We start from the raw sequence: 1,153,433 nt of genomic DNA on the forward strand, positions 1-1,153,433 counted from the left end.
TGTCTTTTTTCTCCCTGGCTAGACCCTACGCTCTGGTGTGTTTACTACATGCCCTTTGAACAAGGGAATGAGTTTGTAGGACAGAGGCTATGGATTGACTCTTGCAGGATGTGACACTGTGGGCAGTTCTGGTTCCCTCTGATGCCCCAGATGTCTCCTGGTCCAGGCTCACCTTGACCTGCACCTGGGAGTAGGGTCCTGCCGCCTCTAATCATCCAGCACATCTGTGTCCTTGGGGTCCACACCTGGCCTTTGGGAAGACTGCTTTGCTTACTTTTACCCAGTTGGTCTTCCACAAACTGTCAATTGGTAGAACCCCACCCATGGAGTGTTATTCAGAAAAGACCTATAAGAGTTTTGCAGGCATTGACTGAAGGCCACTTCTTTTTAAAAATTTATTTATTTACTTTATGTATTTCTCTCCCCTTCCCCCCCCCCCCCCATTATCTGCTCTCTGTGTCCATTCACTGTGTATTGTTCTGCATCCACTTGCATTATCTGGCGGCACTGGGAAACTGCATGTCTTTTTGTTGTTGTTGCGTCATCTTGCTGTGTCAGCTCTCCATGTGTGCAGTGCCACTCCTGGGCAGGCTCTTCTTTTTTTTCAGGCATGGCAGCTCTCCTTGCGGGGTGCACTGCTTGCACGTGGGGCTCCCCTATGCAGGGATGCCCCTGTGTGGCTTGGCACTCCTTGTGTGCCATAGCCCTGCATGTGGGTCAGCTTACCACACCAGTCAGGAGGCCCTAGGGATCGAACCCTGGCCCCTCCATATGGTAGATGAACCTTCTTTTGAGCCATGTCCACTTCCCTGAAGGCCACCTCTTCTTTTTATTTCTCTCCCCTTCCCCCCTGTTGTCTGCTTTCTGTGTCTATTCCCTGTGCATTCTTCTGCATCTGCTTGCATTGTCCAGTGGCACTGGGAAACTGCATCTCTTTTTGTTGTTGTTGCATCATCTTGCTGCATCAGCTCTCCATGTGTGTGGTGCCACTCCTGGGCGGGCTGTGTTTTTTTTTTTTTTTTCACGCAGGGTGGCTCTCCTTGCAGGGCTCACTCCTTGCATATGGGGCTCCCCTGCACGTGGACCAGCTCACCACACAGGTCAGGAAGCACTGGAGATCAAACCTTGGACCCATATATGGTAGATGGACTCTCTATCAGTTGAGTCATGTCTGCTTTCCTGAAGGCCACCTCTTTTTTTATTTTTTAAAGATTTATTTATTTATTTCTCTCCCCTCCCCACCCCCCACCCCGGTTGTCTGTTCTCTGTGTCTATTTGTTGCGTCTTCTTTGTCCGCTTCTGTTGTTGTCAGTGGCACCGAAATCTGTTTCTTTTTGTTGTGTCATCTTGTTGTGTCAGCTCTCTGTGTGTGTGGCACCGTTCCTGGGCAGGCTGCACTTTCTTTCACGCTGGGCAGCTCTCCTTACGGGGCTCACTCCTTGCGCGTGGGGCTCCCCTACGTGGGGGACACCCCTGCATGGCAGGGCACTCCTTGCGTGCTTCAGCACTGCGCATGGGCCAGCTCCACACGGGTCAAGGAGGCCCAGGGTTTGAACTGCAGGCCTCCCATGTGGTGGACGGACACCCTAACCACTGGGCCAAGTCCGCTGCCCTGAAGGCCACCTCTTGCTCATCAGTACTGGGACTGGTGCCAAAAGTCTCCACTCTCCCCCTGCCCTCACCCCCAATACCTGCTTTGCCAGATCCCATAGAAAGCCGTGACTTTCTCTCTTGGCATGCTGGACCAGTTTATGGATATAACTCAAAATTCCAGGTCCCGTGGGGCCCTCCACTGGGGCTCACAATTCTGCAGGTCCTTTCTAGGAAAAATAATATAAAAATCACTTACGTTTGCAAATTTCACAGAAACAAGCATCATGTGATTCCCCTTGCTAGGCTACCTCCCAGAATCCTAGAAGAGGCCCATGCAAGGGAAGGGGGCTAAAAAGCTAAAACCTTATTAGCTTCATGATAAATCCACCCGTACCATCCCCTTCTACCAATATAACTCAGGTCACCAGCTTCACATAAGACACATCTTATACTTTTCTAAATAATTGCTCAAATCCCAAGTTGCCATTACCAGCAGGGAGTATAGCAACCCTCCCAGGGCCTTCTTCCACTGCCCTCCCACGTTCTCTAAGAGCACTAGAGATTTATTCCATCCATTGGGGTCAGAACTAGATAGCCCCATCAACTCTGAAGGACTATAATTTAGGCACTCAACCCTACTGGCTCTGCACAGGAGGTAGATGGCAATGGCCCACTCTGCTGTGACACTTTCTACCAGTACCAATCCCACAATAATAGTGTCCCAGCCTGGGCTGGGCAGCTCAGTGACACCATGCCTGGGAGTCATTCCCACAGCATGACACTGTACCAGGGTGGTTATCTGCTGGAGGTTCAAGCCTCAACCTAGTCTGCTCTGGCCCCAGCCTCCGTGGAGCCCGGTTTGACTTGCCTTTCGATGAAGTCTCCTTTGGGGGCCTCAGGATCCTTCCCTGCCAGAGCCATCCTAATCCATCCCAGAGATTCTTGTACAAAAGAAGAGGTGTGCTGGATGCCTTTCCTCCCTGGAAGCATTTGGCCCTTGCATATTTGCCACCTCTTCCTAGGAGCAGCTTGCTTCCAGGGGGTATTGCAAGTGGGTGCCTTGCCGGGCCAATAGAGCAGAGTTAAAATGTTCTGATGCACAGGCCCCTCCTTTCCAGTTTTATGGTCCTTCCCCCATGAGGAGCTAACTGCATCTGCTTCATCAGATCTGACCGTTTCAGAGGAGCTTCTGCTTCCATATAAGCCACTTCCTTCTTGCCAAGACCCTGCCCCTCTGGTTTTCAGATGAAGACAGCAGTATTTGTGGAGGTTCCTTCCAGAGCTTTGCTGAGCCACAGATTTGGGCTGCCAGGGCCGTGTGGGTCCTCAAGTATCCTGGGAAGCCTGGACTGCTTTAAAGACAAAAGAGCTCCAAGGAAAAGGTGCTTCCATTCGTGGCTCTCCCCAAACTGAACTAATTCCCTTTCATCCTGCTAACGTTATCCTGCTGTGGCCAGTTTAGTTTGGGGAACTATTTTTGCTTCTGAATGCAAATGTTCTTCCTTCTTGCATCTGCTCACCATAAGCTTTCCAGTCAGGCAATGACGGACCATGCTTCTCCCGTGAATAAACACTTCTGTGTTTTTGAAAATGTGTTTCCTCAAGAACGCCACCCCCATGTGCAACATCCTCCTTCTCGGAGCAAGTGATTTCTCTCTGGGGTTAACTGAGCCAAAAATGAATCACCAACTTGGCCGCTGGGAGAGGCCAACCTGCAGTTCTGCAAGGTTACAATCCCGTAATTGGCCTACCGATCCCTTAGGTTGATTGAAGCCATAAGACTGGACTGTATTAAAGGGTGGCTGAGGAAATGAAACATAATAGCACATTTTCATCCCCTTTCCTGATCCAAGGAGAGTTGCTCCCAGATGCTACTTCTGCTGTCCAGCTTCTGCTTCTCAAGCCTTTCAGAAGGGGGTTGTGGTCTGGTTGGCCAAAAGCCTGCATGATACAACCATCCCATGGTTACACGTGCACATGCAGACAGAGGAGACAAGGAGCAGCAGGGACAAGTCGTAGGAGGAGGGGGCTCAGGGCCAGCCTCTGGTTGAACCCCTACATCTCATAGGTCAAGCCTTGGACGCCCAGTGCAGTGAAGTGACGTGGCCAGGATCGCACCACGGGCTTTCCCAGAGCCGGGTTCAGGCAGCCTCCAGCACCTCCTTCAACGTTCCTGCCTTAATCCCCACACCCGCCCTGGAGCTACCAAAGACCGATGCACCAGGTGTTGCTTGTGCAGCCCAGGCAACTCCATGCATTTAGGAAATTTGTCCTTTCTAACGAATGCCCTTTCTCCCTTCCTGTCACTGCACATTTCTCACCCTCAGAACCGAGCTCCACTCTCTGAAGCCTCCCATTACTGACTAACAAGTTCAGGATTTCAAAGGGCATACACAAAAATAGAGTGCACAGAGCTGAGGATGCTTATAAAATCTGTAAAAGCAGAATATCAGAAATGGGCAAAGCCTGGGGCAATCTGAGGTTTTTAGAAAGTGCTCAGGACAATTTTAATAAAGGAGGTGGGGAGAGCTTTTGAAAACCACATAAAGGACAAGAAGTGTAAACAAAAGAATGGGTGCCCTGTTTAGAAAAAGTACTGGCCAATCTTTCCCTGCTGCAGGTCCTTCTGTGACTTTCCTTTGCTCGTGACCATCCCTCAAAATCCAGCTCCGGCTCTCCAGGCTCCCTGTGGCTCTCTGCCCCTCGCTCTGCACTCCAGCCATTCTGGCTGAATTTCATTATGGGAACGGTCAATGTCTGTCTCCCCTGCTAGGTTATTAACTCCAAGTCTGTTTTTGGCTTTTTCATTCTCAGATGCCCAATTCATAGCACAGGACTTGGTATACAGTGGCACTCAGTAGATATTTGCTGGATGAATGAATTATTTAATGAATAGATAGAGCAGGACAAAATACTTGCATGACAAATGAATACACAAAGGGAGAGATGTGGTTAGTCAGGAAAGACTTGAATGAAATGAGAGATCAGCCAGCCAAGTCTAGAGGGAAATGAATATGAATGAGCAAAGAGAAGCCAGGAAGTCAGTGGGAAACAGTCAGAGTAGCAGGAAAATCGGAGGCAGAATCAGAAGTCTGTCTTTACCATGACGCTGAGGCACTAAGATATTGCTGTTATGTTCTCCATTAAGAAGAATTGGGAAGCAGGTTTGGCGCAATGGATAAGGCGTCCACCTACCACATGGGATGTCCAGGGTTTGATCCCCAGGGCCTCCTGACCCGTATGGAACTGGCCCACATGCAGTGCTGATACGTGCAAGGAGTGCTGTGCCACACAGGGGTGTCCCCCGTGTAGGGGAGACCCATGCACAAGGAGTGTGCCCCATACAGAGAGCCACCCAGCGCGAAAGAAAGTGCAGCCTGCCCAAGAATGGCGCCACCCATGTGGAGAGCTGACACAGCAAGATGATGCAACAAAAAGAGACACAGATTCCCAGTGCCACTGACAAGAATACAAGCAACACAGAAGAACACACAGCAAATGGACAGAGAGCAGACAACTGGGGTGGGGAAGGGGAAAGATACAAATAAAAAAAAAATTTTTAAAGAAAAAAAGAAGAATCATCATCAAACTGGAAAAGGCAGAACATATATTGGTAGAAGAGAACTGAAGTCCAGGATGGACCTTAACTGTCTTAAAAGTATCAGGTGTCCAGGCTCTCAGGCAGTAAATATCACAGTGCTAAATTTCAGTGTCCTTGTGGACTAAACCTTGAGAAACAGGGAAATGTCCAATCAGGGCAGAGAAGGGAAGAGGTGGATTGTGAAAACTGAGATCAGTACTCTTGACCTTCTAGAGCAGATGACTGAAGGGTAGCCTGTGACGTTCCTTACAGAAGAAAGTCTTGCTCACCAGGCATTAGCAGAGGTTCACATTAAAAAAGCCGCACAAGGCTAGTGTCCTTTTTCCATGGGGTTATTCAGATTTGGATATCAAGGAATACTACCAACCAGCAAAGTATAGAGCACAAATCTCACCTAAACTCAAAAACAAAAAAAGAAAAACTGAAGGGGGAATTTGAGAAACCCACTATGCTATAGCTCACTCTTCATCAGAGCGCACATTAGCACATTAAAGACTGAGAAGTCCTGCACCAAAGAAACCTGCTTAACCTAATCTCACTGAATTAGTGTTCAGCAGAACACATTGGAGAAAGGATGTTTTGGATACATTTCATCAAGGTATATTGCAAAGACTATTATTTTATAAACTGCGAAGGGGTAGAGAAATGTGGGGTTAAAAATAGTTCATTGGAATGACAGCTGGGTAGACGACTGTACCTAATTAATTAATTAATAAGCACCCTTGGTGAAGTCTCTAACAGAGCATCTCAAGGTTCTGCCCTTGGTCCTGGCATGTGTAACATTCTTACAGTGACTTGAATCACAACATAGAAGGCCTCCTTTAAGTGTTTTCAGATAACCTTGAGCCAGAGGGCAGCTAATATGCTGTATAACATACTGAAATACTGTCATAAAAGCAACCACTGAATCTGACGGAATCCCACTGACACTTAGGATCAATAGTATAAGTAAAGGATAGATTGAACCTGACTTGAAGCTAGCCCATATGAGAAAGACCTGGGCTGTAGCTATAGCAAGATCAGCCCAGGTCAATGGGTGACAGGGCTATATGCTTCCAAGGTCAGTGAAGCCATCTGGACAGCAGGGCTCTGTCTGGCCACACTGTGCAGGATATTCTGGTCTTAGATGCTGCATCTTCAGAAAGACATTGACAAATTGGAGCATATTCAGAGAAAGACCAACATTAGGAGAACACTGGAGGACGTGTTCTCTAAGAAAGAAAGTTGAAAGAACCCAGGGAAGGTCTTTGGAATGTAAAAAAGGGTACCTCAAGCAGCTGAGTGCCTGCTTCCACATCTGAGGACCTGGATTCAATCCCCAGAACCTACTAAAAACAAAAACAAACAAACAAAAAAATTCAACTTGGGGAAACTGGTATGGCTCAGTGGTTGAATGCCAGCTTCCCATATAGGAGGTCTCGGGTTCAAAAAGAAGGGGTCCTGCTAATGATATCAGGCATTGGAGGCCCTATAGTATAGTAGAAAAGAGGTGAGTTCATGCTCAGATCTCTGCCCCAGTACTTCTAGTCTGCATGACCTTGGACACATTTCTTAGCTTCTCTTAGCTACAGTGTCCTTAGATGAGAAATCATGATCCTATTTCGTGGAGTTGTTGGAATGGGCCTGGAGCAGAGTATTGGATCAATGCATGCTCCTCTTCCCTTTCTTCATGTGAAGAGCACTTATAGGGATGAGAGTGGTTTGGTATAGACCCGGGGGAAAAATTGGGACTACTGGGAGAATTCTCCAAAGGGACGTTTGGCTGACTAAAAGTAGGAACTTGGTAAAACTCAGGAGTTGGAGCACACAGGAACCAGCTTGCTGCTTTGCTGACAATGCCATAGGGACTACAGAAGAGATCTTTGCTTTGGGTGGGAGATGGCATTAGAAACCTCCGGATCCGTTCCAACTCTGAGATTCCATGATTCAAAGGCTTAACTAGACTGTTTATTATTCTCCTCCATATGTAGTCAATTCATATGCATACAGCCCCCAGTCATATGTTCTGAAGTGATACTTACGTGTACTTAATTAAAATTACTCTTGGACTTTTCCCTATGTGTGGGTTCTTTCTCTTCTATTTTGTTGAGGAGACCTGCTGTATTAGTCAGCCAAAAGGGTGCTGATGCAAATAACCAGATATCGGTTGGTTTTTATAAAGGGAATTTATTTGGGGTAGGAGCTTACAGATACTGGGCCATAAAGCATATGTTACTTCCCTCACAAAAGTCTATTTCCTGCCAATGTCTGCCAGGGTTCAGGCTTTCTGGGTTCCTCCTTTCCTCATGCTTCTTTTTCCTGGGATCAGGGTCTCTCTCTTCCTGGGGCTTGCTTCTGTTTCCCCTGTGAGCTTACTTCCCGTGGCTCCAGCTTAAGGCTTCATCAAACTCCAACATCAAAACTCCAACATCAAAAACCCTCAGCTCTGTCCTTTGCCATGCCTTTTATCTGCGAGTCCCTACCCACAAAAGGGGACTGGCACAAGAGGTTTACATAATTATTTAATCAAGTAAACCTATGAACCCAATATAATCTAATATGCCCAGAGGAAAAGATCAGTTTATAAACATAATCCAGTATTTCTTTTTGGAATTCATCAAACTGCTATACCTGCCCACATTGCATCTAAAATAAATGTTGATGGACTAATAAGAGAGGTCTATGTGATCTAATAACCATGCGTACACACTTTGGAATTATACAGTCATGTGTTCAAATCCTGACTTTGCTTCTTGGCTGTGTGACCTTAGGTGCATTAGTTAACCTCTCTGGGTCTCCGTTTCCTCATTGGAAATGATATCTCTTGGTATCATAGAGATAGTAACGATAACATTATGAAATAAAATTTAATGGGGTATTTTAAGTCCTTGGAAAAATAGAAAGTGTATAATAAATGGCAGATGTTATTATTTTTGTAGTTGCTGTCAGGGTAAATTTAAATCTACTTAATACTTAAATAATAAAGGTTTTTTGGTAACATACTAAGAGGCTTATGGACAATTTGGCTCTTTCTGCACCTACTTACCAAAATAATTTTTCCTGAACAGTGTTCTTGGTTGTCATACCCAAAAGGCTATGTAGATCTACTCCCTCGGTTCTAACAGAATTTATGATGGGGACAAACAAAAATTAACTGGAAAGGAGAAAAATGGAGACATTGAAGTGGGGATCATATTAGCCTGGCCAGAAAATCTTTGACAAAGCAGGGACTGATGTGTAACACCCTCATGGGGAACATATATGTGATGTGCAGTCTGCCCACGAAGGAACCAATTGTTTCCCAAAGATCCTTTTGTTGGTTGGATGGAGAGTGGATTGGAGAGAAAGAAGGGTGGAAGGAGACCAGGGAGCGTAAGGAACTTGGAAGTTTTCTTCATTTTTTTAGGCGTTGTTAAGTTAATCTTAGACTTGCAGCAATAGCTAACCAACCAAATACAGAGTACAGTTAGAAGCTGCGGTCAGAAGCTAACTGCAAAATCTAGATCCTCACAAGCCAGGACTTTCCAGTTTTTGGCAGCTTCAGTAGGGCAGTAGAATGAATCTAGAGGAGTTTAGCTCATGCAATGTATGAGCAAGCATGTTAAAGCATGTAGTGCCACAGGGCACGCACAAGATGCAACCCCTCCCCACCTGTCAATCTTGTAACCCAGCCCTTTGAACTCCTCCCCTACACAAGTCAGTATAACGCCCGCTATTTCTGCTCTTTGGGGAGGCAGGTTTGAGATTTCCTCTCCTGACCTCTACCATCTTAATAAAATTCTTTCCCTTGTGTGATCAAAACTTGGGTGGACCCTAATTCTCTGCGCTGGGGAAAATAAGCCAGGGAACTTGCATGAGTCCCTTCCAGGGGGATTCTTGTAGTTCGTGCCTTAGACAATGGTGGAGTCGGTGGGGATGGAGAGAGGTGGCCAGAACTCGGAAGGGAGAATTGACAGGTCATGCTGCTGGTTTGGAGGAGGGTGTGGCCTCCCAGCCTCACTTCTTCTGTGTACCCTCTTCGTTCCCTGTCTTTCTGTAGCCAGGCTCTATTTTCTGTCTTTGTCTGGGCCCAGGGGGAAAGTGGCAGTCCAAGGGTTCACTCCACATACCCTCCAGCTCCAGGGTCCACACAATGGGAATCTGTCACCCAATTTCAGATCCCCAGGAGAGAGACTTGTCTGCCCAGCCTGGGTCAATTCCAGGGAAGCAGGACTGCCCGGTCCACACAACCAGGCCCGCCGCCTAGCAGGGCTGTGCCGGATGAGCAGTTCTGTTCCGCAGATGTGACAGGAGTCTATTTGCAGGTTTTTTTTAGACCGAATGAACATTTAACGAGCGCCTTCCATGTGCCGCACACTGCATCAACTGCTTTCACATCCATAATTCCATTTAATCTCTCATCTACATTGTAGGAAAGCCTGTGCTGACTAAAAGAAAACATTTTCAATTGGTCTCAATTTGTGGTGTATGCATAATGTCACATCAAGGGCACAACTGGTAAAAACATTTACCCGAGGCTAGGAAGAGGTCTTCTCTTGAAATGGGATCACCGGATGCAGAATCTGGTTACCAGAGTGTGTGGGGTGGGTGGGTGGGGGCTAATTTACCAAACACAGGGCTCACAATGACTCACTGGTTAGTGAGCCCATAGCCAACAGAGAGATGTTTATGAAAAATGCTTTAAACCAGTCTAAGGGGAAGAGAATCTGTTACAAAAAGCGATTTGGTTCTTAAACATAGGTAATCTGTGAGTTCTCTATTTAAACATTCTCCTTGGTCTTTGATTATCCACCATTACTCTTTAGAAAAAGCAACTGTTAGTGCCTGAGGCTGAATGGAGGTGGAGAGATGAGACAGAAGGAAAATCCACATTCTTTAACTTAATCAGTATTTGTTGGAGTAGGTGGAATCCAAATCCAAACCATATTTTCCAAAAAGATTTTCCTCTCTTATTTCTTAAATCCATGTGTATTAGAGGAGAAATCCAATCCGTGTGTTTCTTACTCATTTACACTTAACTCATCAAAGCGTTTCCTCTGAAGAACTATTTGATGTCCAAGGAGACTTTAGAGACTTTTCTTTTAACAAGCGTTTGTTCTTAGAACTAAAGAAACTGCTGAAGTTGTATTTGCAAAGAATGAATGAACTTGAACTCCATAAAGGTTAAACTTTGTTTCAAGTAGGTTCTATATTTGGAAGAAACAACTTCGAGAATGAAGTTTTTCCTTTGTAATTTTTTTGGGGGGCCTCCACATTGATGCTTAGATTTCCCATGCCCCCAAGAGTTCCTCTTCAGCTGTTGCTAGGTGCCATTGGGAGATGCAGTCCATGTCCTCTAGCCATTCGGAGGTGTTCTTCAACTTTTAGTTAGAGACCGCACCTAATTTGGATCTCTATATGATTATTTGTTGCAAAATCCGGCAAGGGGAAGATGCCATCCTTCTTTGTCCGAAGGAACAAGCTACTTGATGAAAGGAGAGCCCTGGGACCACCGGGCTGGCAGCCTTACCTACCCATTCATTCAGGACCACCCCCAAGACATCTCTGAAAAAGTAAGCCTAGAAACTCACTCAGCCTCCCCACTCTGAAATTTCTTTTCTAATTTGCTAAGATTTATCTCTATCTTTCTTTTTTTTTTTTTTTTTTAATTTTTTTATTTTTTATTGACTTTGTAATAATATTACATTAAAAATATATATGTGAGGTCCCATTCAACCCCACCCACCCACCCCCCCTCTCCGCCCCCCCAACAACACTCGTTCCCATCATCATGACACATCCATTGGATTTGGTAAGTACATCTTTGGGCACCTCTGCACCTCATATACATTGGTTCACATCATGGCCCATACTCTCCTCTATTCCATCATGTAGGCCCTGTGAGGATTTACAATGTCCGGTGATTACCTCTGAAGCACCATCCAGGGCAGCTCCATGTCCCGAAGACGCCTCCACCTCTCATCTCTTCCTGCCTTTCCCCATACACTTTGTCCATTATGTCCACTTTTCCCAATCCAATGCCACCTCTTCTATGTGGACACTGGATTGGTTGTGTCCATTGCACCTTTATGTCAAGAGGAGGCTCAGATTCCACCTGGATGCTGGATGCAATCCTCCCATTTTCAGTTGTAATCACTCTAGGCTCCATGGTGTGGTGGTTGTCCTTCTTCACCTCCATCTTAGCTGAGTGTGGTAAGTCCAATAAATCAGATTGTAGGTGCTGGAGTCTGTTGAGGCTCAGGATCTGGCTATCACATTGTCAGTCCAGAGATTCAAATCCCCTAAATATATCTTAAACCCCAACATTAACTGCACCTCCAGCACATTAGCATGAAAGTCTTATGAAGGGAGATCCCATCTGAGTCCAGATTCATCACACATAAACACCATTTCCAAAGAGGGGCCATCTGCCCTGGTAGTTAACCCCATCGGCCATGACCATAATTCCCATGGGTCTCTTTATCTCTATCTTTCATTCTCATAATGCATTTTATTGTGCATCTTCTAACATCGCTGTGTCCTGGGCTGTGGGGGGATGGAAAGGGGTAGAAGATGTTGTTCCTGCCCCTGAAAGCCTCATAATTTCATTGCGGGGGAACGGGAGGAACAAAGCATCCCAAGTGAGAAGTTCATCAGCCATGTGCTTGGTGGGTGTTCCAGGACTTCCAGGAAGGGAGGGATTGTCAAGGACCGACCCTAGAGCCGGGGAACTTGACCTGGGTCCTGAAGGATTTGGAGATCTGGGAATAACTTCCAGAATCATGATGTGGTCAGACCCAGATGAAGACACAAGGCACTCTGGGCTGGCCTGAATCGACATTCCTTCAAACAAATGCATGAAAAAGACTTACTTGATATTTATTAAGAAGAGACAGAGTGTGAGAGTTGGAGGGCTGGGGGTGTCAGGGCTCATGCCTTCTCTGACTGCTGCGGTTCAACTCCAGCTGAACTCATCCACCCCACTCAGCAAAAACAGAGCCACACCGTCAGTCAACTGGCTTGTAAGGTGGGCATCAGTTGTTATTTTCCATGCCCTCTGGGAACTTGATAGCTCCCTGAAAGAGCTCTTCCTGGCAAATATACATTTCTTCATCGTGTTTCACTCCTTTTTTTTTTTTAAGATTTATTTATTTATTTCTCTCCCCCCCCCCCCATTGTCTGTTCTCTGTGTCTATTTGCTGCGTGTTCTTCTTTGTCTGCGTCTGTTGTTGTCAGCAGCACGGGAATCTGTTTTTCTTTTTGTTGCATCATCTTGCTGTGTCAGCGCTCTGTGTGTGCGGCACTATTCCTGGGCAGGCTGCACTTTCTTTGGCACTGGGCGGCTCTCCTTACAGGGCACACTCCTTGCACGTAGGGCTCCCCTATGCGGGGGACACCCCTGCATGGCAGGGCACTCCTTGCACGCATCAGCACTGTGCATGGGCCAGCTCCACACAGGTCAAGGAGGCCTGGGGTTTGAACCATGGACCTCCCATGTGGTAGACGGATGCCCTAACCACTGGGCCAAGTCCGCCGCCTTGTTTCACTTCTTAAGGACATTTTAGCTCCCCTTATAGACAGCACCCCGGCTGGGATGACTCTGAGAGATGAACAAGTGCTGGGCTTGGTGTCTAGAGTGAAGGGACAAGATAGAAGAAAAGATAGGGTCTAGGGAATCAGCATTGCGTAGCTTCTACATGCTGGGCTAGTGCTTGGTATCTTACAAACATATCCCCATTTAGTTTCCATACAGCGCTACATGCAGGGGTGATGTCCATTGTGTAGATGAGGAAGGAGATCCACAGCGGCCAGCTCGCTTGAGGCAGCTAGCAAGAAATGAAGCTGGGGTGGAAACGCAGGTCCAGCTGAGCCCAGTTGAGAGGACAGAGCTCTTGGTGGAGGCTCAAGGAGGCTTTAAAAGGAAGATTGTATCTGACTGCAAAGAACACTGAATGCTGGCCTGTAGAGTGGGCTTTTCTTCCATGGGCAAATGAAAACTATAGGAAGGCAAGTGACATCATGGACAGTGATTTCCAGTTTTCACAAGCTTGATGAGAAGGATGGATTGAGGGGTGGCAAAGGATAGTGTTAGGGAGAGCAACGAGGAACCACCGAGAAACTTGGAGATAAAAGAGAGGGACAGCAAACCTAGAAGTGGGGGATATGAGAAAGACTATGCATGAGAAAACAGGTTTCCCTTAAAAATGGCAAAATTTATGCTTTAAAAATATATACACAAAAGATAGAGAACAGGCTTTAGGGATACTGTGGTATGTGAGGGTTGGGTTAGGGTCTGAGGGAGAGGAAAAGAGGTTTCTGTTCCTGAGAAAACATTGGTGACATTGAAACCTGGATGTCAAGGAAGGGCATGGGTTTGAAGGAAAAGATGCTGAGTGTGTTGTGTTTGAGGTTCGGGAAGAAACTGCCAGGCTGAGGCCCCTGGTCCGTCCTGGAGAGCAGTCATACTGGGCGGGAGGACTAGCCCTCGTGCTGCATCCCTAAGGGCCCTGGTAGGACCTGTGTGCATGGGCGGGTGCAGAGCAGCCTGCTAAATACTGAGCTTTGGGGACCATAATGCCCTGTTTCTCACAATACAGGATCGCTGCTTCCCAATGGGGGGCTCTGCTCCTGCAAGGGGAAGGGTTGGAGAATTGAGGGGATGCTTTCAATTGTCCCCTTGGTTGGGGGGACTACTAGCCTTCAATGGGTAGGGAACCAGGGATACAAGATGACCTGCAGTGAATGAACAGGACAGTTCCACACAATGAAAAATTGTTCTGGGGTCCTCACGATTTTTAAATATCCCACTGGACATTCATTTCAGTGAAAAACATGTTTATAGCCCTCGAAGTCTAGAATCTCACTATAGTTCTACACACACACATACACACATATGTGCAAATAAAACTTCGTTTCTTTTGCTTGGTTAAATTGGTTTAGATCTTGTAATCTAAATTGTAAGTTTCACAGGAATATAACCACATAAATAGAAAATTGCACTTTGTTTTGTTTGGGACTTGACTGAATTGCATTTCAGAAAATCACATCTCTGAATGGCAACACCATTCCTAGAATTTGAGCTATTACTCTGTATTGATAGCTAGCCATTAAAGGATGATTCTACAAATACTTCAAGCATCTGATTATTTTTGCTTGAAGTCCACATATCTAAACATTTATATTTTGAAACATATTTTTTCCTATAGACTCCTTTTCATTTATTTTCCCTTTACATTATACGTAGGCCATTATATTGATTTTTTAAGAAAACAAATCGATATTATTATTAATAAAGCATACAATTCATCCAAAGTGTACAATCAATGGTATTTGATATAATCACATAGGTGTGTTCAACACTTCAATCATTATTAGAGCATTTTAATTATTTCAATAATAATAATAATAAACAGACAAACAAACAAGAAAATTCCTCACCTCTCAATCTCTCTCTGTTTCCCCTGCTGTACATAGCTGCAGTTTCTGCCTGTTCTTGCAAATTTATTTGTATATTAAACACTTTTATTGAGATATATTCATATACCATATGATTTATCCAAAGTATATAATCAATGGCTTTTAGTATAATCACAGTGTTGTATATTCATCATCTCAAATATTTTAGAACCATTTCATTACTCCAAAAAGAAAGACTCCACACAACTTAGCATTCCTTCCTCAGACCTACATAACCACTAATCTACTTTCATATTTATAAATTAATTTATATTTACATTTTATATGAATGGAATCACGCAATATGTAATAATCTGTGTCTGATCTCCTTCACTCAGTATAATGTTTTCTTGTGTGTGTGTCTGATATTAACATTGTGTAGTATTAACTTACACTCACTCAGTGTCAAAGAAAACCAGTCTTATATATGCAACTCTACCCATATTCATATTTCATATAATATATTTAGTTCATAATTGGGCAATCATACAGTATTTGTCCTTTTGTGTCTGGCTTGCTTACTCAACGTAATGTGCTCCAGGTTCATCCATGTTTTCATATATTTCACAACTTCATTTCTTCTTACTGCTGCGTACTATTCCATCGTGTGAATACTTCATAATTGGTTTATCCACTCATCAGTTGATGGACATCTGGGTTGTCTCCAGCTTTTGGCTATTGTGAACAACACTGCTATGAACATTGGTGTGTAGATATATATTCATACCACTGCCCTCAGTTCTTCTGGGTATGTACCTAGCAAAGGTACTGTTGGGTCCCATGGCAAGTCTATATTCAACTTCCTTAGGAATTGCCAAACAAACCTCCACAGTGGCTGTACCATTCTACATTCCCACCAACAGTGATTAAGCATTCCTATATCTCACATCCTCTCCAACATTTACAGTTTTCCAACTTTTTAATAGCAGCCAGTCTAACAGGTGTGAAATAATATCTCATTGTAGTTTTGATTTGCATTTCTCTAATCACCAGTAATGCTGAACATTTTTTCATGTTTCTTTGCCATTTGTATTTCTTCTTTGGACAGTTGTATTTTCAAGTCTTTTGCCCATTTTTTTTTTTTCTCTTGCAGTATTTTATTTTATTTTATTTTTTTAAAATTTTTTTATTTTTTATTGACTTTGTAATAATATTACATTAAAAATATATATGTGAGGTCCCATTCAACCCCATCCCCCCACCCCCCCTCTCCCCTCCCCCCAACAACACTCGTTCCCATCATCATGACACATCCATTGGATTTGGTAAGTACATCTTTGGGCACCTCTGCACCTCATATACATTGGTTCACATCATAGCCCATACTCTCCTCCATTCCATCCAGTGGGCCCTGTGAGGATTTACAATGTCCGGTGATTGCCTCTGAAGTACCATCCAGGGCAGCTCCATGTCCCAAAGACGCCTCCACCTCTCATCTCTTCCTGCCTTTCCTCATACCCTTCGTCCACTATGTCCACTTTTCCCATTCCAATGCCACCTCTTCTATGTGGACATTGGATTGGTTGTGTCCATTGCACCTCTATGTCAAGAGGAGGGTCAGATTCCACCTGGATGCTGGATGCAATCCTCCCATTTTCAGTTGCAATCACTCTAGGCTCCATGGTGTGGTGGTTGTCCTTCTTCAACTCCATCTTAGCTGAGTGTGGTAAGTCCAATAAATCAGATTGTAGGTGCTGGAGTCTGTTGAGGCTCAGGATCTGGCTATCACATTGTCAGTCCAGAGATTCAAATCCCCTAAATATATCTTAAACCCCAACATTAACTGCACCTCCAGCACATTGGCATGAAAGTCTTATGAAGGGAGATCCCATCTGAGTCCAGATTCATCACACATAAACACCATTTCCAAAGAGGGGCCATCTGCCCTGGTAGTTAACCCCATCGGCCATGACCATAACTCCCGTGGGTCTCTTTAGCCCTCAAAGGAACCAATATCTGGGGATTGTATCTGCTTTATCTGTCTCTCTGACTCTGCTCAGTTGTGCATGAGGGCAAACCTTCTGCCAGCCTCCAGACTCTTTTTTAGAAACTCGTAGCCATATAAACTCATTTCTCCTTTCCATTTCCCCCTTACTTTAGGTCAAACAGCATTTTAAAGTCATGGTATTTTATGTAGACATGGATATTCTGCTGATCCGCATTGAACCTTCCGTATAAGGTCATTTTCCAGTTGCATCATCAGTTGGTAGTTGATAGTGGTCCCTCGTTGCCAGGGAGGCTCATCCCCGGGTGTCATGTCCCACGCTGGGGGGAAGGCATTGCATTTACATGTTGAGTTTGGCTTTGAGACTGCTTTTGCCCATTTTTAAAGCAGATAGTTTGTCTTTATATTATTGTGTTGTATGATCTCCTTATATATCATGGATATTAAACCCTTACCAGATATATGATCACCAAATATTTTCTCTCATTGAGTTACCTGCCTTTTCACTCTTTTAACAAAGTCCTTTAAGGTGCACAAGTGTTGAATTTTGAGGAGGTCCCATTTATCTATTTTTTCTTTTGTTGTTTGTGCTTTGGGTGTATGGTTTAAGAAATACCACAGACCACAAAATCTTGAAGATGTTTTCCTACATTTTCTTCTAGGAGTTTTATGGTTGTTGTTTTTATATTTAGGTCCTTGATCCATCCAGGAATTTGTCCATCTCGTCTACATTTTCTTGGTTTTTGGTGTACGGTAGTTCATAGTATCTTCTTATGATCTCTCTTATTTCTATGGGGTCAGTGGTAATGTCCCCCCTCTCATTTCTGCCTTCTCTCCTTTTTTCTTTGTCAGTGTAGCTAAAGATTTATCAATTTTGTTGATCTTCTCAAAGAATCAACTTTTGGTTTTGTTGATTCTCTCCACTGTTTTTTGTTCTTGATTTCATTTATTTCTGCTCTGATCTCTACTTTTTCTTTCCTTTGACTTGGTTTGGGATTAGTTTGCTGTTCTTTTCCTAGTTCTTCCTGGTGTGCATTTAGACCATCAATTTTAGCTCTTTCTTCTTTTTTAATATAAGCATTGAGGGCTATAAATTTCCCTCTTGGCACCACCTTCACAGTGTCCCATAGGTTTTGATATGTTGTGTTCTCATTTTCATTCATCTCAAGAAATTTGTTGAATTCTCTTGCAATTTCTTCTTTCATCCACTGATTATTTTTAGTTTGTGTTGTTTAATATCCATATATTTACGAATTTTTCCTTTTACCATCCATTATTTATTTCTAGCTTCATTCTGTTATGAACAAAGTGTTTTATATAATCTCAGTCTTTTTAAATTTATTGAGACTTGTCTTGTGACCCAACATATGGTTTATCTTGGAGAAGGATCCATGAGCACTAGGAAAGAATGTATATCCTGCTGTTTTGGGGTGCAATGCTCTATAGATGTGTGTTAGTCTAGTTCATTTACCATATTACTCAAGCTCTCTTTTTCTTTGTTTATCCTCTATCCAGATGTTCTATCCAATACTGAGAGTAGTATACTGAAGTCTCCAACTATTAAGGTAGAGATATCTATTTCTCCTTTCAGGTTTGCCAATGTGTGCCTCATGTATCTTGGGGCACTGAGATTAGGTGCATAAATATTTAGAATAGTTATTTCTTCTTGTTGAATTGTCCCTTTTATTAATATATAATGACCTTCTTTATCACTTACAACCATTTTACATTTAAAATCTATTTTGTCTGAAATTAATATCACTATTCCAGCTCTTTTTTGGTTAGTATTTACATGAAATACCTTTCACTTTTGACTTGGTTGTGTCCTTACACCTGAGGTGAGTTTGTTGTAGGCAACATACAGATGGTTCATATTTTTTTATCCATTCTGTCAGTCTATGTGTTTTGATTGGGGCATTTAAGTCATTAACATTCAATGTTATTACTGTAAAGGCATTACTTACTTCATCTATTTTGACCTTTGGCTTTCTGTTGTCATATTGCACTATTGTCCACCTTTTTACTGTTTAATTTACCCTTTCTAATAATCTTTGTTTCTATCCTCTTCTCCAAGAAGAGTTTTTTTTTTTTTTTCCTTTCAGGCTGCAGCACTCCCTTTAGTATCTCTTGTAATTCTGGTCTTTTGGTAACATATTCTATCTGTTTTGTTTTTCTGTGAAGACTTTGAACTCCCCTTCATTTGTGAAGGACAGCTTTGCCAGATACAGAATTCTTGCCTGGGAGTTTTTCTCTTTCAATACCTTAAATACATCATACCATGTTTTTCTCTCCTCCATGGTTTCTGATGAGAGGTTGGCACTTAATGTTATCGAGTTTCTCTTGTATGTGATACTTTGTTTTTCTCTTGCTGCTTTCAGATTCTTTTCCTTTATCTCTCATATTTGTTATTCTCAATAGTAGGTGTCTCAGGATAGGTCTACTGGATTTATTCCATTTGGGGTACCTTGTCCTTCTTCGATATTAATATTGATCTCTTTCTTAAGGGTAGGGAAGTTTTCAGTCATTATTTCCTCAAATATTCTTTCTGCCCCTTTTCCATTTTCTTCTTCTGGGACACTGATAATGCATATGTTTTGCATTTCACTTTGTTTTTTAACTCCTTGAGACCCTGTTCCATTTTTTCCATTCTCTTCTCTCTTTCTGTTCTCTTGTCTTTTCCAGTTCAGATGTTCTGTCTTCAGAATCACTAATTCTGTCTTCAGGCAATTCAAATCTGCTCTTATGTGCCTCTAATATATTTTTATTTATTTATTTTTAAGATACTTAGAATACATAAATGTTACTTAAAAATGTAGGGGATTCTTATATGCCCTACTCCCTACCCCTCTCACACTTTCCCACATTAGCAACATCATTAGTATGGTACATTTGTTACAATTGATGAACACATATTGGAGCATTGCCACTCAGTATGGATCATAGTTTACATTATAGTTTAAATTTTCTCTCACACAATTTAGTAAGTTATGACAAGACATACAATGACCTGCATCTGTCATTGCAACCTCATTTAGAACAATTCAAATGTCTTGAAAGTGCCCCTTTATTACACTTATTTTTCCCCTCTCCCTTTGCTCAGAACCTCTGGTGGTCACTGCCTCCACATCAATGATAAAAGTTCTTCCATTGCTAGAATAACAATAAGTCTATAGTAAAATAACAGTAAAATAACAGTAAAATAACAAGTCTATAGTAAAATAACTTACTGTTATTTTATATAATAGTGGACTAGTCTACTCTAGTCCATTATTCATTCCCCAATCCTGAGGATTCAGGAATGGTGATGCCAACTCTGTCTCTAATTGAGAGGGGGCTTAGATCCCATGGGGCAGATGGATGGGACTATCTTGCTTGCAGTTCTGTTCCTTGGGATGGTCATTGTCCATCATCATTTCCTTGTTAGTTGTCCTGGGTGAGTCCAATGACCTGGAGAATAGGTGTTGCAACTCTGTTGAGATTCAGGGCCTGACTGGCACATGGAAAGCCTAAAGATTTAAGTCTCTTAGAGATAAACTTATCAATTCTAATACTAACTGTAGGTTCAAATATAAGGGACAGAAGAGCCATGTGTAGGGAAACCACAACTGAGTCCAACTCCATCACACTGGAAAGCATAAATTCCAAACTAGCAGGGCACCAAACTCCTGAGCTGTCAGCCCTGCCTATAGTGTCTGGATGTTTCTAAGCCATCAGAAGCCCTGCTATTTGAGGCAGTATTTGTTGTGGCAGTCAATGAGATCCTGCTGAGATGTGCATAAGCATAACCTCTGGAATGACCTCCTGACTCACTTTGAAGTCTCTTAGCCATATAAGCTCATTTGTATTTTCCTTTTTCCCCTTTCCCCTTTTGGTCAAGGTTTTTCCAGTTGCATTTCTTGGTGCCAGGTAGGCTCATCCCCAGGAGTCATGTCCTATGCCAGAGGGAAGGTAAAGCATTTATATGCTGAGTTTGGCTTAGAGAGAAGCCACATTTGAGCAGCAAGGAGGCTCTCAGGAGGTCACTCCTAGGCAATCTACAGTACTAGGCTAAGTTTCAATTTCAAAAGAAAAAGTTCATAAGTACCATCATCATTATCAAGGACCCATCAGTGGTCCATCCTCCTTCATTAGTAACTGCCCTTGTACTTGGGGGATTCTTGGTGCACCAATAGAGAATGTGGCAGAACTCCCCAGGATGGGAATTAGATATTTTTTCAGTTATTGTGTAGATCTCCACCCACCATGACAATGCCCCATGAACACTTGAACTCTTTCATATGCCTTTTAGGTATGCGATGCCCCAGGTGAACCTCCTCCAATACATCCCCCGTCACTGACACCCCATACCAATGATCTTCCCCTGCTACAGTTGTAAACTTTCTGTATTCCAAAACTTCTTCAAAAATGAAGCCAAATAAAATAACTAAATAAAATTAACAAGAAATAACGATAGTTCTAAAAATGACAAAATACAAAAAATTAAAAAGAATTTGAAATAATAAAAGAATAAAAAATTAAATTAAAAAAATTAATTTGGCATTATGTCTTTCATCACTGTAAGATCTGTTATCTTGTATGTACCATGACATTTTCTTCCATTTATTCTCCCATTGTCTTATATATTTTTTTCATTTTATCTTCAAAGAAGCTTTAGGTTACAGAGGAGTCACATACAGATTATAGGGGATTCCCATATTCCCAATATCCTCCCCCTTTCCCCCTTTCCCCTATGAATAACATTTTACGTGTGGGTGGTACATTTGTTACAACAGTTGATGTACAACTATTGAAGCCTTGCTACTAACCATGGTCAATGATTTACATTATAGTTTACATTTTGGACCATACACTAATGTATTTTTAATCTCATCCATCATTTCTTTCATTCCCATAAGGTCTGTAACTTTTCTTTGCAGACTTTAAAATTGTTCTTTATGCTCACCTAGTTTCTTCTTACTATTATCTCTTTAGATATATTTTATTTCAATTCTTTAAATTGATTTAGGAAAGCTGTGTGATTATCATTATTAATTGTCTTAAATCCTTAAAGAGATTTGGTTTGTCCCTTTGGCTGGAATTTCTGTTCCTGTTTGCTAGTATGGCTTGCAATTTTTTGCTACTGTCTAAGCATCTGAATATGTTGGTGAACTCTGATGACCAATTTCTCTTGCCTATTGCTATTATTTTTTTCACAGCTCTTCTTTATATTTGGTTCAACTTATTCTGAATCCTTAAAATTGCCCAGCTTAAGTTATCAAAATTGTTCCAAGGACTCACTAATAGGGTACAGATTTTCTCCAGGGGTGGAGTAAAGAGAGCCCTAAAAGCAGTTTTTGTCCATGCAGTTTCCAGACTGGCCAGCAGATGGTGATAATTGGTGCACCTTTCCACAGAGGTGTATCTCTCTCCATTTTTCTTTATTTTGTCTAGCTGGAGAAGAGATTCGAAGCGGGCTCCACTGGCCAAATTTACTGAAGAAAAGACCCCTGACCTCCCTTTCCTTTTCCCTAGTAACAACTGATAGGGAGGAAGATGTCTGCTCTCCTCTCAGTTAGCTGCAACGAGCCAGGGGCTTTACCCCCTACTTAATACCTTGGGGTGGGGGAGGGGAGCCCTTCCCCCAGTGAGGAAGTTTAGCAACTCATAGTCTGCTGTTTCGGTTTCTTCCTCTCTCTGTCCCTCACCCTTCTGGGAGTTGTGAAGCACTCTTCTGGTCTGTTGACCCCCAAAACAGGTCCCTTGGGCAGCTTTTGGCTCTTTCTCTGCTGTTTTTGTGAGAGACCCTTGTCTGCCTAATCCAGTGCCATCTTTCCACAATCCTCTAATTTTTAAATTATGAGTTCAGGTTAGTTAGGTTATTGATGAATAGTTTCAGGAGAGTGAAGGGGGTGTTACAAATTGATTGTTATAAGTAGGAGGGGTTGGGACTGATGGGGCTGAGAACCACTGGTCTAGACTAGCACCAGGCAACAGAAATAAAACATGAGCCACAAATGTAAGCCACACCTAAAATTAATATTTTTTCTGGTACTCACCCTAAGAGATTAAAAAGCAGTAAGTAAATTTAATTTTAATCATATATATGCACATTCCAACCCACCCCCCGAGATGGCTCACTTGTCTGTTTGCTCATTGTTTTTGCTCATTGTCTGCTTGTTTGTCTTCTTTAGGAGGCACAGGGAACAGAACCCAGGACCTCCCAGGTCAAGGGAGGCGCCCAATTGCTTGGGTCACATCCGCTCCCAATCATACATAGTTTTAACTCAGTGTCTCCAAAATGCTATCATTTGCACCTGTAATCAATAGAAGCATTATTAAGGAGATATTTTTGCTTTTTTTTCCTTGTGCTATGTCTTTGACATCAGGTATGCATTTTATACCTACAGCACATATCTATCCAGACTGGCCACCTTTTGAGTGTTCAATAGCCTCATGAGTCTAGTGGCTACCAGATTGGACAGTGAAGGGCTAGATAATAGCTTACACTTGTCAAGCAGACCTTCAGTGCCAGGTACTGCTCTAGGTGCTTTACGTAAAATGACTGAATTCTCACAGTGGCCCTATGACATAGCCACGATTATTGTACCTGGTCACACAGGAGGAAATGGAATCACAGAGCGCTCGGGTAGTGTACCTGAGGTCACGCACTGCTGCTTGGCTGAGAGGGGAGCTGAACCCAGTCTCTCTGGCACTGGAGACCCCGCCCTAAGCCCTGTACTGGGGGCACCTTCGGCAGGGCTTCTCCTAGACTCCTCTGGTCATCTGGGAGTGTGTACAGTTCCTCTTGGCAGGGGAAATGGCTGGGCCCGGGCCTTGCAGGCTTTGGGGCAGTGGGACCCTGGCTGGCACCAACAGGAGTTATCTTTCTGAGCAGCAGAAAGATGCGCGTGTTTGATGCACAACATCCTGCAATGTTCTTCATTCCTCTTTGTATTTCCTTCAGGAGCATTAGTGGGTCTGGATGAATCAAATCCAAAATACAGGGCAGAAAGGCTCTGTCCCAACGCACACATCTAATGAGGACTTGCTACCAGGACCTTGCTAGTGAATTGTCTGCATTCCAATAACTTTTCTCCTGGGCTTTCCTTAATAAAGACAGATTTCTTCATTTCCTGGGGCTCCCTCAAGATTATACTGACAACTCCCCCATTAATTATCAAATTACGCCCCGTCACAAAATGATTCCATTTACTTCCTACCCAAACACCTCCCCTCATTTTTGAAAAGTCTCATTTAAACTAATATGCTTTTAACTTGCTTAATTTCAACACCTCCACAGAGGCTACTAATGAGCTGATTCCTTGCCCAGCTAGTCCCCTGGCCCTATCCTTGTGTTCTCTGTTCCAAGACCAATTTAGATCTTGTAATACAGGAAAGGGGAGGATTTGCCCTTTGAATCAGATGCTTGGCAGGAGCCATCCTGAGTGGTGTGTATATTTACACATGCAACCTTGAGTCTGAGCCCCCTGTGGAAGTGAGACTCCACTTGCAGCTTCCAGAGACATGAAAATTGCCCAAGAGTGGGCCATGGGAATAAAGCGGCCCCCGGTTTCGACTGGCCAGCTTAATGAGTCAGGTAATTATACCTAGATTCCCTTTATAGGGTTCTCTTAATTATTATCTTAAAAAAAAAGATGATTCCAGGCTGTGACCCACAAGGCTGGGAAGGATTATAACCATGAAGCTGAAGAAGCACTTCCTCCCAGATGTTGTCCTTCTCAGGCGGAGAAACAAAGGTGATTTGAAAGGACCTCTCAGCTCTGCTCTGTGGAGAATATCAAGTGCCAAACAACTCCTCCTCCTGGCACCGTCTTCTCCCGGGTGTCAGATGGGTCACTTCACTGGAGTGCTGTGAGCCACGTCAGTCTGTTCCTCCAATTAACCCTGATCTCATCTGTTGGCAGCAGGCAGTAGCCTCAGGCCCTGCTGCCTTCCAAATGTTGCCCACTCATGCCAGGGATTCTGGGAGCAGGAAGAGCTGACGGGACACACCGCAAGCCAGGCTCTGTGCAAAGAGCTCTCACTACATTGTCTCCTTAAATTTTCACACAGAAAATTTCCCATTTTACAGATCAGGAAACTGAGGCTCACCAGGGGTTATGTACTTTGTCCAAGGCCACACATCTAACAATTGGGAGAGCTGGAATTTGACCCCATGACTCCCTAATTCCAGAACCTCAGGGCTTAACTCCTGTACCATACTGCCAGGGGTTAGCTGACCAGTGAGGGCCCTATCTGGGCTTTGTTCTCATAGTCAGAACTTGGGTGGGTTGTCAAAGGACCTCCAAGTTCATTAATATTGACGGTACATCACACTGCGGCCTTTGTCCAGAGGTAATACAGTCAGCCGTGGCGCTGCCTTCCCTGCCCCAGCCATACTCATTAGACTTGTTATGGGCCCATTATCTGAGCCAGACCAATAGGGGATCTTCCCTGAGAATTCTTGAATTGGAACTGAAAAACAGAGGGGCTTTTCCCACTCCACTGGTGCAACTGTGTAGATGGGTGCTCTGGGAGCCAGAGGTCATGGTGCAGGCTGACAGGGAAGGGCAGAGAGTCACAGCTGACAGCACACAGAGATAGCCCGAGACAGGACAGAGAAAGAATTCCAATGGCATTGGTGCCCCAGATTCAAATTCCTGATGTGCAATCCTTTATGTCTTACAATTTCCCTTTCTACCCGAGCTAGTCCTTGTGAAGTTTCTTTCACTTGTGATCAAAACAATTCCGATATACCCTGCTGAGGTATGTGGTCTCCTAACAACAACAGGAGGACTCTGAAGGGTATTATTGGGCATTGACCAGCTCTAATTTGTACTTTAGAAATGCAGCTGCAGCACTAGTTTGGAGGTAGGAATCGAGAAGATGTTGCTGGAAGCAGAGAGATCAGCTAGGAGCCTCTTGTAGGGTGGGCTGTGGCAGTAGACCAAAGGAGCAACGATAGGGCTGGAACCAAGGCTGTGACGGTGGGGATGGACTCTGGACACATTTAGTTGGTAGTGATTTTTAGCCGTGGTGAGCAATTAAAATGGGGGAGATGATTTTGGAGGTATCCAGGATGATTTCCAAGTGGATGGGGACGCCATTAGCTGAATAGGAACTACAAGCGGCAGAGCGGGCTTGGGGGAGGTGAGTGGAGAAGCCGCAGGCAGTCAGCTTGGCCGTGGACAGTTGACTGCTGTCCAGCTGGGCATGGTTCCTATAATCTGACACAATATGTTCTGGCCCCATGATAGAGGTGTGCTCATTATCACCCCCTGTTCACAGCCTTAGTCCTGAGACAGTCAGCCTAACCTGTTCCTCCCACCCCTTTCCATTCTGCTCTCAGCTCTCCTGGCTGCCAAGTTGTCCCCTTATTTTTGTCCTTGCATCACCTGCCAGATTTGTCTTCCTTACAGAACTTGGGCTTCTTTCCATGGGATTCTGCTCCTTCCTGCTGCTCTGTTGAATTGAGCCACCTTGAATAACTTCCTCCCTGGAGTGGGGGAAAGGATGGCTAGCACTGTTAAAAACAAACAAAGGCACCATGCTGCGGAAAATTGATTCTGGCCAATTTGGCTCCTTAAAATTATTAGGTTTTTTTTTTTTTTAAGAACAGGTTATCTATAGCCTAGCATAGCTAAAAGGAGATGGAGATTTTAGATCTCCTCTACCATGACTTCCCAGCTAAAGAATAGGGTCACGTTGTAATGACAGCAAGACCCAGGCAGAGTTCTGCTGCAAATACGAACATTTACTGATAAGCAGGCAATAGAGTATTGTACAATCCTTTCTTCTAAGTTTGATGAAGTCTTTTCTCTCTGCCTGAAAAACACTTTGCTTGAAGGTACACTTGAGGCAGATGAGAAAATATTCTAGCAGCAGAATTCAGCTGAGCTGCTAGTCAGAATCAGGCAACAACATCCTCTGTGAAATGGCCCCTTCTGGTTCTAGGTGTTACACTCCGAAGGGTGTAACCTGTTTGTGCCTCTGTTTGTGCAAGCATGGCAGACCTATATCGTATTTCTAGTCTTCCACATATTTTGTGCACCACTCATTCCACCAATGAAAAATCAGTTCTAAACCCACTATATAAATTAACAAACCCTGTACTATTGATGGAAGATCATCACTGAGGCTCTTGTTAGAAGCCACCTCTGGGTTGTGGACTTCCAATTCGACTTTTTCAAAGCTAAGTAAACACTCAAGTGTATATTCTTGATTAGGGTACTTCAGATGTTAAAGAATTGCTTCTAGGGTGTAGATGAAAACTAATACATACATCCCTCAAACTGTGCAAGTATTTGAAAAACAAATCACATGCAATACAATTCATGCCATACTCGTGCTTCAGAACCTTTGTGTAAGTTGTTCTCTACATGGAATATCTTCATTTTCTTCTCACTCATATTTCTGGGTAACTTGTATTCAATCTTCAGATTTAGCATTGTTGTCTCCTCCTCCAAGGAGCCTTCCCTGACCCTCCCTCATGCACAAAAACTGAATTGAGTGCCTCTTCCATGTGCTCTCGTGACATCTTGTGCTGACTTCTCATCATTGCAAGTCAGCTAGTCTCTTCCCTTCACTTGACTGTAATTCCCACTCCCTGTATCACTAGCACAAGCAGAATGCCTGCCCATTCTTTAATGAAAAAGAAACCAATCTTGTTTTCCTTCCTCCCTTCTTTGCACCCATGTATTGGGAGAAGAAGCAGTAATCTAAGTGGTGGGCCGGAGATAGAAAACCAGTGAGAAGGCGATGGGCCACAGCCCTGAAGAAAGCGTGAGTTGGAGAATAATTGGCAAGTGTAGAAGCATCTTTAGCTTGTTTTCACTTTAATTGTGTCAAGTCTTCAGTGAGTTTTGATCTTAGGGTAAGCTCAGGAGCTGGAGCTGTGGTAAGTACCTGTGTGTTGGCTGTATCTCTGATATTTATCCTGAAGAGAAGAAAGCAACCAGCTGCTTTATTTATCTGAAGCCTCCCTAGGAGTTGTGCAATTCCTTGTTGAGTGGAGGTCAGCGAGGTGTGTCCACCAGACAGAAAGGCCGTCAGGAGGCTGTTGACCTCATTTGGTCCACCGCAGTCCAAACACACAGACTTGGACGTGACATTTGCCAAAGTGAAGCTAAACAAATGGTGGTAAAATGATGTTCCACCTAGTCAGTCCCACATCAAAGCGGCTAAATGGAGTTTCCCATGTGAGAAAATAGACTCTGCAGAAAGATTGAGATACAGATCATTTATTTGGAAGTACTCTTCCTTTGCTGCCATGAATCCATCATTTTAAATAAGTCCAGGCCTCTGTTTCATTGCGCATTTGTCTCATTTAAGTAAACAGTGATGAAGGAAGAGAGGATGCTGTGGAATTTATGCATTTGAAATACGGAAAGTTTATGCTTTTGGATTATGTGGGAAATATTGTGAGTAAATGATTGCTGTCTCCAGATACTCCAGGAAAGGAAGTGGAGGCTGAGGAGGGGCATAATTCCTCTTTCTCTTCTACACCTTTATCCTCAGGCCCAGCGTCCCCTCCCATCCCCAGCCCTCTTAGCCCTGGTCACCACCACACCACAAAGTCACACCTGGATCAGATCAGTGTCCTGGGCATGGACCAAAATGTAGGACAACTCAACAACACAGAGCTGAGAACCATAGTTCTAGGAAACGGGTTGGACACTGCCTTCAGTTAGGGCGGGAGGGGTATGGAATGGCCTGGGCCTTGTTATTCCTTCTTGTGGGTGAACAGGGCTCTTCTAAAAAGCTCTTGGATAAAGGTTCCACCAAACAGATAATGGAAAAAAAAAAAAACTTTTAGTTTTCAGAGGTGTGTGAATTTCAGATTTTTTGGGTAAGGGCTCATGGACCTGTAATAACAATTTCCTGAGGCGCCCTAGACCAGCTTAGCCTTTTCAAGAAGAAAGGCTAAGACCTCCACTCCCCCACAGCCAGCTGGCTGCCGGCTCAGAAGCCTGACGCCCTGCAGGTGAGACGGGAGCAGTCTCCCCACCCACCCCCACCCAGCATTTCCTTCCCAGAGATTTGACGACTCTGTATGTATGTTAGTGTGAGTGTGTGGATGTATTCATTTTTATTTCCTTTCTGTATTCTGCAGAAAGCAGTGTTGGCTTCGTCCTGCCCACTGATACCCATGATGGTGAAACAAGACACAGTAATGGTGAAGGGTGAAGCCTTTGTGGTTAGAAGGGCTTGGTTTAAATCCTACGTCTGGCATTCTTCAGCTGTTTGTTGGATTCTGGAAAGGGGCTTAACCTCTCTGAATGTCAACTTATTCAGCTAGAAAAAAAACATCTTGCAGGGTTGTCATAAGAATTAAATGAGACTATAAAATTGCTGACATTTATGGAATGCTTGCACTGTTTTAAGAGTTTTACACGAAGGATTATTTTATCAAATACCTATCATCTCTATTTAATAGATGAGGAAACTGAGGCTTAGAAAGGTTATTTACCTGGTGTTACATTGGGATTAAATGGCGAAGCTGGTATTTAGATAGTCTAATTCCCAGTGCTTTTTTTTTTTTTAAGATTTATTTTATTTCTTCCCTCCCCCCTCGCCCCCGCATTGTCTGCTCTCTGTGTCCATTCACTGTCTGTTCTTCTGCATCGGCTTGCATTATCAGGCAGCACTGGGAATCTGTGTTTCTTTTTGTTGCATCATCTTGCTGCGTCAGCTCTCCATGTGTGCAGCACCACTCCTAGGTGGGCTGCACTTTTCTCACGCGGGGTGGCTCTCCTTGTGGGGTGTACATCTTGCGCATGGGGCACCCCTACGTGGGGGTGCCCCTGCGTGGCACAGCACTCCTTGCGCACGGCAGCACTGTGCATGGGCCCGTTTACCACGGGTCAGGAGGCCCTGGGGATTGAACCCTGGACCCTCTGTATGATAGACGGACGCTCTATCAATTGAGCCATGTCTGCTTTCCCCCAGTGCTTTTAATTACCTTGTTATCATGGTATATTTGGTAAGGTGTTTTGTACAGTTTCTGGAACAGAGAGACTTTTCAATGTATGGTGTGGTGGTTTGGAACTGTATGTACCCCAGAGACACCCATTCCTGTGGGTGTGAACCCCTGGTAAGTGGGACGTTTTGACAAGGCTACTTCAGTTAAGGAGTGACCCAGCTCATTCAGGATGGGTTTTAATCTTCTTTCTAGATTCCTGTATAAATGGAAAGAATACGCAGAGAAAAAGTAAGCATGGAAAGCAAGAAGCTTTATACCCCAACAATAAGCCCCCACAGTTCTGTCAACATCTCTTTAAGTAGGGCCCTAAGTATAACTGGCTCAAGGATTGAAAAAAACGTATCAGCCACCCTCCATGTACTCTAGTTCAGTGATTAAGTAACATGATTGTCTTATATCAGGTGTTTGGGAAACAGTATCTGAGGTAGAGATTTGTGTGCAGAAAGTTAATTGGAGAGTCCTCTAGAGCTGAACATCTGTGGGAATGAATGGAAGAGGACTGGGCAGAGAGAAGAGTTGCACTGTGATGCAGTCCCACAAAGGCCTCAGCCTATCCCACAAAGAGTTCTGGGGCTAAGATTGTCAGTGGTAGGCAGAATTTTAAGATGGTCTACAAGATTCCCATGCCCTGGTGTGCACACCTTGTATAATTTCCTTCCACTGAGTGCAGACAGAACTAGTGAATGTGATGGAATAGCAAAGTGAGATTAGGGCCTTATCCAATCAAGCAAGCCCTTTAAAAGGAGAGCTCAGTGCTATAGCCATAAGAACTGAATTTTGCCAATTACCTGAATGAGCTTGGACAAGGATCCTCAGTTGTGACAGCAGCCCTGCCAGCTACGGTTTCAGCCTGTGAGACCTGAGCAGAGGATTCAGTGACATCATGCTTAGAGTTGGAACTCTGACCCACAGAACTGTGAAATAATAAATGGGTGTAATTTTTGTTTTATATTTTTTAGTTACACTTTTTAATTTGAGATAATTATAGTTGCACAGCAGTTTTAAGAAGGAATACAAGGAAGTGGACTTGGCCCAATGGATAGGCCATCCTTCTACCACATGGGAGGTCCACGGTTCAAACCCCGGGCCTCTTTGACCCGTGTGGAGCTGGCCCACGCACAGTGCTGATGTGCACAAGGAGTGCCGTGCCACACAGGGGTACCCCCACATAGGGGAGCCCCATGCACAAGGAGTGTGCCCCATAAGGAGAGCTGCCCAGCGCAAAAGTAAGTCCAGCCTGCCCAGGAATGGTGCCACACACACGGAGAGCTGACACAGCAGGATGATGCAATAAAAAGAAACAGATTTCTGTGCCGCTGACAACAACAGAAGCGGACAAAGAAGAGCACACAGCAAATGGACACAGAGAACAGACAGCTGGGGGGAGGGGAGAGAAATAAATAAAATAAATCTTAAAAAAAAAAACAAAAAAGAAGGAATACAGAGATCCCATGTACCATTTACCTAGTTTCCAAACCACAACTGGGACATTGACATTGATACAGTCAAGATACAGGATATTTCCATCACCACGAGGATCCTTCCACTGTCCCTTTATAGCCACACTCCTTCTCTCCTAAATCCCCCACCTCCATCTTTAACCTCTAGTAATCACTAATCTGTTCTTCATTTCTATAATTTTGTCATTTCAAGAGTGTTGTAAAAAATGGAATCATATGGTATATAACCTTTTGGGTTTGGCTTTTTTTGCTCATCATGATTCTCTTGAGTTTCATCCAAGATGTTGGGCTCGTTCCTTTTTATTACTGAGTCATGTTCCATAGCATGGAGGTACCACAATTTGTTTAGTCATTCACCCATTGAATGACATCTATGTTGTTTAAAGTTTCTGGCTACTACAAATAAAGCCACTTTGAACATTCATATACAGGTTTTTGTGTGAACATACATTTTTAGTTCTCTGAGATAAATATACAAGAGTACAACTGCTGGGTCACGTGGTAGTTGCATTTATAGTTATTATATTTAAGAAGCTGCCAAACCGTTTTCCGGAGCAGCTGTACCATTTTACATTCCCACCAGCAGTGTATGAGTGATCCAGTTTCTCTGCATTCTCACCAACATTTAGTGTTGACACTATAAAATTTTGCATTCTGCTAGGTCTGTAGTGATAACTCATTGTGGTTTTAATTTACATTTCCCTAATTGCTAATGGCATTGAACATCTTTTCACGTGTTATTTGCTATGTATGTTATTTTCAGTAAAATGTCTCTTTCTCATTTTGTTTTGTTTTTTACTGTTGAATTTTGACAGATCTTTATGTTCTAGATACTATTCCTTTTTTGAATATGTGGTTTTGCAAATATTTTCTCCCAGTCAGAAGCTTGTCTTTTCATTCTTTTCATGGGTTATTTCATAGAGCAGAAGTTTTATATTTTGATAAAGTCCAATTGATTGATTTTCTCTTTTATGGGTTATGTTTTTGGTGACAAACTTAGATAAGAACTCTTTGCTTAGCCCTAGATCTCAAAGATTTTCTTTTATTTTTTTCTAAAGGCTTTATAGTTTGATACTTTATGTTTAAGTTTATGATCCATTTTGAGTTAATTTTTTGTATAATGTGTAAGATTTAAATCAAGGTTTTTGTTGTTGTAATTTATCTATGAATGTTTAATTGTTCCAGCATCATTTGTTGAAAAAACTACCTTTCCTCTATTAAGTCACTTTTGTACCTTTGTCAAAAATAAGTTGGGCAACAACAACAAACTAAAAACTCAGTTAAGCATATTTGTGTCCATTTATGGGTTCTTTATCTTGTTCCAAATCCCTTCCTCTGCAGAAGGTCACAGGAATGGGAAAGGAAAGGGCTACTTACGGTGTTATGTTGGAAGTGCTAACGGAGATGTATGCAGAGCCCCACCAAAGTCTAAAGAAATGAATGACTAACTGCACTGTGGTGAATGGCTTAGATGGGGAGGAGACTGGGAAGGCAGGGTGAACTATTAGCAGGGACGGCTTCACTGCATTTTAAGCCACCTCTTAAGGAATAGTGAGGAACTCACAAAATGGTCAAGGAGGGAAATTATTTCTAGGGTAAAGTATGGCAGGTACAAAGGTTCTGAGACATGGAACTGCTTCCCTGAAAAAAATGCAAAGATTTCAGAATGTCTAGAGTTTTGAGTCCAAGAGGGAAAGTGGTAGGAAATGAGGCTGAGATGTAGGTAGGACATAACTCCAGGGGTTTGTATGCTGGTGCTCAGGACATTGGCTTTTCTCCTAAAGGTGACAGAAACCACTGTGAGGCTGGATGTAGGATATGATCCAGTGAGGACTGACTTTTAGATATTCAATAAGGAGGGTGGACTAGGGACTGAGGCTGGAGAAGTCAATAGGACCCTGTAGGAGAAATCCAGGAAAGGAAGGATGGAGTCCTACCTCATGACTAAATTGAACTCATTATCATACTTCTTCAAATGCTTCTCCTCCTGAGCTCCTTTCTCTGATCTGAGATCTCCATTCTACCATTTACCCATGGTCATCTCAAACTCTTCTTTCTCTTGTCTTCCATATCCAACCTGTTGGTCCACTCTGTTGGTAGATCCTCTGAGACCTCACTCCCTTTTGTTCCTTTGCTCTACTCAGTGCCATCACATTTAGTGAGTCTGGGGAATTGATATTCTCCTCCCTGACCTCCAACCTCTGCATATTCTCCACCTCCAATTCATTCTCCATCCTTGTCCCTGCTTTCGTCCTTGAAATGCCCTGCTCTAATCAAATCATTTCTACTTCTCTCCAAAAGTTTTGGAAAGGGTCAGTTTAAGTCTGGGTCAAATGGAGCAGATTCCTCACTGCCTGGGGGCAGGGACCAGGGTCGTAGAGGAAATGCACAGGGAGGTCTTTGGGACAGATCTTGTGTGAATTGTCAATGGTGACCCCGATGCAAGGGCAGCTGTCTGTAGGGCACAACCCTAGTGCCTGAAGAGATGCCTTCCCCTTAGCCTGCCCACTTCCATCCAAGCCCTGCTTCTTTCTCCTTGTGGCTACTTTCTCAAGCAGACTGTCTCAGGACATGCACACAGTGGCACTCAATGGCTACTTGCTAAATTGAATTGAACTGAACCTGGTTCAACCAGGTTAGTATTTTGTCATAGTAACTATTATTATTTGTAATCTATTCTGCACTACTGGGCTTTTCTTCTCCCTGCTACTACCTTACCTCAAAATTAGAAAATCCCTTTTCTTTCCTTGCTTTATTGTGCTTCTGGGAGGAAGAGTTGGCTGTTCTTTGGCCATTCAGGACAGTATGTGCACCTGGGTGGTCCTGCTAGGCTCCTGGGGTATTTCTTGGCCTGGATGTGACAGTCTTGTGAACAGAGATTGAGCTGACTTTGCAATGAGGGGTTGGGGTGCTCCAGGGCCTGCCTGTCCAGGGTCAAAGAAGTATTTATTTAGTAAATGAGTACTAATATTTGCTTAGATGTGAAGCCCTCAAGCAGTCATTCCAAGATCACAAACCGACATCACAGCCTTCAAGTTCCCCAATCAACACCCCCAGCCCCTACCACACACCTGAATGCCAAACATGGAATTTTTACTTTGCTTCATTATCTTCCTTCCAGATCTGTTCCCTAAGCCCTCCCTAAGCCCTTTTTGTCAACACACAGCCCAGCACCCACTCTTGGTAGAAGCTCTACCTGACTCCTCCCTCTGCCCTTCCTCCAGTCCCAGGTTGTTTGTTCAAGCCTGTCTTGATTTATAACAGATATTCGGGAATTACTCCCCTAGCCCCACCCTGTCTGAGTATTCACCTCTTGACCATGATGACCTTCTGACCTCCAGTCCTCCTGCTTCACGTAACAGGAAAAATAGTGGTGGTGTCAAGGGTGAGAGGAGTGATTTTTCAACAAGTGACTTCAGGGTGGTTAGGAGATAAGGACAGGAAACCTTCAGCTGGGATGTTTCTATCAGAATTGCCTGTGGGAGGGAATAGAATGGCCCATCACACATTGCTACTTTGCCAGTGTTTTAGCACCTAGGCCATCCTGCAAAAAGTCTAACCCCTTCTAATATCTTGCCCCGTCCTCCATGGTTGGCAGTGGAAGAAGAGCCTGGATGTCAGGTTGCTGATTACTGGGAAATAGCTCCTCTTCGATCTTCTTGTCCATAATTCTTTTCTCTGTGTCCAGTGTGCCATGAGAATGAGGCGTGCCTGGGGAATACAGCATTTAGACTCCCCTGCTGTGTACTCCCATAGTATGGGCACTTCTCCGCTCAAAGCCCTCACCACCAAGAGCATAAATGGCTGTTATTATTCTGTCTTTCTCAGGCTCTGTCTGCATCATTCATCCCTGTATCTCAGATCATAGTTCAGTGACTACCACAGAATTTTTATCAAATGAATGAATATGGTTTGCTTGAGTCTCAGGGAGAGCAAAAGGGAAAACAGACCCAGAGAGCTAATTGTAAGTAAGGAAGCTGGTTTATAAATTGTGACTTATTCATCTTAGTTTGTGTTCCTCCCAAGACCTCCCTGCCTAGCTCCACATCTGTTCCTTCCTGCCTGGTGCTACTCCAACATGGCTAGATGTTATCAAAACAGACCCAAGGAGGGAGAGAGCCATGAAATACTTCCTACAATGATCTAGAGCTGTTCTCTAGGTTCCAAATTCCTGTATGATGCACTACACCTATCTTGGTTGATGGGTTTTGGGAATGTCCACCTTTTTGGGTATGTGACCTTACTCTAGGTCAGAAGGGCAAATAAATTTCATCTTCCTTGCCAAGGGTGATCACTTTCTCCCTGAAGTACGCTATTGAGAATTATCAGGAAAGAGTTGGTGATCAATGAACAGTATCTGCCATGGGTGTGGGAAAGAGGAAAGATAGAATTTACCTGGTTTATTTGCCTATGGCCCCAACAGAACAACCTGTCATGCAAAAAAAGAAGTCTAACATTCTAACATCTGCACTTTGAGGGATTATGTCATACTTACCCTTTTAAGGGTTTCAGGTGCCCCTTCATGTGGCAATCCTCAGGCCTCCTATTCCACTCCAGAGACTTGGGGAGCAGGGGATTTTAATAATGTGTATCTATTGGTGATGTGATTTCTTTTGTTCTGAGTTCTAACAGGAGATAAAGGAAGCAAATGCAACAAGGTAGTATTTCCCAAACTCCATCCAGTCATTATTTTTTTTCATTTTAGAATTTTATTGTGATCCCATAACTGGATGCTGTGCAGTTTGTCAAGCATCATTTCCAAACTTCTGACAATAGAACAGGGATAGTCCAGAAGATTCCTCCCACTCTGCCTCACCCAGGTCCGAGATGCATCTTCCAGCAGCATTTACAGCAGGACTCTCTATATGGACACTCTCAGTGGGAAACCAAGAGGTGAGGTCAACTTCTGGACTCCTTTCCCTTCAAGAAATACCTGCAGAGCACCCACTAGGGCAGTGGGTGGTGGTAGCATGGGGAAGGGCCTGAGCAGGTTTAGACTGGTTCTCTGTTTAAACCAACATAGGAATGTGTAGCAATAGGGAACTAAGGATAATCTGATCCAGTTTGCCTCACCAGCCCTTGCTGGGCTGTGATTAAGGGGGAGAGCAACAAAATGCTACAGAGAACTAAAACAAAAGAGAGCAGGGTGCAGAGCAGAGTGAGGGAAAGGAATCATTGGAAGAAATGAAATGAAAGAACTGGCGGAGACTGAGCATATATGACCAGTCAAGCAGAATACTGTCTTTGGCTATTCAAACTACCTTGTTGTTTTTTTCTAGTGCTTTTCCCTAACTCTGCGACCAGATGCATGCATGTGACATGTCTAAAATATTTGAAAATTGTCAGAAACAGCAGCAGATAGGGAAGGGCTTCCAACTTTTAAACATGAAAAGGGAGGATTCCCCCTGATTCAATAACATGACCAGTTCATTGATATGAAGTGATCAATACATCACCTCACTCAGAATGTCTTAGCTCATCTTCCTACAATGTCTTCAGCTGTTTTTAGATTTAGGCATGTTTAATCTTTCACTTTCTCAGTGGAAGCATATCTGATTAGAAGGTAAAGAATGGCATTCAGTTTGATGGGAAAAGATTGAATATCTAGGAAATGTTTATTTTCCTACTGTTAAAGAATGTGTTCTACTAAAAGGTAACATATAAATATCTCCATGGGTGATTTAAGAAGTGCATAAATAATGAGTTGGGAAGAGGAAGCCCATTTTACATCCTCATCCATCCACTGATATCTGAGACAGAAGAATGTTATTTTTTCACTCTCTCTTCCTGACCTTCCCATTCAATAGTGATGACAATAGCAGCATGTAATATTTAGGGTGAGGATGTAATTTATTATTCAAACTGGGACCCTTTTGAGAGTGAAAGTGAGTGCTAATAGTCAGTACTACAGGGCAATAGGCTAAATGTAGACATACGGTCGCCCTCATAATAGTGGGAATGGCATGGATTCTGGAGTCAGGCCCAGATCTCAATCCCTCCTCCCTGCATACTTATTCACCATGTGAGCACAGACATGTTACTTCACCTCCAAGTCCCACTTTGCAAGGCTGCTCTGAGGATTCAGTGAGATAATACATGTGAAATCACCTAGCACAGTGCTGGCACTCCAAAAGTAGCGGTATTCTTCACTTTATAGCAATATGCCAGGATTAGTGACTTTGTTTACATATTCATTTATTCAAAGATTCATGAGTGAATTGGGCAAGTGCTGACTGAGTAGGACTAGTGGCTCTCAGCGGGAGCAGTAGTACTCCTCGGGGGTTATTCTGGAAATTTGTGGAGGTGTCATTATCACTATACTGGAGGAAGGGGGTACAGCTGGCATTGAGCAGAGGTTGCCAGGGATGTGAGACCTCCTGCATCTACAAAAGAGCCCTGCCCAAGGAAGAATTGCCCCTCATCCCACATGGCCTCCTAGTGTCCATCTGGCCATTCATGTGGGTAAAGCACAAACTCATCAAAATTATCTGACTTTAGAGTCCTATTTTATTCTACATACAAACACAGGGCACTTTATGTGGAGTTCTGAAATGCACTGGGATTCCTAGGAATGAATAAACTGTGTAAATTCAGGGAAGATTGTGCTTTGTGTTGTTCAGAATTTTACCAAATGTTGTTCACTATTTCAGAAAATCTTATTACTATTAGCAAGAGCACTGTTGGGGGTAGTGGTAGGATGGGGAAGGAGATTTTAGTGACTAGTACAGCACAACTGTTTTATACTGCATTTAGAACCATTGCAATCTCAGGATTTTCCACACGGGAGTGAGCATCTGACTCTCTTGTCTTCTAGTGTGGTCATACCTGAGGAATTATTTACATAATGAAAATCGTTTCATTATAAATATTTAGAAGAACCATATAGTTATTCATTTATAATGCTGAATAATAATTGTATTATATATTTTTTTAATAATGTGTTATCATACATTATTTTTCCTTTATTTCTCTTTTATGAAAGGGCATTATATTTGTGGCAGAAACTGCTAGATTGCTCACTGAAACCCATGCCCTCCACACTCTCTAGGGCCCCAGTTAGACTTTGTTTCTCAGCCTACCATCCCAGTTAGCTGTGACTCTGTCTCTGTATTCTGTCAAAGGGGACCCAAGCGGAAATGCCATGCCATCTCCAGGCCTCGTCTATGAAAACCTCCCGTGTGGGATTATTTTGTCCCAGTTCTGTTAGAGGAGCTAGAAATAAACTTCTATTGTGTTTGAGCCATTAAAAATATTGGGGTCTATTTGTTATGGCAATTAACTTATGCCAACTAATATCATTTGGTCTTCTTTGTTTAAACTTATATGTGAGTTTCATTTGAAGATAGAAAAAAAAGAAAAAAGAAAAAACATTGCAAAAGATTTAATTATAAAATGGGCCTTTGGTACAATACATTGAAAGCTAGGGTGCTGTAAGGACTTACTTCATCAGGCTTATAATACAGTGTGCTACGCAGACCCATGCACCCATACATAGAACCATTAATTCAAGGCAGTGTGATAAGAAACCACTGAGTACAGTAGACTGGATGGTCTCCGACTTCTTTTTTCCATTTTGCAACCCATTCATTAAAAACTTCGAGCAAGCACCCCCCAAAAATGTGTATTTCATAGAATTCAAGACTCTAGCAGTTGTAAAATATACCATTATTTTATGTGCCACTAAGAGAGAGGAAAAAAACACTGCCAATTGAATTTGTGACACAAGGCTTTCTTCAGGCATCAGTTGCAAAATGCATTCGGATCTGAAAGATGTTCATATGTGTGTCTTGGAAATGAGGATAATTAGTCATATATTTCTAAATGAATATTTATGGCTGAGTGATGTCCATTTAAAAGCACACACAAAAGTGGGAGTTCTAAAAGCTGAGATTTTATAAACAAAATTTCCAATATTCTCTTGTTGTACCTCAAGAGATCGACAGAGGTGCCCCACTTTGGAGGCCACCAGCATAGAGAGGAGGCCTCTGTGGGATCAGAAGAGCTACTGTTAGCTGTGACTTCCAGGCTCTGAGTGCGTAGAATGACATTCCAGATGCAAGAAGTTGGAAGAATACAGGCACATAGAGGGGTGTGGGAATGGGATTGAGAGGGAGTGAATAAACCAAGGGGGCAGGAAGGGACTGAAATTCTGAGCCTCAGTACTAGGGTTGACAGTGAAAGCAGGGTAGCCAGGAGAGGAAGCTACTCTCTGGGAAAAAGATAAATAATTTAACGTGAATGGAGGCCATCCGAGTGGAACTAACCTTTACAAGGTAAGCGAATGATATCTGGTCTCTGTATTTACGATCAGCATGGACAAAGAACAATATGAGTTTTTAGTAGGTGCCACTTATAGCTGACCTTGTAAGCTAGATGTTGTGTGTTTCAAAGAGAATAGGTTGTGAGTTCCTGACTGGAAATACCTTCCCTAGTAACTGTCACGGTGCCCGAAATTTCTCCTTTGAAAAGTAATCCCTTTCAGTTAAGGGATTGGAAACTCCTATTAAAATGCAATTATCCCCAAGAGAAGTAACATCTTCATTTCTTGTGAGTTAATACTTCAATAGGAAGCATTCTAGAAATATAGTGTATTAGAGAGCGTGGAAATCCCAAGAGGAGAAAAGGTTGTTTTAACAAGGTCTGCACTGGACTCTACTGAAGTGACTTTTATGCTCATCATCTATTTATGGGGTCTTGGATTCTTCAGTGAATTCTCTGCATATGTGTGCTTCTCTTACTAGGCAGTTTCCAGCAACAGAAGAGTTGTAAGAAAACTCAGAAATAGCCATTTTTTAAAAACATTTTTTAAGCTAAGTAGCAAGAGAAGAAATCCTAAGGGAAAGATCAAAAGATTTGAATAGACAATTGAAAAAATTCTACATGAAAGGGAGCACACCATCAAGATCAAGATCAAAAGGTGTAGTTGATTGAATGGTAGCCCTCCAAAAGATATGCCTACATCCTTGAACCTGTGAATGTGACTGCACTTGGAAAAAGCATCTTTGCAAATATAATTGAGGGACTTGAGATGAGATCACCAGGATTATCTGGGTGAACCCTAGATACATTGACAAGTATCTGCAGACAAGAGAAGAGGGGAAGGCCATGCAAAGATGATGGAGCCATTGGAATGATACAGCCACAAGTCAAAGAATACCTGGAGCCTCCAGCATCTGGAAGAGGCATGGAAGGGTTCTCCCCTAGAGTTTTCAGAGGGACTGCAACCCTGTCCACACCTTGACATTGGACTTCTGGACTCCAAAATTGTGAGGGTATACATTTCTATTGCCATAGGCCACTGCTTCTTGGTAATTTGTTATGGCATCCCTAGGAAACTAATACAAAAAAGCAAATTGAAGAAAACATACACAGCAAATACAACAAAGAGCAGCTCTCTTTGCAGTATTAAAAACTCAAGTAATGCAAGAAAAATACAAAGACCCCTAAACTTGAAGAGGCAAAGAAAACATACAGCTAGTTCACAAAAGAGGAACTCTAACTGGTCTGTGATTATGAGGTCCATGAGGAATGGGACCTTGTCTCTGTGTTCACATTGTAGCCTTAGTGTCTGAATCAATGCCAGCACCTATTAAACAAATATTTGTCAAATCATTGATTAAATGAATTAATTAATACAAGAAAAAGTTAATCTCGAGATAAAGGAATGGAAATTAAATATTTTTGTCTATCGCTCTAGCAAAGACTTTTTCTGAAAAATGAATAATACACAAGGAGTGTAGTAAAAAGGACTTTCTCATGGAAAATGATCATCATGTAAATTGGTTTAACTCTTTGGGGAAGCAATTTGTCAATAATATTATTAACCTTGATATGATAGAGACTTTTAGTGCTCACCTTTTTCTAGTTCATGGGAAGATTACACTTCCCCACCCTACACCAGCCCCCTGCAGTCAGGCGGGACTGTGTAACTAGTTCTGGCTAGTGGGTTCTGAGCAGAAATGCTGTGTGTCTCTTCTGGGCTGAAGCACTTAAGAGCCAAGGTTCAATTCTACAGTCTCTCTCTTCCTCGAAGATATGACTATAGAGGAGGTCCCAGCTTAGATGATGGAGCTGGAATCACTGAGCCACCAAATGCAGAAGAGCTGTTCCAGAGAGTACCTTGAAGCTGAAACTGATTTTGCACAAGTGAGAAATAAACTTTTGTTAGGTCATTGAGATATTGGAGCTGCTTGTTACCACAGCACACCTAATCTACTCTGATTAATATAATTATTTAATCATTTCAATGGGTATCTATTGACCTAAGCACCTACTATAAAAGATACCCAGAAATAACATTTATAAGGAATGGGAAATTGTCCTAAATGTGATTTAAAAATACATGAAAATGTTCATTGCAAGTATACTTTAAAACTAGCATTCTCACAATATAACAGTTAATTGCTAAAGAAAATGGCAGTAAATCCACTTAGTGGATATTTATAAAGAAGATGCAATAACATGGGAAAATATTTATGATTATCACCTTCATTAACATCCTTCACATATGAAGACAGACTGAAAAGAGAAGCACCAAGAATGTTAAAAAGTGGTTGGTTCTGCTTGGGTAGTACAACTACAGATAATTCTTCCTCCTTATTTCTTTTTACAGTTTTGAATTCTCCAAATATTTCAAAGTAAATTGGTGCCAATATTTATAATGAAAAATAATGCTTCTCTCTCAATAAGATGACTTGTTTGTTGAAAATATAATAAAAAATGGAGTGATTATCTCTTTGGTAAGATTTTTCTTAATCCTGGAAACAGACCTTTCCCAAATTGCTCCAAAATCCAGGTGATAGATGACCTTTATACTTATTATTTACGTTTTTGCTACTTTTTATTCGTATACATGCAGAAAATGCAAATTTTAAATAAGGAATTTCTAATCATCCATCTCTTTTGAAGGCAAGGCAGATTACCTATTGATGTTTTAAAATAGAGGGAATCTGACCTTGAGCAGGACCCTATCCCTCTCTGGAGCCCACTGTCTGAATCTGAACAATGAGTGGTTGAGTCTTAGTGCCCTTCTAGCTCTAATACTCTATATTCTTTGTTCAAATGGAATGAAAAGTTAAGAATTTCTTATGCCAGAGGTGTCATTCAATCAGGTTTTGAAAAACACTGATCTCATTAGTCATTGTTAATGGGTATCTATGGAAACAACTTATATTCGTATGCAAGAGAAATAGTCATTTATGAATTAATCTCCACACAATCTTCACAAAGGTAAGTTGCACTCAAGCTAGCTTCTTGCAGTATGTGCAAGAAGATACAGGCATACCTTGTTTTATTGCACTTTACTTTATTACACTTCACAGGTACTGTGTTTTTCAGGAATTGAAGGTTTGTGACAACCCTGTGTTGATCAAGTCTACTGGTACCATTTTTCCAACAGCATGTGCTCACCTTGAGTCTCTGTGTCACATGTTCATAATTTCTTCAATAATTCAAACTTTTTATTATTATTATATCTATTATGCTGATCTGTGATCAGTGATCTTGGATGTTACAATTATAATTATTTTTGGGGAACCATGAACTGTTCCTGTAAAAATCTGCCAACTTTATAGGTACAGACAGTGTGTGTTCAGACTACTCTACTGATGGGCCATTCCCCTGTCTCTCTCTCTCTCTTTGGGCTTCATATTCCCTGAGACACAACACTACTGAAATTAGGCCAATTAATAACCTACAATGGCCTCTAAGTGTTCAAATGAAAGGAGGAGTGGCTCGTCTCTCGCTTTAAATCAAAAGTTAGAAATGATTAAGCTGAGGAAGGAAGGCATGTTGAAAGCTGAGATAGGCTGAAAGCTAGGCTTCTGCCAACAGCCAAACTGTGAATGCAAAGGAAAAGTTCTTGAAGGAAATTAAAAGTGCTATTCCAGTGAATGCAAGAATGATAAGAAGTAGAACAGTTTTATTGCTGATATGGAGAAAGTTTTAGTGGTCTGGATAGAAGATCAAACCAGCCACAAACACTCATTTAATACAAAGCCTAATCCAGAGCAAGGCCCTAACTCTCTCCAATTCTTTGAAGGCTGAGAGAGGTGAGGAAGCTGCAGAGGAAAAGTCTGAAGCTAGCACAGGTTGGTTTATGAGGTTTAAGGAATGAAGCCATCTCCATAACATATAAGTGCAAGGTGAAGCTGCAGCAACTTATCCAGAAGATTTAGCTAAGATAATTGATGATGAAGGTGACTACACTAAATAACCTTTTTCAGAGTATACAATACAGCGTTATATTGGAAAAAGATACCATCTAAGACTTTCAAAGCTAGCAAGGAGAAGTCAATACCTGGCTTCAAAGCTTCAAAGGACAGGCTGATTCTCTTGTTAGGGGCTGTATTAGTCAGCAAAAGGGGTGCTGATGCGAAGTACCAGAAGTCTGTTGTGTTTTATAAAGGACATTTATTTGGGGTAGAAGCTTACAGTTACCAAGCTATAAAGTTTAAGCTGGAACAAGATGGCTGCCGACATCTGCAAGGGTTCAGGCTTCCTCTTTCTCTTAAGACTCTGTGGTCCCAGCTTCTTCCAATGGCAGCTGTAGGCTGGGAGAAGTCTCATCTCTCTCCCAGGCCTTGTTGCTCTCCGGGCTCAGCTGCTCTGTTCTCTCCACAAGGTCAACTGCTGCCTATCAGACTCTCTCTCTTCCGGGGCCTCTGCCGTGTATACAGAGCCATCTCTATTCCTCTGTGTTCTTGAGTATTTTCTTCCCAGGGCTCCAGCTAAAAATTCCCACTAACTCCTCTGCCATGTCAGTTTCTCTATGATTTCCCACCCACCAAGGGGACAGGGACTCAATGTCCTACTGATGTGGCCCAATCAAAGCCTTATTCATTATTTAATCAAGTAAAAGTGAAACCTCTGAATTTAATACAATCTAATACACCCAGAGGAACAGACCAGTTTATAAACATAATCCAATATCTATTTTTGGAATTCATAAACAATATCAAACTGCTGAAGGGGTTAAGGTAGCTGGTGACTGTAAATTGAAATCAATGTTCATTTACCATTCCAAAATCCTAGAGCCTATAAGAATTATGCTAAATCAACATTGCCTATGCTTTATAAATGGAACAACAAAGCCTAAATGACAGCACACCTGTTTACAACATGATTTACTGAATATTTTAAGCCCACTGTTGAGACCTACTGCTCAGAAAAAAATATTCCTTTCAAAATACTGACAATGCACCTAGTCACCCAAGAACTCTGATGGAGATTAATGTTTTTCAAGCCTACTAACAAAACATCCATTCTGCAGCCCATGGATCAAAGAGTAATTTCAACTTTCAAGTCTTATTATTTAAGAAATACATTTGGTAAGGCTACAGCTGCCATTCCTTGATGGATCTGGGCAAAGTGAATTGAAAACCTCCTGTAAAGGATACACCGTTCTAGATACCATTAAGAACATTTGTGATTCATAGGTAGAGGTCAAAAATAACATTTACAGGAGTTTGGAAGAAGCTGATTCCAAGTCTCATGGGTGACTTTGAGGGGTTCAAAACTTCAGTGGAGGAAGTACCTGCAGATATGGTAGAAATAGCAAGAGAACTAGAATTAGAAGTGGAGTTTGAAAATGTGACTAAATTGCCACCATCTCATGATAAAACTTTAACAGATAAGGAGTTGCTTCTTATAGATGAGCAAAGAAAGTGGTTTCTTGAGATGGGATTTACTCCTGGTGAAGATGCTGTTAATATTGTTGAAATAATGAAGGGTTTAGGATTTTACATAAACTTAGTTGATAAAGCAGTGGCAGAGTTTGAGAGGATTGACTGCAATTTTGAAAGAAATTCTACTGTGGGCAAAATGCCATCAGACAGCATCCACATGATGCAGAGAAATCAATGTTGGGTAAACTTCATTGTTGGCTTCTTTTTAAAAATTGCCAGGGCCACCCCAACCTTTAGCAACCACCACCCTGGACAACCAATCAGCTGCCATCAACATTAAGGCAAGACCCTCCATCAGCAAAAAGATTACAACTTACTTAAGGCTCAGATGATGGTTAGCATTTTTAGCAATAAAATATTTTTAAATTAAGGTATGTACACAGTTTTCTTATACATAATGCTACTATGTGCTTAATAGACTATGGTATAATGTAAATATAACTTTTATATGCACTGGGTAACCCAAAAATTCATGTGACTTGCTGTATTTTGATATTCATTTTATTACAGTGGTCTAGAACTGAACCTGTGCTATCTCCATAGTATGCCTGCACAGTTTTACACTCTTTGTAGTATAATCAAGTAAAAATCACCCTGAAAAATTGAGATACCACTAGAGTTTCAGAAACTGGAGGGTTTATGTTGAAAATATATCGCAGAAATCAAGAGAGTCACAACACTCAGTAGACACAATTTTAGAAAGTTTGAGAAAAATGCACTGTAAGTGTGGGTTAACCAAGTAAACATGAAATGCAGAAGAGGAAAATTAATTAGATGCAAGCAGCAGCATTTTTCACTCAATTTTATCCAAAGACTCCAAGAATGACAAGCTTGTTACTAATTAGCTGCTCCTCCTCTCTGTGCCTGAGCTTCTGCATATAGAAAATCAGGGGTCCTGGCCAGATGTCATCTAAGATCCCTTGCAGCTCTAATAATATGATGATTGACCTAACATTTATTTTTGCTATTGTTTGAAGTACCAAGTAAAAAATAAAAATGCTTGTGAGCGTAGGCACTTCTATGTCTTCATATTGTCCTCATCCCTCAAGTCTGATAAGCAGAACTGGATTCCTGCAGCTGACAGTGCTTTACTCATCCTCTGTAGCTATATTGCTTAGGACTCTGGTTTGCCAGTGACAGAAGCTGGGCCTGACCTAGCTTAAGTCAAAAGGGGACACATGGGTTCACATAATGAATCACTGGAAAGGCACAGATTCAGATGGCCTAAGGACAATGGATTCAGGGACTCTAACACTGCCAAGACTCTTCGGGCTCTTGTCAGGGTGTTGGGGCATTAGATAGTTTCACCATGTGGTGAGCGACATAGCTCTGGGCTTCTCTGGTCTCACAGTCCCTACACCCTATGACCAGAGTTCAAGTTTGAAAATCCCCAAGTTGCATGTACAGTACCTAACAGAATTACCATACCCAAAGGCATGAGATAAGATGATTTGCCAGCCTGGTCACATGCCCAGTCTTTGTTTTCAAGATGATTCAAGTCTATTATGAGGAGGGGGAAGAAAGGTGTTGAGCAGGAAAACAGAATAATGGCTGTATTTGTTTTCTATGGATGTATATAAATTACCACAAACACAGTGGCTTAAAACAACACCCCTCTACTAGTCCAGTCTGTAAACCAGAAGTCCAGAAATGGCAAGCCTGGGTCCTCAGGATCTCACAAGGCCACAGTCAAGGTTTCAGCTTGGTTGTGTTCTTACCTGGAGCTTGGGGTCATCGTCCAGGCTCCTGTCATTGTGTCAGCATTCACGTCATTGTGGATGAGCGTGCAAGAAAGTGCAGCCTGCCCAGGAATGGTGCCTCACACACGGAGAGCTGACACAAGATGATGCAACACAAAAAAAGAAACACAGATTCCCATGCCACTGACAACAACAGAAGTGGACAAAGAAGATGCAGCAAATAGACACAGAGAACAGACAACCGGGGTGGGGGGGAAGGGGAGAGAAATAAATAAGTTAATTAATTAATTAATTTAAAAAAGAGAATGCAACCAAAATAATTTTTTAAAAAAAGTCATTGTGGATGTAGGACTGAGGTCCCTGTTTCCTGCTGGCTCTCAGGTCTAGAGGCTACTTGCATCCCTTGCCAGATGGTCCCCTCCATCTCCAAAGCCAGCTATGGAGAATTCCTGTGTCAGATCTGTCCCACGTTTTAAATTTTGTTGAATCTTGTTCACCAGGAAGATTGCCTTTTAAAGGCCCACCTGATTAGTATTTGATTGAATAACTGGGAGTAGGTATATACCAGAGGGAGGCTGGGCAGGGGCTGGGTGAGAGAAACCTGAGAGGCCATCTGAGAATTTCGCCTGCCGCAGCTACTACCCGTAATTAGATGGTTTAAATCAGTCTCAAGCAGACATATACGAAAAGGTCAGTCATCCCAAGATTAAATCTACCTTAGTTGCTTGAGCAACTAATTCAATTATTAAACTTGTTTGACTCAGATAATCAAAATAAATTAATTGAATACATTTTTCATTATTAATCTGGTTGTCTTAATTTTTGGAAGATAAAATATAAACTAAAACAATGGAACTCAGTTAAAGGCATGTTTTGAATACTTTTTTGCATGCTCCTCCCCTAAATTATAACTGATCCCACAGACTAAATTTGGTGTCCCTGTTAAATATCCTCTTGGAACTGGATTCTTTTCATTCATGTTCTTTGCAACACTTTACTTATTCAACATCTTTTGACTAGACTCTAAACTCCACAATGACACAAAATTGGTGTTTCTTATTTGACACAGTATTACATAACACAGTGCATAGCACATAAACATTCATAGAATGAAAATGGACAGTAGCCATTCCATTTATGTGCTCTGCATGCTTAGGACAGTGTCAGCACATAATAGATGTTCAGTTAAAGTAGAAGGAAGAGAGGGAAGAAGAAGAGATGAAGGGAGAGCACAGAGCTAGGCCTTTAAAAGACTCCTAGCTAATTTGTGTCATTGTGACTTGATTAAAGTGCACAAATACTTTTTAGCATTTTACTTCCAAGAAAAATTAAGGTGATTTAATTATTTCAAAATGGTTGCTGAAAATGCTCAAAGTCACTGGAGCGCAATGGATAAAGGGGTCCCACACCCAAAGCCTGCCCTCAGGTGCACCCAGAGGGCATTTATCCAGCTGGGTTCAGGCTGAGGGACTGGCCTCGTGCAGTCCTCTGGGCTTGTTTGCTGTCTGTCCACAGGCTCCTGAGCACTTCTGGGCTCTGCACCTGGAGCCAGTTACTCCAGGTCTGTGCAAGACTTTAAAAGCAGACACGGGGAGGCAGATGCGGCTCAACTGATAGAGTGTCTGCCTACCATATAGGAGGTCCAGGGTTCAACCCCGGGCCTCCTGACTCATGTGGAGCTGGCCCATGCGCAGTGCTGATGCGCGCAAGGAGTGCTGCGCCACGCAGGGGTGTCCCCCGCGTAGGGGAGCCCCACGCGTAGGGGAGCCCCACGCGCAAGGAGTGCACCCCGTAAAGAGAGTCGCCCGTGCAAAGAATGCACAGCCCACCCAGGAATGTTGCCACACACATGGAGAGCTGATGCAGCAAGATGACGCAACAAAAAAGTGGCAGTTTCCTGATGCCGCACGACAAGAATGCAAGCAACACAGAACACACAGTGAATGGACACAAAGAGCAGACAACAGGGGGAAGGAGAGAGAAATATGATAAAAAATAAATCTTTAAAAAAAAAAAAAAAGTCAGGCCAGAAGGCAACAATGGCTCACAGAACCTGGGACAGACTACAGAAAAGGAGAGTCTCCTAATGCCTGCCCAGGGCCTGGGCATCTGGCTTTAGAAGAGGACTCTAGCAGTCAGGCACCTCAGAACAAAGACATATGCTGGGCTCAGAATGTCGGTAAAAATGCACCAACAGGCAAAACGTGGGCCGTTCCTTTCAGGACCACGGAGAATGTCCTGGCGTCTGTGTTCCCCTCAGCCCCAGCAGGCTGCCCCCCGCATCCCCGCCCTGCTGAAACCTGCCTCCCCCGTTACCTCTGAGTGAGAGCCCAAGGGGGCATATCTTCCTAACCAAGCGGTGGAGCGGACCGCCCACCTTGTCTTTCTCTGATGCATCAGTCGTTGCAGGAGAAAGAACTGAGTACTTCGGGGCGGGGATGCCATTGTCCAGGCTAGGTCCGCCTCAGCGCTGCCAAGCCCAGACCCTTCTCCCTCGTCACTCGCTTGGATCACGACAATTGTCTGTGTGGTGACAGATTCCCTCACTTACGTGACAGTGCTCCCAGAGCATGTCTTTTTTCTTTTTGTCTTTATTTATTTTTTTAATGTTACATTAAAAAAAAATGAGGTCCCCATATATCCTCCACCCCCCTCACCTGACTCCTCCCCCCATAACAACAACCTCCTCCATCATCATGAGACATTCATTGCACTTGGTGAATACATCTCTGAGCACCGCTGCACCTCATGGTCAATGGTCCATACCATAGCCCACACTCTCCCACAGTCCACCCAGTGGGCCATGGGAGGACATACAGTGTCCAGTAACTGTCCCCGCAGCACCACCCAGAGCATGTCTTATTCGTAGTTTCCCCTCATAGGGCCTAGCCACAGGTACCTGATGTATAAATGCTTGTTAATCTTCAGATTCTGGGCTTGATCTTTATAGGCAACAGGAGTCACAGTGAGAGGTTTTTTTTTCTTAATTTAATTTTATTGTAGTAATGTGCACACACATATCAAAAACTTTGCCATCTTAAGCATTTTCAGTGGCAATAGTTACATTTACAATATTGTGCTACCATCACCATCACCTATTATCAAAGCTTTTTCATCACCCCAAACAGATGCTCTGTGTTAAGCAATAGCTCCCCTTCTCTCCTATCCCCACCCCCTACCCCAACTGCCCCAACCCCTGGTAACCTCTCATCTACTTTTCCTTTTCCTCTCTGAATTTGCTTAGTTTGCATATTTCATTTAAGTGGGGTCACAGTGTTTGTTCTCTGTCTCTGGCTTGTTTTACTAAGAATAATGTTTTCTAGGTTTACCCATGTTGTAGCATGTATCAGAACTTCAGTCCTTTTTACAGCTGAGTAATATTCCATCATATGTTTATACTACATTTTGTTTATCCATTCACCTGTAGATGGGCTCTTGGGCTATGTTCACCGTTTGGCTTTGGCTTGTTAAAAATGGTGTTCTGAATATTGATGTGAAGATATCTGTTTGCATACTGGCTTTCAATTCTTTTGTGTATAGATTTAGGAGTGGAATTGCCAGGTCATATGGAAACATTTTTTTTAAGATTTATTTTTATTTATTTATCCCCTCCTGCCCCACATCATTGTTTGTGCTTACAGTCTGGTCTCTGTGTCTGTTCGCTGTGTGCTCTCTGTGTCTGCTCGTCTTCTCTTTTTTTTTTTTTTTTTAAAGATTTATTTTTATTTATTTAATTCCCCTCCCCTCCCCCGGTTGTCTGTTTTCTGTGTCTTTTTGCTGCGTCTTGTTTCTTTGTCCGCTTCTGTTGTCGTCAGCGGCACGGGAAGTGTGGGCAGTGCCGTTCCTCGGCAGGCTGCTCCCTCCTTCGTGCTGGGCGGCTCTCCTTACAGGGTGCACTCCTTGTGTGTGGGGCTCTCCTACACGGGGGACACCCCTGTGTGGCACGGCACTCCTTGCGCGCATCAGCACCGTGCATGGGCCAGTTCCACACTGGTCAAGGAGGCCCAGGGTTTGAACCGCGGACCTCCCATGTGGTAGACGGATGCCCTAACCACTGGGCCAAAGTCCGTTTCCCTCGTCTTCTCTTTAGGAGGCACTGGGAACCAAACCTGGGACCTCCCATGTGAGAGAGAGGTTCTCAATTGCTTGAGCCACCTCTGCACCCTGCTTTGTTTTTTCTCTCATTGTGTTTCCTCTTTGTGTTTCCTTGTTACATCAGCTTGCGGTGCCAGCTAGCTATCTCGCTTGTCTTCTCTAGGAGACACTGGGAACCAAACCTGGGACCTCCCATGTGGTAGGCAGGAGCTCAATCATTTGAGCCACATCTGCTTCTCTGGAATTTTTTGTTAAATTTTTTTGAGGAATCTCTAAACCGTTTTCCCCAGCAGCTGTACCATTTTCCATTCCCACTGGCAAGGTATGAGGGTTCCAATTTTTCCACATCTTCACCAACACTTCTTTTTCATTTTCAAAAAATATAGCCATTCTACCTCTGTGAGAGGCAGTATCTCACTGTAGTTTTGGTTTGCTTTAGCTTTCAAGTGGGGAGTGCTGGTAGCTATGTAGTCTTAAGCCAGTGGAATTAGGTTGTAGAAGGATGAAAAGATGCGCAAGTTCTTCAAGCAGCCTAATTCATTGCATAAATATAAGATAGCCATAAGATTTCACATTTGCCTTGCATTCCTTTCAAGGGGAAATTATCTGCTAAAGAGCTGGTCTGCTAAAGACCACTCTGTGAAGGGCTGACTTCATTTCCATTTATTTAAACTGGACTAAACTTGTGACCAAGTAATTCTTCCTAACTGTGCTCTTGCTGCCTCAGAAGGAAAACTGTCCAAATGCAGAGGTGATTTGAAACCCTTTATTATGGGAAAAGTCTCCCATCATGCCTCTCAACTTTCCTTCCAGGCAATTAGTGAAGATTCTTTTCTTTTCTAAATAGCTAAAGTTCATGTTGCTATCCAAGAGCTACTGAAGGGAGAAAAGAAACCCTTGAGTTTAAACTTGTCAAATACATTCTAGCAACTCTAAAGACTATTTAAACACGCAGATACTCACACTTAGGCCTGTGACTGTGGCTGCCATTTCATCCCTAGGATTATTTTAGTTTATAAAGACCATAATACGGTAAACTCTTCCCATAAAATGTCCTAGCCAGGGAATTAGCTATGTGATAAGGATTTCCATATATGGAAGTATGACTAAGAAATGAGAGAAAATGTGGCTGAGACCGTTGGCTACAAATCTTGAATAATTCCCTGAGTAGGGTGAAAAAAAAAAAGAAATAACAAAACCTGCAGTGCACCGGAAATGCCTGGCTAACATAACGGCTGAGCACATTTGTGTGGGAAAATGCACAGGCTCTCAAGCACCAGCTCCTGGTGGAAAGATGCCTTTAAAATGCTTGTTGCCCATTTTTATACCTTTCAGATGACTGAGAGCTTCTGTAGGGACTTTTGAAAAAGACCTTGGCACTTCAGGCCAGGACATTTTGAACAGCTTTTCACACAGATTTAGCGGTATGTTCTTCATAAACTGCTAAATCCTTCAACCTCTAAATTTTGTTTTGAAATAATAAATTTCTCTCCAGGTTTCTTGGTTTTCAGAAACCAGCCCAGCTTGTTTCATCTGTGAACACCTGAAACAAAGCGCCTTTACTGCCAAACTGAAAAAAAAAAAAAAGAGGAATTTCGTTGGTTTTAATTTCACATAAAGGCACGTGGTGTCTGCCTGGTGTAGGTAAATGCAATAGAAGTTTAAACCTCAGAACTGCTTTGCTGTTGTAGGGCCAAAAATATCTCATTAGGCTGCAATATTGGGCCAAGCTAATAAAACATAAATCAGAAGAGATGAATGAACTATCCCTCACTTAGCTTCAAAAATTCAGCTGCACACATATTTTTGGGGGGGTCCTTTGGTCTTTGCTCCAGTTTCCATTCTGTCTTGTCCAGCCCCCTGTCCGGGTCGTGGGGTGGGGGGATCAGATGGACCTGATGACAGCCCCCACCCGGCCCCTCCCTTACATTGTGTGTGTTTGGGGCAAGTCACTTGACTTTGCCAAGCCTCAGGGTTCTCACCCAAAAAGTAAGGCTACCAGGGCACCTCTCCCCAGGGGTAAGGATTAAATGAGATGACGAAGTGAAGCATATATCACAGTGCCTGGCACGCTTTTACTAAATAAAACCTGTTGTGATTAGGGTCCTCTGTCTCTGACTGGGCACCATTTTAGAGGACAAATCATTTAGCAGGGCCTACCCAACATTTGTTTTTCCTGATATAAACCAAACCCTGAAAGGGTCATTAAGTTGAAAACGTTAAAGCCAAAATGGGAGGAAAAAAAAGAATACGGGATTTTGTTTTATGAGATATTAATATGATTAAGCATTTTTTTCCTTCATTTTCTTCATTATCAAGGAGACCTTGGCCATGTCATTTAACCAATCTATGCTCATTTATGTATCTTTCTGAACACTGGAGAAACAATTACGTTTGTTTTTAGGATTAAATGGGATAAATGTGCCTGGACAGAATTTTTTAGAGTAATGCGTCCATAATTTGTTAAGCTGCCTTTTGTCTGTTATTTTATTTTTTGAAGTTGAAATAAAGTTTACTTAAAAAAAATAAAATAGGGCAGTGGACTTGGCCCAGTGGTTAGGGCGTCCGTCTACCACATGGGAGGTCCGCGGTTCAAACCCCGGGCCTCCTTGACCCGTGTGCAGCTGGCCCATGCACAGTGCTGATGCGCGCAAGGAGTGCCCTGCCACGCAGGGGTGTCCCCCGCGTAGGGGAGCCCCATGCGCAAGGAGTACGCCCTGTAAGGAGAGCCACCCAGCGCGAAAGAAAGTGCAGCCTGCCTAAGAATGGCACCGCACACACGGAGAAAATGACACAACAAGATGATGCTACAAAAAGAAACACAGATTCCTGTGCTGCTGACAACAGAAGCAGACAAAGAAGATGCAGCAAATAGACACAGAGAACGGGGGGGGGGGGGGAGGGGAAAGAAATAAATAAACAAATCGTTAAAAATAAAATAAAATAAAATAAAATAAAATAAAATAAAGGCAAAATGGGTTTCTTTGGAATAACTTAATATGCCCAATCTGAAACCTTTGAAAGCATCTACCCAGTTCTGAAAATTGACTACCTGTATTTTAATATGTCAGTGAATCTCCTCCAGCCTCCTCACTGTAGGAACCTTTGTTCTCTATTTTTGAGTCCCAGGTTGAGTGACAGGATTTCTCCCCAACTGGTAGATATGTGACTGGAGGCAGGTGCTTGCAGGTAGAGAGTTGCTCTACCACGTGGGCTTTGCATTCCCTGGCTACAAGTCCCCCCAAATGCCCCTTCATGTCTGTTTTCTCCTTCTGTTCTGCAACTCACATTTCTTTTCTTTTCTTCTGCATCTTTCTTTCTCTCTTTTTCTCTCCCTTTTTGTGTGTGTGTGTGGGAATTTTCAGAGACGTTACTTTTTCAGACTAATATTGCTGCTGGGTACTTTCTCTTTATAGTGTCCGTTACTTATGTCATTTAACCTCTCTCTGCCTCCACTTCCCCATCTGTAAAATAGATGTAACAATTGGATTAAGTTAGTTTTGTAAAGTGCTGAAAAAACTTTTGGCCCTTACTGGGTGCTACACAAGCTCCTGCTCTTGTTCTATTTCATTGTGCAATACTCCTCTCCTCCCACGTTCTGTGGACATCTGCTGGTGGCCTTTCCTCAAGGTTTGTTGAATGACAGAAACAAGGAATAAAATCTCCCTGTTATGAGGTAAGTTGGGTGGGTCCCCAAGACCCAACTTACTGGTGAGAAAATGACTTTATGTAAAATAGGGTCACCTACTTTTGGGGTCATCTGAAATCCAGCTTTGTATCTCTCTCCCTGATGAGCTCCTTCCTGGAAATGTCCGGGGAAGATGGCCTTAAAGGGACAAAGCCTACACCCTGAACCAGCCCAATTCCAAAAGCAATACAAATAGAATTGCTAAGGCCAAAGGACTAGTTTGTGAAAAATCCATTTTTATGAGTATCTTGTTTTATTTCAACTGAATTAGCATCATGCATATTTGGCATCTTCTCCAAGAGATCTATCAATCAGCCAGAAGCACGTGAAATGGAGCCTGAGCCCTTGGCAATGGCATGTTGACTGTATTTGAGGTTATTAAAAGTTGAAAGCATGGAAAGAAATATCTTAATGCTACCAGTGGAGAAGAGAAAATACACACAAAATCTACTAATGTTAAGACAGTATGTTGGGAAATGAAGCAAAATGGAATTTTTCATTTCTTGTCTCTGGGTTTTATGTTATAGTAAAACGTATCTGGCTACTACAGCTGGGTTTTATGTACACCTAGTCTATAACCACCTAAGCACTCCATTGGGCTAGAATTTAATCATGTATCTTGGTTTCTAGTTAGTAGATCAGTGGCAAGCATCTGTGATAAAAAATAAAAAGCCCACCTGAAGTTTTCCATCTTAGGTTTAATAAATGTTACCTTCTCAAACTCAGGTTGAAAAGAAGGAATTCTCTGATGGAGACCAAGGAATGCATTCCTCACTTTTTATTTTTCAACTTACTTAGACAACACATTCATTTTATTGAGGACTCGACATTAAAATGGAAGTTTCAAAGCACCAAAACTCATTTTTGAGGTAATATTGGAAAACAGCATCACATCTTTTTAATGAGTATTTTTCCACTATCAATAAAAGCCAGCTGAAACTTTTCCCATCTTCCTTCACTCCTACACCCTGCTCCAACTTTACCATTCTCTTCAAATCTGTCAAATTTCAACTAAAATCCTCCTTCTCAATTATGAGAAATATCTAAAAATCAAATTAAGCCATAGTTTTGGCAATGAGAAAAAGGTTGAGGTCCACTTGAATACTTTCATTATGACTTATTTAGATCATCTAAAAAGCCCTGTGTTTGTATATACACTATATAAATATATATAAAATAATATATTTTTTTATTTTATTTAAATCCTGTAAGAATATGCAAAGCGTTTGAGAGTCTTACAGGAAGGTGGGAAGAAGTTGTATAAAAATGCATTGATTCCTCAAATACAGAGCCCTCTGTTACCAAAACTTCTTCATGCTGCTGAAATAATAGCAGAAAATTCTCATCAGGGGAAGAGCTCTTTCCATCAAACTCAGCTTGTCAATCGATAACTGAAGTTTTGTTTTTGGCTCTGCATGCCACGTTTTAACCCAGCCATTGCTAATCTGGAGAACCTCCAGTGAGGCTGAGAAGGCTGGAATCCGGGCCAGCTGAAGGATGCTTACAGGAGCTGCTGGCATCCCGCGCAGGGAGGTTCTAACAGGGGCAGGGCGCTGTCTCTGAGGCCTGAAGCTCTGTCATGGGAAAGAAGGAGCAGCACAATCAGCACGAAGAAACCTCCTCTGGTTTGGAGAACTGCCCAGAATGGAAAGGACTGCCTCGAGAGTCGGCAGACCTGGTAATAGCCGATGTCTGGAAATCTCGTCAAAGCTTGCAAAGCACTTTCAAATGGATCATCCCAGTGGAGAGGTTTCAGCCTTATTTTACTGATGCAAAAACAGAATCCAAGAGTTCAAGTGGCTTTTCCAAAGTCAAACAATCAACCTAGAGTCATAGAGTCAGAAGTGACAAAGGATGGCATCCGAAGTACATGATGGAGGTGAGATGGAAATCAGGTCTCCCAGCCTCCTGTTCCAGTGTTTGTACCCCGCATCCCTAGTTCCCTTCAGCCTATTACTACTTTTGCTAAGAGTTTTCCAGTGCCATGTGGGGAAACCTTCATCCCTCCTCCCCCAGTCTCAGCCACACTAGTTAACTAGCTTAGCTGGGTTTGAATCCCAGACCTACTGAGTAAGCAGCTGTGTAAACTTGAGTGAGTTTCTTCACCTCTTCAGGGGATGACAGTCCAACTTACAGGCTTGCGGGCGGGAGTTACCTATGAGAATGCATGTAAGTCTCCTGGCATGGAAAAAGTGCCCTGAGAGTTTTTGGCTTGAGTTTACTTCTGCCATCAACTCACACAGTCGTTATTGCTCCTTGGGACAACTGTAATAGTCTCCTAACTGATCCCTGTCCAGTTGATTCTCCATACTGTGTAGATGGGTAACTTTCCTAAAATGCACATCTGCTTGTGTCATTCCCTAGCTTAAAACCCTTCAGTGTTGGGAAACGGACTTTGGCCCAGTGGTTAGGGCGTCCGTCTACCATATGGGAGGTCCGCGGTTCAAACCCCAGGCCTCCTTGACCCGTGTGGAGCTGGCCATGCGCAGTGCTGATGCGCGCAAGGAGTGCCCTGCCACGCAAGGGTGTCCCCCGCGTGGGGGAGCCCCATGCGCAAGGAGTGCGCCCGTGAGGAAAGCTGCCCAGCGTGAAAAGAAAGAGCAGCCTGCCCAGGAATGGCGCCGCCCACACTTCCCGTGCCACTGACGACAACAGAAGCGGACAAAGAAACAAGACGCAGCAAATAGACACCAAGAACAGACAACCAGGGGATGGGGGGGAAATTAAATAAATAAATAAATCTTTAAAAAAAAAAACCCTTCAGTGGGCAGCAGACTTGGCCCAACAGATAGAGCATCTGCCTACCACGTGGGAGGTCCAGATTCAAACCCAGGACCTCCTGACCCATGTGATGAGCTGGCCTATGCGCAGCGCTGATACACGCAAGGAGTGCCCTGCCACACAGGGGTGTGCCCTGTGTAGGGGAGCCCCACGCATAAGGAGCGTGCCCCATAAGGAGAGCCACCCAGCACGAAAAAAGTGCAGCCTGCCCAGGAGTGGTGCCACACACACGGAGAGCTGATGCAGCAAGATGACACAACAAAACGAGACACAGATTCCCGGTGCTGCTGACAAGAATAGAAGCCAAAACTCTGAACAGGACCCACAGCTCCCAGCCCAGTCTGGCTTCTGGACGGCTCTCCGACCTCAGCGCACAGCAGCCTGCACACACCATCCGGGCTCGTCTCCACCTTAAGGCCTGGAATGCTCTTCTGCCCCCTCAGGAAGTTAGGTCCTCCCCCACCGTGCCCCCCCCACACCCATCAAATATGCTCAGAGCTGCATTTACATTCCTTCGCAGCACTTATTCCCATTCACAGTGACATAGTTGTGTGATTATTTCACTAAAATCTGCCGCTAAACTGTAAGTGTACTACTTGCAATTGTTTTGCTTATAGTGTTTTGCTCACTTCTCTCTCCCAACATCCAGCACAGGACCTTATTTAGTAGAATGCATGTTGAGCAAGTAAGTGGCTTTGTAGGGACATTTGCAGAATAGATTTCTATGTGGCCTAGGGTGGAAAGTGGGGCCAGACTTATTCCAAGGTCCCTTCCTTTGCTGGGATTAGACAGTTCCATGCTTCTTCGTATATTCCTCCCCCACACCTTACCTCTGGACATCCTGGTATCTAGATGAGCTCACAGGAGACCTTTAGTCACTCCTTGTGGACTTAAAAGCAAATCTCTGGACTGTCCATGTGACAGTCGGGTCCTGAGCCTCAGCAGACTTGCAATTCCTATTCTCTGGTTTATTGGACTTACCCTGGCCAGCTAACAGGGAGGTGACGAGGTCAACTACCACCACACCAGGAAGCCGAGAATGCCTACAGCTGCAAGCAGGAGAATCGCATCCATCATCCCTGTGGAATCTAAGCCCCTCTTGATATAGAGGTGGAGAGGACATCACTATCCCAGGGTCCACAGGCTGGAGGAATAGAGTATGGGTTAGAGTGGCCTTACCAATATTCTACTATGAAACTATTGTGATTATTAATGGAAGAAATTGTATCATTGATGTGGGGAAAGTGGCCATGGTAGCTGCTGAGGGTAGGGAGAGGGAAGAAGAGATAGGATGTGGGGGCATTTTGGGACTTGGAGTTGTCCTGGGTGGTACTGTGGGGACAGACAGTGGACACTGTATGTCCTGCCATGGCCCATTGGGTGGACTGGGGAAGAGTGTAAACTACAATGCAAACCATTATCCATGTGGTGCAGCAGTCCTCCAAAATGTATTCACAAATGCAATGAATGTGCCACAATGATGAAAGAGGTTGTTGATGTGGGAAGAGTGGGGTGAGGGGGGTAGGGGGCATATGGGGATCACTTGCATTTTTTTAATGTAACATTAAAAAATAAAAATAAAAAAATAAAAAAAGCAAATTGAGACATAGAAGTAGAAAATGAACTTTGAACTGGGTACTAGGCAAGTTCCCATCCTGATATTATACTCCCCTTCAGAAAGAGAGACAAATGAATTAAAACCTGAGCCTGTTTTTTATTAAAATTTTATTAGGGCTAGTAGAGGATTCATCAAGATTGCTGGATATAATTTCAACATACAAAAAATAAAAATTGCATTCTTCACACCAGCAGCAAATAGTCTGAAATATAACTTTATAAAGATATTGCATATTCTAGAAGAAAATGTAGGGAAGCATCATCAGAATCTTGTGTTAGGCAATGGTTTCTTTTTTTAAATTTTTAAAATTGTCTTGTTTTTTTAAGAAACAAAGATCACACACACAAAAATGTAACATTAAAAAGTATAAGAGGTTCCCATACATATACCCTACACCCCACCCCATCCCTCTCCTCCCACATCAACAACCTCTTTCATCATTGTGGCACATTCATTGCATTTGGTGAATACATTTTGGAGCACTGCTACACCCCATGGATTAAAGTTTACATTGTAGTTTACAGTCTCCTTCAGTACATTCAGGATATATAATGTCCTGTTTCTGTCCCTGTAGTAGCACCCAGGACAACTCAAAGTCCCAAGAATGTCCCCACATCACATCTCTTCTTCTCTCCCCCTGCCCTCAGCAACTACTGTGGCCACTTTCTCCCCATCAATGATACATTTTCTTCCATGCTAGTCACAATAGTTCTATAGTAGAATACCAGTAAGTCCACTCTAATCCATATTTTATTCCTCCATCCTGTGGACCCTGGGATGGTGATGTCCACTCCACCTCTCTATCCAGAGGGGGCTTAGATCCCACTTGGCTGATGGTTGCAATTCTCCTGCTTGTACTTGTAGGCCCTCTTGGTTCCCTGGTGTGGTGGTTGACCATCTTCACTTCCCTGTTAACTGACCTGGGTAAGTCCAATGAACCGGAGAATAGGAGTTGCAACTCTGCTGTGGCTCAGGGTCCAGGTGGCACTTTACATCCAAAGCACAAGCAACAAAAAGAGAGAAACAAGACTTCATTAAAATTAAAAACTTTTGTTCATCCACAGAATTTATCACAAAAGTGAAAAGACTACCTACTCAATGGGAGAAAATATTTGGAAACCACATAACTGATAAGGGTTTAATATTCAGAATATATAAAGAAATCTTACAACTTAACAATAAAAAGACAAACAACCCAATTTAAAAATAGGCAAAAGATTTGAATAGACATGTCTCCAAAGAAGATACACAAATGGCCAAAAAGCACTTGAAAAGCTGCTCAGCATCACTAGCTATTAGGGAAATGCAAATCAAAACCACAATGATATATAATGTCCAGCACATCCTACCATAACCCACTGAATGGACTGAGGGTGAGTGTAAACTACAATGTGAACTATAATCCATGCAGTGCAGCAGTGCTCCAAATGTATTCAGCAAACACAACGAATGTGCCACAATGATGAAAGAGGTTGTTGAAGTGGGAGGAGTGTGTGTGTGGGGTATATGGGAACCTCATATTTTTTAATGTAACATTTTTTGTGATCTATGTATTTTTTTAAAAAAAAGACAGTTAAAGAAATAAAAAATAAAAATTCACAATGAGATATCATTACACACCCACTAGAATGGCTACTATAAAAAAAGAAAAAAGGAAAAAGAAAATCACAAGTGTTGCAGAGGATGTAGAGAATTAGGAACTCTCATTCATTGCTGGTGGGAATGTAAAATTGTGCATCTGCTGTGGAGTAGAGTTTGGCAGTTCCTCCAAAAGCTGAGTATAGAATTATTATAATACCATGTGACCCAGCCATCTTCTAATAGGTAAATACCCAATAGAATTGAAAGCAGGGACTCAAACAGATATTTGCACACATCATAGCAGCATTATTCACAATTGCCAAAAGATGGAAGCAACCCAAGTGTTCATGTACTTAATGAATGGATAAACAAAATATGCTATATACACACACAGTGGAATATTATTCAGCCATAAAAAGGAACAAAGTCTTGATATATATGACAACATGGATGAACCTTGAAGACATTATGCTGAATAATAAGCCAGACACAAAAGAGCAAATATTGTATGATCTCACTGATATGACATCATTGAAATAAGCAAACTCATAGAGATAGAATCTAAAATATATGTTACCAGGCACTGGGTTGAGGGAAGGGAATGGGGACTTAATGCTTAATTAGTACAGAATTCCTATTTAGATTGATTTCAAAGTTTTGGAAATGGATAGTGGTGATGGTAGCACAATATTGTGAGTTATATAATTAACAGCACTGAATTTTATATGTGAATGTGGTTATAAGGGGGAAGTTTTAGGTCATATATATGTTGCTAGAATAAAAATTAAAATATAAAACATAAGACTGTACAACACAGTGATTCCTAGTATAAATGATGGACTATCATTTCAAAAATGTTCTTTCATGAATGATAAATGTACTACACCAATGTAAGGGGTTAATAATAGGGTAGTATATGGGGAAAAACATACCATAAACTATGGATTATAGTCAACAGTACTACTTAAATATTCTTTCATCAATTGTAACAAAGGTACCACTAATAAATGTTAATAGGGAGGGAGGGTTTATGGGAATGCTGTATTTTTTTACATGATTTTTCTGTAAACCTATTTCTCTTATTTTAAAAATTTAAAAAGAGAAGATATTACATACATTTGCAATTTGATGTATAAAAAATCTATGAATAAACATAACAAAAACTATTTAAGATCTTTCTGGATACAATTATAAAGCTTTATCAAGACATTTAAGACCTAAATAACCAGAGAAATGGACTATATTTTAGAAAGGAACACTCAATTTTCTTCAACTCAATGTAATTTCAACCAAATTCCTGAAAGAGTTTTCATGAAATTTGAAAAGCTGGTTCTGGAATTCAGGTGAGAGAGAAGTGGGCCAAGAATAACCAAGACAATTTTGAAAAAGGATCAGGTGGTGGTAACGTAGAGGAGTTCCCCTTAATTGCCTGTAGCAATTAAGACCATGTGGAGAGAAAAACAGACCAATACAAGGAAGAGAGAGCTCAGAAATAGACTCTTGCATGCATGAAAAGAATATTTTACAGAATTTGAATGATGACCTGAGAGGAAAGGATGATCTAATCTATAAATCTGTGTTGGAACCATTGGTTATCTGCGTGGGAAAAAACAAAAATAGACCCTACTTCACTCAATTCCCTAAAATTAATTCCAGATGGATGAAGACATAAAAGTGAAAACTAGAACTTTAGAAGTTTTAGAAGGAAATACATGACAATATCTTTATGAAGAATTCCTAAAACATGACACGAAGTTAAACTTATAAAATAGTGATAAATTTGACTGCATTAAAATCCCAAAACACTATTAAAAATTTAAAAGACAAGTTACAAACTGGAAGAAAATATTTTCACAATGAGTATTCGCACTATATAAAAATCCATACAAATAAATAGAAAAAGACAAACAAGGAAGTTAAAGAACGATAAGAGCTATGAACAGGCAATCCACAGAAGAGAAAACCAAGGTTACTAGCCATCAGGGAACTGTAAACTGGTGCTTCCATAAGGACCATTTCACATTCACCACATTGGCAAAACTAAAATGTCTGACAATACTGAATGTTGGCCAGAATATGAGAAATGTAAACTCATCATTGTTGGTGGGAACATAAATTGGTATTGACTGACCACTTTGGAAGGCTTGCTGGCATTATCTCATAAAGCTGAAGATGGCCAAACCCTATGACTCAAAAATTCTATTCCTAGGTAAACATCCAAGAGAAGCTCTTGCAACTCTGCCCAGCACCAAGCAATGATTGACATAGTAAATAAACAAAAGCATAATAACCCAATTGTCCATCAATAAAAACCTGAGCAAATAAATGGTAATACAGTCATACAGTGGATTTCACTACAGCAATAAAATAAATTAACAAACCAGAACTTCATGTGTTAGCATGCTAAGTCTAAAATAATAAGAAAATCAAGCTACAGAAGGATATGTATTGTATGTAATCCCATTTAAATACACTTTTTAAAATAAGTAAAACAATAAAATGTATTGTATAGAGATTCTTATAGATTTAATAACAGTATAAAGACATCTGTGTTAGTCAGAGTTCTCTAGGGAAACAGAAATGAACCTAATCATCACAACAACAACATCTAAGGGGATGGTGAAAGTAGTTCCATGGCTACCTGCACAGTGGAGGAAGGTAAATGTGATCTGAGAATGGTACACAGGGAACTTCAGCCATCCTGGAAACACATTTTTTTCTTAAGATGGATAGTTGGTGAACAGTTATTTCTTATAATAGTCCTTCTACCTTTTTGTAGATCTGAAATATTCTTTTTATATATATATTTTATAATATTGTTTTTAAAGGATACTTAAATTATGTAAGTATAACTTACGTATTTATGTAATTTATTTTTTTACATTACATAAAAAAATAGGGGGTTCCCATATGTCCTGCTCCCCACACCTCCCACATTATCCCGTATTAATAACATCCTTCATTAGGTGGTACACTCATTAAAATTGATGAACACATTTTGGAGCATTGCCACTAAGTGTGAATTATAGTTTACATTGTATTTTATACTCTCTCCCACACAAGTCTATAGGTTATGGCAAGATATATAATGGCCTGTATTGGTCGTTGCAATGTCATTTAGGACAATTCCCAAGTCCTGAAAGTGCTCCTGTATTACACCTCTTTATCCCTCTTCCAGCTCTCAGAACCTCTAGTGGCCACAGCGTCACATCAATGATATAATTTCTCCATTGGTAGAGTCACAATGATTCTATAGCAGAATACCAGTAAGTCTACTCTACTCCATAGTTCATTCCTGAGGATTCTGGGATGGTGAAGTCCGTTCCACCTCTAATGAAAGGGGCTTCGATCCCATATGGCTGATGGATGGGGTTCTCTTACTTGAAGCTGTCCTTAGTATGGTGGTTGTCCATCACCTCCTCCTTGTAAATTGTCCGAAGTGAGTCCAATGAACTGGAGAGTAGGTGTTGCAACTCAGTTGAGATTCAGAGCCTAGCTGGCACATGGATGGCCAAAGATTTAAGGCTCTTGGACATATACTTACTGTGAAATTTTCTTAAAAAAAAATTTAAGTGGTGTATTTGGAATGGATGATCCAAACACAACCTCAACAACAGCAGCCTCACAGGGTTCTGTGGGCTCCTATGCATGTGCCTGGCATGAAATTGGGTTTCCTCTCCCTTTTCTGAACTCAAAAGAGCCATGCAAATTCCAAAGCATCCCTTCTGTGCCTCTAGTTCTCCAACATCCCTTGACATAGTCTCACGTAGGTCAAATAGTTTACAAGATGTTCTGCCTTTAGCCCTGGGCACTGGGTACAGGAACCTTTAAACTCCTGAAGGAGCTAGCAGAAGAGTCTGAAAGGAGCAGAACAGGTCAAAGGGATCCAAACTTTAGCTTGCAGATTAACCTTTACTGATCTGGGGCTTTTGATCTTTACATGGGGTATGCAAAGAAAACCAATTTACCTACTCCACAGGAGGCCAGCAGGCAAAGCTGCATTGCTTTATATGTCCTCTCTACAGCAAGACAATGTCCTACCTTTCAGCAGCTTCCAAAGAGGAGGAATGTCATCATAGTTCAACGGAATCTTCTATTTTTCTCTTGACGAGCTGTGTGATAAGATGTCAACACAGGGTCCACTCCTGCAATCTACCATCCCATTGGCTCTCCATCCTTCTGAGGAGAGATTATGGAGTTGTTGTAAATGAGAAAAGCTGCCACCAGGTCATGGCTGATAAAGAAAAGGAACACGAGCCAGTGGTGTGAGTGGAGTGACCCTAGAACTGTCCAGCCAGCCTGGGAAGGCACTACCAACAGGATATTTGCTGAGCGTATTTCAGTTTGAATCCCAGGCCAAACTGACACCACTTATAAATAAACTTCAGACATTTTCCTGGTTTCTTTACCATTCTGACTTCATGAATTTTGGCCAAACAGTCTTGATAATTAACTTGAGCCCAAGGCTTGGGAAAGACGCCCTTGGCTCGGCTGGTTAATCTTTTGGTGCCAAGTTGCATGAGCTCTTTGTCAGGAAGGAGAGGGCTGCCAGCCTGCCTTAGATGCACCTCAGTAGTTGTGGGAGTCATTTTCTAGGCCTGGTTCCTGACCTGAGGTCACTGAGGCCTTGAAAAAATATTATCTCAGGAAGCAGATGTGGCTCAGGTGATTGGGCTCCTGCCTACCACATGGGAGACCCATGTTTGGTTCCTAGTGCCTCCTAAAGAAGACAGAGAGCAGGTGCAGCAAGCTGACACAACAAGATGATGCTACAGAACACACAAGAAAAACATAATGAGAGAACAGCAAAGCTGGGAACAGAGGTTCCCATTGCCTTCTAAAGAAAACAAGCAAGACAGTGAGGTGATGTGACAGGCAGGCATGGCTAGCTGATGCAACAAGAGACACAGGGAGGTAGGGAACAGAGGTGGCTCAAACAATTAGGTGTCACCTTCCCACACTGGAAGTCCCAGGTTCAGTTCCCAGTGCCTCCTAAAGACACAGCACACAGCAAGTACAAACAACGAGGGGTGGAGAGAAATAAATAAATAAAATAAATCTTTCAAAAAAAGAAAAGAAAAAATAGTATCTCACAGTGGAAATCACCCAAAGTCTATGTTAGGACATTAATACACAATTTTTTCTTACTTTCTCTGAGGGCAGCCCCAACACAGGGCAAAGGAGTGAAAGGGAGTGTGTAAGTCAGAGTGAAAGAGAAGGAGGTGCAGAGGTGTGGCTAGGAACAGAAGCAGCTGCTCGCTGTGCCCAGGGGCCAGGAGGACTGTTCTTCTCAGGACCCAGTGGCCGGGCTCCCGGCTGGGGAAGCTCCCTGCCCCTGCCCTTCTCTCTCTCTCTCTCTCTCTCTCACACCCCTTCTTATCGCCTGGCAGTTAGGAGCACAGGTTCTGGAGCCACATTGCCTAGATTTGGATTCCTGGCTAATGCCCCTTACCAGCCTGATGACCTTGGACAGTTATTAAGCCACCATGTACCTCAATTTCCTCTTTTCTCCAAAATAAGGAGCACTGGCATGACGGCACCTGCTCTGTGCGTGTGAAACAAGCTCCTGCCTGAAGAGTACCTCCGAGGAAATGCACACTTGTCAGCTGAGCTGCGGGGTAGCGCATTCCTCATCCTCTCCCCACTTGGCCTGCCTCTACCGTTTCCCAGGAAAATGCCCACACAGCCAGGCTCCTACCAGGCAGAGAGACAGACAGGGGGTCAGGGCATGGACTCCCCTCCCCACACACCCAGGTGCTGCCGGGGCCGGCGCTGGAAGGTCCGAGGTCCCTCGGGCTCCAGGTTCTTGTGGGTCCTGCTCAGGGGCCCTGGTGGGAGGACACACGTAGCAGCCTCTGACCACAGCTGGTCAGGCCATCTCCCTGCCACTCGCACTGGCCCGCGGGAAGTGGGCTCAGATCAGTCCCTGTTCTCTCTTCCTGGTATTACGTGGGGATTCTCGAAATGGCTGTGTCGGACTTTCTCTCTCTCTGCCCTGTGGCCCTGGAGCATTGCCCCAGAAATATGGCTAAGGTAGGCTGAACAATTAACATGTGCCTGGCCCTAGGCTAAAAACTTTGCACCTATATTCTCTCTTTTAATCGACTCATTGTGACGGAGGCCCTAACTCTATGCCCATTTACACTGCAGTAAATACAGGTTAGGGGGAAAGGACATACCGAGTTCTTCCTTTTCCTTACACCCATCACATTTAGACTGGACCTTGCCAGAACCTGTTGTCCCTTCTTTGTTCTGCTGGCCTCTCTGGCAAGGGCAGGGGGATGGTGAGCGAGGGTGTACTCTCCCCTTTTATCTGGTCACTTTGGCTTCCTGACAGCACATAAAATGCTTTGCACAGGGCCCACTGCACGGTAGCTCTTCATGAATGTTAGCTATTGTTAGGAGGTAATATTTATCAAATTCACAGCATTAGACACCAGGACTGGGCAAAGAATATGACACAATTCCTGCCCTCTGAGGGCTTACATTCTAATATTGGGGTGAATGAGACATGAAAAAGAAATTCACACCAGAAGCAAATGGTAAATTCATCCAATAACTGCTAAAACAGAACAGTGGAAAGAGAGAGACTCATGGCCGAGGGGTCTGGGAGCCTTCCCGGAGGAAGTGGAAAGGATGGGGAGGATTTCAGAGAGAACTGAAGAGTGTGGGAGAGACGAAGGCGTTTCCTACCGTGAGGGCCTCAGAGCCTCAGCAGGACGAGGACAGCGGGAGTGGGGAGGCCATCACAGGCAGAATTACCACTGCGGTCAGAGGTCACCCTGTGCCCAGGCCCAGTCATGACCAGGAGGCACCTTACTGCCGTGCGGGGAGGCAGGGCCTTGGAGTCAGGCCGCCCGCTTTACACGTGTGACGCCTCCTGGCTGCCCTTCAGCATGGTGATGTACGGTCGTTTATCTAACCACTCATTTTTATTGGACTTTTAAATAATTTTTATAGTTTATTTCTCAATTTTTTATGATTATAAATAATGCAGCAAAGCAGAGTAGTAATAGGCATGGACTTGAACAGTCAAAGAGGCCACAGACCTCTGTGGTGTGACCACAGGTATGTTACTTAAGCTCCCTAAGCCCCAGGTTCATTACCCATAAAAGATGAATGCTAACACCTTCCTCACTGGATTGCTGTAAGAGTTAAGGGAAACCACATGTAAGTGAACAAACTAGATGTGTAAAAAAATATATAGGAGAAGCGGATGTGGCTCAAGCAATTGGGCTCCCATCTACCATATGGGAGTCCAGGGTTCAATTCCCAGGGCCTCCTGGTGAAGGCAAGCTGGCCTGCGCAATGAGCTGGCCTGAGCGGGGAGCTGACCCATGCAACAAGCTGGCCCGGCAAGCTGACACGACAAAAACAGACACGCAGGAGAGACAATAAGAGACGAGAAGACCAGGATGCTGAGGTGGTGCAAGAGATCAAGCACCTCTCTCCCACTCCAGAAGGTTCCAGGATCAGTTCCCCATGCTGCCTAAAGAGAAGACAAGCAGACACAGAACATACAGCAAATGGACAGAGAGAGCAGACAATGAGAAGGGGGGTAGGGTGGGGTGGAGGAGAAGTAAATAATGAAATAAATCTTTAAATAATATATGCAACATATAGGTGTACATATATATTATTTAATACTTCTACTGCTTATGATGTGCCAGACCCTCTTGCATATGATGCTCACGACTGCCTTATTAAGAAGATTTTGTGCTGTCATCCTCACGTTCAGCGTAAGTGAGGATTTTAGGAACTGGGTCGAAGATATTGGCCAGCAAGAGACCAGTATTGAACTCGGTTCATCGTATCCCAGAGCCCAGACGCTTCACCACCTGCCTGCTTGGCCCAGGCAGTGTCTGGCCCAGGGGCAAGTACTCCGTAAGAGCTGGTTGTTGCTGCTGTCGTTGTTATTAATACCATGCTATGGTTGGCATTGTGACAGGCTCTCAGGGACTGAGGGAGGCTCTAAGCTACTTCCTTTTTTTTTTTAAGGTCCTGGCATGAGGAAACACCAAAAGAGAGCTACAAAAACTGTAATGGATTTCAAATGCTTATATTTAACAAATTGAACCTAGTGAATGTTTATTTAAAAATACAAAATAGCAACACCTTCAGGAACAACAGACCCTAAGTACAAGTTCAGGTTAAGTGTCCCTTCCAAAGCTGCTCTAAAAGTCCAACCTCGCCCACACCTGCCAGGATTTTATCCATAGGCCCAGCAGCCTTGCAGTCAGGGGCTGGATGAGAGGTGGGAAGAGCCTTAGAGCAATGGGTGACCAGGGGCCCCAGGCTTGTCAGTCTTCTGCAAGGTTGATGTGGGGAAAAGGGCATGAAAATGACAGGTGGGACTTGGCACCCAAAGTAAACACTAAATGCTTATAGTGTAAATATTATCAGCCTGGAAACAATGCCACCCATTTAATTACCAATGCACACTCATATTGTTTTTTTAAAATTCCAAGCAGATCTTTTATATTTTTTGAACAGGTACCATCGTATTTATTCTCAGGGATCAAGGCTAAAACCAATACCACCTCCCCTCTCCCTTTCCAAATGAGGTCATAGAATAGAATTCATACTTCTTGGTTGGGTACATCCCCCAGGTCGATTCCTGTGGTCTGGGCTAGCAACAGCAGTGACATTGACAAAGCCACGAATAAGCACATACAGGGCAGGCTGAGGGCCTCCCATTCATTATTTTCAGTTTGTCTTCACATCACCCCTAAGAGGTCAGTGTTTTATTCTCATCACCATTTTACAGATGAGGAAATTAAGGCTCAAAGAGAAGGTTTATCAAATGTTACATCTGTTGACTCTTTGTTTGGGAATCTGCTTCTATTGAAATGGTCCAAGCTGAAGTGACAGATCAAACCATCCCTCTATAATTATTTTGGTCATCTGTAAATAGGGGGAATTGGACTAGGTCTCCTCAAAGTTCTAACTTCCCTGCTATTCTATATAAAATGGAAATTTGTCTTTCAAATTACACTTTCCCAGGGCTTTGAGTGTTCTAACTTCTTATTGAAGTACACAGTTTACCTATCTTGATGAATGAAGAAAATGAACACACTCATGTGTTCCTATTTTAATTTCAGCTATATGGTTAACAAATATTTCTTGAGGATTTACACTGTGCTGAACCATGGCGCAACATAGAGGCTGACATGAGGAGACCTTAGCTCCAGCCTTCCTACTCTATGACCTAGGACAAATTACTTAATCCTTTGTGGAAAATGAAGAAATAAGACTCGATAAAATCACATGCCCTATTTTAGTTCTAGATCCTGTATAATAATAAAAAAAAAAATTCAGAAATTTAAATCATTCCACAAAGCATTTGTTTTTGTCATCCTGAATCCTCTCCATATTTCATTTACCTCTGTAACTATATCAAGAGAAATTTACTCAGATTATAATAATATCACAGGACCTTTCTATAACCATTATTGGTACATGGAACACAGACTCCAAATAAAATCATGAAGGAAGCCAACACCCCTCTGTGGCCCTGCAGCTCCCGCCGCCTCCCCCGTCTCTTCTCTTCTATTGTTTTGTCTCTCCAGAGCCTAGGGCCCTCATATTCTTCCTTCTCCTTTATAAAGACCTGCTGTCAGGAATGGGTCTCTGCAGTTCCCTGATGCACTTCTCCCTGCCCATGGGGAATCAAATGGCCCTTCAGGTATGGGCATCTGTCCCCGTGCTCAGCTCCTTAATCCGATTCTAAGATTCTTGACAACAAGAATGCTACCTTGAGCAGAGGCTCAGTGTAGAGTAATTTTTTAACGACGTAGTCAAGGTCTTCTTATTAATGAAAAAAGTGAAGAAGAGAAAAAAAAAGCTTAATCATATTCATATCTCACAAAACCAAATCCTGTACTCTTTTTTTGACCTTTAGCATTAATATAGTGTCTTTTTTGTTTTTGCGACAAAAAACATTACAATATTGTTACCTATAATCTATACATTAGTTATATTTTCTCTGTACCACCACATTCTTAACACCTTGTAGAAGAATATTCCCATATTTATATTATTAACCACACTCCTCATCTACTGCCAAAATCCTTCTTATATTAGATTGGTGCAAAAGTAATTGTGGTTTTGCATTGGCATACATTTTTTTTTTTTATAGTTAGGCCAGTAAAAAGAATTTATTTGGGAAATTGGGAAATGGGGCAAAGAACAGAGCTTGCTGAGAAATGGGAAAGATGGAAATACACACCAAGATTTGGCGCAGCCCCTCTAGGTAGAGAGAGTGCTCTCTGCCTCATGTGATTACCTTTTAAACTGTTAGTTATTCCACCCCCTGCTAATGATAAGGGGATGGGCCCCAGCGGTTATTGGTTACCCCGCCTAAGGTAGAGGCCAACAGTGAGGACTTTTTAGGAATATCCGGGGCCAAGGAGGGGTCCCAGAAAGAGAAACTGGGACCTCAAGATTAAACTCAAGGTCCCAGGGGGTCTAGCAGCCATGTTGTCTGCCGGCCGTGCCGTCTGCCGGCCGTGCTCTCTGTCAGCCATGTTGAGGGTCCCCTTCTCCATTATCCTGTACTGACCTGCTTCAGAGAGTTCATGCCCTTATTCCCAAGGGTGTGCTGAGGGACGACGATCATTCTTCTGCAGTTGCTTCTTGCTGGTTAGGGCAGTAGTCCCTGCTTGACAAGGCGTAAACCTCTCTGGTTACTCTAATGAGGTTGAGGGAATACGGGTCACTGTGGTTGGAACTGGCTGAAATCCCCGTATGACTAATATTTTGTTTTGGAAGGCATTGATTCTGGAAGAAATAAACTTAAAATTTTAAAGATATATGGCCCCACTGAAAGTATAAAGAAAATGGTGGTAAGTGGGTCCAAAAAGGGGGGTCAACTATAACATACTGGACCACGAGAGTGAGAAAGACCAGGTGCCTTCAGAGTCTGCATCCCCCTGAAGTTGGGGGGCTTCGTTTTGCAGGTTTTGAATGCTGTTTAGGACTATTCCAGGGTGGTTTATATAGAAACAGCTTTTTTCTTGAGAAATAGGCGTGCCCCCCCCCCCACCCCCTCCTCCCCTGCCCCAGGTGCTGCTGTTAGCATGTTAAGGGCTCTGCGATTTTGCAGTACCACAGCAGCAAGAGAGTTTGTTTGCCGTTTTAGGACTTCTAAGGCGCAGCTGGTTTCTTCTGGGCTGTTAGCTGGCTTTGGGGAGAGATTGTAATAGACAATGGGGTTTGGTATGAATTACCAATCCCAGTTTTCCATGGTGTTGGTTATGCCTAAAACAGCTAAGAGGGGGTTGAGAGGATGCATTGCCCTTTTAGTTATTGTATAGGGAGAAACTATAGGAAATGAAAACAGACAAGATTTCTTAAGGGGTGTTTGGCTTGCCCTCCCCCTAGCAATAGGCGTTTGGGCTGGAGTTAGAGGGAAGAGCTGGCTTTGACACAGACACTACCTAGCTTTGTCTCTTGAAGAGATGTTTCAGGCTGTCCAATGACTGGCACATGTATGTCCCATCAGGTCCTTCAGGTGAGCTGGCACTTCCTTGGGCAGCTGACTTCACTTGGGCTAAGTGCACCCAGCTGGCAAGTCCTTTAACTTTAAAGGCAGTTCCTGATGAGGGTCTGGGAGCACCACTCACTTATATTTCTCCAGGCAATGGTTCATCAAATGAAGATGGAGGAAGTGCTGGATTCCTCTAGGTTCTTGGCTATGATGCATGAAAGAATTTATGAACATGCCAGTTTAGTTAGGCCAGTAAAAAGAATTTATATGGGAAATGGGGAAAAGAACAGTGCTTGCTGAGAAATGAGAAAGATGGAAATACACACTAAGATTTGGTGCGGCCCCTGTAGGCAGAGAGAGCCTGGCATATATTCTTAAATAAATGTGGTTATATTATACATCATTTTAATGTGCATTTCTTGCTTTATGTTTTTTTGCTAATGACTTTTTACTTGCTATTCATTTTATATTTATTTTAGACTATGGAAGTGATGTTAGACAAAAAGCAAATTCAAGAGATTTTCTTATTTGAGTTCAAAATGGGTCTTAAAGCAGCAGAGACCGCTTGCAACACCAACAGTGCATTTGGCCAGGAACTGCTAATGAACATACTGTGCAGTGGTGGTTCGTGAAGTTTTGTAAAGGACACGAGAGCCCTGAAGATGAGGAGCGTAGTGGCCAGCCATTGGAAGTTAACAATGACCAATTGAGAGCACTCATAGAAGCTGATCCTCTTACAACTATACGAGAAGTTGCTGTAGAAATCAACGTCAACTATTCTATGGTCATTCGGCATTTGAAACAAATTGGAAAGGTGAAAACGCTCAATAAGTAGGTGCTTCATGAGCTGACTGAAAATTTTTTAAATCGTCGTTTTGAAGTATTGTCTTCTCTCATTCTACACAACAGCGAACCGTCTCTCGATCAGACTGTGACGTGCAATGAAAAGTGGATTTTATACGACAACCAGTGATGACCAGCTCAGTGGCTAGACTGAGAAGAAACTCCAAAGCTCTTCCCAAAGCCAAATTTGTGCCAAAAAAGATCATGGTCACTCTTTGGTGGTCTGCTGCCAGTCTGATCCACTACTGCTTTCTGAATCCCAGCGAAACTGTTACATATGAGAAGTATGCTCAGCACATTGAGGAGATGCACCGAAAACTGCAATACCTGCAGCCGGCATTGGTCAACAGAAAGGGCCCAATTCTTGTCCATGACAACACCTGACTGCACGTCACACAACCAACATTTCAAAAGTTGAATGAATTGGGCTACGAAGTTCTGCCTCATCTGCCATATTCACCTGACTTCTTGCCAACCAACTACCACTTCTTCAAGCATCTCAACAACTTGTTGCAGGGAAAAATGCTTCCACAACCAGCAGGATGCAGAAAATGCTGTCTAATAGTTTATCAAATCCCGAAGCATGGATTTTTATGCTACAAGAATTAACAAGTTTATTTCTCATTGGCAAAAATGTGTTGATTGTAATGGTTCCTATTTTGATTAATAAAGATGTTTTGAGCCTAGTTATAATGATTTAAAATTCACAGTCCAAAACCTCAGTTCCTTTTGCAACAATATCCTCCAGCTAACATTAACCAGCCATAATCATATTATAAATCACCAGTGTTTTTTACATTCATTAGAATGTGCTACCATCAATACCATCTATTACCACATATTTACATTTGACCTTATTAAGCATTCTATATACATCTAGCATCATCTCTCCCTTCTCATCCCATATTACATCTCCCACAGACCTACACTTCATTGCCCAACTCTCTAAGTCTATTCATTGTATTTAGTTCACATCATTGAGACCATACAATATTTGTTCTTTTGTGTCTGACTAATTTCACTCAACATAATGTCCTCAAGCTTCCTCCATGTTGTCATTTGTTTCCCCAATCGATTTCTTGTTACAGATGAATAGTATTCCATTGTATGTGTATACCCATCTTGTTTATGCATTCATCAGCTGATGGACACCTAGGTTGTGTCCATCTTTTGGCAATGATGATGAATGCCACTGTGAACATCAGTGTGCAATATTTGTTCATGTCCTTGCTTTCAGTGTATGGTATTGAATAAAACCATTTGACATCTAAGTTCCTCTTGGAGATGAGTTGTTAGCCTTCTGCGAAGTATTTGTGTTTTATGAGAAGAAAAGACCCGAATCTCTTTACAGAGATTCTTTACCCGAATCTCTTTACAATCCCAGACCATCCTAAACACTGTGTTTATTCAGGCAACAAACAAGGTAAAATGAGTGGCCATTCCCAGTGTGCCTGAAATCATGCTCCTCCCATGAGTCCATGCAGTTTAAAACATTCCTCACAATTGTCCTTGAAACCTTTTCCAGAAAAGTTAAAACAGCACCCAGGTGTCTAATCACTTTCCTGCCTATCATTTTACTGTGGGAGATCTATTCTCCAGAGTAAAGTGTTAGGGGTGGAATCCTGTCCCCCAAAAGACATGCCCAAGTCCTAACCTCCAGTCCTGTGTCTGTGAACCTGTTTGTAAATAGGACATCTGAGGATGTTATTAAAGTGAGGCCAAACTGAAGGAGGATGAGCCTAAGGAAATCAGACACAGAAGTAGAATAAACCAAAGAGAGAGAATACCAAGTGATGGAGACTTGCCATCATCAGAATGCTACAGACTTTGGAGAAAGCATTGGGTTGCCCATACCTTGATTTTGGATTTCTAGCCTTCCAAACTGTGAGCCAATAAATTTCCATAGCTTAAGTCATCCAGTATGTGATATTTGTTATAGCAGCTGTGGCAATCTAAGACACAAAGTAAAAGCCAATTGTTTTCAACATTTAAATCCTATTAAAAACACCATTAATGAGTAATTGGTTCTTTAAACAATTTATTATGAGAAAAACAAAAAAATTGCTTATCTAACCCTCCAAGCTACAATAATCTAAATTCAGATTCTTTACTAAAGATTAAAATACAAAATAAGTATTAAAATGTAAATTGGACTATAGCTCCATAGAACTCATTAGAAGATTAATATTGAGCAAAACAAGTCTTTACTGCTCAGTAAATGCAAATAAAGAGGCATCAAAACTTGCTACTTATCACTTGAATCTGGGGCCCATTAATTCTGTATGTTTCCCCCAAAAGGACAAAAATTGCGAGCAAAATAAATTTAAAAGCAAAAAAGTTATAAACACTGCTATTGCAATACTTTAAACAAATAGATACGTGGTATATTCATTTTCTGTGGCTGCCACAATTTGGTGGCTTAAAGCAACAGAAATTTGTTTTCTCACAGTTCTGGAGGCCAAAAGTCCAAAATCAGTTTCCCTGGGCCAAATCGAGGTGTGAGCAGGGCTGAGCGCCCTCCTGGGGCTCTCGGGAACAATGCGTTCCTTGTCTTTCCCAGCTTCTGACGGCTGCAGCATTCCTGGGCTTGTGGCCGTGTCACTCCAATCTCTGCCGCCCTGGTCACAACGCCTTCTGTTCTATGGTGTCAAATCTACCTTGGCCTCCCCTTATAAGGATACGTGTGAAGGATAACCCAGGATAATCCCCCCATCTGGAGATCTTTAACTGATTCACATCTACAATATCTATTTAGTGATATAAGATGACATTCATGGGTTTCAGGGATTAAGTTGTGGATATCTTTGGGGGAGGGTATTATTCAATCAACTGCAAGTGATAAACCTAATGTTAATTACATTTATGTGCCAGTGACTTAACAATGAAAAACACGGGGAGGTGCCTGTAAGTAAGACCCCCCTCCCCGCTTCCTGAGTACCCTACACTTCAAGGTCAACTATGATTCTTTTAGAATAATGCTGATGAGCGCTAACATTTGTCAAGCACCTGCTCTGAGCTTGCTCTTATTTAAGTTCCCTTGGATTAGTCACACTGATTCCTCGCCACTGCCCTATGAGGTAGGACCGCCATATTTCCTCATTGTACAGATGTGGAAACTGAGTAGGCTAAGTTCACCTTCTGAAAGAGGCAGAAGCAGGGTACAAAGCTGGGGGTTTCTGGCCCCATGGACGTGGCCTCCAGTTGAATGGAAGTGTGTCTGGTTCCATGGAATAGAATGTCTAGTAGGCAGGAGCGTGAGCTATTATTGCAGGTGTGTAGACACTGCCAGCTACAAAACTGCTCTGTGAACTCCAGCTTCACAAGTTCTAAACCACCCTTTCTGTGGTCTTTTACCAAATAGTCTGCTGAGAGAGTAAGTCTCCCCTTTAAACTTGCTAAGTAATGCACAGCTATTCAGGGCCACTTAGGTTTACATAAGAATTGAGGCAAAGTCTAAAGATGAATGGAATAGATGTGACACACTAACTCATTTTGATTTTTTATTCTAGGTGAGAAGCCATCAATGAGCACAGGCTTTAACTGAGCTCATGGGGATTAATAATGCTCACAGAGTATAGAGTTGCAGAAGCTGCAGATTCTTTCACCTTTTTTTTAGCTGTGTAGGAGTAGGATGGACCCAATACATGCCTGCTATTGAGATGCCCAGTGCTTTGAGCCCGACTTACTGCTCCAATGGCTTATATGGCTTGCAAAATGATTTTTCTGTATCAGACTTTCCTATTTACTGTCCTGGACCACACTATCTCCATGTCTGTGTTCATGCTGCTCTTCTTGCCTAGATTCCCACCTCTTTCTAGACTCCCATATTGAGCACTTAGCAAGTGCAAGGCACTGGGCCAGGTGCCGCTCACACAGAGGCAACGATCCAGGGTCCTCCTAACGAAGCCTAGAGTTTGCTGATGGGAAAATCAAGTAGATCGCTTATTCCAATGACTTTAACCTGGTAAAAGTCATTCATTCATTTATTCATGCTTTCAACAAATATTTACTGGGCCACCAGACACCAAGGAAGTAGAACAACAACAATAATAACATAAGGCATTTAACCCTGACTGAGATAGAGCATAGTTCATGGGTTCCAGGGAGTGTTAGAGAGTTCCCTTAATCTGAAAGATGGTTAGGAATTATCTAGACCAGTTCGGGGGAGCATTTCCCAAGCAGCAGCTCTGTAAGGCTGGGTTGGAGGGAATTAGGCAACTGTGGTAAGAGATGGGGCTGGGAGTTGCTAGAATTTGGAAGGGATTGGAGGCCAGGTTAAAAACTCCAGAATTTATCCCAAGAGGGGAAGGAGATTTGAAGAGGTCTTATTTACTTACTTACTTATTTATTTTTAAGAAAGAAAAAATATATTTTCATCATAAGAAGTGCACATACTAAACAAACACCAAAATTTTTTTAAAAAGTGCATTATAGGCAGCGGACTTGGCCCAGTGGTTAGGGCATCTGCCCACCACATAGGAGGTCTGCGGTTCAAACCCCGGGCCTCCTTGACCCGTGTGGAGCTGGCCCATGCACAGTGCTGATGCCCGCAAGGAGTGCCGTGCCACACAGGGGTGTCCCCCGCGTAGGGAAGCCCCACGCGCAAGGAGTGCACCCCGTAAGGAGAGCCACCCAGCGTGAAAGAAAGTGCAGCCTGCCCAGGAATGGTGCCGCACACATGGAGAGCTGACACAACAAGATGATGCAACAAAAAGAAACACAGATTCCCGTGCTGCTGACAACAACAGAAGTGGACAAAGAAGAACATGCAGCAAATAGACACAGAGAACAGACAACCGGGGTGGGGGGGGAGGGGAGAGAAATTAATTAATTAATTAATTTAAAAATATAAAATAAAAGTGCATTATACCTCTTCTACTGCAAGTTTGGAGTACAAGAGATACTGCCTTTTAAATATATAATGTACATAAAAAGGTATGACAGTTTGAAGTTTTGTGAATCCCAGAAAAGATCATGTTCTTGAAGCTAATCCATCCCTGTGGGTATGGGTGTGGGACTCCTTTGATTGCATCAGATTCAGTCAAGCAAGCTTTTGTTGAGAGCACTGCTTTTTTTTTTTTTTTTAACTTTCCTCTCTGGGAATACTGCCTCTGCTCCCTTCTGACCAGCTCAGAAGTCACCTCCTCCTGGCAGCCTTCTCTGACTGCTCTCACTGAGTTCCTTCTCCCTGGAATTTCCACAGCATTCTCAAGCCCAGCCACACAGGGTGGCTCTGAATGCACTTGCCCTTGTTTGCTCGATCACGTAAGTCCTGGGGGCAGGCACCACATCTCCCCACCCCACCATACACAAAGAAAGTACAATGAAAATACAAAGAAAACAGAGCAAACGTGTTGCTCTCTGGGACTACCAATCATGGGAAAGGTTACCTCCTCAACATAATAAACATGTTCAGAAACAGCTATTTACAAGCTTGAGTTTCTAAACTGAACCATTCTTTCCTGACTTCTGTCACCTCACCAGAGGTCTGGACTTCCATCCTGTCCATCTGGTGTCCAGTGACCCTGTTTCTGCTCCCCTCTGCCCCTGGACACCCTAACTGCCCACCCCGTCCCTGCTGCTCTGTCATTGCCTAGATGAACGCCAGGAGTTACTATTTTAAACGTTCCTATGAGTCAAAGCCCAAGTCCCCTACAAGGCCATCATGGACCGCAAGATCTGCCCCCGTGACCTCACTACCATGCCGCTCTCCCCACTTCCCCCATTCCCCTCCTGCCCACTCCCCTCCAACCGCGCTGGCCTCCAGCTGTGCCTCAAGACCCCCCTCACATCCTCCCTGCCCTTATCATCCAGTCACCACGCCCATCCCATGCCCTCTTGCCCTGGCCCTGCCTTATCCTTCCTCCCGGCAGGCATTTGTGTGCTCCTGTGGGTAAGCTCTGGGAGGGCAGGAGCTCTCCTCTGCTCACTGCTGCATCCCCAGGGCTTGGCGTATCCTAGAAGTAGTGGTAAATGAATGAATGAACCAATTCTCCATCCTTTACACAATACACATATTCCTCTACTGGAAGTCTTATTCCTTTACTTGCGTTGACTTGTTGACATTCACTCTGAAAGTAGTAAATGGTGCAAGGCTGGAAGATAGAATGCCTGTGTGACAGCAGCCTCATCTGTAAAACAGGCTGGCAGCACTTATTGTCAGTTAAAAAGCCCACAAAGCACAAAAGGATCCCCAATTGAAGGGTGCTATGTTCCCTCAAACTAGATTTAATTCTGCTGTATCAGCAGCCACACCCCAACCCAGGCCTCCTGATCAATCGCCCCACAGAAGGAAAGGACACAATTGCAGAAGGCTGAACCTCGAGACACATAGTGTGGGAGAGCCACCAAGTCACAAGTGCCCTTTCCACCTTGCAGGACAGGTTATCTGGACACGCATTTTGTTAATATTTGCATCATTAGCTGGTACACCTGAGCCACATGGCCCCTCTGTCCTTAACGGTGTCTGGCACATAATTGAGGGGGTATCACTACTCCCCTCACAAGAACCCACGTTCATTCTGCGCCAGACACTGCTGCAAGTAAGTAGCATGTGCCAACCCACTCACCCCCAGGGACCCTGTGGAATAGGTGTTACCCTCACTGTACACATGAGACCCTTCCTGGCTTTCTGTGGCTGGTTCTGTGATGTGATAGAAAGAATGCAAGAGGTAGAGGCAGACGCTCGGGCTCTGATCCTGGTGTCAGCTGCAAAGACCTGGAGGAGACCTAATCTTGCAGAATCTTAGTAAGGTGGCAATAATAATGAGGCATGTTCGTATAGGGAAAGAGGGAAGACTGAGTCACAGCTGGGACTTGGCAGAGAACACGGCTGTGAGAGCCCACCTGGAAACCCTCTGAGGGAAGGCTGCAACGCAAAACAAAGCCAGAAGGACCCTGCCGAGACCCGGCCATGAGGTGCCATTTGGAGCTCTCCTGGGGCCAAGGGGAAGCCCTGAGTAACTCCAAACAGGCCTCCCCGCTGGTCCCGGAAAACTCCAAACAAAAGGCCTCCCCAGTGGTCCCCTGAGCGCTAACAGGTGGGGACCGGAAGGCACCCAATCAGAAGAGCAAACAGCTGGGTCCCTCCACAACCTGAGGAAAGGGGAGGAGTGAAGAACGGCTTTTAAAAAGCAGCCCCGACCCCAGGGCGTCCTCTCTGCCTGGAGGCAGCCTGCAGCCGCTTCTGGGTGTATACTTCTTTTCTTTTCTCTCATTTCTCAACAAACTCTTTTCACTGGCCGAACTAAACTGGCATGTTCTTAAATTCTTTTATGCAACATAGCCAAGAACCTAGAGAATCCAGCGCCTTCCAACCTCAATAACACCTACAACTTCCCCCTCATACGAGGCATGCGAACACTGGGCAAATTCATAAAAGATGGCAGGTGGTGTTATCAAAGGTGCAGCAATTCTGGCCATTTCTCGGCTGTTCCCTTTAAGATAAGGGAAGGGCAAGCGCTGGTCAGCCAGGGAGCACAAACCAAACCAGAGTCTGTGCCGCGAGCAGGTCGCTGATGACAGAAGGCAATGAAACAACAGTGTGACAGGCCTTGGGAGCTATGGAAAATGGGTTCTAAATTCTGCACATCACAAGAGGAACCTAGGAGGGGACGCTGCTAACAAATTAAGACTCAGGCCCCAGAACAGACAGACCATGTGTGTGGGTGCTGCAGTCCAGAGCTGGTTCGCCGGGGAGACACGGCCAGCCCGGGCACCTGGAACCTTCCACACAATTCGTTCTCGGGGTTCCTCTGGCCACTGCTTCTAGCCCGAGTTGGGGCATGGGAGAAGGGGACAGTTAAGGGGAAGGGACGGAAGAGGCTCCTGGGAGCCAGCTCTTGCCTCAAGTTCTGTGCACCCCCACTGTGGAGGGGATCTGATGCCCCAGAGCTCAGACCCAGCTGGGGGAGGGAGTGGTGAGGGGGAGAGTGCAGAGGAAGAAAAAAAATCTAGGTCACTTTTGATTAGATCCTTTTAGGGCCTTTGATTGGACTACATCAGTGAGGCATGGCCCAGGTTGGGTCTCTGCTCTCCTGCTGGAGGTTTGTAGAGCAGAGAGCTGAAAGCAAAAAACCCACAGAGAAAGGAAGCCACCATTTTGACCCTGCCATTTGAGAGAAAGGGCCCCAGAATCTCCTGCAGTTGCAGAAAGACAGAGAAATCCTGAGAAGATGAAAGAGAAAGAGCCTGGAGGCTGGAATCAGTGGAGGAGCTGAAGAGAAGAGGCACCCAAGAGGCTAGGCCCACAGAGGAGCTCGAAGCTGAAAGAGAATGTGAGCCTGGAGGAGAAGGCAGAGACTGGCAGACCCACCATTTTGCCTTGCCACGTGGCAGGAGTCCAGCATCTGCTAGCAGCCGGCCTTTGGGGAGAAAGCATCTCCGATGATGCCTTGGCTTGAACATTTTCATGGCCTTGGAACTATAAGCTTTTACGCTAATAAATTCTCTTTATAAAAGCCAACCCATTTCTGGTATATTACATTGGCAGCCTTAAACAAACTAAAACAGAAGGTAAACAACAAAATTTTAAAAATTGATATGGATTGTATCAAAGTCAATTTCCTGACTATGATACTCTATAGCTCTTCAAGAAGCTACCATTGGGGAAAACTGGGTAAAGAGTATTATTATTATTATTATTATTATAAAACTGCATGTGAATCTATAGTTGTCTCAAAACCAAGATGTTTTAAAAATGTATATGCACACACAAAATAAAGTCAGTGCAATATCCCGGGGATAAAACCAACACACTGATATCCTAACATAGCACTCTGGAATCCACCAGCAGCTTCTGAAAACATCTTCTGGTGCATTGGGTGTGGCTGGGGGCTCAGTGGCTATTGTGCCTGTGCTCAGTATTTCACTGCAAAAGAGCATGGCTGGGCTAAGCATGCCAATGCAGGAAAGGAAAATAGAGCGACTCACATAGTCATGAAATTCTATTAAAGAAAAGTAAACATGTGTGACTAGGGAAAGGGGAGTGCTGGGCTGTGGTTCAGAGGTGGATCTGGACTTGCCCAACCCCCAGCTGACTAAAAAATTATGCGCTTTCATTGGCTATTATGGGATACTGTGCCAGCCAATGCCTTTCTTGTTTGCAGGAACTACCAGTGCTGTTTCTAGCAATGCTTTTAGGATACTTATGAACACGCAATGCAATACTGCATAGCAGAATAAACACAAACGTGGAACAGGACATGCTCGGGTCCTAAGAGTCTATTATTTTATTACAGAAGTTGTAGGTTTACAGAAAAATCATGCAGAAAATACAGATTTCCCATAAAATTCCCCAATTATTAACATCTTGCATTAGTTTGGCATATTTGTTACAATGGACAAAAGAATATTAGTATAATTGTACTATTAACTATAGTCCATAGTTTACATTAGGGTTTACTGTTTGTGTTATAACCGTCATAGGGTTTATTAAAAAAGAATTCTTATTCTAGTAACATTTCTAGTAAAATTTCCCCTTTTAACCACATTCAAATATATAATACAGTGCTGTTAGTTACATTCACAACCTGATATCTTACTCATAAGACAAAGTGTCCAATCAAAAACAAATAGAGTTTTTATCATTTCTTGAAAGGTTTTTTTTACCAATGGGAATGACATGATCATGTTTGTTATTTAGAAGCTCCCTCTGGCAGGAGTATGGGCAGTATATTAGATGGGGTGAAGAGTGGAGAGAGTAACAATATGAACTTTTTTAAGAGAGCAGTGGCAGTGGAGAAAAGATGGATTTCAGAATTATTGAGGAAGCAAAATCATTATCTTAACCATTAAAAGAATAACCCAGTAAATCTTGGCCCCTGAGTCTGTCAGAATCAAGTTTTGCTGCATAACAGAAAGCCCAAAATAAAAGTGGTTAAACGGGATAGAAGTTTATTTCTCTTTTATAAAATGAAGTCCAGAGATAGCAGTTCAGAACTGGCATGGTAGCTCCAGAGTCACCTAGGCACCTCGTGTCATTCTGAACTACTATTTGACCACAGTTCCATTAAACCAGGGTCCAAGATGGCTGCCAGAGTTCATACACCCTGTCCACAGTCCAGGTAGCAGAAAGGAGGAGGGGAGGAAGTATAAAAGGACTCATTTTCCAATTGAGTCAGCAACTTTTTAAAAGCTTTCCCAGAACTCCCATACAACATTGCTGCTTATGTCCCATTGGCCAAAACACATGTTCCTACCAAGGAAAAAGGAAGGTTGGGAAGTAGATTTTTCCTTGATTGGTGCCTTGCTGGAATGGGTATTTAGAGGTTAATTAGCAGTCTGTGTCTTAGCTATCAATCCCCTGAGTGTGCAAAGAAGGTGAGACTATCCTATGAGTCAAAGAGCATAGTGAAACTAGTGATATGCCAGTTTGAGTGACAGGGCATAGAGAAACCGGTGATGTGCCACCCAGGTCTGCTTTCAGAACAGGCCTTATTGCCTCTGCTGTAGCGAGGGCTGGTGGCAGAGCCTTCGTCTTCTGCCCCTCAGGGACTGTGAGCTGTAGAGAGCCTCCTTGCACCAGGCCACACCTCTTTCCACACAGCCCATGTTCAATGGCCATTGATTCAGTATACAGAGTCTTGGCCATCTTGGTCCATTGGAGAACAACTCTGAAGGACCATTCTAGTTTCAGAGCTTCCTATGAAGTTGGCCAAGGCTATTGTTAGGCCACCTTGCAGTTTGACTTTTCCTTCTACCTGTTCCTGCTTCCTTCCCTTCTGTCCACAGTGATTCCAAGGTCACTCTTTAATAAACACCCTGCATGCTAAACTCCATCTCAGAATCTGCTTCCCAGACAACCCAACCAGTGACACGGAGGAAAAGTACATCTACCTGGGGCCAGGTATCAGAATCTCCAGGGTAGGTGAAATGTTCATATTTATCAAAAGTGGAATGGACTGAAAAGATGGAGAAATGCTGCCATATGCACATTTCAGTTGTTCTGTCTCCTGTTGGCATCTCCTCACTGTCATTATAGGCCTGTCGCATCCTTGATATCAATTCCAATGTGCTGCTATCCATCTGTTGTAGGTTTGGAAGCCAGATACTCAAAACTTGTTTAAAAGCATGTGTAAAAAAAAAGAAACATAGGCGTTGGTTGAGATCTAAGTCTTCCTAGGCATAAAATGGTTGAGTATGCAGGTGGTAGAAATTTTACCTCTTCCAGCCATGCTTAGCGGCTTCTTCTGGTATCTTCTTTCATTCTTGGCTACCTTCCAGATAGGTGAGATATGACTCTAAATGTAATGCATTAAGGGGGGTGGGGGGGTGGCATTTTCTTTTTTGTTTTGTTTTAACACAGAAGCCAACTTTCCTTGTTCTTTTTGCTGCTTTATAGAATTTTGCCTCAAGACAACCTCTCTTCTGGACATCCTTCCTTTGCCAGCCCATTTGCAGATATTGAAAAGCTTGTCCACATATGGGTACTAGGAATGGAAATTGCCTGGTCTTCCAGTTGTACATGGGAGGTAGGTGTGACACCTGGAAGTAGATGCCAAAGATGTGGCAGTGGTGCTGTGTTGCTCTGCCCCGCTCATGACAGGCAGGCTTTCCCGCCCCAGCTTCGCTGCCTACCCAGGGCACACAGATGATCTGCAAACAGACTGCACTGAAGTCTGCATAATTAGAAGTGGTTAGTCAACATTTCCGAAACTCAGAGAAAATACTATTTACATGCTACCTATGAATACACGGAGTTCTGAATAAGAAGAGAAAGATATGGCAAGAAAAGAGAACTTTGTCATCCATTTCTTTCAGGTTTTGGACACTCGGTTAGAGAGCAGTAGACGTTAGCAACATGTCTGCATACTATATTACTTTTTTTTTTTTAAGATTTATTTATTTATTTATTTCTCTCTCCTTCCCTGCCCTCCCCACCCCAGTTGTCTGCTCTCTGTGTCCATTCGCTGTGTGTTCTTCTGTGTTCGCTTATATTTTTGTCAGTGGCACTCAGAATCTGTGTCGCATTTTGTTGCGTCTTCTTGCTGCATCAGCTCTCCGTGTGTGCGGCACCACTCCTGGGCAGGCTGCACTTTTATCGCGCTGGGCGGCTCTCCTTCCAGGGTGCACTCCTTGCGCGTGGGGCTCCCCTACGCGGGGGACACCCCTGCGTAGCACGGCACTCCTTGCACGTTACAGCACTGCACGTGGGCCAGCTCCACAGGGTCAGGAGACCCGGGGTTTGAACTTTGGACCCCCCATGTGGTAGGTGGATGCCCTATCCATTGGGCCAAATCCACTTCCCGCTATGTGACTTTTGAGACTTTCCTCTTCACAAGACTGTCTTTTGCTGTTGGTCTCATTAACAACTGACACTTGCAGTCTTTAGTCATCTGGACTTTTAAAAGTTGAATCATGCACCTTTCCTAACAAAAGCACTTTTCAGGGCAGATATGGCTAGGGGCAGGGTGAGATGAAGGGTCCCTAGTAGCTTTCTCCTGGACTATTTTAGGGGGAAAAGATGAAGATGGAAAAACATTCTCCATTCAAAAACTATTACCCAAATCCATACAAGGCTGAGAATACATCAACACAGAGACTTCTATTCATCTTTGACTCCCCCAGAGCCTGCCACCTGGAGTATGGTAGATACTACATATTTGCTAAATGAATAAATGAATGAAGTGAATGACTGAATTACTGAGTGAATAAAGGAATATGAGCTCAAGAAATTTACTGGTAGAAGTACAAAATAAGCACACAAGGGACATAACACCAGAGAGACTGAATGCTGGGTGGAGATGAGAGGGAATGACACACCAGGTTAGACCAGTGGTTCTCAATCCTGGCTGCGTTAGTGTCACCTGGGAGTCCTTAAAAATGCCAGATGTGGGGGAGGGGTGGGGTATATGGGAATCCCCTATATTTTCCATGTGACTCTTCTGTAAAGCTTCTTTGAAAATAAAGTGAAAAATACAAGACTCTTGGGGAACATGCAGAAGAAATCATCATTATACATAAAAACCTCAATGTTCAAGCTGCCTCCAGAACAATTAAATTAGAGTCTTTGGAAGTGGACGCAGGCATTGGTGCTTTTAAAAGCTTCAAGGGGATTCCAATGTGCAGCCAGGGTTGGGATCCACTGGGGCGGGAGGATCAGGAAGAGATTCATAAAGGAAGTGGTCGTTTTAAGTCCCCTTTAAGGATGGGAAGAACTTTGACTTGTAGAAATGGGCAGAGATATTGAAAGATAGTAACTTAACATTCCCAGACTCCTTCCCTTCCCAGCCACAATTCTAGCCTATCTATCTTTCCTAATCCAGACAGGTTATAGACTGGTAAGGTGGGACCTGGGCGGTAAAAGGCTTTTTCCCCTTTGGACCAGATAAGAGCCAGGGCATTAGTGTCTGAAGGACTTGAGGTGAGGTTCTGAGTACAGAGTATCCCAGGGAAACTAGCCCCAAGGGATTCCCCATCCTTGGGGAGTATCTGCATGAGCCAGGAAGGTATATCTCACCTCCAGGGACCCAATGGAGCCGAGCATGATGTGAAAAGGTCGACTGAGACCATTTCATCCCTGAGATCAGGAGCCCATGAAAAGATGGGAAAACATAAAGACTTCCTATCTATGGTATCTTCACAGGGGTCTGACATCCTACCATTTGCTCCAACTGCCAGACCCTGGCACAGAGACCACAGGGTCCATAGGGCTGCCTTTGGACCTGATACCACATAAATGCCTAAGCAGCTATGCCTGTGCCCCAACAACTAGAAAGAGAGAGCTAACAAACAAAATGATCAAAACAAAAAGTTAAGGCAAAAAAACAGAGCTGAAGGAAGAGATAGTTTACAACTTACACAAAATAACAACAGAAGTTGAGGAAGATGGCTCTTTCACTAATGACATGATTGCTTTCTTAGAAAATCCAAGAAACTCTGGTTATAAACAAAGCATCAAATAAATAAATAATTTGCTAAAGTTTCCAGATTTATAAAAATGCATTTTTGAAAAAACTACAATCACTTTTTTCTGCTATAGCATGATCATCTAGAAATAGAAATTAGGAAAATATTCAATTGATTTAGTGACAAATTCCATAAAATAGGGAAGCAGCTGTGGCTCCACTGATAGCACATCTGCCTACCATATGGAGGGTCCAGGGTTCAACCCAGGGCCTCCTGACCCATGTGGTGAACTGGCCCACATGCAGTGTTGCCACACACAAGAAGTGCCATGCCACACAGGGGTGACCCTGCATAGGGGTGCCCCACACACAAGGAGCGTGCTCCACAAGGAGAGCCATCCCATGCAAAAAAAGTACAGCCCACCCAGGAGTGGCACCACACACATGGAGAGCTGATGCAGCAAGATGATGCAGCAAAAAAAAAAGTGACACATTTTCCCAGTGCCACATGACAAGAATGCAAGCAGACACAGAGAGCAGACAATGGGGGGGGGGGGGGGGGGGGGAAGGAAGAGAAATAAAATTTAAAAATCTTTAAACAACAAAAAAATTCCATAAACTATTGAAGGATAAATTAAAAAGAAAGACACCCATCCAGCATGGTGTGGGGTCAGCCTGTACTCCTATTTCAAAGGGAGAAGAGTAACCCCAGTGCACATACTGGGATGCCTGCATGTCAGTGCCAATCTATCAGGTGATAGCCTGAAAGACTCAGCCAGGAAACTCAACTCTGGCTCACTATTTTAGTTTCCAAAGCTGCTTGAAGCAATACCATGAGATGGTTTGGCTTAAGTGATGGATTTATTCACTTGTGGTTAGTGTCCTGGATAATGTCCAAATCAAGTGGATCCTTGGCTGCTCTGTCACGTGTCAAGATACATGGTAGCATCTTCCTGGTTTCGCTGATTTCAGCTTCTTGCTTCCATGGCTTTCCCTCCCCCCACCCTCCCCTCTGTGTTCATTTTATCAAGGATTCCTGTAATAGGATAAGTGCCATCTTGAATGAGGTAGATCACAGTTTAACTGAAGTAGCCTCATCAAAAGATCCTATTTACAATGAGTCCACAGGAATGGACTAAATTTAAGAAATGTTCTGGGGCACAAAGAGCTGCAAATCACCACACTCACCTTCCCAGAACTAGTCCTGCAAGTAGAAATAGCTTGTGGACCACTAAAACGGTATAAGAAACAATCCAGTCAGAGCAGCCTGGGCAAAGGATGACCTGCTTTAAGTCATAAATTAGAGCACCTGGGAGGGGTGTGATGGTTAAGCTAATGTGTCAACTCAGCCAGGTAATGGTGCTCAGGTGTTTGGTCAATCAAAAACATGGACTTTAATCACCAGTGAGTTGATTGCATAGATGGCTGATTGCATCTACACTCAGCTAAGGAGTTTACCATCAGTAATGAGTGACATCTCATCCAACCAGTTGAAGGTTTTAAAAGGGGAAGTAATTTCAGCATTCAGAGAGAGAATTCCCAGCTCTACAACAGAGAGTCTGTGCCTCCTGGGAACTCATCGAGGCCTTCACTGGAGCCCCTGGTTTGCAGACTGCCCTGTGGACTTTGGACTTGTGTATCCCCACGGTAGCAAGAGAGAATTTAATAAAATCTCATACTATTTACAGATACCTCCTATCGGCTCTGTTTCCCTAGAGAATCCTGACTAATTGGGAGAGAGAGATGCAACAGGGAAAAGAGGGGACATTCAAATTGCTACATACAGGGAAATTCCTAAGGCCACGAATAAGCACACGCCCAGGACAAAAACAGGCGCACAAACCACAGAAAGGACCCTGTACTTCACATTTACCTCAGACTGATATTCTTTTTTTTAAAACACACATCAATTTTATTGATACATATTTAGAAGCATACAATTCATCCAAAGTGTACAATCAATGGTATTTGGTATAATCACATAGTTATGCATTCATCACTTCAATCGTATTAGAGCATTTCCAGTATTTCCATAATAACAATAATAAACAAAAAACAAACAAGAAAATTCTTTACCTCTCAACCTCTCTCTGTTTCCCCTGCTGTACATAGCTGCTATTTCTGGATATTCTTGCACAATTATTTATTTATTAAACAGTTTTATTGAATATAGTCACATATCCTACAATCTATCTTGTTGCCGCCTTTCTCTACCCCTCCTCCCCTTCCAGCCCCCGCCGTCCTTCCCGCCAGTCCCGCCCATATTGCCAACCGACAATCTGCCCTCTTCCCCAGTAACTGCTTACCTCAGGTCTATCCATCAGCTTCAGCCTGTCCACAGCCGCCCCTTAGCCAACCCTCCCTTCATCACGCCCCTCCCTCTACCCAACCCTATATAGCTAAGTGTACTTCCGTAATAAAGCAGACCTGTTCCTGCGCTCAGGCGGTCTCCGTGGTTCTTTCCTAACCGCGCGTCCCCCACACCTGGAGAGGCCCGGTGCTCTATCCCTGGAGCACCCCCCGCCGGCGGTTCGGTAGGAGCTGACCCCCCCCCGACTCTTGGGCCTGAGCGAGGACGAGACCCTCACGCTCAGCTACAACTGGCGCCCAACGTGGCAGCTCCTCCCCTGGCCCCTCTCTGCTGCTGCTGCTGCTGTGATCGTCCTCCTCTCCAGGTAGGGACCCCTCGCCCAGACGAGCCCCAAGGGACCCCTCGCCATTGTCCCATCCCTATCCCGTCATGGGCGCCTCTTTGTCATTGCGTCAGGCGCCGCAAGTCAGGGCCCTCGCTGCCCTGCTCGATGCCAATGGAGTCCGCGTCTCCTTGCGGCAGCTTCAAAAGTACTGGGATCTCTTGCTCCCCTTTAATCCGTGGCTCGCCACCTGCCAACTCTGGAGCCCAGACACATACTCGCGACTCATAGATCGAGTCACCTCCGCCATGGAGCACGAGAAACGCACCTTCCCAGCAGGCCTCTTACCCGTTCTCGTTGCCATTCGTGCCTGTCTCCTTGGCGCTCCGACCGAAGCCGTTTATGAAGCTTCTCCCAAACGGCCTCTAGACTGTGATCCCGATGAGTCTGCCGACACTGACTCTCTGTCTAACCAACTTGCTGCTGCTCTCGAGCGCGAACCTCCCTGCCCGAGCTCCCCGCAGCACACAGAAACCACTCCTGCCGCTCCCCAAGATGGCGAACTTCCGCCTTCTTCCCCCACTTCTGCCCAAGATGGCGCACATCCGGCTTCTTCTCCGCTGGTGTCCTCCTCCTCCCGCCTCTACCCGCCTCTTCCTGCCCAGTCAGCATCCGGTTCGGGCCCGGAAACTGCATGGTCGCCATCTTCCGCTAAACCGGAAACGCCCCTCGCGCCATTTTGTCCGCTGCCGGATGTGGCTGCTCGGCCATCTTGGCTGGCGCCTGGAAGGGTCCCGCCACCATCTTGTTGTCACCCGGAAGCCGCTAAGCCGCCATTTTCTCACCCGTGTTCCGCTTATCCCTTGCCGCCGCCGTACGGCAATAGTCCTTCACCTGCCTTGGCTGCTCCATCAGTCCCCGGTGCCACACCTTCTCAAACCCCTCAGCTGTATCTGCTGAATCCGCAGCCTACGCCACAGCGACCCCAAACTTGGCTACTCTTTACAGCGGAAGAGGTCAGAACCCTCCGCAAAGCTGTAAAGGAAGACGGAATTGGCAGCCCTTATGCGCAGCAACTACTTGAAGAGTTGGGGACCCAACTCGTTCTCCCATATGACTGGATTGCACTAGCCCGTGCCATCCTGACACCGGGTCAATTTATTGAATGGCGCGCCCATTACCAAGTGGCTGTTGACCGGCAAATCGTGGAGAATGCCCAAGCCGGCGTCCTCGATCCCTCCGACGCATACACGGGTACCAACAATTATGCAAACCCTCATTCTTATCTCGAAATTGACCCGGGGTTTTGGCATCGGGTAAAAGTCCTCGTCCAGCGGTCATTCTCTCTAGTTTCCACCAAGCAGCCCACCAAGCTCGCGCAGCTGCTTCAGGACCCCAATGAAACTTTCCCAGCGTTTGTCGCCCGCGTCCTGGAAGCTTGTCAGTGGAAGATTTCCAGCGAGGATGCCCAGTTTGCGCTGGCCAAAGAACTTATTATAGACGGGTGCCTTGCGCCGTTCCAGGCCGTAGTCCTTCCCATACACAACAAAGCTCTGCACGAATGGGTCCTTGCTTGCCGTGACGTCGACCCACAAGTCAAAACACTCACTGCTGCCTTTGCCTCTGCCATGGCTGTTTCATCCAGCCCCACTTCCGTCTGCTTTCGGTGCGGCCAGCCCGGCCACTTCGTCCGCGAGTGCTCCCAGCCAGGCCCAGCGCCTCGCTCAGACCCGCCGTTGTGACGGCCAAGGGGCCCTCCTACGCCATGTCCGCGTTGTGGGAAAGGATATCACTGGGCCCGCAACTGCTGTGCCGCCCAAGGTTCCCAGCAGCCTTTAAACTCCCAGCGGGGCAGGCCTCAGCCCCACCCTCAAGAGGCCCCCAGGAGAATTCCCAAGCCATAATGTGGACAATGCCCATCACGCGCCGCCAGAGACCCTCATTAGAACTTAAAATCGATGGGCAATGGCTCAATGGGCTTCTGGATTCTGGCGCTGAAGTCTCCTGTGTTCCCTTCGAGATCGCCGCATTCAATCACTGGCCCCTCAAAACTGGCCCTCAAGTCATCGGCGCCACAGGAGCCGCTGCCTCCTGGAAAACATCCCAGCCTCTGCATTGGAGTGACCGAGAAGGCCACGAAGGCCAAATTCGTCCACTCGTCCTCTCGTCAGTCCAGACCATCTTATGGGGGAGAGATGTCCTCAGCCAGCTAAAGGCCCGAATTACCACAGAAGCCTTCTCAGCTGCGCTGCCCCCCCCCCTTCTAGGGGCCACTGCTCCCATCTCAAAACCTGACCCTATCCCTCTGGAATGGGACACAGAGGAGCCCATCTGGGTCGAGCAGTGGCCCTTGCCAGCTCACAAGCTGCAAGCTCTCTCTGCCCTCGTCGAAGAACAGCTACAAGCAGGGCATATAGAGCCGTCCACTAGTCCCTACAATTCACCAGTCTTTGTCATTAGCAAGAAGAACACCGGCAAATACCGCCTTCTCCACGACCTCCGTGAGATCAACAAACATATTAAGCCTATGGGGTCACCTCAACCAGGATGCCCGCATCCCACCGCAGTCCCCCAGCATTTTCATGCGGCAACCATCGACATCAAGGACTGCTTTTTCTCTATTCCTCTTCAACCCCGGGACTGTCCGAGATTCGCATTCACGGTCCCACGCATCAACAACCAAGGCGCAGCTCAGCGATTTCAGTGGCGCGTATTGCCCCAAGGCATGCGCAACAGCCCGACTATGTGCCAACTGTATGTCAACCATGCTGTTGAGCCGCTGCGCTCCAAGTTCAATCCGGAGCACACATACATTCTCCACTACATGGACGACCTCCTTTTAGCAGCGAGCTCCAGTGCGCTCCTCAATGATCTGCTCTCGGCAATAATAACAAACCTCTCCAGCCTCGGGTTTACTGTGCAGTCTGACAAAATAAACCTCCAGCCTCCTTTTCAATTCCTAGGCTTTCATTTTCATCGGTTCATCCAACCCGCAAGCCCAAAAATCCACCTTTCTGATAAGATGACGCTAACCGAGCTCCAGCAACTTTGCGGGCAAATCAATTGGCTTTGCTCGGCGCTTCCCATCACAACAGCGCAAATGCAGCCCCTCTTCGAGCTCTTGCAGACCAAGGATAGCCCACCAACTGCAGTCACTCGCAGCATCACCATCACCCCCACTGCCCGAGAAGCCGTCCAACAGGTCAGCGCCGCTCTGCAGCAATGCCACCTAGAGCAGTTCTCCCCTGACCTTCCAATTTTGGCTTTAGTTCTGCCAATGCCAATCACTCCCACAGGTCTCTTGTGGCAAGATGGCCCTCTCCTTTTCCTGCATACGTCAAAGAGCAAACTCCCGAAAATCTGCCCTTTTATAAGGGCCTGGATCGCGTTGGCCACTGACTTAGTACTTCTCTCCATACAAACGTATGGCATCCCACCACACACCATTGTTTGGCCTTTAGATGCCAAGGAAGTTACCTCCCTCATCATGAACAATGCCCAAATGCAAAGCCTAGTAGAACTCTTTCGTGGCTCCTTTGACAACCACTATCCTCATCACCGATTGCTGCAGGGAATGTCTCAATTGGCGTTTTCCAACCCGTTCCGTCCATTGCCCGCACGGAACCCGATCCCTTCTGCTATCACTGCCTTCACAGATGCCTCAAAAATGGCATTTGCTGCCATCATATACACTCCTGGGAATCCTGAGCCACGGCAACTGCTGTTCGCAAATGACTTTTCTGTTCAAGTGGGCGCGCTTCTAGCTGTCGCTGCAGTCCTCAGTCTCCACCCAGACCAGCCTCTCAACATCTTCACTGACAGCCTATACACTCTTCAAGTGTGCCGCAGCCTCCCGCTTGCCACTTTCTTACCGGGTGACTCAAACATTGATCGAGCGCTCGCTTTCGTACAGCGACTTCTTGAAGCGAGGCAACAGCCCTGGTTCATTGCTCATATCAGAAGCCATTCTGGCCTACCAGGACCGCTGGCTCAAGGGAGTGACCTCGCTGATGCTTCTGTGTCAAGCTGCCAGATACCGCACCGTCAGATGATGCCTCCATACAGCCTCGCAGCCCTATTCTTCGTCCTGGCTTCCCTCGTTCTCCCAGCCGCCGCCAACCTGAGTCACCAGCCCTTCAATTGGATGCTCTCCCTCTGGCAACAAAAAAGACTCCTCGCCTCGAACGTAACCGCCTCCGCCCCCTCTTTCACAACTGATGTCGCCAACCTCACTGGACGCACGAACCTTCCGTCTTATGAGTGGGGGGGACACAACCCCGCTGCCACAGGTTTCTACATGTACCCATCCTCCGCCAGAGGATGCCATGACCCAGCGCACTATTACTGTCCTCTCCTTTGAACAAGTTCACTACCAACGCATCGCCACCGTTGAGTCCCCCCCCCCGCCGTCCACCACGCCCCTTCCGCCCGCGCCACCTACTCCAGACCGCACGCCTATAGCTTCTTGTCTTCCTCCCCTCACTTCTCCCCAACTATTCCTCCCCCTCGGGCAAGGGATTCAGGGGCATCACGGGCCCATTTCGCTGGCAAGGCTCGGCGCGCGCCAGGCGCCGGCGTGTGCCGACCCTAATGGCGGGCACATGCATCCTGGCCAGATGCTATGTCGTCCGCTCACGGCCAGCCGGTCCTCGTGGTCTCCCCCCACCCCTCTTCCTATTCCAGTACCCGTCCTTATAACCTCCTTTTCCTCCTCCTCATAATCCTTGTCTTTTGTTGCTGCGCACACCGAGTTATTCACACCCACAGTGCGCACCAAAACTTGTTGCCTCTATTTCCTTTTCAAAACAAAAGGAGCAATTGTTGCCGCCTTTCTCTACCCCTCCTCCCCTTCCAGCCCCCGCCGTCCTTCCCGCCAGTCCCGCCCATATTGCCAACCCACAATCTGCCCTCTTCCCCAGTAACTGCTTACCTCAGGTCTATCCATCAGCTTCAGCCTGTCCACAGCCACCCCTTAGCCAACCCTCCCTTCATCACGCCCCTCCCTCTACCCAACCCTATATAGCTAAGTGTACTTCCGCGATAAAGCAGACCTGTTCTTGCGCTCAAGCGGTCTCCGTGGTTCTTTCCTAACCGCGCGTCCCCCACGCCTGGAGAGGCCCGGTGCTCTATCCCTGGAGCACCCTCCGCCGGCGGTTCGGTAGGAGCTGACCCCCCCGACTCTTGGGCCTGAGTGAGGACGAGACCCTCACGCTCAGCTACACTATCTAAAGTGAATAGTCAAAGGTTCTTAGTATAATCACAATGATGTGCATTCATCCTCACATAAAATTTTAGAATTATTTCATTACTCCAAAAAGAAAACCTTCACATCCATTAGCATGCATTCCCTAGCCCTACATAACCACTAATCAAATTTCATCTTTATAACTTGATTTATATTTACATTTATATAAATGGAATCATACAATATGTTACACAATACATTTAGTTCAGAGTAATGCAAACATACAGTATTTGTCCTTTTGTGTCTGGCTTGCTTCAGTCAAATTAATGTCCTCCAGATTCATCCATGTTGTCATAGACTTCATTTCTTACCACTGTACAATATACTATCATGTGAATACACCACAGTTTGTTTATCCATTTATTGGTTGATGGACACCTGGGTTGTTTCCAACTTTTGGCAATTGTGAATAATGCCACTACCAACAAAGCCATGCTTTTGTCTATTCGTGTCACTGCTCTCAGTTTTTCTGGGTATACACCTGGTAGTGGTAATACAGGGTCACAGTAGTGGTAGTGCAGGGTGAAGTGGCAAATCTATAGTCAACTTTTTTAGGAACTGCCAAACAATCGTCCACAGTGACTGTACCATTCTACATTCCCACCGTCAGTGAATACATGTTTCTATCTCTCCACGTCCTCTCCAACACTTGTAGTTCTCTGTCTTTTTAATAGTGGCCATTCTGAAAGATGTAAAATGATATCTCCTTGTAGTTTTGATTTGCATTTCCCTAATTATGAGTGATGTTGAACATTTTTTCATGTGTTGTATTTTTTTGCCATCTATATTTCTTCTTTGGACATTTGTCCAAATAGACATTTGTCTATTCAAGTCTTTTGCCCATTTTTAAATTGGATTGTCTTTTTATTGTTGCATTATAACAAAGCTTTATGTATCATGGACATTAAACCCTTATCGGGCATGTAATTTCCAAATATTTTCTCCAAAGAAGTCAGCTGCCTTTATACACTTTTAACAAAGTCCTGTGAGGTGCAAAAGTGTTTAATTTTGAGGAGGTCTCATTTATCTACATTTTCTTTTTTTCAATGATTTAGTTACCTCTCCCCATCCTCTCACTGTTTTGCACTTGCTGTGTCTGTCTGTCTCCTTTGTTTCTTTAGGAGGACCCAGGAACTGAACCCAGAACCTCCGATGTGGGAGGGAGGCACCTAATCGCTTAAGCCACCTCCATTTCCTGCTTTGTTGTGTCTCTTGTGATGTTTTTCCTCTTGTGTCTCTAGTTGCATTATCTTGTCACGTCAGCTCACTGCATCTACCCATCGTGCCAGCTTGCTATCTTGCTCATCTTCTTTAGGAGGCACTGGAACCTCTGCTCCCTGCTTTGTTGTGTCCCCCTTTATGTTCTTTTCTTCTTGTGTCTCTTGTTGCATCATCTTGTTGCGTCAGCGTGCTGCACCTGCCCACTGCATCATTGTGTTACCTTCTTTCAGCGGTATTGGGAACTGGTCCTTCCATGTGGTAGGCAGGAGCCCAATCGCTTGAGCAACGTCTGCTTCATTATCTATGTTTTCTTTTTGTTGCATGTGCTTTTGGTGTAAGGCCCAAGAAACCACCACCTACCACAGGATCTTTAAAATGGTTCCCTGCATTTTCTTCTAGAAGTTTTATGGTCCTGGCTTTTATATTTAGGTCTTTAACACATTTTGAGTTGATTCTTTTATAGGGAGTGAGATAGGGGTCCTCTTTCAATCTTTTGTTTATAGATACCCAGTTCTCCCAGCACCATTTGTTGCAGAGACTGTTTTGTCCCATTAACACAGACTTGGTAGGTTTGTCATAAACTAGTTGACTGAGGGGTGAGGATTTATTTCTAGACTCTCATTTCTATTCCACTGATCAATGTATCTATCTTTATGCCAGTACCATGCTGTTTTGACCACTGTAGCTTTGTAACATGCTTCAAGGCCAGGTAGTGAAAGTCCTCCCATGTCACTCTTATTTTTCAGAATGCTTTTGGTTATTCAGGTGCAAGTTGGTAATTGCCTTTTCTATTTCTGTAAAATAGGCTGTTGGGATGTTGACTGGTATTGAATTGAATCTATAAATTGGTTTGGGTAAGATTGACATCTTCATGATATTTATTTAGTCTTCCAGTCTATGAACATGGAATGTCTTTCCATTTGTTTAGGTATTCTGTAATTTCTTTTAGCACTGTTTCACAGTTTTCTGCATATTGGTCCTATACTTCTTTGGCTAAATTGATTCCTAGGTATCTGAGTCTTTTTGTTGCTATTGTAAATGGAACTTTTTCTTCCTGATTTCCTTCTCAGATTGTTCAATACTAGTGTATAAAAACATTAATGATTTTTGGTTGTGGGTTTTGTATTCTGCCACTTTGCTGAACTTGTTTATTAGCTCAAGTAGCTTTGTCATAGAAATTTTGGGATTTTCTAAATATAGGATTGTGTCACTGACAAATAGTGAGAATTTCACTTCCTTTTTTCCTATTCTGATACCTTTAGTAGTTTTTCTTGTCTAATTTCTCTAGCTAGAACTTCTAGCATGATGTTGAATAACAATGGTGTCAGTGGGCATTTTGTTTTGTTCCCAGTCTTAGAGGGAAAGCTTTTATCCTTTCCTCATTGAGTATGATGTTGGCTGTGGTTTTTTCATACATGCCTTTTATCATATTGAGGGATTTTTCTTCTATTCCTATCTTTTGAAGAGTTTTTATCAAAAAGGATGCTGGGTTTTGTTGAATGCCTTTTCTGCGTTGATTGAGATTATTATGCATTTTTTTCCCTTCAATTTGTTAATGTGGTGTATTATGTTGATTGATTTTCTTATGTTGAACAAGGCTTGCATACCAGGAAAAAAATCCCCCTTGGTCGTGATATATAATTCTTTTGATATGCTGTTGGATTTGATTTGCAAGTATTTTGTTGAGAATTTTTGCATCTCTGTTCATTAGAGAGATGGGTCTGTAATTTTCTTGTCTTTATCTGGCTTTGGTATTAGGGTGATATTGGCCTTGTAAAATGAATTGGGTAATTTCCCTCCTTTTCAATTTTATGGTAGTGTTTAAACAGGACTGGTGTTAATTCTTTTTTAAATGCTTGGTAGAATTCACCTGTGAAGCCATCTGGTCCTGTACTTTTCTTTGTTGGGAGATTTTTTGATCATGGATTCAATCTCTTTATATATGATTGGTTTGTTAAGTTCTTATATTTCTTGTAGCATCAGTGTAGATTGTGGATTTCTAGGAATTTGTCCATTTCATTTAGGTTGTTTAGTTTGTTTGCATGCAATTTCTCATAATATCCTCTTATGATCCTTTTTATTTCTGTGGAGTCAGGCATAACTTCCCTCCTTTCATTTCTGATTGTATTTATTTGCATCTTCTCTCTTTTTTTCTTTGTTAGTCTAGGTAGGAGTTTGTCAATTTTATTGATCTTCTCAAAGTACCAGCTTTTGCTTTGGTTGATTTTCTCCATTATTTTTTGTTTTCAATGTTATTTATTTCTGCTCTAAACTTTATTCTTTCCTTCCATCTGCTTGTTTTGGGATTGGTTTGCTCTTTTTTTTTTTCCCTAGTTTTTCGAGTTCAGTTAAATCTTTGAGTTTAGTTTTCTTTTTTAATATAGGCATTTTGGGCTATACATTTCCCTCTCAAAACTGCCTTCACTGTATCCTATAAGTTTTGATAAGTAGTGTTCTCATTTTCATTTGTCTCACTATATCTATGGATTTCACTTGCAATTTCGTCTTTGACAAACTGATTTTTTTAGGAGTATGTTGTTTAGCCTCCACATATTTTTAAATTTACCTTTTTCCTGTCTATTATTGATTTCCACTTTCATTCCATTATAATCTGAGAAGGTGCTTTGTTTAATTTCAATCTTTTTATATTTATTGAGAGCTGCATTATGCCCTATCATGTGGTCTATCCTGGAGAAAGATCCATGGGCACTTAAGAAGAATGTATAACCCACTGAGTTTGGATGCAGCATTCTGTATATGTCTGTTAGGTCTAACTCATTTATCATATTGTTCAAGTTCTCTGTTGATCTTATGTCTAGCTCTTCTGTCTAATGATGTGAGTGGAGTACTGAATTCTCCAATGATTATTGTAGAAATGTCTATTTCTCCCTTCAGTTTTGCCAGAGTTTGTCTCATGTATTTTGGGGGACCCTGGTTAGGTGCATAGATACTTATGACTGCTATTTCTTCCTGGTGGATTGTCTCTTTTATTAATATATAATGGCCTTCTGTATCTCTTATAACTTTTTTTCATTTATAGTGTGTTTTGTTCAATATTAGTATAGCTATCCCTGCTCTTTTTTTTGGCTACTATTTGCATGGAGTATCTTTTTTCCAATCTTTCACTTTCAGCTGGTTTGTATCTCTGGGTCTAAGGTGAGTCTCTTGTAAGCAGCATATGGATGGCTCATGTTTTTTTAATCCACTCTGTCAGCCTATATCTTTTAATTGGGGAGTTTATTTCATTCACATTCAGTGATATTACTGAAAATGCATTATTTACTTCCACTGTTTTAATCTTTGGTTTTCATATGTCATATCATATTTTCATCTGTCTTTTTACCCTTTTGGTTATCCTTTCTTCCATATTCTCCTCCAAGCCTCACTCTCCTGTCTTTTTCTTTCAGGCTCTAAGGCTTCCTTTAATATTTCCTGCAATGGTGTATTCTTTTTTATGAACTCTCTTAGTTTCTGTTTGTGAGTATTTTATACTCAGCTTCATATTTGAAGTACAATTTTGCTGGATAAAGAATTCGCGGCTGGCAGTTTTTCTCTTTCAGTATCCTAATTGTATCATACCACTGTCTTATTGTCTCCATGGTTTCTGATGAGAAATCTGAACTTTAAGTCTTACTGGGCATCTCTTGTATTTGATGGTTTGCTTCTCCCTTGCTGCTATCAGAATTTTCTCTTTATCTTTCACATTTGACATTCTGAGAGCATGTGTCTCGCCCTTATTTTTGAAAGATAATCTTGCCGAATATAAAATTCTTGGCAGGCAGTTTTTCTCTTTCAGTATACTAATTGTATTATACCACTCTCTTCTTGCCTCCATGGTTTCTGATGAGAAATCTGTGCTAAGTCTTACCGGGTGTCCCTATATGATGGTTTGCTTCTCCTTTGCTGCTCTTGGAATTTTATCTTTATCTTTGACATTTGACATTCTGAGTAGTATGTGTCTTGGAGTGGGTTATTCAGTTTTATTCTGATTGCTGTGCTGTGCATCTCGGTATGCTATGCATCTTGGACATGTAAGTTCATTTCTTTTATGAAAGTTGGAAAATTTTCAGCTATTATTTCCTCAAATACTTTTTCTGCCCCTTTCCCCTTCTCTTCTCTTTCTGGAACTCTCATGATATGTATGTTGTGTTTCATGTTGTTATTCAACTCCCAAGCCACAGCTCAATTTTTTCCATTCTTTTCTCCCTCTGTTCTTTTCTCTCCTCTATTTCAGCTGTTCTGTCTTCAGATCACTTATTCCTTCTTCTATCATTTCAAGTCTGCTGTTGTATGCCTCTAACATGTTTTTTATCTAACCCATTGTGTCTTTCAATCCCATGAGCTCTGTTACTTTTCTATTCAAGATTTCCAATTATCTTTTGCACTCACTCAATGTCTTCTTGATGTCATTTATCTCTTTAGCCATATTCTCTTTCAACTCATTAATTTAATTTTGGAAGTTTATGTGCATCTCATTAATTAGTTTTCTCAAATCCTGTGTTTTTTCTGGGGCTCTTACATATTCCCTTTCTTGGACCTTGTCTTCCATTTTCTGAGTATGGCTCATAATTTTTTGCTGAAGTCTAGGCATCTGATTAGTATGGTAGTTTACTCAGATGCTTAATTTCTTTCTGTTTCATAGGAATTTTGGTGAGAAGCCATGTGTTACTGCTTCTCTTTGATTCTTGGTTTGACCTGGATCATTAGGATTGTCCCTGCTAGCTGCTCCAAACTGGGCTCTGGACCCAGTAATGGGTGGGCAGAGTTGCTTCTTAGGGCCTTTGGGAGGTAGGCTATAAAGGTCAGGAAAAATCTTTTATTTATTTTTAATTTTCTCACATGGACTTCCTTGATCTGCCAGCAGATGGCGCCCATTGACAGCACTCTCATTTCAATGCCTGGTTGGAGTGGGTTTGGTACAACACTGACCAGGTCACCCTGATAGAGGTCCCTGCCTGGAAGCTAAGAGCCTTGTAATTTAAACTTTCTCTGAGACAGTTCTCCAACTTTCTCTGCTAGCCCTTCCCTCTTCCCCCTGGATAGGAGATAATTTCACTCCCTCTGGGTCCTCAACAATCAGTCCCAGTTAGTAGAGAAAAAGATTGGGAGGGTCTTCTCTCTTTAGCCCCTTGCATTCTCCCAAGGGAAACAATGGTGGGCCCCCTGGCCTGGAAGGGCTGGAGGGACACAGCAGACCAAATCTGTGGGTCAGAAGCTGAATCGCCTCAGTGAGTCCCTCTCTCCCCTTGCCTGGGGTGGTGGATCCCTGAAGCCCCCTTTGTCTGTGGCCGGCTCAGAGGCTTGAGAATTCTGAAGTGGCTTTAGTGTGGGAGCAAGTGCCAGCAGTAGCAGGCACTGGTTTCAACTCACAGTTTTGCCGTCATTGCAATCCTCTCCTTTGTCCCTCTATCTTCTGTGCAGTGTCCAACTTTCGCCTGATGTCCTAAACCCTAGAAGATCTTTTTCCAGACTGTTTCAGCCTGTCCTCTAGCTATTTTTCTAGCAGGGAGTCCCATGTCTTTCTAGTCTGCCATCTTCCTGGAAGTCCTATATTCTTGATAGGGGAGCTAAATTCTGAAGGAGAACATCAGCCAGTGTATAGCCAATTTTCAGAGATGGTGAAAGGTAATTTTATCTTAATTTGTTTTTGTTAGCTCCTAGCACTCAAGGAAATCTCTGTCATATCACTAACAGAATACAAACTTAAGGAATAAACAACTCAGGAAGTAAATCCCAGAGGTAGCATTTAAAAATATCGAAACATACAGTGTGCAAAAAAGTTACACAAGAAACAAAGAAACAGGAAATAATGACCCATCCAATGGAACAAGATAAAAATCCAGAAATCTTCAATGAAGAAAACAAGTCTTGGGACATACAATAAAGACTTAAAAAATTATCCTCAATATTCTGAAGGAGACAAAGAGAAATAGAGAAAGAACTAAAGAATATCAGGAAAGCAATAAATGAATAATATTAGAATGAAAGACATAACTATGCACATTCAAGAAGCTTAATGAACCCCAAACAAGATAAATTCAGAGTACCATGCCCAGACACATAGTTGCTAAATTGTCAAAAACTAAGGAGAAGGAGAAAGTTCTAAAAGCTGCAAGAGGAAGGCAACATGATATATACAAGGGAAATCCAGTAAGATTAAATGCTTGCTTCTGATCAGAATCCATGAATGAAAGAAGGCAGTGGAACAAAATACTAAAACTGTTGAATTTCTTGTCAGGTGGATCCATGAACACCTTTGCTCCACAGTGATTGGCCCACAGCAGGGGCCTTGGGCTTGTCCAATATGGCAGTACCCAGGGGCAGTGTGAACTGTGAGGAGTTCGCCAAGTTCCAGGTGGCACCAGGAACTATCTTGGAATCTTCCAGAGTGGCAGAGAGGTGCTCAATCTCTGGCATCATCTCACCTTCCTTGTCTGCTGCATCTCTTATTGTCTCTCCTCTGTGCCTCTTTTTGTTGTGTCATCTCCATGCGCCAACTCTCCCCTTGGGCCAGCACTCCTGCACGGACCAGCACTCCACCCAGCCAGCTCTCCCCTCAGGCCAGATCACTGTGTGAGCCAGCTTGCTTTCACCAGGAGGCCCCAGCCATCGAACCCTGGACCCCCCATATGATAGAAGGGAGCCTGGTTGCTTGAGCCACATCCTTTTCCAATCTAATGTATTTTTTAAAATATATTTTTATTGAAGTATATCATTCATACATGGACATGTATAAACAATAAATGTATAGTAAAGATTGTAAACATACACAATATTATAAAAAGAAAAAAAACTGTTGAAAGAAAAAATTGCCAAACAAGAATTCTATATCCAGTGAAACTGACTTTCAGAAATGTGGGAGAGATTGAGACAAACCCAGATGAAAAAAAGCTGAAGGAGTTCATAACCATCAGATCTGCCTGACAAGCAATGCTAAGGTAATTCTTTACATTGAAAAGAAAGGACACTAGCTAGTGGACCAAAATAACAAAGAAACAATGACCTGCTAAAGGTAACCATATGGATAATTATAGAATGCCAGTTCTATTGTATTTTTTTGGTATGGAACTCCACCTTTTACCTATACAATTTCTAAAAGGCAAATGCATAAAAGGTAAAGATCAATCTATGGTTTTGGACATACAATGTATAAAGATGTATTTGTAACAAGCAAAACAAAAAGGTGGGAGGATGGAGGGATAAAGGAACAGTGTATGTGAATGCTAATGAAGTTAAGTTGGTATTAAATCAAATGTGATGGTTATACAAATTATATGTTAAATTTAAGCCCCAGGGTCACAAAGAAAATACATGAAAAATATATACCTAAAGAAGTGAGAAAGATCTCAAAATGGTACACTGTAAATAATCAAATAAATACGAATGTAGGCATAAATAAAAGATGTGAGGGACAAAATAGTTATAAGACTTGGAAGGACTGAATAGTAAAATGGCAGAGAAAAGTCCCACATTATCAATAGTTTCTTTAAATGTAAATGGATTAAACCCTCCAGGCAAAAGGCAAAGATTGGATGGATGGATAAAAGAGTGTGACCTGCTATATTCTGCTACAAGAGATTTCTCTTAAATTGAAAAACACAAGTTAGTTGAAAGTGAAAGGATAGAAAAAAATATACCATGCAAATAGTAACCTAAAGAAAGCTGGGATAGCTGTGCTAATTCCAAGTGAAAAAGACTTTAAATCAAAAATTGTTACAAGGAACAAAGAAGATCACTATATACTGATAAGTGGGATAATTCAACAAGAAGACATAACAATTATAAATATACATGCACCTACTGGCAGAGCCCCAAATATATAAAGCAAATATTGACAGATTTTTAAAAAGATTTATTTATTTATCGCCCCCCCCCAGTCCATTATCTGCTTTCTATGTTATTTGCTGTATGTTCTTCTGTGTCTGCTTGTATTCTCATTAGGTGACTCTGGGAACAGATCCTGGGACCTTCTGGAGTGGGAGAGAGGTGATCATTTTTTTGTGCCACCTCAGCTCCTGTTCTGCTACTTCTCTTATTGTCTCTCCTCTGTGTCACTTTTTGTTGTGTCATCTTGCTGCACCAGCTCTTTGTGTTGGCCAGCACTCCTGTGTGGGATGGCACTCCTGCATCGGGCGGCACTCCACGTGGGCCACCTTGCCTTCACCAGGAGGCCCTGGGCATCAAACCCTGGACCTCCTGTATGATAGAGGGAGCCCAACTGCTTGAGCCATATCTACTTCCCTATGTTGACAGATTTGAAGAGAGAAATAGACAATTACTTATTAATAGTAGATTTCAATCCATCACTTTCAGTAATGGATAGAACATCTAGACAGAAGATAAATAAGGAAACAGAAGACATGAACAATAATATAAACCAACTAGACCTAACAGACATATATAGAACATTTCACTCAACAGCAGCAGAATAACATTTTTCTCTAATATATACGGATCATCCTCCAGGATAGATGATATGTTGTCATAAAACACATTTCCATAAATTCGAAAATATTGAACCCATACAATGTATCTTCTCCAACCAATATGGGATGAAGCTAGAAATCAATAACAGAGGGAGAACTTGAAAATTCACACATATGTGGAAATTAAACAATGCATTCTTAAACAACCAATGGGTCAAAGAAGAAATCATGAAGGAAATTAGGAAATATCTTGAGGTGAATGAAAATGAAAACACAACATACCAAAACTTATGGTATGCAGCAAAGGCAATGTTAAGAGGGAAATTTATAGCTAAGTGCTTACATTGAAAAAGAAGAAAGATCTCAAATCAGAGACATAACCACACAACAGGATGATCAAGAAAAAGAGCAAACCAAACCCAAATGAAACAAAAGGAAGGAAAAAATATTAGAGAGATCAATGAAATAGAGAACAAAACAATAAAGAGAATCAATGAAACCAAAAGTTGGTTCTCTGAAAAGATCAATGGACTTGGCAACCGTTAGCAAGACTAATGAACAGAGAGAGAGGAGGAAATTGCTAAAGTCATATTTGAAAGGGGGACATTACTATTGATCCCACTGAAATTCAAAGGATTATAACAGGATATTTTTAATAACTCTACATCAATAAATTAGATAAACTAGATGAAATGGACAAATTCCTAGAAACAAACAAACTACCTACACTGACTCAGAAATAAACCTCAACATATGAATAACAAGTAAAGAAATTGAATCAGTAGTCAAAAACCTCCCAATAAAGAAAAGCCCAGGACCAGATGGCTTCCCTGGTGAATTTAACAAACATTCCGAGAATTAACACCAAACTTCCAAAAAATTGAAGAGGAAGAAAGTACTTACTAACTCATTCTATGAGGCCAACATCACCCTAATACAAAGCCAGATCAAGAAATTACATGAAAAGAAAATTACAGACCAATATCCCTATGGATATAGAGTAAAAATCCTCAACAAAATACTAACAAACTGAATCCAAAAGCACCTTAAAAGAATTATACACTATAGTCAAGTGGAATTTTTCCCCAGTAAGCAAGTGAGGTAACTATAAGAAAACCAATTAATGTAATGCAACACATTAAGAGAATGAAGGAAAAAAAAAACCAAAAACACTCGACCATCTCATTTGACACAGAAAATGTACTTGACAGAATCCAGCACTATTCCTTGATAAAAACACTTAGAAAACTTGTACTAGAAGGAAACTTCCTTAACATGATAAAAAGATATTGAAAAACCCACAGCTAACATCCTACTTAATGGGGAAAGAATGAAAGCTTTCCCTCTGAGATAGGAATAACACAAGGATGCCCACTGTCACCACTGTTCCTCAACATTTTATTGGAAGTTCTAATTAGAGCAATTAGGAAAGGAAGAAGTAAAACTCCCCATATTTGTAGATGACATGGTCCTATATACAGAGAATCCTGAAAATTCCACAACAGAGCTCCTAGACCTAATAAATTAATTCAGCAAAGTGGCAGGGTACAAGATCAACACCCAAAATTTAGTTTTAGTGTAGTGTTTCTATTCATTAATAATGAACAATTGGGGGAAGAAATCAAGAAAAAAAGACACACAAAATTCCATTTACAATAGCTACTGAAAGAATCAAATATCTAGGTCTAGGAACAAATTCAACCAAGGAAATAAAATAATTTATATACAGAAAACTACAAAACATTGTTAAAAGAAATCGAAGAAGACCTAAATAAATGGAAGGAGATTCCGTACTTGATACTGAGCAAAAGAGGGCTCTTTTCTGCCTGAAGCACTTCAAAAACAAATCCTGAGACACCTGGGTTTCAAAGAGAGCAAGAATTTATTTGCTAGTATGTAGCAAGGAGCTCAGATGACCCACTGGCCTAAAAGTCTGTCTCCTTGAACTGCAATCATTCTGGGAGTTTTACAGCAGCAAAATACAGGCAGGTTTAAACTAATGTGTAGTTGGAGTGGGGCTAACTCAGGTTAGGGAAGTTTGAAGACATCATGTTGAGTGAAATAGAACAGTCACAAAATATTGTATGATCCTACTTACAAGAAATAATTAGAATAAGCAAATTCATAGAGTCAGAAACTAGAATACAGGTTACGAGGGGCTGGGGTGGGAGTAGCAAATGGGAAGTTAATGCTTAATTGGTAGTTTCTGTTTGGGATGATAGAAAATTTTTGGTAATGGATGGTAGAGGTAGTAACACAACATTGCAAATGTAATTAACACCACTGAATTAAGTATTTGAATGTGGTTAAAATGGAGAAATTTTAGTTTGTATATATGTTACTAGAATCAAGTGATTAAAACTCATAATATTGTATAACACAGTGAACCTTAATGTAAACTATGGACTATAGTTAATGGCATAATTATAATACTGTTTCAACAAATTGTTTCAAATGTACCACACTAATGCAAGCTGTTAATAATAAGGGAAGCAGTGGGTACTAAGAGAGATATATGGAAATTCTGTATTTTCTGTATGATTTCTCTGTAAGCCTACAACATCTCTAAGAAAATTAATTAAAATTTTCATTCTCCTACAGAATATAAAAATAACACAATTCCAATTATAATCCCAACAGGCTTTTCTATTTTAAGTACCTTTTGTATTTAACTATAACATACATACAGAAAAGTACACAAATTATAAATGTGTCTATGTAACTAGTGTCCCAAAAAGAAATAGAACATACTAGCACTCCAGAATTTCCACGTATGTTACCCTCAATCTCTACCCCACCAGGGGAGAACTACTCTCTTCACTTTTATACCATATATCTATTTTGCCCCCAACAATTTTTATTTTTTAAATGGATAAAATGTGCTTAAGATTTACATGGAAGGAAGCAGATTTAGCTCAACTGATAGAGCATCTGCCTACCACATGGGAGGACCAGGGTTCAAACCCAGGGCCTCCTGACACATGTGATGAGCTGGCCCATGTGCAGTGCTGATGTGTGCAAGAGTGCCATGCCATGCAGGGGTGTCCCCCACATAGGGGAGCCCCATGTGCAAAGGGTGCACCACATAAGGAGAGCTGCCCTGTGTGAAAAAGTGCAGGTTGCTCAGGAATGGCGTCGCACACACGAAAAGCTGATGCAGCAAGATGACACAACAAAAAGAGACACAGATTCCTGGTGCCGCTGAAAAGAATACAAGCAGACTCAAAGAACACACAGTGAATGGACACAGAGAACAGACAACTGGGAGGGGGGTAAGGGGTGAGAAATAAATAAAAAATAATCTTAAAACAAAAAAAGAAAAGATTTATGTAGAACAACAGATATCCAGAAGAGAAGGAAATATATGGAAAAGAGTGACAGTATGAGGGGATGCAGATGTGGCTTAAGCTTTTGGATGCCTGCCTACCACATGGGAGGTCTTGGGTTTTGTTCCCAGTGCCTCCTAAAGAAGACAAGCAAGACAGTGAGCTGATGCAATGGGCTGGCATGGTGAGTGACACAACAAGATGAAGCAATGAAATAGGCACAACAAGGAACCACAAGAGACACAACAAGCGGGGAACAGAGGTGGCTCAAGTCATTGGGCACCTCCCCCCCACATGAGAGGTCCTGGGTTTGATTCCTGGTGCCTCCAAAAAAAAATAAGCACACAAGGAACAGACATAGAGAGCAGACAGTGAGTGCAAACAACGGGGTGGGATGGGGGAATAAATAACTAAATAAAATCTTCAAAAAAAATTAATAGTGTGAAAGTCCTGATCTTATTAGACATCAGTTGTTGTAATCAAATCATTGTGTATTAGTTCAGGAACAGATGAACAAATGAGTGGAACAGAACAGGAATTTTAAAAAAAATAGTGGGAAGCTGATATGGCTCAAGTGATTGGACTTCCACCTACCATATGGGAGGACCCAGGTTCGATTCCTGGGGCCTCCTGATAAAAAAAAAGGGCATCCCCATGCAGCAAGGCAATGCCTACATGGCAAGCCAAGAGTCTGCACAGTGAGCCAAGTGCCCACATGGTGAGCCAGTACCCGAGCAAGTGAGTCACACAGCAAGATGATGATGCAACAAAAGAGAGACGAAGGGGAGAGTCAAGGTGAGGAGCAACAGAAACCAGGAACCAAGGTGGCACCAGTGACAGGGAACCTCTCTCCACATCAGAGGTCCCCAGGATCGAATCCTGGTGAATCTTAGAGGAGAAAAAGGAGAAGACAAAAAGAGAAATAGACACAGAAGATTACAAAGCAAATGGACACAGACAGCAAAAACAGCAAGGCAGGGGGAGGGGGAGGGAAAAAAAGATCCCAGTACATGTGAGTTTTTAATACATGACAAAGTTGACAGTTCAAATCCATGAGGGGAAGAAGAGATTATTTAATAAATGATACTAGCTCAACTTACAATCATCTAGAAGAAAAAGTTGAAAACCCTCTTATATTACACACAAAACCAAATTCTAGATCTATTAAAGACTTTTGACATTTATAAAAAATAAAACAATAAATATCTTAGAAGAAAATTTAAGTGGATATATAGGTTGGAGACCTCCTTATCATAACAGAAAACCCACACCCTCTGAACAAAAAGATACATTTGACTTATTTAAATTGAAAATGCTTAGCGAAAATAATAGACAATTTATTTGGGAGGAAAATAGTTATATAGATGAGAGATAATTGATAAATATCAATAATTTTTAAAGGGCTCCTACAAATTGACAAGGAAAACTAAATAACCCAGTAGAAAAATGGGCAAAGACTATGACTAGATGATTCACAAAAAAGCAAGTCCAAATATAATCCTATAAACTGTTGAAAACATGCTCAAGTTCACTCATACTCAGTGAACTTCAAGTTAAATTTACAATAAAATATCACTTTATGGCTATCAGAATGGAAAAAAATGGAAACAAGAATGATAGTAATTATTGCTTGTAGGACTGTGGGGGAAAAGTACTCTTCATTTTTGCTGCTGAAAATATGTTTCAGCCTTTGTTTCAGTCTTTTAAAAGTAATTTGTAATTATTTAATGAATTAAAAAACATACTTGCCTATCAATCTTAACAATCAATATGGTAGAAGCAAAAACAGCAGTACATTAAGCTATATGTACAAGAATGTTTATTCCTTCATTGTTTTTAGGGGCAGGAACTTAAAACAAAGGAAAAGCCCATCAACAGAGAAATGGGAAAAATTATGAAAGAGCCTCATCATGGATTATTATACAGCCAATACAAATAGTGAATTAGAGCCACATCAGGTGCCTGAGAGGGATTTTCACATTTTTGAGTGAGAAATAGAAAATGCAGAGAATGCAAGATGCATTTTTTCCCCCAAAACAAACAATGGGCTCTCCAAACCCTAAATATGTGGGTACACAAGTATCAACATAAGTTTATGCATGGGTGTATAATTGCATATCAGTGTATGAGCATAGAGGAAGTTGAAAGGCTATTAGCGGTCTGTTCTTCAGACCCCCTCCATTGGGAGAGCTTCTCAATAAATTCTTTGCGGACTTCCGGCAAGATGGTGGCTGAGTGAGCTTGCCTTGCCGTCTCTCCTGGGAAGAGGCAGCTGGGCACCGCTGGAGGTTCTCCAGGACCAGGCTTTTTCAGGATTTTTTCAGGGCAGGAAGTGTCTGGACATCGATTTGGTGGGAAGGTAACGGAAAGGACTGGTCTATAAGATATAATTTGGGACTTTTCAGGAGGGGGAGGCAAGATGGCGGCTGAGTGAACTTCCCGGTTACTAGCTCCTGGGGGGAATCGGCTGGGAGGCGTCGGAGACTCTTTGGGACCGGCTGTTTCGGGATTTTTCCTGGTCCGGAGGTGTCTGGACATCGATTTGGAGGGAAGGTAACAGAGAGGATCCATCTGTGAAATATACACGGAGATCCCAGCTACGTGTGGAGGACTCCCTCCTTGGGTAGGCGGAGCCGAGGCAGCTAGCACCGCGGCGGGTGGCGGGCGGGAGAGCTGAGCCGCGCTGTGCCACGGCGGGCGGCGGGCGAAGGAGACAAGCCCAGCCGAGTCTAGCCGTGCCGCGGCGGGCGGCGGGCGGCGGGCGGGAGAGCCGAGCCGCGCTGCGCCGCGGTGGCGGGCGGTGGGCGGGGAAGCTGAGTCCGGCCGAGCCTGGCTGAGCCGCAGCGGGCGGGGGGGGGGCCGAGCCCAGCTGAGCCCAGCCGAGCCTGGCGGTGGGGTTTCTGTTCTTTGTTTTTTTTTTTTTATTTTTTTTATTTTTTGTTGTAGTTGTTGTTCTTGTTGTTCTTTTTTTTTTTTTTTTCAATCCTCTCTTTCTTGTCCCCAATATTCTTCTTATACTATTTTACCTTAATAATACAATAGGTCCTACAGGAAATACCTCACATTTGCTGGGTTTCCTCACCCTCCACTGCCTCATTTCTCTGTGAATAGATTTAGCCTATCTACACTATCCCCTTTCCCCTACAACTTGATATCCTCCACCATCTGCTATCTCTCCTATATTCCATCTCCCTTTCTTTGATCCACAAAGTGTCTAACTCTTAATTTCTAATACCTTTGTTTAGTTTTCCATCTGGTATTCGTCCCTGAAACTATTACCTTTCTTTTCTCTTTCCCTCTCTCACGAAAACAATAGCCTCTTAGTACGTACCACATTCCTCCCATATTCAGTCGTCTACCTCATTATAGGTACTTTCCTACTACTATAACTCTACACAATTTACATGATCTAACCTCCATCCTCCCAGAACTCATATTGTTGCTTTGTAAACATATATCACCAATACTACTTCACACTTTTTCCTTCCTTACACAATTGACTTTCCCCAGCACTAATAATTTCCTTTAAAGTGAGCTTAACTAGCAATAAGAAATTGGAATAAGAAGAACAAAGTGACAAAGAGAAGATATAACACTTACGCAAAAACAACAGCTAATTAATCTCCAAGACTAGACAAAGAAGCTAAGGAACTGATTAAACCCGTCAAGAAAAAATGTTGACAAGACAGCAACAAAAATCTACAAACCAAACCAGTAATCAGGAAAACATGGTTGAATCCAATCAACAAACTGAAAATCAGGAAGGGGGGCAGGACTTCGCACAAGCAATGAAAGATCTCAGAACATTTATCACCGACAAATTTGATGAAGTAATGAAAGAGGTTAACAGCGTGAAGACAACACTCGGAGGGGAAATTGCAGACATGCGCAAAAAAATAACAGATATGATGGAAATGAACACCACAATTCAAGAAATAAAAAATACACTTGCAGCAAATATCAGCAGACTAGAAGAGGCAGAGCAGAGAATTAGTGATGTGGAAGACAGTGCATTGGAAATCAAACAGATAGTAGAAGTGGTCAATAAAAAGGTAGAAAAAATCCAGATAGGACTTAGGGACCTGAATGATAACGCAAAACGCTCAAACATATGTATTATAGGCATTCCAGAAGGAGAAGAGAAGGGAAAGGGGTCAGAAGGAGTGTTTCAGGAAATAATGAATGAAAACTTCCCAAATCTACTGAAAGAGACAGATGTACATATCCAAGAAGCACAGCGCACTCCACTGGTCATAAACCCCAACAGGCCCACCCCAAGACATATACTTGTCAAATTATCCAATGCTCAAGACAAAGAAAAAATTCTAAAAGCAGCAAGAGAAAAGAAAACCATCACATACAAGGGAAACTCCATAAGATTAAGTGCTGATTTCTCATCTGAAACGATGGAGGCAAGAAGGCAGTGGTATGATATAGTCAAGGTACTAAAGGAAAAAAATTTCCAACCAAGAATACTCTATCCAGCTAAACTAGCATTCAAAAATGATGGAGAGTTCAAAATATTCACAGATAAACAGAAACTGAAAGAGTATATCAACAAGAAACCTCCCCTTCAAGAAATTCTTAAGGGAATTCTGCAGGAAGAAAGGAAAAAACAGGACAGTCAGAGATGGAGGAGAGTGTAAAAGCAACAAGAAAGACAAAAATAGAAGGGGAAAATAAAATAATACAAACAAAATATAACAAACACAAATCCAACCAAAATATGGCTACCATAAATAACTCTCTAAACGTAATAACACTGAATGTCAATGGATTAAACCCACCTATCAAAAGATTCAGACTGGGACACTGGATAAGGAAATACGACCCATCTATATGCTGCCTACAAGAGACACATCTTAGACCCAGAGACTCATGGAGGTTGAAAGTGAATGGCTAGAAAACAATCATACAAGCAAACAACAACCAAAAAAAGGCAGGAGTAGCTATATTAATATCAGACAAAATAGACTTTAAATGCGAAACAATTGTGAGAGACAAAGAAGGATACTATATTTTAGTGAAAGGGACAATTTGTCAAGAAGATCGAACAATCATAAATATTTATGCTCCTAACAAGGGCGCCTCTAAATATGTGAGGCAAACGCTGGAAAAACTAAGTGAAAGAATAGATGCATCTACAATTATAGTGGGGGATTTTAATACACCACTATCAACTCTGGACAGAACATCTCAAAAGAGAATCACTAAAGAAACAAAACATTTGAACAGTATATTAGAAGAGCTGGATCTAATAGACATATATAGATCATTACACCCAAACACAGCAGGATATACATTTTTCTCAAGCGCACATGGAACATTCTCCAAGATTGACCATATGCTAGGCCACAAAGAAAGGCTTAATGAATTCAGAAAGATCGAAATCATACAAAACAATATCTCTGACCACAGTGGAGTCAAGCTGGAAATTTGCAAGGGACAGAGACCCAGACTTCACACGACAATTTGGAAATTAAACAGCACACTCTTAGAAAAACAGTGGGTCAAAGAGGAAATCTCAAAAGAAATCAATGACTACCTTGAAACAAATGATAATGATAACACAACATACCAAAATTTATGGGATGCAGCAAAAGCGGTACTGAGAGGGAAATTTATAGCCATAAATTCATATATCAAAAAAGAAGAAAGAGCAGAAATTGAAGAATTAACTGCACATTTGAAGGAATTAGAAAAACAACAACAAAGTAACCCAACAGGAAGAAGAAGGAAGGAAATAACAAAGATAAGAGCACAACTAAATGAAATAGAAAATAAGAAAGCACTTGAAAAAATAAACAAGACCAAGAGCTGGTTTTTTGAGAAGATCAACAAAATTGACAAACCTTTAGCGAGACTAACAAAGAAAAAAAGAGAAAAGATGCAAATACACAAAATAAGAAATGAGAAAGGTGAAATCACCACTGACCCCACAGAAATAAAGACTATCATAAGAGGATACTTTGAAAAACTATATTCCAACAAAAATGACAATTTAGAGGAAATGGACAAATTCCTAGAAATACATAAGCAGCCCATACTGACAAAAGAAGAAATTGATGATCTTAACAAACCAATCACAAGCAAAGAGATAGAATCAGTCATTAAAAATCTCCCAACTAAGAAGAGCCCAGGGCCAGACGGCTTCACAGGTGAATTCTACAAAACATTCCGGAAAGAACTAACACCAATCCTGTTGAAACTATTCCAAAAAATCGAAACAGAAGGAACACTGCCTAATTCCTTCTATGATGCCAACATTACCCTAGTACCAAAGCCAAACAAAGACACCACAAGAAAGGAAAATTACAGACCAATTTCTCTAATGAACCTAGACGCAAAAATACTTAACAAAATACTTGCTAATCGTATTCAACAACACATTAAACGAATTATACACCATGACCAAGTGGGATTTATTCCAGGTATGCAAGGATGGTTCAACATAAGAAAATCAATCAATGTAATACACCATATAAACAGATTGAGAGAAAAAAACCACATGATTATATCTATAGATGCAGAAAAGGCATTTGACAAAATACAGCACCCCTTCCTGATAAAAACACTCCAAAAGATCGGAATACAAGGAAACTTTTTGAACATGATAAAGAGTATATATGAAAAACCTAAAGCCAACATTGTTTACAATGGCGAAATCCTGAAATCCTTCCCTCTAAAATCAGGAACAAGACAAGGATGCCCATTGTCTCCGCTCCTATTTAACATTGTCTTGGAAGTACTGGCTCGAGCACTGAGACAAGAACCAGATATAAAAGGCATTCAAATTGGAAGGGAAGAAGTCAAAATTTCATTATTAGCAGATGACATGATCCTATATATAGAAAACCCTGAGAGATCTACAACAAAGCTCCTAGAACTCATAAATGAGTATAGCAAAGTCGCAGGTTATAAGATCAATGCGCAAAAATCAGTATCATTTCTATACACCAATAATGAGCAAGATCAGGAGGAAATCAAGAAACAAATACCATTCACAATAGTAAATAAAAAAATCAAATACTTAGGAATAAATTTAACTAAAGAGGTAAAAAACTTATACATCGAGAACTATACAAGATTGTTCAAGGAAATCAAAGAAGACCTAAATAAATGGAAGAATATTCCCTGTTCATGGATAGGAAGACTGAATATTATTAAGATGTCTATCCTACCAAAACTGATCTACACATTCAATGCAATCCCAATAAAAATCAACACAGCCTTCTTTAAGGAACTAGAAAAACTAACTATGAAATTTATTTGGAATAAAAAGAGGCCCCGAATAGCCAAAGACATATTGAAAAAGAAAAACGAAATAGGAGGAATCATACTTCCTGACTTCAAAACATACTACAAAGCTACAGTAGTGAAAACAGCATGGTACTGGCATAAGGAGAGACACACAGACCAATGGAATCGAATTGAAAGTTCAGATATAGAACCTCATGTATATAGCCATATAATATTCGATAAAGCCACCAAACCCTCTCAACTGGGAGAGAATGGCCTATTCAACAAATGGTGCCTGGAGAACTGGATAGCTATATGTAGAAGAATGAAAGAGGATTACCATCTCACACCTTATACAAAGATCAACTCAAGATGGATCAAAGACCTAAATATAAGAGCCAAGACCATAAAGACCTTGGAAAGCAGTGTAGGGAAACATCTACAGGACCTTGTAATAGGAAATGGCTTCATGAATATCACACCAAAAGCACGAGCAGCAAAAGAACAAATAGATAAATGGGACTACCTCAAAATTAAAGCCTTCTGCACCTCAAAGGAGTTTGTCAAGAAAGTAAAAAGGGAACCCACACAATGGGAGAAAATATTTGGCAACCATATATCTGATAAGAGACTTATAACTTGCATATATAAAGAACTCATAGATCTCGAAAACAAAAAGATAAACAACCCATTTAAAAAATGGGAAAAAGATTTAAACAGACACTTCTCCAAAGAAGAAATACAAATGGCTAAAAAGCACATGAAAAAATGCTCCAAATCCCTAGCTATCAGGGAAATGCAAATCAAAACTACAATGAGATACCATCTTACTCCCATAAGATTGGCAGCCATGAAAAAAACAGTAGAATACAAATGCTGGAGAGGATGTGAAGAAAGGGGAACACTCATCCATTGCTGGTGGGAATGCAGAAGGATCCAACCATTCTGGAGGACAGTTTGGCAGTTTCTCAAAAAATTATCCATAGATTTGCCATATGACCCAGCAATACCACTGCTGGGTATATACCCATCAGATCTGAAAACAAGGACACAAACCGATATATGTACACCAATGTTCATAGCAGCATTGTTCACCATCGCTAAAAGGTGGAATCAATCCAAAAGTCCATCAACAGATGAGTGGATCAATAAAATGTGGTATATACACACAATGGAATACTACTCAGCTGTAAGAACCAATACACTACAATCGCACGTGATAACATGGATGAACCTTGAGAATCTTATGTTGAGTGAAGCAACCCAGGCATTGAAGGACAAATACTATATGACCTCAATGATATGAAATAAGTTAACTGCCTCAGAGAGCTAGAGTCTGGAAAAGTGGCTTACTGGAAATCGGGGGGTGGAGGAAGGATGTGAGTTAATGTCTGTAGGGGTGGAATCTGTGATGAGCTGGGGGTAAGTATGAGCACAAAGAAGGGACAAAATGGGGGCAAGGGGTTACCTTCGGGTGGGGTTTTCTGGGTTTGAGGGGCCTGGGGATGGGAAGAGGGGAAATATGGTCCAAGAAATAGGTGGGAGGGAGGGGCAACATACAAACATGGGAGAGTGCCAGAAGTTCATTGAGAACTAAATGTTGAGTAAAACGTATCAAAGTATAAGTAGGAGGGTTACCTGGTTAGGACGCTCAGGGGGTATGGTCTGATGCGGGAGGACTCCGGAGGGAATAGCTGAAGGCTCATTTTGCCAAGGTGGGTTCTACCATTGGGTGGGGTGGACCCATATCCTGGGGAAGACTAATGCCGTCGAATAGAGAGAACTGTATCTCTCGTGAGAAAGGACGGCTCCCAGGGCATTAGATTGGCAGGCGTTGTGGGCCCTAAGGGGAGGGGAAAATGGACGTGCAATGGATGGAACAAAGGTAAATAAGGGGGCAAAAGAGGAGTTATGTGAGAGTACACGAGGATGAATATAAAACAGCTAATATTACACCAAAAACATATAGGGGATGACAGACTAATAATGAAAACCATAAGACAAAACATAGGATAACTAAAAAATTTAGAAAACTGTACAACCTAAAGTATGGACCACATAGTAAGCACAAATGTTACCTTGTTTGAAAACTATAGTTTCGGAATCTGTACATCAGTTTCAGGAAATATGATATGAATAAGTTAAAAGATTATTGCTGTGGAAGGGAAAAGGTTTTATGGTGGATCTGGGGAAATACTGTATATTGTATATATGAATTTTGGTGATCTAAGACTCTTCTGAAGCTGACATTATGTTGGGATTCACTTTTCGGGAAGTTTTGGATCACAGAGTGGTTCAACAATGGCAGCGGAGGAATACTGATATGGGATGTTATTGACAGGATATATATGGTTGACAGGGAGTTATACAGGGCATATGCCCAGGGTATATGGTAATATCTATATATACTCATAGTGGAAACAATTAAAAACAACAGCTGGGGGGGTACTGGGCTCCTGGCCGGGGGGTCACTGTTGTGGGCCCTGGGAGAGCAGTGGCAATCCTCCAGGTGCAACGGCAAGAACCAGGAAGGAAGGAGGGCCCAACAGTGGGCTCTTGATACTAATGGCTACACTTTTGAGCCTATGCACCTGCAATAAGAACAAGGCCTAGAGTAGCATTGTGCCTGGGGGTTTCCTCCTGACAGCCTTCATGTTACTCAAATGTGGCCACTCTCACAGCCAAACTCAGCGTGTAGATGTGATGCATTCCCCCCAGCGTGGGACACGACACCCGGGGATGAGCCTCCCTGGCACCGAGGGATCACTACCACATACCAGCTGAAGAAGCAACTAGAAAATGACCTTGAATTAAAGATTCAATGCGGAACAGCAGAATATACCTGTCTACATATAATAACATGACTTCGGGAAGCGATTTGACCTAATGTAAGGGGGAAATGGAAAAGAGAAATGAGATTATAAGGCTGTGAGTCTCTAAAAAAGAGTCTGGAGGTTGTCAGAAGGAATACCCCTATGTACAACTGAACAGAGTCTAAGAGACAGATAAGGTAGATACAACCCCAGGTATTGGTTCTTTTGAGGGATAAAGAGACCCACGGGTTCTATGGTCATGGCAGAAGGGGTTCACTGCCATGACAGATGGCCCTTCTTTGGAGCTGGTGTTTCTGCGTGATGGAAATGGACTCAGAGGGGATCTCTTTTCACAAGACTTGCATGCTACTTTATTGGAATTGTAGTTGGTGCTGGGTTTAAGATATATGTAGGGGATTTGAATCTCTGGACTGATAATATGACACCCAGGCCCAGAGCCTCAACAGACTTCAGCTCCTACACTTTGACTTATTGGACTTACTCCACTCAGCTAACATGGAGTTGAAGAAGGTCAACCACCACAACATGGAGCCTAGAGTGTCTACAACTAGAAGAGGGAAGAGTGCATCCAGTACCCATGTGCAATCTAAGCCCTCACTTGACATAGGTGTGCAATGGACACAACCAATCCAATGTCCACAGAGAAAATGTGGAATGGGTGTGGGAACGGTAGCCATGGGGGCTGCTGGGTGTGGGGAACGGGAGGAAGAGATGAGATGTGGAGGCGTTTTCGGGACGTGGAGTTGTCCTGGATAGTGCTTCACGGACAATTACGGGACACTGTAGATCCCCCCAGGGCCCACTGGATGGAACGTGAGAGAGTCTGGGCTATGATGTGGACCATTGACTATGGGGTGCAGTGATGTTCAGAGATGAACTTACCAGGTGCAATGGATGTATCACGATGATGGGAGAGAGTGTTGCTGTGGAGGGAGTGGGGGGCGGGGGCGGTGGGGTTGAATGGGACCTCATATATTTTTTTTAATGTAATTAAAAAATAATAATAATAAATAAATATTAAAAAAAAAAAAAAAAAAGAAAGGCTATTAGCGTCTGATACCTGGGGGAGAGTGCTGGGGTGGACACTTCAGGGGCCTAAGACGTTTGAAGTTTCAGAGGGTGTTTGGAGGGGTGAGTAGTTCAGCTTGCCTCCAACTTGAAGAAAGGATTCCTTTTTTGGGGGCCAGCCTCTCCTTAGAGGATGTGGGAGGAGAACCTGGCGTCCATCTCCACCCTCCCAACATCTCACCTGAAACCAGATCATTGTGGATATCAAGGGCATTTCAGGGAACCCACAGTCAGGGGAAGTGTGGGGCCTAATGGCGAGGTAGATGAGGCTCCCACATGTCTCAGGGACAGTGTGGGTGCTCATAGCCTGACTGCACATGTGCAGAATATACCCCAGGGGCCCATGATCCAGTCCTAGTAGCTATGACACCTACCAAACTGCCCAAGTCAAGTTATTAAAAATAAACTCCAGGGAGGCTCATCCCCGGGAGTCATTGGTGCCGAGGGATTACTACCAAGTACCAGCTGATGATGTAACTAGAAAATGACCTTGAATAAAAGGGTCAACTTGGACCAGCAGAATATCTCAGTCTACATATAATACCAGGAGTTAAAAATGTTTTTTGACCTGAATCAAGGGGGAAATGGAAAGGACAAATGAGTTTATATGGTTATGAGTCTCCAAACAGAGCTGGGAGGTTATCAGAGGGATTGCCCTAATGCACACCTCAGTAGAGTTCCAGAGACAGATAAAGTAGATACAACCCCAGGTACTGGTTCTTCTGAGGGCTACAGAGACCCACAGGTTCTATGTTCATGGCAGATGGAGTTCAGTGCCATTTCATGTATTTCTGTGTGATGGAGCTGGACTCAGATGTGATCTTTTTTTCATAAGTGTCTCCTGTTACTTTTACTAGAACTGTAGTTGATGCTGGCATTTAATATATACCCAGGGGATCTGAATCTCTGGACTGACCATATGATAGCCAGGCCCTGAGCCTCAACAATCTTCAGCTCCTACACTTTGATTTATTGAACTTACCCCACTCAGCTAACACAGAGTTGAAGGTCAACCATCACACCATGGAGCCAAGAGTGCCTACAACTATAAGCAGGAGGATTGCACCCAGCATCCATGTGGAATCTAAGCCCCCTCTTGATATAGATGTGGAGTGGACACAACCATTCCAAGGTCCACAGGATGGAGGAATAAAATATGGATTAGAGTGGACTTACTGATATTCTATTCATGAACTATAATGATTAGTAACCGAAGAAAATGTGGCATTGGTGTGGAGAAAGTGGCCACGGGGGCTGCTGGGTGTGGGGAATGGGAGGAAGAGATGAGATGTGGAGGCGTTTTCGGGACTTGGAGTTGTCCTGGGTGATGCTGCAGGGACAGCTACTGGACATTGTATGTCCTCCCATGGCCCACTGGGTGGAACGTGGGAAAGTGTGGGCTATGATGTGGACCAGTGACCATGAGGTGCAGTGGTGCTCAGAGATGTATTCACCAAATGCAATGAATGTCCCATGATGATGGATATGATTGTTGCTATGGGGGGAGGAGTGGGGTGAGGGGGGAGAAGGGTATATGGGGACCTCATATTTTTTGAATGTAATATTAAAAAATAATAATAAAGACCAAAAAAATGCAAATATAAGCAAAAAAATAAAAATAAACTCCAGAAAAGCAGATTTGGCTCAACTGATAGAGCATCTGCCTACCAGATGGGAGGTCCAGAGTTCACACCCAGGGGGGCCTCCTGGTTCGTGTGGTGAGCTGGCCCATGTGCAGTGCTGCCGTGCGCAAGGAGTGCTGTGCCACGCTGGGGTGTCCCCTGCATAGGGGAGCCCCACATGCAAGGAATGAGTCCCGCATTGAGCCACCCAGTACGAGAAAAGCACAACCCGCCCAGGAGTGGCGCCGCACACACAGCTGACATGGCAAGATGATGCAACAAAAAGAGACACAGATATCCCATGCGACCGAGAATTCAACTGAACACAGAAGAACACACAGCAATGGGAGTGGGGAGGAGGGTGGCGGGAAGGGGAGAGAAATTAAAAAAATAAATCTTTAAAAAAAATAAAATAAACTCCAATCTTCACCTAGAGCTCTTGAAAAACATTAAGGGATCCAATTCATAATCCACCTCAACCCTCTTAAACACCTTTCTTTCACACTCTGAAACGGTTTCTGTATCTCACTCTCAACTGTCTCCAAACTGCTCCTCCGAGCCCCAGCCCACAAACCTTTGCCGTTTTAGTTGTCCTCTCTCTTCCCGTCTGCCTTCCAGGCCTGTCTCTATGTACCATTCTCCTAATCCTGCCTCTCGAAATCCCCGGAGACAGGTTGGCAAATATGGAAATCTCTGTATGGGCGAGGAATGGTAGGAAGTTGAGTGGTAAAAAGACATGTCTTTCTTTAACAGGTGGTGGGAATGGAGAGGCCAAGGCAAGGATTACTCATTAGTAAGTTTTGCTTCTTTCGCACATGTGCACCTACTGTGTTTTGGCAAACTGCTGCTTTCTGCAGGCTGTGTCTTCCGCCACACCCCAAGAGGCTGCCCGGTCCAGTTACGATAACTGTTCTCAGCACCCCAAAGCCAGGGCCGCGTTACCTTGGGAGGTGGACGTGACCCGCCGTGCTGGACAGCCCCCAGACCATCCTTTGTAGCCTCGGGGGAGGCAGGGGTCGGGGGGAGCTTGGAGCTGGCCAGCATGGTCTTGCTGAACAGGTGGTTTTGTTTTCTTTTTCTTCATTAGATTTACAAAATTGTGCCCTTTACTAAAACAGCCTCGGGGCTCAAGCACAACAAGTACAGGCACAAAGCAATGACATTTAATTAAAATACAGAAATACAAACCACAGACATCACAGTGGAGCCGCAGAAATTGCAGCAAAATAAACATTCTACGAGCCACCGTCATTGGGCTGCTCAGCAACTGAGAGAAAAGGAGACGCGAAGTGTCCCCCGTCCAGGTGTCCACCCTGCTCACCGGCCAGGCCAGGAAGGAGCCGCCTGTGGGGCCTGGGCCCTGAGGGTCCACCCGGCCTCCTTTCCACGAACCACTGCCCTCCACACCCCAGCCCTGCCTCTCTTCATCTGCCCTTTAAGGCGGGTGGAATTCTCTGGGCTATTCTGATAGGATAGCTTTATTTTAGGGATTCAGTCTACCAGCATCAAAGACAACTTCTGAAAGCATTATGGTTCAGTAGAACCATAACATGGTAACATATATACAACACAACATTTCCCATTTCTACCACTTTCAGTTATACAATTCAGTGGTGTGTTTACCACACTCAAAGTGTTATGCTACCCTTACCACCATCCATTACGGAAACTTTTCCATCACCCCAAACAGAAACTCCGTAACCATTAAGCATTATCTCCCTATTCAAGAGCAATAGACTTTTTAAAGTTTTATTTTTATGATACCTTACATTGTTGTGGAATATTTGTTTCAGATTATGAAAGAACACGATCAGACTATGACCACTATTGCCCATAGCGTACACTTGGTGGATATATTTTCCACACACCCCCTATTATTAACACCATGTATTAGTATTGTACATTTGTTATAATTCATGAGGGAACACTCTCATCTTTGTACTGTTAACCACAGTCCGTCTTCTACCACATGGCTCACTGTGTTACACAGTCCATGCCTCATACGTTCTATCCAAAATGTATACTCAGTGGCTCTCACTTTCATCACAGAGTTGTGCAGTCATCACCCCAGTAAACCTTTGAATGCTTTCCTTAGTACAAAGGAAAAACTCCAATTCCCCTGGTTATTGACTTTTAGTGTTGATATGGTACCTTCTTTGACATTGATGAAGAATACTACACTGTTACTGTTAACTATAGTCCACAAGTTACATTAATGGTATTTTCCCATGCATCACTATATTCTTACCACCTTGTGATAGTGGCATACATTTGTTCTAGCTCATAGAAGAACACTCTTGTATTTGTATTATTAAACACGATCCTCATCCAACTCCAGGTTCACTATGTTATTTAAGCAATGGCTTCTTGAGTCAAATAGATTTGGGTTCAGATTCTGGTTCTGTCAGGTACCAGTTGTGTCGAACTTGCACAAATCACATAAATTCTCTGGGCTTCCGTTTGCTCATCTCTTGAGCAAGTCAGTTGGTCCTAACTATAAAACTGTCTTATTGGGAGTCTCAGCTTACTGGAGGCATAAACATGAAATGGTTTCATTTTTCCTATAACTGCCCTCAAGCTGTGCTTATGTCAACCCCCCATTTTTCACTGGGTATCAGCTCCCTTAATGACGTATCAGCGCAGTTCCATAACTCTTCAGCCACCTTCTGTTATTAACCAGTTACTTTTGCTCCTTAAGACTCAGCCCTGTTCATTTTCAAATTTCAACCTTATATCTATTTTAAATATTTTTCCTTACTTTCTAGGACTGTCAGATCAAGGACATAATGCCCAGTGAAACTGCAGTTTTAAATGCGTAGCTTCGTTCCTGTGCTGCAAGGCCTGGAGGGCGTCCTGGCTTCCTCCTGTCCTACCCGGGCCGCCCCCTTCCCAGCATGCACTGCCTTGGGGAGGCAAGTCTCATCTTACTTGACCGCCAGTTTGTAAGCTTGTGATCCTCTCTGCTCACCACAGCTCCTCTGTCTGACAGCGACAGGCCATTTGTTCCCAGTGTGTGGCAGACATCCCACTTGGGGCTCTCCCGTGAAGCGCATTTGTTGGCTCCTTGGAGGGTCGTGAGAGCGCATTCCTCCTGCTTATTCCTTGCATGGGAGACCAGGAGTGGCGGCCCTCTGCCACGAGCAACCCACCCGCGCCGCCTGCTGCGGCGGCTCCTCCACCAGGCAGCCTTTGGGGGGAATGCTGGCAAGAGAACTTAAACCGGGGGTTCCTAACAAGGGGCCAGTAGCTTGTATTTAAATTTTAAAAAACAACAACATTCTGTGGGGACGTGTTGGTGCGGGTGTGGTTTATTTAGCAAATAATACACAGTATAGCGTGGACATAGTTAGGGGCCTGTGGTTTTCACCTGACTGCCAAAGGGGTCCGTGGAACAAAAAAGGTTAAGAACCGCTGATTTGGGGAACAGATGTGGCTCAAGAGGTTGAGTACCTGCTTCCCACCCAAAAGGCCCAGGGTTCAGACCTCAAAAAAAAAGAACCCCTGACAAACTCCGTCCTCAATTAAACCTTCTCCCACCCCTCATCTCTCCCCCACCCCTTTCCCACTCCCTAGCAGCGGAACATCTGCCAGTCCGGCAGCATGGCAATTTTCCTATGACACAGTCCCCAACTCAGTATGGACAGGGGCTCAGTTCAGGTGCCCCCACGCCCCCCACTTCAGGATCAATCTTGTAGGCCCCCTCCACACCTGCTCCTCTACCCCACAGGGACATGGTGGAAAGGAAAACAAAGGCTCTTCTTTGCAAACACACAAAGGAGACCTTCTCCTACTCCCAGTCTACTTGGAGGAGACAGTTGGGAGTGTGGGTAGGGAGGGAGATGGAATTGAATTTGGAACTTCCCAGCAAGCCCTACAGGGACTCACCTGGCCAAACTCCGCAGTTCTCTGAACTTCTGAAGTTGGCTTCTTAGCGCTTTTTGTTCACAGGGAAGGCCTTAGCTTCCAGTTCCGGCACTCTCCATCCGCTTTGTTATGCACATAATAACTATTGTTTGTTGAAATTTTCTCGGCTGAGCTAGTTCATACATCATCTCCTTTAACCCTCAGAACAGAGCAAGGAGATAAGACTTGTTTCCCCACTTTTCAGATACGTCACTTGCTGAAGATCGTACAGCGAATAAGAATCAGGGCTCAAATTTGACTCCAAAGACCTTGCTTTTGCCATTGTAATCTATGACACTTCCTTCCACTGTGGTATAGTTTATGAATGAAACTTATCTTGGTGTCCAGTACACAGTAGAGACTCAACAAGTAGTTCTCTTTCTAGATAACCTTCATACTCAAAAATTATCAAGTACAATTTCATAATGTTCAGTTCAAGTTACATGGAAACAATTTAAAATTTTATTTCATCATCCCCATGTATTAATCTATTAACTAATTCAGTCTTTTAAAAAGCCTAATATGTCTCAAGCACTGTGCTAGTACTAAAGATAAAAGATAACAAGTTTCTTATTGGTGTCCTAGGGCTGCTGTACCACAAACGGGTGGCATAACACAACAGTAACGTCCTCCTGCAGCTCTGGAGGCCAGAACAAGGTGTGAGTGGGGCCGAGCTCCCTGAAGGCCCCAGAGAGAACTGCTCCTTGCCTTGTCCAGCTTCCAGAGGCTCCAGGCATTCCATGGCCTGTGGCTGTGTAACTCTAACCTCTGCCTCCTCCTTCACAGGGCCTTCTCCTCTTGGTCTCTTATAAGGACACTTATCCTTGCATTTAGGGCCCATGCAGGGAGTCCAGGATCATCTCTTTTCAAGATCCTGAGCATAAGGCTGATGCTTAGGTTCTATAAGACAGGGAATACTAAAATCCGGTCAAAGGAAAACAGGCATATTAGCTTGGTGCTCTTTGATGAGCGTGTTCGGGCATTTTCGAACATCCTAACTTCCAAATATACATCCAAATATAGTCATGGAATCAAGGTGTAGTTATTGAGCACCAGACTGTCTGGACGCAAATCTCAGCTCCACCCTTACTAGACCTGTAATTTAAGCTAGTTGTTTACCATCTCTGTGACTCAGTTTCCTTATCCATAAAATGAAGGTAATAAATAGTACCTGTCTCATAGGGTTGGTAGGAGAATTAAGTTACTTAATATTTATAAAATTCTTAGGGAGGGAAGTGGACTTAGCTCAATGAATAGAGCATCCGCCTACCATATGGGAGGTCCAGGGTTCAAACCGAGGGCCTCCTGACCCATGTGATGAGCTGACCCACGTGCATTGCTGATGTGTGCAAGGAGTGCCGTGCCACACAGGGGTGTCCCCCGCATAGGAGAGCCCCACACGCAAGGAGTGTGCCCCATAAGGAGAGCTGCCCAGCAAGAAGAAAGTGCAGCCTGCCCAGGAGTGGCACGGTACACGTGGAGAGCTGATGCAGCAAGATGATGCAACAAAAAGACACAGATTTCCGGTGCCACTGAACAAGAATACAAGTGGTCACAGAAGAACACATGGTGAATGGACATGGAGATCAGACAACTGGGGCGGGGAGGTGGGGAAGGGGAGAGAAATAAATAAAAAATAAATCTTTAAAAATAAAATAAATTCTTAGGGGAAGCAGATGTGGCTCAACTGATAGAGTGTCTGCCTACCATACAGAAGGTCCAGAATTCGAACCCAGAGCCTCCTGGCCATGTGGTGAGCTGGCCCATGCACAGTGCTGCTGCATGCAAGGAGTGTCGTGCCACGCAGGGATGTCCCCTGTGTAAGGGAGCCCCACGGGCAAAGAGTGCACCCAGTAAAGAAAGCTGCCCCATATGAAGAAACTGCAGCCTGCCCAGGAGTGGTGCCACACACATGGAGAGCTGATGCAGCAAGATGACGCAACAAAAAGAGACAAAGATTCCCAGTGCCGCAGAGAATGCAAGTGGACACAGAAGAACACACAGTGAATGAACACATGAGAGCAGGGGGAGGAAAGGGGAGAGAAATAAATAAATCTTTAAAAAAAACACAAAAAACTCTTAGAACAGTGCCTGACATGTGGTGTTTATTAAATTAAAAACAATTAAAAACCAGAAGCTTATAGGATCCCTCCTGGTCTCCTAGATCTCATCTTCTTCCCAGACAGGATTTTCTCTCCTAATCCATGGCAAATTCTATTAAAATAAGAATGCAATAAGTTGACTACTTAACCTCCACAAAGTAAATTCGTTGCTGGGGAGCAAGAAAAAATAATTGGTCGGATATTAATTTAGGCTTTCTTTCAGCATCTAAGTTGTTCTCTTTAGAACACTAAGCAGTCAATGGTTTATAAAATGGTGCCCTGATCATGGAGTGAAAGAGATTAAATGCCCTATATAAAATATCAAAGTTAATAGGAACAGCATTTTGGCTAGGCAGAATCATCCAGGTGAAGATGAATCTGTCTTAGATGCTTGGTTGAAGCCTTCCTTTTAGTCAGAAATTCAGACAATAATTCAGACCATGTACAATGATGTTTATTACAGGGTAGTTAATGAAAAAATTGAGATGACTTAAATGTCCATCAATAGGGGACTGGCAAATAATATATGGGGAAGTTACAGGATAAAATACTATTCAGTCACTAAAAACCATGTTTTCAAAGACTTTTCAATGGTAGTTCAATGTTCACAGTACAATGGTAAGTGACAAGAGAAGGATACAATACTGTATAAAAACTGTAAGATCTCAGCTTTGTGGGGAATATACATACTCATGATATATGCAGGAAACAAGGCTGAAACAATATACATCAAAAGCACAACAGTGGCTGCCTCTGGGAGGTGAGCTATTGGGTAGTTTTCATGTTGTTCTTAAGTTTTCTATACTCCAGGTGGGGAGAGTATCCCCACCCCTAATAAATGCTTTTCTAAATAGAGCTAATCGCTCCCTGCCCCCTTCATTCCACTCACTGTAGGCAAAGGAGCACTGTAATCCCACCACCCTGCTGGGGCCAGTCCAAGCCCCTGCCTGACAGCTCTGCAGAGAAGGGCCACATGTCCTGAGCTGGATCCTTTATACCTCGCATTCTGGCTGTCAAACTCCCCTTCTCTTTTGTATGATACCTGTCATTTTCTCTTTTTGATTAAGAAAAAAGACCTGCTTTCTGTTGCTTGTAAGTAACAGAACTTTAATTAATTTCCCTAATTACTTTGGGTGTACAAATTTTATAGCCTCAATTAAATTGTAAGCTCTTTGAAGCCATGGACTACCTATATTGCTTTTTACTTTACTCTATATACCTCAGAGCACAAGGAAGCTCAGTTCTAGGTCCCAGAGTGTCAGACACTGTGAATTTCCCTCAAAGAGTGGGGAGGTCAAAGCCGCATAAAGCAAACTTCTGAACAACCTAAGTCACAGCAGAGGCTTACGGTGTGGGTAAGGCAAGCAAAATAAAGAGCATCTCCTCTCTCACCAGGTGGGGAAGATGTGGCCAGAGCTTTCCCAGAGCAGAGCTAGCTTTTAGAAAAGAAAAAGATCCTTTTCTGAAAGCATTCTCTTCACGGCTCAGCTCGTTGTTAGCCAGCAGGCCCAGCTCTACCAAGAGGGAGTGTACAAGCAATGGGGAGCCCACAGCCCAATCCCGCCCCAACCTAATTAGAAACCGATTAGCCAAGGCTGGGCTCAGCATCCTGGGGGCATCTCAAAGGGCCTCTCCGAAAGCCAGAAAATAACAGGCTCACACCTGCTCACAGACTGAAACCTTTCCATCAGGCTTTTTGGAGTACTCAATTTCATAGATGCTGTCAATTTCATGCCATAAGTTTTTTCCAAGCTTTATGCAGTATCTATTGCCCAAGAAAGTCAGGGGAAGGGTAAACCTCTCTGCCTCTACACTGCACCTGGCCGGCGGCCCCTTGGGTCTGTGTGGCCCTTGCTCCTGGTCTCTGCCTCTTGTCCCTCCTCCCTTTGGCGGCTGGCCCTGCTGCTTGTCAGGAATGACAGTGTCCGGATTTCTTTCTGCGGTCACTGGCTAACACCCTCACGTGGCTAACGCTGATCTGCTCTGCTTAGAATCACCTACTCTAGAGAGCCTTCTCTGATCTCCCCGCCAATCCTGCCCTACCTTCTCCTCCTGCCCCGCCCCTAAGACTGGGCGAGATGCCCCTCCTGTGTGTTTCTTTGGCACGCTGTTCACACCTGGATGTGGGGGTGAAGATGGATGTGGTCATGGTGAGCCCAGCATCCTCACCAGGAGGCTCTCAAGCTGCAGACGTTGCCGCGGCCCTGGGACCACGCAGGGGAGGTGTACGAGAACGCCCCGGTGCTGCTGCCTGCTCCCCGAGAACCTCTCAGCACCCACGTGTCCGTCCGAGTCCAGTCCCGTGCTGATGGTTTTGAGTCACTGCAGCCGGGCCATGCTCACCAAGCGCGTCAGGGCTCGCCTCTCCCTGGCCACCGCTCCACTCCTTTGGGCCTAACCCGTGAACCCTTCAGGACTCTACATCGCCCACTTGCTTTGACAACGTGAAGCCCCACCCTGGCTCCTCAACCCCTGAACCTGCAGCATCCTTCCCGAGACCACGGGCACCTGCAGCTCCTACTGATGGTGGGGGCGCCAGGTGAGCCAGCCTGTACCCCTGGCAAACAGAACCTTCTCTCCTCCTCCCCGTCCCAGTGGCACTGGGAGCCCCCATGCCAGGGAGCAGGAGGGCCTGTTGTTAAGGCAGTCGCTCCCTCAGTGGTTCAGCTTTGTGGGGAGAGGAGGCAAGGAGGGGAGCCCCAGCAGTCAGCCCTGGGCTAGGCTCCCGGGGCGCTGGCCGAGCCCTCTGCCTCTACCCAGCCGTAGCACTCTGCCGGGCGCACCTCGGGATCAGGGGCCCCTGGGGGTTGCACGTCAGCAAAGCACATGCCGCTAACTTCTAGCATCCAAGAGAGCCCGCACTAGCAGCCTTGTCGTGGCTAAAGGGAGACTCTACCGAGCCTGGAAAAGAGGGAGGCAGGACACTCGAGCAGTAGAGATTTAATTCAGACTTTCAGGTTCCTTAGTTTTATGCTGAGGCCTCAGTCGTGTGTGACTATCCAGGATCTCGGAGCTTTTGGCCCAGCCCAAACTCCCAACCTTCCTGGGAAGAAAGCTTAGAGACGTCCAAGGACTTGTCAGTCAAGGTCACCCCAAGACCTGAGTTCAGTAAGTGATGCTATGGATGTAACGCAAGGCCCGGGCATTAGGATGTTCCACTAAGACTCCGCAGGCTTAGGAGAGCCACACCCTTTCAGATGCATCCTCAACACAGAGTCTTGATGCCTACAGGTATAACCTGGCCTTTGATCTTTAGATGAGAAGGAAATAAGCCAGACTAGCCATTTATGAAAAAAAACAGTACTTTTCATGCTGAAGAGTAACAGTCCACTTGTCTGTATTCCCTGAGCTGAAAACCTCATGAGGCCAGGGACTGGGTCTTGTCCACCACCATAGCCACTGTGTTGGCACTTGGTATATAGGTCACGAATCCACTGGACAAACACAGTGTACCAGGAAACTGTGTATTCTTATGGAGCTTAGCTTCTAGCTCAGAAGACAGATGTGAATACAAGAAATATATCAGTAAATATTAGGACGCATCTACTATGGGCCAAGCACTGGGGACACAGCAATGAATCCCTACCCTCATGGGGTTTACATTTCTAACTACACTATGATAAGGGTACAAGGGAAAGAAACATGGCAACACAGGGCTTATAGCAGGGGTTTGACCCAGTCTGTGGTTCTCAAGGAAGGTTTTCCTAAAGAAGTGACCACTTTAAGCTTTCAGGCCTGTGCTGAGACACAGTAAATGGTATGTGTATGCGCATATCTCAGAAGGATGTACAGGAGAGACCTAAGGGCAAAGAGGAAGGGAAAAAGGGTTCCTGGCAGTGGGAATGGCATGTGCAAAGGCTCTGAGGCTGACAGCATTGCGGTGTATTGGGGATATAAAGAGCAGTATGGATGTGAAGGGAGATGGGCTGGAGGAACTGGGAGTTGATGACTGTTGGATGAATCAGTGAGTAAGCGACACACATTCACTGCAGAGATGTGGCCTCTGTGTGCCTTGGCCGCACTGGTTGGGGATAATTTTCCTTCAAGCAAGTGTCTCTTCCTGCTTTTAGCTTTTGACTCTCCTACCATCTGCCGATTATTTGCTGATTTATTTCGGTTGAAGCTTTCATGGATGTGGTCTCCCAGGACCTGGCCCCACCTCCACTGCCTTTTGGGCACTTCCTATGAACACAGGTTCCTTCCTCATGCCCACGATGTACTCCTGCCTCTGAATTTCCTTGCCACGCCCCTTGTAATGTAGAGTGACATCAGGGAGCCAGAATCGGTTCTAAAAGTACTGTGAAAACACATGCAGTAGACTAATCCACACTTCCAATGTGGCCAAAAGAAATTGAACTGAGTCACTTTCTAATTTTATTATTAAATTCTCTTTCTTTATGCAAAGCTGAAAAATTTTTAGGATGATAATATGAATTTTCCTTGAAAGACCAAATATGATTCTGAAACCTATCTTGTGCTTGTGGGAACAAACTAGGGAGCTACTTTTTCAGCTTGATTCCCCGTTTTTAATTGTTTGTTTTTCAGATCAAGTAGAGTTTGGATGCAAGAATAGCATTACTACTGAAATTACATTTTTTGCTTTTCTTTTGAAAATCATAGGCTCCAGGTGTGTGGGATGAGTCTCACGGGGCCAAATGCATGATTCCCCATTCGTCATCATCCATGAGGCTCAGGAAAGACAGCAGAGGAGAGGACAGGTGACAACAGCATCCCAAACACAACAGAACAAGAGATCGGTGTAACAACAGGGGTGAAGAAATTATCTATCAAAATGCAGAAACTGGGCAGTGAGGATAGTACCTGGGCCACCAGCCTTCAGGCACCAGAAGCCTTACATCTGCTATAGAAGATGGCCCACCCGGGTGGCACATTGACAAGTGATGCTTGGGAAAAGGTGAGATGGCCCCAACAGAGGCTCAGTTTGAACAGTCAGGAAAATCATGGCTACTGGAAATCAAGGAATGAGGACATTGAACAATACAGGTGAGACTGTGATTTCTACAAGCTGGAGACATTTCTAAGAAGTTGGCCACCTATGGATTTCCTATGAGAAATCCTGGCTCTTCAAAAAGATATTGGAAAAAAAAAAAAAGATATTGGGGGTAAATAATAAATGAAAAAATATATATATATTTGGTAATTAGAGACCAGGCTAAAATGGAACCACTGAACAGATTGGTTTCTTCATTTTTTAAAAATAATGTATTTCTCTGGTTATAAAATGTAGCACATACAGAAAAGCATAAAGATGAAAATAAATCTAACCTTATCACTCAGAGAGCACATTAAGAGACACTACGGATATTTCTTTAAGGTCTTCATCTCATCTTTGCATAAATAAACAAACACAGATGTTTTTGCCCAAGTTAGGGAGTCGCATGGCATAGTCCATGTTGTAACCTGCTTTTCTCACTTAAAAATATATAATGCTGTTGTTCTGGATCATTACATACAATTTCATATCATTTTCATGACTATATAGTATAAATACTATCATGTGGTATAGAATAGTTTATTTAATTCCCTATGGGTTAGAAATTTATTCTTTTGCATTTAAAAATAATTATTTACAATTTTGCAATGAACATCTTTGTCGATAAAGTCAGTACATAGCCATGATGATTATCTTAGGATAAGTTCCTAGAATTGCTGGAACAAAGGGCATGGATGTCTTTAAAAAATTTGAGCAATACTGCCAAATTCCCCTTCACAAAGGTTGTGCCAATTTAGACTTCTGGGTCCTGCTGGTAGTACATAAGGGTTCCCATTTTCTCACATTCTCAATAAAGGGTATCTTTCAAGACATTAATTCAGGAGAACACTGGCCATGCTAATTAGGTGATTTGAAGGGAAGCATACATCAAAATGGTATCATTCCAGTTTTTTTGTATATCAGGCATTCTCACACTCCCCTACTTCTGCTTGATATTATTCGGGTGCCCATCTGTCTGTCTCTCACATTAAAGTCTTAGCAAGATTGAAGGTCATGTCTGCTTCAATTATGTGTTCTTCTGTACCCCACCTAGGGCTTAGAATAGAGCTTTGTTTTGTGGTAGATGTAATAAATAGTTTTAAAATAAAGTAAATTAACTGAGTTCAAACGTACATTTTAGATCCAAAGCAATTAAAGAGGTAGAAAATGACACTGTAGAAAAATAGCATTTTGCAAATTATGAAGAGAATGGAAATTGTGTTTTGTTTTGAAGTGCGAAACCAGCTTAGCAAGAATTATTACCTTTGGGTTCCAAACAAAATCCTTGACGATGTTGCCCATAGTCAAAGCACTCATTTAGTTATTCATTCATTTTTCAGACTCTTATTGGGGCCCATTGAGCACCAAGTGCATCAATGAAATACAGCATGGACTCAGTACTAAAGGATTTTATAATGGATACTTATACAGTGATTCAACATTTGTCAAGCACTGATGATGTGCCAGGCCTCAGCAATACGGAGATACATAATACATAGTCTGTGACTTCTAGGCGCTTGTGATCCCGGAGAGAAGAGAGACTGTAGAGAAATATCTCACATCGAGTGGTTAGTGTTATATATATCTCAGTATTGTACAATGCAGAAGACACCATAGTGTGGTGGAAAAAGAATGGGCTGCAGAATCAGGCAGACCTGGGTTTGAATTTACAACTTTCTCCTAGCTCTCCTGACTGTGGGCGAGCCCCTTGAAGCTCGAGTTTCCTTTTATCAGTCTTCATGTACAGATTAAACGAAATAAGGTGAGCAAATGGTCCTTGATACATGTAGACACTGAGGATGTGGTTGCTGTAAGAAGGGTGTGATCAGGGAAAGATTCACAGAGGAGAAGATGCTGGAACTGGGTCACAAAAGAAGATGAGACATTATTGGGCACAAAAGGTGAAGAAGGGCACGCCAAGCAAGGGGACAGCACATGCAAAGCCTTGGGGCCATGAAAACTACTTGGCCTACTGGAAAATTATGGTAGATCAGTGATGTCGTAGCACAGAATAGGAGACAGGTGTGATAGGAGATGAGGAGCACCAGGTGTGCAGAAGAAAGCGCATCAGAGGGCCTTATACGTCATGGTGGGGAGCGTGGGCCTTATCCTCAATCGCTGAGCTGTCCCATATGGGAGCCCCTAGCCACATGTGACTATGTAAATTTTTTTAAAGGTTTATTTATTTATTTATTTATTTATTTATCCCCACCCCCTTGAGGCTTTTTTGCTGTCTGTTCTCTGTGTCCATTTGCTGCGCATTTTTTCTGTGTCTGCTTGTCTCCCTCTGTTGCATCATCTTGCTGCGTCAGCTCTCCGTGGTGCAGGGGCCATCAGCTCTCCGTGGCACGTGGGCCAACTTGCCTTCACAAGGAGGCCCCAGGACATGACCCCAGGGCCCCCCATATGGTAGACGGGAGCCCAACTGATTGAGCCACAGCTGCTTCCCTGACTATTTAAATTTTCATTAATTGAATACAATCTAAAATTCAGTTCCTAAGTTACACTAGTCACACTTCAAAAGCTCAGTAGTCACATGGGGTTAGGGGCTCCCATATTGGACTATGCAGATACAGAACATTTCTATCACTGCAGAAAGTTCTATAGGACGGTGCTGCTCTACAGACTTGCTACTCAAAGTGGTCAGCAGAAGGGCAGCATTGGCCTACTGGGAAGCTTGAAAGAATGCAGGGCCTCAGGCTCCACCCCAGACCTGCTGAATCAGCACCTGCTCTAACAGGATCTCCACATGATTCGTGTCCACATGGAAGTTTGAGAAGCAGCACTCTCCAGAATGAGGTGCCAACGAACAGTTTACTAAGGCAGTAGCGAGGTCAATCCTGCATTTTAGAAGTATATTCGTGTAGGAGAATGAATAAGAGGGGGCAAGGCCACATGAAGAGAGGCCAGCCAGGAGATGGTGGCAACGGGGCTGCTATCGTACCATTTGAGCAGATTAGAACAGGGCATGTCTTCTGGGAAGAATCAGCCCCATCAGGCTTGGGGAGCAGAGGACAGGCAGGACTTAAGCTGTCCCTCCCTCTTAGGCACCTTGCACAACGAATACCCTGCACAAGCCACTGAGCAGCCTGGTGGCAATTGCCCAGGCAAGTGATTAGGAATTGCTGAGCCATACACCTTGAGGACATTAATTAGCAGCAACAAGTCACCATTATATGGGGCATTGTTCTATAAAATGTCATGTGCTTCAGGAGGAAAAAGGCAGCAGGTCACCGGGTGAGAGAGTGAGGATCTGTTCAGCAAGAACAAGCAAGGAGGGCTGGCCTCTTCACAACAGGCTCTGTATTGTCCTGGAGTCCCTGTTTCATTTCACCCCAGGCAAGTGATTAAACTAATTGGCTTAAATGAGTTCTGCATTTCATGTGCATAATACCCATAATTTGGTATTTGAATGCAACTGTAGTAAATTATACTAATCACAGAAAAACTTCATTAAACTAATATAGGTTTACTCAAAAGTGTGTCATTTTAAGCAATTCGTATTCCCTAATTGAAACGGTATCTTTTTTTTTTTGATAATAAAGGATACTGAAACTTCAAAACTCTGTTAATCAGAAGACCTTATTTATTTATTTATTTATTTATTTATTTATTTTGAGTCTCTGAGGTTTTAAATTAATGGGAGTTTTTAGAAAATGTTATCCCATTTGGAGTTACGGTCACTAGCCATAATGCAAAAAAGAGAAGGAAAAAATAACCTAGAAGCAACCTGAAGTAATAAAAAGAGTCTTTAGAACTCAGCTGTCCCTATTCTGAATACTTGATTTCTGAGATAGGGCAAAACTTAATTCATGCACTTGAGGTAACAAGAGCTGGGGCAGAGAAAATGTCTACCGTTTGCTACACATCTTATACACATACACACACACACACTCACAAATATATATATTCACAAATATACACACACATTCTCTATGGGTTAGAATTCTCCCAGAAATCAGGTGTTCAAGGAGGGTAATTGAGGATTGTTTAATAAAAGGATGATTTACCATAGTGTAGGAGGGGCTAAGGGTGATTAACAAGGACTGCTTGTAAGAAGCACTCTGGGTCTGATAACAGCTGTTACCACCTCTGGGCACTTACTAAAACTCTGAAAGGGTTGCTGCAAGAGAAGGCTGGCATTAGGACCTTGGCCTTTGGTAGAGGGAAGCAGCAGACTTACACTGTCCTGGGCCTGGAGAGAGTTAAAGGAATACGTATCCCAACCTCACACCTCACACTCCCTCCTCCCTCTCTTCTTCTGGCCCAACTCACTCAGAAGCCCGGGGGTAAAGGAACCTGCTGCTTCAGTCCCATCAGGAAAGCCTCCCGAGACACAAAGCAAGGGGAAGGAGAGTGGAGAGTGAATTTGGAGAAGTGAATAGAAAATGTCCAGCACTCAATACACAAACACACAATTCTACACAATCACATTTTTACAACACCTTAGAAATAGCAAGTACTTTCAAATATATTTCAAATATGCACCTGACTCATAGCAGACATTCAATATATATTAATTGAAAAAATCAATGAAATATGTAAGTGAACTAGTTTTTTTATATATCTCCCAAGAATTAGGTTTCTTTTGAATTTTACTTTTTTACTGTAGTAAAATACATGTTACACGAAATTTACCATTTTATCCATTTTAAAGTGAACAATTCTTAATGGAATCATCACTACTATCTAGTTTCCATCACCCCATCAACCCTGTATTGTAAATTTATTCTTAAAGTGACAGACTTTTTAGTGTGTATGAAAAATTGTGGGGAGACGGACTTGGCCCAGTGGTTAGGGCATCCGTCTACCACATGGGAGGTCCGTGGTTCAAACCCCGGGCCTCCTTGACCCGTGTGGAGCAGGCCCACGCACAGTGCTGATGCGCGCAAGGAGTGCCCTGCCACGCAGGGGTGTCCCCCGCGTAGGGGAGCCCCACGTGCAAGGAGTGTGCCCCGAAAGGAGAGCTGCCCAGGAATGGTGCCGCCCACACTTCCCATGCCGCTGACGACAACAGAAGCGGACAAAGAAACAAGACGCAGCAAATAGACACAGAGAACAGACAACCAGGGGAGGGGTGGGAATTAAATAAATAAATAAATCTTTAAAAAAAAAAAAAAGGAAAAATTGTGGAAGGGGAATGGTATGTAAGATCTATGAAATAGTGTGACAATTTTCCTAATAGTCAAGTTTAAAGAAAAATAAAATTTCACTGTGCTTCAATCTATGGAGACATTGCAAAACAAATAGTTAATCCAAGCACAGGACCTGGGTATTTGAAGAAATCACTTCATGTACACTTGATTGATGAACTTATCCAGAGTGTCAATCAATTTTTTTTCCACTTCAGTTTGTCTGTGGAGCTGCTTATGCCCTGATAGTACATCTTTCTTCCTTCTCAAATGATGAAATAGCCATTTATAATTTCCAAGCTATGCAATTAAGCCAAAATAAATTTCCAAAACATTGTGAGCAAGCACAAGCTCAGTTGGCCTGTTAGTGGCAGATGTGAGGTTTTGTCCCCATTCAGGGATGTGGATGGGCCATCCTGCCTTCCTTATCTGTAAAATGAGGGGGCTGGATCTTGATCCCTAAGGCCCTGGCTGTTCTAACCTTCCTGGGGCTCTAGGCAGTCTGCCCACAAATCAGAGAAACTTTTCCTAGGAAACACTCTCAGTTTAAGTACATCAAATATCTAAGCACACAACATTTACTCTTCTGATCAGTTGGCCAGCGTGTAATTTGACTCTTTCAGCCAATGTCGATGCAAAAGTCAGCATAGAGTGCATTTGGGGACAGGTTCCCCATTTGGGGAAACAAGTAAAACAGATTCATTTACTAAAACAGTTTTTGACGGGCATTTTTAAACACATGGAGGGGCAAGTTCTGACCTATTGCCAATAGCACAGTTTTCCCCATGCAGGTGGCAGACTGGCACTGATCCAGCCCACTCTCCCACCTGGTCTCCTTGGTAACCAAACGCCTGGATCTGTGAGACTTTTGTAGGGCATGGGGCCAAGATTAAGGTACAGAATGCCGCTATCACAGATCAAACCCATCACCTTGGCTTTTTGTTGGCCCTAACCTAATTAAACAGTCAGCAGCCACCCGCAGGCCATGTAGATTAACCAAACCCTGCTGGTGAGTCAGGTTAGCTCAGTGGCGGAGACTGTCAACTCGGGAAGCAGCCTGCTTGAGATTAAATACCTGCTCTGTCCCTTGCTAATCAGGAACCGTGGGCAAGTTAATTTGCCTTTCTTGATCTCAATTCCCTCTTGAGTTTAATAAAAGTAACTTCCTTGTGCAGTTGTTGACCGGATTAAATACATTGAAGTACTTAAAGTGCATAGAGTTGTACACAGCAAGCACTCAACTGAATTAGCCAGTAGTAGCAACAATGTGATTATGTAACACCAATAAGGAAAAGAGATTTTTTAAGGTCATATGCGGTAAAGATGGTGGGACTTTAAAGATGTAGCTTGGACCCCTGCTATGTTCCCATGACAGGTATGCAAGTTTAGATTGTCAGGGCAGGGATTCCAACAGCAGCAAGAGATTGTTAAGGACTCTGATGTCAGACAGATCTGAGTTCGAATCCTAGCTCTGCAGATGATAGGCAGTGTGAATGTGAGTCAGCCAACCAATCTAAGCCTTACTTTCCCTACATGTACAATGGGGGATAATCACAGAACCAGCTTCAGAGGCTTGTGGTGATGGTTACATGGATAATGCCTGAGAAATGCTCAGCACCTTGCCTAGAGTACAGCAAGTCATCCATAAACATTAATGACTATTACTACTAGGTCTAATCATGCCCTGTACGGCTTCAGTTTTCACTAGTTTACTCGCTCATTTTTTCATCTAACATTTTCTAGTACTAGCTTTGTGTCTATAACCAAACTGGATATAAGAAAAGTCAAAAGAACTAAAAGATGAGGAGCATGTCCCTAATTTCCTCATAGTTTAGCCTGGAAATGAGTCACAGGGACATCTAGTAACAGGAGAACCACTGCAGAGAGCCCAGGCACAGGTGTATTCCAGAGAGGGGAGTGGTGGGGAGGCAGTGAGGCACATCAAGACGGAGGGAGGTGTTTGAAGGTGGTCTTGATGGCTAAGGAAGGCAGTGTGGTGTAGTGGTGAGGCACTCAACATTTATGTTCACACCCAGATCTGCTACCATCTAGCTCATGTGACCTGGGTTAAACCACTTCACCCCTTATGCTTGTTTCCTCAGCTGTACAATGAAGAAAATGATAGTACTGTCTCATAAACTAGAACTTGTGAAACACAGACCAGAGTAAAAAGTTATTGTTATGGAGTGGGTAAGAGAAAGGGAGAATTTTCCAGACAGGTAAGAGAGCAGAAGCTTTTTCTTTTTTTAAAACTGGATACACCCATACAATCCTGCCACAGTGCCCCTCAAAGCCTAGAAAGGTAGATCCTCTTGGTCTGTCCCAGGAATGGTCTTACTCAGGGTTTATCAGAAACACATGTGGCCTCCAAAGGCTGGTATAAATATTTCTTTAATCTTCCATTTGGAATACTTTCTAGCCAGTGCTGACTCAGTCTTATGGGTGCACACAGAAAATCCTCCTTCTTGGCCTTGTATTGTCCCACATTCTCCATTCCCATCTCTCCAAGGTCCCAGCTTCATCCTATCATTCCTGGAGTGGAGCTGGTAAGTCACCTATCTCTGGGCTCCCCACGATTCTTCAACTTAGATGTCTATGTTTCATATTCTTCAGGTAGGATGCCCAACACATAAGCCAACTTCCTTCTTGCTAAAACCAACTACCTCTCATAGCATAATATATATATATCATGCTAAAAGACCCCCTCCCTGCCAAAGTAGGATAGGGAGGGACAATGGATGAGCACAGCATTGAACCTACAGAAAGTATAATAAGGAATTTCCTGCCCTATTACCCATCCTGAGATCTGGCATACAAAACATTTCCTGGCTTTCTTTATGAGGTCATCCAATGCCAGGCTTAAGTCCCTGGGGCTAATTTGGGAGGGTTAAGCATTTAACAGAGGATTCACATGGCCAAAGAGCAGTTAGATAAAAGCATCACTCCCTCCCCACAATGGAATCCTACTTCCAACAGCGTGGTAAGTCATCCCCTGGACTCAGGCCCTGGAAACACTTAGCAGTGACTCAGTGACTGGCCTGGGCTCAGTGTGTCACCACGGGTCTCATCACCGGGTGCACTGGGCTTAGCTGGCCATATGGCAGTTCGGAAGAGCTCTTTTGTAGTCTGATGGTCTGGAAGTGACTAAGGCTCTCTTCACATTCTGTGTTGCTGGCTCATTTCTGCCTGGGAAGAGAGGATGCTTGCCTTGACACTGCTGAAGGAAGCCTTATGAACAGATTTTTTTTTCCATAACTCAAGCCAGAATAAGCTCAACTTGGTAAGGCAGATGGATAAAGACTGATAGTTTATCAACACTTAACAATCAGCACTCAACATTTCTTGGACAACTCGTATACACTAGACACAGTGTTAGCTACTGGGGATACAGAGATAAACAAGGCAAATGGTTCAGTATGGTGGAGGGGAGAGAGATGAGGAAAACAGCAATCACAACAGAGTGGGAGGAGACCACAAGAGAGCGGAATGTGGGAAGCTATGGGAGCTAAGAGACCTAGAAATAGTTTCCAAAAGCAAGTCCAAGTTGAGTTGTAAATGAAGAGTATAATTTATTGAGCACTTACTAAGCCCAGGTCCTCTACCGGATGTTTAACTTACGCTATTTCAATTAATTCTCTCACCAGTATCATACAGCTAATAAGTAACTGAGCTACCATTGGAATCTGGATCAGTTTGAATCAAAATCCATTCCAGTCCATTCCACTGCCAAGGAACTAGGCAGACATGGGCAGATGGCGGATGGGAAGGTGGAAGAGGGGGGTGGCTTGTGGGGGGTGTGTGGAGACAGGATTTCAGGCCAGGGGCATAGCCTGCACAGAGGTAGAAACAACTGTGTACCGAAGTCAGAGAGACATGGCAAGTATACAGCATGATTTGGTGCTGGCTCCAGAAGTGGCTTAGAATCTTTCTCAGCCCAGGACTCCAGGAACGTCATGCATCAGATTTGAAATCTATTTGCTAAATGGAATATCTAAAATAGATATAAAAGAATAGAACCCGACAGAGCCAAAGTTTGGGAAGGAGGATTTGTGTTTTACCAACTTTTCAGTTGCCTTAGGGAAAAAGGTTACTAACAAATGCAAATCCTACCACGGAAAAATTGGGACTAATGCTTATCCAAGGAATAGGATCTGAGTTCAAGGTCAGATAGGTTTTCTTTGTGTGGTGCTAAAGTTTCACCATTAGCTATTGGTAAACACGTGTTGACTACCTCAAATCCAGGCCCTAGAATGGCACTGAAAGCTCAGCCAGAAGTGCTCAAATTGGGTCTCTGCAATGAAGACTTAGCAGCCAGAGTCACTCCAGCTACTTGTCTTGTTCTGGTCTTTAATTAATGCATTCTGAATGTATGAAGGTAACTTCTCCAAGGAAAAATGTTAAAGTCTGCTCAATTTTGGGAGAAAAACATTCACGTTAAGCCGGACTAACATAGAACTCACTCTGACCCAATAGAACTTTGAGTTAAACACACACACACACACACACACACACACACACAATGCTTTCTGCCTCAGCAATTTTGGAGCATGTGGCTGATGTTTGATGACCAATTGGGATTAGTCTCCATACCCCATTAAAAGGAACAAATATTTCTCAGGTAGGTTGTTTGCTGTACAATATTTTTATAATACCCTTCTAGTTCCATTGGTCTTAAATATATGACATTCAAAAAATAACATGCAAATGAATGTCTATCCATTTCATCAGGGGAGTTATTTTCTCCATTTATAATCTTTTGGTATCATTTTATTCTTTCTGCTGGGAACATAAGTAAGAGGTACATTCAGTCCATATCCGTGACTGGGATCTGCTCTCTGTGATGAAACTAGAAACAGTTGAAATCCCCAATTGTCCTAGAAGACACTGCAAAGTCTGGCATTCCTGACCAAGTTGTAACACAGAGAGAGAAGAACCTTCAAGGAGAGGAGCCTGATATCAGTTGCCTGGGTAACCATCAGTCTACTAAGCCAGTTCTGAGTTATTGATGGCTAGGGAGAAGATCTGCCTGGGAGAAAGAGCAATACAAACACTTGTCCTTCCCTGCCTCCAGATGTGCCCTAATGCTGTCATGCAAGGTTAACAGACCCCTGTGGATCTAAAAGGGCCCCTTTTCCCAACCCTCTTCTAAGGAATCTTGGACCTCATCAGTCTTTCACAAAAACTACTCAGATTCTTACCATGGTTTAGAAGAAAGTAGCACTACTCAAAATGCTGGTCCACTGACTGGTATCAAACTGTTCCCATACCAGCATCTCATTTCTGGAGTACATTTTGAGGATTGCTGGATCCAGTCCCTGCTCCTTGGGGCCACTGTGTAGCCCATTAGAGCTCACACACTTTCTGTGACTTTCACTTGCAAGTCCCTGATGGGAAAACCTATTAGATGCTTCCAGGTACCTCAACTCATCTAAGATGTTGCACACAAATTTAGAAGAAAAAAATAAACATGTCTTCATTGAGTAACTCTCTTCTAGTACTCTAAAAACACTTTTTATTATGAGTATTATAAGAAATTTGTAAAACAGAAAGGCAGAAAGAAAATACATTCTCCATAGTCCCACCACCCAAAACCAAGTACTGTTGACATTTTGTTGCAGTTTATTTTCTATGGTAATAATTTATGCTGTTTATATAATTTATATTTTGCTTTTAAACTTAATGTTTTCCCCAAGATATTACCTATGTTAATATGCTCCACGAGCTTAAATTACTGGGTAAAAACTTAATTTTTAAATTGTGTCTTAATTTTGTTTGCTAATTTACACTGGCACCTGAAATGTATGAAAATATCTATTTATATCCTTGATAGCATTGACTAGTCTCTGAAAAAAAAGTGGTATTACATGGTCATTTCAATTTTATTTTATTTATTTGTGAGGTCGTTACTATAACTTTTTTTTTCTGTTTTGAAATAGCAAATACATTTTTTTTTTTTGAGATTCCTCTATGCTTTATCTTTATTAGAGTAGATAGTAGTCATTATTCTTTGGAGGAGACTCCAAACAGTAGAGTCTTTAAAAGTCTAGATCAAACTAGACACAGTTGTACATGAAGGAGGAACTAGAGAATCTGAATATCAATATGATCAAATTACCTAGAATATAACAGTGAACATGTAAAGAAAACATGAAAGATATGTTAAGGACATGGAGTATAAAATTAAAAGTTCCGACAAAAGTCAAGCAGTGTATATCAGTGAAGGGTTTGACCTTGCAAAGTTGTGGGAGGTGGTTAAACAGGCTTGCAAGGTATTGTCTTTGCGTTTGATGCTGAAATAGCCACTGTTGAGTCCCTCAGGCTGCCATCAGAGAGTCATAGAAATAAGAGAGACTAGTATCAATATGTTTCCTACAGGTCACCTCACAATGAAAAGAACTATGATCCACTGAGTTGCTTGCTGAGGCTAAATGGAACATGAAATCAGTAGTGGAGAGAGTTACTTATAAATATGAGCTTTGACTTTGTGGTCAATTGCAGTAACAAGGATTGTAAATTTTTTTAAAAAAAGATTTATTTATTTATTTAATCCCCCCCCCTTGTCTGTTCTCTGTGTCTATTTGCTGCGTCTTGTTTCTTTGTCCGCTTCTTTTGTCGTCAGCGGCACAGGAAGTGTGGGCGGCGCCATTCCTGGGCAGGCTGCACTTTCTTTCACGCTGGGCGGCTCTCCTTATGGGGCGCACTCCTTGCGCGTGGGGCTCCCCTACGCGGGGGATACCCCAGCGTGGCACAGCACTCCTTGTGTGCATCAGCACTGCGCATGGGCCAGCAGGATTGTAAATTTTATGGTAATTTTTCCTTGTTTCATTATAAATATGTTACTATAATAAATATATTTGTTTTTACCCTTAAAAAATATATATGTTTCCTACAGCATAAGCTGTTCAATCTTACATATGATTACCCTGTTACACCCCAAGGCAGTTGGGGAGAGGGAAGGAATATAATGACAATAGGAGCTGGAACTGTGAGGGCCACTTGGTCTGTATTCTCAGGAATTAATAGTGATTAAATCCCAAACCTGAAATTTAAATGTAATAGCAATATAAACGTAAAATAAGTTTAACATTATTGTGTTGAGATGCTACTCATGGCAACATTACAGAAAGCCACCGATGTCACAGTCACACTGACTTCTCTACAACCCATGTTAATATGATTGCATACAACCTTTGTACTTCTCAGCATTGCCTCCATGCTAAAGCATCCTTTTTCAAGGAATGCAAATAACTACTACTAAAGGGAGAAACTTGAGGATTTCATTGAACATTGCCCAAGATTTTCCTTGTCTCTGTTCTTTAGTAAAGATGGGCAAGAATCTCACGAATTTAGGAAGGCTACTGAAGGTGATAATCTGTTATGATGCAGGATGTCCAGTTTCACTTATCTCAGAATGAAATAACAGGAAAAATGGGCTCAACTTCAGCACGCAGAAGAAAAAAGCATGATTGAGCTGTGACAATATTTATTAAAATGATGAATGCATGATAAATGGGCTTCACACCTGCTGGTGAGAAAAAAATTCACATTGAAGCTATGAGAATCTATTTGCTCAGAGATCATTTCTCAGTCCTTAAATGCTCTAATTGTGATGCAAGGCAGTGATTTTCACACTGCATTAGAGCCATAAAATTCCTAGAAGTCAATTCTGCCCTGCAACCAGAAACACACTTGGCAACTGGCAAAATCCCCACATTGGTTCCCTGACTTGTGGAATATGGTGGGAAAGGCCAAATGGAGGCCAATAGAACTGCCTCTATTTATGAAAATAGTAAACCAAAAGTAAAACTGCATTCCTAGATGGACTGCAGAGATTAGCACCACAATCAAAGGCTTGATTGACATAGGTGTGGTGATTTCTGCCACCTCTCCATTTAATTCACTGAATTGGCCTGTGCAGAAAACAGATGGACCTTGGAGAATGACAGTGGATTACTGTAAACTTAACCAGGCTTTGACTCCAATTACAGCTGCTGTTTCAGATATAATTTCATTGTTTGAGCAAATTAATACATTCTCCCCCAACCCTCACCTGGTAAGCAGGTACTGATCTGGAAAATGCTTTCTTTCTCAATACCTGTTAGGACCACCAGAGGCAGTTTACTTTCAGCTGGCAAGGCTAGCAATACACCTTCACTGTCCTGTCTCAGAGGTTTATCAATTCTCCATCCCTATGTCATAATTTAGTTTGTAGGGACCTTGATTCCTTTTCCCTTCCTAAAGGTATCACACCATACCTTATATTGATGACATTGTGCTAAATGGAATAAGTGAGCAAATAGTAGCAACTACTTTACATTTATTGGTAAGGCATTTGTGGGTGAGAGTGTGGGAAAGAAATCTGACAAAAATTCAGGGGCCTTCCACCTCGGTGAAATTTTTAGGGTCCAGTGGTATGGGGCATGTTGGGCTATCCATTCTAAGGTGAAGGATAAATTGTTGTATCTGGCTCCTCTAACCACCAAAAGAGTAGTGAGCCATTGTGGAATCTGGAGACAACATATGGTTAGGGTGTGCTGCTCTGGAGAGTGCTTGGGTTGGCCTTAAACATCCTTCAAATGCGTGTTTGTAATTCAGGATTCAGGATGCTTAATGTGGTGGTGTTTTGGTTTTGTTGTTGTTTGCATTGCCATTGGGTGCAAGGGAAAGTTTTATAATTTTATTGTTTCTTACCTCAGGAACACAGGTCTGAATGAGATACAGAAGGTTTATGTCACTTCTGAGACTGGAGCTGCTGAAATCCTTAGTAGTCATTATTTTGCAGGAAGCAGATATGAAAGATTGTAGAAAATGGATGTTTATTTTCTTGGGTATTCTAGGAATCATTGAGGAGGGCTTTAGAAAACAAAACGCTGAGCTGTGGCAGGTGGTGTTATTCCAGAGAAGAAATTAGGCATTAATAAGGATGGTAATACCAGAACCAGATGTGTATCCTCTGTGCATGCTGGGAAGCTGCTGGAAGAATGTCGGGATGTTGCACGGCCCCATCTTAGGCTCACCAAGAGACACTGACTTGGATCTCAAGAGGCCCTTTAAGGTGGGCAAGGTTTGCTAGCCATAAAATTCTTAACCAGAAGTGAAAAGCCAGGTAAATGTTGATTCCCTTTCCCTGGAGCTACTCATGGCAGAGGAAGACAAGAAAGTAAAAGTTTTAATAGAGCAAGGAATTTAACCTGGCATGTGGGCAGCCAAAAGTGGTGTGAATTTTTTACAAGGCATTAAACTATAAATATCTTTTGAGTTAAGAATGTTTACACAAGTGAATGTACATGGGCCAATAGGAAACTGTGTTTGATAAGATTTTAAGTGAAAATTAAAATAAGCTATGGAATGCTATATTTAATGCCATCCTATTTTCTTTTAAAGATAGGAAGAAAAGCTGCTTTCAAAAATGTTGAGGGAGTGAGTGTGGTTCAAGCGATTGAGCTCCCCCCTTCACATGGGAGGTCTCATGTTCGGGTCCCAGTACCTTCTGAAAAAACAAACAACAAGCAAAACAAAATGAAAAAAACAATTTGAGGAAGCCAATGTGGCTCAGTGTTTGAGCACTGGCTTCCCACATACGAAGTCCCAGGTTCAATCCCCCCCAAAAAAATGTTGAGAGGCAGGTCAGGAACATTTTAATAATAGTGGTTGTCTATGATTATTGGGACTGTAGTGAATAGTTGTTGCTTCCTTACATTTTTAGGTGTTTTATATATTTTTTATACTGAGCACACATTGCTTTTATAATAGGAAAAGCAGGGAATTGTATTAAATAATATTAATAGTAAATTAACAATAGTAAATTAAAACATGAGGCTGTGTGCTCAGGAAGAGGGCACTGGCTGGATCTATTAGTTTACTCAAGACACTAACTTGCAGAGTGAGGGCATGAACAGGGTCAATTCTCAATCTTTGCCAATTTGACAAATAAAAGATGGTAATTCAGGGTTGTTTAATTTTTATTACTTTGAACACCAATGTTGTTGAACACTTTCTTTCAGAGAAAACACTGAGAAAGCGCTTCAGGCATCTGCCCTACTAAGAATGTCTGACCATCTCTGCAAAGCACAGAATGGTACTAAGCAGATCACCTCCAGTGTTCCCTGTGCACATGAGTCCACTTTCTACCCTTGGTGAACTTTACTGACAAACTGTGGGTGAACTTCCAACGAACATGTAAATAAGATGTACAACTGGTATCCTAGTTCCCTCCATGCCAGCTTTTAGTTTCTGCCACTCCACCAAGGTAAAACAGCTGCGGGTGCCTGGTAGACAAGCGTGCCCAGTTTTCAGAAACAGAGCTTGACTAGAGAGTAACAAGTGAAAGGGAGAAGAATAGAGCCTCATAGAGTTATTTCTGTGGTTTCCACTCTCCTGGGCAGACACACTGAGAATCCTCCCAAGTATCCTTCAGTATGTTAAATTCACAATCATGTGTCATTATGGGCATCCCCCAGGAAGTTCTCACCACATTGTGAACCATGATTTGTTGACTTTCACGCCAAGGAGAGGAGTTACTGTTAACAATATCTGTTAGGCTCTTCCTACACATAGGAACCATAGATAAAATGCTCCAGTATTTCAGAACTCTGCTATCACACTTGGCATCATCATCAACATCATTGTCATCATTCTGCCTTCAAATAAATCGACTGTACGATCTTCATAGCATTTTATAGCTATCCTTTGCTGAACCAATTTTCTGAACCAAATCTTCTTGACTATACAGGATTGAATGAGGTTGTAGCACACAGCAAAGAAGAGTTGGGATGAGCTCATTGGGGGATTTAGCAGGGTGGGGGAAGTGAAAACTAGAAGTACATAAAAATCAGAGAACAAGCAAGGCAACTCATTATTTCCATAAGAGACACTCAGTAATATTAATATTTAGAACATCAATGACTAGTTTTAGTTTTAGTATTACATAGTAATTAGACTTTTTTTGGTGTACAGTTCTGTGAATTTAAACATATATATGGATTCCTGTAACCACAACTAAAATGAGGGCATAGACCAATTCCATCACCCCAGAGCACTCTCTCATGCTATCCTTTTTGTCACACCCTCCCTCACTCCTAACACCTGGCCACTGGTCAGTCTTATCACTGTAGTTTTATCATTAAAGATTGTCATATAAATGGAATATAAATTGTCATATAAATACAGTATGTAAAACTTTGATTTATTTATTTCACTTGGCATAATAATGCTTTTGAAAGTCATCCAAGTTGCTGCACGTGTTAATAGTCAGCTCCTTTTCATTGGTAAGTGGTATTCTGTTATATGCATGTACCACAGTGTGTGCATTCAACTGCTGAAGGCCATTTGGGCCAGTTTTGGGTGATTGAGAATACAGCTGCTATGAATATTTCTACCAGGTTTTTGTGTGAATGAAAGTTTTCATTCTTCTAGGGCAAATCCTCAGGAGTGGGATTGCTGGGTCATGTGTTTCAATCTAGGGAAGCGAATGTGGCTCAGGCAACTGGGCTCCACCTACCACTTGGGAGGTCCCTGGCTCAGATCCCAGTACCTCCTAAAGAAGACAGTGGGCTGGCGCAACAGGTAGGCATGGCAAGCTGACACAGGAGACACAAGAAGAAAAGAACATAATGGGAGACATAACAAAGCAGGGAGCAGAGGTTCCCAGTGCCTCCTAAAGAAGACAGTGAGCTGATGGGACAGGCATGCATGGTGAGCTGACACAACAAGAGACGTGGGGAGGAAAAACAAAACGGGAGACACAACAAAGCAGGAAGCAGAGGTGGCTGGAGCCATTACACACCTCCCTCCCACATTGGAGGTCCCAGTTCAGCAACTAGTGCCTCCTAAAGAAACAAGAAAGATGAACAGACTCAGCAAGTGAAAAACAAGGGGGTGGGGAGAAATAAATAAATAAATCTTAAAAAAAAAATGTTTAAGTCTATCTTTAACTTTACAGGAAATTTCCAAAGTGGCTCTACTATTTTGCATTTCTATGAGCTGCGTATAAGGGTTCCAATTGCTCTGTGTCCTTCCCAGCATTTGGAATTGTCAATACTTTTTAGGTTAGCCACACTAGTAGGTGTAGTGGTATTTCATTGTGATTTCCATTTGCATTTTCCTGGTGGTTAATGATGTTGATTGTCTTTTCATATGCTTATTTTGCATCCTTATATCTTCTTTGGTGAAATATCTGTTCAAGTTTTTTGCCCATTTTTAATTGAGTTGTTTGTTTTCTTACTGTTCAGTTTTGAGAACTCATATTCTAGATATCTGTTCTTTGTTGGATACCTGATTTGCAAATATTTTCTCCTCATCTGTATCTTGTCTTTTCTTTTTCTTTCATTCATTGTCTTTTGCAGACAAAAAGTTTTTTATTTTGTTGAAGTTCAATTTAATGATTTTTTTCTTTTATTGATCATACTCATGGTATAATATCTAAGAACCCCAGGTCACAAATATTTTCTCTTGTGTTTCCTTCTAAAAGTTTCATGGTTTCATGGTTTACATTTAGGTCGATGGCCTATTTTGCATTTTATAAGGTGTCAAGTTAGGCTGAGATTCATTTTTTTTTGCTTATTGATGTCCAGTTGTGCCTACATCATTTGTTGAAAACACTATCCTTTCTCCATTGAATTGCTTTTACATCTTTGTCAAAAATAAATTGGTCATATATGTGCAGGTCTATTTCTGTACCCTCTATTCTGTTCCATTGATCTGTGTGTCAACATCCCTTCACCTATACTCCATTGTCATGATTACTGTAGCTTTACAGTAAGTCTTAGCATCGAGTTGTGTGATTCCTCCAACTTCATTCTTTTCTCTCAAAATTTCAAAAACTAGTTTTTAGTAAACCTTTTATGAATCCAGCACCATGCCCAGTACTTTACGTGAATTATCTCATTTCACCTTTACAATGTGTCAGTTCAGCTCTGCCAAGAAGCAGATGCCAAGATGGAAGCAGAAGTGCAATCTATTTATTGGGGGGAATGCCTATGAAGGATAAAGGTGAAGGAAGCAGGAGGAAGCACCTTCAGATGGTGAAGTCAGTCTGACAAGGGGGTAAGGAAGGAGGTTTTGAGCAGGAGACTCAGGTTGACTACGGCTCTGAGAAACTCTCAGGATGATGGGGAGCCCCACAGCAAAGCTTGCCCATTAGAGGAGTCATATGTTGGGCAGGAACCATCAGGCTCTCCTATCCCCAGCGTGCTCAGTCATTGGCTGGGAGCAGCCTGGGGAAAGCATGGCCTCAGCATGAATGCTGAATTAAAGCAAATTAAAAGTCCAGAGCAATTTGACTCCAACTATTGCTATTGTTATTATTTTCTGAAAATTATGTTTCATATTATGGTTAAATTTAATTATAATATTACCAATGTGTAAAATAATTTGAACCTTCCCCTGCTCAAAAAATGAATCATCTTGAGGTTGAGAAGAGTTAGAAGTTTTATAGCAGTTTTCTACTCTGGCGAGTCACAGACTTTAATACAGCTCTATAAAGTGCTTTATGTCATGACATTTAAATCTGTTTGTCTGGACAGAGACAGGGAATTGGACTTGGATCTATTTCTTTCCCTAACTCCTTGTTAATTGATGTTTCTTTCCTTAATACTGGTTCTCCTTTCCGCCCTTCCTCTAGTATCCCTCTCTACAAATTTCTTCAAGGATCAATGTCATCATGCAATCATTTCCTCCTTCCTGCTTAACAGAAGTGAGCCATCTTCTGCTTTATTAAAACACCGCAGTCAGAGTCCCTTTAATCAATGTTCCCATTTAGCCTTTGTAATTAAGTGCTAAAAATGATGCAGACTCTATGTAATGCCTATTACTGACTGGAAAACCGGGCATTGGACTTTGACACTCTAAGTGCATCCCTACTGGACATGTGAGAGCTTCTCAGCTTGTACAAGATATTTCTAGTGTGTATTTAAACATGTATATTGAAAAGCAGCTGGCATATCAAGAACCTTTTCTCCATTAACTTTTTCAATGATCTTTCTAAACTTTAAGAAACAGTGACAGGTTTTAAAAGTATTCCTTTTAGTAATAGCAATGATAACATAGACTTAAACGTATATAGTTCTCTTTATTTTGATTCTGGAAGGTAGACAGGGCCGGTGATATCACCCCATTTTACAGACGACAGAAGTATGACTGAAGAGGAGTTGCATTCAAGGCAAAGCTGGGACAAAAGTCGAAGTTTTCTGACTCAAAACCTGTGCTCTCTTCTCTACACATGAAGGCTTGTGTACAGCATAATATATAAACACAGAAGATATACAAACATTTAAAAAGAATAAATAGTTGACAGAAGGTTTTGAGTGTTTGTGAACCTGGAACATGCCAGGCATAAACATGTTTAATTAGGAGTCTGATCACGCACGCTAAAAAGAGAGTGACACAGAAGAGGTCCAGAGACAGTTGAATAAATGGATGAATGGATTAATGAATGAACAAGGACCTGCCCCAGACCTGGGTAAAGCAGCATAGAGGCTCTGAGGGTAGCCATTGGGTTCTCCCTGTTCCAAACATCTTTTTTTGGGTCCTGATGTCACAGTTCTTGCTCACTGGCCCTGAAAGCCCTGTTAGGCAGTCTCTGCTAAGAACTGGAATACAAAGGTAGACCATTTTCCCTGGCCCTGGATAAGATGCACTTTCATAATCTAGGAGGAAATGGAAACGGTGGGTCAACCCTTCCAGCAGCACTTTATACCCATTTGATTCATGCAGAAAATGTCATGTTTCCCTCTATTCTCCTCCCCCGTTATCACTTAACTTACCACATCATTTTTGGGTCATTTCCCCCATTACTGCAGGAGCAGCTGATGCCAGAAACACACTCATTCATCTTTATGGTCTGAAGTGCCTATCATAGTTCCTGGTACGGTTGGCACTCATTCAGTGATTGTCCAAATGAAGGAATGAGAACCACAGTCTCAGCACATGGGCTTGGTTTTCTAGCATTCAAATGATTATGATGAAGAAGAAGATGATGATGATATCAGTTAACATTTATAAGCACTTATTTTATGCCATTCTGCTGCATCTTTTACACACACAATTTTATTTAATTCTCACACCAAACCTTACGAGGTAGGAATTTTGGGGGCAACTTATTGGTAGATAGAATTAACAGCTTTGTAAGAAAAGTGATTCGACATTTAAATAAATACTTTAGCTTATCTACAATCCAATGCAGCCCTGACTCCTCCCAGAAAGCAGATCCACCAAATCAGACATTCCTAATCTAGGAAGGTTAAACACTTCTTTGTGTCCCAGAACATTTTACTTCATATATGCAAAGAAATGAATCCAAAAACATTTTTTGAGGCAGTAAAAGTAATACTTTATTTTAGTTATTTGGAAAACACAAAGAAGAAAATAAAAACCACTCTTTACCATAGGAGTCATATATAAAAATCTCTGTCAACATTTTGATGTATATCCAAGTTTATATATGTGTATATGAATAAATAAATCAGTAAGGCTCCATCTGTCTAAGTTAATTTGCACTTCCTTTTTCTACTTTTATGTCCTAAACATGACTATTATTCTTCAAGAATATGGCACTTAATAACTTTTAAATATGTGTCCATATATTTGAATATTCCACAATGTATTAGCCAATTCTATATTTTATAAACTTACATTGTTTTAGAGCATTAAAAACCATTGGAGTAAATATTCTTGTACATATTCTTTGTGAATGCCTCTATTTCCTTAGAATAAATCCTATAAAGTACAAATCATTAATAGACCATATGGCCCTACTTTCAGGTAATCACTGCATGAAAAAAAATCTCAGAAATCTGATTTGTTATATAGTTTAGCACAGAACCTACTTGACTGAATTCTATGAAAAATAAGGTGTAACTAAATGGCCAATGTATTTATTACATCTGGAAACCAAATATCAGATCTTCTGTTTCAGTGTGCCATGGATAAGACCTTTGCTCATCTGGGCTACAACCTGGACAGGAAACTCTCATCATTGTCACCATCATTATTATAACAGCTAACACTTGTGAAATCCTGTGCCAGGAGGTAGGAACTCTTATCAGTAACATTCAGAGATTTGGAAACTAAGCCTTAGTCGGGTTAAATAATCAGCCTAAGACCTTCCAGTGAGTATGCGGTCAAAATATGTCTGTCAGTCTCCAGAGTGCATAGTTTTAATGTTTATGCTATTCTGCTGGCCATACTGTCCAAACCAGAGCTGATGTATAGTCCAGACCATGGCCTTTCAAAGAAGACAAGATATATTCCTTGGAACATCCCAGAACCAAGACACCAAAGCTATAGGGCAGAGTCTCATCTTCAAGGAACTTACGGATGCAATAGGGAGATGAGACCAACACACACATTAATGAGAGAGTGACCCAGGCATGTGAAACTGTCTGGATATCCACTAATTTATCCACACAGCCATTCTTCTACCAGTTGGTGATTATTCCCTATGTCCCACACTAAGCTAAGTACTTCATATCTATTATCTTTATAATCCTTCCAATAATTTTTAAAAAGTATGAGAGTATAATTACAAATGAGAAATTGAAATGGGGAAAAGTAAGTAATTTACTCTATATCCCAGAGCCAAGAACTAAGAGGAAAAGTAAGTAATTCGCTTACATCCCAGATCTAAGAACTAGTCATGGATTTGGACTTCCAACCCAGGTGACATGATGGCAGAACCCACATCACAACCCCATCCTCCAGTAGATCTCTGAAGCAGAAGGAGTAATTCAGAGGAAGGAATTATGCCATAAGAGAAGAACACCAGTGCCTCCAAAACATACTGTAAATAGAGAAATCTTTATGAAAAAAAAATGAGGATCCTTAGCAAAGATTTGCAGAGCTGGTATAAACTAGCTTTCTCGGATTAGCTAGTCCTTCAGGGATGGGACAGAGTCTAGGCCAATATTTTGTCTTCTGCCCAATGATGGTAGGTCTGTATGGGGGCTGCTTGAGGCTTCCTGAGTAGATAGGGTTGTGGGGTGTTAGAATGTGAGGGAATGAGAGAGCAATAGTACAAGAACCCTGGAAGTCTGAAGAGAAACAGGTTTGTAAAGCAGGTGAAAGAATGATGAAGATGAATAGCAGGGGTGGCTCTGCTTAAAGGATATGAAGAATTGGATCTTGGAGATCGTATTAGTCAGTCAAAGGGGTGCTGATGCAAAGCACCAGAAATCTGTTGGTTTATACAAAGGGTATTAATTTGTGGTAGAAGCTTACAGTCACAAGGCCCTAATGAGTCCAACTAAGGTTACTTTCTTACCAAACTCTGTTGCCACATGTTGAAGCAATATGGCGGGCAACATCTGCCAGGGTTCAACCTTCCTCTTCCCTCTTAAGGCTCTGTGGGCCCAGCTTCTTCCATTCTCAGCTATAGGCTGATATAAGGCTCATCTTTTCTTTCCAGGGCTTATTTCTTTCTGGGCTCAGCTGCTCTGTTTTCTTCACAAGGTCAGCTATAAACAATTGGGTGAATGGCTCATCTCTCTTCTTGGGGTTCTGCTGTGTCTAAGGAGCTCTCTCTCAACCTCTTTGTATCTCCTCTCTTATCTACTTCTGTGTAAGAGTCTGTTTTATCAGGCAACCAAGGGGGCAGGTAGTCAACCCTATATATCTAATGACATAGTCAAATCAAAATCCTAATCTTGATTTAATCAAGTAAATGTAAAACCTTTGAATTTAAATCAATCAAAGGGTATCATACCCAGAGAAACAGTTTATAAACATAATCAATATCTCATTTTTGAAATTCATAAATATCAAACTGCCAGAGACTCTTCTGCTTATTTTATTATAAGCAGTTAAAATATTTATAATAATCAAAATACTTTCTAGTAAAATAGTTAACATTTTTTGGAGCGCTTTATATATGTGGTAGGCTGTGTTCTAAATAAACTTTACATGAAATATACCTCATGAAATCCTTACAATTATCTACTAAGTAGCTGGCTCTTAACAAATATGGACTGAGTAATTTAATAGTATATGGATTAATACATGGCTTGCTTTTGACATAACAATATGTTTGCAGATATTTTCAGGTAAAGACATAGTGATTTACTGCATTCCTTTAAATGGACATGTATTATTCTGTAAGATGGATGTACCATGATATAAATATAACCATTCTCCTACTGTTGGATGTTTAGGACACTTCTGTTTCCTTTACACCAACAATAACCTAATAAAAATCTTAGTTTATTCGACCTTGTTTCCATTTGCCAATGTTGCTGTAGATTGGATACATAAAGGTGGACCGTGACAGTTCTTTTAAAAAAAAAAATCCAAGCTTCATTAATGGATGAAACAGGGAAGCAGATTTGGCTCAACTAATAGAGCATCTGCCTACCACATGAGAGGCCCAGGATTCAAACCCAGGGCCTCCTGACCTGTGTGATGAGCTGGCCCATGTGCTGTACTGATGTGTGCAAGGAGTGTTGTGCCACGCAGGGGTGTCCCCCACGTAGGGAAGCCCCACGCACAAGGAGTGCATCCCATAAGGAGAGCGCCCTGCATGAAAAAGTGCAGCCTGCCCAGGAGTGGTGCTGCACACACAGAGAGCTGATGTAGCAAGATGATGCAACAAAAAAGAGACACAGATTCACAGTGCCACCAACAAGAATACAAGCAGACACAGAAGAACACACAGCAAATGCACACAGAGGTAGACATTGGGGGGAGGGTGGGGAAGGGGAGAGAAATAAATAAAAAATAAATAAATAAAATTAATGGATGAAACAACTCTAAGTTCTGACCTAAAATGGCTTTTGAAACATGCTTTTCCCCTTCAAATGTAAAACTGAAGAACATCTTTTTTAAAGATAGGAGGTATAAATTATAGGCCATCAATATTTGACATGATAGAGCAAAAAGCTATGTGTAATCATAATGCAGCTATAAAATTCTATTCCATTCTTCAGCATGAATCAAATAATTGACAGTAATGAGTATAATTTAGTGTTTATTGATGTCAACTTTAGCTTCATATCTTATGTAAATGCCTTTTGTCACTCATATTTTCAACTGACTTTTTCATAAATTTGTTTTTTGTACGTGGCACACCAAGATACAGGGGGAAAATTAGTGAATGCTCAAGTGCTTTCTTACCTTATTTTACATCTGAACACACTTTGAATGAGGGACAGCTGGAGGTGGATAAATAAAGGGCTAAACTGAAAAGTTACCTGTAGAAGAGAGTCAAGGAATCTGCTGGATAGTAGGTACCTTGACCCTGACTGATCTATTCTCTCTGTGCTCACATTTAAAGTTGCATTCTCAACCTAGTTGTATTAGTTATGGGGGAAACAAATTGTCTCAGAGTATAAAAAGTCTCAAGCACAACAAAAGATCATTTCTCTCTCATGTGACAGTCCATGGTAGGTGGTGAAGAAATGTTTGTGAAGTGAATGAACGAGGGTTATAAGACATGGATACAAGCCATAGTGCCAGATAGGAATCTCAGATTACAAACTCATTAGTGCTGCTCCATTGTCTCAATGACATAGCAGACTCCACAGCACAATTTATGTTCCAGAGCTCGAGAGCATCTGGCAGAAGTCACATCCTTCCCCTGCTCTGTCCTGTTGCCCTTACTACCCTACAGATTTCTCCTGAGAGAACACCCTCAATATATCACCTGCACACAAAGTCCAGTCTCAGGCTCTGTTTCTAGGGACTCCGACCTAAACATGGCCTAAGGTCTCAAGATACTCAGTGGGGGGCTGGTTAGGGTACAAGATGGGTGGCCCAGGAGATGCCTATAAAGAGCTGTGGGACTGCAGGCGAAGAAGAGATTTGGCCTGGAGGGAATTGCAAAGGCCTCTCAGAATGAGCTGAACCAAAATTCAGCCTTTCCACACCTAATCCGAAAGCATGCCTTTAGACTCGGCTGAGTTCTATCAGCCAACTTCAGATGTCGTTGAGACTTATGCACATAGAATGTGTAATGCTATTTTCAACCTAACCTTAGTTGTCACAGTGTCAGTTTTTTCTTTTTGCAAGAGCAGTAACACTTCTACTCCTTAAGGCCTCCTCATGCCCTAAATCTTAAAAGTAAAACATAAAAGCTCAAATTTTTGGTGCAGCTAACAACTTAAAAATTTCTTAGATAAGTAAAATTATGTTTGTAGTTTTTCCTGACTAGATCAAATTTTTAAAAAGGCCAAATAAACCATTATATTTTTAAACATCTCAGCAATTCATACTGTTATCTTTCTTTTATTTTCCCTTTAGGTGATAGACTGCTTAGTATGTAAGCATTTATTGCCATAGTATCTCAGTACTTTATGATTTTACTTCAGTACAGTTTCTGTAGTTTACCTGTTTATGTTTCTTCCTGGCTTCCCCCATTATTCAAGATAACCCCTGCCCCAGTTTAAACTCTTATCTCTCAGATCATCCATACAAATGCACCCCTTTCCTATTTTTGTTTTTAAAGAACTATGACCCTTGAAAAGCTTCCCTGGGAGCTTTAAGAACATCAGTTGTATTCACTGGAAAGGACACTAACTCTACATTCCATGGGGGATGCAAATAATAAAGCAAAAGGACTGTGTCCTCTCCAGAACAGAAAGGTACACTATTAAAGGAGCACTCAACAATGACCAAATCATTTGTCGCTGGATAAGACAAGAAAAATGCTAACTAATGACTTTCCACCACCTATTTACTTCTTTATCCCCTTTCTTCTTCCGCCCATTTTTGTAAGTTTCTATATACATATTGGGAGGGGGGGGGGGGTCAAGGCAATAGATACACATTGTTTATTGTTGTTGTTTGAATAGCAAAAAGCTGAAAGGGTAATAACAAACAATCACTCCCCTGCTTAACCCCTCTTCAGCCCCCAATCTCCTCCTTTTCCATAGTCAACCATTTTCAACACTTGATTCTCTGGTATTGACCTCAATTGTGACATCATCTCTTTACTGTTTTGTTAAATCAGGATTCATTATGTTAATAATTTTGCACAAACTTCCTCCTGGCTTCCTTAGGTCTTCCCAATTTTTGGTTACATCATTATGGTTTCCATAATGGAAATATTGTTCATCACAGTCAAGTAATATACTATAATTATGCTGACTTTTGTGCACAAGTTTTCCTTTTTCCTGGAGTTGAAAATGGCTTTGTTCTCTGGCAATTTCTTAAGTGGTTGGCCTTAATCTCTTTTTCCGTTACATTTGCCACAGACCTATTTTTTCCCCATGTGCTCAAACATACTGGACAAGGATTTTGCAAGTAGGATTTACAACTATGCCCCATGTACCAAATCTGACCTGCTCCCAGATATTTTTTTTCATGCTTCTATTTTTTATTTTGAAATAACTTCAAATTTAAGGGATACTAGTAAAAACAACACAAAATCCATACAGAGCATATCAAAACTGCAATGAGGTATCATTTCACATCTTATAGAATGACCATTATTTAAAAAAAAATACAGAAAACCACAAGTGTTGAAGAGGATATGGAGAAATAGGAACACTCCTACACTTTTGGTGGGAATGTAAAATGGTGCCACCTTTGTGGAAGACAGTTTGGTGGTTCCTCGGGAAGTTAAATGTAGTACTGCCTCATTGCTTGGCAAGCCAGTTACTAGGAATATATTCAGAAGAACTGAAAGCAGGGACGCAAACTGCCTTTGGCATAGCAGTGTTCATAGTGGCTTATTGACAAATGCCAAAAGATGGAACAGCCCAAGTGTCCATCAATCAGTGAACGGATAAACAAAATGTGGTATATACATAGATGGAATACTACCTACCTGTAAGAAGAAATGAAGTCGAGATGCATATGACAACATGGATGAACTTGGAAGAAAGCAAGTTGAGTGAAATAAGCCAGACACAAAAGGACAAACATTATATTATCTCACTGATATGAAATAATTAGAATAAGCAAATTCATAGTCTGAAACTAGAATACAGGTTACCATGGGCCAAGGTGGGGATAGGGAACAGAGATTTAACGCCTAAATTGTATAGAGTTTCTATTTAGGTGGTGAAAAAGTTTTGGTAATGGATAAAGATGATAGTAGCATAATATTGTGAATGTAATAACATCACTGAATTATATATTTAAATGTGATTAAACAGGGAAATTTTAGGTTGTATAGATATTACTAGAAGAAAAATTTAAAAAGAAAACATGAGACTGTATAACACAAAAAGTGATCCCTAATGTAAATCATGAATTATAGTCAATAGTACAATTATAAAAATGTTCTTTCATCAATTGTAACAAATATAAGTGTTAATAATATGATGGTATATGGGAACTCTGTATTTTATGCGTGATTTTTCTGTAAACCTATAACTTCCCTAATTTAAAAAATAGAGGCGATAAGCCCTAAAGAGTATTATTAAAACATATAAAAATTTTAAATATAGACTGTAAGCTCTATATTAATATTAAATTTCTCAAATTTATAACTTACTTAAGGTGGTTACTTAAGTGAATATCCTTGTTCTTCAGAACAAGTTTTGCTTTTTCATGGAAGTATTAAGTGTGCAAGGAGCATGATGTATACGACCTACTCTCTGATGTTTAGCAAATAGATTGATTGATATACCGATAGAATGATACAGCAAATGTGGCAGAATGTTTAAAATTAGTGGATGTATGCATCTGTATGGGGATGTATGTTGGGCTTCTCTGTATGGTGTTTTTCTTAGAGATGTTGTGAGTTTACAAAATAATCATGGGTAACATACAGGATTCCCATACATCGCCCCACCAGCAACACCTTGCACTGCTGTGTAACATTTGCTACAGTTGATGAAAGAAAAGAAAATATTACTACTAACTATCCTCTATAGCTTACATTCAGTGTAATTTCCCCATAAACCACCCTATTATTACCATGTAATAGTATTGTACATTTGTTAGAGTTCATGAAAGAGCATTCTCATCTTTGTACTGTTAATCACAGTCCATCTCCACCACAGGGGTCCCTGTATTATACAGTCCCATGCCTTGTACATGTTTCTAAAGTGTCTACTCAGTGGCTGTCAGTATCATCATAAAGTTGTGCTGTCATTACCACAGTCAATTTTAGAATGTTTTCATTATTCCAAAAAGAAAAATCCCATCCCCTCATATTCCCATCTCTTGGCAATTATGAATAGTGCCACTTTGAACATTGGTGTGCAGTATCTGTCTGAGTCCCTGATTTCAATTCTTGGGGGTATATACCTATAACTGGGATTGCCAGGTCAGACAGTAAATCTATACTGAACTTTCTGATGGACCAAGAAATTGTCTCACAGTGGTGGCACCATTTTACATTTTTACCAACAATGAATGAGTGCTTCTATTTATTCACATCCTTTCCAAGTCTTCTTATTTTCCATTTTTTAAGTAGTAGTCTTTCTAGTGAGTGTGAATGGAATCTCATTGTGGTTTTGTTTTGATTCATTGATGGACAAATTTTTATATAGGAACTTTATTATGAACCTGACTTCACATACAAAGCTAGACAGAATGGCAATTTCATCTAAAATGAACTCTATGTGACTTCTCTACACATGCCTCTTCTGTCCCTTTTATTGAACCTATAGTTGGCACTGGAGTTGCTAGGTGTATGTTCAAGAGACTTGAATCTCTGGGTTGTCCATGTGCCAGCTGGGCCCTGAATCTCAGCAGAGTTGCAACACCTACATTCCAGGTTATTGAACTCACTAGTGATAACTTAGAAGAAGGTAAAGGTGGACAACCACCACACCAGGGAACTGAGAGAATCTACAACTTCAAGCAAAAGGTTCCCATCCATCAGCCATATGGGATTGAAGCCCCCTCTCAGTTAGAGGTGGAGGGGACATCACCATCTCAGAATCCTCAGGATTGGGGAATAAAATATGGACTAGAGTGGTTTTACTGGTACTCTACTATATACTTATGATTCTAGCAATGGAAGAAATTATATCATTGATGCGGAGACAGTGGCCAATGGACTTGCTGAAGGCAGGGAGAGGGAAAAAGAGGTAATATGGGCCAATTTTGGGAGACTTGAAATTGTCCTGAATTACTTTGCAAAGACAGATATAGGCCATTATAAATCCTACCATAACCTACAGAATTGAGTGGGAGAGAGTGTAAACTACAATGTAAACTATAATCCATGCTGTGTGGCAATGCTCCAAAATGTGTTAATCAATTGCAATGAATATACTGCACTGATGAAAGAAGTTATTAAGGTGGGGAAAAGTGGGAGGTGTGGGGAGTGGAACATATGGTAATCCCTTATATTTTTTTATTTTATGTCCTCTAACTATCTTTTAAAAATAATACAAACTATATTAAAAATTAAATTAAATTAACTCTTAAAGTTTGTTGTATTATAGACATGCACTATCCAAACTTCTAGAAAGTAACATAAAAGATATTGCAACCTATCTTTGGGTACTATTACTAAAACTGGTTTCCAGAACAGCATGTTCCACCTGCTCTCTGTCTAAGGGAAGAGAGGAAGTAATGAAGCAGACATTGCTGATACAGTAATTACTGGAATGTTGTTCCATAACATTGTTAAAATGGAACTCACATTTTTAATTTTGTGATGAAGCTGATGACGGCTGCCCTTCTCCTTTGTTTGGACAGCTGCCACTTAAAGTACTGGCATCATACCCATTCAATCCAAAAGGTACCATAGGTGGAAATATAAGCCTCAACAATAAATAAAGCACAGCACCTCAGATTCACAGGTGGCATCCAATGTTGGTCTATAGTTCATCTCAGATAACATAATCATATCATTCCCTGGGAATATAATTTTCTAGATATCACAATTAATGACAGGATAAGAAAACTTGTAGTTAAACAACAGCACCCTTAGTGCAGAACAGTTATTTGCCAGCTGTTTGTCACCAATTCTAACTTCTATGTTATTAACAAATGGCCTTCTTTCCATTCTGGCTGCCAACCAACCCTCTGTAAACACTGAAGTCACTGTAGGTTCAAGCCCAGATCCAGATTTCCAAGTCAACAAAGGAAGGAGGAGGAGCACACCTCCTGAGTCCACCTAGACCTTCATTATACCCAATTCGAAGCCCAGCACTTACAGGAAACAGGAAGTGGCCTCACTGTGGTTTTGATTTGCATTTCCTTAATGGCTAATGATGTTGAGCATCTTTTCATGAGCTTTTTGTCTATTTGTTTACCTTCTTGGGAGAAATGTCTATTCAAGTCTTTTACCCATTTTTTAAATAGGGTTGTTCATCTTCTTGTTGTTGAGTTGTAGGATTTCTTTATATATTCTGGATATTAAACCCTTAATGGATATGTGGTTTCCAAACATTTCCACTCTTTGGCTAGGTTGTCATTTTACTTTCATGATAAAAGTCTAATGCACAAAATTTTTAATTTTGATGAAGTCTCATTTATCTATTTTTTTTCCTTGTTTGCTTGTACTTTGGGTGTGAAATGTAGAAAACCGTTGCCTAACACAAAGTCCTAAAGATGCTTCCCTATGTTTCCTTCTAAGAGTTTTAAAGTTCTGGTTTTTATATTTCGGTCTTTGACCCATTTGGGGTTGATTTTTTGTAAACAGTGTGAAGTAGGGGTCAGCTTTCTTTTGTAGAGGGTAGCAGTTGCACAGAGAATGAAATTCACTGGTATTTACTCAGTTTTTGTTTGTTTTTAAGATTTATTTATTTTATTTCTCTTCCCTTCCCCTTCCCGCCCGCCCCAATTGTCTGCTCTCTGTGTCCATTCGCTGTGTGTTCTTCTGTGTCTGCTTGCATTCTTGTCAGTGGCACCAGCAATCTGTGTCTCTTTTTGTTGCGTCATCTTGCTGTGTCAACTCTCCGTGTGTGCAACGCCACTCCTGGGCAGGCTTTTTCGCATGGGGCAGCTTTCCTTATGGGGCACACTCCTTCCACATGGGGACCCCCTATGTGGGGGACACTCCTGCGTGGCATGGCACTCTTTGCACACATCAGCACTGCACATGGGCCAGCTTACCACATGGGTCAGGAGGCCCTGGGTTTGAACCCTGGACCTCCCATGTGGTAGGCAGACACTCTATCAGCTGAGCTAAATCTGCTTCCCTTACTCAGTTTTTATCAGGCTCTTCCTCACTCTTCCTTGGATGTCGCACAGTGTTCTACTAAACTCCTGAGTTTCAAAATAGTGGATTAAGACAGTTCTTGCCAGTTCAATAGTTGTTTTGGTGGAGGGACTAATAATTCCTGGAGCCTGAGGCTTCCTATGCTACCGTCTGCCCACAGTTCCCTTCTCCATTATTAGGTCCAGTCCAGGATCATGTATTGCATTTAACTGTCATTGTCTCTTTAGCCACTCTTTTTTGTGTGGGTGGAAACATATATACAATATAAACTTCCCCATCTCAACCACTCCCAAGCTTACCGTTCAGTGTTCTTAATCACATTCACAAAATTGTGCCACCCTCACCACCAACCATTACCAATATTTTCTTATCACCCCAAACAGAAACTCTACATCCATCATACGCTATTATCTCCTCAACCCTGGTAGCTTGCACTCTACTTTCTTTCTTAAGGAATTTGCATATTCTAGCTATTTCATGTAAGTAGAATCATCTAATATCTGTCTCTTTGTGTCTGACTTATCTCATTTGACATGTCTTTAAAGTTTATCCATTTAGTGGCATGTATCAGTGATTCATTCTTTTTTAAGGCTGAGTTATTACCATGGTATTATATATTATATTTTATCTGTTCATCTCCTAATGGACATTTGGGTTGCTTCCACCTTTTGACTATTGTGAACAATGCTGCTATGAACATTAGGGTATAAACACCTCTCTGAATCCCTGGGTTCAATTATTTTAGGTACTTACCTAGAAAAGGGATTACTGGGTAATATGATAGTTCCTTTTTTTTTTTTTTTTTTTTTGAGATTTCAGGGACTGGGCATTGAACCCAGGACCTCATATGTGGGAAGCTGGCACTCTACTGCTTGAGCCACATCTCTCCCTGGGTTCCTACCTTCTTAACCACTGCCTTCTCATCTTCCCAGGACAGTTGCCAGGAACCAAACATGAACTGAAGTGAACCAAGGGACTGGCCCGGAGCAGACCCCAAACGGGAGCAAAGCTCCCCCAGCCCTGCTGTCTGATCAGGGAATCAAGCCCTCCCTGGAGAACCTGGCCCAGTAAAAGCCTTGGACCGGAAGTGTTTAGTATCAAACTTGAACCTGGAAGGGAGGGAAGAGGAGGTATACACAGACATATATGTTTTGACACTTTCACATAAAGAGTCTCCAATGTAATTCTTTGATTTTTATCTTTTTAGGGTATAAAGTTTAAACTTAGAAGGAAAGGACATAAAAAATACTTTATTTCTTCCTCTCATTTCTCATTTTTAAAATGTACTACCATGTATACTTTCAGATTTCTATATACAGAAATTTTTCTGTAATTATCTGATTTACCCTTTTTATATCTAAACTAAAAATGGTGATAGACCAAATCCAGATGCCTTACAAATAACTTGAAGGGGACATAAGGAATTGTGCTAGTAAGCATAGCATATAGTAGTTAATCAGACCAAAGTATTTTTATTTTTGACAAAAGCCTTGTAAAGTGTGTTAGTAATCTCCATTTAGTATGTTAACAAAAACAGATGAAAAAATAGAATGTTCTCTTCGGAACTCATAACATCATGGCAGAGGCAAAGCAAGAAATCAATCGCTCTTTGATCTGAACCCAAAAGAGTTTGTAAAGCTTCCAATTTAATGGGAGGAGGGGGGAGGGAGGGGAAGTTGTATGTACATGACTTTGAACATAAAAAGGAAAAAGAAATATAACTTCTAGTTAGTTTACTTATTCCCAGAGAATGCAGCTTTCAGTTATCGAATTTAAAAGTCTATTTCAACATAGAAATATTTTTAGCGCCAGTCTCAAGTAAGCTTTCAAATCGATTACTATAAACAATTTTTCTCTAATCAAAGATAATTGAATACTTATATGTATAGCTTCTCCTTGGACCCACCCCTAAATGTGTATTGCTGTTTCCTATTGTATGTAAAAGTAATTAAGCCATTATCAGCAACCTCCACCTAAAACTGATAATGTGCTTTTATGACTCACCTCTTGGATATCTAGCTGGAGACCCCTAAAGCTGGACAGAAGAAATAACTCAAGCCCTACCCTTAAAAAAAGTATCCTTTAGCTTGTGACTAAAGCTCTGCAGTGAAAACACTAAAGGCAAGCCTATTAAGAGATACCAAGGATAAAATTTAACCAGAGAAGAGAATCACAGTACAAAGAGAAAAAATAATTTATGATCTTCCTCAGAATTATCAGGTTGGGGTATGTATCTGGCTTACTTTTATCTTAATACTTCACAAATAAAAAGACAGTTACCATTTTTATAACCAGATAAAATAGCTATCCAAGAACGTGATCTAGTATTTGAATTATAATAAGGCCTTGTTATTTCATTTTCAGCAAGTGATTAGTTAAAATGGAACCACAGCCTATTTTTGCCCCTTATTTCTCTGTTATCTAAAGAAGTTAAAAAACCTGAGTAGATATAAATTCTTAGCTTGTAATTCTTTTTATGTTATTGTTATGTTTTGCTGTTTAAAACAATTACCCATCCTTCATCAGTATATTTATTCCCTCCCTTGCTTCACCATTACTCAAAAATAAATTGGGCTAATAAGATATAAATGAATACAATACTTTTCAATTTAAAATAAGAACCGCCAATATCAGCACATCAATGCTTTGACATGGTCAAGAAGAGAGGCAAATGTTTTCCTTTTTTTTTTTTTAAAGATTTATTTTATTTATTCCCCCCCTCCCCCCCCGCCCCAGCAATTGTCTACTCTCTGTGTCCATTTGCTGTGTGTTTTTCTGCATCCGCTTGCATTATCTGGTGGCCCTGTGAAACTGTGTCTCTTTTTTGTTGAGTCATCTTGCTGTGTCAGCTCTCCATGTGTGCAGCTCCACTCCTGAGCCAGCTGTGCTTTCCTCACAGGGAGTGGCTCTCCTTGCAGGGTGCACTCCTTGCACATGGGGCATCCCTACGCGAGGGCACCCCTACGTGATGGCGTCCCTGTGTGGCACAGCACTCCTTGCCTGGGGCAGCACTGTGTGTGGGCCAGCTTACCACATGGGTCAGGAGGTCCTCGGGATCAAACCTGGACCCGCCATGTGGTAGACGGATGCTCTATCAGTTGATCCACTTCCGCTTCCCGGCAAATGTTTTCTAGGCTGGTAAAAATTTGTGTGGACTGAGGTTCAAAACATTTATCTGCAGCACTAATTTAAACTATATGATTATGATCTTTGGGGGAGATTTGTGACCCGCATACAAATTATTATTACAACAAATTATTTTCCAGTAGAGATCAGTATAAAGGTAATGGGCATGATTCTATAGCTAGGCAGGTGGGAAACTTTCTAACAAAAACAATCATGGGTCAGAATGAGACATCCTTTCCCCAAGACATTTTAAAATGAGTCAGACATTTACATGTCCTGAGTGACTTGATTGAAAGTTTTCTAAAGGTCGATTGATGGGTTATATAACTCAAAGCTCTTCTCGTCTCTATACGCCAATGATAAATCTTTTGGTAATACATTAGATTTGTATTTTCACAAATGAGTGACATGGCCTTCTCCCTTTTGACTCCAATTAGAAAAATATATGTCAAGAGATTTTCTTTTAGGATCTCTCCCTCTGCCTACCTGAAGGCAATGATAATTTCCCCTTGGCAAGAGGTCTATAAGCAGGCAATTGGAAAAAAGCAGGACTTTATGTCTTCTAAGTCCAGTGAACACATTGCTTTTACTGCAATTTTTATGCAACAGTGAGGTAGCTGTAAGTATTTTCCTTCTTGTTTCTTTTTTTGAAATAGGTAAAAATGGGCATGGACTTCCAGAGCGTCCTTCTGTACAACAAATCAAAGTCCTGGATAGGACACACACTTGGAGGCATCTCTGATTGCAAAAAAGGGATATGAAGTCATCAGGTACCCACCTCCTTCCCATAAAAAGTAGACAAAAAAATATGTACTGGATTCAGAGCCAGCATCCAGAAGCCTGGGATTTATGCTGAAGCCAGAGCAGGATTTGGGGCTTGGCTTTCTGGAGTAGAGATCATAGAAGGGGGTGCTGGGCCCAAAGCAGAGAGGAATCAGCCAGGAGGAGCAGATTCGCTTAGGGCCAGACTTCTAGAGCAAAATGCTGTGGGGTTCTGAACCTTGAAAGATCTGGCATTCCAGCTCTGATCCCAAATCTTTGCCAGGGTCAAAAGTGGTCCAGGGTTGAGTGTACTCCCTGGCAACTGACAGAGGGAGTGTTTCTACAGGAAAATGTTACTAAGTTAGGTCCACTGGATTTTCACAGAGTAAGATCAATTTATGACATTATAGATGAACATTACCAAGTACACCAGAAGGCAAGGCACTTTTGAGCGAGAGTCAGCAGAAATAAGACAGTACATGTTGTATTAGTTTCTCGACTGCTACAACAAATGCCATATGATGGGTTGGCTTAAGTAATTTACTGGGTCAGGTTTTCGGAGACTAGAATGATTGTTTCCTCCCAGGGTTGGTATGTTCTTGCTGGCTGGCAAACTTTGGGGTTCCTTGGCTTTTCTGTCACATGGCAATGCACATAGCGATGTCTTCTCTTTTTCCTTTTGGGTTCTGTTGCCTTCTGGCTGCTCCCTGTGGCTTCTCTGTCTGTGGCATTCTCTATTAGGCCTCCAGCAAAAGGATAAAGACCCATCCTGATTCAATTGTGCCACACTTTAACTGACGTAACCCCAAAAGGTCTTATTTAATGTGGGTTCACACACACAAGAATGGATTCCGATTAAGGACATGCTTTTCTGGGGTACATAATTTCAAGCCATCATAAATATAGACCTTTCAAGAATGGCAGATACTGGAATTGTCAGGTACAGAATATAGAATAGCTACATAGGAAACATTGGAAAAGTAAGAGATACAGGAAGCGGACTTGGCCCAGTGGATAGGGCGTCCGTCTACTACAGGGGAGGTCCGTGGTTCAAACCCCGGGCCTCCTTGACCCGTGTGGAGCTGGCCCACGCACAGTGCTGATGCGTGCAAGGAGTGTCCTGCCATGCAGGGGTGCCCCCATGTAGGGGAGCCCCATGCACAAGGAGTGCACCCCTTAAGGAGAGCCGCCCAGCGCAAAAGAAAGTTCAGCCTGCCCAAGAATGGCACCGCACACACAGAGAACTGACACAGCAAGATGATGCAACAACAACAAAAAAGAAACACAGATTCCCGTGCCACTGACAAACAGAAGCAGACAAAAAAAAAAAAAGAACAGCAGCAAAAGGACACAGAGAACAGATAACTGGGGTGGGGTGGGTGGGGTGGGCGGGAGGGGGAGAAATAAAATAAATCTTAAAAAAAAAAAAGTAAGAGATACAATTACAAAGATATGCATATAATAGAGGTTGGCCAAACATTTTCTGTAAAAAGCCAGATAAATACTTTAGGCTTTGTAGACCATGAATTATTTCTGTCACATATTCTTCATTTTTTGCTGTTTGTTTTGTTTTCACTCTTTTAGAAATAAGAAAACATTCTTAGCTCGTAGGCCATCCAAAATAGGAAGCAGGCTGGATATGACCCACAGACAGTAGTTCACTAACTCCAGGCCTAAGATAAGGAATGAAAACAATTGAAAAAATGAAATTCTAGAAATTAATAAAAACAAAATCTAATGAAATCAGACACAGTTGAAGAAAGAAGGCCAGTATCAGCTACCAAACAGAACTCTGAACCACCACTTGTTCCCAATTCTAAGCCTGTTGCAGGGTAGGAATGGCCTGGCCTGTCACACTTTCTCCTCTCTGTCAATTTTCTCATGGGGTCCCTACTCAGGAAAAGAGCTTCCATCAAGACCCCCATGATCTGTCATTAGTGACCATCTCAGCTAACGGAGTATGGTGGAAGTGGACTGTGTGACTATGAGTCTTGGTCATAAATCATGCCATATTCTTCTCGCCAGCACTGTTGGACTGCTCATTTTTGGAACCCAGCCACCATGGCATGAGGAACCCCAGGAAGCCAGTATGGAATTCAATGTGGAGAAAACCAAGGCCTCTCCTACATAGATCTCAGCTGAGTGCTTAGCTGACATAGAGTACTAACTTGTCAACCACATGACTAAGCCACTTCGGAAGTTGAGCATCCAGCCTGAGTGGAGCTGTCCCAGCTGACCAAGTGAGGCAAATATGAATCATAGCCACAGAGAACCCTAACCAAATTGTAGATCTGTGAGAGAAAAAAAATAATTGGCTGCTGTTTAAACCAGAGTTTTGGGGTGGTTTGTTATGCAGTAATGAGTAACTGACAGAGATGCCCAATATTTGATCACAAAATTCCCCTTCCATTGCTCGTTTCTTGAGAATTTTTATAATAAATGGGTGTTTGAATTTTATCAAATGTTTTGCTGTATCTACTGAGATAAAATGATGTATCTCCTTTATCTGAATGTGGTAAATTACATTGATTGATTTTTAAAATATAAAACCACCCACCTTCCTGTGATAATTATTCTCTTAATAGGTTGCTGGATTTGATTTCCAAATATTTTGTAAAGATTTTTGCATTAATGTTCACAAGAGATATTGATCTGTGATTTTCTTTTCTCATTTGTAAGATTTTATTATCAGAGTTATGCTGATAAAATTTGTTGAGAAACATAACTTCTCTATTTTTGTGTAAGATAGGTAAAATTTTGTCTTTAAATGTTTGTTAACTTTCAATTTCATTAATAGTTATAGGCCTATTCACATTTCTTATTTCTTCTTTAGTTTTGGCAAGTAGTGGTTTCTTTTTTTTTAAATTAATTTACTGAAGTGTATCACTCATACATAAATATACATAAACAATAAGGGTATAGTAATAGTTGTGAACTTATAAAGCAAACACATATAACATCATACAGGACTCTCATAACTCATCCTACCAACAATACTTTGCATTGTTATTAAACATTTTTCACTAATGATTAAAGAGCATTGTCAAAATATTACTACTAAACAAAGTATTTTCCCCCAACCCACCCTATTATTATTATCTTTATATCATTTATATATGAACATATAAAAACAATTAACTGTATAGTAAAAATTGTGAACTTATAAAGCAAACATGCATAACATCATAGAGGGGTCCTATACATCAACCTTCCATCAACACCTTGCATTGTCATGAGACATTTGTTACAAGTTATGAAAGAATATTGTCAAAATCTTACTACTAATTATAGTCCTCATCTTACATTTGGTGTGTTTTTCCCCCAACCCACCCTATTATATTTTTTAAATATATTTTTTATGACAAGTTGTAAACTTAGAAAACAATCATGCACATGTGCAGAATTCTCAAACAAGACCCCTCTATCAAAACATCACACTCTGGTGGAACATTTGTTACATATAAGATAATATCATCTGATTGTTACCACATCCATAGTGTACATTTGACTCACATTTTCCATACTGCCTCATTATCAACACAGTACATCTTTGGCATAGATGCAAGAATATTATATTATTACTACTAACCACAGTCCATAGGTCACTTCAGTTGTACTATCCCCATGCTTTTCCACATTCCCAACACCGTGCAGTAGTGTTGTACATTTGCTCTAGCTCAAAAGGACACTCTTGCATCTGTACCATCAAACACAACTCTCACCCACCTCTTGGCTTACTGTGCTATCCAGTTCCTAGATTATTCTCTAGAGTCCTGTCAATTGGCATTTATGTACCTGGACTACCATTTTCAGCCACATTCCCATTTATAAATTTGCTTTTACTCACTATTGTTACCATCCACTCTATACAGTTCCACATTTTTACAGTAAAGCTAATTAAAACTTCTACATATATTAAACATCAGTAGTCCATCTCAGTTCTCATCTTATCTCTTTTAAGAATCCACCACCCACTGCCAGAGCTTGAAGATATTTTCCTATAATTTCTTCTAGAAGTTTTATGGTTCTTTCTTTTATTTTTAGTTTTCTTTATCTACTTTGAGTTAATTTTTGGATAAGGTGTGAGATAGAGGTCCTCTTTCCTTCTTTCATCTATGGATGGATATCCAGTTCTTTCCGCATTATTTGTTGAATGGACTGTTCTGCCGGAGCTGTGTGGGTTTGACAGGCTAGTCAAAAATCACTTGACCATACATGTGAGGGTCTGTTTCTGAACCATAAATTTGGTTCCATTGGTCTATGTGTCTGTCTTTATGCCAGTACCATGCTGTTTTTACCACTATAGCTAGGTAATATGATTAAAGTCTGGATATGGTTTGTATTTTCTTTTTATGATGTTTCTCACTATTCAGGACCCTTTACCCTTTCAAATAAATTTGATGATCATGTTTTCAATTTTATTTTTAAAGGTTGGTGGAATTTTTATCAGGGTTGCATTGAATCTGTATATCAATTTGAGTAGAATTGACATCTTAATGATATTTAGTCTTCCAATTCATGAGCATGGAATGTTCTTCCAGTTATTTAGGCATTTTTTTATTTCTTTTAACACTGAGTTGCAGTTTTCTGAATACAAGTGCTTTACATTGTTGGTTAAGTTTATTACTAACTATTTGAGTTTTATCTGTCATATTCTATTTTCACCACTCTTTTCACACTTTTAATTACATATATTGATCTAATCTTCATTTCTAGACTCTCTTCCAGGCCTTTCTCTCCTGTCTTTTCTTTTCAGGCTCTAGCACACCCTTTAGTATTTCCTGAAAATCTGGTCTCTTGCTTAGAAATTCTCTCAGTTTCCGTTTATCTGTGAATATTCTCATCTTGCCCTCATTTTTGAAAGACAGTCTTGCTGGATATAAGATTCTTGGCTGGAAGTTTTTCTCTTGTAGTATCTTAAATATATCAGACCACTGTCTTCTTGCCTCCATGGTTTCTGGTGAGAAATCAGCACTTAATCTTATTGGGTATTCCTTATATGCTACACATTGCTTTTCTCTTGCTGTTTCCAGAATTCTCTTTGTCTTTGGTATTTGACATTCTGATGAGTATGTATCTTGGAGTTAGTCTATTTGGATTTCTTTGGATGGGAGTACATTTTGTTTCTTGGACATGAATATCTACATCCTTCAATAGGGTTGGGAAATTTTCTACCCTTATTTCTTCAAATATTCCTTCTGCTCCTTTTGCCTTTTCTTCTTCTGGGACACCCATGACATATATGTTTGCATGCCTTTTGCTCTCATTTAGTTTCCTGAGACCTTGTTCAACTTTTTTCATCCTTTTTTCATCTGTTCTTTTGTATGTTCACTTTCAGAGGCCATTTCTTCAAGCTCACCAATCCTTTCTTCTACCTCCTCAAATCTGCTGTTGTATGATTCCAATGTTTTTAAAATTTCATTTATTGCACCTTTCGTTCCCATAAGATCCACTATTTTTCTATGTATGCTTTCAAATTCTTTGTTGTGCTCATCCAGTATCTTCTTAATATCCTTAATCTCTTTAGCCATCTCATTGAATTTATTAAGGAGATTTGTCTGAACATCTATGATTAGTTGTCTCAACTCCTTTATGTCACCTTGAGGCTTATCTTGTTCCTTTAACTGGGCCATATCTTCCTGTTTCTTGGTATGGATTGTAATTTTTTGTTGGTGTCTTGGCATCTGGCTTATTAGAGTATTTATTCTGGTGCAGTTTTTCTCTTTAGTTTAGGGTTTCCTGCCCTTTTATCCCCTCTTCATTGTGCAGTAGGAGCCAAGGATGTAACTGGTGCTATAGGTTTTGGAGGCTCAAGCTGCCCTCATTACGCCAGGGACTGACGAACCTTCTCCCAATTTTCTCCTTTGCCAGGGGTAGGGACAGAGTTACAGCTGTGTGGAATAATCCAAGTCATACAGGCCTAGAGAGACTGATGAAGCTTCATGCCCCTTTCTCCCCTTTCTCCCCTGTCTGGGGCGGGGATGGAGCTGCAGGTGTGGGCAGCAATCCGTGCAGTGCAGGTCCAAGATGACCACAGTTGCCCTGGTAGACTGCCGATTTTCAGTCTGTGCCAGCCAAAGGTACTTGCAGTTACCTGGATAGGCTGGTGCTGGGGCTGCCAGCCTCCTCCTTGTCAGAGGTGGGGCTGAAGCCGAGCCTAGGGCTGCAAGCAGATCTGGGTAAAAGAAACTGGTTCCTACCATCACTATGATATTTGGTCAACCTGGCTTCCCCTCAGGCTGGGGGCAGAGTCAAAATGGCAGCTACCGATCTCTTTCTGATTTGGACAGATTCACACCCCAACTGTTCCTAGGATCATACCTTAGCCGGTCGAGTCTGTTAATCAGTAGCTGGAATCAGTAGTCAACTGTCTCTTCCTCTCCTGTTTTTGGGAAATGGAGCTTCAAATTCCAGCCACAGAATAGCTCCTGGGGCAGCTCATGCTGCCAGAGTAGGATAATCACCAACCTCCACAGCTTGGCCCCTAATTTCCCAGAGAGGCTGGTGCAGGTCCCCGCAGCTTCCTCCCTGCTGGAGGTGGCACTGGGGCTAGGCTAGAGCTGCAGTCTGACCTGGATGGATAGAAGCCAGTCCCTACTAGCACTATGATTTTCAGTTTACCCCACTTCCCCTCATGCCAGATGTGGTGTTGAGATGGTAGCTACCAGCCTCTTTCTGACTTGGACAGACTCAAACTTAAGCTGTCCTCAGGATTATACTTTAGCCCACTGAATTTACTCATCAGTAGCTGAAGCTGGTGCCCAACCATCTCTTTCTCCCCCATTTTTGGGAAATGGAGCTTTCAATTCCAGCCACAGAACAGCTCCTGAGGTGGCTTGTGCCTCCACTGGATGGTGGTCATGGCCTCCGTGGCATGGAGTGCTCTACTTACAAGCCTTCTCTGCAGATGGGCAGTCTCCTCCTTCCATTCCTTCAAGTACATTGCAGGATGCTCTTCTGGTCTCTTGGAGCCCCCAGAAAGGTGCTTCAGCTAGCTCCAGATAGCTCTGGGTGTTTGCTAACTGCCCTGTAGCAGGAGCTGACTCTAGGAGCCCCTTACTTGGCCGTCATCTTGCTGGTTTGGCAAGTTGTGTTTTATTAAGGAATTTTCCCATTTTTCTAAGCTGATTAATTGTGGCATAAAGTTGATCATAAAATTATCTTATTGCTCTTTAAATGTCTATAGGATCTGTAATGTTCCTCTTGTTTGATCCCCAAATTGGTCATTTGTGGGTTTTTGTCCCCTCATTTTTTCTTAATCAGTCTTTGCCAGGTGTTAAAATAAAATTCAGGAGATCATTAGACTGAGGTGACTAGCCTTGGACAATCTCTGACTAAAAACAAGTAACAAAACTGAAACTTAAGAGAAGCTGATTTTTTATAAGACCTGATCTATTGAGATATGGAAATGCCAGTCAGTCAGAATGTTACCTTAAGAGGCTTTCCATGGGAAACAGCCCAAATCAAGCAATGCAGCTTAAATATCCAATCAAAATATTGCCTTGCTTGCTTCTAAGTTTGCCCTATATAAGCTTCCACTTTCCACTCCCTTGGCAGAGCTCCTAACCATTTTTGGTTTGGCTCTTCACGAATTGTTTGCTGCCCAAATAAAATTCGAAAAATTTTAAATTTGCCTCAATTTATCTTTTACAGAGCTAATAATTTTATTAATCTTTTCAAAGAAAAGACATTTTTGTTTTATTAATTTTCTCTACCGTTTATCCATTTTCTCTATTATTACTCCCAACTTTATCATTATTTTCTTCTTTCTATGTATTTGAGTTTAATTTGCTTATCTTTTATAGCTTTTTTTAAAATTGGAAACTTAGGGACTTAATTTGAAGCCTTTCTTTGTCTCTAACATAAGCATTTAACACTATATATTTTTCTCTAAGCACTGCTTTAGTTATATTTCACAAACCTTAATATATAATATTTTCAATTTCACTCACCTCAAAAACATTAAAAAAACACGTGATTTTTTCTTTAATGCAAGGTTTATTTAGAAGTGTGTTGTTTAATTTCCAAATATTTGGGAATTTTTCTAAGTATCTTATTGTTATTAGTTTCTAATTATTTCTCTGTAGCCAGACAACATATTCTTTGAATTAAATCTTCTGAAAATTTATGGAAAGTTATTTTATGACTCACCTTATGGTCCACTTTGGTGAATGTTCCTTGTGCAGTTAAAAAGAATGTTTCTTGTGTAGTTATTGGGAGTAGTGTTCTGTAAATGCCAATTAGTTTAAGTGGTTTACAGTAGTGTTGTTCATATCTTCTATATCCTTACTGATTTTTTGTCTATCCATTTGATCAATTGCTGAGAGAGGAGTGCTAAAATATCCAGCTATGATTGTGGATTTGTCTCCTTTTATTCCTATCAGCTTTTACATCATGTCTTTTGCAGTTCTATTACATGCGTACATATTATGATTATTATGTATTCCTAATGAACTGACCATTTAACAAGATAAAAAAGGTCTTTTTATCTTGTCTTTACATCTACTTTGTCATTAATACAGCTAAAGGTAATACTTACTGTTTTCAAAGTATATTTTTCTTATACTTTTACTTTCAACCTAAGTCTTCACAATTAAAGTGCATTTCTTATAAATGTCATACAGTTCAGTATTGCTTTTTAATCTAGATCAACAATTTCTACCTTTAGTTGATGTGTATAGCCCATTTGCATTTTTTTAAATTCCCTTTCCCTTGTGGCTTTTTGCTCACTGTCTGTTCTCTGTGTCTATTCACTGTGCGTTCTTCTGTGTCTGTATTTATTTATTTTTCTTTATTCCCCGCCCCCCTTGCAGCTTGTTTGTTGTCTAGTCTCTGTGTCCATTTGCTGCACACACTTCTGTGTTTTTTTGCTTATCTCCCTTTTTGTTGCATCACCTTGCTGAGTCACCTCTCCACGGCGCTTGAGGGCGGCAGCACGCCACAGTGCTTTTGCAGGCCAGGCAGCACTCTGCGGCGCCCACAGGCTGGGTGACACTCCATGGAACCCAGGCCAGCGGCTCTTCACAGTGTGTGGGCGAGACTGCCTTCACAAGGAGGCCCTGGGAAGTGAACCCAGGGCCTCCCATATGGTAGACGGGAGCCCAACTGATTGAGCCACAGCACTTCCCCCATTTGTATTTAATATAAGTATTGCTATAACTACGTTTAAGTTTACCATCTTTTATTTTTATGTTGTTTGTTCTTCTTCCTTGTCTGACTTCTTTTGTATTAATCTAATAATTTTTAGTATTGTATTTTAATTTCTGTATTGAAGTTTTAGCTATACTTCCTTGTATTTTTTTTTTTTTTTTTTTTAGTATTTGTTTTAGAGATAGGATGACTAACCATCCAGGGAAACATGTCAGTCCCAGGAAAATCATAAGAGTTAGTCACTCTCAGATCACATATGCATTCTTACCTTGTAAAAATCTAACTTAAATTAATATTGTATCACTTCATATAAAATATAAAAACTTTGTAATAGTGTAATTCTATTTACTACTCCCCTCCATTCTTTCTGCTATTGCTTTCAGAGATTTTACTTCTATATTCATTAGAAACCCCATACAAAGAATGTAATTATTTTGTTTTAAACAGTCAGTTGTCTTTTAAAGAAATTAGGAGAGGAAAAAGTTTTTAAGAGTGGCTATGTATACATATATTTACCCTTTCTGGTATTCTTTGTTCCTGTCTATAGATTTCAGTTTCTATTTGGCATCATATTCCCTCATCTTAAAGAACTTTCTTTAGTATTTCATATAGTGAATTTCCGCTGGCAAGGAGTTTTCTCAGATTTTACTGTGTATTTCATCCTCATTTTTCAAAGATATTTTCACTAGATATAGAATTCTGGGTTGAGATTTTTTCCCCCCTCCAGCACTTTAAAGATGATCTCTGGCCACCAAATTTGCAGAAAAGAAGGAGCTGACATTCTTATTGTTATTCCCCTGTGCCTAATGTGTCTTTTATTTTTGGCTTTTAAAAGATTTTGCCTTTGTTTTTCATCAGTTTGACATGATATGCTTAGGGGTGGGTTTTGTTTTTTTTAATTTATCCTTCATATTATTTGCTGAGATACTTGGATCCAATTTTAGAAAACTTTCAAGCACTGTTGCTTCAGATTTTTTTCTTCCTTATTCTTTCTCTTTCCTCCCTGCCCCCTCTTCCAGCTCTAATATATGTATGTTAGACCACTTGACATTGTCCCAGAGGCTACTTAGTCTCTATTCATTTATTTCACTTTATTTTCATTTCTTTGTGTTCTTCAAATTGGATAATTTTTATTGCTCTATAGTCAAATTATTTTTCTTGCAGTTTCTAGGCTGATATTAATCCTATTTAGTGCTTTACAAATTGCTGAAATTTTACTTTTCAGTTCTAGAATCTGTTTGATTTCAAAAATAATTTCCATTTATGTTCTAGTATTCTTTATTTGTCCATTCTTTACGCCCACTTTTTCTTTTATGTCCTTGAAAATATTTGTAATAGCTGTTTTAAAGTCCTTGCCTATTGATCCACATCTGGGTTATCTCGGGGTCTGTTTATATAGACTACTTTTTAAAATTGATTATTGGCCATATTTTTCTGTTTCTTGCATATCCAATAATTATTGATCATACTTTGGCTATTGTGAATGATCCAAGGAGATGGAATTGTTTTGCTTTCCTCCAAAGAGTATTGAGACTTGTTCTGGCAGACAAGTGGATTTTGATTTTCCTGCTAGGCTGGGGTTTATGCTCTGTAGAGTGGTTCTATTTTGAGTTTATCCTTAGTCCTAGGGCATGGCTTGAACTTACTCTTTAAACACGTCTTTTCTCTGATTTTAACCAAATGAAGTAATGTCTTTTAATTCTGGGTGGGCCAGGAATGTATCATTTCCTAGAACTGTGCAACCTCCAGTATCTTCATTACGGTCTTAGGTTCATAGCCACTGTCTTCTTCAGCCTTCTCCTCTGATCCATGATGAATTGCCACATAGACTTCTGGAACCCCCTCTGTGTAACTACCTCCTTTCCAGTACCCTGCCTCACAATTCCAGTCTTCTGCGGCCTCATACTCTCATCTTACCTCCTTAGATCAGTGAGACTGCTATTTGGGCTTATTTGGACTATACCACCCTGAGTTATGGTTTAGACTCAGGTAGAAAGCTAGAACTACCATAGATGTTACTTTATGTGTTCCCCTTCCCTCAAGAATTACAGTCCCTTACTGCCCTTTTCTAATGCTTTAATATAGTTGCTCATATATTTTGTCCTGTTCTGTAGTTGTTTATAGTGATATGCAAGACCAATAATACCATTTACTCCATTGTGGCCAGAAAAGAAAGTGCCATTCCTTGATTGTTGACAGATTTCATTTTGTTTTGATGGAAACTTTGAATTTTTTATAGTGTTGCAAAGGAAATTGAATTGTGACTTACATGTACAATTCAGAGACCTAATTTCTTATGTTATTTGAAAAGCTATCACATCCCCAACTGTTAAAAGTTTTTTTTCCCTTTCAGATGTTCGAATATCTCTTTGGGACACATATGCCCTTTGCCCCCCATTTCCACTCCCATTGCTTCCCTTCTCATGCCATACTATAGCCACTGCCCCCAAATTTCTTTACATCCACATCTTCTGTACCTCAAAACTTGAATTCCAAATAACCTTAAAACCTTTAAAAATTAAAAGTCAAATCATCATTTATGCTTTATGAAATACTTCTTGAATCTGTTTTTAATCTTCATTCAAAAGCATATTTGGGGAAAATGTCCAATATGTAATTCTTCCTATTTTTATCTATGTTTAGTATTCATAATAAAATCTATAACAAAAACAAAAATAAATTTCTAAAAATCCACAATTAGTTATTTTTCAGTTGTCCTAAAACTATTTTCTTTGAGGACTAAATGATGCCCTATAGTTCCAAATCCAGCATTTGATGAATAAATCTGGACTCCCTCCATGATAACTTTCATTACTTTATAAAATCATTCATTTTCCTACCAGCCTTTATCTTATTTGAGCTATACTATCTCATGTAGTCTCTCCTCATTAGATAACCCTTAAAGCTGTGAGCATTTTTGCTGTCTTTCTCTAGGAATTTCAAATTTGTTTTATGCCTCTTTCTAAAGCACAGCAATTCCAGCTGCTTCTTGTACACTAGATGAAGACTCACTTTAGATATTACACAAAAAGAAAATAAACATTGTGCAGCAAGAATGTACTGAGTTCACACCTTGAGGTCCTCCTCTGCTCAAAACCTATAGCAACAACGGATAAAAATATCCAAAGTGTATTCCCTGATAACAATACAAGTCATCTTGCACTTAGTCATACTTTTTTTAAATTTGTAAATTTGGAAACTAAAACCACATTAAAAAACAAAATCAGAAACTCTCTCAGTGCAATATTCATGAATTTTGCTTAAGTCTTTAAAGACTTAATAGGCAACTAATGTTCTAACTCCTGACCAAGAAGAACTCATGGAAGAGATTTCTGTAGACTTTCAAAATCCCTGGACATATTGGGCTGGGAATCCTGGTTTTAAAACTCACTAGTTGGTGCAGTTTGTGCAATGATGGAACCTTCCTGAGCCATAGTTTTGAGTCTATTAAATGCAGACATTTCTCAGTCTGATTGATGTTTTCCCTGAAATTTTCACCTTCCAAAGAAGTCTTGCTATTTAAACCTTCTCTGTTCTCATTAAATGGGTTTCAAACCCATTTGATTAATTCCAAATCCCTTCCCAGCCACCTGTCATAATTTCATTGGCATGTTTACTTTTAGAAGATATGAAATAAAAGGTAGCTTAGGTGGGCCACCATAGTGCTAGTGCTGAGTCACACCCTTTCCCTTTATATTCCTTGGATTCTCCCAAAGAGGACCCAGCAGAGAAACAAGGACCATGGATATCTATGGGGGGCAGGGGACACTGCCACTCCATGTGGGTGTGCTAAGTCTTCTTCAACCCTTCTGCAAAGGCCAAGAGGGACGAGTCTCTCTTGCCCTAGAGGCCAGGAACCAGGGGAAAAGGAAGCTTTCTCCAATTGACAGGTTGAGAGAAAATAGAACTGACTTGCCTATCTGCAGAGGAACAAATGAGCAGATCTTCTTTGTCTTCCACCACCTGTGGATCTCCATAGTAAGGATACTCCATAAACCAAATCTGAGATCAAATGAGCAAACAGAGATATATAATACTGGACCTGATGGTACCCAGCAGCCAAAAAGAGAAAGAACATGAAAAACTGTTGTGGGAAACTGGCTTACCTGTTCCTTATTGTAAATGTTACACCTGTTCTATTGTAGATGTTGCAGTTGTTCCCTATTATTGTAGATGATGTTGCAGTTCTAATAGCAAACAGCTGCTTGGTAGTTTCCAATAAATATGAGGAGGAAACTAGGGTAGAGGCTCTCAGTTCCAGGAGCTGTGAGCCACCGATTCTATCTTTATCTCCTTTCTTGGATTTCTCTCTCTCTCCTTTTATTCCATAAGTTCTTGCATTTCCTTCCCTTTGAGCCAACCTTTTGTGAGCTGATTGCAGCAACTGGTGCCCAGCATGGGGCTTGAAGGGAAGAAGACTCACAGCAAAGAACAATGAAAACACAGTCCCAGGGAAATAAAACTGCTAGCAGAAACAGATGAAAACACAAGTTAAAATAAAAGAAAACCATAAGCATTTAAAAAGCCCAAGTGCTTCTGCAAAAAATAGATAAGTTAGTTAATAATAAAAGTACATGCTTTCCCAATGCAAAATTCTAATGGAAAATTGAAGGAGAAAATGATCACTGTTATTAAGATTTTAATTAGTGTTCTGGAAATTCATGTGCATGCTCAAACAAAAATATGATGAGATGAAAATCATGACAGGAAAGAAGAAATCTGGAGGATAAATTCAGGACATTTAATAGGCAAACAATAGGAGTTCCAGAAAGGTGAAAAATATGGAAGAGGAACCAAACAGTAAGGAAAAATCCTCAAACAAACAAGAAGTCTTTCATCTGAGGAGAACGACCTGAGTCTATACGTAGAAAAGTACATAGAAGAGAAATCACAAATAAATAGGCATATCCTAGCAAAACTCCTAAATTCTAAGGATAATTGGAAAATTTGCAAGCTCCTGAGAAGAAAGAATAAATTACCTACAGGGAAAAATGCATAGCTTAAAATGCTTTTATGATTTAGGATGAAAGACAAAAACAAAAGAGCTTAGAATTTCAACAAATAAACTGGAAAGAGATCAGTTTATTAAAAAAAAAAAGGAATAAGAGATAACTAACGAAGCTACAACAGAAAACAAAAAGGGGAGGATAAGCAAATTTAAATACTTATTTTAAAAAGATTAATAATTGAAGAGATTAATCCCTCAGAGGCTTGATTTGAAAGAAGACAGAACCAAGGAGACAAGGTAAGGAATGAGAAAAGAGATGTAATCAAAGAGGCAAGAATACATTTTTAAAACCATAAGAGAATGCTAAAAGTAAATTTATGGCCAATTTGAAAACCTAGTGAATAATAATGATATTCTGGCAAAACAGAAATGACTAAAATTGACCCAAGAAGAAATAGTAAACTTGAATCTGCCAATTATGACCAAATAATTAAGAGCTCCCTTAATTTAAACAGGCAGCAAGATCAAATGGGTTTCTGAAGCCTGGGTGCTATTGAAAATTGACCACTTCATTGCTGTTCAGATGAGATCTGGTCAGAGAGTAAATAAAGCAAGCTCCCCCATTAATTCCATGTAGCCAGCACAACTTTAGTACTACAACCTGATCTAATACATACAGAACGAAAAAATTATAGACTTATATCACCATCAAATAAGATGTAAAAAAGTTCTGAACAAAATATTAGTAAATAGACATCAGCAAGATTTCAAAATTTAAAAAATGATGCACTAAGATCAAGCAAATTTCGTTAACGAATAGCAAAGTGGCTTGCTATCGGGAAACATCAACACAAACTAAAGGATACAATCCATTATCAATCAATGCAGAAAAGGCTTTTTGGTACACTTCAACAACCATTTCTAACAAAAATGCAGAATAAATTATGAAACTTTTGATCTATTAAAGGCTATTGTCAAACCAAAATAAACCATCATTCTAAATGATAAAACACAATACACTAAACCATTTCCGTTAAAATCAGAACTAGATTTGGGTGACATATCACTACTATTGTCAAACATTTGTGTTGTTAATTGACGGATTGACACTAGAAAATATATTAAAACTACAAGTTTTGCTGATGACATAATTGTATACCTAGAAATATAAGAGTCTCTAGTAAATCATTGTTTTAGATTAAAGAATTTGGTAAGGTATACAAAATAAGTATTAAAATGTAGTGTTTCTCTAAGTTCTTAAATGAAAATGAGGAAAGTTCTATTTAAAACAGTGACAAAATCTATGTAAATCATTGGACTATATTTAATAAGAAGTTCACAGGATCTATAGGAAAAGAAATTTTTAAAAGATCTGAACAATCTTGAATATAACATTTTCTGACTTAAGATGCCTTAATATTACAAAAAATATTAACTGTCCCAAAACCAAGACATTAATTAATTCGATTCCAAATGGAATCATAAAAGGACTCATTTCAATGGTCTAAAATATACTTAAACTTTATGTGGAAGAAGAAATGCCTCCAAATATCCAAGAAAAGCATGAAAATAATAACAGTGTGGATGTTACTGGTAGTGGGAGCAGGGAATTAGCTTTGCAGGTACTATGGAGTCATGGTAATAAAATGACTATGATATGCCATGGGAATAGACAAATAAATGAATGGGTAGAGAATTGGAAATAGATTCCCACATATATGAGAATACATATGAGAAGGATCACTAGCAGAATAATATTAATAGCAATCAGAAAAGAGGTTTTAGAAGAAAACGACGTATTAAAATGCAGAAAAATGAGAAAGGCTATGAACAGACAATTCACAGAAGACTAACTCCAAATATAACTAATATATGAAAAGATGCTCTAAAGCACTAATCATCAGGAAAAAGCACATACATGAGTAATGAGCTTTATACCTATATAATGGACAGAGAAGAAAACCTATTGCTGGCTGGGAAGTGGAGAAAGGAAAATGATACTTTCAAACATGACTGGTGGAAAAGTATGAGAACTTTTTGTTGTAAAACTGTCAAGCATTATCTATTAACATTAAAAATATTTAGGGGAGCAGGATGCATATCAAGTGGTTGAGTGCCTGCTTCCCAGGTATAAGGTCCTGGGTTCAAACCCTGACATAAATAAATAAATAAATAAATAAATAAATAGACAGGTAGATAAGTATATATAAGTATATATGTATATATACACCTTCTAGCCCAACAATCCCATTCCTAGGAATCTGTCCAGGAGAATCAAAATCACCAGTAACTAAGGAAATATATAAAATATATTTGTTTGTAATAGAAATAAACCATTGGAAACAAAATGAATGCCCATTACAGGGAAGTGGCTGGATAAAGTATGAAATGCTATCTTAGTTTCCCAGCTGCTATGACAGATACCATAGACTGCCTTGGCTTAAGAAAAGCAGGAATCTACTGGTTTATGGATTTGAGACTAGGAGAAGTCCGAAACTGAGGTGTCAGCAACGCAATGCTTTCTCCTAAAAGTTTGTAACATTCTGGTGCTGGTGGCCGGCGATCCCTGGAGTTCCCTGGTTTATATCCCTGCCTCCTGTCCTCTCCTTTCTCTTCTGGGTTCCTTTGACTTCCGGCTTCTCCCTGTGGCCTTTCTTCTCTGGCTCTGTCTTCCTGTTTCTTTCCCTTTATGAGGTCTGCAGCAACCTGGACTAGGATCCAGCCTCATTCATTTGGGCCACACCTTAACTAAAAATAATACCTTTAAGAGAGCTCATTTACAAAGCATTCAAACTCACAGGAATGCAGATTAAGATTAAGAACATGACTAAATAGGGTACATAATTCAATCTATCACAAATATTCACACCTAGGTCACTTAAAAAATGAATAAAAGTTCTGCCAGGTAACTTGAAAGGATTCCTACAAGATGAAGAAGTTGTGTTTATTTAATGTGATCTGATTTTTGTAAAAAAAGAAGGAACAAAACAAAAAACTGGTGTGTGTGTATCAATATTGGGTTATATGAGTAGGGAGGGAAAGGGTGGACAACTCTTACTAGGCTTTTCACATCCATCTCCCTGGGGTTTTGGGGTGTTGGGGCATGCCTGTGGTGAGTATAGGGGAAAAGGGAGAAGGGGAAAGAGCCGCTTTTATAATGCAAAGTGTCGGAATGATATCTACAGAGACCTCCCTTCCTTTGTCATTTGCATTACTAATAGCTACAAGAAAAGGAAGAATAAAAAGTAGACATTATAAATTCTGACTCTGAGAGATTGTATTTTTCCTTCCCAGAAACAGTGTTTTCCTTATATCCAAAAGAATTCAAAGGGTTGATTTTTTAAAAAACAATTTAATTTTCTTTCCATCTATTTAAAAACTTGAATTTTGGTATTTTATTCTCTTTCTCTGGATTTTTATTTGCATTTAAAATTTTTATGGTCCATAACTTTTGAAATGATTGAATGATGTGTACTGTTCTTTCCTATGCCTTTCTTAATGATATTTAGCTTTTTTTTGTCCTTTTAGTTACAACAGAACATGCTTCTAAAACTAAATTTTACAATTACTCAAATATTCTAATGAAAAGATAAACAATAGGTGAGAATTAATTATCTTAAAGGTCTGTCTTAAAGGTCTGATAGCAGGGAAGGCTTCTCACTAATAATTGCCTCCTCCACATCCACTATCCAGACCTGGTCTACACAATTATGAACAAGGACCATTTAAGTATGTAGGGCTCATCTCCAAGGCTTTGGGAGAGGGTGGTTCTCTAAGAACAGAGAATGGTGCTGGGGTTAGATGCCATGGAAGAACTAAGCCACAGACAGTAGTAATAAGAATAGTGCCAGTTTACATAAAGTTAGCCAAGAATAGATTTTCCTGTCCAACTGGATATAAAAATGCAATGCAAATAATTTAAAGACACTTCTCTGATACCTTCTTAAATCCATGTATCTAAGTATCACTCTTAGGAATATATTGTGTGAGGACCAAGACTGATGTATTATATAAATAAAAATAATGTTTTTTTTTAATCTGACTTGAGGATGAAATTAATCATGTACCTTAGGCACAGACTTGTGATTTGAGGACAACTCTTAGTTTTAATATGTATTAACTCCAAATATGATTCAAGAGAATTCATATGCCTACCCATTTTTTAGGCACTGTGGCAGGTGACATTTGTTGAACAAATGAATGAATGTCAAGTTTTCCAGCCTTTCAAGAAACCTATGCAAGTGTTTTACCTCCTGGTTTATTCAGTTCTTTGACGTTTCTGCCTGTTTCCTGCTGTCTAAAATGTGGCAGTTTTGTTCAACATTAGGACCATGTCAAATTATGAAATGGAGTGGAGTTGAAAATCAAATCAGCCAGTGTTCTTGGTAAAGGTTTGGTGGAGGTGAATGACTAGAACAGTGGAAAGTCTGAGGATAAAAATAGAACTTTGGGATCACCTGTAGATTTTTGTCCTGGTGTCAGCTCACTTGCCATTATTAGCATGACTAATTAATATTTGGCTGGCTGGATTCTCTCTTACTCACCAGGTCCATCATCGTTCAAGTGAATTTAGTCAGGCTTAAACCTACCAAGTGGATTTCTAGCCAATACCCCTGGTAACATTCCAGAGAGTGGCAAGTGGAAAAACAACTGAGAACAACAAAGGGCATCTTCTACTTTGCAGTTTCCCGTATTGTGAAGCTCACCTTGTGACAAAGCACCTACTTGTCCATGGTTATAGATGGATACCACTGGATACCATAATAGAAGAAGCCAGGTCATCAGCTCAGGTAAACAAACAAAAACAGACAATGTCTTCAGTAGCATTCATTTCTATTATTATTTTCCTTAGTTCTCTTTAATTCCTGCTTCTTATTCTATACATTTCTGTTAAATTTTTATATTTTCTTCTGAAATTCTTGATGGAAGTTGTTCTTTCAGCAATCAGTGAAACTATCTGGGAGGTTATTTAGTTGGTTAAATTATTTTACTTGCTGTGTCCCTCAAAGCACAGACCTCCAACTGGTGAATCTGAAAGCACATTTAAGCTGTAGTCAGGGGTTATATTTAGTGTATTAGATATACTCCAAAAAATACTACAGATTTTTATTCCTATCAGTTTTTTAAAAAGTCCAATTAGCTAAACACACAAAAACTCCTTTGTCACTTCCAAGTTTAGATATGTTTCTGACTGACACTAGTGGCTATCATCTGCCTTCTGCCTCCTTTCCACCCCCACCCCTCCATCCCCCTACCCTGCTCCCTACTTATTGCAGGCCCTTAAGGTATTTGCAGCCAACTTTTCCGTAAGTGCTATCATGAGGAGTGCTTTTTATACTGTCAGATTATCCTTTTTGCTACATCTGTTAATGAATTTGAACACAAGATCTTGGATATTTATCATATCAAAACTTGGGACTGTGTGACTCTGAAAATAGTACCAAATCCATTATTATATATACTCTGAATGCCACAATATCATCGGAACAAAAACCCCACAAGAAGTCATCAAGAGTCTCATAGACACCAAGGCCTTGGGGTATGTCTTTGGTGAAGGGACAGATATAACCCATCATGTATCTGCTTTATTCATTTTTCAAAGTATATTTTTATTACAGAAGTTGTAAACTTACAAAACAATCATGCACATGTGTAGAATTCCCATACAACATCCTTGCACCAACATACCACCCTGTTGTGGAACATTTGTTACAGATTGTGAGATAATATCATCAGACCATTGCCAATAACCATGGTCCATAGTATACATTTGGCATATTTTTTCCATACCCCCTATTATCAACACAATACATCTTTGACATTGATGCAAAAATATTACAGTATTGCTGTTAACTATAGTCCATAGGTTACATTAATTGTATTTTTCCAATGCTTCTCCATTCCCACCACCCTGCAATAGTGATGTACATGCGTTCTAGTTCACAGAAGAACATTTTTGCATTTGTACTATTAACCACGACTCTCATCCACCTCTGGGTTCGCAGTGTTGTTTAATCGCCAGACTATTCTCTAGATTTCTTTCAATTGACAATTACATGCTAGACCTTTTCAGCCACAATCCCATTTATAAAGCAGCTGCTATTTATTTTAATGTGTTACCATCAACTCTATCCATTTCCACACATTTATAGTCAAGTTAATTAAAATTTCTACACATTAAACATCATTTTTTCTTTCGTGTGCCTCTTCTTATCTCCTAATAATCTATACTCTAGGTTTTAACTCCATGTGCTTATTCTTCGTATTTAATTCATATTAGCGAATCCATGCAATATTTGTCCTTTTGTGTCTGGCTTATTCACTCAGCATAATGTTTACAAGATTCATCCATGTTATCACATGCCCCAATTTCATTTCTTCTTACTGCAGCATAGTATTCCATTATAGGTATATACCACATTTTGCTTATCCATTCATTAGCTGATGGACACTTGGTTTGTTTCTATCTTTTGGCAATTGTGAATAATGCTGCTATGAACAGCAGTGGGCAGATGTCTGTTCATTTCATAGTTTTCAGTTCTTCTGGATATATTCCTAGTAGAGGAATTGCTGGATCATATGGCTTTATTTGGCTTCCTGAGGAAATGCCAAACTGTCTTCCACAGAGGCTGCACAATTTTACATTCCCACCAAAAGTGAAGCAGAGTTCCTATTTCTCCACATCCTTTCCAGCACTTACTGTTTTCTGTTTCCTTTCTATTTTTAAATAATGGCCGTTCTATGTGGTGTGAGATGATATCTCATTGTAGTTTTGATTTGCATTTCCCTAAAAGCTAGTGATATTCAACATTTTTTCAAGTGCTTTTTCAAGTGACCATTTGTATTTCCTCTGTGGAGAAATGTCTATTTAAGTCTTTTGCCCATTTTAAAATTGGTTTGTTTGCTCTTTTATTGTTGAGTTGTATGACCTCTTTATATAGAGTATAAATCAAACCCTTATCAGATATGTGGTTTCTGAATTTTTTCTCACATTGAGTGGGCTGCCTGTTCATCTTCTTGATAAAGTCCTTCGAATCACAGAAGTGTTTGAAGAGGTCCCACTTATCCATGTTTTCTTTCCTTGCTCAAGCTTTCAGAGTAAGATGTAAGAATGCACCACCTACCAGCAGGTCTTAAAGATGTTTTCCTACATTTTCTTCTAGGAGCTTTATATTTAGGTCTTTTATATTTAGCTTTTATATTTAGGTCTTTGATCCATTTTGAGTTAATTTTTCTATGAAGTGTGAGACTGGGGTCTTTTTGTCTTTTTGCTATGAATATCTAGTTCTCCCAGTATCTTTTGTTGAATAGACTTTTCTTACTCAGCTGCTAGGTTTGACAGGCTTGTCAAAAATCACTTGATCGTAGATGAGATGGTCTGTTTCTGAACCATCAGTTTGGTTCCACTGGTCTGTGTGTCTATCTTTATGCCAATACCATGCTGTTTTTACCACTGTAGCTAGGTAATATGATTTAAAGTCCAGAAGTGAGAGTCCTCCAACTTCACTTTTCCTTTTTAAGATGTTTCTGGCTATTCAGGGCCCCTTACCCTTCCAGATAAATTTGATAATTGTGTTTTCCATTTGCTTAAAAAACACTGGTGGAATTTTTAGTGGGATTGCATTAAATCTGTATATCAATTTGGGTAGGATTGATATCATAATGATATTTAGTCTTCTAAACCATGGGCATGGAATGTTCTTTGAATTATTTAGGCCTTTTTAAAAAAAATTTATTTTAGCAATGCATTGTAGATTTCTAAATATAAGTGTTTTACATCCTTGGCTAAGTTTATTCCTAAACATTTGATTCTTAGAGTCTACTGTAAACAGAATTTTTTTTTCCTGACTTCCTCCTCAGATTGTGCATTACTAGTGTATAGAAACACCAATGATTTTTGCATATTGAGCTTGTATTCTGACACTGCTGAATGTTTTTATTCATTTTTATCTCTCTGCTCAAGTTGAATCAGAGAGCAATCCACCTTGCTTCATGCTAAGTGAATGCCCCAAAACAGTCACAACTGCCAGAGCCAGCAAATGGTATCTTCTCCCAATATACTGGAAATCTAATTTATTTGGTGGATTCTTAACTATTGGGGGATGATGGGTGTATGGCCTTGCCTGAAGGGTGGAGGGCAGACTAGGGCCCTTTAGGGGTGAAGTTGACAATTTAAGATACTCTGTATTTTTCCCACACATTTCCCCCTGGACTCTCCTTTGAGAAGTCTCCCCATCTCATAAAATCCTCAAACTACAAGAATTCATCTTAAAATATGGCCATAGTCCATTCTTTCAAAGAGCACACTGGCCTCACATAGGGCACAGATACCAGCTCATTTTCTGAGGAATCAAAAGAATCTGTTGTTATAACTTCCAGTTTCCTGCTTTTTTTCTTCTTTTCTTTCTCCTTTGTCCATTCCTTTATTTCTCCATTTCATATCTTAGATTTGTTCATGGGCACTTGGAGGTTGATAGTTGGTCCTTAAAAGCAAAGAACTAGAAGTCTTCTATTTGAGGTGTAACTCCAGTTCTATAAATTTCTCTCTTTGATATTTATTACAGTGATAGATTACTCAGATAATGCAATTCTCATTTAGGGTATGACTGTATTTTACTCTAAGACAAAGTTAAATAATCACCATGCCCTAGTATCTATGGATCTCTATATACATATTTTAAAGACTTACTACTCTTATGCGGTATAGATTGAATTTTACAGCAAAATTTGTTCAAGCACTATTTTTTGCATGCCCTTTATGTGCCAGCAATGGGAATACAGTGGTGAACTAGAAGAAAGGTTCCTCGATCTCCTGGAGTGCACATTCTAGGAGCAGAATGGCTTCATAATTCATTTCCTCCATATGTCAGAGAAAGATGGTGATAGAAACTGGAAGGGAATGTTTGTTAGCCATGTTCTATAGTATATCATAGACATTGAATTGAAAGAAATAAAATAACTTCAATAAAATATTTCATTATCAGTTACTTCCATTCAGGAAATCTATGCTCATTATTTTCTTCAAACTAGAAATTACTTTATCCCTCATTCCTTTGAAGTTCTCTTAAATCTGTTATTATTCAGGGTCTCTATCCAATTTCTCATCAAACTGCCCTTTTTGTAGCTTTCAAACATTGACACTTCTATGCTGAAATGGAGCCTATAAAATGCCTTAGGGGCTTAAGCTGTTTGTGAGGCAGAAATGGTATTTCATCCCTTGATGAAATTATGAGCTCCGAAACTTGAATTTAGGGTTTTAGGAGCCGCCCTCCACTTACTAGTTTTTAGGGGAAGGAAGTTAGGGCTGGTGTTGGAAATACTCTTAAGACATAGTTATTAAGTACCTTCTCCTTTAAAATACAATTTTCATGAATTGGCAATTTATGAACACTTCACGTTGCCTGGAGGCATCTGTTAACTTTTTTTTTTTTAACTCTCAAAGTGTTTATTTTTTCCCTATTGGGTTTTATTTTCGCTGGCAGAAAGCTAAATATCTCCCTCGTTTCTTCCTTGATCTTTCAAGAGAATTGTGAAAGTGAAGAAACGAAAAGAAAAGGAGAAGAGCATAGCTGAAGAGAAGCAAAAGAGATGGGGGGACGGAGAGAAGGGAAAGAGGGAGCGAGAAGAGAAGGAGCCCTGGTTTGCGGACGAGCAGAACCGGAGCAGCCACAGCGCGGAGCCGCAGGCGCCCACTGGCCCTCGGAGCTGCCAATCGGGGCGTAATCCTGTAGGAATTTCTCCCGGGTTTAAATGGGAGTCACAAGCCGCCGCCTCTCACCCAGACGCCAGGAGAAGCCGGCAGAAGCAGACTCCGAGGGGAGGGGGAGGAAAAAAGGAGGAGGAGGAGGAGGAGGACCCGGGAGGTAGGCGGCAGCGGCAGGAGCAGGAGGAGGGGCGCAGCCGCGCAGCCACCAGCTCAGCTCGGAGGCGCTTCTCTCCAGATACTCCGGGAGCTCCAGCCCGGTGGACCGCGCGCCCCAACCGCACTGCCCCTAAACTTTAGCTCCATCCTTATTTCAAGGCTGCTAATTTATTCCTTAAAAGCAGAAACGAAGCCGCGGTACGGGAAGGAGTCCGCGGAGGAATAAAACAAGAGCCGAGAAAGAGCCTCTAAATAGCCTCCCGAGAGCAACAACTCCGCGTCGGGAGAGCAGAAACCAACAAGTGAGAAGGCGCCGCGTTCCGGAGCGCAGCCGCGGGCGGTAAGATCAGGCTCTGGAGGAGGCAGCGAGCGCCCGCGAACCCGGAGTCCTTGCAGTGATCGCCTCTGCTGCTCCGCTCCCGATTCCTCTGCGCGGGCCGCGCGGGGCTCTGAGCGGGAGGCTTCGTTTCACCGTCGTTGCAAGCAGAGGCTACGAACAGCCGGCCACCAGGGAATATGCAGCGCGTGTGGATCCTGCTCACCTTGGGCTTGGTGGCCTGCGTGTCGGCGGAGTCGGTGAGTGGGCCAGCGGGGGTCGCGCGCACGATTGAGGGTGCTTGAGACAGTGCGGAGAGCCCGCGGCACCCCGGGGGAATAGGGGAATCGGGGAGCGTCCCCTGGGGGATCCTACCTTTAGACGCCGCACTCGGTTCTCGGGGATCTGTTGGGACAAATGCTCTCGCTTCTCCACCCCTTTCTTTGCCTTCCCTTTTTGTAAATAAGCACCGCTCTCTTGAGTTGCTGCGAGGCCCCCCGGGATGGGGGCGCGAGAGTCGCAGTTTTGTGCAACTGCAGAGGCTCCTGAAGTCATTCCCAACTTCTTTGCCCTCAGGGTGTCTTGCTGTGTGGCCCGGGAAGGATCGAGGGGGATGGCCAGAGACTGGAGTCCGGGCACAACCCGTGAGGGAACGGGACAGCTCCGAGCGCTCCCCGAGACGCCGGAATGAGCTGGAAATTTGGGGTCCCTTCTTCCGCACACTATCCCCCACGCTACCTTTCCCACTATATACAGAATGCAAGTGTAGGGAGATGAGGCCCAGATTTAAGAAACCTACGATTGTCTTGAGAGGAAAGTTTGCAAAAGTTCTTTTGTCTGGTTTTCCCTCTGGCTGGGGCGAGGTAGCCGCCGCGACGTGGAAACGCCTCTGGCAGAGGCGCAGTCCGCGGTGGCGCTGGAGAACGCGGGGCGTGCGCGGAACGCGCGGGATGTGCGGGGGCTCTGGCGTCTGGAATCAGATCCCATTGGCGACCTCCCTCCCCTTGTGCGGGGCGGAGGGCTGCCCGTGGGGCTGGAGGACGTTGTGATACCAACTGCTCTGGTGTGCAGAAGGCTGGGGCGAGGCGGGGTGCGCGCGAAACCGCGCCCGGCCTGCAGGTCGCCCTGCTGCTAGCCGACGGGGGCTCCCTGCCGGCCGCGCTCGTCCTCTTGGGCCTTGGCCGGGGCGCGTCCCGGGCCCCGAGCCTCCTCCCCGGCTCCGGTAATGAGAACTTGATTTTTCCTCGGTTTGGATCGCATTTCTGGGACCATACCTTCTTTTCTTACGTAGGCCAATGAGCGCCCTCTGAAGGTAACTGCCTCCTGGGCTTTCGTTCGGCGGCCCTACCTGGGCTCCCTGAGCTCGGTCCAGCTAGGTGGAAGCCTAAGGGGCCCGTTCTGTCACTGACCTCAGTGCGGTCTGGGGCTAGGCTAGGGAGTGCGCGGTTTCTACCCACCCTGGCTATCAATATCCCTTCTTTTTGCCGCCTAGTAACTTGTTTGTTTCTACTTAACTGAACTGCTTCCTCCAAAAACAATTATGTCACTTTTAGGTTGTTTTGTGATTCCCCACCCCCTTTCCCCTTTGGAGTCTTTTCCTCCTCCCCCTTTTTGAAGTGAGCCAATTTAGGACTGGGAAACCTCTTTGGCTGTGAGCAGTGCATGGGCATTTTTAATGAGTGTGGGAGCCTCTTTGCTAGCAGATCCCTAATAGTCACACAGTGTTGGGGAGCATCTAGAATTGTAAATGATAAAGAATAGATGAGTATTTGGGTGTAAAATAGGGCCCCAGACCTTATGAGCATTTCTGTTTAGCAAATGATGATTTAATCCATTGGGATCTGTAATCTCTGAGTCAGTTATGAACTTTGGCTCATGGTACACAAAAAGGGACAGATTTTCTGTTTATTTCAGAAAAACATTACTGCTCATCTTGTTGCAAAACAGGGCAAAAGGGAGAACTTCATCTCAGGGTTTTCAAGGGAAGCCTGCCCAAAAGGCTGTGCAGGGTTAAAGAGGACTTTTTTTTTTTTGCTGAGTCCTGTTCCTTGTGTTTCTGTGACTTGTTAGGAATTGGTACTGTTTTGGAATTCTAGGAAAAGAATGTCTCTTATCTTCTGCCTGTCTGTGTTTTTTTCATAAATATGATAGTACTCCTTTGCGGAAGCTTTTTGGCTGAACTGTATCTGTTCTCCTCTCCGGTGACACCATTTCCCTGAAATTTGCATCTTTGGGGTTCTAACCTTTGCCAGTATGGCCTACTTGTTCTGATCAGAATTGGATGTGTTCGATGAGAGTTCTTTCATTATGGAAGACTCTGTTTTCAGTCATTGTCATATCATCCAAAAGGGTCATTAGATATTTTTAAAATGTCAACGTAGAGACTCTAGCAGAGTCTCTGTTGGGCAGTGAGTCAGTCTTTTCTTCCAGAGGAATTCAAAGCCCAGAATGGCAAATAGTCTGTTTAAAATACTTTTCCAATACCTATTTGTCTCATATATAGGAACAGAAATAAATATGGAGTTGAAAGAATTTGTTTTAAAAAATGTCACTATTGAAGTACATTATTTTCAGTACTTCTTATTTTAATTTGAAAACTGTTTACTGGGATTTCAAAGTAGTGACCTTTGGAGCTTACAATCTCTCTTTAAAAGGAAGAAAGGGAAAAAAAGAGTCTGCCATTAGTTGAAGTCTTGAGTTTTATACTTAGTTTAGGGAAAGAAAAAAAAATGGTTCTCAGGAACTAAGTCTCAAGGCTGTCTGTGAAAAGGAACTGGCAGCCCTTTCTTTGTGAACACTCGAACACAGCAGCCAGGGCTCAGCCAAGGAAAGCCTGTTCGTGGTGATGCATTCATACTTTCCACCGGCAGGTTAGGACTTTCACTGCTGGAATACCATGTAAGGGGAAAGACTGAGTATGGTGGTAGTGATATGCTGCTGTGTTTCTGTCCATTTTCTTTATGACTGTTTATCTTTAGAAATAATATATTGCAGACTGCTATAAACACATAATTTGAACTGGAAATAAGTTTCAGAAAAAGGAAGTGTTTTGAACGAGTGGAATTTTATACATATGTTTAAAATGTCTGTAAATTAAAAGAAACTGTCAAGTCATTTAGACCCAGTATGTTATAAAAGGCTGGCTTTGGAAAGTTTGCATTAGAAGGGAAAATAAAAATTGAAATCATGCAGCCTTTTGCCATTCTTTTAAAAAAATATATATTTTGGCTGTTCTAGTAATGAAATAAATTACTTTTGCTAGGGAATTTAATGGAATAGAAACAAGAACTCTTTCTCTGTTGGTTGGCTCTTAGAAGTAGGTAGAAATCATTTAAGAAGGAAAGATCTTAAAACATTGGGCTTACGGAAGCTGGGTGTCCAAGAGGGGATTCGAGCATGTTCCCTAACTCCTACTTCGTAGGACTTGGTTTGTCTAGTTTTGATGGTACTCACGATCCGAATGGTAGCCTGTTGGGGATGTGTAACACGATCACTCACATGGCACCTTGCGTAATCTGTCAGTTTGGCAAAGATTTCAAAAGATCATCTGTTTTTTTCCCTGGGCAGGAGTACTTTTAAACTTGGCCAGAAAACCACCGTAATGTGTGTTTGTGAGGGCGTGTGCATGAGTGCGTGTATGGGGGTGGGAGCACTTATAAGTTATCGTGCCTCTCAAAGTCTCCAGAACCCTGAGTGGCCAGCTGGAGGTAGCTGGAATCTCGTCAGGTTGGCAGGGCACCTGAGGCTTGCCCAGCTGTGCAGACCCACCCCGCTGTCATTGCTTTCCGAGGGAGTCGGGTCAAGCCTCTGAACTAATGCCATGTCTGCTTGCCGTGGCCCAGAAGGTCCCATGAGGAATGTCATCTGAGTTTAGATTCTCACTAGATTGTCCCTCCTCTGTTGCCAAAAAATCAAACTTAAATGATCTTGCCCATTATTTTCTTCTTCTCAAGGAAGAAGACCTGCCATTCCTACCACTGTCAACAGAGCATTCTATAATCTCAAAATCACCGAATTCTTTCATAGACTAAAAACCCAAATAAAGTTTTAGAGAAAAGCCTGTGCTGACAAAGAGCTACTCTTATTTAACTCTTTTTAGTCAAGAATTAAATTCCGTTTTATTGATTCTGGTCTTTGGACATGAATGTGAAAGAAATCCCTGACTCACTCCTTTTTCTTGACTTCCCTGTCTGGTTCACCTTTAAAGCTGAATATTCATTCTTTTCACAGATATTTATTCAGTACCTAGTAGGTGCTTGGGATGTAGCAGTGAGCAGACCAGGACCACCCCTGCTCCCCCCCACCCCCACCACCTTCATCAAGCCTACCGTTCTAGTGGTCCGGACTGTTTTCCCTTCTTTTTCGTTTTTTCTTTCTCGGAGTCTTGCCAGCTCTCGCCTTTATTATGTCAGCAGCCTTGTGGTTACCCTTCCTGGACCCAGATGTTCACTTGCTGTTTAGTTTATCCTCTACCTCTTTGGTCATGTCCCCAGTGGTCTAGAAATCTCCTGTGTTTCCTTCTTATCGTGGTGTGGAGTCTAAACGCCTCTGCCAGATTTATAAGATGCTCCACAATAGGGCTCCTTCCTAGTTATCCCCACTTTATTACTCTCCCTCATGCCTGGCTCCTGGCCCAGGCTGGCTGGTCTCGCTGTCATGAACACTGTATTTAGCTACCCCTTTAGTATTTCTCCTTCTAAATTCTATTGATTCAAGTCCAAGTTTCAAATAGCTTTTCATGACTGATCCAGCCTTTGTTTTGATTCTTCTGTAAATATTAAGACTGATGATCAGAATCACCTGGTAAGTATGTAAAAGTACAAACCTCAAGGCTTCTCTCAGACCTGCACAATCAGAAGCACACGGATGAGGGAGGATGGTGGGGTGGCAGGTGGGTCTGTGTTTTTAAAAGCATTCCAGATGATTCTCATTAATCAGCCACGTTTGGGAAACATTGAGCTAGATAACACACTTTAACCCTTAATTACAGTAAAACCCTGTTTTACTGATAGGGCTACCAGCGGTACCTATGTGACCCTGCAAACCAGGTAGAGCACAAAGAACTTGGCCTTGGGAAATGGACAAGTATGGGTTCAAATGCTGGTGCTTTGCCATTTACTAAATGCTGGACCATTGAACTCTGAGTCACTAAAAAAATATGTATGTGTGTGTGTATAAATTGGACCTAGGATTGCTTTTATAACATGACTGTTGTGAGGGTAAAATGATGGAATATAAATGGTATTTGAGGCACACAAGATGCCAAGGCTTTTTTCCTTTTCTTCTCCTGGCCTCTATTTTTCTGTTTTCTTGGCTAAGACTCAAGGGAGCTGGATAGGATGTTCTTTAAGGCCTCTTGCTCCTCTAATATTCTAGAGAAGTGAGTAAGTGAGTTTTGTCTCCCATCGAGACTGGTGCTGCTTGAGGGGTGGAGCCATGTTTCCATGCTTTTGACCCCCCTGCACAGTACTGAGCTCATAGTGGGAGCTCATTGGACACCTGTTGATGTTCTGCATTTAAGTGCAGGGACCTGAGGCCCCAGGGCCAGGGCCGTCAGTCTAGGGTGGGCCAGGACTCATGCTGAAACTGGGTTTCCTCTGGCCACTGGGGCAGTGTGGTGTGGGGTCAACTGAATACACCCCCCTCCCCAGGGGTAAGTCTGGCTAGCTTACCAGCTTAGCCTTCTCTAGTCCGCAGTTTCATCAGCATTGCAGTGTTGGTGTGGAGAATCAACAAGACATTGATATAAAGTCCTGGCACAGCATCGGTGTACTGTATATTAATGCAGCCTTCTGTTTCCTTTGGCTGGATTGAGGTACCAGCACACTGGCAGGGTGGAGCCAGCTGTGTCTGGCATGCTGGCTCGCTGCTGGTCATCTGGAACGACGTGGTGGGGGTGGTGAGTGAATCCTGGGGAGTTGGCAGTAGAGAAAGGGAATGTTTTTATTGTGTAAGTGTAGAAATGCATGACATTTACTTCTTTTGGCAATTTGCGTTTCAGATGCTACTACTAAAAATCTCTATTGCATTTTGACAAGTCTCTTTCTAGGTAGCATTGACTTCAGTAATGAGGCGAGAGGGGTACCTCTGCCTCTGGATAGGAAAGGACACTGTTGATATCTAATTTGGATATCTGTTTTTCTTGGGTGTCTCAAAGCGTTAGAGGGACAGAGCGAGGGCGAAAAACCTCGACGTCTTTGGAGATTTCCCAGTTAAATTTCCTATTAGCAGAGTGAAGCCATCTAGTATGCATTCAGTGATGTCATGGCCAGTTTGTGGTTTTGGACTCCAAGCTACAGAAAAATGTTACAAAAGACATGTTTTCCCATTTCTTTCCTCTTTTGAATCTGTTTTCTGAAAAATATCACAAAGATGCAGTAAACGTGCCCTTTACAAAGCATTTTGATGTTTCTTTTCTTGTGATTATACAGGTATATTAAATATAGCACTAATAAGGATGTGCAGTTGTGATAAAATAGTTACCTCTTTATGGTAAAATGACACATGGAACGTGATTTCTAATTGTTAAAGGAAAGTTATTATCTTCAAGTTCTTATAAAAAGAAAAAAATATGTATTTTAATATATGTTATTAAATATATAAACAGTACAATAAACAGACAACCTTTTAAGTCAGGGCAAGTGCGAGGTTTTACATGTATGTAAATTAGCTATTTTAACCCCTATGGGACCTCAATTTCCCCATTTATAAAATGATGGAGTTGAGCTGGAGGAACTTTGTCTTTAATTTTTTTTTTTTTTGTGCTTCAGTGTGTGATTGGAGAAATGCTAGGATTAATCTAATTAATAAGCAGTTATAAGTCCCTGCTAAATATTTATTTTATTATCGAAGCAAGGATTCATCATTCACATTACAGAGAGGTAAGTCATTTCTAATTTTGTTCTGTAAAAAACCCTGTGAAGAGGATGGAAAGACAAGACAGAGACTGAGAAACTATTTGCAAATCACATATCTGACACAGAACTCATAACTAGAATATATAAAGAACTCTCAAAACCCAATGTTGAAAACCCAACAATCTAATTAGAAAATGGGCAAAAGACATGAAGAGACATTTCATTGAAGAGGATATACAGATGGCAAATGAACACATGAAAAGATGTTCCACATCATTAGATATCAGGAAAATCCTAATTAAAACTACAACATGAGTTATCACTATGCACCTATCAGGATAGCTAAAATAAAATAGTAGCAACAGCAAATGCTGGCAAGGATGCAGAGAAACCGGATCACTCATCAATTGCTGGTGGAAATAAAAAATAGTACAGACACTCTGGAAAACAAATAGGCAGTTTCTTATAAAATTAAACATGCAATTGCCGTCTGAACCAGTAATTTTGCTGTTATGCATTTATCCCAGAAAAATGAAAACTGATGATGACAAAAAAAACCTGTATACTACCATTCATAGCAGCTTTGTTTGTAATAACCCCAAACTGGAAACAGCCTGAATGTCCTTCAACCAGTAACTGGTTAAACAGACTTTGATACAACCCTACCATGGAATACTACTCAGTAATAAAAAAGACCTATTGATAAATGGAACAACTTGGATGAATTTACAGGTAATTATGCTGAGTAAAAAAAGCAAATCCCTAATGGTTGCATATAATGTTTCATTTATATAACATTCTTGAAATGGCAAAAGTATAGAAATGGACACCAGATTAATGGTTGCTAGGGTTTAGGAACTGGTGTGGGTGTTGGAACTGCAATAGAGAAGTAGGTATAAAAGGGCAACAGCAGGAATCCTTGCAGTGATAGGACTATTCTGTATCTTGACTTGGTGGTTGATACACAAATCTACACATGTAATCAAATTGTATAGACCTAAATACACACACACATACATACATACAAATAAATGAGTTCAAGTAAAACTGGGAAAATTGGAATACGATTAGTGGATTGCATCAATGTCAATATACTGGTTGTGATGTTGTACTATAGTTTTGTAAAATATTTTCATTGGGGGAAACTGGGTAAAGGGTACAAGAGATTTCTCTGTATTATTTCTTACAACTGCATTTGAATCTGCCTTTATCTTAAGAAATATTTCAGTTTAAAAAATGGCACCAGGGAGGTGGACTTGGCTCAATGGATAGTGTCTACCTACCACATGGGAGGTCCACGGTTCAAACCCAGGACCTCCTGACCCGTGTGGAGCTGGCCCACCCACAGTGCTGTGTCACGCAGGGGTATCCCCGCTTAGGGGAGCCCCACGTGCAAGGAGTGCGCCCTGTAAGGAGGGCCGCCCAGCATGAAAGAAAGTGCAGCCTGCCCAGGAGTGGCGCCACATACGTGGAGAGCTGATGCAGCAAGATGACGCAACAAAAAGAGACACAGATTCCCGGACTGCTGACAAGAATAGAAGCGGACGCAAAAGAACACACAGCGAATGGACACGGAGAGCAGACAACTGGGGGGGGGGGGGGGGGAGGAAGGGAGAGAAATAAATTAAAAAAATAAATCTTTAAAGAAAAAAATGGCACCAGACCTAGATGGTTCTACAAGTTAGTCCTGCTATTCCTTCAAGGAACAGATCATTGTCGTTTCAGGGTTTAGAGAATGATAGAAAACTGTCCATTTTCATTTTTTCAAGTTAGCAGTACTCTACATCAAACCCAGATGAGACAGCACAAGAAAACACTTGTGTAGCGTGGTCTTGCTTATGATATAGCCACCAAAATTTTAAGTAGAATATGATCAAATTGAGTACAGCAGCTTAATAAAAGAATATTGATGAGCCCAAGTAGAGTTTATCCAAGGAATGCTTCAAGCTCAGGAAAGCAATGTGGTTATTTACATTTAAGGGAGATAGGAATGCGATCTTCTCAACAGATGCACACAGAGCATTTGATGAAAGTATATCAAGACATTAAGATAAAGGTCCCGACATTCTGGTTAACTGAAGGCTAACTATATTGGGGTTAGTACATCTGTGCTGAGGGCTCAATTCACTTGACATGTTTAGGAATCAAAAGGCTAGTGTTTACTTAGTTGTTAGGCAACATTTCTAGTCTCATGGGAGACAGGTGTGTTGCAGCACATAAAGTATGGGTCAGGATTTATAGATTCTAATTTATATGGAGTTGTAGTTCTACATTGCTATGGTTCAGTTATGTGCTTCCAAATTAAGACACTGCAGGACATGATCTTCAAGATTTTGGAATCGGATTAACTGGGGTTTCTTTTCTGGTATTACCACTTACAGGCCATGTGATCTTGGAGAAGTTTCTTATTTCCAAGCCTGATTCTTCAGTGTAAAATTGGGGATTATAATATTTTTCTCTCTGGTTATTTTGAAGATTAGTCTCTATAATGACTGAAAACTTGAAACACAAAACCTGACCCATAGTAGGTGTTTTAAACATGTTTGTGTCTCTACTTCTAGCTTTAAGTCTTGTGACTCTGGAATATATTATATCTGTATAAATATATATGCCTATATTTCTTGTTTCTCCCTTGCATTCTGACCCTTGACTCCAAGTGACTTATCTTTTCACAAACTTAACACTATTTTTTCCCAGGCGTGGTGGGATGCTAAATTGAACTTTTTCCTTCCCCATCACCCACATCTGAATTCTACTTATCTAGACTTCAAAATAGACTTGTATATAAACTAGAAATTAAAAACTGGGATTTTAACTGCAAAATGTTTAAATGATGCCTACATTGAAACCTTCAATTGTCAGCACTGTTAACTGTTAAGTTTACTGGTGAATTAAAATCTTGATTTTATTTATGTTCCTAATTCTGAATTCACTTAGATGTTAGAATGATAATTTGATTTGTTTATATTAAATTTGATTACATTTTATAATTGTCTTAGTTATGTTTTTACATTTAAATTTGGTTAAGTCAATCAGCACAACAGGGGCAAAGCTCTTTGCAGCTCTTGAAAGTTAAAAAGAAATCATGACATGGTGCCTGCCCTCAAGCAATGATTATCTACCTTTTGATTATTTAGGGTAATTGAAGATGATTCGGGCATGTATTTTACATATACATTATATGTAAAACATGCATCAGTCTGAATCTAGTTGGACATACCATCAATCAAAACTGCCCAAAAACTAGTCCTTAAAGTGGCACAGTGTATTAGAGAAAAGTCAGAATTCTATTGTTGATTTGAAGACACTTAATTTTCATATTTTCCTCCTTTGCTCCACCTCCCTTCTAAGGAAAGACACCCATGTACAAAAGACACAAAGCAAGAAATTGTTTAAAGGCTGAATAATCTATCGGTTTATCAGGAATGGCAGAAACCTTACCTTTCATCCTGCATAATTTTCTCTACTCTTAATTATTTGGGCCTAAGTTTTGGACTATTAAAGGTAAGAGGACACATTATGTGTTCCAGTTAAGATCAAACAGTCTTAGCTGATGAAGGAAAGGGGCATAAAATTGTTGGGATAACTCTCATATTTCTTTGGTTTCTTCTTTAATATGCAATAATGGAATTTGGAGCTGGAATTGACTTTTCAGAGGAGATGGAGAGGTTAAGTGGTTTGTCCAAGGTCACATAGCTAGTTAGTGGCAAAGTTACATGTTAAGCCTAGGCCATCTGATTGAATGGTAATTTTTTTTTCTTACCATAAAACATGGCCTTTCTGGCTCCTCCTTCTTCCTCTTACCCACATTAACAATTAGCACTTAATATACTTACTTATGGCACTTTGGATGACTAAATGAAATAACGGATAGAGGATAAATTATATGTTATCCACTCTGCATCTGGGTGGGTTATGGAGTGTATGTTTGTGCAAAATGAATAAATCAAGGTGATACTTAGATAATTTCCCAGTTTCCAGCAAAACTGAGTCCTAGATAGTTCCTCCACTTGTCTGTGAATTTTTTGGCTAATGATGGAAGGAGAGCTGAGAGTACTGGGATTTGGAAAACTTACAGAGATCAGTGATGGGAATAAAGTTAATTTATAAAGCTTAAGAAGGTTTTGGAAATTTGTAGGCAGAAAATAAATGCTTCCTGGAGATAAGAATCAGGACCTAAAAGCAAAATTCTCATGAATTCATACTTGATTTTATGGGAAAAAGAGAGAAGAAACTGCTATTGGAGGTTGATGGAAGAAGAGCAATCCTTGGATTTTTGTATACTAAAGTGCCTTCCAGGCGAAGAGTCTTGGGCACTTGTGGCTCAGGTAGAAGCCGCTTTCTGCTAAGTTCCTTTTGCCAGTGTTTGAGGATAGGCTCCTTTTTTCTCTCAACCTTTTCCTTTTGGGCACCGCTTTTGTAAATCTTAGCTGTAAAATAAATTAACCTTTATGTCAAGCTTTTCAGGAAATAAGTTTATGGGTGATATTTTTAAGAAATGGTTTTATTAAAAGGCAATAACATTAAAATTTACTATCTTGAGCTCCTACTATGTACTTGTAGCTACAAGAAGCACTTTACATTCATTTTCTATAACCAGCACAACTGCTAGGTCATATTTCTTGCCAAGCCTCCATTTTATGTGGTCTAGAAGAGGTTGGAGCCTCTCTTTTTTCTAGCTGTAGATAGTCCTGCCATGATACTTTGTCAAGAGACTAATGTGTTTCTATGTATTACCACGTTTTAATATAGTTTAACGAGGGGAGCCCCAAATAATGAAGCATCACACCCTTCATGTACATTGGCTGGCCTAATACTCTGGGTCCCTGATAACTCTGATTTCTTTACCAAAACTTAGCGTATTTCTTTGATGGCTTCTCTCCACAAGCTTCAGTCTGGTCATAGAAGAACTAAGGGGTAGATTGATGGGAATCTTCTCAAACCCCAGGTGTGCCAGTTTCTACTGTATGACTTTGGACAGGTTTCTTAATCTCTCTGTGCCTCAGTTTTCTCATCTGTACAATGGAAAATTAGTAATAGTAGCTACCTCATATAGGTAATTCTGTGAGGATTAATGAGTTTCAATGCACAACAAGCACTTAGAACAGTGCCTGGTGGAGAGTCATCACTAGAATGGTGATGATAATCAGTGAAATGGACAGGTAATTGGAGGTGCTTCTCCAAAGAAGAGATCAACTTTTGAGATTCTGAACCTGAGAGTGAGAAGAATGATGGAAAATGAATGATAGGAAGTTAGAGGAGGAGGTGGGTTGTTCCACTTCTTTTTTTCCTTTTCTTTTTGTCTTTGCTATGTTTTGGTGAAAGGCAGAGTCACCTCTTTAGCTCTTAGTTTTTCATCTAGATAGTAGTTATCAACCTGTTCTGTACATTAAGTTTACCTGGGTTGCTTTTAAAAGATATTCATGTCTAGACCCCATCCCAGATCAGTTTAATTAGAATCTATGGAAGTAGGGCCCAGATGATTATATTTTGTAAAATCTTCCCAGGTGATGTTGACATCCAGAACATTTAAGAACCACTGTTTTAGATGACTTCTAGGATTCTTCCAGCTTTTAGCACAGAGGTAGATATTGTATTTTGTGTGTGTGTGGTTAATTTTATTTTATTTTTAAAAAAATATTACATTAAAAAAATATGAGGTCCCCATTAACCCCCACCACCCCCACCCCACCACTCCCCCCACAGTAACATTCTCCCGCATCATCATGACACATCCATTGCATCCAGTGAGTACATCTTTGGGCATCGCTGCACCCCATGGCCTGTGGTCCACACCATAGCCCACACTCTCCCACGTTCCATCCAGTGGGCCATGGGAGGACATACAATGTCCGGCAGTTGTCCCTGCAGCACCACTCAGGACATCTCCAAGTCCCGAAAATGCCTCCACATCTCATCTCTTCCTCCCCTTCCCCGCACCCAGCAGCCACCATGGCCACTTTTTCCACACCATTGCCACATTTTCTCTATTATTAACCACAATAGTTCATGAATAGAATATCATTAAGTCCACTTTAATTCTTATTGTATTCCTCCTTCCTGTGGACCTTGGCTTGGTTGTGTCCATTCCACATTTATGTCAAGAGGGGGCTTAGATTCCACATGGATACTGGATGCAATCCTCCTGCTTTCAGTTGTAGGCACTCTAGGCTCCATGGTGTGGTGGTTGACATTCTTCAACTCCATGTTAGCTGAGTGGGGTAAGTCCAATAAATCAGAGTGTAGGAGATGAAGTCAGGGCCTGGCTATCATATTGTCAGTCCAGAGATTCACATCCCCTAGATATATCTTAAACCCCAGCACCAACTACAATTCCAGTAAAGTAGCATGAAAGGCTTGTGAAAAGAGATCACATCTGAGTCCAGCTCCATCACACAGAAACACCAGCTCCAAAGAAGGGCCAACTGACATTGCAGTGAACCCCATCTGCCATGAACATAGAACCTGTGGGTCGCTTTAGCCCTCAAAAGAACCAATACCTGGGGTTGTATCTACTTTATCTGTCTCTGAGACTTTGCTCAGGTGTGCATAAGGGCAATCTTTCTGACACCCTCCAGACTCTTTTTTAGAGACTCGTAGCCATATAAACTCATTTGTCCTTTCCATTTCCCCCTTACTTTAGGTCAAACAGTATTTTTAGATATTGTATTTTTAATGCAATCTTGTGACTTTATAGGACTGATCTGTCAGTCTACAGATAAGTAGAATTGGAAAATGCTTGTTTCCTGCCAACTTCTTTTTTTGCCCTTCTCTCCACATCTTTTTCAGCTGGCTCATACTTTTCTGGTAATTGTGTTGGTGGATCATGATACATTTGTAACCCCTTACACAAAAGATTATATATGTATAGATTAAGTTTATCTGAGGATGTCGTTTAAAAAAAAAGGAAACATTTCCCTTTCTGATGGAAAGCTTTCCTTAGTGGAACAAAGGATGCTTGTCCTCTTGTCTGGTTGCAAAAAAAAACATGGGTAGTCGGCTTATTAGATTTGCCTGAGTTCATGTTTGAACAAAGAAATTGCATGTTTTACTGATTGGAAATGTATTCCAGGACTTATCTGAATTTACTGATTGTGAATAAGCCCTATACACGTGTCTTAAATGATGGTCCTCTTTTCATAACTGCACTTTAGCAACTTGGACCTCGTTCAAATCACATTAACTCCGTGAAACTATGTTGTTTCCAGTTGAAGTAGGGGAGAGACAGGGCTTTAAGCTGTCCTGAGAACAAGACGTCTGAGTTGTCTTTAGTTCTTGCTTAGACAAAAAAGCAGCAACCCATTATCTAATCTATTCATGGTTTACTTGGTTCAGATTTCTAATTTTGGAGCATGTTTGCCCTCACTCAACTCTGAAACACAGTTTTCCATCTGTTGAACAAAAGGGGATATCTTTAATTGACTTGAGGAAAAATAACTTTAAGAATTCTAGATTTCTCTAAGCTTTTAAAAATTGCTCTGCAAGATAACATTAAAATGCTGACCCTTTTGAAACCACCACTCAACACGTGTCTGTTCTACATAGAACTGGAAGAATTATTCTGAGAAAGTGGTTAAAATGACACATTTATGATGATTTATAGAATTCTAAACCCAATAAATCTGTAATTTCTAGATTCAAATTCATCATTACTGTGAAATATTACAGTGACAATAGGGTTAAATGTGTCTTCACAAAGTATTAAGCATTCACGTAGAATAATTTTAGAAATTAAGGGAGTGGAACTGCCAGTGCCCCCAGCCCCCACGCTTACCCCCAGGAGTATATCCTAAATAGATGTTCCAGAGCATTGATAAAGTACATAGAACACAGAAGTATTCTTTCTCAGTGGAAACTGAAGTTCTATAAAGAGAAATCAGTAACTCTAGCAACAGAGTGGCGGTTCTCAAAGTGTGGTCGTCACATCAGTAGTATCCTCATCAAACAGGATTTATTAGAAATGCAGTTTCAAGGCCCCACTCCGGGCCAACAGAATGAAACACTGGCAGTGGAGCCCAGCAATCTTGAGTTTTAAAAAGTCCTTCAGATGATTCTCTTGTTACTCCAGAGTTTGAGAACTACTGCAGTAGACACTTAGAGCGATGGATCCCATCCCTGGCTGCACAGGAACTATTTATTAAGGGAGACTCTGGTTGTGAGTGCGAAAAATCAGCATTTAAAAAAAAAATAATATATTTTTATTAGAGAAGTTGTGAACTTACAAAACAATCTTGTACATGTGTGGAATTCCCATACAACACCCCTCCACCAGCACACTACATTGCTGAGGAACATTTGTTACAGATTATGAGATAATCTCATCAGACTGTTACCGCTAACTATGGTCCATAGCATACAATTTGGCATATTATTTCCATACCCCTCATTATTAACACAGTACATCTTTGACATTGATGCAAGAATATTACAGTATTGCCGTTAACTATAGTCCATAGGTTACATTAACTGTATTTTTCCTATGCTTCTCCACGTTTTTACCCCTTTGCAATAGTGATGCACATTTGTTCTAGTTCATAGAAGGACAGTCGTATTTGTCCTATTAACCATAATTCTTATCCACCTCTGGGTTCACTATGTCATTCAGTCCGAGATTATTCTCTAGCTTTCTTTAAATTGGTATTTACAACCCTTGACTACCCTTTTCATCCACATTCCCATTTTTAGACCAGCTCACTGTAATGTGTTTCCATCAACTCTATCCATTCCCACACTTTTACAGTGAAGTTAATTAAAACTTTCCACGTACATTAAGCATCAGTACCTGTCTCCTAATAACCTTTACTCTGGGTTTTAACTCCATGCTTTTTCTCCTTTGTATTCAGTTCATGTTAGTGAGACCGTGCATTATCTGTCCTTTTGTGTAGTTTTTTTAACGCTCCCGAGGTATTCTAATGTGCAGCCAGGCTCGCAGGCCACTGCTTTAGGACCTGCTTCTCAATGTGGGCCCCAGACCATCGGTGTGGACATCACCCAGGAGCCTATTCGAAATGCAGAACCCTGCCCAAGATTGACTGAATTGTAATTTGCATTTTAACAAGATTCTCAGTGATTTATAAGCATATTAAAGTTTCTGAAACACTGTTTTATAAAAATAGTGAGTTTCCTTTGTAGAAGTCAGTCACTAGAACACCCTTAGTTTAAAAATTTTGTGAGGAGGCAGAACAGCTGCTTTGGTTCTGCTGGGCAGTGACTCCCGGGGAAGCAATCACTGGGGGAGAAACAGCTACTGCTTCCAAGAACCTGAAACCATTATCAAGTGAGGGATATCAGTTAAGACACTTCCATTTGCAGCTAGCAAAAATCCCACCTCAGATTGCTTTAAACATTAAAAAAGAGGATTTGGTTCAGATAACGGAAAAGTCCAAGAGCCTGGAGTGTTGCTGTCTTCAGGCCTTGACTGCATTCAGAGGCTCAGCGGATGTTATCACCTCTCATGTTTTATGTATCTCTCAGTTCAGTTTTCCTTTATTAGAGTCACTTTCAGGCCTTGTATCAATTAAGGTAACAGCTAAGCTGCTATTAAAAAAAGATCCCCAAAGATAGTGGCTTAAAATAGGTAGAGCATTTATTTTGGGCTGGTGGGACGGCTTTGGCAGGCTCACATGCAGCTCTCATCTGCGGGTTCAAGGTGGCTGCTCCACCCTTGCTATCTCCCATCCTGGAGAAAGGGGAAATGCAAGGGGAGGACATGCCGGTTCCTTTTAAGGCTACACTTTGGGAGTGGTACACATCACTTTCACTTGCATCCTCTTGGCCACAGTAAGGTACAATGCAGGCTGGGAAATGTAGTCTCTAGATTGGCAGCCATATGCCCAGCTAAAATCTGGGGTTTCTTTTCTTAAAGAAGGGAAGGTTTTAGATCCTCATGACAACCAGGAGAGATTCTTTCCTTAGTGGTGGTGAGACGGAGGTTGTTAAGTCCAGTTTAGTATTGCTCAGTGGTCGCAGCAGAGTTTCTCTTTCCTAACTATCCTGATAGAATTCCAGGGTAGCTTCTCATTGAGTCTTGATTGGCCAGGCTTGAGTCACGTGACCATCCCAAGCTATCTCTGACCTGGGTCTCTGCATCCTCCCTATGATTACAAGTGGAGGAAGCAGCACCAAGAATCCCATGGAGCTTGATAGGAAAGGATTGGGTCCCTGATGAGAAGCGGAGGGGCTATTACCTGAGGGAAGACAGTGGATGCCTTCAGGGTGGACTGCTTTTCCTTCCTGCCATTTGTGCTCTTCTCACCTACTATGACTTCTCTTTCAAGTCTGATCTGAGCCTTACGTGATTTTGTCAGGATAAAAATGTTTGGCACACATGACAGTTTGCCTCAGAGCCCACATTCCCAAGGACCAGTTTTGGACTTGCATTCAGACATCACCCTGTATCTGTGTGAAACTGTTCTGTATATGTATAATTGGTGACAGATTAAATAATAGGCATAGCACACAGTGAACTCAAACTCTGTTAATTGGATTTTGAACTAAGACAAGAAAGGGAAGTAGAGACTTTGGGAGTGCTAAAGCCAGTTCTACTTAACTATCTGTCAACCCAGTTGAGTGTGAAATATTTGTTTAAAATTCTAAATTAAAAGGTGTGGATCTTTAACTGCTAAAGATTCTATAAATAGAGGCTGTTAGCCCATCAAACAATGATGAGTGTTACAAAATGATGAATTGTATTTATGTATATCCTCCTCTCTTAAGGCTTTGTTTCTTACATTTGAGGTGTTTTCCAGAACCGAATAGCTTTTCCACAAACTTCAGAAGAAATGTGTAGATAGTTGAGTTATATGAAACCAGAACATTCTAATATCATACTATGAATGCTTTACAAAAAAGTTGAGAGACTTCAATGATGGAAAACTAATACATAATAGTCAAAATAGCATGCTGTTTTCAACCCTTTCAACTGAATGCTTATTGTCCTTTTAATAAAAATATGGATTTTAGGCACATTTGATTTAAATAAATTAAAATTTAATTTGCCCAGAACTTTGGGCATTGCCTTAATAAGATTTACCCAAAACACTATTGTTGGTTTAATAATTATTAAGAGACCATTTGGGAGATGTCTCCTGGCATTTGCTGTTTTTCTCCTTGGACATTGCCTACTCTTATGATTTTACCAGACTGTTTTTGTTGTTTGTGCCTTGAGGGTATAAATAGAGACAGAAAACCCAGAAGACTCAAATAAGTCCATGCCATAAACTATTTACAGATGGAGTTTAGTATTCATTCAATAGAGCCTTTAAGTTTATTTAATAAAAATTATTTTCTTTCAGCATTCTACATGTGCTAAGGGTTCAGTTTTTATTTTACTGGAAATTTAAAGAACAAAAAAAAATCTGGGAGGCTCTTCATCTAATAAGCACCAGAAAGCTATAATGTAATGACTTACAGCTGACCCTTAGTCTTCCTGAATCTTATATTCTTTTGAACAATGAGGAATGGAAGGGGTGGACACTTCTGAGGAGATTGGATTAAAGGAAGACCTTTCTAAAAGGCAATCAAAGCTCAAATAGGCCATCTCAGTACTGAGGGCCCAGTTCTGGAGGTAAGCAAATGTGCATATATTTGGATGGATATTTATTTGGGATTTTTAGAGGAGATCCACATGTCAGATGGCCTAGTGAGATTAGTTGACCTTTCAAGCTTCCTTCTAACCTTAGAGTCTATATGATTCTTTTAATATTGTAAAGTTAAATGCTGAGCAATTTAAAATATATTTTATTTCCTTTGCTGGTAACTTGGTCTGACTGAGATTAGAAATCTTTAGAGCTGAAAGATTGCCCTTAGTTGACGAAAGATGGCATTCTGGGATGAACTTGCTGTTAAACTGATGGAAAAACCTCTGTTTGCCAAATTTACAAGACATTGTAACCAGTTGAAATTTAACATTGCCTCAAACTTCAAGTGACCCTCATAGGTACTTCATGAGTTGGAACAGCCCACTTGAATGTCTTATGTGAGCCAGAGACCTGTGTACTGGGAGATAAGGCAACTCTAGGGAGAGAATGGTAAGGCTTGGGGAAGGACTTGGGGCAGCAAGAGAGCCTGCAGAGGTGGAGACAAGAGAGGGTACAGGCCAGCATGAAGAGTGGAAAGGGCAGGTGCCACTGTCCCTACCTGTTGAGGGTTTGGGAAGTGCTCTTTGCCTCCTGAGTGTTCACTCCTCCACTGCTTTGGCATATGGGCCAGGTAGCTCGCTTTTGATGGGGCAAGAGCAGACATGATCACACGTGATCTCACATGATGTTATTGCATGAGGCTTTCCTTTTGAGGCATGGTGTATTGAGACAAATGATGAATAGAGGAGAAAGGTTATGAACCACTTTCAACCTCTTTACTTGTCCCCAAATAACACTACTTTCATGTTCCCTTCTTTATTTTGGATAAGGCAAGAGAATGCTGGACAGGAAGCCAGAAGACATAGTTCTTACAGGCTGGCCTTCCTCTGCCATTAATCATCTGTGACCTCTGGTAAATCACTGAACCTTCTTTTGCCTCAGTTTCTCCATTTTAAAAATCAGTCCCTTGGAAAAAAGTTTTTAAAATTCCAGTTGAAGGAAGTGGGACTTGACCCAATGGATAGGGCGTCTGCCTACCACATGGGAGTTCCGTGGTTCAAACCCCAAGCCTCCTTGACCCGTGTGGAGCTGGCCTACCTGCAGTGCTGATGTGTGCAAGGAGTGCCCTGCCACTCAGGGGTGTCCCCCGTGTAGGGGAGCCCCACACGCATGGAGCGTGCCCCATAAGGAGAGCTGCCCAGTGCGAAAGAAAGTGCAGCCTGCCCAAGAATGGCACTGCACACACGGAGAGCTGACACAACGAGATGACGCAACAAAGAGAAACACAGATTCCCGGTGCTGCTGGTAAGGATAGAAGCGGCACAGAAGAACACACAGCAAATGGACACAGAGAGCAGACACCTGGGAGAGGAGAGAAAAAAAAATTTCCAGTCGAGACTTTAAAATTGTCTCTTTTTTCCTTCTCCTTCGCCAGCCAAGTAAATTGGTTACAGTCGTCATTTAGAATGCAGTAATCTTTCATGACTAACCATTTCCTCTCTTAGAGATACCACTTCATTTAGCTGCCATAGATCAGATTTCTTCCTCTCAGATAGGAGGATGGAGTTTACTTTTTAGTTATGGGAAATAGAAGTTGAAGTAGGAGGTGAAGTTCTCACAGTAGGGGGAAAATGTTGTCCACCTGTTCAAGACAGGAAACAACTGGGGTGTGAAGGCCAGCTGTTTGTGTTCTGTGGATAACAATCCCCAGCAGATATTTTTCTGTATTTTAGGCTCTGGTTATATAGTATAGTCTTTTTTCTTAGAGTCTAATATTACTTTTAAAAAACTCGGCAAGGAGATGCTTCTGGGAAAAGGTTGTGAGGCTGAGTGGCTCAAGTATTATATTCTGGGGACCCTATGAATTTAATGAAGCTCCTCTTCTAACACCTAAAATTTTACCCAACGTGTTCTATCCAGAAATGTTTAATTTGAAAATTTCCCAAATGCCTATGAAGCTGATGGTAAGAATTATTATGATGAAGGTAAAAAATACTGCCCAGCTGTGAACAAGGCACACCCACCAATTCATGGCCCATTAGCCTCAGGACTGCCTGAAGAACCCAGGGCTGCACTGGAAGAGGAGCGTTTCCAGGCTAACTGATCTTCTTGCCCAAAGTGCTCTCCTCACATTGCCTGAACTGAAATGCATCATGGAATCTGTTGGAGGGTTGTGTGTGATTTGTTAAAAATTCACATTTTGGGCCCTTACCCTACACCCTGCGTTTTAAACAAGTTCCTTGTATCGGTCTAAAAATACTCAAATTACAGATTCATCCATTGACTCAAACTTTATGCTAACCTTTTTTTAGTTTCAGGTTCAAGGTCCTCTACAAAATGCAAAATTTGGCACTGAACTTGGGATCAAAACATACTTAGCATTATCTTCAAATTATCCATTTTAATAATAAAGTTTATCTGGCTACACATGAGATAACTTTCAAACAGCATCATTCCATTTAAATGCTACTTGCAGTTAAGTAAATATATATGCACACATTTTAATATCTTTGTTGAGATATAATTCATATGACATAAGTTTACCAATTTAAAGTATACAATTCAATGAATTTTAAATGTATTTACAGAGATGTGCAATAGTTACCATAGTCTAATTCAGAGCATTTTCATCATCCTTAAAAAAAAAAAAAAACTTGTACTCATTAACAGTCACTTCTCATTTCACCCCTCACCAAACCCTAGCAACCACTAAACTACTTTGTCTATATAATAAGAAAGGACAACTATAGAATTGCCTATATGAGACATTTCATATAAATGGAATCATGCAATATATGTGTTTTTGTGACAGGTGTATTTCACTTATAATATTCCTGGAGGTTCATCCATATTGTAGTTTGTATCAGTACTTCACAGCTCTTTATTGCTGAATAATCTATGGGATGGATATGCCATATTTTGTTTATCCATTTGTTAGTTGATGTTCATTTGGGTTGTTTGGCTATTATGAATAATGCTGCTATGAACATTTGTGTACAAGTATTTGCGTACAAGTTTTTGTGTGGACATATGTTTTCATATCTCTTGGGTAGATACTTAAGAGAAGAATTTCTGCATCAGATGGTAATTCTAGGTTTAACATTTTGAGGAACTGCCAAACTCCCAAAGTGTACCAATTTACATTCCCAACAGCAATGTAGAAGGGTTCCAGTTGTTCCAGTTTCTCCACATCCTTTTTGTCTGTCCTTTCGATTATAGCCATTCTAGTGGGTTTCAAGTGGAAGCTATGTCATTAAGGTTTTGGTTTTTATTTACCTGATGACTAACAATGTTGAGCATCTTTTCATGTTCTTATTGACTATTTGTATCTCTTCTTTAGAAATATCTTTCAATTCTTTATCCTTTTTTTTTTTTTTTTTTTTTTTACAAGCAAGGATGACTTTATTTAGGGGCTGCTATGTATGACAGGGGAAAGAGTAGAATTCAACTCCATTGAAGCATAGGACAGCAAGCCTTTTAAGGGTTAGGAGTGGGTTGGAGGAAAAGTCCTGGAAATGAGTAAGGGAATGGAGTTGATCCCTGGGATGGGTAAGAGATTTAGCAAGGTAGCCGTTAGGACAGTTTGGTTACAGCAAGGTGGTGAGGAATTTATGAGACTGTGATTAGGACCACTTGGTTTGGAATGCTTTGCAGTAATTAGGCCTACCATTTTTCAATTGGGTTGTTTGCCTTTTTGTTTAGTTTTAAGAGTTCTTCATATGTACTGGATACATGTCCCTTATTAGATGCATGCTTTGCAAATATTTTCTACCATTCCATGGGTTGTTTTTTCATCCTCTTGATAGTGTCTTTGAAGCACGAAAGTTTTCAATTTTGATGAAGAACTATCTGTTTTTTGTCTTGCCACTTTTCTTTTGGTGTCAACTAAGAAACCGCTGCATAACTGAAAGTCATAAAGGTTTAGTCCTATGTTTTCTTGTAAGAGATTTATAGTTTTAGCTATTTGTTACCTTAGGTCTCGGATCCATTTTAAATTAATTTTTGTAGATGTTGTAAGATAGAATCCAACTTCATTTTTTTGCATATGGTATCCAGTTTTTCCAACACCTTTTGTTATTAAGACTACCTTTTCTCATAACTGTCTGGGACTCTTATTGAAAATCAGTTGACTGTAAGTATAAATGGACTTTGTATTCTATTTCCTTGATCTATAAGTCTATATGTGATACTATATACTTATATTTGTAATATGTATGTATGTGTATATATATATACATGTACACATAGACACATACATGCACATGTATATATAGAAAGGAATCTTAAAAACAAAGTTGGCCTGAACTGGAATGCATCATGGAATCTTTCGGAGTTGAGCACATTTTAGATGTCTCTGGTCCTTCACCAATAAGGACTTGGCAGTGTCCTTAAATGAGCTCTGAATGCCTTCCACCTGCATATGATTCTTGGGTATGAGTTTCTTCAGCTATAAAATGAAGGAGCTTTACTAGATTTTCCCTAATGTCTTTCCCAATCAGAAATTTTGTGACTTACGTGCATGACCACTCCTTAAAAATGGTACATTTGCTTGTCGTCTGTACACATAACTGAAATAATAAAGACACATTCCATCACTTTTTCATAATGTACTACTAATTCTGGTGAGGAGAGGCTGAGAAGGAAAAAAAAAAGGAAAATGGACTTAAGCTGCTGATTCTCCAAGTTATTTAGTTTAATGGTATCAAAAGCCTAGTCACGTGCTCTTTGCAATGTTTCTTGGTTATTTTAATTTTTAGTGATAAAAATGCATTATGACGTAGCAAAAGAAAAACACGACTAAGCTGTGACACTGTGCTGCTGCCTTGTCGGTACAGTTAGAGGCACTAACTGTGAGAGCAGTTAACTACCAGGTAAATAGCTGGAACTTCTTTCAGAAATGTCTTTATTTTATTCTCTGGTCCGTGGGAATTTAGAAACACAGGCTCTAAGTTCTTCAGAGCTGGTGAATGAGTACAGCGGTAATGATAATTAGGAATAATAAGGTTCACCTCTTAAGCTGTTAGTTTTAATCCACTAAATTCTTTTGATCTGAAGTCTGGCACAGTCTTCGAGTGGAACCATTTGGAGGAGTTCCTTTCTGGCTTTTGGTCGGGAAGTGTGCAAATCTGCACTGATTTGCTAATTTTATTGCAGTAATTTTGTTGTTGTAATCTTTTTTTTTTTTTTAAAGATTTATTTATTTATTTAATTCCCCCCCCTCCCCTGGTTGTCTGTTCTTGGTGTCTATTTGCTGCGTCTTGTTTCTTTGTCCGCTTCTGTTGTCGTCAGCGGCACGGGAAGTGTGGGCGGCGCCATTCCTGGGCAGGCTGCTCTTTCTTTTCACGCTGGGCGGCTTTCCTCACGGGCGCACTCCTTGCGCGTGGGGCTCCCCCACGCGGGGGACACCCTTGCATGGCACGGCACTCCTTGCGCGCATCAGCACTGCGCATGGCCAGCTCCACACGGGTCAAGGAGGCCCGGGGTTTGAACCGCGGACCTCCCATATGGTAGACGGACGCCCTAACCACTGGGCCAAAGTCCGTTTCCCATGTTGTTGTAATCTTACTGTCTTCCACCTAAACACACACACAAAACCAGCCCCTGCTCAACAAAATCCATCCAGAAGCAACATGAACAAGTAAGCCTGTGTCAGATGTGTGTTGTGGAGTTTGGTCCAAGAGAGCTAGGGCAGAGTGGGAGCCCCGTCAGGAGAGATGAGTTTGCTTATGGCTATGGTGAATGGCCATAGTGAATGGAGGCTGAGCGGGAGTGGTACCCACTGCTTCCTTTGGATAAAAAGAATTCTTCCAATTCCCTTGATAGTCTTGAAAACCACAAAGCTGCTTTTAAGTTATTTATTCCTTCCAGCTTTTTAATAAAAGTCCTCAAATTTCAAAGTATTAGTAAAATTTACTGGTGGAGTTTACTTTCCCTGGTTTCTTAATACTCCATTATAGAAACTATTTTCAAAATGCTTCAAAATTAAAAATTTTTTTTGAGAATAAGTATAAAAAACAGAATGTATATTCTTGAAGAGTGATTTGGATAGAGCTGGTATTCTGGGAAACGTCAAGAACACAACAAAATAGATGTTTTATGAGGACATGTAATTATATCAAATTATTAAGATACCTCTTTTCCCTTGGAAAACTTGGGGAATATCCTGAATTTATGCTATAGATTTGAAAATGTTTTTTTAAAAATCCCAATCAATTTTATAATACTATTTTTAGAAGTAGTATAAAATTAATTGTGAACAAGTTGATAGCATCTCATACTTTATGCTGACCACTAATTTGGCTAGATAAGTAAATAGTCATTATTGGGAATTAAGTGACTGTCATAACACATCATTTCCACTTTCATCGCAGGGCTTCCCAGAACAAAGATTACTTTTGCCAGGTGTGTTCCCTGTAAAAATCCAGCCAAGAAACTTTTTAATGAGAGTCGTTTTACTTTTAAAAGTACATATGGTATAAAGCTCCCTTGAATCTACAAATAGAATTCATTTCACTAAAGTTAAGATATCAGGCACATTATATTTCCAAGAAAACAAAAGTATACTTATTTTCACTTTATACGGCATGGAATTAAAGGAGAGGTTGTGACTTACTGGAAACCGTCAACCAGTATTCAAAATTAGTGTGAGGCCCCTAAATTTAGCAATTTCCAAATTCGTGACTTTTGCTGCTTTGCTCACTTTCAATATACTGCTTTCTCAAAGTGAAGAAAGGAGAGGTAATAATTCTATTGATAGAAGATTAATATTTCCATTAATCTTCATTCCTGCCTCCCATCTCAAGCTGCTCCCGTATAATGTTCAGTGTTTGGACACTGTGCATGCTTATGTTTTAAGTGTTTGCTTGAAAAAGCAAAACAGAATAATCCATTGGCATTTTGAGAGGTGAATCCGCAGAAGATGTTTGCATTGTGCCGGAAACATAAGGTCCCAACAGCCGGAACAGGCCTGGTGCCAGGCAGTTTCACTGCCGTGGAAAAAGGCATTCTGAAGCAGCGCTCTAAGGACTGTCTCCAACTGCGCAGCTGCTGTCTGAGTTTGATTATACACATCCTGCTCTTGGAGACCTGCGTTAACTCTCAGGTCTCTGGTGAACTCCTCAGGGCTGTCTTTTAAACTATTGACTCTTCCCATGGACATCCAAGGGCAAATGCCAAAAAAATATGGGGGTTAAAAGGAGATGGAGCACTTAAAGATCAGATTTGGGAACTCCACGCGCCTTTTTATGTATTTTATTTATTTTTATTAATGTTAATAAATCAAGAGCCTTTTAAGACCCTTGAATTTTATAGCGGAGGAAACAGAGGCTCAGAGAAGTTAAGTGCCTCGTCCCAGGAGAACCAGCCAGAAGTGAAGTCCAGGTCTCCTCATTCCCAGGTTAGAACTGTGTTTTATATAGAACCACGTCCCTGAGGACATGCTTCTCACATGAATATAAAGAAGAGGTCGAAGAGATCTTGTATTTTTAAAAGTGGAGCTGAGAGGAAGAAAAGTTTTTAAAACATTTGGAATTATATGTTATCCACCTTTTATAGACCATATAGGCATATTCAGGTTTTTCTTTCAAGCAGGATTGTTTTATGAGTGTATAAATCTTAATAAGTAAACTCTTATAGTATGTTATTCCAGTAAATTCTATGTATGATTCTTCAAGTTAGAACAGGCATACTGGGGAAGCCTGACTAGGAAGACTGCTCTGAAAACAAGGGAGGTTGTTTATATAAGGACCTCTTTTGTTCAGCTATGGCGGGTGCTGGTGTCTGGGGCAGGGCTGAGGATTTATGGCCCCCAGTCTGCAAAGGTAGGTGGGCTCACATTATCTGTGTGGAAGAATATGTGTGGGGTCTTTGAGCCTAAGGCTATCCCCGCAACAAAAGGCTTTGTCAAAGAAGATGGCTATCTAGAGTTCTTGGAGAATAATGTGTTGCTGTTTATTTCACATCTGTGTTGGGTATTGAGAATTTTCCCTGCTTTGTGGTTATAACAAGAGCCGGAGTTTTCTTCCTTACAAAGTTTGGGAAGCTAATTTCTTGTAGGAAATAACACATTAAGTCCAAGGATATCACTAAAACATGGGTGCTTTCCCTTCTGGCCCAATTAAAGGACTGAGTTGTTAAGGTTTTGTTTGCTATAACAGAGCTATTTAATATCATTGACCTGAAGGGATTTGACTAAGCAAGAGAGAAAAATCACTCTTATGCATTGAAATTCCAAGTGGATTTAGAATCTATTTTTATACTTCCTAATAGTGAGGTTTTTAATTGCTTTATTCATTTTTATTTTATTTTTTCCATATTCATTTTTAAAGGTTACATGGAATTATGAGCCGAGTGTGTTTTTTCCTGTGACCCCATCCTTTTTGCAAAATGCAAAAGAAACTTCTATGTTCGGGATACTCTGTTGGAATAGTGGAATGCCTTTCTTGGTTTGCATTTATTCCTTTTCTAAGATTTTGGTGATATCTATGGGTATAAATAAAGGGGAAGGGATGGGGAGGCTGGAGCACATTTTGGGTGAGAGGTCCCAAACAGGAGAACGAAGAGCCTTCTCTTGTAGAGCTTATGCCTTGGGAAATGTTTTTTATTTAGTGGCCTAATCAGGGGATGCCTGTGTCTGTATATTGCTTGATGAACTTTCAAAGTACCAAAAAGTGAATTTTTCAAGTGATTGCCTGATTTCCTCCTCACTCCCCCACCCCTTCACCCCTGGCTGGAGAAAAGTTAGGGCAGAAGGAAAAGCTATATATTATTAATATATTTGTTGTTTTTCACCAAAGACACAGTTTGGGGTACTTCGGAAAGAGAATGTAATCAAAAGGTCATTAATCCTCTCTTCCTTCTTTTCCCCCTTAATTGATAGCAGTGGAAATTCTCTCTTAATGCTAATACTGTGTGGTAATGATGATATCATGACACTACTAAAGTAATTTTCTCTGTAGGCAGTTATTCTAGTTTATATGATGAATTATGGAACTTCTGAAAACTTTGGACTACTAAGGTAGGGGAACTAGCTCAGGGATATATGATCTTTGAAATAGTTATTAAGTTCTCTAATTGTATTTTTAGAGAGCAAAATGCAGTTGATTGAGGATGTAAGATATAAGGTGTAAGGTAAGTCCTGTGATGTACTGCTTCCAAATCATCACCCTGACCAGAAGGAATATTCTTCAGGTGGTAGCTTTATCCTGGAATGGGATATGTCTATTTCTGGATTTATTTTATACAAATGAAGTGTACTTCCCTCCTGCTGCTTTTGCCTTGGGTTGAAATTTTTCCTTTTCACTGCTTGTCACTTGGCATTTGGTTGGAAATGTGTCCTCCTTTCTCAGAGCCAGAAGATTCTTTGTAATGCATCAAGAATAATTTCTCCAAGGAGTTATAATTCAGTTGCTCCATCATAAATGGCTCACACTGCAGTGATAAACCTCTGCATTTGAAATCTTTAAATTTTTTGTGTGCAGAAAACACATACAATGGATTTCTGAGCTGCTGAAATCCTGTACTGTATAGCACTGTCATTCTTTGTAATCCCTTTTTAAAGGATTTGGTGTTGTGTTGCTGCTTAAGCTAAACCAAGTTAACATAAAGTTAAGGCTTTTGAAGTATAGAAGTAGTTCAGGAATAATAACGGGGAGAGGGGAGGAATCCTTTAGATTTCCTTGAAGAAGAAAGATGAATGTATGGTGAATATACATGAGTATAACATGTTTGAGAATGTTCCTTATTCATTTTGTTTAGGATGGTAAGCTTGCCCCTGGTGGATTGGGGCACTTCCAGGGATAGTGCTCAGAGCCCTAGGTGCAATTGGAGAGGAGTCTTTCACTTCTGCATTCTGGGGGAGATTTATATCTGTAAGCCGGATAAAAATATGTGGAAAGGTGATTAGTTTAATTGGCCTGCTATTATAATTATTCAGTGGGAGGTGACTGTGGGAAGGCTATTATAGCCCGAAATGCCTGGTAGGAAGGGGAGGAGATTCACTGACAACAGCAGCAACGTTATAAAATGTTGTTTTCAACGTGCATTTAATAATGAATTACCCTGGCTCTTTGAAAAGGATGGTAGGATTCTTAACTGCTTCGTACAAGAATACATTCAAAAAAGGAAGCGGGCTTTTTTTCAAGCGGGAAATTCTGCTGATCATTTCTCTGAAATACTATCTAGGGCAACAGAATGACAGACACGCAGGGTGGCCACAGTGTGGTGTTTCTTGTTTTGTATTTTTCTTTCGAAAATGCAGCTCAATTCAGAGCAACAGTTGTAACGTGGAATATTTTTCTTTCACATCAAAGGGCAGGAATATTATACGGACAGTGAGCTAAGAAGTGGGGAGCAGGCCCTTTCCGTGCTTGCCTTGGGAAACTATGTGTGGAATGTGATAGTTCTCAGACCAGAGACCCTGCAGTGAATCCAGGTGCCTGCTAGGAGCCAAGCTTTCCTGAGTGAAAGGGCTGGAGGCAGAAATTGCAGCCAGATGAACCAAAAATAAAATTGATGGCTTTATTGGGCATTTTTTTTCATGAAATTTAACTTTCTAATGTGCACATATATCACTCTGGGGATGTCATTATAAATGGCTGACCTTTTGTTTGGGGGAGCTGCTGCTCCCTGTCTGTGCAACTCAGCTCAGCTCGGCTTTGATTCCGGCCCACATCTGTTGAACATGTGATTTTTTTTCCCCTCTGAAGCACACTGACAAATGGCAAAAGCAAAAAAAAAAAAATCAGTCAGAACTAATTTCAGTTAGATATTCCAGTTTAGGCTGTCAGCTCTTCTGGTTTCAGATGTAGAAGTTGTGGCTTCCTAAGGGTCTTTGTTGAAGTCAGCATTGGGAAGTCTCCTGGTCAAGGGACTTGGGTTCTTTGTTTGGGCTCGCCTTGCGGCCGCCGGGGTTTAATGATTGCAGAGTGGCCGAATAATGAACCAACACTGCAAGGCTTATCATCAGCAAGCTCAAATAAGATTTAAAAATCATTCCTCCTCCCTCGTCTTCCTTTCCAGTAGAAGTCAGAGCACTGCTGTGGTCACACCTAATAAATACTGCGGACTCTGCTGGGCTGCTTCATGGGACTTAATGTCATGTCACTTGTGCACTTCAGTGGGCAGTTCTTACTTTTATGTTTGCATTGGTGACTGCTCAGTCTTGGCAAGATGTGAGGTTTAAGGACTTTTCAGCAGTGATGGATGGATGCTCTTTCACAGAATTGGGGTTCAAGTGAGACAAGACTTTGGCCATTATTGAACAGGTAATCTGGATTGCCAAATGGGTATAGGGGATACTGGAGGAATTGGGTCACAGTAATATAAAATACTACTCAGTGCTTCCACGTACTCAAGAGAAATTACTGGGACGCCTGCTTTCTCTCCCTCTTCCTGAATATTGCACTCATGATTTTAGCCATTGACCACGGTTGCTGAAGGTTCATGGCTGCCTGTTTGCCTTCCCCATACTACTCTGTTTTATCTATGGTCCATCTGGAAGCAAGAAACCGTGAGGCTTCTGGTCAGTGCGTGATGTCATTACGACTGGAGAAGTCACTTTCTTGATCCTGGCCATCTTGGAGGAAAACCCTGCTGCTGCCCCTTCATGTCTTGCAAAGCCACCCTCCATGGTGTCCCTGCAGCCTCCTGTCCTCTCCTCCTCCAGCCCATGTTCAGCTCCCTTGGAGGCCTTGTTTCCTATAGCCCTGGGCAGGTCCCTCCTGTTGAGTGAGGCTGCACCCTGTCCAGTCCTTCTGTATCCTTGTTGGGCTGCCGCTGTCTGTGAGCTGCTTGGGGGACAGAGAGGATGGTCTCCTCCTGACGGATCTTGCCCTGGGGGGCTGGAAGTCGGGCTCCATTTCCTCAGTCTTCTCCTTTAAAGCTCAGCATCTTCCTCAGCGGGTCTACACTGCAGACAGATTAGTTGAATTCTGACATGAGAAAACTGGTACCTGAAAAGGTTAAAGGACTTGTCCAAGACCACACCTTCCTGGCAGACCCAGGCGTTCGTTGAATTTTGAGGGCTTCTTCCCCTTGATTTGTTGTATTAATTTTTTTTTCCTGGAAAAATACTACTCGAGCCTCCATTTCTCTATCGTAAAGTCAGCATAAAGTCACTAACTCATGGAACTGAAGGGGATGGTCTCAGGGAGATCTATAAGATACTGAGTGCCTACTGAGGAGGAAAAGGTCTAGGACATTTGGGTAGCAATTTATAAATTAAAGAACATTTTTCACACACTATGGGGCTTAGTTGTCATAGTAACCAGTGGGGTAGGCATCACTGACCTCACTCACAGATGGGGAAAGTGAGACTCAGAGAGGCTAAGGAAAGGGTTAACCAATGGCCTGAATTCTGAAAGCATCAAATGATATAAATAGTCACGGCATGTTTTTGCCTTCTAGGTATTCCCTGGTGTTTGGGTCCTGTTGGCCTCCCTAGAGTGACTTTGAACCTATTTTTGTTACGGGCTGTGGCGTAAGGAGGTTAGAATTCTGTGGATATGAAACTATTATTTGTGATCTTGAACTAATAAATAGGAGTCTTTAAAGGTAACGCAAGCTCCCGATTCTGTAGAAGATGAGGTGTCAAAAATCATATTTATACAGGCAAAAGCATGCTTGATACACAGAGCTGATCTCATTAGTGCAGTTGCTAAACCACTGAGTTACTTTAAAATAACTTGTTTCTTGTTATGTAGCATATTACCCATAAATGGCATGGCCAAGTATTTTACAGACACAGACATTTCTTCTCTCCCTTCCTTGAAACTTGAAGTTTCAAAAAGTGAAACAGATGTTTCTAGGCTATTTTCAGCGAGATGGGGGAGAGCCTTTCTAGACTGCAGGAGTGCCAAGCGGGTTGGTGTCCTATAAACAGTGCCTGGATTGTGAGGAGAGAGCTGTCGGAAGCCCCAAGGAGGAGGAAGGAATTAAAACTGTGAGCCAAAAGTGGAAAAGGCCCCTCCCCCACCTTTTTGAGAATTGTTAAGGGCCTTTCATAAGTTCTTGGGATACCTCTCAACCAAACTCTGAAGGGTCAAATCCTGGAATCTACAACTGGATCTGCATTGACTGCCTAAGGCATGGCTCCATTTATAAACCTTGACGGGGTTGATACTGCTGCCGGGCACCTTGAGGCAGACTTGGCTCCCGAACCTGGGAGGGTGCTCAGATCAGCAGGAGAGCTAAGGGACCTCTTGGAGGTGAAAAGCAAGTGTCCCCTGGGGAAAGTGTTTGCTGGTGGCTCCATCAAGCAATTTTCTCCTGATGTCCTTGAGTGAGGGTAGCAGTTGTGATTCTGGTTTCCAGTACTCCGCTTTGTTTTTGGATGTCAGATTCCTACGCTTCTTAATTCATTCTCCATGTCTCCTGTGGATTTTTGGTACTGATCTGTTCAGGACCTAGTATGATGCCTCACCCCATAGTAGAAACTCAGTAAATATTTGCTGAGCGAATGCACACCTGCACACCGCAAGGGGAAGAAGGAAGGCGTGTTCTGTCCATTGATATGGTGGGGAGAGAGGCCATGCTTGGGACAGGGGCATGAGCTTCATTATTCCTGCCCCTGGAGTGAGTGAATGCATCTTCAGTAGCAATAGGGACAATCCTGCTGTATCATAGATACCACATGAATTCTGTGTTCTTCCTCTCCACTGTTGTCACTTGTCTTCTAGCACAGACTCTATAGGAGACTCCTAAGTGTCTCTGTGCCACAGTTGGGTTCTTTAATACCGACCTAGCTTTCTACTCTCACATTTATCTTTATCTGAAATCTGACCATTCCACTCTCCTGCTTCCATGCCCCTCAGTGGCTCTCCAAGCCTTGGGTAAAGTTCCTAGCCCTGCAGTGTGGGACTGCCCGTATTCTGCTGTATGAAACCCCAGGGCCTCCTGTGCAGCGGTACTGTAGGCTGTTCAAGTTGGGGTGTAGAATCTACCAGTCGGTGTTAGATTTGTTGGGCTTTAACACCAGGATCCTTTAAATTGGGTCTCCAGATGAGCTGGGAAGCACTGTAATATTTGGGGTGAATAGGGAGGGGTGTGTTAAAAAAAATAGCAATAGTACGATTATAAAAATATTCTTTCAGAATTGTTACAAATATATCATACCAATGCAAGGTGTTAATAAATGTGGGTACATAAGTAGTCTGTATTTTCTGCATGATTTTTCTGTAAACCTACAGCTTCTCTAATTTAAAAAATGCATTGAATGTTTGGAAAGCGGGTACAAAAATTCAAGTGTTAAATAACGAGAGAAAAATGAGATAGCAAGGGATCTTTGCACATAGTCCTCAAAAGTCATCCCATTCAGTAAAAACCTGTTTTTCAACTGATTCTGTAGTTCACCTGGAAAAAGCAATAATTTTTTTTTTAATTTGGAAAAAAAAGAGGAATGATGCAGAGTCTTGTACTACTGGAGATTAAGACATGTTATAAAGCTATGCTAATAAGAGAGGATGATATGGCTATAAAATGCACATAGAGTTGAACAACTAAGTACCTTTCCAAATTTTTAGTGTGTGGAATAACTTAATTATATCATAAATAATTGGGATAGAATAAATTACTTGGCAAAGGAGGTTGCGAAATTGGGTATTTTTAAAGAATCAATTTTGATCCTTGCCTTAGGTCATACAGCAAAATATCATTAAATATATGTTTTTTAAAATGCTAAACTAAGAAAATTTGCAGGATATTTAATCTCTGAAAGAGAATATTTTTTAAGCCTAAAAGCAAGAAACGAAATGACTGCTCAACTTGAGTACATGAAATTATTCATTTTACAGAAAAACTACAAATGACTAGTAATGATCACTAGATTAAAAAATGCAAGCCAAAGCAAATATTCACTTTTCTATCATCAAATTATGAAAGATTTATTTTATTTATTTTTTTTAAGGATTTATTTTTTACTTATTTCTTTCCCCCCCTCCCCTCCCCCATCCCCGTTGTCTACTCTCTGTGTCCATTTGCTGTGTGTTCTTCTGTGACCGCTTCTATCCTCATCAGCGGCACCAGGAATCTGTGTTTCTTTTTGTTGCATCATCTTGTTGTGTCAGCTCTCTGTGTGTGCGGTGCCATTCTTGGGCAGGCTGCACTTTCTTTCGCACTGGGTGGCTCTCCTTGTGCATGGGGCTCCCCTACACAGGGGACACCCCTGCACTCCTTGTGCGCATCAGCACTGCGCATGGGCCGACTCCACACCGGTCAAGGAGGACCAGAGTTTGAACCCTGGACCTCCCATGTGGTAGGCGGGCGCCCTATCCATTGGGCCAAGTCTGTTTCCTATGAAAGATTTAGAAAATGCACATACTCAGTTCTTAAAAGGATATGGTTAAGCGATCTTTTAAGAAAGGACTGTACTTTAAAATAAATTTTAAATAAAACATTTTAAATGGTTTGTTTTTTAACATATACTTGGACAACTTACTATTTAAAAATTAGAATAAATTATTTAAAAATGAAAACAATCTCTCAATTTTTAGTTTCATAACCTTGATTTTTAATCTTGCTTTTTTAGTGTTTTTTTTTTAAACAACTCTTTAGTCTTTGGTTTGCCCAAAAGAGATACATCATAATTTAATATGCTTAATCATACATTTGTCAATATAAAAAAAAATGTCAGAGATAAATCTTTTGGAAAAATATATCTTGTATAGGGAATTTGTGATCTTTTATAGCCTATAAAACACCATAATGAAGCATCCTTGTAGAAGAGCAGTTACACTATACTTTTTAAAATGTGTAAATCCTATTTACCATAGCCTCCAATATCCTTGTGTGACCTTAAACAAGGTACTTTACCCATCTTGGGCTCTTTGTCCTCATTTGTAAAATAGGAGAGTGGGATTAGTTCAGCTTCCCACCTGGGGATGCCCTGGCACAGCTGAACTGAGATTCGATGCCCCTTGGCCCTCAGGGCAGCAGATGGAGCTGGGGTGGAGGCCATAGGTCCATCACCACCAGCCAGGAGCAGACATTTGTGTCCCCTGGTGAGCTGTGCAGATACTACCACAAACCACCCTTGATCCGTGAAACCTGTATGTGGAACATTGTTTCACTCTTAAATTCAAGAGGTGAAAGCTAAGTGGAAGAAGAGGAACTACTCATCCTTCCCACTCATGTTCAATAGTCATGTTAAAAAAAAAAAAAAAATGAATGGAAGGGAAATATATCAAATGTTATCATTAAGTTCTGTTTCATGGATGGCTTTTGGGTAATTTTGGATTTTGTTATTTATAGTTCTTCTGTATCTTTCAAACTTACTAAATTTCAAATAAGAAAGTTATTGGAAACAAATGAAATTCTTACTTGTAGCTGTCTTTAAAACCTCACACTCCAAGGGGGCAACTGTGGCTGTCAAGGTTGAGAACCCGACAAAAATTAAACTCCAAACATGGGCGAATTGAGCGTTCTCATTTTGTGAATATCCTGGTGCATTTTCATCCCTGGTGCTGGTTTAAGTGTGAGAAATGACCTTTGAACAGAACACCTTGTCCTCTGTAGAGTGAGTATCCCAAAAGACTCCTTCTCCCCATCTTCTCTAAATGCTTTCTTCCCTCTTCTTTCCCTTTCTTATGATGGCTGGAACCGCTGAATAATTCTTTTCTTTCTTTTTCCTTCTTGATCCTCTGTGTATATAGTTGGGTCCCTTGTGCCTGCTTAGCTAAGTGATGGAGATTCTGTTTTTAATTTGTCCTGCATATGCCAGTCCCTCTAGTTCTTAGTCAATATTGTTTGTCCTCTTCCAGCTCCCTTCTGCTTATTAACGTCTTTCTTTTAATGAGATACCTAGAACTTTCCAACTTATTAGTTTGGACCAGATTTAGAAAGAAAAAAAAAATGGACAGGGCGGGTGCTTTGTTGTTGCCTTTTCTTTTTATTTAAAAATTTTAAAATTTGCAAATATTCTACCCATCAAGCAACAACTGCCCCTTGGCCCCTCCTCCCATCCCCTGGTAACCTCTAATCTACTTTCTACCTCTATGAATTTGCTATTTCTAGATGTTATAAATGAAATCATACAGTATTTGTCCTTGAGTGCTTCTTTTCACGCAACATGATGATTTCAAGGGTCACCCATGTTCAGCATGTCTTGGAACTTCATTCCTTCTTATGGCTGAATAATTTTTCCATTGTGTATATGTACCACGTTTTGTTTACCCATTCATCTGTCCATGGACACTTGGGTTGTTTCCACCTTTTGGCTATTGTGAATAATATTGCTGTGGAAATTGGTATACAAGTATCTGTTTGAGTCACTCGTTTCAGTTTCTTTGGGTATATACCTAGGAGTAGAATTGCTGGGTCACATGGTAATTCTATATTTAACTTTTTAAGGACTTGCCAAATTATTTTTGACAGTGGCTGCATCATTTTACATTCCCACTAGCAATGCATAAAGTTTCCGATTTCTCCATATCTTTGCCAGCACTTATTTATTATAGCCGTCCTAGTGGGTATAAAGCTGTATCTCTTTGTAGTTTGAGCACTTAATTTTTTTTTTTAAAGCCTCTCATAAGTTTACAGAAAAATCATGTAGAAAACAGAGTTCCCACATACCAACCCCTATACACTGTTTTCCCTATTATGAACACTGTACTTGTGTGGTACCTTTGTTACAATTGTTTAAACAAAGTTATTATGAATATACTATTAACTATAACCCATACTTTACATTAGGGTTCACTTTGTTTTGTACAGTCCTCTGGCTGTTTTTTTAAAAATTTTATTCTAGTAAAATTTATACGGTCTAAAAATTCCCACTTTTAACCACAATTCAAATATATAATTCAAATGTATAATTTCATAACCATCTATTATGAAAGCTTTTCTACCACCCCAAACAACTTGATACCAGTTAAGCATTAACCCCCCATTTCCTATCCCCTTGCCAGCCCCTGATAACCTGTATTCTAGTTGCTGACTGTATAAATTTGCTTATTCTAATTATTTCATATCAGTGAGATCATACGTGGCATTTATTTTTGGTAAGAGAAATTGACAGGGGTAATTTTTTTTGTTCTGTTTTATTTTTTATTTTTTTCTCTATTTTTTTTCGAATGTTACATTAAAAAAATGAGGTCCCCCTGTAACCCCTAACCCCCTCATCCCACTCCTCCCACATCAATAACCTCTTTCATCATTGTGGGACATTCACTGCATTTGGTGAATGCATTTTGGAGCACTGCTGTAACACATGGATAATGGTTTACATTGTGGTTTACACTCTCTCCAGTGGGCCATGGCAGGACATACAATGTCCAGCATCTGTCCCTGCAGTACCACCCAGGACAACTCCAAGTCCTGAAAATGCCCCCACATCATATCTCTTCTTCCCTCTCCCTACCCTCAGCAGCTACTGTGGCCACTTTCTCCACATCAGTGCTACAGTTTCTTCCATTCCTAATCACAATAGTTCCGTAGTAGAACATGAGTAAGTCCACTCTAATCCATACTCTCTTCCTCCATCCTGTGGCCCCTGGGATGATGATGTCCACTCTACCTCTATGTCGAGAGGGAGCTTAGATTCCACATGGATGATGGATACAATTCTCCTGCTTGCAGTTGTAAGCATTCTCAGCTCCCTGGTATGGTGGTTGACCTCTTCACCTCTGTGTTAGCTGGCTGGGCAAGTCCAATAAACCAGAGGGTAGGAGTTGCAAGTCTATTGAGGCTCAGGGCCTGGGTGTCACATGGACAGTCCAGCGACAGGGGTAATATTAAAAGGTTTAACATCTGGGTAGTAGATGTTGCTCAAGTGGTAGAGCTTCCGCCTACCATATGGGAGGACCTGGGTTCGATCCCTGGGGCCTCCTGGTGAGAAAGAAGAAGAGAAAGCATGCCTGTGTGGTGAACCAGTGCCTGCACAAGTGAGTCACTCAGCAAGATGATGACGCATCAAAAGAGAGACAAGGGGATAGTCAAGATAAAGCACAGCAGAAACCAGGAACTCAGGTGGCGCAATTGACAGGGAACCTCTCTCCACATCAGAGGTCCCCAGATTGAATCCTGGTGAATCCTACAGGAGAGAAAATGAGAAGAGAAGACAACATAGACAACAACAACAAAAAAACACACACAAAGAAAACATCAGGGCAGAAGGAAGGGAAGGGGGGAAGAATAAATAAATTTTTTAAAAAAAGGTTTAGCATCTGTAAACAACCCATATGAGTATGTTTTTTATCCACATGCCCATTCTACCTCAGTCAGAACTTAGAAAATCTCATCTTCCATATGTAATTCATAATCCTAATGACCAGGCATGAATTGAATAGAGCAGAAAGTCTGCTTTGGGGGATATTGTGAACAGGTATCAGGATTAGAACTTTAGGCATGACATAAAGAGATGGTCATTCACCATTAAGTATTATATTAGGCAGTTTTTTTTTTTTTTTTAATTTTTTTATTTTTTATTGACTTTGTAATAATATTACATTAAAAATATATATGTGAGGTCCCATTCAACCCCACCCCCCCACCCCCCCTCTCCCCCCCCCCAACAACACTCGTTCCCATCATCATGACACATCCATTGGATTTGGTAAGTACATCTTTGGGCACCTCTGCACCTCATATACATTGGTTCACATCATGGCCCATACTCTCCTCTATTCCATCATGTAGGCCCTGTGAGGATTTACAATGTCCGGTGATTACCTCTGAAGCACCATCCAGGGCAGCTCCATGTCCCGAAGACGCCTCCACCTCTCATCTCTTCCTGCCTTTCCCCATACCCTTTGTCCATTATGTCCACTTTTCCCAATCCAATGCCACCTCTTCTATATTAGGCAGTTTTATGAAATATAGAAATGCATTTTCATGCAGCTTCAAGGCATGATGTTGAAGAGGAACAATCAAAGAGGAATGATTTGTGTTTGTCAACCCATTAACATTTTTGGAAATGTCCATGGGAAATCCTGAAGTGATCAGATGACATGAACTTGCCCCTAAGGGAACTGAATTTGTTGGTGAGAAATTTGAAAGTAGAATGGCTCACCTAGCCTCTTCTCCTCCGACGCCCCCAGCCCTGACAGACAGCTATGGAGAGAAGTAATCAAGTGAAGGTTGGCTATGCTTGGATTCTCCAAGGTGGTGGCTGCACCGATGGTTCAATAATATTTCTTGAGTACTTTCTTAGATGGGGGCATCATTTGTTCAACAAGTATTTATTGAGTGCCTTCTGAGTACACTGCAGGGTTCTAGATGGGAATGCAGCAGCCAGTGAGACAGGCCCAGGCTGGTCTTGAACTTTGCACCCTGTTGGTGCGAGGACTTGGAGAAATACAAGGATGTATAGGGAGGGGATCCTGGCCTTCAGGAGCTCACGTAGAGATGACAACACACGTGCTTCCTCTGTGGTGATCAGAGAAATAGCCTGCTGTTGCCTGGAAGACTGGATACCTGTGCATTGTTGTTTGAAAAGCTCATCAGACCTTCTCAGGTTATTCACTGACGAGTTGTACACCAGGATCTTCAATGCAGGCTTTCATAAAATAGGTAATCATTCAATCTATCATTAATAAAATAATGAAAGCATGTCCCATCTTGTGTCAGAGAGAATGCCTCCTAATACTGATGCATGATCTGTACCTTCATGGAAGGGTCTCCTATTATGAAAAATAGTAGAACCCAATTAATCCTAATGACAGTTTGATCAATTGTAGGAGGGTAGAAGATTGTACTGTGAGAGTAAGGTTTTTCCCCCTTATCAAAAAAAATCGATAAGTGGTACAGAATGAGAAGCAAGGTTAGTGATTTTAACAGTTCTGATATACGTATTTTTTTAAAGATGAGTTTAAAGAAAGAACCTGATTTTAAAGCCCCTTGGAATTTCAACTATCTTGCCTGTGTTTGAAAAGCTTCTTGAATTGATTGGGATTCTCATACTAAAGTTTGTAAAACCTCACAGTGTCCAGATACCTCAGAGCTGTCACAAAGTTCTCAGAATATTGTCAAAACAATGTTCTGTAGGTTTTCTAAGTAGTAAATGCATGCATTGGAGCTTTCTCAGAGATCTGTGTTGGGGGAAATGAAAAATTAGGCAGTAATGAGGTGTTACCATGTCAAAAAGGCTGCATAGAAATCTGTAGCTATAGGTGTTCCAAGAAGTTCAAAGAAATTAATAACTTTTTGTCTGAAAGATTTTTGCTTTGGGATATTTTGGCTATTTTTTACTGGTTTCAGATGCTGTTTTAATGAGTCCATTTTTGTAGTGGGGCTATAACCTACAGCCATGAATTTTAAGGCTAACATAGGAAAACAATATTCATTCCTTACATTCCGTAAGGACTAATGCACTTCAAAATATCTGTCAGTTTTGTCTTTAAAACCTTTTTATTTACAAGTGACCCCTGACTTCAGTCCTAATTGGCTCCTGAATGTTTGGTCTTGAGGCATGACTGTAACACAAACCCTTATTTCCTGTAGGCTGTGTTAATTGTGTTATATATATTGGGCTTCCATTGCCGGAAGCTGTTTTATAATATAAAAATACCAAAGTGGGTGTGAAAATATGTAAAAATTACAAATACATATTTTTAAAACAAATATTTACTAAGTATTTCAGAATAAGGGTAATAAAGATAAGAAATCTTTGCTGTTACTTTTGAGTTTTTTTCTGCTTAGGCTGAATTGACTGAAGTTTTTAAGAACCCAGCGTTAGGTTTCCCTAAAACAAATCTAAGTATTTTTCCCATTGTTTCCACGACTTTCAAATTGTGTTTTTTAAAAAAGGTTATCTGCCTTAAATTCCGTTGTCTAACGAAAGTGACTGTAGAAATGTTCTAGGTTTCCGAAGTGTGAAAAGTTAAAGGAGGGGCAGTTTCCATGGCAACTTCTTCAGCCATCCCATGCTCTACTGTTTCAGAAGGATCTTTGCTGAGCTGTGAATGAAATATTAAGAATCCAGTCAAGTCTTCAGGATGTGAAGAGCATTCCTAAAGAAAATCATTTGCCCTAAGCACAGAGGAAATAGCTAGCTGAGCCTATACCATCCCCAGCTGAGTCAGCCTTGCCAGTTCCTGAACAAGGTGTTCCTTGGGCAGAGTCCTTAGTGGGTCAGATAGCCACCCAGTTTTGGTCATCGCCATGAGGATCTTACAAGATGAGAGACGGGCAACTTGAGCTGTCTTTGGTTGGGGACTGCTACCTGCACATCATTAGGATATGCTCCTTTAATCTGTATGTGTTTGTAAATGATTGGTTGTGTGTTTCAAGACGGTAAGCAAAATTTAAATTTTGGCTTTAAGATCAAATCTATGCTATAACTCATTTTTCCGGTTTTCCTTTTAAATAAGGAGACAAAGCAGGCCCTGGCATTATCTCCTAATGACCATACCGACCATACAATTTTATGTCTGTGTCCACATAAGCAATTGGAGTTCCTGTATCAATGGCATTAAAGGAAGGTCTTTTATCTCCCATGCTTTCAAAGATGAAATACATCTAAGCTTGAATGAGATGATATAAAAGTATTCTGTTCAAACATTTTTGAGTGTTTATTTTTTCCTTACGGATTTTCTTGAGTAGATTTTGTGCTACAACGTCTTGCAAATTTGTGGATTCATGATATGTCAACTCTCACTTATTTTCTGGTGGTATTTTTATTTTTAAAAAGTTTTTGAGGTAAATGGGCTTGACTCAATGGATAGAGCATCTGCCTACCACATGGGAGGTCCGCGGTTCAAACCCCGGGCCTCCTTGACCCGTGTGGAGCTGGCCCATGTGCAGTGTTGCTGCACGCAAGGAGTGCCCTGCCACGCATAGGGGAGTGTCCCCCGCATAGGGGAGCCCCACGCTCAAGGAGAGCTGCCCAGGACGAAAGAAAGTCCAGCCTACCCGGGAGTGGTGCAGCTGATGCAGCAAGATGATGCAACAAAGAGTGACACAGATTCTGGGTGCTGCTGACAAGAATACAAGCAGACGCAGAAGAACACACAGCGAATGGACACAGAGAGCAGACAACTGGGGGCAGGGGGAAGGGGACAGAAATAAATTTTTTAAAAATCTTAAAAAAGTAAATAAAATAAAATTTAAAAGTTCTTGAATTATGAATAGTAAACATTTGCCTAGCGCTGTAGCACAGGGATCCAAAAGAAATGTAAGATGTGATCCCTACTCCTTTTAAATTACCTGGTCTGGTTCCCTGACCACTTTCAGGTATTTTGAAATTAGAGGTTAAATGAGTTGAAAGAGTGACTTGGGTACAGTAAGGTTTTAATTACAACTCATTCTCCTCACAAATTTTTTTTTCACGTTCTGTTTTCATCTACTAGATAATAATTCTGCTCTTCTTAAGTGTTGGTTGTCATTCTCCTATCTAGGATTTCAAATTTTGTAAGGAGCAATTTCTGATCAAGGTAGATTTTAACCATTTCCTACCCTTATGACATTATATGATAGAAATGAACAGAAGCAGTTCTGACTAGATAACTTCATTGGGAAAATGGGGCCATATTGACTGGAAAAGTTAATAGCAGAGATTCTTTAAAACGAGTCATCATATTTAGCTTTACAGAGATAACTAAATCAAGTCTCCAAGGAGTTCCAAGGAAATAGGAGGGAAAATTATAGTGTTCATAATGAAAATCAGCTATGATTATGCCTTTCTGGTGTCTGTTCAGAATCTTAAGATGGGAGGAGGAAGGAAAGGGGGAGCTCCCTCAGGTATAGCAGTAATGCCTTGAGACCAGCAGAATTGAGATTTAGCAATGCTTATTCTTTCTAGAGTGGCTTTCTCTTTCCTGATGAAGAGGCTAGTCTCTTAGCCTTTGCGAACATAGGTTTTACTACAGTATTGAAACAGAAGCATTAAAACATAAGCTGATACAAACAAACCATCTTTCCCCGACCCCCCAAAAGAAAACCACAAATACGTAAGGTGATAAAAGCAAAGCTGTTTATCAGACATCTCAGTTCACCCAGGCCAAGTGGGTTATTGAGTCATGGTTTGTCCTCAAGTGGTAGAAAACAAAAGAGAGCCTTGAGGAAGCGTTTTCTCACCCGATCTTTTAAAAATTGCCAGTTTACCTACCTTTCTCCTAGAAATTTTAATTATTACAGTAAAAGAAAGAGAATAGAAATTCTCTCAAATTTGAGAAAGCTGGCTTTTAAAAAAATTCTGTGTTCCAGTCTCTTAAGTAAAGGTGCTTTTTTGATTTAAAAAAGTTATTTGTTAGCACCTGTGTTTTGGTGCTGATTGTACTCCAGTGAGGGACACAAACACGCCTGCTTGAGGGAGACCACAGAACAGTGAGGGCATGATGCTGCTGGGATGGAGAATGCAAGGGCACGTCATGGTTAACGAAGCCTCAGTCCTAAATTCAGGTGAACCTGAAACTTCCCATGAAAAAGAACCAGAATTGGTTTCCTTTGTAATTCTCACTTCTGCACAACTTTTCCCTTACTATGCTGCCTTGTTGCTGCATCCCACGGCCAGTGTCTTGGGATCTTTTTTTTCTTTTTTTCATTTTTAAAATATATTTTTATTTCAGAAGTTGTGAACTTACAAAACAATCATGCGTATATGTAGAATTCCCATACAACAACCCTTCACCAACACGCCACCCTGTTGTGGGACATTTGTTACAGATTATGAGATAATATCATGTATAAGACTGTTACCACTAACTATGGTTCCTGGCATACATTTGGCATATTTTCCACACTCCCTATTATTATCATAGTACATCTTTGGCATTGATGCAAGAATGTTACTATAGCAGTTTGGTATTATTTATGAATTCCAAAAATAGATGTTGGATTATGTTTGTAAATTAGTCTGTTCCTTTGGGTACATTAGATGGTATTGGATTCAGAGATTTCACTCCTACTTGATTAAATTATGACTGGGCCACATCAGTAGGCCGTCTCAGAGAAAATGACAAGGCAGAGGAGTTAGTTGGAGTTTTGATATTGGAACCCTGGGAAGTAAACACACAGAAAAGGGTATATATGAGGAAGGAGAATAGGCTACATTAGACAGAGTAGAGGCCTCAGGAAGAGAGATGAGTTCTCCTGATAGTTTTCAGCTGGCCTTGTGGAGAAAGCAGAGCAGCTGGGACCGGAGAGAAACAGTCCTGGGAGAGACAAGACTTATCCCAGCCTAGGGCTTGGATTGGAAGAAGCTTGGACCACGGAGCCTTGGGAGGAGGAGGAGGAAGCCTGAACCCTCGCAGATGCTGGCAGCCATCTTGCTCCAACTCGTGGCAACAGACTTTGGTGAGGGAAGTAACTTATACTGTGGCCTGGTAACTGTAAGCTTCTACCCCAAATAAATACCCTTTTATAAAAGCCAATGGATTTCTGGTACTTTGCATCAGCACCCCTTTGGCTGACTAATACAATTGCTATTAACTATAGTCCATATGTTACATGAATTGTATTTTTCCCATGCTTCTCCACATTCCTACCACCCTGCAATAGTGACATTATTCCGTAATAGTTCACAGAAGGACATTCTTGAATCTGTGCTATTAACCACAATTCTCATCCATCTCTGGGCTCACTGTGTTATTCAGTCCCTAGATTATTCTCTAGCTTTCTTTCAGTTGACAATTACATGCCGATACCACCCTTTTCAGCCACAATTCTGTTTCTAAAGCCACTGCTCTTCACTGTGTTACCATCAACTCTGTCCATTTCTACACATTTATAGTCAAGTTAAACAAAACTTCTACATACATTAAGCATCAGTACTCCTTCACAGCCCTCCTCTTATCTCCTAATAACCTATATTCTAGGTTTAAACTCCATATGTTTATTCTTTGTATTTAGTTCATATTAGAGAGACCGTACAATATTTGTCCTTTTGTATCTGGCTTATTTCACTTAGCATAATGTCTTCAAGATTTATCCATGTTATCATACGTGTCCCAGTTTCATTTCTTCTTACTGCAGCATAGTATTCTATCATATGCATATATCACATTTTGTTTATCCATTCATTGATCGATGGACACTTGGGTTGAAAAGTTTCCATCTTTTGGAAATTGTGAATAACGCCACTATGAACATCCATGTGCAGATGTCTGTTCATGTCACAGTTTTCAGTTCTTCTGGATATATTCCTAGTAGAGGAATTGCTGGATCATATGGCAGTTCTATATTCAGTTTCCTGAGGAACTGCCAAACTGTCTTCCACAGCGGCTGCACCATTTTATAGTCCCACCAACAGTGAAGGAGTGTTCCTATTTCTCCACATCCTCCTCTCCATCACTTACTGTTTTCTCTTTTTTTTAGTAATGGCCATTCTACGTGGTGTGAGATGATATCATGTTATTGTTCTGATTTGCATTTCTGTCTTGGGATCATTTTAACTAGCCTTTATTTTGACTCGTTTGCCTTCTGTTCTATTATTCCCAAACCCAGAGGTACTCTACCTCTTTCATCTGTACTTCTAAATCTCTTATTTGATGTGTGTGTATCTCGCATTTTACAGCCTGCATTATTTTCTGTCTTGGACTATAAATTTAGAGAGGGCATGGACTATGCACTTTGACCTTTACAACATCCAGCCCAGTAAACCATACTTAATGAATGTTTTGGCTGAGGATGAACCTCTGAAGTTGGAAGCTGACATTGCTAATGCCTATTTAATTGAAGATTATTAATGCCTTTTTAGCAGTGAAGGGTAGTGTTCTGTTCACAGCAGAAAACGAATAAGCCCTCAAGCTTGTTCCAGTGGTGCCAAAGAATTGTCTGTCAAGTTATTGCGCCAGTAGATACTGCCCTGCTTTTAGCATCCTAGAAAGAATAAGTGAAACGATTGGTACCTTCCCTCGGAAAGAGAAAGGTCTTCTCTTCTTTGTGCAGGGTTCAAAAGTGGAAATTCAGGGATGGCATAGGTCAGAATGTTACTTCAGCTTATAAAATAAGGGAGTTTTCCTTCCTTCCTCAGTGAATGGACTTTCCTTCTCAGAATAAAAGCTCTAGTAGGGTGACCGTACATCCCAGTGTATACCTGTTTCCTGGCATAATTACAAGTAGCACCTCCTTTTGCTCTCAAAAGTGCCCTGATATGGGAACTTTTATCAATTATATTGTTCTCCTAGCATAAGGGGAACATGTAGTGAGAATCAGTTACGGAGGAAAGGTAAGGAGAAAGAGGAAGGGAAATTTAGCTAGGATTCAGGAGGTAAGGAATTTGAGAAATAGTGTTTTAGTCCAGCATGTTAGATATTCTTTCAATGGAAAAAATTATTTGGCCTTTAAATTATAAATAGTCTATTCTAATATATTAGAATATGAAAGCCTTTAGGGCTGCATGGGATCTAAGTAAGATTTATTTTAATAAGTCTTAGTGTGGACTCTTTTAGTGAGGAGTAACAGGTTAACCTGTTACTTAGAGCATTAGCTTCATGCATTTCTAAGGCAAATGGCCGAAGAGTTCACTATATATACAAATGTGTGTATATGTCTTGCATTTGTTTCTTTAACTATGAAAATGAATTATGGTCTGCTAAAATTCTATTTTGCCTATGTGCATGTTGTAATAACTTAGATAATTGCTTAGTAGACATTCAGTAATGATTGACTTTAGCTCTTAAGAAAAGCCAAGTTTGTAATTAGGGAAATTGGGTAGGACCATATTAATGTCTTCATATTTGTTAAAGGAGTATCAGATAATCCAAAATATAAATATTTTATTCAAGTATCATTTAGTGATTTTTTTTATTTTGCAAGTTCCAGTTTAAACCAGTGATCTGATTTTCTGTTAAAGGGATTTATCAGTTTAAGTAAACCGAAAGTCTAGCTGTAGAGTGTTTTCAGGGTTGACTGAACTAGCAGCCCAGCAATCTCATCACGAACCTGTTTCTTTCCATTTCTCTATTCTGGTATGGCTGGTGTCTCCTTCTACCTAAGCCTAGTTTCCCTCGCTGTAGGCAGCCGTCATAGTGTTGTCATTTTTCTAGGTATGCATGTATATATTGTGTGTGTGTTACTTGTGTATTCAAAAATAAATTGTAAAAAATATTTTCAAAATTTATATGGTATTACTGACTTGACTTAATTTTGAAAGAGCTTTGCGATTTCACAAAGCACCTTTAAATACAGGAGAAACATTGGATCAACAAACAGTCTTACAGGATAAAGAAATTACCGTTTATATTTTGTATGAGAAGAAACAAAAGTGCAAGTGACTTACTCATGATGTTACAACTGGCAGGATGAATTTAGACTTAAACCCATATCTTCTGACTCTGTTTTCTACTTTCCCAGGAATTTGTCAGTATATTTCAGAAAAAAAATTTTTCCCCCCAATTTCTTTCCCATTTAGTTCCATTTGAGATTGTGCTGCACTTCCTTTTTAGAATAGAAACGACCTTTGGGGTAATTGGATGTAGTTTACCTATCAGCAAAGTGTCCTTAAAGATGGTGCTGATACAGAATTACCTCCAGCCTACACTTGTACTCCATCTGGGGTCTCAGTTCAGACATCCTTTTGATAACTCATCCTCATTTGCCATCCCATTTACATTCCTAGCAGAGGAATTTTTCCCATGGTGTTCTTTAGCTCTTGCCCTTCCTGCTTATGGGTGTGTCCTCTCTATTCTAACCTCCATTTAACAGACTTGTGCTAATTCCCCATGAACCAGATGAAATGCTACTGCCTTGATATTTTCTCTGTTTATTCTGGTAATCATTCTTCCCCTCCTGATTTTCCTGTAATACCTTGGGTTTTTCTTATGGCACTTATCACACACATAGCTATTTGTCTATATTATATTCCTCCCAATGAGATTGTGATGAACTCCTCAACATCAATGACCATTTCTTACTCATCTTGATGGCCCCACAACACTTAGCACAGTGCCATATACCTAGTAAATTTGCAGTTAATTTCTTCTGAGTAATTGAAAAGGTTTAGAGATGATTATGCCCACTTATAAGATAAAGGGCGACTGCAGGTTTTTAAGGCACATGGATGTTATAGGGAACCTTCTATTGGTATAATTATCACCTGGTTTGTGCATAATTAAAAATGTAATTGTATATTTTTATGCAGTAAGCTATCATGTACTGTTTAAGTCTGAACTACTTTTTATGGGCCTACCATTTAATTAAATTGAGTAAGTGCTTTTGAGGATGCTGCCGTGAAGAAAGAGGTGAGAAGTTACAGAATTGAGATCTTTTCTAGAAGCTCATGGAGCTGTCTTCCTTTGCTGTTGGTATATCCTTTTAGCTAAGCCATGGCACAGTTTTTTCTACTGGGCTGGCTTGGCTCTTGTCTCTTACATTAGCTGAGAGAACAGGCTTTAAGAGTTTAACTCTTCTTTCCCTAGCCTGGGTTTTAGAAATATTTCAGAGGATTTTGTTAAATAGAAACTCAAAGTCAGGATTTTGATTATATGTTTCTGTTTCATATATGTTCTTTTTTTTAAAATTTAATTTTATTTATTAGGTAGGTGGAGAAGAGGATATTTCCATGTAGGGGAAAGTAAGGGTGAGAAGGTGCATGCAGTATTCACAGGGTAATGGGAGGTGGTAGCCGACCACCTAAAACGATGGTTCTTAAACTGTTGTTGCCTGAGAAGTATCCAGTGAGCTTGTTAAACATTCCCATTCCTGGGTTTGTTTGGAGTATTTTGTAGGTTTGAGATGCAGCCTGGGCATCTGCATTTCTAACGAGCGCTGACCTGACACTTGAACACAGTAAAGTGTTGGAACTCCTGCTTTAAGGATTTAGCAGGGGCCACATGTTGGCAGTCCTTACATTTTTATTTTTATTTGTTTGTTTATTTTTGAGGTACCGGGGCGGGAGATTGAACCCGGGACCTTGTGTGTGAGAAGCTGGCACTCAACCACTGAGCCACATTGGCTCCCCATCCTTATGTTTTTAGATGTGTTTTTTGGGGGTTCAGGCTAGGCAGTCGAGAGCTCTGACTGGGAAATCACTTAGATGTGCTGCTGAGTAGTCCTTGGGAGGAGATGCCTGCAGTGAGGGACACTAAGGACGGAGGATTGGAGCGAAGGGGTAAAAGCTTTACCTCAGAAGAACGTACAGGCAGCTGAGAAAGGAGTTTACTTTTCTGTAAACTGCTGAGAAATTGCAGAGAAAATTTTCCATCCATATAATCCGTTGAAATTTTTTAAAGAAATGTAACTTTATGAATTCACCCTTCAAATGGAGTGGCTGGCAGTGGCCCCTTATAGCCGTACACAATTACCTAAATCAGAGACTTGTCTAGGCTGGGACTTGACTTGGGATCCATGAACTTTGAATGAGCTTAAGGTCTTAGTGAACCAATTCCCTGAGACTGCAGAATTTTTTGTATACTTGTTTTTCTGGGTCCATAGTCTTGATCACATTCTCAAAGGAGCCCTTTCTAGCACCCTGGCTGATGACTGCCTTGCTTTCTGGAAACTGTGTTCTCAGCCTGTCTCTCTCCTCTCTTTTTTGAAAATCCAGAACTAAGTCCTGCTAGTGGTAAAAATAGCAAAAAGAACAATGAAGACCCCAGCCCATATGGTGGAGGTGAACTTGACTTTCCTACAAAAAATCCTATTTTTGTGCGGTGGGTGTGCCTTCATTAATATAAACAGGAGGGAGAAGAGAATGGGGAACTTTCTGTGGAGTATGTGATGAATTTTGCTTGTGGAGCAACTTCAGTGATCTCAACTGAACTACAGAGAGAGAGGGCTATTTAACGGCAAGGAGGTGAATTACTAGTTATTACTATCAAGTTTGGAGCTGAGGGAAAAAGCTGGTGTGTGAAACCCGGGTATGTGTGAATGGATTTCTCAAGTGTTTCATTAAAGATTAGTCAGACCGGTTAGCCTTCTAACCATTCTGCAGTCTCGGGCTTCTGATTCCTTTAGTGGAATTAAAAAATGCTTTTGGGTAGAGGGTCTAAACAAGCCTTTTATGTGAATTTCCATATATTGATTAATGGGCCCAGCAGAGCATCCTGCTGTGAATTCCCTCTGCTGCACAATGAGCAAAGCTTTTCTGAATTTGCACTTTCCATGATGCCTGTAGGCTTCTTTACTGGGTATGACAATTTTTAAAAAGCCACAGTGCTAGAATGAAAATGGGCCATTTCTAAATGGCCCATTGATTTGCAGAACCTTTTTGTGTCAGATTGAATGGTCTCATATCTGAGTCAAGGGAAAAGATGCAGGCTATTCTCAATTTATTATTGTACTTTAAAGATTTGACTTGGCAATGTTGCAGTGGAGATGGGATGCTCGTCTCCTGTTTACAGGCCTTTGCACATCTTTAGCCTTGGTTATACGTGTGAAAATCTGGTTCGCTGGCTTACACAATAAAGGACTTCTACAGCCCCATTTATACAGTGTGAGTCACAGTAAGTAAGTATGGCTCTAAAAGGCCTAATTATGACTCAAGTTCACCCATAATCTTGGGGACCACCTCTCCACCAACGCGCTTCGCCAGGCTATTTATGGAGGAAGCTACTAGGAATTGTTAGATGGCTCAGGGTCCATACCCATTCAGCTATCACAGTGTTTGGGTTTTGAGGCCTTTCTGGGTTCTTTTTTTTTTTTTTTTTTGAGGTATCAGGACCAAGATTGAACCTGGGACCTTGTATGTGGGAAGCCGGTGCTCAACCACTGAGCCACATTGGCTTTGCTGAGTTGTTTTTTTTTGTCTATTTTCCTTTTTATTTTGTTTGTTGTTTTTTGTCAGGAGGCTCCGAGAACCAAATCAGGGACCTCCCACGTGGAGGCAGGTGCTCAGCTGCTTGAGCCACATGCACTCCCCTCTGGGTTCTTCATGATGATACAAACATGTCCAGGTGCACCTGTGTACAGTATGTTTTTGCCTGCCAATGTAGGATAACCAGGATGGCTCTGGGTGAAGAATTTTATGATAAACTGTGCCAAAGTGTAGGGTCTGGGTTCCAAAGATGCTTTCTTTGTTTTAGTATCTGGGCTGACTTGGTATGAGTCCGGGTTTGATATCTTTAAGCCCTGATTGCAGCTTTTGTAGAAGTTTATTACTTCCAATTTAAAATCGCAGTTGAGAAATCTGTTTCCCGAGATTTCCCCAAGCACAAAGGGTCAAGAACTAAGTGTTCTATGAATCACAAAAGCTTTTTACTGCAGATATGCCATTGACTCATTTTGAAGGAGGGATTCTTCTCATATTCAGGCAATCTCTGAGGCTGAAACAAGCAAAATTAATTTGCTTTAACTTCTGTTTTACCCTGTCACTTTCATGACCCCCTTTCTTCTTCTTCCTTGTGGCATGAAGGTTAGTGAAAGGTGAGGAGGAACTGGAAGATGTGATGGCCAGAAATGGACCAGAGAAATTTCTGGTTCAGGCCTTCCATTTAAACTCGCAGTTTTAACATTTGAAAATCTGCTTTGCAGTAAATGTGAAGCAAGGAATTTGCAGCGTTGAGGGCTGTACGCTTTAAGGCCTTGATGGAAGTTGTGGTGGTAAGTGGGACCATGACAGTGAAAAGCTCTGACTGCAATTCTGGGCATGAGCCAGAACTTCTAAAGCATCCTAGAAAACCCTGTACATGTGGAGTAGACTTAGCATTTAATGGGTTTTGCAGCATAATGTGTTGTGTAAAATTCCCTTTTACCTCTGTGTTCCAGTAAATTGAACTCAGTTGTGACTGTGGACCTTTTATCCCTTGTGTAGCAAATTGTTTCTCAGAAACATTTCTTGGGTAGTCTGAGTATAAATAGAAATCTAAACTCCGTGTTTAACAAAACAATTTTGTTTTAAAATTGAGTTACCTAGTTCCTTAGGAAATTTTAGGAGTCCTTAGTGTGGGGAAAACAAACCAAAAAAGCCCTTCATTTACCTGTTTCTTACTCTTGAATTATAATCATCCCTGAGCCACCTCTGGTTGTAGCTAGTCTCTCTGCTGGGCGGGTATTGATGGGCAGTGAATAACAAAACTCTTATCATGTAGATGACCCTGAAAATGGGGCTGAGGTCTTATCTTTGAGAACTGTCCAGTGGCTGAGGTGAAACAGCTTTTTTCAGAAACCAGTGGCCTCTGCCCTGTTGGGAAAGTTTGTTCCTAACAGTGATAACGTTGTGAAGCACACATAGTGCTGGTAGATTCGAGTTGTCTTCACCTAGAAGGCTAATTGGAGCAAGTAATTTGGGGGATATTTACTAATTGGCTCTTTGACCTTATTTAGAGTATCTTCATTAGCCTCTATCATCCTGGTACCTCCCATCAAGGAGATTTCGTTTTCAGAGTCCCCATAACAGATCCTCTTCTGAGGATAGGAGTACTGACTCATATATGTTTGCGTACCCCCAAATGCCTTTGTTTAGGGATTCATTATTTATTATTGAATTTGACTTTTTAAAATTTAATGAGCATTGTTTAAAACAAATAAAAATTTTAAAGCCTCCTAAAACTGGGAAATCATTGTGATATATGCACTACCGTACTTTTAGCTGACAGAATAATCTTTCTAACTGGTCAATTTTGAGTTGAACCTAAAATCCGGTTCATCTTGTATGTTTGAAAAGTTTAAACTTGTATTTTTTTTTTTTTCCACATCTCCAAGAGTATATAGTACTTGCACATACAGGCAATATAGGTGGGCTGGGAAATTCTTGGCTGGTCTAAAAATGGGGATCCCAAAAGTTTGTCAAAGATCTCATGTTTAAAAGTGAGTAAGTATAAAATGCAAAATTTAAAATCAGAGTGAAAAATAGGATGGATATCCTGGTCTCTCTCTAGGATTTTGGATAGAATACAAGTAGTGGGTAGAGAATGCTGAGTCATTCCCAGATGTAGGCAAATTCCCGTGAAGAGGGAAGTTTAGTAATGGATAGTGTTATTATCATTATTAACATAACACTCTCACGGTGTAATTTCCACGTGTCCACAGACTTGGGGTGGTTCCCACCACCCCTTAAACATGTGTAGACACCAGAATCCTAAGGAAATAACTTAATGGGATAGCCCCAAACAAGTCCCCCAGCCTCTGTTCTCTACACACATTTTATTAAAAATCTTTAGAATGTTCTATTTTGTGCTTAAGACAGTGATTCTTTTTTAAACTGATGCATCACTCTAGCCTCCTGCCCTTCTGTGCTTATTCCTTAGTGGCATCTGGAGCCCCCAGGAGCCTCCTGTGTGTGTCTCACTCTGGGGTGACAGGAGTCCAATGGCTTCCAGCTGATGGGTGCCCTGGTTTGTTCTAGTCTCAGTCGCGGTCAGCTCTTGGTTCCTACCTGGGTCTCCAGGTGTGCACAGCTGCTCTCAGGTTACTGTTCAAGAGGACTGGGAGCTTGCCTCTGGGCTCCGCCAGTGATGAGCTTACTCATTCAGTTCCCTGCTGGTGGTATGGGACTGCCAAGGTAGTAGATGATTCTCCCAGGGGAGCTCTGCTTGGTCCAAGTGCCATTACCTTGGGGAGAGTTTCTTTGGCCAACACATAACATAGGGAGGTAGTATAGGTGCAGAGAGAGACCTGTTTGACCCCTTGCCATGGGTTGTATCACATTCCTTCTACAAACCCCAAGAAGTTGACTTCTCTTCTACTAAATGGAATTAAGAAAGTTTGTCCATGGTTATAATTTTCCTAATCAAAACCCATCTCTTCTTAAAGAGGACAGTATAAATCAGACCAGTTCTTGTAAATAATTCCTAATGGCAAAATGACACTTATGTATTGCTTGCTTACTACGTGCACCTATTCTAGTGCTTCTACATATATTAAGTCACTTAATCCTGACCGTGATCTTTTGATGCAGGTACTATAATTAGCTGCAGCTGGCAAGTGAGGAAACCAGAGAGGCACAGAGCAGTTAAGTAACATGACCAAGGTCACCAGGCTGATGGACCCGGGAATAAATCCAGCCCATCTGGCTCCACAATCCTGCTCTTAGCCTCCCATCCACCAAGTGTGTGGGGGAAAAAATCCAGCTAGTTTCAAGGTGGTTAATTTTGGATCCTGGTGGGCTTTTTAGGTGATTGGGTTTGCTCATGTATGAGAGCAGGCAGGTCTTTTTATGAATCTGCAGAAGAGATATACTAAGAAAAAGACCTTTGTAGCTCTGTGCTTTTGGCAGGCCCCAGTACTCTGGGACTTTCTCTAGCTCCCATCTGATTCTAACCCCCTTGGCTGAATTCCATGTCCTCTTCTGCTCATTTCCTCTTCCTTGAAATAGTTTTTCTCGGATCTCTCCAGCTTTCTTCAAATGTTTTCTTCTCTTCCTTCTTCCTTTCCCTTAAACAAGATCAGCCTGCATTTTCTCTTGGGGCTGGGGTCTATGTGCCCAGGAGCCAGGGTCTTGATTGGCAGGGGAAGGTGCCAATTCCCGCAGCCTCCTTGGACTGTTTCAGGGTCTGATTTGGGGACAGTAACATATCACATGGCTTGTCAATGCAAGAAGCAACCCTTTGGTACCTATTTAGTTAGTCTCTGACTTGATGTTACTCCTCTCTCGCTAGGCCTGGCCAAAAAGCCTGCTTTATGAAAATCGTGTTCCATCAATGTCAGCCTCCAGAAATGAGGAGTGAAATACAGATTTAAGTATCTAATATAAAACCATAACTTGTTTGTACTCTGAGCTCCCTCTTGGGACTATATTTCTATCCAGAACTTCTTTCCATCCTTTGATGTATTAAAGTTCCTGAATTATATTCTGTGTTTATTGATCTTGGCAAATGTGGGTTTCGTAATTGAACGAGAAGTAAGTGGTGCTCTGTTGTTACCTTGCATTTGGCCAGATTTCATCCAAGTCTAAAGGAAAGGAATTGTAATAAACCACAGTCCTTTTTAAAGTTTCCCCATTGTTGGAGAAGTTGTGGGTTTGTAGAACAATCGTGCATGACATACAGGATTCCCATACAAGACCCTACCACCTACACCTTGCATTAATGTGGAACATTTGTTACAGTTGATGATAGCACATTTTTATCATGGTACTATGAATTATCCATGGTTTAACTTAGGGATCATTGTGTATTGTAGGTCCATGGATTTAATTTTTTAAAAAGTTTGTCTTTTACCTTATATACAATCCAACATTTCCCCCTTTTAATTATATTCACTTTCAGATATATATTTCAGTGCTATTAATTGCATTCACAATGTTATGCTACCATCACATCATCTATTGCCAAAACATTTCCGTCATTGCACAAAGGAACTCTCTACATTTAAGCCTTAACTTCCCATTCCCTATCTCCAGACCATCTCCTGGTAACCTTTATTCTAGATTCCGAACTGAGTTTGCTTATTCTAATGGTTTAATTAGAATTGTAGTTTAATCATCTTTTAACATAAAATCAGTTTTTTACACTTTGCCTTTTTAAAAATTGATCCATTCATTAAATTTGATGAGTGCTTGCCATATGCAAGAGTTTATTCTGATTCAGTATCATTGCAAAGTCCTAAATATTACTTCAACAATTTTTTTAATAGCCTCTTGTAAAGGCTGTCTTTCTTTGCATTCAACATTGAAGGACTGGAAAGGGAATTTTTAGATTTTGTCACTAACAGCATACAATTAAAAGTGGTTTTATACAATTTGAAGACTTTGCATTTTGTTTCTTGGTCACATTCTTTTTTTTTTTTTTTAATTGACTTTGTAATAATATTACATTAAAAATATATATGTGAGGTCCCATTCAACCCCACCCCCCACCCCCCCTCTCCCCCCCCCCCAACAACACTCGTTCCCATCATCATGACACATCCATTGGACTTGGTAAGTACATCTTTGGGCACCTCTGCACCTCATAGACAATGGTTCACATCATGGCCCATACTCTCCTCCATTCCATCCAGTGGGCCCTGTGAGGATTTACAATGTCCGGTGATTACCTCTGAAGCACCATCCAGGGCAGCTCCATGTCCCAAAGACGCCTCCACCTCTCATCTCTTCCTGCCTTTCCCCATACCCATTGTCCACCATGTCCACTTTTCCCAATCCAATGCCACCTCTTCTATGTGAACATTGGATTGGTTGTGTCCATTGCACCTCTATGTCAAGAGGAGGCTCAGATTCCACATGGATGCTGGATGCAATCCTCCCATTTTCAGTTGTAATCACTCTAGGCTCCATGGTGTGGTGGTTGTCCTTCTTCAACTCCATCTTAGCTGAGTGTGGTAAGTCCAATAGATCAGATTGTAGGTGCTGGAGTCTGTTGAGGCTCAGGACCTGGCTATCACATTGTCAGTCCAGAGATTCAAATCCCCTAAATATATCTTAAACCCCAACATTAACTGCACCTCCAGCACATTAGCATGAAAGTCTTATGAAGGGAGATCCCATTTGAGTCCAGATTCATCACACATAAACACCATTTCCAAAGAGGGGCCATCTGACCTGGTAGTTAACCCCATCGGCCATGACCATAACTCCCATGGGTCTCTTTAGCCCTCAAAGGAACCAATACCTGGGGGTTGTATCTGCTTTATCTGTCCCTCTGACTCTGCTCAGTTGTGCATGAGGGCAATCCTTCTGCCAGCCTCCAGACTCTTTTTTAGAAACTCGTAGCCATATAAACTCATTTCTCCTTTCCATTTCCCCCTTACTTTAGGTCAAACAGCATTTTAAAGTCATGGTATTTTATGTAGACATGGATATTCTGCTGATCCGCATTGAACCTTCCATATAAGGTCATTTTCCAGTTGCATCATCAGTTGGTAGTTGATAGTGGTCCCTCGTTGCCAGGGAGGCTCATCCCCGGGTGTCATGTCCCATGCTGGGGGGAAGGCATTGCATTTACATGCTGAGTTTGGCTTCGAGACTGGCCACATTTGAGTAACATGAAGGCTGACAGGAGGAAATTCCCAGGCACAATGTTGCTCTAGGCCTTGTTCTTATTTTAGGTTTATCAGCTCACAAGCATAGTCATTAGCATCAGGGGCTCACTGTTGAACCCTCACTCCCTCCCGGTCCCCGCCACTGTACCTGGGAGACTGTCGCTGCTCCCCTAGGGACCACGACAGAGCACCACTGGCCAGGAACCCAGTACCCCCCCTGCTGTGGTTTTTAATTGTTGCCACTATGAGTATATCCAAACATTACCATGCACCCTGGACATATGTTCTGTACAGCTCCCTGTCAGCCATATATCACCTGTCATTGGTATCCCATACCAGTATCCCTCCATTGCCATTGTTGAAACACTCTGTGATCCAGAACTCCCCGAAATTTGAAGCCCAATATAATGTCATGGTCCCTTACTAGGGAATGGCATATAGCGATGGGTTTAAAGGATAGATAAAGAACTTGGATAAAGTTAGATAAAGAGCTTAGATAAAGAATGTTGACTTGAAAAAATTCCACATCCTATCTTTTTCTTTTTTTTTTTTTTTTCCCCCCCTAATTATTCAGCTTTTCTTCACAGGAGTCCTAGACCACAGCAATGTATATATATAATATACAGCACTCCCACACATCCACCAGAAAACCTTTTCCCTTCCACAGTGATACTCTTACGCCCTATTCATATCATATTTACTTAAAGTGATGTACAGAGTCTGAGACATTAGCTTTCTAACAAGGTGACATCTGTGCTTACATTATGGTGCATACTTTAGGATACACAGTTCTTTACATTTTTAGTTATCCTATGTTTTACATTATGGTTTACATTATCAGTCTGTCATCTCCTATATGTTATGGTGTAATATTGCATGTTTTATATCCATCCTTGTGTACTCTCAAGAAACTCCTCTCTTACCCCCCCATTTACTTTGGTTCCACACATTTAACGTCCATTTTCCCTTCCACCTTGGTGCCCACAGTGACAGCCAACCTCCGTTTCCTGAGGAGCCACTTCCAGAGACAGATGGAATAGTGTTCAGGGCCTAACTTGCTCAACTGCCCCAATGCCCTGGGAGCCACCCTTTCTCTCGAGGGATACAGTTCCCTCTATTGGATGGCATTAGTCCTCCCCAGGATGTGGGTCCACCCCCACTCTCACTACTTGGGTTTCTACCCCATGGTGTCACCCACTCTGGCAGAATGAGCATTTAGACATTCCCCAGGAGCCCGTCCTGCATCAGACCCTCCCCTCCGAGCATTCTAAACAGGTAACCCTCTTTATTATATTTTGATATGATTTTCTCGGCATTTTACTCTCCACCAACACCTGACCCTCTCCTGTGTTCGTATGCTACCCCTCCCTCCCCCCACTTTTGGGCAACGTTACCCATCCGTCCCTCCCCAGCCACCCTCAAACCCGCAAAGCCCCAACCAAAGGCACCCCCTTGCCCCCCTTTTATCTCTTCTTTGTGTTCATACTTACCACCATCTCGTCTTAAATTCCACCCCTGCAGACATCGGCTCATATCCTTCCTCCACCCTCCGATTTCCTGTAAGCCTATCGTTCAGTCTCTTGCTATCTAGGGCAGCTTGTTTATTTCATATCATTGAGGTCATGTAGTATTTGTCCTTCAATGTCTGGGTTGCTTCACTCAACATAAGGTTCTCAAGATTCATCCATGTTATCACATGTGTTTGTAGTGTGTTTGTTCTTACAGCCGAGTAGTATTCCATTGTGTGTATATACCACATTTTATTGATCCACTCATCTGTTGATGGGCATTTGGGTTGATTCCAACTTTTGGCAATAGTGAACAATGCTGCTATGAACATTGGTGTACATATATCGGTTTGTGTCCTTGTTTTCAGTTCTGCTGGGTATATACCCAGCAGTGGTATTGCTGGGTCATATGGCAAATCTATGGCTAGTTTTTTGAGAAACCGCCATACTGTCCTCCAGAATGGTTGGATCCTTCTGCATTCCCACCAGCAGTGGATGAGTGTTCCCCTTCCTTCACATCCTCTCCAGCACTTGTATTCTTCTGTTTTTTTCATAGCTGCCAATCTTATGGGTGTAAGATGGTATCTCATTGTAGTTTTGATTTGCATTTCCCTGATAGCTAGAGATTTGGAACATTTTTTCATGTGCTTTCTTGCCATTTGTATTTCTTCTTCGGAGAAGTGTCTGTTTAAGTCTTTTTCCCATTTTTTAAATGGGTTGTTTATCTTTTTATTTTCAAGATATAGGAGTTCTTTATATATGCAAGTTATAAGTTTCTTATCAGATATATGATTGCCAAATATTTTCTCCCACTGTGTGGGCTCCCTTTTTACTTTCTTGACAAACTCCTTTGAGGTGCAGAAGGCTTTAATTTTGAGGAAGTCCCATTTATCTATTAGTTCTTTTGCTGCTCGTGCTTTTGGTGAGATATTCATAAATCCATTTCCTATTACAAGGTCCTGTAGATGTTTCCCTACACTGCTTTCTAAGGTTTTTATGGTCTTGGCTCTTATATTTAGGTCTTTGATCCATCTTGAGTTGATCTTTGTATAAGGTGTGAGATGGTAATCCTCTTTCATTCTTCTACCTATGGCTATCCAGTTCTCCAGACACCATTTGTTGAATAGGCCACTCTCTCCCAGTTGAGAGGGTTTGGTGGCTTTATCGAATATTATGTGGTTGTATATGTGAGGTTCTATATCAGAGCTTTCAATTCGATTCCATTGGTCTATGTGTCTCTCCTTATGCCAATACCATGCTGTTTTCACCACCGTAGCTTTATAGTATGTTTTGAAGTCAGGTAGTGTGATTCCTCCAATTTCGTTTTTCTTTTTCAGTATGTCTTTGGCTATTCGGGGTCTCTTTCCTTTCCAAATAAATTTCATAGTTAGTTTTTCTAGTTCCTTAAAGAAGGCTGCGTTGATTTTTATTGGGATTGCATTGAATGTGTAGATCAGTTTTGGTAGGATAGACATCTTAATAATGTTCAGTCTTCCTATCCATGAGCAAGGAATAGTCTTCCATTTATTTAGGTCTTCTTTGATTTCCTTGAACAATCTTGTATAGTTCTCGGTGTATAAGTTCTTTACCTCTTTAGTTAAATTTATTCCTAAGTATTTGATTTTTTTATTTACTATTGTGAATGGTATTTGTTTCTTGATTTCCTCCTGATCTTGCTCATTATTGGTGTACAGAAATGCTACTGATTTTTGCGCATTGATCTTATAACCTGCGACTTTACTAAACTCATTTATGAGTTCTAGAATCTTCGTTGTAGATCTCTCAAGGTTTTCTATGTATAGGATCATGTCATCTGCAAATAATGAAATTTTGACTTCTTCCTTTCCAATTTGAATGCCTTTTATTTCTGGTTCTTGCCTCAGTGCTCGAGCAAGTACTTCTAAGACAATGTTAAATAGGAGCGGAGACAGTGGGCATCCTTGTCTTGTTCCTGAGTTTAGAGGGAAGGAGTCTAGGATTTCTCCATTGTAAACAATATTGGCTTTAGGTTTTTCATATATACTCTTTATCATGTTCAAAAAATTCCCTTGTATTCCAATCTTTTGGAGTGTTTTTATCAAGAAAGGGTGCTGTATTTTGTCAAATGCTTTTTCTGCATCAATAGATATAATCATGTGATTTTTTTCCTTCAATCTGTTTATATGGTGTATTACGTTGATCGATTTTCTTATGTTGAACCATCCTTGCATACCTGGGATGAATCCCACTTGGTCGTGGTGTATAATACGTTTAATGTGTTGTTGAATACGATTAGCAAGTATTTTGTTAAGTATTTTTGCGTCTAGGTTCATTAGAGAAATTGGTCTGTGATTTTCCTTTCTTGTGATGTCTTTGTTTGGCTTTGGTACTAGGGTAATGTTGGCATCATAGAAGGAGTTGGGTAATGTTCTTTCTGTTTCGATGTTTTGGAATAGTTTCAGCAGGATTGGTGTCAGTTCTTTCCGGAATGTTTTGTAGAATTCACCTGTGAAGCCATCTGGCCCTGGGCTCTTCTTAGTTGGGAGATTTTTAATAACTGATTCTATCTCTCTGCTTGTGATTGGTTTGTTAAGATCATCAATTTCTTCTTTTGTCAATATGGGCTGCTTATGTGTTTCTAGGAATTTGTCCATTTCCTCTAGATTGTCATTTTTGTTGGAATATAGTTTTTCAAAATATCCTCTTATGATAGTCTTTATTTCTGTGGGGTCAGTGGTGATATCGCCTTTCTCATTTCTTATTTTGTGTATTTGCATCTTCTCTCTTTTTTTCTTTGTTAGTGTTGCTAAATGTTTGTCAATTTTGTTAATCTTCTCAAAAAACCAGCTCTTGGTCTTGTTTATCTGTTCAAGTGCTTTCTTATTTTCTATTTCATTTAGTTCTGCTCTTATCTTTCTTATTTCCTTCCTTCTTCTTCCTGTTGGGTTACTTTGTTGTTGTTTTTCTAATTCCTTCAAATGTGCAGTTAGTTCTTCAATTTTTGCTCTTTCTTCTTTTTTGATATATGAATTTATGGCTATAAACTTCCCTCTCAGTACTGCTTTTGCTGCATCCCATAAATTTTGGTATGTTGTGTTATCATTATCATTTGTTTCAAGATAGTCATTGATTTCTTTTGAGATTTCCTCTTTGACCCACTGTTTTTCTAAGAGTGTGCTGTTTAATTTCCAAATCGTGGTGTGAAATCTGGGCTTCTGTCCCTTGCAAATCTCCAGCTTGACTCCACTGTGGTCAGAGATAATGTTTTGTATGATTTCAATCTTTCTGAATTCGTTCAGCCTTTCTTTGTGGCCTAGCATATGATCTATCTTGGAGAATGATCCATGTGCGCTTGAGAAAAATGTATATCCTGCTGTGTTTGGGTGTAGCGATCTATATATGTGTATTAGATCGAGCTCCTCTAATATACTATTCAGATGTTTTGTTTCTTTGGTGATTCTCTTTTGAGATGTTCTGTCCAGAGTTGATAGTGGTGTATTAAAATCCCCCACTATAATTGTAGATGTATCTATTCTTTCACTTAGTTTTTCCAGCATTTGCCTGACGTATTTAGAGGCACCCTTGTTAGGGGCATAGATATTTATGATTGTTCAATCTTCTTGATAGATTTTCCTTTTGACTAAAATGTAGTATCCTTCTTTGTCTCTCACAATTGTTTCACATTTAAAGTCTATTTTGTCTGATATTAATATAGCTACTCCTGCCTTTTTTTGGTTATTGTTAGCTTGTATGATTGTTTTCCAGCCATTCACTTTCAATCTCCATGCGTCTCTGGGTCTAAGATGTGTCTCTTGTAGACAGCATATGGATGGGTCATATTTCCTTATCCAATGTCCCAGTCTGAATCTTTTGATAGGTGAGTTTAATCCGTTGACATTCAGTGTTATTACTATCAAGGAATTATTTGTGTTAGCCATATTTTGATTGGATTTGTGTTTGTCATATTTTGTTTGTATATTTTTTTTTGTCTTTTTTTTTGTTGTTGTTGGTCTTATACTCTCCTCCAACTTTGCCTTTCCTGTTTTTTCCTTTCTTCCTGCAGAACTCCCTTTAGAATTTCTTGAAGGGGAGGTTTCTTGTTGGTATACTCTTTCAGTTTCTGTTTGTCTGCGAATATTTTGAACTCTCCATCATGTTTGAATGCTAGTTTAGCTGGATAGAGTATTCTTGGTTGGAAATTTTTTTCCTTTAGTACCTTGACTATATCATACCACTGTCTTCTTGCCTCCATGGTTTCAGAAGAGAAATCAGCACTTAATCTAATTGAGCTTCCCTTGTATGTGATGGTTTTCTTTTCTCTTGCTGCTTTTAGGATTTTCTCTTTGTCTTGAGCATTGGATAATTTGACAAGTATATGTCTTGGGGTGGGCCTGTTGGGGTTTATGACTTGTGGAGTGCGCTGTGCTTCTTGGATATGTACATCTGTCTCTTTCAGTAGATTTGGGAAGTTTTCAGCCATTATTTCCTGCAACACTCCTTCTGACCCCTTTCCCTTCTCTTCACCTTCTGGAATGCCTATAATACGTATGTTTGAGCGTTTTGCATTGTCATTCAGGTCCCTAAATCCTAATTGGATTTTTTCTATCTTCTTATTGACCCCTTCTACTATCTGTTTGATTTCTGATGTACTGTCTTCCACATCACTAATTCTCTGCTCTGTCTCTTCTAGTCTGCTGATATTTGCTGCAAGTGTATTTTTGATTTCTTGAACTGTGGTGTTCATTCCCATCATATCTGTTATGTTTTTGCGTATGTCTGCAATTTCCCCTCCAAGTGATGTCTTCATGTTGTTAACATCTTTCATTACTGCATCAAATTTGTCGGTGATAAATGTTCTGAGATCTTTCATTGCTTGTGCCAAGTTTTGCTCCCCTTCGTGATTATTGGTTTGTTGATTGGATTCAGCCATGTTTTCCTGATTATTGGTTTGGTTTGTAGATTTTTGTTGCTTTCTGGTCATCTCTTTATTTTGACGAATTTAATCAGTTCCTTAGCTTCTTTGTCTGCTCTTGGAGGTTAATTAGTTGTTATTTTTGCATAGGTGTTATATCTTCTCTTTGTCACTTTTTTCTTCTTATTCTAGTTACTTGTTGTTGGTTAAGCTCACTTTAGAGGAAAGTATTAGTGTTGGGGAAAGGCAATTGTGTAAGCAAGGGAAAAGTGTAAAGTAGTATTGGTGATGTATGTTAACAAAGCAAGAATATGAGATCTGGGAGGATGGAGGTTAGATTCGTGTAGATTGTGTAGAGTTATAGCTGTAGGTAGAGTACCTTTTATGAAATAGATGACTAAATATGGGAGGAATATGGTATGAACTACAAAGCTATTGTTTTCATGAGAGAGGGAAAAAGAAAAGAAAGGTAATAGTTTCAAGAGTGGATAACAGACAGAAAACAGAACAAAGGTATTAGAAATTAAGAGTTAGACACTTTGTGGATCAAAGAACGGGAGGTGGGGGGTGGAATATAGGAGAGACAGTAGATGATAGTGGATATCAAGATGCAGGGGAAGGGGGATAGTGTAGGTAGCCTAAATCAGTTCACACAGAAATGAGACAGTGGAGGATGGGAAAACCCCAGCAAATGTGAGGTGTTCCCTGTAGCACCTATTGTATACTTGAATTAAAATAAAATAAGTGGAAGATGAGGGACAAGAGGGAAAGAGAAAACCGAAAAACAAAAAAACTAATTATAATAAAGAAAAAAAGAAAGACAAGAAGAAAGGAAGAAAGAAAAAGAGGATGGGCAAATGGTGGGGAACAGATAGGGGGAAGAGAGATACAGGTATACACAATTGCAACACTATCTAAAACAACAACTTCCCCCCGCTTTGCCCTAAAACCCCCCGTCTGTCTGCCCAAATGGGTCTGCAAGCACCTCCCTTCCCACAAACCCCCAATAGGCCGCCCAGGGCCCACGAACTCCCCAGTACTGCAGATGCTCCAAAAAAAAAAAACAAAACAAAACAAAAAAAAAAAACAAAGAACAGAAACCCCTCCGCAGGCCCAGCTCCGCCCGCTGCTATCCGCCGCGGAGGCCTGGACCGGCTCTGCCCGGCTCCTTACGCCGCCGCGGCCTGGCCTAGCTCCGCCCAGCTCCCCTCGCTAAAGCGGCCCAGCCGGCTCCCGCGTCCACCTCCCGCCGCCGCGGCCTGGACTGGCCCCGCCCGGCTCCGTACGCCGCCCCGGCCTGACCCGGCTCCGCCTGGCTCCGCTAGCTACAGCGGCCCGGCCCAGCTCCAGCGTCCGCCGCCCGCCACCGCGGCCTGAACCGCCCCGCCTGGCTCCACACGCCGCCGCGGCCCGGTTCGGCCCGGCTCGGCCCCGCCCAGCCCCGCTCGCCGCCGGCGCAGCCCGGCCCGGCTCCGGCGTCCGCCGCTGCGGCCCGGCCTGGCTCAGCCCCACCGAGCGGGGCTAGATGCCTCGTCTCCGCCTACCCAAGGAGGGAATCCTCTACAGGTAGCTGGGATCTCCGTGTATATTTCACAGACGGATCCTCTCTGTTACCTTCCCTCCAAATCCATGTCCAGACACCTCCGGACCAGCAAAAATCCCGAAACAATCCGGTCCCAAAGAGTCTCCAACGCCGCCCAACCGATTCCCTGCAGAAGACCCTAACAGGGATGTTCACTCAGCCGCCATCTTCTTGGTCACATTCTTTAGAAGAAATATTTTGCAATCTTTTAGTGTGTTTAATTAATTTTTCATGTAGAGTGGTATACCCCCCCACCCCTACTCCCTATTAGGAAGCTCTAAATGATGAAAATTCCTCCGGTGTCTGGAAGCATCTTGCCTTTCATGCCTTTGCTAGGGAGTAATGTTTCTCCAATTCATTAAGCTTATAAGAGTTTTCTAGTACTAAATGGAAAAGAACTGTAGGTATTTCAGGAATTCCTGACTAGCCATTTTATAATCAGACTGATGAAAAGAAAGCAATTTGGGGCTTGGGGTTATATATAATGCAAATTTCAAATTTTAAAAAATAATGGATAAATCTGACACCCTTATTTTACAAAGTGGCCTTTTACAGTGAGTGAAAAATTGCCAAAAGGCCTCAAGTATGTCTCATTTAATACATATATGAAAGAGAAATGTTTCATGGGACATAACTTTTAAAATAGACTCACACCCTAGAAGCTATTGTTTTGTAGTTACTAATTTTAGAAAATACTCATTCCAGACATTCAAAACTTTAAGAAAATATGGTAACACAAAATATCTCATTTCAACCACTTTCAAACATACAATTAAGTGGTAGTAATTATATTTACAGTGTTGTGCTACCATCACCATCCTCCATTACCAAAACTTTTCCATTACCCCGAACAGAAACTCTGCATCCATTAAGCATTAACTCCCCATTTCCCCCAAACTTATAATCTGCTTTCTTTCTCTGAGTCCATGTATCCTTGTTATTTCATGTAAGTGAAATCATAACATATCTAACCCTCCTTTCTATCTTATTTCACGCAACATGGTGTCTTCAAGGTTCACCCCTGTTGTCACATGTATCAGACCATCGACTCCTTTCAGTGGTTAAATATTACTCCATTGTACGTACATACCACGTTTTGGTTATCTAGTCATTGGTTGATGGACACTAGGGTTGTTTCCACAGACATTCAATTTTGGTAGCTAATCTATAAATATATATTCTAGTCCCTCAGATTGTCCCTGCAAAGAAAGCATTTTATATAACGTTAATCATATTTTTATTGCTTTGATTTTTAAAACAATTTTTTGAAGATACCTGCAGTATATTTTAACTATAAGTGGTCTATAAGTTATATTTTTTTCTTTAGGTTGCTAAACTGTTTCCCTCCTTCCCTCCTCCCCTCCCTCCCCCCCAGTCTCTTGCCAAGTTTCACTGCTTATTTATTTATTTATTTTTAAGATTTTATTTTTTATTCACTTTATTCTGCCCCTTCCCCCACATGGTTCGCTTGTCTGTCTGCTCATTGTTTGCTGGCCTTCTCCAGGAGGCACCAGGAATCAGACTCAGGACCTCCCGCGTGAGAGGGGAGTGCCCAAATGACTGAGCCGCATCTACTCCAGTGGGCTTTGGCGTCTGCTAGCTTGTGGCAGAGCCTAGCTCTGTGGCAAGCGGGAGGCAGCATCTGCTCATCGTCTTTTAGGAAGCACTGGGACCAGAACTGGGGACCTTCCATGTTGTAGGCCTGTTACCAAGTGGTTGGGCCACATTTGCTTTCCTATTTACGTTAATATTGTCCTTTTAGGAAGAGATAAGTGTAATGGGAAGTTATAGAGATAGGCTAAACTTACACCAAACTCAGTTTTAAAGCAGCTTGCCCTTTTTTTCTTTTTTGCAATTTTTGGCAGCAAGAACTATAAACACCAATAATAGAGTGGATAATACAGCTATTTATCAATATTAAAGAACCACAAGTATTACTCTTTTCTTTTGCTTTATTACTCTACTTCAGAATATTGCCTTCAGGCCATGAAAGCCATTTGTACTTCAACCTATTTATGTTTAATTTTACACAGAGATACTTAATATGTTTGTCTGGTTTGGCTCTAAGCTCTCTAGATAATAAGGTGATTGATGACATATAATTCTGGATTTTTGCCAGGAATATTTTTTTCTAAGGAGCTTTATATGGTAGTTATTTAAAAGATAAGATTCTGCTGTCTTGAAATATAATTTATAGGTATTCAAGTTATTTAAGCATAACACTGTAAAGTGTTATAATGCAGATTATCTTTTGATAATTTTAATGAAATTTTGAATTTTGTAAAAATCAGTCCCTTCAGTGAAGCTCAAGTATTAGAATATTATTCTTTCCAATTATTATATCTTTGGTTGCATGTTTCTTAATTTGTCTTAGGTTTTAAAAGGAAGAAGTCAGTTTTATGCAGGTCATGGTTTATGTTCCAGCATTTAAATTAAAAAAAAAAATCTATTTTTTTATACTGCCATTAATTTGCCAAACAAAGCAATGTCACATACTTTTATCTAAGTCATTCCTCACAGTGCTGTGCTGAGATAGATGTTATCATCTTTAGTTGACACCCTGATTGGGGTGGAGATGTTGCCCAAGGGTACACAGCATCTGCAAGTAGTAGAACCAGAACTTGGGACTTGGTGCAAGGTTGTCTGATTTGGAGTCCCGTCTACTTTCTATATAAAATTTTGTGATTTTTCTTCTTTTTAATGTAAAGATAAGGACAAATCCCTAACAAGGCCTACATGGTACTGCATGCCCAGCCGCCTTCTCCACTTGTCACGTCACGCCATGTTCCCTGACCTGCCCTCCTCAATGCAGCAGCTTTTCAGTTTGTCCTGTTGGCCCAGCCTCCTTCCAGGGGCATTTGCTTAAGCTGCCATTTCTGTGTGCATCTGTCTTCCCTTCTCCTGCTCCTCCTCATTCCTTTTCTTGTTGCCCTATTAAAGGTCTAGTCACCCCTCAGGCCATGGCCCAATTGTTTATTGAGCTATCCTCTCTGCACCTACATCACCATAAAAACCATGCACTCTCTTACCCCATTTATCTTTCCTTGCCTGCACTTATTTCTACAGTTTATTTTTGTGGTAGTTGGTTGTTTTCGTAATTAGATCAATTTTGGAAAGGAAAGGGACCTTGTCCTGTTTTGTACCTTATTGTATTCTCAGTCCTAGCATGGTGCCTGCTGATATGTGAGAGGCGCCTAAATATCTGGATGAATGAATGAATGATTGATGCGAAGACTCATCACTTACACAGACTTTTTTGTTTCCTTTCTTACACTGTTATAGAACCATGGGTTAGCCCATGGGATTGAGTTAACATCCATTAGGGTAACTGGTGTAGACCCTGGCTAGATTTGAACAAGTTAAGAATCCTTTGTTTTGCTTAATTGAAACTTCCATAAATTAACCAATATAAAGTGCAAAGCAGGGCATAAAGTGTGGTTAGCTCTGTTGTCTTCTTTATTTCTCCATTTTAGCATTTATTCCTATCTTTAGAGCAGTGAAAATGATTCAAATAGCTGCTGGAAGGAAGCTACCAGGTAAAAGTATGCCAGTAATAAATGTTATGATGGGAGCTACACAAACATTCCAACACAAACTCTATGTCATTAGTAGAATTTAATGAGCAAGGCTAGATTTAAAAATTTTCCATTTAGTGTATTAATACCACACAGTTTGGAAAGTTTTCATAAAAATGGGCAACTTCTCAATTACTCCTGACAAAATTTACTCTTTAAATTTAATAGCGTTTTCTGCACCAAAACTCTTCCTTTGTTCATCTCTTGAACTCCCTATACTTACTGTGCAAGTTGAGGTGCCCATCCATATCCACATGCTAAACTCTGCCTACTTCAAGGAAGTTGGAAATAGTATAAATTTTCTCTTGGTCAAAGAGTTGTATATTTTTAAACTGTTAAAGTTGGTGAAAGATAGACCTTTCAACTTCTTCTTAAGTTTGATTGTTAAAATATAATTTGTTTGGATTAAATTCTCTGAATATCTTACATACATATACCTATTCAAATATTCAAATGTGATTAAATGGCATGCTTGAAAGTCTAAACTTGAACTAAAAGTTTATGGTTTGGAATATTTTGAATTTGTTTAATCAGATTTCCCACCCTCATGTTCTCTTTGGTCTGATGAGAAGTTGACTACATATAAACGGGCTTTAGTCATACTGTGGGTTTTTTTGCTCAAAAGAAAAGAAACTAAAATTGGAAATTCTTTCTCCTCTTTGGCTTCTTCTCTACCTCTCCCAACCTGTGCTTCCTACCCCCTTCATTCATGTCATATTTTAGGATTGTATCAGTTAAATAATTTGCCATGAGTCTGGTGGGTTGATGTTTTTATTTAAGAATGGTACTATTTCTTGCTAAACAATATTTTTTGATGTCTTCCATGTCTTATCTCAAACCCAAGAACACAGTAGCTCTATTGTGAAGTAGGGAGGTCCTAGAATGACAGGCCCAGGGAATTTTTAAAGAAGATAACATAAGTACAGGAGGAACACAAGTACATTAAACAGATCCTGAGGCTAAATCTTTTAAGGCGTGTCTAAGCCATGTCTACACTCAGTGTACTTTGTAGATAAAGCCCATAATTGGTACACATGAGCAGTTAGAGGAGTTCTAATTGCATGAAACCCGTCCGAGAGAAGGATCCATTCTGTTCTTGGCAGTTGAAATTGTAAGTGTTGGGTAGAGCTGTATGTCATTTAGAAATGGTTTGCAAGAGTTCAGGCATGGTTTTTATTTTCTGGTGGGTGGAGATGGGATGGAGCAAGGAGAAAGAAACTGGATTAGCCCTGGTTCTGGGAAAGGAGAAAAGGGCGTTATGAGTCTGGTCCGAAATTTGAGGAGCAAGGAGCAGTGCTCCATCAAGCAAAAGAAGATGGATGGTGGCGTTTTTGTGTCAAGCAACTTACAAGCCTTCACTGGTCAGTATGTGACTTGCGTAGGCGCTCGTGCTGGTTATTGTCTTCAGTTGTACTGTTGGCATGCACTGAGGAAATCTTTTCAAGGGAAGCTTAACAACACAGCATTTCTGAATTTCATCTCCTAAGATTGGTTTAGGATTGTCTGATCAAGTTCCTGGCACCATACCTAGTAGGTACATAGAAAGAGTTATTGAAGGAATCAGTGAATGTGCTTTTTAGGTGGAATAAGTCCATGCAAGTCAAATATCAGTTTATGAAGCGTTTCAATAAACCAAAGCTTTAGAAAACCAGTGTGACTGTGTAATAGTGGACTAAGTAGTCAGCATTAGTAAAACCCTTAAATGAAAAAGCCCTTAAATCAGATACTGTCTTAAAAGTCACAAATAAAGATAATTTTGAGATTATTTCATGGGTCACTGGTGGAGAGACTGGCTTATTTTTAGACTAGTTTTACATGACTGACTGAAATTGAGGAGTGAAACAAAATTCTTTTTTACCAAAAAACAAGTTTAGGTAATTTAATCACAGAGTCATCTGCTTTATACTCTGCTCTGGGCTAAGTGCTTGCTATGTGGGATCACCCCCAAGGAATCACAGTAGAAACAAGGTTGCCACGTTCCAAACAAGGGGGAATAGAGAGGAGGTGGGATATGATGATGTGAGAGGAGAGTCAAGGCTGGAATGGCCAAGAAGGACACAACTTTTGAGGTGGGGCTTCAAAGAGTTAGGATTTTGACAGCTAAAAGGAAGAAAGGAAGGAATTGCTGGAGAAATTCCATTATGCTGGAGATGGAGTTGAGTGGGGGAACAGCAAGAGTGGCCCACCCTGTGAAGCTTGCCTGTTGGTGGGGTTGAGAGGCCAGGCAGAGGAGTTGGGAGTTAATCAAATAACTATTAGGAGACCTTTGAATATTTTTGATGAGGGAAGTGGAAAAGTGGAAGAGTGAAACTGAGGTTTAAGGAAACTTGCGATTTGCTATGTTCTGTGCTTGTAATGACATTAGTATAATTTGCTATTTATATTGCCATGTACCAGATATTGCCTCCAAGAGGTATTGCCCCTACCCTTTTAGCCTAAAGACATTAAACCAATAATGAGGTGATTTCTAAATGTTTTGTAGGTTTTTGTCTCAATTTTTATTCCTAAATTAGAGTACAAGTAAATATTGTAATACCCATTCTACAGAAAGGGAAACAAAACTCAAGAGTCATTCACCAAAGTCACACACTAAGTTAGAATTAATCCCAGAATAGTAAGCTATTTTTCTGTTCCGGTTACTACTGAACTTCCTAATCTTAATGAATTGTAAATACTTGGGGAAACAAAACAGCTAGACCTATTTGAAGCCATAAAGGGCTTCTTGGAGGACCAGATAATTCTTTTCTTTTTTTTAAACCGTTGCCCTGAACTGATTTTATTTTATTTTTTTAAAGATTTTTATTTATTTTTTTATTTCTTTCCCCCCTCCCCCCCCCCCATTGTCTGTTTGTGTCCATCTGCTGCGTGTTCTTCTGTGACTGCTTCTGTCCTTATCAGCGGCACCAGCAATCTATGTTTCATTTTGTTTCATCATCTTGTTGTGTCAGCTCTCCGTGTGTGTGGCACCATTCCTGGGCAGGCTGCTCCCTCCTTCACGCTGGGCGGCTCTCCTTATGGGCGCGCTCCTTGCGCGTGGGGCTCCCCTACGCTGGGGACACCCCTGTGTGGCAGGGCACTCCTTGTGCACATCAGCACTGCACATGGGCCAGCTCCACACGGGTCAAGGAGGCCCGGGGTTTGAACCGCGGACCTCCCTTGTGGCAGACGGACGCCCTAACCACTGGGCCAAGTCCGCTTCCCCAGATAATTCATTTTTTAATTGAAATTGGTTTGAATCTTAAAGGTGACAAATACCAAAAGTTCATTTTTCTCCTCAATTTCTAATTAATATCCAATGACAGTTTTATTAAGATATAATTCACAGACCATACAATTCATCAATTTTAAAGTGTAGATTCAATGGTTTTTAGTATGTTCATGGAGTTGTATAACAATCGCCACAATCTAATTTTAGAACTTTTTCAACACCCCAAAAAGAAGCCCTGTTCCCATTAGCAGTCACTGTCCATCCCCCCTTCTACCCTTCCCTCTCCCTCCCAGCTCTAAGCAATCACTAATCGACTTTCTTATCTCTATGATCCAATTGGTATATTTTTAAAGTAGTATTTTACAGAATGTTACCATAGATTTTGGTGCCAGGAGACAAACCTCAGCTTACTAGTTCTACATACTTGAGAAAATGACTTAACTTTATAAGTCTGTTTCCATGTTTGTTAAACATGGATAATAGTATCTACTTCATAGTTTGTTGTGAAGATTAAAGGATATTTATGTAAAAGTGTTTCAAGTGCTTATATGAGTTAATTGTTTCTCAGGAGGTTAACAGGAGGTTTGTAACTGAATGACTTTATTAAAAGGTCTCAAATAGTTGATGGAACATAATAGACTGCAAAATAAATGTTCGGGTATAAGAGGGACAGATTTTATGTTCTTAAGGTCACAGTTTTATTATTTATGTGTTTTTAGAGTTTGACTTTAAGATGGAAGAAATATTTCTCACTCTTGGTACTACCTCTATTATTTTTGGATCATAAACCCTTTGAGAATCTGATAAAAGCTATGCACATGCACTTGAGTTTATAAAAAATATTTAATAAAAAATATCTTAAGACCTTCCATACACTTCCTGTATACCAGGCTGAGAGCCCTTATTCTAAAACTAGAGTTAAAATAGCTTTTCAGCACTGAGGTGAGCAGTTCCTCATGTTGTCAGAGGTACACATCATCAACCTGAAGTGTGTTTATTCTCTGATTTTTGATACTTTCAGTTGTCCATGCAAAAGTATGCCAAGTGTGTGCCTGCCCCCAAGTGAGGTGAATTTTCTTCCAGGTGTGAAAATGTATACGCATCTCACATAGAAAAGAAATAAAGAGTAGTGCCTTTGAAAGGCGCGATGGTGAGAGGAAGAACAGGCAGCCAGAGTACCTTTGATTTTGTAAGCAGGACCCCTTGGGCCTGCATGTTTTAGAACCCTTGTATAAACAAGCATTGGATTCCCAAAGGACCCAGGGTGAAGTGGGAATACACCTTAGCCTTACTGTACAGGGTAAGGGATGGCCTTGATTGAGTTTATTCTCCAGATAGCCTTTCCATATAGGCTACTTGATAGTATAGTTGTTTATTTCATAGTGGATAAATAGATCAATAGTGCAGCATCCCTCAATTGCTTTAACAAAGTTGTTCTTACCATTTCTAAAAAAGCAAATTTCTTCCTTAACAAATCTGTTTTCCCTGTCACGTCCCCTAATTTATCATTCATTATTGTGGGGGAAATATTTGGGTACCAGTGGTAAAGGGATTCAACTAGGAACAAACTAAGAGGGTTGGAAAAGGGAAAAAAGATGAGGTGAAAGACAAATTAATAGTAAAATACCCTGTGTGGTTGGGTGGCACCCTCAAATAAGAGGAAAGATCACTCACCACACAGCCTTCTAGTGACTAAAGACAGATGGAAAGATGTGGCATCTTTCCCTGAGCCTGCCAGTCTTGCCAGGATTTCTGAAGGCAGAGTTGAGTGGGGGACGTCAGAGTTGCAGGGAGCCAGCGTGGAAGAGACTCCCTGTGGGTCTTGGTAGCTGTTGGAGTTTCTGAGGAAACCACTCACTATTAGAGTGAAAGTGAGAGAGAGACTCTTCATTAGTGGAATAACATTGAGTTGTTTCCCCATTTTTTCCTCTTTTGCAGCCTCATCCTAACACACACATTTAACTGATAACTATAGCAAGATTTTGTAAGAACCAGGGATTCCATTGAAACATATAATTGAGTAATCCTCACCTAAGAGTCTTCATTCTAGTGAAACCTACAATAGAATTAGGGTTGTTTTCCAGCAGAGCTTTTGTGCTTAAATGACTCCATTTCTCCCTCTCTATCTGCAGGGTAACCTAAATTCCCTATTTCCCGATGGTCACTTGGATGGTTCTCCTATGGAGACTAAGGTTGGTTTAGTGATAGGCTAGTGACTGCGGGAGAGTCACATTTTCTTCCTGCTAATATCGCCTAACTTCATGGCTTCAGAATATCATTTCCACAAAAATCACCTCTAAATTGTTTTTTTGACTTAGTGCTCTTTTCTCTCTAGCTAACATACCTCTCTTCCTAAGTGACATTTTCCCTTGGACACCCTGTTGGTACCTCTCACATCAAGAGAAAATTATGCATGGCCTGTCTTCATCCTCCACTATTTCTAAAAATGGTGTCAATGAGATGTCTCTCTTGCTACATCTAGTTGGAGGATCCTTCTCCAAAATCTCATCAGTCTCTCCCTTGTCCACATCCCATTGCCTTGCTCTAGGACGGCCTTCTTGAAAACCTTCTATCCAGTTTTCCTAGCTCTTTTCCTAACCCACTGCTCTAACAATCTCTCTTGCCTGCCTCAAAAATTTTTAAGAACTCCCAATTTCCATTCAGATAAAAGTGTTTGAGCTTCCTAGGCTAGGTTAACACTCTGTGTCTTGCATTTTCTGACTTTTACTTAACTTTCAAAAACCTTTGTTTCTATTACATCCCCACATGCCCTGTGCTGTTTAATCAAGCTGAGCTCCTACCCCCAGTTCCTATACTGTACTTCTCCACTTAATATCTTGCACGCAGGCTACTAAGCCAGTGGTTTTCAAACTTAAGTATTCATTAGACTCCCCTTGAATGCATGGATCACTGGGCCCCATTCGCAGTGTTTCAGATTCTGTAGGTCTGAAGTATGGTCTTGAGAATTTATATTCCCTAAGAAGTTTCCAGGTGATGCTGTTGCTGCTGCTGACCCAGAGACCACACCTTTTAAGCAATTTTCAAGGCTAGTGTGGGAGTACTCCTGCCCATATTTAATACATCTTAACTAAAGATAAATCTGAATCAGAAGGCCTAGTTGTTTAGATCTGTGCTTTGGAGTTCATGGTCAACAGTGCTAAAATTGTGTTTTGAACTTTACAAAGTATTTTGAGCATGTGCTTTGTGCCAGCTAGCAGGTCCTTCATAAAAGCACTGTTAAATTGAGGGTTATCCTTCTGTTTCTTCTCTACATATTGGATGAGGACAATTGCCATATTTAGCTGTGAGCCACCGATGGCTATGCTCTGTCATTACAGACCAACGAGTCCTACAACCAGTCAACTGCCAATTACCAAACTACAGGCCAGTATTCCGAAGGTGGTTTAGCCAAGTTTATGCCTTCTCAGTTGTTTCTTTTGTTCCCAGGCGGCAGGCGTGGTCTTGCAGTTTGATGGATTGGTAATTACACCCTTTGAAAGATTACGGTGTCCCTGCTTGTACTAGCAAGTAGGTTTTACATTGTGGGTTTTACATTTTAGTCTTAGGTTAAATGCTGGGATTACTTCCTGGTCTCATTCAAAATGGACACACGGTCCTTCTGGGTAGTCTTAGAAAGCTAACTCCAAGGTGCTAAGTCACTGGTCACTCACTGCCTATCCCTGAGCCCTTCCTCTCCCACTGCCTGGGCAAGAGTCAATACATTCAAAAGCCATCCAACTTCTTTACTGCAAGTATCTATGCAGCCTCTCCCATCGATATCTCTAGGGCTCAGGGAGGGAAAGCAGTCTTTCCCAATCTCTGTGAAGCAGGGCCACGAAGGCAACACTTTCAACACTATAGATATTGAGGCAATGGCTGCTGTGTCCCTTATTTTCAATCTCCATTCCCCATCTCATAGGTTTTCCACCAGGACCTGACCCTAGCAGAACAACAAGACCATACAGGTATATAGTATTAGGTCTAATGAATTCAACTCTATCCAAAATGCTACTTAATGAAGACTCAACCTAAATTGAGAGGTGGGAAGAGACGGTGGCCTCAGGCTTCCTGCTCAGGCCTGTAGCCTTTTAGAAGCACTTTAGTATTTTTAACTTGCAAGGGGATGTCCGAGGGTGAATGCATTTGGGACTCCTTGGAAGGCCGTCAGTACCTAAGAGAAGATTTCACTTATTGCTGGTAAAAACTGTGTCCCCTTCAGGCAGAGCTGAATATGCTTGGTTGCATGTGGCCTAGTCCTAACTTGGGGCTTCCTTTGTGAAGGATTCTAAAGGAAAGCTTGTAGAGTAGCCTCTGACTGGTGCATGTTCCTAAGATGTTTCTTTTATATACCTTTGGACTTTTGCCATCTAACCTGAAATAAAACTTTCCAAGGAAATGCCTTGAGATTCCAGATTTCTTTCTGCAGTTCATCTTACAAGTTTTATTGCCTCCTCTGGTAGGTGACTAAGTCAGCCCAGCCAGTGCTTTGGGAGAGCACCATGCTGGTTATTTTGGGAGTTGAATTGTGTGACCATTTAGAAAACTTAATTTTCTGCTGTTGCATTTTGGATATTCTCTGTACATTCTTCGTTATGCTTCATAAACTTTGATAAGTTATCAATGGGGCTATCCCTTCCTGCCTTGGTGTATTTATTTATTCTTTAAAAATTGTACATTGAGGCAAGGAAAGTAACTTTTAGGAAAATTGCAGTGTGTCAATAAACATGTGCATTAAGGGCATGAAATATAGCAAGTATTAGTTATAGGTGATTATCCTCAAAATAGTAAATGCATATATACAAGCAAATTCTTCACCTGAAAGTTTTGTTTTAGAAATGGGGTATCTGTTTAGTACTAAATAGTCTGGTTAAGTGAGTCTATATTTGCTGTTTGTGAATGATCTCTTTTTAAAAAATTAAAATGTTTCAGAATTTTTTTCTACAGGTGAAAGCTTTATCAAACATGTTTCCAATGGCATGTCTCATTTTGTAGACTATTCACATCCTGATGTACCACACTGACTACTGAAACTGTACTGAATCAGATTTTTTTAAAAAGATTTATTTTATTTATTTCTCTCCCCTTTCCCCCCTCCCCCCGCCATTGTCTGCTCTCTGTGTCCACTCACTGTATGTTCTTCTGCGTCCACTTGCATTCTTGTCAGTGGCACTGGCAATCTGTGTTTCTTTTTGCTGTGTCATCTTGCTGCATCAGCTCTCTGTGTGTGCAGTGCCACTCCTGGGCAGGCTGCACTTTTTTTCACGCTGGGCGGCTCTCCTTATGGGGTGCACTCCTTGTGCCTTGGGCACCCCTCCACTGGGGCACCCCTGCGTCGGACAGCAGTCCTTGTGCACTGCAGCACTGCGCATGGACCAGCTCACCGCTCAGGTCAGGAGGGCCTGGGTATCAAACCCTGGACCCTCCATATGGTAGGCAGATGCTCTATCAGTTGAGCCATGGCTACTTCCCTGTACTGAATCAGATTTAATCTGTGATTGTGAAGATATCTCAGGGTCTTACATGGTGTCGTCATGGTTTAAACAATCATTCATTCCAAATGCTGAAGAAATGACTTTAGGTTGAGTCTTTATTAAGTAGGATTTTGGATAGAGTGGAACTCATTAGTCCTAATACTACATACCTGTATGGTCTTGTTGTTCTGCTAGGGTCAGGTCCTGGTGGAAAACTATGAGATGGGGAATGGAGACTGAAAATAAGGGACACAGCAGCCATTGCTTTGATATCTATGGTGTTGAGAGTGTGTTGGCTTCGTGGCCCTGCTTCACACAGAGATTGGGAAAGACTGCTTTCCCTCCCTGAGCCTTAGAGGTATCGATGGGAGAGGCTGCATAGAGAAGTCAAGAAGTTGGATGGATTTTGAATGTGTTGGCTTTCCCCCAGGCAGTGGGAGAGGAAGGGCTCAGGGACAGGCAGTGAGTGACCAGTGGCTTGGTACCTTGGAGTTAGCATTCTGCAACCAGTGCAAATAGCCAAGTTGATGTTACACTCAGGGGATTCATACTGTGGAGAAAAATACGGTGGACACATCATACAGAAGACCTGGGCTTACGTCTCGAGTCTTCCTTCTCTCTCGCCCCTCCTGACACCTGTAGCTGTGTGGTGTTGGATGGGCCCTTCGACTTGCGTTCTTCTTCCCCATCTGTAGCATGTCGACCCTGGCAACACCGCCAGGTTTTGCTCCTGGGAGCGTAGTAAGCATTAATACGGAGGGTGTAGGAAAGGCGTCGTGGACTAAACACAATCCACAGTATCTGGTGGCTTGTGATGGTTAGCACACTGACTTTATGTGGGCTTCTTAGATATGTAATTATCATTTAAAAATGCATTTCGTATATGAGCGCCAGAGTCGACTTTGAATTTAAACACTCAAACTCTCCCACAGCCTTTAAATATCTCTCGATTATTTGAGCGTATTTAATTCATCGAATGCTGTGAAGTTATAAAACCATTAATGGTATTGTAGCTCTGGAAGCAGAGGCTACAGCTGCTTCAGTAGAGGGACAAGGAATATTCGGTAAGGGTTTTCAAGCGCTCTACTCACGACATTCCTGGGAAAACAATGAAATGTGAACCATAACATTTTTCAAGTCATTTTGATTTTGCAGTTAGAGAGATAGGGGCACTGTTTCCATACTTGAATATCATTGTAAGCATTTATTTTTGGGGAGGGATATGTGTGTGTTAGAGTCCCTCTCTATTTTCTAAAGTTTATGCAAGTGATAATTTATTAGTAAACTCTAATGTCTCTAACAATTTCTATCCAATGTCATCATAGCCTGACTTCAAGAATTCTGCAACAAAAAGATAGGGAAGAATTCTCATTTCTTAGGTGCTGTTTGAGGAGAAAAGTGTCTTACTAAAGTGTAAAGTATTGGCATATTCAGCTGTCTTTAATCTGCCCTAAACATTTTTTCTAGCTCTATTTTACAGTAAAAAATCACCTACCCGTATTCTGAAAATGGAGTGGAAGTTAACAGTTATTGAATGTCTATACTATGTGCCAGACACTGTTAGACGCTTTATGTACAGGCAGTCATTATAACCACTGTAGAAGGTTGTATTATCCTCACTTTTTAAAAGAAGAAACTCCTAAAAAGTGCTGTCATTCAATCCCAGATCTGTGAAACACTGTAAAGGTCATATTTTTTTCCCCATTACTTCCTTCTAGAGGCATCATTCCTGGGTCTTTACCTGGTATATGCCAGTGAAGCTTATTTGTATGTTTTAGTATCAATAAACTTAAAGAATTGCTTCAGTTTTCTTTCCTTTGTGTTGTAAAGTTGTACAAGATGTGAGCCAGGTAGACCCTGGGTATGCATCGAAGCCTGTGCATTTTTCCTCTCTCTACTCCTCAGAAGTTCCTAATTACCTTGGCATATCTTGTGGTGAAGGATTACATCTTGTAGGGGTGGAAAATGGAATATTAACTATAGTGAATAAATTGCTGACCAACCCAAAGAGTTTGGTTAAAAAAAAATGGGGGGAGGCGAATGTGAATGAATTTTTTTCATAGTGTACCTTTGAAAGATGACCAAAGTCTGTTGGAGAGGCTAAACAATTGTCCAGTTGCTAAAATGGTTGGAATAATTGCTAAAATTGTTGGAATAGTGCCCTGAAGCTCTGTCTTTATTAGCTAGACAGGCAAAGTAGCTGGAGGAGGATAGTGTGGGTCAGAAAGGTTCAATAACCTGCCTAAGGGAAAACAGTTAGTGCCATCCCTACTTGTACCTGTGAGTTTGTAGAGTGTGAATTTATCAATACTGTAAATTAAGCGTGGGTCTGTTGAAGCCAGGAGCTGCTTAATTTAGAGCTGGTTTAGGATCATAGCTCAGGACGCCATTTGGGAAATGTGGGTGTTTGGTTGTATGGGAAATTAGAGGAAGAGTGAATTCATTCAATAAGTACTACTGAGTGTTTCTCTTCTTCATGATGGGGAAACAGATGAATGGAGGAATTCTCCATCTGCTTGGGAGAGGCAGATATGCATTAAGTCAGATTGTAATGCCAGTAATTATATTATAGAGGTGTGAACAAAATGTGTCGGAGCATCAGATATGCCTGGGGGGGTAGGGGCAGGAGTCAGAAATCTGCAGGTAGATAGGATGTTTCCATTAAGGGCTTAAAAGGCTTGCAAAAGTTTTCTGGGTAGAAAAAGAAAAAAAGCCTCTTCAGGCAGAGAACAGAAGAAAATAGACTCACATAAACCATCACTTGATTTTTCAACGAAGGTGCCAAAAGCAATTCTGTGGGGAAAATTCATTCTTTTTAATAACTGGGTATCCATGTGGGGAAAAAAATGAAGCTTGACCTCTACTTCGTACCATGCACAAATTAATTTGACATGAATCACAGGTTTAAGTGTGAAAGATAAAATTATCCAGCTTCTAAAACAACAAGAGAATATTCATGACCTTAGGTTAGGCAACGTTTTCTTAAACAGGATACAAAAATAAACATTGATAAATTGTACTTCATCAAAATGAAAACATCTGCTCATAAGAGGACACCATTAAGAAAGTAAAGGCAAACTGGCGGTATTTGCAGTACGTGCTTCTGACAAAGGCCTTATATTCGACAAAGAACTTGTATCTGGTATATATATGTATTTCCTACAAATCAATAAGAAAAAGATAGATGACCCAATTTTTAGAAAGTGGATGAAAGTTGCATATAAAGGCAGGGATTAATGAACCATCATTGTGTGATCAGGGAAGGATAAGATGTTGCATTTGGCTGATACTTGGGTAAGAATGGTAACATTTTATTTCATGCTCACCCTCCTCTTTTTGTCCTTCTTACAGTCTCAGCCCGGATATCCTTTCCCTCATGAGACCTTCCCTGACCCCCACCCTGGGACTGGGTTTGGTTCCTTGCTCTGTGGTCCTGGAGCCCAGTGGACTGCCCTTAGCAGAGCCTCTATCCCCCTGGCTTGTACCTGACTGTTACCCTCTCTCTGACCTGACTGTAAGCACCTACAAGAGGAAGAGCCATGTAGGCTAGTGCCCAGCACATAGGAGGTACTAAAATATTTGTTAAATGATTAAAATAATGCTATGAGAACATGCTAAGTAAAGAAGCCAGTCTCAAGGGACCACATATCATATGATTCTGTTTATATGATATGTCCAGAATAGGTAAATCCATAGAGTTTTGTGATGAGTGATTTTCCTGGAGCTATGGAGAGGAGGGTGGAGGTGACAGCTAAATGATATGGGTGGGGCTTCTTTTTGGAGCAATAAAAAAACTGTTGTCAAATTGATTGTGGTCAAGGATGCATAACTATGTGAATATACTAAAAACCACTGAATTGTGTAATTTAAATAGGTGAACCCTAAGATACGTGAATTATCTTTCAATAAAGCTGTTAAAACGGGAAGCGGACTTGGCCCAGTGGTTAGGGCGTCCGTCTACCACATGGGAGGTCCGCGATTCAAACCCCGGGCCTCCTTGACCTGTGTGGAGCTGGCCCATGCACAGTGCTGATGCGCGCAAGGAGTGCCGTGCCACGCAGGGGTGTCCCCACATAGGGGAGCCCCATGCGCAAAGAGTGCGCCCCGTAAGGAGAGCCGCCCAGCGCGAAACAAAGTGCAGCCTGCCCAAGAATGGCGCCACACACATGGAGAGCTGACACAGCAAGATGATGCAACAAAAGAAACACAGATTCCCGTGCCACTGACAACAACAGAAGAGGACAAAGAAGAACATGCAGCAAATAGACACAGAGAACAGACAACTGGGGCGGGGTGGGGCAGGGAGGGGAGAGAAATAAATCTTTTAAAAAAAAATGAAGCTGTAAGGAAGCAGATGTGGTTAAAGCAGTTGAGCGCCTGCTTTCCACATGGGAGGTCCTGGGTTTGGTTCCTGGTGCCTCCTAAAAACAAACAAAAACAAAAAAATCAAAAAAGGAAACAAATGAAAAGACCATCTCAGGGGAGCTGATGTGGCTCAGTGCTTGAGCACTCGCTTCCCACATACATGTCCCAGTTCCCTGACCTGGAACATCAAAAAAAAAAAAAAAATGTTATAAAGATATATTGGAGTCTAATTATGGAGTAATAATAATAAATGATATTTTGTTTTCAGGTAATACTTTGTGCTAGGTATTGTTAAAAAGTTCTTGGCACGTGCTAGCTCATTTAATTTTCTCAAGGTAGGTCTTATTGTTATTTCATTTTACAGATGAAGAACTAAGGTATGGGACGTTCAGGAACTTCTCAGAGGTCGCTCAGTCTGTAAGTGGCTGAGGCTGGGCAAACCCCAGGAGGGAGGAGCTGGAGTCTTGATCTCACCCACTCTGTCCCGGCCTCTAGCTCACCACTCTGGAGAGTTTAGACTTGTTCCTGGAGGCAGTGGGGCCTGTTAGGGTTGTAAGTAAGGGAGAGTATGTGAGCTCATGTGCCCTCTGTAAAGTAATCCGGGTATGGTTGCCTGGAAGGAGGGAGGTGCTTGCCTCTCTGAAAAAGCAACAACGTAACATATTGGCCTGATTTCTTGATCTAACAAACACTCACTCAGAGTGCTAGGCACTGTTCTAAGTGCTTTACAAGTATTAACTGATTTAATTCTCATGGAAACCCTATAAGGTAGGTCCCATTATGTCATCCTCATTTATAGATGAGGAGCCTGAGTGTCAGAGAGGTCCCACAGCTCGTGAGCAGCAGAGCCAAGCAAGTCTGGTTGAAGACTCTTGACCGTTTTACCTCACTGCTGCTTCTTAAACTTCCTGTACAGAGGGGACCATTACTAGAAGTCTCTACTGCTGTTTGCATCCTAGAAAGTACAGAATCTCAGTGATTGATATATGTTTTGGAGGCACACCCTTCCACTTCCAGAGCATCTGCTTTAAAGACATTTGTCTAGCACATATTTGCATGATTATATTGTTTGGCTTAGAGTAGGATAAAAGACAGACAGGGGGCTTGCTCTCATGGAGCTTAGATTTTGCTGGCGTGAGACAGGAAAACATGTAAACATACAAAGAAAAAAGATAATTTCAAATAGATAAAGGTGAATGAAGAAAATATGCAAGGTAATAGAATAGATCTGGCTGTCCAATATGGAAGCCACTGACCACCTGTGGTTATATTGAGCAGTTGCAATGGAGGCCAGTCCAAATTGAGATGTGCTATAAGTGTAAAATACTCAATGGAATTTGAAGGCTTAGTATGAAAAAAAATTGTAAAATATCTCAAATTTTACATTGATTCCGAGTTGAAAAGTTAATAATTTGCATGTAATTAAAATATTATTAAGATTAATTGCATCTCCTTTTTTTTAATGTGCCTACAAGAGAATTTAAATTCACATGTGTGGCTCACATATTTCTAATAGTCCACACTGGGATAAAGAGGGATAGGCAAAAAAGGTTTGAAGGAAGAGTTTCACAGAAAAGAAGAAGTGGAAAGGTCCTGTGTAGGAATGTGCCTTACATGTTTCCTGTACTGAACTTTGGCGCGATCAAGGGAGTGGGATGAAATAAGGATAGAAGAAGGGGTGGGGCCCAGATCATGCAGTCTCATGGGCTCTGGTGAAGAGTTTGGATACTGTTTGAGTTCTGCATTAAACTTGGGAGTAGAAACAAACTAATAAAAAATGCAGATTTCTATGTAGGGTCAACCATATGAAATTGCTGGTATTTTTTTTAACAAAACAATTTTATTGATATATATTAATAAAGCATACAATTCATCCAAAGTGTATAATCAGTGGTATTTGGTATAATCACATAGTAATGCAGTCATCACTTCAATCATTAGAGTAGACAGTGCTGGTATTTCTGGCCCACAAAATTTTTTATGATTCAACTTAATGTTTTCTTTATAATTTTGGGATTAGTGATATGCATGGTCTGCTAACAAAGAAAGCATTTCATTGTTTTCCAATAATTTGTTCATTGGTGGGAACCTCAGAAGGACGGACCCCATCCTATTGACTTATTTTTTTTTGGTTTTTATTTTTTTAATATTACATTCAAAAAATATATAGCATAATGCCTGACAACAAATCTGTTGAAATGGAGGAAAACCCGGCTGGCAACAAACAAAACTGTTACACATAATTTAAAAAGTCCTGAAGCCATACCTTGAACATTTTCTATTTCACCAACTTCTGTCTTTGTCAGCTTGGTGGCTTTTGGACCCAGAGGGAGAGAGAATTAACACGTTTGGATCTTGACTTTTTGGGGCATTTATTATTATTGTCACTGGGGGCACTTATTATTATTGCATAGGTAGACGTTTTCTTCTGGAAAGGTCTTGGCTCAAGACAAATTGAAGGGTTGACTTTCTCGGTAGGGAAGGGTTGTTAGGAAGGAAAATTGGGGCTTGTTTATCCTTAGACTAAAGGCCTTCGGCGGCTGCTCTCATTCTGTTTCCCCAGTTCACCTTGGTGGCCTCATTGTGTATTATTATGGGGCCTTTTCTGGGGTGTGGTGGCTGGAAGATTGAGCAGTAACCCTGTGGGAAGTGCTGCAGAGCTGATCTCTTTCTTAATGGTCTTTGACTCCAGAACCCCTGGATATTTGTTCTTATTAAACGGAAAGATAGTACCTAAAGTCTTTCCTTTCATGTAAACATTTTCTGGGCTTTGAACCATCTCTGACCACCTGCTGAGGACTGTGGGTCCAGGCAGAGTTAATGATTACTGCATTGAGCTCGGGTCCTTTGTGGAGGTGTTTTGTGTCATATCTGAAATCCCCAGTGCAACAGTTCTGTCGGTTGACTGCATCTCAGGAGGTGTGAGATGGAGGTGACTGGTTTTTCCCAAGCTGTTTTGAGCTTAAAGATTGACTGGATACTTTGTGCTCTCCTGGGCTTACTAGATGTCTTGTCTTGATAGCCTAGAGCTAATCTTCTAAAAACAGTAAAGGTGTGTACTGTTCCCCATTATGCAATTACGAATATCTGAGCCACAAATTAGAAATCTGTGCCCAGAAACTATCACACAGTTTCTAGGAATTTTTCTCAGCTATGCACATATATTGTGGCCTATTTCTGTTGGGTCTGTATTTATTGTCAATGGGTCAACTAATACAAGTTTTATTTGTATTTGTAACCTCATGAGGTACTCTTTACTTTGGTAGCTTTATATGAAGGGGTTAGGTTTTGGCTTAGCTCTAGATCCTTTCATTCATTTTCAGTCCTAAGTAGCTTCTTTTGCTTGATTTGGTTTGGTTTTGTCCATGTCGAGATGAGCCAGATAATTGTGACTGCCTTCCTTAGTTATGTCACAGACTGGGAGAGCTGTGTGAACCTCACAGAGATAGCTTGAGTCTGGAAAACAGTCACATTTATTTAACATGGCATATGACCTGTCTAAAAGAGTGACTGCATCTACACAAATAAAAATAATTGTTTGTAGAGTGTTTTTGTTTTTTATAGTTTACATGAACTTTTTCACCCATTTTCACTTTTTAAATCTTCACACCAACCCCAGGGGGTTGTCATGATTATTTTTCTCATTTTATAGATATGGATCTCAATCTCAGAGTTTAAATCCAAGTATATTGACTATATTGATTTCAGATTCTCTTTCCATCACAACTCCCCACTACTTTGCTTCCTAACCTTCCACCCAGTGGCTGAAAGGACTACCAGAATGTAATCATTTGGCATAAATAGGGAAACTACCATCTTCCAGGTATCATTTCTGGTTCTTACTTTAGTAACTCCTACTTGCTCATTCCTCAAACCCATCACATACCCAATACAAGTGACAGAGTCCCATACTCAGGAGCCCAAGCCAGAAACCCCACTGTTATCCTTAGACTTACTCTGTGGCAGCGGTGGGTGAGCCATATAACCTGCAAGGCTCAGCTGTAAAATAGGGGATAATAGTGATACCCCCCTTACTGGGTGTTTGGGGGGAGTTCAAGGGCTCATGCATGTAAAGTGCTAGCAGTACTGACACTAAATGCTCTGTGAGGGCAGCAGCTACTGTTGTCTTTTTTTTACAAAATAATTATATCCTTTCCCTCACCCCTTCATTCAATCAATCGACAAGGCCTATAGATTCTACCTACTTTAAAATCATTAACATCAACCTCTTCCATTCCTTCTGCCTTATCGCTTACCACTAATCCATCTTCTGTACTACACCCAGCATATTTCCAAACACAGAAATTTGATCTTCTTCTTAAAGTTCCTCATTTTCATAAGAATAAATATGAAATTCCTTAGTTTTTCACAGAAGGCCATTCATAACCTAACCCTCACCACACACTGTCATTCCTTTTCCTGGACACTCACTCTATCCTCTGCCATGTAGAACTAGGATTTCTCCAAATTCCTCATGCTGTCTAGGTCCCCTGTGCTTTCTTAAATGCCAGTGTTCCCCCTACCTCAGTTTACCCTTCTTCTCCCACCACTCTCCATATCTCCTCCCTTTGCCTCTCCCAGCATCAACTCATCTTCAACTCCATGATCTAAGCATCTTGCACAGCATCCTGCACATTACTCTTGGCTTAATTGGACATAGGATGGCCAGCATTTTTAGTCTTAAGGGGTGACCCAAATCTCTAACCTCCCTAGGGTTGGCCAGGCTGAACACAGATCTCAGAAAACCCCTGGTTGTAGCTGAGTCACCAGGATCTTTGCACTCTTCATCAGGGAACTTGTGTGAAGAGAAATGAGATCACTATCACCAGAAGTTATCTTCTTTCCCAGCAGCAAAAAGCTTACCTGCAGTTTATTTGAATTTATCTAGAGATGTCATTTAGTTATTCAGAGTTTAAGCCATAAATGCTTTCTAAGTATTCTCTGCAAAAGCAACCCTACATCCCTCTTAGCAATAACCAGCTGAGAGTAGGAATCTGTGATTACCAGGTGTAAGATCTCCGTTAGCTATAAAGTAACAAGCTGGGTCTGCTCTCTGTAGGGTATGTAGGATCTTACCCTGCTGTGATAGGAATCACACCTGTCCATAGGCACCTGACGGCTTCCAGCTGAAGGTTTTCAGACTTGAGGCTAGTCTGAACTATTGTTCTCTGAAAGACATTTAACACCTTCCATCTCTATGTTATGGTTACTTTGGAAAACACAAAAATGGGAATGTTATTGCATTACATGTATGTTCTAGCCAGCTAGATATCCAAGCCATTTTGGGGATTTGCTTTGCTCCCATAAGATGATAAGGCTGGTAAGTAAATGTTTCTAGAGTGACTGTTGACATCATTTCGACTTTAGTACTCAGATACGCAGCTGTGCAGGAAGAGCCACCTGATCCTCCAGTGTGTACCTTGTAAACATTGGTAAATGCAAAGCTGTATTAACGAGAATGCTGTGACCAGCAGAAAGGGTTTGTTCTCTAAAACTCAGAGAACTCTGTTTTAGTCCAGTTTTTACTGAAGTATAACACACAATTAGAAAAGTACACCAATCATAAGTGTACATATTGAATTTCCAAGTTGCCCTTTTTATATTTAATATAGTAGATTAATAATTTAATATTTGATGCTACCTCAAAATTCTTGGTTAATTTAATGAAAGGGGAGGATAGCAATAGGAGTGACGTTCTGAATGCTGTTCTCCAGTCACAGCTGTTCAATAACCTTCCCCTTGATCAGAGAGCCAGTGTTCTGTTTTCCTGGTGATATTATCTGAGTTACTCTCAACTTGTAATTTTTACCTTCAATTCTGTTTCTTTAGCCTTTTGAATATAATATTATATATATATATATGAATTCCATTAAAGCCACATGTATAAAAATTGTTTCTGCATGTCAGATACGTGTTATATCTTCTGATAAGGAAGTTCCTGACCTTGACTGGATCTGTTTTCTCCCCTTACAAAGATGCCTCTTTTGCTGACCCCTTTCTGTCTTCAAAGGTGGGGATCCCACTTGAGGACTCCAGATTATCTGCCAAGTTCATAGCCTTCTTTTCTCCTGGAAGAGTATCTCATCATCCCCATGTGGTCTTTTGTGGGCCCAGTTAGTGCAAGCCAACTAAACAACTGATTTTTAGTGAAGTTCCGCTCATTCTTCTTCCTGGCTTGAAAACAGTGCTTTTTTGTCCCATCTGTGTTGAGTGTTTGCCTGTGATCAGCTTTGGTGTCATCTGAAAGTTTTTCTACTGAGTTTCTCCACCAACTTTTTAATTGTAAAATTTCTCAAATATACTGAAAAGTTGCAAGAGCAGTACAATGAACAACCATTTATCTTCCACCAATAATTAAGGACAATATCTTATATAAATACAATCTTATCTAAGAAAGCTAAAGTAGTTGCATAATATATTCTAATACCCAGTCCATATTCAGATTTCTCCAGTTGTCCCAAGAATGTCTTTTATAGTTGCTTTTTAACCAGGATCTACTAGAGAAAAATTTCCCCCTGCAGTTTCTGTTAATGCATCGGACTATCCCAAAAAGTGCAAAGCTAAGTGTATAGAACTGGTGGTGCAACTTGTTACTTAATACATATAGACAAGTAAGCCGCTTTCCCAGAAAAAACTGCACTTGCCTTTCTGGTTTCAGTAGTTTCCTTTCTTGCTTGTTGCAGCAATGTAAGCAAGAATGAATGAATGCCCAACACCTGTCACATCTGTGAATGGACTGCTTGTCACTTTGAAAAGTCCAGGAATGTGTCACTGATTCAGTGAAGCTAATTGAGTTTGATGTCATGGGGGTGAAACAGCCCAGTACACATACTGTTAACAGCCAAGGACCATCTTTAGTGTGCTGGTTTGCCAAAAACCTGTGGTCATTCTAAAGGAGAGCATAGTTCAGAGCAGGCCTGAGACATTCTCCTTGAAGTTGGACTTCATCTCGTTCAAGAAAGTGATCTTTTTATTAAGATTTGCCTGACCTGAGGCTTGCCTTTGCCTTTAAAATAATAATAATAATGAATAGACTATTTTTTAGTACAATTTTAGATTTACAGAATTATTGAGCATAGAGTTCCATGTACCCACATCAGGGCCATCTTGTCTGTGTCACACATACACAATTTCCTTTGTTGTTAGCATCATGCCTTTAGTATGGTATATTTGTTATAATTAATGAACCAATATTGGTACATTATTACTATCTATAGCCCATAGTTTATATCAGGATTCACTTTGTGTTATATGGGTCTATGGGTTTTGACAAATGTATAATTGGAAGGATCCACCATTAAAGTTTCCTACAGAATAGTTTTACTGTTCTAAAATTCCTCTGGACTCTTCCTATTCACCCTTCCCTTCCTTCTCCCAAACCCCTGGCAACCACCGATCTCTTTACTGTCTCTATATGCCTTTTCCAAAATGCTCTGTACTTGGAATCAATACAGTACATAGTCTTCCCAAACTGGCTTCCTTCACTTAACACTATGCAGGTAAAGTTCCTCCATGTCTCTTTATGGCTTGATAGCGTGTTTCTTTTTATCATGAAATATGATTCTATTTTATAGATGTACCATGGTTTGCTTTTCATTCTTGAAGCTTCCTTTTTTATTTTTAGGCAAATGAAAGAACGTTTCCACACATGGTAGGTGTTTGATCAATACTTGTTAAATGACCTAGTCAGATCTAATCCGTAATGTTCCTGAGAGATGTATAGTGCCAAGGAAGAGTTATGGAAAAGGCAGCCATGTTGCCGGGCACTGACTTCTGTTAATATTTAGTTATTGTTTGAGGATTGAGCATTGAGCCCTACAGCGAAATTCTCTCTAGAACTTCACTGCCAGTACAGTAACCACTAGCCACATGTGGCTGTTTGAATTTAAATCGATTAAAATTAAATAAAAAATTCAATCCCACAGCTGCATTAGCCACCTTTCCACTGCTCCACAGCCATACGTAGCTGGGGCTGCCGTTTTGGACAACACAGATATGGAACATTTCATCATCGCAGAAAATTTCATTGGACAGCCCTGATCTAGAGCATTCAATTTATACAAGGATGGGATTGAAATTAGTTGACCAGGCTGAATCTGCTTTCTCTTTAATGCTTGGCCATTTTGTGCTGCAACAGCTTTACAATGAAAGAGATGAAGCCCAGCATGGAGATTTATTTGCTGGCTAAAAGTTGCTTAAAATAACTTACTGGGGATAAAAAGACTGCCCAGGCCAGTGAAGCTGTGAAAGCCTCCGTGTGTGACAGCCCCAGGAGGTATGGCTTGACAAAGGTTTAGGCCCTTGATCACTGCTGTTAAGGATTTTTACAAACTCTCAGCTCTTGCTTATTTAGTTTGGTAAAAAAAAAGCACGGACCTTCTCTAATTTGAGGGGCTGGGATGGGTGTGGAAAGGGAGTTAAACTTCTCAACTAATAAATTTGCAAATTGTACAACCAGTCGTTTAGTAAATTCCTTTGGTCCTCCGAGGTCAGGAATGTGAAACATGAATGAATACCAGATATTTACCACAGAAGTTGTAGCTTATGCCCTTGAAATTGAAATTACTTTTATTTGAGAGCAAAGCAAATAGCATTTAAGTTTTTTTGTTGTTGTTTTGTTGTTTTTGGTTTTTCGGCCAGCTCTTTGGATTTGAGAGATCCTGTTTCATTTACAAGATTGGTGCCACACTAACACAGAATAATATGAACTGTCTTCTTAGATTTCTGTTTGGTATTCATTTTATGTATGACATTTTAATAAAGTTTTCAGTTTTTCCTTCTAAGCAGAAGTACAGATAACAGACATTACATTAAAGTGTGCTTTTCCTTAATGTCTAATCTGGAAATTGGCTGTTGATGCTGGAGGAGTTTTAATATAATTTTTAAATGAAAATGTGAAATTGCTTTGTCTGTACATTGTAGCTTTAAATATTGACTTTTTTGCGTTTTGAAATGCTTTAGTTTCTAATCAACCTAGTGTGAAAAGGCAAATTTGACAGAATAATATATCTACCATAATTCTGTGACAAGACTTAAAATATTCTGGTATTTGGAAGTTTATTCAGGATGAGACCACTTGGAACCATGATTGTCTATAAAAGCACAGGCTTTTTAGAATGGATAGTTTTCCCTAAATGGGCACAGAGAAAATGGTATATTATCTTGCAAATTAAGAATTAGAAATGCTGGATCTCAAATGAAGACTGATTTCCTCTCAATCTTTAAGCTGTTGTCACCGGCTGAAGAACCCTTACAAGAGTGGCTGAGGTTTAATCAGTGTTTAATAATTATTGAATTTGCTCAACCGACTTTTCTTTAAAAAGCAAACCTGTTATCCTTTGAATGAAAGACAGGATATCCGAGGGGTTTCTTATATCTGCTGTGGCTTTTATTTCATTTCTTAGAAAAAAATATATTTTAATTTAGATACTGTTTCATGTTTGCAGAGTCTAGAAAAATCGGCTGTGGTTTCTTAGCATGGAATTGTTCTCTTAAAAGCTGTAAAAGGGAAAAGAATCAATATTAGGGCTTTCCAAGTGCAGATTTTTACAGAGCCCCCCCCCCCCACCCCCAGCACAATTGATTACAGCTGCTTTTGTAAAAGGTTTAAAAAGAACAATCTGTATTAAAAACATCATTCTTTGGTATGAGCTTGAACAGCTCCAAATAGGTTTCCATGGGGGCTGCCCTGCAATGTGACCACTGGAAGGGACTGTGGTCATGGCTAGTGGGCCAGGGCAGCGAGGCAGAGGAAGGCCATTAGGTGAGGAGTAGCCGGACGCATGCCAGAGAGGTTCCCCTGGCAGCGGCGATTACTCCGCGGCAAGCCGCAGCCCCCAAAGCAGGGGGAGCAAGAAGCAAGACATTTTTCTCCAAGGGGTGTGTAAGGTTAAGCCTCAGGAAGGGAGAGTCGGAAGTATGTCTTTGTTCCCGAGCATGGCCAAAGGCAAGTCTATCAGCCAAAGTTAGGGACAGTGAAACTGATAGTTCCCCAGCCTCCATCTCCTCAGCTGTTTCAGGGAGGCCTATAAGGATTGGATATGTCTTCATTTCGCCTCTTACACACGGGCGTGCTCATCTTGTATCAATTAAATTATAAACTGCACTGGGCAGAGAGGCTGACTGGAGGCTGATTTGCCTGGAGCAGTTAAATCTATTAGAAACTGTTCCCATCACGCAAGGTATGTGACAGGACCCTAGTGAGAGACAATTAATGTGGATTGAACTCCTAGAGTTCGATTCTCAATAAGACTCTGTGCTTTCTAGGAATTAAGACTTAATAAGTAGCCAAGATGGCTTTCATCCTTAAAAGGGTTTTTATTTTGTTTTGTCCCATATATGTAATATATATATATATATCTTGCCACTGGTTCCTTTAGAAAATTTGCAGGAATGGGGGTAGCCCAATTATTTGGGTGGGATTGAAAGGGAATGTGACAATTAGAAGAAAATGGTGTTAAGTTTAGCATCATCACTTCTTTTTTAGTAAGGGTGCTAAGTCACCAGATGTCTCTGGGATGGCTTGCTTTGGGTGGAATTTGCTGGTAAACATCTTTTACTATCGGACTCATTTAAAGGGAAAAAGATCCTTGACATGGTCAGATATATTTTTGACTCATAACTATTTTCTTTTCATTTTCTTGCAAATTTTTAGAAAACTAAGGGCTATGTCTCTTAAGAAATAGTGCTTCTGTGTGTTCCAAATGAGACTTTTAATTGTCACTAGTGAATCACCATAAATCAGCTTCATTTGGGGGCAAAAAGTAATCATGATATGTGTTTTTCTTTATATATTTTCAAAAGCGCTTCTTGAGTATTACTGTTTGGTTTTTTAAATTTAATTAAAAGGCATGTAATTTTACCATCTTGTGAGCTGCCTCTTTCCCCTCATCTGCTGCAACCCTCGCAGAAGAATTTCAGATGTCTTCCTATATAGATTGTGATTGGGCTAGATGAGAAACACGAGGCAGCCCTGGAAAAGATCAGATCACCTTTTAGATTTCAAAGGCCTTTAGCCACGTGTCAGTGTGTGCAACTAATAAACTGATTATCATTAGTGGGAAAAATATTCCTCTTCTTTCTTTCTCATTGACAAGACTGTAAATGTTATCTTCAGGTAAAGTACTCATATACAACATGATAGCACATCAACATGAGTGCTTTCTACACTGCATTTGCTTAGCAGTGGCACCAGGCCATGTTGTTCGCTGGGAATCCAGGCAACCTCACCTTGACTTTTCTTCAGGTTGTCACGTGGAGGAGCCTTCTAGCTTTAAATAACCCAGGAGCAATGAAGCAGAGTCATTGCCTGGGAGCTGTTGGGGGCATTTCATGCGGGTTCTAGGATGGATTTCATACTAGACTCTAATATGGTTAAATCTTTTCCTGGTTCCTCTATCAAGGAAATCATTTCTTTAAAAGTCGTTTGATACTCTTAGTTTATATTACTTAGTTAAATAAGTTTAGTTGCGAATAGCTACTTTATATAATAAAAAGAAATACAGGACTTGAGACTGTGATTCTTGGGCAAAATCAGGGTGTTTATATAGTAGATATCAGGAATGTGAATAAGCCTTGGCATACAGTGTAGCCACCACGGTGACTTGGCTCTAGGTATTGGAAGCCTTCCGTTTAGGTATTTTTTTTAACTCTAGTTTTGAAATCGGTAGTCTTATCACCTTTGGTTTTATCCTCTCCATTCGAGCTTTGTTGCTATTATCTAGGTAAGTGCTGACACATTTTCAGTCTTCCTGTGTAAGGAACCAGCTGCAAATGTCATCTTCATTTAAGAGGTCCTCCTAGATCAAGTAGTCATTGAGTCTACTCAAGAGCCTTTCCTGTAATCAGTAAACTAAGATGCAGGCTCGGAGAGGCTGAATGAGAGGCTCGCGTTACAAACAGAGGAGATAAGTGTACTGGAAAGACACTGAAAACCAGGGAGCAGTGCCAAACACCTGTGGGGCTTCCTGGTGCGCCAGCTCTGCAGGTGTGTAGGGGCCCAGTGCTCTGAGCTCAGGTACTGGCTTCTGTTGGACTGGGGCCAGGTTGGAAGGGAGCTTGTTCCCTGGAAAACCAGGAAACCTCACCTCGACTGTTCTTCAGGTTGTCACATGGAGAAGCCTTCTAGCTTTAAATAACCCAGGAGCAAAGTGTTCCTAATGAGTTGGGTAATTAGACCCAGGACATTTTAGAACCTGGAATGTTGCAATTAAATACCCATTTTACTAGACTTTTTGCCCTTGTGACCTCAGAGGAATCTGGAGCCACCCAAACACTATTCTAAGATTCTGTGGCATGTTTCTGAAGTGTGAAATTTTTTAATGTTTATCATTAAAATACCCGTATACTTCCATGATGCTTTCTTTAAGTTCTTTATATATATATATATATATATATATATATATATATACATGTATATATCTGAATGCATTACCTGTTAAAACAACAACTAAGTTTGCTTTCAGGAACTCATTTGTACTTTTGGTGTTTGGAAGCTGTTTGTAACCATGACTCATTGGTCTTGTGCTTTCTGTCATTCAGTACCTTACAACTATACATATTTATTTACAGAAAAATGTAGCAGTAATACCAATTTGTAATAGATTCATCCACAAGCTCACCATCCTAACCACTTAATCGTTGAGCTTCCACATCCCCTTTCAATGTTTGGTCAAATGTTCAGGAAATTTTAATATAGCTGTAATATTAGAAAAGACACAAAATATACTCCTTCAGTTTAATGTGTTGCCATATGCCTTTTTCCTTGTTGCTATAATTATGGTCTGTACTTTTTAATAAGTACATTGAGATTAGTGTATCCAACGTAATTTTCTTAGCTACTCCCCCGTACCTGGCGTGTAGGTTGTCTCAATGATTTTGCTTTACTATTGAAATAAATTCTCCAACTTTTCTTCTTTTACAATATTTCCTTAGGATAATTCCTGAGAGCTGTAAAATCTAGTAGAAAGAATTTTCTGGTTTCTCAGAACCCATCACCGACATGCTCTCCAAAGGGGTGAGCCAATTTATGTTAGTTGACATCTTTTAGTCAAGACTTCAATGAGTCAAGGCTTCCCTTTAGGGTCCAGCGATGGAGTATCCCGCTTCTAGCTTAGGCCTCTGACATGACATACAAGCTCAGTTGGAAATTCCTTCATCAACAATGCAGTCGGAAGAGTGCAGGTTCTTGCTCCAGCATCAGCTGGAATGAGTGTGGCTGGCATGGCTACCGAGGGCTTGGTCTGCCCTTTGGATCAGTGGCCTTTCCTGTTTTCCTCTCGTCTAGGCTCCCCACCTGTGGCATTTTGTCAGCCTCTGCATAGGGAGGAGAATATGTGTGGTTGTGCCTTCAGGCTTAGAATTACAGCAGTTGAAAACGCTTAGAGTGAATTATTCAATCTAAACCAGAGCCTCTTAGCTTCTTGTGCTTGACTTGGGGTCTGTTCCATTATGGTAGTTTGTACAAAAAACACTTCTGAATAAGAAATAAATTCCAAATATCTTCCCTCCTTTCTCTTGCCAAACTGCGCTAGGAAACAGAATCTCATTATTTCAGTTAGAACATATTAATACTGTCCCTCTCCAACTCTTGGAACTTTTCAGGTTAGGCTCACGTGGCTTCTATTTTTACTCTAGTCTAAACTGTGGTCATATGGATAGCAAAATAAATACTGGAATATTCTAGTTTGGGAAGGGGGAGAGGCAGCAATTCTTATAATAACATGGCTACAAATCTTGCTTCCCTCTGTTTGATATTCCAAAAAAGGAAGAAAGCCCAACTTTGGAACACATCTGTAAGTAATGAACATTTTCCTTTTGTGTGTCATGCATATTCAACATAATCCCACTCAAAGGCCCAGGCGTTGTTTTTAATATACATTGCTTCATAGATCCTTACTTTTGTCGCCAACCAATTTAATTATTCATAGATCCCTTCTTTCTGGACCAGGAATTTGAACCTTTTGTCACAAATAGAATTAAGGGTTGTCCATATGTTCTGTTTTTGTTTTAGTTTTTTCCTGGTTGACTTTTTCATTGTTACTGAAGAGGGAGAGTGCTTTTTTGTTAAGAATTGGCAATAAACTAATATATTAATTGATTTTTTTTCTTTTCATAAACTAATAATATATTCAAATGTATTTAAAATTCACAGGTTACAAAAGGAAATAAAGTAAAAATTCTCTCTGGCTGGGATATTTTGCTTTTAATTAGTTGTCTCTAATTTCTGTAGGTTACATCGTATAGGTGGGTCAAAACGTGGGGTACCATATGATGAGCTGGCCCACGCGCAGTGCTGATGCACACAAGGAGTGCCGTGCCATGCAGGGGTGTCCCCCATGAAGGGGAGCCCCACGCTCAAGGAGAGCTGCCTGTGCAAAAAAACACAAAAGTGCAGCTTGCCCAGGAATGGTGCTGTTCATTGTTACCAAATTTTATATTACAGAGGAATAGGAGTAGAGTACTTGGATTCTGCCTTTTTTGTCTGTCATCACACTTGGAGCGCATAGTTCACTTAAATAAAATATAAGATCTTTCTGGGTCATCATAGCTGAGATTCTATTTTAAATTTACCCGGCAAATCAGTTACTAAACCAGGTACGGTTCTGTAGAACCAATAGAAGCTGCAGGAAGAAAAGTCATTTCAAAGCACCAGATACAAAAAACATACCCAAAGTGAGGTATTTTTTCTGCAAATGAGAGTGATTCTTTCAAATCATAAATACAAATATAGATGAGCCAAGTAATCTTAGGGACAAGATTTTTCATTGTTCTTTTTAATGTGCTGATTGTTGTGCTGAGCATTTTATTAAAGAAAGACTATTTGAGCATCGTTGGCTATGAAATATGACTGCTTTGAATCAAATTCAGTTCTTTTTAAACAAAGAGAACTGGGAAGCGGATTTGGCCCAAAGGATAGGGTGCCTGCCTACCACAAGGGAGGTCCAAGTTTCAAACCCAGGGCCTCCTGACCCGTGTGGAGCTGGCCCATGCGGAGCTGGCCCATGCGCAGTGCTGATGCGCGCAAGGAGTGCCGTGCCACGCAGGGGACAGAGCCCCATGCGCAAGGAGTGTGCCCCGTAAGAAGAGCCGCCCATCACAAAAGAAAGTACAGCCTGCCCAGGAATGGCATCGCACACACGGAGAGCTGACGCAGCAAGATGACGCAACAAAAAGAAACACAGATTCCAGGTGCTGCTGACAGGAATACAAGCGGACACAGAAGAACACACAGCGAATGGACACAGAGAGCAGACAACTGGGGATAGGGGTGGGGGGGAAGGGGAGAGAAATAAATAAAAAATCGTTAAAATAAATAAATAAAAATAAATAAATACAAGCCACCAAACCAAAGATGCCCAAACATTTGAGGAAAACTGCCAACAGTTTTCTGAAAGACAGAGACCAGACAAGCAGAAAAACCAGAATCAAGAGGAAATTGAGACAATGCCATGCAGAAGAAAAAATAAATAAACAAACAAATAAATAAATAAATAAATAGGAAAATTTTTATAGTAAGTACACTTAACCCAGTGTTACTTTTAAAAATACTTTTCAGCCATTTAAGTGTTCTCCAAAGACCAGCACTGTGCCTGATTCATTTGTTGGCATTCTTAATGAGTTGGCAGTTTCTTTTTAGATCACACTTATCTTTCCTGGCAGTCCTGCTCACAAGTATAAGGCCACCGTGCCCTTTTTAAAGAGACAGGTAAAAGAACATTGATCTATCTTTCCCAGATATGGGGTAATCAGATAGCTTCCTTAGATGATCTGGTCATTTCAGTTCACCAAATGGCTCGGAGCTTGGTTTCAGCCCTCATAAAAATTTGGCGTCTTCTAATTGTTGCGCCTTTAGCATATGTTGTTTCCTCATCACACAGTGATAGGGTAGGGGATGCAGAAAACTGGACCTTGGCAAGGAACGGACTTTCTGATTAGGTAGGTAAGATTCCCACTCTGTAAGAACCATCCTATGGGAAAATCCAACATCAGTGGTAACTTCCAAATGAATGGATTGGACTTAAAGGACTATAAATAAACAGTAGAAATTTTGTCATTGCCCAGGTCTTGGTTTGTTACAAAAGCTCTGTGGAAACAGTTGCATTTTTCTATACTTGTCTATGATTTGACATTTTAATGATCAGCCTTTTCCCAGCCACCCTTGTGCCTCACCCCTCACACCCAAATAAACTGATTTTTTTGTCATAATTAAGGTTTGTCCCCTAATATGCATGAGTAAATAATTTAAATCCCCTGCTTTGAATAAGGTATGTTGAAGTGGTTATTAAAGTAAGAGACCTTTGCTTTCAATGTAATTAATTAAGGACTATTATTGATGATTAGTTCTGAACTGAAGATCTTTCAGAAGAATTTCTTAAGTAGAGGATTTGAGAATTTTCTCTCATGTGTAATTGCATCTTTGACCCCATAGCTTTTTTCCACGGATGGTTAGCATGTAGTATATAAAAGCCAGGATAGCAGGATAAGCCTAGGAAATTGTTAGGTACCAGATAGTTCTCTGTAAACAAGCCCTTAAAATAGGTGCTTGTAAATACAACCATATGTGTTTATAAACTTATATAACCCAATTCATATCTCATACATTCGAGGACAACTGTATTTTTTTCCTACAATAAACATAGAGTTCTTTCCTTCTATTACAGTTTTAATTTGAATAAGGCACCTGATCATTGGATCTGAAGGTATTACTAAAAGTTAGTGAATGGCAGTTAGTGTATGTGGTACAAGGGTCCTTCATGTGGAGAACTTAACAGGACACATTGGGCAGAGGAGAAGCAGTTAAGCTAGAGCTCTAACTTTTCTTTCAATTAACTTTTTTTTGTACATTTAATAATTGAAAATATAAACAAAAACTAAAAAGAAAACAGTTGAATAAAAACATACATTTCTCAATTAAATGTACTGGATACAAATAAATTTTTTAAATATCATACACTAGGTTACACAATATGTTTAGTTCACAGTAACGCAATCATGTATTTGTCCTTTTGTGTCTGGCTTGCTTTGCTCAACATAATGTTGACCAGGTTCATCCATGCTTTAATATGCTTTACGACTTCATTTCTTCTTACAGCTGCATAACATTCCATCATGTGAATACACCACAGTTTTGTCCATTCATCTGTTGATGGACACCTGGGTTGTTTCCGACTTTTGGCAGTCATAAATAATGCCACTCTGATCATCGGTGTGCAGATGTCATAGAACTCTGAACTCTTAATGCAGTTTTTCCACAGTCTAAGATGCCTATGACACTAGTTCTGAAAGATGTTAATAGCTGTTCTGGATTTCTACAAAGTTGGAAATTGCTGGGCTAAGCCAAGTTCAGCATGGTTTTTTATTGTAGTTCTTCTCAAGAACTTTGCTGTGATACTGTGTGAATCACAAAGAAAGGGAGCAAGGGGGAGGTAGACAGTGTGGTAAACCCTCTCAAAGAGCACACATTTGGAAGGCCAGACTTGGGCTTGAGTCCCAGCTCCTCACTCTCCGTGTGACCTAGTCAAGCATCACTTCCTTTTGTCTGCAGTGGAGATTATTGGAATGATTAAATGCCAGCACATGCAAAATGCTTAGAACAAAAAATCTGGGACGTAATAAATTTTAACAACTACAGCTAATCTTTTTGAACCGAAGACTGAACAATTCTATCATGTACATTTAGAAAGAGCTCAGAATTAGGTGTCACCAGCTTTGGGACCACCAACTAGACCAGATGAGTTTGAGATACTTTGCGACTATGGTGTTCTGTTCCTTCATTTTTGGAATAAAAAATGACCTTGGTGACTGTAGTGACCAGTCCTAGGTTCTGAAATTTTATGTTCCTTTGGGCTCTACCTAAGCCAAAATCGGCCAGTTCAGCTTAAGGACAGGTATATCCTATGACTAAGTGACTATGTGGGAGAAATATTTAGCTTATTATTATTTCATTTACAGTGTGTGTTAGCTAGAAGTAAAATAGTTTACTTTGTCACCTGTGGAAAGATAATCTAAAGTTACAGCCAGTTTGGCACTTTCTGATCATCATAAAAGTGAATGTACTTTTGAGACTTAAATCAGGGCTGTATGTGCCTGTATCCTAAAACTAAGCAGTAGCATTTGTCTGCTTATTTTCTTTGATCTCATGTAGAAATATAATATTAAAACACACAGGTATTTGACTTTCATGTCCAAAGGCTGGTTTTCTGAAAGTTGGAGGTCCAGAAGTGTGGGATGGCCATAGTTTGGTTTTCTACTTTCTGACTGTAGGTTATTAAACTGGATTAAACTGTAATGCAGATTTAACACCCATTGCTGTAAGGTTTGTCTTGACTGCTGCTTTTTAGCTGTACTAATTTAAGGTATTTTAAGAACATCTACCTGGTAGGTGAATCTTTTCAGGAAGACCTTGGAGTTCTAAATAATACATTTCCACACTGGCAGTATGAAACATGGTATTTGCTCAATGTTGGCTTTACTTAAATGTGAAAAATCAAACAAGGAGATTTGTTTGATTGTCAGCCACTACTTTTCTTAGCTGAGCAAATGGACAGGATTGTGATAGTTTTCACTAAAAACCAAGAATGGTACACTTGATGGCCTGGTAATACATTGAGTCAACATTTTATCAAAATCTAGCTTTTATCATCATGAAGGATGAAAAGCCTACATCACCATTGTTTTCTTCAGTTTTCCATCCATTTCTTCTTAAGGGTTTTATATAAAAGAAATTGGTGTCATCAGATCTCTTAGTGAGACTTTTGTTATAGAGCCTGAGATTGGAGTGGGAGAAGTGGCAGCTGCTGGCCCTGGAAGTACAAGTGAAAGCATTTTGGAAAAGAACTTCCTTCCAGACTCAGGAGTTTATGTTTTATTCTGTAGGTGTCAGGGACCCCATAAAGGGTTTTTTGCAGGGAGTGATGTGATCATGTTGAGTTTATGAAAGGTCTGTCTGGCAGGACAACAGAGAATGGATTCAAAAACAAAGACTTGGGACAGTGGCCAAGTAAGGAGGTTCTTGTGATGATGCAGGCCCAATCTGATGAGGTTGCTGAAACAGTGGAGACAGAGAAAGACTGATGGAGTTGGGAAGCACATATGTATCTTGCCTTCCTTCTAGGCACTGGGGGAACACAAAACTGAGTGAGATGTGCACTGTTCAGGAATTCAGACTAGCAGAGGCCATTTAGTGCTCCAGTTTCCCTGACTGAACATGGGGTAAAGCTGGAACATCTGTATTTGTCTGCAGATTGTTTTCTTTTTTATCATACCTAGTTGCTTTCCACAACTTCCCCTTGCTCTCCTGTATTCACCTCTTGCATCAGCAAAGGGGGGAAAGGTCTGAAAGGTCAGCTCTGTTTTCCTTCCAGTGTGTACTCTGCACCCTGTTGGCCAACACTATTGGCACTGCCTCACAAAACGGCCAGTCCCAAATTAAACAACGTAGTGATGAAATCCTTCCGTCAGGCTGCAGTTTTGGACGTTTGCTCCATGCCTCTGCACAGTTTCTCCATTACTTTCGTCCAGTGGCCCAGTCCCATTGAGAAAGTGAGAATGTTCAGCACGTGTCCAAGTGTTTTCTGCTAAGCGAGGCAGAGACCGCACTTGACTAGGGTATAAAATCTGTAGTCTTGAGTTCCCCTGTTTCATGGCTCTCAGGAGAAGCACATCTTCTTGTCCTAAGGGAATATTGATGCATGATTCATTTCCTTCTCCATGTTAAGTGCAAAAATCCTTTCAACACAGAGAATGGAATCTTCAGAAAAGGGATTTGTCATGTTTGGAAGGTTTTGATTTGTTTTCTTTTTTAAGGGAAAGACAGTGGAGCTGTTCCTTGAGCGTTAGCTGCAGAATGAAAAAGGCCCTGCTTATTATTTTTTCTTTAAAGATTTATTTTATTTATTTCTCTCCCCTTCCCCCACCCCTGCCCCAGTTGTCTGTTCTCTGTGTCCATTTGCTGCGTGTTCTTTTGTCTGCATCTTTTGTTGTCAGCAGCACAGGAATCTGTGTCTCTTTTTGCTGCGTCATCTTGTTGTGTCAGCTCTCCGTGTGTGCGGCACCATTCCTGGGCAGGCTGCACTTTCTTTCGCGCTGGGCGGCTCTCCTTACGGGGTGCACTCCTTGCGCGTGGGGCTCCCCTATGCGGGGGACACCCCTGCGTGGCAGGGCACTCCCTGCGTGCATGAGCACTGCGCATGGGCCAACTCCACACGGGTCAAGGAGCCCGGGGTTTGAACCACGGACCTCCCATGTGGTAGACAGGCGCCCTAATCACTGGGCCAAGACCACTTCCCGACCCTGGTTATTATTAAATTGTAGTTTATGGAAGGATTTTGGTAATTCCTCCAAGGTACTTGAAGGCCCTGGAGTCAGTGTGGGAGAGAACTTTTAGTTTGATGTCAAGCTTACCTGCATCACACTGGATGACAGAGGAAAACAAATACTTTTAGCTTTTCCCAAGCATTCAGCTCAGGAACCACCCTGGCGCCTTGCTGACCCCAAGCTAGCTACTCTAGACATGCCCTGACCTCTTCCCCATGTCTCCCAGTATTATAAGCCTGACAGCTTCCTCTAAGGAGCCTGGCTGTCCTGGGGAATGCAGTCGTTAGGCTGCCCAGTGTGACTTGTGATGTAGCCAGAATTCTCTGGGAGACATTTTTGGCCTGTTTGGTTGTTGGAATGAGATATGTCAGTCTAGACAGCTGGGCCATCTAATGAATAGATATTCAATTTACACATCGGGATTAAATATCTTCGTATTAAATCCAAGGGTATAGTCTATAACTAGGGAACATAATAAGGGCTAGAGAAGTCAGAGCCTATCTTGTGCTAGAGAGGATTTGGGAAGGGAGAGGGAGACGGGTCTCCAGGTAAAGTTAACAGTACGAAGCTGAATACCAGGACCAAAAAATGACTTTTACATGAGAACACAAACATCTCAACCTGTTGGAGTTGTTCTGCCTAGTCAACACTGGCTGAGCAGCTACCTTTTGCTTGGTACTGTGATAGGGGAAGGGAGAAGACTAAATGAGTTAAACATGAAATTACCATATGACTTGGCAATTCCAATTCTAGGTGTGTACCCAAAAGAATTGAAACAGGGACTCAAATATTGTATGCCAATGCCCTTAACAGCATTATTCACAATAGCCAAAAGTGGAAACAACCCAAGTGTCCATCAACGTTTGAACAAATAAAATGTGCTGTATTCATACAATGGATTATTATTCAGCCTTAAAAAGGAATGACGTTCTAATACATGCTCCAACATGCTGAACCTTGAAAATGTTATGCTAAGTCAAATAAGTCAGATGCAAAAGGACAGCTAGCATATGATTCTTATATGCGCTATCTGGAATAGACAAATTCATGGAGACAAAGTAGATTAGAGGTTACCAGGTGTATTTGTTTTCTAGCTATTAAAACAGGAATTTATTGGCTTCAGAGGCTAGGAGATTGCTTCCTCCCTGTGTTCTTGTTGGCTGGCAGTCTTTGGGGTTCTTTGCTTTTCTGTTACATGCCATGTGCGTGGTGGCAGCATCTCCTTTCTCTTGCGGGTCCCGTTGACTTCCAGCTTCTGGCTGCTCCCTGTGGCTTTTCTTTCTATGTCCAGTTTCTTCTGCTCAGAAGACCTTGGCTATCTTGGATCAAGGTCCACCCTCTTTCAGTTTGGGCGCACCTTAACTACTAACATCTTCAGAGGTCCTCTTTACAGATGGGTTCACACCCGCAGGACCAGGGGTTGGGACCTGAACATGCCTTATGATAATGGGAGACATTACCTCCCATATAAGACATTGGCCCTAATACCATTAGAGGGGGATTAAGGAGTTATTGCTTAATTTTACAGAATTTCTGTTTGGGGTGATGAGCAATTTTGGAAACAGGTAGTGGTGATAGTTGCACAACACTGTGAATATAATTAATGCCACTGAATTGTAGTCTTTAAAGTATACCGTTTTAAGTATAATCACTTAAAAGTGGTTAAAATGACATTTTTGCTGTATATATTTTACCACAATTTTTAAAAAGACAGAAATTTAAAAATAATTTTTAAAAACTGAATGAGATGCAATCCTAACCCTCAAAGGAGCTAAGAGTCTAACAGGGGTCAGTTAAGTTGATCACTGATGATAACAGAGCTGTGGCTCACAAAACTCCAGCTAGGGCTCATAAGCTTGGGGAGTTATAGCTTGGAATGGTGAGAGTGTTGGAAACCAGTGTCATGCAGGACTGCCTCAGAACGCAGAGTTAAACTCTGGTCATTCTGGTAGAAAAGTTCTAGCATACTCTTGGCTCAAACTGGTTATGTGATGCTTGTAAGCCAGGTCACTAGAAAACCACTGTACAAGGTTTCAGTCCTCAGACTCTGCCAGTGTTATAGCTCAAACAAAATGGGTTCCCACGTTTTTCTGTCATTTGGAGCTAATAGAGAATGTAGGATCATGTTTAAAATCCCTCAACCTCTCTAGCCAGCCACTGAAACCTGAGGGAATACGGCAGAACTGTTATTGAGGGCTGGACCTGTCCTCCTAGGAAGGTTCCAGTTAAAGCTACTGCTGTAAAAGAAAGCTTGCTTTTAAGAGGAAATCTAGTGAAAGCCAATGTTGTAAGAACAGTTTTATAATGCCTAATTAGGGACAAGCATTCAATCTGAATTTTAAAAAATAGTACAACAATTTGTGTTACCTATTTCTAAACACAAATGCTTAGAAGCTGATGGTCAGTTTTATTTGTTTCTGGACTTTCATGTGTTCTGGTGTTAAGTATTGATTTACCAAACCCATTTTTAAAGAAATTATACCTCTCTTCTGTCTCTAATTCATGAGACTTACTCTTTTGGCAGGATTAGGTTGAATATTATCCTAAAACTCTTATCGAATAGCTAAGAAGCTGTGGAACTGGTATACTTAGTGAATGATCCCTCTCCATATTAAGTGTGTGATTTGCTATTACCATGTGCCAGTAATAGAAAAAGAATGTGCTCATGTGGGTTTATCTGTATTTGTCGTTAAGGCTCTGCTAATCCAAAGAGGCCTAGACGCAGACTCTCAGTGGGCTTTTGCCCTTTTCAGATGAGTAGACGCAGGTACTGCTCCAAGTGGAGTGCCATGCCTGGCCTCAGCAGGGCTGTGGGCTGTGGCAGAAAGCTCTGGGTTGCCCAGGCAACTGGGGGACCTCATGCCTGTAATAAAGAAGCCCTGAGTATGGCCAGGCCTGTGAGCATTTGGTAGGCCTTGGGGGATCCCTGGGTGATGACTGAACCTGAGTACCATTTTGTAGCATTTCCAGTGAGGGAATCTCACAGTGACTTTTTGGCAACAAGAATGCCCAAGATGGCTTCTAACTAACATTGGGCTGACTGAAACTCAAACAGGGCTAGTGAAATGAAACGAAATAAGCCCAGCTCAGGTGCTTGAATCCAAACTGTCCTAATTCTACAGGATTAGGCTACGTATATAGGCTTCTCTCAGGGACTTCAATCTTTGGTCAGTTCTTGACCTCAGTCAAGTTGCCAAGGTGTCCTGAAGAAGGATATGGAGAGAAATATGGATTCAGAAAAGGAGAGGGAGGAGTCATCCCCACAGCATGAGTCATTTCTTAAATCTCTCTCCATCCTGAATCTCTTCTCTTCCTTTCTCAGAGAGCACAGCTGACATCTGATAAAGACATGTACCTTGACAACAGCTCCATTGAGGAAGCTTCAGGAGTGTACCCTATTGATGATGATGACTATGCTTCTGCATCAGGTTCGGGTAAGGCCATCGACTCCCAAACACTCAACTTCGTTCTCCACATGCACATATTTTAACTGGAACTTACTTTGAAGACAGGCAGGGCCCACAGTGGTTTATATCATGGTCTGTGAAGTTAGAATGCCTGAGTAGGAATTCTAGCTCCACCACTTAACAGCTCTTGAGATCTTGGGGAATTTATTTAACCTCATGAGCCTTAGTTTCCTCAGTTTTGAAATGGGAAGTAATAATAGTCCTTTCAACACATGGTTGTGGGAAAGATTAAAGGAGTTGATGTATCTAAAGTGCTTAAGAGTTTGGTATTGTTTGCACATAGTGCTCTATCAAAATTAGCTTTTAATTTTATTATTAAGGCTTTCAGAGTGATGCCATGAAAACGACCCTTAAAGAACTCTCTCAAACATTTGTTTCATCAAACCCCCTACCCTATGTTAAAGGTTATAGGTGAGACCAAGAAGAATTATCCTTCCTTACTCCTAATATACTTAGGTCCACTGATGTATCAGTTATCAATGACCACAGTAATGGTACATAACAAACCACCCCAAAACTTAGTGGCTTAAAACAGCAATTGTTTATTTAATTAATCATTCTGCAGGTTGGCAATTTAGACTGTGCTTGTTGGACTCCCTCATATGTCAGTGGTCAGCTATAGGTTAGGTGTGTAGCTTTGCTGATCTTGGACTGGACTCAGCTCTGGTCTCTAGGGCAACTTGACTGACTCAGCTCTGGTGCACGCTGTTTCCCCTCCTCCAACAAGGTAACCATGTGTCCACAAAGAGGGGGCAGAGATCCCAAGAGAGCAAGCAAAAGTGTGCAAAACCTCTTGAAGCCTAGGCTTAGAACTGGCACATCATCACTTCTACCAAATTCTGTTGGACAAAGCATGTCATAAAACCAGCCTAGACTGCACCTTTTAATGGAAGGAGCTACAAAGTCACATTGGAAACAAGGGGGAATAAAGGATTCTGGCCTTTTTTATAATCTGGCATAGTTGGAAATTTTTGCCTGTGCTAGGAATGGCTCTTGAGAAGCTGAGACAGGAAGACCTTGTGCATATATTTAATTAATGGCCAAATCGGGAATTTGTAATCAGGAAAATGCTAGGAAAATCTTATCCACTACCCTTCTGCTTAGAGTTTTCTTTGTATTTTCAACAGATGGTTAAAAGTTATGCTGAATGTAGAATCACAGTTGATGTCTAACAATCAGATTGGCCTAGGCTGCAAAATGAACCAGAAAAAAATTAAAATCATTTGTGGCTTTGGTAGAGATCTAGCCATGTAAAAGTGAGCTTTTTAAGTTGGCAAACGGCAAATCTGAGAAAGACAAGAGAGGTGTGGCTGACCTAGTAACAGTGAGCTTACAGTGCAATCCTAATGTAAAAATAGCCCTAGTTATTCTCAGGAGAGTGATATATATCGCGTACACACAATGAGTGTGAAAAGAGTTATTCTACGTAGCACACAACTCTATTAATATGTTTTGCTCATGGCACCTCTCTCTCTTTTAGCACCTTAAAAGTTTTTTGTAACTGTCATCTTCAAAATGTCACAGGAAATAATAAGCATGGACACTTTTTGTCCCCATTTCACAGATCATAGAACCCGAGAGTTGGAAGGAATCTGTGGATGTTGTCCAAATCATTTTGCTGACTTCTGCCAAGATTGCACTTAAGTTTAATTTAAAGAAAACGAGTGCACACCCCTGATTCCCTGCCTTCCCCCCTCATCCAGGTGAAAGGGATGGGAATGAATCATTTGAAATCCTGAACCCACTAATCAGTAGATCAAGCTGAGGCTTAAGTGTAGTGCCACATTGCTTCTGCTGTGGCTCTAGCCCTGGGCTGATCATTGCTGCAAAGTAGGTAGAGTATCATTCTTGACTTGGGAAGTCTTTTGTACTGTGCAGGAGACATTATTAGTTTTAAGGCAATTGAGTTATAACTAAAATTTGTGGAGTACTTATAGTGTGTCAGTCAGTGTTCTAATCCTTACAGCATATCCTTATAACAGAACATAGGTTCTGTATTATCTCCACTTTTCACAGGAGAAAAACTGAGGTACAGATTAAGTTACTTGCCCCAGGTCCCACAGTTAGAAGTGATGAGCTAAGGTAGCGACTAGGAGTCAGGTTTGAGAGTGCATTCCATTTCCGTCTTCTCTATACTGCTTGTCTGTGACACAGAACCATTCTGGAGTTAGAAGCCCTGCCTAGCTGATGCCCAGTTCAAACTAGCAGCACTGGGATATTTCTAAGGCTTTGACCAAAGTCCTTCTGCCCAGACTCCCATTAAGCTATCCAGTAGAAAAGTAAATGGACTACAAGGGAATGGCAGAAGATAATTTTAACAAAATGGGATGGGTGCCATTGCAGAGAAGAGTGCCATACGACAAAAATTTAAGAGTTAAATATAGACTTTTGGATAAAGATAACAGACAGAACATGCATTCCAATACCCACTTAATGGACAATAAAGGAATTGGGCATAAACTCGTCTGGATAAATAAAACTGTAGAGGAGACAAAAGCCCCACTGATTTGAAAGCAGGAGAGCAGACGTGCTAGTAGTAACATGCTTGGCAGGCATGAGAAGACTGAGTTAGCCAGCAGTGGAAGAGCCAAGAAGCAACCTGATTACACAGCAGGTTCCCTTGAAACCTAGGAATTGGTGATACACTAAACAGAGGGTGAAAGTGAGACAAAAATGTAGGAAAATTAGGTGAAAGTCTTTGTAAGAAGCAATTAGGTTTCCAGATTCCTTCCCTCCATCTTGCAGCAAAGGGACAGATGGCCCTCGAACTCAGAGGAAAACTGGAGGTGTATTATCTGGAGAAGGTAAAACAGAGTGTCTAGACTAGGGGGATCAGGCACAGATGGGACCTGGGGTACCATGCTGAAAACAAGAAGTTGTCTTCTCCTAATTAGTTTCTTGAATGTTGGAAGTCTCATCTCTACCTGCAGAGGAGTGGGTTGGGAAGTTCCCCTCTGCGAAACTGGATCAACTCAAAAGAAATGTTTCAGAGAGTTCTTCAACAAAACATACAGCTATATCTTACTGATGATTCCCACATTTGACAATCTGCTCAAAAGCCTCTGGTAAGGCTTTTTTAGTATTTCTCTCTAAATATAAAAAGATAATCGATATTCCCCAGACATTTATGAAAAACTTATAACATGAAAGATAGAGGACCTCATCTCCCACCCCCAAAATTGGGAGAGGACATAAACTCACAGGAGAAGACAACTTACAGAAAAATTGACTATTAAACTCAGTGATGTTTTTATGGTAAAACAAGAACAGGCTACTATAAAAAAGGAATATTCTGAAGGCACAAAAGAGTTCTTGGAGAGGGGAACTATCATGTTAAGGAATGAAAAGCTTGTTAGAAGGTGAGGTAAATAAAAGAGGATATTTATTCATTCAATCAAAAATAGCAATGGTTTCTCTGGTGGTAAAATCACTTTATTTACTTTTTATGTATTTCTCTGTTTCACAATTTTATGTGAACATGTGTTCTTTTTTTAACATCTGTTCTTTTATGAGTAAAAGAAAATGTCATTTTTTTTAAAAGAAGAGATGTGGTAAGCAGTAAGAAACAGTTTTGAAATGGAGAGATCAAGGAAAACTTCAGAGAAAGGATGCCATTGATGCTGGGCATGATAATAAAAGCAAGAGTTTCCTAGGGGGAAACAAGTTTTGGGGTAAAATATTCCAGGCAGAGAAAACAGTGTAAACTGAAAGTCAGGGAAGAGCCACCTTGGGGAGGTTGATTGCTCATTTGTCTCCAACTTAAGATGTGCTATCTTGAGGGGATTTTTTACTTTAAAAACCTCTTCTTTCTCAGAACAGATTGTAGGATCATATCAAGCATACCTTATGTAAAATTTTTATGGGAAATCAGGTAGGCCAATGTAAAAGAGCAGTATATTTCTGGATCCACCATTATGAAGATGTACATGTGCATAACACTTTCTCTATACAGAATGCTTTCGAGTATACATCCCATTTGAGCTTCTCAGAGTTAGTTATTATTATCCTCATTTTACAGATGAAGCTGAAACTCAAGTATTCCTTATCAAGAACACAGAACTAACAAGTGCCAAAACTAGTCCTAGGTTTTGGTTGTTTTATTTCCAAATGTTTTATTGTTTCCAATATGCCCTGCCGTTTCTTCTCTATATAAGTATAGGAAGTTAAAGGGGGCAGTTGATACATTAAAAAAAATGAGCATAGTAATAGTCATTGTGCTGTTTCCAGCATATTACCCCTCTCCAACTTGCTTATTACATTAGTAAGATTCTGTTAAAAAAACAAAAACACTGATTTTCCTTTGGTTGAGGAATTTGCAGGCATTCATCCAAGACTATCAAAAGGGCTCTCAGAAAGCAGATGAGTTTGAGTTTGAGTTTTTTGTAAATTTGACAAATGATTAGTTTTAGAAGAATTTTGTATTTGAGTATCAAAAATTCTTAAATGCTATTCTGGTAAAAAGGCAAATAATAGTACTCTGGTGGAAAATCACTGGTTAATCACTTACTAAAAAATATTGAATCAGAGCCTGTTGCGTGCTAGGCACAGTGTTAGGCACTGGGGGCAAAATAGATGTCACCCCTTTTCTTAGTGAGCTTCCAGTCTAACAGGGCAGAGACTTTAATTAGCAATTACTCAAATAAACAAATGATCATAAACTTGTGATAAATGCCATACTTGTGATAAATGCCATTAGGGGAGGAAAGGTGGTACTAAAAACCATTTAATGGAATATGCTTACCTAATATGGAGGGGTTGGAGGAGGCCTTTCCCAAGGAATGAACTTTGCCCCGAAGACTGGAGGTGAATTAGCTGGGTAAGGGCCTCTGGCAGAGAGATCAGGGAGACTATGGGATATAAGGGTCTGAATTTCAGAGGGGTGATATAATCGAAGATGTAAATTTAGATGCCATCTGTATTTGGATGGCAATTGAAGCCATGGGTACAGGTAAGGGAGAAAGTGTAGAATAAGAAGAAAGTGTAGAATAAGAAGTGTAGAATAAGTGTAGAATAAGGGCTGAACTTGATTTAAAGAACTCTTGAATATTTTGTATCCAAGTAGAAGAGGATGAACCTCTAAGGGAGACTTTAAAAATAGCCAGATAAGCAAGAAGTAAGCCAGGAAGTCACAGAAGCCCAAGGAAAGAGACTGCATCAAAGAGATGGTAGTTAGTTGTGTCCAGTGCTAGGAGATTTGTTTAGACAAGGGCCACTCTGCAAAATGCCATTTGGATCTGGCAACGTGGAGGAAGAAATCTCAATTGACGAGAGAGACTGAACATACAAGTGAAAGAGGGGTTAATTGAGAGTGTAAAGGATGATAATATAGCAAAAATTGCTAGGCTACACCAAGATCCCCTTTGAAATGCCTTCTTCATTGCAGTGAAGACTGAAGGGAGGTTTGTGCTGAGTTACCGAGCAAATATTTTGAAAGACTTTAGTTTCATCAGTATCAACATAAGACAATATTGTCTGGTAATAAGGAAATCTGCATCATGAGTCATATCCTCAGCTCATCTTTGCTTATCTTCTCAGGAGCTGACGAGGATGTAGAGAGTCCAGAGATGACAACATCTCAAACACTTCCAAAGATACCGTTTACTAGTGTTGCACCAAAAGTGGAAACCACAACACTGAAAATACAGAACAAGATACCAGCTCAGACGAAGGTGCGTTTTGCAATGTGTATTAGTCAGCCAAATGGGTGCTGATGCAAAATACCAGAAATTGGTTGGTTTTTAAAAGGATATTTATCATATCACAATCAATTTAAAGAAATACAGTTTGTCTTGGGGCAAAGTCCTGTCTGCTATAGATCTCTGAAATTTACAAAACAATTCATCTACTTCCAATATACAAACGGACAGATAAAGAATAAACATTTTCATTATAATAAGGAGAAATTGGGAGGGAAACGTGAGTCACGGTTTCTCCACAGTTCAATAGACCTACAGGGAATCCTTTGTTCGATTTCAAAGTGATGTTCTAATTCCAGATCTCAGCTTCCCTGCTTTTCCTCTTAAAGTCATTTCCCCTTCAGTCTCTCCTTTCCATACCCCTTTTATTCTAAGCTGACAGTGATTTTATTCATACAGCTCTCTCAAAAACCCTCTTGGTTTAGCATGCAAGATGCAGGGGTTCAAGCCATCAGACAGTAATACTTTCCACCAGTCTTTCCTAGATAATTGCATCTTCAATATTGATTTACAAGTTTCAAGTTTAGTTAAGTCCCCAAATGGGGCACTTTCTTCTGGGATCTTGATTTCCAGAGGCTTGGAATTTCCAGTGTCAGTTTCTGGTTTCTTTGTGCCCAACAGATCTGTCCTCAGCTTATCTCGCTTATCTAGCATTTTGCTATAAGCTGCAAGCAAAATCCAAGCTGCATTCTCTGGATTTACTTTGGAAATTTCTTTAACTCAATGCCCAGACTCACCATTTTCAAATTCTGCCTTCCATCTAAAACACCAGGAGTTAATTGTGCTAAGTTATCTGCAACTTTAAAACATGGATCGCCTTTCCTACAGTTTCCAGTTAAGAGTGTCATCATTTACTTCTAAGGCATCATAAAAAGTCTCTGTAGCATCCATATTGCTATCAACAATCTCTTCAAAACCATCTAGGCCTTTTCCATCAGGCATCTCACAATTCCTCCAAAAAATACCCCTTGCCCATTTATAAAGCCATTCCTCTTTCTGGTAATTGCAAAAGCACTTCCCCACTCCTTGGTACCAAATTCTGTATTAGTCAGCCAAATGGGTGCTGATGCAAAATACCAGAAATTGGTTGGTTTTTATAAAGGGTATATATTTGGAATAGGAGCTTACAGATACCAGGTCATAAAGCATAAGCTACTTCCCTCACCAAAGTCTTATTTTCAGGTGTTGGAGCAAGATGGCTGCCAACACCTGCGAGGGTTCAGGTTTCCTGGGTTCCTCCCTTCCTCGGGCTTCTTTTTCCGGGGCTCAGTGTTCCTCCCCTCCTGGGTCTTGCTTCTCTTTCCTCTGCGAGCTTGCTTTCTGGGGCTCTAGCTTAAGGCTTCAGCATCAAACTCCAATATCAAAACTCCTACATAAAAAAAAAAACAACTCTGTCCTTTGCCATGCCTTTTATCTGTGAGTCCCCACCCACCAAGGGGCAGGGACTCAATGCCCTAATGATGTGGCCCAATTAAAGCTCTAATCATAACTCAATCATACCCAAGTACGGATCATATTACAAACATAATCCAATATTTCTTTTTAGAATTCATCAGTAATATCAAACTGTTAGACAATATATTATCAGGTTATTTGTATGTGCTTCTCTTTTTTTCACTGTACAGAATAGTCTTTTGAAGATAACCCTTTTAAAAATACATAAAGACAAATGGTCTTTTCATTGTATTATTGTAAATGGCTCCGCCTTGTTCTTTACCATCATTTTGATGTTTACCCATCTGTTGCTTTTATCACCCAGGGCCAGCTTATATACAAATATTTTTACTTGGTGCTTCTTCTTAAGGAACTCACAGCCCAGCTAAGAAGCAAAGCCTTTTCAGTTTAATTGGCTTAAGCCAAGAAAATTTGTTTTCATTTCATAAAGGATGTTTTAAGTTAAAACCATTGTGAACTTTACATATACCAAACCAAGTTATGAAATAAGGACACTCAAAGCCACATCTTCTGGTGGTAAACCAGTCATAACAAACCATTTCTCAAAGTCTCAGGTCTGCTATCAGTAGTACATCAACTTTGAGCTCTTTGAGTTAATGATAAATTTTGGCATTGCTATACATACTCATTTTTGAGAGATTATTTTTCACCCCCAGGTCAAAATTATAATGTTTCTTTTTATTAGATAATTAAAACTAAACACTTTTTTAAAAAGCATAAATGCATTTTACTGGAACAGTACTGTGGGAAGTAACTGAATTTAGAAATGCTCTCTAGAGCAAAATTAACTCTGTGGAGAGTTTACTTTTATTAAGAATAAGGTGTTTGGTCTTAGAACAAAAGTACTAGCTAATGAAAAATGACTCATGATTTTGACCTGATTTGCTTAATATTGCAGTTAGCTGACCATCCATTAATAGATAAGCTATTTAAGTCAGAAAAATGAGTATTAAAGTCTGAAGAAGGTGTAGCTTACAAATCCTGGATCTGATCGGGTTTCTCAGCTCATTCCTTAGGGGTTATTGAGAAGATTAAATGTGAGTGCATGTAGTCTGGTACCTGAAACCTTGTTAAAACATTCTGTAAGCCTTGAATTTGGTGAAGCAACAGGCATGAAGCTGATTCACCAGATGTTTAATAAGCATGTTTAATAGCTGCAGTGGTAGACTTGGGAGATGGTTCAGGGGTAGCTCGCTACTTATGAAAACTCAGAAAAGAATTGCCCCCTTTTGGAGCTCTCTCTGTCTTGGAGATGCTGCCCAGCTGTAACAGCAGACAGGAATGCAAAGGCTGTGTCATGAAGGTAGTAACAGGCCTTCCTGGAAGGAGAAGCATCCCTCTGCAGGAAGGAACATGTGTAGGCTTTCTACCCTTTCGTTTTTCTCCCCTTACCAGAATGCTTTATTCTCCCTCCTCCTCCTTGGTCCTCTCAGGGCATGTAACCAGGATAACAAAGGACAGAGCTGGAAGGGTTTCTGCAGATTTGGCCAGGAGCTCAACTCTTTCTGGACTGGAGTGCTTTCTACAGAGCTGAGAAAGGTCAATTACTATTAGTGATAGACTAACTTCACAGGCCAGACAATAGCAAAGAAAGGAGAAGCTCTCCAAGGACTGAGACATACAAACCTAGCATGTGTCAGCTCCATGCATGATAGCTGCCCCAAAAATGTGTAAGTTGAATAAATGAAAGAAGAAAGAAGAAAGAAAAGAAAGAAAAGGGTAGAGATAAAAAGTAACAGGTTCAATTGATGGTACATTGGCCATTCCACACTAAGTTGTGTTTGGCACATTTATTCAGTGTGGCTGTCCAGACATGAAAGACTGCCTGTCATGGTCAAATCTCTTGAAGCCAGTGACCACTAGGACTCACTAGATTGAGGCAAAAAATCTTCCTGGGTGTGTTTTGGTCTTTCATGATAAAGAGTTGTATCTATCCTAGGCAAAACTTAACCTTGAAATCAAAAGATTGAAAATCCATTTAAGTTTTAAAAATTGACTTCAAGGAAGCAATGACATCAGATCAGGATGAAATGATAGACATTTGACAGATGAGCTCAGAAATTAAAAATACCCAAACATTTTAATATATTTGTGTTCCTAGAATTATTTGTGTTTGATATAGAAATAATAAAAATAATCCATTCAAGGGAGATTTATTGATTACTATTAAGTGTCAAAAATGTTCTAGGCCCCAATAATGATAACATAGATAATAAATAACAATAATAATAGTGATTAAATTTTCCATATCGCATTACATGGTACAGCTGAATTAAACATTGCCTCTGGAATAAATAATGTAAACTTCGCCTTTGAATGGGTTTCACTATGGCATTAGTGTCACTTTGTAGATATTCTATCTAGCTTGTTGGAAATTTATGTGACCAAAAAAAAAAAAAAATGCAGTTATTTGTTTAAGCAGGACATTGTTCATAATCTGTTACTTCCATTACATTTCCATGGCATCTGAATAACCTGACATGTATGTAATATCTTAAATTGGCTTTATTTAATTGTTTGTATTGACTTTTTATAATTTTTCACTTTACACATATATACTAGAGCTAAGGTGTTTGTGATTAGTTCAATAAAGGATGATTTCCTCTTAGTCAAGCCTCTGCTACCATACGACAAAACTTCTTCAGTTTAAAAAATGTACATGCCATCCAGAGCACCTTGGGGTTTGGACTGGCTTTGTGGATTGATGAACCATTCATTGAAGTGCAGTTCTACAAAGACCTTCTGTTCCCACACCCACAGACCCATGAAATCAAACGTCTACCTGCCAGTTAGATCAGAAGTTGAATCAGAGGAAAATGAGCAGTGTCAGGAACTCTTGCAAATGACTTTAGGGACTCAATAGACCTGAAGTCAAGTCATGTGATTTGCCATGAAATGGGACAAAGATGACAAGGATAAGTTAAATTCTGTCTCTAATATAATAGCCAAGTTTATTTACCTCATTCCGAGTCACAAACCTGTGTATCCACCTGAGTTTTTTCTTTCTTTTCCTAACCTCTAGGAACAGTGCTAATGAGCAGTGAAAAGGTTCATAGATTAGAATCTGGATAATCAGTTCTTTCAACTATTAAGTTGTCTTTCTGTCAGGAGGCAGCCAGTTAGTGATGGGCTTTCCCTAACAATAATGGAGATAACTTAGCCAAAATACTGCCAATGAGCTTCTCTCTTCTGTTTTACTTCGGTAAGTGAAGACCTGGGAAGATCTTTCATGTGGTCTCCTATCACAGTAATGTAGAGAACAATGCAATTTTATATGCATATTTTACAGCGGTGAAAAGATAATTTCTCTATGGTCCTCTGTTTCTCCTAAGTCATGTCAGGTTGAGTTTAAAGAGTAAAGGGTTTCTTGGGAGTTGAGAAAGAAAGAGACAATTTCTGACAATTTATTCCACAAATTCTTCAGTTCTCTTCAAAAGGCAAGGACCTATTATTGACCTGGCATACCCTGGAGTTCAAATGAATCCACTTGGTCTAGCTAACGGTCCTTCCCAGAAATAAGAGTGACCTTAAGGCATACCAAGAAGGTGAATTCCTTTCTTCTTAAATTCTTTAATCCTGTAGACTTAATTAGCAGACTGCCATTTTGAATGAACCCCACCCTTCAGTAAGCAAGCAGTAGCTTAAATGAGCCTATCATGTTAGACAATATCCTAATACAGATGGTTAAATGTTCTTAGAAGGGTAGTAGTGCTAAAAAGAATTTTACCTACAGTCTTTATGGCCCAGTGGAGCTGACAGTGCTTTTCATCAATTGTGTTGACCAGTAAGAACTTTGGCCTAGTAGAGATTACATAGCTCATTTGAACTGAAGTTCTCTAACTGGTTCTCAAATGGTATTGTCACAAAGCTTTACGTAAACAGCAATAAATAAAATCAATGACAGATCCCCACCCCAGACCAAAGAATCTTTAGTGGTATGACACCTCTCTTCCCTGCCCCCTTTTCTTTTACGTATTTTCATTTGATTCCAATATTACCCAGGGTTTGCTCTCACCATGGGTCTTTCACTCACGATTGCTAGCCATGGTGCTGAATTCAAGTAAGGCAGCTGACGGGTTGTGTGTTAGGGCGGTAGACTGTAGAGTGTTCTGGGGTTTTAGAGTGGTGGTGATCAGGACAGCTTCATAAAGGACAAAAGAGCAATGAAGGAAGTGAAAACTTTGGATTGAGGTTAGGAGAATTGCATAAAGGAAGGCACAGATGTTAAGAAGCAGCTTAGAGATGGCCTGTGGGGGTTTCCCACTGGGGCATAAATGGTGGGCTGGGGGACATAAATGGAAACCACCAACATGAACAGTTAGGAGATTGTCACAGAACTTGGGTGTGATATAATAAAGATCTGAGCAAAGCTGTTGAAATGAGAATCCAAAGAAGGAGCTTAATTTTAGAAAAATGGTAAAAAGGCAAATTGATAGGACTATGAAGCAAAAAAAGCCTTTGAAATGTGCCAAAATAGTAAGTTCCCACTTAAATAGTGGTACTGTTACTGGAAATAGGAAAGTTACTTTTTACTCTTGACAAGTAGTACAAAGATTTGATGTTCCTTGGGCTCTGACTAGGTGGGAATACTGCCAGCTGAAGTTGATGCTGTGAGAGTTATTACCATAGATTTATACTTTAGTATTGTGGAATGTCCAGGGCTCTTAGAGTGCCCTTCATTTGACAGATTAGGAAACCGAAGTCCAGAAAATAGCATGATATGGGTCAGGGTTCCACAGGAGTTTGTTGAAGATCCTAGGCTCCCTGATGTCCTAGTCCAGGGTCCTCTGAAGGTGGAAGAGTGAGTTGGTAGAGGGAAGAACTAGATCTTGGGCTCTCCCCACTGAGCGTGAGCAGGAAGAACACAACACGCCTGGGAGAACATGCCTGAAAGGACTGTCATTAGCAGTGCATTGTACAGTAAAGAGATGAAGGAGTAAGGAGAATTGGGGCAATGCTCTTGGTTTGTCTGGAATCAGAAGAGGGGTGAGAAAGTAGAGATCTTATGAAATGTCAACTGAGACAACGTAGCCATATGATTAAGATTATTATATACTCAATATCTATCTCATATATCTGTATGATGGGTGTCAGACAAAACCGTGAACTATGTGGGCTCATTATGGGATTCCCCCATTGGTATAAAATTCACATAAAGTGATGATTCCAATTATTTCCTAACCTTGTTGTATGGAAAAACTAGCAACTTCAGAATATACTTATCTGTTATTCCTCATTCCAGCCTAGTTTTTTTTTTTCATTTGTGTTAGTCAGCCAAAGGGGTGTTGATGCAAAGTACCAGAAACTGGTTGGTTTTTATAAAGGGTATTTATTTGGGGTGGGAGCTTGCAGATACCAGGCCATAAAGCATAAGTTACTTCCCTCACCAAAGTCTATTTGGAGCAAGATCGCTGCCGATGACTGCGAGGGTTCAGGCTTCCTGATTTCCTCCCTTCCAGAGTCTTGCTTCTCTCTGGGTTCAAGGTTCCTTTCTTCCCAGGGCTTGCTTCTTCCTGGGCTCAGCATTCCTCTCTTCCTTGGGCTGGCTTCTCTTTCCTCTGTAAGCTTACTTCCCGGGGCTCCAGCTTAAGGCTTCAGCATCAAGCTCCAACATCAAAAACCCTTGCATCAAAAGCTCTGACTCTGTCCTTTGTTGTGCCTTTTATTTGTGAGACCCCACCCACCAAGGGGTGGAGACTCAGTGCCTTAATGACGTGGCTCAATTAAAGCCCTAATCATAATTCATTCATGCCCAGTAATAGACCAGATTACAAACATAATCCAATATCTGTTTTTGGAATTCTTAACTATATCAAACTGCTACATCATCTATATAATTTTTCCCTTTTTCCCATACTAGTCACCTGAAGAAATTGGTAAGGAAAAGATTCATCTCTCTGATTCAGAAAGGAAAATGGACCCAGCTGAAGAGGATACAAATGTGTATACTGAGAAACACTCAGACAATCTTTTCAAACGAACAGAAGTCCTGGCAGGTGAGCAGAAAGGGAGCGGGTATAGTCCTTCTATCAGCCTCTGCCTGAGCAGTACCCAGAGGTGTGGGCAGAGCTTGCCAATTGTCACCTTCCTGCTGAAAGCAGTCTTGAGGACCCTCCTCATTCCTGATGTTAGGCAGAGATTCTTTATTACCTGGCAGCTCTCTCAGCCTTATTCCTTAGCCAACCATTGTGTGGTTCAGATGGGGGTGGCCTAAAAGAGGAAAGTTTAAGATTTTAATTGGTCCTTAACAACTCAGGGGGTGGGGGGTTTAAGGTCATTCAATCGTGGTCCAGGTCATCCCTGATTTGAAAATAAATTTTTAGTGAAAGAAAGAGCTTATCTCATGGGAGGAGGGGGGCAATTTATACAAATAATGCCCATGCGTTAAGAATGTTGTCTTTAATTGTAACTGATCTGAGGGAAGTATTAACATTTTATTTTAAAGGGGAAAATGTGCAAGATTTAAGAACACCTAATCCTTGACAGGATGATCCCAAATCCAAGATTAGAAAAGAAATTTGCATGCTTTTTTCATATTTACTCTTAAAATTTTTTTAAGCAATTGAATCATGTTTTGCATTTCTCTGAAAAATCAATTAGAAGATTAGATATGAAATGTAAGTACTGAAAAGACTGAATCATTTCAAAGTAAGGAATGAGTTGAGTTCACAGGCAGATTTTTCTTATGAAGCTCTTGGGTGATATTATTAACACTAATCAAAGAAAGTATTGTACCTTTCTGAGGAATGTCAGATTTGCATAATTACCTGGTTGCTTTATTGAATCCAGTTTTTTTGTTTTTTTTTTATTTTGGGGTTCTCAAATTAAGCCTTTTGTAAAAGTGTAAATAGATAGGGCTTAACAAAACTAATTTCTGCAACCCTTGAATCTCTTTAAAAGTAATCTTTCCTTTGGTATGTTTCAGCTGTCATTGCTGGCGGAGTTATTGGCTTTCTCTTTGCAATTTTCCTTATCCTGCTGTTGGTGTATCGCATGAGAAAGAAGGATGAAGGAAGCTATGATCTTGGAGAACGCAAACCCTCTAGTGCTGCTTATCAGAAGGCACCTACTAAGGAGTTTTATGCATAAAACTCCCACTTAGTGTCTCTATTTACGAGATCACTGAACTTTTAAAAATAAAGCTTTTGCATAGAATAATGAAGATCTTTGTTTTTTGTTTTTTCATTAAAGAGCCATCCTGGCACCTTAATGATAAAATCCCATTGTATTTAAAATTTTCATGTATTTCTTTAGAACAAGGTAAAATTGAAACTTAACATCTGCAGTGTTCTGTGAATAGCAGTGGCAAAATATTATGTTATAAAAATCCTCAATGTTCATGGAATTGGTTTAAATTTTTATGCTCAGATATGAAATAATCATTTTTATCCTATGGTTCAAAGATGAAAGCTGTTTAATTTTTGTCAGCATGTCTCAGATCGACCTTACCAAGTTGGTCTTACTTTGTTAATTTATCTGTTGTTCCCTTTTCTCCTCTATCCCCCACCTTGTCCTCTTAAAAACAAAACAAAACCCTATGCCTTTTGTAGCTGTCATGGTGCAATTTGTCTTTGGATAATTCAGATAATGGTAATTTAGTGTATATGTGGTTTTCAAGTATGTAAACGTTAACCTCCACTTTGTATAAATTTTTAAGTGTCAGGCTATCCATTTTACACGTGCTTTGTTTTTCATTACCTGTAGCTTCGGGCAGATTTGCAATAGCAAATTAATGTGTAAAATTGGATTATTGCCACAAAACTGTTGAGTCATATCTATCTAGTCAGATCTTCTTTTGGGAGGATTTGATGTGAGTTACTGACAAGCCTCAGCAAACCCAAAGATGCTAACAGTATTTTGAGAAGTTGCTGCAGATTTCTTTGGCCACTGTATTTGTTAATTTCTTGCAATTTGAAGGTACGAGTAGGGGTTTAAAGAAAAATCAGTTTTTGTTCATAAAAATGCATTTAAGTTGTAAACGTCTTTTTAAGCCTTTGAAGTGCCTATGATTCTATGTAACTCGTCGCAGACTGGTGTTAATGAGTATATATAACAGTTTAAAAAAAGTTGGTATTTTATAAGCACAGACAATTCTAATGGTAACTTTTTTAGTCTTATGAATAGATATAAATTGTAATTTGGGGACATAAAAACTACTGAATAAATCATGTGGCCTAATATTGGAAATGTCACTGTTATAAATTTTGTACATTTTCGATCAAATGTACATCTCCCTTTGCTAATGACTGTCTGTTCTCAAGGATGAGGTGGGTTTGACTTCTGAGTGTTCCACAGTGTCTGTAAATCAAGACCAAAGAGGCCGTTGATGAGGCTATTATCAATTCACTTCTGACTTGGCCAGAGGAAATCTGAATGCATCATCTTGTGTGTGTCTGGGTGCAGATTTTGGAAGGCTGCCAGGGAGTTATGAAGTTGCAACTTCTGTAGGATAGTTGATGGCAATATTGAGACAGATGCCTACTTTTGCAAATAACTTTTAGCACTATAAATTCCAAAGAAGGGGGCTTTCCTAGAATAGATATCTAAGGCTTAGTCCTACAGAATTGATTTACCTGCGAAACTGTGCTTCAAATCTCTTCTGAAGCTTAACTGAAGAACTGTAATAGATGGAATACCATAGTTCACGCTTCAGGGAAGTGAGCTGGGGGGCTCTGGGCATTAAAACGCAGGCCTCACTGCTTGGGATCGTCGTTGCTGGAAAGCAGTGATGTCTGAGGAGGGGAAGGAGGCCTGCCGTGCCCTGGCTGGGTACTTCTTTCTGACTGAATATTTCCTTTTTCTGTTTACCATTAATTTGTTTTAAAACTGAGCCGACAAAGTAGGAAGAAGACAGCAAAAAACAGCAACTTTTCCAACATATAATTCACTTTTACTAAAACATGAATCCTTCATTTAGAGAACGTTTATTTCTAAGCAACGCTTGGAACAGTGTTTACTTAAATCCTTAATGGCCTTAATTCTCAAATTCTTGTCCCATCACTTACAAAATCAGTCCACTTTAAAGTGATTAAAACGAAGTGATAGCGCCTTCCAGAGCCGCACGATGTCCCTTGATTACAGAGGTTAAGAATGTAGCAGGTATACCTCTAACTGTGCAAAGCATAGTGAAATTCAATCCATAGAATAACAACTGCTTGGAATATTCATGCCAGGAAAAGAAAATTTCTGGCAATATTTTGTCACTGCTGTAAAGCAAAGTATTTTGTTAAAGTGCCAAAATAAAGTCTGTCATGGTGAAAGTAAAATCTCATTGTATAAACTGACATCCAGTTTTTTCCAATTGTACATTTTCTGCCTAGTTTTCTTATTTAAGATGCAGTTAATAATACTGTAAAAAAAAAGTGTTAGTGATGATTACCAAGTTCAGGAAAATTTTAATACAAATATTAAAGCTAATGTGAAAATTTACTGTTTCCTTGACCACATGTAAATGATTTCCTTTGTGCAAATATAGCTTTGTGTTTGAGAGATTTGCAATGGTTAAACAGCCCCATTTTCAGCATAGTTGGGGAAATGGGATGAGTTTGGATTTTCTTAAAGTTTTAGCTGCAGGTGCTTAGTGAATCAAGACCTGGTTAGGAAGATTGAATGTAGATTGAACAATATTTTATAAATTGCAATCTATTAATGTTAAAATTTGATAAAGTTTTAGATCAAATGTCTGGTGAATTTGTATTTTGGTAATGCACTCGGTTTATGCAAAGTAGACAAATGCCTTTGCTTGTTGAACCTATTTAGTATAGGGTCTAGGAGATAAGTTAAATAAGTAAAACATAACTACCTCACTCTGGTGGCCCAGAAAAGCTAAGAGGTCCTACAAAGGGTGCTGATTCCTGCAAGAACAGGCACAATAATAACTTTATTGCTTTTAGGAGCTTATTTTTCAATATCTTTGACAAACATTTTGTAACCTCAGGGAAAATTTTTAAGTGAGGAACAAAAATATAAAACCTAGCAATGGAGTGTATTGCAGGATTAATTTTAAAGCAGGATCTTCCTTAAAACTTCATTACAAGCATATATATAAGTAGGGTGGTAGGGAAAAATACATTTTATTATATTTGATTAAAAAGAACAATGTTAAGTGACGCTAAGTCTACAATATGAATTTCTGAGCTGTAAGCCTCACAGACAACAGTGTTTTTTCAATTAAAATTAATCAAACCAGATGATAAATGGAGTAGTTGGAATTGAATGATCACTAAGGCCCTTTCAGTGGTAATATTTTATGACAATAGTAAAATATGAGCCTTGCTTTTGGGGGAAATTAGATTCATTCGTTACAGAAACTTTTAAAAAGGGTAGAACAACATCAGTCACCCTTTTTGCAGTAAAAACAGTATCAAAATGAATTGTCCTCTCAGTCTCTTAACTCTGGGTGACTTCATTCATGATTTATGGTTCTAAAGTTTCATTTCCTTTTGTTTATCTGCAGCATATGGTCTTTAGTAGGGCCAGTTCTGACCAAGGAATCCTGGCGATTTGGGGAGCAGCTTGGTTTCCTGTGAATTCGCTAGAAGGGTGTAACCCAAGCCAAAGTTCTAGCCCACAAATAGCAGGGTAAATCTTGGTGCTTCAGATGTGCTGGGCACAAGACATCCATTCCAGTCTCTTTGGAAAAGTAGCACTCACGCAGCAAGGCAACGAGGTTTGAGCCTCAGATACTTGTATCAATTATTTGCCTACTGACTATGCACCAGCCGCTTTGAGCAGCTGGGTTTAAAGTGGTGAATTAGCCAGATGAAGATCCTGCTCATGGAGCTTTCATGTGGTAAAAAGGGAGTACATAGTGAAAACAAAAAGCTAGCCAGTGAAAATGATTAGGTTTGGTAATTTCCATGATGGACCAATGGGCATAATACAGGCTGATATAAGAGACTGAAGGACTATATTAGGAGTGAATAGATATGCAGTAACAAGCTCCAATCTTAGCAACTTAAAACCTCAGTAATTTCTTGTTCTTGCTTTATGTCCATGGGTTGGCAGGGAGCTCTGCTCTTTGAATAATTGTCCTTGTCACTCCAGGGCTCAGGCTGATGAGTAACCATCATCTGGAACAATGCGAGTCACTGTAGTAGAAGGAAAAGAGTGTGATGAAGCACATGGTGGCTCTTAGGTAGTGACATGTCACCTCCACCCACATTTCATTGGCCAAAGCAAGTCATGGGCATACCTGTAACAACCAGGAGATGGAAAAGTACAATTCTACCTTGTGCCCAAAAGGTGAGAGGATATTTGCAAGCAGCTATAATTACTACTATGGCCTGGAAGGAGAGACTGTGAAGGGAAGGCCTGGCTGGTAAGGAGAGAACAGTACTCAAACCCAGAGATGAGCCTTCCGGGCTGTGGGAAGGCCCTGAGGAAGGCATGAGCTTGGCATGTTGGAGGAGCACTGAGAAGCCCAGGTGGCTGGTGAGTGAAGGGAAGAATGGCAGAAGAGGGCTGAGAAGTGTAATTGCCTCATACCTAGTTGTCCTACTTTTGTTCTCTTACAATTTATTCTCCACAAGGCAGCTAGACTGATCTCTTTAAGATATAAATTAGTCAATGTCACTCCCTTGCTTAAAACCCTTCAATGTCTCCTATAGCACTTAGAATGAAGTGCTACAGGACCTGACCCTAGACAATGCAAGGGAATGCAGTGAAGGCAGCATGGCCAGTTAGATGGTATTACACTTATGTAGGGAGAAATGATGGTGGCTTGGCCTAAGGAAATGGAGAGGCGTGGAGAGGAATTGGCTTTAGTGATAGAACTACAGATCTTGCTAAGAAGTTGAATGTTGGGAGTAAGGAAAGAAAAGAACCAAAGATGACATATATATTTTTGGCTGAGCCGTGGGTAAATTTTGAGAAAATGAGTGTTAGGAAAAAGTGAACAAAAGAGGGATTGGCTGGTAAATCACAAGAGTTCCTTTTGCACCATTTTGGTTAAAGAGGCCTATTAGAAACCCAAGTGGAGGTGTTAGTTAAGCAATTAAATATAAGCATCTGGAGTTCAGAGAGGAGATCTAAGCTGGAGATAGGAATTAGGTTGTTGTGCTCATCATTTGCTTGTTGACACTGGATGCATTTTCTGCTGTTTTCTTGCTCTGCTTTGTATGTATTGGGACAAGGGATTGGGCAAGGTTGGTCCATGCCACCTCATTTCCCAAGCTTCCTTGCCAACTGTCTTCCCCAAAGCTTAGGCCAATGGGAAGCAATGTCAGGAGACTAGAGACCAGGAGGAATGGGAAAACCAGAGTACTTTTCCCTTTTTCTCTGCTTTGGACAGCATTTCCTGCAGTAGTGCATATCCTCTGCAGTTTGAATTCCTACTAGGCACACATCCTTTTGCATGTTCCAAGCTTTGCTCCTTAACTGTTACAACCCTACTTTCTCCATTTGTCTCTACAGCCCTAGGGAGGGGAGCAGCCTCCTGCTGTTGCTGTTCTTTGGGTTATCTCACCCTCCCCATTTGTCCTTAAAGCTTTTCCAACATCTTTGTAACTAATCCCCAGATTAAATTCTCTCTATTCCCTGACCTGGCAGGGGTTTTAAATTCTGTTCTATTGGGTTACCTGGCAGGAGTTCTATTTTCCTGCCCCAACTCCAGCTGATGATGCAGTAGAGAACAGCATGTAGATGGAATTAAAAGCTGTGAAACTAGATGAAATTATCCAGGGTAGATGTAGAAAGAGAAGGAGAATGAATGGCGCTTGAGTCTGCCTTCTAGCAAAGCATGACTATCTTTTTGGATGAAAAATTACCAGATTCACTCTTTAGCGCCTGTCATAGGACTGGACTGCCGCTTGACAGATGCTTAATAGGGAACACAATCTTTAAATGCACATGATGGTGTGGTCATTTTTGAGCAAATTAATAAGCATATCAGGTCATTAATAAAGAGCATTATTAACTGGCTCTTAAAGTAACTGGGTAGAAGAGTACAAACTATTTGAATATTCAGGAAATATCTCTATTTGTGTTTATAATCAGAAAATAGCAAACAAACAGCAAGTAATTCTCCCACTTTCCCACTTGTATCCTTGTTCTGGGGTCACTGAAAGCACAGGGGTTTTTTGGTCTCCTTAATTGCATCTGCTTAGGTAAATACCAGAATAAGGTTGCATTTGTCTGTCCAGACTAATTGCAAGGAAAAGCAGTAAAGATGGTACAAAATGTAAGTGGATTTGGCTCCAAGATTCAGAACTTAGGGTTCATGAAAAATTTCCTTTTATGATGTCATCACAACTCAGTCTTTTATTTTTTTAGTATTTGTTAGTCTTTTTTCAGTTAGCTCATTACTTCATGTGTAAAATAAAGATCTCCACCGCACTGGCTTGTTGTAGGAATTCAGCAAGGCAACGGAGGTGATGCACCTAGCACCATATCCAGCATCTGGTGGACCCTCAATACAGGATTGTTTATTCATTTCTTCACAAAATGCTTCCTGAGCACTCACTATGTGCCGGGCAGAGTTGCAGTCCACGGGAATACAGGAGCCAACAAAACAAAGTCCCTGTGCTTATGGAATTTACATTTTAGTGAGAACAGGAAGCCAATAAATATATAATGAATCAATGAGAAGATGACATTTAAGCATCGACTTAAAGGTGGGAAGAGATTGAGCCATGATGGGAGGAGAGGGAGGTGTCTGGGGGTCTGCGGAGCATTCCAGGCAGAAGGAAAAGCAAGTGCCAATAGCTGGAGACAAGTGAGCTGGAGGGTAGAGTAGTGGCTAATCAATTGGCGAAGTACCCACAGACCTGATAATGTGTGTGGCCTTGTAGCTTTTGTAACGACATTGGAGACCCATTGCAGGAATTTGAACCAAGGAACAACTTGACCTGGCCTATACTTACAGTTACAGGCATCACAATCACCTGGGGTGGGGGAGGGGGTTATTAAAACACAGAGTTAGTGCCCTCCCCCGCCCCCTTGAGATTCTGATGCAATGTGTAGGTGGAACCAAGAATTTGTATTTCCAAGTTTCTCTGTGTAGCAGCTGCAGCTAATACAGCACCCCACTTTGAGAACCGGAGATCATTCCGATTGTTGTACTGAAAATAGACTGGTTGGGTGGGGGGCGTGGATGTGGGTAAAAACATAACAGGGAAGTTAATGAGGCTACTGTAGTACTCATCAAAGACAATCATGGTGGAGGTGGCAAGAAATGGGCAGATTCTGGAGAGCTAGACAGGCCAGGAGGTCTGGAACCTCAGGTGAATACATATTAAATGGTTATTGTTATTACGCTACAATGCCTGATAACACAATATGATTCATGTTTCCAAACTTTATGGCCACCCTATATGTCGTAGTTTGCCACAGGGCAGCTGATGCAAAATACCAGAAATGGGTTGCCTTTTATAATGGGAATTTTATTTAGGGTAAAAGTTTACAGTTCTGCGGCCATGAAATGTTCAAACCAAGGCACCATCAGAGATGCTTTCTCCCCAAAGTCAGCTAACACATGGTGAAGCAAGGTGGCTGGCGATCTCTACCGAGGTTTCTGTCTTCCCCTCTGGAATCCCAGAGCCCATCTCTTTCCGGCCCCCTCTCTCAGTCTCAGTTGCTCTATTTTCTTCCCAAGTTCAGCTGTAAACTATCAGGCATATAGCGGGGCTTGTCTCCTCTTGAGCAGTCCTGTATGCCCGGCCTCTTGGGGGCTTTGCTTAAGCTTTGGCTGCTACCGATCCTCAAGTCCTTTCTCACATGGCAGGATCAAAAATGGTAACTTCCTTTCTCTCTGTGTCTGTCTCTGTGTTTCTCCGTTTATATCAGACTCATCAAGAGGGTGGGGACTCAGCCCGAGTGGCACCTCACTTAGTCCAATCGAAAGCAACCTAATCATGTGATCTAAAGTGAATCTAATGCAATCAAAGTGTACCACACCCACAGGAATAGATTGATTTAAGAACAATCTTTTTGGGATTCACCAAATTCAAACTGTCATACCATATTTGAAGGTACTGTATAGCAGGATTTGCTGAAGAATAGGGTGGCACTCTCTTTCTCCAGCTGTTTACAAGGTGCATACTCCTTCCCTTTTCTTCTGTGGCATCAGGAGCCACCGTCTTCCCATCCCCCAGTCAAATTCACTCCTTTTCATTTCTAACCTTGGGTTAGGCATACCTCCTTCTCCCTTCAGTTCTAAGCATTTTGAGGACCTAGAATGGATCTCCTTCACTTTGTGCCCCCTGTCCTCCTAGCACTCATCTGTGCTAATAGCCTCCTGCTCAATTCCTCTGTGAAATTTGGTAAGGTCCTGTGTGACTGGGACCTTCAGCCAACAAACAAACAAACAAACCTATATCATTGTCAGAAGTCTGAACAATTTTCAAGTAGGTATTCACAGATATTTGTTAAAATTTGGACTTGAACTTAACCTACTTAAAACATAGAAAATGTTCTGATGGGTTGATGGTTTTCTTGGGAAAACATTTAGGCATTCTGTGGATAAATATTTAGCATTTATGGGGGAATTGATTAGTGTTTTCCTCCTTTGTTCTTTCAATAGTTCAGTTATTGTGCCACATAATCACAAAGCTGGATCCATGCTATCCTGAGATCAAAAACTACCCTTTTTATGACCCTCTCTCTCATTTATGTGAAGGAGGCTAGGCTGTAAACATGGTATGAAAACATTCTTATAGCCATCCTGATTGCTAACATCTGTTCAAATTTCCATTCATAAATTTAAAATTCAGGCTTCCACAGCCATCTGTTTTCTCACAACAATCTGAAAAGAAAAGCCCAAGGCAGATGTTCAGGTGGGAGAAGAGCTTGTGCCTGGCTTGGCCAACTTTCTGAAGTTTTTACTTTGTTTTCTTTTTTCTCCCTTGCAGAACAAGCGTGGCTTTTCTGCTTTCAGGGTGGGATTTAAGTCCCCGTGTCTCATCTCACTTTCCTGTCATACTAGGAGAAGGGATCAGGAAATGGCCAGTCTTTCCTCTCTCCACCCCTCTTTTTAGTTTATTTAATCACATTAACCCTGTCCCCTGTACAATTTAGAAAAGAACTTTAGTGTTCATTTTAGCTTTGCCTTCAAATTCACTCTCCTTGTCTCTCTCTGTCTCTCTCTCTCTCACACACACACACACACACTCACACGAGTACCCATTTTATGAACAAGACAGGGATGGAAATCTTTCTTCAGACTTGCTGAGAGTTACCTGAGAATCCCAGTGACACTGCAGAACTGAACCTACTGCTGCCTAGATCATAAGTAATTTTCTAGCTTGCTGGGCCTCTCATCAGGAATTTCTCCACGGATTACTTTGGCATGGTTATTGGATATGATTTGGCAGCTGTCGGATCCAGATGCCAAGCTAGGCAATGGTCCTTTTTTATTTCACTTTTGGCAGTGTCATCTATGTGTAAGGGACTGGGCTTCTTCTAAAGCTGCTTGGCTTTGTTCCAACAGTGCTGTTGTAGCAACTGTGAAATGCCTTCGAAAGCTGACATGACGTTTTGGGGGCCTGCTGGGCTATAGTGTTCTTTCAAATGTGACTTAGCTTGGGGCACAGTTTTAGCTTTAAATTTTTTGTTTGTTTGTTTATCTTAAGAAACAAGTCTGCAGCAAACCACATGCAAACGCTATTTTTCATCCTAATTTCCCTCTCTGAAAACCTCAGCAGTATGAGTAAGGATCCACCCACTCCAAACCTTAGTTTAACAGTCCTGCATGTAAGCTAGTGGTTTGTGGGATCATCTTGCTGGGTTATGTGTGCTTTATTTTCTTTCTACTAAGACATTGCTTTTATATATAACTCAGGAAAGATTTTCTGGATCTCACTGTGTGATGTGGAATGAGACATTTAACTATTCTGAGCTTCTCTAAATGACAAGGAATAGAAGATGTTGATACCTTACCACTCTTAGGCTTGAGTGGATCATTGAGCTGATATTTGTCATGTGAGAGGAAGGATTAGGCAGGCATCACTGACACAGGATTATTACATTTATAAATTACCCATACTTATGAACAGTTATTATCACCCCATCAGAGCTGTCCAGGCTCCTGATTTCCTCAGGCCCTCCTATACTGTCACTGAGCCTTGGCTCAGTTTCTCACCTCTCTGCTCTCAGAATCCCTGCCATGTCCCCTTTCCCACTCTCTGGACCCCTCAGTATTGAGGAGAATTCAGACATTAGGCCATATGCCTTTGGTTACAGCTTAGTGTCAGGGTTTAAAAGGCTACAGAACAGAGATGGCAAATACTTGACTTTGGGTCCCTCTTCCCATTTCTCCATTCACAGCTGACATCATCCATTAATCCTAGTGTATTCTCCTGCTAAAGCCAACCTCAGAGTTCTTCTCCAGGCAGTGCTCCATGAAGCCATGACTAATGGATTGGAATTGGATTGGGAAATGAAACCTATTCACCATCCTCTGCCTTGAGGAATATTGGTCTTGAGGCCATAGTTGTTCTAAATTGGTCATGTTGTGAGTTAAATAGGTTTGGTCTATTTAAATATGTTGGCCTAGGAACCAAACCTAATTTGTAATACTGTTTTTGGGAGAAATGCATTTGGAACTTGAAATATTTGCTCACAAATGAACTTTTGGGAAGCAAATTGTACATAAATTGGAGTAACAGTGGTTACCTTATATGATGATTAAAATTTTCTTATTTATACAGTGCTTAGAAGAGTGACTGGCACATAGAAAGAGAAATGTAAGAGTTTGTGAATTAAACTCTAGTTCTGATCTGTATTGGGAGGTTAGAACTGTTTCCTTAATCTTCTTCAAGAAACAGAAACAGATATCACAAATTTTGTATTTGTGTAAGTGATGTGCTATTGGTATCATTATCCATTTATCCAATACTTTATATCAGCTTATTTAATCCTCCCAATAAACGTGATGCAGGGTCTTGTTCCCATTTAACAGGTGAGAAACTCAGGCATTCCTACCTGGTATTAAAATTTACTGATACGAATCCCTTAGGCACTGCTCAGTCACGTGTGGCAGAGTCAGTAACCTTATGCCAGAGGTAAGGACATACTTCCACAACTTTCCCTTAAGTATAAATGTGCCCCAGTTGGTATAAATGTGAGTTTCTCAAAGTGATGAAAACTAATATCATTGATTCTTTATCCCTAATTATTTTTTTTAAGTTTTACTTAAAATGCAGAATCAGAGCCTGTACATTGTTATATTGAAAAAATAAAGACAAACAAAATAAGAAAATAAAATGGTGTTCTCATCATTTAGTGAATGCCAGTGTTAACAAGGTTCTTCCAGATCTTTATTTGTGTTTCTCTTTTATGTCCCCAAAATGAGATCACATATGCATACTAGTACTCTAAAACCTGCTTTTTAAAAGTCAATGCTCTTCACTTTTCCATTTCAACACATTTCATCTTATCTAATGATAAACCATATTAAATTTCCCAATTGTCCCTCAAGTTTTGTTTATTACTGGTTTATCCAAACTTGAATCCAATCCAGACCACATTTGCCTCTGCTTATTATGTCCTGTAAGCCTTTTAATCTGGAATCAGCAACTTATCTAAGATCCCTGGTTTCTTTTACGGAGAATGGTATTTAGAAGCCAAAATCTAAACACTCATGCTCAATTTATTGGGATACTACTGCTTACAGGTCCTCTCAGTGGATAGAGAGAAGGATGTGTGTGTATATATATATGTGTATACAAATTTACATTTATAATTCTTACTATATCTGTATATATTGAAAACCATGTGTTTCCACCTTGTCTTCAATTCTAATCCAACACCACAGGGCTCATTCTAGTTTTCTCCTTTCCCTATTGGTAACTCCCTTCTCTGAGAATGAGAAACCTAGCTCCCATTATCATTAATTTATTTACTTATTTAATCAATCCACCTGTATGTGACCAATCTCCTGTCTGCGCTTCTTACATGGCTTGGGCTCCCACACCCTGCCACCCTGCCATGTGGGTTCCTTCTTCACCCATTCAGGCCCTGACATCTTGCACCAGACCACCCTTCTGCATAGACATCTTCTTCATCTCACCTGGGCACCAGTGTCTCATGGACTTCACCCCCACCCCCTTCACACATGAATGCCTTCCTCACTCCCCTTGAGCTTTGACACCATGCAAAGCCACCCTGCCAGAACGATGTCTTCCTCACTCTGCTCAGGCTTCAACATCCCACTCTGGGATACAGGTCTGTGGAGTGAGGAGGGATACTCTGACACTCCACACAGGGCTGTCCTTCCCACATGAAGACTCATCTCACACTGCTCAGGCCACACACTTCATACCTCCTCATACCTTGAGTTGACTTTCCATGCTAGCCATCCCCTTTGCATGAAAACCTTCCTTATCCCCCTCAGGCTCCAGCAACCTGTTCTGTGTCACCACAGCCCTTCCTCCCCCAACATACACATACACATCTTACTTGCTCAGCTCCGTCTAATGGCTTTTGCATGAATTGTTCAGGGAGGAGAGGGGAAGAGAAAGAAAAGAAGGAAAAGGTTCCAATGCTGGCTCTTGAGAAGAAAACTGACACTTTAATACTACCTCCTCTCTCATGTGGAAGTAAGACTCTAGAGATTCTTTCCTTAGTTTCTAGCTAAATAAGAAATTGTTTAGCAGTAACACCACAAATGTCATGTTTTTTTTTTCCTTGTGTGGGTATGTTGTTTCTTAAAGGATATGGTGAGGAGATGTCAGTTTGCTAATAATTATCAGGGGCCATACTTTCAGAAAGTGAGAAGTCTTACATTTTTCTTTGTATGACCCAAGAACCTTATACAATGTAGATTTTAGAACTTCCTTATTTTAATAACCATCATTGTTATAACAGCCCATTCTTTTCTTTTCTTCCCTATTAAGAATTCCTATTACCAAACCTGGGGAAAATGTTAAATAGTTTGATGGGCTCTAGAGAAAGTTTGGGAGTTTGGTTTCCTGAATAACATAAATTAAAGCCAAGGGCAACTACATCAAAGGAAAATGAGCATCTGTTAAGGGTACCTGAAAGGTTTGCTATAGGGCTCACTGGAGGAGACAAAATGACTCTGTAGTTCTTTTTTTTTTTAAGATTTATTTATTTATTATTTATTTATCTCTCTTTCCCGCCCCACCCAGTTGTCTGTTCTCTGTGTCCATTTGCTGTGTGTTCTTCTGTGTCCGCTTCTATTCTTGTCAGTGACACTGGGAATCTGTGTCTCTTTTTGTTGCGTCATCTTGCTGCATCAACTCTCTGTGTGTGCAGCCACCACTCCTGGGCAGGCTGAATTTTCTTTCATGCTGGGCGGCTCCCCTTACAGGGTGCACTCCTTGTGTGGGGGGCTCTCCCCTATGTGGGGGACACCTCTGTGTGGCACGACACTCCTTGCATTCATCAGCACTGCACGTGGGCCAGCTCATCACACGGGTCAGGAGGCCCTGGGTTTGAACCGTGGACCTCCCACGTGGTAGGCGGGTGCTCTATGCATTGAGCCAAGTCCACTTCTCTGTAGTTTTTGTTTAAGGAAAGATGTCCGGTCCAATGCAGCCTGGGCTGGGTGCAGAGGTTGTAGACACTGGTCCATGGGATAGAGTGCACAGTTAACAGTTTCTGGAGGATCTAGATTCAGGAGGAAACTGAAATAGAAGGCCAGGTTCAATATACTATGAGGCGTCAATCCAAAGACATCCAGAAAAAAGTCCAGAGGCAACAGTAGAGATAAGGAACCTGAGCAAGAGAGCTTGGAATGGAAAGTAAAAAGTGGAACCCAGAATAATATTCTGAGCCACTGGGACATAACTGTGGTGCTTTTTATAGATCCTCAGCCACCTTTACCATGGAGTACCAAACCCATTCAGCCACTTTATAAATCAGGACTCTTTTGAAAGCAAATGACAGAAATCCTACCTCAAATAAATCTGAATTAAAAAGGGAATTTATTGGAACATGTAACTGAAAAGGGGGAAATCTAGCTTCAGGCACTGGATCTTGGGGTTCAAGGGATATCATCAGTCCCTCCACCTGTTAACTGTCAAATCTGCTTCCATCTTTGGGTTGGCTGCATTCTTTCACTATATATGATTTTTCTGGGGCTGGGAAAGATGTTTGCAAATGGGATAACTTCCATTTTCCTTCACAGATCCAGAAAAATTCATCCTCTCTCTTCCAGTGGCCATATTATATTTTAAGGAAGACTCTGGTCCAGTTTGGATCATATACCCATTCATAAAATCACAGGGTCAAAAAGATGGCATACTGTGAATGGATATCCTAGGTTTGGTGAGGAATGGGTGCAACGGAACGAGAGTAACACTAAAGGGATATCAAGTATCCCTAAGGAGGAAGCAAAGTGCTGTTACAAGAAAAAGGGAGAATGAATACAGGGTGAGCCAAACCATCTGTCCATTACTGACCCTATACCAAAATGGGCCTGGACAGGTTTTCCATGCCCAGGACATCTTCTGTCCTAAAAATAGTCTGTGTGTTAGATCAAACCTGACATGCAGAAAAATGACCCCAGGAGACTAGGTCTGAGGAATTCACAAGATATCCTAGAGTTTCTTGCTATGGTACTGCCTCTCACTGAGTCAGGCCAAACTCTACCTGCTAAACCAGTGGCCTCTCTGACCTTCCTCCTCTATCTCCACCTCCTACTTCTCCTCTTCTTCTTCCTCCCCTTTCTTCTTCTTGCTGTTGCTCAGTGATTTGTAATTTGAAATGGCTAGCTTTATTTTCTTCAAAATTATTCTCGTATTTGAGTATGTACCCACACTTTTGCAAAGCATCTTTACAGAAATCTCATCTGATCTTTTTTTTTAAAGATGTACTTATTTATTTATTTCTCTCCCCATCACCCCCCACCCCGGTTGTCTGTTCTCTGTGTCTATTTGCTCTGTCTTATTTGTCCGCTTCTGTTGTTGTCAGCGGCACAGGAATCTGTGTTTCTTTTTGTTGCATCACCTTGTTGTGTCAGTTCTCCGTGTATGCGGCACCATTCCTGGGCAGGCTGCACTTTCTTTCGCGCTGGGTGGCTCTCCTTACGGGGCGCACTCCTTGCGTGTGGGGCTCCCCTACGCGGGAGACACCCCTGCGTGGCGCGGCACTCCTTGCGTGCATCAGCACTGCGCATGGGCCAGCTCCACACGGGTCAAGGAGGCCCGGTGTTTGAACCGCGGACCTCCCATGTGGTAGACGGATGCCCTAACCACTGGGCCAAGTCCGCCGCCTCCTCTGACCTTCACAGTCACCTTTTTATTATGGGTATTTGCCATTTTGACTAATTTTAAATATACAATTCAGTGGCATTTATTAGTTACTTTGACAATGGGGTTCACCACCACCTTCTATCACTAAAACTTTTTCATCATCCAAAATAGAAATTGTCTACTCATTAAACAATAACTCCCTATTTCCTCTCCCCCCACCCTTAGTATACCTCTAATTTACTTTCTGTCTCCATTAATTTGCTTATTAATATCTAGATGTTTCATTTACATGGAACCCATGCAATATTTATTTGTCTTTTTGTGTCTGGTTTACTTCATTCAGGATAATGTTTTCCAGGTTCATTCATGGTGTAGCATATATAAAAATTTCTTTCTATTTTATGGTTGAATAGTATTCTATTATATGCACATACCACATTTTGTTTATCCATTAATCTGTTGAAGGACACTTGGGTTGTTCCTACATTTTGGCTATTGTACAAAATGCTGCTATGAATACTGGTGTAGTAATCCAAATGTCTATTTGAGTCCCTGCTTTCAATTCTTTGGATATATACCTAGAAGTGAAATTGCCAGGTCACATAGTAATTCTATATTTAACTTTTTGAGGAACTGATAAACTTTTCCACAGTGGCTGCACCATTTTACATTCCTACCAGCAATGCATGAGAATTCCAATTTCTCCATATCTTTGCCAACACTTGTTATATTCCTTTTTAAAAATAATAGCCGTCCTACTGGGTATAAAGTGGTTTCTCACTGTGGTTTCAAATTTTCATTTCCCTAATGGTTAATGATGTTAAACATCTTTTCATGTGCTTATTGATCATTTGTATACCTTCTTTGGAAAAATGTCTATTCAAGTCCTTTGCTCATTCACTCTGACCCACTTTTGTTGGTCATTTTAATAATTCCCTCAGAGACCAGTAGGTAGTTAGCTTAACTGCAGCATAAGTTGTAGGCAAAGCACATCCAGGCTCAGCCAAGCAAAGAAATGCATCTTTAGGTCTCTGCTGAGAGGACTCCTGCCATAGAGACCTAGTGAACCTCTCTTTCTGTCTTTGGTCAAAAATGTTACAATCTATCCACAGATAAGAGGGAAAAAGATGCCAGCTTTTCCCATTGTATTTATTATCTTTCTCTCCCCACTCCCTTCCTCCCTTCCTTCCTCTCTTTCTCCCTCCCTTCCCTCCTTCCTTTCCTCTCTCTCACCTCTTATCTATTTATTATCTATCTATCTATCTATCTATCTATCTATCTATCTATCTATCTATCTATCTATCTATCTCTGACATTTACATAGCACTCATTATGTGTCAGGCACCATTCTAAATGTCTTTTTGTTTTGTTTTGTTTTTTAAAACACATTATCGACTCCTTAATTCTTCATTGTAGTGGATTAAATTGTATATTCAGCTTGGACATGTTCTTGGTTTTGGTTAGCATTCTGTACTCTTTACAAGTGCATTTGCAGTTCCTCCCACTGGAGATGGAATGCGCTTCCCTGCCTCTTGACTTTGGGCTCAGTAGGTGATTTGCTTTGGCTAATGGAATGTGTGTGGAAGTAACCTTGTGTCCATTCTGAGCATAGGCCTTAGTCATCACAGTTTCTGTTTGTCCTCTTGTGTTTCTGCTATTGTCATGAGAAGATCATGCCCCAGATAGTCAATTGTTCCAAAGAGGATGAGAAGATGCCCCTTGATGTAGCTGCTGCACCATATTGAACATACCTGGAATTAAACTGGGCCCAATCTATAGCAAGGGACTGAGCCCAACAGACCTGTAGATTGAAACAGAGCAGCCCGACTGAGCCCAGCTTAGATTGACCCTGGACAATCTGCAGCCACCTGAGAAAGAATGAATAAGTATTATTTTAAGATACTGAGTTTTGGGGGTTGTTTGTTATACATCAAGAGCTAGCTGAGACAACATTTTGAACAATTTTCAGCCATTGTGTAAATACCATTGCATTGTCCTGAAATTGGAATGGGAGATGCTACTATTCTGTTTATAATTTTTGAATGCCCTCTGTAGGTCTTATGATAAAGTCCAGAATTTCACTTATCTCTAAACATTCCTTTCATCTGTCTTAATTGTCTACCCCATCAACTCCTCTACACACCTCCTTTCTTCAGCTGCATTGCATTAATTTTGGTCCTCAAACAGGTCATGCTGTTTCATTCCTCCACTTCATTCATTCAGTTCCCTCTGCCTGGAATGCCTAGCCTCCTTCTCAGTCTAATAAATCCTAGTCACCCTTCAAAATGCAGCTAACATGTCACCTGCTCCAGGCAGACTTCTCTGTCCTCCAGTGTAATTTAGATGCACCATAGATGTGCTTACCTTTAGTCTAGTGCTTATCACACCATTTTAAAATGATCTTTTTATATGTCTGTCCCTTCTACCTGCTGGAAAGTTCTTTGAGACCAGAGACAGTATTTAATTAAGTTCCTTGGGACCAGAGACAGTATTTAATTTATCTTTAATTCCTACCATTCAGCACAATGCTCAGCATAGGATAAATCCTACACAGTAAATATATGCTAAAAGAAAACATGAACTATCAAGCAATTGCCTAAAACCTTCCTAAACAAAGAAATCTATCTATAACTTTTCTTTACTCTAAGAGGAGGCTCTTTTCCCTTACTAAGGGTTTTAACTATACATGGTACCCAGTACTATGCTTACCAATTACTTAAGAGCTGCCGCTAAGGTTTAAATGGGTTCTTTTTTTTTTTTAATTTTGAATTTTTTTCTTTCTTTTTTAAAATTTTTTATTTTATTTATTCATTTTTTAAAAAATATTACATTCAAAAAATATGAGGTCCCTGTTCACCCTCACCGCCCCCACCCCACCACTCCCCCCACAGTAACACTCTCCCCCATTATCATGACACATCCATTGCATCTGGTGAGTACATCTCTGGGCATTGCTGCACCCCATGGCCTGTGGTCCACACCATAGCCCACACTCTCCCATGTTCCATCCAGTGGGCCATGGGAGGGCATACAATGTCCAGCAATTGTCCCTGCAGCACCACTCAGGACAACTCCAAGTCCTAAAAATGCCTCCACATCTCATCTCTTCCTCCTATTCCCCGCACCCAGCAGCCACCATGGCCACTTTTTCCACACCAATGCCACATTTTCTCGATTATTAACCACAATAGGTCATGAATAGAATATCATTAAGTCCACTCTAATCTTTACTGTAATCCTCCTTCCTGTGGACCTTGGCTTGGTTGTGTCCATTCCACCTCTATGTCAAGAGGGGGCTTAGATTCCACATGGATACTGGATGCAATCCTCCTGCTTTCAGTTGTAGACACTCTAGGCTCCATGGTGTGGTAGTTGACATTCTTCAACTCCATGTTAGCTGAGTGGGGTAAGTCCAATAAATCAGAGTGTAGGAGCTGAAGTCTGTTGAGGCTTAGGGCCTGGCTATCATATTGTCAGTTTAAATGGGTTCTTATTTGGATTTATTGTATATCATCCATAGAGAAATTTTAAAGGAAGAAGAACAGTAAAGTAAATAATGGGAAGTGGACTTGGCCCAGTGGTTAGGGCATCCATCTACCACATGGGAGGTTCGTGGTTCAAACCCCGGGCCTCCTTGACCCATGTGGAGCTGGCCCATGCGCAGTGCTGATGCACGCAAGGAGTAATGTGCCATGCAGGGGTGTCCCACGTAGGGGAGCCCCACGCGCAAGGAGTGCGCCCCATAAGGAGAGCCGCCCAGCGCGAAAGAAAGTTCAGCCTGTCCAGGAATGGCGCCGCCCACACAGAGAGCTGACAAAACAAGATGACATAACAAAAAGAAACACAGATTTCTGGTGCCACTCACACAACAGAAGCGGACAAAGAAGAAGACACAGCAAATAGACACACAGAACAGACAACCAGTGCGGGGGGTGGGAGCGAAGGGGAGAGTAATAAATAAATCTTTAAAAAAAATAAAATAAAGAAAAGAAGCACTTGTTTGTTCAACCACAGGCTAATTGGGAATCATTTGCAGATATTATAATGGGTTATTTAATATGTTTAAAATAAACAAACAAAACACCTGTCACAGGTTGGGTTTCCAAGGAAGCAGACTCCAAGATAGAAATTAACATGCTGAAATTATAAGGGAGTGCTTGGGATCAACACTTATGGAGATAAAGGGAAGGAAGTTAAGCAGGATTAGACAGAGTTAACCCTATGGGGAGCTCTGAAGCGGGGATGGTTCTTCAGAGTTGTCCTGCCTTGGGGTGTGGTTTTAGAAGGGACAACTCTTTTCAACTGAGGCAGTTCTTGAAAAGAGTTTATAGATGAAGACGCTCTGTCAGCAGCATTCCAAGGAACTGGAAGGAATAGGTCCTTCAGTCCTGATAGGGCCATTTCTCTTTCCACACAAAATTGATGACCAGGTGCACCACCTGTTGTCTTATCGATTTCTGCATAAAATTTAGCGGCTTAAAACAACAACCATTTTCTTATTCTCTCTCATAGTTCTGGGGGGTTTTGGTTCACCTAGGCAGTTCTTCCTTAGGATCTCTTGTGTAGTCGCCATTAGATGAGGCCTGGGAGTCATCTTGAAGGCTATTTTTCTACTCTCTGGCAGTTGATGGGACCTCGGCTGAGGCTGTTGGCCATAACAGCCTTACATGTGGCTCCTCCATGTGGCCTGGTCTTCCTCCCAGCTTAGCACCTAACTTGTAAGAGAAAGAGGACCAGATGAAAGCTGTGTTGCCTTCTATATCCTAGACTTAGAAGTCACATAGTATCATTTCTTCTGTAGTCATAGTTCTGCCCAGATGCAAGGGAATGGAGCATAGAACCTACCTTTCCAAGAGAAGAGTGTCATAAGAGATGAGAGATCTCATTGTAGCCATCTTTAAAAATATAATCTGTCACACTGCCTGGAACTCTGCCCAATGGGAAGATTTTCCCTCACTGTGTCTTTCAGGGTGACCCTTGAGTGTGGCTACACTGCAATAGACAGTCAATTTTTCACACTAAATAATAAGCTGACAATGTGTGAAACAAATTTTGGACCCCTCATGCGGCCTTTGAGGTGAGCTGAGGGAGAGGCACTGATGCAACAGTGGTGGTAGCTGATTTGGTCTAGCTCCTTGTGTAGTCTACTGGTGCTATCTAGCCATGCTTATGTTCAGTTCTGGATGTACCACTTCCATTTTGTGATGGATTGCTGCTGGAATCTCTGGACCTTATGACTTGGTCTAACAAAAAATAGCTAATAAGGGACAGTTCTGGCTGTAAAGTTACTTGGAGAAGTGTGTGGTTAGGCATTCCATCACTACTAAACCCAAATGATGCAAACCAAGATCATTTTTCAAAAGGTATATTATATTTCCTGCAGATGGCAGGAACTTGCTGTAGATTCCTAGGGGACTATGGTGTGATTCTTCCATTGCAGCTTGCCAGAAACTCTATAGGGTATATTTTCCTAGCACAGATACATCTAGTATCATAGGGTGTAGGTTGTGTGGCCCAACTGCAAGGCTGCTTTCACTGAAGCCTGGACCTGCTACAGAGACTTTTCCTGCTCTGGGCCCCACTCCAACCTAGACACTTTTGTATTACTGTGTTAGCAGAAATCCCAGGTATGGAAATATTGACTCTAAAAACCAAAGAGGCCTACCAAGCACTGTGCTTTCTTCTATGCGGTGGAAGGAGAAAGATGTAATAATGGGCCTTTTACTTTGGAAGCGTGTCCTAGCATGGCCAATACCTCTGATCTTTAAAGATTTTACTGATGTAGTAGGTCCTTTCATTTTAGTTGGATTTATCTCCCTCTCTCTGGAGCTCACGTGTCTTACAGTATTGTTACCTCTATGAGCCATTTTTTGCTCATCTATTCCAATTAGCATAATGTAATCAATAGAGTGGAATAAAGTATGTTTTGTGGGATGTCCACTTGGCCCAGGTCTCTTTGGATTGCAGAGGATGGGAGAGTTAGCATAACCGTGGGCCAAGACTATCTATTCCAAGGGAATGGGACTTGTTTCTGATCCTTCTTAAGAGGGATCGAAAGAATATATTTATTAGATTAACAACTGCATATCAGCAAAGGTATTACCATTGAAGAATAGCTACAATTGGGGCTACTATTTGGTTGATTTTATAATAGTGTACTGTCCATCCTCTAAACTATATTTGTTTTTGGTGGGGATCAGTCTGGTAAATTAAATGGAGATATGATGGGAACAACCCCCCCTGCTTCCTATAGATTTTTAAAAAACTTTTATTCTGGTAACATATATTCCTATAGAACTTTAAATGTCACTCTGACTTTACTGTTGTGATTGTCGAATTGTGATATTTGTACCCACCTTCCTTCTGACTTTTGTTTTCCCTTCTGACATTTAATCACTGTTGCCTGGTCTCTATTGTTTTGAGAGTATATCATCCCTATTAAAGTCCTATTCTGTAATAGCACTTCCTATCATCCACCCTGGCCTACAAAGAACATCCACCTCTTTGATACTCATGATGCTAGTGCCTTTCTCACCAGGATATCCTTATTGCTTTGGTAAATGGAGGGTCCCCTGGACCCTCCCATGGCTGGTTGGTGGGATTTCCAGCCTTAGAGATAATCTATCTATTCTTATATGCCCACCTCTCAGAATCTTTTTTTTTTTTTGGTACTTCATTCTTTTTGGTACATTTTTTTTGGTACTTCATTTTTTTTTTGGAACTTCCTTTAGTATGGGGAATCACTTTTCCCAGATTTTTAAAAGAGCCAACTTAGCAGCATGTTGGCATCATCTTCTGAAGTCCTTGCCACAGTGTTAAATCCTGTATTGGTGGAAAGTGCTCCCATGTTGACAAACTTTCCCCCTATACAACTGTATGTTCCACCGTCCTTGATCCTGCATTCTCATGTACAGTCCCACAATACATGTTAGCTAGATCCTGCAGCAACTTGGGTTATAATCCTTTTCTTTCCCTATCGGGCTAGCACAGTCCCAACAAAGCCCTGAGCTTTGCACAGAAGACCTGCCTAGGTTGAGAATTTTACCTTCCTTCTCTGGAGCTCTACTCTAAAGAGTAAGGAGGGTGCCTAGACTTTTCTGTCTGCCTGAAAGCCTCTTTATATGCCACCAAGAAAGTCCTCTGGCTCTCACACTTAGATTTTGATTGACAATGCCTTAGCAAAACCACTCAATTCCAGTGCCGTTATAGTTTTGATTTCCTCCATTTTCTCTAATGTATTACATCTTCTTTTTGTGCCAAAAAAGCAAAGAAGGGCTCAAAAAATATGGTAACTTTTCAACAAAGGAAGAGCTGGATCCATAGTTAGTTCATAGTTTAATAAGGGGTAGGTGCTTCTGAGTGATAGTCCAGTTATGATTCTACTGTAGCCACCTCTTTGAGACCAAATAAGGCAGGTAGACTCCTTGCTGGCATTGAGGAAAAGCCATATACTCTCTTCCTCTGCTTTCCAATACCACCACTGCTTATCATAGAAACAGAACAGATGCCCTGGCAGGGCACTCACAGTCAAGGCTTACTCCAATATTTCGGTAATCGATGCTTCCTCAGTGCCCTCTCCTCCTTCTATCCCTCCTGTTCAAGGGTTCCTGTAGCAGTCAGCCCTTCAGGGAGACATGAATGGTGCCACTGATGTGTGACAGCTTCCTTCATCAACTCTCTCCTGAAAGGCAAGACATAAGGAAGCTCTATCTTCTATTTCTAGAATTGTCATCACCCGTCTTCCAGCAGAGACTCAAATTTATCAGAGGGCTTACTTCAACTTAGTGGTCTGTTTGAGGAAGTTAATTTTTTTTTCCAATGTAAAAGCAAAAAAAGCTATTTTTTAAAATGGAAATTGCATACAAGAAGAAATAAACACATACATTCCATCACACAAGGACAACTACTGTTAACATTTTGATACATTTCATTCCATATTTTAAGTGATTTTTTACACAGTATAATTATATTAAGCATTTTTCCTGATTTTGACTTTAAACAGAAGCATTTTTCCATTGTTTTAACCATTTTGGACATAATACTAAAAGGAATACTATACAGTCATTGTATGAGTGTACTGCTTCCTTAACTATACCGTGGCTGTTGGGTATATACATTATATGTATGACAAATACACAAATTTATATAATTAAAACACAGTAAATTTGGTCCTGTATTCTGCTTTTAAAATTAAAATTATATGCTGATATATTCTATGGCATGAAAATTGATCTGTAAGCTGAATTTTTAATTGCTGCATGATATTTCATCATTTGGATGTACCAAATTTACAGACTATATCTGTATTATTAGTCATTTGAGATATTGCCAATATTTTGGTATACTAAATTAACCTGCTCTGTTTATGATAATTTTCTTAAAATAGATTCCTAGAAGTGCAATTACTGAGCCAAAAGTCATGACAAAGATTGCTAGCTGTTTAGCAAGCACATTGCCTCTTCTTCCTGGGCATACAAGTAGACATTTCCCAGCCCCCCTTGCAGTGAAGTATGCCCACATGACTGAGTTCTAGCCAAAGGAATGTGAGCTGCCTCCAGACCTGCCCCATAGAAACCTGACATGCACAATCCTCTGTACTCTTTCTACTTCTGCTGACTTGATGGACAAGTCCAGCATGACTCTGAATATTGCCATTAAGGATGGCCAAGGCTCCATTAATCTAGGTCCCAGAATGACTGTATTGAGCAGAGACCATCACACACACACACACCTATGACCTCAAACAGTTCATGATAATCATAGGAACAGGAAATAAACTTCATACACTTTTGGGTCAATGTTCATGACAATCATATGAACAGGAAATAAATTTCATACATCTTTGGGTCAATGTTCATGACACTCATATGAACAGGAAATAAATTTCATACATCTTTGGGTCAATGTTCATGACACTCATATGAACAGGAAATAAATTTCATACATCTTTGGGTCAATGTTCATGACAATCATATGAACAGGAAATAAATTTCATACATCTTTGGGTCAATGTTCATGACAATCATATGAACAGGAAATACATTTCTATTTTGTTTAACCATCATACATTTTTGGGTCAACGTATTAGCAGTTATTGTTTCCCTAACTAATAAATTAAAAAATACACATTAAAATTTTTCTTTATATATATTTCTTATTATTTCTTTGTATGTAATTTTAAGCTGTTGTCTGGAACAGAATAGCTATATGCCATCTGTGATATATGAAAAAGCCCACACCACTGTCAGTTAAATTTGCCTTTTTTGATGTTTAGTGAGGTTCAATATTTTTCTGTTTCCTAGTAATTTGCATTTCATGATGTGATTTTTAAATATGGAAGTTGTATAAGTTTTTTAAAGCATTCAAATATAGCTCCCCTTGTTCTCATTCCACATGTATACTCTATTGACCTGAAAATCCAGGTTTAATTTTTTTAGGCCAATATTTTAGAGGACCCCAAACCATCAGTATATTTTAAAGGTATAGTAAAATCTAATGATAGATGAGGGAAAGACAAAAGCTGGATTTGGTCCTGCAATTCTGGGAAAATGAAAATGTTAATCAGAAAATTACAGAATAGCACATTCAAAATAAATATTAAGCAGTTCATTTGAAACTCTCATGTTAGAAAACAGGGGTCCCACCTGAAATATTCTATATTTATTTGATTTTAGGGAATGTAATTTGGCTTCAATTCACTATAATTAGGAGAAGCATTTATTGGGGTTTAGCTCAATTCATATATTGGCTTTGACTTAGGTGAAATGTTCCATCTTGGGTTCCTTAAAGCAGCTGAAAAATTATTCAAATATACCCTCCATCCTAGGGCTGTTCTCTGCTGGGAGAAGGGGAATGTGTGATGACTAGGATTCTGGAAGTATAACCCATTCACCTGTCTTTATTTTCTCTCTCTGTTCTCACTTGCTGCAAGTCACCTTTACTTTAACTTCATCATTCTGGTCAGCTCAGTCTTAACTATTATCAGGAATTATAATACAAATATTGAGTGCATATTATGTATCAGACACTGCTCTGTGCTGAGAATATAGTTGTGAACAAGGAAAAAAGTAAAAATCTCTGTCATGGGGAACTTGCAGACAATATACAGTAAGCATTAGTACTATTATATAGTTTGTTGGAAAGTGACACATTCCATGTTAAAAATAAAAAAGAAGAAAGTAGAGCAAGATAAGTGTTATTGGGAGTGCTAGGGTGGGAGAAGGGCCTGGTTGCAGTACTAAATAAGTGGTCGAGATTGGCCTCGTGGAGCAGATGGGATTTGAGCAAAGACTTGAAGGAAGCGTGGGAGGAGAGTTAGCCAAGCAGATGTCCAGAAAAGATGATCAGCCAATGCAAAGGTCCGAAGCAAGAGTGTACCTGGAGTGTTTAAGGAACAGCCAGAAGAGCAGTGTGCCTAGAGCAGAGTGACCATCAGAAAGAAAGGTGGGATTGGAAGCTAGATCATACAGCTACCTGTAGGGCATTATAAGAATCCTGGCTCATACTTTGGGTAAAACATGGAGCCATTCAGAGAGTACTGAGCAGAAGAATGACATGATTGGACTTTCACTGTAAAAAAAAGGTCTGTTCTGTGCTCTGCTGACGTGTAACAAATCACCTGAAACCTTTATGACCTAACTTTACAATTTATTATTTCCCATGGTTCTGTCAATCTGTGAATTGACTGGGCTCAGCAAGACAGTTCTCCCTTGGGGTCTCTCAGGTCAGATGGCAGTTGGGGCAGGTATCATCTAAGAGCTTGTCATCCAACAGACCTCACTCACAAGTGGCAGTTGATGCTGGCTGTCGGTGAGGACTCACCTAAGGCATTGACCAGAATGCACACATGTGGCTTTTCCATGTGGCTTGGGATTCTCACAACATGGACGCTGGGTTTCTAGGGCAAGCATCCAAGAAACCCATCAGGCTTCTTATGAACTAGGCTTCGAAGTTCCCAGAATATCATTCTGCTGCATTTTATTGGTCAAGAAAATCTCTAAAGTCAACCCAGGGAATTAGACTTTACCTTTTGCTGGGGAATGGCAAGATCACATTACAAAAGAGTATGTGAAATGGGGGGTATTATTGTGGCTATCACTGGAAAGATGCCCCATAGTCCCTCTGGCTGCTGTGAGAATAGATTTGGCAGTGGAGATGGGGTGGGAATGGGGGGTGGCATGTGCAGAATGTATCCTGTCTAAGAGGCAATTGTAATAATCTAAACAAGGCAGGATGGTGGCTAGGACCAGAATGATAACAATAGGGATAATAACAAATGCTCAAGTTGTGGATTTATTTTGAAGGTAGATCCAAAATTATTTCCTAATGTTTTGAATGTGGGTGTGAGAGAGTGTTCAAGATGTTACCATGGTTTTTGGCCTTGGTAATAAACTAGACAGATGGAGTTGCCAACAGACATGAAATAGGCTGTTGGTAAAGCAGGTTTGGATATGAAACATTTGAATGTTTATTAGACATTCAAGTGGAGAAATACTTAACTGGCAGGGAAGATACCATGATCACGAAGGTGGTTTTCCCAGGGCGAAGCTTATCCATTGCACTCAGGATGTGCTGACCCCTGTGATTTCCCCAAATGTGAGAAACTCAACTGCATAATTTGTGGTTAAAAAAAAAATCAAGTGCAGAAGTTAAGGTAGCAGTTGAATATACAGATGAGAGCAAGAATGTGCAAAGATATGTTAACTCAGTTGAAATACATTGTAAGTGTTCTATGAACACATTCTAAGCCCTAAACTGAATAGAATTTGATTTTTCCTCATTTAAAAATTCTACATAAAACACTAGTTAAAATAACCCCAAACTAGATACTTCCCAAATGCCCACCAATAGTAGAATGCATAAATAAATTGCAGTAAAAGCACACAATGGAGTACTATACAGCAATTAAGATGAACTATAGCTTCATGCAACAATATGAACTGATGGTAACCTGGGTTCCTGGGATGTGCAAGAGGGGTTTCTAGGGATTCCTTTCCAAGTGTGATGTAGTGATTTCTAGTGAAGGCTCTACAGTCAATCCACTTGATTTGAACGATCTGAACCATTAACCAACTCAGGAACTTTAAAAAACTGACATGGCTCTGTGCCTGTTTCCTCAACTATGATACTCAGAAACCTGCCTCATAGGGTCATGTGAGAATTAAAATGGGTTGGCTCAGGTCTTAGCAAATAGTAAGTGGTCAAGATATTTATTGAGTATCTATCATATGCTAAGCTGGTTAGGAATTATATAAAGTACATTTTATCTAATCCTCAAGGTAGATTTTTAAATTTCTATTTTATAGATAAGAAAATTAATGCTCATAGAGGTTAAGTAACTTGCCCATGGCTACATAGCTAATAAATGGCAGAGCTAGACTTCCACTTCTAGGTCTTTAGATGGTTTGCTCATATATCTCCTTACACATTTTTGCTAATTTACTTGTATAATTTTAATTGTAAATTTAATAGTTGCAAAGGATAACATTTTCCAGCATGTTGTAAATATTGATTGCTGGGGATTGAATCATGTATCCTACAAAATATATGTTCAGCTCTTAATCTGCTTTCTTGTGGGTGTGAACCCATTTGTAAACAGGACCTTTTGAAGATGCTATTATTAGTGAAATTGGGGATTGAATCACACCCCTCATAAAAGGCATGTTCGGGTCCCAATGCCTGTGTGTGAACTCATTTGTAAATAAGACCTTTGAAGATGTTAATAATATTATTTTGTGCCCAAAAGGAGGGTGGGGCATTAATCCAATATGGCTGAAATCCACATCAGTGAAGGAATTTGGACATGGAAAGAGAAGCCACAGGGAGCAGCCAGGAGCTAGAAGAGAAAGGAGAAGACACTGCCATGTGCATTGTCATAATATGGAAAAGACAAGGAATCCCAGAGCTTGCTGGCCAGCCAGAACATACTGATCCTAGGAGGAGCAAGCCTTCTAGCCTCTGAAACTATGAACAAGTTTCTGTTGTCAAGCCAACCCACTGTCCGGTATTTGTTTTAGCAGCCAGGAAACTGAAACAGCAGCCAAACTGAATCATGGTGAATTTTATCCATATTACTGGAAGCCTTATTAAGACAGAAAATTTGGATGGAGTTAGAGAAGCCAGAAGCCAAATAAAGCTACAGAAGGACATTAAAGACATTGCCATGTGATTGGGACTGTCATCTCCAGAATGCTACCGATTCTAGAAAAAAGCATAGCCTTACTGCCACCTTGATTTTGAACTTCTAGCTTCCAAACTGAGCCAATAAATTATTGTTCAAGATAACTTATTGTGTAGTATTTCTAATAGCAGCCTGGGAATTATAAGACATTGACATTTCAAAATAAAACTGTTATATCACTTCTCTAAATGTATCCAGTGGAATCTAAATTACAAAATGATTGGATAATCACCATCATCAATTTAAAAATTACTTGAAAAAGCTCTTCTTTAGTAGTCAGGAATTTTAAACTGCTTCTTTTCTCCATGAAATTATTGTTCCATTCCACTCCTCCTTTCCTTGGATTTTGTCCCCTGACTTTATGCTTCAAAATATTTTGTTGATTGCCCTATCATACTTCTCCATAACAAAAAATACACACTTATAATTTAATCTTAAAGAATCCTGCTACCATACAACTCTCCAAGCTTGTCTGCTTCTTGCAAGGTTCCTGAGCAGTAAGATGACCACGTATTATGGTTTATGCCTGTTTTCCTGGCATAATTATTAAGAGTACCCTCTTCCATTCTCAGGCTCAGTTTGAATAATAAACTATTGGTTACCCTGTCAAGTGCCCCTTCTTGTTCCCTAGGGGAACATATAGCTGATTTGAAAACCAGTCTTGTAAACCCAAGGGGTACCCGGCCGATTTCTATTTCTTATTTCCTTTTAAACTTTAAAAATATTTATTGCATACCTATTACGTGCCACCATATTAGGTACTTTTTTTTTAGATATCTGAAATATATCATCTCATTTGATCATCAAATTACCATGTGAGGAGGTTTTATTGATTTTGTTTATTTATTTAATTTTAACAAACAAAACTGAACACTCGGAGAGTTTAATTGACTGGTCATGATAGTAAGTGGCTGAAGCAGAACCCAAGCCCTGGTCTCCTTGTTATTAAAGCCTGTGATTGTAATTAAGATCTAGCCCCTGCATCTCCAGGGCGCCTTGCGGTAGTTGCCTTGATCTCCTGAACTTAGGGATATAGTTTAGGCCTTGCTTACCGCCAGACTGCCTTTTGCACAGATTGCCACAAAAAGCACCTCCTACCAGGCCCAGGCTCTCTTTCACACTTGTCTGCACTTTCTTTTCTGCCCTATCTGGTCCTGGTCATAGCTTCTCTTCCCTGGGTGGTTACACTGGGCTCATTCCATTTGGCAAAGTCAGCTGGAGTAATTTCTTTAATTGCTTCTCTCTCTTTGTGCCGCAGCCTGCTTAAATCAGTTCAGTGCTTCTCATAAAGGTAAATTCTTAACTTCTTGTCAAGATTTACAGGCCTTCTTTTCAAACTCTACACTTCAATCCTACTGAAATTTCTTCTTCGTTCTCCAACGCCTTCTCCCCTTTCCCATTTGCTCCCCCACAAATGCCTTTACCTTCCAAACTCATTGTATGCTCATACCTCAGATGTCAGCTTAGACCTCTGGGAAGCTGTGTGCACCACTCTGTGCCCTACTACCTGTGGTGCCCTCTCAGTGGTGTGCAGGAACCAGCTGGTATAGGCTCTCAGAGCTGAATGTGCGCATCTCTTCCCTGCTCGAGTGTTCGGTGACATCATGTTGGCAGCTTGAAACTAGGCTTTGTGGGAATATTCACACAATGGAAATCTGCAAACAATGTAGGGTTTAAAACAAATTTTTCTTTTTAATCTTAACTGGTTGGTAAATCTTTACCAGCACAATACTGTTCCCCTCTTATTTTTTTTTTTTTAATTTTTTTCCCTCTTATATTTTCATAGCACTCTGAACACCATTTATTTCTTCTTTCATTCAATGAATGTTTACTGACTATTATATGTCAGGCATCATACTAGGAGCTAAAGATATAAATCTGAGCAAAGAATACAGTCTCTGCCCTCACTCAAGGAGATTATTGTTGAGAGAGAGAGAGAGAATGACCTTAGGCATATATTCACACCAATGAAATATAAAATGATAATTATGTTAAAAACAAAAAAAAAATGCTTTAAAAATGTTTAATAGGGTTATTTGATCTAGCCTGGGAAAGGTTTTTCTGAGCTAAGATCTGAAAGGATAACTTTGGGTTGAGGAGGGAACAGCATTCCAGGCCAAAGGAACATCACGTACGGTAGTCAGAGGGAGCATGTCTCTCAGGAATCAAGGAAAGAAGACTGTGTCTGAGAAGCCTGGTTTGAGAAACAGCTGGTGAATTATCCCGGAGCCCTTATCCCAAGAGAAGTGGAAAATCACTGAAGTGATTTAAGAAGGAAGAGCACAGTGTAGTGGAAAAGCAGCACAACTTGATGGTTCAAAGAGATTCTGGAGCCAGGAAGGAGATGCAAAAACATGAAGTAACCACAAAGATAGTGGTACCAAAAAGGAGAGAATGACTGCTAGTAATAAGTATGAGCAGGGTTGAGGGTATATAGGATGTTCTACTTGGAAAGAGCCGTGCTAAGATCTGTGGATATATATACAAACACCACTACTCAGGCCTCATGCAGGAAATAGACAGAAATGAAAACCAGTGGGGGAAAAAAGTTATAGTAGAGGTCTAAGTAAAGAGTGATTAATGACAACTTGAAAGCTTCATGGAGGAGGGCCTAGTGTGATGGTGGACTGCATAACCCTGGAACTGGGCCAGCCCAGTTTAGAATCTTGATTTTGCTCTTTACTTATTTTGTGACTTGACCTCTCTAATCTTCAATCTCCTCATCTGTAACTGGAAATAACAATAACTACCCAACTCATAGGGCTGTGATAAAAAGTCACTGTTAATGGATCTTAAGTCAGCATAAAACAATAAATGCTAAGCTACTATTTCTATTATTACAAATGAGTAGAATCTTGAGTGAGAATGAACTTTGATCGACACAGAAGGAGCAGGCATTCCATGTTAAAGGAATAACATGAGAAAATGTCCAGAATTTGGAAAGCATCTGATACATTTAGAAAAGAGCAAGTCAGTGCTATTTAAAGCATGGTTGCCAGTTCTTGTCTTTGAACTGTTTGTCCCTGGTCCATGACCAGGTAGTTATAGAAATCAAAAGTAAAGCATTTAGAAAGTTTTTAAAGAGCAAACTGACATAATTTTGTATTTGTTCCATTTAAAAATAAAAATTGGGGCTTGAGTTTTTTTATTTTCACTTTTTTTTCCTGATAAATTTTAATTTAATTTTATAAAAACAGATTGAATATACTAAAAACTTGTCCTTTACCACAGTTAATTGAGAAAAAACGTAATTCAGCTGGTTGGAAAAGGCATCACAGAGATGAAATTGGCAAGGTAGGCTAGGGCCACATTGAAAGGAACCTTGAGTGCCTCGCAGAATTCATAACTGATGCAGTAGGCAAAAGAGCTAGTAAAGTTTGGAGGGGTTGTTTGTTAACTGAGGGCTATGTTTAAATAAGTGATTAGACATTGCACATTTTGGTTTTTACTTTATTACAATTTGGATTTCTTTTTTATTTATATTTATTTTTAAGTGAGCATGTGCCATATATATATATGTGTATGTATGTGTGTGCTTATATATACACACACATACATATATATATGTACACACACACACATATATATATATATAATTTGTTGTTAAGAGAAGCCTGGATTATTTATTTGTGTTTCACAAAAATAACTGATTTTAAATAATGGTTTGGTTAAACAAACTGGTCTAAACTAATCAAAACATAAAATGTTGAAAATATTTAAGCACATACTTTATGACCAGAAATAAGATGCTGCCCTTTCTTCGTGAGTATCCTCATATAACTAATGTAGCAAAAAATTAATATAAAATTATGTCAGTTTGCTCTTTAAAAACTTTCAAAAATCACTCTTTTTGATCTTCCGGTTTGGTTCATCCTACCGCCTTCCATCATCACTGACTCTTAAACAATTGCTCTGGCGGGATGGGAGAACAACTGTTTAATAATCGCGAACCTGTAGGAGGCCTGTGACAGCCCCTGAAGCATGGAGCTTCCAGGCGCCTGCTGTGCGGAACTGGCTGACCGAAGAGACATTCAGGGACACAGAAAAATCCTTCACGGTTTCCTTTCGGTCTCACAACCCCTCCTCCCCTGCTCAGCCACTCATTAAAGCATACCAAGCCTCCGCCCAGCCCTTCGCCTTCTCGTGCTCCTGCTGCAGGCCTGACCTGACGGTGTAAAGCTTCTGAACTCTCTATCGAGGCTCAGAAGCCCCGGCCAGGCGGATGAGGGGACTGAGGGCGACGCCAGTCTCTTTCACCCCTGTACAAAGCAGCAAGGCCCACGGGCCCAGGACCCCGAGTGTGTCACTTGGCTTCTTAACCGGAGCCAGAACCTACAAGATGAGCAGTTAGCCGGACGACCTGCTGCCTCGAGGTCACCCAGTCAACTCTCCGCCTGGCCCGGGACTCGGCGTCCGGCGCCTCCGCCTGCTGCCCCCGGCCTTCTCCGTGCGGACGCCGCGCTCTGAATTCCAGCGTCGGGCGACTTCTCCGCGGGCGACGCCTGGGGGGAGGGCCACGGTCACGGGGCTGCGCACGGGCCGGGCGGCGCCAGGGGTGTGGCCGCCGCAACCTTAGGGCTGGTCACGGGTTCTGTCCCCGGCGCCGCCGCCGCTGTCGCCGCCGCAGCCGCTCTAGCGGCCGGACCAGGTGCGTTACTCGCCGCCCGGCCGTGCCCCCAGGCGGCTGGGCGGAGGCCTCAGCTCTCCCCGGCGGGCGGGAGGGCGGACTGAGGCCGGTGCCAGCTCGGGAATAGGTTTCCTGGGTCGCTCAATTCGTAGAAGCGAGTGAGGGACGGGGCTGGGAAGCCACCGGGGGGGCCTGGTCTGTCGCTCCCGCGACCAGGGAGGGACCGGGTCTTTAAATGGGGTGTCAGGAAGGAGGAGGATTCTGAGGAACAGTCGCGCAGCCTTTATCCACTCTTCCCACCAGGTGGCTTCCCCTTCCCACCTCCTCACCCGGGTCCAGCACCAAAAGCCTACAGGAGGCTTATTTCATCTCCCATCTGGAAACAACCCCTCCTTGAGTCTTCAGGGTGCTTTATTCGGGTCTCTTTTGAGGTTCTTTTTACTCTTTTCCTTACACTTTCACTTTTGATGTGAACATACACGAGACTCAAGTTTTATGAGGGCAGAGCCATTTAAGTACTCAATAAGTAATTGAATGAATGAGTCCATCTGAGGTAGAGCTGAATGAACTAACAAATGAGTAAGTAAATGAATACACGTGAAGTACAGCCAAATGCATGAACTCATTAATGGATATACGTATGTGGAGGCACAGGCTTACAATTCTTATCTACTAGTAGTAGATTGTTTTCCAAAAATTATGTAAATATTGCACTTTTGCAAATACAATCATTCTGATTGTGGCTAGTTAAAAGGACTTCTATTTTATGCTGTTAAAAATAATCACCAGAAACAATCCCTCCTTTTTCCCCTTTGGTAGTCTCAGTTTCTCAGCTACTGTGTCAAATACCATGTAATGGGTTGGCTTAAACAAGACTTCATTGGCTATGGTTTTGAGGCTACAGGTAGTCCAAAACCAAGGTATCAGCAAGGCTTGCTTTCTGGTGCTGGCTGTCTTTGCAGTTCCTTGGCTTTCCCATCTCACGGCAATGTCCTGTCCTTTCTCTTTCTGGTTCCATCTGACTTCCTGCTGCCAGCTCCTCCCTGTGACTTTCTCTTTCTGTAGTTGAATTTCGTTCTGTTTCTGGGCTCCAGTAATGGGGATTAAGGTCCAACCTCATTCAGCTGAGCCACACCTTGATTAAAATAACATCTTCAAGAATTCCTGTTTACGTTTGGGTTCACACTCACATGAATGCAGATCAAGATCAAGAACATGTCTAAATCAGGGTACCTAATTTATTCCACCACAGGTAGTTTTTCATATATGGGTTTGCTTAAAACAAAATATCCTAGGCTTTTTACTGCTTATGTTTTGTTCTTCTTTGGACTTTTAAATAATCATTGTCACCATAATATTTAAAATATTTCTAGAAGGTAAGGGTGAATCTAAAGGTAGAACTACATAACTTGTTAGTAGAATCAGGCATTTCTGTTGAATTCAGAATTGTAAAGAAGCTTGTCTGTTTTCCTGAGATAGGTGCTGGCTGATTTGTGGGTGACTGAAGAAAGCTGAGAGGAAAAGAGAGACATATCTGTGTGTGAACGCTTTGGAAGACGCATAGGCTGAGGTTTCTTTAATATAGTTAGTCGCTGCAGCACTTGGGTTTCAGATCCTGGTTCCAGAAAAGCCAGATGACCTTTGAACTTCTACTTGATCTCCTTAGGTCTCAGTTTCTTAATTTCTGAAATCAAAGACTTTAGCTGGGGCGCCTTCCAGAGTTAAGCTCAGGAATTCTCGTTTATCAGGCGTAAAATGTGAAATTGTAGGTGATATCATGGAGCTCTGCTCACTTTAGCTGCTTTGCTTGGGATTCTGTAAAGTCTTGCCCTATTTTCTGCAACCATAGCTCATTCCACTTCTTCTCCATATCTGCTACAAGAGGACCTGGGAGCCTGAGATGAGAATAATAGGCACTGGGCTTGTGAGAAGAGAGGAGGGCAAGATTATACTCTATATTGCTACAGGCTCCTAGTACTGGGTCTAACTTGTTTCCAGTGCCACACAATCTGACAGTACCATGTATTTCCAGTATGTCTAGGGGATTGTATCACTATTAATTTGCATATATTTGAGGTTACTTATAGATCACAAAATTTTGGAGCTGAATGGAACTTAGGGATTTTTAAGGGTACTTTAAAGTCATTTTGCATCCATACTAAAATATGTTTGCATGCCACATTTAGCAAACACAAAATCCCAAATGGGTTAAGTAAAATAAGATTAATGTTACCTACCTGAGTTATTTCAAATCTGTTGGGGAAGTGGTGCTTGGTGAAACAGACTGTCTTAGACTCTTTTTCCCAAAGAGCCAATAATGAGGTCACATGTCATTCAGACATGGAATGCAACAAAGCAGATATTTATGGGGCAATGACTATGTTCCAAATGCTGTTATATTTAATCTTTTTTACTTACATTGCCCCATTTAATCCTCACCATAAACTGAATAGCTAGGAACTATCATAATCCCTTTTTGGCTTTCCTAAATAGAAACCATGCTTGCAAAATGGGAAAGTCAGGTAGTCAAAATACAGGGAGTTGGAGGCAGGGTTTCTTCCAGAGACTAACAGTCCCTGCTAAGAAAGTCTATGTGACGTTGGAGAATGTGGTCTATATGTGTGTTCCAGAATATATTTAAACTCTGGTACATTATAGGTAAGTAAACTTGGGATAAGAGCCCATAAATGGAATGATTAAGACTGATTTACAGAGGAATTGGTCATTTTATCATTTTGAAGATTATTGAATTCCATTGGAACTCTAGTAGATGCAGATACTTTGGCCAAGATGCACATGCATCCTACTTAAAAAAAATTAAGATTTACCGATTTAAGGAACAGAAAATTGGTGACATCAAGAGCTGTTATCAGTGAATGGCACTTGAAGGCTTTGTCTTGAAAGGTCTTTGAGTAATGAGTACCAGCAATGTTTTTTTTGGGGCTAGTTTCATTCCCTTGGTAAGGCACTGCCTCCAAACCTCTTTATAACGATAACTCCTAGTTGAGACACAGTACAATGCCTACATCCTTGTAATTCAGGAACAAGATTGCAAGATGAGTTTCCAGGACTCTTATAATTAATTGTCAAGAGGAAAAGAGAGACCCATAAAATAAGTGGACAGTTATTTTGTTTCTTTTTTGTCAACGCTATGGAAGGCAGAGACTAATTACTGCCTCCTGAGAAACTAAGAGCTGATGCCAGTTTGATTTAGCTTGGAATTCTGAAACTTTCTGCCCTTAAGGCTGGTGTGATGGAATAGATCTTCCCATTGCTTATGGTAATCTGAAAGAAACATTAAAGCAACAATTTTTATTACTTGTCCTGGAGCTAGAGCTTTAAAATATACTTTCTTCCCCACCTCCCACCCCAGACCCACTCTAAACCACTTAGCTTTAAAAAACAAATAAGCCATTCATATGTTTGCTGCAGTCAGGTTTATTAGTCCTTTCCCTCTTTCTTTAATGTGGCAGAGTTGTAGGACTGGTACACTTCTAGGTCTTAGGGCTTTTCTTTAGTTACTATTTTATTCAGCAGATATTAATTTCAGTAACCATTTATTGAGTACCAACTATGCACTAGATAAAGATAATTGAGGTAAGTTTCAGTAGTCTGTGTAAGATGAAAGTGACCCATCCATCAGTGTACCACTTGGTGATGTGGAAGTGGTAGCAGCCTATTCTCCCTGTAATGGGGTGTGGTTGGAGCTTCGGAAAACATCACACAGAGCAGGTGAATTTCAAACTGGGTTTTAAAGGTTAAAGACCAAGAGAAGGAAGAAAAGCTGAAGGACAAGCAGGGAGAATTACATGATAAGGAAAAGGAGACAAGAATGAACATGGCATTCTTAGAGATGGGGTTCAGTAAATACCAAGGAATTTAGTCTATCACAGTCAAGATCAGGGGCTCTTAACAAGGGATCAATGAGCTTGAATTTAAATAAAAAACAACCACATTATTCTCACGGGGATGTGTTGGTGTGAGTATGATGTATTTATTAAATAATGCACAGTATAATGTGGACTTAGTTAGGGGTCCGTGGGTTTCACCTGACTGGCAAAGGGATCCATGAAACAAAAAAGGCTAAAAACCCCTTGTCTAGATACTCTTTTATAAAGTTTCAAGTTGAAATTTTTAAGCAGAGGAGTTACAGGATTAATTTTTCTGGAGAGAAAAAATGGAGAGGAAACTAGAAATTGAAGAGCCAGGAGATGAGGGGGAGAAAAGTAAAAAACTTGCTATAGTCCAAATGAAGTAGGATAAGGGTCTAAAGTAACAGAGATATGAGAGATACTTAGAAAATAGAGAGGACGGTATTTAATGACTGGCTGGATATAGAAAATAAGATTGAAAATAACTCTGAGGTTTCAGAATTGCTTGACTGACTGAATGGAGGTGCCACTGATGAGCATAATAAATATAAGATGAAGAAGAGGTTTTGGGAGAAAGACAGTTATTAGGGTACTGGTGGAACATCCTTGTAGACATTTGCAGGATATAGTCTTGACTATAGCTTTCCTCTGATGTCAGGTATTTGTTACATCTGCCAAACATTACGACAGGTCCTCAGTCTAAAAAGAAAAATCACTTTAATAAGTCACTTAAAAAGAAGAAGAAGAAGAAGAACAAAACAAAACAAAACACATGAGACTTGGCTAATGACCATAACATCAAATTTCAGATGAGTTCTTAGAACTGTGCATGTTAGGTAGGTACCACTGAAGGAAAAAAAGGTTAGAGACTCAAACAATGAGGGGTTATTATAAACCACCAAGAGAAACCTGAATAGAGAAACACAAAGGAATAAAGATTAGCAAATGGTGAGCCTGTAGCAGCCAGGAAAGATTGATAAAAAGCAGAGTTGTAGGCAGATTAGAAATACAGAGTAGAAATTTGCACTTCTTTAATGGTAATGATATCACAAACTTTGATTTCTCATCTTATTCATTTGTCAGAAGAGTCAACCAGGAGATTTTTCAGAGGTATGAGGGCTGGGCAGAGGGTTTGATCTTATTTTGCAGAGAAAGTTTTCAGAGACTTTGAATAAGAGGAGAATAACGGGGAGTAGGATAAAAATGAATAGGATAATGATTAGAAGGAACTTTTGAGAACATTTAACAAATTCTGTGACAAATAGTTGCTAACAAAAAAAGGTAGATTGTTGCAGCATTTGCTTAATGTTGCAACACTAGACTTGCTTGGAAAAAAGATATATTAGCGTAGTACCTTTATTTAAAAAGCATTTTTACATTTGATTTTTATAAGAACTTTCAGAAGTAGATACAACTTACTTCTATATTATATTTCTTTTATAAAGAAATACTGTTATCTTTATAAAGTAAAAATCTGGGCATAAAAGGGGCTGTATTTTGCTTCAGATCCCATGGCTGGCAAGAACTCCCAAGTCTTCCGACATTTAGTTTACTGTCTTGTACATTGTACCAGAGCCTTGAAACCTTGGCCTTTTGCAATGTGTCCCCTCTGTCCCCAACAGTGTCACACCATGTAAAAGTAAAGATTAAAGGCCAACAGAGTCAAAATCTCTTAAGAGAGGCAGTGATGGAAGGGATCCTTAGCACTAACTCTGCAACGTGTAGTAGGGATCCTCAAGAAGGGTTGTATATAAAGAATATCTGTGGAAAACAGATGATGCTTTCAATGCAGTAGGGGAGTCTACAATATAAAATAATCTTAGGATTAAGTATTCTATGAAGCAAATAACTCCTTTATAAAGTAATCAAATAAATCTAGACTTTCAATTATGGAGTTAGCTGAAAGCAAGGTACATCTGTAATAAGCTACATATATTATATGTGAAAGCGTTGCCCATCTTGGGTATTGAGTATGAAGATAAGGATCTCCTATTTATTGGAGACCATTTAAAACATTTTGAACATAATGATTTGTAATTAAATCCCTCTAGCTACCTTACCATATAGCAAGCACAAGGTTAAGTGCAACTGGGAGATGGAGAGACAAGCCCAGCACTGGCCTTGCCCTGTCTGACCATGAGCCCCAAAAGAGACAGTCATGAATGTTAAGTTCATAACATAGTGGGCTAGGGGAAAGCCAGACACTATATGGTCCTTAGTGGGCCCAGGGAAAATCAGACACTGTATGGTCTTTAGTGGGCCAGGGGAAAACCAGACACTATATGGTCCTTGAGTTCCATCTCAGTATCAAATGAAACCAAGCACAATGCAAAGCAAAGAAATTATACCAAACCCAGGGTTATTTTGAATTGATAAAAGACAAAATGCCCAAGGAAGATAGGGTAGTTGTGTCTCTTATGGAACAAGCATTTAAAAATATATGTCTTCAAAATACATAAAACAAATGATTAGAAATATGAGAAGTATGAGAAACTGACCAAAGCAATTAGTAAGAGACTTAATGCTCTGTTGTTTTACATGATAAATCAAGTAGACAAAATTCAAATAGGAATAAATAATATGATATATTTAATATTAATTAAATACTATAACTATATTGTATACATATACATATGAATATATATGTGTCTATGTGATATACATATTTGCAGAGGATTAACTTTTTCTTAAGAACATTTATGAAAGATCAATTATAAAAAAAAACCAAATTATGATTTCAGTGAATTCCAGGGTCGTTTTTATTCTTATTGGACTTGTGCCCTAGTTCTCTAGTTTAGCCTATGTTTTCAGGTAACTTTGTAATAGGTTGAAATGAAAAAACAAAAAGAAACAAAACTGTATTGTTTCATGAAGGTGCCAAGCTATTCATAGAATTCATCTTCTGCCTTCATATACATATGTCCCTTCTGTGTTCCCAAGCCTCATTTTGGGATTATATATATAGTATCAAAATACATTTGATCTGTGTTATCCATAGGTAGTCTGAAACTGTATTTGTTATATTTGATTGTGTTCTAAATCATTAATGCTATGTGTATTGTATTAGAAAAGTTAGCATCTAAAACATCTGTCCCCTCTTTTGAGGGTTTTTCTTTTCACTAGCTTTTCTGAGCTGCAGCTTGAGGGGACTACAGGAAAGCTAGAAAATGAATAGCAGTATCCCAAAAACTAGTTATGTTCATTGAGACTCAGATGGCAAACCATGGAAATCAGCATTATTCTGACTTCATTTCGCTGCCTGCTCCATCCAAATATTAGCATTTAACATTTAACCTAATCACTCAATAGCACCTTATATTCCCTATAGTTCAGTGGTTAAGACCATGGGCTTTGGGGCCAGCTTCCTGGGTCAAATCTCAGCTCTGCCCTCACAATGTGTGTGCCCCTAGGCTAATTACATATCCTCTCTGTGCCTCAGTTTCTTCAGTTTCTCCATCTATAAAATGGGGATGATAATTAAAACTGCCTATAACAGGAGAATAATGTTCTCCTCTCCTAAAGATGTCCACATCATAATTCTAGAACATGTGAGTATCTTAGTTTACATGGCAAAGGGGAATTGACATTGCAGATGGAGTTAGGATTGTTAATCATCTGACCTTAAAATAGGGAGATTACACTGGATTATTCTGTAAGTGCGCTGTAATAACAAGGGGTCTTAAAAGTGGAACATGGTGATCAAGATGGCAGTGAGAAACTTCAGGGCTGTTTCCCCACAGAAGCTTTGAACAATCAGTAAGTACAGGCAGAAGCATTTTTTTCAAAGCAGTTGAAGAATTGCAATAACATGTTAAGTGCCAAATCAAGTAAAAGGCTACCTAAAAGCAGTAGGATTTCATGGTGCCCTGGCAGTACCTCCTCCATCTCCTCATCAGCTTGGCATGGAGTCGTGTTATATTGCCAATGCGGATTACTGGTCCCAGTTTTGGAGGGAGCAGAGTAATTGTTATATGCATATTGGGAACCTGTAGGTCTGGTCCAGGCTGTCTGGTAGTTGCCTGAAGGACTGAACTAGGACACTGGTGAAATATTCGCCATCCCAAAACTTGCCCTTCATACAGAAGGCATCTTACAGAGATTTCCTACAGAACAGTTTGGGAGAGCAGTCAAGTCCTGGCTGCCTGGGGCAAGGGCTTACAGGTTAAAGGACATACAGAGCAGTGCCAGGGATGGTGAGGAAACTGTTTCCTAGGGAGGGGGGGCATTTGTATCTGTAAATGGGGGAATTTCTTGGGCCACACATGCATGCTCATGACAAGATACATGTGCAGAAAGAATCAAGCCATACCCTACACTTTAGCCTTGATCTATTCACTAAATTTATTGTATGGAAAAACTCTGAAGGGAATAACTCTCACAGGTCAATCTGCAAAAACTGGGAAAGGTGTTTTCTTTTTGCCTTCTTTTGTTTGCTAGCTCTTGGCATTCAAGGAAAGCTCTGTCATAATGCCAGCTGGGTAAAAGCTTAAGGAACAGATGATTCAAAGTCTAAATTCCAGAGATAATACACTAAAATATCAAAATGTCCAGGTTTCACCAAAAGATTTCAAAACACACAAGGAAACAGGAAGTGATTGGCCAAGCCAAAGAGCAGATTAAAGCATTAGAAACCATTAGTGACAAGAACCAGATCTGGGACATACCAAACAAAGTCTGTTAAAGAATGGCCCTAAATATGCTTAAAGAGCTAAAGGAAAACATGGACAAAGAAGGAAAGGAAATCAGAAAAACGATAGATGAGCACAAAGAGATGATCAAATAGAGAGATTGAAATTATGAAAAGGAACTAAATAAAGCTGAAGACCATAGTAACAGAAATTAAAAATTCCCTAGAGGGGTTCAGTAGCAAATTGGAGCTGCAGAAGAAAAAAAATCAGTGTACAAATTGAAATAACTGACATCACCTAATATGAGAAGCAGAAAGTAGAAAGAATGAAGAAAAATGAACAGAGCCCAAGGACCCTGTGGAACTCCATCAAGTGTACCAATATATGCATTGTGGGAGTCCCAGAAGGAGAAGAAAGAGAGAAAGGGCAGAGAGAATATTCAAAGTAATAATGGCTGAATACATCTCAAAGTTAGTGAAAGACAAGAATGTATATATCAAAGAGGCTTAACAAACTCCAACAGGATTAACTCAAATTGATTCACACCATGACATATTATAATCAAACTGTTGAATGCCAAAGATAGAGACTTCTGAAAGTCGCAACAGAAAAGCAGTGTGTCATGTACAAGGGGCCTCAATAAGACAAAGTGCAGATTTCTCATCAGAAATGATGGCAGCAAGATGGCAGTGAGATGACATATTTAAAGTGCTGAAAGCAAAAAATTTCCAACCAAGAATTCTATATCCAGCAAAACTGTCCTTCAAAAATGATGGAAAGATTAAGATATTCCCAGATAAACCAAAGCTGAGGGAATTCATCACCCCTAGAACAGACCTTCAAGAGATGCTAAAGAGAGTTGTGCAGGTTAAAAGGAAAGAACTCAAGGCAATAGATTGAAGCCACTTGAATAAGGATGTCTGGTAAGGGTAATGACATGGATAAATATAAATGTCAGTACTATTCTATTATTGATTTGTAACTCCATGTTTTACTTTCTAAAAGGTAAATATGAGAAATCAGTGATTTAGGGCTTATAAGGTATAAATATGCAATTTTTGAGAAGAACTACATAAAGATGGGGGGAGATGGGGTATAGGGACAGAATTTGTGTACATTGAAATTAAGTTGTATCTGTGGCAGTATGAGATTATTTTGTGAATCAAAAAAAGTGAAAGATTATGTTTTTAAACTGATATATTCCTGTGGGTGTGATACCCTTTGATTGCATTAAATTTGGTTAGAGTCCTTTGATTAGATTACTTGATAAGATCACTTTAGGGCTTTTGATTGGTCTATGTCAGTGAAGTATGACTCAGGTTGAGTCTCAGACCCCTTGCTGGGTTGATATAAATGGAAACAGAGACAGACAGACAGATGCAGGAAAATGGGAGCTGCCATGTTTGATCTGACCATGTGAGAGAGGACTAGAGGATTCCTTAAGCCTGAAGATCCCAAGAGGCTGGACCCATGGAGTGGCTCAAGAGGAGACAAGCTCTATGCTAGGTTTGTAGAAAGACAGAGACCTCAGCAGAGACCAGTGACCATCTTGCTTCCCCACGTGGTAGCTGACATTGATGAGAAAGCACCTTTTATGGTGCCCTAACTTGCACTTTTCATGACCTTGAAACTATAAGCCTTTACTCCAAATAAATCCTCTTTATAAAAGCCAGCACATCTCTGATACTTTATATTGTCAGCCCTTTGGCAAACTAAAAGAGAATCTTAGTCAATAAGAGTGTTATAGATTTATGATGTTAAATTTAAGCCCAGTAACTACAAAGAAAAATATTGGAGAATATGCAAGCTCATAGAGAAAGAAATTAGAGTACAGGTTTCCAGGGGTGGGAGGCAGGGGGAAAGGAGGTTTAATGTATAATGGCTGTAGGGTTTCTGTTTGGGGAGATGGGAAAGTTCTAGTAACGGAAGGTGGTAAGGGTACTGCAATATTGTGAATGTGATTAATGGAATGGTTTGCTTGGGAGGGGTTAAGATGGAGAATTTTATGTTGTATATATGATCTTACAATTAAAACAAAGGATAAGTAACTAAAGAGATAATTACAATTAAGTGCCATATATGATCCTGGATGGGATCTATCACAGTAGGAGAAAAGGTTCAAAAGGATATTATTGAGTCATATGAAAAAATAAGAATGTAGATTGTATACTTTATATTAATGCTGAATTTCTTGAATTTGATAACTGTACTTAAGGTGGATACATAAGTGAATGCCCTTGTTCTCAGAACACATACACAGAAGTATTACATATTCAAGGAGCAAGATGTATATAGCCTACACTCAAGTGTTCAGAAAATAGATTGATAAGTAGAGAGACAAGCAGGCAGATAGATAGATAGATAGATAGGTGGACTAAGAGACTGATGGACAGAAAGAATGATATAGAAAATATGACAAAATGTTAAAATTGGCTCTGGGTATCTGGGAGGATAATTGTATGTTGGAGTTCTCAGTATATGAGGTTTGTATTATTTTTGTTACTGCCCTGTAAGTTTGAAAGTATTTCAAAATAAAAATTTTTTTAGAAGGGTAGAAGAGAAAAGCAGAAGAGGGAGTCAGGGAGATGTGATGATGGCAGAATAGTCAGAGGATGCAATGCTGCTGGCTTTGAAGAAGGATGAAGGGGCCATGAATTAAGGAATGTGGATGACCCCTAGAAGCTGGAAAAGATAAGGAAATAGATTTCCCCTAAGCTTCCAGAAAGGAATGTAGCTCTGCCAACACCGTAATTTTATCTCTGAGACCAGTGTTGGACTTCTGACCTATGAAACTGCATATAACAAATTTGTACTGTTTGAGCCACCTAGTTTGTGGTAATTTGTTACACCCGCAATAGACAACTAATATACTGTACTATAGGGTGGTTGTTACCTATGGGGTGGTTGCTACCTAGTAAGCATTCAGTCAATATCAGCTGCTATTATTCATTGGTAATTTAGTTTCTCTTCTGTCCTTGCTCCCTTATTGCACTTGCCTTGTTATCCAAAAGTGTGGGGATCTCCTTAACTCTGGGTCCAAGGAAAGTTGTTGATTTTCAGTTTTTTTGTTGTTGTTGTTGTAAGGACAGGAGTGGTGACTTTCAAACTATTTACATGTTGTAGCTAAAATCATATGTGAGGGAAATGTCTCTATAGAAGATACCTATACTGAGAGATTTCATTTCTTCACTTGACTTCTTTCTGATTTCTCTTTTTTTGGTTTTCAGCTCATCAGTTTTATTTTCAACCATGCCTTGTCCAGGCAAGAGCTTTTAAACTCTTCATCCTCCACACTGAATCAAGAGTTGGATCATAGTCTGGATCATGTTGTGTCCCTTCTCAAAAGACTTGCCTTTTGAGAAATTGCCCATGGAATAAAGTCTAAACTCCTAATATGACATTTAAGATTCTTAAGGATCTGGCATTAAAATATATTTCTAGGTACATTCCAGGTGCATTCAATTAATATATCCCTCCGTGTGCTCTACACTCATGAGTGAATATGAGAACATCTGGGGAGCTTTTAAAAAAATAATGATTCCTGGATTCCTTCTAGACCTCTGGAGGTTCTGAAGCAGTAGTTCTGAAATGGGGCTGAGAAAATGTTTGGTGTGCTTGTGTGTTTGAACTTCTCTTTAGTGCTTTATAACCACGCCCCGCCCCCAGATTCTTTACCTTTGCTGGAACATATGAATATTCACACCTTTGCTCATGGTTATTATTTAACTGGAAATACTCTTCCTTCTGTACAACTATGGAAATCCATTCATTCTACAAGGTTGAGCTGAAAAATTGTTTTCTTTTCCTTCCTTATTCTCCCTAGAGATAATCCTGCAATACTTTATCATGACTTTAAGTACTTATGAGTTTATTTACTTTTGCTTTGTATGACAGTTACTTGCCTTTCTCTTTAACTAGCTTCCTGAGGCTAAGGATGACATATCCTTTAGTTTTATATATCTAAAAATATAGCAAGCACTCTGACTGTAGTAGGTAATCAATAAATGTTTGTAGTATGATTATATCAATAAACTCATTAATAAACGCAATAATTTTAATGGATTTTTCCACAATGTAGACCATTGGATAAAAAATAAGTTTATCGAATATAAAAAGATTGGCAGAAGTTTTATTTATAATTCTTTCCTTTTGTTAGATATCCTTAACATGAATGATATTCTTAATGTGTATTTCCAATTTAGGGCTTTTAACAGTTTAAAATTTCTCTTATGATATGTGATAATAGGAGGAGGACAAAGTTAAGGTATCATAACAATTTTTGTTAATGGCATCTTTTTCTGCATTGCATTTTTCGAGGGAAAATATTGATATCCTGATTTTTAACAATGAATGGGTTCCCCAATGCCCATTTGTAAGTTATTCTTTACTCTACCAGTCAAAAAATGTTTCTCTCTGGCATGTTGAGGTAGAGCTATCTACTAGCTGAGCTACTAAACTGTATTTTCCTAGGTCAATGAATAATAGAAACAATTCTTGAAATAATTGTATCAGCTAAGATCCAGTTCCCAGGTAGGGAGCTGTATTCTGGCATTTCCTTTTTATCGGTATTGCAAAACTACTAAGTCTTCAACCCTAAACTTTCTAGAGATGGAGTAATCACCTCTCAGGTCATTTCTCCAAAGGGTTTTATGAACCAGGGCAGGCAAAAATAGAGATTGGCAGAGGGAGGGCTGATCTACTCATGAAGGAAGAAGGACTCTGCTTTGAAAACACAGATGAGCCTTTGGATGTGGAAATTTACAAGGCTCAGAAAACCCTTTAGAAGCTGAGCCCAGCAGAATAATTGGAGGCTGTGTGTTGGCTTGGCATTGGAGCCTGTCTGGCACAAAATATGCTGTAAACAACTCTTCAGACATTTGCATCTGCATACATGACATTAGATTCTCAAAATGTCCAATTAAACACTTGTCAATGGAAGAAATGTTTGTTTCCTCAGCTGACCTAGTGTCAGCCCTGGCTTCTCTAGTGGAAAAGTAGCTTCAGCTGATACTGTTGTATGCTCTTCCTTTGTGGGCCTAATCTTGTCCTTCTTGTTCAGACAAAATTCCTCTTGAAAGCCATAGAGACTGTGCCAAGCTGTGGACAAGGGATTAGGTTAAGTGGCTAAAGAAAAATCTTTGGGATGTAAATGTTTTATAAATCTAAGAAACTTACTCAGTTTTAATTTATTTTGCATAGTTCTACACTGCTTACTGATTCAGAAATTACAAAAGTGATTACAAGCAGCACTTGAGGAAAGGGCAGTGCTGGTATTTTAAAAAATATATATCATCCTAAGGACTGAATTAATTCTTTCTCAACATTCATTTCAACAATTAATATTTATTGTACAATTATTAATAATGGTGTTGTATATGTGTGTATGTGTGTGCATGGGCTATGTGTGACCCCACCCTTTTTGATAGGCATGGAAATGACCAATTATAAATCTCTGTGATTGGTATAGCAGTGAAGATTTTGGACGCGTACTGTAGAAACAAAGGGGAAGAGAAGAAGGTTATTAGGGAGAAGAGTTAAAGAAATTTATATTATTTTTTGGAAAAAAAAACATATAAAGAAAGAAAGCTTGACCTTGAGAAATTTTCCAGATTTCATGGGCTTCAGTTTCCTAATGAGTAAAACAGGTAATAAACTATCAAGAACATCAAAGGACATTGTCAGGATTAAATAAAATTTTATAAATAAACTGCTTACAACAGCTTTTGCCACATTGTAAATGCTCAAGAAATGTTCTAATAATGAAGTATTAATAACTTTTTAGATGGAGGAGGCTTAAACATTCCTGAAGATTGAAGGGAAGGAAGAAAGATTAGATAATTGGTAGAGTATGGATAGAGTATTGCACTTTGGAAAGGCAGCTGGCAAGCTGTTGCATTGGTTTAGGAGCTGGGAAGGACTGTATTGATAAAGCTATAGAAAAACTTTGAGGAGAAGATGAAGAAAGCCAAGGCATCTTAGGGCCATACTATATAGTCTCCTTAGTTATATAGAAGAGGAGAGCTTTTGCTGAACATGGAGGGAAATAAGGCTGGAATATGTGGCTTAAAGAGAGTGGAAAATTTTGTAGCAGCTGCTGTGAGAAATTTGATAGGGGTCCACTGAAGTTTTAAATGTGAGGGTTGCCCAGCAATGCAGAGAATCCAGCTGAGGTAAGATAACCTTAATTTATAGTGGAGACATTTGGCATGATTATGAAAATATTGATAGTGGTGTTATGTACCCTGAGCAAGTACAGAGAAAATTGAAAATTGGTTTTGAGAAATAGGCAAGGAGGTAAAGAAGAAAGGCAAAGTCCTTCTAAGGTGCTAATGAAAACATTGCAGAAATCATTAAGTACCAAGTAATGTCATGAGCCACAATTAATCTGAAATGGTGAGTTGGGTGAATAGAAGCACAGATGAACTGGAGGTGAGGAAGCCCTTCATTTACACAGCCAACATCACTTTTAGCTGCTATTCTATGCCACATATATGCTGAGTGATAGGGATACAAGCATGAAGGGAAAAGTTTGGTTCAAACACATTTATTATATTTCTATTATATACTGAGCAGATCATCCATATGACATTGATCTTTCTCTCGAAAAGCTTTATACCTGGCAACATAATCTGGGTAATTTCAACTCAGATGGTGCTAAATTCTGTAGTGGGTAAGCAGAGGGTGCTAGGAAGAGAAGACTTTCAACATAGCCTGTGGGAAGGGGGGTAAGTCAGGGTAAACGTCCTGGAAAAGATCTTGCTTTAGCTGAATCAAGATGATTGAATTGGAGAGTGAGGTGAAAAATGGCAAAATGGAGAGGAGAAAGGAGATTGATTTGGTTTCAAAGAGAAGGTGATAACTGAGATGATTTAGTTATGACACTTGATAATTGAGAAAGATAAAGAAGACCTGACTTGAAGTGGCAAAAAATTTACTGGTAGGGATAGAAGAAAGAGCTGTGAGGAGGATAAATGATGAGATTTAGTGACTAAATAGGTGATGGAATGAATGAAGACTGTATTAGTCAGACAAAGGGGTGCTGATGCAAAATACCAGAAATTGGTTGGTTTTTATAAAGGGTATTTATTTGGGGTAGGAGCTTACAGTTACCAGGCCATAAAGCATAAGTTACTTCCCTCACCAAAGTCTGTTTCCATGTGTTCGAGGAAGATGGCTGTGAGGGTTCAGGTTTCCTGGGTTCCTCTGGGCTCAGCGCCTCTGTTTTCTCCATAAGGTCAGCTGTAGACTATGAGCCATCTCTATCCCTCTTTGTTCTTTTCCTGGCTCAGATCCTCTCTTCCTGGGGCTTGTTTCTCTTTCCTCTGTATACTTTCTTCCTGAGACTCCAGCTTAAGACTTCAGCATCAAACTCCAACATCAAAAACCCTCATGTCCTTTGCCATGCCTTTTATCTGAGAGTCCCCACCCACCAAGGGGCGGGTACTCAACTCCCTAGTGACACAAGAGGTTTACTGGATTAAGTAATCAAGTAAACCTCTGAATCCAGTATAATCTCATATGCCCAGAGGAAAAGACCAGTTTACAAACATAATCCAATATTTCTTTTTGGAATTCATCAATAATATCAAACTGCTACAATGACTTTGCACTTTTGAACCTGAACAACAGGAGCAATTATGGCATCAAGTGAGGGAAATCCTGAGTTAGGGAAGATTTGGGGGAAGATGTTGAGTTTGCAGATGTTGAAAGAGAACATTGAGTTGCAAATGTCAGCCAAAAGAGATTAAACCAAAAGTGGAATTTGTAAGTTTCATAACTGGAACATTTAGCAGTGCAACTGGCTTTAGGCATGGTTGGATCCAGAACTCAAATGATGTGATAGGGGTACATCTCTATTCCTCTCATCACTATCTCTTGGCTTAACTTGTCCTGCTTGATTTCATTCTACATTTCTATATGATAAGCAAGATGGGTATTTAACGCTCCAAATTCACATCCTAGAAATTCCAGTAGAAACAGAACTTTGTTTTTCAATATCCATATATCAATGCCAGGGAAGATTCCAATTGACCTTGTTTGGGTCATCCCATCTCTACTGTGGAGTGTGGGGTGAAGGATGCTACTGTGATTGACATCACCCTAGACCAAGTTGTAGGGGTCAGGGAGGAGTACCTTAAAGAAAAAGAAAACAGATATGGGAAAGAATGCTTGGAAAAACTATAGCTATTGAATTCTACCACCAGGTGCTTGGAGTCATCTTGGCTGAGCTGACCAGGTGGCAGTTCTCATGTGGCGCTGAGCCTCTAGACTGCAGAGATGATAGAGAATTTTTTGTTTATTTGTTTTAAAACCCTTGTTGCACAGCCTTTCCTGCTCCCTGGCTTGATGCCATTCTTTTGTCTTAGTTCCTGAAACTCATTGTTCAAAAGCAAGCTCACCATTTCTGTTTTCTTTTTCTCTTGCCTAGTTTTCCCTTAATGCCTACAGTAGAAACATTAGCAGCCATATTTGCTGCTGCCTTTCTAGTTAGGATACTGATCTTTCCAATCTCTCCTTTCCAATGCATCTTTTTTAACATGGTCAGAAAAATCATCCCTTTCCCCCTTTCCCCAAAAAATATCCCCAGGTGTTTGTAACATTACAGAGAGAGAGAGTAGTATTTACATTGTACAAGTGTGAGAGTCTGAAGACCTATTTCAAGTCATTTCAGGTTCCTCCACTATTTCTTCAAAGATATTTAGTATTTAAATAAGAAAATGCATGTTTGAAAACCCCTTGTAAAGTGTAGTTAGTTCAGATGATGGTGATTTCTTGACTTCTCATTCTATATGGTTTGAATTCTATTAATATTAGTAAGTCTTTTCCAAATTCTAATATCCATCCATCTCCTCTTCCTAAGTGAATTCCTCTCTGTCCCCACATCAATGCCAAATTTGTTTCTATCTTTGCATCTTTCTATGCTATTCCCAAACTTGAAATGTCCTTCCCTTTGCTTTCCTTTCTACCTAACTAAATCTTAATCATCCTTCATTGCCTGACTAAAGTCCTGTTTCTTACATAAAATCCTTAATTATCCAGGTCACCAATGGTCTCTCCTTTAACCCCTACACTTCAGCTGATTATTCTTTAATATTTGTATGTTTTTTTGTCTCTTTAACATGCTTTATACTTCTGAGTGCAGGGATCCTGACTTTCATTTCTTTTTGTACCATGCACAATTCTGGGCATTTAGTTTTAAATAAATAGTTGCCAATTGACTGATTGTTAACTGGGGAAAATACTAATCTGCAATAATTGCACTTTGGACATATTTCTTGAGTTTCTCTTTTTCCAATAGGAAGAAATAATTATGGATTGATTAGACTGACAGATGCAAAAACAATTTAGTTCCTTTTAACAAACCCTTATTGAGTACTGGAACATATGGGTAAGTGCTGAATACATGTTCATTTGTTCATTTATTAAGTCAATAAATATTTATCAGGTACCCACTATATGCCCACACTGTGTGAGTTACTATAAAAAATGTCTGTCTTTAGCCATTTAGAAACTGAGACTCCAAACATGAATCTAACATGGTTCTCTTTACTTACATCACCAATGATGACAACATTGCATAATTATAAGACATCACAGAAAAATAATTCATATGCTATGGACACATGAAGAAAGGAGCAATTCATTCTTACGTAGTTTAGGAAAGGATTCAGAGGTGACATACAGGCAAAAATGAAGCAGGCAGGGAGGTAGCATTGACACTCTTATTTGCTTTGTGAAAATTTTGTACTTCATGCAGTGTGCTGTTAAAAATGAGCATGCCAGAGTTTCCACTTGTAGGAAGATGGGGCAGACGTACTTTTCCCTATTCCTCTCACTAAATACAGCTAAAAGCTCTTCACAGTATATATATATAACAAACATTAAAAGACTGAAAGCTAGAGAAAAGAGCCAGATTCATCAGGGCCTGAAAAACAACATGGTGGTGAGTTCCCTAAGTTTTCTTTTTGCCTCATATATCTCAGATAAGGAGCTGAAGGAGCTGGCATCCTGGAAGTGTTAATGGGTGCAGCCATATAAAGCCCCAACAAGAGTCTTCTCTCTCTAGCCAAAGGATGAGGAAAGGGACAGCATAGCAAGACAGAAAACTTAGAAAGTAAAGACTTTACTATAGCCAAACACCACAGAAAAAACTTACCCTCCCTCACATCAACAAAAACTGAGTGGGAGCCCAGACTTCCATCCTCACAAGCTATAATTAGCCACCCTAACACTCTTGCCAATGTAGTGTGAGAGAAGACTAGGTAAGGAACTAGGATGTTCATCCCCATTAGCTGGTAATGAGCATGCTTCCACTCATGGTGCCAGTGGAGACCATGTGGGGAACCTGGACCTGCATCCTTGCCCAGAAATAATGCAGCCTTCTCTTTTCCCACTAGGGAGATGTCAGAAGGATCTAATGGAGAGCCACAATTTTTACCAATGCTCAGTGGTAAAGAGGCTACCCACCACAGTGTCAGTTGAGACCATGTGGGGATCTGGAACTCCCACCCCTGCTCAGCAGTTATGAGGAGATCCCTTCCCCCATACCTAAGGTGTCAACAGAAGTTGAGGGAGGAATCTGGATTTCTAACTTCACCTGACAGTGATAAGGTGGTACCATTTCCTTTCCCTGCTTTGATGGTGTCAGAAAAAGTAAACTAAGATAGACAATTTAATTAAGATTCACATTCTCATAAATAATATGAAAACATCTGTGTTTCAATAAAAATCATTTGTCATACCAAGAACTAGGAAGATGTCAAACTGAAGGAAGAATATACAATCGATAGACGCCAATATTGGCTGACAGAGATTTTTGAATTATCTGACAAAGATTTTAAAGCAGCCAATAAAAATGCTTCATGAGCAATTACAAAATGCCTGAAACAAATGAAAATATAGAAAGCTTTAAGAAAGGAAATAGAAAGTCTCAGCAAAGAGATAGAAGATATAAAGAAGAATCAAATGGCAATTTTTGAATTAAAAATTACAATAAGTGAAATAAAAATCGCAACAGATGGTTTCAATAGTAGAATGGAGGGAACAGAATAAAGAATAAGTGAATTGGATTGTAAAACAATAGAAATTGCCCAATATGAACAACAGAAAGAAACTAGACTGAATTAAAAAAAAGGACAAAACCTCAGGGATCTGTGGAGCTATGAGAAAATATATGACATTCATGCCATTATAATTCCAGGAGGCAATCAGGAGGTTGAAAAAGCAGTCAAAAATAATGGCTGAAAACTTTCCAAATGTGGCAAGAGACATAAACCTACATACTCAAGGAGTGGCGTGAACCACAAACAAGATGAAACAAAGAGATCCCTTGCAATACACATCATAATTAAAATTCTGAAAACTAGACAAAAATCTTGAAGAAGGCCAGAAAAAAAAAATGATACCTTATATATAGGGAAAAGCAATTAGAATAAGAGTGGATTTCCCATCAGAAATCATGGAGGAGGGTAGCACGATGTTTCTCAAGTGCTGAAAGATAAGAACTATCAACCCATAATCTTATACCCAGAGAAAATGTTCTTCAGGAATGAAGGTGGAAATCAAGACATTCTCAGAAAAAGGAAAAAAAGCTCTAAAGTAGACCTACTCCAGAAGAATGGCTAGGAAGTTCTCTAAACAGTAAGGTAATGCTAGAAAAAGGAGCCTTCAAATATTAGGAAAGAAAGAACATGACAAACAAAAATGAGGGAACAATTGACTGCCCTTCTCTTTAGTTTTCTAAATTATGTTTGACAATTGAAACTAACATTATACCACTTTCCAATGTACTTCTAAATATATAGAGAGGAATTATTTAAGAAAATTATGTCAGAACATGGGAGGGAAAAGGGATATAAAGGTAGGTAAGTTTTCTGCACTTCACTCAAAACTGGTAAATGACAACACCAGTAGACTTTGATATTCTGTATATATATTATAATAACTAGAGCAACTACTAGAAAGTCCACAGAGCTGATGTCATTAACATGGTGATATAAGATATCCCCTGGAAAGTTTCCCCTCGGAATCAGTGAATAAAAGGACAAATACCACTTGCTTGTAACTCTGAAGGGCGATAGAGACTGGAGAAGAACTCCAAAACACTGAATCAAAGAAAAAAGTAATCTCCAAGATGAGGTAGGAGATATTCTTCCCAGACATGCCAGCCAGGATCCCTCCACCTCACTTGGTTTCATGAAGTTTGGGAGTTGTGCAGAGGCAGCACAGCCTGTGTGCAGACAATAGAATCACACACAGCAGCAAGTTAGAAATCCACACATATCCAGGAACAGGGACTAAAGTCCACAGAGACTCAAGGCTGTACATAAGCAGCCAGTGAGTGCTATGTAGAAAAGTGCCTCCAGGGGGAAACAATAAAAGAGAGTATGGCAGAACAATTGACAAGGGGTGTGCACATTCAATCCACTTTCTGTTGGCTGGACCACCTTAATGCAAAATGGACCTTTCTGAATTGATCCACCTTTCTGGATTGACCCTGTCTGGGTCTCTGGGGCAGGGTATCCTAATGGGGAAGAAACCACAGGTAGAAAAGCTTCACAGAAAAATATAGAGGGTTGGGGGGGGGGGGCACTGAATTGCTATAAGGCAGGACAGGTTCCAGAACTGAAAAGTGTAAGGAAAAGGGGACACTGAGTGAGGAAGAGAATTTAAACAAATCGTAGGAGCTGGGGAAAAAATTGGCACAAAAACCACCAAACCAGATCAAGATTCCCAGAGAAGGAACAGAAAGAACCAGCTTTCTTCTGGTGGTGAATGAATTGCACAAAAAGCATAATCTTAAAAATTGTGCCACATATCCAGGGCAAGAATCAATAAAGAAGAGCTGGAAAATCTGAACATATAAACATAAGCTACTCTAAAGGTCTGGAATATGTCAGACTAGGCTTCAAAGGAGAGCCTTAATACAAAGACATTCAACCATAAAATCCTAGACAAGAGAGAGAAACTGACCTTCAGAATTAAATCATCAAGGTAACCAGATGCCAAGATACCAGAAAAAATTACAAGCCATACTAAGAAACAGGAAGTTATAGCTCAGTCAGAGGAAACACAGGATTTGGAACAACTAATCAAAGAAGTTCAAACAAATTTCCTAAATCAGTTCAAGGAGATGAAGGGAAATATGGATATAGAGCTAAAGGATATTAAGAAGATAATGTGTGAACGTAAAGAAGAATTTGAAAGTTTAAAAAGGAACATAACAAATTATGAGGATGAAAGACACAGTAATGGAGATGAAAAATACTCTGGAGGCATAAACAGCAGATTTGAACAGGCAGAAGAAAGAATCAGTGAACCAGAAGACAGGACAATTGAAATCATATGGTCAGAACAGAAAAAAAAAAATAGGAAAAAAATGAGCAGTGTCTCAGAGACTTGAGTGATAGCACAATGTGTACAATCATACACATCATAGGAGTCCCAGAAGGTGAAGAAGATGGAAAAGGGGTGGAAAGAATATTTGAGGAAATAATGACTGAAAATTTCCCCACTCTTAAGAAAAACATAAATATACATGTCCAAAAATCACCCTAGTAGACCTAATCTGAGACATACTAATGAGAATGTCAAATTCCAAAGTTAAGAGAGATTTCTGAAAGCATCAAGAGAAAAGTGATTGAACACATAAAAGGAGCCTCAAAAAGACTAAGTGCCAGTTTCTTATCAGAAACCATGGAGGTAAGAAGGCAGTAGTGTGATATATTTAAGTTACTGAAAAAAATAGGTCAACCAAAAGTGCTTTACTTGGCAAAACTGTCCTTCAAAAATGAGAGAGAGTTTAAAACATTCACAGAAAAACACAAACTGAGAGTATTCATAACCAAAACACCTGACCTACAAGAACTGCTCAAGGGATTCCTTCAGGTTGAAAGAAAAAAATAAGAGAGAATGACCTGGAGCAGTGTAAAGAAGTGAAGTTCTTTAGTAAAGGTAACTAAATGGGTAAATACAAAATCCAATAGTACTGTGTTCTCAGTGCATAACTCTACTCTTTAATTCCTATAAAAGCCAGGATACAATTGAATAAGAAAAAGTCATATTTTGTGATAATGGTCATATAAAATATAAATAAGAACATAAGGAGGAGAAACAGAGGGATATGGGAGCAGGGAACATGTATGTATAAAGCTAAGTTGGTATCTTTTCAAATTAGTAGGTTGTAGATGTAGGTTGTATAATATAAACTCCAGGATAACCACAAAGAAAGCATTTTAAAAAGATACAGAAACAGAAATGATAAAGGGGTCAGTCAGACACAGTCTGAGAAGGATATACGTTCTTCTCAAGTACACACAGCTCATTCTCCGGATAGCCACTTGTAGTTCACAAACATGTCTTAATAAATTTTAAAAGATTGGAGGTATACAAAGTATATTTTTTAATCACAGTAGAATGAAACAGGAAATCAGTAACAGGCAAACTGGAAAATCCACACGTATATGAAAGTCAAGTAACACACTCTTAATCAGTGGGCCAAAGAAGAAATTACAAGGGTAATCAGTAAATATTTTGAGACAAATGAAAAGAGGACCCAGCATGTCAAAATGTATGGGATGCAATGAAGACAGTTCTGGGAAGGAAATTTATAGCCCTGAATATTTACATTAAAAAAGCAGAATAAGGTAAAATGAAAGACCTACCGCACACCTGGAGGAACTAGAATAAGAACAGCCAACTAAACCTAAAGTATGCAGAAGGAAAGAAATAACAAATAGTAGAGCAGAAATAAGTGAAATTGAGAATAAAAAACAATAGCGAACACTAACAAAACCAAAAGTTTGTTCTTTGAAAAGATCAGTAAAATTGACAAACTCTTTAGTTAGATTGACAAAGAAAAGAGAGAAGACATAAAATCAGAAATGGGGGGGGGGGGGGATTACTACTGACCCCACAGAAATAAAAAGGATCATAAGAGGATACTATGAACAACTGTATGCCAACAAATTAGAAAATCTAGATGAAATGGACAAATTCCTATATAAAAACACATGAACAACCTACTCTGACTCTAGAAGAAACAGAAGATCTCAACAGGCCAATTATGATTAATGAGCTTGAATCATTCATCAAAAACCTTCCAACAAAGAAAAGCTCAAATGGCTTCCCAGGGGAATTCTATCAATCACTGCAAGAAGAATTAATACCAATAATGCTCAAACTCTTCCAAAACATGGAACAGGAGAGAACACTACCTAACTCATCGTATGTGGCCAAATCACTCTAATATGGAAGCTAGATAAAGATATTACAAGCAAAGAAAATTACAGACCAATTTTTTTTGTGACTATAGATGCAAGAATGCACAATGAAATATTTACAAATCAAATCCAACAGCATATTTAAATAATAATACACCATGGGTAGGTTTTATCCCAGGTGTGCAAGAGTGGTTCAAATTAAGAAAATCAATTCATGTAATACACCACATTAACAAAACAAAAGGGAAAACCAACAAGATTATCTCAAATGAAACAGACAAGGCATTTGACAAAATCCAGTGTCTTTTCTAGATATAAAACACCAAGAAAAACATGAATTAGAAGGAAACATGCTCAGTATAAAGGACATAAATGAAAAACCCACATTTAACATCATACTCAATGGTAAAAGACTGAAAGCTTTCCCTCTAAGATCTGGAACAAGACAAGGATGCCCACTGCCATCGCTGTCATTCGACATTGTACTGGAAGTTCTAGCCATAGCAGTTAGGCAAGGAAAAAAAAAAGGGGGGGTCACCCAAATTGGAAAGGAAGAAGTAAAGCTTTTACTATTTGAAGATGATACAATCCTATATATAGATAGTCCAGAAAAATCTATAGCAAGGCTACTAGAGTTAATAAATGAATTCAACAAAGTGGTGGGCAACAAATAAATATGCAAAAATCAGTAGTGTGTCTATACACTAGTAAAGAGCAATCTGAGGAGGAAATCAAGAAAAAAATTCCATTTATGATAGTAACTAAAATAATCAAATATCTATGAATGAAGGATGTAAAGCACTTACACATAGAAAACTACAAAATTTTGCTAAAAGAAATCAAAGGAAGTATAGATAAATGGGAAGGCCATTCCATGCTCATGGATTGGAAGACTAAATATTGTTAAGATGTCAGTTCTATCCAAAATTATTTATAAATTCAAAGCAATTGACTTTCAAAAGCCTACTTTGCTGAAATGGAATAGTCAAGTATCATATTTATTTGGAAGTGTAAGTGACCCTGAATAGCAAAAAAAAGAAAATATTGAAAAAGAATGAAGTTGGAGGACTCACACTTCCTAACTTTAAAGCTTAATACAAAGGTACAGTGGTTAAAACAGCATAATACTGGCACAAGGATAAGTATATAGATCAGTGGAATTGAATTGAGAGTTCAGAGTTAGATCCTTACTTCTATGACCAATTGATTTTTGACAAGGCTGCCAAGTCCACTCAATTGGGAAAGAATATTCTCCAACAAACAGTGCTGGGAGAACTGGTTATTCATCTGCAAAAGAATGAAGGAGGACCCTTATCTCACATCCTGTTCAAAAATTAACTCAAAAGGGATCAGACTTAAATATAAGAAGCAGGACTATAAAACTCTGAGAAGAAAATGTAGGGAAACTTCTTCAGGACCTTCTGTTAGGCAAGCTTTCTTAGACTTTACACCCAAAGCACAAGTAACATAAAAATAGGTAAATGAAACCCCATCCAAACTAAAAATGTTTACACATCAATGGGTTTTATCGTAAAAGTGAAAAGACAACTTACTCAGTAGGAGAAAATATTTGGAAACTACCTGATAAGGGTTTAATATCCAGAATATATAAAAGAAATCCTACAACTCAACCATAGAATGACAGACAACGCAATTAAAAAATGGGCAAAAGACTTGAATACACATTTTTCCAAAGAGGATATACAAATAGCTAAAAAGCACATGAAAAGATGTTCAATATCATTAGTTATTAGGGAAATGCAAATCAAAACCATAATGAAGTATCATTTCACACTAAAATGACTACTATTAAAAAAAGAAACAGAAAATTACAAGTGTTGGAATGGATGTGGAGAAATGGGAACATTCATTGCTGGTGGGAATGAAAAATGGTGCAGCCTCTATGGAAGATGGTTTGGTAGTTCTCAGAAAGCTAAATATAGAGTTACCATATGACTTGGACATCCCTTTACTAAGTATATACCCAAAAGAATTGAAAGTAAGAACTCAAACAGATATTTGCACACCAAAGTCCATAGCAGTGTTATTCTCAGTAGCCAAAAGATGGAAGCAACCCAAGTGTCTCTCAATTGATGAATGGATAAACAAAATGTGGTATATACTTACAATGGAATTTATTCAGCTGTAAAAAGGAATGATTTTTTATATATGACAACATGGATGAAACCTGAAGATGTTATGCTGATGTTGATGTTATTAAAGAAGTCATACACAAAGGACAAATATTGTATGATCTCACTGATATTAAATAATTGTAATAAACATACTCATAGAGTTAGAATCTAGAATATATGTTACCAGGGGCTGGGTTGAACAAAGGTGTATTAGTTTGCCAAAGGATGCTGATGCAAAATATCAGAAATACATTGGCCTTTATATAGCGATTTATTTTAGGGTAAAAGCTTGCAGTTCTGAGGCTGTAAATGTCCAAATCAAGGCATCAGCAGAGATGCTTTCTCAGAGGTCCTGCCACATGATGAAGCAAGATGGCTACCAGTCTCTTTCGAGGTTTCTGCCTTCCCCTTTATGATCTACTATCTCCTATAGCTCAGCAGTAGGCAAATAGGCAAAGGGCTTGTCTCTTGCCAGGCCTCCTCTCTGTCTGTCAGAGCTTCTCTGCCTTTCTGCAACTATAGGTGACAGAGTCCTCTCTCACATGGCAGGATCAAAAATAGCAGAGCTCCCTTTTCCTATGTCTCTCTCTTTCTTGTGTCTCCAATTATATTGGACCCAGAAAGTGATTCAACTTAAGTCCCAGCCTCACTGATGTAGTCCAATCTAAAGCCCTAGAGCAATCTTACCAAGTAGTCTAATCAAAGCCCCCTCAGCTCAATTTAATGCAATCAAAGGGCACTATACCCACAGGAATAGATTTGTTTAAGAACATAATCTTTTTTTGGGGGGGGTAGGATTAAAAAAATAACTTCAAACTGTCACAGTAGGGAATGGTGATTTAGTGCTTAATTTTTACAGAATTTCTATTTAGTTTGATTGCAAAGTTTTGGAAATGTAAGTTGGTGAAAATTCATTGACAAAGGAACAAAAAGAAGATAATGTATTGACAATACTAAAAATAATATATGATATCACTAGAAAGCCCTCACATATCAGAAGGTTTATAAGGGAATACTATGAACAACTCAACATAAGATAAATTTGACAACCTATATGAAATAAACCAATTTCTCAAAAAAACACAAACTGCCGCAACTTAGCCAATATGAAATAATTTGAATAACCCTATAACTATTAATGAAACTATATTTGTAATAAAAAAACTCCCCCCAGAAGAAATATCCAGACACAGATGGTTTTGCTGGGTAGTTCTACTACACCTTTAAAGAATTAATACCAATTTTATTCAAAGTATTTTAGAAAACAGAAGAGGAGGGAACATTTCTGAATTCATTTTATGAAGCTAGTATTACTATGATACCAAAGGCAAAGACAGTACATAAAAAAAACAACTGTAGATCAATGTCCTTAATGAATGTAGATGCAAAATTCATAACAAAATATTAGCAACTAGAATGCAATAATATAGAAAAAGAATTATGTAACATGACTAAGGGGGCTTATTCCAGGGATGCAAGACTGGTCGAATGTTTGAAAATCAATAAATGTCATCCACCATATTAACAGACCAAAGAAGCAAAATCACATGATCATATCAACTGATGCAGAAAAAAGCATTTGACAAAATTCAATATTTATTCATGATAAAAACTCTGAAAGAAATAGGAATAGAGAAGAGTTTCCTCATCTTGATAAAGAACATCTATAAAAATCCTACAGCTGACATTTTACTTATGAGTGGAAAACTGAATGATTTTTCCCCAAGACCATACACTCTTATTCAACATACTGATGGAAGTTATAGCCCATACAGTAAGGCAATAAAACTAAATAATAGTCATATGGATTGGAAAGAAAGAGATAAAGCTCTCGCTATTTGCAGATTACATGATCACCTATTTAGAAAATTCTAAATCTACAAAATTACTAGAACTAAGAAATGAGTTCAACAACACTGCAGGATAAAAGATAAATATAAAAAAAATCCTTTGTATTTCTATATTCAAGTTACATATAGACACCAAAATTAAAAATAGAATACTACTTACCATCACTAAAATAAAGAAAAATAAATACTTAGGTGAAAATCTAAAAAGACCTTTATGATACTTGTGTTCTGAGAACTACACCATGCTGATGAATGAAATCGAAGAATACCTAAGTAAGTGGAGAGACATATTTTATTCATTAATCGGGAGACAACATAGAAAAGATGTTAATTCTTTCCACCTTGATAAGAAGTTTTACAAAGTTCCTATCAAAATTCCAGCTAAATTTTGTACATATGGGCAATATTATTCTAAAATTTATGTGGAAAGGTAAAGGAACCAGACTGTCTGTAAAAAAAAGCTTTGAAAAAGAATAAAGTGTGAGGAACCTACCTGATATCAAGCTTTATTATATAGCTACTGTAATCAAGACTGTGTAGTATTGATGGAAGGATAGATACATAGATCATTGGAACAGAACAGAAAACCCAGAAATAGATTCATACAAATATACCCAGTTTATATTTTGCAATGATACAAAAGCAATGTAATTACGGAAAAATAGCCTTTTCAACAAATAGTGTGGGAGCAATTGGATACCTTTGGCAAAATAATGAACCTCAACCTAAGTCTTACATTTTATATGAATATTAACTCAAAGTGGATTATGAACTTCAAAGTTAAATGTAAAACTATAAAAGTTTTCGGAAAAACATAGGAGAAAATCTTCAGGAGCTAGGACTACACAAAGAGTATTTAGCCTTGACCTGAAAAAATAATTGATGAAAGGAAAAATCGATTTATTGGACTTTATCAGAATTACAAATTTTTTCTCTGTGAAAGAGTCTGTTAAAAGGATGAAAATAAAAGATACAGATGGAGAGAAAATATTTGCAAACCAGACATCTAACAAAGGACTAGAATATATAAATAATGCTCAAAATGCAGCAGTGAAAAAAACAATCCAATTAGAAGTTGGGGAAAAGACCTGAAGAGACATTTTACTGAAGAAGATACACAGATGGCAAATAAATGCATGGAAAGATATACATCACCTTCTATTAGGTAAATGCAAATGAAAACTACAATGAGATATCACTACACACTTATCACCATACAAAAATAAAACATAGTGCCAAAACCAAATGCTGGTGAGAATGCAGAGAAACTGAGTCACTCATATTCATTCATGGTGGGAATATATATGATACAGCCAGTCTGAAACACAGTTCCTTAAAAAAACTGAACTTGCAACTCCTATATAACTACCAAACTAAACATGTAGCTATATGTACTCTTGGGCGTTTATCAGAGATTAAGACTTATGTTCCCCAAAAAACTGTGCACAAATCTTCATATTAGCTTTATTCATATTAGCTAAAACCTAGGAACAATTCAGATGACATTCAAAGGGCAATGGTTAAACAAACTGGTGTATCTGCACCATGGAATACTACTTAGCAATAAAAAGGAACAAACTACTGAAACAGGCAACAACCTAGAAGAATCTCCAGAGAATTATGCTGATGAATATTGAAATGGAGACTAGAGTAGTAGGTGTTAGGGTTTAAGAAGAGGTTGGGTGCAGGACAGAAGTGAGTAAAAGGGCAACATGTAAAAGAGCAACAGGAGGGACCCTTGTGGAGATGGAAATGTTTTCTATATTGACTGTATCATTGCCAGTGTCCTGGTTCTTATAGTTTAGTATAGTTTTGCAGGATGTTACCACTGGGGGAAATGGGTAAAGGGTGTATGGGATCACTCTGCATTCCGTATTGCAACTCCATGTGTATCTATAATTATCTCAAAATTAAAAGTGTAATTGAAAAAAAAATTAGTGTGTTTTAGTGTAGCTTCTTCCCCTGTGGTAATCTTAAATCTTTCTGTTGAGCAGTGATACCCTGGTCTCAAGTATTTGTTGTGAATTCCTGCTTGGTACCCAGCATTATGCTGGCTGGATCTATTGGGAATACAATTGCAGAAACATAAGATTTGGAGTGCATACAAACTGAAGTGTGTGTGTGTGTGTGTAAAGCATGTGCAAATATATCTGAGAAGGTAGACATAACTCTCTTCTTTCAGTATTCCTAATGTCCCATTGTAAATTGTAAGAGCCATAGTGTAAAATGACATTTGTCATCTTATTCTGCTTTTAACTTTCCAAGAAGACTATCCTCTCTCAGGATATGTAGCTTTATTGTTGTACCAATATTGTATTGCCAAATCCATGTGAATTATGCAAAACAAAAGAAAAACAAAGGGCCCAGCTAAGGTTTGGCAGCTGCAACAAAGAACCTATCTGAGATTTGTTGTAATGAATTACATTTTTAAAAGAATATTCTTCCAAGAAATTCCAGTGCTTGGAATGAATGAAGAATCATAGGAAGAATCTGCAGCTTATTCCCAAAAGACTGGGGAAAAAAAGAAAATAAAATTATTTCCAACTTTTCCTTGGTTTGTATTATGGAATATATGATGGTTTAGCATTTTAGATTCTTTACTAACTAGCTAATTACCTGTAGAATCACTCGGAAGCAACTATTTATATCTTTTTATTTGAATTTAAAGAAAAATTGGGACAATCAAGAAAAATGTTTAGCTGGAGTGACAGTTCACTAATACGGTTTTTAGTGGTCTGGCAGAAAAATAGATCCTATCAGATCACATGTAGGAATTTTTACAGATTTAGGTGACATCAGTGAGGATTTCTACTTTTATGTAGTCATGATATTCTCACTATGCAATATCCACCATCAGCTTACTATGTCCAAAAAAAAAAAAGGAAGAAATTATAAGAGCAAAAATAAAGCCTCCTGGACTTGTAAAATCACTGTGATTGCTGCTGTATTACAGACCACAAAGCAGGTGGTCAACAAATACTGAGTTCCTTGATAGGACTTCACCATTGTCCCACTCCAAGGACCTTGTGCTATCTCCTCTGGAACTGTGTAGTAGTGCTCTAAGCAGCAGCCCTGGAACCTACCAAGTATCTGACATTGTTTTAGGTGCTGGTGACACAGCAGTGAAAAAAACAAATGAAAATCCCTTCTAGACTGGAAATAAGGCCAATTACTAAATAGATAAGTTAATTATATAGTGTAATTGAAGGTGACACTTCAATGGAGAAAAATAAAGCAAGGAAGGAGGTAAGGGTTTGCTGGTGTGGGGCAGGTCATTGCAATTTTAAATAGTGTGGTCAAGGGAAGACTCAATAGGAAGGTGAATTCTGAACAAAGATTTGAAGGCCCTGTATCTTTGCTGAGGGAAAAGTATTCCAAGCAGAGGGAACAGCTAATACAAAGGTTCTGAGGGGGGAATTTCTCACTTCAGCAGGGAGGCCAGAGTGGCTGGAACAGATGGTGGGAATGGTAGAGATGAGATTTGAATGTAACAGGAGCCTTGTGGACCACAGGACTTTGATTTTTACTCTGAGCAAGATGGGGGTGGGGGCATGATTTGAGCTGATCAGATAGCCTTGTTATGAGTACTACATTGCACAGCTAGTTAGGAAGCAGCTCAAATATCTTCTTGAAGCAATTTCAGTAAAGTGCTAAAGTTAGGGCTGCAGTTGGGAAAGAGGTGATTAGAATGGAAAAAAACAAAAGTAAACCAAATTCCTGACAAAACTTTTAGATTTCTTTTAAGAAGGTGGAGGTGAAGTACTGGGGGATAGTGCTTTATAATAAAATCTTAGTCTTATTTCTAAAAAGTAGCAATCAACTAAAAATAAGAAAACTGTAAGGGATCTGTTTTAATAGGTAAAGCAATATGTCAGCCATTTTCATGGTATCTTAAAATTTTCAACATTGGCAAAATACCCAAAGCTTGCATTATGCCTTGGATTCTTCCACTGGAATAAACACTTGGAAACAGCAAATGCTCTGAAGAGGAAGAGTCTGAGGAGTAAGAAGTTACCAAAATATGTGTAGTTTCTGAACTTTTGTCCTTTCCATAGTGATGTTATGCTTAAAACACTTTTGGGGGTTTATTAAGACTAAAAAATGCACTTATTTACATCTCATTAATGTTAATCTACAAGGCTGAATAGTATAGTTTTGTAGTCTCCAATATGTAAGGCTTCATGACCTAAGTAAACTTTTATATTATATAACCCTGTGTTAGTGTTACTAAGAGTTTGTTTTCTTAAGAAATACTTGTGAAGCCTTTAAAATAATGAAAAATATCTAACACACCTGACTAAGAATTTTTGCATTACCTCCACGTTTCCCTGGATAAGGGTCTGTCAGCACATCCATTATAGGTGCATATATTCAGGGTGAATCTGGGCATAGAAGTTCTAAAGAGTTAAGAGATTCAAATAAGATTTGAACAAAATCTCCCTTTCTCTTCTTTTGTTTGAAGAAGGAGACATTCCCTTCTTACCCTGATATAGCTACATCCCCCAAAACTTCGGGATCTTGATTTTTGTTCTGTTTTCAGTAAAACAAGAAGTGCCTTTGATAAACTATTTATCTTTGGATGTAAAGGTAGAGAAGAACTTTCTGATGTTTGGCAACAGGTTTGCTTAAGAACAGAAATAACTTAAAGGACTTAAAGAAAGAGAGAGTTTGCTGTATGTGTGTATGTGTGTGCATTTTCTCCTGAAGCTAATAATCAAACTGAAAAATTGAAACATTGATATGCTTGAGAGCTAAATTTATACTGCCTGTCCCTGGAAAAAAGATACACAAATGTGACACTTTCTTTGGAAGAATAGACACTAAGTTCATATTTTTTGAGGATTTTAAAAAAATACACGAGTCTGATAAAAGAAACCATATAAAAAGGCTTAAAATAAAAAAAAAATGGTTTTTGGAACATAACCACCGGAAAGGACAGAGTGAAATGTAAGTTTCCCTCTTCTTCCTTGCTCTGAACTACTGGATTACCCTATCAGTATCTTCTTTGTATTTCAGGAGAGAGCATATTCACGTGCAAGCCTGTGTATATATGAATGTATGTGTATATATGTATGTATGTGTGTATACGTATGTATGCATATGTGTGTGTGTGCTCTTTTATTTTTAGTTAAATGGTAGCTGACTATGTATTTTGTTCTGTACCTTGATTTGTTCTCTTGATGTTACAGATTGGAAGCTGTTCAATATTTGTACATAGAAAGCCACTTCATACTTTTTAATGGCTTCATGATCTACCTTATGGCTGTACCATGATTTACTTAATCAGTCTACTATATATTAATACATGGACATTTAGGCTTTTTCAAACTTGTATTATTACAAAACATAGCAATGAAGATCCTTGTACACAGGTCATTTTGTGTGAATATATCTGTAGGATAATTTCTAGAAGAGGAATTGCTGAATTAAAAAGTGTATGCATATATGTAGGTGTTCTCCATAGAGAGTGTACACTCCCAACAGTAATATGTAAGGGTCTCTATTTCCTCATTCCTGTGCCACCACAAAATGTACCAAATTTATGATCTTTAGTAGTCTGATAGGGGAAGTGGTATCCTGTTTTAGTTTGCATTTCTATCATGAATTATGTTGAACATCTTTTCCTATTTTTAGGAGCCATTTATATTTTTTGTGAACTTTATTCCATTTTTTAAAGCTTTATTGATTTTTCTCTTGTTCATTTGTGGGAGTTCTTAATGAATTTCTGAAGGTAGCCCATTGTTTTGTGAGTCATGTTTTTCTTTGTCATTTGACCTAGTTGTTATAAGAAACTTTTTATTTCTAAGTGTATTAGACAAATTTATCAGTCTTTTATGGGTACTGAATTTTGTGACATAATTAGAAAATCCTTCACTGCACTGAGTTTATTTCCTAAAATCCTCTTGTTTCATAGAGTAGTACTTTAATGGTTTTTATGTTTAAACCTTTGCTCTATCTGGAATTTGTTCTACTGTGTGATGTGATATAAGGATCCAACTTATTTTTTTTTCCATCTAGCTTTCAGTTGTTTTTTTTTTAAATATCACTTATGAATAGTTCACTTTTTCTATGGGATTCAAATTTATTTATCTCATTTAAAATTTCAAACTGTATTTGGATCTATTTCTGGGCTTTCTATTCTGCTTCATCAATCTGCTTCACAAACCAGTAGCTCACCATTTAAAATAATCCACCTTTACATAATTATGGAAAGAACAAAAAGGTTTTAGTATCTTGCACTGCTAACCTCTAATCATTCATTTTCTCTTTTAGAATGTGCCTAGTTATTCCTTTTTTTTAAAGATGTATTTATTTCTCCACTCTACCCCCCCTCCCCCCCATAGTTTTGTGCTCAATGTCTGCTTTCTCTGTCCACTTGCTATGTGTTCTTCTTTATCTGCTTGTCTTCTTTTCAGGCAGCATCTGGGACCTTCTGGAGCAGGAGAGAGATACTCAGTCTCTCTTGCCACCTCAGCTCCGTGGTCTGCTGCATCTCTTATTGTCTCTCCTCTGTCTCTTTTTGTTGTGTCATCTTGCTGCCACAGCTCTCCTTGTGGGCCAGCACTCTACGCAGGCCAGCACTCTGAGTGGGCCAGCTTGCCTTAACCAGGTGGCCCCGAAAATCGAACCCTGGACCTCCTGTATGGTAGACAGGAGCCCAACTGCTTGAGCCTCATCTGCTTCCCTGGTTATTCTTGTTTATTTTTTTTTCTGTGAAAATTGGTAGCAATTTGTCTAATTTCAGACAATACTAAATTAGTATGTGTATATGTGTTTGTGTGTGGGGTGATCATGTTAAGTTTGTGGAATATCTTAGGGAGAACTGCTAATTTTTAAGGTACTGAGTTTTTTAATTCACAAACATACTTTACCTTTTCATTTGTTCGTTGCCCCTCAGTAACACTTAAAATTTTTCTTCATATAGATTGTTTATATTTTTGCTATGCATTTTTCTAGCTATTTTGTAACTTTTTTGTTGCTATTGTAAATGGAATATACTCTTCCTTTATTTCTTTTGTTGGTGTTGGTTTACATGAAGAGTAGTGATGTCTTTATCTTATTTTTGTATTCATCCATTTTACTGAATTTTTAAATTGTTTATAGTAGTTTTTTGTTGACTCTTGCTTATTTGGTAAATAATCATAGTGTCTGCAAATAATGATTCTTTTACCCAATTCAATTTTATACTATTATAAAAATATTGAATAAAATTCAATAATTTGGAGACTCCCCCCCCATTCTCTAGAAAACTTTATTTTAAGATTTATTTTATTTCTTTCTCCCCACCCCCTTGTTGTTTTTCACTTGCTTGTGTCTGTTTGTCTTCCTTGTTTCTTTAGGAGCCTGGGACCTCTCATGTGGGAGGGAAGTGCCTAAGCACTTGAGCCATTGCTGTTCCCTGCTTTGCTGTGTCTTTCATTGTGTTTCTCCCCAAGCCTCCTGTTGCCTTAGATTTTTTTCTTTTTGCTTTATCTCTCTTTTTTGCATCATCTTCTTGTGCCTGCCTGTCATGTCAGTTCACTGTCTTTTTTAGGAGGCACTGGGAATCTCTGTTCCCTGCTTTTTTGTGTCTCTCATTATGTTTTCTTTTCCTTCTTGTATCTCTTGTTGTATCAGTTTGATTCATCTGCCCGTTGTGCCAGCTTGTTGTCTTCTTTAGGAGGCACCAGGATCTGAACCAGTGACCTCCCTTGTGGTAGGCGGGATCCCAGTCACCTGAGCCACATCTGCTTCCCTAGAAAACTTTCAATGGCATTGGGGTTATCTGTTTCTTAAGGATTTGGCTGGTAAATGTTTGACAATTCGGTCTGTTACATTTTCTGTATCATCTGGAGTGATATTTCTTAGAAAGTAATCTATTTCATTTTAGTGTTCAAATTTATTTACATTGAATTGAACAAAGTGGTGTCTTAGAATTTTAAACATTTCTTCTATTTCTGTGATTTTTCTCATTTTTGTTTCTTACTCTATTTGTATTTTCTTTTCTCCTAATTAAAAAAAATCACACAAGTTAAATTTTTCTTTTCTATGATCCCTGCCCAATTCCCCCCCAACAAAGCTTTTGAATTTAATTATTAGTTCTTCCATGTTCTGTTTCTCTAATTCATTAATTTTTATTAATTTCTTCTATTTCTTCCCTGTTTTTTAATTGTTATTATAACTTCTTTACTGCTTTATAATCACATATGTCTATATTCTTTGTCCTTCTCTGGAATTTACAGAAGTTTTCTTTGTTTCCAAATAGTCAGTTTTGTGAATATTCCATGGTATCTTGTAAAGAAGTTGTATACTCTATTTTCAGAGTATATCACTTTTTTATATCTTATTTATTTCAGTCTTCTATACTATGAGATTATTATTATATATTTTTTGCTTGTACTGTCATGTACTCAGAGAAAAATATTGAAGTTTGCTAATGCTAAGATTTTGTTTTCAGTTTTAAAACTTGTATTTCCTATATAGGTTTTCTAATGGATATTAGTGATCATATTATTGGGCACATAGATATTTATGACAATTAAATCTTCATTTTGGAGTATACCTTTTAACATGATAAAGTATCTTTCTTTTTAAATTTATAATGCATTTTATTCTATAATCAAACTCATCTGAATTAATATCATTTACCTTGTTTTCTTTTGGTTTGCTATTTCCTCTTAGAGCCTTTACCCATCTTTTTACTTTTGACCTTTCTGAGTTACTGAATTTAAGGTGTTCCTCTTGTACACAGCAGTTAGTTGAATTTTGCTTTGAAATTAAGTATGATCTTTTTCTTTTAATAACTATGTTTAAGCCATGCATATTTATGGAAACAAATATTTAATTTTCATTCTGAAAAATCATATCTTATTGATTTTAATTGTTCCGTTCACAGTTTGGACTATATTTCTATTCTGTTGGGTATATGTGAATGTACTTACTGATAATTTGGAAGATTGGTATTGTTTTTCTAGAAGTTACTTTTATAACTATATGTAATTCTCTCTATTCCCAACTTTGAGCAGTGATGAACATGGAGTTTCCACTTCCCTCCCCAACCCCAAAAGTGATGTATTTCTTTGCATTTACCTCTTTACATTTAAATATACATATATTTCTACTGTTTGATTTATCAGTTTTAAATGGTCTCTTTTGACCTCTATCAGTTAGAATGTTTTCAGCAATAAATAACTGAAAACACATCTAATGGTGGCGTAAGCAATAAAGGCACTCCTTATCTTAATAATAAGTAGGGTAGTTGTAGCATATCGGTGGTGTCATCAGGACTCATGTTTTTCCATCTTTTCACTCTGTCATCCTCAGCATGTAGACTTTTATCTTCATGGTTATCTCCTCTCAATTCCATTTATAGACATTAACTTATCATATAACTGTGGCAAAGGACAGAAGAAAGGGCTATTTATCTTCTCACATTTTTGAAGAAAAGCAAAGAAACCAACTGTTACCTTATGTCTCACCGGCCAAAGTTGAATTTCATGTTCATGCTAAAACCACTGTCAAGGGAAATGGATTTACCAAGAGTGTATTAGACTAATCAAGGATTATCTCTCAGAGAGGGGAGAGACCCCCTCCAAGTTCTACCAATAAAGAAGCACAGAAAATGGATTTGTACAGGTCATAATGGTGTCTGCTATTCATTCCTCTAAAAGATGAGGAAATCAGCATAAGTATACTATTTATGGGCCTTTGCTTTCCCAACTTCTGTAAATTATATATTGTTATATTTTAGGGCTTATAACATATTCATCCTATTCGGTAACAATAATGTTTGTATTTGTTTTGATCTTAGTTCTAGTGACTTCCATACTGCTATTAGTCATTTTTGTTAGCCAGCCTTCCTTCCTCCCTCCTTCCCTCCCTCTCTCTCTCCTTCTTTCTTTCAATGATAGACAAGTTGTAGGTTTACAGAAAGATCATGCAGAAAATACATAGTTTCTATGTATCTGCCCCACTTTTAACATTAGTATGATTAGTTAGTACACTAGTGTGGTATTTTTGTTAACAATTGATGAGAGAATATTATTATAATTGTACTATTAGCTATAGTCCATAGTTTATATTAGGGTTCACTGTTTGTGGTGTATGGTCCAAAGGTTGGTTTTTTAAAAAAAATTTTTCTTCTAGCAACACATATCCCACCTAAAATTTTCCTCCTTTGACCATATTCAGAGCTATAATTCAGTGATGTTAATTACGTTCATAATGTTGTTACCAACTGTACATCACTAAAATTTTTCTATCACCTCAAACAGAAACTCAGTACCAATTAAGAATGAGCTACCCAATTCCCTAACCTCACTCCAGCCCCTGGAAACCTATATACTAGTTTCTGATTCTATAAATTTCTAATTATTTCATATCTATTAGATTATACAGTATTAGTCCTTTTGTTTCACTCATCATCTTCAAGATTCATCTATGATGTCACATGTATCAGAACTTCAATCTTTTTCATGGCCAAATAATATTCTGTTGTATGTTTTTACTACATTTTGTATATCATTTCAGCTGTTGATGGACACTAGTGTTGCTTCTTTCTTTTGATAATTGTGAATAATGCTGCTATGAGCATTGGTGTGCAAATATCTAAGTCCTTGCTTCAATTCTTTTGGGTGTATACCTAGAAATGGATTGCTGGGTCATATGGTAATTCTATACTTAAATATCTGAGGAACCACCGAACTGTTTTCCATAGCAGTTGCACCATTTTACCTTGTCACCAACAACGAAAAGTGCTCCTGTTTCTCCACATCCTCTCCAACACTCATTACTTTTATTTTTTAAAAGTAGCCATTCTACTGTGAAATGGTATCTTATTGTGATTTTGATGTACATTTTCCTAAGGGCTGCTGATTTGAATATGATTGCCCATATTTTAATTAGGTTGTTAATCATTTTGTTGTTGAGTTATAGGCTTTCTTTATAAATTCTGAATATGAAACACTTATGAGATATATGGTTTCCAAATATTTTCTCCCATTGTGGAGGTAGCTATTTTACTTTCATGATGAAGTCCTTTGATGCACAAAACTTTTTATTTTGATGAAGTCTTATTTATAATTTTGTTGTTGACATTGTTGCTTTTGCTTTGGGTGTAAAGTCTAAGAAACCAGCACCTAATGCAAGGCCCTGAAGAGACTTCCATAGGTTTCCTTCTAGTCCTGGTTCTTATTTTAAGGTCTCTGATCCCTTTTGAGTTTCTTTTTGTATATAGTATGAGTTGGGATCCATATTCATTCTTCTGTATATGGATATCCAATTTTCCAGCACTATTTTTGAAGAGACTATTCTTTCTTCATTGAGTGGACTTGGCATCCTTGTCAAAAATTAAGCCTGTAATTTTCTTTTGTTGTAGTATCTTTATGTGGCTTTGGTATTAGGATGATTTTTGGCCTCATAGAAGGTATTGTTAAGTTTTCACACCTCTTCAATTTTTTGGAAGAGTTTGAGCAACATCTGTGTCAATTCTTCTTGGAATGTTTGCTAAAATTTACCAGGAAAGTCATCTGGCTCTGGGCTTTTACTTTTTGGGAGGTTAATTTTTAAAAATTACTTATTTAATCCCTTGCTATTGGTTTGTTGACATCTTCTGTTTCTTCTTGAGTCAGTGTAGGTAGTTTTGTGTTTCCAAGAAGTTTTGCACTTCATCTATGTTATCTAATTTGTTGGTGTACAGTTTTTCATAGTATCCTCTTAAACAATCTTTTTGATTTCTATAGGGTATAGATAGCAATGTCCTGCTTTTTTATTTTAGTTACTTGTGTCCTCTTTTTTTTCTTTGTCAGTTTGGATAACAGTTTGTAAATATTACTGATCTTTTCATAGAACCAAATTTTGGCTTTGCCAATTTTCTCTTTTTTTTTTTTTAATTTCTATTTCATTTATCCGCACTAATATTTCTTATTTCCTTTCTGCTTGCTTTGGGTTTAGTTTGCTCTTCTTTTTCTAGATCCTCCAGTTGTGAGATTAGGTGCCTGATTTCAGGTCTTTCTTCTTTTTTTAATGTAAACATTTAGAGCTATAAATCTCCCTCTCAGTACTGTCTTTGCTGCATCCTATGTTTTCGTATGCTGTGTTTTCATTTTGATTTGCCTCCAGATGTTTCCTAATTTCCCTTGTTATTTCTTCTTTGACCCATTGGTCATTTAAGAGTATGTTGCTTTATTTCCATGTATTTGTGAATTTTCCAGTTCTCCCTCTATTATTGATTTTTAACTTTATTCCATTGGTCAGAGAAGATACACTGTATGATTTCAGTATTTCAAAATTTATTGAGACTTCTTTTGTGACCTAACATATGGTCTATCCTGGAGAATGATCCATGTGCACTAGAGAAGAATATATATTTTGCAGTTGTTTGTGAAGTGATTTATATATTTTGTTAGGTCTAGTTGGTTTAAGTATTGTTCAAGTACTCTATTTCCTTATTGATCTTCTGGCTAAATATTCTATTCTTTATTGAAATTAGTGTATTGAAATCTATTATTACTATAGAACCATTTATTTCTCCCTCCAAATCTGTCAATATTTGCTTCATATATCTTGGGCCTTTGCCAATAGGTACATATATATTTATACTGTTATATCTTGTTGAACTTATATCTTTATTTATATATATATATATATATACAGACCTTCAACCCTAGTAATAGCTTTGACTTAAAGTCTATTTTATGTGATATTAGTATAGATGCCCCAACCCGCTTTTGGTTATTATTTGCATGGTATATTTTTCCTCATCTCATCATTTTCGGCCTACATGTGTCTTTGAATTTAAAGTGAGTCCCTTATAAGCAGCATATAGTTGGGTCATGCTCTTTTATCCATTCTGCCAATCTGGGTCTTTTTCTTTTTTCTTTTTTTTTTTTTGAGGTACCAGAACCTGGGACATCATAAGTAGGAAGCCAGTGCTCAATCACTGAGCCACATTGTTTCCTGAGTTGTTTTTTGTTTTGTTTTGTTTTTTGTTTGTTTGTTTGTTTTTAGGTAACCAAACCCAGGACCTCCCATGTAGGAAGCAGGTGCTCAACTGCTTGAACCACATCCGCTCCCCATTCTGGGTCTTTGATGGGAAAGTTTAATCCATTTATAATTAAAGTAACTACTGATAATGTAGGACTTTCTTCTGCCATTTTTCTTTGTAAGTCTTATACCCTTTTTGTCCCTCAATTATTCTGCTAATGACTATTTTCATGGAAAAAAAACACTTTTTTTTTGACATTATACCATTCTGAGTCCCTTCTCATTTCTTTCTGTATATATTTTTCATATATTTTCTTTGTTGTTTCCCTGGGGTTAAAATTCAAACATCCTAAATCTATATCAATCACATTTGGTTTCATACCAACTTAACTTCAATAGCATACACTTGCCCTGGTATATACCCCACTGTCCCCCATCTTTTTGTTGTACTTGTTATAAATTATATCTTTATACATTGTACTTCCCAAACCATAGATTTATCATTACTATTTATGCATTTTTGAGCCTGTAAGAAGTAAAAAGTGAAGTTACATACCAAAAAAATTCAATGCGATAACCCCAGCATTATACTTACCCTGGACTTGTTTGTTAGTGTCTTTAGGAATTCTCCTGTTCACAGGAGTTTGAATGTCACCTCTACTCCCAATGAAATAGACCCTCTCTCTCCGTGATGCTTTATTTGTAGGACTTAAAAGAGATGAGTGGCTTGTTGAACCTGAGAAGTGTTTACTAGATTATTCTTTCCTAGCTGCAATAAGACCAGGTACCCCCCACAGGAGCACAGGCTGGCTCAACTCTGCCCTGGAGAGGGGCTTGGGGTAGACTCTTTAATTGTTTCCCATAGGTTTTTTTTTTTTTTTTAAAGATTTATTTATTTATTTATTTCTCTCCCCTTCCCCCGCCCACCCCTGTTGTCTGTTCTCTGTGTCTGTTTGCTGCATCTTCTTTCTCTGATTCTGTTGTTGTTAGCAGCACGGGACTCTGTGTTTCTTTTTGTTGCATCATCTTGCTGTGTCACTCTCCGTGTGTGTGGCACCATTCCTGGGCAGGCTGCACTTTCTTTCGTGCTGAGCAGCTCTCCTTACGGGGCGCACTCCTTGCGTGTGGGGCTCCCCTACGCGGGGGACACCCCTGCATGGCAGGGCACTCCTTGTGCGCATCAGCACTGCGCTTGGGCCAGTTCCACATGGGTCAAGGAGACCCGGGGTTTGAACCACAGACCTTCCATGTAACCACTGGGCCAAGTCTGCCCCCTGTTTCCCATAGTTTTGAGGAAAGGTACTATCTTTAAACTTCCTTGCCACTTTTGCCTGAGGGGGGTTGGAACAATGACTGCCTTCAGAGCTGGTGCCTAGTGATCCAATGTAGCTGATCCAAAGCAGTGATCAGTGATGGGACATACTCCTATAGCCACAGCTTCTTTCTTTTGACATTTTCCTGTAACCCCATTTGAACTGTGTCACAAGAGTTACATGTCCCTGCAGGGTGGGTGATATTTGCCTGGCTATCTTGGATGCTATACTTATTCACTTGATCAGACTCTCTTGGTCTCCACAAGACTACATCTGTGGTCTTTTATTAAACATAGTAAAATTTCTAGTTAGAAACTGACAGCCAGCCTCATAAGTCAATCCTATCACCTCTCAGGTTTTACCCTTCTTTCCCCCAAACATTGCAGGACTTAAAGCCAGTAAGAGGAGGGAAAGCAGGAGGTACAATGGACATAGTATACCACCTGAAGGGGTGGAGGTGGGGGGTGGTGGAGCATGACCTTGTCTCCTGTTTCCTCCAAGTTCCAATCTGAAGCCTGGCTGGCCCTGGGGAGAGGGAAGGGGAAGAGCTTTAAATTGGATGTTGTGTAATCAAGGTTCTCCAGGGAAACAGAACTGATGGGAGATAGATATATATGTATCCACACACATATATGCATGTAAGTATTATGAAATTTCTTACAGGAGTTGGCTCATGTGACCATGGGGATTGGCAAGTCCAAATTCCTAAGGGCAGATCACAACTTTGTAACTGGGATGGAGATTTTGATGATTACCCAGGAGAAGCTGGCTGGCTGAAGTAAAAGTAGAAATTCTTCTTTCTGTCTGCTGAAATCATCCGCTCTACCTTTAAGGCCTTCACCTGATTGAATGAGACTCCTCTCATTGCTGAAAGCAATCTCTTTTGTTGATTCTACATGTAATCAACCATAGATGCAATCAACTAATGACTTAAATCCATGAAATAGCCTCACAGTAACAATCTAGTTAGTCTTGTTTGGCCAAACAACTGGACACTATAATCTAGCCAAGTTGACACATGAACTTAACCATAAATGATGTGAAATTAGAATTTTAAAAATAAATAATAATGAAAATGTTCTCATAATGATTGAAGTGATGATTGTACAAGTATGTGATTATACCAAATACCATTGATTGTATACTTTGGATGAATTGTATGCTTTATTAATATGTATCAATAAAATTGATTTGTTAAAAAAATAAATAAATAGGTTTGAGCCTTAAATACTAGAAATGAGATGCTTCTAATAACTGAAAATGATTGGAAAGTTGTGGAATTTGCCCAGATGCTACTAAGGGACAGTAAAGTATAATTCAATATAAAACAGTTGGCAGCAGTGATTGGAGAAAATAAAGTTGTACAATATAATGGAAATAATATAGATATTAAAATCAGTCTGACTTGGGTTTGAATCCTTGCTTAGCCACTTACTTTCCACGTTATTGTTGGCAAGTTACTTTCCACAATTTCCTTAACTGTAAATGGGAATGGGTTGTAACATCAACCTCCCAGGGAATTTTTTTTTTGAGGATTAAGTGAAATAAATTCTAGGAAGTGACTAGTTTGATGCCTGCAGTACAGGTCTTTGAAAGGGGGAGATATTAGTACAACTGGAGATGGATCCAGCAAATCAAGGACTAATGGCCAATGTAGCTATCAAATGTAGTTTGCAGTAGTTTTGCTATGTTGAATCTGATAAGTATTTGATGTTTTCTAAATCCAAACTATGTTTTTTCAGTGAAGGTCTATATTTTCAAAGCATTTTTTTTCTGCTTAGTTTAAATGTATCTGACTGGAAGCTAGTACCATAAAAACCATGAGAAAGGCAGAGAAAGCACTTCTTGCTTTGATCAGATAGGTGAGGAAGTACTGACGAGATCTGAGGCAGAGCTTCTGGCAGCTTCAAAATGTGCCATACTCATTTCACTGGAAGATACCCTGAATAATATATTCTCTTGTTCCTGGGAGTGCGTTCCTTGGCAACCCTGCCTCTGCAGAATTTGGCAGGAGGGGTTTTCATGTTGCCGTCTAAAAACCTGCCACTCTGCTCCCAATCGCTTTCCAATGCCAACCCAAGGGACTTTTGTCTGTGTAATCTCAACCTTCTTTTGGCTGTGACCCTAACTTCCTCTCGATAGCCTCAAGCGCACACAGGTGTGCCAGAGGTTTGCTTTGAGAAGGCCTCAGTTTTGGCATTGTCGGTTTCTCATATCTCCCAATCTTTCTCTTTCACTTTGTCTGGAACCTTCCTCCCTTGGGGACCCTCTGAAAATTGAAGTTGTGCTGAAAAGATGGAAACCATATACTGCTCTGCCAGCATACAGAAGGGTGATTGTTGCAGAGCTGCAGGCTTAACAAGAAAGCTCCTGCCTGCAGGGTGATTGGTTTGTTCTTGGCAGCAGCTGAAGTCAGGAGTCAAGCAGAGCGGGACATTCATTACAAAGCTGTCCAGTCTACATTTATAGGAAGTGCCATCTTCTTTCTGGAATGAGAGCAGTTTGCCTTAAGAGAGGTCAGGAAACTCTTTGAGGTGGGGGCAGTCCTTCCAACATTTTATATGGACCCCTGAGGAGTCTGAGGCATGGACAAGTGGGAAGCACTGAGAAAGATGAAAAGGGGTAGGGAGGGAGAGGGGAGAAGAAAAGGAAGAACAATGAATGAAGGCTGAGTTGATTGAATACCTATTCTGTATGCATTCTGTATTTTTACTAAAACTTTGAGATTATGTCCCACTGCTTCATGTTCATTAGTTTTCTTTTTCTTTTTGATAGCTGACACTTAAATAGTGCTTACTATGTTCCAGGCATTTTCCCAAGCACTTTACATACATTAATTCTTATAATCTTCACTACAAATGCATGAGGTAGGTAATATTATTCTCATTATTTCATAAATGGGAATACTGAGTCATGGAGCCATTAAGAAACTTTCCCAAAACATACAGCTAGTAAGTTGTGGAGCCAGGTTTCAAACCCAGGAATTATATTTTCGTTTTGACTTCTCTCTTCTCTTTTTTTCTTAGGAGGATAAATAAGTAAAGATATTTATGAGTCTGAGAGTCATCATATTGTGAAAACTCATCTTCTTTCTACTAATGATTGTTGTTTGTTAGGTGGTCTTACTAATAGGGGGCTGGGAGTTGATAATCCCTTTAGCTGGGGGCAAGAAGATGTCCAGCCCAATGTGTGGGAAGATTATGTCCTTGGCAATAACATCTCCTGCTGTATATTCTACATGACTATGCAGAGTGTTGTCTTACTTGAGAGCTCATGCTTGCATACATTCATGCATGCATTCATTTCTGAATGTGTAATTACGTATCTGTATATATATTGAGTTTTTTGTTTTTGTTTTGTTTTTTAAATATTTCCCTCTTTTGATTAAGGTGTTTTCTTCAAGTACATTGTTTTTTTTTTTGTAAATTTTATTCCTGGCCCCCCAGCATTGTCTGCTCTCTTGTGTCCATTCTCTGTGTGTTCTTCTGTGTCCGCTTGTATTCTCATCAGGCAGCCTGGGAATCTGTCTCTTTTGTTCTCTTTTTTGTTGCATCATCTTGCTGCATCAGCTCTCTGTGTGTGCAGTGCCACTCCTGGGTAGGCTGCACATTTTTCACACAGGGTGGCTCTCTTTGTGAGGCGCACTCCTTGTGCATGGGGCCCCCCATGCGAGGGACACTCATGCGTGGCACAGCACTCCTTGTGCGCGGCAGCACTGCGCATGGGCCAGCTCACCACACAGGCCAGGAGGCCCCGGGTTTAACCCTGGACCTCCTCTATGATAGGTGGATGCTCTGTCAGTTGAACCACATCCGCTTTCCTATATTGAGTTTTTGCTGAGTATATGCTATGTGTCTTGGACCTTTGGATTCCTTTAGACCAGGATTTCTCAATCTTTGCACTACTGACATTTTGATTCTGATGAATTGTGTTGTGGAGTGCTGTCTTGTGCATTATAGATACTTATTAGCATCCTAGGCATCTACTCACTAGATGCCAGTAGTACTTCCCAAGTTGTGACAATCAAAAATTTCTCTGGACATTGCAAAATGTCTACAAGGGAGCAAAGTTGCCTGGTTGAGAATCACTACTCTATACACTTTTGGTTAAAATAGTGTATATTCCAGATTTATGTTAATTGCAAGGACAATCTGACTTTTGATGTCTATCAGATCCGGGGATCAAATAAGTCTTTATCTGGCAAAGATGATAATAAATATCTTTGCCATCTTAGTTTGGCTAAATGCACAGTCATCTTTCTATGAATATGTTCTTTTGCTAAACATTGCTGCTATATAAGTTTTGTTTCCTCAGTTCATAAAATTCCATATACAATACTTTACATGATGCCTGGCAAGTAATCAGTGCTTAGTAAATGCTTATCAAATGAAGAAGTGAATAAACGAATGAATGAATAATGAATGATTAAAACCTACAGCATAACCTAGCCTAGTATTCTATCTTTTATGAAACACATAACTCGTCTGGGGATAAATATTTTCTTTCTTTTTAAGTAAGCCATAAACCTTGTAGCAAGCAAGTTTTTCCAAGTTGCCTTTTAGTTGACTACATACTATGAGAACTGACTATTGGGATTTTTAAAATGGAATTTTACATAGCTTGCTGTATAGATTGTTTTATTTTCCTTATTCCTGTCTGATAAGATTAAGTTCCATCTGCCTCATAAAAGAGTGCACTGTTTACTTGGCAAGGGCACTTTGATACACAAAGAAGTTATCAGCCACTTACGTGGGTACGCTATAGTCAGTTTGGCAATAGTGGGATTAAGAATTCAAGAGTCAGGGATTTAGGTAGATTGTGTAAGAGAATTTTTACCTTGAAGGACTTTATATATGCCTGGGGACCTATGGGAATAGATATTTTCGTTCCATTTATTTATCAATAAAATATTTTGAAGTTGGACTGGTGATACAATGTGTAATATTAAAATGTTACCTCATGGAGGTTATGACTGTATTTTGGCATATTGGAAAAGAATCCTATTTAGAAAGCAACATCCATCATACATTTATTCCTTAAGTATTCATTGAGCACCTATTATGTCCCAGGCACTGGGGATATGGCAATAAGACAAAACCCATGCCCTTTGAAGCTTACATTCCCCTAGGAAAAATAGACCCTAAACAATCCATCTAAGTTAGTGCTCTCCCCCTTGGCCTTGTTCCTGACTCAGTCATTCTAACACACCACCCTGTTTTATTTCCCTCATTTTACCTATTATTATCTGAAATTATCATACTCTTTTTGTCTATTCCTTTATTGCCTCTCTCTCCTCATGATAAGTATGTAGCTCCAAGAAAGCAAGGGCTTTGTCTTTACAGTTGCTGAATCTCCATTGCTTATGTCCAATAGTAACTGCTTAATAAATGTTTGCTCTTATTTAATCATAATCGTGATAATGCTATGAAGTATATTCCTGGAGATTCTTTCTTAGTGTGGGGGAACTGGGAAATACTGATTGAGTTGAACTCTGAAGAAGAAGTAAGAATGAATTAAAATGTGCAAAAAGGATATATCCTAGGCAAAGGGATCAGGAAAAAGCATGGCATGTTGCAGGGTGAGAGATAAAGTCAACATGTTCAAAAGTAGGTGAGTGCTTAGAATAAGTCTAAGATAAGTCACAGCTCTTTATCTTAAGAACAGTGGGAAGCTATTGAAGAATTGTAAACAGAAAATCAATGTGGTTGCTCTGCAGATTGGAGATGGACAACGAAATGGATGGTGTGACCATTCATGGTCTTTAAGATCAAGTGTTCAGTCCTGGAAATCTTGGGAATTTTAAGTACCTGTGAAATATCCAGGTAGAGATGTCAAATAGACAATTGGGCATATATTTTTGGGGGCTCACGGAAGAGGTCACATGAATGTATACATTTAAGTGACACCATTTTGAAATGTATATGAAGTCAAAGGCATTGATGAAATTGGCTAGAGAGAAAGTATAGAATAAGGAAAAAAGAGGGTTTCAGACTAAACCTTGAGGAATTTCAACTTTTAAAGACTTGATAGAGAAGAATAATCAAAGAAGAATCTTAAAAGCAGAGGAGGCTGAACTATTTATGCTTATTTCTATGACTTCTCTAAACAGTTTTGTTGTCAGCTGCCCAAAGATAGTTTCATCCACTTTGAGCATATCACTCTAATAGGACTCAATTTAATTTATCGTATTTTAATCATTAATTCGTTTGTCAGTTACTTATATTGTCCTAGGGAAAAGGAACTTTATCTTTTCAAATCATGCTTGAAACCTTAGCACCTAGCACAATGCCTGCTTAGTAGGCATGGAATATGTCTATTTTTGAGTGGGAATAAAGAACCATCTTAGGAAAGATTAGAAAGAACAGAGAGCAGATTTTTCCTCCCATAGCTCTTTGCATGGGAGACTGTAGACTTTTTCATTTTAAGCCTTTTGTTTATAGCTGAAATGATGACTTTCCAGTATCAGCAAGCAGATACCTGAGGGACAGGAGTGTCTAAATTCTGCATCTGTGGTGTCTTTGCATGGATTTTCTCCTACACCTGTGGCTGTTAGAAGTTATTTTCAGGAGCTACTACAGTAAAGAATTTGGTGTCCACATCATCAGCTTGGAAATTGGCCTGCCCAGGTTTACCAGCAGGCCCTTTCCCTCTATTCCATCTCTCTTTTAACTGTGCCTTCTGCTCACCTCCCCTAACTTTCTAAAAATCCCTCTTTTCCCTTTGCTTAAAGAATTCTAGGGGTATGTTTCATAATTATAGGCACAATTTTACTCAGGACTTAATAATCCACTTTTCCATATTATTATGTCTTCTATATTATGTTTTACCTTTGGTAATGAGGTTTCTATATTCTCTTTGATAATGGTTCCAATGCTAATATGATCAGTGTATGAAAGTCAGTGGACTTTATATCTTCCCTGTCATTCCTCATTCTTGCTGGGTTCTTCTGCTAGCTTTGCCTGCCATTCCTTTATTTGGAGATTGGTTCTTTTTCCTGGACTGAGGCAAACACTTGTTGAAATAGTAAAGCCTTCCTGTAAGCTGGGGATCTAATCCTCAAATCCTCATTGCCTGGACTCTGCTTTACTTTAATTCATTATCTTTGCTAGGCAAATTTTCTTTTTTCTAGATTTACTGCTTTTTTTCTGACTTTATATACTTTCTTGACCATTCGTAAATCCCTGGTTTTGAACCAATAAGTCTCTTATTTAAGTTAGCTATACATATTCCAGCCCATGTCTGTTATCATTTGTGCTGCCTGTTTATATTTATCTCTAAAGAGCTTGCTGACTGGGCATTGTGTTAGCTTTGGGGAGAAAATCATCACTAGGAACTTCAAGTGGCTAGAGGAGAGTAGGACACAGCTTTTTGGGATTGGAATAGAGTGCATGGAGGTTATGAAGAGTAGAGACTATCAAGTGCAACAGCAAAGACCAACAAAGAAGGATTTTCCAACGATGAGCCCTTGATACTGATAATTATGCTTCTAAGTCTGTGTGCCTGAAGTATGAACAAGGCCTAGAGCTGCAGGGTGCCTAAGAGTTACCTCCTGAGAGCCTCCATGTTGCTCAAATGTGGCCACTCTCTAAGCCAAACTCACCATCTAAATGCATTACCTTCCCCCCAGCGTGGGGCATGGCTCCCAGGGATGAGCCTCCCTGGTGCCGAGGGAGTACTACCAAGCACCAGCTGGTGACGTAAAAAGAAAAAGACCTTGAATAAAAGGGTCAACTCAGACCAGCAGAATATCTCAGCCCACATGTAGGATCATGTGTTAAAAACTGCTCTTTGACCTTGAATAAAGGGGGGAAATGGCAAAGACAAATGAGTTTATATGGCTAAGAGTCTTCAAAAAAGAGTTAGGAGGTCATCAGAGGGGTCATGCTTATGCACTCCTCAGGAGGACCCTTGAAAAAGCCAAAGTGGATACAACCCCAGGTACTGGTTCTCCTGACGTCTACAGAGACCCACAGGGATATAGTCATGGCAGATAGCTCTGGAGCTCAGTACCATGTCAGTGGGCCCTACTTTGGAATTTTTGTCCCTGAGTGTGATGGAGTTGGACTCAGATGCAACCTTTCTACACATGCCTCTTCCGTCACTTTTACTGAACCTTTGGTTGGTGCTAGGGTTGGTGTATACTCAGGAGACCTGAATCTCTGGACTGCCCATGTGCCAGCTGGGCCCTGAGCCTCAGCAGAATTGCAGCTCTTACTCTCTGGTTTGTTGGACTTACCCAGGTCAGCTAACAGGGGGTGACGATGGTTAATCACCACACCAGGGAAATGAGAGTGCCTACAACTCCAACCAGGAGAATTGCATCCATCATCCATGTGTAATCTAAGCCCCCTCTCAATATAAAGGTGGAGTGGACATCACCATCCCAGGGCCCACAAAATGGAGGAATAAAATATGGATTAGAGTGGACTTACTGATATTCTACTATAAAACTATTGTGACTACTAATAAAAGAAATTGTATCATTGATGGGGAGAAAGTGGCCACAGTCTTTGCTGAGGGCAGGGAGTGGAAAGAAGAGATGTGATGAGGGGGCATTTTTGGGACTTTGGAGTTGTCCTAAATGATATTGCAGGGTCAGATGCTGGACATTATATATCCTGTCATAACCCACTGAATGTACTGGGGGAAAGTGCAAGCTACAGGGTAAACTGTTATCCATGTGGAGCATCAGTGCTTCAAAATGTATTCACTGAGGGTGATGAGTGTGCCACAATGATGCGGGAAGTTGTTGGTGTGGGAAGAGTGGGGTGGGAGGATGGGGGGTGTATGGGAACCTCTTATGTTTTTTATTATGAACCTTTTTTGTGATGTATGTATCTTCAGAAAAATACAATTTACAAAAATGATGGGGTGGCAGGGGTGGGGGAGTTATGTGGGAACCCCTTATGTTTTTTTATTTTTTAAAGATTTATTTTTTTTAAACTTGTTTCTCTCCCCTTCCCCCCGCCCCAGTTGTCTGTTCTCTGTGTCCATTTCCTGCCTGTTCTTCTTTTTGTCTGCTTCTGCTGTTGTCAGCGGCACGGGAATCTGTGTCTCTTTTTGTTACATCATCTTGCTGCATCAAATCTCTGTGCGTGTGGTGCCATTCCTGGGCAGGCTGCACTTTCTTTCACGCCGGGTGGCTCTCCTGATGGGGTGCACCCCTTGCATTTCCCCTCTTATGTTTTTTTAATGTAACATTCTATGTGATCTATTAACGTTAATTTAAAAAAAGTATTGTTAAAAAAAAAAAGGGAGTGGAGACTAGCACCATGTCTTTTGTGCAGGTGCCTTAGGACTAAGTTGGAGGGAGAAAATCTCATTGATTTCAAATCAATGTGAATCTGAAGTTCTGCTTACATGAGTGAAGAATGATTTTTAAAACACTTCAAGGCATACATTTAAAATGACAGCTTAATGTTAAAATGGGAAGTTATGATTCACAAGCAGTCGTATAATTTTGAATAACATGACCTTATTCATTGACATTAACTGCTTTATATCTTCAGGTTTCATTATATTAGCACTGTGAATAAAACCCAGAAAAGTTATAGAGAAAGAAATGATTGTGAACTTTTTATTCAGTAGCAATACTTAACATTCTTTTAGTTTTTAAAAATTGTCCCTTTACATTTTTGCAAATTTTAAATTTCAGTAATGATTTTGATATTTAGTTTGCAAGTTTCTTAAAACCATAACCTTCTGGAATAGCCACAAATGTAGTTATAAGCTGAAATAAAAAGCCTTTGATCTCAATGAAAATACCATCTACAAAGCCATGGCTTGACACAGTAAAGCTAGAATGTTGTCTCTTTTCTAGAACCCTATCAGATGCAGTATCTATGGCACTTGAGATATTTTCTCCTGGTAGCATATAGCTTTTAATTTTTCTCTTAAGCAGAAAAGGAGGCTTAGAGCTGCAAAATAGCCCTGCAGAAAGTAATAGTCCTTAAGGCATAATTGAGGAAAGAGATTGACGAGCTCAGTGCTTTCCAACAGAAATTAATGCAATGATAGAAGAGTTATTTAGTCTGTGCTGTCCAATACAGTGGCCCCTAGCCACAGTTGACTACTGAGCACTGAAAATGGATTGTTGCAATTGAGGAACTAAATTTTAAATTATATTTACTTATTTTATTTTATTTTAATTGTTTATTTTTTAAAATGTTACATTCAAAAAATATAAGAGGTCCTCCTGTACCCCCCATGTCAACAACCTCTTTCATCATCACAGGACATTCATTGCATTTGGTGAATACATTTCAGAGCACTGCTGCACCACATGGATAATGGTTTACATTGTAGTTTACACTGTCCCCCAGTCCACCCAGTGGGCCGTGGCAGGACATATAATGTCCAGCATCTGTCCCTGCAGTACCACCCAGGACAACTCCAAGTCCTGAAAATGTCCCCACATCTTATCTCTTCTTCTCTCTCCCTTCCCTCAGCAGCTGCTGTGATCACTTTCTCCACATCAGTGCTACAATTTCTTCCATTAATAATCACAGTAGTTCCATAGTAGAGTATCAGTAAGTCCATTCTAATCCATACTCTATTTCTCCATCCTGTGGACCCTGGGATGACTACATCCACTCCACCTCTATATTGAGAGGGGGCTTAGATTCCACATGGATGATGGATGCAATTCTCCTACTTGCAGTTGCAGGCATTCTTGGCTCCCTGGGGTGGTGGTTGACCTTCACCTCCCTGTTCACTGGCCGGGATAAGTCCAATAAACCAGAGGGTAGGAGCTGCAAGTCTACTGAGGCTCAGAGCCTGGCTGTCACATGGACAGTCCAGAGATTCAGGTCTCCTGAGTATACAGCAACCCCAGTGCCAACCACAGGTTCAGTAAAAGTGACAGAAGGGGCTTGTGTACAAAGGTCACATCTGAGTCCAACTCCATCACACTCAGGAACACAAACTCCAAAGAGGGCCAACAGACATGGCACTGAACTCCAGCCATCTACCATGACCACAGAACCTGTGGGTCTCTGTAGCCCTCAGGAGAACCAGTACCTGGGGTTGTATCTACTTTGGCTGTCTCTGGGACCCTGCTGAGGCATGCGTAAGCATGACCCCTCTGATGACCTCCTGACTCTTTTTGGAAACTCATAGCCATATAAACTCATTTGTCCTTTCCATGTCTCCCTTTTATTCAAGGTCAAAAAGCAGTTTTTAAAAATAAATAAATAAATAATTAAAAAAAAAAAAAGCAGTTTTTAACACATGATATTACATGTAGGCTGAGATATTCTGCTGGTCTGAGTTGACCCTTTTATTCAAGGTCTTTTTCTTTTTACGTCACCAGCTGGTGCTTGGTAGTAATCCCTCGGCACCAGGGAGGCTCATCCCTGGGAGTCATGTCCCACACTGGAGGAAGGTAATGCATTTACATACTGAGTTTGGCTCAGAGAGTGGCCACATTTGCATTTACTTTTAATTAACTTAAATAATCATGTGTGGATAGTGGCTACTGTATTGGATAGCATAGTTCTAGATCATTGCATTAACTTCCTACTGTTGTTATAACAGATTACTACAAACTTAGTGGCTTAAAAAACAAATGTCTTGTCTTATAATTCTGTAGGTTAGAAGTTTGACATAGGCCTCACTGGGCTAAAATCAAAGGCAGGGCTGCTTTCCTTTTTGGAGGCTCTTAGGGAGGAATCTGTTACCTTGCCCTTTCCAGCTTCTAGTGGCTGCTCATGTTCCTTAGCTCATCATCCCTTCCTCCACCTTCAAAACTAGCAGTGTTGCATCTCTCTGTGCCTTTATTCCATAGTCACATCTTCCTCTGACTTTTCTTCTGTCTCTTTTCCACTTTTAAAGGCCCTTGTGATTATATTGGGCCCACCTGGATAATTGGGTTAATTTCCCTATCTTAAGGTCAGCTGATGAGTCACCTTAATTCCATCTGAAACCTTAATTCCCCTTCCATGTGTGGCAGTTTGAGATTATTTATGAATCCTCCAAAAGGGAAAGATTATGTTTGTAAACTAATCTATTCCTCTGGTGTATTACCCTTTGAATGCATTATTTTCAGCTGACATGTCTTGATTAAATTACCTGTTAAGATTAGGGCTTTGATTCAAACATGTCAGTAGAATGTGACTCAGGGTTGAGTCCCCACCCCCTTGCTGGGCTGATATAAATGGATATCCACTCAAGAAGACAGATAGGAAGAGAGAGAGCTCCATAGATGCCAGAGAAAAGAACTGTGTCATTTTGATCCTGCTTAACATGTGACAGAAAGAAGTCTCAAATGGCTAATGGCCCAGGGAGAGATGAGCCTGACAGTTTGCCCCTGAAGAGAACAGAGCAGCTGAGTGCTAAGAAGGCTCAGAAAGAAATGAGCCCTATGCCAGAGACTGATATAGGCAGCTATCGCCCATCATCTTGCTTCAACACATGGCAACTAACTTCGGTGAAAAAGCAGTTTTGAGTTGGACTCTTTAGGGCCTTGTAACTATAAGCTTTTACCCTCAATAAATACCCTTTATAAAAGCCAAAAGATTTATGGTACTTTGCATCAGCATACCTTTGACTGACTAATATACCATGTAATCTAACATACTCACAGGTTCTAGAGTTTAGGACTTGGACAGCTTTGGGATCATTATTCTGCATACCACATCAACTTCTAAATCTGGGACCATTTAATGAAAGGACAGGCTAAACCCTATACTTTTTTTTCACATTGCATGTTGAGGCTATCCCTCTATTTCATTCAGTACTGTATAGGGGTCCTCATAATGATTGAAAAAGAATAGAAACATAACTTTAAAAGAGGGCTTATGTGATACCTAGTCGAGTCTTCTACACTATGCAGTAAAATCCTCTTCTACATAGTCTTCTATAGAATCTTAGTTCATTTAATTTCTGTCAATAGTTTCCTATGAAGAGTTGTCCCTACTTAATGACAGTTACTTGCTTTGTTGTATATCTCAAATTGTTCTATGTGGTCTTGGTATTTGATTCTTCATAATTTACACACAGTGGGACTCTGATTTTGACTTTGGAACATTGTAAACATGTTTGGTTTTTTTTTTTTTTTTTTTGTCTTTTCTCTATTTAATTCTACTTTTTTCATGTGCTGATGTGTTGTTTTGTTTTGTTTTTTTCTTTTTCTTTTTTTCTTTATTATTTTTTTAAAGAGGATTTAGATTACATAAATGTTACATTGAAAACATAGGAGATTCCTATATACTCCAACTCCCCCTCCCACACTTTCCCCCATTAACAACATCTTTCATTAGTGTGGGTACATTGTTACAATTGATGAACATATATTGAATCAGCATTGCTACTAACCATGGTCTATAGTTTGCATTATTGTTTGTACTTTTCACCGTACAATTTTATAGGTTTTGACAAAATGTGTAATGTTCTGTATCCATCATTGAAACGTTATACAGAACAATTCCAATGTTCCCAAAATGCCCATGTTACACCTATTCTTCCCTCTCTCTCTCCCCTCAGAACCTCTGGTGACCACTGTCTTTATATCAATGTTATAAGTTCTTTCATTTTGGAATAATAAGGCTACTTTAGTCCATAGTTGCATTCCCCCCCCCTTATGATTTGTTCATTCCTCAACCTTGAGGATTTGGGTGTGTAAACCTGCTTTTAATGCAGTGTTACCTATTCATTAAATGGCACCACCACTCACACTGTTGTGCAAGCAAACTTCTTAGAAGTCCTATTTACAATATCCTCCATATTCACTCACCACTGTTGAATTTCACATCTTCTTTAATTTCAAACTGAAATTTTGGTTCTTTTTTTACTTTCCATTTTTTCTGCTGAGAGTCCCTTTATTTATTAATTAAAACCATATTTTCCTTTAATTTTTGAACGAATTTCCTCTTAGTTCCTTGAATATATTTATAATAGCTATTTTAAATTCCATCCTGCAGTTTCTATTGATTACATTTTTCTTAACTATGGACAATGTTTTTCTTCTTTCTTTTTTTCTTTTTCTTTTTTGCAGATCTAGCAATTTTTTATTGTTTACTAGACATTGTGGGAAATACATTATAGCCACCTTATAATCTGTTATTTTCCTCTGAAGATTATTCCTTTTGATTTAGAAGGCAGTTGAATTATTGGTTGATCACCTTGAACATGGATAGGTTTGGTTTTATGCTTTGCTAGGGTGAATCTGTGGAAAGTTTTGGATGTTACCTCTTAGTGGGGCTTAATTTACAAAGACTTAATTTTAGGCTCAGCTTGGACAGGTCAAGAATTGACCTTATTCTAAAGCAGTATTTCTCCATCTTTTTTTCATTATTTACCCTCAAGCAGACTTTTTAGACATTTTCCCCTTAGTCACTGTCCACCATCCCATCCCTCCTATGAAATTTTAATACTACAGGTATACTGTATATCTTTTTGTATACTATGATACTTTGGACATTTACAAAACATTGTAAAATCCAAAAGTCCACCTCCACCTTCCCAAGAAGCAATTTTTACCCCTTTAGGGATGGCATCATCCCTTTTGAAAATGTATGCTCCATGATGTGGCCCTTAACTCCTAAAGTGAAAACTTTCTAGTGTCTCTGCTAGATGCCCAGGGGTTTAATACCCAGGTGTTTCCTCTCTGGCTGTGCCAGAGTTCCTCAACAGCTGCTCAAATCTCAGAATGCGTTTCTTTCTCAATCCTATAGCAGCCACTTTCTGGTAAGTTGGTGGACACTTGGGTTGTTTCCACATTTTGGCTATTATGAAAATGTTACTGTGAACATTGATATACAAGTATCTGTTTGAATCCCTGCTTTCAATTCCTTTAGGCATATACCTAGGAATGGATTTGCCAGGTCATATGATAACTCTGTTTAATTTTTTGAGGAACTGCCAAATTGTTTTCCACAGCAGCCTTAACATTTTACCTTCTTACAAAAATGTGCAAAGGTTCCAATTTCTCTGCATCTTTGTCAACACTTGTTGCTTTCCACTTTTTAAATAATAGCTATCCTGGAGGGTATGAAGTAGTATGCCATTGTGGTTTTCATTTGCATTTTCCTGATAACCAATAATGTTGAGCATCTTTTCATGAGCTTTTTGATCACTTATATATCTTCTTTGGGGTAATGTCTATTCAAGTTCTTTACCCATTTTAAAACAGCATTGTTAGTCTTTTGTTTTGAATTGTAGCTGTTCTTTACATATTCTAGATATTAAACCCATATCAAATATATGATTTACAACTTTTTCTCCCATTCTGTAGATTGTATTTTTCACTTTCTAGATAATGTCCTTTGCACAAAAGGTTTTAATTTTGATGAAGTCCCATTTATCTGTTTTTTTCTTTTGTTGCATGTCCTTTGATGTCATATCTAAGAAACCATTGCCAAATCCAAGGTCATGAAGGTTTTCCTTTATGTTTTCTTCTAAAAGTTTTGTGGTTTCAACTCTTACATTTAGGTCCTTGATCCATTTTGAGTTAATTTTTGTATATGGTGTGAGGTAGGGGTCCAACTTATTTTATTTTGACGTTAGTATCTACTGGTTATGTAAAGTTTGATTTCATGTAAAAATATTCAATTGACAGAAATTCTCAAGAATACGTCAGTCATGTAAATTAAATGAAATACAGCAATGTTTCAAATGTCCTGAAGGATTTTTCTGAGACAAGAGGACCCCATTTTATGATCCCTTACATGTAAACTGAAGGCTTATCCTATTAATGGTATATCATTATTTAGACTGGTGGTTTTTAAGCCCTTCTTTTGTTTGTTTTAAGCCAAGGCATTTTTAACAAATGAAGTCTTAGGATAAAGTCCAATTTATAAAACATATAAAAGGAAGTTCCTATGGCTTAAGAACTGACATTAGATCCCTGCCAACTCAATAGCTCTTTTATTATCCCCATCTCTCCCTATTTTAATGGGTACCTTTGTAGTATGTTTTTTAAAATGGGGTTATCCAAAACAAAAATCAACTCCAAAGTTCTATTCCCAAGAGACCTCTTTTTTTCTTCTTTATTTTATTTTATTTTTTTAAAAGATTTATTTATTTATTTCTCTCCCCTCCTCCCATCCCGGTTGTCTGTTCTCTGTGTTTATTTGCTGTGTCTTCTTTTGTCCACTTCTATTGTTGTCAGCAGCGCAGGAATCTGTGTTTCTTTTGGTTGCGTCATCTTGTTGTGTCAGCTCTCCGTGTGTGTGGCACCATTCCTTGGCAGGCTGCACTTTCTTTCACACTGGGCGACTCTCCTTACAGGGCGCACTCCTTGCGTGTGGGGCTCCCCTATGCAGGGGACACCCCTTTGTGGCATGGCACTCCTTGCGTGCGCATCAGCTCTGCACATGGGCCAGCTCCACACGGGTCAAGGAGGCCCGGGGTTTGAACTGCGGACCTCCCATGTGGTAGACGGATGCCCTGACCACTGGGCTAAGTCTGCCACCTCTTTATTTTCTTTTAAATGTTACATTAAAAAAATGTGAGGTCCCCATATACCCCACCCCCACCCCTTCCACATCAACAAACTTCCATCATTGTGGCACATCCACTGCACCTGGGAAATATATTCTGGAGAAATGCTGCAGCACATGGACAGTGGTCCACATTGTAGTCCACACTCTCCCCCAGTCCATCCAGTGGGCCGTGACAGGACACACAACGTCCAGCATCCATCCCTGCAGCACCACCAAGGACAACTCCAAATCCTGAAAATGCTCCCACACCATATCTCTTCTTCCCTCTCCTGACCATCAGCAGACACTGTGGCCACCCTCTCCACATCACTACTACAATTTCTTCTCTTACTAATCACAATATTTCCCCAGCAGAACACCAGTAAGTCCACTCTAATCCATACTCTATTCCTCCATCTTGTGGACCTAGGATGGCTATGTCCAGTCCCCCTCTACATCAAGAGGGGTTTAGATTCCACATGGATGATGGATACATGCAGCTGTAGGCACTCTTGGTTTCCTGGCATTGTGGTTGACCCTCTTCACCTCCCTGTCAGCTAGCCAGGGTAAGTCCAAGAAACCAGAGGGTAGGAGCTGCAAGTCTGCTGAGGCCCAGGGCCTGGCTGTCACATGGACAGTTCAGAGTTTCAGGTCTCCTGAGTATACACCAACCCAAACACCAACCACAGGTCTGGTAAAAGTAACAGAAGAGGCATGTGTAGAAAGGTTATATGTGAGTCCAACTCCATCACTCAGGAACACAAACTCCAAAGTAGGGCCAACTGACATGGCCCTGAACTCCAGAGCCATCTGCCTTGACCATAGAACCCGTGGGTCACTGCAACCCTCAGGAGAACCAGCACCTGGGTTTCCATCTACCTTGGCTGTCTCTGGTACCCTGCTGAGGCATGCATAAGCATCACCCCCTGATGACCTCCCGACTCTTTTTTGGAGACTCTTAGCCATATACACTCACTTGTCTTTTCCATTTCCCCCTTTTTATCCAACATCAGAAAACAGTTTTTAACACCTGATATTACATGTAGGCTGAGATATTCTGCCAGTCTGAGTTGACCTCTTTGTTCATGGTCTTTTTCTAGTTACATCATCAGCTGGTGCTTGGTAGTAATCCCTTGGTGCCAGGGAGGCTCATCCCCGGGAGTCATGTCCCATGCTGGGGGGAAGGCAATGCATCTACATGCTGAGTTTGGCTTAGAGAATGGCCACATTTGAGCAACATGGAGGCTCTCAGGAGGTAACTCTTAGGCACCCCACAGCTATAGGCCTAGTTCATATTTCAGGCACACAGGCTCATAATCGGAGCCATCAGTATCAAGGGCTCATTGTTGGACCTTTCATCTTTATTGGTCTTTGCCATCGCACTTGGGGGACTGTTGTTGTTCCATTGGGGAGTGTGATAGAGCTCCCCTGGCCAGGAATTCAGCACTCACTCATCTGTTGTTTCCAACTGAAACCACTATGAAAATATCCAAACCTTTCTATGTACCTGTATACATGCCCTGGAGAACTCCTTCCCAACCATGTGCCCCCCACTAATTACACCCCACACAAGTGCTCCTCCCCCACCATAGTTGAACCTCTCTGTAGTACAAAACTTCTTCAGAAAGGAAGCCCAATATATTGCCAGGTTCCATTAATAGAAAAATGGAATATAGTGATGGGTTTAAAGGTTAGATATATAATACATAGAAATTTAGAAAAATTAAATAAAGGAAAAATAAACTGGGGTATCAAAGAAATGAAAAAATGAAATAGCTTTGTTTTTGACATTTTGCCTTTCATCTTGGCTACAGGTGTTGCCCTGTATGTACAGTGGCAAGGCAGTTTCTTCCATTTCTTCCTCAGTGTCTACCTCCTTTCTTTCTTTCTTTCTTTTTTTTCCTGATTATTAAGTTTCTCTTGACATAAGTTTTAGGTCACAGTAATTCACATATACAATATATGGTACTCCCACATATCCAACATCAAACCCTTTGTCCCTTCCCCAACAGTGATCTTTTTACACGTTCATATTATATTTGCTGCAGCTAATGTACAGATATTGAAACAATAGCTTTCAAACATGGTTTCATTTGGGTTTACATCATGGTTTATATTTTAGACTATACAATTTTCTAAATTTTTAGTTATCATATGTTTTACATTATGGTTTACATTTTAGCCTATAGACTTTTATACATTTTTGGTGTAATTTAGCATGACCTATATCCATCATGGCATGATCTTGTGGAACACTTCCATTGCCCCACAGTTACCCTGATTCCATGTATTCAACACCTCTTTCCCCCTCCCCTCAGGGCCCACCATGACAATCAATCTTCATTACTTGAGGGACCATATTCAGAGATACTTGCAAAAATGTTGAGGGCTTGACATACTTGACCGCCCTAACCTATTGGGAGCCACCGATTCTCTCAAGAGATACAATTCCCTCTGTTTGAGAACATCAGTCCTCCCCACGATGTGGTATTCCTTCACTCTCATTGTATGGATCCCACCCAATGATATAATCCACTATGACAAAATGAGCACTCACACACTCCCCAGAAGCTTGAAACTAACTCCAAAGGAAGAAGAAAGAAAGAAATAACAAAGATCAGAGCGGAACTAAATGAAATAGAAAATAAGAAAGCACTTGAAAAAATAAACAAAACCAAGAGTTGGTTCTTTGAGAAAACCAATAAAATTGACAAACCCTTAGCTAGATTAACAAAGAAAAAAAGAGAGAAGATAGAAATGCACAAAATAAGAAATGAGAAAGGATATATCACCACTGATCCCACAGAAATAAAGACTATCATAAGAGGATACTTGGAAAAACTATATTCCAACAGAAACAACAATTTAGAGGAAATGGACAAATTCTTAGAAACACATAAGCAGCCTACATTCACAAAAGAAGAAGTGACCATCTCAACAAACCAATCACAAGTAAAGAGATAGAATCAGTCACTAAAAACCTCCCAACTAAAAAGAGCTCTGGGCCAGATGGCTTCACAGGTGAATTCTACAAAACATTCCGGAAAGAACTAACACCAATCTTGCTTAAACTCTTCCAAAAAATTGAAACAGAAGGAACATTGCCTAACTCATTCTATGATGCCAACATTACCCTAGTACCAAAGCCAAACAAAGACACCACAGGAAAGAAAAATTACAGACCAATCTCTCTAATGAACCTTGACATGAAAATCCTCAACAAAATACTTGCTAATCGTATTCAACAACACATTAAACAAATTATACATCATGACCAAGTGGGGTTCATTCCTGGTATGCAAGGATGGTTTAACATAAGAAAATAAATTAATGTAATGCACCACATAAACAAATTGAAGGAAAAAAATCACATGATCATATCTATAAATGCAGAAAAAGCATTTGACAAAATACAGCTCTCCTTCCTGATAAAAACACTGCAAAGGATCGGAATAGAAGGAAACTTTCTGAACATGATGAAAAGTATATATGAAAAACCCATAGCTAACATCATTTACAATGGTGAAATCCTAAAATCTTTCCCTCTAAGATCAGGAACAAGACAAGGATGCCCACTATCACCCCTCCTATTTAACATAGTCTTAGAAGTACTTGCTCGAGCACTGAGGAAACCAGACATAAAAGTCATCCAAATTGGAAAGGAAGAAGTCAAAATTTCACTATTTGCAGATGATATGATCCTATATATAGAAAACCCTGAGAAGTCTATTACGAAGCTTCTAGAACTTATAAATGAGTTCAGTAAAGTTGCAGGTTACAAGATAAATGCACAAAAATCAGTTGGATTTCTGTACCCCACTAATGAGCAATCTGAGGAGGAAATCAGGAATGAAATACCATTCACAATAGTAAATAAAAATATCAAATACCTAGGAATAAATTTAACTAAAGAGGTAAAAGACTTATACACAGAAAACTATACAACACTGTTCAAGGAAATCAAAGAAGACCTAAATAAATGGAAGAATATTCCCAGTTAATGGATAGGAAGACTAAATATTATTAAGATGTCTATCCTACCAAAACTGATCTACAGATTCAATGCAATTCCAATAAAAATCAACACATCTTTCTTTAATGAACTAGAGAAACTAACTACGAAATTTATTTGGAATGGAAAGAGGCCCTAAATAGCCAAAGACATATTGAAAAAGAGACCTTTTATGTTGGGGAAAACCTTACTGATTTATACCCAAGCATAATTCAAAGGATATTTTCAGGAAATCTACTTTTTAATGTAATGTAATTTTTCATTTTATTATTTTTATTTTTAATAATATAAGCACTCAAGAATGTACCACCCAAAACAAAATCTAGGACCTTAACAATACATTTCACTAACTTATCTCCCACCTACCCCTGTCAGAAGTAACCATCATTCTGAATCCTATGTTCATATTTTTTTGCTCTTCTTTTTATATAGTTTTATTACATCTGTATGTATTCTCACTCTCCCTTTCTCTCTCTCTTGTTTTAACTTACAAAAGGACATCATATTGTTTATAATCTTTGGGGGTTTAGTTTTCATATTCAATATTATTGCTAGGAATCATCCACATTCTTGTATGTTATGGTCATTTATTCATTTTGACTTCTTTGTAATATCCATTGTGTGAATATAACTCTCCTCCTGATGGGAGCTTGGATTGTTTCTAGGTCCTTGCTGTCATAACCAAAGGTGGCTCTGAATATTGTTGTAGAGATCTTTTTTTGTAATGTTCAAGAGTTTCTGTTGGGTATATGCTTAGAAGCTGAATTACTGGGTCATAGGTTATGTGAGTTTTCCATTTTAGGAGGTAATGCCAAACTGTTTTCTATCACTTCAGTCAATGTATGAAGGAAGCAGTGCCAATTTTTTCACCTTTCTTATGAAACAGCAGCTGTTTCGACTGTCTCTGCAATTTCCATTCCCTTTCCTTTGCAGAGATCTGGATAAAAACACTTCTGAGGTCAGCTGAGTTTGGAAACTGGGGTGATCAATGCCTGCTTTTACATTTGGGCATCTTTGGTCTGGTTAGCAGTTCCTGTACCTGGCAAAAATATTAAAAACACAGGGGTGCCTCTTGAAACTTAGTCTCACTGCTCTGTTCTTCGGTATTGCCATCTTGATTTTCCTAGTTGCTTGGGACCTGACAGTTCTTTCTCATGTCCCCTAGCTTTCTGGTTTCAAGCACCCTAATTGCATCTATACACAGAGGAAAGTTAACTGTTGGAACTCATTTGCAGAACCCTCGTTTTTCCTCACCTTTGGCAGCTTAGGGATCCTTAAACCTGGGGTAACACATCCATATACCTAAATATTGATCCAGGATTACTATAATACATTGGGAGTAGTTGGGACTGTGGTGACTTGATGATGGGGGTAGCCTCTTCTCAAATCTATTCAGTTATTGTCAGGTTGAAGTGGGGCTCCTCCCAGATCTTCTGATTTTCTAGAAAATATAGAAATCCAGATTTTATGTGATCTCTCCTGACTGGTTAGTTTCAACAATTGATTGGACATTTGGAAAACATTGTGCATACCAAACAAAATATATATGATCTGGAATAAGATCATTTGTTTGTGACCTTTGCCTTGAACTTGAGCTTGTGTACCTTTTGCTTTCGTTGTTGCCTAGTCTCAGTCCCCATTTAGCTGTTTCTGTCAAGGTGCCATCCACTCTCTGGGGCAATACTTTATTGAAACTTTTGTAGGTTCCCCTTGACTTCCAAGTGATCCCATGCTGAGAATAGGCAGGGCAATGCCTTTGCCTCACTGCATGCCTACAGTACTTCTACCAAATGCTGTTGCTTGGGAGGCCTGACTTGTTTTGGTAATCTTAGTAGAAGGAAAATTTCATATGGAAGGATTTTTTCTTAACTGTTGAAAAGGTATGTTTGATGAGAGTCCAGAATTTTCTTCATTAGCTCTCAAATCTCTTTGCACTGTAGGGTTTCTTTTTTTGATCTTGCTTTGATATTAATTAGTTGATCCCAACTTCATTCAAAGCTGGTTTTCCCCTTCTTATCCCAATAGATTGGTATGCTGAAAAAGCAACCAGGGTCAGTTTTCTGATTTAGGTAAAAGAGGTCTTTTACCTTCCCACCATATTTAGAAATGTTCACCATCTTTTGACTTGATGTTTACTGAACCAGCCTTGCTGATCTGCCAAGTGTACAATTATGGATGTAGAATCTGAGATTGAGTTAGCGGAGTATGTTAGAGCAAGGTGCAAATGAGCACTAGGTCGTGGGCTTGATCTCCATACAGACTTGTTAATTTAGGCCAAGGAGGGATTCCTAGATCATCCCGTCTGGCAAATGTATAGTTTGAAACCCAAGGAAGATTAGAGAGTGGCAAATCCCTCATCACCAAGGAAAAAATAAACTCAAAGCACACGTCCTGCTTGATATCATAAGTGATATCATCTGTGGATGAATTCAGCACCTATATTACTTACATGTAGAGAGAACATTTGTATTGCATGGAATCTCCCAACATATGTAATACTGGCACACTATTTTTTGGTATTTATTTATTATTTTTTAAAATATATTTTTATTACAGAATTTGTGAACTTAATACTAATCATGCACATGTGTAGAGTTCCCATACAACACCCCTTCAACATACCACATCATTGTGAAATATTTGTTATAGATTATGAGATAATATCATCAAGCTATTATGACTAACTATCATTCATAGCATACATTTGGCATATATTTTCCATTCCACCCTACTATTAGCACAGTACATCTTTGGCATTGATGCAAGAATATTACAGTATTGCTGTTAACTATGGTACATGGGTTACATTAATTGTATTTTTCCCATGCTTCTCCACATTCCCACCACATCCATGCTAGCCCACAGAAGGACATTCTTACATTTGTACTTCTAACCAAAATCTTATCTACCTCTGGGTTCACTGTGTTACTCAGTACCTAAATTATTCTCTAGCTTTCTTTCAAGTGACATTTATATCCCTAGAGTATCCTTTTCAGCCACAATCCCATTTATAAATCAGCTGCTACTCACTGTAATGTGCTACCATCAACTCTATCCATTTCTACATATTTACAGTCAAGTTAATTAAAACTTCGTATACATTAAGCACCAGTACTCCTTCACAGCCCTCCTCTTATCTTCTAATAACCTATACTCTAGGTTTTATCTCCATTTGCTATATTCTTTGTATTTAGTTCACTTTAGTGAGGCCATGTAATATTTGTCCTTTTGTGTCTGGCTTATTTCACTTAGCACAATGTTTTCAAGATTCATCCATGTTATCATATGTGTCCTAATTTCATTTCTTTTTACTGCAGCATAATATTCCACCATATGTATATACCACATTAAAAAAAAAAGATTTATTTATTTATTTATTTCTCTCCCCTTCCTCCCTCCCCCCAGTTGTCTGCTCTCTGTGTCCATTCACTGTGTGTTCTTTTGTGACTGCGTCTATCCTTATCAGTGGCATCGGGAATCTGTGTTTCTTTTTGTTGCGTCATCTTGTTGTGTTAGCTGTCCATGTGTGTGGCGCCATTCTTGGGCAGGGTGCACTTTCTCTCGCTTATCCATTCATTGGTTGATGTACACTTGAGTTGTTCCCATTTTTTGACAATTGTGAATAACACTGGTATGCAGATGTCTGCTCGTGTCAAAGTTTTCAGTTCTCTGGATATATTCCTAGTAGAGGAATTGCTGCATCATATGGGAGTTCTTTATTTAACTTCCTGAGGAAATGCCAAACTGTTTTCCACAGGGGCTGCACAATTTTACAATTCCACCAACAGTGAAGGAGTGTTCCTATTTTTCCATATTCCCTCTGGCACTTGTTTTCTGTTTTCCCTTTTTAATAATGGCCATTCTATGCAGTGTGAGATGGTATCTCATTGTCATTGTGATTTGTATTTCCGTAATAGCTAGTGATATTCAACATTTTTTCATGTCCTTTTTGGCCATTTGTATTTCCTCTTTGGAGAAATGTCTGTTTAAGTTTTTTGCCTTTTTAAAATTGGATTGCTTTCTCTTTTATTGTTGAGTTGTATCATCTCTTTATATAGACTGGAAATCAAAACCTTATCGGATATGTGGTTTCCAAATATTTTCTCCCATTGAGTGGGCTGCTTTTTCACCTTCTTGACAAAGTCCTTTGAATCATAAAAGTGTTTAAGTTTGAGGAGGTCTCATTTATCCATGTTTTTTTTTTTTTTCATTGTTTATGCATTTGGTATAAGGTTTAAGAATCCACCACCTACTACCAGGTCTCGAAGATGTTTTCCTACATTTCTTCTAGGATCTTTATGGTTGTAGCCTTTATATTTAGGTCTTTGATTCCTAACTCCCCCCCCCGCCCCTTTTTTTTTTTGAGGGACCGGGGTTGGGGTTTGAACCTGGGAACTCATGTGTGGGAAGCCGGTGCTCAACCACTGAGTCACACTGAATTGTTTTTTTCATTTGTTTGCCTGTTGTTTGTTTCTGTTTTTTGGAGGCACAGGGAACCAAACCTGGGACCTTCCATGTGGGAAGTAGGCACTCAGCTGCATTAGTCACATAATGTCCCTCTTGGATCCATTTTGAGTTAATTTTTGTATAAGGTTTGAGATAGGAGTCCTCTTTTTTTCTTTTGGCTATGGCTATCCAGTTCTCCCAGCACCGTTTTTTGAATAAACTGTTCTTACCTAGCTGGATGGATTTGACAGTCTTTTCAAAAATCACTTGCCCATAGATGAGAGAGTCTGTTTCTGAACCATCAATTTGGTTCCATTGATCTATGTGTGTATTTTTATGCTAGTACCTTGCTGTTTTTACCACTGTAGCTAGGCACAGTATGATTTCAAGTCCAGAATGAGAGTCCTCTAACTTTGTGCTTTTCCTTTTTGTGATGTTTCTAGCTATTTTGGGCCCCTTACCTTTCCAAATAAATTTGATAATTGTGTTTTCCATTTGTTTGAAAAATGCTGTGGAATTTTTATTGGAATTTCATTGAGTCTTTATATCCATTTGGGTAGAATTGACATCTTAATGATTTTTAGTCTTCCAATCCATAAGCATGGAAATTTCTTCCAATTATTTAGATCTTTTAAAAATTTCTTTTAGCAATGGATTGGAGTTTTATGAATACATGTACTTTACATCCTTGGTTAAGTTTATTCCTATATATTTGATTCTTTTAGTTGCTATTGTAAATGGAATATTTTCCCTTATTTCCTCCTCAGATTGTGCATTACTAGTGTGTAGAAACACCACTGATTTTGCATCTTGATCTTATATTCTGACACTATACTGAAATTTTTTATTAGCTCTAGCAGTTTTGTTGTAGATTTTTCAGGACTTTCTAGGTATTGGATATCATCTGCAAATAGTGAAAGTTTTACTTCTTCCTTTCTGATTTGAATGCTTTTGATTTCTTTTTCTTGCCTGATTGCTCTGGCTAGAACCTCTAGAACTATACTACACAACAGTGCTGACAGTGAGCATCCTTGCCTTTCTGTCTTTCACCATTGAGTATAACATTACCTGTGAGTTTTTCATATGTGGCCTTTATCATGTTGAGAAAGTTTCCTTCAATTCCTAACTTTTGTAGTATTTTACTGAGAAAGGGTGCTGTATTTTGCCAAATGCCTTTTCTGCATCAATTGATAGGAATATGTGATTTTTTTTCTTTGATTTATTAATGTGGTGTATTACGCTGAAATTTCTTGTGTTGAACAACCCTTTCATGCCTGGTATGAAGCCCACTTGATTATGATGAATAATTCTTTCAATGTGTTGTTAGATTAGATTAGCTAGAATTTTGTTAGGGATTTTACATCCATATTCATTAGGGAAATGAGTCTGTAGTTTTTCTTTTTTTCATAATGTTTTTATTGGCTTTGCTGTTAGAGTTTGTTATTGGCTTCATAGAATGAGTTTGGTAGCTTTCCTTCTTGTTCAATTTTTTGGAAGTGCTTGAGTAAGATTGGTATTAAATCTTCTTTGAGGAAGTGGATGTGGCTCAACTGATAGAGTGTTCACCTACTATATAGGAGGTCCAGGGTTCAAACCCAGGGCCTCCTGGCCCATGTGGTGAGCTGGCCCACACACAGTGCTGTCATGTGCAAGGAGTGCCATGCCACGCAGGGGTGTCCCCCTGGTAGGGGAACCCCATGCACAAGGAGTGTGCCCTGCAAGGAGAGCTGCCCCATGTGAAAAAAGCGATGCCTGCCCAGGAGTGGTGCTGCACACATGAGAGTTGACGCAGCAAGATAATGCAACAAAGAGACACAGATTTCCAGTACCACCAAGAATGCAAGTGGACACAGAAGAACACACAGCTAATGGACACAAGAGAACAGACAAGGGGGGATGGGGGAAAGGGGAGAGAAATAAATAAAAATAAATCTTAAAAAAATTTTTTTCTTTGAATGTTTGGTAGAACTCACTTGTGAAACCATCTGGCCCTGGGCTTTTCATTTTGGGGAGTTGTTTGATGATTGTTTCAATCTCTTTACTTGTGATTGGTTTGTTGAGTTCTTCTATTTCTTCTAGGGTCAGTGTAGGTTGTTTGTATGTTTGTAGGAGTTTTTCCATTTCATCTATATTGTCCAGCTTGTTGTCATACAATTGTTCATGATATCCTCTTATGATTGCTTTTATTACTGTGGGGTCAGTAGTAATGTCCCTGTTTTCATTTTTTATTTATTTGCATGTTCTCTCTTTTTTTCTTTGTCATTCCAGTTAAATGTTTGTCGATTTTGTTACTCTTCTCAAAGAACCAACATTTGGATTTTTAATTCAAACTTTTGTTGTTGTTGTTCTCAATTTCATTTATTTCTGCTCTGATCCTTGTTATTTCATTCCTTTTACTTGCTTTGGGATTAGTTTGCTGTTCTTTTTCTTGTTCCTCCAGCTGTGTAGTTAGGGCATTGATTTTAACTCTTTCTTCTTTTTTAATGTAAACATTGAGGGCTATAAATTTCCCTCACAGCACTGCTGTCACTGCCTCCCATAGGTTCTGATATGTTGTGTTTTCATTTTCATATGTCTTGAGATAATTATTGATTTCTCCTGCAATTTCTTCTTTGACCAACTGATTATTTCAGAGTGTTTTGTTTAATTTCCATATATTTGTGAATTTTCCCTTTTTCTGCCTCTTGTTGATTTCCAACTTTATTCCTATATGATCAGAGAATGTGCTTTGTATAATTTTGATCTTATTCAATTTTTTGTGATCTGCTGTGATCCAACGTATGGTCTGTCCTGGAGAAAGATCCATGAGCACGTGAGAAGAATGTATATCCTGCTGTTTTGGGATGCAATGTTCTGTATATGTCTATTAGGTTTAGTCCACTTACCATAGTATTCAAGTTTTCTGTTTCTTTATTGATCTTCTGCCCAGATTTCTGTCCAATGCTGAGACTGGTATATTGAAGTCTCCAACTATTATTGTAGAGTTATCTGTTTCTCCCTACAGTTTTGTCAGTATTTGCTTCATGTAATTTGGAGCATCCTGGTTAGGTGCATATATGTTTATGACTGTTATTTCCCCCTCATAAATTGCCCCTTTTATTAATGTCCTTTCTGTTCTCTAATAACAGTTTTGCTTTTAAAGTCTGTTTCATCTAATCTAAGTATAGCTACTCCAGCTTTTTTTTTCTTGGTTACTGTATGTATGGACTTTCTTTTTCCAGCCTTTCACTTTGAATATATTGGTATCTTTGGGTCTAAGGTGAGTCTCTTGTAGACAGCATATAGATAGCTCATATTTTCTTATCCATTTAATGAGTCTGGTGAAAAAAACAGACAGTTTTTTTCTCTTTGATAGACCATAGCACAGAGCTTGAGTAGATAATGATCTTATTGGGTGTGTATTTTGAATGGTGTATCCTGAATAAAACATGATTTAAAAAAAGAGACAGGAGAATGAAAGGAAACTAAAACTATGAGATGGTCATAGAGATTCCCAGTGGGCTGACAGCTTATGTTTTTTCTTGTTTCCTGAGCCTATTCATCTCTCTTGGGGGTAAGAATAACCCAAATTTGAAATAAACAAGTGCAGAGGACCAAGTATCTTGGGAAAAACTGATGACAGGCTTTAGAGGCAATACTTAAGAAGAAGACAGACAAAAAGGAAGCTTAGAAGACAGAGAAAGGAGGCAAACAATAGGAGGGTCCAGCTCATCTCTTTTCTCTTTCCCTTCAAATACTGGTAGTTGTCAGTGGGCCTGTAAAATCCTTTCGGATATTAAACGTGTGTTGGAAGACTAACTCAATCCTTAGTATTCTTGAGCAGGTATTCTCAAACTTAAATACACATTGGAATCACCTGAGGCACTTTAAAAACTAGTGCTTCCTGGGTCCCACTCGCAGATATTCTTTTTTTTTTTTTTCTCATTCTTTTCTAAAATTTCTTTTATTAAATTGCCTTTAAAAAAAAGATATATAGATCACAAAAATGTTACATTAAAAAATATGAGGTTCCCCATACCCCACCCCCCACCCCCCACTCCTCCCACATTAACAATTTCTTTCATCATTGTGGCACATTCATTGCCTTTGGTGATTACATTTTGGAGCCCTGCTGCACTGCATGGATTATAGTTTACATTGTAGTTTACACTCTCCCCCAGTACATTCAGTGGGTTATGGCAGGATATATAATGTCCAGCATCTGTCCCTGCAATATCATTTAGGACAACTCCAAGTCCCAAAAATGTCCCCACATCACATCTCTTCTTCCCTCTCCCTGCCCTCAGCAACTACCATAGCCACTTTCTCCAGATCAGTGCTACAGTTTCTTCCATTACTAGTCACAATAGTTCCACCTCTATATCGAGAGGGGGCTTAGATCCCACATGGTTGATGGATGTGATTCTCCTGCTTGGAGTTGTAGGCATTCTCAGTTCCCTGGTGACTATCTTCACCTCCCTGTTAGCTGATCTGTGCAAGTCCCACGAACCGGAGAGTAGTAGCTGCAATTCTGCTGAGGCTCAGGGCCCAGCTAGTACATGGCCAGTCCAGAGATTCAAGTCTCCTGAGTATACACCAACCCCGGCGCCAACCACAGGTTCAGTAAAAGTGACAGAAGAGGCTTGTGTAGAAAATTCACATCTGAATCCAACTCCATCATACTCAGGAACACAAATTCCAAAGTAGGGCCCCCTGATAAGGCACTGAACTCCAGATCCAACTGCCATGATCGTAGAACCTGTGTGTCTCCATAGCCCTCAAGAGCACCAGTACCTGGGTTTGTATCTACTTTGGCTGTCTCTGGAATCCTGCTGAGACCAGTGAAGAATGATGCTCCAATGATGAGCCCTTGATACTGATGACTATGCTAATGAGGCTGTGTGCCTGAGGTTTGAACTAGGCCAAGAGCTGTAGGGTGCAAAGAGTTACCTCCTGAGAGCCTCCATGTTGCTCAAATGTGGCCACTCTCTAAGCCAAACTCAGCCTGTAAAATACATTACCTTCCCCCCACCATGGGACATGACTCTCATGGATGAGCCTCCCTGGTGCTGTGGGATTACTACCAATCACTAACTGGTGATGCAACTAGAAAAAGACCTTGAATAAAAGGGAGAAATGGTAAGGACAAATGAGTTTATATGGCTAAGAGTCTTCAAAAAAAGAGTTGGGAGGGGTCTCAGAAATTCTGATATAATTTGTCTGGGGTGTGGCCTGGGCAGTCCCAGTGCCACTGATAAGGATAGAAGCGGTCACAGAAGAACGCACAGTGAAAGAACACAGAGAGCAGACAACTGGGTGGTAAGGGAGAGAAATAAATTGAAAATAAATAAATAAATAAATAAATAAATAAAAGCTCCCAAGGTGATTCTAGTGTGCATCTAAGTTTGAGACCCACTGACCTAGAGCAATTAACTATTTTCACCTTCCCTTTTAAAAAAAGATGCATTTTCCTCCCTCCTTGAAACCTTATGAAATCCCTCCCTCCTTAAACCTTATGAAATCCAGTGTGTAAAAATATAAATGTGGAGGTACTTTATTTAAAGTGGTATTCAAATCTTGCTCATTGGGTACCATTTGTCTCCCCTACCAAATATTTCCTGCAAATCCTCACAGTTCCTCCTAGAAGCATCTTCATAGAAGTAGTTTCCAAAGAGGAAGACCATTTGAAAAATACAAAACAAAATTTGGTCTAGGGAGTTCACTGGATTTTAACTATCTGGACCTTGGTTTTAACCCTGACTGGATCACTTAACTTCTTACCTGTGTGCCTTTTTTTTTCTTTTTCTTTTTATTATTATTATTATTTTGTATGTGACTTTTTAGACAACTACACCTAAACTCTCTATCTGTTCCACTATCTCTTGAATGGGGACAATGCCTATCTCACATATTGTAATGAGTATTAAAGTTGGATATAAGCAAGTGCATAGTGGCATCTCATTAGTGAGTTCAGGTTTTTCTTGATGCCACCACAAGCTTTGAGTTTGTTCTGGGAGAGGATTGATAGTTTGATTTAATCTGGGAACCTAATATTTGCCCTTGTATGATACTCCAGGGTAGGCATAGACTCCCTCTACTCAAGATGGACCTAAAATTCTTGATTGACTCAGCCTTCAGCATCATCAGAGCAGATGGTTGGGGTGGGGGGGGTGGGGCGGAGGTGAGGTGCAGGTTGTTCACTGCTAAGCAATGAGGGAGAAGCCAGCAGCTTCCATTCTCGGAGCCTCTGGAAATTCTCCTGTAACTCAGATGAACTGTAAGAATCAAGGAGAGGGAAACAGGCAAAAGTCCATTTCCATTAGAAGGACTATAGGAAAGATATATGAAGGTCAATAATCCTGGTTGGGGAGGGCCTGGGAGGTTGGGATAGAAAGGAGGACCAGAAAAGGTAGGGTCATGAATAAGGGGAATTTTTTAAATTAAATGTGATTTCAAGCAGGCATGAAGAAATATGAACTGATTCTTTCCCACTTTGGTGTTCCAATATGGTTAAACAAAACTCCCAGGGAGTACAGAAACCTCACTTTTCCCTTATGAATATTTTACCAGTGTTGCTGAGAAGTGAAATTGGCTCATATGAGTTTAACTTCTTCCTTCTTCCTTTTTCCCATGCAGATATTAATAAATAATGAAATGGCCAGAGGTGTTCAGGGAGATGACTAAAGAGAAGTCAGAGGCTTGGGGAATTGCGAAGTTAGATGATCTGTAATTGAATAATGTTGCATTAACAGATCTAGAATTTGTTAAGAGAAAAGCTCACATGGGTTTGGCCCTGTCTCAATGCGTTGAACTAGCCATTCAAGTATAAACATGTCCGTAGGTGGTATTTCCTGTTTATCTTTCACAAAACTGGCATCAATTTCCACATCATGTTCTTGTTTAGACTCTGCACACTCCAAACCATTACAGAATGAAAAATTCTTTTTACTTTCCTCAGCATTCACAATGAAGAGCCTTCCAGAGAAATTAGCTGGCTTGCTTCCCCCCCACCCCCTGGCATCTGGATAAATGGAGGAACCACACCCAGGGATAGGTGTTTGTGACAGTTAGGATGTTTGGTGGGTTCAGTGGGAATGATCCTTATTCATAAATTTTTTTTTGCTGAATTGTCTTATCCAAATATTTTTATCCAAAAATATCATGATTGTATTTGGTTGCTGAAATTTCTGTTTTTGATAGATGAGGAGAAAAAAACAACTCCCAAGAAATAAAAGTGAAAAATATTTCTATGGGGCAATAAAATATCTTTTTGCAATTTGAAATTGAGTAATTTTTATGCAGAATTGTGAAGCTGTCTCTGCTGCTACCTCTTTCGTACATTACCTTCCTAATATCTGGCACACATCCACTAGCATCCAGGAGCCCCCATATGGCTCCGTGGTCATCAGAGTTCACTTGTCTAGTGTCTCCTAGGGAGCACCCACCCTCCAAGGCTATGCCCAGATTCTAAAATTTAGAATTTTCCAATCTATCCTTCAGAAAAATCTTATTTTCTTATGCCTCAACGTTAGTGAGTTGTCTGTGGAAAGAATTTGATAAAAGCAGTTCAGATCACGGTATATATGAGAGACTAATCAATGGTAGGGCTCAATACATTATCCTGTAAGGAGTATATATATTTCAGAAGGAGGACCTTGTAAATTCCAACTAATAAATCTGTTGTCAAAGGCATTTTACTATTCTAGGAATAAATTTGATGGCTGAGGAAGGGTGGTGTATAATGTCCCTTATTTAGAACTTTCTCAAATTTCAACTCATAACTTCTATTTCAAATCCATTTTAAAGACAGGCCCTATTCAAATTTTGCCTTAAAATCATTAATTTCCCTTTCTATTATACTTATCCATTCCCAGGACATTTTAAAGCCCCTTCAATTCCTACCAAGATAAGACACTGGTGATGTGAAAAATGTTGCCTAATTGTGACTATTCTCAGTATTGGTGAAGAGGTGAAATTTGTGGAATAGAAATTTCAGTCTCTCAATATTGCATTCAATTAACAAATGACTTCATTTATTATGGTTCTGACGTTTTGAGCTTGAGGCACATCTTTATTTCCCTTTCACCAGTTTTAATGATGAACTTTTCAATCCACATTATTTAATGAAGACATGATTAATAACGAAGACATGGTTGAGTTATTTCTTAGAATAGCCCCATTTGATAGAATGGAAATATATTGCAAGCCCCATATGTAAGTTTAAGTTTTCAAGTAGCTACATTAAAAATATAAAAATAAAATGGTGAAATTTTAAAAACATTTTATTTAACCCAATATGTAAAATACATTTTCATTTCAATATGTAATAAGTATACATTATTAATTAAATATTTCATACTCTTTTTTGCTCTACTTAGTCTTTGAAATCCAGGATGTATTTTACACTTACAGTACATCTCAGCTTGGAGTAGCCACATTTTAATTCCTCAATAGCTGAATATGGCTAGTGGTTACTATATTGGACAGCACAGCCTTAGAAAATTTCTGAATAAGAAGAGTCTAGAGCTGTAAGCTTGCACTCAGTTTCAATTAGTTTCAATTCTTCTGTATGAAAGACATTTAAATCTAAACTAATTATTTTTCTTCCCAAGTCTGCTTCTCCTCTAGCATGCTCCAGTTCAGTAATTGCCACTGACAGGGTTGCCATATAGGGTTTTACAGGTAGTTTGCTGTACTCCTTTATTTACCTATTATGAGCATGCCATATGCAGGATACTGTTTCAGTAACATTACCTACTTGTCTATGTCAGACCCTTCATCACCTCCATCCATAATCCCATCCTCTCTGATCCTTTCACTAAGTTATGTTTTACCTATTTTCAGGGTATACTTAGAATCAGACCGCATCCTTCAATCTCTACTATCATCTCTTTAGGACAAGCTGCTACCCTCTGTATTACTGCAGTAGGCTCCTCCTAAGTCCCCATATCCACTCTGGATATTCCCCAGTCCATTCACCATGCTACAACCTGTGTTTTAATAGGCAAATCCTAGCATGTCACTCTCCCACTTAAAATCCCCTAACAACTTCTTATGCTTTTAGGAAAGGCCCTTTGTGGCCTGGCTATTATTTATTCATTAGTCCTTCCCTCTTTATTTTGCTATTTCTCTCTCCTCCCTTAAGAGCATTTTCACACACTTTCTTCCCTCTAACTGCAGCATTTGTTACCCTCTCTCTTCGCCTAGCTAAGCTCTTTTCATCCCTCCAGTTAAATATGACTTCCTGAAAAAGGAGCCAGGGGAAAATGGCATAATAGGGAGCTCCAGGGTTCAGTCCTTTCACCAAAACAACTATTAAATAGGCAGGAATTGTCTGAAACAAATATTTTGAAACTCCAGAGACCATAAGAACATTGTACAGCTTCCAGAGAAGAGCAGGAGGAAGAGGCTGATAAATTACGATAACGTACTGTAAATTGTCTCTCTGCACAGTAGCTACTGGTGTCCATCTCCACTCTCATGGCAGCCTGCCATCAGATCCAGCCCCTGGTTAGCTGCTGGTGACAGAAAGGGACATAAAAATCTTCTTCCTCAAGGACAGGAATGGGGAGAATCACTGATCAAGGCTTCCGATAAGCAAATTTGGATCGCTGGGTCCCAGCTCTGAGGGCAGCTGTTGTTTCAACCCGCTATAGACAGATGTGGAGGCAATGGATGTTTATTTTATTTTTTTTAATTGATTTTGTAAAAATATTACATTAAAAAAATATATATGAGGACCCCTTCAACCCCACCACCCCCACCCCACCACTCCCCCCCACCCAGCAACACTCATTCCCATCATCATGACACATCCATTGCATTTGGTAAGTACGTCTCTGGGCACCTCTGCACCTCATGGTCAATGGTCCACATCATGGCCCATACTCTCCCCCATTCCATCCAGTGGGCCCTGTGAGGATTTACAGTGTCTGGTGATTGCCCCTGAAGCACCATCCAGGGCAGCTCCAAGTCCCTAAGACGCCTCCACATCTCGTCTCTTCCTGCCATTCCCGATACCCATTAGCCACCATGTCCACTTTTCCCACTCCAATGCCACCTTTTCTCTGTGGACATTGGATTGGTTGTGTTCATTGCACCTCTATATCAAGAGGAGGCTCAGATTCCACATGGATACTGGATGCAATCCTCCCGCTTTCAGTTGTAGGCACTCTAGGCTCCATGGTGTGGTGGTTGTCCTTCTTCAACTCCATCTTAGCTGAGTGAGGTGAGTCCCATAAATCAGATTGTAGGTGCTGGAGTCTGTTGAGGCTCAGGGCCTGGCTATCACATTGTCAGTCCAGAGATTCAGATCCCCTAAATATATCTTAAACCCCGACACCAACTACAACTCCAGGACAGTAGCATGAAAGTCTTATGAAGAGAGATCCCATCTGAGTCCAGATTCATCATGCAGAAACACCAGCTCCAAAGAAGGGTCAACTGGCATGGCAGTGAACCCCATCTGCCATGACCATAGCACCCATGGGCTTCTTAGGCCCTCAAAGGAACCAATACCTGGGGGTTGTATCTACTTTATCTGTCTCTTAGACTCTGCTCAGTTGTGCATAAGGGCAATCCTTCTGACAGCCTCCAGACTCTTTTTTAGAGACTCGTAGCCATATAAACTCATTTCTCCTTTCCATTTCCCCCTTAGATTAGGTCAAGCAGCATTTTAAAGTCATGTTATTTTATGTAGACAGGGATATTCTGCTGATCCGCATTGAACCTTCCATTCAAGGTCATTCTCCAGTTGCATCATCAGTTGGTAGTTGATAGTGATCCCTCGGTGCCAGGGAGGCTCATCCCCGGGTGTCATGTCCCACTCTGGGGGGAAGGCAGGCAATGGATGTTTAAATGCTCAATGCTTCCTCAGGGCTGTGGGAAACATTTAGCTGATGGCCTGCATTTGCTGGGCAGGCCAGGAAAGCTCAGCTTTGGGGAACTGTCAGAGAAACTTTGGGCACCTGTCCTGACCCTCCCCCTGGGGTACTTTGGAGCTGTCTCTTTTAGCTTGGAAAGATTGACTTGGGAAAGTCCTCCCTGGGATGACTCTCCTCCCAGAATTTGCTCTCCAGGCAACAGCAGCATGAGACAATGAAAGGAGTATAAAAAACCATAGAGACAGACAGTTTGGGTCAAAGGCCTGCCGGGTTTAAAAACCCAGCAGAGGAAGATTTGTCCCCTGGGAAACAGAAGGGTCAGCCAACCTCCTATAATCAGGGGAACTTGAAAACAACTAATAAGCAAAATATCAGGACAAGAGAAGATCCCAGAAAGACAGGGGAAACCGTGCATACTGCATTTTCTTTGGGCAGACCTTCCTTATAGGAGAGCTGAAGCTCAAGAAAATCTCTGTCTTATCACCAGCTAGTTAGAAAAGCAAGAAACATATATCTCAGGAGTGAATCACAGAGTTAACATTTTAAAATATTAAAATATTAAAATACCAATGAAGAAGACCAGAATGTGGATATACTGAACAAAGCCTTTAGAGAAAGATCTTAAAAATGCTCAAGGAATTGAAGGAGAATACAGAAAAAGAATAAAAGATACCAGGAAAAAATCAATGAACAATATGAGAGTCTAAGTAAAGAGATAGAAAGAGTCAAACAGAACTGTGGGAGTTGAGGAGCATAATAACTGAATTAGTAAATGCCCAGGAGGGTTTCAAGAGCATATTGGAGCTGACAGAAGGAAAAATAGTGAACTCGAAGATGAGACACCTGGCATGAGTCAGGCTGAGGAGCAGAAAGAAAAAAGAAATATTAAGAGTAAAAATAGCCTAAGACACCTCTGGGAGAGCAGCAGGTGAACAAATGTACATATTATGGGAGCCTGAGAGGAAGAAGAAAAGCAGAAAGGGGCAGAAATAGTCAAAGAAATAATGACAGAGAACTTCTCAAACTTAAGAAAAGATGTGACTATGCACATCCAAGAAGCTCAGAGAATACCAAATAGGATAAATATGAAGAAAAATACACCCCATCATATATTGATTAAGGTATCAAGTACAGAGGACAAGGAGAGAGTTCTGAAAAATGCAAGAGAAAAGCAACATATTATATACAAGGGAGACCCAAATAGATTGTGTGCCAATTTCTCACCATAACCAGGGAGGCAAGAAGGCAGTGGGTTGATAAAGTGCTGAAGGAAATCAACTACCATCCAAGGATTTTATATCTGGTGAGACTCTCTTTCAAAAATGAGGGAGATTTTAAGATATTCTCAGATAAACGAAAGCTGAGGGCATTCATCACTACTAGACCTGCCCTATCAGCAATGCTAAAGGGAATTCTTCAAGCTAAAATGAAACGACACTAGACAGTGGTTCAAAGTAGCATAAAGAAATAAAGCCCTGTGTTAAAGTTAACCATTTGGGAAATTATAAATGCCAGCATTACTGTATTATATTGTTTGGTATGCAACCCTACTTCTTACTTCCAACAGGTGCTAAAATGCAAATGCATAAAAAGTAATGATAAATCTAGGTTTTGGACATATAGTGTAAAAAGATATAAGTGGTTACAAGCATAAAAAATGGTGGTGCAACAAAAGAATATCGGAAAAGTGTATGTACATTATATATTTAGGATGTTAAATTTTAATGCTGTGGTAAACACAAGAAAAACAGATGAAAATATATCCATATAGAAATGAGAAGGCATTCAGTATGATACAGCACAAGAAAGCAAATAAATGTAACAGTTCACACTATCCTATCCTGGTCACTATCCTGAACAGAAGTGAGTGGTAATAAAGGTATAAGGCTGAATAGCAAAATGGCAGAAGAAAGTTCTATATTATCAGTAGTGACTTTAAATGTAAATGGATTAAACTCTTTTATTAGTTAGCCAAAGGCCTGCTGATGCAAAATACCAAAAATCTGTTGGCTTTTATAAAGGGTATTATTTGGGGTAGAAGCTTACAATTACCAGACCATAAAGTGTAAGTTACTTCCTTCACCAAAGTCTGTTGACATGTGTTGGAGCAAAATGGCTGCTGATGTCTGCAAAGGTTCAGGCTTCTTGGGCTTCTCTGTTCCTGGGACTTCTCTCTGGGCTCAGCTGCTCTGCTCTCTGCCATGTGTTTATGTCCCAGGCTTCAGCTAAAAAAACTCCAAACTCCCTTCTCTGCAGTGCAGTTTCTGTGTGTGTCCCCACCCAACAAGGCGGCAGGAGTGCAATGTCCTACTGACATAGCCCAATCAAAGACTTAATCATTATTTAATCAAAGAAAAGTGAAGCCTCTGAATCAAATATAATCTAATATGCTGAGAGGGTCAGACCAGTTTACAAACATAATCCAATATCTATTTTTGGAATTCATAAACAATATCAAATTGCCACAACTCTCCAGTCAAAAGGTGGAGATTGACAGAATGGATAATAAGGCGTGACCCAAATATATGCTTTCTGCAAAAGAATCACCTTAAAGTCAAAGAGTACAAGTAGGTTGAGAGTAAAAGGATGGACAAAATACACCATGCAAGTAGTAAACAAAAGAGAGCTGGGGTGGCTATACTAATATTGGATAAGATAGACTTAAGTAAAAAACAATTATGACAGACCAAGATGATCATTACATACTGATAAAGAGGACAATTCAACAGGAAGATGTAACTGTTATAAATATATATGCACCTACCAGCAGAGTCCCAAAATATATGAATAAAATACTGACTGATTTAAAAGGAGAAATTAATGATTCTAGGAGACTTTAACACACCACTCCCACTAATGGATAGAGCATCTAGTCAGAAGCTCAGTAAGGAAGTACAAGAATTGAATGATACACTAAACCAACTAGACCTAACAGATATATATAGAAGACTGCACCAAACAAAAACCAAATGCACATTCTTCTCAAGTGCACATGGGTCATTCTCCAGGATACACTATATATTGGGTCACAAAACAAGTCTCAATAAATTAAAAAATAGTGAAATGATACAGTGTATAGTCTCTGACCATAACGAAATGAAGCTAGAATTAAATACAGAGGGAGAAAGGGAAAATTCACAAATATGTGGAAATTAAACAACATATTCTTAAACAACCAGTAGGTTAAAGAGAAAATCAGAAGCAAAATTGGGAAATTTCTTGAGGTGAATGAAAATGAATATACAACACACCAAATATTATGGGATGCAGCAAAGGCAGTGCTGAGAAGGAAAATTATTGCTCTAAATGCTTACATTAAAAAAGAAGGAAGACTTCAAATCAGGGACCTATCTCAAAACCAGAAGAACTAGAAAAAGAACAACAAATGAAACCCAAAGTGAGCAAAAGGAAGGAAATAAAGATTAGAGCAGAGATAAATGAAATTGAAAACAAAAAGAACAATAGAGAGACTCAACAAAAACTTGTTTCTTTGAAAAGAGCAATAAAATCAAGAAAACTTAGAAAGCAGATGTGGCTCAGTGGTTAGGGCATCCGTCTACCACATAGGAGGTCCGTGGTTCAAACCCCAGGCCTCCTTGACCCATGTGGAGCTGGCCCATGTGCAGTGCTGATGTGTGCAAGGAGTGCCCTGCCACGCAGGGATGCCCCCCACATAGTGGAACCCCATGCGCAAGGAGTGCACCCCATAAGGAGTGCACCCAGTGTGAAAGAAAGTTCAGCCTGCCCAGGAATGGCATTGCACACATGGAGAGCTGGCACAACAAGATGACACAACAAAAAGACACACAGATTCCTGTGCCGCTGACAACAACAGAGGTGGACAAAGAAGACGCAGTAAATAGACACAGAGAACAGACAACCAGGGCGAGGGGTGGGGGGAAGAGGAGAGAACTAACTAAATAAATAAATCTTTAAGGAAAAAAAAAGAAAACTTTATATGCACTGACAAAGAAATAAAGAGAAAGGATACAAATAATGAAAATCAGAAATGTAAAAAAGACATCACTACCAACCCTTCTGAAATAAAAAGGGTTCTTAATGAACAACTGTATGCTAATAAATTAAATAGTCTAGATGAAATGGACACATTCTTAGAAACACACAAACTATTTACATTGAATCAATTACTGATAATAATGAAGTCAGTAATTAAAAACCTCCCAACAAAGAAAAACTTAGGACTAGATGGCTTCACAGAGAAATTCTACCAAACATTAGAAGAAGACTTAACTCCAATTCTGTTCAAAGTCTTCCAAAATGTCTTCCAAAAAAAGGAGGGAATACTCCTAACTCATTCTACAAGGCTGACATCACCTACACCAAAGCTAGATAAAGAGACCACAAGGAAAGAAACTACAGGCCAGTATATTTTATGAATATAGATGCAAAAGTCCTCAACAAAACACTATCAAGTCGAATCCAACAGCATATTAAAATAATTATACATCTTAATCAATTGGGATTTATTCCTGGTATCCAATTTAGGTTCAACATAAGAAAATCAATTAATGTAATGCTCCACATTAACAGAATGAAGGGAAAAAACCCATATGATTATCTTAATTGATGCAGAAAAGCCATTTGACAAACATGGTACCTTTCTTGATAAAGACACTTAGAACACTAGGAATAAAAGGAAACATCCTAAAAATGATAAGGGACATTTATAAAAAACCCATGGGTAACATTCTACTTAATGGTGAAAGACTGAAAGCTTTCACAAGACAAGGATGCCCACTGTCACCATTGTTATTCAATATTGTATTAGAAGTGCTTACCAGAGCAATTAGGCAAGAAAAAAAAAGGCATCCAAATTGGAAAGGAAGAAGTAATATTTTCCCTCTTTGCAGATGTTATAATCCTATATACAGAAAATCCTGAAAAGAAACATAAGTAAGCACCTATGGCTAATAAGTGAATTCAGCAAAGTAGTAGGTACAAGATTAACATCCCAAAATCAGTAGTGTTTCTATACATAAGCAATGAACAATCAGCGGAAGAAATTGCAAAAAAAACCCCACCTCCATTCACAATAGCAACTAAAGGAATCAAATACCCAGGAATAAATCTAACCAAGGATGTAAACTACTGTACACAGAAAACTACAAAGCACTGCAAAAAGAAATTAAAGAGGATCTAAATAAATGGAAGGATATTCTGTGTTTATGGATTGGAAGACTAAATATCATTAAGATATCAATACTTCCCAAAGCAATTTATAGATTCAATGCAATCCCAATCAAAATTCCAACAACTAAGTTGGAGGACTCACACTTCCTGATCTTAAAACTTATCACAAAACCATGGCAATCAAAACGCCATGGTACTGGGACAAGGACAGGCATAAGGACCACTGGAATAAAACTGAGAGCTCAGAAATCAAATCTCACTTTTATAGCCAACTCATTTTTTACAAGATGGCAAAGACCACTCAATTGGAAAAGAACAGTTAATTCAACAAATAGTTCTGAGAAAACTGGATCTCCATAAGCAAAAATCACACCATATACAAAATGATCAAAATGGATCAAAGACCTAAATATAAGAGCTATTAATTATTAAACTCCTAGAAGAAAATATAGGGAAGCATCTTCAGGACCTTGTGTTAGGCAATGGTTTCTTAGATTTTACACCCAAGTAAAGTATCAAGTAATAAAAGAAAAAATAGATAAATGGGACTTCATCACAACTTAAAACTTTTGTTCCTTAAAGGACTTTATTCTGAAGGTAAAATGACAATCTACACTATAGGAGAAAATATTCGGAAACTACATATCCAATAAAGGATTTATATCCAGTATCTATCAAGAAATCCTTCAACTTAACAAAAAGAAAAATAACCGAATGAACAAATGAGCAAAAGACTTGAAGATGTCTATCTTTCCAAAGAAGATATACGAGTGGCCAGAAAACACACAAAGAAAATCAACATCATTAGCCATCAGAGAAATATAAATCAAAACCACATTGAGATGCCATTTCATACCCATTAGAAAGGTTGCTATTAAAAACAATGGAAAATAAGAGTTTGAGAGGGTGTGGAGAAATTGGAACACTCATTCATTGCTGGTGGCAATATAAAATGGTTCAGCTGCTGTGGAAGACAGTTTAATAGTTACTCAAAAAACTAAGTATAGGACTACCATGTGACCTGGCAATCCCACTTCTAGGTATATACCCAAAAGAATTAAAAGCAGAGATTCGATAGATATTTGCACACCAATGATCCCAGTGACATTATTGACAATTGCCAAAAGATGGAAGCAACCTAAGTGTCTGTCAGCTGATGAATGGGTAAATAAAATGTATTACATATATACAATGGAATATTATTCAGCCATAAAAAGGAATGAAGTCCTGGTCCAGGTGACAACTTTGATTAACCTTGCAGCCATCATGTTGAGTGAAATATTTCAGACACAAAAGGACAAATATTGTATGATCTCACTGATATTAAATAATTGGAATATACAGTGATTGGGGTGGGGACAGAGAATGGGAAGTTAAGACTAAAAATGTACAGATTTTCTATGTGTAATGATGGAAATGTTTTGGTAAGAGATGGTGGAGATGGTAGCACAACATTGTGAATGCAATTAACAGCACTAAAATATATATCTCAATATGATTAAAAAAAATGTTAAATTATACATATGGTAACAATAAATTTTTAAAAATCCATGGGACTGCGCTACACAACAGTAATTAAGGTACACTTTTTTTTTTTAAGATTTATTTTATTTATTTCTCCCCCTTTTCCCCCCACCCCGGTTGTCTGTTCTCTGTGTCTATTTGCTGCGTCTTCTTTGTCCGCTTCTGTTGTTGTCAGCGGCACGGGAATCTGTGTTTCTTTTTGCTGCGTCATCTTGTTGTGTTATTTCTCTGTGTGGGCGGTGCCATTCTTAGGCAGGCTGCACTTTCTTTTGCGCTGGGCGGCTCTCCTACGGGGCGCACTCCTTGTGCATGGGGCTCCCGTATGCTGGGGACACCCCTGCGTGGCAGGGCACTACTTGTGCACATCAGCACTGCGCATGGGCCAGCTCCACACGGGTCAAGGAGGCCTGGGGTTTGAATTGCGGACCTCCCATGTGGTAGATGGACACCCTAACCACTGGGCCAAGTCCGCCGCCTAAGGTACACTTTAATTAATAGTACAATTATAAAATGTGCTATCAATTGTAATACAAAAGTTACACAGCAATGGAAAGTGGTGGTGGTGAGGTGATATATGAGAATCCTGTATTTTATGCATGATTGTTCTGTAAATCCATAATTTCTCTAATGAGGAAAAGAATAAAAATGTAAGTGGAAATGTGAATTACTGAGGAATTCCTTCTCTAAATCCCTCAACTCTTAGACCCCTAACATGTATGTTGTAATAGTACCACTATGTCTTCTTCATAGCACTTATCACAATTTTGTTTATATGGTTATTTGTATAATTTTAATATATTATTTGTGTACACCAATGCAATCTACATGAGGAAAGGGAACCACATCTCCCTTGTTTATCATCTTTATATATGTAGCACAAGCCAGGACCTGACATGGTAGTTCAGGATTCAAAGAGATCAAGGCTGAAGCTATCAGACTTTTTTTTTTTTTTTTAATTTTTAATTTTTAATTTTTTTATTTTTATTGACTTTGTAATAATATTACATTAAAAATATATATGTGAGGTCCCATTCAACCCCACCCCCCCACCCCCCCTCTCCCCCCCCCCAACAACACTCGTTCCCATCATCATGACACATCCATTGGATTTGGTAAGTACATCTTTGGGCACCTCTGCACCTCATATACATTGGTTCACATCATGGCCCATACTCTCCTCTATTCCATCATGTAGGCCCTGTGAGGATTTACAATGTCCGGTGATTACCTCTGAAGCACCATCCAGGGCAGCTCCATGTCCCGAAGACGCCTCCACCTCTCATCTCTTCCTGCCTTTCCCCATACCCTTTGTCCATTATGTCCACTTTTCCCAATCCAATGCCACCTCTTCTATGTGGACACTGGATTGGTTGTGTCCATTGCACCTTTATGTCAAGAGGAGGCTCAGATTCCACCTGGATGCTGGATGCAATCCTCCCATTTTCAGTTGTAATCACTCTAGGCTCCATGGTGTGGTGGTTGAAGCTATCAGACTTTTAAAAGGCTCAGCCTGGAGTTGGGATAGCATCACTTCCACTGTACTGTCTTAGTCAAAGCAGTTATAGGCAAAACCAGATTCAAGGGAGGAGAAAATAAACCCCATGTCTCAAATGGGAGGAGTTTCAAAGAATGTGTAGCCGTCTTCAATTTGTACAGACTATTAAATGGAATTCTATTGAATCTATATAGTAAATTGAGGAGTGATGGCATTTGTCTTAGATTGTGTTCCCTGGAAACACTGAGATGAAGAGTTGCATATAAAAGGTTTATTAGGGTATGTTTTGAGGATATCTACCTCTAAGGAAATGAGGAAGGCAGGGCTGGGTAGAGGGAGAATCTGACCCACAAGGTGATCTGCCGCTAAGGCTGCAGCTGTGGAATGAAGATGGCTGCTGAAAATTATCCAAAATTGAGTTAAAGGGGCTGGGCTTTTGTATCCCTATATCAGCTATGCTAGTCATTGCTATATAGTATGCTAACAGGATGCTAGTTCTTGACCATGACTTCCCCTTGAGATGGCAAAACCTAGAGCAAATCAACTTCCTGAGGCTGTGAGCAGCTCCCATCAGTATCTGCAGCTGTTATTCTGGACAGCTGTGAAATGGGTGCTTCAGCCCTGAAGAAGGGATTTGGGTGGAGCACTACTATATCCTTTACAATTCACCCCTTGCAACTCTCAGATCCTTTTGCCTCTTACTTTAAGTTTGCCCCATCTGGGAATAGTTTCTCCAGGATTCTGAATGGTCTTATTTCTTGAGGATCTTGTAAGAGAAGGGTTAGTGAATTGAAATACAGTCCCTACTGCTGCAATTGCTCTTTAGGTCGAAACTGCCACTCATTATTCCCCTCCTCACTAACCATTCTAGGTTCCCCTTATCCTAAACTAGCATCTCTGCTATACTAGGCAGCATGCTTGGTGGGATGATCCAGACCTTCATCCCTATGGGGCCTGAGCCCTCAGTTACCATGCACTTCTCAGAATGTAACTTTTCTATGTACCCATTTATTGTTAAAATTTGGTATGGAAAGACCAAGAGATGCCCTAGGGGATCATTTGAGTATCAGACATATTCTTCCTGGCCCCTGTTGTGTGGCAGTAGTTCTATCTCCTTTTGATTGGGAAAACTACTCCTGTACATGGTGACTTCTTTCCTTGCCTGCTAGTCTCTTGACATAGTAGCCTGAAGTGACTGGGTAATAATTATCATTTAAAGTTCAATAGGATTCTTAATATGTCCCCTGGATGGAAATGTTCCACTTCTGGGGACCAAGATTTCTCAACCCACATAGCCTAAAGTAGTGGGGATGGAGATCATAAACTCCCCAAGTGAGTCACTGAGGGTGGGTAAGAAGTGCTGCTCCTTTCTTCCTGGACAATGTATTCTACCTATTGTGGATACAGAACCATATGATGGTCAGTGATTTAGGATACAAAAGCATATTGTATCCTGGTGAATGATGCCCCATCTTTACAGGGTGTTATCCCCAACTTGGTGTCTCAGCTGTATCTTTATCTTTAAGAGGTCATTCCCCTCACTACCAGACTGGTGGCTTCTGGCTGATGTAGCATATGATGAAACCAGTAGATCTGATGGTCATGTGCTCACTTCTGGCTCAAGATGATGTTATTTGGAGTTGTGTGTCAGTATATAAAAAATTGTTTGAGTCCTTGGATAGGTGAGGCCCTGCAGATAGGAAAGGCAAACCCAGCCTTGGAATATGTGTTAATCCCAGTTAAGTTGAATCTTTCTCCCTTAAAGGATAGAAGGATAGCAAAGTATCAAGTGAAGAGATGGCACTTTAAGAATAACTCAGTGTTGGAACCTGTTGCTAGCAAGGTTAGACATTCAGCAGTGGTAATATCTAGATAGGTCTTGGTGAGTGGGAGCTCATGCTGTTGGTTCCATTCATTGTCTCTACCCCTACCGCCATGGTTACTCCAGTCATGTACATATTGTGCTGACACTGTGGTGGCCAAAGACAGAAGTTGGATGATGTCAACTGTGTCCTGTCTCCTTGGTAGCTGAGTTCTTTATCAATGGAGGAATGTTCTGTGGAGGGTCCTAACCTGTGGCATAAACATCTTCACACTTCATGTTCACTTCTATAGGTCCATCTGCAAGCAAGCCTCTATTCCAGACCACTTTGTCCCTGATCTTCTGATCTTTCTTCTTCCAGGCCCCTGGACTGATCAACCAGGATATTCTTCACTATCTTTGAGTCCTTGTATCTTCTAACTTAGGCCACTTATTTTTTCGACATGGAGAATGACTAGGTGCCCTTCTTGAAGCTTTGCCAATTAGGAGGATTTCTCTCATTACAGACTTTCAAGGTCACCCCTGAGTAAGGTTGTTGTGGAGCAGCAGACCTTTTATTTTGGCTTCCACTGACATACTGATCTGACCCATCCATGCACTTTTTTCCCTTCTCTGTCATTTAATCAGGTTATAAGGACTCTCCATATGGCCACAGGTATCATTTGAAGAAAAGTACTGTTGCAATGGAAGTGGATAACATGGACTTCAGGGCCACTTGCTCATGCAGTTTGTGCGCTCTGGGCATGCTTTTGTCTGATTTTGGATATATTTCCATCTTATGATAGAATAAGCTGGATCTGCCTGACTTTGTAACTTAGTGGGTCTGACAGAATTCAACTCATTATGGCCAGATCTTATTTCAGGGCAACTTAATGTCTGATGGTCAGATATTCTGTCTTTACCAGGGCCCAGTAGTATTTCAGTAGATGTTTTTTGAATGGCTTATAGTTCTTTGCCTAAAATGACATGGCCTTGTCTCAGCACTCTAGAGCATTGACTATATGGTGATTTTCCTATTGTTCCTTTGCATAAAATTCACGTGGTGTATTTTCATACCACAGAAACCTCTAGAACCAAAGAGTCTACCATATCATATAGCCCAAATGGCAGGGCTGCTTGTACCATAGCTTGACCCAGTTACAGATTCCTTTGCTGCTATTGGCTCTACCCAAAGTTGGTAAATACACATTGTTGCCCAATACATATGAATGGCTATTGCTTCTGATCCTCCTTATTTTTAGGGCTGGAAAGTAATTCATTTACCAGATCATCAGCTGCAAACTATGTAGTAGAGGTTGTCTTGATCTGTTCTAACAAAGATACCATATCTGACCCAGCAACTGCAACTGTGGCTAATACTTGGCTGTTAAAGGATATTACAGATTTAGTTGACCTCTTTCATAATAATAGGACATTATAGATTTTCTAAATCTGAGTCCATTTTGGTAATTTAAATTTTTCCAGATATGTGTTCATTTCACCTGAATGGTTTCATAAATTTCTCTTAACTTTTTAATATCTTATTATCTATGGCATATATATTACAGTTGTATACTTCCCCTTTTGTATTTATTTTTTCATGTGTTACCCTTTTTTATTCCTAATATCATTTGTGTCCTCATGTTACTTCCTCATTCTTTCTTGCCAGAGGTATGTCAGTTTTATTAGTTTTTGCACAGAACCAATATCTGGCTTTGTTGTTTCCTTTTATTGTATCTTTGTTTTCTATTTTATTAATCTCTGCTTTTATTTTCTTTTTCCTTCTCAATTTGTATGTTTATTCTGTTGTTCTTTTCCTAATTTCTTAAGTTGGATGCTTAGCTTCTTAGTTTTTTAACCTTTCTTTATTCCTGTTTTAAGTATTTAAAGGCCATAAAATGTGCATTTAGCTACATTCTACTAATTTTTAATAATAGTGTTTTTGTTATATTTTAGTTCTAAGTATTTTCTAATTTTCATTTTTCTATATGATATGTGGGCAATTTAGAAGTGTGTTATTGACTTTTCAAATATATAATTTTCTTTCATAGTTCTTTTTTTACTAATTTTTAATTTAAATATTTGTTGCCAGATACTGAAGTACTGAGATACTGGTTTTCCGAAATTTGTTGAAATCTTTTTTTTGGCCTGGTTTCATAAATAATTCATATGTGCTTGAAATAATGCATATTCTCAATTGTTGGATGCATTGTTTCATAGAAACTCATTCAGTCAAGCTTTTTGCATTGTTCAAATTTTTTACATCATTACTATTCTTTTATTGTTTGATGTGTCAGTTACTGAAGACATATGTACAATTCTTCCATTATTTTGTAGATTTGTCAATTTCTCTGTAATTCAGACATTTTTGCTTTATATATTTTTGAATATATGAAATATGTTCAATATGTTAAGTGCATATACATGTAAAATTGTTAAAAATTATTATAACTTTCTCATAAATTGAGACTTTTATATAGTGATCCTCTTTGTATCTATCTAGTAGTTCTTTTGCCTACAAGCCTATTTTGTCTGCTATGGATACAACTTTCCCAATTTTTAAATTAGTATTTTCTTGATATCTTTTTCATAAATTTTACATTCAAATTTTCTGTTTTAAGATGTGTCTTTGCAAGTAACTTAGATTTGTATTTTATTTTGTAATCCAGTCTGACAATATTTGCATTTTAGCCAGAAAATCTGGTCCATTTACATTGTTAGTGAATAATGCTATATTTGGATTCATTTCTTCCATCTTGTAATGATTTGACAGAAGTGTTGATCTGGATTGCTCTGCATCCATTGGTTGGAAGATATCCCAACCATTGAATCATTCAACATACTCTCCATATCCCCTTACGGTGGACTATCACTATGACTATCAACAGCATAGTAGTTTGGGATTAAATGGTACCATAAAAGGATGCAGGAACTGAAGATGATTAGCAGGGTAAAGAACAGTGTCAGAAAGGGAAACGTTCACCATTATCATATATTTGAATGAATATCATATGCATTTAAAAGAGGGATTAAAATGTAGCAGAAATAAAGCTAGAACAAATGTGCAGAATAATATTTTATTTATTGGACACCTGTTATGTGCCAGGTAAATTGCTAAGTTATATTCACAGGTAATTAAATACACACAACAAACCATCAAGGGTAGGTAGGGGGTTATTATCCTCATTTTATAGGTGAGAAAATTGGGACTCAGATCTTAAAGATTTTCAAGGTCACACAGCCTGTAAGGGGCAGAATTGGGAGTCATAGTCAATTCTGTATGACTCTTGTCCTCTTCACTGAACTATGTCACAGAAGGATGAACTGGTAAATACCATAAAAAAGGAAGAACCTCAAAAATTAAAATTGTTCAAAAATGTAATGAACTGTCATTTGAGATAGTGAGCATCCCATTATTGGACATTTTTATGTAGGTATGAGGTGGTCATAGGTAAAAGGAGTATTTTTACTTTGAGTAGGAAGTTGTACTTTATAACAGATGCTGGAATTAGATGACCATTAAGGTTTATTTCAGTTTCCATTAGCTTATTGAAACTGTACCAAAGCTTAACAAATAATTGCCTTTTAAAACTCTCTGTAATTTCTGAAAGTAGCTGCAATATGAACTCGTCCTGTCTTCACTCAGCTTCCTCAAGTCACTGCAGGGTTACATGATGGATACAGGTGGGGGCTTAATAAAATGTTATTTGATGATGGCTTGATGAAAGTCTACTTGGCCTGTTTAGGAGGAAAACGAGTTGTGTGTGTTTTATAGAATGAATATAAGGCTCATTAATATGAAATACTGGAGCCAAGAAATGCAAAACATGAGAAACTGTTCGATATCAACATACCACATATTAAAAATCTTATGTAAAAATAAATCTGTACCTAAATTTAAATATAAACAGTGTTTTAAAATGAAATATTGTTATATATATGACTGAGAGCTTTAGCAAATAGGCATAATTCTTTGGGAAAAAGTTTGCTCTTTTATACTTTGATTTCTTGGAACTTTCTGCCTTGTGAAACCTAAGAGCCTATAAGAATAAAATAATTAATTTCTGTCAGCAGTCTAATTAGGTCGACCCCCCTGCGGACTCTGGTTCTGTCTACCTTTTTTCCTTTATCCTCACTACCACTGCATCAATAACTATTTCTTCTACTTTCAAAGCCCAGCCAAATGCCAAAGGCACATTTCTTCCAGAAGCTTCCACTGACTGACTGGTGCCTTGCCCTGTACCTATATTTCTCTAGGTACACACTAGTGGCAGCTAAAGTATATAATGAAGGATTTCACGTATTCATTACTTTTGAGGAGTCCTTTTAAATCTTGTCAAAGAAATTTCACAACTAATTGCTTCAACATCTCTCTGAGATGAGTAGGAAAGCTCTCATCATAGTATTTATAATACTACAATAGTACAGTAACTATTTGCTAAGTAGCTGGTGGTAAAGTTTTAGTCTCTTTCATCCCCATTGCTCTAACAGTAAATATTGTATTCCAACATATTTGCTAGGAGTTTCTGACTCTTGGGTTGTGAGTTACATGACATGGCTGATACCTGGGGATTGGTGCATTTGCAATTGGCTGGGCTCATTATTTGAACAGGTCCAACCAAGTGTTGGTCAATGCATGGAAAGAATAATGGATAGTGAAAGCCTATTACAATGTGAACAAACTTTGAGAAAGACCAACTACTGAGGTGAATGTGATGTCAACTGCATGTGTGAATCCATCAAAACACCCAAGAAAAATCTTGCTTTCAGAATTCACCCACGTGTCTCTATAGAGTGACTATTGTGGTTTCATCCTACTGGACTTAAGTTGATGCCAGGTTGTTGGGGCAGTCAGTGAAGTGTACTGTAATGGTTATTGGGGATTGGAAGCCCAGGATTCTGATTCTGGAATTAGATTCATCACTTTTATTTTCCTGACCTCAGCCTTCTCACTCACGCTTAAGGGACTTGTACCAGGTCAGTGCTTCTCTGAAGATGGCCTTTGGATCACACGCATCAAGAATCACAGAGGATTTTGTTGAAAGTTCAGATTCCTGGACTCTATTAAGGCCTTTGGAATTGGAATCTCTCAAAGTGGGCCTGAGGTATCTATATTTTAACAAGCCGACCTAGTGAACTTAGTGTGCCCTAAGTATGCCCTAAAATGTGAGCACCTCTGGTCAAGGTAACCTGTTAGGTTCCTTCTACCTCGCTAATCTGAGTGAGAAAGACAAAGGAAGACAGCAATTTATGGATTTCATTTCAGTAAAGATTTCTTTACTCTTTTTCTTGGATGTCAAAGGCTATAATGGTTTCAAATTTGCCAGATATCAACAAATTAGCATATGATGACAATATACTGTTTTCAGTATTTATGACTGCCCCTCCCCCAGCTTATATGCTTTGGTTCAGTTTGTTTCCTGCACTGCTGCAGTGATTTTCAATTTCTTTTCATTCAAGTCCATCCTTTATGCTACTGCTGGAATTTTTTATTTTATTTTTTGGTCTTCAAAACAACAACAAATACATGAAGTCCCCCAAACAATTACGTTATTTCTTTGCATTGAAAAAAAAACAACCTTAATTTCTTAGCATGGATTACTAGGCTTTTCCAAGTGTTGTATCACATCTTATCTTTGTATATTTTTTATCTCCTAAATTTTCACCTTCATCTTCACATGAATATTTTGGTTCACAAACTAGTTTATGTAGCTGATTACCTGGGATCATCATTTTCCTGTTTATTTGTTGTTCTTTTTTTAATATGCAAAAGCTTCATATTTTACTTCATCATATGAAACAAGGACAGTTGTAATCATAAAAAATATGACAATATGCCAAATTATTAAACCATAAGCATAGCATATAGTAAAGAAAACAAACACTGAACTTTGTTTTTTCTGAGTTTTTAATTTTAATATTTATTTGTATTTTTTATTGTTTGTTACTTCTTGTGGCTGGAGAAATGAAAACGGTTATCAAAGAAATATTTGTGTAAGAACAACTTAAAATTAAGAAAATGTTACAAATTATTTTTTTTTAAAGTTTTGCAACAGATTGCAACAGACTGCCATTATATGATTTAAACAGAATACCTTGGTTGTGTAGCATCAGTGTTCTTTGCTAGCACTGTTGGATAACAAGGCTATGTCTCTGTGGTTCTCCCTGCTTTTCTGCAGCCCTTCTTCATGACAAATTCCTCATTTTTCAAGACACAGTTCATTTGTCACCTTCTGTTAAGGAAATAATGTGGCAAGTGTACCAAGATGTTTGTTTAGGGATATTTCTCTAAAACCACCCTATAGTCCAAAATTAGGGAACTGGTCAAACGAATTGATTATCCATCCCAGGTAACATTATGAAGGCATTGAAATGATGGAAAGGTAACATTTATGGAAAAGGAAAGAGGTGCATGATATAAAATTTTTAAAAAGCTGTTTATGAAACTGTAGGTAGATTATGGTACCTTGATAAAATACATGTATGTATGTATATACACACCAAAACATTACTGGCAGTAAGACTTTGAGAGACTTTTTCTTTTGATTATCTTTATGTTCTAGATTTTCTACAGCGAACATATAACACTTGTATTGTAAAGAAATTTTTTTTTTCAAAATTAATACCTATACAAAGGAAAATTCCACTGATTGGTATTCACAAGATTGAATGAATAGTACTTGGAATAGTGTAAATGTAGCATATGTATTAGCAAATTAAATGATTGAGAGAATAGGGAAATGAATTTATTCCAAACTGGCTACTATTAAGTAATATTGGGAACTTCTGATTTTATCTGCTGGAACTACTTCTGGGGGATAGCTGCTTTTTGATTCACAAAATCATTCCTCTTTCCCTGGTTTTCACTATTCAGGCAATATGATATGAGATTGTGGACCTTCCTTTGAGTGCTGTTAGTTTATTTCTGGCTATTGATTAATTATTTCTGCTCATTTCATTCAGGGCTTTGAGAGTCAGGTTTCAGGATCCAATGTCATCCCACCATTTTGTCTGAGTCCTTCTGGTGCTATTATATTTACAAAATTCTTCTCTGAAGTTTGGTAAATGTTTTCCTAATCAGTTTTAATAATTATATTTTCGTTTGAGTCTATAATTTATTTCAAATTCATTTTTGTTTGATGTAAGGTGAAAATATAAGTTGATTTTTTTCTCCCTTCCAAATAGTTTAACCAGCTTTACACAAACCATTTACTGAGTTAATCCATTTTTTGAAAAATATGGGATTGTGATGTGTACCATGTCATATATTGTTATAAAGGATACAGGATCTGTTTCAGTTCTGTTTTGTTTCATTGATCTGTCTATTGATTCTTTTTTTTAAAGATTTATTTATTTATTTATTTCTCTCCCCTTCCCCACCCTCCCCAGTTGTCTGTTCTCTGTGTCCATTCGTTGCGTCTTCTTCCTTGTCCGCTTCTGTTGTTGTCAGCGGCACAGGAATCTGTGTTTCTTTTTGTTGCATCATCTTGTTGTGTCAGCTCTCCATGTGTGTGGCACCATTTCTGGGCAGGCTGCACTTTCTTTTGCACTGGGCGGTTCTCCTTACGGGGCACACTCCTTATGCATGGGGCTCCCCTACGCGAGGGACACCCCTGCGTGGCACGGCACTCCTTACACGCATCAGCACTGAGCATGGGCCAGCTGCACATGGGTCAAGGAGGCCTGGGGTTTGAACTGCGGACCTCCCATGTGTTAGACGGACGCCCTAACCACTGGGCCAAGTCCACCGCCTGTCTATTGATTCTTAAACAAACATTATACTATTTTAATTATTAAAGGATTAAGATACAATTTAATATGTAGTTTAGATACATTTCCATGATTTTGCTCATGAGTTTTTGTTTATTTTAGCTATTCTCATACATTTGCCAGGCACAATGCTTGGTATTTTGTCAAAAATATAAGTTAATTTGGGAATAACTGACATTTTCCATTATTTAGACGTCCCTTCCGGGAGCATATTTTTTTTTATTTTATTTTATTTATTTAAATTTCTTTTGTCTTTATTTGATTTTTTTATGTTACATTCAGAAAATATGAGGTCCCCATATACCCCCCATCCTTCTCTCCCCACCCCTCCCCCCATAACAACAACCTCCTCCATAATCATGAGACATTCACTGCATTTGTTGAATACATCTCTGAGTACCGCTGCACCTCATGGTCAATGGTCCACACCATAGCCCACACTCTTCCACAGTCCACCCAGTGGGCCATGGGAGGACATACAGTGTCCAGTAACTGTCCCTGCAGCACCACCCAGGGCAACTCCAACCCCCAAAAATGCCCCCACATCATATCTCTTCCTCCCACTCCCTACCCCCAGCAGCCACCATGGCCCCTTTCTCCACACCAATGCCACATTTTCTTCGATTACTAATCACAACAGTTCATGAATAGAATATCAGTAAGTCCACTCTAATCCATACTCTGTTCCTCCATCCTGCGGACCCTGGAATGGCTGTGTCCACTCCACATCTATATCAAGAGGGGGGTAAGATTCCACATGGATGCTAGATGCAATTCTCCTGCTTTCAGTTGTAGGCACTCTTGGATCCCTGGTGTGGTGGTTGACCTTCTTCATCGCCATGTTAGCTGAGTAGGGTAAGTCCAATAAACCAGAGCGTAGGAGTTGCAAGTCTGCTGAGGCTCAGGACCTGGCTATCACATGGTCAGTCCAGAGATTCAGGTCCCCTGGGTATACATTAAACCCCAGCACCAACTACAGTTCCGGTAAAAGTAACAGGAGAAGCTTGTGAACAAAGATCACATCTGAGTCCAGCTCCATCACGCAGAAACACAAACTCCAAAGTAGGGCCAACTGTGATGGCACGGAACTCCATCTGCCGTGACCATAGAACCTGTGGGTCTCTGTAGCCCTCAGAAGAACCAATACCTCAGGTTGTATCTACTTTATCTGTCTCTGGGACTTTGCTCAGGTGTGCATAAGGGCAACCCCTCTGATAACCTCCCAGCTCTTTTTGGAGACTCATAGCCATATAAACTCATTTATCCTTTCCATTTCCCCATTTTGTTCAGGTCAAAAAGCATTTTTAACTCCTGGTATTATATGTAGACTGAGATATTCTGCTGGTCCATGTTGACCCTTTTATTCAAGGTCATTTTCTAGTTACATCATCAGCTTGTACTTGGTAGTAATCTCTCGGCACCAGGGAAGCTCATCCCTGGGAGTCATGTCCCATGCTTGGGGGAAGGCAATACATTTACATGCTGAGTTTGGCTTCAAGACTGGCCACATTTGAGCAACATGTAGGCTCTCAGGAGGGAACTCTTAGGCACCCTGCAGCTCTAGGCCTTGTTCTTATTTCAGGTGCACAGGCTTACAAGTATAGTCATTAGTATCAAGGGTTCCTTGTTGGACCTTCCTTCTTTTTTGGTCTTTGCCGTTGCACTTGGGGGATTGTTGCCGCTCCTTTAGGGACTGTGATAGAGCTCCCCTGGCTAGGAACTCATCACTCCCTCCATTGTTGTTCCCAATTGTAACCACTATGAAAATATCCAAACATTTTTATGTACCCTGGATATAGGCCCTGGAGAACTCCCTGCCAACCATGTGTCCCCTGTCAATAACATTCCACACCAGTATTCCTCCTCTGCCATTGTTGAACCTCTCTGTGATCCAAGACTTCCTGAAAAATGAAGCCCAATATATTGCCAGGTTCCATTAATAGTAAAATGGAATATAGTGATGAGTTTAAAGGTTAGATATAGAATACATATTAATTTAGAAAAATTAAGGTAAAATTAAATTGGGGTATCAAAAAATTTAAAAATGCAAAAGCTTTGTTTTTGATGTTTTGCCTTCGATCACTGCAATAAGTGTTGCCCTGTATGCAAATTGGCAAGGCAACTTCTTCCATCTTTTCCTCAATGTCTACATCCTTTCTTTTTCTTTTTCTTTTTCTAATTATTGAGCTTATCTTCACAAAAGTTTTAGATCACAGTAATTCATATAAATAATATACAGTACTCCCACATATCCAACATAAAACCATTTTCCCTTCCACAGCAATAATCTTTTTACATATTCATACTATATTTACTGAAACTGATATACAGAATTTGAAACAATAGCTTTCAAACAAGGTAACATTTGGGTTTGCATTGTGGTTTATATTTTAGACTATACAATTTTCTAAATTTTTAGTTATCTTATGTTTTACATTATGATTTACATTTTAGCTTATCAACCCCTATATATTTTTGGTGTAATTTAACATGTCTTCTATCCATCCTCGTGTACTCTTGTGGAACACTTCTATTGCCCACACAGTTACACTGATTCCATCTATTCAATACCCCTTTCCCCCTCCCCTTAGGGCCCACAGTGACAGTCAATCTTGATTGCTTAAAGGGCCATGTTCAGAGATACTTGCAACAGTGTTGAAGGCTTGACATGCTCAACTGTCCTAATGCATTGGGAGCCACCATTTCTCTCGAGAGATACAATTCCCTCTATTTGAGAACATCAGTCCTCCCCAGGATGTGGGTATACCTTCACTCTCATTATATGGGTCTCTATCCAATGATATAACCCACTATGGCAATATGAGCACTCACACACTCCATAGGAGCCTGTCCTGTGTAAGATTATCTCCTTTAAGCATCTTAAACTGGTAACCTTCCTTATTATATTTTAAAAAAAGTTTTCTCAGCATTATACTCTCAACCACATACCTGACAATCTCCTATGTTCATATGTTCCCCCAATTTCTTGGTCAATATTACCTATCCTCCCATCCCTAGTCCCCTCAAGCCCGCAAAGCCCACCCAAAGGTAACCCTATGCCCCCATTTTATCCCTTCCTTGTACAAATACCTCCAGTTTATCATAGATTTCACCCATGTAGGTGTCAGCTTACATCCTTCCTCTACCCCCGCCCCCCCCACACAATTTCTTTTAAGCCTATCATCCGGTCTCTAGCTCTCTGAGGCAGATTGGTTTACTTATTTCATATCATTGAGGTCATGTAGTATTCGTCCTTCAGTGCCTGGGTTGCTTCACTCAACATAAAGCTCTCAAGATTCATCCATGTTATCACGTGTGTTTGTAGTGTATTTGTTCTTAAAGCTGAGTAGTATTCCATTGTTTGTATATACCACATTTTATTTATCCATTCATCTGTTGATGGGCATTTGGGTTGATTCCAACTTTTGGAAATAGTGAACAATGCTGCTATGAACATTGGTGTGCATATATTGGTTTGTGTCCTTGTTTTCAGTTCTACTGGGTATATACCCAGCAGTGGAATTACTGGGTCATATGGCAGATCTATAGCTATTTTTTTGGAAACTGCCAAACTGTCTTCCAGAATGGCTGGATCCTTCTGCATTCCCACCAGCAGTGGATGAGTGTTCCCATTCCTCCACATACTCTCCAGCATTTGTAGTCTTCTATTTTTTTCATAGCTGCCAATCTTATGGGGGTAAGATGGTATTTCATTGTAGTTTTGATTTGCATTTCCTTAACAGCTAGAGATTTGGAGCATTTTTTCATGTGCTTTTTGGCCATTTGTATTTCTTCCTTGGAGAGGTGTCTGTTTAAATCTTTTTCCTATTTTTTAAATGGGTTGTCTTTTTATTTTCGAGATAATAGGAGTTCTTTGTATATGCAGGTTATAAGTCTCCTATCAGATATATGGTTACCAAATATTTTCTCCCATTGTGTAGGCTCTCTTTTCACTTTCATGACAAACTCCTGTGAGGTGCAAAAGGCTTTAATTTTGAGGAAGTCCCATTTATCTATTTGTTCTTTTGCTGCTCGTGCTTTTGGTATGAAGTTCATGAAGCCATTTCCTATTACAAGGTCCTGTAGATGATCCCCTACACTGCTTTCCAAAGTCTTTATGGTCTTGGCTCTTATATTTAGGTCTTTGATCCATCTTGAGTTGATTTTTGTATAAGGTGTGAGATGGTAATCCTTTTTCATTCTTTTACATAAGGATATCCAGTTATCCAGGCACCATTTGTTGAATAGGCCATTCTCTCCCAGTTGAGAGGGTTTGGTGGCTTTATCAAATATTATATGACTATATATATGAGGATCTATATCAGAACTCTCAATTCAGTTCCATTGGTCGGTGTGTCTCTCCTTATGCCAATACATGCTGTTTTCACTACTGTAGCTTTGTAGTATATTTTAAAGTCAGGTAGTGTGATTCCTGCAATTTTGTTTTTCTTTTTCAATATGTCTTTGGCTATTCGGGGCCTCTTTCCTTTCCAAATACATTTCATAGCTAGTTTTTCTAGTTCCTTAAAGAATGCTGTGTTCATTTTTATTAGGATTGCATTGAATGTGTAGATCAGTTTTGGTAGGATAGACATCTTAATAATATTTAGTCTACTTATCATGAACAGGGAATATTCTTCCATTTATTTAGGTCTTCTTTGATTTCCTTGAACAGTGTTGTGTAGTTCTCTGTGTATAAGTTATTTACATATTTAGTTAAATTTATTACTAGGTATTTGATTTTTTAATTTACTATTGTAAATGGTATTTGTTTCTTGATTTCCTCCTGAGCTTGCTCATTATTGGTGTACAGAAATGCTACTGATTTTTGCGCATTTATCTTATGACCTGTGACTTTACTAAACTCATTTATGAGTTCTAGAAGCTTTGTTGTAGACTTCTCAAGGTTTTCTATGTATAGGATCATGTCCTCTGCAAATAATGAAATTTTGACTTCTTCCTTTCCAATCTGAATGCCTTTTATATCTGGTTCTTGTCTCAGTGCTTGAGCAAGTACTTCTAAGACAATGTTGAATAGAAGAGGTGATAGTAGGCATCCTTGTCTTGTTCCTGATCTTAGAGTGAAAGATTTTAGGATTTCATCATTGTAAACAATGTTGGCTGTGGGTTTTTCATATATACTCTTTATCATGTTCAGAAAATTTCCTTGTATTCCAATCTTTTGTAGTGTTTTTATCAAGAAAGGGTGCTGTATTTTGTCAAATGCTTTTTCTGCATCTATAGATGCAATCATGTGATTTTTTTCCATCCATCTGTTTATATGGTGTATTACATTGATTGATTTTCTTATGTTGAACCATTCTTGAATACCCAGAATGAATCCCACTTGGTCATGGTGTATAATTCGTTTAATGTGTTGTTGAATACAGTTAGCAAGTATTTTGTTGAAGATTTTTGGGTCTAGGTTCATTAGAGAAATTGGTCTGTAATTTTCCTTTCTTGTGATGTCTTTGGTACTAGGGTAATGTTAGGAGCATATTTTAAATTACCAAAGTTTTACTTAAATAACTTACAGTTTCTGCTGTTGTGAATTGGACCTTCCTTTGCCATTACATTTTTTAATTGGTTATGGCTAGTATATAGAAAATCTACTGAATTTTGAATACATATTTTATAATTAGCCAATTTACTCAGTGTTATTTGTTAATTTTTATCTCATTCTTTTATATTTTCTAGAGAAATAGTATCATCTTGTGCAAATAATTATAATTCTTATCCTTTTCTCAAATAGTATATCTTGTTTCTTTTCTTGCATCTTAGTGGTGATCTTGAACATCTTTACCATCCTTCCAGTTTAAGTAAGAATTACTTTAATATTTTGTTGTTAAGAGGTGTCAGTTGGTCTAAGGAGAGATTAGGAAAATATATTTTGCTTCCTGGTTCTCTAGGAGGCTTTAAAAATCAGAAAAAAAGTGTTGAATTTTACCAAATGATCTTTTGTTCTTTTTTGATAATTATATACTCTTTTTTATTGGACCTAACCATGTGATGTGTTATATTAATATATTTTCTAATATTAAATAATCCTTACATTTTCGAGGTAACCCATGCTTGATCATTCTGGTTTAATATACTTTCACTTCATTTCACTGGTTCCTTATTTTCCTCATTTAGGATTTCACAACTATATTCATGAATGAGATTTGTCTAGAAACATTTCTCGACTTGTATCCTAGGAAGAAATACTATAAGAAATAAAATGGATCCATGGTCAAATACATTTGAGAAAAGTGGATTAAAACATTTTAACGAATTTCTTTACTTTAGGACTCTCAGAGCTCTTAATATGTTAATATGTGCTGTGAACCTTTGAGAGAATTTCTCAAACTAATCCACAATACATTTTCCGCCCTTAGAAACTGACAGTAATTTCCATAGAATCTTCTTTGGAAAATACTAGTCATTGTAAGATTTTGAAATCAGGGTTACTTTAACCTCATCAAATGAGTTTTATTGTTTTAAAATGCATTAGTTTTCTGCTTAGATCTTTATTTTTTCTTCCTCCCTCATTTCCTTCCAGTTGTCTTTTCTTTCTTTTCTAGCCCCTTGAATGTATTGAATAGTTCATTTAAAACAAATTCTTGGTTATTAATGAAAATATGTTAAGTCTACAATATTGATTAAAAAATTTGTATTTTTGGCTTTTATGCAAAATTCAAAGTATGAAAATGGTATACAGCGAACAGTAAGTCTCCTTCCTCCCCTGCTTGTCTTTGAGCTCCTTTCCAAGAAGCAACATAGTTACCAAGTTTTTGTGTTTTCTTCCAGAGCTACTATAAAGTAGGACTGCTTTTAAGTACAGTGGCCTGTATAAAGTAAATATATATTAATTCAAATTAATTTTTATTTATTGTGGTTTACTTAAACTTTTGTTTGACATTTTATGCTATAATATTTGGCACATTAAGTCTAATGACTCTCATACCTTAGTTCTGGATTAAAACTTTTACTTTTTTATTCTTAAAAGTGACACCTGTATGTGGATATAAGAAATCAAATATTACAGAGGACATTAAATGAAAATACTGGATTCTTAGAGAAGGCATTGCAGTTAAAGACCTATGCCCCCTAAGGGGAATGTTCTAAAGGTTAAGGCTCTCTCGCACGCTCTCTCTTACTCTCTCTTTCTCTCTCTCTCTCATTCTCTTTTTTCCTCTTATTCTGTGTTTCCCTCTCTCTCTCTTTTTATATTACCTTTATTACTCATACCCATGTGATGGTTTACTTTGCTTCATATTTGTGTTATTCTTGGGAAACTTTTAGTTTTTTTCCCTTTGAGTTCCTAATTGTCTTTTTTCTTGTTGACAGAAGAAACTCATGCCTTTCCACTGTATTTGCATATTCTTCTTATTTCATATAAGTGAGTTCATGTAGTATTTGTCCTTTTGTGTCTGTCTTATTTCACTCAACACGATATCTTCAGGGTTCATCCATATTGTAATGCATCAGAACTTGATTCTCTTTTATGGTCGAATAATATTCCATTGTATGTATATACTATATTTTGTTGATTCATTCATCTGATGATGGGCAGTTGATGATGGTTTGCTTCCACCTTTTAGCAATTGTGAATAATGCTGCTATGGACATTATTGTGCAAATATCCGTTGCTCTGCTTTCAATTCTTTTGAGTATATGCCTTTATTACCCAGATGTTATTTATGAAGCTTTTTATTGCCTCCATATCCCAGTTTACCTCTTGCTTTAACATTTACCTCAGATATTCTATCACCAATAAAATTGTGAGACACTTCTTTGAAGGAGCGAGCCAATTCTTACTCTTTATATTACCCGTAAAGCAGATATTCAATACCTGACGATAAGCTAGTCAGCTCCATGAAAGAGATAGGAGTGAGCATCTTGCTCCTCTTTTTAGAGCTCGATCATGGAAAAGACAAAGTTTGAGTAGTAATATTAGGAGAACTTGGAACCCAGATGCCTACCATGGAGGCCTTATTGTGGGCTTCTGGCAAGAGACATAATGTGTTGTCTACTCTTATCTCCTGGGACTGTCTAAATAAGTGTTTTCCTTGAAACTTCTGCAAGATGGACTACCCTTACCTTACTCCATCCCTGACTTACCATCCATCTGCTTTTAGGGGCTCAACTTAGTCTCTTCTCTCCATTATTCCATTATTCCCAACCTCCAATGAGAGAAGAGGAGCTTTTAGTATTAAGAAAATGGGCTGGGAAACGGACTTTGGCCCAGTGGTTAGGGCGTCCGTCTACCATATGGGAGGTCCGAGGTTCAAACCCCGGGCCTCCTTGACCCGTGTGGAGCTGGCCATGCGCAGTGCTGATGCGCTCAAGGAGTGCCGTGCCACGCAAGGGTGTCCCCTGCGTAGGGGAGCCCCACGCGCAAGGAGTGCGCCCGTGAGGAAAGCCGCCCAGCTTGAAAGAAAGTGCAGCCTGCCCAGGAATGGCGCCGCCCACACTTCCTGTGCCGCTGACGACAACAGAAGCGGACAAAGAAACAAGACGCAGCAAATAGACACCAAGAACAGACAACCGGGGGTGCGGGGGGGGGATTAAATAAATAAATAAATCTTTAAAAAAAAAAAAAAAGAAAATGGGCTGTTAAATTCCAAAGTCAGAAATATACCACATAAATATTTATGAAGCATTAAAACCCCTCTTTAAAGTGTGATTTCCTGGCTAATGGATGCTTCTAGGTTTTTGGTTCCCCCTCCTCCCCTCTCCCCCCCAACTCAGTTAAACCTTATTCAGACCAACTTGCTTTTTGGATGAACTTAAGAGAAACTTATGATAAGTATCCATTCACATTTCTATAATATTTTGTATTGTAATAATAATATCTCCTGAAATTTCTACAGCACAAATTTTACAAAATGCTTTTACACCCATTGTTCTATTCAGTTCTCCCAACAAGACTATAAATAATGTTGGGAGTATTTTTATCATTCCTTTTTTATAGATATGAAGAGTCTGAGGTGCAGAGCACTTGAGTGACATGTCCAATGTCATATGTGAGTAAGGTGACAGAATGCTTACTAGAAGCTATGTCTTGGACTAGTATGGAAAGGGCATTCTGCCGATGACTGTTGTTAAGAGTAATTAATGTTCTTTAACTTTACATATTATTATTTACAACATGCCAGCTACTATGCTATGTCTGATATATACATATTCTTACTTAATACTCTTTATAATCCAGCAAAGCAGCCACAATTAATACCCACCCCCACCCCTTCCACACATACACACACACACACACACATTTTACACACAAAGAAACTTTAGAGAGGTTAGGTAATTTGCTCAAGGTTATACAACCAGCTCAAGGTAGAGTTGCAATTTGAACCCCAGGTTTCCCTGACTTCAGAAACCAAGCTCCTAGCCATTTAGCTCTCTATAGCTCTATTGAACTGAACCTATGAAAATGTCAATACAATGAGTTTTAAAAGACTATTCCATATCTCATTTCCTAAACTATAATTACAAACTCCTTTCTCTTCCCTATGCCTCCTATAGATCTGGGACTTATTGTCAAGGGTAAAATTGGGAACGTCATAGATAAAAAGGACAGAGAAAGTGAAGGCAAACAGTATTTATTGGGCATCTACTATATGCTCAATGGCATATATGCCCATTAGAAACCTGTATTACAAAACTCTGTAAGTCTGAAATTAACATTCCCTCTTTATGGAGGAGGAAACAGAGGTTCAGGGAGATCAAGAAATTTGTCCAGACTTGTGGATGGAGAAGTCAGGATTTTTACCCAGGTGTGTTAGACTTTAAAGCCCATGATTTCTTCTCCATGCTTCTTCAAGACTAGGCTCGAAGGCCGTGTTCTAAAGTCTAATGAGAAGGGGCAATATTTTAGGGGCTTATGGAGGACTTTAATAAACACAGATGAATTTAGCTCCTGCTGGTTAAGAGGTATTATAATCGATATTCTGGAGTCCTATTAAGTATGACATGAAGGAACGCATAAGAAAATCCAAAGAGAAGAAAAACTGGCAAGTTTTAGGCTATATTGCTTAGGTTTCGTGATTCCAGCAGGCCTTTAACTGAAATGCATAGGAAACTGGGACTTCACCAGCAAAAACACATCGGTAAACTTCATAATGACACACATGTTCAGGAAAATGATGTTTTTAATTTTAAATGCTATGTAGCCTTGCCTTATATAGTCAGAGTTGGGAAGCGTGGTATACCAGGAAATGATTTATAATTTAGCCTAAAGGGGAAAATATGGAACTTGCAATTATGTCAGAGAGAGGCAAAATCTTCTAACTAAGAAACTAAAGCTATGAAAGTCTCAAATGTGTGTCAATTAATCGGGTATGTGACTACGCTTTTGCTTGAAACTTCACAGGGAATGAACAGCTGTTAATGACTTCCAGGTAAATCTCTTCTTTCAAAATCTTCAAAATGAGAAGTCATGGGTGAAAAGCATTTTCCAGTTCCTTCTAAGGCCTTCCTGGTCAAAGGTGGTTTTGAGACTGGAAGACTTGCCCAGCTGGGTTTTTAGCTTGTGTAAAGAAAGCTGATAATTACAAGTCTGCCTGAATTCTGTGGATGCCCATCAGAGGCAGATGAACAGCCATACAGATAAACTGCCTTGCAGGTGGGATTTTGTTCCTCCAGAGAAAGGACTTTCTGCACCTGTGATGTAAGCATCCCTCGTTTTCCTTTCCAATCCTTAGCGCAGGATTGGCTTCTCTAACGGGGAGCCCCATCTGAAAGTTCTAGTCGTGAACCACGGAGTGATTGCCTTGCTTCAGGGAATAGGAGGTGATAGTGATTAGGGGAAGGTTGAAGAGTTTTCCAGTTTTCTTTGCTCTTCCTCTCTGAGAGAGGTAGAATAGAGTAATAGTTAAATGAACCAGCTTTGTATTAGAAGATCTGGGTGCAAATCATAAATCTATCCCTAAGTTACTGTGTGACCTTGACCACATCCTTTATCCCTTCTAAGCCTCTTTCCTCCTCTATAGTCATATTAATGATACCAAACTCACAGGATTGTTGTGAGACTTAAATGAGATAATACAACATTAAGTCCTCAGCACTGTATAGAGGTTAGAAATTAGATATTATAACTTTCACTTCCAATAAAAGTATCAAACATAGGGTCTAATGAGAGCTCAGTATCTTACTATTTGTGTAACCTTACATATATTCATAATCACTGTACAATTGTGCCCCTCTTCTGAAGGCAACAAAGTTTACTAGCTTACTTAGGCCTTTAAATATATGGAATTTATCAGCTGTAGACCCTGTGTGCGACTTGACTGACAGCAGGGAAGGTGTGTGTGTATGTAGGGGGGTGGTAGAAGAGAGGGAGGCCTGCCGAAAACAGTTGCTCTATAGCTATGCTATCATACCATCACCATGTCATGTGCTGTTGTGCCTTTATAAGGCATATATCCTGGATGTTTATTATTTTTAGCTGGAGTTCATTTTCCAAGAAAAGTAAGACTTTTATTTTTTCGGATTAACGGTTACATTTGTAAAAAAGTATTTTATGTCTACAGAAACTTGCAGTGTTTTTTCTGACCAAGGCCTTCACGTTATTATCTTTTATGTTTAGTTTCAAGGTACTGTGTGTGTGGTGTCCCTGAAATTGGAACTTGAAAGAGCATTGAATAGAGTCAGAACTGGTTTCAGATTCTAGCTGTGACATGTAACAGCTGTGTGAGCCTTTATTTGTTCGTGTATAAATGTGAGTAATACCTGCCTCATGGAATTAAGAGAAAAAAAAAATGTTTCTGTGGTAGGTTGATTTATGTATCCCAGGCAGGGGTGGGGGCAGGGGACATGTCCTTAATCCATTCCTGGGGGTGTGAACCCATCGTAAATAGGACCTTTGGAATATATTATTTTTAGTTAACATGTGGCCAACTGAATCAGGTTAGGCTTTTTTATTTTGACCCTTGATTTATTGATTGATTGATTGATTTTTTTTAATGTTACATTAAAAAAATATGAGGTCCCCATTTGGCCCCACCCCCCTCACCCCACTCCTCCCATATCAACAACCTCTTTCATCATTGTGGGACGTTCATTGCATTTGGTGAATACATTCTGGAGCACTGCTGCACCACATGGGTAGTGGTTTACATTGTAGTTTACACTCTTCCCCAGTCCACCCAGTGGGCCATGATAGGACATACAATGTCCAGCAATTGCCCCTGCAGTACCACCCAGGACAGCTCTAAGTCCTGAAAATGCCCCCACATCATATCTCTTCTTCCCTCTCCCTACCCTCAGCAGCTACCGTGGCCACTTTCTCCACATTAATGTTACATTTTCTTCCATTACTGGAGTCCTTTATAAGCAGAATGAAATTCAGAGAAAGTCATGGGAGGAAACTGGCAGTCAGCAGAATCTGGAAAAAAGGTGTCGCTATGTGCATTGCCATGTGACAGAAAAGCCAAGGACTCAAGGATTGCTGGCAACTAGTCCAGACTGCCATAGTCTTCTGGGAGAAAGGATCACCTTAATAATGCCTCAGTTTTGGACTTCTCCTAGCCTTACAACTGTGAGCCATTTAATTCCCTTTGTTTAGGACAACTCATTGTGAGGTTTTTGTTTTAGCAGCTGGAAAGCTAAGACAGTGTCTATCGAAGAATGTAACACATAATGTCCTCTCAAATGTTAGCGGTTATTTAGGCAGATGCAAACATCATGTTAATAAAATTCAATAGGTTCCACATTTTGTTCTTTGGGACCCTGAATTCTGCAGAAACATCTTTGAGGATACAAAGGAAGGTGATAGAGGGACTAAGGAAATAGTACTCAGGATCCCTGCTCCCTTCAAAATAAGCTCTGCTTATATCTGTTTTATATATACATGCTTGACATTCAATTTTTTAAATGGAAAAAATTCTTAAATAAAAAAGTAATTGAAATCTATTTTATTAATTTTTCCTTTATGAACCAGACTTTTAGTGTTGTAGCTAAGAAATATTTGTATATCTAAGTTCACAAGGGTTTTCTCTTAGAAGTTTTTATAGTTTTAGGTTTTGAATTTTATATATAGTTGGAGGTATGGATTGAAGTTCTTTTTTTTTTTTGCATATCGATGTTTAGTAGTTTCCTGCACCATTTGTTGAAAAGACACCTTTTCACCATTGAATTGCCTTTGCACCTTTGTTATAATTAGTGTCCATATAAATGTCCATGTAGATGTGTATATTTCTGGGCTCTATTCTATTCCTTTGATCTATTGAGCTAACATTACTCAATTACTCAGTTATTTCAATACCATACTTGTGATTACTGCAGTTTTACAATGTCTTGAAATATTGAGTAAATTGTACTTCTTTAAAATTAAAACTTTGAAAAACACTCTTCAGAGAATGAAAAGACAAGCTATAGACTGGAAGACAATATTTGTAAATCATAACTCTGACATAGGACTTATATTCAGAATATATAAAGAACTCCAAAAACTTAAGAAGAAAAAAACAAAAAGCCCAATAAAAATGGGTGAGAGATTTGAACAGACCCTTCATCAAAAAAGATATGTGGATGGCAAGTAAGCACATAAAAAATATATTCAACACCATCAATCATTAGGGAGATTCAAATTAAAACCACAATGAGACACCATTAGAGACCCATTAGAAAATTAAAAAGACTGCCCATATCAAATGTTGGTGAGGATACAGAGGAACTAGAACTCTTGTGCATTGCTGCCAGGAATGTAAAATGGTACAACTTCTTTGGAAAATAATTTGACAGTTTTTTAAATAGTTAAGCAAAAATTTATCACATGGTCCTGCCATTTTACTACTAGAAATCCAAACATATTTCCATACAAAGACTTGTACGCAAATGTTCGTAGAACCTTTATAATATATGCATATATTTATTTATGTGAAAGGATAAGTAAACTGTAGTAAGTTCATATGAAGGAATACTACTCAGCAATGAAAAAAAATGCACAATTGATATATGTTTCAACATGGATGAATCTCAAAATAATTATTCTGGGTAAAAGAAGCCAGACATGAAAAGAGTATGTACTGTATGATTTCATTTATATAAAATTCTAGGAAATGCAAACTAATGTATAGTAATAGCAGTTAGATCATAGGTTTCCTTGGACTGAGGGGTGGGAACTGGGGGTACAAGGAGAGGAAATAGAGAAGGATTACATAGTGGCATAAGGAAACTTTTGGGGGTGATCAATATGTTCATTATCTTAATTGTGGTAGAGGTTTTATGGATGTAAGCATATCCAATTGTTTATTTTAAGTATATGCAGGTAATTGTATGTTAATCATAACTCAATCAAGTTGTTTTTGAAAAAGTGATTGAAAACTTTGTATCAATGGTATGAAAAGTCAAAGAATAAAGTGGACTACTACAAGAGTATTAGCAATCAGTTTTCAGGCCTGTTAGAATTTCTGCTACCCCAACAGCGTTTGAATGACTATTTTCCTAGTATGCTTTAGGAATTGTCTAGGCAAGCAGGAAATTGAGCAGATTCCTCACGGTGTTGGTAACCCTAAAATTCAGCATGGAGCCACGCAACTGCCAAGACAAATTTTGAAAAGTTGAGTTTTTTCCATAACATTCAGTACCTTTGAATTTAATGCATGTTCAGCTTTGGTTCTAGTTGCTAGAGGCCAATTTTTTCAAGTCCACAATTTCCTCCCTGCATTAGGTGTGGAATTCAGTGAAACTAGTCTTTGTATATCCCTTTCTTAAAGTCTGTACCTAGGTGTATTTGGAATAAGAGAGAAAAGTAAATAGAAGCAGAATTATTGCAGTCTGGACTTGTTGTTTAGTTGACCTCTTTTGGCTGGTTTTCTGCATTGATTAAACTTGGTTAATTGATAAGTTTTCAGGCATAGCCACCCTGCTCTGGACTTGGACTTAGTGCAAACCTTCCTGGTAGTCAAGTCATGCATTTTCTACTTTGGAAATAGGCATTGAAACAGGATTTCTGGTACAGGATTGCAGGGTTCTGTGTGGTACAGGAACCATAATGCCTCCCAAAAACATGGGCTAAGGTAATTTGGCTCTCTTTCCATTCCCAGCTTTACAAGAACGTTCAGAGCATCTTCAATATTTTGAAGTTGTGGTATTGTATATGAATAATTGGTATCTGTGGGACTCTGAGGGTGAAAGCAGGGCTTACCAGTGCTTCTCATTATTAAAAGGAAAGAACCTGGAAAAAACCTATAGTTAGATGTAAACATTTCAGCCTCACATCTTTTTCAACCAGGGAATAGAAGTACTACAGTACTGTAGTTACTTGCATTTAAATGCTCTGTTTCAGAAGTACGTAATCACATCCCACATAGTGATGTTAGTACCATGGACACTGTACAGTAGGCTCTAGAAAGTAGTCTTATCACTCTTCTTCATTTTGGTAAGCACTCAGACTGTAATTCCAAACAGTATTCTTCAGAGACAGGATGGAATGGTGAGTTCTCATTTCTGGCCCACCATTTCTCAAGCACATCTCAGGCATGCAATGCACCTAGCACTGAGGAATAAGGAAGTCAGAGACTACCAAGACTGCCTCTGCCTTCTGTGAGTCTTTAGTCTAGAGATGGAGACTAAACAGGCCATTATAATCTAGACTGATATGTACTATGGAGAAAACAGAACAGAGTAGCACTGGAACCTATAGGAGGATCACCCAACACAAACTGTGAGGACCACACGAATCGTTTCAAAGAGGGAGTCAGAATTACCTTGTTGTCTTAGTTTCCTAAGGCTTCTGTAATAACAAAGTAGTAAAAATTGAGTGGTTTAAAACAGCAGCAACTTATTGTCACAAACATCCTGGGGATTTGAAGACTCAAATTAAGGAGTAAGTTCCATTTGAAACCTATTTTTTTTGGGGGGGGGGGGCGGGGTTCTTTTGGCTTTACTGAGGAACTGGACAACTCCAGAGAGCCTCAGCCCTCAAAGCATTTCTTCAGCTCAGCTACTCTGAGCTGGCTCTTGGCCTGGGGTTCCTGCCAGCTGCTGGGGGGTGCAGCCGGGGATTTGGGGGTCCCCAGGGCCTCGAGGGGCTGGAGATGAGCAGGCTGTGCCGGCGGGACCCAGGAAGACTGGGCTCCAGGGTTCTCGGGGGGACCGGAGTTGGAGGAAGCCTCAGTGGGGTGAGTCATGCAGGCGATATCGGAGTGGGACTTTGCAGGGCTCAGACAGTGGCTTTCTGGAGGGCTGGGATGGGTAGCGTCTGTGGCAAGCAGGGAGCAGGGGCTCTCCCAGGCTCTGGGATCTTCGGCTGCCTTTGGGAGAGGGGAGAGACCTATTAGGGAGAATGCTTCCTTGCCTCTTCTAGCTTCTGGTGTTTGCCAGCACTCCTGGGCACCCCCTGGTTGTGGATGCATCACTTTGCCTCTTTCATTGTCACATGACCTTCTTCTCAGTGCCTGCCTATCTATGTCCACTGCTCTTCTTTTAAGGACACCAGTTACATTGGATTAGGGCCCACCCTAATCTAGTTGGCCTCATTTTATCATATCTTCAAAGATCCTATTTCCAAATAGGGTCTTATTCATAGCAGTGGGGGTTAGGACTTGAACATACCTTTTGGGGAGACACAATTCAGCCCATAACCCTTGTTGAAAGAGCAGGGCAAAGGCTTCTACCTCTTACTATCTACATTACAATGAGTAAATCACTTACGTTCTCTGAACCTCTGTTTTGGAAGTAATAATATCCCTCACTGATTGCTTATAAGGATTAAATAAGATGATATACATGACAGCATTTAGTTCAGTCATTTGCTACAGGCAAAGTCAGTGTTGATTTTCTCCTTTCCTTTTTCCCTCCCTTCTTGCCTCCATCACTTGAGGAATATGACTGCCATAGCAGACTACCCCGAGGTAAGATTTGGAGGATTTTCAGTTATTAACTCTGTCACTTGGCGTTTATCCTCCTGCCTCCTGTTCATTCTGGTCTTTTCCCTCGCTGCTGGTCTAGGTGCTGCTCACTTACAGCTCGAGTTCTTTCGTGTGTTGCCCGCAACACTTCATTGGGGGTAGTGGCTGGCCCTGGAGTAAGTGGTAGAGGCAGAGGGAAGATGGGAAACAAATGCAACATCAGCAGGACAGTGAATTGTACAGAACATCCACGTGGCCCTGTGTGTGTGTGGGCCAGGCTGCGGCCACCATCTGCCCACATGCCATGTGTGTGGGGAGTGGAGAGAAGAGGACAAAATAGAGAAGAAAATCATCTTCAAGCGTAACTCAAGTTTACTCTGTATCTTGCAAATAGTACATTATTCCTGCTCTTGGTTGGATCTTAACTGCTGTGAGAGTGATTGGTGCAACTGGTGAAATAAATGGTCAGCAGGCATTTTCAATGTAGGGATCCAATGCAGAAAACTTTGCAGCAAGTGGGATACATGTACTTTGCTTCTACCCCATCCCCACCCCACACCTTGCATTTCCTTTTTTTCCCATTTTCCAGTGCCTTCTTCCTTCCTAAGAAAACTCTGTTTTTTCCAAATCCCAAATACCTTCTCATGTTGCAAATCCACCTAACTTTCAGACTTATTTTGTGCACAGCTGTCACAACAAACTTCCCCCTCATTTGCTAGTAAATGTATCAGACTATGTTGTGCAGGCTATGAGTTGCTGAGGTGCCGACTCATTCCCCGGAGGCTTTCCAATAGAATCTGATTTTATCCAAAACTTCTCATCTGTTTCAAAGGGTATAATTTCCCGCATTCTCTGGAGGGAAATCAAACGCTGTACGTTTAGGAAATAGGCCAATCCTTCACAGATTTTGTAGACCTCTAGGCAATTATGGGGTGATTATTCCAAACTTAGTGTTTCCTCACTTCATTTCCCATAACAATGACTTGAGTGACCTGACTGTAGGCTTTTCATCTTTCAAGTGAGTTATCGGGAATAAATCACAAAAACTGAGATAAGCTGATTTGTCTCTGTCTTGCTCCCAAGCCATTTTGTCTCTCCCCAGAGGTAAACCACTTCTTTTTTCCCTTTTCCTTCTGCCATAGCTACCTGAGATAAAAGAATTTTTTTCTTTAAACCCATCTTCATAATCCTTTTAGTCATATACCCAGTCTTCTGATAAATGTGATTCACTTTTTGACAATTTTTGAATTTAGAAATTGCCTGTCAAGAAAAATCACTTTCAGCTGGTTTCTTATGCCTCATTCGTTTCTCCTTCCTCCTCACCTCTGGGCTGGGATATATTTTCTACCTTGGTCATTGTTCTACACTCCATAGTTGACACTCTGCAAGGTTCTCCCTAATTCCTTTTTAAAATATTTTGTTACCTGTTAGTTTCCTGCTGCCAAACACCTGCTTTATCACCTTGCTTACTTGACTTCCTAGAAAACTTGTTTTACACACGTTCTTTCTCCTCAGCATAATTTTGTGGTTCTGTGCTGATAAAGTGCTACAATGGTTTTATATTACGCTGACTGATTAAGCACTTTGAATAATTTTGTCTTAGCGCGGTTCCTCTGAATCTATTTGGCATAACACTTTTCTTTTGCCAACCTTGATTAATGTTGGACCACTGGGACAGAGAGGAATCAGCACATTTATTTTTCCTCTTGATGCCATTAAAAAGTGCTCTCTTTCCTGTGCTAGGGCCTGAAGCAACAGATGCTCTGTGCTCCTGTTGCAGAAGGAGGGAGCATGCACTGTTGCAAAGTAAGTACGTGTATGCTCTTAGCTGGCGTTTGCTAATGGTACTGTGTGGCAGCCATTTCATAGCAGAGAGCAAATGTTAGGATTTAGGGGAAAGTGTACCGGCATATCAGATTTTTAAAACTGTGGGTGAATCTGTTAACAGTGTATAGCTAGATGGTATTTTCTTTTTAAGCTCATGAAACTTAACAGCTGTTTAGTGAAGCATTATTTTTGTATGTGTCTATTTGACAGGTTTAATAGCAAATTTTGCAGGAAGTGACATGCTGAACAGGTCTCTCTGGCTTGGGCTGTAACAAGAGCTGTCTTTACAGCAAGATTCATTGAGGGTCTTTCTGCTTTTGTGTTTATGGGCTGGCAGAGCCTGGCTAAAGCGAAGGAAACGGAAGGGCATGTTCCAAAGGAAATTACTAAGATCTCTACCAGAGTGTTCCTTGAAACTCGTTATTAACCAGTTCAGGGGAAAATACATGGGGGAAACATGCTGTTTAGCAATAAAAACACATTAGTACAATTGGCTTACTGTAACCATATATTGGTGAGTGGTAATTAAATCTATATATCTCTAGCTTTATGGTTTTCTGCAGCTGAATCTCTGGAAGACTTCTGTACTTTGTCTGATTCAAGGGAGCCCATATTCTCTGCCTTGCCTTTGGAAGAGGCTGCTGCGCCTTGAAATAGCTTTTTAATATTGCCAGATCGAAGACAAATGCTTCACTGGGTTTACTGGCAGAAATAAAGCACTCTCTATTACTCTTATGTTGGGATCCAAGTGCTAGGAAACGAGGACGTTATGAGGCTAGACTTCCATTTCCTTTCTCCACCTTTTTCAGTTCTCTCAGATCTTAGGACCTCAGAATTGCTAGTGGTTAGTGTTGGCCACTTCGTATTTGGTCCTCAAAGGGTATAAAGTGCATTCTTCAGATTTATATGTGCTTTCATTGACTGTATATGCTTGGTTATAGCTGCTGACTCCAGGCATGTGTCCGTAGGACAGAATTCTAGCTCCCAGAGCCCTGTTCTCAAAGATAGCCACCTTCGTGGTCAGCTCAGCATCTTCAGCGAACACAGCGGCCAGGCTGTCTTATATCCTCTGTGGATTTCAGTACAGATTTTTTTAAGCCAAGAATACAAAGTTTACCCTAGGGTTCATGGTTGATTTCATTTATTGGAGTTTTAATCACGTTGTTTCACTTAAGCAGCCTATAAAGGAGCTTCATATTTATTTATCACAGTTCCATTATGATGTCGAGCAAAAAGCCAGTGACAGTTGGCTATATAACAAAGTCACCTATTTTTGAACTGTAGGAATTAGGGCTTCTCTATTTTACATATTCAAGAAACTTGAAACAGGTAACAAAATTGGGAGAAAGTAGTAGTAAAGTGAGGCCAGTTAATTTTCTTAGAAAGCAAACTCAAAAACTGCTTATTGGTAAACAGTAAACTGTTTACCAGTCAGGAAGGGCACTGACTGTTGGTATACCATTTGCCTTCCTCCGTTACCTCACTAACCTGCTACTACTGTACAACTCCTACAACCAGTGGGAGAAGAAAGGAGAATATCGTGAATTGGTCCCTTTGCCCAGCTGTTAGGATTTTCCTCTCTTCCTTCAATCCTCCCTCCCCCTTGTGTTTACAATGCCTGTTGCTTATTGAAGATGTTGTGTTCAGTGGCAGAGACATTTGAAACAAAGCCTCCTTGTCCTTACTGTTAGAAGAAAAATAGTGAATTGGATACAGGTGAATCCTAACAGTTCAGGAAAGGTGGGCCTGGGGCAGTGATTCAAATAAGTACATAGGTCTGGTTTGCTTCGCTGTGGTTATTTCCAGAAGCATATATAAAGTGTGATATTTAAAAACAAATGTTTGAATTTTTGAAAAGTCAGGTAGGTAAGACTTTTTCTTTCTTTAAACGTTTTATTTTGTACTCATTATAGACTCATAGGAAGTTACAAAATAGTAGAGAGAGATCCTATTATACCCTTTTCCCAATTTTCCCCAACGACAACATCAATATTACTACAGTATAATATCAAAACCAGGTATGTGATGCTGGTACAATCTACTGATGTTATTCGGATTTCACCAGTTTTTACTAGGTGAAAAACTTTCGAAGCATTTCAGACTCCATGGCATTTTTTTTTAGCAAGTAGAATTGAGGGTGTGGTGTAAGCAAAGGTTCATGTCTAGTCTCTTCCTTTCCCATACGCCTTTCTGTTTCCTATTATGTGAATAATAGATATTAGAAAACATATCAGCAAATAGTCTTAATACTTACTCTGAAAGGCAGAGTATTAGGTGCCAAGGAGGACTTGAATGCCTTTATGTCCTCTGGAAACTATCCTTTTATACAGAAATATTCAGCTCAAAACAATACATATTCACTTAGCACATGAGATGTGTTCAGTGCTGTCCTTTGGGTAATGAAAAGACAAGAACTTCTTTTCAGCCTGGAGTGTACATCTGCCCCTCTTTGCCGACCGTGTACCTGGTAGCTCTGTTAAAGACTTCCAAAAATAATTCAGGTATCACCTCCTATATTTCCTTCCTATGTTCATCGAATACCCACTAAATGCCAAATCAATGATAGATCCTAGGGGATCAAAGATGGATGCTACACAGTCCCTATCCACATCGAGTCCACTTTTTAGTGGGAAAAAGACATATAAAGTAGAATATGTGATAAAGTGTTATAAGAGGTGTAAGCAGATGTTTGAGTAGAGTGTGTGGAGCATGTGTGAGGTACAGAGGAGTCCAGCAGTTATTCCAGAGGAGATGAAAGCTGAAATGAGAGTGTCTAGGATTTCAAGGAGAAGGTGTTTCAGGGAATGGCATTAGCACGTGTTAAGGCTCTGAGGCATAAGAAAAAAAGGCATGTTTGGGAACTTTCGGATGTTCATCTTGCCTGCATCATAGGCTATAGGATAAAGAAGGACCAGTGATGAGACTGGAGAAAGAATCTATGACCTTAAATGTCAGGCAGAGTTGAAACTTTATCTTGAAAGCAGTGGGAGCCATGGAAGGATTTGAACAGAGGAGGGAAATTATAAAAAAAAATTTTGAAGATCAATAACTGCTGTAGCAAAGAGAATGTATGGAGAAGAGGAGGCTGGAGACAGGGGGCTCAGTTAGGAGATTGTTGTATGAATTTAACCTAGAGTAATATGGCCATAAACCAAAGTTGTAAGGAAGGCCTACAGGGGAAGAGAAGGGTGTGAAGGTTATTTAGGATGAAATCTGACAGCCTATGTAATTAATTTGGTGATTAAAGGAAAGCAAATTTTCCCAAGTGGTCCCAGTTGATGGGTTGATGGAAATGTCATGGACCAAAAGTGGAAATTCCAGTTTAAGAGCAGCTCTGGAGGAAAAGTCATGAGTAGGGTATGGATATACTGCATTTAAAGTGCCTATAGGACATCCAAACTGAGAGAGACATCATCCCATAGATGGTAAATGAAGCCTTGGAGTGAATGGCATTGCCATTTGGAGTGTGTATTTGGAGAAGAGGGTCAAGGAGAGAGCCCTAGGAAACAACAAAATTTCAAGAATGAATGGAGGGAGCTGATTTTGGCTCAACAGATAGAGCATCTGCCTACCATATGGGAGGTCCAGGGTTCAAACCCAGGGCTTCCTGACCAGTGTGATGAGCTGGGGGTACCATGCTTCACAGGTGTGTCCCCCATGTAGGGGAGCCCCATGCGCAAGGAGTGCACCCCATAAGGAGAGCTGCTCTGCATGAAAAAAGTACAGCCTGCCCAGGAATGGTGCCTCACACACAGAGAGCTGACACAGCAAGATGACGCAACAAAAAAAGAGACACAGATTCTCGTGCTGCCTGATGAAAATGCAAGCAGATACAGAAGAACACACAGTGAATGAACACGGAGAGCAGACAACTGGGGTGGGGGAAAGGGGAGAGAAATAAATTTTTAAGAAAGAGAAATCTTTAAAAAAAAAAAAAAAGGAATGGATGGAAGAAAGAGACCCTACAAAAGAGAATGGAAAGGAGACCTTAGTTGTGGGAGTTGTGGGAAGAAGAGTGTCTCAAAAAGAGGGGCTGTCAACAGTGTCAAATGTTTCAGACATCAAGTATGATAGAAATTGAAATGTTTTCATTGGATTTAGGAATAAAGGCATCTTTAATGATCTTCATGTGTTTAGTTTCAGTTTTCTGGTCAGAGAAGAAACCCAACCTGTGGATTGAGCAGTGATTTTTATACATGAAACAATTAAAAGTTGGGCATAGGTGATTTTGACAAATGCCAACATAGGGTGTAAAGAAAAATGTGATTGATATTAAATATTTAAGAAAACCCATAAAAGAGTTTTTAAGCTGAAATCTAACCTCTCATTTTACATATAACGAGAGCCTTCAAACAAATTGTTCAAAGTCATACAATTAGAGAAAGACCAAGCCATTTTCTTTTATAAAAGGAAGTTGTGAATATGCTATAGTTTAAAAAAGCAAACTAATGTCCAATGCAGGAAAAGTAATCATTAAAGTGATGACTCAGAGCTTTATACTTTTGTTATGAAATATAACTACATGTTTGATGAAGTTATTCATTTATTCTATAAGTATTTATTGACAAATATTGTACTATTTGGTATACAAAAACAAAAGCACATTGAAGAGACCATGTTTTGTGAATTTTATAAAACTAACATATTATTGCTATTAAGTGATCTCTAGACTAGCAGGGTGATGGGCACAAAAGCATCTAGTATCCAGGATGCTATTGAAAAGACAGCAGAGGGAAGCAGACTTGGCCCAGTGGTTAGGGAGTCCTCTACCACATGGGAGGTCCACGGTTCAAACCCCGGGCCTCCTTGACCTGTGTGGAACTGGCCCATGCGCAGAGCTGACGCGCGCAAGGAGTGCTGTGCCATGCAAGGGTGCCCCCTGTGTAGGGGAGCCCCATGCTCAAGAGTGTGCCCCAAAAGGAGAGCCACCCAACGGGAAAGAAAGTTTAGCCTGCCAGGAATGGCGCTGCACACATGGAGAGCTGACACAACAAAGATGACGCAACAAAAAAAGAAATAGATTCCTGTGCCGCTGATAACAACAGAAGCCGACAAAGAAGAACACACAGCGAATAGACACAGAGAACAGACAACTGGGGCAGGGGGAAGGGAAGATAAATAAATAAATAAATATTAAAAAAAAAAGGGCAGCAGATATATCTGCCTGAGAGTTGATGACAGATGAGCTGGGCCTCCTTGCATGATGATCATGACTCTACCAAACAGGGCATTTTCAGCAGAGGGAACAGCTTCAGCAAAATCATAAGAATAAGGAATATTTTATAACTTTGAGCACTTAAAACCTGGTGGGGCTGAAATATACGGGTAGGGGACTGATGGAATGATTGTGAAGACTAGAAAGCTACGCTCATAACACTGAACTGTAAACAGTGGTGAAAAGAGATTTTAAGCTAGGGAGTCATTTGATATGGGTTCAAGATAAATCTCTGGTGTATGAAAGATGGATTGGAAAGGTACCTGGGTTTAAGACAAGAAGATGTATGAGGAAGTGTTTTAAACGAGTGTTAGTGAGGTTCTGAATTAGGGCAGTGATGGCAAGGAGGAAGAGGGGAGTTAGTCAAGAATGGATTCGAAGGTGGAATTACAGGTAGGATTAGTCACCCGTTGGTTTGTTCTACCCTACTGACTGGTAGGTGCATCAGTTAGGAATGTATCTAAAGCTGCATGTGATGACCCATCAGTGGCTTAAACAAAAGTTTATTTTTTCCCTGATAGGAAAGTTGGTGGTGCTGGTATTAGTTCAGCAGATCAGTAATGTCAGGGCCAATTCTCTAGGACTTTCCTTTCTGGTTACAAGGTAGCTGATACAGCTCTAGAATTGTGCCCACCTTCTTGCCAACTGCTTCTGTTTGGGTCTCCTGGAGTCTAACTGGGACACAGAGTCTCCCCTAGCTCAAAGAGGGGCTAGAAAAGTAAAGGAGAGAATTATTAGATTTACTTAAGCCAATAATTCACACCCTATTAGATGCAGTGCTTCCTTTTACAAATATTTCATATGTCCCCTTTATTATCCTGAAGTAAAAGTGATAATCTACTTATGCTTATTTCAAATAAATAGTATGCTACCCCACATATCATCTAAAGGAAAAATTAAAGGAAAAAATTTGGAATAAAATAAGTATTTCAAAATGTAAATTCCTAGGCAGGACTACACTAGATGGCATAGGGAGTTAGTCAGTGTTTGCATGGTAAATATGACAGCAAATGCAGACTTATATTGGGGTGCAGTAATGGTGCCCCCATTACCATAAGCAGCATAATCATTGTTTTTGTTTTTTTTTAACTGATGACCAACTCTTTCAAAGTTCTAAACAAGACAAAGTGTAGTCTTCTCTTGATAGTGGTAGTTGCTTCCTGGAAAAGTCAATGTGCATTAAAACTGTACAAAGGTTATTTTGTATTTGTACATAAAATAGAGTTAAATTCAAGGCTCAGATAATATGTTTTTCACATTTAAAAGACTGTGTGGAATACTGCTGCTGTACTGATTTGGTATCTGAGTGAATTCTCTGTGCTGTAGAGACAGGAGGTGGTGAAGATCAGAGAGGAACATTCCTTCCTGTCTTCCTTCTCCTGGCTGTATGAAGCACGGGGAATATTCGGCATGTTTCCTGTCGCAGCAATCCTTCTCACCAGTCAGCTACTTGCTGTACCCCCATAGCCAGGGTTGCAAAGCCTGGGTGTCTTTGTGTGAGTTATTTCCTCCTCTGTGTGGGTACCTTTCCTTCAGTGCACCCTTGCTTTCTCCACGTGCTTTTAAGTGAAGTCCTGCTTATCTTTCAAATCTCAGGTCGAGCATTATACCCTCTAACTGTCCCTTGTCCTCTCTGTTCCCATGGAACTGTGTAACTGTTTCAGTTATAGGGCTTTTCACGTTGCCAATTGCCCTAATACACTCAGCAGCAGTTTGAGGGTGTGAATATTACCTTTTACATTTGTTTCTTCAATGCCTGGTGTGTGGTCAATAAATTTTTGTTGAATGAAGAAACGAGTCACAACCCAAAACAAAACGAAGCATCTTTTTACAATTGAATAGAGAGAAAATATTTGAGATGTGTAAGACTATTTGTTTTTATTGCTCACATTCACCACAGAATTATTTTTTTTCCTTTGCAGACCATGGTAAAATACCACTGTAGCTTGCTTAACTCTGTTCTACGGAAATGACTATATAGGGAAATTTACATTTCTGAGCTAGGACAGACTAACAGCCTTTCAAATCTGGAGACCTCCTGGTAATCACATCGGGAACTTTACTTGGGTTCTGGTGGTGGTAGTTTTAAGAGGGCTAGGCATCCAATGAATATATCATTCCCTATTTGTCTAAGCCTCTTTTTCTTAGGTAAATAACTCCCATAAGCTTATCATTCACTGTGTGAAGTTGTGCATTTTGATGTACTAAAAGATTTGGTAAGTCTGTGTTAATCTTATCCAAACCCTTATTGATATTTTACACTGAAGTATATCTACTTTTGGCCTATGTCTTTTCCCACTGTGGAGGGCTAATCTTTTTAGTCCTTTTGTACAAGTGAAAGTCCCCATATCTTTGATTATCCTTCTCTTTTGGTTGGACTCCAGGTCTAGAATGAATTTCTTGATGATGTTGACTCTAAATCTGTGTCTTAGGAGAAAATTTCTTCAAATTGCCCTTACTTATTGCCTTCACTATTTTAACTTTCATGATAAATCTCTGTTTCTTGTTTAGAATGTATAACTTACATATCTGGTTATTATCTCTGTGTTTTAAAATTGCACATTACATTTTACAGTGTTTTTCTGATGGGAAGTGATATATAAGTATTCTGTTCCATTTTTGTTACCTCTTCAATTATAGACTGTTAGTAATAATTACTGTTTTTTCTATTAATGGAAAAGTGTCTTAGTTGTGCTAATGTAGCATTCTAAAAACAATAATAAAAAAGATTCTTGTAGTGTTCTGTTAGAGAGCGATATAATTATGCATTGTAGCAAAGAATTATATCAATGATCTTCAGACTGTTCTAGGAAAACCAGGTTTAGAATCAACTAACATGTATTCAGTGTTTACTTATTGTATTAGTCAGCCAAAGGGGTGCTAATGCAAGATACCAGAAATTGGTTGTTTTTTATAAAGGATATTTATTTGGTGTAGGAACTTACAGAAACCAGGCCAGGCCATAAGCATAAGTTACTTCCCTCATCAAAGTCTATTTTCACATGTTAGAGCATGTGCCAAGGTCTGTGAGGGTTCAGGTTTCCTGGGTTCCTCTCTTCCAGGGTCTTGCTTCTTCCTGGATTCAGCATTCCTCTCTTCCTGGGGCTTACTTCTGTTTCCTGTGAGCTTACTTCCCAGGGCTCTAGCTTAAGTCTTCAGCATCAAACTCCAGCATCAAAACTCCGACATAATAAACCCTCCAACTCTGTCCTTTGCCATGTCTTTTATCTGTGAGTCCCAACCCACCAAGGGGTGGGGACAACGCCTTAATGACATGACCCAATCAAAGGCCTAATCATAACTTTATCATGCCCAGGTACAGACCAGATTACAAACATAATCCAATATCTATTTTTGGAATTCATAACTATATCAAACTGTTACACTTATGTTGTGTGTTCTAGGTGATTTCATGTGTTGTATGTTATTTTGTACCTTTGTAAAAGAACTGATATCATACTCAGGGAAAACCTGATTGAAAGTTAATAAACCACAATCTTTTAAATTAAGCAACTTAAAAAAAAATAAGCATTTATTGTGTTTGTGGAATTTGGAGATGCAATCTAATTGAGGTATTCAAAACAACACTCATAAGACTTCTGTTTTAAAGTAATTATATCCTTAAAATTTTTTTTAAAACAAATCAATTTTATTGATACATATTAATAAAGCATACAATTCATCCAAGGTGTACAATCGGTGGTGTTTGGTATAATCACATACTTGTGCATCCATCACTTCAATCATTATTAGAGCATTTTCATTATTTTAATAATAAAAAACAAACAAGAAAATTCTTTAAGTGTTAAAATTAATTTAACTGACCATATTAGGAGGCATTAAATATCACAGAATGGCATTCTATCTGGTAATACTATTGACATATGAAAACGCTGCAAAAATAATAGAAAAGGCATGGTTATTTTCCAACATATCTTTTAACTGGAATGTGGATCTAAGGATGACGTTTCAGTGGTCCCTCCACAGCCCTGTCATTCCCTAGTCTCTGCGTGTTTAGCTCTTCCTTGAGGATCTCTTCGGATGTCATGTTTTCTCTCTAGCTTTTTATTATTCCCTTTGTTCTTCTCTGTGTTCACATGGTGCTCTATGTACTAGTCTTTTGGAGAATGTATATTTAATTATAGTTTTTCACTTCCCAGACTGCATTTGGATGTCCCTCATTGGGTTTGTATTATATGTAAATGCATACGGTTTTCTACAAGAAACCAGTCTGCGATCCTCCAGGACATCTGTGCCAGTCAGTCCAGTTACCAGGTTGATTGTAGTTGATGGTTTCAATGCTATCTGGGGATCACAACACAGGCTTTCTACAAAACAAGGGCATGAACTAGGGATTCCTAAGCTCTTCTGTATTCCACAATGCTGTCATATACGATTCCAATCAATCACTAGAAATGTATTGTGAAATAGTTAATTAATGTTTATAGAATACTTAGAGAATTTTTAATGAGAAATAGATGCTTGTGGTTACTGTTAATGAATACATGACTCATGAACCTTTCAAAAATTTTTTGTACCAGCACCACATTGGAAAAATGTACTTTCAAGAATAAACTGCAGTCTGATGAAATATTTTGATTGCTTAATAAAATTTAGCCTTTTAAAAACAAGCATTGTTATGTTAAGAACCTATGCATGAAATAGTTGTAATAATTCAGTGTAATTTTTCTGTAAATCTAAAATTTCTCTAAAAATAAATTTTATTTTTTCAAAAAAAGGAAAGCAGCAGTAATGTATAGTGTTTATAATTTTTCAAAGTATTTAAAATATGATAACAGACTTTTATTCTTGCAACTTCTTTGTGCATGAGGCAGGACTGGTACCCTTGTGCCTTAGGGAAACTAAAACCTAGAGAGGGGAAATGGATGTGGCTCAACCAATTAAGCTCCTGTCTACCATATAAGAGGTCCAGGGTTCGATAACCAGGGCCTCCTAGTGAGGGCAAGCTGGCCCATGTGGCAAGCTGGCCCACGCAGAATACCAGCTCACATGGGAATGCCACCCACACAGGAGTGCTGGCCGACGTGGAGAGGTGGTCCAGTGGGATGACACAACAAGAGATACAGAGGAGAGAAAATAAGAAGACGTAGCAGAACAGGGAGTTGAGGTGGTGCAAGAGAGCAATCACCTCTCTCCCACTCTGGAAGGTCCCAAGTTTGGTTCCTGGAGCTGCCTAATGAGAATACAAGCAGACACAGAAGAACACACAGCAAATGGACACAGAGAGCAGACAATGGAGGGAGGGGGAGAAAGAAATAAAATAAATCTTAAAAAAAAACCTAGAGAGATGGAAGGTTCATTTGGTCCTTAAATAAAATGTATTGGGTACCTATATATAGGTATAGCTATTGAGGGTGTAGAAGTGAATAATTTGGCCTGTTTGACCTAAAGTGTGAGGGAGATAGGTTTATAAACATATATTTTAGTTGACAACACAGTTAAGCATGGTGGGAGCACAGAAGATGCTGCAAATAACTCTGGGATGTTGTTTGGGCAGACTCCACAGAAAGTGAGATTTTTAAAGTTAGGTTGTGGAGAATGAGTGGAGGCATTTGCCAGAAGAATGGGAGTAGAGTGAGAAGGGCCACGCAGTAAAAGGGAATGAACATATGTAGAGACCCAGCGTTAGGAAAGGGCCTAGAAATTTGAAGAACAGTGGGAAATTCAGTGCAGCTAAAACAGTTGTTGTCCAATAGAAATATAATGCTAGCCACAGTATAGTTTTAATTTTTTATTAGCCACATGGAAAAAGTGAAAAGCAGGTGAAATTAATATAATATGTTTTATTTAACTCAATGTATATAAAATATCTATGTCCTTTTTCTGCTAAGTCTGTTAAATCAGATGTGTTACAACACATATCAGTTTGAAGTAGCCACATTTTAAGTACCCAATATCTAGATTTTTAGGAGTGTGTGTATGTTTGCATGAGAGAGAGAGAGAGAAAGAGAGTGAGAGAGAGACAGAGAGAGAAACACAGAGAGAGAGAGAACATGCTCTAGAGGGAGGCAGAAAAGAGATATGACTGAAATGGTTGATGGAGGCATATCCGGAAAGGTTTTATATACCAGGCTGAATCTGGAATTTATCCTTTAAATGTAGTGGTTTATGAGTGTGTACTTTAATTTCTGTGGTTAAGGACCAGTTTTTTTTTAAATTTCTAATTTGCTGCAGACTGATACTTTTGCAAAATATAATAAAAATTAATTAGAAAATTAAAAAATACATACAAAAAGAAGCACCACTTTATAATTAGATTTGACAGATGTGCAGTTATTCTGTCAATCATCTAAAATGCCATATTAAAATATCTAAGTCAATGCTGTCCAATAGAACTTTTTGTGATGACAGAAAAATGTTCTGTGTCTGGACTGCCCACTATGGTAGCTATTAGCCACCATGTGACTACTGAACATTTGAAATGTGACTAGTGTGACTGAGAAACAGAATTTTAAATTTTATTTAATTTAAATTAATTTAACTTTAAATAATCACATGAGGCTATTGGTTACTGTATTGCACGATGTTGGGCACATTTACTTTAAGTCCCTGTACTTAAGCATTGTAGGCGACTACAAAACAATTTGCCTGTTGACAATGGTCCTCAAACCATGTTTTGGTGAGTAGCACTGTTTAGGACATGGTCTCTACAGCTAGGAAGATTTTTCTGTATCTTGGGCATGTTATTTAATCTCTCAATGTACCAATTTTATCACTTGTAAAATGGAAGTAATATTAAGAAACTACCTCATAGAGTTGTGGGGATTAAATGCATTAATGAATGCAATATACTTAGAACATTGTAATGGCACATAGCAAGCAAGATATAAATGTTTCCTTTTATTATTATTATTATTATTTTCATTATTATCATGTAGATGATAGAGTATCACAGAGTTAGATGATAAGAAAACTCAGTTTTTATTGTAAATTACCTGCTTTTTTGTAGTAACTTAAATTTCTTCCTTCTAACAATGTACCACAATCCCTGGCATATATAGGCACTCAATAAATATCTTGAAAATAAGCACAAAATACTCTTGGAGCACAGAGGAAGGAACAGTTCTTCTCTATTCCTGAGAGTTATGATTCCTGCAATTGATGGTGGAGGTTGGGGAATAGTTGGGAAGGGAAGGGGAATACAGCTGGCTGCTGCCGTAAAACAATCCCTGGGTGGTGGGAAAGATGGCTGTGAGGCTTTCTCCCTAAAACATGAATGTTTCTTACTTATATAGATTTCTTAGGAAGAACCAACTGAGAAAAAGAAATGAAGTCCCTTTTCTTCACATTTGTTGGTGTTCATCTTTTACTTCTGGGCCCTGGAAACACTATACATGGGAATGATGTCTCCCAGAGGACACTTGAAGACATAAAAGAAGAAATATCCAGCTATGAAGATGTTGCTAAGTCAATCATCAAACTTGCTGTTTATGGTAAAGCCCAGAACAGATCCTACGAAAGACTGGCACTTCTGGTTGATACCATTGGGCCCAGACCAAGTGGCTCCAAGAGCCTAGAAAAAGCCATCCAAATCATGTACCAAAATCTGCAGCAAGATGGGCTGGAGAATGTGCATCTAGAGCCAGTCAAAGTACCACACTGGGAAAGGGGAGTAGAGTCTGCGGTGATGCTGGAACCCAGATTTCACAACATGGCTATTTTGGGTCTTGGCAGCAGCATTGGAACACCCCCAGAAGGTATTGTATGTCTTTTGAAATTGCTGTGTACATTATAAGACAACCACTTATTAATTATTATAATATGCATGTTTAATATTATAATTTGGATGGAAAAATTGAAAACATCCTTATTTCCCATTCCATTGGCTTAATGAGTTCTCTACTCTTGATACTCTCTTCATTCTTTCTTTCTTTTCTCTCTTCTATTTCTTTTCTGGAAGAAAATTGAATATATGGGGTAACTTTTTAAATAGAGGGCTTATAGCTTTTGGCCCATGATACTTATCATTCCTATCACTTGTTAATCTCTAACTAGTAAAACATTAGTATCATTCTGAATAGAATTGAAATATATGTAAATAAGACACAAAGTCTATGACTTCTTCTGGTGGCCTCAGTGTGCAGAATTTCTTAGAGTTAGTAATATAGGGAACAGACCTCACATACTAAATCGATTTGAGTTCATTATTTTTACAGAACCTTAAGCCTCTATTCCAAGGAAGTTTAGAGTGGAGTTCTACTTGTGTTTATCACATCCTTCCTTAGCTTCATCAGGTTATATAAGTGCCGAGATAAAGGATTTATAAGCAGTCAACGTGGAGTTACAGTTATCTTGAATGTATTCATGAATTAATTTCCTGTAGCAGAGGAAGTAGTTTCTACCCTTTCGTCTTTTTCTAATGCCAAGAGGAAGATTCATCAAAGAAGGCAATGGTTAATTTAAAAAAATGATTGAGATATAATTCACATACCATACCCATCACCCATTTAAAGTGTGCAATTCAGTATTTTTAAATTAATTTTTAATTTTTGTTATTATTTTTAGGAGGCACGGGGATTAAACCCAGGACCTCATACATGGGAAACAGGTGCTCAACCACTGAACTGCATCTGCTCCCCAATAAGAGGTACTGGGGATGGAACCTGGGACCTTGTACATGGGAAGCAGGCACTCAACCACTCGAGCTATATCCTCTGCCCAATTCAGTGGTTTCTAGTGTATTCAAAGAATTGTGCACCCACCACCACAATATAATCATAGAACATTTTCATCTCCTCCCTCCCCCAAAGTCCCATACCATTAACAGTCACTTACCATCCCTCCTCTACTACCTGCCCAACCCTTATGCAACTGCTACTCTGCTTTCTGTCTACGGATTTGCCTATTCTAGACACCTCTCTTAAATGGAATCATACAATATGTGGTCTTTTGTGACTGCCTTCTTTCACTTAGCATAATGTTTTCAAGGTTCAAGCATGTTGAGTCATGTATCAGTACTTCATTCTGTTTTATTGCTAAATAATATACTGCTATATGGAAATACCACATTTTATTTATCCATTCATCAGTTGATGGACATTTGGATTGTTGCCACCTTTTACATATTTTGAACAGTGTTGCTGTAAACATTCATTAACGTTATGTTTTAGTGTAGACATATGTTTTCATTTCTTTGGTATGCAGGCATACCTTGGGGATATTTTGGGTTCTGTTCCAGATCACTGTACTAAAGCAAATATCACAATAAAGTGAGTCACACGAATTTCTTGGTTTCTCTGTACATGTAAAAGTTATGTTTATACTATACTGTAGTCTATTAAGTGTGAAATAGCATTTTGTCTAAAAAAACAATATACATACCTTTATTTAAAAATACTTTATTGCTAAAAAATGTTAACCATAATCTGAGCTTTAAGCAGTTTGTTATCTTTTTGCTGGTGGAAGGTCTTGCTGACTGATCAGGATGTTGGTTGCTGAAGGTTGGGGTGGCTATGGCAATTTCTTAAAGTAAGACAGTAATGAAGTTTGCTACATCAATTGACTCTTCCTTTCATGAAATAAAGAGGTCCAAGGAGGAGGGAGATGGGGAAATGGCTGGTCAGTGGAGCAGTCAGAGCCCACACAACATTTACCAATTAAGTTTGCTGTCCTATAAAGGCATGGTTTTTGGTGTCCCAGAACAATCACAGTAGTAAAATCAAAGATTATTGATCACAGGTCACCATAACGTATATTATACTAATGAAAAAGCATGAAATATTATGAGAGTTTCCAAAATGTGACCCAGATATAAAGTGAGCACACACTGTTGGAAAAATTATGTGGATAGACTTGCTCAATGCAGCATTGCCACAAGCCTTCAATTTATACAAAACACAGTATCTGCGGAGTTCAATAAAGTAAAACACAATAAAATGAGTTATGCCAGTATATACAGTTATGGAGGTGCTGGGTCATACAGTAACTATACACTTAACTTTTTAGGGAACTACCAAACTGTTTTCCAAAGTGGCTGCAACCTTTTACATTCCCACTAAAAATATATTTTAATTTTCCTGAATCTTTGCCAAAGCTTGTTATTTTCCTTTTGGTTATAGCCACCCTACTGGGTGTGTATGTGAAGTGGTAGCTCATTGTGGTTTTCATTTGTATATCCCTGATGACTAATCATGTTGAGCAGCTTCCTTTCATGTTCTTAATGGCCATTTATATATAATCTTTGGAGAAATGTCCAAATATCTTGCCTATTTTTAAATTGGTTTGTTTTATTATTATTATTATTATTATTATTATTATTATTATTATTATTAAGGTATAACAGTTCTTTTTGTGTTCTGGATACATGACTCTTATCTGATATATAATTTCCAAATGTTTTCTTACATTCTGTGGATTTTCTTTTCATTTTCTTAATGCTGTCATTTGCAGCAGAAAAGTCTTTTCTTTTAATGTAGTTCAGTTTTTCTATTTTTTTTCTTTTGTTACTTGTGCTTCCAGTGTCTAGATAACCATTGCCTAACCCAAGGTCATGAAGATTTACTCCTAGGTTTTTTTATATGAATTTTCTGACATTCTTTGTTTTATCATGTGGATTCATACGATCAATTAGTGTCATTTATTTACAGCCTGAAAAACTTTAGTATTTTTTGCAAGGCATGTCTGCTAGCTCCAAATTCTCTCATCTTTCATTTATCTAGGAATGTCTTTATTTCACCTTCATTTTTGAAAGATAGTTTTGCTGAACATAAGGTTCTTAGTTAACAGTTTTTTTACTTTCATCTGTTTGCATATGTCATTCCGCTACCTCCTTTCCTCATTGTTTCTGATGAGAAGTCAACTGTTAATGTTGTTGGGGTTCCCAACAGTTATTTTGCTGCTACTGCTTCAAGATTTTCTCTTTATTTTTGGATTTCAAAATTTTGTCTCTGATATGTCTGGGTGTGGATCTCTTTGCTTTTATCCTCCTTGTAGGTCACTGAGCTTCTTGAATGTATAAAGTAAGGTTTTAAATCAAGTTTGGGAAGTTTTCAGTCATTATTTCTACATGTATATTTTCTGCTGTTTCTCTCTCACCACTTCTTCTGGTGCACTTAATGGGGACCCACATTTCTCTGAGGTTCTGCTCATTTTTCTCCATTCTTTTTTCTTCTTCAGATTGATGATCTTTTTCTCCACATTCACTGATTCTTTCTTCTGCTACCTCAAATCTACTATAGTGTCCCTCTACTGAATTTTTCATTTCAGTTATTTTACTTTTCAATTTGAAAATTTCCATTTGGTAATTTTTTATAATTCCCATCTCTTTATTAAGAGTCTCTATTTGATGAGGTATTATTATCATACTTTAATTCTTTAAGTCTTTACTTCTTTAGGTATAGTTTCCTTTAGTTCCTTGAACATATTTATAATAGCTGCTTGAACATATTTATAATAGCTGCTTCAAAGGCACTTTCTATTGCCTACATTTTTACCAGTGTATGGGTCACACTTTCCTGTTTCTTTTCATGTTTTATAATCTTTTGCTGTAAATTGAACATTTTCAGTAATGTGTTGTAGCATCTCCTGGATACTGATTATTCTCCTTCCTGCACCTCCCACTGACTGGAGGTTGATTTGAGTTTATTTGTTTGGTCTTTTGTTTGTTTAGTGACTGGCTGTAATAATTTTGTGAAGTCTGTTTCTCCTGTATGTGCAATTTCTGATTCAGATTCTTTTTCTCTTTATTTTTTAATTTAGCCTAATATACTGTATTGAAATTCATGTATACCTGGTATCTGTGAATGTAATTTTATTTGGAAATAGATTCTTTTTAAGATGTAATTAGTTAAAATGATGTCATACTGGATCAGGGTGTTCTAAATCCAATGTGACTCAAGTTCTTATAAGAAGAGGAGAGACACAGGCACACTGGGAGAATGCCATGTGATGATGGAGGCAGAGATTGGAGTGATGTGTTTATAAGCCATGACACGGATTGCCAGCAACCTTAGAAGCAAGGAAGAGGCAAGAAAGGATCCCATGAAAGAACCTTCAGCGAGAGCATGGCCTTACCACCACCTTGATTTTGGATTTATAGCCTCTAGAACTGTGAGAGAATAAATTTCTGTTCTTTTAAGTCATTAAATTTGTGGCACTTTTTTAGAGCAGCCCTAATTAAAGTAATACATCTGGTTACCTATAAGTCACACCTAGTTCAACATGAACCAATTATTGGTCAAATATTGTACTTATGCCCCCTTAGCCAGTCAGAATTTTAGTCTTTACTATTAAATGTTTGCATTGTTTGGAGGCTGTTATTACATAAACTCAGGGAGCTTATACGTTTGCCTCATGTTCAGCTAGGACCAAGCAGCTTGAAAGTTCCCTCTCTAGTTATTTGCAGAGGGTGCAGCCATGGACATGCACACAATCTTCAAGACTGCCAGGGATTTGTGTGATTATATTTTTAAGCATGTCTTTATAGTAATTGACCTATGTTAGACTAGTTTATTTCTCAGCTCATATTTGGTCAAAGGTCGTGCTTAAGCCCCTTGCACCAATGAGGTTTCTAACCTTGGATCTGTGTGCAGCTTGGGGAATGTTTTAAATAATTTTGGCCCATGCTTTGTTCTTATTCCTTGCACATGTGCATAGCCTTCCCAACCCCCCAAGAGGGTGCTATCTTTTCCCTGGTTCTCTGTTAAACTTGTGACTGTGCTGTCATTTTGCTTGTTGCTACAAGTATCATGGAGCTACCAGCATCCCTTCATTGCTCTCTACCAAGATCTCCATTGTTTTCAACAATACCCTTAGATGTGGAATTCTCTACTCTCTGTTCTAAGTAAAGTCAGTACTATCAGTTAAAACTGGTAGCTCGTTGTCATTATCACCTACCTGTCCCCATAGGCCGAACCTCTGCATCGTTGCAGAAGAGCTATGTGAAATGATAGTGGCCTCCTTCTCCCAGAGGACATCATTACTCTGTGAGCAGGTGCGGCGGGGAGGGGCAGTGCTAGACTTGGCTTGTTCCTCCCACTGTGGAAACTCCACCTATTAACTGGGACAGGGATGATTGGGAACCCAGTACTTTGGGCAGCTGCACTTGGGGTAGGGCTTACACCTTACCAGGAGGGGCTGGGCAGGAGAATGGGGCCTCAGTTCTCCCAGCCATGCCTGCCCATATGAGTGCTTTTATAACACGGAATGGGAGCATATGAGAAATGCTAGTGGGCTACCCCTTCTAGGGAGAAACTGTGGCCTTAAACTAAGAGCTGTGAGTGAGGGAGCCCCTATCTTCTTGGACACACTCATCTGGAGTACAGTGCCCAGAATAGAATTTTTGAAACACAGAGCAGTGGGCAGGAGAAAGACGGTGGCCATAGCTCAAATGCCATAGATTCTCATTCTTTACTGAGATTTAGTAAATTTTCTTGAAGCATTTTTATCTCCATTTGGCTTTAGGATAATTTTGAGAAACTTTAAATGATTTTTTAAAAATACTTTCCCCCAGTTAAATGTTTGTTTTGCTGGGGAGAGAGTATGCTGAGTACCATACTTGATTGCTCTGAAGCCACTTGAATTGGTGGCAGAGTCCCCTAAGGTCATCGGGAGTCCTGAGCCTGGGTTCTGAAGTTTCACTGAGAGTTTTATTAATTGTCTTTTATTAAATACTAATCTGTGTGTTATGTTTCAATTTTTTACACACATTACCTTTTTTTGCCCTCCCAAATATCTTAAGAGGCTTATCCTTTTTTTTTTTTTTTTTTTTAACAGATAAGAACATTAGACTCCAAGAGGTTAAATAGTTTGTCCGGGGTTATACAACTAATATGAGGTCAAGTTCTGGTATGAACAAACTATCAAATTACAGTTTATGTTTTTAGTTATTAGACTATACTATCTCACATATACATATTTTCTGTTAGTTTTATTATAAAATTATTTCCAGACATCTGGCTTACGTAGATCTCTTTCAAAAGCTGCTGATGCCTGTACTGTCATGGAAGAATATATTGGTTTCTGTCTCTTTTTGGACAGGTTTTCTCATTCCTGCTTCTTTCTTATCTTTTTTTTTCTTATTCTGTAGCTGGACCTGTTCTTCCCTGGCTATCTGCCTGGTATCACAAACTAAGCCAAGTTACTGATTGCTCATGGGGCCTTCAAAACCCAGGGGAAGTGAATTTTACTCACTGGAATCTATTTTGGTGTTCCAAGACTCACTTTCACTCCACTCCTCATTCCATAGGGCTCAGAGTAGATAAACAGTTGTCTGGTGACTGGACTATTTTAAGCTCTGAGGAGACTGGAGAGTTGGGCTGGACCAGGTGTGGGAAAATTCCCATAAGGGAAAGTGTGAAGTTAGCATTAAAAAAAAATCTCTAGTTACAAGTAGAGTAGTGCAGAGTCCATCTCCTAGCCTTTTTCGAGGAAACCCAGGTTTCGAGCTTGGTTTAACCACTTACTAGTTGTGCAACCTTAGTCTAGTAATTTAATTTATCTGGGCCTTAGTTTTGTTACCTGCAAAAAGTCCAGAATATGAATTTGTAGGGTCTCTTTCAAATTGGAAAGTATGTAATTTTTATCAGTATTCACAAGGGATCAGTGACGCTAGAGTTCATGAGAGCAAAGTTCTCCCAGGCATACGCCATTCAGCAGACTTCCTTTATAGCCAGAGGTGATGTTTTAGCTTTCCATTTCTAGACTTGAGTATTATAGTATGTGTTAGCTTATTTGCGTGGCAAGTTGAGCTCTCTGTGGAGAATTGTACAAAAATTGTACAAATATATAGGTAATCTAAATAAGATGAGATGCTGACCAAAACTTAGTCTTAGACATAAGATGAGAGAAGAACCATCTCCAGTTGGTCCTGGAAAAACATAACAAACATCAGATTTGAATGGACTAAGTAAAAGAATAAGAATTGAGAGTTAAATCCAGGAAAGCCTGACTTATGACATATGGGCAAGAAAGAGGAACTTATGGCTCTTCTCTGAAAGCAACACAGTATAACATTGAGTACTGATTAATCTTCAACAGAGACTACTAACATCTCTATAAAGTCTTTCCCAAAATTTTATGTGTTAAAAAATTGTATGTTTTCTGTTAGTTTGAGAACTCCTAAAGGACTGAACTGAATCTTTTCCATCTCTCTCTCTTCAGCACAGCACCTAGCACTAAACTCTTAGTACACCGTGGTTACTTATTCAGTGTTTGAGCAACAGTGAATTTTTTTAGGTTGCTCTTTCCTTTGGGTATTTTCATTTGCAATAAAACAAAAGTGCTTCCATCTGCATACTGAATGATGATGCAGTTGATTCATCATCATTTGCTCATACTTTTTTCTGATTATAAAATTAATGCTTGCACTTTAGAGAAAGCATATACATAAATTAAAAATAATAAAAATTCACCTGTGATCTTTCATTCAGTTATTGCTAATATATTTATTTTTCCTCTAATCTTTCCATCTGTATATATATTTATTATACAAATCTGAGATCACATTGCATATAGTTTTATGTCCTTTCTTCACATATATCATGAGCCTTTTCTCCATACATTTACCCCATATCCTTTGAGTTAGTTTTCGATGGTTGTAAAATTCAGATATACAATAATTAATATAACCAAGGTCTTGTCATTGGAATCTAGATCATTTCCTTCTTCCTTTTAAGTAGCATGGCTATAAAAATATTTTAATATAGAAATAAGAATAGACTTTTAGAGGTTTTATATTTTTGATCAATAAGATTAAAAAGGCGAATGATTGGAATATTCTAGGAAGTCTTAAGAAGGTGGAGAAAATAGTTTGCTACCTTTAGATGTACTACTTCTATAGATGTAAAATATGCCAGTAAAATTCTGAGAAACCATTTATTTCTGTCATTAGCATTTAAAACTATTTAAATGTATTAATATACAATAATAAAATTATACTAATACATATTTTAATAATTTAAAATATTAATATAAGTATTGATGTTTATAGGCTCCTGATAAATTTTGTTAAATTGTTTCCCAGAAATATTGTACACATTTACCATCTTATAAATAGTATATCTTAATATTATCATTCCTGCACCTTTACCTGTATTGGGTAATTTTCCCTAATCTTTGCAAATCAGATGGGCAAAAAGAGATATTTTGCTATTATTTGAATTTTCATTCCTTTGCTTATTGACAAAGCTAACATTTCCATGTTTATTGGTCATTTGCATTTTCTTCTTTTGATCTGTGTGTATCCCTTGCCATTTTTCTATTGGTGCTATACTAATTTTCTAATTGATGTATAAAACTCATTGCATAGTAAAATTTTAATTCTTTGGATATAATATTTAATTCAAATTGAGTTTTTTAAAGTTGTTAAGATGGTTTGCATTGATCTATCACACCCTCTTTCATTCCTTCTTAAAAAGTTTTTATTTCTCATATTTGCAGGATATCTGGTTGGCACTGGAAAGTAGTTAAGAGACTGCAAACTGGCAAAGTTGACTTATCTACCCTCTCTCTGCCTTGTCAAAGTGCTCTAAGAAGCTGAGCTCTTTGGTTTAATTTACACAGACTTTGGAACAACATAATCATTGTTTTCAGAGTGATGAATGAAGTGCCCTTGAAACTACATTTACAAATTTAAAGTCACAGTCTAGCTGGACTTGGATTTTGAGCTGCGTGTTAGCCGATTGGTGCTTCTGTTGGTTCCTGTTAAAGTGTGTGTACCTCATGGTTTTTCTTTATAAGAATAATTTAGGAGTGGAAAGGATAGGCAGAGATAGCACTAACCTGGGCATAATGTGTAGAGTTGACTGGCTAATTAAAGCTTAGTTGCAGAGAATTGAAACTACTCTAACTGCTTTAAGCAGACATGAGAATATTACAGTTTTAAATGGCTTACAGAATCATGGGGAAGAATCATTGCAGGCATCAGCTGAAGATGCAGACTTTGAGGAAAGAATTTGAGAACCATGCTGTAGAACAAGGTTACTTTCCTAGATTAAACACTGGACTTTATCTGAAAGCTGCTGTAAAAAACTGGGCATTTCCACAATGGTACTTATATCGAAAACAGTAGAAGCAGTAGAAAACAGCCTCCACTTAACTTCTGCTTTTCAGAGGTGGCTCAAGTGCATAGAACTGGTGATGCATAAGTTGCTTCTAGAACTTAAGCTGCAAGGGAGTCCCAGAAATGTTGTATTGAAGTTTACAGACTTTGCATAACAGACAGGCACATTTGAAGGAGATTGGAATGGATATTGAATGCCAATAGTCCATATCCAATGCAATATTCATTTTATTATATCCGAACAATACAATTTGAACGTTTTGGTATAAATAAGAGAAGATATCAACCATCAGTTATATAGTAAGACTTCCTCTGTTCTAATGAATCCATTAGTGAATTTAATAGGAATAAAAGGAAAATAGAGGAGAATAATATGAAATAGAAGGAGCATATCTGCCTGGGCATCCTGACCAATTGGAGAAAAATTGTTCTATGCTCTCCGTTGAGTTTGCCAAATAAGCTAAATTGGGTTCTCCTTTATCTTTTCTTCCATTCTTCCCCAATCTATTTTTTCATGCTCCTTTTTCATAGGCCTCATCTTAAATTTTCATGTTCTCAAAGGTTTCTGTTTTTTGTCTATAAATATTTTTCTTAAGCATTATGATCCACTTTTGGATTTTAGCGCCACCTATATATTTATTTATTTTTAATAATTTGTTTATCTTAATATAAACAAAATATTGCCATTTCAACATATAATTAATATGTTAATGAAAATTATTAATGATATATTTTATATTATTTTTCATATTAAGGTTTCAAAATTCAATGTATATATATATTTTCACTTTGGATAAAATGTATGTTTATTTTATTTATTTATTTATTTATTTATTTATTTATTTATTGGTTCTACAATCTTTATTTTTTTTATTTTTTTAAATATAAGAGGAAAATGGACTTGACCCAGTGGTTAGGGCGTCCATCTACCACATGGGAGGTCCGCGGTTCAAACCCCGGGCCTCCTTGACCCGTGTGGAGCTGGCCCATGCGCAGTGCTGATGTGCACAAGGAGTGCCATGCCACGCAGGGGTGTCCCCCGCATAGGGGAGCCCGAGGCGCAAGGAGTGCGCTCGGTAAGGAGAGCTGCCCAGTGCGAAAGAAAGTGCAGCCTGCCTAAGAATGGTGCCGCACACACAGAGAGCTGACAGGACACGATGACGATGACGCAACGAAGAGAGACACAGATTCCTGTGCTGCTGACAACAGAAGCGGACAAAGAAACAGGACGCAGCAAATGAACTCAGAGAACAGACAACCGGGGTGGGGGGGAGAGGGGAGAGAAATAAAAAATATGTATATAAGAGGTTTCCATATACCCCTCCCCCACCCCACCCCACCCCGCCCACATCAACAACCTCTTTCATCATTCTGGCATATTCATTACATTTGGTGAATATGTTTAGGAGCATTGCTGCACCACACGGATAATAGTTTACATTGTAGTTTACACTCTCCCCCAGTACATTCAGTGGGTTATCGCAAGATATATAATGTCCAGCAACTGTCCCTGCAATATCATTTAGGACAACTCCAAGTCTTGAAAACACCCCCACATCACATCTCTTCTTCCCTCTTCCTGCCCTCAGCAACCACGGTGGCCACTTTCTCCAGTGTTGTGTCAGTTGGCCCTTTGGAATTTGTGCTCCTGAGTGTGATGGAGTTGGACGCAGATGTGACCTTTCTACACATGCCTCTTCTGTCACTTTTACTGAAACCGTGGTTGGTGCTGGGGTTGGTGTATACTCAGGAGACTTGAATCTCTGGACTGTCCATGTGCCAGCTGGGCCCTGAGCCTCAGCAAAGTTGCAACTCCTACTCTCTGGTTTATTGGACTTACCCGACAGTGAGATGAAGATGATCAGCCTCCACACCAGGGAAACGGAAGTGCCTACAACAGCAAGCAGGAGAATTGCATTCATTATCCATGTGGAATCTAAGCCCCTTCTTGATATAGAGGTGAAGTCTACATCACCATCCCAGGGTCCACAGGATGGAGGAATAAAATATGGATTAGAGTAGACTTACTGATATTCTACTCTGGAACTATTGTGACTAGTAATGGAAGAAATTGTAGCACTGATGTGGAGAAAGTGGCCACCTATATATTTATGATTTCTAAGTGTATCTTTGTCTCTGACTTCTGTCTGTGTGTTTCCAAGTACCTAGCAGCTGTCCTACAAGCCTCTACAGCTCAGCACTTTGCTTCTCATGTGTTTCTTAACTTGTTTAATGATGTTGCCATCCACCCAGGCACCCACACTAGGTATCTCTTTTCATTCTAATGTCTGATATGGCAGCTTGCTTTTATGATTTTGCCCTCTATCTGGAATGCCAGTATTTGAAGATTTGACTCAAATGTCTTCTCCTATATGGAGCCTTTGCTAAGCTTGCTTATTCCCAAAAAAGTGTTAACCACTTCCCCTTTCTGCCTCCCCTGTACCCTAATCATGCTTCAATCCTAAGCATGTCTCTAAAAGATATAAACTTCTTGAAGCTAGAGACCCTATTCAATGGTTCTCAACCAGGGTTAATTTTGCACTCCAGGAAAATTTGGCCATGTCTGGAGACATTATTAATTCTCATGACTGGGATATGGTGTGTTTCTTGCACTTGGTAGATAGAGGGCAGGGATGCTGCTAAACATTCTACAATGCACAGGACAGCCCCTCACAACAAATAATTATTCAGTCTCAAATGTTGTAGTTTCGAGTTTGAGAAATCATGCCCCAGTCCTTAACACAGTGTCTTAAACATAGAAAAGTTTGAAGGAATATTTGTTGAAGAAGTAAATCCTGTCATTTATCTCACTCCCAATACTTATTCACCATTCTCTCTCTTAAGTTATTCCTTTCTTCCTTCCTTACTGTCTCGTTCCAGTTCAGGACCTCACAGCCCTTGCCTATGTGTTATAATTACCTCCTGTTTGATCTTCCAGTCTCATTTCAATCTATTTCCATACTGATGTTTCAATTGTACTTGTAAAATATGGATCTAATTATGCCACTTCTTTGCTTAAAATCTTTTTACTGTTCAGACCATAGTTTAAAGTCTTAGGAGGGAAGTGGACTTGGCTCAATGGATGGAGTGTCTGCCTACCACATGAGAGGTCCTCGGTTCAAACCCAGGACCTCCTTGACCCATGTGGAGCTGGCCCATGCGCAGTGCTGATGCATGCAAGGAGTGCTGTGCCATGCAGGGGTGTCTCCCACATAGGGGAGCCCTACTCACAAGGAGTGTGCCCCGTAAGGAGAGCCGCCCCACGTGAAAGAAATTCCAGCTTGCCCAGGAGTGGCACTGCACACATGGAAAGTTGATGCAGCAAGATGACACAACAAAAAGAGAAAGAGATTCCCGAGCCACTGACCAGAATAGAAGCAGACACAGAAGAACACACAGTGAATGGACACAGAGAGCAGAAAACTAAGGGAGGAGGAAGGGGAGAGGGAAAAAAAAGTTTTATGACCTTTTATTTTTTAAAATATATTTTCTATTTATTTTTAAAAGATACATAGATCACACAAATGTTACATTAAAAAAATATAGGGAATCTCCATATGCCCCACTCCCCACACCCCCACTTTTCCCACATAACAATTTCTTTCATTAGTGTGGTACATTCATTGCAATTGATGAACACATTTTGGAGCACTGCCACACAGCTTGGATTATAGTTTACATTGTAGTTTACACTCTCTCTCAGTCTGTTTGGTAGGTTATGGCAAGGTATATAGTGTCCCTGCATATTTTCATTCAGGACAATTTCAAGTCCCAAAAATGTCCCCATATGGCACCTCTTTTTCCCTTTCCCTGCCTTCAGCAACACCAGTGGCCACTGTCTCCACATCAATGATATAGTTTCTTCCATTGTTAGAATCACAATAACTCTATAGTAGGATATCAGTAAGTCCACTCTAGTCCATTTTTTATTCCCCAATCCTGAGGATTCTGGGACAGTGATGCCCATTCCACCTCTTAATTGAGAGAGGGCTTTGATCCCACACAGCTGATGGATGGGACTCTCCTGCTTGCTGTTGTAGACCTTTTCAGTTCCTTGGTGTGGTGGTTGTCCACCCTCACCTCCTCATTAGCAGTCCTGGGTGGGTCCAACAAACTTAGAGTAGGTGTTGCAACTCCACTGAGGCTCACAGCCCAGCTGGCACATGGACAGTCCAGAGATTCAAGTCTCCTGGACATTTACCCACCAACTGCAGCACCAACCACATGTTCAATAAAAGGGATAGAAGAGGCATGTGTAGAGAAGTCACATCTGAGTCCAATTCCATCACACTCAGTATCATAAACTCCAAAGTAGGGCACCCTGGCAAGGTATCAAACTCTGGAACTATCTGCCATGACCATAGGACCTGGGTGTCTCTGTAGCCCTCAGGAGCCCCATTACCTGGGGTAGTATCTACTTTGGCTATTTATGAAATCCTGCATAAGTGCCACCCATCTTATGACCTCCCAACTCATTTTAAGTCTCTCAGCCATATAAACTCATTTGTCTTTACAATTTCCCCCTTTTATTCAAGGTCCTTTTCCAGTTGCATCATCAGTTGGTGCTTGGTAGTAATCCCTCAGAGCCAGGGAGGGCCATCCCCTGGAGTCATGTCCCATGCTGGGGAGAAGGTAATGCATTTATATGTTGAGTTTGGCTTAGAGAGTGGCCACATTTGAGCAATGTGGAGACTCTCAGGAGGTAACTCTTAGGCACCTTGCAACACTAGGCCAAGTTAAAATTTCAAGCACAAAAGGCTTATAAGCATAGTTGTATCAAGGGTCCATGAATGGACCATCCTTCTTCACTGGTCATTACCTCTGCACTTGGGGGATTGTTGCTGTTCCATTAGAGAATGTGGCAGAGCCCTCCATGATGGGAACCCAGCACTCCCTCAGTTGCATGTGAATCTCTATCCATTGGCAATACCCAACAAACTCTGAACATATCTTTATAACCTATATGTGTGCCCAGGCAAAGACCCTCCATGCATACCCCATCAATGCCACCCCTCACCAATGCTCCTCCCCTGCCATAGTGAATCCCTTTGTGATCCAAAACTTCTTAAAAAATGAAGCCAAATATATTGCCAAATTCAATTAATAGGAAAATGAAATAGTAATGATAGGTTTAAACATAATATATAAAAAACATAATAATTTAGAAAAACTAAAAGAATGGGGTATTAAAAAATGAAAAATATTTAAACATATTTTTTTTTGATGTTTTACCTTTCATTGCTATTCCATTTCTTCCTTAGTATCTTACCTTTTTTTTTTTCCCATTATGTCTTCAAAGAAGTTTTAGGTCACAGTAAAGTCACATACAGACTATAGGGTACTCCCATATGCCCAACATCCTCCCCTTTACCCCCTTCCCTGTTAATGAACTTTTTACACGTGGGTGGTACGTTTGTTACAACTGATGTACAAATAGTGAAACATAGCTACTAACCATGGTCAGTAGTTTACATTATGGTTTACATTTTAGACCACATACTTTCATAAATTTTTGGTGAAATTTAACATGGCCTGTATCCATCACTGCAAGTCATGCAGAATACTTCCATTTGCCCCCTAACTACCTCCTCTTCCATCTATTCTATTCCTCCTTCCCCCTCCCTTTAAGGCCCAGAGTGACCATCAGGCTTTACTGCTTAAAGGACAAGATTATAGATACTTGCAATAACACTGAGGGCTTGACACACTAGTCTGTCCTCTCCTATTAGGAACCACCCATGTTCTCGAGAGACACCCTCCCCTTTGTTTGAAAACATATTGGACCTCCCTAGGATGGGAATACAACACCTTCCTGCTCATTATATGCATCTCCACCCACTAGTGTAACACACTGTGACAAGATGAACACACACACTTCCTAGAAGCCTGTCCAAGGTGCACCTTGTGCCGAATGCCCCTCACTCCCATCATTCAACACCCTAAACCAGTAACCCTTCCTTGTCATATTGCCAAAAGAGTTTTCTCAGTATTGCAGTTTCAACCACCTACCCACCAATCCCCTGTGTTTCACTGCTCCCTTGCCCAACCCTCTCCCAGTTCCATGCACCGTCTGACCCATCCTCCCTACCCTAGCCCATTGTCAAGCTTGCACTGCCTAACCCAATAGTATTCCTACATCCCTGTCATATTCCTTCACTGCACAACTACTCACTTCCACCTTATCATACATTTTGCCTGTGTGGGTGTTTGCTCACAACCTTCTTCTCCCTTTCTATTTCCTGTAAACCTATCTTCCAGATTCTAGCTCTCTGAGACGGCTTGATTTACTTAATTCATATCAGAGAGGTCATGCAGTATTTGTCCTTCAATGCCTGGCTTGCTTCACTCAACATAAGGTCCTCAAGATTCATCCATGTTATCCCATGTGTTTATGGTGTATTCCTTCTTATAACTGAGTAGTATTCAATTGTATGTATATACCACATTTTATTTATCCATTCATCTGTTAATGGGCATTTGGGTTGATTCCAACTTTTGGCAATAGTGAATAACGCCACTATGAACTTTGGTGTGCACATATCCATTTGTGTTTATAACCCTTTAAAAAGTAATCCCTGACTGTTTTTCTAGGCTTATGTCTAGTTCCTTTCTAGCCACACACCTTGTACTGCAGTTATACGGGCCTCACTACTCTTCCTTTGACATGTTCGTGCTTCCTTGCCTTAAGAGCTGCTTCCTGGTGCTCTGGCTGACCTAATCCTAAACCTAACCCAACCCAGGCCAAACCCTGTCTGCCTGGAGAATTCCTACTCATTTTTAAGACTCATTTAAAATGGATCTTCTCTTGGGAGTCTTTCCTGATCCCAAACCTAAATAAACTTAATTGTTCTTTCATCTCTATTCTCATAGCCCTTGGTTTGCCTATAAAGGACTGATCACATTTTATTATAGTTAATTGATTGAATGGTTATTTCCTCTGAGAAACAGTGACCTCATCCCAGGTAAAGGTCAAGTCTTTCTTATCTTTGTGCCTCCTTCAGCAGTAGGCCCAGTGTCTGGTGTGTAATAGATGAATATTATATACGCACTGATTAAATAGTGAATGGATGTGAGAAAGGTCAGAAAATTTAAAACGGTACTTGAAAACTCATTCATACTCAAGCACATTTCCTTCAGCACTATATGATTTTTCATAAGTCTTTTATGTCCCTGTCATTTCCATATAACAATAAGTTTTGGTTTGCATCTCAAGTGAAGGCACATAGAAAAGAGGAGGATGAACAAACAATAATCCATTTAGAATAAGGTTGTTTACCATAGTCAGTTCCTTCTGAAATTGTAAGCAGCACTGATCAGAAAAGTCTGGAAAGCTACAGGTTAAGCTTTTTTCCAAACTCTTTCTATATTCATCTTGTAGGAACCTAAAATAACCTTTTTGCGTGTTCCCAGTACTTCACCCAAGGAGGATATTCTACAACTAATACTTTCAATACATTTCTTGGGTGAGGTGCTAACTAATTTATCTACAAGGTCCCACCATCAGATAGTTATTTTCACCTGACATCTTCTCCTCCTTTGGTCTCATCAGGGAAACAGCATTTTTCAACTTTTTTTTTCTTTTTTCTTTTGTTCCTGGTATCTATTTGCAGTAACTATAGAATTTCTCTGGACAGCCTCCACAGATGATTCTTTGAATTAGGGGTTATAGGGTCAGCTAAAGATCTTATTCTGAAGTATCAATGATTGCAAATTCCATCTCCCTGTGTCATCAGGGGTGGGAATTACAAGGAAGAGGACAAGGGACCTCACATTATTGAGTACCTGTCTATTATATGCTTGTCATTGTGCAGATTCTTTTACTTACTTTGTCTTATGATATAGGTATTCTCCTGCTTTAGAGATGACAGGTCTTTGGCTCTGGGAGGTTAAGTGTCTTGTCCAGCATCACTTAGATAGTAAATGGCAGAGTCTTGTCTCAAGGACAACCCTTCCCAATAATCCTTGATTCCTTCCTTCTTCTTCCTGCCTCATGCTGGATCTTTTTGCCTGCCTCTTCCAGGTATTCCCATATTCCTTTTGGCTGTTTCCCTAAAAATAGGGCCACCCACATCTATCTCCTGTGCTCCTTAACACTCTCATACCAACACAATTTATAAAGCACAAATTGTAAGGCAAAAGTACTCCAGAATTTGACTGCCTCAGAATTAAGAATTTCCGTTTATTGGAGGATACCATGGACAAAGCTAGTAGATAGCAAAATGGAAGAAAATATTTACACTGTATACAATTGTTAATATTTAATATGTAGGTTAGGAACTACTGCAAATCAATAAGAAAAAGACAGTAACTTTAGCAGAAAAATGACAAATGCTCTCAATAGGTAGTTTAACTAAGAGGAGGCCTAAAAGCTAACACACATAAAAGATGTTCAACTCATTAGTGGTTAGAACAATGCATGTTAAAAATGTAATGAGATCATTTTACAGGAGAGATGTAAAATATGTAAGCAGGGCTATGAGAACCTAAGAACTCTAGTGCACTGAAAAATGGGGATGAAATATGATGTTGCCAGTCTGGAGAGCAATCTGGTAGTGCTTAGCTGAATTAAATGAATTTTCACTTTATGACCCAATAATTCCTTTCCTTGTCTATTTCCCAAAGAAATTGTAACACAGGTCCTTGTGCAAGGGTACATGTACAAGGATGGTTATTGCAACCTATATGTGAGGTCAGGGTCTGTCTGGGACTCCACCTCTGGGAGAGTGAACAGGAAAAATGTGGATGTCTTTCATGGAATATCTTGCCATAGTTGAAAGCAACAGACTAATAATTAGTGCATGTATAACAACATGGATAGATCTTATAAACATAGAGCTAGGAGCTAGGTAAAACAAAGTAAAAAAAAAAACCCAGAATGGTATGTGAAATATTAATACATATATATATTTATATATATAAAATGAAATTTTACATGGAAACAAAATAATATTTCACATTTTGCAAGAAAACGTATTTAAAAAAAGGTTCACATAAACATCTTAGAATGGTTGCCAATGTAGGATGTGTGGAAGGAGATGACTGTGAGAAATGAGGATAAGGGAAATAAGTGATTTTTAAAATAAAACAGAAATTGATTGGCCTTGCAGGGGCCAATGGTGATGATGTACTATGAATTAAAGAGTACAGGGTGGTGGACTTGGCCCAGTGGTTAGGGCGTCCGTCTACCACATGGGAGGTCTGCAGTTCAAACCCCGGACCTCCTTGACCTGTGTGTAGCTGGCCCATGAGCAGTGCTGATGCGCACAAGGAGTGCCGTGCCACTCAGGGGTGTCCCCAGCGTAGGAGAGCCCCACGAGCAAGGAGTGCGCTCCGTAAGGAGAGCCACCCAGTGGGAAAGGAAGTGCAGCCTGCCCAGGAATGGAGCCACACACATGGAGAGCTGACACAACAAGGTGACGCAAGAAAAAGAAACACAGATTCCCGAGCCACTGACAACAACAGAAGTGGACAAAGAAGAAGATGCAGCAAATAGATACAAAGAACAGAGAACAGACAACCAGGGGAGAACAGGAGAGAAATAAATAAATAAATAAATCTAAAAAATAAATAAATAAAGAGTACAATAAACTGTGTAATCTGATATTTTAAAAAAATCTACTTTCCAGTCCATGGATTATGTGGTTAAAGTAGGTATTTAGGTTAAATTTGTCATTTTTTCCAAGAGGAAAGGTGACCACTCTCTTTTATGACATTCTTTAAACATTGACCCAGTTTCTTTTTCATTCAATGTGGTTTTCTGACATACTCTTAGGCTTTGGTTACACATTGTAAATAAAATATAAAGTCTTTACTTTTGATTTATTGTTGTTAGTTTTACATGGCATGTATATCTTTGTCAGTGTTGTCTTTTTAGTTTCACAGCTTCTGGGGGAAGGGATGATGTCTCCTCATTCACTTTCTATAGCCCTTGATATAGTCAGACCTTTAAATCATGTTAATGATAATCCCAATGTTCAATTTTGTAGACCATCTTCTAGAAAGTGTTTTTTTTTTTAGTGGATTTTCAAAATATATATATTTTTTTCAGTGAAAACATTCAAGACCTCTTCATCAAGTTCAGCCATGTGGTTTCCAAGTGTGTTTTTCTCTTTTACAAGAAAAATACAGGACGGTGCATGCTTATCATACCTACATCTTGATGGGTCTATGTTTCCAGGAATATTTTGAATAATCTTCTAGGAAGAGCTTTTCTCATTGAACTTCTAAAAATGTGTATAAGACTCCCTAGAGACTTGAGGATGAAATCATGTAGGTTGATAGCACTCAGGTATCCTTTGTAGTAAACGCCTTTATTCCAGACACATCCCTCAATCCAACCTTCCCTTTAGCCAAGCTCTCTGACTCCTCCTTCCTTTCAGGAAATATCATTGGTTAATAAATATCAATTATTCATAACTGCTGTTGTGGGTAAATTAAGAAATATGGCCAACAATTAAAAGGTTACAATAAGTTTTGAAATTAATGATGCAAAACTAGGAAATTTAGATCTTTGACACTTACGATTCTCTGTCTCATCATTTCTCTTTCTTTTTGTCTCTCTTTTGTTATTTACTCTGCTTTTATCTCTCTCTCTGTTTGTATATGTCTACCCGTCCCTTCCCTACTTACCCTCTGCCTTTCTATAGTTCTTTCTCTTTCCTTCCTCCCTCCCTCCCTCCTTCCTACCTTCCTTTCTTCCTCCCTTCCTTCTCCCTCCCTCCGTCCTTCCTTTCTTCCTCTTTCTTTCTCTCTCTTTTCCTTTCTCCCTCCCTCCCTCCTTTCTCCCCCCTCCCTTCCTTCCTTCCTCTCTTCCTTTCTTTCTCTCTTTTCCTTCTTTCCTTCCTTTCTCCCTCCCTCCTTTGTTCCTTCTCTCTTTCTTTCTCCCTTTCTCCTTTCTTTTCTTTCTCTGTCTTTTTTTTTCTTTTTGTCTCTTCATATTCCACTCCTAGTTTCTGCTTCATAGTTTTACCAACAGTGTAATCCAAGGTTGATGTATTTCCTATTATGCCAGTTCTTGCTCTGGATCTAATTAGGAACTTCTTTCTTTTTCTTAGTCTGTTAAAGTTTTCTTTGATAGACTCACTGAGGTCTTAGAGTTACAGTCACTTGAAGCAAGATGGTGAGTACATATTTTTTTACTCCTACAACAGTAAAGAAAAATAAATTTTTTTTTTGAGGTACCAGAGCCAGGAATTTAACTTGGAACCTCATATGTAGGAAGTTGGCATTCAATTACTGAGCTGCATCAGCTCCCCTGAGTTGTTTTTTTTGTTTGTCTGCTTGTTGTTGTTTTTTGTTTGTTTGTTTGGTTGGTTGGTTTTTTAGGAGGTACTGTGAACCAGCCCGGGAACTCCCATGTGGGAAGCAGGCGCTCAACAGCTTAAGCCACATCCACTCCTCTAAAGAAAAATTTTGAGATGCATTTCTCATTGAAAGTGACTTCCTGAGAACCAATGCCATTTTGATGATTCTAGCTTCTTCCTTGCTAAAGCAAATACTATACAATAGGTTGGCTTAGACAATGGGGATTTATTGGCTCATGGTTTTGGGGCTAGGTGAAGTCTCAAAACAATGTGTCACCATGGTGATGCTTTCTCCCAGAAGACTGGTGTTATGTGGCTGGCTGCCTGTTTTCCTTGGTCCTTGACTTTCCTGTCACTTGGCAGTGCACATGGTAATCTCTCCTGTCCTCTCCCTTCTCTTCTGGGTTCCTTTGACTTTTAACTTCTAAGTTCTCCCTCTGACTTTGTCTGTAGCCTTCCCTATAAGGTTTTCAATAGAGGAGGGAGGGAGGGAAGGAAGGAGGGAGAGAGAGAGAGAGAGAGAGAGAGAGTTCACACCCACAGGAATGGATTAAGTTTACTAACAGGTTTTTGTGGGGTACATAGCTCCAAACCACCAAAAGATGGCATCTGGGAAAACACATTGATAATATCAGTTAGTATGAAATCACTTTGATTTCTCCAGAGGAGCTGAATAGACCAAGTACTTATGAGACTCCTTAAATTCTTGATCATCTTAAAAAGTTGCATGTGAGTTTTCCAGGAAGTTCCAAAATTTTATATCATCAAGTTGAAACATTTTAATGAGGAAAACTTTAAGAAGATTTGTCTTTAGAAGTAGATGGTTCAAAGTTTTTAGATTAACTACTGCATTGGATGTTCAAGGCCTGATTGACAAGTGGATGATAAATAACCAGTGGGGCCAGATGGCATTCACTCAGTATTTTTGAAGGAACTCTAGGGTGAAATTATCAAACCTTGGTTAAATTGTATTTAAGCCTTATTAATTGCCACAGAGCCCAAGAACTGTCAGATTTTCCTTGGGACTACTTTCCATAGGAATTTTCCAAGAGCTTGAGAAATAAATTTTGTTGGTGTTCTTTACTCTTTGTTCCATCCCTGTTACATGATAAGGTAATGAGTAGGGCATTTTTGAAGAGTGCATATAGATGACTATGGGAAGGAAGATGTTGTCTGAATATTGGTAGAAACTTAAAATAGGGCTGGATCTGATTTTTATCCAGTGGGAGCTATTACACATTTATAAATAAGGGAATGTTCAGATAAACAGTTTTCAGAAAGCATATTCTTGGTTCTGTGACAAATGGATAGCAAAGAGAAAGACCAGAGAGAGTTCAGATTTGAGGGATTAATATCTGGACTAATGGTTTTAGAAATGGAGAAACAAATAATATTAAATAAAGATCAATTAATACTTTTTCGGATATGAAAGATGAAGGAATGGGAGGAATCAAAGCTTACACAAGTTTCAAGCATGGATTAATAAGAAAAATATATAATGATATTACAGAAAGAAAGAGGACAGTTGGGGAAGGAAGTTAGATGAAGACAGTGAATAATAATTTTAGTTTCAGATATGCTGACCTTTTGAGGTTGATGCCATCGAAAAGCCAGTTATATCTTATTACCCCAAATGATAACAGTGGACCAGGGTGATTATTGATCACACCCATGTGGCATTTCTTATTTTCTTCAGTTAAATTCTACAAACGATTGTGTCTTCTGCTGATACTTACTGCCACAACAGTGGTATGTACTATGAACTTGCTTAGATCTCTGTATCTATAGCCCCTATGATAGTACCTGCCACTTGGTAGATGCTCAGTAATTAGTTCTTGCATTGGTATCCACTATACCACTGCACAGGATTTGGTGACAAGGATATACAGATGAATCAGAAAAGAAGAGAGCATAGTTGTAAGGTGGAAACATGGACAAGAGTGGGATAAATTCTGTCAGGGAGTTGAACAAGAGACATGTCCCTGGAGGCTGAAGGATTCTCTGAGACTGAGAAGGGAGAAAGGATATTCTTGAGCTAAGAAACGAAAGGAGCAAAAGCATGAGGGTGTGAGAGTGATAGTTGTGTTTACCCAATAACTAAAGGAGCAAGTTCATGGTGAGAAGAAATAAGTGGATGGGGATAGGACTGAAAAGGTAGGAAGGTAGAGTGCAGAAACCTTACTATGGCCATCGTATATATCTTTACATTTCTTAGGACAGAAATTATTTCTAAGGTGAAGAAAAGACATCTTTTAGCAGAATATTAGGGAACTAGCAGTAAAAGAGTTTTTTCAGTTTTAGTCTTTGCTATTAACTAGCATGACCATGGCAAAGTTATTAAAAGTCTTGAAACCATTTGGGGTCAGTTTCTATGGTATTTATAAATAGCGCTGTTATTAACATAATTTTGTATGAGAATTCCTGAGAGCTTGTTTTTGTTTTTTTAAATTAATTAATTATTTACTTATTTATTCCCCCCACTTGCGGTTTGCTTGCTGTCTGCTCTCTGTGTCCATTTGCTGCATATTCTTCTGTATCTATTTGTCTGCCCTTTTTTGGGTCATCTTGATGCATCAGCTCTCTGCAGGCATGCAGGCCATCAACTCTCTGCAGGTACGGGCCAGCTTGCCTTCACAAGGAGGCCCTGGGATGCGAACCCAGGGCCTCCCATATGGTAGACGGGAGCCCAGTGGATTGAGCCACAGCCACTTCTCGAGAGCTTGTTTTTTTAAAACAAGATATACAGTTTTTAGAATTTTAAGGACCTAAAAAATGAAAACACAACTTGTACTTCTCTGATTATGGAGGCATTAATGAAGTAATTTCCAGTCTCATTTTCATGGGCAACTGTTACCTTGTACTTACTAATGTTCCTGTCCTCCTTCATGCTGCCATTTCATCAACTATCCACATCATCTTATGACCCAAATGTCTTAAAATCTAATGCAGCCTTTAGTGGAAAAGCTAATTATTTCAAAGTGTCTTTTTTATTCAGGCTGCCAGATAGTGCTGCTTCTGAATCTTAACTTACAAGTGCATTTTTTGTACTTAGTTTAGGGAAATTACCATAAAATATCCAGTCCTTTGTTTCTAAGAAGGCTTTTAGCTTTCTCTTAGTTCATGGAACAGGACATTCACCTTCAGACTGCATTGTTTTCATCATGAAGAACATTTATTAAGCACTAATTTTAGGCACTGTGAGTAATATACCTGGTCTTATAAAAAACAGCTAATGATGTACAAGCATAATGATGTACAAGTATAAGTTCCATACAGTTTTTTGAAATATTTTTCTTGATTATAAAAATAATGCATTTCCAGGGTAGAAATTTTAAAAAAAAAAAGTACAATTAGGGAAAAAAAAATCACACAAAATCCTGTTGCCCAGAGGTAAGAGCTGTGACCATTTTGGTGCTTATGCATCCTCTATTTTTTCTAAGCATTTGAACGTTTGTATACAAACATTCACAATATTGCATACAAATATTCACATTATAACCCTCTTTTTAATGAGAGTATGGTATAATTATGCAGAACATGGTGTGAAATTGAATCTTGATTTAATAACTAACTGACAATGTGAACTTTATCAAAGTATTTAAGCTTTTAAACATTCTCTTTTGTTTTCTGCAAATTGGGGATAATAACAGTGTCTATTGCATAGGGCTGGAGTGAGGGCAAAATGAGATAATGTATTTAATGCCCTCTGTGCCTGGCTCTTAACAAAAATTTTAGGTTTGTTTCTCCATTGCAGGGATATAATAGCTTATTAGATTAGGCCCTCATTATTGGACATTTCAGTGATTTTCCAGTTTTTTATTTTATTATATGTAATGTTTACTGAATTATCACAGGTCAGTGCTTTCAGATTCATCCATTCATTGCCATTATTGACTCGTATATGTGGATCGATTACAAAAAGTATTGCTGAGTCAGGCTCTCATCCCACGTGAGGTTGTCCTGAATGAGAGCTTTTCCATTGGTTTCTGAAACTTGGGACTTCTCTCAGTTTTCCCCCTTATATGGATTTGTTTGACTTCATTTTATTGCTGTAGGATTTACTTCTGTACTGATGACACTTCCTCACATGCCCTCCACAGTAGAACTTGGTAGGAATGAAACCTGGCCGGATGGGGCTGGTCACAGAAGATGTGGATGACCTCTGGGTAAATTTAGAGGCTAGAGTAGAGTTATTTCTGGCAGTGGGGCCAGCAATAGGATTTCACCTTAGCTGTTGCTAGAACCCTTTTAAGCAGGGAGAATCAGGGCACAGAAGTCTGGAGTTGAATCCAAGTTGGAATTTAGGGTAGCGAGTCATAGATCATCAGCAATGAGATGGGGTAGAGAGGGGATGACGCAGGTACAGATTTAATATATTTTGCTGCTTTTCAGATGGTGAGTTTGGCTTAGCAGCACATTTATCTTCTTGTGTTTTGGTGATGACTTTGATTCTCACACTACTCCTCTCCTCCAACTTATTTATTAAAAATATAATAAAATGAGAATATGTAAGTTTAACACAAATTTAAAAGTTTGATTCTAGCAGAAAGTGGAGCAGTAGTAACTCTAAGTGCTACTGGGAGTATGGGCTGATGCTACAACCACTTTAGAGAGCTGCTAAATAAAACGAGCATATCCTGATTCTAGGCATGTACCCTAAAAATTGTCTCACACTTTACTTAAGGAGAAGAGTACAACAGTGTTTATTGCAGTGTTGTTTATAATAATAAGAAGTTATTATTACCGGAGAAAGGATAAATAAATTGGGGCAGATTTACACAATGGAATACTAGTTAGTTAAATTGGATGAACTAGAGTTACATGTATCAATTTGAATTAATTTAACAATGTGGAATTTTTGAAAAGTGAGTTGAAGAATTATGCTTAGAGTATCATACTTTTATGTGAAGTTAAATAATATAAAAAATAATACTATACATGATTTGTGGTTAAATTTATATGTAGTAATGTATAAATACATGCATATTTTAAACACATTTAGATAATAAGCATTTTTTCTGGAGAAGGAAGAGAATGAGAGGGAGGAGATAAAACATCACAGATTTATATTCTATGGATATTTATTTAAGGAAAAAGAACTGAAGCCAATATGAAAACTTTTAAGATTTAAGGTGGTTAAAATATGTTTTATAACTCTATTTTTATATGATGAACACATTTCATAATTTTTTAAATGGGGGAAAGAGGTGGAGGAGATTAATATATCATCACAGTAAAGAGAAATTCTAGCAACACAAGGGAAGGTAAGTCTTCATCCAGTCCCTGATCCCTGGTTCCCTGATTCCCTTTTTCCTTTGCCCCATAAACCACTCAAATTTTCTGTGAATTCTTCCAGTGACAGTCTGTGATATAGAAGTGTATTTGTTTACTTATCTCTTTTCCACCTGCATAGTTCTGCTCTTTGCTTTTTCCCTTAATCTTTGTATACTTTGGAGATCATTGATCCTGCAATTTCTGAAACTTTCTTTTCAAGAAACTTTTGCTTGATGAAAGTATAACCAGTTACTCTAAAGCTCAATTTTGAAATCTCTGATCCAGAATATATAGGATCAGTTTTAGATACTAAGTTGTCAAGATGGGTTGTGCTCAGACCCAGACCAAACTTGAAAAGGCTCTTTTACAATTTCAGTTTGTCACACATTTGAGCATGTTAGGCTTGGGACCAGAGTCAATGTCAAGGTGAACATATGTAAGGAATCATACCCCTCTATGGCCTTGGGCAAAGCTGGGATACAATGCTATTGCTGCCTTTTCGAAGTCACTCTAGACTACTACTGACTCTTGGGGTTGCTTTTGAATCCAGCTAATGTTAATTTTGTACTTGTTTGTATTCTATTCAGTTTTACCAAATGAAATATTTATTAGTTGGTATGGCAGTTTGAGGTTATTATATCAATCCCCAAAAGAGAAAGATTATGTTTATAAACAAATCTATTCTTCTGGGTGCAATACCCTTTGATTGCATCAAGTTTAGTTGAGGGGCCTTTGATTAGATTACTTGTTAAGATTTCTGTTGGACTTTTTATTGGACTATGTCAGTGAGGTGGGATTCAGGTTGAGTTTCTTCCCCCTTGCTGGACCTGATATAAACAGACGTTCACTCAAACAGACACAGGATAAGAGAGCTCCTCCATTTTTTTACCCTGCCATGTGACGAGGTTCAAACAGCTGAGGTCCCAGGGAGAGATCAGCCATTTGCCTGGTGGCTTACTACTGAAATTGGGAAGAGATTAGATCAGCCAAGACTGATGTAGAAGGCCTGGAAAGAAACAAACCCTATGCCAAAAGAGAGAGGACTGCTGAATCACTTTATCACAAAGCCTTAAGAAGCTGGGCCCACAGAGTTCAAGAGAAAAGGGTGAGGCTGAAGAAGAAGACTGAAACCTGGGTAGAGATCAGCAGCCATCTTACTTCACCAAACTGTGGTATAGCCATATAATGGAATACTGTTGACTAATAAAAAGGAACGAACTACTGATGGATCCAACAACACAGATGAATCTCAAAAGCATTATGCTAAGTGAAAGAAGACAGAAAAAATACTACTTTCCATATGATTCAATTTATATGAAATTCTAGAAAAGGCAAAACTTTAGTGACAAAGAGATAAATTGTTGCCAGGAGCCAGGTGTAGGGGAAGAGATTGACTGCAAGAAGGCATGAGGGAACTTTTTGAAATGATGGAAATATTTTATAACTTGATTGTGGTGGTTACATAACCATGTATATTTGTCAAATCTCATTGACAATTTTATTGGATCAGTTTTATTGTATGTAAATTATTCTATGGTGAAAGACTGATTTAAAAGAGTGAAATAGGTAAAATTAGATCACTCATTAAAAAATAGAAAATGAAATGTTGAAAGAGAAAGGAGATGGGAAGCGGACTTGGCCCAATGGATAGGGCATCCACCTACCACATGGGAGGTCCGCGATTCAAACCCTGGGCCTTCTTGACCTGTGTGGAGCTGGCCCATGCCATACAGGGGTGACCCCCACATAGGGGAACCCCACATGCAAGGAGTGCACCCCGTAAGGAGAGCCACCCAGCGTGAAGGCAAGTGTGGCCTGCCCAAGAATGGCGCTGCACACACAGAGACCTGACACAATAAGATGACACAACAAAAAGAGATACAGATTTCCAGTGCCGCTGATAAGGATAGAAGCGGTCACAGAAGAACACACAGCAAATGGACACAGAGAGTAGACAACTGGGGGTGGGGGAGGGGGGAAGGGGAGAGAAATAAATAAAAAAATAAGTCTTTAAAAAAAAAGAAAAAGGAGAAACATTCTGCTGTAAATCAAAATCGTTCTCCTTTGTAGTTTATTTTTCAATTTCAACTTTTTTTTGTTTGTTTGTTTTTTAAAGATTTATTTATTTATTTAAATTCCCCCCCCCCCCCCTCCCCTGGTTGTCTGTTCTTGGTGTCTATTTGCTGCGTCTTGTTTCTTTGTCCGCTTCTGTTGTCGTCAGCGGCACGGGAAGTGTGGGCGGCGCCATCAATTTCAACTTTTGATTAATGAATTTCCCAACCTAATCTCTTTTTTTTTTTTTTAAAGATTTATTTTTGTTTATTTAATTCCCCTCCCCTCCCCCGGTTGTCTGTCTTCTGTGTCTTTTTCCTGCATCTTGTTTCTTTGTCCGCTTCTGTTGTCGTCAGCGGCACGGGAAGTGTGGGCGGTGCCATTCCTTGGCAGGCTGCTCCCTCCTTCGCGCTGGGCGGCTCTCCTTATGGGTGCACTCCTTGCGCGTGGGGCTCCCCTACGCGGGGGACACCCCTGTGTGGCACAGCACCAACCTAATCTCTTGCATTGAGTCCTTGGTAACAGCAAACTCACTAAGCAGTCCTCCATACATACTGTAATGCTTCTCTCTTTGCTCTTTGCTTATGCTGAACACTTGTCTGGAATAGTTTCTGCATCCTCTACTGGGACTCCCACTTCCTCCCCTCCTCACTGGTTAATCTCTCTTAGCCTTTAAGGTTCACTTTGGAATTTACCTTTTCCAGGAGACTTCCCTCAATTTCCCCCACTGCCTAGACTTTGGGGGCTTTTGGGTATCCCCATGCATCTCTTTACCATTATATTTGTCAGGTACCCAATTATTATCTTTTTATATTTTCTCCCAAAGACTGTAACCTTTAAAAAGTTAGGGGCCACATTTTACTAACCTTTTTATCCCCCAGTGCCTAGAATGTTGCTGATGGTAAATAAATGTTTGTAGAATGAATGAATGTGTGTGCTGTAGGGAATGGTAGCTAGGCCTGAAATTTGGAAAGAATGGAGGGAAAGAAAATCTACTAGAATCCCAATTTTCCACTTAGTGATTAGAGTAACTCTGAAAAAGTTTGTTTTTTCCTTTATTTTTAAAAATGCATTACATTACATAAATGTTACATCAAAAATACAGGGGATTCCCATGTCCTCCCCCCACACACATACACACTTTCTCCCATTAGCAACAGTTTTCCTTAGTGTGGTACATTTATTACAACTGATGAGCAGATATTGAAGCATTGCTACCAATCATGGTCTATATTTATATTATGATTTACACTTTGAATGGCACAATTTTATAGGTTATTACAAGATGTATAAATGCTTGTACCCATCATTGCAACATCATGCAGAACAATTCCAATGTCCCCAAAATGTCCCATGTTACACCTATTCTTCCCTCTCCCTCCCCTCAGAACCTCTGGTGACCACTGTCTTTATATCAACGTTACCAATTCTTCTATTACTAGAATAATAATAAACTTATTTTAGTCCATAGTTGCATTCCCCCCTTATGTTTGTTCATTCCTCAATCTTGAGGATTTGGAAATGGTGATGCCCATTCTCCCTATGATTGAGAGGGGGCTTAGATCCCATGGGGTAGATGGATGGAACTGTCTTGCTTGCAGTTGTAGGTTCTCTGTTTTTGGGGATGGGCGTTGTTCATCATCATCATCCTTTTGTTAGTTGTCCTGGGTAAGTCTAATGAACTGGAGAGTAGGTGTTGGCTGCAACTCTGCTGAGATTCAGGGCTCAACCAGCATATGAACAGCTAGAAGATTCCAGTCTCTGGAACGCATATTTAACAGGTATAGTGCTAATTATTGGTTCAAATAAAAGGGACAAAAGAATCACGTGTGTGAAAATTATAAAGGAATCTAACTCTGATACACTGGGAGATAGGGTATCATATATTCCCTAGTAAGGCCCACCGACAGGGTAGTGATTTCCTGGGGTTGTCTGCCCTACTTATAGTGTCTAGATATCTCTAGAGCCTCGCTTGAGGCTCTGTTTACTGTGACATCTGAACAAGTTTTTAATTTATCAGCCTCAGCTTTCTCATAAAATGAGGGAAATAGTATTAGCTACCTGCTAGGATTGCTGTGAGACAAAAATAAAAGAATGTGTGTGAATGTACTCTGTAGTGTGCAGTACACATACATAGGTTTTTATTGTATCAATTGGAATAGCGAAATTTCTCAAGTTTAGGATGCAATGGTGCAAAACCAAACAAAAAAGATTTTTAAAAATGTTCATACATCCTACTTTCAACTGTTTAAGCATGACTTCAGAATTACATTAAGTTCACATGACTCTTTATGGCAACTGGTTAGAATTTCTCTGCTACCGAGAGGTATCTATTCATACCAAATTCATTCAGTATATGTTATTTCTAACTGAAGCAATTGCCAACCAGTCTGTAAAATTTTCAAAGACATGGACCTTGTCTTTTTATCTTGGTGTTCTCCAGTACTTAACAGAGTGTATTGCACTAAAAAGTGTTTGCTCTTTGTTAAAGTACTGGAAAACATCATACCCTTTAAAAATGGCACACCAAGTAGAGCATAGTGTAGAAATCTAGAGAAATGTTATCCAGTTTTCTTTAGGAAGGCTAAATTTCAAAATAAAGTTTTAATTGCACTCATTTTTTTCAAGCCTGTTAAAATAACTTTAGGTCACCACAGAAACCTTTCAAATTTAGGTACTAAAAATGTTCTGAATCTTTAGAAGTCTACTGATGTTTTTATTCAGAACTTTCTAAGACTAAAGAATTTTGTTGTATCTAAGGTCCGTTGCCACCAAGTCTTAAAACCTGAACTATAATATTGTTATCTGTTTGGCATTGCTTCTAGCATTTTACGGGTATTTTCTTTTTTTTCCTCTCTTTTTTCCTTTGATTATAGAAAGAATGGGAATAGTACCTTGTTTTTAGGTGATGGAGCAAACACAAAGGAATTGACCTACCCTCATGGACTTCATTCATCGTTATTTTTAGTTGCTACTAACCTTACTGATATTGTTTGGCACAAAATGGAAAAAAACCTAATTAGGCAAATTATGACATTTTGAGGCATATTAAGAATTCATCAAAATAACATAGATAATGTGACTGTCAGTACAGTTTAAAAACAAATGAAATTGACAAGGAAATGGGAGTCCTACAGAAATATTTCTCTGGTGTAGTATGCCATGGAAATATTTAAATTAATGAGATAGATTTATAGTAGCAAAGAGACTCTCCATGTTATAGTAATTTTTAAGAAATGAATTTCTATTTCAGAATGATTTAAACCTATGTTATAATCATGGTAGACAATTTAAAATAATTTGCCGACTTGCTGATTTACTTAGGTACAGTCTACACAACACATTTTATTTATTTCAAATAAAATGCCAGGGGCCACTAAGTTCTTGTAGCATACATGGATATTTATCCAAATGTGTTTTTGGTTAGGATGTGAAAATATTTGGGAAATAAATCTATTACTTATGCTTATTTACTCTACATCAACTGGAGTTTCCCATGAGTGACTGTGTAAATTAGAGGAAGAAGAGAGAAAGAAGAACATGAATATAAACCAAATGTTTGTTTATGGCCTTTATTTAGACATCCAAATTAGTGACTCTGATAGTTGGATATTAACCCCAAAATTTATTTTTTTTTGTGGATCATTATTTTCATACACAGTGATATGTTCTTATGAGGCAATTCTCTTTGGAGTACCCATAGAGAAATACTGCGTTTTTACCCAATGAGATCTTTTGAATATTCTAATCTAGGAATATTTGCATTTAAGAAAACTACTTTATTCCACTATAGCTTTTCCTATACAGGTATTTTCCCACTTATCCCCATCCCCCTTCCCTCCCCCCCCAAAAAAACCACAAAAAACGAAAAGAAAGCAACCACCCAAAACTCCTCAGAGCTTTGTCTATTTTAAAGATGGTTTGGCATCTACACTGGGTTATAGTGCCATAGCAAAGATATTTCCTAGTCATTCATCTATATTTATATTTGAGTGTACATTGATTTTTTCCCTCTTTCCCTCCTTCTCCCCTTCCCTCTCCCTCTCCCTCTCCAACCCCCACTCCCACCACCCTGCTACTTTTGCTTCTATATCCATTCACTGTGTGATCTTCTGTATCTATTTCTCTTTTTAGTCTTCTCTTCTCATTTTTTCTCCTCTAGGATTCAGTGGGATTAGATCCTGGGGACCTCTGACGTGGAGAGAAGTTCTCTGTTAGTTGTGCCACCTCAGTTCCTTGTTTCTGCTGCGTTTCACCTTGACTCTCCCCTTTGTCTCTCTTTTGTTGTGTCATCGTCTTGCTGCGTGACTCACTTGTGCAGGCACTGGCTCACCACGTGGGCAGTCAACTCATCATGGGGGCACTGGCTTGCCACATGGGCACTGGTTCACCACATAGGCACTGGCTCACTGTGCAGGTATACTTTCTCTTCTTCTTTTTCACCAGGATGCCCCAGGGATCGAACCTGGGTCCTTCCATATGGCAGGTGAAAGCCTTATCACTTGAGCCACATCTGCTTGCCTACATTGATATTTAAAAGGGATTAAAAGCACCTTCAAAAATGATGCACATATTTACTAAACAATGTATATTAATTTATAGGGCTGTTTATTGAGAATATTGTCATTATTCTATGTCTCTTGTGTCATGTTTAATAAAGAACTTTTTAAAAAAGTAATTGTTGTAAAATATTGTTTGGGGACTTGAAAAATTAATGTGATTGAGAGGTGTAACTTAATTGTTTTGACCTTAGGCAGACTGCTTTGAGTGTCTTAGTTGCAAAAATAAAACTAGATAAGGAGAGTTGAGGTAGGGGAATGGAAGAGTGGTTGGAAGAGATCCTTAAATCATGAAATACTTGTGAACAGGGGTAGGGTCTTGTCAATCTTTTGTAAAACCCTTATAGTGCTGGTGCAGTACCATTCATGCAAGGAGGAAAGGACTGCATTAATACTAAGAGACACACAAATAAGAAGTTGATCTCAGAAAAATGCTGAGTCTGTCCTCAGGTTTGCCCGCAAGCTGAACTTGTATCTGGCTTTCTGACCATGTGTTATTTCTCCCCTTTAAAAAGAAGAAATAACGATTCAGATTTTTTTTTTTAAGATTTATTTTTATTTATTTCTCTCCCCTTCCCCCTGCCCTAGTTGTCTGTTCACTGTGTCCATTTGCTGCGTGTTCTTCTATGTCCACTTCTATTCTTGTCAGTGGCACCGGGAATCTGTGTTTCTTTCCATTGCGTCATCATGCTGCGTCAGCTCTCTGTGTGTGTGGCGCCACTCCTGGGCAGGCTGAACTTTCTTTTGCACTGGGTGGCTCTCCATACGGGGCACTGCTTGCACATGGGGCTCCCCTACGTGGGGATACTCTGTGTGGCACGGCACTCCTTGCACACATCAGCACTGCGCATGGGCCACCTCCACATGGGTCAAGAAGGCCCTGCGTTTGAACCGTGGACCTCCCATGTGGTAGGCAGATGCTCTATCTGTTGAGCCAAGTCTGCTTCCCTGGATCAGTTTTAAAGAAAGCAAATCTATTTTGTTAAGAAGCCTGGAAGTGATTTGTAGAGAGAGCCCCTTCTGTAATTTTTGGTCCTGTGGGTTTGGGTCAGAAGGATGTGGTTAAAAATAAGCTAATTTTGGGAAGCTGACATGGCTCACCTGATAGAGCATCCGTCTTCCATATGGAGGGTCCAAGGTTTAATACCTAGGGCCTCCTGACCCATGTGGTAAGCTGGCCCATGGGTGCCCCACATGCAAGGAGTGCGCCCCGCAAGGAGAGCCACCCTGCATGAAAAAGTGCAGCCTGCCCAGGAGTGGCACCATACACATGAAGAGCTGATGCAGCAAGAAGATGTGACAAAAAGAGTTTCCCAGTGCTGCCTGATAATGCAAGCGGACACAGAAGAACACACAGCAAATGGACACAGAGAGCAGACAACAGGGGCGAGGGGAGAAAAATAAATAAAAAATAAATCTTTAAAAAAAAATGTAAGATAATTTCATTTTTGTTCACCATCTGGTCAGAAACCCCTGGTATTCCCTCCTCACCCACCCCACAGTGACTAGAGGGAAAGGTCTAAACACCTCAGGGAGGCAAATGAAGGACTTCGAGATTTGGCTCCAGTCTAAACATAGCTAACCACTTTCCAACTTGAACCTCAACTCTAGATAACCATTCTTTTCTCTGGTGAAGAGCTATTGGATGGGATGGGAGGAGTAGTTAAAGCTTAAGGGGGGTTGAGGCCTGAGATGCTCTGACAGTGCTTGCTACCCACATAACTAAGTTCAGGCGGACTAGAGAACTTGGATACTGTCCACACTGACAATATTTTCAAGGTGTCTTTCCAAGGTAAGGGAATAGTACCTGGCTATGTGGCTGTTCAGAGAAGGTGTCATTTCATGGTACCAGACTGTCATTTTACTCATAGATCAAGGCATGTCCTACTGACTAGCTAATGTGTTGGATTCTGGAGGGAGGAGCCAATCCCAAGGGACAGGTAGGAATTAGTACACCAGACCATCAGTACACCAGACCATCAGTCTGGGCCTCAGGGCTGCTGGACTTGAGTCCTTGAGGAAATCACCATAAAAATTAGGGCCTAAGGGAGATGCAGTCAGACTGGCCTGAGAAAGTGAGGGATAGGGGATAGGAAGATGACAGGTCACTCTGGTACTTTGGACTCTCATCATCCCCAGCATATTAGACACCAGATAAAACGCATTGTAACTATCCCCAGAGATTTTTCTGGTATACTGCAAGGGATGCCTATAGGTCACTGACTTCTAATTTTGACAACTGGACAGGGCAAGTTCTCTCAGGGACCGATATGCCCCTCTCTGGATTCTTTTAAAATTATAACAGCCTTCTTGATGGTACTTGGATAGCATGTAAGGTGTATATGGTTTCCTGTCTTATTTCTCTGAAGTAAATTATGTTACTTCCTAACAAGGAGTGTCTTATATTTATTCTCTTTGTCCTTACCCAAGTATTAAGCACTTCTTGAATGAATAACACATTTTTGGACATTATTCTACTTGTTTAAGCCAAGGGTTAGAGCAAACAATAAACCCAAGTTCATATAAGTTAGTATATTAATTTTTAATGGAAAGAGAAGAAGCCTGTTGATTACCTTAAACTCTATTTTTTTCTCTTTCAATGAAATACAAAATCCAGGGACTCTTTATCCCTTAGACTGAGAATTGTGAATGCTGTAAGTGCCCTTTTTTTTTTATTATTTTGGAAACAGAGTTTCTCTCTGGAAATATTAGAAACTGAAAAACCAAAGGCTTTTGGCACAAAACTGTGAAGGAATCCAGGATAGAAGAATGCTCCAGGGTAGCTTCCATTCCAAGTAAGAAATTCAGTGTACACTGAAAGACGCAATCTATTCCTCTTACTAAAATTAGTGCTAAGGCTTTGAATAAAATATTCTAATTTGAATTCAGATGTTTGCATTTGTCTAACTCTTGACCTCAACATATGTATTATTTCAATAAATGATTTTTGAACCTTTATCATTCTTTCATTTATGCAGCAGTCTTTCATTGAACACTTGCTATATGCTAGTTGGGCTATTGTTGATATAGAAATAAGTAAGACACAGTTGTTGACATCAGGGTTTTCATAATCCTGATGCACTTCAGAGAATAACAAAGCAACTGATGAATGGATTAAACATATTTAGTATAGCCATACAGTGGCATATATTTGTAATTAAAAGGAGTGAAATACTGATGTATGCTGAAATATAGAAGAACCTCAAAAACACAAGATGACATATCATGATTCCATTTATATAAAATGTTTAGAGTAGGCAAATCCATAGAGATAGAAAGTAGATTAGTGGTTGTCAGGAGTTGTGCTTGTAAATTGTGTAGTGCTTATCTTGGGGGTCATGAAAATATTCCAGAATTTATTTTAGTGGTGGTTGCATAACTCTGTGAATATACTAAAAACCATTTAATGGGAAAATTGTATAGTATATGGTTTTTTTTTAAGATTTATTTTATTTTTTTTATTTCCACCCCTCCCCCAGGTGGTTCTGTTCGTTCGTTTGTTCTTGTTTGTGCACCTTCTCCAGGAGGTACCGGGAACTGAACCTGGGATTTCCCACATGAGAGGGGAGTGCCCAACAGCCTGAGCCACATCTGCTCCTTACAGGCTGTGGTGTCTGCTGGTTTGTGACATCTGCTTGTTGCAGTGGGGGGGCGGAGTATAGCTCACTGTGGCAGGAGGCGGCGTCTGCTCAAATTCTTTTAGGAGGCACTGGGACCCGAACCTGGGAACGCCCATGTGGCAGGCGGGAGTCCAAGGGGTTGAGCCACATCCACTTCCCTGTTTGTTTTTTTCAATCTCAGTAAAGCTTCTATTAAGAGAGAGAAATGGAAGGGGTAGATAGATCTTTGAAAAAATTTGCCAGTGAGAAGGAAAAAAAAAAAAAATGGAAGGGCAGTACAGAAATATGTTGTATTTCTATATTGGTTTCTAATTTATACAACAGTTTAATGTACACATTCTCATTTCTTCCTGGCAATGTTGCTGTATATTTGCTATTATGTAGATAGAGAAACTGAAGCTTGGAGAGCTTCAGTGACTTACCAAGGGATGTACAGTTTAATAAGAAGAATGTATAATTAAGCTCAAATTCTGTGGATGCTCAGGCTTCAGAAAGCAGAGCCCAGTTTAAAGAATGGATTCAGACATGAGGGACTTAGGTCTGCTGAGATTGGAGGGAAGGAAGAAAGACAAGATAAATACATAGAAACTTTGAATTCTCTGGATCTCAGAAGCTTTTGTAGTACAAATCATACATTTTAACAGTTTTCTTCTTTTGTAGGATTATGTATAATGCTAATGAAGTATTTACATTTAAATTTTATTGAGGAAAGGGCAGTATCTTTATCATTCAGATTCTTCCTGGTGCATTTGGGTCCTTGATTGTCCATTCGCTTAAGTGGACAACTGTATTCTGAGGAAAATCAGAGCTCTCCTCTGAAACTTGGCCAACAACCAGGGCAAGTGTGGTGGCCTTGAATTTGGATATGCGAGCTTTTTATCGGTCTTAATTTTATAGAAGGATAGCAACTATTTTGTCAATGTGAATTGTGTTGCCCAGAGCTGAAAACATGGATTATGCACGCAGTCCAAGTTTGGAAAGAGAATCCATCCTTGAAGTTGAAGTCCTTGTTACTCAATTCTCATCAAATGCTTCATCCTCTTTTCCTTTCTCTTGTTGCACTCTTTGTCTTGCCCCAGCTTCAAATCCTTCAGTAAAACCTTTTTATTCTATCTGTAAAATATATTGCAAATTCATCCACTTATTTTCCTCTATTATCAAATCAAGCCAGGCAGCCATTATCTGTATCTAGATCTTTTCCTTCCAGCTAGTCTCAAGACTTCAAGTTTTGCCATCGTTTACTCCCTACCTGTAAGAGCTATCACCTTAGTATTGAAATGCTGTCATTTGGCTCCCTGCCTAGAAGAATAATCTTCACAGGGAGTTATATCTTAAAATATATTAAAAAAATCATCCAGCAAACATCTGAGGGCCTATTATTTGTCAGACACAGTTCCTCCTTTGACCGTAGCACAAATTCCAACTTCAGGACCCACAAGACCTTGCAGCATCCTGTCTATGCTTGTCCCTCAAACTTTGTCTCATGTTCCTCTTCTCCCTTTCTCACTGTACTCTGGCCACAATAATCTTTCTTCAGTTCCTCAGAAAAGTTTTTCTGCCTTAGGGCTTCTGTGTATGCAGTGACTCTGCAAGGGGTGCTATTGCCTCTGCTCTCCTCAGGGATAGCCCCTTAACATCGTCATCCTATAGTTTTCAGCTTAAATGTCTCCTCAGAGAGGTCTTCCCTGATTTACATATAAAAAGGAGGTTTTGGTGCCCCTTGTTCTTCAGTTAGCTATAAATGACAGGAAGCCAAAATAAAAGTGGCTTAAACAAGTATCTTTCTCTGTCATTTAAAATTCTTGATAAATGCTCCATGATTTCAGGAACTCAGACTCTTCTGTTCAGATTTTCCTTTCCAAGACTGCCTCATTGGCTAGATGACTCTGTCAGCAAGTATTTGAGCCAGCAGAAAGGAGAAGTGCAGAAGATGCCATGCCTCTCCTATTAACTAATATGGCCACATTTAGCTACAGAGAGACTGGATAATGAAGTTTGTTTCCCGCCCTAGGCAGTAATGTTCCAGCAAATTAAAAGGTTCTGTTGCTGAGGAAGAGGGAGTAAATGGATATGATGGTGGAAACGAACAATGTTCCCATATGTTATGCTCTTGTCCATTATTATATCACACATTATTTCTTTATGATGACCCACAGAATAACTTTCTTGTTGGTTTTGTTACCAGGAAATTTGTGCTTCTCCTGAGTAACTGGCTTGTTTTCATAATATGAACACTGAATCTTTGCCTGATTATGTTCCCCTCTTAGCTTTATTTGCCAGGCATTTTGTAGCTAAACTTATGGTTCCCCCTAGCAACTGCATAAAACTTATATGGCATATGTATTTTTTCTATAATATTAACACTGGCATTATTTTATTTTATTACTCATATGTTTCCTAACTTCCTCATTTATTTTTATTTTTTAAATGTATTTTTGCATGTCTCCTTAAATTGTTTTGATAAGAAGGGAGTGAATAAATTTTAAAATTCAATTATACTTTCTGGAAGATGAAAGATTAGAGAGGCAAAGAAGAAAAAATAGCTGGAGGACAGGTGGAGACTATTTGGAAGACTGCTCTTGGACCCAGGTCTCTAGGGAAAGGCAAAACACCACCCAAAAGAGAGAGACAAAGGAAAGGAGTCTCAGCTGGCTGGAAAATCCTGTGAGTAGAACTGCAAAAGCAGCAGTGGGTGCCGGAGAGGCTCTTTGCCCAGCCAAAGAGGATCTTGAACAATATGGTCAATTTAATTCAATTCAACAAATATATATTGAATTCAGAATGTGGGAAAAGCATTGGCTACATATCAAGGGCCATCTCCTGTGGTGGCCATCTACTGTTTGCTATCCAACATCCATTTTCCTTCTACCTGGGAAGATGTGGTTGGGTGGGATTGACCTCTAGCATTGGGCCTTGCCTGGATTAAGGTAGACAGCCCATGCCATACTCATACCCAATGGCTTTGAATTCATGAGTGGGCATATAACCAATTAGAACTCATGAGTCTTCAACAGATGTTTGCTGGGACTTCTGAGAAAATGAAGCTTCCTCTGCCTTTACTATGGAAACTGCAGGAAGAAATGCTCTCTTTCCCCTTGGGTATTAATAGTAAGTAAGGATGGGAGGACTGGGACAACCTGGAGCTGCAAGGGGTCAGAGCACTGCACAGACACTAAAATGAAGCTACAGCATGGAGGGCAGTACTAGAGGCCAGGAATTGCCTGAAGCCAGCCCTACCACTGTTCATAAACGGATACATAGCTTTAAACCAATTGGAGTGGGGTTTTTCTATTACTTGCAAGTATAAGAATCCACATGTTCTTTGACCTCACTAATTAGAAAAAGATTTATGATAGCTGCTACTTTAGCATCACATAGATTCTAGAATACTGATTCATATCTGTAATAAACCTTAATCTAGGGATTAAAATTCTGTGGAAACAGAATTAATCAATGGCAAGTGTTGTTGAAATGCCTTGAGAGAAGGGACAACATCTTTCTTTTTCTGGTTCTCCTAGGACCATTCCTGGCACTTAGTTAAGCTCACAATGTATGTTGCTTGAATATATGAACTCAACCCTATGCTAGATCCCGTGTTTAACACACACAGGAGACCACCATTAGGGCATTCCTGATTATAGGCTTTACTGGGTCAAGCCACAACCTTTTTTCTTTCAAACAACCTATGTATTCTTTAAGATGCAAAATAAGTTGCTTGTAGTAACATTCCTCTGTACCTTATCCTCTGGAGAACAAGATATAGTACACACGGGGAGAATAGCATTCCCTTCCCCAATTCCTTCAAATGGACTCAGTTTTTAAAATAGTTCAAATTTACAGGAAATTATCCTCTACCCAGATTTAATAAATGTGAAATTTTGGCATTTTTGCACCTTTCTCTCTCTCTCTCTCTCTCTCTCTCTTTCTATCTCTCTCACACACACACACTTTGTTTTAAAGAGAAATAAATTATTACTTGTACAGTTGAAGCTCCCTTTGTATTTCTCATCAATTCTATTCTCTTTCCTTCATTCCTCCAGAGTAATAACAATCTGTATTGAAGTCTCTAATTATTATTTCTTTCTTCAATTTTGTCAATGTTTGTATCATGCATTTGAGGGCAATTTATTGTTACATCTTCATCAGAAGGCAGCTGGGCAGGAATACTGCCTTTATGTGTGTCTTACACCATGCAGGACTGAGTGTGGGGGAGGAGCCTGGCTGGAAGGTTTGTGTGGTTCACCTACCTATTTTTTTTTAATATATTTTTTATTTATTTTTAAAAGATGCTTAAATTATAGAAAATGTTCCATGAAAAATATAAGGGACTCTCATATGTCCCACTCCCCACACCTCCAACTTTTCCCCACATTAATAACTTCTTTCATTAGTGTCATGCATTCATTGCAATTGAGGAACACATTTGGTGCATTGCCACTAAGCATGGATTATAGTTTACAGTGTAGTTTTCACTCTCTCCCACTCAATTCTGTAGGTTATGGCAGGATATATAATATCCTGTGTCTATCTTTGCAGTGTCATTCAGGTCAATTCCAAGTCCTGAAAATGCCCCCCTATTGTACCTCTTTTTCCCTCTCCTTGACTTCAGTACTTTCAATGGTCACTGTCTCCACATCAATGATATAATTTCTTCCATTGCTAGAATCTCAATAAGTCTATAATAGAAAACCAGTAAATCCACTCAATTTCATATTTTATTCCCCAATCCTGAGGATTCTGAGATGGCGATGCCCACTCCACCTCTAACTGAAAGGGGGCTTCAATCCCATATGGCTGCAAGTTGCAGTTGTAGACTCTCTCGGTTCCTTGGTGTGGTGGTTGTCCATCTTTTCCTTCTTATTGGTTGTCCCAGGTGAGTCCAATGAACTGGAGAGTAGGTGTTGCAACTCTGCTGAGGCTCAAGCCCAGCTGGCACATGGATAGCTCAGAGATTCAAGACTCTTGGATGTACACCTACCAACTCCAGCACCAACTATAGGTTCAAATAAAAGGGACAGAAGAAGCATTTGTAGAGAAATCACATCTGAGTCCAACTCGGTGACACTTGGGTGCACAAACTCCAAAGTAGGACCTACTGGCAAGGCACCAAACTCCAGAGCTATCTGCCATGACTATAGGACCTGGTTATGTCCAGAGCCCTCAAGAACCCCACTATTTGGGGGTAGTATCTACTTTGGCTGTCTATGAGATCCTGCTGAGATGTGCATAAGCATTACCTCTCTGATGACCTCCCAACTCACTGAAGACTCTTAGCCGTATGAACTCATTTGTCTTTACCTTTTCCTTCTTTTATTCAAGGTCTTTTTACAGTTGCATCACCAGCAGTGCTTGGTAGTAATTCCTTGGGGCCAGGGAGGCTCATTCCCAGGAGTAATGTCCCACACTGGGGGAAAGGTAATGGATTTATATGCTGAATTTGACTTAGACAGAGGCCACATTTGATCAACATGGAGGCTTTCAGGAGGTAACTCTTATGGACCCTACAATACTAGGCTAAGTTGCAAATGCAAGAAGAAAAGACTTATAAGCACAGTCATCAATATCAAGGGCCCACAAATGGAACATCCTTCACTAGTCATTGCCCCTGTATTTGGGGGATTATTCCTGTTCCATTAGAGAATGTGGCAGAGCTCCCCAGGATGGGAATTCAGTATTCTTTCAGTTGTTGTATGAATCTCTACCCACTGTGGCAATGCTCCATGAACATTTGAACGTATTTGTATACCTTATATGTATGCCCAAATGAACTTCCTCCCATGTATCCCCCATCACTGACATCCCACACCAATGATACTCCCCTGCCATAGTTATAATCCTTCAGTGATCCAAAACTTCTTCAAAAATGAAGCCCAGAATATTGCCAAATTTGATTAATTGGAAAATGAAACAATAATGGTAGATTTAAACATATGAAATAAAATATATAATAATTTAGAAAAACTAAAACTAAAAGTTTAAAAAGTTGGGGTATTAAAAAATGAAAAATATTTTAAAAGCTTTTTTGATGTTTGTCTTTTATCACTGTAATATCTGTGTCCTACATGTACAGTGGTACTTTCTTCTATTTCTTTCCCAGTGTCTTCCTTTTTTCCATTTTGTCTTCAAAGAAGTGTTAGGTCACAATTTAGTCACATACAGAATATAGGGGACTCCCATATACCCAATATCCTCTCCCTTTTCCCTCTTCCCTATTACTAACCTTTTTACATGTGGATGGTACATTTGTTTTTGTGTTTGCAAAAAATTTAAATGTAATCATTTGTAGGGACTTTCTTTGGTCTGTATTATTCTCCAGGGTTCTAAGCAAGTTGAATCCACCCTCACAATCGTGTCCCCAACTTTTGCTTTTAAGGACTTGCAGTTGATTGGATGAGGACCACCAATGTCATAAATTTACTTAAATTCAACTGGTTGCAGATGTTAACCATTTCTACAAAATATATTCATAGCAACATCTAGATTAGTATTTGATTCAATAACTAGCCAGACTGACACACAAAATTCATCCTCAAACCAGGAATTTGTGGAATAAGACAGAATGTGACTCCTATGAAGATTACTGGCTGAGGAGAGAGCACTAGAAAAAATATGAATAACTGAAGTTAATTTGAAGAGCTATGTGAAAGAGTATGTGTTTGAAGTCAATCTGACCTGGATTCAAATCTAACTGCTGTCACTTTCTAGTTTGATAAGATACTTGAACCTTTCTGTGTCTTAGTTTTCTCACCTATAAAATATGACTAATGTTCTTATATTTTGCATGTTATTTGGATGTTCTTTGGATAATGAGGCACAAACAGATATCCAGCTGAGGATGAATGAAGGACAACTTTATTAGATCAAAGCTACACACTTGTAAGGATCTGTGGCTGAGAGTGGGAAGAGAACATGTGGGTCCCAGGCTCTTGCCTTTATTGTAATCCAGAGGGGAGAGGTAGAAATTTACCCTGGATACTGGGTATTGGTAGTTTTTTATTTTATTCTTTTATTTTTTTAACCCTCCCCCCCTTTGTGGCTTTTTGCATGCTGTCTGCTCTCTGTGTCCATTCACTGTGCATTCTTCTATGTCTGTATTTATTTATTTATTTAATTTCCCCTCCCCCCCTTGCAGCTTGCTTACTGTCTGCTCTCTATGTCCATTCACTGTGCGCTCTTCTGTGTTTTTTTGCTTGTCTCTCTTTTTTGTTGCATCACCTTGCTGAGTTGGCTCTCTGCAGCGTTTGTGGGCTGGGTGGCTCTCCACTGTGTGCGGGCAAGCCTGCCTTCACAAGGAGGCCCTAGGACGGGTAGATGGGAGCCCAACTGATTGAGCCACAGCCACTTCCTATTGGTAGTTTTAAAGTATACAGAACAAAAAGCAGAGGCCTCAAGAGCCATTTGGAGGAACTGCATGGCTTTTATCATCCAAACCCTATGGAGGTGCCTGCCTTACTAGTTGTGTTTATGCCTAGGGTAGGGCTAACTGGGAACTTATGACTAGGCAAAATACTGAAGCACTAGATGCTGTTTGTTTCATGCTCTTGCACTTTGCTCCACCCTCCTTAAACTATATAGTGCTGGCTTTTAACTGTATGGGACTAACATTGTCAGTTGGATGACGTCCTTCTAGTCAGTGGGCTTTAATAAAATGGCATCCAGGGAATTTCCATGTTTCAGTCCTGTGGTTCTAATATTTTTCTATGATGTCTTTAAATTCATCTAGTGCCAAGTTGTTTTACCAATCTGAGTTGTGAAACTGAGCCATGTTTCTTATTATTTGGGGCAGGAATTCTGTTTTTGTTTTTTTTTTAGCAGTATTTCTCCCCAAGTTTTACTCTGCTAAGAAGAGCATAGGACAGTTAACATTTCAAAACACAGCGAAGTAAAAAAGTTCACTCTGAAATGCCAAACTATCATAGAGTTATTTTATTTCTCTGATATAAAACTGTAATAACATTATTTTGTACTTGATACAAATGTAAGCCCACCAATTTCTACCGTTTTTGCCCTTGGTTTTCAAAGTTGAAATTTAAAGGGAAAATGCATTTTGAGATGAAATATTGAAATCTCCTGAAAGTGTCGAGAATTATTTAACAGTACTTCAGGGATGCTTATATCTTTCAGAAATGACAATGGGTGGGCTAGTCAACTAAAGCTGCCAAGACTCTCTATTTGAATGATCTCTAGGGTTTATCCCCTGTTTAAAATTCTTTATTATTTAGTCTGCATGTGCTTAATCACTGACACTTGCTGAATTCTTCCTCAGAATTTTTTGTTTTCACTGTTTTGTGTTCATTTGATCACTTTGATGTGGAAAATGAAAAGGAAACTGGTTATCCAATTTTCACTAACTCTCTTCCCTAAAGTATCAAATATATTTATTTTACAGCTTATCTGTCATCAGCTACATATTGTGAAATGCTATAATAGAAACTTTAAGTTCAGAAATTCAAGGATCCTGTATTAGTCAGTTGTCACCCAATAATGCTGTAGTAGCAAATAACCATCCAACTCTCACTGACTTAAAATTAAAAGGATTTATTTCTTCATATCTATCTATCTATCTAACTATCTATCTATCTATATCTATCTCTCTCTATATATATATATATAAAATATTGGCTGCCTGTGGGTAGTGCCTTTGCTTCTGATACAGGTATCTTTTTCACTCCAGGATCCAGGTAAAAGGAGCAGCTCCCATTTGCAACATGCCATTTTCATGGATAAGGGAAAAGAGCTCTTATTAATCAAAGTCAATGCTTGCAATTGCTCTTAAAACTCTACTCAGCTATGACCATACATCCTGCCCACTCACATTCCATTGGTGGAAGCAAATTACATGGTGTGTCAGTGGGTCTGGGATTATATTCTTTCCATAGAGAAACTGCAGTTTATTTAAGATGATTGGTAGATGTTATTCTCTTATAGGAAAGAGGATAGGGAATAATAGAATATCACACATTTTACTTAGGACCACTGGCATATTTTTCTCCCCTCTCTTCTGCTGTTGCCTTTCCAAAAGACCTCTTCCCTGCTTCTCTTGCCCATTTCTCATTTGCTTGTTTTTTTTTTTTTGCTGAGTCACTTTTTAAAAAAATTTTATTCTTGGTAAATTGGTTTGAAGCAAAATTTGAAATAAATCATATAATTAGTGTTTATCCTTATTCAGTATATGTCTAGAACCCTTATATAACCTGTGAAGTTAAATTTCTATGCCAACTTGGCTAGGTTATGGTGCCCAGTTCTTTGGTCAGGCAAGTACTGGCCTGATTGTTACTGTGAGGGTATTTCATGGATTTAAATCATTAGTAAACTGATTGCATCTATGGCTGATTACATTTTAAATCAGCAAAGAAGATCTCTTTCGGCAGTGAGAGAAGTCTCATCCAATTAGTTGAAGGCCTTAAAAGGAGAACTCATGATTTCAGCAGTCGGAAAGAAGAATTTGTGTCTCTACTTCAACCAGCCAGCTTCTCTTGGGCAATTCAATAGAATCTTCATCAGCGTTGCCCATATGCAGTCTCCCCTTTGGAATTTGGACTTGCCAGTCCTCATGATCATGAGAGCCAATTCCTGCAATAAATCTCTCTATATAAATAGATACATAGATACATACATACATATTCTGTTGATTCTGTGGAGAACCATGACTAATACAATACCTTACAGTTATTGTCTTACAGTACTTTACAAGGTACAAAGCAATTTTACCTCCATTGTCTCTTTTGGTGCTAGTTAGAAGCCTGTTAGTGCCAGTATTACTATGATTCTCATTTTATAGGTTGGGGAAAATTAAGCAACTTATTAAGGCTATCAAAACAAAAGGCTATCAAACTTTATAGCCAGTGCTCAAGCTTTGGTACACAATGATAGACAGTTTTTGTTACTGACTGTGGTAGTTGGAGATTATTTTATGAAACCCAAAAAGAGAAAGATTATCTTTATGAACTAAACCATTCCTGTGGGTGTGAGATGCTTTCAGTTGGACTAGGTCAGTGGAGTGTGATCCATGCTGAACATCTGCCCTCTTGCTTGGTCTGATAAAAAAAGGGGAAACAGAGAGGCACACAAACACAAATAGAAGAAGCTGCCATAATATATTGATCCTGCCATGTGAGAGACAGAACTGCAGGAAAACAGAAGTCCCCGAGAGGCTCTAAGAGCTGAAGCCCAGGGAAAGAAAGCCATATGCCTGATAGCTTGCAGCTGAACTTGGGAAGAGAGTGAAACAGCCAAACTGATAGAGGAAGCCCAGAAAGAGACAAGCCCTATGCCTGGTAGCTGCCAGCTGAGCTCTGTGAGCTGGGCTCCGAGACATGGTAGATTCTGTAGGGGAAGGCAGATACCTTAGCAGAGATCAGTGACCATCTTGGTCATGTGGCAGCTGACTTTGATGAGAAAGCATCGCTGATGGTGCCTTGGTTTGGATATTTTACAGTCTTGGCACTGTAAGCTTTTACCTCCAATAAATCCCCTTTATAAAAGCCAACACGTTTCTGGTACCTTGCATCGGCAGCCCTTTGGCAAACTAAAACAGAAATTGGTACCAGGAGAGTAGGGTTATGCTATTAATATATTTTGAATAATGCATAATGCAATATAATAAATTCCTTGTTTGTAAAAATGTTATAGAATGAATTGGTTGCTTGTATCACGAAAGAGATTTACCATAATGTAAAAAGTTTTAAAATGCCATCTTTGTTATAAATGATTTGATTGCTAAATTCCTATTTACATACAATTTTCCCCAGGAAAACAATCATTACATAGATCGAGCTATGTTTAGTGGACTACAAAACTCCTTGCAGCCAGTTTTCCCACTGTGGTAAATAGTGCATCAACCACTCAGGTTTTCAAAGTGGTCTACTCTTCTTTATCTCCACTGCCCTGCCTATCCAAGCCACCATCACCTCTCACCTAGATGAGGCAGTCATCCCCATAAATAGCTCCCCATACCTTTTCTTATCTCCAACCATTTTATTACAGGAAGTCTAGTGATATTTCAAAATGTAAATCTGAGTTTGCTTGTCTTCTTTATCCCCACCCAAATTCCTAAATGCAGCTACAAGTCTGCCCCATGACTTCACCCTGCAAACTTTGCCAGGTTCCTCTCATGTCATTTTCTTCCGCACTCTCTGATTACTTTATTCTTAATCATCTCTTCTGCTCCCATCCTCCCTGCCAATGCCCCATAAGCAATTAGGAGTCATTTTTCAGCTCTCACTTTCTCAGGGCTTAGACCATGACCCCACACCATGATAACTAGTCCTGTTTTATTCTACTGTCATTGGAAACACAAGGGACATACTTTGAAAGTTTTCCTCCAAACCTCTGTATTCCACCCATCTTTAAGGCCTGTGGATTTTACTCCTTAGATATTGCTTGAAAGATCTAAGGTGCTTTCCTGCTGCTTGTTTTCATGGATGTACTTGATGACAACGGATTTTGTGAAAACCTTCACTCACCCCTACTGATCAATATTACAAGTAAAGATCCAGTGGTTGGGGAGAAAGCAACCATATTCAACCATGTTTCAAAACAACCATGCTCCCAAACAACTACGTTGTTTTCATAAAGAGTATCAACACTCCATGTCTTATGGTATAAATGCTCTCATTGGTAATTGCTAGAAGTAGTCAATGTATGCCAAAATCTGACTGCCTTTTTATACTGCAGCAATACCAATGGAAGTGGCTTGAATTCTAAGGTAATCAGATTTCTAGGACTAGTCTGTGTTCTGTGCTTATTGCTGCTGCATGTTGCTGGGTTAAACCCCTGTAAGGCTCGTGTCCTACATTACACGTCAAGTTAAATATAGTGGTCCTATGGTAGGTACCTTGCCATTAAACAACCAAAGTTTCTGTGTAAATTCTACATTTTCAAGGTCAGTGTAGACAGGTTGCTTTGCTTGACGCTTATCCTCAGGTATCAGTGTGGCACGATGGCTTACAGCACACTGTTCCCATGGGCAGACGCCTGCCTCTCTAGAGATGATGGGAATTTACCGCACCACGGATTTTGATGAAGTCAGGCTAAAGTCGAATGCAAGATGGACAGACCATGTCCAATTTCAGCTAGCTGGTTTGGAGAGCATGGGCTCCAGGCCTCCAGCTATTATTTAGAGTTGGGCATTGCCCTTTGCTCTTCTAACTTTCACTCAATTAAGAGCTGAGTTTTTTGTTTTGTTTTTTGTTTTCCCTGTAAATTGCTTCAAGGACTGTTTAACTTCCCTTTCTGGAATTCATGGAATTGGAATGGGGGTCCATAAATATCTTGACTGAAAATTGGAAGATTTTAGGGAGTCCAACTGTTCTGGGGCAGGAATCTTCCTATTCACTATAAATAAATAGTTATTTTGATTTCATCTATTTTGTCTTCCCTTCTTTGCTCTCTACCGGAGAATGTCCTTTTTCTCATTTTCAGGCTACTGAAATCTTCCAAGGCTCACTTAAATCTTCCTCTTGCAAGAAACTTCCTAGGTTTCCCTAGTGAAAATTAATATTGATTTATGTTATGATTTCATAATGTTTTATTTGGTACCTTCATTAAGCACTTGTGACATTCTGTGCTCATTTTAAAGATAATGTTTATCTATTTTTCTACCCTAGATTATATGATCCTTAAGGACAGGACTAGATTTTATTCATCTTCGTATGGTACCCAATGCTCAGCTCAAAGACTGGCCCAGTAGGAGGGCTGTACATTTGTTAAATTAATTAGAATCTTTAAGGCTTGTTCTTCTATGAAAAGAACATTGCACAGTCATAATATTCTCCATAAACAAATAGGTCCTCAGAAAAGCCTGCTCTGATGTTCTTTTATCTGCCTTGCCATGAATTTGCAATTTCCTTACTACCTCAGGCTAAAACACTGAATTTCCAAGGACTATTTTCCCTTTTCCATAACTGTGTGTTCAGGAAAAGCCAATCATTTCACCAGACCTAGTTATCTGGTATAGTGCATGCGGTGTGAGATTATGTGTTAAGAGTAAGAAACTAGAACTTCTTTTGGGCGGGGGCTGGAGTATTTCCTGTTTGGAAGTTAGGTTGTCTCAAATCAGAATCATTTCCTAAAACGTACCACAGTGAACTGAGTTTCAGAGACACTTTTTCTCTCTGTGGTCCTTTCCTTGTAATGGTGCAGAACATTATAAACTTTTCACTCTGCTTCCTTCTTATTCTTAACTGTTCTTGGAAAGAATCAAGTCAGGAGAGTCTGATATGATAAAGTCTCTATCAAATTCTCTGTAGAATAGGTGATCTGAGCCGATACCCCAGCAGTCAGCATCTGCTGGGTCTTCGTGGAGATGGCAGCAGTAATTACACATTAGGGTAAGTCACTTAAAAAATAAATTAATCAATTTTGAAAATTAGATATGGAGGATAAAAAGGAACCTGAGGATTTTTTAAATTGTGTGATTTAATTGATTGTAGCCAAGAGTGTTACTTTATAATGAGTATTTTTAGCCTCAGTCCCATATTCCCTTCAGAATTAACTACCTGATCCTTTTCACTATTCAAACAGAGCCTGATGACCTTTGTCCTAAAGTGAAGAACCCCTTCCAGCTCCCGCATTATTAGATAGTATCTAGTGTCATAACAACACACTGATTTATGAATACGATCCGGAGTAGACTAAGGAAAATAATTGCTAACTGATAAATTAGACTTTGATATACCTATTTAAGTTTCCTTCTTATGCTTAAAATGAAAATATTGAGTTGACTCTTTGGATATATTTTACATTTGTGAGAGAGGATATCAATGCAGTTAATAGGCAGAGCATGACCTTAGTATTCAGACAACCAATAATTCAAATTTCAGCTTTAACACTAACCAGTTGTGTGAACTTATTTCTCTGAATCTCGGTTTTCTTATAATTACTTTGTAGAGTTGCTGTGAGCATTAATATAAAAAATAAATACAAAAAATAATATAGCTATTATTATTATCCATTGTGTTGTCCTACAGAAATATACAAATTCTTGGAAATATACATTTTTGGAGGATGATCTGAGATGGGTTATTGTACTTTCATTTTTAATTTTTTTGGTTTCTCTTCATTTTATACCCACACACATACAAATACACACACATATCAATCATATACTTTGTGTCAGACACCATTTTCAGGAATTTGGGTAACATTAATGAATAAAGTTGACAAAAATTTCTGTCCCCCATGGAGCTTATTTTATTGTAGGGGGAGACTTTTGGAAGTTGGGAAATACTATGGAAATATTAAGTAAGGTAAGGGGAATAGGAGGTAGGAAGTGGGTTGCAATTTTAAATAGGGAGGTAAGGTAGGCTTTATTGTGAAGGGGATACTGGTTTTATGTTCTTAGGGGTTTGCACGTACTGCCTTTTGGCTTGGGAGGATGGGAAGAAGGAAGATGAGAGTAGAAAAACAGAATAGGAGCCTGCTGATTTGAAGGAGTGCTTGAGAAATTCATTTGTTGTAATGTGTCAAAACAAACTAATATAGAAGAAAGAATGAAGTTTTCCAGATGACCTGGTTGGTTTTTTTTCCCTCAATTTGAGCAAAAGTCACCTAAAATGTATTGTGTGCCCTCTGCCTACCCATAAGATGGATATTGAATAGAGTCCACCTAGATGTTAGCTGGTTACTGTCATGGAGTGAGGCCCTCAGGGCCAGCAGAGAGGCTTCTAGCAGTTTGCCTGGAGTAATTGTGAGATCTGCATAATAGGTGCTATACAAGGTTGCTATTTAATTTTACATCTAAATTAATTAAAATTAAATAACATTAAAAATTCAGTTTTTCAGAACAGATTTAGAACATTTCTCTCATTGCAGAAATTTTATTAATATTTGTTTTCTTTGTAGCCTATATTGTTTTTCGTGCTGCTACCATCAGTTGTCGGGCCTGTCACCTCATTTTGATTTGTTGCTTCTCATAGTTTATACATTTAAATACAAGATTTAGAATTTTGTGTAAAGTAAAGGTCACTAGGCTCTAAGAGAGAACTGAAAGAGCTTTCTTGAAATCAATCAAGTACCTGAATTTTCATACTTGGAATTTATATTTACAGTCCACTTGCCCCAAGGTCTTTTTGCCTTGAGTTATTGTTTAACAGCTGTGCTCTGGGTATGGAAGAGAATCAAACTTCTGAGTTACTGTGGGAGAAGAGCTATCAAACTTTAAAGGTAAAATTGCACTTTCATGGAAACACATTTTATTAGGAGCAGTGTCGTTTGGAGAGTTTATTGACTGCTGCCTACACATATGCCAAGCTCTGTGTTAGGTCATGGAGTGACAGAAATAATAAATATTACCCCAAATCCTGAGGAGATCACAATTTAGAGGTTACAGAGAGCCATAAAAGGAAGAATTTCATTTGTTCAATGCCCAGATATGCCCAGGGAAACCTTTTAGTCAAGTAGGGTGGTACATGACCCGACCTGCCTGGGAACGTTGGGGACCAGTGAACACTCCCTGGAGGAGTGATTCTTGAGTGGAATTCTGAGGATAAATAGGTGTTAACCTGCTTAGTGGCAGTGCCCCAAGATGTGTTCATCAATTGTGGCAAATGTACCACACTAATAAAGGATGTTGTTGATGTGGGAAAATGTGGGAGGGCTAGGGAGCTGCGCATATGGGAAATCCCTATATTTTTAATGTAACATTTATGTAATCTAAGTTTCCTTTGAAAATTTGTATATATATATTTGTATATATATATTTGTATGTATATATTTGTATATATATATATACAAATTTTCAAAGGAAACTTAGACCATATATATATGGTTAAAATGATTTAAAAAAATAGGTGTTAACCATAATGAAACTGGGAGAAGGGAGTCAGCAAGACATGATGTACCATGGTGAGGAGTGAAACAGCATGGTTGAGAGTGGGAACAATTAATACTTTAGTACCACTTGAGTTTAAAATAAAAGGGAGCCAGTGGCTGTAGAGAGAGACAGGCTTTGAATGTATATTGAAATGACAGGTTTTCAGCAGAGGTGCAAGAGGTTTGGGGAGGTGGTAAGATAGGCACATCTGACTGTTTAGTAGTTAAAATAGTTCACTCTGGCAGTCCCATGGAAGTTAAATTTGAGGGAGCTGGACTGGAGGCTGAGATGCCAGTTGTAGTGTTGAGGATGAGGAGGGACTTGTGACAGTCCAAAAGAAAGGTAATGAGGGCCTGATATAAGAGAGTATAATGGAATAGAGCAAAGGATGTGGGTTCAGTGGATATTTAAGGGGTAAAATTAGTAATATTTGGAATTTATTAGATATGGGGGATGAAGAATAGAGAGGGATCAAGATGACTCTAAGCTTTGAAGAAAATAGATAAATTTGAACACTTCTTCCAAGTTCATGTGACAGTTTTGACTTGTTGCATTGGCAACTGTAGGTGTCTAGGTTAAGTTTTGACTCTTCAGGACTTCATGACTCTCTGTTTTGTTAAAAGAACTTTAGTTGAAGCATAGACCATAGTGAAGTACCACCCCTGTATGACTTTAATTTTGTGGTAACCTATGTAGATTTATAGAAATTTGGCTTCATTTCTAGTAGCTCCAATCCAAAATTACCCCATCACTGGGACATCCCTTGGGTGGATCACTGAAACTGTTATTCATTAGGAACAGATGAAAATAATCAGCAAAATCCCCGTACTATGACAACAACAACCCTGGTCAAATTTCAAGGTAACTCCAAGTTTCAGAAAGTTATGAATCTCAAAATCTGTCTAGTTTAAACTTTATTTGTATTTTTACACACATTTCTCATGTGGAAAAGATAGTGGCTTCCTTACTTTACTTAATTCTACATTACTATTTTTGAGATTATAAATTAAGTTCTGAGTTTTAGAGGAGACATGTTTATAGATCTGTGGCCAATCACTTTGAAGTAAAAGTGCAAATTCAATCCCAGTGGTAGAACCAGAAGTTGGAGAAGAGGTAGTCCAAAGGGTCCATTATGATGGGGCTTATATTGAAACCAAGAATTCTCTCCTACCTGCAATATATTTTTAAAACAATTTCCTAAAAATAGTTAGCATTTTAAGACATCCGTTAAGGTTTCTGAAATAACCAGTTCTCTAGGCTGTGAGATTAAAGAAGTATGCCCACAATACCTTGGGGATTGATTCATGTCCCCCACAAAACTCATGCTCAGGTCTCAACCCCTGGTCTTGTGGGTGTGAACCCATTTGTAAATGGGACCTTTTTAAGATGTTATTAGTTAAGGTATGCCTAAACTGAATGAGGGTGGGCCTTAATCCATTATGACTGACATCCTAAACGCCAAGGGAATTGGACACAGAAGGAGAAATTATAAGGAACATTCAGAAGCCAGAAGTCAATGGAACTTGAAAGAAAGGAGAAGATCTGCCAAGTATGTGGCCGTGTGATGCAAAAGCCAAGGACCAAGAATTGCTGGCAGCCAGCCCCAGAATGCCATAGTTTTCAGGGACACCTCCATATTGGACTTCTCTTAGCATCAAAACCGTGAACCAATAAATTCCCACTGTTCAAGCCCATTGTATGGTATTTGTTTCACCAGCTGGGAAACTAAACCTTACATTGATACTGACATATTTCATGACTACATTGCTGATCCTACAAAGCTATAGATGCCTGTGAGTTTCTTTTGGGTAGTTGTATTTTGCCAGATGCATCAGGCCATTGTTGCTAAATATTTTTCACTTGTTACCCTTACTGCTCCATCAAATTGTATCTCTGTGATAGAGCAGTTTTCTGGTTTTTTAAAATTTCTTTTTATTTTTTATATAGCAGTTTTTGAATGTCTTCTTGGAAGATTTGGAACACTGCTTCTTAATCAGGAAGATCTGGTGTGAAGAAAGATGACACATTTTCTAAGCGAGACAACAGAATTATAGGATAATTACACAACGTCTTCAAAATATTTTTATTTGAGGAATAGTGCTGGTTTGATGATGAACAAATACTGTAATTTGAGAAGCATGGGAAGTTTCCACATCATTTAAAAGTGTTTGGTACAAAGGAAGAAAGAAAACAAGCTGCCTTTTGTGGTTCTTGAGAGAAGTTACATTAACCATTTGCTAAAAGTTGGATTGTTTATCAACATATCAAAATAGTTCTTTCTGAAAATATAAATATGTGTTTTATTAATTTCAAGGGGAGCCTTTTGAATTGTATTTCCTTTATAAATAATTATTGTCCTTCTTTGAAATGCTTAGGGTGGGAAAGAATAAAAACCAATCTCAACTACAATGTAAACCATTATCCATGTGGTACAGCAGTGCTTCAAAATGTATTCACCAAATGCAGTGAATGTGCCATGATGATGAAAGAGATTGTTGATGTGGAAGGAGTGGGGTGAGGGGGGTGGGGGGTATATGGGAACCTCTTATATTTTTTGAATGTAACATTTAAAAAAATAGAGAGAGAGAGAAAAAAAAACAATCTCTTCAGACAATTTATGATTTAATACCAACTGGTCATGTGAGTTAAAAAACCTTATGGGTTGTTTGTTATACTATTTTGAATGTCTTTTCTCTGTCTTGGGAAACTAACTCACAATCTTTCTCACATGGTAAATGGCTCTAATACTTTGATCTTCTCAAACCGGTTTGCCAGATGTAGTAGCTAGGGAATATATGACCTTTTGTGTGCCAATTCATCCTGGCTGATCAGAAACCATAAATTAATCCTGTATGACTTTTATTTTTAGGCATTACAGCAGAAGTTCTGGTGGTGACCTCCTTTGAAGAACTGCAGAGAAGAGCCCCAGAAGCAAGAGGGAAGATTGTTGTTTATAACCAACCTTACGTCAATTACTCCACGACAGTGCAATACCGAGTTCGGGGGGCAGTGGAAGCTGCCAAAGTAGGGGCTTTGGCATCCCTCATTCGATCAGTGACTTCCTTATCCATCTACAGGTTGGTCATCTTGTTCATTTTAAATCCTTCCCCAAACCAGGGCTTTCCACAGAAAAGAAGCCCTAAAGAAACCAAAACAAACCAGTTAAGTGAAAATAGTGATTATTCATGGAATTTTTCTCCCATTCCACATTTGGTCATTTGTTTATATCTTCCTTAGCCTTTTCAGAAGTCCAAACATCATTTGTGCCTTCTTTTAAAAAGCTTTCCACATCCATGATGATCCTATAACACTCTCCTTACATGATTAATATGTTAATGTATTTTTGCTGGAGAGACGACCAAATTCACATCTGTGTTTGATCAAAGATTTCTAATGACTTCAGAGGAAGTCAGGTCATTTTACATTGTTGCTAGAGAAGTGAAACAAAAATAGTACAGGTTAAATGATGATGGGTTATCTATGGTAGAGTAGAAAGATTTGGGGAATCACGACCTGAGATTTAGACCTGGCTCCACCCCGGAACAACTGTGTTGGAAATGTTCCTAAACACTCTAGGTCTCAGATTTCTCCTTTAGTAACCAGTGATGATGAAATGATAATAAATTCACAAAATTATTTTAAGACTAAATGAAATAAACTTATGAGATTCTTGATTAACTCTAAAAGTCTATGTAAATGCTTGGTTGTATCATTTGAGGACAGAATAACGTTTGCTTTTTGCTTTCCAGCTCTGATTGAGATAATGCCATAGTGCCTTACTGATCCTCTGTCACAGGATGGAATTCAGTATCACAGTAGATAAAAAGTCTAAAAATTGACTTAGCCTAGTTTGATAGCTACATATGGCAGTGTCAGATGTTAATGATAAAACATTTGAAAAGCATGGATGAAAAGAAGTACCTTCTCAGTGTTGTAGCCTGGTTTCTCTAAGATTAAAAAAAACATACAAAAATAATTGCAGATTGGGTTTATTTGGGTGTCAAGACTGTATATTTTAGTATCTGTTTTAAAGGGAAGTTTATTCTTCACAGTTGCTGTTTGGACCTGGAGACACAGTGCTTGACCTTAATTAGCACCCTATACTCTTGATAATTAAATGAATGGGGATAATGTCAGCACCTAGGAAACCCAGTCAGAGAGGAATTATCCAAAAGTGCGGAGAAGGAAAGAGATATTTTTCTTTTACAGGGATAAGATATTTTTCCCATGGGAGGAAGATGGGGCATGTTAAAACCACTTGTTAGAAGTTTTATGGTAGAAAAACTAGTTACATTGATGTCACAGTGCTAAAAATAATGTTCTTCATAGAGTCTTTAAAGCTTTCATGACTAGTGAAATAATGATTGAACCATATTCCTTTGGATGGTTTAATCTTCCCAGGAGGAAAGTCCTAAAATGGCAAGCTTGCTTCCCAGAAACCTCACTTACCCATTGGAATAATATACCCAGCAAGCTGGGGCCATTCACCATGATTTCACCAGTCATGAGACCTGAATTATGGAGCTAGTCTGTTGTTTTCTGAAACTGGGTGAATACCAAGAATCCTTGTTTAAGAACTACTACTTATAAGACTAATAAATTCCCAGATGACTTAATGCACAGTGACCTGCCAGAGTTCATTGGCTTTTTTTTTTTTTTTTTTTTTTTTTAATGTAATGAAGACATCTGGAAACTCAGACTACAAGCTTGGAACATTGGAAGCATTTTATCTGACATAGGAGTTAAAAATCTGTTGTTAGCTTCTAAAATTTGGATAAACAACTTGTGATGTTGTCTTAAATGGGCATTTTTCCTAATTTTCTAGATCTAGACTGATTAAAAATTTTTTATTGATTTTATAGCTAATCATATTTCACTGAAACTTTAACTTTTATAACTCCATTCTTTCAAAATATAGACATAAATAATAACACTGCTCTTTACATTGTATTTTAAAGTCTTTCACATGTCATCTTGTTTGTTTTGACAACTCTATAGGCCAAGGAGAAGGAGTATTATTATCCTCATTTTACAGGTAGAGATACAAAAGTTCAGAGAATTAGAATGAGTAGCTCAGCATATTTTAGCATGTTTAAGTCTTCCATCCTGAAAAATAAAAACCAAAATGAAACAAACTCTGTCTCTCTGTATACTTCTAGCTAATTGTTTTTAGAATCAAGTTATCTTAAAGCAGGGATTCCTAATAATTTTTGTTCCACAGACCCCTTTGTCAGTCATGTAAAAATCATGGGCCCCTTACTAAGTCCACACTATACTGTGTATTATTTAATAAATATATCACACCCACACCAACATATCCCCACAAGAATAATGTTTTTTTGAATTTCAATTCAAGCTCATTGACCCCTTGTTAAGAACCCTTGCCTTAAAGGGTGTTTATATTTTTATCTCTGCTTCCTCATCTCATTCATGCTACAGCCCATTTTAACCTGACTTTTGTCAACACTGAAATGGAACTTGTTAAGGTCACAAATGGCTGCCTAGTTGTCAAATATAATGGATACTTTTCAGGCCATCATCTACCTGAGCAGTCTGATATTGCTGGTGCTTCAACTCCTTCAATACCTTGAAAATTTCCAAACGCACTCTCCTCTCCACGCCACTGTTGTGAGTGCCAGGCCCCTATAGCCAACTGCCTGCTCATTCATTTTTTGGATATCACATAGCTATTTCAATTTCAGTTTGTTCAAAATTGAACTCATCCTCACATTTTTTGCCTCTTTCACCTTCATTTTCTCTCTGTGATGATAACGCCATCTATTCTGCCTTCTAAGGCTGATGGTCCTTGATCACTTTTTTCCTCTTCCTTTATCCATTATTTCTAGTAGCTACTAACTCACTTAGGTTCTGCTCTTTATCTTTCATGTCAACAAATACATATTATGCAGCTCCATCTCCCAGCATTACTCCACATTTCAATAGTCAGGAATCATTTACACTTTCCCAATGTACCACATTTCCTCAAAGTTCTATGACTTCATAAGCTTTTTCCTCTGCTGCCCCCCGTTCCCTGTTGTCTCACATTATCTTTCAAGTTTCATCTTAAGGGATGAGGCCTGCCAGAGATCCAGCTTTAGCCAAGATGGGCTATCCCTTAGTATTCCTAAGTCACCCTATGCATATTCTATATCATAATGTCTTGGAGTTAATTTTGGTTCATTCTTTGGCAGGATAGACTGACTGTTGTAATGAGCAACCTCAAATCTTAGTTATTTAACACAATAGGAGTTTCTTTCTTGCTGACATAATAGTTGCAAGGAGGTATTCAGCAGGAGGCTGTAATTCAGGAACCTAAGCTCCTTCCATTTTGTGGCTTCATCACCCCAGAAGACCTTGTAGTCCTCTGCAAGGTCCTCTGCATCCAGCTGGCAAACAAGGAGAGAATGAGAGAGTAGATGATCAAGAGAGAGGGTTCCATAGCTGGGCCTGCATATGGCATACATCATATGCTCTCGCTTTCCACTGGCCAGAATGCAGTCATATGGAGGCCGGGAAATTTGGTCTATTTTTATGCCTAGAGTGAAAGGGATATATATGAGTTTGGTGAACAGCTGCATAGACTGATCCATTTGCCTATCTCAACAACTAGACTAAGTTTCAGAAAGACATTGATTGTATTCTTTTTGTCTGTGTCCCCATCATCTAGTATAATGTTTGGCACATAGTAGTAACTCAGGAAATGACTACTGAAGAAATAAAATTTCTGAGGTTATGTAGAAAATTGTGGCAGGACTGTTATGACAAACCAGGTGGCTCAATTTCCTAGTGCTCTTATGACCAAGTTGTATAATAATTTGTACTATTAGGGCACTCTTTCTGTATTTGAAGGAAAATATATATAATAAGATGCCCCAAATACTAGATTATATATTTTATTCTTCTCCAACATTCATGAACAATGATGTTTTGAGTTACTGACTGAAGAAAATAGCTCCCTTCTTCTTAGGCATTTTCCCCTTAGATCTATGAGAGTAGTTGATGTTGGGTTCATATTTTTTGTAGAAGTCAGCAGCATTAGAGAACGGAATATGCATATTAAGTTGTTGCTGCTTGGCTTCAAAATTTGAGTATCCCCTAGAGGACAGGAACTATGTTTTTACCAGCTTGATTTGATCCTGTCAGTGCATTTTCAATATGTATCAGCCATTTTGAAAGAATTTACATGATTATATGACAGATGTCCTCAAAAAGAAAGTCAACTACTTTTTACCAGCATCATCTTCAGGCAACCTGGAGAGCTAATGCTCTATGGATCTGGAGGCGAAAATAGACGTCAGAGTGGGGCTGCTTTCATTGAGGATGTGGGTCATGGGTGGTACACAATGAAAAGGTAGAACTTGAGCAAGAGAAAGGAAGATGAAAGACATTGTAGGCATTATCAAGTCATGAAAGTGGGAGTGCATGATGCATTTGGGTAATACCTGACTAGACCAAATTGACTAAAGCAAGAAGATTTCACACAGGAGCAAAGAAATGTAATTTTGGAGCAAGAGGAAAAGAGCAGTTATGAAGACTCTAGACTATCAGATTGAGGAGTTTTACATGTAATATGGAGGAAATGGAGAACCACTGAATGTGTTAGAGTTGAGTGGTGGTATTTTTGAGTGGGTATCTAAGTGTGATCTCTGGAACAGCATCATCAAGCCTCACCTGGGAGGTTGTGAGTATGCAAATTATAAGGCCTTACCTCAAACCTACTGAATCAGAAACTCTGGGGGTGGACCCAGACATGTATGATTTATTAAGCCCTCTAGGTGATTCTAAATGTATGTTAAGTTTGAGAACTTCTGTTTTAGAAGGATGAATTTGGTGACTCCTTACCATGCATTGGAAAAAGAAAGACTATACTGCTATAAGGGTGCAGCTGTAAAATAATGAGGACAGTGGGAATGGTAAGGAAGAGATAGTAGGAGGGGTAGTCTGAAGAAAATTATCAGAAATTGGAAACTGGTGGGATTTGAGGAGGAAAGAGGAGTCAAAATTGACAGTATGTCAAGGATCAGACACTGTGGGATATATCCATGTTCAGCCCAATATTTAAAAGCAATGAGTTTTTCATAAAAATAATTGTCTCCAGTTTTTTGAGAAAAACCATCTGGTGACAACTGGTATGTTCTATAAGGCAACCCTCAGTTGGATTAGCTACCAAGTCCTTTTGGTAGATGGGATGTGCTCTCTCCAGTCTGCCACAGTTTCTTCCCATTCTTTCTCTCTCTCTTGCATTCCACTATTTATGTTACCTGCCCAGGTCCTTTAAGCATTGAGCATGTGACCTTGGCTTAAGATCCTAGTGTGGGGACTGAGAATGGTGAGAAATGTTGGGTTTGGGAAAGGGAGGTGGTGTGGAGGAAAACATGACCACTTTGGTTTTTAGACATTTTGAGCTTGAGGTGACTATGAGATAGTCCCATTAATCTGGTTTGTTTCTTTTGTAGGAAAAGAAAATTCATTAAGTATTTCCATTTCTCTATTATCCCCTTTTTGAATCATCTGAGGCAATTTAAAATTCTAGGCTGGCTTGATGCTGTACACCTTGAGTCTTCTGCCTCCTGCCTTCTCAACATGTGAGCCTGAGGATGCAAAGTAATTTTTATATTAGTCCAAGTAAAATATAATCCTGAAGGTAAATTTACTGAAGCCCACTATTGTACTCCCACTGTCAAATACACTTTTTTTTCCCTACTCACTTTCTCTATTGCCCCAGATAATTGAACATAGACTGTACATTTCAATCAGCTATGGAAACATATGCAATCCCTTCACTTTTCATGGAGATGGCATCACCTCACTTGGTAGGACTTATTGAGGTGGGAATGACTTGTTGATAGAACTTGGCTTTGTGACTACTACCAGCTTATTTTATGTCACTTGGCCTTTGTGTCTTGTGCTGATAGAGTAGAGGGAGGAAAAGAAAGAGGAGCTATCCAAGTCTAAAATGACAAAAGATCTGATTAAACATGCAGGTGGAGAGAGGAATGAGTGAGTCCAGGTGATGTTTATGGAGTGTCACAGAGAAAGAATGGTATACCATCTGGTGAGAGAGATGTGAAAAAGTATAAAAATCAATCTCTATAATGATAATTAATACAGAGTCAATACATGACATAATTGAAGCTCTGGTTGGGCTACATCATAGAGTTAAATAGCTTCAGAGAGGGCTTTGATTAAAGCCATCACGGTTTATAAAACGCTTTGCATCTAAAGAGCATCTTGATGAGCTTTAACATGAACATTTTTGTAATCAGAGGGCCACCTTAAAACATTCAGAGCAGAGGTGAAATGTCTCAAGAGGTCTGTTTTGGATGATTTGGAAAGCCAGTTATTCTCAGAAAGTAAAATAGCTTGTCCCCTCTCCCCTTGTTTTTAAATGGGAAAAAATAATGCTGTATAGTTATGCCTAGACTGTCTTAGCGTTTTGATGTTCTAGTGGTTTGGTTCTTTGGCGTGACCTTAGTATAATTAGCTGTCAAGCTTGATTTGAATAGTTTTGAAATATTAATGCAATTTGGGGGTGGGGGGGTGGCATATATGCCTGCACATATTACAAAACAAGGAAAATACCATTGTGACTTAAAACAGTGCAACTGGGCCGGCCTCTATTAGTAGGCTCCTTTAATCCCTTATTTTGTTTTTGCTTAATTCACTCTGAGGACCATAACAGATGCACAGTAATCAAGCAGAATGCCAGTTCTCATCATTTATGCAGGTGGAGGGCCACTGTGCTCCCAAGAGGAGAAACCAGAGAAGACCCACTGTAAATGTTACAGTTTTTTCTTCTCATCATCCTTTTCTTTTCCCCTTTCTGATTTTTGAAAGGCAGATTCCTTGTTTGGAAGGCCTTTTGTTCGAAATTTTGAAATGTTCTTTCATCATGGAATTCTTATTATTGCTTCAGGTAGTGTGACATGCATACTACCTCTAAATGGATGGAGCCAGGCCATGTACTTTGGAGCTGGGATTCTGGAATCACAATGTCTGGGTCTTTGTTCAGTCACTTGCCACATGTGTAACCTTGGCCAATTATGCATCCTCTCTGTGCCTCAGTTTCATTTGTAAAATGGGAGTAATGTTGTACTTTCCTTCTGGAGTTTTGTGAAGATTAATTGAGGTAATGCCATTAGTGCTTGATACATGGTAAGTTTTTTATACATGTAAATGCTATTATGATCTGGTCTTGCTAACTAATGGCTGGATATGCTTACTGATTAAGAAAAAGTAAGGGAGTAAAGAATGGTGGTATAGAGGGGAAAAGAAAGAGATAAAGTAAGGAAAAGAAGAAAAAAGAAAAACAGTGTATTTAGTGTCACTATTGTTACCAGATTTTATATAGGTTCTTTGCTATGCTGCAGAAGTGAATTTCAAGAGAAGAAGATTTGGCTCAACTGATAGAGCATCCGCCTACCACATGGGAGGTCCAGGGTTCAAACCCAGGGCCTCTTGACCTGTGTGATGAGCTGGCCCCTGCTCAGTGCTGATGCACACAAAGAGTGCCGTGCCATGCAGGGGTGCCCCCTGCATAGAGGGGCCCCATGCACAAGGAGTGTGCCCTGTAAGGAGAGCCACCCCATGTGAAAAAAGTGCAGCCTGCCTTGGAGTGGCTCTGCACACAAGGAGAACTGACGCAGCAAGATGATGCAACAAAACAAGACACAGATTTCCAGTGCCGCTGACAAAAATGCAAGCAGACACAGAAGAATACACAACACATGGACACGGAGAGCAGACAATGGGGGGGGGGGGGAGAGGAAGGGGAGAGAAATAAATCCTTAAAATAAAAAAAAAAGAGCATGCCTAGTGAGGTAGGCTAGTAATTTGTTCAGGTAGGGAGGGAAGAGAAATGGGAGAAAATAACAGATCAGGGGTCCCAGGTCGAGATGAAGGGGCTGAAAAGTGATAAAGAGGGCTGATTTACAGTAATAAAACAATAGAATTAACAAAACTAAAAATAGGTTCTTTGAAATGGGAGGATTGCATCCAGCATCCAGGTGGAATCTGAGCCTCCTCTTGACATAAAGGTGCAATGGACACAACCAATCCAGTGTCCACATAGAAGAGGTGGCATTGGATTGGGAAAAGTGGACATAATGGACAAAGGGTATGGGGAAAGGCAGGAAGAGATGAGAGGTGGAGGCATCTTCGGGACATGGAGCTACCCTGGATGGTGCTTCAGAGGTAATCGCCGGACATTGTAAATCCTCACAGGGCCTACATGATGGAATAGAGGAGAGTATGGGCCATGATGTGAACCAATGTATATGAGGTGCAGAGGTGCCCAAAGATGTACTTACCAAATCCAATGGATGTGTCATGATGATGGGAATGAGTGTTGTTGGGGGGGGGGAGAGGGGGGGGGGGGGTGGGGTTGAATGGGACCTCACATATATATTTTTAATGTAATATTATTACAAAGTCAATAAAAAATAAAAAAATTAAAAAAAATAAAAATAAAAATAGGTTCTTTGAAAAGATCAATACAATTGACAGATCCTTAGCTAAACTGACAAAGAAAAAAATAGAAAAGATGAAAAATAAATTTAAAAAAAAAGAGGGCTGATTTACAGACTACAATTCCCCATTATAGGTTATAAATCCTCAGGTTTACTTGCGTGGCCACATGGCAGAAGAAAAACAGTGAGAGCAGTGCACAAAGGGCAGGAACGGGTCCAGAGGCAAGAGAGCTGAGCACGTTCGTTCAGGCCCCACTTGGCCCTTTGACTGTTAGTTATTCCACCAATTTGCTAATGGCAGGGGAAGGGTTCCAGCTGTTTGCTGTTTTGATTGATTACTCCACCCATCAGTTCCCAATGAGGGCCCAATGATAAAGTCCCTAGGGAACATCCAGGGCTTCTCCTGGCTTCCAAAGAAGACTTTGTTCTGAATAGCAGAATCTTGGGGGTTCTAGCAGATATCTTGGGGTTATTGATGTCCACGTGGACTTCTTGCCAGGTTCCAGATCCATCGACTGATTCCCTATCTTACTAGCCTGCTTCACTATCATACTGGTGATAACGCAGCTATCTGATAGGGAGATAAACCCTAGCATCATATTTTCATTTTGTTCTCTGTTTAGTTTAACCATATTCTTCCGGGGTGATTTACTTACAATTCCATGGAGTAGAAGTTCTCCTGGGGACAGACAATGTGTGTTATGTATCCTGGTATCCCCAGGTCTATGCACAATGTCTGGTACACGGTGGTGGTGAACTGAGTGAGTAAAAAAGAACCAGAAGCAGGCCTGTCTGGTTTGCTAATGTGTCAATTCAAGGTGTCACCATTCCATGTTCATAGAAATTGAATAATAATATAGAAGAGGTGACTAACCTTTTGAATTGCTACTTATCAAAAATAGAATCTCTGGAATCTGCTAGGAGACTATATAGTTATGTAAATTTTGGTACAGTATTGCAAACTGCATATTATTGTGGTGCTTTGTGAGGCTTTTATAATTAATGGTCTGTTGTATTTCTAATACACACTGTCATTTTTTATCTGTTTCTAACTTTGATATAAAAATTTATTCTTGGCTGCTATTTTGCATTCACAATTTAAATATATGTGTATATATTATTTATATCATATATAAATGTTCGCTTTCTATTTTTCAGTTTTCTGATTATCAAAAGCATGAGCTTAAGAATCACATCGCTGTGGCAGGTTTTTTTCCAAATCTCTAGTGTTAAAAAGAAATTAATGCACTTTGAATTCAAGTTTCAGGATTCTGACAATGTTGCTTACTTATGCAGTACCCTTTAAATGTCTAGAGTAGTACATGAACCAAAAGAATCCCGAGTATCCTCAAGCACAGTCTTTTACTAGTGCATGGGCTTTTGTTCTTCCTCTTTTTCTTTCTCCCTTTGTCCCTCTCTGACTCTCTTCAATGTTAAAGACAACTCTTAAAGTCCTTGGGCATTCAAATGATCCTTTTAGCATTTTTTAGTGCCCTGGAGCAAGTACCAACCAGAAGCTACTACTACAGGGGAGATATAGAGACTAACTTAGATGACAAGACAGAGTGGAATTGAGAATCAGACAATCCTGGCTTCAAATGCTGGCTGGCTCTGCCACTTAGAAGTTGTGTGACCTTCTGCATATTACTTAACTCCTCTGAGCCTGTTTCTCTTCTGTAAGATGGGGAGAATATTGTTTATCTCAGAAAGTTGTTGAGAGAATGAAAAAGAAATCATGTATTTCAAGCACTTGACACAGAATCTGACACATGGGAAGCAATAAATTGTAGCTGCTATCTTATTTTGATGATGGTCATTATCATTGCCATCAACATTAGATGATAGAACTAAGTAGCTAGGTTGACATCAGATGATTTATCTTTAAAAGCAGCAGTTCTGGAACTCTTCTCAGTGTAGGCTCCCCAGACCTTGGTTCTGTTTACCTCCTGACTCCAGGCACTGGCTCTCCATATACTCTTCCTCAGTCTTTGGCCTCCTTTTCTTTCTGCCCCATCCGGCCTCATAGCGAATGCTTGATGCTGTTCTTCTGTGTAGTACCAAAGATGTAGTGAACCAGACAAGTGACTGAGATGCAGCCAGTGTTCTATTTTAAATAACAGCCAAGTTATTTTCTGTCTCAGGGCCTTTGCACTCACTGTTCCTTCTGTCCAGAAGGCTGTTTCCCCAGTTTTTTTGCATGGCTGGCTGACTCCCGTTCAATCTCCAGATCTAAACTGAAAGCTCATATTTTCTGAAAGGCCTTTCTTGGCTATCCTGAGAAGGACTTTCCCTCAAATTCTTTTTCATAGCCCTTCTTCTGTATGCTCAGAGAACTCATAAATGTTGGTGACTTCTATCTGTCTGTGTATTTGTCTGTCTGTCTGTCCATCCATCCATCCATCCAGTCATCTGTCATCATCTATCTATATCTGCCTAATCCCTGCCTATCATCTATCATCTCTCTCTTTCTAGCTAGCTAGCTCTATCTCTCTATCATCAGTCTAGACCTACCTTTCTCTTCCTTTCTCTCTCTCTCTCTCATCTACATAGTTCTCTAATCTATCCATCATCATCTAACTATAGCTCTCTCTCATCTCTTGATCTAGCTGTCTGTGTACAGAACTATCTATCCAGGTGTTCAGTATCTATCTCCCCATGAGAATGTAAATTCCATGAGGTCTTTCTTATATATCACTATATTCTCAGCACTTAGGAGATTGCCTAGCACATGGGACCTAATTAATATATATTTAAAATATCATTTAAGAACAAAGAATAAAGAACCAATTATACATGGGTACATATGGAATCATGTGTTTTCTGAAGTCACAAAATACCACAGATTTTTTCCCCAATTATTTTTTGGAAAAAATATCAATTTGTGATGATTTGAAAGAGTGGTAAATGGCTCATATACTCTTTATAAGAAATTGCCCAATAGTTTTCCAGAGTGATTGTGCCATTTTACACTCCCATCAGCCATGTGAGGGAGTTCAGGCTCTACCACATTCTTGCCAAAAAAAATTTTTGTTTTAAATTTTAACTATTTTAGGTTTCTATTGGTATATATTGGTATCTAATTGAAGTTTTGGTTATCATTTCCCTTATTACTAACAATGTTGAATACTCTTTTGTAGGCTGATTTAACAGTTCTCGATCTTTCTTTGTGAAGAATCTGCTCAAGTCTTTTGCTCATTTTTAAAACTAGATTTTTTGCCTTTTTCTTATTGAGTAGTTGAAGTTCTTTATATACTCAAGCTATGAATCTGCTGTTTGCAAATATACTCTCCCAGTTGGTGGCTTGCCTGTTCCTTTGCTTAACAGTGCCTTTTGATGAACATAAGTTTTAAATTTTATTTTTATGTTTTTTTTCTTTTTATGGTTTTTACTTCCTGTGCCCATCTATATTTCTCTCTCTCATTTTCTGTATCATTTAAAAGTAAGGTGCAGATGTAATGACACTTTACTCAAATACCTTAACATATATTTCATAAGAATAAAGACCTTCCCTGACATAATTGCCATATCATTGTCACATCGAGAAATTTAGCAGTTACAAAATATTACATATTATAAAGTCCATATTCAGACTTTCCTTAATGCCTCTGTTCTGCTCCCTAATACCTCTGCTATCTCTCTGGTTGTTTTTTAAATTATAGAATTCAATCAAGGACTTGCATTGCATTTAGTTGTCATGTTGCTTTAGTCTCCTTTAGCCTGGAATTGTTCCCTAGCTTTTTTAGTATTTTATTGCACTAATATTTGTAAAGAATCCAAGGCAGCTGTTTTATAGAATGTCCCTCACTTTGGGGTTTTTTATTATTTCTTCATTATTAGATTCAGCTTGAACATTTTTGGCGAAATTAATGTGTTAAATATATATAATGTGTATAATGTTTTATCCTTCCTATTGCATTACATCAAGAAGGAAATAATATCAAACTTTCTTATTTGTGAGGTTGTTAGATCAACTCGCTAAGGCAATATCTGCTGGATCATTGAGTAAGTATCTTTTTCCCTTTTGTAGGGGAAACACATTGTAATTATGGGAAGATGCTTTGAACTTTTGAATCTTGTGTTCCTCAGTGACATTTTAGCATCCATTGATGATCTTTGCCTGAATCAATCATGACACTGGTGATTAAAACTGCCTTTCTAATTCAGTTATTCCTATTACATTTATTAGATGGCATTCTTCTGTAAAGAGAGTTTCTGCTCTCTTCTTTTTGTTTCTGAGTATCAGTTCATGGACATTTAAAAGTGTGTGTGTTAAAATTCTTAACTGTCATTCTTTTTTGTAAAGCATCAAAAATTCCAAAGTGCTTAATAAATGTCAAAACTAGTATAATATAAGAAGCTTGACTATTTTAAGCATTAAAAGGAATTCACTTTTTTTATTTAACCAAAGGAAACCAAACTTCCCCCAGATAACCTAGCTCCTTAGCAGGGTGTAATCAATACCATTTCCTCTGAACTTTGTCATTAACAGTATAAGCTTTGGCATAATAACCCCTGAACTTACTTTTTGAGTTTACCATTATCAAGTGTATGCCATATAAGCCATATGCAAATAAAGATCCTTCACCCTCTCCCCTACATAATTCTGTTAGTTGTTAAAATATTGAATTTCTCCAGACCCTTATTTTTTACTTCCATGCAGTGCTGATATCGAAGAGTATGCTTTTAAAGAGCCCTTTTCATGAGAAATAGAGTTTCATTGTCTGTTAGCTGAGACTTCAGGGAGGTTTCTCTGGGGTAGGTTTACCTCCTGACTATAGTGTAGTACAGAATACTGTGTATTATTCACCTGCTCCAATGTCCCCCTGTCCTCAGTGGTTTTGAAGGGGTGATTTGCCTCTCCTGGTGAATGGACAGTAATAGTTTAATAACCTCTCTCATTGGACATATATAAGAAGGCAGCTGATGTTAGAAGAAACTTAATGGACACTGACTGCTACTTGATAAATTAAATATTTGAGATCTGGGAGGAGAATTTAATTTTTAACATTTTCCAACTTCTTTCACTCAATAAACATTTATTGTGTTCTATATTTCAAGCCAGGGGTGGACCCAAGTTGTGTAGAGCTTGATACTTATGTAATTCTGGGAACCTTTTTGAGAAAAAGAATACAAAATTACAATACAAATTTACATATATAGAATATAGAATCAACATTTATTTAGAATGGGAAAATATTTTAACAAATTGAAAATATAAGAAAGCTGCCAAATACTACAAACATTACAAAATTCAGAAAAAATCATATTTTGCCTGGCTTCTGTATTTTTTATAAATTTTTGGCTGCCTACTCTTTGATTGCTCCTCATATGACAATGTTTTTTGTTCTATTTTATAAATCAAGAATAAAAAGAGAATTCAGATTTTTCTCTAGCATGGTTAGTCAACATTTTGTTTTTAGTAGTATTAGTTAAGAAAGGTTTATATTAGCCTTATACCTCTTTATTGGTAATACCATATACATGTGTAGCATTGTGGTCTAAGTCTGGAAAACTACTATCAAGCCTCTTACATGTTTTCCTGTGCAGTGGCAATGAATTAAAAATATTCAAACCAGTTTGTGTCTATGTCTTCTTTATATTGTGACTTTCTTTTAAAAAAAAAAGATTTATTTCTTTATTTCTTCCCCCTCCGTCCATTGTCTGGTCTCTGGGTCCATTTTCTGTGTGTTCTTCTGTGCCTGCTTGTATTCTTATTAGGCGGCTCCAGGAACCGATCCTGACGCCTTCGAGAGTGAACAGGTGATCATTCTCTTGTGCCACCTCAGTGCCCTGGTTTGCTAAGTCTCTTATTGTCTCTCCTCTGTGTCTCTTTTTATTGTGTCATCTTGCAGTGCCAGCTCTCTGCGTTGGCCAGCACTCCTGCGCGGGGCAGCACTCCTAAGCAGGGCGGCACACCTGAGCGGGATGGCACTCCTGGCAGGGTAGCACTCCTGTGTGGGTCAGCATCCTGTGTGGGCCAGCAGTCTACGTGGGCCAGTTCACCACGTGGGCCAGCTTGCCTTTACCAGGAGGCCCTGGGTATCGAACCCTGGACCTCTTATATGGTAGATAGGAGCCCAATTGCTTGAGCCACATCCGCTTCCCTATATTATGACTTTCTGTTACCTTTGCATTTGTCAGTATTTTGTGTCAAATCATCAAGAAATTTACATTTTTTTTCAGGGTGATTTACTCTTTATTATTTCAATTATTAAATAATCTATAAGACCGTTTGACATGAATACTCAATGTACATATATTTTTCTCAATGAATTGTGGCTTTTGGTATCCCTTTTGTTCGGAATTACCAAATTTTGTTAGCCAAGATGTGTCATGTATGCTAACATGCAATGTTGAGATGAATAAAGTACGTGAACTCATACAGAGACACATTATTTGTAGTATGACTATAAGTTTGTGTCCTAAAGGCACAGGAACTCTGACAAATTCTATTTTGCGTGTTTTCCCCAAGAAAGAAAAATAAAATGTAAAATTATAGGATATGTTTATAATAGCATACTCTGCACTATTGCATGTATTCCTCACAAGAGAAAACTTTTATTTTAACTAGACATCTATGAGAATGGAATTCTTTGATTGCAATTTTACATGTCTGAAGATTGGAAGAATTTTCCAGTGACTAGCTTTTGGGTCTCCTCCACTATTTCCGCACTTTCATTGCCAAGTGTTACAGCATAGGCTGTTGTCACAAAATGATCTCTGGCCCTGCACCTTTGTATTAAGACACCAGTTGCCCTGGAAGCCATTCCGGTACCTGGACAGAAACTACTGTGAAGCACATAAATACATCCCCCTAAATCCAAATAAATACATCTCCAAATCAACTCTCTCTTAGTTGAATACTCAAAATGCCTGCAGTCATTCCAGTGCTGCCCAATAGGATGGGAAATATGCTAAGAAGGAAGTGAGGGTGGATGGAAAGAATTAACACCTGTAAAATGCTTGGATCAGTGCTGGGCTCTTAGTGAGGCATCCACAGATGTTAGCTAATAATACATCCCCATCCTCCCCACCATCATTCCCATACATGTTTTAGTGTCCTTTACTGGGTTTTGGTGTTTTGGCACTTGGAATTCTTGATAAGCAGCTTCTTCCTATTTTTATCCTCTTTCACTTTTAGAACTTAGATTTCCAAAATTTTAGAGCTGGGTGAGCCCGTAGGCAACATCTGCTCTATATCTTCTTTTTACAGATAAGAAACTTGAGGCTGAAGGTTGCTTAGCTAGTTAATGACAGAACAAGGCTACATGGTATTTAGCTCCTTATACCATGTTTCTTTACTCTGAAGTCTCATGGGTAGATCTGTATCAGACTACACCCAGCCTCACCTCCTAGGATTAAATGTAAATTTAATTAGGCATGCATTGGTTTAATCTCTGTGGACTTTGCCCCCACAAATGACATTTTAAAAAGTTAGACTATTCAATGTGCTTCTAAAATGCCACATCATAGTGTTACTGTGCTCTCTTCGATAGGACATTTAGCAAAGTGAACCACATAGTGAACACTCTCGTAGGAAATGCAAATTCCCCTTATGAAAAGGTAAGCTTTCCACCAGCTTCAGAGTTTTCCTTTCATCAGCAAGGGAAGAACCTATGTGTCAGCTGCCTGTCCTTCCTCTGGATTTGGTTTTAAATCTGCAGGAAGGCTGGGCAGACAAAATGTCATTGCTTCACCTGCTAAGGAAAGAAGCTGTGAATCAGATCTTCGTTGTTTCTGCACCTCCAGTTGCTTAGCACCGGCAGTGGCCATAACACCACAGTGTCTTTAAAATGCCGCCGTATTGGAATAATTTTTTTTAAAGGTACTCAGATACTCATGAATACCTCAAAGACGCATTATGAGGTGCAATTTTTTATCTTTAATTGGATTTATTCCCCTTTGAAAGCTTAAGTTTACAGGTGTATGCCTAAAAAATGTCCAAGCTCCATATTCTATTGTTTACTGATCTGGATTTTTTCTGCTACGAGTTTAAGGAATCTCCTGATTCAAAGAGGGGAAGACAGAAGAACTACCATTTATTCAGCTCCTTTTTAGTATTGGGTGCTTTATAAATATCTCAGTTGTGTTTTTGTAAGTGCTTTGGGTGGCAGGGAGATTTAGACACATTTGACATTTGAGTAACTTGGTCAAGGTTCTATTCTAGGACACTTTGAAAAATGTTTTTTAAAATTTTTATCTGTTTTCCAACCTCAAAACTGATAGGCTTGATGTAACTAACTGAAAATAAAGAAAAAAAAAAGTACTCATATGAATAAGGGTCTTGTCAGATCACTTTAGTAAAGGCTGAAAAAGAGACAATGTGTTCAAATGAAGAAATATTTATACATGGGGTAAAAGGAGGAAAACTGCCAGCAAATTCACTAACAGCAGCATTAGCAAAGTTGGGTGGATTTGAATAGGCTTCTACAATCTTGGGCCTTTTTTTGGGAGGGTGGATTTCGAAAGACATCTTTGGTTGTATTTCTGTGAGCTCTTTTGTTTCCTAAGCTTCTCTCCTGTCCTCTTTATTCAGTGCCTTCCTGTGGTAAGTAAGTTACTAAATTAGTCACCTTCCAGCTTGAAAGGCAAAGACACAGTCAGTACCCTCCTGGCAATTACTTATGATATTTCTTCTTCCAGAGATTTGCCCGATGGCAGCTCCAATCCATTATCATCACTTCTTTTACCCATATTGACAGCTCCCTAAGACCTAGGAAGGAAAAAGCAGATCTACAGATATCCAAACCTCAGAATCAAGGCTTGTTTAATGAAATCACCCCTCCACTTCCCCTTGCCTGTTACTGAATCCTGTTCCAGCTGGTATGGAAAACAAGCTTTGGTCATGCTGTCAAAAGCAGATCAGATTTCTCTACTGCTGTTTCCTACCTTAACTAAAAACAAAACACCACACGCTACAAATAGGGGGGAAGTGGCATTAGCTGAGGATAAATGTAGTTTGTACTATTTTCATATTTCACATGTTCAACCATAATTGTCTTAGCAAATATGATTGAAAGTGATACTTTTCCTTTATTCCCCACCTTGTGGCCTTAAGTGTATAGGTAAAGATAAAAATACACTGACTCCAGGGAAACGGACTTTGGCCCAGTGGTTAGGGCGTCCTTCTACCACATGGGAGGTCCTCAGTTCAAGCCCCGGGCCTCCTTGACCCGTGTGGAGCTGGCCCATGCGCAGTGCTGATGCGCGCAAGGAGTGCCGTGCTACACAGGGGTGTCCCCTGCGTAGGGGAGCCCCACGTGCAAGGAGTGCGCCCGTAAGGAGAGCCGCCTAGCGCGAAGGAGGGAGCAGCCTGCCGAGGAATGGCGCCGCCCACACTTCCCGTGCCGCTGACGACAACAGAAGCTGACAAAGAAACAAGACGCAGCAAAAAGACACAGAAAACACACAACCGGGGGAGGGGAGGGGAGGGGAATTAAATAAATAAAAAATAAATCTTTAAAAAAAAAAATACACTGACTCTGGCATGCATCCCTCTTGCCCTCTTTCTTGCTCCTGATCACCTCTCCCTCTGTCTGCCTCCCTCTCTCCTTCAATTCAGGGCTCAAAGAAATCTTTCACTCTTCCTTTGACAGGTGTCAGATAGACAGTAAGAGCTCATTTAAGCTGAACTGTCTGGGGAGACTAAATTTGTTCAGGAGAAGAGCAATTTGGATGACAAGTGCCAGGACACAACAGATGGCATGACTGGAGAAACTCTGATCAGACTCCCAGCTCACGTTCCAGGTGGCCTCTCTGTCTTTCACTCTTCCCTATTCTTATTTGTTCATGGTTGACCCAAATGGAGACCTTGAAATACAAATTATTCTTGGAAGTTGCCAAGAAAAAAGTTGATAGTGACTCAGCATAAGGTGTCCACATCTGCCCCAAAAGAATAGGCAAGATTTATCACTGACACTTCCCGGACCCTGTAGGCACACCTTCAAAGAAACCTCAATTTTGAGCACTGTGAGTTGTTTAAGAAACTGGTCTGTTGACTAAGCTGCAGAAATTTTTGACATTTCAGACAGTCCCCAAACCTGGCTAAGGCCTAGGAATTCTTGCCAAGATATGAACAGACGTGTACCTAAGCATTCTCTTTGTCATCTGACTGATTTTATTAACTCTCACTTGCCAGAAAGGGAACCTATGGCCATAAATGTCATGGGAAGGTATTTAGAAGAAGGTGAGATTTTTTTGGTCCATGTAAAAATTCTAAAATTCAATGCTAGGGCACCGAGCCTGGCTCTAATCTATGAATCATTATATTCTTAACATAGCCTGAGAACAGGAAGAGAGAGATCAACCTTCACAGACACAGAAAGGATTTCTCCTCTGAGCACTAGTAATTCATGTGACATTTGCTTTTTGCTTATGTTTACGGTGTAATTCTCTCCTCCAACCTTGCACTGGGCTGTTACTGGTCACGTAATGAATCTTCTGAAAGAGCAAAACAAGTTGATGTTTTAGGAACACAAACAAAGCAGATGTTTTAATGCTGTACTTTGATTTTTTTGTGTGTGTCAATATTTGATTGGTATGAGAAGCTTTATTTTTCCCAGCCTGTATGTTTTGGCTGTGAATTTACATGTTTTGGAAGATTTGAGGTTGTTGATAATTCAGTGATGAAACTTATTCATGGAAAAAGTTTATTTTGAGTGAAGAAATAAAGTACCAAATAGTGTAAGGAACACACAGTTTTCTTTATTATTAAATTTTATAGTAAATGTTACAGTTGATTGGTATTAGAAATCCCTTAGATAGGGCAAAACCAATGATAGCTGTGCTATACTTACCAGGAAGTTTAAGTTTCATTAAGAACTTAAGGTGGAAATCAGAGATAAGGCTTCTGAGCCCTCCACATAGCTCCCATGTAGCAAGGCATTGCATCTTTTCTATTCTCACCAAGAACTTTTGAAGATTTAGCACATGACTTTTAACAAGTGTCAATTTCTGTTTTTTTTTTAAGGACATAACAGATTAAGGGAGGTAGGAGTGGTAGAGGACATTTTGACATTGAGGGAAGAGGCAGGAAAACTAAGGAAAATAGCCAAAAACTTGGACCTGTAGGGCATGGAAATTCATAAAGATAATATTGAGTCATCCAGAAAAAGTGTTTGTGTCTTCTTTTTAAGAAACAAAGTAGGGGAACTGAAAGTCCAGTGAAGGTGTTATAACACTTAGGGAAGGGACTGTCTTTCCCATCAGTCTCAGAAAGACCACCTCTTCCTCCTCTACTTAAGGAACACATTTAGACCTCCTCTTATGAAATCATTTCTTCCACAGCATCTGCTTTGAATAGAAGATTTTCAAAAGAGCTGTATTTGCCCTTCAGCAGTATTATTCTTTATTCTTGGATAAGGATGAACAGTGGGGGGGGGGGGGGTGGCGCGGAGATTTCACTGGATTGTTGGTCAGCTATCAAAATGAAAAATGAAAAGTATTCCCTAACTGTAGTGAGCTTGCAATGCTTTGGTAGCACAGCAGTTTTCAGTTGTTCTTATACAACTACTGTACACATTTTAGCCAGAAGAGACTTTGTGGTTGTCAGGTAATCAATAAATATTTATTATATGCTTCCTATGTACTGGTTCTCCACTGGGAATTGTTTCTCAAGATTTGCCGCCTTGTTACCTTTTTTTCCTCCTTGTTTCCCATAATTCGATACCACTGACCTATTTAACACCTTTAGGAGGAAAGGGAAAGCAAGGCTGATCAAAAAGCAGAATGGAAAGAGATGAGTCTCAATGACTTATATGCTGTGAAGAATGGAGTTAGTACAAAAGTAATGGTGAATTTTGCATTGTTGAAATCTGCTGTTTGATATTGATATACATCCTTAAATAAATGTAGTTGTTATACATCATTTTAATGTCTATTTTATGCCTTATGTTTTTTTTTGTTTTGCTAAAGACATTACTTTCTGCTTATCTTCTATTTATTTTAGACTATGGAAATGATGTTAGACAAAAAAGCAAATTCAAGCGATTTTCTTATTTGTGTTCAAAATGGGTCATAAAGCAACGGAGTCAACTCACAACATCAACAATGCATTTGGCTCAGGAACTGCGAATGTGCAGTACAGTGGTGGTTCAAGAAGTTTTGCAACGGACACGAGAGCCTTGAAGATGAGGAACCTAGTGGCCAGCTACTGGAAATTGACAACAACCAACTGAAAGCAATCATCAAAGCTGATGCTCTTAAACTACATGAGAAGTTGCTGAAGAACTCAACGTCTACCATTCTATGGTCATTTGGCATTTGAAGCAAATTGGAAAGGTGAAAAAACTCAATTAGTGGGTGCCTCAGGAGCTGACCAAAAAAAATAATAATCATTTTCTCTTATTCTATGCAACAACAACAACAAAACATTTCTTGATTGGATTTTATACAATGAAAAGTGAATTTTATATGACAACCGGCGATGACCAGCTCAGTGGTTGGACTGAGAAGAAGCTCCAAAGTACTTCCCAAAGCCAAATTTGCACCAAAAAAGGTCATGGTCACTGTTTGGTTGTCTGCTGCCCCTACAGCTTTCTAAATCCTGACAAAACCATTACATCTGAGAGTATGCTCAGCAAATTGAAGAGATACACCAAAAACTGCAATGCCTACAGCTGGCATTGGTCAACAGGAAGGTCCAATTCTTCTCCATTACAACACCCAACTGTGCGTCGCACAACCAACACTTCAAAAGTTAAACGAATTGGGCTACGAAATTTTGCCTCATCTGCCCGATTCACCTAACCTCTAGCCAACTGACTACCTCTTCTTCAAGCATCTCAACAACTTTTTTCAGGGAAAATGCTTCCACAACTAGCAGGATGCTTTCCAAGAATTTGCTGAATCCCAAAGCACAGATTTTTACCCTACATAAATACATAAACCTATTTCTCGTTGGCAAAAATGTGTTGAGTGTAATGGTTCCTATTTTGATTAATAAAGATGTGTTCGAGCCTAGTCATAATGATTTAAAATTCACGGTCCAAAACTGCAACTCCTTTTGCACCAAACTAATAGATATTCAATTCACAATTCAGAACTGATTGTTGCTATGAATGATCCCCTGAAATGTGAGGGTCTGTTCTGTTTCTCACTGATGAGCACCACAGTCAGAGGTTTCTTCAACTTGACTTAGATTTAAAACATTTATAGAGCACCTAACATGTAAGGGCACTTCTAGAAGTGAGGTGGGATACTGAGGTACACCCAATGCAGCATCTGTCTTCTGGGGACTCATTTTTAGGTGAGGGTGGAGAAGATGTGTTCATGAAGACTGTATCTCAAGAAAGAAATTAACTAAGATTAATAAGAGAAATATGAAATCTTATGTGGATGCAGAGGAGGGATATATTTAAACTCCTTTGGAGAAAATAGGTCCTTCTCCACACTTTCCTCCCAGCACTTAACTTGGAGAGTTCCTCTTAGATTAGTTTTTTTCTGTCTTTTTTTTTTAAAGATTTATTTATTTATTTATTTCTCTCCCCCTTCCCACCCCCCACCCCCCACCCCCCCCGCCCCGGTTGTCTGTTCTCTGTGTCTATTTGCTGCGTCTTCTTCTTTGTCCGCTTCTGTTGTTGTCAGCAGCATGGGAATCTGTGTTTCTTTTTCTTGCGTCATCTTGTTGTGTCAGCTCTCCATGTGGGTGGCGCCATTCTTAGGCAGGCTGCACATTCTGTCGCACTGGGTGGCTCTCCTTATGGGGCACACTCCTTGCACGTGGGGCTCCCCTAAGCAGGGGACACCCCTGTGTGGCACAGCACTCCTTGTGCACATCAGCACTACACATGGGCCAGCCCCACATGGGTCAAGGAGGCCTGGGGTTTGAACTGTGGACCTCCCATGTGGTAGATGGATGCCCTAAGCACTGGACCAAGTCCACTTCCCAGTTTTTTCTGTCTTGAGGCACGCCTCATCAAGATTGGTGTAGGTCTTCTTTAAATTTTTATTTTGAAATGATTTCAAACTTATAGGAGAGTTGCAAAAATCATACAAACCCCATACAGAGAATCCAACATATGCCTATCCCACCCAGTATCCAGGTCTACCAATTTTAACATCTTGTCATCTTTGCTATATCATTCTATCTATCAAATCTATCTACCTATCTATCTATCTATCTATCTATCTATCTATCTATCTATCTATCTATCTATCTATCTATCTATCTATCTTCTGAACATTTGAGAGCAGGTTACACACATTGTACGCCTTGAAGACATAATATACTTCCAAGTACATTTTCTATGAACAAGGTTATTCACTTATGTAATCACCTTAAATGCAATTATCAAGTTCAAGAAATTTAATGTTGATATAATGCTTACATTCTATATTCCAATTTTTTTATTATGTCCCAATGATGTCCTTTTTTAGCCTTTTTGCCTCCATTCTTAGATCTCATTCAATATCATGTACTGCATTTAATTGCCATTAATTTTTCTTTCTTTTTCTTAATTGCATAAACATAATTCTTTCCATCCCAACTCCTTCCAAGCATACCATTCAATGGGATTAATCACATTCTCAATGTTGTAGTACCCTCACCACCATCCATTATTATAACTTTTTCTTCACCCTAATCAGCGTCCCTATATTCATTTTACTTTAAATCCCCACTGTCTCTGTCCCCTACCCACTCTTGGTATCCTTTACTCTACTTTCTATCTTCATGAGTTTGCATATTTTCTAAAGTTTTATTTGTGGTTACCACAGGGCTTAAATTTGATATCCTAAATCTATAGCAATCTTAGCTTCAATAGCATATATAAAATATGTTCCTATACTTCTCCATTCCCCCCCTTTATGTAAGCCCTGTCACAGATGACATATTTATATATTTTAAGTCCCAAACCATTGATATATCATTATATTTTATGCATTTGCCTTTTAGATCCTGTAGGAAATAAAAAGTGGAGTTACGGACCAAAAATACAATAGTACTGGTATTTATATTTACCTATGCTATTATCTTTATTGGAGTTCTCTACTTTTTTATGTGGCCTCAGTCAATTGTCTAATGTCCTTTCCTTTCAACCTACAGAATTCCTTTTAGCTTTTCTTGTATGGCTTGTCTAGTGGTGATGAAGTCCCTCAGCTTTTCTTTATCTGGGAATGTTTTAATTCCATCTTGAGTTTTGAAAGTTTTGCCAGATACAGAATTTTTGCTTTTGTTTTTGTTTTCTGTTTCCAGTCCTCTAAATATGTCTTCCTCTGCCTTCTTACCTCCATGGTATCTGTATTAATCAGCCAAAGGGGTGCTGATGCAAAATACCAGAAATTGGTTTGTTTCTATAAAGGGTATTTATTTGGGGTAGGAGCTACAGATAACAGGCCATAAAACTTCCCTCACCGAAGTCTGTTTTCACATGTTGGAGTAAGATGGTGGCCAATGTCTGCCAGAGTTCATACTTCCTGGGTTCCTCTCTTCCAGGGTCTTGCTTCTTTCTGGGTTCAGGGTTACTTTCTTTCCAGGGCTTGCTTCTCTCTGGGTTCAGCATTTCTCTCTTCCCAGGGCTTGCTTCTGTTTCCTGGGGCTCCTGCTTAAGGCTGCAGCATCAAACTCCAGCATCAAAACTCCAATATCAAAAACCCGCAACTCTGTCCTTTGCCATCCCTTTTATCTGTGAGTCACCACCAAACCAAGGAGTGGGAACTCAATGCCCTAATGACATGGCCCAATCAAAGCCCTAATCATAACTTGATCATGCCCAGGTACAGACCAGGTTACAAACATAAGCCAATATCTATTTTTGGAATTCATAACCATATCAAACTGCTACAGTTTCTGATGAAAAAATTGCACTTAATCTTATTGAGGCTCTGTTGTATGTGACATGTTGCTTCTCTCTTGCAGCATTAAGAATTTTCTTTTTATCTTTGGTATTTGACAGTTTGCTTATAACATGGTACAATGTGGATCTACGGATTTATCATTTCGGGAGTTCTTTGAGCATCTTGGATGTGTATATTTGTGTTTTTCATTAACTTTGGGAAATTTTCAGCCATTATTGCTTTGAATATTCTGTCTCTTTCTTTCTTCTCCTTCTGGACTTCCACAGTGTGTATTTTTGTACACTTGGGGGTATCCCACAGATTCCTCAGGCTCTGTTCACTGTTCTTCATTCTTTCCTCTTTTTGTTCCTTAGACTGGATGACTTCTGTTTTCTTATCTTCAGGTTCACTGATTCTTTTTTCTGCCAGTCCCAATTTGCTGTTGAACTCCTCTAGGGAATTTTACACCTCTGTTTGTTTCTTTTTCCTAATTTTTGTCTCTCTATTGATATTACCTTTGTGTTCATCTGTTATTTTCCTGATTTCCTTTAGTTCTTTGTTCATGTTTTCCTTTAGCTCTTTAAGGATATTTAGGGCTATATTAAAAAAGTCTTTGTCTGGAACGTCCTGGTCTGGTCCACTCATTGATGATTTCTAATGATTCAATCTTCTCCTTTGCCTGAGCTATCACTTCCTGTTTCTTTGTGTGTTTTGTACTCTTTTGTCGTAAACTGAAACCTGGACATTTTGCTACTTTAATATGATATCACTGAAATTTAGATTCTGATGTGACTGTTCCTTAAGCTTGGATTTAGCTAGTGTTATGACAAAACTTTCCTGGAGCTGAAACAAAAAGAAGAAGAAGGAAAAAAGAAACACTTTTTCTAGTCTTTAGAGATTGACCTGTGTGAGAGTTCTCTTTTAGGGCTTATCCATACAATGAGTTTGGAGAATAGTTTCAGGCCCAAGTGTAGGGGTCTCAGATTCTTTCTGCACATGCCTCTTGTTTGACCCTAGGAATTCCCCCATTTACACAGATACAAATGTCACCTCTTCCTTAGGGAACAGTTTCCTTATGGTCCTTGTCCTGAGCACTGCAATGTATGTCCTACAGCTAACAATTCCTTGTCCCAGGCAGCAGTCTTGACTCCTCTCCCATAGCATGCTGTAGCAGAGCCTGGTAAGCATTCTTCTGCTCATAGGACAAATTTTGGAATAACAATTCCCTCAGATCACCACCAGACTGATTTGGCCAGACATGTATGTTCCCAGCATGTGCACAAGGGTTAGTCCTGTCCTTCCAAAACCAGGACCAGGGATTTGCACTGGGAACGTGGGCTGGCTCCGTGCTGAACTGGGTGAGGGAATTGGGGAGGGGCCGGCCATTGGCCATGAGAGTCTTGATTCAGCTATTGCCCTGTTACTGCAATCCTTTAATCGTTTTGTGGAGCTTTTAGAAAGATGTTTTTGCCAGTTCTTGGTTATTGTTCAAAGCTTTATAGGGGGATGGAACCCTGAAACATATTGATGTGGGCTATGGGTGGGAGACTCTTTGTCTCTTCAGAGATAACCTAAACTATCTGTGACTTGTGGGTGTGGGGTGATAAAAGGCTGCAGTCCTGCCCTTGGTGATCATGGCAAGGACTCCAGTCCCAGGAGACAGTTTAACAATGCAAGGTCTATAAATTTTAAGTATTCAGGGGAAATGCAAACCAAATATGCTAAAAGCTTATCTAGAATGCCTGAGGTCCATGCTAAAAGCTTACCTAAGATGTGGAAGATATATATGCTAATTCAAGCCTATTGAGAACTGAAACAAAAGGACCGGTTGGCCTTTCCTCTCTGTATAAAAGGGACTCAAAAATCTTGTTCCGGCTCGGGATTGAAACAGAAAGCTCCCGAGTCCGTCCGTCCGTCAATAAACCATTTTTCCTTCTCAAAATCATTCCTGAGTCCTGGCCTCTCTATAGGCACATAATTGAACCTCTCTCAAATTCTACAACAATATCACTACATCATCTTAATTCTGTGTTTCCTTTTATCAAATAATCTTCTACCTATTTTGAGTTTACCCATTGCTTTTATATATCTCCAATTCTTTGCTTCACTTTGGAGTTATTTTGCACAGCAATGTCAGATATACTGATGGTTACTTCTTCTTTGCCCCTCCCTGACTGAAAAATCAATAATGTAAATTTGTATTAACAAAATGGATATGACTAAGATTGTCCCTACTGGTATTGTTAATGAGCAGAGATCTCACACTCTTCTATTCCACCTCCTCCAGCAGCTTCAGCCACTCTCCTGTCCAGCCCAAGTCAAATGGGGTGCTGGCTCACTAATAGCCCTGATGTTGCTGTCAGTGCCTCCTTCCCTGTCATGTAGAATAAGTGTATCTCCTTTCTGAGAGTTAATTCTTTTTACAAATAAGGAGATGTGAACCATTCAAACATTTTCCTTGACTACTCCTTACCATCCTATTCTGGTCATAATTGTCAGATATAATCACCAGTGTCATTTGATATATGTTATTCCAGTGGACCTTTTCCTATGCATTAACGTATGATTGTATGTACCTATATTAATGTGTAGACTTGTGTTTTTTTTCCTAACAACTCAACAGAGCAATCTTTTTACATCAGTACATTATAGCTCTAACTCATTATTTCATTTGGTTTTTTTTCCTTATGATTGTCAGTCATGTATTTCTAACTTATAAGCCTAATATTTTTTGTTTGAATGCCAGACATTGTTTTTAAAAGCTATAGAGGCTCCGTGGGTTCATCTTTGCTCTGCTAGGCAGATCAAGTTGAGGGACTGATCACCTTAATCCAACCACAGTGGCATCAGGATAGGTTGCAAATTTGTTAGAACTTAGTCTATTCCTGGTTCTCCCTATTTCTGGAGCATGGCCTTTCAGGCCTTTGCCTCCTTAACACTTAAAGAATGTACAATTTCTGCTCTGCTTTTGAGAGATTTTGCTTTAGCTATTTAGCCTTCTGTCCTGGATAGCTTCAGAATTTGACAAATAACTTGACAGAACCATCTCTGAGATCAAGTCCCTTAAAATTTCCCAATTTTGCAACTGAAGTCCTACATGGCCACTAGAGGATCTGCTAGTTTCTCTGTTCCAGCAACTATCCTCTGCCTGGGCCTATCTTGGATTCCAGTTTTCGTAGTGATCTAGCTCAGGAGTGGCAAATGCCACCAGAGGTAACTTCAAGTCTTTAGGTCATCTCTGAAGTTTTCTTTTCTGTCTGGAATCTTGCTTTCTTTAGTCCTCTTTACTGCAGTAGCTCTCTAATGTCTTTAAATGTATGCTTTTGCAATTTATTTGCAAATTATTTTCTTGTTGTTTATAGTGGGAATGTTGGCTTGCCATGAACAACTCTGTTCTACATGATAGAACTTCTTTGTCATTGAGTTTAATTCCTGCACATTATTTCACTGTCTGATATACTATGTACTATAGTTTATATAACCATCTCACCATTTGTGAATGTGCTGATTGTTTCCAGTCTTTCACTGTTACAAACTTCAAGTGAAAATTCAAGTATATGCATCTTTGTACACTTATTTATTTATGAAAGTTAATATCTGGAATTTATGTTTTAAAAAATATTTATTTTTAACTTTAATAGAGACTGCCAAACTGCTCTCCAAAAAAAAAAGCTTGAATTTAAATCTCAGGAGTTGAACCCTTCCTTCAACTGGGCCAATACTTCTTAGGCCTATGTTTGATCTAGTAGCTTGGACCTACAACTATATTATTCTGCTAGGAATTTGGAGAGGCTTATTAACTCTTGCAGAGACTCTGGGGGCACACTGAGGGTTTACCTGTTATGTTCCCCCTGCCATTCTGACTCTGCTGCCCTCCTAAGGGCACAAACAGTACCTTTACAATGTGTTAAATGATCATGCAGCATATTAGAAGAGTTTTACACCATTTCTGAGACACCAAAGAAATGATATAGGCACTGAGGAGTCATTAAGTAGAAAATAACAAATCACCAAGAATAGCGTATTTTCAATACAGGCGATTTCCCAATTGTAAAACTTAGCTATTCTTGAACTGAGAAAAGAGAATACTGGCCTCAGCTTCAAAGCTCTGGGGCCTGTTCTTTATTCATACCACTGATTTTCCCATGTGCTTTCAATAAAATCAGTCCTTTGGATGAATTGCTCAGTATATTTGAATATCTTTTCAGTTTCCCTCAAGCTCCTTGGCCCAGTAGCTATTTCTTTTCCTTGCCAGGCTCCGGAGAGTGGGAAGGTAGCTTTTTCTAGGCAGTCATTTATTGGTATCAAGCAATGGGAAGGGTTGGAGCCTATGAACATGGGGTGTGCAAATGTGTTCAGCCTATGGAGTTTCTCTAGTTCATAGAGTGGATCTGCTAGTACAGTTGTCTTGGGTCTCTTTCACTCCAGGGTAGAAATAAGCTCTTGGTAGGTAGGACATAAGATAAGTCTTAGACCTCTGGATACTTAACCAAAAATTCTTAATTAGAATTCCTTATTCCTTTTTTTCTTTTGTAGTAGTTTAACTTTAGACAGCATTAATATACTCTCAAGAAGTTGTCATGCTTATTTTCCAAACTAATAAATGGACTTTCAATGTTGCTGCCCTGGTAATAATGGCTAGTTTATTTTGAATTTTTAAAATTTTGAATTTTGATTTGGTGCTGCCAGTTTAACTCTGAAATATGAGTGTGGGAGACAGAAGCAAGGCAGTCTCTCTTCTGGGTTCATCCATTTATTCATGCTTCATTAGACAGTTGTTAAAATTCCTGATATGCATTTGTCATTGGGTTTTGCATTCATTGGTACCTTTGTTGATGTTGAGTAATATAAATTGTCTAGATTGCGATTTTAAACTAGCATGAGCATTTTAGAATGTAAGAAATAGAAACCAAATAAAAATTGTATAGCCAGTTGTTAAGAAAGTGCTTTGATTTTTACCAGTAATTTAGAATCTTGTGACTAATAAATATAAAATTGGGAAGAACGGTGAAAGGGGCAAGAGGTTAATGGCATGGGGTCAGAGCTGAGAGGATAACATTTGAATTAAAGGGGAAAAAAGCAACAAGGATTGAGGAAGGTTATTCAGATCACTAAGCTTTCAATGATCTTTATTTCCCAATCAGTACATTGTGACCCAGAAGATGTAGTAAGTACATGATGAGGACATCACTGGGGTGTGACAAATTCTTCACATTCTCACTTCCACTAGCGAATTCCTGCATCAGAGCAGTTGCAGAGAATGTCTCAATAGCATTAAAGATGCCTTTAAAACAGGTGTAGCTATTCTTAAGCAAATCTGATGTGTGAAAATACAATTTTACTCATTCAGGAAAAATTAGATAACTACCCATAATTCCTGACACCTAGCACTAGCCACAGTGGGATGCATAGGGTCCAGCTCTCTGCGAATGAGAGCCTTGAGGGAGGAGGGCAGGCTGAGATACAGCCAAACATGATATAAAACAGAATATGATTAAGACTTCAAAGAAAATACAGACAAAATATTGTGAGACTTTAGGGGGGAAAGTACTTCTTATTGTTAGGGTTGTGAGAAGAGGGAATAAGGAAAACAACTCAGAGTATTTTACCCCATCATGGAGATGGTTTGAGTGTCAAAGAGTGATAGAATGTCAACAGGAATGGAGGATAAGACATCATGAGTAAGTGAGGGAATAGAATGAGCAAAGTCATAGAAAAGGAGGAGAGTATGATGACTAGCAGTGTGTTACTGGAGAGGGGCATGCAGAAAAACAGTGCACTTTGGGGTGACACAAATATATCTTTAAATCCCAGTCCTCCCACTTAAAAACATAGGACCATGTCCAGGAGAGGGAGCATGCAGAAAAACTGCACTTTGGGGTCACACAAATATATCTTCAAATCCCAGTCCTCCCACTTAAAAACATAGGACCATGTCCAAGTTACTTAAACTTTCTGAATCTCATATTCCTCATCTTAAAAATGGGGATAATAATGTTGATTCTGTATGTCTATCTTTGGTGACAATTGACCATAATCTATGTAAGTCCTTTGGAGCCAAATGAATGGTGGGAATTACTATGGTAAGTAGTTAGGCTGTCTTGTTTTTGCACAATCATGTTAGATAAACCAGAAAAGTAATCTGTGACCAAACTTTGGATATTCTTAAGGAGCTACTTAAGGAATATGGACTTTATTTTATAGTCATTGGAGAGTCACTGAACATTTTTGCCTGGGGAGTGATGTGATTAACACTTAGAATTAGAAATTTTGATAACTCTTCAGATGCTAGATTCATCATGGAGATAAAATGGAAAGGATTAGGATGATTAAATATAGAGCATGGTATTAGACACTGCTAATCACAACCAAATCCCTATTCTTTCCCTTCTCATAGTAATAATTCCCTGATTTTTAGCTGAAAACTTGGCTGTCTAAAATAAAGACTGTTTCCCTACTTCTGTTGCAGCTAGAAGTGAGTATGTTACTGTTTTTTGGTGGAAGTATCAGGCAGTAGCATGATTAGAAGATGGCTGGCACACATCCTTTACCTGTTTCTTCTTTGTGACTTCTCCCATACTGCTACCAAGATAATCGTCTGCTAATATGTTCTAGATCTAGGTCCTACTTTGGAACCTAGGAATAGTGAATAGTGAAGGAACTTGAGAAATTCATGAAGCAGGATTGTCATTCTAGCCATAGATTAAATTCCACTAGACTTCTACATGAAAGAGGAATAAATTACCTTTTTTAAACCACTGGGATTTTGAGATTCTGTTACTTAAAATAAGAATCTAATCCCAACCCATTCAGGGATGTAGGAAACAAATGAATAGGAGCTTAGTTTCTAGGATGTCAAGCCAATAGCAATTATAGGAATATAAAGGAAACATGCCTTGAGCAGAGGAAGGATGATGCTTTTTGCTTGGGGTCTAGTACCGGTGGAGATGTCAGGTAATAGGAGCCTGGAAGAGAGGTTAGTTGGAGCTCTAGGCTCGGGATGGGAAATAGGCTTCTAAATAGCTTGATAAACGAATGCATGGGAGGGGATGACATTTTCAAAGTAAAAGAGTACAGAAAGGGTATAAAGAAAATGTAGAAAGCTGAAGGCTGACCCAGGTGTAGCTCTCTTTAGAGAAAAAGAGAAGGAGAAGGCAACAGAGAGAGAGAATCTGAGCAGAAGGAGGTGCCTGAAGATGAGGAGGAGGAGAGGTAAAAAGAAGGGTTGAAGCTCAATTAGTGAAGCATTTCTTTTGTATGTGGCAGGAAATGTGAGAAGAAAAGGGAATCCTGGATTTCTCATGTTTAAGAATGCAGTCATTATGACTTTGCTTGGTTGATGAATAAAATGCTGTTTGGTTTAGTGTTTCAGTGAGAGCTTTGATAAGAGGGCATGGAGTAGTTTTCCACACTTAATGCTTGGTTACGGCTTTGCTAAGTTCTTCTCAGGTGAGCAGCTGCATACCAAGCTGCCTCAGTGACAGAATTGCCAAGGAATCCCATAGAGAATGGATGGTCTTGGTTGGAAAGTCACTTAATGGCTTTTAAAATTGTGTGCAGATGATCAGGCTGCATAAGCAACAAATTGTGAAGACTGAGAACTCATCAACTGTGTTTAGTGTTGGTGTAAGAAAATGACTAACAAACTGTCCTTGACCCATTTTAATAGTATGCATAATTATTATAGGTCTTCATGATAAAAGATTATACAATAACTGGTTAAATTGATAATAACCAGTATTACATTTCCCCTGACATATGTCCAGAGACATATGTAGATACCTGTCAGAAGGATGATATTGAAAAATGTGAGGGAAATAATGGTTTATGTCAAGAGGAAAGGAGGAAGTGGGCATTGTTCCTCTTCCCACTTCCCTACCAGCTTGCTCTAGAACTGGAGGCCTAGAGAGTCTCACCCTGCGTCCAGCTTATCTAAGGACCTAGTGTGTCTCCTGCTCCAGGCATCACTCTCCAGCGCAGGCACATCTGCCAGTTTTATTCTCTTAGTTGCAGAGACTGGAAGACTTGGCTATGTGGGGGTTCTCCAATTTCCAGAGACATTGTGCATGGCCCCCAAAGCCTTTCCTTCTTCCCAACAGGAGAGAAAGAGGAAGCAGACCACAGAAACTCCAGAGATTATGACCGTCTGGGCTCATCAGCAGTCTAAAGGGGAAGGTCTGTGTCTCTAAAGGTTGCAGGAATCTTGAACAGGGAGTTGATCAGAGCAGCAGTATACAAGACAGTTACGAGATCCACATTTTCAAGTTACATGGTCCATGTTTTCAAAGATGAAACAATGCAGTGTGCAGCACCATAGGAAACTTAAAAGGGTCACAAATCATGATAACAAAATATCACATTCACCTCTGTATCTGCACAACCTCAACTAATATTTTTAAATGAATTTTGAATAAATATCCTTATTTCAGGAATATTTAAAACTGCATCCTAAATCTACCAGTCCTCTGTATTTCCAAACATAAGGAATTGAACACCAGTAGCTGATTGGAGGAATAGCATGGAGCATGAGGTATAAATGGGAAGAGTGAGAGACAGCATGCCTCCCCAATAAAATATTCACTGTAGATATTGACAAAATCTTGGTTCAAACTATAGTTCCTTTAATTGCTAGTTATTCCTACTAGATATTAGGCAAATTACTTAAAATCTCTGAGGCAGAGTGTCTTCATTGTTTGTCTGAGTAGCAATACCCTACCTATGGGATTATTGTGAGAGGTAAATAAAACTTATGAGAACATATTAATACACTCTCTTTTTTTTTGTCTTTATTTTTTTAAATGTTACATTCAAAAAATATGAGTTCCCCAAAAACCCCAACCCCCCTCACCCCACTTCTCCCATAATAACCTCCTACATTATCATGGGACATTCATTGCACTTGGTGAATACATCTCCGAGCACTGCTGCACCACATGGTCAATGGTCCATATTATAGTTTACACTCTCCCCCAGTACACCCAGTGGAACATGGGAGGACATACAATGTCCAGTAACTGTCCCTGCTTAATACACTCTTAAGTGACAATTCCTATGTTAAGTGTTATTGATATTAATAGTAGTAGTAAAAAATAATAAAAATTGGAGCATTGTCAGGGACTGAGAGCTGTGGAGAAAGACATGAGTAGAAGGCTTGGAAGGAAAGTATGACTTTAGCTGTATAGGAAGGCAGGTGGCTCCATAAAGTAGAATAATAAAAATGGCTACCATTTTTTAATCATAGTGTACTGGACATTTTATATAAGCTATTCTGGAGCCTCAACAGCATGCTGAGCTAGTTACTAGCCTTACAGATGGGGAATCTGAGGCTTGGTGTGGTTATGAAAGTTACCCTAGGTCATACTGAATGAATGTCAAAGCTGGATTTCAACTCTGTTCTCTCTGGTTCTTGTGGTGATCCCGTCTCAGTAGGATTCAACAAAGAATCAGCAGTGCCCTGAAGGACAGCTGAGTGCCACTAGGTTTGAACACTTAAAGAGGCTAACTTTAATCAGAGGTCCTGGGCGTGTCTGGGGTGAGCTGACTCTGTCTTAGAGAAGAGCAAAGACAGAAGTTCTGCACACCAGTCTGACTTAGCCTTCAGCACCACATAGAAGATGTTTGACCAGGTGTTTCATTCCATGTGCAAGTGCACTCAAGAGCAACCCAGCAGGACCCTTCCTGGTTCTGTGGTCAATATGCTCCCCTGCGGAGGGTGGCCACTTATCGAATTCCTATTCCACTTGACTTCAGTTCATTTAACTTTAGAGGAGTTGCAATAGACCCCTACTTCTTACACTGAGCTTACCCTGGAGTTGCTGTGTGGCTAACTCTTTGTTAGACTTAGTTAGAAATTCAGATGATATTGATTTTAAATAGATCCATGGGGCTTGAGAGCAGTTAGAGAGAGCACAGATGAGAAATTAAATTTTTCCTAAAGTAAAACTGCCAGTATTAAACACCCCAACCACCACCACCCCAGTAATGGACATATACTGGAAATAATCATCTGAATATTTTTCATACATTCATTCATTCATCAAATGTTTATTAAGAGCCTACTGTGTACTGTGGTATATTCTAAGTGCTAGAAATATAGAAATAAATATATAAATAATGCCTGTCCTAGGGAGTGTAGTGGAGAGCCTGAGGGTTGTATTCAGGCTGGTCTGGGAAATAAATGCCCTACCAGCTTTTGCAATAATGTGAATTTTTTCCCTTAAAAGAATGGAACTGCATTTCTTTTGTTTGTGGACGTAGGCTATCTCCACTGCCTTACACAGAACTTGGCTCAGCTAAGTAACCAGTAGACGGTTTTTGAACTGACTTACTAAGTCTAATTATATCAATAAGTGGCAAGAATGAGTTTTAACCCATGAGTCTTTTTTACTCTCTTTAGTGAGCTAGGAATTTTTGGTTGCCAACATCAACCTGGTAGCTAAATGTTTAAATTCTGATAACTGATGAATATGCTTAGTCACAGGTTTGATGAAGGATTTTTTTAAAAAATCTGATTGCATCATCATCTTTTTTTGGTATGTTGCCTCTCTGTGCTGCACAGGTCTAAGATAGCTTTTTTTTTTCTTTTCTTTTCTTTTTTTTTACCAGAAGGTCCAGGGATCGAACCAGGGTCCTCCATATGGTAAAAGGGAGCTCAATTGCTTGAGCCACAGCCACTTCCCTGATTTATTTTTAATAAAGGCAGAAGGCTCATGACTGGCTCAACAAATCTATTTTTAGGTTTTATAATCTATAAATCTATATAAAACCTATATAAAATCTATATTTAGATTTTAGTTTTAAGGCATTACACCAGGTAGTTTAGGAAAATTTCTCAGAAAATGAGAGCTATTAGATTATATAATATTCTTCCAAAGGAACTGGGCAAATAACTTTAAAAATTGTATCAGTTTGCTATTTAAAAGCAAAAGTTACCTGGAAAAGGATAGATTATGGGGAATTGATTCAATATTTGATAGAAATTTATTTTTATGATTTAGAAAGAGTATGGGTATTAATTTCTTACAGAACTTGAATTACAATTCCAAAAGTAGAAATGATAGTTTTCATTTGATTACTAATTTTCTTTAGAGTTGACTTTCATCTGTATTTGGATGGTTTTACTTACTCCCTCCATGTTAAATTTCAAACACTATATTTAAGGCTGCGACTGAGTGTATATGAAACAGATTAAATCTTACAAATGTTCCAATGCAATCTGAAACCACAGCAAATAATAGGGGTTTTGTGTTTGTAAAGTGTTTTAATCAGTGATGGATTTGGAATTATTGCCAGCTGATTCCTAGATCTATAGGCCTAGGCCTTAGGAATACATTATCCAGATGTTTATAGAATGTCATTTAATGAATGTCCTGTTTATTCTTTGACTTTGTGGTAAAAAAATACGTTTGCCTACTTCAAAGTACCAGATGAAAGTATTTTATTAACTTCAACTAAATATTACACTCAAGCTGCCCAATGACCCCTCATCTCTACCCCTTCTGTCTTAGAGGGACTTATTCCCTATCATCACCCATTTTCTCCATAACACACGACAGGACTTCAGCCTATTTTGTGGGATGTTGTGAGAACACTGAATCCTAGTCAATGCTTTTATACCTTTCATAGCTCTTCTCCTATTTTTCCCCTAAAAGTATTGTCTATTTTAAAGAAAAGTTTAATTTCTCAATGTCTTAAAGCAGATTATTAATTGAAAAACTATGCAAAATGTGTGGATGAACATCCACTAATCTCTCAGAATTCAGCAGAAGAATCTAATCCTTTGAGAGAGCTGTCTGCTTACCTCATCATCATTACTCAGTTTAAGATGACTTGGCAAGGTATATTAGAGAAAGAAAGAGATAAAAAGGAGGGGATAAGGCAATATTCAAAGCTGACATTTTATATTCATGTTGGGAAGTTGAAAAAGCAGTTGAATTTATAGATTTTTTAAATTAAGAAAATTACATAGCTTGTTACTTTCAGTTTTTAAAATGCTTCATTTTTTTCTTATTATAAATGTAGTTCACTCTTCTTATATATTTAGAAAATGTAGAAAAGCAAGAAGAACATAAAAATCATCCATGAGCCCACCACCCAGACATAATCACTTTTACCCTTTTCTCTATTTCCTTTGAGTCTTTTTTGCTGCCTTAATTTACATATATACAAAAATGGTTGAGTATACACACAATTTTGTAATATGTTTTGAGCATTTTCCTGGTGCTGTCAGACACTGTTCAAACCATGGTTTTTAATGGCTGCAGACTTTGTCATAATTCATTTGGTCTTTCCTACCCTTTTAAAAGGCCCAGTCTTAGTCTTGTGGTGATTGCACTCCAGTCTTTGTCATCACAAAGTACCTCTTGGCTCGATATGATAGTCATTTGTGCAGGTCACCAGATATTTCTGCCTGTTAGCTTCTGCGCACGAAATAGGGCTGCACTCCCTGTCTCCTCTGCATTTGGTGAGGCCATGTGACTTCTCCTAGCCAATGAGATGTGAGCGGAGCATTTAACTGTTGATGGGATATCTGCGGAAATATTTTCCTCTGCCTGAGTAATGGGCAGTGTTCCAGGAAGTGAATCCTCCAGTAGTCTGGATCCCAGAGTGGGTGAAGTCAAGCTAAGGTAGCCCAAATGACCTGAGGTGGATGGGTAAGCTGGGTAAAACTTTATTGTTTTATGTCACTTAAACGTTAGGGCCTGTTTTATTATCATAACATAATGTAGCCATTTTGACAGATACACTGATCTTATATATTTAGATTAGAAATCTGGTTTAGACCCTGTGATCACCAAGGGGACCCAGCATCTCTCCATTGCTATGAATTATGTGTCAGGTTATTGTGTACACCTTCAGATTCTTAAACAATTGGTGAATATTTTCCCCTAAGCAATCTGTTTTCAGGGTGTTGCTTTAGCTGACTTCAGTCACATTTGGTAACTCATATTACATATATATATAAACACAATCATTTATACCTTCATTCTCACAATATTTATGATTAGTCTTGATTACTCTGGTGAATATCAATAGCAACTTTAAGCTAAAAAGATTTACTTATTTTAGTTTAAATTTTGTAGTTGTATAAAAATGAGAAAGTTCAAAAGAAAAATAATTCTGCAGTTCCCCCTACCATCCAAACCTATTTCCATTATTCCATATTTCCTTCGATCCCTTGAACATCACATTTTATCATAGTGCTTACCATATTTCAGTGCAATTTGACATTTTCTCTACATTATATCAAAATTTTTCATGTTGCTTTATAGACTTCATAATTAAAATTATGGCAACTTCAAAATAATACATTGAAATCGAGTACCATAATTTATACCACAAATTCCTTATTACTGAGGTTTTGGGTGGATTCCTTTTTTTGCTTGTTTGTTTTTATTTTTAGGAAGTACCAGGAATTGAACCTGGGACCTTGTACATATGAAGCAAGTGCTCAGCCACTGAGCTACACCCACTCCAAAAGTTTGCAAAGTTGTTGAGCCTCACTAAGTCTTTGCTCTTCACAATGAGATAGGAGAAAGGGTAGTGGGTCAGAAGCATGCTTTTTTAAAACCATCTGGCCAATACTACTATATATATTTATTTAAGGAGACCAGTCTAAATATGTATATATGTCTAGTATTTTTTTAGGAGGTGCCAGGACCTCATACATGGGAAGCAGGCATTCGACCACTGAACTACATCTGCTTCCCATGGAATACCTTTTTAAAAAGATACTGTCAGAATAAATATTTTTTTAAAAACAGATATACTACAACATATATATCTAATACTGCATAAATACATTAAAAATCTAAACATATATTCTAACACAGGTACCACTGAATGAAACATTTCAGGTACTTCTCTTTTAAAATTGTCATAAGGGCCACACATCAGAAACCTGTCTGGATTTTATAATATATTTTCGTTTGGACCCCAAATCATTTATTCATTTTGTTCATATTTTGGCTGTTTCCAAAAATCATTTCTGATTTTTGCCTCCATTTAGACCATTTGGAAGGCTGCCAAATGTTCCAAAGGCAATTTCAGAGGAAAAGTTCCAAAAACGTTTAGAGCAATGGTCAATCACTGAAATAAACTGTACAGCCTCCCACAGTGATGACTTTGGAGGGACAATAGTTCTTTAATTATATAAATTTCATCAGGTTTGTTACTATATCCATTAAATCTGTGGCTTTGTACTCATACTTCGCTTAAATGTAATATTCTTTCAAATAAATATCAGTTCCTTAAGAGAAGGGACTGATTCTTTCAAAATACTTCAGTTAGTGTCTTGCGCATGTGCATGCTTATGTATGTTTGTGATTGATTGTAAAAGTCAATGCCATGTTGAGGACACTCTTTTCTGTCGGCAAGAACTTATCTTTAAATAAACCCCTACTCTGGTGAAGGCTTGAACTCTCCCACCATCTGATCAGTGGCATCAGAATTTGTTAAAGATGTACCCACCCCAGACCTACTGAATAAAAAATTCTGGAGGCTGGCCCCAGCAATGTGTTTATGTTACACGATCAATAAATAGCAAAGTTTGCCTGGGGGGAAAAACTAAAAATAAAGGAGATGATCCTGTGACCAGAGAAAGTTGTGGTCAAAGATCACAGTTTAGTAAAGTTCAATAAATGTTTTCTGAAATTATTAGGGACTAAAAATTGTGCTGTAGACACTGGATATGTAAAAGTGAAAAATATGTCTTTGTCTTCATGGAGCTTTTTCTAAGGAGAAAGATATGTAAATGGGTATAAAAAGTGTCAGTAAATAAGTACAATCCTGTGTTACTTTCCATATAGGAGTATATGCAAAACATAGTGATGATGATAACTGCCCTTTGTTAACCAGGGTTACATGTCAGGCACAGTGCAAGTGCTTTCTATTACAAAATACCATTTCTTTCAGTCAGCTCATTAGAAGTAATATAAAAGACTAAAAAAGGGCTGTGTGACTTGAATAGATTCCTTTAGGCCCTGGAAAGAATCAAAGTCTGGTCTCAAAATTGATCATTTCTTACCTAGAATCATTGACCTATGCAGGGACTCTGTCAGTTCATGTCAAAAATGAAATTATCTCAGAGTTGAAAGGCAGATTAAATACAGTAATGTATGGAATTACCTCAGTGCGTGTTGTAAATATTCAATAGATAGTAATTTTTATATTATTGTCGTTAACAGTAATCATCATACAATAAACATTGTTATTAGCATGGTGAGGGGCAGTATGATATAAATTCTTAGAGGTTAAGAGCATGGCCTTGAACCAGCTCGCCAGGATTAATTCTGGCTTTGTCAGTTTCTAGCTGTGAGACCATGGGTCTTTCTGTGCTACAATTTCCACTTCCTCATCTATAAAATGGAGCAATAAAAGTCCTTACATCACAGGATTTTAGTAATTGGTGAAAGAATGAATGCATAGAGAGCATTCAGAACACTGCCAGACACGTAGCAAAAACTCAGTAAGAATCAGCAATTATCATAATTAATTTCTCTGGAATGTTCTATGGACTGCTCTGTCAGAAAAACTAACATCTGTTTGTGGTATTTCATGATTTTGATGAAATTGTATATGGTTTAGGGGTCCATGGAATAAGAATATCACCCCTCCTTAAATTTGTGGGCTTCAAAGCCAGCTGTATATTAATAGTTGAGTAAAGGTCTTTTATTGATGCTTCAGAAACAAACAAACAAAAAACCGATACTAAAGTAAGGTATAAAAAAGACCAAGGGGAGGAAGAATTTAAATTAAATGGTATCCATTTTTATTTCATTGAAATGTGCTGCTTAAGCAAATATACCTATAATGATGCACAGATGTTGTATGTATACATTATTTTCCTTCTTCAAAATAACGAACTGCTGATTTCTTACCTGTGCCAGCAGAATCTTTTCATAATATTTCTGTCCCCCTTCTATATCAGAAGATGTAACAGAGACCTTGTATACAATTTTTTGAAGGCTAGAAGACTAAAACATGTACCTATTGTCTCAGAGGCTGAGAAGATATACACAAATGTGAATAAACAGTGAAAACACTACCAGATGTATGGGAAGAGTCCTTGAACACAAACATGATTGACATCAAGAAAATATTAGCTTTGTAATTCTGCTTAGACAGTGCATTGAAGGACTGGTATTGCAAAAGGAGTCAGCTGCAAGTATTTCATGAAATTGATGGTGGAAGAGAAGACTATTTTAACAGATAATTTTCTATTAATTTGCCACAGGTGCTCAAATACTGTGACAGAATTTCAAAGATTCAAATAGCTACTGTGATAGCTTTGGACTTTGCTTCCAGGTTTTTTTAAGGTCTCTGGCACATAATTTAAGGATTTAATTCTGTTTATTGGTTATGCTGCAGTTTACATTGCAATTGTCTAACAGGATGACTCTAGTTTCTCAAACAACTGTGTGAAAATTTGCTCAGTTTATATCACTCCAAATTCTTGTTCAATCTTTGTCATGTACATGCTATGTTGTTTGTTTGTTTGTTTGTTTGTTTTTTCAGGAGGGTACTAGAGATTGAACTGGGTTTTTAAATTTTATTTTAATATAGCATTATTTTGTTGGCATGGTTCTATATATTGCTGTGGGCCATTTACTTGCCATGCGAGTCTTCCATTTTGTGGCTACCTCTCCTGAAGTTCCTCTTCTGGATTGTTTGGAACATTCTTGTACACATTATTTTTCTTCCTTTTTGATATTACCAAAGAGTTCTCCAAAGCAGAATTACCAGAACAAAAGAACTAATCATTTTTATTGTTCTTGCTACAGACTTGGAGAGAGAGCAAACCAATTTATTAGTGCTCTCAATAAGGGATTTATTTAACACTTTCTCCCACGGTTTACATAATATTTAATGGTTTCTTACAGTAATTTTAATTTGGATTTTGTTCCTTGATATGAAGCTTGACATTTTAAAAGGAATGGGTTAATATTTATAATTTTGAAATATATAGTGCATTAATCAATCTACTTGGATCAATGCAAATGTTGGGAATGTTTTGGACTGCAAATAAGAAAAAATTTGACTAATAATGTCTTAAAGTAATTATGTTATATTTACCTTACATAACAGTAAATCAGTCGTGGGCACCTAGTCAATGATATTGTCAAACTCCTAGGCTCTTTCAATCTGTCTGCTTCTCCATCCTCCACAAACATGCTTGCCTTCATGCTACGCTTGATGCCTTATGGCCACAAGATCATGGCTGCACCTCCAGGCTTCACATCCTTTTCTAAGTGGAAAAGAAACACGAAGGACAAAAGAGTGAAAGGAATTTCTTCTCTGAGCCTTTATGTTTGGGAAAGACACTTCTATCTCCACCTCATTTTCAAAACCATATTACATGCCCAAATTCTCCTTACAAAAGAAACTAGGGGACAAGATGTATAGCTTTTCAGCTTCTATGTAGAGGAGGAGAAAGAAGAAAGTGTTTGTAAATGGTGTATGATGAGCCACCCTTGAGTTACGTGTCACAACCTCTTACTAAGTAGAATCTTAAGTTTTTGTCAATTCTTTACGAAATATTTTGTGTAGTAAGTTTTAATTAACTACATATATCACATTCTTTCAGTGTGCTATTCATTGTACTACCATTTTTAAATCTTTTGAAAATTACCTTAAAAAAAAAAGTTACTTTGAATTCATCTCATTTATTCTGTCCCAGCTTGTAGCTTAAAGTTCCTAAGGTTTTGGAAGTCTGTTTTCCCTCATAGCTGTAATAAATGTTATATTGCTTACTTCTAATTTAAAAACATTTTTAAAAAAAAGTTCAACACTGACCCTTCTGGAATTTATTGCAAAGCAAGTTATGGATCCAAATTAATTTCCCCCTATGTTGATATTCAGTTGTATTAATATTTATTTAACTGTTATTCTTTACCCTTTTGTGAATTTTATAGCTTTTCTTATAAAAATTAATTTGTTTCTGGAATCTTTATTCCGTTATTGGTTATAATACTTTGTGTTTTGATCATTGATCTTTGTAATACACTTTAAAATCTGATTGGGCAATAGTATTATCTAAGAAAATGCTCCTGGTATACTTTATTGCTTATTCTTTGGATCCATTTCATTATTAAATACATACCTGTATGAATTTCTAGAGCACTTAAAATATGATAGAAGCTATAAATACTTAAAATACAGTAGAAACTATAGGTTTCTGGTTCACAAAGAACTAGACAAGGCCTTGATTCTTGAGGAGCTCATGGTTTAGTATGGGAGGTTTAAACACAGGCTTCCAACAGAACGTGGTAAGGGCTCTGAACAGAGGTATGGAGTAGGGAGCAGGGGTGCAAGGGGAGCAAGTCTCCAGCTCTGTTCAGATGGTTTTCAGAAGGCTTTACATAGAAGGGGCTGTTTGAAAAGGACCTTGAATGAAAATGCCCAGGCGTTGAAGTAGGGAGGGAACCATTCAGACAGAGACAGTAGCATGTGTCAGAATTCCATGTCGTTAAGGAAAGGCATCTTGTAAAAGGGGTATGAAGTCTGAGTGTGTTGAGTGTAGAAGTGTTCATGTCAGTTGAGTGGCAGGAGATGGGAAAAGAAATGAATCAGCCCAGGTTACAAAAGACCTTATCTACCATACTCAGGCTTGGGGCCTACTAACTGGCAGCAGGCAGCCAGGAGGGAGAACTCTGTCCTGGATGGGAGGGAAATGGTGTTGCTAGCATTATTTTAATGAGCTCTGTTGGGGCAGTCACAAACGTATTCTGGTCTTTGTCCTCATTAAAGGAGAGTGAAATAAACATTTCATAAGTGTGTTTCTCAGAACAAGTGTGTGAGATGATAAAATTGTTACATGAAAAAGAGTTCTGCGGTCCTTTGTTTGGTATATGCTGAATCAGGTGTGTTTATTAACTGATACTTCTCAGAGACTACCATGCACTGATGTGCATCATGACTCCTCAAAATTGAGAGCTAGTACCCACTGCTTGACAGATTTTTGTTCACCAGGGAGTCTTCTTACCTGGTTTCCTAGGCCTAATATTTTGTGGAACATGCCTTGAAAACAGCTTTAATACTTCTCTACCAAGTACCTAGTTGACACTTGGTTTTAAATATATTTTCCTAATGTCAAGAAAGAAATTGACTACTTCTATTTTTTCCAGAGTTCTAATCAAGTACGGGTGTTAAATTTTTCGAATGTCTTTATCCTGCTTTTTTCCCCAATAAAATGTGTCATGAGTTATATGTTCAGTTCTGTGTTAACAGGAGGATATTTGGGCTGTGAGGGTAATGAGAGAGTGGCATCATTTAACAGAGATAATAAAAGAAATTTAGGTTAATTCTGAGAAGAGAGTGATCTGCATTAGACAATCCTTAAGTACCTTCCAGTTCAATTAATCAGCTAGAATTGTTTTCCACTGGAGCTTAAACTGAGAACAAAATTTTGTTGGTAACATGGACAGAGCATTTCATCAGTTAAATTTAATCTGCATTTACCAAATCATATATAAGTTCCTCCATATCTTTATCATCATCATGATCTTTAACAAATTAACCATTTAAAAAGTTTTTTGTTCCAATGTATGTTTTTGTTTTGCTTAATACTGCTTCATACAAACACATTTTTCTTTTAAATTTAGAGGATTGAAATGAAAATAAGAAAAAATTACAAGTTAAGATGAAAAATATATTAGCAGAAATTGTAATTAGTAAAGAAGAATGAAATCAGATGGAAACAAAGGAACTAACATATTTGTGATGTTTATCTTGAATTACAAAATATGGAAGAATAACAAAAAGTGTTTGTTCAATACTTTGTATTTTACAAAATATTAAATGTAAAATTTTAGCTATTTATTTTCTTTTATATTTGTTGCCAAGTTACCTCTTACCTCCTTATATCATTGACTCTTCTTTACATTTTTGTATTTTAGGGAAAAAAGTCAAAATACTTTCTGTACTGTGTGGATGTTAAAAATCAAGTGGTTTTATTGCCCAAAGCATTATGACCCTCTTTCTTCTCACACGCTTGTGGAGCTGGATGCCTCCCTCCATTTTGGAAGAAGCTGCATCCTTCTGACACCATGTTTGTAGCACTCTCCTTACAGAGATCTGCAGGTTGAGTTTTGCTCGTGTGGAGTCTGTCATCAGTATGGAATAAAATTCAAGGATTTGACTTTTTCCTGCCTCTCTTCTCTTATCCAACTGAATAGTAGAAATTTGGAATGAAATTTAGTCCTATCTTTTTTCTCTTGAGGAGTTCGCTACCTGGGGAATTGAAAATATTTGAATGTTTTCCTTTGTTAAATTAAGGTGTGTATGTATCTTTTTGCTTTTGTGTTGTTAAAAGTATAAATTATGAGATGAATTTACTTTCGTTAATGACAATATCAAGCTCTAAGATTAATTTACTCTTTCCGCCCTCTCCCAAGATGGCTTCCTCATCTATTTGTTCCTTGATTTGCTTATTGTTTGTGCTTGTTGTTTTTTACTCATTGTCTCTTTGTTTTTTTTCCCTTAGGAGGCACTGGAAACTGAACCCAGGACCTCCCATGTGGGAGGCAGGGGTTCACCTGCTTGAGCCACATCTGCTCCCTGCTCATTTTGTTTTTCCTCATTGTCTACTCATTGCTTGCTTGTTGTCTTGCTCATTTTTACTCCTTGTCTGCTCATTGTGTTCCCCACCCCCCCGCCAGATGAGTCCTTGTCTGTTTTCTGTTTTGCTCATTGTTTTTGCTTGTGGTTTACATTCATTGTTTTGTTTTGTTTTTTTCCTCGTTGCCTGCTCAGTGTTTTTTGCTTGTTTTCTGTTTTTTTTTCTTTAAGAGGCACCAGAACTGAACCTGGGACCTCCCGTGTGGAAGGTAGGTGCACAGCTGCTTGAACTGCACCTGCTTCCTGCTCATTTTTGTTTTTGCTCATTGCTCATTGTGTCCCCCCACAAGATGCCTCCCTCGTTTGTTTTGCTCATTGGTTTTGCTTGTTGTTTGTGCTCATTGTCTGCTAGTGTTTTGGGTTTTTTTTTTTTTTGCTCGTTGTCTGCTCATTGTCTGTTTTGTTTTTTCTTTAGCAGACATGGGAAACCAAACTCTGGACCTCCCATATGGGAGGTGTGTGCTCAACTGTTTAAGCCACATCTGCTCCCTGCTAGTTTGTTTTTTGTTCACTATCTGCTCATTGTTTGATCATTGTCTGCTTGTTGTTTTTGCTTGCTATCTGCTTGTTGTCTGCTCATTGTTTCTTTGTCTTCTTTAGGAAGCACAGGGACCCAAACCCAGGACCTCCCACATGGAAGGCAGGCACTCAGCTGCTTGAGCCACATCTGCTTCCTGCTTGTTGTTTATGCTCATTGTCTGCTTGCTTTTGTTTTTGTTTGTTTGTTTTTTGCTTGATGTGTGCTTGTTTGCTTGTTGTTTGTTTGTCTTCTTTAGGAGGCACTAGGAACTGTACCCCGGACCTCCCATGTGGGAGATGGGTGCTCAACTGCTTAAACCACATCCACTCCCATAATTTACTCTTAAGGTGCTAGATCTAAAGAAATTATTTAATATAGTCAATGGTATTTTTCCAAGAGAGTTCTTTTCAAACTGATTTTTAAACCAAAAAAGCCTTTATAATAAATAGAATAAGTCTCTTTTAACCTTACTAATAAGGAAGTTAAAAAAGAAACCCTCATAGAAACAAAAGACTGTAACTTCAAAAGCTCATAGTGCTTACAGTCCTTCCCACCTCCAAGGAGTCATTACAAGGCTTCGTTTTATTTTAGTCAATGTATTATATGCTCCTATGAAAACCTAAATATCCTAAGTAGGGATATTCATAATTGTCCTCTTGTTGAATATTTACCGTACAAGCTCACACCCACTTGCAAGCCTCAATTTGAGCTTTGCAAATTTTAAAATAGTAATGTAAAGGATCTGGTATCTTTTATAAAGAATTGGTTAGAAGTGACTAGCACAGAGGAAATTTGATTGATGAATGTTCATCTGAAGGAAATCTCAAACTTATTTATTTAAATATAGCACTTATTTTATATAGAGAGAAGGAAAATAATCAGCTAACTTCAAATTATGCCACTATGCAAGATGCACAAGATATTTAATGAAATTTGAAAGAGTGATTTGAGACTTACATTTTTGCATGTTCATTTTATATTGCAAGCACAGAGTTCTGAAGGCTTTGTTTTTATATATTTCATAAACTATGGCCATGGAAACAGGATTTTTGAATGAGAAAGATTTTCAGAGAGAAATCAGGAATCTTAATATTCTAGTTCTGATTTTTTATAATAGAAGTCATATTGCAATGTAATTCACATACCCTTAAATGTGCACAATTTAGTGGTTTTTAGTATATTTACGAAGTTGGGCTGCCACTATCACTATCTAATTTTAGAACACTTTCATCATTCTAAAAGCAAACTGCACACCCAATAAACAGTCACTTCTCATTCCCTCCTCCCCACATTCCCTTGCAACCACTAGTCTGCTTTCTAGCTGTATGGATTTACCTATTTTGAGTGTTTCGTGTAAATGTAGTCATACAATATGTGACCTTTTGTGTCTGGCTTCTTTCACTTAGCACAGTGTTTTCTGGGTCTGTCCATGTTGTGGCATGTATCAGTACTTCATTTCCTTTTGTTGCTGAATAATACTCTATTACATGGATATACCACATTTGTTTAACCATTCATTGGTTGATGGACATGAAGATTATTTCCACGTTTTGGCTATCATGAATGATACTGCTATGAACATCTGTGTGCACGTTTTTGAGTGGACATATGCTTTTATTTCTCTTGGAGTGGAATTTCTGGGTCATATGTAACTCTATGTTTCACAGTTTTGAAGAACTGCCAAACTATTTTCCAAAAGGACTGCACCATTTTACATTCCCACCAGTAATGTACGAGGGTTCCTATTTCTCTCCATCCTCACCAATACTTGTTATTATCTTTCTTTCTGAGCATAGCCCTCCTAGTGAGTGTGAAGTGATATCTCATTGTGATTTTGATTTACATTTCCCTGATGGCTAATGATGTTGAGCATCTTTTCAGGTTCTTATGGGCCATTTGTATATTCTCTTTGGAGAAATGTCTATATAGATCCTTTTCTCATTTTTTAATTGGATTGTTTGAAGTTTTGGTCTGGAAGGATTTGGAGCTATACCTCAAAGATAAGAAAGATGGCTTGAAAGAGCAATTTTAAAACTTATTTTGATGAACTGTATTAGCAGATACAAAAACTGAATCAACAATGGATGAATATAAACTTGAATTCCAAATGTTTCTAGTAATGCAAGAAACATCTGGAAATTAGGAGGAAAATTTTGACCAGAGTAACATTTTCTCCTTTAGTGCCAGAATTATGATAGTTTTCTTTTTCTTGTGGCAGTAAAAACATGGCCCTAAATTTTTTTCAGCATGTTTCTTCATGGGAATGCAAACATTTCCCCAGTTTTCTACAGATTTCCTTCACAGTATTCTACTACCAATGCAGGCAACTGCTTGGGACCTCGGTATTTGGGTGGGAAGAGAATAGGCCCAGTGCCAATCAGTGCCAAACCTAGAGGTGGGTGTAACTGGACAAGGTTTCCTCCAGATGTGTGGGCACTCTGGCCCATAGCCTTTTCAGCCCTCAGAGGTTCCGTTTTCTCTTCTTCCAGGTGTGTTCACTTCTTGGTTGTGAGACACTGTTAATGTCTTTTAGAGTTTGAGGTATTTTGCAACTATAAAGATTATCTAAATTATCAAAATAAATTCCATGGCATGTTTTCAGGGAGATTATTAGTAAATTATTATTTTATTATTATTAAATTATTTTTTGCCAAAAGAAACATTACATTCACATCAAAAGCAAATAAACCAAAACTGCTCATATGTAAATGAAGATCAGTGAAAGTCAAATGTCAATATATAGGGACTTTCTTTTTAAAAATACTTTTGGTACATTTCAACTTTCAAGGTAACCTAGTGGCTTCTTTTCTCAAGTCCTCACACAGGTATTCAGGAATACCAGGTTGGTGTGGCCAAGATCCCAACAGCCTGTATTACAGTAGAAGATGCAGAAATGATGTCAAGAATGGCTTCTCGTGGTACCAAGATTGTCATTCAGTTGAAAATGGGGGCAAAGAACTACCCAGAGGCTGAATCCTACAACACTGTAGCAGAGATCATTGGGAGCAAGTATCCAGAGCAGGTGGGTAAAGGAAGGGATGGGCTGTCTCGGAAGAGGTTGTTTGGGTCAAATTTCAGTTTTCAAAGATAGTTTGGGAAAGGGAGAACATGCGCCTGCAGAGATGGTCCTCATAGAGCCACGATAGCCAGAATCTTCATGTATGTTTTTTCCCATCAAAACTTACTAAATTGACAAGGGCAAAACTAATTGAAGGTCAGAACGGTATACATGATGTGGGAATCCACTCTCTGAATACTTGAAATCTGTTTCTGTATATATGTTTTGTGTTTACTTCATTTGGAGCCAGCTTGGCATTTGCAATCATATTAATGGCTAATAGTTACTTTGTTTATTATGTGAATTGTCTCATTTAATCCTCACAAAGCTCTGTCAAGTGGTATCTATTTTGTTCATTTTACAGATAAGGAGACTAACTTAGATGAAAAGTCATTTGCCCAATATCCATACAGTTATTACGTGGTTAAGAAGGGACTTATTACAGGACTTTGTGACTATTAAACCAAGCTTTAAACCACAGTTGAGGTGCAGTTTCATGAAAATTATTTTTTTCTTGCTTGGCAAAGGCAGAAGATCAAATAGACCTAGAGGCAATTCCAAACTCTGTAACTTATTAGCTGAGTTTTAAAGAACTTGGGCAAGTTACCATCTGAGTCTTAGTGATTGTTTCTGCAGAGAAAGGGATGCTGTATGTAACAGAATTATTGTGAGGGCTAGATTAGATAGTGCACATGAAATAGTCTAATTCAGTGTTTGACACATTACTGAATGTAAGTTTCCTTAATTTGATATGAAGTGTGAAGAAACAGTTTATGTAAAGTTTTGGGTGGAAATCTCTTTCATTAGTAGTTCTTGACATTCTGAAAATAGAACTTAAAAAGAAATTTCCAAGACTTGTATTTTGTTTGAGACATTGGTGAGAATAACGAAAAAGTGAGTAGTAATGGAGTTGCCTCCCCAAAATGAAACTTTCATTACATGCTCAACTCAGGACCTCTCTCCAACTTGAGAGCTGTGCCATAGTAAAGATATGTTTTAAGTTTAAGATCCTCTTATCTCTTCCCAAATCACCCAGAGCATGTATCAACCCTGGGGTTGTGGCCCAGGGATAATAGAAAAGCAAGATCTCAGTAGGACTATTGAAAGTCAAGTTGCTGTAGAGAAACTCTGGTTTCAAATGCTGTGGAAACAAAGAACCCAGCCCCTTTTGCCCCCATAGGAAACTGATAACAGAAAAGCTACATTCCAGACATTGAATAGACACTCATTAAAGTGTAAAGTGTATTTTCCCTAGCTAGTGGTTCTAGGATAAAGTTTTGTTATTTTAAGGTTGCTAGTCCAACACATGAGGGTTTAGGGTTTTGGGTTATCGGTTGTTGGGATGAGCAAGCTGGTTCCAGCCATATGAAGGTGGGTAACTGGCAACGGTGAGAAGTTATTGGGATGCTTAGTCTGAAGCAAAGCCAGGAGGGTGTCAGCGCCTGAGGCTGAACCAATGTTCTACAGCAGACAGAGTGCTGAGGGCCACGGACACCCTCTGGCTGGGAGAGCTCAAGCGATTTTATTTTTTTAATTAAATCATCTTCATTAAGGTATAATATACATAGAATAAATTTTCAAATTATAAGTGTACAATTGTATGAATTTTGAAAAATGTGACCACCATGACAAATGTAATGTAGAACACTTCCATCATCCCCAAATTTCTCTTGTATCCCTTGTTTAATTTCTTCCTCCACGCCCTGGCCCCTGGCAACACCTGATCTGCATTCTACAATATGGTTTTATGCTTTCTAAAATTTCACATAAGTATCATATGTGGTCTTTTGTGCTTGGCTTCTTTCACTCGGTATAATTGTTTTTTTGTAAATGTTTTTATTGGAGAAGTTGTAGATTTACAGAAAATCATACGGAAAATACAGAGTTCCTCTATCACCATGCATTAGTGTGATACATTGGTCACAACTGATGAAAGAACAGTTTTATGACTTAGGCAGAGGGGAGGAAGTTGGCCTAATGTTCAGGCAGTGGCTGATAGACACTCTTCAGAGATAACAGCCTTACCATCTGATTATGGATGCATTGTACCTTAGTAAAAGCAAAGTAGTTAACATGTAAAGAATCATTCTATTTTGGCCCAGCAACCATTGACATGGTATGGTGAATTTCAGCTTTGGAAAAGTGCATATGTCATTAATGTAGTATTAATACATATGTCAAAACCCTGTTGCATAACCCATCCATAATCCTGGGCTGAATTAAACACAGGCATTAAAAAATCCCAATAATATAAACATTTTATTGGGTTTCAATATGTTAAAATGGCAAGATAGGGATATTATACACTTAAGTCCTACCCTTTTCCTGAAGAAGGCATGTTTTGGCTCCTCCCAACCAAAAACCCTGTCTCCCTCTGATCTCAAGAAAAAAACTGTGCCCTCTGTGATTTGGACATATTATGCAGGATTCAACAGACCTTGAACCCACTGAGGAAATGCATTTCATTGGAGGAAAGCTGTGCCCTGGGAGCTCTGACATTAGGTCTCTGAACTCCTTTCTCCCAGAATGCTTCATTCCTGGGACAGTGGGGAATCTTTGAGGCCCATCCATGGTTGAAAATGAGAACTCTTAGACCTCTGAACACATACTCCCTAGCCGTAAGACAGCAATTTCTATCCTACTTCATTAAGGAGCTAATTTGTACTTGAAAATTCAAGGAAAACTTGTTGCCATCCATGAATAGTTTATATATTTTTATTAAATCAAGAGAGGTTACACTTCAAATATTCTTAGACCAGAGCCAGAGACAGAGAGATGGGATCTTAGAGATCTAGTACCAAAATGAGGAAACTAAACCCAGGAGTGACTTGTCCAAAGGGACATGTCAAATGTGCGATGGGAACACATCTGGAACAAGATTCCAGAGATTTTCCCAAAAGAGATTCTGTTAGACTTGTGCTACTTAGTGTCTAAATTTAAGGGATGTAGGTTGATGACAGTTCAGGATAATGGCAATGCCATTCCTTCCAAGTCATTACGTAGGAGAAATTGAGTCTTTCTCCTCTGCTTTTCCTCCTGACATCTCTTACCTAGGCACAAAGCACTCTGATATATACTATCCCTTGTTGTTTCAGAGTTTCCCCAGTGCATTCATGAGGGGTATCACCTGCAAAACCCATCTGTGCTTGGTCCTTTCCTTCTACTCATCCCTCCTTATCCCAAATATTTCTTGGATCTCATTCTTCTTTAGCTCCTTGTCACTTTGGAAGAAGCTTCTGATGAGTGCATCCCTTCTGTGGCTTCAGTGACTTTAGGATACCCTGTTGCCCTGTCCCTCGTCCTATCAAACAGGTAATCAGGTATTTTCATTTTAGGATAGAACTACAAGCAAAGCCAAAATAGATCTAATAGCATTTATATAATTTAAAGAAATCATTTTATTTTGAAATAATTTTAGCTTCACAAGTAGTCGCAAAAAATAGTACAGAGACTTTGGGTGTACCCTTTGCCCTGCTTCTCTCAAAAACACCTTATAAGCATAGTTTATTAATCCAGTGAGGAAACCATGGAGAAGTACTCCTGAGAGAAAGCCGTTTTCTTGTAAAGAAGGGGCTGCCGCATGGGCATCCTATGTGTAGTGCCCATTGCAGGGTGAACCCTGACATGGCTTTAGTCCAAATGATAGTTCTTTCCTGGGCTTAATTTATGACCCTTCCATGGTTTTCCACTTTAACAAACAAATAAACAAATAAACCAGCAAACAAACAAGGAAAGAAGGTAGTACTCAAATTGACCTGACCAGAGGGCAAATTGACTTTAAATTAGCAGTTTATTGAACCTTTAGGAGAGACTGTATCACTGATTAGCATATTCTCTAATGCTGGCTCTTGGGAACTACAAGTGATTTTCTAGGCCTTTGCTCAGTCAATGCAATATTTTTAAAATGTTAATATATTCAAGACTTCTTCTAAGTGGATTGTGTGAAAAAAAGTCTTGGATTTTTTTTTTTTTTTTTTTTTTGGCTGATAATATTTAAACCATTTTGATCAAGGCTTGATGACAGAAATTTTTTTTTTTTACACATGGTCTTTTCCTGTAGCAGTTATTTTCATGGATTCAGAGAACAATTTCAGTTTCACATCCCAGTACCATTTCAAATAAAATACAGTACTACACAGGCAATTAAGGAACAGAAATGAAAGCTATATTTGCTAACTAGATTGAGAAAGGACATGTCACTTTTCCTTTTTCTTAGTGTGGTTTCCCAGCAGTGGCTGTATTGACATTTTAGACTGGATAATTTTTTATTTTGGGGGGCTTTTTTGCACATTGTAGGATATTTAGTAGCATCCTTGTCCTCAAACCTCTAACCACTAGATGCCAGTAGCACACATTCCCCCTACCCCTTTGCAATCATGATCATCAAAAATCTCTCTAATCATTGGATATTGTCCCCTGGGGAGCACAATTCACCCCCAGTTGAAAACCATTGGTATGAATAATGAAAGGACTGGGTGGGTGTCGTGAGGCCTGTGTTCTGGTTTTGCTTCTGCCAATAAGTGAACTGAGTGACTTTCGGCCACTTAATCCTCCCTCTATAGAATGAGGGTCTTTGTCTGGAAAAGCTGTAAGGTCATTTCCAGCTCTCAAACCCCATTATGGAAAAAATCCTTGGAGATGAAATTTATTATCAGGATGATGGTGCACTGTGCATACTGTGAGATGTTAACAAGACAATTTAAACTCTTTCTAGAGTTGGAACAAAGTATTATTTCACAGATTATGGGTATTGGTAGGTTTTTTTTAAAAAAAATCTGTGTTCAAATGCAGTTAGGAACCCTCTGATTCAAAAAGTTTAACAGTCTCCTTTTTGTGGCACATCTTAATCCTTTCATGTGCAATGTGCACTGGAAATCTTTAGAAGAGGCTTTTCATGATTCCCTAAACTTTTTTTTTAACTTTATTTTTAAAGAAGTTTTCGAATACAGAAAAGTTACATTGAAAATATAGGGGATTCCTATATACCCCTTCCACTCCCCCTCTCACATGTTCCCCTATTAATAATGTCTTATATTAGTGTGGAACATTTGTTACAACTGATGAACAGATATTGAAGCATTGCTACTAACCATGGTCTATAGTTTACATTATGGTCTACACTTTGCACTGTAAAATTTTATAGGTTTTGACAAAATGTATAATGGCTTGATTCTGTCATTGCAATACCATGCAGAACAATTCCAATGCCCTAAAAATGCCCTGTTTTCTACCTATTTTCTTCCTCCTCTCCTCAGAACTCTGGTAACCACTATCTTCATATCAAAGTTACAAGTTCTTCCATTACTACAATAATAATAAGTCTGCTTTGGTCCATGGTTACATTACTCCCTTCTGCTTGTTCATTCCTCAATCTTGAGATTTGGGGATGGCAATGTCTGCTCTGCTTCAGATTGAGAGGGGGCTTAGATGTTATGAGGCAGATGGAAGGAACTGTTTTGCTTGCAGTTATTGATATTCTTTGCTTTTTGGGAAGGGGGTTGTCCATCATCAGCATTTTGCTAGCTGTCATTGGTGAGTCCAGTGAACTGGAGGGTAGGTATTGGCTGCAACTCCGCTGAGATTCAGGGCTCAACTGGCATATGATCACTTTTGAGAAACAGTAGGATAAATGTATAATATACACTGCGTGGGTGATGTTTTTATGCCTTTTATTATATTCATATTTTTTTCATTATTCATTCATTAATTCAAGACCCATTTATTATTCACTATGTGCCAGACACAAAGGTTATAGCAATAGCATTGGGTGGGCAATATAATACTGTTGTTGAAACACCATTAGTAGAATCAGCACCTTGGTGTTTTAGTTTGCTGAAAGCTGCTAGGAACAATATACCAGAAATGGGTTGGCTTTTATAATGGGAATTTATTAGGTTTAAGCTTACAGTTCTGAGGCTGTGAAAATGTCCAATTCAAGGCATCCTCAGAGATGCTATCTCACCAAAGTTCTGCTGCCTACAGTCCTGATCTCTGGCCACATGGCAGGACACAATGGTGGTTCTGCTAGTCTACATCTCCACCTTCTCCTCCAAGCTTAATTTTCTCCCCAGGCTTAGCTGTGGACAATCAGGCATATGGTTTATTCCTCTCCTTTTCCCTTGAGGTCTCTCTCTCAGTCTCTCAGGGTTTCTCTTTCTCTCCTGCTTTTTCATGTATGTCTGCTGCTTTTAGTGCTCCATTTATAAAAAACGCGAGAAAGAGGTCCAAGACCCACCCTGGTCTTGCCTCACTGAAACAATCCAATCAAAGGTCCCCCAGCTGAATCCAAAGGGCCCCACACCCATAGGAATGGATTAGCTCTAAGAACATGGTCTTTTCTAAGATCCACAAAAGCTTCAAACTGTCACACTGGGTTTAAATCCTGCCTCTTCCATTTTATTGGCAGATTATTTTACTTTTCTGAGTTTCAGTGAGTATTTGCCTTCTGGGCAGAGGAGAGAACTTGCACAAGAGCAAGGAGTTGAGAACTGGATGGGGGTGGTGGGAAAACATTAGGAAGGACATCAGTGAGGGCCTGGCACGCCATGTAAAGGGTTGGGACTTTGTCCTGTAGACAGCAGGAGACACTGAAAGGTTTTGAATAGTTAATTTGCACTTTAGATCACTCTGGCCACTGTATACATTTAAGAGGCCCAAAACTTGAAATTCAGCCAGGAGATAATAAGGAATTAAAAGAGTGCTGGAAAATAGGGGAGGAATCAGGAATTGTTTAGGAAATAGAATTGGCAATAATTATTAAAGATCGAATATAGGGGAAAGAAAGAGGGAGAAGAAAAGTTTGTGTGACTAGGAGAGTTCATTCATTCTACAGAAATTTATTGAGCTCCTATTATATGAAGGGTGCATCCAATTGTGCTCACAGGACTTGGAGTCCTGTAGTATAAACAGACAATTAAACAAACTGCAGTAGAAGGTGGTGGTGGAAGGGTCAACCACTCTGGTCACTGGGACCAGGGAAGGCTTTCTAGGGAGATTCAGCTTATTCCTATACCATGAGTAGGAATTAGCTGTGCTGAGGGGTTATAGAGATGGACTTAGGATGGGAAGAGTCCAAGCAGAGGCAATAGTATTTGTGAAAACCCAAACAGTAGTGTTACTCTTTTCTTAAGTAATGTGATGTGACTTCCTATAATTTCCAAATCTATTTTATAATAAACTTTATTTTCATAGTTATGCTATAAAAACAACTTAAAGAATAAACCATGGCCTATTTCATGTATATGTGTTTTTAAAAATAAGTTATTGAAAAGCTCAGCAATCCCTGTGGAACTGCCTTACAGTTGATGCTGTCAAGACTCCTGTTGAAGGAATAAACAGAACCTGATTGACCTGGTGGGCGAACTCATTCCATACATAATTGAATAGTTAGAGGCTGCTCAACACATGCCGTTTTCCCTTTCATCTGATTGTGTAGTCTGATGATTTATAAAAACCTTCTTAATGGGTACAGCAAGTTATTCTGCCTGGGTGGGAGCCTTTTTACTAACTTAAGCAGCTGTTTAAACTTTCATAAGGAAAGTAATTATTAAATCTTTCATGAACACATTGGTTAGAACATTTGTTCACATCTCAACCTTGAGTTGGAAAGTTTTTTGGGGCGGGGTTAAAAGTTTTAAGCTGATAAATTTCCTTTTTTTTCTTATTACGTGTTTTTATGACTTTGAATCAGCCAACCTAAATTATGGAAGAAAAAAATACACGTATGGCAAGCATGAGACATTTCATTGTTTATTTTTCAAATTTCTAAAATGCATGCAAAGCTGTGCATGCCTCTGGGCTCATAGAGACAGTAAAATGAAATAGCTCAAGCCAGACAGACTGTTTTCGATAGATAGCCATCCAGATAGGCAAGGTAAGCCTTGGGAATTACTCTTTCCTGGATTTAATAAATCATCTTAGTGTGCCACAATGGGACTTGCATATGAGTGGATGTGATCTTTCATAGGTTCAAACACCTTACCTTCATTAATAATGGACCCATTTGATAAATAATTGTAACCACAAGATGAATAATAATACTATATGATGGGCAATATTCTAGATGCTTGTCATTCACTATCTCCTTTAATCTTCACCATGACCTTGTCAAATAAGCAATGCTGTTTCCCCATGGTACAGATAAAGAAACTGATGGGTAGAGAACTCATAAAGTTCACAAAGCTTCAAAGTGGCAGAGCTGCATTTAAACTCAAGTCTGTCCTATTCCAGAACTGTACAATTCATTATCCTCTTACTTGGTATCCTAAAATGCCACTACCTGAAGAGTTTCCTATTTTGCCTAGATGCTGACTGTTATCAGCATCATAATGAATAGCAACAAAAGCTTGTTGAACTCTGTGCAGGACTCTATTTTACAAGCTTCGAAAATACTGAGTCAGAGAAAAGGGAAGATAAAGGAGCCCTTGCTAGTGGCTGTAAGTAAAGTGGTAAGTAAATTCTGGAACTCAGACTCCACTAGCGCTAATGCAGGGCTTGCAGCACCAAATCCCAGCTGCCCACTTAATCCTCACAACAGGACTTATTATTATGATTACCACTTTAACTATGTGGATGGTGAGACTCAGAGGGGTTAATCACTTGCCTAAAGCCAAACACAGCTAATAAGTAAGAGATAAGATTCAAAGTTAATTCCTCTCTATCTTGCTGTAGTTACTGCCCTACAATTTTATATAGCATAAAATAAATGCTTTAAGGATGTCTTGAAATGCAATTCAAAGAGTAAAAGCATTGAAACGAAAAATTGCAATATATTGCAATAAGAGCAATTTTGCTGGTTTTAAAATATATCCATAAATTATTTGATCTCCTTTTAAAAGATGGAGCCCAGTGTGGGTTGTACTTAGTGAATTTTTTCTAATGAGTATGAAACGGCAGAAGGTGATGGCGTGTGATGTCGGAGATCAGGGAATAAAAAGCAGTATGTCGTCCTCCATACTCTTTCTCTTGGATCAATCACTCTGAGAGAAGCCAGCTTCCATGTAGTCAGGATACTGAAGCCACCCTACGGGGATGTGAACGTGGTGAGGAACCGAGACCTTCTGCTTTCAGCCAGCACGAATTTGTTATATGTGAGAATCATCTTGCAGATGAATTCAGTAGCTCCAATTATATGTTCAGATGACTGCAACCCCGGACAACATCTTGACTCTGCAGCCCTGTAAGAGACCCTGAGCTAAGCTACTCCCAAATTCTTGATCCACAAAATTGCTTGACCTAATAAATGTTTATTGTTTGAAGCCATTAAGTGTTGGGGTACTTTGTTATGCAGCAAGGAATAACTAATACAGCAATCAAGGAGCACATGATACACAGAAAGGAATAACTGTGTCTGGGCTGTCAGGAAAACTGGGTCCTGAAAGATAAAAGCTGAGCAGTAATTTAATAGCTAGAGAATGAATTTATGGGAAGTGTTCTGGGTAAAGAGAAGACTGTGTGCGAAAAAGCATGGCAATGTGCCACAGCAAGGCTCATTTAAGGACAAGGCAGAAGCCCACAGCTCAAAAATCATAGCATTTTGGGACCTTTTATGGTAGGGGACTCCCACTAAGAACTTATTATATTGTATCATAATGTAACAACTGATATTTCTAAGAGTGATTTCAAGTCTTCAAGAAGTTAAATTCCATGTGGGCTATTTAAGAAAATAGCAAAGCAATTAAAACACTGTTTGAAATATTTACTTCAAAAATTAAAAAGAGAAAGTACTGTATAAATCCTTAGTTAAGTCTAACCTATCCAGAACAGCCACCTCTGTGAGTTGTTACTTCACTAAACTGTATTTTGAAAACTTTAACTTTAAATGTAGGACCAAGAAGCAGCTAAAGACGAACCTGTCAAACTTGCACCACCTAACCCAATAATTATAATCCATGCTTAGTGGCAATGTGCCAAATGTGTTCATCAATTGCAATGAATATACCCCACTAATGAAAGAAGTTGTTAATGTGGGGAGTGGGGCATATGGGAATCCCTTATAGTTTTTTGCATAACATTTTGTGTAACCTAAGTATCTTTAAATATATATATATATATGTTGTTTGTTTGTTTTTTAAAGAACCTGGATTTTCCCAAGGATTTCACTCCATCAGTTCTGCCACAACAGTCAGATAGCATTAACATTTTAACCAATTATGTGTTTTGCTTGGCATCATGCTAACTAACTGAATTTTTAAAAAGAGAAGTGCCCAAATTGACTTATTATTCTACGCCATACCTTGTTCATTCACTATTTATTGAGTGCTACCCATGTGTTACCCAGTGTGATAGACCCATTAACCAAACATTTATATTTGTGTTGCAAAAATCCCTCTGCATTCCGTTTTCAACTGTACCATTCCTGGTAGAAAGACTATGTTTATTGTTTAAATTGTTTTTTTTTTTAATAAAAAATTAATACCTGATCATTCAAAAAATAGAGAAAAATAAAAAGAATTTTTTCTCAGAAACACATTAACTCAAAGATATTGCTGTTAAATTTTTGCTGCGTTTCCTTCACAGTCTTTTCATCTATGAAAATTATCATATAGATTTCAATTTTATAGATACTGTCAGATCCTATTTTTATTTACATCAGGCAAATGTCCCACAAAATACAAATTTTAATATCTTTAAGTTATTCTAACAAATGGACATTCTGTAATTTACTTAATCTGTTATTGTTTTGTCATACATTAATCTTCAGTACAAATGTCAACATTTAAAATAAATATGTAGCTGGCATATTTTGAAGTTGTCTTTTGACCTGTTTATGGACTTTGTCATAATGGGTTAATTTTAAATAACAATCAGTGGAAAGCTTAAGAAGAAGTTTAACATGATCTGTCTCCTCCCTGCCAAAAGATCTGCTTTTGGGAAGTTCTAAGATGACCATGGTGCCATGTGCTGAATGTGCCATCCGAGTTATGCTGTTAGTTAAACACGAATGATTGGCCAAAGAACATTATTATTCTGTGTACAATCTTGACTCTTAATTTAAGGTTAAACTAACTTAATTTAATGTCATGTGTATTTTTAGCAGCAATTATGGGCAGTTAATACATGTTCTGCCTTAGTCATACCTCATCTCTTTGCAAAATTACAATATTTCATTCCAAATTTTATCTGACCATATTTGTAAGTGACGTTTTCTTCTATTTTCCCTCAGTTTTACATCAGAAGGCTTTCAAGTTTATATTATAAAAACCATGTATTTATTATCATAGTAAGTCTCTAAGAAGCCGGTCTGGTTATGAGGGTATAAGAATCATTGCAAATCAGGTTACTGAATCCAATCCATCTTTACATCCTTTAGAAGATGTTGTATGGACAATAGAGATGTCATCTTAATATTTCTGTTCTAATATCCCCCCTCTCCTTCTGTCTTGCATGCCCCATCCAACAAATATTCTTTAACTATGTCTCTATATAGAAATATGCCTCTATTGACTCTTTATTATAAAAAATCAATGTCTTCCCATTTCCTGTAAGATAATAGCTCAAACTCCTTAAATATGGTGTTCAAAGCCTTGCTTCCACAAGATGTTCTACTGATTGTTCCTTTTCCCAAAAGTGTGTTCCAGAAGCCGCAGATGATTCTTGGCCCCATGTGTTTGGTGTCACTTTCCTGTCTCTTGCCTTCTCCATACTGACCTCCTTTTCTATATTTACATGTTGAAATATTACCTGCTCTTTCTTTGGTAACTTATTCATTAATCAATTGAATAACGCAGCAGCATTCATTTATTTAATAAATATTTATTGAGAACTTTTTGCATGCCAGACTTTGTTCAAGGGTCAGCTCAAGTAACACTTTCCTCAAGAAGCCTTTCCTAACGACCTCAGCTAGGATGCAGTGTCTCTCTCTCTTTAACTTGCAGAGAGATCTTTTTAAGGTTCTTTTTTGCCACACATCACTGCCCTATTGCTGTGTATATAATAGGCACTCAAAACTCTTTCTTGAATTAAAGAAAAAAGTGAATGGATGGATGGATAAATTAAATAATGAATGAATAAAAAAAAATTGTGCCTTCTCTATCAAGAGAAGCTAATGACCAAAATAAAATGGTTAAACTGGAATATAAATTTAAGATTTTTATGGGTTTAATTATAAGACATTTTTATAGGACACATATTGAATAGGAATATTCTACTTTTGGAGCACCAGTAACTTACTTTAACATTCAAAAGAGCAAGTATATGAACCTGAGGGGTAAGAAGATAGCAGATGAATTAATTTTGAAAATCATTTATTTTGAAAAATAAATATGAACTAGGGACCTTGATTATTTCCTAATATAAGTGAGGCACCAGAACAATAATGATAACCATCAGCTTGCATTTACCATATGGCAGGGCTTTATTGTTCACTTTCTCAATCCCCCAAACAACTCTATGAATCAGGTTATTTTTATTCATCACATTGAGGGTGGAGAAGCTTAAAGAGTCAACCTGTCCATGCCCATAGGACTAATAAATATGAAGGATGGGCAAGATTAAACCTTAGTCATTCAGTCTCCAAAATCTCTCTGCTCTTCTTTATCTATGCATGATGTTAGAAATTGTGTGGGCTTTGACTAGAAATTGCTGCTCCTCTCTGTTGCCTCAAATGTTTGTTTTTGGTTTTTTTTTATAGTTGTTTCTGTACTTGTTCTATGAAAGATGACTAAGACTCCATGGTTGAATTTTGGTTTTTTTTAAAATTTTATTTTATTTTTTTTGTAGAAAACTGTTGAAGGCACAATGATGGCATTTCAAAAAATTGTGCTCTTTCTAGTGGTTAGAGGTTCCCTTTTGATCTGCACAGCATTCTGAAGCAGAGTAGGCTTAGCTCTCCTTCTGGAGACAATCTTTCTTTCAAAATATGAAGTTACTTTGATTTCTATTTTTCTATATTTAGGGCAGAGAAGGGGGAAAATGGCAGAGGGCCTCTTAAGAAATCAAGGCTTGAAAAAAGTGTTTTTGTTCACCTAGCATCCCTTCTTTTGGGAATGTCCCCTTTCCCTTCATTTGTGTTTCTGGCAGTCACCACTCCTCAAAACTGGAGTCTGGAGCAGAGACATGTGGGGACACAAGGAAGTTGGGACTGAATCATCCATAATAGTTCCTCAAGTAGATCAGGTTAGTGAGCCTCAGTTTTCTGCTCTGCAAAATGGGATTCATAGATTCACTAAATTGTTTGAAGATTTAGTGAAAACTTTGGCATAGAGTTGTTATTCAATGAATGTTAGTTACTACTCTGCTCTTTGAGATTAGAAGTCCAGGGGAAAATTATTTTTTTCCCCAAAAGAAGAAAAGGCAGAAGTAAATTATTTTTACTGAGAAGGCAGCAAATGCAAAATTGTTGAAAATAAGAAGAAGAAGAACATCTGGGTATTCAAATGATAAATTAGCCAAGGAATCAGATAAGCGCAAACTGTGAACAACGTACTACAGCCTTGTTGTAATACTGCTTGCTGTTAAAACCTACAAGACTTCATTTTAAAATATCAATGATGATAGGGGTAGTGGATATCACTGATAGTAGCACAATATTGTGAATGTAAGTAATATAACTGAATTGTACACTTGAATGTGGTTAAAATGGGAAAATGTTGAATTGTGTGTTTGTTACTACAATAAAAAGCCTAAAAAATCAATTATTTTAAAGAAACTCAGGCCTTTTTGGAGTGGGGAAGTAAGGGCTCTGAAGGAGGATGTAAAGGAAGAAAGACTGGTAGAAGTCTATAAAGGAGCCAGCCAGCCAGCCAGCCACTTGCCAAGACCCTCTTTTAGTGAATAGAGTTAAGGCAAGGTTCCAGCATGTTAATAAATGTTCACTATGGGTGGTGAAAACTTCAAAAGTGAAATAGTGAATGCTGGATTTTATAATGAGAACATGTCTGGGAAGCATCTGTGTCAAGGAAATCTAGGATCAAAACTTTAGTATATTCTATCTGATGAAAAGTTGTGGGTAAAATTAGGGTGCTACGGTGGAAGAAGAAAGGACACTGAGGACTGGAGGAACACAGATATGAGGTGGGGGTGTTTTGATCATGCACCTCTCTTTGTTCTTTGACATAGGAGCCTGGAGAAAGTATTAGAAGCCTTACGTGCAACCACATCCTATTTAAAATTACAACTTTTTATTATATTATTTCAAGCTTGACAGTTGCCATTTTACTAGCAACTGTACAAAAAGAAATAGGTTGTTTGGAACTTATACTGCATTTCCACATAGCGATAAGGCTGAAAATGACTTGTTTAATTCACCTTGTAGCATTAAATGTACTGGGACAAGGAATGAGAGTAAGAGGAAATCAGTATGAGAGGAACAGGATGATGAAGGAAGAAACTTTTCTCTATCATCTAGGGACTATGGACCCATTCTTGGCAAGAAGAAAAAAAAGGTGTTTTTGATGGCTTCTTTGTTTTGTCCTCTTCTTCTAATTCCTGGTACCTTTTCTTCCTGACTCCAAAAGTCTCTTGTTGCTGATAGCCTTTCTAAGGCTAAGTAGCTCGATTTCCCAAAGAGTTCAAGGCTCCAAAATTATCTGTCCCTTTCCCTTGTCCTTCTTCCATGTATATTAAGAACTCTTTAAAAAAATCTCAACTAGGATTAAACTAATTAATATTAAGATGGGAATGACTGATAGGTTCAAATATATTTTGATTTTGAAAAGAGGATCCTTGTTAAGCATATTTGAATTTCAGGCTGTGTGCAAGTGAAATGACAAACTTCAGATAGTGCAGAGGAACATTTTGGGGTAATCTTTGCTTGGAAGTCTGTCACTTAAATAACCTGCATTTTTATAGATTCATCTGAATTATAGAGCTTTAGAACTGGATAGGAGCTTTGAAATCTCTAGTGTTTTGCAGATGAGGAAATTGGTATGTGGAGATGGGAATAATTTACCTAAGGCTTCACAGGAGATTAAGGGAAAGCTTCCATTCACTGTGCTTCCCATTTTTCTACTCTTCTTTATCTATGCATTGTTTTCTACTCTAATCTCTCCAACTCCCATTCACCATCATCAACAAACTTATATGTCTGCATTCTAATGTTAAGAAGAATCTTTGGGCGGCTGAGTGAACTTCCCGGTTACTAGCTCCTGGAGGGAATCGGCTGGGAGGCGTCGGAGACTCCTTGGGACTGGGCTGTTTCGGGATTTTTCCTGGTCCCAAGGTGTTTAGACATCGATTTGGAGGGAAGGTAACAGAGAGGATCCATCCGTGAAATATACACGGAGATCCCAGCTACGTGTGGAGGATTCCCTCCTTGGGTAGGCAGAGCCGAGGCAGCTAGCACCGCGCCGAGCCCCGGCGGGCGGCGGCCAGGGTAGCCTAGCTGGGCCGCGGTGGGCAGCGGGCGGGGGATCCGAGCCACGCTGCGGTGGGCGGCGGGCAGGAGAGCCGAGCCGAGCGGCGCTGCGCCGCAGCGGGCAAGGGAGCCGAGCCCAGCCGAGCTGGGCCGCGGTAGGCGGCGGGCGGGAGAGCCGAGCTGCGCTGTGCAGCGGCGGGCGGCGGGCAAGGGAGCCGAGCCCAGCCGAGCTGCGACGGGCGGCGGATGGCGGGCGGGAGAGCCGAGCTGCGCTGTGCCGCGGCGGGCGGCGGGCAAGGGAGCCGAGCCCAGCCGAGCTGCGGCGGGCGGCGGGCGGGGAAGCCGAGCCGGGCCGAGCCCAGCCGAGCTGCGGCGGGCGAGGGAGCCGAGCCCAGACGAGCTCGGCCGAGCCCAGCCGCGCCGCGCCGGGCGGGAGAGCCGAGCCGCGCTGCGCCGCGGCGGGCGGCGGGTGGGAAAGCCGAGCCCAGCCGAGCCCAGCCGAGCCGCGACGGGCGGGGGACCCGAGCCCAGCCGAGCCTAGCCAAGCCCAGGCAAGCCCAGCCGAGCCGCAGAGGAGGGCGGGGGACCGGAGCCAGCCGAGCCCAGCCGAGCCCAGCCGAGCCTGGCGGGAGGTTTCTGTTCTTTGTTTGTTTTTTTTTGTTTGTTTGTTTTTTGTTTTTTGTTTTATTTTTTATTTTATATTTGTTGTTGTTGTTGTTGTTTTAATCCTCTCTTTCCTGTCCCCAATATTCCTCTTATACTATTTTATCTTAACAATACAATAGGTCCTACAGGAAATACCTCACATTTGATGGGTTTCCTCACCCTCCACTGCCTCATTTTTCTGTGAATAGATTTAGCCTATCTACACTATCCCCTTTCCCCTACAACTTGATATCCTCCACCATCTGCTATCTCTCCTATATTCCATCTCCCTTTCTTTGATCCGCAAAGTGTCTAACTCTTAATTTCTAATACCTTTGTTTAGTTTTCCATCTGGTATTCGTCCCTGAAACTATTACCTTTCTTTTCTCTTTCCCTCTCTCACGGAAACAATAGCCTCCTAGTACGTACCACATTCCTCCCATATTCAGTCGTCTACCTCATTATAGGTACTTTCCTACTACTATAACTCTACACAATTTACATGATCTAACCTCCATCCTCCCAGAACTCATATTGTTGCTTTGTTAACATATATCACCAATACTACTTCACACTTTTTCCTCCCTTACACAATTGCCTTTCCCCAGCACTAATACTTTCCTTTAAAGTGAGCTTAACTAGCAATAAGAAATTGGAATAAGAAGAACAAAGTGACAAAGAGAAGATATAACACTTACGCAAAAACAACAGCTAATTAATCTCCAAGACTAGACAAAGAAGCTAAAGAACTGATTAAACCCGTCAAGAAAAAATGTTGACAAGACAGCAACAAAAATCTACAAACCAAACCAGTAATCAGGAAAACACGGCTGAATCCAATCAGGAAGGGGGACAGGACTTCGCACAAGCAATGAAAGATCTCAGATCATTTATCACCGACAAATTTGATGAAGTAATGAAAGAGGTTAACAGCATGAAGACAACACTTGGAGGGGAAATTGCAGACATGTGCAAAAAAGTAACAGATATGATGGAAATGAACACCACAATTCAAGAAATCAAAAATACACTTGCAGCAAATATCAGCAGACTAGAAGAGGCAGAGCAGAGAATTAGTGATGTGGAAGACAGTGCATTGGAAATCAAACAGATAGTAGAAGTGGTCAATAAAAAGGTAGAAAAAATCCAGATAGGACTTAGGGACCTGAATGATAACGCAAAACGCTCAAACATATGTATTATAGGCATTCCAGAAGGAGAAGAGAAGGGAAAGGGGTCAGAAGGAGTGTTGCAGGAAATAATGAATGAAAACTTCCCAAATCTACTGAAAGAGACAGATGTACATATCCAAGAAGCACAGCGCACTCCACTGGTCATAAACCCCAACAGGCCCACCCCAAGACATATACTTGTCAAATTATCCAATGCTCAAGACAAAGAAAAAATTCTAAAAGCAGCAAGAGAAAAGAAAACCATCACATACAAGGGAAACTCCATAAGATTAAGTGCTGATTTCTCATCTGAAATGATGGAGGCAAGAAGGCAGTGGTATGATATAGTCAAGGTACTAAAGGAAAAAAATTTCCAACCAAGAATACTCTATCCAGCTAAATTAGCATTCAAAAATGATGGAGAGTTCAAAATATTCACAGATAAACAGAAACTGAAAGAGTATATCAACAAGAAACCTCCCCTTCAAGAAATTCTTAAGGGAGTTCTGCAGGAAGAAAGGAAAAAACAGGACAATCAGAGATGGAGGAGAGTGTAAAAACAACAAGAAAGACAAAAATAGAAGGGGAAAATAAAATAATACAAACAAAATATAACAAACACAAATCCAACCAAAATATGGCTACCATAAATAACTCTCTAAACATAATAACACTGAATGTCAATGGACTAAACTCACCTATCAAAAGATTCAGACTGGGACACTGGATAAGGAAATATGACCCATCTATATGCTGTCTACAAGAGACACATCTTAGACCCAGAGACTCATGGAGGTTGAAAGTGAATGGCTGGAAAACAATCATACAAGCAAACAACAACCAAAAAAAGGCAGGAGTAGCTATATTAATATCAGACAAAATAGACTTTAAATGCGAAACAATTGTGAGAGACAAAGAAGGATACTATATTTTAGTGAAAGGGACAATCTGTCAAGAAGATCGAACAATCATAAATATTTATGCTCCTAACAAGGGCGCCTCTAAATATGTGAGGCAAACGCTGGAGCTGGCGGTAAGTATGAGCACAAAGAAGGGACAAAATGGGGGCAAGGGGTTACCTTTGGGTGGGGTTTTCTGGGTTTGAGGGGGGCTGGGGATGGGAAGAGGGGTAATATTGTCCAAGAAATAGGTGGGAGGGAGGGGCAACATACGAATATGGGAGAGTGTCAGAAGTTCGTTGAGAACTAAATGTTGAGTAAAACGTATCAAAGTATAAGTAGGAGGGTTACCTGGTTAGGACGCTCAGGGGGTATGGTCTGATGCGTGACGGACTCTGGAGGGAATAGTTGAAGGCTCATTTTGCCAAGGTGGGTTCTACCATTGGGTGGGGTGGACCCATATCCTGGGGAAGACTAATGCCATTGAATAGAGAGAACTGTATCTCTCGTGAGAAAGGACAGCTCCCAGGGTATTAGATTGGCAGGCATTGTGGGCCCTAAGGGGAGGGGAAAATGGATGTGGAATGGATGGAACAAAGGTAAATAAGGGGGCAAAAGAGGAACTATGTGAGAGTACATGAGGATGAATATAAAACAGCTAATATTACACCAAAAACATATAGGGGACGACAGACTAATAATGAAAACCATAAGACAAAACATAGGATAACTAAAAAATTTAGAAAACTGTACAGCCTAAAATATGGACCACATAGTAAGCACAAATGTCACCTTGTTTGAAAACTATAGTGTTGGAACCTGTACATCAGTTTCAGGAAATATGATATGAATAAGTTAAAAGATTATTGCTGTGCAAGGGGAAAGGTTTTATGGTGGATCTGGGGAAATACTATATATTGTATATATGAATTTCGGTGATCTAAGACTCTTCTGAAGCTGACTTTATGTTGGGATTCACTTTACGGGAAGTTTTGGATCACAGAGTGGTTCAACAATGGCAGCGGAGGAATACTGATATGGGATGTTATTGACAGGATATATATGGTTGACAGGGAGTTATACAGGGCATATGCCCAGGGTATATGGTAATGTCTATATATACTCATAGTGGAAACAAAAAAACAGCTGGGGGGGTACTGGGCTCCTGGCCGGGGGGTCACTGTTGTGGGCCCTGGGAGAGCAGCGGCAATCCTCCAGGTGCAACGGCAAGAACCAGGAAGGAAGGAGGGCCCAACAGTGGGCTCGTGATACTAATGGTTACACTTTTGAGCCTATACACCTGCAATAAGAACAAGGCCTAGAGTAGCATTGTGCCTGGGGGTTTCCTCCTGACAGCCTGCATGTTACTCAAATGTGGCCACTCTCACAGCCAAACTCAGCATGTAGATGCGATGCATTCCCCCCAGCGTGGGACATGACACCCGGGGATGAGCCTCCCTGGCACCGAGGGATCACTACCACATACCAGCTGAAGAAGCAACTAGAAAATGACCTTGAATTAAAGATTCAATGCAGAACAGCAGAATATACCTGTCTACATATAATGACATGACTTCGGGAAGCTGTTTGACCTAATGTAAGGGGGAAATGGAAAGGAGAAATGAGATTATAAGGCTGTGAGTCTCTAAAAAAGAGTCTGGAGGTTGTCAGAAGGAATACCCCTATGTACAACTGAACAGAGTCTAAGAGACAGATAAGGTAGATACAACCCCAGGTATTGGTTCTTTTGAGGGATAAAGAGACCCACGGGTTCTATGGTCATGGCAGAAGGGGTTCACTGCCATGACAGATAGCCCTTCTTTGGAGCTGGTGTTTCTGCGTGATGGAATTGGACTCAGAGGGGATCTCTTTTCACAAGACTTGCATGCTACTTTATTGGAATTGTAGTCGGTGCTGGGTTTAAGATATATGTAGGGGATTCGAATCTCTGGACTGATAATATGACACCCGGGCCCAGAGCCTCAACAGACTTCAGCTCCTACACTTTGATTTATTGGACTTACCCCACTCAGCTAACATGGAGTTGAAGAAGATCAACCACCACAACATGGAGCCTAGAGTGTCTACAACTGGAAGTGGGAGGAGTGCATCCAATACCCATATGGAATCTAAGCCCTCACTTGACATAGATGTGCAATGGACACAACCAATCCAATGTCCACAGAGAAAATGTGGAATGGGTGTGGGAACGGTAGCCATGGGGGCTGCTGGGTGTGGGGAACGGGAGGAAGAGATGAGATGTGGAGGCGTTTTCGGGACGTGGAGTTGTCCTGGATAGTGCTTCACGGACAATTACGGGACATTATAGATCCCCCCAGGGCCCACTGGATGGAACGTGAGAGAGTCTGGGCTATGATGTGGACCATTGACTATGGGGTGCAGTGATGCTCAGAGATGAACTTACCAGGTGCAATGGATGTGTCATGATGATGGGAGAGAGTGTTGCTGTGGGGGGAGTGGAGGGCGGGGGCGGTGGGGTTGAATGGGACCTCATATTTTTCATAATGTAATTTAAAAAAAAATAATAAATAAATAATTTTTAAAAAATTTAAAAAAAAAAAAAAAAAAAAAAAGAATCTTTATGATAATGTTCACTAAGAATTCATTCCAATTAGCAAAATTTGAATATGGACTCTGTACAAAATAATAATATATTAATGTTAAATTGATAGCTACATTTTGGTTATGTAAGAGAATGTTCTCATTCTTAGGAGGTTTCATGCTAAAAAGTATATATCTATGGAGAGAGAGAAAAATCAAATGTTAGTAATTGTGAATCTTGGTAAAAGATATATTGGTTTTCAGAATACTATTCATGCAATTTTTCTTTAGTTTTGACACTTTTTCAAAACAAGACATAAAAAAAATCCATCCATCTTATCCGATCATCCATCTATTTGTGGATATTTATTGAGCATATGAAGTATCAGGCATATGAAAGGTACTGGGTATATGAAGGTGAACAAGACACAGGCCCTACCCTGAGGTGTTTATATTCTATTAGAGGAGATCGGCATGAAAGCACAGTATTTGTGGTAAATATTGTAGATACATATGTTATAAGGAACTAGGAAAAAAAGAAGTGGTACTCAGCGTAGGGGAGAAAGACATCCTTGGGCAGGCTTCACCGAGGAGGTGATGCTCGAAATAATTCTTGTAGAATGAGTAGCAGTTCATCATGGGGACCCAGATAGAGAAAAGATTCCAAAGAAATATCAGAATTTGTGAGGGCATGGATGTTTTGCAGGGGTTGGGGTGCAGGCCAACATTTCGAGGATGGATTTGAGGAAGGGAATACTAGAGTCAGGGAGAACAATGAGAAATCTACTGCAGCAGTCTAGGCAAAAAATTGTGAGTCAATTGATTGAAGGCAGACAGTAGTGATAGCAAGGAAGAAATCAATTTAAAAGATGTGTGGTATTGGAAACCCATTGAATATGGAAGTAAAAGAGGCAACAGAATGGAATTAACATTGGTTGAACACCTACTATATGCTCAACATTTTGCTGGTGTTTATGTATGTTTATTTAAATTGAAAAACAATCCAACGAGATCAGTATTATCTCAGTTTTATAGCTGAGGAAATGAGGCTCAGAGAGGTTTACATAATTTGCCCAAGTCCATATAATAAATAAATGGTTTCATAATTAAGTATGTCTGGCTCGTTTATATGGCTACGAGTTTCTAAAAAAGAGTCTGGAGGCTGGCAGAAGGTTTGCCCTCATGCACAACTGAGCAGAGTCAGAGAGACAGATAAAGCAGATACAACCCCCAGATATTGGTTCCTTTGAGGGCTAAAGAGACCCATGGGAGTTATGGTCATGGCCGATGGGGTTAACTACCAGGGCAGATGGCCCCTCTTTGGAAATGGTGTTTATGTGTGATGAATCTGGACTCAGATGGGATCTCCCTTCATAAGACTTTCATGCTAATGTGCTGGAGGTGCAGTTAATGTTGGGGTTTAAGATATATTTAGGGGATTTGAATCTCTGGACTGACAATGTGATAGCCAGATCCTGAGCCTCAACAGACTCCAGCACCTACAATCTGATTTATTGGACTTACCACACTCAGCTAAGATGGAGGTGAAGAAGGACAACCACCACACCATGGAGCCTAGAGTGATTACAACTGAAAATGGGAGGATTGCATCCAGCATCCAGGTGGAATCTGAGCCTCCTCTTGACATAAAGGTGCAATGGACACAACCAATCCAGTGTCCACATAGAAGAGGTGGCATTGGATTGGGAAAAGTGGACATAATGGACAAAGGGTATGGGGAAAGGCAGGAAGAGATGAGAGGTGGAGGCGTCTTCGGGACATGGAGCTGCCCTGGATGGTGCTTCAGAGGTAATCACCGGACATTGTAAATCCTCACAGGGCCTACATGATGGAATAGAGGAGAGTATGGGCCATGATGTGAACCAATGTATATGAGGTGCAGAGGTGCCCAAAGATGTACTTACCAAATCCAATGGATGTGTCATGATGATGGGAACGAGTGTTGTTGGGGGGGGGGAGAGGGGGGGTGGGGGGGTGGGGTTGAATGGGACCTCACATATATATTTTTAATGTAATATTATTACAAAGTCAATAAAAAATTAAAAAATTAAAAAAAAAAAAAAAGTATGTCTGGCTCTAATCCTCATAAACTCAAAGCTTTCTGGCTTGGAATGTCTGAGTTAATAATGCCACCTTTTTAAAATAAAGGAATACAGAATGAATTCAGGTTGGAAAAGGGTGTGGGCAACATAAGAAAGATGAGTTTGGTATAAGATATGTTGGTATTTGCTGCCTTGGGTTAGTCATGTCCTGCTGTCTATCTCATCATAAGAGAAATTTTGTTTTGTTGTTCATGGTGAAGATGGGTGATTTTGAAGTGCTTTGTTTGCTACAGAATTCAGGGAGGATAGATAGGTTGATAAATGGAGAGCTAGCTAACCAGCTAGTTAGCTAGCTAGATTGGATGGTAGTTGGTGAGTTGGGTGTTCGTAAGTCAGGAAATGCCTGCAGTCACTAGTCAGTATTCTATTGCTTAGCAACTTTATTTTCTCATGTAACCATGACAAATGGCACTTTTGTATTTATTTTTTGTGCCTTAGGGCTGCTAGTGCTGCTAATGCTGTCGATAAATGATGCATAAGTGACAATTTTGTATTATGAGCATTACTCTTGGCATCATAAATTCTCAGGGTTGGAAGGGAGCTTAATATTATCTCTCAGATTTGCTCTACTCAGACTTGGCTTTACACCTTCACCAGGTCCTGTTTGACGAGATAGCTCTCCATATATGTAAGTTTGTATTTTTGAGAAAATCTTCACCTCTGTAAGCAGGTATTTACCACTTGTTCCTAGTTCTGTGCATTGAGGACAAATCCTAGTATCTCTTCCACATGACAGCTCATCACACATTTGGAAACAGCTTTCATGTTGCTCTGGATTTTCTCTTTACTCGGTTGAGCCTGCCCTCCATCTCTTCAGTGGTTCCTCAAGGGACATATTTCTTCAGGAATGGCCTTGGCCACCAAGGTCCTGGGATGGTAGACAGCTGACAGACTTCAGTGTCATCCCCTTCAGAATTGTCTCACTGGCGCCTCACTCAGGATCACATCCTTTCCCTATTACATGATCCATATTCAATGACTGATTGAGGTGAGGATAGAAAGGCCCATTTGTTTCAACCCAATATGTGATAACTCTGACAAGCCATTTTAGTGTCAGAGCTCCCCACAGAACCAGCCAAGGCCATTGCTGGCTGCGTTCAAGCCTGATTTGCCCTTCTGTCCATTCTTTTTTTTTTTTAATGTGTAGAATAATAAAATTTTATGGGACCTTTATAATGTTTATAATATTCATAAACCACCATGTACTGTACCATTTTAATTAGGTTTGATCATTCTGATGGGATAAAAGTTCATAGATAAATGCTATAGAAATCCTATAGATAAACATTTAAAAAGCTGCTACTGCCACTGTGTGAGTATTAAAATGTGTTCTATCTTGCATCTTTTAAAAAAATTATTGTGGTAAAAGATAAATAAATTAAAATTTTACCATTTTAACCATTTTAGTATGAAATGCAGGGGCATTAAGTACCTCCACAATGTTGTATAACCATTACCACTATTTACAGAACTTTTTCTATCAATCCAAAAAGAATCTCTACACTCATGAAGCAAAAGCTGCCCAACCCTTTCTTCCCTGGTAACCTCTATTTTAATTTCTGTCTCTGTGAATTCACCTATTCTGGAAACTATGGGAAGTGTGTGGGTTTTATGAAGGACAGAGTCTACTGCACTTGAATCTCTCCTAAAAAGTCCATGGAACTATAGCCAGGCTTCTCTTCTCTGATCATAAGAGGTAAGGAGACATTCTGATGAATTGGAAGTAGCAGCACAGTTGTGTGCACTCATGAATTAGCTATTCATCTGGACTAGTTTGACTTAGTGACAGTAAAAGTCATAAAGAGAAGTTGCAAAAACAACTATAGAAAGGACACATAACCATGTACTTTTCTACCAATAGTGGACATTTATGACCAAGTGGTTTTTAAAAACAATTTGTCTAAGAGTTTCTGGAATGTCATTGATTTAGCTCCTCTGTGTCCACTGCATAGTCAGTGTCCTAGAGATCTGACTATAATGGTGTTAAGCCATGTAGCCATTTGTTATTCAACTAAAGCAAGGAATAAGTGACTTGTAATTCAAATGAAAGACCATCTTTCATTGTATGAACGAAGGCAATGTTCTAGCATCATATCTGTATTAGTCAGCCAAAAGGGGCGCTGATGCAAAATACCAGAAATTGATTGATTTTTATAAAGAGTATTTATTTGGGGTAGGAGCTTACAGATACCAGGCCATAAAGCATAAGTTGCTTCCCTCACCAAAGTCTATTTGGAGCAAGATGGCTGCCGACATCTGTGAGGATTCAGGCTTCCTGGGTTCCTACGTTCCTGGGGCTTGCTTTACTCTGGCTTCAAGGTTCCTTCCTTCTTGGGGCTGGCTTCTCTTTCCTCTGCATGCTGACTTCCAAGGGCTCCAGTTTAAGGCTTCAGCATCAAACTCCAAAATCAAAACTCCAACATTAAAAACCCTCAACTCTGTTCTTCGCTGTGCCTTTTGTCTGTGATTCTCCACCCACCAACGCGCTAATCATAACTCAATCATGCCCAGGTACAGATCAGATTACAAGCATAATCCAATATTTCTTTTTGGAATTCATTAATTATATCAAACTGCTACAATATCTTTTCTAGGAACTACAGTCCTTTATATGTGAATTAACCCCTAGTGACTCAAACCTGAAATGGTTAGTTACAAAAATCTGTCATATCACAGTCATTTTTTCATTGGCAATTTTCTAATGAGCTCATCTTTTGGGTGCCAAGTGGCAAAACTGTGGACTTTTTTCAGGAGATATGAGAGATATAGTCAGAAAGACAGTTAGGATTTTTATTTATTTTGGGAGAGTTCTGTGTCCCAAGATCTGCATGACATTGTCCTGCTAATACTTGCACTGTCTAACAAAACATGTCAAAAGTTCATGCTTGTCACCCCAGAATTTTGCCAGTAATAGGACTGGGCAGACCAGGACTGAGAGGTTGGTGAGGTAGGAGGTGGGTGATGTCTATATATCAGCAAGACCAGATATCTGGGACATGGAAGGAGAAAGGTTAGTTGAAGAGGGATAGACTGGGTTAAGTTTAAGAAGTTCATCTCAAAACCAGGAATATGGTTAGGAGACCGAGTGGAAAGAAAAGATGGGACCTAAGCCAGAGAGTCTAGGAAATCATATGTGAGACTGTAAACCATTATCTAAAATAGCAAATATTTATTATATGTTACTTATTACATGTCAGGTACTGGTCTAAGCATTTTAATTCTCGCAACAAGCCTATGAGGTAGGTGCTATTATAACCCAATTTAACAGATGAGGTAACTGAGGCACAAAGGGGTCCCATGGCTAGTAAATGACTAAGCCTAGTTTCAAATCCAGGTAATCTTTTCCCAAATTTGTACTCTTCTGAATTTGGCTTTTTGCTCACATAGCTGCTTCTGACAGAGGTTCTTATATATTATAAATTTCCTTGGTGAAAGGTTGTTTCAGAGTGTGTGTGGGGGAAGAGGGCTGTATCAGACACAAATTTTATGTGCCTCTTCAGATCTGTCTGTGCCAGCTTCATCTTGGATTGCACTGCCCATGGAACCAGCCAACCATGGGAGTGCTGGGCCCTTCCCCAGGGCAGCCACTATGCATCTTGGCCAACCAAACTCATGGCAGGAGTTTCTGACTCTTCCTGTCATACCAGCACTTGGATGAAATACCAAACCATGGGACATGGGACGTGGCGCCGTGAGTGTTGGAAGAAGATGGATGGTGCAACTTGGAAGTGCCAGAGTGTTAACTCCCTATGTGGTGAAATTTGGCAGGAGGCAGGATGGAGGTGGCCAGATAAATCTCCTCATCTCTTTTGTCCCATCCACTGCTCAAGGCACAGTTTTTTCTTCTAGCCCATCCATAGAACTCCCTTGTGCTGAGTGGATGCTTCTGCCCAAAGACTTGTTGTATTTCCTTATCTTTTTGTGGCTTATTCTGAGGCAGTAGTCATACATCACTTGACACTGCTGGGTATTCTTTCCTGTCTCACTTTCCTTCTTTCTAACCCTTGCTACCCTGGGTTTACACCATCCCAAAAAGCATTAAAACCCAAGCTAAGCATTAAAACCCAAGCATTAAAACCTGGGCTAAAAAGGGGAAACAAATAGAGTAGTGGACATAATTCTTAACAATACTTCATGGTTCAGAGATAAGAAAGGACTTTAGATTCTGTGAAAAACATATTTAGAACTCTGCTCCCTTCTGCAAATTTTCTTATCAAGGCAAGTTATTTGAAACAGAAAAACCACATAGGGAGAAAATATGGTATGAGAACATCTTAGGATAAAGAACGTGTTTGTCCTTATTTGCTCCAAAAGCAACTTCTGGTGGAGCCACTTACTGGTATTTGACATATTCTTGCCTAGTAGGAAGAAGTGCCCCATTCCTGGGGAGCAGACTGTTGATACTTCCAGGATACCTCCTATTATAAGATAATAAATAGACCCTCTTTGAGCAATCTTTTATGTATTGGATTGCCATGAATCAGCTTTCTCTGTCTGCCTGGCAGAATTAAACCCTGAACAATGGTGACTTTACAGAGGCCACCTTACCCATGGTAGCCAACAGGCTAATACCTTCTTTCACAGTTGTCCTTACGAGAGTTGATTTAAAAGAAAATATTGTCTTAAAACTAAAGCTCTCCTTTCCCAACTTTCCCTACTCAGTGAAGCCCTAGAGTTTTGTGCTTGTGACCAAAATAGGGCATTTGCCTTGGAAGGAAGATAGGATATAGTTCATCTATGACATTAGAGAAAACAAATAATATTTGACTTTGAGATGCTTCATACAATTTTTTATCCCCCCAGTAATGCTTTTGTTGTGGTGGTTGTTTTGTTTCTTTTCATTTTTTGTTGTTGTTTAAATGATTGTGGCCAAGGCCCTTGTTGGGAGTTGTGAGAGCTGGGACCTGATTGCAGCTCTGACTTGCCAGCTGGGTGTGATTTTGATCTGTCACCTAATCCTTTGGGTCTCAGCTAATTCACCTGCAGAAGGAATGTCAGAAAGATTATTTATTCTCAAAACATGATTATATATAGTGCATGGTAATGTTTGGATATACTCATAGTGGCAACAATTAAAAACTACAGCTGGGGGGGTACTGGGATCCTGGCCGGTGGTGCTCTGTCGTGGTCCCTAGGGGAGCAGCGACAGTCTCCCAGATGCAGCAGCAAGGACCGGGAAGGAATGAGGGTCCAACAGTGAGCCCCTGACGCTAATGACTATGCTTGTGAGCTGATATGCCTGAAATAAGAACAAGGCCTAGAGCAGCATTGTGCCTGGGAATTTCCTCCTGACAGCCTTCATGTTACTCAAATGTGGCCATTCTCGAAGCCAAACTCAGCATGTAAATGCAATGCCTTCCCCCCAGCGTGGGACATGACACCTGGGGATGAACCTCCCTGGCACCGAGGGATCACTATCAACTACCAACTGATGATGCAACTGGAAAATGACCTGGAAAGGAAGGTTCAATGTGGATCAGCAGAATATCCCTGTCTACATAAAATAACATGACTTTAAAATGCTGTTTGACCTAATGTAAGGGGGAAATGGAAAGGAGAAATGAGTTTATATGGCTACGAGTCTCTAAAAAAAAGAGTCTGGAGGCTGTCAGAAGGATTGCCCTTATGCACAACTGAGCAGAGTCTAAGAGACAGATAAAGTAGATACAACCCCCAGGTATTGGTTCCTTTGAGGGCTAAAGAGATCCATGGGGGTTATGGTCATGGCAGATGGGGTTAACTGCCATGTCAGATGGCCCTTCTTTGGAACTGGTGTTTATGCGTGATGAATCTGGACTCAGATGGGATCTCTCTTCATAAGACTTTCATGCTACTGTGCTGGAGTTGTAGTTGGTGTTGGGGTTTAAGATATATTTAGGGGATCTGAATCTCTGGACTGACAATGTGATAGCCAGGCCCTGAGCCTCAACAGACTCCAGCACCTACAATCTGATTTATTGGACTCATCTCACTCAGCTAAGATGGAGTTGAAGAAGGACAACCACCACACCATGGAGCCTAGAGTGCCTACAACTGAAAGCGGGAGGATTGCATCCAGTATCCATGTGGAATCTGAGCCTCCTCTTGACATAGAGGTGCAATGGACACAACCAATCCAATGTCCACAGAGAAAAGGTGGCATTGGAGTGGGAAAAGTGGACATGGTGGCTAATGGGTATGGGGAATGGCAGGAAGAGACGAGATGTGGAGGCGTCTTTGGGACTTGGAGCTGCCCTGGATGGTGCTTCAGGGGCAATCACTGGACATTGTAAATCCTCACAGGGCCCACTGGATGGAATGGGGGAGAGTATGGGCCATGATGTGAACCATTGACCATGAGGTGCAGAGGTGCCCAGAGATGTACTTACCAAATGCAATGGATGTGTCATGATGATGGGAATGAGTGTTGCTGCGGGGGGGGAGTGGTGGTGGGGGGGTGGGGTTGAATGGGTCCTCATATATATTTTTTTTATGTAGTATTTTTACAGAATCAATAATAAAAAAAATAAATTTAGGAAAAAAAAAAAAAACCATGATTATAATCAGAATAACCATAGATGCTTTTTAAATGGGGCCCTATTCCAGGCCCCCTGAATCACAGCTCAGGTGGAAAGAGGGAAAAGGAGATGGTGATGGTGGTGGTGGTGCAGAGGCCCCAAATCTATAATTGTGTGAAACTCAGCAGGTCATTCTGATGCACAGTTTAGGAACCACTTTAGGTACTACTGCACAACTCCAGGCTTGCCTGTTGCATTGTACAAGATCCATGCGCATCATTCACATGGAATATAATGTGAACCATATCTCCTAGGGTTGTACAACACAGCAGACCTGTATGAGCTGATCTCTGCAGAGAGTCATGTCCAAGCATAGATATTGTCTGACTTTATGACAGTGAAGTAGAATGAGGTGCTGAGTGGACAGTAGCCCAGAAGCATGTGGTTAAGGGTGAAGGCACAGTAGCCATGACAATGTAATAGGAAAGTGGAAGACAGCTAAAGAGCAGCTAATGAACACTGCCCACAGGAAGCTGCTTATCAGAGAGTGTCTCACATAACAGCTGGTACCCAAATGAGAAGAGGGATAGGTCTTTGAAAAAAGCAGGGCAGTAAATGCAATTGGCAAGAAAGGTGGGCCTTGGGGCAGGGTTCCCTAGACAGGGTTGAAGTGAGGAAGAAAAGTGAAGACAAGCTTAGTTGCCAGCTAACTTCTCTACTTAGGGGTTCTTTGCTCTGTATCCCTTTTATACATGGTAAGGTTCCTTTTGGGAAAAAAAATTCAGCCTTATCTTAATTGAATCTAAGGGAAAATAATAAAAAAAGGTTTGGCTGGGTAGACTGTGGGAGAGTGTGGGCTATGGTGTGGACCATTGACCATGAGGTGCAGCAGTGCTCAGAGATGTATTCACCAATGCAATGACTGTTTCATGATGATGGAGGAGGTTGTTGTTGTGGGGGGAGGAATGGAGTGTGTGGGGTGGGGGGTATATGGGGACCTCATATCTTTTTTAATGTAACATTAAAAAAATAAAGACAAAAAAAAAAGGTAGGTTCACCCTTAAGTCTGTAGTATAAACATATTAGGGTATCCCCCAGAAACCAGGTATGTTGGTAAAAGATGGGAAAAGGAATTGGGAATACTAGGAAAGATAAAAGGTTAAAATTTGGGAGAAGAGGGTTGAGACCCAGTTGTGATTAGATTAAATGTTATAAATGAATTTTCTTCTCATAAGCCAATGAGATGTTGTAAGCTGGCATATAGTATGGCCATTGTCTAGAACAGTACTCTGCTTTATTTTGATGTGAACGAGTTGGGGCACTTGTAAAAATGCAGATTCCTACCACACCCCTGGCAAATTCTGATTCAGGTCTGGGCTCTGCATTTTACATAACACCTAGGGACCACACTTTGAGAACAGTGTTCTAGACAATGAAAGGAAAAACAGGGAACTCTGTCCTGGAATAGCTTTTTGCTACTTGGGAATCATGTTAACTTCTCTGAACCTTAGTTTCCCCCATGTAATATAGACTATGATACATTCCTCTACCAAAATCACAAGTCTCAGAAAAAATATTTTAAAAAATAACCTGTGGGGATAAAAGAGATTTTTCTTGGTACTTAGAATATAAATCTATATGAAAAAAATCTACGTCATAGGCTTCCATACCTACTTCCCACACGCTCTCCCCCACCCATAGCACTTAGTGGAGGAATAGGCATATAGAAAGTGCCCTATATATGCTACTTGAAGTTGCTTAGAAACTGTTGAAAGTTTTCTAGGATATCAAAATGGCAGAACTGCTATTAGTAATGTCTCTGTGGCTATTAGAAAATAGGATCTGCCAAAGAAATGTAGGAGAATTTGCCAAGGTAGATTGGTAAAGGGAGCTCAGTAGATAAGGAAAACAAATGTTGACCAATGAATTATATGCATAATGTATTTTTATTCTTGATATATTTTATTCGTATTTGTTGAATACATTAGTTAGGGTAAAGTCTAAAGCTGCTTTGAAAAAAGACCCAATAATTTTGTGGCTCCAATAGCAAAGAAGCTTATTTATTGTTCATTTTACAGTCCTATTATGGGTATCCTATCTGTTATATGCTCATTCAGGGACCAGGTTCTCCCATCTTCCTGCTCTACTGTCACCTAGAGCACTGTCATCATCTGCATTGTAGAAGCTGACTTGTCAAAGGCATCTTCAGGACCAGAGATAGAAGTGGCACTTGTCACTTTCATTCACAAAACATTACAAGAGCTTTAAAACACCACCATGCCTAAGTGAAAAGGAGGCTGGAAAGTGTAGTCCAGCTGAGAAACCATATACAGTGTACTCAACTCTGTGATTCATACCATAGAAGAGTTGGTGACTAACTAGCAGCCTCTGCCAAAAGAGGGGGATTTATAGGACTTGGAAAATGGAGTCAATCACTACTTTTCATGATTCACTAATTAGCCAGAGCTGCTGCTATCATCCTGTGGAGTATCAATATTTCTTTTAGTCTGCTTTGCAGAGCCTGTCTAGGGCCTTATGTCTAGTATCTGGCGAAGTCTGAGAGTTATTCTGGGCAATGTGGGTACTTGCAATCCTTTTCTCAATTTTAAAGTTCTGCTATAGCTTGTGCAGGTTATGAGAAAAGACTTGTTTAAGTCCTATCCTACAGTTAATAAATGTGCTGTTGGTTGGAAAATTTTGGCAAAAGTGTCAATATAAATTGTCTTACATTTGCTTTTCTTACAGTTGTGACATAATGAATCTCAAGTGTGACTACTGTCATATAATCAGTCTCTCAACATTAAAAACATTTTCTGAAGGATCATCTAGGCAGAAAATGAGTTCACAGATTTCAACATTTTTACCAATGGTTCCCAAGGCTTCACCTGTCCTTGCACTCTCTTCATCTCTTCATTCTATACTACATTTTCATTTGATTTGTCAGTGTGTGTGTGTGCGTTTGTGTATGTTGGGGGTGAGGGGAAGTGGGAAAGAGAATGTTCCACCAATATAAGGTATTTTAGGATTTGTGTGATGTGTTCTTCATTATTCAGTAATATACAGAACTATTCATAACACCAAGGTCTTATAATTAGCTGCCTTGAGATGTTCTAAAGGTGAAGCCGTTCTGCTGCCAAGCATCTTATAAGACTGAAGGTTGGCAGGGACAGAAATTGTTAAGGAAATTGGAAGCAGACTGATGAGAGTTAGAGCTGCTGTCCGGATGGGTGCGTTGGTTTAGAGTGACTTCCCTACAATGGAAACTGGATTGCTATGAAACTACGGTTTAATTCCAATGAGATGAAATTACTTTAAAGAAGAATCAGAAGGCAGTTTGAGGACTGAGAAATTATTTAGGGAGTTCAGATTATTAAAGGCAAACGCCTTCCTATATGTAAGTCAGAGAAGGGGCAAGAGGTTCCCAATAGTTAGTCAACATTGTTGTTGGACAATGGAATGTCAGATTGGAAAAATTATATAGCCATTTCCTTTTCAGTTTTATATAAACATATTTTTATTGAGGAAAGGGGTTTGTTCTATTTCACTTTTGTATCACAATGTAACAGCCCCTTACATTCTGTAGGAGATCTGAGCTGCTGACTATTCACACAGTATTCTTGAATTCTTCCCTCTAACCTCAGCCTGCCCCATCCCCCAAGTGTGATTCTAGTGATTCTCTAGTGCCACACCAACTGTATTTCCATAATTTGGTGACTGTTTCATCTTGGATTTCATGTTTTGCCACTTGTGATGGCAATTTATAATAAAACCAAGATGTGACCTCTTTTTGTCCAGCAATGAAAAGTTGGAGTCTGCCTGTGATGTGAGATGTGTCTTCAATGAAGATGCAGCTGTGAAATGAATGGATTTTTAGTGGGATGGGAGAGGCCTTAATTTCTCTTCTTCTTTTCCCATGAATATAAAACTTGGTTATGGTAAACTAACCCTCTGGTATCATATACAACTGTTGGCATTCTAGATTATTGTAATGGCCACTCCTTATTGCTTAATACTAAGCATTACCATCTGGTTCTTTCTTAATTATAAATGCAGCAGGAATTCACAATTATCGCCATAACAGGGGAAATAAAATGTATTTAGAAACCTTGTACTTAATACAAGGCAACTCTCCTCTAATGCTTTTCTTCTGTTGCAGACATTGGTCAAAGAGAATTCCTCAGAGGTTTTCTCACTGCTTTTCCCAATATAGTTACCATGAGCGTACCATGCTAGAAATTGAGCAATATTCTTTTAGTGAGAGGGAGAGCTATGTTTATTTTCTGTCTGTGGAGCTGGGGATATATGGGCACCTCTTTCTCACAGTATTGGAAAGCAGTGATGTGATTGTCCTGCTGTTATTGGCCTGTGTTTTTCTGAAAAGAGAGATGAGTTCAAATAGTCCAATGACATGAGTCATGTTCATCCCTTAGAGAAGAGTTGGGAGTGGACAGCTAAAGAACTTCTGTTGCCTACTAGTAACCAGCCTGCCTGTCTCTGAAAAACAAGGGAACTCTTGTGGAAAGAAGTCATATAGAAACTGAAGATATATTTAACTCTGGGTTACTTAGGCTTTTATTTTTCATCAAGTAGAAAATTAACCAAATTAAAGAATCAGGGTATTTTAGAGTTAAAAGAAACCCTTAGAAATCACCTAGATCAAAGCTATGGTCACTCTTCTTTCCATTGCGGTGCTTGGCCAAGTTGATCAGAGTGTTTATAGAGTTAGCAGATCAGAGTTTCAACTTTGGACTACCACAGTATGCTGTAAGGCAATTTCTTAACCTCTCAATGTTTCAGTTCTCTTTATCTAGGACAGTGAGTATCATAATGTATAATGCTACTTGTGAAGCCTGCCATTTGTATTAAATGAGAGAATATGTAAATTTCTAGCCTATTTGTGGCCTATGATTTTCTTCCTATCTTTCCATTCACATTTATGGTAGATGAAGAAATATTGGTCCAAAAGAGGCTAAATCTCTTGCATCTAGTTAATGACAGACCTGGTCCTAGAAATAATATTTCCGCAGACCCTATGCCAAGACCTTTTCTCACTATGTCATATATAGACCCATTGTTACCTTTTCCATCCTTGTCATCCTTTTGCATAATGAATATACTTTTGCATAATGAATGGCCTTGATAAGTATCAGTTATACCCTTTTCAAAATATATATTCCCAATTAATATGTAGGAGGTGAAGTATAATTGTAATCTTATCATCACCACTATTTTAAGTTGGGGAAACAAGGTCTGAAAGCCCAAGTATCTTGCTGAGGTCACACTGAAGGCTTAATTGGAACTTGAGCTCAGGTCTGTTAAGACTGCAAATGTGTGGATTTCACCCTGTTCTAAGTGGACTCGTTCTTACATCAGCACATGTAGGAAAGGACTGAGAGATGAAATAAAAAGGAATCAATATTATCTATAATCTAGTTGTTTTTGTCAGGAATTTTTAGGATAGAGGTGTTGCAAGGGGACCAATATAGTTTTCTTTATTTATATCCATATTTTAGTAACCCATGTGCTTTCTAGTCACCAGAAGGTTCCTGTGAATAGGTAAAGAGCCAAGCCAGAGGCGACAACATGTTTCCATTTGGAGTAGTTACAAAACACAACACAACACAACACAGCATACAAGGCAACAGCCAGAAAAGGCCTGTGCTACAACATGTGAATGAGTAGTTTGCTACTTCGAAAAGATAGCTCATAATTTAGAAGACCATCAGAGGCATGCATTCCTGCAAGTTTAGGTTCAGGCCAGCCAGGGTCAAGCTGGTTCACATTTTCAAATGGAGGCTTAAGAGGTCAGCTGGCAGGAGAGAGAAGCGTCTGTGGGCCTTGTGCTTGCCTTTTCTTTCCAATACCCTTATCCAAATGGATAGTCCCCGTTGCATTTTCTCAATCGCTAGGCCATGCATTATGTTTGTTCCTTACAGTGTGGTTTTTGTTTTTGTTTTTAATTTTATTTATTTATTTTTAATTTCTTTGTCTTTATTTATTTTTAATGTTACATTCAAAAAATATGAGGTCCCATATACCCTCCCCACCCCCCTTACCCCACTCCTCCCATAACAACAACCTCCTCCAACATCATGGGACATTCATTGCACTTGGTGATTACATCTCTAAGCACTGCTACACCACATTATAGTTTACATTCTCCCCTAGTCCACCCAGTGGGCCATGGGAGGACATACAATGTCCAGTAACTGTCCCTGCAGTACCACCCAGGACAACTCCAAGTCCTGAAAATGCCCCCACATCACATCTCTTCTTCCTACTCGCCACCCTCAGCAGCTACCATGGGCCACTTTCTCCATATCAATGCTACATTTACTTCCATTACTAATCACAATAGTTTCAGAATAGACTATCAGAAAGTCCAGTCTAGTCCATACTCTATTCCTCCATTCTGTGGACCCTGGGATGGTTATGTCCATTCCACCTCTGTATTGAGAGGGTGCTTAGATTCCACTTGGATGATGGATACAATTCTCCTGTTTGCAGTTGTAGGGACTCTTGGCTCCTTGGTGTGGTGGTTGACCTTCTTCACCTCCCTGTTAGCTGGCTGGGGTAAGTCCAATAAACCAGAGTGTAGGAGTTGCAAGTCTGTTGAGGCTCAGGGCCTGGCTATCACATGGACAGTCCAGAGATTCAGGTCCCCCGAGTATACACTAAACCAGTGCCAACCACAGGTCTGGTAAAAGTGACAGGAGAGGCTTGTGAACAAAGATCACATCTGAGTCCAACTCCATCATACTAAGGAATACAAACTCCAAAGTAGGGCCAAATGACATGGTACTGAAGTCCATCTGCCATAACTATATAACCTGTAGGTCTCTGTAGCCCTCAGAAGAACCAATACCTGGGGTTGTATCTACTTTAGCTGTCTCTGGGACTCTGCTGAAGTGTGCTTAAGGGTGACCCCTCTGATGACCTCCCGGCTCTTCTTTGGAGACTCATAGCCATATAAACTCATTTGTCCTTTCCATTTCCCCCTTTTATTCAAGGTTAAAAAGCATTTTTAACTCCTGATATTACATGTAGGGTGAGATATTCTGCTGGTCTGAGTTGACCCTTTTATTCAAGGTCGTTCTCCAGCCACATCATCAGCTAGTACTTGGTAGTAATCCCTCGGTGCCAGGGAGGCTCATCCCTGGGAGTCATGTCCCACATCAGGGGGAAGGCAATGCATTTACATGTTGAGTTTGGCTTCGAGACTGGCCACATTTGAGCAACATAGAGGCTCCCAGGAGGTAACTCTTAGGCACACTGCAGCTCTAGGCCTAGTTCTTATTTCAGGCACACAGGCTCACAAGCATAGTCATTAGCATCAAGGGCTCATTGTTGAACCATCCTTCCTTATTGGTCTTAGCCATTGCACTTGAGGGATTGTTGCTGTTCCATTACAGTGTGGTTTAATGATCCTTGGTGATAACATCACAATGAACTTCACTTATTCTGAGTGATCCAAGAGGCTTCCTGAAAAGCAGATTTTTCTGGCAATAAAACTAAATCTGGGAAGTGGACTTGGCCCAATGGATTGGGTGTCTGCCTACCACATGGGAGGTCCGCGGTTCAAACCCCGGGCCTCCTTGACCCATGTGGAGCTGGCCCATGTGCAGTGCTGATGCACAGAAGGAGTGCCCTGCCATGCAGGGTTGGCCCCCACATAAGGCATCTCCACGTGCAAGGACTGCACCCTGTAAGGAGAGCCGCCCAGTGTGAAAGAAAGTGCAGCCTCCCCAAGAATGGCGCCACACACACGAAGAGCTGACCCAACAAGATGACACAACAAAAAGAAACACAGATTCCTGGTGCCACTGATAAGGATAGAAGTGGTCATAAGAAGAATACAAAGCGAATGGACACAGAGAGCAGATAACTGGGAGGGGGGGAGAGAAATAAGTGAAAAAAAATAAACTTTAAAAAATAAATAAATCAAAACACCTTAATCTGTTAGAACCAGTATTATTGACCATATATAGAAAAACCATGCACATTTTTAAATGTGAATATTGACATTCTAAGATTTCCTTGTGTAAGCTGATTTAGTCTGATTTCCCTATTTTTTCTGTTCTTTCTGTGTGCATTGAACTGAATTCAGCATGGTTCAAAGTAAAAGGCTACGTGCTTTAGAGTCAGACAGACCTGGGCATAGTCCTGGATCTGCCGCCTTAATTGTGTGATCTAATCTAAGTTCTTCTCCGAGCCTCACCTATCCCATCTATAAAATTACAGATGCTGGGAGGATCAAATGACCTTCTCCATGTAGAGTACTTAGGTATAAAAGAGCATTTTACCTGATCTGATCTCACTCCCCAGAACCAAATGAGTGATTCATTTGTGATATTTTTCTTCATTAGGAAGCTTTAGCTAGACAAAGGTCATAGATAATTCTTTTAACATATGAAATGAATTAATTTTTATTGGAAGAAAAAGAGAATTATTATTTTAAAATTTTGTACCTTACTTTAGAAGTCAAGTCTTACATTAGTAGGAAGTTTTCACTTCAGGTTACTATCATTCTTTATCCTTTCATTGTGAGCAAGGCTGTAAGAAAGGAATTTTTTGTGTAATCTTACATATGAATATAAAAGTAGCCTCTATATGACAAATACATCTCTGTGAACATATTGTTTATTTTAATCTAGGCTTTCAATGTTAGAAAATTATCATTTTTCCAGTATAATAATAGTGAATGAAAGTGTTTATTAAAAAGCACATTAAAAGATGAAGGCTATTTTGAGGAATCAGGGGCATATAAACAGGTTATTATTTTTTCACAGTAGTATTAAATCAGGCATGCACTGGCCACATTCATAACATTATATAGGGTGGTTTTTTTTTTTCAAGTTTATAGAAATAATGCTAAAATAAAGGAATGTGAAATCCTTTGCCAGTTCTTCAAAGGGAATGGTAGGAGCTGACCTACCTCAAAAGAGTATTAAGAGAAAACAATGCAGTTATATTGCTGCAGGCTTAGAATCTTTAAATAGCCAAAAGATCAAGTCTGCCTTAGCCACATCGAGTCACTCCATATGCTCTCCCCTGAAACCTCTCCTCTTATCTCTGAGTGGGGCTGCTCTATCTGGGCCCAGTGTGAGAAGCAGTGGAACAGAAATACTCTGCTGAGGCATGCAAAACCCACCACACCTAGACATCTCATCTGATAATGACATCCTTGTTTGCAGGATGTTGGCTGCTCTGCTTTCTCCTTGCTCCTCTCTTCCCACAGCCCACACATGCAAAAGCTCTTGTGCACAAATATACAGACACCCTTTCTTCTCTTAGAAATGAGAGGCTTAAAAATATATTCTTGGGGAAAATGTACCATTAGTCTTTGATATGAAGAGGAATCTGTTTTAAATCCTTGGATTCTGCTAAATATGCAGAAGCATTGAGCAAGGCGATCAGGCAGCCACATGTTGCTCTGGGTGTACCTCACATATGGACCGTTGTCCATATTACTGGTCATTAACAAATGGCTGTAACACATATGGTCCCTTGCTCTCTGCTCTGGCTTCCAAAATCTTGCTGATTCAACCACATCATCATTGTGATGCTTCCAGGACAGCAAATATTTATTTTCTCTCAAGTTCTGACCTTCATGTGCTCCTCTAGTACAGGTGGTGATTAAGTTAATTCTTAGATGAAAACGAGGGCAAGGGAATTTGCCATCACCGTGTCGTATGCTTGCAAGGAGAAGGTCTATGTGTTTCTTTCAGGAAGAGGGAATTAAAAAGAACTGGGCTCAACCCTTTCTTTATTCAGTGTTTTGGACCCCACTTATTATAAACTTTTAAGCCTTATTAGATGATTCTTTCTGGTTCCCTTTCTAGACAAGACTCCAAAATGTGATTTCAGCATGGAGGGTAAATTGTGTTTCGTAAATATCCTACTTCCCATATTTCAGAAGAATTCCTCATCAGGTAAAGGTTTTGAAGAGGCAATTTAAGGGAAGTTGTTTTGGCCATCTAGCTATAAATCGTTATTAGAGTCTAAAGTCTTTCTGACTGTGGAAAACTTTACAAAAAAAGATATTGTGGTCATTTACTTCTTAGCCATTTCTTTGCTGTTTACACACACACATGCTTGTGAAACATGCATTGGATTTACAAAGTAATTATAAATTGATTTTAAAGAAAATATTTCATATTCCTTTCATTGTTTTCAAGCTTTTCTATAGAGTGTGCTGTAAGTGTGCTGGGGGACTGTGATGGAAGTTGGGGCTATACGACCAATAAAGTTATTTTATAACAGAGAAAATTATATTAGTGGTGCTGATGCATTTATTAATTTTAATTAATTTGACAAACATTTATTGAGTAACTTCAGTGTGTCATAAGGAAACTTCACTTGTCTTTGGGTATGAAATTTTTGTTTGTTTTTTGCTTTGATTAATTTTGTGAAAGTGAACAGCAAACCAAGAACTTTCCCTGCTATAAAAAGGCAGGGAAAATACCACTACAATCCAGATATGAAAAAAAAGAAAGAGTTTGATTCACTCCTTGAATGCACCTACCACAGAGGATTTTATAGCAACAGTAGAAAAATTGTGAAAGGAAAAGATCAGGGCCTTCTGCAGAGCTCCAGGAATCCTCTTGTGATGCTTTCAATAAGTATTGGTAATAGAAAATTATAGATATAAACAGAGAGAGGATGGCTGGCATTTTATCTATCTTTTGAACATGTTTAGGAAATATAATTGACCTGTGCTGTGAAATACAATTTTTGTAATAGTGATTTTCTCTGTAGCTTTGGCATTTTCCTTTCCATTAAATTTCTTAATTTTCACTGAGGGGGACTATTGCCCTGGTCCTGCTTGGTCATTTTGGAATGATTTATTTTAAAATTATAAATAAAGGGGATTTTTGGTCAGAACTCTACCCAGGCTAATTTCTAACCGAGTTTGCTGACTCCAACTAGCCATAAATGGTCTCCACCTCCAGAGTACGGAACAGGAAGTGGCATGCCAGGATGCCAGGAATAAGGCAACTGTTCAAATGGAATAACACTTGGCAGCTGACAGGAATTTGTTGATGTAAGCTTAAATCGTGGGTTAGAGACTAACTTGTGGGATGCATTTCTGCCAATTTTGGTCCATTCTATAGTAAAATAATGTGAAAAATGACTTACTGCATCTGGCTCTTTGGCATTGAAATCACTGATGGAATAACCAGAGGGAGATCAGAAAAGATGGGTTGTGATCCAGGGTGCTGGTTCTCCAGGGTTATCTGCTTTATCTGCCTACCGTGAGTGACATGAAAACCTTTTGTTTAGGGGAGGAGCTGGAGAGGCAGGGAAATGCTGAGTGGTCCTTAGCGCTGACTTGCCCGATGATAATTAATGCCTGGAAATGCCCTTTCTTTCCTGCCATTTCAGGGGCCTATGTTGGGGCCTTGGGAATGTTCTTTTCCAGTATCTCTCCTGTGTCCAAGGCTCTTTGCCTATAGGAGGAGTGGAGACAAGCTTCTTGAAGTTGATCACTGGAAACATGCCTAAAACTTAGCATACTTTTTCTTTTCTTCAGCATGGATGTGTCCATTTTCTTTAAAAATAAAATTCACTGTAAAAATAAGCTGTGCAAATGAGAAAATATACCACTCACTCATGCAGACCAAATGAGCTACTCTATTCACTGACAAATTGTATCCCATTTGGGCTTCTTCATACTTAATACCCATAGAATGATCTTTTCCTGGAACTCTCACAGTTGTTGTTTGATTTTGTGTCTTCTATCATGATGCTTCCAATATTGAGGACAGACCTTGAAGATTCCATGCTTGAGGGTCCCACCTCCCTGCTTTGTAGTTTGCCACCTAGGTTTTTATTACAAGATGTATGGGTGCAAATATCCTGCTTGCTCTGACTCTTCTCTTCAAATTGTAAGCTCCCTGAAGGCAGACAGGTGGTGGACAGCTGATTTTTTGGTTTGCTTAGGTCTGCTTCCTGTTCTTCTAGAAATAGCACCTTAGTTTAGAGAGAGAACTCCCTTACCCCCTTTGCCTGCAGGCTAAGTAGAACTCCAATTAAGGTATTCTGCTTTCCTCTGTCCAAGAGATAGGTACATGAGTCACAGTAAGCCACCTACACTTTCTGTTTCTGAGAATCTGAGTGTGAGCAGAGTCCCTGGGATAGAAAATAGAGAGAGCTGATTCCTCTCAAGGGAGTTCTCTGAAGAGAAGGTAGGCTGTCCTGCTGCCTACCTTTGAGTTGCCTGCTTTACATCTTGGTTGGGAAATTTTACCTTAAATGCTGTGAGCTGTCCCATATCTCCCATTTATTTGTCTAAATTGTCCAAAATTGGTGTTTAACTGCCAATAAAGACTCCACCTTTTAGTGCCTATTGATTGAACTGTCATGATGATCTGGAGCATTTCGAAAGCATGATGAAAGTTGTTGCCTAAAATTTAGAAAGTTTTAAAATTCAAAGACATTATAGATGTTAACTAAACAAAAAAACAAAACAAAACAAAACAAAAGCTATTCTCCCTTATACCACTTCTATTTTCTGAAGTTTGGAAACTTGTGAGTTTAGAATGGAAAGTTATAGCAGAAACTAACTGGAAATTTATTATCATTATCTTTTTCTTAAACTTTATTTTTTAGAACAATATGAAATTGACAGAACTGTTGTGAAGATAGTACAGAGAGTTCCCTATAGCCCAGTTTCCCCTATTATTACCATCTTACATTAGTGTGGTACATTTGTCACAATTAATAAGCTAGGGTTGATAAATTATTCTTAACTAAAGCACATACTTTATTCAGATTTCCTCTGTTTTTTGCTGTCATTTTCTGTTCCAAAATCCCACCCAGGATACTGCATTACATTTTGAAGTCATGTCCCCTTAGCAACTCTTGTTTGTGACAGTTTCTCAGACTTTCCTTGTTCATGACGGCCTCACAGGTTGGAGGAATACTGATCATATATTTTGTAGAATGCACCTTAATTGGAATTTGCCTCTTTTTTTCTAATGATTAGACTGGAGCAATGTATCTTTTGGAGAAAGGCCACAGAGGTGAAGTGCCATTCTCATCACATCATATCAAGGGTACCTCGACATGACCTATCACTGTTTATATTAATTTTGATTGTTAGGCTGAGACAGTGTTAGTTAGAGTTCTGCAGTGTGAAATTACTCTTTTTTTCCTTCCTTTTGCATTTTTCACTCTTTGGAAAGCAGTCATTATACACAGCCCACACTTGAAATGGGGAGTTATATTCCATCTCCTTAAAGGTGGAATGTCTATATACATTTCTTGGAAGTCTTCTGCACTGATCTGTCTCTTTTCCTCCGTTTATTCAGCTTTGGCCAATGGGATCTTTCAGGTGGCTCCTGTATCACTTTGACATAACTCCATCATTGTGTGGTTTTTTAATTTATTTTTGAGCACTTCCTTACTGTCTGGCACTACAGGATGCTCCAGGCTTATCTTGTTTATTTCTTCCCTCAGTCCTAGAATCAGTCATTTCTCCAAAGAGCCTGGGTTCCTTTTATTGGTTAATAGTGTAGAAACCAAGGTCTGACACTAGGCATGCTCATTATTACTGGATGTCATTGCTTCTGAGTCCTCTTAGCTAACAGAGCAAGGAGATATATATGTGTATACCATGTATATGTACATATCTATAAATATTTCTTGGTGTAATCATCTGTATCTATATTAAACTAAACATGAATTCATATGGATGTCTCCAATTCTCATCCACTACCACATGGATCAGTCTAGCCTTGTCTCCTTGCTAATCTTTAACCTTCCACTTCAACAGTGAAAAATCTGTCCACCGTCCATTTCCTGTATACATGTAGGTGTTTCACAGTTGTTAATCTGTACATTCATGTTAAACAACTTTATCAACTAGAACACAGTGCTTATTATGTATAATTCCTTTTGCCATTAGTTGTACAGGTTCCATTTATTTCCAAAGTTAATGTAGGTTTACAACTTATTCTCCCACCCTCTGCAGTGAGGTTGTTTCATACCTTCATCTTTTAAAAATTATGCTTTCTATTTAGCCAAGGGATAAATACATAGCTAAAGACATCAATAGTTGCTGAAAGGCTGATAATGAAAAACAGCAGTCCCCTTTCTCAACCCCGCTTACCTGACAACCACTTTCAACTCTTATAGCTCTTTATATTCAAACATTTTAATAATGTTCTTTATAGCTATCTCCCAAGACATCAATTTGGAACATTATCCATTGATTTCCTGTTATCATAGATGAGGACTTAGCTCTATGACACCTCTTTCTTCTGAGCCATTTCTTTGCAATATAGCTATCTCACAAGTTTTGATTAAATTAATATTCAGTTTTATGTTATTGTTAATTTTTTTAAGTCCTAGAATTAATAATTAATTCATTCTTTGAACCTATTACTGTCTCCCACCCCACAACATTTTTTTTCCTGTGTGGTTAAACATAGTAGATAGTCTAAAGTTCTTCTCACTCCTCATCCTCACTTCCCAGTGCCGTCATTACTTCATTGAGAATAATACCAAACCTTTCTGATTCACTTTCTGTGAGACCGATACTCCTTTCCCCTGGAGTTGGGAGACTGTGGGTTGTAGTTGCCTATGGGGGAATGAAGCGGGTAGAACCTGGGGCAGGGGTCTGTGTGTTGCACATGCATACTTTCTAGGAAACTCACTGCTTTCAACCCTAAATGCCTCATTCCTGCTTTTATGGTACCTGTGCCTTTAATTCTTGTACCTTCCTTAGTTTCTGTGCAGTAATGCAGCTTGCTTCACTTGGGTATCCCCTCTGCTTTACTTGCTTTACTCTACCAAGTCAGTAAGAATTCTTTTTTTTGGGGGGGGGGGGTTGAGAAAAGGATTTACTTATTTATTTTTTATTTTATTTTATTTATTCATTTAAAAAAATATATTACATTCCAAAAATATGAGGTCCCCATTCACCCCCACCACCCCCACCCCCCCACTCCTCCCACAGTAACACTCTCCCCCATCATCATGACACATCTATTGCATCTGGTGAGTACATCTCTGGGCATCGCTGCATGCCATGGCCTGTGGTCCACACCATAGCCCACACTCTCCCACGTTCCATCCAGTGAGCCATGGGAGGACATACAATGTCCGGCAATTGTCCCTGCAGCACCACTCAGGACAACTCCAAGTCCCGAAAATGCCTCCACATCTCATCTCTTCCTCCCATTCCCCGCATTCAGCAGCCACCATGGCCACTTTTTCCACACCAATGCCACATTTTCTCGATTATTAACCACAATAGTTCATGAATAGAATATCATTAAGTCCACTCTGATCCTTACTGTATTCCTCCTTCCTGTGGACCTTGGCTTGGTTGTGTCCATTCCACCTCTATGTCAAGAGGGGACTTAGATTCCACATGGATACTGGATGCAATCCTCCTGCTTTCAGTTGTAGGCACTCTAGGCTCCATGGTGTAGTGGTTGACATTCTTCAACTCCATGTTAGCTGAGTCGGGTAAGTCCAATAAATCAGAGTGTAGGAGCTGAAATCTGTTGAGGCTCAGGGCCTGGCTATCATATTGTTAGTCCAGAGATTCACATCCCCTAGATATATCTTAAACCCCAGCACCAACTACAATTCCAGTAAAGTAGAATGAAAGGCTTGTGAAAAGAGATCACATCTGAGTCCAGCTCCATCACGTAGATACACCATCTCCAAAGAAGGGCCAACTGACATGGCAGTGAACTCCATCTGCCATGACCATAGAGCCTGTGGGTCTCTTTAGCCCTCAAAAGAACCAATACCTGGGGTTGTATCTACTTTATCTGTCTCTGAGACTCTGCTCAGGTGTGCATAAGGGCAATCCTTCTGACAACCTCCAGACTCTTTTTTAGAGACTCATAACCATATAAACTCATTTGTCCTTTCCATTTCCCCCTTACGTTTTGTACCTTCACTTAGTGTAGTTCAGTGTTACACATGTCTTTTAATTTCATTAAAGATGGAGTTTGTGTTTGTGTCTCTTGTGCTACTGGTTATTTTGGGGGTGATTTTGGAGAGCAAAGGGGCCCCAACTTTAGCCTGAGGTCTCAAGCCTGCTCTACATCTTCTGTGACCTACACTACACTCAGCTCATGTTATGTCTTTGGAGAAGGCAGCCCTGCATCCTCTAAATAAAGTTAAGTCACTTTGTTCTCAGCTTCCACAGTATCCTGACTATACTTCTATCAGGGCGCATTCCATACTCCATTAAAATACATCTGTTCATTTTCCCCCCTAGACTCTGAGCCCATCCAGGGCGGGGACCATATCTAGTGAATGCACCACGAGCCTTGCCCTGGCCTGACTGCTGAGTGTACTCAGTGCATGCTTATTGACCTAGGAATGAGTGAGTATCACTGTGTTTGCCACATTAACTCCAGACAGGCACTAAAACCTCTGAGATACATTATAGTTGCCCAGGCACTATCTGAGAAGTTAAGTGGCAATATGGGACTAAAATACAATCTCATATTCCCAGATCTTAACCCAGTTCCATGCTCTACAACTATGCTGCCTCTAGAAGGTATTATTCTTGGGTGATCTGGGAAAGAATTGTAGAAAATAAGGGAAAACTATATTTGGGAGATTCCCCAAAGAACTTGATTTTTTAAATTATACAGAGTCATCTTCCATACTTTGGTTTCATTTCTGTGCAGATGTGTTGCGAATTTGGTGTGGTGCAGCATTTAGAAGTAATTACTTCAGCAGTGGAATTAATTTGGAAGTCAATTTAAGGTTAGAATACGAAGGCCACAGGAGGTAACAATTAAGAAATGGGGTTCTGGAATTACACAGGTCTGAGTTTGAATCTTAGCTCCTCTGCTTCCCAACTTGGGTAAGTCACTTAACTTCTCTAAGCCTCAGTGTCTCCACATTAAAATTGGGATAAAAACAATAAATATATCATTGGGTTGTATGAGGATTAAACAAAGTAATGTATGTAAAACAGCATAATGCCTAGCAGGTGGTAAGCTATCAAGAAATATTACCTACATTTTTTATCTATCATGACAATATAATACCAAGCAAATATTTGATGGTTGTCTGAAATGACTTGAAAAGGTTGAGTAACAAAAAATTTGATATGAGAGTTGGAGATTGGGCTTAGAAAATTTAGCAGTCTAGGGGAGCAGTGGTACTTTCTTCACTGAGCCCTATTAAATTGAAAGATTGTGTTCTAGCAGCCAAGGAAAAGACCAGCTCTACGAATCATTTCTTATGATATAAAGTCCATTAGCTACTCCATTTAGCTGTTAATGTTGTGAGGCCATCGGTGTAAATAAATGTGTTATCTTGGTAATGGTCTTGTTTTCTTAACAATTATAATATATCGTTTTCTCCAAATGCTATAATTTAACTTTGGCATTTGCTAATTAGTCAGCAGAGCAGACTTCAGCATTATTCAGCCATCCCTTCACCTTATTTTTGGTTTCTGTATTTACAAGTATATTTTTAGTTGATATTAAGGAAGAAAATTTAGACTGAAGATTCTGGTTTTATTTTATACAGCACTTAGCAGGCACATTTGAGCCTCTCCCAGTTCTAAAAAGTAAGTGCTATTAATAACTGCATTTTCTAGAAGAATCTATTACAGCTCAGTGAGTCTATTTAATCACACTACTTTTCAGGGGCAGGTGGAATTTGAACCCAGAATACTTGACTTAAGCCCCCTGCTCTTTCTGCTTTACCAACGTGTTTCTTACTTCTTCCTCCCTTTTTTCATGAGTGTAAAGTTTGTTCCACCTTATTCTTATTGTATGTTTGTGCTTGATTTGGAATAAGATTATTTTGAATAAGATTTGAACATTCTTCACCTGACAGGTAATCATTGGTGACTGTGGATTTCTGCCTACTGTTGGGCTGAAGAAAGCAGTATACTTGCCAAATCTAGAAAGAGAATTGTTTAAAATAGTTTCCAGAATCTAATGCCTTTCAATTTGCTGTCATTATTCCACTGAAGGTAAATAATGGAATATTAATATTATCCATTGCTTTTCCTGCTTTTATGCCATTCCATGAGGTTATGTCAACTTTTTTCATTCATTCATTCCACAAACACATATTTAGTACTTATTATGAGCTCCAAGTTTGGAGGTCAGCTTTTAAGGTAGTCACCAATATGTTCAGCATGGAAAGAGAAGGCTGAACAGAAAACTGTTGGCTCTTGAGCCAGAGAGGTGTCTCTTTTCCATGAAATTACAATAAACCTTTTCTTCTTGGTGTTGAAAATAAACCTTCCTCCATTCCCAAATTAAACTTTCAACATTCCCTTTCATTCCCAGAAAGATTTCTATAAATTTGAAAAAATATTGCCTGAAAATAATATAGTGAACAATTTGATGTTACTAGCTTCATATAATCTGAGTTTACTGTCATAGCCACTTGTAATTAACTGCTCATATATGGAACATCTTGGGGAATAAGGCAGATAGATGGGGTGGGGGGTAGTTAAGTAATAACTTTGATTTGGGATTTCTTCCCTATTATTTTCAGACTATAATTTAAGTGAATTTACATATATTATTTTTTTCACTAAAACATTTAGTTCTGGATATGGAGAATGTTCTTACTCTCTTTTATTCCCTAAGAGTAGCAGTGATATTTTAAAAATCAAGTCTTTTCAAATTTATTTTATAATTATTATTTTTTTAATTTCAGAGACCTTTGTTGTTCTTGTGTGACAACACAGAGTATGTAATTTTAAGTTTCTGGCCATCTAATTAAAAAGATGTTTCCTAAGTATGATCAGCATTGGAAATGGTCCAGAACCCTTATTTATAGAACTGTAACTACAACAACCCATTCTTCCTAACCAGGCTCAACCTCTAATTCTTTCCCAACTGTCTATTTTGCAAAATGACATAACTAGAGGGTTTGGAAAAAAACCCTACAACTTTGGATGATAATCAAAATGCTTTTGCAAATGGAACCTATAAAGCTGTTTGTTCAGCACCATGTGAGTCAGACAGTGGGAGTCCATCAGACAGCAAGGATTAACCCCTATTTGTTTCTTTTTTCCTTTTGTAACAGGTTAGATTGCTGTGAATTCCATGGCAGCCTGAGCTGCCAAATGTGATTGGAAACTATTTGACTGACTGGTGAATGTCAGGCAGGAACAATTCACTATTTTCCTGCTATTTATGACCCTATGTAATAAGGTTTTATTTTGTCTTAAAGGAATAAAAATATACCACAACTCTTTTAGTTTCCTAGGCTGCTCAAGCAAATACCTTGCAAAGGAAGGGCTTAAATAATGGGAATTTAATGGCTCATGGTTTTGAGTCTGGAAAAAGTCCAAATCAAGGCATCATCAAGATGATGCTTTCTCCTGAAGATTGGTGTTCTGGGGCTGGCTGCAGATGATCCTTGGTCCTGGGCTTCTCTGTCATATAGCAATGCACTTGGAGGCCTCTCCTGGCCTCTCCATTCTCTTCCAGTGCCATTAAATTTCAGCTTCTTTCTTCCTGTGGCTCTCTCTCTGTCAGAATTTCATTCTCTCATAAACGACTCTAGTAATAGAAATAAGACCCATTCTGTCTGAGGTGGGTACTCCTGTCTGAAGTAACCTCATCAAAAGATCCTACTTATAATGGGTTTACACCCATAGGAAAGGGTTAAGTTTAAGAACTGTTTTTCTGGGGTACCTACAGCTAGCTCTAAAGCACCACAACAACTTTCACATGAATGTCTCCCTTAACTGAATGACTTTTAAATATCTCATGCTTTTCTAATAGAATAGAATGATGTTACTTATGAATAGCAATTTTTAAAAAAATTATTTATAGTTATCTCCATCTATAATGCAGAAACCCCTCTCCACTGAACACTTAAAACAGTGCTGATATACTTGAACAGACAACCTCTTTAGGACCATTGCTTACATAACTGGATCATTATTAGGTCATTGTTGGGTGAAGAAGGTTCAAAGTGCCCAAGTCAGTGCCACTGGTGCTTAATTTGGTGGTATATCTCATAAGATTAGCTGATCTTTAAAACAGAGATATTGGCAGAACTGTGCAATTGAGACTACTCCTTAATATTGACTTTCTCCTGGCAGGGCAATTCCATATCTCTTGGTGGGAATGAATTCCCTGTACAGATAGAGGCCAGCATTTAGTAGTAGATAGGTTGTTTGACCATGTTTCCATAAGCCCTTGTCCCTAGATGTTGAAGCCATCTGTATTAGTCAGCCAAAGGGGTGCTGATGCAAAATACCAGAAATTGGTTGGTTTTTATAAAGGGTATTTATTTGGGGTAGGAGCTTACAGATACCAAGGCATAAAGCATAAGTTACTTCCCTCGTCAAGTCTATTTTCATGTGTTGGAGCAAGACAGCTGCCAACGTCTACAAGAGTTCAGGCTTCTGGGTTCCTCCCTTCCAGTGTCTTGTTTCTCTCTGGGCTCAGGGTTCCTCTCTTTCCAGGGCTTGTTTCTTCCTGGGCTCAGGCTTCCTCTCTTCCTGGGACTTGTTTCTCTTTCCTCTGTGAGTTTACTTCTCAGGGCTCCAGCTTAAGGCTTCAGCATCAGACTCCCACATCAAAAACCCTCCTACTCTGTTCTTTGACATATCTTTTATCTGTGAGTCCCCACCCACCAAGGAGTGGGGACTCAACTCCCTAATGACATGGCCCAATCAAAGCCCTAATCATAACTCAATCATGCCCAGGTACAGATTACAAACATAATCCAATATCTATTATTGGAATTCAAAACCATATCAAACTGCTACACCATCTTAGCCAGAATTCAGCTATAGTGATAAGGATATAAACATACTAGGCCTTTTAGTGACATGGGCCACACTTAACCAGCTTCCTTTTATTTTTTTTAATTTTCTTTCTTCCCTTGACTTCCACACTATCCTCTCTTGTTTTTTGTTTGTTTGTTTGTTTGTTTTTTAAATATAACATATATATCAAAGCTCTAACTTGAAGGTTAAATGTAATGCATTAACCTGAAGTTGTTAAGATTTTGATGCAAGGAAATATAAGAAAGTAATATAAAATATGAAATTAAATCAGCAGTGGTTAGACAGTTAAACTGTCTTGCTATTCAAAGAGTGGTGCTTTCTTTATTTTTATAAAAGTTTAGGCTTACATTTACAGAAAAATTACACTTAAAGTATAGGGAATTCCCATCTATCCCTTCCCTTTACACCCACATAACCCTATTATTGACCTCTTAAATTAGTGTGGTATATTTGTTACAGTTGATGAACCAACACTGAAGCATTGCTACTAATCAAAGCATTGCTACTAACCAAATTATGGTTTATACTTTGTGTTATACAGTTCCATATACCTTGACAAATGTGTAATGTCATTGTGCTTCTCCCCCACCAGCCCATGAAACATCTCCTTTCTATCTCTATGCTGACTTAGCTAGTTCACTATAATCACTTGACTAGATCTTAGAACCTGACAAATGGGAACAATCCAGAGTTCTTCTTCAACTCCTTTTTCTCCCTCTTTTCTTCAAATGCCATTGTTTCCTGTGGCTCCAGGTCTGACCTTTTTTTTTTTTTAATTTTATTTTATCCATTGTTCCCAGTAATACACTCCTTTTTGCCCATCCATCCACCCATCCATGCATCCATCCAACCTTTATTGAGCATCTACTATCTTATTTCTATTTGCATGTGTATTAGTCAGACAAAGGGATGCTAATGCAAAATGCCAGAGATCTGTTGACTTTTATAATGGGTATTTATTTGGGTCAGAAGCTTACGGTTATCAGGCCATAAAGCAGAAGTTACTTCCCTCACCAAAGTCTCTTGCCATGTGTTGGAGCAAGATGGCTGCTGACATTCAGTTCAGCCTTTCTCTTCCTCTTAATGCTCTGTGTTCCCAGCTTCTTCCAATATCAGCTGTAGGCCATCAGACTCTCTAGGCATTGTCTCTCTCCCTGGGGCTTGATTCTCTCCAGGCTCAGGCTTGCTTCTGTCCACAAGGTCAGTTGTAGACACTCAGGTGAATGGCTCTTCTCTCTTCCTGGGGCCTCTGCCATGTCTGTGGAGCTGTCTATTCCTCTGTATTCTTCTCCTATGTGTTTACTTCCCAGGTTCCAGCTCAAAACTTCCCACTCTGTTCTCTGCCATGTCTTTTCTCTTTGAGTCCCCACCTACCAAGGGACGTCCTACTGACATGGCAACGTCCTACTGACATGGCCCAATCAAAGCTTTAATTGTTATTTAATCAAGTAAAAATAGAACTTCTGAATCCAATATAATCTAATATGCCCTGAGGGACAGACCAGTTTACAAACATAATCCAATATCTATTTTGGAATTCATAAACAATATCAAACTACCACAACATGTGAGACATATTCTCAAAGTGTCATTTCCCTGGCCAAGCTAGCAAGATAATGAAAGATGAGATACTTTGTCTTAGTTTGATTCCTCAAAAGCAGACCCTATAATAAAGTATTGGGTACAGGTAATTTATTTGAGAGGTGACTACAGAAAGCAGAAGTGAGGCAGAAAGGGGCAGGGAGGGGCTGCAGGATAAAAACCAATAAAGGATGATTAAGAAATGGGTAACGGCTGCGGGCAACTGAGCTTAGTGCTGCTGCGGATTTTTTGAGAAGCATTATTGGACATTTCTCAGAATTTTTCACTAAGGTTTGGGAAAGCTGGGATGTTTATCCATTGACCCCTGTCCCTGATTTCTTCAGTTACCTTGAGGACCTTAAATCCCTGGCATTTTCAGGATGTCCTCCTAGCAAGCATTGCAAGTTTTAGTGCTCAAAAGCAGAGGACAAGGGTATGCACAAGTTCCGTTCTCCAAGGCTACAGGACAACTCAGAGGTGGGCCCAGAGGCTGTGGGTTGGCGCATCCACAGGATCTGCTTTAGCCTCTGTGGGCTTCCCCACTGCCTTACGTGGAAATGCATGAGGTTTTTCATTTTTCCAGTAAAGTATACCAGGTGACCATTTACTCTATTTCATGTGCAGAAACCCAGCACTATGTTTAGAAGTGGACTTAATCATTTCCTGAATATATATAGCTTCCCTTTTTCTCTACAACCTCTTTTCAGATTTATGCAGACATGAAAAATATTGTAACTGAAAATGCCACTGCAAATTTCCCTGTACTGACATTAATCATGCACTTGATTTATTATCTCTCATTTGAAAAGTGTATTTTGCAACTCTTGTGCAATGATTTTTTTTTTTTACCTAGAGTGATGACATTCACGTAGCATAACTCTTCAAAGGCTAATGCAGTTTGCTTCATCACTAATTTACTTGCTAATTATGGTGTATTATTAAGCAGGCACTATGCATAGAAGTTTGGAGAGAAATATTTGATTCAGTGCATCTTTCAGAGAAGAGGAGATGGATATAAATTCTGTCTAGATACCATAACTGATTATTGAGTGCTTGGTTTGGTGGGTTGAATTTACCAGGTACTATTGAATTGATTAAAAAATAAAGAAACTTTTATGGTTATCAATACTATCATATGTCACAGATTGAATGCCATCTACTTTGGGATCATTAAAAAGATTTTCAATGACCCTTTGTAATTTAATTGAGCTTGTACTTTTTATTAACACAGTCACCCACCCTTTTGTGTAACCCCTTATACACTCCACATCACTGGTCTGAGTACAAAAGTAACTGTGAGTGACTAATGGGAAATATTTATTGAATGAATTAATGAAATCCACTTGGAATTTCTATCTAATAACAAATTCCTATGACCTGTAACAAAAAGGAATGAGTTGAACTTTTCTTTGGGTTCATTTATAGATATGCCACCTTATATTAACAGTCAAGCTGGGAATTTGTCTTTCACAAATAAGTAATAGGTTATGCCAGTAATGCTGCTTCTTCTCCCCATTTATCCAAATATTATCCAACCTTTAAAAGCAAGGCATAATTTCTCCTTCTTTAATAAAGCTTCCCCAATTTCCAATTCAGAACTTCTTATACTTGGCTGCAATTGGGGAGCCATTAAAAATCCTTATGCCCAGCCTATACCCCTAATCTCTCTGCAAGGGGTGAGAGTTGGACCTCAGTAGTTTTTAAGATTCTTTAGGTGTTTACAATATGCAGCCAAAGTTGAGAAACACCACCCACCTGGGTGTGATTACTACCATTTTTTAAGACTCAGAGACTCTCTTGATTATAGCTCTTAATGACAGTTGTCATTGGCCTTATGTTCTAGATCAGGATACTTTAATGATCAAATCACCCAAACATACTTCAGATTCCCAGATATCTCTGATGGCCTTCTGATTGTCCAAACTGAAAACCTCTTAGTGACATGGGACTTATCTTCTGATGCATGCAGCCTAGTCCATTTTGGGGCAGCTCTGACCAGGTCAGATCCATGTCTATCTCTTTGTAGCTTCAATCTATTCTTCCTCTTTTTACTACTTTGGGGGGAAAAAGTCTCCCCAGCAAGGTTTTAAAATGTTTAAACAGCTCGTTCATTCAAAAGCATTTAAAGAATGCCTATTTTATATTGGGCATTGAGCTACCTCATTGGAAAGAAAAGTACAGGTTCCTAGGAAGATTTGAAAGTCAGTCCTCATTTCTATAAATAAAGCCTAATGTTTTTTTAATCTGCCACATTACTTTACATAAAAGATTATCCAAGACTGAGAACAGAAAAGAGCAAATGAGCTTAAGCTACAACGTGAGAAATTTGGTAGCAGAGTGATGACTATGAAACTTTGGGAACAGTTTCCTGAATAAGGTTGTGGAATCTCTCCTTCTGGCTTTAAATATGACATGCTTTCCTGTGACTCCATTTTTATACTGCCTGAAGGGTGGAGGGCAGTGTCCTAATTACTTCTCAAGAATTCCTTCTGAGTCATTCAAACGCTCTAAATGAGGTAGCCCCTGGGGAAGCCAGAGTGAATGATTAAGATCCTTGTTTGATTTCCTGATGATGTTTTTTTTTGGGAAATAAACAAGGTTGTTTCCCCTCCGGTGTTCCTCTCTGTTGTTCCCCACAATGCAAGCAGCCAGATGAGGTTGCCTGGGAGAATCTTTGTCCAGCAGTGCTTAGCTGTGCCAGTTCCCTGGAGTTGAAGGTTTTTCCTGGAAACAAAGCACTGTAAGGGCAGATTTGGGTCATCTTAGCCTAGCTTTGCATGGCTTATTCAAGGAGAGGGAAAGCAGGGCTGCTGAGTGGCAGAGCCCCAGAGGCTCCATTTGTGTTTTGCATTCATAGACTTCACAGACTGGAGCAGTGTAATACAGTGGGCCTGAGCTTGGGCACAGTGGGGATGAGCACCTTGTGAAAGGACATCTAGTGCTGGAAAAGTGTTTGAAGACTCTATGCTGTTCTGTGCAAGTAAGGCGTCCCAGGGACTCTTTCCTGGAAACTAAAACATAGTTTCATCTATACCAGGGACTCTTAACCAGGGTTCCATGAGCTTGAATTGAAATTCAAAAAAGCATTATTCTTGTGGGGACGTGTTGGTGTGGGTGTGATATGTTTATTAAATAATACACAGTATAGTGTGGATTTAGTAAGGGGTCTGTGGTTTTCACCCAACTAGCCTAGGGGCTCATGGAACAAAAAAGATTAAGAATTCTTGGTCTACACCAACCTAGAATCACCTCAGACAGGCATTTTATACTTTAGGAACCAAGTTAGCTAAGATGTTTCATTCATTTGCTCTTGCTTTTTTAGACCTAGATTCTCCTTTCCTTCAAATGTACTCAGTCCTGACATTATTTGAATTCCTTGTAAATTGTACTCATAAGTGTAACAAAGTTTGCCCTCCAGCAGTTAATTTTGTTTATTTTGCCACCTGCCATGCTTTATCCTGTGGCATACATTATGCCATGAGATAGTTGCTCCCTCCCCTAGTTGCATCAACACTAAAGCAGACACAAGCACTGAAAATACGCAGGGCCAAACCAGCAAGTCTTGGGCAGTTCAAGTTCATCATGTTGTTTAACAGCCATCCAATCACTCAATTCGTTTTATGGGTTGACTATACTCATCTCTTCCACTCAGGGAGCATTTTCTCCTATCATAAGACAAGGAACGAGGGAAAGGGCTCTTACAGTTCCAAATTCTGGGCATTTATACACGAAAATCTTCCTTTTTGCTTTTCCTAAGAATGTAAATCAAAGCAGTTGAATTAAATGGAGTTAACATTGGCATGGTAGCATAAATTAAATGTCAGGAAATTCAATAGTAAAGGGTTAACTTTTCTTTCTTTTGAGCCATCCAGTATCTGCCTACTCTGAATTAAGAATGGGAAAAAAATTAGGCCCTAGCATGAATAAGAGAATTGAACAAGAGAGAAAGAAAAGGAGCTGCTGACCTTGTTTTTAGCAGCAGATAGGCAACAGCCTTGTGATTTGTGGGTGAAGCATGTTTATCAGACGCTTGTCTTTTTTGCCAGCTGTGGGCCCCTTAATCAGGTTCTTCACCCCATGATATTCTGAGCAAACAAGGTTAAGCAGTTTGCCACTGTGTTCTATGCTTCCAGAACCGAAGGCAGAGTACCCCTTGTGTTTAGACTGCACCCACGCAGGCCGTGCTCTGCAGAGCCGCCTGACTCTCCACATCACTGTCTCTCACAGTGAAAAGCAGAGGTGTCTTCACTTTGTTCATTGATTAAAAGCTGCTTGCAAGATGGGCTTCCAAAGTTCAGACCCTAAAGTAGGAAAATGATACTCTGGGTCTGAGGGTGGTAACTCAGAAGAAACCATTTGTTTGGATTTGGGTTCTGATTTTAATTTGAGGAGTCAGGGACTGAAGGCCTTCTGCTGAGTCTGAAAACAAACATAACCCAAATTCCCCAAACATGTCACTTATAAGAAATTGTAAATTATTAAAAAATCTATATTTTTATTATAACTTACTCTCAGTGAGAAATGCTCTCCACATTTTTCAACCTCATTTTTGCACTTGACTTTCTAATAAACCTTAACAAAAGCATTAAGAGCTTGTGTAGGCTTTTGACTATGGCTGATCATTCTAATTCAAATGCATAATATTTAAAAATCTTTCTCTCTATTGATTTTTGGGAGCTGGGGTAGGAGGAGACTAAAACCACCTGGAGAGAACCCTTCAAAAGCAAAGGAATAAAATGTGCAACATTTAATTTTGTCAGTTTGATGAAGACCTTTTTTAGGTCTTGGTGAGAGTATGCAACGCATTGTGTTGGTGAAGAGGAATGTTGAAAGATAAGATTTTTTCACTCTGCTTGAAAATGTTTTTAGTAATGTTATATTATAAAGAAGTTATGTTTGTGTCTCTTTTGATCTGTTTTATGAAACTAAACAAAAGTGCCCATCTTGAAAGATCATATAAATCCGAATATAGAAACTATTGGGAAAGGGAAAAAGATTTTTCTAAGCTCTTTGACCAATTCACCCCCAAGACCTGCTCTTTGCAAGCTCTGAGGGAGGAGCTAGGTGTGACAGATTAAAACTGTGTCTTGGGAAGTGGATATGGCTCAAGTGTTTGAGCTCCTCCTACCATGTGGGAGGTCCAGGTTCAGTTCCCAGAGCCTCCTAAAGAAGATGAGTAGGACAGCGAGTTGATGTGATGGGCTGGTGCTGTGAGCTGAAGCAATAGGAGACACATGGAGAACATAATGAGAGATAAAACAAAGCAGGGAGTGGAGGTGACTCAAGTAATTAGGTACCTCCTTCCCATATGGGAGGTCCCAGGTTTGGTTCCCAGTGCTGCCTAAAAAAAAAGAAGACCATCACATAACAAACAGACATAGCAAATGCAAATGAGGAGGTGGGGAAAAATAAATCTTAAAAAAAAAACAAAAAAACCTCTATCTTCTAGGCTAGGGAATTAAAAATCAGTTTGCCCTGTAATTCTCCAATTTAAACCTTCGACCAGCCTAAAATAAGGGTGGTTAATAAGCCTGGTACTAAATTTCAGTAAGTAAAGGGGATGTCCTTTAAAGCTATGGAAAGATCTTTCCTAGAAAAGATCTTTTCTAAATTATGATTAAAATCAATAATTATAATACATTCCAGAACCTAGCAGTCAGTATGCTTTTGAGATTATTCACAGTTTTAGAATTTTATTTAAAAAAGAGGTTTTAGCCTCCAGTAAAGAAAGGAAAAAGAACATTTCCTGCTATAATGGTTTCAGTTTTATTTAGCTTGGGTGTAATCTCCCTAGGTTTATAGAATACCAATTAAATAAATTACTATTATATGTATTAAGTCTTTAAGATGATGAAAGTTGTAAATTCATGTTTAATGAAATTAAGTTAAAGAAGTGTAGATTTGCCTTCTCTTAAATGTATAAAGTAAATTTCATTGGTTACTAATTGTAATTTAATAAGCATATTTTAAAGTAAAGTAACCAGCCTATGTGGTTATGGTTAATTATAAGTAGTTTATAAAAGCATCTTCTAAACTGAAGCATTTGAATGGCTAATTCCAGGAAGCCATTATTAATTAGAAACCTAAATTGATATTAATAACAAAAAGTAACTTCACAACAGGGCAAGCTGTCAGAGACCACCTCAATCTGCATGTTAAAGTTGTGGTAAGGAAAAATAATATTGACTCCATTAGGAATCTTCTGTATTCATAAAATAATTGAGAACATAGTTTTTCCTGTGCTGCTAAAGTAAAATACCTCTTAATTAAAAAGTAAAGGTTTAAAAGTAAAAAGCAAAGTACCAAAATAGTTAAGTTCATTTGATGTATTATACATTGCATTGGAAGTGTTTAGAAAGTATATAAAAATCAAAAGAGATTTCAATATTGTCAAACTCTCTTGTATATTCAAACTAGGCCTTCAGTACACTGCATGTTACTTCCCCAATTGGGCTATTGGCTAGGTTGGTCACTGACCCCTAAAACAATAAAAGTATCTACTACATCTCTAAACATGCCCCTGAAGTAGATGGAGAGTACCTTGCAGTTTCAGACCACAATGGCTCAATATGGCCAGATGTACAATGGATATTGCCTCCAGACTGGTGTTGTTTCATAGCACCCTTAGGCACTAAGCACCAGGCCAGTGAAATAACTGGAACCTACCTTCCTAGCTTCTCTCTAGGGTCAATGCTGGCTGTGTGAAGAGCATACCAAGTGAAACAGTCACTACCAGAGAAATGTAAATAGAACTTAGACACAATTGGCATTATGGCCTGCTCCTGTGGAGAGATAACATATGTGGTATTGCAAACCTAGAGCTTAGATCTATTCATTACAGCTCAAAGAGGAACTTGTGCATTGATTAGTATTAAGTGCTGTACCTGTATCTCCCCTATTCTAGTATATGCCTGCTGATTATGATGATATCTTTTCTATTCTAGATCATATGCAGAGGCATATTGAACATGTTTAAAGTCCTGGTAAACGTAATTCATTTTCTAAGTAGTTAATGAATGTACCTATAAGATAAAAGAATGGCTCTCTTGTGTACTGTCTTTATTTTGTTTGCCATATGCTTGTCTTGCTGTTGCCTACACTGTCTTTGTGAGTTTATATCTAGGGCAGTGCCTCTCCATACCTTTCCTACCTGTCCTAAGTATAACTGCTTCTGTGGGAACTGGGGTTGGTATTTATACCCAAACCCAGTAGGACTACTACAGTCTTTCCCTAGAGTTAACAAACAGCATAGAAGAACTCAAGGAAAAATGCCATTTCCCATCAACTTTGGCAGGATGCAGCCTCTGGAGCCACTTGGACTCTCTCATTCTCATGGTCCACTATGTCATGGCTGGCCCCTTTTTTGGGTCTGCTCACCACCATTCTCTTTCTCCTTTTAGTGGTGCCATGTATCTTCAAAATTCTAATGAAGTTTATTTCTTACAGGATCAGCACCTTATTAGTCATGTGGGGATTTCATCTAGCTCCAACCACAGTCTTGTATACCCATCTTTCCTTGACATCAATAGAATAGCCAGAGAGGTTTATGCCCTGTCAGGCAGAGACTACTGCCCTAATCAGCAGGAAGTAACTACAGAAGAATGATCATGAGAAATGATCATGATCAGAGAAATGAAGAAAAGATGAGCCACAGCATGGCCAACAGACAACATGGCCTCAAGACCCCGCCAAGACCTTGATCCTGATCTTGAGGTCCCAGTTAACTCTTTCTGGGACTTTCCCTTGGTCCCGGATATTCCTAACAGTCCTCACCATTGGCCCCCACTTTTGGTGGGTAGGCAATAACTGCTGGGACCCCTCCCCTTAACATTAGCAAGGGGAGGAATAATAAATAGTTGGAAAGGTGGCCACATAAGCAAAAGCCCACTCTCTCAGCCTAGAGGAGCCCATGTCAAATCTTGGTGTATATTTCCAGCCTTCTCTCCTATTTCTTAGCTCTGTTCTTTTCCCCCATTTCCCAATTAATTCTTTTTACTGGCCTAAAAAAATACTCATCTTTCTAGCTTTTAAAATATTCTTTCCCATATGCAAATTTCTCAGTTCCAATGTTAAGAGAGCTGGAGTGCAGCCCCTTCTCTTGTTACTCCCATTTAGCTTACCTTCAGAAATCCACTTAGATATCCCCACAGTTTTCTTCAGCATATTTCAAACCATGGCTTTTCACAGTTTCTGACAGTCTCTCTGCAAGGTGCTTCATTTTGCCCCTATCTGTCCTTACACTGTAGTGTCTGGGATGAAAATGTACTTTCACTATATTCTACTATTTTTAGGAATATGTATATAAGCATCCAAATAAGTTACATTTTGGGATACAATTATTAAGCCTTGCTTCCAACTGAAAGTACAGATACAGAATTTAGTATATCTGTGTCTCAGAGGATCTTGCTCTGTGAAACTTTCTTTACATTATTTGGGGTATTTTGAAAACAGCCTTCTCTGTGTGCTAAGAACTCAAGGGGAGCTGTGTTCAGGTCAAACCCTGGAGTGAGGTATATCAAGAATTGCCTCCAATTGGAGCAGTCAAAAACCAGGAGGGGAGAATCTATTTCTTTCTGAACTTCACTATTAGGAGATTAAGAAGGAGATAAAGCTTCCTAAGACATATTCAAAAACTATAGGGGTTTCTGTGATAACAGAAATGAAAGATGAAAATAAAGTGTAATCTTTTCTTAAGATTCCTTAGCTTCACATGAGCCCAATATTAAGGCATCAAATATGTAGAAAGTCACATAGTAAAGAAGGACATGTGTTTCTTTTAGCCTGGCAGATGGCTAGCAACTGGCTTCTTAGAACAACTTTGCTACATGAAGAACCAAAACAATTTTTTTTTATTCCTAAGAGAGATTGAAATATCAATCCTGTTCATTTGTGCAGAAGTCTTTTGGAATAGAGAATGCCAGCTCCCTGTGGAATGACATCCAAAGAAATGTTATTTCAGAAGTTTTATTTTATTTTATTTTTGGCTAGCTGTTTCCAAAGTATAAGTCAAACCACCCACAAACACTACTATCAAAAATTTCTTTCCCTTGCAGTGAGGATGGTATTCTTTGGAGATTTTTAGCTTCAAACCTCTTAATTTACTTAGTTTACTTCGCACACACCCACTTCCCAGTGGTTAGACGGAAAGCCTTCATTACCCTCCGGGTTCTCTCAACAATGACTTTTTAGGTCTGGAGAATGCAGAGAACAATGCTAACTCCATTCACAGGATCACCAACAGACATGCCATTTAAAGCCTGATAAAAAGAGGTAAGAACACAGATAGTTAGTTTGGACTGGGTTCCAAGATAAGGAAAAAAATTTGATGGGCAGTGGAATGTCAGACAGATTTATATCTCCTTGGACTTGGGTCTGTCAACACTGCCAGAAGGAGGGAAATGTTTGCTCTAGAGAGTGACATTCACAGGGCAAAGAGAAACATCAGTGTGCTAAGTCTTATAAACTTCCTTTGCATTAGCTACCTTGAGAAGTGGTCCCCAAGGATGTGCTAAGCATCCAAGGCATAGGGAGGAGAGGGAGCCCTAGAAAGTTCTCCTCCCTCTTCTATCAGTGTCTCTTTACACACCAAAGGCCACATTGGCCATTCATCAGACATACTTGCTGACCTCTGGCCCACTCTTCCTCTCCTCTCCACAAAGGATTGGCTGAAGGAGAGGTCCACTGGTTAATGGATAGTAGATAATATGGAGTTTTCCAGGGATTAAATGGTATATCAGCAATGTTGGTCTGATCTCACCTAGTATTCATGCTGGGTTTAAGAGTGAAATGGGTAAAATGGTTTTTGTTTTCAGCTTCCTTTCTTTGTACTTCTCTTTGTACTTCTTTTCTATTGTGTCCCAAGAAAAGACAAGTGTGTCTCCCGTTTATCTAAAGAAGTTTGGATAAAAATGAAGTTTTGGTCCTATAGTTCTATGGTGGCACTAGAGAAGTTGCCTTATGGAATCTACAACACCACTATTTGTTTTTATTGTAGATCCACTCTTTCTTCTGCCCCTGTTTTTTTTTTTTTGTTTTTTTTTTTTACCAACTTGGAATGCTAACTGTCCTGGGCCCTATACAGCTACTGTGATCACATAGGCTCCAGCAACTACTGGCTTCTTGCTTGTTGGTTTGCGCTCAAGAATTGCTACAATAGACTAAAGAGATGACTTTTGTCAATTTTTTCATATGGTAGACTCTGCATGGCTCAGTGAGGACTACTGAATGTTTATAAAAACTCTTGCCATAGGGAATTGATGATTTGAAAAGCCTGGCAGACATTATACTCTTTTCCCATCTGTCTCTTGGAATTAGCTTTGATTTGGCTTTGACCAGACCCCAGCAAGGTCATAACTACCACATTTGGTGAGGAACTGCCAAGGATGTAGCCCCTGCCAAGGAAAGACAATTTTCCCTTTACTGTGTTGTTCTCTGCAGCTCAGGGCCAGTTTGTTCTTGCTCTGCCTGGAAGTAGACATGCCCTCCTGTAATGCATGGTTGTGGGGGCCAGGGTAGAAAAGAAAATGGTTCTATACCATCAGTAAAGGCTTCCTGTGGGCTTTTGTTAGCTTCATTCATTCAATAGCTATTTACTGAATAGAATAAGCAATTGATAAGGCACTTTTCCTGCCCCCAATTTAGTGGGAGATGGAAAACTGGTGCTTTCAAGGCAGTAAATAAATGCTAAAATAGGTAAAGGACATGCAGGGTGGTATAGGGGCATTTAGGAGGGGCATTGACCTAGTCTGAGTCATGGTGGCCAGCAAAGATTTCTGGAGGAGAGGTGATTGCATCTATAAATGGGATTAATATCCACTTCGTAGAGTTGAGAGAATTTAAGGTAATGTATTTAAACTGTGTGCTGCTTACTAAGTAGTAGCAGTGATGACAGTGTGGTATTAATGGTGATGGTCATGATAGAGACGGTGAAAAATGGCTTCACAACGAGATAGCTCTAGTTTCAAGTCCTAGCTCTTCCTATTCTTAGAATCTGATATTGAGCAATGTCCGAGCCCGTGGGGGCGGATTCCAGGGGCCTGTGGGAAGAAGTGGGGGGGGGGGGGGGCAGGGGACAAGAAAGAATGGAGGTAAGACAGGATTCTGATCAAGCCTCGTTTACTGGGGGTAGAACATGGGAATTTATACTGAGGGAAGGGAATGTGTCCATAGGTGGTAGGCTGGTTTTGCGGGTGGCAGACGTCCAAGGAGGGGATTGGCTGAAAGTTCGTGCCGGGTCTGCAGAGTTTTGCGCTTTGCGCATGCGTATCGCTGTGGTCACCAGAGTTGTGGCGGGAAGGGGAGAACAAAGAAACAAGGAGGAAAAAGAAGAAGGAAATGGCGGGGCAGGGCTGTAGTAGTTATGAGATCCGCCATGTTGTTGGAGGCTGTAAACAGACCTCACAGCGGGTGGCTCCCCACAGAGCAAGTCACTCAGTCTTTCTGTGCCTCCCAACTGTAAAACAGGAATAATGATGCATGCCTCCAGGATGACTGTGATGATTATAGAAAATGTTTATAAGGAACCTACCATAATGCCTAGCTCATGGAAGATCTTCAATAAGAAGGGGAGGACAAGGGGCATTAAAATGAACATTCAGTAAAAAGGCAATAGGAGCCTGAGAAGAATATTGCAGTAGGTGTCATTAGTGGGCGTAGAGGGCAGAAGTCTGGATATGGAGCCTGGAGACCTAAGCTGTCACCCAACTCTATCACTGAGGATCCAGGTGCCCTTGGGCACATCCTCTCTGGCATACTCTGGTGTCTCCTATTAGTGCAGAGAGGTCCATCCATGAATTATGTAATTTCCAAGTAAAAGGGAAGCACAGATGATCTAGGATGAAGGACAGTGGGGAGATCATTGTGGAATAGAATAACAGAGGATGACTTTATGGAGGAGAAGCGCCTTACCTGGGTGTCAAAGGTTAGGTAAGCTTTGAATAGGAAGAGCTAAGTGGAGAGGGCATTCCAGGCAGGGGCATGATGGGAGCAAAGGACTTCATCAGCCCCTTCCTTCATCTCCTCCCTTGGAGGAGAAGGGATAATGCAAATGATTTGGTTTCGGCTCAGAAGTCTGTCTCTTATATAGAGCCAGTTGTGCAAAATTGTCAAGTCATTGAAGTTTATCTGCAGGACCATTCATCTTCCTGCCGGCAACCCCAACAGGGACAGGCCTTGTGCTTTCCTGCAATCTTGGCTTTCCACCTTCCTACCCCCAACACCAACACCCACTCCACTGTGCATGCCTGCAAAATATGCCCTCTATCGGAACCCTTTTCTGATTTTTCTCTCCATATCAAAAGCATGCCCAGAATCACAGTATGTCAGAGTTAAAAGGCAGGTTAGGGTTCATTATTATAACCCCTTCATTTTACAGTGAAAGGACAAGCCCCAAGGTTAGGAACAGAAAAGGGACAGAACCTATCTTTGTGATCTCTAAGTTATGTTCTTGTCCTTCTGCTCCGCAAACTGAACTTCTCTCCATCATACCTTCTGATTGATTAATTCAGGCTATAGATTTTAAGATTGGTTTAATAAAAGAAAGGAATTTTTTTATTAAGGTAACTGAAGAATTCTGGTAGTGCTGAATCCAACTGTCTTGCTGATGCCAGGGCAAGGCTCTTCTTCTTTACTTGATATAGCTAAAATCTTAGGCATGCTACTGCAAATGGTTTCCAAAGACTCTAACAGTTACAGGCTTATATCTTACCATTTTAGCACCCCAAGAAAAACTGAGAAATGGCTCTGGCAACAGTCCTAGTTCCGGCTGTCATTGACTTGACTTGAGTCACTTGCCCATGTTCACTGTGGCGAGGGGCCTGGAGAGCTGGGAGCCTAGGTCAGGAACCCACTACCAGAGCTAGGGGTGACAGTCAGCATTACCCAAACCGTGGACTAAGGATACCAAAGAGGAGGGTCCCTAGAGGAAATCAGGTTTCTGTTTTCAAAACAAGGGGGAAACGGATGTTGGGTGCATGTGCATGCACCTGCACACACAGCCCGTCACAGACTGATTACAGTTTAAGGAATAATACCCCAAATATCATTTATGTCTTGTGAGGGACTTTCAAAATGCTTTAGCATGTAGAACATGGGAATTTTGTGTACCATGGAAAGGCCCTTAAGGGGGTTAGAGGACGGTAGAGATTTTGGATTTCAGGGCTTTTCAGGCTCCCCCAAATCATAGAACAAAGTAACTGTCTACTCTGTTTACTTACAAACCCTATCCTGATGGTGGCCAGGGAAATCAGCCTGAGATGAAAAGGTTTCCATTGGTTAATCACAGAGAGACAGCTGAAAGTCACTGCTAATTAATTGTCCTCCCAACAGTGCATTCCAATTTGGTCCACCTCTTTTCTTACCATGCATTGCTAAACTCACTCATGTTCATAACCAATGTCTTATGAGACCAAGTCAAATAGTGGACATCAGCTAGGACAGTATAACTTTGTGTGCATTCTTTCTCTGCTTTCCATGGCCTTTTGTGTGTAGATCTCAGGTGGAGGAAACTGGGCTTATTTAAGAATGAAATGCTTCCATTCTCTCACCTAATGCACTATGGGGCTAGGGTGTGCTGAACACATATTAGAAGGTGTTAAGAGTGGTGAGGGGCAGTTGGAGATAGCATTGCTCAGTATGGGTGGGGCTAATGCAGTATTTCTCAGCTGGATTGAATGGAATTTTTGCCTAAAGTCCTTTAGAAGTCATTTTCAACTCTGTTTTAATCACCATTTCCTTATATGAATTCTAACTCATTTGCTTTATGGTTTTACTTATGTTTAAAAAAGGAACACCAAACCTTTGTTATTTACTTTCCCTGGTGCTTCTCAAATACCACAGAGTTCTGTAAAATCATCATAGAGGCAGAGGGGGACAATATTAAACATTCATTACTTTGACAAATAGTTCTTGAGATAATTCAGCACAGAGGAACCAGTGAGGTTCCCTGATAGCTGTACCTAATGCTAATTAATTCACTCTTACAAAATTTCTTGCCTGACAAGATTTAGTAGAAATAATAAAGAAATAATGAAATACTGTATGGAAAGATCATTGGAAAGTATTTAAAAACATTTAGAAAATCAGAAGTTTGAGAAACAAAATATTCCCACAAAGGAACATGGGAGTGGGGAAGGGAGTATGATCTGTTTTTTTCTTACTTTCATATCCCTGGTCCTACATGGTGATTGGTGGAAAGAAGGCTTTTAATAAGTATGTTATGAATCAAAAACTTTGTATTTAAGTTTTTGACTAGCCATGGCTTTAAAGGTCATTAGAGCAGGTAAGACAGGGGGATCTATTCTGCATTGTCTTATCTTTGGATCCAGCAGCATATGGATTCTTCCTCTTTCCTTCCTTCCCTCTCTCTGTCTCTGCTTCCTTTTTTCCTTCCTTCTTTCCTTTCTCCCTCCCTCTGACCCTTCCTTCCTTCTTTCCTTCATTCCTTCCCTTTTTTATTCCAGTATTTCACAGATCCCTACTCTGGTTCAGTGCCCCTTATGATATAGGGGTATATAAAGCTTGGTCCCTACATTCAAGAAGCTTATAGTTTGGTGAGAGATACACACAAGTAAATGGGCAGTTTCAATACGGTACAATAACTCTTATGATAGGGGAAGCATGTGGTGCTCTGGACCATTTAGGAAGAGAATCTAAGTTCAGGAAATCAGGAAGGGCTTCTCCAAGGGAGTGACATTGAATATGAGTCCTTAAGAACAAACAGGAGTTAGTCAGACCTGGTTTTCTGTGGCCAAATGGGCTGGATGGGAGCAACCTGGACCTGGATTTAATCTACCCAGTGGAATGAGGCAGCCGCTGGTGACCACACCAGCGAGTCAGATCGAGTCCAGTCATCTTAGCATGGTACCCAAGGGGTGGCATTAGAGATCATAGTTCAGAGAAGCATCCAAATCCCAGGCAGCAAAAGAGGAGCTAGTGGTACTGAAAGTCTGTCAAACCTTAGGAGAGACACTTGCATGAACATGGTCAGGTGCAATTCTGACCATGCAGAGATCCTGGCATAGTTCAGAGAGCCTGAGGCCTCTGCCATGGGCATGCAGCACAGTCCAGGAACCAGCCAACAGCTTGACTGTCCTACACCTGCAGTCAACAGCGGCCACTATCACCCACACCTAGAAGGCACTGTTGAGCTACTTTAAGAAGTTTTTATCCCCTTTCCTCTAATCACTAAACCCTATAGAAACTTATCTTGCTTCTAAGGAACACTTTATAAGATTACTTGGATTACAGTGACCACACTCCTTATCCGCCCCATCTAGAGGAGGCACTGTCATAGGCCTGGTTTGTTCTTTTCACTACGCTACTACCCAGCTTGTACATTTTTAAAAATTATTATTTTTCTGGTACTCTTAAAATTTCATTTTGCCCATTTCATACATGAATATTTACCCCTTAGAAATAAGTGAAACAATTTAGAAATATGAAATCCCAAACATTTGTGTTCTCCTCCCCTAAATCTGGCTTCTCTCACCAGTATTAACCACTGATAGTCTTTAAGTGCATATCTTTCTACTTCTTCTTCTATGCTTGTATATCCATTTACAATTGTATCAGTTGGGATCCCAGCAGGAAAGAGATGGTGCACTCAAATTAGGATAATTTGAGTTTAATAAAGGGACTATTTATAATGATGGTGGGAGGGTATAGGACAGAGTCGTAAAGCAGTGCCTTGAGGCTGGTAAGCTATTACAGCAGCCACCTTTACTATCCTTGGGCCTGAGGGGGCATGGGGCACAGGGAGGAGGAAGTGGTCATAGAAACCTAGACACACAGAGGGTCCTGCAGAAAGGACCCTCTGATGGGCACCAAGACCTTTGGTGCAGAGATGCAGCCAGTCCTCAGGGACCACAAGGAGGTAGCTGGGAATAAACAATGATTTTCATTTCTCCTCCCTCGACCTCCGTTGAACTCCGCATTGACTGAACTCTGTGAAGCCAGTGGGCAGAAGAAAATACAGACCAGTTTATACTGATGCAGCCCATACAGGCCAGCCTCCTGGGGCAGAAAGCAGGGGGCAAAAGTGCAGAGGGTGGATTGGAGGGGCAAACGGGAAGGTATTCAGTAGTAATAGATGCATAGATAGTTTTATGAGCTTTAGTTTCTTTGCTTACTTGTTACAGAAATGGGATTATATTATGGTATTGTTCTGTGACTTTTTTTTTTAACCTAACAATTTGTCTGAATTCTTTCATTGTCTGTACATATGGGTCTAATTCATTCATTTTAATGGTTGTGTGGTATTTTATGTACAGTATATCACAATTTGTTTTTTTAAATTTTGTCTATGTTGATATGTTGCATAGTTGATATATACAACAGAACATTGCCATCCTTGTAAATCAGGAAACCTAATAACAAAATGATGACCTGTGAATTCACCTCTCAACCTAAGATGCCTCCTACTGTTGACTGCTTTGGGCTGCTCTCCTAGTCTCCCTGTACCTCCTCACCCTTCATGCAGGATTGTTTCTGTTTATCACCCTCTAATGTTTTTCAAAATAGTTTTCCCCCATATATGTGTATCTCTAAACAATATGCTATATAGTTTTGCTCTTTTAAAACTTTATGAAAATGCTACTTTTACTGTATCCAGTCTTTCACAACTTGATTTGTTTAACATAGCTGTGCACAGCTGTGCTTCATTTATTTCCACATCTTATAATACTCCATTGTGTGACTATACCACAATTTAACCTCCCCATTCAACTGTTGCTTGGCTTTTGGGTTATATCCAGTTTTTGCTGTTGCAAACATGCTGCCTGTGAACATTTTTGTATGTGTCTCTTGGCACATATGTGCAAGAGTTGCTCTAGGGCATGTACCAAGCAGTGGAATTTCTGGGTCATGGGATTTATGCATTCAACTTCGCTAGGTAATGTCAAATTATTTTCAGTGGCATTGTGCCAAATTATATTTCCACCAGCAGTATGTAAGAGTTCTGGTTGTTCCTTGCCCTCCCCAATGCTTGATATTTTCAGGCATCTTAATTTTACTATTAATATTCTTTTCAGGGATGCCAAGCAAAAGCTTAGTGAGAGTCTGACCCTGTTATCATAATATGTATTTTTAATCTGGCTAGCTAAAAAAATGAATTCTACTTTTCTCTGTGAAAAATCGTTTTCTCTTTCCAACCCAATTTTATTTGCCTCTGTTGTTCCTTGAAGTTTATAGCATCTACTGACTGTGACACATTCTAAATGTATTTAAAGTTGGTTAATAAATTAAAAATCTACCAAATGGGTCTTCAAATTCTTTACAACTGTAAAATAAACATAACCCTGATTGGCCTCACATGCAAGCTATGGTTCATCAAAGCTGAAAGTTAGGGTTGCTGCCATATGCAGGAGTTAGCTCACAAAACAGAATGAGAAAATCAAACAGTGGTCTGCGGTCCCCTTTCTCCAAACTGCAGACCACCTTGGCATTCACAGCAAACTGGACTGTGTGTCCTTTGAAAACAATTGGTTTCCTTTCCTCTATCACTCCCTCTTTCCTTCTCTCCCTTCCATCTTTGTTTCCCTTATTCATTAATTTACTGCCTAGTTTAAAATCTAGTGGAGAAGACAAATGGATTATTACTGCATAGCTTACAGACATGTTGATGCAGAATGGGCTGGTAGCTTCTGGGGAGCAGAGGAGAAAACTGGATATCTGTATTCCTTGAGTCCACCTCAGTTCCTAAGATCATGTAGGCTGGACCGAGTGTTTGCTAAACGAATGAGTGAATATTATCAAAAAGTTTTTAATTCTTAACTCAGGCTTTTTCCAATGTGCAATTTCAGAAGAGCTACGTGTATTGCAATTCCCATCAACTAGTACATTTTTTATTATTGGAGTAAGTCTTCTTTGGTAATTCAACATGCAGAAGAACTTATATGACTTCTTGATTGATTCAGTCAGGAGATTCAGTAGATTTAAGCATTTGATCATTTATTTTACTTTAAAAAAAAATACCTTTTGCATTCTTTCAAGCACTCCTTTCCCAAAATCTTGGGAACTGGCATCTGCTCCTTGTAATGAGACAGCATCCTTTTTTCCTCTTCCACACAAGTAAAAGCTTGTAATCACCCACTGTTTCTCTGACCTAGAAAAGCTGAGAAAATCACATTAATGAAAACACAGGGACTTACAAAATTGCTCTTGGCCCTCTCCTACAGAGGTATGTCTGGTGCTTGGTAATTAGCTGGGTAGAACGTGGGTAGTGGATGCTGTGCAGTGGTGGGGCTGCTGATAGTGTTATGTAACTTTGAAATCAGGAAACATATACAGTGGGGGAGGGGAGAACTACTTTTAACAAGCAACTGGGATTGGCTGAACTTGTGCTGGCCTTGCGTCTTACTATTATAACCTTCATGTTTTTCTCATTTGTAAACTTTATTTGCATTCCAGAGCTTAGTGGCATTTGCCTGGGTGCCTAGTTTCTTTAATCTTTTGTCCTGACTGGCTTGAATGTAAATCAGCTGCCCATATATTGCCCCAGTTCACACTCTGTAAAAAGTTCGTTCTTTGTACGCTCCTGTGCAAAGTATGGCAGTGTAGCTTAACACTGGACAATACGGTTGCTATTAGTAGTAATGAGTTGTTACTGAGCATCTGTAGGGGGTTGAGTAGATGGAGCAGTGGAGACGGTTTAGGACTGAGGGTTTCCAGGCTCACATTCTGTGGGACTCTGGGGAATTTGCCAAGGCTCTCCAGGTCTCCTGTTCCATTCCTGCTAGAGATGTTTTCCTTTCTCTAGTAGGGAGATCAGGAGCATAACTGAGAACGATGATTTCTAAATGTGTGGAATGAAAGTTTGTAATATTATTCTGTGCCCTTCGTTGTATGTAAGCACCGTTTTCATATCTTTACGGACATTGTGCATCAGTTTGTCCTCTTCTCAAATCTGTGGATCCAGAGTAATCATTTTTATTTTTTAATCATTGAAATTCAAGAAAATGGAACTGATAAGGAAGGAGAATGAGGCAGGTAGCATTGAAAGAGAAAAGCATTTAGTCATTTGAGCTACTACTGAAGTACTGAATTTCTTTAATGGTGATTTACATGCTAGAATGATTTATTATCTCCATCCTTTTCTCCTTTTCCTTTTCTCTACAGAAAATTAACTTATTTCACAATATCTAAATAACCTAGTGGAGTATACACTGACTCACAATTTTGAGGAACATTTTGGCTACTCTTAATACCTGAAATACCATAGTCCTTCCAAATACTGCTTACCTTGATTTCACAAGTAAACCACAAAAATAATTACTTAACACACTTTACTATGTTTTATTCTCTTCTCTCATCTCTATAAGGCAGTATGTTAAGTTGGTTTTTTGAAAACTTTCCTCTCTTATCCTAAACACCCATGATTGTTTTTAAATGGGAATTTGATAAACTTGCCAGATACGGTTTTAAGGAAGGAATCCTTCAAAGGCAGTGTTCTTGGAGCCAAGTCCTCGGGGTGACCAGCTTTGCCCAGTTGCCTTCTTCCTTAGGTCCCAGCATGATGTGCAGAGTTGAGGTCTCTGTTTGAGACTAAAGTGGGGTGAAGGGACCACGCAAATAAAAGTGTTCTTGGGGTGTCAGAGAGGTGAACCTGAGAACGAACATCTTCTGGCTTCCCTAACTGATGCAAAAGACCCAACACCAATAGCCCAGCTGTGTGGCTTAGTACCCAGACTTGAGTAATATTTTCCTGCACAGTTCTCAAACTTTAGCTTGCACTTGGCATCATCTGGGTGCATGTTAAAAGTGCGGGCTCCTGGGGCCCATGCTCAGATTCTGATTTGGTAAGTCTGGAGTGGGACCAAGAAATCTGCATTTGTAAAAATGTCTCAGATGATTCTAACACTGGCAGTCTGAGAACCATACTCAGAGCAACACCATCTTAGTGCCTGTTTCCTCCCTCCCATTTCACACTGTGCTTCAGGAAGTCAATTTGAATATGACTTCTTTAATGTCACCCCTTGGGACTGGAGCCAGGAATTCCTGTGATATACTTTATCTATCCTAGTTGAACTTTAACTTGAGAAGACTTTAGGTACTTTACTTACTGAAGACCTTTCTGGGAGGCCTGCTCTTGGACCCATATAGTATCTAGTGGTTTGAATTCTAGAAAGCTGGACTCAGCAGCTAGTCTTCCAGACCTCCCCAGATACTCTTCTTTTGGAGGGCCCCTTCCTTCCAGTGTAAAATAGGAGATACGCCCAGACTGAAATTTTAGATAGGAAAGCTGAATGACCTAGAAGTAAATTATCAAAAATTTTTAAGGGCCACCATACATCATGGTGGTACCTAGTTTCATGATATATATATATATATATATATATATACCACTGAAAATATAAAAATAGTAAAAATAATTTATATTTATTTCTATGGTTTGGACCTTGTTTTACAAGATTTACATATATTCAACTAATACTCCTAATAACCAATATTCATAGATATTATTGTTATTATCCTGTTATAAATCAGAAACCAAGGCATGGGAAAGTTAAGTAACTTGTATGATGTTGTACAGCTAGAAAATAAAACTCTAGCCTCCTTCTTTTTCCTGCATAAGTTATAATGAAACCATTGAAGAAGCCAGGAATCTGAAGAAGCTTCCCTTTTCAAAAGGAAAGGAAAGAAATGCATGAAGGACCTTGTAGGTACACAATTACTTATGAGAAGTGTTGTAGCTTTTTATTTTAATACAAAGATAAACAATCTAGTTTGTTTTGATACTAACTTAACTTCAATAGTACACACCAACTATGTTTCCTTACCTCTCCACCCCCCACCTTTATGTAGTTCTTGTTACATATTGCATGTGTATACATTATGGATCCAAAACCACTGATTTACCATTACATTTTATACATTTGCCTTTTAGATCCTGTAGGAAGTAAAATGTGGATAACAAACCAAAACTACAATAGCACTGGCTTTTATATTTACCTGTATCATACCCTCACTGGAGACCTTTACTTCTTCATGTAGCTTCAATCTGTTGTCTACTACCTTTTCTTTTCAACCTGCAGAACCTTCTTTAGCATTTCTGGTAGGGCTGGTTTAGTGGTAACAAATCCTTAAATTTTGTTGATCTGGGAATGTCTTAATCTCTCCATCACTTTTTTTTTTTTTTTTGGTTTTTATTTTTTATTTATTCCTCTCCCCTTCCTCCCCACCCCCGCCCCCCCAGTTTCTGCTCTCTGTGCCCATTCACTGCACTCTTCTGTGACCACTTCTATCCTTACCAGTAGCACCAGGAATCTGTGTTTCTTTTTGTTGCATCATCTTGTTGTGTCAGCTATCCATGTGTGCAGCACCATTCTTGGGCAGGCTGCACTTTCTTTCACACTGGGTGGCTCTCCTTATGGGGCGCACTCCTTGCGCGTGGGACTCCCCTACGCGGGGGACACCCCTGCGTGGCAGGGCACTCCTTGTGTACATCAGCACTGCATACGGGCCAGCTCCACACGGGTCAAGGAGGACTGGGATTTGAACCGTGGACCTCCCATGTGGTAGGCAGACACCCTATCCATTGGGCCAAGTCTGCTTCCCTCTCCATCACTTTTGAAAGACAGTTTTGCCAGATACAGAATTCTTGGTTGGCAATTTTTTTTTGCTTTCAGCACTTCAAATGTGGCATCCTGCTGCTTTCTTGCCTCCATAGGTTTCTGATGAGAAATTAGTACTTAATCTTATTGTAGCTCCCTTATACATGACATGTTGCTTCTCTCTTGTGGCTTTAGAATTCTCTTTGGCATTTGACAGTTGGATTATAATATGCCACAATGTGGAACTATTTGGGTTTATCCTGTTTGGAGTTCATTGAGTGTCTCGTATATGTATATTTCTGTTTTTGATTAAATGTGGGAAGTTTGCAGCAATTATTTCTTTGAATATTCTATTTTTCTCTTTCTTCTCCTTCTGGGATTCCCACAATGTAGATACTGGTATACTTGATGGTGTCCCACAGGTTCCTCAGGTTCTGTTCACTTTTCTTTGATCTTTCTTCTTTCTGCTCCTCAGACCAAAGGATTTCAGTTATCCCATTTTCATGTTTCTGATTCTTCTGCCAGCTCAAATCTGCTGTTGAACCTTTCTAGGGAATTTTTAATTTCTGTTACTGTGGTTTTCAGCTCTGCTAGGTTTCTTTTTATAATTTCAGTCTAGTTATCAATACTTTCTTTGTGTTCATCTGTTGTTTTCCTGATTTCCTTTAGTTCTTTGTCCATGTTTTTCTTTAGCTCTTTGAGGATACTTAGGGCCATTTTTTGAAAGTCTTTGGATGTCCCAGGTCTGGTTCTACTCATTGCCTGGGACATCACTTCATGTTCCTTGTACATTGTGTAACCTTTTGCTGAAACCTGTATGTGTTGATATTTTAATGTATTATTACTGAAATTTAGACTCTGAGGCATCTGTTCCATAAGCTTGTATCCAGATAGTCTTAATAGCAGAGCTTTCCTTAAATGCCAGGATCTAACTTTAAAAAAAAAAGAAAATAAAAAGGGAAAAGAGGAAATACAGTTCCCAGTCTTTGTAGCAAGACTTGACCTATGCAAGTGCTCTATTTCAGGGCTCTGTTTCAGTGCCTCTGAGTTTGGAGGACAGTGCTAAGTCAACATACAGGGGACTCCCTGATCCTTTCTGCTCATTTGTTTCATGTTGGGCATGCACATGTCCTAGGAATCCCCCCATTCACAGGGTTTCAAATGTCCCCTCTTCCCTAAGAAATTTTCCTCACCATCCCCGGCATTGCCTTTTGCCAGGAAGTCACAACTTGACTTCTCTCCCACAGGAGAGTTCTATAAACTGCCTTCTACACACAGGGCAATTTCTGGGCAATCAAGTCCCTCAGGCCACAGTCAAATAGATTGGACCAGGTATCCCAGTATGTGCACTAGGGTTACTCTATTCCCTCCAGAAATGGGACCAGGGATTTCCTCAGGGAGCGTGGGTTGGCTCTGCACTTAGCCGGTGAGGGTATGGGGAAGAGGCAGCCAGGTCACCAGGAGATCCTACCACTTTTATGTAGCCTTTTTCTTGATTTGGTGCACACTTTGTTAAGGCATGCCTCTAACTGTTTTCTAGAGCTTTGTGAAGTATGTTTCTGCCAGTCCGTGCTGGATATCCACGCTTTTAGGACAGACAGAACCCTGAAACATTTCATTCCACCATCTCATCTGCAGTTTGTTTATTAAAAAAGTTTTTCAGAAATGTATCACAGCACAGTAGTGGTAGCCTCTAATGTGTATTGGGGTTAATTCAAGACTTCTATTGTCACTCAGGATTTGACAATGTAATAGTTATTTGTGCCACTAAACCTTTTAGGTTGGAGGGTTTTGTACATTAGTAGCTATTAAAGATCTTATTGCAGAAATTACTGTCATGATTATGGAAGCCCCTAATTTAACCCACATTTATCATAATATGTTTCTGGCAGAGCCATGGATTTTTTCATGATTCAAGTAGCTTTATAAAGCATATTTAAAGGCTGGCCTCAGATTCTCTGGCATTACACAGCCCTTTTGTTAGTAGAATCCCTTTTGAGGATTTTTTTTATGGTTCTGGAAAGAAAGAGGAATATAACTTGCTTTCCAGCATTCTGTCCGTGATCACTGTGTACCCTGGTGCCATCAGCATATGAGAGCAAAGGTGGTCTCTATTAATGTTAATGCCCAGGTTTATTTTATAAAGTTCACTTTCAGAGCTGCAGAACTCTAGGCTTCCCTACAAAGTCCTCTCTAGGCATTTTACAGAGTTTCTGGGGTGGGGGTAAGGGTGGGGGAGGAGGCAGGTGTCTCTCATGAGCTCAGTCCCAAGTTTATTCATAACCATCGGCTTCTGTCTCCTTGTTAATATATCCTGATATAAAAAAAATTTGAATATGTGATCAGTGATATCAAGGAAGACAGTCCTATGCTTTATTATTTCTTTCTGACAAGTGGTTTTTGTAAAAAAAGAAAAAAGAAAAAAAAATTAGTGCAGAATCTTCCAGAGTTGTGGAGTTCTTCATATTTCAACCAGCTGTAACCTTTTGAAGGTTTAATGAAATCAGCAAATATAATCCAATGTAGAGAATGGATATGAATCAAGACTATTATTGTTGAGCAAATGGCATTAATTTCCAATGCACACTTGGACCTGAGTCTTAAAATATTTGTTTGAAAAATGTCAAGCTGCTCATTGTTTTAAAATATTTGAGCAGCTTTCCAGTACACCCTTTTTAAACAGTTGTACTTCTAAAAGGTTGCAGTATTCTCATATTTACTCTTTCAACTTTAAAAATACTTCCCTTGGCATGGGTAGTAGGGAAATACCTCAAATTCCTCTTTTAATGGAATGAGTTTCCTAAAGACCATAAAAAATTCCCCTTCACTTTTAGCAGTAGCCTTAGGCATAAGGACTCACTTTATACCCCAGTGATTGTCAATCTTTCACTGGGTGGAGAAGTTTCTTCAGGGCTACCCAGAGGTTATATAATTGGACTGTGCATTAGATTGCTTAAAGCTAATGGAGAAGCTTTAGTCACATATGTTCAGTTTATTCCTTCTGGGAAGGTAAGGGTGTGAGGGGAGGAGGAAGAACCTTAGCATTTGTTCAATGCTCTAAAGCACTGGGGATTTCATGCTGAGCAATGCAGCCATCGACCTTCTCTCCTGGAGCTTGTGGTCTAGCAGGGGTCAGTGTGGGCAATGGCTGTAATGGACAAAGCAGTGGTCTCCAAGGTTACTACAGGGAGCACCATGAGTATACGGGAAGAAAAATATATAACTTACTTTTATCTCCTTTTAAATTTCTATTTTTTGGATGTTTTGTAAATGTACCCAGTCTATTGTTGATGTGTTGCATTTTTCAATATTTTTCATTACTTCATACATACATACACAGATCTGATTCAGAACTGTCTATTCTGTTCCATTGATCTTAACTGGTATCTTTAAGAAAGTTTGGCAATTATATTTTTAAAATCTAATCTAACTCATCAGGAAATTGATGCAATCAGAACATCCCAAGCCATAAACTATTTGATTAAGCATGTTTTGTCTCTTGATGAAAGAGTATCCAACAGGATGGTTATTTTTTGCAAGTACATCCAAAGTAGTACTTCTTCCAAGTGAGATTTGAAACTGAAGGGACTTGTAATGCTTTTCTGTATTATAATCCATTGTAATGGTATGACATTCCATTTATCACTAAAATGCAAAACACAACCTTCCTCATTAACTTGTTCAGTTGTCCCAAATTTTGTTATATTTGCCCAGTGTGAATTTTTTTTTAGCTGGTTCCACTTGCTCCTGAACCACCTCCTCTCCTTGAGGAAGGTCTCCATACCACTAGTTTGCTTCTGGATTCCCCTGAGTTTGTTCTTTGCCCATTACTGGTGAAATTGAGAATTGCAGTCAGCCTAAATGGCTTCTGGGTGACTTGCCTTGAGTAGTGGCTGTTTATTTGGGGCAATGCTAGATCCTTGGGGTATGTTGATTTGTTGGTGCTACCAGTATCACAGACTGCTCACATCAGAGCTGCTTTCTATCATGTGATCTTCCACTAGACTTTGTGAAAAAGCGTATCTCTGTTACATCCCCTGATTCCAGCTCCTCTTCCTTGTGAGCCCATCTTCAGCACTCCTTCCTTCCCCAGTTTTCCCTGGAAGATAGGTTTTTTCCTTAGGAGGTACCAGGGATTGATGGACCTCAAAATGAGAAGCAGATGCTCAACCACTGAGCTACATTGCCTCCCCAATGAGAATTGATTTTTTCATTTGTTTGTCTTTTGTTTTTAGGAGGTACTGGAGATCAAGCCTGGTAGCTTGTACATGGGAAGCAAGTGCTCAACCACTAGCACTATGTCTGCTTCCTAGATATAAAAAAAATAATCCTTTTAGTTTCCTTTCACAAGACTTCTAGGACAATTGGATGCATGCATTACTTTCATTTCCAAACAATATTATGTAGTTTATGTCTAGGGTTAGAAAAATAATTCTAGAAAATCACAGTTTAGTATGCTATACTGAATCTTTCTTGGGACTTCTAGATCTGATTTGTTGCATTTTCACCACTTGAAAGGGAATTATTCTCAGCACTTCCAGATCAATCTGTGTGTTCATTTACCTACTTCTCCAGTGTCCTAAATTATCATGCCCATCCATAATTCCCCATTTCAAATTAAACCCGTATTTCTGGTTACCTCAAGTATTTCCCAAATGCAACTCCATGGTTCATTACTTTGCTGAATGTTAACAGGCTTGTTCTGAAGAAAGACTTCAGCACTCAGACCCTTCCCACTTTCAGAACTCTACTCCAGTTGGTCCTTTGACTGGAGTTCTCTTTTCCAGATATTCCATGGCTAGCTCTTATTGTTCAAGATTCAACTCAAACTTTACCTTCTTGGAGAGGGCTTTTTCTGATCACTCAGCCCTCCACCACTCTTTGTCATATCATTTTTATTTTATTTTTTTCTTAGCATATGTTATCTTTGTTCAGTTAATCTTTGTTATCTTTTTTCACTTGGTCATCACCTGTCCTTCCACTAGAATGTAAGTTCAGGAGTACATACGCCTTATCTCTTAAGTTCATTATTTTATCCCTAGCACATAGTATATTGCCTGGTGATTTGATAAATGCTCGCTGAATGCATGAATGAATCATTGGGAAATGCTGGATAAAATAAGGTTGAACAGGTTTCTCTAGAGAAGAATAAACTAGTACAGCATTTTCCAAATATATGTGATGAGAAAAAATATATGGATACTAATGTTATATTTATTAACATCTCCAAAAGGAGTGTTCTAAGTTGGAGAAACATAGGCGAGATCTGGATATACCCAGATTAACCTGGGAATAGTGGTTTATTGCAATATTATAAGGACACATGTGGTGGCAGGTACATAATCTTCTTTTTAATATTATAGTAATTAATGGCCCCTGTACTTTTAAGACTGCATTATAGAGCAGTCTTAAAGAGCTAAAATGAACTCCAGAGAGTGCAGGAGATCCCTCCCTGTACCTCTCCCCTCTCTCTATGTTCCTCCTTTATTGCTAGTCAATGCAACCCACCGCTCTTGAGGTTCTGGAGCAAGCCAGGTCACAGGCAGGCTTCTCTCATCTGACTATCCATTCTTTTACTTGGGAGCTGATTTTTGGTATAGTTATTTTTAACCGTGGTGGCAGAGCTTGATGTGTATGGCATGGGCCTTAATATCTCTTTGCAGAGGGAATTCCTTGAGGCTGCTTTCCTGAGGAGAAACCTGTGTATGGGGCAGGAACTTACAACTTCAGGGCACCTGCCTCATACAGGAGGAGAAATGGAACAGAGTCTTATATTTCTGTTTCATTGTTGTTCTGGTTTTTTAATTGTTGAATATTTTACTGTCCATGCAATAACATATATTTAAAAGAAAAGCTAAGTAAAATGTGGTGCTGAAGATACGGTACTATTAGGTTTTATAGATACAAGTAGTAAAGCAGAATGAATTGGTTTGCTCATTTTCTGCTCAACACAATTCTTTAATCTTTAGCAACAACTTGGGTATTGATTAGTCCAAATGCTGTGGACCTAACCTTCACCCTTCTGTGAGTGTGGTTGGCATTGCTGTAGATTTCATTTCTTCAAGCAGAATCAATGTATTCCTATATTTCATATTATGGACCAAACAAGTTTTTGTTTGTATTTATGTTTGCTTTTTCAAGAATGATGAATTCACCATTTGATAATACATTATATAGATTAACTAGAAGGATAAGCTCACTTTTTCAACTTTATCATTTGTTATCTAATTGTACTGTTGAAATTGGAGGGAATTTTGCATTATTTAATAATGTGCTTAGTATCTAAATTTTATTTTATCTACTGTTCTCTCTTGCTTCAGTATAAATGGAATACCTTGATCAATGAGTTGACCTAGTTTGAGGATTATGTACTCCTTGAATTTGGGCAAAACTCATTTGTAAAACTTCTTGGGTCTAGTGGTTAGTTTATGTGTGAGGGAGGGAGTGAAAGCAGGATAATTTTTTATTTTTTATTCATTTTCATAATGGCTATTGATATTTTCAGGTTTTCTATTTCTTCTTGAGTCAATTTTGATAATTTTTTTCCCTAGGAAATTATTCCTTTGAGCACCCTAAGCATAATTTTTAAATATTATATATGTTCCTTCCATAATATTAATTTAACCTGGAGTGGAGTTTTTATTCCAGTTATTGATTTATAGGCATTTTTATATCGTCATGTGTTTTAGAATTTTGGTTTGCTGACTCATTTTGAAGGTGTTTTTAAATTCATTTTTGTTGTATTGTTCTCTCTCCCTCTGAGCTCACTGTTCTCTAGAGGTTTTGTGATCACCTTAATGTGGTCTGTATTACTTCCAGTTCAGAACAAGGTTTCCTTATGTTGCTTCAGTGCCCTTTGCCAATGGTAAGAATATCACATATTTTGTTCCCAAGCTGAGTTCAGTGCCTGGTTCTGAGTCATATCTTTATCTATTTCTCTTCCACAGGCTCAAACTTTTTATAAAGCTGCAGCTTTAGGCATGTTTGTTTCTTTGTGGTTGGTTTTGATCCTCTTCTCTTGCACCCAACCCCCCATGTTTGTTTTCCCACAGTTAACTTGACACTTCATCTCCAGTGAAGAGATTTTAGATTTTAGATTTTCCTTCCCTGCAGGAGCAAAATAGATCTAGAGACCTGTAGGTCCCCTGGCTTCAGAGCCACTCAATGCTTTTTAATTCTAATTCACAGAGATGTTTATCTTGCTTTCTGGAGCATACTATAACTTTTAGGTTTTCACTTTTTACATTTCATCTCTAATTGCCGCCTGTTTGGAACAGAGGAGGCTCAAAAGGTGTGAATTTGCTGCCTCACACTTACCTGGTACTCATCACTAACTTCCAAGCATTACTTTATTTTTAGTCTTAATTTCTTTCTTGTCCATAGCTCTGTGTGGGCTTGACCTTTGAAGAACACGTTAAAGGTTAATCCTTTTTTAATGTACTCATTGTTTATGCTCAACACTGGGAGAAAGGGAGTTACATTATACAGTAGTTGGGAATACACTTCTTTAAAGGGTGTGTGACTAAAACTGTAAAGGTCAAAGTAATTAATGAGATATTGGTTTTTCATGTGCATTGATCACAAGGTAATATTGTTTTCTTTAAGTGACTGAACTAGCAGTTGTTCTGAGTCACATTTATTACCACACAGAAACAAATCAATGTAGTTGTTGACTCTACTGTATTCCAGTCCTTGTGAGAATTACATATGAAGGAAGTGAAGAGGCTGCTCCATTAGGAATCTTCCAGGCCAGCGTTTCTCAGCGGAGGGGTGGGGATGGAAGGCATTGCCACCTCCTCCAGACCCCAAGGAGAAGTGTATCAGAAGCAGAAAATGGAAGCTTTTTATTTTCAGCTATGCATACTATCACCTCTGCTCAGCCCATGGAAACAGGGGAAATTTATTCCTCGTCTGCAAATGCTTGTGCTTGAGAATTACCATCAGAGAGAACTATGCTACTTCTACTAAGAAAATACACCATATCACCTGGGCATTTTGATGACAATAAATGTATAATTAAAAGCTAAGATGGACTCAAAACTACATCAATTGAGAATTCCATGCGCTAGGCAATGTGTTAGGCACTTTCCCTTTAATGCTTGCTCATCAACATATGAGGCAGCTGTTAACATGCGTTTTTAGATACATGAAAATTGGGGATAAGAGGCATCAAGTGTCTTGCCCAGGGTTACTAGTAAGTGCCAGAGGGTAGGCCTCAGATTCCTGCCTCTAAAGCCCATGGGCTTAAACTACTCTGGGGCAGTGAGAGAGACAATGACAAAGGTGAAACATGCTCTACCTTATTACAGTTTCCTGAAGGAGCATATGGAGATTAAAATTCATAACCTGTTTGAGTATAGGGTTAAAGAAGATGGAATCATGCCCCTTCAACAGACCATTCAGTTTTTGTTTTGATCCTTAACTAATACTTAAACTTATACTTGACTCCACAATAGCATAAAAAATTGATATTTGCCCCTTATTATCTACTCCCCATTCTTGGTGATTTTTACTCCTCTGCCCTAGAGATTATGCTCAAATGTGAAGAAATACCTTTTGCCCCCACTTAAGCTTCTTATTTCTAAAGGAAATATGCCAACTTTGGAATGCTTTCTCCAGGGTCCTATTCTAGATCTAGTTCCCGTGTTCAGTGTCCTCCTAGAAAGAGAGCCATTCTGTGGCCAGTTGTGCCAATGGTAAATGCAGTTGACAGAGTCACTATCCATCACCATGATAAAATTTACCTTAGGTGCATGGGAAGCTTCAGTTCAAACACCTGAATTCATTTTCATGCAGTATTTCCTGGTTACCTAGTAACTGCAGTTATTTAGAGAGGGCTGCTCAGCTGTGATTGCTTGAGCTGTAACTTTCTTTCCCCTTTGCAACCTATTATTGAAATGAAAATGTAACTGAGCTATTTCATGGAGTATGGGATGTTTTCAAATGGAATAAGTTCATGCTGTTTTAAATTAGGCTCACCAAACAACATTTTTAGAATATTTGTCACATTTCTGAATAACATGTGCTTATGATTGATACTCCCAGTAATTCAAACTGGCAATCCATAGTACCCTATATCTGTGGCTACCGAAGCAGTCTCTGTATGAAACCTACTTATGCTCTCCAACTTCCGAAGTGAGTCTTTCCTAAGGAAAATTGTTTGCAGTGTTTGAGGTCATCTTAAGATAATTACGGTATAATAAAAAAAATGGCAGCCATTTATGGAGTCAATGCTATGTGCCAGGGACTACAACAGTGATAGATTTATGCCATCTCACTTCTCTCTCACAAACTACATTAAAGGTAGGTTTGTATTATTCCCACTTTTCAGATAGGGTAACAGTGTTTAGAGGGTCAAGTCACTTGCTCTTGTCAAGCTGACAGAGATAAATTGTTGAAAAAACTCATTGCATTATGTGTGTAAGAAAAATATGGCAGATTGATTTTAGCATAGGGAAGTGAAAGGTAATGCTTTAGAGAAAAGCAAACAAAAGATTTTGCAAAGATATTACACTAATGCAAAATGTTGATAATAGGGAAAACTGTATTGGGGGGATGAGGTATAAGGAACTTTGTACTTTCTGCAGGATTTTTCTGTAAACCTATAAGTGCTCTAATTAAAAAAAAGAAAACAGAACAAAACAAAACAAAAGGTGGATTCTGCACTGTCTTATGATGCAGGCAGATGGAAATGATGGATTTAAGATTAATCAGTATTTTAGTTGTTGATGGCTTTTGATTTTTGTGAGACAAAGGTTATTACTTTTCTTCATGCAAGTATACTAATTGTGAATATTGAAGTTAAGTTTCAATTTATATTTTAAGTGAGAAGGAAGAGTTTTTCATTTTAGGTAAATAAATATATACTTTTCCCTGGCTCTAATAGAATTTATGTTAGGTACAAAACTAGTTAAGGCGTCTATTTTGTTTTTTATTCTGGGACATATAAATTCCAGGGAAACAGATTTGGCTCCATGGATAGAGCATCCACCTACCACAGGGGAAGTCCAGTGTTCAAACCCAGGGCCTCCTGACCCATGTGATGAGCTGGCCCACGCGCAGTGCTGATGTGCACAAGGAGTGCCCGCCACACAGGGCTGACCTCCATATAGGGGAGGCCCACACACAAGGAGTGTGCCCTGTAAGGAGAGCCTCACAGTGCGAAAAAAGTGCAGCCTGCCCAGGAGTGGCGCCACACCCACGGAGAGCTGACGGGGCAAGATGATGCAACAAAAAGAGACACAGATTCCTAGAGCTGCTGACGAGAATATAAGCGGACACAGAAGAACACACAGCGAATGGACAGAGAGAGCAGACAACTGGAGGGGGGAAGGGCAGGGAAGGGGAGAGAAATAAATACTTTTTTAAAAATTCCAATAAAAAATAAGACTAGATCAAGGTTAATGGGCAAAATAATATTCTTTCATACAAGAATGCAAGAAAATGAAATGTTCAATATTTACAACATCCTCTTGCTAAAACAAAATATACTCTGATGGAAATTTGGCTTGCCACCTAGGGTCTGAAAACAGATTTTTACTGGAAATGACGTGGCTGATGGTATGTGTGGGGCATTATGGTGAGAAGATTAAGGATCAGGAAGTCCTGTGATTTGACAGCAAGCCTGCTGCTTGGGCAGGCATGAAGTCTTTCAAACAAAACTTAGCTTCTTGACATCCAGAAGTCCTCTATTCCAAGTAGCTGTAAGATTATTTGACTGTTGTTTTAGTTTACCGAAGGCCTGCCAATGCAAAGTACCAGAAATGTGTTGACTTTTATAAAGGGTATTTATATGGGGTTCCAAGACATCCAACTCAAGGCACCATAAGAAGTGCTTTCTTACCAAAGTCAGCTGCCACATGTTAAAGCAAGATGGCGGGCAATCTCTGCCTGGTCTCTGCCTTCCCCTCCAGGCTGTACCATCTCCCAGAGCTCAGCTGAGGACAACGAGGCGTAGGGCTTTTCTTTTACCGGCCTCTTCTCTCAGGCTTGGCTGCTCCACTTTCTTCCCAATTTTAGCTGCTAGCTATCAGGCAAATGGCTCATCTCCCCGCAGGGTCTCAGCGGCTTGAGCCTCTCCTTTCTGTCACATGTCAGACTCAAAAATGGCAGAGCTCTTGTTTCTGGTGTATCTCCATGTGTTATTGGACCCAGCCAGAGGGCGGAGCCTCAACCTGAGTCATGCCTCACTGACATAGTCCAATTGAAAAGGTTGCTCACACCCACAGGAGTGGACCAGCCCACAAACATAATCTTTTTCTTTTGGGGATTCATAAAATAATTTAAAACAACCACAACTGTCTTATGCTTAAACTGGAGTTTATGCATCAAAATTAAAATTGTCTTAGAGTATTGCCATCATGAGAAACCATGCAACTACTTGGAAGTTCACTGCACAAGATTTGGGACTTGGATGGTTGACTTCTCACTCCCTGTTACCAATCAGGTCCAGGGATATGGCAGGCAGGAGTCAGCAGAATAACTTGGATATTTGACATAGAAAGGCTTTGGGTAACTTGTTTAAATTACGCAGGCTATCATGGCTGGATAGTACTTCTCAAAGTCCTCTCCCCACTTCTCAGCTTACTAGCTTTTTAGTACAATTCATGATAACTTGAAGCTAGTGCACACCAGAACATGGTGAAACAATTTGTACTTTGTTATGTGAACTTCAGGAACCTGCCAGAAGCCTGGGTGTACTTCTTGACCTGGGTTAACTTTCTTCTCTTCCTCTACCTTAGCCAAAGCTGCTTTGCAATTCTCCTGCCTTCTGCTCTACTCTCACTTGACCTCCTCTTTTCATGTTCATCATCACTTTTCTTGCTTGCTTTTCTTTCCTTACTTTCTCTTGCTTTCCATCTTTCTTTTCTAATCACTTGCAATGTAACTCAAAATCTCCTATCCTCACAGCAAATTTCTTGCTACTGAGGAAAAGCTTTACAGAAGTAAATTCATATACTAATCCATGCTGATTTGGCTTTCTCTTTATGGGGACTGGTGGTAAAGGAGGAATTTTGGTATATAGCCTCGTAAAGAGTGTGAATTTCAAAGTGATGACACTCACTCAGTAGATAAGCTCCGGTATATTGTTTAGGTTTTTCTTGTGGCTCATCAGATAGGCCCAGAGCTGGAGGCTGCAGAATACTGTATAGACAAAGTTTTCAGCGATTTTGTCAGAGAAGCCGCTATGCAGACCATTCAGGACATCACAGAAGGTTCAGTAATTGAGAAAATCTTTAAAAATCAATAGGAAAGCTATTGTCTTAGACGCTGTACATCACGTTAAGTAAATATGATGTGAATAGGGTGTAAGGGTATCGCTGTGGAAGGGAAAAGGTTTTGTGGTGGATGTATGGGAGTGCTGTATATTATATATATGCATTGCTGTGGTCTAGGGCTCCTGTGAAGAGAAGCTCAATGATTAGGGGAAAAAAAGAAAAAAGAAAAAGATAGGATGTAGAATTTTTTCCAAGTCAACACGTATTCTTTATCTAACCTTTAAACCCATCGCTATATGCCATTCCCTAGTAAGGGACTCTGACATTATATTGGGCTTCAAATTTCAGGGAGTTCTGGATCACAGAGTGTTTCAACAATGGCAATGGAGGGATACTGGTATAGGATACCATTGACAGGTGATATATGGCTGACAGGGAGCTGTACAGAACATATGTCCAGGGTGCATGGTAATGTTTGGATATACTCATAGTGGCAACAATTAAAAACCACAGCAGGGGGGTACTGGGTTCCTGGCCAGTGGTGCTCTGTCGTGGTCCCTAGGGGAGCAGCGACAGTCTCCCAGGTGCAGCGGCGGGGACCGGGAGGGAGTGAGGGTTCAACAGTGAGCCCCTGACACTAATGACTATGCTTGTGAGCTGATAAGCCTAAAATAAGAACAAGGCCTAGAGCAGCATTGTGCCTGGGAATTTCCTCCTGTCAGCCTTCATGTTACTCAAATGTGGCCAGTCTCGAAGCCAAACTCAGCATGTAAATGCAATGCCTTCCCCGCAGCATGGGACATGACACCCGGGGATGAGCCTCCCTGGCACCAAGGGACCACTATCAACTACCAACTGATGATGCAACTGGAAAATGACCTTATATGGAAGGTTCAATGCAGATCAGCAGAATATCCCTGTCTACATAAAATAACATGACTTTAAAATGCTATTTGACCTAATGTAAGGGGGAAATGGAAAGGAGAAATGAGTTTATATGGCTACGAGTCTCTAAAAAAGAGTCTGGAGGCTGGCAGAAGGATTGCCCTTATGCACAACTGAGCAGAGTCTGAGAGACAGATAAAGCAGATACAACCCCCAGATATTGGTTCCTTTGAGGGCTAAAGAGACCCATGGGAGTTATGGTCATGGCCGATGGGGTTAACTACCAGGTCAGATGGCCCCTCTTTGGAAATGGTGTTTATGTTTGATGAATCTGGACTCAGATGGATCTCTCTTCATAAGACTTTCATGCTAATGTGCTGGAGGTGCAGTTAGTGTTGGGGTTTAAGATATATTTAGGGGATTTGAATCTCTGGACTGACAATGTGATAGTTAGGTCCTGAGCCTCAACAGACTCCAGCACCTACAATCTGATTTATTGGACTTACCACACTCAGCTAAGATGGAGTTGAAGAAGGACAACCACAACACCATGGAGCCTAGAGTGATTACAACTGAAAGTGGGAGGATTGCATCCAGCATCCATGTGGAATCTGAGCCTCCTCTTGACATAGAGGTGCAATGGACACAACCAATCCAATGTCCACATAGAAGAGGTGGCATTGGATTGGGAAAAGTGGACATGGTGGCTGATGGGTATGGGGAAATACAGGAAGAGATGAGAGGTGGAGGCGTCTTTGGGACATGGAGCTGCCCTGGATGGTGCTTCAGGGGCAATCACCGGACATTGTAAATCCTCACAGGGCCCACTGGATGGAATGGGGGAGAGTATGGGCCATGATGTGGACCATTGACCATGAGGTGCAGAGGTGCCAAAAGATGTACTTACCAAATGCAAAGGATGTGTCATGATGATGGGAACGAGTGTTGCTGGGGGGGGAGAGGTGGGGTGGGGGGGTGGGGTTGAATGGGACCTCATATATATATTTTTAATGTAATATTATTACAAAGTCAATAAAAATAAAATAAAATAAAATAAAATAAAATTTCTTCAGTTACGCACCTCTGAAAATTCTAAAAAAAAAAAAATCAATAGACAGGGAGTTCCGCAGTTCAAACCCCGGGCCTCCTTGACCCGTGTGGAGCTGGCCCATGCGCAGTGCTGATGCGTGCAAGGAGTGCCCTGCCATGCAGGGGTGTCCCCCGTGTAGGGGAGCCCCACACGCAAGGAGTGCGCCCCGCAAGGAGAGCCACCCAGCGCGAAAGAAAGTGCAGCCTGCCCAAGAATGGCGCTGCACACACGGAGAGCTGACACAACAAGATGACACAACAAAAAGAAAAACAGATTCCCGGTGCCACTGATAAGGATAGAAGTGGTCACAGAAGAACACACAGTGAATGGACACAGAGAGCAGATACCTGGGGAGGGGGAGGGGAAGGGGAGAGAAATAAATTAAAAAAATAAATCTTAAAAAAAAATCAATAGACAAGTAAGCATCAGTAGTACTCTAAGCTACATATTCTTCTGGGATTTTAGAAATTATTAGGGGCCAAAAATTCTTTGGCATGTAAACCTGAATGTTTAATCAATTTCAGCCATTTCTTCAAAATTCACTGCTCACATTTTATAAATCTACCTAAGACTTGATTTTCCTGAGCCATAAATAATTTGGGCCCTCCTTTCTTTGTTTTACCTTCAGATTTCAATCCAATAATGTGCTCAGAGAATTCAACCAGGAGCAGATATGATCTTCCTTTTGTGAAGTCTATCTGACTGCCCCATGCAAATAAGAGTGGAGTGGAAACAGCTTCTTTCAGGAGCAGTTGGGTGATATGTGAGCATTCAAACAAATGGCCTAATTCTTGTGAAAGAAGTCTGTATCCCACAAGCTATCAATACCCAGCAGCTCCACCAAACTAAGATTAAAGATGAGAAATCAATTCAAAAGGATCTCACATTTTGCTGTGTTGTCTCTGAATACACTATGTGTTTTAATAGCCCTAATTTTATTCTGCAGACCACCTACTCTGAATCACTGGGGAGAAAAATATTTGTTTAAACATAGTCGCTTTTTTATGTGCTGGGCAGTAGCATAATACATTCAATCACTGTCCTCTGAAAAGCCAAGGCTTTGTCTCCTATGGGGATTACTAAAACACAAATTTCTTGAAAAGAGCCTGATCACCTGTGTTTAGATTCTAACTTGTGGGAGGATGCTTGGCAGCCAAAGAATATCTAGGAATGTTCAGGAAAAAGTCCATTAAGGCTATGGAAACTTTTCAAAAGACAATTTCTTTAAAGTTGTTAGAAGAGGGATTCTTGAGAACTATCTTGAAATGTACTAAATGGAATCTTGGAAGATTTTATTTATTCCTTCTCTTTTAGGCTTCCTTCTGAGATCTTAAGAATGCATTCTATTTCTTAAGAAAAAAATCTTCCACAACCCTTTTCCTGTTAGCCACTTTGTAACTTCTACAAAAGCCTTCCATCAGAAAATTCTTGCTTGTTTATGTGATCTTAATGCTCACTGCTGCTGCCCAAGCCTGTTCTTTTTTGCTTTATTACCTGCTGTTCATATCCTCCATAGAGGGACCTGCCATACCTGAAGCCCATTATTAGGTTACTCCTTGCCCCTTCTCTAAGGCTAAATAATGAGAAAAGTTTTTTCCTACTCTTGTTGTCGGTCATTTTCTTCAACCACTTAATAATTTTTGTTGTTGGAAATTTGACTGGGGCTTTCCTATGTCCGGAAATGCTGTAGGCCTCAAACTTTGTAACCCTAATACTCCTCCCTTTACCTCTTAAAAGACACTTGATAAAAGATGACCAGGGGAATGGAGCAGCTGCAGACAAAATGAAATATCACAAAAACAAAAAACAAAAACACTGAGTAGTTACCCCTCTTTTTTTTATTTTTTACTAAGATGTTTGTAAAATGAAGCATGCTCCAATGTTATTGAGGATTGGCCAGTAGAAATATGGTCAGGTTTGAATATACACCTATTCAACTGATATAATTCAAAATGCAGAATGTTAACAGCAAGACATGCCAAGAAAATAAGCATGACCCAACAGTGGCCCTTTGTTAGTATGTCTGATACATATATAACTTCTAGTTACCATGGATGTTTAGAGACTATTGAGCCATTATTGCAATATCTGTTAATATACTTCTGGATATATTATTATTTTTACAACTATATTTATTCTCTAGATAGTTTTTAGAGGGTACTATCTTTGTCCAGTTTTAGTATCAAGATCGTGATTGCTTTGCAAGTAAATTTAGACGTTTTCTCTATTTTTCTTTGCTTTGAAACAGTTGGAATAGGATAAGCTAAATCTGATCTTTAAAGTTTGGTTGAACTCAATTATAAGACTATCTGGGTCCCCTGCCTTTCAAAGGTAGATATTTGATAAATCTTATTATTATTTAATATAGCACACATGCAAAAGTCTTTACTTAACATATATGTACAATTTAAAGAATAATAATGAAATGATCACATGTGTTCTCACCACACATTTCAAAAATGAACACTACTGGTGCCTTAGAAGCCCGCTGTGTACCCACACTGGTCATCTCCTTCTCTCTTCCCCAATCCTCCATCTGTTATAAACATTATCCTAATTTTTGCCATACCGTTTCCTTGTTTTTCTTAATGGTTTTACAATCTTTGTATGTATTGCCAAAGTTTATATTACTTAGTTCAAACTAATTTTGAAATTTATATTATGGAATCATACTCTTCTGTTTATTTTGTGGCTTTCTTTTTGTGTGCTTGGCTCATAGTTTTATTTTAAGATTCATCTGTTTTGATACATGCAACTGTAGGTCATTTTTACTGCTTTATAATATTCTATTATCTATTTAATTTATCAATTTTTAAATTTATCCATTCTATTGTTGATGGACACTTGGGTTGTTTCCAGTTTGTAGCCTTATGATGCATTCTGAACCACCATTCTGGTACATGTGTCCTGGAACTCAAGTCTCAAAATTCCTCTAATACAGGCACCTAAAGCAGAGTTGTCAGATGGTGAATGCCTATAAGTTCAACTTTATGAGGATTGTTTTCTAAATTATTTTTAACAGTTTCCTACGTCCAACAGCAGTGGATGAGAATTCCTGTTGCTCAGCATCCTTGGTAGCACCTAGTATTGTCAAATTAAAAAATTTTTCCCAATAAGATTTTAATTTACATTTCCCTGATTAATAATGAGGTTTGTTGTCTTTTCAGATGCTTATTGTCCATTCATAGTTTCTTTTCTGTGAAAATGCTTATATCCATTTTTCATCTGGGTTGCTTATCCATTTCTTCTTGATTAGTAAGAATTATTTACATTTTAAAAATATAAAGCATTTGTTGATTATTTCTGTTATAAAGATCTCCCAATTTGTAGCAACTCTACTCATTCTGTGATTTCTCTTAGTGAACATAAATGCTTCAATTTATTATAGTTGAATTTATGAGTCTTCTCTGCATGCTTTGCAGTTATGTCTTGCTTAAGAAGTCTTTCCCACTCCAAGGATATGAAGACATTTTTCTTTATTTTATTACAAAAGTTTTAATGTTTGACTTCTACATGTATTTAGTCCACCTCTATTGTAATTTTAATTTTTAGTATTTCTATTTAGGTTTTTAAAAATAATTTCCATTTCCTTCCTGAAATTCTTCATCTTTTCCATGAGATCCTTTAGCGTAATTATCATAGTTATTTTAAAGTCCTTGTCTGATAGCATAGACATCTGGGCTATTTCTGGGTCTAGTTCTATTGTATACTGTAATACCTGACAATAGCTCATTTATTTTTTCTTATTCATTTTATATCTTGTAATTTTTTATTGGATGCGGGGCTTTGTATGTAAGAATGTAGAGCCTGAGGTAAATAGTATTTATGTTAAAAAATGAGAATATCTCTTCTACATCAAGCCATTAGTATGAGGGTGGTTGAATCAGCCTATTTATAATTGAGGTAGGTTTGGATTTTATTATTTGGTGCCCACATGCTTCAAATTTCTTCAGCAGTAGGCTGCTGCCATCCTGTTTTATAGTATGGGGCTTGGGTTGCTATAGGTTGTCTTCAGTGTTCTTGCTTCATCCTCAGCAGTCAGAATGTGTCTTTCTGTGCTCTTGCCCTTTCTCCAGCTAGAAACTGTTGTTGCCTGTTACTCGTTACAAGCCTCATGCTGGGGACAGGGTGGTTTCTTGGTTCTCATGACTCAGCCTCAGTCTTAATCAGGCCCTGTGTGCCTGAGCTTAAGGGAGGGCAATCTCAACATTTCTGCTTCTCACCCAATGGAAACCAAACCTTTCCTTGTATCATGGCAGAAAGTATCCTGCCACTCAGTGGCAGCAGAAGTTTGCTTTATGTCAGTACAGGATTTGGGGCATGAGTGGGTTTTGCCTAGTTTCAGTGCATGTTGGGGGTGAAAAAATTTCCCTTTCTCTCCATGGCCACTGATCTTGCCCAGGGATTGGCATGCAGGAGAGTTTTCTGCTACTGCCCCAGGTAGCTTCTACTTCATATGAGAGCAGGGTCCAGAATGCAAGCATGTTTTCTGCTTGCCTCCCAGCAGCAGCCAGTCATCATCTGCACTCCTGCACCACTAGAGCAGGCTTGCTGGGGTCTCTTGCCCTGCTCCCAATCATTTTTTGAACACATAGTAGAGGCCCATGGTAAAGACCTGGAATATGGGTAGCTAGTCTCCTTGTGTGGGGTTTCCCAAGAATTCTAAACTCTCATCCTAAGCCACATTCACCCTTTAAGAATTTGTTAAAATTTCAATTATTTCATTCACTTCTTCTTTTATGGCTTCCACCTCTCCCTTCTGTGACAGCCAAAAACAAAACATTTCATGTATCTTCTCCTTAGAAGGACTTGTCGTTCTATGGAATTCATTTCCTCTTGTTACATTGCAACTTCAGATCTCTGTTAGACTAAAAACAAAGCAATGATTTTATAGATTACCTAGCTTTCTCTCATTGTGAGAGTGGTAACAATATTCTCTCGTTGCTTTAAACATTTTAGGAGGAGACAGGACTCCTGGCAAACTGATTTTTGGTGGATTAGTTTTGATGAATTAGCCTGATTTCCTTTCATCCTCCCTTCTTTCTGCCTACTAGCAATGATTTTTAGAGGCATAAGTTGGATTGTTTCATTCCCTCATAGATTCTTATCACAAAGAATAAAATCCAAACTCTTCTCTGTGGCCTACAAGTTCCTATTTGATCTCCAGCCTCCAGTGCTCTGTCCAGCCACTGTGTTCACGCCATCTCCCTTGTCAGTCTTCACACGTTACACTTGTTCCTACTACAGAGACTTTTCGTATGTTTTCATACTTCCTGGAATGTTCTTTTTTAAGATCTTTGCATAGCTTATTACTTCCTGTCTTCATTCAGGTCTCTACTCAAATGTCATCTCTTTAGAGAGAGACCTTCCCGGACAATTCTACCTAAAACAACGTAAACCTCCATCCTCTCCCTACTACCATCACTCTCTTATCTTTCTCTGCCTTATTTTTCTTTATAGGTCTTAAAACTATCATTATATTATTTATTTACTTATTTATAGTCTATCTCTACCACAAGAATGTAAATTCTATTAAGGCAGAATATTTGCTTGTTTTGTTCATTTCTATGTCCCTACCACATGGTAGGAACTCAGTAAAAATTATTGGGTGAATGCCAAAAATCATGACATTTTCTCCAGTATTTTCCTTAGCTTATTTTCATAAAACGCACTTATTCTGAAGCTGTTCTCTCTTCCTTGTTCTGCTACAGTTTTCATTGGTCCCATTTTGAACTTTTCCTTCTTCTTTTTTTAGGTAAATCTGTTTGGACTCAGAGTCTCAGTTTGTGTCATTAACTGATGGGGAGTTTGTCCTTGGGTTGCTCTCTGTCCACCCTCGATTTAGTCCATCACCTTTCTCAGACTCACTGCTGGCCTGCAATTGTGTGCCAGTTTAACCTAGCAGGTTTTCATCCAGTGCATTTCTGCTTTACTAAGGTAGCTGCTTCTCCTACTTCCCAGACCTGAGTCTTTTTTTTTTCCCAAAGATTTACTTTATTTATTTCTCTCCCCTTCACCCCTGCCCCAGTTGTCTGCTGTCTGTGTCCATTCGCTGTGTGTTCTTTTGTGCCCGCTTCTATCCTTATCAGCGGCACCAGGAATCTGTGTCTCTTTGTTGCGTCATCTTGCTGTGTCAGCTCTCTGTGTGTGCAGCACCACTCCTGGGCAGGCTGCACTTTCTTTCACTCTGGGCGGTTCTCCTTACAGGGTGCACTCCTTGTGCGTGGGCCTCCCCTATGCAGGGGACACCCCTGCGTGGCATGGCACTCCTTGCGTGCATCAGCACTGCGTGTGGGCCAGCTCATCACACGGGTCAGGAGGTCCTGGATTTGAACCTTGGACCTCCCATGTGGTAGACGGACACCCTATCTGTTGGGCCAAATCCGCTTCTCCAGGCCTGAGTCTTGTATGGATGACGTGAAGAAGTTTGGTTACCAGCCACAGTGATAACTGTTTTCTTCCTACCGCTGCCTGTCCCCACTCCCCATGCTTCACAAACCAGGAACCATACATTTCAGTGCACTACCAGTTCCTAGTCTGCCTTCTTAGTTGCTGCTATTGTTGTTACTCTTGATTTTAGTAATTTGTCCACTGCCTGCATTTGGAAGAGATGGTGGTGGAGAGAAAGTGAAGAGTGGGGAGCATCGGTCAGTGTCTCCCTGCCTCTGAGAGGAGCACATGAGGGATTAGATGAGTGGGAGCCCCCTTCTCCGTTGGTTCCAGGCCATGTTATCGCTGTAGGGGCACCACATCTGGTGACAGAGGCAGTGGAGAGACTGCACATTTTCCTATCTTTTATCCAATGGTTCTTCATGAAATTGGCATTTACCATATACCTGGGTAGATGGCTTTGTCTTGCTTTGTTTGCTCAAATCAGATCCAAATGTATTATAATTAATGTTTATTTCTGCTTTTCCCTGATATAAGGTGGGTTTTTGGTAGTGTGGTAGGTTTATATGTTTAGTTGGGTTATTTTTGTGAGACTGAGCAAGGAAAGTAAGCTAGACACCATTCTGAATGAGATCTCCTACAGTACTATTTTTTAAGTATATATAACAGCCCTTATGATTAGAAACATTCAAATTCATTAAATAATGCTACTGAATTAGAAGAAAACTTTTATCATTTCCTAGTTTTTCAATCACTAAACATTAAAATTACAACTACTATCACATTGTGGGCCCCAATTTTTTCCTTTTTTTCTGATTTAAAAAATAATTAAAACAAGCTCTCATAGTCTAAAAGATATTGCAATCATTCTTCCATAGTACTGTGCCAAAGACCTGATCCTATGGGATATGTTTTAGTTTTCAATCATTCAAAGCCATTTTCCCCACTTTTTAATTCTGTTTCAATTAATAATTCTGGAATTGGAGAAGGTGGGCATTTAATAAATATAAGAAGTATGATTGGAAAAACAACCTGAAGGGTAAAATAATAGCTGCCTTGATATAATTACTCTTACATATTATCCAAGAAAAGTTCATTAAAACACATTTGACACTTTTAATCATTGGGAATTTAACTCCAGCAGAAAAACATTTCTGAGGGTGGTGAGAATGTTGACTAATTAGGCTATTGGTCCCACGTGGGATTACACCACTTTCTGAATCAGAATTTCCTGCCATTACAACATGTTTTTCTCTTTATTCTTTTTTTCTCCTTAGAAACAATCCATCTGGGCCTGTTACATGGCCATGTGTTGGGCTGGGGCATTATACTTACGACTACAATGAAGTCATACTAGGCTGCGTCTGTGTATACAGAGTCAATGGGAGATCCTGCAGCTGCTCATTGAGTTCAGGCAGTGCAAGTGGGTCACCCTATTTTAAACCAAAAATCCTACTTTCCCAAAGTCATGGGGTGTGTTTTTAAAATCATCAAGAAGATTGGCTTGACTTTGTTTTCCTTCCTACATGCTGTGCTTAAACATCATCAATCTATTAAACTTGGGGTTTTTTTGTTCGTTCATTTGTTTACTTTTTATTGACATGTAACCTACTCAGAGAAAATGCACAAATCATAAATAGATAATAAGATGAACTTTTACAAATGAAACACTTCTGTATAACGAGTATGCAGATCAAGAAACAGAGTATCACCAGCCTCCCAGAGTTGTTCCATGTGACCCCTTCCTGTTGGTAATGTTCCTTACCAAGGGTAATCACAATCCTGGTTTGCTTGTTTTTTAATTTTATATGTAGAATCATACAAGATTTGTTATTTTGTGCCTGGCTCCTTTCACTCTTCATTATGTTTATGAGATTCATCCAAATTTTTCACAGAGATGAGTTTGTTCATTCTTACTGCCGTGGAGTGTTCTATTAATTAATGCAACAGCATCTATTTATCCATTCCACTGTTGACAGGCATTTGAGTAGTTTCCTTTTGAGGGAATGCTATTATTAATAGTCTGTTATGAACATTCTAGTACATCTCTTGGTGAAAGTACATACACACATGTACACGCATGCACACACTTCTTTTAGATGTATACGTAGGGATAGAATAGTTTTCCAAAGTGGTTGTGTATATTTACACTCAGACCATCAATATGGGCATTTTTTGTCTTTTTCATTTTGGCCATTCAGGAGGATTTGTATTGCAAGGAGTTTAATTCACATCTCCCTGGTGATAATGAAGCTAAGCACCTTTTCATATGATTATTAGTAATGTGTAACTTTTTTGGCCAAGTGTCTCTTCATGTCTTTTGCCCATTTTCCTGTTGGTTGAATGCCTTTTTCTTACCATTTCATGGAAATTCTCTATATGATCTAAAGGTGAGTACTTTGTTGAATATAAGTTTTGTGAATATTTTTACCCATTGTGGGTTGCCTTTTCACTCTCTTTTAATTTTATTTTTATTTTTATTTTTTTTTAATTTTTATTTTTAAAGAAGCTTTAGATTACATAAATGTTACCTCAAAAATATAAGGGGCTGCCATATGCCTACTCTCTCCCCATCCCACACTTTTCCCCCGTAACAACATCTTTCATTAGTGTGGTAAATTTTTTGCAATTGATGAACATATATTGAACATATATAGACTAACCATGGTCTATAGTTTACATTGTGGTTTATATTTTGCACTGCACAATTTTATAGTTTTGACAAAATGTATAATGGCCTGTATTGATCATTGCAATATCATATAGAACAATTCCAATGTCCCCAAAATGCCCCATGTTACACCTATTCTTCCCTCTCCCTTCCCTCATAACCTCTGGTGACCACTGTCTTTATATCAGTGTTATAAGTTCTTCCATTACTAGAATAATAAGCTTACTTTAGTCCATAGTTGCATTCCCCCTTACGTTCATTCCTCAGTCTTGAGGATTTGGGGATGGTGAGGGCCACTCTGCTTCCAACTGAGAGGGGGCTTAGATCCCATGGGGCAGATGGATGAAACTGTCTTGCTTGCAATTGTAGGTTCTCTGTTTTGGGGGATGAGCATTGTTCATCTTCATCATCCTTTTGTTTGTTGTACTGGGTGAATCTGATGAACTGGAGAGTAGGTGTTGACTGCAACTCCGCTGATATTCAGGGCTTAACCAGCATATGAACAGCTAGAAGATTTAAGTCTCTGGGACACATATTTAACAGGTATAGTGCTAATTATAGGTTCAAATAAAAGAGGCAGAAGAACCATGTATAGGAAAATTACAAATGAGTACAACTCCTATACATTGGCTGGATAGCTTATCATATATTCCAAGGTAAGGCCCACTGACAGGGTGCCAAATTCTTGGATTTGTCTGCCTAGCCTATAGTGTCCAGATGTCTCTAGAGCCCTCAGGAGTCTCCCTGTTTGGAGCACTGTTTACTGTGGCAATCAGTAAGATCCTACTGAGACATGCATAAGTATAAGCTCTGGAATGACCTCCTGACTCACTTAATATCTTATCCATAAAAACTGATTTGTATTTAATATTTCCCCCTTTTGGTCAAGGTCTTTTTCCAGATGCATCACTAGTTTGTGCTTGGTAATGATCTCTTGGCGCCAGGTAGGCTCATCCCCAGGAGTCATGTCCCATGCCAGGAGGAAGTTGTACATTTATATTCTGAGTTTGGCTTAGAAAGAGTCCACATTTGAGCAACAAGAAGGCTTTCAGGAGGTAACTCTTAAGCAATATGATACTAGGCTACATTTAAATTTCACAAGAACAGGGTTCATAAGTACAAGCATTGATATCAAGGGTCTGGTATATTAGTCTTCAGTCCTTTCCTAGGCACTGGCCAGGTACTTGGGGGATTCTTGCCACTCTGTTAGAGAATGTAGCAGGACTCCTTAGGATGGGAATTCAGTATTCTTTTGGTTATTTTGTGGGTCTCCACCCACTGAGACAACACCACATGACCTCTTGAACACATTCATATTCCATAGAGGCATGCCCCAGGTGTGCCCCTCTCCACTCATCCCCCCACCACTGACACCCTGCACCAGTGATCATCCTCTGCCACAATTGTGACCCTTATGCAATCCAAAGGCTCCCAAAAGCAAAGCCAAAAAATAAATAAATAAAAATAATAAAATAATAAAACATAATTTTTTTGCATTGTGTCTTTCATCACCATGAAATCTGTTATCTTTTATGTACAGTGACAGTTTCTTCTGTATGTTATCCTAATGTCTTATTTTTTTTTTTTCAATTTGTTTTCAAAGAAACTTTAGGGTACAAAAAAGTCACATAGAAAATACAGGGGATTCTCATATACCCCAACCCCTCCCCCTCTCACATTTCCCCCTATTAATAACATCTTACATGAGTATGGTACATTTATTGCAATTGATGAACTAATATTGAAGCATTGTCACTAACCATGGTCAGTGATTTACATTATGGTTTACATTCTGCACCATACACTTTTATAGGTTCTGACAAAATGTATAATGGCCTGTATCCATCATTACAAGATCATGCAGGACAATTCCAGTGCCCTAAAAATGCCCCATGCTCCATCCATTCTTCCCTCTCCCTCCCCTGGAAATGCATGGAGATCACTAAGTTTCAATTTTTGAAGAATAATGTTCATGGTTACATGCATTGAGGGCTTGACATATTGATATGTCTTCTTTTATTAGGTGCTACCTCTGTGTTTGAGAAATTCTGTCCCCTCTTTTTGTGAATATAGCAGGACTCCTCAGGATGGGAGTTTAAAATTTTCTTGTTTATTGTGTGGGTTTCTACCCACTGAGATAACACTCTATGACAAAATGTTACTTTCATATTCCACAGAAGCATGCCCTAGATGCACCCTTTCCCACATATCCCCCCATCCCCAACACCCTATGCCAGAAACCCTCCCCTGCCATATTTGCCAAAAGAACATTCCCACCATTGTAGTTTTAACCACAGACCTACAAATCCCCAGAGTTCACCTGTTCCTTCCTCCAGCCCTCCTCAGTCCCATGGAGAGCCCAGCCTAGCCCTCCCACCTGCTCACCCTCATATTCTAGCACTGTCAACACTATTTACATCCCTGTACCACTATCACCTCCATCCACTGCCAAGTCACCCTCTTCCATGTTATCATAGGTTTTGCCCATATTGAGCGTCTTCCAGGCTCTAGCTAGCTCTGTGAGCCTGCTCAGTTTGCTTAGGTCATGTCAGTGAGGTCATGTAATATTTGTCCTTTAGTGACTGGTTTACTTCACTCAACATAAGGTCTTCAAGATTCATTCATGTTGTCTCATGTGTCAATACTTCATTCTTTCTTACAGCTGAGTAATATTCTACTGCATGTATATACTACAATTTGCTTGTATTTGTTGATGGATGCTTGGATTGCTTCTAACTTTTGGCAATAATGAATAATGCTGCTATGAACATTGGTATACATATATCTGTTTGTGTCCCTGCTTTCTATTCTTCTAGGTATATACCCAGCAGGGGGATTGCTGGATCATATGGCAGTTCTATAGTTAGCTTCCTGAGGAACCCCAAACAGTCCTCCACAGTGGCTGCACCATTCTACATTCCCACCAGCAGTGGATGAGGGTTCCCTTTCCTCCACATCCTCTCCAACACTTGTAGTCCTCTGTTTTTTTAATAGCCACCAGTCTAATGGGTGTAAGATGTAAGTTTTGATTGCATTTCCCTAATAGCTAGTGATGTTGAGCATGTTTTCATGTGCTTTTTAGCCATGTATTTCCTCTTTGTATTAGTATTTCCTCTTTGGAAAAATATTTATTCAAACCTCTTGCCCATTTTTAAATGGGTTGTTTGTCTTTTTCTTTTTGAAATGTAGGATTTCTTTATATATGCTAGATATTAGGCCCTTATTGGATAAAAGTTTATCAAATATTTTCTCACATTGAGTAGGCTGCCTTTTCACTTTCTTGACAAACTTCTTTGAAGTGCAAAAAAATTTTAGTTTTGAGGAGGTCCCATTTATCTATTTTTCTTTCTTGCTAGTGCTCTGGAGGTAAAATTTAAAGCATATTACAAAGCTACAGTGGTCAAAACTCCATGGTATTGGCACAAAAATAGATATACTGACCCAATGGAACCAAATTGAGAGTTCAATATAGATCCTCGTATACATGTTTAACTGATATTCGACAAGACCGCCGAGCCCACTTATCTGGGAGAGAATGGCCTCTTCAATAAATGGTGTGCTGGGAGAACTGGATATCTATATCCAGAAGAGTGAGAGAAGATCACCATCTCATGCTCTTATATAAAAATTAACTCAAGATGGATCATAGATCTAAATATAGAGCCAAGACCATTAAGCTCCTTGAAGATAATGTAGGAAAGCATCTACAAGATCTTGTAGTAGGAAATGGTTCCATAAACTTTCACTCCCTTAATAGGATCTTTTGGTGAATTCCTAATTTTTAAAAAATCAGATTTATTATTTTTCTTATATAATTTATGCTTTTTGTATTTGTTTAAGAAATCTTTGCCTACTCCAGGTTGACAAAGTTTTTCTCCTGTGCTTTTTTCTAAAATCTTTATTTAGACCTGTAATCCATCTGACTTGATATTTTTATATTGTATGACACAGTGATAAAGATACATTTTTTTCCATATGGATGTCCTATTGAGCCAGCATGAGTTTACTTGTTTGTGTAACTGGTTTAAAAAATGTTCATAAAATGTATTTCTAGCTAAATAATTTTCATATTTTCCTAAAAATAATTAATAATTATTGAAAAAAACTCAAAATTATGGTGATTTAAAATTTATAATATGATATTTACATTTAGTTAACACTGATGTAAATTGAAAGCACCCTTAAAAGTCTTTCTGTTCAAACACTTGAGCTCTAGTTTGTAAACCTAGCACATTTACTTATTTAACACTAGAGTAATATATATTTTACAAAAGCACAATCATTTTTTAAAAATTATTTATTGTCCTCACTTTTTCATTTGAATTCAATTCAACTCATGTTTATTTTCTGTTTACTATAATTTTGTACATTTGAGAATATGGTCGAAGTTTTCAGCTCTGTGTTTATGTTATATAGGTTTTAAGTCCTATAATAAAGTCATTGAATATTGGCCAGTAATAAACCATTTTTCTCTATTACTCAAAATTATATTAGTAAAGGAAGGTACAAAGTGAGGACTTTTATTACTCTTAGGATGACCTTAGACCCGTTATGTAGTGCCTATATACTACGTTTTCCACTAATGAATGCACATATCAAAAGATTTAAAAATAGAAATATAGATGTTTCATTTCTGTATGTGAAACGCCTATGAATGCTTCCCCTTTGATGTCACTTCTGCTTAGTTTTCTTTCTTTTTTTTTTTATTCTAGGTTGTACTGGTCAGCGGACATCTGGACAGCTGGGATGTTGGGCAGGGCGCCATGGATGATGGTGGTGGAGCCTTTATATCATGGGAAGCACTCTCACTTATTAAAGACCTTGGTAAATATTTAGAAAGTCATTAGCCAATTTGTAAGGGTCTCAGTAGTGACATGTTTAACTCAATTTAACAGATTTGTTACTCTGGTGTATTCAAAGATTCTTTGGAAGTCTGTACATTCTCTCATCAGTTAATTCCCAGAAATTATCCCCTTAAAGAAATAAATTTTCATTCAAGCGTACTCCACACATCTAAAGCATCAACATTATGATCAGCCACCAGGGAAAATGATCAAGCATATAAAACTGAAGCAAATGTAACCACATCCAGCGGAGACTATTTACAAAAACCATGACCAAGTGCAAAGAAAAATCAGCAGTGCCCCCTACTTCCTTTTTTTTGTTGTTGTTCATCTTAAAGACATTATCAGACTCTTAGGATAGCTTTGGTCCAGTACTCTTTTCATGGTAGAAATCAAAGAGAGCAACCTAAGACTGAAGGAATGATACCTTTAGTCACAATAAGGAATCCAGATTGGAAAATTATGACATTCCAGGTAAATCTAGATATAAGTATATTAAAAAGAAAAAAAGGGCCAATAGTAAAAGCAGTTTATTTTATTTTTTTTGACCATCCTTGTAAATAAAAAATATGCATTTCCTCTTTGTGTGCTGGTCAAAAGAGATGGATTTTTAGTGAGAGTGAGGTTGGAGAAAATTTAATTAACAGTCTGAAGTGAGAGTGCCATGCCTGAATGAGACCAGTGGTGGTTTTCAAATGCCTCATTAGCAGAATGTCTTGTTTCACAGCTGCAGAGTAACCCCAGTTTCATTTCCTTTGCTTATTTAAATAGATATGTATTTAAATTCATGGTTTTTTATTCCTGCTTTTAGTGGTCTCTAACCACTAATCAGGTCATTAAATAATTTTGTTCATCTTCTTAACAGTAGATTGATGAAATTGTCTTGCTTGCAAATCTTTGGTGTGCAATTTTGATTTGTATCTTGTGTTTTAAAATGGAGAAGTAGAGGGGTCATGCAGGTTTTTCCTCCTAAATAAACCTGTGTTTCTCAACCTCAGCACTATTGATATTTTGAGCCAGATAATTCTTTCTTTGAGAAGGGCTGTCCTGTACCTTGTAACATCATTTAGAAGCAGCCCTGGCCTCTACCCACTAAAGCAAATAGCACCCCCCACCCATCCCCACCAAATTGTGGCACCCAACAGTGTCTCCAGACATTGCCAACTGTCTTCCGGGGGACAAAATTGCCCCAGTTTGAAACCATTGAAATAAGCTAAATAAAAAATGTCTAGGTAACCTGAATACAGGATCATGAAAAAAAACTAAAACCTAAACTAATTGAAAAACTTATATTGTATATACTTATATGGTTAACATCTTTGCCATAAAGGAGAGAAAAGGTTTACTGAGCACCTACTATATGAAAATACTTCATAAAACCTGGTCATACAAAGAGAATTAAAGAATGTCCTTTGTTCTTAAGGCCCTTAGAATAGTATTAGAGTCATATACACACCTACCAACACATATGCTTATCAATACGGACATAATTTCAACATCTGCTTTGAGGGACACAAAGTGTCCAGAAATAAAACAGGAAAACACATGTTCTTTCACAGAAGTTTTGAGAGACTTTTTATATAAATTCCTTCCTCCTCCCTATCTCTTTAAAAATATTCCCATGGCTATCTTTCTCTCTGTCCCTTTCATTTGAAAATGAAGTGGGCTCCTGAGTAAAGGGGACAAATGTCAAACATTTTCCCTTTTTATAGGACTAAAATATTTATTTTGGAAGTAAATTTTATTGCAGTGTTTTCAGCCATCTTGACTGGGTGCAGAGTGGCAGAGTGAAAAGAGAACTAGGCTGATCCATATTGGATGTTAGTTCAGTCTGGACCACAAACTACTCTTGGCCTCAGCAGCTCATTTGAACTCTCTGAGCTTCATTTTCCTCCTCTCTGTTCAACTGTAGATGTCCAGAGTACTTTACCTGCTCTAGTTTGTAATAAAAATTGTGTCTTTTCTAGGCTTTGAATCTCACTTCTTTAGTACTCAGCATGAGATAGCCTAAATCACTGCTAATTGAGTTAAATTTGATTGCATGGATAAATGTCACATACCATGCAAAGGAGAATTGAGTGTCTTTCTCCAGCTCTGAAATTACATTGACTTCAGTTGTTTTGATAGTTCACAATCAGTCTCCTTCAATTCAGGACTTAAATCTCCCACAGACTTCTGAAAACCTATGTAAACATATTATGAATAAAACTCTAAAATAAAAAGTAATACTTTTTAGAGTAGGTGTCGAGAGACAACATGTTAAAACACACACAAAACACAGGACTCTAGAGCCAGACTGCCTACATTCAAATCCCAGCTCTCCAACTTCCTACGTGTGTGAACTTGGAAAAGTTACTTTGTCTCTCTGTGTCTGTTTTCTCATTTGTGAAATGGGGAAAATAATAGTACTTATCTCACAAGTTTTCTTTGAAAATCAAATGATCTGTTCTTGTAATGTACTTAGAACAGGGTCTGATCCAACCTAAATACTATTTTAACTATTATTTAATAAGCATGACTCTGAAAACAACATAATTTTATATATGAAAGGACAAGAGTTATTTTTTGTTTTTTGTTTTTTGTTTTTTACCCCCTCCCTTTAATAATTACTTTGCCTCCTTACTTAAATGTTAGTTATACCGGTGTCACTCTAGGGACACCATCCCTTGTCTGATGGAAAATTTGTGACCCCTCCACTTTTTTCTGCTCTAATTCTAAATTTTCTGGGATGCCATATTTTTCCTGGTCACTCCCTGCCTCCATTTCCTGCTTAGGTTGAATGCCCAGACTCCACACTGCATCTCATTTCCTATGATTGCACCCATTGAGACTTATGCTTTAGTTTTAAAAATGATTGTAGATTTCTATTTATACATTGTCTGTATATTTGAATACAAAGAGCTGAGTCCAACATGAGACGTATAAGTTCTGGGTGAAAATAGATCATATACTAGAATAAGAAATAGGGTCTAGGGTTAGAGGCCAAGAAATGGATGCATAATGTTATTATATAATTACATTGTGTCCAAAGTGTTTAATTGGTAAATTATGAAAGCTCTGTGGAAATCTTTTTTCCAAGAAAAGTGAAACTCCTTTTGGATGCTGTTCCTTGGACAGTATGTCATGCATCATGTATGTGGAAGTCCCACAGTGGGGCTTATTAATTTGAAGTGTTGGTCCAGTGGGGCTTTCTGAAATTTGGGAATACTTTTTTAAGCTTCATCCTTTTGGTCTCTTCTCCTTTGTCCTCCTCTTTCGCCACTCATGGATTTTTTTTTTTTTTTTGGCCCAAGGCATCCCCTAAACAATGTTTGATTAATCTAACAAAAGAGTTATTTGCGCTTTGTAAATATAATCAGTCATTCCTGAGTAACTGTCAACAGAAGGCTACTTGCTGTGAAGTATTGTTGAAAACTTTTTTGTGTTTGTGGTTTACTGGACTTGAAACTGTTTACTTAAAATGTCATTTCCTGGAATATTCTGGTGTCAGTGGACAAAGCCTATAGCCACAGATGTTATGCCTCAATATGTTCATATGGCACTTAGAAAATAAACTGCTATCTATCACAAAATTCTTCTATCCTTATCATGTCTTTGAAGTTAGAATTTTGAGTTTTGGGGCCTAAAGAAATGAAATAAGTTAGACTTAAAAGTATTTTCTGGTTGTTGAAATGTGGGATAATAAGAATTGTCTTTCTAGAGAATTTTAAATGTGAGCATCTTGTTTGTGATTATTACCTATCATACAAATCTCTCAGGTTAATATTTTATTTTTGTATTCCTTCACCAGTAACTCAAAAGATACTTTTTTGTGCATCGTCTATGTATCTGTGTGCCAGGTAGTCCTGTACCCAAGGGGAATGTGGTCCTTGAAGTCCAATGGTCAAGACATTTAATTCAAAAATGGCAATGAAATTGTTCTAAGTTCTCCAATTGAAGAATGTGCAAACTACTTTGCGGGCCTGGTGAAGGATGGACCAGCATTGCTTGGCTGGGTCATGGAAACTTCACAAAGGTGATATCTGAGATTTAAAAAGACAAATAGAAATTCCTGAAGTAAAAGGGGCAGAATGTAGAATTCCCAGCAGAGTATAGAGCTTCCAGTTCTGCACATCATTGAAAATGCAGAAAAAATTGTTGATGGTAGCAGTCTTGGGATTGGGGAAGAAAGAATATAAAATTGCAGGAGATGCTCGATTTTACCTGATAGATTTTAAAATGTAAAATTATTGTGTAATGAGCATGGGTTACTATAGTAATCAAAGAAAAAACCCTCAAAAACTTCCTCCCTTCCCCTCCCCGCCCCCCAAATTATTAGACTCTCCTTCACCATAAACAGTCTGTTAACAGTAACAATAAGGTAGAGATAGGAAGTCAGAAGGGTGGTGCAGAAGTCGACCAAGTTTCCTGGGCCTAGAATATACCAGTGAAAATAGCCATGTGCATGCCCATGGCTTTGGTGCAAATTTTACTTTATAGCTAGAGTTTCATGCAGCTATTTCCAGGGCAGCAGATACTCCCCTGGAGGTAGGGACTCATCCAGGATAGGATTTTTTTTCTCTGAACCTCCAATCAAGTCTGCCTTGGAAAAGTCCTAAGAAGTCCGTTCCAGAGAAACGGAAGGAAGGAAATTAACAACTTCCAATGACACGGAAACCTAAAGGCCAGAGCTAGAAACAGCTAGGGCCCTGAAGCTGATTGGGGACTACTTTAGACCTGGAAATGAGGTTTCCACTTGGAAAGGATCTCCCTCTGGACCTAGCCATATGTCTGGAGATAATAAAAGTACTATACAGCTAACATTTACTGAGTATTACTATGTTATAGATGTTGTGCACAGCCCCTTCATGTATATGAGCTCTCTTTTCTTACTGATAATAACCCTAAGCAGTAGATACTCTTTGATATATCCACTTTACAGAAGAGGAAAGTGTAGCAAACAAAAGCTAGGTACCCTGCCCAAGATCACACAACTATTAAGGGAAAATTCTAAATCCAGGCAGGCTGTCTCCAGATCCTGTCTCTCTGGAACAACATCCCGCATCTGTTTCTAAGAACCCTCTGCCTCAAGCTACCAAAAGATGTTGTACGGGGAAAAATTGTTCTGTGGTCTAATAAGTTTGGAAAACTCCATCTGGGGAATTTCTAAAGTCATCAGAAGCCATTTTTTTAGAAGAGTCTTCTGCAGCTATGGTCTGCTTTGGCCAGCAGTGTTCTAGGGTATTATTGGTGGTGGCAAAACTGAAGAAGAATCCGTGAATACATGGTCAGATACACTTCAAAAAACGTGTACAAATGGCCTTGGATTTGTTTTCGTTCTACATTTCCAGGCTACCGTTGGGATTTTGAGGCTGGCAGAATGTTGACAAGGTAGTACTTGTCATGGTCCCTTAATTGGCATGGTAGAGGTTATTCTGTTATTTCTCCTTGAAGAGCATTTATACCCACTCAAGTGTAAACTCTACCCAACAACTAGCTTCTTACCCATACAAACTGAGCTTTTCAACGTAAATGGAAATATTTGAAATATGCTAAGGGCTTTCCTTTTCTACGACCCAAATGAATGACTCTGCTGAGTTTTCCGTTGTAACAAATGTACCATTAACATGTAAAATGTTATTAATAGGAAACAGTGGGAGAAGGGGAAGGGGTTGGGTATATGGGAATCCCCTATATTTTTATGACTTATCTAGATGTGGTTTTGTTGTTGTTTATCTTAAAACATTCCATGAACTCTCCCTACTCCTGCTTTGAATGTTTTTTCTCCACAAATATTTTGTGACTTCAGGAATCAAGACTGATAGCCCTGGAAATGTATCCTATTAAAATCGCTGGTCCTCAATACATTTAGAAAATAATATATATGCTTGTGAAGTTGTCCAAGACTTAAGTCTAAAACAAACGCCCTCCACCAACATTTAAATTTCATTTCTACTAACTTGAATTTTAATGTAAAGATGATTGTTTACTTTTATTTTTTCTGAACAAACTTTTATCTTGACTATTTTTAGTTGCATTTAGTGAGGCAAATGTCTAGCACAAAAGAAGTTATTAGAAACTTCTGGAATTTGCTTACCATTTGTTTTGTTGGTTATTTCTAAAAGCAGGCTTTGTGGTCACAGGGCACTTATGATTCTTTCTCATGTACTTTTGAGGATAGTCTCATATTTAAATTCAGATATGTTATTCCTCTGGTGGCAAGTTGTGTATTATCTGGGTTTACCATATGACCAGATACATAGTTTGTGTCAGATACATAGTTTTTCAGCTGGAAATTACTGTGACCCTTTCCTGAGGTTTGAACACATTTATAACTTTCACTAGCACACTTAGGTTCTTTATATCACATTCTGCTAATACAGACATTTCCACTGGCATGTGTGAAAAGACAAACATGGTGTGTATATTGATCTGCCAAATATGTCCATAAAATAAAGTAAGATTTGTTAAAAATGTATCACTTGGAATGGGGTCTATCTTTTTGTTTGGATGTAGTATGGGAGAGTCCATAGTCATTTTAGAGCCTTAAGCTGCATGAATGTTTCTGTTGTTATTTTATCATTTAGTTAGAATATAGTTTTTCCATATAAAAGGAGACATGGCTAAGGTCCAGGAGGATAAGCATCATGACCCATTAATTCCTCTCTGACAGAGAGCCTGGAGTGTGGTAGATGAGTGCTATTGTCTGGAGTGTCTCATGGGTCCCCCTTCTTCCATAGCATGCTCAGCTCACTCTCTATATCTGCTTTGATTTGGCCTGTATGCCTTTGAAAATCAAGAAATGTGGTGCTATTAAAAGAAATGGAAGCTTAAGAAATCTGTAGTATTTATCCTGGAAAAGATGGGCCATGGAAAGATTTAATAATAGCATCCTTAGTGCCCTAGTAGGTTTCCTCCCACCCAAGAATGGGATCCATATATGTCTGGAAAACCCTACTGCATTAAAATGATATTCTCATGGTATTACACAATTTGGTCAACAAGGAGATCTCCTATGTGACTCCATGACATTCTGTTTCAGTAGTAATTATTGCGCATTACTCCATGCCAGGCAAAGGAAAGTGATTGGATTTAGCTCCTTCCATCAAGGAGCTCACAGTCAGGCAGCAATGGCTTTGTATGGGCACAGACATTTGAGCTAAACCTTGAAGGGAAAGTAGATTATATAACTGGGGCTGAAGTGGTATAAGACAGAAAATTAGACCTCATGAAAGTACAGAGTTGGAGGAGTGGAGGATGTTGCCTTAAATCTAGAGCAATATATGAGTGAGGAGTGGTGGGAGATGAGTGTGGAATGAAAGGTGAGGATCAGGCTGTGAAGGGCATTAGCTAAATGCTCAAGTTTGGAGTTGTTGCTATAGGCTGCAGAAGCCATTGAATATTTTAACCAAGGGATTGGTATGATAAGACTTCTTTCTGGGTAGGTTATCCTTTTAACCTATAAAGTAGTGTGACAAATAGAATGGAGACAGAAAAACTGAGGGGGAGATGCCAGCTATACTTACTCTGTAAAACCACAGTTTTGAAGTTATTAAGCAAATTTTATTTGCTCTGTGGCTGATGAGCCAGCTTCTACCTCTTTATGCTAAATAGACCAAAGAGGAAGTGATGTGGTTTCCAGGGATGCTGTGTCTTTCACCTACACATTTCTCTGCATCATGCTAATGCTGCATTTTACAAAAACCATGGTTTTCCCAGCTTCCAGTATTGCCTCCAAATGAGTTCTGTTCCTGTAAATATGTCTAAAACAGATGTCTTCAAATAAAGAAATAAGAAAATACACTATAAACATCTGATCTGACCTTTATCATTAAAAATGGTCCTGGTTGTGAAATGGGTATATCTCAGTGGTTGAGCACGTGCTTCCCACGTACGAGGTCCCAGGTTGAAAGACTGGTACTTCCTTAAAATAAAAAAAAAAAGAAATTATTCTGAACTTTGATATATTTGACAAAAAATGATTCAAGTTTATTGAGTCATCCTATTGTCATAAAATGTTTATATATGTTCACATATACATATATTTGTACATGTATATGACAAGTATATTTAAAAGTCTCCGCTTGTAGTAAAAGTACAACAGCTTGAAGTTGACACCTGTCCACAGTCTTGATTCAATACCATGAAGTCCACTCTTTCTGTGATCTTCCATGTACAATTTTCAGAATTAAAACACAGTGATTTAATTCACTCCCTCTTTCTCTGGAACACCAGGACCTGCCTGTGTCTTGGCAGTACTGTGAATTTTGAAGTTAAACTAAACTTTGGTACTGTAACAACTGGAATTTAGGCTTTTAAAATAATGTTATGAGACTAATTATTGCAAGATCAGACTTGCAGATAGATTGTTATAGCTATAAATCATTAGTGAAAGTGTGGTAATTAGACTATGAAGTGAAATGCTTTATTGGTAAGATTGACCATTATGGTTATTAAGGCCTATGGAGTAAACATCCTGCAGTTAATTATGAGGCTAACAAAAAAAGGTCCTGGACAAAAATAATGGTTAGTTTGGTATATTCTTACATCTTTCCAAACCTGTCAGTGCCCTCCAAATCAAGCCCTGAGAACAGAGAGTTTCTGCTGGATATATTATGGAAATGACAGTTTAAAGAAGGTATTGAAAGAAGTTGACTATTACACAATTACTTATTTGTAATCCTGCTAATGCCCTCCCCATATTGGATAATTATCATTGATGAGCTGATGCCCTGCCCATGTTCTTTTCTGATACCAGCATATCTAGATTGTGTAGTATGAACCAGATCTCATTGTTTGTACAACCATTTAAATCATACTTCTTTAACCCAGAGAAAAATTAAAGAAGTCGAAATCTGGCAATAAATGAGAGGCAGCAGGATAGTAGAATAAGCACATGCTCTATGTTAGAATACCTTGGGTTCAAATCCTTCGCTGTGTTATCCTGGACAAATTATCCAATCTTAAAATTTCAAATTCCCTTTTTTTAAAAAATAGGAATATCTTGTCTTGAATGCCTGATAGGAATGATTTGAAATAATTTATGCAGTACTTGGGCCCTGCTAAACTATCAATAAGGAGTAACTATTATTATCAAATGCCAATTGTCAATCAAAGGGCCTGGATGTTCCAGCAGAGGATGTAATCTCAGTGTCCACTTTAAACTCCCAAGTCTGAATATCTGTGTCCCATCTGCACAGTTCAACTTGGTCAGGGTCCTTCCACAGCACAGAATCCCTTGTAGCAGGGGTTCTTAACCTTTTGGGTTCCACAGACCCCTTTGCCAGTCAAGTGAAAACCATGGACCTCTTAGTAAGTCCACACCACACTGTGTATTATTTAATGAATACATCACACCCACACCAACACGTCCCCACAAGAAAAAAATTTTTTTTTTCAATTCGAGCTCACAGACCCCTTGTTAAGAGCCCTTGCCTTATAATAAAAGAACGTAGCTGTTTCTAATGAGCCAAACTTACAAACCATTACTCTGGTATAGCCGCCATACATGAGCATATTTTAAGGCTGATTCTTTCCTTGTTGTTGTAGAGAAGGCCACTTAATAAGAACTTCATAAATATTACACAGAATTTAAATAATACTCCTCCAGCCATGGGGATGAAGAGGACTTCATCCTTTACCACTCACTTTGCTCCTTCTGCCAATGTCCTTAATCTAATAACACTATATATGCAATTATTGGTAATATTTCTGAAAAAAAAATAGTAATAGCACAGGAAATAGTTATTACTTAATTTACTCCAAAGTAGATGGTTTGAAATATAGAGAAAAAATTCAAGGCACAGAAAACAAAGAACTGAAGCTGGAGTTTACTGTTTATAATTTACCCTGGTAACTGAATTCTGAATAAATATGTTTTTAATACAGTCAAAAATCTCACAATTTCTAGGCATTCTTAGAAGATCCTCATTCATAAAAAACTGCGGTCTATGGCCACTGATGCTTGTTTTATTGTCCTTTCTCTGTAATAATGGCATCTTTTAAAAGAAATATATTTAAAACATAATTGGAATTGCTCTGAGTTATTGCTTTGATTAATGTGTGTTGGAAAATGTAAGTCAAGAAGTGTTTCAAAGGCTATATTTCTGTTCACATCACCATAGACTGTATATCCATTTGGCTATCCATATTCACTTGTTTCAGGCAGCATGTTAGAATAAAACAGCATTTTATGAAGTGCTTCATAGTGGAATTACTCCTTTCCTGAAAGAAGGATGTGTGAATTCACCCTTTATAGTTGAATAATTTTAGATGAAGTAATTTGAATGTCATTTTTTGTCACGAATGAGTTTTGTAGAGCAACTTTTGAATTGATTACCTGTCTGGATACTTAAAATATGTTGTCCTTCCCGCCCCGCCCCCCCCAAAAAAGCAATGGTTAAACTTATAAAGCAGAGCTTTTTATAAAAATGATAAAATGTCTACCAAGGAGAACCCCACCCCCTTTACTTAATCTTTATAATCAGCAAACAATAACTGAACACCTAGGAAAAGCGAGGTTGAAACCAGTACTTGCTGAATCTTCTATGTACCAGTTACTTTATGATCTTTTTTAGTCCTCCAAATAGCCCTCTGATGCCTGTATCACTTGACTTGGTAGGGACTCACTCCTTATTAAAATAGATAATAATAGGCTCTTTTTTTTTTTTTTAACACTTAAGGAATTTTATTGAAGTTAATAATAGATACCAGTAACTAAGTTAAACAGTCATCGGGTGGAAAGTTCCTTAAGTGATAATGACACTGCACCCTTCCCTGAAGCCAAGGCCCCTTCCACAGAGGGTAAGTCTCTTACTATGCCCCTCGACTCCCAATGGTTCTCAGCTGTCATTGCACCCTCACGGGGTAACTGTGGTGCCCAGCACCCACAGCTAGCCTGTGACCGAGTGCTCCCTTGAACAGTGTCCTCACTCACTCCAAGGAGGCTAGGAACCCAGGTGATGAGAAATTATAGTCTAGGGTCTAAGCCAGGACTATGGTACAGAAAGGGACCGAGGGCTATTATTTTAGAAATATTAGAGTTGTAAAGATTAAAAATGCCTTGTATGTATAAGAAAATTGGAGTGGCAATAATGTTGCTGATGGCACTCTTGCTGCTGATTGTATTGGTGGCTTGGAATTCAAATTGAGCATTTTATTGGAGCACTAATGTGGAGCATCAGGAGACAAGATGACCTTCAAGGGGGTTATTGTAGGGGAAAACTTTAAGAGTGTACCAGCCTAAGACAAGACACAGGTCCAGAAAAAACAGGGAGGACCTGCACTTTGCATTTGTCTTTGGCTCAAAAAACCTGCCTGCTAAGAGGGCTTAATTCTGGTGGAGAGTATCAGCCAATGCAAACCTAATTTGCAAAAACAGTGAAAGGTATTTTATGCTAGATTTGTTTGCTTTTGTTAGCTCCTGACACTCAAGAACATCTGTCATATCACCAGCTGGTTATAAACTCATGAAATGGACATCTCAGGGAATAAATCAGTTAATATTTTAAAATATTAAAATGTACAGTATGCAATAAAAGGGTATAAAATAATAGAGAAATGGGAAATGATGGCCCATCGAAAGAAAAAGGGTAAAAATCCAGAAAGCATCATTGAAGAACTCCAAAATGTAGACATACCACAGAAAGATTTTTTTTTTAAATGATGTTTAATATGCTCAAGGAATGGAACAAAAATAGAAAGAACTAAAGGATATCAGGAAAACAATGGATAAACAATATGAGAATCTTAATAAAGAAATGAAATTCTTTAAAAGGAGCCAAACAGAACACTGGAGCTGAAGAGCACAATAACTGAAATTTTTTAAAAAATTGCCAAGAAAATTTCAATAGCACTTTGGAACTGGCAGAAGAAATAGAGAACGCAAAGATAAGACAAAGATAAGAAAACTGGGGAAACGGACTTGGCCCAGTGGTTAGGGCGTCCGTCTACCACATGGGAGGTCCGTGGTTCAAACCCCGGGCCTCCTTGACCCGTGTGGAGCTGACCCATGCACAATGCTGATGTGCGCAAGGAGTGCCGCGCCACACAGGGGTGTCCCCCATGTAGGGGAGCCCCATGTGCAGAGCTGCCCAGCGTGAAAGAAAGTGCAGCCTGCCCAGGAATGGCGCCGCCCACACTTCCCGTGCCACTGATGACAACAGAAGCGGACAAAGAAACAAGACGCAGCAAATAGACACAGAGAACAGAAAACCGCGGGAGGGGAGGGGGAATTAAATAAATAAATAAATCTTAAAAAAAAAAAAAAGATAAGAAAATTGAAATGAGTAAGGCTGAGGAACAGAAAGAAAAAGGATTATAAAAAGCTAAAACAAAACAAAGCAAAAAAACTAAGAGACCGCCGGAACACCATCAAGCTTACCATGATATGCATTATGGAAATTCTAGAACAAAAATAAAAGAATTAAAAAGGCAGAAAGAATAATCAAAGAAATAGTGACAGAAGACTTCAGACTTAGCAAAAAAAAAAAAAAAAAAGTGTATATGCACATCCAAGAAATCCAGAGAACATCAAACAGGATAAACTTGAAGAAAAATATGCCTGGTCACATACTGATCAAAATGTCAGGTGTCAAGTACTTGGAGAGAGTTCTGAAAGCTGCAATAGAAAAGCAACATGATATGTACAAAGGAGTCCCAGTTAGATTAAGGGCCTATTTCTTATCAGAAACCACAGATAAGTATTTCAATTGAAATACTTAACTTGCTGAAAGAATATAATTAGAAACAACTAAGAATTTAATATCTGATGAGACTTGCTTTCAAAAATTAGGAAGAGATTAAGACATTCCCAAAAAGTGAAAGCTGAGGGAGTTCATCACTACTAGACCTGCCCTAAAAGCAATGCTAAAGGAATTCTTCATTCTGAAAATAAAGGATACTAGATAGTGATTCAAAACAGCATAAAGAAATAAAAGTAACAATTTGGGTAATTATAAATGCCAGTACTATTTTATTTTTTGTATGAAACTCCTTACTCCCTACAGATGCTAAATTGCAAATACATAAAAAATAGTGATAAAGTTATGGGTTTGGACATAGAGTATACAAAGATAAAAATTTATAACAAATACAGAAATATGTGGAGGAATCGAGGGGTATAGGAATAGTGTATATATATGCTATTGAACTTGAGTAGGTATCAAATCAAATATGATTGTTATATATTTAGGATGTTAAATTTTGTCTCCATGGTAACCACAGAGAAAATATACAAAAAGTATGTACAAACAGAATTGAGAATTAATATTGTACAATAAAAACCGAAAAAACATGAAAGTAGGCATTAAAAATGGAAGAACTGAGGGACAAAAAGGTGTGAGATTTTCAAAGACTAAGTAGCTAAGTGACAGAAGAAAGTTCTTTATTATCAGTACTGACTTTAACTGCAAATGGGATAAACTTGCCTGTCAAAAGGCGGAGGTTGGCAGAATGGATAAAAAAGTGTGATCCAATCATATGCTGTTTACAAAAGACCCACCTTAAATTCAAAGACATAAGTAGGTTGAAATTGGAAAGATGGAAAAAATATACATTGCAAGTAGTAACCAAAGGTGAGCTGAGGTAGCTTTAGTAATATCAGATAAAATAGACATTAAGTCAAAAACAGTTATGAAGGACAAAGATGATCATTACATACTGATAAAGGGGTCAATTGAACAAGAAGACAATACAGATATAAATATATATGCATCTAATAGCAGAGTCCTTAAATATATGGGGCAATTATTGTTAGACTGGAAGGATGAAATAGATGGTTCCATATTAAAAGTTAGAGACTTCGATATACCACTTTCAAAAATTCTCTATTCATCAGTTCCTATCCTATCTTTATTTCCTTTCTTTTTTCTTGATACTTAAAAAAATTTTAAATGCTTTAGATTACATAAGTGTTACATAAAAAACATAGGGAATTCCTATATGCCCCACTTACCCCTCCCACACTTTCCCATTTTTAACAATGACCTTCATTAGTGTGGTATATTTGATGAACACGTATTGGAGCATTGCCACTAAGTGTGGATTATAGTTTCCATTATAGTTTACACTCTATCCCACACAATTTTGTAAGTTATGACAAAATATATGATAGCCTATGTCTGTCATTGCAACATTATTCAGGTCAATTCCAATGTCCCAGAAATGACCCTGTATTACACCTATTTTCCCCTCTCCCTCCCCCTATATTTGCTTTCATATTTGTATTTAATCTTTTTTTAAATTCTTTTATCTTCTTGAGGTGAATGTTTATTCTACTGATTTTCAGTCTTTCTTATTTTCTGATGTGTACATTTAAGGCTATACATTTCTCTCTAGGCATTGGTTTAGCTGCCTTCCACAAGTTTTGAAATGGTGCATTCGTGTCCATCCACACCTAAATGTTTTGAATTTTTGTTATGATTTCTATTTTAGCCCTTTAATGATTACAACATTCTTTAAGTTCTAAAAATATTGGGGCAAGAGAAGATATCCTTTTGTTTTTTATTCCTAATTTTGCTGCATAGTGATCATAAATATGTTCTATAGAATAATAAAATCTTTGATATTTGTTTAAACTTATCTTTAGCCTACTACATAGTAAATTTTTTAAAAAATGTATTGTGTGCACTTGAAAAGAATATGTAGACTTTCTTGGAATAGGGTTCCACATGTGTTCATTATGGCAAACCTGTTAATTTTGCTTTTCAACACTATTATAGCACTACTAGTTTTTTAATTGCTTCATCTTTCAGTTTCTGACAGAAATATATTAAAATATTCCCCTATGATTATGATTTTTATAAATTTCTCCTTAAATTTCTCTTGGCTTTGCTTTATATAGTTTGATGCTTTGTTGCTTTATATAGTTGAACCTAAAGACCTTCTTTATCCTTAATAATGTTAATTTTCCTGGAGGTCTATCTTATCTTATATTAATATCACTAATATTATGGAACCAACACTCTTTTGGTTAATCTATCTTTTTCTATTATTTTATTTGCAACTTACCTAGGTCATTTTGTTTTAATTGATTCTGTTGTAATCAGCATGTAGTTAGATTTTTAAATATCCAATCTGATAATATTTATTAGCAGGAAAGTTTCTTCTTTTGTCTTTATTATAATTGCCTGTATTTGCTAGCATTTTTTCTCTTGAAGTTGTATGTTTTTTTTCTTTTCTTTTTGCTTTCTATTAGATTCATCGATTTTCCTTACCTTCTCCTCATTTATTCCTTCTACTATTTAGAAAGTTATTCATTCTCTCTCTATCTTTCATGGTTACTATTAAAATGTCAAGTGTATATATGTCTTAATTGAGTCTCCAGTAGATTGGAGTCTTGTTCCAATATATCCCATCCCATCATATATAATATTCTTCTTGACTAGCATTTTAGTTATGCCTAGTTTCTAAGCCCTACCCAGACCAATTATCCTATGGTTATTATTTTTTGGCTTTGCCACTTACTAGCTGTGTGATCTTTTCTTTGGCTCATTACCTTCTTTCTGAAGTAAAACCCAGAGTAGTTCTTTTAATAAAGTTCTATGAGTAATAAACTCAGTTTTATTTGAAAATGCCTTTATTTTGCTCTAACCTTTGAATGGTGTTTATGTGGGTATGAAATTTTAGATGGCATATATTTTCTCTCAGAATTTGGAAGACTTCATTGTATTTTTTTCTGGCTCCTATTGTTGCTCTTGAGAAATTTAATAGTATCTATGGTGGTCTGTATTTTCACCATGATTTGTTTGGGACTACTTTTGTTTTTATTTTCCCTTGCTCTGATTCCTGTTGCTTCTTTAATCTTAGGATTCTTGTCTTTTTTATTTTTGGATTCTGTAATGTCTTTATCTCCTCAAATATTGCTCTCCCTCATTCTGTTCTCTCTTGGTATCCTCAAAAGATAAACTCTCGTCCTTTCTCCAATGTCTCTCAATCTCACTTTCATGTTTTCCCGTTTCTTCATTTACCTTTGCAGTTTTCTGAGTGATTTCCTCAGATCCATTTTTTTCAGTTCATAGTGTTTTTCTTTACTTGTGAAATGTAACTTTATTTTACCTTTCCATTGAGTTTTTAACTTAAACTACACATGGTTGAAATTATATATCATTATGTAAAGTTTTGTTGTATAGTTTTCTTTTTTTAGTTGATAGACTTCATTTTTAGAGCAGTTTTAGGTTTAAAGAAAATTAAGCAGAAAGTACAGAGAATTCCCATATATTTCCTCTTCCCCCTCAACATTTCCCCCTGTTATTAACATCTTGCATTAAAGTGGTACATTCGTTACAATTGATGAATCAATATTGATCATTATTCGTAAATAAAATCCATAGTACACTTTATGGTTCACTTTCATAGTTCTAAAAGTTCATGGGTCTTGAGAATGCATGGCATGTACCTACCGTTATGATGTCATACAGAAGAGCTTGACTGCCCCCCAAATCCCTGGTGCTCCCTCTATTCGTCCCTTCCTCCCTCCCCCACCCCCTAACCCCTCACTAGCACTGAATTTTTACTGTCATTATTGTTTTACCTTTCCCAAAATGTCACATAGTTGTAATCACATAGTATGTAGTCTTTTCAGACTGGCTTCTTACACTTAGCAATACATGTTTAAAGGTCCTGTATGTCTTTTCCACAGCTTAATAGCTCATTTCTTTTTAATTGCTGAATAATATTTCATTGAATAGATATACCACAGTTTTTTTTATCCATTCACCTATTGAAGAACATCTTGGTTGCTTCCAAGTTTGGGCAGTTATGAGTATAACTGTTTTAAACATTTGCTTGCAGATAATTGTATTGACATACCTTTTCAACTCATTTGGGTAAATTCCTAGGAGTACAGTTGCTGGATCATATGGTAAGACTATGATTAGTTTTACAAGAAACTGCTAAACTATCTTCCAAAGTGGCGTTTTGCATTTCCAACAGCAGTGAACAAGAGTTCCTAGGGCTCTATATCCTTGTGAGCATTTGGTGTTGTCAGTGTTTTGGATTTTAGCCATCCTGATAAGTGTGTAGTGCTATAGCTTTGTTTTAATTTGCAATTTTCTAATGACATATGATGTTGAGCATCTTTCTTTATGCTTATTTGCCACCTGTGTATCTTTTGTGATGGAATGTCTGTTCATATCTTTAGCCATTCCTTTTTTTTACAAATCAATTTTATTGATACGTATTAATAAAGCATACAATGCATCCAAAGTGTACAATCAATGAAATTTGGTATAATGACATAGTAGTTCTGCATTCATCACTTCAGTCATTATTAGAGCATTTTCATTATTTCAATAGTATTAATAATAATAATAAAAAAAACAAGCAAGAGAATTCTTCACCTCTCAATCTATGATTCCCCTGCTGTACATAGCTGCTATTTCTGGCTATTCTTGTACAATTATTTATTTATTTTATTTTTTATTTCTCTCTCCTCCCAGGTTGTCTGCTCTCTGTGTTCCTTTGCTGTATGTTCTTCTGTGACCGCTTCTATCCTTATCAGCGGCAGGGGAATCTGTGTTTCTTTTTGTTGCATCATCTTGCTGTGTTTGCTCTCCGTGTGTGCAGCGCCATTCTTGGGCAAGCTGCACTTTCTTTCACACTGGGTGGCTCTCCTTATGGCGCACACTCCTTGCGCGTGGGGCTCCCCTACATGGGGGACACCCCTGCGTGGCACGGCACTCCTTGCACATATCAGCACTGCGCATGGGCCAGCTCCACACGGGTCAAGGAGGCCCGGGGTTTGAACGGCGGACCTCCCATGTGGTAGGCGGACGTCCTATCCATTGGGCCAAGTCCACTTCCCAATTACTTATTTTTTTATTAAGCCATTTTATGGAGATCTATTCACATGCCATATGATCTATCCAAAGGGTATAACCAATGGCTTTTAGTATAATTACAGTGTTGCATATTCATCACCACAAAAAATTTTAGAACAATTTCATTATTCCAAAAAGAAAAACTCCACACCCCTTAGCAGTCCTTCCTCAGCCCTACATAACCACTAATCTAATTTCATCTTTATAAATTTGTTTATATTTACATTTTTATAAATGGAATCACACAATATGTAATACTTTGTGCTGGTTTCTTTCACTTAGCATAATGTGGTTTTTTAATCAGATATTAACATCTTGTAGTATTAACATACATTTGTTCAGCTTCAAAGAAAAAAATATGCAATTTTACCCATATACATATTTCACATGCTGTTTTACTATACCATAGAGTTCTGTGTTACATTTTTTAATCTTTTCTTTTAGTCATATACATGACCTTAGATTTTCCCTTTAAACTACTTTCATACCCACATAATAGTACTGTTAGTTACAAACATTATGTTGAGCTTTCACATTTTCTATTTATTTCCAAAGATTAACACACATTCTTTTTATGAATTCTGAGCAAGTTAACCCTCAGCTTTCCATTCTCTAATCTCATTCTATTTTCTGGTGACTCATATTCAAGTTTTTAACTCCATGAGTTCATAGTAGTGCAATCATTCAGTATTTGTCCTTTTATGTCTGACTTACTTCACTCAACATCTTCCAGGTTTATCCATGTTGTGATATGCTTTACAACTTCATTTCTTCTTACAGCTGCATAAATTCCATCATGTGAATATACCACAGTTTGTTTATCCATTCATTGGTTGATGGATACCTGGGTGGTTTCCAACTTTTCACGATTGTGAACAACACCGCTGTGAACATTGGTGTGCCGATGTCTGTTCATGTCACTGCTCTCGTCTTTCTGGGTATATATCCAGTAGTGGTATTGCTGGGTCATGTGGCATACCTGTATTCAACTTCTTTAGGAACTTCGAAACAGTCCTCCAATGTGGCCGTCCATTCTACATTCCAAACAACAGTAAATAAGTGTTCCTATCTCTCCACATCCTCTCCAAAACTTGTTCTCTGTCTTTTTAAGAGTAGCCATTCTGATAGGTGTGAAATTATATTTCACTGTAGTTTTGATTTGCATTTCCCTAACCGCTAGTGAAGTTGTTCGTTTTTGGTTTTTTGTGTTTTTTTTTGCCATTTGTATTTCTTTGTTGTACATATGTCTATTCAAGTCTTTTGCCCATTTTTTAATTGGTTTGTTTTTCTTTTTATTGTTGAGTTGTAGGATCTCTTTATATATCATGGATATTGAACCCTTGTAAGACATGTGATTTCCAAATATTTTCTCCCATTGAATCAGATACCTTCTCACCCTTTTGACAAAGCCCTTTGAGGTATAAAAGTGTTTAATTTGAGGAGGTCCCATTTATCTATTTTTTCTTTTGTTGCTCATGTTTGTCTTTAAGATGTTCCCTAATTTTTTTCTAGTAGTTTTATGGTCCTTGCTTTTATATTTATGTTTTTGGTCTATTTTTAATTGATTCTTGTATAGGCAGTGAGAGAAGGGTCCTCTTTCATTCCTTTGGTTATGGATATCCAATTCTCCCAGCATCATTTGTTGAAGACACTGCTTTGTCCCATTAACATGGACTTGGTAGGTTTGTTAAAAAACGGTTGGCCATAGAGTTGAGGGTTTATTTCTGAACTCTCAGTTCTGTTCCACTGATCAATGTGTCTCTCTTTATGCCAATACCTTGCTATTTTGACCACTGTAGCTTTGCAATATCTTTCAAGGTCAGTCAGTGAAATTCCTCCCATGTCACTCTTCTTTTTTAGAATGCTTTTGGCTATTTGGGTGCACTTTCTCTTCCAAATGAATTTGGTAATTGCCTTTTCTGTTTCAGTAAAGTAGGCTATCGAAATTTTGATTGGTATTGCATTGAATCTATAAATCAATTTGGGTAGGATTTACATCCTCATGATATTTAGTCTTCCATCCTGAACATGGAATGTCTTTCCATTTGTTTAGGCTTCATTGATGGTCATATGGTTTTGTAGTTTTTTGCATATAGGTCCTGTACTTCTTTCATTAAATTGATGCCTAGGTATTTGAGTCTTTTGTTGCTATTGTAAATGGAATTTTCTCCCTGGTTTCCTCTCAAATTATTCAATACTAGTGTAGAGAAACGTTACTGATTTTTGTGAGTTGATCTTGCATCCTGCCACTTTGCTGAACTTGTTTATTAGCTCAAATAGCTTTGTCATAGACATTTCAGAATTTTCAAAATATAGGATCATGTCATCCACAAATAGAATTTTACTTCCTCTTTTCCTATTTGGGTGCCTTTTATTTATTTATTTTTCCTTGTCTAATTACTCTAGCTAGAACTTTTAGTACAATATTGAATAAGTGGTGACAGTGGTTTCCTTGTCTTGTTCCAGATCTTAGAGGGAAAACTTTCAACCTTTCCCCATTACATGAATTGATTTTTTATGTTCAATAACCTTGTATACCAGGAATAAATCCCACTTTTTCATGAGGTATATGTCTATGGATATTTTGTTGGATTCTATTTGCAAGTATTTTGTTTAGAATTTAGATAGATTAGTCTGTAATTTTCTTTTAGTGTCTTTATCTGGTTTTGGTATTAAGGTGGTGTTGGCTTCATAAAATGTGTTGGGTTATTTTCCCTCCTTTTCAATATTCTGGAAGACTTTAAACAGAATTGGTGTTAATTCTTCTCAAAATGCTTGGTAAAATTCACCTGTGAACCCATCTAGTTCTGGACTTTACTTTGATGGGAGATTTTTGATGACTGACTCAATCTCTTTAAATGTGATTGTTTGTTAAGTTCTTGTGTTTCTTGTAGCATCAGCATAGGTTGTTTGTGCTTTTCAGGAATTTGTCCATTTCATCTGGCATGTCTAGTTTGTTGTCATACAGTTTCTTATAATAACCTCTTACGATCCTTTTGATTTCTGTGGGGTCAGTCATAACTTTGTCCTCTTCATTTCTGATTGTATTTGTTTGCATCTTATCTCTTTTTTTCTTTGTTTGTCTAGCTAGGGATTTGTCAATTTTATTCATCTTCTCAAAGAATTGACTTTTGGTTTGTTGATTTTTCTCTACTGTTTTATTTGTTCTCAGTTTCATTTATTTCTGCTCTAATTTTTATTATTTCTTTCCTTTTACTGTTTTGGGAATGGTTTGCTGTTCTTTTTGTAGTTTCTCCAGTTGTTTAGTTAGATCTTTGATTTTAGCTTTCTTCTCTTTTAAGATAGGCATTTAGGGCTATAAATTCCCCTCTCTAGACTGCCTTTCCTATATCCCATAAGTTTTGATAAATTGTTTTCTCATTTTCATTCACTTCAGTATGTTTATTAACTTCACTTGCAGTTTCTTCTTTGGTCCACTAATTATATAGGAGTGTGTTGTTCAGCCTCCACACATTTGTGCATTTGCCTTTTTTACCTATTTTATTGATTTCCAGTTTCATTCATTTATGATCTAATAAGGTACTTTATATAATTTCAGTCTTTTTGTATTTATTGAGAGCTGCATTGTGACCTAACATGTGTCTATCCTGGAGAAAGTGCCATAGGCAGTTGAGAAGAATGTATAACATGTGAGTTTGGGTGCAACAGTCTATATATGTCTGTTAGGTCTAACTCGTTTATCATATTGTTCAAGTTCTCTGTTTCTTTGTTGATCTTCTGCCTAATTGTGTGACTGGTGTGTTGAAGTCTCCAAATATTACTGTAGAGATGTCTGTTTCTCTCTTCAGTTTTGCCAGAGTTTGCCTCATGCATTTTGGGGCACCCTGGTTGGGTTCACAGATGTTTATGACTATTATTTCTTCTTGGTGGATTGTCCATTGTCCTACTAATATATAATAGCCTTCTGTATCTCTTATAACTTTTTTGCACTTAAAGTCTTTGTCTGATATCAGTGTAGCCACCCCTGTTCTTTTCTGTTTACTCTTTGCATGGAGTATCTTTTTCCAACTTTTCACTTTCAGCCATTTTGTATCCCTGGGTCTAAAGTCATCTCTTCTAGGCAGCATACGAATGGCTCAATTTTTTTATCCATTCTGTCAGCCTTATATCTTTTTTTTTTTTTAAGGAGGTACCAGGGATTGAACCCAGGACCTTGTACATAGAAAGCAGGCACTCAAACCATTGAGCTACACCCACTTCCCAGCCCATATCTTTAGACTGGGGAGTTTAATCCATTCACATTCAATGGTATTACTATAAATGCATTATTTACTTCAACCATTTTATTCTTCGGTTTTCATATGTCATATCTTATTCCTTATTTTCATCTGTCTTTTGGTTATCCTTTCTCCTGTTCTTTCTTCTATACTCTCCTCCAAGCCTCTCTCTCCTGTCTTTTTCTTTCAGGTTCTAAGGCTTCCTTTTATATTTCCTACAAAGGTGGATTATTTTTTATGAACTCTTTTAGTTTCTGTTTTTTTGTGAATATCTCAAACTCACCTTCATATTTGAAGGACAATTTTGCTGGATAAAGAATTCTCAGCTGGCAGTTTTTCTCCTTCAGTATCCTAATTGAATCATATCAGGTGTCTTCTTACCTCCATGGTTTCTGATGAGAAATCCACACTAAGTCTTACTGGGCATCGCTTCTATGTGATGGTTTGCTTCTCCCTTGGTGCTCTCAGAATTTTCTCTTTACCTTTGACATTTGACATTCTGAGTAGTATGTGTCTTAGAGTAGATCTATTTGAATTTTTCTGCTCTGGTGTGGTATACTTCATGGACATGTAAGTTCATTTCTTTTGTGAGAGTTGGGAAATCTTCAGCTATTATTTCCTCAAATACTCTCTCTTCTCCTTTTCCCGTTTCTTCTCCTTCTGGAGCTCCCATGATACATATGTTGTTGTGTTTCGTGTTATCATGCAACATCCTGAGCCCATGCTCAATTTTTTTCCAGTCTTTTCCCCTTCAATTTTGCTGTTTTGTCCTCTATATCACTTGTTCTTTCTTCTATCATTTCAAGTCTGCTGTTGTATGCCTCCAATGTGTTTTTGATCTCTCCTATTGTGTCTTTCATTCCCATGAGCTCTGTTACTTTTTTATTGTTTTTCAAATTCTTCTTTGTGCTCATCAGTGTCTTCTTGATGTTGTTTATCTCTTTAACCATATTGTCTTCCAACTCATTAATTTGATTTTGGATATTTGTGTGCATCTCATTGATAGTTTCCTCAAATGCTGTATCTCTTCTGGGACTTTGATATATTTCTTTTTCTGGGAATGCCTTCCATTTTCTTAGTAGGTCTTGTAATTTTTTTGCTGATATCTAGACATCTGATTAGGGTGGAGAGTTTACTTAGATGCTCTATTTTTTTTCTCTTTCATAGGGCTTTAGTGGCAGGAGGCTGTGTGTTACTGCTGTTCTTTGATTCTTGGTTCTACTTATTCTGGGTCTTTAGGATTTTCCCTGTGAGTTGCCCAAATCTGGGCCCTAGACCCAATAATGGGTTGCAGACCTGCTTCCTAGGTCCTTGGGGAGGGAGGGTGTAAAAGCCAGAAAAATCCTCTCTTACTTATTTACTTTTAATTTCCTCACATGCACTTCCTTGGTCTGCCAACAGGTGGTGGTCTTTGGCAGCCCTCTCACATCAATGCCTGGTTGGAGAGTGTTTGTGGCACACAGATCAGATCAATGTGACAGAGGTTCCTACCTGGAGGCTAAGAACCTCGTAAATCAAACTTTCTCAGAGGCTGTTCTCCAGACTTTGCTGGTAGCACCTTCCCTTTTATCCAGTAGGAATAATTCCACTCCCCTCTGCATCTTCAACAACCAGTCCTGGTCAGTAAAGAGGGATATTGAAAGTATCAGAGCTCTTCAGTCCCCTGTTGGCCCCCAAGCAAACAATGGCATGGGCCCCACTCAGCCTGGAAGTGCTCATGGGACACAGCACAACAAACCTGTGGGTCCAAAGTTAAGTCTGTCTCCTTTCCTGGGAAGGTGGATTTCTTAGGCCCCCTTTGTCTGTAGCCACCAGCCCCAAGACCTGAGAATTCAAATGTGCCTATAGGGTAAGATTGGGTGCTGGCATTTGGAGCTGCAGCCTTTAACTCACAATTTTACCATCATGATTCTTTTCCTATGCCCCTCTCTTTGGGCGGTATTCACCCTTTCCCTGGTGTCTTAAAACCTAGAAGATTGTTTTTTCCCAGGCCATTTCTCCCTTTCCTGTAGCTATTTTTCTGGGAGAGAAGACAGTCCTGTGTCTTTCTAGTCCACTATCTTCCCAGAAGTCCATTCTTTGAGTTGTTTATTTTCTTATTGTTGAGTTTTAAGAGTTCTTTTTATACAATCCTTTATCAGATTTGTGTTTTGTAAATATTTTTTCACAGTCTGTGGTCTGTTCTTTCATTGCTCTTTTTAACAATGTAAAGCAAGAGGCTATTATTGAGACTTTTGAGTTTTCTTCTGGCCTTGTAACTTAACTAATTTGTTCCTTTATACTATTGTTTTTCATAATAAAAAAAAAAGGTGTCAAGTGCAAAACTGGTATATTAGTGATTATATCTGGGATTACTACATTTACATTTGAGGAATATGGGTAAAGAGAATGGAAGAAAGGAGGTGTTGGTCAATGTTGGCCCATACACCTGTAAGTAGTTACAGGGGTAGATTTCAGAAAGGAGCTATAGGAATCATATAGAAAATGGGCACATGAATATCCTTAAAATCCTTCCCCAGGGCTGCTGCCTGCTCTGTGTATGCAAGGACATTTTATGTTGCATCTACGTGCAGATCCCTAAAAATATCATATTGTTTCATCTCTCCTCATTCATGGCATTACCTTATGTTATGTATATTCATTGTTTCCATTGTCAGATTTGAGCTCCTTAAACCAGTATATGCGATTTTTTCATCTTTGCATGCCCGGCACCCACATGGTACCTATCAGATTTAGTAAAACTGACCCTGCTCAAGTGCTTCAGAAGAGGAAAGTGAGAGGACCAGAGGGAAACTTTGTTTTGGGGACTGGAGGAGCCAATTCACAGAGGCCTTTGGTCTCATACAGAAACATTAGGAAGGTAAGAGAGTATAACTATGACTTAAGGGAAAGGAAAAAAGAGAGAGAGAGAAAGAAGGAAAAGGGACACAACCAAGAAGAAATGGAGCCTGGTTGGAGGGAGCACACACATTTCAGTAAGGGAGTGCCATTCGGGGCATACACCATATGACCAGAAGGGAAGTTCACATCTGTGTCTCTTTGATCTGGTCACCATCATTTACTATCTCTGAATTTTAGCCTTTTGTTAATCATTTAGCCTTTGTTAAATCATTTAATCATTTTTCCTTTGTTCTCCTTTGGCTCCCTCTTAAACATCACATTAATGTTAAATGGTTTGATAAATTACAGTTGATAAACTCAGAAAACATCTTTCAATCTGGATAGCTACCAGGTAACCTACTTTTAAGTCCTTTTTTGTATACCCATGTTTAAAGTGACAGTTATTTCCTCTTATGGAAGAAGACAGACTTTATTGAATAATTCCTTCAAATGGAGAGATTAGTTGTGGTCACAGTGGCACATTTTTATAATTCTCCAAGTACTATAAAAAGTAACTAATGGCATGAAGTGAATTCCCATGATGGGAGTTGTCCTGTCACTGTAAATTGCTGTGATCATCTCTGAACTGATATTTCTTTCCATAATGTCAGCAACCATGTAATGTTTGTTTTAGATTTAAAACTGTGTGAGATGAATTTGTCTACATTCAAGAGATTCAAACATCTTTTGTTGTTTTTTTAGATCTGGTCGTTGTTTAATAGTTCATTTGTGGGATAGTTTTGTTATGTTTAGCTGTCCTGAAATGTTATATTTAGATGCAGTTTTATGTACTCTTTTTTTCCCCTTCATTTACTGAAGGATGGCTATAGAAGAAAAGCAATCTTGTATCTGTCTTTGGTGATACTAACTATATACATACACGCACATACACAAATGTATATACACACACATGTATATATACATACATGACTTAAGACTGATCAGCATCTTTCCCTATCTACGTAGATGCCCAGGATTTTTGCTTTCTTTTCATAAGTTCCAGTCTGGGAAAAAAATGTACTATTTGTAAGTAGATGATTTAATTTCAATAAATGCCTTTTTATTTCTCTCTTGCTGTAATTTACTGCTTGAAACCGTGAGAAACATCCAAGTACAGCTGCTGTTTTCCAACTTTGACAAAACCTTGGTTGTTGGCCCCACAAACTTAGAAAGATTTATCTGGTGTGATTCAGTGGTGGAAGTAATAATGTCAGCAGTTAAAACCTTGTAAGACACCATCAGGAAAAGGGAACTTTGGTCATTCTGCTTCTTGTTAAGAACAGCTGGCAATTTAAAAAACACACTTGGTAACAGGGTGGAGATAAAAATGATCAAACAGAAATGCCTCCTCCAGTTAAATTTGCACTGAGGATGCTACATAGTAGTAATACAATCAAAGTCTTAGCAGTTTTACCTTGATGACTGTGTGTATATGTATTCATTTGTATTTGCTCTGCAAGGAAAATTTTTCTTAGGTATTTATTCTCTTTGAAGGAAACACATCTAGATCAAAGTATTTCTTACAAAATACTTGATCTATATAAACACCTATTTAAGATGTCATGTTTGTCCTGACCATGCTGAGACTCAGACAAGATTATCTGCTGCGTGAATTACATCCACAGGAAATAGCCTCTTCGTGCCTTCTGCACAATTATTCCACTCATATCTGCAAGGGGGCAGAGGTGATTCCATCACTCTGAGTGCTGCCCATAGAAGGCAGACCCCTCTGCAGTTCCCAGCACTAAGGCCCTAAATGAATGCTGCCACTGCACCCACCAAGTACTTTGATTGTGAGGAAGTATCTTTCAGGAGAAATGATTCTGAAGCAAGAAATGCGCATAGCCAATTTTACAGGTTGTTTGTCAGGTGACTGGTGTAGGAGAAGGGAATGTGTAGGAGAAGGGAAAAGAAATGGGCATGTGAACTGTATTTCTTCAATCCCCACCAACTTTCAATGCTGAGTCCTGGCAACAAAATAATAGTGTGCCTCAGCATTTATCATTAAACCACATAGATGTCTTCTTTCTGGATAGGAATTCCAGGGGTTCTCAACTATGCTAAAATTAATAAGATATTTTTCTTTTTGTTCTTTGTGGCATTGGTTCTCTGTCTCTCTGGACCTTTAGCCAGAAATTGAGATGGGCCCTTTCTTCCCCAGTAGTTTTGAAAATCAAAGAATCTTAGTTGCCAGAGATGCAAGGGGTCTCAAAGATTGTCTGGTTCAACCATCTGATTGTTCATGTGAATAAAATGAAACCCAGAGGGAATGTGGCTTGTACAAGATCACAGACTACAGTTGGTGTCAGAATCAAGATCCAGCTCACAGAATAATAGGAAGATTTTTAATGAAAACTAGTAATAGTACCATAAGGAGTACCTGTGAATCACACTGCAATCCATAGACATGCTTTCTAGCTCCTTTTTTTTTTTCCTTTTTTAGCTCTTCCTAAAATAATAACCCCATGGCTTAAAGTCAAGAAAGGGAGGGTCTCAAGGTCATCTACGGAATCAGTTATAATCAATTCAGTCTTTTCCTCTGATAGTTTGTATTCACCATATCCAACCTTCAGTAGACTTGAAGCAGAGTTTCTTGGTAGAGAGAGGTGCTTGGAGACTAGCAATCCGGCAGTGCAGCAGTGTAGAAAAAGCTCTAGACCAGAAGTATGGAGACCCATGTGTGAGGCCTGACTGTGCCACGTCTTGTCTTGAAAACTTTGAACAAAAAGCCCTTATCACTCACCCTCAGTTTTCTTACCTGTTAAATAAGAATAAAAATCCCTGCCCTACACTGAAGCATTCTTCCCACTTAAAATTATTTCTTTAATATTTCCCTTCCTGTTAGATTATCAGCTACATGGGGGGCAGGTCCATTTGTATCTTGCTTATCACTATACCCCCAGGACATGGCCCATCATAAGGCATACTGTATTCACTGGTTAGTTGACCAACTGAACGAGACAAGTTCAGAGTTAATTTTGAACAGTTATTATGATGTTTATTACATTTTATGTTGTTCTGGCACCCTTGAAGATGGTAGTTTTTAGTTTGATTTCCTCTTTTCCACTCCCCATGACTGAGAAAGAGCTGAACCAGAAAACGCACAATGAATCAACTGAGGCCCATCACTGACAGTTGGTCTTAAGTGAGTGACTTCAAAAGGCCATGATATTTCTTTGAAGACTCTTCACTAGTCTCAGTACCTGGCATACAAAGTGAATGGTTTGACTTTTACTCAGGTCTGTTCTATGTCCTTTAATGGGTATAAGCCAGCAATCATCAACAGCAAAGAGACCTTCTCTGCTTATCATCACTGGCTTCTTTTCTTCTGTAACGTTCTTCTTTCTGTAGTGGTCTTTGATGTATGGATATTTTTAGTGGCAAAAATAACCTTTTAATGGTACTGTACTAAGTGTGACTCCTGCCTTAGGATGCTCATCTGTCTGAGTAGTATTCTAGATTGTTCATGCCAGTCCTTATTTTTAAACCCCTACTGTAAGTAGACTCTGAGGCATGGGGTAAAGAAAAGGGCATCGGAGAGGTCTGTTTTTGAAAGCAGTTTTCCCAGTTGTAATAATAAAGATAAAGAAGCACCATCTTCAAGTGATGTTGTGATGAATCTGCAAGGAAATATATGTAAAATTATCTAGTGTAGGTTCAGGTCTATAGTAAACATTCAATAAAAGTGATTTTTCTACCCACTTACTTTCCCTTCATTCTCTTTTCCAAAAATTAACCTGAGATGAAAAGTGGCATTATTAGATATCAGTCCTGTGATGACTCACCTGAAATGCTTCCTCTCAATTCACATCCATCTTTCAAATTGCATATTCCCACATTTCCTATTAACACAAATAGGAGGAAATAGCATGGCCTTCATCTGTTGAAGGTGATGACCTCCCTCACACAGTGATGAATGTCTCAAATCAGGCAGGAAGTAAATGTTGTTTGTGGAGTAGGCTGGGTATACCACTTGCATTGAGTATACATCATTCCTGGAAATCAACCCATCTTTAATTGAAATAATTGAGAAGGAAACAAGTGCCTGTTCATTGAACATCACCTTCAAACTGGAAGAGGTCCAGCACAGTATATATGGCGCATCCACATGAATAATCATGTGAATATTTGCACTATTCTATCTCTAACATTTGGAAAATGTATTGATATTATTTTGTATGAGTAGGTTTATATATGTATTATTTGTTTCTTGACTAAACCTGAACAGAAGCTAAAAGTTTTAATGATAGTGTAATGATTAGATAATTCAGGAGTCAACCTCCTGTTTCATATCCATTCTAAAATATAATTACATGCTCACTTTAGTAAAATTTGTGTTATTAGGCATGTTGGTATAGAAAATATTGATGTATACCATTACCTTTATTGGACCAATGGGTGATAGTACTAGATTGTTGTAAATTTCAAAAGTATTATTGCTTACTAAAAATATGGTACATTTTAATTCTAGGGAATTATTAGATATATGCATAAATAGGTAATATATTAACAAATTTTTGTTTTGTTTTCTCCAGTAAAGGCATGTTTATCCTAATTTAGTCTTTGCCATTGAATCTTTTTAACTTAGAGGAATATCCATCAATAGAAAAATGAGCTAAAGACTGAACATGTAAGTAAAGTTTTATATGAAGTTATGTACAAGTATACACATGGTAAAACAAATATTTACACATTTGGGTATGGAAACAAGTTATTATTTCTGCTTGATAAAGTTAATGTAAGTATATTTCTATAATTATGTATTATTTCACAGTGTATAAATCAAAAGAATAAAAACTACTTCTAGGTATTTCAATCAGGAAAGGATTTAATTTAGGGAATTAGAGCCTATGGAAGAGTTAGTGCTTATCAAATATTTCATTGGTTTCTCAATGAACTAGTCCTGGCTAAAGACTTGAAGGGGACTGGAGTACTTATTTCCCAGGGTCAAACTTGTTAAGAGATGGTATGCCTATTCCAACCCTCACTTCCCCTGGCAGCAACATTAGAAGCTTTATGTTAAAGTAAAAATGAAAATGAATCACCAGATGGAGGAGACCTGCCCTCACCAGCCTGCACTGGACTTTTCATGAGCAAAAATTAAACTTTTAGGGGACTAAACCACAGAGATTTGAGAGTTTTATCTGCTGAAGCAGCTAGAATTAGTATTTTTTAAATATAAGGACTTATAAATAATGTTGGTAAACCCAGGTTAGGGAGGAGCAGGGAAGCAACTTCTAGGATTCAGAAATCATGAAGCACAGGAATGCAGGAAACTACTACCAATGACCTCAGTGCCTATAGCACAGAAGTGAGTGATTTGTAAGAAGATACTTGGAGGAAATTAGCAAATGCTCATATTTGCTGTCTGCTAAAGTCCATATGATAACAACTCACTTCATAGGAATAATAATGGTTTTTATTTCTCTTTTGCCTTGAAATCTCCTAGTAATGTGTCTCATTGTTCTAACCTAAACCATAACCCTACTACCAGAGATCCTAAGAAATGTAGTTCCCAAGCTTCCAGCCCCTGCAATACCAATACAAGAGAGAATATAGAAAGGGAAAATGGTGTTGAGTTGTCAACAAACAATATGTTATACAAAGGTAGACTAATTATTAGAGTGATTATACATCCTACTTTGTCTGGATAGTCCCAATTTATTCTTATTGACCCATAGTCATTATTGATAATGCCTTACTTCAATTACAAAATTTTCCCTGTCTGGACAATAAACTATATGGCATCCTACCTATTGTTTACATGAAAATACTTTATTTCTTCAACAAACACTTATAGGGGATATACTTAGTCCTAATCATTGTGCTAGGCACTAGGGATTGATGAACAAAGGTACATGTGATCCCAGCCTTTATGGAACTTATCTAGTATAGTGAATGTTGAGAGCCTAAACAAGGCAATAGCTATGATGGATCAAAGGAGACATATTTAAAAGAGGTTGAAGAAGTCAGTTGTACAAGTCTTGATAACTAATTAGGGTCAAGAGTCAGACCACTTATTATTTACCAACTTATCCTTACCTCAATTTCCTCATCTTTAAAATGGAGGTAACAATTTAATGCTTAAAATATTTTTGTGAAGATCAAATGAGACAACAACTTATAAAGCTTATAAGAATGTCTGACATATATAAATTCTCAATAAATATTTATTACCACAATAATGAAGAAGACAATAAGATTTTTTTGGTAAGAGCTGAATAAGAAATAAGTGTGTGAGAAAAATTCTAGATTTCTGACTTAGGTGGCTGGGTGTATGGTTCTTTAAATAGTAAACAAAGGAGAGGTAAACTTATATGGGGAAAATAATGCATATAGTTTGGATGGATCACTAAGAAGTGAAAGAAAGGGAAATAAATACTTGGTCTATATGTGTTGCGTTTGAGGAACCTGTGGGGTTTCCAAATAGCAATGTCGAATAGGAAGCTGAATAGACTTGGTGCTCAGATGGAGTTCTGAGGTAAAATTCAGATTTGTGAGTCTTCAAGATCTAGATAGTGTGAGAAGCCATGGAAATATGAAAGATCAATTAAGGAGAGTATTCAGAATAAGGATTTAATGGGCCACTAACAGGTCTTTGGGGATAAACCAATATTGAAAGGGCAAAGGGAAAGAAGCCCATGAAAAACCAGAAAAGTAGAAGAGAATCAGCTAAGTGATATGAAGGAAGCCAGGGTAGGAGAGAAAATCAGGAAGAACAGATTTGACCACAGTGTTCAGTGTCAAACACAAAACAAGAAGATAAGAATAGAAAGGAATTCCATGGATTTGATAATTGGGAACTGTCGGTAATTTTAGTACAAGTGGATCTAATGGAGTAGGGAAAGTGGAAGTCTAATCACAGAGAGTAGGGGTGAAAATGAGGAGAAAGGACACTTAGATAGTGAGGTATAAATCCTTTCTTCACTGGTGGCTAGGGCTATTTGAAAACAGAGCCTACACAATCATTTGGTCCCAGAATTGCACAGGAGATTTGCAGATCAGGAACGGTTTTAGATTATATGACCTCCAAAATTTTGTCTCAAAGTGTTATTTTTCCATGATTCTCTAGCTGAGTTGTACTCAGGCTTAGCTGTTATTTTCAGAGGTTGACACCTATAGATAAGGCATAAAATCTGTCTTATCCTAACAAATTTAAGTCGAATAGTATTTTAACTTTTAGTATCAGATACATGCAATTCCTTTATGATTTATTTTGTACTTATTTCCTCTTTTCAGCCGATTGCTTATACTTAGTCATAACTTATCTTTTTTACCTATTTGTGTGTGTGTGCCTTTGTTTCAGTTTCCCTCAAAGAATAATTATTAAATCATTAGGTCACACCATTGGATGAGATTTACTAAATGATAATTATTTTCAAACACTAACATTTTCCTCCAGTGCCTTTGTTGGTTTACTGACTAGAGCAAAGCAGTTAGTTTTCTACTACTGGAATAGGTAGGCTAAGCATCTGGAAATGTTCTACCAGGAGGAGCCATAGACCTTGATTTTGAAAGGTCCCAGGTCTCCCATCACTCACTTCCAGTCTTGCTAGGGCATAAGAGAATCAGAATTTATGACTGCATCATAATTCTATACTACAGCCTTTCATCTGGGATCTCCTGTTTGGAAAATCTCTTCAAATGTTTTCTTTGCCTCAAGGGAAAATGTTCTCTCAGAGATACCTCAATTTTGATCAAAAGCATTCTCAAGTCCCTTGTAGTTTTTTCTCTACCAATTAAGATCCTCTTAGCTGAGTAGATTAAAGCTCATAAACTTGGTCCCACTGGTTTATTAGAAAACTCACTTTAGCTAGAAGAGTCAAAGTTGTTCATATAGACAGACCCTAGGGAGCTAGGAAAAGGTTATTTTCCTCCAAAGAGTTCAAGCCCCTGTAATTTAATTTTCCTCTGCTTTTGACCAATCTCAGACTTTTGCTGACTTTGTAGTATAACAAAGTTTATCCATTTCAGTTACGGATTGGTCTCTGTTTCCATTTAATTAGAAATCCTTAATTTGTTGCTATCATTATATTTGTTTTTATACATGTGTTTAAAGCCTTTTAAATATTATAGTTCATCAATTCCTAATATCATTAATTAAAAGATGTACCTTTAATCGAAGATATGTTCCAAAGAAAAAGTCTTTCTCAATGAATGTATACATTGATTCTAAAACCATTCCAATTTCAGAAACATTAACTGTGCAAAACTGTGCTCATGGAATTGAAGAGTTATAATAGTAATGGCCATTTCACGTGATCGACCCTTCCCATTTGTGGGATTCATCATTATTACATATAAATCTATCTATTCTTCATTCATCCGTTCAACCCACAATAGTCGAGAGAAGCTCTTTTGCTAAGCAATGAATCATGAATACAATGATGCTTTCCTGGGAATGGCTAGCATTTTGAATTTTTAAAGTAAGCCCTTTTTCACATGTCTTAGTCTAGTGTGCTATGTGTATCATAACATGCCATGCCATTACAGGGTGCATGATTAGGATGGAAAGTACTTTTAAGTAAATATGCTTAAAATTGTCAAAAAATAAAAGTGAATAGCTTCCATTAAAAAATAAGAATGAGATTTTTTTTTAAGATTTATTTTTTATTTATTTCTCTCCCTTCCCTGCTCCTCCCCCCCCCCCCCCCCCCCAGTTGTCTGCTCTCTGTGTCTATTCACTGTGTGTTCTTCTGTGTCTACTTGTATGCTTGTCAGCGGCACCGGGAATCTGTGTCTCTTTTTGTTGCATCATCTTGCTATGTCAGCTCTCCGTGTGCAGTGCCACCCTGGGCAGGCTGCACTTTTTTCATGCTGGGTGGCTCTCCTTATAGGGTGCACTCCTTGCGCATGGGGCTCCCTTATGCGGGGGACACCCCTGCGTGGCACAGCACTCCTTGCGCATATCAGCACTGCGCATGGGCCAGCTCATCACACAGGTAAGAAGGACCTGGGTTTGAACCTTGGACCTCAAGAATGGGGATTTTTGAAATAAGTTATATTATTTTGTTGACTATCATAATTATTGTTTGGGATATATATATCTTTATAAATATATCTTTACTGCTTAGACTTAGGAGTTTGGGGATGTGATGAGAAAGAATAGTATTGATAACCTTAAGCATGCAATGAAATTTTGGGTTAAGAATTTGGACATCTTTTCCCTTAGTTCTCCTAATTTTTCTTTTTTAAGGAATTAGCAGGCATTGAACCCAGGACCTCATACATGCAAAGCGAGCGCTCAATCACTAAGCTACACTCACTCCCCATCTTAGTTCATTTTTATCATGTTGCAATCCAAAGCCACCCTTTGAAATGTTGGCAGGATGACCAAGGATTAAGAAAGGTAGAAAATGAAGTCACAGTATTTAATACAAAATACAGGCATTCCAATAAAATTAGAGCCAATAATAATATTACTGCATAAAAAATCCAAACCAATTCAACAAGGGAAAAAGACCCAGGACTGCAATAAACAAAAATATATAATCTGCAAAAGTTTGAAATGTTAAATCCTAGTAGCAATCATATACAATCATATGCATGCAATTCTGAACAATGAAATACCATTTTTAGTTCTTTAAAAAAAAACTACCAAGAATATTGGTTAAAGGACAATGAAAGGGCATTTTGTACACTGTGAGAATATGATTTGATATAACCTATCTAGAAATCAGTTTGTCGGTATATATCAAGAGCCTTAAAATTACCCTTTGACCAATTCTACTTCTCATAATAGGTTCTGAAAAAAAATTCAAAAATCTGAAAAAAAGCTTTATGTTAAAAAATCATTACAGTGTTAGTTGTATTATTAAAATTGTAAATAATGTAAAGTATGACAATTGAAAAACAGTTTGATTATATTTTATCCTTATATTGAAATATTTTGCAGCCTGTATATATAGAAATTTAAGGAGAATGTGAAATAATACAGGTAAATATCTATAAGTTTTGATATAAAATGAAAAATGTACATGTGTAAAGAGCATTGACAATTTTATCAGCTTAATGGATGAAATCTAAATGTGCGGGTTTGAGGATAGATAGATTAGATAGATAGAGATAGACAGACAGGTAGACAAGTGTTTGCTTTGATTATTTAGCTCTCAGTTTGTAGTCATTCAATGTTAATCTCCCATTCTAGAGGTATTTTCTCCTTACATATATATATGCACACATTGCTCTACTGGCTAATGGGCACATAACATAAAAAAGATCATTGCCTATTTCATATGCTCCATAAAACGTGCTGACCATAAGTAACCACCAGCGTCCCTAGTGCCCTCTGCAGATTCTAAACTGCATACTTTTTCCAGAAATGCATGGTGGGTAAGTGAAGTCTAAACAAGCCAGATAATGACCATAGGGGTTTGGGGCTTCAGTCGGCCAAGTCTGTCCTATGGTCCGAGGTCCTTGTACCTGTGATTCTTCCAGGAGTTACTTATGTTGGTCAGAAGAAGGCCCCTTAGCATTTCAGTAAAAGTGAGATAGCAGTTTTGAAACCAAGAAGTTGCATAAGGAAGAGAAGTTGAGATTGAAATAGTTGCACTGCCTTTTCTAAGTCTCTTCCCGTTATGCATGTACTACTTTTCCTTACATTCGCCCGAGCTTGCCCTGAAGAGTATCAAGAGCTTAAGTCCAAAGGAAACTCTCACAGGGGACTTCTACTGACTACACCTTTTATAGTTTGTAAGTAGGACAGTGGGGAATTTCTCAGAGTACAAAGAAATACAAGAGAAAGAAAACTCATGCAAAACACACTTGAAGCCTCCTTAAATATCTGTCCTATTTGAAAAATGCCAATTTCTTAGTCCGAATTGCAATTCAGCCAAATGTAGCTGATACTGCTCTATATGAATGAGTTATTACTGTGTCTCTCCCTTCCTTAGAACCTCTGGGAACAAACAAGAAAAATAGTAAAAAAATAAATAAAATACTTATTAAAATGTGAATACGGCAGCTGGATCCCGGATGTGCGGCGGTGACAAGCCTCCACCGGCAGCCCAGGAGGGCCCAGGTGCACGGGAACCGTCTTATCTGGTCACAGTGGGGCCTGAAACTGACAGGCTCTAAAGGCAGCTTTTGTAACCTGACTTCTGTGGCAGGTTGCTGGCACATTTTCCTGCTTGGAAGAGTTGAAACTTGTCTTTCAACTAAAGAGAGTACGTGGGGGCACAGATTCTTTTTCAGTTTGGCAACACAAGTATATTAGGGGAGGGGGGAAGGAGGCCCTGCAAAATAGCAGGAAAGCATGAAATGCTTTATGAAGAAACATAAAAGAAAACCAGAGGAGAGCATATTCAAGCTTCAGTCATTAAGAAGCACACTACTGCTCCCAAACCTGCCTCCTCCCACCGCGCCCACCACCCCCCACAAAAGTTCGTCTGTTTGAAGAGGTTGCCCTGTAGAACTCCAAACAGACCCTGAATCCACCAATACTTTTAGCAGCTGATTCTAGAACGATAGGGGTTCCTAGTAGGAGAGACACACGCCTCCATTTCACTTGGAGTTTTACACAATAGTTTTCTGTGTGGCTTGATTTTTGGCATCTGACTCTTAACAGAAGCCATGTGGTGTGTTTCCAGCCAGATCTCTGAATGCCAGTGTCCTCCCACGATGCCCCTGGCAGCTGATAAAAGCAGGCCCACCCTGCAGAAATGCCACAGGTACTGCCTAGAATAAAATGGGCCACGTGAATGCCACTGAGAACCTGCTTGCCTCCTGCCTCATATTTTAGTTTCCAGAAAAAGGCTGTTTTCAAAACTGGCAATGACTGTAGCCTGGTAATGGAAGAAAATGATTAGCGCACTAAAATGGGGGTAAGTGTGGAACTACTTGACATTGTCCTTAGAAAAACCCTTTTCTTACTCAGAAGCTAAAGTTAAGAGCTATTTCTAATATGACAAATGTGTGCAAATTTTCAAAGTGGATTGTGATTTTCCCAAAACACACGGGCAGCCAGAACATAGTTGTGCTTTAGAATCTAAGGTGATCTAATTCTTTAAATAAAACCTTTTTTTACAAGTGGGGAATGGCATATTTTCTGGGTGTGCGTGGAAATTGTTATTGCTTATAATAAAGAATGGGCTGTTTTTCTTATTTGAGAACATCAAGGGGGTGAAGTAATAGTTTTAATACTATAAAGAAGTGGGCTGTGGCACACTGGGTAAGTCTCGTTTCTTTAACATTTAATGCCCATGCCCTGTGAGGCTCGAAGAGACTCACTCTGATGCTGTTATTTAATGTTGGAACAGTAATATAGGATGGCTAAGATTAGATTAGGCAGTTGACTCAAAATACTCGAGGTTCAAAACTCAAAAATGAATAAATCAACATTGTTACTGTGCATAATATGAACCAGTGTGTGTTTGGGGGGTGGGGAGGTAGTGAATGTGCCCTCCCTCTTTAGGGTCCCTTATAAGTTCAAAACTTGAAATGACCTCACATCTTTTATTTTTTTTAACCCTCTTTAATGTCAATTGTCATTTGGAGATTTTAAAGACAAAATTATTTGCTCAGAACAATTTGATGCTTTGTGCTATTGATCCCTGGGTACACGAATAGATTTGAGCAATGTGGTAGTGAGCAAACCAAGGAGAGCCAGGAGGGAAACGGACTTGGCCCAGTGGTTAGGGCGTCCGTCTACCACATGGGAGGTCCGCGGTTCAAACCCCGGGCCTCCTTGACCCGTGTGGAGCTGGCCGTGCGCAGTGCTGATGCGCGCAAGGAGTGCCCTGCCACGCAGGGGTGTCCCCCGCGTAGGGGAGCCCCACGCGCAAGGAGTGTGCCCCTTAAGGAGAGCCGCCCAGCGCAAAATAAAGTGCAGCCTGCCCAGGAATGGCACCGCCCACATAGAGAGCTGATACAACAAGATGATGCAGCAAAAAGAAACACAGATTCCCGTGCCACTGACAACAGAAGCAGACAAAGAAACAAGATGGAGCAAACAGACACAGAGAACAGACAACCGGGGTGGGGTGGGGTGGGGTGGGGTGGGGTGGGGTGGCAGGGATAAATAAATAAATAAATCTTTAAAAAAAAAAGGAGAGCCAGGATTCATAGCCCAATAGCCTCTGTAATATATGTTGGTTTATGCTTGGGCATTTTAGGATGTCTGTTTATAGATAGGTGAACAAATGTACTTTCTTTTTTTATTAACAACTTTATTTCAAATTCACAAAAATAAAAGAAGAGGAAAAGGCAGCTCAACAAGTTATGGGAACATTACTCTTAAAAAGTTCTTTATCAGGCAATTTGTCTCATCTAATTCCAACCCCCGACTCAGCTGTTCCTCTTGTGTTCAAAAAGATACACAGATAAACAACAATTAGTTAAATGACATAGTCAAGGTCTCCTTATTAAATAAAAAAAAATGAAGAGAAAAAATGCTTAATTGTACTCCTATCTCACAAAACCAAATCCCTTTTTTTACCTTTAGAATTAATATAGTACCAACTTGTTGTAAACTCTATTCCATAAATTACATTAGTTATATTTTCCTATGTCTCATCACATTCTTAATACCCTGTAGTAGAACAGCATTCCTGTATTTATATTATTAACCACTATTTAATTTACTGGAGGCTTGTGAGCGTCTCTCTGTTGTAGCCATTATCATCTTCTCAGACACCTGTTTCTGCACCCCTTAGGACTGACCCCCAAATGAGTCAGCATAGTCCACTGGGCTCACTGAAGGAAGCAGAGGCTTAAACCATGGGTCGGAAGGACCTGGGTTCAAGTCCTGCTTCTGCCCATTATTAGATATGTGACCATATCTTAGGGAATTGTTTCACCTCCCTTAGCCTCACGTTCCTGATCTGTGAAATGAGAAAAACAATAGTACCTACATCTTTGTGTTACTGTGAAGACCAGTTGGGAAAAATTAAAGAAACTAATGTATATGGAATACCTACCATACTGCATGGCACCTAGTAGGCTTTATTAATCAGTTAGCGTTCCTTCCACATCAAGGTCAGCTTGACACACTGGACATCTGTCTGGTTTGTAGTTCTGTCTGCTGCTCACATGACTCTGTTTCTTCAATTACTGGCTTTGCTGGCTCTGAGATCTTAGCTGTGCACTATCCTTTCTGTGTCCCCTGGCTTTGGATTCCATCTGGTTCTATGCACAATGCCAGAACAGAACCTCTGTGCCGTCTGTGGCAAAATGCTCTCCATCACTCAGCACGGGCAGCTCTGCACAGCCAGCTGCTTGGGCCCAGACAGATCAGCACCTGGGCACTTGCTCTCTGTCTGCACAAGCTCTGTGCTGCCCTCTGGCACCTAGAGTGTATCTTCTGATGCCTCAGAGCAGACTGACACCTTCCATCTCTGGGACTCTTTGATTTCTGTATTTGACAAGTCCTAGTATCCTTTCCACTTGGCCCCATGCACTTCCACCTCATTGCCTCCATGCCGTGTCTGATTTTTCCTTATTGTAGAGGGTATTGCTGGGCCTAAGGTGGTAACTATGGTTTGTTGACAGCTGCCCAAAAGGGAGGTCGTTGGTAAGAGGTTCAGGGAGTGATAGAGTTAGATGTCCATATCTTTACTTTATGATGCTGCTGTTTATAGTCAACAGTTTTTCTTTAAGGAGTTATTCATCCACTAGAAAAAAAGATAGTTTTTGTTCCCTGTATCCTTTAAAAAGAACCACAAGTTGCCATCTGGCATTCATCATTTGACATATCTATATCGTATCTATATCATCTCTATCCCGAGTCATTTTGTTCTCTGGATTTTCTTTTTTTTTTTTTTAAAGATTTATTTATTTATTTATGTAATTCCCCCTCCCCTCCCCCGGTTGTCCGTTCTCTGTGTCTATTTGCTGCGTCTTGTTTCTTTGTCCGCTTCTGTTGTCATCAGCGGGCAGCACGGGGAAGTGTGGGCGGCGCCATTCCTGGGCAGGCCGCACTTTCTTTCACGCTGGGCGGCTCTCCTTACGGGGCCCACTCCTTGCGCGTGGGGCTCCCCTACGCGGGGGACACACCGCGTGGCACGGCACTCCTTGTGCGTATCAGCACTGCGCATGGGCCAGCTCCACATGGGTCAAGGAGGCCCAGGGTTTGAACCACGGACCTCCCATGTGGTAGACGGACGCCCTAACCACTGGGCCAAGTCCGTTTCCCCTCTGGATTTTCTTAACCCTTCATTAATTTTCATTCATTCATTCATTCAGTCAGTCAGTCAGGTGAGGGAGCAAACTGGGCCCATTTATAAGGTGAAGACTTTTATCATAGAGCTGTGCAAAAGGTGTGGTGGGAGAATGGGGTGCCTCGTGCACTGCAGCTCACTATGTGATTTCTGTAATTTCTGTGGTTTCTACAAGCAACTGGCTGATGTTCATGTTAGGCATTGTGTCTGTCTTTGTACTGCTTCTTTCCTTCTCCACCCTTTGCCTTTATCTCAATTCTCTTTTTCCTGGGGAAGATCACCCTGGAAACTTGAGGAGGGGTTAGAGGATGAGGTCATAGTGGAATACTCGAAAAATGACTCGCTCTTCTGCTGTGGTGATCCCTTATAACTGATTTAGTAAAATATACTTTAGAAAGCAATTCATTTTACTTCCACATTGTTACTGAAGCCTTTACCTCTCACCTCTATGGTCTACCTACACCATTAGCATTTGTCTTAAAGTAGTTTGTCTTTTGTATGTCTGAGAATGGTCTCACAATAAGGGGACCTGAGACAGATCCGTACTGTTGACATGGTTTGGACAGTGGTAGATTTCTATTTAGCCTCCAGCACTTACTAGCTCTGTGACATTGTACAAGTGACTTAAGTTCCTTTGTTTCCTTAACTATACCTGGAGGATAGTACCCCCAGGTGTTATAATGCTCCCATGCATTATTGAATTGTTGTGAAATCAATTGAGATAATGTCTGGAAAGAATTTAGCACAGGGTCTGGCATAGTGGTAAGTAACCAGTAAATCTTGGTTCCTTCTCTCCCTCAGCCCTGCCTCCTTTACATTGGCCAGCTGTCTACTACAGATTTAGTGAAACTGTAAATACTTTCACTATTATGTAATTGCTCACCACCAATCCTCTCCTTTATAATCTTTCTGCCTTCCCTCTGGGTCTACTCATAAACTCGCTTATGACTTTCCTTCTGGTATAATCTCCCGCTCTGCCTGAAACAGTGAAACCCTGAAGTTTAAAAGAAATCGTTTTTCCTTAAAAGAGCTTTAAAACACCTACAATGCTGTTGTGAGTTTTTGTCTTTCCACAGGATTTTTTGAGGGCAATAAAAAATTAATATTTTTGCATTTGGAACCTATTTTTTTACAACAATCTTGATAGTAATATTTTCCTGATTTTTGAGAAATCCTGTGATTTTTATGTGCAGAAACGCATTTTGTTGATTTGTTTACGTGGATGCTAGGCTTATAATTTTTTAGATTCATTTTAAAGTTTGCTAGAACTCAGTCCCCCCAAGTGAGTCTTCAGCAACCCATTTGGAAGATAATTTATTCTCCTCTGAGTTCTACTTGTTCAAAATTAGTGATGTTTTTCTACCCAGCAGTTCAAATCTTTTGTGTTGCTATAAATCTGGATGTCCCAATGTTGTTTGGCTTTTATCTGTCTTGGGAACTGATTGTTTATTTCCTTCAGCCTAGAATATGTCCTTCTTTGCATTGGTCCCACCTCTCACTCCCACTGATGAAACACACGTAATCACCCATCAATAAGCCATATTCTTGCTACTTTGTCTCTTTGAAATTGAACAGCTTTAGATAGAATTTAAACAGGGACAGATACAAATAGCTCTTTTAGATTATATTCACTAATATGAGAGTTTTGCCTAAAAAAGAGACAGAAGGTAGAGTTTGCAGAGGACTGATCAGGTCATTCCAGGCAGCTCCTTACGTAGGAAGCCAATAGAGCAAAGCGGTTAAAAACATGGATTGGGGATCAAACAGTCCCCAGTTTGACTCTCATCTCTGTCACTTAGCTGTGTGCCACTGGGCAAGTGACTTAATTTTTCTACACCTCAGTTTCATTATTTGTAAAATGAAAGATAGTATTACTACATTGCAGAATTAAATGAGATAATGTTTCTACAATTATGAGATATTCAGTAACGTATCCAACAACCCAGTGTTTGACACATTACTGTACAGCCAGTAAATGTTGATTCCTTCTCCCCTCATCTTGCCCATAAGGTTGGCCATCCCTAAAATTCCATCGGTAGTGCTATAAATATTTTTACCATTATGTAATGACTTTCTTCCAATCTCTATTATCTTTCTACCTTCTTCCTACTACTCTTGAACTCTGTTATGACACTCTCCCTCTCTCAGCTGTAACATCACTCTGTTCAGAACACTAACTTAATAAAAATTTAAAAAATTAGTTATCTTTAGAAAAATTCAAAGCACCTACTACAGTGACGATGTTGATGACAATGATGATAAGGATAATGTGAGAATTTCTTAACTTTCTTTACTTCTAGACTGTAAATTCCATGAGGTACAGGGCATGAGTGTTTCTTCAGCTCTAAACCCTTCAGCTCTTGGACCAGGAATAGTTGTTGAATGAATGAATGTGATTTTTTGAGTAGGTTTTAAATGTGCCATTTAATATTTTTGCTTTCACACAGCCAACCCAAATGAGTGTTGATTTTGGGATTCACTTCTTCCATTATTGAATTTTTGTTTCTTCTTTAATGGAATAGAATTCTTAAAAGTATTCTTGCATGTCCAAGATGGACAGTGATGATGTGCTAAATGTGGAAATTAAAAATAAGTTAGAACATATCAGGAAATAATGTTCTTGAAATGTTTGTGTCTATAAGGGGTAAAAAAAACCATATCACAGTATATTGATTTTAAGGTTTGAGAAAAAGTTTAAGGACAGGGGTCCTGGGAAAAGTTCTGAGAATGAAGGCATCAGATTCCTTCCCACACTAACACATAACTCTGCCTTCTTTTGGTTTCATTTCAAAAGTGGAATGTTTACAGACTCCAAATGTATCCCTATAAATTCGGCCCTGGAAGGACAGCAGATAAACTTGGGGAATCTTTCTAAGAGAACAATCCCCTGAGGTTTTAAGCAAATTTTTGCAAGCTCCTATAAATAGTTTTAACAGATTATATAAAATTTCTCCCTTACCTTAATGGCTTTTTAAAATAAGATGTAGCAAAATGACCCAGAGAAGGAAAATCCCCATAAGGCCAGATAATCCATTTCTTTGATAATGTAAGATTCATAAATGTTGAAGTATTGAAAACTCATAGACATCCTTGAGCTTGCTCTAAGTGTTCTTGTATCTGGAAGGATACAATTTTGCCTCACATTTTCTGTAATCGAGAAAGGTAAGTTTCTGAGATAAAAAGCATTTCTGCCAGCCAAACACTTAACTTGAAGAAAGGCCAGTCCTATATTTCTGTGGGCAAAGTTCTGTGTATGTAGAGTTACCAGTTCTAATATCCTAGATCTAATAGAGATTCAAAGATTCCTCTCCCACTGCCCAAGCCAGCCTTTTTTTCCAGGCCTTATGCTCCCTTAAGCAAGTATTTTAATGTTTAAAAAATATTCCCTGTTCAACATTTTAAAAATAGATCTAATCTATATCTGTCTTGTTGGAGTTTAAAATATTTCTGTCAAGATATTATTTTATCTATAGTAAATAACACACCACAGTGTGGTGTGTTGATGGAGGGGTGGTGTTTGGGAATTCTGGACATGTGCATGATTGGTTTATAAGTTTACAACTGTCATAAAAAATATATTTAAAAAATAATAATAGGGTGGGTTGGGGGAAAAACACACCAATGTAAGATAAGGACTATGATTAGTAGTAAGATTTTTTACCATATTCTTTCATAATTTGTAACAAACGTCTCATGACAATGCAAGGTGTTGGTGGAGGGTTGATGTGTGGGACCCCTGTGTGATGTTATACATGTTTGCTTTGTAAGCTCACAACTTTTACTATTCACTTATTGTTTATGTATGTTCATATATAAATGGTATAAAGATAATAATAGGATTGGTTGGGGGAAAATACTTTGTTTAGTAGTAATATTTTGATGATGCTCTTTAATCATTAGTTAAAAAGGTTTAACAACAATGCAAGTTATTGGTGGTAGGGTGAGTTGTGTGAGTCCTGTATGATGTTATATATGTTTGCTTTGTAAGTTCACAACTATTATTATACACTTATTGCTTATGTATGTTTATATATGAGTGGTATACTTCAATAAATTTTAAAAATGTTGTGTAGAGAAAAAAAAATTTCCATCTAGTGTGCTAATCATTTCATCAACAAATATTAGGCTCCTTGATTTGACAGAGGCTGCGTGTGGAAATCCAAAAGCAGAAAGTTACATTAATTATTATTAATTGCCAAAGGGGTGGAACAGAATATAACAGCTTCGAAGTTCAGAGGAAGGAGAGAGGGGAGAAGTGTTCATGGAAGAGGAGGAATCTGAACTGGGTCTCAAAAAATGGTTGGGATATAGGTAAAAGTTGAGGAAAAAGGGTCAGCAATCCAGATGGGAAAAATAGTGTGAGGAAAAGCTCAGAGGTGGGAAGAAAGTGAAGAAAACAGTTTACCTGGAAACGAGGCTTTTGGAGGGGGAGTAGTTGGAGATAAGTTTGGAGGGCATGAAGTCACTGAACGTCATGCTGAACAAGGTGGACTCCATCCTCTAGATCAGTGGGCTCCAAAGGCATCATATTTGCAAGACTATCCATTTAGATACAGGAAAATAAGAGAACTTTATATTTATTCTTTTTATTTGGAAAGAGAAATCATTAAATTTTTACTAATATAAATTATGTGACTTGACAATAGTATATGCCATTTATACACAAATATACACATGTGTTGATGCATGTTCAAAAAAGTCTGGAGGCCAACTACTGCTACAGATGATGGTGAGTGATTAAAGGTTTTCATGCAGCTAGTGACATGTTCAAAGCAGTATTTTAAGAAGATAAATCTGGCAGCTGTTATACAGAAAGGACTGGAGGAAGCAGTTGGCGATTGCAGCAATTCAAAGGGCCTAAATTATGGTAGCCACAGAAGAAATAGAAAGGAGGGGTAAAGATCTAGAGACATTTTTAATGATCTTTTTCTTTTCTGGTGAGATTTGCTCTTAGTAAGAGCATTCAACAATCATTTTGGGGGCTAAGAGTGAAGGAATGCTTAAGAAAATGATGGGGTTTTTTTGCTGCTGTTGTTCAAACCCAATTGAAAATTGTTTTGGCACTGCTAAATATATGTTGACCTGAAAAGCTGAACTTAAATGGAACCAACAATTTAAAAAATCACAACTAATTATTGGTCAAACACAAGCATGGATAAGTCCGTAACTAATATTACATAAGAAAAATCTTTGAAATGTAGATAACATCCTCTCCATTATAACCTAAAAATGAGCTCTTGAAAGAATTAATAGAAGCAGCTTATTGATGACTCCTGCATTATCAAATAACTATACTTCATATCTGTCGTTTGATGTTAAAAAGGATCCAAGAAATTTTCTCATCTCTCTTGCTTGTTGGAGATGAATTATTTTTTGATAATCCCCAATTCCAGTATAAACACATTTGTTCTTCCTCACACAGCTCAATTTTCACAAGAAATAATATTTAAAAAACCATATTGATAAAAGTAAATTTGTAAAAGAAGTCTTGTTACTTGTACTTGATTTACCATCATTTTCTTTAAAAATGGTTCTGTGTGTTTAATTCCTCACCTTTGATGTTTTTGCAAGGTAGAGCTCTTAACAAAAGTGTGATTCAGAGTTCAAATCTATCATTAACCAGGCTTCTCCATTTCTCTTTGCAGATAAAAATGCTCTAAATAATGAAAGGGGAAAAAATAGTATATTTTGAAATGCCAACTAGATCAGGCTTGTGATCACTACATAATACCAACACTATCTTAGGAATATATTGATGAAAGAATGCTACTATCAAGAAATTTAAATAAGAAAAATAAATTCACATGTTTGAACTCTAGTCAGGTGTTGGATATGAACTTACGTTTTTCTCAATCAAGCTCCAATAGACCCCTGATTGTGTGTATGTATGTGTATATATATAATTATATTTTTCTGAAAATGAATAGAATGTAGTAGAGAAAAATAGATAAAACTTATTGGCTTATATAAAAACAAAGGAGATAAGATTAAAAGTTTGACATTAAGAAAAAGTATATATTCTCATATACTGCTACTGGGAATAGAAGTTGGAAACCTTTCTTTTGGGCAATTTTATGACATAGGTCAAGAGCCTTAAAAATGTTTATGCTATTTAGACTCAGCAATTCTACTTTTAAGAACTTATCCTAAGGATAAAAACTTTAAATGTCTAACGATAAGGGAATAGCTAAACGAAGTAAGTAAATGTAATAACGATGGAAGTAAATATTGAAGTTGAAGCACATCTAATTATCTTGGCTACAGGGAGGTTTTATCTGCATTATTTGGGCTTTGATCTCACAAAAATAGCCTATCTTACCATCTTTCTGAACTGAGGAGACACCATCGTGCTTTAGATTACATTTTTAAAAAGCATTGCCTCTTATTTAGATTTTTATAAATATATTTATTATTCAGTCGGTTATTCAGTGAGCCATTCAACCAGTTCATAAGCATTTATCCAATGCTTGTTAAATGTCAGGCGCTGGACCAAGAATAGGAAAAAGAAAAGTGAGTAAGATTCAGAGAAGTAATGGTCTAATAGGGAGAGCAACATTTAAGTGGTAGGTGAGAGTGAAAATAGACGTATGTATGAAGTTCTAGAGGAACACTGAGAAAGGAGCAGCCAACTTTGCCTTGGATTTCGGGAAGCCTTCCCAAAGAAAGTAAGATAAGAGCTGGGCTTTCTTGAATGATCAAGAGGTTTCCAGATGGAAAAGGTGAAGGACATTTCAGTTAGGAAGAAGAGCATATGCAAAGGGCCAAAGATCTGAAATAGTGAGGCATGTTTGGGGACTAGTGGGAAACGTGGTATGGCTGAAGGTTAGAGTGAGATGCAGGAGCAGAAGATGAGAGGAGAAACCTAGGTTAAGACCAGGAATGGCTTTAACACAATGGTAGTCCCAGTGTTTCTACTTCAGCAATGATTAATAGCAGTTTTCCTGCCTAACAGAATCCTAATCATTATAATAAGGTAGGACTGTTGCCTTTGCATAATGAAAATTATAACTGTTATGACCTGTTCCACAAACACGGGTTATGAATATAATATCTCTTTAATCTCCTTTACCGTTAATTACCCAACCCTTCACATGCCTTATTTGTAGGAAGTCTAGTATTGTCTCTTATAGTGTGTCCCCTGTCTCTGAAATGCCCACAAATCTTGGGACTTCATTCAGTCCAAACCCTTCAGTCCTTATTCAGAAACCCATAGTAACTGGATTTGCCCATGGCTGCTGTTCCTTCTGACTGCTACATGGCATCTCTTGTCCCATGCATTGAGGGAAGCTGGGCTAGTGCTTCTGTTTGCAGTCCCAGCACAAGCCAGAGTACCCCCCATTTTGGGCATCAAGGTTTCAGCTCTTTGTTTGCCTTCCCATCCTCAACCATTGTTCCCTAATTCCTAACTATTGTGCCAGGATGGCTGGGTCTGCAGGAGCTTCTGGAGTTGGCTAAAATTAGTCCTTCTCCTAGAACCTTAGGCCACTGTGTTGAGCCCAGGTCAACAGCCTAGACTCCTCCCTTCATAAGGGTCACTTTTGTTCAGGGGCTTCCCGGCCCTGGTCCACCCCTGAGTTTTGGTCAGTATGAACCTTCCCCACCACAACAGGTCACTTATCCCCAGCTTCCAGTCCCGTGGAACAGGGTGAGGGCATTGGCTGCTTCCCTCCCAGTAAACCTGGGCTCCTTTACACACTGTTTCACCTCTCGCCAGTAGATAAAACTTCATCCAGTTGATATTTAAAAAACCGTAATACCTGCCCTAATACCACACAAAAAAATGACAAATGGCTTTATATTTACACAACTAAGACACCAAGTGATCCTTCCAAGAAAAAAGATCTTCAAGGTGGTTTTCTGTTCCTGTTTATAAAAATAATTGCAGTTTATTTCACTAAAATAAGTAGTCTAACCATGTTCCCTATTTAAAAATCAATGATAACATGCTCATATATTATATGACAAATTATGTAACTTGCCCAAGGTGGAAATAAGTCTCACCCCCCAAATGATGCTTTTAAGCTCTGCCTCATCTCATTCAATTTATATGCTATCGTGTCATTATTTATTTCCATCTCTTTCTCTCTCTCTGTATATATACATATATATATTCCTTCTATTAGTCAAATTTGTTGCGGGTATGGATATCTCTAAGTTTAGGCACTCTCTTTTGAACTATTTTAAAAGGAGTGTTGGACAAGTTTATTTGTGAGCTAGTGCGTTTATGTGGAAAAAAATTATATTAACTGTATGAGAAAGTTGTGTTTTCTCTGCCTAGTTAGATTGCAGAAAGGAGAACAAAGTTCTGGGAGGGATTGAAACCAAGTAGCAAATGAGTGTTTGGGTCAATACACTTTGTTGACAAATAGTGTTCCTTAGAAGTCATGATTTGCGAAAGCTATCTACACAGCTAGAATAATGAGTTGTTCTCCTGAAAGTCAAATTCGTTTTACTTTGCCCACTCTTTGCATAAATATAAGACAGTCAACTGACCTTTTCAATTAATCTGCTTAATGGCAGTCACCTCCCGGTCTTCTTTAAATTTTATAATAATGGGGGAAAAAAACCCAACCAGAGGTTAGCACCTGTTCTCATAGGCACTTTTTCCCAAAGAGCATTATTATTATTCTCAATAAAATGACAATGAAATGCATGTATTCCCTACCTCATAAATGATGTTCTGCCACATTATCAGTAGTTTATGTTCTTTCAGAGGAAAACCATGATGCTATAAAATGTTGCACTATCTGGAGGTCTTACTAGAAATTCCAGTAAGTCAAGGACTCTCTGGGCAAGTTAAGTGGGGTAAATACCAATTCCTTGACAAAGCCAAAATGATACCTTACTTTTAGCCAGCTGAGAGCAGGGTCCTCCCTCTCAACTCCAATTCTAGGACTTTTTCTCACGTGCTTGACATGGGCTGTTGCTGCTTGCCACCAAGCCAAGGCCAGAGTTGGGAGTCAGTAGTATTATGAATGAGCTGCTAAGTTCCCCAGTTCTACTACAAGTTGAATTTCCTACATTAAACCACATATCACTTCGTTTGGTTGTTGTGTTAATTGCTTTATTATTGCTGTTATTTTATATACTTGAAATTCTTAGCTTTTGAAATTAGTTTGAATTTGGCATTCACAGTAAGTTCTATCATTTAGAAATGATAAATATAGATATCCTTATATCAACTTTATTGAATTTTCAGATTTATTAGGTTTTTTACTTCACTCAGGAATGAAAAATTCTGATTGGCCTTCATTTTTAAAGTGAAGAACCTACTTCTAGTTGCTTGGACTTTGGTATGCTCTGTGCTGGGAGGGAGCATTACAGGCAGAAAGAGATCATGTGTTTTTTCAGGTTAGGTGAAATCCTTTTTCCACTGGTTGGATACTATATCCATTCTGCATAAACAAAGATTTTTAAGGCTCCTAAGGAAAAGAAATGAGGAATTTTCAATTTTCCTTCATTCTCCCACCTGGTTATTGTTGGTACAGACTGAAAAATTGTCTGGTTTGACAAGGAAGCTAACAAATAATTCCTGAGGACCTACTATGTGCCAGGCAGTGTGCTTGATATATATTTCACTTTTTTCATTTAATCTTTTTTTTTTAAAGGTTTATTTTATTTCTTTCTTTCCTCGTGTCCCCCCCCCCCTCCCCCCCCGCCATTTTCTGCTCTCTTGTGTCCATTCGCTTTGTGTTCTTCTGTGTCTGCTTGTATTCTCAGTGGCTCCGGGAATCTGTGTCTCTTTTTTTGTTGCGTCATCTTGCTGCGTCAGTTCTCCATGTGTATGGCGCCACTCCTGAGTGGGCTGCACTTTTTAACAATCCCATGAGGCAGTTTTCTTTATTGTAGAGATGAAGAAACTGAGGCTCACAGAGATTACATAACTAATCCAACATCACTGTTCTAAGTGGCAGAGCCAGGAGTCAAACAGCTCATTCAGACTCCCCGGCTAACACCTTTCTGTACCCCTCACTACGCATCTTCTGATTTAAGTGGCCTGGGGACTTGAGCTCCATACTAGTTTCAGGTCTAGTCTTTGAATTAAGTCCTATGCATTTTTTAGATTTAGGACAATCAGAAAGTCAGAGTGGAAAGACACTTTGGAGCACAGCCAGGTATTTGCTAAACCACTGGATTCCTATCTTCTTCTGTCATACTGTTGTCTTGACTGGAGTAGAACAAGAGTATGAGCTACCATTCAGTGCTTATGTGTGCTGAGCTTCTCAGGTGCCTGAAGGAGGCAGTGTTTATCTCTTTCAGGTCAGCTACACTGTTTACTCTATTTTTTTTTTAAAGATTTATTTATTTATTTATTTATTTCTCTCCCCTTCCCCCCCACCTCAGTTGTCTGTTCTCTGTGTCTATTTGCTGCGTCTTCTTTGTCCACTTCTGTTGTTGTCAGCAGCACAGGAATCTGCGTCTCTTTTTGTTGCATCATCTTGTTGTGTCAGCTCTCCGTGTGGGCGGCACCATTCTTAGGCAGGCTGCACTTTCCTTCACGCTGGGCAGCTCTCCTTATGAGGTGCACTCCTTGCACATGGGGCTCCCCTGCACGGGGAACACCCTGCATGGCAGGGCACTCCTTGTGCGCATCAGCACTGCGCATGGGCCAGCTCCAAACGGGTCAAGGAGGCCCGGGGTTTGAACCGCAGACCTCCCACGTGGTAGGTAGACGCCCTAACCACTGTGCCAAGTCTGCTGCCTGTTTTTACTCTTTTGAGGCCTTAGAATTCCTTGTTTCAAACCGATTACTTCTTTATTATTTTAATATGTCATTTAATATGACACACTTCAAATCACCATCTGGCTGATTTGAAATGTGAAGAAGACTAATCTTATACGATAATGACTTTCAAGTGGAACACCAAATCTATGGGAATGGTCAGGGCTTTTGCTTTAAAGAAAAAAGTCTTCTCTAGCTTGTGCTGTCCATTTATCCTTATTTAGAGAATACCATCGTTTTAATAATTTGGTACTGCTTTGCTGGTAGGTGCAAGGATATGTAAAAAGAAACCATTTTTCTTTTATTTTGGATTTTTTAAAATGTTTAGAGTTTACATTTTCAGCATATAAACAATAATACTTTATCCTTCATTACAATGTTACAAGGAAAACATCATTTGCTTTAAATGGACTTTAAGCACAAACGTTTCTTTTAGAGAATCCAGAGGTTGTGATCTTTAGCTATACTGATTAGATTTCTTTCTCAGACAAGTTTAACTTTGGACTGTGACTGTGAGCAGGTGGTTTAACTATGTGGAGCAGGCAGTGAGCACACCAGGATTTTTCCTCACCACATGCTCAGTTGTCTTTGTAAGAAAGTCCTCTCAACATTTACGTGTTCCCTCTTCCCTCTGAGAGTAAGAGTGTATGCTCTGTGCCTGGATATCCATTATGTAGTTTTATAGTGCATTTATTGAATGTCTATTACATGTCAGGCACAGGGGTGTTTTACATACATTATCACATCTTATTTAATCCTCATGACAACTCCATGAAATATTTATGGCCTACGCATAATCATCTCCACTTTGCTGAAGTTCTGGTAGATCAATTTCCCAGTGATTACACAGTTAGTGCCTGATTGATGGCAGTGTTCACCAGATCTGTCTGCCTTTTTCATCTATAACATCTTGTCTGGGAGTAAGCTAGGAAAAAATTTTAGGAGGTGAGGCTGGGGAAGTGGTGGAGGATTTGAATTTTTCTGTGGCACCAAACTTTTCATTCATTTATTAATTCAGCACATATTTATTCAGTACAATCTATGCACTGGGGACATAGCAGTGAATTTAAAAACATGAATCCCCACCTTCCAGAAGCTTAATTCTATCTACTGGAAGCTCTTGATCAGAGAAATGGCAAGATTTGGCTTGGGTTTTCAAGGAAACTTCTGGCTGCAGTGTGGAGATTCACCAGCAGGGGTAACGACTGTGGCAATGAGACCAGTTCTGAGGCTACTGCAACAGTCCAGGCAAGAGATGATGGCAGCTTGGACCAAAGTGGTAGCAGAGGTGAGAAACTGGATTCTAGATATTCTTAGAAGGAAATACAAATGGGATTTACTGATGTGGAAACTGCTTGTCCAGGCTCTAGTCTAAATTCAGGAGAGCCTGCATCCTAAACCTGTGCTCTTTTAACTATGTTCAAATGCTCAAGTATAAATTGGGTTCATAACTATATTCAGTTTAGTGAAAATATGGCTCCTCATCCTTTCATTAGGACTCACTTATGAAAGGAGAATACCTGTTGGTACCCAGAGGAGGTAGGACAGAGCTCTGTATCTCAGGAGCAATTGTCATCTAGGTTACAGCTGATCATTCAGCTCCCTGTAAGGCAACATGCCTCATTGTCAGTACTTGCATAATAATCCTTGATGTTTGTAGTGTGTCCATCTCAGAGGCACATAAAGTGAATTTCAGTACTGCCCTATGGCTCTCCTACGAGGAGACAGGAGGATGGATCCTCTTCCCAAGATTTAAGTCTAGCTTCACATTATTTTGCCTTCATTTCTCAGAAACTACATCATCAGATCCAAAATTAGAAAAGATCTTAATTCTTGGTCAAAGTGGTACTTTCAGCATACCACTGTACTCTTTCTTTAAATTTGGTAAACAAAACTTTCTTGTAGTTAGCTTTTACTGAGCAGACATAGTCATGCAAAAAGGTTCTAGACATGCCATTAATTTTTAATAGTTCTAGAATACAAATCTGTGTTTTCCAAGTCAATTTAAGTTCCACCAAGCTGTTTATGCAGTAATAAGGTGAATAAAATGTCTTATCTTCACTTAATTAATTTTTATTGACTATAAGTAGGAGTGGAAAATGGCCATGGGTAGACATAAATGTTGCATCAACTTTGCAATTATTACATTATTGCACACAGCATGGACAGCTGCCTTTTATTGTGGATTTAGACTATGAAGTAAGTAATCCTCTACACATTTTATCTTGAAGTCAAGCCAAACCAATGGGATTCAGTTAAAATCATTGCTTAAACTTCTCCTAACGGTATCTTCTGGATGTGACCAAATGTTCCACCGAACTTGGCTATCCATTTGTCCTGCTGTGCAGAATATTAAGGATATTAAGGGTATGATTAGAGGTTCTCATTTCCTGGCCTGCAGACAGGATTGGTCTCAACCTCTTTTCCCATTAACCTGCCCTAAAGATCACGCCTGATGGAGCTCCTTTGTTTTGTCCGCTCCACCCGGGATCAGGCACCCACACTGGCACAAGATGAGCACCTCTGATACTCTCCTGTTTGCAGAAGGCAGATGAGGAGCCCTGCCATTTTTTAAAATTCAGAATCAACTTAAATATCATTTGTATTATTTTTCCTAGGGCTGCGCCCAAAAAGGACTCTGCGCTTGGTGCTCTGGACTGCAGAGGAACAAGGAGGAGTTGGAGCCTTCCAGTATTATCAGTTACACAAGGTAAGAACTCTGCTGTGGATTGGTGGGCATTTGCAAGTATAATATCAGTGTAAACCAACATCCTTAACAAAAGTCTTCATCATCCAGCCCTATAAATGAGTAGGTATGGTGATCTGAAGATGCTGTGGTGCAGAGCGAAGGGCTTTTCTATTTCTGCATCATAGTCTGAGGTCTTAGAAAAAGCCTGACTGCCATGCTACCATTTTCTTATTGTTTCTCTAGTTCTGCTACATTTGTGTGTGAACAGAGAAATAGTAATAGATGGACATTCCCTCTCCCCACTGAACCCACACCCGTACTTCAATGACCTAAACCTTCTTGGAGGCCCTGTAACTTGACAGACAAGTTCTGAGGCCATAAGTAAGCCAGAAATGTGATCATTATGACTATGGGAATGGCAGCAGCCAGAGTTATCAGGCCTGCAGCTATGGAGGAACCATTGTGGGGAAAGAGGGAAGCTGAGGCAACAAGGTGATCACAGAGGATCATGATTGAAAATACAAGACCACACTTAAGATGGTAGTCAGGGAGACTAGTGTCAAGGACGATCTCCTAAAGAGCAAAATGTACAAGCTCAGAAATACTCTGGATCAAATCGAATGTTAGTTCAAAGAGGAATCCCAAAGCAATGGGCATGCTGCAGAGCAGTGATGGTTGCGGAAGAGCCGGGTCTGGTGGTGGTCATTGCTGCTGCCAGAATGTTTTCCCTGGATCTCCAAATTAGAAGACAGACCTTGAAAGTTTAAATTATCAAAAACAGAGAGGGGTTTATTTATTTGTGAATTGAGTTTATATACCTTTTTGATCTCTTTATATAGTCAGTCTCTATTTTAGTTAGAGTTTGAGAATAATAGGTACAAGGTCATGAATTTGATCAGTGTAATTATTTACCGTACAGAGGAAAAGCTATGCCTTATGGCCAGCTCTTTCACTACTTCATTTCTTTTAGCCTCAAATGATCCTAAGAATAAGATAATTCAAGATGTGTGTCCTTTGGTTGGTGGGTCAGTAATGCCTTTTACATCTTATGATAGACTAGAACATTGGATAATGATTGCTCTAGATTCAGCAACATTCTATTAATATTTCCTGAAAACCTGTTATGTGCCATTTCAGGCATTGTGCTTAGCATCATTAAAAAGATAGACCCTAACTTTATGGAGACTGTAATCCAAAACAGAAGACTAACCACTGAACTTCAGTTACTATAATAGAGGGTGTTAAGTGTTCTGATAGAGAAAATATAAAGATTGATGGCACACACAGGAAGTTCACCTAGCCTGTCCTTGGGGGTCAATCAAGATAAGCCACATAGAGGAAATGGCAACTGAGCTGAGACCTGAAGAATGAATAGAAGTAAGCCAGGGAAAAGAATTGGCAGGAATGGGTAAGTATTCCAGGCAGGGGAAGAGTACATGCAAAGGCTGGAGGTAAGAGAGCACAGCACACTAGAGAACTGAAAATAATTCAGAGCAGCTGGATGCATAGTGGTAAGAGCATAGAGTGAGAAGCAAGAGTCTGAACAAGAATTTATGCATCATGTTGAGAAGTTTGGACTTTATCCTGAAAGTAAGAGGAGTAAGTGAACTATTTTAAGGAAGAACTCTAAGATTCTCTACATCTTGGACTCTATAGAAAATAAAATACCGAAAAGAACTTTCATTCTCTATAATATATTCTACTCCAAGAAAAATATTTTGATATAAACTGTAATGGATCTGGCTTGAACTTTCCTTGATCACTAAAATCTCTTAGCTCTGAGAAAAGAAGGTTTATTTCATCAGATGTTCTCTGTCAAGTTTTGAGTTTAACCATTGTCTACTAAAATGCATGTATAAAGTCAGAAATAATTAGATTCTTTAAAGTTAGTAGAGATATAAGAAGCTTATATTTTCCCTTTCTGAAATTTCTTCTTTCTATCTCTGAAAATGCCATTCAGATGAACCACTACTATCTAGATATCTTTGTATGAAGGCAACATGGTTACTGTCAAGATAAACCACATCTGAGCTTTTCAGGCTTTGAGTTTTCCTTTCTTCCTTCATAAAAGAAACTGAGTACATCATTGAACTGGCAATCAAGAGAACTGGTTCTAGTCTTTGTTCTCCCACTAACTAGATGTGAGACATCAACATGAGGTCCCTCAGTCTCTCAGGTAATCAGTTTCCTCATCTCCATTTATTAAAGTCCATTTCCCCTTTCTCCACCCCTGCAATTCAATCCCAGGTAATAATTATGTCTTGCTCTGTTAGAAAGTAAATTGTAATGTTTTCACAGTTGTGTGCCTTCAATATGCCATTCTAAGTTCTAGTGTGGTCAGTGTGAAAATAAAGGCAATATTTTCTTCCACAGAACAACCATAGATCAGAAAATCATTATTATTTAAAACCTACTATACAATAATCACTCCAGCTTGAAAAAAGTTCAATCCATCATCTCTGTCACATTTGCTCCTCCTTGCCTATTCATTTTTTCTTCTGCTGATACTATCATGGTCCCCACCACCAGGTATCAAAATGTTACTGTCATCTTTGCCTCTTACCTCATTCTAATGCCCCTCATCTAATGAACAGTAAAGCACTATTGATTCTATATTCTCTTGCTTTTTCTTTAAATTTATTTTTAGTTGTCTTTTTTTTTTTAAAGATACATAGATCCCAAAAAATGTTACATTAAAAAAATATAAGAGGTTCCCATATACCCCACAACCCACCCCTTCCCATTCCTTCCACAGCAACAACATCTTTCATCAGTGTGGCACATTCATTGCATTTGGTGAATACATTTTGGAGCACTGCTGCACTGCATGCATTATAGTTTACATTGTAGTTTACACTCTCCCCCAGCCCATTCAGTGGGTTATGGTAGGATATATAATGACCAGCATCTGACCTTGCAATGTCATTTAGGACAACTCCAAGTCCAGAAAAGGCATCCACATCACGTCTCTTCTTCCCTCTCCCTGCCCTCAGCAACTGCCGTAGTCATTGTCTCCACATCAATGATACAGTTTCTTCGATGGCTAGAGTCACAATAGTTCTATAGTAGAATACCAGTAAGTCCACTCTAATCCATATTTTATTCCTCCATCCTGTGAACTGTGGGATGGTGATGTGCACTCCACCTCTAGATCAAGAAGGGGCTTAGGTCCCACATGGCTGATGGATGCAATTCTCGTGTTTGCAGTTGTAGGCACTCTCAGTTCCCTGGTGTGGTAGTTGACCATCTTTGCCTCCCTGTTAGCTGATCTGGGTAAGTACAACGAACCAAAGAGTAAGATTTGCAACTCTGCTGAGGCTCAGGACCCAGCTGGCACATGGCCATTCAAGAGATTCAAGTCTCCTGAGTATATACCAACTCCAGAGCCAACCACAGGTTCAGTAAGAGTGACAGAAGAGGCTTATGTAAAAAGGTCATATCTGAGTCCAACTCCATCACTCAGTAGCACAAATTCCAAAGTAGGGCCCACTGGCAAGGCATTGAACTCCAGAACCATCTGCCATGACCATAGAACCTGTGTGTCTCTGTAGCCCTCAGGAGTACTAGTACCTGGGGTTGTGTCTACTTTGGCTGTCTCTGGGATCCCACTGAGATGTGCATAAGCACAACCCCTCTGATGACCTCCTGACTCATTTTGTAGTCTCTTAGCCATATAAACTCATTTGTCTTTACCATTTCCCCCTTTTTATTCAAGGTCTTTTTCTAGTTGCATCATCAGCTGGTGATTGGTAGTAATCCCTTGGTGCCAGGGAGGCTCATCCCCAGAAGTCATGTCCCATGCTGGGGAGAAGGTAATGCATTTACATGCTGAGTTTGGCTTAGAGAGTGACCACATTTGAGCAACATGGAGGCTCTCAGGAGGTAACTCTTGGGCACCCTGAATCTCTAGGCCTTGTTTTAATATCAAGCACACAGGCTCATAAGCATAGTCATCAGTATCAAGGACCCATCATTGGACCATCATTCTTCACTGGTCTTTGCCCTTGCACTTCGGGGATTGTTGCTGTTCCATTGGGGAATGTGACAGCCCCCCCCCCCACCCTGGCTAGGAACTCAGGACTCTCTCAGTTGTCGTTTATAACTCTAAGTACTATAAAAATACCCAATGAATATCTGAACATTTTTATATACCCTATACACATGCCCTGGAGAACTCCCTCCCAACCATGTGTCCCCCTTCAGTAACACCCCACACCAGTGTTCCTCCCAGTGTTGAAACCCCTCTGTGGTCTAAAACTTCTTCAAAAATGAAGCCTAATATATTGCCAAATTCAATTAGTAGGAAAATGAAATGGTAATGACAGTTTTAAAGATTAGAAATAGAATACATACTAATTTAGAAAAACTAAAATAAGTAAAAAATAAATTGGGACATTAAAAAATGAAAAATATTATAAAACTTTGTTTTTGACGTTTTGCCTTTCATCAATGTAAGAAGTGTTGCCCTGTATGTACAGTGGCAAGGCAATTTCTTTCATTCCTTCCTCAGTGTCTACATCCATTTTTTTTTTTATTTTAAATTTTGTCTTCAAAAAAGTGTAGGTCACAGTGAAGCCACATATACTATAAAGAGGACTCCCATACACCCAACATCAAACCCTTTTACCCCTTCCCCAAGAATGATCTTTTTACATGTTCGTGTTATATTTGCTGCAGCTGATTGTAGAGATATTGAAACATAGCTACCAAACATGGTTCCATTTTGGTTTACATTATGGTTTATATTTTAGACTGTACAATTTTATAAATTTTTATATTATGGTTACATTTTAAACTATACACTTTTATAAATTTTTGGTGAAATTTAACATGTCCTCTATCCATCATTGCACGATAGTGTGTTATATCATGGGTAGAGACCCATACAATGAGTAGAGGGGAAGGTATACCCCCATCCTGGGGCAGCCTGATGTTCTCAAACAGAGGGAAGGGTGTCTTGAGAGAGAACTGGAGGCTCCCAGTGGGGGAGGATAGTCTAGTGGTCAAGCCCTCAGCATTGTTTAAGTATTTGTGAATCTGAACCATCAAGCAGTGAAGCTTGGTTGTCACTGTGGGCCCTGAGGTAAGGGAGAGAGAGGAATAGAATAGATGGAAGCAGGGGTAACTGGGTAACATTCTCTCACTTTAGAGGCATCCTCTACTTTCTATGCTCCCTGTCACTTCTCTAGTTTTGGCCTGTGAGAAAATTCTGCCAGCCACCTGGTTATGTGGAGCCCTTAACCTAATAATGTTTTTTTAACATTTTAACTGATTACCTAAGAGAGACTGTATATGGCCCACAAAGTCTAAAATAGTAACTATCTGGCTCTTTACAGAAAAAATTTGCTGACCCCTGATCTATATAATAAAAATCATAAAATATATGCATTATTTATGTAAAATAACCTAAAAGATACTTCTATATAAATTTTGTTTGGAGTCAAATATTTTACTATTTAAGCATTTTGATGCAAGCTGTTATTCTAATAATATAAATATGTGCATGCACTTTTTCCCCTCCGCATTCTTATTTGGTAGAGTTTAATAGTAAAGTTGTCTAAAAGTACATGGCATTGGCTACAGAGAAAAAACAGTGAGTAGAAAATTATAATTTTTACTTTTTTTTTTGTTCTGAATGTATTCTTTCTTCTCCCTCAGAGAATCTTTTCAATGGTGAAAATTCTATAAAAGCTATTTTAATGGACACATTTAGCCCAACTTTTGTGGAAATAAAATTAAGCATTAATATTCATTATACTTTTCTTAGAAAATGTTGGTTTACAACTTAATTTTATTGATATATATTCATAGAAAATATGACAGTAAAATAATTTCAATGTGTTTCGTAAAACTTTTTACCAAATTAATTTCCAAAAATTAGATTCAGATTAATATATAGCCTTATTTCATAAATATGCTTTCTTCTGAAATATTAGCTCAATTATTACATTGTTAACTTTATTAAATTATTATGAAATATGTTACACAATTTTTGATTTGTTTACAAAATTTAAAACTCATATGCAACCTTTATTGTAATGTCTAAAACACTCTGTCCAAGGAAACAAACTTTGTCCTATAAAGGTCTATAAGTGCTTTTATGGAAGTTACCAAGTAAAAGAGCCCAGGCATAAAATACTGAGTTTTTCATTTTGGAATCAACTAGAATAGAAATCATTCTGGGATCTATCCAGTATGCCAGTAATAGATGATAGCAGAAAATTTCTTTGAAAATTTGTGTTGTTTTTCTCTAATTTGAAAAAAGTGCTTGTTCATATATTTTAATAAGTTGTAAAATTTCTCTTCTGGTTTTTAAGTTTTCCCACTGTCTTCTTTCATATTAGCACATAAACTTAATAATTCTTTATATATACATTGTTTGCATTTTGTGTTTATTAATTTATAAGTAACAACATTATCATCCATGTTACCAGTGTTTTATTGACTTATAAGTATTATAGCATTTGATAAAGTGTGCAGATCTTAAGCATACAGATTAATATATTTGGCAAATGTTATACCACTTGTAACCCTCATCGAGACCAAGAAACAGAGCATTTCCATCACCCCAGGAAGTTTCCTAAGGCCCTTTCAGATCAAATCCTAACTCCACCAAAGACAACTACTATGTTGATTTTTATCACCACAGTTTGGTTTTAATACTTCATATAATTGGAATCTTAAGTAAATACCCTTGTGTCTGGCTTCTTTCACTAAACAGTTTGCTTTTTTGTTATCCATGTTGCTTCATTAATAGTAGCTTGTTTCTTTCTATTGCTGAGTAGTTTACTATTATATGGATATACCCCAATTTCTTTATCCACTCTCTTGTTGATGGTTATGCCCAGTTTTAGCTATTGATAGGTGTGTGTTTAACTTTATGGGAACTGCCAAATAGTTTTCCACAGTGGTTATACCATTTTACATTCCCACCAGCAACACATTAGAGTCCCAGTTGTTCCCCATCCTTCCAATACATGGTATTGTCAATCTTTTATTTTTGGGCCATTCTGGTAGATTCATATTTTTGTATTTTTCAAGATACAGTTCTGTAGAGTCAGGCAACGTTCTGCCTCCATTTCAAATGGACATGGTTTTTTCCCTTTCCCCCACTTCCTTGCTTTCTGCCTTATGATTAAAGGGCCGGGAGGAGGCCTTTTGACCCCACACGAGGTTTGTGGGATGTTAATGGTTGGACTGACCCTATTTCCTTTTGAAGGCTCACAGTGGCAAAAGCAGGACACAGAAATGCCATCCTGCGTATACCCACAGCTGGCTTTCTGGAGCACAGACATCAGATGGAGGCTGGGGTCTGCTGAAACTCAACTGCAACCAAAGGAGGGCGGAGCAAGAGTGATCCCCAAAATAGTTTGGAGAGAGAGATCTCTCTTATGCCCAGAAAAAGTTATTCTAGGGAGGGAAAAACATTAAAGAAAGTGCCTTTGTGTTATTCTTCATTGGTGAAATAATTCTTTTTTAAAAATATGAACTTTGTTGGTTGAACTCAGGTTCCATTCACCGAGAAGGAAATGTCACCACACATAGAAGGATTTTATTGTGCTCTAGTGATTTTCAAGAATCTGTTTATGGGAGTGTAATTTAGCTTTGGAATTAAAATATATTGTAGAAGATTTTATTGAATTTTCAGATCAGTGAGTAAAATGAGGGTTGTCCAGATGTCATTTGCTAATTTGCTTTTCATGGAAATAAAGTTACTTTTTACTTTAGTTTTAGAAGGAGAGCAGGATGTCATTTCTCATGTCCTGAAATATACAAAAGAGAAAAAAACCCAAGAATAGTTTCAACTGGATTGCTGGCATTTTAAAATCTTTTCCCTTTTAAGAAAAAATCTGATTTGGCATAATTATAATGAGTAAGGTAATCTGGCCTTGAGAAAGCCTCATTACACAAGATAATCGAATAAAATAGATTGATATGTTCTATTCTGGCCTGAAAAATATTTTAACCTTTTCCTGATTTATTGCACTAACTTCTGGCAATTGAATTACAGGGATTATGAACACTGCTGGGTTCTGGTAGTCATTAATAAGGGCAATATTTTAAATAGACTTTATTAAATGAGGGATGGGGGTGTGTGATCCTTCTAAATACATCATTGTATCCTAACTCTAGCCAACTCTAAAAAGAAAAAGATAAAATGAGTATATGTAATATTTTGTCAGAATTTCATCTGTTGCCATGTTGAGGGAAAGCATTTTCTCTATACTTATGTAAATATACAAAAATGCTAGCCTCTTTTAGTAGTAAATTTCTTGCCAACTTCTCAACCCACATTAGTTTTCATACTTCACTCTTAAAGTAAAGAAATATGTTAGAAATGCTTGTGAGACTTTTTCATGTTATCTCGGCAGATGGGTTTCTTTGGCATTTTTATTTTACCAACCCCATTGCCTCTACATTAGTTTTAATTTAGCCAGGGTGACACTACTGAAGAGCAAACATTATTGTACTCATGTGCAGCTCTAGTTATAAAAATAATAGTACTGATATGCCCATGCAGAATAACTGTACCTGTACTATGTCTTCTTCTGCATGGCCTTCCCTATATTTTCAATGTTCCATGCAGCAAAAATGTACTAATCAGAGGTTATTGTATTAATCATTACTGCTGGGCTTTTATGCAACATATGGTTTTCTTTCAGTTCCTAGATATTTCTATTAGTCTGTCAAGCACATCACAAAATTAGCTTAAATTTCTTTTATCTCAGTGTGTTCTTGATCTGAAGCCCTTGGAGTTCCAACATTCACATAATTTCTGCAGTACACCTGGGAGCTCTTCGGAGTCTTATTAGAATTTGTGGATTTTATTAAAAACAGGAGAGGGCTGTCTTGTGCTTTTGTTTGCTTCTCCTTTGTAGAGTTCCATCAAGATTATGGGACTTTGGAATCTTATGAACGCCTAATAATTATATGTAGCTGTATGTCAGCCTGGGCAAAGTTAGCAAAACACTCCCTTTGATATTATGACAATCACATCATGCTGCCTTGTGAATGAACGTGAGTAGGCTTCAATTCTCCTATTTCCTTTATCTCTCTTAAGCAAAGATCCTTCTTAACTGATTTTTTCTCTCCATAGAAGAGAAAAGAAATCATTTAAGGTAAAAAACCTGGCTCTGAAAACTAGAATAGAATCTTCCCGTGTTACTGCGATGGCATGACCTTGCCTAGAATTCTGGGGTAATATTTATCATATAACACCTTATGGTTTCAAAACACTGTGAAGTTTAGCTCAAGTGTTGGTTGCAACTCAATATATGTGAAGAACAATATCTTAACTTTTCTGTTACAATTACTCAAATAAGGCGACTGCCTTTTAAGGTTTGTTCTGAGAAGATTGTGCCAAAACAATGAGGCTTGTTATGAATTAACATGGCAAGCATTTTATCTCATTTTTTCTCCATTTCTAAAACCATGAAGAAGGGCTTCTGTTTTTACCCAGACTGTTTTACCAGCTTACTAGAAGTTGCCTGCTAGGCACAAATAGTTTCTGCCTCAGTGCTTTCCTGTTCCTAACCAGGTCATGATTTGACCTGGAAAGACCCATAGTATATCTAGTTTCTATAGTGCATGAACTTTCTAAGGAAATTAGGTGGGCTTGCCAAGATACACAAATCTGAATCGAGGTGTCATGCCTTGAGCCCACAAGTGACCCATATGGGTCAGAGCCTTTGGGCCTAAATTATTCCATCACATGTGTCTAGGTCTTACTAAGTTACAGAGTCAGCAAACTATTTTTTGCATCACTAGCACTAGTTTAATTTGCCTGGAGCTCTCTACTTCCCTTATCTTTATTCCATCTTCTAAACCAGGGCTTGGTAAATTTTTTCTGTGAAGTTCTGATAGTAAATATTTTAGGCTTTGGGGCCATATGGTCCCTCTGCTCAACTCTGCTGTTTTAGTGTAAAAGCAGGCAATACCAGACTAATGAGCATGATTGTGTTCTAATGAAACTTTATTTACAAAAAAAAAAAAAGAAGGTAACAGGCCAGATTTGGCTGTAGTTTGCCAACTACTGTCCTAAACCTTTATTGGACAGAAGTTCTTTTTTCTGATGCCTTGTCCAATCTCATAATCACATTGTTTGGAAGTAGTATGTAGCACATATCAATTCTAAAATTAGAGCTTGTGCCTTGATGTAGGCTATTAATATATATGACTGGTGTTTGTAAATTAAGCACCTAAGGAGTTGCAATTGGCCAACAGAAAACACCATCAGTAGGTCAGTTTAGTACTTAATTATCATCTAATGAGCCACACAATAGACATAGTTACCCAATTAGAGGAAAGGGGTAAAAATATTTTCCCAATATTTCTTAAAACAAGAACAGAAACTTTTATTAAGATAGCTAAATGTAATAATACTAAAAATATATTTTAAAGTGTTTATTTTTAAAAGTCTATACATATAGAAGTAGCTTTAAGTAATTTAAAGTGTTTGTTTTTAAATTTTTAATTAACTTTAAAAAAATTGTTTTATTAAGAAAAATTTTTTTTTAGGTTCTGGGCATGGGGATTGAAACTGGGACCTTGTATGCAGGAGGCTGGAGCTCAATCACTAACCCACATTGGCTGCTCTGCATTGACTCCCTTATCTATTTACTTGTTTGCTTATTTGGTTTTGTTTTGTTTTGTTTTTAAAGATTTATTTATTTATTTATTTATTTATTTATTTATTTATTTATCTCCCCTTCCCTCCCCGCCCCGGTTGTCTGTTCTCTGTGTCTATTTGCTGCGTCTTCTTTGTCCGCTTCTGTTGTTGTCAGTGGCACGGGAATCTGTGTTTCTTTTTGTTGTGTCAGCTCTCCGTGTGTGTGGCGCCATTCCTGGGCAGGCTGCACTTTCTTTTGCACCGGGAGGCTCTCCTTACGGGGTGCACTCCTTGCGCATGGGGCTCCCCTACGCGGGGAACACCCCTGCATGGCAGGGTGCTCCTTGCGTGCATCAGCACTGCGCATGGGCCAGCTCCACACGGGTCAAGGAGGCCTGGGGTTTGACCGCAGACCTTGCATGTAGTAGACGGGCGCCCTAACCACTGGGCCAAGTCGGCCACCTTCATTTGGTTTTTTGCTCATTGTCTGTTTTGTTTTCCTTTAGGAGGCACCAGGAACCAATCCTGGGATCTCCCATGTGGGAGGCAGGCGCTTAACTGTTTGATTCACATCCTCTCCCTAAAATGTTTATTTGTAAAAGTCTATACATATAGAAGGAGCTTTTAAATAATTCCCATACATCTTGACAACTGTCTTACTAATCCTTAATGATTGTCATTCACTGCTTAATCACATCCTAGTTTTATCTATAGATTTGCCTTCAGAATTTCTATTTTAAAACCTGAATTATTGTCTAGGAGTGAGGCTCTTCAAGGCCCCAAGAACATTTTGGTAGTCAGTGACCTTCTGGCAGTTTGTCCTCCACTTCTGGCTATTGTGATTTTTCTGTGCTTCACCTAGACTAGAACATAAACATCAAAGAATGGTCTGGCCAAGATGGCTTCAGGAATGAATGGACAAATAACGCTGTCAGGCCTGCAAAGGCAGTGCTGAAAAGCAAGTACTAAGTACCGAGTGACTTTTTACTCTGAAATGCAGTGTCCAGAAGCTGCATCTGGGTAGTACGAAAGCTATGTCTACTTTGGGGGCTGAGGATCAAGCAGGGAAATAAGAAGCAGAATTGTGGGATGCAGTTTTATCAATAGATTAGCCTACAGAATTTCTGTTTCAAACCTGAATAATTTCCACAATCCTTTTCTTTCTCTCTGGTACTCAATTTAATGGGTCATTCCTGTAGATATTAACCCATGTCCTTGATGTCTTAAAGGTGCTCTTGTCACCTGATAGAATTAGTCTTGGCCTCACTTTCTAACTTCCTTATCAATTAGGCAACATCTATCATTCTTTCTGACTCATCTTGTCTCTATTTTGTGAAAGAAACACTAAGTCATAATTTATTTCTTAACCAAAGGCTAGAACTTTTATTCCTTAATTTCTTTCAGAAGACCTTACTCTCGCATGAGCTTATCTAATTCTTGTCTTGCATTTTCAATGACTCATTCTAGAAGGGAAGGTTGCCCCTAGCAACCAACAGTTTGTCTAAACTGCTTTGGTTTCAGAATTCTTTTAAAGGAAAGTTTCTCAGAATCAATTACTAAAGATCTTTTATACCCCACACAGCAAAACATATATAAACAACAATTCAAATTTGAAAAGCTTAACAAGACATTTCGACAAAGGTTTAAAGTGGTTTCATTATATGAGTTACTTTGAGATTAGACAATTTCTTATACTAGTTAAAACAGGAGTGTAATTTGTTTTTATGGATTCCCATAGAATCATTGAATAAATTCATCCAATGAGATACACCACCCCAGGAAATCAGAGGCAGTGTTGTGGTAAATACCTGTAAGTGTGCTTCAGGAAACTCTCTGGATATTAACTGAGCGCTAGAGAATGTATGGCATGCAGCTGTCCCCCGTCACTGGCATAGCTGGGTGGTTTTTCTCCCTCCAAATCTCTGGAAAATACTATATTGTACCCTGCAGAGCCAAATGAGAGGCAAGCAAACTATTTTGTCATTTGAATTAGTGAAGGTCAAGGGGAAGAGAATGTAACAGTAGACAAGGGGAAGACTAATCTCTGAAAATTGCCCATTTTTTCCATGTAAGGGAGAGTAATTTGTTCCTTTTATTAATCTGAAAATCCAGTAACCTATTAAAGATTTTTTTTAGTTACATACAGAAAAGAAGCAAACAAGAATTTTGGTTTTTTTAAAGATTCCATACCCAAACAGATATGTTACTAATTCTTACTATTTACATGATGTTATTATAATCCTTTGTTCCATGTGATCTTTATAAATTAGAGTTCTCTTTCATAGACAACATCTCATTAGTAAGTGTAATGGCCCTGGTAGTTGCCAGGCCATGTACTGTTTTCCTTATTTCACAAGTAAGGGAACACAGAGGATCAAAATGATAGAGAACATACCCAAGATTACATAGCTCAGCCCATAAGGTACAGAGCCAGAACTTGAAACTGCCACTCTGTCTCCAAACTTCAGCCATAATGACTCCAAGGACCTTGAACTTCTTGTCACCCATATTAAATATAGGTGTCTACCCACTTTTCCTAGCTTGAAGGACATACACACCAGTATATTCAGACATGATGGATAATATATTATGCTTGAGTAAATGAATGGAGGAATCACCTCAAGGTGCTTAATGTAAAACACATACAGCACAGAATCATATTCTACAAAATTTTGAAGTAAAAGGTATGGTTGTTTTAGTTTACCAAAGGGCTGTTGATGCAAAGTAATGGAAATTGGCTGGCTTTTATAAAGTTTACAGTTGCAAGGCTGTGAAAAATCCAAACTGAGGCACCATCAGAGATGCTTTCTCACCAAAGTCCTGGTGATTCTGGTGTGTTGCCACATGGTGAAGCGGGATGACTGCCGATCTCTGTGGAGGTCTCTGCCTTCCCCTCCAGAAGCTCCCGTTTTGTGGAGTTCAGCTGTGAGCAATCAGACATAGGGTTTGTCTCTTTCTGGGCCTCAGCTCTTGGAACCTCAGGGGTTTCTGTTTTTCTGCAGTCCTCTCTCTCACATGGCCTGTCCCATTTCCTGTGTCTGTCTGTGTGTCTGTTTATATCAGACCCAGCAAAGGGGTGAACCCTCAACCTAAGTCACACCTCACTGATGTAGTCCAATCAGAAGCCCTAAAGCAATCACATCAAGTTATCTAATCAGAAGCCCCTCAACTGGATTTAATACAATCAAAAGATGCCACACCTAGAGGAATAGTTTACAAACATAATCTTTCTCTTTTTGGGTTTCTTAAAAATAATCTAAAACTGTCACAAAGGTCAAAGGATATTACATAATCCTGCAGACATCAGATGTCATCTTTGCACTTTTTCTGGAGAATATAAAAATAAATACATGTATTTATTCATGATGTTAACTCTCAAAATCCTGCTGAAGGGATAAAATACATCACTCTTCAGTATAGTTTTATCCTAGTTGGGACATTTTCTAACTAAAATTTTAGCTGGACAAAGACCCTTCAGTGATTTGAAACTTTTTCACACTGATAAATGTTAAGATCGTTTTACTATTTAAAAGATTGTCTTCAGACCAGAGGCACCCCAGGATACCACCTTAGGACATTTCCCACTGCCTCTAATCCTGAAAGAAAAGAAAAATGAGAACAGAACCCTGGCCCTAGGGAGATGGAAGTAGTATATGTATATATCTTTTAAATCTTTCTATACATGTGTTGAGCTTAGATATCTAAGAAAATATATTAGAGTCCTTGGCAAATTGAGTCTAGCTTCCTTCTTTCAGGACAATTATGTTGGTACACCAAGAACAGAGACACACTGAGACAGATCACTGTTCATGCTCTTTTTAAAGATTTTCAAGCAAAGAGATTTTGTTGTTTCAGTACTTTTTAAAACATTATCAGATGATAAGCATATCTCAGACCAGGTCCATTTAATGATGCCTTTATTTAAGGGTGAAATTTAGAACACTGGAGGAGCAATTAAAACAAAGAAGCTGAAAGGTCTCTAATAGTTTCTGTACCTTAATCCTGCCTGCCTTAGAAGTTCCTGCACAAAAGCACTAAGGAAGGATAAGCAAATGGGGAAGAGGGTTGGGATGGTAAATTGTGATTTGCAAAGAAGACATTTAGTCATTATTTTCCAACTTAATTCATAGCACAAAAGATAGCACTTACTCTATTTTTTGTTGTTGTTTTTAAGGAAGTGGGCACTAATTTATTCTTGCCTTGGTCAAAAAATTTGTAATCTTTAACATGCTCTTTTCTTCATAACTGAGAGCTCAGTCTGTTAGTATATTCTCTGGCAAATTGTTTTCTGAATGTGTTGGAAAACTGCACCTGCCAAAATGGATTGGTGTTTGCTCTTTTTAAGAGAAAGGCGGCTGTGATCAAGAGTTGCCCTTCTTGGATAGTTCAGCCTGCCAGAGCCAGTCGAATGTGACAGAAGTCGAAAGGAAAATGAGAATGAAAGACAGTAAAGAGTGCAGCGAGTAGTTGGAGCCTAAGGCACTAAACCTATTGGCTTCCAGAGAGTTTGGCAGAAAGGCTTTGGCCATCTATGGGATTTTTATCTTCTAATCTTTTAGGCAGTTACCTTAATATGGCACGCTGTAATGACGGCTTCCATTGAAAGGCTCTATTTAAACGTCTTTTTGTGGATCACCAAGAGAAGAATAGAACAAATGAAGAGGAAGAAAAAATATTCACATGTACACAAAGCTGCTAAGTCCAATTCTCTAAAACTGTAGTTAATGCCTAATTATACTGACATTCCTATTGTATAGAAATGTTGAGAATGCAAATATAATTTCACAGCTAATTATTCCATTATATGGAAGTGATATGTATGAAGTAATAAATTAACATTGTCTTCATAATATCCAGCAAGTGTGGACTTTAATACTGAAATTTTCAAGTGCATTTTTCTGGTGTCTACTCTGATTAGATCAAAATACCTTTTGTATTTACGTGTATAATATCACCCCATTTTTAGGAATTATTTTCACCATGAAAATAGGGTCATGAGATTATATACAGGGCAACCCAAGGAGTTTGGCAACCCACAGCTGCAACAGTACATACTGCATGTCTCTTCTTAAAGTATGGTTCAAAGCAGTTGATGAGTGAGTACTGGTGAAAGAAACTCCCTTTTACGTTTTCATTTGTTTGTTTTCACTGCATTTATTTATTTTTTTAAATTTTTGTTAATTTTTAAAAAATTTTATAGAAACTTTAACTTACATAAATGTTACATAAAATTATAAGGGATTCCCATATGCCCCACCCTCTCCCCCTCCCACACTTTCCTATATTAACAATATCTTTCATTACTGTGGTACATTTGTTACAATTGATGAATAAATATTGAAGGATTGCTACTAACTGTGGACTATCATTTACATTATAATTTACGCTCTGACTCGCACAATTTTATGGGTTATGACAAAATGTATATATTGGCCTGTATCCATCATTGCAATGTCATGCAAGGCAATTCCAATGTCCCCAAAATGCACCCTTATTGCATCTGTTCTTCCCTCTCCTTCCCCTCAGAACCTCTGGTGGCCACTGCCTTTATAATAACGATAAAAGTTCTTCCATTACTAGAATAATAATAAGCCTATAATAGAATAATAATGTCTACTTTAGTTGCTGTGGGGGGAGTGGAGGGTGGGGGCGGTGGGGTTGAATGGGACCTCATATTTTTTGAATGTAATATTTTTCAAAAAAAATAAAATAAAATAAAATAAAATAAAATAAAGAAAAAAAAAAAAAAGAATGTCTACTTTAGCCATGTTCATTCCCCAATCTTGAGGATTTGGAGACGGTGATGCCCACTCTATTTCTAATTGAGAGGGGGTTTAGATCCCATGGGGCAAATGGATGGAACTATCTTGCTTGCAGTTGCAGGCACTCTCTGTTCTTTGGGATAGGTGTTATTCCTTGTTAGTTGTCCTAAGTAAGTCCAATGAACTGGAGAGTAGGTGCTGCAATTCTGCTGAGATTCAGGACTCAACTGGCACATGAATGGAACAAAGATTTACATCTCTGGGACATATATTTAACAAGTAGAGTGCTAATTATAGGTTCAATTAAAAAGGCAGAAGAGCCATGTGTATGAAACTAAAAATGATTCTAACTCTGTTACCCTGGGGAGCATAAATTCCAAAGTAAGACCCACTGGCAGGGTGCCAAATTCCTGAGCTTGTCTGCCCTGCTTATAGTGTCTAGATATTTCTAGAGCCCTCAGGAGCCCCGCTGTTTGAGGCACAATTTACTGTGGCAGTCAATGAGATCCTCCTGAGATGTGCATAGGCATAATCTCTGGAATGCTTCCCAACTCACTTTGAAGTCTCTTAGCCATAAAAATCATTTGTATTTACCATATCCCCCTTCAAGTCAAAATCTTTTTCCAGATGCATTGCTAGTTGGCACTTGGTGATAATCCCTTGGTGCCAGGGAGGCTCATCCCCAGGAGTCATGTCCCATGCCAGGGGGAAGGTAGTCCATTTACATGCTGAGTTTAGCTTAGAGAGAGGTCACATTTGAGCAACAAGAAGTATTTCAGGAGGTAACTCTTAGGCAATATATAATACTAGGCTAAGTTTCAATTTCACAAGAAAAGGTTCAAAAGTACGATCATCAATATTAAAGTCTTGGTGTAATGGTCTCTCTTCCTTCACTAAGCACTGCCCTTGTACTCAAGGGATTCTAGCCATTCTATTAGAGAATGTAGCAGGACACTCCAGGATGGGAATTTAATATTCTTTAGTTATTGTGTGGGTCTCCATTCATTGAGACAATGCCCCATGAACACTTGAACATATTCATATGCCTTAGAGGCATGTCCCAAGTTCACCCTTCCCATACATCCCTGCATCACCGCCCCACACCAGTGATCTTCCCCTGCCACAATTGTGACCTTTCTGTGATCCAAAAATGAAGCCAACAAAATAACCAAATAAAATTAATAAGAAAATGAAATAATTTTAAAAATAACAAAATACAAAAAAAATATAAAAATTCAAAATAATATAATTTTTTTTAGACATTGTGTCTTTCATTATCATAAGATCTGTTGTTTGGTATGTACTTTGACAGTTTCTTCCTTATATTCCCCCAGTGTCATTTTTTTCATTTTATCTTCAAAAGTTTTAGGTTACAGATAAGTCACATAGAAAATGTAGGGGATTCCCATATGCCCAACACCCTTAGTAGCATTGCTACTAACCATGGCCATTGGCTTACATTTTGGTTTACATTTTGCACCATCACTTTTATAGGTTTTGATGAAATTTAAAATGGCCTGAATCTATTATTACAAGATCATGCAGAACAATTGTAATGCTCTAAAAATGCCCTATGTTTCATCTGTTCTATTCTTCCTTCCCCCTCGACTCAGAACCTATGGTACCCACAGAGTTTCCATTTTTGAAGAATAAGATTCATAGTCACTTGCCATAATATTGAAGACTTGACATATTGGTCTGTTTTCTTTTATTAGTCACTGCCTAGGTTCTCGAGGAATTCTTGTCCCTTTAATTGAGAACATAGCAGGACTCCCCAGGATGGGAGTTTAATATTTTCTTGTTTATTGTGTGGGTCTCTACCCACTGAGATAACACACTATGACAAGATGAACACTTTTGTATTCCCTAGGAGCGTGCCCTTGGTATGTCCTATCCCACATATCCCCCCCACACTTGAGGCCAGTAACCCTCACCTGCCATATTTGCCAAAAGAACATTCCCAACATTGTAGTTTTAACAACAGACGTGCAAATCCTCAGAATTCACCTCCTCCTTCCCACATCTCTTCAGCTGGAACAACAGTCTAGCAAATACTCTCAAATTTAAGCTAGAAAATACTGGCGTAGTTGAGAGAGGGAAAATGGAGGGCGACTTGAAGAGTGACATAGTGGGACTGGTCGGGATATATTCAATTCTCCATTTCTTTGATTTAAAGATCATCAGTTGTAAAGAGTACTATTTTAGAGTTAATACAGCTTTTCAGGAAAAATAGAACTAAAGTAATTACATAGATTTTTTTAAAAAAACAACTGACAATAGTATGCAATACCTAACTCTAACATTTTTTCTATAGAATTATCTTGATGATAATAACCATTAGCCTGTATTTGAAGCATCTTCAAGTTAGAATCTAAAGATTGCTCTGAATACCTTTTGGTCATTAGCAGTGAAGCCTCAGCATCAGGGCAACAGGCTGCTTTGTATAACCTGTGCCCCTTGCTTTGACATCTTCAGCATTTTGGGGGCTGTGAGTAATTTTGAGGCATACCGAAGACAGACTTTCTTCTGTATTTCAATTTGACTAAGCTTTTTTCCCAATTTGCTTTTAATTTTAGTATTTCTAAAAGCCACAAAGCTCCTGAAAGTCTAAGGCAGCTTTTGACAGACTATCTAGTACCTGAGTGGGAGACACCCATGATGCACAATTGATTACATCAATCTTTCCTAACCTTGAACACCCCAGGATCTATTCTGAAGATTTGACAATTTCTACTCCCTTAGTTTTATCTCACATGTGAAATTCAATCTTCTGTGTACACTGAAACTTTGTGAAGAAATTGAATCAATAATTAGGGATTCAAATTTAAAATTTAGTGATCCTGTCTTGATATTTATGCAAATAATACAACTGAAGTATAAAATGAATTACCAGAGGCTTTCTCTGCCTAATGAAGTTTACACATGGACAAGCAGTGGCAACTAATAAAAGACACAGCTTATTTCTTTTCTTGGTGCCTGTCAAGTTTCTTATAGAATCCAGCAATAGCAAGATGCAGTCCAATTTCCAAAATATTAAAATAGGGGGAGAAATATGATTTTATAATCATGGAAATATGATGTTTATCTGTTGAATTTTATAGTGGTAAAAATAAGATGGACAAAGTATCAGAAAAATAGTATCCATGTAGCTTATTGGTTCCTGATTTGCCTCAGGTGGTCTAGTTTCCACCCATCATTTTGCCATATTTATTGGTAGTGCCCCCTTTTACCCTCAAAAGTGTCCAGGTTTGGCTGATATCTTGCATAATTACTCTACTTATTAGACACTCTTAAGTAGCCTTAAGAGCAGTGAATAATTTGAAATAGAATATGTTTTTCAAATGCATTAGCTCATGTACTCCTTAGAACAACTTTATTAAATAGGTCTTTGCTTTAATGAATTGAATATGAATCTCAGGGAGATTAAATGGCCTGCCAAGGTCATTTAGCTCTTTTTTGACAAAACCAGGAGTCATACCCAGATGTCTAAGGAAAAATAACTCTAGTAAGTTTAGTAATAATAAGAATAGGAGTGATTATGATTGTCATTACTATTACAATAATAATTAAGCAACCATTTACTCATCAGAGGTTCTTGACCATTTTTTGTGCCATGGAGCACTTTGGCAGTAGGTAAATGAAGCCTTTGGACCTCCCTTGAATAATATTTTGAATGCATAAAATAAAATATATTACATTACAAGGAAATGAATTTTATTAAAATACAATTATCAATATTTTAAAACTAAATTTTTGAGAGTCATACATGTCTTTTTAAAATCTGCATTAAGTAAAGTCTTGCAGTATTATTTAATTATTATGGGAATTGCAAAATAGTGGTGAATGTAAAGATTATTTTGAAATTTCTGCAATGTCTAATGGATAGGAAAATATCTGATTTCTGTTGGTGACAAAGTGACAGGTTCTGCCAATACTACTATGATTTGTTGCTTACATTCATAATTGAAAGAAGTGCCAAATTCAGTTAGTTATTAATGAAAATAAACATGTAATGTTTTCCCATTCAGGTTCACAGATACCTCCTCCTCCCTTCACCCCCATTTCCATCTATGAAACTCCTAAGGGACTCCAGATTAAGAATTTCTGCCTGAAAAATAACCATTATCCCCTTTTTACAAATGAGTAAACTGAGTCCTAATATTTTTACCTCGTGGCCAAGTGGTATGTAAGAAGACATTAGCTTCTGTTCTTCAGCTCCTCTTGCTCCCATTAGCAATCATTATTGAAGTGGAAATAGTAATATCCATTCCACTCTTGAATACAAATGGGACTGACTATCCCCCTCGGGATGGTTACTCTAATCTCCTATATACCCTCCAAATACCAGTGACACTCTTGGTGAAGAAGGAAGCTATCTAAAGAGAATTTGGGGAGAAGTGTGTATGCCTGACTAACTGCTCTTTTTGAACTTGCCTTGAGCATTTCTAGTGTTCAGTCTCCTTAATGGTCCTCAGGTGGCTTCCTGCAATGATCATTATTTGCAACATATCTGATGCTATTTCCTACCTTAGCTATTTTCCTCTTCTACGTTTATGTGATTACTGCTGCTGCTTATTACTATTTTCAGATGAGGGAAATTGTTTTCTTCACCTCCCTTAGCTCACCACACATACATATTTGGATTTTTTTTCTGTAATCACTATACTTCCTTACCCTCTTTTTATCTAAACTATACCTATTAAACTATCTTAACTCTTCTAGAAGCCAAATTGCCTCATCTGTTTATTATTTTCCTTCATTTTGTCTGCATGCTTTAAAACTTACAACGTATATGAAGCAATTGTGAAAGTACTAAGTAGTCCCAGGATGCACTTATTAGTTTCTGTAATTGTGTCTTACTGATTACCCAAGTATTATTAGCCTCATGTTGTATTAACTTTAGCATAACAAACTAAGGATTTTTTTAAAAAAATTATTTCATATCTTTAAAATTCTCTTCAAATGCCCAACTGGCAGTTCAACCGTTTTTTTCTCAGCCCCTTCTCCTCCTAAGAATGGTGGCCATTTTATTCTTGTACATTGAAGGTTCTCATGTTTGATGGTGAACATAATGATAACATAGTGTCTGCTAAGGATGCATTTATCCCTGTTTCCACCTGAGAAGGAGATAACTTTTGTGGCACAGCCTCCAGAATAAGACCATCTTATTATTCTGTTCCTAAAAGGAACTTAAAAGTTTCATTCATATTTATGTAATTTAGGGCCAATTTCTTTTCATTGATATTACTCTATATAGTCTATACAGTCGTGTAAAAAGTATTTATTTTAGCATCTATAATGGATATTGTAAAAACTTGTATTTTTTTATTTTGGAATAGGTTTCCTTTTTATCCACTATGTTGTCTTTTTTCCATATAATAAACTTTATTTATAGAGAAGTGTTTGATTGAATAAAAGTTACACCAAAAGTATGGGGGATTCCCATATACCCCACCTTTTTCCCCTCCCACATTTGTCCCTATTAATAACATCTTACATTATTATGGTACATTCATTACAATTGATGAACAAATATTGAAGCATTGCTACTAACCAAGGTCTATATAATATGGTTTATACTTTTCTCTGTACGATTTCATAGGATTTGGCAAAATATATAATAGCTTGTATCTGTCATTGCAATACCACGCAGAACAATTCCAGTGCCCTAAAAATGCATTATGTTCCACCCATTCTTCCCTCTCCCCACCACCCCCACCCCAGCCCTCTGGTAACCACTATCTTTATATCAATATTATAAGTTATTCTATTACAACAATAATAATGAGTTGACTTTGGTCCATGGTTGCATTCCTCCCTTATGTTTCTTCATTCCTCAATCTTGCGGATTTTGGGATGGTGATGCTCACTCTGCTTTAGGTTGAGAGGAGGCTTAGGTCTTATGGAGCAGATAGAAGAAACTGTTTTGTTTGCAGTTGTAGTTATTCTCTGTTTTTTGGGATGGCTGTTGTCCATCATCATTCTTTTATTAATTGTCATGGGTGAGTCCAATGAACTGGAGAGTAGGTGCTGGCTACAACTCTACCGAGATTCAGGGCTTAACCAGCAAAGAAAGAGATGGAAGATTTAAGTCTCTGGGACATATATTTAACAGTTATAGTGCTAATTGTAGGTTCAAATGAAAGAGTTAGAAGAATCATATGTAGAAGAATTATAAATAAGTCTAACTCTGTTACATTGGGAAAATAGATTATCATATATTCCAATGTAAGGCCTAATCAAACAGGGTGCTGATTTCATGGGGTCGTGTGCCTTGCCTGTAGTGTCAGATGTCTCTAGAGCCCTCGGGAACACCCCTGTTTGGGTTTTAAAACTTGTATTCTTTAAAAGCTTTATAAAAATAGATACTAAATATTCTGCTTACAACCTTGGTTTTTGAAACTTATGCTTTCTTGAGTAAAGAAAAAAATAGATTCTAAAAAAACCGATGTTACTATATCATCACCAATATCATCATCACCATCATCATCACCACCACCATATAATAAAAAATAACACCTAGTTATATGCTTGTATGGGTTTAAAAATACTTGTAAATAAGTGTGCCTATATATTTATACATGTGTTTAAATACATATATATACATGTATTTTATTCATTCACTCAGCATATCTTTGAGAGCCTTCTAAGGGTCAGGTACTGTTTTAAACTCTACTCTCTTCCTCCTTACTTCTAGTGGATCAAGACTAGATAACAAATTGGATAAACAGGTAAAATAGTATGTTAGATGAAGATAGTTGTTGTGGTGAAAATAAGACTGGGAAGAGAAATAGGGTATATGGGAAGGGGGTTGTTTTAATTTTTGATAGTGAGACAAAGGAAGTTTCACTAAGGTGATAATACTTGAGTAAAGACCTGAAGAAGGTAAAGAAGCAGGCTGCATGAATATCTGGAAGGAAGCATTCTAGGCAAAGTGAAGAATTGTTGCAAAGGTGCTAAAGAAGGAGCATACTTGGCATTTGCAGAATAGCAAGGAGGCCAAATGTGCTTGAGGTGCTTGAGTGGTGAAGGGGAAAGTAATAGAGGAGATCATCAATATAAAGGTGCCCAAATCATGTCAGACCCTGGAAGCTATTTTCTCTGAGTGAAATTGAAACTTTTAGAGACTTTTGAGCAGAAGATTTACATGATCTGAATTAACATTCTAAAATGATCACTCTGGTTGCTGGGTTGAGAATAGACTGAGGAGGGTCTAGAATTGAAGCAAGGCAATAATCCAGGTGAGAGATGGTGGTAGCTTAGACCAGGATGGTTGCAGTGGAAGGGGTAAGAAGTCATTAGACACTGGATATATTTTAAGGAAAGAGCCAACAGGATCAGATGGTGGATTGTACATGGAGTGTGTGAGAAAGATAGGAAACAAGGGTGCCCATACAGTTTGGAAACTGAGCAACTGGAATGAGAGTTAGATGGAAGGATGGAACGTAGAGATGAGCTCAGTTTTAGACCTGTTAAGGTTGAGATATAGGATAGCCATGTGGAGAAGTCTAGGGGACAGCCTAGTAAAGGAATCTTGAGTTCATACGAGAGATCTCTAAATAGGCATGGACATAAGTTTTCCCCTATAAATGTTACATCTGCATAAAAAATAACTCTTGCCCTTCTCTTAACACCTCTCCTTCCTGTCCAGTAGAAGTCTAACTACTGTGCTGTCAACATCTGGGATTATTACTTTTGCTCCTCAAGGGATTACTCTTAGAGATTGCGACTTTTCAACTTGAAAATCCTCCAGTCTCCAGGTCAACATTTGTGTTCGTCAGGCAAAGGGGTGCTGATGCAAAGTATCAGAAATCTGTTAGTTTTTGTAAAAGGTATTTATTTGGGGTAGAAGCTTACAGTCACAAGGCCATAATGCCTAAGTTACTTCCCTCACCAAAGTCTGTTGCCATGTGTTGGAGCAAGAGGATTCAGGCTTCCTCTTCCTCCTAAGACTCGGTGCTCCCAGCCCCTTTAGGTTTGTCTTTCCCCGGGGCTTAATTCTTTCTGGGCTCAGCTGCATTGTTCTTGCCACAAGGTCAGCTGTAGACTATCAGGCTTTCACTCCTCCTGGAGCCTCTGCTTTGCCTATGGAGCCATCTCTTTTCCTCTGTGTTCTTCTCCTGTGTGTTTACTTCCTGGGGTTCCAGCAGCAAAAAAAACTCCAAACAACTCCTCTGCCTTGTTGTTTTCTATGTGAGTCCCCACCTCCTTAGTGTCCTACTGATGTGGCCCAATCAAAGCCTTAATCATAATTTAATCAAGTAAGAATGAAACCTCTGAATCCAATACAATCTAATGTACCCAGAGGAACAGACCAATTTATACACATAATCCAATATCTATTATTGGAATTCATAAATATTACCAAACTTCTACACTCTACCCTCTGAAATCCAAAAAGACAATTACAATATTCGAAAAACGTCTTTTCAGTAGCAATGATAAGTACAAGATCATATGACAATCGGTTTAAAGAAATACAGTTTGTCTTAAGGCAAAGTTCCATCTAGCTATAGACCTCTGAAACTTACAAAATAATTTTCTGCTTCTAATATACAAAGGGACAGACAAAGGATAAACATTTACATTACAATAAGGAGAAAATTGGAGGGAAATATGAGTCATGGGTCCCCTACAGTTCAGTAAACCTGCAGGGCATATTCCATTCGATTTCAAAGTCTGAGAGTCATTTTCAAGATGATGGTTTCCTCTCCCTGAGGCCTTACAGGGACCCACCCTTTCCACAGGCTTGTGGAAGGGCCATTTTCTTGATTCCACCCTCATCAAGCATCTGGGTGGTGACCAATCTCCAGGACTCACCCTCCAAATACATTAGGGCTATGGCCGCACTTTACCCAATCTTTGGGTTAGAGTCTTAAACCCCCTTGTACTGTGAAGTGAAGACAACATCCTCCCTAACTTTTGGCATACAGGCCCAACCCTCTCAGAACAACAAGTTGATGACCTGGTCTTCCCTATTCCCTGGGGGGAATGCCCGCCTCTCTCAGACCTATGGGGTGTGGACCTCAACCTCCCTAATCCCTAGGGAATGTGCTCCACCCTCTCTATACCCTGGGGCAGCAAAACTCTCTCTGAAGGTCAGATGGGAACATCCACACTCTTCAACTGCCAGGGCAAACTCACCATCTCTATACACATGGGTGGGGTTCCTCTCTTGACCCAAAGAGATGTCTTAATTCCAGATCCCAGTTTCCATGGTTTTCCTCATGAAGTCATTTCTCCTTCAATCTTTCCCTTCCATGTCCCTTTTAGTCCAAGCTGACAGTGGTTTTGTTCATACAGCTCTCTCAAAAAGCTAGCTGGCAAGAAGAAGGGGTCCAAGCCATCAGACAGTAAGACTTTCCACAAGCCTTACCTAGATAACTGCATCTTCAATCCTGATTTACAAATTCCAAGTTTAGTTAAGTCCTCAAATGGGGCACTTTTTTCTGGGAGCTTGATTTCCAGAAGCTTGGAATTTCCAGAATCAGTTTCTGGTTTCTTTGTGCCCAATAATTCAGCCCTCAGCTTATCTCTCTCATCTAGCATTTTACTATAAGCTGGAAGGAGAATCCAATCCACATTCTCCAAGTTTACTTTGGAAAATTCTTCAGCTAAATGTCCAGGCTTGCCATTTTCAAATTCTGCCTTCTATAAAACATGAGGAGTCAATCTTGCTAGGTTCTCTGAAATTTTAAAGCACAGATCATCTTTCCTCCAGTTTCTAGTAACAGTTTCATCATTTACTTCTAAGGCATCATAAAAAAAGTCTCTTTAAAGCACTCTAGGCCTAGAGTGATTACAACTGAAAATGGGAGGATTGCATCCAGCATCCAGGTGGAATCTGAGCCTCCTCTTGACATAAAGGTGCAATGGACACAACCAATCCAGTGTCCACATAGAAGAGGTGGCATTGGATTGGGAAAAGTGGACATAATGGACAAAGGGTATGGGGAAAGGCAGGAAGAGATGAGAGGTGGAGGCGTCTTCGGGACATGGAGCTGCCCTGGATGGTGCTTCAGAGGTAATCACCGGACATTGTAAATCCTCACAGGGCCTACATGATGGAATAGAGGAGAGTATGGGCCATGATGTGAACCAATGTATATGAGGTGCAGAGGTGCCCAAAGATGTACTTACCAAATCCAATGGATGTGTCATGATGATGGGAACGAGTGTTGTTGGGGGGGGGGAGAGGGGGGGTGGGGGGGTGGGGTTGAATGGGACCTCACATATATATTTTTAATGTAATATTATTACAAAGTCAATAAAAAATAAAAAAATTTAAAAAAAATAAAATAAAATAAAGCACTCTAGGCCTTTTCTATCAATTCCTCCAAAAAATGGTCCTTCCCCATTTATAAAACCATTCCAGCATTTTGTTAATTGCAAAAACTGACCACAGTTTGGGTACCAGAGTCTGTATTAGTCAGCCAAAGGGGTGCTGATGCAAAATACCAGAAATCTGTTGGTTTTTATAAAGGGGATTTATTTGGAGAAGAAGCTTACATTTACCAGGCCATAAAGTGTAAGTTACATCCCTCACCAAAGTCTGTTGCCATATGTTGGAACAAGATGGCTGCCAATGTCTGCAAGGGTTCAGACTTCCTCTTCCTCTTCAGGTTTTGTGGTCCCAGCATCTTCCAATATTAGCTGTAGGCTGGGATAAGTCTCTCTCCTGGGGCTTGTTTCTCTCCGGGCTCAACTGCTCTGGTCTCTCCACAAGATCAGCTGTAGACTATCAGGCTCTCTAGGCTTTGTTTCTCTCCCTGGCACTCAATTCCCTTTGGGCTCAGCTGCTCTGCTCACTTACAAGGTCAGCTGTAAACTCTCAGTGAACAGTTCATCTCTCTTCTCTGGGCCTCTGTCATGTCTAATGGAGGCTTCTCTCTTTCTCTGTATCTGCTTCTCTGTGTGTTTACTTCCTGGACTCCAGGATCAAAACTCTAAACATCAAAACTCAAAACTCCACTCTCAGCCCTGCCATGTGGTTTTCTCTGTGAGTCCCTGCCCACCAAGGGGGTGGGGACTCCACATCCTATTGACTTTGCCCAATCAAAGCCCTAATCATAATTTAAGCACATCCAGAAGAACAGACCAGGTTACAAATATAATCAGTATTTCTTTTTGAAATTCATCAATAATATCAAATTGCCCCAACATTTGCCATAGGCATTCTCGTTATCATCCTCATGAGCCTCATTTGAAGTTACTGTCTCTGGACTATTCTCTCCCTACCCCTGTTTTTCCATCTCTCCTCTCTTCTTTCCCCAGGGCCACTGTAGCCACCAGAGCCTAAGAGCCATTTGATGCATCACATTTCCATTCAACAAATCAACTGATTTAATTTAATGGGAATGATTTCTGTAGCTAATTTGTTCAGCACTCTTTAAGGCTCAATTCAATGTTTTATAGACAACTTGAGGCTTCTTTAATCATATAGCCAAATAACTAGTAACTCTTGCACTCAGATTCTTCTTGTCCAAGATAATTTCTTCCATTATTTTGGTAAAGAATTCTGGGAATTCAACTGAGAAGGGACTTAGGCATTTCAGCAGATGCTAGGATGTTTCTTGAGAATGGTTTTGGCTCTGCTTTTAGATGGGCTCCTGAGCCCACCTCAGCAAAAAGATGGTCTACCACATGGTCAAGATTAAAAAGCAGACTCTTTACTTTTTTCAGTGATAAAATCTCAACTTTTCCACATATTCTCTTTATAGATAAACAATGAATCTCCTCTTCAAAGCAATAATATAGAATGTTTACTCATTCAACAAATATTTATTGAGCACCTGCTACATGCTTTGGTGCTGTTTAAGCACTGGGCTTCCTGTCATTAAGGAGTTTACATCATTATTCATTGTTTTCTAAAATTCAAATTCAACAGAGCATCCTGCATTTTTGTCTGGCAATACTGGTCACTGAGGCTGCAGACAGTGAAAGATGGCCACACTTACATGTGCGGAAGCCGGGACTGGCAATCATCTGCACTTTCTTTCCTCATGTGGTTCTTCAACCTCAGAGGGTAGCCAAAGCTATTTTATATATTAGTCTTAAGGCTGTAAAAGGTCAGGATAGAAGCTATAAAGCCTCTTGTAGCCTATGCTTAGAGGTTACATGTGGTCACTTCTGTCATAGTCTATAGTTCAAACAAAGTCAAGAGCCAGCAGATTCAGAAAGTGGGAAAAGAGTCTGCAACTCTTGGTGAAAGGAGCAGCAAAGTCCCATTGCAAAGGGACATCATAAAAGAATGAAGGGATTTACAGCCAGCAAAGTATCTCAAGTAGTGAACACAAAAGCAAAATCCCTACTGTCAGGATCTTACTTTTTTCCTGGAGAAGACAGACAATAAAAATAAACATATATTTTGATACAAAGGAGAAAAATAAATCAGAATAAAGGTGTGAGGGAGAGCCATCAGGAGTGTAGGGGCTTTTATCTTATATAAAGTGGTCAGGAAGACTTCCTTAGAAAAGGACAATTCAGCAGAGCCTGAAGAAAGTGAGAGCTATGTGGAGGAATAGTGTCCCAGATAGTAGCAAGTACAAAAGCTCCATGGTCAAGCATGACTGAGGACCTGCAACATGGTTGGAACAGTGAAATGGAGGTGAAGATTAGTAGGAGATGAGGTAAGAGAAATTATGGAAGACCAGAAGTGATAGGGCCTTACCACGTGGAAGGTTTAAGAAGAACATCATCTGACTTAGATTTTTAACAGGGTTAGTCTTCAGTGTAGAAAATAGACTGAAGGATGGCAAAAGTTTCAACAGAGAGACAGAAAGCTATTGCGACATTCCAGGTGAGAGTTAATGATAGCTTGGACCAGGTGATAACAGTGAAGTTGTTGGACTGTAGGTATATTTTGAAAATAGAACTACCAGGATTTGCTGCTGGATCATATTTTGGGTGTAAGAGCAAAAGAGGAGTCAAAGAATGATGTCAAAGTTTTAGACTCAGTAACTAGAAGAATGCATTTTTTTGTTTACTGAGTTGGACCTTTATAAAAGGGAGGCAGGAAGGTCAAAGGGTGAGTCCCCATTAGGCCTCAGGGAGGCAGGAAGGAGGAAGAAAGTGATGAGATGACAAGAGGAGGAAGGAGAAAACTCAATGTGAGTGGGGCCATGAGCCATGGAATGAGAATAAACTATAGAAGCTGGAAAAGGAAAGGAAACAGATTCTCCCCCTACAGCAGGGGTTCTTAACAAGGAGTCCGTGAGCTTGAATTGAAATTCAAAGGAACATTATTCTTGCGAGGACATGTTGGTGTGGGTATGATATATTTATTAAATAATAGACAGTATAGTATGGACTTAGATTTCACCTGACTGGCAAAGGGGTCCATTGAACAAAAAGGTTAAGGAGGACCCCTGCCCTAGAGCTTCCAGAAGAACCTGTCCTGCCAGCACCTTGATTTTAGCCCCAAAAGACTCATTTCAGACTTCTGAACTCCAGAAATGAACACAAATAAATTTGTGTTCTTTTATGCCACTGAGTTTGTGGTCATTTGTTACATCAGCAATAGGAAACTAATATACCATTAGACATCTAAGTGAATGTGCTGAGTAGCCATTGGATACAAGTCTTGAGTTTAGGAGAGAGGTGCAGCATGGAAATATGAATTTGGGACTCATGTATAAATATTTATTTTAAAACATAAGGCTGTATGAGATCACCAAGAAAGTGAATGTTGGAAGAGAAAAGAAGAGGCCTCAGACAGTATTTTGACCACCCCAATGTCTAACAGTCATGGAAATGAGGAAGAACCAGCAGAGGAAAATGAGAAGGAGCAGCCAGTGAGGCATAACGTGAAGATCTAAGAGCTTTGGGTCCCAGAAGCCAAGGGAAGAAAGTGTTTCCAGGAATGAGCAAATGTTAAATGCAGCAATTTGAAATATTTCCAATTTAATGTCCACTGGTGATCTCAATCTGTAACTCCTACAAAAATTCCAGGAGGGGCAACTGATACGTAAGAGTAGATTTAGCCATAGATCTCACTCATATTTACTTTTTTGGAGATTGTATAAGCTCTAGTCCTCTCTCAGAAAGCTGTATATCTGGAAAAAATTATTTGGATGCTTAGAATAATGTCATCTATTCATTTACTTATTTGATAAGTAATATTGAATGACTTTTGGCTAGGCCCTAGGAATACACTAAGGAACAAACAAAATCCCTTCCCACGTGGAACTTCCCATCTAAGGTTTGCCCAGATCAAACATTACCTCCTCTATCCCTCCCCAACTTTTTCCAGTAGTTGCCTTCCCTTCTTTTCAGTATCTCATTTATAGCACTCACCACATTTAATGTAACAGCCTGTTATTACCTCTGCTGGTAAACTCTGCCTTCTCTTAGCAAAGTAAGCCTATTTTAGTCATCTTCATAAACACATTCCTTCTTGGGGAGTTTGACAATATGGTTTATTATTCAAACTGGGAAATGTTTGAGAGAAAAAGAAGGCATTAGTAATAATCACACCAGGCAACAGATGTAAATTGAGACTATCCCAGGCCAATGGGGATGTGTGGTCACCCTATTCCTCAGTTTCTGTTGTTCTCAACAACTATTTAGGATTTGGAGTTGTCCTGGGTGGTGCTGCAGGGACAGACGCTGGACATTTGTGTGTTCTGCCATGGCCCCCTTGGTGGAATGGGGGAGAGTGTCCATGTGGTGCACCACTGTCCATGTGGTGCAGCGGTGCTCCAAAATGTATTCACCAGGTGCAGTGGATGTGCCACGATGATGGAAGAGGTTGTTGATGGGGGATGAGTGGGGTGGGGAGGTGGGTAGAGGGTATATGGGGCCTCATATTTTTTGAATGTAACATTTAAAAGAAAATAAAGAAGAAGAAAAAGGATGCACTCTAAAAAAAAAAACACATGAAAAGATACTCAACACACTAGCTATTAAGGAAATGAAAATCAAAACTACAATGCGATATCATCTTACATCCATTAAACTGCTGGCTATTAAAAAAACAGAAGACTATAAGTTTTGGAGAGGATGTGGAGGAATTGGAATCCTTATCCACTGCCAGTGGGACTGTAGAATGGTGCAGCCACCGTGGAAGACCGTTTGGTGGTTCCTCAGGAAGCTAACTATAGAACTGCCACATGACCCAGAATCCCACTGCTCAGTATATACACAGAAGTATTGAAAGCAGGGACATGAACAGCTATATGCACACCAATGTTTATAGTGGCATTATTCACTATGGCCAAAAGTTGGAAAAAACCCAAATCTCCATTGACAGATCAATGGATATACAAATTGTGATATATACATACAATGCAATAAACTCAGCTGTAATGAAGATTGCACTATTAACACACAGGATAACATGGATGAATCTTGAAGACCTTATGTAAAGTGAAGCAAGCCAGGCATTGAAGGACAAACATTACATGACCTCAATGATATGAATTAAGCAAATTGAGCAGATTCATAGAGCTGGAGTCTGGAAGATAGGTTTAAAAGAGACAGAAAAGCAGAAGAAGTTTGTGAGCCAATGCCCATAATGGTCAAAATCTATGATAAGGTGGAAGGGTGTAGTTGTGCAGTAGATAGGCATAACAGTGGTGCAAACATGCAGTTGGGCTGGGAAGTTCTGATCTGTGAGGGGATTAGGGTGGGGAGGGTGGGTTGGGATCTCCATGGAACTGGGGTGAGGGTTGAGGAGGGAGCATATGAAGTCTGGGGATTTTCAGGTATGTGGTTGAAATTACAACATTGGCGATGTTCTTTTGGCAAATATCGGAGTTGATGGGTGTATGTCCAAGAGACTTAGGTCTTTGGAGTATCCAGCATCAGTTGGCCCTGAGTCTCGGAGGAGTTTCAACACCTGCTCTCCAGTTCACTGGGCTCACCCAGGACAGTTAACCAGGAGATGATGATGGACAATGACCATCCCAGGGAACAAAGAGAATCTGCAACTGAAAGTGGGATGGTGCCATCCATCTACCCCATGGGATCTCAGTTGGAGGTGGAGTGGACATTGCCATCCCAGGATCCTCAGGACTGGGGAGTGAACAATGGACTGGAGTGACAGATACAGACCATTACATATCTGTCCATAACTACAAGATTGTGTGGGAAAGAGTGTAAGCTACAATGTAAACTATGGTCCATGGTTGGTGACAATGCTCCAAAATGTATTCATTGGTTGTAACAAATGTGACATGCTAGTGAAGGACGTTGTTTATGTGGGAAAACATGGGAGGGGTGGGGAGCAGGGCATATGAGAATTCCCTATATATCTTGTGTAGCATTTATGTAATCTATCTTTTGAATAATTGAAGGGTATATTTTTTAATTAAATAAATTAAATAAATAAATACTGAAATATGGTAATATTTTGTTTTTTATTTAAATTGAGGATCAATATGTAGGAAACAGTATTAGGAGACATTTAATGAGTACCTACTTTGTACTGGACTCTGTTACTTACGCTGGAGATAAGGCTGAAATCTACAGACCACTGAAATCCCTGCCCTCTTGGCATTTCCTTGGTTCTTGATAGTTTGCATCCTTTTTTAATGTAGCATTTGACCCTTTTATCATAGGAATCCAGGGTGTGGCAGGTATAAAAATTAATTGAATAAAGTGCAACAGCACAGCATGTAAAGTAGGGGTGTGATGTGGTAGGCATGCAAGGTTTGGGCAAAAGAAGTAGGGCTTAAAGTCATTTGAGTAGACCAAGAATCTTGAAACTTATATTTGAGTAGTAGTATTTTTTATGAGATTTCAGAGCCTTTACCTGCTTTTGAAGAAGAAGGAAAGGGTTACTTAGAATAGAATTATTTCTAAAGCTGTATTTACCACATATTTAGCATCTTTACTAATATTAGTTGATAAAGGCTTGGTCAAATAAAAAGTCTGAAGATATTATCATAATCTAAGAATGCTGTAATTGCTTGACTCTAGCCTATAGAGAAAGAGAATTAATGAATTGGATTTTAATATGGTATGCCCAAAGATGGAGGGAATACTTGGGTTCTAGAGTGCACAATACTTTTGAAGGGCAAGCAAGAATTGCATTTTAAAAAGAAATAACCTGTCTACTTATAAGAAGATTATCTTGGCTGTCAGCTATAACCTTGGAAAGAAACTGAAAGGCCTGCTGCAGTCTTCCCAGCCAAGGAAATGTTAGACATCCTCGGAAAAGATAATAGAAGTTAACCTGGAAGCACCATCTTGCCTTGTAAAACTCCACCACCAAAACCAAGAAACACATCTTTATGGGTAAGAAAGAGGGTCAGATGAATGAAAGAGTCCTCATTTAGGCAATTTAGTGCTTACATTTTGAGCGTGGGAGAGGAGGGGAGTGTGGTGGATATAAGAGGAAAGGATGATAGGAAGAATACCTGGGAGGGAGGGAAAAGAGGGAGAGAATGAAAAAGAAAGAGAAGGCTGCTTTCACATTGGAGATTTCTCTTCTAAAGTTACATATAGAAAGGAATATGAAACACTTGACCAGTGTATTGTACTAAGGGAATAAAAATTTGATTGAGAGCCCCGGAGTCTCATTGGTTCTAACTATTGATTTTGTTGCTTCAGCATGCAGCAAAAAATTAGACACTGAGGTAGACATTAACTGGATATGTGATCCTTTTGAAGTCTATACATCAAGTGCCCTGGATATTTTTTTCTTTTTTTTTGCTAAAGAAAATGTGAATTCAGTCATATTCCCTATACAATATAAACAAAACACTTATTTCTTTTAACCTATGTTTTTGCCGTATTTTCTATAACCTTCTGCCTCACCAGGATTACCACAGTGACATTTATAGAGGGATGATGTGTTTTCAGTAAGTTTAAGGGTATCTGTGAACCTTAGCCAGCACAAGAGGGGAATTCCTTGAGATTTAGAGGACCCGGAATGACATTGTAAAAATTGGATTGCCTTGAAAACATAGGTTTGTCTTACAATGGAATCCTTCTGTGCATATCCACAGTGATAGGGCTGGAAAGGGAACTCCAGAAGCCATTTATTCTGTTCCCCTGTCTCCAGAACAGTGGCTAAAACACAATAGGTATCTGAAAATTTAGTACTAATGTAACTTACCCAAGACTGCCTATTTCCCCAAGCTGCAGCCAATTTAGCTGTCAAATAAAAATAACTTAATGACACTCCACCTTATCATCATCCTTTTCCTGGCTCTCCCTTGGGTACCCAGGACTGTTCAAAACTAAATGATGGAGACTGCTAGAAATAAAAATGTGAGCATCAGGGTAGAGCTGACCAGAAAGTAAAGCCTATTCTTGGTTTTGCTTGACAGCTGTTTGAGCTGAAACTGTGTGAAATATGCCCCACACTTACCCCTTGAACTGGGAATTCCAAGGTCATTGCCACAATTGGAAAAGATGATTGCAGCACTCAACACACAAAACTGTAAGATAATTTGCTTTCAAGAATTTGTTTTGAGCATACCTACCACCTGACTAAACAGAATTCCCACTATTATCTGTAAAATATTAACATTTACTGGGCAAAAAGTGGTACTGACGTTGATTGCCCTGTGTTAGAGTAGAGTTTGCTTCTTTGAAGATTGAACTGAGGAGGCTACATGATTAATTCAAACAATTAAGAGTCTCTTTTCCTTAATTTGATTTTGGGATTCCAATGTCACTTTAGGTCAAAACTAAATACAAGTCAACTTAGTTGTGAAAAAATAAAACCTAACCTTTAAAACAAAGAAGAAACCAAATTTGACAAGAGAGGAGATGTTATTGAACTTGGGTCTGTATTTCTGAACAAGAATCGCCTGGAATTTTGCAAAAGCAAAGCACACAAACATCATCGTTGTGTTTATATTAGGAAGTAAGCCTGTTAAAACATGCAATATGTATTTTAAACACTTTTCTTCTTTTTAATCTTGCGTTGCACCCAAAGAATGCTAATTGTTTGTTGGCAGTGAGCTGACCCAAGAGAGAGATGGAGACAGGAGGAATGGAGGGGGGAAGGAAAGATGGAAGGGAGGTTGGTTACAGGATGTGATTCTAACATAAGACCAAGTTATGAACCCTTAACCCTGAGTAGATATTAACTGATCCCAACCTTGGGAGTTACCCAGGAGCATTTCACTACTCTGAATTATATATGTCACATGACAATGAATGACAGTTTCCATGACTCCTAATAAAGAGATGGTTCTCCTTATTAAGAGAATAAAGTGGAGTTACAGATAATATCTGAACTTAATCATTGATCTGCTCAGCCTCCTCATCTATATCCCTCAGCTTGTCTCAATCAGTAGGATTATCTCAGCAATAAACCCTTCAGTCTCTAGAAGTATGTTTCTTCCTACACCCTGTAAATAAGAGGACAAGTATCTCGTTACATGTGCTAAAATAGGTTGAGTGAGACGAGAATGGCTCTGCTCTGCTGTCACTAGCTATTATCAGATTCTCAAATCTACACTGTGTCCCCAATAGTAAAGAAGGGTGTTGTGACACCACGTTCTTGAAAAGCAGCAATTTTAACAGCACCATAACTAGCCTTCTTCATTCTCATCTCTTTGTACAGAGACATTTTGTTTTCCCTGTTGCTTTACCATGTGCTAACAATTAGACAGTGATTCCATAAATGAGGAGAAAGAGCAGTATCATGGAGGGTGGGTGGTTTGTTTTCTTAGTTCTTTATTGAAAACATATGGAGATGTTTATATATAAATAGAAAACAATAGAATTCTGCTGTCACATTTGCATCAGCTATTAAAAATCTATGTGAATGGAAATCAAACATTTCTACCTATGCCAGAATTCTGGGTTACTGATATCTGCACATCCTAATTTGACTTGAAAAGATGTTTTCTTATTTTAGGCTTTTTTATTCTTGGTTGAGGAAATTTTGGAGCAAGAGTTTTGGTTTTCTGGTTTCTTTTTTTCCTTCTTCCTCTCTTTGCTTAATCAAATTACTTTATTAGCAGGAACAATGAAATCAGCAAAGTAGATCTGGTATTATGATAATGAAATTAATTTTTTTTTAAATCTATACATTTGTTTAACTACAATCTCTATTTTTTTTTAAACCCAGGGTGAGGCCCTATGGCCTCACAAGAGACAAAGGGGTGGAGTGGTTCAGAGCCGAGCCTGAGGAGGCGGACCTCTGGAGTTTGAATTCTCGATGCACCATTTAACTAGCTAAATAACCTTGGGAAAGTGGGTTCACCTTACTAATCCCTCAGTTCTTCATTTGTGAAATGAGAACTGTAAGAGCAGTTATCTAATAGAACGATTATGAGCATTACATGAGATAAGCTTTAAAGCATTTCACACCGTGTCTGGCAAGGAGGAAGCCCTCAAAACTGCTGCCTATCTCCGTTATAAGTGGCTAACAGAATGGTTATTATCAGGATCATCTTTGAAAACCTGAGAGGTATTGATGCCTACGGCAGAAAAAAGTAATAACAAGGATGCTGCTGTTTATCAAGTGTTAATTTTGTGCCAGGCTTCACATGCAGTATTTCTTGTAATTCTATGAGCAGGGCACTGTTACCGTCTATTTTGTGCTTTAAGAAACTGAGACTTTACACAGATTGTCCAAAGTCACACGGTTTATAACTGGTTAATCTGAGGATCAAACTCGGTCTGGATTACTCCAAAGTCCATACTCCTTAACTGGCTGCTAAACTGGCTTCCACATGTACAGTCTGTTTCTTTACATTATTCTTTATGTCCCTATCAGCATCCTAAGACACTGCAGTGTCATTCAAAAACTGTGGAGTCCCCTGTCCCTTGTACCTTGGTTCATTTGCAGTTGAGAAAGACCAGGAAGCCCTAAATAAATATTTTGTTTGGAGGTCTGGTAAGTTAAACTTATGCAACCACTTTCACTTTGTTTATGAACAAAGGTCTTTTCTTTGAAGGAGTTCAAAACTCCATATGCACAGGCTCATTATGCAAGCTTTGGAAAAGAACATGTGTCCCTACTTAGAGATGAAGCCAAGGGCCAAGGTGACATGCCTTGGGGAAGAAGGAGGGTCCAGGAACCACCCCCCTCCCACCCCCCAAGTACCCCAGCATGTCAGTTGCGGGGTCGGGAATAGAATATAGTGGATAAAGGTTGTGTCCACCTCATCAGGTTGCTCCTTAGTGTAGGCTCTCGCAGCCAAACTGCTATCTAGCTCCACTTTTAACCTAAATATTACATAACTAGGAGCACTGTGCCTAAGTCTCTTCTCGGAAGATTTGGATCTGCCTGTATATTGGGAACCCTTACATACAAGATTACCCAATTCTGTTTCCATTTACAAAGCATATTGTGATTTTCCTCTTCTCTCCTTTTCACAGGGGAGGGAGAGAGTTCGAGGGGGCATATAAGGGGAAAGGGTCAAGACAGCAAATTGCATGTCAACCCGCTGACCAAGCATCAATGTGCTAAACGAGCCCTGAATGTAAGACATTAATGCAAATATTTTGCATATTATTAACTTTAATGATTTTACCACTTTGCAGTAGCCACAGACAAAAGCTGAGGTGGCACTTTTTGTTATAAATACCTTGGGTCTCTCTCTGAAAATCACCATGAAGACAGAAATCCTTAGAAATGAGAGTGGAAATATTAGCAGACTTCTGCTTTAATAACCTTCTCAACATTAACAATTAAAAAGTGCTGGTATCCCAGAGCTGGAGCATTCAGTCCTGCAAATGCTGGCAGCATCCTCCTTTAGAAATGACTAACTGCTCTTGCCCTTGTAGCAGTAGTATGCTTCCATGGCAATAAGGAACTCATTGTAAAACAATGTGTTTTTTGAAAAAAACAACTTATGCAACCTTCAAATAGTTACGTAAGTGAAATATTATAATTCAGAGCAAGCATATATTACCATGTATGCTAGGGAAGACAGTGTGGAGTTTGGAAAGCTATCATTTCCTAGCTGTGTGACTTTAAGCAAATGACTTAACATCTCTGATCCTCAGTTCTTTCCTTTAAACTAGCATCGATAATAAGGCTGCTTTGTCTACTTCACAGAGTTGTCAAAGGAGATTGTGAATGTGAAATATTTCTGGAAACACTGTACGAATGTTATTATTGATTTTTACTAAGTAAATAATGAGGAATGAATAGCAGTGTAGAACCAAGATTATCTTTGTAATAACTGAGCCATGGTAGATGTTGGTTATTCTTGAAGAAGTGGATGGTTTCTGGGAAACATATGTCCTTGCCAGTCTGAAGGGCCTTAAGCTTGCAAGTCTTGGGGCCAAGTGGTATTTTAGCTGTGCAACCTGACAAGAGCCTCTTACAGTCTAAGCTCTGGCAGTGACAGTATTGGCTACACATAATCATTGCGTGCTTTCGTACCAGACTTTATTTAGAAAGAGTTTGCAAACTAGTGGCCTGGCAGAGTTGTGTGGGATTAGCATGTTGTGGTTTTACACCAGGGAGAGATGCATATCATGTCTCGTTCTATTAACACTCTCTCTCAAGAGTCAACAGATGGAACAACAAGAAAATCAGAAACCCAAGACAAACCCGTCAGTTTGATGCCTTTAAACTTCAGCAGACCTAACAATTTAAATAAGTTTGAATATCTATTTAGAAGGAAGAGGTGCAGAGAAACAGGTCCATAGAGCATACCTTCTTTAGTCTGAGTATGACTAATAGTATCTGGAGGTCTCCCACCATGTAGGAGGAATACTATACTGGTACACAGTAAGTACTAAAGAAAATTGGTGGAAAGAATAGTGTTAGTAGAAATAATTGAGCAACTTTAATATGGGGCTTTTTATTCCCCTTCATTATTTTTTTTTAAAGGTTTATTTTATTTATTTCTCTCCCCTTCCTTCCCCCCCTCCCCCATTGTCTGCTCTCTTGTGTCATTCGCAATGTGTTCTTCTGCATCCACTTGCATTCTCAGTGGTGCTGGGAATCTGTGTCTCTTTTTTGTTGCGTCACCTTGCTGCATCAGCTCTCGTGTATGTGGCGCCACTCCAGGGTGGGCTGCGCTTTTCATGTGGGGTGGCTCTCCTATGCAGGGTGCATTCCTTGCACATGGGGCTTCCCTATGCAGGGGACACCCCTGTGTGGCACGGCACTCCTTGCACGTGGCAGCACTGTGTGTGGGCCAGCTCACCACATGGGCCAGGAGGCCCTGGGTTTGAACCCTGGACCTCTTATATGGTAGGTGGGCCCTCTATCAGTTGAGCCACACCCGTTTCCCAAGCAGATTATGTTTTTGAATCCTTCCAATTCAACTCTTGAGTTTGGCAAGTCCCAAGACGAGTAATTGTGTGTCTCAGAACGGTTAGGTAATATGCAGACCAGACTCTAAGTCAGACACAGCAACATGTGTTTACACAGCTTGTGAGGAGGTGAAGTATTTGATTATTGCTGTTGTTGTTTGATAGTTCCCAAGGAGAAAGCAAAGAAGCAACAGATATAAACCAAACATTGTTCTCTTTTGTTTAGGAAGCTATTTCCAACTACAGCCTGGTGATGGAGTCTGACTCGGGAACCTTCTTACCCTATGGGCTGCAGTTCACTGGCAGTGATAAGGCCAGGACCATTATGAAGGAAGTCATGAACTTGCTGCAGCCCATCAATATCACACGGCTCTTCAGAGGTGGAGAAGGGACAGACATCAACTACTGGATCCAAGCTGGAGTACCCGGTAAGACCAAAAGAAAAAGGTGGTCTGAGGGTGGTTTTCCTTATATACTTCCACAGATTTAAAATTAAATTTCTATCCAAAGGTGGTAAAATGGATACTGAGAGGCCATTTAATGCCTGGAAACCCCAAGCTTTTGTCTGTAGGGTATCATATGATGATTTCCAAAAAGAGCTCCTGCTCTTTATCAGGTAGATGGCCTTTTTGCAGACACTGCCTTGTTTAATCTATACAGCCATCATGTGAAAGTAGATACAATTATCCCTATTTTGCCGATGAAGAAATGGACTAGAAGGGTTAAATGACTTGATCAGGGCTATATTGCTTTTAAGTGCTGAAGTTACACTGAGAACCCGCCATTTTGGCTTCAAGGCCAGTGGCCCTTTTCCCACAATGTGCAACAGCCCCGGGGGTCTGGAATGCTGGATGGTCTTCTGAATCTATGGCAGCATCTGAAATGTTTATGTTACAGACATATGTTATTTTACACAGCTCTTGCTTGTGTAAAAAATTTCAATTCATTCCTGTTTCGGAATCATTTCCCCCTGGGGGCAAGGAGTTTGTTATTGTAAGTAACTACTTATTCCTTCTCACATTCCTTCTTCCACTCTTCTCCCTCCCTCTATAGATCAGAAAGGTTTATATAAAGCCAGTGGTTCATTTAGACGATGACGAATATTTCCTGGAATTCTTTTTTTGTTTCCTTTGGAGTGTTGTGAGATGGAATCAAATTATTGCCGTCTTCCTCTATTATTTCGAGCTATCTTTTGATATTTCAAATTTGAGCTATTCCTGAAAGAAATAATGGAACTGCTTATAGCTCTTGATACCTACTGAAAATTTCAGGAATTCTGAAAATGATGAAGAACCATAGTTAATCTGAAAAATAAAATAAAAATATACAAGTTGTATACACTATATCCTTGAAGATCTGGCAAATCATAATAACTTAAACCTAAGAATTCAAAATATTAATTAAGTTATGATTTAAATACCCACTTGCCTAACTTTTGAAAAATTAATGAGAATAGTCCAAAATTCCACTCATTCTTTCTGCTTTTCTTCTTCCTTCCCTTTTTCTGTTCAGTCAATAAATATTTCTTGGGCCCCTACCATGTTCTAGACCCATTCAATTTCTGTAATATGAGGTGATTATATGATGGCTGGGCCCCAAATTATTAATGTCCTATATATACTCAATGCAGAAATTCTAATTAAGAGCAAAGTTGGAATTAGAATTAGAATTAGAATTCAAAATTATTTACAGTAAGTTGTCATTAATTATTGAAAACACATAGATTAATTTATGAAAGGATCATCTTTAGGATAATTATAAGCTCCAGGTTAGAATGAGAGGAGTAGCTTTTATTCTGAATATGTGGGCAATGAGGTATAATCCAAGATTCTCAAATTTCCCCAAATGTACCCTTTTTAAACATCTTCTTTCTTTAGAAACTCTTCAGTAAAATAGCCATTAATGGAAAAAAAATTAGGTGCCCTCTTATAGTGATCTAAAGGAGAGAACCCATTCTTACTACACATTGGCCAAAAAAGTTTTCTCTTCTGCTTTACAATTTGAAATGCAGCCTTTTTGTGATGTTGGCTTGTGGTAGAAGTGTGTTAGAAAGAGAGGACTTGAGTGTGTGTTCTGGCTTCACAACTTGCAACTGCAAATGAAGTAACTTTTCTGCCTCACTAATTTGCTGTTAAACATTCTTGTTAATCAACTACTGTGTGATGGGGGATCAGTGGTAAAGAAGATAGACAAGATCTGTGCCTTCACAGGCTGTATAGTCTACTTAGTGAGACTTAGTAATTTTATCTGCAAAATAGGTATGGTAACATATTGAGCGTCATTTCCATCAAAGCTCCATGTGAGCATCTCTTCCTCTGTCCCCTACCATATTGACTGGCTCCACCATTCGGAGTCCTCAAAATCATCTGGGAACTCAGAAAAGGTGAAAGAGAAGAAAACTTCCTCAGTGTGATTAAAGGCATATAAGAAAGATGCACAGCTCACCTCATACTCAATGGTGAAAGACTAAAAGCTTTCCCCCTGAGATCAGGACAAGGCTGCCCATTGTCACCATTGTTATTCAACAGTGTAATGGAAGTTCTAGCCAGAGCAAGTAGGCAAGAAAAGAAATAAAAGGCATGCAAATTAGAGAGGAAAAAGCAAAGCTCCCCTCCACACATACATACATACACACTAGAAACAACTAAGCACAAACACACAGATGCACACAGATACGTACAGAAACACACTAACACAAGGAATGTTGCTACAGGAATTAATACATACAAGTGAAGATTTAGACATTATAGACAAACCCAAGTAAGAATTTGAATTGAAAAAGGAACATGTGCGGAGCAGATGTAACTCAAGCAGTTGAGTGCCTGCTTCCCACATGAAAGGTCCCAAGTTTCGTTCCTAGTGTCTCCTAAAAACGAAACAAAACACACAAAAAGCAAACAGATGAAAAACCCAACTCAGGGTAGCCGAGGTGGCTCAGTGGTTTAGCACTGGCTTCCCACATACAAGGTCTCAGGTTCAAGCCCCAGCCCTGGAACTTAGAAAAAAAAGAGGGTCATATAATTCATAATTCACACATAATAAAAAATCTACATTGCATTCTTTTGATATGTTTATATATTTTTAATTTAAATGTTAAGTTACTGGCTTTAAGTAATATATTTTAAAAATAATATAATTGAATTCTTACAATAGACATACTTTTCTCTCTTAATAAGGCTTTCAGAATAAAAATTAACAAATTTTAAGAAGGATCAGATGACATGATCCTATATAGAGAATATCCTGAAAATTCCACAGTAAAGCTACTAGAGTTAATAAATGAATTCAGCAAAGTGATGGGCTACATGATCAACATGACAAATATCAATGATGTTTCTGTATAATCGTAATGAACAATCTGAAGAGGAAATTAAGAAAAACTTCCACTTATGATAGCAACTAAAAGAATCAAATATCTAGGAATAAATTTAACCAAGGATGTAAAAAGCTTACACATGGAAAACTACAAAATGTTACTGAAAGAAATCAAAGAAGACCTAAATAAATGGAAAGATATTCTGTGCTCAGAGATTGGAAGGCCAAATTTTGTTAAGATGTCAGTTCTACCCAAAGCAATATCCAGATTTAATGCAATCCCAGTCAAAATACCCTAGACTTCTTTGCAGAAATAAGAAAGCCAGTCATAAAATTCATATGGAAGGTAAGGAGTCCCACATAGGAAAATCATCTTGAAAAAGAATGAAATTGGATGACTTGTGCATTTCTATTTTAAAACATACTACAGAGCTATAATAATTAAAACAGCATGCTACCAGCACAAGGACAGATATGTAGACTCATTAGAATAAAACTGGAATTTCAGAAATAAACTCTCACATCTATGGCCAATTGATTTTTGACAAGGGTACCAAATCCACTCAATGTCTCTTCAATGAATGTTGCTAAAAACTAGATAACTATATGCAAAAGAAGGAAGGTAAACCACTACCTTACACTGTATACAAAAACTAACTCAAAATAGATTGAAGGCCTAAATATAAGAGCTAAGACTAAAATATGCCTGGAAGAAAACCTAAAGAACCGTCTTCAGAACCTTGTGTTAGGTAATAGTTTCTTAGACTTTACACTAAAAGCATGAGCAACAAAAGAAAAAAAGAAATAAGATCTTATCAAAATTTAAAACTTTTGTGCATCAAAGGACTTTATCATGAAAGTAAAAAGACAATCTACAGAACAGGAAAAAATATTTGGAAACTACATATCCACTATGACTTTAATAATCAGAATATAGAGAAATGCTACAATGCATTTTTAAAAAGACCAACAATACAATTTGAAAATGGGCAAAAATCTTAAATAGACATTTCTACAAAGAAGATATCCAAATGGCCAATAAGCATATGAAAAACTGCTCAATATCACTAGCTATTAGTGAAATACAAATCAGGAACTCTGAACTTTCTGCATGATTCTTCTGTAAGCCTACACGTGTTCTAATAAAAATGAAGGGAAAAAAAACCACAATGAGATACCAATTTCACACCTACTGGAATGGCTACTATTAAAAAAAAAACAACAGAAAATAAAAGTGTTGGAGAAGATGTTGAAAAATAGAACATTCGCTGTCAGTGGGAATGTAAAATGATGCAACCACTGTGGAAAAGTTTGGTGGTTCCTCAGAAGGTTATGCATAGAATTACCATATGAGCTGGCACTCTAAGTTCTTGGTATATACCCATTAGAATTGAAAGCAGGAACTCAGATATTTGCATACCAATGTTCATAATGACATAATTTTCAATTGCCAAAAGATGGAAGCAATCCAAGTGTCCATCAAGAGATGAATGTGTAAACAAAATGTGGTACATACATACACTGGAATATTATTCACCCATAAATAGGAATGAAGTTCTGATACATACTGCAGCATGGGTGAACCTTGAAGATACTATGTTGAGTGAAATAGCCAGATGCAAAAGGGTAAATATTGTATGAGCACAGTGATATGAAATAATTAGAATATGCAAAGTCATGGAGTCAGAAAATAGAATACAGGTTACCAGGTACTGGGGTAGAGGTAATTAATGCTTCATTGGTAAGGAATTTCTGTTTTGGGTGATTTGGCAATAGATGATGGTGATGAAGGCACAACTTTTTTAATGTAACTAACACAGCTAAATTGTATATTTGAAAGTGGTTAAACTGGAAAATTTTAGGTTATATATATTTTACCAAAATAAAATTTTTAAAAATCAAACTGTACAACACTAATATTGACCCTCGTGTAAACAATGAACCATGTTAATAGTATAATTATAATATTATTTTATCAATTGTAACAAAAGTACCACACTAATGCAAGTTCTTGATAATAGGGAAACTGTATGTAAAGTTAGAATATGGAACTCTGTACTTTCTCCATGTTTTTCCTATAAACCTACTACAGCATCTCTAATAAAACAAATTAATTAATCCTCATACAATGTTGGAAAACAAAGAAAAATTTCACCTAGGACATTCTGGTTTTCTAGTTTACTCCAAATCCTTCCTACGTCTTCAACTTATTCCCTGTGTTCCACCCCACAGACCCGTCTCAGTACTTGCTGATTCCTACCACGGGCTCCTACTGACATCCCCTCCCACCTAATTGGCCCACTGCTTCTAGAGTGAACTTTCTAAATTGATAATCAATGTATAAATTGAATTCAGAATGGATATAAGCCATTTAAGTTTAACTCAAAAACAACTCTGGAGTGGGTGGTTACAGAGCACTTAATTTGGTCATTCATCCACATCACGGACCTGGATTCTTTCCATCTTTCCACTTTGCTGTCTTCAGCCTGTTGACTCTTGTCCTTAGACTTGTTCCCTTGTAGCCTCAAGATGGCTTCAGCAATTCCAAGTAACACATTCTTACATTCTGCAATGTGTAAGAGAGAATGCCCATTATTGATTTCCCTTCCTAAGAGTGAGGAACACTTTTTCAGAAGCTTCATCACAGAAAGCTCCTCAATCTCAATCTCACTGGCCAAAATTGTGACACATGTCTGTACCTAAATCACGCAGTGGCAATCAAGTGGACTTCCCATAACGGGCTTAAGTTGATCACATTTTACCTCCAAGTGATTCCAAATTGCAGTCAAGGGTGAGAACCACAACTGTAAGCTAAACATATATAATGGGCTCATGTGGGCTTTGATTGGGTCTACACTAACACAAAGAATGAAAAATTAAAACTTACATGGGCAATTAAATCTAATGTGCCAAGTGGCCTCAATAACAGTACGTCAGATATAACCTTCTCTGAGGAATACTGAGTGTGGATTCACTGACCCCTATGGATAACAGGTCTAATTCTGTACTGCACTTTGCAGAATAATATTGATTAAAGACATTAAAAGAATATCTATGAGTAATTTCATTGTTTAAATATGACATTAATAATTATTAGGGAACTATTTCTACAAAGAATTGTGGATTTTGTAAAGATGTATCCAGCAAAAGAATTTTTCACTTAGGTATCAACCTCCAAACACCAGGTAGTTTTGGGTATTGATGAAGCCAATGCCCTACCTCTACCTAGGACCCAGTCTACACTGAAAAATATAGCTTCCTGATAGATGAGAAAAATTGGCGTTCTTTAGGAAGAAGGTGGGGGTTTCTGCTGGGTAAGCAACTGAGGAGCTGCAATATCTGATAATCTCTTCTCCTTGCTTAAAATCCTCAACGCTTCCCTGTTGCCTTCAGGATGTCATATATTTCTGAAGTCTTTACTTGGCATGGAATTCAAGGCTCTTCTTGTTCCACCTTCTGGCTTGTGTCTAGCTCTTCTGTTATCCTCCTCCACTCCTTTCTATCCATCCCTCAGGCATACAGGTCTAATTTTAAGAACTTTCTTTTGTTCTCACTCTTCCTTGTCTTTGGACATGCCCTATTGTAGCTTCTTCACCAGCTAATTGCTGCTCATTCATAGTAATTCAGTTCCTGGTTCTCCTCCACCCACAAATCTTTCCTGATTCCCCACTGTTGGATGAATTGTCCCTTGGGTATGCTCAGAGAGTGACCTGAGCTCATCTACCTTCATAGCACTTATTCAGCTCTTGTAATGGCGGTCAACTGTGAATTCCTGAGAAGTGCCTGGCCCTCAACAAAATGTCCACAAATCAAATATTGAATAAATAGGATCTAAGTTCTTGGGAATAATAAATAAGATAATGTGAGAGAGGTCTGTTAACTGTAATGCACTACACAATCATAAGTTATGATTACTTTTCTGGTACCTTTGTTTTATTTAACAGTCCTCTTCTTTGACTTTTATTTTAAAAGTCTCATTTTAGTTTCTTTCAACTTTTCTATAATCATCTAAAGTCCATGTTGAAGTACCAAATATGCAGATTACTCAGAATTTCACATACTTTCCATCTTGCTTATTTCTGCCCAATACCTCATATGGCATTAAGCAGAGCTAAATGAAAACTTTCCATTTCTGCATTTCCAAAGGCCTTTTTTCAAAAATATTCCAAGGAAGAAGAAGATCTGGACACAAGTGGGAATGATAATGTAAAGTAAATTGAAGGTTCAGGCACTGGACCCAGAACTCAAATGTTGTTTTCCAGTTACCAGATAGAATAGTGTAACCCAGCAGTTCTATGTCCCTGCTGTCCCTAATTAAAAGATGCCTCCCTTATGGTGAAAATTGTCTGTGCAGTGATGTTTAGAAAAATCAGTGCCGCAGGGTGGGCAGACTTCACCCCATGGGGAATGTGAAAAGAGTACTCTGATGTGTGACTGTAGCCCTCATTTAAATAGATGGGGTAGTTTTATTCAATCAACAAGCATGTTTCAAGTTTTAGACTCTGAGGATTCAGGATGGAAAAGATTTACCAAAACTCTGCTCTTGTGAATTTATACTGTAGTTGGGAAGATGCGGTTGGGGATGGGAGGAAACAGACCTTAACTAATAAATAAATCAAAAATAAAGAAAAATATTAGAGCGTGATAGGGTTATACAGGGAGTCATCGAGGGGTGCTGTCTCTTACCTCTTTTCATGCGAGTAAGGGTTCTTGCTAGATGGGTTGTGTATCATCCACATTAATACCATATCATTAGAAATTGCTCACCAGAACAGCTAATCAGCATTTCTTCTGCCTCTACCCCTCCCCACCGCTTGCATCAGTGCACCTCAGCTTGACAGAAGCCATTTGGAATCTTACTGCTGCCCAGGCTTCATGTTGACCATCCTGTCTTGTTTTGTGTGAGTCATATGGTGTCCTCACAGGAGAAATAAATGATGTAGGGGCCCTATTCTATAAGAGGGTTTAGTGCCATGTCTGCTCAGTTTGGCGACTAGGTTTATTATTTAATCACACGTGCTTTAACAGTTTGAAGCTTTTATGGACCCCAGAAAATGATGTCCTAGGGGCAGGCCAATTCCTGTGCATGTAAACCTATTATTGATGGGACCTTTTGATTAAATTACTTCATTTAAGGGCCTTTGATTAGATTGCATGACCCAGGGTATGTCTTAATCCTCTTATTGGAGTCCTTTATAAACAGAAGAATAAAAAGTCACAGATACAGACAAAAGCTACAGAAACAGAGAGGGACCCAGAAGCTGAGAGAGAAGTCCCCAGGAGCCAGAAGCTGAAATAAACTGAACACAGAAGCTAGAGGAACCACTTCCATCAGAAGCTGCAAGCACCAACCCAGAGAAGGGGGAGAGACCAGTGGACAATGCCGTGTGCCTGATTGCCCATGCTGCAGCCTGGGGAGAAAGGATCTCCTGATGCCTTGATTTGGACACTTTCATGGCCTCAGAACTGAAAGCTTTTAACCAAATAAATCTCATTGTAAAAGCCAATTCATTTCTAATATAGTGCTTCAAGCAGCTTTTAGCAAACTAAAACACATGCATTTAGTCTTATATATGCCAGGCTGTGTTCTAGGCATTAGAGATGCAATAATGATCAAAACACAGTCCTTTCCCTCAAGCACCTTACAATATATTGAGTGATCCAGCTAAGTATGGAGGCAATTGCCAATGACCTCATGGCTATAAGTGTCATTAGAGTACACACATCCACATGGTGACTGAATAATAAACTGGAAAAGTTTATTTAACCTCTCTTTACCCCAGTTCCTTAAGCTATTAAATAAGAACAGTAATAGTACCTACCTTATAGAATTTGGGGATGATTAAATGGAATAATACCTATAAAATGTTTAAAACAACATCCCTCAATAAAGGTATATATTATTAGTGAATAGCTATAGATAATATGAGAGGGTTACTATGCACAGGAGTATTAAATGAAAAATGAAACAGTTGAGAATAATGGAACCCACAAGTAGGAATAAACTATATGGAATTTATTGAAGTTAATAATGAAATAAATACAAACAGAAATATAGAACAAAATTTATATAGTAGTGATCTCATTTTCAGTTCCTCTACAGCAAGGAATTGGGAAAACCAAGTACAGTCAAGGCAAGTGGCTCTGTCCTGATTTTCTTAGATCATCTTTACTACCATATTTAATCTCTTCTATGTCTCACTCTGAGTTAAACAGAATTTTAATACTAAGTGTAGTAGTCAGGGTATCCAGTGAAACAGAACAGAACAGACAGGTTATACATACGTGTGTGTGTGAACATGCACATGCACATCTGTATGTATATGTGTGTGTGCACGTATGTATGTAAATATTATGAGATTTATTATAGGCGTTGAATCAAGTAACTGGAGATAGGCAAGTCTAAATTCCATAGGGCAGGCCACAAGTCTGGAACTCTAGTGAAGGTTTCAATGAATTCCCCAAGAAAAGCTGGCTGACTGAGATAAAGATAGAAATTCTTCTTTCTGACTATTAAAATCATCAGATCTCCGTTTAAGGCCTTTGACTGACTGGATGAGACTTCTCATTGCTGAAGGCAACCTCTTTTATTGATTGTAGATGTAATCAGCCATAGATGCATTCAACTGACTAATGACTTAAATCTATGAAATATCCTCAGAGTGACAATCAGACCAGGGCTTGCTTGGCCAAAAACTAGACACCATAACCTAGCCAAGCTGACAGTTGAATGTAACCATCATAATCACCTCACTGAATCACTGTAATTCACTGAAGGCACTGAGTACACAATCTCATATGACCCTCTAGCCATAGTTCTAGGTATAGAATAGCTACTGTAAAGAACAATGTTATGCTTAAACCTAAGGAGATATTCCCTCTTCAGGGCATCTTCTTCTGCAACTGTCTGGATTTTGGTGCAAACAAAATGAGTTCTGGCACAAGTTGTAGAAATATTTCCCCTGTGGTTCAGGAGTCAGTGCCTCTATGATTCTCTCTGAATTGGAGTACCACGTTCCTTCCTGGATGCATTTATCAGTAATTTGTGGTTTAGCCTTTCCATGTCTACTTTTATGGATGGAATATTAGTTCAGTATCTGTTGACTTCTTCTTACTATGTGTTAGGTGCTGTGGGGACTAAAAAGACAAAAATTAATGTCCTTATACTTTTTTTCTTTCAAAACAGATCTTTAGTATAAAATATTATAAAAGATATGTAATATATTAAATACAATGAAATATAAAATAATATTTCAGAAAGTTTGGGAAATAGGGATCAAATACGGGACTGTGACCAACCAGTCTGACACAGAACTATGATCATTTTTACATATTCCTTTCCATTGGTTTTTTCTGTCTTAAGAAATCCTGAACATATGAAAAGTTTAATGTTTAATTTAGCAAAACAGGAACAAGATCTCAGTACAACAATACAAAAATTTCCGGAACAGACCTGACCATGTCCTCTAACACAGTTACAGCCTAAAAGGAGAGGAGAGCATTGTTTATATCACTGGACAGTTAATTACACCTTAGGAAATCTCTTCTATTGTTGTCCTAACCTATTATTTAAAGCACACACTTTCACTTTATAGTTAATACACTTTGTATTTTATTTCTTGAACTGGATTGAGGATCAAGAGAGTATCTTATTCTTGTTTGTTTACCCATGACATCTATTATTACCTGGCACATAATAGGTATCCAGTTAATGTTTGCTTATTAGATGTCCTGATTTGACAGTGAACACAATGATTGATTGATCTGTTTATGTTTTAGCATCATTATGAACTAATGGATTTAAAAATATTTGATGTGTTTCATCCTGTTGCAGTAATTATTCTTATTGATGTTCAAATTATCTCATCTTTTACTAGTAGGAGCCTCTTCAGGTGGGTTCCTGAGTCTTTTGCCACGGTCCCTGTGGTTGTCAGTAACTTGCTACCTTTATGATATGACAAGATGCTCTAGAGCATCGTATGTATTTCCTAACCTAGATCTATAAGCTGCCATTTCTCCAAAGAGCCAGGTTCTTTTATAAGAACACAGTATTTAGAGGCCACAATCTGAAAACTAAGGCGTGCTCATTGGTACTGAATTTTTCATTGTTTCTAGGCCTTTCAGTAGATAAAGCTGGGAGATATGTATTCTTTTTATTTAAAGAGAAAATATATTATGAATTGTATATTTCCAATTCAAATTCAGGCCTACTAGAATTTTACTTAACTTCATCAATGTTATATCTCCTTTTTACCCCTTGCCAAAAATCTGGTTCTAAGTGCAACAACATAATTACTAGTTTACTTTATTCTAAAATATATATAGTAGTCTCAGAATAACAATACCAACACAAATACCAACATTATGATTGTTAAAGATGGGTTGTTTTTTTTTACAACTCTTTTTATCTTTAGTATATATATTCACTAAAAATGTGTTGATTTCTGTTAACTTGCACAGCAAATTACTCTGCATGTGATATCATTTCCTTCTTTCTTATTTTTATTTTAAAAACTGAAACTACTGATTTCTAAAATGTTTAAGAACTTACTTCTAAAAATTCTTTATAAAGCAGATTTACTAATGTGATTACCTTGGAGTGTGACATAGTTGGATCCTGTAGATACATTGTCACTTGGTCTTTCTTCTTAGACCTAATTTAGACAATTTATGGTTTCATTCATTCATAAAAGAGATTTCTAGTAAGGACCATATGGTGTTCAAACAAGAGGAATAAGAAAGGAATTTAACATGTATTTTAGTGTCTACTATTCATCAAGTGTTAAGCTAGATACTTTATAAACATTATATCATAGAATTCATTAAAAACCTTTTAAAGTATATATTATTATTCTCTAACCAATTTTCAGATAATGTAATTGGGGCTCTGAGAATTTCCTTTGTCCAAAGTCACACAGACTTAAGTGGGGATGACAGAAATAATATATAGATCTGTTTGACTCCGATGTCATGTTATAAGGCATGGTCTCTGTCCTCAATGAGTTAATGAAGAATTTAGACACAGGAAGCACAAAGTGCAATTGGAGTTCAGGCAAGAAAAGCATGAAACTGACTGGTATCTCCCCAAAGGGATAGCATTTCACCTGATTTTGAAGAAAGAATAGAATTGTGTTACATAGAGAGGGAGTACATTATATGTGGAAAATGGGTGTGAGCACAGTTCTGCAGATAGGAAAGTATAATGGGGTCTTAAAATCATGAGTGGTCTGGTGTGGCCAAAGTTTTGATTAATATAGGGAAATAGTCAGATATAAAACTGAAAAGGTTGTCTGAGATGCAGTTGAAATCTGAATGCCGTTCTGAAGATTTGGGACAGTCAGAAACTTTTGAAGGTTTTCAACAGGAGTGAAACAAAATGCCTCAATTCCAGCCACTAGGCAGGCTCCATTTAACCAGCTCCTCCTCCTTTGAGGGACTCAAGACAAGACTCAGCTTCATAGATCCACATATCTCACTAATCTAGCTATATCTTCTATAAACGTCTTGCTAAAACTATTATTTTCTTTGATGTTTTGCTGCTTGGAGTTTTGCTACATTAAGCCTTCCAGTTGGAAAGACATGGAGCAGTCCCACAAAGCATTGCACTGGATGGGTAGTGGGATTCTTAGGTGTCAACAAATAAAGTCTGACTCTAACTGGACATCCTCAATCTGCTCATTGACCCTTCTTTAATTCAAATAAGTCTTAGAGTATCATGATATTTCCTCAATTTCTTATAAGTGCTTTGCTAAAAATATGCTTATCAATTCAATTACTTTAATAATTATGAGATTATGAAAACAAGAGGAAAAAATATCACAATTCAGAAGATTTGGGAGAAATTGTATTCATATAGGGCAATGACTTTTTACTCTAGAAATGAGTTGTATCTCAATTGTTTTACAGTACACTCCTTAGTTTGAGTAATTTCATTGTTTCAAGAGCTTCCTTTTGCTCAGTATTAAAGCTCAAAATGACCACTTAACCTGATATTCTTGCATAACTCCCTCATGGGTTCACTAGCCTAGTGAAGTAAGTCACCCCATTTTTATAAGAAAGTGTGAGATTGCATAATTCATGGTACCTAAACTTCCTTTTGTAATATATTTGCTGTCTTAGTATCCTTCCAGTTCGTAATTCATAAATCAAGTATAGTTGAGCTCTGTGAAATCTGTTAGTTACAGATCTTTTGAGACACGTGTGAACTGTTGCCTAAAATATGAACAGTTAGTTAATTATGAAGTGCTCCCTCAGTAATCTTTCATTTTTTGGTTATAACAACTGAAATATTCTCCTGGCAGGTGAGAGAACAGAATCCTAGGTAGAGGTAGGGCATTGTCTTCACCAGTACTCAAAATTACCTGGTGTTTGGAGGTTTAAACTAAAGTGGAAATTGTTTGCTGGATACATCTTTACAAAATCCATAATTCTTTGCAGAAACAGTTCATTAACAATTATTAATGTCATATTAAAACAGTGAAATTATTTATAGATATTATTTTAATGTCTTTAGTCAATATCATTCTGTAAAGTGTAGTACAGAACTAGAGCCATTATCTGAGGGGTCAGCGATTCCACACTCAGTATTCCTCGGAGAAGGTTATATCTGAGGTACCCTTATTGAAGCCACTTGGCACATTAGCTTCAATTGCCCATGTAAGTTTTAATTTTTCATTTTTGTGTTAGTATAGACCCAATCAAAGCCCATATGAGCCCATTATATGTGTTTAGCTTACAGTTGTGGTTCTTACCCTCAACTGCACTTTGGAATCACTTGGAAGCTTTTATAAATTTATTGATGCAAGGACCCCACTCCTGAAGATTGAGATTTGATTGGTTTGCCTGCAGGGCTACAACAGTCGCACATGTCCAGAGAGCACCGTTTACTAAGAATATACTCACTACCCCCCCACCATCCTCTTGGAGCAAAACTCCAGGGTATTCTGTGTATATAGATAACCCGCATAGTTGCGCAAACTTGGAACCTGAGGATTACTGCTTTAAAAGCTCCCCATGGGGAGGACTGATGTTCTCAAATAGAGGGAATTGTATCTCTCGAGAGAAATCATGGCTCCCAATGCATTAGGGCAGTCGAGCATGTCAGGCCCTCAACATTGTTGCAAGTATCTCTGAACATGGCCCTTCAAGCAATGAAGAGTGATTGTCACTGTGGGCCCTGAGGGGAGGGGGAAAGAGGTAATGAATAGGTGGAATCAATGTAACTGTGGGGCAATGGAAGTGTTCCACAAGATTATGCAAGGATGGATATAGGACATGTTAAATTACACCAAAAATGTATAGGGACCTATAGACTAAAATGTAAATCATAATGTAAAACATAAGATAACTAAAATTTTAGAAAATTGTATAGTCTAAAATATAGACCACAATGCAAACCCAAGTGTAATCTTGTTTGAAAGTTATTGTCTCAATATCTGCACATCAGTTGCAGTAAATATAGTATGAACATGTAAAAAGAGTATTGCTGGGGAAGGGACAAAGTGATGTTGAATATGTGGGAGTACTCTATATTGTGTATATGAATTACTGTGGTCTAAAACTTTTGTGAAGACAAGCTTAATAATTAGAAAAAAAGAAAAAGAAAGAAAAACAAAGGACATAGACCCTGAGGAAGAGATGGAAGAAGTTGCCTTGCCAATGTACATACAAGGCAACACTTGTTGCAGTGATAGAAGGCAAAACATCAAAAACAAAACTTTTTAATTTTTTAATTTTTTGATACCCCAATTTGTTTTTACTTTAATTTTTCTAAATTAGTATGTATTCTATATTTAACCTCTAAACCCATCACTATATTCCATTTTACTATTAATGGAACCTGGCAATATATTGGGCTTCATTTTCAGGGAGGTTTTGGACCACAGAGGGGGTTGATGGTGGCAGGGAGGAATACTGGTGTGGGGTGTTATTGGTGGGGGGTGCATGGTTGGGAGGGAGTTCTCCAGGGCATATGTGCGTGGTGCATAAAAATGTTTGGATATTTATGGTTACAGTTGGGAACGATGGCTGGGGGATGCTGAGTTCCTGGCTGGGGGAGCTCTGTCGCATTCCCTAATGAAACAGCAACAATCCTCTGAGTGCAATGGCTAAGACTAATAAGAAAGAATGGTCCAACAATGAGCCCTTGATGCTAATGACTGTGTTGTTGGTCTGTGTGCCTGAAATAAGAACTAGGCCTAGAGCTGCAGGGTGCCTAAGAGTTACCTCCTGAGAGCCTCCATGTTGCTCAAATATGGCCACACTCTAAGCCAAACTCAGCATGTAAATGCATTGCCTTCCCCCCAGTGTGTGACATGACCTCTGGGGATGAGCCTCCCTGGTACCGAGAGATTACTACCAAGTACCAGCTGATGATGTGGCTGGAGAACGACCATGAATAAAAGGGTCAACTCAGACCAGCAGAATATCTCAGCCTACATGTAATATCAAGAGTTAAAAATGCTTTTTGACCCTGAATAAAAGGGGGAAATGGAAAGGACAAATGAGTTTATATGGCAATGAGTTTCCAAAAAAGAGCCGGGAGGTCATCAGAGGGGTTGCCCTTATGAACACCTCAGCAGAGTTCCAGAGACAGCTAAAGTAGATACAATCCCAGGTATTGGTTCTTCTGAGGGCTACAGAGACCCACAGTTTCTATGGTCATGACAGATGAACTTCAGTGCCATGTCAGTTGGCCCTATTTGGAGTTTGTGTTCATGAGTGAGACGGAGCTGGACTCAGATGTGATCTTTGTTCACAAGCCCCTCCTGTCACTTTTACTGGACCTGTGGTAGTGTATACTAAGGGGACCTGAATCTCTGGACTGTCCATGTGATTACCAGGCCCTGAGCCTCAACAGACTTGCAACTCCTACCCTCCGGTTTATTGGACTTACCCCAGCCAGCTAACAGGGAGGTGAAGAAGGTCAACCACCACACCAGGGAGCCAAGATGCGTACAGCTGCAATCAGGAGAATTGCATCCATCATCCAAGTGGAATCAAAGCACCCTCTTGATACAGAGGTGGAGTGGACATAACCATCCCAGGGTCCACAGAATGGAAGAATAGAGTATAGATTAGAGTGGACTTACTGATACTCTATTCTGGAAATAATGTGATTAGTAATGGAAGTAAATGTAGCACTGAGCTGGAGAAAGTGTCCATGGTAGCTGCTGAGGGTAGGAATGGGAAGAAAAGATGTGATGTGGGGGCATTTTCAGGACTTGGAGGTGTCCTGGGTGGTACTGCAGGGACAATTACTGGACATTGTATGTCCCCCCATGGCCCAGTGGGTGGACTGGGGAAGAGTGTCAATTGTAATGTGGACCATTGACCATGTGGTGCAGCAGTGCTCAGAGATTTATTCACCAAGTGCAATGAATGTCCCATGATGATGGAGGAGGTTGTGGTTATGAGAGGAGTGGGGTGAGGGTGGTGGAGGGGTATACGGGGACCTCATATTTTTTAATGTAACACTAAAAATAAATTATTAATTAATGAAAAAACTTTATACTGCAAAAAATTTTTTTTAATTAAAAAAAATAAAAGCTCCCCATGTGATGATTCTAATATCAGCTCAAAATGAGAACTTTTGGGATATGATATAGCTTACACATTAAGAGCACAGTTTAAAGGACCATGTAAAATTGGATTCAAAGTCTAGCTCCACTACTTACTAGATATGTGACCTTGTGATATCTGAATACTATTAGGATTCTCTCTCTCTTTCCTGCTCATCTCAACCTCTCTTTTCATGGTGCTGTCATTCTCTCAGGCCAGCTGTCTTCTTAGAGGCTAAAGATGAACATAGGCAGGTCAAGGTTTATATCTTTATAGCCTCATAAGGATCCTTTTCAATGCAGTTGGAAGAAGAACTCAAAAAAGAACCCTGATTGGCCTGGCTTGAGTCCTGTTCTCATCTATGGACCTTACACTGTGAGCAGATTATTGTAGTTCTGAAAATGGCCCAGCCTGGGTCCTATGTCAGTGGTCAGTGGGGGTGGGGTGGAGGTAAGATGGGATGGCAGATTGCAGACTTTAAAATGGAAGAAGGCTACTGTACAAACACAATGACGACTTTTTTTGCTGTTGAGACCTGATTCAAATTTTATAAAGCTTATGGGCAGATAAGGAAGGAGAGTAGTAAGGTCCTAGAAGCAATAAAGAAATTCCCTGAATTTAAGATTTCTAGTCTCTCTGCTCTCCACTACCTGTACATGGGACTCATTCCTTAAAATGAGTTTAGGATTATAAAAGCATTCCTTAGCTTCTCTAGTCCAGTTTACTTCAAACACTCAGGTGGATAGGCAGATTGATTTAGGAGTTGGACAAGCTCATGCCACGATCCCAAGTCGGTGCATTATCCAGCACTTGAAGTGTTTTCTCCTCCCCACCCAGTCTTTCCTTACTCATATAAGTGGGAAAATCTCGCTGTTATTTATAGGAATCTCTCTACAGATCCTCTACTGTGTGTGCTAACCAAGAATAAGGCAACGAGGAAGAACAAATCACAAAAGACCCAGAGACACCCTTTAACATCTGAATTGTTCAAAACACTTGTGGCAGAGAGGCAGCAGGTGTCATGAAAGAGGAACGGGATTTGTCTCTTTTTGGCAGTGGGCTTTTTGACAAGTTATTTAAATTCTCTAAGCTTCAGTTTCCTAATCTGTAAAATGAGGGCAATACACTTTCCCAGCACTGTTGTGAGGACTGAACGTGATAATGTATTTGAAATTCAATTATACCCTTCACAGTTGACATTCATTAAGTGGTTTATCAGGGTTTTTTGGCTAGTTCTATGTTTAAAACATTACTGAAGAGGCCTTTCTTTGCTATGAACATACTGTCATGTATTTGGACCAGTAGAGAGGATGCTTAAGAGGACACTTTAAGAAACATGCACAGGTATTATTGATATTCGCTGACCTTTGGATCTTCAGTATACTTACTTGTGATTACATAAAAGAGTGACTGAGCTGCTGGCTTCACTCTAAACCATCCTGTTGCTGGCCTGGTTCAGTGGCATCCTTTAGGAAAGCAATCCCACTCACTTCACCATAACATATACTTCAGAGAAGGAAGCAAAGAAGAAATAAGTCAAGTATTAATAGTATTTGTAGCTTTTCTATTCCAATTTATGCTTCTGGGAATTTGAGGCCTTCTTTACAGTTCTTATTCAGCTGAAGAGAAATGATTATGGGTTGATAAAACCCAAACAGAAAGGGAAAGGATAGTGATGGTCTTTGGTTTTTTACAATACCATATGGTTCCTTGAATCACCTTTTTGAGGACAAATAAGAACAAAGGGGCGGCGGACTTGGCCCAGTGGTTAGGGTGTCCATCTACCACATGGGAGGTCCGCGGTTCAAATCCCAGGCCTCCTTGACCCTTGTGGAGCTGGCCCATACGCAGTGCTGATGCTCATAAGGAGAGCTGTGCCATGCAGGGGTGCCCCCCGCATAGGGGAGTCCCATGCACAAGGAGTGTGCCCCGTAAGGAGAGCCACCCAACGTGAAAGAAAGTGCAGCCTGCCCAGGAATGGAGCCGCACACATGGAGAGCTGACCCAACAAGATGACACAACAAAAAGAAACACAGATTCCCGTGCCGCTGACAACAACAGAAGCGTACAAAGAAGATGCAGCAAATAGACACAGGGAACAGACAATTGGGGTGGGGGTGGGGAGGAAGGGGAGAGAAATAAATAAATCTTAAAAAAAAAAAAAAGAAACAGATTCCCGTGCCGCTGACAACAACAGAAGCGGACAAAGACGACGACGCAGCAAATAGACACAGAGAACAGACAACCAGGGTGGGGGGGACGGGGGGAGAAGGGGAGAGAAATAAATTAAATAAATAAATAAATAAAAGAATAAAGATATGTGAGCCTCCAGAAAAATTTTGAGTTAGATACACTTTCTGACAGTGAGATTCGAGGACTTAAAAATTTGCCTATAGAACAGGTTCTCCATGAATCTTTCTAGTCAAAATAGTGCTTCAAAAATTTTAATGCTGAAAACATACTCTAAAGAACCAAAATAGAAAATAAAAGCCTACACTGAAAGTTGAGTAATAATCTCAGCTCACTGGGAGATTTCAGCTACTCTGGTGGGGAAAGCTTCCCAACGTTCTGAGCATGTAGGTGAGGTCAGATATAAGTCAATGTGCCATTCTGCCACCAGGTGGCTGCTGTTGAAAACCCACTGTATACTGAGTCATCGCAGTAGACCCCTAACTTCTTTACTTCTGCTTTTTCTAGTTAGACTCGAGGAAGACGTGGTATGTGGGCATAAAGACCAGAAAACAGGACAATTCCACAAACAGAGCACATGTGTTGAACATTCTGCCATGGGGACTGAACATCAGTTTTGTCCAGGACCAGTTCTAGTTCACATCTTCTTCACAGATTCTACCCAGTCTTTGTCACTCTCAAGTGTCCTGATGGACAAAAAATTAAATTATTCCCCAGCTCTGCCACTTATAAGAATGTAACTTTTACCAAATTATTTACTTTCTCTGAGCCTCAGTTTCTCCCTCAGACAAAGAGCATAATAATACTACCTAACAGAGTTGATGGGAGGATTATGAGTAAGTGTATATAAGTCAATTAGTGCAGAGCTATGGGCATGGTAGCAGTAATTGACTCTCAAAAGGCAGCATCAAGTTCTAGATTATGTCATGTGGACTGGGTATTCTCTAATGGCAAGAAGCCTCATCCCTAATCATGATGTTGATTGAGTATGTATTTTCTCTGACCTGAAAATGGGGGAAATTACCTTTTTAATCCTCTTGTAGTGTAAAGACTCTATCATCAAAAATCCATGTTTCCAGAAGTAAAAATTGCTTTCGATGTAAAACAGGGGTGAGCAGTTTGCTCATGAACCTTTTGGGAAGCAAAAAGATGAAATAGCACAAAATTACCTGTATCAAACAAACATGAATAAAGTTTAGCTATGGATTTTAAATTGTTCAAAGGATTGGTGTTTCAACATCACTAAAGTGCAGGGAGCAACTTGATGAGAATATCTTGGCAGTAAAGGAATATGTTTTCTTAATTTTTTAAAACATCTGGTCTTGGTACCAATTTTGTTTCAATTTCTGCATTATAACTGCATAAATGCCTGATCTATATAGTCTAAATATCCATGGCAACATGATCTTGTGCTTCTCTCTTTCATTTCTTCCTGCCCCTCCCCTATTTTATTCTTGAGAGCATTAGGAAAATGGTTCTTATTTCTCAACCGTTGAATCTATCTATGAAAATTTGAGCTAAACAATTTAGCACAATTAAGCAGGATGCCTCATTCATCAAACCTTCATTTTTCCAAGCCTCCTATCCTGTCAGTCACAAGAAAGCCTGTGTTAAGTGGAAGCTGTGTTTCCCATCTGTTGACATGCCACATCTGTTGACGATTACAGAGGCACCTCCAATGCCATTCATTACATGGCATGTGCCTCCCTGTGCCTTAATTCATAGGCCCTCAGGGACATTTACAAAATATGCACTTTTTAACTTTTCTGGAACTACAAAGTTTAATTTTGCCTGAAAATGTGTTTATATGTCTTGTAAAGGAGCTAGTCATTCCCTTTTGCTTTCCCTTATTGTTGCATGAACGAATGTTTGTGTGTGCATCAAAGAAGAACCAAACCAGGTAGTAAGCACAAAGATTTTCTTCCACCCACCTGCAAATCTGCTGCTTTTATTTTCTATTCATTTTTCAGTTAGTAGTCTATTTCTTGGCTCCCCTTGGATTTTGCCTGTTTTTTGAATATTACTTAGTTTCGATTTCATGTTCATGTTTTTCAGAAGAGATTTGGGCCAAATTTTTTGAAAATACGAGATATGTATTTTTTAAGTCACCTGGACCCTCTCTGGAGTTGAGTCTCTTTTCCTTTGGATCTCTTCCTGACCTATAAGTATCTAGCATTTTTATTCCATAAGCCATATTATTCAGGAAGTTTCCAGCACCTAGAATAATGGGACTGAATCTATTCAACTATTCATATATTTTATCCCTCTAATCTTAACACCTACAATGTATGACAATATCAATAATATTGACTTTTTCCCCAGTTTCATCCAAATATTAACCACTGGGCATGCGTGACTACAGTAACATTAATTGTGTTTTCATTTAAAAGAGAGGTACTAAGAATACAGGAAGACTGAGTACAAAAGCAATGATGGTTTCATCCATGGTGGTTAATGGTGTTTCTTTAAATATCGAGTGTGCTGTAATGCTTAATTATCCTTAATACGTAAATGAACTCCCACTATAATGGCAAAAAGAAGTAACCCACAAATTCTTTAATGTTTAGGAGGATCTTGAGTGGCTTTAAGAATTCAACAATGAGAGGAAATTGTTAAATTCAAGGTTCCCATCTCCTTCAAACAGGGAAAACAGGATATACAAGCATGCCTCTTCTGCAATAGTAAATTTTGCATTGGTTTGCTGCTATTAATATCAAGGAGTTATGTGAAGAAAAACAATTTTAATTGCTTGGTAATTTAAAAAGACTGTGCTACTGTTCAATGGGTTTAGAAATACTTTGAAATTTTGATTGCATTTAAAGCCATGCAGCTTTACCTGTAATAAAATTTTTGCTGTATTCATGAATAATCTGTCTTCTAGAAATAAACATTTAAATGCAAGTAGGGAATGCTCAGAGGGGAAAGGGAAGCTAATATTTATTAAAGACCTGTAAGGTGCCAAGTGAATTACATGCTTTATTTTGTCTACTCTTTTAATATCCATATGAGTAGGTATTGTAGTTTCTATTTTACAGATGGGGAAACAGAGGCAAGGCAAGCTCAGAGCAGTTACCTCTGGTAGAGGGTGTAGTGCAAATCGGAAAGCCAGTTCTATTTGACTGAAGAGCCTGTTTCCCTTCTCTATCTTTTTATCCTTAGAATTATGATAAAAACAGCAAAGAGTGACCATTTCCTGGATTATATGCCTTTGTGTTTAGCACAGTCTAATTCTCCAGACATACATGAGCCTCAAAAACACGCATCCACTTGGGCCTGATACCTGGATTTGCATGCAAATCATTCTATATGTCAAATAATGCTAGATCCTCACTCCAGTTTCTGCTTTGTAGCTGCATAAAATGTCTCAAAATTCTCATTGTCCCAGGGGAATACTTAGAATGCTGTCTTATGTTAATCAAGTATGTACAGTACTGTCTCCTATTAATTGCATTTATGGTACCTAAATCAAGAATCCTTTCACTTTTGAAGCATGCTGTATCTTGGGCATGGGGAGAGCCCATTTTGAAATTTTCCTGAACAAAAGGAAACAAGGCCACTACCAGCAATCCTTCAGAGCCCTTTCAACTGACCCCCAAACACAAAAGGGCACAGCTTCTATGGAAGGTTTTAATAAACCTCTTTAACAGTCAAATGTCTAGAATATGGCATTCCTTCATTACTTATTTTTCCACTTATGCCTATGTTTTAAGGCTCTTTTGATGTCTTTTGCCCCCAAGGTGCTGGTAAATGACCACAACTGCTAATAGGCTGGTTTCCACAGGCGCCTGCTAACAACTGCTTCATAAATATTCAATAGGGGCATTCTGCATGAAGGGCTTGAAAATTAGGTGACCTGCCAAGTCTTTCCACATCTAATATCTATGATAATGGCTGCAAATTACACAGGACGGAAGGAATGGCCTTGCACTGTGAAGAACCTGGGGGAGTCAAGACAGCCTGTGGCTCTGGCTCAGGCAGGCAGCTGCCTTAGCCCATACACCTCTCCCGGGGCCGCCGCTGAGGTCACTGGCCTTCACCCCTGCCTAAGGAGTGGTTCTTCCTCTGAAAGACCTCACCATCCTGGAAGAGTACTGCGGGCTCTTCTCTTTATTTTAATCTTTTGTTCTAATGGTAATTTGCATTGCATCTCGAATAGCAAATTAAGAAATCCAAAACAGAATTTTAAATTTATAAAGCTTTTCCGCTAGGAATCCAGTTGCATTAATTTTGTGGACTGAAGTTAAGCTAAATTAGCCAAGATTGTGCATTCATTACCTTATTCTAATCCTGAACATCACAAATGGAAAAAGCTGTCATTAAATTTGAGAACTGACAAGAACTGGGATTTCTCAATATGACTGTGGAAAGATTAATTTGAAACGATCTCACTAAAAAACACAAAAGGTTATTGCTAAACGTGGGCTATTTCATTTTCATATTCTGTACCTGGTTTAAAAAAATGTCTCTTTTCAATACTTAGTTTTTTTCTAAAAAAACATGTGTTTTGAACACTTGACCATATTCAAAGTTGAACTATTTCTAATTATTTTGTTCTGGTGATTTGCAAGTTCAGCTTATAAAATAGTATTGGAAACTTTTTTTTTGTCATCAAAGGATATTTGACTTGTAATTATTAAACATTTTACATTCAAATAGAAGTTAAAAGCAAAGAGAAAAATGAGGGTTTTTTTTTACCTTTTTTCTTCATAATATGATTTTGATGAAATCAAAGTCATTTTGAAGAAATGACAGTGATGAAAGAAGAGTTAAGGATTTCATGTACATAGAATTAATTTTCACCAAACTAGGCATAAAGCTGACAGTGGGGCAAAAATGTAAATATTTCATCTTGGATCAGTGGAATTTTAATTTTATAAATAGCTGCATGCCTTAATGTATACATCTGTAGCACATCTTAAACATCTGTGTTCAAGATGACTTTTTGGGAAAAGGAGGCTAAAAGGTTCATTGGCTTCATTGAATACACATTGTTTGGGTCTGCATTCAAGTCCCACATGAGACTTGTTTTAAAAATAAATTTTTTACCAATTTTAGCAAATTGCTTACCTTATCATAGACTGTATAACTTAGAATGGCTTTTTAAAAACCAGAATGTATGATTTCACTGTGAGTTTTTAAATCTTATACAATTGTTGAAGAATGGAAACATCAGTTTGAACAGTGAAAATTAGAGTAATTGAGATTTAAATTACTTGAGTGACTGACGGTTCTCTTAGAAGTTTTGTTACTACATGACCCTTCACTCACCCTTGTGTTGGTTTTATTAGTTTATAGAAGATATTTGCATTCAGAACCAAGGCCCTGGTTAAGGAAAAAAAATGCTATTTTAGGGTAAAAGACTGAATGATAGCATTATTTCAATCAGACTTCCTTAAGTTTAGCCATAGATAACTTAAAAGTACTGTTCAACTAAAACTACTGCACATACAGAAAGAAAAGAGACTGCCTATAGTTCAGCTGTAAAATATGACATCTAAGCCATGCATAAAATAACTTTTATAGGTGACCCTTCTATTTTTTGAAAAATAATTTATATTATTACTCCTAAAATGCCTAGATAGCCATTGCAATTAAGAAAATTGTGCTGCTTCTCTCTTTCTCTAGTGTGTATTTGCTTCTTTCCTAAAAGCAACTTAGAAGCAACTCCAATGATCTAGGGTACAGTTGGCTGCAGATTATGCTATCATCAGAATGGCTCACTAGTTACTTTTCATTTCATTTGTGCTTAGTTCAAGTTCACTTATGTTTTTTTGTTTTTGTTTTTTGTTTTTTTTGGTTCTGTAGGCACATAAGCAATAGCTTTATTATAAAATTGTCTGAAAAAACTCTGAATCCCTTCCTGCTGGAGATGTATTTATTTTGTAGTTAATAAAAACTGAGGGCCCCTTCTCAAATTTTTGCTTGGTGATTCCTAATTTAAACGTTCGTGACTTTGTCCTTCTCAACACTACTCCTCAGGTGTATTAAACACTACATAGGCTGAGGGTGGGTGTATTAGCTAGTGTTCTCTGGGGAAACAGAATCAATAAGAGATATCTGTCAATAGTATGTGATTCTGTAAGTCTTTCACGCAGCCGTGGGAATGCACAAGTCCAGGCTCCACAGGCAGGCTGCAACCAAGGGCTGCAATGAAAGCCCAGTGAAGGTTCTTGACGAGTTCTGGGAGATGTTGGCTGTCCAAAGACGAGCTGGGAAATTCTCACTCAATGCTGGAATCACTTCCCCTTTTAACGCATTCAACTGATTGGGTTAAGCATCACTCATATCTGAGGGCAATCTCCCTGATTATGTAATTATAACCAGCTATCTATGATTTACCACTGCAGTAAAGTCAATGGTGACTAAAGCCCATAAATGCCTTTGCATTACAGTTAGCCCAGTGCTTGCTTGACCAAACAACTGGGCACAATTACCTGGCTGAGTTGACACAATTGCCTAACCATCACAGTGGGGGATGTTGATCCTTCTCACTGAGTGGCCTTTTGGAAACTCTTACTTACCCCTGCACTATAGTAATTAAACAAATGCAGTTAAGAATCTTTTACAAAGCATGTTAAAAGTGCAGATTCCTGAGCCCCATTATCAGATACACTAATTTTGGAAGTCTGGCATGGGACCTGCAATCATTCATTTTTAACAATTTCTCCTGATGATTAAGATGCAGGTGGTCTAGGAACCTTCCTTTGAGGAACAAAATGGGCTCTGATTTCTTGATCATCTGTTCACACAGAAACTGAATTACGTGATATAGGCAGTGTTTTCCCAGGTGTATTAATGAGTATGTTATCTGATTGAGAACCAAAAATACATTTGAAGTGTGTGTGTGTGTGTGTGTGTATATAACCAAAAATATATTTGAAGTGTGTGTGTGTGTATGTGTGTGTGTGTGTATATATATATATATATGTCATACAAGGATAACAACTAGACTACTTCTGCTAAACAGCAGCTTGATGGATTTTGAGAGTGCTGGAGTAGGAAAACCTGGGAGAATTCCAGGGCCCCATTGATGAGTAATAACTGTGTCGTTATTACTGCAAGTCAGTTTTCTAGTGTGAATGGAAATAATGATCTTTACCTCCTCTACCCACATAATACCAATGCTCTGACAAATGTTGAGGTGCTACTTGTAAAAATAAAATAATTTCTACATGGTAATTTAGTGTAAGTAACAGATTTCCAGAAACCAAGCCCCAATAGAAAACCCAGAATTTTCCTTAGTTTTATAATAATTTCACTCAGTTTTTTTGATGATAGTTTAAAAACCACTTCCTCAAAGACTTTCCCCATAATTTTATGCTTTACTTTCATCCCATCTCAGTTCATTTCTGTGACGATATTGAGATGCCAGCTTACATGTCACATTTCTAAACCACCCTCTACCCAATGTGCTTGGAAATCTTATATTTCCCACACTCAGAACCTGGAAGGTTAACCATACTTAACTCCCTGAAAATAACAAACATCTGCTGAACTAGCCTGGGATATTGTATGGAATGAAAAGTCAGGTTAAACCGCAAAACCCTTCCCAATAATGAGTCAGTGTATGGGTGCCTCTGTGTTAAACAAGACCTCGTGCAAGAGCAGAAATGGTTGAGTGGGGGAAAGGTCTCAAGTGGTTCTTCGAAATTATAATTTTTTGAAGGAAGCATCCTTGCCCACCCCCTCTAGAGGAATCTTTCTCATTGTTTTACCCACCTCATCCTCAACTAACATAAGGGAGCATTTTAGTAGTGTGCAGCAAGAGTTCATGTCCTCTTTAGCCTCTGCTTTGTCTAAGAGCAGGAACACGCCTGTGGTTGAACAAGTTGGGATTATTACTTGCAGCAAGGAAGAACACACCCCGTGAGGAACCATGGATCATGGGTTTGCTCTGGATTGGTTGCTGTCAGGAAGCAGAAATAATTCTATCACTGAGTATCTTAATAAATTTTGTCTAGAAGGAGGGCAGACCAGGTCAAGGCCAAAGCTATAATTGGTGAAGAGGCAACAGCCTCTGTATTAGCCAGGAGACAGGGATGTTTGGTATTTTGTGGTTTGCATATTGACTTTGTTTTAGTCTGGCCTTAGAGAAAATTATGGAGTGGCTTGTTTTGACTCACTTCATCACAGTCACAGAGTGACCTTGTCTGATGTTGATATTCTGTGAAGTTGATTATGTCCAACAGAAGAATAACATGGCCCACTTCTTTACAGCACTGACACCTACCTGTCAGTCTAGTTCCTGGATGTCAGGGGTTACTTTTTAAAAAAATTTTCAGATCAAATGTCTTTATAGCATAAAATAAGTTTTAGAGCAGTATGATTTTTCATGGTGAACATTTCAGGTTGTCTTTGTAAGTACTGTTTCTAAATTAACCTTCATCTTTGCCATTGTTTGTTTATGATCAGCTGATCTGATCTTAAGGTACATGCCCCTAGTTAGCACCAAGGGATTTAGGAAGAGTAAGAGCCTACCCATGAAACAGTAGGTCAGTGGGGATATTATGAGGAAGAGCAATGAGAATGAAATGACTGCCACTGTCTCCTCAAATATCAGGCTCGCATATATTTCTTACTACCCCAGAAAAGTGCAGCTTGTCTGGGATAGTAAGAATACCTGAATACCTCTAAAACCAATAACCAACATGACACATGATTCCTCCCACTTATTATTTATTCATGTATGTATGTATGCTTTGAACTTGGTGTTGATGCACAATACTGAAATCATATGTTGTTGAAATTTTGGGAAAGAACACCTAATGTTCCACGATTTTCATGCTTCATATCTAAGGGGAAAATGCATGCAATGAAAACCACAGTAGAAAACAGTGTGCAACATCTAGTTTTATCACTCACTACCTTTAAAATCTGTCAAAAATCAGTTGTCAGCTATGATAATCCTCAGAATAATATTAGAGCCTAGAAATCTTTCATTTTCGTATAAACATGACATGGAGCCAGAGTTGCGGGTGCGGCTGAGGCATTCCATTTCCAACAGCTACTTCTGCAGAACCACTCTGTAAAGAGGAATACTTCCTTAAGCAGTGTGGGAAAGAGCCCAGTGGTGTTCATGATGTTCTCAATGGAGATGGAGCCCACCATTGATGCCCGCTATGCTGGGCAGGGAGCACAGTGGTCTCTCTTCCTTCTGAGTTCTACATAAGAATAGGCCAAGTGAAAGGTTAAATCACCAATCAGAATCTGAAATCTTTGCAGAGAACCATTTGTCTGCTATTTTTCTTTGCCTCCTACTTTAAAGTTTTGTCATAGCCGATACCAGGAGTCTCTGGCATCATTGGCTCCAGAGTGGAGATTCTGTAATGTGTTTTGTCGTATCCTCAATCCACTGAATTAATGTTTATTGCATGTGCCCCATGAGGTATGCTGCATCACAAACAGAAGCAGGAAATGCCCATGGTAAGCACTACCTTCTCCTACTGAGAGTGGAGGAGGTGAAAGTTTCCTTCTTTTTTCTCTTCTGTTTTTATTTGTCTTTTCCTCAGAATGAGCATTCTAAGAATGAAACTCTTCTCTGATAGTTCTTATTAAACACTTTTTTGCTCCACTCTAAAAATTAAGAATTGGACACATAACTCTCCATTCATTTCCCAACTGGCAAGAGAGAATTGAGTTTAAAGGCTCTAATTCCCTTTCCGTTTACACTCTCTTTCTAGATGAATTAGTATTCAACATGTGCTTTGGAGAAATCTCAAATCATTTGCAGGTTTGAAAATTGTTCAGACTCATAATGAAATCTCAGTTCATGAGCATTTGAGCTTTATCCCCAGATGTCTGGACACCTTGGGCCAATTCATCAACTGCCTTCTCTTCCCCCACATATACCAGACAAGCAAAGGTGCTCGAGTAAGTCACATAAACACTAACTTGGTGCCATTACAAATTCATGGCCCAACCCTAGCTGGACCTTCCATGAGGCCTCATTATCCTGCCACGTGTCCTCAGGCAGCTCCTCTTCCAAACTGTTACCACTGACACACTCTCCCACCAGCCATTTCTTTCTTTGCTCAGTAAAGGACACTTCTTTCCCCATCCATTCCCACTCTTCCTTTCAGCTACAGTAGGATACATATCCTCTTTTTATACAGGGATATGCTGTTTCCTTTCTCTCCTATTCTTGCAAGCACCTCACACCAACACTTATTTCTATCCTGTACCTTCAATTCTCTTTTTTCACTAAAGTTTCCCTTTGTAATATAAAATATTCATGTCTTTTCCATTAAAAAAATAAATAACATCTTCACTCAACTCCATGACCCCTCAGTTCTTTCTTCATTCACAGTTTTTTCTCCTCTCACTCCTTCCTCTTTCCACTGTAGTCTGAATTTCACCTGGAACACTCCCTCAAGGCCATTCCAAGAACCCAAATTGAATGGGCTCATTCTGGTACTTTTCTTATTTGATTTTTCTGGAATGTTAACAGAGTTGACCAAACTCTTTAGTCACTTAGATCTGCATTTTTCTCCCCAGTTTTGCATCTCCCTCTTTGCCATTCCTTTGCAAATTCCTCTTCTTATGCTGATCCTTTAAATGTTAGTATGCATTAGAGCTTCTTCCTTGGACTCTTCTCTTTTCACTCTGTCTACTGTTTCTGGAAGATAACTCTAGACTGATGATTCCCAAGTCTATATATATCTCCAGGTGTCAAAATCTATGTGGCCAACATTACCACTTGGATGTCCTATAGGTTCTTACACTCAACTTGCCTAAAGCAGAGCTTTTATCTCACTTCATTTCAACCCATCTCTAGCAATAGCAAATTATCATCCTAGTCACCCAAACCTGAAAGCTTAGCATTGACTTAAACTTGTTGTCCTTATTTGCCCTTCTCCATGCAATCAATGCCCCAAATATGTCAATTCTGCCTTCTAAATTTCACCTCTCCTCCATTCATGCTGCTGTTACCTTAGCAACAAACAGATACATTCAAACAGAAATTTGATTGTCATCAAAATCTCTCATTACTGCTTTGCCACTAGTTATCTTCCTAAAATGGACTCCCTGTTGTTTTCAAGGCAAAACCCAAACTACTGAGCATGTATATAAGGTCCTACATGATCCGACACCTGCCAAATTCTCCAGTCTGGTCTCTTACCAGTTTTCCAATTGGACCAAACAATCCTTCTGGAAATTCCCTAAAAACACCAAATTATTTCACAGTTCCACATTTTATATGCTGTTCCTTCTGCTTCTAACATCTTCCCTTCTCATCCACTTGGCTCATCTTTTATGGCTCAGCTCATGGAACAACTCCTTAACACACCTTTCAGTAAATGTTAGCAGTCAATTATAGTTGCTGTTGTGCCTTCCTTTAGTATTCAAGGCTGTTTGGTACCCATCCTTTGTGTTCCCATATAAATCTATATCATAACATCAATCTGACTCTAATAATTGGCACTTCTTCGTCTTACCACTAAATACTGAATTTCAACCATTTTACATCACTCATTTACATTTCCTGAGTGAACTGTAAAGGCACTTGGTTTCATAATCCTTATTTAAAATAACAAAAATAATCAATTTTTCCAATGAAATTATGATAACTACATTCATCGAGCTCTTACTATGTGTTAAGCACTTTCTAAATTATTTACATGTATAATCTTATGACTAATCTCATTTAATGGGTGAGGAAATTAAAACTGAGAGAGATGAATACCTTGTCTGAATCACACAGCTAAGTGGCAGAACCAGGATTTGAATACATGGAGTAGTACTCCAGAGACCAAGCTCCTCCAGGAAATTGGGAAAAATATTTTCTATTTCCTGATACTAACCTGTTTTTCCTATGAGACCCTGGAAAGTCAAATCAAAATATTTATTATACATCTATTTTGTCTTGGACCAAGTTGGGTCCCTGAAGGAAATAAACAGTTCACCCCTCAAGCTTATTATCTAAAAAGGGAAATAAGATATGAATATATAATATCTAACTAGTCAAATATCATAAATGGGAAAAATTACAAGTGTTGTGGAAATTGAAAAGAGAGAACATTCACACCTGGTTGAAGAAAACTCAAGGAAGTCTCTTTGGAGGAGGTAGCATTTGCTCTGTGCCTGAGAAGTTGAGTCCTAATGCCTGGAAATGCTGAGGGATGAAGAGTAGATGGTATTGTAAGGGCTGTTCTAGGGAACAAAATCTCTTATCACCTCACTTGATGGCAGCAGATTAAAACAAGGACAAGAGGCCTTGGGATGGTTTTTCTTCCTACAGGAAGGGGAATTGGGCCATGTGGTCATTATATCTTAGCATCCCTTGGTTGCCGCTGTGCAGTCATCTATGAAATCAGGAAAGTAAAGCCCAGGAAACTTTTAACTGATACATTTTTCCCTGCCAGAACTCAGTTCATTTCCATATTAGTCTGTATATTCTATCCATATATACTGTTCTAGGCGCAGAGTTGGGCTTTTTAAATGGTACTTTCACAGGCCCAGGAGAGGGCTGAGGGACCTGAGGTCCCGGATTACCTTAGAAAGCAGCCGGGTTAGTTGGCTCTTCTACTCTGTGGATTGCTTGGTTGGCTGTAAATACTTTTACCCAATGGATCTGTTCTTTTTTTTTTTTTTTTTCAATAAAGTTCCTAGAGAACTATTTTATGAATACTATCTTTTGCTTGGAAGAAATAACTAATGGTCATAGATATCCTGAAGTTGGAAATGGCCATCTCTGACATGGCTACATAATGAATATGTCAACCTTAAGACTCTTGTTTTTCTTTATAAGTACATAAAGAATCATTCTGAAATGCCTGGTTTGGTATTTATTTGATGCCTTTCTTATGGAAAATGCTTACTCAGTTGTATTTATGATTCAGTATACACATATGCATATACATAACACCCATTTTCTAGTCCTACTCCATCAGGAATCATAGGGCTCAGGGTCCCTATAACTAACACAGAATTCAGTTGTCTTTGTATTAGTCAGAGTAAGTAATGCTAGCAGCTACAGCAATTTTTCCATCTCTATGGCTTAACAAAACAAACGTTTGTTTCTTCCTCATGTCACCATCTAATGGGAATCAGTGTGTGACAGACTTATGCACCACACATTATTCATCCACTGGCCTTGCTGTGCCCTAAGGTCTCAGAGCCCTGAAGCTCTCTCCTGGAACCTCTACATCTAGTGAACAGGCAGAGAATGGAGGATTATAACAGAGGTTTTTGGAGTCAGGCCTTGAAGTAGCACAGATGACTTTTGCCCAAATCTCACTGACCAGAACAGGTTACATGGTCTTCTCTAGATGCAAGGGATCCAAGAGAAAATAAAATGGATTGATGAACACATATCTGTGTCTGTCGTAACCTGTATCCCCTTCATCTTCCAGTCATTCTCTGCTAACCCTACTCTCAAATGTCAAGGAGGCCACATAATGGGATGATGGGGAGAGCTGGGCATACACAAGTAATACAGTCTTCCAAAGTTGACACTCTCTACTATTTCCTTGACCATGGCTTCCTGCCTTTAATGTTCTTCGGCACTTGGGAAGCTCCGGTACCTCTTGAGTGAATCTGGCTGTCCTGAGGGTGTCAGCACAGGCCATAATTTGATTCTGGAAAAAAAAATTTGATCTCAGATAACTAGAACTGGCATGAGCTCCAACTTCCCTTACCATGTACTTCCATAGGAAAAAGGATATTTTAAAAAAACAACAAATCAGTATTGATACATATTAATAAAGCATACAATTCATCCAAAGTGTACAATCAATGGTTTTTGGTACAATCACCAAGCTGTGCATTCATCACATCAATCATTATTAGAACATTTTCATTATTTCAATAATAATAATAATAAACAAAAAACAGACAAACAAGAAATTTCCTCACTTCTCAGTCTATCAATGTTTCCCCTGCTGTATATAGCTGCTGTTTCTGTCTGTTCTTGCACAATTATTTATTTGTTCAATAAGCAGTTTTATTGAGCTATATTCACAGACCGTATGATCTATCCAAAGGGTATAATCAACGGCTTTTAGTACAATCACAATGTTATACATTCATTATCTGAAAAATTTTAGAGCAATTTCATTTCTCCAAAAAGAAAGACTCCACACCCCTTAGCATTCCTTACTCAGACCTACATAACCACTAATCTCATTTCATCTTTATCATTTGATTTATATTTACATTTTATATAAATAAAATCATAAATATGTAGTACTTTGTATCTGGTCTCTTTCACTTATAATGTTTGTTTTTTATCTGAAAGTAACATTTTGTAGTATTAACTTACATTTGTTAAGCTTTAAAGAAAAACAGTTTTATGTATGCAGTTCTATCCATATTCATATTTCACATAATATATTCATATTTCACATAGTATATTTAGCTTATTATAGGGCAGTCATACAGTATTTGGCCTTTTGTGCCTAGCTTGCTTCAGCCAACATAATGTCCTTCAGGTTCATCCATGTTCTCATATGTTCCACAACTTCATTTCTTCTTATTGGTGTATAATATTCCATCATGTATACACTCCACAATTTGCTTATCCATTCATCAATTGATGGACACCTAGGTTATTTACAATTTTTGGCTATCATTAATAATGCTGCTATGAACATTGGTGTGCAGGTGTCTATTTATGTCACTGCTCTCAGTTCTTCTGGGTATATACCTAGCAATGATATTGCCTGGTCCCATGACAAATCTATATTCAACTGCCTTAGAAAATGCCAAACAGTCCTCCACAGTGGCTGTACCATTCTACATTCCCACCAATAGTGAATAAGTATTCCTATCTCTCCAAATACTCTCATTTACAGTTTTCATTTACAGTTTTCCAACTTTTTAATAGCGGCCAGTATAATAGATATGAAATGATATTTCATTGTAGTTTTGATTTGCATTTCCCTCATCACTAGTGATATTAAACATTTTTTTCATGTGTTCCCTCGCCATTTGTTTCTCTTCTTTATACAGTTGTCTTGTCAAGTCTTTTGCCCATTTTGTTTATTTTTTTTGTTTAGTTGTATGCTCTCCTTGTATGTCATGGATATTAAGCCCTTGTTAGATATGTGGTTGCCAAATATTTTCTCCCATTAATTCTGCTGCCTTTTCACCCTTTTGACAAAATCCTTTGAAGTGCAAAAGTGTTCAGTTTTGAGGAGGTCACATTTATCTGTTTTTATTTTTGTTTTTCATACTTTGGGTATAAGGTTTAAGAAACTACCATCTACCACAAGATCTTGAAGATGTTATTCTACACTTTCTTCTAAGAGTTTTATGGTTGTTGTTTATTTATTTATTTATTTATTTCTCTCCCCTCCGCCCCCACCCTGGTTGTCTGTTCTCTGTGTTGATTTGCTGCGTCTTCTTTGTCCATTTCTGTTGTTGTCAGTGACACGGGAATCTGTACTTCTTTTTGTTGCGTCATCTTGTGTCAGCTCTCCGTGTGTGCGGTGCCATTCCTGGGCAGGCTGCACTTTCTTTTGCACTGGGCGGCTCTCCTTCCGGGGCGCACTCCTTGCACGTGGGGCTCCCCTACGCAGGGGACACCACTGCGTGGCATGGCACTCTTTGCGCGCATCAGCACTGCACTTGGGCCAGCTCCACACAGGTCAAGGAGACCCGGGGTTTGAACCGAGGACCTCCCATATGGCAGACGGACACCCTAACCACTGGGCCAAGTCCGCCGCCATGTTGTTTTTATATTTAGGTCCTAGATACATTTTGAGTTAACAACAGAGCTAATAGAATTAATAAACAAGTTCAGCCAAATGGCGGGATTCAAGATTAATATGCAAATCTCTATACACTACAGGTATGCAATCTGAGGAGGAAATCTGGGGGAAAAATTCCATTTATATAGCGACTAAAGCAATCAAATATTTAGGAATAAACTTAGCCAAGGACATAAAGGACCTTTATTCAGAAAACTGCAAAACATTGCTAAAAGAAACCAAAGAAGACTTAAATAAATGGAAGGACATTCCATATTTATGGATTGGGAGACTAAATATCGTTAAGATGTCAATTCCTTCCAAACTGATTTACAGATTCAACGCAATCCCAACAAAAATCTCAACAGCCTTTTTTGCAGAAATTGAAAAGCCAATAATCAAATTTATCTGGAAAGGTAAAGGACCCCAAATAACCAAAAGTGTTTTAAAAAAGAAGAGCGATGTTGAAAGACTCTCACTTCCTGTCTTTAAAGCGTATTACTTAGCTATAGTGGTAAATACAGCATGGTATAAGCCTAAGGACAGACAGATTGGCCAATGGCATGGAATCAAGAACTCAGAAATTGACCCTCACATCTGCAGTCAAATGGTTTTTGACAAGGCTGCTAAGTCTACCCAGCTGGTCCAGAACAGTCCATTCAACAAATGGTGCTAAGAGAAATGGATAGCCATATCCAAAAGAAAGAAAGAAGACCCCTATCTCACATCTTATGGAAAAAAAGGATATTTTTATAAATCATTTTCCAGAAACAGTCTTGGTATCCTATGATCCCCCAGGAAGACAGGCAAACTAAACTCTATAATCACCTGAAGATGTGTATATATACACAGATATATGTATGTGTGTGTGTGTGTAAATGTAGTCTTCAGAAAGCAATTTTGTGAGGATAATGCCTTAGATCTGCTAAACATAAGTTTATTTTAACACAACAACCAAGTATTTTCATTTAATGAACATCCAAGATACCAAATTTCCCAAGATGAATTATCTAGAAGAAATCTTAAAACTCCCCCTCTGATCACTTCCTATTAGATTTTGGAGGGGCAAGTGTTTTATTTTGTCAGGTTCACCAATCCTTATTCATCTTGGTTATTTTAAAATCTTAAAATATGTTTTTTGAGCATGTGCCTTATCCTGATTCTAAATTCTTATCACTCCTTAAATGTTATAAAAGCAGCCTTAGTTGTCCTTAAGGAAAATATCAAAGAAAGGAAAAATATATTAATAAACACAGTAATTCAAACCTGAATGTTCCCAAGTGTGGTGGAACACTCCAGGCATATCTCAGAGAAATGGACAATTGGGATCTTGCTTTAGCATACACAGGAAACCAATCTCCAGGCAGTTCTTCCTTACAATTCCTTTACAAGTTTCTTCCTAAGAATTCATAAGTACCTTAGTCAACAGTAATGGAGATTTCATAGAGTTAAAATTATAGGACAGTGGAACAAGCTGATATCTCAAAGAAATTTACTTGTCTGCTCCCCCAACATTTGTCAGCTGTATACTACACCAGGATAACCACTCTTTTAATGTAGTGACAAGCTATAGAGCAGAGAAATTACATCATTCCTTCATAAAAGAGAGGAAACACAAGCATGGTTACTGTCCTCAAGGAGCTTAAACTCTAGATGTGAACACTTAGAGGTAGGAGTCCCAACTGGAACGTAAGTTCTATAAAAGCCAGTCCTATTCACTGCTGTATCCCTAGTGCCTTGAATAGTACCTAGCATATGGTAGGCCCTTAAGAAGTATTTGTTGAATGACTCAAGATCAAACAGCATAGAGAATATCATTGAATATTAAAACTCTAAGAGTTGGAGTTCAGTCAGAATAGTGAAAACTCATGAAGAGGGTGGAGTTGAGCTGAGCCATGAAGAGTTATCAATTTTGGATGGATGGAGGAGAGGGGGTAGGCAGACCAGGCAAAGATAAAAGATAAGAGAAGTAGAAGAGGAGGGACTGGCCTTGGTATAGTGAGGAACTGGGTTTGGCTCGGGTCACAGCATTCACAAGGTGGTGTAATAGAAACAGGCAAGTCCAGCATGGCAGTATGGACTTAGGTCATCTGAGTTTGTGTCCAAGCACTGCCATTTATTTACTAGCTGGATAAATAACCCCTTTTAGCCTCATTTGACATCTTTAATTTGGGAATAATACTGCAGGACACATATCAAATAAAAAATACGATGGTATAGTTGAAAAAGTTGTAAACTTGAAGAGAGACTCAAAAGGTGGTATTACTATTATTATTATTACCATTAATGAAGGCAATGTTCTATGTGACCTTTTGATTCTTGTTCTTTTCTCAGGGTGGGAAAACGGTTCATAGAATGGCTCCAGGATGTATGCCTGGGAAGAAATAAATATAAATCATGAGATCTAGTGATTGCATATTGATTAATTTCAAAGTAAGACAATTCATAAACTTTTTAAAAAAGATTCATAGGTATTATAAGTGATTTAAATTATTATAAATTGTTTACATTCATTTCACATGGTTATTATGTGGGAAGTAAAGATATGTTCATTCACTGAGTCAGCAAAGGAACTTGATTAGAATAACATCCAACCATATTTGTATTGTTAAGGAATACAATACAAAGCTTTATTGTTGTTAATGATTCTTGGCTTGTGTAATATTCCTCATCTTCAGAGAACTTGACAAACATTGATATAAACTTCATTTCAAATATCTTCCTTCAAATTAAAACCATTGTTTCTGAGTATGCCTAGAAGCATAAGTAAAATTTGCTGTTTGTCACGTTGAAGGAATTATTGATGAAGCAGAGGTGGAAACTGCATATTCAAAGAGTAGAGATCATTTTGGAGACGTTTGCATTGCCTTAGAGAATGAGTGTGGGCAGTGTGTGCTGCCCACAGTTGTTCAAATTGTGCTGTCAGTTCAGCACAAGCAGAGCACTCCTGCACCACCCACATCTAAGTTATGGCAGATCTCACCAGTCCTTCTTTCCAGCTGACTCTGCACTTAGCCTTTATGTCTCTTTTCCACATAAGGCTCTGGGCAACCAATATCAGTTCATCAGATTTGACATAGGCAAATTGAAACCTACTTACTCTCCTGGAGTAAAGGGTAGCTCTACATACAAAGTTGCAAACAAACAAACAAACAAACAAAAAGAACAAACCCTTATCACTGTTAATGGCCTGCAAGTATATGCTATTAATAATACATAAAATGCAGGACTTCTGTGAAACTGCCTCCACCTCCTTTCCCATATGCCCATAATGTTCTTTTTTTTTCATTCTTTTGATCCTTCATTATTCCTTTGCCCAGTGAATCAATCTCTTTCTCTCTCAGAGTATATTATAGGCCACCATATGTTGGATGCTAAAGAGAGAACAAAAAGTATATGAGACCCAAGCCCTGCTCTAGAAGAGCTTAAGGTATGGTGTACATATGGAGACAAGATCTAGCTGAGTGAACCAGTCAAATCCTACTCCTTTTGTAAATGAATGTAATTACTTGAGCTTTTTGTTTGTTTTTGAATGAAAATGAACTCAAGTTGAAAAAAAAAGAAAAAAGATATGTTTATTTCTGTTTTGTAAAGCCACTTCCGATTTCAAAAAGGTTGCTGGGGATTTTTTGGTTGGCTCAATTCTGATAGAAGCTAGATGTAAGAAGACCTGAAAAGCCAAGACGTGTAATTATTAAATTATTCCCATCTGACCATCACTATTTGGATTAAGTGGCCCTTTTTCAGAAACAGAGGAAAACTGGGAAGAGGTTCTGTGATGGAAAAAATAGGGTGAGGACTGGAATGATTTGTGTTCAACAGAATATTGTACATGGTACTGTTTCAATGTATTCAACGAGGAATTGAAGTCCAGCTGCTTTGCTACATTGATCACTGGTGTCCTTTCATTTACCTCCTTTTATTCACAGTTGCAAGGATTCACATGCAGGGGCTTTTGTTGCAAACATGGTTTTGAGGTCAGAATGACCAGGATCAACTATTCCCTATTTGACTTGGGTCAAGGTACTTGACCTTTATAAATCTCAATTTCCTCATCTATAAAAGGAGATTAAAAATAATTCCTCAGGGATGTGGAGGAATGGGAACACTCATCCACTGCTGGTGGGAATGCAGAAGGATCCAGCCATTCTGGAGAACAGTTTGGCAGTTTCTCAAAAAACCAGCTATAGATTTGCCATATGACCCAGCAATTCCACGGCTGGGTGTATACCCAGTAGAACTGAAAAGAAGGACAGAAACTGATATATGCACACCAATGTTCATAGCGGCACTATTCACTATTGCCAAAAGTTGGAATCAACCCAAATGCCCATCAACAGATGAATGAATAAATAAAATGTGGTATATACATAAAATGGAATACTACTCAGCTATAAGAACGAATATAGTATAAACACATGTGATAACATGGATGAATCTTGAGGACATTATGTTGAGTGAAGCAACCCAGGCATTGAAGGACAAATACTACATGACCTCTCTGATATGAAGTAAGTAAGCCAAGCTGTCTCAGAGAGCTAGAGACTGGATGATAGGCTTAAAGGAAGTTGGAGGATAGAGGAAGGTTGCACGCTGACACTTACTTGGGTAAAATCTATGTAGGCTGGAGGTAAGTATTTGTACAGGGAAGGGATAAAATGGGGGCATAGGGATAACTTTGGGTGGGGCTTTGTGGGCTTAAGGGGCTCTAGGGATGGGAGGATGGGTCAGATGGCCCAAGAAATTGGGAGGAGGGTGGGGGGAACATCTGAAAATAGAAGATTGTCAGGTATGTGGTTGAAACTATAATGTTGAGAAAACTCTTTAGAAAATATAATAATGAAGGTTATCTGTTTAAGATACTTAAGGGAGGGGGGCATCTGACACAGGGCAGGCTTCTAGGGAATGTGTGAGTGCTCATTTTGTCATAGTGGGTTATATCATTGGGAGGAGACCCATACAATGAGTGAAAGTATATCCACATCCTGGTGAGGAGTGATGTTCTCAAATAGAGGGAAGTATATTTCTCAAGACAGAATTGGTGGCTCCCAGTGAATTAAGGCAGTTGAGCATGTCAAGCCCTCAACATTGTTGCAAGTATCCCTGAATATGGTCCTTCAGGTAATGAAGATTGATTGTCACTGTGGTCCCTGAGGGGAGGGGGAAAGAGGTATTGAATAGATAGAATCAGTGTAACTATGGGGCAATGGAAATTTTTCACAAGATCATGCAATGATGGATGTAGGACATGTTAAATTTCACCAAAAATTATATAAGTCTATAGGCTAAAATGTAAACCACAGTCTAAATCATAATATAACTAAAAATTTAGAAAATTGTATAGTCTAAAATATAAACCATAATATAAACCTAAATGGAACTATGTTTAAAAGCTATTGTTTCAATATCTATACATCAGCTGCAGCAAATATAATATGAAAATGTAAAAAGATCATTGCTGAGAAAAGGACAAACTGTTTAATGTTGGATATGTGGGAGTACTATATATTGTATATATGATTTACTGTGATCTAAATGTTTTGTGAAGACAAACTTAATAATTAGGGAAAAAAAGGAAAAGAAAGGATGTAGACACTGAGGAAGAAATGGAAGAAATTGCTTTACCACTGTACATACAGGGCAACACGTATTACAGTGATGAAAGGCAAAACATCAAAAACAAAGCTTTTTCATTTTTTCCCTTTCTGATATCCCCATTTATTTCTACTTTATTTAATTTTTCTGAATTAGTATGTATTCTATATCTAACCTTTAAACCTATCACTGTATTCCATTTTACTATTAATGGAACCTGGCAAAAGGCTTCATTTTTGAAGAAGTTTTGGGCCACAGAGAGGTTCACCTATGGCAGGGGAGGAACACTGGTGTGGGATGTTATTGGTGGTGGGCACATGGTTGGGAGGGAATTCTCCAGGGCATGTATACAGGGTACAAAAAAAGACTTGGATATTTTCATAGTAGTTACAATTAAAAACGACAACTGAGGGAGTGCTAAGTTCCTAGCCAGGGGAGTTCTATCACATTCCCCAATGGAACAGCAACAATCCCCCAACTGCAATGGCAAAGACCAATAAAGCATGGTCCAACAATGAGCCCTTGATTCTGATGACTATGCTTACAAGGCTGTGCACCTGAAATATGAACTAGGCCTAGAGCTGCAGGGTATCTAAGAGTTACCTCCTGAGAGCCTCCATGTTGCTCAAATGTGGCCATACTCTAAGCCAAACTCAGCATGTAACTGTATTACCTTCTCCCAGTGTGGAACATGACTCCTGGGGATGAACCTCCCTGGCCACCAAGGGATTACTGCCAAGCACCATCTGATGATGTAACTAGAAAGAGACCTTGAATAAAAGGGTCAATTCAGACCAGCAGAACATCTCAGCCTACATGTAATATCGGTGTTAAAAACTGCTTTTTGACCTTGAATAAAATGGGGAAATTGAAAGGACAAATGAGTTTATATGGCTATGAGTCTCCAAAAAAGAGTTGGGAGGTCATCAGAGAGGTCACGCTTATGCTTGTCTCAGCAGGGTACCAGAGACAGCCAAAGTAGTACTAGTTCACTGAGGTACTAGTTCACTGAGGGCTACAGAGATCCACAGCTTCTATGGTCATGGCAGATGGCTCTGGAGTTCAGTGCCATGTCTGTTGGCCCTCTTTGGAGTTTGTGTTCCTGAGTGTGATGGAGTTGGACTCAGAAGTGACCTTTCTACACAAGCCTCTTCTGTCACTTTTACTGAACCTGTGGTTGGTGCTGGGGTTGGTGTATACTCAGGAGACCTGAATCTCTGGACTGTCCATGTGACAGCCAGGCCCTGAGCCTCAGCAAACTTGCAACTCCTATCCTCTGTTTTATTGGGCTTACCCCAGCCAGTGAACAGGGAGGTGAAGAAGGTTAACCACCATACCAGGGAGCCAAGAATGCCTACAACTGCAAGTAGAAGAATTGCATCCATCATCCATGTGGAATCTAAGCCCCCTCTCGATATAGAGGTGGAGTGGACATAACCATCCCAGGGTCCACAGGATGGAGGAATAGAGTATGGATTGGCGTGGACTTGCTGATATTCTACTGTGGAACTATTGCGGTTAATAATGGAAGAAGTTGTGGCATTGATGTGGAAAAAGTGTGGCTGCTGAGGGTAGGGAGAGGGAGGAGGAGATATGAAGTGGGGACATTTTCAGGACTTGGAGTTTTCCTGGGTGGTACTGGAGGGACAGATGCTGGACATTGTATGTCCTGCCATGGCCCACTGGGTGGACTGGGGGAGAGTGTGAACTATGGTGTGGACCATTATCCATGTAGTTACAGCGGTGCTCCAGGGTGTATTCACAAAATGCAATGAATGTCCCGTGATGATGAGGGAGGTTGTTGATGTGGGAGGAGTGGGATGAGGGGGTTGGGGGTTATATGGGGACCTCATATTTTTTTAATGTAACATTTAAAAAATAATAAAGAGAGAGAGAAAAAAATGTCCCTCAATAGGATTGCTGTGGAGATTAAACCAGATGGTCCACAGAAAATGCCCAGCTCTATGTCTGGACATTGTAAGGGCAGAACAAATATGACTTTATTATCATCACTGTCAGTGTTTAATTGACTGGGTTAGTTTCCTGTTGCCACTGTAACAATTGACCATATATTAGTGGCTTAAAACAATGAAAATATATTCTTTTTCAGTATCGAAGATCAGAAGTCCAAAATCAGTTTCACTGGGCTAATGTCAAGGCAGAACTCTTTCCTTCTGGAGGTTCTGAGGAGAGAATCAGTTTCCTCATTTGTCTGTTTTTTTTTTTTTTTTTCAGTTTCTAGTGATTTCCTGTATTCCTTGGCTTATGGCCCCTTCTTCCATCTCCAAAGCTCCAATCTCTGCTTTCATCATCATATAGCCTTCTTCTCTTACTCTGATTCCCATGGGTCCCTCTTATAATGACTGCCATGCTTACAATGGGCCACCAGGATAATACAGGATGATTTCCCCATCTTAAGATCCTTAACTAACCACATCTGCAAAATCCACTTTTGCCATGTAATGTAACATTCATAGGTTCCTGAGATAAGGATGATGATATCTTTGGGGGCAATTATTCAACCAACCATATTGACTAATCAGATTATTGAATATCATTAAAATAATCGGGTCCATATTGCTAAGATGCAGAATAGTGAGTGTAAACTCTAAGGATACAAGGGTTTGAGACACTAACCAAACAAATCATTCTAGAAGACTAAAAGTTATTTTTTCCTATAATATTCATTCCCTCCTATCCAGCACTATCTTGCATCACTTACTTATGAAGGAAGATATAATTCAAATACATGGAATTGAAGAGCATTATCCTCAAATTGAGATAGACCTGGGTTCACAGTCCAGCTCTGCCACTTGCTAGCTGGCCTTATGACCTTGGGAAAATTACATGATTGCCTTATATTGTATTCCCCCAGTATTTCCTACTACAAGGATTTGAGGCAGTAGTTAACTTAAAAGGTGAACTCATGGAGCATTGATGGGGAGTGGGGAAATGAGTCAGAGAATGGAAGGAAACCAAAAAGCATGTGTTACCCCGCAGGCAACTGACTCCTGTGGGCTAAGGCGTGAACTCTGGGAGGCAGTGTAGAACTTGCCTCTGAGGAATACTACGTGGTGGGAGGAAACTTTCATTACTGACTTTAATCACTGACTAAGGGCCGACCCCTGTGGCATTATCTCCAGCACCTCCAGCCTGAATCCACAAGCAAGCTGGGAAAGCCCTGGGAACAGGTGTTTGCATAGAGCCCCTTCCTCCCAATCTGGTGAGGATGCTGAGTGCATGGAGGAGGTAAGTGGAGCACTGACAGCATCTGCTAGCATGACCCTTCTTCTGAAAACCAAGGGTAATGGTACTCACATTGTAGGGGTTTGGGGAAAATCAGCAATTATGTGTTTAAGCACCTACTAGTATGCCTGGCTCATAATTGTTTAACAACTGATTGCTCTTGAGTAATAATTATATCAAAGGTTTCCCTGCTTATGAAATTAGTTTATGCTTGGGAGGAGCATATAACCTTTCTCAGCCCCAATTTTATCTCTAAATTAAGGCAGGGTAGGGGTGATAGGGAAGTGAACCATCTTTGTGCTTATTCCCAGGACTAGTAATCTTATTCTTGATGACTTAGTTCCCCTTGTTCTTTGGCACTAGAATTTTCCTTTAACCTCTGTGCTGTTGATTGTGAACCCACCTGGTCTAATTTGGTCACTTGCAACTTTTAGGTTTTTTTAGTAAATCATGGTAGCCACTGAAGAAGCTTTGAGTAACCTCAGTTACTACTAGGTTATAATGAACAGAAATCTCAGAAAAATACTGTCACAAATAAAACATCCATTAAGTAAATAGTCATTAGCAAGCAAACACACACACATACACACACACAGTTCATATGACCTTTCAGCTCAAGCATTTTAGGTGCTCTCATCCCCACTTTGCACAAAATGTTCACTAAAGACCATCGTGAAGATTCTCAGGGCAGGACTCTGGGCAAAGGACTATTTAAGGATTTTGCCTAGGTTGTCATCCCTGAGGGTACAGACTGTAGGCTTAATTGAATTATTGGACCCTGTTTGAGCAAAGGGGAATGTCTCTAAAATACTTCTGCCAATTCTCATTTAATGGACACTTTTAATTTCACTAATGAGAGCCCATTTCTAACACTCACCATACTACGTAACAGGCTACTAATTCCATCAATTTAAAATAACTCCTTTATGACTTTGAGTATGTTAACTGGAAAAGCATTGCTTGTGGGTTGAGATGCAGGTGCCATAAACCTGAGGTAGCTGATTGGCAAGACTACCCCTGCCTTGTGCTTTCTTGATAAGCATGCAGGCAGCACCTGGGTTATAGCTTAACCCAAGAAATGGCAATAGGTATCGAAGTATACATGCTGATGTATTTTATAGTAAATTACAGACATTATAACAATATGATAATTTTACTAGGAATTTAAAGAGATAGTAGAAGCAAAATATTGCCCAATCCACAGTATTACTGCAGTTTAGCAAAGCTTCTGTACTTCTTCAATACCTTAACACAATTAAAAATGTTGGTCTTATGGATTTTAAAATAAGATTTAAGAAGAAAACAGTTTGATACTCTAGATTTAGCATCATAAGACTGATTTTATATTTCATCTCCATAATAGCTTTTAATAATATCATTCACCCTAGAGTTGTTTAATTCCTATATTGTACTTTCATCCTGCCCAAATCTCATAAACTTCCGCAGCTATTTGGTCATTCTGCTTAGTTTCCAAAATGCAGTTGCATAAAACATTACCTTCTGTGACTTCAGCCTTTTCATCAGTGAATGCCAAAATGTGTCCTCATCTTCCTCACTATTGGAATGGCACAATACTTCACAGATTTATAATAGCCTCTCCCTGGAAGACCATGACTGTGGAGACTGTCTGCCCTGAATTTTGATGATGGTTGCGTATGAACGGAGTGGATTATGAATCTGCAGAGATTGGAGGGTTTGAATTCTGTACAGGAGAGATTGTCTGTGTCCTTAATCTATATGGGTGAGCATTAGTGATTGTAAAATCAGCAAAACTGTGGACCAGGCACTGTGCTTACCTGTAGGGCATACTGTCAGACTTTTGGAGATTTCCTTCATATCCTGGGAAAGTGGCAGGTTTCCCAAGTGATGAGTACCTGGATTCCAAACCCTATTTCTACCAGTGATAGACCAAAAGGCCTTGGGAAACTCAGCCTTGGACTTTAATCATTCACTTATTATCACATTTTTATTGTGCACCAACTACTATTAGCCATCTTCCAGGTGTTTCGGAGACCTTGATGAATGAAACAAAGATCCCTGCTCATATTCTAGAGCTGTTCCTGATTTGGTAACTACTAGCCACATGTGACTATTTCAATTAAAATATCAACTTAAGTTAATTAAAATGAAATAAAATTTAAAATTCAATGATTTGGTCATTCTAGCCTCATTCCAAGTGCTTCAGTGGTCATGTGTAACTGGTGGCTACTATGTTGGACAGAAAGTTCTATTGAATGATGATATAAGAAAAACAGATATGAAATAAGTAAAGTACAGAATGTCAGGAAGCAGTGATTGCTATGGAAAAGAGAAGAGTGGATTAGGAAGTCCTGTGGGTAGAGACAGGTTATAGTATTCAATAGAGTGGTCAAGATAAACCTTTCTGAGAAGGTGAGATTTAAACGAAGACCTGAAGGAGGTGAGGGAGTTGGCTGAGAAGATAACTGAGGGAAGAGCCTGACCAGGCAGCCAGAACAAAGGTTCTAAATCAGAAACATGTTGACATCTTCCAGGAATTGCAAGGAGATTAATGTGACTGGAGCTGAGTGAGCAAGAGAGAGGCAGCTAAGACCAGAGATGAACATGGCCTAGAAAATGTAGGACTTTGAATACTATTAATAGCTTTGACTTTTCCTCTGCCTGAAATGGGAGGTGGTGGCAGGGTCTAGAGCAGAGGAACAATATGATCTGCCATATTTGAACAATATCACACTGGTTTCTGTATCAATAATAGACTAAAAGGGACAAGAGTAGTATCAAGAAGACCCATGAGAGGGAAGCAGACTTGGCCCAGTGGTTAGGGCGTCCATCTACCACATGAGAGGTCTGTGGTTCAAACCTGGGCCTCCTTGACCTGTGTGGAGCTGGCCCACATGCAGTGCTGATGCACGCAGGGAGTGCTATGCCATGCAGTGTGTCCCTGCGCAGGGGAGCCCCACACGCAGGGAGTGCACTCCATAAGGAGAGTCGCCCAGTGAGAAAGAAAGTTCAGCCTGCCTAGGAGTGGCGCTGCACACATGGAGAGCTGACACAACAAGATGACACAACAAAAAGAAACACAGATTCTTGTGCTGATGACAACAACAGAAGTGGACAAAGAAGAACACGCAGCAAATAGACACAGAGAACAGACAACTGGGGGGGGCGGGTAGGGAGAAATAAATAAATAAATAAGAAGACCTATGAGAAGGCTATTGCAGTAGTCCAGACAAGAGATGATTAAGGTTTGTAGCAGGATGTATAGTAGCTGAAGTGGTGAGAAACAGTCATATTCTGGATATATTTTGGTGATACAGCAAATATTATTTCCTGATAGATTGGAAGAGTATAGGATGACTCCAAGGTTTTTCATCTAAGGAATTGAAAGATGGAGTTGATATAAACTGGAGCAAATTTGGGAAAGATCAGGAATTCTTTTTTGGACATGTGTGAGTTTGAGATGCCTGTTAGACATTTCAGTGGAGATGTCAAGTAGAGAGTACAGAGTTAAGGAAGAGATCTGAGCTGGAAAAGACATTTGAGAATCATCAGCAATAAGGCCATAGGGCTGGATGAAATCACAGGGCTGTGAGTATAGATAGAAGAAAGCAAGGACTGACCCCTGCCAATTCCAACATTAAGAGGTTGGAGATAAGATAAAAGAGGGAATCATGTAAATGCATTGCCTTCCCCCCAGCATGGGACATGGCTCCTGGGGATGAGCCTCCCTGGTGCTGAGAGATTACTACCAAGCACCAGCTGATGATGTAACTAGAAAAAGACCTTGAATAAAGGGGTCAATTCAGACCAGTAGAATATCTCAGCCTACATGTAATATCAGGTGTTAAAAACTGCTTTTTGACCTTGAATAAAAGGGGGAAATGGAAAGGACAAATGAGTGTATATGGTTATGAGTCTCCAAAAAAGAGTCAGGAGGTCATCAGAGGGGTCATGCTTATGCATGCCTCAGCAGGGTCCCAGAGACAGCCAAAGTAAGTACAAACCCAGGTACTGGTTCTCCTGAGGGCTACAGAGACCCACAGGTTCTATGGTCATGGCAGATGGCTCTGGAGTTCAGTGCCATGTCAGTTGGCCCTACTTTGGAGTTTGTGTTCCTGAATGTGATGGAGTTGGACTCAGATGTGACCTTTCTACACATGCCTCTTCTGTCACTTTTACTGAACCTGTGGTTGGTGCTGGGGTTGGTGTATACTCAGGAGACCTGAATCTCTGGACTGTCCATGTGACAGCCAGACTCTGAGCCTCAGCAGACTTGCAACTCCTACCCTCTGGCTTATTTGACTTGCCCTCACCAGCTAACAAGGAGGTGAAGAAGGTCAACCACCACACCAGGGAGCCAAGAGTGCCTACAACTGCAAGCAGGAGAATTGCATCCATCATCCATGTGGAATCTAAGCTCCCTCTCGATATAGAGTTGGAGTGGACATAACCATCCCAGGGTCCACAGGATGGAGGAATAGAGTATGGATTAGAATGGACTTACTGTATTGTGATTAGTAAGGGAAGAAATTGTAGCATTGATGTGGAGAAAGTGACCACAGTACCTGCTGAGGGTAGGGAGACGGAAGAAGAAATATGATGTGGGGGCATTTTCAGGATTTAGAATTGTCCTGGGTGGTACTGCAGGGACAGATGCTGGACATTGTACATCCTGCCGTGGCCCACTGGGTGGACTGGGGGAGAGTGTAAACTACAGTATAAACCATTATCCATGTGGCGTAGCAGTGCTCCAAAATGTATTCACCAAATGCAATGACTGTGCCATGATGATGAAAAAAAAGAGGGAATCAGTAAAGAGCTGAGAAGGAGAAGACAGTGAGGAAGGATGCAAACCAGTAGAGTATGGTATCCTAGAAGCCAAGTGGAGAAAGTATATTAAGGAGAAGAGAGCGAGACCCTGTGTCACACGTGGCTACACCGGAGGTAAAGTGAGGAATGAGAGCCAATCATTGGATTTATTCAACTGAGTTATTGGTGACTTTAACAAGCAGTTTTAACGCATGGTGAGGAATAAATCATGGTGTGAGTATGTTTAAAGGAGAATAGGGTGAGAAGAGTCAGACATATTGACGATAGACCGGTCTTCAGTGGAATTTTGCTGCAAAGAGGAATAAGTAGTTGATTGTGTACCCCTAACATTTATGGGGTCTAGGACAAAAGAACAAATGGAGGCCTATGAAGTATATCTAAATATGTAAATGTTATATATCAAGCTATTAATAACAAACTGTGAAATATTAGTAACATATATTCTTTCCATTCCAATGGCAAATATACCTCCATAAGAATTTGGAAAACCAGGTTTAGATTTAGCATCCTTGTACTTTGGAGTTCCATGCCAGAACATGGTCGCAAAGGGAAAGAGCCTGTGGTCAACACCCTTCCCTTTCAAACCTCAGCTCCATCTCCTATAGCAATGGGCCTTGTGTGCTTGTGTGTAGACACCCAGCCTGGGTGTCTTGTTCTGTCCACACCTCCTATAAATGGCTATCCCTTGGATATCTGTCAAGTCTAAGGGTGTATAAATTAGTAATATGGTTTTCCCTAGGATACATGAACCCTAAGAAGAGAACTATGTAGGTCCTGAATCATTTGGGAAGGGAATTCTGGGGTCCAAGATACCCAAGAGTATGGTCTAGAAAACATAGAACATCTGCTCTGCATAAGTACTTCCCTCATCCTGCAGACTCCTCACACCTAGGGAAGTATGTGGTGGAAGTAGAGCCAGAATGGGGCTCTTTAGGTTCTTAAAGGTTCAAGAACAGGGGCCCTCTCTCCTTCTGTCAAGGCAGTATGGAGCTGTTAGGAGAAATGGGGTGGAGAAAAAAAAGTTGAAGAAATAACAGCATGTGTGTTTGCTCATGAGAATAATCTAGTAAAGAGGGAAAACAGAAGATCTGGAAATAGAATTAATGAAGCAATTTCTTGAATAGGCAAAAGGAAAGAGGATCTAGCACACCCAGGTAGAAACTGGCTTTGGATATAAGCTGAAGTAGTTCTATGATAACAGGTGGGAAGCCTGAGTATGGGGATGCTGATGCTGATGCTGATGCTGAAGCTGATGCTGATGCTGGTGAGGGAGAGTAGATGTGGTGGTAAGATGTGGACATTCTCGCCAGTCAATTAACACTCATTTCCAGAAAAATCCGGGATTAAGACTGCTTTGCCACATGCTATTTTAGTTCAAGTTTACTTTTCTCATTAATTTAGTCTCTCTGTAACATTTCACCAATGATTCTCTGTTCTTTTTAAGTATATTAAATACATATGCTACACATTGTATAGCTTTTCACCTTCACAATTTCTCCATGAGGACACTGAGGCGCAGAGAAACAATGATTTGTTAAGAGACACACAGCCAGTAAGTGGTAGAAACAGTTCTGCTCTCATTTCCTTCTGATTCACGATGTATCAAGCAGCTCCCTCTGGCCTTTTTTTTTTTAAGATTTATTTATTTATTTATTTATTTCCCCTTCCCACTCCCCATTTGTCTGCTCTCTGTGTCCATTCACTGTGTGTTCTTCTGTGACTGCTTCTATCCTTATCAGCGGCACCGGGAATCTGTGTTTCTTTTTGTTGCATCATCTTGTGTCAGCTCTCCGTGTGTGCAGCACCATTCTTGGGCAGGCTGCATGTCCTTTCACACTGGGTGGCTCTCCTTATGGGGTGCGCTCCTTGCGCACGGGGCTCCCCTACCCGGGGGACACCCCTGAGTGGCAGGGCACTCCTTGTGCGCAACAGCACTGTGCATGGGCCAGCTCCACACGGGTCAAGGAGGCCTGGGGTTTGAACTGCGGACCTCCCATGTGGTAGGCGGGTGCCCTATCCATTGGGCCAAGTCTTCTTCCTTGGCCTTTTAAATATATCTCTTGATATAGGCAGCTGAGAGTCCCTAACTAAGCGTTTTTATTTTTAAAGTTTTTCAGGAATTATTTCAATTAAAAAACCAATAAAAGAACTGAAAGTATGAATAAGAACAAAACAGCTCCTTTTTTTTTTGCAAATTTCATTTTTTAAGTATCAAAATGCATAACGTCTTTTCAGATACTGAAACCTATGACAGTTTGTGCCCTTTGTCTAATACAATCACTTTCTGAATAGTCAAGTGATTTCAGCAATTACCTCCACACACCCAAATCCTACCGTGATTGGAGAGGAGGCAGTAGGGAAGGGGTGGGAGGAGATGAGGCACTGAAGTAAGTCTCCTCATTTGTAAAATGAGAATAAAAACCACTTTTCTGTCACTCACAGAGATTTGATTGAGATAAATTGTAAAACATAGCCTGACTTCATAACTTCATGGAATAAAAGGAGTTAAAAATAGTTAGGTAATATTTAAAATAGTACTTTGTAACAAAAGCTCATAGAAACTTGGAAGTGGAGATACCCCACCACATTTTTGCAAGGACTTCAGTCCTTGTCTCACAGTCTCCCTCCCTATACATCATGCGCCATCATCCTTAGTGACTTGGTCTTCCAACACTGAGTGTTACCATGTTCAACATACTTTGGAACACATCATCATTTGCAGTTGCTCTCCTTCAAATATCTTGAACCCTAATGCCACCTTCACTGTCCAACACTGCCTTATACTTATCAGTTTATGATAAACTTATCAGCTTATGCCTTCCAAACTTGAGCTTCTTCTTCCTTACTTCCAGACAAACCCTTCCCTAATTTCCCTTGGCCCTGCCCTATCTCATCCCCACCTCTGGATACAACCCATTTCAAATGTGCTCTCAACGGTCACCACATACTTCCATTCTCCATGCCTTGCCAGTCCCTTGTCTTGGAAATTAACTCCATTATCAATCTTTGCTACATAGCCCTCAATGCAATTCTGTAGTTTTGCATTCATCTCAAGCATGCATCTCCTTTCAAATTCTGTACAGTATCTGTTCTGAATCGCTTCATGTTCTTCAGACCCCAGCCCTACCCCCTTTCACTTTCACTAGACACCTCTCCTCCTGCTGAATTGGGGTATTAGAGGACATCCATCATGAGCACCCATGACTTTCTTCTCCCGTCGAGCTTTGCAATTTCACTTAGTCCTCCATCTTCTCTCCCTAGAGGTAGCTGGTTTCCTTCTCCTTTCTAAGGGCAAGCCATTCATGTCTACCAGAACAATATTCTATGAATGATCTCCTCTCTTCCTCAGTTATTCTACCCTTTGGCTTACAAACATGCTCTAATCAAACACAAACAAACAAAACTTCTCTAGGCTTTTCAAGCCCCTTAAATTACTATTCAATTTCCCTTCTTCTTCTTGGCAAATTGTGTGGGATGTGTAGTCAGTGATTTCTGCTCCTGCTGCTCCAGTCACTATTCAAACCTCAGCCTACCTTTCTTAGCTTACTCACATGTCCTTCCTGAGACCCACAATGCATTTTTTCCACTCCTACCTTTTATCTACCTGTTTCATCCACCTGATTTTCCCCCACCCATTCTCTAAAGGTCACCTCCCATGAAGCCTTACTCAAGGAGCACTTCCACAAAGGCCTGATGTCTCTTTACCCAGCTCCTACTTTTCCCCATTTTTTTGTTGTTTCGGTTTTTTTTGGTTATTGTTGTTTCTACCCAATTTTTACAGGGAGGTAATTGCCACACGGTAAAATCAGTTCGGTAAGTTTTAGTAATCATGTATACCCATGTAACCACCATACAAAGATGTAGCATTTCCATCATCCCAGAAAGTTTCCTCATTCTCCTTTCCATTCAACTCCCACCCTCACTCCCATCTCCAGAGACAACCACAATTCTGATTTCTGTCACCATAGAGTAGTTCATCTGTGCTTCAGCTTCATATAAATGGAATATTTCTTTGGCTCAACATCCTGTTTTTGAGAGTCATCCAAGTTGTTGCATTTGCCAGTAGTTCATTCCTTGGAATTTATGCATAAAGCAAGTGTGTCCATCCTGGTACAAGTTTTTCGTGGATATATGTTTTATTTTTCCTTGGGAAAAATACCTAGGAGTGGGATTGCTAAGTTATAGGGTATATTGATGTTTAACTTTTTAAGTAACTCTCAAAATCCAAAGTGGTTTTGCCATTTTGCATTGTCTACATTTCCACCAGTGGTGTATGAGAGTTCCAGCTGCTCCATATCCATTTCTTACTTTTGTGTCTTCATTCATGTTTTTTGTTGACATTTTTGCCGAGTGTTATGTGAGTGTCTTATCTCCCCTGCTGCTCTGAGAGCTTCTTAAGGACTACAGTCATGCCTCAGTCATCTTTGTACACCCACAGTCTAGCCTTCCTTAGAGCTGGCACCCTCTAAACCTGCACAGAACAGAATAAAATGGAACCAAGTGAAGGAGCCAGGGGCTCTGGGAGTTCAGTGCAGACAACTGAGTGGCTCAGCTAAATCAATAAGTTCCGACTCACCCAGCGGTGTATTACAATATTGTAGCTTGAATGCATGGCTCCTGGGGCCATTTGTTATAGTCTTCAGGAAAGGCTTTTTATCAGATTTATAGCAGCAAATTATTGGATTTCTTTTCCAACATAAAAAATAGCTATTTGCAGCCTTTTGAAGCTAGGTAAATGAGCCATTGATCTTACCTGTGGAAGACTGCGAGATATTTTTGTACTGTCTTAACTTCCGATATTCTATGATAGGAGCCCACCTCTCAAGCCAAGAGGGTCTAATTATTATTCCCTGGGCAAACCCTATCCATATCCTCTTCCACAACTTTTCCCACAGTATGGAAAAAAATTGGAATGCTTTCTCCTCCTCCCTCCCAGAAGCTAAATCTTCAAGGCCTGGCACAAATGCCAATATCCCTATGAAGCTTTCCCATCTGCTTCACCCATCAGTAACTCTTCTCTTTTATGAATTATTATAACTTTCCCAGGATGGGATGATGGCCCCATCATAGCTTCCAGGGTTTCTAGATTAATAGGGGCATCCCAGAGCCAAAGAGAACATTGCAAATGACAAGTACACCTCAGATGTCCGTGACTGTGTCCCAGAGGGCCAGTTGCTGTTCAAATCTTCTCTTTTGACAATCTGTACTCGAAATGAACCACTCTGCTAACCAGTACTGCCTGCCTCCTGCTATCATCTTGAAGTAATAAACTGCTTCAGACCATGTTCACCACTCTACAGTCAGTCCAGAAGTTGAGTTGCATTCCAGAGCACATGTGAAAGCATTCAGTCCTCTGGGTGTGTGGGCCAGCCCTGAATAATATGGCTCCACTTATGCCAGCAGTACAGGGGTGCTCATTTTCCAGGGGAGACATAGGAACAGTTGGCATAAATTTGGGAACTATCTTGAACAAGACAAGAGAGGGCCCTAACAACTCTCCTGGCTTTATTCTCTCTTGTTCTCTCCTATTCTCTTTCAAAACAATCCAGCCCCCTGTCTTTTCCTTCATATGCTCTGGGCAGATATCCCTTGATGAAGAGAACAGATGTCTTCCTGAAAGACAGCCTGGAAAGCAGAATTTATGTCTTCTCTTTAGGTTCCTATTGTCTACAATGGACTCCAGAGAACCCTTCATCTTTAAAGTGGGAGCTGGAGTTACCACCTCCCATGCTTTCTTACATTGCCCTCCTGACAACATGATTGCCTCTTCACTTGGTTATGGTACTCTGCTCTTTCCCCACCTCTCATTCCCTACAAAAAAGGTTTATTCATTCAAAAATATTTAACACCTGTGTTTCTGCTAGGTAATCTGAAGTTAGAAGTCCAACAATTTTCTTTTTTTTTTCTTTATTTTTTTAATGTTACATTCAAAAAATATGAGGTCCCCATATACCCCCAACTCCCTCACCCCACTCCTCCCCCCATAACAACCTCCTCAATCATCATGAGATATTCACTGCATTTGGTGAATACATCTCTGAGCACCGCTGTACCTCATGGTCAATGGTCCACATCATAGCTCACACTCTCCCACAGTCCACCCAGTGAGTCATGGGAGGACATACAATGTCCAGTAACTGTCCCTGCAGCACCAACAATTTTCAAGAGAGAAATGGTGCCCACTCTAGGAACTTATGTTTTAGAAAGAGATACCGATCTGAGAAAAAGTACAGGAAACAGGAAGGAAACATAGGAGGAGCACTGAGTCAAGGCTTGGGAAGTCTGGGAAGCCTTCAAAGAAGAGGTGACATTTAAGCTGGGGCCTAACGGACAAGTCAAAGTTACCCAGAAGTCAGTTGAGACACATGGGGGTGGAGTGAGGATGGAGTTACATATCGAAGACACTGTGTGGGAACACTTGGAGACTGACAAGAGCATGGCACAGTAAGGAACTGAAAGAATCTTGGAGTGTTTGGAAAGGAAAATGCAAGACAGAGTGATGGGAGATGAGGCTGGAAAAAAACAATAGTGGTAATAGTAAAGATTCTCTGGTAAGTCTTGTAAGTTCTGATAAGGAGCAGAGACTTCTCATAGCAAAGAGGAGACATCTGAAATCGACAAGTAGGGTAGTGAGACCTTCCCTTTTGTACTTAGCAAGGTCACTTGGTCAGTAGCATTGGTAGCGTGGATTGGAAAGGCAAAGTTAGAACAGACAGGAAGACCAAGCAAGTGCAGATGAGAGGATGGATGGGTTAGTGATGCCATGACCTGATGACACAATGTAAGAGTTGAAGAAGAAGAAAGGGCAAAGCATGAGGCATGACCCACTGAGATAATGGTGCACATTCACAGAAGCAAGGAGCACAAGGAACTCCAGGTTTGGGCTCAGAATGAGCTGCCCTTTGGCAGTTTGTGTAAGAGCCTCACCAGAATTTTGGGCCAGTGAGGGTATAAATCATCAGTACTTCTTCAGTAATGCTGCCTCGGAATGGATACAGCCCAGGAGAAGAGGAGACTGAAATTTTAAGGAATTGGCAGAGAAAGAGAAGCCTATAAAGAAGACTGAGAAGGAGTGGGTAGGGAAATGGAGCAAACAAAGAGAGGGGATCATTCTGACAGAGGCCAGTGGCAGAGGCCAAGAAGCACAGAATAATCAACCAGGCCCAATGTTCCAGGAAGACACTTTTATATCCTTTCGATTGAAAGAGCCGGAAGGTTGATCTTGGCAAGTACAATTTCAGTGGAATGGTGGGAATGAAGCAGATTGAAAAGTCAATAGGAAATAGAGACTGCAAGTAAGGAAACTCTCTCAAGGGGTTTGGCCATTAAGGGAGGAGACAAAGAACAGAAGCTAGAGGGGTTGTGGGGCCGAAGGATGGGCTTTTTAAGATGGAAGAAACATAAACAGGACTTTAGTGCTCTTTAGAACGAAGTAGGAGGATGAATGGAGTCTGTGGTGAGAGGATTAAGCAAATAGCAGATGGAAGAATATAGGCATGATGTTGACTGTCTTACAAAATTGATAACCACAAAATTCTAGAATAGTGGGCCATATTTCTTAAGCAAAAATACTCAATTTACAAAAGGCTTAGAGAATTCAGTTCTATGTGGTTAGAGGCTGCACAGTGGGCAGGCTCTGGAGCAAACTCCTGGGTTCCATTTCCAGCTGAGGGTGGTTGGTAGAAGGTACCTAGTCTCTCTGCTGAAATGGAGATAATCATACTTGCCTCTAGATTCTTGTGTTGATTCAATGAAATAAGGCATGTAAAGTACATGCCACACTAGGCAAGCCCTCAATGAACGTTGAGAGCAATAATCATATATTGAAGCCTGAGGTTACAGGAAAATAACTTATTTTATGGTTTCTCACCCAAACTGCTACAGATACTGAAAAACATGTCCTTGTACTTGTTGTTTTCTAAATTGTTGAAAATCAGATCTGTCCTGAAATCTGGAGAAACAATGTTTGTATTCTTGGCTCCCAGATGGGCAACAGAAACGCCCATCATAAGGGCAGTGGGAGAAATCTCTTCTGGGTTCCTCTCTTGTTTCATCCCAAAGCCTTTCCTTTAGTTTTCAAAGGAGATTTCACTGGGTGGGGTGCCAAGTGCTGGGGATTTCATAATACTCCCAACCCCAGGAACCAGATTTGGGTAATTGCAGTGGTGAAAATTTGAATTGTCTTTGGAAGGGGTCCAGTATTGTTTGTCTGTCAAACCATCTGCATGTTGGCAGAGCTGAAAATATAGGAGATGAGGAATGTGAGAGTATTCAAAGTAGGTGGCACATGGTTGGTGATGCATAAGTACTGGCTTCCTTCCTTCTCTTCCTTTCTGGAAGGTAGCATGACAGAGCGGAAGGCATAAGGGATCTGTTCTCAAACCTTAGCTCCTTTGTTGAACAGAAGTGTGAACTTGGGCGATTTACATATCATCTTGGACCTTCATCTTTCCTCATCTGTGAACCAAGTCTGATAATGCCCACCACACACATTAAACAAGATGACTATGTGAAAGTACCAGGCACACAGCAGTTATTCCGTATTTGTTTCTTATCCTTTCTCTGTGTCCCTGTTTTGTCTTAACTACTAGGTAACCATGTTTATTCTCACAAACCTGCTACATTTCTTCACTTCAAGTCAATATATCGAGTATTAGTCACACCTTATCCTACTTCATCAAATGCACAATTTGGAAGTTACACCATTACCAAGACTCAATACTGTCTTGTCAGACACCAACAGAGTTCTGTGTGGCTGCCATAGAGGTGTCATTGCCAGTTGTCAGTATTGAAATGACATACTCCTTCATTCTTAAATGAAATCTGTGCAGGTATTTTCTTTTCTATGGTTGAACATTTTGCTCTCTCCTTTAAAAACAATTACCTCATCTTGTTTCCTCTTCCTGACATGCCTCTTCTCCTCTCTCCCAGCCTGCTAACCACCATCTAGTTTCCCTGTATTGTTTGCTTAATGGGCAGTTTAATGAGTATACCATTTCCATTTTGAAATGCACAGAGCACAGACAGAAATTGGATTTCTTCCTGGACTATTTCCACCACCACCACCACCACCCCCCCTTCTCGTTTACAGCTCTCTCCCTTCTTTTCTATTCTACAACACAACTGAAATTTGCTGAACCAGAAAGGAGAGGAAGTAGCTATGAAAGGAGAGGCAATCTGCTTTCTCATTGTTTCAGGAAGAGCTGATTAGCGTCCTGCTCTCTAGCAGAGACCAAGTGCTCTAAAGATGCTCAGGGTGTCTCTTCTGTTTCCACAAAAGCCCGAGGCCCTGAGTATACAGTGCATGACAGAATCTAATTACCGAGCTAATTACTGTTACCTGTACTGCCCAACTGTTGTGTTTTGTAATCAAAAGCTGTATTGGCAGGTGTGAGTCTAATCCGGCTGAAAACTCAAGGAAGCTATTGCAGGCATATCAACCTGAAGCAATTTTACTTTAGCTACTGGGGCTGTGCTGCTCAGATTTCATGTTAGTAGAATAACAGTGACTAGCAGAGCAATTTCGAACAGCTCTGTGTCTTTTTTGAACTTGTTCTCTTTAAATACTCCATCAGTACCTGACTTTGACAGCCTTGATTTGGCATTCAAGGGAAGAGGAATCGGTGTTCTTCAGGCATGGACAGGCAGCATATATGTACTGGGTAGCAGGCGTGCTGAGCTGGATCTACATAGGTACTCGTGCCTCTCACCACCTGCTCCGTGTTCGTTCTGGCACACAGCCACAAACTGGCTTTCTGTTACCCATCTTAGCCAGCTCTAGTTAATTTATGTCTTCACCTCTCTGCTCTAGCACAGTAATATAATGGAGTTTCCACTTTAAAAATCAGCCTTAAAATCACTTTCTCTTTAAAACAGTGCCTCACTTTAAAAATCAATGATAATTATCAATGATAATTGGTTTTTAAAATGCTGAAAGAAATTCCAAGTGGAAAACAAGGCACAAGTTGCAAAAGAGGAAGAGAAATGAAGTAATAATGACAAGGACACTTTAAAAGGAGAGAGAAAAGTAAAAAAAAAAAAAGGGTGAGGTTGACAGGTGATATATTGAAAAGGGAGAAGGGGTCAAGGAAGACACGAGAGGAAAGAAAGGAGACAGAAAAAGAAATGGTACAGGCATGAGTAATGGATTCAAAGAAGGAAATAGAAAAAGTGAAGGCCAAAGTAAGAATTAGGGAGAAAAAAGTAAGGAACATCCGGGTCCCAATAATCACAGGTTATCTGTGGCCTGGGAGGAGGTAGAGGGGCTCATATACCCCTAATGAAGTTAGGTGTCTGAATCCCTTAGGACAGTCTGACAGGGAGAATGTCCTTGCAGATACTAATTCAGGCTCTGAAATAAGAACCAGACAACCTCATTACTGGGTTTGGCCAGTCTGTAATGGCAACAGAAGTCACTGATGCATAATTAAGCTGAATTTTTCTAACCAGGGTCTTAAATAAACAGTCACCAGCTGTAACTGAAAATTAGAATAAGGCTTCCAGTGAGGAGTGTTTCTAAAGGAAAAGTCTGAAAATCCTTTATGTTGCTTTTTCCGATATTTTTAGGCATTTGTGGTTCTTTAACCCTGGCTAGTATTTTAGCCACTGTTCCGCTGCTGGGCTGTGTGAATCTGTTCAGCATGTACTTTGATATTCCGCAGGACTGAGAGCTGGCCCACACCTGTGGTGGAAATGAAGCCCCTGGCAGGAATGGTAACTCTTTCAGTAACATAGAAACTTTTAAAGGCCTTGGATTCTAAAGGGACCAACATGAATTTCTCCCATTAAAGCTGGGAAATCCAGAGCAGGTCTTCTCAGCTAGCCCAAATTTGCAAAACCAAAGTTTTCTGAGGTATGTGGAGATAACAGAAGGCCTAAGAGAAATTGCAGGAAAGTGTCATTTGGCCTGTGGCCTCAGATCCAGAGTCTGGAAACTTGGCACTACCTCTTGGGCTTGCTGCTGATTTGTGCTAGCAGCTGGATGCTCTGTTGAGGCCAAGAATTGATGATCACCAGTTGCTTGTGGGTAGTTTTCCGTGTTGAGCACTGACTTCAGCTGAGCCTTTTAAGGTACTTTCTCTTATGTTTGGAGCTAAAAGCCTCTTGTTATGTGTTTCCTAGGTGAAGTGATAGTCAGATTATATGAGTGTCATCAAAAAGTAGAAAATGTAGCAATAATAATCCAGACTGATTTATATTAATCTTTGGGCTGTTTTTTCATATATACACTTTTATATTTTAATTTAGTTAGGTCTGTTTTTCTAGGAATTTCCAAAACTTCAAACAAAATTATGAGGCCCTCCTATGCACAAGTGTTGGTAAGAAGCTGTGCAGCACTCCTGTTCTTCTTCCCTGTTCCAAATAAGAATCATTATCCCCAGGAATGTAGAGTTTGGCTAGTGGTCAATTCATTCAACAGATATATATGCAGCAATTAGAGTGACCAATTCATACCATTTGGAATTTTCCCAGTTTTAGTGCTGAAATCCTGCATTCTGGGAACCCTTCAGTCCCAGACAAAGGAGAAAATTGATTGCCCTATCATCTGCCACCCTAGAAATCAAAGTGACTTCTACGCACTCATTTTAAAGTGCCATTTGAAGCCAAGGAGTCCCCTTTGTCAATTTATTTTCCTCTGGTTCAGACCTTCCTTGGATTGGGAGAGATAATAAAGTGCCATGGTAGAAGATGCTATCTACAGACTGAATCAGAGAATAAAATAAAACAAAAGGTACTGCAGTATGCCAATAAAAGTTTTATAATCCAGATTGGTTGGGGATTTGGAAATTAGATAGTAAAAAAGAAAAAGTGAATAAAAATTGACTTATTCTGTACCTGGATACCGTTTGGCACAGCAAGGAGATCATTTATGAAACGGTATCATTTCAGAAAGTTGTAAGACTGAAATACAATGTGCTTACCATCATTATATCTTTTAGCACTTTTTTTCTTGAAAATGTTCACAATAATGTGAAGGGGTAGAAGACCAGTCTGGAAGCCAACAGATAGTGGTTCTTGTCCTGGCTCAGTCACTAACAAACCATTGACCCTAGAGAATTCATTTAATATCCCCAGGTACTTGGATTTCCTCTTCTGAAAGTGAAAGTGTAGGTAAGACTTTCCCAGGAACACCTAGCAGAGGAGAAATATTAGAAGTTGGAAGACCCATGCTGTAGTCTTCACACTTCATGCACAGGTGAGTTAGTGTCTTGGTTTCCTCATAAGTAAAATGGAAAGTCATTAACAGCAGACTTCTTGTGAATATCAGGTGGCAATATAAGAAGCATGTTCAGATGTCACATTCTGTTGTCATGTAATGATCCTTACAGCTAAAGGTAGCATTTAGCATGCCCATGATTTATATTACAAGAATTGGAAAACTATAGTCCACAGGCTAAATCTGGCTTACCACCTGTTATTTTTGTTATGTTTTGTTTTAAGTCTTATTGGAACCAGCTAGGCTCATTCTTTATATATTATCTATAACTGCTTTCATGCTACAATGGCAGAGTTGAGTAGTTGCAAGCGAAGCTGTATGGCCTGCCAAATATAAAATGTTTAGTCTCTGGCCCTTTATAAAAATAATTCACTGACCGTGATCTAGCAGAAATATTGCAAGGTTGGTGTTCCAAGGTCCTGGATTCTCTTTTAAGAGTGGTGTCACAGTGAGATCCCAAGCAAATTATTTCATCTCTTTGGTTCTCTGTTTCTCTGTAAAAAGAGAAGAATACAAGTCCAGGCCCTTCTTTTCTAACAGATATGTTATTAGGATAGCTAAGAAAACAAAAGCACTGAACTTTTATAGAGGAAAGATTATTTAAAATCAAAGAATTACTCATAGATACAGTTAGATGAGTCAGAAATGATGACTGATATACTGAAATTCTCTGATATTAGTTCTTTCAGGTAATCAGTGGGGGATTAGTTAGATCAGTGATAGCGTGTAGACCCCTGTGCTGTGGTATTACATCAAAAGCTAAAATAATACCCCCGAATCTAATTTAATCATAGTACCCATTCAGGGATGTGAATTTTAATTGCTTTTTTATCCTCTGAAGGCCGTCATTAAACATTTACAAGACATGAACTTCAGATCAGGCCAATGTCTCTGCTGGGGTCATCTGGCAGCTGGCCAATTTAGTCCAGTGCCAAGACAGAGAGGCATTCCAAGCACATAAGGAAGGACTGCTACCCAGAGAGCAGAACAGTGATGGAGGTAGCACATGGGATGGTTTACAGTGCAAATTCCAGAGATATTTGTTTATATTAAAACTTTAATTTATATTTGATTCCTGGATGCATGACTGAAATCCAGGCTGCTTAAGTACATAAATAAATGGTTAACAAACCTTTGCCTAACACATGTAAGTATTGGGATCCCTTCTTTCCCAAGAATTCTCTCAAAACTCCAGGAAGGATCTCCATATAGGAGCAGCTCTTTGTGTGGGAAATATGTAGAAGGCCTGTTCTCTGAAAGTAACATTGGCTCAGGTGCAGCTCATTTATAGACATTACATACACAACTCCAGATTTATGGCATAGATAAATGACTGGGCAATCAATCATTTGCTGTGTAAAAGGATTCTTCACTTTACAAGCAGATTCATTGACATGTTTCTTTACTGATCTATTGCCAATAGTGCAGTTCCAATAAAGCCCCATTGCTAGAAATGCAGTGCACATATGCTATTTCATTGCTAACCGGGATGGAAAGATAAGGGGCAATGCCTATAAATTCCCTTAGATTTCTAAGTGTAGCTGTTGTCAAAATCTTTTGTTCCACACCAAGGAGCTTAATGTTACTTGTTACTTAGGACTAACTAGGAGATAAGGGGTACACGATTCTTTGAAATAACAACAATGCAACAATATCATGTTATTTTATTGACTATTTCATTGTCTGATTATCTGCCTAGGTTTCAGAAAAATGAAGGGTCATGCAGTAATAAGCTACCTGGTGTTTTGATGTTGAGTAATAGTAACTGTATCTACCATATTGAGCATTACCATACACCAAGCAGCATTTTAAGTATTTTACTTGCATTAACTCATTAAAGCACAAACAAACCTAAGTGGTAGGTACAATTATTATCATTCCTATAGTATAGATTGGGAAATTACGGCACTGAGAAGTAAAATATTCTGTCCTGTGTCACAAGCCAGTAAATACAGAGAGTCAGAATTCAAACTCGACAAGGGTAGCTCTGCAGTTTGTGCTATTAATCACTGTGCTGTATTGATAAGTAAAGCAACTGGCAGGCCTGAAATGCAGGAGCAGGAGCAACATAATACATGTTTTCCACCTTCTAGAGGAGAGTATGGGCCATGATGTGAACCAATGTATATGAGGTGCAGAGGTGCCCAAAGATGTACTTACCAAATCCAATGGATGTGTCATGATGATGGGAACGAGTGTTGTTGGGGGGGGGGGGGGGGTGGGGTTGAATGGGACCTCACATATATATTTTTAATGTAATATTATTACAAAGTCAATAAAAAATTAAAAAATTAAAAAAAAAAAAAAAAAAAAAAGAAGCTAATAAGAATGTCTGCTTTGGATTATAAGAAAGATATAAATTTTGGACTTATCTGTTACCATAAAAAGCTAGAAAGCTGGACAAAATATATTTAACAACTATTTTCATGTATTAGACAACAGGAAAATGAGGACTATGATCTCTGAGATAAAGGAAAGAGAAGATGACTCCTATGTTCTTCCTTGTTTTCTTTCTGCTGCTACATTTTGGGCCACAGAGCAGGGAGAGAGAAACCCAAGCCACACACAGTGTGTTCACTAAATTGCAGAGAGTTTAGAATTCAGGCAGCATGAGGCAGCTTACAAATTGTAGGACAGAGTGCCAGAGGAAGAAGCTATGCAGAAAAAGAGCCCCAGAACATTGCATAAGGGTCTTGAGTCTTTTTTTCTTCTTTTTTAAATGTATTTTGTCTTTATTTTTTTAATGTTACATTAAAAAAATATGAGGTCCCTATATAGCCCCCACCCCCCTCACCTGCATGCTAAGCTGAGCATGCATAGAACAAAATTCCACAAGATGCAGCAAAGAACAGCTATCAGGGAGCTGAAGGATGAACAATTCCAAGAGCCCACAGAGGTGGTGGGAAAAGTATGAGTTCTGATCTGCCAAAGTAGAGGGAACTTGTTAAGCATGTAGTGCATTCCACAGAGACCCCAGAAGGGCCACATTTTGATAGCAGGTCTAAAGCAGCCCTGAATGAAGGCTACTCTAGACTCACCCTAACAAAACTTAAAAACAAGACTTGAATGGATCAAACACACCCTTAATTGCCAAAACAATATCCAACACTCTTTAAAGGAAGACAAGAAAACCCAGACATACAACTCTAAAATTTAGTGTCGATTAGCCAATTAAAAATTACTAGACATATGAAGAAGCAAGAAAATGTGATGCATGACAAGGAGAATGCGGTCAAGAGGAACATACCCCAAAATAATAATGATGAAATTGGTAGACAAGTACTTGAACAAAATAAAAAATCCTAACAAGAAGAGAAATGTAAACTATAATAAAAAAAAAAAAATAGAGGGGAAGCAGATGTGCCCCAAGTAATTGAGCTCCCGCTTACCACATGGGAGTCCCAGGTTTGGTTCCCAGTGCCTCCTATAGAAGATGAGCAAGGCAGCAAGCAAATGTGACAGGCTGGTGTGACAAGCTGATGCAACAAAATGATGCAACAAGAGACACAAGGAGGAAAAACATAATGAGAGATACAACAAAGCAGGGAGAGGAGGTGGCTCAAGTGATTGGGTACCTCCTTCCCACTTGGGAGGTCCCAGTTCAGTTCCCAGTGCCTCCTAAAAGGAAGTCACGAGCACACAATGAACAGACACAGCAAATGCAAACAATGATGGGTGTGAGGAGAAATAAATGAATAAAGGTACTCTTTTTAAAAAAATAGAACCTATACCCAGAATGTACAGTATATGAAATTTAAAAATTCACTGAATGGCTTCAACAGCAGGTGAGATGATGTGAACTTGAAAACATAATAATAAAAGCAGTACAAAATGAAGAGAGAATAAAATCAAGGGAAAAAATGAGTCAGTCTCAGTGAACTTTGGGACAAAATCAAGAAGTCTAAAATATGTGTTTATGGAGTGACAGAGAAAAAGTTGAACAATTAATGGCAAACAACAAGAAAAATCATCACAATCAACTTGTTGAAAACTAATGATAAAGAAATATATTTAAAAACTTTCAGAGATTAAAAACACATTACATAAAGGGGGAAAGAAGATAATAATCATTGATTTCTTAGAGAAGACAATGGAATGACATTTTTAAAGTGATCAAACAAAATCCTGTAAACCTATAATTCTATAATCAGTAAAAAAATATCCTTTAAAAGTGAGGGTGAGCACAGTCACCATGGCTGTCGCTCTGCCGCTCGGCTGGCCCAGGGACCCACCACTCCCTGGCCGCCTGTGGCTGTTCTGGATTGTGGGAGCCTGGAGTGTTGGGAGCTCAGCTGCCCCAATGATGCTTCCTCCACGGAGGCCACCCAGGTGGACCAGGGAAGGGTTCCTGGGGGGGTAGCCTGAGGGGTGGGCTGGCTGCCGCTCCCAGGGCTCAGCCTCCCCGAGTATCAGCGCCCCAAGGGGAAACTCCTGATGCCAAGTCTTTCCAGAACTCTCATTTCCTGGATATTCAAGTAACTTAACAAGATGGAGAGACCTGGGCTCCATTCGCAGATGGTATGGGATTTCTACTTGCAACACAGGACTGGATTTGTTTGGAAGAAATAGGTTAATGAGGCCCAGAGGGTGGGGGCCGCAACCCCCAGGGCATTCTCTGATTACAAAAGCCTGTAGCTACCCTGCTTTCTAAGGAGGGTGGATGTGTGTGCCCCGAGGCCTCTGTTTGGAAGGGGTTGGGGTGGGAGACAGGAGCGTGGTCTAGAGCCCCGATGTTCTGCAGAAGAGGGATGAGGATTTTCAAGTTCCCTGGAAACACAGGAGTTCAAGGTGACAGCCCAGCCACCATTGCCAGGGCTTTGCCGGGGAAAGGGAGGAAAGGGCGGGCATTCCTGACAGATGAGGCAGGCAGGCCCTGGAGAAAACAGAGATCTCAAGGGAATTTTTAAGTTGTTTGCATTGTAGTCTCCAAGGTAAACCCCTCACGTTCTCCTCCACGACATCAAAAATCTCGCCTGGTTTATCAGCTCACTGGGGTGAGTGCTGGCTACCAAGGGATGGCAAGACCTGGTGGAGTGTGTTCTTCTAAAGGCTGTCTTGAAGCAAACTCTAAGGCTGCCCTTGGGCCAGAGGACAGGGACAGCGGTTAAGTCTTTGGGGAAACTCTGGCTAGTGTCTTGTCTTCACTTCGAGATGGGTTAAAGAGGTAAATGCAAAGGGAGGAAGAGAGACTGAAGCCATTAGCAAATGACAAGAAAATATTTGGTTTGGAGATGGAGAAGTACTTTCTAAATACACAAACAAGTAAAGAAAGTCCAAAGAGGGAAAATTATCTTCAAAAAAGCACTCTACAAAAATTTAAGATGCAAACCACCAACTGGGAACAAATATGCACTGCAAACACAACAAGCGTTAGTATCTGCAATAAATGAGGAGGCCAAAAAGATTGACAAGACAATATTAAATACCCAGTAAACCATGATGCAAAAGATGGGAACAGTGTATTTACCAAAAAAAATCTAAATAACTAATAAATATGGGAAAATACACAAACTTATCAGTAGTCAAAAACACATAAGATAAGAAATAAAATGTCTTTAGGTAGTGGGATTATAATTGACTTAATACATCTTTTTTTTTTTTGGCTAAAAAAAAGTGAGGGTGAGGGAAGCAGATGTGGCTCTAGCAATTGAGCACCCACCTACCTCATGGAAGGTCCCGGGTTCAGTTCCTGGTGCCTCCTAAAGAAGATGAGTAAGACAGTGAGCTGACATGATGGACTGGCATGTGCACAACAAGGCACAAGGAGAAAAACATAATGAGAGACACATCGAAGCAGGGAGAGGGGTTGGCTCAAGCAATTAGATGCCTCCCTCCCACATAGGAGGTCCTGGGTTTGGTTCCCGGTGCCTCCTAAAAGGAAGAAAAATACACAATGAACAGACACAGCAAATGCAAACAACAAAGTGAGAGGCACAGAGAAATAAAGTAAATTTTTTTAAAAAGTGAGGATGAAACAAAGATATTTTTTAGTCAAACAAAAGCTGAACAAATTCTCCACCGGAACACTCACACTATAAGACATGTTAAAGGAAGTTAAAATGATTCCCAATGGAAACTTAAGTCTCCATAAAACAGTACTTAAATCAATACTATATGGATAAATTTAAATGGGATTTTTGTTTATTTAAAATATCTTTAGAGGGTAAATGGGAGTTTAATGCTAAAACAAAATAATATATTGTGGGATTTATGAACACGAGGAAGCAAAATGCGTGATAACAAAAGTACAAAGAACAGAGGAGAAATGGAAGTGTACTACTGTAAGATTCTAAAATACATGAAGTACATAATATTATTATTTAAACGAAGATTCTGATAAATTAAAATGCTAGAACAACCACTACAAAAAAAAGAGGTATAACTAATAGGCAATAAAAAGGATAAAATGGAATCTTTAAAAACCCAATTGCACAAGAAAAAGGGAAGAAAGCAGGAATAGAAGATCAAAGAACAAATTAAACAATACCAAACAAATAGCAAGATGGTAGGCTTAAACAAAAACATATCAATGGTTGCGTTGAGCATAAATGGACAACACATTTGTAATTTTAAAAGTGTCAAACAAACTGAATCAAAAAGCAAGATAATTATATGGTGTTTACTAAAAACAACCTTTAAATATAAAGACATAAATGGAAAAAAAAGATATACAGAAAATTCTGAATAAGTGTAAGGTACAATAACTGTATATCAGAAAAAGTTGGAATCAAGATAAAGAATATTACTAGAGAGGAAATGAGTCATTTTGTAATGATAAAAAAAAGTCTGTTCATCATGAAGATACAGCAGTCTTAAATATGAATGTACCCAGTTACAGAACTTCAAAATTAAATGAAGAAAACTTTGTAAAAGGGAAAGACAAATCTATAGTTACAGTTGGTGATTTCAACTCTCATTTCCCAGGAATTATTAGAACAAGTAGACAGAAAGTCAGCATAGATATGGAAGGCTCAACACTATCAACCAATTGATATTTAAGAATACTGCATTCAACAATAGCAGAATGTACATTCTCTGAGAGGAGTGCACATGGAACATTCACCAAGAAAGACCATATCTGGGTCATAAAAGCAGTCTCAATAAATTTATAAGGACTGAAATCATATAACGTGTGTTCACTGACTACCAAAGAATTAAGTAAGAAATAAATAGCAAAAAGATATGTAGAAAATCTCCAAATATGTGGAAATTAAACAGCACACTCCTAAATAAGACATGGGTTAAAGACAAAGTCACGTATGCTTGTGAGCCTGTGTGCCTGAAATAAGAATTGAAATAAGAGCTGCAGGGTGCCTAAGAGTTACCTCCTGAGAGCCTCCATGTTGCTCAAATGTGGCCAGTCTCAAAGCCAAACTCAGCATGTAAATGCATTGCCTTCCCCCCCAGCATGGGACATGACTCCAGGGATGAGCCTCCCTGGTGCTGAGGGATTACTACCAAGTACTAGCTGATGATGTGGCTGGAGAACAACCTTGAATAAAAGGGTCAACTCAGACCAGCAGAATATCTCACCCTACATGTAATATCAGGAGTTAAAAATGCTTTTTACCCTTGAATAAAAGGTGAAAATGGAAAGGACAAATGAGTTTATATGGCTATGAGTCTCCAAAGAAGAGCCGGGAGGTCATCAGAGGGGTCACCCTTATGCACATCTCACCAGAGTCCCAGAGACAGCTAAAGTAGATACAACCCCAAGTATTGGTGCTTCTGAGGGCTACAGAGACTCACAGGTTCTATGGTCATGGCAGATGGACTTCAGTACCATGTCAGTTGACCCTACTTTGGAGTTTGTGTTCCTGAGTGTGATGGAGTTGGACTCAGATGTGATCTTTGTTCACAGGCCTCTCCTGTCACTTTTACCAGACCTGTGGTTGGCACTGGGGTTTAGTGTATACTCAGGGGACTTGAATCTCTGGACTGTCCATGTGATAGCCAGGCCCTGAGCCTCAACAGACTTGCAACTCTGACCCTCTGGTTTATTGGACTTACTCCAGCCAGCTAAGGTGAAGAAGGTCAACCACCACACCAGGGAGCCAAGAGTGCCTACAACTGGAAGCAGGAGAATTGTATCCATCATCCTGTGGAATCTAAGCCCCCTGTTGATATAGATGTGGAGTGGACATAACCATTCCAAGGCCCACAGGATGGAGGAATAGAGTATGGATTAGAGTGGACTTATTAATATTCTATTCATGAACTATTGTGATTAGTAATCGAAGAAAATGTAGCATTGATGTGGAGAAAGTGGCCACAGTAACTGCTGAGGGTAGGGAGTGGGAAGGAGAGATGTGATGTAGGGGCATTTTCAGGAGTTGGAGTTGTCCTGGGTGGTACTGCAGGGACAGTTACTGGACATTGTGTGTCCTCCCATTGCTCACTGGGTGGACCAGGGGAGAGTGTAAACTATAATGTGGACCATTGACCATGTGGTACAGCAGTGCTCAGAGATGTATTCACCAAGTACAATGAATGTTCCATGATGATGGAGGAGATTGTTGTTATGGGAGGAGTGGGGTGAGGGAGGTGAGGAGTATATGGGGACCTCATATTTTTTAATGTAACATTAAAAAAAATAAAGGCAAAAAATAAAAGAAAGCATTTTGAACTGTTTTGATATTAAAATGTGTGGAGTGTGGGAGCAGATGTGGCTCAAGCAGTTCAGTGCCCACCTCCCACATGGGAGGTCCCAGGTTCAGTTTCTTGTGCCTCCTAAAGAAGACAAAAAACAATGAGGAGGCAATGAGCAGATATCAAGCAAAAACAACTGGCAGACAATGAGCAAAACAATGAGCAGACAATGAGAAAAAACAATGAGCAAGAGAAACAAAATCCTGTGAGTAGAGCTGCAAAAGCAGCAGCAGGTACCCATCCCCCCACATACAGAGCAAAGAGCTGTCTGCAGACTGCAGCAGGTATGGACTGAGAGGGTTGCAGAGGTCCTCTTTCCCAAGAAAGGGGAGAGGGAGGAACATAGCCCACAGCTAATTCAGATTTTGACCAGCCAACTTGGTCTGCTGCATTGGAGGAGTTGCACATTTCCAGGTTGGGTGGCCATGACATTTGTTTGCACTGAGAACCTGCAAGAGATAAAGATAATCTATCTTCTCAATCACTATCCCTACTGCTTCAGAATGGTTGCTGAGGTAGCAGTGGGAGGGAAGATGTAGCCATCAGGCCAAGGGTGGAGAACAACTTCTGAGAAAATTTGTGAGGCTTGGCTGGCCCTGAGGACACTGCATCTGCACAGCCTGCCTGCCTTAGGAGTTCACTGAATGCATTCCTCCCAAGTACCTGGGGTCTAAGATGAGAGGTCTGCCAAAGACCATCATCTGCTGGCCAGATCTGAAAACTGCATGAAAAGGGAAAAATAATAATAAATAAATAAAAGAGGCAAACAGGTGCCTTTACTACCACCCACTCCAAGGCCATTAGAAACTTGCCTGCACCCCATTACTGGGTCTTAGCCCTAGTTTTAACAGGTATACAGGGGCAATCCTAAATCTCTGGGACAAGTTGAACCAAGAGTCAAAGAACAGTGGTAGTGCACAACTACTTAACAGTAAATCTTGAATATAAGGGTAAATTTAGCATCAGAATCAAGTGCCTAGATGTCAGAAAAAATTACAAACTATGCAAAGAAAAAGGAAGATATGATTCAGATGAAGGAACAAATAAAACTCCAGATGAGACAAAGGACTTAAAACAGCTAATCAGTGAAGTTCATACATATGTCCTAAAGCAAATCATGGAGCTGAAGGACAACATGGCTAAAGAAATAAAAGACATTGAGAAGACTCTGGGTGAGCACAAATAAAAATCTGAAATCTTGGAAAGAATAAAAACAGAACTTAGGAGAATGAAAGACACAATAAGTGAGATTAAAAATACAATAGAAGCACACAACAACAGATTTGAAATCATGGAAGAAAGAATCAGCAACATAGAGGAAAGAACAACTGAATTTGATAAAAAAGAAAAGAGAGAGAAAAGAAAGGAAAAAATTGAACAAGGGCTCAGGGAGTTAAATAATAATATGAATGCACCAATATACTTGTCAGGGAAGTTCCAGAAGGAGCAGAGAAGGGAAAAGAGGCAGAAAGAATGGCTGAAAATTTCCCAACTATCATGAAAGGCATGAATATACTTGTCCAGAAAGTAAAGCTTACTCCAATTAAAATAAATCCAAATAGACCTACCCCAACACATAATATTCAGAATGCCAAATGCCATAAATAAGAGTAAATTCTGAAAGCAGCAAGGGAAAAATGAAACATCACATACAAGGGATGTCCAATATGACTTAGTGAGGATTCCTATGCAGAAACCATTGAGGTGAGAAGGCAGTGTGGTATGATATAATTAAGGCACTGAAAGAGAAGAACTATCAGCCAAAAATCCTTTATGTGGCAAAACTGTCCTTCAAATATCATAGTAAGTTAAAATATTCACAGATAAGCAGAAACTAAGAGAGTTCATAAAGAATAATCCAGCTTTGCAGGAAATACTAAAGGGAGTTCTGTAGCCAGAAAAGACAAAAGAGAGAGACTTGGAGGAGACTGTATAGAAGAATATCAGAAAATGTATCCAAGGTGGTAAAAAGATGGACAAACATAAGTTTTGATACATGAAAGCCAAAAGATAAGATGGATGAATTAAGTAATGCCTTTACAGTAATAAAATTGAAGGTTAATGGATTAAACTCCCCATTCGAAAAACAGAGGCCTACAAAATGATGAGAAAACATGAGCCATCCATATATTGTCTGCAGGAGCCTCATGTTAGGCCCAAGGATGCAAACAGACTGAAAGTGAAAGGTTGGAAAAAGATATTGCATGCAAATAAGAACCAAAAGAGAGCAGATGTATCTATACTTGTGTCAGACAAAAGAGACATTAAATGCAAAAAATGATGAGAATGTAGAAGGCCATTATGTATTAATAAAAAGGACAATCCACCAGGAAGAATAACAGTCATAAATATCTATGTACCTAAGCAGGATCCAAAATACATGAGGGAAACTCCAGCAAAACAAAAAGGAGAAATAGATGTCTTTACAACAATAGTTGGAGATTTCAACATGCCACTCACATCAATAGATAGAACTAGACAGAAGATTAACAAGAAAACAGAGAACTTGAACAATATGAAAGCAAGTTGGACCTGACAGACATATACAGAATATTGCACCCCAAATCAGCAGGTTATACATCTTCTCAAGTGCTCATGGATCTTTCTCCAGGATAGACCACATGTTGTGCCACAAAACAGCTCTCAGTAAATTTAAGAAGATTGAAATTGTACAAAGCACCTTCTCCAGTCATAATTGAATGAAGCTGTAAATCAATAATAGCTAGAAAAGGGTGATTTGCAAATATATGGAGGCTAAACAACACACTCCTAAATAATCAGTGGGTCAAAGAAGAAATTTCAAGTTAATAAATAGATACCTCAAGATGAATGAAAACAAGAATACAACTTATCAAAATTTATGGTATACAGCAAATGAAGTGCTGAGGGGAAATTTTATAACCCTAAATGTCTATATTAGAAAAGAAGAAAGAGGTAAAATCAAAGATCTAACTGAACAACTGAAGAAACTAGAAAAAGAATAGCAAACCAATCCCAATAAGCAGAAAGAAATAAATAACAAAGATTAGAGCAGAAATAAATGAAATTGAGAACAAAAACAAAAAAATACAGAAAATCAACAGAACAAAAAATGTGGTTCTTAAAGAAGATCAGTTAAATCTACAAACACTTCACAAGACCAACAAAGGAAAAAAGAGAATAGCTGCAAATAAATAAAATCAGAAATGAAAGACATTCAACTGACACAGAAATAAAAATACTCATAAAAGGATATTATGAGAAACTGTATGCCAACAAATTAGGCAAACTAGATGAAATGGATAAATTTCTAGAAATGCACAACAACCTACATTGACTCTACAAGAAATACAAGTACTCAACAAATTAATCACAAGCAGAGACTGAGTCATCAAAAATCTTCCAACAAAGCAACCGCCAGGACCAGAGAGCTTCACAGTTGAATTCTACCATTCTGAGAAGAATAAATACCAATCCTGTTTAAACTCTTCCAAAAATTGAAAAGGAGAGAAAATTACCCAACACATTTTATGAGGCAACATCACCCCAATACCAAAGCCAGATAAAGATATTACAAGAAAAGAAAATTACAGACCAATCTCTCTAATGAACATAGATGCAAGAATTCTCAAAAAAAAAACAAAAAACTTAGAAATCAAATCTAACAGCATAGCAGAAGAATTATACACCAAGACCATGTGGTTTTTATTCCTGGTATTCAAAGTTGTTGAACATAAGAAAATCAATGAATGTAATATACTACATTAACGAATCAAAGGGGAAAAACTACATGATCATCTCAATTAATGCAGAAAAGGCATTAACAAAATCCAGCATCCTTTCTTGATAAAAACACTTCTAAAAATAGGTAAAAAAGGAAAGTTCCTAAACATATAAAGGGCATATATGAAATTTCCACAGCCAGCATCTTAATCAGTGGAGTGTGAAAGATTTCCTTCTAAGATCAGGAATAAGATAAGGATGCCCCCTGTCACCACTGTTATTCAACTTTGTGCTAGACATTCTAGCTAGAAACAATTAGGCAAGGAAAAAAACAACAAAGACATTCAAATTGGAAAAGATTAAGTAAAACCCTCACTATTTGCAGATGACATGATCCTATATTTAGAAAATGCCAGAATATCTGCAACAAAGCTATTAGAGCAAATAAATGAGTTCAGGAAAGTGGCAGGATACAAGATCAATACACAAAAATCAGTAGCATTTATATAGTAATGAGCCAGCTGAGGAGGATATCAGGGGAAAAAATCCATTTTCAATAGCTACAAAAAGACTCAAATGTCTAGGAATTAATTCACCAGGAATGTAAAGGATCTATATTCATAAAACTACAAAACACTGCTAAAAGAAGTCAAAGAAGACCTAAACAAATGGAACAACATTTCATGTTCACGTATTGGAAGACTAAATATCATGGATATGTAAATTCTGCACAAATTATTTTATAGATTCAATGCAATACCAATCAAAATTCCAACAGCCTACTTTACAGAAATATAAAAGGCAATTACCTTATTTATTTGGGAAGGAAAGGGGTCCTGGATAGCCAAAATCATCTGTATTAGTCAGCCAAAGGGGTGCTGATGCAAAATACCAGAAATTAGTTGGTTTTTATAAAGGGTATTTATTTGGGGTAGGAGTTTACAGATAACAGGCCATAAAGCATAAGTTACTTCCCTCACCAAAGTCTATTTGGAGCAAGATGGCTGCCAACGTCTGTGAAGGCTCAGGATTCCTGGGTTCCTATGTTCCTGGGGCTTGCTTTTTCTCTGGGTTCAAGGTTCCTTTCTTCCTGGGGCTGGCTTCTTTTTCCTCTGCATGCTGACTTCCCAGGGCTCCAGATTAAGTCTTCAGCATCAAACTCCAACATCAAAACTCCAACATCAGAAATCCTCAACTCTGTTCTTTGCCATGCCCTAATCATAACTCAATCATGCCCAGGTACAGATCAGATTACAAGCATAATCCAATATTTCTTTTTGGAATTCATCAATTATATCAAACTGCTACACCACCCCAATAAAGAAGAGCAAGGTCAGAGGACTCACGCGTCCTGATCTTGAAATGTATTATAAATTTACAGTGGTCGAAATAGCATGGTAGGGAAGTGGATTTGGCTCAATGGGTAGAGCATCTGCCTATCACATGGGAGGTCCAGGGTTCAAACCCAGGGCCTCCTGACATGTGTGGTGAGCTGGCCCACACACAGTGCTAATGCGCGCAAGGAGTGTCCTGCCACACAGGGGTGTCCCCTGCGTAGGGGAGCCCCACACGCAAGGAGTGCGCCCCGTAAGGAGAGCTGCCCAGCGCAAAAGAAAGTATAGCCTGCCCAAGAATGGTGCCATGCACAAAGAGAGCTGACACAGCAAGATGACTCACCAAAAAGAGACACAGATTCCTAGTGCCACTGGCAAGAATATATGCAGACACAGAAGAACACACAGCAAATGGATATAGAAAGCAGACAACTGGGGGCGGAAGAGGGAAGAGGAGAGAAATAAACAAAAAGTAAATCTTTAAAAAAACAACAGAATGGTATTGGCATACAGATAGACACATTGATTAATGAACTTGTAGACCCTCACCTCTATGGTCAACTGATTTTTAATAAGCCTACCAAGTCCATTTTTCTGGGACAAAAGAGTCTCTTCAACAAGTGGTGCTGGGAAAACTGGATATATCCATAACCAAAGAATCAACCATATATAAAAATCAACTCAAAATGAATCAAAGGCCTAAACATAAAAGCAAGGACCATAAAACTCCTAGATTAGATAACATAAGGAAATATCTACAAGATCTTGCAGTAGGTGGGGTATCTTTAACCTTACATCCAAAGCATTAACAACAAAATAAAAATAGATAAATGGAACCTCCTCAAAATTAAACGTTTCTGCACCTCAAAAGACTTTTTTAAAAAGGTAAAAAGGCAGCCTACTCAATGGGAGAAAGTATTTGGAAATCACACATCCAACAAGGGCCTAATATCCATGATATATAAAGAGATGTTGCAACTCAACAAAAAAAGATAAATGACCTAATTAAAAATTGGACAAAAGACCTGAATAGACATTTTCTAAAGAAAAAATACAAATGGTGAAAAAAATTGCATAGAAAAAAATGTTCACCATCACTTGCTATGAGGGGAATGCAAATCAAAGCTACAATGAAATATCATTTCACATCCACTATTAAGAAAACAGAAAACCAAAAGTACTGGAGATGATGTAGAGATGGGAACACTTATTCACTGTTGGTGGGAATATAGAATGGGACAGCCACAGTGGAAGTCTGTTTCAAGGTTCCTAAGGAAATTAGATATAGGTCTACCATGTAACCTGGTAATACCACTATTAGGTATATACCCAGAAGAATTGAGAGATGTGACATGAACAGATACCTGCACACCAATGTTCAGAGCAACATTATTCACAATTGCCAAACAATGGAAACAACCCAGGTGTCCATCAACTGAAAAATGGATAAATAAATAAACTGTGGTATATACACATTATGAAATATTATTCAGCTCTAAGAATAAATAAAGTCGTGACGCATGTGATAACATGGATAAACCTGGAGGACATTATGTTGAATGAAGCAAGCCAGGCACAAAAGGACAAATATAGTATGATTTCACTATTATGAACTAAATATAAAGAGCAAACTCATGGAGTTAATAGCTAGAATATAAGTCACTAGAGAAGAGAATGTGGTTAGAGAATGGAAAGCTGAGGTTTAATCTGTGCAGAATTGGTAAAAATTTGTTTGTAAATATTTGTAAATGAAAGAAATGGTGAATGCACATCATAGAATTATTGTAATTAGTAGTGTTGACATATAGGTACAAATCGAGGTTTGTTTTTCTTTTTTTTGGAGTAATGAAAATGTTCTAATACTGTTTGAAATGATGAATGCAGAACTTGGTGATTATATCAAATGCCATTGATTGTGCATTTTAGATAAATTATATGGTTTATGAACAAAAAAATTAATAGATGGGTTGGGGGAAAAATATTCCAAATGTAAGTATGACTTATAGTTAGCAGTTATACTTTGGCAATGCTCTTTCATAATTTGTTACAAATGTTTCACATCAATGCAAGGTATTTGTGGTAGAGTGATGTATAAGAGCCCTGTATGATGTTATGCATGTTTCTTTTTTAAGTTCACAACTTTAACTATATACTTATTATTTATATATATTCATGTATGAATGATATACTTCAATAAGATGTTTTTCAAATGAAGCAAAATAACCTAAATGAAAAATCTAGAACTATGACAATTCTAGAAGAAAATATTGGAGAAAATCTTTTGACCTTAGGTTAGTCAATGGTTTCCTAGGCAGATGACAAAATGGACTAACCATAAAAGAAAATATTGGTAAACTGGACTTCATCAAAATTAAAAGCTTCTGTTCTTTGAAAGATATCATTGAGAAAATGGCAGATACATCAGAAATGAGGAGAAAATACAATGCACATATTTGACAAAGGACTTGTAACTCCTACAATTTAATTCAAAGAAGAAAAACAACTCAATAAAAATGTGCAAAATATTTTAACAAACACTTCACAAAGAAAATACATGTCCAATAAATATATGAAATGGGGCTTTACACCATTAGTCATCATGGAAATGCAAATTAAAACCAAATGACACTGCTTCACACTTACTAAAATGGCCAAAAGTAAAATGACTGACAATTCCGAGTGCTGGTTAGGATATGAAGCAACCGCAAGTGTCATCCTTTACTAGTGCCATGTAAAATGTATAACCATTTTGGAAAACAGTTTGACAGTTTCTTATAAAGTTGCACAAATTCTTACCAATAGCACCTAGTAATTCCACTTATAGGTATTTACCCCAAGAAAAACAAAAACATACGGCCACGCTAAGTTGTTGATCATGAGTGTGCATAGCAGCTTTACTCATAATAGACAAATATGGAAACAACTAAGTGTCCATCAATTGTATAATAAATCAACAAATTAGTTTTTATTCATGTAATGAAATATTGTTTGGCAATAAAAAAGAACAACTATACAAATACGAATGAAGCCCCAAATCATTATGCTGTGTGAAAGAAGCCGAAAACAGAGGATTACGTTCTGTATGGTTCCATTCATATGAAATTCTAGGTAAGGCAGATCCAATCTATAGTAAAAGGAAGCAAATCAGCAGTGGCCTGGGCCTGAGTGTGAGAGCGAGTGGACTAAATAGGAGCATGACTGAACTTTCAGGAGTGATGGAAAGGTTATGCATTTTGATTGCTGTGCTAGTTACACTGTTGTATACATTTCCTAAAACTTAACAAATGGTACTTAATATGGGTTCATTTTATTGCATGTAAAGTGTGTATAAAAATAAGCTAATAGTTTTTTGCATAAGCGATATTTACACTTAATATTATACAGCTCTTCCCCAAGGTTATGCAATACTATGAATTCCTTTAATTAATCAGCGGATTGGGAAATTAGCATGGATTGGCTTGGTCAAATTGAGCATCACAATTAGAAGTACCCTTTCTGTCCCGAGCATTTGCAGAACTTTGGGTCTCTTATTCTAGTTCTAGGTGTCCATGGCCTAACTCCCTTATGTGAGCCTCAAAGTCAGCGGTTTCGAACACCTACCACAGTCCTTAGAACATTCCACTCAGCTCATTTTATTAATGTGGCTAATGTTGAATGAGTTCATTACTGGAAAGCATCTGGGATTGGATACTTTTGAAAAGTACTGAGTTTCTTGTCAATAGAAGTATACAAGAGAAGGCTGAACAACCATATATAAGGAATGGTATAAAGTGATTCAAACACTATCTGACGATTGGAGTCTTTTGCAGCCTGAGATTGTGTAAAAAGAAAACTTTCAAGGGGATGAGACTTTTTTCCCACAGGTGGAAGTAATGCAAAAAGTTAGGAGGAGCAGTAGCGTTTCAGACAGTTCTCTCAGCACAGGTAGAGTAGGATTTATCTCCACACTAGCAGAATGGGGTTCACCCCCAAAATGAGCAGTGGTATTATATGTCTGTTAATGAGCATGTGAATTTGAATTAGAAGCAAGGGAAGGTTATGATTTTGGAAATGTATGAGTCAGACATGAAATCTAATGGAAGGAATTTCAAAAAGCACAAGTTCATGAGAGAAGTTCTCTGGACAGAAAAGAGGGATGATGATGTAGCCTTGGGTCATCCGAGGATGGCAGCTTCATAAAATTGTCCCTTCACTCCATTCTGCCGTGCCAGGACTCCCCGCTCTGTGGCCTTCATCCTTAAGAAAGGAATGGATACAGTCCAGGTCAAAATATTGAGGTCTGCAGGTTCTCTCATCAGACACTTTTGCTTATAAAAATCATTATCCCCTTTAAGCCTAAGTATATGCATCTGTAAAATAAGGGTAGTTGTAATGTATTTCTCATCATTACACCATATGTCATTGTGCTCCTCATCATGGAGAAATTCAAAGTAATATGAGATGTTGCCTTTGAAGCCTTACAAAAAGTTGAGGAGGTAAGACTGCCTCAGAGCCAGTGCCCCAAAAGTCTCCTGTGAGTTTGTGGAGAAATTCAGAGAAAGGAGGAAAACCATCATTGCGCCTAAGTGCTCCACCATGCTCCAGGTGTTCGTCGGCAATATACCTGGTGCTAAGAGGTGAGAGGGCTTTCCTGAGCCAAAAGCTGGCCTTTGTCCTCGCTCATGTGAAGCTTAAAGCTCAGTGGCAACATCAGCCTGTTTCGGGTCCCAAGTTGGCAGTTTATTTTTAAAAAACTATCACCCCAGTTATAATATTTTCTTCCTTTTCCATCATTTCCTTAGCAGGAAAATTATGAAATCGGGGAGGGGGATAATTTAAGTTTGCCAAATGACTGACTTGTAGAAGTGCCATGAATGATGATGATGATTCAAAAACTTCTAGTTTTACTCCTGGTTCAGACAAAGAATAAATGACAATATAAGAACAAATTTTGTTTACAGCAATATCATGGTACAATATTGAATTATTACAGTGCTGTGGTTATAATTCACTCTAGAATATTCTTAGCCCAAACACCAGACAAACTAAAATCAACCACCTGCTCACAGAGCTGAAGAATTAGTGCAAGCAGTTGTGGTACCCAAACTTGATAAGGTCTTTTTTTTGTTTTTTTCCCCTCCTCCCTTTCCCCTCCCTGACCCCACCCTGCTGTTTTTGCTGTCTGTGTCCATTCACTGTGTGATCTCTATCTATTTCTCTCTTTTTTGTCTTCTAGTCTTTCTCCTCTAGGAATTCGAGGAGAGAGGTTCTCTGTCAATTATGCCACCTCAGTTCCTGGTGTCTGCTGGTGCTTCACCTTGACTCTTCCCTTTGTCTCTCTTTTGTTGCATCATTATCTTGCTGTGTGACTCACTTGCACAGGCACTGGCTCACTGCACGGGCACTTCGCTCACCACACAGGCACTGGCTCGCCATGCAGGCACTCATGTGGGCACTCGATTAGCCACATGGGAATTGGCTCACTACATGGGCACCTGCACGGACATTCAGCTCACCACGAAAACACTCAGCTTGCTGCGCAGGCACCCACATGGGCACTCAGCTTCCTATGCTGGCACTGGCTCGCCACATGGGCACCCATGCGGGCACTGGCTTGCTGCATGGGCACGGGCTCACCATGTGGGCCCTCACGTGGGCACTCAGCTTACAGCATGGGCACTTGGCTCACCATGCAGGCACCTGCACAGGCACTGACTCGCCGCACAGGCACTGGCTCACCACACAGGCACTCACGTGGGCTCTCGGCTCACCACACGGGCACCCACATGGGCACTCAGCTCACTGCGTGGACACTTGGCTCAGCACGTGAGCACTGGCTCACCTCACAGGCACACTTTCTCTTTTTCTTTTTCACCAGGAGACCCCAGGGATTGAACCTGGGTCCTCCCATATTATAAGCCGAGGTCTTATCACCTGAGTCACATCCGCTTCCCTTGACAAGATTTTTCTGGCAGTGAGTCTTTGACACTAACAGCTTCCTCTCCTAACAGCAGAACGTTCTTCCCAGAGAGGACCTGTGTCACCCTCACTTTGAGTCTTGGTCTTTCTTTTCATCTAAAAGGACAGAGCAAGCAGATCCCCAGCCTTTTCAGTTCTTCCAGGTCCCTATTCTGGTACATCTGCAGAAAAATGTCACAGCCACCCACAGACTCACCACGGAGGTCCAACTGCAGGACAGGGGTCCTTTGGAGTAGTCTTTACTGCCCGCCCTTTAATGCCTGGGGCTGTCCAGCAAGTTGTTTGGCGCATAGCCACAGCCGCGGTGCAGCCACGGGATCTTCACCATGGGGTTCTGGAATCCCGCGAGGAAGGCCACCACCTCTCCCTTCGCCAGCACGTCCAGTTCCTCTGCTGAACTACTGCTGCTGCCGCTTGGCCCTGAAGCCACCCATTCCCGCGCTCCCACCACAGCGCTCGGCGGCCTGTGACCTCGCCTTCCCCAGAGGCCCTCATTGGGTCCCCCTCAACCTGTTCTTTATCCCACAGCCTTCTTGGTCTTACCAATGCCCCATCAAATTTACATACCCGATACCTCAAAGACAAGTAGGAGCATTTTTTCCCAGTCTCTGCACCATGTCTACAATGATACTTCCCATGTCATCCACTAACACTCCCATAAACAATCACTGTTGCATTAAAATCAGGAATGTGGAGAAAATGGGTATTTTCTCTTTTTAAGCTTCATCTGTGGAGTCTCAAGCAACTTTGGTTGTTCTCTTCTATATTACAATCATTTCGACAGAGTGTTGGTGTCTCCACTGTATTACCAGTTCCCTTAGAGCAAAGTGCCTAGTTAATTCTTCCCACCATTGTTTGCCTAGGGCCAAGTAGTTCCCCTACTTGACAGTTAGTAGGAGCTCACTAGATAAGAGTTGAATGAATGCTTGAGCTCCTTTCCCAAAGCCTTTTATGCAAGCCATGTTTAAAAGACCCTAGCTGCTGCCTTGCTATGCAGCAATGAGTGAAAGGTTAATACATTGTAAACATAACTGTAATCATTCTTAGTAGTCAGTTACCTATCAACAGGAACTAGAAGATTATTACTCAGCTGCATGAAATTAAACAAGAAATAATTCATGCTTCATGATGCGACTCCTTCATAATGAGGTCTTACCAGTTTAATTAGTTAGTGGAGGACAGCACTTTCCTTTCCACCTTTTGTCAAGAATGCTACAGGATTTAGAGAAAAATGACTCAGGAGGTGAAACAGCAGGACTCCTGGTGTTATTTATAAACTCTGTGCTGGAAACTATTTCAGGGTTTGCAGCAGAGACTCTCAAGCACCATTTATCATACCCCATAATTCTGGAGTTTGAGTATAAATGATGGAACAACTAATGACATGTTACCCCCACAAAGTAGTATTAGCTTCTTGTATCATCGTCAGCCTTTTTTTTTTAAGAGCACACAGAAATGTGTAAATTGCAGTTTATCTCACCACAGAAGGATTTAATCAAATGTACTGTAATTATATTTTGGGTGGCTGCTGAGAATAATCACTGTTTCTTCATCACAAGGATTGTCCCAAAAATTACATTAATGAGGGTCAACCACGAATAGCATTGAGCATTTAGCTACATCTGACTGTTGAATTCATACCCCCCAGCCTTGTAGATGCCCTATAAATGGAATTGCATGGGCCAGGATCTTTTAATGGGCAGAAATGGGGGGAAAAAAAGACCATCTTAGCTCTGACACTTGGTCCATCCAGCCCATAATTCTACTTTGGATAGTGGTCCCAAGTGGCATTTTAGTGAGTACTTGTCCACCCACATCGACCTTGCCCTCTAAAATTATTAGAAGCATTCTCTGCAAAACAATCTCATTTCTCTTTTTAACCCAATTACAACTGTGAATTTATACTAAAGCCCTTTAAAAGGACAATTTTAGCCTTCAGAGGAGGTGGTGCCATAATAGAGAAGCAAAGCATTTTATAACTGGAAGGAACTTTACAGGTTCTCAAGAATGATTACAATTTCAAACAATGATATCAATTCTCAGGTTTATTAGAAGCCTTATTGAGAAATACCCGTTGCTTCTGTTCTTTGTCCCATAACTTGTTAGTTCCCTATCTACAGCAACACCTTTCCTTCAATTCCACAGCAACTTAACCTTTTGAATAGGTGAAATGGCCCCTTCTCTTTACCTACAACCTTTTCTTTTTTACAAAGACTGTAAAGAATTGGTCAGCCAAGACTTCCTTGTACAGAAACCATGATCTCTTTTCCCCTATAGACTGTGCTAACTTGCTTAATAATAAACCTTGGATTTTGTAAATCTGTTCGCTTGGCTGTGTGGAAGTGAGGATCACTGGTAAAAAGCTCATAGATTCTCCCATATAGCCCCTCTCCTGGATGGGCATATCTCTGACTATTGGCCAGGTGTCTTCTTATACCATAATCATTTAATAATGACTGGCAAAATTGGGACTCGAGCTCTAGAGTGTCACCCAGCATTCCTACAAAGCTTCTGCCAATCAGTCCTGCTAATTAATCCATATTCCCTTTGGGAATTAGGTCTAGGACAGCATACCCATATAATATTTCCCACTTGTCTGATTCCTTTGCTGTTGCATGCCAACAGAATAGGAGGTGGGGGAAGAAATATAAATTGTGATGTCATATCTGCTAAAACCTGCCTTCTGCTGCTCAGTGTCCTCATTACCATCTTGCATCTGTAGCTGGAAATCAAAACCTGTCAATTTGAACACAATTATACAAAACCATGATGATTTAAGGCCTTCATTATAAATACTAGACTAGAAACAATTTTTAAAGTCTTTTCATGTCTGAATACCCATATGCATTGAATGTTCTCACAGTGCTCTGTCATAAACAATTTTTCCTGATGTTTTCTCAGTGAGCGTCATTCCCCAGCTGTGAGGAGAACTGCAAAACGGTGTTTACTAAGAGTCATGCTGGCTTAGATAGGTGGGGAATTTGATTGACATCAGGCTATGAAAGAAGAGTGGTCAGTAAGTCTGTATGGTCAAAAGGAGAATAATAAATTGGGAATGATACATAAACATGAATATGATTCAAAATCACCCTTCTCAGAAGTGTCAGTATTACTAGGTGTTACACAACAAGAGAAGGAAAGAGTGTTAAGAAGATATGGGTGTTTCTTTATAGCTATATGTGTGTTCATACACACACAGCTAGCTGTATATGTATATGAACACACATATACACACAAAATTATAAACTCAAAGATAAGAAACCTAGATGCATATGGAAGGTATGAGGTAGGTTGGGAAGAAATAAAGGGTATTAGGGGATTAGGTGTTAAGGAAGAGCCAACTTTTATACACACATAAATACTCTTATATACATACACATATGTACACACACACACACATATGTATAATTTATTTATATTTACTCTCCCTCCCCATCTTCCTCACACCTGGAAACCACCCAGTGGCATACAGGGGGAAGGCAAACTTCCTAACTGAAGACCAGCCCTTATTTGGAGACCATTTTGCTCAGTATTCTTGCTTATTAGGGCAATCATGGATAAAATCATGGATGGAGACTTTGTGAATCACTTAACATTTGTGAACAAACATGTAAATATAATTTTTCTTTTAAGGTCTCTCTGTAGGTAGGTGGTATTAAAGTATAATTGTCTAGAAGTAAAATCATGAATCTCATGCAAATGTCAAATGAACACATGTAAAAGACTTTATTCAATTTAATTAATTAATGAAGGAACCAGTTAGATATTAAAGTCAATTCAAGGAATATTTGAGAAACTAAGTTTAAAGCAATATTAGCATAAGATTGCTTAGTTAAATATAAAGTAGCTAATAGTTTAGAGCCAATAAACTGTAACTTTTAGGATTATCTGTTCTATGGGACAGAAATCAATGTCATCTCTACTAGACAAAAATCTATAAAATAACATGTAACTACACTAAGCCTTCGACCTCTCATCAATAGTAAGCAGTGAGTCAAACTAAGTACAATTCCCTAGATAATCTTTGGGTAGCATTTGTTCCTCAATGACATTGAAAGGATGCACTGCCCACCTTTTTGCTTATTTCCAAGTTATGGATGATTTTCATAAAAGTAATGAGAGGTATAGGAACATATTGAGTAGTACATTAGAAGCAGCTACTTACCATTCTCGAAGGCAGGAGCAAGGAAGTGGGAATTACTTACATAAAGTTCCTGGAGAGAGGAGGAAACCAATATTTATCTTTGCTTTTGTTCCATTAGATACTTAATAATCATTTATTTATTCATTCAGTGATTCAACAAATATTTATTAAGCATCTACTAGTTGCCAGGCATTGGGGATTAGGTATGAGCAGTGAACAAGACAAAGTCCTTGCTCTTATGGAGCTTACATTCTAGTGGGAAACAGGCAACAGTAAGAAAACCAGTAAAAGGATAACATGGTTACAGAGAGTAAAAAGTACTATTAAAAAAAATAAGGGAGAGTGAGGGGTGGTTTTATATAGGATGGTATCCCAGGAGGTGTGGTGGAATCTGCAGATTGTAGCTCAGTCGGAGCTGCAGGAAAGGCATACAATGGACTCTGCCATCCCTCTTCTTATAGTATTAGGTTGGAGCAAAAGTAATTGTAGTTTTGTATTGTTGAAATTTGCCATTTGATATTGGCATACATTCTTAAATAAATGTGGTTACTTTATACATCATTTTAATGTGAATTTCTCACTTTATATAGTTTTTGCTAATGACTTATTACTTGCTATTTATTTTATATTTATTTTAGACTATGAAAATGATGTTAGATAAAGAGCAAATTCAAGCAATTTTCTTATTTGGGTTCAAAACATGTCAAAAAGTAGTGGAGACAACTCGCAACATCAACAATGCATTTGGCCCCGGAACTGCTGATGAACGTACAGTACAATGGTGGTTCAAGTTTTGCAAAGGAGATGAGAGCCTTGAAGATGAGGAGTGTAGTGGCCAGCCATCAGAAGATGATAACGACCAATGGGAGCAATCATCAAAGATGATCCTCTTAAACTACACCAGAACTTGGTGGAAGAACTCGATGTTGACCATACTATGGTCATTCGACATTTGAAGCAAATTGAAAAGGTGAAAAAGCTCAATAAGTGGGTCCCTCTTGAGCTGACTGAAAATCCAAAAAATCATCATTTTGAAGTGTCATCTTCTCTTATTCTATGCAACAACGAACCATTTCTTGATCGGATTGTGATGTGCAATGAAAAGTGAATTTTATACGAAAACTAGTGATGACCAGCTCAGTGGCTGAACCAAGAGGAAGCTCCAAAGCACTTCCCAAAACCAAACTTGCATCAAAAAAAGGTCTTGGTCACTGATGGTCTGCTGCCCCTACAGTTTTCTGAATCCTCACAAAATCATTACATCTGAGAAGTATGCTCAGCAAATTGATGAGATGCACCGAAAACTGCAACACCTACAGCCAGTATAGGTCGAGGGAAAGGGCTCAAGTCTTCTCCACAACAATGCCCAACTGCACCTTGCACAACCAATACTTCAAAAGTTGAACGAATTGAACTATGAAGTTTTGCCTCATCCACCGTATTCACCTGACCTCTCACCAACTGATTACCACCTCTTCTAGAATCCTGACAATTTTTTGGAGGGAAAATGCTTTCACAACCAGCAGGGTGCAGAAAATGCTTTCTAAGAGTACGTCAAATCCCGAAGCACGGATTTTTATGCTACAGGAATAAGCAAACTTATTTCTCTTTGGCAAAAATGTGTTGATTGTAACGGTTCCTATTTTGATTAATAAAGATGTGTTTGAGCCTAGTTATAATGACTTAAATTCACGATCCGAAACCGTAATTCTTTTTGCACCAAACTAATAGTTCCAGACTGTCGCAGCCAACGATATAATGTAACTTACGTCTTGACTCTGTTTCATGGCACAGGATACCTCCAATCCAAATTTCATCACCTTATCATTAGGTAGAACTGAGGGTAGGGGTCAAAAAAGTTAATGGAGCAAATCATGTTAATAATTTCACACTGGAGAGAAAACAATTAGAGATTTTCTGGGATACAGTAAAATGATAAGGGGCATGGTTTTTAAATCACAGGGTTTGAGTCCTGTCTTTACCACTTAGACACATTACATAAATCTTTTTCTATCTGAAATTGACACATGATGATCTCTCCCTCATGGGTCATTGGGAGAATTGAATAAAGTAATCTACAAAAAGCCTTTAGTATACAGGAAACCCTCAAGAAATGGTAACTATTATTATTGTTATTCCCAAGTGTGGGGAGGTGATAGTGCCATAATCACGTAGTAATTATCAACTAGTTTATTGCTACCATACAGTTCTTCCATCTTGTAGAGAGATAAATATTATCATGCAGTTCAGGTACCCTGTGAACTGGAGGTCCACCAGATATGTTGTTGTTGACCTAAGCTTTGTGGTCAAAACTGTCCCAGCTACCAATCCAGGTTTACCAAAGACAAACAAACAAACAGAAAAAATAGAAGGTACAGAGGTTTAGCAGCACACCTGAAACATTTTATCCCTGGCTTCGAGAGTCTTAGTTCTACGTGACTATCAGGCAGGTTGAGAGTTTAGAAACTAAAGTTATAGCCCTTTTCATGGATTTTTTTTAACAGAGGAGGATTTTTTTCCTTTTCTTTTTCTTTTTCCTTTCCTTCCCTTCTCTTCTCCTTCCTTCTCTTCCCTATCCTTTGCTTCCATATCCATTTACTTCTCTTTCCTATCTTTCTCTTCCCTTTATTATTATAAGTTGCTTTCTCTTTTGGGAAACTATGAGGAAGATATTAATTAGTTGCTTCTGATTCTCATTTTCAATGAGATTTAGTATAGTAGGGATAAAAGTCCTCCTTTTGAAAAGACAGATTAAATAACTGAATATTTCATTAGTTGATTTTCTAATTGTTTGTGGTAACGCTGTTTGTTGACTTGATGTTTCTGAAAGAAATAGTAATTTTAATTAAAATTTAAATGTATTTTTAGCATTTTATGGATTCTAGGAAGACAAAGTTCCTTGCAGTGTATAAATTAAGACCATAATATCCTTTTCTAAGCCCATAATTATTATGACCAGGGAAATGTCTGCAATACATACCATTGCAATTAAATTATGTACCCCAGACTGTTCAAGATCTGTTTGTATAGGAGAAATGGATTTTCCACAGCTCTTTGCCTGGGAGTACATCCTTCATGCAACACTGCAGCAGCCAATGTATGCAATAAAATAATAGACATGAATTTAAACTTTGAAAGCCTTCAAATGTATTGCAAAAACTCCTCATAACAAAAATTGCTTAATTTGTGTATGCTAAAATCCACTAATTACATATAAATGAGCATTACCATATAATAAAAGGGGCCTGTGAGAATCTTTGTAATTTTGCCTACCCATCTTTTCAAGAATTAAGAAATATTCAGCCTTCTTCTGATATCCTGCACAGACCACAGTCACTTAGATCTCCCTGTGAAAATCTGAAATCTGCTGTGAGCACTTGGCACAGGTTGGGTATTTCTTACAATATTGATTGGACCTTCTTCACCCAGATACACAGCTGGAAAATATTTTCTATGAAATGAGTGTTTACAGAAAAAGATTCATAAAGGGGGAGGAAGAATTAGAAAGGGAAGGAAGAAAAGGGTCAATAATCCAAACCAGGTTCAAAGTGGGGCCATAGAGAATAAAACTCATGATCCACTGTACCATCTTTTAGAAAAGTTGTAACAACTTTATTAAATTGGAATTTAAAATTTTCCAAGTTGTATTTAATTGATCATGCTGCTGATAGGCTGATATTTTTTAGTCAACTTGTAGATATATAACAACTGGATTAAAATGTTATATGAGTGCCTACTAATCCCCAAATTATCTTGAAAGTTGGGGATCATTAGTCCCATTTTATGACCAAAGAAACTATGGCTGAACCTTATCCAATTCACCCAAAGTCACCAGTTATTAAGCAGGAGAGTATGAATTTTAGGCCACCTCCATCTGCCTCTAAATCTTGTGTTCTGGCAGCTGAATCTGCCTACTTAGGTCCAACTTTTCCGTGGCTGACATGCTCAAGTATACGTCTTTTCACAAATTCCAAACTTCCCTTAGAAATATTTTCCTAACTGTGGACTGCTCTAATAAGGGGATGTAGTTTATTTACAGAGGTGAATACTGGCACAGGCTTGTTTTACCAGCTTTCTATTTCTAAAAAAGCATTTAATGATTCTCTGTTCAGCCTTCATCTACCTGTCAAAAGATTTGAGCAAAAACGATGTCATTTGTTACATTAAATTTAAGGGAGTTAATCTGAATTTACTAGTAATATATTTTTGTTTTAATTTAATATATATATAGGCTTTCTTTAGCATTTGTTGTGTGAAAATTATAAACTTAAAGAGTATATACCTATTTTTATGTTAGTAAAAATATATTAAATATTAAATAATATACTAATTTTTTAAAAAAGATACTGTGCAATTTATCCCTCGGTATAGTTGACATTCTCCCCACCCCTGAGATCTCAGTGCTCTCAGAAATTGAAATGCAGGCTCTCCCTCAGTGCTGGTCTTTAGATCAGTAGCTCTCGCTGATAAAAATGTCTCCTTGCCAACAGGCCCACCCTCATATCTCCTTTGTTACCCGTGTTCTCACTGAGATGATATCTGATTTTCTGGAGTTTAGTTGGTAAATGTTCATGGGAACTTAAAAGATCTCTGAGGAAATGTCTTTTTTTAGTCACTAATATTAAAGAGAGGCAGCCAAATTCCCACCATCAGGCAGTAAGTTCTTTCAGTCTGGGAGAGAAAGGAAATTTCAGAGGCCTGAAGAGGACATACACAAGTATTTTTTGCCTGTCTATTTTCTATATGGAATTTAGAGCCTTTGGGCAGGAATTTTTCTGTCAGCCACCATGCAGTGTCTTTACAAAGCTCAATGGAAGGAAAGCTCCAAGCTAGCCAAATTCTGTCTGTTGGAATTAAATATCTCTTCCTGTTTTCTGATGTTCACAATTCTGATTCATCCTCCATCCACTTTCAGTGACTTTCATTCTTTGAACTCTTTGATTCTATCCTTAACTTGTACACTGAATTTGACACTCACCTGATGTTCTCTGAGGTCCACAGAACATATGCTCCCTACCAGTTTCACCTAATTCTAAATGTTATTGTTTCTGTTTAAATACTTCTAGCTAAACCAAATAAACACACAGATTGGTCCCTCCTGGGTGTGCTGTGAGCTCAAACTGTAGAGTCTTCTGGTTTTAAAATGGACTCCTAGTCATTCCAATGGGAAGTGTTTTAATTCTCAGTCGCATGCCTTCCAGAGAATTCCAGAGGCTAAGATGTCATCATCCGATCCTTTTGAACTCTCTCCCAAACTACACCTCTCCCCCAACTGCATCCTCACACTATGGTCATCCACACAACGCCATCACCACATTTGCTGGAACAGCTCCAAGGTGCAGCTCTATTTGCACCATCTTCCTTCTAATTGATCCCCAGTGACTCCCTACTTAGGAATTACATTCACTATATTTTCACCCTTAGGACCTTCTACCAGTGGTTGCCCACTTATCTGCCAATAATTAACCCAAGTTACTCTATATCACCCAAACTTGAATATTCACATACTCTATTCCTTTCACCTAGAATGCCTATTCTCCATCTCCGTCTATTGACATCCTAGGTACCTGTGCCAGATATTAGATATTTTATCCCTCTGTATCATTCTTCTCCCTTCTCCACCCTGTACTTTGCCCCTAAAGGCCAAATTTTATGACCTGCATTAGGGAATCACTCTTGCCCTCTGGCTTATAATTGGATAATGGTCAATATACTTCCTCACAGGATGTTGGGAAGCACCAGAAGGGTATTGGTTCCACTGGCTCTCCTACATGGCTCCTCCCACTAACAACTAAAGAGCTTTCAGCTGCCTTCTTCTACAGCTGTAACTGCAGCTATAGCTCTTCTCTTTGGGTTCCAATAGTCACTCTCTCTTTCCCCTTTTAGCCCTAAGGGTGGTAATGGCTCCTATTGTTGCTAGCCAGGATGCCTCACCATCTCCTGTCAGTTTTGCTCAACCCTGACCATACTTTGTGGGTAATTCATTCATTATATTCTCTAATTTACCTTCTTGGAGTGTCCCATCTGTTTCCTGCAAGGACTCTGACTGGTAGAGAACCCTCAAGGCCCAGTTCTCTCATAAAATTTGCTAATTTCATACATTGATTCATGCCACACATACACATTCACTATCTATCAGCACCGAAGACACAGTGAGAAACAAAACAGAAGCTCTTGCCTTCAGAGAGCTTCCAATATAGTGGGAAAATGCAAGCACTAAATAAGCAATTACAACAAAGGATGCTGGCAATTATAAAATCATAATAAGGGAAGTACAGAGAGCACAAAGCAGGGGGACCTAGCCAAGTCTAGAGATCACAGAAGTACATTCAACTGCATGAGCTACCCACCGTTTCTTTGTCTTTTTTTCAAAGTACGCATTGCATTCTGATTATGTGTACTTGGGTACACATTTCCCTGCTCCTTCTTCAGAGTAAGATTTTTGAGAATAGAGTCTGTGTCTTTATCACCTTTATGTCTGTCTTAGCCTTAGCCCACTGCCTAAAATTTTGTAGAGACTTAGTGAATATGCATCCAGTTGAATTAGATTGAACCTTCAGAACATATATGGACCTCAACTCCACCCTGCCCAATAACGGTTTTTCATTATCAGACTGGATGGTGATGGTGAGATACTACCCTTTATGGGCTATAGGTAGAAAACATGCTTTACTAGTTTAAAAAGAAAATCCCTGAAGTGGAAGAAGCCTGAACACTGATGAAGGGTTTGATAGGTATCGTCAGCTTAATATTTGCTATGTGGGACATTTGCTGACAGTCACTGGAGCCATTAATTGCCAGGGCTCATAGTTGAGCTTTTTTAAAATACTTCTTTTTGCCTCACTGGCTTGTATTGTGATTAATAACATCACAGCTGAACTCAGCAAGAAATATGAACAAATACGAGGGAAAATAAAACTACTTTCCAGAAGAAGGATTTTGGAAGGATAGTTAGTAGGAAACCTTGGTACAAGGTTTTTAAAAACTTGGGTTCAACTTGGAGAAAATCTAGACAACATCCTAGGGCAATAGAGGACTCAGGAATAATAGTGGTCAATCTACAGAGTATGTAGAGGCTTGGGAAGGAGAACCTTAGCAATATGGTAGGGCAGATGTTTGTAAACTCTCATGCCATTCCCTCAAAAAAGAAATTGTTAGATAAAACAATATATATATTTTTTACAATACATGGTTTAGCAGGAAGCAAAGTAAGGGAATTTCTCAGAGATGAGAAAAGATAAAGTAAGAATCTATAGAGATTAAGAAATGCAGGAATCTGACATTTGTCTAAGGATGTCTGTCAATCACTATTTGCCTAGAGCATTGGTTTTAATGAATAATGAGTGAATCTGGGATAGGAGACAAAAGTTGGAACCCCTACTATCCTTATGTAATATAAGACATTGATTAACTTTAAACTTATTAAGATAAATATGCGAACTATGAGTTCTAAGTTCTCTACTGACAGTATAGAAACAGAGTGTGTAACATCCACATTCTAAAAGAATAGAGAAAGCATAACTTCCAAAATAATAGAGTTGGGAATAGGGCAGGAATGAGAGGAGGAAAACAATAAATCCAAAAGAAGGAAAAAAGGAAAACTAAAAAAGTTAATGAATAAAAAAAAAATTTAGATGATATTAATGAATATAATTTAATAATCACAGTCACATAAATGGATTACATTTTCCAATTGTAAACAAATATTGTTAGATTAGATTCAATAATTCAACAATAAGCTATTCAAAATAGAAATAGCTAAAGCATAAGGAAAGAGGAAGATTGTAAGTAAACAATGGGAAAAGAAATACTAGAGTAATACTCTGCAAAGGGAAGCTGGCCATATTAAAATATTAGAAAAAACTAGACTTCAAAACAAAAAGCATTACTACAGATCAAGAATATGAGTTCATATTAATAAAACATTTACTTCAAGGGGAAGAAATTCACATTTGTATGTTTCTACTAGCATAATTCTGAAATATATAAAAAAGAAATTTTACTGGAACCACAAGAAAAATAAACATATAAAAACCATAAAGAGACGTTTTAACACCTCTCTCTCAAAATTGATAGAACAGATAGACAATGTCAGTAAGGAGTTAAAAGGTTTGTCGAACACAATTAACAAGCTTGCTCTAATGGCCATACAGAGAACACAAAAAGCACATATTTTCCAAGTACACATAGAACATTTGTAAAGACCGATAACATAATAGGATATAGAGCAAATCTCAACAAAATTCAAAGAATTTGTGTCATACACCATCCCATTTTCTAACAATAAAATTAGAAATCCAAAATGAAAAAGGAACTAAAGAAACTCCATAATTTTTTTTAATATGCTGCTGGTTTTTTTTAAGATTTATTTTTTATTTATTTCTCTCCCATTCCCTGGTCCCCTCCCCACTACCCTCCCCACCCCTCTCCCCAGTTGTCTGCTCTGTGTGTACATTTGCTGTGTGTTCTTCTGTGTCCGCTTGTGTCAGCAGCACCCGGAATCTGCATCTTGTTTTGCTGTGTCATCTTGCTGTGTCAGCTCTCCGTGTATGCGGTGCCATTCTTGAGCAGGCTGCACTTTTTTCATGCTTGGTGGCTCTCCTTACCAGGCACACTCTTTGTGTATGGGTCTCCCCTATTCGGGGCACACCCCTGCGTGGCACAGCACTCCTTGCGCACATCAGCCCTGGGTTTGAACCTTGGACCTCCCATGTGGTAGGCAGACACCCTATCCATTGGCCCAAATCCACTTCCCAGAAGAAGGGCTTCCCTGACTAGGAATGAAACTCAGGCTGCAGCGGTGAGAGCGCTGAATCCTAACCACTAGACCACCAGGGAGTGATATTTTTGAAAATTAAAAAATATATATTCAAACTTATGAGAATTTAAAGTCAACTGAGAAATTAGTAAATATTTAGAACTGAATGATCATAAAAGTATTAATTAGAACTTATGGGATACAACTGAAGCAGTATTAAGGGGAAGATGGTAGCTTTAAACACTTATGCTGGTGGAAAAGGAAATCTCCAAAATAATAAGTCAAGCATTCAACTCAAGAAGTTAGAAAAATATAAGTGAATAAAGTCAAAGAAAATAAATGAAGAAAAATAATAAAGATAAGAGCAGAAATCAATGAAAGAAAAACTCTGATACAATAGGAAGGATCCAAAAAACTCAAAGTTGTCTTCCTCTTTTGTTCAAAAGACTAATAAAACTAACAAACTGTTGGCAAGATTGGTGAAAAAAGAAGAAGAAGAGAGAAGATGCCAATGACCAATATCAGGAATGACAAAGAGGGCATCACTATGGATGCTGCAGACATAAAGATAACAGGAAATTATTGACAATTATATGACAATTGTTTTGAATATTTAGGTAGAATTAACAAATTCCTAGGGAACTCATTTCCAAAATGTAGTCAAGAAGTGCACAATCTAGGCGAATGGGGACCTCATATTTTTTTAATGTAATATCTTTTAAAAAAATGAATAAATTGAGTAGAATTTGGAAAAAAAAAAAAGAAGTGCATAATCTGAGGAGCCGATATCCATGAAAGAAATTGAATCAGTTAAAATTTTTTATCATAAAGAAACTCTGAGACTTGCGTAATTTTGTAATTGAGTTTTACAAAATAACCAGGAAATAAATAACTCTAATCTTACATAAACTATTCCAGAGTGTATAAAAAGGTGTTATACTTGCCATTTTATGAATCAGATATTTCCTGATACTAATACTGGGCAGTTTTAAGAAGAAAATGCAAATTTTAAAAAATATATGTATATAATAAGAACAGGAAGTATAAACCATCCACAAAAGAAAATTAGCAAAAGATATGGAAGAACAAATGGTCAAGAATAGTCAAGACACTCTTGTAGAAGGAAGAGGAGGAAAAGGAAGTATAATAAGGGAAATTACCCACCAGAAATTAAGAATTAGAAAGTAATAATAATTAAGGTAGTGTGATATTGCTAGAGGAATAGACAAATAGTATTATAAAGCCCCAAAACAAGCCCACATATGTAAAGAAAACTGATACACGACAGAATCAATACTGCAGATCATGAGGAAAGAGGATTAGTTGAAAAATTTTGCTGGGACAACTGAAAAATAAAAATAGAGGCCTACCTCACATCCTAAACAAAAGTCAATACCAATACTAAATGGATAGGGAACTTAAAAATAGGCAAAACTTTAAAAGATTTAGAACAGAACATCAGAAAATGTCTTAATGATGTTAGAATAGGAAAGGATTTTTAAAACAAAATATAAAAAGCATAAATCATTAAGGAAAAGATTGATAAATTTTACTACACTAAAATTAAGACCATCTGTTCATCAAAAGACACAAAAGAGGGAGCAAAAAATGAGTCAAACTGGAAAATGATATAAACAAACATTATCAACAAAGGATTAGTATATACGGTAAATTAAAAAAACTCCAACAAATCAATAGAAAAAGACAAATCAGTTGAAAAATGGGCAAAAAACACAAACAAGCATTTCACAAAAAGGAAAACATAAATGACCAAAAAATACATATATGAAAACATGTTCAGTCTCACTAATAATTTCAAAACTTATAATCATGAGATAATCTTTTACACCTACCACATTAACAAAACTTCACTAGACAGTACCAAGATAAGAGGTTGTAAAGCCCCAGAAAGGATTATACATGGACAGTGGAAGCATGCATTGAAGTTACTGTGGAAAACAATTGGGAATTACAAAGAAGGAAAGTTAAAAGTACACATAATCTATAGACTGGCAATCCTCCAACTTGTGGACACTAGAGAATGTTAATAGCAGCACATAAAAAAACAAACAAACTGGAAATAACATATATGTCCTTTGGCAGGAGAATGGATAAATAAAATGAGATAATGTATAGCATTATAAAATGAAAATACTACAGTTATACACAATAGCATAAATAATATTTCACATTGATTGAGTAGAAAAAGCAAATCACAGAAATATACCCAGAGCATACAGTTCAAAAGTGGGCAATATTAAGCAATAAATCATATATGTATATGGTATATACCTAGTTGTGATAAAATTATAAAGAAAAGCAAGGAGTGATTTAAGCATAAGCAAGACAGGATAGTGGGTATCTCTAAAAGGGAGAAAGGAAACTAAAGGGAGGAGTATAAAATGGGCTTCAAATAACGATTCTATCTTTCTTGCATTGATTCCCAGATATCTGCATACTTTTTATATTGTTGCCCTTTATAATACATGTTCATGTTCTCCACAATCTCTTGTCTATATGGTGTATTTCACAAGGAAATAGTTGTGAGTAATTAAATACATAAATAAGAACAGAGGCTAAAGACCTGAAACCAGAATCAAATATTGACAAGCTCAGTTCTGAGGGCTAAGAAACAGTGAAGACTCACTGAGGTACTGATCCACAGCCAGAACTACTGAAAAGCTTCACTCTTGAGTGGGAGGAAAGCTTTCAAGTGGGGCAGAGGCTCCTGCTGGGACCCTTGTAGGTTGTTGGGGTGTTCCATGGCCATGGGAAGTAAATGAGTGATTTGGAAAAGGAAAACTTGAGCAAAAGGAATTTTGACTTTCTTTTATATCCAGGATGGTACATAATTTGCACCCTCATGGATACAAAGAAGATATACTGTTGGCTTTTTAAATAAATTTGAGGACATTTGTTATCAGGTACTTATACAAATCAAGGTTTCTTTTTCCTCACATAACAAGTAGACCCGGAGTTGGCAGTGCAGAGCTGGTTCTGTGTAGTAGAAGTGTTTTCTAAATCCAGGCTCCTCAGTCTTTCCACTCTGCCATTTTTTGTGTGGGGGCTTTTGTCCCATGCAGCAACAAACTTTTGTTTTAATGCAGGCTGAAGGAGCATTTTCCTGACTCTTTTGTCAGGAAAGTAAAGGCTTTCCTAGAACTTTCCCACAGCCCGACCCTTATCTCCCAGTAGCAAGAATGGTGTCACGTGGCCATTTCTTGCTACAAGGCAGGCTAGGGAAATCATTATTTTGCCATTACAGCCTGTTTAGTAGGAGCAGGCGAGAGTGAAAGTGGGAGGGATGTCAGTATTTTCTGAGTAGCTGTTTAACAGTATTTTTCAAAATACTCCACTAAGAATTCTTCCCCTTTTCTTCTAGGAGCCAGTCTACTCGACGACCTAAATAAATATTTCTCTTTCCATCACTCCCATGGAGACACCATGTCTGTGATGGATCCAAAGGAGATGAACGTTGCCTCCGCTGTCTGGGCTGTTGTCTCTTACGTCGTGGCAGACATGGAAGCTATGCTGCCCAGGTCCTAGGCAGGGCAAGAAGGAAGCCGTGTTCCCCTGCCAGGCAGGAACCCTGGGTCTGGAGCTTCGGGAAGCCTCTCTTCACCTAACAATATTATCTGATTGGTTTTCAAAGCACAGCCCTTTTTCATACTTTCTGTTATCACCTTTCTTGATACTTTTTGAATTGCCTGTTTCTAGAATAAGGAGTGATCCCTGTCTCCACTTAGAATCAACATATGATAGGAATCACAGTGGGGGCATTTCTTTATACCACCTGAAAAAAATATTGTTTCTACTCTGAAAGTAAATGCAGAATAAATCTTCGGAAGTTCCCCGGGTTTTATGTGTTCATTTATAAGTATTAAATCAAATACAATGGCATCAATTTATGAGTTTTATGTTGTTTACTGAAGGAGTAAAGGGAGTAGTATGATCTTAATTGGTTTGTGGCTTTCTAATTGTACATTTTTATATTGTTTGAGTTTTTTTAATGACATTTGGATTTTTTTAATTAACAGGGGAAAAAAAGATTTTACCATGTACAGAAACAATCAAGTATACACAATCCAGCAGCCTTACTAAAAACTGGGTCTATAATTAGATAAATAAAAATTTCACTTTACATTTCTGTGTTGTACATTTCATAAAATTTCTCCACAAGATTGGGGCTTACTCACATTTTGCCAGTAACAAAGTTGGGTCTCAGAGAGAAAACTTTCACAGGGTTTCTGAGAGAAAACAGTTCTCTTCATCCACGGAGAGTGACCATGAAGTGGAAGGTACTAGAGATGGATAAACTGAGAGGGATGTTTGCCTAGAGCAACTTAAGGTAACGTGACTCTCAGGAGGACTAGAATCACAGTCCAAGCTCTTAGCTGGGAAGACAAGGGCAAGTGCCAAGGTGAGGTGAGGCTCAAAAGGCAAACCAAAGAAGAGTCAGCAGCCAAAGAGGTCTGAGAAGAGAACAGAGAGTGCTCTACCCCTCTGCTCATAGCAAGAAATTCAGTACCCAACTGTGAACAGCAAAGCTCTAGCAGAGTTCCCTCTGATGGAGACCTGCGCATCCTTGTAGGGGAGAACAGGCCATGCAGTTTTGTTGGACAAAACATGCTTCAACATCTAACTCTGTCTAGGGCCCACAAGAGGGGCTTATCTTCACATGAAGATATAATGAGTCCAGCATCCTTTGTTCACCCTAACCTTGTGAGATAAGTGAACAAAGGTAAAGTCATTTTAGAGAGCATTGTTATTTGCTATTGAATTTACTTTAGAAGTTTGATTTTAAGAGAAAGATTCATATTTCTATGCCTAGAAATGAACATGAGGCTGGGATATTCCCTTCAAGTAGAAAGGTCCTTATTCAGAATGTTAAAGGGTTGGTGGGACAGGCATTCACTTTTCTTCCCCTCAGGGTTGTAGATAATGGACCATAATCATAAGAAGTCAAACAAGGATCAAAGTATGTTTTGGAAGAACAGAGTTCTCTTTTGTTTCATATTCAGAAAGCTGGCAAACAGTGTTGCCCTTTTCTCATAAGAAAAAGCTGAATAAGCTAAAAAAATCATAATTTCTCTTGTGTCCATCAGAAGGACAAAAGCAACCAAGTGAATGTATTCCAAAGAGTGGCAAGCTCCTCTGAGGAGAAATGTGACATGTGTATGGTTTTACCTTTGAAAGAACATGGGAGAGCAGGTGTGTGCCTTAAAAGAGGGTAGGAAAAAAGCAGCTGAAATGTTAATGAAGTCCTAAAAGCTAGTTGTGCTCTAGACTATCTGTTTAAAATAGCTGGGAGCCCCAGACACAAGGAGAATTCACACTCATTGAAAAGCCGTTTCCATGAGTCCCCAATACAGGCTCATGAGAAAAACTAGGAGCAGGGCAGAAGACTAGAGCAATCCCTGGGACGGAATAGGCATGTGGTAGTGATTGGATGCTACTGGCAGACAAGCATGAGACCTGTGTACTCCTGTAGATCCTTCTCTCATTCTAAGTAAAAGCCTTAACCTACTGGAAGAGGGCCAGAAAATCCTCTTGGACCTAGAATCTTATACCAGTACAAAGCAGAATTCTGCTACTACTGGAGGTAGGGCAGGAAACTCTTTCCCACCCAAGATATACTACAGATACAGTGCTGTGCTGGTACATGTTTAACAATTGACTCTTGGGTGGGAGAGATGAGGCATAAAGAGAGCTTGACTTGTAGCATTTGCCTATTTTCATGGTGTAAATACTCCCACTGTGAATAATTCAAGCTGCTAATGTGATGTTGCCAAATATAGAAAGGGGAAGAGATGTGAACTATTAAACCATTGTTACAGTATTTCTACCACACAAACACAAAAAATGCAAAGAACCTCAAGAACATAGATATATATATAGTATAATATAGTATAATAATTAGGAAGTGGAGAGTTTTGAATATATATAACCTTTGTTTTTAATATAATCTATTTAATTGTAAGTTCATATATAAGCCGTTTTTAACAAAAGGCTTCCAAACTCTTGAAAATTTAATAGTTGTCTTTTGCAAGCTGGTATAGGCTGTCTCCCATATGTTACTGGCTACAAGACTGTGTAGCTACCTGGGGGTGAGGAGGAGGAAAAGAACACTGAGCAAGCCTGGCCCTGAGACCCAGGTACAGACAGCCTGCCTGATCCTGAGGCCAGACCAGGAGAAGGGATCAATCCACCATGAGCCTAGTATCCCATAACAAGCATCCACTGGGAGAGCAAGAGCATGAAGAGACACTGTCCCCCTCCTCACCCCCCATAGCTCAGGAACGCAAGTTCTCCTGAAAGCTTAGGGTGGTGCAGGAGCACTGAGAAAACAAACTTTGACATTTTTGGCTCCACACTAACCATAAGTTAATAGCAGTCCACTGCTGGAGGAATTTGGAGCATGTTGTTACACTAAAAGTAATGACAGCAACAACAAAATTAAAACCCATTTCAATTTCTGACTAGATTAGTTTAATGTTCCTGCCCTCCCCCCTCCCCTGAGTCTGACAGAAGAAGAAATGACAATTTCTGGACATAGATATTTTTGCCTCAGTTGCTGCTGTTTTTCTATTTACAATGTCCAGTATTCAATAAAAAAAATTACAAGACATGCACACCAGAAAAAGCAAGTAAATGTCAAAGGTAAAGCAATCAAAAGAACTAGGCTGAGAAATAACCCAGTATTGGAAGGGTAAAAGAGTGACTTTAATGTAATTAAGATTGTTCTGTTAAAGATCTAGTGTGAAAAGTGGGTTATATGCATAAACAGAAGGGAAATTTCAGCAGAGAAATGGAAACTATAAAAGAGAGTCAAATGCAAATGCTGAAATAAAAAACACAATTGCAGAGATGAAGAATTTCTTTTTTGGGCTCATCAGATTGGGAAGATTAAGGACAGAATAAGTGAACCTGAAGATAGATCAAAACAAATTATCCAAGCTAAAATACTAAGAAAAGAAAGAGTGAAGGAAAAAAAAAAAAAAAAAAAAAACAAAGAAACATCCAAGTGTTGTGAGATAATAACAAATGGTCTCTGGTCTAATGTACATATAATTGGATTCTCAGACATATAAGTCAAAGTCTTAATTTTTTAATGGTAATAGTTTAAAAGACTGAAGAATAGAGTAGGGACTTTCATTTCTGTCAAGGTAACAGGACAGAGCAAGATCAGGAGGAAATCAAGAAACAAATGCCATTTACAATAGTAAATTAAAAAATCAAATATTTAGGAATAAATTTAACTAAAGATGTAAAAAACTTATACACTGAGAACTATACAAGACTGTTCAAGGAAATCAAAGAAGACCTAAATAAATGGAAGAATATTCCTTGTTAATGGATAGGAACACTAAATATTATTAAGATGTCTATCCTACCAAAACTGATCTACACATTCAATGCAATCCCAATAAAAATCAACACAGCCTTCTTTAAGGAACTAGAAAAACTAACTATGAAATTTATTTGGAAAGGAAAGAGGCCCCGAATAGCCAAAGACATATTGAAAAAGAAAAACGAATTTGGAGGAATCACACTACCTGACTTCAAAACATAATACAAAGCTACAGTAGTGAAAACAGCATGGTATTGGCATAAGGAGAAACACACAGACCAATGGAATCAAATTGAAAGTTCTGATATAGAACCTCATATATATAGCCATATAATATTCGATAAAGCCACCAAACCCTCTCAACTGGGAGAGAATGGCCTATTCAACAAATAGTGCCTGGAGAACTGGATATCCATATCCAGTAGAAGAATGAAAGAGGATTACCATCTCACACCTTATACAAAGATCAACTCAAGATGGATCAAAGACCATAAAGACCATGGAAAGCAGTGTAGGGAAACATCTACAGGACCTTGAAATAGGAAATGGCTTCATGAATATCACACCAAAAGCACGAGCAGTAAAGAACTAATAGATAAATGGGACTTCTTCAAAATTAAATCCTTCTGCACCTCAAAGGAGTTTGTCAAGAAAGTAAAAAGGGAACCCACACAATGGGAGAAAATATTTGGCAACCATATATCTGATAAGAGACTTATAACTTGCATATATAAAGAACTCATATATCTTGAAAATAAAAAGATAAACAATCCATTTAAAAAATGGGAAAAAGATTTAAACAGACACTTCTCCAAAGAAGAAATACAAATGGCTAAAAAGCACATGAAAAAATGCTCCAAATCTCTAGCTGTTAGGGAAATGCAAATCAAAACTACAATGAGATACCATCTTACTCCCATAAGATTGGCAGCTATGAAAAAAACAGAAGAATACAAATGCTGGAGAGGATGTGAAGAAATGGGAACACTCATCCACTGCTGGTGGGAATGCAGAAGGATTCAACCTTTCTGGAGGACAGTTTGGCGGTTTCTCAAAAAACTAACCATAAATTTGCCATATGACCCAGCAATACCACTGCTGGGTATATACCCAGAAGAACTGAAAATAAGGACACAAACTGATATATGTACACCAATGTTCATAATAGCATTGTTTACTCGCCAAAAGTTGGAATCAACCCAAATGCCCATCAACAGATGAGTGGATCAATAAAATGTGGTATATACATACAATGGAATACTACTCGGCTGTAAGAACAAATACACTACAAACACACGTGATAACATGGATGAATCTTGAGAACCTTATGTTGAGTGAAGCAACCCAGGCATTGAAGGACAAATACTACATGACCTCAATGATATGAAATAAGCAAGCTGCCTCAGAGAGCTAGAGACTGGAAGATAGGCTTACAGGAAATTGGGGGGTGGAGGAAGGATGTGAGCCGACGTCTGCAGGGGTGGAATCTATGATGAGCTGGCGGTAAGTATGAGCACAAAGAAGAGATAAAATGGGGTCAAGGGGTTGCCTTTGGGTGGGGCTTTGCGGGTTTGAGGGGAGCTGGGGATGGGCAGATGGGTAATAGTGCCCAAAAAATTGGGGGGAGAGAGGGGCAACATATGAACATAGGAGAGTGTCAGGTGTTGGTTGAGAGTAAAATGCTAAGAAAACCGTATCAAAATATAATTAAGAGGGTTACCTGTTTAGGATGCTCAGAGGGGATGGTCTGACACAGGACAGACTCCTGGGGAATGTCTGAATCCTCATTTTGCCAGGGTGGGTTGTACCATTGGATAGAGACCCAAGTAGTGAGAGTGGGAGTGGACCCACATCCTGGGGAGGACTAATGCCATCAAAAAAGAGGGAACTATAACTCTCAAGAGAAAGGATGGCTCCCAGGGCATTAGGGCAGTTGAGCAAGTCAGGCCCTGAACACTGTTGCAAGTATCTCTGGACGTGGCTCCCCGGGAAATGGAGATTGGCTGTTGCTGTGGGCCCCAAGGGGAGGGGAAAATGGATGCTGAATGGATGCTGAATGGATGGAACCAAGGTAAATGTGGGGTTAAGAGAGGAGTTTCGCGAGAGTACACAAGGATGGATATAAAACATGTACTATTACACCAAAAACATATAGGGGATGACAGACTAATAATGTAAACCATAATGTAAAACATAGGATAACTAAAAATTTAGAAAACTATATATCCTAAAATATGGACCACAATGTAAGCACAGATGTCACCTTGTTTGAAAGCTATTGTCTCAGAGTCTGTACATCAGTGTAAGTAAATATGATATGAATAAGTTATAAGAATATCACTGTAGAAGGGAAAAGGTTTTATGGTGGATGTGTGGGAGTACTGTATATTGTATCTATGAATTACTGTGATCTAAGGCTCTTGTGAAGAGAAGCTCAATAATTAGGAAAAAAGAAAAGAAGAAGATAGGATGTAGAATTTTTCCAAATCAAATACGTATTCTATATCCAACCTTTAAACCCATCGCTATATTCCATTTTACTAGTAAGGGATCCTGACATTATATTGGGCTTCAGTTTTCAGGAAGTTTTGGATCACAGAGTGGTTCAACAATGGCAGTGGAGGAATACTGGTGTGGGATGTTATTGACAGGTGATATATGGTTGACAGGGAGTTATACAGGGCATATGTCCAGGGTGCATGATAATGTTTGGATATACTCATAGTGGCAACAATTAAAAACAACAGCTGGGGGGGTACTGGGTTCCTGGCCAGGGTTGCTCTGTCGTGGTCCCTAGGGGAGCAGCAGTAGTCCCCCAGGTGCAACGGTAAGGACCAGGAAGGAATGAGGGCCCAACAGTGAGCCCCTGATACTAATTACTATGCTTGTGAGCCTATACGCCAGAAATAAGAACAAGGCCTAGAGCAGCACTGTGCCTGGGAATTTCCTCCTGACAGCCTTCATGTTACTCAAATGTGGCCAGTCTCGAAGCCAAACTCAGCATGTAAATGCAATGCCTTCCCCCCAGCGTGGGACATGACACCCGAGGATGAGCCTCCCTGGCACCAAGGGATCACTACCAAGTACCAGCTGATGATGCAACTAGAAAATGACCTTGAATTAAAGGTTCAACGTGGACCAGCAGAATATCCCTGTCTACATATAATAACAGGAGTTTAAAATGCTGTTTGACCTAATGTAAGGGGGAAATGGAAAGGAGAAATGAGTTTATATGGCTATGAGTCTCTAAAAGAGTCTGGAGGTTGTCAGAAGGATTGCCCTTATGCACACCTGAGCAGAGTCTCAGAGACAGATAAAGTAGATACAACCACCAGGTATTGGTTCTTTTGAGGGCTAAAGAGACCCACGGGTTCTATGTTCATGGCAGATGGGGTTCACTGCCATGTCAGTTGGCCCTTCTTTGGAGCCAGTGTTTCTGCGTGATGGAGCTGGACACAGATGGGATCTCTTTTCACAAGACTTTCATGCTACTTTACTGGAATTGTAGTTAGTGCTGGGGTTTAAGATATATCTAGGGGATTTGAATCTCTGGACTGACAATATGATAGCCAGGCCCTGAGCCTCAACAGACTTCAACTCCTACACTCTGATTTATTGGACTTACCCCACTCAGCTAACATGGAGTTGAAGAATGTCAACCACAACACCATGGAGCCTAGAGTGCCTACAACTGAAAGCAGGAGGATTGCATCCAGCATCCATGTGGAATCTAAGCCTCCTCTTGACATAGATGTGCAATGGACACAACCAATCCAAGGTCCACAGAGAAAATGTGGCATTGGTGTGGGAAAAATGGCCATGGTGGCTGCTGGGTGCGGGGAATGGGAGGAAGAGATGAGATGTGGGGGCATTTCCGGGACTTGGAGTTGTCCTGGGTGGTGCTTCAGGGACAATTACCAGACATTGTAGATCCTCCCAGGGCCCATTGGATGGAACGTGGGAGACTATGGGCTATGATGTGGACCATTGACCATGAGGTGCAGCGATGCCCAGAGATATACTTACCAAATGCAATGGATGTGTCATGATGATGGGAGAGAGTGTTGCTGTGGGGGGAGTGGTGGGGTGGGGGCAGTGGGGTTGAATGAGACCTCATATTTTTTGAATGTAATATTTTTTAAAAATGAATAAAAAAATTAATTTTTTAAAAAAAGGTAACAGGACAGTACTCTGACTGACCCTCACTGAAAACAACTGAAATGCTGGATAACATTGAGAAACACTTTCCTAAATATATGTATTAACTGGTTAAAATATAAAGAACAGTTAGACAAACAAAAACAAAAAAACCCACTCTAAGTGAAGGCATGAACCAAGAGAGATATGCTAAACATTAAGCTAGCTTTCTCTCTGAGAGAAAGAGAGTTCTTAGAAGACAGAGGTCCCAGTCTTTAATATCTTAATCTCTGAAGTGACATCCCAACACGTTCACCATATCCTGATCATTAGAAACAAGTCACTTGATCCAGCCCACACTCGAGAGCAAGGGCATGAACACCAGGTGGCTGAATCACTAGAGACTTTATTAGGAGTCTGCTTACCACACAAAGCAGATAGATGAATATCAGGAGCTTAATATGGAATCATCAACAAAAACCAAAAAACCAAGTTGTCAAAAAATACAATATGATTTCATTTATATAAAGTTCAAAATCATGCAACAAAAAAATCATTTAGGGATCCAAATATATGTGATAATTATATAAAGTAAAGCAAAGAGACGATAAACTTCAAGGCAGTGATTTACTCTAATACGGGATTACTCAAAGTTGACAGAAATATTCTTTTATATCATGCCTATTCTGTTGTAGTTCTTCATGCTTTGAAGAGTTTATAATTATAATAAATATACAGTCAATATTTAATTAAAGAAAACTCAGCAGCTGGAAAAAATGTACCACACAGCCATTTACTTTTAACTCCAAACTGAAGACTCCAGGCTTAATTTCAGGCTGACCTGATTAACCACTGTTTTAGTTATCTAGTGCTGCATAATAAACCACCCCAAAACTTCCTGAACTCCTCTCAAGGGAGGAGAACAGGAATAGGTAGGAAATATGGAAACTGTCAAAGAGGGAAACTGTCATCACAGTTGTGCCTAGATGGTATCATTAATATCAAATCTTTGCAGAACAGAGAAGTGGTCATAAGTGGAGACTTGGAGAGGAAGGCACCACCCAGTAATCCACATGGGTAATGATTCCTACCATGCTGGACCTGGAGAGACACAAGATCTTTTGACAAAGAAATGTCATTCATGTGGATTGCAAGGTGGTGTCTTCCAGCTTGATCAAAATGGTAATCCGTCACTCTTAGGTCCATGCAGGATTGAGAAACATAGCATGTCCTGATCTAGATCAAGTGTGTCACCAGCAAAACGGTCTAGAAGCAGGAACATGTGTGGTTTTCCACTAAGTCATGAAACTGATCATCAAATCCATAAAAGAAGAGGTCAGAAGGTCAAATGATACAATAGCCGTAGACAAAAAGTTCAGGATCCAGGGAGTGGATACTGAAGGAACATGGACCAGGAGATAAAAAGAAAGGCCTGGAGAAATTCCCAGAACATACTGGCAGGTACTGCAGCAAGGTTTATATGATTTCTGTAAAGGGCATATTTGATGTCACAACTCTCTAGGTCCTACGTTGGAGTGACTTCACCATGACAGACAATTGTAAATACTGGCTTGGGAAACCAGAATTCCTGGCACCATGAACTCAGCATGGTCATCATCCCAGGATCTCTAAATTCCTGTATTGAGCACATGATTCCTGTGAAAGAGAAATCAACTTTCCTTTGAAATCCGTTCTCTGCATGGCGCAAAGTTATCATTTGGGAAGCAGATGCCTAGTAAAGGATTACATTTCTCAGTTCCCTTTGCATTTATCTGAAAATTAGTGAAATTTTCATTGGTTGAAAATTAGTCAGATGGTAATATTTAGATGCAAAGGGCTTCAAAACCAAGGCATTTAAGAATCATGGTGTACCCCTTCTATGTTCTCTTTCTACCAGCTATATGGAAACAACAATCCCTTAGGGAATGGCAGAGCCATAGGGTGTAAAAAGCCTGGGTTCCTAAATCATTCCTTGAGGACCAGGAACTCGTAACTTACACTGTTTGTGCAAGAAATAAACTTCTATTGTATTTGAACCATTAGGCATTTTGAGGATCTATTTTTATAGAAGTTTAGTCTGCCCTAAATAGATAATTCCCCTCCCCTATATCCCTAATACTGAGCTCTAAACCTCCCAGCCCTCACCTTCCTTCTAATAGAGAAATCTTTCCTATTGGTTTTATGTCTTTGCTTATTTCAGCATTTGCCAAAGGAAATGGATTTTATTTGTTTTCAGTGAACTTTGTTGGGGTATAACTTACATACAATAACAGTCACACATTAAAAAAATTTTTTGAAAGTATCTCTTATTACAGTTGTGAACATCCCCTATATATCCTGCCTTCCTGAGATGGCTCCCTTCATCTGTTTGCTCATGGTTTTTTATCGCTGTCTGCTTGTTGTTTGTTTGCTTTGCTCATTGTTTTTGCTTGTTGTCTGCTTGTTTCTTCTTTAGGAGGCACTGGGAACTGAAATCTGGACCTCCCATGTGGTAGGTGGGCACCCAGCAGCTTGAGCCACATCTGCTCCCCCCAGCAGTCAAACATTTTAAATGCATCGACCATTGACCATTTTTGCCCTTTTTATAAACTTTATTGATGTTTAACTGACATAGAATAAACTGAACTTGTTCAAATGTACAATTTGATAAATTTTGACATATGTATACGCCTATAAAACCATCCCATAATCAGGATAATGACTATATCCATCAAACCCAAATAGTTCATTTTGCTCCCTTCTAATCTCTCCTTTCTAGCCCCTCCCAATCCCCAGGCAACCACTAATCTGCTTTTGTCATTATAGGTTAGTTTACATTTTCCAGAATTTTATATAAATGGAATAATATAGTATATACAATATTTGTCTGGTTTCTTTCACTCATTGTAATTAAAGATCCATATTGTAACAATAGTTCATTTCTTTTTTGTTTATTTTGCTGAAGAATATTCCATTGTATGAATATACCACAGTCTGTTTATTCATTCACCTGTTGATGGACATTTGGGTTGTATCCATTGTGGTCAGAAAATGTACTCTAATCCCTTCTAAAGTTATTGCTTATTGTCATGACTATTGTCTATCTTGGCAATATCATGCTATCTTGGCAATATCATGTTCTGTATACACTTGAAAAATATGTGTTCTGCTATTATTGGTTATATCTTTATTGGTTTTCTGTTTATTCTATTAATTACTGGTAGTAGCATTTTGTAGGTTTAAAATATGTCTTAGTCAGCCAGAAGGGTGCTGCTGCAAAATACCAGAAATTGGTATTTATTTGTGGTAGGAGCTTAAAGATACCAGGTCATAAAGCATAAGTTCCTTCCCTCACCAAAGTCTACTTGGAGCAAGATGGCTGCCAAAGTCTGCGAGGGTTCAGGCTTCCTGGATTCCTACATTCCTCGGACTTGCTTTTCTCTGGGTTCAAGGTTCCTTTCTTCCTGGGGTTGGCTTCTATTTCTTCTGTGAGCTTACTTCCCAGGGCTCCAGCTTAAGTCTTCAGCATCAAACTCCAACATCAAAACTCCAACAACAGAAATCTGCAACTCTGTCCTTTGACATGCCTTTTATCTGGGAGTCCCCACCCACCAAGGGGTAGGAACTCAATGCCCTAATGACATGGCCCAATTAAAGCCCTAATCATAACTCAATCAGGCCCAGGTACCTATCAGATTACAAACATACTCCAATATCTATTTTTGGAATTCATAACCGTATCAAACTGCTACAAACTGTAATTATAGATTTGTCTCTTTCTCCTTGTGCTTCTATTGGTCATCAGTTTTTAGGTACTTAAACATTTAGAATTGTTATCTTTTTAATGGACTAGCCACTTTATTGTATGATAGGACCTTCTTTATCCCTGATGATACTTCATGCTCTGAAATCTGGTTGTCTGATAGCAACATAGTCACCCAGGCATTCTTTTGATTAGTGTCAGCATTGTATATTTGCTTTCTTCCTTTTGCTTTTAACTTGTCTGTGTCTTTACATTTAAAGTGAGTTTCTTGTAGATAGCACAGAGGCGAGGCTTGCTATCCAATCTGATGATCTTTGTGATTATGTTGTTTAGACCATTTACCTGCAATATGATTATTCCTATTGCTGGATTTAAATGCTTATCTCACCTTTCCTGTTTTGCTTTCCTCTTGTCCTGACATTTTTAGACTAGTTAATTATGATTTATTATTCCACTTCATCTCCTTTTGTGGCTTATTAGTAATTTTAGTGGTTGCTTTAGTGCTTGTATTATATATCTTCCATTTATCACAGTCTGCCTTCAGATAATATCACTTCTATAATACAGAACTTATATACAACTATATACTTCCCTTTCTCTTATCCCAGTCCTTATAATATTGTTGTTACACATCTGCTTGCACATAGTTATAAACAATACACTACATTTTTATTATTTTGATTTTTAAAAATTAGTTATCTATTATAGAGTTTTAAATAATGTGAAAATTGCCTTCTGCTTACTAGTGTAATTATCATTTCTGACATTGTTCCTTTGTTTAGATCCATTTTTCCATCTGGTATCATTTTCCTTCTGCCTGAAGAATTCCCTTTAACATGCCCTGCAGGTAGGCTGGTCATGAGTTTGCTAATCTTCGGCATGTCTTAAAAAGACTTTATTATCCCTTCATGTTCAAAAGGTATTTTTGTTGGGTATTGGATTCTTAGTTGACAGTCTTTTACTTTCAGTATTTCAAAGATTCATCTCCATTTTCCTAGCTTAGATTGTTTCTAGAGATATCCATTGTAATTTTTTTTTTTAAGATTTATTTATTTATTTATTTATTTCTCTCCCCTTCACCCCCCACCCCAGTTGTCTGTTCTCTGTGTCTATTTGCTGCGTCTTCTTCTTTGTCCTTTTCTGTTGTCAGTGGCACGGGAATCTGTGTTTCTTTTTGTTGCGTCATCTTGTTGTGTCAGCTCTCCGTGTGTGCAGCACCATTCCTGGGCAGGCTGTACTTTCTTTCGTACTGGGTGGCTCTCCTTATGGGGCGCACTCCTTGCGCCTGGGGCTCCCCTATGCTGGGGACACCCCTGCGTGGCACAGCACTCTTTGTGCGCATCAGCACTGCGCATGGGCCAGCTCCACATGGGTCAAGGAGACCCGGGGTTTGAACCGTGGACCTCCCATGTGGCAGACGGATGCCCTAACCACTGGGTCAAGTCCGCCACCTCCATTGTAATTCTTAACTTTGTTTCTCTGAAGATTATGTATATATATATTTTTGACTGGTTTTAAGCAATTTGATAAAGGGGAGGAAGAAGAAATATGGGAAAAGAGAGGGGTGTATGAAGTTTTTTACCCATGACAACTCTACGTGCACAGCATGCTTGTGTAGGTCGACCAGGCAGCCATGGAGACTGCCACATGTTATTGAGTAACTATAGCTACAGGCATTTTTACGTATAATTCGCTTATTTCCTCTTATAAAGGGAACTGCTCATCTGCTAAGAAGTGTTGTATTATTTGAGTGGTGGCCTATTTCCTGTGTATGCAGCAGCTTTCCAATTTGACTTTGGGGTCAAGTTGCTTTTCTGATTCATTTATCTGAGTAGACTTGAGTGCGAACTGAGGAGCAAAACCCATTTAAATATTGTATAATGTGGAAAGGGTGAACTTTGTAAGAGAAAAGACAGGAATTAGAGGAAAGAAGGTCGATTGCTGATTTTGCCACCCTTGACTCTAAGCATTTTAAGATGTGGTTTTGAGGGTTCTGTGTTTCTGTGACTGATTTGTGTTTGTTTCCCTGAGTATTCCACCTTCCTCACAATAATTACACTGATAACACCAAGAGTGCTTCAAAACTCCTCACGCCTCGTTACCGCATACATTACATTGCCACGTCGTCATATTTACTCAGTATGCTTCCTTCATAATAATTTGAGATGCTTCCTATTTACCTTGAGTAAATATCAAACCAATCCTGATATCTATATCTACTTCATGAAATATACATCCTCTCTAACTGTGCTCAAATGATTAATTTACTGTTATGTGATGATTAGCATAAAAATCTCATCACAACATGAGATAGAAATGTTATCACTAATTGCCATTTGAAGTGAAGAATGTTTTCTGCATAGAAATTAATGATGCATGCTTACTTCTCAATTCTCTGCTAAACCAGAAAACCCAAGACTGTTTTTGAAGCAGAAAGAAATTACCTTTGAAGTACTTTTATTTTTTCTATTCTTTCCCTTAAATGATTCTCAGTTAACCAAAGGAATGGTGGAAGGTAATGATTAATGGAGTTTTGTACTCAAAATGAAACCGCTGAGTTCAGCTGTCATCAAATCAGGTCTTTAATCTCTTCCAATCAGTTGATTCCCAGACCCCAGGCAAAGACAACCTTTCCCTGGATATTAGAGCCTACCTGTGGCCCTGAAACTTGACAGATAAACACTCCTGTGTTTGCAGCTATCCTGAGTGCGCAGGTCTTTTGGAGAACTTGACTTTCTTGCTCTCGTTGGTGGTCATTCTGGGTCTACTCAAGCAACCATGTGACTATCTATGAGTTTGGCTGAATCTCAGAAAGCTTTGTTTTATTTTCCAGATTTAAAGAACATTTAGTAGTGTTTTAGATCTTGATGATAAAGTCATATCTTGGTCCTATTGGTTCATTTAATACTAAATACCAGCCAGTATATCCCAGAGATTATAATGGAATATGACTTTTCCCCCAAGATAAATTCTTCTCTTAGACTCTGCCTTATCATTCAGATCATCATGGCTGTAGTTGTCTACTTTATACTCTGGTTTGGATGGATGAAGAATGAAGAAACATCAGTACAACCAAACTCCGCAGCTTAGCTTTGGCAGCTTGACTCTGCATTGCACCTTTACGTTCCTCTGCCCAGGGCAAAAATGGAATGCCCCCAGCCAGGGCTTCGGAGTCCCTCTTGATATAGTCTAACTGTGGGGTAGAGCCCCAGTTGCGATGTTCTGATTCGTCAATTACTGGTTCCAAGCAAAGGCATTGATTAGGGTTTGAAAACCAGATTAGCCTATTATGTTAACAGTGTATCCTAACTGGGAGATGCTGGTTGGCTGACTACTAGAGGTGCTGAAATAGCTTTAATAGCTGACTATTAAAGCAATAGGTTCTATTGGTTGAAAACTCACCCTATTGGTTGAGTCAGGATCCCCCTTCCTATTGGTTAGTTCAGGATCCCTCCTCCTAGGAGTCCCAGGCTCAGTTACCTGCTTGCTCCTTCAATGGCCATTATCTTTAATCCTTCCCTGTGCCAATTATACTGCTAAGAACTTTATATATTTTTTTCTCATTTAATTCTCACCCAATGCAGTGAGCTAGGTACTATTTTAATCCCCATTTGTGAGATACATGAGAAAACCTGGGTTTAGAACTTAGAAGTAACTTTCCCAAGGCCACAGAGCTGATAAAATGTGGCTGAAATCTAGAAAACTCAAGTCTAAGTACACCCCTCATATTAACCTAAATTCTCTGGATGAATCACTGTGCCAGTAGATCCAGTTTAGCTGGTACATTTTGAAGTCCAGGACTAGAGAAAGGGGCTTGAATAGTACCACCCTTTGGCCCAGGAAAGAAGGGTCCCTGACCTGAGTCTTAGGCCTTAGAGGGCCCCACAAATCACAAACACACGTCAACACAAAAACTTTTAAGGAGCACATGAGTGCTGCTGTCACCAGGGATCTGGTGCTCAGGGCTGGCAAGCAGGACCCATCACCAGAAGCCTAAGGCCATTTGGGCTCCAGAGACACACAGAAAAATGTGTCCAAATGTTCCAAATGCTGTCAAGATAGACATTGCTTCAGAACATGAGGAAGGTCAGAGGAACATACGCACTCAAGAAGGAGAAAAACAAATTCATTAACTTGTCAAATCTTTCCTCTCAAATAGCATGAAAGTGATAGCTTCTTGCATAATGAAGTACTGTTTCACAGAAGTGTGGGGCATCTATTTCTTGATTCTTGCCATGCTCTGATTCATGGTGCCAAAGATTCTCATGAATTAGCATGGTATTCGTAGCAGTCGTACATGTAAGTGTTTTGCATTATTTAATATTTGCCGTGTTAAATAGTTGATATTGCTCATAAATTTGAGTATGTGTTGGTATAGGCATAACACTTCTGAAATGTAATACTGATAATTTCCATTGGCACCTAAGATGGACTTTTTATGCTAGAATTGCAAATGGTTTAATTTTTATAAAATTATCTAATAATATTTAATAAGCATTTAAAAATTTACATAGAAAATGTTTGCTCATATAAATATTTTTATTTAAAATTTTGATATTCATTGGTTATTAATGTTTCCTTTAATTTCATTGTTAATTTTGCCTAGTTTTGAAGAAAAATATCTCTTTAAAATTGCATAAAAATGTCTTTTAAATTTCTACATTTACTTTAATTTATATTTTGATTAAGTGTATTCAGTTTCCTAAACTTCCAATACAAATACATTTTATATTTTAGCCCCTCAGAGTATAACTTTCATATTGTTTGAGTTTGCTTATTTATTTATTTATTCATTGCCCCCTTGTTTGCACTCACTGTCTGCACTCTGTGTCTATTTATTGTGTGCTTTCTGTGTCTGCTCATCTGTTTTGCTTTTGCTTTTTTTTTTTAGGAGGCATTGGGAATCGAACCCAGGACTTCCCATGTGGGAGGGAGGTTCCCAATCACTTGAGCCACCTCCCTGCTTGTTGTGTCTCTCATTGTGTTTGCTCGTATCTCCTCATAGCATCATCTTGCTGTGCAGCTTTCTGCACTAGCCCATCATGTCAGCTCGCTGTCTTGCTCGTCTTCTTCAGGAGGCACTACAACCGGACCCAGGACCTCCCATGTAGTAGGTGGGCACCCAACCACTTGAGCCACATCTGCTTCCCAGTATAACTTTCAGTAGAATACACATTATGTGAAAATCTGGATTTTAAGAATAGAATTTGTAATTTTACTGAAATGAAGACAAGAAAAAAAATTTATGAAATAAATATGTAATAATTTGTTAATTATGTATGTCTTCATTATTATTGGCCCATCAATATTAACACCCTGAGGAGGGCAATAATAGTTAAATTCAGTTATCTTTGATATTCTTCTGGCTGTCTTAGTTTCCTAGAGCTGCTGTAACAAAGTACCACAAACTGAGGGGCTTAAAACAACAGAAATGTATTCTCTCACAGCTCAGGAAGCTAGAAGGCCAAAATGCAGGTGTCCACAGGGCCATGCCGTCTCTGAGGTGCTAGTGTTTCTTGCCACTTTCTGGCTTCCAGTGGCCCCAGGCAACCCTTGGGGTCTCTTGGCCTGTAGACTCATCACTCCAGTCTCTGCTCTGCCTTCTCCCTGTGTGTCTGGGACTCTGTGTCTTCTCTCCTCTTCTTGAAAGGACCCTAGTCATACTGCATTGCCCACCTGACTCCACTATTACTTTATTTCAGCCCATCTGCAATGACTGTGTTCCCAAATATGGTCACATTCTAAGGTACTGGAGGTTAGGACTGCAGTATATCTTTTGATGGGGACACAATTCAATGACTTTTAGTCATTACCAAATTATATTCTCTAAAGCAGGATGCCCAGAACATATTTAGCAGCTTGCCAGTTTTAATTTATAGCTTTTCAATGTTTAGGCTTGTTTAAAAGTTTCTCTCCCACATTCAGGAAACCCAGTCATAGCCAGCCTGGTCTGAAGCTAGTCCATTACCATGCTCTCCTAGCCCAGGGACCCCCAAACCTTAGGCAGACTCAAGTTTGAAAGTGAAAATACAACAGACTTCTCATTGACAGAAGTCATTCTAAGATAATCTCCCTACAATGCAGTCAGGATGACATTTACACACGACACATCTGATTATGCATTCCTCTGTTTAGAGACCTTTGCCCTTGGGATAAAATTCATAATACCTAAGGCCCTGCATGATCTGGCCCCTGCTCCCTTTCCAACCTCACTTTACACCATTCTCCCAGTCTTCCCTCTGACCACTTTGACTTTTTTTTCCAGTTCTTTCAGAAAGTCCTGTCTATCCATCCGGCTCATCTCCAGTTACTCAACTTTCCTTTGGGAAACCTCCTTGAACCTTTGGACTGGCTAGATCACAATAATAAAGAAGAGTAGTAGTTATTATGGTAATGCACAAAGAATAAAATAGTGGGTTGAAGAGAGTCCCCCAAAATTCATGTCCACACAGAACCTCAGAATAAGAGCTTGTTTGGAAACAGGCGTTTTGCAGATATTAATTAAAGATCTCAAGATGAAATCATACTGGACTTAGGGTGTTCTCTATGTCTGAATGGGTGTCCTTACAAGAAGAGGAGAGGAGACAAAGAGAAAAAAGCCATGTGACCATGGAGGCAGAAATTGGATAATGTGTCTACAAGCCAAGGAATACCTAAGATTGCTGGCAACCACCAGAAACCAGGAGGAAGCAAGGAAGGATTCTACCCCCAGAGCCTTCAGAGGGGTCATGGCCCTGCTGACAGCTTCAAGCCACCCGAACTGAGAAAGAATAAATTTCTGTTTTTGTAAGCCACCCAGTTGTGGGGCTAAGTTACAGCAGCCAGGAAAACTAATACAGCTACCATTTGTGTGTTTTTTTAAATCCATCAGGCGGAGTACTTCATATCTATTGTTTTAGTTTCCTAGGCTGCTAACTGCAAATACCATTAAATGGATTGGCTTAAACAATGGGAATTTATTCTCTCATGGTTAGAGTCTGGGAAAATGTCCAAATCAATTCATTATCAAGGCAAGGTTTTTCTCCTGAAGACTGGCTGCCCGCAATCCTCGGTGCCTCTGCCATAGGACCAGACACATGGAGGCATCTGCTGGTCTCTCCTTTTCTTCTGGGTTTCATTGCTTTCAGCTTCTTGCTTCCATGGCTTTCTCTCTCTGCATTCATTCTCTTATAAAGGACTCTAGAACCAGGATTAAGACCCACACTGAATGAGTTGGGACACACCTTGACTAAAGTAGCCTCATCAAAAGTTCATACTTACAATGGATTTACACCCACAGGAATGGATTTAATTTAAGGACATGTTTTTCTGCAGTACCTACAGCTTCAAATCACCATATCCATTAATAATTTTAGTTTTCACAAACCTTCCTCCTCCATTTTTACAAATACAGAAGCCAAGACTTAGATAAATTAAGTTACTTGCCTAAGGTCATATTGTTAATAAGAACTGGGGCCAAGATTTTTATCAAGTTTGTCTAACATCAGAGTCTATATATTTAGCTCCTTGCCACATTGACTTTCTCTGTTAAGGAAACTCATTCATGGTTTGTTCATTCATTCCACATGTTCATTAAGTTTCCATCATGCACCAGGCCCTCTGAGGCACTGGGGATATGGTGGTGAGCAGCAAGATAGTTGAGATCCCTGCACTCAAGAACCTTTATTCTAGTGCAGGGCTTCTTAGCCTTTTTGTTCCAAGGACCCCTTTGTCAGTCAGGTGAAAACCACCAAATACTACTGTAATTTATTGCATGCATTCATAAGTGAAGGAAATGTTAGATTTCAGTTAGAGGTCAGAGAAAATAAAGATAAGTTGCTTTTTTTTTCAATTCAAGCTCATGGACCCCCTGAAACCTTCCCATGGACCCCTTGGTTTTCCATGGGCCCCTGATTAAGAACCCCTGTTCTAGTGGGAGAGGGAGACCATAAAAATAAACAAGATAATACCTCCAGCGGGAACAAATAGGTCCCATAGGTAGAGGGTAAGGAAGGAAGGCCTACTACTGGCAGGATGCTCTAAGATGGTCTTTCTAAAGAAGAGTCATTTGGGCTGAGTCTTGCAGAATGATGGGGTAGAGACAGCTAATTGTCCTTCAAAGTCCAGTCTACCCTTTTTTATGGTAATAGAGCTACAAAATTTTAACTGGAGTTAGTACTGTTTCCCGACCCCCAACTCTACCCTCCTTGTCACTAGGTATAGCCATGTGACTAAGTTCTGTCTATAATGGATTATAACTGAAATTGGTATGAGAAAACTCCAGAAGGTATCTTTAAGGTGGGGGGGGGGGTGGAAGGTAGGCACTAGATATGCTCTTCTCCCCTTCCTCCTTCCTGCTGGAAGATTGGGCATCAGCAGCAGACATGGACCATGAAGTGAACTTGGCTTGGAGCCACACCCAGCCAAGACTCAAATGGGAAGAAGCATGGTTCCTGGATGCTGTGGGGTGACATCCCAGTCCTGGATCAAACACCTACCTCTGAAAAAATTAAGTCATGCTTCCTACTAAAAGACAACTGGGTCCTTTAGGTTTCTGAAGAATTAGTACTGCTATGTGTGAAGTGAAGACTTCAAGCTTCACGCACAAATTTAAGCTGTGGTTGCAATTGATTAAACATCCTGAGGAAGTCATTGTCACTCCCTTTGGTTGTCTCTAACTCCCAATCATAGGACTTGGCTGTTTTTTTTTCCTTTTTGGTGTGCATTTGACGTGCCGGAAGAGGCACTCACTTGATCATATGGCACCTGACAAACCAACATAGATAAAACCCACTGCAATGCCGATCTCCAAGAAATGTCTCCACAACACATCAGTGATTTCAAAAACACACTCAAAAGCCCAGATAAAACTTTTGATGTCCCTGATCTTTGCACTTCCAAGTGGTCTCTGAACAAACAGAAATCAGTCTTCTCGGAAACCCTTCAAAGCAGGGAAGTTGCCTAAATCAGTTTGTTGACTATTCTCTAACTCCCAAAGGTCAGGGAAGGTTTTCTGTTTGTTCATCCTTCCAGAAACACTTTCACATTCTCTTCTAGTTACCTTTGTTCTAGGAAATGTGAATCTATCATTTATCTGTTTGATTTGCAAGTTCAAATTCCCAGGAAAGACTTGGCCAACTTTCCTTTGAAGACTTTGAAAGTCATTATACTAAAAAGTTGTATGAACAGTCTTATTAAGAGTGGTGCCTAGAACTTATCAACATAAAGGTAAATGAGAAAGGGCAGAAACAGATTCTTTTACCAACACACTTAAAGCTAATGAAATCACAAATGTGTCACTACAGCAGGAAATTATGTGTAAAGTCTCGTGTGCTGAGGCTGTTACTTTGTCATTTCTGTGGATTGGGACTTTGGCAGTAGGATGGATGCATGATTTGTATTTGTTTTTCAACAATTTTATGCTAAGTAATCAACACTTAAGGGTGATTCTCACTGTGTGGAAGATGCCATGGAGTTTTCCACATGGAGTTGACCTAAGAAGCTGAGACTTTGGGATCTTCTCTGTCATTATGACCCTCTTAATCAGGACTGTATAGGTAAGTGGCAAAAATACATCAAACTAACTTCTTCAAGGAAAGGGGGACTGGAATGGAAAAATACTGAGGTATCACATTAACTTAAGGTCGGATATACAGCAGGGATTTGGGAATTGGACCAGAGACTATACTCCAGCGTATCAGTGCTTCCCTCCCCTTTTCACTTAACAAATATACTGTAAAATGGTGATATTTGAATGGCCCATAGGGATAAAACAACATGACTGCTCCTTGCAATCAAAAGTGACAAGCTGAATGTGCTTGAGGTGCAGTTAATGTTGGGGTTTAAGATATATTTAGGGGATTTGAATCTCTGGACTGACAATGTGATAGCCAGATCCTGAGCCTCAACAGACTCCAGCACCTACAATCTGATTTATTGGACTTACCACACTCAGCTAAGATGGAGGTGAAGAAGGACAACCACCACACCATGGAGCCTAGAGTGATTACAACTGAAAATGGGAGGATTGCATCCAGCATCCAGGTGGAATCTGAGCCTCCTCTTGACATAAAGGTGCAATGGACACAACCAATCCAGTGTCCACATAGAAGAGGTGGCATTGGATTGGGAAAAGTGGACATAATGGACAAAGGGTATGGGGAAAGGCAGGAAGAGATGAGAGGTGGAGGCGTCTTCGGGACATGGAGCTGCCCTGGATGGTGCTTCAGAGGTAATCACCGGACATTGTAAATCCTCACAGGGCCTACATGATGGAATAGAGGAGAGTATGGGCCATGATGTGAACCAATGTATATGAGGTGCAGAGGTGCCCAAAGATGTACTTACCAAATCCAATGGATGTGTCATGATGTCATGATGATGGGAACGAGTGTTGTTGGGGGGGGGGGGGAGAGGGGGGGGTGGGGGGGTGGGGTTGAATGGGACCTCACATATATATTTTTAATGTAATATTATTACAAAGTCAATAAAAAATAAAAAAATTAAAAAAAAAAAAAAACAAAAAAAAAGTGACAAGCTGTGGACTTACTTCTCAGCATACTGGTCAGCCACCCAGATGAAGTTTTTCCTTATTCTCCTAATTCTCAAATTCTTAGGAAATAATAATCATCATTATTATTATTGAGCTCCTGCTGTGTGCCAGGCACTATTCTAAGCACTACACACGCATTTCATTCACTCATTAAATGTTCACACAATCCTATGAGTCAGGCATTTTATCTTTCCATTTTCCAGATAAGAAAACTCAGATAACTTGGAGGCTGAGCAAGGTATCCAAAGTCACATGTTCTTGGTGGAGACAGGATTTGCATCCAGTTTGCCTCTAGCTTGCACTTAACCCTCCGCCTTGGCACCTTTGTTTGGCAGTACAACCTTCTACAAAAAGAAGTGAACTGATTGGCAGAGCTTAAGTTAGATGCCCAGCCCTGGACCAATCAACTATGCGAAATACTTTAAAGGAGGGAGGAAGGGGCAGTTTCTAGCAAAGGAGTGCTTGGTGGCCAATCAGAAGAGCACTGTGCCATCCTCCCACTCCCTCCTCCTCCCTCAGGCCCAGGGGTTGACTTGGTCTTTCAGTTCACGGCATAATGCATCTCTTAATGCATCATCATAATGCATCTCTTGCTTTATTTATATCTTATCCCTATTTTCCACTCTGTTCTCCTCCCCATTCCCAGTCAACTATTCCAATTTGTTTAATGGAAATCATTTCATCTATATGTTCTTATAAAATGTAAATGGTCATCTTGTGTGCATGCTCTTTTAATTTACGGAAATGGCCTTGTACTACATGCTGCCTTCTGTGCCTTTCTTCTAACCCCTGTTGTTTATAAAAACCTTCCATGTTGCTGTGCACATATCACGTCCTTTGCTTCTGACCACAACATAAACTCTGTGAATGTGCCTGCACCACATTTTATTTTCCTTTCACCCCACACCTTGTCCGGTTGATGGGAATAAACCAACCTCTCCTTTTGTGTCATTTGCCCACCTAGTCACAATGCTACATCCCAGAGTGGAGATTTTCCCACACAGCCTCTTACCAACTGCAGAGCCACCCCTTCTGGGAAGGACCCTCCCCACTTGGTGCCTTTAGGCTAGGTCTGGTGTCCCTTCTCTGTGCTCCCCAAGTACCCTGCACCTGCTTCCACCAGGACTGGCAGCAGAGTAGGTTGGTTGAAAGGGCAGTTGCTAGGACCAGACTACCTGGACTTAGAATTCTGGCTCTGCCACTAGCAGGCAAGTCACATAGCCTCTCAGTGCCTCCATTTTCTTGTCTGTAAAATGTTATTAACCATAATTACTCATGGGATTGTTGTGAGGATTAAATGGCAAAAGTCTGTGGAAAGTGCGAAGAATACCCAGTAGGAATATAGTGCTGTTTGTAGCTATTATAATAACATTTGTTACATGTATTGGGATTGTCTGTTTCCTTATCTATCACCACACTAAGAAATCCTCAAGGCCAAAGACCTTGACTTTTCCGTATTTGTATCCCCATGACCTATACATTGGAAGAACTGAATATTTGCTCATCAATGTGATGCCCTCTCTTCCTCAGCCCTGGTCTATCACAGCTACAGGAACTGGATTGAGGAGAGGTTCAGATAGGAAGGGTCTGGAGATGAGGGCTTAAGAAGGGAGAATGTTCCTGGAGATGAAATGTTATGCAATAGAAAATGCCACATAAGCTGGGCAGCCAGCAGGCATCAGGTCACCCACGACAGGCCCAGAGAGGACATCATTAAGGAGGCAGCTGTAGGAGCATGGCTGGGAGCAGGGCCAGGAGCCAGCAGCAGGACAGCCCACCATGCTCATCTGCCTCGGTGTCCTCATCTGTGAAATAGGGCTAACTGCATCTACCTCAGAGGGAGGGCCTGAGGAACATGGGACAGAATGAGATAAAGCCCCATCACAGTATCTGGCACAACCTCAGTCGACATAAGGGCTAACTCTTACTAGCATTATCATCACCAAACCAATTCAACTTGCCCTACAGTTGGAATATGCCCATACTCATGTTTCTTTTTTGTTTCAGGATCCTGAGCTTTTTTCCCATTTATTTGTTTTAGTTTTAGTTTGTTTATTTGGAGTCCTGGTGGGAATTATTTGTTAGCAGATTGTCTGGCAGCAGGTTCTAGCCCCTTCCCCCAGCCTCAAGTAAAGGTGCCCCATTTAAAGACACTGCAGGATTATGGTAGGACTTCTCTTTCTATGAGGGCTCTCTGAAGGCAATGCCACTTTCAGGTTGGAAGTTCTCTGAAATCCCTGCTCCCAACAACCCACAATCTGAGGGGTCAGTGTGTGCAATTGCAGAACACGTTCAGATGGGGATGCACTCAGTTTTTTTTCCTTTAAGGAAAGGGGGCAGAGGTGGGGGAAGAAGAACAAGGAAGTCAAACACAAGTCGAGTGGGACTGGCCTCAGGGTAATAAAGGCCTTTTCCATTAGCTTTCTAAGCAACTTTCAGGTTGTTTCTGTGCCCCAGAAAAGCTCCTTTTAAAAATGCTTTGGTTTCATACATGGAAGAAGCCCTCAGGGTGAATTGCTGGCTGCCCTACATTAGAGGCCTAGTGTAGGAAGCATTAGCTATTAAAAGAGAGGTTAATTATGAGGAGAACTCCATGGCCTCAGCTGAGGGAGTTGCGGTGGTTCGCAGCAAGGGGTCTAACCGGGAAGCCATGTTTCATGGCAAAAGCCCTCTCCCGGGCGGAGGCTTAATGGGACAGGCCAATACCTTGTGCAGTGTTTGGGCTTGTGTGGGAACCAGGAGGCCTGTTGTGTTTGGGTTCATTAGCTGTGAGGATTATGCCCATGGGGATTCATTAACCAGTGCCAAGGTAGAAGGGGCAGGGGCAGGATGAACTGGTTCAGCAAAATGCCTCATTATCTAAAATTGGGATATTAGTGAAACTCTACACAGACCTTGCCAAGGGCTGGCTCCCTGATCCATCTGGGTTGGTAAGTAGGTGTAGATGGCATTTTGCGAGATCTTACTCCCCACTGTCTTCTGTTCCCAAGGATTCTGCATTCAGCTCTGCCTTAAAATATGCTCTCCAGAGAGGCACTTGATTACCAAATGAGGTTTTTTTTCTTGTATAATCCCTTGCAAACAAAGGGTAGTGTTTTGTTAAGCAAATCTGAGTTTGAACCAATAAAAGAAGCAGGAATCCAATATTCCCACCCCTATGCCATCTCACCTCACCCCACTCCTGCCAACATTCTGAGGACAAACAGAAATCCAGGAGGGGAAAATCTTAGCTTATCTACAAAGGGGATTTTTTTTTAATAAAATACATATACACTTCAGATCCCACTATCACTAATTGAATATCTACTATATGCCATGCCCAGGACCTCTCCTTGCCTGTTCCATAATTCCTCCAATGCCCATAATTCCCTGGTAAAGGTATATGGTCACCATTTTTGTAGATGAACATACCAGGAATCAGGTTCGCAGACTTACAAAAGGTCACTCAATGAGAGCAGAGCCTGAATTTGTATTCAAGACCTCTGACTGACAAAAGTATATCACTTAAGAGAAGGAATGTTAAAATGTCTTCATTTGTGGGCTTCTGAGTGTGACACCCTTTAATCTGACCTGCCTTATACATGCTTCTTATACATTTTTTGATCTTCTATTTTTAATTAAGTGATCATTAGTCACTCACAGAAAATCCTGTGACAAACATCGGGTAAGTCTGAAGTGGTTCTGTGGGTTGAGGTTTCATTCTTCTTACATGCTTTCATTATCTGTATAGATAAATAACATTGTTTCCTCATTACACTTTCAAATCTAATTATCTCTTGAGAATATCTGCTTTGGTGTTCTTAGCACAGGATGAAATTCTACCATTTAGAACTTCTACTATTGAAGCCCATATTGCAGTTGGAGTAATTGTACAACATCCTGCTCAACAATGATTGTGTCAAGGTTAAGTTCATGCATTTCTATCTTCATTCTTTAGTTTGTTTCCAATAGTCTAAACATCTTCGATTTTCAAATATTTTATATTTAGCAACATTCACTAGGCATTTCCTTGAGTTCAGTGGGCAAATGAAGAGAGTAGAAATTGTTCTGGAAAGCAGACCAGCACAGTGGCTAAGAGCCAGCCTTCCTGCCTTTGATTTCCAGCCATACTGCCCTGGCTAGCTGCTGATCTTTGGCAAGTTACTTAGCCCATCTGTGGCTTGTGTTCTCCTATTTAAAAATGAGGCTAAAAATTATTCTTGTGATGGTCCATTGATGTGCCCTTGATACTGATGACTATGCTTATGAGCTTGTGTGCTTGAAATTTCAACAAGGCCTAGAGATGTGGGGTGCCTAAGAGTTACCTCCTGAGAGCCTCCATGTTGCTCAAATGAGGCCACTCTCTAAGCCAAACTCAGATGTAAATGCATTACCTTCCTCCCAGCATGGAACATGCCTCCTGGGGATGAGCCTCTCTGGTGCTAAGGGATTATTACCAATCACCAGCTGATGATGCAACTAGAAAAAGACCTTGAATAAAAGGGGGAAATGGTAAAGACAAATGAGTTTATATGGCTAAGAGACTTAAAAATGAGTCAGGAGGTCATCAGAAGGGTCGCACTTATGCACATCTCAGCAGGATCCCAGAGACAGCCAAAGTAGATACAACCCCAGGTACTGGTGCTCCTGAGAGCTACAGAGACACACAAGTTCTACAGTCATGGCAAATGACTCTGGAGTTCAGTGCCTTGCCAGTGGGCCCTACTTTGGAATTTGTGTTCCTGAGTGTGATGGAGTTGGACTCAGATGTGACCTTTCTACATATGCCTCTTCTGTCACTTTTACTGAACCTGTGGTTGGCACTGGAGTTGGTGTATACTCAGGAGACCTGAATCTCTGGACTGTCCATGTGACAGCCAGGCCCTGAGCCTCAGCAGACTTGCAACTCCTACCCTCTGGTTTATTGGACTTACCGAGGTCATTTAACAGGGAGGTGAAGATGGTCAACCACCATACCAGGGAAACAAAAGTGTCTACAACTGCAAGCAGGAGAATCATATCCATCAGCCATGTGGGATCTAAGCCCCCTCTCGATATAGAGGTAGGGTGGACATAACCATCCCAGGGTCCACAGGATGGAGGAATAAAATACGGATTACTGGTATTCTACTATAGAACTATTGTGACTCTAGCAATGGAAGAAATTGTATCATTGACGTGAAAACAGTGGCCACCGTAGTTGCTGAGGTAAGGGAGAGGGAAAAAGAGGTGTGATGTGGGGGCATTTTCTGGACTTGGAGTTGTCCTGAATGATATTGCAGGGAGAGATGCAGGACATTATATATCCTGCCATAACCCACTGAATGGACTGGGGGAGAGTGTAAACTACAAGGTAAACTATTAACCATGTGGTACAGCAGTGCTCCAAAATGTATTCACCAAATGCAATGAATGTGCCACAATGATGTAAGAGGTTGTTGATGTGGGAGGAGTGGGGTAAGGTGAGGTGTGAGATCTATGGGAACCTCTTATATTTTTAAATATAACATTTTTTGTGATCTATGTATCTTAAAAAAACAAATAAAAATTTTAAAAATTAAAAAAAAGAAAAGATTGTCCTTGCCTCATAGGGTTGTTGTGAAGCATCAATTTATGTAGAGTGCTTAGAACAGTTCCTGGGACATAGTAGATCTATGCACATGATTGCTTTATTAGCATCATTCAGCAAGAACAAGGAATAGAATCTAAGAATTTTGGCGGGCAGCTACTATGAGGCCAGGAAGTAGGACTTGTGTGTTAGATCTTACCACCATGGCTTTCAAGAACTGAAGTTCTGGGGATACTAAAGCATTTAGTGATACATTCATGCCTCTCCTCTCCTAACTCAATTAGCAAAGTGCACCCTGTAATGTGCATCTGCTTTTGAGAATATTCATTTTATATTAAATGAATAGGCTTGTCATTTGTAAAACATAAGCTAATCATTTTAGAATGTTTTAAGTATAGATAAGTGGCTAGTAAGCAGAAAGTTTGTCATAGGCAGAATTGATGAAATGTGTGAAGTATAAGTAGTTAGCAAGTAGAATATATGTGTTAAACAGATAGAGATGGAATGACCAAGAAATACCTAATATTTATGATGTACCTGAGCACTAAATATTCATAATTTTCTAAATATACACGAGACTATCAATAGGCACTATATATGTACATTAACATTTAATATTAATGATCTTCTAATTAGACCATCTATCAGTGACCCCCTTCTGGTCGCATGTGTCCTCTGCCCAAGAAACACAGGTAAAACTCACAGTTGATCATCATGCTAATTAGCAAATGACAGTTGTGGCCAGATGTACTTTTCCCTGTGTCTCTCTCGCATAACAACTATGTGACATTGGTCCAGGGCACCTTCCTTTTGTGGGCTCCTGTCTTGGAGAATCCTCGAGACCACCCTCAGGCTCAATGAGTTACTAGATGGACTCACAAAATTCGGGAAAACTGTTATAGTCCTATTTATGGTTTATTACAATGAAAGGAAATGGATTAAAATTTTCAAAGGAAAAAAGCACATAGGACAGAGTTCAGGAGAGACCAGGTGCAAGCTTACAGTTATCCTCTTCCTTTGGATTTGTACAGACAGCATTTAATTCTTCTAGCAACTACATGTAACAATATGCACAAAGTATTGCCAAGTAAGAAAGTTGCCCTGCACCTTGGTGCCCAGAGATTTTCTTAGAGTTCAGTCACGTATACATGGAGCACCCACATGACTGACCTTAGTTACTCAGTCGGCCAGCACCTCTAGAGGTCAAGCTGATGCAGTGAGGCCCAGGGCCCCACCCCAAATCATGTCATTAGCACAGACTATCTGCCTTGGCCCAATACCCAAGTAGTCAAAGACACTCTTAACAGGAAGGATGTTCCAGGGCATAAAGGTTACATCTAGGACCTTGTCAGGGGCCAGTCTTTTATGTGGAATGTGCAGGGTTTGAGTACCCCAAGCCCAAAGAGTTAACGCTTTGATGCACAACCCCCTTGCTCAAACCTCAACTCTGGTCCTAGTAACCACATCATCAGTAGGGCCAGCTTACGTGGCAGAGAGAGACAAAGAACGTGTGAACATAGTGTACTCCAGGGTTCAGGTAGTATGTTCCTTGCATCCCACCTGAACCCTATCCTAAATGAATTAATTTACCCCAATTCTCTCCTCTTGCTTCTTGCTGTATGTTTTAAATTGATTTAATAAACCTTGTGATGTGAGTATTTTAATTTGCTCTGTGAGTCTTCCTGGAATAACTTGACTGATAGTATACTTGAAGGCTATCATTGCATGTACTTGGAGCTAATTTCCCACATGGTGTGTTCTGATGTCAGCAATTATTACAGGTGGGTGGAGAGAGGTGATATATTAGTCAGCTTTTGCTAAGATGTGCCACAGGAACAAACAATACCAAAAATCTCAATTGCTTACAACAACCACCTTATTAAGGAACAATAATGTGATCTACAGCATTGTAGCTTGAGGGGAAGAGGAAGATAAGACAGCCGATTCAGGAGAGTATTGTTATAGCTCCAATCTTCTGTGGCTTCTAGGCACCACTGACCACAGTTGACCTGGAGCTAACTTCCACTACTGCTCACAACAGGCCAGGAAAGGGTCTCCAAGATGAAACACTTAGAAGAAAATATTTCCTTACATATCACAACAGTAAGAGGAGTCAAGGTTAGCAGTACCTTTGGTTTTCCCTCTCACAAAAGGGACACCAGGAGAGTTGGGGGAACATGGGCAGAAGATTATTAAAAACAGAAGCATGAAATAAAGAATGGGAAGGTGGGGAGGAATTTCTCTAATGGAGACATTATAGTTTTAACAGGACAGCTGCCTCAAGCACAGCTGGGTTTCTGGTTGCTGCTATTGTTGGTATTTTTCTTTTGCTTGGTGCAGTTAGTAACCTGCAGTTGCCATGGGCAATTACAACCCATGGCACAAAGTCGTATGTCCCATCTGGAGAGACCGGTCACCTCGACTAGCACAAGCCAGCAGGATCCTTGGGAAAAATGAGCTCGCTCCACAGGGCTTCTCAGATTCTCTTTAACTTCTTAACTCAACCTGTTCCTCGAGATTGTTCCCTGGTTTTCAGCCTTTTTTGTGTGTCCTCTTAATGCTGCCATTCGGAAAGTTGATTTTTAGAATGGGATTTGGCAGGGCAAATAGAGCCCCAGTTGGGAAAGTACATCTACCCTGCAGAGAAGGTTATGAAAAAGGACAGGATGATAGATTCCAGCAGCAGGTTCAGGGAATAGGGAAAAATGTTGCACACATACATACCTAAGCACCTTGAACTGCTTTTGTGCACAGTTCAGGTTCAGCAAGCCCTCAGCCTATTTCAGCCCCAAATCCTTATCTTATTATATATGTTTCACCCTGTGCTACATTTGAGGGAAAATGCAATCCGCAACTTTCTAATTTGTCCACACTTCAATTTTGTCCTTAAGATTTATTAGCCCATCTTTTATTTATTAACTCCTACCTACGGCTCTCTTGTATAAGGACTCCAGTCTTTCATGGCTAAGTAGACATTTAAGTCTTTTGTATTTAAACCAGGGATTTGTAGGTAGGGGTGGGGTTCCCTTTCTTCACCTCCAAGAAGTTGACGTTTCCTGTTCAACCCAGAACATTCTAAGTGTCCCGAGCATCTAGGCTGTCAGCTAGAGCGCTCAATTCCAAGGGGCCATTTGAGGTCTGATGCTTTACCTTTTAGTTCTAATACAGGAATAAGTCTGCTTGCAATCTGGGACCTAACATCCACATCATTTTTCTCCTGTGTCAGGACCTGGCATGCCATTCTCAAACCCATTTAGGACTAAATATAAGAAAATGTTTTAACTATAGAAGGAGACTAGCCAATCGGAAGTTATGCCAAAATTGAACTCTGAAGGAAGAGGCAGCAAAGGAGGGCAGGTCACTTTTACAAACTTTTACCAACCTGATTGGGTTAAATGAGGAGGAAGCAAGAAAGCTGATTTTCTCACTGTGCCTCTCTCAGACAACTAGAGGAACAGTAGTGCTGCGGGGGTCTCTGCCTGGAAAAACTGAAGGACACGGCGACAGCCCACTCTCCTAATTTCATCCATGAGGAACCTGAGCCCAGTGAGATTAAGGCCCATAGCCAATGGTGTACTGAGCCCCAAAGCCAGGCCTTGTCTGTTCTCCTCTGTCCAGCATGCTTCCCAGGGGCTAGAGAAACATGTCTAGGGCCTCCTGCCCTGAACCAAGCACAATAAGGGAAGAGCAGCTAGCTTCCCTGGACTGTTCATGCTTTTCTCAAATACATTGCATTTCCACCCAGGCCATAGATTAGAACCAATGGAGAAAACTAAACAACAACAACAAAAACTCAATAGCTGGGTCTACCTAGGCCAATTAAATCAGTCTCGCAAGGATGAATTCTAGGTATCAGTGTTTTTCAAAATCCCCCTAGGTGATTTTAGTGCACAGATAGTTTGAGAATTTAAGTACTTATCTTGGCTGGAATGGGTCTTTCTGAGTGGTCAGCCCAAAAAAAACAAGAAAACATCTTATGAGTGCTCTACTGATTTAAGGCACAGGTGGAGAGAAATTGCTGACCCCAGGTACTATTGAGTGACTCCAATATACTTGGCTTGGGCTACTTTCTTTCGCAGAGGTTAAGGGAAGAGGAAGCAGGAAAGAGTATCTGAGAGCTGCAGCCTTCTCCTTAAGGACAGCTTTGTTCTCCTTGCCCTCTGGCAGAATAGATTCTTTGCACAGATAATTACAAACCTTCCCTTTCCCAGTACTCTCAGTTGGAGTAATATTCTGCAAATTTTTCTGCTGCATCTTGTTTTATTACCAACGCATCTCCATTCCTTCCAGTTTGACCTGGTATAACTAATAGCAACAAGGGCTTTTTAGACTACAAAATTAATACAGAAACGGCTGAAATGGTGTCTTGATGACAGAAGGAAGAAACATTTCCTTATGATTTCCCTTGCAGACAGGCCCCTACATCCATCAAAGTGCTTTATTCACATGCAAATCTGGGAGCTGCCTTGACATATGATCTTAATTGTGCCTCTTTAGGAAAGGATGTCACATCTGAATGTTGCTTCAGGAACTTCTACTCATTCACCTTAGTATAGAAGGTCAAACTAATATTTTTAAGTGAGTGCCTGACTGTATTTCTTCTTTTTTTTCTTCCCCAGGCCATTTCCTTTGGCTTCAACTCTGATATTCCAGGCATTTATATTGACAATTCATCTGACTGTTAAAAAGAAAAATATAGGAGCCAGTGTCTCACATTGAAGCAGATAACTCGCTTCCTCAGACTTGGTGGGATTTAAATGCATAACTTAGTCTTAACAATAATCAAACCAGTATCTCAGACTAGTGAAAGGCAGTCAGGGGTGGGCAGGGCAGATTAAGTGGGCCCTGGGAAACCTTGCTAAGGACTTTGGATTGGAGGGTTGAAAGCAGGATAAAATATAGGTTTGAACAAATAGCTCATCTTTTTTATTGTAATATTATTATTACTATTATTATTATTTGCTAAATTAGAGTTCAAATACCATTGAGGATACTCTTTTAAGAGAGGAAATCGTCAGACCTGAAAGAACCAGGTCCTCAGTCAGGAAGTCCTTCATTTACAAAGAGAAGTCAGGAGCTGCCATTTTAATTTCGAATATTTTCCTCTATAAACGGAGCTATCCACACTCTATCAAACATCATCTTTGGTCTTGCCACAAAGGAAAGAATTTGTGAGAGAAGTGGAAATTTGACGCCTGCCATTCCTTATCCATAAATGATTAAGTGAATAACTTCTACTTCATTCCAAAACTTGCTGGATTTTAAGAATTGTCTTCTTGGATGAATCTTAGTACCCTTGGCCCTCCCTGGCTTCTACCTATATTTGCAATGCTTTATCATTGGCTGACCTTGGTCAAGTCATCTCCCCCCACACCCCTCCATGGCCTCACTTTCCTTCTCAGTACAACAGGCTGGACAGGATGACCTCTGAGGCATTTTCACCCTGCCTTCCTATGCCTTTAGCCCCCGCTCTTAAATCTGTGTTCCCAATTACATGACTGCTCTGTGAGTGATTCAGAAGGAAGGTTCTAAAAGAGGGTTTGAACCTCTCCCGACCTATTATGCAGAAGTGGTACCACATCAGCGGCTGCCTCCACATGTACTACTTCATGCCTCCCATCCTCATCTTTCCTCAGTTGGGTACCATGCCTTGCTCCCTTTGTGCCTTCCATTACAATTATCTTCCTCCATACCATACCCACCTGTAGCAGTCATTCATTTGCTTGATAAACATTCACTGAGCACCTCTCACACAAGGCATGGCAAGGCTCTCAGTGCTGATCTTCAAAGATGGGAAAAACAGTGGCCAAGGGCTGGCATGCCTGATCAGAAGTTGTGAGGAAAAGGAAGTCTCAGGGCATGGAGATCTTCCCCAGGATGTCAACAGGAAGATCTAGGAAAGGAGTAGGAGAAGCTCACAGAGATAGCCTCAGGACAGCTAGACATGAAAAGGCCCAGAAATGCTCCCTGGCATTGCTCTGTCTCTGCTTTGTTTTCTTACCTCTGGTGAAACTGGAAGGCTTGTAAAACTGGATTTCAAAGCATCTCTCACTCTTTGCCTCCAAGAAATAAGCCTCTAGGCCTCCACACATAGAAACATTTTCAACAAAAATTTGTCTTCTGGGAGATGAGAAGGAAATGAGAAATGACAAGTCCCTCTGAAGAGGAGGGCAGGGAAGACGGCTAATGGAATAATAACCAACCATCATGAAATAAGTTACTATTGGACCTGATACATACAGACCTGCATCTAGCGCACCAAGCACTAACGGAGGAGTTCCCACACAGACCAACTCTTCACAAATATTTAAACTAGAAGAGGAGGAAGGAAAAAATCTTTGTTTTGAAATTTGCAGAAAATATCTGAGTTGTGGCCTGGGAGGCAATGGAACCTTTCAGGGTGAGAAATAATGCCTTGAACAATTAGAATTCCTATTCCTGCCCTTCAAGCAGGAAGACTGCTTTCCTGTTCACCCCGACGCTGCCATTGCTGTGCCACTGTCCCCTCTGTTCACTTCTGGGAACATCCCTGACCTAAGGAAAGTGGACTTGCAGCTGCACACTGCTCCCTGGATCTTTACAGCATGTTCTTTGCACCGTGTTTCTCTAAAGCAAGGACAAATTAGTATCCGACAAGCTGGGAAGCTTGCTAAAAAGACAGTCCTGCTCCCTGCCCAGAGCCTCTGAAGTTGAATCTGTGTCTAAAAGTATCTCTCTATTTGGGTTTACTTGTTTGTCTCTCGTTCACTGCTTAGAACATAGTAGATGAGAAGTTCAATAATATATGTTAAATAAATGAACGAATCAGTGTATTGCATTCCCTTGGCCAAGTTGTTTGGTGGAGGAATAGATACATGGCCCAAGCCAGACCAAAAAGATACAAATCCAGAACTTCCATTGGGAGAGAGAAGTTTTTGTTTAGTTTTGTTTTGTTTTATTGCTGGGATTGATGGATGTGGCCTGAGAATAAAACTAAGAAAGAGGAAAGTGGAGCCAAGAGATTGAGTGTAAGAGACTGGGTCCCAGCGACACTGAGTTTATGGACCCGGTTGTGGATTTGTCGGTGATTCCTTTCTGCTGAAGCCAGGCTGACTTGAGTCTCTCTCTCACCACGGCGGGAGACCTGCCTGCTATGCTGAGTCCTGACTTCCAGGCCTTCATGAACGGTTACCTCTGTCAGGAACCACATGCTCAGTTTGAGCTATGGCCTTTTCAGAGGAGAGATTGACTTTTATTCTTTGTATCTCTCTCCAGCTCCTATCCTCTGCTCCTGGAAATTTCATTCAAGACAGAAGTCTCTTTCCAGCGTTATGATTTGAGAATTTACAAATCCTTTTGTATCTGTTACATTTGATCCTTACAGCACCCGCACATTTGGCAGGGCAAGTATAATCCTCCCCCAGTTTACAGACGAGGAAATTGGTACTGAGAGATTAAGGAGCAAGGCCCAGCTCAGACACCTAATATGGTGCAGGGACAGACCAGGCTTCTAACCCAGACCTTTGCACTTTGTCATTATGCCTCCTTTCCATGGAAAAAAACAATAGACTGAAGGTTCAGGAAGTTTTCCTCATGGATCCATGAACTACAGCTACAAAGGGCACTTAGGACTCCTCAGGGTTTGCCAGAATGTTACTGGGCAGCCTGGGTGCACATTGTACATGCAGCACACCCTCCAAAAGAACTGGGCTCAGGCCCGGGCATTTGCTGGAGCTTTGAGATGCTTCATGATGGGAAATGGCTGAGTTCATGTCAATGGCATCTTCCCCACCCCATTTCCTTTTACAGATGGTGTGGATCAGGCATACAAGATTGGGATGAATACTATGATCTCCCTGTGGAGTTTAGCAGAGAAATAACATATTTTGGAACTTGTGCCAAGACAGGGTTCTGAGGCAAGAGATAATTCTGCCTCAAGACATCAATCTGCTTCATAAATACCACAGGCTAACTTATTCCGAAGCTAATGCTGGCTCCAGCCTGGACACACACACTCGCTGCACGAGCAAATGCAAACACCTGACAGGGAACATTCAGGAGCTAATACTGACTCAAATCTAGATGCTCCCTCTCCCCCATCACCACACCCCAACGTTTGTATTTGATTTGGTGGCATTATAAAAACTGTGCCCCATAGGAAATGGCTATGGAATGTAAACCCAGAGATAAAAGATCAATAAAAAATAAACATAAATATAATACTGAGTAAAACTGTATGAAGATATTATAAGGATCAGCTTAAAAACACCACCATGTTGAGAAGAATCGGTTTAAAGACAGAGTTTAGAATACAAAGGTCAACATATAGAAACTCTCCATGGTGGGGAAGGGATGGGAATTCCAAAGGATTTGAAAGCCCATCATTGGAATCAGAGGCATATCCACAGAGGATACATTGACAGCTATTAATGGTAGGAGTAATGACAATAATAAGAAAGGTGTTGTTTTCTGAAATAAACAATGCAAAGTGCCTTAGAGTTAGCAAAGAATTCACTCCCCACATATTATCTCGTTTGATAGAACAGTCCTCATAAACACATGGCACTCATCACAGGTTCATCAGAGACAATTCCATGTATTACTAGCTGATGTTCAGAATCATAGGCTCCTAGAACAAGAAGGAATCATTGAACCCAACTAGAGCTTTCTGCAGATAATATCAACATTTATTGAGTCAGGCTTATTGCTATACATTTCATATTAATTATCTCATTTAATTCTCACCATTATCATCTCGAGTTTCCTGATGAGGAAAGTGAGGCTTAGCAAGGTCAAGCCACCTAAAAGTAGTTATTCAACTAGTTAGTGAGAAAACCGGGCTAGGTGGCTTAAAATTGGTATTTTATTGCTCAAGGTTCACAGCTGGTTCAATCCCATACAACCTCATAGTTTTATTAGCAGAGAGTCAATGCCGTGGCAGGTTTTCTGTCTTGGAAAAAGAGGGTACAAAAGAAGAAAAATGGTAGTCAGAGGACTTGCTATCAACTAGCTATTTGACCTTTAGAAAATCAGACTCCCAAGTCCTCATTTTCACCTTCTGTAAAAAAGGCGTATAGACTAAATGCTCTCTAAAGAATCATCCAGCTCGAACATTCGATGATACCATGAAATATATCATGCCTGGTGATAGGCAAGTATGACAAGAAGGAAAATTTTGCTATTAACAAAAAGAAGAGAGAGAGGACTATAGCCGCTTGTGCATTCTAGACAAACAGCAGAACTCCTCTCAGAGGAAGTTTAGTAAAGCACATTATTGGGCCATTTGGTTGTTAGCATATGTTTTTAACGTTTTACTGTAGTAACATATATACAATGTGAAATTTCCAATTTTAACCACTTTAAAGCATATTGTTTTTTTAAGAAAAGAGACTTTTGGCCCTCTGGTGCCCATAACTAACCATTACAGTGCTTCAGAATCCTTCTCAACACAGTGTCCCTAGGCAGCCACTAATAAATCCAAGTGGGCATGAATGATAAACTCCAGTTTATATCCCCCTCATAAAAGAATACCCTGTTTTTAAAAAGCACGTGCTTGACAGGATTCTCAAGGTTATACCGTGCTGCTGAAATGGTGGACCAGTGGCAGCCTCTGAGAGAGCGGCAAGGCCTGCTAACTGCATTTGCCAGGGGCAAGGCTAAAATGCATCTGAGGCAGCCCCAGCCGTGGCCATCGCTCAGATCTGACAGTCATTGGTGACCTCTCAGTGCTGGGCCACTCCGAGGATAGGAGTGGGCTGATTCACTTCCATCCCGCCCAGAGAAGGAGCAGCCCTCAGGGAGCCAGCACGCCCCTGTGGGGACTCCTCAGGGAGAACGGCCACTGCTCTCGGCTGCGGCTCTGACAGGGTTCGAGGACAGCATACTGATCTTCACCAGATGAAAGCGTCCTATCAATCTAGTTCGCTTCCTTTTCCCTTGGGAGCGAAGCTGTAAGTAACGGTTGAAGAGAAAAATGGATGACGAGGAACAAATGGGCTTCGGGCTGCTCTGCACTCCCGTTCTGCTTGCTTCAGCAACCACCGAGCCGCCGAGAGGCCTCTGGAAGGGAGTGCGTGGGTCCCAGGGCTGCTGCCCTCTCCTCCTTCCTGCTGCCTCTTCTCTGAGGAGTTGGACGACCACAGACGAGCAGAGACGCCGCCAGCGAATGCGGCGCGCTTCTAAAACGCCCGGCGTCCCGCGGGGCCCTGGGGCATCTGTCGCTCAGGAGAAAGGAAAAGGATGTGCCTGGAGGCTCCAGCCGGGTGGTGAGCGGCCAGGGGCGTGCCGGGGAGCCCCTGCGGTCCAGGCGAGGGCAGACGGGAGAAAAGCGGGCGCCGGCCCCACTTCAGGGCACCAGCCGTCCGGGCGGGAGGAGGGGAGAGTAAATAATTACGAGTGAGAAAGGGAATGACGGTCCTGTACCAAGTGCGGTGAGGGGCGGCAGTGTGCTGGGCGAGCGTGAGGTGGCACCCACCTCCCCGACAGCCCACGTGCACGCGCTGACACGCACATCCCCGCGGCTTCCAAGCCGCAGCGACACCCCGAGCGGCACCCGCTCGCTCTGCCCACTGGTTTCGCACCCTTCCCTTAAAAAGCACTCCCCGATCCAGGGAGAAGCCATTTGTTCTCTCTCCTGGAAGCAGCAGTGGCCGCAGCACTGACCCCTTGGGGCCGAGGGGAATCGCAGGGGCGCCCCCGGGAGGAGTGGTAGTGCCTCCGCTGCCCAGGCCTGCTTTCCCTCTGCTGTCCAAACTTTCCAATCAATTCCCTGAATCAAATTCTCCCTGTTTCCAATAGCTGGAGGGTTTCAGTTTGGCTGATGCTGAGTACAAAGATATATAAAGGGTGTCCCTGCCTCTGAGGTCTGCTGAGGACCAGCACTTGCCCTTCCTGAGCAAGAGCACGTGGCTTCTTTTCTCACTCTCACCCCCACTCAATCCCCTGGTGTGAGTGATGGGTGTGAGAAGAGAAGCCCCCTCCCTCTGCCCACCTAAACGTGTCCTGGGGGCGGGGGGCTCGGAGCGATGCACCCCAGAAAAACATGTTCTTAACCTTAATCCATTCCTGTGGGTGTGCACCTATGGTCAATAGGACCTTTTAATGAGGTTACTCCAGTAAAGGTGTGGCCCACCTGGCTCGGGGTAGACCTTAATTCTATTACTGAAGGACTTATAGGGAAGGCCACAGAGAGAGAGAAAGCCGAAGGTGCAGCCAGAAGCTGAAAGTCAGCTGAAACCAAAAGAGAAAAGAGAAGCCAGGAGGGGCCACCATGTGCACTGCCACGTGACGGAAAAGCCAAAGACCGAGGATCACCGGCAGCCAGCCCCAGAATGCCACATTCTTTTGGGAGAAAGCATCACCTTGGTGATGCCTTGGTTTTGGACTTCTCCTAGCTGCAAAACCATGAACCAATATATTCCCCTTTTTTAAGCTGACCTATTGCATGGTATTTGTTTTGGCAGCTAGGAAACTAAAACACCTGTCTTGACCTGTTGTTGCTGTGGACTAAGAACTTTCTCTGGGTAAATACATAGGGTGTACGCAAGCTTTGTGAAATGCCAGAAATAACAACAACAACAAAAATACATATATATATATATACACATACATATATAGAAAGGCCTGTGTTGAAGTAAACCACTCCAGAGAACAGAGAAGTAGGAATAATAAGAGATTGCAGAAGGAAGTAGCATAGAAGGTTAAGGGTGAGGAATAAACAATGAGGAAAAAGAAGACAAGTTGACTGAGGTCACCTTGACTTGTTGCCTGGTCTGGGTGTGATAAAGGAGTAAAAAAGAATGAGCTACTCACCTGTTGAAAGGATTGGGGTATTTCTGCATAACCAATTTCAGACTCATGGTGGGATATTTCTACAACCAATGTAACATAGTAGTTAAGGCACAGCTTTTAAGTCAAATCACGTACTAGCTGCAGGCCTTTGAGCAAATTACTGTATTTCTCTGGCTCAGTGTCATCACCTGTTGTTTTTTAAAAATTGGGGATAATAATTTTTACCTTGCAGAGAAGTTGTAAAGATGAAAATGAGATAAAGTATGTGAGGTGATTAGGACAGAGGCTAGAACAATAGAAATGTTCAGCATTACCCATCAGAGAACCCTGGATCCCCCAATGACCAGGGTCTGGGACCAACAGGCCAGCCCAGTGGCAGATTGAAAGTTCCTGTCCCTGTGTCCTCCAGATGGATCCAGGAAACCTGGTACTGGTGAAGTCACCAAGCCGCCATCTTTCAGACTTTGCCTATCCTCCTCTTTTCCTTTGGGTATAGATGTTTCAATATGTTTCCATTCCACAGCCTGGCAGAGACATTAGATTTAACCATACCCAAAACCAGGAAAAAGCAGCCCGCATTGCTTTTCACAGCAGAAACTCTGTGCACAAAGTTTGCCTAATGCATGCTTTTTGCTCAGGGGTTGGATCCCTTCCCTATGGGGTGTATAAACACCCAGCTCTCAGACAGCACAGGCATCTCTCTTCTCCCACACAAATCGGAGTGTGCAGAGCTGCCATCTACTGACACTGACCAGTGCAGTTGACCTCCCTGGGAGACCGGGCACAGTGGGACGCCTTCTCCTGCTCTCTTGTGTTCTCTGTGCTCTGTAAGTAATAAGAGTGGTCATTTGTTGAGAATCTCTGTTATGTCTGAGGCTGCGTTCCCACAACGTACCATATAACAACTCCATACTTGGGGACAAATCTTGGCTTTGCCAAGGACAGACCCTGAACCAGTCACTTCACTGCACAGTGAGGAACTGGTAAAGCTGGAACTGGACCCCAAACCTCAGATCTGCACCATGCCCCATGTTCCTTCACTGGGCCGCTCACATCCTTGGGTAGCAGCATGGCCATTTTGCAGATAAGACAGAAGGACTGCTTAGCTTCCCAAGGCCTTCAGGAGCAAGTTTGCAATCCCAGGGATGATACTGCAGGAAGAAACATCTCCCCACCTTTTCCTTTCCCACCTTCACCTAAACTCAGAAGTAGCTACTGTCAGGGGTAGCTAGATCAGCTTATGATTAGAAACTCTGTACACTTGTGAATTCATTTCCTATGGCTGATGTAACAAATTACTACAACCTTGGTGACTTAAAACAACAGAAATTTACTCTCACTGTTCTTGAGGCCGGAAGTCTGAAACCAAGGTCTCAACAGGGCCACACGTCCCCTGGAGGCACTAGAGAAGAATCCCTTCCTTGCGTTCTCCAGCTTCTTGTTGCTGCTGGCATTCCTTGGCTTATAGCTGTTTTATTCCAGCCCAATTTCTCTTCACATGGACTGCTCCTGTGTGTTTGTGTCAAATCTCCCTCTGCCTCTTTAAGGACATGTATGATGTAGGTGGGATCCCCCTATGTAATCCAGGACATTCTCTTCATCTCAGAATCCTTAATCACATCTGTAAAGACACTTTTTCCAAATAAGGTCACATATAGAGGTCCCAGGGATTAGGAGCTGATAACTTTGTGTGGCCATTATTTGGTCTTCTACAGTTTGGTTCCCTGGGCTATACTGATGCCGAAAGGCAAGGGACACATGTCATTTCTAGGTAGCAAAAAGCAAAGACTCATTAAGAGGAAAAGAGGTTGTCTCATGGGCACCTGAGAGAATCCATGTAAGACTCCATGGATGGAAAGGGCACATTTGCCTGAGGGGAGACATCCTAACCCTGCATGAGACTGACCTTCTGGATGTGTCCCAAAACTTAGCTTCATCTTTGGTTGAGAACATTCTTTGCGGAAGGAAGGGGTAGAGGGAGAGACCAATGCTGGAATGGCAGAGTCAGCTCCAGCAGAAGTTTATACTGGTCTGGGAATTCATTTGGGAAAAACAATCTCACTATTGGACCACTTAAAAGTGGTCTCCAGAGGATCTTCTCTCCTTAATCTGTAGAATTTGTTAGGCCAACAAAAGCAGCTTAGATTTTTTTACATAATGAAGTTTTTCACTCATATCCAGGTCCACTTTCAAGAAGGAGAAAACTATTGATCTTACCATCTGCCAGCATGATGCTAAGTATAAGCATATGGCATACAGAAGTTATTGGGTCCAACAGACAATAGCCTATTTTCTTTTTTCACAAAAAAATAGTCAACAAGCAAAAAAACTCTATATTTCATCTTTTTTGCTCTGGTCCTCTTATACCTTTTGGTCCTCACTGATCTTGCTTCCTTCTTTATATCTGTTCTTCTCCTTCTCTACAGCTTTGTTTTTTCTTGCCCTTTCTCTCCCCATCCCCGTTCTGGTTTAGCCAAGAGCATGTGTAAATGTAAAATTGTAATCTTCACTTCCAAGATGATTCTTCTGAGAGGGTCCCTGCAGTAGATACTGTCAAGACCCCAGTCTTATCTCTCACCATTCACCATTGTCATAAACAGCTGCACAGCTGCCACAGGCCAGCCCCGGTGGCATTGTGCAGAAGGGTCCTTTGACTGCTAATGCCCACTCTGCTCCCTGGAGCCCGCTAGGAATTGATGTCATATTTTGTGATGGAGAAGAGCCCTTGACCAATGACAGATGTTGGTGAGCAAACACCCCCAGCTCCCTCTCCCCTCTGACAGGGCAATTCTAAGGCCTCACAGCCTTCCTCAGTGAGTCTAAGCTCTGTCAGCCCACAGTGATAACTTGCTTGAGGATGTTCTTTTACTTGGTTGCCTCCCCATCTCAGTCTTATTTCTTTACTCCCCTTCCAACGTTTCCTTTGATCACCTCCCCAAAAACTATCTGCATTCAGATTCTTGTCTCAGGGTCTATTTCTTGGGGACACCCAAGGTAAGAGCCCCATCATCTCCTTGGTACCACCCACCACCTGTGCCCCCCTTCCATGGGCATGATGCCTTGGAAGAGCAAACTTTGCAATTCCATTACACACTCATACCTTGAAATCTGGTCAGTTTGGTAATAGTGTGAGTAAACAGATATGGCCCAGCATTTCCTTGCTAGTCTTTGTCAGACAAGATCATTCCCTCCTGCTTACTTAGTGTCACATTTTCACATACTAGTTCAGTTTCTCCCACAACAAAAACACCCATGCTTCCTTTTAGAGGTTATTCAAAGGCCAGCTATGGTAAACCTTAAGATTTTCTGGCTATTTTGTTTGTATCTCATTTTTTGCCCATTCGCCCACCCATGCCCTTTTTTTCCCTTAGTCAGAAGAGTCTGGTCTGACCTCTGAACAATTCAAGCTGATCTTTTGACCTCCTCCCTCTACTCAGAAGACAAATGCAGGCAAAATTTCCTCCCTTAGCAGAACTGTTGTCACCACTTGCCCCACTGACACTATCAAATCAGAAATTGAGCTTCCTGGATCAGTCCCATTCCAAAGCTGTTATTATTTATCTTTCTGGTCTCTGAATTCCCTCAAATTAATTGACATTGTTTTAATGCAGACTGACTTGCTCTATCCAGGGTGGCTCAGCCTCAGTTGACTTGCACCCACTGCTTCCTCTGGTGACAAGATGCCTATGTCACTTTGCCCCAAAGTGATCTGTGACCTCCATAATTATGCCTCCCCTGGTGGGTGTCTCCCTCGGCCTATGGATATTGACTCCTGCCTATATTAATGCTTGCTCAGTGTGATTACAAAACCAAAACCAAATGTAAATAGCTATTTCACTTGCTAGTAATTTGACCAAATTCTCCCAAATTTACCCCATAGAACCCCAAATCTCTGCAAAAAAAACCTTGAACTGGGTCCAGAAGACAGGGAATTAAGCATTCAATTCCCTGTCTACTGTCCCCGCCTTCTCTGGTCTTCTTTTATCCCTACCCCACAAATTCCTAAACATTACAAGGCTGGCGGGTGAAGAGAAGGCATGGGGATGGGTGCAAAGTGCCTGTGCTTTGAAATGAAACAATCCTGGATTTTATCTCTGTTCTACCACATGCTCGGCATGTGCCCTAGACAAGTTAAGTGGCCACTCTGAACCTCAGGCTCCTCATGCATAAAATGGAGATGATAAAACCTACCTTGTAGTGCTATTGTGAAAAAGATAACATATGTCTGATTGGTTGATCAATTATGTGGAGAGGTGTGTTCAAAACATTTACTATGCTGGTAGATTTGTCGATTTCTTCCTGAAGTTCTGATGATAGAGAGAGAGAACTTAGCACAGTGCAGGTGCATTCAGCCCTCCATAAACACACACATTTAATGGGAAGAAAGGTACTAGGTAAAGCAGGCTAGTAGATATCCAAATTTTATTTTTAACAAAGCCTTATTGTAGACCAGGAGCTGGCAAGCTATGACCCGAGGCCCAAATCAAGCCTGCCACCTATTTTTGTAAGACCCACAGGATAAGAATGTTGCTGTTGTTGTTTTCAATATTTTAAAATGTAGTTTTTAAACCATAAAAAAAAAATATTTTGTGACAATAAAAATTATATGTAATTCATACTCCAGTGTCCATAAATGAAGTTTCATTGGAACTTAGCCATACTTATTCATTTACATATTGTCTATGGCCACTTTTGTGCCATTATAGCAGAGCTGAGTAGTTGCAAACTTTCCAAGCATTCTCAGCACTTTGGTAGCTCAACTCAACTTTGTATATTTTATTTTTACAATTCTCTTTCTTTGATAAAAACTGTGACTATTGCCAACAGCCACCTTCTATTAACTATAGCTTGTTGATATCTGCTGTCCTAGCAAAAGGATTTTGGACATAGTTGTGCCATGAAGTAGAGAAAACTTTGGCTCTTCTGATTACAACCTGTCACACAGTTTCCAAAGGGAAAGCAAATTAGTTGTGGGGGAAGAAGGCAAGAATCGAGGTGATTCTCCTGATTGTATATGGCAGCTCTGACACAGGGTAAGGCTGGGAGGCCAGGATGTGGTGAGGAGTTCTGGGTTGAGGTGGGGTAACAGTGGCTCATTTCTCCCACACAGTGAGACCACCTTACAAAACCCACTTGTGAGTTCTGAGGGAAAGTCCAGGATAGTTAAATACTCTGTATTTGATGACAAATCTCTGATGCTAGGAGTAGGTTATATAGCCATTCTCAGTAACTTAACCCTATTCACCATCCATTTTTGAGCAGAGGGTATAAAAAATAAGTAATAATACCATATAGAACATAAATGGTTCAGTAAATATTTGTTGAGTGGAAGAATGAATGAATGAATGAATGAATGAATGAATGAAGACATAGTCTCTTCCCTCAAGGTTTTGACATTCTAATAGAGGAGACACAAATATGGAAAAATTTTGTGCTGAAACAAAGGTGTGAACTGGGAACTATACCGAAACAAAGGAGTGACTAGCTAACTTTGTTTATGTGGTGGAAGGAACATGGGTCTGGATTTTGAAAGATGTGAAGAAGTTTTCCAGTTGTAACCCAGGCAGAGAAAAAAATATATGTAGGAAATTCACATCCTCAAGATATAACATCCTGAGGCGTAAGACATCCTGAGTTTTCCCCTGAGAGACAGCTAAGGAAATGACAGGAGATAGTAGCTTGGAGGAGTATGAAGAAGTGAAGGTCTCCAGTAAAAGTAATTACATGGGAGAATGCAAAACCAAATTGTATGGTACCCTCAGTATTTAACTCTACTCTTGATTTCCTATAATATTTGGAATACAATTAAATAAGAAACAATCATATCTCCGCATTCTGGATATACAGAACATAAAGAGATTATGTGTGACAAAAACATATAACAATCAGAAATGGAGGGGTATAGGAGCAACAACTGTGTGTGCCATTGAAGTTAATTTGGCATCTTTTCAAATTAGTAGATATAGACTTAATTTGATTAATACAAACCCCAGGATAACCACAAATAAAGTATTTAAAATATATACAGAAATGGAAATGAGAAAGGGCTTGATCAGTTACATTACAAAAGATCAACTATATGCAAAAGAAGGGCTGTGAAAGGGAAAAAGAGGGACAAAAAAAGATATAAAGCATGTAAGAAACAAAGGACAAAATGACTAAAGTAAGTCCTGCCTTATCAGTAATTACCCTGAATGTAAATGGATTGAATTCCCCAATCAAAAGACACAGAATGACAGAATGGATAAAAAGCATGATCCAACTATATATTGTTTACAGAAACTCACTTTAGACTCAAGACACAAATAGGTTGGAACTGAAAAGATGGAAAAAATATTCCATGCAAATAGTAACCAAAAGAGAGCTGGGGTAGCTATATAAATAGACAAAATAGTCTTTAAGAAAAAACTGTCAATTCACAAAGAATAATCATAAACATTTATATACCTAACCACAGTGCCCTAAAATATGAGGCTAACATTAACAAAACTGAAGTGAGATAGACACTTCTACGATAATAGTTACAGATTTCAAAACACCAATTTCATCAATGGATAGAAATTCGAGAAAGAAGAGCAACAAGGAAATGGAGAATTTGAATGGTACTATAACTGAAATAGATAAAAACAGTCATGTACAGAACAGTGTACCTCAAAACAGCAGAATATACATTCTTTTTAAGTGCACATGGATTATTCTCCAAGATAGACATCATAGGCCACAAAACAAATCTCAATAAAATTTAAAAGATTCAAATTATACAAAACAACTTCTCTGACCCCATTGGAATGAAGCTAGAAGCTAATAACTGAGGGAAAACTGGAAAACCCACAAGTAAATGGAAATTAAACAACACAATCCTAAGCAATAAACCAGTCAAAGAAGAAATCACAAGGGATATCAGGAAATCTCTTGAGACAAATTAAAACAAAACACAAAACATCAAAACTTATGGGACACAGCAAAGGCAGTCCTCTGAGGGAAAGTTATAGCTCTAAATATTATATTAAAAAAGAAGAGAGTGCTCATTTCACAGATCTAACTTCACACCTGAAGCAACAAGAAAATGAAGAACAAATTAAACCCAAGCCTAACAGAAGGAAGAAAACAACAAAAATTGGTGCACAGGTAAAGGAAATAGAGAATAAAAAAGGAACAGAAAGTATCAATGGAGCCAAAAGTTGGTTCTTTAAAAAAATGAACAAAATCCACAAAGAAAAAGAGAGAGAAGATGCAAATTAGTAAAATCAGGAATGAAAGGAAGAACATTACTACCAACCCAATAGAATTTAAAACGACTATAAGAGAATACTATGAACAATTGTATGCCAAAAACTAGATAACCTAAATGAAAAAAAAACCAAGTTCCTAGAAACGCACAAACTACCTATACTGACTCAAGGAGACATAGAAATTACAGCAGATTTGAAGAAGCAGAGGAAAGAATTAGTGATGTGGAAGACAGCACATCTGAAATCAATCAGATAGTAGAATTGATGGATAAAAAGATAGAAAAAATCCAGCAGGGACTCAGGGATCTGAATGACAACACAAAATGCACAAAGATATGCATTATAGGCATCCCAGAAGAAGAGAAAAAAGAGGACAGAAGGGGTGTTGGAGGAAATAATGGCTGAAAACTTCCCAAGCCTCTTGAGGGAGATGGATGTACATGTCCAGGAAGTGCAATGTGCCCCAAACAGCATAAGTCCCAACAGGCCTACCCCAAGACATATACTTGTCAAATTATCCAATGCTCACAACAAAGAGAAAAAACTGAAGTCAGCAAGAAAAAAGAGAACCATCACATACAAGAGAAGCTCAATAATATTAAGTGCTGATTTCTCATCTGAAACCATGGAGTCAAGAAGGCAGTGGTATGACATAGTCAAGGTACTAAAAGAAAAAATTTCCAACCAAGAATACTCTATCCAGCAAAGCTGGCATTCAAAAATGATGGAGAGTTCAAAATATTCACAGATAAACAGAAACTAAGGGAGTATGCCAACAAGAATCCTGCCCTTCAAGAAATATTAAGGGGAGTTCTTCAAGAGGAAAGAAAAAAAACAGGTGAGACAGAGTTGGAGGAGAGTGTAAGAACAACTAAAAAGAAAAAAGGAAAAATAAAAACAATGTATGACATGCACAAATCCAAAGAAAATATGGTTAATATGGTTAATATAAGTAATTCCTTGAGAATAATAACACTGAATGTCAATGGATTAAAGTCACCTGTCAAGAGACACAGATTGGAATAATGGATAAGGAAATATGGCCTATCTATATGTTGTCTACAAGAAATTTAGACCCAGGGATTCAAGGAGGTTGAAAGTAAACAGCTGGAAAACAATCTTACAAGCAAACAATAACCAAAAATGGGCAGGAGTAGCTGTATTAATATCAGGCAAAAGAGACTTTAAATGCAAAACTATTGTAAAAGACAAAAATGGACACTACATATTAGTAAAAGGGGTAATCTTTCAAGAAGAAAGAACAATCATAAATATGTATGCTCCTAACCAGGGCACCTCCAAATATCTGAGTCAAACCCTGGAAAAACTAAGTGAAGGAATAGAAACCAAGTGAAGGAATAGATGCCTCAACATTTATAGTGGGGGACTTTAATACACCATTATCACTATTGGACAGCACATCTGGACAGAGAATTGATAAAAAGCAAAGACTTTAAACAATATATTAGAGGATCTGGACCTAATAGACACATGCAGAACATTGCACCCAAATACAGCAGGATATACATTCTTCTCAAGCACATGTGGATCACTCTCTGAGATAGACCATATGTTAGGCCATAGAGAAAGTCTCAATGAAATCAGAAAGATTATAATAATACGAAATAATTTTTCTGACCACAATGGAATGAAGCTGGAAATCTGCAAGGGCCAGAGAACCAGATTAGGCACAAAGATATGGAAGTTAAACAACACACTTTTAGACAAACAGTGGGTCAAAGAGGATAGCTTGAAAGAAATCAGTAACCACCTTGAAATGAGTAAAAATAACAACACAACATATCTAAACTTATGAGATGCAGCAAAAACTGTACTGAGAAATTCATAGTCATAAGTTCATACATCAAAAAAGAAGAAAGCACTAAAATCAAACCTAACTGCACACTTGGAGGGATTGGTAAAAACAACAACAAATTAACCCCAAACGAAGAAGAAAGAAATGAAATAACAAAGATCAGAGCAGAACTAAACAAAATAGAAAGTAAAAAAGCACTAGAAAAAATAAAGGAAGAGTTGGTTCTTTGAGAAGATCAACGAACTTGACAAACCCTTAGCTAGAACTAACAAAGAAAAAAGAGAGAAGATACAAAATACACAAAATAAGAAATGAGAAAGAGAATATCCCCACTGACCCCACAGAAATAAAGACTATCGTAAGAGGATACTTTGAAAAACTATATGCCAACAAGAAGAACAATTTAAAGGAAATGGACAAATTTCCAGGAACACATAAACAGACTACATTGATGAAAGAAGAAATTGATGATCTCAACAAACCAATCACAAGTAAAGAGATAGAACCAGTCAGTAAAATCCTCCCAACTAAGGAGAGTCCTGGGCCAGATGGATTCACAGGTGAATTCTACCAAACATTCAGGAAAGAACTAACACCAATCTTGCTTAAACTCTTCCAAAAAATTGAAAGAGAAGGAGCATTGCCTAACTCATTCTATGATGCCAACATTACTCTAATACCAAAGTCTAACAAAGACACCACAAGAAAGGAAAATTACAGACCAATCACTCTAATAAACCTAGATTCTAAAATCCTCAACAAAATACTTGCTAATCGTATTCAACAACACATCAAGAAAATTATACACCATGACCAAGTGGGTTTCATCCCTGGTATGCAAGGGTGGTTCAACATAAAAAAATCAATCAATGTAATACACCACATAAATAGATCAAAGGGAAAAAAATCACATGATCATATCTAAAGATGCAGAAAAAACATTTGACAATATACAGCACCCTTTTAAAACACTGCAAAAGATAGTGATAGACAACCAATCCAATGTCCACATAGAAGAGGTGGCATGGAATTGGGAAAAGTGGACATGGTGGACGATGGGTATGGGGAAGGGCAGGAGGAGATGAGAGATGGAGGCGTCTTTGGGACATGGAGCTGCCCTGGATGGTGCCTCAGAGGTAATCACCGGACATTGTAAATCCTCATAGGGCCCACTGGATGGAATGGAGGAGAGTGGGGGCCATGATGTGGACCATTGTCTATAAGGTGCAGAGGTGCCCAAAGATGTACTTACCAAATCCAATGGATGTGTCATGATGATGGAAACGAGTGTTGTTGGGGGGGGAGAGGGGGGGTGGGGGGGGTGGGGATGAATGAGACCTCACATATATATTTTTAATGTAACATTATTACAAAGTCAATAAAAAAATTAATTTAAAAAAAAAAAAAAGATAGTGATAGAAGGAAACTGTCTGAACATGATAAAGGGTATTTATGAAAAACCCACAGCTAACATCATTTACAATGGTGAAATCCTGAAATCTTTCCCTCTAAGATCAGGTACAAGACAAGGATGCCCACTATCACTCCTCCTATTTAACATTGTGTTAGAAACACTTGCTCAAGCACTGAGTCAAGAACCAGATATAAAAGAATATCAAATTGGAAAGGAAGAATTCAAAACTTCACTATTTGCAGACAACATGATCCTATACATAGAAAGCCCTGAGAAATCTATAACAAAGCTTCTATAACTTATAAATGAGTTCAGGAAAGTTGCAGGTTATAAGATCAATGCACAAAAGTCAGTAGTTTTTCTGTACACCAATAATGAGCAATCTGAGGAAGAAATCAAGAAACAAATACCATTTGCAATAGTAAATTTAAAAAATCAAATACCTAGTAATAAAGTTAACTAAAGATATAAAGGACTTATATACAGAAAACTACACAGCACTGTTCAAGGAAATCAAAGAAGACTTACATAAATGGAAGAATATTCCCTGTTCATGGATAGGAAGACTAAATATTATTAAGATGTCCTTCCTACCCAAACTGATTTACAGATTTAATGCAGTCCCAATAAAAATCAACACTGCATTTTTAATGAACTAGAAAAATTAACGAGGAAATTTATTTGGAAGGGAAAGAGGCCCCAAATAGCCAAAGACATATTGAAAAAGAAAAATGAAATTGAAGGAACCACACTATCTGACTTTTTTTTTCCTTTTTTTTTTATTGATTTTGTAAAAATATTACATTAAAAAAATATATATGAGGTCCCATTCAACCCCACCACCCTCACCCCACCACTCCTCCCCCAGCAACCCTCACTCCCATCATCATGACACATCCATTGCATTTGGTAAGTACATCTCTGAGTATCTCTGAGTATCTCATGGTCAATGGTCCACATCATGGCCCATACTCTCCCCCATTCCATCCAGTGGGCCCTGGGAGGATTTGCAATGTCCGGTGATTGCCCCTGAAGCACCATCCAGGGCAACTCCAAGTCCCAAAGGTGCCTCCACCTCTCATCTCTTCCTGCCATTCCCCATACCCATCAGCCACCATGTCCACTTTTCCCACTCCAATGCCACCTTTTCTCTGTGGACTTTGGATTGGTTGTGTCCGTTGCACCTCTATGTCAAGAGGAGGCTCAGATTCCACATGGATACTGGATGCAATCCTCCTGCTTTCAGTTGTAGGCACTCTAGGCTCCCTGGTGTGGTGGTTGTCCTTCTTCAACTCCATCTTAGCTGAGTGAGGTGAGTCCAATAAATCAGATTGTAGGAGCTGAAGTCTGTTGAGGCTCAGGGCCTGGCTATCATATTGTCAGTCCAGAGATTCAAATCCCCTAGATATATCTTAAACCCCAACACCAACTACAATTCCAGTAAAGTAGCATGAAAGTCTTATGAAAAGAGATCCCATCTGAGTCCAGTTTCATCATGCAGAAACACCAGCTCCAAAGAAGGGCCAACTGACATGGCAGTGAACCCCATCTGCCATGACCATAGAACCTATGGGTCTCTTCAGCCCTCAAAGGAACCAATACCTGGGGATTGTATCTACTTTATCTGTCTCATTAGACTCTGTTCAGTTGTGCATAAGGGCAATCCCTTCTGACAGCCTCCAGACTCTTTTTTAGAGACTCGTAGCCATATAAACTCATTTCTCCTTTCCATTTCCCCCTTACATTAGGTCAGACAGCATTTTAAAGTCATGTTATTACATGTAGACAGGGATATTCTGCTGATCCGCATCGAACCTTCAATTCAAGGTCATTTTCCAGTTGCATCATTAGTTGGTAGTTGATAGTGATCCCTCGGTGCCAGGGAGGCTCATTCCCGGGTGTCATGTCCCATGCTGGGGGGAAGGCATTGCATTTACATGCTGAGTTTGGCTTCGAGACTGGCCACATTTGAGTAACATGAAGGCTGTCAGGAGGAAATTCCCAGGCACAGTGCTGCTCTAGGCCTTGTTCTTATTTCAGGCATATAGGCTCACAAGCATAGTCATTAGTATCAGGGGCTCACTGTTGGACCCTCATTCCTTCCCAGTCCTTGCCGCTGCACCTGGGGGACTGCCGCTGCCCCTAGGGACCATGACAGAGCACCCCCAGCCAGTAACCCAGTACCCCCCCAGCTGTTGTTTTTAATTGTTGCCACTATGAGTATATCCAAACATTACCATCCACCCTGGACATATGCCCTGTATAGCTCCCTGTCAGCCATATATCACCTGTCAATAGTATCCTATACCAGTATTCCTCCACTGCCATTGTTGAACCACTCTGTGATCCAAAACTTCCTGAAAATTGAAGCCCAATATAATGTCAGGATCCCTTACTAGCAAAATGGCCTATAGCAATGGGTTTAAAGGTTAGATATAGAATACGTGTTGACTTGGAAAAATTCTACATCCTATCTTTTTCTTTTTTTTTTTTTTTCTCTAATTATTGAACTTCTCTTCACAAGAGCCCTAGACCACAGCAATTCATATATACAATATACAGCACTCCCACACATCCACCACAAAGCCTTTTCCCTTCCACAGCGATACTCTTACAACCTATTCACATCATATTTACTTAAAGTGATGTACAGACTCTGAGACAATAGCTTTCAAACAAGGTGACATCTGTGCTTACATTGTGGTCCATACTTTAGGACACACAGTTTTCTAAATTTTTAGTTATCCTATGTTTTACATTCTGGTTTACATTATCAGTCTGTCGTCCCCTATATGTTTATGGTGTAATATTACATGTTTTATATCCATCCTTGTGTACTCTCACGAAACTCCTCTTACCCCCACATTTACCTTGGTTCCACACATTTAACATCCATTTTCCCATCCCCTTGGTGCCCACAGTGACAGCCAACCTCCGTTTCCCGAGGAGCCACGTCCAGAGATACTTGCAACAGTGTTCAGGGCCTAACTTGCTCAACTGCCCCAATGCCCTGAGAGCCACCTTTCTCTCGAGAGATACAGTTCCCTCTATTTGATGGCATTAGTCCTCCCCAGGATGTGGGTCCACCCCCACTCTCACTACTTGGGTCTCTACCCAATGGTAAGCTACAGTGGCCAAATGGCATTGTATTGGCACAAGGATAGACATATTGACCATGGAAACAAATTGAGAGTTCTGATATAGAACCTTGCATATACAGTTATCTGATATCTGACAAGGCCACTAAGCCCACTCACCCGAGAGAGAATGACCTCTTCAACAAATGGTGTTTGGAGAACTGGATACAAATATGCAAAAGAATGAAAGAGGATTACCATCTTCCGCCTTATACAAAAATCACCTCAAGATGGACCAAGACCTAAATATAAGAGCCAAGACCATAAAGATCTTAGAAAACAATGTAGGGAAGTATCTATAGGAACTTGTAACAGGAAATGGCTTCATGACTTCACACCCAAAGCATGAGCAGCAAAAGAAAAAATAGATAAATGGGACCTCCTCAAAATTAAAGCCTTTCGTACCTCAAAGGAGTCTATCAAAAAGGTGAAAAGACAGCCTACCCAATGGGAGAAGATATTTGGTAAGCATGTATCTGATAGAAGACTAATATCCAGCATATATGAAGAAATCCTCTATCTTGAAAATAAAAAGACAAGCAATCCATTTAAAAAATGGACAAGAGATTTGAACAGATGCTTCTCCAATGAAGAAATAAAAATGGCTAAAAAGCACATGAAAAGATGCTCAACATCACTAGCTATTAGGGAAATGCAAATCAAAACTACAATGAGATACCATCTTACACCCATTAGACTGGCAGCTATTTAAAAAACAGAGGACTAAAAGTGTTAGAGAGGATGTAGAGGAATGGGAACCCTCATTCACTGCTGGTGGGAATGTAGAAGGATCCAGCCATTGTGGAGGACAGTTTGGCAGTTCCTCAAAAAACTAGCTATAGATTTGCCATATGACCCAGCAATTCCACTGCCAGGTATATACTCAGAAGAACTGAAAACAAGGACACAAACCGATATATGCACATCAATGTTCATAGCGGCATTATTCACTATTGCCAAAAGTTGGAATCAACCCAAATGCCCATCAACAGATGAATGGATAAACACAATGCGGTATATACAACAATGGAATACTACTCAGCTTTAAGAAGGAATACAGTACTAATACATGGGATAACATGGATGAATTTTGAGGACCTTATGCTGAGTGAAGCAAGCCAGGCATTGAAGGACAAATACTGCGTGACCTCTCTGATATGAATTAAGCAAATCAAGCTGTCTCAGAGAGCTAGGCTTACAGGAAATTGGGGGGGAGAGGAAGACTGTGAACTGATGCCTACATGGGCAAAATCTTTGATAAAGTGGAGGTAAGTAGTTGTGCAGGGAAAGGATAAGACTGGGGCATAGGAATACTATTGGTTGGGGCTTGCAGTCTTGAGGGGCGCTAGGGTTGGGAGGATGGGTTAGATGGATCACAGAATTGGAAGGAGGTTTTGGGGGAAGCAGGTGAACATGGAAGATTGTCAGATACATGGTTGAAACTATAATGTTGAGAAAACTCTTTAGAAAATATAATAAGGAAGGGTTACTTGTTTAAGGTGTTTGATGGGGGAGGGGGATCATCTGGCACAGGGTGCACCTGGGGCAGCTTCTAGGGAGTACGTGAGTGCTCCTCTTGTCATAATGTGTTATATCATTGGGTGGAGACCCATACAAAGAGCAAGAGGGTGTTGTAACCCCATCCTGGGGAGTCCTGATGTTCTCTAACAGAGGGAAGGGTGTCTCTTGAGAGCATTGGTGGCTCCCAATTGGTGAGCCCTCAGTATTGTTATTAAGTATCTATGAACCTGATCCTGAGCCCTCAGTATTGTTATTAAGTATCTATGAACCTGATCCTTCAAGCAGTGAAGCTTGATTCTCACTGTGGGCCCCGAGGGGAGAGGGAGAGAGGAATAGAATAGATGGAAGAAAGGATAATGGGGGGGCAACAGAAGTGTTGCACAAGATTGTGCAATGATGGATATAGGCCGTGTTAAATTTCACCAAAGATTTATAAAAGTGTATAGTCTAAAATGTAAACCATAATGTAAACCACAATGTAACTGAAAATTTAGAAAAGTGTACAGTCTAAAATATAGACCATAATGTAAACCAAAATGGAACCATGGTTGGTAACTATGTTTTAATATCTGTACATCAGCTGTAGCAAATATAATAATATCCACATGTAACAAGATCATTGCTCAGGAAGGGGGAAAATGGTTTGATGTTGCGTCTATGGGAGTCCCCTATATTGTATATGTGACTTTACTATGATCTAAAACTTTTTTTAAGAGAAAATTAAAAATTAAAAAAAAAGGAAGGAAATGAAGAGATTACCATGCCACTGTTCAGAGAGGCCAACACCAATTACAGTGATGAAAGGCAAAATGTCAAAAACAAAGTTTTATGATATTTTTCATTTTTTAATACCTCAATTTATTTTTTACTTTATTTTAGTTTTTCTAAATTAGTATGTATTCTATTTCTAATCATTAAACCTATCATTACTATTTCATTTTCCTACTAATTGAATTTGTCAATATATTAGGCTTCATTTTTTAAGAAGTTTTGGATCACAGAGGGGTTCAACTATGGCAGGGGAGGAACACTGATGTGGGGTGTCATTGATGGGGTCACATGGTTGGGAGGGAGTTCTCCAGGGCATGTATATAGGATATATAAAAATGTTCAGATATTCATTGGGTATTGTCATACTAGGTAGAGTTACACACAACAACTGATGGAGTGCTGAATTCCTAACCAGGGGAGCTCTGTCACATTCCCCAATGGAACAGCAACAATCCCCCAAGTGCAAGGGCAAAGACCAGTGAAGAATGATGGTCCAATGATGGGTCCTTGATACTGATGACTATGCTTATGAGCCTGTGTGCTTGAAATTTTAACAAGGCCTAGAGATGCAGGATGCCTAAGAGTTACCTCCTGAGAGCCTCCATGTTGCTCAAATGTGGCCACTCTCTAAGCCAAACTCAACATGTAAATGCATTACCTACCCGCAGTATGGGACATGCCTCCTGGGGATGAGCCTCCCTGGCGCCGAGAGATTACTACCAATCACCAGCCGATGATGCAGCAGAAAAAGACCTTGAATAAAAGGGGAAATGGTAAAGACAAATGAGTTTATATGGCTAAGAGACTTAAAAATGAGTCAGGAGGTCCTCAGAGAGGTTGCGCTTACACATATCTCAGCAGGATCCCAGAGACAGCCAAAGTAGATACAACCCCAGGTACAGGTGCTCCTGAGGGCTATAGGGGCACACAGGTTCTATAGTCACAGCAGATGGCTCTGGAGTTCAGTGTCTTGCCAGTTGTCCCTACTTTGGAATTTGTGCTCCTGAGTGGGATGGAGTTGAACTCAGATATAACATCTCTACATGTGCCTATTCTGTCATTTTACTGAACCTGTGGTTGGTGCTGGGGTTGGTGTATACTCAGGAGACTTGAATCTCTGGACTGGTCATGTGCCAGCTGGGCTCTGAGCCTCAGCAGAGTTGTAACACCTACTCTCTGGTTTGTTGGACTAACCCAGGTCAGCTAACAGGGAGGTAAAGATGGTCAACCACCACACCAGGGGACCAAGAGTGTCTATAACTATAAGCAGGAGAATCACATCCATCAGCCATGTGGCATCTAAGCCCCCTCTCAATTTAGAGGTGGAGAGGACATCACCATCCCAGGGTCCACAGGATGGAGGAATAAAATATGGACTAGAGTAGACTTAATGATATTCTACTATGAAACTATTGTGACTCTAGCAATGGAAGAAATTGTATCATTGATGTGGAGTCTGTGGCCACAGGAGTTGCTGAGGGCAGGGAGAGGGAAGAAGAGGTGTGATGTGGGGGCATTTTCAAGACTTGGAATTGTCCTGAATGATATTGCAGGGAGAGATGCAGGACATTATATATCCTGCCATAACCCACTAAATGGACTGAGCGCAAACTATGATGTAAACTATAATCCATGCAATATAGCAGTGCTCCAAAATGGATTCACAAAATGCAATGAATGTGCCACAATGATGAAAGAGGTTGTTGATGTGTGTGTGTGGATGCTATAAGGGAACCTCTTATGTTTTTTAATGTAACAATTTTTGTGATCTATTTATCTTTTTTAAAAAAGACAATTTTAAAAACATTAAAAAAAGAAAGAGAAGATCTCAACAGACCAATAACAAATAAGGAGATTTAATTGATCATTAAAACCTCCCAACAGGTATAAGAGGTATGGGAATTTTACTTTTGAAGTAAGGAAAACATTCTAAAATTGACTAAGGTGATGACAGCGCAACTCTGTCATGAAAATGAGAGCAACTGAGTGTACATTTTGAATGGATTGTACAAAGCATGGGACTGTATAACACAATAAAGCCTGTGGTGGAAGATGGACTGTAGTTAACAGAATATGATAATGTTCTCTCATGAACTCTGGTGTCATTAACCATATGGGTTGGGGGAAAATATACCAAATTTAATATATTGGCTGTAGTTAGTAGTAATGTTTTGACAATGCTCTTTCATAGTTTGTAGAAATTGTCTCACAACAATGCAAGGTGTTGGTGGTGGGATAATGTATGGGAGCCATATATGATGATATGCATGTTTGTTTTGGAAGTTCATAACTTACACTATACATTTATTGTTTATGGATTTTCATGTATGAATGATGAACTTCAATTTTTAAAAGTTAAAACAAAAAACAAAAAACTCCCAACAAAGAAGAGTCTGAAACAGATGGGTTCACTGGCAAATTCTAACAAATATTCAAAGAAGAATTAACACAGATACACAGATACTGATCAAATACTTCCCAAAAAAAAAAAAAAAAAAGAGGAAAGAACAATTCCCACCTCATTCTATGAGGCCAGCATTGCTATAATACTAAACCCAGATAAAAACATCACAAGGAAAGAAAATTACAGACTAATATCCCTCATGAATATAGATGCAAAAATCCTCAACAAAATACTAGCAAACAGAATCCAACAGCACATTAGAATAATTATTCAAGACGACCAAGGAGGATTATCCCAAATATGAAAGGGTGGCGCAACAAAAAATATCAATCAATGTAATACACCACACTAATAGAACGAAGGGGAAAAAACACATGATCATGTCAACTGATGCAGAACGGACATCTGACAAATATTCAGTTCCCTTTTCTAATAAAAACACTCATAAAATTAGGAATAGAAAGAACATCCTTAACATGATAAAGGGCATATAGGAAAAACTCACAGCTAACATCCATGCTCAATGGTGTAAGACTTAAAGTTTTCCCCTGACATCAGGAACAAGACAAGGATGCCCACTGTCACCACTGTTATTCAACATCATAATAGAAGTTCTAGCCAGAACAATTAGGCAAGAAAAGGAAACAAAGGACATCCAAATAGGAAAGGAAGAAGTAAAACTCTCTCTATGTACAGATAATGTGATTCTCTACACAGCCTATTTCTTCAGGCTGGACTTCTGGCCCCCAGAACCGGGAGACAATACATTTCTGTTGTTTGGGGCCACCAGGTTGTGGAATGCCATTACGGCAACCCTGGGAAAGTGAGACAGTGGGAGCCTGCAGTGTGGAAGCCAACAGAGAACTGTCTCCTGCTGCCCAAGCTGCGGTCAGAGCTGAGGCCACAAGCACGTGAGTCTGGCCATCAGAGGTGACTGACTCGATAGCGTGACATGATAGCATTCTCCTGTGACTTGGGGCATACTCACAGTGCTCATAATGAAGTCCTCTGCAAAAGCACTGCACGGAGCAGATGTGGCTCAAGCAGTTGAGTGCCTGCTTCCCACATGGGAGGTCCCGGGTTTGGTCCCTGGTGTCTCCAGAAACTAAACAAAGCAAAACAACAACAAGCAAACAAATGAAAAAACCAACTCAGGGAAGCCAATGTGGCTCAATGGTTGAGCACCGGCTTCCCACATACAAGGTCCCGGTACCTTTAAAAAAAAACAAAAAAACATTGCAAAGATATTGGAGGTCTTCGTTGGTTTTCCCAAAGGCCCTTCTTATCCTTTAACACTCAACTCTTAAAGCACCTTTTGTGGCCTCTCCCTTGATGAGGTTCATTTATTTGTTAACAGTCCTGACCCTACCAAACATTTGCTGTGGTTTGCTGTGTGATTCCAGCAATTCTGCAATATCACTTGAATCAGCTTCACAAAGCAAGACCTGGGGTTTCTTGCTACAGGGACCTGACGATGTATTTGCAATTAGTAGACTAACCAACAGAGACCTCTGTACAGAGGGTGAGATTATAGAGAGAGAGGGCTGGCTGTTAAGATTGGGGGCTAATTTTCTTTAACAGTCAGTGCAGTTTTTCTAGGTAATACCCTTTACCCCACTCATGCCCCTTCCCCTTCTTCCATTTGGCTGCCTAGGGACTAAACTCTGATGTCATTCTTGCCTGGCTGTCTCCTGACCTGGGCTTCTCTCTCTTCTAATAGCAATATCTCACCAATATGCAGGGACCTCCAGACACCTAACCAAATTCTACCCCTCACCCAAGCCTCCCCTGACCTTGTGTTTATGTGTCCTCATCACTTCACATTCTCTTCCTCATTAGGAAGTCAAATGGTGGCTTTAGCACCCCCTCCCCATCACTAACAGTCACATCCCTAACAGTCAGTAATGCTCCCAATTTTATAAAAAATACCGTGATAAAACAGCTTTCGGGAAAGTCTCTTAGTTTATCCCTGTCAACCAGATGGTTGCCCCTGGCCCCTCCAAAGTAGAAATCCTGGCACCCTCCTGGAGGGGAGGAGCCTTGTCTAACTTGGTCACCATTAAACTCCAAGCAATAGCATAGCATTTGGCACGCAGGAGATGTTCAATAAACATTTGAGAAATAAATCTGAAATAAAATAATCGTGGCTCCCGACTAAGGAGATGGGAGGTGTGGGGTATGGGTCCCTCCCTGGCTGGCAGCTCAGTGCTATCACTATGAGAAGGGGCGCTGGAGTTAGAAGCCCTGGCTTTGGATACTGGTGCAACCATTTACGAGCTGTCATTTAACTTCTCTGTACCTCATTTCTCCACTGCATCTATCACAGTAGTTACCTCTGGGCAGATGAAAGTCTGTGGAAGGTCCCTGGACCCTGACTTGGAGCAAGCACTTAATAAACATTAGCCAATGCTATCCTCCTTTCTCCAGTTTGAGATAATACTTTCATTTGGGCAACTGCGTAATAAAAGAAGTCTTAAAGAAGCAGAGGGCACGGCCACCAACTGATAGGATCTTCAGGGGGCGACAGCTCTCCTCTGAACAGAGGATGGATAGAAGGCTTGTCCCAGCCCCCCTGCATAGCTGAGCCTCCTTAAGAAGGCAAGCACAGCCCCGGAACATCAGTAGCAAGTGCCAGAAACTTCATCGCCAAGTGGACTACTGCACAGGATGGAAGACACAAGCCCCGGACACAACCACCTTCCCCACGAGGTCCGTTCCCCATGCTCTGGCTGCCAGGTTTTTGCCAGCCCAGACTGGAAGCTGCGAGCTCCCTCTTGCTGGGAGAGCATGAGAATGGAGGGGAGGTGGGGAAGGGGTGAGGACGCACCTCCGCAAGCCAGAAGTGGAGGTAAAAATGCTGTGACTCAGGAGAGCGACTACAGCCCTGCTAAGACAGGGGTTTTGACATTTCATTTTCCAAGAGTGATGTGAAATCTGAGAGGCCCCAGCGTCCAGGGCTCAAAGGCTCTTCTCTATTTCATAATCTGAACTCAAGTGCTCCTCTGCGTGGGGCGGAGATGGTGCATCAACAGGGTTCCCTCTGCCTCTGCCAGGAAGGGCGTGGGGGAAGCCAGTAGGGCCTTGGCCCTTTTGAACTGGAGCCTCCTCTCTGGAGGCTGGTCTTGTTTCTGTAAAGAGCTCCAATTACCAATTGGTCTGACCTTGATGGGGGTGTCATAGGCAGGGGTTCGCCACCACCAAGGGAAGTGATGCCAACAGCAAGTGGGTGGGCGCTGCCCACTTTGGCCTGTGCAGCCCTTCTGCCTGCCCACTCCCTTCCCCTCCTCTGCAGCTGTGGGCGGTTGGAGTAAACTCGCAGACACAACCATTTCCCCAGGACCAGCCCTGCTTCCCAATATAAGATAGTGTTGAGGCACCATGGAGAAGGACACCTCTTGATTATCAAATGACAGGTAACCATCGGCTTCCTTCAAAAGCAGCAGCCAAGACATGGTCTCTTAGGTGGCACACTTGGCCCAGTGGTTAGGGCATCCGTCTACCACATGGGAGGGCCCCAGTTCAAACCCTGGGCCTCCTTGACCCGTGTGGAGCTGGCCCATGTGCAGTGCTGATGCACGCAAGGAGTGCCCTGCCACGCAGGGGTGTCCCCGGCGTAGGGGAGCCCCACGCAAGGAGTGCGCCCTATAAGGAGAGCTGCCCAGCGCGAAAGAAAGTGCAGCCTGCCCAGGAATGGCGCCGCACACACAGAGAGCTGACACAAGGAGATGATGCAACAAAAAGAAACACAGATTCCCGTGCCGCTGACAACAGATGGCGGACAAAGAAGACGCAGCAAAAAGACACAGAGAACAGACAACTGGGGTGGGGAAGAGAAATAAAGAAGTCTTTAAAAAAAAAAGACATGGTCTCTTAAGAAGAATGCAGCATACGCAGGTCCTTCTCCCTCAATTTGGCATAAGAATCCCTACCCCCTGTGGTTCTATCAGGTGTCAAGCCCCTCCATCAAGCCATACAGGGATTCTGTGAATATGATCATCCCCATTTTGCAAAGGAGATTTTTGATTTTGCAAATCAGAGAGGTCAAGTAACTAGTACAAGGTTGCCCAGCAAATACCAGGGTGGAGATTTGCACACTGGCTGTCAGTAACCAAGGTATCCACTGCTCTTTTCACAGCATGTACTCTCCCTTTAATGCCTGGACCAGCATTTCTCAATGGAGATGCTTTTGGAATTTGGGCAGGACAATTCTTCCTTACTGGCACTGCCCATACACTGCAGAAAAATTTACCATCCCAGGTGCCTGCTGCATCCCCCCGTCATTGTGACAATCCAGACCACCCCCACACATTTCCAAGCACTCCCACGCGGCCCCCCTGAGAACTACCTGACTGGGACACAGAGAGTCAGGACGATGGCCCGGGAGCCCAGCTCAGAATCCTGCCCTCCCCACCGCCCCGGCGTCCTCGCCCATACACAGGATCTACAGGTGGCCGTGGGACACCCAGGGACGCGAGGAGCTCGGCTGTCCCCTGCCGGCCCGGGAAGTCTTATTTATTACAGGCCTTTTCGTGTCTGTTCCAAAACCTCTCAAGGAAGTTGAGTATAACCCAGAGGAATCTCCTCCCACTTCTTCCTGGGACCCTCAAAAGCCGGATCAGTCTTTGGCAAAACTGAGAAAGCAGTAGAAGATAGTTTTGCTCCCCTCCCACTACCCAGTGCAGGCTTCCCTCCCAAAGCCCCCCGGGCACCTCTCTGGCTGGCGGCCCCCCATTATCTTCCTGCCACCTGTACCTTCCAAATCCAAATGCTCTCAGCATCGCTGCTAAGCCTTCTTCTGGAACAAAGAGCCCTCGCGAACCAGTCAGCGAAACAGTGGGGGTTCGTCACGACAGCTGCCCTCCGAGGGGCATCTGTACTGTAAACGCTTCATGGCCCAGGCCCTGAATTGGGGTGGTTCTGCAGTGTGGCCAGGGTGGTCCATAGAGGGGGGCTGAAATGATCCCACTTCCCAGACAGTCAAGCCCCCTTATCTGCCTCCCCAGATGGCTCTCGGGAACCCAGCAATATCCAGGGGCTCGGGGCAGGAGACCAGAGCCCTCCTGCCTCAGAAGTCTGAGTTCAACTACTTAAGGGGCTGGTCACACAATCCAGCTGCAAGCTGGCCCCTACGTTGAGCATAGAAGGTGGTAGGGCACAGTGCTGCCGCACCAGAATTGGAGTCAAACTGCGCAAGTTCAAGTGTGCCCTGCCACTCACTAGCTTTTAGCCTTCCTTACCTATGGAATAGAATCTGGCACCCACAGGCAAGCCATAAATGAATGTTTGTTGAATGAGTGTGAATAATAATATAACTGTCTTCATAGTATTGTTGTGGGATATATATATATCTTAGATCAGTGCCTGGTACATAGTTAATACTCAATAAAGAGCTATCATACTGTTCAAAATGTGGTGACGTTTGCACCGTACCTGGCGCTGGCAAGTTGAATTATCTAAGGGGACAAAGAGGCATGAATTCAGATGGTGGGTGAGCTCCAAGGGTGACATGCTATGGTTCTGGGACATCGGTCCCTTCCAGTTAAGTTCCCACACCATGGTCTGGTGTGCCAGAAAAATCCCGTCACCCCCACCTCCCACCTCAGAGGGCTGGAAGAATTAGTGAATCAGGGGCCCACCCTTTGATACTCACGTCAGAACTTCAGTCCTAAAGGGAAAACAGGGAAACCGACACCTCCCCAGGGCCAGGGGACACCTCCCGAGGGCCAGGGGCCCCAGCCTGCTCAGTGGGTGACACTGCCAAACACAGGAGCCTGTTCCAGAACGCCCTGCCGGTGGGCTGAGTCTCAGCAGTGCCCTCCGCCCAGGGCGGTGGGTGGGGGTCAGGCTGGCACAGGAAGTTGCCTGGACCGAGCACCAGGGGGAGGCTTCACAGGCTCGGCGGATGCTCTAGGCCACTTGGCCTGACCTCAGCCTTGGTCATGTGGTTGGAGGGATCTGCTGAGCCAGGGCAGGCAAACCAGCACACCCCCAGATCACCTGGTGCTCATCCGTAACTCTAGTGTCCACTCAGAAATAACCAGTAAGTTCTTACCTATGTCAGATGCTGTGCTAGACGCCGAGGGTAAAACAAAGCCCTCTCTGGAATGTATAGTCTATTAGGAGAGGCCAAACTAAAGTAATTGCAATAAAGTAAGAGGAATGCTGTGGTAGGAATATAGCAGGAGCAGCTAATCTAGGCTGGAGTCAGGCTTCCTGGAGGAAGAAGCAGTTAAATGATCATTAGTAATTATCAATAATACTACCTCATTCTTAAAACTAAAATAATATATGTTCTAAGAAATAAGGTGAACTCTTTTTTCCCCAAAAACTTATCCTTCAAAAAAAAGGGGGAGGGAGGAGCGGATGTGGCTCAGCAATTGAGTGCCTGCCTCCTACATGGGAGGTCCCAGGTTTGGTTCCCCGTACCTCCTAAAGAAGACAAACAGTGAGCAGACAACAAGCAGAGGTTGAGCAAAAAACAATGAGCAGATAATGCACAAAAACAATGAGCAGACAACGAGCAAAAACAAACAAGCAGGAAGTGGACGTGGCTGAAGCAGTTGAGTGCCTGCCTCCCACATGGGAAGTCCCAGGTTTGGTTCCCCATGCCTCCTAAAGAACAAATGAGCAAACAGATAATGAGCAGACAAGCAAACACAAAAACAGATAATGAGCAGACAACAAGCAAACAGAGTGGAGCCATCTTGGGGGGGGCAGGAAGTGGGGGAGTGGATGTGGCTCAAGCTGTTGAGCTCCCACCTCCCACACGGGAGGTCCTAGTTTCCCGTGCCCATGCCTCCCGAAAAAAACAAAAACAAACAACAAGCAAAACAAATGAAAAAAACAACTCTGGGAACCCGATGTGGCCCAGTGGTTGAGTGCTGTCTTTCCACATACAAGGTCCTGGATTCAATCTCTGGTCCCCAGTACCTCAAAAAAAAGCCGGGGAAGGGGTTAGTTGCTTTTTATCTCAGTCTTTAAAAGTCACATTTCTAACAACAAAGAGCTCTCTAAGACTTTATCTGAACCAAAAAAGTTCTTTTTGCAGAAAGCCCATTTGTCTGACGTGACATCAGTGATGCTACTTTGGGAGGTTTATAGGGTGACCATATAAATCTGGCTAAAAATAAAAAAGACAACAAAGGACTATAATGCAGATTTAATGATTATTCCTGGGGTTGTGACCAGTAACGTAAACAACATGTCCAAAGAGCACATAAGGGGAAGCGGACGTAGTTCACCTGATAGAGTGTCCGCCTACCACGTGGGAGGTCCGCGGTTCAAACCCAGGGCCTCCTGACCCGTGTGGAGCTGGCCCATGTGCAGTGCTGATGTGTGCAACGAGTGCCGTGCCACACAGGGGTGTCCCCATGTAGGGGAGCCCCATGTGCAAGCAGTGTGCCCCGCAAGGAGAGCTGCCTTGCGTGTAAAAAAGCACAGCCTGCCCAGGAGTGGCACGGCACACATGAAGAGGTGACTCAGTAAGATGATGCAACAAAAAGACGCAGTCCCCATGCTGCCTGACAATGCAAGCAGACGCAGAAGAACACACAGCAAATGGAAACAGAGCAGACAACAGGGGGGAGGGGGAGAGAAATAAATTAAAAAAAACAAAGAGCACTTAAGATATAGTAGGTGATTTCCTTGAAATAGCCTTTAGTTATTTATTTTTAATTTATTTCTCTCCTTCCCCTCCCTCCCCCCCCCCACCCCCACCTGTAGTCTGCTCTCTGTGTCCATTCGTTGTGTGTTCTTCTGCATCCTCTTGGATTCTTGTCAGCATCATCAGGAATCTGTGTCTCTTTTTGTTGCGTCATCTTGCTGCATCAGCTCTCTGTGTGTGCGGCTCCACTCCTGGGTAGGCTGCACTTTTTTCACGCTGGGTGGCTCTCCTTACGGGGCTCACTCCTTGTGCGTGGGGCTCCCCTACACGGGGACACCCCTGCGTGGCACGGCACTCCTTGCGCACATCAGCACTATATGTGGGCCAGCTCACCACACATGTGAGGGGGCCCTGGGTTTGAACCCTGGACCTCCCATGTGGTAGGTGGATGCTCTATCAGTTGAGCCAATCTGTTTCCCTGAAATAGCCTATGACAAGCACATATAGGTATTTCCTATGTCTATGTCATATACAGATTCCAAAAGGGCTGTAGCTCAGTGATTTAGAGGGAAGTAAAACTGATGTGCTCTGGAAAACTGAAAACAAAATGCAGTTCTTCTAAGAGGAAAATATTATCAAAGATTCCAGTAGCTTTAATAAAATGTCGTAATGAAATTTACTTCTAAAATAAAATATTTATGTGATTTTAAATAGGTATATGCCTAAACTAATAGATTAAATACTTAGTAGTTAGTACATTTCACTAGTTAACTTATATTCTAAGAATTGTATAATTAGGTTGGCAAAAACAAGGCCCTTTGGGGGAAATCTCGTTGAGAAAATAGAGGATTCTCTTATCTTCCAGGTTATGTTCTATTTGGGCAAAATGAGAAGTCTCTTTAGTAATTTAGGCAACGAATGAGCATTTACTGGGTTTATTGGGACCGTGGAAAGCTCACAGCCAACAGGGAGCCAAGACACCCATGTGAAACGCCTGGACCCTCGGATGCGGCAGGTGGGCTGGGGAAGGTGGGCCCCCAGAGGTAGGCTGCCAGTTACAAGGCTGACTGATGAACCAAGGAGAAGGGGGCATGGAAGTGAGAGGAAGGTGGGAGGAGGTTGGCGCCCCCTCTCCTAGGATAGGGCCATTAGCTCTGTCCTGGGGCTCATCAGACTAAGAGGAGGGCAGCTTCGCTCTTTGAGAGTCTGCCATCGGGCCAGGCTGTGAGCTCCCTGTTCTGCCCGGTGTCCGCTGTCCTCTGTCTGACACAGACACACACACACACCAGCACCCTCCCCTGGGAGATCCTGAGGCTTTGCTATGTGTTTGTGTAACTGGGCCGTGATCTAGATGTCTGGGCTGAGCAGCACCTCCTCACGGGAACATCTGCAGGCGCTGAGGGATGCGGAGCGTCCGTGACCTCCAGTCACTAACCGCCAGGCGCTCCCCCAACTAAGCGCGCCCCTTCACCAGCCGAATCCTCTCCCGAGGGAGGGCGGAGGCTGCCCGCCCCCCACCCCACCCGGCCAGCACCACTGAAAGGCGCTGTCATCAATAAAGGCTCGCTGTCATCAATAAAGGCTGGCAGCAAAGGGCTGGTCTCCTTTCAAATGCGCTTTGGGCGGAAGGGAGGATTTGTTTTCCTGAGTGCAGAGTCTTAAAGTTTAAGCAGTGACCCTGCCTAGCGGCACCAGCCCACCCGGAAGCACCGGCTCTGCCCACTGCCACACCCCACCCTGGTGGACAGCTACGATCCCAGGCCTGAATCCTGCAGGAGGCAGGACCTGACGCCCGGGGAGCTCCAGCGACGCCCACACGGGGGGCTGAAGGCCTGGGGGCACCGGTGGCCTCGACTCTGCTGAGGAAGCATCTACATCGTCCCACCACTGACAGGGCAGGGACCCAGCGCAGACCCTCCAGAGCGCAGACCCTCCTGGTTTTTCACCTCTTTGAAGGGCAGCAACTTTTCTTTCCAAGGCACCCCTGGACTCTGTTTCTGGTCTCTCTGCTGTTTCCTCAAGAAACTCGCCGGCAAGCCCCGTGGGGGTTCTGCCTGGGGGCGGGCAGTGGGTGGGGAGGGGCTCTTCTGAATCACCTCCTTGTCCTGTCTGTCAACCACGTTATCCAAGCTCAGGTCCGCTCGTGCCTGGAACTCGGCAGCATCCTGTGTCCCTGGCACCCACGGAGAGTTCACCGGCAGGCAGAGCTGGTTAATCCAGCCAGGTTCCAGGGAGACGGAACAGGTGGCCCAAGGCGCCCTGACAAGCCAGTGCCTGGAGGGCAATTCAAGGGGTCACGGGGCCAGCCCCTCTGGGCCCCCTTATGCTCTATCGCCAGGACCCCGCTGTCTTTAGGTTCCCTCTGAGATGCATGAGGTCCTCCAGGGCTGGCTCCTCGAGCTCTCAGGCAGCCTGGCAGTGTCCAGCCCCTGCCTGTGCCACAGCTCCCCCCCGCCAGTGGCCACGTAAGGGCTTCTTAGCCTTTTCTGTTCCACGGACCCCTTTGCCAGTCAGGTGAAAACCAAGGACCCCTTACTAAGTCCACATTGTACTGCGTATTATTTACTAAATATATCACAGCCACACCAATACGTCCCCACAAGAAAAATGTTGCTTTTTCTTTTTTATTTCAATTCAAGCTCATTGACCCCTTCTTAAGAACTCCTGCCCTTGACAAGGCAAGGGCCTGAGCTGCGGAAGAGCTGAGCCTCTCAGCTGCACCCACAGGGCCCCCTGGGCTGGGATGTCAGCTCCCCGCCGGCGGCCCTTGAACACGGCGCTGCTTCCCCCGAGCCCGCGGGGCACGGCCACGCTGACCCGGCGCCCGGCCGAGCAGGCGGAAGCAGTGCCGTGCGGCCTCGAAGGCGACACTCGCCCTTCCAGAGCACGCGCCTTGACAGCTCTTCTCAGAAATTCACGGGAAAGCGTTTGGCAAATCACAGGCTGACGTGTTTATCTTGTCAACTGTCACCATGAGTGAGTATGCGTGCCGAACGCTGTCCTTCAGCCGGGACCGAGAAACGATCCTACTCAAGAAATCTGACAACATAAATACATTTTCTAACCTGATTTGTCAGATTCATATTAATCTTTTGTTCCGAGCTGGTCATAATTGGCCGTGAATAGACCCGGGATGGCCGGGCGTCTTGGAGACCTCAGGCTCCCACGTGCCCCGCACGTTTAAACGACAAGCTGCCAGTGCAGGCGGAGATGTTTGATGGAGCAAAACATCAACAATCCGCCTGCATCTGCGTATTGACTTGTCTTTCAGCTTCTCAGTAACCCAAAGGAACCTTTGAAAACCGCACTTTGCCACAGATGCCAGGAAGAGCCCCGGGGCAGGCGAGGTGACCGCCACGTTCCAGCAGTTCTGCCCCTTTCCAGACAGCACCCGGGTGAGCGCACAGGCTGAGGAAGCCCTAAGATCACTGATGCTGGGGCGCCATGCTCCAGGGTAGAGACACAAAGGAAGCTGCTGCTCACCAGCCTGTGGGGGCCTGGCCTGAGGCAGCAGATTAATTCCTGACTCATCTGTGACATTGTGGGAGTTCCAAAGAGAGCCCCCGGCCGTTCCCAGGTGCAAGGGGCCGGCCCTCTTGGGAGGGCTCCTCTGAGTAGCTGCCGTCCTCTGGACAAGAGACCAGAGGCCCCAGAATCTGCATTGTCCAAGCCCCGCGGTAGGCCAGATGGGCAACTTAAAGCACCCCTCGTGAGAAGAGGGCGAGCTTCGAAGCTCAGGCCTGGGTCTTGGAGTCAGGTCCTGAAAGAGCCAGCCAGACAGTGAAGGCAATTTTTTCCTGTTTTATTTTTAAATTTATAAAATATTTGTATGATTTGTTTGCTCTACTGAAATAAATAAAATTCAAACCTCATTCTTTCCAACTGTTCGAGTCAAACCGATTTTCCTGGAAAAACAACATCAACAACAAAACTCTACCCTCTTTATCCTGAGGTCTGAAGTACTTATAATAGCTGGGGCTTTTGGAGTCCTTACTGGTGTGACTTATTTAATTCTCCCAATTGCACAAGGAAGTAAATGTCATGATCCACAATTTGCTGATGAGGAAGCTGAGGATTTGGAAATTTGCATGAACTCTCACACCGCTAGGGGAAAAAAAACAGCAGTAGGATTTGTGTCTAGTTTTGTTTGACCCCCGGACTTAACCCTTACGATTTACAGTCTTGGGGGTGGGAAGCACAGTCCTAAGCTAGAGGTCTGTTTTCTTTCTTTCCTGATAGAAGGTGGACTTTTAATGACACTCGCAGCAACCGTGACAGTCATAACAGCAGAAGCAAACAATGGCGTCTTCATGGACTCACAGCCATGCTGAGTCCGCGGAGGGACTAGAACCCAGCTCTTAGCGCCACCCCAGCCAGTCCCCAGATTGAGCCTGAGAAGAGGGAAACACCAGTGGATGAGACGCTGGGCAGGGGCCTGCTGGTGAAGGAAGCCTGCTGCCCGTTGCCATGTCCGTGACAAGAGGGGTACGCACAAGCCATCTCCACTGAAAGCACAACTGCTTCCAGAAGGTTCCGCATGTGGAGGTCGCCGGGCGCTGTAGGTTAGATTTTGCCTCAGCAAATGTGTTTGCTTTCAAAGGGCACATCTCAACAGAAGTCTCAGAGCCCAACTTCACCAAATGCTTTTGCTCAAATTATATTTTCTTTCAGGTTTTCTCTGAGGTGATAAGTTTCTTGGTCTCCCTGATAAAAGGAGACAGGTCCTTCCCAAAATACAGACCACATGGAAGAGGAGTTAACCAGGTAAGGGGAAATATGCGTCCCTTAATTTCCATTGCCCCTTTGCCCTTGGTCGTTCTTTCATTCATGGGGTAGTTATTGAGCACCTACTAGGTGCTGGGACCCATGGTAAGTAGAGTAGATTCCCAGATGTAAAGGACACAGTCCTGCCTTTTATAACTACACAGTCACACAGAGAAAAATGAGATAAATATCTCCACTTCCAGTACGGAAGATAAGAACTAATGATAACATGACAATAAATAGTAAGAGCTAACAATTATTGAGCACTCGCTGTGTGTCAGATGCTGTTCTAAACCACCGACATGTGTTAAAGTGTTGAAATTTATAAAACCTTTGAGGATAGGTCGGATTATCATTATAGCCTAGGGTACCAAGGCTTTGCAAGATTAAGCAACTTGCCTGACATCATACAGCTGGGGCATTTCAGACTAACTTCTCAAGATTTGAACTCAGAGCTCTTGACTCCAGAGCTGTGTTTAGGGAACCTGTGGTTGAATCCCAACCTGGCCACTCAGCTGCCATAGAGCAGACTCTGTATCACGGGGGTGCAGTGAGGATTAAAGACCTATTACATGGAAGGTGTTTGTATCACTCTGGTCACCAGTTCTGAACACAAAGTTGCTCTTGTTCTACATAATGAGGTCTGGACTAAGTGCCTCTGTGTCTAACTGCTTGGCTCTGGTGACAAGTAGCTAGGCAAGGTTTTTGAAGGCTCTGTACAAGGTTGCCAGGCAGATAATGTGTGGCGGGGTGAGAAGGATATTCTCGACAGTGGGAACAACACAATAAAGGCAGAAGCAGTTAGACATGACTGGAGCCTCGTGCGGCTGGGGTTGGCAGTAAAAAGAAGAGGCCAGAGAGGTGGGCAGGGGCTGGACTGTGGAGACCATGGACGCCATGCTACCTGACTGCACTTGACCCTGAAGGTGACAGAGTGCACTGGAAAGGTCACCGTGCAGCTGTGGAGGGTGATTTGGAGGGGGAGACACTGGGTGGAGGCAGGAAGCCCTGTTAGAAAACTACTGACACAATGACAAGAGAGATTCAGTGAGCGAGGCACATCAGTCAACAAGTACTTAAAGACTGTCCATAGAGCAGTCCTCAGAGTATGATCTGGGGATCCCTCAGAATCCCTAAAACACTTGCAGGGTATCCGTAGTCAAAACTATTTTCATACTATACTTAGACATGGTTTCTCTTTCCATTCACTCTCTCACAAATGCGCAGTAGAATTTCCCAGAGGCTACTGACCTGTCGTATCACAACAGATTGAAAGCAGGAGAGAAATGAGAATCCAGCTGCTTTTTATCAAGCCAGACAGTAAAGAGATGTGCAAAAATGCAAAACAAAGCCACTCTTCTCACTACACTTTTTCCTTTTGGAAAATATAGTCATTTTTCATAAAAATAGGTTATGTTATGCAATGGGCTTATTGTTTTTAAATGAACCAATAAACCCTTTTTAAAGTAGTTGTTTTCAAATTTCTCAGTTTTAATTTCTAATGTGGTGATGTTGATAGATTTAACCCACATCGATATAATGTTTAAAGGTGCAAAACGTTTCAGAATGGCCAGTCTAGCATGTACAGCTCCTGTCCAAGGTGCTAGGTAGAAAGTGACAAACAAGCCACCGTCGCTGCCCTCAGGAAGCTGACGTTTGAGTCAGGTGAGCTAAGCGTGTTCACAGACACCGTCACTTCAGGAAGCAGCAGACACTGAGAAGGACACGGGGCAGGGTGATGGCAGGCAGCTATGGGGTTGGAGAGCTTCTGCATTCGTGAGTGCTGGCTCTCTCCAAGGGCACCCCATCTCCAAGGGCCTCTCCCCTGAAGGCAGTTTCCCTTCCCCCCCCTTCAGGGATGACCAGTCAGTATCCTGCCCTCCTTCTGAGGCATTGGTATTTCTTAAAAACTTCCCAGAGCCAGGATTAAGGATCATTTCCCTGGTACACTCACACCATTCATTGCACAGATGAATGTTTGACTCTTTTCTCCTCAAACCACCATCACCTCCTTGTTATCCTCACTCACAGCTTCCTAATCCACTGAGAAGATTGAAGCAATCACGGGGAAATTGCACATTCTCCCCTTGCCCTATTTACACACACCTCCACTACCCCTGTACTCAGATGCTCTGCCTTCCCTTCCCCACCCCCACTCCCCTGCTCCAGCGCCTAAGGCTTGTTCTCCTGGGCATCCCTTCTTGCTTGCTCAAAGTCACTCGCTCCAGCGATTTTTCTCTCCCATTTCTACATCATGTATTTTTCACTCTTTACTGGAATTTTCCCATTAGCACAAAAACATAATTTCTCCTATAAAAAAATTCTCCTTACCCCACATCCCTCTCTCTATTGCCCCATTTCTTTGCTCCCCCCTTTGACAGCAAAGTTCTTCAAAAATGTTGTTCCTACTTGCTGTCTACCCCTCTTCCCATTAATGCCTGAACATGCTCCAGTCATAATTTCTCTTCCACTGCTCCACCGAAATGGTTTCCCAGTGGCCCCCACATTGCTGAATCACAGTCAATGTGCAGTCCTGGTCTTACTTGACCCTTTCCACAGTGCTTGACACTGACGGTCACGCCATCCTCCTTGGAACGCTTTCTCTAGCTGGCTTCCAGAACACCACATACGCTGGGTTTTGCTTCTATCTCATGGGCTACTCAGTCTTACTCTCATTTGCTGTACCTCCTCATCTCCCTGAACTCTAGGGTTCAGTCCTCTGACCTCCTCTCTTCTCTAAATCATTTCCACTCCCTGGATGGTTTTAATCAGTCCCAATGCTTTAAATCCTATCTTTGTGCTACTGACTCCCAAATTTATATCTTCAGCCCGGACCTTTCTTCCCTTTACTACAGACTCATAAATCTAAATTGTCTAGGAGCTACCTCAACCTTAACATATCCAAAACTGAACTTCTACTCTCACCCCCCAAAACCTATCCCTTCCAAAGACTTCCTCATCTCCGTAAATGACGACTCCATCCTTCCACTGCTTGGACCAAAAGCCTTGGGTTAACCTTTGAATCCTTTACAGAAAAGTTTGAGCTATTTGGGTACAGGTACAGAGTATGTGGAGAATAAGGTTTAGCCAAGAATGAGGTTTGGGCATGCAAGTAAAATAGGAAGGCAAGGGAATGGGGTGTTCCCATAGACTCTGATTAGGTAAGAAATGAACTGAGAGCACTGAGCATGGTGATTAGTGAAACAGTGGTGGGGTTAGTTAATTGGCAGTCCCCGTGGAGCAAAAGGGTTGTTGAGGGCTACCTGAGTAAACAAGGCAGTGGTCTAAGATACGTGAAAAAAGATTTCAGCTATTGTGCAGTTGTTTTTTATGGTGCCACATATACCAGTCTGGCCATAGGAGTAAGATGTTGAGGGGGAAGGAGGTAAGAATCACTGCCATGGAACTGGCTATGTACTAAGTGGCCAAGGCACTGGGTAGATCTGTTCCACAGACGTCAAAGATGAAAAGAACCAAAGTTCTTTGTGCATCCTTTATCATCCGGTTTTATTTACTTGCCAGTATCCAAGACTAGAAAGCAAGCCCAGGAAACACAGGAACCATGCTCTATCCGGTGCTGACCATAGACCCTGGTATGCTGGAGGTCCTACAAAAATATGTTTGGTTCTCTTTAAAATTGAATTTGAATTTTAAGATCTGGAGGGGCAGGGAGGAGATCACTGGCTGTAGACCCTTCACCTTAAGAAAGGATTGCTCTTTAAGGTCTTCTGAGACCAAGCTAAGTGAACCTTGAAGCCCATGGAGCTCACCTCCTGCCGTGCAAGCTGCCCCTTCTGGACTCTGCATGGTCGTGACCTCAGTTTGTCTCACATCTAGCCATTTAGGAAGTCCACCCTGAGCTCTGCCCTATACAAACGAGTTGTTCCCTCCCTAGAAACTCCAAGCTCAATTCCATTCCAATCCACATGCATTTACTGAGCAGCTACTATGTGCCATACTCTGAAGTGTTGGGCATAGAGCATCTACCCACATTCCTTCCACTTCTTATTGGGGAATCCTGGGGAAACTTGGGCTCCAGTAGTAAGAATTAATTCTTTTATCTAAGAATAATTCTTGTTCCATGATGGGGAAATATGTCCCTAAAACTCTAAGTAAGCAGAACACTTTGTCGAATTTCAGCAAATGAGGTCGGTATGGTCTTTTAAGTCAGGATTTTGCCTGACTAAGCTGGGCTCCTGCTGCTCCTTTTATTTATTATTGCAGCAGAACTGGTAGAGACAGAACACTTTCTTCAGTGTAACATTGATCTCTTCAGGAGCGAATCTAATGCACAACCACTTGACTTAATGAATTCGGGGAAAGCACAAACAACAAAAGGAGAACTCGGTATTCCAGCTGTCACTGGTCACCTGGTAATCCAGGCTGCCCAAGGCCCTCTCCTACCTATCATCTGCAGCGCATCGGGAAGCTCTCAGGTGACTGTTGCCCCTCTCCACCTGACTGTGCCTTCGATGTCTCTTTCCGGGGCTCTGATGAGTTGGAAGAACAAGGACATGATCCTATACCAGACAGAGCAGGGGCCAAATCATGAAGGGCTGGTGTGCCCTACAATTTTTGATCAGGGAAGTGGCATGATTTGATTTGTATTTTATGAACACCCTCTCAGAGCACATCAAGGATGGGCAGGAAAGTGCTAGACTAAAGACCTTTCCAACTTGCATGAAGTTTGTAACCATCACCAAACTTGATAAATCTTCTTTGGCATATGACATAGTCTAGAAGTTGGTTTTCTGCATGCCTTGGGCAAGTTGGGAGAACCAAATAACCACAGAACATGAGAGGCACAGGGGCCCTTGAGGCCTATCTAGACCAACCCCCCCATGTAGCAGATCCAGTAGCTGAGGCCCAGAATGTGACATGGCTCTCAAAGGTCCACAGAGTTCATGGCAAGCCCTAGAGATGAGGACAGTATACATCAAGAAAAAAGGCACATTTCACCCTGCTGGTCATTTCTGACAATTCCCTAGTTGCCCTTTTGGACTTCAGACCCTCTGCTCCTGTCCAAGCATGACCTTTATCTGATCCATCCAAACCTTATCCAGACCACCCCTGTTTATCTAGTCTACATCCCTGCCTGCCCACCCTGAACCTCACTTGACTCTGTTCAGGGATCTCAGGCTCGATACCTGCCCATAAGCCTGAGCCTGGCTTCATCCCCCCTGCCAGGGCAGCTGGTCAGAGCATCAGCAGGCTTTCCAAGGCCCTCGGCGACCTCTCCACCTCCTCAACCCAAACACATACCATATTGAAGGTGAGTTCATGTCATTTTTTGTTGTATTAGTCAGTCAAAGGGGTGCTGATGCAAAGTACCAGAAATCTGTTGGCTTTATAAAAGGTATTTATTTGGGGCAAAAGCTTACAGTCCCAAGACCGTGGAAAGTCCAACTCAAGGTACTATAAGAGGTACTTTCTCACCAAAATCAGCTGCCACATGTTGAACCAGGATGGCGGGTGATCTCTGCCTGGTCTCTCAGGGCTTCCTGTATCCGTCTCTGGCATAGGGCTGATTTCTTTGTGAGCCTTCTCGGCTGCTCAGCTGCTCTGTTCTCTTCCACAGCAAACTCTCAGGCAAACGGCTCATCTCTCCCTGGGGCCCCAGGATCAAATATGATAGAGCCCTCTCTCTTTTCTTGTATGTCTTCTTGAGTGAGTGTCCGTTTATATCAGCCCACCAAGTGCCAGAGACTCAATCCGAGTCACATCCTACCAACAAGGTCAAATCAAAAGCCCTAAATTTATTTTACCAAGTGAACTTAAAACCTTTGAATTTAGTACAATCATAGGATACCACACCCAGAGAAATAGATTCACTTACAAACATAATCTTTCTCTTTTTGGGATTCATAAATAATCAAAAGCTGCCACATTTGGTGTGTCTCTTTCCTACTAGCTTACAAGCTCCTTGAGGAAAGAGATCACATGTTTTTTACGATCTTATCCTATTACATTCAGGGGACCTAATCCATGGTGAGCACTCAAAGAATACTTGATGACTCTATTAATTTAGTCATTTATTTACAAGCTGCCTAGTGTGTCCCAAAGCTATGAAGCTATGAAGGGCCCTTTGGTCAGTTAACAGGGGAAGTTCCTGTCGTATACACAAATGCATACGTATAAGGATAATGCAAAGTCCCCAACGGTCAACTAGTACTCCACACAAAGAAAACAATTCCCGTTCAAATAGGTCTGGGGAGTGCCAGGCTATAAAAAGTTGAACTTCTTTCTTTACTACAGAACCCCAAGGGGTCTTTACTCTGCTGATCTGTGATTCTCCAAGGTGAGAATCAACAGTAACCCTAGTCATTGCTCTTCCCTCCAACCCACACAGTGCCACACTTGGACCAGGCTTCCCTCCTTTTCTGCTGAAGGATACTTTGGGTCCCTTGTGGATTTCTGTTTTGTTTTTAAGCAGAGCATGAGCCAAAAGCATTGTCTTGTGAGCTGTGGTCTGTGCCAGCTCAGTGTGGAGATGCTGATGTGGCCCTAAAGCCACCGCATGGATGTCAGCATTCCGGCATCTCCCATGCTGCGATGCCTCCGGGATCTTCTACCAGAGTCCCTCAGAGGGGGAGGAATAGGAAATAGACTACCATGGTGTTGCTTTGCAGTCACCTAGGGGACCAGCTGTGCCTCTCAGCTCTCAGGAGAATAAATGAGACGTAGCTGCATCCCAGCTCGGCAGTCAGATCCCTGAGGTAGTACAGTGGACAGCTGAGAATGGAGAACGTTGAGCTCACCCCTCCATCTTAGAGAGGAGGAAACTGAGGCCCAGGGAGATGACCCCCAATGTCGCCGAGCCATGGTTTTACTATTGAAAAACAGAAGTCTCTGCCTGGGTTCAAACTTGATCACCTGTCATTATGAGGAGCTGAATTTTTTAAAATTGCTTCAGAAATAAGTACGTGAGGTCCGGGTTTCCAGTTCGGGTGTGTGAGGGACGAGAGGGGAGGATGGGAAGTCAGCCGCTGTTCCCTTGAGGAGAGCCGAGGATGGCGGGGAGAGGCCAAGGGTGGGATGTGCTTCCTCCAGTTCTCAGCGGAGCTTACCCCTGCATCTTGCTTGTACCAGGAGACTCACTTGCAGAGCTAGGATCTGCCCCTGCAGGGGCCTGGGAGTGACTCCTCTCCAGCTTCTCCAGTTTCTGGAGTGGAGCCCTCCCAGCTCTCAGTCACCCTCTCTCCTCCTTTCTGACCAAGTGAACCTGCGGCCACAAGCCCAGTCTGAGCCCCGAAGCCCTGCAAGACTGACCCTGCTTTGAGATTATTTGCTTTAACCAGGTAATTCTTCCCTGAGGATTCAAAGAGGAGTAAGACAGCACACGGCCCTCTGCCCGGAACAGCTCCATTCCCGAACAGCACCCTGAGTGCCTTCTGGTTCTTGTCTTAGTGAGATAATAAATCCAGGCACCTGCCCTCCAAATAAAGATGTCAACGCTTCCCCCAGAGCCTCCCTCGCGCCCCAGAATCACAGGCGACAGGAGCAGGACTAAGCTCAGTAAGTCGATGCTTGCTTTCCCGACCTCTAAGTCCTGAGTGGGTGTCCCAGGGGCCGGCCACGTGGAGGGCCCTCCACCCCGAGCACACAGTCCTGCTAAAACACCACGCAACTTCTCTTTCCTCATTCCCCAGGGCCACCTTGCCACGTGCTTGGGTTTCCAACATTGCCATCAATTCTAAGTGCCTGATGCCTGACCTCCCTCCCAATAAACTCCTTTTCCCCTCAGCTAACTAATCACTTTCTGTGGCTTGCAATCAGGGAACCCTGAAGGATACAAATGTGTGCACAGATAACTTCCAGCAGACATGGTAAATGCTGCAGGTATCACCAAGTGCCACGGGAGTATAAAGGAGAGGTGAAACGTGTCCTGGGGCTGGGATGGCGGAGGGGGCCAAGGCAAAAAGGAAGACCGTTTGGGAAGTGGAAAGATCAGCCACGGCATCAAGAAATGGCCTAAACACTTGAGCAAGAATGAGGACAGGATGATCTGCTGTCATCATGTGGAGCTGCCACCAGGAGGAGAGGAGAAATTAAAGCTTGTTCCAGGGACCACCTCAGCGGCCGGCTTCTGTGTGACAGCCACAGCCAGGTCTACCCCACAGAGCTTCCTCCCCAGAAGGAGGACCCTGTGCAGAGGTGCAGAGGAAGGGGTGGGGGTCGGCGTTTGAATGGCGGCATTAACTGGTGTCAGAGGGTTTCTCAGGGGCGACAGCAAAGCCAAGGCAAGGAGGGCGCGCCTGGCAGCTCTGCACCCTCGAGAGCAGTCTCTCTGAATGCCCAAGCACAGATCTTCCCCTGAGCCCTGAACACACCTTGAGGCCCTGGCAGCCTGGGGTTCTCCTCCCCTCCCCCTTCCTGCCCACCAGACTGCTGAAAAACCGCCCCTCTTCGTGTTTACCATTCTCCATTTCCCACTGGGCCATGCTGGCCCATGTCTGAGTTTCATGATTTTGTGAGGACTGTGCTTACAATACTCTGTATTAGTGATTTCCATAGAGATTCTAGCAAAACAGCAAAGCCTAGTGAATTTATGCTGACAAAACCCTGGCTAAGAAAAAAAAGGAAGAGGATGAGTCGCATCCTATAGTCCTCAAGGCCAAAACTCACAGGGGTTACTGCAGCTGATCTGGAATTCAGGTGTCAGGGATCAGCCAAGATAAGAAGGAGCCTCCCAGATGCCTGCCTGCTTCCTTCTTAGTGAGGACATTGGAAATACAGTCTGGGAACTATTTGTTCAAGGTTTGAGCTGTTGGGGCCTTGACAAGGGAGTATCATGGGGAAGAACATTATAATGCAATTGTGATGAAAATCTCTTTTCAATAGAAGATTTGTAGGACATTAAGTACTATCCACAGACAGTTTCAGAGGGAGTCTCCAGTTAAAAAGAACTGAGAGGCTTTTGAATCTAGTTTACTCCCTGCTCTACTTGAGAAACATCTCCTTCTATTTGGGATGCTGTGTTTGAGGTTTGGCAATAAGGTGGCATTTCCTTAGCGGGGAAAGAAAATACATATTTTGGTGGCTATGGCTCAGGTAGCTACTGCTCCCAGAGGAAATGAGTCTTTGAAAGGCATGTTTGCCTCATTCTGTATAAATAATGTTGATTTATTTATGTCTTAGCTTCTCTTTGGTGATTAATGAGGAAAAATATATCTTCTGAGACTTGCAGCACACTGAATTCTTTTTAATGGCCCACACTGGAATAAATAAAGATGAAAAGCAGAGAGAGCCAGGGTGACTGTCATGAAATACAGTCTTTTAACTGAGTTAATCTGAAGTTTGGATGACCCAGGCTGTTCCTAGCATGCACATAATAAAATATCAGCTCTTTCATTGATACTTTTATTTCTTTCTTTTTCTGCTTGCAAATCATGACTCCTGGACATATTAATATTTAAAATATTAAGTAATGGTATGATGTAGTCTGGACATTGCATAATATGGTAGAATTCAGGATCAGTCAAGTTCCTTGACTTGGTCTGAGAGCCAAGTAGGTATTGGTAGTTGGCTCTTGGGAAAGCCATTTTCATCTCTAATCTTCAGTTACTGTATGTGTAAAATGGGTGTGCAGATCAAATGAAATAATGAAATTATAAGTGCTTGGGGATGTGTGAAGCATGTGGATATGGTAAGAAGAGAGAGAAAATGGAAGCCAAGGTTGATTGTGCACTGGTTGTGTACAAGGCGCTTTCAAGTGGACTCTGGCATTAGACTCCTGAGGCTTTCTTACACCTCCAGTCTTGCTATCCCTGCACCCATTCCCCAAATGGCAGCCAAAATGATATAAACTCGGTTAGAACAGTACCCAAATTCCTTACCATGCCTGATTCGGCTCCTCCTCCCGTTCCAGACTCAGCACCCACCACTCCGTCCCGTGTTCTCTCTGCTTTTGCCACACTAGACTTCCTTCAGTTCTTTGGCCATGCTTAGCTCTTGCCTGTCTGTCTCAGGGCCTTTGCACATGCCCTTCTCTTTCTGGGGGACTCTTTGTCCTTTATTAACCTGGCCAACCCTATTCATTTTTTTCAGTTTCAATTTGCATGTCATTTCCTCTCAGCTAGGACTTCCACATTGTACAATACACACTTCCAGGGGACCCCATTCACATGGACTACAGTCTGCACAACAGTACATGGTGGGCTATTCTCAGCTTCCACCACCACTTCCTTTATATCCTTAATCCACACTACACTTCTCCATCCCAGCAATTTGCCCATTTATGATAATCTGTCAAGCGTCCATCCCCTCTACCAGACCATCAGAGTTGGACCTATGACCTGTTCGCCTCAGAATCCTCAGTGCCTAAAACAGTGTCTACACACAGCCGTTACTCAATAAACGTTTGCAGACTGACTTTCTGTGAAGTACGGATGGGTCTATGTCATGCCATCTCAATCCAGTATCACTGAGTAAGCATGAGCATTGAGGTTTGGCAAGTGTCTCAGCAGCTTCCCATTGGCCATCACCATCCCCAGTGCCAGGCTTGGCCAGGTCCCAGAGTCCTGGGGAAAGAACGGCAAGGGGGTGCTGAACTGAGCCCTGCATTCTGCTGCTAGGAGACCCATGCCTGCCTGCTGGAAGTACTTAACTCCTCTTTCCAGAAATGTATTATTCCAAAGAAAAGCATATGTGAGCAGAGACTGTAGACTCTTGATCTGAATTTTGATCCTGCCTATCATGGGCTAGCTGGTAAACACTGGAAAGTATAAAAATCAATATTATGAAATCTTCTGTCCTATCCCCTTGCTAGGATATTCTTAAATTAACCAAGGCACTTTATAAGTAGAGCTCTAAATAAGAATGAATCTGAGCTCTAAATAAGAATGAATCTAATAATGTGCTGTGGCATTATTATTTTGTAGTTGATGAACAAACCTCTTAAGCATGCAGTTGTCATTGTTTCCCTCTCACCTGGTTCTTAGCCTGTAGCTATCTTTAGACATAATTTGTTGATTAGGACTCCAATCACAATGGATCTAGGAGAAGTAGGTGATGCCTACTCTGTGTTCTGCACGATATTAAAATAAATAACAACCACACACAGCACTGTTGTTTGGTGAAACATTCATTCACTAAGTCTTAGAGCAAACATTATCAAATGCCCGTCATATGTGTTAGAAAGGACATGCTTCCTGCCGCAGCTGGGTAGGGAATGGGGCTGAAGAGGAGCCCCGACAAGCAAGCAGGCGGCAGGCAGGGGAGGCTAATCCACCTGCCTGGGCCGAGGCGATGATCCTCAGGGACGGCTTCTCGACAGGCCAGCCTAGGTCTCCCAGGATCAGAGCGAGATCCTCCAGGGAGAGCAGGCGGGAGAAGGGGCAGTGGGAGCCACTGCCACCTCTGCTGTCTTTAGCTATTTGCTCCAAGACTCTTAGCTTCCGGTCATCTGCGTGCACTCAGGCCCATCCTGTGCCCCTCAGGAAGGAGAACGAATGCGCTGCCGTTGCCAAGCCTCTCAGTGTGTCCAGGCCCCAGTCCTCACAGGCGGCTGCTGTAGGAGGCCTGTGGGCAGCAACTTGGCTCCATGTGGAATGTTTGGGGTCGGGCGGGGGGCACTTCTCCAGGTGCATTTTCCTTCACTTTCTGTAAACTTGTTGATTTCTGAGGAAATGTAATTCTTAGGTTTCTGATTCATTAACAGTCCTCAAAATGCCCCTCTTTACCCAGTTATAAGAACCCTCACTAAGCTCTCTCTTTGCAAGAATGCTGGATTTTTTAAATGCCCAGGGTGCAGAGTAACATCTCCAGCTCTGAACCTGGAAAATCAGAGAACATTTGCATTAGACCCATTCTCACCTCTAACTCTCTGGGGCTTTCTATGGGGCTGGTGATGAGACAGGGTGGGGGCGTGAGGGTGCTGTGGGCAGTGGGTTTGGACTAAAAGCAGGGTCCTGCTGCCATCATCACATCCAGGTCACAGTGGGGGGGCTCGCTTTTTGTCAACCTAATTGAAACTCTGTGGGGCTTTGGAGGGACCAGATATGTCAGAAAATATTGTGTCCTCTTGTGTCACATCATATCATACTGTAGCATGTTATATCATATTATATCATATTATATTGCAGGAAAATATTTAATAAGCTCCCTGGAGGAAAGATGAAAGACAAGGAGGCAAACAAGAAAGCTAATGTGCCCCACGTTAGAAATGGACAGAAACTTGTGAATGAAGAGAAAACACAGGAGGGAAGACAGGAGCAGAAGAAATTAGGACCAAGCAACACAGAGGCGGCCAAGTCCCTTTTAGAAACAAGATTATATGACACCATGTCTTGAGTCAGCTTTGATGCTGCAGTGTAATTCCCTCCATCTTACCAAACTTTCAGTAAAGTGTCCTATACACACACACAAATGCCTGCGTGAGAGTTTTGGGAGAAGTTACAGAAAATGACTGAGTTCCACATTCGGGCTGAGTAACACAAGTGGAGTGGTGAGACAATGTGGGTTTTTTTTTTTTTGGTCTTTATTTTTTATTACATTCAGAAAATATGAGGTTCCCATATACCCCCCACCCCCCTTCACCCCACTCCTCCCCCCATAGCAACAATCTCCTCCATCATCATGAGACATTCATTGCACTTGGTGAATACATCTCTGAGCACCGCTGCACCTCATGGTCACTGGTTCACATCATAGCACTCACTCTCCCACGTTCCATCCAGTGGGCCATGGGAGGACATACAATGTCCAGTAATTGTCCCTGCAGCACCATCCAGGACAGCTCCAAGTCCCGAAAATGCCTCCGCATCTCATCTCTTCCTCCCATTCCCCACACCCAGCAGCCACCATGGCCACTTTCTCCACACCAATGCCACATTTTCTTCGATTACTAATCACAATAGTTCATGAATAGAATATCAGTAAGTCCACTCTAATCCATATTCTATTCCTCCATCCTGTGGTCCTTGGAATGGTTGTGTCCACTTCACATCTAAGAGGGGGCTTAGATTCCACATGGATGCTGGATGCAATCCTACTTTCAGTTGTAGGCACTCTTGGCTGCATGGTATGGTGGTTGACCTTCTTCAACTCCATGTTAGCTGAGTGGGGTAGGTCCAATAAACCAGAGTGTAGGAGCTGAAGTCTGTTGAGGCTCAGGGCCTGGCTATCATATGGTCAGTCCAGAGATTCAGATCCTCTGGGTATATATTAAACCCCAGCACCAACTACAATTCTGGTAAAAGTAACAGGAGAGGCTTGTGAAAAAAGATCACATCTGAGTCCAGCTCCATCACACAGAAACACAAACTCCAAAGTAGGGCCAACTGACATGGCACTGAACTCTATCTGCCATGACCGTAGAACCTATGGGTCTCTGTAGCCCTCAGAAGAACCAATACCCAGGGTTGTATCTACTTTATCTGTCTCTGGAACTCTGCTCAGGTGTGCATAAGGGCAACCCCTCTGATAACCTCCCAGCTCTTTTTTTGAGACTCATAGCCATATAAACTCATTTGTTTAAACTGATTACTTGACTGGAAGCAGAAGTTATACTGAAAGGGACCTGAAGGAGGTAAGTTCCCCAGGAATTTCCCCTGACTCTTGAGGAAGTAATGAGAAGTTCCATCATCTGCAGGTTGAGGGTTTGAAGGATCTCATCTAGCCCTTAAGGGGCGAAGAACCCCCAGCTAACATTTTACACTCTTATTATCTCATTTGATCACACCATAATTAGATATAATTATTCTCATATTCCAAAGGAAAAGGTCAAGAACCAGAGAGAATAATTTATTTCCAAAAGTCCCATATCAAATAAATAACAGATCCAGAATTTGAACCCAAGTCTTCAGCTGCAATTTTAACTTTTGTCTTGATGAAGTTATAACTCATCAAAATGAATGGTAATCAATTTTAGACTCACAGGGAGCTGCAAAAAAAAGTCCAGAGAAGTCTTCATGTGCCCTTACCCAACCTCCCCTCCTTCAGCTGCAATTTAATGTTCTTCCCACCACCCACTGGATCTAGGAAGGAAGGCTTGGGCTGCAGAGACTGGCATTTTGTGCTAAAGCAGGGCTTTTAGGTTTATGGATCACCAGGCACTGGTTCTCCTGCTGGAAACCAGAAAATAAGCAGATAAAAGGAACTCAACTTAAAGAAGTTCAAGCCTTAAAGCAGCGGTTCTCAACCCTGGATGCACATTCGAATCACCCGGAGTGTTTTTCAGAACTACCCTTGCCTAGTCCAGCCTCAGAGGTTCTAAGGTAATCAATTTGGGCTCTGGCATCAGTATTTTCAAAGCCCCCCAGGGGGTTCTAATATGCAGCCAGGGTAGAGAACTGCTGCCCTCAAGCTCCACGGTCATTATCAATAGCCTCCCTCACAAGTGAGCCCACCTCTTTCGGACCCTGATGTCAATCTGCCCTCCCTCCTAGCAGCTCATCACCCGGACTGAGATAGCTGTAAGGGGAGCCTATGAATGGAGAGACTCACAGGGTGACCTGGCGGGGGAAATTTCTGTTGTGTTTCCGGCAAAGCTCTGTGGCCCCGCCCTCTCAGCTGAGCTTCCCTTTCTGAAATAGTAAATCAGCTCTGACTCATCAAAGGAGATTATCATTCCTCTGGCACCAGCTTGGTTTTCCAATACATCTAAAGGAAGCAAGTCCACTTATTTCCAGAATGCTTTCCCAGAAAGCTCAGCAACCTGCTGTGTGAGGCCACCGTTTCACAATTTGCATCCATCACACCTTGGACAAAGTGGGGGGAAATTGGCTTGCTTTGTTTTCCAGCACTGGGGAAACAGATTTCTTCTTAAGCTTTACACAATAAATTGTATTAAATCCTTTTAGCAGGGTTTCCATGACTATGTGAAAGGAAAATCATACAGTAATTGTTTTAAACAATACAGCAAGGCAAGCTGGAGAATACATCTTAATTTTGTCATCCATGTGGTGCTTTTGTTTTTATGGAAATGTTCCTAAGGCAAGGCAAAGGTTCCTGCATTCGCCGGGCATTCCTTGGCAAGTACAGTGCAAGGTCAAATACAGGCTGAAATAAGCAGACATAAAGAATCTCTCAGCCACTGCTCTGTCCATGTGAGCCCTGGAGCTGGTTTACTTATTTTAAATGAGATGTAATATCGTATTTATCTCTTTGCTACTTGGGTACTCAACCAGCCCCACCCCCCACACACACACACATATGCACACGCATACTGCATAAGGCTGGCCTTGGTCCTCAAGGGAGAGAGAGATGGAGGTGTGCCCTGGACAAAGGTGATGCCTGAGAGGAGCTCCAGCAAAATTCCATCCCGATAGTTGGGCCTGGCCAGTCATCTTGGCTCAGGCAGTCACAATATGTCATGGACATGAGTCTGTCCTCAGAAATGTCCATCTTAGGTTTAGGTCCAAGCCCCATCAATCAGGCTGTTGCAAGTAGCTTCACCTCTCAGAGACTTCCTTTCTTCATCTGGAAAATGAGGGTGACAATACCCACATACAGAGGAGTCTGAGTTTCAGATGGGATCATGGGTGTAAAGGGCTTATCCTAGTCCCTGACAAAGCATGAGGATTCAATAAATGATAATTTTGTCATTACTATTATTGTTATTATTTGGCTGTGGAAGAGCACATCCCACATAGTAAGGCAAGTCTGAGGACTGTTGCCTGCCTGTGTGATATCCAGGTTAAATTCAACGAACACCTCCGAGACCCTTCAGATGTCAGGGAGCCTTGCTACGGTGCTGGAGGATGGGGAAGGAAGCAGTTTCCTGCCCTGAAGGTGCTCTCAGACCAGAGCAGGGGTCATCACCAACTGATGCTGATGAACACTACTCCTGGATCTGTACTTGATCATGGCCGGATGACATAGTATGATTACCCCAGGGAGAAACCAAGGCCTGCCTCGGACTAGACAACCAGTGGGGTAAAGAAGGTGAGAGCTCTACCATGACAGGAATGTCCTCGTGGGTCCCTACTCCATGTATGCAATTCAACTTCCAAATAGGGAAACAAGTGAAGTCCCTCATCCAAGCTCCAAAGGAAGTCCTTTGACCACAGCTGATGCTGATGAGAACCTCATGTGAGTGGGAGCTGGGGGAGGCGTAGGCTCACCAAATATGTGTGAGCTCACTTAGCAGCTAAGCCAACATTGGAAGAAACAGCATACTGGCTCCAACCACAGTCTGCCATTTTGAACTCTGTAGAAGTTTATTTTAGCTTTTGTAAAAAAAAAAGTTTTACAGCATGGACAACAAAGTATAACAGAAAACATGAAGAAAAATATATGGCCACACAGAAGTTATCTTTGGAGCCAAAACTAAGACATAGTTGAGATGCTTTGCTTTTCATCTGTGCCTGTGAGAGATGTTCCTTCTTTGTAGGCCCCATGGGAGGCTTGGAATAGACCCACCAGATTCCAGAAACTGAGCCTCAAAGTAGGCCAATCTATGGCCCCCAGGAGGCCACTGTGGGATGTCCTTCGTTGCTTCTGGTCCATTTATGCCTCTGCCTACAGCTCACTCTGTCAATCCTGAGCCTATCTCTTTTCCAGGCACAGCTTATGCCCCACTTGTTTCTCCTTTTAGAACTTTGTCATGAGGTGGGGCAGACTTGATGCCAGGGTTGGGGCCCTTCCTCTGTGGTTCCACTTAACTCTCTACTGTGGTATCTACCTTCTGGTTATACTTCCTGTTTGCTTGTCTGTCTCACCCATGATATCATGAGCCCCTTGGGGAAGGACTGTCTCTTATTCATTATGGGTCCCCAGAGCACAATGTTTTGTTCATAGAGGTGTGCAGTAAATGATTGCTGAGTGAATAGCTACATGAATGCATGACAACACTCTCTTATGATTGAGTTGAACATCAGTATGATGTCCTTTAAATTCTATGCTGGGCGCCAGGCTTTTTAAGTTTCCAGCACCCACACTGAATTCCAGCACCACCACCATCCTCACCCCCTACATACACATGCATACACACACACACACACACACACACACACACACACACACACACACTGGACAGCAGAGACAGAATCAAGCCAGGCCACCGGGGGCTTTAGAGCCTCTTCTTTCTGCTTTCTGGAATGGGGAGCCCTCAGATCTCACTGAGACAAGATGTAGGCCAGTTCAATGCCTCATTATGCCTTTAACTTGTTCTGCTCAGCTCCTGTGGTGGCAGTAAGCACCATCTATGGAATCACTGCAGCCCCATTTTCAAAGGGCCAAGTGGTTCTATTTCTTCTAAACCCCAGAATTTCTTTGGAAAGCTCCTCCAATGGCTCAAAAGCCCCTCCTGGCTTATAGCAAAATGGGAAGCAAATGCAAAGATGCTAATGTACTAACCTTACTCTTGAGTCACTGGCAAAAGACTAGACTCTTAAATTAATTCATTCTTTGCACTCCCAATCTCCTCAATCTAGCTTTAGAGCAAAAGTGGATGATTTACAATGACTTACTATAATATCTGCCTATTGAACCACTTGCTAAGAGCCTGCCACTGTGCTTGTTGCTTTTTATACATTATTCCTTTTAATCCCCATAACAACCCATGATGTAGGTGCTGTTATTATTCCCACTTTACAGACGAGGAAAATGAAGCTGAGAGGTTTTCAGTGATTTGGCAACAGTCATATAGCTAATAAATGGTGGGATTGACAGGTGTTAAAAACTGCTTTTTGACTTGAATAAAAGGGAAAATGGAAAGGACAAATGAGTTTATATGGCTATGAGTCTCCAAAAAGGAGTTGGGAATTCATCAGAGGGGTCGCGCTTACACACACCTCAGCAGGGTCCCAGAGACAGTAAAAGTAGATACAACCTCAGGTACTGGATCTCCTGAGGGCTACAGAGACCCATAGGTTCTATGGTCATGGCAGATGGCTCTGGAATTCAGTGCCATGTCAGTTGACCCTCTTTGAAATTTGTGTTCCTGAGTGTGATGGAGTTGGATTTCCACACATGCCTCTTCTGCCACTTTTACTGGACCTGTGGTTGGCACTGGGGTTGGTGTATACTCAGGAGACCTGAATTCTGGACTGTCCATGTGACAGACAGGCCCTGAGCCTCAGCAGACTTGCAACTCCTACCCTCTGGTTTATTGAACTTACCCCGGCCAGCAAACAGGGAGGTGAAGGTCAACCACCACACCAGGGAGCCAAGAGTGCCTAGAACTGCAAGTAGGAGAACTGCATCCACCATCCATGTGGAATCTAAGCCCCCTCTCGATATAGAGGTGGGGTGGACAACCATTCCAGGGTCCACAGGATGGAGAAATAGAGTATGGATTAGAGTGGACTTATGGATATTCTACTATGGAACTATTGTGATTAGAAATGGAAGAAACTGTAGCATTGAAGTGGAGAAAGTGGCCACGGTAGCTGCTGAGAGTAGGGAGAGGGAAGAAGAGATATGATGTGGGGGCATTTTCAGGACTTGGAATTGTCCTGGGTGGTACTGCAGGGACAGATGCTGGACATTGTATGTCCTGCCATGGCCCACTGGATGGACTGGGGGAGAGTGTAAACTGCAATATAAACTATTATCCATGTGGTATAGCAGTGCTCCAAATTGTATTCACCAAATGCAACGAATGTCCCATGATAATGAAAGGGGTTGTTGATGTGGGAGGAGTGGGGTGAGGGGGGTGGGGGGTATGTGGGGACCTCTTATATTTTTTGATTGTAACATTTTTTAAAAATAAAGAAAAAAAAATGAAAAAAATGGTGGGATTGGGATTTGAAACCATGCCTGTTGACTTCTAAAGTTCAGCCTTGTCTTGTTATCTATTGCTGTGTCACTAATCACCTCCAAAATTTAATGGCTTAAAACAACAATTTACTATTGTCTCTCATGGTGTGGGTTGACTGGGCTCAGGTGGGAAGTTCTTGCTCGTGGCCTCTGATGTGGTTGCGGTCATCTGAAGGCTCAACTGAGCTGGACACCCAGGAAGACCACTCACTCACATGGCTGCCAGTCAATACTGGCTGTGGGCTGGGAGCGCTTCTGGGGTTGCTGATTGAGTGACTACATATGACATCTGAGTGGGTTTGGGCTTCTCAAAGAATGACAGTGGTTCCAAAAGAGAGTATTCTAAAGTTAGGTGTTTCAATTGCAAGTCTTCTTATGCCCTAACCTTGGAAGTCTCAGAACTTCACTTCCATCATATTGTATTGGTCAAGCAATTGGCTAGGGTCAGCTAAAATTCAAAGGAGGAGATTAGATACTATCTCTCATTAGGGAACAGAGTCAAAGGATTTGCAGCTATTTTTAACCTGCCATAGTCTGTCCTCTGGTCACAAATTATTTACATTTCTTTTATATGGAAAATACACTCAACCTTCCTAAGACTTAAAAGTCTCATCCCAAATGGCACCAGCTCAGGACTGAGGCCCAGTATCTCATCACCTAAATCAGGTCCTGATAAAGATGAGTCTCCTTGAGTGCAGTCCCTTGAATACAATTCTTCTTAATCTGAAGACCTTGAAATGAAGAGGCAAGTTGTCTCCTCCACCAAACACATGCAACATACAATAGTGATACAGGGGATAACTGCAATAAAACTCTCATTCAAAATGAGGGAAATGGGAAACCATAGCAGTCACTGACTCATAGCAATTTTGAAATCCTCATATTGTCAGTTCCTTGATTAATGACTGTCCTGTCCTGTTCTCTGGGAATGATTCTCTGAGGCTCTCGACTCTACCCCCTGGGTTTTTTATTCTGCCTTTTAAATCATTATTCCTTTTCCATAAGAAATGGCTGTTTTCACAACTTAGTAGCTTTCCTACCTTGTTTTCTACTCTCAGAAGGTTGGGGACCTTAATGCCTCTTTGCATTTTGACCTGTCTCTGGCCCCTTTAGTACCACTTGATAGTGATTCCATATATATAATTCTTGTAAAAATTGTGAACTTTTTTTGGTTTCATGCCATTAGTCAAGGGCCATATCCAAAATCTCTTTAAGTCAGACCCTTTCCAGCTTGGGCTGAAAGTCAGGATGCTATGGAACAATTCCCTTGAGCTTCCTTAGAAGTCTTTTGGTATAGTTGAGAGTGTCTATGAAGCATAAACTTTCTGAAGCCTTAACAAGGGTCTTATAGCCACACCTTATATAGCATTTCTTGTTTGAGAATCTTTTGTCAACTGGAAAGTGTGGGAATGAGAAACAGTTTTATTTTTTAAACCCAGCAAGATCTGATTTCTTTCTACTTCATCCAAGTTTTACTTAATAACTAAGCAGTTCATTTTGGGGGCTCATCTCTCTATATCCAGACCTTATTATACCTGACTAAAAGAAACCAGTAGCACTTTCAACATTGTGCATGGAAGACTCCTTAGCCGAGTCTGCTCATTCATAAGTATATTTTCTATTTTTCACATTACTGCAAGCAGCAATGTGACAAATTAACCATCATTAAAAAACAAAGTATGCCTTTTAATAACCTACAATAAAAACTTCTTTCCTTCTAGTTTTCATTAACAGTTTCCTCAAGCTCATTGTATCTCTGCCTGCCACTCAGCCCAAAAGCCAGTGTCACCTGCTCAGGTTGTTTTATGGCAACACTCTACTTCCAGGTACCAGATTCTGTTCTCATTGTCTGTGGTTGCAAAGCAAACCACCTGAAACTTAGTGGTTTGAAATTACATTTATTATTATGTCTCATGGTTCTACGTGTTGACTATGCTAAGCTTGGTGGTGCTCACTTGGGGTTTTTCATACAATTGCCGTCAGATGTCAGCTGGGCCTACAGTTATCTCAAGGCCTCACTGGGATAGATGTTCAAGATGACTCTTAAACAGGTGGCAGCTGATGCTGGCTGTGGACTGGGAACTTATCTGGGGCTACATATGGCTTCCCATGTGACTTGGGCTTCTTACACATGGTGGCTGGTACCAAGAGGGGGTAGTGTGAAAGTAAGCATTTCAAGAGTGAGTCATCTTTAATTTGCCACAAAGCTCCTAATCCCTAACCTACATATGCTCCCATTAAAAGTAATAGTTTATGAAAACTATGGGTCAGCTCTGCATACTTGGTAAATCATTCCTCTAAATGTTGATGCCGAACCTACTCCCAAATCCATCTTGTTACTCTTATCTTATAGAACAAAATGCACATCCTAGATACATGTGGACCCAATTTTCTACTCTTCTGAACTTTATATGTACAAAATATTTATTGACTCTTCAGTAATTTTAGGACATGTGAGTGTCAAAAGTAGCAATGTATCTGTCAAAGTCATCTTGGTATGGGGATCCCATACCAGGAATATTGCTTTTCTTTAGACAATTTCTCCAGGAATAATTAGGATGAGTTGCCTGAAGCAAAGAGGAAAATGCCCAGCCCAAAATGTTTATAGCCCTCCTTTAATCACCATGGCTAAGTAGCAGAACAAGATGTAAGTTTATGTCCAATTACGCCCTTTATGGGCCATCAGTTTTGATTGTTGAACAACCACGGGCCTCTTTTTGTTACATGCATCCTTCAGAATGGCTATTTTTTATGGGTAAAAGTGAGTGCTCATTTCCACTTACACTTCCTCTGCTTCTAAAAGGGCTGTCCTGTGGCTGTCTGCAAGCACCCTGGGGGGACGAGATGGTGGAGGAGTAAATGAGATAAAATGGAACAAGGACCCTGCAATCTTACACGTATGTTGAGGGACAAAACAAAGTATATTATACTGTTCAAACAGTCATTTGGCAGTATCCCCTCCAACTGTTGAGAGAGAGCTGGTGTAGCTTGGTGAGAAAAGGCACAAGCTCTGGGGTCAGATGATTTGGATTTAATTCCTGCTCCTTCCTCTTAATGTGCCCTATTGGACAATCTAACCGCTTAGTGTCTCCATTTCCTCAATACTTACTTCACTTTGCTTATAAGTAGCATGTCATTACTGAATCACTCCCTCCTCTGGAAACACCCAAAGAGTGACTGAGGAGTTAGGGAGATGACTTAGGCAGGGAAGGCACATCTGAGGTAGTAGCATTTAAACTGAGCCGTGAATAGTAAGAAGAACCCAGCAGGCTTGTTACAGGGTTAGCATCTGTATTAGTTTTCTGTGGCTGCTGTAACAAATTACAGCAAACTTGGTGGTTTAAAACAACAGAAATCTATTCTCTCACAGTTCTGGAGGCCAAAAGTCCAAGATCAAAACGTTGGCAGGATCATGCTCCCGTCAAAGGCTGAGAGATAGTCTGTTCCTTGCTTCTTTCAGCTTCTGGTCACCCCATCACTCCATTCTCTGCCTCTGTGGTCACTCAGCCTCCATCTCTTCCCTGTGTGTCTATCTTATAAGGATGCATGTGATGGCATTTGGGGCCCACCAGATAATTCAGGATAAGTTCCTCTTCTCAACATCCCTAACTTAATCATAGCTTTTGCCATATAAAGTAATAGTCACCATTTCCAGGGATGAGGATATGGGCATACATTTTGGGAAGTTATCATTCAATCCTTAACAATATGGTCAAAGAAAAGAAGGAAAGTCGGACCATGTAGGGCCTTGTCAGCCTGGTAAGGAGCTGAGTCTAACAGAGAGACGCCATTGGGTTCTCAAGCAGCGTTCATACTGAGATATGTTTTACAATGTTCACCCTTGCTGCTCTGTGAACAATGGATTTGATGTGTGGGGTGTGTGGTCCACAAAAGTGGAAGAAGGAACACTATTTGGGAAGCTACTGCCAATCTGAAAACTCACGTATGGGTAGAATCTCACATTCACACTGTAGATTATGGGTGAATAATTCTTTGTCAATGACTGTAAAACATACTAAACCTCCCCTTCCCACCCCGAGATATTCTGCAGCAGTAAAACCCCTGCCTCATTGCAGCTGACTGAGAGGGGAGCAGATGTCTTCCTCCCCATCAGCTGTTCTAGGGAAAAGGGAGGGGAAGTTGTGGGCTTTCCTTCAGTGAATTCTCCAGCAGAGCCCACTTTAAATCTCTGCTCTGGCCAGACCAAAACAAAGAAAAACCAAGCAAGAGAGATATACCTCCATGGAAGGGTGTGTCAACTAGTGCCATCTGCTGGCCAGTCTGGAAATTATATGGACAAAAACTGCTTTTAGAGCTCTCTTTACTCCACCTGTTGGAGAGTCTGCATGTCAGTAGTGAGTCTCTGGCATGATTTCGATAACTTAAGCTGGGCAATCTTGAAGACTGAGAATAAGTTGAACCAAAATTGAAAGTAAGAACTGTGAAAAAAAAAATAGGCAAGAGAGAGAAATTGGCCTTCAGAGTAAATTCACCAACGTATCAGATGCCTAGAATCAGCAAAAAATTACAAGCCATACTAGGAAACAGGAAGAGATGGCCCAGTCAAAGGAACAAACCAAATATCCTGAAGAGATTCAGGATTTAAGACAATTAATCAAAGATAATCACACAACTCTCCTAAATCAATTTTTAAAATTGAAAGAAAATATGATTAAAGAGATCAAAGTATTAAGAAGACACTGCATAAGCATAAAGAACAATTTGAAAGTCTGCAATGAAAAGTAAAGGACCTTATGAGAATGAAAGACATGATGAATGAGATTAAAAATATATTAGACAGGGAATGGAAGTGGCACAATTTGACAGGGAAACTCTATCACATCAGGGGTCCACAGGATCAAATCCTGGTGAATCCTAGGGGAGAAAAAATGAGAAGACAAAAAATAGATACATTCGATCACACACCAAATGGACACAGACAGCAAAAACAGCAAGTAGGGGAGGGGAAGGGGAAATAAATAAATAAATCCTTTAAAAATCAAATTGGAAAAGAAGAAATAACAATTTCTTTAAAAAAAAAAAAAATATATATATATATATATATATTAGAGGCAAATAACAGATTTTAATTTCTTGAAGACAGAATTAGTGATTTTGAAGATAGAACACCTGAACTGGAAAAGACAGGAGAACAAAAAGAGAAGAGAACAGAAAAAATGGAACAGGGTCACAGGGAACTGAATGACAACACAAAACACAAAAACATATGCATTATTGGTGCCCCAGAAGAAGAAGAAAATGGAAAAGGGGAAGAAAGAATATTTGAGGAAATAATGACTGAAAAATTCCCTATCCTTATGAAAGACATAAATATGACTATTGAAGAAAGAAAACGCACTCCAAACAATAAACTCAAATAGACCTACACTGAGACACCTACTGTTCAGAATGACAAACATCAGAGATAAAGAGACGATTTTGAAAGAAGCAAGAGAAAAGCAAAGCATCACATACAAGGGAAACTCAATAAGATTAAATGCTGATCTCTCATCAGAAACCATGGAGGAGAGAAGAAAGCAGAAGGATGTATTTAAGGTATGGACAGAGCAAAATGTCCTGCTAAGAATTCTGTATCCAGTTGAGCTGTCCTTCACAAATGAAGGAGAGTTCAAAGTCTTCACAGACAACCCAAAACTGATAGAATATGTTACCAAAAGACAAGAATTACAAGAGATACTAAAGGGAGTGCTGCAACCTAAAAGGAAAAAAGTAGGGCCAGGGATTTGGAGAAGAGTGTAGATGAAGATTAAAAGGATAAATTAAAGGGTAAAAAGATAGACAATAGCACGATATGACAACAGAAAGCCAAAGGTCAAAATGGATGAAGTAAGTAATGCCTTTACAGCTGTAACACTGAATGTTAATGGCTTGAACTCCCCAAACAAGACACAGACTGATAGAATGGATTTTTAAAAATATGAACAATCTATATGTTGTCTACAAGAGACTCACCTCAGATATAAGGACACAACCAAGTTGTAAGTGAAAGGTTAGAAGAAGATATTCCACACAAATAGTAACCAAAAAAGAGCTGGAGTAGCAGTACTTATATTGGACAAAATCGATGTTAAAGCAAAACCATTATAAAGGATGAAGAAGGTCATTATATATTAATAAAAGGAGCAGTTCAACAAGATGAAATAACTATTCTAAATATTTATGCACCTAACCTCAATATCCCAAGATACATGAGACACACTGGTAAAGCTGAAAAGGAGAAATAGATGTCTCTATAATAATAGGTGGAAACCTCAGTATTCCGTTCTCAGGATTAGATAGAACATTTGGACAGAGGAGAAATATAAATAAAGAAACAGATACTTGAGTAATATGATAAATGAACTAGACTTAACAGACATCTATAGAGCATTGCACCCCAAAACAGCAGGATGTACATTCTTTTCAAGGGCTTGTGGATCCTTTTTCAAGATAGACCATATGTTGGGTAACAAGACAAGTCTTAACAAATTTGAAAAGATTGAAATTATACAGAACACTTCTCTGATCATAACAGAATGAAGCTAGAAATCAATAATGGATGGAAAGAGGGAAAGTTCATAAATATAAGGAGATTCAACAACACACTCTTAAACAATCAGTGGGTCAAAGTAGAAAGAGCAAGAGAATTCAGCAAATATCTTGACACAAAAGAAAACAAGAACACAATATATCAAAACCCATAGATAGAGGTGGGATGTGGAGTATATGGGGACCTCATATTTTTTAATGTAACATTTTTGTGATCTATGTATCTTTTTTTAAAAGGCAATTAAATTAAAAAAAAAAAACTTATGGAACAATGCAAAGGCAGTGCTGAGAGGGAAATTTATAGCCCTCAGTGCTTACATTAAAAAAGAAGAAAGATCTAAAATTGATGATCTAATTGCACTTCTGGGAGAACTAGAAAAGAACAGCAAACTAATCCCAAACCAAGCCAAATGAAAGAAATAGTAAAGATCAGAGGGGAAATAAATAAAATTGAAAAACAAAAAACAATAGAGAGAATCAACAAAACTAAAAATTGGTTCTTTGAGAAGATCAACAAAATCTACACATCCCTAGCTAGACTGACAAAGAAAAAAAGAGAAAAGACAGAAATAAAATCAGAAATGAGAGGGGGACATTACCACTGACTCCGCAGAGATAAGAGAGATCATAAGAGGATATTATGAACAACTGTATACCAAAAAAATAGAAAATGTAGATGAGATGAGCAAATTCCTAGAAACACATGAACAACCTACACTGACATTAGAAGAAATAGAAGACCTCAACAAACCAATCACAAGCAAAGAGACTGAAATAGTCACCAAAACCTCCCAAAAATGAAAAGGCCAGAACCTGACAGTTTCACAGGTAAATTCTACCAATCATTCATAATACCAATCTTGCTGAAGTTCTTCCTAAAAATTGAACAGGAAAGAATGATACCAAATCCATTCTATGAAGCCAACATCACCCTAAGACCAAAACCAGATAAAGATATTACGTAAAAAGAAAATTACAGACTAATATCTCTAATGAATATAAATCCAAAAATCTTCAACAAAATACTTCCAAATAGAATCCAAAAGCACATTAAAAGAATTATACACCATGATCAAGAAGTTTTTATCCTAGGTACACAAGGTTGGTTCAACTCAAAAAAATCAATTAGTGTCATAAACCACATTGATAAATTGAAGAAGAAAAATCACATGATCCTCTCTATTGATGCAGAAAAGGCATTTGACAGAATATAGCACACTTTCTTGTAAAAACACTCCAAAGATAATAATAGAAGGAAACTTTCTCAATATGGTAAAGTGCATATATGAAAAAACACAAGCTAGCGTTGTACTCAATGATAAAAGACTGAAAGCTTTCCTGCTGAGATGAAAAGACAAGGATGGCTACTGTCACCAATATTATTCAATATTGTGTAGAAGTTCTAGCTAGAGCAATTAGGCTAAACAAAGAAATAAAAGGCACCCAAATAGGAAAGAAAGATGCAAAACTTTCACTATTTGCTGATTACATGATCCTATATCTAGAAAATCCTGAAAAATCCACAACAAAGCTACTAGAATTAATATATGAGTTCAGCAAAGTGGCAGTACAAGATTAATACGCAAAAATCAATAGCATTTCTATGCACTACTGATGTGCAATCTGAGGAAGAAACTGAAAAAAAATTCCATTTATAATAGTGACTAAAACAACAAATATTTAGGAATAAACTTAACCAAGGACATAAAGGACCTGTATTCAGAAAAAGAAAAAAAAAAAGCACTGCTGAAAGAAACTGAAGAAGACTTTAAAAATGTAATGACATTCTGTGTTCATGGATTGAAAGACTAAATATCATTAAGATGTCAATTCTACCCAAAACGATTTACAGATTCAATGCAATCCCAATAAAAATCCCAACAGCGTCTTTTGCAGAAATCAAAAAGCCAATAATCAAATTTATTTGGAAGGGTCAGGGGCCCCGAATAACCAAAAATGTCTTTAAAAAGAACGAAGTTGGAGGCCTCCCACTTCCTGACTTTAAAACGTATTACTTAGCTACAGTGGTAAAAACAGCATGGTGCTGGCATAAGGACAGACAGATCAGCCAATGGAACTGAATCGAGAACTCAGAAATTGACCCTCACATCTATAGTCAAGTGATTTGTGACAAGGCTGTTAAACCCACCCAGCTGGGCCAGAACAGTCTATTCAACAAATGGTGCTGGGAGGAATGGATAGCCATATCCAAAAGAAAGAAAGAAGACCCCTATCTCACACCTTATACAAAAATTAACTCAAATGGATCAAGGGCCTAAATATAAAAAGAACCACCATAAAACTCTTAGAAGAAAATGTAGGAAATCATCTTCAAGATCTTGTGGTAGGCAGTAGTTTCTTAAACCTTAAGCCCAAAGCACAAGCAACTAAAGAAAAAATAGATAAATGGGATCTCCTCAAAATTAAACACTTTTGCACCTCAAAGAACTTTGTCAAAAGGGTAAAAAGGCAGATAACTCAATGAGAGAAAATATTTGGCAATCACATATCTGATAAGAGTTTAATATCCATGATATATAAGGAGATCATACAAGTCAACAATAAAAAGACAAAGTATCTTTTTAAAAAATGGGCAAAAGACTTGAAAAGATAACTCTCCAAAGAAGAAATACAAATTGCGAGGAAACACATGAAAAAATGTTCAACATCACTAGTGATTAGGAAAATGTAAATCAAAACTACAAGATATTATTTCACACCTATTAGGCTGGCCACTATTTAAAAATTGAAAAACCATAAATGTTGGAGCAGATGTGGAGAGATAGGAATCCTTGTTCACTGTTGGTGGGAATGTAAAATGGTACAGCTACTGTGGAGGACTGTTTGGCAGTTTCTAAGGAAGTTGAATATAGACTTGCCATGGGATCCAGCAGTACCATTACTAGGTATATACCCAGAAGAACAGAGAGCAGTGACACAAATAGGCATCTGCACACCGACATTCATAGCAGCATTATTCACGATAGTCGAAAGTTGGAGACAATCCAGGTGTCCATCAACTGATGACTGGATAAATAAATTGTGGAGTGTACACTGATGGAATATTATGCAGCTGTAAGAAGAAATGAAGTTGTGAAACATATGAGAACATGGATGAACTTGAATGACACTGTGAAGCAAGCCAGACACAAAAGGACAAATACTGTCTGATTGCCCTATTACGAACTAAATATATTATATGGAATATAAGTACATTATGTGAAATATGAATATGAGAAGAATTGCTATATAAGACCATTTTTCTTTGAAGCTGAACAAATGTAAGTTAATACTACAAAATGTTAATATCACACAAATTAAAAAAACACACACACACTAAGTGAAGTAGACCAGATGGAGTACTACATATTATAGGATTCCATGTATATAAAATGTAAATATAAATCAATTTATAAAGATGAAATTAGATTAGTGGTTATGTAGGTCTAAGGAAGGAATGCTAAGGGGTGTGGAGTCTCTTTTTGGAGTAATGACATTGTTCTAAAATTTTTGAGATGATGAATGTACAACACTGTGATTATAGTAAAAGCCATTGATTATACACTTTGGATAGAAAAGCCAGAAACAGCAGCTATGTACAGTGGGGAAAGTATAGAGAGATTGAGAATTGAGAAATTTTCTAATTTATCTATTTTTTATTATTATTATTGAAATAATGAAAATGCTCTAATAACTTTTGAAGTGATGAATGCACAGCTATGTGATTATACCAAATAACACTGATTATACTCTTCGGATGAATTGCATGCTTTATTAATATGTATCAATAAAATTGATATGTTTTTTTTAAAAAAGACTATAACATAGTGTCACTAGCATGAACAGTATTTTGACAAAGCAAATTCTGATCTAAATCTTGTAAAACAGGACTATGTTCCAGTCCCATTTTATTTTAACTTAAATCCAAATAATTTACGTCAGCTATTAACTGGAATGACCTCCTACTCTGTTGGCCACAGTATTTGGGGATTTCCTCCATTACATTATGACATGGTCAGGAAGTAGGAGTGGCCTTGAGAAGAAGCTGAAACGTTTGGTTAACTGAGGTCAGAAAGAAGAAGCTAGCATCAGCTATGCTAAAAGGAAAATATTTGTCTAGGATGGTAAGTGGGCAAGCTGAATACCTCTCCTCCTCCCCCACTCATATCCAGCAAGGCTTTTCTTCAGTGAAGGGAAGGTTGCCTTGCAGCCACTTCATTGGGTGGGTCCACTAGCTTGCAGATGCTCAGAAATGGACTTTCCACTGAGTTGAGCATTTTTGTAACTAAAAAGGACAGTGCCTTTGTAACTTTTCAGGCCAAAATTTTCTCCTCCATGCATAGAGCACATATCTCTGGGGTCTTAAGCAAGTCTCTGTGCTTTCATGTGCTTAAACACGCCTCAAAGTTCTATTTCAAAATCAAAACTTGGCTCTACCAGCAGTTGCCCCATGACCACACCCTGGCTTTGCCTCACTGCAAAGGGGAAGGGGAAAGAGAACCAGCTTTTACTGGGCACCCACTCTGTATACCACACTTTCACACATCCCAAAAATCTCATGGGACATACTTGCCTAAAAAAAAAAATTCATTGTTTAACTAAAATTTTAATTTAGCTGAGTATCCTATATGGCTCTTTTAGGTGGTGGTTTTTTGTTAAATCCGGCACTGGGATGCCCTGAATAAAGATGACATGTCTCAGTTTTCCTTGCAGCTAAGTGAGACCACATGACAAAAGGAAAATAAAAGTGCTCTTAAAAGGAAGGAGTGTGCCTTCCCTTTTCCTCCTCCTTGCCTACTTGCTGGAACGTGAGCTTCAACATCCACCTTGGACTACGAGGTGATGTTGCAAATGGAAGCCACTCATGGAAGAGCATCGTGATAGGAGCAGCCTGGGTGCTAGTCTAGAGCATGAGAGAGAAATAAACTTTTATCTTATTTAAGCTTCTGTTATTTTAGGGGGAGGGGGGAGGAGCAGTTGTCTGCTACTTGCAGCTGAAACTAATTATAACTAATGCACTATTTATATCATTTAATTCTCAACCTTGAAAGTAAAGCATATTATCCACATTTTAGCAAATAGAATCCTGAGGCTCAGAGAACTTAAGTAACTTGCCCAAGGTGGTCACGCAGTAATTAGTGAACTAGATTTTGAAACCTGGTCTACCGAAATAGTATCCTGGGCTCTTGTTTTTCTATACCACATTGCTTCTCTGGTTGAGAATTTTTGTCAAATTCCTAAATTTTTGTAATGTTTTATCAAATTGGCTTCTGCATGCCTGGTATCTAAAGCATTAGTGCTATCCTTGAGAATAATTAGAGAATAAGGACATTTCTAGCATCTGTCAGTGTTACTATGATCTAGAACTCCATACCAATATCTTACATTTGAGAAAGCTGCACCAAGAGGCACGTTATCTATTTATTTTCTTTAGGGTCTCTAAAGAACTTTATCTGGTCTGTATTATAATAGTTCCCTGCAAGCATGTCTTAACTGAGTTATGATTCAATATGAAGACCTCAGGTTTTATAGAGAATCAGTGTTAAAAGCTCTGGTTGAAGACAGTTTCTGTATCTTTTGAAACATATCGTGTTACTTGTTAGTCCATATAAAATACAATTTGCATGTCATAAACTTCACATAGAATTTAGTGCCAGGGGAAAATATTTTAAAAAGGAATTACTTCCTTTTTTAAACCAGGATTTGGGAGAATAAGAGAGCCTAACAATAACCCTTTTACAGTGGCTTCCAGGAATCTTGGCGTTAAATCTCAGGTTCATTTGCAGTCATTAATCACCCCGATATTAAATATTTATTTCCGGTTTTTCTTTCATTTTTATCCATTTTTTTTTCTTTTTCAAATATTTTTTCTCCTCGGCACAAAGCACTTCCCCAGAAGAAGGTGGAGTATAAGCTACAAACTCCTAATTGAATTTGCTTGTAATTCAATCGCTCCTTCTTTTAAAAGGGGCTAACAAACCTCTGCCAAATAATTTATTCAGAACATAGTCAAAGATCAACAGTAAACCTAATATTTTCCAAAATTCACATTTTTCCTCTTTTTCCAAAATCAAGATTTTACACCCATCAGTCCGTTCTCGGACAGCTGACATGTAGCAGCCAGAAATTTCAGGCACTATTAATAAGACCAGTGCTAGAGAAAATTGCAAAAGGAGTAACACTTTGACAGCAGCCTTCTGCTCCCTTCTCTTTTTGCCGTGGCGCCCTTCTCTGGGTTTCCAAACACCGAGTACTTCTGTGCCCTTTTCTCACTTGATCCCAGCTCCCAACATCCTGCTCGAAGCCTGGTTTGCCTCTCTCTTTGAACGTCACTCTTTCTTCTCCCCGGAAGCAAAGGCACCTTAACCTTTATAGCAAATTATGGAACGAGAGGTTGTGAACTCATTAAAGAAAATGTCTACACTGTGAACAGGTGAAAAAAATGTGAAAAGCAAGCCTGGAGAAAGGAAGGGATCAGGCCTCCCGGCGTCTCTGAAAGCAAGCGGCGGCTCAGGCCTCCTGAGCGCCAGGGTTGCCCTGACCAGCGCGCCGGCAGGTTCCCATCTCCATGGTGACACAGCCTGGTTGGTCAAATACCACTAAGCTCTCAGTGAGCGGGAAAAAACAGCCATGCAGACAAATTGAGTCTTTTCTTGGGCCAGGGAGGCAAGATTGGGATTTTTTGATTGTCTGCCTCCCACCCCTAGAATCAGTTGACCTCCTGGTCTGGGAGAGCCTGAGGGTTTCACTATTTTACACTGAAAGGAGAGATCAATGACAGGGATGGTCCAGAATTTCCTAGTTGTCAGGTGTGCTGGGCATCTGTCTGACCTCACCCTGCCCTGCGCCCACGTGCAGGAATCCTTCACTCGGTGGGTAGGGTTATGAGCTCTGCTTGACTGTCAGAGAAACAAGCTCAGGAAAATTTAGTGACTTGCTTAAGCTAAAATCCCAGCAGAGTTGGTTCTAAGAGGCCAGAGCTTTAACTCCCAGACAGGAGTTATTTTCGCTTGTCTTCAGCTAACGTTGCCTGCTGGGAGCCAAGCACATTGGCCTCCTGGCAGAAGCCTCGCCCTGGCCGGACATCCCTTGCTCCTTCCCTGCGCTGGCTGGCGCTGCGCTCACACTTCTGACGTTCTAGCTAGCTGTTCACTCCACTCTGTCCCTGGACTGTGAATTTGTGAATGGCGAGGCTGGTGTCTGATTCAATTTTGACTACCCTACGCCTAGCACAATAAACGTCAAATGAATGAATGAGCTCGGGGCTCTCCGCTCACCGATAACACGCCAGAGGGTCAAGGGCACTCCAGTCCTTGTTGCCCCTGTATAGAAAAAATCAATATGTTTCTTGGCAAAGTCATTTCCACAGAACCACTGCTACAATCACTGTATAAATGAGCAGGCTTTGCACACTGTGGGACCTTTTAAGTGGGAAAGATTTAAGACCCTGAAATAATGTCTGCCTCATCAAGTCCACATCAGAAAATCAAACAAACCAGAATATTATCTTTTTCTCTGTTTTTGTCTTAACGGCTTTGGAATTGTGGTCAGTGGAAACAGCAGAGTTTGCAATAAAAATATTCCCAGCTCGCCAAGTGACACAGCTGGTTAGTCAACCATGAGGGAGAGAACGAACTCTTTCATTCCCCGGGAGCCCAGGAGAAGGCATCTGGGTGGGTCTGTCCCTGAGAATGTTTGTGAAATGTCATTTGAGAAACTCTGGGAGACCTGGGATGATGAATTTCATAACTGAAATCAGGACTCTGGTCCAGAATAAAGTTTGGACATTTTTTATGAAATCATAGAATAGAAGAGATCCTAAGTAAGGACAATTAATCTATCCTTCCACAGCTCTGCAAGACAGCACTCATATTTATCCTAGAAAATTCTCTTTTTTCACTCTGCAGAACAGGAAACTCTTAAAGCTTCCCAAGATGAACTTTTTAAATATCGCAAAACTTTCATGGGAAGAAAAGTTTTCCTTTTTCCCAACCCAAATCCCTGCTGCTAAAATCCAAATTCATCCTCTCCTATATGAGGATCAGCCAAAAATGTAATACTTTGATCAATTTGCATCAACACATCAAACAAAATAACTGTTTCTTAAAGACATGAAGTCTATTTATTAATGCTCTTTTTTGCAAATTCCAAATACTCAACTCACAGTGACTCAAATAATATAGGGAGTTCATTGATTGACATAAATGGAAAGTATAGACACCCTATTAATGTCAGTAAGGGCTTGGTTTCTTTTCTATTATCTGCTCTGCTTTCCACAAGATCTGAGTCACTCTAAAGTTATTTCCGTCATGGTAGAATAATAGTTGCAGCAGATTCAGCCTCATTCTTATGTCACACCAACCACTTCCAAGCAACTGTCCTGAAATTCACTCTGATGAGACCCCATTGGGTCACATGCCCATGACTGAGTCAGGAAATGCAATATACTGATGGACTCAATCTAATCAAGATCCACCTCCCAACGTAGAACAGAGGTACACTGTCAGTGAGAGAAAAGGCAGGCAGTGGGAGGCTGAAACAGCAATGAAAAATACCCCTAAGATTTAAAAAAATATATGATTTTCCACACTTAAGATCTGTGACTTGACCACTTAAAAACAGGGTTTTACAATCCCCATAAATCAGTTTTCCCACACTTTCCTAATGATGAGAATCACCTGGGGGACTTAATAAAGCTGCAGCTTCTCAGGTCCCTCTCCCAGAGCTTCTATTCAGTGGGTCTGAGGTGAGGACCTGAACAATTGTAGTTCAGGGCTTTCTCCAGGTGATACTTATGAGACCACCTAATATCCACAACCAATCCCAGTGCATGCTCCTCCTACTCCTTAAAACAGGAAGTATATTGTGGCTGCTAAGATCTAAAGGTCAGAGTGGGGGTGCTCAAATTAGAACACTTTAGTGTAGACTAGACCTCAGGAAGTCTGATCATTGTGAGCACTGATCGTGATCAGAAGTGTATGGATGGTGAAAAAAATAATTGCTAACCCTTATTGAGCCCTTATTTTATGAAGGATGCTCTGCTGAGTGTTTTGCATGAATTATCTCCTGCAAGTGACGCATCTCCTTCTCTAGAGAATTTTTAGGGAAAGCAGAGTCTACCATCCTTCCATAGAACATCATTCTTCTAAAACATTCTTCTTAAGAATCAAGACACCTTTATTTTGTGTAAAAATCAGGACCCCCCTCATGGTGACGGCTATATTTTAGCATCTACTTTCAGAGAAAATGTAAAATATTAAGAAGTCATTATTGGACAAAGTTTATGGAAACCAGCATGAGTTACCTGAATCAATTTTTAATATTTTGGAAGGATTCCTGGGACACCCAGATAGCCAGGCCTCTAGGGAGGTGGATAGCCAGAGCCAGAGAGTTGCTGAGGTACGCTCCCTCAATTTGTTTCCTTCCATGTGTCCACAGCTCTCTTTTCTCTGACCCCCGTTTTCCTGCTTACAGCCAGGGGTTGACACAGCCCCATAGTTCCCAGCTGCGTAACATCTCAATGCCACTCACCTGCACACACAGGCTATCTTTGAACCCCAATTCCAAGTTTCTAAAAGGGAAACTGATTGCTGAGCTCAGGCAAAGCAGTGACCCTGGGTCCAGTGAGCTGTGACTGGGAAGAAGGAAGATCACGTGGTACAAATATGGGCCAGGGGCTACTTTCCATTGGGAGAAGGAGCTTATTTCTCAGGGAACAGACATCTTTGACAGCTGAGAAGATGCTCCCAAAATGTGATTTGTGCAACCACTCTACTACTGTGAATTCTGTAGCTCTTAAATGAAATTTTATTTTATTCACCCCAGAAGCATCTGGAAACAATTGACAAATTGCAGTGCATGCAGTGCTGGATGCACACATGGCTCCCCAGACCTTCTACAATAAACCCCTCCCCAGTGCTCCAGGGATCCAAGGCCCACATGCAGGAGCCAGCAGTTTAGAAGACACATAAACTGGATGGATAGACAAGGGAGCCCCTGGCCTTTCAGTTCACATCCTTGAAAAGGAATGGTCGAGAGAAAGCTTTGTTTTCTAGAAGCGATTGGAGGGAGGAGAGATGACAGCTTTGCTGCCCCTCAGCTTGCCACCAGGAGCCTCCCCGGGGTGCCACCTCCTTCCCTGGACTTGCTCTGAGCAGGCCTGGTCCTCGTGTTTATCCTCACTGGCAGCAGTCTGCCCACTTCCTGGCAGCTCCAGACTGCAAGAGACTAATAAAACAAGCCCTAATGAATGGATGATTCTGCAGCAATATTGAGCTCTCGACTTTATTCTTGTTGATAATTTGAATGGAGTAGACCATAGGGACTCTTGGCAGTATAACTAGCAGATAAAATGCTGATGAATGAAGCATTACCTTGTTGCTTAAGGAGTAGTGCATAATTAAGAGGGCTGCTGACCCTAATTGAAGTGATGCCGCCAAGGTGAGCCAAACTGCAGTTCTGGATGAGGGAGCCCACAGCACATTCTCCTACAAGCGGAGTTGCTAATTTTGGTTTTGGTAAGGTCTAGAAAGGTCACATTGAGCTTTGCTAATGGGCCCTTTTAACGGGGATATGTGGCTAGAGCTGAGGTACGCCAGGTGCCTGGGTTTGCATTTATATGGGCCTTCTTGCTCAGAGGAAGGATGACAGAACCCACGAGGTTTGTCCCCTCCACACTTCCATTCGGTGTCTGCAATTGATCCCTGGGCACCCAGGTGAGCAGGGCTGATAGAGATCTTCCAAGGACACAAGCGCCAAAAAAATACTGTCCTCCCACACTGCGCAATTTAAAATAAATAGAACAATAAGCCTTAAAATTAATTCAAGGAATTCTAATGATGTTCAGGTTTTTCCCATGATGATGACTGTGACACAACTTTGAGAAATATCAAATATCAAGTTCTTTCTAAGAAAAGGTTTGGGGCATGTCTTAATGATATTTTTAGGTCTTCTTCTGAGTAAACCAGAACTGAACGTAGTGAGAGAAAACTCCAGGGCCAGCACCCAATAGCTGTGGGTTTCAGCCCTCTCCCCACCTGTGGGACTTTGGGCAACTAACTTAACCTTTCTGGCTCTCAGAAAAGGTCATCAGGAAATGACAACTCCTCACCGGCAGGTTGTATGATAAAACAAAGTGTCATAGTAAATTACAAACTTGGCAGCACCCTACAGATGCCTAGGGAGGACCTTGCGACGGACTGTTCGTTACGCAAGTAGCTGAAATGTGCAGTGGCACAAAGAGGCAAAGGGGCTCATAGGACAAAACTATTCTCTAGCAAGTACTAAAGTACATATAAAACCAGCCCCCCTCCAGCCTACCTTACAACATACAGGCACTCATCTCTGCGAGGCACGAGCAGCCTGGCTCTTCCTGACACCCACAACAGCTGGCCATCTTTGCCAAGGTGATGCAAGTGGGTGGCAAAATCAAACCACACACCTTGCAGTAAATAAGGGATTGCATGAAGTCAACGAAAGTGATGTGGAGGCTCTCAATTCAATCAGCTAAGCCACTGACTAAGGAGTATGTATGGGCAGAGGTAGCCAGTTGCCAAACAAAGAGACAAAGAGCAAGGATGGTCATGCTTCAAAGAAAAGTATTTGAAGACCAAAGCTTTAAGAAAGGCTCATGGGAAAATTGACTAAAACTCAAGTATTTTGTGAAAATTATCCTCTTTAGGATTGTGGTAAAGCAAAAAAAAAAGCTAAATGTGGAGAGTTTAGTATCAGCCAAACATAATTTTGTCAGAAAATTTTCACAAACACAGAAAAAACATTTATTCCATCATTCTTTGATCTAAAAATGAGCTGACTGTGGATATTATGATCTAAAATTTGTTCCATGAAAATAAAATTATTTTTTTTATAGTTGTTAGTTTCATTTTTAAGGCAAAATCACAAATAAGCCTTTTTTAAAAACTATTTACCGCAGTCTTTTGGTAAATGTTTTAAGTGGATTCACTTTTTTTGAGTGACTTTTATTTTCTTATGTTGAGCATCCTCGGATAATGTGGACTTTTTATAAGCATTGAATTAATACTGTTCATTTTAATGTTATTTCCCAGTCTCTCTTAATGGAAACAGTGCTAACACATCTCCTCAAGCCCAAGGGAGGGAAAAGGAATGAACTTCAGGCCTTTTAGAAATGGGAAGGCCCCAGGGTGACTGCTCCAAAATACCTTGGAAACAGTACAGTGAGACGTGAGCCCAACCTTCTGGGCAGGATTAATGCTGGCATGCCAGGACAGGCACCCGGGGCCCTGGGAGAAGGACATGGCAGGGGACGGAGTCAGAGGTTCCTGCCCCACGGACTGCCAGGCTGGACTCAGCTGCTCCCTCTTGCCAAGAAGATTCAACCCCCGTTTTTACCAGTGGCTCCATCACTCCTTCCCTAAGCTGAGACCAAGTCTCAATGTAATGAGTTGGAGTTTTGGGACACGCTTGATGGAGATTTCACAGAGAGCTTAGATGCTGTCATCAGTTCCCCTTGGAAACAGTAAGGCCCTGTCTTACCAGCAAATTGAGGAATTTTCTAGGCCAAAGTCCTCAGTACTTTCTCCTTCCAGGTCTTGGACCACTGTATTAGTCAGGGTCCCTAGTCTCTAGGGAAACAGGATCAAGAGATATCTGTCAATAGTATGCAATTCTGTAAGAGCCTCTCATGCAGCCGTGGAGATGCACAAGTCCAGGTTCCACAGGCAGGCTGCAACCAGGCACTGCAATGAAAGTCCAGTGAAGGTCTTGACGAGTTCTAGGAGATATTGGCTGTCCAGAGACAAGCTGGAAATTCTCTCTCATTGTTGGAATCACTTCCCCTTTTAAGGCATTCAGTTGATTGGGTTAAGCGTCACTCATTGTGGATGGCAATCGCCCTGCTTGATGTAATTGTAATCAGCTATCTATGATTTACCACTGCAGTAAAGTCAATGGTGACTAAAGTCCATAAATGCCCTTGTATTACAGTTAGCCCAGTGCTTGCTTGACCCAATAACTGGGCACAATTACCTGGCCGAGTTGACACAATAGCCTAACCATCACAACCACCATTCAGAGAAAACATGCAGCTGGAAGGGTCCTGCCTGGCAGACACTGACGTGGGTTCAAATCACAAGGCTATCACCTTGCTGATTGTGTGACCTCAGGCAAGTTACTTCAACTGTTTAAGCCCCAATCTTCCCTTCTGTACGTGGGAACAAAGAGGAGACAATTTTGCTAATAGGTCTCCTTCATGGGTTTGGGGTGCATCTTAGGTCCGATTCCCCCGAAGCAGTCCCTTAGAGGAGGACTCAAGTACTGGGGGTTGACTTAGGACGTGCTCCCGGGAGGCACCGCTAAAGCAGGCAGGGAAGGGGGAAAGCCAGGCAAGATGCAGTTTCAGGTGAGTCCCAGCCTCAGCCTGATCCCAGGACACCCTGCAGGCTAAGCCATGCCTCACGGTTCCTCCTGATTCAAGCACGGCATCTAGGTTTTCAAACTGCTGATCTGGGCTCTTGTTGGCCAAGAGGAGGTCAACTCTCAGGCACTGGGGCTGTCTGCGCTCCAGGGCCATAGTGCAGACTCCTGACGGGGTCACAGGAGCAAGCATGCGGAGCAGAGTTATGGTAAAAGGGACCCAAGGATCGGGGCGGAGCATGGGCGGTGCCTGCCACAGCGAGGGCTAAACGAGCTCACTTTGTAGAGCCCAACGCCTAGTGTGTGGGAGGCACAAAATAAGTGCCAGCTCTTACAGTTGCTGTTGCTGCTGTGGTTATAATTACTCAAAATATGATCATCATCCTCTTAGGCACTCGATGCTGAGGAATCTGCAAGATGAGCTGCAGTCGATGAGCAGGCTGTCTTCCGGGCAGGTAAACAAAACATGCTGGCGGATAGGAAGGAAGAGGGGGCACTAACATTTATTGAACACCTACTGTTCAAATGCCAGGCACTGGGCTGTGCACTTTACATGAGCTGGCTCATCTGATCCCCTTAACAACCCCGTAAGGTAGGGTTGTTACCATCATTGTTATACTGAAGAAACATGTCCAGAAAATCAATTGCCCATTGTCACACAGTGAAACTGTGGAGCCAGGATTCAAATGCAGTCACACGGAAGTTCTAAAGCAATATTCTTTCCACCTAAGCACCAAAGGTTACTCCTAAAATATGATGTGGCTGAGTCGTCTGTTGCCTGCTCCATATATTCTAAGCAGTGATGTGCCCAGCCAGAATAATATGTATCTCGGTTTCCCTTGCAATTAGGGATGGCCACAAAAAGTAAGAAGTGATTGGGTGGGGCTCATTTAAAGATAACAGGTGCAACCAGGAGACATCATTTTTGTCCTTCCCTCTTCATCTTCCTCCCTGAAACACAGATTTGAGGACTGGAGCTCCAGAAGCCATCTTGAGCCATGGAAACCAGAGGCCAAGAGATGAGTCCTGACCTGCTGACATCTGGACTTAGTTTAGATGAGGGAAAATGAACTTCTATGTTATTTCAGCCAATCTTATTTCTGGTCTCTGTTACTAGTGACTGAACCTAATCTTATCTGATACAGATTGTATGGTATTTATGAGCCTTTTAAGAAAGACTTTACTCTTTTAAATCAAAGTTAAATACCCACTCCCCCTAGGCCCTATGTCCTGGAAAAATGTTGAAGCATCTCCAAGTTACAAAATTGAACCCGTAAAGATCCAACATACTGTTTTCTAAATATCAACAGATAACGTCAGATAAATTGTGAGTAGCCTGAGGTTCCAGAATTTACAAGGCAAGTATGATTTCTTACCTTTTTGAAATTGGAGAAACTGAGGCATGTGTTAAGAAATAAAGCCTAAAACCTGGCAGGGTTCTCTAAGACCCTGGAATCACTACCAAAACCAAGTGGACTTCTGTATCTCCCTGCACATCACCCTTTCTTGATCTCTCCCAAAAGCAGTAGCTGGTTTCTCCTCAGGGAAGCAAGAGTATTTTGCCCTGTATCTTGCAGGCCCCTAAACTTCAATAGCTTGTTTCTCTGATTGCAGTCCCAGGAAATGGTGCATGATGGAAGTCCTAATCCTGATTCCAATCTATATTCTGCTATTTACAGGAAGAGTTGATCAGAAGCTTTAGTCAATAGCAGAGTGTCCCTGGTCCAGAGCACAGCAGAGGGTTTACATAATCATGGATGGTTTGTCAAAGCAAATTTCACATGCAACTGATTCTATTACCTTGGGACTTTCTAGTAGAATAAATAATCACCGTACACATTTTGTTAGCTATGCCTCGTTAGAGATGGATTTTTGGAAATGGCATCCTGAAGGCTGCTTATCTGTCAGTACGCCTTTTAAGCATGGTAAGCGTTCCAGATTGGCTTTTCTAAAAAATTAGACCGTTGCCATGGCCAGGTGCAACTCTTCATGGTTACTTGTACTATGGGAGCCAAGGAGAGGGATGTGGAGTCCTGAGCTCACCTTCACAACTTTCAGCTTCAAACACTGGTGCAAATCTGGAAAGGCATTTTCCTGCAGAGTGAACATTTGATCAGAACTCTTCCAAAGAAGTGTCTTGAATTCAGAATTACAAAATTCCAGCTTTTTCCAGCTTCAAATCACCTTGTTCTGTGTCTCTCCATCACTACCACCACCCCCCCCCCCCCCACTGTTCAGGATATATTTTGACTGATTCTACTGGGACCATCTCAATACAACAAAAATATATTGACACTACCCTTGATGTCCCAAACTGAGTCACAGGATGGAGAGTTCCTCTAAAAGGGCTCCATTTTAGTCCCTGAGCTCTGTATTCCCTAGATTCAGAAAATGGTACTTAATAGGTGCTCAATACCCACAAGTTAAATTAAATTGGATTGCCACACCCTGAGGTTTGGGCTTCTTCTGACAGCAAAGAGTTTCTCTAACAGAGCTATTTCCCAGGCTCTCTGACATACAGTCCTACAAGTATACTCAATGTTTCGTGTAAGGAGCTTTCCAACTAATATCAGCCAAGGTTATGGACACTACTGATACTATTGGTGTTAGGGAATGGGACTAATACCTCCTTAAGAGCCTAGCAAGTTATAATCTCACAATTATACCATCAAAGGATGCCAAAGAATGTCAACATGGTAGAGGCGAGAAAATGAAGGTACAGAGAGCTTTTCTGAGCCAAGGTTTCATGATACCAAAAAATGCAGATTCTTATGGTTCATAAAAATCCAGGATTATCATAAGTATGTGATTAAGAAATGCATCACAAAAGAATTCCTTTAAATTTCCTTAAACTTGCCAACTATCTCAAATCATAGTTGCTAGATATATAGATATAGATATAGATTTCAGCAGCATGCTTGTTTCACAAAGCAAGACTTGTATGTCCATTGGAGTTTGATCTTTTGTCAATCTGTATACATGAAGTTGGAATACAATTCATTCCCACGGATTTCCAAACAGGAACCTGGGGTTCAGCTGGGTTTGCATTAAAGGGTCTTCAGCCCAGTTGCTTTAGGTGAAAATTCAGGAGCTCTGGATCCTAGCCCCAGGTCTGATGCTAAATTGAAGAAGTATTGGCAGTTTTGTTCATTCTTCTAGGCCTTAGTTCCCCCCCTGGGGCAGGGGGGCGGGGCAGAGAGTACAGATGAGGAATTAGTAAAACAATTTCCATGATCCTCTCCATCCCAATATTCTAGGATCTAAATTCAGAAGGAGCAGAGTCAGAGAGACTGACACAGTTAGAATGGATGAGGTCAGTCACCTGGTACAAGAATAAAGAGGATACAGACCCTTTATTTCAATTCCCACCAGTCATACAAGTGACTGCAAGATTATCCATAAGACATGCTTTCCATCCGAGCTTTCCTTGAATTTGTATAGGGTGGAGTTTGTGGAAGATCCATTTCTCTGCCTCCATTTTTGGGAAGTGTTCCCTATCCGTTTGCCGTCTAAAACATCAAGCAGAGAGCTTCCTGCAGAGGAAATGGCATTGAGGCTGGGAATCAGCAGAACTTCCAAGTTCTATCCAAAGGTGAAGTTGCACTAGTTTATTTTTTTCTCCACAGAGGCCAACCTGCTGGCATTAAACAAGATGAACAGTGACAGTGTGCAGCTCTTGGACAGTGGGGATCTATGTTATAGCCCCTGATTTACAATCTCTTCACTTAAAAAAGAAAAAGCATTAAGTTTCTGAATGTGTTTAGTCGAGAGCTAGGAGGCCCCTGCAAAGAAAGCTTCTAGGACATAACTAATGGCCAGGGACAGAGGGGCTCCAGGGATTCCTAACAAATTAGTGTTTTCTGCATTCCAATCTGTGCAGTCCACGGCCCACTGCCCAGACTTGATCAGCTTCTCAAGGAACAGGATGCTGTGTCATTCCTGAGGCTCCCAGTTCCAGTCCTGCAGAGAAGGAATGAAGGGAACTTGAGTGCAGGCTCAGCAAGTGGTCTAGCCAAACTCTTCATCAAGCACCCTCACCTCCACAGGATATCTCTTTCCTTTTCCCTGTGATGACGCCACATCTGTTACATCTTGAGTAGGAGACCACTGAATGGAACATAGGATGAACAATCTCCATGGCTCTAGCCTGCTTTCTCTCTTGCCTTCAATCCAAGGTATAGAGTAGGGCCACCATGTAGCACAATGCCAGAGGGCTCCATCCACTTGAGGGCCCAAGCATGTGGTTTTTAAATCCATTTGGTACCTAGAATATCACTGAACCTCAGTCCACGTTTTCAGTCTTAAAATATGGATCTATTTATAATCTGTGTACTCCTTAGCATCTTTTCTGCTCAAAGTCTAATGATAACTTATACAATTCTTTTTTCCTAGTTCACATCAGTTTCAAGAATAGTCAAGTTCAACAAGATCACTGGCTCCAGACCCCAACCCATTTTGCTAGCAGAGTAATTACCCTTACCTTACTTTCAAGCCATGCCCTCACCCCTACCTCCTGCCACATGTACACAAAACCTATGTAGACCTAGACCACTACCCACACCATGTCAAGCTATTTAAATGTACCTACTGCCTGCATTTTTATATATGTGTGTGTACATATATAGTTATACATTGTTTGCTACAATTTTTGGAAACAACATTATTTTGTATTTTTAAGAATAAATTGTTTTATTTTTGTGACCCAAACTTTTTATATTTGTATATAACTATATGACAACTAAACATAACTCATTATAGATGACCTACTACTACATTTTTGTAGATATTTAATTATCCATTTATTAAATTTGGCTTTGAAGGTTTCTTTATATATTTGGAGCTAGTACCTAATTTTCATAAATCCCAAAACACTGTTAGGCCCCAGATACGATTCCTAGTGAGTAAACAATCTTACACTTCTCCCCCATCCTCAACACTACCTCAGCCAGCCTCAAATCCCCTTTCTAGTGGACCCCTAGTTAGTCCTGCTCACAAGTCCTGGCCACTGGGCACGTATTGCTACTTGGTTCCTATTTCTGTTGTGCTGTGTTCTGTGGTTCCCTAAGATGCCACACCCCAAAGAGACACTGCACTTCCTTCTCCTTTAGGGATGAAGGCTCTCTCTTATGGAGAGTTTTTATCAAGTTCCCCAAACATTGGCCCTCAATGTCAGTCATGTGGCCTCTCCCTCAGCCACTCTCCTCGCTGCCCCAGAGCCTGTTTCTCAAGAGGGACACTGGACCTTTGACTGTCCCCTGCATCACAATCAATTCTTGACTCCCAGGGGCAGCCTTTGCTACCTCAAGTCACATCATGTTAACCATCTGGATGTCTGACACTAAATCCCAATTCACTTATTCTCCAAACTATCTAAGATCTTAGAAATCAGTCTTGACACCATACAGTGACCAACACTCACTTTTAAATGCATTTTATACTCATCTAAGAATTTTTATGAAAGACGAGCAATGTTTAGACCAGAGAAATGTTTTGTCTTGAGGATACTTTTACTCCTAAGAATACTACTGTTAAAACCAAAATTATATCATCATGGATACATTTTTGTGCTGCAACTATTTTCTGGAGCAAACTCCATTAAGCCAATTTTCTAAATAGCCCAGTTAAATCCTTTCCAATTCTTCCCATTTTCATTTTTATGGTGTTTCACAGAAGTTATTTTCATTGGGATTAATTCTTTCCATGCAAATTTTACAACAAAGATTTAATCCAGTGATCAGTTTTTGTTGTGTTTATATCAAATATTATGATTGCAGCTTTTGCCTTTGTATATTTATTTTAATAGAAATTATTTCTACAATGTTCAATGTTTCCAAGTCAGACTTCACAGGTTAGAATTTTATATTGTACAGATTTTAACCACTAAACCACTATTGGCTTTAGATTATGTCAATTATTTCTTTTTTTTTTTTTTTTAAAGATTTATTTTTATTTATTTAATTCCCCTCCCCTCCCCCGGTTGTCTGTTCTCTGTGTCTTTCTGCTGCGTCTTGTTTCTTTGTCCGCTTCTGTTGTCGTCAGCGGCATGGGAAGTGTGGACGGCGCCATTCCTCGGCAGGCTGCTCCCTCCTTCGCGCTGGGCGGCTCTCCTTATGGGTGCACTCCTTGCGCGTGGGGCTCCCCCACGCGGGGGACACCCCTGTGTGGCATGGCACCGCGCATCAGCACTGCGCATGGGCCAGCTCCACATGGGTCAAGGAGGCCCGGGGCTTGAACCGCGGACCTCCCATATGGTAGACGGACGCCCTAACCACTGGGCCAAAGTCCGTTTCCAATGTCAATTATTTCTACAAATGATATTTATTATGACTTTTATAACAAACTGAGAGCAGTGTCTCTGCAGAGCAAACTGAAAGACTGTGTGGGCTCTTGTCGGGAGATCTTCCAGAGAAAGCCTATCGTTTAAGGCTAGACTGTGGTTCAACAAGTGAATAAGTCAAGAACTCTGGACCATACTTTTTGACTGAAATTCAGCAAATTATTTAACCTCTGCTTTTCCATTGTAAAATGGGATTAATATTTGTACCTGTTTTAGTTTGCCAGAGCTGATACGACAAATAACCACACAATGGGTAGGCCTAAACAACAGGAATTCATTGTTTCGTGGCTTTGGAGGCTAGAAGTCCAAAATCCAGGTCTTAACAGGCCCTACTTGCTCCTGGCATCTGCAGCGTTCCAGTGCTGGCTTGCCACAACCCTTGGGGTTCCATCTCTGCCTCCGGCACATGGCTTCTCCTTCCAGATTCTACTTCTCCTGCTCAGCCATCTATGTCTCTGTCTGGATTTGTTCTCCTTATAAGGACCTAAGCCATATGAATACAGACCCACCCTAATTCAATTTGGTCTCATCTAAATAGGATCTTTGAAGATCCTATTCACAAATGAGTCCATACCTTAACCATATTTAATGACAACATCTTCAAATGTCCTAATTACAAATGGGTTCACACCCACAGAAATGTCAATGAAGACTTGAACCTGTCTTTTGTGGGGAACTTGACTCAATCCCCAACAGTACCTAAACCACAGGGCTCCCATGAGGATTAAAGGGTGATGCACGTGTGTCACGCAGTATATGCCATGTAGGAACTGATAGGTCTTGCTTTTACTCCAAGCACCTTAAAAACACTTTTGGTTATTTATTAATACATAACAAACCAACCCAAAAGGTAATAGCTTAAAATAACAGCAATCTATTATTTCTCATGATTTCGTAAGCCAACTGAGAGGCCATGCTGGCTTTACCTAGGCCCCCACATGTGACTGCTTTCAGCAGGAAGGCTGGGGGGAGGACAGGGCCTCTCTTTCCATGGGGTTGTCATTCTCAAGGAGGCTAGTCAAAGCTAAGGCAATCCCATTGCACAAGCACTTACCAAGCTTCTGCTTGTGCTACATTATTTGCCAATACCCCATTGGCCAAAACAGTACACATGGTAAAGCTCAGAGTCAATGTGGAAGAGGACTCCACCAGGGCCAGGGTGTTGACGCCGGTAGACCTGAGTCAGTGGGGGCCATTGTGACAATCTTCAACAGGCATCTTTCTAATCATCTACCCCAACTCAGACTTGGGTCTAGAATAGCTCTTAGATCCTGACGAGGCAGCCTAGAGAGCTTGGGCCCTTTTTGCTGCATGGTTTTAGGTAGGGACATACAAGCGTTACATGTATTCAGTGCCAGAATGGAATAGAATTCAGTTTGCCTCAGCATTCCTCTTCTGGACTTCCCCCTATTTAATTTCATTGGTTTTGATCAGAAACCATCTTGCTCTGAATCCAGATTGCAATTTAATGTGAAACTGCAGAATGAAGGAGCAGGGGGAACTCAATAAAAATATAATCTTAACAGTGTCCAACTCTGAGGCTCTGGATTGACCACCCTGACATTCGTGGGGAGTTAATCCTGTAAGAAAGGGCAGGTGTCAGGCTCAATGGATTACCCAGACTTGTGGCCCAGGCAGCTCTTCTGGGAAGGGCTGCCTGGAGGGGGAGGGGAATGTTCACAGTAGTCTTAACAGTAACTCATCTCAGTTCAGTCTGCAGAGGACATCCCCACATGTTACCTAATTTTAGCCCCATGAGTTTGGTACTACTATCATGCCCATTTTATACAAGAAGAATGGGGTAGAATAGGAGCTGTGCTTACCTCCAGAAATCTCAATCTGCTACAAAGAACCTGAGGCTTCTCCACCTTCAACAAGAACCTGGAACTTGGAACTGCTGGGCCAAAGTCTGGGCTCCTTTCACCAAGTCCCTTTGCCTTATAGTCTTTACTCCTCCTGGACAGGAAGCAGAGCCCATCTCCACAGCAGGGAGTGCCTGGGTTTAGACATATCAGGAAAGTCCCCCCAGAATGCTTCTGTACCCATGCAGGAGCATGACGTTGTGTTAACATGATGTGGGTTGTGATTCTGACCACTGTGAGAAGAGTAGGCATGGAGAACCTTTCCCTGAGAGGTTCTGATAGGAGCCTGAGGGAGGTAGTACCTAGTGAGGGGGTGGGACTAGCACCACAGTGTGCGTGGTGGTGGGGGGGGGGGGGGTGGTAATGCAGGAAAAGAAGGTAGAGGGCACTGAAGACAACCTCAAACTCTGGCCCTGGGTTGGCTGCTTCTTTGTAGGTCCTGTACAGAGGGCAGAGCACAGACCACAGTCTGAATGTCACCCAGAATGCCCTGGACTTTCTTCCCCATCCCCATCCTAAGTGCACACACCCCAGGGCCCCCCAGAGTGCCTGCAGTACACCACCCTGGAAGCAGCCTGTGAGGATAGGGGGCATGTGGAGCTTAGAGTCAGGAAATCTGCTGTGTCCTGCAGGAGAGGGCTCAGCTGTGAGTCACAGGGGCCCAAAACAATGGTAGCCTAACCAGGAGAGGTGCTCCTTTCTCTCTCACATAAAAATCCAGAGAGAACCAGTCCAGAACTGGCATGGAAGCTCCACAAAGTCTTCAGGAGCCCAGGTTCCTTCCTGCTCCCAGCTCCATCATCTCTGTTTTTTAAGGAAGGTTCCTGGAAGCTGCCACCAACATCTTTCATCCCAATGGGCAAGACTTCATCACATGCCACATCCATCTGCAAAGGAGAAATGATGTCTTTCTTCTGGGTGGTCATGTTGCCTAGAAATTGAGGGGATATTCATTGAAGAAGAAGGGAATAGATATTGGGATGGACACCCTGAAGGCCCCAACGCATCCAGATTTTACTTCTTGCACTTGCCATTTTCTAGTTAGAGTAAGTGAGTTACTTTCTCTTTCTGTATAAAGGACATTGTGATGAGTTTAGGCCAAACTACAAAGTTAGAGTGCATGGTCCCCAAGACACCAGCTGCAAGTTTGGGAGTTTCCCCAAACCACACTCAGTTTTGATAATTCAGTAGGAAGACACTGAAAGCTGTTCCTCACTGAGTCCTCACTGAAAGCTGTTCTGTGTACAGTGATTATTTATTACAGGGAAAGGGCACAGGTTAGAGTCAGCCTAAGGAAGACACATGCAGGCCAGAGTCAGAAAACGCACCAAATGCAGAGCTCTCATTGTGCGTCTCTCCGTGGAATCAGGACACATCACTCTCCCAGCACTGATGTGTGACAGCAGGCATGGAGTCCTACCAACTAGGAAAGCTCACCTAGGCCTCAGTGTTCAGTTTTTACTGGGGCTCCATTACATAGGCATGATTGAGTGATGGCTGGCTTGTTTGAGCTGACAAATACCCATACTGTGTGGCCAAAGCCCCCTCCCCAACTCACATTGATCCTATCTAACTAGCCCAAGTCCTCCAGGAAAACAAAAATTACCTCCCAAGAGCCAAGGGCAAAGGCCAGATTGCTTTTGGGGCAAGGTTAAATTTTGTACTACCCAGTTGTGAGAAGCCTGGGCTGCCCACCTCACCAAGTTCTCTTGACTGCCAGAGGGATACAGAAATGCTTGTGAAAATAAAGCAAGACGTGCTGACTCCAGCCATTGCTCCTTGTTTCACCAATCTGTGAACATCCTTTCTTGGATTCTTAGACATACTCACCTCCAACTTTTACAAATGGTTATAGCTGTGATCACTAACTACATGCTAGTGTCGTGGGAAGATTGTTACTTCATCTTATTAAATACTCATGAAAATGCCATGAAATAGGCACCATTTGGGGTATACTTGTTATTTGCTATCCCACTGCTTTCTAAGATATTTAGATCTGTTTAAATCTATTTCCTGTACAATTTTAAAAGTTTGGTTTGCAATATTGTGAGTAGGAACTGGGGAGATCCAAATAGCTCTACAAATAGAGGGAGAAGAATTTGGAACTCTCTGAGCAATCTCAGAGGGCAGGAGTGAAGAGATGTGACGTGAGAAGGAACCAGGGCAAAGACAAAAGCTGCCTGTTCAGTGTCCCCAGGTTACCTGCAAAGTACACCAAAGCTGTGAAGTGCTTGCTAGGGGTGGATTCTTGTGGAAACTGCCGAAGGACCTGAGCTTTGAGTGCAGACTTAGGTGGAGGCAAAACAGAAGCTGCAGTACAAATTGGAAGCTGGGACAGAGGAGTCTATGAGAGCTTTGTGAAGCAGAGCCTGAGCCTGTGCCTTTATGTGGGTTACATATTATCACTAAAATAAAGATCAAGAAACTGACCCTCAGAGATGTCAAGCTACTTGCTTAAAGTCTCACAGCCAGTGAATATTGGGGCCAAGATTCAAACCCATCCTGTCTTGTTGAAAAGCCAGGGCTCCTAATCACTATCCCATACTGTCCTGGTCCCTCTGCCCCACGTCCCAGGCCCCAGTGCCACTCGTACTCTGCCATCCTCACACAGCCAAGCACGGCTTCTCCCCCAGGTATAAGCCCAACTGGAGAGGCCAAGCAGCCCGCCTGCAGTAGACAGCTGCTGGGGTGGGAAGGGGGGGGGGCAGCAAAGTCCCAAGGGAACCCCCGACGGCCTCACCCTTCATTTCCTCCTCTAGCCAGCCCCTTGCCTTTTCCTACCCACGGCAGCTCCCCCGCCAAGCGGGCAACACAAAGAAAATTCTCCCCTATAAAGGGGCAGATGGAAAGTGGCAGCGACTCCTTTCAAAGACGCGGGGAGCTCCTGGCAGGTGCCCAGGCCGGGTTTGCAGCAGCAGCAGCAGCAGCCCCAGCGATGGAGCCAAGAGCCAGCGCTCAGTGGAGGGGAGAGGCTCACCAGCAGGGGACGGAAGGAGGGCTTCGGCCGCTGCCAAGTCCACACTCCACAAGAGGTGCCCACGCTCAGTGGGCTGTGTCCTGGGAAACTCGTCTGCCCAGAAACACTCTTAGCAGCAAGGAGCTGCCAACACTTCCATTAGAAAGCCCTCATTTTTTTATGCTAAAATGTAGCTTTCAGAGTTTATTCTGAGGTGAGGCTTTTTGGTGCCATCCTGGGGCTCAGGTTTTCGTTTACTTTTCCCTGGTTTTGATTCTCCCATCCTGAACTCCCCTGCCCATGACCTCTCTCTCTGACATGCACCCTTCCAAAAAAACCCAAACAAAATTCCTATTTGTTTAAAATGGTTTTACGTTTTGTTCTGGATTTCCTCTCCGCTGAGGAAACCTGAATCAAGCCTGAGGGAACAGGTTACTGCAGGCCGGGCCTGTGCTTTGTTACTGAAGTGTGCCTGTGGGTGGGCGGAGACGCCAGGCTCTCACAATGGCCCTCAGCAGGGGTGGAAACGCGTCACAAACCCCACCCTACCGAGGGGCAGGCTGAGCCCCTCTCCCCTGGGCTGAGGGGACCGCAGGGCCTTTCCTGGTCTCCAGTCAGCTCCTCGCTACCACCACCCAGGAAGGGCAGGGAGATTTCTCTGTCCAAGGCCCCAGTTCTGAGTCCCCGGCTTCCCTCTGCCCCTCGCTCTCCTTCAGCACCACCTCATTCTCCCGCCCTGCGTCCCCCGCACTGTCCTCCCACCGCTGCCCCTGCGCAGCCTCCGGGGTCACTGGCTCCGGACAGGCAAGGCTTCCCTTTCTGGGTGGTCTCTGCTCCCTTCCTCTCTTAACCCTCACCCTCAGGCACAGCCTTCCTTCTACGGTTTCCACACTCTGGCCCAGAACTGGGCCATCTCCTGGGGACTCCTTTTAATTGCTGAAGGAGGAAAAGTCTTCCTTGTTCGGGCCATGGGCCCACTCGGTCTTCTGGGTGAAATTATCTAGATACCACTTTCCCACCTGATCAGCTCGTGCCCCTTCTGGGCCCTGCCACCGGGCCTCTCTTTTCCTCTTCGTCCCACCTCCAGCATCAAAGACGGAATCCCCCAAACTTCTACATTGTAGCAACTTAGATTCTCTATTTCCCTCTTACCCCCTCCTCACCACGACCCAGGCCAGAGGGAGGCACGCAGCGCCCACCCCCCAAGTATAGCTCACCCGTTCTCTCACTGAAGCTCTGGTAATAACCTGATGCCAAACATTTCTTAGGAAGAATCTTTTTCACACTGTTATAAATTCATTCCAGTTCAGTCTTGCTCTACATCCCCTCCACAGGTGGACCCTGCCGTCACTGAGCCTCAGAGACTTTGACTTCCACAAAATGGGCAGAGCCACATTCCTTTCTCCCCATGTGGCCAGCCTTCGGTCCACCCATCATTGGGCCCTGTCCAGGGTTAAGGCATCTACTCACCCTCCTGAGGGTCCCTCTGCCACCCGCATTCCTGAGGGGCAGGCTGGGAAGCTTATCCCCAAAGGAGCAGGCCCATTGCCTGAGAAGACCAGGATGTGCAGGCCTTAGAGTGGGACAGGTAATCTGGGAGCAAAGAGGAGAATGAAGGGCAGGGCCCTGGCCTGGGAAAGGGGGAATGAAAATCTCCTGAATCTCTGTGAAGGCTATTGACAGGCCCTAGGCTCCCAGAACACCCCTATCCCGAGATGCTCTGAGGCACCCACCTGTATCAACTCCAGGGAACCGGCCCTCTCACCATGAGCACACAGTCTGCCTCTGTCCATAGAAGCTGTCGGCGTCACTGTTTAGACTTTCCAGCCTCACATGCCCACGGACAGCAATCACTGGTTACCCGTGTCCAAAGGGCACACAGGAAAATGCCACAGCCTTGAGAGGAAAATAATAACACGACAACAAGATTTGACGCCGTGAGAGTTTAAAGTGGCACAGGCTGTCTGTCGCATTCAAGCTGCAGCCAAACTTCTAAGGTACACAGATGTCATACTGTGAAGAAAGGCAGCGTTGAGAGTTGTTGGCACTAGATGCCCAAAACCCGGTCCAGATTCTTATAAACAACAGTGCCTATTTTCTCCTGTCCCTCCTACTTCTTCCTTTTAAAAAATGACCTGGAAATGGACTTCTGCTCGATGGATGTCTATTTTTTTTCTGCCCAGCACCCAGTCCCCCTTCCTCTGGTGCTAGCACCATGATTCTCATTTGGAAAAAGGAAAATCATCCCTTCTCTATTCTCAGCCTCTTAATTTGCCTGGGGCTCACCCCACTGGTGGCTCCAGGGCTGCGCAGTGGCCTAGGTCATAGCAATTGGTACAAGTGCTCAGAGTGGCATAATTAGCCAAAAGAGTCAGTCCCAGGACTTGGGTTTGGAACTGACAGGGAAGAAATACATTTGTTGTTGTTCATTACGGTTGCTGAGAGGATAAGACTCGTGTGCCTAGCGCACTGAGCAGCCATCCTGACACCAGAAGAGAAGAGCCTGACTGAGAAAGAAGTTAATCAGAGGAAGGAAATACTGAGAGGCAGAGAAAGGCATCGTGTGAGCCCTGGATCAAGCCCTGTCTGAAGCCCAGATTGCTTCTGGGTTTTTTAGTTATACACGCTAATAATTTTAGGATTATAATTATCCTAACTTGAGTCTTTCTTTTTCATGACTTCTACCTAATTTAGTAATTTTTTCTCAATTTTACAGATAAGAAATCAGGAGCCTGGAGATGCCAAGTAACCTCCCAAGGTCATACACACTAGCTAGTAACTGTCAGAGTTTGAATATGAACTCAGATATGCCCAATTCCAAACCTTACTGCCACACCCTACAACCTCCCCTTAACATTCCTTTCCCCTCACTCCCTCCGCCTCAAACCTAACTTTGCTAAACAGTCAGCTGTCAATTGTCTGGCGTATCTGCCATCACCATGAAACACCCACAGCCAGTGGTCCAGACAGCCTCTTCCAGGCCACACCCTGGCTTTTCCTTGGTTCCAGCTAGATTTCCAGTAGTGTTTGTAAAGAGCAGGGATTTCAAACACAGAGCTCAAGTCAGCTATAAGGTGAGCATATTCTGCAAGCTGCATTTCAGCCCTTTTCTTTAGCCAAAAGATCCGTGTTTTCTTCAATTGCATGTTGGCCCAGTAGCCCCTGCAGCTCTCCTGGACGGAGAACCGCCCCTGGATAACTGTTCAGCTGAGTCTCTTCAGAATGATTCGGGTCAGTGTGGCTCCAGCTCAGCTAGGGTCGAAAAGCATTTAACTTACCTAAGAGGGTGGGGTAAGGCAGCCAAACACTTCCACCAAGTTCCGATTAGAGCAGTTCCTGAAAAGGGAGCTTTTATACTGGAAATAATCCTCCCTGCTCTCTCCCATCTCCCTCAGCCAAGAGGAGGCTAGAATAAAGTTTTTCCAGGAGGCCCATGTAACAAAAATCGAAAAATAAAAAGTCAGATCTCACAAATGGTGATTTTAACAAAGTTACTGGGCTACAGGGAAACTTCCTCAGTTGGATATCTGGAGAAACGAGTGTTCATAATCTGGTCACCATTTGGGGAATTTTGGTTTTAAATGATAGCAACTACTCCTAACCAATGTATTATAGAACCAACACACAATTATCAATAAAGAATGTGTTGTTAATCTGCTTGTAGGATTAGCCCAGGAACTTGAGCCAGATTGAGAAGATGACTTTAATCAGAAGCCAAATTAAAGGTTTGCCTGCTGCTGAGGTATTTTGCCACACACGAATTCCTCAAATTGAACTTTAAAATGCTTAATTTTAATGCAAGTTGTAGTTCTGCTTAGGTCCAAAAGGAACCTCCCAAAAAAAGAAAACATCATAAAAATTAACCACCAGGGGAAGTGGACATGGCTCAACTTATAGAGCATCCGTTTACCATATGGAGGGTCCAGGGTTCAAACCCAGGGCCTCCTGACCCATGTGGTAAGCTGGCCCACATGCAGTGCTGCTGCACACAAGGAGTGCTGTGCCACGCAGGGGTGCCCCCATGTAGGGGTGCCCCCCACACAAGGTGTGCTCCCCACAAGGAGAGCTGCCCTGCGTTAAAAAAGCGCAGCCCTTCCAGGAGTGGCTCAGCACAAATGGAGAGCTGACGCAGCAAGATGACACAACAAAAAAGAGACACAGTTTCCCAATGCCGCCTGATAATGCAAGTGGATGCAGAAGAACACACAGCGAATGGACACAGAGCAGACAACAGGGGGAAGGGGAGAGAAATAAATAAAATAAATCTTTTTTAAAAAAAGAAATTAACCGTCCAGGATAGAGCCAAACAGGACTAGTTCATATCTGTTGCTGGAGCACCAAATAGTTCTTCTAGGTATATTGTATTAAACTACTAGAAATAATTTCCTTGGCCAAAAACAGCCCCCAAATCATTGAAAATATATGCATTTTGGGGGGGAAGAAATTAAAAAACCAACACAGAATATTAAATAATTCCTACTGATTGAAAAGCATTTAAAGTGCTTCCATACAGTCATGAGTAGGACAGAGAAATTCACAAAATACTTCCACGATGAATCTGCTGAAATGCTATCTGAGCTGGACGTCACTTGCTCATAGGCTAGCATTTGTTAAAATGTTTTGCACACACTTTTATTTAACTCCTCACATATAGAAGTATTCCCTCCTTTTATAGATTATATGGTAAGTGCGGTCCTTTAGTGCTTTGGACCTCACGGTGCCTAAATCAGGCCTGAGATCCCAGAAGGTACTCAGAACGCCCTTACTAAACCATAATAAACAGTGCGAATCCTCAGTTCTTCAGGTATTTGGTTCCGTAGGGAGCCATGGTGGTCACAAACCCGACAAGCCCTTGGCTTTAGTACCTGGTGGCCAGCCCTGTTGGCTGCCTACCAACAGCCATCCTCCCTTCTTCCCTGCAGGCAGCATGCCCAGCTCCAGGGAAGGAATCCTGAAGGTCTAAGTGAGGCATGATAGTGACACTCCCTTTGCCAGGAAGTGGTCAAAAGGTGGATCTAGGCATGAGATTCATTTCTGGCCAGTGAGATGTAAAGGAAAGTCCACTGCAAGGCTTCTAGGAAATATTTTCCTCCCTGATAAAGAGAGACAAGGGGTAGCTTGAGGAGAAGTGCCCCTTCTCCCTCCTGTCTACTTTCCTGCTTTGGATCCTGTCTTCGAGGATTCAGTGCTCAGAATTGAAGCCACCATCTTGAGACCACAGACAAGTTAGGGGACAAAAAATCTTGCCAGCCATGCGGAAGATGCTAGAAGAGAAGGACTAGAAGGATAAACAGAGTCTAGGGGCTTGATAAAATAATTGAGCAGCTAAACCAACTGTGGGATCACCTACTTTCAGAGTCCTTATTATGGAAACAAAAACTGCTCTTATTCTTGAGCCTTATTAGTCAGGCTTTCTTTCACTTGCAGCTGAAAGTATTCTGATTCATATTCATAATTATGTCTCCTTTCTTCTATGGTAGGGAGAATAGAGGTTTTGGGCTCAGATTCCAGTCAGCTAGAATCCTGGCTGTGACCCTGAGCAAGTTTCTTAACTTTCAGAGCTTCAACAGCCTTATTTGTAAAATGCAGATAACAATGATGGCCCCATAAGCTGGTTATTATAAGAAATAAATAAAATGACTGCATATAGGTAACTTGGTCTGGCATGCAATAGGTGCTCAATAAATGTTAACTGTCTCGCCTTCTTTCCCTCCCTGTGTGGCGTAGAAGGTTTGTAAAATTTTTGAAGAGGAAGCACACCCCCATGGTCAAGACAGGCTAACTTTTCATTATCTTTCTTCCTTGGAGGCAAGAGCAGTGATCGGCACGGCTGTCTGCGTGGGAAGCTGTAGCTCAGAGAACAGCTTAAGATCAGCAGGGCTTTCTACGCAGCCTGTACACAAACAAATCCCCTCATTTAGTAGCTGCTACTGCCTGTTGTTGAGCCTGGTGCCGCCTGTGACTCAGCCTCCCTGCCACACCATCTGCTCAGTGCCTCTATTCAAAGAGGTCTCCTTCTCTTGGGATGCTCCATGCTCACAGCTGGGAGCCTTTAAAACGTGGACTCAGCTGCCTCAGTGGGTAGCGATCCTGAACCAGCATCTCACACCCTGGCAGCCTCGGGGCACTGAGGGCCTGTGGACCAGCAGCAGGCAGCCTAAGTCCCATGTTCCCAAGCCGGCCTGCTGGCCACGCTCATGCCTTCCCTGTGCATGTGCATGCAACATATACCCACTCATCCCCTCCTGGACAAGTAGGCAGCCATGGCTACCCCTCTGGAGAGCTGGGAGCCCATGAGCAGCCACACATCCTCCTCCCTCCCTTCTGAAGGCGCAAGCACAGTTACCTCAGGCACCGCAAACCCCAGCCTGAGAGGCAAGGCAGAACAGTGGTTAAGAATTGGGCTCCACTCCTAGCTCCAGCAATTACAATTTATGTAACCTTGGTCAAGTTACCTAAAGTCTCCTGGGCTCTTTTATCTCCTCTGTAAAATGAGTTGTCATGACAATGCATGTAAATGTGCTCAGCACTGAGCTTGGAGTTTGTGCACATTCAACAAACAGACCCCCCACATCCCGTCGCACACTTAGGAGGAGTAATTTCTTCCTGCTGGAGGACAACTCCAAGGCACGGCCATTCCAACCTGCCATCTTAATTGGCCATGGCTCAGGAGACTAACATTTCCCTAGTCCAAAAATATCTGTCAAATACCTCATTCGCAGGCACTTGAGGTCAGCAGTGAACAAAGAGCCTTGAGAACTTACAGTCTAGGGGAAGAAACAAACAGAGACAAAATCACAGTCACGAATTCTGATAAATCCTATGAAGAAAAAGAAGAGGGAGATGTGAGAGGGAATAGAGAGAGCAGTGGAAGGGTGGAAGTTTAATTTTCTTCAGGCGTCAGACAAGACCTCTTGACGAGAGAATGATGTGAAAGTTTGTAGGAGCTCAGTGTCACATAAATGCTAGTTGGATGGGAAAAAATGCTCCCCAAGCTGGAAGCAGAACTGATAGCAAGGTGGGTTTTCAGGATGGAAGATGAAAAGCTCCGCCCATGACCCACTAAGGCACTACCACCTTGCTTCCTGAAGGATAATTTGGCCGGGGTCAGAATTTTGTTTAGAACGCTACTGGGTTACAAATGCTGTCTTTGGCCTCTCCCCGACTCAGTGTTCTGAATTTACACATAAAAATCTAGTTCCACAGCACTTGGAAAAGCAGCACTGGGCTTTGATGACCATATTTTCCCCATAATCCTGAAATTTAGACTCTTTAGTATTGAAACTCAATTTAATTTTCCCCTAGATCTGCTCACTCACTTCTGTTCTACAAGTTTAATCATCTATCTGGTTTGCTTTTCAGAGATACTGCTACTTAGAGACTGCATTTTCTCTAACCAATTTTTTGGAGTTAATAAATTCAAGGGAACTCTCATGACATCTGAGCCTGTAGATGCAAATGTAGAAACAGAGGAAGATTCCTGGGAAAGTCATTGTCCAAGATCATACATCAGTTTTGCTTTTTCTTTTTTTTTTCAATTGCAGACCCTAAAGAGCTCCTGTGCTGTGGACATGACTAAGGTCAGTATACACGGTACATTTTCAAGATTCTTCATTTGCTTTCCTGCTCACTTCTATTTTCCTATCTGATTTCCAATATGCTGTGAGAGTAATTTGGCACCACTACATTTTTTGCCTGAGGATTTGTGCAGGTAATAGCTTCAGCCCCACCCCCACCCTTTAATCCATTTTTTATTAGGTTCATGATCCTCCTTCACTTGAAATTATTCCCAATCTCTGCTCCTAGGCACTTCTAACCTTTCTGTGGTTTGTCACAAATGCTTTCCTGAATCATTCATTTGCTCACTTGGTGAGCACCTAATATGTGTAAACCACTAAACTATGGGGATATAAAAATGATTGGGGCATACTGCTTGTTAGTATTATTGTGACCTCAAGGAGCTGGTGAGAGTGGACAGGTAAACAGGTAAGTTCAAGCCAGTATGTTAGGTCTTGTAAATTGAATTGTGCACAATACATTGTGAAAATGAAGAGAAGGACTAATTCAGCCTTTGAAGATTAAAAATGATGTCACAGAACAAGAACACCTGAGTGGGATCTGAGCATTTGAGAGAGACTGCAAGGGCTTTCTTGCCAAGGGATCCTCTCTTATGCAAGTGTGAGGGTGTGAAGGTGCGTAGTTGGTATGGTACTGTCTGGAGCATAGCATACAGGGCAGTGGGAGAAAGTCAGGACAAAAATGAAAGGTGTCTGGTAAAAAAATTAAATCAAGGCCAAATTGCAGGCCCATTGAGCAGCCAAAAAAAAGAATGACTGTGATTATTTGTAATAACACTAAGTAAAGAAGAATCCACATGTCTGTAGTGACAATAAAGAAAGAAGAAAAACAATGCCCTAATTTGCCACCATTGGACCTATTACACCAACAACTGTAATTGGTAATTAAAGGAAGTAATTAAGCATTTACATTGCTTTTTCTAGGAGGAACTCTAGTCCATCCCCAGAAAATGAGGTAAATGTCTTCTTTACAGTAGAATGCCCCCCAAAATATGTCAAAGAAATGACAGGATTGGATAATCACTCTTTTGCAACTCAGAGCAAAATAACTGTTTTGGGCAATCATGAATAGTTGTGAAAATTATAGGATGAAGTTTTAGGGAGGAGGATATTCCTACAATGACAAAGCATTGTCCCATAGATTGATGGCTATTTGGGAAGGGAAAACATGTCTTTATAAAGGGAGATCTGGTAATCATGGTCTTAACCAAAAGATCAAACACAGCAAGACACTAGTAGAAAACCTGACATTGTGTGCCTCTGGTGTAATGCATTATGAAGTCCACAATCTCGCTTATGTAGTATTCTTGCCAAGGAAGCAGATGTGGCTCAAGTGATAGGGCTTCTGCCTACCATATAGGAAGACCTGGGTTTGAACTCTGGCGCCTCCTGGTGAAAAAGAAGAAGAGAAAGCATGTCTACACAGTGAGTCAGTGCCTGTATGGTGAGCCAAGTGCCTGCACAGCAAGCCAGTGCCCGTGCAAGTGAGTCACACAACAGATGATGACGCAACAAAAAAAGAGATGAAGGGGAGAGTCAAGGTGAAGCACAGTAGAAACCAGGAACTGAGGTGGCGCAGCTAACAGAGAACCTCTCTCTCCACATCAGAGGTTCCCAGGATCCAACCCTGGTGAATCCTAGAGGAGAAAAAATGAGAAGAGAAGACAAAAAGAGAAATAGATACAGATGATCACACAGTGAATGGACACAGACAGCAAAAACAGCAGGGTGAGGGGAAGGGGAGGGAAAGGGAGGATAAATAAATAAATAAATAAATCTTAAAAAAAAAAAAGAAAGACAGGATATAGAAGAAGTCAGATAACTACCAAGAGGTAGCAATCAAACAAATCCAAAATGTGTGACACTCTACAAGATAACTAGCCTGTTTCTTCAGAAAGTTAATGTCATGGGAAAAGGGGGAGAGGAATTATTTTTCTCTAAAAAAAGACTAAAGAGACATAGTAATTAACTGAAATGCCTGAACATTATTGTATTCTGCTTTTAAGAATAAAGGGATTAGAGATTAGAGAGGTGAAGGGATGACTTCTCTTCCAGAAAAAAAGAAAGCTAGAGGACAGTTAGAAACTGTCTGGAAGGCTGATCTGGGGCTCAGGACACCAGGGGAAGTCAAGGTACCACCCAGAAGAGAGAGTGGCAAAGGAAAGGAGTTTCAGCTGGCTGAAACATCCTGTGAGTAGAACTGCAAAAGCAGCACTGGGCGGCCATACCCAACCTGTGGAGAAAATAGTCTGCAGACTGCAGCAGCTATGGACTGCAGTGGCTGTGGACCAAGGGGGTTGCACGGATCCTTTTCCCCAAGAAAGGGGAGAGGGTCAACAAGATTTGAGAAAATCAATAAAATTGACAAACCCTTAGCAAGATTAACAAAGGAAAAAAAAGAGACAATTCCAACAAATAAAATCATGAATGAAAGGGGAGACATTAGAAGTGACCACACAGAAATAAAAGGATCATAAGAGGATATTATGAGGGAAACGGACTTGGCCCAGTGGTTAGGGCATCCGTCTACCACATGGGAGGTCTGCGGTTCAAACCCCCGTCCTCTTTGACCCGTGTGCAGCTGGCCCATGCGCAGTGCTGATGTGCGCAAGGAGTACCCTGCCACGCAGGGGTGTCCCCGCATAGGGGAGCCCCACACGCAAGGAGTGCACCCCGTAAGGAGAGCCACCCAGTGCAAAAGAAAGTGCAGCCTGCCCAGGAATGGTGCCACCCACACGGAGAGCTGATGTTGACGCAACAAAAAGAAACACAGATTCCCGTGCTGCTGACAACAACAGAAGTGGACAAAGAAGAAGACACAGCAAATAGATACAGAGAACAGACAACCGGTGGGGGCAGGAGGAGAGGGGAGAGAAATAAATAAATAAATCTTAAAAAAAAAAAAGAGGATATTATGAGAAACTATATGACAACAAATTAGGCAAACTAGATGAAATGAAAAAATTCCTAGAAATGCACAAACAACCTACACTGATTCTGCAAGAACTACAGGAAATCAGCAAACCAATCACAAGCAAAGAAATTGAATCAGTCAACACAAATCTTCCAACAAAGAAAACTCCAGGACCAGATAGCTTCACAGGTGAATTCTACCAAACATTTTGAAAAGAATTAACATGAGTCCTGTTTGAACTCTTTCAAAAATTTAAAAGGGAAAATCACTCAACACATTTTATAAAGCCTACATCACCCTAATGCCAAAGCCAGATAAAAGTACTTTAAGTTCAGACCAATCTCTCTAATGAGCATAGATACAAAATTCTCAACAAAATACTTGCAAGTTGAATCCTAGAGCATATAAAAAGAATTATATATCATGATTAAGTGAGTTTTATTCCTGGTATGTAAGGGTGGTTCAACATAAGAAAATCAATTAACATAATATACCACATTAACAAATTGAAGGGAAAAAAAACCACATGATCATTTCAATTGATGCAGAAAAGGCATTTGACAAAATCCAGCATCCTTTCTTGATTAAAAACCGACTTCAAAAGACAGGTATAGAAGGAAAGTTCCTCAACATAAGAAAGGGTATATATGAAAATCCCATAGCCAACATTGTAGTCAACTAGGGAGAGGGTGAAAGTTTTCCCTCTATGATCAAGTACAAGACCAGGATGTCCACTGTCACCACTGTAATTCAAAACTGTACTAGAAGTTCTAGCTAGAGCAATTAGGAAATGAAATAAAATAAAATAAAAAGCATCCAAATTGGAAAAGAGGAAGTAAAACTCTCACAAAATCACAGATGACATGATCCTATATTAGAAAACCCTGAAATACCTACAACAAAGCTATTAGAGCTAATAAAGGAGTTCAGCAAAGTGGCAGGATTCTAGATCAACACACAAAAATCAGTAGCATTTCTATACACTAGTAATGAGCAAGCTGAGAGAAATCAAAAAAATTTCCATTTACAATAGCAACAAAAAGACTCAAATACCTAGGGATCAATTTAAGCAAAGATGTACAGGACCTATAATCAGAAATGTATAATACAAACAATGCTAAAAGAAATCAAATAAGACCTAAACAACGGAAAGACATTCTGTGTTCATGGATTGGAAGGCCAAACAGTGAAGAAGTCTGTTCTACCAAATTGATTTATAGATTCAATACAATACCAATCAAAATTTCAACAGCCTACTTTACAGAAATAGAGAAGTCAATTACCAAATTTCTTTGGAAGGGGTCCCAAATAGCCACCAACATCCTAAAAAAGAAGAGTGAAGTCAGAGGACTCACATTTCCTGAACTAGAAGTGTATTAAAAAGCTATAGTGGTCAAAATAGCTTGGTACTGGCATAAAGATAGACACATTGACCAGTAGAATCGAATTGAGAGTTCAGAAATAAACCCTCACCTCTATGGTCAACTCATTTTTAATTTTTAGAAAGGAAGAACTATATCACTTATGTCCAATTTCTGAACAGCTGCATGTTTTAAGGAACATCACTTGCCATCTTGAGTTTTAGTATTTACAAATGCCTAGTTTCAAGGTAACAAAGCAGCTGATTGTATCTACAACATGCTATTCTATGACATGATGGAATATTATTCAGCTGTAAGAAGAAATGAAGTTGTGAAGTATATGACAACAGGAATGAACCTGGAGGACATTTATTGAGCAAAGCAAGCCAGACACAAAAGGACAAATATTGTATGATTTCACTATTATGAACTAAATATAATGAGTAAACTCAAGAAGTTAATAGCTAAAATATAAGTCACCGGAGAAAAGACTATGTTTAGAGAATGGAAAAGTGAGGTTTAATCTGTGCAGAATCCATAAAAATTTGTTTGGAAATATTTGGAAATGAATAGAAATAGTGGAAGCACATAATGTGATTTATAATTAGTGCACTAACATATGGGTATGATAGTGGTTTGTTTTTTGTTAGGTTTTTTTATTTTGGAGTAATGAAAATGCTCTAATATTGATTCAAGTGATGAATGCACAACTCTGTGTTTATACCAAATACCACTGATTGTACACTTCAGATAAACTGTATGTTTCATGAACAAAAAAAAGAACAGGGTGGGGGAAAATACACCAAATATAAGATATGAACTATAGTTAGTAGTAAAATTTTGAGATGCTCTTTCATAATTTGTTATAAATGTTTCACAACAGTGCAAGGTATTGGTGGTGGGGTGATGTATGAGTGCCCTGTATGATGTTTTATGCATGTTTGTTTTGTAAATTCACAATTTTTACTATATACTTGTTTAAGTATGCTCACGTGCAAATGATATACTTCAATAAATTGTTTTTAAAATGAAAAAAATAATAATAAATCTTGGGGACCAATAGAGAAATCTGAATATGGACTGGATATTAGATGGTATTTAGGAATTGTAATTTTCTGAAGTCTGACAATGATATTGGATTACATAGGAAAATATCCTTATTTTTTATGAGATGCGTGCTACATATTTAGGGATGAATTGTCAAGCAACTTGCATTTCAGCAAACATATACACACAGATACACATGCAGACAAACAAATATGGCAATAAGTTAGCAATCAGTGATTTTAAGTGGTAGGTATATGGATGGTAACTGTACTTTTGTGTCAACTTTTCTGTATGTTTGAAATTTTCCATACAAAGTTTGAGAAATAAAAGGGACATGTAATGGAGGACCTGTTATGAACTCCTTAGGATTTTGGATCTTACTTTTGAAGGTTTGGAATAAAAGAGGGACATGATCAAATTTGCATTTTAGAAAGAGCATTGATTTATTGGCTACACTAAACTACCATCTACTGATTTCCTGTATCAGATATTGACTGAACCCTGAGCTGGGTTCCGAAGGAGAAATGAAAACCAACAAGGCATTGCCAGGCCCGAAAAGCATTTACTATGTGTTAGAGGAGCTGAGATGCAAGACATGAACACAGAGGTGACCAAGAGAGCGGGGCAGAGGCACTATGTTTTCAAGTATCCTTTGCTGTTTGATGTCAGCAGCTTAGTCACAAAATCATCCCAGAAAGGATGAACCTGCAGGTTTGTCGCTTGGCTCCAGCCCCTTGATCTCTCCTTATTCCTTGATGAAAGATGCTGAAAACTGCTAGATTTCCTTGAAGTGTGATGAGGAAATGTGACCTGTTTCTGGTCCTGAAATTACTGGCGAAGATTTTCCAACTTGATTTAAAAAAAAAAAGAAAGAAAGACCCTTCTCTTTTCTTCCTGCCTTTAATGCAATTGGGTGAGGATGTGATATTTGGAGCTGGGGAATCACGAGGAAAGCCAAGAGAAGAGAAGCAGGCCCAGAGCCCTAATATCACGCAGCCCCTGAAGCAAGCCTCAGCCTCCTATCATGAGACTTCTTATGAAAGAAAAATTCCCTCCTGTTTTCAAATCAGGTATTGACACTTAAAGCCAAAATATCCTCACTCAGCCTCCATCTATAGGCACACTGCTTGTCTAGAACCGATCCTGACCTTTGAACAAAGGGGTTGATGGCAGTCTCAGCCAATACTCCCTAAGAGTCAGCCCTGCTACTATTTGAGCTCCAACAGCATGTGCAGTTTGGGATGGCAAAGGTTTATACTCACCCTCTGACTGGTAGTGACTGGCTAATGTGCTTTGCTGATGGTTCTGAGGTGTTATGCTGATACTAGATCTATGGAAAGGAGTGTCTTGATTGACTAGTGGTAACTGCTCTGGGCCTCATATTTACCATCCCATGTAAGGTTGGAGGTTGCAATCAGAAGAACTGAATGTGAGTAATGGTTTTACCACTGACAGGTTTTGTGTCCTCATTAGGGATAATAACAGCACCTACCTCATAGGGTTGTGATTAGGATTCAATAAATTAATCTTTATAAAGCACCTACAACCATGTTTGGCACACACTAAAGCCTCAGTGACTATTAATACTATAACACACAATGTACATATAGGTCAAAATCATGCAACCTAAGATGGTCTTATGAAACAAACTTGTCCCATTCACAGATTTAGTGACCAGTCTAGCCCTGAGACATTTGAGTATAAACCGTACTTTAAATTCATTCATGCCATCAATGTTTGAGCACCCACTATGCCCTGAACACCTCAAATTTCTTGATTCAAGCTCTTCATCAAAAACACAATTTTCTTTTCTCGTTAATTAATAATCTACCTCTAAATTTTTCCCAAACACATTCAGCTGGGTAGCTTTATGTGGCATTTGGTCTGCACTGCTCTCCTGATGAATGGGAAATGACCCTTGTTAGGGATGTTATAAACAGAGATAGACCCTAGTTCTCAACCCTGGCTAGACATCAGAATCACCTGGAATGTTTTTAAAAATACATTATGGGGAAGCGGACTTGGCCCAATGGATAGGGCGTCCGCCTACCACATGGGAGGTCTGCCATTCAAGCCCCGTGCCTCCTTGCCCTGTGTAGAGCTGGCCCACACGCAGGGCTGATGCGCACAAGGAGTGCGCCCCATAAGGAGAGCCGTCCAGCGCGAAAGAAAGTACAGCCTGCCCAGGAATGGCACTGCACACATGGAGAGGTGACACAACAAGATGATGCAACAAAAAGAAACACAGATTCCTGGTGCCGCTGATAAGGATAGGAGCAGTCACAGAAGAACACGCAGCGAATGGACACAGAGAGCAGACAACTGGGTGGGGGAGGGGGGAGTAAATAAATAAATAAATCTTAAAAAAAAAAATACATTATGCCCAGGGAAGCGGCTGTGGCTCAATCAGTTGGGCTCCCGTCTACCATATGCGAGGCCCTGGGTTTGCATCCGGGGCCTCCTTGTGAAGGCAAGCTGGCCCGCACACTGTGGAGACCCGCTGGCCCGGGTTCTGCAGAGTGCTGCCCGGCCTGCATGTGCTGCAGAGAGCCGACTCAGCAAGGTGACGCAACAAAAAGGGAGACAAGCAAAAACGCAGAAGAGCGCACAGTGAAGGGACACAGAGCAGAAAGCAAGCAAGCTGCGAGGGAGGGAGGGAAAATAAATAAAAGTAAATACAGACACAGAAGAACGCACAGTGAATGGACACAGAGAGAAGACAACTTGCAAAAAGCTGCAATGCGGAAGGCAGGGGATAATTTTTTAAAAAAATACATTATGCCCAGGTGAATCCCTTCCTCCATTCTGATTTAGCTGGCCATGGGGTGGAGCTCTAACAATGTGTTTCCTTACACTTCCCAGATAATTCTAATGTGCAGCCAAGGTTGAGCACCATTACTCTCGTGAAAGGGACTTGAAGGACATCTCCCTTGCTACTCAAAGTGCAGTTCATAAACTGCCAGCACTGGTATCACCTGGAAGTTTCTCAGAAATGGAAAATGTCAGTTTCCACCTGTCTACTGAATCAGAATCCCTATTATAACAGGATTTTTCAGATGCACTCTAAAATTTGAGAAGCATGGAATTCCTACTGGAATGACCTAGAAGGACTGCTTAAAAACGAGACTACTGGGTCTCCTCCCAGAACTACAGAATCTTAATCACTGGGAAGGGCCTAGGAATCAGAATTTTAATGAGTTTCTGAAGCAATTTTTGTGTAGCCGGTCACAAGGGGATCTGTGGCTTGGGAATGGCTTACCTAGGCCAAGGCATAGGGCCCCTCAATTCCCCACCCTCAACTTAAACAACATTCCAATTATTTTTCAAAAACAAGAAAGTAACAGAGATATAGGCTTTTATTTTTCCATTATGCATGCAAGCTTACAACTATTTATACTATTTTGGAATACAGGAATAATTACATTATTACCAGGGCATCAAATGATCATGGAAAACAACCAGTTACAGATTACTTTTTGAAGATTCTTTTCACAGAAGAAATCAACAAGTTCCAAATTATACTTCCAAGACCAGAGTTATATTGAGAGAAACCAGGACAAATTCATAACAATTCTAGCAAGCACACAAGTCTCCATATTACACAGGAAACAAAAGACTGATATTCTGGTGAAGGTCTCAATTAAGCACCTTATCATATCAGTCTTCAAAAGAGTTTGAAACAGAACAGCCATTCTTTCTCTCCTTTTGTGGATGAACGGAAGAGGGAGCATCTCCTTCATCTATGTTTAAGGCTCCTTGTTAATTATGAAGACTTGCATGTTAAGGCCTATCTCTGGAACATCATCAATTAACATTAAAAGTAAAAAGTAAACCTGATGTGATCATGATAATGTACCCCATCATTATCATCACCAAAGAGTTCCAATCTCCCAAAGTAGTCACAGTTAAATTGGCACAGTGTCCTGGGCTCTCAATAAACAATCGGAAGGAGTGGGAGGTCAAAAGAGAGACAGATGAAACATGGTTGATCATCACTGATAACTGATGTAGCTAGGTGATGGTCACTCGGGGGTACATACACCATCCTCTCCACTTGTGTGCACGTCTGAAAATGTCCAAAAGAAAGAGCTAAGATTAAAAAAACAAAAAGCAAACCTGTACATCTCAGGTTTCCCATTAGGAAACAGTAGGGAAAGTGGTAAGATTTTGCTCAGTGGCAATATAAGCAGCACATAATATTGATGTTCCATATATGTAAAGCCACATCTAGAATGAGAGAAATCATCCAAAGTACCATTACTCTTTGTTTCTGTGACTTAAAAAATCCACTAGCAATAAGAGAGGGGCACTCATCTAGGTATCCATTTGCCCACAACCCCTTTAATTCTCCCATCCCAACCCCATCTCCCTCCCTGAGATAGGCATGCCCTTCCTGAAGTCTTTTCTGCCTGCTTTTCCAAGCCCACTATGCACCAGGCTCATTCCTGCTTCTATGTTTTTGCTCTGATTCTCCTGCCTAGAAATCCTCTCTATAACTTTGAGTCAAGCCATCTCCAAGGCTTGACTTAAGGTCTTCCATAAGGAAAGGGAAGTCAGGGAGGGGTAAGACAGGTGTAGAAATAATCCTACCTTCCCACACTTATGGATGAGAGAGGGAAAGAGGGCACAGACAAGCCTGGGCGGGAAGGGCCCAGGTTGGCTCTCTCTCCCAATGGAAATGGGCCTGGAAATCCCAAATGGACTCTACCCACCTCCATCCCCATACTCCAGGATGGAGTCTTGGGATCTCATACTGGAGACTAAAGCCTACTCATTGTGGAGATTTTAAAGTGGAAGCAAAGAGAGCACAGGATTGCTGAGAATGGGAAAGCTGGGAGCTAGGGTCCAGATGGCCAGAGGTATCACAAAGGAAGAAGCAGCAGGAGGCACCTGGGGCTTAAAAGGCACACACACATAAAAAACTCTAGACAAGTTCACAACACTGCTACTTTGGGGTTTATAATTCTAGCAGACACATAGGCCTGAAAGAAATTGCCAACTTCAGAATGACATGGAGTCCAGGAATTGGGACCAGGGTCTGACCCCAGGCCCACATGGCTCTCTGGTTTCCTCTACCCTCTTTAAGCTCTGTGTGTGTGTGTGTGTGTGTGTGTGTGTGTGTGTGTGTGTGTGAAGTCTCTAGCTTACATCTCCCTAGCTTATGGTTTTTCAGTTGTTGTTTGTTTGTTTCAAGCTCTCATCTTAAACACAAAAAGAAAGAAGGTAAGAAGGGAAAGAAAAAGAGAGGGAAGGAGGAGGGAGGACAAGTAAGGAGATAGGGAGGTAGGAGATGAAGGAAAGTAGAGACAGGCCCACAGATCGGAAATGCCTAATGCCCAACACCCCCACCAAGGTACTGTGGTCATATTTAGGAAAGGGGTAAGAGGAGTTGATAAAGCATCTAGATTGAACGTCAGTTCCACCCTCACCTGGAGTCACAGCATGATGACAATGCACACATGTGCACATACACTAGCCTGCCCATCAGTTGGGCAGCCAGTAGGGTTCCTGGAAGGCTGAGGAGGGTAGGTGTCTGTCTCACACACTGGCAGAGGACCTGGGTCCACAAGCAGTTCTTGAGGTCCTTGTTGACCAGAAAGCTAATTGGGGCCAATAACAACCCAGAAAATACTCAGGAGTCTGACAGCAATGGTATATGGTGCAGGCCTTGACAAAGGTTCACTGGTAGAAGGGCCCAGATGATGAGGAAGAGAGGCATATGGTATAGAACACCCGGGAAATTGCATCTCACCCTTAACTTCATCCAAGCCCAGCTGCCAAGTGCCCAATATACTGCATGCCCAGCAGGGTTTGTAGCATGGAACCTAGCCAAAGCCAGAGATCCAGTAGGTGGCAACCAGACTAGTGACCCCAGAGCCACGGAACTCGTTCTGGCTGACAGCCAATACCATATACACTGGCTTCATTTTGCAGTGGCAATAGAGAAGATTGACACAGATGGAATGCATGGCCAGCATGAACAAAGCTCAGCAAGCCACTGGTCCTGAAGTAGCACAGCTTGAGGATGCACTGGTCCTCCTGGAGGATGACCGTTCATGTTAAGGACAGGTGGGAAAGGCCAGAGCCAAGAACAGGATCCAGGCAATGTAGATACAGGCAGTACACAGTTGAAGCACCATGTGTTTAACATGTAACAGCATGTGTGAAACCACATAACATTCACACTAATGTAAATAAGCATGAAGGCCAAGGGGAAGCAAAAGATCATGATCACAAAGGCCATATTCTCAAAGCTGAAAGTCCAAAGAGGATATGGTGCACAGAAGCCAATAAGAAGAGAAGATAGATGGCCAAAAACATGTCATCAGTCAGGCACAGGTCCAGCAGGAGGCAGTAGGGAGTCTTGTGCAGGATCAGTCGGACTGGTTTACCCCTGGCTCAAGGGACTTGATAGGCTCCCTTGCTGAACCTCGCCTGTCCTTTCCTTTCTCTCCAAGGGTCTCATCACTCATAAGGTAGTACTGCAGGGGATTGGGCCACAGTTCCTCGTTGATTATCTCAAAAATTTTGTCAGATTCAATGGCGCTGTGGTTGGAAAACCACCCAAAGAAGCTACAGATGTGGTCTGGGTGCTCCTGACTTAGGGACTGGAGATCCTGGCCTGGGAGCCACTGGATTGGAGTAGCTCGAGACACAACCTGACCGGTAGGGCCACACCCATATTCCTTGATGAGGGCCTTATTTTGGAAAAAACGGTTGGGCCCGAAGTAGAATTTGATCTTGTAGCCCAATCTAGCAAGGCCAAGTTCTTCCACCTCCAAGCTGGTCAGGGAGCTGAGTACCTCTTTATCTTGGTTACTCAGAAAGGATGATAGTTGTGGGTGGTTCTGAAGAGCTCGCCCCCAGAAGCCGGCGATATTCTGGATAAGAAGGTTCCTGCGCTCTAAGTGGTGCAGTCGCAACTGCCCAAACTTGCGCGAGAGTCGAAGGTAGGCCCTGTCCGCCTGGGCATTCATGGTCTCCAGCTTCAGCTGGACAGATTCCAGCGTATCCATGCTGCCTTCTATCGCCAGGGAGCCTGATCCCACATTCTTCGCCACCTTCTTTTCCTTGCCTCCGGAGACTGAGGCACATTCCCCACTTCTCCCTTTCTTTTTCTTTCCACTAGCTATCGCCTGAGGCCCCCTCCCCAAAGCGCTACGGGCGCCTGGGGCCTTCTTCCCAGTAAGGCCACGCCGATTTCCAACTCGGGAACCATTCTTCCGCCTCCCCACAGTTCCCACAGTTCCCACGAAGACAGTGTCTGTTTCCAGGCGCTCCGAAAGAGATGGGACCTTCCCAGGACGGGCCCTGGTCGCCACCTGCCCACGATCCCCCGCAGCTCGGGCCTGGAGCGTGAGGCCACAGTCCAGCGGGAGCCGGCAGGCGTCCCCCTCCCCAGGACTGCGGCGCGGCGCCGGAGCAGCGGTTTCAAGGCCACCCCCACCCGCGCCAGCCTGCACCTGTGCGGACTCGGTTTCCTCCCCGCGCCTCTGGCACTCTGGAAGGTTCCGGTCACGTGGGGTGTCGTCAGAAGCAGGGCGGATTCGGGCTTTGGTGCGGCCCTTCCCCTGGCTTTTGGCGCAAGGGGACTTTCTACCCCTACTTCGGCCGCTCATGTTGGTGGCGGGCGCGTCTTCAAAGCCCTGCTCTGATCCTGCAGCCCCTCGTGCCAACCCCCGGTCCCTACCGAGTGGCCCTCCCCATGGCAACCGCCAACGTCACGACTGTACAACCACACGGTCGCGCGAGGTCGGGCTGCGCCCAGTGATTGGCTCCGCTGCCGCAGCTGCGCAGGAGCTGACCTTCCTAGATATCCCCCCACCCCCATCTCACCCTCACCCGGTTTTACTGTTAGGAAGTTTTCTATTGGGTTGACCTGGGATGTGCTTCCCTTTAAGATCTTCCCACTGATCGCAGTTGTTCTCTCGCGATCCCACAGAATACATCTCATTCCTCTTATACAAGACAATTTGAAGAGAGCCATCATATCCGGCCCCGATCTAGTTTCTAAAATAAGTATCTATAGCTCCTTCAGCTACCTCTTGTGACATCCATCATGATGCAACTGCCACTGGCCTCTGTATCTAATCTTTAAAAGTCTTTGCTGAGGAATTTGCCCTGGCACCTCCAGGAAACATAAACTTGAGTGCCATATTACCAGTCCACGAAGCAATATGATACGTGGTGGGATAAGAGTAAATAAAAAATAATACCAACTAATAGTTTGTGATTATCATTATGAACCAGGCACTTTTTACTAAGAGATTTATATGTATTATCTCAACTTACAAGGGGGGTATTGTTATCCTACCCATTTTCCAGATGAGAAAACGGAGACTCAGAGATGCCAAGGAACATTCCTGAGATCACACAGCAAGGGATGGAAGCACAATTCAAACCTAACCATATGTGACTCCATAGCCTATGCTTTATATTCACAAGCGGCTATTCCTTCCAGGCCTGCTTAGCTGTAAATTGTTGTCCTTGCTCTTAAGGCCAGCCTTGCCTGTTAACAGTCTGCAGAGCACCTCTTCCAAATGGGGACATCACAGAGTTCCACAGCTGCCTCCAGCCCAATTTACAGAGCTGGGCTATCAAGGTGTAGGACCAGGAGTGAAGACCACCAGGCAAAGCCCCTGTAATTGGAGTAAGATAGAAATATGGTCAGAGAGTAAAATTATCATTCATAGAGCAGAGCAGGGTTTCCCAGCCTGAAGTTCAAAAGCAGAGGCCCCATGGTGGCAGTGAGGAGGCCCTAGAAACTTCTTATTACACCCGGCTTGTGAGCATCCAGACAGCCTGCCTGGTGTTAAGGGAGGCAGGTCTGTCCATACTCTTATTAGTCAGGTGATAGGACCATGAGACAGTGAGAGCATCTATAGCCAATGTGGGACTGTAGACAAAAAACTTTCAGGTTGTCTTTCCAACTTAAAGGGAATAAGAAGTGCCTTGGAATCAGTCAGTTCTTCTCAATGCCTCTCATGATCACCCCAGGCTTCCATAAGTATCCTTGTCCTTGATCTCATGGAGTTACCTGTACTGTTTATCTGTCAATTAAATAAGCACTGTTTTGTGCCAGTTCTTACACAGAATTACTTCCTAAACTGGATACCCACAGTCTGGAACTCTCTATAAATCTCAGAAAAATAAAAAATCAGCTGAAACCGCATCGCTGCCTCTATAAACTGGAGACACTGAGGAGTTGGCCCACTTCTCCAAGCGCACAGCTTGATAACGTCTGTTGTCAAGATTCTTAATCCAGTGTCAGTATCTGCATCACAAAGCGCTCGCTGATGGCTAAACCATTGTAGGATCACCGTAGGCTGGGCCACTGCCAAGAGTGTTTATTATTCAGTCTGCCTTGAGCCTCCTTTCATCACGTCCAAGAGATAAGCATCAGGTGAAGGGAAACAAATGTGAGAATATCACCTTATATAAAGATATTCCTCTGGTTCAGTTTGCCCAGCCCCCATGGGTTCTATATGTAAGAACCTAGTCTGTGATGCTGAATGGAACTGTTGGTTTTCTTCTCAGTTTTTAATAGTTAATTTCATATGGGGCTGTAGCTGGGTCCCCAATTAGATAGTAAACTATGTAAGGATAGGCACTGTGTCTCTTTCTGCTTTTACTCCTCAGAGTACCTACTATGGGGACTTGCACACACTAATAATTATAATAATGGAATCATATTTATTTTATACTTTATATACAGCCATGCCTTAACTAAGTTAATCCCCACAACCATTTCATGGGGTAGGTGTAATTATTACTCACATCTTAGATCTGAGAGATGATATCACTGCTACACAAAAAGTTCAGGAATTTGCCCAAGGTCACCCAGCTAAGAAACGCTTTTAGCCCATGCAGTCTGACTCCAGCACCCAAGCTCTTAACCACTTACTACCTCTAACGTAAAGAAATGACTTGAGAGATTGCAATACCAAACTCTCTCTAGTGCATAAGAATATCTTTAAATTTTCAAAGTTTATGTATATGTGTGTGTGTTCATATATACACATCAATTAATAATGATTCATCTGTCTATGGAGTAAATACCTGGCATAGTGATAATCAACATAAGTGAGTTTAGTTTTAACAGCCCATGTTGGGAATAAAGTATTTCCATTCATACTGCATTTGTTTTAAGCATTCTGTGAATATTATAAAAGAAATACATATTCACTAGCATGAACTCAGAGATCTGATATGTTTTGACCATTTGCCAATATCTGGGTGATATCGGTAAATGATAATGTAAGCATTTAATTGGTTCTTTTTAATGTGATATTTCATTACTAGCAAATGTTTATTAAAAACTCAACCAAAAAAATCATTTTCAACATATTTCACACAACTACTCTTCACTTTTTTCTTCTGAAATTTTGTGTTTCCTATTTTCCTTTTAAGGTCTGTTTTCCTCAAATTATATAAATTAACAAACTGGGAAAAAGACATTCCAGTCATCTGATTTATTTCCCAGCCACGGGAACAATCTTCCCCACAGCTCTCTTACAGGGCTTTAGAATCCCAGACTTGATATTTTAAGCCACTGGGCTTTTTCTCTTTTCCCCAAGGAGATGGCTCGAGTCTATTAGATGGCAGAACATATTGCTTACTGTGGGGAACTTTGCCATCCAACCCTCCCACGTTACAGAAGGGTCATGGAAAAGAAGAGAGTGTCACAGAATATATTCAAAGCCAAGGAAAGAGGGACAGAAAAATCTGCCTCTTGTGGTAAATTTCAAGACTACTTGAACTTACCATCTTAAAAAATGTGCCTGACTTCATCCCAGTTTCTCCCAAAAGAGCAAATTTTCTAGTAAACTGCCTAAGCTTGCTTAGAAAGGTAAGTAGCTGTAAAATATTTTTAAGTATTGCTAAATGGATTTTACCTTCTTGCTATTTCCTTTTTACTCTGCAACATTGTCACCATCAGAATTAGATCTTTAGGCTGAGGCTTTAGTCCCAGACAAGGAAAAACACTAAAGAAATTAGCAAGAAGAATTAAGCAAATCAAATTCTCCACTTTGAAATCCAAGATAGGCTCTTAAGAAGGGAAGGTGCTCTCGCAATGAAAGAGAAAAGGGTTTTTTTTGGTTGGTTGGTTGGTTGGTTTGGATTTTTAGCTCTTCAAAGGTAAATTTTGAAGCATGAAATTTATATAAACTGTAGAGGGAAAAAATGATGATATAAGAGCAGTTCTCTACCACATAAAGAGGAGATAAGAAACTTTTCACCCCTGGAGGGGTCACTGTGACCCTCCAGGGGTGAAAATCCTTAGGGAGGTGATAGAGTCCACACTCCCTAGATAAGATCGATATCTGAGCATACAGAGGACTAGTTCCCAACTTGCCAACTGAAGCCCAGGCAAGAAATCCTCTCACAGGACTCTGTTCCAACACAGAGCAGCCAGGACAGAATAAAAGTGTGCCCAGCACATGTATTGACAAAGGAAGCTCTGAAATGGCCTAGCACACCTACCATCCACCCTACTCCCCATCTCTTACAGCCCCAGAATGGAGGAGAAGAGAAGCCAGATGGGGAGTCCGCTCAGGCTTTGCAGTACAGGCCCAGAGGATGCAAAGTACAGGACCTGCTCATAGAAACCGTGGGGGATACAAGTAAGCTTCAGCAGTGGACACGAAAGCAGCAGAGGCAGTTCCAAAGACCAGGCCAGCCAGCTAAACCTCAGCGGCAGCCAGCTAAGAGAGAAGACAAGATGGGAAAGATGGGATAGGGAGAATATGAAAGACTAAGTATTTACCTAAAAGACACTGAAATTTTAAATGTTAAGTGACCAAGTCAGTTGAATGGGCAAGTTTAAGTTCACCTGAATCTTACAAATTGTTGTTACTATGAAAGTTCATACTCACTACAACAGTGTTACCTAGGCCAGGCCCCATAGCTAACGGTTTTAGCTGTACTGCACCAAAGCTAGAGAAACATAAGAGATTTTAAAATTCCTTAGAATATATCACATTAATAATTTTAGAATATAACAGAAGGTATTAAAGAAGCCTCATAGCTGCCCTGGATGGTGCTTCAGAGGTAATCACCGGACATTGTAAATCCTCACAGGGCCCACTGGATGGAATGGAGGAGAGTATGGGCCATGATGTGGACCATTGTCTATGAGGTGCAGAGGTGCCCAAAGATGTACTTACCAAATCCATTGGATGTGTCATGATGATGGGAACGAGTGTTGTTGGGGGGGGAGAGGGGGGGTGGGGGGGTGGGGTTGAATGGGACCTACCTCACATATATATTTTTAATGTAATATTATTACAAAGTCAATAAAAAAATACTGTAACACACACACACACAAAAAAAAGAAGCCTCATAAAAGATGGTTATGATTGCAAAACTCAATTAATTTCACCCATGAAACTCCAATCACCAAATATGAGTGTTTTCAGTACAATTTAGGGAGGGACCCCTAAAGCAAAACTAAATGTCCCCCAAGATAATCTTCCATTAATTAGCTAGGGGTTAAATTGGGTGCATCCAATTTATTGCAGTTATTGTTTCTAATACATAATTCAGTAATTCGTCACTTTTTTCTCCAGTTGAGTTATATATGCAAGCGTTTTGCCTACAACTAGATCAGAAGCTCTATGAGGGCAGGAACGATATTTTATATTGTTGGTCCTGAGTTACAAAGGCCTAAGTTGCTATTATTTCATTTATACCTGTTGCATGGTAACTTCTGCTGAATTACCCCAAAGCCATTCCTGTACCAGTTAACTCTCATCTCTTTACAAACTCAAAATAAGCTGTTCTCAGTCAACACCACTGCATGTTTGTGCAGAAAACAATTGGATACAAGAGTTCTCAATTCTCTGCCTTCTCTTTTTGTGACAATCAGCAATGTTTCACTCATATCATACACCTAATTTTTATATTGTTACTCTTCTCTTTCCTGTGAACACATACATGCACACACTCATGCCACCCTTAATATCCTTGTTCCTCTTCTCTTTCCCAACTACAGAACATTTACCATAGAAATATACTAGAGATAGAAGTGAGACTGGAAGATTTTCACTTAGGAGATTATCTGGGAGGGAAAGGAATGTGAACCTTGGACCATCCCAGAAAAAATTATTGAGAAAGGGCAATAGGAAAAACAGAGACTGGAATCACCTTGGCGTAGATGATCTATGATCTATGATCCTGCATGGGTTACACCAGGTTTTGAGAGTGAAAAATACATACTGCAGCAGAGGGCAACCAGGGAACTGCATGGAACTGAGGGGCGGGGATGAGCTCTATCATATCACCCAGGACATTTCAGACACCAGCCAGAAAGCCATGGTTAGGAGAGAAATTAACTAGAAAGCCTCCCCTTATCAAGAGCCTCTCAGACAAGCCATGAGTTCTCACAAAGATAGGAATTTACATCAAGGACACGGGAAAAATGAACAAAGATAAAATTAAATTGATTTTTAAATTAACGAACAAACATCATGGAGTTAAATTCTAAATTATATGCTGCAATCAGCTAGTACCCATAAGCATGGGGTTTCATTGTTCCATTTCCTCTTACCTGAGCTAATTTAACTAAAGATTCTCTTTGCCTTCTGAAATGCATGCTTTGGTTATTCATTCTATATTTGTGTAATACCTGGTAACAAGAAGACATTTTTTTAAAAAAAGCACTCATATTAGTAATCAAGAAAAAGAACAAAGCAAAAATAAGAGCTTGGAAACTTAAGAGAAAACCAAACAGAGTGAAGGATCCAAATGTGTTTGATTGTGTCTCGTATAATTGCTAGAAGCAGGCCATGTATTTGACTCTGACATTCTGTCTACCAGTGCAAAGAGAGAAATTGGATGTTATAACATTTATAGTGTTTGTTAGATGAAAAACAACAATAATAACAAAAAGACACTCAGGGAAAACACCATTATTCACAATACTGAATCCAGCGAAGAATGTCTGGATTGAATCTCCCAGTAGTATCCTGACACTGAATCCAGCTCTGCGCGTCAAGTCCTAACAGCGCCCGCCACGTAGGCTGGGAGGAGGACAGAGAGCCTTCCCTAAATGCGATTTCATGGAGGTTCGGGGACAAAGATCCAATGGCTTAATCCAAGGAAATGGTTTGTAGAATTTAGAGGAGAGAAAGCACATAAATCCACAAGTCAGCCTCTTCAAATACTGCCATCCTCGATTCATCTTATTCTCCCTGGAAAGTGCCTGCAGCCTGGGCATCATCTGTGCTAGACAACATTCCATGATGAACAGACGGTTCATTTCACTCTGGTCCCTGCTACACAGCGGGTAGCTTTCCTGAGATCTGTGTCCTTCTCGCCCATGCCTGCATCTTTCTTTCTGTCCCTCACTTTCCTTTCTCGGCTCTCCCAGCAAAATGCTGCATTACAGGAACTCGAAGTGGCTTTTAAAAATATTTCCCACCTAAAGCCCACCCCTACTCACATGCAGACTACGTTGAGTCCCACTGGAGTTAAGTTTTGTTTTCCTCTGAGAGTGACTCTGTGCCTTGGTTTCTCCATGGTGTCAGCAGTGGTTGTTCAGGTCAGGATTCAGGTGCAGGGCCAGGCAGGGGGTGTATGTAAAGAAAGCAGGCCCAGTGCTGTCCCCAGGGAGGTGCGGGCAGGGGGCAGCCCCCCTCGAAGGCAGGCAGCTGCCACTCAACTCCGCTTGACTGTTGTCATGCAGACATCTACATTTTTATGTGAAATTTCTCATTTTTTAAAACCCTGCGAGGACCAAACAGAATGTGTGTTGTGGGCCTCCACTTTGCATCCCCTGTTCTAAACCATTGTTTTATTAAAATGAGTTTAAGTGAAAGCTTGAGTAAATGCTGGGGGAATTTATTGGAATTCCCCCAAAGAGAAATTTTTGTTCCTGTCACTCAAGAGAAACCTTTGAAAATAAATGGCAGTAACATGTCTCAAGATAGGATTCCAAAATTGCGTTAAGGCAAGAGAGGAATTGATGGCTGACAAACAGAATACAGCTTTTACTTAAGATGGACCTAAGTAAGGGCATATATTTTTGCCAAGCAAGCATTTTATCCTTTTTTCACTTTAAATTTCAAAGACGATCATTATATTTAACAGGCTTTGTTTTTTCCATACATAGGGGTCTGTACTACCTCTAATTTCTTAACATGTGCAATTTAGATTCCATAAACATTTTCGTATCCCTACACGGTGAAGGAGCCCAGAGACACAGCCGTACTGCTCTGCCCTCCTCAGCAGCATCTGCAAATCTTTACTGAGTTCCTGTCATGAATGAGGGACTTGAGGGAATGACTATGCCTCTGTGGATTATTTTTTTCCTACCCATTTTCATCAATACCTCCATAATTGATCAACTGAGCCATATGGTCCCTCTGATTCACAGATTAGGCAATTTACACACCAGCATGTAATTGCTCAAGCCGGCATTTTTCATAACTAAGAAAGACCTAAAGCTTTATCTTCCTCAGAAAAGGCAAATTCTGTCTGGCCTTGGGCATGATTCAGCACTAAATCATACAATAGCCAGCTGAAAATGGGTATAACCATATTTAGGCAAAATGTTGAATAAAAGTGAATTATACAGCAGTGCGTTTGTAAGAGCTCCCGCTGGAGTATCTGAATTGAAATGTGATCGTAAATCTCTAACGTGAGAACGAGTATACTAAGCATATTCTTGGATACCACTGCAGGAGATAGGAGATTGGACACACACTCTGAGGGGAGATGGTGCTTACTGGAGAGTGACTCGGAGAAGGAGCACTTGGAGACTGGGGGAGCCTCACAGCTCTGAGCTCTGAAATGATAGAGAAGGAACCCAGAAACACCATGCCAAACAGAAGGAAAGATAAAAGATTCCTTTTCTAGAACCTGGATTGCTAGAGGGAACCCCTCCCATGCTGCAGTCCCATTTTATTTTACTTTTTATACATTTTTTTTTTCTCCTCACCCCCTTGTTTTTCACTTGCTGAGTCTGTTCATATTCCTTGTTTCCTTAGGAGGTACTGGGAGCCAAACCTGGGACCTCCGATGTGGGTGGGAGGTGTCTAATCGCTTGAGCCACCTTTGCTCTCTGTTTTGTTGTGGCTCTCATTCTGTTTTTTTCCTCTCCATGTCTCTTGTTGCGTCATCTTGTTGTGTCAGCTTGCAGCACCTGCTCGTCACATCAGCTCACTGTCTTCTTTAGGGGACACCGGGAACCTTTGCTCCCTGCTTTGTGGTATCTCCCATTATGTTCTTTTCCTTTTGTGTCTCTTGTTGTGTCAGCTTACCACACCTGCCCATCACACCAGCTCACTGACTGCTTTAAGAGGCACCGGGATCTGAACCAGGGACCTCCCAAGTGGTAGGCGGTAGCCCAGTCACCTGAGCCACATCCACTTCCCTGCAATCCCATTTTAATATGACAAAATGACTAAGGCTAAACAGTAGGTCATGGCTGAAGAAATTTATGGAAAGTTAGAGACTCCCAGCATGAGATCTGCAAGGTGGGAGCCAATGGGAAGGAAAACGAGTAGCAGTTTAAATACTGAAGTATTATTTTATTTACCATTCTGTAGCTAAACATATGACCTATAGTTTGAGAAGCCAGGAGATTTATGCTCCCCTCTGTTACATGTTCTCTAAACTCCAAGCTGCAGGGCCCCTACTGTAGGAGCAGTGAAGGAACCAAGCACCACTGCATCAAGTATAGCCCTGGAAATGAAAGCAGACGCCATGTGTGCTTCTGCAGATTTACGGGCATAAGAGAGACTCTTGAGGTGCCCACGTGGCCTACCCACCACCCAGAGGGCAGTGGAAATAAAAACTAAAGTACCTGTGTGGAGAACATGACAAATATTCCTCCTATGTCTTGTCTTCTTTCACACAGACCAATTAAAAAGTAAAACAAAAGTACTTAGAAAAAGCAAAGGACAACATGATTTTAACAACCAATGATGTAAAAAAAAATCGATGCTGTATATCTCATGCATTACTCTAGTAAATGAATTCTTTCATCATCAAAAGAGCTTATATTACATTCTCTTGATGCAATTCACTTTTTTTAATTTATTGAAGCATATCACTCACACACAAACATACACAAACAAGTGTACAATAGTAGTTGTGAACTTACAAAACAAACATATACATGATACAAGACTCTCATAACTCACCCTACCACCAATAACTTGCATTGTTGTTAAACCTTTTTAACTAATGATTAAGAGCATTGTCAAACTATTACTACTAAACAAAGCATTTTCCCCCAACCAATCCTATTACTATTATTATCTTTATATCATTTATATATGAACATACATAAATAACTAAGTGTATGGTAAAAGTTGTGAACTTACAGAGCAAACATGCATAACATCACACAGGGGTCCCATACATCAACCCTCCACCAACACCTTGCATTGTCATGAGACGTTTGTTACAAATTATGAAAGAATATTGTTAAAATCTTATTACTAATCATAGTCCTTATCTTAAAGTTGGTGTGTTTTTCCCCCAACCCATCTTATTATTATTTTTTAAATATATTTTTTATGACAAAAGTTGTAAACTTTTAAAACAATCATGCACATGTGCAGAATTTCCAAACAACACCCCTCCATCAACACACCACAATGTGGTGAGTCATTTGCTACAGTTAAAATAATACCATCTGATTGTTTCCATGTCTATAGTATACATTTGGCTCACATTTTCCATACTGCCTCAGTATCAACACAGTACATCTTTCACATAGATGCAAGAATATTATATTATTACTACTAACCACAGTCCATAGTTCATTCCGGCTGTATTTTTCCCATGCTTCTCCACATTCCCAACACCCTGCAGTAGTGATATACATTTGCTCTAGCTAAAAGGACACTATTGCATCTGTACCATCAACCACAATTCTCATCCACCTCTTGGTTTACTGTGCTACCCAGTTCCTAGATTATTCTCTAGCATTCTACCAATTGGCATTTACATAAATAGACTACCATTTTCAGTCACATCCCCATTTATAAACTAGCTGTTACTCACTGTGTGTTACCATCCATTCTAAACATTTCCACACTTTTACAGTAAAGCTGATTAAAACGTCTGCATACATTAAACATCAGTAGTCCACTCAGTCTTCCTCTTATCTCCTTTAAGAATCCACCACCTACCACCAGGTCTTGAGGATATTTTCCAATAATTTCTTCCAGAAGTTTTATGGTTCTTGCTTTTATTTTTAGTTTTTTGATCCATTTTGAGTTCATTTTTGGATAAGGTGTAAGATAAGGGTCCTCCTTCCTTCTTTTGGCTACAGATATCCAATTCTTTCAGCACCATTTGTTGAATGGATTGTTCTGCCTGAGCTGTGTGAGTTTGACAGGCTAGTCAAAAATCACTTGACCATACCTGTAAGGGTCTGTTTCTGAACCATAAATTTGGTTCCATTGGTCTATTGTGTCTGTCTTTAGGCCAGTACCATGCTGTTTTTACCACTATAGGTAAGTATTATGATTTAAAGTCTGGAGATGAGAGTTCACTTTTCCTTTTTATGATGATTCTGGCTATTCAGGACCCCTTACCCTTCCAAATAAATTTAATGATCGTGTTTTCAATTTTTTCTTTAATGCTGGTGGAATTTTTATCAGGATTGCATTAAATCTGCATATCAATTTGAGCAGAACTGACATCTTAATGATATTTAGTCTTCCAATCCATAAGCACAGAATGTTCTTCCAGTTATGTAGGGCTTTTTAAATTTGTTTTAACATTGAGTTGCAGTTTTCTGAATACAAGTGCTTTACATCATTGGTTAAGTTTATTCCTGACTATTTAAGTTGTATCTGTCATATTTTATTTTTACCACTCTTTTGACACTTTTAGTTACTTTTATTGATATAACCTTCAATTCTAGACTCTCTTCCAGGTCCCTCTCTCCTGCCTTTTCTTTTCTGGCTCTAGCACACCCTTTGGTATTCCCAGAAAATCTGGTCTCTTGCTTAGAAATTCTCTCAGTTTCTGTTTATCTGTAAATATTCTAATTTCACCTTCATTTTTGAAAGACAGTCTTGCTGGATATAAGATTCTTGGCTGGAAGTTTTTCTCTTGTAGTATCTTAAATATATCAGACCACTGTCTTCTTGCCTCTGTGGTTTCTGGTGAGAAATCAGCACTTAATCTTATTGGATATCCCTTATATGCTATGCATTGCTTTTCTCTTGTTGCTCTCAGAATTCTCTCTTTGTCTTTGGCATATGACATTCTGATGAGTACGTGTCTTGGAGTTGGTCTATTTGGATTTTTACGGATGGGAGTATGTTGTGATTCTTGGACAGGGATATCTATGTCATTCAATAGGGTTGGGGAATTTTCTACCATTATTTCTTCAAATATTCCTTCTGCCCCTTTTCCCTTCTCTTCTCCTTCTGGGACACCCATGACACACATGTTTACATACCTTTTGCTGTCATTTAGTTTCCTGAGACCTTGTTCAATTTTTTCCATTCTTCTCTTCATCTGTTCTTTTGTATGTTCACTTTCAGAGGCCATTTCTTCAAGCTCACCAATCCTTTCTTCTGCCTCCTCAAATCTGCTGTTATATGATTCCAATGCTTTTTTAATTTCATTGATTGTACCTTTCATTCCCATAAGCTCTGCTATTCTTCTATGTATGTTTGCAAATTCTTCTTTGTGCTCATCCAGTGTCTTCTTAATATCCTTAATCTCTGTAGCCATCTCATTGAATTTATTAAGGAGCTTTGTTTGAACATCTATGATTAGTTGTCTCAACTCCTTTATGTCACCTTGAGGCTTATCTTGTTCCTTTAACTGGACCATAGCTTCCTGTTTCTTGGCGTGGATTGTAATTTTTTGTTGGTGTCTTCGTGTCTGGCTTACTAGAATATTTTTCTGGGTGCAGTTTTTTTCTTTAGTTTAGGGCTTTCTATCCTTTCTCCCTTGCTGGTTGTGCAGTAGGAGCTAAGCATGTAGTTGTTGCTGTAAGCTGTGGAGGCTCAAGCTGCTCCCATTGCTCCAGGGACCAATGAAACTTCTTCCAACATTCTTCTTTGCCAGGGGTAGGGACAGAGTCACAGCTGTGTGGAATAATCCAAGTACAGACCTAGACTGTAGTTGCCCAGAGAGATTGGTGAAGCTTCACATCCCTTTCTCCCCTGCCTGAGGTAGGGATGGAGCTGTAGGTGTGCGCAACAATCTATGCAGTGTGGGTCCAAGATGACTACAGTTGCCCTGGTAGACTTCTGATTTTCAATCTATGGCAGCCAAAGTTACCTGCAGTTACCTGTATAGGCTGGTGCAGGACTCCTCTGCTCCTCCCCACCAGAGGTGGGGTTGAAGCCTAGGCTGGCTGCAGGCTGATCTTCGTGAAAGAAACTGGTACCTGCTGACACTGAGAATTTCAGTCAGCCTGGCTTCCCCTCAGGCTGGGGGCGGAGTCAAAATGGCGGCTGCTGGCTTCTCTGAATTGGGCTGATTCACATCCCCCTGTTCCCAGGGTTATCTCTTAGCCAGCCAAGTCTCCCAATCAATAGCCAAAATTGGCAGCCAACCGTCTCCTCCTCCCCTGTTTCTGGGAAATGGAGCTTCCAATTCCAGTCACAGAATAGCTCCTGGGGCGGCTCCTGCTGCCAGAGTAGGATAATCACTGGCCCCCGTGGCTTGGTCGTTAATTTCCTGGAGAGGTTGAAGCAGGTCCCCACAGTTCCTCCTGCTGGAGGTGGCGCTGGAGCCTAGGCTAGACCTACAATCTGATCTGGACAGAAAGAAGCCGGTCCCCACCAACACTGGAATTTTCAGTCTGCCCGGCTTCCTCTCGCGACAGGGCAGAGTTGAGATGGCAGCTCCTGGGAAGCAGACTTGGCCCAGTAGTTAGGGCGTCCATCTACCACATGGGAGGTCCGCGGTTCAAATCCCAGGCCTCCTTGACCTGTGTGGAGCTGGCCCATGCGCAGTGCTGATGCACACAAGGAGTGCCGTGCCACACAGGGGTGTCCCCCGCGTAGGGGAGCCCCATGCGCAAGGAGTGCACCCCGTAAGGAGAGCCTCCCAGCGGGAAAGAAAGTGCGACCTGCCCAGGAATGGTGCCGCACACACGGAGAGCTGACACAACAAGATGATGCAACAAAAAGAAACACAGATTCCCGAGCTGCTGACAACAGAAGCGGACAAAGAAGACGCAGCAAAAATAGACACAGAGAACAACCGGGGTGGGGGGGAAAGGGAGAGAAATAAATAAATAAATAAATCTTTTAAAAATATGGCAGCTCCTGGTCTCTTCCTGACTTGGACAAGCTCAAACTTTAACTGTTCTCAGGATTTCACTGTAGCCCACTGAATTTACTCATCAGTAGCTGAAATTGGTGCCCAACCATCTCTTTCTTCCATTTTGAGGAAGTGGAACTTTCAATTCTAACCACGGAACAGCTCCCAAGGCGGCTTGTGCTTCCAGAGGAGGATGGGCACCAGCCTCCGGGGCGTGGCGCGCTCTACTTAGGAGTCTATTCTGCAGACCGGCAGTTTCCTCCTTCCACTCCTTCAAGGAGGTTGCAGCATGCCCTTCTGGCCTCCTGGAGCCCCCAAACAGATGCTTCAGCTAGCCCCAGAGAGCTCTGGGTGTTTACTAACTGCCCTGTAGCAAGAGCTGACTCTAGGAGCGCCTTAGTCCACCACCATCTTGCTGGTTCTCCGCAATTCACTTTTATTTAATATTTTGTCTAAATATGGTTTTACCCATTTTTAGCTGAGTATTGTATGAATTAGTACTGAATCATGCCCAAGACCAGACAGAATTTGCAAAAGAGTATAAATATGAGAACGTTTCTCATGATTTATAACAAATGTACAATACTAATACATGGTGTTAACAATAGAATGGTTTGTGGGAAAGATACACCAAATATAAGCTATGGACTATAGATAGCAGTAATATTGTGATGGTGTTCTTTCATTATTTGTAACAAATGTGTCACAACAATTTAAGGTTGGTTGTGGGGTAATGTATGGGAATCCTGTTTGGTACACACAATTGTTCTTTAAAATTTTGAAGTTAAAAAAAAAGGAATCATGCTGTCATATTTCAGATTCTCTAAGTATCTGGTCTTCTGGACTAAATTTAACTATTCAACGGTTACTGTAAAATATCATGATAAACCACCCCCAAATTACACACAGTTAAAATGTCATTTTAAAATTAAAGTAGAAAAGTTACTTTTATGTCTTTGATATTATATTGGCTGTAGGAGGCAGTGCTAGCCGCCTTTCCCTGGACCCACAGATCCACCCCGTGCCCAGAAGCTGGGTGTCAGCCTGGCAGGATAAAACCCGACCCCTAGCAGCTCAGGGATGCCGGCGCATCCTTCCCTGCTGCCCCAGCCTGCGTGCATGTGCCCTGGAGGCAGCCTGACCTGGCGGCACGTTCTGTGCCTTCAGCTCGCACCCGCACCCCCGTGGTACCTCCGGCCCCGGCAGGGAGGGAGCGGGTTCCTCCCCTGCGGCAGCACATGGGCACAGGAGAGGGCGCTGCCCACGGAACAGGGCCCTGCCTCGCCCCCTTGAGACCCGCGGGCTCCGGGGCACGACACCCGCTAGTGCAGCCAGCCTTGCTGTTGCTGTTGGTGACTAAAATGTCTTTCCGTCACAGCTTGCGAGTCGTGCTTTTGCTGGCGGCCCCGACACCTGTGTGGGGTGAGCGGCTATCTCTTGAGGCGTCTCTCCTTCTGACGGGTGGTATTTATGGAATAAGACTATGGGATCGTGTGGAATGGGGAAGGCAGGAAAGGGAGACCACAGGCAGGGGGCGAGCTTATGAGTCAGCATGGTTTGGGATCTAAAGAAATCCTACCCAGACCTTTTGATTTTAAACTCAGAAAAGTGAGGCTATCTGTTGACTAGAAATAGCAATAATAAGAGAAAAGGCAACTGGGGCCTGCATTAGTTTCCTATTGCTACTGTAACAAATTACCACAAACTTAGTGGCTTAAAATAACAGAAATTTATTATTTTACAGTTCTGGAGAACAGAAGTCCAAACACAGCCACACCAGACTAAAATCAAGGTGTTGGCAGGGCTGCCTGTCTTTTGGGGGCTCTAGAGGAGAATCCATTTCCTTGGTATTTCCAGCTTCTAGAGGATGCCTGCATTCCTTGGCTTGGCCCTCTTCCAGCCAGCAATTGCATCACTCTGACTACATCTTCTGTCATCACATCTCCCTCCCTCGTTCACTCCCCTCTCGCCCTCTTTCAATTATTGGGCCACCCAGATAATCCAGGAAAATCACCTCACTGCAGTATCTTTAATTTAATGCCTTTGCCAAGCGCTTTAGTTTGCCAACGGGCTGCCGATGCAGAGTACCAGAAATGGGTTGGCTTTTACAATGGGGATTTTATTTAGGGTAAAAGCTAACAGTTCTGAGGCAGTGAAATGTCCAAATCGAGGCATCATCAGAGATGCTTTCTCACGAAAGTCAGCTACTGTTGATCCCAGTGTCCTGCCACATGACAAAGATGGCTGCTGATCTCTGCCTTCACCTCCAGAATCTATGGAATCTTCAGTTGTGGGTAACCAGGCATAGGGCCTGTCTCCTCAGTCGTAGATTGCTCTGTAGAATCGGGGGCCTCTTTCTGTGCCTCTGTGTTCTGCTGTTTCCAGACACCTGGATGTCTCTCAGCCTTTTGGGGCTTCTCTGCTTCCCTGACATCCTCTCTCTCACATGGCAGGATCAAATATGGCAACTTCCTTTCTCTGTGTCTCTCTCTCTGTATCTGTTTATACCAGACCCAGCAAGAGCTCAGAGATTCAACCTAGTCACATCTCACTGACGTAGTCCAAAAAAAGGGTCTCACACCCACAGGAATGGATTAGCTCAAAACATAATCTTTCTCTTTTCAGGATTCATGAAGGAATTCCATACTACCACACCATGTAAGGTACGTAGTTGTAGGATCTGGAGATTAGGATGTGGACATCTCTGAGGGACATTATTCTGCCTACCACAGAGCCATAAATCATTGAGTATTGTTGTTTTTGTTTTTTCTATTTTCTTTTTTATTTTTTAGGTAATTTTTTATTTTTAAAGAAGCTTTAGATTACATAGGTGTTACATCAAAAATATAGGGGATTCCCATATACCCTACCTCCTCCTTTTCCCACACTTTCACCCATTAACAACGTCTTTCATTAGTGTAGTACATTTGTTACAACTGATGAACACATATTGAAGCATTGCTACTAACCATGGCCTATAATTTGTAGTTTACCCTTTGAACCGCACAATTTTATAGGTTTTGACAAAATGTATAATGGCCTGTATCCATCATTGCAATGTCATGCAGGACAATTCCAATGTTCCCAAAGTACTCCATGTTACACCTATTCTTCTCTCTTCCTCCCCTCAGAACTTCTCGTGATCACAGCCTTTATATCGATACAAGTTCTTCCATTGCTATAATAATCATAAATCTGCTTAATTCCATAGTAGCATTCTCCCGTTATGCTTGTTCATTCCCCAATCTTGAGGATTTGGGAATGGTGATGCCCACTCTGTTTCACATTGAGAAGGGGTTTAGATCCCATGGGGCAGATGGATGGAACTGTCTTGCTTGCAGTTGTAGATACTCTCTGTTCCTTGGGATAGACATTGTCCATCATCATCTCCTTGTTAGTCCCACCTCAAACAGTGGGACTCCTGAGGGCTCTAGAGCCATCTAGACAATACAGGCAAGGAAGACAATCTCAGGAGTACTGTTTTTAAAGGTATTAGAAGACAATGATCAAATACAATGTTTCATAATTGTTCATCACTCTCATATACACACATTCCTTTATATTCTTGAGTCCTAAATCTGTTTATAATAATAGCTCTTTTTTTTTTAGTATTTTCCACATAGTAGGCACTGTGCTAAAAATTTACTTGCATTTTCATATCTAATCCTCTCAACAACTCTATGAGGTAATTGCCATTATGAGCCCTATTTTATGAATAAGAAAACTGAGGATTAGAGAGAAGCAATTTCTCTAAGGTCATACAGCTTAAACTGAAACTTTGGTCTGTCTGGCTCCTAACCAATAATAAACAACTGTAATATATTGAGGCTTACAACAACAAACATTTATTTCTTGCTCTTGTTCCTCATGGCATCGTTCTGAGATCCAGACTGAAGATATTGTCCTCCATTAGCAAAGAAAGGGAGAGATGATGGAACTTCACAAAGGCCTTGAGAGCTTCGGCCTGGAAATGATGTGCCTCATTTCTGCTATTTCACTCGTCAAAGTAAGTCAGTGACCAAACCTAACATCCATGTGGGATGGAGGTATCATTCTCTCACCAGACAGGAGAGCAAATATTTGAAAATAATAATACAATCTATAGCTCTTAACTATTATGTTATACCGCTCACTGGAGGTGAGAGGAAAAGCAGTAATTTATCAACAGCAAGTCAAGATGATTTAGGACCTTCCTTAGTGGCACAGCACTCATCTCTAGGCAGGCTATACAGAGACTTTGGGGTTTCTGTGAAAGAAGTCACCTGTGTAGTGGGAGAGCCTCAGAGCCTGAAATTTTCCTTCATCCAGGTGGCCCAAGTATCTAACACTCCACTGTTATAGCCTGAGGACAGCTAGGTGTGCTACTAGGAGTTATGAATTATTCTTCAAGGAAATTTTCTTCCCAACTAGTAGAACTCTAGGTTGGTGTAGACTTCCCTCAAAGCAGCAGATGAATAAAAGTGAGGGTGTCCAAAGGTCCTCTCTAGAATTTTTTCTAGAATTCTAATCCAGATGGAGAAGAACATTCTTCTCTAAGGGCAGTTCTTCAGATTCAGAGATTGGGATTTATGAACTGCATATTGACCAGTGCTTCTCAAACTGCTCCAGGAGCCCTTGGGGTTCTATAAAGATGCCTCAGAGATAGCCAAAGAGGGACACACACCCATATACACCCTTATCTTTATTCTTGGAACTTGGCACAAATGGAAGCTAGGCCTAGGTTAAGAAATGAGATGTTCATTAATGAGACTCAACAAAGAAGAGAGAGGGACTTTCTTTTGATAGAGCAATGCACAGAAGGTCTGTTAGGAGAGCCTCCACCCTGAAGGTCCAGAAGATCTGTACATCAGATGTTCGCTTCACCCGAGGATCTCAGGGGTTCTGTCCACCCCTACTCTGCATGGCCCATTAAGAGTGGACAGAACTGGACAACTGACCATCCCTGCAGGAAACTAAGGAGAAGAGGGTGACAGTGGGGAGGTACAGGAGGAGTTAGAAAGTCAGGGCCATGGGAGGAACAATTTGGAGAGAGTGTCTAAAGGAGGTTTGTTCTCTGTGCCAGGGAGAAAGGTAGCTGTGTGCAGGAGCTTCATGACTCCTGAGGAGGTGAGGATGACTGAGCAGACAGACATCCCTCAGTCACCCCCTCTCTCTTCGAACTCATTGTGAATGGGAAGATAAGGTTAGAACAAGAAATAAAGGACTGCTCTGGCCCTCTTTTGGGAGCAGGGTTTGTGCTGGGATGGCTACCAGCAAGGCTATTTAATAAAAGGCTGTCATAACCACTTCCTTTCATGGCACATGTACATAAAAAACGTCCACTCAAGATGCTGTTTGAATCTTTAAAACAAGTGTGAAACCCCACAATTTAAACCAATCATCTTATTTCATGGAAAAGGAAATAAGATCCCAGATGAATAGGCTTGCCCAAATTCACAAAGAAAACAAGGAAAGAGTTGGGCCCAGAACCAGGACTTTTGGCTCCCAGTTAAGTGCTCCTGCCCCTACAGCCCCACGTCCCTTAGATCATGGGTCCCCTTCCTTGGCCCTCACAGTCCCATCAGTAGAGGTGGCAACCCTTTGCTTTGGCTGTGTAGCTTCACTTCCAGTTTTCTTTTGGAGGAGGGTGGGTTCTGTCTTCAGTAGCAACACCACCTGCTTTGGAAAAAACTAAACCTTCATCTGCCACCCTGGCTCATCTGTAACCATAAAAGCCATAGCACGGCAGAAGGTGAGCTGCTGTTTTTTTCAGAAAAGGAAAACATTTTATTTAGATACATTAAAATGGCTGTCACTGCGATTCTCATAAGCAAACCTCATATCAAGTCCTGGAAACCTTGACTTCCCTCCCTGAACAGAACTAGAAGGGGAGCTTCTGTGTTCACCTGGATTCCCGCCGCCCCTCACACCCCTGCTCTCGGCCTCCCTCGAACCCCTGTGAAATGCTCCCCTCACTTGCCGGATGGTGCAGCCTGCGGGCTGGCTGCCAGTCCGATTTTTCGCAAGTTTCCACATCGCAGCGACAGGACTGTGCTGAGACCCAGATGCTTCAGTATAAATAAATAGCACATCTGGGACCTGGAAATGGTCCAACTGCATATTATGGAGAAAGCTGGGGTGGAAACAGAGCCAAATAATGCACAGCTGGAAGCTGTTAAGTTGGGAGTGAGGGTGGGGGAAGAGAGAAGAAGAAAAAAATGGGAAGGGAAGAAAAAAGACCAAATCAGAGATTACTGTTGTCTACAAGCCTGTGAATTATAATTGCTAAGAAACAGCCCCATGGTTTATACAACAGTTGAATTAAGAGCATTCCTACAAAAATGATACTTTATAATAATTGTCCCCAAAAAAGAAAGGCTGGACAGGGCTGGGAAATTTGACTCCTGGACGTATTGAGTTGGTCACCTCCTAGCTATTTGAATCTATAAATGGCCTCATGCTGAGGAGGTGAATGAGGTCAGCCCTGCACTGGTGAGAACCCCAGGGCTGCCTGCCTGGGATCACCCTGCACTTGGGAAGCGTGGTGAGTTCCCAGGCTCCTGGGCAGTCTCAGCTGAACACGCCTGTTCTAAGCATGCAGAGTATTGAAGAGGAGGCCAGGGAGGAGGTGGAGGGCATGCAGTTACATCACACCCGCCCCGGCAAGAGACCCAGCAGATGATTCACCAGATGAATCAGCAGGGGCTGCAGAGGGAGCCGCTCACACCCACTCCCCAGGCCAGCCACCAAAAGCTACAATGGCATCACCAAGCAGAGGAGAGGAAGTTTAAGTAAAGGGAAAATTAGGACAAAAAGAAGAGAAAAACAAAAACCTTTTCCCTCTCTCTTAATGGAAATCAAGTACATGGATTACCTTCTCAATGGATGGCTTGCTTTAACCTTCTTGATTAAAAATACCCCAAAGCAAGCACTATTGAGAGATACCCAAATGTCAGCTTCCCAAGTAAAACACCATATCACAGGGCAAAGCTTGGTTCATTCCTCCAGCCCGCTTCTACCCCATCTTCAGCTTTGTCTTGTGACAAGTAGAGGTGAACTCTGCTCTCCTAGAGAAGATCAATGGCTCCTTCTAGCCAATCTGGAAATGAATTTTGATGGTGCTAAGCCTCAGGCGTGTTGTGGTTTAAAGAAAGCAAATGAATTTTTAAAAAGGGGACCCGCCTCCATGGCATCTCATGCCTGCTTTGGCTGAGATTCCAGGTTTTCTGCATGCACAGGGAATCTGAAATGATTGATGGCTTTTTTTTTTTTTTTTTTTTTTGGTGAGGGGGGAGACTTGGTTTGGAAAAGATTACAAATGTCAGAGATTGTTCTTTGGAAAATTTCCAGAATGATAGAATCATAACACAAGAACTAGCCTTATTTATTAATTCTTAATTTGTAGGTTGTAAACAGTCTAGTAGAGGGGAGAAACCATTTGAAAACATGATCTTTGTAATATCATTATAGTGATTCCCTAAATCCTTAATAACACATAGTTAGGAAAACAAGATTAGAAGTTGGTATGATATGGTTATGTATCTATGCATAATTTTAAAACCTTTGTTCATTCATTCAAGAAACATTTGAATATCTTCTAAGAGCCAGACTATGCTAGAAGCTAGGGATTTGTTGTTGAATGAGACATAGCCCCTGCCCTCAGGGAGCTTACAATTTAGGAGCCAGAGCTCCTGCAACCCTTTTTTTTTTTTTAAAGATTTATTTATCTATTTAAATCCGCCCCCCCCCTCCTCCCGGTTGTCTGTCCTCTGTGTCTGTTTGCTGCCTCTTGTTTCTTTGTCGGCTTCTGTCAGCGGCAAGGGAAGTGTGGGCGGTACAATTCCTGGGCAGGCTGCACTTTCTTTTGCGCTGGGTGGCTCTCCTTACGGGGCGCACTCCTTGCGCGTGGGGCTCCCCTACGCGGGGGACACCCCTGTGTAGCACGGCACTCCTTGCGCGCATCAGCACTGTGCATGGGCCAGCTCCACACGGGTCAAGGAGGCCTGGGGTTTGAACCGCGGACCTCCCATGTGGTAGACGGACGCCTTAACCACTGGGCCAAGTCCGTTTCCCCCCTGAAACCCTTTTAATAGATGGAAGAACATTTGCTAACTCTGTTCAAAATTAATTTTCTGGAGCACCAGTCAATTATAGGGTAAGAGGAAAGAAAGTCACATAGCTCTGAAAATATCCCACGCTCAACATAAAAATAGAATTATATTTACAGTTTTAATTTTGTGTCATTTCAAGACAGAAACTGTATAAAGGGATATAAGCCAGAATTCTTTCTCTAATCTGGTAATTAATTTGCGTCCTAAAATCTCCTGCAGGAGAGTCCAAATCAGAATGGTATTTTAGGAAAGAAAGGGAGATTGAACTTTATGAAAGGGATGTTTCCTGAAGTCATCTGATAGTTCAAAATCCACCCAATTCAAGAGCCATTCTAACCAAGGCTAGAGAGTTGGGGTAGGGTGGGGGATGTTGTTTACAGCTAAAATGGTATTACCATGTAGCAATAACAAACACAATTTACAATTTGGCATGCCAATTTGAAATTATATGATTCTTGGCTCGTTTCTGGTTTCATTTGGGGGTGTGCTGGATTTTATCTGTTTGTCTTTCCAGATCCTTTTCCATCCTGCTCTGTACCCCGAGGAAGTTGATCTGGATGGACTATGTTAACAAGTTCCCTTGCCCTCTGGCGTCCAGGTGGGTTCAACCAAGGGGTGGCACCAGGAAGAAATCAGGGAGATGGAGGAGAGAGGCCAGGGATATCTATTCCCTGGACTTCCTCTGCCATTGTGGATCAGTGACATCCCTCTAGCCAAAGCCCCAGCTCTTGGCAGGCAGCCCTCTCTGCACAGGCATCTTCTCAGAGGTTTGGCAACTGTTCCCTCCTTCCTTCAGGCCTGGAGTGGAGTGTGATTCTTCATAGTTTCCCTCCACCTAACCCTGTTGTCCAATTTAAGTGTGTCATCCGTTCCCTGGGGAATTCACAGTATTTCAAATTTTGTACCTAATGGGAGGTTTTATTAGGTTTTCATATTATACTATTTCTAATTTGCATGGCTTAAATTTGTATGGAAACAACAAAGCTCAAAAGCTCCACAGGTCTGTGTTCATCAGGAACAAGGTAGAAAATCAAGGTTTACAAAAACTGGCCCCAGATTTCCCTCTCTAGCTTAAACTATTATCCTTTACAATGTTGGATACCTTCCTTTTGTTTTCTTCTTTATTTTCATTTAAATGTTACATTAAAAAAATATGAGGTCCCCATAAACCCCCCCTCCCCACCAACCCCACCCCTCCCACATCGACAACCTCTTCCATCATTGTGGCACATCCACTGCACCTGGCAAATACATTCTGGAGCACTGCTGCACCACATGGACAGTGGTCCACATTGTAGTCCACACTCTCCCTCAGTCCACCCAGTGGGCCATGACAGGACACACAACATCCAGCATCTGTCCCTGCAGCACCACCTAGGATAACTCCAAATCCTGAAAATGCCCCCAATCATATCTCTTCTTCCATCTCCCTACCATTAGCAGCCACCGTAACCACCCTCTCCACATCACTACCACAATCTCTTCCCTTACTAATCACAATAGTTCACCAGCAGAACACCAGTAAGTCCACTCTAATCCATACTCTATTCCTCCATCCTGTGGACCCTAGGATGGTTATGTCCAGTCCCCCTCTACATCAAGAGAGGGCTTAGATTCTACATGAATGATGGATGCAATTCTCCTGCTTGCAGCTGTAGGCACTCTTGGATCCCTGGTGTGGTGGTTGACCCTCTTCGCCTCCCTGTCAGCTGGCAAGGGTAAATCCAAGAAACCAGAGGGTAGGAGCTGCAAGTCTGCTGAGGCCCAGGGCCTGGCTGTCACATGGACAGTTCAGAGATTCAGGTCTCCTGAGTATACACCAGCCCAAATGCCAACCACAGGTCCAGTAAAAGTAACAGATGAGGCATGTGTAGAAAGGTCATATCTGAGTCCAACTCTATCACACTCAGGAGCACAAACTCCAAAGTAAGGCCAACTGACATGACCCTGAACTCCAGAGCCATCTGCCATGACCATAGAACCTGTGGGTCTCTGCAGCCTCAGGAGAACCAGCACCTGGGTTTCCATCTACCTTGACTGTCTCTGGTACCCTGCTGAGGCAAGCATAAGCATCACCCCTCTGATGACCTCCCGATTTTTTGGAGACTCATAGCTATATAAACTCATTTGTCCTTTCCATTTCTCCCTTTTATCCAAAGTCAAAAAGCAGTTTTTAACACCTGATATTACATGTAGGCTGAGCTATTCTGCTCGTCTGAGTTAACCTCTTTATTCAAGGTCTTTTTCTAGTTACATCATCAGCTGGTGCTTGGTAGTAATCCCTCGGCACCAGGAAGGCTCATCCCCAGGAGTCATGTCCCACACTGGGGGGAAGGCAATGCATCTACATGCTGTTCTGCCTTACTTTTAGCTTAAATAGTAGACATTAGATAGTCCAATAATGATTCCTTCTGCCCTAGCATCACTTATGTCCTTGGCAAAAGAATGAATGGGCTTTACAGTCAGTGAGTTAAAGTGATCATCCCTCTGCCTTTTCAGTCATTGGAAATCCATTCCCAGCCAACAATAACCTCTGAAATATTCAGAAACGGGCATATGGCATCTCTCCTTCTGCCATTGTAGCATGGGGTTTAGTTTTTGTTCTGCCTAATTTCACAATTTCAGCCCTTCTTGCTGGGCTACTGATTCAGTGGTAGACAGTTTGGCTTCCACTACAGCTCAGCAAAGCCAAAGCAGATCGTTTGGCTGCAGGACAAATGCAGGTCTGTCACCAAGAACTGTGGCACAACTGCTGATTCATGGACATACCACCTCCATCTGGAACTCCCCATCCATACATTCATTCTTACACATTGATACCATTTCAGCTTCATCATTTGCAAGAAACTCATTCTAAAAGCACAGTGGGAAAGAGCAACCAACAATTTTCTGAGACTCACGTCAGAGGAATATGGGTTTAAAAGAAAAGGCAGGAGGTAGATTGTGACTCACACCTCTGATGGGCAGGTCTTGTCATACAAACTGGTAGGAAGCCCTTACTTTAGGTGGATTTTAATCCTGATTCCACCTCCTATTAGCTGTATAGCATAGGCCAGTTGTTTAACTTGTCTGAGCCTTACTGTTCACATCTGAAAACTAAGGGTAATATTAATACCTACCTCAATGGCTGTTGCAGACATTAAATGAGATAATAGCAGGAAAGCTCTTCACACAGTGCATGACAGAGTGGGCACCCAGTGAATCTTAGTGGTTACCAAACGGTGAACCCCTGGTTGCTTTTCTATTACAAACCCCATCAGCTCTCAGTAGATCTACCTCCTTCCATTGCAGGGGCAGCAGTGTTTAGAAACAGAATTTTTTCCCTTATTGGTATGTCTAGATTTGCTAATCACAGCTGGTTACTTTTTCCTGTCCTTCATTGAGCTCTACCGTATAAACCCACCATTATGAAAAAAGGCAGTGCTTCAGGCACATACAGCTTTCCTCTTTTAAAATCAATGTTTTTTGGGATGAAGACTTAGACTGAGCTGGGTTTCCCTAATGCCTCTCTGAATGAAGAAAGACCAGAAAAACACCATTCAGTCCATTAAACTGTTTAGCAGATAACCCTTCATATTTTCTTTTCTGCCTACTACTTCCTATTAGTACTATTTTATTATCTATCCCCTCATCTCCCTAAAAGTCATGAAATTTAAATTTAACTTTTAGGGTGACTAGATAGCAATGAAGAATTTTAAGCAATGAGTGTTTAGACATGTCTTCAAAAGATCATCCTGGAGGAGCAGAAAGATTGCGAGAGAGGGTACTAGGAGCTTCTTGAGTGTTAGTGGTCTTGTGAAATGCAAGTTCTGATTCAGTAAGTCTTGGATAGGGCCTGAGATTTCCTCTTCTAATCGATGCTGCTGACCCATGGGCCACACTCTGAGAATTCAGAAATCAAACCACTTAGTCCGAGTCCTCATGACACACAGTGCCCATGTGTTAGTTCGCTCTATGCAAATCCCAGCAGAAGGTCTAGTACAGAGTGCTTAATAATTGCTTTCTGACAATGCTGGTGTTGACTGATAACAAATTAAAAAATAAAGAGAAATTAAATTATTGAGAATGCCCAGGTATCCAAAGGCTTGGCTTTTGTTTAAGGGTGGAATAATAGAACCTTAAGTTTATCTACCTTAGTTTGAGTTTTTTTAATTTAATGAAATAATGACTCACTTCACTGGAAAAATATCTGTCACCATGATTCTCTGATAGTATTGACAAGTCAATCCAACGACCCTCATAGAGAAGGGATGCTAAAAATCCTTTTCTCAGTCACCTCTTCTACTTTTCCCTGGTCTGCCTTGACAACAAAGCCAGTGAGGTTGCATACCCCTTCCCCTCTTTTGTCACTCAAATGTCTCGAAGTAGCTCAAATCACAAACTGCTTGTTCAGGCAAAGAATGACTTATCTACCCTGTGTCTTATTCCCCCAGGTCTGTGATTCTCAAACCTGTAAACTGCAATGTAAACTATAATCCATGTTGTGTAGCTATGCTCCAAAATGTATTCATCAAATGCAATGAATGTACCACATTAATGAAAGAGGTTGTTGATATGGGAGGAGTAGGGGGTGTGGGGCGTGGGGTATATGGGAACCTCTTATGTTTTCTAATGTAACATTGTATGTGAGCTATGTATCTTAAAAAAAAAAAAAGAAAGATTAAAAAACAAAAACAAAACAAGAGCTAGGTCTCTAGACCAACAGGATCAGCATTGCCTGGGGACTTGTGAGAAATGCAGATTGTAAGGCACACCCCAGCCTACTGAATCAGAGATTCTGGGGGTGGGCCCAACCAACTGTGTTGTAACAAGCCCTCCAGGCCATTCTGCTGCACCTTCAAGTTTGGGAACCACTGGCCTTCCCAATAAACTTCCCCACCCATAAGAGAGCAGCTACATCCAATTGGTGATTCGGGGAGGAGGAATTGAGATTCTGGGCTCAGTCCTCCTGAGCCCTCTCATTCTGACCTTCCTGCCCACAGAGAGGGTGCCCTCTGCTGGCTTCAAACTTGGGGAGGAGGCCTGTCACTGTCCATCTCTGCCTGAGACTGGGTGGGAAAGTTTACTTCTAAAAAATAATTAGGAGGCCCACTGTGGCAAAACAACTAAGCCACTCCTCCAATCAGCACTCTTAGTGATAAAACTGATATTTGCTCTCCATCACTTTGTTTCCTGGGTCTTATTTCTCAATGACCCCAAATTTGGGAGTTAAAAAGGAATATCCTTTACTGAATCTCTAAAACCTCAACATATCATTGGTGTAAATAAGAAACCATAAGAAATAATAAGTGAACATGATTTATTATGTGCCAGGCAAAATTCTAAGCTTTTTTCATATAATAATTACTTGCATCCTCACAGTTCTCTGAGGAAGGCCTCCATTATTCTCATCTCTCCTTTGAGGTAAGGGAAAGGTTAAATAACTTGTCCAATGTCTCATAGCTTGCAAGTGTGGAAGCTAGCCTCCAACCCAGGTAGTCTCATTCCAGGACCCATGCTCTAGATCACTCTGCTATATGTTGATGAGGATTGTCACTTGGATTGTCGAGAATACTTGGGGGGAAAAGAATGAATGAGAATGGTCAAGGCTGGAAGTTTTGGGCTTTGCTAGTGCTCAAGTAAGAAATACGCTTTCACTTGATTAAGTCAAGTCTACCAGGATCATCTCCTATTTGGTTGATACAAAGTTGACTGATTAGGAGCCTAATCCCAGGTGTGATATCTCCTCATATTCAAGGGGAGGGGATTGCACAGGGCATGTACACCAGAGGTCAGGAATCTTGGGAGCCCGATCTTATTATCTTAGAATTCTCCCCATCAAAGTAAACAAAGACTGTAATGTTCTCCAAAGTTGACCTTGATCTGACCTTGCAGGAACAAGCTCAGGCATAAAGTCAATTCTTGACAGTAGCAGGAAGTTGATTTTAGGGAAAAAAGAACCTTTTAAGCATAGGTAAACTAATCCTAAAGTTGGCTGAGCTGTAGTATGCAAACTTTTCAGACATTGGTGTATGGAACATTTTTTTCTGCTCAGATTATGTTTCTTAGAGGCCAGGTCTTTAAACTACAATGTTTAATGGGAAGTTCTGACTGGCTGCAGTGTGTGTTTTATGCCAGATGTAGGTAGGCTGTGTTAGATCAGCTTCTCAATATTCTGTTTCTTGCTATGTGGTTTGGACCTGCATTCAGGGACAAGGGAGGGAAATGCAGAATGTGGAAATACGTGGCTCACTCACAGACTAGAGTCACCTTAATTTGAGGCCAAGTTCTGAATTTGTTAATTATGTAAGTGCTCACCATAGCCTTATATTTCAGGGTCCTTAACTTTTGTGACATTCCCCAAAGGTGGTAGATTTCACTAAGGGATAGATCAAAAGGACTAGGAGCCGTTGTTTTAAAAAGAAGATTCCATCTTCCTGAGTAGAGATTTAAAAAAAACAAAAACAAGTAAAAACTTCAATGAAGTTATTTCTACCCCAAAGGCATTTCAGGAAGCCTGAGTCTGAAAGTGTTTGTGGAAGCATCTTTGCTTAGAAATTCAAGGAGGAACTAGAATGATTGTCAAATGCGCTTCTGTCTTATCATCCAAACAGAAGTAAAGAAAGAATGAAAAACAAATAAAAGCTGATGGGCTGATCAAGCAGTAAGAGAAAGATTTCCTTAGGGGAAAGGTGGGGTTTTAGTGACAAGATAGATGGATAGAAGAGTAAAGGGGACCAGACATAGATCAGCTCTAGCTGCTCGTAAAGAGAAGAGTAGGAAGAGGAGTAACGAAGTATAACAGCAGAGCCAGTGGGAACAGCCCCACTCCCACCCCAGGGGATACCAGGTTTAGGACTCAATTGGGAGGCATACTCTTACATCTATTGGAAGAGAATCCATAAGAACAATTGGGGAAACCACAGGGAGGAGATTGCAACAGCTCTGCCAGGTGGTTACAGAAACTTCAGCCAGCTTGGAGAGGAGAAGATCCATCTAAAATATTCAAAGAATTACTGGGTGAGTGTTAAAGTGGACCCATCACCATAAATGAAGATGCAGGTATTGCTGATGACCTGCAAGCCCATGCCCAAGAAATCCAAGGAGGTAGGAGAAAGGGAGGCACAGCAACGATGGAGACATTCTCAAATGAAGCAAAGCAGGACAGAAATTTATCAAGTGCAGGCCTCGGGTTAAATATTGATCTAATGGGACTATACCTCCTAGATTAGATTATCCTACTCATAGGAATGAAGACAGAAAACTTCTGTTTGAATGCTGGGAAGATCCAGAAATCTTTGACTTCTTCACTCTCAGCATAAAGAACCCCCATGACACAATCTAGAGGAGCATACTAGAAGAACAAACACATAATCCTAAAATTTCTAAGTTTTAATTTGCTTTATAGGAAAGAAATGGCCACTGACTTATGCTTGGTGACTGGAGCAGCCACAGTTGCAAATTTCCAAACTTGGCAAGAGAGCGGGAACATTTCTACTCTCTAATGAAGGAAATGATATTTGTCATGGATTCCATCCAACCCCACCCCCTGGCAATATGTAAACTAGTACCATAATTAACATCTTTATAGAAGATGTCTCCCAACTGAGTTATAATTCCACAGGTTATGGACTATGAGCAAGTGGCATAGATGGACTGGCTGGCATTCTGATAAAGGTGAAACCAAAACTTTCCTCTGTCTACCCTCTTTCTCTCCTTCTACTGTGATCTCTATGGCCTTAAATACACAGTTGTTAGGGTATGATTTGGCTCTAAAGGATGATAATTTACTTATGTTCCTAAATTTCAAAGGTTATTGATGTTTTTGGATATCCTAATAATTCTTTCGACTTAATAAACAATTTACTTGGTTGGATTAATTCCCTTCAAAATCACCGAAGGAACCACACATCTTCCACTTGAAGAAACCCCACCTATAACCCAGGCCCTGAGCATCCCCTTAGCCCAGCCTGAGCCAAACATGCCTGAGCAGTACAGCTCTAGCCATTAACCACAGATGGCCCAGCAAGCACAGAAAGCACATCCTTGAGGCCTTCTTTCTTGCCAGCTCTCTTCCCCATCTCCTGTCCCTAGCCTCTCTCTGCTGTCCTTGGCTCCCCAGGGCTTCCCACTGCAGTGCCGCCTCCCTCCTTCCTCCTTTTCTGCCTCTCTGCCAGCTAGATCTGTGCCTTCCAGACCTGTGCTGTCCAGTATGGTTACCACACATGGCGATTAAGTATGGAAAATGCGGCTCCACCACATTGAAATGTGCTGTAAAATTAAAATGCACCCTGAATTTTGAAGACTTAGCATGATAATAAAGTAAAAGACCAATTAATAATTTTATGTTGATAGGCTGAAATGACAATTTTCGTATGTTGGGTTAAATATGCTATATTAAAATTAATTTTCCCTGTTTCTTTTAGCTTTTTTAATGAGGCTTTCAGAAAATTTTAAATTACATATGGGGCTTGCATTACATATCCATGGTGCTGCCCTATAGTCCAGAGCCCCAGGCCCTAGACATCTCACTCTGTCCTCCCTCCTCTTGGTCTCCTAAAGCACCTAAATCCTTCTTCCTTTCTTTTTTTCCTATAAGCATAGGAACCATCTCATCATGGTGCAGATGGTTGATTATGCCTTAGTTTTGACTCTCCACAAGCATTTCTTGAACACCTTTCATGTGTTTGGCTTATACTTGGGACCAAACAGAAATAACTAAGACAGCCCCTGTCTTCCAACAGCTAACAATCCAGTTGGTCATTGCCATTTAATGAGCAGAATCTAATATACTGATATATCTTCCCCTAAATGAATGAATCAAACAGGAATTGTAGGCGCCATGGCAGAAAAATGGAGACTATTTGTATTAGGGGTTGTAGAAGAAGTCTCATGGGGCCCTTCATTTCATATCAATATATCTACACAACACTACAACTGCATTGCCAAGCAAGCTGGAGGGTTTTTTGGTGTGTTGTTTTGTTTTGTTTTGTCCAGGACAAGAATTACAGGGTATCTGTTTCTATGGTACAGAAAGCATTGCAAAGAAAGGTAAGGGACTTGAGCTATGTTAAAAAACAAGAACAAAATATCTAAATATCTTCTTTGCATCTTCTGTTTGAAGAGACAGGTATTTGAGAGTTGTGCCTTGACCAATCCACCCTGCAACTTCTTCTCCATTTTCACTCACAGAAGAACCAAAGAAAAACCAATTAAACAGGTGCTCCACTCTGAAAGGAAATTTGTCCTGAGAAAATTGTTCTTCCTTCTATCTTCTCCTTCCATTGAGAAAGCCAAGCAAACCAGGTCAAGAAGTCAACAATAGTTTCATTTATAAAGCATACACTCTGACTACCTGGTTTTTAACACAACTTAGGGATGGAATTTAGCTTGAATTCTCTCCCCTTTGAATTTGATTATTTTCAAAGAGGAATGTTTTCCTTGAAGCATTTAATATTTGCAGCCCAAATATTTTTTGCTCACTGCTGTCTATGGGACTGCTCTCTGGAAAAGAATGTTCTTAATAGATCACAGTTTGGGGCTTAACATGTCCATGTTTATCCCAAAATGTTTATTTCCTTTCTCCTTTTGCAGACACTATAGTCAATTTCTTTTTCAACTCTTTTTATCTCAAAGAAAGCAGGTTTTATCATTTGAAAGTATATCTCATACCATAAAACCAAGTCAACATTAAAACAAGAGTGTAATTGTATAGATCAGTATCAGACACAAAATGCAAGATTTACAGCGGAGAAAGATGAGATCTCAATGACCATAATAATTAATTGCAAAGAACAGAGCAAGCAGAGTCAAATCCTTTCATTGTAGACATGTTAGTCGTTGGGATTGGTGCACCTGGACCGGGTTCTCTGCTCTATCTACCTGCAGCTACTGTAGCTAAATATGAGTCCCAGATTCTTGCTGGTTGTCAGTGACTATAATCAATCACCAATTTATTTACCACATCATGACAGACATCCCAAAACGTCCATACTTTCTTGTGCCTCCTTGTTTTTCAGGTCCGCTCCTTTCTCTCTGTGAATGCTTCCCCTCACACCAGCACTAATCTCCTCAGCCCTGCCTCCCACCCAGAATCCTCCCCACTCGCTTCTCAAGCCTAACCTCTAGACAACCTTCCCTGACCTCCCCTCCCATCCCCCTACAGCCCAACCTTCAGGCTGACTTAAAAGGGCTCCTTTGTCAGTACTCCAATTGCACTGTAGCACTTAGCACTGGTATTATTTCTATTTGCTTTCCTGTTACAGTCTCCTCCCTGCATTGTAAACCCTCAAGATCAGGAACTGGGTCCTGTTTAATGCTGTATCGCTAATGCCTAGAACAGTGTCTGAAACGACCAGCACTCAGCCAATAGTTGTTGAATTAATTAATTAATATTTCATTAATACTTGTGTGCCCAGAACTTTGATAGGTACCGAGGACAATTCAAGAGTGAAATTAGAAAGAATTCCTTCCCTCAAGGAGTCCAGCATCTAGAGAAGGTGTACGCATCCAAAATCATGACAGAACAGGTGATAATTAAGTTATAAATTGGGAGGGAGAATGCTGCAGAAGCTCAAAGGAAGGAGCCCACAGGGGGCTGGGATAACAGCCAAGGTATCGTGTGCACATTCATTCATTCATTCACTCCTTCAGTAAATACTTGTTGAGGGACAGATGCTGATTTAAGAACTCTGTATACATCAGAAAATCAAATAGATAAAATTCCCTCCACTCCTGGAATTTACTTTCTATTAGGGATGACAGACTGACAACTTCAAACAACCCTCAAGATGGTACATGCTCAGCAAGCAGGGGGAGCAGGACCACTGGATTTTGTTAAACCATTTCTTTCTGCTACTGTATAGGAGCCAGATGGTCTATTCAGCTGATAAAAATATGAAAAACCTCCTCACAAATGGCACCATTCAGAATTATCCTTGCTTTCTTCCTACACCCAGACAGCTACTTCCAGCTCCAACTCTCCTTCCTTTTCCTAGGGGTTGTTCAGGTGACCAGCCTGCCCAGGTCAATCCACAGGCAGGAACAGTTTTGCTAAAAGGCTTTGTGGTTGATGAATCAAGTAAGAAGTTGGATTGATGTGATACCTGTGGCAGGCCTCTGGTTTGTCATTTCTTTCAATAGACATTTTTTTGAGCATCCTAGTGATCACTGCTGAGCACACCAAGATAAATGATTCATTCGCCACATTCAGTGAGCATCTACTAGAGTATAGGCAGTAAGTTTGTCACTGGTGATCCAATGGTGGGTGTGTTAATCAGCATTCTCCAGAGAAAAAGAATTAATAGAAGAGATGGATATGAGATTTATTATAGGAATTGGCATGTGACCGTAGGGTTTGGCAAGCCCAAATGCTGAAGGACAGGCCACAAGCTAGAAACTTCAAAAAAGGTTGTTCTGAAATCTAACACATCTGAACTTTGTAGGGCAGTTGGGCCACAAGCTGGAAACTCCGATGAAGGTTAAATTGTATTTCTCAGGAAAAGCTAGCTGGCAGAAGAAAAGATAGAAATTCTTTCTAACTTCTGAAATTCTTAGTTCTCACTTTAAGGCCTCCAACTGTTTGGATGAGGACACTCCCTTCATTGCCGAGAGCAATCTCCTTTGCTGATTGAAGCTGTAATCTATTAGATGCAATCAACTGACTATGGATACTAACCCATCAACAAAATACCCTCACAGTAACAATCAGGCCAGTGCTTGCTTGACCATGCAACTGGACACGATAACCTGGCCAAATTGCACATGACAGTAACCATGTTACAGTGGGTAAAACAGACGAGGTCCCCCATCCCCACCCCTGACCCTCCATGGAGCTTGTAGTCTAAGTGGGCCACACAGAAGGAAACAAGAAAGCAAACATTAGTCATTTCATCCCACAAAATGGCATCACCTATCCTTTGAGGTGCTCCAACAAACAAATTTTAAAAACTAGAATAATAGACCTAGAAGAGAGGACTCCCTCAACTTCCTCCCCACTCCCTTAAAGTTACAAACCTCTCTATACATCCTCAGAGTATCTTTTCTCTCCACAGAAGACCAGCTGCACTTCTATCCATTGAAAGTTTAATCCTTCTTCTGTGCCTCCATGTCAGTCTTTTCTGCCTCTTTGAGGATGATCCTCCCTCATTTATTCTCTTACCTCTGTGCCCTCATTTTTCTCTTCTATCCTAACAGTTTTCCCCTCTGCAAAGGAGTAGGCTTATGCCTCATTAACCACAACAGAAAACCTTCCTCAAAGCTGGTTCTCCCAATATATAAGGCTTCTTCCCCCTCAGAGCCAATTTCCCAAATGTGGTCTATAGCAGTGGTTCTCTCATTTTGATGCATTATAGAATCACCTAGGGAAACTTTTTAAAATCCTCATGCCCAGGGCACACCACAGACACATCAAGTTAGAATGGTTAGGGCTGAGACTCAGCCATGTGTAGTTTTTCAAGTCTCCCAAGTGTTCACAGTATGCAGCCAAGTTTGAGAACCATGATATATATGGATGTATATCGTCTCCATTTCCTTACCTCCCATTCCTACCACACCACAGTGCAAATTTGCTTATACCCCCACCATTCCCCTGACACTTTTTTCCAAGGTGGTTGAAGAGTTCCCTTTCTCAAACCCCCCTGGATTTTTCTCAGTGCCTCTCTTAATTACATTTCTCTGGAATTTAACACTCTCTAGCCCCTTCATTTTTTGAAACAATCTTCCCTTTGCTTTCATTGCATCATTTTCTCCTACTTCTCTGGCTGCCGCCTCTTAGTCTCCTTTGCCCTCCCTGTTCCTAGATCATCCTCCCTTTTGCCTCAACATTTGGATATTCCCAGGGCAGTGTCCTTGCTGTTCTTCTCATCATTTCAGTCTATACATTGTACATCCACTCACAACACTTCAACGGCATCTCTCTACTGAGGACACTCAGAGCTCTCCAGTTAAGCCTCTGCTTTGAGCACTGGGCTCTAGTTCTACATATCCACCTGACCACTGAAAATCCCCAGTTGCTTGTCCCTTGGGGTTTTCAAACTTAATGCTTTCAATTAATCATCCCCATGCAACCTTAACCCATTATATGCCCACCAGCTATTTCCCCGACCCTCACAACCACCTTAACCTATGCTTTTTTTGTTAATTTCCATGACCACTACCCTTGTCATTTCTTGTTGGGATTATTCCACCTATAATCTGTTCCCATATCTCAGGTCTGTCCTCTCTACAGTCACCAGAGTAAACTTTATGAGACGCAAATCTAAGTCTTTTACTCCCCTCCTCATGAACGGAGCAGTCAAGCTTCAGGATAAAATCCAATGTGTGATCTTTCAGGCCCAGCCATAGACAATTACAAAGGTTCCACATGACAGGCCTCACAGGAAAAGCTGCTCTCCCCACACAGACTTGGTGCACAGCCAGCGCAGAAGGGAGTTGCAGTCAAGGACTCAGGTCTCACTGGCAGCCCACGTTTTTATATATATCTGCATTCCTAGTCCAGGCACCTCTATGTTGAGGTCTCCTTGGATGCCTCTGCTGTGACCATCTTACTGGGGGTGAGGACTGGAAGACACTTTTCTCCACTCAGGCTCCCTGGGGAATGAGATGATCCCTACTTCTACAATTATCCATCTGACCCTCACTTGGCACCATTCCATGGGAGAAACTGGAACGTTGGGGAAACCTGTGCTTTCTCCTGTTCAGCTTCCTGCTTGTACTATTGAAGTACATGATTAAAGGCATGACTGCTACTCTTATTTTGACTTTTTGTCTCTATTAGCCATTCCAACACCTGGCAGATCAGCTTTCTCAACTTGGCTCAGTTTAATAGTCCTTGATGTAAATCTTCAAATGCTCTCAGTCAATTTTAGGATAAAATCTAAGCTTCTCGTGGCACAAAAGACTTTGCATTTCTCCCCAGTCCTATCTCTTGCTATAGCCATCCAGCACTATGTGTGCTTCCCCAAATGCTCTCAGCCAGCATAATGCCTTTGCATCTCGATCATTCACCCACTCCTTTGTCTGGTTAAGTCTTACGCACTCTTCAAGACTCAGCTCAGAACTTCTTTCAGGAAGACTTCTATATCAGATTGGGTATTTCTCCTTCAGCTAACAAAATATCAAACTATTTTAGACAGTATAATATAAACATTTATTATTCCCTAACAAGAAATCCACAGCAGGTATTTCCAGAGCCAGTTAATTTAGCAGTTAGATGATATCTAAACTCTAGGTTGTCTTAGCTTTATCTTGGCTTTCCCTATATGGTCTTAAAATTCATGCTTTGACTGCAAACATCACATTCATACAAAACCATATTGAAACACAGAAAGAAAGGAGCTTGTCTTAGTTTCTTATTTCCTAAAACAAATACCAACGAATACAGTGGGTTGATTTAAACAACAGGAATTTTTTAGCTCACAGTTTTGAGACCATGAGAAGAGCAAAATCGAGGCATCATCAAGGGGATGCTTACTTCTAGAAGACTGCGGTATTCTAGGGCTGGCTGCAGGTCATCCCTGATCCTTAGTTTTTCCATTACATGGCAATATACACAGTGACATCTTCCCCTTTCTCTTCCAGGTTCTATTGACTTCTGACTTCTGGCTGCCCCCCCCCCATGGTTACTCTCTCCATGTGACTTTCACTCTGCTTATAAAAGACCCCATTAAGCTGGATTAAAGCCCAACCTGATTCAGTTGGGCCACACCTTACTTGAAGAAACATCTTAAAGAGATCTTATATACAATTGGTCTACACTCACCAGAATGTTGACCAAGAACAAGAACATGTCCACAATTTAATCCTCCACAAAGAGCTTCCCCTGAGTCACCTCTTTTGCATCAAAGAGGAAAATCTTTCTCAACAGACTTCTTCCCAGGTCCCATTAGCTATGTCTGGGTCAGTAGTCTACCCTAGACTGATCACTGGAAAGGGGAATAGGATTGCAGTGGTTTATCCTTTATGCCTTGGGGAAAACTCACCTTCTTTGAGATCATTCTATCTCATACTGAACAAAATTATGGTTCTCTTGGAAAGGACAAAGGGGAAATAATGGTTAGGTAGACTACCAATGGTCTTCCTCAGCTACTCTCCCTTGTTCACTACTCCACCAACTAAGTTAGATGCCCTTCAAGTACTCTGTTATTGTGTTTCCCAACCTATTTATTAATTTACTTATCTATCTTATTAAACTGACCTCCATAAAGTCAATCTATAAATGGTGCTTTATTCATCTTTGATTCTCCAGTACCTGGAAAAAGCCTAGTGCATAGCAGGTGTTCATTAAATTGATTGATTGAACTAATTAATTAGTAAAATATTCAGGGACTTTCCACATGGCCTAAAATTACAGTTGCATTAATGCTAATAATTTGACTCATCTATATCATTATTTTTAAAATACACTGTTATATGACCAATTTGTGCTGTTTTCTCCATACAATTTCTATTTTCATTACTTTTGTGACTCAGCTTTATGGTTACCTACTGTGACAGCAACCAAAGGACTGCTTTCTTCATTCAATAGAGTGAATATCTCTCGATCACTAAAAGGACCATGCTGGGGTATTTTTAATCATTTCTTTTCTCTTGATCCATCAATCTCTTCCAAGCCATCAGGAATCAGCCTCTCTACCAACTTCTTATCTTTAGGGTGGACCTTCAAAGACAAGTCTCTTTCTCTGGGTCAAGTTAACTTTAACTTCTATTTTCCTTGGGCTAACACTCAGTCTCTAGAACCACATAAGCTCTGCAAAATGGTCAACAGCTTCTCTTCCAGTGCCTTAACAAATATTTATTGAGAAAATTAGTGAATGAATCATTTGACTGATTTGTGTATAATTTTCAAAAAGTCATGACAGACAAGAGTTCTTATTTAAAAGGTATGTGCCACAGCTAAAACACCTTTTAAAATAGCCAAATTAGCAGCCTTTACTGATGTTGACATTCTGTTCTCAAACTAATTATCTGCTGATGTTGCTGACCTTATTAAGGACTGTTGACACCTTCTAAAGTTATCTTTGAAAACCAAAATCAAACCCAAATACAATTTATGATCTTGCCAGGTTCAAAAACTGCCATTTTTATGTGGCCAGAATTCTCTACTCAATTTAGAAATCCAATTCAAATCCCCATTGAAAAAAGGAGTGATGTGGATCAAATCAATGAATGGCTAATAGGCAAAACAATCAGTTAAATTAGGCATGAAAATAAAAATAGAAGTGACAACTGAGGCATGCTGTGCTAAGTTTCTAGTACTGTATTGAGTGAACATTAACTGGTTGGTGGAAAATTTTTGACATATATATAGAAGATGATTTCTTAGCAAGTCAATGAACTACAGAGCACTGTCATATCAATATCCCATGGGACAATAAGCATTATTCTTTTAGCAAAATCATAGTCAGTGTCCTGAAGGACTTCTTCAGCACAGTCTAAACATCAAATAGAATGCTCTATTGAGATTAGGGTCTGTGAAAACAGCCATGAAATCCTGCCTGAAATACCAAACAGGAGTACATCTTGAAATAGGTCCCTTGTGCAGATCTTGTCAGAGGATCATGACAGCTATTAAATGTATCCATTCCTGTTGGCACCGACAACAACAGCATCATGAGGACATGTACAGGCACAACTTTAACAATTCAGCAATCAGAAATAGGCTCATTGGGCCCAAGATGTAAGCCAGCCTATCAAACAAAGAAACAGAAATGCCAGCCATCATTGCCTATCATGGCAAACCAGAGGCCAATCTTTGCTCACTGGGTCATAAACTCCTAGAATAAAAGAACAGCTAGATGATGTTATTATTTGTAAATAATATTAAGGTTGGTTCTGTAAGCATGAAAAATGCACGTTCATAAAATTTTTAAGTGAAGATGAGCATTAGAACTTAGCCGAAAACCCTCATCTAACTAAAGAGGAAACATTTTAAAGAGAAGGAGGGCTGTGCCTAATCTCATACAACTCTTTCTGGAGACTTTGTACTGCACACCGAAAACCCTAACTCCAACCCTGAGCTCTTCCCACTTTAACACTGTACCGTTGGAAAACGGACTTGGCCCAATGGATAGGGCTTCTGCATACTACATGGGAGGTTCGCAGTTCAAACCCCAGGCCTCCTTGACCCGTGTGGAGCTGGCCCATGCACAGTGCTGATGTGCACAAGGAGTGCCCTGCCACGCAGGGGTGTCCCCTGCATAGGGGAGCCCCACATGCAAGGAGTGTGCCCCGTAAGGAGAGCAGCCTGCCCAAGAATGGCACTGCACACACGGAGAGCTGACACAGCAAGATGATGCAACAAAAAGAAACACAGATTCCCGGTGCCGCTGATAAGGATAGAAGTGGTCACAGAAGAACACACAGTGAATGGACACAGAGAACAGACAACTGGGGGAGGCGGGCGGGGGGGTAGATAAGGGCAGAGAAATAAATAAAAAATAAATCTTAAAAAACACACACACACTATACCGTAAAGCCCCTACCACATTGTCTCACCTGAAATTAGCTTTCAATAAAACATGATGAATAAGTCATTTCAGTCATGATTATGTATTAGGAGAGACAGATTAAGGTTTTGAGGGTCTTGACACATAATTTGGGGAGACTCCTTTTAGAAAAAGAATACAAAATGAGGAACATATAATAAGGTACAAAAGCAAATATTAGAGTGTAAACTATAATCCATGCTGTGTGGCAATGCTCCAAAATGTGTTTTTCAATTGCAACGAATGTACCACACTAATGAAAGAAGTTGTTGGTATGGGAAAAGTCGGGAGTGTGGGGAGTAGGGCATATAGGAATCTCCTATATTTTTTAACGTAACATTTTGTGTGAGCTATGTATCTTTTAAAAATAAATTTAAAATATACCTTTTTTAAAAAGCAAATATTCATTTATAAGGAAAGAAGATTATACATCTGTATTAGCCAAAGGGGTATGAGAAATCTGTTGGGGTAGAAGCTTACAGTTACAAGGCCCTGAAGAGTCCAACTCAAGGTACCATAAGAGGTACTTTCTCACCAAATGTCTGTTGCCACGTGTTGAAGCAAGAAGGCAGCCGATATTTGAAAGGGTTCAGCCTTCCTCTTTTCTCTTAAGGCTCCATGGGTACAGCTTCTTCCAATCTCAGCTGTAGGCTGGAGGGTTCATTTCTTTCTGTCCTCAGCTGCTGACCTCTTCACAAGGTCAGCTGTAAACTATCAGGCAAATAGCTCTTCTCTCTTCCTGGTGGTCACAGGATCAAAGCCAACAAGTTCTCTCCTCTTTGGTGTCTATGAAGTTCTCTCTAGTCCTCTGGGTATCTTCTCTGTGTATCTTTTTCCCTGTCTTCTTGATTGAATATCCCTTTATATAGCCCACAAAGGGGGCAGGGACTCAAACCTGGTGCCCTAATGACACGGTGAATCAAAGCCTAAATCTTGATTTGGTCAAGTAAACAAAAACCTTTTGAATTTAAATCAAGCAAAGGGTGTCATGCCCAGAGGAACAGACCAGTTTACAAACATAATCAATATCTTTTTTTGGAATTCATAAAAATAGCAAACTGCCACAAAGCTGACTAATACCATAAGTGTCACAAAATCCAGAACTAGAGTGAAATATACTTATTAAATATATTTCTTAACTGCCTGACACACCTCTATAATATGTTCTACCCCACAGGCTCCAAACTCTGATTAACTCTTCATATAATAAAAAGTAGGTAATCTTTTCTAGAGAGTAAACAAAAAATTAAGTCAGTCTTTCTTCTAACAAAAGAAGTTGTTTTGTATTATTGATAATATGGAAAAGTTGCTTTCAGCTTCGCAAGTTATTGGTGTTTTATGTAAATTTTTAGGATTGTTGTGAAATTTAGGAAAACTTGTATCTAGTTTCTTTCATAATGAGTTGTAGGATTTCGGGGCACTTCTTGGCCAACCTTAATTACTTTAAAAATACATGACATGGGAAGCGGACTTGGCCCAGTGGTTAGGGCGCCCGTCTACCACATGGGAGGTCCTCGGTTCAAACCCCGGGCCTCCTTGACCTGTGTGGAGCTGGCCCATGCGCAGTGCTGATGCATGCAAGGAGTGCCCTGCCATGCAGGGGTGTCCCTGCATAGGGGAGCCCCATGTGCAAGGAGTGTGCCCCGTAAGGAGAGCCGCCCAGTGCAAAAGAAAGTGCAGCCTGCCCAGGAATGGTGCCGCACACACAGAGAGCTGACACAACAAGATGACGCAACAAAAAGAAACACAGTTTCCTGTGCCACTGACAACAACAGAAGCAGACAAAGAAGAAGACACAGCAAATAGAACAGGTAACTGGGGTGGGGTGGGGAGGGGAGAGAAATAAAATAAACAAAGCTTTAAAAATAAAATAAAATAAAACACATGACACACATTCACCAGAGAAAATGCACTTTTAAATGGCCACTGTATTGTAATGATTACATAATTGTATAACAAATCACTCAAACTACACAGTGATTCAAAGATGAATATATGTAGTTTTGTTCAATGGTTCACTTGTTTCTTCAGACTGTTTCTTTTTTTTTTTTTAAGATACTTAGGTTACATAAATGTTACATAAAAATGTAGGGGATTCCTATATGCCCCACTGCCTACCCCTCCCACACTTTCCCATATTAACAACATCCTTCATTAATGTGGTACATTTGTTACTGATGAACACATATTGGAGCATTGTTCAGGCTGTTTCTTGCATGCTGCTTTGTCTGGAACCATCAGACTTCATCAGGACAAAATATGAATGAGTCACCAAAACATAAATTGATGATATGCTGGAATGTAGAAAACATGAAACTTTACATTCAGGACAGACTCACTGTCATATTGTACTGCTACAGGTTCATGTCCTACAAACACAGGAATTCTGGTAAATTCTATTTGTGAGGTTACCATCATAAGAGAAAAATATTTATACAGGGAGCATTCATCAATGAATACACTGCAATCTTGAAGTATATTCCTTCAATAGAGAAGTTCAGTAGAGAACTTCCATTTGACTAAGAGTTGATGAGCACCAAGTTTTCCAGTTATGATTTTTATATGTCTAGTGATCCGAGGAATTTTTCACAGACTCCTTGGCTACACTTCACACCTTGTTCTTCACACCTTCTCCCGCTACTCTCAGGGCAGAGCACTGAGGGCACATGCTAAATGTGATTTGCCTCTGCCCTGCTCTTTGTGCTACATTGCTGAGTAGCTTCAGTGAGTGGGAAAAGTATTTCAGAAAGTCATCTTTCTAGCAATAAGTGAGGTATAATGGAAGCGACTGCAAACCACATAAATCCCACTAACCCTAACAAATCTATCTCCAACTCAGCATTTCCTTAGCAGGACCCCAAAAAGTTCACAGCTGTCATAAAGTCACCTGGCCAAGGGGAAGTCAAAATGGAAAAAGATAGCAGTCCTGATTGTGGTTAAAATATCATTTTGCAAATTTTACAAAAACGTATAATCATGTGAACACAAAGCCGGGAATCCTCCCATATGCAAGGAACGGGCCTCAAAAGTGAGGGTTCCTGAAGCTCAAGCTTCATGAGCTTCATCATGTGGGCTGATGAAAAGGATACAGCACTGTCCTCACTAGGCATTAACTAACTATGTGAGCCTAAGCCACTCAGCCTTCATCTACTCAACAAACATCAGCTGGTCTCCAGCGTGAGCTCAGGACAACAAGGACTATGATCAGGTAACCATTCTTTGAGCGCTTCAGACTGGGAAACATGAGAAAACAAACAATACAGCACAGGGCAATGGTTTTCGTGCCCCGGCGAACAATGAAATGTGCTCGCTGAGGAGCGAGCGTGGCCATCTGCTGGGTCTATAGAGTGTGGTGTGGTCACACTGAGTCTTGAAGAATGGCTAGACATTCACCTATTGGATGACAGGCGAGGAAATCCAGGCAGCAGCAACCATGCATGAAAAGACTTGAACTGAGGCAGAGCTATACCTTCAGGGAAAGTTTTGAGTAATTTTGTATAGTTGGAAGCAAAGTGGCATTGGCAGATCAGGACAGAAGAGTAGAGGGAACCAGATCATGAAGAGCTTATAAATCAGGATAAGGAGTTTGGTCTTGAACCTACAGAGGGACAGGTGGAATGTGCACTGCTGTGGTCTCAGCATGACAGAAAGGGCTGGAGAGAAGACCTCACTCTCTGAGAGGCCCAGGTAAGTCCACACTGGACATCATATTCAATCTCCTCAATGACCTTCTAGAACCATTTGAAAGCTGAAGGGGTAAACTGAGTGGGGAAGGAAACACCCACAACTCGTAGTGGGCAGATGGATGACCCATGCCGGCTTGTGCCATTGTCTCAGCAATGGTCAAGGAAGAAGCGATCAAAGGCAGGGAGAAGCTCAGTAAAGGAGGACAGGACAGACTCAAAAGATGCTAAGAACGTGCTTCCCAAGTAGGTGTGGAGTGTGAGAGAAAAGGTAGAAGTCCACTGCCTTTTCGGGCCCTGTTTCCTCAGGTGTCACATGGGCATCATCCCACTAATCCTCCCGCAGCCCCGGTTCCGTAATTACCTCTGATCAGAACACCTGAGGAGATGAAAACTCGAAGGACCAGCCCGAGCTGCACCCCAGAGACAGCAGGCTTGTTTCTGCCACCTGGGCTTCTTTATCTGGAATCCTCATACCAGAATTAAACAAAACCAGGTCGTGTCAGGCAGCAGCCAGGGAAAAGGAAAATTCCGGGAAGGGAGGATGAGGGCAGGGAGTACCCTGGAACCCCAAAAACAGGAGTGTGCATGCATGCGTGTGTGCACATGTATGTGCCACAAGTGAATCAGAGTTGGAGAATTGAGACTTCTCTTGGTTTTTCTTGTGTTCTTCGGTTTTCTTTTCCCGACCTTATTTTACTTTAACTTCTTAAGTCAATTCCTTTATGGAGCATTATCTGAAAGACCTTGGCTGTGGTGAGTATCTTCCCTGACAGGAGAGTTTGAGAGTGAAGGGTCAGTCTTCCTCAATGGCAGAAGGCAAGGAGAACCTCAGGGAGTAGGACCATCTCCTGCCTCCATAACTGCATGTACGTGAATCTCCTCACACTTCTGCCTTCACAGTTACACAATCCTGAATTCACCTCATTGCATGCATCAGATTAACCCTTTTATATTTTGTATTAAAGTAATAATAAATAATTTTCACAAGTCCACAATCTTTATATTTCTTGCTCATATACTCATCTACTCACAAATATTAAGAATTAAGGAACTCTGGTTTCTATTCTACTCTTTCATTCATGCATCCATTCCTTTAGTCTTTCTTCACTTAACAAATGTTTATTATGAGTGCTATATGCCAGACACTATACTAAGATTTTGAGAATAAAAAATCTCAAAAATGGCATATCATGAGAGAAAATGGAAATTCGGTGGAAAATGCATTGAAACTTTTAAATTGAAACATATAAATGTGTCATTATATGTGTTTTATATGGGACGATGAGACCACTAGCCTGACATCAGTGGGACATATCTTTTTGAGCTGCTTTTCTGGGCATGACATGGGGTATCCTAAACCATTCCTTCTACCCCTAGGCTCTTTGTGATCATAGATGTGTGCCTTGGTTGGATTCTGATACTTCATTCACTCCAGGCTTGAGTCACCATGTGCAGTGGTTCAGGAGACTTTAATTTATTTAAAAGTTAAAGTCCTTTTCTCCATTTATTCCACAGAAAGTACCTAAAGTACCTTTCTTTTAATCACAATGGTCAAGCCAGTCGTGTATGCTGAAACCATTGATTTTCCAAATATAGTGCCTGCATTTAGCACTGAGAATAGCCCCCCTAATTGCTATAAAGCCAAGTAGTATTGAGAACGGCCAACCCATTGGGCTGGAGCAGAGAAACAAGCTGGGTGCAGGTGCCAGGTGCAGGTCCAGTGTGGCAGGCAGACTCTCAGCATCCAGAGATAGGGGGAAAGGAGGGTTTCAGTCCTACAGCTCACATCAGAGAGACTGAAGACGGATATGCATAGGAGAGTCAACTCTGGAGGCAGACAGACCTGGATTTTTATCCTGACCCAGCTACTATGTAACTGTGAAATAAACTGCTGGTTTATTCAACACCTGAGCTTCCTCTTCTTCCTGAGCACTAGTCCCTTGCAGTTACTTGGGGCCATGTGACTGCATCCTAGCTGATGCATTGTAAGTGGACACAATCAGAGCTGGTACCTTAAAATTTCCCATGCCCAGTCCTCTACACAGCTGTGCCCTTGGGTTGACCTTGGTATCGAAAGGTAAAACCTAAGATGGATGGTGGTTGGCCTCTGAATCACTACTTGGAGAAAGTCAGACAGGAGCACCTGCTCTGGACTTCGGTGGAGCAAGAAATACATTTCTATTGTATTTAAACCCTTAGATATAGGGAGTTTACTTCCTACTGTGGCTGGTATTACTTGAACTAATAGAATAACCTAGACAAGACATATAACCTCTCTAAAGCTTATCTGAAATATGAGAGGTTATATTAGTCAAATGCTTTCCTATCTCACTTGAACAATCTGGAATATTCTTTCCCAGTTGTCTTTCTAATTCACTCACTCACCTTGTGCAGGTTCTGACCATATATGACTACTGGAGAGAAAAACTCCTTGACCATTGTTTCAGTTTCCTGGTTGCTAAATCAAATATGATGCAATGGATTGGCTTAAACAACAGAAATTTATTGGCTCATGACTTTGAGGCTAGGAGAAGTCCAAAAACTCAAGGCATCATCAAGGTGATGCTTTCTCCCAGAAGACTGGACCTTTATGGGACTGGCTACCAGTAATCTTCGGTCCTTGGCATTTCTGTCATACGGCAGTGCACACAGCAGCCTCTCCTGACTTCCAGCTTCTAATTCCTACCTATAGCTTTCTCTCCATGTGTGACCTTCCTTATAAGGCTTTCAGTAATAGGATTAAGACCCATCCTGATTCAGCTGGGCCAAACCTTAATTGAAGTAGCTTCATCAAAACGTCCTCTTTACAAGAGTTCACAACTATAAGAATGGATTAAGTTTAAGAACATGTTTTTCTGGGGTACATAGCTCCAAACTACCACAGCCATTCTGTCTGAAATACCACTCTCGCACACACCTCATTTTCTCCTGCAAAATTTACCTCCATCCTCAACCTTATTGAGGTATGTGAAGTACAAACCAATCAGTTTTGACATATGTGTATACCGTTGTCTTGCTCTAATTTCCTCAGCATTTATTACTACCTGGTTTGTTTGTTTATATCTGACTCCATCATAGAATATAATTTCCACTAGCATATAAATACTGAATCTCTTAGGCTTAGGATAGTGCCTGATCTATAGGAGGCACTCAGATGGATGGATGGATGAATGGGTAGACAGATGGATGGATGGATGGATTGATGGATGGATGGATGGATGGATGGATGGATGGATGGATGGATGGGTGGGTGGATAAAGCAGAGCCAAGCAACAAGACAAGAGCACATTAAGCACCCTGGGTAACTTAGTGTGGGAATTAGAGTCCTAGGCTGGCTCTCCTTATGATTCTCCTACATCAGAACTAGTCCAAGACCAGGGGAGCCAAATAAGTTCCCTTCTGCATGCCAATCTAAGGCAGTTGGATGTAGCAGCCTGAAGCAGTGAATTAAGAAGGATTCTAAAGTTGCCATCTATCTGGACTTAGAAATGGGGGTGGTGATCCATTAGTGATGTCTACCTTGGGTAGGAAAGTAGGAAGTAGTGGCAGGCATATTTGCAATTCTTTGCCTAGAAACTATTTGACACTGAACCTGTAGAGGGGGGTAGGGGGTGCTAAATCATCTCAGCTGTGGAGGAGGCAAGGCACAGAGCCTGGGGAAAGGCAGGACCTGACAGTACCATTTTTGAAATGCCATTTATTGCCTGTGCTAACTGTGATTACACTAAGGCTGACAGTTTCAAAGTTTTTTTTTATTAAATATACTGAGATGATTAGCCTGAATGGGCTTTGAGCTCCAGGCTTTTTTCCTGATGATTTTCAATGGGCAGTAATAACACAGTGATAACGTGTACATAGGAAAAGGATGCAAAGGCACAAGAGGACTTTCACGCCCACCTTAACCAACTTCATGTTCACCCTGACAATGCCACATCTCACTAAATTGGTACTTTTGAGAGTCCCCTTTTCATTCCTGCAGTATGATTTCTTTTCATTGGATGGCTTGAAGCAAAGCACCTGGAGCCTGATGAAGCCTCACCTGACAGTAATTGAAGATAAAGACTAAGCCTTCAAGTTTTAAAGCTTGTCACAAGTAATTCAGCCCTGTAATATCAAACCATAAGGCTGATGTGTCTGTTATTACCATAAAGTGTCTTTTCCAAAAATTATTTTCTACTTGTCCAAGACTGAGCATCTCTTTCACTATTAGAAAGGAGTCACTTTCCTCTATCCAGATTTACAGCCTAGGTGCTACTTAATATTATGTCAAGTCTTGGAATCTGAGTAGCTCAGAGGTTAAAACAACAAGCTATAAATAAGGAATTTAACTTCTCAAGACTTCTCCCAAAACGTCATTGAGTCTCTCTACTGTCCATGTCTCTCCCTGGTAGAAAGTCAAGAGCTCAGCAGTCTTTGCAACCAGTCTTCAGGGTAATCTGCAACATTTTAATGTATGCATTGGCCATACTTGGGGACTTGGTGAGCCCTGCCATTGCCAGGATGATACCCAGACTCCTAAGGCCCTCAGCAGCAATACAGGATCTCATCCCTCCTCATGGGCTTTCTCCTCACTGCAGCAATATAGATCTCATCCCTCCTCATGGACTTTCTCCTCACTGCCCAACACCTCCACCTCACCAGTCTGGTTCATGATCCCTCACTGCATAATTCCAGGGTGCATCACTCACACTCACCTTATGGATGGCACCTCCAAAGTTGCATGACATGATATTCACAACATTTCCCTCTTCTAGCAATCTGCTGCCCAAATGCTGGGAAAGCAGGGGGAGAAAGGGCAGCACCACTACCTCAACTGTATTTTCCATCACCAGTGTCTCCTTTCTTCCTCCAGTCTTCTCTCCAAATCACCCAAAAACTTGACTGATGCCCAGTGATGCTCCAAGACCTGAATCAAACTACATGGTTTCTAGATCTCTTCCATTCTGAAAGTCTAGGATTCTATAGTTCTGCCCAATCAACACTTCCCTAACTTACAGACAAGAAGGATGGAGTTCCCTGATTGTTTTCAATACCTTTCTCTTCTGAGGAATAAGGCAAGATTTTACTTTGGGAAGTGAAATGCTAGAAACAAATGTTAAGTGCTTTGTTCCTTATTCTCCCAAAGCATTTTTTCTTTTTTTGGGAGGCAACCCCTTTAATGGGAAATAAGTCTGCCAAAATAACAGGTTACTTTCCCCAGAATATAGACTAGGTGAAAAGATTGCAGGTGAAGTCTGGATACTTGGTTTGAAGTTCTGGCTCCAGGAATCAATGACTTAAATGTGTGACTTTGGAGAAGTCACATATCCAATTTGGGCTTGTTATAATGCCCTGTGCCCAGTCCTTCCCTCTCTAATGCACTTACCACATTGTTTGCTAATGTTTTCCAAAACCTGCATGGGATCACCTGGCTCCCCTATTTAAAATGGCTTCCCACCTTACAACACAAACTGTCATTTCAATCCAGCCTCTTCTTGCCTGTCTAGTCACACCCCAGGCATCTCCCACACCTTATGTCCAATCACACTCAAACACTCCCTGTGCCTTTACCCTCTTTTATTTCATGCTTCTGAGCCTTTATTGCTGGAATTTTCTTTGTCTAGACATGCCTTTATGCCTTTTCTTTACCAGGTGAACTCAGTCATCCTTCAAGACCAGTTCGTATTTTCTCTTTTGTGAAGTCTGCACCAAGCACCAACCCCCCAGGAAAAATCAGCGGCTCCCCTCATTGTGCTCCTCTAACACAGTGTATTACATCCTACTGATAGAGCATCTGCTTATACATCGTTTCCCCCATTTTACAAAACTTGTGAACTCTATCAAATATAGAGAAGAGTGTATTAAGCATGTACTTCCTATCAATTAGAAATAGATTATTAGTACTTTAGAAGCCCCCTATGTGCCTACATCCATCTGCACTCTAACAAACCTCCAGGTGATTATGGTGCATGCTAAAGTCTGAGAATCACTGGTCAGCATCTATAGCTAGAAATGGAAGTGCTGGGTATTAGGATACACGTATGTTCAGCATTATTATGGGATGAATGCTAACAGTTTTCCAGAGTAAAGCATTAATGTCCCTCTCACAAGCAGGATTAGAGAATTTCCTTTGCTCCACATCTTCTCCATCACGGAAATTGTTGAACATTTCTTATCAGCCTAAAGGATATGAAATCAAATTTCCTTGTACTATAATGTGTGCTTACTGCCACAATTAAACACTGTACGTTTTTTCAGTATGTTTATTTTCCTTGGAGCTTCTTCTATGAGGTACCTATTGAAATCTTTTGTTCACTTTTTCATTATATTTCTTTTTTAACTTATTGATTCTTAAAGAGTTCTCTGTAAATAGCAGATTCTAACCATTTGTCAGGTATATATTTTACAAGTATCTTTATTTCCAATTCACAGCTTATCTTTCCACTTTTGTATGTCTTTTCATACTTTCAATGTAGTCAGTTTTACAAATATTTTCCTATATGGTTTAGGCTTCTTTGTATCTTCTTTAAAAAAATCTTCCCTTCCTTGAGATAATAAAGATATTCTCCTACAGCGTCTTTAAAATTTTATTGTTTTGCTCCTCACATTCAGTACATCTAATGCTGATTTTTGCATATAGTGTGAAGGAGGAGTCCAGTTTCATATTTTTCCACATAAATAGCCATTTGTCCTAGAACTATTTGATAAAAAAAAAAAAATCCATTCATTTTCCAACTCATCAGCAATACCATCTCTGTTTTAAACAAGTATTCTTAATGAATGGGTCTGTTCTGGACTTTTTATTCTGTCCCAAGTCTCAATATGCCTGTCCCTTTTCCAATTATTATGGTTTTAGAGTAAATTGTTAGTCAAGCAATTCCTTTTCTCTTGTCCTTTTTCAAGATTTGCTTGGCTCTCCTTGGATTTTTATATATTCATATAAATTTTAGTATCAGTTTGTCAAATTCCAAATAAAAGATTGGGATTTTGATTGGAATTATAAAAATTGTATAACTCCCTAATCATTCTGGGGAGAACTGACATCTTTTCAATATTGGGTCTTCTTGTTTATGAACATTATAAATGAATCTTTGTGTGTATGTCCATATCCATTTTTAGGTCATTTAACTATCTTTCATATATAAAATATTTTCCATACAAATCTTGTTCATTTTTATTAGATTTATTACTGGGTACCTTTTATTTTTGGATGCTGTTGTGTTTTTTTGTTTCCTTTTTTAAATATTCTGGTTTATAGAAGTTCAATTTTTTGTTGTTCTTTTTGTTGATTGTTTATCCAGCCATTTTTTCTAAAATTTCTTATTAATTCTAATTATCTGTGAATTTTAAACAATTTAATAGTCTGTCAATAATGATGTTTATGAGGCTTCCTTTTCAATCTTACTGTTTTCCCTTACTAAAATAGTTAGAACCCCTTCTATGACATGAAATAGAGTAAGCATTCTTGTCTTATTCCTGATTTTAAGGAAATATTTTCAGTATATCCCCATTTGTTATGATGTTTGCTGTTAGAGTATTTTTGGTAGATATTTTGGTGTTAATAAAGGTTCTTCCTGAGAGTTTATATCATGAAGAAATGTTGAATTTTAGCAATACTTTTTCTGACACTATTGAGCAAATGGCATAATTTTCCTCCTTTAACTTCTGAATGTAGCAAATCATGTTAATTGATTTTCTAATATTAAACTAACCTTGTATCTTTGTGACAAATCCAACTTGCTCATGATGTGTTATTATTTTCATGTATTCCTGAATTCAGTTTGTTAATATTTTGTGTATAATGTTTGCATTTATGTTCATAAGTGACACTGGATAGTAATTTGCCTTTCTTGTACAGTTCTTGTCAAGTTTTGATATAAGACTATGCTAGCATCATATATTCTGCAATAATTTTTATAAAATTGAGGTTATTTGTTCCTTGAATAGTTGATAGCACTTAATAGTAAAACTGTCTGGACCTGGATTTTCCTTTGTGGATATATTTCATATTACTGATTGACATACCTTTAGTGATTATAGAACTAGTCATATTTTTTATTTCCTTTTGAATCAGTATTTGTGAGTTATATTTTTCTAGGATTTGTCAATTTCAACTAAATTTTCAAATGTATTGGCATAAATTTCAAAAGACCTATTGTTAATTTGTGTACCTCTCTCTTTCTCTTTCAATAATATTGCCAGTGTCTCAATTCTATTAACGTTTTAAGAAAACACCTTGGCTTTGCTGATCTTCTTCATCGTATGTTCATTATCTGCTTATATCACTGTTATTTCTTCCCTTCTACTTTCTTTGGGTTTATTTTGCTGCTCTTTTTCTAACTTTTTAATAAATAAAAGTTCATTAATTTTCTACAATAATTCTTGTCTATTTTTAGACTATAAATTCCTCTCTAAATATAATTTTTAATGGAAAACTAAACATTTTGTTTTGTTACATTTTTCAATTCTACTCAGTTCTAAATATTCTTTATTTTTTTGTCTTTATTTATTTTTTTAATGTTACATTAAAAAATATGAGGTTCCCCACATACCTCCCATCCCCCTCACCCCACTCCTCCCATAACAATAACCTCCTCCATCATCATAGGACATTCATTGCACTTGGTGAATACATCTCTGAGCACTGCTGCACCACATGGTCAATGGTCCACATTATAGTTTACACTCTCCCTCAGTGCACCCAGTGGGCTATGGGAGGACATACAATGTCTGGTAACTGTCCCTGCAGTACTGCCCAGGACAATTCCAAGTCCTGAAAATGCCCCCACATTACATCTCTTCTTCCCACTCCCTACCCTCAGCAGCTACCATGGCCACTTTCTCCATATCAATGTTACATTTTCTTCCATTACTAATCACAATAGTTCGTGAATAGAATATCAGTAAGTCCACTCTAATCCATACTCTATTCCTCCATCCTGTGGACCCTGGAATGGTTATGTCCACTCCACCACTATATCGAGAGGGGGCTTAGATTCCACATGGATATTGGATGCAATTCTCCTGCTTTCAGTTGTAGGCACTCTTGGCTCCCTGGTGTGGCGGTTGACCTTCTTCACCTCCCTGTTAGCTGGCTGGGGTAAGTCCAATAAACCAGAGGGTAGGAGTTGCAAGTCTGTTGAGGCTCAGGGCCTGGCTGTCACATGGACAGTCCAGAGATTCAGGTTCCCTGCGTATACACTAAACCCCAGCGCCAACCACAGGTCCAGTAAAAGTAACAGGAGAGGCTAGTGAACAAAGATCACATCTGAATCCTAAGAGTTACCTCCTGAGAGCCTCCATGTTGCTCAAATGTGGCCAGTCTTGAAGCCAAACTCAGCATGTAAATGCATTGCCTTCCCCCCACATAGGACATGATTCCCGGGGATGAACCTCCCTGGCACCGAGGGTTTACCACCAAGTACCAGCTGATGATGTAACTAGAAAACTACCTTGAATCAAATGGTCAACTCAGATCAGCAGAATACCTCAGCCCACATGTAATATCAGGAATTAAAAATGTTTTTTGACCTTGAATAAAAGGGGGAAATGGAACGGATATATATTCTTTAATTCCCCCTCTTATTTCTCCTCTGGTCTTCAATTGTTTAGAAGTATGCTTTTTAATTTCTAAATAAATGGAATTTTAGTCATATTTTTGTTTTGATTTCTAGCTTAATTAAGTTATGGGGAGAGAATATGATCTGTATGATAAAAATCCTTCAAATGTTATGAGACTTTCCTTGTGGACTGCTATGTGCTCAATTTTCATAAATGTTCTTTGGGTGCTTCTAAAAAATGGGTTTCTTGTAACTGTTGCAATATTCTGTATGCAGAAATCATCTATATATGATTAAGTGAAACTTATTGTGTTATGCAGATCTATCTAGCCTTAGTGATTTTCTAGTCTTCTTGCCTTATTACTGAAAGAGATTTATTAAAACCTCCTAACGTCATGGTGGAATTGCCTATTTTTCCTTGTAGGTCTGTAAATTTTTACTTTACCCATTAGAGGCTACATTATTAAGGTCCATATAAACTTTGAATCATTATTTCTTTGTGTTGAATTTAAAATTCTATCACAATAGATATTTCACTAGAAATATTTTTTGCCCTATAGTTTACTTTGATATTAATATAGCTACACCAGTTTTCTTTTAGTTATTATTTGACTGATGTTTTCCTTTACTATTGCTGCATAATGAGGCACCTCAAAATTTGTTAGCTTAAAACAGGAATCCCTTATTCTCATTCATATGTCTGCCGGTCTGGGGGTTAGCTGACTTAGTCTGGGATGAGATAGGTGCTATATTTATCAATGCAGATCTTTGGGTTGGGTTAGCTGGGATGGCTCTGCTCCACAAGCTTTTCAGACTTCTTAGTCTGATGGACAAGCCAGGACATATTCTTCTCACGATGATGGCAGGGGTTCAAGTGCCTAAGTGGACAAAAGTGAAGCCTCTTATGACCTGGGCTTGTAATTGGCACATTATTACTTCTGCACACATATCATTGACCAAAGCAAGTCACATGCCAAGCCCAAAGTCAAGATGTAGGGAGGTACACTACACCAATAATAAGGCCATGGCAAAAGTGGGTATGCAAGAAGGTGAAGAAGTGGGGCCAAAAATTTAATCTATCTTACATTATTTTTCTTTTCTTTTTTTTAAGATTTATTTATCTATTTTTTTTATTTCTCCCCCCTGCCCTTCCCCTCATTGTCTCCTCTCTGTGTCCATTCACTGTGTGTTCTTCTGTGTCTGCTTGTATTCTCATTAGGAGGCTCTGGGAACCAATCCTGAGACCTTCCAGAGTGGGAGAGAGGTGATTACTACCTTGTGCCACCTCAACTCCCTGTTCTGCTACGTCTTCTTATTTTCTCTCCTCTGTGTTCTTGTTGCATCATCTTGCTGTGCCAGCTCTCCATGTTGGCCAGCAATCCTGCGCAGGATGGCTTTCCCATGCTGGGTGGCATACCCTTGCAGGGCAGCACTCCTGAGCAGGGTGACATTCCCATGTGGGCTGGCATTCCACATGGGCCAGCTTGCTGTGTGGGTCAGCTTGCCCTCACCAGGAGGCCCTGGGCGTAGAACCCTGGACCTCCTATATGGTAGATGGTAGCCCAATTGGTTAAGCCACATCCTTTTCCCTGGCATTATTTTTCTACTAATCTTTCTGCATACCTAGGTTTTATTATGTCTCTTGTAAATGGGATAAGCTGGATTTTGTGGACTATCAAGCATGACCATATTTCTCTTTTAACTGGAATATTTAGTTCATTCTCATGTATTACAATTGCTTGTAATATCGTATTACAATAATTTGGAATTATTGTATTACAATAATTTGGAATTATTTCTAGTCATTTTAATTCTATCCTCCATATCCCTTAATCTTTCTTTTGTCTTTTTCATTTCTTGTTTATCTGTTCTTCATTCTACATAATTTCTTTGGTCTTATCTTCCAGTTCACTAATTATCTGCTCCCTTGTATCTAATGTATTGCTAAAGACATAAAAATAATATTTTTATTTCAGTTATTATATTTATCATTTTGAGATATTCTATTTCATTCTGTTTCTAATTTGCTTGGCTGTTCCTTATAGCATCTTTCCACTGCTTATGTTTTCAAGCTTGTCTTCTATTGTTTAAACATGTTAACCACAGTTAGAAATATCTAGAGTATTTACAGGTGTCTTGCTGAAGCCTGATTTTTCTGCTGTTGCCTTGTACTTGGTGAATTTTTTACTATGAGCTTCTCAGTTTCTTGGAACTTTATATCTGGGAATTTTTTAAGACCTGGAATGAAGATGAGTTCTTCCAGAGAATATTTACATTAGCTTCTATCTTTCTCCTGGAAAGACCGTCATTAAAAAACTTCAAATCAAATTATTAGTTCAATGTTTTTGGAATTGCCAATTCCATATGAATTTGGGCTGCAAATTAGCATAAAGCCCAGTTTATGGTTAAAATTTCTGGGGGGACCTTTTTTTCTCCTCTGATTAGAAACAATCTTTTTTTTTTCTCCCCCTTCCCCCTGCCCTGCTGTTTTTGCTGTCTATGTCCATTCACTTTGTGATCTTCTGTGTCTATTTCTCTTTTGTCTTCTCATGTTTCTCCCCTAGGATTCACCATGATTCGATCCTGGGACCTCTGATGTGGAGAGAGGTTCCCTGTCAATTGTAGCGCCTCAGTTCCTGGTTTCTGTTGGGCCTTACCTTGACTCTCCCTTCTGTCTCTCTTTTGTTGCAGGACCGAGTTTTGAGACAAGTAATACCCTCTGCATTCTGGAGTGGAAGGAAGGAAGAAACCATGGAGCACCTTCAGGTCCCAGTTTTATAAGAAAGGATCTATTATTAGTTCCCCTCCTTGGGCATGTGCTGGGTTTTCTCCTGTTCCCTGGTTTTCATGAAGCCATAAACAAACAAACAAACAAACAAAAAACAAATATTAAGCTCACTAGGATTAGCAACTCTACACAAAACATCCTAAAATCTGTTACTGTCCTTAGTAAGTAAAACTATATTGGCCTTGTGTTTTTACATTACTTTACACATTAGGATTCAAATTTTTTTTTGACATATCTTTTCAGTTTTGTGATTTGACTGAAATTCCAAGGGTGGTAAATAATGTGTTTCTATAATCAAATCACTACTTTAGGGCTTCATCATTAAGTATAAAAGAGAAGGAATAACAAGAGTGAGGAAGGAATATTATTGTGTGATGCAGGTCATATGCCTCATAATATCATAGAAGAGAAGAACTTGTATCTTAGATATCTCAAGTGCAGTCTCTTCATTTTAAAACTTTAAACCAGGGAGGCCCACTATGATCTCAAACACAGGGGTGGGAGTCTCTCAAGAGCATGGGTGGTACCTAATTGGGGAGGACAGGCCAGTGTGACAAGCCCTCAGTGTTGTTGCAAGTAACTATGAATCTTGTCCTTCAAGGAGTAAAGCCTGGGGGTCGCTGTGAGCCCCAGGGGAGGGGGAGGGAGGAATAGAATAAATGGAACAGGGGGAATTTGGAGGGCAATGGAAGTGTTCTACATGATCTTGCGTTGATGGATACAGGTCATGTTAAATTTCATCAAAAACTTATAAAAGCATATGGTCCAAAATGTAAACCATAATGTAAACCATTGACCTTGGTTAGTAACCATGTTTCAATATTTGTACATCAGTTGTGACAAATGTATCATCCACATATAAAAAGGTTATTGATATGGGAAGGGGGAAAGGGGGAGGATGTTGGGTAAATGGGAGTCCCCTGTATTCTGTATGTGATTTACTGTGACCTAAAACTTCTTTGAAGACAAAATGAAAAAAAGTAAGACACTGGGGGAATAAATGGAAGAAAATGTCACTGTACGTATGGGACAACAGATCTTACAGTGATGAAAATCAAATTGTCAAAAAAAATTAATATTTTTCATTATTTTTAATATCCCAATTATTTTTTTAAATTTGACTTTTTATTGTATTTTTAAATAAATAGGCCACATAAAATATTATGTTAAAAAACATAGGAGGTTCCCATATACCCCACTCCCCACCCCACCCCACCTCTGCTCCTCCCACATCAACATCCCCTTTCATCAGTAAGATGCACTCATTGCATTTGGTGAATACAACCTGAAGCACTGCCACACCACTTGGACCATAGTTTACATTGTAGTTCACACTCTGCCCCATTCCATCCAGTGGGTTATGCCAGGATGGACAATGTCCTGCATCGGTCCCTGCAATAACATTCAGGACAACTCCAAGTCCCAAAAATGCCCCCATATCATACCTCTTCCTCCCTGTCCCTGCCCTCAGCAACTCTCATGGCCACAGTCTCCACATCAATGATACAATTTCCTCCACTGCTAGAGTCACAACAGTTCTATAGTAGAATACCAACAAGTCCACTCCAATCCATATTATATTCCTTCATCCTACGGACCCTGGGATGGCAATGTCCGCTCCACCTTTAAATTGAGAGGGGGCTTAGATCCCACATGGCTGATGAATGTGCTTCTCCTGCTTGCAGTTGTAGACACTCTCATTTCCCTGGTGTGGTGCTTGACCATTCTCACCTCCCCGTCAGCTGACCTGGGTAAGTCTCACGCTGATGCCGACACAGGCAAAATCTTTGATAAAATGGAGGTAAGTAGTTGTGCAGGGAAGAGATAAGGCGGGGACACAGGGATACTATTGGGTGGGGCTTTGCAGGCTTGAGGGGAGCTAGGGTTGGGAGGATGGGTCAGATGGTCCGTGGAATTGGGGGGAGGGTTTTTGGGGAGCAGGTGAATATGGGAGATTGTCAGGTACATGGTTGAAACTAATGTTTAGGCCATTTCTTGATGCCGTGGGTGATCTTTCCACTTCCCAAACAGTCTTCCTTTTTGCCTTGGCCCCCTCCCCCATCCCAGTCCCCAGACACGTTTCACCTCTCCTTTATACTCCCGTGGCACTTGGTGATACCTGCAGCATTTACCATGTCTGCTGGAAAATATCTGTGCACACATTTGTATCCTTCAGGGTTCCCTGATTGCAAGCCACAGAAAGTGATTAGTTAGCTGAGGGGAAAAGGAGTTTATTGGGAGGGAGGTCAGGCATCAGGCACTTAGAATTGATGGCAATGTTGGAAACCCAAGCACGTGGCAAGGTGGCCCTGGGGAATGAGGAAAGAGAAGTTGCGTGGTGTTTTAGCAGGACTGTGTGCTCGGGGTGGAGGGCCCTCCACATGGCCGGCCCCTGGGACACCCACTCAGGACTTAGAGGTCGGGAAAGCAAGCATCAAGTTATTGAGCTTAGTCCTGCTCCTGTCGCCTGTGATTCTGGGGCGCGAGGGAGGCTCTGGGGGAAGCATTGACATCTTTATTTGGAGGGCAGGTGCCTGGATTTATCATCCCACTAAGACAAGAACCAGAAGGCACTCAGGGTGCTGTTCGGGAATGGAGCTGTTCCGGGCAGAGGGCCGTGTGCTGTCTTACTCCTCTTTGAATCCTCAGGGAAGAATTACCTGGTTAAAGCAAATAATCTCAAAGCAGGGTCAGTCTTGCAGGGCTTCGGGGCTCAGACTGGGCTTGTGGCCGCAGGTTCACTTGGTCAGAAAGGAGGAGAGAGGGTGACAGAGCTGGGAGGGCTCCACTCCAGAAACTGGAGAAGCTGGAGAGGAGTCACTCCCAGGCCCCTGCAGGGGCAGATCCTAGCTCTGCAAGTGAGTCTCCTGGTACAAGCAAGATGCAGGGGTAAGCTCCGCTGAGAACTGGAGGAAGCACGTCCCACCCTTCGCCTCTCCCTGCCATCCTCGGCTCTCCTCATGGGGAACAGCAGCTGACTTCCCATCCTCCCCTCTCGTCCCTCACACACCCGAACTGGAAACCCGGACCTCACGTACTTATTTCTGAAGCAATTTTAAAAAGTTCAGCTCCTCATAATGACAGGTGATCAAGTTTGAACCCAGGCAGAGACTTCTGTTTTTCAATAGTAAAACCATGGCTCGGCCACATTGGGCGTCATCTCCCTGGGCCTCAGTTTCCTCCTCTCTAAGATGCAGGGGTGAGCTCAAGGGTGGAGTGAGCATCCCTATCCCAGAATCTACAGGATTGGGGAATGAACTATGGACTAAAGTAGACTTACTAGTATTCTACTATAGACTTATTGTGATTCTAGCAATGGAAGAATTATCATTGATGTGGAAGCAGTGGCCACTGGAGGTTTTGAGGTCAGGGAGAGGGAAAAACAGGTGTAATATGGGGCATTTTGGGGACTTGGGAATCATCCTGAATGACATTACAATGACAGATATAGGTAATTATATATCTTGCCATAACCTACAGAATTGAGTGGGAAAGAGTGTAAACTACAATGTAAACTGTATTCCATGCTTAGTGACAATGCTCCAAAATGTGTTTATCAATTGCAGTGAATGTACCACAGTAATGAAAGATGTTGCTAATGTGGGGAACAGGGCATATGGGAATCCCTTATATATTCTCTGTAACATTTATGCAATCTAAGTATCTTTTTAAAAATGAAAAGACAAAAAAAATCATTCAGGTGGTGGAGTGATGTATGGGAATGCTGTATGGTATGCATAATTATTTTGTAAACTCAGAACTTTGCTAATTTAAAAAAATCATCTTTAAAAAAAAGACACTGAAGGGAAGAGTGTGAATGTAGGAATTCTTTACCATAAACGGGGTTTTTTTGTTGTTGTTGTTTTCTAATACTTGGTAGGAGCTATACAATCAGCTTCGGTTCCAGAGTGAAAAGTTGTAGCTAACATGCAATGGATATTAATCATGGCTTAGAACTTCTACACTGTGAATTGAGTATTCACTCAAGTATAACATAGCCTAAGTATATTGTTACAACACTACACTATTTTCTAAACTTATTGTACCAATTATATCAGTAATGGTTGAGAGTTTTCTTTGCTCAAATTATGAAAAATGCTTTACATTGTCAGATATTTAACATTTTCCTAGTGTGCTAAATGTGCATACACAGGCACACACATTCATATGTACCTAATGTTGATTTTAAATTATAATAAGCTTTAATGGTATTACTGAAAAAAAAAACAGGGCATCAGGTGTGACTAAGCAGTTGGGCATCTGCCTTCCACATGGGAGGTCCTGTGTTCAGTTTCCAGTGCCTCCTACAGAAGACAAGCAGATGCAATGAGCTGATGGAACAAGTAAATGCAGCAAGCAGACACAACAAGCAGGAAGTAGATGTGGCTCAAGAGGTTGGGCACCCATCTCCCACATGGGAGGTCCCAGGTTCGGTTCCTGGTGCCCGCTAAAGAAAATGAGCAGACATGACAAGCAGACACAGCAGGCAGACAATGAGCAAAGCAGAATGAGCAGATACAGTGAGCAGACAACCAGCAGAAACAAACAGCAGGCAGATGAGGGAGCCATGGGTGGGTGGGGGTACAGAAACTAATGATCAGAAGGGCAATATTATGTAACAGAGATCAAACAGCTAATAAATGACAGAACCAGGCCAGAGACCATCTAACTTCAAATTTCGCCTTCTTTCCTCTTGAACAAGTGTTTCCCGAACTACAGGACTGTAACAAGTAGAATAATACTTTTCCTATGGCTTGCTCCTTAAACAAAGAGCACTTTGATCAAATAAATTTAAGAGAATTACAATGCATATAATGTATCCAAGTCTCAGAGACATCAAGAAGTAGAGTATCAGCTTAACTCTCACTTCCCAAAGTGAATCAACAACAACCAAAACATTTCTTTTGCAGAACACGTACTAAAATTTCATAGATCATTTGCATTCCCCAAAGCAATTTAGAAAATGGCCCCCTAATGAAAAGTAATCCTACCATCTTTAAGTAGAATAAAATTCTATGCAGTTATTGCAACTCCAACAAGTCAAATAAAGAGAGCTCTGATACACATATTGTTTTATTACATCTGAAGTTGTCATGCCTAGAGGTATACATCAAAAATTTGTCTCTCATCATTGATTGGAACCTTCAATTAAATAAATAAATAATTGTAATCTTTTAAAAGGGATTAGAAGGGAACTTCCATTTCCAGCTATGATGGAGTGACTTTGATCAGACCACCCTCCTGCCACAAACAAGTATAAATGCTGGATAAAATATAAAAACAGCCATTTAAAGATATCAGCAATCAATAAAGGCAGCCAGTAGTTGATAGAACGGAGAAAAAAGAAGGGAATTTAGGTGACCCTGACTTCTACACTGCCAATTTGTAAGTAACATGGGACCAAAGGGCCAAGCAGAATACATTTCTTAGGGCTTTGAGCATTTCACTGGGCAGCAGAAAAAAAAAAAATTGATGACCAAGAAATCAGAAACTGAGATTCTAAGAGTCTAGATAAAAGGAAACTAAAGTTAAGTGAGCCCAATAATCTGTCTTTGTGTCTTGTCTTTTCTTATAAAGGAACTTGCTGATTCCCAAGGTTCTCCACTCAGAAAGGAGCAGTTAAGAAGTGACAAGCTTAGAAGAATTCTTAGGGTTCACAAAGTGCTGGGGAACGAAAGTAGAGTTTAGGGTTGCCAGGAGAAAGGGTTCTGGTAAACACCCAAGGCTTTCAGATGAGACCCCCAAAGGGCTATTTACTAGGAGAAGAGGCAAACTGGAAATACATTAGCATTAAAAAATACTGAAATCCAGCCTAAAATTATCTAAACAACTGAGTGAATCAAAGTCCTCCCTCTTTTCTCTAATTGTCTGCTAAAAGAGTGAATCCTCTTTGGAAAAATATTTTATTTCCCAGTTTTTACAATTTTTCATATATACTTCCTGGCATGTAATTTTAAGAAAAACATATTAAAACTCCCTTCCCCTCCCACACTTTCCCACATTAACAAGCGTGGTGCATTTCTTACAACTGATGAACACATATTGAAGCATTGCTACTAACCATGGACTACAGTTTACATTATAGTTTACCCTTTGTCCCACACAATTTTTTAAGTTTTGACAAAATGTATAATAGCCTGTATCCGTCACTGCAATGTCATGAAGGACCAATCCAACGTCCTGAAAATGCCCCCATATTATACCTATTCTTCCCACTCCCATCCGTCAGAACCTCTGGTGGTCACTGCCTTTACACCAAAGATAATAGTTCTTCCTTGCTAGAATAATAGTAAGTCTATAATAGAATAATAATAAATCCACTTTAGTCCATTGTTCATTCCCAATCTTGAGAATTTGGGGATGGTGATGCCCACTCTGCTTCTAATTGAGAGGGGGCTTAGATGCCATGGGGCAGATGGATGGAGCTATCTTGCTTGCAGTTTCAGACATTCTCTGTTCCTTGGGATGGGTGTTCTCCATCATCACCTCCTTGTTAGCTGTCCAGGGTAAGTCCAATGAACTGAAGAGTAGGTGTTGCAACTCTGCTGAAATTCAGGGCTCAACTGGCACATGAATGGACCAAAGATTTAAGTCTCTGTGCCATACATTTATCAAGTATAGTCCTAATTATGGGTTCAAATAAAAGGGGGAAAAGAGCAATGTGTAGAGAACCTATTAATAAGTTTAACTCTGTTACACTGGGAAGCATAAATTCCAAAGTAAGGCCCACTGACAAGGTGCCAAATTCCTGAGGTGTCTGCCTGCTTATAGTTTCTGGATCTCTGTAGAGCCCTCAGGAGGCCTACTATTTAGGCACTGTTTATGTGGCAAACAGTGAGATCCTACTGAGACTTGCCTTAGCATAACCTCTGGAATGACCTCCCAACTCACTTTGAAATCTCTTAGCCATAAAAACTCATTTGTATTTACCATTTCCCCCTTTTGGTCAAGGTCTTTTTCCAGATGCATTGCTAGTTTGTGCTTGGTAATAATCCCTTCGTGCCAGGGAAGCTCATCCCCAGGAGTCATGTCCCATGCCAGGGGGAAGGTAGTGTGTTTATATGCTGTTTGCCTTATAGAAAGGCCACATTTGAGCAACAAGGAGGTGTTCAGGAGGTAACTCTTAGGCAGTATATAATACTAGGCTAAGTTTCCATTTCACAAGGAAAAATAGATAAGTGCAGTCATCAATATCAAGGGCCTGGCATAATGGTCTGTCTTCCTTCACTAGGCACTGCCCTTGTACTCAGGGGATTCTTGCTGGTCTATTCTTTCAGTTATTGTGTGGGTCTCCACCTTCCAAGGACAATGAATAAAATGATTATGATGGACAACCCCATCCCAAAAAGCAGAGTATCTACAACTGTAACAAAACCATTCCTTCCATCTGTCCCATAAGATTTAAGCCCCTTCTCAATCTGAATCAGAATGGACATCACCATCCCACAATTCTCAAGATTAAGGAATGAACAACATAAGGGGAGGTATGTAAACATGGACCAAACTAGACTTATTATTGTGGTAATGGAAGAACTAGCAACATTGATATAAAGATAGTGGTTAGCAGAGGTTCTGAGGGGAGAGGGAGGGAAAATAGGTGGAACATAAGGGCATTTTTAAGGCATTGGAATTGTTCTACATGATATTGCAATGATAGATACAGGCCATTATACATTTTGTCAAAACCTATAAAATTGTACTGTGAAAAGTGTAACCATAATGTAAACTTTAGACCATAGTTAGTATTATAGCAATGCTTCAATATTTGTTCATCAATTTTAACAAATGTACCACACTCATATAAGATATTATTAACAGGGGAAAATATGACATAGGTGGGATATATGGGAATCCCCTATATTTTCTATGTAACTTGTTTATATTCCAACTTCTTTAAAAATAAAGTTTAGGAAAGCAGATGTAGTGCAAGTGGTTAAGTGCCTGCTTTCCATGTACTAGGTCCCATGTACAAGGCCCCAAGTTCGATCCTCAGTACCTCCTAAAAACAAAACAAACAAATGAAAAATCAAATTCTCGTTGGGGAGTGACTGTAGCTCAGTGGTTGAACTCCTGCTTGCCATGTATGAGGTCCTGGGTTCAATCCCCAGTACCTCCTAAAAATAAATAATTTTTTAAAAAGCGCAAAAAATTTATTAAGCCATAGGGAAACAAGAAAGGAGGAAAAAAGAGAACAAAGAACATATGGGACAAATATAAAACAAGACAGTACAAATATATCAATAATGATATTAATTGGAATATGTGACATACTTCGTTTAAGAAATAAAGTTTGTCAGACTATATTGCAAAAAATCAACTATGTGAGAAAGATACACATTAAATGGAGGAACAAAGAAAAGTTGAAAATATTTTTTATGTAACATTTATATAACCTAAAACTCCTTTAAAAATAAAAACTTAACTCAAAAAAAGAAAAAGAAAAGTTGAGAGTAAAAGCACAGAAAAAGATATGCCAAGTAAATACCACACAATAATAAATAAGTATAGCTGTATTAATGTCAAACAATGTAAATTTCAAACAAAAAAAATTACCAGAGATAAACAGGGACATTTTATAATGACAAAAGTGTCAATACACTAAAAAAATACATAATAATTACAAATAATATGCATTAAATAATACTATTTTAAAATATATAAAGCAAAAAATACATAATTACAAATTAATATACATTGAAAAGTACTACTTAAAATATATAAAGCAAAACTTAATATGCATTGAATGACACTATTTCAAAATACATAAAGCAAAACTTTCTATTAAGTTTTTAAATAGAAAAATTCACCATCATAGTAGATTTAATATACCTCTTTTAGTAATTGATAAAGCAAAGTATCACTAAAAATATGAAAAATTTGAACATTACAAGTAATTTGTCACATACAGAACACTCTACCCAGTAACTTCAGAGTACACTTATTTTTCAAGTGTGTGTGGAATATTGACCCAAGTAGACCATAAACTGGACTGAAAAACAAGTCTCAACCAATTTTGAAAAATTGAAATTATACAAAATGTTCTCTTACCACAGTAGAAGAAAACTATAAATCAGTAACAAAAATACAATTAGGATATATCCATATATTTGGAAAATATATAGATGACCCATTGGTGAAGAAATAAATCAAAATGGAATTTTGAAAATAACGTTTAACTGGTGAATAATGAAAACACCACATGTCAAAACTTATGAGATTCAACTAAAGCTGTACTTACTTATAGCCTTAAATGCATGCGTTAGAAGAAAAGAAAGGTTATATTAATCATCTAAATATCTGTCTCAAGAAAATTTTTAAAGCTATAAAGAATAGAATTTAATGAAATAGGAAAAATACAATAGAGAAAACCTAGAAGACAAAAGTTTTGGTTATTTTTATAAATTCTATAATGCTAGCAAGATTGAAGGAAAAAAATTAAGAAAGAATACACAAATTATCAATATCAGGAGTGAAAAGAGAGAAACCACTATAGATATTATAGATACTTAAAACTTAATAGAAGGGTATTAAGAATACCTTCATGCCAATAAAATAAAAAATGTGGATGAAATGAACAAATTTCTTGAAAAATCTGACTTACCAAAACAGACCCCCAAAGAAATAAAAACATGAAAATCCCTATATTTATTTTTTTAATGAGTCCACAATTAAAAACCTTTCCACTAAATAAACTCCAGGCCCATATGGTTTCACAAGTGAATTTTTCTAAAATTTAAAAATAGCATCAATTTTATATATACTCCTGAAGATAACAGAAAATTTTAATATACTTCCCAACCTGTGGTATGAGGCCATATCAAACCTGACAGACATTACAAGAAAGAACAACTAAAGAAAAATTATACACATGGCATAAACACAATATCAGCAAATCCAATTCAGCAGAATGTAAAGTTTATTGTACAACATCACGTTAGATTTATTTCAGGAATAGGAGATTAATTTAAGATTCCAAATCAATCTTTATAATTTACCACACTGACAGAATAAAGGAGAAAAACTATGATCATTTCAATAGATGCAGAGAAAGCATTTAATAAAATCAGCACCCATACATTATAAAAACTGTAACAAATAGGCATAGAAGGGAAATTCCTTACCTGATAAAAGTCTATACAAAAAGGCTATAGTAATCACCACAACTGGTTTTTGGTTATTAAGCTATTTGGTTAACATTAAGCTTCAAAACTTCTCCTTTTATTCAACTTTGGGATTCAGGGGCTAGAACTCTGAAAACCACATTTCTGCTTTGCCAGCTGGCTCCATGTTAGATTGTACCCATAGGGACAACTTGAGAGCAGTTGCAAGGCTGGAGCAGGAAAAATGGACTTTCTCTTTCTAGTGTGCTTCCTGTTTCTGTCTTCATTAATGTATTAAAAGTTCTTCTTTCTGGAAAATGTTCTAAAATTGATGGAGGTGAAGACAGCATAACTCTGTAAAGAAAATGAGTGCCACTGAGTGAGTACTTTGAATGGATTATACAAAGCATGGGACTGTATAACACAGGGAATCCTGTGGTGGAAGATGGACTATAGTTAATAGAACAAACATGAGAACATTCTCTCATGAACTATACCAAATATATAATACTAATACAGATTGTTAATAATTGTGTGCGTTGGAATCAAAAATACACCGAAAGTAAGATATTGGTTATAGTTAGTAGTAATATTTTGATGATGGTCTTTCATAGTTTGTAACAAATGTTTTGCAACAATGCAAGGTGTTGGTTTGTAGGCTGATAGATGGGAGCCCTGGAGGATGATATGTATGTTGTTTTGTAATTTCACAACTTTTATTATATACTTATTGTTTATGTATGTTCATATATAAGTAATATATTTCAATAAAATTTTTAAATGAAAAAAATAATAATAACCATAGTGGTTTCCGATAGCATTCTTGATGAATGACCACAAGGTCCATGACAACAATAAAAGAACAAATAACTTTGAAAAAAAAAATTCACTCTGGCAGCAACAGTTGTTTCCAAAGCAGCAGCTGGTTCCAGTTTGCAATTTTTTCATACTTCAGAACCAGTCATACTGTGCCCTACAGGCCTGTAGGCACCCTCTTTTCAGATGTCTAAATCCCAGCTTGAAGGGGCCCTCTCCAAGTCCCCATCCACCTGGCCTTGTCAAGCAGTGCCCTGTCCTCAAATGTCTGCAATCCACACCCATGGAGACCTTCATCTAAGATTCTAAGTTTTGCTCATACCAACCTCTTCCCTTTGTTTTCCCAGAGTGATATCTACTTCCTGTAGATAATACCTCTGTGATACCTAGTACCTTCTCTTTGCCTTTTTCCTTTAACAAAACCTGTTTAGAAATTCCTTAAATTAAATTCTTTCCTTAAAAGTAAGAGGTATAGTTTCTGCTTCCTAACTGACCCTGACAGATATACCAAATGGTGACATATTGAAAGCTTTTCCCCAATGAGATTAGGAATAAGAAAGGATACACGCTGACATCCCATCCCTTCTATGAATCACTGTATTGGATGACCTAGCCAGTGCAATAAGACAAGAAAAAGAAGTAAAAGGTGTAAGATTGAGAAAGAAAAATTAAAATTCTTTTCAAAATATGACTATCAAATACATATAAAATGCAACAGAGTGTTCTTGTAAATCATTAAAATGAGTGGGTGGATATAGCAAGATTGCTAGATAAATATATCAAGGTCAATATAGAAAAACAGCAACAAATAATTAGAAAATATTGTTTTGTTCTGGTTCATTAAAAAAAAAAAAAGATACCACTTACAATAGCATCAAAATTATCCAATCCCTATAAATTTAACAAAAGATATTTAAGACATTATTGACAAAAATGTTAAAAGACCTAAGCAAATGAAATTATTCCCTCCCACTGACTAGGAATAGATACTTAATACAGCTGTGAGAGGAAGACAAACTTCTATTGTACTAAGTCAATAAGATTTAGGGATTTATTTGTTACAGTAGTTAGTGTTATTCTAACATAAATGTTCTGCCTAAAAATGCATGATATTCTCAAAGATCAATTAACTAAGTATATAATAAGCCCTATAAATGGAGTTTTTAGTAGTTTCCATTTTAAAGAGTTTAAATATCAGTCTTTCTTTCTTCAGCTTTCACTCTGCCCATTTCAGTAAACCAAGAGACTTTCCTATTTGTTAAGGCTTGGAGATGGCCTGTACCAAATTGGTCACAAGACCATTTTCATGTTCAAAGAGGAAACCTTTGGAGCAACATCTCTTTGATCATCTTTCCTTAATCACTAATACAGCCGTATTAAAGGACCTTGTTCATTGGTGCTTCCTAGAATATCTGCTCTAATGTCCACCTTCTGATGAATGGAAACCTAATCCTGTGATCCTTCCCCGTATCCCAGCTAGGTGGGCATGCGACCCAAAGTCAGCTGACTTATTGGTTTGTCAGGGACAAATCCTATTCTCTTTTCTGGGGCTAGAAGGTCATTCAGGTCCATTTTCAACCACAATCTTGTTAATCAATAAATGGGGAAACCAGTCTCCAATGAGAAGGTGGAGAGTAGTGCTCATAGCTGGAGAAAATCACCATCAGAAAGCATTTGGTAAGAGAGAAGTTTAAAAATAATAATAAATAAGCACCTGCAGTTTTCTACTTTCTCTGAGGATTAGCTATACTTGCTGCAAATATCTCCCATGAGATTTCTCTATATACTTCCAAAAATCCCGAGCTAATTTGAGTTGACTTCTTTTATTTGTAACCAAATAGACCCTGATTGAAACAGAGAGTATTATGATAATATCTAGCCAGGAATCTGAAGAAGAGATGAATCCTGTCTTCTCTCAGTTATTCTCCTGTCAAAGTATAATTCTCAAAATATCAAAAATCTAATTTTCATATAGATAGATAAGTAAGTACATGTCAAAGTTTTACTCAACTCATTAATGAGGGGGCCAGCAGGATGACATAGCTGGTTCAAATGAGAATGTAAGAAAATGGGACTTCTGTAGTCAGTGGGAGAAGAAAAGAATAAATATATTTAAGTTTGGTCTTGGGATGCTGTTAAGTTACCAGGAAACAATTTGATTCTTTCAGCTCTTGCTTTTAAGACTTAAGTGGGACCAGAGCTACATTTAGTCTAGGTCTAATTATTCCTCAATATTGAGTCAAGATCTTTCTATGTACTCTACCCAATAGCCCATGAATTAGGAAATTTTCCATTCCAGCTAATGGGTATTAGGTATTAGGTACTATTTTTGGTTCTCTGGGGGTGCCTGGCACTATTTCCTTTCATTCTTTCAGGTAGTTCTTTTCCCAGCCTTGGGTAGTTTCCTCACATGCATATGCTGATCCATAATCTGCCTAAGACTCAAGAGGGACCATTTGTAGATCTCCAAATATCTCTGTTATACTTTTTCCTCTCCAGTACTTTGTTCTGTGAACTCTAGCTGCCAGAGACTCTCAGCTCTGTTTCCTCAATTCAGGGAGTGTCCACTTAGGTTTACCTTCCCTGTAACTTTGCCTAGAAACTGTCTCAGGGCAGTAAACTGGGGCAATCATAGGGTTCACCTTGTTTGTTTCCTCTCACTCCAAGATGACTGTCCATTTTGCTTCATTTCCAATATTTTGAAAACCATTGTTTCATGTATTTTGTCAGTTTCATAGTTGATTCAAGTGGGAGATTAAATCTGGTCCCTGTGGCTCCATTTTGGCCAGAAGTAAAATTTTCCCAAGGGAAAAATTTTAAAACCTTGATATGGTATACCTTAAAACAAAACTAAGAGGCAGGTACTTTTAGCTTCTTTTTTCCCATGGGCAAATTGAGGCATAAAGAGATAAAGTACTTTGGGCAAGCCTATACAGCAAATATATGCAGAATAAGACTTAAACCTAGAAATTGGAGCCAGAGTCTGTGCTTTTAAACCACACTTAACTGCCTCTCTATGAATTTGCCTTTTGGAACCAAAATGGCAGCACATTTGCCAAGCCAAAAAAATTTCATAAACTTACAATTCCAAGGGGAGTATGTGTGTGTGTGCACATGCATATACACAGTTGCTACAAGGGAGGAGAGTATGTGTATGTATGTTTGGAGGTCAGTGTATAAAGCTGCAGGAGAGATGGTTCCATCAGGTAGTGTGATTTATGTAGACCTGCAGTATGGAAGTAAAGTTAATCACCTGGCATGAACACTTAGAGAAAATTAAATCCAATCAGTAACGTGGATATGCATTCAATCCCATAGGCTGAATGAAAATGTCTCAATCCTTTGAGGGCTGAGATAGAATAGTTCATTTCTGGTGGTTATTGAAAAAATGTATAGATTATTTTATTTCAAATATTTTGTTCCTTTTACTGGTGATTGGCTGTGCTGAATGAAAATTATATCACAAAATCTATTCTAAAATCAGTATAAAGTAATTGCCTTCAAGTATTAAAAAACAATGACTGCTACTATACTGAGGACTCAGGAGACTAAATTGGCATGACTCCAGAACTTGGATATGATAAAAGCCACACATAATTGATGAGGTTTTCTTTTAAAAGATAATGTCTCCCAGAACAAACAAGAAGAGCAAAGCCTAGATATCAGATCCTTAACATAACTGAGGCTGTTGACAGACAAAGGTGATCCACATGTGGGCGGGTGAGAAAGTAGGAAAAATTCTTGTTTGTGTTCAGCCCTGCCTAGGCATAGGAGGCCTGGAACTGCCAAACCCGGGATCCTGGTCCAGTTGACCAGTGTATCCTTTCCATGGAGATGAGCACATGACTCAACTTCTTATTAACTGTTGAATTAGCCACATAGTTTATCCCTTTTATCTCTCCTTCTTCCATTTCAAAGCTCTTAGAAACCTTCTGATGGTGACTTCATGGCAACAGTTTGCATTAATCATAAATGCTGAGCCTCTAGGTCCTTTGACAAATGTAGCTCTCATTATGACTTTATAAACTGACTTTCTATGGTACACATCTATCACTTGGTGTTTGATTAGCATGAGTCTACTTCCCTGGGACTAATCATCTCTGAGGGGCATTCTTTTTTTTTGGAAAAGGAATTTTTATTTCTTATGGTCCAAGTTAGATAAGATTTGATGGATCTATCTATAACATTTTTTAACAAATTAATTGTATTGTTACATATTAAGAAAGCATTAATCCATCCAAAGTTTACAATCAATGGTATTCATTATAATCACATTGTTATGCATTCATCACTTCAATCATTTTTAGAGTATTTTCATTGTTCCAGTAATAATAATAATAAAACAGAGAAGTGGATGTGGCTCAAGTGATAAGGCCTCCACCTACTTTATGGGAGGACTTGGGTTCGATCTCCTGGTGAAAAAGAAGAAGAGAAAGCATGCCTTCACGGTGAGCTGGTGCCCACATGGCAAGCCAAGTGCCCGTGTGGTGAGCCAAGGGCCCATGTGGATAACCACATGGCAAGCCGAGTACCCATGTGAGTGCCTGCATGGCGAGCCAAGTGCCTGCGTGGCAAGGCCCATGTGTGGACCTGTGTGGTGAGCCAGTGCCCATGTGGAGAGCCAGTGCCCGCACAGTGAGCCAAGTGCCTGCACAAGTGCCCGCCTGGTGAGCTGAGTGCCCACGTGTGTGCCCACATGGTGAGCCAGTGCCCATGCAGCGAGCCAGTGCCTGCAGAGAGAGCTAAGTGCCCACACAGCAAGCCAAGTGCTTGCACGGTGAGCCAGTGCCCTGCGCAAGTGAGTCATGCAGCAAGATGATGACATAACAAAAGAGAGACAAAGGGGAGAGGTCAAGGTGAAACACAGCTGAGACCAGAAACCAAGGTGGGGACGGCAGACTTGGCCCAGTGGTTAGGGCATCCGTCTACCACATGGGAGGTCCACAGTTCAAACCCCAGGCCTCTTTGACCCGTGTGGAGCTGGCCCATGTGCGGTGCTGATGCATGCAAGGTGTGCCGTGCCACACATGGGTGTCCCCCGCGTAGGGGAGACCCACGCGCAAGGAGTGCGCCCCATAAAGATTGCCGCCCAGTGCGAAAGAAAGTACAGCCTGCCCAGGAATGGTGCCACACACATGGAGAACTCACACAACAAAATGATGCAACAAAAAGAAACACGGATTCCCGTGCCACTGACAACAACAGAAGCGGACAAAGAAGAAGATGCAGCAAATAGACACAGAGAACAGACAGCTGGGGGTGGGGGGGGAAGGGGAGAGAAATAAATAAATAAATAAATAAATCTTAAAAAGAAAAAAGAAATAAACCAAGGTGGTACAATTGAAAGGGAACCTCTCTCCATATCAGAGTTCCCCAGGATTGAATCCCAGTGAATCCTACAGGAGAAAGATGAGAAGAGCAAATGAAAAGAGAAATAAATACAGAAGATCTCACAGCAAATAGATACAGACAGCAAAAACAGCAGGGCAGGAGGGGGGGGGAGAAAAAATGAAAGTTTTTTTAAAAAGTGCTTGGTTTAAAAATAATTACAATAATAAAACAAAAACCAAACAAATAAAACTCATCACCTCTCAATCTCATAATATTTCCCCTGCCATGCATAGCTGCTATTGTTTCCTTCTCTCTAGTTTATTTGTATTTATATTTTGTTAAAAACAATCTTATATATGCCATAACACACATATTTGTATTTTACATGAGGTTTCATTATGTTATATAGTCCCATGTTGTATTTTTTAGCTATCCTTCTAGTAATATACATCTCTATAGACTTTCCCTTTCAACCACTGTTATACCCATACAATAGCTCTGTTAGTCACAAACATAAACACCATTTCCATTCATTTCCAAATCTTTACAAACAAACTTTTAACCAATTCTGCACAGATTAATCCTCAGTTTTCCATTCTCTACCCTAATTCTATTTTTTGGTGACCTATATTAATTCCATAAGTTTACGTAATATATTTAGTTCATAATAGTGCAATCATACATGTTTGTCCTCTTGGGTCTGGCTTGCTTCACTCAACAAATGTCCCCCAGGTTCATCCATGTTATCATATGCTTCATGACTTCATTTCTTCTTAGAGCTACATAATATTCCATCATATGAATACACCACAATTCATTTATCCATTCATCAGTTGATGGACATCTAGGTTGTTTCCAGCGTTTAGCAATCATGAATAATGTTGCTATGAACACCGATGTGCAGATGTCTATTTGTGTTACTGCTCTCAGTTCTTTGGGTATATATGTAGTAATGGTATTGCCAGGTCCCATGGCAAGTCTATATTCAACTTTCTTAGGAATTGCCAAACAGTTGGGGACATGAACTTTAAAAAATGGAATCCATAGATCCACAAGCTATGGGCCTGGTCTTTGATGTCCCTGTAATGGCAACATCCCTCCATAAGACCATTCCTGGACATCTAGCCAACCTCACAGGAATGACTTCATAACATCATTTTCTTCTATGATTATTTCTTGGATCTCTCCCTACCGAGGCACAGATTATGGACTGAAGAAAGATCGAAGAGACAACAAGTGCCACAAGTACCTATGGATGGTGGTACTATGAGTTAAAATAACTAATTTGTATTGAGCGTTACTCTTTACCTTTCATTGGACTGAATACTTCACAAGTGCTTTCTCTCATTTAACTTCCAAAACACCCAGTCTGTAAGGTAGAAACATCATAAACAGGCAGCACAAAGCAGTACGGTTCTTCCAATGATTTTTCACATCTCAGCACATGTAGAAAATGACACTATTTGCACTGCGCACTGGGGTTAAATAGAGGAGGCTGCTCACAGCTGAATGTGACGTTTATGGAGCTCCAACCACCTCAAACACCACCTGGCTCCCCTAAAGCTAAGAGGAAATCATATCTTAGTACAGCTGTAACATATTGTGGCTCATGGTTGGCAAATTCTGGTGTAATGGACCCTGGATTCAGACTGTTGTGTTCAAATTCCAACTCTACTACTTACTAGCTGTTAATTGAACTCTTTGTGCCTCAACTACCCCATTTGAGAATGATTATAATAAAACCAACCTCATAGGGTTATTGTGAAGATTACATGAGATAATAAACATGAAGTATTTAAAATACAGGAAGAGGCAGCTGGCCCGGGTCCTGAGGGTGGAGAGGCCATGACCCGGGACTCGGCGGATCTCCACCAGGTAGAACCTCCAGTATAATGTGGATTAGCAGTGGTCACAGTGGGTAACTTGAGTAAGAAGAAAAAAGTGACAAAGAGAAGATATAACACCTATGCAAAAATAACAACTAATTAACCTCCAAAAGCAGACAAAGAAGCTAAGGAACTGATTAAATTCGTCAAAATAAAGAGATGACCAGAAAGCAACAAAAATCTACAAACCAAACCAATAATCAGGAAAACATGACTGAATCCAATCAACAAACCAATAATCACGAAGGGGAGCAAAACTTGGCACAAGCAATGAAAGAACTCAGAACATTTATCACCGACAAATTTGATGCAGTAATGAAAGAGGTTAACAACTTGAAGACATCACTTGGAGGGGAAATTGCAGACATACGCAAAAACATAACAGATATGATGGGAATGAACACCACAGTTCAAGAAATCAAAAATACACTTGCAGCAAATATCAGCAGACTAGAAGAGACAGAGCAGAGAATTAGTGATGTGGAAGACAGTACATCAGAAATCAAACAGATAGTAGAAGGGGTCAATAAGAAGATAGAAAAAATCCAATTAGGATTTAGGGACCTGAATGACAATGCAAAACGCTCAAACATACGTATTATAGGCATTCCAGAAGGTGAAGAGAAGGGAAAGGGGTCAGAAGGAGTGTTGCAGGAAATAATGGCTGAAAACTTCCCAAATCTACTGAAAGAGACAGATGTACATATCCAAGAAGCACAGCGCACTCCACAAGTCATAAACCCCAACAGGCCCACCCCAAGACATATACTTGTCAAATTATCCAATGCTCAAGACAAAGAGAAAATCCTAAAAGCAGCAAGAGAAAAGAAAACCATCACATACAAGGGAAGCTCAATTAGATTAAGTGCTGATTTCTCTTCTGAAATCATGGAGGCAAGAAGACAGTGGTATGATATAGTCAAGGTACTAAAGGAAAAAAATTTCCAACCAAGAATACTCTATCCAGCTAAACTAGCATTCAAACATGATGGAGAGTTCAAAATATTCACAGACAAACAGAAACTGAAAGAGTATACCAACAAGAAACCTCCCCTTCAAGAAATTCTAAAGGGAGTTCTGCAGGAAGAAAGGAAAAAACAGGAAAGGCAAAGTTGGAGGAGAGTATAAGACCAACAACAACAACAAAAAAAGACAAAAAAAAATATACAAACAAAATATGACAAACACAAATCCAATCAAAATATGGCTAACACAAATAATTCCTTGATAGTAATAACACTGAATGTCAACGGATTAAACTCACCTATCAAAAGATTCAGACTGGGACAATGGATAAGGAAATATGACCCATCCATATGCTGTCTACAAGAGACACATCTTAGACCCAGAGACGCATGGAGATTGAAAGTGAATGGCTGGAAAACAATCATACAAGCTAACAATAACCAAAAAAAGGCAGGAGTAGCTATATTAATATCAGACAAAATAGACTTTAAATGTGAAACAATTGTGAGAGACAAAGAAGGATACTACATTTTAGTGAAAGGGAAAATCTGTCAAGAAGATCGAACAATCATAAATATCTATGCCCCTAACAAGGGTGCCTCTAAATACGTCAGGCAAACGCTGGAAAAACTAAGTGAAAGAATAGATACATCTACAATTATAGTGGGGGATTTTAATACACCACTATCAACTCTGGACAGAACATCTCAAAAGAGAATCACCAAAGAAACAAAACATCTGAATAGTATATTAGAGGAGCTCGATCTAATAGACATATATAGATCGCTACACCCAAACACAGCAGGATATACATTTTTCTCAAGCGCACATGGATCATTCTCCAAGATAGATCATATGCTAGGCCACAAAGAAAGGCTGAACGAATTCAGAAAGATTGAAATCATACAAAACATTATCTCTGACCACAGTGGAGTCAAGCTGGAGATTTGCAAGGGACAGAAGCCCAGATTTCACACCACGATTTGGAAATTAAACAGCACACTCTTAGAAAAACAGTGGGTCAAAGAGGAAATCTCAAAAGAAATCAATGACTACCTTGAAACAAATGATAATGATAACACAACATACCAAAATTTATGGGATGCAGCAAAAGCAGTACTGAGAGGGAAGTTTATAGCCATAAATTCATATATCAAAAAAGAAGAAAGAGCAAAAATTGAAGAACTAACTGCACATTTGAAGGAATTAGAAAAACAACAACAAAGTAACCCAACAGGAAGAAGAAGGAAGGAAATAACAAAGATAAGAGCAGAACTAAATGAAATAGAAAATAAGAAAGCACTTGAACAGATAAACAAGACCAAGAGCTGGTTTTTTGAGAAGATTAACAAAATTGACAAACCTTTAGCAACACTAACAAAGAAAAAAAGAGAGAAGATGCAAATACACAAAATAAGAAATGAGAAAGGCGATATCACCACTGACCCCACAGAAATAAAGACTATCATAAGAGGATATTTTGAAAAACTATATTCCAACAAAAATGACAATCTAGAGGAAATGGACAAATTCCTAGAAACACATAAGCAGCCCATATTGACGAAAGAAGAAATTGATGATCTTAACAAACCAATCACAAGCAGAGAGATAGAATCAGTTATCAAAAATCTCCCAACTAAGAAGAGCCCAGGGCCAGATGGCTTCACAGGTGAATTCTACAAAACATTCCGGAAAGAACTGACACCAATCCTGCTGAAACTATTCCAAAACATCGAAACGGAAAGAACATTACCCAACTCCTTCTATGATGCCAACATTACCCTAGTACCAAAGCCAAACAAAGACATCACAAGAAAGGAAAATTACAGACCAATTTCTCTAATGAACCTAGACGCAAAAATACTTAACAAAATACTTGCTAATCGTATTCAACAACACATTAAACGTATTATACACCACGACCAAGTGGGATTCATTCCAGGTATGCAAGGATGGTTCAACATAAGAAAATCAATCAACGTAATACACCATATAAACAGATTGAAGGAAAAAAATCACATGATTATATCTATTGATGCAGAAAAAGCATTTGACAAAATACAGCACCCTTTCTTGATAAAAACACTCCAAAAGATTGGAATACAAGGGAATTTTTTGAACATGATAAAGAGTATATATGAAAAACCTAAAGCCAATATTGTTTACAATGGAGAAATCCTAGACTCCTTCCCTCTAAACTCAGGAGCAAGACAAGGATGCCCACTGTCTCCGCTCCTATTTACAATTGTCTTAGAAATACTTGCACGAGCACTGAGGCAAGAACCAGAAATAAAAGGCATTCAAATTGGAAAGGAAGAAGTCAAAATTTCATTATTTGCAGATGACATGATCCTATACATAGAAAACCCTGAGAGATCTACAACGAAGATTCTAGAACTCATAAATGAGTTTAGTAAAGTCGCAGGTTATAAGATCAATGCGCAAAAATCAGTAGCATTTCTGTACACCAATAATGAGCAAGATCAGGAGGAAATCAAGAAACAAATACCATTCACAATAGTAAATAAAAAAATCAAATACTTAGGAATAAATTTAACTAAAGAGGTAAAGAACGTATACAACGAGAATTATACAAGATTGTTCAAGGAAATCAAAGAAGACCTAAATAAATGGAAGACTATTCCTTGTTCATGGATAGGAAGACTGAACATTATTAAGATGTCTATCCTACCAAAACTGATCTACACATTCAATGCAATCCCAATAAAAATCAACGCAGCATTCTTTAAGGAACTAGAAAAACTAACTATGAAATTTATTTGGAAAGGAAAGAGACCCTGAATAGCCAAAGACATACTGAAAAAGAAAAACGAAATTGGAGGAATCACACTACCTGACTTCAAAACATACTATAAAGCTACGGTGGTGAAAACAGCATGGTACTGGCATAAGGAGAGACACATAGACCAATGGAATCGAATTGAAAGCACTGATATAGAACCTCACATATACAGCCACATAATATTCGATAAAGCCACCAAACCCTCTCAATTGGGAGAGAGTGGCCTATTCAACAAATGGTGTCTGGAGAACTGGATAGCCATATGTAGAAGAATGAAAGAGGATTACCATCTCACACCTTATACAAAGATCAACTCAAGATGGATCAAAGACCTAAATATAAGAGCCAAGACCATAAAAACCTTAGAAAGCAGTGTAGGGAAACATCTACAGGACCTTGTAATAGGAAATGGATTTATGAATATCTCACCAAAAGCACGAGCAGCAAAAGAACTAATAGATAAATGGGACTTCCTCAAAATTAAAGCCTTCTGCACCTCAAAGGAGTTTGTCAAGAAAGTAAAAAGGGAGCCCACACAGTGGGAGAAAATATTTGGCAATCATATATCTGATAAGAAACTTATAACTTGCATATATAAAGAACTCCTATATCTTGAAAATAAAAAGATAAACAACCCATTTAAAAAATGGGAAAAAGACTTAAACAGACACTTCTCCGAAGAAGAAATACAAATGGCAAGAAAGCACATGAAAAAATGTTCCAAATCTCTAGCTATCAGGGAAATGCAAATCAAAACTACAATGAGATACCATCTTACACCCATAAGATTGGCAGCTATGAAAAAAACAGAAGAATACAAGTGCTGGAGAGGATGTGAAGGAAGGGGAACACTTATCCACTGCTGGTGGGAATGCAGAAGGATCCAACCATTCTGGAGGACAGTATGGCGGTTTCTCAAAAAACTAGCCATAGATTTGCCATATGACCCAGCAATACCACTGCTGGGTATATACCCAGCAGAACTGAAAACAAGGACACAAACAGATATATGTACACCAATGTTCATAGCAGCATTGTTCACTATTGCCAAAAGTTGGAATCAACCCAAATGCCCATCAACAGATGAGTGGATCAATAAAATGTGGTATATACACACAATGGAATACTACTTGGCTGTAAGAACACACTACAAACACATGTGATAACATGGATGAATCTTGAGAACCTTATGTTGAGTGAAGCAACCCAGACATTGAAGGACAAACACTACATGACCTCAATGATATGAAATAAACAAGCTGCCCTAGATAGCAAGAGACTGAATGATAGGCTTACAGGAAATCGGAGGGTGGAGGAAGGATATGAGCCGATGTCTGCAGGGGTGGAATTTAAGACGAGATGGTGGTAAGTATGAACACAAAGAAGAGATAAAAAGGGGGCAAGGGGTTGCCTTTGGTTGGGGCTTTACGGGTTTGAGGGTGGCTGGGGAGGGACGGTTGGGTAACGTTGCCCAAAAGTGGGGGGAGGGAGGGGTAGCATACGAACACAGGAGAGGGTCAGGAGGTGGTGGAGAGTAAAATGCCGAGAAAATCATATCAAAATATAATAAATAGGGTTACCTGTTTAGAATGCTCAGAGGGGAGGATCTGATACAGGACGGGCTCCTGGGGAATGTCTAAATGCTCATTCTGCCAGAGTGGGTGACACCATGGGGTAGAATCCCAAGTAGTGAGAGTAGGGGTGGACCCACATCCTGGGGAGGACTAATGCCACCAAATAGAGGGAACTGTATCCCTCGAGAGAAAGGGTGGCTCCCAGGGCATTGGGGCAGTTGAGCAAGTTAGGCCCTGAACACTATTCCATCTATCTCTGGAAGTGGTTCCTTAGGAAACGGAGGTTGGCTGTCACAGTGGGCACCAAGGTGGAAGGGAAAATGGACGTTAAATGTGTGGAACCAAAGTAAATGGGGGGCAAGAGAGGAGTTTCTTGAGAGTACACAAGGATGGATATAAAACATGTAATATTACACCATAACATATAGGAGATGACAGACTGATAATGTAAACCATAATGTAAAACATAGGATAACTAAAAATGTAAAGAACTGTGTATCCTAAAGTATGCACCATAATGTAAGCACAGATATTACCTTGTTAGAAAGCTAATATCTCAGACTCTGTACATCACCTTAAGTAAATATGATGTGAATAGGGTGTAAGAGTATCGCTGTGGAAGGAAAAAGGTTTTGTGGTGGATGTATGTGAGTGCTGTATATTATATATATGCATTGCTGTGGTCTAGGACTCCTGTGAAGAAATGCTGAATAATTAGGGGGGGAAAAAAAAAATGGATAGGATGTGGAATTTTTTCAAGTCAACATTCTTTATCTAAGTTCTTTATCTAACTTTATCCAAGTTCTTTATCTATCCTTTAAACCCATCGCTATATGCCATTCCCTAGTAAGGGACCATGACATTATATTGGGCTTCAAATTTCGGGGAGTTCTGGATCACAGAGTGTTTCAACAATGGCAATGGAGGGATACTGGTATGGGATACCAATGACAGGTGATATATGGCTGACAGGGAGCTGTACAGAACATATGTCCAGGGTGCATGGTAATGTATGGATATACTCATAGTGGCAACAATTAAAAACCACAGCAGGGGGGGTACTGGGTTCCTGGCCAGTAGTGCTCTGTCGTGGTCCCTAGGGGAGCAGCGACAGTCTCCCAGGTACAGCGGCGGGGACCGGGAGGGAGTGAGGGTTCAACAGTGAGCCCCTGATGCTAATGACTAGGCTTGTGAGCTGATAAACCTAAAATAAGAACAAGGCCTAGAGCAACATTGTGCCTGGGAATTTCCTCCTGTCAGCCTTCATGTTACTCAAATGTGGCCAGTCTCGAAGCCAAACTCAGCATGTAAATGCAATGCCTTCCCTCCAGCATGGGACATGACACCCGGGGATGAGCCTCCCTGGCAACGAGGGACCACTATCAAATACCAACTGATGATGCAACTGGAAAAGGACCTTATACGGAAGGTTCAATGCGGATCAGCAGAATATCCATGTCTACAGAAAATACCATGACTTTAAAATGCTGTTTGACCTATAGTAAGGGGGAAATGGAAAGGAGAAATGAGTTTATATGGCTACGAGTTTCTAAAAAAGAGTCTGGAGGCTGGCAGAAGGATTGCCCTCATGCACAACTGAGCAGAGTCAGAGAGACAGATAAAGCAGATACAACCCCCAGATATTGGTTCCTTTGAAGGCTAAAGAGACCCATGAGAGTTATGGTCATGGCCGATGGGGTTAACTACCAGGGCAGATGGCCCCTCTTTGGAAATGGTGTTTATGTGTGATGAATCTGGACTCAGATGGGATCTCCCTTCATAAGACTTTCATGCTAATGTGCTGGAGGTGCAGTTAACGTTGGGGTTTAAGATATATTTAGGGGAATTGAATCTCTGGACTGACAATGTGATAGCCAGGTCCTGAGCCTCAACAGACTCCAGCACCTACAATCTGATTTATTGGACTTGCCACACTCAGCTAAGATGGAGTTGAAGAAGGACAACCACCACACCATGGAGCCTAGAGTGATTACAACTGAAAGTGGGAGGATTGCATCCAGCATCCATGTGGAATCTGAGCCTCCTCTTGACATAGAGGTGCAATGGACACAACCAATCCAATGTCCACATAGAAGAGGTGGCATTGGATTGGGAAAAGTGGACATGGTGGACGATGGGTATGGGGAAAGGCAGGAAGAGATGAGAGGTGGAGGCTTCTTTGGGGCATGGAGCTGCCCTGGATGGTGCTTCAGAGGTAATCACTGGACATTGTAAATCCTCACAGGGCCCACTGGATGGAATGGAGGAGAGTATGGGCCATGATGTGAACCATTGTCTATGAGGTGCAGAGGTGCCCAGAGATGTACTTACCAAATCCAGTGGATGTGTCATGATGATGGGAACGAGTGTTGTTGGGGGGGGAGAGGGGGGGTGGGGGGGTGGGGTTGAATGGGACCTCACATATATATTTTTAATGTAATATTATTACAAAGTCAATAAAAAAAAAAAGAAAAAAAAATACAGGAAGCATTTGAAGTATATTATTAACTTCATTTCTGTTTTAGAGAAGGTAAGTCTTAGACTGGTAAAGTAATATTCCAGCACCAGGCAGCAGGTGAGGAACAGAGCTGTGATTCAAACTGAAGCGGTCTGGCACCAAGGACCAAGGATTAGGCAGTGCTTAACCATGAGACAAGACTCATATGAGGTCAGCATAGATTCATCCCAATATCTAAAGTGAACTATCAGTTGTGACAATAAATCGATCTCTTTCTATTCATCCCCACCCTCCTTCTACCACCATTTCCTTCAAGGTTCACACTCCTTGACCTGGCTGATTCTCCAGTCAAGATCATTTCCCACTTAACCTTCTACCTACCTTAACATTCCTAGCTGCTCTGGGTGCTGGAAACCCCCTTACTGACTAGAGCTATATCATCTGATAGTTCCTGGTACACAGAGTAGTACTCAGTGGTGGCTGTGCTGCTGCCACTGCTTGAGACAGGTGTGTTGAATGAAGCATGAGTGGCTAAATGAATGGTATCTGCCTTGCTTTCACTTCCAGACTTCCCCAATACCTACCTATCCCTAAGCCTAAATCGGCATCTGTTCCTGCCAAGCCCCCACCAGAGTGAAGTCTGTGATTGGCCCTTATTACAAGTACAACTCTCTGAATTTTATGACTATGTGAGAGAGAGTCAGAGAGAAAATTGGCAGGAGTAGACCTATTCTCAGCTAGTTGTCCAGTTGTCGTTTTTTTAAGATCAAATGCTATGGTAGGCAACATACTCACTGTGGGGTGTTTTTTTTTTTTTGCCTTTCCTTACTAATGTACATATTCCCAAAGGCTACCCATGAAACATTTCCAGTTGAAATTGTAAGTAAATGTTTGTCTAGAAGGTTGAATGTTTGTTCTTCTTGAAATACAGACCAAGAATAAAAACTGAAACTGGAATACAAATTACTTACCTCGACTAGAGGGAAATGTGTTCTGCAAGAGAAAGGCCATCTGGCTCTAGCTGACCTCCCACTTGTCCAAAGTACCCTATTGCTTTCCTAGGCTTGTCTGGATTAAGTATCTTTAGTATATCATAAAATTTCACATGCAAATCTGCTCCTGTTATCTAGTGCTATATAATGAACAAACAAAATTAGTGGCTTAAAACAATAATTTATGATTTTATCTCAAGAGGACATGGGTCAGGATTCAGACAGGGCACAGCAGAGAAAGCGAATTGCTCCACAATGTCTAGGGTGTCATACAAGATGGCTTGAATGGCGAGGAAGGGCATGAATAGCTGGGAGGCTATCTAGGCCTCTCTCTTTCCCCCTCATTACCTCCCCACAGAGTTTCTCTATGTTGCTAGCTTGAGCTTCCTCACCGCATGGTGGCCTCAGGGTAGTAAAACCACTTACGTAAATCAGGCCTCCAAAAGAGAGTATTCTAAGAGATCAAGGCAGAAGCTGCTGGTTCTCATAAAAGCTATGCCCACAACTGCCATAGCATTACTTCTGCCATATTATGTTTGTCAAAGCAGTCGCAGGCCATCCCTAGATTCAAAATGAGGAAAATAAATCTCACCTCTTAAAGGAAAGAATGTCAGAGAATTTGTGGCCATCTTTAATCTGTACACTTCTACTGTTTTATGAAATTGTAAAATATGTCTGAATGCAGGGCAGCTTCTTCTTATGACAGTGGAGTGTAACCCACTGTTTGACAAAAGCCCCTGGAGAATATCTGATATGGGCAGGTATTAGATCTGAAGAGACACACTCTCTCCAACTCACTCCTGCCTTTTCCACTGCTCTGTGCGCAGGAAGGATTCAAAACAAGCTAGGGAATCAAAGTACAAAAGCAAAAAGAAAGTAAGAAGATTCTCTTTCAAAATTGGGAGTTATGGTCATGGCCGATGGGGTTAACTACCAGGGCAGATGGCCCCTCTTTGGAAATGGTGTTTATGTGTGATGAATCTGGACTCAGATGGGATCTCCCTTCATAAGACTTTCATGCTAATGTGCTGGAGGTGCAGTTAATGTTGGGGTTTAAGATATATTTAGGGGATTTGAATCTCTGGACTGACAATGTGATAGCCAGATCCTGAGCCTCAACAGACTCCAGCACCTACAATCTGATTTATTGGACTTACCACACTCAGCTAAGATGGAGGTGAAGAGGGACAACCACCACACCATGGAGCCTAGAGTGATTACAACTGAAAATGGGAGGATTGCATCCAGCATCCAGGTGGAATCTGAGCCTCCTCTTGACATAAAGGTGCAATGGACACAACCAAACCAGTGTCCACATAGAAGAGGTGGCATTGGATTGGGAAAAGTGGACATAATGGACAAAGGGTATGGGGAAAGGCAGGAAGAGATGAGAGGTGGAGGCGTCTTCGGGACATGGAGCTGCCCTGGATGGTGCTTCAGAGGTAATCACCGGACATTGTAAATCCTCACAGGGCCTACATGATGGAATAGAGGAGAGTATGGGCCATGATGTGAACCAATGTATATGAGGTGCAGAGGTGCCCAAAGATGTACTTACCAAATCCAATGGATGTGTCAGGATGATGGGAACGAGTGTTGTTGGGGGGGGGGAGAGGGGGGGTGGGGGGGTGGGGTTGAATGGGACCTCACATATATATTTTTAATGTAATATTATTACAAAGTCAATTAAAAAAAAATTAAAAAAAAAAATAAAAAAAAAAAATTGTTAGTTACGTGGTGTGAGTAAGCTCAATAAATGCTGTGAAGAACTTGGAGTGCGCTGGACTGAAGGAGTCAACATTCCACCTCTTGTTTGACGTACTTTCCTTTGATTTCTCCTGGGAGAGTCCCAGAGCAGAATATTCTGTTTTTGTTTTCACTCTCTGCTTCCTTTGTGAGAATAAAGAGAAGGAATAGGATTGGGAATCAGCAACAGGAAGAAGATGGAAACTTCTCTACTCCTTCTTGTTGCTCTCAGGTTCTCAGTTTCCCAAGGAATAGGTGGACCTTGGTTTGAATTCCAAATGTCCCCCTTACCTTAGGCAACTTAGTTCACATCTCTAAACTTTGGTGTCTTCATCTACAAAATAGGGATAATATCGCTATACTCTTATGAGGAATAAATCAGATCATGTTAGAAAATAAATGTAAAGCAATTAGCTCAAGGCTGGGCATGGAGAAGTAAGTGATCAATACATTCATTGTTATGGGTCTCATCCTCAGCCTCGTCATTGTCATCACCAGGACCATGGGGGTAAAAATGAAACTCTAAATGACCTGAACAACATGGAAATGGTTGATAACTTTGAGGATTGGAATTTTTGGCCATTTTTATTTTCTTCTTTTATCTAAAATGAACATGCACACGTTTTAATGAGAAACAAAAAATAAAAGTTATTTTTTAAAGTTGCTCAATATCCTTTTGGGATTCCCATTATTTCATGCTGATTAAAGCTCTCTTTCTATTTCCTGCCTCTCTCTGTCTCCAAAGAAGGAATAGCTGTGAAGGCTGTAAGCACCCACAGCAATGGGTCCTTAATAGCTCCTTATTTAATGGTCTCCATACCTTCCTTGGAATCTGGAAAAAAACCTCCCACCCTGATGTGTTCCATATTTACCCACAGCTTCTCTAGCCACCAGACAGAAACACAGGCTCCAGATTGCCTTGGTTATTGCCAAATTCATAGCAAGACCACCTAACTCCAACCATATACTGACCTGCCCCTGAGAGTGAGTGCCTCCTTAAATGCTGTGCTCTAGGCACCTCTCCTGCCTCACTCCAGTGCTGGCCCTGATCCTAACCACCACCAAGTCCAGGAGGTCAGCCTACCACCCCATCCCTCCCCCAACCCCTGAAACAGAAAGAGGGTTTATTATATAGTTTCTTCTGGCAGGTCTAGAGACATAAGGGAAAAGCTACAGTCCAAAAAGCCAAGGTTGCATGCACTGGAGGGAGCAAGGCAGCCTCAGACTCCAACCCATGTGGAGGACAGCTTCGCATCTTACTCAGCTCCTCAGGTTTGGTGCCCTCTGGAACAGTCAGCCTGTCCCCCAGACTGCATGGCATGTGCCTTCTCTCTACCCATGGCTCCTGAGGCCTAACCAAACTGCTCCCTTTGCCAGCAGCTGTGCTCATCTGCTTTCCTCACAAGAGGGGAGTGGGCCCCCATGACTAGTCCCATTTGTCTACAGAAAGCTTCCCCTCTTTCAGCTACACAACGGTCTGTACTGCTATTTCTTCCAGAGCATCATGGACCAACTCCCACCCCAGTTCCAGCTCTCCACCTGCCAGGACAGGAGTTCCCCTTCAGAAGCCGTCAGGCCCCAAGCAACCCTTCTGGCTTCTTCCATAGTCTTTTTAGTTTGTGTAGGTCAGTATAATTTTTAGTGTTGAAAGTAGTGGATGATTAATTTCTGCTAATGATTTTCTGCCTTGTCTGTTAGACTCCTTTCAGTAACTCCAGCCATAATTTCAGCATTAAATGATTCAGTGCCTCGTTTGTTTGCCTAAGGAATTTACTGCCTGGTTTATCTATTTGGCTGGCTGAGATCTCCCTTTGTCCTTAGTTCCAGTTTCCCTCTCTTCTCTTGACATTTAGTGTTTCTGAATCTTCTTTTCTGGCCTCCAGCACTGCCCATATTTCTGCCCAGCTTCTCCCCTCCACCCTCCCTCCTGGAGTCAAAAGAGAAGAGTAACAATAAAAGAAAGTCTGGTTCTTCTGGCTTTGGCGTGCCCCATGAATCCCTGTCAATAACTAGCAATTTAACATGTGTCACGTTCCTAAAGATCATCTTTACCAATTCTGCTTCCCCCAGCTGGGTTCCCGGCAGGGCTGTGGATAAATGCATGCAAGATTGTCATCCCTCTTGTCATGTCATCTGGGTTTATTTTCCTTATTCAGCAATGAATGACACATGGGTCTCAGAAAACAGACCCAGATGTGTCCTGAAGTTTCTCATGCCATGGTTGAGCCATGAAGGATGCCCCCAAATTCCACATATCATTGGGGTTAGCCCTACAGAGTATGGGACGTTAGCTTGAGTTCATGCTTGTATTTTGTCTTACTAAGAATGAAATAATCCAAGGCAGCTGTTACGGATGGCATTGTGTCGCAAAAAAGACGTGTTGATGTTCTAATCCCTGATATCTCAGCACGTAACCTTATTTGGAAATAGGGTCACTACAATGGAATTGGACAAGTTAAACTGAAGTCATACTGGAGAAGTGGATCTTTAACCACTGGCTATATATCTGACTCCTGGTGTCCTTATAAGAAAAGGAAATTTGGACATAAACATAAGAGGGAGAATGCCATGTGACAATTGAGGCAAAGAATCGTCATGGGATTCCAGCAAGTTACCTCTAGAAGCCAGGAGAGAGGCCTGGAGCAGATTCTTCCCTTCAGGTTTCAGATGGAGCATGGCCATGCCAACACTTTAATTTCAGCTTTCAAGCCTCCAGAACCGTGAGGTAATAAATTTCTGTTGTTTGAAGCCACACAGTTTGTGGTACTTTGTGACGACAGCCCTAGGAAGCCAAGAGAGTCATTCTGCTTCCCTTTCCATCAGCAATCACCATATTTTGGGAGCCAGAATCATTGTCTGAAAGTTATCCTTTTTCTCACCTTCAGATGCCCAGATACCTGTAGCTTAGCTAGATATAAAAGACATTGATGGGAAGCAGATGTGGCTCAACCAGATGGGCACTCCCCTACCACATGGGAGGTCCCAGGTTCGGGTCCCAACACCTCCTAAAGAAGATGAGCAGACTCCACCTGCCACAACGAGCTAGATGCCTCATACCACAACACTGAGCAGACGCCTAGACAAGCAGATGCCACAAGCCAGCAGTCACCACAGCATGTGTGGAGAGAGTGGATGTGACGCAGGACTTTGGGCACTCCCCACCCACGTGGGAGGTCCCAGGTTCAGTTCCCGGTGCCTCCTGGAGAAGCCCAGCAAACAATCAGCAGACAGACAAAAGAACGATCTGGGAGAGGGGCAGATAAATAAAAATAAATAAATAAATAAATCTTTAAAAAAAAAAAAAAAAAGATGTTGACTCTCCATTGATAAATCTTTACAGAAGAGAATTAGTACCTGACACCAAGACACATTATTCTTGGGTCAGTCTAGATTAAAGTCTTTTTTTCCATTTGCTTATATTGGTCAATAAAGCAAAGGGAAATATGATGAGTAATAGAGAATTTGAGAGCTTATTCATAGCCTCCAATGATTACCTTCTACCCACAGCATGAGAAAAGGTGGTTGGTGACAGATTTTTAAAGCAAAGCCTAACTTAGTATCTGGTCAGAAACTATCAATATTATTGTGAGATGGTCATCTTCCTGGCAATTAAAAATGGGCACTGTATTTGGTTTCATTAATTCCAAGTCAAGATGAGTAGTTTCTAGATTGCTTTCCCCCAGTAAAGAAACCCAGTGTCTCTAAGTGACAACTGAAGAAGAATTTTGTGGATGCAATATAATGAAAAACATTGGCTGGTTGTCCTCAGTTACTGGTGAAGCAATCTCTAGATCTCTGGGATTTCCTGCGGCAGGAGTGTCTTCTGTTCTTCATGGGGGGCCCAGCACTGAACCTCATGACAGGACAGGGAGGAAACAGCCACACCTGCTATCTTAGGGTAGGGGCTGGCCCCATCAGAAAGACAAACCATGCGATTAGAGGGTTGGGGTTTTGAGCTACATCGTATCAGCTCACCACACCAACCTCTGAGCATGACCACTTGGGCTTTGATTCCATCAATCCTGCCTACACAATGAGGCCCCATATAAACTCGGGACACTTGACACTCCAATGAATTTCCATGATTGAAAAAATGCATTGCTACTATTCTGCAGGCTCTAATTGCAGGTGGAAAGAACATGGAAGCTTACCTTTGAGACCTTTCCAGACCTTGCCCCATGCAGCTGTTCTTTTGGCTTCTTCTTTTTTTTTTTTTTTTTTTATTGACTTTGTAATAATATTACATTAAAAATATATATGTGAGGTATCATTCAGCCCCACCCCCCCACCCCCCCTCTCCCCCCCCAACAACACTCGTTCCCATCATCATGACACATCCATTGGATTTGGTAAGTACATCTTTGGGTACCTCTGCACCTCATAGTCAATGGTCCACATCATGGCCCATACTCTCCTCCATTCCATCCAGTGGGCCCTGTGAGGATTTACAATGTCCAATGATTACCTCTGAAGCACCATCCAGGGCAGCTCCATGTCCCAAAGACGCCTCCACCTCTCATCTCTTCCTGCCTTTCCCCATACCCATCGTCCACCATGTCCACTTTTCCCAATCCAATGCCACCTCTTCTATGTGGACATTGGATTGGTTGTGTCCATTGCACCTCTATGTCAAGAGGAGGCTCAGATTCCACATGGATGCTGGATGCAATCCTCCCACTTTCAGTTGTAATCACTCTAGGCTCCATGGTGTGGTGGTTGTCCTTCTTCAACTCCATCTTAGCTGAGTGTGGTAAGTCCAATAAATCAGATTGTAGGTGCTGGAGTCTGTTGAGGCTCAGGACCTGGCTATCACATTGTCAGTCCAGAGATTCAATTCCCCTAAATATATCTTAAACCCCAACATTAACTGCACCTCCAGCACATTAGCATGAAAGTCTTATGAAGGGAGATACCATCTGAGTCCAGATTCATCACACATAAACACCATTTCCAAAGAGGGGCCATCTGCCCTGGTAGTTAACCCCATCGGCCATGACCATAGCTCCCATGGGTCTCTTTAGCCCTCACAGGAACCAATATCTGGGGGTTGTATCTGCTTTATCTGTCTCTCTGACTCTGCTCAGTTGTGCATGAGGGCAATCCTTCTGCCAGCCTCCAGACTCTTTTTTAGAAACTCGTAGCCATATAAACTCATTTCTCCTTTCCATTTCCCCCTTACTTTAGGTCAAACAGCATTTTAAAGTCATGGTATTTTATGCAGACATGGATATTCTGCCGATCCGCATTGAACCTTCCGTATAAGGTCATTTTCCAGTTGCATCATCAGTTGGTAGTTGATAGTGGTCCCTCGTTGCCAGGGAGGCTCATCCCCGGGTGTCATGTCCCACGCTGGGGGGAAGGCATTGCATTTACATGCTGAGTTTGGCTTCGAGACTGGCCACATTTGAGTAACATGAAGGCTGACAGGAGGGAATTCCCAGGCACAATGTTGCTCTAGGCCTTGTTCTTATTTTAGGTTTATCAGCTCACAAGTATAGTCATTAGCTTCAGGGGCTCACTGTTGAACCCTCACTCCCTCCCGGTCCCCGCCACTGTACCTGGGAGACTGTCGCTGCTCCCCTAGGGACCACAACAGAGCACCACTGGCCAGGAACCCAGTACCCCCCCTACTGTGGTTTTTAATTGTTGCCACTATGAGTATATCCATACATTACCATGCACCCTGGACATATGTTCTGTACAGCTCCCTGTCAGCCATATATCACCTGTCATTGGTATCCCATACCAGTATCCCTCCATTGCCATTGTTGAAACACTCTGTGATCCAGAACTCCCCGAGATTTGAAGCCCAATATAATGTCATGGTCCCTTACTAGGGAATGGCATATAGCGATGGGTTTAAAGGATAGATAAAGAACTTGGATAAAGTTAGATAAAGAACTTAGATAAAGAATGTTGACTTGAAAAAGTTCCACATCCTATCTTTTTCTTTTTTTTTTTTTTCCCCCCCCCTAATTATTCAGCTTTTCTTCACAGGAGTCCTAGACCACAGCAATGTATATATATAATATACAGCACTCCCACACATCCACCAGAAAACCTTTTCCCTTCCACAGTGATACTCTAACGCCCTATTCATATCATATTTACTTAAAGTGATGTACAGAGTCTGAGACATTAGCTTTCTAACAAGGTGACATCTGTGCTTACATTGTGGTGCATACTTTAGGATACACAGTTCTTTACATTTTTAGTTATCCTATGTTTTACATTATGGTTTACATTATCAGTCTGTCATCTCCTATATGTTATGGTGTAATATTACATGTTTTATATCCATCCTTGTGTACTCTCAAGAAACTCCTCTCTTACCCCCTATTTACTTTGGTTCCACACATTTAACGTCCATTTTCCCTTCCACCTTGGTGCCCACAGTGACAGCCAACCTCCGTTTCTTGAGGAGCCACTTCCAGAGATAGATGGAATAGTGTTCAGGGCCTAACTTGCTCAACTGCCCCAATGCCCTGGGAGCCACCCTTTCTCTCGAGGGATACAGTTCCCTCTATTTGATGGCATTAGTCCTCCCCAGGATGTGGGTCCACCCCCACTCTCACTACTTGGGTTTCTACCCCATGGTGTCACCCACTCTGGCAGAATGAGCATTTAGACATTCCTCAGGAGCCCGTCCTGCATCAGACCCTCCCCTCCGAGCATTCTAAACAGGTAACCCTCTTTATTATATTTTGATATGATTTTCTCGGCATTTTACTCTCCACCAACACCTGACCCTCTCCTGTGTTCGTATGCTACCCCTCCCTCCCCCCACTTTTGGGCAACGTTACCCATCCGTCCCTCCCCAGCCACCCTCAAACCCGCAAAGCCCCAACCAAAGGCAACCCCTTGCCCCCCTTTTATCTCTTCTTTGTGTTCATACTTACCACCATCTCGTCTTAAATTCCACCCCTGCAGACATCGGCTCATATCCTTCCTCCACCCTCCGATTTCCTGTAAGCCTATCGTTCAGTCTCTTGCTATCTAGGGCAGCTTGTTTATTTCATATCATTGAGGTCATGTAGTATTTGTCCTTCAATGTCTGGGTTGCTTCACTCAACATAAGGTTCTCAAGATTCATCCATGTTATCACATGTGTTTGTAGTGTGTTTGTTCTTACAGCCGAGTAGTATTCCATTGTGTGTATATACCACATTTTATTGATCCACTCGTCTGTTGATGGGCATTTGGGTTGATTCCAACTTTTGGCAATAGTGAACAATGCTGCTATGAACATTGGTGTACATATATCGGTTTGTGTCCTTGTTTTCAGTTCTGCTGGGTATATACCCAGCAGTGGTATTGCTGGGTCATATGGCAAATCTATGGCTAGTTTTTTGAGAAACCGCCATACTGTCCTCCAGAATGGTTGGATCCTTCTGCATTCCCACCAGCAGTGGATGAGTGTTCCCCTTCCTTCACATCCTCTCCAGCACTTGTATTCTTCTGTTTTTTTCATAGCTGCCAATCTTATGGGTGTAAGATGGTATCTCATTGTAGTTTTGATTTGCATTTCCCTGATAGCTAGAGATTTGGAACATTTTTTCATGTGCTTTCTTGCCATTTGTATTTCTTCTTCGGAGAAGTGTCTGTTTAAGTCTTTTTCCCATTTTTTAAATGGGTTGTTTATCTTTTTATTTTCAAGATATAGGAGTTCTTTGTATATGCAAGTTATAAGTTTCTTATCAGATATATGATTGCCAAATATTTTCTCCCACTGTGTGGGCTCCCTTTTTACTTTCTTGACAAACTCCTTTGAGGTGCAGAAGGCTTTAATTTTGAGGAAGTCCCATTTATCTATTAGTTCTTTTGCTGCTCGTGCTTTTGGTGAGATATTCATAAATCCATTTCCTATTACAAGGTCCTGTAGATGTTTCCCTACACTGCTTTCTAAGGTTTTTATGGTCTTGGCTCTTATATTTAGGTCTTTGATCCATCTTGAGTTGATCTTTGTATAAGGTGTGAGATGGTAATCCTCTTTCATTCTTCTACATATGGCTATCCAGTTCTCCAGACACCATTTGTTGAATAGGCCACTCTCTCCCAGTTGAGAGGGTTTGGTGGCTTTATCGAATATTATGTGGTTGTATATGTGAGGTTCTATATCAGAGCTTTCAATTCGATTCCATTGGTCTATGTGTCTCTCCTTATGCCAATACCATGCTGTTTTCACCACCGTAGCTTTATAGTATGTTTTGAAGTCAGGTAGTGTGATTCCTCCAATTTCGTTTTTCTTTTTCAGTATGTCTTTGGCTATTCGGGGTCTCTTTCCTTTCCAAATAAATTTCATAGTTAGTTTTTCTAGTTCCTTAAAGAATGCTGCGTTGATTTTTATTGGGATTGCATTGAATGTGTAGATCAGTTTTGGTAGGATAGACATCTTAATAATGTTCAGTCTTCCTATCCATGAACAAGGAATAGTCTTCCTCTTTTGGCTTCTTGCAGCTTCTTATCTCTATCCATTTACTACAATAAAACTATAATTGTAGGTTAGCACTTTGTGAGTCAGTCTAGAGAATTGTCAAACCCAAAGGGGTAGTGGGAACCCCCGAATTTGTAGCCAGTTTGATGCTGAGCAAAATGGGGGTTCTTCTGCCCAAAGCACTTTATTGACCAATTCCTGAGGTGTCCGGATTTCAAAGCCAGAGTTTATTTGTTTGTGCATAGCAAAGAAGGTTGGTGACCCAAGGGTCCCAAAATCTGTCTCCAGGAACTGCAGTAATCCTGATAGTTTTATAATATCCAGGCTTAGCAGTTTGTGCTAATGAGTAATTGGAATGGAACTGGCTCAGGTTCCTTCATGAATAAACATTAAGGGGCTGAAAAGGATGGGGGTGGGTACAAAACCAGTGAGTCACAAGGTTATTACAATCACAAGACAATCATCAGAGATCAAGGCATCTGGGGATAGAAGGGTACAGAACCAGAGTCAGTTACAAGGTTTTTGTCATGGATTTCAAACAGGGGAGGGTGGAGTGGTTACCATTTAAAAACAGAAAGGGGGAAATGGAAAGGACAAATGAGTTTATATGGCTATGAGTCTCCAAAAAAGAGCCAGGAGGTTATCAGAGGGGTCCTCTTATGCACACCTCAGCAGAGTCCCAGAGACAGATAAAGTAGATACAACCCCAGGCCCCAGGTATTGGTTCTTCTGTGGGCTACAGAGACTCACAGTTTCTATGGTCATGGCAGATGGAGTTCAGTGCCATGTCAGTTGGCCCTACTTTGGAGTTGGTGTTTCTGTGTGATGGAGCTGGACTCAGATGTGATCTTTGTTCACTAGCCTCTCCTGTTACTTTTACTGGACCTGTGGTTGGCACTGGGGTTTAGTGTATACCCAGGGGACCTGAATCTCTGGACTGTCCATATGATAGCCAGGCCCTGAGCCTCAACAGACTTACAACTCCTACACTCTGGTTTATTGGACTTACCCCACTCAGCTAACAGGGAGGTGAGGAAAGTCAACCACCACACCAGGGAGCCAAGAGTGACTAACTGCAAGCAGGAGAATTGCATCCATCATCCACGTGGAATCTAAGCCCCCTCTCGATGTGGAGTGGACATAACCATTCCAGGGTCCACAGGATGGAGGAATAGAGTATGGATTAGAGTGGACTTACTGATATTCTATTCATGAACTATTGTGATTAGTAATCAAAGAAAATATAGCATTGATATGGAGAAAGTGGCCAGGGTAGCTGCTGAGGGTAGGGAGTGGGAAAAAGAAATGTGATGTGGGGGCATTTTCAGGACTTAGAGTTGTCCTGGGTGGTGCTGCAGGGACAGTTACCAGACATTGTATGTCCTCCCATAGCCCACTGGGTGGACTAGGGGAGAGTGTAAACTATAACATGGACCACTGAACATGTGGTGCAGCCCTGCTCAGAGATGTATTCACCAAGTGCAACAAATGTCCCGTGATGATGGAGGAGGTTATTGTTATGGGAGGAGTGGGTTGAGGGGGGTGGGAGGTATATGTTGACCTCATATTTTTTTAATGTAACGTTAAAAAAATAAAGACAAAAAAAAAGTAAAAAAAAAAATGTTCATACATAAGGATAAGATTCATCTGGAATAATCATCACAGTGGTAGGCTTTTAATTAGAAATGACCATATACAAAGGGTGAGGTTGGTCTAACCAGTTTCAGAAATTTCAGATAACCTTTTGCTATTTTATCATTTCCTGGAAGTGAAAAGGTATCTATTTTATGATTCTGTAATCATAATTATTTGTTCATTTTTAACCCCTGGTTACAAGTTAGCCAGAAGTTCAGATAGCTTAGGCCCCCAAATTTGCAACTGATGCCTAGAGCACAATCTTGTAGAGGATGGTCCTTAACCTATTGGGGTCTGGCCTAACTCAGGACAGTTGGAGTCAAAATTGAATTGGATCAAGTTACTGTTGTATTTGCAGTTTAGTGTCAGAAGCTGCCGTGGAAATTGCAGAGGTTTTCAAAATCATTACTGTGGATGAATAAAGGGTCCTGGGCAGGAAAATATAAACAGATCATGCTTATACAACACAGAATAAATGGCTTGAAAGGGCCAACCCTGTTTAGAGTGATTACTAAATAGAGTCAGCTGACATCAGGCTGCCTGACGGGGTGGCATTTTCACCCCTTAACTGTCTGGTTCTGGTCCATTAAGAAGGCTGTCTTGTTTTGCCTCCCTATACCCCCTTCTTCTATGTTTTGCTTATTTGGCCCACTCAAGACAATTCAAAATTCATTTCTCTACCCATTCATTCCACAAACATTTATTGAGCACCTCTTCCATTCATATACTGTGCTGGGCCGAAGAGAAAAGCAAAGGTGAAAAACAGCTAGTCTGTACTTTCAATGATCTTAGAGTAACCAGGAGATAGATAAGGGCACAAATGACTAAAAGGCTAAAGTGAAGGTTATCACTGTTATGAAAGATATAAGATTTGGGTGGTTAAAACCTTTTGGTCATGGATGGTGGTGGTGGTAGCACAACATCATAAATATAACTAATGCCACTGAATTATACTCTCAAAAATGGTTAAAATGGCAATGTTATGCTATTTGTATATTACCACAATGGTTTTTTTTTTTTAAAGAGAACTATTAGAAAACACAAAGGAAGCAATTACTCTGACTAGGTGATGATTGTTTGAACTTAAGTTGTGTTAGACTTAGTTGTGATTTTCCAAGAGAGAGCCATCGTTTCCCATGTTTCCCAAACACAAGTTCACGGCACATGGTACCTTCTTCTATGGCAAACTGGCAAACAGTTCAAAGAGTTTTGATTAGAAAATGCTGGGGAAAGACAGCTATTATACAAAGGAAGGCATGCCTGGAAAAAAAGTTAGAGTGGAATGAGAAGGGGCCTTGACATTTCCTGCTCCGAGGAACCTGTCAGAGCCTTCTTTGCTGCTTCATTTGGATTCCTCGGAGGCAGAAATGGCTGTCTGGTGATAGCCTGCTGGTATGTTCCACAGGAGACAGAGCGAGTGCTCGAAGGTGAACCCAGCCTGAACACAGAGGCTGTGTCCCTCACAAGAGCTTTGGTTTTCTTAAGCTAATAAGAGTGTTTACCCACATGTCCACAGGAGAAAACAAGTATTCAGAGCTAAAACTGACCAACAATACATTGCAAAGGCAAAACCAATGTTCTTACTTCCTAAAGGACCTGTTTCCCATTTGCCAATCCCAAACACATCAATCACAAAAGTAAATAAAAACTGTTCAAAAAAAAAAGGGCATTTTACCCATTGAAAATACATGTTCCATATAATAAAAAAGTAAAATTCGGCAGAAAATGGGGACTTTTATATGAAATTGGTTCATGAATTTTGCTTACAATCCAAACACATTTTATAAATCTGAGTTGTGTCAAAACATGCCCTATTAAATGACAGGCCACTGGAGAAGAAATGCCATCTTGGGGCCAGTTTCCACCAAAATTCCTAACCACTAATATTTGTACAGTGTTTGCAGTTTACAAAGTACTTTTGTTATTATGACCTCATTTCATCCTCACGGCAATCCCATTCAGTAGGTAGGACCCTATTGCTTCCATCTGATACGTGAGAAAACCAAGGCCTGGAGAGGTAGTGACTCGCTGTCTGAGTGAGGTGTGCAGCAAGGGGAGGATCTGCTGAGAAGCCTTAGAGGTGGTGCTGACACTCAGGCTCCGATATCCTTTCCATTCCCCATGCCATTTCCTGGGACAGGGGTCAGCTGCTTTAAGGACCAGACATCTCAAGGGGACAAAGAATGCCTCAATCTACTTGCAGTTATCCATTCAGTCAGTCACTCATTCAATAAGCCCTGTGTATGCTAGTCACTGGAGAGGCAGTAATGTCAAGACATGCATGTTCCCTGCTCTTTTCTAATTCACAGTCAACTGGGAAAGACACACAACTAAACAAGCATTAACAATGAAGAGTTGGGAAGCAGACTTGGCCCAGCGGTTAGGGCGTCCATCTACCACATGGGAGGTCCACGGTTCAAACCCCGGGCCTCCTTGACCCTTGTGGAGCTGGCCTGTGCTTAGCGCTGATGCGCCCAAGGAGTGCCCTCCCACGCAGGGGTGTCCCCTGCGTAGGAGAGCCCCACACGCAAGAAGTGCGCCCCCTAAGGAGAGCCGCCCAGCACGAAAGAGAGTGCAGCCTGCCCAAGAATGGTGCCGCACACACGGAGAGCTGACACAACAAGATGACGCAACAAAAAGAAACACAGATTCCTGTGCCGCTGACAACAACAGAAGAGGACAAAAAAGACGCAGCAAACAGACACAGAGAACAGACAACCGGGGCGGGGGGGGGGGCGGTGAGGGGGAAGGGGAGAGAAATAAATAAATAAAAATAAATCTTTAAAAAAAAAAACAATGAAGAGTGGTTATGCTGTAACTGGGCAGCCATGGGACATGGGAAACCCCACTGGACCTGTTGCCCATGCCATTTAACTATCACTGAGTTTTGTTGCCTTTTACATAGTATTTTATATACTAGCAACAACTATCATTTACTAAGTGCCTCCTGCATTTGCTTAGATTAAATTCTCACAATAACTCCTACAAAGTAGGTATTAGGATGCCATTTTATAGAGGAAGACACTGGTGCTCGGAGAGATTGAATAAATTTCCATATTAGTTATTTATTTCCATGTGACAAATTACACCAAAACTAAATGGCTTAAAACAATATTTATTATCTCACAGTTTCTGTGAGTCAGGAATTTTGGCATGACTTAACTGGGTCCTCTGACTTAGGGGCTCCCACTGGGCTACAGTCAATGTACCAGTTGGAACTGCAGTCATGTCAAGCTCTACAGGGGAAGGATCCATTTTCAAGGTCACTTAAATGACCATTGGCAGGATTCGATTCCTCATGGAATTATTGGACTGAGGACCCCAGTTTCTTGCTGGCTATTGGCTGGAGGCCACCCTCAGTTCCTTGTCCCATGGGCCTTTCCATAGGGTAGGTCACAACGTGGTAGGTGGCTTCATCAGAGTCAGAGAAAGAGAATGCAAACAAGATAGAAGTTACAGGCTTTTAAAACCTAATCTCCAAAGTGACATCCCATCACTTCTGTCATATTCTGTTCATTAGAAGAGAATCACTAGGTCCAGCCCACAGACAAGAGGAGAATATTACAAAGGGAATAAATGTCAGGAAGTGAGGATCATTAGAAGCCACTTTAGAAGCATCCTACCACACTTGACAACAGCTAGTTTGTAGTATATTCAAAACTCAAGTCCTTGTCTATCTGACTTACAAAATCCATGCTCAATATACCAAGTGACAGAGCCTCACATTTCCAACCTATGCATGATTAATCATATTATAGTTTTCAAGTATTATTACATGTATGATTTGTTTCATATAAGATACATATGGGCAGATATTTTAATTCTCATTTTATAAAGGAGAAAACTGACACTTATGGAGTATAAATAACTTGAATAACTCATGGAACTTCAGTGATTTTCCCAGGCTCACCCCAGATGGAGGCTAGGGGCAGGTATTCTGATTCCAAATCCCAAGAAGTCCAATGCCACAACTGTTGTGTTTCATTTTCTCACACCCATTTTCTGCCAAGCCACCATACGCAGTTCCTAACCTCCATTCACCCACTGGAGACAATGTCAAAAGATCTTAAGGCCTCCTAAAACCTATCAGAGGGGACCTCAGGCTCCCATGACTGCCCAATGTGATTGTAGCTCCACAGCAACCGTGACAGCAAAATTTGTGATGAGGCAAGAAGAGGTACTCCAAGAACTTTGGGATGGCCCCCTGCATGTCGGACACATAGCTCATTGTCCTGCCCATGGATCACAAGGTGGCTTTTGCAAAGAGTTAGGGTAGAAAGACGCCCACCCATTTCTCAAGGGGAGCACCAATCTTACTTTCATTCTTCTTTGAATAGTTCTGGCCCCTCTTTCTGTTGTTCTGTCCCCAGTCACAACCAATCACTAAGAACTCTAAAATATCTTTCAAGTCCACATTCTGTGGCCTGATCAACTGCAATACCTCCTTACCGGGTGGTCCCTGCCTATAGTCTCCAACCCCTAAATCCATTTTCCACAGCATCCAGAATGAGCTTTCTTTTTTTTTTTTTTAAAGATTTATTTATTTATTTCTCTCCCCTTACCTCTCCCGCCCAGTTGTCTGCTCTCTGTGTCCATTTGCTGTGTGTTCTTCTGTGACTGCTTCTATCCTTATCAGTGGCACCGGGAATCTGTGTTTCTTTTTGTTGCGTCATCTTGCTGTGTCAGCTTTCCATGTGTACGGCGCCATTCTTGGGCAGGATGAACTTTCCTTTGCACTGGGCGGCTCTCCTTACGGGGTCCACTCCTTGCACGTGGGGCTTCCCTATGTTGGGGGGGCCCTGCATGGCAGGGCACCCCTTGAGCGCATCAGCACTGCGCGTGGGCCAGCTGCACATAGGTCAAGGAGGCCCGGGGTTTGAACCGTGGACCTCCCATGTGGTAGGCAGACGCACTAACCAGTGGGCCAAGTCCGCCTCCCAGAATGAGCTTTCTAAATGCAGACCTGATCACACAAGTCTCCTGCTGAGAACCTTCAATGGCTTCCTGTTGCTCTTAGAATAAAGCTCACATTCCTTCTCATGGTGAGCAAGGCCCTGCATAGTGTGGCCTCTCCCATACCCTTCCCAGCCATAGCTCTCACCATCCTCCCATCATCACTTCTCCTCCAGCCACTGACCTGGCATAGCCAGCATCTCATATGAGCCATGCTCCCTCTTCTTTTCAGAATGGTCCAACTTCCCTCATCCTCTTTTGCTCTTTACATGGCCAAGACCTCCAACTCATCCCTCAGAGGTCCATTCCTCAAGAAAGCTTCCTGTGACTGCTCCCGAGAGTGAATTGGGTATCTCTCCTTTGTCATCTCAAAGAATGGCTTGGGCCTGTTACCCTGTGATGTTATTATATGGTCAGTGCCAGGAGGAAAGAGCCTTGTCTTCTGTGTTCACCATGGTCAGTTTAACATTAGGACCATAGCAGGAACTTAGAAATTGGTTGAATGAATGAGTGAATGAATGCAATCCCTGCTCCTCTTCCTGGTACTAAAGTCTTCCATTTACTTACTCATCAGCCCACAGGGCACTGAGCTTTCTTTGGTCCCAGTGCCAACAGGGAGATTACCCAGTCATTAATGAGAGGACCCCAAGGTTTGAGGCAACCTATTCATTCATTTGTTCTGTCAACAAATATTTGTATCAGGCATGTGTTGCATGTTACATGCTGGAACAGACTCAAAGACGCCTTAGGCACGGTAGAGTCCAGAACAAAATTAGCTCCATCTGGTGTCTGGAGTTCATGCTATTTTACAGAGTTCCTCAGAGGAACAATAGACTCATGTACATAAAGTACCTTAATAAAGATATTACCTTGGTCCCTAGTATTATTACTATTCTTTCTCAAATAAATCTAATTTTTACTCACTGTAACATTTCAGTCTATTCTTTAACATTATAGTCATCTACCATTTCATTTTATTTTGTTTCTTAAGTTTTGTTTCTTAAGTTTCTTAGTGACCAGTAGCTAGCAGTACCCCCTGTGAATTGACATCATACGCACAGCTGTACCATTATTCTTTGGAATTATTTTTGAGCTGGTAATAATTTTTGAAGTTACTGTTAAAAAGCAATATAGGGAGGGAAACCGATGTGGCTCAATGGTTGAGCTCTGGCTTCCCACATACAAGGTCCCAGGTTCAATTCCTGGCATGGGTATCTCAAAAAAAAAAAAAAAAAAAAAAAGGAAATATAGGGAACTTTAACACTTTATGATCCTTTTTCTATTCTCTTCTAGTTAAAAAATAAAAATCCTTTTGAGAGGCTTCAGGGTTTGTGAGCTTCTAAAGAATTTTAAGCCATCACCACTGGAGTTCAAATGGTTTGTACACTGGAGCCTGAGAGCCTCTCCAGTATACCTCAGCACATGAGAGCAGAGGAGATGCCCCAGCAGCAGGGGACTGACTTTTTCACCTCCAACAGGTATTACTTCATCTATGTATTTATTCTTTCACTAGTTTCAATGCTAGTATCACTAATAATATTATAGCATTTATTCAGTACTTATTATATGCTAGGCATTTTATTAAGCACTTTCCATCTAATGTCCATAATAGCCTTTGAAATCAGTGTTCTTGTTATCCCCATTTTACAGATGAGAAGGCTGAGTTATCAAAGGTCACACAAGTATTAAGTGGCAGGGCAAGAATTCAACCTCAGGTCAGCTTGATATGGGATCTCACATTTTTAACCATTGCACCCTTACCAATTTCATTAGTTCCAAAAAGTGTTTGAGGTGACTTACCAAAAATACATTCAGCTCACAATACAACAAATTAATGAATTAAAGCAACAAAGAAGAAATTTAAAGTAGAAACAAATAAGATGAAGTTGGAATTGTTATACAAAATATAAACCTATAGTATGCTGTCCACTTTGTAAAAGAAAGCATCAGATTTGGTTCTACGTTTCCCAGCAGGCAAAAACGGTAAATGTGTCCATTTACATGCTTGACAATATCCATACAATCAAAAACAAACTAGGTGCTGGGTAGGTGGGAGGGATCTCTCCCTTCAGATTGAGACAGAAAATTTCTCACTCGAGCCTCTTGAGGAGGACAGTGTGATGTGGAGATGGACAGACTATCATCCTCAGCAGCATCGCTGCAGCCAATTCGACATCAGTTCTGTGGGACGGTTTCATAGGCTCATTTATAACACATCTCAGGGTAGTGAACAGCACAGGCTGAAAGAGCAAAACCCAGGTTTTACAGCGGGCTGACTCCCAGGAGGCAGAACTCCATGAACTTGTTTTTTCACCCCGAGCCTGGGGGTTTACTCCCTGATAAATATCAGGAGTGCATTCCAGGGCACTGGGAAAGGCAGGCCCGTGCTCCTGCACAGATGCATGTTTATAAAGAAGAAAGAGCATCGTGAGGACAGGCCCAGGGAGATGAGCCCAGAGCCGGACACAGGAGGCCCCCCAGGGCAGGGCTCCCAGCCCCTAGAAAATGATTCTAGGGGCATCACAGAAATGTGGGTGACAGCCCCCAAAATCTTACACGAAACAGCATGGCTGTGATCATTTCTGCCTGGAAAATTTTTTAATCAGCTGAAGCCAAACCTTAGGCACAGTCACTAAAAAAGATAAATTGATAAATAAACTGATTAAAGCAGATCTTGAACATCTAACTAAGCAATGTCACTTCCTGGTAAGCCCTGCAGGTAATTAATACAATAATTAAATACATTGACCGGTTGTAGAGGGTTGTTAGGGCAAGTTAGTTAGATGTTATCAGATGGTTGAGATGCGGTCAATGGGACTCAACTCCAGTATCTTAAAAACATTTCCCACCAGCTTTAAAGGCAAAGAATATCTATTTGGGTTATTTGTAAAGCTTAGAAATGAATGGTGGTAATGGTAGCACTTCATTGTGAGTGTAATTAACAACACTGAATTATATAAATGAATGTGGTTAAAGGGGGGAAATTTAGGTCATATATGTTATTAGAATAAAAATTAAAAGATAAAACAAAACTCTGTGACACAGTGAACCCTACTGTAGATGATGGACAATAGTTATTAGTACAATTATAAGAATGTTATTTCATGAATTATAACAAATATATGACACTAATGCAAGGTATTAATAATAAATGGTGGTATATAGGGGAAAATACATCTAATGTAAAATATGGATATAGTTAATGTACTAAATAATCTTTCAATAAGTATAACAAAGGAAAACAATGCCTAAAAAGAGTACAGCTATTTAAATAATGTTATCATTAATTGTAACAAATGTTGCACACCAATGCAAGATGTTGGCAGTGGGCCGGTGTATGGGAATCCTGTATTTTATGCATGATTGTTCTGTAAATCCACAACTTCTCTAATTTAAAAAAGCAGGTGCCAGAGTCCAGGCCTGTTATCCTGGAGCCTTAGAGCCAATTTTGCCACCTGAATGGTACAACACTATTTCTGGGCCCTATCCAGAGTCTACCTTAGCTCAGAGGGAATGAGGGACAAGCTGTACAGCTGTACCTGAAAGTGCCTACTCAAAGAACTCTTTTGAGCCTATACACCATCAGTAAAACTCTTTATTATGTATATGTGTATATGTGTACATGTATAGATATGTATCTGTATACATATATATTCAAACACATATATAATAGATTATATGTATCAATTACTATACTAATTAATAAGCAATATAAAACATTCATAAAATAGAAATTAAGGGGGATGAGATTACAAATGAATATAGACAGAAGTTCTCTGGAAGTTCTACTATTTTCTGCAATACTCGATTATACAGTGTGGTACACTCTTCTTTGGAGTCTAAGAGTAAGGGAGCTGGCTCTTCTCTGGGCCTCCTCTTGGCATCACAGGCAAAGTTTCCATAGTCGAGCCCCAGCCCATCTCACCAAACTCTTCCCCGTGAGGTCTCTCCACCTGTACTAAATTCTCCACCACATCGGCACCCATGTCTTCCTGCATGCACCATACACTCTATTCATTTCATTGTTGTTCTTCATGTCATTCATTCAGCTCAAATGCCTTTTTCTCTTCCTCCAGCTATCAAACTTTTCCAACTTGCAAGACCCAGCTCAAAGTTCATCTCCACTCTATAATTTATCTAAGTTCCTTCCCAAATAGAAATCACTCTTTCTTCCATAACCATAGCCATAATTATCCTTCCTAATCTTCCAAATATCCCTGAAAAGTGTTATCTCTTTTACAGATTGAGAACCTGAGGCTGATGAAGGTTGTGTAACTCATCCAAGATCACAACCCTAGTGACTCACAAGACCAGGATTTGAACTACTTTCTATAGCATCCCAAAGGCCATACTCTTTCTGGTACACCAAGCTTCCTCTCTGTCATGTACTGGCTGCCCAGGACAGAAAATTCATTTTACATCCATTTTCTCATTGCATCCTCAACTAGCCCTGTGAGTACTAGTTGAAGCCGGTACTTGAAGCTAAGGAAACATCCTTTCAGAGAGTTAAAGTGAGCAATTGGCAGGATTGCTAACTCAGCTTGGTCTGGCACTAGACCCCATGTGCTTTCTTCTTTGCCCATGCAGACACACTCCACTCTTCTATTTCTTTCCTCCACCTCATTTTAGCTCTTAATCATTTTGCCTTGGATTAAATAGCACTTTTTTATCACCTTCACTGCACTGTAAGATACTTGAGCACAAGAAATATGTTTACTCAACTCTCTGGTGGCCAGAACCATTCTCACAGAAAGTATGCTTAAAATGTTAAATTGAATTTTACAGGCAGAAAAACTGCAAAGAAATCTCAATTTGTTCTTTTGTCCTCAGCATCAGAGATTTTTTGGCTGCTGACACCAAAGCATGGATTCAAAGAATACAGAGGAAAATTGGAAAAGAGAGGAAGAGACCACCACCTCTTGCTATCTCATGGAACATCCTTCTTAATAAAAACTGGTTGTCCATGGAAACTATTTGGTTAGAAAAAGACAGAATGCTGGTGACAGCATCATTCTCCTGGAAGACACCAGGGATCTAGGTAGCCATCCAGGTACCAGGACATGCCTGGGGACCTGGAGGGAGTTACAGATAACTACTGTCACCAAGGGATGGTCCATAAGATCCTACATTCCTCCTCTCTCTAGTCCTCCTATGTTGGTGAGCTTGGAGGGACAACACACATTCTAAGGAGGGAGATGGTAGGTCAGTCTATTTTCCAAGTGTCTGGCAGCTGTGGTTTCAGAGGCTGAATAATGGCCCCCAGAGATATCAAGTTTTAATCTCTGGAACCTATGACTGTTACCTTATGTGGTAAAGCCTTTGCAATTGTAATTAAGGATCTTAAAATATGGGGATTGTCCTGGACTATCTGGGTGGGCCCTAAATACAATCATTTGCATCCTTATAAGAGAGAGGGAGAGAGCAATTATATACAGACAGAAGCAGAGGAGACAATGTGTCTGTGGAGTCTAAGATTAGAGTGATGCAGCCAGGAGCCAAGGAATGCTGGCAGCCACCAGAGGCTAAAAGAGGTAAAGAACAGATTCTCCCCAGAGACTGCAGGGAGCGCAGTCCTGTGGACACCTTGATTCTGGTCCAGTGATACTGATTTTGAACTTCCAACCTCGGGAACAGTGAGAGAATAAGTTTTTGTTGTTTTAAGTCACCAAGTTTGTGGTCATTTGGGACCACAGCCACAGGAAAGTAATAAACCCAATAAGAGCTTCAGTGGAAGAAGACAGGTGCTAATGACAGAAAGAAGGTTTGAGGACTTGGACACAGAACCCAATACCTCTCCAATCTCCTGGCTGCCACTTTCCAGAGAAAACAAGGTCTCCCCCACTGCCAGAAACTAGCAATTCTTTGGAAGCTCCATCAGTCCAGATAAAGGATGACTATTCCCAAGATGACTACATTCCTCCACCCAGTAAGGTTCTGTAATAATAATTCTTTACAAGGCTTTTCAGCCTGCCGAGCCCACTGTGATCTTTATACTTGTTATTGTTGTCAAACCTAAGTTCTTACGGACACTATCCTCTCCTTCATTCTCATGTCCTTACCTCTTTGGGCTTTTTCTCCCACTAGTCCCAAACCTTCCACCAGACTCTCTAGGAGTGCTATTCACTTAAGCAGTTTGCTTAGTGTCAACCTCTCCCACCCTCCTCAGGTGAAACTTGTCTTTCCCTGAGAGCTTCTCTCTCTGGAGTAAAGATTGCTTATTCTTCTACACCCATGTGTAGAAGATTTGGGATTAATTCTAAAATCATTATTCCTATCCCTTAATGTAGGGCCACCTGACTGTAACATCTTCTATAACTCATGGCCATTGTCTTCCACCAAGGTCCAGACTCCTCTCTTTTATTCAGTGAGACCTGGCACCAGACTCAGAGTCTTCCTCTCTACCTCTTATCCTGCTCTCATCTTGGGTAGCAGCATCATCCACATGTAAAATTCCACTTCTGTGACCTTGATTGCTATGCTGAAGCAGCTACTCTCTCCTTGGATCTTGTGTTCAACAGAACAGCACCACCTCTTAATGTATTAATACTCATGTTCTTATGACAACTGCCTATCCTTCCAGATTCTCACTTAGCTGCTTCAGCTGGGTCTGGGTTTTGCTACCACAATTGAGAACACTAAGCTATTGATCAATCCTGTCTGTTGTTCATTCCCTCTGTCTTCACTTCCTTGCCCATCCCATTCAGATTCCACAGCTCATTAGTTCAGCTGCTCCCCTGACAAATTCTCAACTCCCCTACCCTATTCATTCTTCTCTTGCACCTGCCTGGAAAAAAGCCAAATCCAAATCAATTGAAAGTCTGTCCTGTCTTGTATTTACCTGGGTTTCTGAGTACTGCTGAAAAAATTGTTTTTAGAAAAACCACCCACCAGAAGTCTGATAACCCTGGTCTCCAGCCTCACCTGGACCCTCACAGTGATACAACACTCTTTTATGTTTTTCTTGTTAATTTCTCCTCCATTCTCACACCTTCTCCATTCTTACCAACCCTCCTACTACGTGCTTACCCCCTCAGCCTTATGCATTTACTTATCCCTTCATTCTTTCTTCCAAAAAATACTTAATGGATATCTCTAGTGTGCCAGGCACCATGCTTAGCAGGAGGAGACTCCGTGAAAAGACAGACATGGTCCCTACCCCAACGGGACTCACAGGCTACTGGAAAATACTCTCAGCAGCCCACTTCACCTGCTCTTTGACAGGAGGAAAAGAAGATATCTGACAATAATCTCCAGCTTCCTGTCACCAGCTCACAGGACTGCGCCTTCCTTTTCTCCTCCTTCCTGTGCAGTGGAGGAGTGTGTTTGCTTCTCGCTACAGCGGATGCTCCAAAGTCTCTTGGCTCCCAACTCAGCAGGCTCCTCTTTCTATTCATTACCCCTCTCTCTTCAGTCACCACCCTTTCTCTTCCTAATATCTTTTCCCCTTCAGCGTCGAAACAGTCTCAGGTTCTTTCCATCATAGAATGATATTGCACCCACGCTTATTGCCCTAATTTCTCCCTTTAACAAACTCCTTTAAAGAGTTCTCTGCCCTTGACCAAAATGGGGAGAAGGAGGAATTAAGTACAAAAGAGTTTTTAGCAGCGAAGAGGTTTCGAAGTGAGTCGGGAGCTCACTCCAGGGGCTACACTGCGGCACGTCTCAGGTGGATCTCGCTAACTGCCACAGGAAGCACAGCCTCAAACAGGGGTGCGCGCAAGGACCTGAAAGCAGGGGTTCCTAATCTTTTTTGTTCCACAGACCCCTTTGCCAGTCAGGTGAAATTAATACTAGTGTAATTTATTTATTGCCTCCGTTCATAAGCGAAGGAAATGCTAAACTTCAGTTAGAGGTCAGAGAAAATAGAGACAATAAGGTAATTTTTTTTCTGTTTAAGTTCACAGACCCACTGAAATCTCTCCATGGACCCCTGGTTAAGAACCCCTGCAGACATCTGGTCATAAGCAAAGCACACAACCCCAAGAAATCAGCATCCCATCGGTAGGCCTTACCTTGATCTTGCCAATGTAACAGATTTGGACAAATTTATGATTTACCTACACATGGTTCTTCTGCCCCTGTTATTTGAACCTATAATTAGCACTATACCCATTAAATATACATCCCAGAGACTTAAATCTTCGATCTGTTCCTATGCTGGTTGAGCCCTGAATCTCAGCAGAGTTGCAGCCAACACCTGCTCTCCCGGTCATTGGACTCACTCGGGACAATGAACAAAATGATGAAGATGGACAACCTCATGCCAAAAAGCAAAGACCGTCTACAACCACAAGCCCCGTAAGATCTAAGCCCCCTCTCAATCTGAAGCAGAGCGGGCATCACCAACCCAAAATCCTCAAGATTGAGAAGTGGAAAACAAATAAGGGGGAGAATGCAACCATGGACCAAAGTAGACTTGTTATTATTGTAGTAATGATAGAACTTGTAACATTGATATAAATATAGTGGTTACCAGAGGTTCTGGGGGGAGGCAGAGGGAAGAATAGGTGGAACACAGGGCATTTTTTAGGGCATCAGAATTGTCCTGCGTGATAGTGCAATGTCAGATACGGGCCATTACACATTTTGTTAAAACTATACAATTGAATGGGAAGAGGAGATGAGAAGTGGAGGCATTTTCGGGACTTGGTGTTGTCCTAGGTAGTGCTGCAGGGACAATTACCGGACATTGTAGATCCTCCCATGGCCCACTGGATGGAACGTGTGAGAGTATGGGCTATGATGTGGACCATTGACCAGGAGGTGCAACAATGCCCAGAGATGCACTCACCAAATGCAATGGATGTGTCATGATGATGGGGCAGAGTGTTGCTGTGGGGGGAGTGGTGGGGTGGGGGCAGTGGGGGTGAGTGGGGACCTCATATTTTTTTAATGTAATGAATAAAAAATAATGTAATGTAATGAATAAAAAAATAAAAAATAAAAATAAAAAAACTATACAATTGTATGGTGCGAAACATAAACTATAATGTAAAATACAGATCACAGTTAGTAGCAGTGCTTCAATATTTGTTCATCAATTGTAAAAAATATACCACACTCATGTAAGATTTTATTAATAGGTGAAAATGGGGGGAGTATATGGGAATCCCCTATATTTTGCATGTAACTTTTCTATAATCTAAAACTTCTTTTAAAATAGAATTTTTTAAAAAAAGTTCTCTGTATTCATGGTCTCTACTTCCTCGCACCCCAATCCCCCAAACAACCACCTTAATTTGACCTATGCCCTGCCCCCACCCACAAATGCAGTGTAACTGTCCTCAATAAATCCAATGGACATGACACAGTTATCTTTCTTGACCTGTAGTAGGATTTGACACTGCCGGTACTCTCCCCTTTTTGAAACATTATTTCTTTAGTTTCCATAACACTATACCCTTCTAGGTTTTCTTTTCTCTCTCTGTGGTAGGCAGAATTTTAAAGATGTTGTGCCCAAAATTCCCTTTCTCTAGTGGTCAGTAAAATACTCATCTAGATGCTGCTATGAAGGAACTTCACAGATGAAATTAAGGTTACTAATAGATGACCTTAAAATATGGAGATTATCCTTTATTAGCTGAGTGGGCCCAGTGTAATCACAGGAACCCTTGAAAGCCAAAGAGGAAGGCTGAGTCAGCCAGGGAGATGTGGCAGAGAAGGCAAGTGAGATAAGGCAGAACAGGTGGTCAGAGAGAGTCGAAGAGTGAGAAGGACCACGGCTTCCAGGGCTGGCTTTGAAGGGTCTTGAGCAAGGGAATGTGAGTGGCCTCTAGAACAGACAGGTTCTTAACAGGGGTCCACAGACCCTTGGTTAAGATTTCAGAGGGCCCATGAGCTTGAACTGAAAAAAACTAACTTATTATTTTTATTTTCTCTGACCTCCAACGTTGAGTGTCATAAAACTATCTGCTTCTGAGAAGGGGTCTGTGGCTTTCACCTGACTGACAAAGGGTCCATGGAACAAAAAAAGGTTAAGAACTCTTGCTCTAGAAGCTGAGAACAACCCCAAGCCAACAGCCAGCAAGAAAATGAGGTTCTCAGTTCTATAATGGCATTAAATAGCCTGAATAGGCCTGGAAGGGGACTCTCCCCAAGAGCTTCCAGAAAGAAGCACAGCCCTGCTGGCATTCCAAGCCTTGTGACACTCTGAGCAGGGAACCAACTGAGCCATTCAGTGCCCAGACCGCTGATCCACCAAAACTGTGAGATAATAAATTAAGATGCTAAATGTGTTGCAGTTTGTTATCGCAGCAATAGAAATCTAATATACTCTCTAACTGCTCCTTCTCTGCCCTTTTGTGGGCCCCTCTTCCTCTACCTGTCCCTTAAGCACTGCTTTTCAATCTACTCATTCTACCTAACATTATTAGCTTCAATTTCTATGTGCTAATAATTCTCTAAGCCATATCTCTACGTCAGGTATCTTTGCTTAGTTTCAAACACGTAAATACATAGTTCTCTACTGCATATCTCTAGTCAGATGTCTCAGAGGCACCTGAAGCTCAACACACCCAAAACTGAACTTACGATCTACCCCTAAACTGGCTCCAACTCCCGTAATTTCTATCTACAAAGAATGGTGTCACAGTTCTCCCAGCTGCTGAAATCTAAACCTGAGCCTCATCCTTGTCTCCTCCCTCTTCTTTAGTGCTAAAATCCAACCTCCAAATCCTATCTATTTCAACTACTAATTTTCTACTTCTCTCCGTTATACCAATACAAGCCACCATGATCTCTCACCTGTGCTACTGCAGAAGCTCCTTATTGGTCTCCTTGTCTCTGGTGGTACAGTTTCCAATCCATTATCCTCACTGCAGTCAAATAATGAGTACTGAAATAAAATTTGTGGGAAGAATATAATAGAATGGATATGACTGAAATCCAAATTTCTATTCTGAAAGAAAAGGTCAAGGAAATCATCTATAATGAGAAAGAGATAAAGATTTGGAAAGTATGAGGGAAAAAGAAGAGATATGAAGGACCACTTTCCCTATTTTACCTATGATTTTGTAAAAGATAGGAGTAGGAAATAATTTTTAAAAATAGAATAAAAGAAACTACCCCAGAGTTCTACAAAGTGTCCAATCGTATTGGGAAAAAAAAAAAAAAAGACTCATGCCTAGGCACACCCTAATAAAAATTTCTCATAGTAACATTAGATGCCTAAAGACAAAGGAGAGATATATTGAATATTCTGATGAAAACTATTTTTAATTTAGGAACCTATTTCTAACCAAACTGATATGGGAAGACAAAATGAAGGCATTTTTCATATCGACATAGGTAAAGGAAGATTACAACTTCTCTTTAACTGGCTTCCTATCTCTAGAAAGTTAGATCTGATCCAAGCAAAATTAAAAGTTTATTCTTCCGCAACTGGTAAGCAAACAAACCAGGACAGGTCACAGTGAAATCTAAATCCACTGGCACGTGCTTTACAGGTGGCCATATTTCAGGGTGTCACTATCTCCAGGGCAGATTATACTTTGATTCTTTGAATTACAAATGAGAAGAATTTTAGAACACAAAGAGACAGCCCAGACAAAGGGTTTCATAGCCCTTTGTTCATGATCAAATTCAACGCTTAAATATTTAGATAGTGCCCACATTGATTTCTGCCTCTGCCCAAACACTGGAAACTCCATTTATGCAAATAGTCCTGGAATCCAGTGTTGGAATTGCTTGCACAGTGATTAAAGGTGCAAGTTTAAAAATTTACTACATGATATGAGGAATGCCAGGAGCACAGGGCTAAACCCTGTAGGGCATTTCCAGGTTATGATTCCAGCAAGCAGATTATAGATTCATGGTGAAATTTACTTAAAACCACCACCTATGGGGAAATCCATTATCAGCTCAGGCTATGTCAAAATCCCATTACAACTGTCTTCTCATACAAAGGGACATATCAAAAGGGTAAGTGATCAAGAGTCCCAAAGAGCTTCAAGTAGGGCCTTGCAAATCTCCCTTTTTGCAGATACTGCAGAAAAAGGCAGAAAGCCATTGACCCATATTGCTGAAAAACAATGACCATAATCAGCATCCACAGTCTATACCAGTCTTCTGTATTATCATTGGCTGTAGCCACAGTTAGGCCAGAGGCTGCCTCGACCATCTTAGTGGCACAGAGAAGTCTTTTAAAGTCCTAAACTCATGCTGATATTTCAATTTAACTCAAATTTTATTGTCTTTTCTCAACTTATTTTATATAAGCATTTCCTAAATCATTTTCCTTAAGATGCCAACTTTCCTCCTGTCTTCCAAAATGTTCTTTTCAATTTCAATATTCATATACTTTATTTCATCCCATTAAAACAGATCTTTAAATTATAATATTATTCAAAACTTGACATCTTAATTTCCATTAAAAATCAATAAATTCACTAAAGCAAAAACAAGGCATAGTGGATCTTAACAATTAGGACATAGAATCTCTGAGGTAGGCCAAATAATAGCCTCTAAATTGCCCACATCCTAATCCTAGGAACCTGTGAATATGTTACCTTACATGGTAAAAGGGACTTCTTCACATGTGTTAAGTCCTAACTTAAACATGTGTTTAAGTTAAGGGCCTTGAGATGGAGAGAGGATCCTGAATTATACAAGTGCGCTCAATGATATAATCACACACACACAATCGATTTATTTGGAAATGTAAAAACATTGTTCCAAATGACTATTCAATTAAAAGTTAAATTACAAACTATTTAGAAAGGATTAGTGTATTTCATACTGGAAGCTGAGGGATTTGGCCACAGTAATAGCAAAAGGAAAATGTATAACTTTCTATGCATTTATTAGAAAATAAGAATAGCTGAAAATAAATTTAGCATTCAATTCCAGAATCTAAATAAAAAAGAATAAATCCAAAGTAAAAGAAGAAATTAATTAATAAACAAAAGATAATCATTAATCTATTAGAAAACAAGATTAAAAGTAGTAGGCTTATCAACAGACTCCAGCACCTACAATCTGATTTATTGGACTTACCACACTCAGCTAAGATGGAGGTGAAGAAGGACAACCACCACACCATGGAGCCTAGAGTGATTACAACTGAAAATGGGAGGATTGCATCCAGCATCCAGGTGGAATCTGAGCCTCCTCTTGACATAAAGGTGCAATGGACACAACCAATCCAGTGTCCACATAGAAGAGGTGGCATTGGATTGGGAAAAGTGGACATAATGGACAAAGGGTATGGGGAAAGGCAGGAAGAGATGAGAGGTGGAGGCGTCTTCGGGACATGGAGCTGCCCTGGATGGTGCTTCAGAGGTAATCACCGGACATTGTAAATCCTCACAGGGCCTACATGATGGAATAGAGGAGAGTATGGGCCATGATGTGAACCAATGTATATGAGGTGCAGAGGTGCCCAAAGATGTACTTACCAAATCCAATGGATGTGTCATGATGATGGGAACGAGTGTTGTTGGGGGGGGGGAGAGGGGGGGTGGGGGGGTGGGGTTGAATGGGACCTCACATATATATTTTTAATGTAATATTATTACAAAGTCAATAAAAAATAAAAAAATTAAAAAAAAAAAAAAAAGTAGTAGGCTTAAACAATAAAAAAAAGTTCGTTTTTAGAAAGATCAATAAACATTTTTAAGGGTGGTTAAGAAGAGAGAAGACAAACCATGTTAAAAATTAGAAAGAGAACATAATGACAAATAAAGAAAAGCTACTTTAAAATGAGAAATCTTTTATAAAATTTACACCAATCAATTTGTAAACTTACATGATTTGCATGCTTTCAGTGAATATCTATAGTGAGGAGTCGGACTCCATTTTTTGCTGGTTGATTACTGAAAGCTCCTAATTCTCACCCCCAGTTCTTCCTCTGGTACATCACATCTGGTTAAGATGATTAAGAAAGCCTGGTGCTTCCTCCTTTTGACACCAATAGGAGATTCAAATTCCACAGGTCTGAGGGCGCCTGGAAACTCTCACCCTTGTCCTACCTCATAATAACAATAAAAACCCAGGCCACTCTCCTTTCTTTGCTCTATCAAACCATTTCAGACCTGCTTGAGAGGACTGCCTTGCTCCCCTCTGGGACCTCAATTACGTAAGTAATAAACCTCTTCACATCCTCTTGGAGTGTGTGTGACAGCATCAGTTTCAACATCTGAACCAAAGTTTACGTAGGGATCCCTCCATTGCTACAAATTAGGTTAATATCTATGACCGAAGAAGTAAGAATAAATTAGTGGAGCCATACTCACTTAATAAATTTTAAAATTGTCAGAGATTTATCCTGAAAAAGAAGTAGGCACAGATGATTTTAAGGGCTAGCTCTACCAAATGCACAAACCCTGTGTTATATAAAGTATTACAGAGCATAGGAAAACAATAGAAAGCTGTTCATCTCAACCTAACACCAAGACAGAAAAGGATAAAACAAATTAATGAAAGTATTGGCCAATTTCACTTATGAATATAAATGCAAAAGTCACAAATAAAATAGTAGCAAATGGAATCCAGCAGTATAGTTTAAATATATATATCATGATCAAGTTGAGTTTATCCTAATTGTGTAAGAATGTCTAATTAGGATCTATTAATTCAATTCACTATATTATCAGATTAAAGGAGAAAAGCCATTTGAAAAAAAAAGAACAGATTTCAAAAGAACATTGGATAAAGTTATCTATTCAGATTTAGGGAGTGTTTTAGTTTTGCTAGGCTGCCAAAAGCAGATACCATAAAGTAGGTTGGCTTTTAACTATGGGAATTTATTATCTTACAAGCTTAGAGTTTTAAGGCCATGAGGATGTCCAAATCAAGGCACAATAAGGCAATGCTTTCTTCCCAAAGACTGGTGGCCAGCAAACCTGGACCCCTCTGTCATATGGCTAGGCACATAGCAAAGCATAAGGCATCATCTGCTGATTTCTCCCCTTTCTTCCAGGTTTCATTGCTTTCAGCTTCTTGCATCTGTGGCTCTCTCTGTTTTCATCCCACTCATAATGGACCCTGGTAAGAGGATTAAGGCCCGCCCTGGGCCACACCTTAACTGAAGTAACTTTATGGGAAGGTCCTACTTAAAATAAGTTTATACCCACAGGAATGGATTAGTTTTAAGAACACAATTTTCTGAGGTACATTCAATTCCAAACCAACATGGGGTGGGGGTAGGGGGTAACTTTAGCAAACTGGACTAGAAGGAAACTTATTTAACATGATAAAACTATCAGAATTCTCTAACAGGCCTTTATTAAAAGCATTTCCATTAAAATCAGGAAGAAGAAAATTATATTGATGGTCATCACTGTATTGGAGATCTTAGTCAAAGCAATAAGGAAAAACAAAGGGAAGAAGAGGTATAATTTGCAAGAGTCAAAAGTAACCAAAGGAACTGTATTCAACATTGGCTGGATGGCAAAGAAACAGGAAGAAGATGAGGCAGAGTCAGGACCTGATCAAGACTTGATGTTTGAGGCAATATCATTTTTGGGGTGCTAAAGAAGGTCAGACTAATAGTTCCTAAGTCAGATGAAATAGTCTGTCAGACTCTTAAATTTCCCCCACTTCTTTTGCCTTTCCATATGACACAAAAATGGGGTTAGGGAGAAAATTGACCATACACACATATACACTTATTTACATAAAATATCATTATTTACAGTGGATATATCTTCTAAGAAATTGCAAGATAATATTTTAAATGAAAACTAATAAGGGATTCATCAAAGAAGTTGGGTACAAGATCAGCAAAAGTCAATCTTTCCTAGCATTAATTAGTTAGAAAATTTCATAAAAGGAGTATCCTGTTTATTATAGCAGCATATAAAACACCTAGCAAAAAAGTAACAGGATATATGCAGAAAATAACATAAAGAATGCTTTTAAAAGAACTTCATTAAAGAATATTTTTAAGATGAGAATAAAAAGATTCCTCTTCCTGAACGGGAATATTTAGATTTCCAGAGACTCCAATTCCTTCCAAAATTAAATATAAATCAATGTAATTACAATAAAATTGCAAAAGGATTGTTTATGGTACTTGAGCTAATTCTAAAACTTCATCTAGAATAAAAAGCACATTTGAATAACCAAAAATAACAATGAGGGAGGATATTATCTACCAGCTTTCAAACCATGCTATAAAGATAACAATATGAAATAGAGTAGTGGAGCAAGAATAAAAAAATAGGTTAAAGGAAATAGAGATTCCAGATACAGTCTGATATATGCATGGAAATTTAGTACATAATAAAGGATTGTGGGTTTTTTCCCCAAAATTTTTGGTGGAAGAAAATAGGTGCATAATTTTGCATTCAAAAAAAAAAAATTTAACCTATTCCCCTATATCACACTATTTACAAAAGGTAAATCTAGATTATTAAAGTATTAAATACAAGAGATGAAACCATAAAATTATTAGAGAAAAATAGTGGAAAACTCAGAAGCCATAAAGGAAGAAAGTGAAATACTGAGTACATAAATATTTAAATTGCTATGTGGCAAAAATTTCATTGAAAGCTAAAAGATAATGTGGAAATTTTGAAACAAAAATATCGGTTTGCAAAAATATTGCAACAATCATGGAGGCAAAGGATTAATATCCAATCTATGCAAAGAGAGTCCATAAACAGTATGAAAATAGCAATAATTCAACTTAAAAAAAATAGGGCAAAGGATATAAACAGACACTTCAAAGAAGAAAGAATACAAATGGCCAATAAAAAGATTTAAAAGTGATAAAACTCATTAACGAACAGGAAAACTCAAAATAAAACAACTAGGAGCTATATTTTTACCCATCAGATTGGGATAAATTCTTAAGTATAAAAATCCAGCACTGGGAAGAGGTTATGAAAAAGAGCACTCTCATATACTATTTTTGGGATGACAAATTAGTAATGCCTTTTTATATCAAAATTAAAGTATGTCTTCCATCCAGCATTTTCAATTATGAGTATCTTTCTGAGAGACATACTCACATGTATGCACAATGACATATGTTCACGCAGCATGATTTGTAATAGTAAAAATTGGTGGGGGGACTAAATTTTCCATAGAAAAGAAATGGCTGAATAATTTATGGAAGAGTAATATAGATGTCTAGGTTTCTAGAACAACTCTCCCACTAAAAATAACTAAAATTCTGGAAATTCTGGATAAAACAGTAAAATCATCTGGAAGACAACCATAGAGAGCCGAGAAATAATTATGTCTTAGAAAAGTAAGCAGAGCAATAGAACTGGCTTTTACTCTGAGGGCATTTGCCAACGTGGTGCTCTTGTATTTCATCTTCACAGTTTGGGAAAGACCAAGATCCATCCACAGTGGGAACACTAATAGAAAATTCTTACCCCATAAAGAACCTATAGGGCTACACTCTCAAGAGGGAAAAACAAAAACAAAAACCCTACAAGTTATGCCCACAAGCCAGTCCTCACACCAATTTAAAGACCAAACTTGCCATGTTTGAGGTGGTCCAAAATTCCCAAAACAAGTTTTAGTATAAAATGTTTCTAAATTGGTAATACGCTCAGATATATAATAAAGGCACAAGCTCACTAGAGGGATTTGCCTTCATTTCCACCTCAGAAGCTCACACACGTACACACACGTCAAGGGATATGAGCTTTTCACGACAAAATTCATTTAATTCCCTAAATACACAAGGATACCTGTCACCAAGACTGAGAAGTAGCTAAAATGATAAACAGCAAAAACAGAACCCAAAAGACTTTAGATATGAGAGTTATGAGCCAAAAGGTATAAATGGCTGTGCTTACTATCATCAAGGAAAGACAAGCTTGAAAAATAAGTGAAATGAATAAGAAATTATAAAGACCAAGAAGATTTTAAAAGAACTGAACAAAATTTCTAGCCATGAATAATACCTTAGTTGACATTTCAGTTTCAGTAGTTGGCTTAACGGCAGAATAGACTCAATTAAAAAAAGAGAGAGAGAGAATTAATAAACTGGAAGATAGACCTAAAAACAATTTTCCAAATGAAGAAGCTGAGAAAGTATATGGAAAAGATGAAAGCATTAATGAGAGACATGGAGGACAGATTTACCATAGATTTCACTGGAGTTTTAGAAGGAGGAAAGGATGTCGGGAAATATTTGAAAAACAACAGCAGAGAATTTTCCAATAGTGTTGAAAGACATCAATCCATAGATTTATGAAACAAAAAAATTTCAAAACCACATTAATAAAAATAAATTCACACCTATGTATATGGGGGCAAACTGTGGAACACAAAGAAAGAGAGACTACATTAAAAACAGAGAGAAAAGATAGAAACCTCCTGTTTGGACTGGCCGCTGAAATCCCAGCCACCACAACAGAAGCCTGAAGTCAGCTTAATGATAACTTCAACAAAATGAGAGAAAATAATTGTCAGCTCAGAATTTTATACCCAGAAAAAGAAAATGTTTTATGATACATCTGTACTGAAGATTGTATGTGGTATTTAGATAGAGTGAGTTATGTCTTTTAAGATTTTTTCTTTTCAGCCCAGGTAGATCTATCACTATGGAGAAGAGGCATATATTCAAGATATAATTAATGTATTCAAAATACAGTCATATGTATATATCTATATTATCTAAGGATATTAACACAAAGAAAAAGGTCTGGAAGGATCCATTAAATAGTGAGCAATGATTACCTCTGAGGAGAATGATTTATCTGATTAGTGAGACAGTGCAATGAGGAAGGAGCATGTGTGGCTGAGTTTACACCAAGCTCTCTGCAGCACATTTTTGTTCCTCCCTCCTCCAGGTAACAAACACAGGCCAGACCCTGCCTTGCCCTGGTGCCATGGGCCTGCCAATGCTGGAATGCTCCTTTCCCACCTGGATAGGCAAGTTCTATGTAAGATGGGAAAGAAGTATGTTGTCTATTTTGGCCTTGGGTCCAAATAGCATTTTCCTATCCTCTTTTGTCACAGATAAGATTCATGTATTGATCACAGTCTGATGTCTTTTCCTCAGTAGGCTCAGCAATTGAACAGAAGATGGATGTGAATAATTAAGCACTTCAAAACTCCAACAATGAGAATGTAATTATGTATTAACTTAGAGTCCACACCCATAGAATGATTTTTAAAACATAGAAAGCCAAAGTTATTTGGATTGAAGCAGATTGCTTTCAATTCGGTTCAACAGAGATATTAAGCACTTACTATATGCAAAGCACTACTGTTTAGGTAGATACTTAGATGAAAAAGACAAGGTCTACCCTTAAGGGGCCTAGCATGGAATGAGGGGGAACTCAGTCTGGCAAGCAACAAACAGCAAACTCTAATGCAAAGCAGAAAGAAAACAAATGTGCAAATATATAAGTAGAAGCAAAGTTATCTGACAAGAGACTGGTGCAATTAGTTGTACATTTGTACTTTGGGAGAATCTGGGCAGAATTCACAGAAGAGAAAGCATTTGAGTTCCTTGGGTGGATGAGTAAAATTGTGATGGAGAGAGAAGGGCAGTCCATGCAAAGGGAAGAGTTAAAACAAAAAAATAAAGCTGGAAAGTGCATTCCAGTTTTGTGGAACTGAGTTGCATGACACAGTGGGAACAAACTAGAATGGAAGAGAAAGAGGGGAAATGGGAAAAGGAGAATGTAGTCACAGTAAGGAAGGTGACAAACGTTTAACTCAAGAATTTCAGCATTAAGCTGTAGGCAGTGGGGAGCCATTGTGGATTTTTGTGCATGGTGTGACATGATCAGATCTGAGCTCTAGAGAAATAATTTGATCTGAGGGATGGATTGGAGAAACCAGAGAGGGCGTTCGATTAGGAATTTACTGTAATAACGATCCATGTAAGAGACAAAGGATCTGAGCTGCAGCACTGTCACAGTTGAAATTAAAGAAAGTGATGGCTAAGACAGAACTGACGGGACTGGGCAACATGTTGGATGTGGGGACTGAGGACTGTTTGAGGCTAGAGCAAGACGTTTTAAAGAGGAGAGAAAGAGAATCTTCTCCAGGTGCAGTCTGGCCACCCAGGAAGAGGAGGCAGTGCCAGGAGCCCAGCAGCCGTCAGGAAACCTGGTTTCTGCAACAGGTTAAAAAGAAGATGTCACCAGAGAGCAAAGCCAAACCTCTGGGCAGTAGCAAAGCGGCCCTGCAGCCAAGGAGCAGAGCCTGTGTGACCTACTTTTAATTTTTCCTTTTTAAACGGAGGGCTCCTGTGGCCCTGGGACAGGGTTTCCCTTCTGTGCCCAAGGTCTCACTTGGTCTGGCAGGCTCCTGCTTCCTGGACAGAGCATCTGGATAGACCCCAAGGCAGAGAATTGGGGGTGCTGCAGGAGAGCAAGCAGGAGGGCCGCGGGAAGCTCCCCCAAGGGGAGTCTGTGAGCCCAGGCAGCCTCTGGCCACACTGCAATAATCCAGGACCAGACAGACGCCAACAGCATGCTCGATCCTCTCTGATTTTTCTTCCTTTTCTTTGTTGTTAAGTCGACTGTTGCTAAGCCTGGACATAACAAGGATCACTTAGGTATCTCCAAGATCTCCAGAATGTGCATACATAGGGAAATCTGTGTTTTTAAAGCCTCCCCAGTAGAGTCTTCTTTGAGCCTTATAAAATATTTTAATTATACAAGGATCTGAATGGCTTGATTAATTTTCAATGGTCATAGTGGCCTACAACTAGCTGCTTAAGTTCTATCTATCAAAAATATTTTTCAGAAGGCTGAACAGACCCTGACTTTGCAATTTACCATCCTCTCTTTAGGAATCTCCAACTCAAAGCTTAATCCCCCAACCCCTGGCCCTCCACCTCTCCCCTGTGGAGCACCCAACCCACTGAGGAGCTGGGAGCTGGGAGCCTGCCAGAGACAGCTGGGGAAGGCCTGCTCCCTGCCCTGATCTTGGCAGCTGTTAGGGAGGCCTGCGTTAGCAGAGGCTCAGGGTCTGAGGACAGATGCTGGCAAAGGAACGAACAAAGGGCCACTTGTGAGAGCTGGACACTGTTTGTTGCTGTTGTTGTTACCTGGCCGCCTGGCCATCAGCTCCCCCAGCTCTCATTCCATCCTGTTCTCCATACCCAAATGACCCAGTTAATATAACCCCAGCCACGGATGCCTCTTCCAAACTCCCGCTGCTCTTAGCAGCAGGGTTGCGTGATGGGCTCCAGGGTACAGTAGAGCAGCCACGTCGGCAACGCACTCGGACTTCATTGAGCGCTGTGTGTGTACATCATGCATTCGCTCATGTAATCCTTACAAAAACCACCCTATGAGGCAGGTGCCGTTACTATTTATATTTCACAGATGAGGACACCGAGGCTTAGAGAGGTGCATTAACTTGTGTGATACTGTACAGCTAGTAAGTAGAGGCTGGAGCCCAAGGCGGCTCACCCCAGACCTGGACCTCGAAACCACTGCTCTATACTTCTGCACTCATGGGGATGCATCTTTCTCCATTTCCATTCTCCACTCCACACCCAACCTTCAGAGAAGAAAAAGGGAAAATGAAGTTCCTCCTATTGGTATTGAAATTTCCCAAACTTTGAGAAGACACGAAGTTGGAGAGACATCAGATCCACTGCTTTACTGAACCTGAGTCTAAAATTAATAGGACCAGGTTGCATCTAAAGGACAGAATTTTACAAGACAGAGGCCTAGACTGGACTGCATTGCACCATACGGGTAAATCCAGAAGACTACAGACCCCCATGTGAAAAACACCCAAGGGTTTCATCAGCAAGTGCCTCTGTTGAAACGACACGATCGTGGCACTAACAGCAAACTTTCACTGACCATGTTCTAGGTATCAGCGTGGTACTAAACGCAGTATTAACCTACTTAATCTCCACTTAAAACAATTGTATAACTTTATGAGGTTGGGGCCACTATGATCCCCAGTTTACAAAGGAGGAAACTTAGGCTTAAAAAATTCCTGAAGGGAAGCGGATATGGCTAAAGCAATTGGCCTCCCATCTACCATATGGGAGGTCCCAGGTTCAGTTCCTGGGGCCTCCTGGTGAAGGCGAGCTGGCCTGCATGGACAGCTGGCCTGCATGACCAGCTGACGCAACAACAACAGAAAAGAAACATAGAGGAAAGACAGTGAGAGACACAACAAACCAGGGAACTGAGGTGGCTCAAACGATTGAGTGCCTCTCTCCCACATCAGAAGGTTCTGGGATCAGTTCCTAAAGAGAAGATGAAAAGAGAAGACAAGCAGACACAGAAGAACATGCAGCAAATGGACACAGAGAGTAGATAGCTAATATAAGTGGCAAGAGCTGGGGGGGGAGGATAAATAAATAAAATAAATCTTTAAAAAGAAAAAAGTTCCTGAAGCATTATCCCAAGACCCTCTCACTAGTAAGTGGCAGTGCTGAGATTAAAACCCATGCAATCTGATTTTAAATTCTGTTTCAGCACCCTCTGTGCTATACAGCAGGCCATAAATTAACCTGTGCAATCGTACTATAGACACTGTAGTTTCTAAAATGCAGAGCGTGTATTCCATGCTGCGCGGTGCCACATCAGCCCACACACTGAGTACTACAGCGCCCAGTCCAGGAAGCCACACTTCAAAGACTGTCAGGGCAGGAGCTCATTCAGAGGCTGTTCAGGATGCTAAGGCAGCCTGAATATCTCTCACGAGGAGAAGATGAAGGAATTGGTCATCATTCCCTCAAGACTTCAAATACTGAAAGGGCTTGTTAGTGGAAGGGGGATGGGTTTATTTTAGATAGCCTTAGAGGTTGGAAGTAGGTCCAGAGGACGGAAGTTACAGGGAGACAACCTTCTGTCAGCGCTGGCAAAAGTGGGAGGGGCAAGAACAGGCCTTCCCTGGAGGGGTTCTCAGAGGCCGGAGCACTGTGTGGCAGATTACAGCAATGGGGGCTCCGAGCTGCAGAAGCACAGCTGGACACAGTGACAGTGGTTCCCTTTACAAAGCGCCGCATCTTTGAGGATGGCCCCTGCCCACCTCTCCACCCAGAGACAGCCTGTGTCACCCTCTTGATGGGGAGAGGCTTCTCCCACCCCCTCGTCCCAGCTCCAGCCACAGATGATCAGAACAGGAGTCAATGCCTGATCCAAGCAGAGCCAACCAGATTCTCCATCCTGGGGATTTGGGCTTGGGGATGGTCAGCAGTGGGCAGCGCTGGCCCCTGCATCCTGGGAGCTTGAGCCTTGGGGTAGCTGTGTTCTGCCAAGTGGACTGAGGACAAAGAAATCCAGTCTGCCTTAGCAAAAGAAGCTACACCACAAGAAGAACCTTCCAGTTCCATATACTGGGACCGGCTGCTCTCCCAGCCCTGACTACAAGGAGACACCCTTGTAGTCTTTCAAAAAATATTCCCCAGGGAACTTTTGGATATTTGTAACCAAAAGAATATTGGTGCAGATAGCGGCTGGCCAGGAGGGTCCCTTCTGTACAGGGGGCCTGTACAGGGAGGCAGAGGGCCCCAGCCCCTTCCAGTGTGGCCCTTTGAAGTCTGTTCCCTAATAATCATAGAGATAAGATCCTGAAATATTAATCTTGGAACTTTTTCTTTCTTCCCTCATTTGCTGATGCTGAAGGGAGCAGAAGGTCCTGAAAGGAGTGGAACTTCAAGTTTGTACCATAACAAAGACTAGAAAGAAGGCCCCTGTCCTTAATTGGCATGGGCATCTGCAGGTCCTCAAGCTCACAGGGAAACAGAGAACAATAAATAGTTGATACCCAGACACTTTCCCTTGCAAACCAGACTCTTAAAAATCCAAAGGGAAGGCCTGGGAAGTGGCTGTGGTTCAAGTGGTTGAGTGCCGGCTTCCCACAGAGGAGGTCCCGGGTTCAGTTCCTGGTGCCTCCTAAAAACAAACAAACAAGCAACAAGCAAAACAAATGAAAAAACCAACTCAAGGGAGCTGATGTGGCTCAGTGATTGAGTGCCAGCTCCCACATACAGGGTCCCGGGTTCAATCCCTAGCCCCCAGTACCTCAAAAAACAACCTAGAGTGGACAGGAATAAAGCCTAGGGTAGATAACAGGGGGAGAGGTAGCACACACCGGGTCTCCCCCCTTCTCAGGAGACGAGATGAAGGTCACCAGCTCTGGGAGGGGTCCAGCAAGGCGGACCATGCCCTGGAGGAGTTCTGTGAGAAAACTGGACCTGGGTGGGCTCCAGGGAATATTCTGAGAGGGGAGTCTGTGTTGAGGGGCATCTGAGCCCCTTCAGAGGTGGATGCCAGCAGAGCTCACTCATCGCCCGCAGGTCACCCTTGGAGGGGCAGCTCCAATCCACAAAGGCTGCCAGCGTCTTCCTCCCACTGCAGCCACAATCACCTGGCCAGGCCAGCAGCCTGTGTGACAAGACTTTGCAAAGCCCCCATCAGAGCTGCCGGGACAGGCCCCTCCCTTACCCACTGTCCAAAAGGTGCTCACAGCCCCGAGGCGGAAGGTGGAGCTTACCCCGGTGGAGCTTCGGAGGGGGGGGAAAGTCCGCCCTCCCGCTGGGCTGTCGCACCCCTGGTGAGGAGCCCCCACCTTGCTAAGCGATTCCGGTGACTGAAAGTCGAGCCCATTTGGGTCCATCTCCAGGGAAGATCACAAAATGAAGGACCCTGGAAGGTGTGGGCGCTGAGGAAAAGGACACGGAGCCAACCGCCCAGTCTGGTGTGTGTTAGTATTGCACGAGATCAGTCGCCTTTCTGGGGTTACAGTGTAGCCTCTAAGGTGTACGAGTGGAGGAAGTCCGGGAAAGGAAAAGAGGAAAGGAAGTAGGGAACTCGTAGGGATGTCCCCACAGACTCACTTTCCTTGGGTCCCATCAGCTCATATCCCCAATTTCTTTGTCTTGGCACCTCCTGAAAAGCACCCCATGTCAGCCCCAGGGCATGCTCATTCCACCAGCCCGTGCCCAGCTCGACTTCCTGCCGTCTTCTTCCTCTGCCATTTAAACCTGCTTTCTATCAGCAGGATTAATCCCTTCACAGAATGCCATCAGCAAAACCCAGCTCTCCAAAAGTCACCGTTTTTGTTTGTCCACTTGTGTCAGAGCTACTCCTTCCCCCCTTGCCCCAGGACCCCATCAGGGGAGGAGGCAGCCTCAGTCTCCCCACGGTGCTGCTGAATCATCACTCTTTGACAGCCTCCCCCCACCTCCCCCATTAGTCAGGATACTCCAGAGAAACAGAGCCAACAGGATAGGATCTATGCAAATAAATATATATCATAAATATAAAGAGATGTATTATAGGAATTAGCTCACGTGATTGTGGGGAATGGCAAGTCCGAATACCGTGAGGCAAGCTGCCAGCTGGAGACTCAGTGAAGGTGACATTGAATTCACCAGGAGAAGCTGCAAGTTGGGAACTCCAGTGAAGGAAACTAATTCCCCAGGAGAAGCTGACTGTCCGGAGTAGAGATAGAAATTCTTCCTTCTGACTGGCGAAATTCTCATTAAATTCTCCATTCTCCCTTTAAGACCTTCAACTGATTGGAGGAGGAGACTCCTCTCATTGATGAAGGCAGTCTCCTTTGTTGATTGGAGATGTAATCAGCCACAGATGTCTACTGACTAATAATTAAATCCACCAAATACCCTCCCAGTAAGAATCAGGCCAGTGCTTGCCTGACCAAACAACTGGACACCATAACCTGCCAAGCTGACACATGAAAATAACCATCACACCCCGCCCCCTGAAAACCACCTCCTTCGAGGCTCACAGCTCTCTACCTCTCCCTGTCACTATTCCCTATTTCCAGTGACCCCACGCCCCATCCACCCTGGTCACATACCCTGGCATCTGATTTATAGTCTTCACTCTCCAGCCATAGCCTGGCCACCTTTCCCAGGGATCTCAGCTTACTGTGGATGACACATCCATATCCCATACCTCACCATTCCTGAATTACCTTGATTTCAGCTATATCCACCTCTGTTCCATTGCTCCAGATCTATTCCATGAGGACACCCTGACACTCCCATAACTTCTCCTCCTCTTAAATCTTGACCTTCAACATATAAAATCTGGAAGTCCTTCCTTGACTGCAAACATTTCAAACCTCCTCAACCTCCTCGCCTTCCAGTTCTAACTCACCCCCCTTGTCTTCTTCTTTCAGCTAATTAATCCCTCCCTGGCCTTGCTTCTCTCCTTTCCCACCCTGAACCTCTTTGAACTACAATATCACATGCACTTGCTCTACTTATACCCCTGTCCTTCCACTACACCCAGCCCACAGAACACACGCTGCATCAACCCAGCAATCTGCCTTCAGCCCTTCCAACACTAAAGCAGCTAAATGCAGCTAGAGAAAATCTGTCTCTGACTGGGACCACTGAAATGTTTAGGTTTCCAACTTTACCTGACCCCTCTGCTCTGCCCTCAGTCCTTGTACTTATCTTAGACAAACTCCCTCTCTTCAGCAGCTGTTTAAAACATTTTCTTCTCTCTTCAATTACTCTACTTGTTAGAGTGTGGAGATTCTGCCACTTGCTGGGTATACCTATTCCAATTATGCATTCCAGAACTGAGGAAATAGTCATAGGATAGGTTTGGGGAGCCACTGAATGATGGACTTGAGTTCAAACTCTGTTGATTGTCTGATCTCTGCAAGTCCCTTACTCCGACTGGTGGACCAGTGATGTTTTGGGTCTCCTGGAATTCGTGTCAGCTCAGAGAGACACTATCTAGTAAACCCCAAAATGTCCAGTCATTTCCTTTTCCCTAAGGCAGGTACATTTGGACCAAGTTGGGGGAAAGTATTAGGCCACATCCCACATTTTAAAAATTAAATAGAAAGGATCAGAGTTCATAGGAGGAATCCTGGCAATGTATATGTTACACAAATACTACGGCCAATTGCTCTCTCCCAGATGATGGGCATCTGACAACTACACCATGGCTAGGAACGTGTCATTTGCTCTTTTGCTCAATGACATCTCATTCTATTTCCCAGCATATAATGGTCAATTTGACCATCTCCATAATGGGAGGGTTAAGTTGGTGCCCTTTCATTTTATATTATCATAAATTGCATTTGGTTGTGAGTACAGGGGAATTTATCCACTGTCAGCAGAAGTGGAGAGACTTCCAATTGAGTTTTAGTTACAAATTTGCAAGTTCTTTTTCAGAAAGGATGCTCTCAAGCGTATTTTTCAAGTGCCTCAACAATTGTTTCGTTTTAATTGAAATGTACAGATTGACCTTTAAATGGGTTGTTTTATTGTTAGAAGAAAAATAATGATGAGGTGAAAAATATAGAGGCATGTGCACAAGTTCAAGTACTGAATCAGGAATTTTTAAAGTAACAATACTGAGGAAAATGTTATCTCTAATCATTAACTTGGACTTCATTTGAGCTTCATCTTCATTCTAAAAAGCAAAAAATTAATTGCAAGATTTTATAATGAATATTATTTAAAATATGGGCTTTTCTACTATGTGAAATCCATTGAAAATGACTGACCCTAATGTTTTATTTGCAATTATATATTTTCAATGAATTCCTCAAGTCTTTTCAAATAAAAAAGAGGTTATTTATACAATTCCTAATTTTAGAGGTAGTTCAGTTTACTGGTTTAGAACATATACTCTGGAGCCAGTTTCCTGGGTTTGATTTCCAGAACCCTCTCTTACAGACTCCGAGCCCTCTGGCAGGTTACTTTACCTCTCTGTGCCTCATTCCTTTATATGTTAAATGAAACTAATGATTATAATTAGTCTATAGGGTTGTGGTCAAGTCCATAGAAAATAGCTTGCCCCCATAAGGAGTTCTGTATAGTTGGTTTTATTACTTGTGGTCTTTCATAGCTGTTTATAGGAAACATTCACATAGTGGTTGCATATCAGATCGCCAAAGAGAAAATGAATTTTACAGCTCCTAAAAACACTATTCTTTCAGCATATATAGATATGGTATACATAATTTTATGATAAATCAGCTAATAATTAAAACTCGTCCTCAGTGAAAACACAGAATCATGGTACAGAATACACAGGCTAGTATAGATTTTCTGATCCAACCTGGTGAGGGCACTGATAGTTCAAGAAAAGCAATACTTGGAATCAGACTTGGCCCAGTGGTTAGGGCGTCCGTCTACCACATGGGAGGTCCATGGTTCAAACCCCAGGCCTCCTTGATCCATGTGGAGGTGGCCCACTCACAGTGCATGCACACAAGGAGTGCGGTGCCTCGTAGGGGAGCCCCACGCGCAAGGAGTGCGCCCCATAAGGAGAGCCGCCCAGTGCAAAACAAAGTGCAGCCTGCCCAGGAATGGCGCCGCCCACACGGAGAGCTGACACAACAAGAAGACGCAACAAAAAAACACAGATTCCCGTGCCGCTGACAACAATAGAAGTGAACAAAAGAACACCCAGCGAATGGACACAGAGAACAGACAACTGGGGTGGGGAAGGGGGAAGGGGGGAGGGGGGAGGGGAGAGAAATAAATAAAATAAATAAATCTTTAAAAAAAAAAAAAGAAAAGCAATACTTTTCAACACTGCTGTTTTCCAAACACTGCTGTTTGGAATCTGTTTATGTGTCTTGGGGTTGGAGCGTCTAAAGACATTCCACCAAATCTCATGGGCAAATTGAAAAACACAATCTAAGTTGTTAATTTTATTAAAGGAGCCTCACTGAATAGCTGATTTGGTGTATATTTTATCCTGAAATTAGAGCTAATCATATCCACTTACTGCATAATCTCAAAGTTTATTGGATGTCACTAGGGAAAGTACTAAGCAGGGTACCTGATCTCAGGAATGAGTCCCAAATTTTTCTAGTTGAAAAGTAATATCATCTGCTATTGTATCAAAGACAATGTTTGTTACAAAATCAACATATTTAACTAATAAAGTCAGCATTCGTAATGAACTAAATTTGAAACCATAGGAAAAAATCAACAAGTCACTTAACATATTCCAGGGTTGCAAAAGACATTCTCTAATAAGTAAGATCAAATGATCACCCTATGCACTAAACATTGCCAATATTGTTTATTGTTACAATTAAAGAGAATGTTATTAACAAAGTCCAAATGAAACAGAATTAGTGATATTATTACAAGACCTTCCTGCTCCAAAATTTTAATTTTAACTTTCCAGAAGAGAAGTTAAAACATTAAAGAAAAAAACACTTAGATTACAAATCCATTTTCTTTCTGAAACCCTGATTCAACAATTGAACTCAACTTTTTCAAGTATTGAAATAGGCTAGTTAGGGAATTCATAGATGGATCTGGAACCTGGTAGGAAAGCCCATGCAGACTTTGGTACCCCCAAGATGGCTACTGAAAGAACCTGCGAGATTCCCCCATTTGGAACAAGATTTCCTCCAGAAGCCAGGAGAAGGCCCAGATATTCTCCAGAGGCCTTATCTTTGGGCCCTCCCAGGGGATTGATGGGTGAGATTACCAATCAAAACAGCAAACAGCTGGGACTCCTCCCCTGTCATTAGCAAAGTGCAGAATAATTAATGGTTGAAAAGGCAAGCGCAAAAAACCACCAAGATGGCGGTGGAGTAAAAAAAAAAAGATGGCGGTGGAGTAAGTTGCTCCTAGAGTCAGCTTCTGCTACAGGGCAGTTAGCAAACACCCACAGCTCTCTGGAGCTAGCTGAAGCACCTGTTTGGGGGTTCCAGGAGACCAGAAGAGCGTCCTGCAACTTCCTTGAAGGAGTGGAAGGAGGAGACTGCCCGTCTGCAGAGAAGACTCGTAAGTAGAGTGCTCCACACGCCAGAGGCCAGTGCCCGTCCTCCACTGGAGGCACAAGCCGCCTCTGGAGCTGTTCCGCAGTTGAAATTGAAAGCTCTGCTTCCCGAAAACAGGAGAGGAAGAGATGGTTGGGCACCAACTTCAACTAGTGATGAGTAAATTCAGTGAGCTAAAGTATAATCCTGAGAACAGCTAAAGTTAGAGCCTGTCCAAGTCAGAAAGAGGTCAGGAGCCACCATCTTAACTGAGCCTGGCACGAGGGGAAGCAGGACAGACTGAAAATCCCAGTGCTGGTGGGGCCCAGCTTCTTTCCATCCAGGTCAGATTGCAAGTCCTGCAACAGAGAAGAAGCTGCAGGGACCTGTGCCAGCCTCTCCAGGAAATTGCTGGCCAAGCCACAGAGGCCAGTGATTATCCTACTCTGGTGGCACAAGCCACACCAGGAGCTGCTCTGTGACTTGAAATGGAAGCTCCATTTCCCAAAAACAGGAGGGGAGGAGACAGTTGGCTGCCAATTTCAGCTACTGATTGGTAGACTCGGATGGCTAAGGAATAACCCAAGGAACAGCTGGGGTGTGAATCTGTCCAAGTTGGAAAGGGAAGAAGAGGCCACTGCCCACCATTTTGACTGCTCCCAGCATGAGGGGAAGCCAGGCTGACCAAATATCACAGTATGGTAGAAACCAGTTTCTTTCACCCAGATCACCCTACAGCCCTAGCCTAGGCTTCAGCCCCACCTCTGGCAGGGAGGAAACTGGTTAGCTGTACACCAGCCTATCCGGGTAACATTGGGTACCCTTGGCAGACACAACTGAATAATCTGAAGTCTACCAGAGCAACTGCAGTCATCGTGGACCCGCACTGCATAGATTGCTGCCCACACCTGCAGCTCCATCCCCGCCCCAGGCAGGGGAGAAAGGGGTGTGAAGTCTTTCTGGGCAACCACAGCCTAGGCCTGCATTACTAGGATTATTCCACACAACTGTGACTCTGTCCCCACCTCTGGGAAAGGAAAAAGTTGGGAGAAGCTTCATCGGTCCCTGGAGCAATGAGGGTAGTTTGAACCTCCACAGTTTATAGCACCAAATAAATCCTTGGCTCCTACTGCACAACCAGCAAGGGAGAAACGGTAGAAAGCCCTAAACTAAGAGAAAAACTGCACCCAGAATAAATAGTAAGCCAGATGCCAAGACACAAACCAAAAATTACAATCCACACCAAGAAAGAGGAAGCTATGGCCCAGTTAAAGAACAAGGTAAACCTCCAGATGACATAAAGGAATTGAGACAACTAATCATAGATGTTCAAACAAATCTCCTTAATAAATTCAATGAGATGGCTAAAGAGATTAAGGATATTAAGAAGACAGTGGATGAATGCAAAGAAGAATTTGAAAAAAAAGAGATCTTATGGGAATGAAAGATGCAATAAATGAAATTTTAAAAACACTGGAATCATATAATAGCAGATTTGAGGAGGCAGAAGAAAAGATTGGTGAGCTTGAAGAAATGGCCTCTGAAAGTAAACATACAAAAGAACAGATGAAGAAAAGAATGGAAAAAATTGAACAAAGACTCAGGGACCTAAATGACAGCAAGAAATGTGCAAACATACATGTCATGGGTGTCCAGAAGAAGAGAAGGGAAAAGGGGCAGAAGGAATATTTAAAGAAATAATGGTAGAAAATTTCCCAACCCTATTGAAGGACATAGATATCCATGTCCAAGAAGCACAATGAACTCCCATCCAAAAAAATCCAAATAGACCAACTCCAAGACACATACTAATCATAATGTCAAATGCCAAAGACAAAGAGAGAGTTCTGAGAACAGCAAAAGAAAAACGATGCATAACATATAAGGGATACCGAATAAGATTAAATGCTGATTTCTCACCAGAGACCACAGAGGCAAGAAGACAGTGGTCTGATACATTTTAAGATGCTACTAGAGAAAAACTTCCAGTCAAGAATATTATATCCACCAAGACTATCTTTCAAAAATGAGGGCAAGATTAGAATATTTACAGATAAACAGAAATTGTGAGAATTTCTAAGCAAGAGACCAGATTTTCAAGAAATACTAAAGGGTGTGCTAGAGCCTGAAAAGATAAGACAGAAGAGAGAGGCCTGGAAGAGAGTCTAGAAATGAAGATTAGATCAATAAGAGTAACTAAAAGTGTCGAAAGAGTGGTAAAAATAAAATATGACAGATAAAACTCAAATAGGAATAAACTTAACCAACAATGTAAAGTACTTGTATTCAGAAAACTGCAACCCAATGTTAAAAGAAATCAAAAAAGTCCTAAATAACTGGAAGAACATTCTATGCTCATGGACTGGAAGACTAAATATCATTAAGATGTCAATTTTACTCAAATTGATATACAGATTCAATGCAACCTTGATAAAAATTCCACCAGCATTTAAAAAAAAAATTATGAAAACACAATAATCAAATTTATTTAGAAGGGTAAGGGGTCCTGAATAGCCAGAAACATCATAAAAGGAAAAGCAAACCCTCATCTCCAGACTTTACATCATACTACCAAGCTATAATGGTAAAAACAGCATGGTATTGGCATAAAGACAGACACATAGGCCAATGGAACCAAATCGATGGCTCAGAAACAGACCCTCACATGTACAGTCAAGTGATTTTTGACTAGCCTGTCAAACCCACACAGCTTGGCAGAACAGTCTATTCAGCAAAATGGTGCTGAAAGAACTGAATATCCATAGCTAAAAGAAGGAAAGAAGACCTCTATCTCACACCTTATCCAAAAAGTAACTCAAAATGGATCAAAAACCTAAAAATAAAAGCAAGAACCTTAAAACTTCTAGAGGAAATTGTAGGAAAATATCTTCAAGACCTGGTGGTAGGTGGTAGATTCTTAACTGAGATAAGAGGACTGAGATGGACTAATGCTGTTTAATGTATACAGACGTTTAATCAGCTTTACTGTAAAAGTGTGGAAATGTATAGAATGGATGGTAAAAAATAGTGAATAATAGCTAGTTTATAAATGGGGATGTGGCTGAAAATGGTAGTCTAGGTATGTAAATGCCAAGTGACAGAATGCTAGAGAATAATCTAGTTACTGAATAGCACAGTAAACCAAGAGGTGGATGAGAATTGTGGTTGATGGTACAGATGCAAGAGTTTCCTTTATGAGCTAGAGCAAATGTATATCACTACTGCAGGATGCTGGGAATGCATGGAAAAAATACAACTGGAATGACCTATGGACTGTGTTTAGTAGTAATAATATAATATTCCTGCATCTATGCCAAAGAGGTACTGTGTTGATACTGAGGCAGTATGGAAAATGTGAGCCAAATGTATACTATGGTCATGGTAACAATCAGATGATATTATTTTATCTGTAACAAATGTTTCACCACAGTGTGGTGTGTTGATAGAGGGGTATTGTTTGGGAATTCTGCACATGTGCATGATTGTTTTATAAGTTTACAACTTCTGTCATAAAAATTATATTTAAAAAATAATAGGATGGGTTGGGGGGAAAACACACCAAGTGTAAGATAAGGACTGTGATTAGTAGTAAGATTTTGGCTATATTCTTTGTCGTGAGATGTCATAACAAACATTTCACGACAATGCAAGGTGTTGGTGGAGGATTGACGTATGGGACCCCTGTATGATGTTATGCATGTTTGCTTTGTAAGTTCACAACTTTTACTATACACTTGTTTATGTATGTTCATATATAAATGATATAAAGATAATAATAATAGGGAGGGTTGGGGGAAAATACTTTGGTTAGTAGTAATATTTTGACAATGTTCTTTAATCATTAGTTTAAAAAAAATTTTTAATGTAAGGTGTTGGTGGTAGGGTGAGTTATGAGAGTCCTGTATGATGTTATATATGTTTATTTTGTAAGTTCACAACTATTACCATACACTTATTGTTTATGTATGTTTGTGTGTGGGTTATATATTTCAATAAATTAATTTTTGAAAAAAAGCAAACGCAAAGGCTGAACTCGCTCTCTTTTGCCTTTTGACCCCTGCTCTTGCCTTCTTCACCCCACACCTGGAACAACAAAAGTAAAACCTGGGCATTTATAATCTATAATGGTAAATTGTAGTCTGTAAATTGGGCCCTCTTTATCACTCTTCGGTCCTTTCCTCTCTACCTGGGACCCATAATCTGTTACTTTCTCCCATTTCTCTTCACTCCCTACCTTAATAAATTACTGGCCTAACTAACCAGCTTGCTCTTGAAATTCACTTCTCATTGTTTAGCCAAGAACCTAGAGAAAATCCAGCTACAGTATTAATAAGACCATTTTTGATATTTAACTGTTATGTTTTTATTTTATACCTAAGGTAAGGATAAACATTATTTTGTGTAACAATACTGTGTGTATGTGTTTGTATGTGTATATACCAGATCGAATGAAATCAGTCCTCTCAGCCTCCCCTAAACCATCTATGACAACAAGGATGCTGTCAACCTGAGAACTATCCCTACAGTTCGTGTACCATGGGGAGAAGGAGGTTGCAGGGCCACAACCTTGAAATTGCAATTTCACTGTCCTTGTCTTTAAGTCTTTTCAGTCACATAGCCATAGAGAACCCTCACTGACCTCACCATCCCTTATAGACCCCAGCTTCCTCTCTTCCCTTCTCTGTGCCCTCCCCCCAACATCTGCCCCAAATACTCCCAGAAACTCCAAATTAATTCCACTCTATTAAGTACAACCAACACTCCACACTCAACCCCACATCCAATTAGCAGATCCTAAACTTCTCAAGGGTTCAGCTAATAAACAAAGGCCCACTTGCCTTAGCAGATCTTTCTTCCATTATAGTCTCAGCCCCAAGCCTACCAACCCATCCCACCTTCCTTCATCACTGGGATTTAGACATTAACTCCTCAAACGTAAATCTTCCCCAGGACACCTCTTCCCATTTTCTCAGGTCTACTTGACTCTCTCAGGCCAGCTCCTCTGTCTCCTCTCTTATCAACCCCTCCCACTATTGCCTTCTGTAATCATCAATCTCTTGTGGACAAATTCCCTTTCAGCCAGGATCTATCTGAGAACTCTCCATCCTTCTATTGAGCTCTATAACTCTTTCCCTTGGTACATGTTCCTTCCTCTGCCTTTCCTGAAAAGGGCTCAACAAGTAGCACTAACTGAGCACTCAACTCTCACCAGGTATATGCCAGGTACATTACATAAATTATCTTCACAAAAGCCCAGCAAGGTAGACACGGTTAGTTCCTGCATTTTACTGGAGAGAGAACTGATTTTTATAGAGATTATGTAATTTTCCCATTCAGGCAGCTTTAAGGGGGGCTGCTGGGATTTCAAAATGCCATCACCCTCAGCCAGCCAGCATTCCCTGCTGAATCCCAACACTCCACACCGCCTCTCTGCTGTGTTAAAGACTGCATCTTCTACTCAAACCACAGTGAAGTCAGAGCAAAGCAGGGCAGAAGATAAGAAACTTCATCGTTTGAGAATTCTTGAGCTCCAAGAGGGTAAGGAATTTGCTTTCTCAGTGCTGCATCCCCTGAAACCTCAAGCAATGTCTGACATGTATGAGGGGCTCAAAAATTACTTGTGTAATAATGGAATATATGAAATTCAAATTCCCATCTCTACCAGTTAATTGCTCAGCAATGAGAACAATAGTCCATGCTATTGTATGCAGCTCCCCAAGCACAGGTGACCCAATTCAAGGTTCATGACGGCCCTGTAATTTTAGTGCTATCATTCCCATTTAATAAGCACTCACTATCCATGGAATACTAGGACATACACCTAGTAAAATGAAGAATTATGATTATGCTATACATTCATTTATTCAACAAGTATGTATTGAGAACCTGCTACATGCAGGATGCTATTCTAGGTTCCCGGAATTCAACAGTGAACAAGACAAAGTCTCTGCTCTCACAGGGTTTAAAGACTAATAAAGAAGGCAGAAAAATAATATTTTATATTTATAATATAATGCAAAGCAGAGATAAGGGCTATTAAAGTAGGAAAGAGATAGCGACTATTACTGTGTCTTGGATGATAAGATTTGAGCAGAGCCCAGAATTATGTGAGCAGGCAGGGAAGCCAAACACAAACCTACATTTTGACAGTATGTAGGGGGAAAGCAGTGGATAGGCCCAGAGGCCACTATGGTCTTGACTTACATGAAGAACAAGCAAGAGGAAAGGATGGCTGGATGGAGTATAGCCAGATGGAGGGCAAGAGTTGTGAGGCTACAGCCCTGCCCCTCCAGTCCACAAAATAACTCTGCAAATGAGAAAAAGGCATCGTTTCCCTGAAATGCTTTATTATCAACTGCCAGAAGATTGTCTGAATATTGCACAAATCTATGTTGACTACCAATGCCAACACTGATCTCTGGAGTTGTGCAAAGCATAAGGAAGTATGTCCCCTGGGAAGGAAATGAGAACAGAGAGGAACAGGCAGGAGATATCAATCTGGAAGTCATCTGTTTACAGATGTTTTTAAAGGCAAGGGCCTGGAAATGACCTAGGAAGGGAGTGTGTAGTTTAAGAAGAGAAGAGGTTCAGACTGAGCACAGGCATACTCCAACATCTAGAGATCCAGAAGAGAAAGATCCAGCAAGTAAAACTGGGAAGGAATTGGCAGTAAGGAAGGAAACCAGAAGAGTGCAGTATTTCACAAGTCAAGTGAAGGAAACCTCAAGAAGAAAGGAGTGATGTGCTAAATGCTACTCATAAATTGAGATGAGGACTGAGGATTTTCCACTGGATTGGTCAGTGAAGACACATGAATTTTGGGTGAAGTAATGAGGACCAAAACCTGATAGGAGTGGATTAAAGAGGGTACAAAAATGAAAAAAAAAAATTAGAGACAGCAAGTGGAGATAGCTTTTTCAAGGAGTTTTGCTATAAAAGGAAGCAAAAAAATTGGACTGTAGCCTGTGCAGGATGTAGGGTTAAAGATAGGAGGTACTGGGAAACGGACTTTGGCCCAGTGGTTAGGGCGTCCGTCTACCATATGGGAGGTCCGCGGTTCAAACCCCGGGCCTCCTTGACCCGTGTGGAGCTGGCCATGCGCAGTGCTGATGCGCGCAAGGAGTGCCGTGCCACGCAAGGGTGTCCCCCGTGTAGGGGGAGCCCCACGCGCAAGGAGTGCGCCCGTGAGGAGAGCCGCCCAGCGTGAAAAGAAAGTGCAGCCTGCCCAGGAATGGCGCCGCCCACACTTCCTGTGCCGCTGACGACAACAGAAGCGGACAAAGAAACAAAAGCAGACAAAGAAACAAGACGCAGCAAATAGACACCAAGAACAGACAACCAGGGGAGGGGGGGGATTAAATAAATAAATCTTTAAAAAAAAAAAAAAAAAAAAAAAAAAAAAAAGATAGGAGGTACTGTAGTATGTTTAAATGTGTGCCAGAATTATTCAGTAGAAACAGAGAGACACGATCATGGACAATGCAGAAACAAAATCCTTGAGTAGGTGAGAGAGGATGTGATCCAGTGCAGATGTGGAGGGTCAACCTGATGTGGGAGCAAGGAGGTCACATTCAAGGAACAGAAAGGGGTAAAGCACATGGTACAGGTATAGGTTGGATTGTAGATCTGGTGGTTGAAGCCCTTCAATGCTCTCTTTGAATCACTTTCATTTTTCCAAGGAAATAAGAAGCAAAGCTATCAGCTGAGAGTAAGCGGTGAGAAGAAAGCATTAGTGGTCTAAGGAAAGAGAAGAGAGGGGGCAAATAGCCCTCTCAGAGAGTGGAAAGTGAATTGACAAGGGAAATTAAGTGGCTTAGACAGGCAGGGTTGAGAGACTTTTGAAGATCCATGGTCACGAATTTAAAGTAAGGTCAGTGGGCAAGGTTGCATGCTCTTCTCAAGCCACATTCAGCTGCTTGGATGCAGGTATGAAAAGTCAAAGGGTTGGAGTTAATGAAGGTTGGAGTTTTGCCAACAAGCACAAAGAAGGGAAAGATGAACAAAGAGTTGAGTGGCATGCCAGAAAATGTATGCAAAATAGCCCATAAACTCTAAGCTGAATACGGAAGAGAGATAGAGAAAAGAATTGTGATGGATTGGAGTGAGTGGGGCCAAAGAAGTTCTATAGTTGGAAGACTGAAGGGAATGACTAGAATAGAAGTAGGCAATAGTGAGAGAGTTCCTGAAGTGAAGTTAAGATTTTGAGGTGGTGAAGTAATTGGTAACACAAAGTCTAGGGCATGGTTAGGGAGAAGAAGTTTGATGTGGGGTTGAGGGCAAGATCCTCGCAACTGAGAAGCCAAGATGTTGGATGAATCATCTCTGTGGATATAATGACCAAAGTGGTGGTGGAAGGACCAAAATCCAGGTACTAAAATTATCAATAAACAAGGGGGTATGGAGGAGGAAAGTAAATGACTTGAAAGGAGTAGGGTAAGATAGAGTCCCATGGCGTGTGTTTCAAATGTGCTGGAATATTTTAGAGAGTGGGAAAAACAAAAGACTGGAAGCAGCAATGAGAAGCAAGGAGGATACCTCACCTGCCTCCAGGCCCAGTGGAATGAAGAATGTAGGAGTGTGTGTGGGGAGGGGGAGGGGGGGAGAGAGCACTAATTAAGAAGGCTGCAGGGGACTTCAGTCGGGGCTGCAAGAAGAAGAAAATGCCCAGAAAAAAATTTGAGGCTAAGGGAATTTTACTGAGGACAGACCATACATCCAGAAGGCACAGACAGGTTTGGAGGGCTGGGGAAGGTCAAAGCTTGAATCAGAAAAGAGAATATAAAGGCGACAACACAGAAAGTGATGTGGGATGGCCTGGGATGTTGGATTTCTTGTGGCTTCCAAGATAAATAGGTCACTCTATAGAGGGGGTGTAATGGTTAAGTTAATGTGTCAACTCAGCCAGGTAATTGTGCCCAGTTGTTTGGTCAAGAAAGCACTGCGCTAACTGTAAAACAAGGACATTTATGAACTTTAATCATCAGTGAGTTGATTGCATAGATAACTGATTACATCTACAATGAACCAAGGAGATTGCCGCCAGCAATAAGTGACATTTTATTCAATCTGCTGAATGCCTTAAAAGGGGAGTAATTTCAGCATTGAGAGATTTTTCCAGCTTGACTTTGGACAGTCAGCGTCTCCTGGGAACTCATCAAGGACCTTCATCAGAGCCCCTGGTTTGCAGCCTGCCTGCAGAATTTGGATTTGTGCATCCCCACAGTCATGTGAGAGAATTTTACAAAATTTCATGCTATTTACAGATATGTCTTGTCGAATCTGTTTCCCAAGAGAACCCTGATTAATACATGGGGCATGATGGGAAATGATTCCAAATGGATGATTATTTGTAATTGCTGCCTCTTTAGGTACTGACCTCTGAGTGCTGAGTTGGGGGGTGTTGTGGGAAAGGAAGTTAGAATCTTTCCAGCAGCACAAATTAAAGCCAAAGTGTTTCGTTTCTGATTCGAATTATTCAGGAGGTTTCCTTAATCTCAGTTTCTCTTTGCCAACACGGTACTGACTTTCTGCTTGGTTAAGCCACTGTGATCCTCCGAGCATTTTGCTACTTGGACCAACTTTCAAATTTTAGTTCATCTCCACACCAGCTTAATATGCCTCTTTGAATCCACCTTAGATAAACAGGCTAAGGAAATAAATATTGGGGGGATGGTTTTGGTTGCATTCTGCCTAACCTGGCCCAACACTGAGGGCTTTTCATTGCATGAGCAGTAAATAAAACTACCTGAGCTTTATTTTCAGTGAAAACACTCAGATACCCCTCCCAGGTAGGCAAACAAATGGGAAAGGAAACATGAAATGGGGGGAATGTGGAGCCAGGGGCCAGCGTGCTAATTAAGTATTTTTTCTGAAGAATTTTACTATTCTGGATCATGTCTTTTCACACCTCCCTGCTTTTAAACAAACTATTCTAGTCCCTGGAATGTACTTCTTTCCCTTCTCTACCTGAAAAATTCCTACTTGTCCTTCCAGACCCAGTTCAAATGCTGCTCCCCTTCAAAGCCCTCCTAAACCGTCCTCTCACTCCTCTGGCTTCAACATGTGCCAGGTCGTTTTGCAGTTTGCTATAATTGCCCCTTTGAGTCTCCAACGTATCTTGCACCACCCCAGCTTCCTTCCTTTGGCTTTTACTCACCAAATTCTTCACCTCCTCCACCCCTCTCCTCCCCACACTTCAATTGCTGGCACATGCCTTCTCACGATTTCGTTTCCTGCTTTAAAATCACTCCCTCAAAGAGGCTTCCCCAGTGCCTTATTTAAAGTAAAGCCTCCCTGTTATTCTCTCTCAGGCCCCTGATGGCTTCCTTCAAGCCCCGATCACAGCTGACCACTGCTTCATATACCCTCTTCCAGGAGAGCCACTGCCACTCTCCTCTTACTTCCCCATCATATTGCAAACACTTCACCTATCTCACCACTAACTACTGAGATTGAGTCTGTCTCCGAGGAAAGGAATCATTGTCACACACCTTACCCTAACCAAAACTGCATTTTTTAACCTGAAAATGAGTTTTACCTTTTCTCTTTGCAGTGTTGACAACTAAAATAGTCAGGTAAGCCACTTTTCAATGCAAGCCGTGGGTTCCCCAGTATGATTTTAACACACCATGGTGCTGGGTGGAAGGGTTGGAGAGGGAACCACAGCTACCTCTCCAGCTGGAGCCAAGGCTGGAGAAGACCCGCCTCTGGCTCTCCCCTCTGGGCCCAGGACCACCTGCCGAAGCTCTGCTTGTACTTGGACCTCCTGAAGCTGCGACCTGAGAAGACGGGTTTGGAGCCAGGGACAGAGGAAGGGAGAGGCCCACGCAAAACTGAGAATCCTTAATTCTGTTCTGCACTGAGCAGCCAGAAGGAACTTCTCAAAACGCAAATCTGATCAGAGCCCACCCCTGCTTATAAAACCCCTTCAGAAATGTCTCTCTCTCCTGGAATATAACCCAAACCCATCACAAATCTGCCAGGCTCTGAATGGGCTGGGCCCTGCTTAACTATCTGGCCTCCATTTACACCTTTCGGGAGCTTGGAGTGCCCCATAAATAGCACCCCTTTTTCCAACCAAGTTCTGAACAGTAAGACAAAAAAAGTAAGAAAATGGAGACCAAAATGGCATTTTCGTTGGTGATAAAGGCAGGCAAGAACGAGGCTGGCAGTGCTGGTCCAGGACCTGCCGCCTGTGCACAGTCAGAGCCTCTTCCTGCAGGACCAGAGGAAGCTCCAGCTCCCTGCAGGTAGCTCCCTCCCAAAGAGGAAAAGAAGACATCAACTACACCTCCCAGTTTCTCCTTCCAGAGCCACCGCATAGGCCGTTCTACTCCACCCCGTGGAAGCTGAGTGAGTGAGGAGTAGAAAGAGGCCAGGAGCGCTGCAGCTACTGACTTACCTCCACCGGGAGGAAACACTGGGAGAGGGGAGCGAGGGCTCACCTCCTGCAGCCCTACACCATCTCTCCACTCTGGCCGTGCTGCCTCCTTGCAGTTCCTCCTCCTCACCTGTTCACACCACAGGCCCGTGGAACACAGTACTCCTCTGCTGGAATGTTCTTCCCTCCCCTCATTAGCCCCTGCAGATCCCCAGCTCTCAGATGAAGCATCACATCTACATTAGTCAGCCAAAGGGGTGCTGATGCCAAATACCAGAAGCCTGCTGGCTTTTCTAAAAGGTATCTTTTTGGGGCAGGGGCTTACAGTTACCAGGCCATAAGGCATAAGTTACTTCCCTCACCAAAGTCTATTTCCACATGTTGGAGCAAGATGGCTGCCAATGGCTATGGGGGTTCAGGCTTCCTGGGTCCCTCCCTTCCAGGGTCTTGCTTCTCTCTGCGTTCAAGGTTCCTGTCTTCCCAGGGTTTGCTTCTTCCTCTCTTCCTGGGCTGGCTTCTCTCTCCTCTGTGAGCTTACTTCCTGGGGCTCCAGTTTAAGGTTTCAGCATCAAACTCCAACATCAAAATTCCAACATCAAAAACCCTCAACTCTGTCCTTTTTCATGTCTTTTATCTGTGAGTCCCCAGGCACCAAGGGGAGGGAACTCAATGCCCTACTAATGTGGCCCAATCAAAGCCCTAATCATAACTTAATCATGCCCAGGTACAGACCAGATTACAAACATAATCCAATATCTATTTTGGGAATTCATAACCATATCAAACTACCATCGTCCTTAGAAAAGATTTTCCTACCCCTCCACCCCTACCCCAAGATCAGTCTCTCACACTGTCTCCTTCATAGACTCTATCATAGTTGTCATCTTACAAGGTTTATATAATTGCTTGATTAATGCCTACCTCTCCAACTAGTCTGTAAGCTTCAGGGATGGAAGTAGGCATGGCCTGGCACAGTGCTTGACACATTTGGTAAATATTTACTGAATGAAATGAATGCAGAAGTGAACAAATGAAAGAACAAGTAACTCCTGGAGAGAAGTAACAACACACATACTTGCTTTCTAACTCAGTATCCCACCCAGGGAATGACTAGCATCTGGCCATGTTTCCACATGCATACATGGGACCAGAGAGATGCTTGCAGTCTTTCCCTGGGAAATAACCTCTGAGATGGAGATTTTCCTGAAGGAAGATTATTAAAAGGTGTTCTCAGGATCAGTACCTGTGGGGAGAGAAAAAAGCAGGACTGGGCAGAGAGAGGAGGTGAACGGCAATACAGGCATGACAAAGGCCTCGGTGGAAACTTCAAGGAGCTCTGAAGCCAGGCTGACCCTTCAGATACATCTTGAACCAGAGAAGCAGGCTGGCCTTTGTAGTCCTGCATTGACCAGTCACTGGATGGGAACTGTCCCTGGGAAGGGAGTGTGACCTTGGGTGTGATATATCTTTTCAGCAGGGGACAATACGCAGAGAAGGACTCAGCTGAGAGCCATCACCTGCCAACACTCCCAGGAGCTGGGGGAATCTGTGCCTCCATCCTGAAAGAGGAGGGAGGGTCTGGGCGGTGCCCAACATCAACTACTTCTAAGACCAACTCATAGCCTGCTTGCCAGGTCATATTTAGGCTTGGCCTCTTTTTCATCCAGTGCTAGATTGCTTATCCAGCAAAACATCTTTGAGCTTTGTTATGTCTACAAGAAACATTTAGATCCACCACAAGATTTTCATTTAAAGGGTTCAAGAAGAATACTAATAATTAGAACCACCAATACTACATTAAGTACTTTTTAGATTCATTTAAGTCTCACATCAACTCTGTGAGATTGATATTATTATCCTCTTTTCACAAATGCAGAAAATGAAGCTCAGAGAAGTTAAGTGACTTGCCAAAGGTCAAGCAACTCATAAGCACAGAATTTTGTCCAATTCCCAAACCTATGCCATTAAGCCCTACATTTCGCCACCTGGCTCTGAAGATAGAAACTTACTTCCACAATACTTTGTATACATTTATACGTCAGTGAGAAATGCATGCCACGGCAAATGACAAGAATCACAACTTACAGTGCCTCAAATAAATCAAGATTTCATTTTCTCATACTACAAAATATCTGGAGGTAGACTGCAGCTAGTGTTGGTTCAGCAGATGGACTCTGTTAGACCTACCATCTCTGCAGATGTCTTGGCATTTCCCACGTTTGTTGTTTCACGGCTGCAAAATGGTGGTTGAAGCTCTCAATACCACTTCCATACTTAAGACAAGAAACTGGAATTGGAAGAAGTGATCATCTTCCCTTTTTAACAAGAAAGAATGATAAAACTTTCCCAGAAACCACCCCAGGATTGTCTTCCTCTTAAATCTCATAGCCAAGACTTTTCATATAACCACCTTCCTGCATAGGAGTCTAGGAAAGCAAGTATTTCACCTTTTAATCCTCTGCTGGTGTAGGCAAGGGAACAGGGGATGGGCACTAAATTGGCCAATCAGCCATGTCTGCCACAACCAAGGAAAATTATCAGTCTGCCTTACATTAATTGTGCATGTACGTGTCTGTCTCCCTCACTAACGAAGCACAAGGAGAAATCCCTTCTCACTTCTTTCCTGACTCATATGAAGTAGGAGTTCAACAAGTACATATTCTGCAGAACAAAATGCCGCGTTCCCCGGCTCCAGCTCCAGGGCTGAGCCCTAGGAAAACACTGTCATGTCTTCTGGCTGTGCCCCTTCTCAGTCCGCCGTGCCACTCGTGACAGGAAGAAAGCACTTAGGACTGCCAAAAGTATCAGGCTTCTGGACTCATGTTCAGTCTTCAAAACATCCCGCAGAAGTCTGGAACAGAAGTCTAAGGAAGGACATGGGGAATTACAGAGGAGTCATAAAACTTCAGTTCAATCCAAGGAACTTATTTAGCCTTGTCAGTAGAAAGAACATAGGTCTCTAAGTCAAGAGACCTAAGTTAGGCCAATGTTTTCCCATAATTAAATACAGCGTTAGGGAAGTTGCTTCACACACCCCTAGGCTCCAGCATTCTCATCCGTATGAATAATAACCATCCAGCTTATGTGTCTTTAGGAGATAATTTCTTAGAATCAGAAGAGACATTAATCTCTCCTTATTAGGGATTAGGAAATCGGGTCACAGAGAGGGAAAGTGATTGACACAAGGTTTTCCAGCTAGAAACAAACAGTTATCTGAATGAACATTTATACAAACACAATAAATATGAAGTGAAAACAGATATTCATAAATTCTACCACACCCACCTGCAGTCATTGAATGACTTGTTGCTGACCTGAAAGAGGCTCAAAATATCTCCAGGCTGAGGTATCGCTGGCATCCTCACTGACTCAGACACAAGGATGTCATTTTCTGGTACCCAAGGATTCATATTATATTAAGTTAAATGCATCCTGAAAGAATACTCTCATTCATATGAGAGGTCAGCATCAGACAGACCATCAATGCTCTCATCAAAACTAATCTTCAGGCTTAGTCCTGGGGAAAGTCTGAGCTCTTCACACTGCTTCATGCACCCTTATGTCTAAATCAGTGATGCCCAACCCCAAAAGGTCAGTAATTGATAGGATATTATCCATTGAGACAACACAAAAGGTCAAAAGGCTACACTGAATTCAGAAACACAGTTTGAATTCAGATACTTGACCAAGAGATTGGATTTTATCTTTGAGAAATGCAGGACCCAAATATTTACTGATTATCTTTAACAAACCAGATCTTTTTCAAGCCTCCTATGGGTGACAGTACAGACATTGGTTATCTGGATGGTAGAAAAATCTAATACAACCACAACAGTAAAAACATGATAATTAATAACATGGGTGTATGTAAGTACATTTGAAGTTGTGTAATGTAAAACAGCATTCTAAGCTGGAAATACCATTCCCCAGCATTTTTTGCTTTGTTTTACTTTTGGAGGGGAGAAGTATAGACTGTAAATGAATTTACAGCTAAGCAATGAATAGGGAAGGGGTTTGCCTTCATTTTCAGCATCACACTCTGCCTTTTGGCATTCCCAGGGTATAAATATGAAGAAAGTATATCCAAACAACATAATACAGTAAAATATAATAAGCAACGTAAATGCATAAATTCAAATCAATTAGCAAATGGTACTTTCTAAAGCAACTTCTAAGTAATATCTCATAATTAATACCTATCATTTTAAGTAGGAAATAAAGTGATGAAAACCTGTTGTCACTCTCATTCCAAGTCCTTCTAAGGCAGAAGGTCCCAAAAGAAGAGATTTTCAATGTCCAGTTGACAGAGATGCCTCAGGGGGTCACTTCAGACCCAGGCTTTTCAAGGATTGATTGGTTTCAAGGGAAAAATGAGGACCAGGCGTTACCTTCCCACTAGGGTACATCAAGAAAGTGTCAAAATCACTCGAATGTTCTTAAGATGATGCTTCTCAACTTTGGCTGCACATTGGCCCCAAGAAGTTGTTAAAAATAGCAATGCCTAGGTTCCGCCCTAGAAATTCTGATGTAATGGGTTCTGAAGGAAACCTAAAGGTGGGAAGTTTTAAAGTCTCCCCGAGTGATTGTCACGTACACCACAGTTGGAGCGTCACAGCCTCAGGAACGCGTCATCCACATGAAGAAGAGGGAGAGCCACATAAACGAGGACACATCATTTATCCCCGTCTTTAGATATTCGTGCCCACTCTGAATCAGTTGACCTAAGAGTTAGCGCCAGGAGGTAGGGAACTATGGGGAAAAGCCTGAAAAACGAGGGGCAACTCTAGCAACAAGGAGCCAAAGCCACAGAAGCCGGCAGTGCGGCTCGGAGAGGAAAGACTGTGCACTTCCTGCAAACTGCTCTGGCAGGAAGCAAAGGCGCTGGGATATAGGGCTTGGGGAGGAAGCAACAAGAGTAGCAATATTTGGATCCAGCAAGGTAACAAATCCTTAAAGGGAGACGACTCTCCTCATCTGCTCATTCACTCAACTGAGCAAGAGCCTCAAATAGCAGGCAGACCCGGTTCCAGTAGGGAGAGCGGGCGGGTGCAATGAAAGCAATAAATGAGAAACTCTGTAAACTGATGACCTACATGTTTGTTTTATTTTGCCCCTGGAACAGAGAGACCTTTCAGTATCTCCTCAGCTCAAAGAGTGTTTTCCACATGTCCCAACAGTGAGTAGAGGGGAAAAGAAAAAAGAAAATGATATTTTAAGAAGTACCGGCCATAAAGCCCCATTGGTCAAACAGCCCCTTTTCCTGGTGCCAGACATTTTCCTTTCATATAGTCACAGCAAATGGGAACGAAAAACACTGACCTATAAAGATCGCTTTATGGTGAACAGTCCCAAAGGCAACCTTGTTGGAGTGATTTTACCATCATCTGGGAGCCGTCTTTTCCAGGCCAGCACTAAGTTAATTTAAAATAAATGACCACTTCGGTTGATTTGTGCCAAATAAGATGGGGAATAAAGTTTAAAATGAAGGTAGATGCTTAATGGCGCAGGGAAACATATACTGAGTTGTCACCTGTTTTAAACAAAAATTCTGGGCTTTATACAAATGTAACAAGTTGCAAATACTTGTTGGGAGCTGACTTTTTGCTCTATAAACAATCCTGGCTTGTGAAGGCCTTTGAGAATTTTCTTGATATGAAAATGCGTTTAATGATCTGTAAAGGGCAAAAGAAAAATGCCGAAACCCACTGTACATAATAATTCCAATGTTCAACATGGAGAAATAACTATTTATTGGTAATCATTAAGCTTTGATTTTATCTAGACTCTGTCTCCAAAGAGGTTGCAGGATTCTACAGAATTGTAGAGAGTAACCCGTCTCTCCCTAAGTTAGCCTTGAACCAGCAGTGGGGGAGGCATTGCCCTGGCCCTGCTGACATGTCTGGCCCCCTGCATCTTTTCCTATTTTTCTGACCTCTCCTGTGAGATCCAGTTTCAGCTAAATATTGCAAAGGTGACGTTTCTTTACTTTCTTTCCCTAAATTAATTCTTTCTTTCCTGTAACCAATATGCATTGGCTCTTATTACCACTGGTGAAAATCCCAGCATAATCTTTCTTTGAGCTCATACATCCATCTGAAACTGGAAACAACCCAGTGAATTCCCCTGTTGAGCCAGACTCCGAGCCCCTCAGGGCTCTGAGAGCAGCGAGGGCTGCAAAGACTGGTCCTCCCTTTGGTAGTGCTACCCAAACGGCCCCATCTCTCAGGCAGTCTGTTTTGGCTAAATGCACCTCAGGGCAGTACGACTTCTAAGAGTCTTCCCTCACCTGATTTGCTACTAAATTTGTAATTTTTTCTCCGCGAAACTGATAAATGTGTCCTTCCCTCTACATCAAATTCTATATCTCCAGCTGGGACCAGATTTATACATACCTAGACCTATGAGGGGCCCTCAGAGAATAATTTGGTGACCATTCACACCAATATTCTTTAAATATTTTTTCAATATCGTGTAATGGAAATAAATAGAAACCCATGTTCTATTAATAAAAATTGCATACTCCTTCTAGATTCAAAATAAGGAATTAATTCCTATGGTTTTTAGAGCCAAAAAAACTTCTTAGAAGCAAATTGATCATGTAAAAATGTAGACAGCAAAATCAAATCATTTAAAAATAAATTATTTATTCACAATAAACAGTACTGTGTCATGTATTATTGGGCTTCAAAATATCTGACCACTGCAAACAGCAATTTCCCACAGCTTTCAAAAGGAAGCTGGTCTCAGGTACAAACAGCTGGAACACACAATTTGTACAACTTGAACACGTACAAGTTCTCTGAGCAAAAATACTCAGAGAAGGTGGAGGACTTGGCCCAGTGGTTAGGGCGTCCGTCTACCACATGGGAGGTCCGCGGTTCAAACCCCGGGCCTCCTTGACCCGTGTGGAGCTGGCCCATGCGCAGTGCTGATGCACGCAAGGAGTGCCCTGCCACGCAGGGGTGTCCCTCGTGTAGGGGAGCCCCACGTGCAAGGAGTGTGCCCCGTAAGGAGAGCCACCCAGCGCGAAAGAAAGTACAGCCTGCCTAAGAATGGCACACATGGAGAAATGACACAACAAGATGACAGCAGCAAAAAGAAACACAGATTCCTGTGCCGCTGACAACAACAGAAGCAGACAAAGAAACAGGACGCAGCAAATAGACACAGAGAATAGACAGCTGGGGGGAGAGGAGAGAAATAAATAAATCTTAAAAAAAAAATACTCAGAGAAGATAGCAATGAGGAGTAGGTCTTTAATTTCTCCTCTAGAGCATTGACTATTTTAGTAGGAGTAGAAGTGATTTACCTTTGGCCGTTTATGGAAGGGGTCATATGGAAACCTGAGTTAACCTGTCCCACAATTCCAAGGCCATTCTCATCTACAGACTGGCACCTGGGCTGCTGCCCTGCCAGCCTTGCCCCCAGTCCAGGGTCTGCTGGCCGACCATGAGGACTGCTCTGACTTATTCTCGAACACCCTCCAGGTTCCTAGCTCCATGTTCTTGCCCTTCAAAGAAATCCCAATCAATCTGGGTGATCCGATGCAGCCGCCAGGCCCGTGGGCCTTACTCTGGGCATATGGCCTAGGCTCCCAGAGCTAGTCGGGGTGGGAACAAGCAACCTCTGGAGTCCACTTGCTGGCCTCATTGCACCCCCTACAAGGCTTAGGAGGGGTCCTCACTGCTGCAAGGAACCGTTTTAAGTGGAGGGTAGAGCTGGTGACCTGCACTCCAGAGTGAAGAGACAGCATAGTAACTTCATCCATCATACGTGTATCGTGGGAGGAGAAGAAATGAGCTATTCCCTTCAAAAGTAATACAAGGGAAATGGATGTGGCTCAAGCACTTGAGCATCCGCCTACCACATGGAGGTCCTGGGTTCAGTTCCCAGTGCCTCCTAAGAAAACGAGCAAGACAGCAAGTTGACACGATGGGCTGGCACAGTGAGATGATGCGATGGAATGTCACAAGATGATGTAACAAAGGGACACAATGAGGAAATACAATGAGAGACACAAGCGGGAGCAGAGGTGGCTCAAGCCATTGGGTGCCTCCCTCCCATATGGGAGGTCCTGTGTTTGGTTCCCAGTGCCTCCTAAAAAGAAGACAAGTACACAACGAACAGAGAACAGACAGTGAGCACAAACAATGAGGGGGGGAATAAAATAAATTAAAATACATTGTAACATAAATCCATTAAGGCCTCTTCTTGATGGGCCTGCTTAGAAATAGGTCCCTTGCCTCAGAAGCACAGGCAAAGACTGTGCTGTGGACATACCCAAGAGCACACATACTGGCCAGAACAATGAGAAGAGAACAGAGACCTCAGCTGCCTCTGCCGGCTGACTGATCTCCATGGGCAGCCACTGAACCTCTGTGCTTCTCTTTCCTCCTTTGTAACATAGGAAGAAAAACCTTGGTCAGGCTACCAAACATGCGCTGTCAGCTACTCAGAGAAAAGAGAGACATCAAAATCCAACTCTGTTTTCTGTAAGTTACCACATTTCAAATGAGACATCAATAAGTGAAATAAATTAACTCTCTTTCAGTCTAATCACACTGAGGAAAAACAATGTACCTGTAATGCCAAGAGAAATACCAAAGCTGGTGGTTTTACACAAAAGAAAAATATATTTTTATAATACCACAAAAGCCTTTGCTGGAAAACAGTTGTGAAGGACAAAGTTTCTTGCTGTTGACTTAAAATCTCTGCCCAATTCACTGTCATCTCCCTGGTTAAGGGAAGCCCTGGAACTGACCAAATGTGAATTGGGTAAGGAAACGTTTCCCTGCCTCCTCCTCCCCTTCTTTCCAATTTATGAAGGCATCCGCCTCATCCCACACCCCACCCCCGATCCGGAGAGCCTTCCTTCCTCCTCCTCTTTCCTTCTCCCCAGTGCTGTGGCCAAGGGAAGAAGAGGGCAGCAGCTCTACCAGCATGCTCCAGCAGGCAAGCCCACACCTGCCCACTGGCCTTCCAGCTCCCCATCCCACATCCCACACTGGATTAGTCAGACAAGAAGACATTTGGGGGCATGTTGACTAGGGAGCAGGGGTGCATTTACTATGCCTTAAAAACAAGAGCCCTTAGCCCTCCTGGCTCTCCTAGCCCCTGCTCCTGGCCAGCACATGCTCATTTCCCAAGTGTACACCAACCATCCTCACTTCCTTCTATGCCAAGAAATCAGGTAGAAAAAGATTCTCCAGGGCCCAAAGGAAGGACAGGAACCATCCTCCCATTGCATGTGTGTGCACATGTGTGTATGTGTGTGTAAACATGTGTGTGTCCACATCTGCCCCTTCTCCATCAAAGTCCCCGCTACTTGCCACCAACCAGCAATCAGAGCACCCTGCTCTTTCTTCTTTAGGCAGAGACAGTTCAGCACAATAGTTATGTGATCGGAGTTTGGACCCCGACTGACTCTGGCAATTACTAGTTTTGTGCCCTTGACAATCTGTGCCTCAGTTTCCTCATCTGAAGAGCTGACAGTTGAATTATTATATTGTACCTTTGCCTTTTATAACAGAACCTGGCACTTAAGTATTTCATAAAAGTCAACTCATATTGTCATTATGACCACTCATGATTCTCTTTGGCCCCACGTGGCTGGGTAGGTGAGCTTGCTCAGAGCCCCCTACCAGCAGGCTCCCCTCTTTTTCCACCTCACCTTTACATGCAGCTGGGTGACAGCTCCCAGCCCTCTCCCTCCTAAACGTGCTTCCTCTATGCAGCCGCCAGAGGGCAGTGTGAATTCTGGGATACATATAG

At 40.2% G+C, this 1,153,433-nt stretch overlaps 3 protein-coding genes, 1 long non-coding RNA gene and 2 pseudogenes across 4 annotated transcripts; 4 read left to right on the forward strand and 2 right to left on the reverse strand.

Annotated features, from left to right (window-relative positions):
* Positions 1–72,092: 72,092 nt before the first annotated feature.
* Positions 72,093–73,120, forward strand: LOC139436410 (histone-lysine N-methyltransferase SETMAR-like; annotated as a pseudogene).
* Positions 73,121–189,667: 116,547 nt separating this feature from the next.
* SDC2 (syndecan 2) lies at positions 189,668–311,391 on the forward strand. The gene is made up of 5 exons (XM_012518105.4): positions 189,668–190,524; positions 294,667–294,778; positions 300,347–300,480; positions 307,823–307,958; positions 308,888–311,391. The coding sequence occupies exons 1-5, from the start codon at positions 190,465–190,467 to the stop codon at positions 309,049–309,051; spliced, it is 606 nt and encodes a 201-aa protein (XP_012373559.1). The 5' UTR covers positions 189,668–190,464; the 3' UTR covers positions 309,052–311,391.
* A 20,043-nt stretch (positions 311,392–331,434) lies between these two features.
* LOC139436411 (uncharacterized) lies at positions 331,435–339,337 on the reverse strand. The gene is made up of 2 exons (XR_011645658.1): positions 338,747–339,337; positions 331,435–331,797 (listed from the first exon to the last, which is right to left on the reverse strand). It is a non-coding gene; the product is annotated as an uncharacterized lncRNA (long non-coding RNA).
* LOC111759491 (U1 spliceosomal RNA) lies at positions 335,607–335,744 on the forward strand (annotated as a pseudogene).
* Positions 339,338–341,837: 2,500 nt separating the features above from the next.
* Positions 341,838–863,575, forward strand: CPQ (carboxypeptidase Q). Its single transcript, XM_004474687.4, has 8 exons — positions 341,838–341,944; positions 468,527–468,988; positions 523,782–523,989; positions 572,105–572,312; positions 673,392–673,503; positions 726,936–727,027; positions 766,785–766,986; positions 863,107–863,575. Exons 2-8 carry the CDS (start codon positions 468,559–468,561, stop codon positions 863,268–863,270), a joined length of 1,416 nt encoding a protein of 471 aa, XP_004474744.1. The 5' UTR covers positions 341,838–341,944; positions 468,527–468,558; the 3' UTR covers positions 863,271–863,575.
* Positions 863,576–999,543: 135,968 nt separating this feature from the next.
* On the reverse strand, positions 999,544–1,003,838 carry TSPYL5 (TSPY like 5). Its single transcript, XM_004474686.5, has 2 exons — positions 1,001,591–1,003,838; positions 999,544–1,000,227 (listed from the first exon to the last, which is right to left on the reverse strand). The coding sequence occupies exon 1, from the start codon at positions 1,003,778–1,003,780 to the stop codon at positions 1,002,536–1,002,538; it is 1,245 nt and encodes a 414-aa protein (XP_004474743.1). The 5' UTR covers positions 1,003,781–1,003,838; the 3' UTR covers positions 999,544–1,000,227; positions 1,001,591–1,002,535.
* Positions 1,003,839–1,153,433: the final 149,595 nt, after the last annotated feature.

The sequence above is a fragment of the Dasypus novemcinctus genome, chromosome 14 (genome assembly GCF_030445035.2).
Source record: "Dasypus novemcinctus isolate mDasNov1 chromosome 14, mDasNov1.1.hap2, whole genome shotgun sequence".
Taxonomy (NCBI): domain Eukaryota; kingdom Metazoa; phylum Chordata; class Mammalia; order Cingulata; family Dasypodidae; genus Dasypus; species Dasypus novemcinctus.

Bases quoted from the DNA above. Each gene is read 5' to 3' on its own strand.
- SDC2 (XM_012518105.4), top strand. From the start codon at position 190,465: ATGCAGCGCGTGTGGATCCTGCTCACCTTGGGCTTGGTGGCCTGCGTG. The intron at 294,779-300,346 runs GTAAGGCCATCG...TTATCTTCTCAG, and splicing joins TGCTTCTGCATCAGGTTCGG to GAGCTGACGAGGATGTAGAG. The intron at 307,959-308,887 runs GTGAGCAGAAAG...GGTATGTTTCAG, and splicing joins ACGAACAGAAGTCCTGGCAG to CTGTCATTGCTGGCGGAGTT.
- CPQ (XM_004474687.4), top strand. From the start codon at position 468,559: ATGAAGTCCCTTTTCTTCACATTTGTTGGTGTTCATCTTTTACTTCTG. The intron at 523,990-572,104 runs GTTGGTCATCTT...TCTTTTCTCAAG, and splicing joins ACTTCCTTATCCATCTACAG to TCCTCACACAGGTATTCAGG. The intron at 673,504-726,935 runs GTAAATATTTAG...TATTTTTCCTAG, and splicing joins CTCACTTATTAAAGACCTTG to GGCTGCGCCCAAAAAGGACT.
- TSPYL5 (XM_004474686.5), bottom strand. From the start codon at position 1,003,780: ATGAGCGGCCGAAGTAGGGGTAGAAAGTCCCCTTGCGCCAAAAGCCAG.